Source organism: Anabrus simplex, chromosome 1, assembly GCF_040414725.1.
Source record: "Anabrus simplex isolate iqAnaSimp1 chromosome 1, ASM4041472v1, whole genome shotgun sequence".
NCBI lineage: Eukaryota > Metazoa > Arthropoda > Insecta > Orthoptera > Tettigoniidae > Anabrus > Anabrus simplex.
In genome coordinates, this window is record NC_090265.1 from 1,628,457,274 (window position 1) to 1,629,610,706 (window position 1,153,433).

At 38.9% G+C, this 1,153,433-nt stretch overlaps 2 protein-coding genes across 3 annotated transcripts; both read right to left on the minus strand.

The window, feature by feature from the left end:
- Window positions 1–124,469: 124,469 nt before the first annotated feature.
- Lon (Lon protease) lies at window positions 124,470–580,657 on the minus strand. Of its 2 annotated transcripts, none has more exons than XM_067138307.2 (17): window positions 579,876–580,657; window positions 506,355–506,443; window positions 457,483–457,661; window positions 424,471–424,790; window positions 361,640–361,831; window positions 322,916–323,131; window positions 311,530–311,618; window positions 281,829–281,968; window positions 254,099–254,220; window positions 188,250–188,410; window positions 188,058–188,163; window positions 187,752–187,919; window positions 187,580–187,669; window positions 177,346–177,511; window positions 177,063–177,268; window positions 176,821–176,985; window positions 124,470–124,791 (listed from the first exon to the last, which is right to left on the minus strand). In XM_067138307.2, exons 1-17 carry the CDS (start codon window positions 580,251–580,253, stop codon window positions 124,630–124,632), a joined length of 2,949 nt encoding a protein of 982 aa, XP_066994408.2. In that variant the 5' UTR covers window positions 580,254–580,657; the 3' UTR covers window positions 124,470–124,629. The 2 variants fall into 2 exon arrangements, with proteins under 2 accessions (XP_066994408.2, XP_066994407.2); XM_067138306.2 differs by having other exon boundaries at window positions 424,471–424,844.
- A 183,556-nt stretch (window positions 580,658–764,213) lies between these two features.
- On the minus strand, window positions 764,214–1,085,381 carry LOC136881292 (ubiquitin-like protein 7). The gene is made up of 8 exons (XM_067154091.2): window positions 1,085,175–1,085,381; window positions 1,060,247–1,060,348; window positions 1,025,053–1,025,156; window positions 993,833–993,966; window positions 909,532–909,694; window positions 873,441–873,543; window positions 817,375–817,526; window positions 764,214–764,472 (listed from the first exon to the last, which is right to left on the minus strand). Exons 1-8 carry the CDS (start codon window positions 1,085,326–1,085,328, stop codon window positions 764,275–764,277), a joined length of 1,110 nt encoding a protein of 369 aa, XP_067010192.1. The 5' UTR covers window positions 1,085,329–1,085,381; the 3' UTR covers window positions 764,214–764,274.
- Between the last annotated feature and the right edge of the window lie 68,052 nt (window positions 1,085,382–1,153,433).

A 1,153,433-nucleotide genomic window follows, 5' to 3' on the forward strand; every position in this document is an offset into this window, starting at 1 on the left:
TTTCCAGAAGCTTTATATACCTTGAGTTTATCATGGCATTTTGAAGTGCCTTCATGATTGCCCAGATCTCCACTGAGTCAAAAGCTTTTTTATAATCAATGAAGGCCAGATGAATCTTGATGTTGTACTCAGTGGTTTTCTCCAGAAGAAGACGAATAGTCTGGATGTGTTCAACAGTTGAGAAGCCTTTACGAAATCCCGCTTGCTCGGCAGGTTGATAAAAATCCAGTTCTCTTGTGAGGCGGTTGGTTACAATTTTAGTCAGGAGCTTATAAAGGTGTGATAACAAACTCACAGGACGATAGTTCTCTAAATTTTCCTTATCACCGTTCTTGAAGAGAAGTATCACCAGCATTTTTCCAATTTTCTGGTATTCTTCCAGAGTTAATACACTTGTTCATGAGTATTCTCACGGCTTCTAGCAGATCTCTTCCACCTAATTTCAGCATTTCATTCGTTATTTTATCCTCCCCAGGGGATTTTTTTATTCCTTAGTTGTTTAAGAGCACTTTCAATCTCAGCAGTGGTTACTTCCGGTGTTACTTCATGTGTATAATTCTGGGCTAGTTGTTCATCACTGGATGGTTTATTAATGGTTGATGTATACAGCTTGTAGTAGAAATCTCTAATAACTTCAGTAATCTTTTGCCTATCTGTGACTATTTCTCCATTTTGGTTCTTAAGTTTTGTAATTTTTGGTCTTCCTGTAGACATGCTGGTTATGGGAGTGAAAAATAGAGAGAAATGTTTTAAGGTTACGGTGGTAGCGTTCGACGGTATTTGCCTGAGGATGATAGGGGGAAGTACAAACCTTTTTTATGCCAAGAGAAAAACAAAAATTACAGAACTGTCTAGAGGTGAAAATCGAAGCATTATCAGAAATGAGAACTTTAGGGAGGCCAATGATAGGAAAAATGTAATTGAACAAAAGATTAATAACAATTTGTGAAGAGATATTTCTCAAAGGACGAACAATAAGAAATTTAGAAAACCCATCTAACAGAGTAAAGATGTATGAATTGGACTTAGAGGATTTAACAATAGGCCCAACAATGTCAATGTAATACTTTTCAGACGCGTAAGTGGCGGGAGAAGCGGCATAGGAGCCGTAAGGAAGGTGATTTAACGGTTTATGTTTCTGACAAGAAGGGCAAGATCGAACCCACGAAAAAATGTCTTTACGCATCTGCGGCCAAAAAAATTGGGAGGCAAGGCGAGCGTAGGTCTTAGCTCTCCCAAAGTGGCCGCCGATAGGCGAATCATGAAAATATTGAAATACCATAGACCGGAGAGTGGAAGGAAGAACCAGACGAGGAGTAGCCTTAGGAGTAGGTTTAAAAAGAAGGAGTTGGTGGTGGACCCGAAAAGGGCCAGAATAATCAGGAGAAGTAATTTCTTGGGAAATTTGTTGACAGTAAGGGTCATGCTGTTGATGGTGCAAGCAAGATTGAAAAGAGAGGGGAAAGTTAGTTAAGGAAGAGACGGAAATAACAGAGTTAATAGGAAGGGAATCAAGTTCGGAAGGTTGAAGCTGATGGTCATCAAAGAGACGAGAAAGAGCATCGGCGACAGAGTTATTATAACCGGAAACGAATTTTAAAGAGAACTTGAAACGAGACAGGCGGAGTAACCAACGACCAGTACGACCAATTTTGGGGCGTTATGTAAGAGCCAAGAAAGGGCCTGGTTATCAGTGCTGACAATAAACTCGCGATGGTCGAGATATTCAGAAAAGTGTTCTATTGAGAGAATAAGAGCCAAGGCTTCCTTTTCGTAAGTAGAATACTTTTGTTCAGCAGGGGATAACAGGTGACTAAAGTAGGCCACGGGGAGCGTACGGTCATTAATAGTTTGTTGAAGGACAGCACCAATGGCAATGTCTGAGGCATCGGTAGATAATTCAAAGGTAAAATTAAAATCAGGAATTTGTAAGAGGGGAGCATGAGATAGTTTCGATTTAAGAAGATCAAAGGCCATTTGTTGCTGAGGGGACCAGTGAAAATTGACCCCTTTTCTTTTGAGTTTATTCAATGGATCAGCAATAGATGAAAAATTAGGGATGTATTTGGCATAGAAGCCAACCATTCCCAAAAAGGAACGTAAATGTTTCAAGTTCGTAGGAGGGGGTATCTTATTAATGGCAGAGACACGATCAGGATCAACAGCAATGCCATCAGAACTCAATATGTGGCCAAGAAATTTAATCGAAGTTTGGGCGATCAAAACTTTAGAAGGATTAACGGTGAGGCCGACATTGCGAAGACGAGTAAGGACTTCGCGTACATGAGACAAATGTGAATCAAAATCCGGAGAAAAACTAAGATATCATCAACAAAAGGAAAAAGATACTTATACTTAATGTCAGCAAAAAGGGAGTCAACAAAGCGCTGCATTATTTGGGAGCCAAGATTAAGGCCAAAGGGAACTTTTTTAAATTGATAGAGCCCAGTAGGAGTAATGAATGCCGTATACCGAGAACTGAGATCATCTAAGGGAAGTTGATTGTAAGCAGAATTGAGGTCGAAAATTGAAAAAATTTGGAACCGGAAAAATGTTGGAATGCCGAATTTAATTTAGGCACCGGATAGGAGTCATAGACGATTTTCTCATTAAGCTTCCTATAATCCACAATAAATCTCGCAGAACCATCAGGCTTGGCGACCACAAAGGCAGGTGAAGCATAATCGGAAGATGATTGAATAATAGTATTATCTTTAAGCATTGTTTGAATCAATTGATTTAAAGTGTTCATCCGAGGAGGGCTAAGAAAATAGGGAGAAGAACGGACAGGGGTAGAATCCACTAGATCAATATGTGCAAAAAAATTCTTAACCGTGCCCAATTTAGGGGTAATAACGTCAGAGAACTCAGTGAGCAAAGCTTGAACCTGGTTAGAATGAATAGAGTTAATAGCAGGAAGTAGAGAATGTGAACGAGAGGGAAAATCAGAGATATTAATCAACGGAACAGACTTGTGTGAAAAGGGAAAAGAAACTTTGGACTGGGCAGAGTCAAGAAGAAGACCAGTATGTGAAAAGAAATCATAACCTAAGATAACCGGGAAGGACAAGTCCTCCACAATCTGAAAAGTGAAAGGCCAAGAAAGGTGCTGGAGTTTAATATGTAACAAGATACTACCCAAAATTTTTAAGGGTTGATTTAGAGACTGAAAGACATCGAAGGGGAGATGGAAGATATTGCAGATGAGGATTATTGTGAAGTAAATCGCTATAAAATCGGGAACTAATGAGTGACACTGTCGCCCCAGAATCTAGGAGCGCAACAGAAGGAAAATTATTAACTGTAAGCATAACATGACAACTCGGGGGTGAGAGAGAAATAGAATTATGAAGGGATTGGGAAGATGGGGATACGGAGGTAGGCTGGGAGGAATGAGGCAGATTTTCCCTATGTGAACGCCTACTGCCTAAGGACGCGGGTGGAAGGCGTTTCCCGAAGGCAAATTAGTACATTGACGGGCAATATGGCCTGGTAATTTACAACGATAACAGGTTATAGGAGGACGGACACTAAGGGTAGGTACGGCAGACAAAGAAGAACGTAAAGGAGGAGCAGGGATCGGTGGGGGAGAGACGGAAGCATAGTAGGAACGATCTCCTAGAGAATGTATCATATGTTGTTGAGCAAGATTGTAGAGTTGAAAAAGGGAAACGGGGGGGGGGGGGGTAAGAACATTAAAAAGCATGCGGAATGATGGAGCGGCATAAAACTGAATAATAGATATCAGTTCGGAAGTATTATATGAAACATTCAAAACGTCACTGTAAGTGATGATAGAGTCCAAATAGTCGTGCGCAGGTTCATTGGGTAGCTGGTGGCGTCTGATGAACTCTGTACTTAGTTTGTAACGGACTTCTAGGGGCAAGAAATAATTGTGTATCGCATGTCTCAATTCATACCAATTTGAAAAATTCGACATATTATCCAACCAAAAGGTGGAGAAAAAACCCGTAGTTTTGGTGGATAAGAGACCAATTAATTGAGGAAAGGAGGCAACTTTTATATTTAAGAATTTACGAACTGAAAACAGCCAAATGGTAAGATTTCGGGGATCTGTTGCGGATAATTGGGGAACTTGTAATAACGACTGCGTAAAGATTTGTACATTAAGTGCATTATCAACAGAGGGGGTAGTAGGTACTGGGGGTTGAGAATAAGGAGGGGGCGACGGGGCCATGTGATGTAATAAAACGGAAGGTTTAGTATCATCGGATTACAAATGAGGTGTATGGGTTGAGGAAGACGGATATAGGGAAGGAGAAGATGGGGTAGACGAAAAGGAAATTAGATTCGGTACAGGAGGGTTAGGTAATGATAAATTTGGTGTTAGCGGAGAAGATAGTACGGAAGAGTCATCCCCTAAAGGGAAATTATCGGAAAAACAAGCCATGAATGAAAGCACACAAAGGAATGAAGCAGTCAAAATAGGAAGTACTCTGCTACCATTTTTTGTTACGGTGAGCGTTGACACATTTAAACATTTAAACATTTAAACACTTTCAAGTGCTTGCAGCAATCACTAAGCATAAACCGACCAAGTTCGACGTAAAGTAAGCAAAGAGACTCAAGAAATACTTGCCGGTGCGGGGGGGAAAGAGGACTCAGCAGAGCAATGCGCAGGAAAGGGCGTAAAGTGAGGTAACACCAATATTTAAATGTCGTGTCTAGAATAACCAGATAGCAGTGATTACATCCCAAATCAAGTGGTGATTTCAATTATGGGGGCCTTTCCCCAGAGGAACTATCGCGGTAGGGACACGTGGAAAAGGGGGGGGGAAGGAGAACACTCAAGAAAACTCCCACAAGCACAGGTTTCAAAAAAATGAACACATATATTAAAACAACTCCAAGAAATAACAATTGTTTACACTATAAGAATGAGAACTTCGACCATTTGATACACCATTAAAGTGGGAAATTGTACAAATTACCAACAGGTTTTCTCTCCTTTTTTTGGTTTAGTGTACGTATCTTAAAAGGGTAATCACCAAACCACAATAGAGCTTGGGGGGGGGGCGCCAAGCACGAAACCAGAATAAAATTTTATACCAATGTTCACGCGAATGCCACAAAAGTAGCAAGGAATTATAGAAACAGGAACAAGAAAATTAACATTAGTTAAAAGGAATTTTTCCAGTGCTCACAAAGGCACGTGATAAAAGAACAGGCTATCCCCCTAAAACTAAGGCACACCTTTTTTCTTTTTAAAGCAAGTAGACACCAGAATAATCGAAAGGCACACGCCAGATGAAGTGTAAAAATTTAGCAGAGCACTAAGCTACAAATTTATTAATATATTACTAGAGGTACGAAAGGTAGACGAAAAGAAGGAAAAATCGGGAAAGAGATTCAAGCAGGGAAAGGGGATTGACCAGGGTACGATGTTCGCTCCAAACGAGAGAAAAGGTTCCAGTACAACTGTTCAAAACTTGAAGCCCAGCACGCTTCCTCCTTCATATTTCCATCATAAAGTCAAAGTCAATAATTTGGCACCGTGAAATTTCGCTGTGTCCTGAAGGGACGATAGTTCAATATCGAAGCATTATTCAAGCCCATATGATGAATGAGAGGGCGAAATTAAAATGAATGGTAAATAATTACAGTAAAAGTCTGCTCACCCAACACGTAACAGAGAACCAAATAAAGTCCAAATGCACTCGGACCAGCCGGTGCAGGGCTTGAGCTCCCACTGCCGATTACAACACCAAGTCACACCTGATCGCCGGACAGGAGAAAGCGGCGAGTATATATACACGGAGCGAAGCGAGCTCGAGAACACACTAGAACTAGGTGACGTCACGGAGATTGCGCGTGGCGGTGTAGCAGATGAAGCAGTGGTGAGACAGATTAGCAAGCAGAAGGTTCATAGAGCAGCGCAATATAGTGTGCACCAAATCAAGACGGAGAAGCAGCCATAAGGTAGGCGAAGTTGAGCTCGTAACAGTTCACGGGATTGCCGATAGGAGCGTTCTTGACGCTGTGCAAGCGATCCGCGAACTGTTGCCAACTGTTATGGTATCAAACAAGGAAATGTCCAATGGAATGTTGCGAATATGTATATAGGTTACAACCAGAGCCATCTACAGTTAAAGCCGGAAGGTACGCTTGGCAACGCGGTATCTAGCTGTCAAGCGGAGGCCGAGATAAAAGGGGGCGTGTCCGATTGTTGAATGGCTAGAGGATTCGACAATTAACTACGTTAGAGGGCACACTGTGTCCTCTCCGCAGTTCCCAGGAATATTGGAAGCAATTGACGGCGATATTTGCACCCTCTCCCGGTCTCGGCTTGCTGCCTCCATCGGACAGACTTTCCAGCGCTCTGATTGGTTGACCGGCTTGCTGGTCGGCCAATAGCCTTTTGTACCTCGTGTGTGACTTGTTCGGGCCTGAATTGTGTGTCTCGTCGTGGAGACACCACTTTAAAAACAGAACTTGGTACACATTTAGGCCAAGCAAGTCAAACCTTAAAAAAAAGGTCCACCTTCGGGTGTGTGACCACCCCTCCCCCGCCTGCAAGACCGGCCATTGGCCCTTGGTCTACCACGCAGGGACTTAGAGCTTGCGATAGGTAGGTTCGCACACACTAATAAATCTGGTACACCACTCCCTAACTCTGCTAATATGTCAATTCCCCTTGGCATTAGCACTCACTCACCTACCTCTGATGGGGCATGTGATGGCCTCTCATCTGTCGAGGGCGCCTCACATGCTCTGCACCACACACCACCAGATTTTCCCACCACCTCCCATACCATATCCTCTCCTCATCCCCCTATTAACACGGAGCTCACAATGAGTCAACGCAAAAAGCTAATCCATCAGCAGTACCTTGAATCTCAAAATGACAATCCCAGAGCTAGAAAATCAGTTGCAAAATCCGCTGCCCTTAGGACATGCTCCAAAACAAAATCCATTAACCTTACTAAATCTCTAGCCACTAAGACTAAGAACAAATTGCCCCCTGTTGAAAATAGTATAACTGACGTAAATCAATCCCCATCCTCGCCTAGTCCCCCCTTATCTCCCAGAATGAGCCGAAGACATGCAACTATTGATCAAGATGGGTTCATACATCCACCACTCTGTAAAACGGCTAAGCTGAATGATCAACCCGTTATTATACCCACCGAAACTATCAATAATTATGACTCACTCCAGGAGGAAATGGAAGCCACACCATCTGAACCAAATCCTACGACTACTCAACCTATCGCTAATAAGAGACACCCCCCCCCCAATCACCATTAAAGATGACCCCCTCTCCTACTCACTTAGAAGGGCCTTTTTGAAATCTAATATTCATGGTACTTTCACGGCCAGAATAATAAAAAGAGGTCTTACCAGATATTATATTGACGACAAAACTGATTATTTCAATGTCTTTAAAGCCTTAAAGCAAGAACAGGTTAACTTCTTTACTCAGTCCGCTGAACCTGCTAGTACTTTTACTGTAATAGTCAGACACTTACCTCTAGATGCTGGTCCAGAAGAAATAACCACAGCTCTTAGGGAAAGGGGATACCCCGTTTATCAAACTGTACAGCTATATAAAACGTATGTAAGCAAAAATCCTCAAGACCCCAATAATGACATAAAAGAGAGGAAAAAGATACCTCTTTTCTCCATTACCATCAAAGCCACTGACAACGCTAAAAAGATGAAACAACTCTCTTGGACCTTCGGGTTGCTTTTGAGAAGCCGCAGACCTCAGTTGGCCCTCCTATTTGTAAGAGGTGTCAAAGGACAGGGCACACCCAAAAGAACTGCTGTATGACGCCACGTTGCGTCAAATGCCCAGGCCCTCATAGTACATCTGAATGTATAATTAATACCCCTAGTGAATTTAAGTGCGTAAATTGCCAGAGAAATCACACAGCAAATTACAAGGGCTGCCCTGCCATATTAAGAGCCATTGAGAACAGGAAGAATGCTATGAAGAAGCCAACAACAACTTTTTCTATTCAGCAGGAGGATTTCCCTCCCCTACCTACACTTCAAACACTTCAGAAAATTTCATCAATCCCAGTAGAAACTCCAAAATTAATTGAAAAAACTAATACAGCCTCAAATGTGACGTCAAAGGCGAGCAACCAATCACAGGTAACCTCCACGAACGTCAGCCAATCAACGGCCACTCATATTACTGCGGGTGCTAAACCTACTTTTAATCAAATAGTACGGACCCATAACAATCTAACGTCAGGAATATTACTCCTAGACCACGTTCTATCCCATCTTCGCACAATATGCAACCTAATAATTCAGCAAATGCAATATATCCCTCTATGCCAGCAACCCGACAGGAAGCCTTACAGTTGCTATCAACCATTCCACCAGACCAACATTATCGCATATTAATGAACCATATCTGCACCACTGGAATTGCCCAAAGGATGAATAATGTCCTTTTAGACCTAATTTACCCACCCCCCAGGTACAACCCTTGAGCATGTGATTTATACGCATCTTTTTACTTATCAGCATGGATATTAATCCAACTACAGTCTCTAACCAATCAGGAACATCCATAAACCGTCACAGCCAATCACATTTCGCCAGGATATTATACTGGAATTCTAATGGTATCAGAAACAAAAAAGAAGAATTTCGGGAAATACTTCGCTCTTACCAAATTGATGTGGCATTAATAAGTGAAACACTACTTAAACCTCCTGTCAAATTCACTATACCTGGCTATAAAATAAGGCAGGATAGAATAGGCGATGGTAGGGGCTAGCCATCGCGCTAAAATTAAAGTTCAAGTATAGTGACTTCCTCCTCCCAATTCTGCAGGGTTTCGAGGCACTGGCTGTTAAACTCTACACCAAACAAGGTCCTTTAATTCTCACGTCAATCTATAGGAAGCCAAGACACATAGTTAACATTTCTGATCTTGATAACATCTTACACTGACTGACAGAGCAAATGCAACACCAAGAAGGAGTGGTCAGAACTTTATGCCAATTGCAGGGCAGACTGACGTCACTGAGGTATGCTCATGATGTGAAATGCGCCGCTGTGCTGCGCACGTAGCGAACGATAAATGGGACACGGCGTTGGCGAATGGCCCACTTCGTACCGTGATTTCTCAGCCGACAGTCATTGTAGAACGTGTTGTCGTGTGCCACAGGACACGTGTATAGCTCAGAATGCCAGGCCGCCGTCAACGGAGGCATTTCCAGCAGACAGACGACTTTACGAGGGGTATGGTGATCAGGCTGAGAAGAGCAGGTTGGTCGCTTCGTCAAATCGCAGCCGATACCCATATGGATGTGTCCACGGTGCAGCGCCTGTGGCGAAGATGGTTGGCGCAGGGACATGTGGCACGTGCGAGGGGTCCAGGCGCAGCCCGAGTGAAGTCAGCACGCGAGGATCGGCGCATCCGCCGCCAAGCGGTGGCAGCCCCGCACGCCACGTCAACCGCCATTCTTCAGCATGTGCAAGACACCCTGGCTGTTCCAATATCGACCAGAACAATTTCCCGTCGATTGGTTGAAGGAGGCCTGCGCTCCCGGCGTCCGCTCAGAAGGCTACCATTGACTCCACAGCATAGACGTGCACGCCTGGCATGGTGCCGGGCTAGAGCGACTTGGATGAGGGAATGGCGGAACGTCGTGTTCTCCGATGAGTCACGCTTCTGTTCTGTCAGTGGAGAAAGGTCAAATCCGGCAGTAACTGTGGAGCGCCCTACCGCTAGACAACGCGGCATCATGGTTTGGGGCGCTATTGCGTATGATTCCACGTCACCTCTAGTGCGTATTCAAGGCACGTTAAATGCCCACCGCTACGTGCAGCATGTGCTGCGGCCGGTGGCACTCCCGTACCTTCAGGGGCTGCCCAATGCTCTGTTTCAGCAGGATAATGCCCGCCCACACACTGCTCGCATCTCCCAACAGGCTCTACGAGGTGTACAGATGCTTCCGTGGCCAGCGTACTCTCCGGATCTCTCACCAATCGAACACGTGTGGGATCTCATTGGACGCCGTTTGCAAACTCTGCCCCAGCCTCGTACGGGCGACCAACTGTGGCAAATGGTTGACAGAGAATGGAGAACCATCCCTCAGGACACCATCCGCACTCTTATTGACTCTGTACCTCGACGTGTTTCTGCGTACATCGCCGCTTGCGGTGGTCCTACATCCTACTGAGTCGATGCCGTGCGCATTGTGTAACCTGCATATCGTTTTGAAATAAACATCAATTATTCGTCCGTGCCGTCTCTGTTTTTCCCCAACTTTCATCCCTTTCGAACCACTCCTCCTTGGTGTTGCATTGTCACTGTCAGTCAGTGTAAATAATGGCTATCCTACAGTAGTGGCTGGGGACTTAAATGCAAAAAACACCTATTGGAATTCTACACTGACCAATTCAGCAGGAAGGAAAATCATGGATTTTTTCTCCCAAAATAATATATTGCCAATAGGACCTACTGAGCCAACGCACATACCCTTTCAATCTGACCATACTCCTGATGTCCTGGATATTGCGCTCGTACAAGACTTCCCTCACCAAATTGACCTGCAGTCACTCTGGCTTACCGACTCAGCCCATAATCCTGTGTTAATGACTATAGATCACGGTCTTCAACTACATAATAAAAATCATTCAAATGTTATCAACACTAAACATATCAATTGGGTGAACTTTAATAAGTACATGAACGACTATACTGATAATCTCACCCTCAATCTTGACTCAGCTGAGGAAATAGATAATGCTGTAATTACCATCACGCAGATGATAAGGAGTGCCGCTATAGCTGCCAAAACACCACCATCCCAAAGAAAAATATCTACATTACCAGATAGAATCCTCCAACTTATTAAACTCAAAAACATCGCTAGAAAACGTTGGCATACAACAAGGTTACTCCAGCACAAAAAGACATATAATTTCTTAAGAAGAAGATGTACAGCAGAGATATTAGAGCACATGAATAATGATTGGAATAATACAATATCTAAACTCAGTGTCAAAGATAATAGTATATGGAGGATGGCGAAAGCACTTCGTAAGACTCCTACCACCATATCTACGTTAGTTGAAGGTACAATTACGGCCTTTACCAATGAGGAAAAGACTGATCTAATAGCCCACACCCTACAAAGACAGTTCAGCCCTAACGAGGAGCCGCAATATCCAGGATTCTCTTCTGCGATAGAGGAGGAGGTCACAAAGCTCTGGGAAAAATTTTCAACCCACAGTACCCTTGAAAGCCATAATCCGATCACCTTTCAAGAGCTACGTAAAATTATTAAGAAACTGCCTAATAACAAAGCTCCTGGCCCTGATGGGATTGGCAATCTAATAATCAAAAAATTACCATTAAATACCTTAAAATTACTCCTAAATATCTATAACGCTGCACTTTCCACAGGACATTTTCCTACTCCGTGGAAAGTTGCAAAAATTATAAATATCCATAAAATTGGGAAGGTCAACAATAAACCTACGTCCTACAGACCAATCAGTCTGTTGGATAATCTTGGCAAAATCCTCGAACGTCTCATCTATAAGAGGTTACTTTCAAATACTAAATTCCACAATAGAATACCTCCGCAGCAATTTGGATTTCGTAGAGGTCACTCTACTATACACCAACTCATCCGCATAGTGAATGCCATAACAAAAACTCTCAACACCAAAAGAGGTAGGGGTATAATATACCTCGACGTCTCACAGGCCTTCGATAGGGTATGGCATGCTGGCCTGCTCTATAAACTTAATTCTCATGGCCTACAACCTCATCTATGGAGAATTATAGACAACTATCTCACAAGCAGACACTTCTATACTGAAATTGAGGGCGAAAAATCTACGCTTCGTCCCATCACTGCTGGTGTTCCTCAAGGTAGCATTATCGGCCCCTACCTCCATCCCCACTTCACTGCAGACACACCCACTACCAGTAAAACTGACTTGGCGTTATATGCAGACGACACTGCAATAATGGCTGAATCATTCATGCCCAATATAGTTACCCGTGATCTGCAGGAAGCGTTTGATTATCTACAGTTATGGTGCACTATGTGGAGGGTTAAGATTAACATCTCCAAGTCCACGGCTGTGTACTACACACTACGTTATGTGAGAAAGCCAACTACGCCCCTCAAGCTTAACAATAAGCCAATCCCATGGAGCAACGAGGCCAAATACCTTGGCGTGATACTGGATCGTACTTTAACATTTAGATCCCATTTTCAAGATATTCTAGTTAAATCCAAGAAAGCCTTTGCATCCTTATACTGTCTATTAGCCAGAAATTCAAAATTAAATATTAGAAATAAACTACTGATCTACAAAAAACTCATTTCTACTGTAACCCTATATGCATCCACGGTATGGGGTACAGCCAAAGAATGTTACATTCGTCGTCTCCAAACTTTTCAAAACAAAATTCTTCGTATGATCGCCAATGTTCCATATCACATTTCCAATAAAATCATACACAATAAACTACATATGCTCACTATTAAGCAACAAATAACCCACACAGCTAAGAAATTCTATCATCCCTCCCAACAATACCCCAGTAATATTATCAAGCAAATTCATGACATAGATAGTACAGTCTATTATAAGAAATTGCACCCAAAAACTTTAATAAACTAAGACATACATCTTCCAAGAAACTCAACCTTATTCCCTTACATTCCACTTTCCATTACTAATACTCACACCAATATCACTACCATGTATCCAACTCTCACTAATTACACCACCTGAAAAGACCGAATTTTAAATACTGCATGTCTTCAATTACAATTAATTTATATTAAATACCTTACATATTTACACATATATCAAAATACTACCGACATCGCAAGCTCTAAGTGCCCAATAAAAAAGGAATTAAAGACCTTATAGGTCGATGTTTCCTATCAATACCACTTACTTTCCCCTTCGGGAAAGTAAATCGAACTCAGGACTGCGACTGTTGAATGACTTCACTCATATTCACTACATTTAGGCCAACACGATTACTATGATAAATGCACACTCTTCGTAAAATGGTACCGTAACTAAGAAATACACACATCAGTAAATGCATTCGCTGAAGTTAGAAATACACATTTTATATAAAAACAAAACACTTTAAGAACAGTACTCACAAGCTCAATTATTGTCGAGCGATGACAACTTCTCCGCTTAGTGTTTTTATCCTCACTGCTAACATAACTCGTGTTCTTCATTTGCTTTCAGCACTTATTTAACACGACATTATTGTCATGCCCAAATTGACGGCGTTCAAACCAGAACTGTTGATTGTCATCTCTTCTAAAAGCAGCTCAGGGTAGAGAGAAAATACATTCTTTATAATTTTCACAATCCACGTAGTCTTCGTATACTACTGTTCTGCAGACACACACAACACAATGTGATGCACCACTAACCCACCTCTGAAGTTCTTAAAAAAAAAACGTTCTTGGCAGTAAATAATTTGCTTTCACAGTTCTAAACAAAACTTTTTGTAGGGCCTAACACTTTTTCCTTTTAGTGCAAATAATAATAATAATAATAATAATAATAATAATAATAATAATAATAATAATAATAATAATAATAATAATAATAATAATAATAATAATAATAATAATAACTACTTTTATGGGTTTTGGAGACGCCGAGGTGCCAGAATTTAGTGCCTCAGGAGTTATTTTACGTGCCAGTAAATCTACCGACACGAGGTTGACGTATTTAAGCACCTTCTAATACTACCGGACTGAGCCAGGATCGAACCTACCAAGTTGGGGTCAGAAGGCCAGCAATACAAAGAGTGTGCTTTCACTGCTTACCTCACGATACTCTATGCGATTGTGAAGCATTTTAATAGATTTATTTGTACACATTTAACACTACCACTACAAGAAGTGGTTCCTATATAATTTAATAAAGACGCATTTAGTTGAGACCACTTTAATATTAGATAGATAGATAGATAGATAGATAGATAGATAGATAGATAGATAGATAGATAGATAGATAGATAGATAGATAGATAAAGAATGGGTGAGCCCTGCCTTCGCAGGGCTCCACACGTTGGTCTTTGAACCAGTGTCCGGATGTTGGCATTCCTGATGTCTTCCAGGCTCACAAAATGTGAGCCAAGATATCGATGTCAAGTGCTTGAAAGAGCCTCGCACTGACACAACACATGTGCGGAGGTCTCCTCCTCCCTACCGCATCTCCTACACATCGGATCCTGACTGATTTTCATGATGTGTAGATGTCTCTGTAAGGTATTGTTTCCTGTCAACAGTCCAACTACCATTCGCATTCTGGTCCTATTCAAATTTATCAGGACCTTTTTATAACTTTGGCTAGGCCCTTTGATAAGGTCGCGTGCCTGCCTTGCTATGGTTAGCCTCTTCCAAATGTCTAAGTGAGACTGGTTTGTCCACCGGAATTTACAAGTTTCACGCTTCGGAGTGACACTCCTAGGAAGGATTCTGGTCCTATGGAAGGACCTTTTGAGCCTTGTTTCGCTAGTTTGTCAGCTTTTTCATTTCCACTGATACCTGTGTGCCCAGGGACCCATAATAGGGTAACTGAGCTAAGTTCACACAACTGATCTAACATCCTTTGACATTCCCATACCATTTTTGATGTTGTTCTAACTGCGCATAGTGCTTTTAACGCTGCCTGGCTATCACTGCAAATAGTGATGCATCTTCTATGTCCAAGCATGTTCCATATATATACAGCACAGGCCAGTATTGCATATACTTCGGCCTGGAAAACAGTAGCATATTTACCCAGGGGAAGGGAGAGCCTTTTCTTAGGTCCCCTGACTCCGGCGCCTGTGCCCGTCTCTGTCCGCGAGCCATCTGTGTACCATGTACAGCCCCCCGACCTAAGACGGGCCCCAGCATTCGCGGCCCACTCCTCCCTTGTGGGTATAACCACTGTGAACGTATAATTCAGATTAAAACTAGGCTTCATCAGGTCCCCGATCATCATTGTCATAGGCCAGGTCTGGTGAAGCCTTGTATGAATAGAAGCATGACCTCTATTCGGATTCTTGAAGGACTATCCTCCGAGTGACCATAGGCGGTAAGCACTCATTTCTGTTATTTCCTTAACATATAAATGTAAGGGGGAAGACCTAGGATGGCCTCCATTGCACATAATGGTGTGGTATCCAGTGCCCCTGTTATTCCTAGACACACAAGTCTTTGGACACTGTTTAACTTGGGGTCACAGTTTTACTCTCCGAACCTGGCCACCAGACTAAGGACGCAAAGGTGATCGCGGGCCGTACAATAGAAATATAGAGCCACTGGACCACCTTAGGTCCTAGGCCCCAAGTCTTTCCGACGGCCCTGCGACAGGCCCACATAATCTTGCGAGCCTTATCCACCTTATAGTCCATATGTTTCTTCCAACTGAGTCTTGCCTCAAGGATTACCCCAAGGTACTTAACTGAGGTTGTCTTAGGGTAACTAATTTTTTCCCAAATAGGAAAGGCTCTGACAGTCCGTCTAGCCTCCTCCTCCTGGTAAATACCACGAACTCCGTCTTGTCGGGAGTAACCGACAAGTCCGTGTCGTGGCACCATCTTTCCACCCTACGTAGGGAGCTCTTTACGAGCTCCGAAACCGTAATGGGGAAATTTCCCACCGCCATCAGGCTGTCATCTGCATAGCCTTGGGCGTAAATTCCTCCCACCTTTAACCTGGTAAGTAGTTCATCCACTACCAGACACCATAATTTTGGTGACAATACTCCTCCCTGTGGACACCCCCTGTCTATATTAACTCTCAACATTACTGCGTTGAGGGTAAACAGAACTTGACGGCCCTGCAGTGAGGCCATAATCCAGTCTTAAGAAGAAAAGACGTTAGGCTAATGGGTATATAATTCTTAGGTGTAGTATATGAAGACCTTCCGGATTTAGGTATATACACTACCTTCGCCTGACGCCACAAGGAGTACACGTACCCCATAGTGAGACAGGCTCTAAAAATTCTGACCAGCACTTTGATATTTTACCATCTGCTAAACATTTCATTTCTTTTAACAACACCTGATAACTTAACATACGGTATACAGTACAGTGACATTCATATCTTGGTGAATTTTGAGTAAATGGGTTACATTTGGCATATCATCCATCTTCTTGTTTATCCTACTCTACATTTCCAGGCTCCTACCTTCAGGATCTTTTCCTTTTAACACTTTTCGATGACAAATATTTTGGCACATTTGGGAAAATAATTGGACATGCATCAGGGAGAAGATCATTAGGTTTCGATGGTAGTATAGTTACGTTGATTTTATTATCACAAATGTTATCCCCTGTTGAAAAACTTTCGTGTGTGGCATGTTTTATAATAATAATATTGACGAACGGGCTAAAATGAGACGAGCAACCGAAGAGAAGACACGGAGCCCTTTGGATAGAGGAGCGAAAGCAGACCCACTCACTAAGAATGAGGGAAAATTGGGCTCTAAAGTCGGCCAAGTTCAGTGTCAAATGCAACAAGACTTAACGTGGTCCTTGATGGCCTCAGAGAATTTTATATATGTATAATGTAAATGTAGCCAAGAATCGGTTACGGTGTCGTAATAGGCAGAGAGGTGATACTCCGACGTGGCACGTCCCAGGTGGCGGATAGGGGGTCCTCATCGGTATGCCGGCGGACTTGAACGAAATAAAACAGCTCTCGCGGACCAAACACATACTTTACAACCTCATTAATTACCAATTCGTACTTCACCAATCGCCTTTCCAGATCGAATCTGGAAATATAAACACTGACCTTGGTCATAAATATTTTGATAGTAATCATCAGACAATCAGCCAATCATGAAGTGTCTTCGAACGAATGAATCCGCCGGCTCAGACATACAACATCGCCGATCCGAGCAAAGACACCATTAAAATACGGTGGGATGTCACATAGAAGATCAAGGCGAGACGCAGCACCTGGAAGCCCAAAGGAGCATGCAGCCACAGCAAAATAAAAGAAGAATTAAACAAGTCAGGGAAATGTTCATATTTTGCCACATTCAACATAAGCTCACTAATGAAACTCGGCAAGACGAAACATTTAGCAGATATAATGGATCAGCATAAAAGTTTTATAACAGCTCTTCCTGAAATTAGGGATATGGATCAAGATCCGATAGAATCTGGAGGATATCGCCTTTACACAGGCTCTCCAGGAAAATACTGAAGAATGTTCCCCAATTAGGAATGGGATTCCTAGTCCATAACTATAATAGACTCCATTAAGGACTTCTCATCAACCTCCCCAACAACAGCAACGTTAACAATTAAAGTTGGCAATATAACTTATACTCTGATAAATGTCCATCAGTCACGAGCGAGACATCGGGAAGTGCGGACGTGTGAGTGAGCTGAGGAGTGCAAGATGGGAGTAACACTACAAAAATACAGGCTAAGAATTGGAAGATGGCGTGGTGCAAGGTGGTGTTGGAAGAAAGGTGGACCTGAGAGAGGGAAAGAAATGAGTGAAGAGAGTGGAGAAGGAAGCGAGCAAAGGAGAAGAAATAAATGAAATGATCAGGAACACCGGGCAACCGAAATGAAGGAGATGAAGGACTTAAACAATTTTATAAAAGAAGAAATTGGAGAGGTAAATGACGAGTTAGCAGAGATAGAAGATGAGGTAGGGAGCTTGAAAAAGAAGGTGTTGGTATTGGTAGAGGAATTGACAGCAATGAAGAGAGAAGTGAGGTTAGCGAGGAACGAATCAGCAAAAAAAAAATGTGTTTGTGTATGATGAACCAGAGGAAGGAAGAGATTTAAAAAAAGGAGTTAGTATTGAAAGTGGTGGACATAGTTTCGAATAAAATGAAGATAAACTTCTCTGAAGTGGATATAGATGATATATATAGAGTAGGAAGGAACAAGGGAATACGCCGGTGAAGTTAATTTCAACCCTGATGTCCTATATAATTCTGAGGAATGCTGGAAATTTGAAAGGATCGAACACTTATTTGAAGACAGAAAGAAGACAGGATGCGGTTGGATATCTATAAGCGGCATATGTGGCGGGCTAGAGTGCAGGAATTGCGAGCCAAGATAGTGGGGAGGTGTCTGGTGACTTCAGGCAGAAATTGGTCGCGATCGTGGGCACAGGAGGAACTACTGAGGATGAAAAAATGTGAGGAGGAAATGAGTTGCAGAAATCGAGAGCAGGGCGACATCAGTGCGGAGAAGGAAGAGAGAAGACGGGACTGCGGTGTCAGCGGTCAGGTGGCGGAGACAGCGGAGACTTTGGTGAGTCAGAACAACACAGGAATGAGTGAAGCAACAAATAGGACACTAGACCGAAGTGAAGTGAGTATAGGTAGTGAAGAGGTGATGAGAGGGAAAAAGAGTCAGGGTAATGACTCAACCTCACCGAATAAGAGAAATGCAGAAAGAAACTTGGAGAGAAATCAGGCGTTGAATAAGGGGAGATCGTTAAGTATAAAAGATCTATGGGGAGGGACAAAGGCTCTGGCATGGAAAAGGGGAAGGATGGGGTGAGAAGAAAGCGTGGGATAGGGAGGAGCCAAAAGAAAGAATTACAAGAAGTAACGGGGGAAGTGGTGAAACGCAGAAGTAGAGAGAGGGAGAGGGAGGAAATAAATAACTTGAGATGGTGATAGTGGTGCTGAATATTGAGGGGTTGATGGGGAAGTTACGGAATAAGGAAATTGTGGATTTAGTGGAAAATTTTGAGATAATTGCTCTAGTGGAGACGTGGTTAGGGAAAGGGGTTGAAATTACATAGGACGATTATAGAGTAGTTAATATGTTAAGGAAACAATAGGAAAGAGGGGCCGAAACGTAGGGGGCATAGTAGTTTTAATAAGAAATGAGGTAGCTGAATGGGTGGAGATGTTACAGACTAGGGTAGAGGGGGTAGGTGGCTGAGAGTAAAAATGGGGAAGGGGGCAGCGGAAGCAATTTGTCTGGCCCTGCTTTACAACCATCCGAGCGATTCACTTTACAAAAATAATGTTTTTTTGACGAACTGATTGAATAAATAAACACAACTAAAGGGATGCATGTAGCAGTTGGGATGATTTTATAGGGAGATTGGAATGCGAGAGTGAGTAATAGGATACCGGTGTACGGGAAAGAAGTAACAGTAGGCGAGGAACTGCAAAGAAAGAGTAAGGATAATGGTGTAAATAGATATGAAGAAAGGTTATTAGAGTTATGTTCTATAGAACATCTATTTTTAAATGGGTGGATGAAGGGGGGTAGTGGGGAAGATTTGACGTATATTACAGCAAATGGTGGGAGTGTAGTGGATATAGGCATAAGCTCAGAAATAAGGAGAATAATAAGATTTGAGGTGTTAGAATGTGGGTTAACGGAACATATGCATATCAAAATAAAATTGAGAACTTTGGTTGCTGATGAGAAGGGTAAGATGGAGGAAAGTAGGGAGAGATATAGGAATGGAGGATGGGAGTATATATGGGATGATAATACTAAAGAGAAATTGAGACTGCAGTTGAAAGAGGAGGGAGATATATTAAGAGTAGGAATTGAAAGGGCGGCAGAAGAGAATGATATGGATAGGGTGCTAGAATTAATTGAACTCCATGTATGGAGGGTGGGAAAGAAAGTGAGAAGGGTAGAGGGAAAAAGAACAAAAAAATCAAAATATCTTTATTTGCAAATGAGGTGTCTACCTCGGTGGCAAATCGTACACTAAAATACATTATTGTCAAGCACTAAATTTTAAATTAACAAGAGAAGAAAAAGATTTTCTAGAATACAATAATATACAATTTAGGCTAACAATTTTTTTCTATTAAACAAACAGATCATCCGTAACAAATTTATATTGTTTACAAAATTCTACTTATAATATCTCCTATACTTACAAACATAGTCAACTCATATACAGTATGTGGAATTACTTCAAATAATACTATGCAACTGGTATAAAATTAAAATTTACATTGCATTTATTCACTTTTTGTTACCCATTTTGAAACCTAAGTAGCATAACGACCTGCTGCGTCTTAACCAGAGCCCCCTTTTGCCACCACTTTTCAGAGTTCCTGAAGGGCCTTCACAGCTACCGTAGCGGTCCCAGGGCCCTCGAAGTCCCCACTGTACTTCACCCCTACAGGCAGTCCCCTACTTTGGCTGCCCAACTCCTTAGAGCAGGGTATGGAATTAATTTATTCACACACATTTTTTATTTACAATAGCCTGCACTGGTCGAATGCCCTCTAACATTTCATTTATTTTCCCTGTTGCTGTTTATTCTCTTCTTGAATACCTGTACAGATTTTGGAAAAGGATCAAACACTACCCCTGGTAAACTGTTCCACTCCTTCACGCCCTTCCCAATGAATGAAAATTTACCCCAGTCGCTTCTGCTAAAATTCCTTCTAATTTTATACTCGTGGTCAGTTCTGCCAATATAATCATTTTCCAACTGAAGCCTCTCACGGATTTCTCCCCGTGCTTCTTCTCCTGTATAGGCTCTATATAATCCTATAAGTCTAGTTTTCTCCCTTCTCTTACTTAAAGTTTCCCACCCAAGTTCCTCTAACATTTCTGATACACTACTGTTTCTCCTGAAATCCCCTGTTACAAATCTTGCTGCTTTCCTCAGCACACTGTTTATTTCTTTTATTAGGTATTTTTTGTGAGGATCCCAAACACTGTTTGCATATTCCAATAATGGACGAACCATACTTAAGTAACTTTTTTCTTTTAATTCTTTGTTGCATCCTTTAAGTAGCCTCATTATAACATGTAACGATCTGTATGCTTTCCCAACAATATCATCAACATGACCCTTCCAGTCCAAATTACTATCAAATCTCACACCTAAGTATTTGCACTTGCCATCTTTTGGGATAACTACCTCATCCAAAGTATATTCAAATTCAGTTTTGAAACTCCTGTTTATAAATGTTGTAACAGTTGATTTGCCTCCATTAACCTTCATATTATTTTCTTCAACCCACTGTTGGATACTATCAAGGCCCCTTTGTAATTCTGAACAATCCTCAATGTTATTTATTTCCCTATAAACAATTATGTCATCTGCATACAATCTTATTTTCGATGTTATATTGTTCCCTAAATCATTTGCGTATGTTAAGAAAAGTAACGGACCGATTATACTACCCTGTGCGATTCCATTCCAAACTTTTTCTTCCTGTGATATATTATTTCTAAAGCCTGGAAAAGTCGTGCATCTTCAACTATGAACCCATTAACGAAAGTGAAAACCGAATGTCGGTATCTTAAACTGTTCACAACTTATTTGATGTGTCAGCTTAGCAGAATAACCATGCATAATTTGTGAATAACTCTACAGTATATAGTATGTACTAGAGGCGTACATTACTTGACCTGTAGACGGGGCAAGATGTGTCTTGCTGCATATGCAACCAACATTACGTATGAGTCGAACGTGTGATCTAGAATGCCCGAGTTCGCTCCAATTCTTTCGACAGGGTTGATGTCGAGACCGATGCGTCTTCCCATTAAGTACGAGTGTAAACTTGATAGCATATCATAAGTAGGCATTGCGTGAAATAACGTTATATTATGGAAACGTGTGTGCCAACAATTTTTGTTAAAATCCTGAATCTTTATTCATCATACAGTATAACCATGAGGAATGTTTTTTTCTTGCTATTTGCTTTACGTCGCACCGACACAGATAGGTCTTATGGCGACGATGGGTCAAGAAAGTTCTAGGAATGGGAAGGAAGCGGCCGTGGCCTTAATTAAGGTACAGCCCCAGCATTCGCCTGGTGTCAAAATGGGAAACCACGGAAAACCATCTTCGGGGCTGCCGACAGTGGGGTTCGAACCCACTATCTCCCGGATGCGAGCTCACAGCGAGAAAAGTTTAGAACTTATGACGTAAGAACTGAGGCCAAACTGAATGCCACCGTACCATACAACGCTCGGTATAAAACACAAATCACGAATATCATTACTACTGTACCTCCATCCCCGGCCTCTAGTCGTGACGTAATTCGGCATTAGGACGACCTCTATAATCCAAGAGTTCTCGTAAATAAATCACCACATTACTGGGTAAAGTAAAATAAGAGTATTGCGGCCAACTTAGTTTCATGTTGAGGAATATTGGATACGAAAGCATTATTTATTAGTTTACTCGGCTACATGAGACCACATACAATATTCTTTGTGTTAGAATACTACAATAACACATTTAGTGTACAATATACCTCCTATTGTAAATAATTTTCTCATTAATTTAATTAATAACTACCGGTACTTATGAATTTTTACTGTATAGATATGCTCCAAACAACTGCAATACATTGTGCGACCAAACTGCTCTTTGGAAATAGTAATTAATTAGTAACAATAATGTGGGCTTCTTCATCACAATGCGAATTGATTACACCGTCTGAGCCAAATAATTGTTATTCAAAAATATAAGCTTACCTACGAGATTCCCATGCAACATATTTCTGTCCTTATTAATCAGAAAACCAATCTTGGCAAAAATCCGTTCACTCGGAACTGATGTAGCCGGTATGGAGAGATGTTCCCTGGCTGAAACGCACAAATGTTGGATATCGGCTCTCGTTGCTGCTCAGTATTGGAGAGAATTGCCTGTGCGCTCAACATAGGCTTCGCCAATGTAACCCTGCATCTCTAAAGCAGCATCGGCTGCAGCGTTATGGCTTCTGTTTCTTGCTGCTAATACGACATCATATGATGCCCATACGGAAAATACGTCGGATGATTATGGTGTGCATTGCCAACTGGTTGAGGTATCAGCATTACTCGATGTATTGGTCAGTAAAGCCGTACACTGTGTCGTCAAATACTCCACTGCGCTTGTCCCATGATTTTCGTCAATGAATGGCAACGTTTTGAATCGAGGGTCGAGAATGGTCGCGATGGTGAATAAGAGATTGGTTTCAGGGTCACCTAGCTTTGTACTTACGGATTCCCGCAGGTCGCTCTCGAATTGCCGCGCTGCCTCTGATTTCCAGCCGGTCCCGTGGTGTAGGGGTAGCGTGCCTGCCTCTTAAACGGAGGCCCCGGCCAGGTCAGGGATATTTACCTGGTCCTGAGGGCTGGTTCGAAGTCCACTCAACCTACGTGATTAGAAATGAGGAGCTATTGACGGTGAGATAGCGGCCTCCGTCTAGAAAGCCAAGAATAATAGCCGAGAGGATTCGTCGTGCTGACCACGTGACACCTCAATCTGCAGGCCTTCGGGCTGTGCAGCGATCGCTTGGCAGGCCAAGGCCCTTCAAGAGCTGTAGTGCCATGGGATTTGGCTTTTCTCTGATTTCCAGCCTCCCATTGACAGCGCCAAACGAAGTTGCCTGTTGATAGGTATAACTTTAGATATTCACGATTCACAGTTCATCGATGTCCACATGTCAGTGGTCAGAGAAACATGTGCTGCAGTAGCTACTTCATTATGAACATGTTTCTCTACCTGATTTGGTTTACTGATTTGATTTATTGAATATAACAGGTGATGATGATGATGATGATGATGATGATGCTTGTTGTTTTAAGGGGCCTAACATGTAGGTCATCGGCCCCTGATGGTACGAAATGAAATGACAAATTAAAAGTTTTAAATCATCCACTGACCAAAATAGAAAATGGCATGAAGAATGAATGCATGGATATGAATTTAAAACAATCAGTGGATCCTACCCAAAACTACCATAAAAATAGTATTACTGACCAAGAGACCACTTCTAAAGCCCAATCCTGAATCCAGGATGCTTGTTGTCTAAAGGGGTCCAAAATACAGGTCAACGGCCCCGCATAATGATACTTATCGCTAGTAAAGGCGCAACCATGGTATTTGTCTTGTTGGGGTACTAATCAAAAGTAGCGAAGACTCATGGTGTTCCACACATGATGGTACTACTTACAAGTATTGGACGTCGTACAGGTAACGCAGACCTATGGTGTTTCTCACATAATGGCGCCACACATAGGCAACGCAAACCGATGGTGTTCTCACCTAGGTGTACTAATCACGGGCGCCGGTATTCCCGTGGTGTTCCTCACATAGTGGGTACTAAGCACAGGCAACGCAGACCCACGGCGCCACTCATACAGTGATACTAATCACAGGCAAATCCCAGACCCGTGGTGTTGTTCACAAGGGTACGACTAACGGGTACTGGAAACCCACAGAGACCCACTGCTGCTACTAATCACAAACCTATTTCGTACCTAATATAGTGGTACTACTCACAAGTACAGGCAGCCCATGGTGTTCCCTGCGTGATGGTACTAATCAAAAGTAATTTCATGGTTCTAATACAATCATCCCTTGGTCGCCCCTTTTAGTCGCCTCTCACGATAGGCAGGGGATACCGTGGGTGTATTCTTCGTCTGCATCCCCACCCACAGGGGGTAAACAGAGAAAAAAGAAGAAATAAGAAGGGATCCGTCACTTCGAAAAATGAAGTAACGGACGTAGAAAGGCAAGAGCCACGAAAGGCGTGAAAATCAAAGACTCCCTAGGCCTAGAATGCTCTAATATAGTTGGGGTCGGAAAAGAACAAGAGTTGACCAAGGGAGGTCAGACAGGATAGATGAAAGTGAGGAGCCTGGCACAAGTAAGTGGAAACAATGCCAGACCTCAGCTAAGGGCCCCGTGGTTGCCAACCCACGCTCCCAAGTTGAGAGCCCCTTGGGCTCCTTTTAGACACCTCTTACGACAGGCAGGGGGTGCCGTGGGTGTATTCTTCATCTGCGTCCCCCACCCGCAGGGGGTGAACATAACAGGCTTTCGCCCAGTTACCATGTTCTAATTATGCAAAATTTAAAAAATAAACGCAGGAATAAACACATACAGAATACAAACAAATAAAATACAAAATGGACTCCCCACTTTAGATTTACGGATTAACAGGACTAACTACTTAATTCCACTACATCTCTAACTAATTTTCCACTAAATCTACTATGTGGCATTCCACACATGGGCGGATAGCCAGCTCCACGTGCAAGACGCCACCCCTACATCCAACTAAACTCATTACTTAACTGTATTAAATCTATACTGTACAGTACCGTATGCTGGAATCAAGACGTGGGCTACCACTAGTCTTAGGTTACCTCATTCGATGATTGATTTAGCGTTTTGAGCGGCAGCCAATTACCAACGGAGTAGCCTGATGTGTTGTCAAGGCTGTTTCACAAGCTACTGCCGTGGCCTCTGGTACTGCCGATGCTCAAGCCCTGATCAGTGGAGATGGAAGCTTGAGGTTTAGCAAATTAAAGTTATTGGTAAAAGTCCGGCCTTGAGGCTAAATGGACAGAATGCTAGCCTTTGGCGATGGCCCCTTTTCAATTCTCAGAATGAACCCCATCGTATTGTTAATTCCCTGGCTTGGAGATTGGGTGATTATGATATCTTCGCCATTCATTTCATGCTCTTTAGGTCTCCACCAAACCTATACAGATGCCATGCACCATATTATTATTATTAAATACCAATTTTGAATTTTACAGCATTACCAGCGGTCGTACCAATCGTTAGCTGGTTTGTTAGCTTCCTCGAGAGATCAGTGGGTGTGTCCGACCCATGATCAGGGGTCCGATTCTAACCAACCAAAGAGTACACTAAACCTGAGAGATTGCATTTCATTTTAGCAGATCTACGTATAAAAGAAAACTATATTATTACTCCTATAACAAGCAGCTGTGCAGTGTCTTCCTTCAAGGATGTAGAATTAAACAGGAGTGAAATACCAGCACTCGGTTATCTATGACTATGAGGTGAAAAATTATATACGATGAGGAACGCATGTCTGTTACTTAGCCGTGGCGAACTGATGGAACGAATCCTAGACCACCTATCTCCCCGGTCCACGCACCTATCGGAGATACGTCAGCAAGTCGCGCGAGGTTGGTCGAGGGGAGAGGGAGGCACAGCCTGGGCTGCAAGATCTGTTCCTGATGCCTTGCTCTCAGAAATACGTGCGGCGTTTTAGCTCATTGCTTTGAAGCCCTGTAAATGGAATAATGTGTCAGGTACTTACATTATAATGTGCTTTAGATGTTCTTCTCATTTGAGGTTCCGGCTTCACCGATAGCCTTGGTAGCCCTCAGTATTCGCCACTGAATCTATACTAGTTCTATTCTAAATCTGACTGGCCCTGCCATCCCACCCTGGTGAGGAACTAAGCCAACCTTCCATGGGATGCTACGACCTGCCATATCTCGTTAGGCCGGAACCAGGAACTCACAGACTCTTTACGCTGTCAGTGTTAATTCCTCGCCACTCCATTATGTAATAGCCCACATGTGAGCGGATAGCCAGCTCCACACGTGGCCCGCCGCAACCTACTCTCCTGCCGAGACGGGTAACTCGGCTCGTCTTTCACTGTCACATTGACAGCTTATTTCCTATCACCTACTCTACTCTTGCAGACTATCTGAATCAACACATTCTTGAGGTAGGTCAGGCCTATCCCTCCCCCTCCCAGCTACGTCCATCCACTCTACCATCTCGCTTCTTATATCAAATTCCCATTTACACATATGCATTAACGATATAATGTATCACCAATATAAACAACAACAAAGAAAGAGAAAATTAGCGGCAACCAGAATAAAACAATACTGAACTCAAAATTTAGAGATTTGTTTAGCAAATGGCAACACGCCAACCCAAAATAAAGGCTAACAACCTGCCTCTCCCATCCTGATTGAATCAGCGAGACTTAGCTACTTACTTTTCATACTCGCTCGTCACGCGTCAGAGCAGCGCAGCACTTGTCCTTGAATCATATTCTATTGTTTCTCGAAAAGGCTGCTCCCTCCTTATCGTGACCTGCCCCACTAAACCAAGACTTGCTGAATAATCTTTTTATTTCTTGAGGCTGCTGAGTTCGTGCATTCATTCCTCCCGAGTTTCAACTTGCTACCTTCGCAACTTAAGATTTAAATACATGTCCAAATGTCTCTCGCTTATTTATCAGCACCTAAATTTACACAAATATTTCTTTTCCTTTTTATACATCCCAAAAGATTTTACACGACCACATAATTAATTTTTTTACACATATTTATTAAGCGCACTCAAATACTGATTCAATTTCTCTCCCCTAATCCATTCTTTAATCATCCACCCAATAATTTTTTGCTCATCACACTGTTCTAATAACTCTTGCTGACTTACACTCAGAAGCTTCACTCCCACATTTTCTGTTTCTTTGCTTTGACCTTCCAAGTGCAGTTCATCATTCACTTTTCCACACAATATACACAATTATCTTTACTTTTGATTCACCCCTTATTTTTATACAAGCCCAAAAACCACCACAAAACCTACTTTCTCCGATGTATCCATGTTACTAAAATTTATCCTTGAAACTGGAATTACTTTGTTAAATAAACTAATGGATGCTCTCTCTCTGCATTCCTCCAACTGTCGTTGCATTTGTATGTCCTTAACCCTTATTATAAACGATCTCTGGCTCTTAATGCCCTTACTGCTCCAGACTGCCTGCTATATATAAGCCGCTTGCAGCACTATATACCCCTCCCCTCTAGTTAAACGCATCCAATAGTTAAGTACCCTCTTTACCCATTCCACTTCTATGTACTCCCCACACATTACTATCACTCCGCCATTTGCTGTACACTGCAGCAGTCGCATTACCGTGTTACTAAATTTACAAATAATTTGATTTAACATATCTCTTTTTTCTTCTAGACCCCATAATTCAGCCCCATGCAGTACTCTGCTTAACACCATTGTCCTTAAAAACATCCTTTGAATACTATAATTTATGCCCCGGGACTTTATCTCTAGAATTTTGACAACTGAGAAAGCCGCCACCCCCTTTCATTTCGTTCTCTTTATTTGATCCTCCCATCCACCTCTTCTATTTATAAGCACTCCTAGATATTCCAACTTTTCTATTTCTTCAATCCTCTCTCCCTGGACCACCCATTTCCTTTCTTTCTTTCTCCCCCTATTCTTAAGCACAACCATCACCTTCGATTTATTACTGTTAGTTTTCAGGGACTACTTCATAGCATATTCCGGAACCGAATCCAAACTTCTCTGGAGACCACCTACCCTATTAAGGTCAATAAAATCACATAACCAAAAATCAATCCTGGGATCTCTAAATCGTTTACTACCGGCGCCGCCCAGTTATTTTCTCCGTGACCTTGCAGTACGTCATTAATGAATAACAAATTTTAAATTGGCGGGAACTTTCAGCCCTGTTTTAATTCTATCTTCAAATCTGTCAGTCTGCTTACTACATTTTCTTCCAGTTTAATTCAACGATAGACATTCTCGAATATCGCCTCAATCGCTCGGATAATCTTTCTTGACACCCTCACCCTTCCAAATTTTTCTATTAACGCTCTTCTACTCACTGTATCGAACGCTTTTTCAAAATCTATGGCCGCTAGCTATAATTCAACCTCCTTTCCTATTCAGATATATTTTCAGGATCATCTTCACTATCATTATATTATCTGTCGTCCTTCTGTCCTTCCTAAAACCACCCTGAAAAATTGACAGTATCGACTGCTCTTCCGCCAAGTCTCTCATTCTATTCGCTAGTACTCCTGTGTAAACCTTCCCCAATGAGTCTAGTAAGGTTATACCTATATAATTACTCGGGAGATTTTTGTCACCTTTCTGTTTATACAATGACTGACAGAGCAAATGCAACACCAAGAAGGAGTGGTTCGAAAGGGATGAAGGTTGGGGAAAAAACAGAGACGGCACGGACGAATAATTGATGTTTATTTCAAACCGATATGCAGGTTACACAATGCGCACGGCATCGACTCAGTAGGATGTAGGACCACCGCGAGCGGCGATGCACGCAGAAACACGTCGAGGTATAGAGTCAATAAGAGTGCGGATGGTGTCCTGAGGGATGGTTCTCCATTCTCTGTCAACCGTTTGCCACAGTTGGTCGTCCGTACGAGGCTGGGGCAGAGTTTGCAAACGGCGTCCAATGAGATCCCACACGTGTTCGATTGGTGAGAGATCCGGAGAGTACGCTGGCCACGGAAGCATCTGTACACCTCGTAGAGCCTGTTGGGAGATGCGAGCAGTGTGTGGGCGGGCATTATCCTGCTGAAACAGAGCATTGGGCAGCCCCTGAAGGTACGGGAGTGCCACCGGCCGCAGCACATGCTGCACGTAGCGGTGGGCATTTAACGTGCCTTGAATACGCACTAGAGGTGACGTGGAATCATACGCAATAGCGCCCCAAACCATGATGCCGCGTTGTCTAGCGGTAGGGCGCTCCACAGTTACTGCCGGATTTGACCTTTCTCCACGCCGACGCCACACTCGTCTGCGGTGACTATCACTGACAGAACAGAAGCGTGACTCATCGGAGAACACGACGTTCCGCCATTCCCTCATCCAAGTCGCTCTAGCCCGGCACCATGCCAGGCGTGCACGTCTATGCTGTGGAGTCAATGGTAGTCTTCTGAGCGGACGCCGGGAGTGCAGGCCTCCTTCAACCAATCGACGGGAAATTGTTCTGGTCGATATTGGAACAGCCAGGGTGTCTTGCACATGCTGAAGAATGGCGGTTGACGTGGCGTGCGGGGCTGCCACCGCTTGGCGGCGGATGCGCTGATCCTCGCGTGCTGACGTCACTCGGGCTGCGCCTGGACCCCTCGCACGTGCCACATGTCCCTGCGCCAACCATCTTCGCCACAGGCGCTGCACCGTGGACACATCCCTATGGGTATCGGCTGCGATTTGACGAAGCGACCAACCTGCCCTTCTCAGCCCGATCACCATACCCCTCATAAAGTCGTCTGTCTGCTGGAAATTCCGCCGTTGACGGCGGCCTGGCATTCTGAGCTATACACGTGTCCTGTGGCACACGACAACACGTTCTACAATGACTGTCGGCTGAGAAATCACGGTACGAAGTGGGCCATTCGCCAACGCCGTGTCCCATTTATCGTTCGCTACGTGTGCAGCACAGCGGCGCATTTCACATCATGAGCATACCTCAGTGACGTCAGTCTACCCTGCAATTGGTATAAAGTTCTGACCACTCCTTCTTGGTGTTGCATTTGCTCTGTCAGTCAGTGTACAATAATAATTTAGAATAGTGTCGAATTCATAGTTTTCGGGGTCGCTGAGTTGAAAAATAATACTCTAGAATTTTTTAAAGTCCAGCCCCCTTTTAGGTGGGGAGCAAAGGGGATTGAGATATAGAAATAATTAAAAACAGTTTCGAATCCATAGATTTCAGGGTCTCTGAGATGAATAGTATTACTCCGGATTTTTTGCAAGTCCAAGTGGGGGGCGCAGGGGGTGGGATATAAAATTAATCGATAACTACATATAAAAATATTATCTTATTCTTCTTACTATATATAAAAATTGTTGTATGTGTGTGCGTGGGTGTGTGGGTGTGGGTGTGTAAATGACACATCTCCTCCTAAACCACTGGAGCAATTTCACCAAACTTCGTACACTTATCAATTAGTATCAGGAGACAAACCGCGTGAGGGTAAGACACCCCTAGCACCCTTATGGGCAGGGGCGAGGGGGTGGTATAAAAATAATCTAGAATATTATCGAATCCATAGTTTTCGTGGTAGCTGAAATAATTAGTGACACTCCGAATTTTTTAAAATTCATGTTCAGCCCCCTTTGGGGTGTGGGTGAGGGGGAGTGAGATATAAAAACAATCGAAAACAGTGTCGAATCTACAGTTTTATGGGTCACTGAGATGAATGGTGACAATCCAGATTTTATATCTTTTAGTGGTGGAGGGCGGGAGTCTCATGGACAGTTGAAATGCTGTACATCGTATCTATAGTGCGACGGCTAAATACATATAGGTATCACTTATTAATTTTTGACAGGATCAGATACTTCCCAGTCGATTTGAGCTTCCAAAAGGACGAAGTTTTACTCGAAAACTAAATAATATAAAACTTGAAATCAAACACATCTAAATAATTTTAAAACTACATAATAGATCATAACATATCAATCTGCAAGTCAAAAAGGAATTCTATAAAAATTCACATCACACATAACTAACTGGTAATGCAAATCTTAAAGGTAAATATTCAGAAATTATCCGGGCAACGCCGGGTACTACAGCTAGTTATTATTATTATTATTATTATTATTATTATTATTATTATTATTATTATTATTATTATTATTATTATTATTATTATTATTATTATTATTATTATTATTATTATTATTATTGTACCGGGCGGTACACCTCCACGCCGCTAATTCAAACATTGCGCCAGTTGAAACTCCTCTACTGGAGAAAGCCTGAACTTTAACAACCACATTAATTCTAAGGTTTCTCAGAAGATGTCTTTACTGTAAAATTTGAAGTGTTCTGAACGATGTCGGTTTCGATTTGTTTTTTTTTCTCTGTAGTAAGAAGTGTGAACATTCTCTTCTAGATGGCACTACTTAAGAACTACAATTGTGCACCCTAGTGCGAAGTGAAGGAACCTTCTTTTGAAGAAATTTGGCATTCATAAGTTTGTTCTTTGTTAAATTTCTTTCAGTCATTGTTTGGGTTGGCAGTATAACCCTTCTCTTTCCGCCAGTTTTGAATTTGACCAATGAGGAATTTCTGTAATTAATTTTCCACCAATAAGGTGTTTCTTCTTCGTCTCGTGTATTAGTTTTTGCCATTATCCAATAACATTTTTTGTGGGCAGGTTGTAATCATTCATGAAACGTCTCGAATTTTCCACGAGGGTATATAAACTGCTGATTTTCTGGTCTCCTGGCCACTTCAGTAACATCTCTCCTAGTGTGATTATGTAGCAGGGGGCGGGAAGCGCCTCTTTCTTCGGGCAGCAGTTCATCCATAAGGTAATGGCCGTTTAATAACTTCATTTCATGCTAGCTCAGCAGTTTAACCCTCGGGGTAGGTTCGAAACGTTTCTCATGTAACCTATCCTTAAAATGTAATAGACATTTGGAAAAATTTTGGCTTTTTAACTATAAATTGGGATAGAGAGTGCCTAACCCTCTCGAGCTCCCACTCATATTGTTCTGAGGTGACTACGTTTTCATTTCCATTTTTTCCTCCCTTAGTAATGTAAATAAGTTTTCTTATCGTGTCACCTCTGTAGTATGGGATTAGCCCTTGCATAAGCGGCCTAGTGCCAAATAGGTTTTAAAAATATATTAGGAGTGCAAGTTACGGGGGTGCGGGGGGTGAACAGGTCTCAGGCTACGAAATTAAAGTGAATTTAAAATTTAACAAGGTTATATTTTCTTAGCAAAAACAAGAAATAACAATAATGGCAAGTACAGAGTAGCAAAACCACTAATCGAGAATGTACAATTACAGGATTTGGGGCTCCGAGAGCCAGACACACAATTCTTGAGCAATTAGCCCAACTTTACGATATACAGAATTCAACAAAGGGGCAGAAGACCCCAATCATGCCCAGGAGCACTTGCTCCCAATTACATCCTAAAGCCTCCTCGAGGCGCGCAGAAACAAACTTCAAAAGAGCGATCTGCTCTCAAAGGTTAAGCCTATCAAAGGCCACACCAAACTCCACCTTCAAGTTGTCCTCTAAGGACATAAACACAGGGGTAAAGATACCCAACCTACTGAAGCCTATTAAGTGAGAAAATTTAATTACATGGCCTCTAAAATACCAATTTGAGAGGAGGCGAACTTGCGCTCCTAATACACTTTGTTTAAAACCTACTTGGCACTAGGCCGTTAATGCAAGGGCTAATCCCATACTAAAGAGGTGACTTTTAGAAGGAAACAATTTACATTACGTTAAGGAAGAAACGGTTGTGAAAATAAGTTCACCTCAATGCAATATGAGAGGGAGCTCGAGAGGGTTAAGCACTCTCTATCCCAATATGAAGCTTAAAAGATAGAATAAATACAAAGATTCTTTACATTTTAGGGAAAGTTACATGGTGGAAAAGCTTCGGACCCGCCCCGAGAGTTAAACTGCTGAGCTAGCAAGAAAAGAAGTTATTAATCGGCCATTACCTGGTTGTTGAACTGCTGCCCGAAGAAAAAGGCGCTACCCGCCCCCTGCTATGTACTTTACACACTGAAAGATGTTACTGAAGTGGCGCAGAGACCCTCAAATCAGCAGTTTATATACTCTCGCAGAAAGTGCGAGGCGTTTCAGGAAGGAAAACACCCGCCCACAAACATTTTATTGGTGGATAAAGAAAACCCCTACACAAGATGAAGAAGAAACACATTATTGGTGGAAAATTAATTAAAGAAATTCGGGATTGGCTAAATTCAAAACAAGGGGAAAGAAAGGGTTACTATTGCCAACTTAAACAATGACTGAAAGAAATTTAGAAAAGAACAAACTTTTGAAATTAAATTTTCTCCAAACAAAACAGTTCTTTCACTTCGCACTAGGGTGCACCGTTGTAGTTCTTCAGTAGTGTCCTCTAGAAGCGAATGTTCACACTTCTTACTACAAGCAAAACAAAAATACGTCGAAAACAACACAGTTCAGAAACTTCAAAATCTCCAAGTAGTGACATCTTCAGGATAACTTGAAAATTAACACATAAGACAAAGTTCAGACTTCTTCCAGTAGGGGAGTTTCAACTGGCGCAAGGTTTGAATTAGCGGCGTGGAGGTGTACCGCCCGGTACAGACCTCCCCCCCCCCAAAAGTCCCATCCAGGGGTGACACATGAAATTCGTTAAGAACAAGGTCCAAGTTATGTTGTTGATACGGAGATTAATTGCAGAAGAATTTTTAAAAATTTTCTAAGTTTATTCTGATTCAGATTCAAAATTCTTGTAGTAACTGTTGAAGTAATGTCTTTATGTTTGTAGAAGTTGAATTCAGAAGGAAAATATTAGTTTTTGAAGTTGAGGAAAAAAAATCTTCTAAGTCCACCAGATATTGCTGTTGAATTCCCAAGTGTAGTAATTGCTGATAGTAAATGTCCATGTAGTTGATTAAATATTTCGATGTTGATTAAGTTGGATGGCCAGACCGGCCGTTGCAGCTTGTGTCCAAAGGCGGCCGCTCGGACCCCTCAAGTACCCTGAGATACCGCTCGCCCGCACTATGAGAGAAGCAGTGGTGTTGAAGCACGCCGCGCCCGCGGTGAACATGCAGGTCGCGGGCCCGTTACAGGTTGTGCGCCGCACATCAGCCTTGGCCGGGAGGAGGGCTCCGGCTCGCCGTGCACCTGTCGTCCTCGCTGGAGTAGAGGGGGCCCTTCCTCTATCCCAGTCGCGGCACGGCGCCGCGCGGCTGCGGGGGCACTGAAACATTAAAGCTAGGCGGCAGAATTTTGTTGGACCATCATCATTCTTTTTGAGGGCACAGGCTTTGTGGAGAGGTTGAGGGGCCAGCGGCGTGCAGATATCTATGGCATTTTATATAAGCAAGCCACTGTGTGTAGTGGAGCAGGAGACGGGAGCGTGGTAATGGCCGTGGGGACGACAGGATGGCAGTTTAACGGTTCGGGGAAGGTTTTACAAAAATGCTTACATATAAAACAAAATATTATAGAAAGGGCAGAAGGCCTTAAAGGTGAAAACCTCAAAAAATATAACCTTCATATTCCTTTCAAGATTATATGAAGCAAGTTAGCACAGAAATTATACAGGTTTCACCTGCGACAGGTGAACCCTAAATATCCTCTCGGTGGCAGGATTACTTATTAACAACGTAACCGGCGTCAGGAAATCGAGAATGATACACGGCCCATGAAATCTGGGGGCAAGCTTGCCCGCGGGAACAAAATTCTTGACCATCACTTGGTCGCCTACCTTCAAATTGGTGGGTCTCCGTCCACGATAATATCTTTCCCTAACCTTTTCATGAGACACCTTAAGATTGGCTTTAGCTTTCTTCCAAAGATCTTTGATATTATCCGGATCTATTGTCTCGGGTAGAATGTCACTCAGAGACCAGAGGTTAGTGAGCGGCGTGTTGGGAACGAACTTGAACATCAAAGAAGCTGGAGTAAACTTGTGAGATTCATGGACCGCCGAATTCAAAGCAAAAGCTAACCAATGCAGGGACGTGTCCCACCTAGAATGATCTTCATGATGATAGGCAATAAGCGCGGACCTGAGATTACGATTAACCCGTTCAGCCAGAGATGGTTGAGGGTAATAAGCATAAGTCGTCACATGAGAGATGGACAAGTCAAAACAGAATTTACGAAAAAGATTTGATGTAAACGCCTTAGCATTATCAGACACAATATATTGGCACGGACCAAAAGAAGCAAAGATAGAATTTAGACAAGTAATGGTGGACTGAGCGGTAGCCAGCTTAGTCGGAAATAACCAGGAAAATCTTGTAAAACCATCTACGCATACAAAGATGAACTTGTTGGCATTTCCCCTTGACTGGGGGAAGGGTCCTACATAATCAATATACAGGCGTTCCTTGGGGCGCGACGCTTGATGCGAAGACAGAAGGCCTACCTTGGTGGTTATGGTTGGTTTACTAAGCAAACAAGATTTACAAGCTTTTACTAGTTCACGGATTTCACCGTCCATACCCTTCCAGATGAACCTTTCACGAATCTTTTCACGGGTTTTAAAGATTCCAAGATGCCCCCCTAATGGGGTCTCATGATAGTACTTGAAGATCATCGGTACAAGAACAGCTGGAACGACCACCTTCATCATCTTTTCATGCCTTGATGGGCAACATAAAACACCATTCCTCAGAACATAAGGGACGACATGTTCCCCAGAAGAAAGGGTTTCCATTATCGGAGCCAGCGTCGGATCTTCACGTTGATATTTCTCAATGTCCCTAAAGAGCATGGGAGCATCTGTTAAGATGGCATTAACATCAGATAGTATGGACTCGGGAGGAGATGAACTATCGACCGGTTCATGGGTCTCAACGTCGTTGGAAAACATACGGCTGAGCGCATCAGCAACAACATTTTCGGTACCTCTGATATGCCTGACATCGAATTGGAAGGCAGAAATACGGATGGTCCAACGGGCTATACGACCAGTACGACGCAGCCTACCTAAGACCCAGCTTAAGGCTTGATTATCTGTCTCCAGGTCGAATTTGACATGTTCCAGATAGAGACGGAACTTTTATAAGGCAAATAAGACTGCCAAACCTTCGAGCTCATAGATGGAATACTTGGCTTCTTGAGCCGATAGAGTCCTAGATGCATAGGCGATGGGTCGCCTCCCTAGTTCAGTCTCTTGAAGAAGGACTGCAGCTACCGCCGACGATGACGCGTCGGTTTGGACGATGAATTTCTTTGAGAAATCAGGCATAGCAAGGACAGGGGCATTACAGAGAGCTAATTTAAGATCTTCAAAAGCGGCTTGTTGAGAAGGTCCCCACTCGAATTTGATGCCTTTCCTACGAAGAAGGTTTAAGGGCGCCGCTCTATTAGCGAAGTTAGGAATAAACTTCCTGAAGAAATTCACCATACCAATGAACCTGGCGATACCTTTAATGTCCTTGGGAGGTTTAAAATCACGGATGGCCTGTGTTCTAGAATGATCGACGGCAACACCATCAGGTGACACAATATGCCCTAGGAATGACATAGAGGGCTTCGCAAAGGCAACCTTGGACAACTTAACAGTTAACCCAGCCTTACGTAGGCGATTAAGAACTTCTCGCAGATGATCTAGATGCTCTTCAAAAGTCTCCGAAAATACGACGACATCATCCAAGTAGTGATACAAGTACTCAAATTTGATGTCGGAGAAGACCCTATCTAGCAGCCTAGTGAGTACAGCTGCTCCCGTGGGGAGCCCGAAAGGCACTCGGTTGTATTCATACAAATTCCAATCCGTGGCAAACGCTGTAAGATGTTTAGACTCTTCCGCTAGGGGAATTTGATTGTAGGCCTGATTCAAATCCAAGACGGTGAAGAACTTGGCCTTACGGAACCATGAAAAACAAGAATGAAGATCGGGAAGGGGCACAGATTGTAACACCACCTTCCGATTGAGAGCCCTATAATCAATGACAGGCCTGAAGCCCCCTTGGGGTTTCGGGACTAGAAAAATAGGCGAAGAATACGCCGACTTAGAGGGCCTAATAATACCATCCTTCAACATCTGATCGATGATTTCTTTCAGAGCCTTCATTTTAGGTGGAGATAGCCTATAAGGTGGAAAACGGACAGGAATCGAATCCGTGACCTCAATTTTGTATTCGATAAGGTCAGTAACACCAAGAGTATCAGAGAACACCTCTGGAAACGACTGACACAACTTACGAATACTATCAGCCTGCTCCTCAGGTAGATGTCTAAGGTCTAACAACATCTCATCCTGGGTAGGCGAAATAGATGAACATGACGCAGAATTACATTTTAACAAGGGGATTTTCCAATTGGAAGCAAATTTGAATGTGCACGACTTACGCTGAAGATCGAGCACAAGACCCGTGTGAGAAATAAAGTCGGCTCCCAATATGATGGGGCAAGACAAGTGCTTAGCCACAAACAATTTGATTCTCCATGTAAATTTAAAAATACGAATTTTGACATTTACAGAACCGAGAATTTCTAATGGAGATGAATTAGCCGAAACATATTGAACAGGAGATGAACCATAGTCAGGTAGTTTACAAACCGATTTCAATTTTGAATACCATTGATCTGAAATAATTGAACAAACACTGCCTGAATCTAATAGAGCTGTTATAGGCTCATTATTTAACTCAATTTTAAGAAAAGGAACAGGTGCGGGGGTATCTGCCGCAATCCTAAGACACTCTTTGGAGCATTCAAAAGATGAATTTGAAGACTGAACGTTCCCTGAATTTACGACCTGTTTGCCAGGGGCTGAGCCTTGGAAAGCAGAATTAGTCGACTCAGCCGAAACCGCTAGTCACTTATTATTAGTGACATTGGTGGAAGTTGCACCAGAAGTTGAGCAGGAGGGGGTGCTATTTGAATTTGGGCAATTCTTGGCGATATGTGAGAAAGCCCCACATTTAAAACAGCCTTGTGATGAGCCAGCTCCATTATTTGCCCTACTAGATTTGATCAATGGACACTTGTTCCGAAGATGGTCAGGCGACCCGCAAGCGTAACATTTACGAGGTGTGACTGATGGGCGAGGTGGAGGCCGAGTATTACTAAAAGAAGGCGGGGGTTCTTTCGCGACACGCAAAGAATCGGCGTATCTAACTCCTTCCGCTGAGACGGCCAATGCTTCAAGTTCAGAGAAGGTTTGCGGGCACGCCGCGAAACACAAATATGACCTATAGGATGGTGAAATTCCTTCTACAATAGCCTGTACAATCTGATTTTCAGGAAAATGAAGAGCAAACACCCTAGTATAAAACTTAATGTCTTGTATGAAATCAGCCAGATTTTCATCCAATCTTTGTACTCGATAATAGTACTTCTGAATCAGAGATGACCTCGCGCGAGCAGGAATAAAATTTGCAAGCAAGTGTGCGTGAAAATCTTCAATAGATGACTGTTCAGCTATGGCTCTTACTATTTTGTCTGAGAGAATACCTATTGCATAGGGATAGATGATTTGCAAAATCTGACATGGAGAAAGAGAAAAAACAAGGGCATGATCCTGAAATTCAACTAAAAACCTTAAGAAAGAAATAACTTCACTGGTAGTGTTAACCGAAAACTTCGAGATACCTCTGAGCAACATTGCCAATGGATGAGGCAAGCTGCTGAACCCAGGTGACATAGTAGGTAAAGGTTTCAGTGGCAAAGAAGTTAATTCAGAACGTACATTATTCAACGATGCACGGCGTTCAGACTCGTTGTCCAACGGGGCAGGGATCGTTTGAGCTCCAACGGTTATCCTATTGACTTCTCCCTTAGGAGGCTCTTCCTCGCTACCTACATTCACCGTGGTGGGTTGATCGATTTTGGGAGGAACTTCCCCAGTTAACAATTGGGTAACCTTACTGGATAATTCAGAAATACTTTCAAGCAACGTACTAGCTTCCTTCCTCTGAACGTCATTCAACTTCAGAGGCAACAGATCGTTAACTCTATTTGAAAAATGAAATAGCCTGGCTTGCACACGCTTAATTTGATTCGGAGAAGGATCATTTTCGTCAAAAAAACTAACTACAGATGCTAGCCCAGTAGTATTCTCGGTGATCGTGGAAAGAGAGTCGTCAATTTCTTTCTCTCCCAAAGTGGGGATGGAAATGGGCAAATCAAGGGACTCTCTAAGCTTGTTTGTGTCTACTGCAACCGTGCCTCCAGATTGCACATTTCTAATAGTTAATTCATAGATCAACTCCTCCTTGCGCAAATAGTTGAGATGGAGAACATCGCGAGGGCCGGGCATGATGACAGAACAATTTTGAAAAAGAAAAAATCAAAATTTCCAGCGACAGAGAAAATTGTTAGAGTTCGAATCAAAACAATGTTTAGCCGTCAAAAGGGGCTAAATTGAGACCCATTCAACCACGCTCTGCTACCACTTGTTACGGAGTTTTCCGTGGTAGTTAGAGGTGAAAGAAGGTGCGGGGGGTGAACAGGTCTCAGGCTACGAAATTAAAGTGAATTTAAAATTTAACAAGGTTATATTTTCTTAGCAAAAACAAGAAATAACAATAATGGCAAGTACAGAGTAGCAAAACCACTAATCGAGAATGTACAATTACAGGATTTGGGGCTCCGAGAGCCAGACACACAATTCTTGAGCAATTAGCCCAACTTTACGATATACAGAATTCAACAAAGGGGCAGAAGACCCCAATCATGCCCAGGAGCACTTGCTCCCAATTACATCCTAAAGCCTCCTCGAGGCGCGCAGAAACAAACTTCAAAAGAGCGATCTGCTCTCAAAGGTTAAGCCTATCAAAGGCCACACCAAACTCCACCTTCAAGTTGTCCTCTAAGGACATAAACACAGGGGTAAAGATACCCAACCTACTGAAGCCTATTAAGTGAGAAAATTTAATTACATGGCCTCTAAAATACCAATTTGAGAGGAGGCGAACTTGCGCTCCTAATACACTTTGTTTAAAACCTACTTGGCACTAGGCCGTTAATGCAAGGGCTAATCCCATACTAAAGAGGTGACTTTTAGAAGGAAACAATTTACATTACGTTAAGGAAGAAACGGTTGTGAAAATAAGTTCACCTCAATGCAATATGAGAGGGAGCTCGAGAGGGTTAAGCACTCTCTATCCCAATATGAAGCTTAAAAGATAGAATAAATACAAAGATTCTTTACATTTTAGGGAAAGTTACATGGTGGAAAAGCTTCGGACCCGCCCCGAGAGTTAAACTGCTGAGCTAGCAAGAAAAGAAGTTATTAATCGGCCATTACCTGGTTGTTGAACTGCTGCCCGAAGAAAAAGGCGCTACCCGCCCCCTGCTATGTACTTTACACACTGAAAGATGTTACTGAAGTGGCGCAGAGACCCTCAAATCAGCAGTTTATATACTCTCGCAGAAAGTGCGAGGCGTTTCAGGAAGGAAAACACCCGCCCACAAACATTTTATTGGTGGATAAAGAAAACCCCTACACAAGATGAAGAAGAAACACATTATTGGTGGAAAATTAATTAAAGAAATTCGGGATTGGCTAAATTCAAAACAAGGGGAAAGAAAGGGTTACTATTGCCAACTTAAACAATGACTGAAAGAAATTTAGAAAAGAACAAACTTTTGAAATTAAATTTTCTCCAAACAAAACAGTTCTTTCACTTCGCACTAGGGTGCACCGTTGTAGTTCTTCAGTAGTGTCCTCTAGAAGCGAATGTTCACACTTCTTACTACAAGCAAAACAAAAATACGTCGAAAACAACACAGTTCAGAAACTTCAAAATCTCCAAGTAGTGACATCTTCAGGATAACTTGAAAATTAACACATAAGACAAAGTTCAGACTTCTTCCAGTAGGGGAGTTTCAACTGGAGCAAGGTTTGAATTAGCGGCGTGGAGGTGTACCGCCCGGTACAATTATTATTATTATTATTATTATTATTATTATTATTATTATTATTATTATTATTATTATTATTATTATTATTATTATTATTATTATTATTATTATTATTATTATTATTATTATTATAGTTTCGTGTTAGCCAATACCAAAAGTCTGGTTACTTCGGCCGCCATGTTTGTTCAAATATTACGGTCTGACTATTGGAGTCGGTCTTGACTGAACTATAGACTTAGTAGCAAATTCATTGTTACTCTCGAAAGCTATAGTTATAAGTAGGATGAGATATTAAAACTAGTCATCTCCGCTTATGTACAGTACACTTGTTTCTGTGACGGCACCTTTCATTTTTCGTTTTCTTCCCATAAAAACCTGCGGCGGTGTTGCATACATGTGTATGCCGTCCCACTTCCCACATCGTATGTACTGCATGTATCTACAGTACAATGAAAGTGTTCAGAGAAAGAATTCACCGAGTTTCTTCGGCAGTCGTTTAGGTTATAAGTGACGTTGCATGGTATTCGAATGTGTTGTTAAACTTTTGACGAGTCCTGTACCGCTGTTACTTCAAGTGGTAAACAGTTTGTGCAATCAGTCGTGAGAAATCAGCTGCGTAGTTAGGGGTTGGTTGAGGAGGAAAGGGGAGTGCGCTAAAAGGACACGTAATGCAATGACAGACTATACACATGAGGAAGCACTAACACGCTTTCACTTCCTTATCATATTATCACATGGCTTGTCCACTTAAAGTAAAATTACTTTATAATGAATTGAAAAGTAGCCTTTTCAAGACCAAATGTCAGTAGGTAAGAAATCCAAGAGAATTGGATTTGGGATACAAAGCTAGAACAGGTAGATAATTTCAAGTATTTAGGATGTTCATTCTCCCAGGATAGTGAGTATAGTGAGACTGAATCAAGGTGCAATAAAGCCAATGCAGTGAGATCGCAGCTGCGACCAACAGTATTCTCGAAGAAGGGAGTCAGCTCACGGACGAAACTATCTTCACATCGGTCTGTTTTCAGACTAACTTTGCTTTACGCGAGTGTAAGCTGGGTGGACTCAGGATATCATATTCATGTTATAAGTAACATACTACAGACATGAAAGTAGCGAGAACGATTGCTGGTACAAACATGTGAGAAGAATGGCAGGAGGGCACTCGTAATGAGGAGATGAAGGATAAGTTAGGAATGAACTCGATGGATGAAGCTGTACGCATAAACCGGTTTCGGTATTGGGGTCATGCGAAGAGAATGAAAGAGGATAGGTTACCTAGGAGAATAATGGACATAAGTAGACCGAGACGAAGATGGCTAGACTCAGTTTCTAATGAAATGAAATGGCGTATGGCTTTTAGTGCCGGGAGTGTCCGAGGACTTGTTCGGCTCGCCGGGTGCGCGTCTTTTGATTTGACACCCGTAGGCGACCTGCGAGCCGTGATGAGGATGAAGTTATGATGAAGACGACACACACACACACCCAGCCCCCGTGTCAGTGAACTTAACCAATGATGGTTAGTGTACCGGGTGGTACACCTCCACGTCGCTAATTCAAACCTTGCGCCAGTTGAAACTCCCCTACTGGAGGAAGTCTGAACTTTATCTAATGTGTTAATTTTCAAGTTTCTCAGAAGATGTCACTACTTGGAAATTTTGAAGTTTCTGAACTGGGTCGTTTTCGATGTATTTTTGTTTTGGCGGGAAGTGGCTGGGGGAGTTAGATAACTTCCCTCTGTTTTTTCTGATAACTAGTTTTCATCTGATAGTCCCATCACAAATTTCAGCTATTCGATCTCTGCTAAGGGGTGCTGATACGAATGGGAAGTGCGCGCAATTAAACGGAAAACTTGGAGCTCCTTTGACATCTTTTCTACGAATTTTGCACACGGCTCTTGCGGGGTTGCCATAGCAAATTTCGCTCTCGGCGATGAATGTTTCCACTAACTTGTCAACAATTCTCGCCTCTCTCCTTCCCCTTCGTCACCATTTCTGAGAATTCTATTTCTGCTGTCCCTTGTATTTCTTAATCTTAGTGGAGACAACAGTCTGTGGCAGGTTGCACAATACCATCTCGGCCTGTTCTGTACTTACTATATATCAAGTAAGATATTCTTGCTTCTGAAACTGAACTATATATTCCTCAATAATTACTTACAATTGAATAACGCCTATCACACCCCCACCAGAGCGCAGTACACAATTTCGCTTACTCTTCAAATGACGGAGACAATTACTGTTTTCTGCGGGTCTCGTGCTCCGCATTGAGTGCGCGATAGACCGACAACGAACCTGCAGATTGACTGCTTGCCAGCAGGGAAGTAAGGCGTTGCCATTTTCGTCATAATTCCCGTAAACTCGTGCTTGTTCCTTGGGTAGAAAGCAAGCCATTCTGCGGGATATTGGCGGAATACCGTTGGAGGTTACAATCGTCCTCGAGTAGCACTAAAGGGCGTTGTTAATACACTGACTGACAGTGACAATGCAACACCAAGGAGGAGTGGTTCGAAAGGGATGAAAGTTGCGGAAAAAACAGAGACGGTACGGATGAATAATTGATGTTTATTTCAAACCGACATGCAGGTTACACAATGCGCACGGCATCTACTCAGTAGGATGTAGGACCACCGCGAGCGGCGATGCACGCAGAAACACGTCGAGGTACAGAGTCAATAAGAGTGCGGATGGTGTCCTGAGGGATGGTTCTCCATTCTCTGTCAACCATTTGCCACAGTTGGTCGTCCGTACGAGGCTGGGGCAGAGTTTGCAAACGGCGTCCAATGAGATCCCACACGTGTTCGATTGGTGAGAGATCCGGAGAGTACGCTGGCCACGGAAGCATCTGTACACCTCGTAGAGCCTGTTGGGAGATGCGAGCAGTGTGTGGGCGGGCATTATCCTGCTGAAACAGAGCATTGGGCAGCCCCTGAAGGTTTCAGGAGTGCCACCGGCCGCAGCACATGCTGCACGTAGCGGTGGGCATTTAACGTGCCTTGAATACGCACTAGAGGTGACGTGGAATCATACGCAATAGTGCCCCAAACCACGATGCCGCGTTGTCTAGCGGTAGGGCGCTCCACAGTTACTGCCGGATTTGACCTTTCTCCACGCCGACGCCACACTCGTCTGCGGTGACTATCACTGACAGAACAGAAGCGTAACTCATCGGAGAACACGACGTTCCGCCATTCCCTCATCCAAGTCGCTCTACCCCGGCACCATGCCAGGCGTGCACGTCTATGCTGTGGAGTCAATGGTAGTCTTCTGAGCGGACGCCGGGAGTGCAGGCCTCCTTCAACCAATCGACGGGAAATTGTTCTGGTCGATATTGGAACAGCCAGGGTGTCTTGCGCATGCTGAAGAATGGAAGAATGGCGGTTGACGTGGCGTGCGGGGCTGCCACCGCTTGGCGGCGGATGCGCCGATCCTCGCGTGCTGACATCACTCGGGCTGCGCCTGGACCCCTCGCACGTGCCACATGTCCCTGCGCCAACCATCTTCGCCACAGGCGCTGCACCGTGGACACATCCCTATGGGTATCGGCTGCGATTTGACGAAGCGACCAACCTGCCCTTCTCAGCCCAATCACCATACCCCTCGTAAAGTCGTCTGTCTGCTGGAAATGCCTCCGTTGACGGCGGCCTGGTATTCTGAGCTATACACGTGTCCTGTGGCACACGACAACACGTTCTACAATGACTGTCGGCTGAGAAATCACGGTACGAAGTGGGCCATTCGCCAACGCCATGTCCCATTTATCGTTCGCTACGTGCGCAGCACAGCGGCGCATTTCACATCATGAGCATACCTCAGTGACGTCAGTCTACCCTCCAGTTGGCATAAAGTTCTGACCACTCCTTCTTGGTGTTGCATTTGCTCTGTCAGTCAGTGTATATTGGGCATATAATCCCTGTTTTCCAATCTTTCGGAAACCTATCGCCCTCAAAGTTCCTGTTGGAAGATTTACTATGACTTATATCATCTGCCTGTGTACCTATTTCTTTCCAAAACAAGTTGTTGATTAAAAAATTCTCCCCGCCGACCTACCCTTAAGTTTACTTATCACACCTAAGCTTCCTCTTTTGAAATGTCTTTATCAAGCTCATATATCTGTACCTCTGTATCTCTCCACAAGACCTTTTCCCCCATATAATTCCATTTATCATGCAATCAATCAGTCACTACTGATCTGCACATAGGGCAGTCGCCCAGGTGGCAGATTCCCTATCTGTTGTTTTCCTACCCTTTCCTTAAATGATTGCAAAGAAATTTGAAATTTATCGAACATCTTCCTTGGTATGTTATTCCAATCCCTAACTCCCCTTCCTATAAACGAATATTTGACCCAGTTTGTCTTTTTCAGTTCCAACTTTATTTTCATTATGTGATCTTTCCTACTATTAAAGACACCACTCAAACTTATTCGTCTACTGATGCCATTCCACGCCACCTCTCCACTGACAGATCGGAACGTACCACTTAGTCGAGCAGCTCATCTCCTTTCTCCCAAGTCTTTCCAACCCAAACTTTGCAACATTTTTGTAACGCTACTCTTTTGTCGGAAATCACCCAGAACAAATCGAGCTGTGGATTTTTCCAGTTCTTGAATCAAGTAATCCTGGAGAGTGTCCCATACACTGGAACCATACTCTACTTGGGGTCTCACCAGATATTTATATGTCCTCTCATTTACATCCTTAATACAAACCCTCATAACCATGTGCAGAGATCTGTACCCTTTACTTACTATCATATTTATGTGATTACCCCTTTCCTCCTAATAATTCTCGGAAATAGTCCACCCATTGGTCGTAATCAATACTCGGTTCATCAAACCTCTTACCCCCGTTATTAATTCTATTTATTCTGTCCCATATTCTTTCGGGTTGTTTCACCCTGCAGTCCCTATTAATTGACTCTGTTCCCTCATCCAAAATTTCTTCTTCTCAGCAATTTTAAATTTGTATTTTCTTAGTTTACAGAAAACTTCTCTTTCTGCACCCCCTCCGTTCTGTCTATATTCTTTTAGCGACTTCATGACTATTTTCCTTAATATCATGCACTCCTTTTTTACCACCCTACTTCTCCTCTCGTCTTCTCTTACCTCTGTCAATCTGTACTACCCTTTTAATTGGGTATTCAATTAATTCCAACGCTCTGTCAATATTGTCTTCCCTCAGCGCTTCCTCCCAACCACACCTAATTACACTTAAGAAAATGGAAATTGCAACACCATGAAGGCATTGGCCGTTTGTGTTGATTCTCAAGATATGGAACGATGCCATGTCGGTATGTAAACGATCAAAGTTTCAGACCTATTGGATTGTTGATACAGGTCTCCCCGCGTGATTGGTCGCGGAGGTATCAACTCCAGCATACGGACTCTGGTGTAGCGTAGTTGCCTTGCAGTCTGTGCAGTGAAGTGTTCCCCGTCAAACAAGCCTCGACGACAGAGAAGAGCACGCTATCAACAACTGTCGCGTTCGAGAGGGCTCGGATAATTGGGCTGTGTGAGGCCGGATTATCGCTAAGGACTGTCGCTGCACGTGTTGGCCGACAGGCATCTACGGTACAACGTGTATGGCAGCAGTGATCAAATGAAGGTACCCACACTCGTAGACCTGGCACAGGCCCAGCGCGGTAGACAACTGTGAGAGAGGATCGCCGCATCATTCGGATGGCCCGGATGGAACCCCATGCAACAGCAACTCAAATTCGAGCAGCTGTGGCACCCCACGTAACACAACAAACAGTTGATAATCACCTGCGTGCAGCTGGCTTACGAGCCCGTGTCCCTGCAGAAGGTGTTCCATTGAACCCACAACAGCGACGTGTAAGGCTGGCCAGGTGTCGAGAAAGGCAAACGTGGGTCGGCGAATGGCATAGGGTCGTCTTAAGTGATGAATCGCGTTTCTGTCTTGCCCGCAGTGATCGCCGGAATCGTGTGCGCCGACGTACCGGGGAGAGGGGCCGTCCAGATCTTATTGTCGGGAGGCACACAGGACAAACACCAAGCATTATAGTCTGGGGAGCTATTGGCTTTAATGTGAAATCACAATTAGAGCTTGTTGAGGGCACTATGACTGCTCCACAGTACGTTGATCGGGTACTCAATCCAGTGGTTTTCCCTATGACGGCGAACATTTCTAATTGGGATGTTTCAGCAGGACAATGCCCGGGTTCACACTGCACGCATATCCAGACAAGCTCTCCACGACAGCACAACCTTAGAATGGCCCGCCAGATCCCCGGACCTCAGTCCTATTGAGCATGTGTGGGACATGATGGGTCGACAACTGGCCAACCGTCCTCAGCCACCCACAACTCTGGAACAACTGACCCGTCCAGTGCAGCAAGCATGGGCCACAATTCCTCAGGAAGCGATCCAGGGCCTTATTGACTCCATGCCTCGACGAATTCATCAATGTATTGCAGCTCGTGGTGGGTACATCCTATATTGATTGTTGTCCAAACTTGCGGTCAGAGGGACCTGAAAGTGTAATCATCGAAGCACAACAGAACAGTCGTCCTACATGTTCAATTGCAGCAATGTAGCACCACTCCTTCTGGGTCTTGCAATTTCCATTTTCTTCAGTGTATTTGCATTTCATTTTCTATAAGGGCATCTAATTCCTATTGTACATTTTCCGACCATTTATTTTTAATGTAAATTCTACCCTTCTCAACACTCATCTTTTTCTCTCCATCTTTTACCTCTCCCTCACTTCTTTCACTCATCACCCAGACTTGTGCATGGTAGGATTCAACGCAGTCTCCTATTTCAATCCTCCTAAATCTCCCTAACATATCTTCCGACCTAATTACTAAATCAATAACGCTTCCCCACTGTGCTGTGAAACATGTCAACTTCTCTCCCCTATCCCCTTCCCACCAGCCATTCAGAATACAAAATTTGTCTGCGGCAGATAATTCCAAGAGTTTTGACCCTAAATTATTTCTTTAATTTTCACTACGTCTTCCTTTCCTCATTATCATCTCATCCTCTTTGCTGAATGTTGGAGCGCCACAATGTCAAAGCTTTCCACTACTTTTATTACTTCATTGCCTAACTTGCTTAACAATCCTTCAATGTTTACAAACCCTATCTTCCAGTCTAGTTATAACCTACCCTCCATTGCATCTCCATTTCCTCCCTTGTTTTTACTACTCGTTATTATAGCCCTGTCTCCTACTTCCATTACATCTTTTTTGGACATTGGGGGCGCACTTTCCTCTCCTTGTCCTCAGCACATTTAGTTTTCTTTTCCCACAGATACCTTAGACTTCTCCCTTTATTCAAGGGTTCTACTCCTTTTATTTCATCCCGCATACCTTCACCATCCACGTGTCCACTGCATGCTGGACTTGCCGATTCTTGAGTTTCTTCCTCCACCAGCACTTGCTGAATCCTCGTTTCTGTTCCTGTACTACACTGGACACTGACCCCTGCCAAGCGTTCGTCTCTTACCTCGCCGCGCCCCTCCGCTCGCTCATCGACCTGCCTGTCATCTTGCCTTGCCACCATGCATTCTTCCTGTTTGAGCTTCTGATCCATCTCTTGTAGCTTCGTCACTGGCCACGATCACACCCATCTGCCGTTGGACACCACCAGCTGTTGGCCACATTCAGGACGGGCTTCAGATCATATACCGGTACCTGAGCACATAAATATGTGTGTACCTAGATGTAGGAAACATACTTTCACTTGTTGCAGTTACTTTCTATAAAGAACTATAGTGTTTACAAACTGGATATAAATCAGGTTCTGGAAAGGGATTTTTTAAACAATTTGCTCTACGTCGCACCGACACAGATCGTACGCGACTATGTGATCGAAGAGGGCTAGGTGTGGGAATGAAGCGGCATTGGCCTTAATTTAGGTACAGCCCCAGTATATACCTGGTGTGAAAATGGGAAACCACGGAAAACCAAATTCATGGCTGCCGACAGCGGGGTTCGAACCCATTATCTCCCGGATGCAAGCTCACAGCCGCGCGCCCCTAACCGCGCGGCCAACTCGCCCGGTGTAAAGAGATTTAGCCCCGTTGGTGGGAGCGCCCCTGCCTGCGGCATACCACCGGTCCTGCGTACAGAACAACACTACAGCCACTCACCTACAAGACTATGAGCCGCCACTGACATGCAATTAATGTATTTTAATAGAAACATAATTGAATTGGGCCAATGAACTCTTACATGACTCACAATAGTAACAGAGTCGCTACGACCGCGCACATACACTACCAACAAACTACTTTGTAATGATCTCTCTTTAAAGATTTGTTATTTACAATTTGTTTTACGTCGCACCGACACAGATAGCTCTTATCGCGATGGTGGGATAGGAAAGGCTCGGAGTGGGAAAGAAGCGGCCGTGTCCTTAATTAAGGTACAGCTTCAGCATTTGCCTGGTGTGAAAACGGGAAACCATCTTCAAGCTGCTGACAGTGGGGCTTGAACCCCTCATCTCCCGGATGCAATCTCGCAGCTGCGCGACCCTAACCTAATTGCCAACTCAAGCTAACAGATGTTACGTCTCGCGCAGCCAGCTCCCTCAGTCCTGTATTTTTAATGTTTCTTCAGGATAATTATATTGTCTCTCAGAAACCGGCAGCCTCTGTGTCTTAGGCGACAGTGCGTCGGCCTCTCACCGCTGGGTTCCGTTGTTCAAATCCCGGTCACTCCATGTGAGATTTGTGCTGGACAAAGCGGAGGCGGGACAGACTTTTCTCCGGGTACTCTGGTTTTCCCTGTCATCTTTCATTCCAGCAACACTCTCCAATATTATTTCATCTGTCAGTAATTTATCATTGCCCCAGATGAGTGCGACAGGCTTCGGCAGCCTGCATAATTCCTATCCTCGCCGCAAGATAGGGGCTTCATTCTTTCCATCCCTGACCCGGTAAAGAAATGAAATTAAATGGAGCGTGGCTTTTAGTATCGGGAGTGTCCGAGGACAAGTTCGGCTCGCCAGATGCAGGTCTTTTGATTTGACTCCCTTAGGCGACCTGCGCGTCGTGATGAGGATGAAATGATGATGATGACGACACATACACCCAGCCCCCGTACCAGCGAAATTAATCAATTATGGTTAAAATTCCCGACCCTGCAGGGAATCGAACCGGGGGCCCCTGTGACCAAAGGCCAACACGCTAACCATTTAGCCATGGAGCTGGACACCGGGTGGAAAACAGGCTGTCGATTTTCATTTTCATTACTCTCAGACGGCTTCGCATATTCCCTTTTCATTCACCTGTTACCTACGACAATATGAAAGGCGTTAAAGCACACAATTTATCATTGAGTATTTACGGACACAGACGAGCGAATGCCTAGTTATCAAAAGAAGGTGAAGGCAAACTGCACGTCAGCAGTGCATGTGTTATACATAGCGCGTCTTCTCCCCGACTACAGTCGTTCGTGATTCAACCGAACGGGAAAGCCCACGGTTAGCAAATTAAACACGTTTGAAGACATTCTACTTTCTCGAGAAGTACCGGTACTACTCCGATTTTCAAGAGTCAAAACGCTGAATTCTTAACGACCGTACGTTTAAGTCTACGTGTAGGAAATAGAGTTGATGAAATAAAAAAAATGATTACCCACAGCTCAGTATATATTGACAGTCTGGTAAAGTACGGCAGGTTCCATTAAATGTGAAAACAGAATGTCAATATCTTAAACGGTTCACGGGTTATTTGAGGTGGACTTTTTAGCTGAATAACCCTGTACAATCTATCTTATCTTATCTTACTATATATAAAAATGGATGTATGTGTATATGTGTGTGTGTAAATGACACATCTCCTCCTAAATCAGTGGAGCAATTTCAACAAAACTTGGTACACGTATTACTTACTATCGGGAGACGAGCACTGTGGGGGTAAGCCATCCGTAGCGCCCTTAAGGGAGGGGGGCGGGGGAGGGCAAGGTATAAAGATAATCGAGAATAGTGTCGAATCCATTGTTTTCGGGGTCGCTGAGTTGAAAGATAATACTCCAGAATATTTTGAAGTCCAAGTTCAGCCCCCTTTTAGGCGGGGAGCGAATGGGGGCTGAGATATAGAAGTAATTAAAAGTAGTGTCGAATACATAGATTTCAGGGTCTCTGAGATTAATATTAATACTCCGGATTTTTTAAAAGTCCAAGTAAGGGGAAAGGGGGTGAGATATAAAAACAGTCGAAAAACTATACATAAAAATATTATCTTCTTCTTCTTCTTACTATATATAAAATGGATGTATGTGTGTGCGTGGGTGTGTGTGTAGGTGTGTAAATGACACATCACCTCCTGAACCACTGGAGCAATTTCAACCAAACTTGGTACACTTATGACTTAGTATCAGGAGACAAACCGCGTAGGGATAAGACACCCCGAACACCCGTAGGGACGGGAGGTGAGGGGAGTCAGATATCAAAATTAACGAAAATAGTGTCGAATCCGTACTTTTCGGGGTCGCTGAGATGAATAATGACATTCCGGATTTTTTTTTAAGTCCAAGTTCAGCCCCCTTTGGGATGTGGGTAAATAGTGTCGATTACATAGTTTTCGGGGTCGCCGAGGTGAATTGTACACTCCGGATTTTTAGTATCAGGAGACAAACCACGTGGAGGTAAGAGAGCCAAGGAACACTTAGGGGCGGGGTGTGGGCGAGGGGGTGAGATATAAAAATAATCGAAATTAGTGTCGAATCCATACTTTTCGGGCTCACTGAAATGAATAGTGACACTCCGGAATTTTTCAATGTTCAAGTTCAGCCCCCTTCGGAAGGGGGGCAATCGGGGAGTAATTTAAAATAATTGAAAATAGTGTCGAATCCATAGTTTTCGTGGTCGCTGAGATGAATAGTAACATTACAGATTTTTAGTATCAGGAGACAAACCACGAGGGGGTAATACACCCCAGGAACCCTTAGGGGCGTAGGGGCGAGGGGGCTGAGATATAAAAATCATCGAAAGTAGTGTCGAATCCATACTTTTCGGGGCCGCTGAGATAAATAGTGACACTCCGGAATTTTTTACAGTCCAAGTTTAGCCCCCTTCGGGGTAGGTGTCGATGGGAGTGTGATATATAAAAATAATCGAAAATAGGGTCGAATCCATAGTTGTCGGTGTCGCTGAGATGAATAGTGTGACTTCGGATATTTTACATGTCCAAGTTCATCTCCCTTTGGGGTGCGGGGCAAGAGGGGGTTGAGATATAAAAATAATCGAAAATACAGTAGTTTCGAATCCATAATTTTCGAGGTCGCCGAGGTGAATTGTGCACTTAGGATGTTTAGTATCAGAAGACAAAACACGTAGGGGTAATACACCCCAAAAAACCCTTAGGGGTGGGGGGCGATGGGGTGCTATATAAAAATCATCGAAAGTAGTGTCGAATCCATACTTTCCGGGCTCGCTGAAATGAATAGGACACTCCGGATTTTTTTTTAAGTCCAAGTTCAGCCCCTTCGGTGTGGGGGCGATGGGTGATATATAAAAATAATCGAAAATAGGGTCGAATCTATAGTTGTCGTGGTCGCTGAGATGAATAGCGAGTCTCCGGATATTTTATGCGTCCAAATTCATCCGCCTTTGGGGTGGGGGCGAGGGGTGATTGAGATATAAAAATAATCTAAATAGTGTCGGATCAACAATTTTCTGGGTCGCTGCGATGAATAGTACCACTCCCGATTTTTTAAAACTCAAAGTTTAGCCACCTTTAGGGTGGGGAAGTGGGAGAGAGATATAAAAATTATCGAAAGTAGTATCTAATCCATGCTTTTCGGGCTCGCTGAAATGAATAGTGACACTCCAGAATTTTTCAATGTCCAAGTTCGGCCCACTTCGGGGCGGGGGGCGATGGGGGAGTGATTAAAAATAATTGAAAATATTGTCGAATCCATAGTTTTCGGGGACGCTGAGATGAATAGTGATACTACAGATTTTTGGTATCAGGAGACAAAGCACGTGGGGGTAATACACCCCAGAAACCCTTATGGGCGTTGGAGCGAGGGGGTGAGATATAAAAATCATCGAAAGTAGTGTCGAATCCACACTTTCCGGGGTCGCTGAGATGAATAGTGACACTTCGGAATTTTTTAACATCCATGTTCAGCCCCTTTCGCGTTGGGAGGCGATGGGCGAGTGATATATAAAATTAATCGACAGTATTGTCGAATACATAGTTTTCGTGGTCGCCGAGGTGAATTGTACACTCCGGATTTTTAGTATCAGGAGACAAACTACGTGGGCGTAATACATCCCAGGAACCCTTAGGGGCAGCGGGGGGCGAGAGGGCTGCGATATAAGAATCACCGAAAGTAGTGTCGAATCCATAGTTTTCTGGATCTCTGAAATGAATTGTGACACTCCGGAATTTTTAATGCCCAATTTCAACCCTTTTTTCGGGGGGGGGGCGAGGGGTGATTGAGATATAAAATAATCTAAAATAATGTCGAATCCATAGTTTTCCTGCTCGCTGAGATGAATAGTAACATTCCGTATTTGTTAAAGTCCAACTTCAGCCCCCTTTGGCATACGGGGTGAGAAAGGGTGAAAAAATAAATTGTCCAAAGTGACCGGGATAATGGACGTGTGTACGTTCCAGTATGACTTACTACCTGGAAAATATACTGTGGGAGTAATACGCCCCTAGAACCAATGGGAAGCTGGTCCTTTTTGAGCGATCTATACAGAATGTTAGGGGTATACCTGCAGGTATTTCTTCTAGCAACAGATATGACTAACCACTATATATCAAACATTTAGTAATCCTTGGAAGTTATTTTCGAGAGCAAAGAGATAGGATGGTTTTAGAATAGGTAGTATGCCTTGTTCTTGTGAATGAATAGCTTCCCTTTGATAACAGGCGAGTCACGCGCCATCCGTGCCAAGCTGGTTTCTGTGTATGTTTACGAGCAAATGTACTACCGTAACAGCTGAACGCTACCTATGCAATGCACGAGATGTTACGTAACATACTTGTCAAACTGGTTTTATGTTTAAGAACAACTGAACTACGATAACAGCTGAAGGCAGCTACTACAGTAGTGTATGCCATGTTACGTTACATTCTCGACAGGCTGGTTTTGTTGTTGTTAGTATTTAGTTTCCGTCTTAGGGGCTTAAGGCAACCCTGGTCATCGGTTTCGGACTCTTGAGAAGTATCGAATTCTCAGCGTCAATACTGGTTCATTTGCTGTTACGTCATTTAAGGGATTGGGATATCTGTGGTCATCAGCCCCGTGGTCTAGTAAGTATGTAAATGACCTGAAAACCTGTATCGGTGCGGGACCTGTACGAGTGTGTGAAATAATTATTGGTTGGGATAGGCGCGCTGGGACGTGAAATATGGTACGATCCCCGTTGTGCATTGCGTAAAGGTAGAAGAAAGATGGCAGTTCCTTTCGCCAACGAAAGCAGTTATGGGATAGGATGTCTAAATGTTAATAATAATAATAATGTTATTTGTTTTACGTCCCACTAACTACTTTTTAAGGTCTTCGGAGACGCCGAGGTGCCAGAATTTAGCCCTGCAGGAGTCCTGTTACGTGCCAGTAAATCTACCGACACGAGGCTGTCGTATTTGAGCACCTTCAAATACCACCCGACTGAGCCAGGATCGAACCTGTCAAGTTGGGGTTAGAAGTCCAGCGCCTTAACCGTCTGAGCCACTCAGCCCGGCGATGTCCAAATGAGTAGCATCGGAATTGAATTATCGAAACACATCGAACGTTTAGTTTCAAAGGAATAATGGACATGTTATACAACTAAACAAATTAAACGTACCTACATTTCGTGCCTCCTAACGGGCTGAGAGGCTCAGACGGTTGAGGTGCCGGCCTTTTGAATCCAACTTCGCAGGTTCGAACCTGGCCCAGTCCGGTGTTATTTGAAGGTGCTCAAATATTGTACGTCAGCCTCGTGCCGGTACATTTGCTGGTACAAAAGGAGAACTCCTGCGGGACTAAATTTGGACACGTCAGCGTCTCAGAAAACCGTAGATGTAGTTAGTGGGACGTAAAGCACTTAACATTATTATTATTATTACTATTATTATTATCAGGTCATTAAAAGCTGAAATAAGTGGAAGAAAATAGTAAAATATGCGTGGTTTAAGAGGAAACAAGCTGAAATGTACGTCACGTGAGGTACCATCGGTCGCAGTAGTTAACTACAGATTACTGTGCGTAAGACGAGAACCAGGTCCAGCTCGTGGGGATGAGTCAGCTGTAATCTCGTATTGTGTATAAACATCAAACATACACATCAACAAATCTAAGAAACATGAATAAGGTTACACGTTAGAGACATATAATTATTAACCTGAACGCCAAGCCGACGGTCGCTTTCATGAGTACAGATGAGTTATCGAATTATACACAATTCACAGATGTCGAAAGTATCTAAGAAGATCCGCCACAACTACATCCTACATTTTAGTATGATGGTGATAATAACAAATCGCAGCAGATTACGCTACTGCGTGTTAAGGTGATGTCGGTAGAATGCAGTATACCTGTTAAGACATAAGGCTGTAGTAGAAGAAGAGGAAGACGACGGTAATGAGAGCCACATAATCAAGCAGGACAGAGCCAAGCAATGCGCACATTACTGACACAGACATAAGAGTGGCGTGGTCGTAGGAACTACAGTCGCATTAGTAACACACTGTTGTTGAAAAAAAGGATGAACTAACAGACAGCAGGGGCTCCGTAATTCTGGGTGGACGGTAACAAGACTATCTCGAATAGAAAAGCATTGATTTACGAACGAACACGAAAACGCATGTGTACAAAAAATACCTATATTAAACATTACAGTACAACAGTTAAGAAAAAAATACAGATAGCCCTACACTAAAATAAATTTTAAACTTTCTTTTGTAAATTAACAAAACACTCTAGGCAACCTTCTTAAGTTAAATGTTAACTTACAGTTCCTATTTCAATAGTGATGAATATAAAACAATCAATTTATTGAATTTTTTATACGTGATGATGATGATCGCTGATTTCGCCCGGAAGGACGTGGGTTCCAATCCCCGTCAGGAAGTCGTTAAATGTAAGAACCGAGATTTCCAATTCCGGAGGTGCATATGGCCCTGAGGTTCACTTAACCTACATCAAAAATGAGTACAAGGTTAACTCCTGCAGGCAAAGGCGGCCAGGCGTAAAGCCAACCACTCTACCCATCACGTGCCGTGGGTACGAATGGTGGAAGCCTTTACCTTCCACCCCTCCAAGGGCCTTCATGGCCTGTACGGAGATGATTTTGCTTTGCTTTTTTATCGTTAAAATCCACGTAGTTCTGCGTACTCGAAGCGACACGTCTTCTGAAAGCTCCAGTAACGTACTGTATCTACAAGAGCAACGTAACATTAATAAAAAGATGATTAGTCCACGTAACCGACCTCCTACTACACCGATCCAGGTATTCATTCATAACCGGTGCTGGAATGGGGATGCTCCACAGCCCATGAGTGGAATATAGTGGGTTCGAACCCCTCTGTCGGTATCCCTAAAGATGGTTTTCCGTGGTTTGCCATGCTCACACCAGGCAAATGCTGGGGCTGTTCCTTAAGGACACGGTTGCTTCTGCACGATCCTAGCCCTTTCCTTTCCCGTCGTCGCCGTAAGATCTATCTGTGTCGTGGCGACGTACATCAACTCGTAAAAAATGGTAATCAGCTGTGAAAGACACTGCACCCGTTAAATGTGGTCAGGATGCACTCGCTCTGCATGCAGTGTCCTACGTATGGTCCAAGTTGGTACACGAACGGCACGTGTTATACTACGCGTACGGCGCCCGGGATCATCGTTTACTATTGTCAGGATGTCTTCTTCTGCGTCTAGAATTACACGTGGCCGTTCAGCCCTCGTTTTTCGAAGCGTGATGTACCACAACCTGTATCGCGAATACGCTGCAATACATTAAGTATCGTTGCTGGATTAGGCACCCGTCTGTTGGGAAGCCTTTCCCGATAGATTCATGGAGGGAGACCCGGGTTCTGTTCTGCCACACGACACACTAGCAACATATCATGGTATTCGTGGTATTCATACACTGGCATTATTCAAATACTACTACTACTACTACGACGACGACGACGACGAAGTAACTCGCGTACTAGTACGGACGATAATTCGCATCTCTGACAGCTGTTATTCAGGTCAAGGTCAGACAGACAGCTCTTACGTCTAGTCCGGTTTCATGTGGGGGCGGGGAACCTGTCCAAACACATCCCCGTCGCTAGGAACAGCGGACGCCCGAACCGGCACGTTACAGGTCTAGTGTTTTTGTCGAACTGCTTACGTAGAATGTTTTCCCAGTGTGATTTCAATATCATGGATTTTTGGGAGCCAAACTCACCATATGCAGAATCACACCGCGTTGACATGTACGTAAATAAAGTCAACGATAGAATGCATGGGATAGGATTTCCAAGTGAGTAGTACCGGAACTGAATTGTCAAAGCACATCGAACTTTTGCTTCATACCAATAAGGAACATGTTATAAAAATAAATTAATTAAACGTACCTTCCTTTTGTGCTTCCAAACGAAAATAACGTGTTTAATGGTAAATTGAAGCATTCTAGCTTACTGCTGCTTTTGCAGTGCCTATTCAACGTATCAAAATAAACGTTGCCAAGCTGAGTGGGTCAGACGGTTCAAGCACGGGTTTCATGAACTTACCAGGCTCGATCCTGGCTCAGTCCGCTGGTATTTGAAGATGCTCAAATACGACCGCTTCTGATCGGTAGATTTACAGGCACGTTAAAGAATACCTGTGGCAAAATTCCGACACCGCGCGTCTCCATTGGCACATAAAGATTTATTATTATTATTATTATTATTATTATTATTATTATTATTATTATTATTAGTGGGCGAGCTGGTCGTGCGTTAAGGAGAGCGCGGCTGTCAGCTTGCATCCGTTGTGAAACCACTAGCAATATTATTATAATATCTGTGTTAGTCTATTATTATTAACTATTATGAAAATAAAAGTTAACCGCCCCACTCAAACTTCGTAGCTTGTAATCTGTCAGAAAACACTAAAGAAAACTAGTGAACTTTTAACAAGTCCGAATTATTATTAATATTATAATTGCAGACATGTCTCCGAAATTACCGAAACATGTACTTACAAATTGTTTTACGTCGTACCGACAAATAGGTCTTACGACGACGATGAGAGAGAACAGGGATACAAGTGGGAAGGAAGCGTTCGAGGCCTTAGTAAAGGTACAGTCCCAGCATTTCCCTGATGTGAAAATGGGAAACTACGGAAAATCATCTTCCAGGTTGCCGACAGTGGAGTTCGAACCCACTATCGCCACAATGCAAGCTCACAGCCGCTCGTCCCTAACCGCACGACCAACTTACTCTAAGCTGTAATGCCTGTCTGAGTAGCTCGTACGGTAGAGCGCTGGTCTTCCGATCCCACCTTGGGAGGTTCGATGGCGGCTCAGTTCGGTGGTATTTGAAGGTGCTCAAATACGCCAGTCTCGTGTCTGTAGATTTACTTGCATTTAAAAAATACTACGGTACAAAATTCTGGCACTTCAGCGTCTCCGAAAACCGTGAAGATTAGTTAGTGGACCGTAAAGACATTATTATTATTATTATTATTATTATTATTATTATTATTATTATTATTATTATTATTATTATTATTGTTATTATTATTAATAGTAGTAGTAGTAGTAATATTATTACGGAAGTTTTAATTAAACGGGTCCATAACTGTCATCATTTTACCTATCGGCACTTACTGTCCAGTAATTAGCCTTCTGTTCGTCTCTGTGGTATAGTGTTTAGTCTGATTAGCCGCCACCCCCGGAGGCCCGGGTTCGATTCCTAGCTCTGCCACGTAACTTGAAAATTGGTACGAGGGCTGGAACGGGGCCCAGTAAGCTTCGGGAGGTCAAATGAGTAGAGGTGTTTCGATTCCCACCTCAGCCATCCTGAAAGTGATTTCCCGTAGTTTCCCACTTCTCCAGGCAAATGTCGGGATGGTACTTAACTTAAGGCCACGGCCGCTTCCTTTCCTCATCCTTGCCTATCCCTTCCAATATCCCCATCCCCCCAAGGTCCCTGTTCAGCATAGCAGCTGAGGCCACCTGGGCGAGGTATTGGTCATTCTCCCAAATTGTATCCCCCGACCCAATGTCTCACGTTCCAGGACACTGCCCTTGAGGCGGTGGAGGTGGGATCCCTTGTTGAGTCCCAGCGAAAACCAACCCTGGAGGGGAAACAGAGTAGGAAAAAGAAAAATAAGCCTCCTATTAGAAATGCCCGGCTAAAATTCCATAGTAGCTCTTTTTCCTTCGAGCAATGTTCACGCATGGATGCAACTATGGTTTTTGAAATTTGTCTCATTAATAACAATTTCACTGAATACTTATAGCCTTTTCTTTCAGTGACCACTGTCCTTTCATTGACCTGAAAAGTTTATGTATAAGCATAGACAACTCGCATTGTCTACTGTCAGAAATTCATCGTAGACTGTCGCAATAACAGCACAGAAATGTTGCGCCCATTTTTCATTCACTTATTAACTATTTGCTTTCATTTTGTCAGCTTGGATCAATGAGTAATGCCATTGAAGTCTTATAAATCACACACAACTACACACTTGATTCGCATGTATGTGCTGGTACGGATCTTCGAGGTCACTGTAAGGATTCTGTGTACTTTTCACACTGAGTACCCTAGACCGGTTTTCGAGTACAGCAAGTGGCCTGGCACGTGAGTCAACCTCTCCTACTTGCCAAGCCTTTAGGGGGAGTTCACAACAACACGTGTTGGCCTGCGATAAGAAACAGGTTCAACAAGACCTATATTCTGCTACTGTACTTCCACTATGCGTGGACAGAATTACATAACCAGGGTATCCTGCTACGGCCGTTCAAAACACATTAGATCCTGAAATATTTGGCTCAGTTATGGTAAAACGAATAGAACAAGGTAAAAAGTACATAGCATATATTGTGAGATGTATTTTTCTTTGCCGACTAGCTTAATATCTGCACGTATACACCTAACACTCTGTATAAACTATAATGTATATATATATATATACATATATATAAAATGATTAAAGCATTAAAATGAAATCAGACGTGAATGAATGAGACACTTCCAGGCATCTTAGACTCTTAAAACTTGGTATAACCAGAAAAGCTGATTACTTCAGGATCCCTAGAAAAGTCGAAAATTCTCAAAATTCTCTGAGGGGGACACGCTGGGAGTTTCAAATCTGCATAAGAACGCAGTCGGATATATTTATACAAAACGATATCCTATAGGTTTCATGGGCTTAAAAGTTTCCTGAAAGTCCTCATTTTTAATAATCTCCCCCATATCAAGATGGCGGAACAATCTGCCAGACGAGTTAGAAAATTGAAATTTGGCAAAATTATAGCTTTTAGCGTTTAACTGATGGTAAAATTACGTTATGTTAAAAATTTTCATTTTTGACCCCGAAAAATATCGAAATATGGAGGCTATTTTAATGACGGTGTAGACCTTCCTTTCGGGGTATTTGGTGGCTAAACGGTAAGTCGTAGCACAAAATGGATGGCTCAATCTGTATTCAATTTGGAGTGATCTACAACTTTGGTCCTATGACGTTTTGTCGTATGTCTATTTCTTATACGTTAAATTTGGATCTATTTCTGGACTTACCTGAATTTTGCAATTTGTACACGTATAATTGATGGTTTGAATCACTTATAGGATAGATAGGATCATCAAATTCTACACGAATATTGACCCATCCAGTAGTCATATGTTAGCTAAATTCTATGTTTGAAGCTGTCGCGTATCTGAAAAGTAATTCACTGTGTGAAAAACGTACACAAAGTTCACCCTATTCAACGTTTCTAAAACAATCTTACCTTTAAATAGATGAGATACGAGGAAATATCATAGGACCAGACATTTAGATCGCTAAATGAGGCCAGAGGCGTCTTATCGTATAATCCGTTTTTCTATATGATGCACCGTTTAGCAGCAGTTATTATGTAAATCATGGTAAACATGCATATACTTCCGTATGTCGATCTATATTTATTCACTGAAGTCGATTTGTAGCGACCTAGGTGTGTGTCTGCCAATGTAATTAATACTTTACAAATCAATAGTGAATCTCTGCTATTGTAATCAGTACTCCCCACATCGACTCTAACTGGCAGTAGGAATGGGGTTCTCCTCCAACTCCTGTGTACCATTGTAATGAATAATTCTCTTGTCGATTAGACTAGCAGAAGGCAAGGGAACGTGCATTTTTTTCAATACTTCTTTACCTAATTCTCTTTGTCAGTAGGCAAAGGTGCCCCCTTGCAAGGGTGCCCTCGATTATAAACAAATCTGCCCATAAAAATGTGACACGTTACGCATAGTTAATTACAGTAGACAAGTGGACCTGTCGTTACCATCACAACTACGCAACTCGCACTTTACATTGGAAACAACGTCTGTGAACCTCCCTATGGTATTTCTCGGATAACGCCAAGAGACATGCAATTTATAAAATCTTATTCACTGCATATACAGTAATTTATTTCGATATCCGTATACAATGTACAATACCGTAGCGAAGCACGGGTACATTTGCTAGTATATCTATAAATGACATTGTATGTATGTGTGTATGTATTACATCTCCTCCTAAACCACTGGAGCGAATTACACCAAACTTACGACTTAGTATCAGGAGACAAACCGCGAGGGGTAAGACACCCCAAGTACCCTTAGGGGCGGGGAGCAAAGGGGGCAACATATAAAAATATACGAAAATATTGTCGAATCCATAGTTTTCGGATTCGCGGAGATGAATTGTGATACCCCGGGATTTTTTAAAGTCCAAGTTATTCCCCCTTTGGGGTGGGGGCGAGGCGGGACGTGATATATCAAAATAACCGAAAATGGCGTCGAATCAATACTTTTCGGGGTCACAGAGATTAATAGTGACACTCCAGATTTCTTTTGACAAACCACGTGTGGGTAAGACACCCAACGTACGCATTGAGGCGGGGGGTTGAGGGGGTGACATATAAAACATTCGAAAATAGTGTCGAATCCATACCTTTCGTGGTCGCTGAGATGGATAGCGACACTGGAATTTTTTAAAAGTCGAAGTTCAGCCCTTTTGGGGCAGGGGGCGAGGAGGGAGAGATATAAAAAATGATCGAAAATAATGTCGAATCCATACTTTTGGGAGTCACTAAGATTAACAGTGGCACTCCGGATTTTTTTAAAGTCCAAGTTCAGTCCCTTTTGGGGGGGGCGAGGGGGGAATGATACATCAAACTGACCGAAAATAATGTCGAATCCATCCGTTTTGGGGTCGTTGAGATGAATAGTGACACTCTGGATTTCTTTTGACAAACCGCGTGGGGGTAAGACACCCCATGTAACCACTGGGGCGGGGGAGGGCGATGGGGGGGGACATAATTCTAAAACAGTGTCGAATCCATACTTTACGTGGTCGCTGAGATGAATAGTGACAATCTAAATATTTTTTAAGTCCAAGTTCAGCCGTCTTAGGGGTGGGGGCGGGGGAAGTGATACATAAAATGAATCGAAAATAGTGTGGAATACATAGTTTTCGGGGTCGCCGAGGTGAATAGTGGCACTCCGGATTTTTAGTATCAGGAGAAAAACCACGTGGGTTTAAGGCACCCCAGGAACCGTTAGGGGAGGGGCGAGGGGGCTGATATATAAATATAATCGAAAATAGTGTCGAATCCACACTTTTCGGGGTCGCTGAGATGAATAGTGACACTCCAGGAATTTTTAATGTCCAAGTTTAGCCCCCTTCGGTTTGGGGGGCGATGGGAGAGTGATCGGAAATTGTGTCGAATCCATAGTTTTCGGGGTGGCTGAGATGAATAGTGAGATTCTGGATTTTTATAAGTCCAAGTTCAGCCTCCTTTGGGGTAGGGGCAAGGGAGAAGTGGTATATAAAATAGTCGAAAATAGTGTCGAATCCAGTTTTCGGGGGCGCTGAGATGAATAGCCGCCCTCCAGATTTTTTGTGTAATGAGACAAACCACGTGGGGGTTAGACACCCCAGGTACCCTTAGCGGTAGGGGGCGAGGGGGTGAGATGTAGAAATCGTCTAAAGTAGTGATGAATTTGGGACTTATCTTAAATCACAATTCAGTTGTTGGATAAGTGAAGGGAATAATGTGGATACACTTTGGGCTAAATTTAAAGAAATCATTTTGGAAGGTGAGAAGGGATTTGTACCTGTTAAGAAGTGTAAAATGACCTCAGACCCTGTTTATTATACAAGGGAAATAAGAAAATTAAAAAGAAAATGTAGAATAGTAAACAGAAATATCAAAGAGGGTAGGGAGAATAGAGAAACTAGAAAACAGCTAATGAGGGAACTGAATAGAGTGAAAAAGGAATCAAAAGAGAATTATATGAATGGCATACTTCAAGAGGGTAATGACCACAAATGGAAATGGAAAAAGCTGTATTCATATATTAGGAATCAAAAAGGAAAAGGAATTCAAATCCCTACAATGGTGGGAGAAGGGGGTGAACACTTTTTAACAGATACTGAGAAAGCAAACTATTTAGTAGGGAATTCAGAGATTCAGTAGAAGATTGTCAGGAGTTGGAAACCGTAACAGAAGGTAGAGAGGGAGAGACACACAGGGAAACAAGAAGCTTCTCATTCACAAATGAAGATATTTACAGAGAAATCCAACTGCTTCGGCAAGGAAAAGCAGCAGGAAGTGATCAAATTACTGGGGAGGTGTTAAAGACAATGGGGTGGTACATAGTGCCTTATTTAAAATTTCTCTTTGACTATGTCATAAATCATAGTGTAATACCAAAGGAATGGAAGGAATCTATAATAATACCAATTTATAAAGGAAAGGGTGATAAAAGGAAACCAGAGAACTATAGACCAATCAGCCTGACCAGTATAGATTGTAAAATACTGGAGAGTTTAATAGCAAAGTACATCAGAGGTATATGTGATGATAAAAATTGGTTCATGAGGAGCCAGTATGGATTTAGAAAGAAATTTTCTTGTGAGGCACAACTGGTGGGATTTTAGCAGGACATATCAGATCAGTTGGATTCAGGAGGCCAGTTAGATTGCATAGCCATAGATCTTTCCAAAGCCTTTGATAGAGTGGAACAGGGAATATTATTAAAGAAATTGGAGGAAATAGGATTGGACGTAAGGGTTATACGTTGGATAAGAACATTTCTAAATTCAAGGGTTCAGAAAGTCAAAGTAGGAATTAACGTATCGCAGGAAGAGAAAGTTTGGAAGGGAATTGCACAGGGTAATATAATTGATCCGTTACTTTTCTTAATATACGCAAATGATTTAGGGAACAATATAACATCGAAAATAAGATTGTATGCAGATGACATAATTGTTTATAGGAAAATAAATAACATTGAGGATGTTACGAGCTCTTTTCTCTTACCTTATGTGATTTCACCGCTTCGATTTGGTGCACGTTATACTGCGCGACTCTACGAACTGTCTGCTTGGTAGTCTGTCTTACTACTGCCTGGGCCGTTGCCCCTCTCTGCGCATCCACCCTGACGTCATCTGCCCCGAGTAATTTCTAGATTCCGCTCCCTGCCGTGTATATATACTCGCCGCTTTCCTTCGTTCGGCGATCAGCTGTGATATCGGACACTGTAATAGGCAGTGGGAGTTGTAGTAGTGTACACGGCTGGACCGTGTGGATTTTAACTTCACTTCGTTCTTCTCTACTGACTGGGTGAGCAGATACTTATTATTACTATCATGTTTTCATAACTGCCCTTTTTCCCCTGCATGGGCTTTGCTACTGCCGAAAGTTTGAACTCTAGTCCCTTCAGGACTCGACGTAGCTGTGATGCACTAATATCTTGCATTTGGACTTTATTATTTGGAATGTGGAGGCAAAGGAGTGCTGGACTCGCAACAAAATAGTAACTTGTAAACTTCTCGGGTGGTGTAATGAACATTGCTTTCCGTCATCTTGAGCTGGGGACTCGACAGCCTGATCTTCCCAGGACTTCCCATCCCATCGTTCTCGCTTACATACTTTTCTTTCTTGTTCCTCCCTTTTTTTTACTTCCTTTCCTCCCTACTTTCCCGATTTCTTATCAGTTAGATTTAATCACAGCGAGGAAGTGATTGTGGAAATGTTGTGGTCTGCCTATTCGATTGTAATTGTAATGTTTACCTTTCGAACATTCTAGCATATTGCCCCTCTCAAGTAAGCGTGTTAGAGCTTTGGGGGATCAGATGTCATTTATACTTGCTCGTTCACTAGCCTTGGGAATGTTCGTTTCAAAACTTGTTTTTGAGGGTCACAATTCTTGTCAAAGTCTCCGTTTTGAATTTCAAATGTGATAATAATAAGAAGAAGAACTCGCATGGTTCTCCTTTTGTACCTGTGCTTACCAAAGATGAGCGTAATAACGAGTGGAATTTCTCTTTCATTATGTCCTTGTATATAGACTACTCAAACAATTGTATCTTATATTTTTTCCCTTGTTTTCGTGTTCCTATTTGCCAATGATAGATATCTGTAAATTTTAGCTACGCATACCAAAGACAACAATAATAAGTAGTGTATTCTCCCTTTTTCCAGTATCTGTATGCACCTGCGATAATAATAATAACTTGTGTGATTTGCACATAACTTATACTTGTATGTACCCGAAGATGATACATTTTTACTGTTCCTGTGGAAATATCTGTCATTACCTTTGATATTGTTCAATATATTTGTTATTTTCAAAACCTGTTGTTTGGGGAATTCTTTCTTACACGATCCCTTCCTCTTTATTATCTTACTTGTACCTACTGCGGATTTTCTCTAAGGTTATGGCCCAAAATACTCCTTGCACGTTGCTTTGTTAATGTATTGGGATCTGTGGTGACTTAAACACGGCCTTCGAACTGTGTAAATATTCGAGCACTTTACGCTTCCCTGCGCTCTACTTACTCCATCTTACCCTCGGGCACATTAGACCTTGGATTGATTTGTGAGATTCGCTCCCACATTAGTTGAAGTGTTGTTTTGAATTAGCCTGCTAAACTACAACTACTAGAGACTATATCATAATTTATATATTGTTTATTACAATACTCATAGTAAAGGGGACCGCGATACATGATAGCAGATTACTATCTATTTTAAGTCCCCTTATTTCTTTTTTCCTATTTTTCTTTCTCTCATGGCTTACTTTTCGGATAACTTCCATTTAGGGGAAGACTCCTCTTTACTATCTTCTCCAACACCGTCAAATTTATCATTACCAAATCCTTCTATACCTAACTTAATTTCGTTTTCTTCTTCTTCTTCTTCTTCTCCCTGTATATACTCGTCTTCTACTAATCACACCCCTGATTTCTCATCTGATGATAATAAACCTTTTTGCTTACAACATGCTAGGGCTCCCCCGCCCCCCTACCCTCATCCCACTGTACCTATTACTACTTCTGTTGACAGTTCTCTAAATGTACAGATTATTAAACAATCATTGCTTCAAGTTTCACAATTATCAGCGACAGATCCTCGTAGTCTTACTATTTGGTTATTTTCCGTCCGGAAATTTTTAAACATTAAAGTAGCTTCCTTCCCTCAATTAATTGGACTTCTTTCCACCAAGACTACGGGATTTTTTCTACCTTTTGGCTTGACAGCATGTCTAACTTTTCCAACTGGTATGAATTGAGGCATGCTGTGCATAACTATTTTTTACCCTTGGAAGTTCGATATAAATTAAGTACCGAATTTATCAGACGTCATCAGTTACCCAATGAACCTGCTCATGATTATCTTGACTCTATTATTACTTATAGTGATGTCTTAAATATTTCCCATAATAATTCTGAAGTAATTTCTATTATACAGTTTTATGCTGCTCCCTCCTTTCGTATGCTTTTCAATGCCCTTGCTCCCCCTGTTTCTCTTTTGCAACTTTACAATTTAGCCCATCAACATACTATAAATTCTTTAGGTGACCGTTCGTTTTATGCATCCGTCCCCACACCGCCTATTACTTCCACCTTTTCACATTCTTCTCTGTCTGCACTTCCTCCTCCCATTGTTCGCCCCTCTATAACTTGTTATAGTTGCAAACTACCTGGCCACCTTGCTCGCCAATGTACCTCTCAGTTTTCTGGAAACGCCCTTTACCCGCGTCATGAGGCAGTAGACGTTCAGTTGGGGAAAATCTGCCTCCTATTACTCACCGTACTACTTTGCCAGCATCTTCCCAGCCCATTTCAGATTTGGTTTCGTTCCTACCTTCTACTTTTCATGTTTTGGTAACCGCGAATAATCTTCCCTCTGTCGCCCTACTTGACTCAGGGGCAGCTGTTTCGCTTATCAGTTTTCAATGTTACCAATCTTTAACTCTTCCATCCTCGACCCTCTGTCTTTCCGTTTCCAACCAACCTTTGAATATAGTTGGTACTGTTTCCCTGCATATTAAAATGCAACATTTTTCTTGGCCGTTTACCTTTCAGATCGTAGAAGGCTTGTAATTCCCTATCATTTTGGGTTATGATTTCTTTTCGTATTCAGGTCTTCTTCTTGATTCTGCACACTAAAAAGTTTATTTTCCCTTTTCTGAGAAGTCTGTTCCATTGATTCGTACCTCTGATTACCCTTCGCTTTCACATTCTTTCCATCCTTTACCCTTGGAAGTTCGATATAAATTAAGTACCGAATTTATCAGACGTCATCAGTTACCCAATGAACCTGCCCATGATTATCTTGACTCTATTATTTTTTATAGTGATGTCTTAAATATTTCCCATAATACTTCTGAAGTAATTTCTATTATACAGTTTTATGCTGCTCCCTCCTTTCGTATGCTTTTCAATGCCCTTGCTCCCCCTGTTTCTCTTTTGCAACTTTACAATTTAGCCCATCAACATACTATAAATTCTTTAAGTGACCGTTCGTTCAAGCCCTACTCACGGAATTTTCGGATGTCATCACCCTCAACTTGGGTACCGTAAATAATTTTTTTGCACATATTGATCTTAAAGATTCTACTCCTGACCGCTCTTCCCCTTATTTCCTCAGTCCCCCTCGGATGAAAGTTTTAAACCAGTTAATCCAGAAAATGTTGATAGATAACACTATCATTCCGTCATCTTCTGATTATGCTTCTCCCGCTTTCGTAGTTGATAAGCCTGATGGTTCTGCGAGGTTTATTGTTGATTTTAGAAAGTTCAATGATAAAATCGTTATGATGCGTATCCTATGCCTAAATTAAATTCAGCATTTCAACATTTCTCGGGTTCTCAAATTTTTCTATTCTTGACCTTATTTCTGCCTATAATCAGCTTCCCTTGGACGACATTAGCTCTCGGTATACGGCATTTATTACCCCCCAATGGCCTGTATCAATTGAAAAAGTTCCCTTTGGTTTGAATTTAGGTTCCCAGATAATGCAACGTTTTGTGGACTCCTTATTTTCTGATATTAAGTACAAATATCTTTTCCCGTTTATTGATGACATGATTGTTTCATCCGATTTTCAATCTCATTTATCCCACGTTCGCGAAGTCCTTACTCGTCTTCGCAACGTCGGTTTAACTGTGAACCCCTCTAAAGTTTTGATTGCTCAAACTTCCATTAAATTCCTTGAACACATTTTAAGTTCTCAAGGTATTGCCGTTGATCCTGAACGAGTTTCTGCTATTAATAAAATCCCACCTCCCTCTAACTTAAAACATTTACGATCCTTCTTGGGAATGGTTGGATATTATGCCAAGTACATCCCTAATTTTTCTTCTATCGCGGAACCACTGAACACTCTCAAACGTAAAGGTGTTAAATTCCAATGGTCCTCCCATCAACAAACCGCCTTTGATCTTTTAAAATCAAAATTATCCCCTGCCCCTATTCTACAAATTCCCGACTTTAATGTCACTTTTGAATTGTCTACTGATGCTTCTGACAATGCTATTGGGGCCGTCCTGCAACAAACCATTAATGATTGTACTCTTCCCATTGCATATTTCAGTCGCCTTTTATCTCCCGTCGAACGTAAATATTCCACCTATGAAAAAGAAGCTCTTGCCCTCATCCTCTCGATTGAACATTTCGCTGATTATCTTGACCATCGCGAATTCATAGTTAGTACCGATAACCAGGCTCTTTCTTGGCTTCTCCATAACGCCCCCAAAATTGGTCGTACGGATCGCTGGTTACTTCGCTTGTCACGTTTTAAGTTCTCTCTTAAGTTCGTTTCTGGGTACAATAATTCGGTTGCTGATGCCCTTTCACGTTTATTTGAAGACCATCATCTTCAAACCTCTGAGCTTGATTCTCTCCCCGTCAGTTCGCTCATTTCCGTTACATCGTTGACCAATTTTCCCCTCTCTTTTCAATCGTGTCTGCAACATCAACAACAAGACTCCTACTGCCAACAAATTTCTCGTGAACTTGCCTCCCCGAATTATTCTGGTCCATTTCGTTTCCAACAGCAACTCCTCATTTTTAAACCCACACCCAAGGCTACCCCTCGCTTGTTCTTCCGTCCAGTCTCCGTTCCATGGTTTTTCAATATTTCCACGATTCTCCTGTTGGGGGCCACTTCGGTAGAGCCAAGACCTATGCCCGTCTTGCCTTCCAATTTTTTTGGCCTCAAATGCGCAAAGATATTTTTTCTTGGGTCCGTTCTTGTGCCTCTTGCCAAAGACACAAGCCATTGAATCACCTCCCCTATGGCACCTATGCCGCTTCTCCGGCGAAATATTCTTCTGAGAAATACTACATTGATATTGTCGGCCCAATTGTTAAATCTTCTAAATCTTATATCTTCACCTTATTCGATGTATTTTCGAAATTTCTCAGTGTTCGGCCTTTGCGAAATATTTCTTCCCAAATTGTAATTAATCTTTTGTCCTATCACATTTTTCCTACTACTGGTCTCCCTAAGGTTCTTGTTTCCGATAATGCATCAATCTTCACTTCTAAAGAGTTTTATAATTTTTGCTTCTCATTGGGTATTAAAAAGAATTGTACCTCCCCTTATCACCCACAAGCCAACACTGTTGAACGTTACCATAGGAATCTGAAAACATTTTTATCTATTTTTCACTCCCAGAATCACAAGCAATGGGATACTGAACTTCCATCTTTTGTTCTTTGCTCTCAATTCTACTGTAAATGCCTCTACTGGCTATACTCCTGCGAAACTCTTTTTAGGTCGCGAATTGAATACCCCTCTTTCTCTCACCTGGGATTTACCTTCCCTTTTGGATACCCCCTATCATCGCCTTAATCATTCTCAGTTGCAACTAGCATATCAGAAGCTCCTTCTGACAAGGGAGCTACATAAGAAAGCTTGTAACTCTCGTGTCTCAACACCGAAATTTAAATTGTTTGATCTGGTTCTTCTATAAAATCATCCGGTTAGCTCCGCATCTCAAAATCTTTCCGCAAAACTTTCCCCTCTTTGGTTAGGCCCCTTTCGCATTTTATCCTTTCCGTCTCCTAACACTGCCCAGCTTCAATCTCTTCATTCCCCTATGGACATTAAAAAGGCTCATTTTTCTAACTTAAAACCGTTCCATACCTGAACCCTTTTTTTTTGAAGGATGGGAGTTGGGTATTGATGAGGTCTATTATCTCCTTTTTGTTTGTTGTTATTTCTTTTGATTCTTTGTTATTAGTATGCTGTCCAGCGCTCTTTTTCCTCCTAATTCTTTGGGTTTCTGCTCACCCGGCCCAGCTCCCACTGCCTAATTCTTTCATGTCTGAACCCCCCATATTAATCGTTGTTTGTTATCCCTCCCTCTTTTTTGGGGATATATTTATTGACACATATTATCATTTCGTAATATTGTACTTAATTTGTAGACCACTAATTTGTATACGACCCGGATCGTTCCCTTGACCTTTTCCCCCTTTTTTAATTTCCCATTGCTTCGTTCTTTCATGTTACTCATGCTTTCTTTCTTTCTTTCTTTCTTTCTTTCTTTCTTTCCTTATCTGCAGTTTCATCCCGCCTGTCCCGGAGATGTCGCCGCTTCTGGACCCCGTGGGATCTGCATCATCGCCTGTTTTCATCTCTACGTTTCTTCTGGTTCTTTTTCTTCTGCGGTCATGGTTTTCAACCATCGCTGGATCTGCGCTCCATCTGCACCGCTTTGGATCATCTCTGCTGCCTCCACCACCCTCTCTTTGTTGTCGTGCCGCCTCAGCGTCTACTCACCACCAATCCTTCGGATTTTTCCTGGGTGGTGGGAGTATGTTACGAGCTCTTTTGTCTTACCTTATGTGATTTCACCGCTTCGATTTGGTGCACGTTATACTGCGCGACTCTACGAACTGTCTGCTTGGTACTCTGTCTTACTACTGCTTGGGCCGTTGCCACTCTCTGCGCATCCACCCTGGCGTCATCTGCCCCGAGTAATTTCTAGATTCCGCTCCCTGCCGTGTATATATACTCGCCGCTTTCCTTCGTTCGGCGATCAGCTTTGATCTCGGACACTGTAATAGGCAGTGGGAGTTGTAGTAGTGTACACGGCTGGACCGTGTGGATTTTAACTTCACTTCGTTCTTCTCTACTGACTGGGTGAGCAGATACTTATTATTACTATCATTTTTTCATAACTGCCCTTTTCCCCTGCATGGGCTTTGCTACTGCCGAAAGTTTGAACTCTAGTCCCTTCAGGACTTGACGTAGCTGTGATGCACTAATATCTTGAATTTGGACTTTATTATTTGGAATGTGGAGGCAAAGGAGTGCTGGACTCGCAACAAAATAGTAACTTGTAAACTTCTCGGGTGGTGTAATGAACATTGCTTTCCGTCATCTTGAGCTGGGGACACGGCAGCCTGATCTTCCCAGGACTTCCCATCCCATCGTTCTCGCTTACATACTTTTCTTTCTTGCTCCTCCCTTTTTTTACTTCCTTTCCTCCCTACTTTCCCGATTTCTTATCAGTTGGATTTAATCATAGTGAGGAAGTGATTGTGGAAATGTTGTGGTCTGCCTATTCGATTGTAATTGTAATGTTTACCTTTCGAACATTCTAGCATATTGCCCCTTTCAAGTAAGCGTGTTAGAGCTTTGCGGGATCAGATGTCATTTATACTTGCCCGTTCACTAGCCTTGGGAATGTTCGTTTCAAAACTTGTTTTTGAGGGTCACAATTCTTGTCAAAGTCCCCGTTTTGAATTTCAAATGTGATAATAAGAAGAAGAAGAACTCGCATGGTTCTCCTTTTGTGCCTGTGCTTACCAAAGATGAGCGTAATAACGAGTGGAATTTCTCTTTCATTGTGTCCTTGTATATAGACTACTCAAGCAATTGTAACTTATATTTTCCCCTTATTTTCGTGTTCCTATTTGCCAATGATAGATATCTGTAAATTTTAGCTACGCATACCAAAGACAACAATAATAAGTAGTGTATTCTCCCTTTTTCCAGTATCTGTATGCGTGTATACATATGTGATGATAAAAATTGTTTCATGAGGAGCCAGTATGGATTCAGAAAGAAATTTTCTTGTGAGGCACAACTGGTGGGATTTCAGCAGGACATATCAGATCAATTGGATTCAGGAGGCCAGTTAGATTGCATAGCCATAGATATTTCCAAAGCCTTTGATAGAGTGGAACATGGAATATTATTAAAGAAATTGGAGGGAATAGGATTGGACGTAAAGGTTACACGTTGGGTAAAAACATTTCTAAATTCAAGGGTTCAGAAAGTCAAAGTAGGAATTAACGTATCGCAGGAAGAGAAAGTTTGGAAGGGAATTGCACAGGGTAGTATAATCGGTCTATTACTTTTCCTAATATACGTAAATGATTTACGGAACAATATAACATCAAAAATAAGATTGTATGCAGATGACATAATTGTTTATAGGGAAATAAATACCATTGAGGATTGTTCAGAATAACAAGGGGACCTTGACAGTATCCAACAATGGGTTGAAGAGAATAACATGAAGGTTAATGGACGCAAATCAACTGTTACAACATTTACAAACAGGAGTTTTAAAACTGAATTTGAATATACTTTGGATGGGGTAGTTATCCCAAAAGATGGCAATGCAAATACTTAGGTGTAAGATTTGAAAGTAATTTGCACTGAAAGGGTCATGTGGATGACATTGTTGGGAAAGCATACAGGTCGTTACATGTCATAATGAGGCTACTTAAAGGATGCAACAAAGAATTAAAAGAGAAAAGTTACTTAAGTATGGTTCGTCCATTATTGGAATATGCAAACAGAGTTTGGGATCCTCACCAAGAATACCTAATAAAAGAAATAGATAGTGTGCAGAGGAAATCAGCAAGATTTGTAACAGGGGATTTCAGGAGAAAGAGTAGTGTGTCAGAAATGTTAAAGAAACTAGGGTGGGAACTTTAAGTAAGAGAAGGGAGAAAACTAGACTTATAGGTTTATATAGAGCCTATACAGGAGAAGCAGCATGGGGAGATATCCGTGGGAGGCTTTGGTTGGAAAATAATTATATTGGCAGGACTGACCACAAATATAAAATTAGAAGGAATTTTAGCAGAAGCGATTGGGGTAAATTTTCATTCATTGGGAAGGGCGTGAAGGAGTGGAACAGTTTACCAGGGGTAGTGTTTGATCCTTTTCCAAAATCTGTACAGATATTCAAGAAGAGAATAAACAGCAACAGAGAAATTAAATGTTAGAGGGCATTCGACCAGTGCAGGTTAATGTAAATAAAGAATGTGTGTGAATAAATTAATTCCATCCCCTGGTCTAAGGAGTTTGGACAGCCAAAGTAGGGGACTGCCTGTAGGGGTGAAGTACAGTGGGAACTTCGAGGGCCCTGGGACCGCTACGGTAGCTGTGAAGGCCCTCCAGGAACTCTGAAAAGTGGTGGTAAAAGGGGCTCTGGTTAAGACGCAGCAGGTCGGTATGCTACTTAGGTTCCAGAATGGGTAAAGAAAAGAAAAAGTAAATAAATGCAATGTAAATTTTAATCTTATACCAGTTGTACAGTATCATTTGAAGTAATTCCACATACTGTATATCAGATGACTATATTTGTAAGTAGTACAGGATATATTATAAGTAGAATTTTGTAAACAATGCAAATTTATTAAGGATGAGCTGTGTGTTTAATAGAAAAAATGTTAGCGTAAATTATATAATATTGTATTATAGGAAAATTTTATTCTCTTGTTAATTTAATATTTAGTGCTTGACAATAATGTATTTTAGTGTACCATTTGCCACCGAGGTAAACACCTCATTTGCAAATAAAGAGATTTTGATTTGATTTGATTTGAGACAAAATATGGGAATGTCTGGAAAGAAGGAATGTGCCAGTCAATCATACCAACAAGGTAAAAATGTTATACAACCACTGCCAGAGTTGTATCCAGATAGGAGATGGTTATTCTGTTCACTACAAATAAAGGAGTGCAACAGGGCAGCACCTGCGATAATAATAATAATAACTTGTGTGATTTGCACATTACTTACACTTGTATGTACCCGAAAATGATACATTTTATCTGTTCCTGTGGAAATATCTGTCATTACCTTTGATATTGTTCAATATATTTGTTATGTTCAAAACCTGTTGTTTGGGGAATTCTTTCTTACATGGTCCCTTCCTCTTTAGTGTCTTATTTGTACCTACTGCGGATTTCCTCTAGGGTTATGGCCAATGTACTCCTTGCACGTTGCTTTGTTAATGAATTGGGATCTGTGGTGACTTAAACACGGCCTTCGGACTGTGTAAATATTCGAGCACTTTACGCTTCCCTGCGCTCTGCTTACTCCCCGGGCACATTAGACCTTGGATTGATTTGTGAGATTCGCTTCCACATTAGTTGAAGTTTTGTTTTGAATTGGCCTGCTAAACTACAACTACTAGAGACTATATCATAATTTATATATTGTTTATTACAGTACTCATAGTAAAGGGGACCGCGATACAAGGATTGTTCAGAATTACAAAGGGACCTTGAGAGTATCCAACAATTGGTTGAAGAAAATAATATGAAGGTTAATGGACGCAAATCAACTGTTACAACATTTACAAACAGGAGCTTTAAAACTGAATTTGAATATAGTTTGGATGAGGTAGTTATCCCAAAAGATGGCAAGTGCAAATACTTAGGTGTGAAATTTGATAGTAATTTGCACTGGAAGGGTCATGTTGATGACATTGTTGGGAAAGCATACAGGTCGTTACATGTCATAATGAGGCTACTTAAAGGATGCAACAAAGAATTAAGAGAAAAAGTTACTTAAGTATGGTTCGTCCATTATTGGAATATGCAAACAGAGATTGGGATCCTCACCAAGAATACCTAATAAAAGAACTAGATGGTGTAGAGAGGAAAGCAGCAAGATTTGTAACAGGGGATTCCAGGAGAAAGAGTAGTGTATCAGAAATGTTAAAGGAACTTGGGTGGGAAACTTTAAGTAAGAGAAGGGAAAAACTAGACTTATAGGATTATATACAGCCTATACAGGAGAAGAAGCATGGAGAGAAATCCGTGAGAGGCTTTGGTTGGAAAATAATTATATTGGCAGAACTGACCACAAATATAAAATTAGAAGGAATTTTAGCAGAAGCGATTGGGGTAAATTTTCATTCATTGGGAAGGGCGTGAAGGAGTGGAACAGTTTACCAGGGGTAGTGTTTGATCCTTTTCCAAAATCTGTACAGATATTCAAGAAGAGAATAAACAGCAACAGAGAAGATAAATGAAATGTTAGAGGGCATTCGACCAGTGCAGGATATTGTAAATAAAAAATGTGTGTGATTAAATTAATTCCATCCCCTGGTCTACGGAGTTTGAACAGCCCAAGTAGGGGACTGCCTGTAGGGGTGAAGTACAGTGGGGACTTCGAGGGCCCTGGGACCGCTACGATAGCTGTGAAGGCCCTTCAGGAACTCTGAAAAGTGGTGGCAAAATGGGCTCTGGTTAAGACGCAGCAGGTCGTTATGCTACCTATGTTCCAAAATTGGTAAAATATAAATACCGTATGTTAATAAATACAATGTTAATTTTAATCTTATACCAGTTGTATAGTATTATTAGAAGTAATTTCACATACTGTATATGAGTTGACTATGTTTGTAATTACAGGAGATATTATAAGTAGAATTTTTTAAACAATATAAATTTATTAAGGATGATGTGTGTGTTCAATAAAAAAAATATTAGTGTATGTTGTGTAATATTGTATTCTAGGAAAATTTTCTTCGTCTCTTGTTCATTTAAAATTTAGTGCTTGACAATAATGTATTTTAGTGTACCATTTGCCACCGAGGTAGACACCTCTTTTGCAAATAAAGAGATTTGATTTGATTTGATTTTAGTGTTGAATCCATACTTTGCGGGGTCGCTGAGATGAATGGTGACACTCCGGAATTTTTTAAAGTCCAAGTTCATCCCGTTTTGAGGTGGGGGGAGAGGGGAGAGTGACATATAAAAATAAACGTAAATAGTGTCGAATCCACAGTTTTTGGGGGCGCTGAGATGAATAGCGGCACTCCGGAGTTTTAGTATCATGAGACAAATCACGAGGGGGGTTAGACACCCCAGGTACCCTTAGCTGTAGGGGGCGAGGGGGTGAGATATAAAAATCGTCGAAAGTAGTGTTGAATCCGTACTTTCCGGGGTCGCTGAGATGAATAGTGACACTCCAGAATTTTATAAATCAAATTCAGCCCCCTTGGCGGGGTGCGTGGGAGGAGAGCTATACAAAAATAATCGAAAATAGTGTCGAATCCACAGTTGTCGTTGTCGCTCAGATGATCGGTGGCACTCCGGATCTTTTCAGTCCAAATTCAGGCCCCTTTATGGCGGGGTTGAGGGGGTTTGAGATATAAAAATTAATCGAAAATAGTATCGAATCCATAGTTTTCTGGGTCGCTCAGGTGAATTGTGACACTCCGGATTTTTATGAGTCCATGTTCATCCCCCTACATGGTTATGAGGGATTGACATATAAACGTGATCGGAAATAGTGTCGGAACCATAATTTTTGGGGGTCACTGAGGTGAATAGTGATACTCCGGATTTTTTAAAGTCCAAGTTCAGCCCCCTTCGAGGTGGGAAAGAGGGGAGAATGATATGTACGACAAACGTGATCTAAAATAGTGTCGAATCGGTAGTTTTCGTGGGCACTGAGATAATTCATCTCGCTCTGAATATTTTATAAGTCAAATTTCAGTCCCCTTTGGGGGAGGGGAACGCGGGGGAGTGATAAATAAAAATAAACGAAAATCCTGTCGAATCCATAATTTCGGGGTCCCTGAGATTAATAATGACACTCCGGATTTTTTATAAATTCTATTTCATCCCCCCTTTGGCATAGGGGGAAAAGGGGTGAAACAGAAATTGTCAAAAATTACCGAAATAATGGACGTACCGTAGCCTATGTAACAACGTAACTTTCAACCAAAATTGATACAAGTGTGACTTACTATCTGGAGAAAGTACTGTTTACGATAAGACCCCCCTGGAACCTCCAGAGGATTTATATACGTCACTAAAAGCGAACAATAATACTTTTCTGGACTACTGGAGCGATTCGAACAAAACCTGGTATACTTATGAATTACTACAGGAGATAAACTGCGTGGGTTTATGACAAATTAGCACCCCTAGGCGTCGGTGTCGGAAAGGGTGAGATATAAAAATAATCGAAAATAGGGTCACATCAAAATTGTTTTCGGGGTAGCTGAAATGAATAGTGACACTCCGGTTGTCAAGTCCAAGTTGATCCCCCATTGGCAGGCGGGTAAGAAGAAGTGAAGAAAAGAAAATATCCAAATGACCGAGATTAAGGATGTTTATGTGTACGTTCCAATATACTGTTATTGTCAGCTGAACTTGGTACAAATATTACCTACTATCTAGAAAAAAATACTGTGGGGGAAAGACACTCCAAGAAGTCTTAGACAAGGGGACGAAATATGACAATATTAGTGTTGAATCCATACTTTTCGGGACTACGGGAGCGATTTCAAACCAACTTAGTCATTTATGACTTATTATCAGGAGACAAAGTGCGTGGAGGTATGACAACGCTAACACACCCACGAGGTGGTGAGATGTAGAACTAATCGAAAATAGTGTCGAATCCATTCTTTTCGGGGTCACTGAGATGAATAGTAACACTCCGAATTTTTTAGAAATCCAAGTTCTGCCTCCTTTCGCATAGCGGTGAGAAGAAGTGAAAAACAAAATTTCCAAAATGACCGAGAAAATGGACGTATATGTGTATATTCCAGCATAACTCTCAAGAAAATGTGACCTACTGTCTGAAAAAAATACCTTGGTATAGGAGACTCCTAGCCTCTAAAGTAGAGCTGAAATGTAAACATTTAACCGTAAACGACCGATATCTGTATCTAATCCATAGTTTTCAGAATCGCTGAGATGAACTGTGACACTCTGGATGCCGTTTAATGTTAATTTTAGTCCTAATCGGCAGGTGGGTTAGAACTGGTAAAGAAAAGAAAATGTAAATGGGACAGAGTTTGAAGACGTATGTGTGTATGTTGTAGCATACCTCTCAACCATACTTGGTTTACACATGACTTAATATATAAAAAACGTTACTGTGGGCGTAAGATACACCTAGCACCCCTAGGGGCGAGGGTGAATTAAAAAAAACACAGAAAGACGGGTGAAATATAAAAAATAATAGATAACGATAAATATTCATGTACAGTCCATAGTTTTTGAGGTCGCTGAGGTGAATAATGACACACTGGTTGTCGTTGTTCAACCCCTATCGGCATGGATATTAGAAGGGGTGGAAAGGAAGATGATCAAAATGACCGTAAATACGGATGTATTTGTTGTTCATCCAGCATAGCCCTCATATAAAATTGGTACACGTATGACTTACTATCTAAAAAAATTACTGTTGGGGTAAAACGCCCCTAGCACTCTTAAGGGAGATGGTGAAATAAAATTTTACTGATATTAATGTCGAACACATTCTTTACGAGGTCACAGAGTTGATCTGTGACACAATGGATGGTTAAGTCATACTTCAGCCGCAATCAGCATGGAGGTTGAGAGGGGGTGAAAATGAATGTAAATATAACGGATATTATGGATGTACTGTATGTGGGTATGTTCCAGAATTGCTCTCATCGAAACTTAATACACATATTACTTACCGGTACCATCTTAGAAAAAATACTACGGGGATTAAAAACCACAGCCTCCGCTTGGGTTGGGGAATGAGAGGGGCTGACGTGCAAAAATGATGGAAAATAACCGGTATTAATGTCGAAATCCATTGTTTATGTGTCTCTGATACGAACTGTGACGCTCTTGATACCATTGAAGTCCACGTTCAGTCTCCATTGAGACAGGAGCTGAGAAGGGCTTGAAAGTATATAGTATTAAAAAACCGAGATTAGTGTTGAATCCACTGCTTTTGGGGTCACTAGGCTGCTTGTGACAGTCTCAATAGTAGTATAATTGGACAGTTCTGCCGCCTCCTCCGCCGCCCGCGGCGCGGGAAATTTGAATTTTGGCGGGAAATTTGAATTTTGGCGGGAGATTTGAATTTGTAAACAAAGCCACGTGCTTTTTGACAGCTGTCATCGACAACAACGCATCGCTAACCTGACTGCTGCCATCTTGAAGGGCCTAAACCTCACTAGTGCCAACTTAACCTAACTAGCATGAGGTAAACAAAGCCACGTGTTTTTTGACAGCCACGTGCTTTTTGACAGACAACAACGCATCGCTAACCTCAGTACTGCCATCTTGACGGGCCTAAACCTCAGTAGTGCCAACTTAACCTCACTAGCGCGAGGTAAACAAAGCCACGTGCTTTTTGACAGCCACGTGCTTTTTGACAGATTTGTAAACAAAGCCACGTGCTTTTTGACAGCTGTCATCGACAACAACGCATCGCTAACCTCAGTACTGCCATCTTGACGGGAATAAACCTCGGTGGTACCAACTTAACCTAACTAGCTCGAGATAAACAAAGCCACGTGCTTTTTGACAGCCACGTGCTTTTTGACAGCTGTCATCCGCCATCTTTAAACTACAGAGCGCTGTGCTGCCCTCTTTAGATGTAAAATTCGTCACCTGTCATCGGCAGTGCTGCCATCTTGGCGGGCCTAAACCTTAGTGCTACCAACTTAACCTCACTAGCTCGAGATAAACCAATCCACGTGCTTTTTGACAGCCACGTGCTTTTTTGACAGCTGTCATCCGCCATCTTTAATCCATAGAGCACAGTGCTGCCCTCTTTAGCTACTTACCTTTGAAATGTGGTGGCGGATAATTTCAAAAATGCTTTTTGACAGCGGCCATCTTTGAGCGCCGTGCTACACTCTTTAGCTAGTTACCTTTGAAATGTGGTGGCAGGCAATTCCACATGACAGCAGTCATCTTTAATCAAGAGAGCACCGTGCTGCCCTCTATGTGGTGGCGGCAAATTGAAAAATTCTACATGCTCTTGTTTGGAAACAAACTCACGCGCTTTTTGACAGCCGTCATCCGCCATCTTTAATCAACAGAGCACAGTGCTGTACTCTTTAGCTAGATACCTTTGAAATGTGGTGGCGGCAATTTGAAAAATTCTATGTGCTCTTGTTGGGAAACAAAGCCACGTGCTTTTTTGACAGCTGTCATCCGCCATCTTTAATCAATAGAGCACTGTGCTGCTATCATGCGGGCAATTTCTTCAGCTGTCATCCGCCACCAGAGAGAACAGTGCTACCCGGTGGCGGTAAATTCCATGTGCTTTACAAACCTATGTGCTTTTCTGACAGCAGCCATCTTTAATCACCGTGCTGCCCTCTTTGTGGTGGCGGCAAATTCCACGTGCTTTACAAACCCATGTGCTTTTCTGACAGCTGTCATCCGCCATCTTTAATCTAGAGAGAACAGTGCTGCACTCTATGTGGTGGCGGCAAATTCTACGTGCTTTACAAACCTATGCGCTTTTCTGTCATCCACCATCTTTAATCTAGAGAGAACAGTGCTGCACTCTATGTGGTGGCGGCAAATTCCACGTGCTCTTATTTGGAAACAAATTCTACTCGCTCTTCAGCTGTCATCCACCATCTTTAATCAAGAGAGCACCGTGCTGCCCTCTTTGTGGTGGTGGATAATTTGAAAAAATTCTTTTCGACAAGCAGCCATCTTTAATCCAGAGAGAACAGTGCTGCCCTCTTTAGCTACTTACCTTTGAGGCGGTTAATTTGAAAAATTCTTTTCGACAAGCAGCCATCTTTAATCCAGAGAGAACAGTGCCGCCCTCTTTAGCTACTTACCTTTGAGGCGGTTAATTTGAAAAATTCTATTTAACAAGCTGCCATCTTTAATGAAAAGAGCATCGTGGTGCTATCTTGCGGGTAATATTTTACGTCACAGCTGTCATCCACCATCTTGCATTGCTAACCTTAGTGCTGCCCTCTTTAGCTACTTACCTTTGAAACAAAAAATCTATTTGACAAGCTGTCACCCGCCATCTTGCATCGCAAACCTCAGTGCTGCACTCTATGTGGTGGCGGATAACTTGAAAAAATCTTTTTGACAGGCAGCCATCTTTAATCCAGAGAGCACCGTGCTGCCATCTTTAGCTACCGCCATCTTACATCGCTTACCTCGCTGCTGCACTCTATGTGGTGGCGGTCAATTCGAACAAGTTTAATCACGCATCGGGAAAGCTAGAGTAAGCACGTGCTGCAGTGATGACGTCATTGTGCATGTTTAAACCCGTTCGTTGACTAAAAGCTTTAGTCTTTGAGAAACAGTGATAGAGTGTGGAGTGCAAACATGACGAAAACATTAATAGTTGATGTGCAAGGCTTTAAAGTAAACGGAAACAAATTTGTGTTTAAAGAGGTGGCTGTGTTAGATTGCAGTGTGTTGTGGGCACCAAAACTTGTTAGTTTAGTATTTAGTCCACCGTTCCCTTACTGTTTGCAAACAGATGAAGATAAAAAGCAGACTCAGTGGATTGAAAACAATTTAGGTTTGAAGTGGGAAGAAAAAGGAATACCTTATCGTTTTCTACCTTTAATGATGAATGCACACTTGTCAAGAGCAGATCTTGTTCTTTTAAAGGGTTGTGAAAAGAAAGAATGGTTGCGTGAGTTTCTACCATCATCATGTGAAGTTATCGACATGCATGAATTGGGGTGCCCATCATTTAAAACTCTTCCTAAAGAGCATAGCAGAGAAACAAGTAAACTGTCTTTACAACATGTATGCATGCTCTTTGATTGGTTGTGTCGCAGTGCATGCCGGGAAGTGAACAACATATGTAAAGTGCAGTGTCGAAATAACCTTAGTGTAAAAGAAACATTTGTAGAGTAAAGACATCATGTCATTTCTAACAGATACTAAGTGTAACGCAGTTGAAAAGGCGATCGTAAAGTTTTATGCGTGCAAAAAGAAACTAAACACTTTTACTGAAGAAGAGTTAAATGCATTACCAAAGGCATTTTTGGTTAATGTAGCTGCGAATGCTGTAAAGAAGATTTGGGAAAAGGTGCCTCGTGAGTGGACTCAAGATCCTGTTTTGTCAGAGCTTCAAACGTGTAGTTTACATCATGAACACGTGTGTTTAGCTAGAAGACCTTCTGTGAGACAGTGCCGTACATGTCAACTAATTAAACTGTATCACGGACCTAAAACTAACGACTTGTCTTCGCTTATAAACACTTATCATGGCTGTGGAGAGAGTAAACAAGGAAAAGGTGAAGAAACGTGCTGAGAGAAAGATGAGGAAGCATGTTGGGCGTGGACTCATCAATAGAGTGATTGATCTTCTTTTCTTCGTGCTTCATCTCCCCTGCGGCCCTAGAACACGTTCACCTGACACGTAGTTACATGCTGCCTGCATAGAGTATATCGTGTAGCTGTTAAAATCTGCTTCGTAAAGTTATGCTGTGTGTGTGTGTGTGTTATTACCTAGTGCTTTAGCTCCTCAGAAGAATATAGCAGCACTTGTCGTTGTTGGTGTAATAAAACGAAAACTGAGTGACAGAGACCGTAAAATAAACAAAGGATAAAAATGTATATATTCTAAAATAAATATGAATTGTCAAAACATATTACAGGTGTTGTTTAATCCTACAGCATGTCCTAGTGACTTAGAAGAAGGAAACGTAGAGGATTAAAAGAAAACACACATAAGATTTAAAGTACATCCTCTTTATTAATCCATGAATTAAAGCTGTTATTAAAACCAAGACATTTAACATACAGTTTATTACCACGACGTCGAATAACACGTTCAACTAAATAGTGATCAGGATATTTTGTTTTCTGCAGTTCTTCGATGTAGAATCCTCCTTCAATAGGCTGTCCTCTGAGATCGCGAAGTAAATACGTAACTGGATTAGTAAGCTTAACACTTCTGATTTGAAAAATTTCAGTGCTCCAGTTAGGTGTGTATCCTTTTGCAATGATAGACTTGTGTTTGCTGATGCGAACGAAATCACCTTCTTTAAAGCGATGGCGACGTGGATCAGCTGTTTTAATTACAAGATGAATAGCATCTAGACGAGGTGTATTATTTGTAACAAGACGTGGCTTTGTTCCGATAGTGCGATGAGGTGTATCGTTGTAGGTAGATAAAAGTCTAGGTAGCAGATCAATCCAACGATATGAACCTTGCGCTGTAAATTCTCGCCACATCATTGTTTTGAGTGTACGATTAAAGCGTTCTACAACACTTGCCTTGAGATTGCTGAACGTAGAGTAGTGTTGAATGCCAAGTAACTTGAGGTAAGAAGAAAAATCCTTGTTGTAAAACTCTTTACCTTGATCAGTTTAAAGAACCCTTGGGCAGCGTTTCGATTCTTCAACATTATGTTTAAATGCTTCTTTAACTTGAGCTGCTGTTTTAGAACGCACGGGTTGTGCAAAAGCAAACTTTGAGTACACATCGATAACAGTAAGTAGATACTTATACCCCTTATTACTAGAGGCATATGGAATCATTTCTACTAAGTCTGCTTGCCAGAGATCATCTTTTCCTCGTGTAATAACGCGTCTGCGACAGTAGGTGCGACGTGCTGGTCTCATGTGCGATGTTTACCTTTACAGGTGAGATCTTCTCTTGACGAGCCATTACAAAATAATACCGGCATAACGTAGTTCTCTTTCTATTTCTAGAATTTCTGATCCGTGACCAGTGTGACCAGCCTCTTGTGATGCTCTTAAAAGTTGTAATCGTTCAACGAGTAAGTTTGGGTCATTCCAGTATCTTACATCCACATACGGCAACAAAGGCTTGTAGATAACGTCTAGACTATGTGCAGTCGGAAACAGCTTAGAAATAAACTCACGATACTTGTAACTCTTATTCGCATTTACAGCTTCTGTTCTCCTGTAATTACGTCGTGTTGCATCAGTAGCAAAAAGTATTGCTTTATACTTTTTAAGATCATCTTGTAAAATTATATCCTTGTCAGGTATTCGTGAGAAAAGAAGTTCTAAGAGTCCTTTCGTAGGTTTATAGGTAACACCTTTTACAATGAGTTTGTTGCTATTAATCTTAACATTTGAATTTCCTATCCGGAAACAGTCATCTTCGTAGCGAATACCGTAGGTAGTGTCAGTTTGTCCTGTAAAAAGTTTTTCTATATAAGGTGCAAAGAGAGATCCATAGGTATCTTGAATAAAAGTTCTAAACTGATTGCGATACCCTGGTGTAATCATAACCTCAGACAAAGATGGTAGATTTTGCGTCGATGTAGTAGGTGTTTCAGCAATAACATCTGTAGTTAAAAACTCAACACGCTTAGATGGTGATGTATCATTTTCTTCTTCTTCTTCCTTATCTTCCTCTTGATCTACATCCTGCTTCTTCTCTTCAGTATCTTCTTCATGCTTTTCTTCTTCATGCTTCTCTTTATGATATGATGTTTGCATAGAAGCAAAACTTGAAGTAGACTGCGGTAATGAAGTAGAATTAAAAATTTCTTTGAGTGGTGTACTTAGTTGTGTTTTTAAAAATAAATCCGTGTCTGCTTGAATACGTTTAAGCTCTTTAAATTTCCGTCGAATATTGTTTCGAGCTTGGATGATATGTTTTGTGATCTCCTTGCTAGATGTTAACATGATGGTGGTTTTTAATCAAGTAGTTACTGCAATTCTGTGTTAATGCATATAAAATGATCGGAACCCATGCGATATCGTCCATGCTGTACATCACTTTCTTTATCAATAACTAAAAAGCTGTAACGGTGTAATGACCAACATTTAGCACACATACTTTTAAAGTCATCGAATGTCATATCAGTGTTAACATGATCGTTATACACATGTCGCATGTTGCGCTCATCTTGCCGAAAAAGCACAATAACATTTGCGTTGTCGCGTATCAACTGCTTAGGCACACGAGAATAGGTTTGGCACAAATAGATGCAATCAACATATTTATGCCGACCCATACTAAAGAATGCACGAATAACGTTTTGCTGTTCTGTTGCAACATCATCAAAGATCATAAGAGAATTAGGAAGCACATCGTCTGGTGATGGTACTTGCTCATGTGAATTAAATTTAAAATACCTTATTCCATCTTTAACTAGATCGTGCATTGCAGTTTGTAAAATAGTATATAGCGGCTGATAGAGTGACTTTGCGAAAACGTAAATATTCTCGAAGCGTACACCATTTACAGAAGTAATAAGTGTGAATAAAAGATTTGTTTTACCGCATCCCGACGGACCTGATATAATACATCGAACAGTAAAAGGAAACAACGTTCCATGACGTTTTCTTGTAGTTGTACTAGAACTAGGTAAGAGATGTGGTACAATGTCGGTAACAGGTAGCGTGTCTTGCTGCTTTATAATCTTCATGATAACTGAATCATAAAGTACGTAATAGTAATATATATATTAAACGAAACAAGAGGCAACGGTTAGTTTATGATTTGCTCTTGACTAGTAAAGTCGTGTCCAGCATGGTGAAACAACGATATCCAAACGACATGAAGAAGAAGAAGAAAGTAAAAACTGTTGGATGGAAAGATGTTATAAAGGCTGCGCAAAAAGCTATTCGAGGGGAATACAATCCTCTTGTAGCTATTACTAAGGCGTTACGCGCAGCAAGAGCGAGAATTTCTCCAAAGTGCAGAGCAATATTTAGTAAACGTGCGCGAATTATTCCTGTACCAAAACGAGGAGGATTTTTTCCTGCGCTGTTTGCTGGCTTAGCAGCTTTAGGGTCATTGCTAGGTGGTGCTAGTGCTGTAGCGAGAACTGTCAAAGCTGTAGAAGAAGCGAAACAACAGTTGAAAGAGAGTGAACGTCATAACAAGACGATGGAGGCAATTGCGTTACGAGGCAAAGGTGTGAACATGAAGCTAGCGCCATACAAGAAAGGGCTTGGTATCTACATTTCTCCAAAAAACGTCTACTGAATGCACTGCCATATCGAGCTCTAACGCATGATGATGTTCTTACGTTTGCTAAACAACTAGGAATTCATTATTTTCGAGGAGTATATATGCGCGATCAACTACCAGTACGCCCACGTGAACGTGAAAGTGCCGTAATTAACTTGGACGACAGTCGTGGACCTGGAACTCATTACGTTGCTTATGTAAAACGTAAATCTAAAGTATGGTATTTTGATAGCTATGGAGATTTACCTCCTCCTTTTGAGCTCATACGTTATTTCGGAAGCAGTGCAGACATTGTTTACAATAAAAACCGTGTGCAAAACTTTAATACACGCATGTGCGGACGATTATGTCTTATGTTCTTATATCAAACCCAGACAGTAGAGAAAGTGCATTAGTGTCTACGTGATGACGAACAGTGAAAGAACGTTTGCTGTACGTGGAGAAGGACCTGAAACAACCGTCTATTTTAATCCACCAATCGAACTTGGTTATCAGCCGCATAGTCTTGGACTAGTATCGTTTGAAAGCTACAATAAAATCTATAATGTGCGTGATGGTTTAAACAAGTTCTATTACGATGAGTATGTGCTAACACTACCCTCAGGTAGTTATACAGTAGATGATATTCACGACTATATTGAAAGTACGTTAATTGATCAGTTTGGGGAAGATAGTTTTAGTAATCATAATTACAAGTTCTCAATCACTATAAGCAACATTACACATAAATGTGTTATTGAATCATCATTTAAGATTGACTTCAAATCACAACCTGATTCGATTGGCCCACTGCTTGGATTTTCATCGAGGGAGCTCCTACCGAACGTACGTTACGAGTCTGATCAACCTATAAAACTCTTCGATGATTATAATGTGAACATTACTTGTAATATTATTACAGACTTGAATAGTAATCTACAACCTTCGCATGTCCTGCACGACTTAATTGTTACAGAGGAACGTGGATATACTATTTGTGAGAAACCAGCAGTAGTTCTTTATCATCCTGTGTCTGTAAAACACATTAGCAACATTACTCTTAGACTTGTAAATAAACATAATCAGCTTATTCATTTAGATCAGCACGCGTACGTAGCTTACAAACTACATCTTAAGCCAGTATGAAAACCATCTATAAAACACGGTGTACATTCCGAAGACATACTACATGTGTGCAGAGACTCATCGAGTTAACAGATACCCATAAGCAGATACTCCAAGATTTGGGATATACACTACTACAACAAAATGGAAGAAATGCTAGACATTACGAATACAGTAGAAAGTCGTGAAGGTGTAGTACGAAGTGAGCTTCATTCCTATCAACCTTTTACGTTTGGATTAAATAACAATGATGAAATTCATTTTATTATTAATCAACAAGATGTTTACACCTTACCACACGAAAGCTACCTCTATATTGAAGGACGATTAGAAAAGTCTGATGGAAGTGGACCAAGCACTTCACAACTAAACAACCATGCTCTAGCTTTTCTCTTTTCTGAAGCGCGATATGAAGTAAATAATGTTGAAATAGATCGAACGAAGAATGTTGGTATTACAAGTGCAATGAAACTCTACCCTTCTTTCTGTGATGAAGAAAGTAATCTTTTGCGGATGGCTGGATGGTGTCCAAAAGCTACTAAGAACTGGATGATTAATGAGGATGGAACTTTTACGGGTATGTTATCACTGAAACATATTTTTGGATTCGCAGAAGACTTTACACGTATTATAATCAACGCAAAACAAGAGCTTATTCTAATTCGTGATCGAAGTGATTACAATTCTCTTAAAGCAGTAGAAACACCTGTAGAATCGAAAATAACACTGCATCGTATACTGTGGCGGATTCCACATGTAACCTTATCTGATCGTGAAAAACTTCGATTGCTCAAGATTGTAGAAAATGATACACCATTACCTATACGTTTTAGAAGTTGGGAGCTGCATGAATATCCTGTGTTACCACCTACAAACAAGCATAGCTGGGCTGTTAAAACATCACGTTTTACTGAGAAGCCCTTGTACATTATTTTTGGATTTCAAACTAATCGTAAATTCAATCACGAAAAAGATAGCTCACTGTTTGATCACTGCAAATTAAGACACGTTAGACTATATCTCAACGGAATTACGTATCCCTACGAAAACATCGACATTAACTTTGAGAAAAATAAGTTTGGGATGCTCTATGACATGTTTTGTAAATTTCAATCATCGTATTATCAGAAAGAAGATCGTCCGCTATTTACACCTCAAGAATTTAAAAATAAAGCACCGATTGTAGTTATAGACTGCTCTTATCACGAAGAATCTATAAAAGAATCTCCAGTTGATATTCGTTTAGAATTTGAAACATCTGAAAACATTCCTGCTAACACAGCAGCCTATTGTCTTATTATTCATATGAGTGATGTTACTTGCCATCCGCTAACGAATATTGTTACGAGACTATAAATAAGAATAGATCTTTATCATTTTCATTAGTGTGTGCTTCGACATCGTACGCTATGGAACAAAACTGTAAATGTGCATGCTGTTTGCATGCTCATACGCAACATCTTATTTATGTTTCACGAGTGAGTGAGGCTATTAAGATGTTCTATAAACGTAGATCGTTGATGCCGAAACATCTTATTCAATACTTACCACCAGGATTTTTATATACGTACGCTGCCTCTTACGTACATAATTTTTGGGACATCCTTCCTCTACACAGTAAGATGTCAATCGAAGTAGCTTTATGCAGAACTTGTGAACGACATTACAAGCATCGAGGAGAAAATGGTGATAATGATTGGGATGTACCAAATCCGAGGATTGAACACTGTACACAGTGTATGAATGAACTTTCTCTAGTACCTCATGATGATGATGATGATTCCGAAAAGGAATAACAGCAAGGTAAGAAGTATATGATCTTCTCTGTAAAGCATAACATACTTAGTATAATATATTTCTAAATGCTTTGTTTAATTTGAATGTTGCAGGAGGCATTTCAGAAGCATACGTTGTTAAGAAGCACACCAACCTTGTCAGCAGCAAAAACGAACACTGTTGTAGTACATCTGTAAATAAATATTTGATCGCATTCAAAAAATGTTGTACTTATTGCATTGCTTTACACCGACTTACTCTTAAGAAAAACGATCAGGTCTAAACATGCACAATGACGTCATCACAACAGCACTTGCTTACTCTAGCTTTCCCGATGCATGTTTAAACTTGTTCGAATTTACCGCTACCACATTCCTTTACACCGACTTACTCTTAAGAAAACGGACAAGTCTAAACATGCATGATGACGTCATCACTGCAGCACGTGCTTACTCTAGCTTTCCCGATGCGTGATTAAACTTGTTCGAATTTACCGCCACCACATAGAGTGCAGCAGCGAGGTAAGCGATGTAAGATGGCGGTAGCTAAAGATGTCAGCACGGTGCTCTGTTGATTAAAGATGGCTGCTTGTCAAAAAGATTTTTTCAAGTTATCCGCCACCACATAGAGTGCAGCACTGAGGTTTGCGATGCAAGATGGCGGGTGACAGCTTGTCAAATAGATTTTTTGTTTCAAAGGTAAGTAGCTAAAGAGGGCAGCACTAAGGTTAGCAATGCAAGATGGTGGATGACAGCTGTGACGTAAAATATTACCCGCAAGATAGCACCACGATGCTCTTTTCATTAAAGATGGCAGCTTGTTAAATAGAATTTTTCAAATTAACCGCCTCAAAGGTAAGCAGCTAAAGAGGGCGGCACTGTTCTCTCTGGATTAAAGATGGCTGCTTGTCGAAAAGAATTTTTCAAATTAACCGCCTCAAAGGTAAGTAGCTAAAGAGGGCAGCACTGTTCTCTCTGGATTAAAGATGGCTGCTTGTCGAAAAGAATTTTTTCAAATTATCCGCCACCACAAAGAGGGCAGCACGGTGCTCTCTTGATTAAAGATGGTGGATGACAGCTGAAGAGCGAGTAGAATTTGTTTCCAAATAAGAGCACGTGGAATTTGCCGCCACCACATAGAGTGCAGCACTGTTCTCTCTAGATTAAAGATGGTGGATGACAGAAAAGCGCATAGGTTTGTAAAGCACGTGGAATTGGCCGCTACCACATAGAGTGCAGCACTGTTCTCTCTAGATTAAAGATGTCGGATGACAGCTGTCAGAAAAGCACATGGGTTTGTAAAGCACGTGGAATTTGCCGCCACCACAAAGAGGGCAGCACGGTGATTAAAGATGGCTGCTGTCAGAAAAGCACATAGGTTTGTAAAGCACATGGAATTTACCGCCACCGGGTAGCACTGTTCTCTCTAGTGGCGGATGACAGCTGAAGAAATTGCCCGCATGATAGCAGCACAGTGCTCTATTGATTAAAGATGGCGGATGACAGCTGTCAAAAAAGCACGTGGCTTTGTTTCCCAACAAGAGCACATAGAATTTTTCAAATTGCTGCCACCACATTTCAAAGGTATCTAGCTAAAGAGTACAGCACTGTGCTCTGTTGATTAAAGATGGCGGATGACGGCTGTCAAAAAAGCGCGTGAGTTTGTTTCCAAACAAGAGCATGTAGAATTTTTCAATTTGCCGCCACCACATAGAGGGCGGCACGGTGCTCTCTTGATTAAAGATGACTGCTGTCATGTGGAATTGCCTGCCACCACATTTCAAAGGTAACTAGCTAAAGAGTGTAGCACGGCGCTCAAAGATGGCCGCTGTCAAAAAGCATTTTTCAAATTATCCGCCACCACATTTCAAAGGTAAGTAGCTAAAGAGGGCAGCACTGTGCTCTATGGATTAAAGATGGCGGATGACAGCTGTCAAAAAAGCACGTGGCTGTCAAAAAGCACGTGGATTTGTTTATCTCGAGCTAGTGAGGTTAAGTTGGTAGCACTAAGGTTTAGGCCCGCCAAGATGGCAGCACTGCCGATGACAGGTGACGAATTTTACATCTAAAGAGGGCAGCACAGCGCTCTGTAGTTTAAAGATGGCGGATGACAGCTGTCAAAAAGCACGTGGCTGTCAAAAAGCACGTGGCTTTGTTTATCTCGAGCTAGTTAGGTTAAGTTGGTACCACCGAGGTTTATTCCCGTCAAGATGGCAGTACTGAGGTTAGCGATGCGTTATTGTCGTTGACAGCTGTCAAAAAGCACGTGGCTTTGTTTACAAATCTGTCAAAAAGCACGTGGCTGTCAAAAAGCACGTGGCTTTGTTTACCTCGCGCTAGTGAGGTTAAGTTGGCACTACTGAGGTTTAGGCCCGTCAAGATGGCAGTACTGAGGTTAGCGATGCGTTGTTGTCTGTCAAAAAGCACGTGGCTGTCAAAAAACACGTGGCTTTGTTTACCTCATGCTAATTAGGTTAAGTTGGCACTAGTGAGGTTTAGGCCCGTCAAGATGGCAGCAGTCAGGTTAGCGATGCGTTGTTGTCGATGACAGCTGTCAAAAAGCACGTGGCTTTGTTTACAAATTCAAATCTCCCGCCAACATTCAAATTTCCCGCGCCGCGGGCGGCGGAGGAGGCGGCAGAACTGTCCAATTATACTACTCTCAATGACAGCCGAAATCGTGTAAATCATTATGTATAGTGCGACGTGTAAATACGTATAATTATTACATTAATTATTCCATAAGGACAATATTTTACTCGAAAATTAAATAAACCAAAACTTGAAATCAGATACATCTAAATAACTCTAAAACTACCGTACATAATAGGTAGTAAAATCAACATCTCAAAAAGAATTCAGTAAGCATTCACTTCACACTTGACTAACTGGTAATACAAATACTGAAGGTAAACATTCAAAAACTATCCGGGCAACGACGGGTACTACAGCTAGTTTGTTAATAACTGCAGATAGCATGTGCACATACCTGGATACTTCGCAGTTGTTGACGGTATCTTCTTGTGATGCAGGCCGGGCAGGTGCTGTTCTCTGCGATGATTCCCCTGATGAGATGATGTGTTTTCAAGTGCCGGCTCACGCCAAAAGTACTTATTTCTGCTGACTCATTTGAGTTCTTTGGAACAAACAACACAGCGGACTGTGCTATTTGGCGTCTCTTCAAAATAAACCAAATAAACCCAAGTTCACGACTAACGCTGCGTTTCGGATATCGTCTGAAAGGTATCGCGTACGAGACCATTTACACATTGCACAGACGTATGCCTAAGTACCTGATTGTGCCGCGAATACTCTATAATGTGTGTTTGAGTCATCAGTCCATAGACTGGTTTGATGCAGAACTCCATGCCACCCTATCCTGTGTTAACCTTTTCATTTCTACGTAACTATTGCATCCTACATCTGCTATAATCTGCTTGTCATATTCGTACCTTGGTCTACCCCTACTGTTCTTACCACCTACACTTCCTTCAAAAACCAACTGAACAAGTCCTGGGTGTCTTAAGATGTGTTCTATCATTCTATCTCTTCTTATCTTCAAATTTAGCCAAATCGATCTCCTCTCACCAATTCGATTCAGTATCTCTTCATTCGTGATTCGATCTAACCATCTCACCTTCAGCATTCTTCTGTAACACAACATTTCAAAAGCTTCTATTCTCTTTCTTTCTGAGCTACTTATCGTCCATGTTTCACTTCCATACAATGCCACGCTCCACACGAAAGTCTTCAAAAACATCTTTCTAATTCCGATATCAATGTTTGAAGTGAGCAAATTTCTTTCCTTAAGAAAGCTCTTCCTTGCTTGTGCTAGTCTGCATTTTATGTCCTCCTTACTTCTGCCATTGTTAGTTATTTTACTACCCAAGTAACAATATTCATCTCCTTACTTTAAGACTTCATTTCCTAATGTAATATTTCCTACATCACCTGCCTTCGTTCGACTTGAACTGACACTAAGAGCGCGACGAAAACCCAGTGCAGTGGATTCGGTCAAAACTAGCGAAAAGAAAACTGCCAGGAACTGGACTCGAGACTCCTACAGATAAAAACATATTAGAGACGCAAAGAAACAAAAACATAAGAGTATAAGGGTAAGAATATAAATGTATTATGGAGTAAAAATCAAAAGAAAATGGTATAAATAAAACAAGTGGGCCAAAAATCAAATAGGTAATATCAATAATATGTGGCCCGTGATTAAAATACACCAGACTCAATGATAATAGTATTTTCACACACGCTTACCTTTGTAAAGGACGTGACGAAAAGTTTGGTATAAGGATTTGGCATGCATATTAATTGGTTGAAGAATATGAATTTAGGTGGGTACAAAACATTTCTTTGTAGCACGTCAGGTCAAGACAGTCATAAGTTTAGAGAGTAATAGCATCTCATCATAACATACTCTCATTCAATTCCTCAGTTAAGACACCAAGACTCCCAACAAAAAATCACGTCCCCAGAGAATACAAGGAGTATAAAATGGGAGAAGAGGGAAGGGTGCACCGAGCTCTTAAAATTCAACCAGAGAGAGAAAAAAGGGAAAAGGGGCGGTTACCATGGTTTCACGCAAAACAACAAAAATATGGAAAGGCAACCCTCAAGGAATAAAACATATTAAACTAGAAAATAGGTAAGGAAAGCCAATGACGGCAATGTGAAACGAGCAATAAATAAGTAAATTAGGCACTAAAGGTATCACGAATTAAGCGTCAGAACCACCCACGCTCACACAGAGACCAAGGGGTCGGGTCGTCGCAAATAAAGGGATCTATAAGAGCGTCAACGCACAGCACATAGTAAAATAAACAACCGCTCTCGAGCTCAGACAATATGAACCAGAAAGTGGTCCATCAAAGAGACGAAGTGTCTCCAACACCGAAACACACAGAAGCAGGCAAATCGCGTAGTTAGCTTGAATTCATATCAGGTCAATGAAATGGACATGAATCATACAGAACACGCGATAAAATAGTACAACATGAGCTCAAGCGGAATGTTAATGAAGCGACCTGAGAAAAATGTCTCTGCCGGCACACAACAAACAATCACATACTCACACATGAATCCGTGTTACCTTCAATTCTCAAAATAAACATATTGGATCAGTAAAAGAAAATCATTGTTAACACACGAATAAATTAGAGAAAAAACACGTAATGAGGGAAGCCTTTCTAACCCAACTAAAAGAAGATTTAAGAAAAATAAATACATCTATTATATAAGCAATAAACATTCTCTAAAGGTCGAGATGTGTACAAAGACATCTTGAATTTCTTAAAATATCGTTTATATGCCACAAAGGCGACTTGGAAATGCAGTCCTTCCATCTTCTCAAGTAAAAAATCTCCAAAACACACCAACCAGAAAGAGAATCCTACAAAATGGGACAGAAAAGAAACGCCTTGACCTATCCTATCGTATGAGATGCCATCTGCTGGAATAGAGAAAGATTACATAGTAACTACACATGATGGGAAAGAGTATTAGTTCATAGATAAGATACAAGAGTTCGTTAGGAACGTGAAGACATCAGAAAAAGTAAACGTACCATAAAATGATATGGTGCGGTTGAAATATTCTAAGTGCCCCCTCGAAAATGAATTCTGTCTTGCTGATCAGACAAGAAGAATTCATTTTACCTGAAGGCAGAAGCTTAAACTAAATGTGCGCGCACAACTAAAACTAAAGTTAATGCTAACGTAATACAGGTATATGAGTAAAATACTGTCCAGGTTTAGGTCTGCCAGCGAGCTAGTGACACCCCAGGGGTGCTCAGTTCGATGGCCGTAGGCTCAGAAAATATATGAAAAGTGGCAGGATTTACATAGAGTTCGGAAAATAAGCATGTTCAAAATGGAGAACAAATATTACACATTTATTGATGAAAATGAAATATTAGCCATCCTGACAGCTACGATAATGGAAATGATCGCTACTTTACATAATTACTGTGGCTCTTGATGTAACAAAGAAAATGCAAACGAATGGGATGGTACACGTAACATATCTTCCCTACCATTCTAACAGAGTGTTTTAACATTGTATTTCTTCGTTTTAAAATTATTAATTTAGTAATTTAAAGTCGAATTAAATTTTTAATGAAAATAAAAAATGAGGTCTTCACTATCATTCCACGAACAATCTGAAAAATCGAATTAATTTTAATAAAGTGTATGATGAAGAAATATTCAAGATTAATTAATTTTACTACCATGACAATAGGAATGAAATTCTATCTATCAAAAATTTTGTTGACATAAAAAGTGAACAGTTGAATTTGCCTTTATTTTCTACAAGTTAACTCGAGACATCGGATATATCTGTTCACGTCTTCCCGCATATCTCCTCGTGAGAACTAATAATAAACTTATAATCGCTTGGTCATTAATTGGACAAAAATAATTAACATCATGACCTACGAAAATCGACAAATGGAGAAAATATCCTCAACGTGGACACCCCTTCCGCAATCAATTAACACAATCAAAGTGTCGAATATCAGCACACAATAAGTACATAGAAAATAAGTGTCTTACAACTAGGAAATCTCTACATCTACTACTAGATACTGAAAATATCAAAGAAGAAAATATCTACAATATTTACACATCATAAAGTGTCAATCAAACTTGCCACTTTCCTATAACACGTTCCATTGGGTTCAGAAGATAAAGTCACCACGTGAGTACGAAATAATACCTTGAAGAATGAGCATGCTTGGTTTCGAACTGAATATTATTAGAATATTTAACTGAGGATCTGTTTACAAGACCTAAGGTCTTCCAATAAATTTCCACGTACCTTAACTCGGAATTATTGACTTTCACGAACACTATTAGGATATTATATCGAATTATGGAGTACATCGATTAATATGGACTTGTCTTTATCATCAGAAGACACTATCATTTTAACTAAATCTCATAACGTCTCGAAGATTCCATATTTTCCTCATATCCTGATCAACATCAGGCATAACAATATTACAACACTGACATGTGAAAACTCAGTTTCACGAAGATTCATATCGTACGTACAAAATACTCATAAATTACACGCACAGTGTATCATAACGACGACCCTAACTCATCGTAATCCATTATCACACATGTGTAGCCATGAAAATCATAAGACCTATCATCGTCCTGAAAATACGTAATATCCTCCTGAAATTCGTCCCGATGATTAACTAATCCATCAATTATCGCATACAATTGTGCAAGTGCTCTAAATTAATTCATACACATGATTCGGGATTAATATCCTGATGACACGTTATCATAAATGTAAGGTACAAGTAAAAGTCCTAATTCCATGAAAATGTGAAAAATATCAGAAAAATATCACCTCAATAAATTCGTCAAACACGTATTAGCTCACTATCATAATGAAATTCGTACAATAAGAAAGGATGTTTCCGATAACACATGGATCACTTTAATTGAACCATCGTCATCCAGGTCGTTAACACGTGGTAATGAATCAAGCAAGTATGCAAAGTAAGCAGCATGTCCTATCTTACATCTAAAAAAACAACCATTGAAAGTCGTGAAATAAATCTACTAGATATTTTAGAACAAAATCTAAGGAAAGATAAGAGTAGAAATAAAGAGCTACATAGAACAGATATAGATAAGACGTAGTCGACTTAACAACTTATTCAGGTGCCTTCACATCTTGAAGTCTGCGTCCTCAATCAGCCATGCTAAGGTGAAAATCTCTGCATTTCGTCGCTGCCGACGGCGGTCGATAGCTTAAAACTTCATGATGAAACACATGGAGTCCATGACACGAAATTCCATCTTCTCCTGGTGATGATAACGTAGAGGTCCTCTTCCACGTTCACTCGTGAGGTAGCTGAAACTTGTACAAACGTGTTAAAACAAATCCTAAGCACACGCGTAATTTTAGGTTGAAAATAACACGTACTTTATAAATTTTTTCTGCTCTTTCGACGTCTGTTCACTGCACGAACTCCGGTTGTAGATTAATATAATTGTAGGAAGCGTCGAACACAGGAATAGGTCCACTATCCCTGATGATAGTATTACACAGCTGTCCTAAGTTGAAATCCTTTAACGACGTCCACGAAGTAACAGTAGATCGCTGGTCAGGAACATGTCAGCACGTGATCATGTGTACTTGTCAACATGTGAGAGCTTGTACTCATATGACTTGCCTTAAATATTGTGCATGACCCTCGTGGTCGGAAGTGAAGTCAACTCAAGTACTGAATTCTTCTGGGGTTAGACTACATAATTTTTACCATCATTCTAGCCGAAATACCATTAAAATTAAATAAAAATTCAATCTTTGATTTTTATGTTTCACACGTGATATTACTAACACAGTTCAGTAAAATATAATCCATGAGCACTTTCACAATTATGCATATCACGCCATCAATGATATTATAAATATTTCATTTCTTTCCGATCGATGTAATTGCAGGTGACACACACTGGTTACTTTTTTCTCTCGACCACTTTTATTTTTATTATTTTTTGTCAATCATCCAGCCACCCTCTTCATGTCAGAAACTGGTTTCCTATCACCGAGCCAAGGCAGCACGCGCCCCTTGCCGACAAAGCGAACCTAGTAGCACACTAACCCATATTCAGTCAGCCGTGACGGTCACAATACAAAAGTGGGTACCGGTACATATATGAAAATGTATGTTTTCCTTTAGAAACACGTGTAGACGTAAGTGTCCTATCACTAAGGTCAACACAAGGAAACGATGAAGAGCAGAGTCTTTTAAGACCTGAAGTGTGTCGCAGTCCAGTAAAACGTATAAACATGTGCATGTCGAATACGATCATACTTCATTTTCTCCATATATTACTATTCGACTCCTGGTTTTCCTTTTATCGTTATTAATCTGTGTTATTCATCTGATTTCATAAAGAAGATAACAGTCTTCTATTCCTGAAACAGAAATAAGTCTGAGTATACCATTTTCTCGCTAAGATACACTGACTGACAGAGCAAATGCAACACCAAGAAGGAGTGATCAGAACTTTATGCCAATTGCAGGGTTGACTGACGTCACTGAGGTATGCTCATGATGTGAAATGCGCCGCTGTGCTGCGCACGTAGCGAACGATAAATGGGACACGGCGTTGGCGAATGGCCCACTTCGTACCGTGATTTCTCAGCCGACAGTCATTGTAGAACGTGTTGTCGTGTGCCACAGGACACGTGTATAGCTAAGAATGCCAGGCCGCCGTCAACAGAGGCATTTCCAGCAGACAGACGACTTTACGAGGGGTATGGTGATCGGGCTGAGAAGGGCAGGTTGGTCGCTTCGTCAAATCGCAGCCGATACCCATAGGGATGTGTCCACGGTGCAGCGCCTGTGGCGAAGATGGTTGGCGCAGGGACATGTGGCACGTGCGAGGGGTCCAGGCGCAGCCCGAGTGACGTCAGCACGCGAGGATCGGCGCATCCGCCGCCAAGCGGTGGCAGGCCCGCACGCCACGTCAACCGCCATTCTTCAGCATGTGCAAGACACCCTGGCTGTTCCAATATCGACCAGAACAATTTCCCGTCGATTGGTTGAAGGAGGCCTGCACTCCCGGCGTCCGCTCAGAAGACTACCATTGACTCCACAGCATAGACGTGCACGCCTGGCATGGTGCCGGGCTAGAGCGACTTGGATGAGGGAATGGCGGAACGTCGTGTTCTCCGATGAGTCACGCTTCTGTTCTGTCAGTGATAGTCACCGCAGACGAGTGTGGCGTCGGCGTGGAGAAAGGTCAAATCCGGCAGTAACTGTGGAGCGCCCTACCGCTAGACAACGCGGCATCATGGTTTGGGGCGCTATTGCGTATGATTCCACGTCACCTCTAGTGCGTATTCAAGGCACGTTAAATGCCCACCGCTACGTGCAGCATGTGCTGCGGCCGGTGGCACTCCCGTACCTTCAGGGGCTGCCCAATGCTCTGTTTCAGCAGGATAATGCCCGAACACACACTGCTCGCATCTCCCAACAGGCTCTACGAGGTGTACAGATGCTTCCGTGGCCAGCGTACTCTCCGGATCTCTCACCAATCGAACACGTGTGGGATCTCATTGGACGCCGTTTGCAAACTCTGCCCCAGCCTCGTACGTACGACCAACTGTGGCAAATGGTTGACAGAGAATGGAGAACCATCCCTCAGGACACCATCCGCACTCTTATTGACTCTGTACCTCGACGTGTTTCTGCGTGCATCGCCGCTCGCGGTGGTCCTACATCCTACTGAGTCGATGCCGTGCGCATTGTGTAACCTGCATATCGGTTTGAAATAAACATCAATTATTCGTCCGTGCCGTCTCTGTTTTTTCCCCAACTTTCATCCCTTTCGAACCACTCCTTCTTGGTGTTGCATTTGCTCTGTCAGTCAGTGTATAACCCAAGTTTACATGGTAGATGCAGAAAACAATATGATAACTCAGTAAAAATGAAGTAAAATGCGTATTGCGGTTTCCTTGGATAATACGGTTTTAACAAGTATACATGGGCTTTGGAGAGGTCATGCGTACCGACGTCCTCCAGCTCGACCGTTACAGGTCCCAGGAATTTTACGATCCTATATGGCTCAGACCATTTCTGACATAGTTTCTGGCTGATATGGTCTGAGGCGGAACTGACAGGAAATTTCTTGATTAAAACTAGGTCTCCAACACCAAAAGGGACCAGTTTCCTCCCCTTGGTATACCTCAGAGCCACCTTGTTCTTCGCTTTTATCAAATGATCGGAAGCTATTTTCTATTTTTCTTCCACACTCAGGCGACGGGAAGGAACGGAGAGATATCCAATATTCCACTGTAACATAAGCGGATCGTTTGGGATTCTGCCCAGAAACAGTTTGGCTGGAGTGAATTGGCTGGATTCATGTACAGCGGTGTTGAAACCTAGGCTGAAAAAAGACAAACAGGAGTCCCAACTGGACATTATTATGGTGAAATGCAGATAAACATGTTTTGAGGTTAAGATGGAATCTCTCGATTAGAGACGGTTGAGGGTGGTGAGGGCTAAGACGGATATGCTTAATCTCCCACGAAAAACACATATTCTGAAAACTATAACAGGTGAAGACACAAGAATTATCTGACACTAATGTCTTGGGAAGTCCAAAAATGGCAAAAATTTGATTGGATAACAATTAAGTGGTGACGGCAAAGTTAATTTTCCGGACAGGGAACAGCCAAATGAACTTAGAAAAACCATCAATGACAGATAGGATGCCGATATGTCCGTTCCGGCATCTTAATAGGGGTCCGAAGAAATCAATAAATAGTTTCCTCCAGGAGCATTAGCCACATCGGCAGAATGAAATCCGACTTGACTATTTTGAGCGGGCTTGCACTTTTGACAAACGTCGCAGGTTCTGACATACTCACAGACATCTCTCTTTAGGCTCAGCCAATAGTAATTTCGAGCGATTTTATGAAATGTTTTAGCTGTCCAAGGTGCACTTCCAAGTATGAGTCATGGTAATAATTCAGAATCATAGTCCTCAAGGCACGGGCAATGAACACTTTCGAGGACTTGTTTCGAGGACACTTATGGCACAAGAGGCCCTTCTTAGTTTCCAAAGACTCGTAGCTGTGGTCGTTCTTGGAAATTCCGTCCATTATCTTAACACACTCATCGTCTTGCCTTTGGAATTCACCTATATTCGTAAAGCTCCAGGGGTAATTTTGAAGAACGTTGACCGAAAAATTAGAACCAGAACTACATTCAACGTTATCGTTGGGATTTTCCACGCCATCAAACATGCGTGACAGACAGTCAGCTACGACGTTGTCCTTGCCTCTCACATGCACAACGGTAAATTTATAAGATGACAAGCGAAGTATCCAGCGGACAGTTCTCCCTAACTTTTTTGCGTTAGTGCTCATCCAAGATAAGGCCTGATTATCGGTGTGCATCCAGAAATGACGGTGTTCTAGGTAGGACTGAAACTTTTCAACACCGAGAACGACAGCCAAGCATTCTTTCTCATAAATAGAATAGCTTAATTCTGAACCATGTAGCATCTTGCTGAAGTATGCAATAGGAACCAGACTATCATTCTCTAACCTCTGGTTCAAGACGGCAGAGACTGCGAAGTCACTGGCATCGCACTGAAGGACGAAGTCATTGTCGAAATCGGGACTGTGCAGGACCGGGGCCTGACAGAGGGCATCCTTGAGTTTGCTGAAAGCTTGTTCTTGAACATCGCCCCAACAGAAACGAGTATTCTTCCTTTTCAACAGGTTCAAAGGGGCAGAAATGTCAGAGAAGTTTGGGATGAATCTACAATAGAACCCAACCATACCAAGAAATCTACGGATACCACAGACATTCTTAGGTCTAGGAAACTCGCGGATACATTTCACCCTATCGGGATTTACAGAGATGCCAGAATCGGAGATGATGTGTCCCAAGAACTTGATCCGTCTAGTACATAACGATACTTTCTCCGGGTTGACCGTAAAACCATGCCTCTTTAGCCTTGTGAGAAATTCACGGAGATGGGCAATGTGTTCTTCAAAGGTGTTAGAAAAGATCACGACATCATCGAGGTACGAAAACAGACAGGAGAACTTGAAGACCGTGTCAAGTATGCGACTTAGAGCTTGACCACCAATGGATATACCCATAGGCACTTTGTTAAATTGATACAGGCCGAAAGGAGTTGCGAAAGCAGTACATTCGCGACAACTAGGATCCAAGGGAATCTGAAAATAAGCTCAATTGAAGTCGAAGACTGAATAAAACTTGGCTTTCCCGAAGGACTGCAAGGCAGACTCTATCGTAGGAAGAGGGAAACTGTTGAAGAACACCTTACGGTTCAGGACCCTGTAATCAAGGACTAGACGCGCTTGACCGTCTTTCATGGGGATTAGACAGGCAGAACTGCTGCAAGGCGACTTCGACGGGCTTATGACACCCTTATCCAGCAAATCATTGACGCACTTCCTCATGGCGGCTAGTTTAGAAGGAGAACAAGGAAAAGGAGAGAGTCTAACAGGCATGTCATCTTTCAGTATGATACGATATGAAAACTCCTTAGCACATCCAAATTTTTCAGACAGTACATCAGGGAATTCTTCCAGGAGACTATTTAGCATGAAAGTTTGATTTTCAGACAGGTCACTTAGGCCGATGTAAGATTTGTCTTGAGATAAGGAACACAGGGGCTTGTTTCTGAAGGGACTCTCACAGGGAAAACTTTCGTTCGAACTAAAACGGAAAGCAAAGGACCGACTGATGAAGTCAATCGATAGTCCAGTAGCTAAAATGAAGTCAGAACCTAGGATGAGAGGAACGGCCAAGTCTGGGACAACATTGAAGTTCCAGTCCCAAGAAAGGTTATGAATTTTGACGTGGGTTCGAATGCGTTTCATAGGAAATACGCGGAGACCGTCCGCAGACACATAATTTTCCGTACAACCAGAATTACGAAGGTATTTTAATATCATACCATCGGCAAAAGATTGATTGATGAAAGAACTACACGATCTGGTGTCTAAGAGAGCATACATGGCGCGTGAGCCGCAAAGAACCTTGGCCCAGGGTGAAGATGAAGGAAGTCCCCAAATTTTGCGTTTAGGATAGTTATTCGGCACCAACGGTGGGCCATCGCGTTGGTGCGAAGTTAGTTTCCCTGATTAGAATTTCATCGAGGGCATATGTTGCGATAGACCCCAGTCAAACCACATTGACTGTACTTTATAGTCGTCTTCAATCTACAGTTACGGGAAATATGTCCATCTTTTCCACAATTCCAGCATTTGACGGGATTTGCAGCCTTATGGCGAGATACATCTTGGCTCAAGAGAGCATTGGTAATACGGCCCGAAGAATGAGGCGATTCAAAACGATCAGTATACCTGTTAGAATGTCGGACACTGGTTGGCGACCTAGCGAAAGAAACAGTTTTGGACGAGCTGCGACAAGCTGAATCGGGAAAAGAGCAATCAGCAGGAGGAGGAGGGGGTTGGTACATGTTGTTCAGTTGCAGTGTCGACTCAAATTCACGGCTAAGACTGATAATGTCGTCAACACAATTTACTTCCGACCTCTTTATAAACAATTTATATTGAGGAGCTAGGCTGCGGTAGAAGGTATCGAAAATATCAGACACATGAATTCTAATATCCAAGCGGTTAAATAGGGTAAGAATACCAGTGGCATATTCATCGATGGGTTCATCCCGACCTTGAGTTCTCCTAAGTATTACTTGCTTTAACACGAAGTCCATATCAGATAACCCGAACCTAACTTTAAGCTCTTTGACGAAATCAGACCAACATTGAATTTTGTATTTACTTAATCTGTACCATTTGCTGGCACTACCTTCCAACATACCAGGAATGACAGGTACAATTATGTCTAAAGGCATCGAGGTGCATGCCACTATATCCTCGACCTTTTCTAAAAACTCAACAACAGAAAGTCCTTTTTCCTTCCAGGAAAATTTCAAGTTCCATTTACGGATGATATCAAGAACAGGGCTAAAATAGGGGGACCTGTCGGTAATGGAATGAGGAATATGATCCATAACTCTCATGTTTGTGCCAGGGATATGTTCATGACTACTATCACCTACCCTGATATCCGTATCGCTACAATTTGTACTAGCACGAGGTGAAGCACCATTATTAGTTTCATTATTACTCTTGTCTAGTTCAATACCCGGAGGGTCATCGGGTACCTTCTCGCTATCCCTACAAGCAAGCTTATCCCTATCGTTTTCCATAATTTACAGATACAATACGCAAGACCAAATAAAGGAATAGTTCAAAAGATCACGTAAATCAGGATTGAAAGTACAACAACACTGCACAAGATACAATAAAATGTGCGTACGCAGAAAACAATGTCAGTAATGAAGGGACATGTATCGCACATAATAACATACAGTCACATCATTACGTATTTTCAGGGGGTTTGACAAGTCCAGCTCTGCTTCACCAAAAATCACTCTTCTGGTGAAACATTTTGACAAAACCATGCTCTGCCTACCAATTGAACTGACACTAAGAGCACGACGAAGACCCAGTGCAGTGGATTCGGTCAAAACTAGCGAAAGGAAAACTGCCAGGATCTGGACTCGGGCCCCTTACAGATAAAAAACATATAAGAGACGCAAAGAAACAAAAACATAACAGTATAAGGGTAAGAACATAAATTTATTAAGGAGTAAAAATCAAAAGAAAATAAGTTAGTATAAGTAAAACAAGGGGGCAAAAATCAAATAGGTAATATCAATAATATGTGGCCCGTGATTAAAATACACCAGACACAGTGATAATAGTATTTTCACACACGCTTACCTTTGTAAAGCACGTGACGAAAAGTTTGGTATAAGGATTTGGCATGTATATTAATTGGTTGAAGAATATGAATTTAGGTGGGTACAAAACATTTCTTTGTAGCACGTCAGGTCAAGACAGTCATAAGTTTAGAGAGTAATAGCATCTCATCATAACATACTCTCATTCAATTCCTCAGTTATGACACCAAGACTCCCAACAAGAAAATCACGTCCCCAGAGAATACAAGGAGCATAAAATGGGAGAAGAGGGAAGGGTGCACCGAGCTTTAAAATTCAACCAGAGAGAAAAAAAGGGAAAAGGGGTGGTTACCATGGTTTCACGCAAAATAACAAAAATATGGAAAGGCAACCCTCAAGGAATAAAACATATTAAACTAGAAAATAGGTAAGGAAAGCCAATGACGGCAATGTGAAACGAGCAATAAATAAGTAAATTAGGCACTAAAGGTATCACGAATTAAGCGTCAGAACCACCCACGCTCACACAGAGACCAAGGGGTCGGGACGTTGCAAATAAAGGGATCTATAAGAGCTCAACGCACAGCACATAATAAAATAAACAACCGCTCTCGAGCTCAGACAATATGAACCAGAAAGTGGTCCATCAAAGAGACGTAGTGTCTCCAACACCCAAACACACAGAAGCAGGCAAATCGCGTAGTTAAATTGAATTCATACCAGGTCAATGAAATGGACATGAATCATACAGAACACGCGATAAAATAGTACAACATGAGCTCAAGCGGAATGTTAATGAAGCGACCTGAGAAAGGTGTCTCTGCCGGCACACAGCAAACAATCACACACACACACACACACACATGAATCCGTGTTACCTTCAATTCTCAAAATAAACATATTGGATCAGTAAAAGAAAATCAAGGTTAACACACGAATAAATTAGAATAAACACGTAATGAGGGAAGCCTTTTTAACCCAACTAAAAGAAGAATTAAGAAAAATAAATACCTCGATTATACAAGCAATAAACATTCTCTAAAGGTCGAGATGTGTTCAAAGACATCTTGAATTTCTTAAAATATCGTTTATATGCCACAAAGGCGACTTGGAAATGCAGTCCTTCCATATTCTCAAGTCAAAAATCTCCAAAACACACCAACCAAAAAGATAATCCAACAAAACGGGGCAGAAAAGAAATGCTTTGACCTATCCTATCGTATGAGATGCCATCTGCCGGAATAGGGAAAGATTACATAGTAACTACACATGATGGGAAAGGGTAGCCTAACAGTTCATAGATAAGATACAAGAGTTCGCTAGGAATGTGAAGACATCAGAAAAAGTACACGTACCATAAAATGATATGGTGTGGTTGAGACTGCACTCCATTACTTTTGTTTTGGACTTATTTAGTTTTATATAGTACTCCTTACCCAAAACTTCATCCATACCATTCAGCAACTCCTCGACATCTTCTGCAGTCTCAGATAAAATAACAATATCATCGTCAAATCTCAAGGTTTTGATTTCCTCTCCTTGGAATGTGATTCCTTTTCCAAATTTCTCTTTGATTTCCTTTACTGCCTGTTCTATGTATACGTTGAAAAGGAGAGGGGACAAACTGCAGCCTTGCCTCACTCCTTTCTGGATTGCTGCTTCTTTTTCAAAGCCCACGATTCTTATCATTGCAGACGGATTTTTATACAGATTGTAGATAATTCTTCGTTCTCGGTATGTGATCCCTATCATCTTCAGAATCATAAATAGCTTGGTCCAATCAACATTATCGAATGCCTTTTCTAGATCTACGAATGCCATGTACGTGGGCTTGTCCTCCTTGATTCGATCCTCTAATATCAGATGTAAAGTCAGGATGGCTGCACGTGTTCCTACATTTCTTCTGAAGCCAAATTGATCTTCTCCCAACTCAGCTTCAACTTGTTTTTCCATTCTTCTGTAAATAATACATGTTAAAATTTTGCAGGCATGAGATACTAAACTAATGGTGCGGTAGTTTTCACACCTGTCAGCACCAGCTTTCTTGGGAATAGGTATTACAACATTCTGCCGAAAATCAGATGGGACTTCTCCTGTCTCATACATCTTGCCCACTAAATGAAATAACCTTGCCATGCTGGTTTCTCCTACGGCAGTCAGTAATTCAGAGGGAATATCATAATTTTCAGGTGCCTTGTTCCTATTTATGTCACTCACAGCTCTGTCAAACTCTGACCTCAAAATTTGGTCTCCCATTTGATCAGCATCAACAGCCTCTTCATGTTCCAGAACCAAATGATCTACATCTTTACCTTGATACAACTGTTGGATATGCTCCTGCCATCTTTCTGCTTTGTCAACATTCCCTAGAAGTGGTTTTCCATCTGAGCTCTTAATATTCATACACCTAGATTTTCTTTCTCCAAAGGTTTCCTTGATTTTCCTGTATGCAGCATCTACCTTTCCCAAAACCATACAGTCTTCGACATCCTTGCACTTCTCCTTCAGCCATTCTTCCTTAGCTACCTTGCACTTTCTATCCACTTGATTCTTTAATTGCCTGTATTCTTTTCTGCCCTCTTCATTTCTAGCATTCTTGTACTTTTGTCATACAATCAGGTCTAGTATCTCCTGAGTTATCCACTGATTCTTAGTTGATCTTTTCTTCCTTCCTAACATTTCTTCAGCAGCCCTACTGACTTCGTTTTTCATGACACTCCACTCTTCCTCTATAGTGTTTCCTTCAGCCTTTTCATTTAGTCCTTTTGCAACATGTTCCTTGAAACAATCCCTCACACTCTTTTCTTTCAGCTAACGGCCGTAGCCGTGTTGAAACACCGGATCCCGTGAGATCTCCGAAGTTAAGCAACATTGGGCGTGGTCAGGAGTTGGATAGGTTGCCACGCGCTGTTGGTGGGGGGTAAGGGAGTGGAGGAGCGGAAAGGAACTGACCACCGTACCGCACATAAACTCCGGCTCAGGAAAACCTCTGCGGAGATTCGGACCTGCCTTCGGGCAGAATAACCCTTACCTTACCTTTTCGTTCAACTTGTCTAGATCCCATCTTTTTGCATACTTTCCTTTCTTCAATTTCTTCAACTTCAGATGGCATTTCATGACCAACAAGTTGTGGTCAAAGTCCACGTCTGCTCCTGGGAAAGTTTTGCAATCCAACACCTGGTTTCTGAATCTCTGCCGAATCATAATGAAGCCTATTTGATACCTTCCAGTGTCTCCAGGTCTCGTCCACGTATACAGCCGTCGTTTGTGGTGTTTGAACCAAGTATTGGCAAGGACTAAATTATAATCAGTGCAGAATTCAACCAGCCGACTTCCTCTTTCGTTCCTTTGTCCCAATCCAAATTCTCCTACTGTACTACCTTCTCTTCCTTGGCCTACCACTGCATCCCAGTCTCCCATCACAATTAGATTCTCGTCACCTTTTACATATTGTATTAAATCTTCTATCTCCTCATATATTCTTTCGATTTCATCACCCGCTGAACTAGTAGGCATACAGACCTGCACTATTGTGGTGGGCACTGGTTTGGTGTCTATCTTGACGACAATAATTCTTTCACTTTGCTGGTCGTAGTAGCTTATCCGCTGCCCTATTTTCTTATTCATTATTAAACCAACTCCTGCATTTCTCCTGTTTGATTTTGTGTTGATAATTTTGTAGTCGCCTGACCAAAAATCTTGTTCTTCCTGCCAACGTAATTCACTTATACCACCTACATCTAACTTTAGCCTATCCATCTCCCTTTTCAGATTCTCTAACCTACCACAACGATTCAAACTTCTAACATTCCACGCTCCGACTCGCACAATGTCAGTACCCATCTTCCTGATGATCGCTCCCTCTCGCGTAGTCCCCACCCGGAGATCCGAATGTGGGACTAGTTTACCTCCGGAATATTTTACCCGGGAGGTAGCCATCATCAGTACATCATTCTTACAGAGAGAGCAGCATGTCCTCGGGAGGTAGTTACGGCTGTAGTTTCCCGTTGCTTTCAGCCGTGTAGCAGTATCAACACAGCTACGCCATGTTGAGTATTATTACAAGGCCGTATCAGTCAATCATCTAGACTGCCGCCCTTGCAACTACCGAAAGGCTGCTACCCCCCTTTCGATGAACCATTCGTTAGTCTGGTCTCTCAACAGATACCCATCCGATATGGTTGCACCTGCGGCTCGGCTATCTGCATCATTGGGACACGCAAGCCTCCCCACCGTGGTAAGGTCACATGGATTACATAAAATCAGCTTCATGGTCCGTATCGCACTTCAATAGATTCACAATTAAGTATTTATTTATTTTCCACCTAGTCGATACAATGATTGCTTAAGGTCGCATGGTTCGCAGAGGAGGACTCTATAATATTGTAAGGAATTCCTTCCTTCGTCACCGTTAAGTCGGTACATACAGATATAAGCACGGATAATGAATGTGGGGTCTGATGAATTTAGTGATAACGATGTAGGACGTACAGTAACCGTTAGTTTCTATATTCTGCCTACTCATTCGTGTACTTACCACTGCATACAATGCCAGAATCGTATCCTTTATAACACCTCTGTAGAAATGAACGGGCCAGTCGCTTGCTGAAACGCATTTACGGGATGGAGAACACTTGCTGTTGGCTACTCGCCTACTCCGCACAAACAACATTCAGCTCCACCTACCTGTGAGCATACGACACGCTGCTCGCTGTACAATGCGAAGACAACGGTCTCGAGATCTCTCGACATTTTTTGCGAGGAATAGTGCCTGCGCTAGTCTCGAGAAATCACGAGACTCTGTCTCAGACTGCCCACCGCTACCTTAAGAGATATTGTGCGTTTTTAAGTGCCGGATCATCCCGGAAGTATTTCTGCTGACGTATTTTACTTCTCTTTAACAAACAACACAGCGGGCTGTGCTATGTGGTATCTCTTCAAAATAACCGACATTCACGACTTACGTTGCGTTTCGGACATCGTCCTCAGGTTGTCGCGTACAATTAGACACAATTACACATTGCACCGTCATATACCGAAGTACCTAATTAAGACGCGAATACTCTCGAACATATTATGGAATTATTTCCTCCGTTACCAAAATATTGGTAAACGCAAGCAGTGGTCATATGATATTGAATGTAGGGTCTGATAACGATGTACACCTACCTGTCGAAATAATTTTGGCAAACTCAGGCACTGTAGATTACACGTTTCGGAGAGCGTATCGACACGACACCACAGAAGATGACTACCGCAGCAGTAGTCGAAACGTTTGGAACCACGGCATAATAGCCCGGAAGATTTTTATTGTATTGACACCGGCCGTGAAAGCCTTCATACTTTAAAAATCTGACTTACCGGTGTAAACACTTCGTTTCTCATTTAACAGGCGATTGGTTTTTTTAGTGTTCTAAGTATTTAAGTGAAATGAGTAAAAATAGAACTAAATGTGCCGTTGCTCTGTGTAATAATATTGGTTACAAAACTCAGGACATAGTTTACCATCGATTCACAAGGATGAGGCACTCCAAAATACATGGGTAGCTCGGTGTAAGCGAATGGACAGGATAAATATTAATAATGCAAGAATATGTTCAGAACAATTTATTCTGGATGATTATGAACGAAACTTGAAAAAATGAACTATTGGACATATTGAAATCGGACGCTGTTCCCAGAAAATACCGAATTGGCATGGAAATAAAACTGAGGCTAGTGCAGTAAGTCACATTAACTTTATCTCTGCTTTCATTTTTTAAAAATTTAAAATCACACTTCAGACTTGAAATGCTTGTTATTAACAGTAATATGCTCAGAAACCAACAATACCAGTACTTTTTTTCTGTTTAGGTTATGACGGAGCGGGAACACTGCAGTGACACGAGATCAGTTAGGAAAAGGGCCGTAACGGTATAAGAACCTTATCTCCGAAGAAACTGAAACTAGACCAATCAACCAACACAGAACCTGCTCTTCATCCAGATACGTTAATGAAAGACCAGGTAATTTCGGAGCTAAGGAAAAAAATAGTGATTCTGCAGAAGAAAAATACTGTCCTGGAGCAAAAAATGTTCACGATGATGAAATCACTTTGACTGTCACACAGACACTAATAGAAAATCTCCTAATGCATCAGAAAAGTTACCTTTCAATGGTACACCATATATCAGAGGTTCACCTAAACGTTACTGGACGTCCTCGTCAAAATGTCAGAATGGCTGCACAGCTGTTTTTACGTCGCACTGCCCAAGCAATTAAATATATTCTACACAGACATAATGAGGGGAATATTATTGAATTAATAAATGATGTATTCAATGGTTTGAACTCAAGGGTCCCCAACGACGAAAAAGCTCCCCTTAGAAGTGGTTATGGCCTCAAACATCGAAGTCAAGATAACACTTTAAAAATATTTTTTGACATTTGCCCGAGTATGCGGCTAGGGAAAAGAAGCAGTCTTTCTCCGTAACAGAAATGGTTTTTAAGATCCATAAACTCCCTTACTGGACTCAATAGAGAAGGGAAAGGCATTGGGGCAAAGCACATTTTTACTTCCAGCCTGAAACAAGACTGTCTGGAAAATTATTTTTCTAGACTTCGGGGTCTCGTTACATTTTATAACAATCCCACGCCTTTCAAAGTGAAGAACAGAATGCGCCTCTTAATAGTAATTGGGAACGCGAACGACATGCCTCTATCTCGTGGAGCTTCTGCAGCTGAGGACAGAAGTCAACTTCCTACATTTCCTGACCCCCTGCCACCTGACGAAGGAACGGAAGAATTCCAGAATTTCCTTTCCAGCGAACTTTGCATCGAAGTGACTGACAACCGGTCCGATGTTTCGAGTTTTGATGGAAGTGATGAAAATTTGCTACTTGATACTGACCTGAGCAGTTTAACGATTCCCTACGAAGATGTGCCAGACGATGCTTTAAAATGCTTGACAGGTTACGTCGCATACAAGTGTAAAAGCATTGACAGTTCGTTGGGAACAAAAAACGGATATATATATATATATATGTCGTCTTGATCCGAAACTATCCTCTTAACAAGACTGGATCACTATTATTTCTAAAGGTGGCTTCGCTTCTCCTTCCCCTGAGTGGTTGGCTACGACAACGAAGTTTGAAGTTATTTTTGCTTCCTTCCACGGACACTGTATTTCAAGGTGCTACAAAGTAATGGAAATTTTAACATCGACTATACACTCGAAATTTCCCAAAGTCGACAGGAAAATCATTGTGTTGTATGTAAAGACAAGGACTTTCATTTCTGTACCGGGCGGTACACCTCCACGCCGCGAATTCAAATATTGCGCCAGTTGAAACCTCTCTACAGGAGAAACCCTGAACTTTAACAAACTGTATTAACTCAACGGTTTCTCGGAAGATGTCACTACTGTAAATTTGGTAATCTTGAAGTGTTCTGAACTGTGTCTATTTTGATTTGTGTTTGTTTGCTCCGTATCAAGAAGTTTGAACATTCTCTAACAGATGTCGCTACCCAAAACTATGGTAACACACTCTTGTGGAATGGAATGAACTTTCTTGAAGAAATATTGTATTCCTAAGTTTTATTTTTACTAAATTTTGTTCTGTGGTTTGTGGGTTGGCAATATAATCCTTTCCTTCCGCCAGTTTTGAAATTAGCCAATCATAAATTTCTGTAATTAATTTTCCACCAATAAGGTGTTTCTTCATCGTCTCGTGCATCAGTTTTTGCTGGTAGCCAATAAAAGTTTGTGGGCGGGTTGTTATCATTCATGAAAGGTCTCGAATGTTCCACGAGGGTATATAAACATCTGATTTTCTTGTCTCGGTGCCACTTCTGTAACATCTTTCTTAGTGTATGGCTATGTAGCAGAGGGCGGGAAGCGCCTCTTTCTCCAAGCAGCAGTTCATCTACAAGGTAATGGCCTGTTAACATCTTCATTTCTTGCTAGCTCAGCAGTTTAACTCTCGGGGAGGGTTCGAAACCTTTAGTATGTAACCTACCCTTTTAAAATGTAAATTCTTTTCTGTCTGTCTACAAATTACAAATCTGTAAAGCGGGGATAGAGTGTGCTTCACCCTCTCGAACTCCGCTTCATTTTGAATTTGAGGTGACTATGTTTTCGTAACTGTTTTTCTCTTACTTCTTAAAGTCTTAAACTTATTTGCCGACTAGTCACCTCCATAGATTGGGATTAGCCCCTGTATCATCGGCCTAGCGCCACATAGGTTTTTGACAAAACTTGGTGTAGGAGTGCAAGCTATCGCCTCCATTCTATTTTTGCATTATGGGCCAGTAACCTGATGTTTTGTTTTCTTCATGTGAAGGCCCTGTAGTTGGGTACAAGATACCCCTGTTTCACTGTATGTGTGCCTTGAGGGCAGTTAGGAGTGAAGTTGGTTGTGGCCTTTGATACGCTTGTAAAATTGAGAGCAGGACTGCTCTTTCCTAATTTGATCTCTGCGTGCCTCTAGGAGGCTTAACATTGTAATTAGGGGCAAGTGCTCCTTGGAATGATGGGATTTTCTGCTCCTTTGTTCATTTGGTAACTGGGTAAAGTTGAGCTATTCGCTCAAAGGTTGCGAGTGTGGGGCTCGAAGCCCAAAACTTGGTAAAAAAACCTCTGACGGGAAAAATCATTTTGTACCTGACTTTCATTGTTATTTCACCTAGTGGAAATTGTTGAATGTTGTTTACTGTTAATTGTTGATTTTGAAGAGAAAATATAACCTCTGTTAAAGTTTTAAATTAACTTTAATAGTGTAGTTGAGACCTATTCCAACCCGCACCTTCTTTCACCTCTGCTGTTCCACAGTACCCTCGGAACATGTGGTAGCAGAGCGTGGTTGAATGGGTCTCAATTTAGCCCCTTTTGATGGCTATATATTGCTTTTGATTTGAACTCTAACAATTTTCTCAGTCGCTGGCATTTTTCGATTTTTCCAAATTTGTATACTTCTGTCATCATGCCCGGGCCTCGCGATGTCCTCCATCCCGGCTATTTGCGCAAGGAGGAGTTAATTTATGAATTAACCATTAGAAATGTTCAATCTGGAGGCACGGTTGCGGTAGATACCAATAAGCTAAAAGACTTCCTTGATTTGCCTATTACCATCCCGACCTTGGGAGAAAAGGAGATCGATGACGCTCTCTCCACGATCACTGATAATGCTACTGAGCTAGCATCGGTAGTTAGTTTTTTTGAAGGAGGTGATCCATCACCTAATCAACTTAAACGTGTACATGCTAGATTGTACCATTTTTCCAATAGGGTGAGTGATCTGTTGTCTCTTAAATTGAATGATACTCAAGGGAAGGAGGCTAGTGCCGTCCTCGAAAACCTTAATACCAAAGTACATCAGAGGGATATGTGATGATAAAAATTGGTTCATGAGGAGCCAGTATGGATTTAGAAAGAAATTTTCTTGTGAGGCACAACTGGTGGGATTTCAGCAGGACATATCAGATCAGTTGGATTCAGGAGGTCAGTTAGATTGCATAGCCATAGACCTTTCCAAAGCCTTTGATAGAGTGGAACATGGAATATTATTAAAGAAATTGGAGGGAATAGGATTGGACGTAAGGGTTACACGTTGGATAAAAGCATTTCTAAATTCAAGGGTTCAGAAAGTCAAAGTAGGAAATAATGTATCTCAGGAAGAGAAAGTTTGGAAGGGAATTGCACAGGGTAGTATAATCGGTCCGTTACTTTTCTTAATATACGCAAATGATTTAGGGAACAATATAACATCAAAAATAAGATTGTATGCAGATGACATAATTGTTTATAGAGAAATAAACAACATTGAGGATTGTTCAGAATTACAAAGGGGCCTTGAAAGTATCCAAAAATGGGTTGAAGAAAATAATATGAAGGTTAATGGAGGCAAATCAACTGTTACAACTTTTACAAACAGGAGCTTTAAAACTGAATTTGAATATACTTTGGATAAGGTAGTTATCCCAAAAGATGGCAAGTGCAAATACTTAGGTGTGAGATTTGAAAGTAATTTGCACTGGAAGGGTCATATTGATGACATTGTTGGGAAAGCATACAGATCATTACATGTCATAATGAGGCTACTTAAAGGATGCAACAAAGAATTAAAAGAAAAAAGTTACTTGAGTATGGTTCGTCCATTATTGGAATATGCAAACAGTGTTTGGGATCCTCACCAAGAATACCTAATAAAAGAAATAGATAGTGTGCAGAGGAAAGCAGCAAGATTTGTAACAGGGGATTTCAGGAGAAAGAGTAGTGTATCAGAAATGTTAAAGGAACTTGGGTGGGAAACTTCAAGTAACAGAAGGGAGAAAACTAGACTTACAGGATTATATAGAGCCTATACAGGAGAAGAAGCATGGGGAGATATCCGTGAGAGGCTTCAGTTGAAAAATAATTATATCGGCAGGACTGACCACAAATATAAAATTAGAAGGAATTTTAGCAGAAGCGATTGGGGTAAATTTTCATTCATTGGGAAGGGTGTGAAGGAGTGGAACAGTTTACCAGGGGTAGTGTTTGATCCTTTTCCAAAATCTGTACAGATATTCAAGAAGAGAATAAACAGCAACAGAGAAAATAAATGAAGTGTTAGAGGGCATTCGACCGGTGCAGGTTATTGTAAATAAAAAAATGTGTGTGAATAAATTAATTCCATCCCCTGGTCTAAGGAGTTTGGACAGCCAAAGTAGGGGACTGCCTGTAGGGGTGAAGTACAGTGGGGACTTCGAGGGCCCTGGGACCGCTACAGTAGCTGTGAAGGCCCTTCAGGAACTCTGAAAAGTGGTGGTAAAAGGGGCTCTGGTTAAGACGCAGCAGGTCGTTATTAGGATCCAGAACGGGTAAAAAAAAATAGTAAATAAATAAATGCAATGTAAATATTAATGTTATATCAGTTTTATAGTATCATTTGAAGCAATTCCACATACTGTATATCAGTTGACTATATTTGTAAGTAGTACAGGAGATATTATAATTAGAATTTTGTAAACAATATAAATTTATTAAGGATGAGCTGTGTGTTTAATAGAAAACATTGTTAGCGTAAATTGTATAATATTGTATTATAGGAAAAATTTTCTTCTCTTGTTAAATTAATATTTAGTGCTCGACAATAATGTATTTTAGTGTACCATTTGCCACCGAGGTAGACACCTCATTTGCAAATAAAGAGATTTTGATTTGATTTGACATCAATGGTATTCATATACTATGACCTTTCAATGACCTGTAGCAATATGTCGGCCGGTCATTGGAAGTCATAAGTGAAATGAAATGTGTATCAATGACTTGGGAAAAGGTGTAACGTGTCAATGTGCGGCTTACGCGCATATTTATAAAAGAACCGATACAACTCGTAAGTGTAGAATAGACATAATGGATGAGAGCCGGTGGATCGAACTCAAGACCCCGTGGTATATGTCGAATTACGTCAAGATCAGCTTTATCTACAAGCAAGAGCTCAGTACAATGTCAGCATCAGCTGAGAAGAATGTGGCTAGACATGATATCTAGTTTGAAGTTGTAAAGGGGGCCATGGATTAGCATGAAACTTCATATGGCAAATCATCTAATGGGCCCGTGCTGACGTGTTTCATAGTAAGAAGAAGAACAATAGTGTGTGTTTTCCTTTAGCAACTTCTATGATGAAGGTTAGAGTTGTTATTCAGTTCCTCAAATGTCAAAAACACATGTATAGCTAGCATAGGATTTCTCTGCTTACGGAAAGCAACTTATTATTATTGTAAATAATAATGGAAGGAGTTCGTGTTTTACTTACTGATTACTGTATGAAGGAAGATAATTGAAGCAAGCTTTAAGATCTGGTTCTGTAATTGATAAACATAAAGAATAAGCCCAGATATAAGTTATATAATAGCCAAAATCATTTGCAAACCTCGAATTATATGTTTCCTCAGGCCAGTATCAAACTGGAATAGTGAAGATACAATTAGTGTGAAATTATATTCCTAATTATATTGTACAAGTTTCAGGTGGCGGCCGGAGATGTTAAATCACTATCTAACCAGGGAATGTAAATGAACAACATGAAGTGCTAAACCAATATAGTGCCCTGGCGGACTCAGGCCTCTGCCGGAATGGACGGAATTACAAAAATGATGATTAAACCGCTGCGGAATTACCATGAAGAAGCCAGATAAGTTATTGTACTTGTCTATCTTTTGCTTTCCTAGAATGCTTTAGTAGCGTTAGTCCTTTTGTCAATGTCACGTAGGTGACAAGGGGGTGTTAACTTGAACGATCTAACAGATTTTCGGTTGTATTTGTCGGGTTGCGATTGATCATACGTGGGTAAATATTGTATGCCGTCAATTACCGTGGATGAGACGTTTTACTGCGTTGTGTCCGTATTATTTATCGCTGTGAAACAAAAATAATATCATTTACTACAGGTAAGTTGCAGTGTGACAGTGTGTGTGAAATATTGGTGCGTGATCTTGGTATAATTCCATGATGTGATATGGAAGTTCATTAAGGTGTATTAGGTAATGTTCATGTATAATGTTAATAAGACTCTTCCTTAATTTTGCTTGTGCAGTTAGGATGTGATGATTTTGTGCGGTATACAATGAGATGACGAGCGTAGGGTCGTCATAAAGCGTGGCGGACACGAGATAATTTAGGTTGATTTTTATGGTTTGCGTGTCGAATTTTATTGAGTTTCGAGACGTGTTAAGTTGTTAATGGTGTTGTTAATAGAATTTCCGCCGCATATTTTGTGAGATGATTGACAAGCTAGTCCAGCGTTAGGCATTGGTATTGAAGAGAGTCATCAAGTACATGAATTAATAAATTAAGATTCGTAGTTGCAAGTACAGTAGAGTCTCGCTCAACCGACCTTCGCTTATCCGACACTCCGTGTTGTCCGACACTGGTAGGCTAAATTTGAACTTTAGGGTGCGACTGTGGCACAAGGACTGGCAGTCATGCAGTAGGATTGTTCAATGTAGTATTGGTTGGATGCGGATGTTATAGTTTTCATATCCTCTGTGAGTATGGCGAGTAAACGTAAAAAAGTGATTGTTTCTGTGGAAGACAAGTAGAGTGGATTAAAGAGACTGGACAAAGGGGAAACTCTCCAAAAAATGGCTTCAGATTATGGTGATGGACGTGTTACAGTGGGAGACTGGAAACATACGAGGGAATAAATTGAAAAGTGGTACTCTACCAGAGCAACAAGCGATGCACTGAAAATTAGAAAAAACAATGAAAAATGTGATTACGAAAAAGTAAGTGAAGCACTATTTCTTTGGTTCACTAAAAACCAGGAAAAGGGCTTGTCAATATCTGGCCCCATTCTGCAAGAAATGGCGGTGTATATCCAGAAGGAGTTTAATAAAGGGACCCTAATTTTACTGCCAGTGCTTGGTGGCTTGATCGGTGGAGAAAACGGTACGGCATTGGGCAGCTTAATATCTGTGGAGAAAAACTGTCAGCTAAATCCGATGAGGTTGTGAAATTTAAAAGACAATTTCAAGAAATAATTCTTGCTGAAGGATCATCCGGTGATCAGATTTTTAATTGTGATGAGACTGGGCTGAATTTCAAGATGCTGTCATCAAAACTCTTGCAGCCCAAGCCAAGACGTCTGCACCTGGCTACAGGCGTAGTTTGTTTTAATTCATTTTCAAAGTTATTCTGTATTATCCGACATTTTCGGTGATCCGACATACTCCAGGTCCCGTTTAAGTCGGATAATCGAGACTCTACTGTAATGAAATGTTGGAATATGCGCACGATTAGGGTCTTAAAATGCAATTCAGTGATAGTTATGTTTAAGATCAGAGTCACCTATTGCGATCGATGTACATGTAGTAGATGCTTATAGTAGATTCATGCTGTAGTAGCATTTCAGCTGACGGTGAAGGCAGACCTCGACGCAGTCCAGACGGCACCAACTTATATTTTCATGCCAGTAGATAAAGATTCATTTCAGGTGCAGCCCAGCAGCTCGATGGGTGGAAACGACGTGCATTTTACTCATTTATGTGTATTGTGTTGCCATGTGTGATCATTTATAAATGCTGAAATCTGTTGGGGGGTTCAAGTTAACCGATATTTAGTTAGTCAGATAGGAACAATGATAACTATGAAAGGCAAGGCGGAGTAGACAGGTACAATTAACATTTGCGACGGCGAGTGAATGACATAATATGACCCGATAGACTTTGGTATATCCATAAGATTCTACATTTCTGTGAATTTGTGTTAAATAATTATTTCCGGTTTATGATGGACAATACAAGATGGACTCGGTCCTTATTTAATGTTAATGAATGCATATGATTTATTTTACGTTGTTCATTTCAGTTGTTCATATTCAATCAATTGATTTTTTTTTTTTAAAATTAAAATGTGATCCTTCCAATTTCTGTTGCGATTTATTTGAAAACTTTGCCTTAGTGTAGAATTTACATTTTATGATTGGCAGTATCTATAGCTCAGTCGTCGTTATCTGAATGTGACCGAATACTCTTCGAAGGGCCATGCCCTGAGTGGAGTATCATGCGAACCTTCTGAATACTAGTCGGCAAATAATTTGATAGTTCATGGTTATCTACAAACCACGGCGTCCACGAACGGTCACAATACCAAAATGGGATAATATTGGACCACTCCTTCTGGGTGCTTAACTTTTTTTGTCAGGCAGTGTATAATGCATGCATAGTCTTTTTTCTTGTCTCACGGTTTATAATTTTCATGTTCCTTATTGATGACCATATAATTATCAGTAAATGAGGTAAGGGGAGGTGGCACACCTTTTAATGTTCAAAAAACATTTATTTTTTTAGTTTTTTTTTATAGTTTATGCCTTATTTTATAATACCACTGCTTGTTTATTGTGTTCAAGTCATTCCTTGAGGTCTCAAACACCATTTGAACGTCACACTGACAGCTGAGGGTAGGCTCCCAATTTGTGTAACTGATATTGTTGCTGCATTTATTTTATTTTTATTTTTCCACAAGTTTCTGGTGGCACCAAAGCGTACTGAATAGATGAAAGAGAGGAGCCTGGCACAAGTAAGTGGAAGCAATGCCAGGACTCAGCTAAGGGCCCCGTGGTCGCCAACCGGAGAAACAAATGCCTACAAGACCTGCCTAGCAACGACTTTACATAAGTGCATACTTGATCTGCTTATGAACTTCAGCTATATTTGTTTTTGGCACAAGATAGTGATGTTTACTCTCTTGACTGTGATTATTGTGTTTTGAACATTAACTGAATTGCTACGATATGATACAATGTTAATTTTTTTGCCTGTGTTCAATATATTACTTGTTTTAAGATCTTCGCTAATTGGCTGATGATGACACTTGAAATGTGTTGAAACCGGTCCCAATAAACAGGTTGTAACTACTTTTTAGTTCAACTTACTACGGAGTATTGAAAGGTGGATCCTTCCCTATAATATTGAACATCATCTTATTTCTCTATTCAATACGGAACAATCATGAAGTTTTTAACTTTCAATGGGTACATGACGGCACCCAAGCACGTCGTGCAGGTTTGGGTCAACGAAGAAACACCACCCCGAGAGAGGACTGTCGCATGGTGCACCAAGCATTGCGATGTCCCATAACTTCGTCAACCGCCATCTGTGAACATGTATTGGAAACTCTACAACATCCTGTGAATTCCCGCAGTGTCTCAACGACTCGCATCCGCTGGATTAGGGTCCTACTATCCCATGCGTCAGTTGCCATTGGTACAAACACCTACATTTGGAGTGGTGCCTTGCCCGGAAGGCATGGACAGGACGACTGGTGTCTCATGTTCAGTAATCAGTCCCGCTTCTCCATGATCTCCAATGACCATCATGTGCGGGTTTGGCGGCGTCGAGGGCAGAGGGTAGATCCTGCCCATACTGTGGAAAGGCACACAGGTGTAATCCCTGGTGTCATGGTTTGGGGAGCCATAGGATATGCATTCAGGTCACCTTTAATAGTGCTTCAGCAGACTTTGATGGCACAGTGATACATCACAGACATTCTGTGCCCACACGTCCTACCCCTTAAGGCACAGCATCCTGGGACAGTGTTCCAACATGATAACGCACGTCCACACACACAGCACGTGTCTATGGACTGCCTAGAGCATGTTGAGATTCTCCCGTGGCTAGCAAGATCCCCGGACCTCACCATCATTAAACACATGGGATGACATTGAAAGGGGACTCCGTTCCAGTACGAACCTGTAGGATTTGGAGGGACAGCTGCAACAACTGTGGACGAACTTGCCTCAAAAGAGGATCCAAAGGCTGTCTGACACCATTCCAAACTACACAAGGCCAAGCATTGCGGCCAGGGGTGGTGCGACACCCTACTCACCTGGCACCAACATTCCACCTGTAACTGCCAATGGCCTAGTCTCTTTCATTCCATATTGTCATCAATTCAATAAAAGTACATGGTCTTTCAGCATATGTAGTTTCATTCACTTTCAACCACTCCTCCTGGGTGTTTAACTTTTTATGTCAGGCTGTGTATTTCTGGACATTCTAAGAGCTTTTTATAATGTTGGACATGCACACCTCCAGAGCACATTGGAGTCTGTTGTGAGTGCCCGAAAATCTGACGAGGCTGCTAATAGCTTTACAAGATGGTAACAAAATACAGATACAGACTCAAAAACAGGAACAAAATCTATCAAAATTAATCGTTGTGTGCTCCAAGGCCCCCCTTTCTCTCCGGCATTAGTCAACATCACTATTGATCATATCGTGGAAGAACTATCCAAAGATTCTTTAGCAGGGAAGTATGGATATCCGCTTGCAAATGAACAACCTAACCTCACTATGTGCTTTGCCAAAGATACAGTAATATTTGGGGAAGAAACACTGAATCTGCCACAGAACCATCCGGGATCGCCGTAGAAAAATTCATGGAAAAGGAAAAAGGTCTGGACTTTACCACTTTCCTCAAAATCAGCTTATCTTTCTATCAGGAATGGTCAACTGACGGAGGCAAATATCACCATAAATGATGACTGTGAAATCAAATCACAGTGCAATGGAAGTGAGATTTGCTACTTAGGGGTGAACTTCATTAATGAACTTAAATTTGGATCCACAAGCTGTACTTGACAAGACACGAAACAAGATTGACACCCTTATTAGCTCACCACTGTTGCAATCCGACCAGAAATTTTCAATTTTAAATAGCTCAATATTATTTACCCACTCCGAGTTACTCCCCTAAACAAGATTCCTCAAACTTTTCTCACAGATGCGAATAAAATACCAAAGAGTGGAATTAAAGAAATATTACAACTACCAGTAGACATTCTGGATCACATGGTATACACTAGGCCTTGGTTTGTTTTACGCTACTTGGGAAGCCAAACTGCAGCATATTAACACTGGTAATAAATGAATGCTTGCAAATAACAGCTACCTTAACGCACTTAAGAATTTGGAGCATGATCATGAAAGTTGTTTGCAAGATCCAGGTATAGAAGTGAATGATCAAGTTATGTCCAAAAGTAGCCATCTTCCCAATGTAAGGAAGGTCTGGCAGTCACTATGAGACAGAGAAGTTCAGTCATGGACGAAGCTGCTGCACAAAGGAAAGGCCGTTTGGGTTCTTCCAGGAATACACGCCAGGGAACAAATGGACAAGAGATCACTGAGTCTTATCCTGTGTGAAATGGAGAGAGACTATCAAGATAATGACGAATGTGTGAACAATTCGCTCCATGCCGGGAAGGTCCCAGGACAGCACCCTCTGTATACATTGCCACAGAGAGCACGAAACCCTTGCCTATGTCCTGGGTGCCTGTCCTTATGGGGAGGTATTGAGAAATTCCCGCCATCATTCAATACGGCACATGATTGCGAACTCTCTGAGAGATCAAGGTTTCACAGTGCACAAAGAATTTCTGGCCTAAATACTGATGGGAGTAACAGGCATATTGATATGATAACCTTTCGACCAACTAGCAAACAAGGACTTTTCTTAGATCCCACAGTACGCTTCCAGTCAAACATCGGCCAGCTGAAGAGGTGGATGCCAAGATAAAGTCAATTTACCAGCCTATCGTACACTATTATAGAAGCAAATATCACCTAGACAACATATCCATCCATGGACTCGTGATCGGTGTTCGAGGCACAAAACCTAAACTTCTTGTACAGCAGTGGGATTTTCTTGGTCTGAACCGGACAGGACTTCACTTTCGCCACAATACAAGGTTCAATAACCAAACTCTGAAATGATCTATATAACATCTGACGAGCTGTACACCATGCTATGTTCCAAATTTAATTCTGAGCCTTGTGATTGTTGTTATTTCTACATAAATTCACCAATTACTTAGAAGGCATAAGACAGGGCGTTTCAAAAAGAATACACATATTACAAAGCATAATTTTGTCCGAACTATCGATCGCTGCGCCTCGCTCGGCTATTGAAGAAACGTATACATAGTCTAGTTTAAATTAATAGCCGCTAGATGTCAGTTGTCTTCTGTTTTGCTTGGTAACCATCATATGTTTAAAATGGCTACTCCGCAGCAGAAATCATTTTGTGTTCTCGAGTTTGCGAAGTGCAATTCCGTGATTACAGTGCAAAGACGTTTCAGGTTGAGGTACCAAATTGATCCTCCGAATGGGTGGAACATTCGCAGATGGTATCGACAGTTTGTAGATACAGGATGTGTATGTAAAGGAAAGAGTCCTGGCCGCCCTTGTGTTCCTGAAGAAAATGTTGCACGAATTGAAACTGCTTTCCAATGTAGTCCTTCAAAATCAACTCGTCGTGGGAGTCCGGAGTTACAACTGCCTACAACAACAATTTGGTGTGTTTTGAGACGTTGGTTGGTTATGAAGCCGTACAAGTTACAACTGTTACAAGTTCTGCGTCCTGATGACAAACGCAAACGTGTGGCATTTTGTAAAGAGACTCTTGATGTTATTGACAATAATAACACTTTCGCACAATGCATCGTGTTCAGTGATGAAGCGACTTTCCATATTAGTGGTCAGGTGAACAAACACACTGTTCGAATTTCGGGCCTACAAAACCCACATGCAGTCATTCAACATGTAAGAGATTCACCCAAAGTCAATGTGTTTTGTGCGATATTCCGATCATCTGTTTACGGCCCATTCTTCTTTGATGGAAACACGGTTAACAGTCAGCAGTATCTCGCTATGTTACAAAACTGGTTGTTTCCGAGGCTGCATGAAGATGTGAATATCTGAATATAACTCTACCGAACCGTTGAATTGGTCGTCAAGGAGCTGGCGACTTAGCATGTCTCAGCTGGGCTCCATGGTCACCGGATTTGACACCCTGTGATTTCCTCCTGTGGGGTTTTGTTAAAGACAACGTTTGTGTACTACCACTCCCACGAAACCAGGAAGAGTTGAAGAACAGGATCCGTTGTGCAATAACATCAGTGACGAAGGACATGCTTGCCCGAGTATGGGAGGAATTTGGGTATCGATGTGATATTGTTTGTCGCTGATGGAGGACATATTGAACATCAGTATCTGAACTTGAGAGGTTCGTAAATATGTGTGTTAAGTTTCATATTCATATGTCTTACAGTTTAATAAATATATGCATTCAAAATAGTATATTCTTTTTGAAACACCCTGTATTTTGTAGTTTATATACTTTGTCCTTGTGGCAGCCTCCTCATGGGGGAAGTTGTATTAACAATAATAATAAAAACCTAAAAAGAGAACGAGATGGACAGGTGACTGTTAATGTCACCCTTTGTACATGAAACTACACCAAACAAAATTAATTCTATCCTTTATACCAAAATAATATAGCAAATTTACAACAAAAAAGTAAATTATTGTGTAAAATAATGACAAAAGTGACAAAAACCAGCCCACCACAATGCACTGCAGTGAATGGGCTGTCTCCTCCTGCATTCAAAACCAGTGCTGCTCAGAAGCTGAAGGAGTGTACAAAACGAATTTTTGTCCTACAGGCCAATTGATAGTAGTTTCTCTTAGTCAAAAGAGACATTTAAAAAGTGTAAGGAGAAAATAAACTACAATTATCATTTGTATACATTTTATTATCAGAAAATTATATTTCATTTAAGAATGTATGTACATCATCTATACAACTCGTTGATTCAAGCACGATGGCCAACTATATCAACACCTTCATTCATTAAAAATTAACATAACCATTCATACATAGCAATCAGTCTGTTAGCTTGGTGGAGGGCTCTGTGGAAATACAATTTTATAGATATCATTATAAGTGGAAACAAAATGCACTTCAATGCCATCTGTAATGAATTTTGGGAGATCATTGAAATCCTTCTTGTTCTCTTCAGGAAGAATGATACAGCTCACACCAACCCTTTTAGCCTAAAACAAAATAAGGAATACAGTAGTATTTTTTAATAAAGTACCTTAGAAACAAGTTATCACATTTTCCTTTAAAAATTAAGTCAAAAATGTATTTTGAAGCTTAGATATGAGCACAATTAATTTACATATACTGAAAACAACTTGCACTGAAAAAAACAAAAACAAAAAACACACACACAAAAATAGATCAGTTTCCAAACATCTGTTTATATGGTATGTGCCATAAGTTAGGCTGGGAGAGGTAGGCCTAATAACTTTTCCCCATTTCATTGAAACATGTGCATTTTGCAAATGAGCATGAAACAATGCTTTCTCAGTCTGAAAAAATGAATTTTATAGTGCAATTTTTTTTCATATTATGGACTTTTTCATAATTGCATACCATTTAGAGGATATTGTTAGAATTATACATATTTTTGATTTACACAGGAAGTTTAAAAATATACACAGGGTGGCCAAATTATTAGACTCAAGGTGAAAAAAGGGAATAAGTACAGTTCCTCAATAAAATACTCTTTATGTAACATACTTAAAGCTAATAATATTCACTTATCATAAATAAATAAATAAATAAATAAATAAATAAATAAATCACGGTAAATAAATAACATTTGGTAAGACAGGTGGAGGGGAAAAGACCTGCAGGAAGACCTAAAACCCGATTGATGGACATGATCAAGGTTGATCTAGTTATCAGAGGATGGACAGTGAATGATGATCTCCATGACAAGTTGTATATGGACAGACTCATTAACAGTACCCGGGAAACATCTTGGGTATGTTTAGAAGGAATTTTTCTGTTATTTGGTTTGTTATGGTAGCAATGCAGTCAGCTGGTGCTTCATCTTTTGGATTACGAAAGTCAGCCTCTTTAGCGTGAAGTATTTTATCGTAAATATTAAATAAATTAGTGTGTTTTTGGAAGTTAAATGCTTCTATTAATTTAGAGAATTCTCTTCTGTGCTTTATATACAGGAAACACTAAACAAACATTGTATTTTCAGATTTTAGGATGAAGTTTGTCACGAATCAAAAGTGAGGTTATTGATTTATCTCCTTGGAAACTAGCAGTTGCACATGTTCTTTTACAAGAAAAGACTTACTTGCAGAGGGCAATAGCACAAAATCTGTTAGCAGAATAAAAAAACAAAACAAACAGTGCAGTAAAGAGCAAGAATACCAACGGAATCGTAGTGGGAAATGTGGATGTAAACAAAATCTTAGTGAGAAAGATGTGAGAAAACTTAAAATCTTGTCCTACAAACATGAAATCAACTAAGAAGGAACTCTTCCTCAAGATGCACGAGTATGGAGTGGATGTGTCACCAAGAACAGTGCAAAGAACATTCTGTAGGGAAGGATTTCGAACTTGTCGTCCTCAGAAAAAAGCCAAGATCACTGCTTCAATGGCTGTAAAGCACCTTAAATGGGCTAGAGGCCTCAAACACTGGACCCTATTAGATTGGAAAAGGTAAATCCTTTTATTCTACTTATTTATACAATAAACAGACATCAAAAGTTTGTTTAGAAGGATTAGGTAATTACTTGAGGAGGCCCACTAGAGTAAAATGTCACATATTGAGAATTTTTGGAAGTTCATTTGATTGTCAAGTATGGAACTGTTTTCCTTTCAGGTGATCTTCACAGATCTTCTCTTCTCTATTTGCGACGGATCCTCCCAATACATCAGGAGGAGATCGAACGAGGAATTTAACATTGATTGTGTTCAACAAAGTGTTAAACACCCAACCAGTGTGATGGTTTGGGGAATGTCAGTGTGGGGCCCTGAAGATATTTATATTGTAGAGGGAACTATGAATCAGTACTTCAGAAGTACTTATGCCAAAAGCAAATGGCTTGTTTCCAAATGGGGAATTTATCATAATGCAGGATGGAGCTCCCTATCACATGGCAAAGTCAGTGTTGAATTATTTGCCTGAGAAGGTCAGAGTTCTCCCCTGGCCAGGGAACTTACCAGATCTTAACCCTATTGAAAATCTCTGGGCTATAATTAAGATGAAATTGAAGAAGAGTAATATAACTCCCTCAAGCCCTGCTCCATTTCCCCACTCTAAATGTTACCGGGCGAGTTGGCCGTGCTGTTTTAACGATCAACATTTCAGTTTCTTAACTTTCATCATGTTTTTTAAAAACTTTTTAACCAACATTTCATTTTGTGTATTTCCTATGTTTTTAATGCATCATACATGTCTTACTGAAGATGACCCAATGCCGGGTCGAAACATGTCTATTTATGTGTGAACTTTAGTCTTAATTTTATTATTACTACAGCGCACAAATTTTGCATTAATTAAAGACAATCAGACTTACAGAACTCAATGAGCGACTTAGTTTTTTACAATTAACACTGTGATAATGATCAGAATGATTGTTGCAGAGTTCACAAAAGCACATGTTACTTGGGTCGTGGAAAGACTTCAACTTGCAAACCCTGTGATGGAATCCGTGTACAGCCACTGAGGTCACAAAGTGTTGCAGCGCGTGGTTTGTATCCAACCAAGTCTTGTTCAACATGGCCTCTTTTTTTCTTTTCCTATGGCACTACAGCCCTTGAAGGGTCTTGGCCTACCAAGCGATGGCTGCTCAGCACTAAGGCCTGCAGATTATGAAGTGTCGTGTGGTCAGCACAACGAATCCTCTCAGCCGTTATTCTTAGCTTTCTAGACCGGTCACCATGGCCTCAGTGGAGTAAAACTGTACCACATTTCTTTCGTCTTCTCTTGCCTCTCCTCCATTAGCCTCTTCCAGCTGTCAGTTTATGGTAGGGAGAACTACAGTCTGAGCGTCTTGATTAGAAAAGGTTCTATCTAAACTTTCGCCTTAATGGATGTAAAAAATACATAGTATTGACTAGGATGATTAAAATAGTTTTTGGACAATTTTGTAAGAAGTTCAATCGTCAATACGGATTCAACAATTCAACAATGAGATTCATAGTCTGTAATTAGCTACAGTAGTTTGAAAGCAGCTGAATGTCGTCAAAGGTGAATGTCCTCGGAAGTAGGTTTTTGAATTGAATGGGACCTGCAACGAAATGAAATAAACTATTGCATTACGTAAAATGAAAACTCTGGAATCGTACCCGTGATGCATGAACTACATTTTGTACTTTCTCTCTCTCTCTCTCTCGTGTTGACTTTCTCGCTGGTGTGTTGCAAGATGACTGCTTTCTACTGTGTGAGGCTTGAATTTAATTTTGGTGGAGTGGGCGGGATTGAGAGGCGGAGTTATGTTAGAAAGCGACGATAGGGGTAAGGAGGAGGGGAAGGGAGGCGTGCATCTTGACTGATATGTTTTGCAACTCTACTATGATAATCTTCGAATATGAAAGGCTTAATTAAATTGAATAACACATTATGTTTCTCTGTGGGCTCATTTAAGTCGAAATCTGGATTTAAATGACTATCTAAGAAAATAAAAAAAATCTTCAAAGTTTTGTCTGGTAAGAGATTAAAGAAAATCCCTGTTTCATAACAATGATAGATGTTGTGATGTTTGGAACATCACAGCATGTGATAAATTATTGAACTGTCTAATTAATTGATAATATGTATATATTTAATCACTGGTAGATAATTTTTAAATTAATATGTATATATATAGGGTTTTGATCATCCATTTCACATCATTTCATTTCTTTCCTTTGTATCGCGGCTATAACGTATTCTGAACGAACCACATATTGGGTAAAGTATTTCAACATCATTCATATTAATAGCTTGCAGTAAATTTTCCAATAGCCGTTGTGAGGTGACCGGAGTCAGCAGGCTAATTTCAGCTCATTTCCAGGAAAAGTAAGTCATCAAGGTTATGAGAGACCTTACCCTCTCCACCTTCTGAAGAGACAGTTGAAACATTATGAACGCCAACTTTTCGAACTTCGCTACCTGACGCTATATTTCAGCGGGAAAGTTCAGACTATGTGAATGGACGTAATAAAGTAACGTGATGGATTCCTAACAATACATAGAAGGGATGGACCATGTGATATGGCTGATGGAGGGAGACTTCTGACGGCTATATACCCGCCGACAAGAGCTGGAGAGGACACTCGTATTCGGACATTCTCATTCTTACTCTTAGACACAGAGACACTCTTGGAAGACACTCTTACTACGATTCTACGTCTGCACATCGGAGAAGATTTCAACTCGGTTCACTTCGCATCTGAGTATATACTACTAAAAAGTTACTCTCATTGGGACCTGTTATCTCAATGACGAGAGGTAGTCAACAGGAGATCAGTTTTGACTAGTATAGGGGAGGAGAGTTTTTTTTATGAATTTGTTTACGCTACTATTCCGTAATATGGAAGAATATAAGTGTATTCTCTCCATGAACATAACCCATGGTGGTTTTGAATTTAAAATTAGGACTCATTACGACTTTATGTAAGGAGTACAGTAGGAAGTGTTAAAGGCAGGAAAGTCATATTACAGCTAGTGTATTATGCATGAAGCAAAAGTAGGACTGGAATCCAACAACAGATGATGCAGCCAGTACGAGAGAACCATCAATCATCAGCTTCCAGATAACAGAGTCTACAAATGGTGAGCAATGGCATAAGTTACTGCAAGAATTTGCGCAACAGTTCATTTTCTTAGAGTTAATTTCATTCAATTTTTATTTTGCTTCCGTAAGTTCAGATTTCGTTAATACGCCGTTATGTCACGTTTTTCATCTTAATAAATAGCTGTTTTAATTTATATTTTCTGAAATTATTATTAATTATCCTTAAATTCCAAGTTAGTGTACTTAATGATTTGTGTTCCGTCACCCCAGCCCTGATTTTTATTATTAATTATTAACTTTCGTTTTCAAGCCATAAGCTTGAAGGCTGACGCCCATGGGATATTGTTTATGGAGAAACAATGAGATATTTATTTATATTAATATTAAAGTGACCCGCCACGTTATAATTTTGTCATACATCTGTGGGCCGAGTGGGTACGTCACAATGTCAGTTGAATTGTAACGTTTAATAACAACATCTTTTATTTTTAATTTTTCACAAAGACTTGAGGCTTTTCTGGGTTTTTTCTTTATCCTTTCAATCAATCAATCAATCAATCAATCAATCAATCAATCAATCAATCAATCAATCAATCAATCAATGATCTGCACAGAATTGCCACCCAGGTGGCAGATCCCTATCAAATGTTTACCTAGCTTTTACTTAAACATTTTCAAAGAACTTGGAAATTTATCAAACTTTTCTCATGATAATTTATTCCAACTTTATCTTCATATTATGACCTTTTCTATTTTTAAAAGCTCAGCTCAAGCTTATTGTTCTACTAACGTCATTGCACACCATCTCTCCACTAATAGCTCAAAACATGCCACATTTTGCAAGAAATAAGCTTCATATCCCGTGTGTTGTTTGAGTCATCAGTCCATAGACTGGTTTGATACAGCTCTCCATACCACTCTATCCTGTGCTAACCTTTTCATTTCTACACATCTACTACATCCTGCATATGCTCTAATCTGCTTGTCCTATTCGTATCTTGGTCTACCTCTACCGTTCTTACCACCTACACTTCCCTCAAAAACCAACTGTACAAGTCCTTGGGCGTCTTAAGATGTGCCCTATCATTCTATAACTTCTTCTGGTCAAATTTAGCCAAATTGATCTCCTCTCATCAATTTGATTCAATATCTATTCATTCGTGCTTTCATCTACCCATCTCACCTTCAGCATTCTTCTGTAACACCACATTTCAAAAGCTTCTATTCTCTTTCTTTCTGAGCTAGTTATCGTCCATGTTTCACTTTCATACAATGCCACGCTCCAGACAAAAGTCTTCAAAAACATCTTTCTAATTCCTATATCAATGTTCGAGGTGAACAAATTTCTTTTCTTAAGAAAGGACTTGCTTGTGCTAGTCTGCATTTTATGTCTTCCTTACTTCTACCATCATTAATTATTTTACTACCCAAGTAACAATATTCATCTACTTCCTTTAAGACTTCATTTCCTAATCTAATATTTCCTGCATCATCTGCTTTTATTCAACCGCACTCCATTACTTTTGTTTTGGACTTAGTTTCATCTTGTATTCCTCCTCCAAGACTCTGTCCATACCATTCAGCAATTTCTCCAGATCTTTTGCAGAGTCAGATAAAATAACAATATCATCGGCAAATTTCAGGGTTTTGATTTCCTCTCCGTGGACCTTTATTCCCTTTCTAACTTCCTCTTTGATTTTCTTTATTGCCTGTTCTATGTAAACAATGAAGGGGAGAGGGGACAAACTGCAGCCTTGTCTCACTTCTTTCTGGATTGCTGCCTCTTTTCAAAGCCCTCGATTACTATCACTGCAGACTGATTTTTGTATAGATTGTAGATAATTCTTTCTCGGTATCTGATCTCGATCACCTTCAGAATCTCAAACAGCTTGGTCCAATCAACATTATCGAATGCCTTTTCTAGATCTACAAAGGCCATGTACGTGGGCTTGTGTTTTCCCACATTTCTTCTGAAGCCAAATTGATCTTCTCCCAACTCAGTTTCAACTTATCTTTCCATTCTTCTATAAATAATATGTGTTAACATTTTGCAGGCGTGAGATACTAAACTAATGGTGCAATAGTTTTCACACTTGTCAGCACCGGCTTTCTTTGGAATAGGTATAACAACATTCTGCCGAAAATCAGATGGCAGTTCTCTTGTATCATACATCTTACACATTAAACAGAATAACCTCTCCATGCTGGTTTCTCCTATGGCAGTCACTAATTCTGAGCGTAAGACAGCAATTCCTGGTGCTTTGTTCCTACTTAGGTCTGTCAAAGCTCTGTCGAATTCTTACCTCAAAATTGGGTCCCCTATGCCATCAGCATCAACAGCTTCTTCTTTTTCCAGAACCGTATCATCTACATCAGGGCCCCTCAAAGGCCCAAAATCTCATGCGTGCAAATCGAGGCGCAGAGACTCCGTGCACTGTGCATCGGTCCGACTCGGTTCAACTCGGCTTGACTGGAATGGTGTAGTGCGCTGAGAGTGAAGAAGCGCTCGGTGGTGGACACCTTGTTTATCAGTGAAATAGATAAGTGCAAGACAACAACATAATAATCGAGCAACCTGTTTCGAAGAAAGTAAAGACTTCCGAAAGTCCATTTCAATCAAACTGGGAACTTTCGTATTTTTTTGTCAGTCGTGACGATAAAGCCAAATGCTTAATCCATGGGACAATAAGTATGTGATAAGTTAATCAAAAAGATATATTTCCCAATACAAAGGCTTTGCTCAAATTCTACGAGAATTTGCCGAAGGAAGATTTTCCTAAGCTGCATCGAGAAGCAGCTAGGATTATTTCTATGTTTGGTTCCACTTGCATATTTGAAAGGTGTCTTTTCCTGTTTTGACTTGTACAAAAACTAGATTGCGTGCAAGTAGGCCTATTCCTGATTATAATTTAAAGAAGGCTCTCAGAAATGCTGTCAGCCGGTCCCTTGTTCCAGGCAGAACTGGTATCATTGCAAAGATAAAGGAAAAGAAGAGCTAGAGAAGATAAATTGTCTGCTCAAACCAAATTGAAAGAAGAGTGTTTTAACACCAGCAACATTATCCCATACAACAGTGTAACTGCTCACCCCACATAAACATTTGCCAGTGAGGGGAGAATCAGTGGGGAAGATGAAGAAGGTGGAGACAGCCCGAACGGGTGAAGCAGGTGTAGGGGGAAGTGGAGTGAGGGTTTGCACTCTGGTCAACCTAGTGAAGTCGTCTCCTGCACCATGCACTGTGCAGTGCATGGGCGCATGCACCCTGAGTGGCCCTGATCTACTTTACCTTGATACAACTGTTGGATATGTTCCTGCTATCTTTCTGACTTGTCTTCTTTCCCTATAAGTGGTTTTCCATCAGAGCTTTTAATATTCATACACCTAGTTTTCCTTTCTCCAAAGGTTTCCTTGATATTCCTGCATGCAGCATCTACCTTTCTTAGACCTTTACAACCTTCAACATCCTTGCACTTCTCTTTCAGCCATTTTTCCTTAGTTGTCCTGCACTTTCTATCTACTTCATTTTTTATTCGCCTGTATTCTTTTCTGCTTCCTCATTTTTTGCATTCTTGTACTTTCGTCATTCGTTAATCAGGTCTAGTATCTCTTCAGTTATCCACCATTTCTTAGTTGATCTTTCCTTTCTTCCTAACTTTTCTTTAGCAGCTTTACTGATCTCATTCTTCATGACTGTCCATTCTTCCCCTACTGTGTTTCCTTCAGCCTTTTCATTTAGTCCTTGTGTTACGTGTTCCTTGAAACAATCCCTCACACTCTTTTCTTTCAACTTGTCTAGATCCCATCTCCTTGGATTCCTTCCTTTCTTCAATTTTTTCAATTTCAGATGGCATTTCATGACCAACAGGTTTGTGGTCAGAGTCCATATCTGCTCCTGGGAAAGTCTTGCAATCCAACACCTGGTTTCCGAATCTCTGCCTAATCATAATTAAGTCAATTTGATACCTTCCAGTGTCTTCAGGTCTCATCCATGAATATAGCCGTCGTTTGTGGTGTTTGAAGCAAGTGTTAGCAAGGACTAAATTATGATCAGTGCAGAATTCAACCAGCTGGCTTCCTCTTTAGTTCCTTTGTCCCAATCCGAATTCTCCTACTACGCTACCTTCTCTTCCTTGGATACCACTGCATTCCAGTCTCCCATCACAATTAAATTCTCGTCGCCTTTTACATATTGTATTAATTCTTCTATCTCTTCGTATATTCTTTTGATTTTTTCATCATCTGCTGAACTAATAGGCGATATTGTACCGTACTGTGGGCATAAAAAACTACCCAGGACGATAACTCCATTTCCTGTCCTAAAATTCCGACTAAACTCAGGTGGGTAGAGTGTGGGTATAGGCTGCAAAAGGGTAGAACTAAATGTCGAAATCAAAACATACTACTTAGTATACTGACAGGAATAATGGAGGCATGTTGAATGAGAAATACAGTTAAGGGGGTAAGATGGATTTACTAAATGAAAAATAAAAAGATCCTTGACTAAAATATCCAATCAATAACAATTAAAACTCGGCCTCAAATCAGCCCCAAAAATGTGTCACGCATATCGCAAAGACGAAGATATTAACAAACAAATCTATATAAATGTATTCAAATTTGGGCAACGACCCAAGACAAATCACAAAACATCAAAATATATACATGGAGATACGTCACTGAGTTTGCGAGTTCGAAGGTGTGTGAAGTGCGTCTGTTAGGTACCGATGTCAAGTAGCCTATCGGCCGCGATTAAATACCGTCCAAGCATTAATTCATGATATATGAAAATACTAGTGATACACCGACAATCATATATTTATATCCGTTATACACGGGCACAACAATATAACATGCATTGGCACAGGGTTAGCCACTATTCCCATCCAAAAAGCACAGAGACTAGTTGTGAGATGCGGCCCACATCAAATGACCAGCCAAAACTGGGAACCAACAATCAAATAGCTTACGAGTTATATCCCATATTAATCAACAAGACATACATATCACAACACACAACAATAACACAATCCTGAAAATAAAACAAGTGCATAACGTAACAAAATAAGGAAGGCATTGGGTAACATTCCCGTATTCCCTCAGCTGCATATGATTGTGTCACATGGCACACAATCGTCGTCTTCTTTCACGCCACGTGCTTGCTTGTCAGCTGTCAATGACAAAAACGGATCTATACTCTAGGCTTGGTCTGCTGTTTGGGGGTCTCCAGCAGAACAAATACTTTCACTGCCACAGTGCTAGCAGCACATCAGCTGACTACATTCCTCCCTCGAGGAACCAATTCATTCTTCAGCCTCCAGGGAGCTTCCCTTTACACAGCGGGGAGACAAGTATCTCTCACAAAAAATCAATAGTTTCACTGGCCCGGCGTATCTCTAATGACCTAAGCCTCAGTCACAATCCAATTAAATATCATCCCCCTATAAATTCATGGCTCTCTCTGGCCTCACATATATACGCCAGCTTTAAGATAACGTGCTATGGCACACGCCTTTCAACTCGCATCCACTGGTTTGATTCCCTGTTTGCCTTCTCCCCAAACAAGCCTCCAATCCATTTAAATGATCCTATATTGAAAAAATGGCGTACATGCAACACTGGGCATCTCGTAAGAAGTGAAAATAAGCCTACAACATGCAGAGAGGACATCCTCACTGAAATTATCTAACCCAATAACATGCAATTTATTCCAATGCAGTGGGCATATAGCTTGTGAGTTACTTGAAGAACACAACTAGAAAATCCTATCGCTGGTAACATAGAGAAATAATAATCACTGCACAACAAAACATACAGAAAAATTCACCATAAACCTAATGTTCCCTTGTTTCCCATCTAGCTAATTGTTTACAGAAAAGACTAAGCATGCATACCAACCCTGTCCAAATTTACATTTAATCAAACTCAAATAAAGCAACTGCTGATTTGGCTGATATTTACATTTAATTAAAACATATAATCCCCACTAGCACTTTACGTATACCAAGAATCATGCATTAATAAAACATCATGGCACTTAACTTTCAGCAGCTTATACAGCACCAGTCAACAGATTACATATCCGCTGTGTCTCGACTTCTTAACCCATCATGATCACAGGTATCGTACGCTGATTGGTCCTGGTTTCAGCTCCTGGCATTGAAGCTCTTCCTGCCAATGTACTTCACTTACACCAACTACATCTAACTTTAGTCTATCCTTTATGTTTTCTTATATATATATCAATGATATGTGTAAAGAAGTGGAATCAGAGATAAGGCTGTTTGCAGATGATGTTATTCTGTACAGAGTAATAAATTACAAGATTGTGAGCGGCTGCAGGGTGACCTCGATAGTGTTTTGAGATGGACGGTGGACAATGGTATGATGATAAACGGGGTTAAATTCAGGTTGTGAGTTTTGCAAATAGGAAAAGTCCTCTCAGTTTTAATTACTGTGTTGATGGGGTGAAAGTTCCTTTTGGGGATCATTGTAAGTACCTAGGTGTTAATATAAGAAAAGACCTTCATTGGGGTAATCACATAAATATGATTGTTAGTAAAGGGTACAGATCTCTGCACATGGTTATGAGGGTATTTAGGAGTTGTAGTAAGGATGTAAAGGAGAGGGTATATAAGTCTCTGGTAAGACTCCAACTAGAGTATCGTTCCAGTGTATGGGACCCTCACCAGGATTACTTGATTCAAGAACTGGAAAAAATCCAAAGCAAAGCAGCTCGATTTGTTCTGGGTGATTTCTGACAAAAGAGTAGCGTTACAAAAATGTTGCAAAGTTTGGGTTGTGAAGAAGTGCGAGAAAGAAGACGAGCTGCTCGACTAAGTGGTATGTTCCGAGCTGTCAGCGGAGAGATGGCGTGGAAGGACATTAGTAGACGAATAAGTTTGATTGGCATTTATAAAAGCAGGAAAGATCACAATATGAAGATAAATTTGGAATTAACTGGGGCAACTATTCATTTATAGGAAGGGGAGTTAGGGATTGGAATAACTTACCAAGTGAAATGTTCAATAATTTTCCAATTTCTTGCGATCATTTAAGAAAAGTCTAGGAAAACAACAGATAGGGAATCTGCCGCCTGGGCGATTGCCCTAAATGCAGATCAGTAGTGATTGATTGATTGATTGATTGATCTCCCTTTTCAGATTCTCTAACCTACCACAATGATTCAAGCTTTTAACAATCCACGCTCCGACTCGCAGAATGTCAGTATCCATCTTCCTGATGATTGCCCCCTCTCGTGTAGTCCCCACCCGGAGATCCAAATGGGGACTATTTTACCTCAGGAATATTTTACCCGGGTGGGGGGAGCCATTATCAGCACATCATTCATACAGAGAGCTGAATGTTCTTGGGAGTTAATTACGGATGTAGTTTCCCGTTGCTTTCAGCCGTGTAGCAGTGTCAACATGGCTAAGCCATGTTGAGTAATATTACAAGACCATACCAGTCAATCATCTAGACTGCTGCCCTTGTAACTTCGGAAAGGCTGCTACACCCCTTTCAATGAACCATTCGTTAGTCAGGTCTTCCGACATATCCATCCAATATCGTTGCACCTACGGCTCGGCTACCTGCTTCATTGGGACACGCAAGCCTCCCCACCATGGCAGGGTCTCATCTTATTTACTTCGAATCAATAACAGTAAATTTCCACCCTTTTGATACATATATATTTGCTTTAAGTAAATAAATTGATCATTTACAGTACATGTTTAGTTTCATTTGGAACATCCTCAGCTATATTACAACTCTTAGGTGCAATTACAAAGTATACTATTGAACCCATGACCTTTGTGCCCTAAGAACATTATGCATAATGTAACAAAATAATTAAAAGTTGGATTCTTGATAGCATGGATTTGACACGTGACGAGGGGGTGATTACCTTCGGTCCCACGCTCTGGGGTACGTGACGTCAACCACACGTGTCGACGGCGGAAGAATCTCAAGTCATTTTTATGAACTATTTCAAAGCGCGTGTACACGGCGTGACCACGCCAAGTCAAAAAAATATAGTGCCTATCAAAGGAGGTCAATCACCTCACAAATCGAACCCGTAAAATTTTTAAATGTCCATGAACACTACCGCCAGAAATGTAGCAAGCATGTAGTCACTTTCAAAACTCTTGAAATTACAGTTTAGGTAAGTCAGAAAATTTATAAGAAATTTTCTTGGCGGCAATAAATATGAAGGGACGCCATGACGAAGCTTCCTTCTCCGGCATTTGTGATACAAAGCGGACGAAATTGTTGAGCTGCTCTGCGAAATCAAATCAACGAAAGTAGACTGAGTTCGACTGCAGATTTTAGCCATTGCGGCTAAGTCTTGACTCCATGGGGAGATAGTTTTCTTGAGAGAAATAAGTGTATCAGATAGGACGGTCAAAGTACTGAAATATTCTAATGTGATTAAGTAATTCGTGTGCGGGAATAATTACAATCAATCGTGTGCGCTCCGCAAACAAGTGAAGGGTATTTCTTTTTTTTTTTATGCTTTATTCCAGGAAACCTGAAGAAACATAATGAGATGTACAGCCATGAATGTAAAGATGGCTAAATAAAATGCCAGGGTCACAGGTGAGCCCTAAGACGAATACTGGCGTGACGACATGAGGTAGGTGACTTCCCATCTTACTACCTCTTATATCTCATCTCGTGATTTCTAAAAGTGTATTTTGCATGGGGATATACGACGCAGTGGTCACCCCTACTAAGTTTGTAAATGTGAGAGTACGACTAAAAGAGTCATTTGTTTTATTTCCTACTTGGATAAATTTTTGAAGTCTTGCGAGGGCCGTATAATGTTGTAAAAAGTTATTGAATAGGGTTCTGAAGTGATATCACGTCCAATGTAGATCGTCATCCGTGTGAGTGTACTGCCTGTATTTTGTGACGTCGAAGTAAGATGTTCATTCGATGTAAAATTCTTCTGACTGCAATTTGACGTTAATAATAATAATCCATGGTTACTCATTTTCAATCGAGAGGAAGCGCGCTGTCGGGTGAGAGCCAAGGCAGATGAATTTGGTCACGGAGAGAAACGTTCTTTTTTTTTCAATGCCCATTTTAAACTATGTCTGACTGACAATAAAAAGATCTAGTAGAATGTTTCAGTCATTTCTCGTAAAAATCAAGTTATTAAATACGAGATCATTTATGCGAAGTTATTCATGAGTAATGCATTGTGCGATATTAGATGTTGGGATTTCTAGTGGGGATTTTATTCCAGTTCTTGGTCGATGATAATTGTGGAGCTGGGAAACAGAGGTTAGTTTTGTGAATCAGGTTGGACCTGTCATTGAAGCCGGGACACTGAAGCCCGAGGAATGTTTTATATGAGTTGAGATGAGATGTGCGAATCAGGTTAGAGTCCTGTCATTGAAGCCGGGATATGATAGCCCGAGGAATATTTATAATGTTGGGAATGGAAAGAAATTCATAGAAATCTATAGCGGTATCAATTGGCGACGCGTATAATTAGTGTGGGCATCTTGAAGCATAATCTGTGCATTTTGTTGGTTAGAATATCGTATTTGTTTAATTATGTCGGCAGAGTTTAAAGGGAACATTTTGAGAAGTCAGTCAGGTAGAACGAACCGGGTGGTTTATGTAACTGCCAAGCGAGCATGGGGTGAGAGACCTAAGCGGACAGCGGGGATAATAACGGGAATAGGAGTGGAGTCGAGATTGTACTGTATTCTCGGCCAGGAAAACGTTAAAATGCTGGATTTAGTTGAAAATTCATAGCCGGTAATGATCTAAGTATTGTGAAACACTGTAATTGGGGACGGAATGAACATTTGAAACCATGAACTTTGAGTATAAGGAACAGAGTAACCCAATTTCAGGGTTGTCCAAAATATAGAGCGATGGTCGTGATTGATCGGTTTGTCTGTGAGGGGTGTGTAAAATTCATAATGGTAATGACGAGATATGACATCGTAATTATATGGCGAGTTGTTTGGTTTGTACGTAGATTATTAGGATATCCAAGTGTTAAACGGTTAGGATTAGATTAGATTTTTAAGCATGATATCACGAGATGAGATATATAGCTGGACATGAATGATGTAACAAATTCTTTTCCAGCCAGATAAACATCGCAATATTGAATTTTACATCACAGCTGCGTAGAAAGTTGTGAAGAAACCAGAGTCCGCGGAGATAAAATTTACTGTTCTTTAACATTTCGATAAATCATTTAAATTTATTAAATTATTAAATTCAGTGAACCGCATTTTGCAATAACTTTAATCAAGCGAATAACTTGGAGATGCATTCTGGAAATTTTAATTTGTTGTCTGGGGAATATTAAAAATAAAGTAAAGATTAAAGGGACATATCCGAAGGAAATGGATTTTACTGCCACAAAGTTTGTGAGCATTGCTATTGTTGTAATTATTGAACTTTGATTGATTGAGCAGTGAATGTGCTGGGGATAGTAAAGTGGAAACTTTGGTCATCAACCGATGTAACTTAATTGTGTTTAGCCTTCAGCCTAGAAACTTGGATGGTCAGGGGGTCATCAACCTCAGTGACTTAGATTAGGGCCATATGCCATCGTAGCATCATTTCCTTGCGGTCATCATCCACAATGACTTTAAAGTAACTTAGAAGATTAGATGTCGGTCCATGACATAGACGCAGGTCACATCGATTCAATTAAGGGTCCATGCCGTAGAACCACTGTGTGGCACACACCGATTGGACGGCCTTAATTATACTCAGAGTCCAGAGTTCGTGTTACGAGGGCTGGACCATAACGAATCACTATGATGGTACATGTGGTCTCACATGGAAGCCGAATTTAAGGATTTCCAGACTTTCCTTTCTTAAATGATTAATAGTTGAGACAATGGTTTCTAGTAAGAATGCCCATCAGGCAATTACGTTAAAGTCTCACACCAGTGTTCTGACCATTATGTAAAAATGATTGTGGTGTCCAGTGGATACAGTTGACTTCTATGATACCAATGACAGATTGCTTCAGAATTTCCTGAATAAATAGGAATCTTTTAAACAGACCTTTCATTACAGTAGATAGATTAGAATTAATGAACCCTACCTTTACCTCAGCAAGTGACGAAGAACCCGAAACGACCCAAGAGACAGATCTCATGAACTTTGCTGATAGGTAAGGAAGGTAGGTATCCCTCAATAAGGACCTAAAGGGTTCACTATATTCTTACAAACATCTTAATGGGTACCTTGTTTTGCTTAAAATCTATGTAATTTAGAAAAATTGAAAAAATTAAAATCAATGTGGATGATTGAATGGGGGTGGGGAAAACAGAAGGAAAATGGATTTACTTATTTTAACCTATATTAAAACTATATCTATTCATTTGAACGGATGTTAAAAAAAATGCTTTTGTCCCAGCACCTTTTTCACTAACGATGTATGATTTTCCAGTTGCCTTCTAATAAAAAGTTTTGAAAATTAATTTTTCTTTGTCACTGTTCTATTTTTTTTTTCAACGATGTTCTTTTCATTAGCTTTTTCCAAGGCGAATGTTGTTTATTTTAATTTTAACAAAGTGCTGGGAACCAAATCTTTTTTAACATCTGTTCAAATGAATAGATATAGTTATAATATAGGTTAAAATAAGTAAATCCATTTTCCTTCCCATTTAACCATCCACAATGATTTTAATTATTTAAAAATTTTTAAATTCACCTAGATTTTAAGCAAAACAAGGTACTCATTAACATGTTTTTAAGAAGATAATATACTTTGTAATTTCACCTAAGCATTGTAATATACAGTAGCTGAGGATGTTCCAAATGGAATGAAACATTTACTGTAAATGATTAATTGATTTGCATAAAGCAAATATATAAGTATAAAAAGGATGGAAATTTACTGTAATTGATACAAAGTAAATAAGATGAGACCTTGCCATGGTGGGGAGGCTTGCGTGTCCCAATGAAGCAGGTAGCCGAGCCGTAGGTGCAACCATATCGGATGGGTATGTCGGAAGACCTGACTAACGAATGGTTCATTGAAAGGGGTGTAGCAGCCTTTCGGAAATTATAAGGGCAGCAGTCTAGTGATGGGATAATCAAATACAAAATAATAGCTTATTAAATTATTTCATTTAATTCAATATTTTTCCATTCGATTACATTAATCAACAAAAAATGCTCTGCGGTGGATGTCCTGGTATCCAACATGCGTTCTCAGATAACTGAAACATGTTGATTCAAAATATCCAAACCCTTTGTTTATTACCCACCATTCTTGAGATATACAACATCAACCATTTACATATGATTAACATTGCATCAAGGAAAACAACACACAGACAGAAGTTTCACTAAAGCACTGATTGCTACATGGAGTACTAATGAATATGGCTTTAGCTAAGATTCGTGCAAATGCAACACACGGGATATATAGGATTTGCCATTAATGCTTTCACGGCCCGTACTTATAGACATGATATTGTATAGGCTTCTGGGCTTGTGCAGTGTCAAGAAAATAAGGTGAAATTCTTAACATTTCGCAGAAAACGGTGCTCTGCGTCCTCAAAAGAATTCTCGACTGTCCATGAGAAAGGCTTCTTAAACAATGACACTTTTGAATTTGGAACGTTATAATAGAAGTTGGAGTGGAAATGGTACGTTCATTCACCACCAGATGGCCCCTAGGGCATGGCACAACGCTAGCGTTCGAAGCGGAAGCTGACCGAACCATCACAATCAGACTAAGTGGTTCACATAACGTGTTTGCGTAACATATGATAGGTGTAAGACATAGACATAAGCCTGGAATGAAACATCTGGCGACGAGGAACGTACGAATTTGGAAAAACACCGAGACGAAATAACAATAGTGAAGGGGCAGGGAAGGGAACTACCTACGTAAATTCTTAATAGCTGGCAACCAGGTATTACTTAATCGATAGCCGGTGTCCCTATTGAAATTGTTAGGATTTCTACATATTTCCACAGCTTCCCGTATAATCCTGGACCTGCAGTGTCTAGTGTGGGTAAGAGCTCGAGCATCTTGGAACACAACATCATGACACGATGATAGAGCGTGCTCAGCTATTTGCCGATCTGTCAGGTTGGTTGAGACAAATATTACGTTCATGTTCTTTGATACGGGTACCAATGGACCGGCATGTTTGGCCGATGTATACTTTACCACACGTACAGGGAATTTCGTATACCCCAGGATGTACAAGTGGGGACAATTTTGTCCTTGGTTTTACTCAGACGGTGAACAATTTTAGTGGCGGTGCCAAACATTAAAAACCTCTATGGGGAGGATATTTTCAAGAAGGCTTCAAAATTCAGCAAATTAAGGAGAAAGAAGTCTATTCTTCTTTCTTCTTTGTGCTTTCTACTGAGATGCAGGGACCATAACATCATTCCCAATGGTGTGAAGCTGAAGCACACGTTAAATAAACTGAAAGGCAGGAGAAAATATCAATGCGCTAGCAAGGCTGTTGTGATCGAGAGAGTGCTTAACACTTGCAGGGAAGTGGATTCAGTCTCCTGAGAGTTGTTTCGTTTCCACCTGCTGTTAAGCAACACACACTCGCGGGAATTGTGGTTGACTTTCGATCGCATTATTGCTATACAGGCTGAATAAAAATTCAACCAGGTGTCATTCAGACAGAAATCAAAGTTCCTCCGTCTAGCTCAGAAACAGGCGGTCTCTCGCACGAACCCGGATGCTAGTAAAACTGTCGTCAATCTTTCCAAGAAATCCTTGGACGAGAACCAAACAGCAGTTCTAGCTAGGGGTCTTAATTTCGCTGTCGCTCCCTCTAAAATTCCCACTGAGGAGTTAATTACTTCCGTTGAGGCAGCCATTCACAAACAACCTATGGATGAGGCTGAGGAGTTAAGACAAATGTGCGAGACTCATAAGGTCCGCTGTTATACCCATGCCGAATTTAACAACAGGCGAAAGGAGAGCTCTGAAGGAACTTAGAGATGATTCTGAACTGACCATTCTCTCAGCTGATAAGGGTAATGCGACAGTGGTTATGGACACTGACGAGTATAAGAATAAGATATCGACTATATTGTCAGAGCCTGTTTACAGACTGAGCTCACGTGACCCCACCACTCATGTGTCCAACGCCATTGCGAAGCTCTTAAGGCAATCTTCAATTCCAAAAGAGGAGGCTAAACATCTGTCCCCAGGGGATGCAGTGCCACCTAGATTATATGGACTACCGAAGATCCATAAAAAAGATGTTCCCCTCAGACCTATTGTTAGTGCGATAGGTTCTCCTACGTATGCTCTGGCTAAATACCTAAGCAAATTGCTTCAGCCACACATAGGACGTACTGAATCATACGTCAGGGACTCTCGGTATTTCGTCAACAAGCTGTCAACCATAACCCTTCAACCTAATGCACTTTTGGTGAGTTTCGATGTGGAGTCCTTGTTCACTAAAGTGCAGACCTGCCAGTTACTCTAAAACTCTCAACGTAAGCTAACATCTCAGCGGTCGAAGGGAACTCATCATATCTTTGGCTAATCACCGAATGACAACAACGTTCCCTTCCAACTAATATGCTCACCTCAACACGCCCATCAGCAAAGAGCCATACTCATTACAAACTCTTACCACATCGAAGAAGATGGTCTAATGATGCCTACAAAGACTTCACTATAGCCTACGGCACCAACATTTCCTCAACATTATCTCAAAAGGAACCAGGCCATATGAAAATTCTTCAAAATTTATAAGCAAATAAATTAAAATCAATATTTATTAACTTCAAGAAGCAACGACCATTACCATTGCTCAACTTTCCATAAGTTTTTAATAATACACCATCTGACAACTAAATGAAATGTGTTTTCTGATTTTTATCTTTATTGTAATATCTTTTAATATGTCATAATCATCAAATAATTTTCATGTTTTAGACTCCAATATTATCACAAATATTGTCAAGTAACAGCATACTACATTTTATATTGTAATAGTTGTTTAACAATCTCCAATACATTTTAAACGACATAGTTTTTAACAGCACTCATAAATAATTTCCAATCAGGTACCTGATCTATCCTAAGGTGAAAAATATGGCTGACGATGCCTACTATTGATAGGTGAAACATGTACCATCTAATATGCTAATTTCATGTTAATTTTGATAAGGACAATGTCCTAATTTTAAAAATTGTATTGTATTGCATAGGTGGATGAATAATAAAACATACAAGTGTTATTTAATACAAATATTTTCAATACGGACCCAGAAATGAATTTTATCACATGTAATAAGCTGTGGAAATACGTAGAAATCCTAACAATTTCAACAGGGACACCGGCTATCAATTAAGTAATACCTAGTTGCCAGCTATTAAGAATTTACGTAGGTAGTTCCCTTCCCTGCCCCTTCACTATTGTTATTTCGTCTCTGTGTTTTTCCAAATTCGTACATTCCTTGTCGCCAGATGTTTCATTCCAGGCTTATGTCTATGTCTTACACCTGTCATATGTTAGGCAAACACGTTATGTGAACCACTTAGTCTGACTGTGATGGTTCGGTCAGCTTCCGCTTCAAACGCTAGCTTTGTGCCACGCCCTTGGGGCCATCTGGTGGTGAATGAAGGTACCATTTCCACTCCTACTTCTAATATAACGTTCCAAATTCAAAAGTGTCATTGTTTAAGAAGCCTTTCTCGTGGAAAGTCGAGAATTCTTCTGAGGATGCAGAGCACAGTTTTCTGCGAAACGTTAAGAATTTCACCTTATTTTCTTGCCACGGCACATGCCCAAAAGTCTATACAATATCATGTCCATATAGGATTTGTTGTTACACACGTAGCGAAACAGATCTGGTGAATTTATATAACTTCTGGACCCCACAATGTCCACTATCACTTATAATATAAAAGAAGCAAATGAAAATATTCAGCTTTGCATGAAAAAAAAAAAAAACTAAAAAACAATGAAAACAATTCTCGATCAACACTGTTCCATGAAAAATAAAACTTTGTCAACATTTACAAAATCTGACGTGGTAGAGGAAAATGGACTTCAGATTTGAAATCAGCATGGAAGGATGCATTAGTAACAGTAAACAACATGTACGATATTAACCCCTTGTAAATCAGTGTTCTTTTGGATATTTGATTATTTTTTTCTATTGGATTTTTTCTATTATTGATTTGAAATTCCATTTGAATAATTTGGGCAATTAAATAGAGAATATTTTGAATTATTAAATGAAAAGTAATCATAATGTTGTCATCAACTCATCAATCTCATCACAGGGAAATTAAAATTCCCTATCTCCATTCCCTTACAGGGTAGGATGAACGGTCTCTGATAAGCCTTCCGAAAATAATACAAACTCATGCTCAACACATGAATGAACCAAGCATTCAGATGTCATTACCTAAAATGCATAAAATAATATACTGCATCGTGTGCCCATACAGTTATGCAAAGCACAATGCTATAATATTGACTAATGGCTCATCAAATTTATCAAGTCATAAATTAAACTCTGTCAGAACTTTCTCTAAAGTATGGCAAAGTCTCTAGTCACTATCTTTGAAAATCTGTCACTAAATGACTTCAAAAAGACTCCAGATTGCTAATGATGATGTTTTGTGATAGTGGTTCTTTCCCCAGCCAAGAAAATGTGTAAATGGTCAATACAAATCAATAAGGGTTGAAAACAATGAAGGAAAAGGTGGTGGTGGTTGCTGTTTTAAGGGGGAGTGCAACTGGGCAACCATCCTGTAGTTTTATCCAAGGGGAACAATGTAAGTTGTTCTACACTTCGAAAAATGAACATATCAGGCAAAGAAAGACAAGGGCCATGTAGGGTGTGAAAACAAAAGACTCCCTTGTAACTTTTTTTTGATGATAATAATAAATAAAATCATGAATAAAAATATATAAATAAAATTACTCAAAAACTTAATAAAATTAATAAGCATAATTAACCGAAATGTCCGTAGTATGGGCGCCAGAGTTCACCAGAATGGATCCCTCGAATTTAGATAAGAGCATGATAAACTGTATATCCCAGGGCGTGTACATAATGCTGCGTACTGGTACATCTGCTGCAGGCCTTACCTAACCTCCTGAAAACGACTAATTAGGTAGGAACTGCACCTAGGTTCATCAATAACACTGATTCTAAAATAGCTACCTATATTCTTAACAAATTCCGTGCATGAGCACCTCATCAACATACAACATTATACATATAATACACACATAAAATATTGCTGGAAGACTCCATATTTACAACAACAATAATAATAATGAAAACAGTGGGAAAACGAAAGCGAGAACTAAGCTACCATTTGTAGATAGTCCGATGAACAATGTACATGTATGAAGGTAAATACCCTTCACTGTCTGTATATCAATTCGACTTACCGATTCTCATAATCAGCAGTTATCACATCACACAGATACTGTACCTTGTACTACTGTGTTCACATATTTTAACACTTGTTGTAAAGATATATACACACGTCTGTCGATACTCAACATAAATTATGGAAAGTCTGAGATAGCTTTCACCAACATATAATGCTAGGCCGCCACAAGTGCTACAATACTTAATGCGCAAGCACTCTCCACAATCAGCCACTTTCCACGAACATAACAAGACTACGCTCCACGAACGTTTGAAGTCCAGTCCATTGCAGCCGTGTCACTCCAGTACCGTGTATCAGCACCACTTCCTTCCCGTACAGTGCGTCAGTTGTAGTTGTAGTTATCTTCCTTCTCGTTCCTTTACAATCATCTCTACAATCACCCTTACAATGTTTTTGGTTGCCGCCGTATCATCAACCTTTATAGACATCAACATCCCCCTCCTCTCAGATGATACGTCTGGATTGGTGCTTGCCAGCCAATCATGAGTGATCTCAAATCAAGACCAAGCCCTGAACTACTTCTTCCTCCCAAGACAATAACAAACTCTGGGGTATATTCCATGAGTCACCAAATTTTCCTAATACAGCAACAAGCTCATCTCATCAGGCTGGGATATATACATGACTCATGAATTTCCCGACACAAGTACATCACAACAAACACTGGGGCAGCCATATGACTCATTCAAATTACCAGAGTTATTAAAGCAATGTTTTCCCACTCGTGCAAAACAAATTACTCATACCTACATATGTGGAGATCTTCCAGCTTACCAATATAAATGGCAAAATATATAAATGAAATACTGATGATAATAATAATAATAATAATAATAATAATAATAATAACAAAATAATAAATCGAATACTGACAATAATATCTCTAACTTCTACATATAATTCGGGGGTGTGATATATGTACTATCACACCCTAGGCCTTGGAAAAAAACCACACACACACTCTCTCTCTCTCTCTTTCTCTCTCTCTCTCTATCACCACTGATATGCATTTAGGGCAGTCACCCATGTGGCACATTGACTATCAGTAGTTTACCTAGTCTTTTCTTAAATAATTAAGAGCCCCTGGGACCCCTTTTAAGTCACCTCTTACAACAGGCAGGGGATACTATGGATCTCCCACCCCAACCCACAAGAGAAAATAATGGTTGGTGAATGAAAGAGACATGTGTATTATCATCACATTGTCAAGCTTTGAAATAAATTTATAATAATGGTGTGTGGCCTCCAGAGGCGCCTGGTGCAGATTTTTTTAGCTGACGCTGTATGGGCGACGAAGTCTGATGCTGAAGACAGCACAAATAGCCAGTCCCCGAGCCATAAGTTAAGATCCCTGACCCGACCAGGTATCGAACCCGAGACCCCTTGAACCAAAGACCAGCATGATAACCATTTGTCCACGGAGCCGGATGACATAAAATTAAAGTAGGTACATTGCCTGCTGCTAGTTAAAAGAAATTGTCAATTGTTAGTACTACAGCATTTACTTAAAGAAAGAACTTTATTTTACAGATATTAAAGATTAAGTTCACTCAATAACTTTCAACATATGGCGATTCATTTGGAAATAAGGGGTAGGGCCTATTTACATATTTCATAAGAGTTCATCTATTCACTGAATCATCAATCGGTAAATAACTGGACAAGGCAGATGTGGTTATCTATTGTGCAAATAGGGTTGGACTAGCTCTGCAAATTGTGATTGTGGTGCCCCTTCTCAGTGAATCCACCACATTGTTGCTTACTGCCCAATTCAAGCTTTCAAAGGAAAGCTAACAGATATTCACCGCACATCGGATGAAGCAGTTGACTGGGTCAAAAAACTAAACCTAGAGTTGTACTATTGTATGGACTTGTGACTACGCACATTTATCTTGAAACTATATATATGTACAATAGGGTGTCCCTTATTTTTCAAAGTTTTAATTTTGCAATGCATAGGTTATTGTTTTATTCATTTGGGCCTAAAACACCCGAAAAAAATTTTCCTTATTTGGAACAGTGCAACCCATGCCGACCCGCGCGCAAACATGTCCATACAAGTTGCGTCACAAGAGTGGCGGGCTCTCATTGTTATTGTCACTTAGTTTTCGCTTATCGGGTATTTATCACGGATTGTTTTATATTTTGAAGATGTCAGTGGAACTAAGGAGCAATAAAAAAAGCATTTTCTTGGTTGGTGAAGTAAATCACCAAATAACAGGCGCAAAATTACCATCTAATCGTAAAGTTCTCGCAGTTCTATTTTTTTTAACATACGTGAGGTTAAGTTGACTGTTAGTGAAAGCGCAAATCTTGTCATTCGGGAGTGCAATATATTCTGGGAAAAGGCTAGAATACCTACCAGAGCTGTGCCTAATTGTGTTAAGAAGTTAGTGGATCTTTATCAGGTCTGGTGAGAACTGCAAAAAAAATAGCAAGAAGATTCAGGATTTACATAGGCACCGTGAAGAGAACTTTCAACATGAATTAGATAAAATATTTTTGCAAAAGCAAAGAGAGCCAGGGTGTTCGGGGTGCCTAGCGGGTATTCACAAAAAGTTGGCTGATAATGAAGAAAGGGCCAGGCTGAGAAAACTCGCAGAAGATAAAGAGAGACTAAAGCAAATGCCTTCCGCAAGCTCATTGGAATCTGCAACTTAACAGACTTTTGATACACATGAAGACGTAGAACAACAAACCACAAGCTCTGAAGAAAGCCTAGAAGAATCTCTGCCATCCACATCTCAATCTGTAAGTTCTTTAGCTACGTCGACAACAAGAGGAAGAAAAGATTTTATCACATCTAAATTAGTTGCAACTTTAGACAGATTTCAACTAAGCATCAAAGATTCTGTTTATATAATTCAGTCTGTAGTAGAAGCACTTGGTCTTAGTTCTGACAATTACCCGATCAACAAATCTTCTATTCGATGCATTCAAACACAAATGAGAAAAGATAGAGCGAGATCCATTATAAATCCGATTTTCAGAATAACTTGCCCGAAGTTGTTACTGTTCATTGGGATGGAAAATTGTTACCTGCTCTGGACGTAAGAAGTTCTAAAGAAGAACGCCTACCAATTATTCTTTCATATGAGGAGGAAGAACAACTTCTTGCTGTGCCAAAGTGAGACAACTCTTCCGGTAAAGAGCAAGCGAAAGTAGTGTCAAATGCCCTTCATGACTGGAACCTGGATGATAAGGTACAAATAATGTGCTGTGATACAACAGCATTTAATACAGGACGCTTGAACGGAGCTTGTTGCTTTTAGAGCAAAAACTAGAAAGAGAGTTGTTACTCTTTCCTTGCCGCCATCATATTTATGAACTGGTGTTCAAAAGTGTGTTTGAATCAAAGATCCAACAAATCACTAGCAGTCCTGATATTCCGCTGTTCAAAAAGTTTAGAGACAACTGGAAGAATATTAATCCTAATGCCACCGAACCGTGCACTGATTTTGTCCAACAACATCTCTGTGAGGCAAATATTATTGAATTGGTGAAGTTTTTTTAACAATGAGCTGGCAAAATCAACTGTACAAGATGATTATCGCAAGCTCATTGAGCTCATTATTGTTTCTCTGGGTGGAGACATTAAAAATAAAAATCAGACCTCCTGGTGCAATGCATCAAGCACGATGGATGGCAAGAGCTATTTACTCCTTAAAAATGTGTTTACTGAAGTCCCAGTTTAAAATGAGCGCTAAGGACAAACAAGCTTTACAAGATGTTTGTTTATTTATTGTGGCAGTTTACGTGAAGCCCTGGCTTGGATGTAGTTTAGCGATAAAAGCGCCAAATCAAGATTTTTGTTTTTTAAAGATCTTAAAAGATTACGAGAAAACTGACAAGTTGATTTCCAATGCGGCTTTAAACAGGTTCAGTCAACACTTGTGGTACTTGTCAGAGGAAATAGCCATCCGTTAAATTTTTGCTAATGAAGAGACTAAAGGAAACATTGTAGAAAACTTACAAAAAGAAAGCTTTGGTGATTCCGGAAAGAGATATGTTCCATCGAAAGAAGACATGTCTGGCTCTCTATATGGTATATGGTATTTAGTTCAGAACTTATGTTTTATTTATAGGCACTGCAAGTATATTTTATCTTGTTTCAGGGAAATCTTTGAGTGATTTTCTTTCTGTCAAGAGTAAAGATTTATTTTCACGACAAACTTGACAGTGGCTTCCTTCAAGAAATTGTATCTTCATGGAAAGACAATGTGGCATTTGTGGAAGCTAAAAAGAAGGTTTCTACCTTAAAAGCAGTGAATGACACAGCTGAAAGAGCTGTTAAACTAATGACAGACTTTCATGGTTTGATTACCGCAGATGAACAACAGAAGCAGTTCTTATTACAATGTGTGCAAGAACATAGAAAAATTTACCCAGACTTTAAAAAAAGAGACTTTGAAGAGGAAATATCCAAATGAATAACTATAAAAATTGTATCTTTTTTGTTACTTACAAGAAGAGCATTATATAAATTTCTGTTTTCATTTATATTTCTCTAAAATAATTGTTTTGAGTGATCATCTACATTTAAGAGACCCTTTAAGCAGCTAGTTTCTAAAACTTTTAGGCCCCGTCGGCACGGGTTATAATTAATGTAGGAAGTTGAAATTCTGTACTAGGGTAACTAATAGACTAATAAACACAATAACGGGGTATGCGTTTCAATAAATGGAAAAAAAAATGTTTTTGCCCTTTTAAGGGACACCCCAATGTACATGCATTCATCATACGATTAATAAATAATCTATTCGCTTATTTCCATTGATTATCCACCCAACACACTTTGACTGAAAAATTTATTCATGACGTACATGATTCTTCTATGCGATATAACTGAATGATATTTGAAACTCATTTGATTATTTAAATAATCAGATGGAGGTTATTTGATTATTAAAAGTATTAAATTATCCCATCACTGCTACCACCCCATCAACACAGTAATTAAGGTACAACCCCAGCATTTGCCTGGTGTAAAAATGGGGAAACCACAGAAAACTATCTTCAGGGCTGCTGAAAGTAGGGTTTGAACCCTCTATCTCTCGAGTGCAAACTCACAGATGCGCGACCCTAACCGCACGGCCCACTCGCTTGTTATGTAGTCTTTTATCAAGCATCTTTCTAATAGTTCTGTAATGTTAAGGACAAAACACTAAACTTGCTGGTTCCACACGGGGAGCTACTCCATCCACCCTACATACATTAGCTTTAGGTTTGGTGTATTCCTCAGGAGAGTATTGCTCTTCAGTGTGGCTGAACAGCCTTCATGTTAAGAAAATTGATATAGCCTTGAACCCGCGAGATTGAGAAGACTAACCAGTTTTATGCAATTGTACGGTAAAATATCATTGAATCAGACTCTTCCCATTCACGATGATATAGCTGTAAGATTTCAGAAACTGAAATCTAGATTTTTAATTTTTTTTTTTTTTTTTTTTTACAAGTTGCTTTACGTTGCTCAGACACAGATAGGTCTTATGGCAACAATGAGATAGGAAAGGGCTAGGGGTATGAAGGATGTGGTTGTGGCCTTAATTAAGGTACATCCCCAGCATTTGCCACGTGTGAAAATGGGAAACCACAGAAAACCATCGTCAGGGCTGCCGACAGTGGGGTTCGCACCCACTATCTCCTGAATGCAAGCTCACAGCAGTGCGTCCCTAATGGCATGGCCAACTCACTCGGTAAAATATCTAGATCTCCATCAGTCCGAACTGCATAACAACTTATTTCCACAGATTTCAGTGCAGCAGTGGTGTTCTGAATAGTGCATTAAGAGTTCTCAGGAACAGCAGTCTCTGTTTAATGCCCAGCAGCCTCCAAAGGGATTTGATCTACTATGGGAACGTGGGATTCCCTCAATTGAGTCCGAACAAGTTGTTGACGAAGCGGCTCTTTACCACATAAATGGAGCATGCGAACTTCCCCTACATGCGATTGTGGGTACGTGAATCAGACAAACCAATATATTGTTACGGATTGTCCAAAGAGGTCAATTTCAGTATATACAAACTACTTTCTGAGATGGTCTGAAGAGATCATACAATTGCTGCACATCTTAGATCTTATGTAACGATTCCCCACTGTTTTACCGATTTTGACATATTGATGTATTTAGTTATGTAGATATTCTGTAAAATATGGATATTTGTAAATGCTTGTGTGTGCATATGAGGTGCCATCAGCTATAATAAACATATATACTAACTAATGAACCCTTTCCCGCCCTTAGCGCCCGGCTGATCACTCTGCCTTCCAGTCCTTAGCGCCCGGCTCTTCACTCAGCCTTCCAGTCCTTAGTGCCCAGGTGCATTATCTGCATACTTCTGTGATCTGTGCAATAGTTTTGAATTTTTTTGGCAGTGAAGTGTTTATAAGGCATTTATGAACACGCAGTACGATCTACAAGGCTTAGGAATGAAAAGAAGAGTCTGTCTTAACGTTGCCTAGGCAATGGTCTTGAACTTCCGTGAGCGGTGGTCAGCTGTTTCGTTCGTAAATATGGTGGGATTGAATACTACGGATATTGAAACTGAGCTGAATATAAGCGAAGAAAGTGATGCAGAATCGTTGAGTAGGGGTGGAGGTGAAGTTTCAGTGAGTGAATAACATACCAACGAAGATAATTTTAGTGATAACAGTGATATAAGTGAAAACGCATAGTGAGAAATCGGACCTGATGGCGATTGCCGCGACATTTTGGGAGACACAAATATTTTGCTTCGTTACACCGAATGATTATATGGATGATGTTGAACCTGTCCATAATTTCGAAAGAGTATTATGAGAAATATATTATATTTTACATATGTTAAGAGGAAACAAACTGTTCAGTGACATAGCCAATTTCGTATGTGCAGCATTCAAAGAGGCACATTCTGGTAACAGATACGGAATGGGAAGACATTTGCTCAGGGGCAATAGAAGCTGATATACAGTATAGGTCATCATTCCACTTCCAGAATCAATTGGTTATTGGTTTAGAGGGATTCAAACAATGTGAGAATAGAACAAATAGAGCGTACTGCTGTGTCGAGTATGACCAGTAGGGGGGATGTAGGTTTGAACCAACAACCTTATGACTCAATGAATAGAGGAATAGATGTTATGGTATGTTTTCTAATATTATTGAAATTTTGAATACATTGTGATGAATAGTTTTTGTTATATTTAACTTTTTCTGAAACAATGTGTTCTGCTTCAATTTTTCCTAAATAATAAGTTGAAATCTGGAGATAAGCAGAGCAAAAATGTGGGCAGGAAAGGGTTAAATCGGGTATTAGACCCTCCCCTTTTCCCCTCCACTTTTACCGTCAAAAAACGTAAAGTGGTGTCCAATATGCGAGAGCTGGACTCCATACAACTGAGAATACGGGTGATTCAAGCAGGCCACGTAACACTAAAATCAGGCTTATGTATATCAGCCCAGGTCGGAACATGCGGAACACTTTTTTTTTTTTTTTTTTACAAGTTGCTTTACTATGCACCGACACAGATAGGTCTTATGGCGACGATAGGGCAGGAAGGGGCTAGGAGTGGGAAGGAAGCGGCCGTGGCCTTAATTAAGGTTTCCCATTTTCACACCAGGCAAATGCTGGGGCTGTACCTTTCCTGGCCCATCGTCGCCACAAGACATATCTGTGTCGGTGCGACGTAAAGCCAATAGCAAAAAAAAAAAAAAATTAAGGTACAGCCCCAGCATCTGCCTGGTGTGAAAATGGAAAACCACGGATAACCATCTTCAGGGCTGCTGACAGTGGGGGTCGAACCAGGCCTGAACATAAAAACTAAGTCAACTGTATACCGATACGAGTTAAACCACACCAAAGGACAACAAAAAGCACTGAAACAAAGACTTCCAGCTCAAGACTGTTTTAACGATCAACATTTCACAGTTTCCTAACTTTCATCATGCTTTTTAAAAAACTTTTAAACTAACATTTCATTTTGTGTGTTTCCTATGTTTCTAATGCAACATACATGTCTTACTGAGGATGACCCAATGCCGGGTTGAAACAGGTCTATTTATGTGTGAACTTTTGTCTTAATTGGATGTAAAAATATATAGTATTGACTAGGAGGATTAAAATAGTTTTGTACAACTTTGTAAGAAGTTCAACTGTCAATATGGATTCAACAATGAGATTCATAGTCTAACCTTTTCCTCTGAAAAACGATACCGGTCAATAAACTCATGTTCTGAAAAATAAAGAAACAGATTACTGCTGATTTGTTGATGCTAAATTCTAGGTCCTTGAGCCAGTTTATAGACCAGGTAATCCAAATAATCCATTTCCACTTCACTTCACAGGTTACTGCACTAAAACACATAAGCCACCATTTTTAGGTGCGGACTAAAATTAATCCTGCGCGTTCGCGGTTCTAAAATTAAGACTTAATATAATCCAAGATTTGAAGATTTTAGTCCAGTTTCTGATCCAGCAAGACTGGAAAAGTAAAATTAGTCTCGAGTTAAAAGAAACCTTCAGGCCAGCAACCGCTCCTTGGGAAGTTATATGCTCCAACAGGGAAAACGTTTTGCTGACTGACCTCCTCTGAACATGTACACTCTCTTCTTATTGACTACAAATCCCATGAGTTTCTCTTCTTTTGCACGTGATAGGAAGGGGTCTTTCAAAACTATTTCCATACGATACATCAGATTCTCGTCTTCTGCACAGGTGAGCCTTGTATAATATAGCCTGTCTCATTTCTCTCATACTGCCTACGGTATATCCAATTTTAACCGATAGTGATTCAGGTAAGTTGGGTAGAACTCTTATTTATCACTGCACCTCAGCTGTTGTGAATTTCTCTAGAATTATTAACTTCACTGGAATTCTAAATTATTCCATTGCTGAATAAAGCTATTTATGGTTTATTTTAATTAAGAAGTCTTGGAATCAATTAATGAACAGATAGTGTATTCGAAAGCTCCCTCCTTGGATTAGTGGTAGAGTGCAATGAGAAGAAGGCTTCCACCTAATCAATACTTATTTATTAAATTAAAAATTAAAACTACAGGACCGGTTTTGACCTTTCTAGGTCTTCTTCAGTTGGTCACACAATCACATGTAACATATCATGCAATCATATAACATCACTAGGTCTAACAAAGAATGTCATACGATGATAACATGTCAAAATTATTCTCATGATTGGGGGCAATCGTTGAATTGGAACCTGATATTCACTGTCTTTTCATGAATAACATACATAAAAACACATTCATAAAATTTTGGATTGTTCATAGGCATAAGTTTCTAAAATTAGATGCTAGCTTTGTAAAACATGTATGGTAACACAGAGAGAGCATGTGTATTGATCACAATGTGTTAGTCTTATGGGTTACACTTCCTTGTTTCCTGAACCTTCAGTTGTACATTGTGATAGTCTTGTTGCTCAATGTTAATTAGCCTTAATTTTTTGAAAACTAATTAGTTTTGTCCTTGAGTCTTGATAAATAGGCATTATTATGAACATTTAATGATGTGTGTTTGAGTCATCAGTCCATAGACTGGTTTGATGCAGCTCTCCATGCCACCCTATCATGTGCTAACCTTTTCATTTCTACGTAACTATTGCATCCTACATCTGCTCTAATCTGTTTGTCATATTCATACCTTGGTCTACCCCTACCGTTCTTACCACCTACACTTCTTTCAAAAACCAACTGAACAAGTCCTGGGTGTCTTAAGATGTGTCCTATCATTCTATCTCTTCTTCTCGTCAAATTTAGCCAAATCGATCTCCTCTCACCAATTCGATTCAGTATCTCTTCATTCGTGATTCGATCTATCCATCTCACCTTCAGCATTCTTCTGTAACACCACATTTCAAAAGCTTCTATTCTCTTTCTTTCTGAGCTAGTTATCGTCCATGTTTCACTTCAATACAATGCCACGCTCCACACAAAAGTCTTCAAAAACATCTTTCTAATTCCGATATCAATGTTCGAAGTGAGCAAATTTCTTTTCTTAAGAAAGCTCTTCCTTGCTTGTGCTAGTCTGCATTTTATGTCCTCCTTACTTCTGCCATCGTCAGTTACTTTACTACCCAAGTAACAATATTCATCTACTTCCTTTAAGACTTCGTTTCCTAATCTAATATTTCCTACGTCACCTGCCTTCGTTCGACTGCACTCCATTACTTTTGTGTTTGGACTTATTTATTTTCATCTTGTACTCCTTACCCAAGACTTCATCCATACCATTCAGCAACTTCGAGATCTTCTGCAGTCTCAGATAAAATAACAATATCATCAGCAAATCTCAAGGTTTTGATTTCCTCTCCTTGGACTGTGATTCCCTTTCCAAATTTCTCTTTGATTTCCTTTACTGCCTGTTCTATGTAAACATTGAAAAGGAGAGGGGACAAACTGCAGCCCTGCCTCACTCCTTTCTGGATTGCTGCTTCTTTTTCAAAGCCCTCGATTCTTATCACTCCAGACTGATTTTTATACAAGTTGTAGATAATTCTTCGTTCTCGGTATCTGATCCCTATCATCCTCAGAATCATAAATAGCTTGTTCCAATCAACATTATCGAATGCCTTTTCTAGATCTACGAATGCCATGTACGTGGGCTTGTCCTACTTGATTCGATCCTCTAAGATCAGACGTAAAGTCAGGATTGCTTCACGTGTTCTTACATTTCTCCTGAAGCCAAATTGATCTTCTCCCAACTCAGCTTCAACTTGTTTTTCCATTCTTCTGTAAATAATACGTGTTAAAATTTTGCAGGCATGAGATACTAAACTAATGGTGCGGTAGTTTTCACACCTGTCAGCACCGGCTTTCTTGGGAATAGGTATAACAACATTCTGCCAAAAATCAGATGGGACTTCTCCTGTCTCATACATCCTGCACACTAAATGAAATAACCTTACCATGCTGGTTTCTCCTAAGGCAGTCAGTAGTTCAGAGGGAATATCATCAATTCCAGGTGCCTTGTTCCTATTTAGGTCACTCACAGCTCTGTCAAACTCTGACCTCAAAATTGGGTCTCCCATTTCATCAGCATCAACAGCCTCTTCATGTTCCAGAACCAAATTATCTACATCGTTACCTTGATACAACTGTTGGATATGCTCCTGCCATCTTTCTGCTTTGTCAACTTTCCCTAGAAGTGGCTTTCCACCTGAGCTCTTAATATTCATGCACCTAGATTTCCTTTCTCCAAAGGTTTCCTTGATTTTCCTGTATGCAGCATCTACCTTTCCCAAAACCATACAGTCTTCGACATCCTTGCACTTCTCCTTCAGCCATTCTTCCTTAGCTACCTTGCACTTTCTATCCACTTCATTCTTTAATCGCCTGTATTCTTTTCTGCCCTCTTCATTTCTAGCATTCTTGTATTTTCGTCATTCATCAATCAGGTCTAGTATCTCCTGAGTTATCCACTGATTCTTAGTTGATCTTTTCTTCCTTCCTAACATTTCTTCAGCTGCCCTACTGACTTCATTTTTCATGACTATCCACTCTTCCTCTATTGTGTTTCCTTCAGCCTTTTCATTTAGTCCTTGTGCAACATGTTCCTTGAAACAATCTCTCACACCCTTTTCTTTCAACTTGTCTAGATCCCATCTTTTTGCATTCTTTCCTTTTTTCAATTTCTTCAACTTCAGATGGCATTTCATGACCAACAAGTTGTGGTCAGAGTCCACGTCTGCTCCTGGGAAAGTTTTGCAATCCAACACCTGGTTTCTGAATCTCTGCCTAATCATAATGAAGTCTATTTGATACCTTCCAGTGTCTCCAGGTCTCGTCCACGTATAAAGTCGCCGTTTTTGGTGTTTGAACCAAGTATTGGCAAGGACTAAATTATGATCAGTGCAGAATTCAACCAGCCGACTTCCTCTTTCGTTCCTTTGTCCCAATCCGAATTCTTCTACTTACTACCTTCTCTTCCTTGGCCTACCACTGCATTCCAGTCTCCCGTCACAATTAGATTCTCGTCACCTTTTACATATTGAATGAAATCTTCTATCTCCTCATATATTCTTTCGATTTCTTCGTCATCCGCGGAACTAGTAGGCATATAGACCTGCACTATTGTGGTGGGCATTGGTTTGGTGTCTATCTTGACGACAATAATTCTTTCACTATGCTGGTCGTAGTAGCTTACCCGCTGCCCTATTTTCTTATTCATTATTAAACCAACTCCTGCATTCCCCTGTTTGATTTTGTGTTGATAATTCGGTAGTCGCCTGGCCAAAAATCTAGTTCTTCCTGCCAACGTACTTCACTTATACCAACTACATCTAACTTTAGCCTATCCATCTCCCTTTTCAGATTCTCTAACCTACCACAACGATTCAAACTTCTAACATTCCACGCTCCGACTCGCACAATGTCAGTATCCATCTTCCTGATGATCGCCCCCTCTCGTGTAGTCACCACCCGGAGATCCGAATGGGGGACTAGTTTACCTCCGGAATATTTTACCTGGGAGGAAGCCATCATCAGTACATCATTCATACAGAGAGAGCTGCATGTCCTTGGGAGGTATTTACGGCTGTAGTTTCCCGTTGCTTTCAGCCGTGTAGCAGTATCAACACAGCTAAGCCATGTTGAGTATTATTACAAGGCCGTATCAGTCAATCATCTAGACTGCCGCCCTTGCAACTACCGAAAGGCTGCTATCCCCCTTTCGATGAACCATTCGTTAGTCTGGTCTCTCAACAGATACCCATCCGATATGGTTGCACCTGCGGCTCGGCTATCTGCATCATTGGGACACGCAAGCCTCCCCACCGCGGCAAGGTCACATGGTTCGCAGAGGAGGCATTGTTCATTGACAGCAAAGAGCAAGAACATGTTTGCTTATTCAGACTAGTGCAATAATATTTCATTCGTGGTTAAATTTGGCAACCAGTTTAACTGAAGAATTTGATGGTAAAATGGCTAGCATGGTCATCACGTAACCGGCAGCATAGTACCAGCTCACCCCGTAAGGTCATTGACAGCAAGGAGGACATATTGTTTGGTTCAGACCAGTGTTACATCGTTTTCATTTGTGGATAAATTTAGATGAAACTGAAGAATTGGATGGTTAAAATGGCTACCATGGTCGGATGGAATTAAGAGGAGAAAATTCTGATTCGTGTGAGGTCTCAGAATTATAGCAGACTTAAGGAAAGAAGAAAAAAAAATTCAATAAGAGAGCAGAAAATATTTTAACATAGCGACTAACTTAATAGGTGTTATTTTTTTTTTCTTTGCGTTTAGGCCATCTGTGGACCACGGTGCTTGTGTTCTAGCTGTGTTTTTGTCTTCGTCTGCCCCTTTTAGCATACTGGATTGTGTTCTTAGTGGCCTCTTGAGCCTTCCTGTTGGCCCAGTATTCCTTCATTTTCTCGCTGAATTCTTTCCTGCGCTCCTCTGACCAATTCCCGGCTCCTTTGTGGCTAGCTGATGTAAGGGATGTTAGGAAAGGTTTAGTTTTGACCATTAAACGGTATGCATTTCTGTCAGTAATGGCGGCTTGATTAATATTAAGCTCTGCAAGATCTTTGTCCACTTGTTTGGTCCAGGGGAATCCAGTAGCTTTGCCTTTGTTAGCAACCTTGAAGATCTTATGGGATAATCTATTAGGATCCATTCTGTATAGGTGTCCATAGAAAGTCAGACATTTTCTCCTGATGGCATCTATGAGGTTTTCTTGATGCTGGTAGAGCTCATTGTTGGGTTTGTACCATCGCCTTCCATCTGGTAGGATCCTTGGCCCTATTATTCTTCTCAGGAATTTCCGTTCTTGCACTTCCAGGGCTCTCAGTGGGTTTTTTTTAGTTAGGGATAGGCATTCTGCTGCATAGAGGACTGATGGTCTGACTACTGCATTATAGTGTCTCAGTTTTACATTCTTTGATAAATGCTTTGAGGCATACAGTTTTCTGCAGGCATAGTAGGCCTTGTCTAATTTGATTCTCCTTTGTTCAAGAGCCATCGTTTCACTTAGGTCCTCCGATACCCACTCTCCGAGGTACTTCACATTTTTAGCTCTCTTGATGTGTTTTGTATCACTGACTCCCATTGTTGTAGGGGCATCTTTGATGTTAGTCATAAACTCGGTCTTTCCAATGTTGATCATGAGGCCCGCTTTAGCTGCAATAGAGTGCAGTGTTTGAAGCTGCATAGTGGCCTCATGCATGTCGTTTGCTAATAAAGTAAGGTCATCAGCAAAGGCCAGGCATGGAATCATCAGGTTGTCTGATTTAAACCCCATTCTTAATCCGGTGTTCTCAGGTAATGACCTGGTCCATTCTCTTATGATCTTTTCCAGGACACAGTTAAATAATATGCATGAGATAACATCTCCTTGCCTCACCCCTGTTTTGATTGTGAAGCTCTCTGATAATTGACCTCTAAACTTAACTTTGGAAGTGGTGTTGTGCAGGGTGGCTTGCACCAACCTATTAATTTTTTCGTTTAGTCCCAGTTCTCTTAAGGTGTTGAAGAGTGTGATCCTATCCACGGAGTCGTATGCCTTCTGGAAGTCGACAAAGATAGCTACCCACTGTTGGCATCTTTTCTTGCTATATTGAAGGATGGTCTTCAGATTTTGTATCTGTTCAGCACAAGACCTTGCAGTTCTGAACCCTGCTTGATATTCTCCTAATTCTTTATCCAGTTGTCTTGTTATGTGCTGTTCCAGAATCTTGGAAAAGACTTTATACGATACTGAAAGGAGTGATATTCCTCTATAGTTGCTGGGATCTGTTTTGCTTCCCTTCTTGTGGATTGGATGGATAACAGCTGATGTCCAATCATCTGGGAGCCTTTCCTTAGCCCATATGTCCAGGATTACTTTGTGTATGTGCCTGAATGTTTGCTCACCAGCTTGTTTCAACATTTCTGCCACTATTCCGTCTTCTCCAGGAGCTTTGTTGTTCTTGAGAAGTTGAATGGTCTCTCTTACTTCTTCATAGGTGGGAGGAGGGATGTCTTTGGTGTCCGGGTTAGCTGGTTCTCTAACTGGGAGGCGCTGCGCAGGTTCTTCAGCATTCAAAAGTCCTTGGAAATAATCAGCTAGGGTCTTGATGCAGTCATCATCATTGAGGCACAATGATCCGTCTGTTCTCTGGAAGTGTAAAGTTTGGGGTGTGAACTGGGTCGTCTGTTGTTTTAGACCTTTGTATAAGTCTCTGGAGTTGTTTTTTCCAAAATCCTCCTCGGCTTGCTTAATCAGTTCTTTGTTGTATTTTCTTTTCGCCCCTCTTATGATGCTGGAGGTGTTCTTTCTTTGTATAATAAAGGCTTGTAGGTTGGTTTCGTTTTTATGATGGTTCCATTTGAGCCATGCTAGTCGCCTGGATTCTATAGCCTCATCGCATTCGTTTGACCACCATGGGTGCTTGTTTCCTTTAGGTCTGTTGGGGATCGTCTTCTGAGCCGCGTCTGTTATAGCATCCCGAAGTGGGTCCCAATTTTTAGGAATTGGAAACTATTTTAAAGTGTTTTACTAAATGGCAAAGTAAATGTAAATTTAGACACAAAGAAACATTTTATTCTTTTAGATGCAAATAAGGACGTACAATTAGCATATAGTGATTAATTTAATAGATTTTATTATTTATGATTTGAAAATTTCTAGTTTACAGTCTGTAACAAGTGACATAATAAGTGGAAGGTGAAATACAGAGAAACATTTTAACAATTTCAAAATTTATATATAATTGTTCTATTTGTACCAATGTACCAAGTCCAAAGATTAAAAAAAAAAAAGTGTTTTACTAAATGGCAAAGTAAATGTGCATTTAGACACAAAGAAGTACTTTATTCTTTTAGATGTAAATACACCTGGTGTGAAAATGGGAAACCACGGAAAACCATCTTCAGGGCTGCCGACAGTGGGATTCAAACCCACTATCTCCCGGATGCAAGCTCACAGCCGCGCACCTCTAACTTCTCAGCCAACTTGCCCGGAAGTCCAAAGATTAATTGATGTTTTGGCACCGCTGAAGAAGAGAGTAGTTGACTCTCGAAACATGTACGGTAATTATAATAAAATATGTAAAGTATTGACAAGGCGGAAAGTGTTCTACAGAGATTTGAATATAAGTCAATACGGACCAACATGGAGGAGTATGATACAGAAGAGTAGACGAGACAAAATAAGGAATGAGAAAATCCGGGGAGAAATTGGAGTGGAAAAAATGAATGAGAAGAGCCGACTAAGATGGTTTGGGCACATAAAGCGAATGAGCGATGAAAGAATGCCAAAAAAGGTGATGGAAATGCAAATCCAAGGAAGGAGAGGCCGTGGACGACCATGATTGAGATTGAAGGATACCATCCAACACAGCATTATAGAAAGAAACCTGGACTGGGACACAGTGTTGGAGGAGGAGTGGTGGAAAGACCGAAGAAAGTGGAGAGGAACCATATTTGCCCCTACCCGGCTACAGCTGGATAAAGGGAAATGATGATGATGATGATGATGACGGACCAACATGGTGAAAATAATCAATTATGAGTTTTGTGTCACCATATATATACGAAACATAAAAAACATATGTGAATGCTGAAAAACAATATATGAGATTGTGTTAACTAATTGAGACTTGAGCGGAAAATGTAGATTTCTAAAGCATGCACGCATAAAATCCATGGTGTTTGTGTTGGAAGGTAAATCATAAGGTCCTGTGTTGAATTCTGCTATATGGCTTGTGACTGGAGTAGAGACTCCTTCCCTTCGCAGTTGGGTGTAGATGTAATAAATATCTGTGAATGATAAAAGTGAAAGGTGAGTAATTCTATTTTAGTAATTGGGAATGCCTATTAGTCGTGTGGAATGACTGTGTATATGTGTACTTACTGCTGTTGTTAATTTGACGTTGTGTGTAGCTTGGGAGCACGTTGTGCACTGCTCCATGCTCGTCTTGGGCTAATGTTAGTTGCTGTAAGGGGCAGGGTGGAGGGGCGGGAGGAGTAGCTGTTGAGGAGGTAGGGATGTCTTTAAGTGGTTCTTTGACGCGTGTCAGGATTTGTTTGTTGATTCTTTTGAGATAAGCGTTTTTTAAGGAAGGAATGGCTGTGTTAAAGATATTTATTTTATCTGTAATTTCATTTAGATTAGAATTAGAGTGGGCATATTGATCTAAAGGAAAGCAAAATTCCTCTGTTATATTGAGCATACCATATAGCAGAATTCAACACAGGACCTCATGATTTACCTTCCAACACAAACAGCATGGATTTTGTGTGTGCACGCTTTAGAAATCTACATTTTCTGTTAAAGTCTCAACTAGTTAACACAATCTCATACATTGTTTTTCAGCATTCACATGTGTTTTTATGTTTCGTATATATATCGTGACACAAATCTCATACTTTAGAATCTGAGATTTTAAAGTGCAATTTTATTTATACCTACAATGCAGGTTATTGAATTTTAACACATGTTTTATTCCTACAGTTATCATTAAGTGTTTTTAATGATGTCTATTTATCAAGACTCAGGGACAAAACTAATTAGTTTAAAAAAAATTAAGGCAAATTAACATTGAGCAACAAAGATTCTATTACAGTGTACAACTGGAGGTTCAGGAAACAAGGAAGTGTAACCCACAAGACTAACACATTGTGATCAATACACATGCTCTCGCTATGTTACCATACATGTGTTACAAAGCTAGCATCTAATTTTAGAAACTTATGCCTACGAACTTTTATGAATGTGTTTTTATGTATGTTATTCATGAAAAGACAGTGAATATCAGGTTCCAATTAAACGAATGCCTCCAATCATGAGCATAATTTTGACATGTTATTGTCGTATGACATTCTTTGTTAGACCTAGTGATGTTATATGATTGCATGATATGTTATATGTGATTGTGTGACCAGCTGAAGATGACCTAGAAAGGTCGAAACTGGTCCTGTAGTTTTAATTTCGTCTCCGGTTCGGCACTGAACCACCAACTAGGAAAAGCATAAGATGTCAGGTTATGCAATTTCATAAAGAAAAAGCCCGGGCCGACCGAGTGTGTCAGAAGGATGATGTTAGACAAATAGAAGAAAGTTATGTTAATAGTCCACGTAAATAAACCAACAGAGCTAGTAGAGAACTAGGAATATCCCAGACAACTGTGTGGCGTGTTTTGAGATGGTGTTTGGTGTACAAGCCATACTGCTCACAACTTGTGCATGATCTCCATCTGAATGACAAAACCAAGCGTACTGAATTATGTGGTGATATGCTAGAAATTAATATTTAGTGCTTGACAATAATGTATTTTAGTGTACCATTTGCCACCGAGGTAGACACCTCATTTGCAAATAAAGAGATTTTTGATTTTTTTTTTTTTTTTAGTAAAGATGACAAAAAAAGAGCTAAGAAGAGTGAAAACAGTTCATGCAGAAGGTGATACAGATGACTGATAATGAAACAAGTGAACTGGGAGATACTAGTTTGAAGTTTAGATATATAAAACATTTCAGGTACATTTCAAAGTTTAGGCCTAGGCTTACAATTTACCACACCAAGAAACAATATGATAGCTTGTTAGCAAGTTAGGGAGGATTGGAAGGCTACTGGCATAATAGATAAATATCCACTAACGACTGTACAGGATAGATCTGTTTACAGAAAGCTTGTCGAAAGTCACAAATGGACCCACACTAAGGTGAAGATCTTAATCACAGAAGCAGGGAGAAATACGAGGGCCATCCGGAAAGTAGTACCCATTACCACCACATGAAGCGCTGACGACTCGGGTAGCCGCTGGGCAGGGTCAGACCACGTCAGTGGCTTGTGTGCCTGCTCTGTGCGAGGCTGCGTGACACTAGCATTGCCTGTGTTGTCTCTGTGATCGTTTAAAATGTTTAAACAAATAGAGAACCCTGCCAGTTGTGAAGTGAGGGCCGTGATTAAATTTCCTAATGCACGAAACGTTCGACCTTGTGATATTCATCGCCAATTAACGGAAGTGTATGGAGACAATGTGATGGACGAGTCGTCTGTTTGGCGCTGGTGTCGCAACTTCAACCTGGGGAGGGGGAATACACACGACGAGGAGCATTCAGGGAGACCATCTGTCATTACAGACCAACTGCTGAGCGCAGTAGATGAATGCGTGAGGAATGATCGGCGCGTCACAATTGATGAACTCTGTGAACATTTTCCTACTGTGTCTCGAACAATTGTTCATGAAATTGTCAAAGACCATCTGCATTATTCAAAAATCTGTGCAAGGTGGGTCCCTCGCATACTTACAGAGGAGCACAAAACCAAGCATATGGCTGCAGCACTGACATTTCTGGGACGTTATTCCGATGAAGGAGACTCTTTCCTGACTCGCATCATTACTGGGGACGAAAGATGGGTTTGTTATGCATCACCTGAGAGTAAACGACAGTCAATGGAGTGGCATTATGCTCATTCACTAACCAAACCAAAAAAATTGAAGACAGTTCTGTCCACCAGGAAACTCATGGCAACCGTTTTCTGGGATCGCCGAGGTGTACTGCTCATTGATTTTATGGCCTGTGGAGACACAATTAATGCTAATGCGTACTGTGAAACATTAAAGAAATTACGGCGGGCAATACAAAATCGACGGCAAGGTCTATTGTCTACAGGCGTCATTCTCCTTCATGCCTTCATGACAATGCCAGGCCTCATGCAGCTGCGATAACGCAACAACTTTTGCAGCATTTCAAGTAGGAAACCTTCGACCATCCCCCGTATAGCCCGGACTAGGCCGCTCTGGATTTTCATCTCTTTACAAAGCTTCAAGACTTTCCGACAGGAAAAAGATTTGACAGCGATGAAGAACTTAAACGAGCCATGACTACGTATCTCAATACGCTGGCAGCAGAGGACCATGACGCTGGAATACAAAAACTCGTTCCACGTTATGACAAATGCCTAAATTTGCTTGGAGATTATGTGGAGAAGTAGTGTAAAGTATGCTCTTTCCAATAAAAATGTGTATATTTGTTAATATTTACTCCTGTGTCTTTATTGCGCAAACAGGTACCACTTTCTGGATGGCCTTCATAGGAGGAGTGAAAGAATGAAGATGTGCTGAACAATCAGTCGAGATCCTCAGGATAGAAATAAATAAATAAATAAATAAATAAATAAATAAATAAATAAATAAATAAATAAATAAATAAATAAATAAATAAATCAATAAATCAATCAATCAATCAATCAATCAATCAATCAATAAATAAATCAATAATACAGCAGCATCAGCAGCATAAGGTCTGCAGAGAGGCCTGGTGCAGGTGTTTCAAATTGATACCCATGGGCAACCTGTGTGTCTGTGAGGATGCAGCCCTACACAGGAAGAAATCTACTCTTGAAGATAGCAGTTAGTTAATATATAGCTTGTATTACTTTAATAATCTGTATTTAACATTTACAGAGCAACAAACAAGTTGAAGTTAAGTGGTTGATGGAAGAAAATGGTGTTTATTGATAAATACAGCAGACCCCCATACCAAGAAGCAGCTATTTGCTTTACGTCACACCGACCCAGATAAGTCTTGTGGTGGTGGTGGTGGTGGTGGTGGGATAGAAAAGGCCTAGGAATGGGAAGGAAGCGGCCATAGCCTTAATTAAGGTACAGCCTGGTGTGAAAATGAGAAACCATGTGAAATCTTCAGGGCTGTCATCGATGGGATTCGAACCTACTATCTCCCAAATGCAAGCCCACAGGTCAGCTAGTGTATCATGAGTTAAATTCCATGGAGTAGGTATGGAGGTTTTTTTTTATTTTTTTTACAGTAAATTTGCCTGGTTTCTGGGAACAAGTACAAAATATGTGTTTGGCATCCGTCCGTCCATCAGTGCTGAGCTGCATGTCACCCAGGTGGCAGATTTCATGTCTGCTATTTACCTAGTCTTTTCTTAAATAATTTCAAAGCATTTGGAAATTTATCAAATATTTCCTTTGGAAAATTATTCCAATCCCTTACTCATACATACATACATACATACATTATCATTATAGACTGTTATGCCTTTCAGCGTTCAGTCTGCAAGCCTCTGAGAATTTACTAAACGTCGCCACAATCCTCGATTTGCAACTAGTGTTGTGGCCTCATTTAGTTCTATACCTCTTATCTTTAAATCGTTAGAAACAGAGTCTAACCATCGTCGTCTTGGTCTCCCTCTACTTCTCTTACCCTCCATAACAGAGTCCATTATTCTCCTAGGTAACCTATCCTCCTCCATTAGCCTCACATGACCCCACCACCGAAGCCGGTTTATGCGTACAGCTTCATCCATCGAGTTCATTCCTAAATTAGCCTTTATCTCCTCATTCCGAGTACCCTCCTGCCATTGTTCCCACCTGTTTGTACCAGCAATCATTCTTGCTACTTTCATGTCTGTTACTTCTAACTTATGAATAAGATATCCTGAGTCCACCCAGCTTTCGCTCCCGTAAAGCAAAGTTGGTCTGAAAACAGACCGATGTAAAGATAGTTTTGTCTGGGAGCTGACTTCCTTCTTACAGAATACTGCTGATCGCAACTGCGAGCTCACTGCATTAGCTTTACTACACCTTGATTCAATCTCACTTACTATATTACCATCCTGGGAAACACACAACCTAAATACTTGAAATTATCGACCTGTTCTAGCTTTGTATCACCAATCTGACATTCAATTCTGTTGGATTTCTTACCTACTGACATCAATTTAGTCTTCAAGAGGCTAATTTTCATACCATACTCATTGCACCTATTTTCAAGTTCCAAGATGTTAGACTGCAGGCTTTCGGCACAGCCTGCCATTAAGACCAAGTCGTCAGCATAGGCCAGGCTGCTTACTACATTTCCACCTAACTGAATCCCTCCCTGCCATTTTATACCTTTCAGCATATGATCCATGTAAACTACAAACAGCAAAGGTGAAAGATTACAGCCTTGTCTAACTCCTGTAAGTACCCTGAACCAAGAACTCATTCTACCATCAATTCTTACTGAAGCCCAATTGTCAACATAAATGCCTTTGATTGATTTTAATAATCTACCTTTAATTCCATTGTCCCCCAGTATAGCGAACATCTTTTCCCTCGGTACCCTGTCATATGCTTTCTCTAGATCTACGAAACATAAACACAACTGCCTATTCTTCTCGTAGCATTTTTCAAGTACCTGGCGCATACTGAAAATCTGATCCTGACAGCCTCTCTGTGGTCTGAAACCACACTGGTTTTCATCCAACTTCCTCTCAACGACTGATCGCACCCTCCCTTCCAAGATGCCAGTGAATACTTTGCCTGGTATACTAATCAATGAGATACCTCGATAGTTGTTGCAATCCTTCCTGTTCCCTTGCTTATAGATAGGTGCAATTACTGCTTTTGTCCAATCTGAAGGTATCTTACCAACACTCCACGCTAATTTTACTACTCTATGAAGCCATTTCATCCCTGCCTTCCCACTATACTTCACCATTTCAGGTCTAATTTCATCTATTCCTGCTGCCTTATGACAATGGAGTTTATTTACTATCCTTTCCACTTCCTCAAGCATAATTTCACCAACATCATTTTCCTCCTCCCCATGAGCTTGACTGCTTGCAACACCACCATGATGATTTCCTTTTACATTGAGAAGATGTTCAAAATATTCCCTCCACCTCTCCAGTGATTCCCTGGGATCTGTTATGAGTTCACCTGAATTACTCAAAACACTGTTCATTTCCTTTTTCTCTCCCTTCCTAAGATTCTTTATTACTGTCCAGAAAGGTTTCCCTGCTGCTTGACCTAGCCTTTCCAGGTTATTACCAAAATCTTCCCATGACTTCTTTTTGGATTCAACAACTATTTGTTTCGCTCTGTTTCTTTCATCTACGTACAAATCCCTGTCTGCCTCGGCCCTTGTTTGGAGCCATTTCTGATAAGCCTTCTTTTTACGTTTACAGGCTGCTCTCACTTCATCATTCCACCAAGATGTTCGCCTTTTCCCATCTTTACACACAGTTGTTCCTAGGCATTCCCTTGCTGTTTCTATTACAGCATCCCTGTATGCCACCCATTCACTTTCTATATCCTGAACCTGCTTACTGTCTACTGTTCGAAACTTCTCACTAATCATATCCATGTACTTCTGTCTAATTTCCTCATCCTGGAGATTTTCTACCCTTATTCGTTTGCAGACAGATTTCACTTTCTCTACCCTAGGCCTAGAGATACTTAGTTCACTACAGATCAGATAATGGTCTGTATCATCGAAAAATCCCCAAAAAACTCGTACATTCCTAAAAGATTTCCTGAATTCAAAGTCTGTTAAGATATAGTCTATTATGGATCTGGTACCCCTAGCCTCCCATGTGTAGCGGTGAATAGCCTTATGCTTGAAGAATGTATTTGTAACAGCTAAACCCATACTAGCACAGAAGTCCAGCAAACGCTTCCCATTCCCATTAGCTTCCATATCTTCCCCACATTTACCAATCACCCTTTCGTATCCTTCAGTTCTATTCCCAACTCTCGCATTGAAATCGCCCATTAGCACTATTCTATCCTTGCTGTTGACCCTGACCACGATGTCACTCAATGCTTCATAAAACTTGTCAACTTCATCCTCATCTGCACCCTCACATGGTGAATACACGGACACAATTCTTGTCCTAATTCCTCCCACTGACAAATCTATCCACATCATTCGCTCACTTACGTGCCTAACAGAAACTATGTTGCGTGCAATGGTATTCCTGATAAAGAGCCCTACCCCAGACTCTGCCCTTCCCTTTCTAACACCCGTCAAGTACACTTTATAATCTCCTATCTCTTCCTCCTTATCTCCCCTTACCCGAATATCACTTACTCCTAGCACATCCAGATGCATCCTCTTTGCTGACTCAGCAAGTTCTACCTTCTTTCTTCCATAAGCCCCATTAATATTGATAGCTCCCCATCGAATTCCATTTCATTCGCCAAGTTGTTTCCAAGGAGTCCCTCGCCTGTCAAATGGGAGTGGGACTCCATTACTCCCATAGGTCCGAGGCTTGCTTAAAGTGTTCTGAGCTCGGTAAATTCATGAAGCAGGATGCTGCCCTACTTGCACATAGTCCAAGTGAGGATCTCTCCTCTAACGGGTTATGGACCACCGGTGAATTGTGTAGTCCTGGCCGCCTGAGCACAAGGAGGGCCACGACTCAGAATATGTCCGAGATGCCCACTCCCATTCCATAGCAACTGGTATCCCGACTCTCAGGACCACTTACTAGGCCACTCAGCCATTGCCCATGGTTCACGAACTAGGACGTGACTACAGTAACCCACAAACATGAACCCTTACTCATCTTACTATAAATTAATTTTGCCCCAATTTGTCCTCATTAATTCCAACTTTATCTTCATACTGTGATCTTTTGTACTTTTAAAAACATCACTCAACTTATTCACCTACTTATCTCAATCTGAGAAAATGCAATCATTTCCCATAAATGGTTGCAAAAGGGGGCATTCTTGAATATTGTTAATGTGCTCATAAGTCACCTCTTGATTTTGGAAGAGGAAAGCTACAAAATTTCATCATCATCATCATGATCATCATGTCCTCCGTTCTCTATGTGTTGATTAGAGTAATGCAAGATTTGTTCTTGCCATAATGAGATAACGGAATTTATGTTGGTTTTTCTGTATGTTCTAATATCAAGCAAGTTTGAAAAATGTTGACCATCAATCAGGATGTGGATTTCATTCTCCATATATCACAGGATATAGTTCCATTATCATAGTAGGTGGGTCACTTCCTGGGTAGCTGAAATCCACCTTGAGCATATTAATTTCTTCTTCTGCAGGGCTGAGTAGCTCAGACGGTAGAGTGCTGGCGTTCTGTACAAAACGTGCCAACTTCGATCCTGGTGTTTGAAGGTGTTCATCGGCCTCATATTGGTAGTTTACCAGCACATACAAGTAAAAGATCTGCGGGAGAAATTCCCGACACCTCAGCGTCTCTGAAAACCACAAAAGTCATTGAGTATGTTTGCCTATTTTATGTCAGGTATCTGGATCAGAATTGCTGCACTGTACTGGTCGGAGGTTCTGTACCCAGGATAATATTCTCCATCCACATCCAAGTTTCCCTTCTATGATGAGTTGTATCAGGTTGTATTCGTCATTTTGAAATAAGCTATTCTCCTGCACTTTGTGAGGGTTAAGACTTCACACGATTTCACAGCATGGTGAAATACTTCCTCTTTGGTGAAGTGGTCCATCCAAGCGGCCTTAAAATTTTGCGATACGTCCACATTTCAAAGGTCTGCAGTCGGTTCACTGACAAAACCTTTGGTGCCCAACCTTTGACACTGCAAAGCAGCAGAAGTAATGCTTAACACTTCATGACATGCCAGTGAATTTTGAAAGGGAGGTCATGGTTGTACACAAGACATTTCAGAAACACATTTGTTGCAGTACACATTCTGGTTTTAATTTATACATCCGGATCAGATTCTAATGATAGCCAGCATCCTACATACTTCAAACGTGACCTTCTTTAAATGGTGTTCTGTTTTCTGATAACCATGAATTTTGTTTTCTTCATGTTTATTTTAAGGACAAACTCCTTATTTACTTCACTGATGCTGTTCCAACAGAACATCTAAACTGTCATCAAGTATCATTTTCAGAATGTGACTCCTCAGATTTATTAGTCTATAATCACATAATCATTTAGAGTATGATTTCTTTGGCAGGTTTATAAAGGTGGATTCCAGACAGCTTGCAGAAAGTTTTCAGTGTTGTTATTATGGTTGAACAGCTTCAAAAGGAAGTCATTATTACTAATATTAATCAGATGAAGCAGTTCTGCGTTAATACCATCTGGTCCAATGGCTTTGCCTGATTTTGCTTGGCCAAAGGCTTTCTTGAGTTCAACTTAGAGAATCTCTGAACCATCCAGTTACTTTTCCATATCATCAAATCCCAAGTGATCATCTCCAAACTATCTGCAACATAATTCTTCCATACTTCCACTTGCTCTTTCACAACAAGCATGTTCACTGTAAGATAGTTTTGCAATAATTCGTTTCCAGATAGTGAATGTTCTCTCTTTCCCTTTCTTATGCAAACTGAATCAGTCATGCTGTTTTTCAAGATAATAAATTTGTTTAACTTATCAGCATGGCATGCTGAGCAGTGCTCGTTATGTAGTGAACATCGCGCGTGGTGGAGTGACGAGCATCGTTCGCATGGTACAGGTGAGGAATACTGCAATTCAGCACTTACAATCAAAGCCTTTTGTGTTTTAACTCATTTCTTCTTGATACGGAAGGTTTGAACTTTCAAATGATATACCTTGATCCCTATTTTGAAACAAGGAATGTTTATCTCTGCCACCAGGAGTAACCACTGAATTTGGATGTTATCTGGCAACTACTATGCACACTACTTCTTGCATTATACCTTTCTTTCATCTCGGGGAAAAATAGATAAGTAAAATTAAAAATCCACCTTTTCAATACTAATATTAAACTAAATAAGTTATAATATTTACTTGGAACTAGTTTCGATGCTGGTGAACATCACCATCAGCCAAATATGAGAACAGGCAATCGTAAATATACATACATGCACATACAAACGCTCTTAATATGGAACTTATGATGCCCCTAAAAGTATCTGGAAACTAAACCTCAAATAATTACAATTTCAAAATCTTGAAGTCACGATTAGAATGACACTTAACACAATATAATTCTTTTCACTCAAGTTAGAACTCTGAATGTATCGAGTTCAACTTGGAACTGTAAGATTCTCAAATAAATAAAAAGGCTCATCATAAATAAAATGTTATACAAAGGTCAAACCACATACAGAGTTTCTCTGTAAATATGACAGTCACAATTAGAACAACACTTAATGATTTTACTCAAGATGGAATCTTGAGTCCTGAGTTCTATTTAGAGTAGCAAGATTCTCAATTTAAATAAACGGTCTTGTCACAATTGATCAGAAGCAGAAATGATGAAACATGTATAAAGTTTCTTTATAAACATTTTAATGGGTGTGTTGACGGTATTCACGTTAATTTTTATACTCCTACTTAGCAAAAAGAGGTTAATGGTGATAGACACAGGCATCGTTCTCTCAGTATTATTTTTTAAGTTGCCAAAAAGGATGTCCCGTTTCTCTTTGACAAATTCTAGCACAGCCAGCTTCTTGCATTTATCCTCCTTTCCTATTACCAAAAATCAAAACTTAACTACCGGTACTACAGTTATATAGTCTTCAACGTAAAAAATAAAACATTCAAATCATCGAGTATTATTAAGTTTGTTCATGGAATAAACCTGATCGATTCACTCTTACACAAAGACTTTTCACTTTGCGAAGAAATTGAAAAGCAATATCTAAATTAATGGAACAGGCCCTTGGTTTCACTTTTCTAAATCTCATAACTTTTTAAATATGTAGATGCTTAAAGGGTGGCAAATGGAGGCACTATTTCTGATGTTAAGCAATAGTGTAGTACTGTGCTCAAAGCAAGAGTTGTTTGCAATGTCCCTGTAGCATCCAGTAGACAAACCAGTATCAGTACAGCACATTCTAATTGTCATTGTACTAGTGTCTCCTGATCTGGTCTGCTATACTGCTGTCAGAGTCAAACAGGGAAATGCATACTACCCATACATTTCATGTACGTTTCAGATATTACTTTCCTTTTGATACATTGAACCCTGTATTGGTGATTTTTTACATTTGATTTCGTCCAGTAGATATGCCAGCCTTCAATAGTGAAAGAAAACTAAACATTATTTGAATTTATGGCAAATGTCACAGAAATGCAACCACAACTGTGACATTGTACGCTGAACGCTGCCTAGATCTATGGTATCCTTCAACTCATACCATTGCCAACATCTGCACAAGTCTTGTAGAAACAGTAGATTTTTCAGAAGGTATGAGATTTAGGAAAGTGAAACAAAGTCTCTTATCACTAACTGTACCACATGTTTGCAGTCTGCTAAACAAAACATACATGTTCTAATTTTTTAAAACATAACTTTCTGTTGAAAGTGGTATTTGTTTAATTTTCTGGATTGTGCATACCTTCCCACTGTATGAGCCGCTGATATGGGTACATTCCTGAGCAATTAGATTTTTCATATTTCGAAAATATTTGAGGTTGCAAAGTTAGGTGGGACACTGTATATACTTGATATAAACTTTCAACTTATTAGATCATGTTGAGTACTTGAACTGCCCTGAAGTGACAAGTGTGAATTCTACAGTTTGTGCTGATAGTATCAGCAGACCTGTAGCATAGATCTGTTAAACCAGAACAAGTATGATCTAAACCACCACAGACAATTGGTAGAGCATCCGATGCAAAATCAGAAGGTTGTAGTTTTGGATCTCACTAGTGTCCGGTTGGCCATGTTTGTTCTGTACTTAACAGCAGTTGGAATGTATTACGTGTACTCAATACGACCTAAAAACCTGCAAGTTTATTTCAAGTACAATGCAGTCTTGAAATTCACTATTGAACTGTTTACGTACTACCCACAGTCTAGGGGTAACAAGCCTGCTTCTTACCAGATGGCCCTGGATTCAATTTCTGGCTAAGATAGGAACTTTTATGTAGATCTAAGAGCTGGTCTGAGGTCCACTTTACCTTATGTGAGAACAACTGAAGAGTTGTCTCAGTATAGAAAGCCAAGAATAATGCCAGAGAGGATTTGTCGCACTGACCACGTGGTTCTTGAGCAGTTGCTTGCTAGGTCAAGGGGTGAAGTACCGTAGAGTCTTGTTTGTTTGCATGTTTGTTTATTGTTAAGGATCCTTAACAATTGTATATGTTCAGCGACGTCAATACGGAACCAAAAATAAAACTCTTGGTATATAACAGGGGTGGCCACTAACCTTACTTCTGGGAGCCGCAAATTTTGGAGACAAAATTGGGAGCATGTTTAGAAAATGGTTTATAAAATGAAGACACTTTTTCATTTTATAACAAATGAAGGAACATTTATTTTCTACACTACAAAGAACATTATTTTTCAGGTACACATCAAGGAATGAGATTTTACTTTTGAGAAGTGACTTTTCTGAGTGTTCATTTTTGCTGTTAGTTTTTTTGAAATCTGGCTGATAATTGGTAAGCGCAGTTCGCACAATTTCACTTAAATGTTCATCAGTTCGTTCAGATTGATATGCAGATTTAATGAATTTAATCGTTGAGTACAGTGATTCACACACGTAAGTAGTCCCAGGACAGCCATCGCTCACAACATCAACAGAAAAAGGATTTTCCAGGAAGGATCTCAAATCATTAAATCTGCCATTGATTTCTTCAGCAAGGCCAGAAATTTTACTCATGTAATCTTCAGTTTCCACCTGAACGTCAGGAAGGCTTTCAGTAATTTTCTTCAAACATTTGCAGTGAGAAAATGTTTTAGTCTGAAGGTTTTTCCCAAAAAGCTTCAACTTACTATGAAAGCCAAATACAGTCTGGGCCAATTCAGAAATATCTTTACAAGGAAGATATTGCTTTTGAGCGGGAGAGTGTTTCAGTGAGCCAGTGTCGTGAGGTGAAGCCAGTTGCGTTCACGTATAGGCAGTAGCGAGTGTTGATTCTGTTGTCAATACTTTTCTGTGTGCTGTTGTGCCAACAGCGACTGGCTTCACCTCACGACACTGGCTCACTGACACACTCTCCCGCTCAAAACACTATCAAATGGAAGGCGCCGGACTTTCTTCACCTCCCATGTCTTACCACTGACCTACAGCGCTAATAACGTTAAGCCGCACATCACTGCTCTTGACTGACGCCAGCCGCGAGATGTCGTTAGATTCCATTAATTATATCATTTAATTTAACTCTAAGGTTGGTGTCAAGAGCCGCACAAGACTGACTCAAGAGCCGCATGCGGCTCGCGAGCCTCGTTGTGGCCAGCCCTGGTATATAATACAGTGCACATTTCCCCATCTATGTTGACATAATTGTTATCGCACATCCTTCTGTGTTTTTCTTTTTCTTTTTTTCCATGATAGTAATTCACTTGACAGTCGTATGGTATTTGAAAAATTATGTGTTACTATGAAAATACTGTTACACTGCAAACTAAAAACAGCTAAAGACAGGGTAATGGAAATGAAATGAGCTTACTTACAGCAATTGTCTTTTCTTTAATACCTCCTACAGGTAAAATCTTGCCCATCAGTGTAACTTCACCAGTCATAGCAACATTCTGTCTAATAGGTACACCTTTGGCCAATGACAGGAAGGCAGTAACAATAGTACATCCAGCACTAGGACCATCCTTGGGAGTAGCACCCTAAAATCAGAACTAATATTAATACTTGCAAATGAAACAATTACATAAACAAACAAAATAGATTTTATTTTCATTACCTCTGGAACATGGAGATGTAAATGGCTGGTATTAAGGAACACATTTTGTGGATCTTCTTTGGTAATAAAATTTCTGGCTACAGTAAGCGCAATTTTAGCTGATTCTTTCATAACATCACCTAGGTGGCCAGTGAGTTCCATAGATCCTTCACTGGAGTCATCACGTGGACGCCTTGTGGTAGTCTCAATGTACAATGTGGATCCACCTAAGAACAATAAAGTTTTGAAAAGGAAGCAAAGGAGAAGACTAATCAAACAGATTTTGTTGCCAAGTTTTTCTTACCCATAGCTGTCCATGCAAGTCCCATTACAACTCCAGGTGGTGTTTTATCATACATTCGATCATGAGTAAACATGGGTTTACCAACAAATTCCTGTAGATTTTCAGGTGTAACTTCAATGGTGGCAGCCTCTTGCTTGACAACTTTAAATGCCACTTTCCTTACCACCTGTAAACATGAATTATAGACAGATTTGATGAATGGAACTGAATAAGGTTGAAAGTGACAGGAAGAGACACTGGATGAGAACTAGTCTGGTTTCAGACCACAATGATATGGTCAGGACCAGATTTTCATTGGAGGAAACAGTACACAATGGCCAGTTATGCTTATGATTTATAGCTCTAGAGCAGGGCCTCACAAACGCCCAAAACCTCACGCGTGCAAACAGCGGCGCAAGGATTCTGTGCACAGTGCATTGGTCCCACTCGGCTTGCCTCAGACCAATGCTTCGTCTCTGGGCTACTCGGCTAAGCTCGGCTGGGATTTGGAGCGCTATGGAGCAAGTGAGGAAGAGGAAGACAGAGGGAGAAAGCGAGACAGGCGTGGGGAAAGACAGAGACAGGGCTATTGCTCCAAATCGATGAGTGGGGGGTCCGCACTCGGATCAACCAAGCAAAGTAGTCTTTTGCACCGTGCACAGTGCATGCATCACGTGCATGCACCATGAGAGGCCCTGCTCTAGAGGAAATGATGCAAGCCACACTGAGAGATTAGGATTAGGTAGGTTATTAGCAGCAAACAAAGGTACTTTTACTGACCACCAGGCTGCAGTAAGAGTTTATTGTAGAATAAGGTCTTAATGTTCAGTGTTTTCACAGATCATTTATATCTAGACATAAATTGATGGGATGGAATGCAGGCAAATGAAAATCTCAAAATTAATTTGATCTGTGCTCATGACTGTTTTCATGGTAGCTTGTGAAATTTAATAGCTTAGAGCTTGAAGGAAACTTGAGAAATAAGGAATACAAAATTGGAACAGGCTGATTTCAAGAACTTGAGGTATGTTTCTGCCAAGATGATATTTGTCATATGCAAAGGCTGTTTACCTGTGTCTGAATTTGCCGTGGTCTCCAACCGTGAACTTGAATTCAAATTAATGCTGCTATGTTATCATTGAATGTGGCGAGGCATGAGGGTATCTAACTTTCACTTTGAGTGGCGTATGTAAGAGCGCACTATGAGTAAAGAGGTGGAATCAGAGAAAAGGCTTTTGGTGGATGATGTTATTCTGTAAAGAGTAATAAATAAGTTGCAAGATTGTGAGCAACTGCAAAAATGACCTTGATAATGTTGTGAGATGGAGCAGGCAATGGTATGGTGATAAACAGGGTTAAAAGTCAGGTTGTGAGTTTCACAAATAGGTAGCAAAAGTACTCTCAGTTTTAATTACTGCATTGATGGGGTGAAAGTTCCTTATGGAGATTGCTGTTAGTACCTAGATGTTAATATAAGGAAAGACCTTCATTGGGGTAATCACATAAATAGTATTGTAAATAAAGGGTACAGATCTCTGCACATGGTTATAAGGGTGTTTAGTGGTTGTAGTAAGGATGTAAAGGAGAGGGCATACAAGTCTCTGGTAAGATCTCAACTAGAGTATGGTTCCAATCTATGGGACCCTCACCAGGATTACTTGATTCAAACTGCAATAAGTCCAAAGAAAAGCAGCTGGATTTGTTATGGGTGATTTTCGACAAAAGAGTAGTGTTACAAAAATGTTGCGAAGTTTGGGCTGGGAAGACTCAGGAGAAAGAAGACGAGCTGCTCGACTAAGTGGTATGTAATACCAATATAGTTGGTCCCTTACTGGACATTATAAATTTTCCAGCTAACTCAATCCTGGTATGTTCCGAGTTGTCAGTGGAGAGATGGTGTGGAATGACATTAGTAGATGAATAAGTTTGAGTGTCTTTTAAAGTAGGAAAGATCATAATATGAAGACAAAGTTGAAATTCAAGAGGAAAAATTGGGACAAATATTCATTTATAGGAAGGGGAGTTAAGGATTGGACTAACTTACCAAGGAAGATGTTCAATAAATTTCCAGTTTCTTTGAAATCATTCAAGAATAGGCTAGGGAAACAACAGAGAAGGAATCTGCCACCTGGGCGACTGCCCTAAATGCAGATCAGTAGCAACTAGTTGTAAAAGAGCATGATTGATACCAAAGATCATGGTTAATGCTAATTTTGTTGTGCCAAATTTTCGGAAGACACTAAAGGAGAGTTGAGGGTTCGATGCGTTATGTGTCTTTCATGAGCCCATAATGACTGTACAGGTACCATAACATATGATTATATCTGCAACTTTAGTTGCTGAACAGACAAGGGATAAAAAGTTAACTCGTTTGAATAAATTTTATTCTTTCAATCTTGTCATTTCTGTATGTCCTGTAAGAATGTTCAATGAACATCACTGAAACAAAGTTACTTAAAGCTAGCTTTTTACTTTTACTGTTCCATATTACCTGGCTATTCCGTATTACCCATCAAGTGTAAATTAAAAAAAAAAAAAAAAAAATGATGTGAGGAAATTAAACATTCAAAGTTAAAATATATAGAGAATCATAGCCAATTATTTGAAGTTTCGAACTATATTTATTCACATTGCACAAATGATTTGGGTAAGAATTTATACTACCAAAAGTACAGGGTAGTTGCACAATATATGATTCTCCTCTGTTACACAATAAAAGTGTTGAATATCTGGCATATTTCATTACGTTGTACAGAAAATCAGGATCATAGCCTTTGGTTTCTGATTTGAATACTTCAATTAATGTATCGGCAGCCTCTTTATTTGCAGAAAGTTTATCACCAGTCACGTCAAGCTCCAAAATGCCATACTTAGTCTTAAAATTCGGAAGCCAGCAATCTCTCTTTATAGTCAGAAAAATCAGGTAAATAACTAATCTTTCCAGCAAACATTTTCACTTGTTCACAGCCAAATGGGGCCAGAAATAGGATTTCCAGTTGACCCTTCAGCTACTCTCATAATTTTTCTTGATAAACTGTCATCCTCAGAGCCAAAGACATATACAAAGTTAAAACAAACGAACTGTTCTTCTTTATATCCAAAATGGTAGAAGTTCCAATAACAAACAATTATGATAACTCTATCTCCGAAACACCTTTATTTAACTGTCCGATAAACTTCACATTCTCTTTCACTGGTGACACTACTTTGCATTTTGTTGAAATTTTCACTCACAACCCACAACAGCAGCAAAATCTTACTTCAACTCATTTGAATATTTTCTATTCTTTCAATCCTTTTTTTTTTTTTTCCTTTCTCGACACGCACTAGTGTACTGAACTACTGCAATGTGGCAGTAATTGGGCTGTGACTCGTACTGCTGTTCGATGAAGAAATACAGGTGGTGGAGGGAAGTGGGGTAGAGTGCAAACATTATAGCAATGTCATGAAAACTGATCCACATATCTGATGGTCAGATAACTGGAGTTCTATGGTATTAAGGATTTCAGAGTTACAGAAGGAAATGAGGCCACAGAGCAAATAGAGCATTATGCAGTTCTGAAGATTGAACTCTTAACTGAACACACATGCATATACATTTTGTTGACATTTTCATTCACAACCCACAACAGCAGCAAAATCTTACTTCAACTCAATTGAATATTTTCTATTCTTTCAATCTTTATTTTTTATTTTTTATTATTGGGCTGTCATGAAAACTGATCCACATATTTGATGGTCAGATAACTGGAGTTCTATGGTACTAACCCTTTAACCGCCAACGCCTGATTGATCGGACGTTCAAGGTTCAGTCTAAAAACGCCAACGTCCGATTAATTTGACATTCCGGAAAAAATATTTTCCAACTTATTTATTCATTTTAATAATGTATAATACATGTTTTGGACTAGTATTGGATTTAGTAAGACTATATACAACAAGTTTACTCTTTTACCGAAAAAAAAAGAAGAACGCAACTGTTCCGTATGCAGAAAGATTAGTACACGTCAAGGTGGTAAATGGAAAAAGACCAGACACATTTGTAAACAGTGTAAGAAGGCTGTACACCCTTTGTGCCCTCCTAAGCACATTTTCTAGAACACGTCATAAACATGTGTAAATATTAGTAAATAGTTCCTTATATCATATTTTTAAGGCAAAAAGGAAATTTTTGGGTGTTAAGTTTGTGCAAAATAGAGGGGTGTAAAAGGGTGAAAAACGGGTTGAATGCCTTTAATGAGGATACGTATACAGTATCTCAAAACTGAAGATATTACAGACCTGAAAATTGGTATTTGGGGTCCCCTTTAAAAATAAAGAAACACATATTTTTTTGTTTTTGGAAAATCCAATTAATGGGGTGGGGGTTGAATTTTTAAAATGAGTGTATATATATCTCAAACTTTTTATAGTGTACTGATGTATAAATTCGTATTTAGAATCCTCTTTAAAAATAAAGAAACATATTTTTTCTTTTTGGAAAATCCCAAAAGGAGGGGTGAAAGAGGGTGAAAAAGTGGTTGAATGCCTTAAATGAGGATACTTATATCTCAAAAACAGAAGATATTACAGACCTGAAAATTGGTACTTGGGATGTTCTTTGAAAATAAAGAAAAAAGCATTTTGGGGGGAAATCATCTTGGGGGGGCGGGGGTGAAAAGGAGTTGAATTTCTTTTATGAGGACACATATCTCAAAAACTGAAGATATGGTATTTGGAATCTCCTTTAAACATAAGCAAACACGCCTTCTTTTTTTTTGTGGGGGGGGGGGGAGAGGGAGGGGTAAATCACATTAACAGCAGTGGGGTGAAAAAGGAGTTGAGACCAATTGATTTTACTGTTCATAATGTACTTATTCTGATCCTCCGTGGCTCAGACGGCAGTGCGTCGGCTTCTCACCAGTGGATACCGTGGTTCAAATCCCAGTCACTCCATGTGAGATTTGTGCTGGACAAAGCAGAGGCGGGACAGATATTTCTTGGGTACTCTGGTTTTCCCTGTCATCTTTCATTCCAGCAAAACTCTCCATTCTCATTTCATAGCATCTATCAGTCATTAATAAATCACTTTGGGAGTGGCGACCCCATCACACTAACAGCCTATATCTGCTTCATTCATTCCATCCCTGACCAGGTCAATGACTGGAAAACAGGCTGTAGGTTTTCATTTTCAATGTTCTTATTCTGATCATAAACTGATCATTTTTAATGTTTCCTGGGTTCGTTTTCAAGAATCATCTTTTCCTTTGGAGGACATGAATTTAGAATACAGTAGATTCTCCTGGCATATAAATAAAAATTTAAACACATTTGTAATAAATGATAAGATTGACATTGACCGTGCAATTGTTCACCTCTATAATGAAGTCAATAATGCACGGAAGTATATCATTCGTGTTGCCAGAAATCTTGCGCACTTGCCTACGCGCGACGATGGTGCTGGTCACATTGTCAGCAATGACAATGGCAGCAGATGTAATTTACCGCCAAGTAGAGGTCTTGCATCTTGCTGTGGGTTACAGACCATCAATAATAATAATAATAATAATAATAATAATAATAATAATAATAATAATAATAATAATAATAAGGCGTAGGGATGTGGCAACCCCATCGCCTAGTGGGAAACCACTGCAGTCAGCCACCCGAGTATTGGCGGGGAAACCATAGCTATTCGGGGGGTATGGAAGAAATGCCTACTCCCAGCCCTGACCAACTAGGGTGAACATTATCCTGGCAGAAGGTATAAAATGCCCTCTGGGGCTCATTACCTCAATTGTAACAACGCTACCGATATTGCGGCAGCCCAGCTTAATACTTCGGCTTGTGAAGTAACCATGGAGCACATGATAATCACTACTTTACCCCAGGGGGTTAATCCCCTGTCGACCTCAGTCGACGCAAGCAGGTTGTCGGATTCTGGGGAACCTGTATCGTGTGCGGAGGGAGAGTCGGAGCTCCCCAATACCTCAACATCCTCAATACGCCGGTCACAAAAGATCAGACCCAAGAGAACTTTTAAATTGGGAACCATCAACATACAGACAATGATCAGAGTGGGGAAACTGAAACAAGTCCTAGATGCAATGAGAGAACATGGAATCGGCATACTGGCTCTACAGGAAACGAGATTCAGAGATGAAGATACGGTGGAATCACAAGGATATGTAATTTTGAAGGGAAAACCGGGTATCAAGATGAAGCAACAGCCGTTTATGTTTGGTACGGCGTTTATAGTAGACCGAAGCTTCTTGAGTAGTATCATTGACTGGAAGGGTGTGAATGAGAGACTGTCATACTTGATGATGAAAATTGGCAATAAAACTTATACACTTGTCAATGCACATGCCCCCACAAATGATAAGAACAAAACAGACAAGGCAGGGACAGAGAACTTCCGGAACACACTGGATAAGGTAGTAACGGAAGCAAGCAAGAGAGGCGTCACGATCATGCTGGGGGATTTCAATGCACAGCTAGGCACTGAAAGGAGATTCAAAGGCCCTGTAGGGGATTACCCTGCACACAAGAGAACAAATAAGAATGGAGAAAGGCTTGCAAACTTGTGCAAAAGACACAAGATGAGAATCATGACCACACACTACAAAGCCAAGGCGAGTAAAAACACAACCTGGGCAAGTCCGGGCAATAGAATTGGTGAAAGGTAGATAGACCACGTAACGATCCGAGACAAAAACCATGCAGAGATCATGAACACCAAAGTCAGGAAAAACAGCAGGATGGAGTCTGACCACTATCTTACTGAAATCAAATGTAGATGGATACCAAACAGAACTAGGACAAACACGAACACAAACTCACACCAGATCGACAGAGAACTGCTGAACAAAAACCAAGATCAGTACATGAAGAACCTGACAGTGGAGAGTAAATGGGAAAACTTAAAGGATAAGGTTAGAGAAGAATCCAAACGATTGGCCACTAATAACAAGAGAAGGAAGCATAAGTGGTGGACAGAAGAATGTGAAGAGGCGGTAGAGTACAGGAGGAAGATGTGGGTAAGGTGGCAGACTACCAAAAAGGAAGAGGACCTGTCAACTTTCGAGACAGCGAGAAAGATGGCTGCCAAGACGATCAGGAATGCCAGAAGGAAAAGGTGGAATGAGAGGCTGGAAGAAGCTGATCATGCGTTTAAGAAAAACAAATCACGATCCTTCTTTAAGGAGATGAAGAGCAGGATAAAGGGTTATGAGGCAAGAGAACCTTTTGTGAAAGGACAAGATGGCGAGTTGAAAATAGGAGAAAAAGATGTATGCGAGGAAATGGCAAGATATTTCAAAGATCTACTGAACACAGAAGCACCCACAGGGAGCATTACTCTACAGTATAGCAGAGACATCAACCAAGGACGAGCACCCACCAAAACAGAAGTTGTGAAGGCAATCAAGGATCTCAAGAACAACAAAGCGGCAGGTAATGATGGTATATGCGCCGAGGAGATCAAATGGGGTGGTCCTGCAATGGAAGAAAGCATGTACAGAATAATAATGGACATCTGGATAAATAAGAAGATACCTAGTGACTGGAAAGAAGCCATAATTATACCAGTACATAAGAAAGGAGACAAAAGAATACTGGATAACTACAGAGGTATCTCACTGCTAAATATTGGGTACAAGATACTCTCGAGATTATTGCTGAACAGAGTGGAAGCACAGCTTGAATCGACCATAGGAGTACCAGGGTGGTTTCCGGAAAGGGAGAAACTGCGTAGAACAGATCTTTGGACTAAAGAGAATCATAGAACACAGACACAGGAAAGGAAAAGAGACAATAGTTACATTTGTAGGCTTCGCAAAAGCCTATGACTCAATAGACAGGAACACACTACTGAACATCCTACGCGACAGAGGATTGGATTCTACGACACATGGATTGGTGGGGGAAACATTGAAGGATACAACCGCTAGAGTAAGATACCGGAGTATGTTGTCAGACAGCATTGAAATTAAGACAGGAGTCCGACAAGGGGACACTTCCTCTAAAGCATTACTTTGTCAATTTTATATATTTTTCATCTAAACAGTGTTATGTGGCTGAAGATGTTGATAATATACGAAACATGTACCACTTTTGACCATTAAAAATTGCCTTAAGCAATCATTGTATCGACTAGGTGGAAAATAAATTAAATACTTAATTGTGAAGGGGATGGGCTGTCGCCAATATTATTTAACCTACTTTTGGATGAAGTGGTGAAGCAGTGGAGACAGTTGAATAGAACCATGGGAATTGAAGGTGTACATATTGGATATAAGATCAAAAACAATGTCATAGTGGATTACCTTGCCTTCGCAGATGATATGGTGTTGTTACATGAGAAGGAAGAAGAAGCAAAGTTGGCACTAGCAAATCTAGCAGAAACTGCAGCAAAGGTTGGTCTGAAAATAGCCTACAACAAGACGAAGGTACTGAATATGAAGACCGATTGGAATGTAAAAGGCCAAGTGGTAGAGAGAGTCGACAGCTTCCGGTACCTAGGTGAGAACATCACGGGTAAAGTACAAAGCAACAGAAGTACCACAGACAGAGCTCAACTGCTGCTGAAACTACGATATGCAGCCATGACTACATATGGAAAGAAGAACCTCTCGAGGAACGCCAAACTGCGACACTACATGATAACCATCAGGAATGCTGCATTATATGCAACTGAAACGCTGACATTAGGCAAGAGAGCTTGCATACAATTGGAGAAGGAGAAAAGAAGAATCTTGAGACATATATGGGGCACCAAAAAGCAAGGTGAAATTTGGGTACACAGATCAAGGCAGGAACTATATGCGAGTATAGAACCAATCTCGAGTGTGATAAGAAAGAGAAGGTTAGGATTTGTTGGACATCTCATGAGGATGGATGACAGTAGGCTGACGAAGAAGATATGGAATGCAACCTGCTTAACTGGAAATAAGTGGATGAACGAAGTCAGAGAAGATTGGGAGACTATTGGCATAAAGGAAAAATATCCACTGATGACAGTACAGGATAAGTCCAAATACAACAAGCTCGTGGAAGGTCACAGATGGACAGACACCAGGATCCAGATTCAGATCACGGAAGCCGAGAGAAAGAGGAGGAGTGAGAGAATGAAGAGGTATTGGGAAGAAAGAAGACGTACCGAACAAGTCACTCGTAACGAACCAAATAATAATAATAATAATAATACTAATAATGTTCTGGACAGTCGTCAAAATGTGCGGACCGCGCTGGAAATGGGTCCTGGCCGGGTAATGACTACGATAGCAGTCCAGCCACGGGTTCAGTACCGTGAAGGCACCCAAGAAGACAACACGCCAGATCTCCTCAAGGATTTGATCCATATTAAAAATGCTTATAGGAAAAGATGGCAAAGATTTAGGGACCCAACTGACCGGGTGGAATACCTGGACCTAGCCCAGGAAGTACGAGATCAACTGCTGGAAAGAAAGATTGAAAAATACGAGGAACTTCGCCGTAATCCCTCAGAAAACGAGTCAGATTGCGAATTTTGGCGGATCCTCTCAGAAAACGAGTCAGATCGCGAATTTTGGCGGATTATATATAAAACGTTAAGCATTCAATTATAAATTTCCGTATAATACCGTAGCGAAAAACGGGTATCTTGCTAGTGTAATAATAATATTGTAACTGTAATATCGTACATAAAGCTCTATTTTTTTATATAATGCAGTTTTTGGTAGTAAAAATATTATTTCTTAACGTTTTTTGGTCATCAAATACTTTTCTTTCAAAGAATGAAAATATTTATTTGAATTATCACTTCATAAAATAAAACTTTATATAATAAAGGTGCATTAATTTACATCAATAAAATGCCCGAAGCATTATCTTCAAAACAAACAAAAAATGCCCATCCAATTTACATAAACTGAACAGAAATTATTACGAATAATTTATTGCAAGGTAAAAAATGCTCATTAGGCCTTGGCAGAATAGGACATGGACACCACGTACGAGGCCACAGAGCAAATAGAGCATTATGCAGTTCAGAAGATTGAACTCTAACTGAACACATATGCATATATGTGTGTAGTTGTTATAAAAAGAAATGAATTAACAAGATAACATTTATTACAAGCTTATAAAGATTGATTTTCTAAACCTTAAGAATAAATTACAACAAATAAAATAATCATATCTTCTTTTAAAAAATAAATCTAATTAAAATGCATACTAATAATGAAGTTCAATTAACACACTGGTATACATATATCGAACAACCTAATTATCTTACCTTCTCAATATGCTTCTGCAGGTTTCTTACACCACTTTCACGACAGTATGATTTAATGAGGGCACGAAGAGAATCATCTGAAATCTGAAGCTGTAAGACCAATATTAGGAAAATAATATAGAATTACGTATCTCATGAGCTAATTTCTTTAAAAAGTACGTGAAAACCATACCCGGATGTCATTTAGGCCTGAATCTTTCATTGCCTGAGGAACAAGGTACTGTTTGGCAATTGCTAACTTTTCTTCAGCAACGTAACCAGACATATCTATCATTTCCATTCGATCTCGTAGAGGTTCTGGAATTGTGTCAACGATATTGGCAGTACAGATGAATAACACCTGTGATAAAAGAATAATATAAAAAACACTACTAATCAACAGAAATAATGAGTACAAAACACCAAAAATGAGTATTTGAAAGAAGTGGAAAACAAGCAATAGTTTCATATGTATTACATTAATAAAGGATGAAAATACCTTTGAGAGATCAACAGGAACATCCAAATAATGATCAAGAAAATTTGCATTCTGCTCTGGATCCAACATTTCAAGCAATGCTGAAGAGGGATCACCCTGGTAGCCCCTTTACAAATAAAAGAAATTATGTGAAGAGACAATGAGCTAACCATTAAAATTACGTTAGACCATAGTATTTTTAAAGATACTCACTTTCCAATCTTATCAACTTCATCAATAAGAATTAAAGGATTCTCAGTCTTTGTCTTTTTAAGACACTGAATAACCTTTCCAGGCATTGCACCAACATACGTTCGACGATGTCCTTTTATTTCAGCTACGTCTGTCATCCCACCGACACTAAAGCGGAAGTACTGAAAAGAAACCCATTTTTCAATGTTTACAATGTAATTAATCTGACTTGAGAAAAGACAAGCTGATTTTCATTCTGTTGTAAGAGGAGAGAATTAGGTAAAACTACTGGATAGATACTCTAGATAGATAAAGCCTTTATTATCCATGATGAAGTTAGAGCTCCTGGCACTCTCTTACACAGAACAACATACATATTACCAACTTACTTATTAATACTATAAAACTGACAAACATAAAATACTAAGAACTACAAATAACACTGGTGATTAAGACAAAAATAAAAAATCAATCAAAAACAAATATATATACACACAAAAGAAGGAACTGCATATGTTTACAGACTTGAAAAATATTAACTTCATTACAACAACTCAAAGAAATGCAAAAGTAAAAATAATAATAAAAAATATTAAATAAATGTAACTTTGTAACTACAGTAATTATTTCATTACTAGCTTGAAGGAGCTATACCAAATGAATGGCGAGTTGCTATAGTAGCCCCTCCATCTTACTAATAAACAGTGTATAACTTTTATACAAGGTTTATACACTGTTTATGTGAAATTTGTTACTAATAAACCGCGTATAAGCCTCCTGTGTATACATCTCTTATAGTTATTCATTGAATTGCTTATACAGACCAGGACCCTTGTATAAGCGCTGTATAGCAGCGAGTAGCAGAAAATGAAACCAGTGAGCAGTTTATTTTCGTGGTATTTATTGTCTACAGTAATATAATCGCGGTGAAATATTCGACTTATCCATTTAACATGAACACACATTGAAAGAATGGATGATAACGTTGATAATCTTCACGGTATTTTAAACATAAAAGACATACACCAATCAGAGGTTATGGAGGCTAGACATCTTCGTAAAGTAAAACACTTTAAAGAGACGGAATGACAATGAATGACTATAAAAGAAATGATGGTTGGGTGTATTTTTGGGTAATAATGTGTTACAGTACTGCTTAATAGACTTTTGAAATTGCGAATTTATTATACATTACCTGCCTCTACAAAGATCTTTATCAAATTTGAGTACCCTAAAAAGGGACATATTCCTCGACATAAAAAATGGTATAACTTGAAAACCGTACGTAATATGAATTCCATACTTTGTAGTTGAATACGCAGAAATAAAGGAAAGGGTGACAGACATTACGCTGAAAATTACAGGCCAGTAAGTTTGACATGTGTTGCATGTAAGCTTCGGGAAAGCATTCCTTCTGATTATATTAGGCATGTTTGTGAAATTAATAACTGGTTTGATAGAAGGCAGTTCGGTTTTAGGAAAGGTTATTCCAATGAAGCTCAACTTGTAGGATTCCAGCAAGATACAGCAGATATCTTGGTTTCAGGAGGTCAAATGGACTGTATTGCGATTGACCTGTCTAAAGCATTTGATAGGGTGGATCATGGGAGACTACTGGCAAAAATGAGTGCAATTGGACTAGACAAAAGAATGAATGAATAGGTTGCTATATTTCTAGAAAATAGATCTCAGAGAATTAGAGTAGGTGAAGCTTTATCTGACCCCATAATAATTAAGAGGGGAATTCCTTAGGGCCTTCATGTATTCTTATATATATAAATGATATGAGTAAAGGTGTGGAATCAGAGGTAAGGCTTTTTGCAGATGATGTTATTCTGTATAGAGTAATAAATAAGTTACAAGATTGTGAGCAACTGCAACGTGACTTCAATAATGTTCTGAGATGGACAGCAGGCAATGGCATGTTGATAAACGGGGTTAAAAGTCAGGTTGCGAGTTTCACAAATAGGAAAAGGCCTCTCAGTTTTAATTACTGCGTTGATGGGGTGAAAGTTCCTTTCGTTCTGGGTGATTTCCAACAAAAGAGTAACGTTACAAAAATGCTACAAAGTTTGGGCTGGGAAGAATTGGGAGAAAGAAGACAAGCTGCTCGACTAAGGGCTGGTTCTACCATCTGCTGGTAAAGTGGCTGGCATCTACCCGGGAGGAAAACTACCTGGGGGTGTAAATCAGCTGGTACTTTGCCTCGCGTACAGCCACCTCCGCGCAAGCGCTGGGTAGCTACCTGGAGCTACACACCGATATACGGAGTTGGCTAGACTGATTTTCAGCGACTTCTCACTTCCGAGTGTGCTGTTATCTATCGTCAGATGTATGAAGCTCATTTCGATTGTCTTATTTTCCTGTGCTTGCATCTGTTGATTATCACCAAAAAGCCTAATAAGGAGAGTCTTACGAGTTATGGACTACGATTTATGTCAAGCTTTCGTGATTTTAATCTATGAGCTTCAAAATCAATACCTAATTGGGATTAAAATCTCAAGATTACATTTTCTTACGTCAGTTATAATCTGTCATGTAAAGCAGCATTTTTGGAAAGTATTCTTGTAGTAGATTGGTCAAGTTGCTCGCCGAGTACTAGAAGGCATGCAGGTTTTCATCGTCTTTTTAATTTACATTTAAAAACTTATTTTCGTTCCTTGCCGTTGTTCTTAACTCTTTTTTACGCGCTTCCATATACGTATATGCACCCACATCTTCCTTATGGACTTACTGCTTTTGAGCATTCTATCTGCAGGCTTCTGTGAATTGATTCAGTATCTCCACGATGCTATTTGCAACTAGTTCTGTGACCTCATTTAGTTCCACATGCTTCTATTTATTGATAATGCATTTCATTCTAATGTTTAAATTTATGAAGATAAATATCCATTCACAGGAAGAGGAATTCGAGAATGGAATAGTTTCCAATTTCTTCGAAATAATTTACAAGAAGACTATGTAAACAACTGATAGGGAATCTGCTACCTGGGCGACAGTCCTATATGCTATATTAATCATAACATCACTTTCTATAAGTAGCACACATATAAAGCATTTTCCCAGTAGACATAATACTGTGATTAAACATTTCAATGAAATATATTATTAAAAAAAGAACGTATGAAAAGAGGCATACAGATTAATACAATGCTAATAATGAAAATAAAAAAGATTCGTCATAATGAAGACTTGAACCTGCATACCTCATAGTATGAGCTCAGAACGTTAGCCATTACACTACGAGAAAGCTTGGGGAAATTGGGATATATACATTAAGTTATACCTGGTATCTGAAAACTAAAAAAGTAGAAAATAGCCCATTTGAAATGATTTCCAAATAGGTTTTGATTTTATATCCTTTTAGAGTTTCTTTGCGAAAGCTTGACGTGTAAAATGTGTTTCCTACACTACCAATGCGAGAGGCTGGTGTGACCGTTGCAAATCAAGGGAAGCATTAATGTTCAAAATCCTGCAACACAATATCAATCACTGTCACAGTATCATGCTTTTTTCAGTACACTAAGTTAATTTAAGTCGTATGTCACCAGAAATACAGCTAATAATGTTCAGGTCTCAGAACTTGCCCGGCAGATAAAGTCTTATCGGGCCCTTGAAGTGGCCGATAAATTACACACCGGGTAACTACGATTTATGCTGCCAATAGTGCTACCTGGGAGTGGTCGAACGGAAACATCCTTTTACGCAGAGGGCAAGTTATGCGCTACTTAACCAGTAGGTGGTAGAACCGACCCTAAGTGGTATGTTATAGATGTTGATTCCCATAGGGAATCTGAAATATTTGTTCCAAATGAGTAAATTTATACCAATATAAATGGTCAGTTATTGGACATTATAAATTTTCCAGTTAACTCATTCCTGGTTGCCAGCGTTTCGCCCTCGTATATTGGTATTATAAATTTACTCATTTGGAACAAATATTTCAGATTCCCTATGGGAATCAACATCTATATCATCTGATGGCCAAGCAGGCATTTCATAATGAGACAAAGTCTCTCAAAGTGCATCGGCACTGCCGGTGGCTACAATTAGCCTACACAGTAGCCTCCACGGTATGCACTAGCCAGCGTCTTGGTAGGTGTGCTAGGTACCAACTGATGAGCCCAGCCTGGCACACGAGGGCGAAACGCTGGCAAATAGGAATGAGTTAGAGCCCGCGCAATCAAATAACAGCTCTGGGTGCGTTTAATGGGAAGCTTGAGTGCGAGTCTCTCCGCAGAGTTCCCAGGCCACACCTATCACGGCCGATCGGATCCCTCGCTGAGCTCAACGCATCAAGTCGGCGGTGCACCTACCCTTCTCCATAGCCAGAGCGCCAAGCAGCTGCCGCCGGAGTACGTGAGCTGTTGTTGAGGTCGGTCTAGCGTTTGCATATTTCGATCACAAAAGGGAATCGTGTAGCGTTAACGCCTGTAACCAGCGCTATATTCACATCATACTATATTCTGTATAATGCAAAGAATATCCCCACAACTCCCATATATTCGCAAGTCCCTCGCTTGAATGGACAATAGCTCATAGTCGGATTTCCTTTTTATATTGCATGGAAGAGCGAAGAACTGCTAGAGCTTTAACATGGTGTGATTCAATTCTCCTATAGTGGTGGTGGTGGTGTATTGTTTTAAGAGGAAGTACAACTAGGCAACCATCTTCTATACAACACTAATCAGAGAGAAAAAATGGAAGGGGTCTGACACTTCGAAAAATGAAGGTATCGGCCAAAGGAAGATAAGGGCCACAAAGGGCATGAAAATGAAAGACTCCCTAGCCCTCGCAAACCTAATAGCGTCGGGGTTGGAAAAGAACAAGAACTGACCAAGAGAGGTCGGATAAGATAGATAAAGGTGAGGGGCCTGGCACAAGTAAATGGGAGCAATGCCAGGACTCAGCTAAGGGCCCCATGGTCGCCAACCCACGCTCCAAAATTCAGAGCCCCTGGGGCCCCTTTCAGTTGCCTCTTATGACAGGCAGGGGATACCGTGGGTGTTATTCTACCGCCCCCACCCACAGGGGGAAATTCTCCTATAGCACAATTGGTAACGCAGCTACAAAATCGTGAAAATCTATATGAAACAGAAGTCTGGAATGTTAGCGACGTCATTTAGGAAAATTTGCTGTAGTAAACAAGCGACGTCTATATTATCACTAAGAAAACTTTCCAACTAAAAGTTAATTCATATATATTATTATAGCTGTAGTTATTTCATGGCACATATATAAAATATATAGATATATTGTGATCGTTCACAACACCATCTATGGTATGTCATGATACCCAGGAGATGAGGTATGCCATTTTCCGCGTCATTCTGCGATAAAAACTGCCCAAGTTAGAATTTTTCCACCCACTCCGGGACTCGATTTTCAGTATCCAGAGTCGCGCGACCCAGCTCTAGTTGCTGGTAAATAGCAGCAAGGCGGTGTAAGAGCACTTGTACTCGAAGTTTTCTCACTCCAACCGCGAGCGAGATGAAAAGACGCGCGTTATCACGTGACCGAAAATCTAGGTCACCGGCTGAGCTCATGGAGGATATCCAACGTGAGAACAAACATTATACCCTATTTCCCTCATTCATTTACCACTGCCAACTCATCGAGTTCAATTGTTTTTCCCCCTGTTAATTTTTATAAATCGTAAGATACTCAATGGATAATCAAGTGCAAACATTCATTCGAATCAGGGAATTTTTTGCATAATTATGAAACCGAGATGTGCTTATGAGACTGATGTGGTGACAGGAGTGGAATCGTGGTTGAAAGAAGGGGTGGGTAATAGAGAAGTATTTCCAGAAGGGTACACTGTCTATCGTAGAGACCGAGAAGATAAAAAGGGAGGGGGGGGGTGTTTATTCTAGTGAAGGAAACTTATTGTTCACATGAATGGTTTACCGATGAAAGGGATGTAATATTTTGGATAAAATTAATTTGTGATAATATGAAGGAGGTGGAAATTATAGGAATATACAGGCCTGGAAGAGAGGAAAGAGACATGGAAATATTTGAGAAAATAATAGATTATACTCATAAAAACAAAAATAATGATGTGGTAATAATTGGGGGAGATCTAAACTTGCCAGAAGTTGAATGGAATGGAGCTGCAAGTGAAGCCCATGAACAGAAATTGGCAAATAAGTTAATTTGGGAGGGAGAATTTACACGAGTAGTACAAGAACCAACTCGTCTCATAACTTACTATATGATTTTTCACGAGAGTTTAATCCTAATGTAAACAAATAGGCGGAGCACCTTGGCTTTGCACGTGGACACAGACGTAGTTGATTGGAGAAGCAACCGTCGCACTCACTGGACTGTATGGGAGCTCGAAGAAAATTAGTACGTCGCATTAATTTAATTTTATCTTAGTTTATTACATTTAGATAGTCTGAAAGAGTACGTAATCAAATTAAAATATGGTTGTCATATATACCGGTGTGTATCTATATGTTTTTTTAATAAAACAGTGATTAAATAACGAGATATGAAGGCAGAAGGCGTGGTGTAATGCAGGAAGTCTTCTCATAGTGAGGGAAAGTCCCAAGCTGTACAGTGTGGAGATAAGGTGTTGCATCTTGCAGCAGCTGTCAGTGCCAGTATTCATAGCGAGAGAAATGGAGCAAGAGGTAGGACCATCGCGTGTAGTGAAGCACAAAAGAGGAAAACCACTCAGAAATTACCATAGGCAGTGTGTTGTGAATGTTTTTAATCAAATAAGTGAACAGAATCCAGGTTTAGCCGTAAAAGAGGTAGAGAAACTAAGTGCAGAGTTGTGTGGTGTGTCGACTAGTTCGGTTCATAACATGTGGACAGAGTTTAGAAAGACAGGGAAATTAACAACGCCGGGAAAGGAACGTAAATGACCTCAAAGAGTCGAGAAGTACGACGATATCGTCAAAAGTGGCGTTAGTAGGAAAATTCATGAATTCTTTTTTCGGAATGAACCACCTACTTTACGCAAAGTATTAGACAGTGTGAATAAAGATAAAACTTTACCCACCTTCAGTTTAACTACATTGTACAGACTTTTAAAGGACATAGGGTTCCAGTTTGTTAAAAGAGAACGTAAACCTGTGTTAATGGATAGGGAGGATATTGTATTGTGGAGACGGAAGTATTTACGTGAAATTAGGAGATATCGTGCAGAAGGTCGCAAAATTTATTACTTGGATGAAACGTGGCTTAACGACGGACACGTAATTTCGAAAGTATGGGTTGATTCCACTGTTAAATCCAAGAAACAGGCCTTTGTTTCTGGACTTTCAACTGGCCTGAAGCAGCCGACTGCGAAAGACAAAAGGCTTGTCATTGTTCATGTAGGTAGTGACTCTGGTTTTGTGGAAGGTGGAGCTCTCGTGTTTGAATCTAAAACGACACGAGAGTATCATGAAGAAATGACAGGTGACTTTTTTTTAATCGTAGTTTTCGTCTATCCTACTGAAACTCGAACCCGGCAGCGTGATTGTAATGGACAATACATCTTACCATTCTGTTAAAGTGGAACAAATCCCTACAATGGCAATGCGGAAAGACCAGATCATTGCTTGGCTCAACAGTCACCAAGTAGAATACAAGGCTGATATGGTCAAAGCAGAACTCATTCAACGGGTGAGGTCAGTGCGAGACCAGTATGACAAATATATTTGCGACGAAAGAGCACAGAAAGCGGGCCACTGCGCGCTACGACTTCCACCCTACCATTGTACTCTGAATCCCATTGAACAGATATGGAGTCAAGTGAAGGGTTACGTTGCGAGAAACAACACGACCTTCAAGCTACAAGACGTACGAGCTCTACTTTGCACAGCCCTTGAAAATGTGACAGCAGATAACTGGAAGGACTGCATTAGAAATTCAACGAAAGAAGACCAGATGTGGGAGCTAGATGGCCTAACAGATGAAATTGCCGAGAGATTTATCATCACTGATAGCGGCCAGAGTAGTAGCGACTCATCAGACAGTGACAGTAATGAGAATGGAGGAGATACATCGTGTGATATGGAAGGAATTGAGCCCCTGCAGGACGACTAAGCAAGGTAAACATATACAGTATGCATGGACTTCCACTTTGTTATGACCGCAACTGCCTGTGTATCTTGTCTTTTTGAGTTGTTTCTTTTCGACAGATGTTGTTACAGAATTATCAACAGTTCCGTCTGACATGTCCAATCATGCTATAAGCTCTATCAGGATAGGAACTCTACAACATAAGAAATATATATTTCAACTAGAAAGTTGGTATTCTATTAGGTTACAGTCTACCGGGCGGACATTTCAAATAGCTGTCCTAATATAAATCTTCGTACTGTGTAATTTTATGCTCTAGCCTACGATAGCTTTCTTTAATATTCAGAAATGAATAAATAAATAATGTAGGCCCTAATCTTCAGCAGTAGATCTCCCTTCAGACCCCTCTGTTTAGTTTCGCACACCTCAAAAACAGTTTCTCGTCTATTTCAGGTAATATGCACAGCACTGTATGTCCGAACATGAGACGTTGACGGGTCGGAGGTCGATACTACACGCTCAGCGAATCACAACTCTTTCTTTGGCTGAGGCGTGGACATGCCTTGTTTACATCAGGATTAAACTCTCGTGAAAACTCATATAGATGTATTCTTGGTTAAACCATGGGAAATTGTTGATAAAACTGAGGCAATTGAAGGAATAGGTGACCATAAGGCTGTAATAATGGATGTGGGACTGGTACCGAAAAGGCTTAATAAGAGGGTCACACAAGACAAGAAATTGTACAGAAAAACTAAGGTTGATGAATTTGGGACTTACCTTAAATCACAATTCAGTTGTTGGATAAGTGAAGGGAGTAATGTGGATACACTTTGGCTAAATTCAAAGGAATCATTTGGGAAGGAGAGAAGAGATTTGTACCTGTTAAGAAGGGTAAAATGACCTCAGACCCTGTTTATTATACAAGGGAAATAAGAAAATTAAAAAGAAAATGTAGAATAGTAAACAGGAAAATCAAAGAAGGTAGGGAGAGTAGAGAACGTAGAAAACAGCTAATGAGGGAACTGAATAGAGTGAAAAAGGAAGCAAAAGAGAATTATATGAATGGCATTCTTCAAGAGCATAATGACCACAAAGGGAAATGGAAAAAGCTGTATTCATATATCAGGAATTAAAAAGGAAAAGGAATCCAAATTCGTACAATGGTGGGAGAAGGGGGTGAACACTATTTAACAGATACTGAGAAAGCAAACCTCTTTAGTAGGGAATTCAGAGATTCAGTAGATGATTGTCAGGAGTTGGAAACCGAAACAGAAGATAGGGAGGGAGAGACACAGAGGGAAACAAGAAGCTTCTCATTCACAAATGAAGATATTTTCAGAGAAATCCAACTGCTCCAGCAGGGAAAAGCAGCAGGAAGTGATCAAATTACTGGGGAGGTGTTGAAGACAATGGGGTGGTACATAGTGCCTTATTTAAAATTTCTCTTTGACTATGTCATAAATAATAGTGTAATACCAAAGGAATGGAAGGAATCTATAATAATAACAATTTATAAAGGAAAGGGCGATAAAAGGAAACCAGAGAACTACAGACCAATCAGCCTGACCAGTATAATTTGTAAAATACTGGAGAGTTTAATATCAAAGTACATCAGAGGGATATGTGATGATAAAAATTGGTTCATGAGGAGCCAGTATGGATTTAGAAAGAAATTTTCTTGTGAGGCACAACTGGTGGGATTTCAGCAGGACATATCAGACCAATTGGATTCAGGAGGCCAGTTAGATTGCATAGCCATAGATCTTTCCAAAGCCTTTGATAGAGTGGAACATGGAATATTATTAAAGAAATTGGAGGGAATAGGATTGGATGTAAAAACATTTCTAAATTCAAGGGTTCAGAAAGTCAAAGTAGGAAATAACGTATTGCAGGAAGAGAAAGTTTGGAAGGGAATTGCACAGGGTAGTATAATTGGTCCGTTACTTTTCTTAATATACGTAAATAACATCAAAAATAAGATTGTATGCAGATGACATAATTGTTTATAGAGAAATAAACAACATTGAGGATTGTTCAGAATTACAAAGGGACCTTGAGAGTATCCATCAATGGGTTGAAGAGAATGATATGAAGGTTAATGGAGGCAAATCAACTGTTACAACATTTACAAACGGGAGTTTTAAATCTGAATCTGAATATACTTTGGATGGGGTAGTTATCCCAAAAGATGGCAAGTGCAAATACTTAGGTGTGAGATTTCAAAGTAATTTGCACTGGAAGGGTCATGCAGATGACATTGTTGGGAAAGCATACAGATCGTTACATGTCATAATGAGGCTACTTAAAGGATGCAACAAAGAATTAAAAGAGAAAAGTTACCTAAGTATGGTTCATCCATTATTGAAATATGCAAACAGTATTTGAGATCCTCACCAAGAATACCTAATAAAAGAAATAGATAGTGTGCAGAGGAAAGCAGCAAGATTTGTAACAGGGGATTTCAGGAGAAAGAGTAGTGTATCAGAAATGTTAAAGGAACTAGGGTGGGAAACTTTAAGTAAGGGAAGGGAGAAAATTAGACTTATAGGATTATATAGAGCCTATACAGGAGAAGCAGCATGGGGAGATATCTGTGAGAGGCTTCAGTTGGAAAATAATTATATTGGCAGGACTGACCACAAATATAAAATTAGAAGGAATTCTAGCAGAAGCGATTGGGGTAAATTTTCATTCATTCGGAAGGGTGTGAAGGAGTGGAACAGTTTACCAGGGGTAGTGTTTGATCCTTTTCCAAAATCTGTACAGATATTCAAGAAGAGAATAAACAGCAACAGAGAAATTAAATGAAATGTTAGAGGGCATTCGTCCAGTGCAGGTTAATATAAATAAAAAATGTGTGTGAATAAATTAATTCCATCCCCTGGTCTAAGGAGTTGGACAGCCAAAGTAGGGGACTGCCTGTAGGGGTGAAGTACAGTGGAGACTTCGAGGGCCCTGGTACCGCTACGGTAGCCGTGAAGGCCTTTCAGGAACTCTGGAAAGTGGTGGCAAAAGGGGCTCTGGTTAAGACGCAGCAGGTCGTTATGCTACTTAGGTTCCAGAATGGGTAAAGAAAAAAAAAAAGAAGTAAATAAATGAAATGTAAATTTTAATCTTATACCAGTTGTACAGTATCATTTGAAGTAATTCCACATACTGTATATCAGTTGACTATATTTGTAAGTAGTATAGGAGATATTATAAGTAGAATTTTGTAAACAATATGAATTTATTAAGGATGAGCTGTGTGTTTAATAGAAAAAATTGTTAGCGTAAATTGTATAATATTGTATTATAGAAAAATTTTCTTCTCTTGTTAATTTAATATATAGTGCTTGACAATAATGTATTTTAGTGTACCATTTGCCACTGAGGTAGACACCTCATTTGCAAATAAAGAGATTTTGATTTGAATTGACTTAACTGAAAGAACGGTAATTACGCTGTAACAAGGGCGCGTCTTAATGGCTAACAGATGTTGAGACCCAACCGTGGCAACTAACTCGAGGATTCCCCTAGTGCTCGTCATCATTCACCGACAGAGACAAAGGGACACTTTTAAGATTGCTTGAGAATCTACGAAGCTATTTCAATAACATTCATTCAGTGAAAATGGGAATACAAGAGCTACAATTTGATATCTGGTTCGTCACTCTACGTTGTGTGTTACTGGAGCACTTTTTCAGAAGGGGTTACATTTTTCCCCCACTCTCAGCATCCGAGCATCTCGCCTATATAGGAAGAAGCTGAGAGGCAGACACACCAGTTCATTTTCAGTGCAACGCCAGTTCGGTAGTAGTTCGTCGTGATTTGTGTGTGAGTCATTTATGAAGAGATCATCCTGTAATTTGAGCAGTGTAATGCAGTGATTTATTAAAGTTTGTGAATATATCTGAGTAAGATGTTTGCGCGTACAGTGTGCCGCTAATTGATATAGTAGGAACGGTACGAAACCATAATGACCGCTGTCCGTGTGTAGAGGAGGTCGTACATCGAGCCTCATATATGCCTAAACTAATACGGCTCAGTTAACTTAAATAGGCACGTATTTAGCTAAGTGTGTGGAGCGAGCGTGCTCGATATAAATGTGAACTATAAGGAAAGTGAGTGAACAGTTCATTATCGGCATGATTGAGGACAGTGCCACGTTAAAGTAATCCGTAACACAGTACAGAGCTTGACTTACGACTAAGTGAAATAGAACAGGCCTGAACTAGTATCATGAAATACGAGAGTGCTAATATATTAGTGGCCTAACCAATGTAGTTTCTAGGGGAACTAGTGAAATTTCCGGGCCTATAGTAGCTGCCTACAAGAAGAATAGGTAAATGATAAGGGAATAATGTCGGGCTTCTGGGACATTACCGACATTGTGTTGGAATGCTTATGCCATTGAGCAGGTCCAACCACGTATTTAAATTGTGATGTGTAACAAACTGAAGCACTCACACGAGATAATTTTCTCCTCATTTACATAAGGAGTCTACAAGAGCGTCGGAGTAACGGGACATCCAGCTGTATGCCAGAATTTGCCTGTGTACCAAAGAGAACGAGACATCTAGCTGTTTGCCGGAATTTCGCCTCGTAGCAGAGAACGTCTGGAACGTCGCTATCATGTTCGTGACTTGCCAGTTGGTCACCAGAGAACTTCGTATCGCTGGCGATGTTATGGATTCCGAGTAAACTCATGGGTGTGCCCTCCTGTAAAGCTGTGTTCGCGGTATCCAGAAAGGCTAAGTATATTTCCAAGATACTAAGTAGCTTTGAAAGTCCAATCATATTCTAAATATAGATTAAAATTTCATGTAGATGTAGCGTAGATCGCCAATTTGCCATTTCAGAGGGATAATAACAATAAGTTCATTTTTTGTTTTTGTGAATTACAGTCGTCATGGTTTGAGAATAACCATATTTTTCTTCCACTTATATAGGGGTTTGGTAATGCATGACATAATTATAAGGACCTTAGATTAATTGTGAAGCGCTGTCAAGTAAAGAGGGCTTAAATATTCTGTAAAAATGACTCCAGTTATCATCTTTCCATAGCATATATGAGTCATCAAGATTTTTCAGTAATTCACTTTTTTGTTTGTGCACTTCACCTGGTAGAGATTCCTCCTAATTAGTAATTAAGGTACCTGAAACAACAGATCGGGACAGTGGGGTATATTACGTCGAATTATTTAGCTCGCGAGTGCGTGAGGTAATCTGGACCCGTGTGGCAGGAGTTCATCATTAAATATGCATCGTAGTCGGTGTACCAAAAGGAGAAACGAGATGGTTGAACAGGCTGTAGCCATAATATATAGTGTGAAATGAAAATGTGAAGTTCCCTTGGAATCTGTCATTAGATACGCAAGGTGGATATCGCGATATGAATATGTTGATTACGGCCGGATATAGAGCCGAGATGTAATGTGAGGCCATTATGGCCGATATTGAAAGAAGTGAGATAGATTATTTGCCGTGAAACCATTGTCTGAGAAGGCCTAGTGGACCGCTCTCTGGAAGTGTGTCACGGGCAGCTAACAGCTGGAGATTTATGAGCCCCTTTTAAAAGGGGAAGTAAAGTGTTTTCTTCAGTGAAAGGGAACAAATACAAGCGGCTGGTTTCTTTCCTCTCGGCACAGCGATTACGTGTATTAATTTGAATAGTGCCAATGTCGCATAGATTCCAGTTGTGCATTAAAAGAAGGATCCCTCCAATTTCTTTCCTTAATTATTTACAGCATGCAGGGAATTCCAGGTTAGATATACCCTGTCTCAGAAGGTCCTGAGTTCATTCCAGGAGACGGTGAAAGTTTATGCTCACTGTTACCAACAGCGGGTGGCTTGTACCATCTGTGATTCGAGTGTGTGTGTGAAATGTATTTGTTTTTGTCCATTTATTGCAGGAAGTGCTATGATACTCTCTGTATGATGTCTGGTATTCGAGTCGCTCTATGCTTGTCCACAGGTAGCAACATTGTGTAAATAATGTCCTGTTAGGTGTATTGATAAAAATCCTAATGAAATGAGCGTGTTTATATCATTGCCTATTCAGCAATGATTAACGCAAGGAAATGTTGTGGCGCGACTTTCATGGGCTTGGGAGTGTACACAGAAATAACCTCAGCACATTTCAGTTCATCGATGGTAGTAGGCCTATATCATAGCTTGATATAATTTAAATATATTAATTCTCGGCAGGTAAACAGAATTACAGCAGGGTATGTCCATACTGATTTAATATATGTGTAAAGTGAGAAGTGAAAGTGTAGAGTAAAATAATTCGAGAGGAAGCGCCTCTCTCTAAGTCTGAGATAGAATAAATAGTTCAAGAGGGAACGCCTCTTTAGTTTGAATAATTGAACGTATAATGAAGTGTAGAGAAAGACTACCGAACATTTAAATGTGAAGATCACCTTAAATATCATATGTAAAGTGCGTTGTATGGCATATCCATGTTAATAATATGTTTCACTAGTATAGTAAAATTATTATACAAGATATTGTGTCTCTTCTCACTGGTAATGAATTCAAATCAAATCAAAATCAAATCAAGATCTCTTTATTTGCAAATGAGGTGTCTACCTAGGTGGCAAATGGTACACTAAAATACATTATTGTCAAGCACTAAATATTAAATTAACAAGAGAAGAAAATTTTTCTATAATATAATATTATACAATTTACGCTAACAATTTTTTCTATTAAACACAAAGCTCATCCTTAATTAATTTATATTGTTTACAAAATTCTACTTATAATATCTCCTATACTACTTACAAATATAGTCAACTGATATACAGTATGTGGAATTACTTCAAATGATACTGTACAACTGGTATAAGATTAAAATTTACATTTCATTTATTTACTTTTTCTTTTCTTTACCCATTCTGGAACCTAAGTAGCATAACGACCTGCAGCGTCTTAACCAGAGCCCCTTTTACCACCACTTTTCAGAGTTCCTGAAGGGCCTTCACAGCTACCGTAGCGGTCCCAGGGCCCTCGAAGTCCCCACTGTACTTCACCCCTACAGGCAGTCTCCTACTTTGGCTGTCCAAAATCCTTAGACCAGGGGATCGAATTAATTTATTCACACACATTTTTTATTTATATTAACCTGCACTGGTCAAATGCCCTCTAACATGTAATTTATTTTCTCTGTTGCTGTTTATTCTCTTTTTGAATATCTGTACAGATTTTGGAAAAGGATCAAACACTACCCCTGGTAAACTGTTCCACTCCTTCACACCCTTCCCAATGAATGAAAATTTACCCCAATCGCTTCGGCTAAAATTCCTTCTAATTTTATATTTGTGGTCAGTCCTGCCGATATAATTATTTTCCAACTGAAGCCTCTCACGGATATCTCCCCATGCTTCTTCTCCTGTATAGGCTCTATATAATCCTACGAGTCTAGTTTTCTCCCTTCCCTTACTTAAAGTTTCCCACCCTAGTTCCTTTAACATTTCTGATATACTACTCTTTCTCCTGAAATCCCCCGTTACAAATCTTGCTGCTTTCCTCTGCACACTATTTCTTTTATTAGGTATTCTTGGTGAGGATCCCAAACACTGTTTGCATATTCCAATAATGGACGAACCATACTTAAGTAACTTTTCTCTTTTAATTCTTTGTTGCATCATTTAAGTAGCCTCATTATGACATGTAACGATCTGTATGCTTTCCCAACAATGTCATCCACATGATCATTCCAGTGCAAATTACTTTCAAATCTTACACCTAAGTATTTGCACTTGCCATCTTTTGGGATAACTACCCCATCCAAACTATATTCAAATTCAGTTTTAAAACTCCTGTTTGTAAATGTTGTAACAGTTGATTTGCCTCCATTAACCTTCATATTATTCTCTTCAACCCATTGATGGATACTCTCAAGGTCCCTTTGTAATTCTGAACAATCCTCAATGGTATTTATTTCCCTATAAACAATTATGTCATCTGCACACAATCTTATTTTTGATGTTATATTGTTCCCTAAATCATTTACGTATATTAAGAAAAGTAACGGACCGATTATACTACCCTGTGCATTTTCCTTCCAAACTTTCTCTTCCTGCGATACGTTATTTCCTACTTTGACTTTCTGAACCCTTGAATTTAGAAATGTTTTTACCCAACGTGTAACCCTTACGTCCAATCCTATTCCCTCCAATTTCTTTAATAATATTCCCTGTTCCACTCTATCAAAGGCTTTGGAAAGATCTATGGCTATGCAATCTAACTGGCCTCCTGAAACCAATTGGTCTGATATGTCCTGCTGAAATCCCACCAGTTGTGCCTCACAAGAAAATTTCTTTCTAAATCCATACTGGCTCCTCATGAACCAATTTTTATCATCACATATCCCTCTGATGTACTTTGATATTAAACTCTCCAGTATTTTACAAATTATACTGGTCAGGCTGATTGGTCTGTAGTTCTCTGGTTTCCTTTATAAATTGGTATTATTATAGACTCTTTCCATTCCTTTGGTATTACACTATTATTTATGACATAGTCAAAGAGAAATTTTAAATAAGGCACTATGTACCACCCCATTGCCTTTAACACCTTCCCAGTAATTTGATCACTTCCTGCTGCTTTTCCTTGCTGGAGCAGTTGGATTTCTCTGAAAATATCTTCATTTGTGAATGAGAAGCTTCTTGTTCCCTCTGTGTCTCTCCCTCTCTATCTTCTGTTTCGGTTTCCAACTCCTGACAATCATCTACTGAATCTCTGAATTTCCTACTAAAGAGGTTTGCTTTCTCAGTATATGTTAAATAGTTTCCACCCCCTTCTCCCACCATTGTAGGAATTTGGATTCCTTTTCCTTTTCGATTCCTGATTTATGAATACAGCTTTTTCCATTTCCCTATGTGGTCATTATGCTCTTGAAGAATGCCATTCATGTAATTCTCTTTTGCTTCCTTTTTCACTCTATTCAGTTTCCTCATTAGCTGTTTTCTACTTTCTCTACTCTCCCTACCTTCTTTGATTTTCCTGTTTACTATTCTACATTTTCTTTTTAATTTTCTTATTTCCCTTGTATAATAAACAGGGTCTGAGGTCATTTTACCCTTCTTAACAGGTACAAATCTCTTCTCTCCTTCCCAAATGATTCCTTTGAATTTAGCCCAAAGTGTATCCACATTACTCCCTTCACTTATCCAACAACTGAATTGTGATTTAAGATAAGTCCCAAATTCATCAACTTTAGTTTTTCTGTACAATTTCTTGTCTTGTCTGACCCTCTTATTAAGCCTTATTGGTACCAGTCCCACATCCATTATTACAGCCTTATGGTCACCTATTCCTTCAATTACCTCAGTTTTATCAACAATTTCTTATGGTTTAACCAAGAATACATCTAGTAAGTTATTGAGACGAGTTGGTTTTTGTACTACTTGTGTAAATCCTCCCTCCCATATTAACTTATTTGCCAGTTTCTGTTCATGGGCTTCACTTGCAGCTCCATTCCATTCAACTTCTGGCAAGTTTAGATCTCCCTCAATTATTACCACATCATTATTATTGTTTTTATGAGTACAATCTACTATTTTCTCAAATATTTCCATGTCTCTTTCCTCTCTTCCAGGCCTGTATGTTCCTATAATTCCCACCTCCTTCATATTATCACAAATTACTTTTATCCATTATTAATTAGTATTCCCCTCATAATTAATATTCCCCTGCTATAAAATCATTATCAAATCAAAATCAAATCAAAATCTCTTTATTTGCAAATGAGGTGTCTACCTCGGTGGCAAATGGTACACTAAAATACATTATTGTCAAGCACTAAATATTAAATTAACAAGAGAAGAAAATTTTTCTATAATACAATATTATACAATTTACGCTAACAATTTTTTCTATTAAACACACAGCTCATCCTTAATTAATTTATATTGTTTACAAAATTCTACTTATAATATCTCCTATACTACTTACAAATATAGTCAACTGATATACAGTATGTGGAATTACTTCAAATGATACTGTACAACTGGTATAAGATTAAAATTTACATTTCATTTATTTACTTTTTCTTTTCTTTACCCATTCTGGAACCTAAGTAGCATAACGACCTGCAGCGTCTTAACCAGAGCCCCTTTTACCACCACTTTTCAGAGTTCCTGAAGGGCCTTCACAGCTATCGTAGCGGTCCCAGGGCCCTCGAAGTCCCCACTGTACTTCACCCCTACAGGCAGTCCCCTACTTTGGCTGTCCAAACTCCTTAGACCAGGGGATGGAATTAATTTATTCACACACATTTTTTTTATTTACAATAACCTGCACTGGTCGAATGCCCTCTAACACTTCATTTATTTTCTCTGTTGCTGTTTATTCTCTTCTTGAATATCTGTACAGATTTTGGAAAAGGATCAAACACTACCCCTGGTAAACTGTTCCACTCCTTCACACCCTTCCGAATGAATGAAAATTTACCCCAATCGCTTCTGCTAAAATTCCTTCTAATTTTATATTTGTGGTCAGTCCTGCCGATATAATTATTTTCCAACTGAAGCCTCTCACGGATATCTCCCCATGCTTCTTCTCCTGTATAGGCTCTATATAATCCTGTAAGTCTAGTTTTCTCCCTTCTCTTACTTAAAGTTTCCCACCCAAGTTCCTTTAACATTTCTGATACACTACTCTTTCTCCTGAAATCCCCTGTTACAAATCTTGCTGCTTTCCTCTGCACACTATCTATTTCTTTTATTAGGTATTCTTGGTGAGGATCCCAAACACTGTTTGCATATTCCAATAATGGACGAACCATACTCAAGTAATTTTTTTCTTTTAATTCTTTGTTGCATCCTTTAAGTAGCCTCATTATGACATGTAATGATCTGTATGCTTTCCCAACAATGTCATCAATATGACCCTTCCAGTGCAAATTACTTTCAAATCTCACACCTAAGTATTTGCACTTGCCATCTTTTGGGATAACTACCTCATCCAAAGTATATTCAAATTCAGTTTTAAAGCTCCTGTTTGTAAAAGTTGTAACAGTTGATTTGCCTCCATTAACCTTCATATTATTTTCTTCAACCCATTGTTGGATACTTTCAAGGTCCCTTTGTAATTCTGAACAATCCTCAATGTTGTTTATTTCTCTATAAACAATTATGTCATCTGCATACAATCTTATTTTTGATGTTATATTGTTCCCTAAATCATTTGCGTACATTAAGAAAAGCAACGGACCGATTATACTACCCTGTGCATTTCCCTTCCAGACTTTCTCTTCCTGAGATACATTATTTCCTACTTTGACTTTCTGAACCCTTGAATTTAGAAATGTTTTTATCCAACGTGTAACCCTTACGTCCAATCCTATTCCCTCCAATTTCTTTAATAATATTCCATGTTCCACTCTATCAAAGGCTTTGGAAAGATCTATGGCTATGCAATCTAACCGACCTCCTGAATCCAACTGATCTGATATGTCCTGCTGAAATCCCACCAGTTGTGCCTCACAAGAAAATTTCTTTCTAAATCCATACTGGCTCCTCATGAACCAATTTTTATCATCACATATCCCTCTGATGTACTTCGATATTAAACTCTCCAGAATTTTACAAACTATACTGGTCAGGCTGATTGGTCTGTAGTTCTCTTAGAAGATCAACGCCCCATCGGACAGTCCAGTCAGCCCGATAATGCGATACCGACTCAGCTAGCGAATCATTCTAGTAGGGGAAGGTGAGGCTTCAATAACCGGGCTGAGTTCGAAGCTCATAGGAGGTGCTCCATTCTAATGTTATACTTATGAGCCACGATAAATTATTTATGTACTGAAGCCTTGGACAGGTAAAATATAATATATAGATATACAGATAATGATACCGTCATTATGTAGAAATCTTTGTTTAAATACGTTATTATTTTTCTTACATTTTACAAAAAAAAAAAAAACTTATACGAAAGATAAATGGTGAATTATAGCCAGGATGAACCCTCCTGTAATAGACTCGATTTACAAAGGTAGAAGGTGCTGAACAGAGTAGCAAAAGAAAGAAAGTGTATCTAGTATAGGCTGCTATTCCCTACGAGTACAGTCGCCTTCCATTTTCTATTTATATTTTTGCTGGAGTGGTAAATCTCTTTTCCCACATCGCGAGGTCCATTGCTTACCGTCAAACTAGAAATGCAGCAATCATATACTGGTTATGGTACTTTATTCAAATTCTGAATAACAACGACACTTTATTACAAGAACTCTTTTGTTGCCTCGCAAACACTTAACAAAAAATAACATCACATTCATAGAGCTCATAATATAAGAACTAAGGCTGAAGTTCTTCAATCCCAGGCATGTCAACTTCACTTTCGCTATCCGAGCCACTGCTTGACGAATCATCCTCACTGCTGCTGCTGTGGGTCACATTAATTGTTAGGCGCTCAATTTCAGGTTCCAAAAGGCCTTCCGATGTATATATTATTCCTCAATCTCACTGACATGACGGCATACTGAACCCCACCCTCCTGTACCAATTTCAGAAAATCTCTGAACGCAAAGATTTCTAACATCATCCAGCTTGAAGGTTGTGTTTCTCTGTGCCACCCATTGTTTCACATCACCCCAGATATTTTCGCTGCGGTTCAAATCTGGATGATAAGCCGGGAAGCGAAGAACAGTATGCCCGTATTCATGTAAAAGACGGTCCTGAATATAGCTCTTAGTTCGAGGCTTATTGATCTTTATAAGTTCATAAAGTTCAATCTTGAACATATCATTTCTGTAAGGTATGTTGTGCTCTGTTAGCCAGTTCTGCATATCCTGTTTGAGAGCATTAGAAGTAGGGCATTTATCATACTGAACGTTGTGATAGGATGCATTGTCTATCACAAGAACAGATTTTGGTGGCAAGTTTGGCAGAAGCATTTCTTTCACCCATTTCATGTAGTTCGTGGCATTCATTTCTCGATGATAATCGCCGGATGTCTGATTTGATTTAAATATCAAGAGGGCATTCGGACTAAAACCCAGCTCATAGCTTGCATGAACAATAATAAAGCGATGTCCTTTCTATATCGGCGATTTAAGACTCTTTGTAGGAAATGTGGTGTCACACCAAGCCTTCGGCGTTGTGTGGGAGCTGTTATTGTAGGTTTCATCACTGTAAACTTTAGGGTGACCCTCCTGTCGATACCAACTAACAGAACACAAAAGTGTGATTCGAGCACTGCGAATATCATTACGCTCAATTAGCAAACACCTGTTAGTTACTACCCTTTTCCACCAAAATCGAAGTTCTTTGAAAATTTTTCACAAACTACTGCATTGACCCTTGTACTGTATACTTTTATTTAGTTTTGCCAACACAGATTTCACAGTTGGAATTTCTTTCTCAGTTATATAAAATTCATTGATTGTCCTCCGAACAACGCACATGTCAAATCATCTAATCCAGTGTATGGACGCTTTTTTTTCCCTTCGTTCTTGCGAGGTGTATTGAACGATGCCAATGTTCCTGCTTGGACCTGTAGCAATTGTTTCTTCACGGACTTCCGGGTGCACGCACTTACAGGAGTTGCAGCACACACCCGCTCCTGCACTGTTTTGGCTGGAATAATAAATTTGTTTTCGTCGGCTTCTTTCTGTATGAACTATAACACGTTAGACATTATTTCTCGACCCTGAAAACGAAGAGATTTTCTGAATGGTTTTGAAAGGATGGGAGGCATGACTAATATTTCGCACAAGTCAACAGTCACAATGCATAGCACGCTGTTAGGGAAACGTGTTATCGCCAAGCTTGCCTCAGATGTAGAGATGGGGAGATTCTGAACGAGTGATTCATAATGAACGAATCATTGCACTGAACGATTGAATCATGATTCAGTGAACAAAATGAATCGGCTCGTTTGTGAATCGAAAGCTGAATCGAGAGATGGCTGCCACAACTCGTTCCTTGGTTCCTCGTTCCAAGACCACTCGTTCGTTCTGTATCATATCGCCAAATCCACCATTTTTGAATCAATGACAACTTGTGAAAAACGACTCTGTTATTTTTTATTCAATCTGAACTAAAAGTCCGGTTCACAAGTCAAATTCTCCTAACCTAATCTTACAGAAAAAAAATATTTTTAAATAAGAAATTATAATATCGTTTCAAGTCGCACACTTCACGGAACTCTATTATACACTCAACTCCAGCTCGTTGCGAAATGTTAGGTTAAGTTTACTTCAAGGTTCCTGTTCCCCGTTCTCATTCTCCTAAACTACTGTGAACTAACGTGTGGAACAGGGCCACAGAAATGCTCATATCTACTATACATTTCAAATTCGATTGTTGTATAAATTCGAATGGTAGCAACTTAAATTTGGAAAGGATTAGCCGGACAGTTGTGTAGCATTTTTCGACTGTAACCTCTAAAATAGGATATTACTCTTGTTAAAACGCTAGCAGTTGCCTTGAACATTTAACTTGTAACTTATAAACTTGTAAAGCAGTAGCAGTTATAAAGAACATAACGGAATGGTTCATCTGAGTCCATGGTTTTGCTTTCGGCTCTCCGTCACGAGGTAATTGAATGAACGAATCAAATGAACGAATTAAATGAACGAATCATTTTAGTGAATCGGTTCTTGTAAATGAATCAGATTCCCCATCTCTACTCAGATGAACTAACTACTGCGCACCCAGCCGCACGCACCTCTGATCAAAGTAAGGTGCACAGAGGGAGGTGCGTTGGAGATGAAGGATCGCCGGCTAGCAGGCAGAAGAAAAGCAGAGCTGTTGTTTAACTGCGCGGGCTCTAGCTGGAAAATTTATAATGTCCAATAACGGACCATTTATATTGGTATTATAAATTTACTCATTCGGAACAAGTATTTCAGATTCCCTATGGGAATCAACATCTGTATCATCTGATGGCCTAGCAGGCATCAATTTTTCACAATGAGACAAAGTCTCTCGTAGTGCATTGGCACTGCCGGTGGCTACAATTAGCCTACGCAGTGGCCTCCAAGGTATGCACTAGCCAGCGTCTTGGTGTGCTAGGTACAAACTGATGAGCCCAGCCTGGCACACGAGGGCGAAACGCTGGCAACCAGGAATGAGTTAGCTGGAAAATTTATAATGTCCAATAACGGACCATTTATATTGGTATTATAAATGGTATGTTCCGAGCTGTCAGCGGAGAGATGGCGTGGAATGACATTAGTAGATGAATAAGTTTGAGTGGCGTCTTATAAAAGTAGGAAATATCAAAATATGAAGATAAAGTTGGAATTCTTTTTTTTTTGCTAGTTGTTTTACGTCGCACCGACACAGATAGGTCTTACGGCGACGATGGGACTGGAAAGAGCTAGGAGTGGGAAGGAAGCGGCCATGGCCTTAATTAAGGTACAGCCCCAGAATTTGCCTAGTGTGAAAATGGGAAACCACGGAAAACCATTTTTAGGGCTGCCGACAGTGGGGTTTGAACCTACTATCTCCCGAATACTGGATACTTGCCGCACTTAAGCGACTGCAGCTATCAAGCTCGGTAAGTTGGAATTCAAGAGGACAAATTGGGGCAAATATTCATTTATAGGAAGGGGAGTTAGGGATTGGAATAACTTACCCCGGGAGATGTTCAATAAATTTCCAATTTCTTTGAAATCATTTAAGCAAAGGCTAGGAAAACAACATATAGGGAATCTGCCACCTGGGCGACTGCCCTAAATGCAGATCATATTGATTGATTGATTGATGAATACTGTAATTTCTACTATGTTTACTTACTTCTAATTAGTAGATACTGATATTTTTAATTAAATAAAATTATTGATATACATTGTTAAATAGAGCCTCCGTGGCTCAGGCAGCAGCGCGCTGGCCTCTCACCGCTGGGTTCTGCGGTTCAAATCCCGGTCACTCCATGTGAGATTTGTGCTGGACAAAGCGGAGGCGGGACAGGTTTTTCTCCGGGTACTCCAGTTTTCCCTGTCATAATTCATTCCAGCAACACTCTCCAATATCACTTCATTTCTTTTGTCATTCATTAATCATTGCCCCAGAGGAGTGCGGCAGGCTTCGGCAGCAGGTACAATTCCTATCCTCGCTGCTAGATGGGGGCGTCATTCATTCCATTCCTGACCCAGTTGAATGACTGGAAACAGGCTGTGGATGTTCTTTTTTTTTTTTTCTTTTCACATTGTTAAATAAATTTAAAAAACATGTTAAATGGGAAAAAGAGTATAATCTAGGTACAACATGAAAGTTAGAGATTTTGTCCAATTTTCTAGTACCCGAGAACTAAACTTAATTTGAATTATCGTATCTTAGAAGTGAAGCTTCCACGGTGTGTAGAATTATTTCGTTCTTTCTCCAGGTTGAATTGTGGTGTTGTTTTCTGCACATTCCGTACACTTTGCCAATGTTTCAAATGCTGGTACATTGTAGTATTCTTTGCCAAGGCAACTGAAATACCCCTAGGATATAGATGATGCTATGTTATGCATCTTGGTAGGTGTGCTATTTACCAATTGATGAGCCCAATTTAGCACACTGGGGTGAAACGTTAGCAACCAATTTAATGATTAATACAATCAAAAGCTTTACCTAGATCATATAACACCAAAGAGATCGCCTGCTTGTTTTCAAAAGCTGTTAATATCTCATTAACAATTTTAAGAACAGCAGTAGTAGTACATTTTCCTTGTCGAAACCCAAACTGACAGTCGGATAGGAGATTGTAAGTTTCAAAGTAGCTAAGTTGATTGTACAAAAGTGATATAAATATTTTAGAAATTATTGGAACAATTGAGACTGCATGATAGTTCTGAAGAAATTCTTTGTCCCCACTTTTAAATACTGGAATAACTTTAGAAATTTTAAGTAGATCAGGAAAAACTCCAAACTCTAAACACTTATTAAAAATAAAAGCTAGAGGTTCAGAAATCAAATGTATTATTCTTTTGATAATGTAATTAGATAACCAATAACAATACATACTCTTAGAGTTTGATAATTTTAAGCTTTTCAATTACCTCATCAGATGCGATTTCAACCCAACGGAAAGTGTTTCAGTAGGGGGGTTGATTGTGAAGGAGGTCACTCACAGCTGTACCTGTTGCCTTAATTTGATCTCCGATTTAATTTACAGAGTTTAAGAAATAATTATTCAGTTCTTCCGGATCGAGAAATGTGTCTTGAGTTTGAGTATGGATGTTTTCTTGTACTATAACATCCCATGCCGCCTTGCATTTGTTGAGTGCATTTCCAATATATTTTTCACAAGCTGAAGTTTTCTTTTATATAACTTTTTACAATTAAGATAAGCTTTATACACGCCATTCCCGAAGTTCCAAGTTGCTTCTTCTACGTTTTCCAGGACATTGCTGATAGAAGCTCCTGGATATGTTTTTCCGGCTGCTGCTATATTCTCATCGTTTATCACTCCTGCAATTCCCCTTCCTTGGCTATCACCAAACACAGCTACGTTTGCTGATTTAGGCCTATCTGGGTCTTGATTCTGAAATCTAGGCCTAATTTTTAACCTTGGCACGGCAACGGCAGCGGTTCGCGGTGATTTGGTTTCACGCGCGCTATCACTTTCTTCCAGAAGTAAATTATTTAGGGCAGAAAACCTATTTCTGATGTTTACTTCCAGAAATTCAGTTGTAGATTTCTTCTTAGCCAGCCATCCATGAATTACTTGACACCATGTGCTCGAGTTTGTTACTGTTACCGGTATATCACTCGAAGAATGGTCAGTCCCGTATTCTAGCGATCGCAGTCTTTCTTTTAATTCTTGATTTTCTGCTTTAAGAGCGTCATTGTCCTTTCGTAGAAGGTTTATAATTTCTAATGCACTTTTGTATTCCTCATCGTTTATTTTCGGTGCTTCATCGTCAACGTCGTTGCCAACGACAACATTCCAAACACACTGCTCACAAATCCAGTCAACATTTTGATACATTTTTACGTCTCTAGGGCAATTTCCGCACTTATAATGCCACCATCGATCACATGAAACACACAACATTCCATTTTTCACTAATCTTCAATATTTTCCGCACTTTTCTTCACATTTTACAATTAATTTACTCAGAGGATAAAACACTACATTGTCATTACCGGGCGCCATTTTGAAAAAAATTCCAGTCAGCGAGGAAGATGGCTGCAACGCCCCTGGGAGGTCATAGCTCTGGACGTGATGGGTCCTTACCCTAGAACACCATGGGGAGAAACAGGAATCCTAGTAGTAATCACCCACCTCTTCACAAGATGGACTGAGGGCTTTCCGATACCAGAAGCCATGATGAGGAGCATCACCAGCCTTCTAGAAGATGAGGTACTACGTCAAGGAAGTGGCACCAAATGATGACAGAATGGGGTGTGGAGCGCTGGACCACCACTATCTACAACCCAAGGGCCAATCCAATGGAACGACGGAACCAGGAGCTAGAGGATACTACAGGTCCACCGAATAGATAAAGAACATCGACCACAAGACCGTCAGATACCGTAGTCACTTTTTGCCCTGTGACGACACATCAACCGTGTCACTGGCTATTCCTCAGCGGAGCTGTTCCTTGGTCGACAGCTATACGGCACTGGGGATTGGGAGATTCGTCCACCACCCACTTCTGGTCAAGATAATGCAGCTGTTTCCCTAGCAGAGTGGCAGCATAAGCACCAGCAGGACATGAAGGAGAAGCAAGCTTTGGCCAAGAAGAGATCCCTTACCCAGGCCAAGGCTCAAGATGTGGAAGAGACCCAGATCTTCCTACCAGGCCAACAAGTACTGAGACGTAACCACACAGTCAGTAATAAGATTAATAATAATACCAATATAAATGGTCCATTATTGGACATTATAAATTTTCCAGCTAACTCATTCCCGGTTGCCAGCGTTTCACCCCAGTGTGGTAAGTTGGGCTCATCAGTTGTCTCATTAACAAAAAAAGATGCCTGCCTGGCCATCAGATGATATAGATGTTGCTTCCCATAGGGAACCTGAAGTTATTTGTCCCGAATGAGTAAATTTATAATACCAATATAAATGGTCCATTATTGGACATTATAAATTTTCCAGTTGAGATCCTCGACAGGAGAACCCGGCTGACCACCTTACACAAGGACTTTGTGGTGACCAGATACAGATTGAGCGCAAGTGGTGGAATGGACCCACATGGCTTGCACATCGTGAGGTATGTTGGCCATCCAGTGCTCAAACTTCAAGCAAGCAACTTCCCGAGGAGGAGAAGAAGACAAACATAAAACATGTAATGACAACGACCACATATTCCAGCATTATCAACATTTTCAATTTCAGTTCCAACTGGAAACTGATGCGTATTACCGGTTGGATTCTTCGATACACACACAACACTCGCCATCAAGAGAAGCCTACAGGAGAGCTAACAGCGGTGGAGCTCGCAAAGGCACATACCTACTGGATAGGAGCTATTTGACGAGAATGTTTTGCCCTAGAACTTCAAGCACTCGAAGACAGTTGACCAATTCCAAAAGAATCCAAAATAGGGCCCTTCAACCCCTTCACCGAAGGTGGACTCCTCTGCCTCGGGGGTCGACTGCACTGTGCGGACCTCGCTAAGGAGCAACGGGACCTAATACTTCTCATCGATTCACGCATCTACTCATTTGGCAAACACATATAAGATTACATCATTTTGGAGTTTGGGTAATACTGTCGGAGCTCTGGAAAGAGTTCTGGATCCTTAGAGCTCGTCAGACAGTAAGAAGGGTTTTGCACACCTGCCTCCCATGCAGAATTATGAGGGCCGATGACCTTCGATGTTAGGCCCCTAAAAACAACAAGCAAACAAGCAGAATTATGAAGAACCCTAGAGGGCAGCAAATCGAAGTTCCAAGAACTGCGGATAGAGTGAGACCATCGAAACCCTTTGCAATTACCGGGATAGACTTCCCCGGTCCCCTCTACATCAAAGTAGGCATGACGATGGAAAAGGCTTACATAGCACTATTCGCTTGTGCTGTTACACGTGCGGTGTATTTAGAGTTATGCTCCAGTATGACCACTGACACATTCCTTATGGCCCTTCAAAGGTTTGCTGGTAGGCGTGGACTGCCACATACCATATATATGGATAACGCAAGGACATTTCAGGCCACCAATGCAGAACTGTTGGTACTTTGGAAGGCACTGTCATCCTCAGAGACCCATCGATTCCTCGTCAAAGACGGTATCACTTGGAAGTTATTCCCCCACGGGCAGATTGGTGGGAGAGAATGGTAGGCACAGTTATGCGATACCTAAGAAAGGTGCTGGGACTATGAAGACTTGAGGATTCAGACTGGGACAAAAGTTGTCAGACAACTTCTGGAGAAGATGGATCAAGGAGTACCTCTTAGAATTGAAGAGCTTTCATGAAGCTCGAAGTGTGTCTGGGAGATCCATCGAGTTCCAACCCGGAGATCTGGCGTTGATTCAAGAAGATGGACGACCATGCCAATTGTGGAAAAGAGCAAGAATAGAAAGGTTACTAGAAAGAAGGGACCAGAAGATAAGGACTGTGGTTCTTTGAACCCCACAGCGACACAAAACAGCCCGACCAATTCAGCTGGTCATCCCCCTAGAGCTTGAACAGGGTGGGGAGAATGTTGGAAATTGATAGACACTATGAGAGAACCTTCTTTGGACTGTGTTGTGTGTTATATCTTTGTTTAATATCATTGTGTCACAAGTGTTCTATCTTAGCTTCTTAGATTTTTAGTAACTTAAAAAAAACGAGTTACTAGTTATGTTTTCTTGACTGCTCTCCCAACATCATGACAGTGGAAGCCAATCCGACTGGGCTTTCCCGAAGATAACCTCTACATATCATACCTCGCTTTTGCAGATGATCTGGCGGTACTAACAGAGGATAAGGAGACTGCCGTTAAAATCCTTGAAATTAAGAAAGTGCAGAAAAGGTGGGACTACAGATATCACAATAATAATATTATTAAATAAATGTTGTATGGTCCATCTTTTTCAATACTTTTTTTTTCAACTTACTTTACGTCGCACCGACACAGATAGGTCTTATGGCGACGATGGGACAGGAACGGGCTAGGAGTGGGAAGGAAGCGGCCGTGGCCTTAAGGTACAGCCCCAGCATTTGCCTGGTGTGAAAATGGGAAACCACGGAAACCATCTTCAGGGCTGCCGACAGTGGGGATCGAACCTATTATCTCCCGAATACTGGATACTGGCCACACTTAAGCGACTGCAGCTATCAAGCTCGGTTTTTTTCTTTCAATACTATAGTATGCAATATTATTGAATTAAATTACTAAATTAGGGATGAGTTTCAGCCTTGGCTGACCATCTTCAGACTTAATGTAATACATCTAATATCTAAACAAATGTAAAAACCGTTGCCTAGGTTATAATACAAGGCCTGGAAATAGGGCCGATAAAACGCTATCGAAGTGGTCACATTGAAGTTCAATGCTGGACCGCTAGGATCGCTTTCTTGCGCCCTGTCTACCAGGTTCGAGCCTTTAAATGTGTTTATTAACTGAGTTCGTTGTGAATGTATTATGTATTTGTCTGATGTTAAGCATTCGTAGTTCCAGTCAGGGTTTATTCACAAGAAATTAAAGGTAGTGGAATTTCGTTTCACAAGTTTGCAGTGAATGTTCAATGTTCGAAACATTATACAGAGGAAGTATTACGCGTGAGATACGACTTCAAACTGATGAAATTAGGCCTCTGTTCCTAAGTTTTGATCCGAGTTACGTCATAAGAATCGGGCGATCCTAAACTTTGTCACTGGATATTTTTGTAAAAAATGCTACCGTGACCGGCGATTTGAGAAGCCTCTTCATACTCAATCTCTTAAATTAGGAAACCAACCAGAAAAATAATTTGCCCAAAAAATTTGAAGAAAATTAATGTAGCAAGAGCTAAAAATATTGTATTTTCCCCTGAAAATAACTCTGGTTTGAAAAGTATGGTAGTGGTTTGTCCCAAGAGAATTAAATACAGTTTAAAATAAACCATTTGTTTTATGGAGCATTTTATGAAATTGTTCAATGCGCATGACGTCTGCAACACCTCACATGGGACATATTCCAGGAATGAGAACAAACAAGCATCTTTCAGCACTGAAGATGAACGCCTCAGTTGGTTAATTACTTATTTCCTGTCATATATTAAGATAATTCAAATGCATTCAGAGAAAGTAAAAAAAAGATTCATGAGGGAAATGTATCAGGTATAGATCTTGACTACCCAATCCACTGTGGCCTGCGTAAAATACCTCGTAAATATACCTTTGCATTATGCATTGACGAGGAACCTAACAAGCGATGACATCAAGCTCTTCTTCAGCTACTTAAGACGCCAAGCGGAATACAATGACATTATGGTTCGTGTGGCAAAAGAACAAACAGACTGTAAGGGCTGTTTAGAACATATCTCTTCTCCAGCTAGTCAAAGTCTAACATTGTGTCGTATTCATTTTCAAGATCGATGAGCCCTCAGATACCAAAATCATCGTCTGTGGCACTTCTGCAGTGAACGACGGAATTTGTCACCTCCACTACGCAGTACTTGCCCCAAAGAGAGTTTCTAAAAGGAGTACTTTTTTTTTTTTCCGAAAGACATGTTCAATAATGAAATTAAGTGCAGAAAGTGTAGACAACAAACCACCTCTTTTTGTACTATGAAAATTTTTGAATCCTCTATTAGACAACATTGCTTCGAGCCACTCAAGTAGAAGAAAAAGTTTTAAAACTTGATAAGAAGCCCCTCAAAAGGAAAGTTTTGAAACTTCAATGACATCCAAGCCAATGCCGCACTGCTCTATAATTGAAGTACTGTCAATACTCACAAAAACATTCAGTTCTTTTTAATTAGGATATTATTTACTTCTTGACAAATACTGCCATGCAAATACAAGGGGGCAAGAACGCGATACTAGCAGCTGAATGGCGAACTAGAATGTCACCCGTTTCCATGAGTGCATTTCAAGGCCTTGTATTATAGCGCAGGCAACGGTAAAAACACACAATTGATATGAAAACTAACGTACAAATACACAATTAACATTAAAATCTGGGATGAACTAAGTGCAAACCTGAAAAATAAATTAGGATCTAAATTCGTAGCATCTGGAGTATGTTCATCATCCAGACTCTTTCTTGTATTGATTTCATAGAATTGTTAGTTCCATCACTGCTAATCATTACTATTTCAATTGCAAAACGGGAACTGGTAAATGGTGATTCTGTAGTCAGATCATCAATCACCAAATCTACATGAGTGGTGTTAGCAGTATGCAAGCCACTAGATGCCACTGTAAATACCCACCAGCAGACGCAGAACTGCTAGATTGCGTTTCCACATCAACCAACGCAAATAAAATGTTCCCATAGTGCTTGTTAAAAACATGCTGAAATGCTGTTGGACATTTTGTCAGGAAGGCACATGAAGATATGGTTCAAAGTGACACATTCTTAATTTGTGGCTGATATAAATTCACAATTCAATGCGGTGTCTATGAAGTTAACCTGAATAAATGATAGATAAAATCAGATAAAATTAATGGAGAGAGAGAGAGAGAGAGAGAGCATGTGTGTGTGTGTGTGTGTGAGTCAAATGGTATAGGTTATATGAGACTTACTTCTCGTTACGGCATGTGGTGCGTTGTGTATTGCTGTGTGCCTCATACTAACGGTTGTGAGATTCAAAGGAAAAGAAAGGGGCGGGGCAAGGAGAGAGAGGCAGGGTAAGGGGAGAGGAGGGGGGTAGAGGGGAAGGGCGGAATTGAGGCGGGGCCGAAGGATGTGGGAAAAGAGAGGGTTGCTGGGGAAAGGTGCTGTGAATATTATAAAAACTGAATTATGACTTGTTGGTTTGGAGTTTCTAAAAATGGGAATTAGAAGGTCGAATAGGATATTTGGCTTTCCTGAAATGTCATTATGATTCGGGTTAAAATATTGATCTATATGTATGAAGCAGCTTTCGGTAATGTTAAGGAGGGGTCCTTTGTTGATTTTGAGAATTTCCATAACTTGTTTTATGTCTTGGAATTTGTGATTGTGTTCATACACATATGCTGTCCTTCAGCTGAAAATTATTGTACTTCAGGGCATTGACGTGTTCTGGGTACCTTATATTAAAATTCCTCCCGGTCTGTCTAACGTAAGAAGAATTACAACTGTTGCAAATAATCCTGTATACTCCTGATTTTGAACTTGTTTATGGATGTGGCGTTATGTAAGACTTGTGCATTCCTATTGTTTGTTTTGAAACTACTTTTACATCATGCTTTTTAAAGATGTTGATGACTTTGTAAACTTGTTCGTTGAATGTAAAGATAGAAAGAGAGGAGTTGTTTTGTTTATCTTTTTTCTAAGTGGTAGAGGGGTGATATTTATATTTATTGATTATTTTTTCAATAAAGAAACTGTTGTATCCATTAGATTTAGCTATATTACGAATGCTGTTCAACTCTTTTTTGACGTCTCTTTTAGACATTGGAACATAAGGCTCGGTACACCACTCTGTCGCATGCTGCTCCTCGTATGTCAATTTGGGGGTGTGAAGTCTAAAAAATTAATTTTCCATTCAATTTCGGATTCAAGTGTGAACATTATATGTGGGTCTCTGTGATGCACTCATCCATAATTACTATGGTGCCATTTACATATCTTGCCCAGACAAGGATGTTATCAAAATTATTATTATTATCAATTTTGGTGTGTTCCAAAAAATCCAAGTAAATCTCGGCTAAGATACCCGAGGCGGCAATCCCATAAGACAATCCTTCTTGTTGATAAATAACATTATCGAAAGTGGAATAATTGTTGCTTAAAACTAATTTAAGCACAGATATGAAATCCAATGTCTAAAGTCAAACGTTTAAAAGACCTCAGAAATGAGTTGAACACAATTCGTAACATACCCGAATCTAATGGATACAACAGTTTCTTTATTGAAAAAATAATCAATAAATATGAATATCGCGCCTCTACAACTTTGAAAAAAGATAAACAAAACAACTACTCCCTCTCTATCTTTACGTTCAACGAACAAACTTACAAATCATAGGTTATCATCTTCATTTCCGTGTTGACGTTTATCCAATTAGATAGAGCTTGAGAGACGTTCCACCATTCAACACATTGTAAAATATATTAATTTATAAGAGGACCGGTTTCGACTCCCTTGGAATCATCATCAGTTCTTGTTGAAAATCAAATCAAGGGAAATCTGATAACAATCACCATAATAAAAAATTATATACCTAAAGGTGATTGCCTGGAAACACATCAATGGGTTGCAAAACATTACCTTGAAATGTAACGTACACATGGTAAGGTGCAACTGGAACTTAACAAGTTCTTAGTTCTGGCTTAAACTGTCTTGTGTTTATGGAACATGGAACACTGGAAACATGCACTGGTTGAAAATATACACAAATGCGACATGATCACTTATAACAATATGAAACAATTGGTGTTTCAAGAATGTTCTTGGGCTTGATGGTCTTGTTTCTATCTGAATAAACTGGATGAAATAAATATATATACATTGAAATAAAATGTACAAAGACATAGTTCTGGCTTAAATTACTGTGTGTTCATGGATCACGGAACACTGGAAACATATGTACTGGTTGAAAAAACACACATACGACATGAAACACTTATAAACGATATGAAACAATTGGCGCTTCAAGAATGTTCTTGGGCTATTTAATAGTCTTGTTTCTATCTAATTAAATTGGATGAAATATATATACATTGAAATGAAATGTACAAAGACATAAACTACTTGGCATTTAAAAAGTTCTTGGTTTTGGTTTTAAAAAATTGTTGTGTGTTCGTGGAACACAGAATAGAACTGTTGGTTTTGTTTCAGTCTATTGGAAACAAATGCACTATCGTAGTTGAGAATATACACATTAACTGAAAATTTATACACTGATATGAAACACACGGCACTTTAATGTTCTTGGATATGAGTAAAAATGCTGTCGTTTGTATAACTCCGCATAGACTTATCAGTCGGTCTTGCCACAATCAACTGGAATATGTGAACCTTTATAAAAACTATTATACCACAAAATCACATGAAACGTTTGGTAATTTATGAAAGTTCTTGGATCTGGGCTAAAACACTGCACGTGTTTAAAGATGCGGAATAGACTTGTTGGACCTTTCATCTACATGGATACATGAATCAGCTGAAATTATACATTGGCTTGAAATGCTTAGTATTGTAAGAAAAATCTTGGATCTAATTTGGAATTATTACCGTGTGTTTGTGGAACATGAAACATAATTGTCGGCCCTGTTTCAAACAACTTTAGCATATGACACAGTTGAAATGCAAATACGTTTGACAATGAAAACATTTAGAACTTGCTGGTTTTAGTTTACGTGATCTTGCAGTGTTTTAGGATAATATGGAATAAACTTATTAGTAGATTTAAGTTGGTTGAAGAGCTGGGGGAACATCATTATGGAATACTTGCTTATGCAGTTGTAACTGTCGTCAACTATTGTTGAAGTAGAATGGTAATGGTATGGCCTTGGCTTATGGAAACGTGCATTGAAGGTGGATGTCTGAGGAAAAAAGAAAGAAAGATGAGAAACTGTTGTGCATGTGTTCTAGTTAAGTTGAACTGATATTTGTATTACTTACTCACTCTGTTCCCTCTGGCACTGACCTCCTGTTAAAATAGTGGGTTGCGAACTGTTCAACTGTGCTTGTGTGTGTGGTGCTATTGTTGGGTAGGAGAGGGGCAGGGAGAGGAGGGGGGAAGGGGTGTGGCTTGCTTTGGATTGGTTGAGGTGTGGAGAGGGTGTGTGAGATATATGTCTTGATGATGAGGGGATGAATGGCCTCGTAAAGTATGTTTGTTTGTTTGTTTGTTTGTTTGTTTGTTTGTTCGGTGGATTCGTTCAGATTATGATTAAAATTAACTTGTTGGTCTAACGATATGTAAAACATTTCTTTGATATTGAGTAGGGGTCCCTTTTCCATGGTTTCAATAATTTGCAGGTCTCTGTCTATGTCGGAAAATTTATGATTGGATTCATGCATGTGTAGACCCATGGCCGAATGTCTGTTATGTTTAACTGCATTAATGTGTTCGGTGTACATGGTGTGACGACGTATGAGGAAAGAATTTCACGTATGGTTAATTAATGTAATTGTGCGTAATGCAGTGATGGATTAAGGTTTTATTTGATGCTAATAGCGACATGATATATGGAATAACCTATAATGTGAGGTAATGGCAAATTGATAATGGATTTACAGGATCTTAATAAATTATGGTCATTGAATATAATCTCAAATAACCTATAATTCAGTCTATTATGGCAACCTCAAAGAGAATTTCATATGCTATCTAATATTTAAATCGATTTAAGCTGAAACAGCAGATTATTGTTGGCAGATATGATACTAGTGTCATCGTAATTTTAGCTTATCGCTATTAATGGGTTAGGAAGTGTCATCTAAGGTATTCCTTGACTAACTGCTAACATATAATTGAATTTAGGAAGCGATGCAACATACAAATAACCTGACTGCAAAGTTGTTGAGACTATCCTGGAGATTTTACATATTTCATAGGAATGTTTTGATATCATCTAGTCATGATTAATGATATATATCTATTTTTGATATTATGATAGGTAGATATTAAAAGCTGCAGACATGAAACATTTCTTATTCTGCGTGTGTTTTTAGATGATAAAGTTAGTTGCAGAAAGCATAGAGAGATAATTACTGAAAAAAAAAAAAAAAAGTATTCTCGTATTCTTAAGTTTGAAACTTTGTACTATATCAAAACTAGATAAACAATCAAAACTGGATTTCATGTCAGAACTTGACATTCTGCTAGAACTTGACAGTTTCTTAGAATGTAATAATTCGTGAGAATTTGATTTTATTCACAAAATAATTTCATAATTTTACTCTTGTTATGTCATTAATATAATTTCAAGATAATTAATTCATTTAATTAATTCCTTAATGTCAATATGAAGAATGATATGATTTTTTTTTTATAAGAGAATGAGAAGATGAAGATTGTAATTCATGATAGGTCAGGATGAACTCATCGAATAATTTAAACCCATGAAAAATTTTAGGAGAAGAATTATTTGATAAGATGAGACCTTGGACAATAGAGGGATAGTTGTTGATTGATGATCATGGATCGAAGGTTATGATAAACGCAACGACTTGAAGACATTTTTTTTGGTTGTTTGGATGAAATACCAATGTACATTAAAAAAAATTGGAAAACATTTAGCTCATCTAGAGATAATATATAAATTTGAATAAATATTAATAATTAAAAATTTAAGCCATTTTTATATTATTTATAGATTATAAGATTAATTTAAGATAACATCTTACCAGATGATGGTAATTAATTGAGTTTAAAACCAAGTCTTTATGACCAAATGATCCAATCGATGTTTGCATATACTGAAAGATAGGAAAGGTAATTCTCAGTCGGATTCACGTTAAAAAATGCTGACATAACTTATTCCCTGAGATGTTTTTCGTTGTTAGCCGTGGATTTCCTTGAATGCCGAGGCTGACCAAAAAGAGAGATAGGCACCGGAGTACAGCGCACTATCAACACTATAAAACAACATTCAATCCACCCTAGCTCCCACAAAAAAGCAGCCTCCTATACCTTAGTCCACAGGGCTTTTATTATTCCATTATCTCATTCCAACCTAAAAAACAAAGAAACTAGACACCATCAGGACAATTGCTCTTACCAATGGGTACAACAAAAGGAGAGAGAGAGAGAGAGAGAGAGAGAGAGAGAGAGAGAGAGAGAGAGAGAGAGAGAGAGAGAGAGAGAGAGAGAGAGAGAGAGAGAGTGTGTGTGTGTTTTGAATAGATCACAACCCACTATTTTAACAGCAGGTCAGCGCCAGAGAGAACAGAGTGAGTAAGTAATACAAATATCATTTCAACTTAACTCGAACACACACACAACAGTTTCTCATTCTTTCTTTTTTCCTCAGACACCCACCTTCAATGCATGTTTCCATAAGCCAAGGCCATACCATTACCATTCTACTTCAACAATAGTTGACGACAGTTACAACTGCATAAGCAAGTATTCCATAATAAAGGATGTTCCCCCAGCTCTTCAACCAACTTAAATCTACTAATAAGTTTATTCCATATTATCCCAAAACACTGCAAGATCACGTAAACTAAAACCAGCAAGTTCTAAATGTTTTCATGGTCAAACGTATTTTCATTTCAACTGTGTCATATACTCAAGTTGTTTGAAACAGGGCCGACAATTATGTTCCGTGTTCCACAAACACACAGTAATAATTCCAAATTATAACCAAGATCTTTCTTAAAATACTAAGCAATTCAAGCCAACGTATAATTTCAGCCGATTCATGTATCCATGTAGATGAAAGGTCCAACAAGTCTATTCCGCATCTTCAAACACACGTGCAGTGTTTTAGCCCAGATCCAAGAACTTTCATAAATTAACAAACGTTTCATGTGATTTTGTGGTATAATAGTTTTTATAAAGGTTCACATATTCCAGTTGATTGTGGCAAGACCAATTGATAAGTCTATGCCGAGTTATACAAACATATGACAGGATTTTTACTCATATCCAAGAACATTAAAATCCAATGTGTTTCATATCAGTGTATAAATTTTCAGTTAATGTGTATATTCTCAACTATGATAGCGCATTTGTTTCCAATAGACTGAAACAAGACCAACAGTTCTATTCTGTGTTCCACGAACACACGACAATTCTTTAAAACCAAAACCAAGAACTTTTTAAATGCCAAGTAGTTTATGTCTTTGTACATTTCATTTCAATGTATATATATTTCATCCAGTTTATTCAGATAAAAACAAGACTATCAAGCCCAAGAACACTCTTGAAACACCAATTGTTTCATATCGTTATAAGTGTTCATTACATAAAATGAATTTCATTGTAAAGCCCGTATTGCTGTACGTATACTTTTTGAGGTTAAATCAATATTCCACCTTTACAATACCAAAATTTTTATTGTCTAATTATTTAAACATTTTTTAAAAATATGATGGTACATGTTTCGTCTAACTTGTAGACATCCTCAGCCGTAAAATATTCAAGAAAAAGCACAAAAGGACAAGGAAAAATGACACATTAAAATAATTCGGACCACCGAATACGTCAATTAAAATAGTGAGAATGTTCTAGATTGTTCAGAGCATAACATTCAAATGTTGATGATAAACTTAAAATTATACACGAGTTGACACATTAAAGCTTGATGTTAAAATTTTCTTTGTTGGTGCTTGTTGACAAGCAGTATTCAGGTGTGTCACTGAAAGCTGATTTAGAGGTGCACAATCTTAATTTCTAGTAGAATAAAGACGATCAATGAGTAAGTATATGGAATCCAGTAAAAGGATGTTAAGATCGTCTTATTGGTGCAAAGTTGTCATTTCTTGTTAAAAATTAGGTGGAATATCTGATCATATGACGTATATGGATGTACAGTGGAGGGCCCTAGAATGAAAATAAAGACTATTGTAAATATTGAAATTAAGCAAGTATTTGGTGTCATTACGATATAAAAGGCAAAAGAATGAAAAGAAAGAAATACGGCACATATGATTACTTACGTTCTCGCCTCTCCAAGAGTGATTAGCTCAGCATGAATGATTATGGCTGACTGAGGACAAACTATTTATGGAGGTCATGTGTGATGGGAGCTGGTGTGAGGGGAAGTTAGGGGAAGGTTGGAATCAATAGGCGGGGAGCGATCACGTGGAAGCTTACTTGAATGTTTGTCAAAAAAGGAACTGTTGAGTAATACCTCAAAAATTATGTTCGTAGTTTCTGAAATCTCATTCAAATTATGAGTGGGGTTGCGTTTTTGATCTATGTTTATATAAATGTTTTAGAAAACATTGAGTAAACTGCCCTTATTATGAAAATAAAGAATTTTTAGGTCCTGTTCTATGGAAGTGAAGAAATGATTGGATTCTGTCATGTGAGTGCTCATGGCGGAGTATCTTCTATGTTTAGCGGCGTTAACATGCTCCTTATATCTGATTAAAAAGCCTCTTCCGGTTTGCCCTATATAGCTCCCGGAACATTGATTGCAATTCAACTTATATACACCTGATTTATTGTATTTATTCACAGCGTTGTTGATTTTATGATGGTTGTAAAAGAGATTAATGTTATTGTTTACTGTTTTGAAGGTAATGTTGACCTTATGCTTCTTAAAAATGTTGGCGATTTCATAAACCTTATTATTGGTGTAAGTGAAAGAGGCGTTGTTGTCTGTTTTTCTTTTAGTTTCTCTAACGAGGGTTGAATTGGGTTTGTTGACAACTTCGTTGACTATCCTATCAATGAAATGCTTACTAAAACAGTTTTTTCTCGCTATAAAGCGAATGGAGTCGAGTTCTTTTTTTCCAGATAAAGGGACATGCAAAGCTCTGTGGATCAAACTATAAGAGGTTGCTCTTTTTTGAGAGTCCGGATGCATTGAATCTTGCCGAATAGTATTAACAGTTTGGGTGGGTTTCCCAAAGATATTATAAGAGAATTTATTGGAGCTGTTGTTGATAGTGATATCCAAGAAGTTTAAAGCATTGTTGACTTCAACTTCTGAGGTAAACTTGATCCATGGATCGACCGCATTTAACTGTTCAAGAACAGTGTCACCGTTGGACATGTTATGATCTATTATGGCAAATGTATCACTGACATAGCATGTCCAGAATACAATACCTTTTAATTTTATTTTTATTGTGAATTTTGGAATTTTCCAAATAAGGGTTATGAAATCGCCAACATTTTTAAGAAGCATAAGGTCAACATTACCTTCAAAACAGTAAACAATAACATTAATCTCTTTTACAACCATCATAAAATCAACAACGCTGTGAATAAATACAATAAATCAGGTGTATATAAGTTGAATTGCAATCAATGTTCCGGGAGCTATATAGGGCAAACCGGAAGAGGCTTTTTAATCAGATATAAGGAGCATGTAAACGCCGCTAAACAAAGAAGATACTCCGCCATGAGCACTCACATGACAGAATCCAATCATTTCTTCACTTCCATAGAACAAGACCTAAGAATTCTTTATTTTCATAATAAGGGCAGTTTACTCAATGTTTTAGAAAACATTTATATTAACATAGATCAAAAACGCAACCCCACTCATAATTTGAATGAGATTTCAGAAACTACGAACGTAATTTTTGAGGTGTTACTCAACAGTTCATTTTTTGACAAACATTCAAGTAAGCTTCCACGTGATCGCTCCCCACCTATCGATTCCAACATTCCCCTAACTTCCCCTCACACCAGCTCCCATCACACACGACCTCCATACATAGTTTGTCCTCAGTCAGCCACAATCATTCATGCTGAGCTAATCACTCTTGGAGAGGCGAGAACGTAAGTAATCATATGTGCCGTATTTCTTTCTTTTCATTCTTTTGCCTTTTATATCGTAATGACACCAAATACTTGCTTAATTTCAATATTTACAATAGTCTTTATTTTCATTCTAGGGCCCTCCACTGTACATCCATATACGTCATACGATCAGATATTCCACCTCATTTTTAACAAGAAATGACAACTTTGCACCAATAAGACGATCTTAACATCCTTTTACTGGATTCCATATATTTACTCATTGATCGTCTTTATTCTACTAGAAATTAAGATTGTGCACCTCTACATCAGCTTTCAGCGACACACCTGAATACTGCTTGTCAACAAGCACCAACAAAGAAAATTTTAACATCAAATTTAAATGTATCAACTCTTGTGTATAATTTTAAGTTTGTCATCAACAGTTTGAATGTTATGCTCTGAACAATCTAGAACATTCTCACTATTTTTACTGACGTATTCGGTGGTCCGAATTATTTTAATGTGTCATTTTGTCCCTGTCTTTTTGTGCTTTTTATTGAATATTTTATGGCTGAGGATGTCTACAAGTTAGACGAAACATGTCCTGTCATATTTTAAAAAAATGTTGTTTAAATAATTAGACAATAAAAATTTTGGTATTGTAAAGGTGGAATATTGATTTAACCTCAAAAAGTATAAGTGTTCATGTCGCATTTGTGTATATTTTCAACCAGTGCATGTTTCCAGTGTTCAGTGTTCCATGAACACAAGACTGTTTAAGCCAGAACTAAGAACTTTTTAAGTTCCAGGTACAGCTTACCATGTGTACGTTACATTTCAAGGTAATGTTTCGCAACCCATTGATGTATTTCCAGGCAATCAGCGTTAGGTATATAATTTTTTATATGATTGTTATCAGATTCCCCTTGATTTGACTTTCAACAAGAACTGATGATGACTCCAAGGGAGTCGAAACCGGTCTTCTTATTAATTAATATATTTTACAATGTGTTGAATGGTGGAACATCCCTAAAACTCTATCTTATTATCAAATTTACAAAGTCACCAACATCTTTAAAAAGCACAATGTAAAAGTAGTTTTCAAAACCAACAATAGGAATGCACAAATCTTTCATAATGCCACATCCATAAACAAGATCAATAGTTTTTCAAAATCGGGAATATACATGATTATTTGCAACAATTGTAATTCTTCTTACATCGGACAAACTGTGAGGAATTTTAATATAAGGTACTCGAAACACGTCAATGCCCTGAAGTACAATAAATTTTCAGTTGTAGGACAGCATATGCATGACTATAATGACAAATTCACAGACATAAAACAAGATATGGAAATCCTCAAAATCATGAACAAATGACCCATCCTTAGCATTACTTAAAGCTACTTCATACATATAGATCAATATTTTAACCCAAATCATGATCTTAACCCCTCAAGCAGGGAGCTCTGTACACACCGGCTCACTCCCAGGTGGGGAGCATTCTCCCTGATTGAAGAAAATATTTAATTACTTGATTAAAAACAATATTAGACTAAAATGACCTATTGAAGGGCCCTAAGATAAATATTTACTTGAATATAATGTATTTAATTGTTGAAAAATCCTATTATTTTAATTTTTGAATACTTTGTGCAAGAATGTACTAAGTGCTTTCACACTGTGATATCGAGGTTCCTTCTTCCTAATAGCAAAGCTCTGGTTTTTGCTTATACAGTAACTTTTAGCTGAATATTTCAGGCAGTTTACTATCAATCGCTGTCTGGAAATAAATGTTTCTGAATATGTAAATTGTAGCTTTACAAAGTTTACATGTACATAAAATATTTACATCATCATCATTTTACAGTTCCGGTTTCCCAGTTACTGTTGGCGAGCTTCTTCCATTCTGTCTTACTGAGATACATTCTGTTGTTAATGACGTCCTCCAGTGTCCTTCTCCGATCTGCAATGGAATAAATTGTAATACTCATGAAATTTTCTGTTATGTTAGTTAGCGCTTCTGAGGTATCGAGTTTATATACCTTCAATAGGGAACATGCATAATTTTCAAAAATTTTTTTTTTAAAAAGTACACCAATGAAGTAGTACGTAAACGTATTACAATGTGGTAAGTTGCCTTGTTTTCTACCATTAAAAAAATATTTAATAGTGCCTTTCCGCAAGGCGAGTGAAACAGCCTCTGACGTAAGCGGCGCGCAGTGACGTCACGATCCAGTACCGCATGCAGCTCTACCAGCCGTTGTGCATCAGCCGTTGCTAAAAGCCGATTGTTTATTATTCATGATCGCGAATAACTTCGAAATGACAGAAGAAAGGTTCAAAACAGCACAGTCAGACAATCTACCATGTGCAGGTGTCATCATTCTTGAAAAATAGTGATTTTTGTGGCAGCAGAAATTCGCGGATAAAAAGCAAGTTTGTAAGTGGTGTCTTTTATGTACGTGCAATGTACTGCAACCCATATTATTAGGATAACAACGAACCTGGATAGATATCACATCACTTTCAACATTTCCTTCTAGACTGATTTCCATATTAAAGAATAACATTACATTTTCGGGCTTTCAGCATTAGTAAAGTAAGAAATCGGATTTCAGCACTAACATAAAGATATAGGTAGCATGATAGTACTAGTCCGCCTCTGTGGTGTAGTGGTTAAATGTGATTAGCTGCCACTCCCGGAGGCCCGGTTTTGATTCCCGGCTCGGCCATTAAAGTTGAAAACAAATAGTACGAGGGCTGGAACGGGGTCTACTCAGCCTCGGAAGGTCAACTGAGTAGAGAGGTTTCGAATCCCACCTCAGCCATCCTCGAAGTGGTTTTTCGTATTTTCCCACTTCTCCTCCAGGCACCTAAGGCCTCGGCCGTTTCCTTCCCTCTTCCTTGTCTATCCCTTCCGATCCTCCCATCCTCCAACAAGGCCCCTGTTGAGCATAGCAGGTGAGGCCGCCTGGGCGAGGTAATGGCCCTCCTCACCAGTTTCATCAGCATACCCAAAGTCTCACATTCCAGGACACTGCCCTTGAAGCAGTATTGATGTCCTAAACGGGGGAGGAGCTTACGGTCAGCTGTTTCCAATATGGCGGCGAGATATTGACGGGAAGTAAACATGACAGTGATCGGGTGTGCGTCTGTAGGATTTATTAAGTATTCAAAATGTCTTTGGTGTCGTATACGCAACTGTTGAGAGTTGTCGGAGATTTCACGCGTCCATTGGTGGAAGGGGAAGAAATATTCAAGCGTAATTACTTGATATGTGTAGGTAAAAAGTTTGAAACCGAAGATGAAACTGGTGTTGTAGCGTTGTGTTTACAATCATCCCACATCGATTCAAAACCGCACAAAGTTAATGTTGTCTTGAACAAGGGGGTGAAAATGTGAAGTGCAACTGTATATGTAAAGCGGGTTTGTCAGAGAAATGTTACCGTTGACACGCTGATTCACCTTAACAGTTAAGCTACTGTAATTTTCCACTATTAGAGGTTATGGAGTAATTTCTTGTTGATTTGGTCCATGCCAAAGCCTTAGCCAGGTGACGGGGGAGTTACCTGTTTTGTAAACTGTAATCTTGGGGAAGAAAGAAAATAATAATTCTACCAAGTAAATGTTGTAAAGCAAATAAATCCTAGGCTTTATACAGGCTTGTGTTGGAACAGCCCACATAAACTTAATGTTCGTCCATTTTTACCATCAGCACAAAATTTAGAACTTAGAACCGACAATAATAAGTATAAAAATTATAACTACCTACAGAATATGCAGACCAAAGTTGGAAAATTATAATTTAAGAATACTATAACCTCTACAGTCACAGCTGTTTGGGGTTGAAGAATACTTGGTTTGTCCAATTCTACCAAATAATTAGGTTATGGCTTCTAATTTAAGATGACCGGGCGAGTTGGCCGTGCGGTTAGGATCGTGAAGCTGTGAGCTCGCATCCGGGAGATAGTGGGTTCGAACCCCACTGTCGGCAGCCCTGAAGGTGGTTTTCCGTGGTTTCCCATTTTCACACCAGGCAAATGCTGGGGCTGTACCTTAATTAAGGCCACGGCCGCTTCCTTCCCATTCCTAGACCTTTCCTTTCCCATCATTGCCATAAGACCTATCTGTGTCGGTGTAACGTAAAACAAATAGCAAGAAATGTTAATTTTTGATGGAAAAATACTACATATTTTCTTTCATTGTTAGAAGTATTTTATAGGCATTTTTAATGCAGCGCTTAATTACTACCAGTTAAAGATATTACTCACATGTAGATAGTTAATTTACTGTCTGCTGTTACACATATGAAGAAGTTTACAAAGAGCGGATTACATTCTATGTGCGGCACAGGAGTATTAGGCTACAAGTTTATTAGTATTTTTGATGTAGCTAAATCTTTGTGAATACAAATTAGAGACAATAACTATCAATGAGTACAATGAACAGTACCGGTACCTACGCTGTGGAAAGAAGTCGTCTTCACGAGAATGCAGACTGCACACTGTCATGTATCGCGTAACGCGTTTTCCAATTAACAGCGCGGAAGCCCATCTTTCTCTCTGAGCTTTTTGTACAGGAAAGTAGTGAAGAGATTTCGCATCCGTTTTATACGATTTGCAACCGTATACAGAGCAGTACCTCCTCAAATTTGACAATTTTCTTTCTGTTTCCATCACGACGTCAATGCTTCGCCATGTAAATAAATCTCACCAGTCACTATGTTGCAGCTTCAACATTCTACCGCGTGGCTGCGCCATCCAACTTTTCTGACGTCAATAGGTGAAATCCCTCGCTGAGTCCGAGAGAAAACCAACCCTGAAGGATAAACTGATTAAGAAAGAAAGAAAGAAGGAAAGAAAGAAAGATCATAGTACTATAATCTATCATTCCCAAATATATATATATTTATGGTTGGGAAAGCTGGCCTACCCACTTCCGGGGCCCATAAAAGAGAAACATTAAATATCTTTGTGGAGGGAAAAAGTTAAACATGATAAAGATAAATATGACTTCATCTAGTTTTCACAAGTCGGGGTGAGTGGTTTAGACGGTTGAGGTGCCGGCCTTCTGACCCCAACTTGGCTGGTTTGATCCTGGTTCAGTTCGGTGGTAGTTGAAGGTGCTCAAATACGTCAGCCTTGTGTCGGTAGATTTACTGGCACGTAAAAGAACTTCTCCAGGACTAAATTCCTGCACATCGGCGTCTCTGAAAACCGTAGAAGTAGTTAGCGGGGCGTAAAGCCAATAACATTAATTACATTTGGCTTTTAACAAGCTGAGCATATCAGGCAAGAAAAGTGTCCTGGTGACATTTTAGTCGTTCAATACAGGAAGGTCTCCGGGTGCTGCGACTTTTACTCTCTCTCTCTCTCTTTTTTTTTTTGCTTTACGTCACACCGTCACATATAGGTCTTATGGCGACAATGGGATAAGAAAGGCCTAGGAATGGGAACGAAGCGGCCGTGGCCTTAGGTACAGCCTCAGCATTTGCCTGGTGTGAAAATGGGAAACCACAGAAAACCATCTTCAGGGCTGCCGGCAGTGGGGTTCAAAACGCACTACCTCCTGGATGCGAGCTCACACCTGCACGCTCCTAATCTCATGGTCAACTCGCCCGTTATTTTTACCCTTCGGTTTATTGACTCGGCTTGTTATAACCTAAAACTTAGGCTAAGGTGGATAATATTTTGAACACCAACATCACTATTTTCACCTGTGTGCAATTATGTTATTTATTTCATTAATATTATGATAATTATTATAACTGAACATTGTTAACTTATAAGACCCCAACAGACAAGCATTGGTTTTGTGTAGAGTTATACATTTGTTAAATTCACGTTGTTTCCTTTCATGATGTACACGCCTATTCTTTGTTATATTATAGAGTATTTAGATATAGCCTAAATTTCTTTACAAATTAAACTCTTCAATAAAGACATAAATAACTGTCGCATGCCAAGATTAATTGGCAGAATTAGAGCTGTCTGTCACAATGGTTCATAACCCCTTTGATTTATTATCTTGACATGGATCACCCAAAACATAGGTTAGGTTTTTTTGGAGAATACTTTAATAATCAGCATTAATTAATGCACTGTTTATTACTTTCATTTTCCCAGATGTAATTGAAGCATTTAAATAAAGCATCATACATTAAAATTTAAAGTTTTACCACTAGAACAGCTGACATGGAAAAGTGATTGAAAATTCAAACAAATTCATCTTACGTTAAAATCTTTAAAAAAAAAAAAAAATAAAAAAATAATAATAATAATAATAATTTAAAAAAAATAACTGTAGACTTTTCCGATATATCACCAGCATTTCTCCGGCTCGCCGAAATCCATTTCTTCCTAGTTTTAGCGTCTTTGGAACATTTATAAACAATTTGTTTGGGATGGTATGCGATGTGCTATTGCACATTGGAACTCTACACCATTTATAAGTTTTCTGCCTCACTGTCTGCGCAGGATTCATTTTAAGTCTAAAATATACCACTCAGATTATTATCCAATGTATAGATCTCGAATTTAACTATATGAGACACTAACAGAAAGTAGAAATACGCGAAGTGTATCCTGCTTCTCACAGCACACTATGTTATTTCGTCTGCTAATTCAGTCAACCTGTACGACGACGTCAGACCAATGAGATCGCGTAATTGTGTCACGTGACAGTTTCGTACATTGATTTAGATTTTTATCATGTTTGGAGTTATTATTTGTACATTCTGATCACATTTTTGAAATCTGCATGGAATTTTGAATCAGATTAGCATATTTTTAATTAAAACCCCGGATCATGCATGCTCCCTATTCATAAGTGACACACACGGACTATATTACTCTACACTAAACCAAAAACCAAAACAAACCCCATGGCACTACAGCCCTTGAAGGGCCTTGGCCTACCAAGCGACTGCTGCTCAGCCCGAAGGCCTGCAGATTACGAGGTGTTGTGTGGTCAGCACAACGAATCCTCTCGGCCGTTATTCTTGGCTATCTAGACCGGGGCCGCTATCTCACCGTCAGATAGCTCCTCAATCCTAATCACGCAGGCTGAGTGGGCCTCGAACCAGCCCTCAGGTTCAGGTAAAAATCCCTGACCTGGCCGGGAATCGACCCGGGGCCTCCGGGTAAGAGGCAGACACGCTACCCCTACACCACGGGGCCGACATTACTCTACACTACAGGTAATATTTACAATATTTACAGTCTGCACAGTGTTATGCCTTTTACAGCTGTTCATTATGATACACACGGAAACAGATCATGTTATATAAACTGTCTCGGCTTTGCATAATTTGTATGATTCCATTCTTAAATGCGATCGTTTTCTTGGTATGTATGGATGGTTCACATCAATTGACCCTTTGCCATTAGGGGTATAAGCTTCCGAAAACTTTGCCAAGAGATGGTCAAATACTGGGTTTATCTTGTACATTTTGGGATGAATTTGTCCATTATTCACCTCATTGTCAGAGATATGTAAAATGCTGTGGAGGAAAATCTAATAATAATAATAATAATAATAATAATAATAATAATAATAATAATAATATTGGTTTTATGTCCCACTTTAATGGCTTTCAGAAATGCTGAGGTGCCAAAATTTAGTCCCACAGGAGTTCTTTTGCATGCCAGTAAATCTACTGACAAGAGGCTGATGTATTTGAGCACCTTCAAATACCACCAGTCTGAGCCAGAATCGAACCTGCAAAGTTGGGGTCTGAAGGCCAGCCAGAGCCTCAACCGTCTGGGCCAATCAGCCTAGCAAGAAAAAACCTCTTGTGTTATCAGCTCATAGAAAATAGGCGTAGTGAATAATTTATTGCAAGAAATATAGTGTCCTAATTTAGGTTTCTGCAGAATCCCCTGTGGCAATCTTTATTTCATCCTTACTTGTTTTGACCTGGTCTTGATCTCGACTCCTTTGTTTCATCTTACTAAACTGGGTTTTATGTGCGATTTCTTGCTGGGCATCATTTGTCTGTTCAGCTATGTTCTAGCATATCTCATCATAAAAAAAGAATTTAAATATTTTGCTTGGTTTTGTTTTCCCTAAAAACTCTTTTACCATTCCCGTTTTGCAATTGAAATCGTAATGATTAGCAAAGATGGAACTAACAATCAATACAAGAAAGAGCCTGGATGATGAACATACTCCCGATGCTAAGAATTTAGAGCCTAATTTATTTTTCAGATTTTACACTTAGTTCATCCCAAATTTTAATGTTAATTGTGTGTTTGTACATTAGTTTTCATGTCAAGTGTGTGTTTTTACATTTGTTTAGTTATTAGTTTTATTACATTAAGGCTGAAGATGGCCAGCCAAGGACCAAACTAGTCCCTAGTTTAGTAATGTCATTCAATAATATTGCATATATAGTATTGAAAAAGGTGGACCATACGACATTAACTTAAAAATTATTATTGTGATCACAATTAGATACGGATCATGAAGTTTATATCCTATGACTACAAATATCACTCGGGAAAACTAAATTCTTATGTTCAAAGACAGATATCAAGAGCCTGAGAACAAAATATGGTACAATTGACAGAGTACCTTACTTTAAATACCTCTGAGAATTTATCAAATCGACAGGCCTCGCAAAAATCTTGCAACAAACTAGTCTCCAAAAATTTAAGAGCATTAGGGTTACTCCAAAACATCTACAACAAAAAAAATCCATGTCAAGACATACAAAAATTCAACATTACAACAATCATAAAACCAACAGTCCTTTACACAAGTAAAACGCTGGCACTTAACAGGAAACAAGAACTTGAAGAAATCAAAAAAGAACAGAGGAAGATTATTAGGAAATCTTAGGAGCAAGATACACCCAGGACAGTCACAGGTTACAATCAATCAAAACAATAGAAAAGTTCTCACACATCAAAACTGACATTAGGAGAAGACAAATTAAATTATTCGGCCATCTCACTACATTACCAGAAAATCACTTGACAAAAAGGATAATAGATTATGTAACCTTGCTTAAGAACACAACACCCTGGCTTAATAAACTTCAAAAGGACCTCAACAATGCAAAAAATAAGTTTAACAGATATTCTAGAAAGAGACACCTTTAGGCTCAAAGTAAACAATTGGGAAGCAACATCAGAGCAGTACAGACCAAAGTGGTCGGCAGAACGCAAACAAGCCTTCTCGGAAAGAATGAAAACCTATTGGAAAACAAGAAGAACCCACAGAAAAATTGATTGAGTTATTTGATTAACGTCTTCCAATATTGGGAGAATTCGCTAATAATAATAATAATAATAATAATAATAATAATAATAATAATAATAATAATAATAATAATAATAATAATAATAATAATAATAATATTTCTTACATTGGTAATTATAACTCAGGACTGTTAAACTGAAACATAGAGTGGTGTCTAGAAACTTACACAGTATGTAATGGACAGCATGCACTATAGCACAATAACAGAATACCGATTTCAGTTCCGAGAGGCTACATACAATTGCGCCCACCGTGCAGGCTCCTGTCTGTTGGATGCTGGTGAAATGGTTAACTCTCAGAGCCTTCTTCAACAGACCAAACACATGATTTTCATTAAGGGAGAGATCTATGCCATAAGAGGAGTGATCTATAAAACTCCAATGAAAACTGCGAGTGCCCATTGTTGCGTTGGCAGTGTGTGGGTGTGAACCTGTAGAGTACAGTCTTCCTGGCCATCTGTATCTGATAGACCTTTAAAGTTTCTGTACACTGTCAAGATAATGTTGAGCATTAATTGTGGCACTGACTGGCAGCCATTCAAATCGCACATTCCACTGCCATCAAAGAACAGCGACAACATGATATTGCAAGCTAAACCAAATGATGAAGGATCTCCATAACTCATCTTCTTTGTTGCCAGTTCAAAAATGTGACACCAGGTTTCATCACCAGTCACAATTTGCTCTAGAAAACACTGTCTGTATGGTATCAGCTGAGACATTCTAGGAAAATTCTCCATCCATATAGCTTTCTGTTCAATGGTGAAGTGCCAGAGTGCACATTCAGAACACACTTTTTGATACTCAAGATCCTGATATATCATGCTGTGCATGTCTTCCTTGTATGATTCCAGCAACATATAGCATATATTTTAGATTCAGCAAGTCAAATGGATTGGATCACTACTGATAAGTTAGGATCATGAGAGACTACTGACCAAAATGGGGGCTAATGGACAAAACAAAAGAGCAATTCAATGGGTGGCTAAATTTCTAGAAATCAGAACACAGAGACTCAGAGTAGGTGAAGCATTATCTGATCTTGTAATGATTAAGAGGGACATCTACATGCAGTATTATTGGACTTTTATGTTTTCTTATGTATATAAATGAGCATGGAACTGGAATCACACAATGGCATTTTGCAGATGCTATATTCTATACAGCAGTACAGTAAATAAGTTACAAGATTGTGAACAAATACAAAAAGTCCTCGACAATGTTGTGAGATGGACATCAGACAATGGTATGATGGTAATTGTAAAGAAAGGTCAGGCTGTAAGTTTCACCAAGTGGAGAAGTCCTCTCAGTTTTTTTTTTGCTTTACGTCGCACCGACACAGATATGTCTTATGGCGACGATGGGATGGGAAAGGCCTAGGAAGTGGAAGGAAGCGGCCGTGGCCTTAATTAAGGTACAGACCCGGCATTTGCCTGGTGTGAAAATGGGAAACCACGGAAAACCATCTTCAGGGCTGCCGACAGTGGGGCTCGAACCCACGATCTCCCGATTACTGGATACTGGCCGCACTTAAGCGACTGCAGCTATCGAGCTCGGTCCTCTCAGTTTTAATTACTGTGTTGATGGGGTGATGTTACTTCACAGTAATCACTGCAAGTACCTAGGTTGTAAATATACGTTATAGATCTCTTCGTCCGGTTATGAGGGTATTTAGGGACTGTAATAAGGATCTAAAGGATAGAGCGTGTAAGACCCCAAGAAGAGTATGGTGCTAGTGTATGGGACCTACACTAGGATTACTTGACATGACAACTGTAAAAGATCCAAAGGAAAGCAGTGCAATTTGTTCTGTGTGACTTCTGACGAAAGAGTAGTGTTCTGTAAATGTTGTAAACTTTGGGCTAGGAAAAGTCAGGAGTAACAGGATGAGCTGTTCAACTAAGTGGTATGTTCCAAGCTGTGAATGGAGAGATGGGGTGGAGTAGCATTAGTAGATGAATAAGCTTGAGTAGAGCTTCTAAAGGTAGGAAAAAGATAAAGTAGGAATTTGAGACAACAAACTAGGGCAAATATTGATGTATAAGAATTAAGTAATCTCGTGTCCTCCTCCTGCGGTGGCGCATCCCATTTCAAGGAAACCCCCAATGGAGGTGAGCTGTGTGTACCATTTTCACAACATACCAGGCCTCCTGTAATACTTAAATTTCTACCAGTACTGGGAATCAACCCCAGGCCTCCCGAGGATGGCATCTAATATTGCTAACCATTACACTACCAAGGCAGATATTATAGCAACAAAAATTATTCATCATCATCATAGAACCCCCCCAGCATGCCAGGTAGGGTGATGTTTGAACCATTCTTCACCGTCATTGTCTGTCCAGAAATGCCTTCTCTCACACCAGCGACTCCCAATACCCTCCTCTTCTCCTCACATCCCCTCAGCTAGAATTAGTGACCGAAATAATTCATGAAGGGAGATGTCTGATTAAATTTACAAGTTCTTTGAAATCACCTAAGAAAAGACTATAGTATGTAAGCATCTGATAGGGAATCTACCACTTGGGTATCAGCCCTAAATGGAGATCAAAACTGACTGACTGATGTATCCGATTGTCAAATTGTGTTTAATTATCCTCCTAGTGAATACATAATAATTAAACACAATTTGACAATTTGAAAAAAGTTCAATTATTAATATGGATCAAACATGAGATTTACAGTCTGTAATGATATATTTGATACTATGGTTGAGAGATGAGAGAACTGTGACCACTCACTCACAGTTATACAGTGATTGGCCTTCACAAGTGATTTCACAATGACAATTCCTCCATCATTAACAGCACCTGTCAAGGTCGTGGCAGATCCTCACATATACCACAATTAAACTGTGTTCAGTGTGGCACAGCACGGGCTGTAATGATCAGAGTCTGTGGGTTACTGTAGTCATGTCCTACTTCGTGAACCATGGGCAACGGCTGAGTGGCCTAGTAAGTGGTCCTGAGAGTTGGGATACCAGTTGCTATGGAATGGGAGTGGGCATCTCGGACATATTCTGAGTCGTGGCCCTCCTTGTGCTCAGGCGGCTAGGACTATACAATTCACCGGTGGTCCATAACCCGTTAGAGGAGAGATCCTCACTTGGACTATGTGCAAGTAGGGTAGCATCCTGCTTCATGAATTTACCGAGCTCAGAACATTTTAAGCAAGCCTCGGACCTATGGGAGTAACGGAGTCCCACTCCCATTTGATAGGCGAGGGACTCCTTGGAAACAGTTTGACGAACGAAATGGAATTTGATAGGGAGCTATCAATATTAATGGGGCTTATGGAAGGAAGAAAGAAAGAAAGTAGAACTGGCTGAGTTAGCAAAGAGGATGCATCTGGATAAGCTAGGAGTAAGTGATATTCGGGTAAGGGGAGATAACGAGGAAGAGATAGGAGATTATAAAGTGTACTTGACGGGTGTTAGAAAGGGAAGGGCAGAGTCTGGGGTAGGGCTGTTTATCAGGAATACCATTGCACGCAACATAGTTTCTGTTAGGCACGTAAATGAGCGAATGATGTGGGTAGATTTGGCAGTTGGAGGAATTAGGACCAGAATTGTCTCCATGTATTCACCATGTGAGGGTGCACATGAGGATGAAGTTGATAAGTTTTATGAAGCATTGAGTGACATCGTGGTCAGGGTCAACAGCAAGGATAGAATAGTGCTAATGGGCGATTTCAATGCGAGAGTTGGGAATAGAACTGAAGGATACGAAAGGATGATTGATAAATGTGGCGAAGATATGGAAGCTAATGGGAATGGGAAGCGTTTGCTGGACTTGTGTGCTAGTATGGGTTTAGCAGTTACAAATACATACTTCAAGCATAAGGCTATTCACTGCTACACATGGGAGGCTAGAGGTACCAGATCCATAATAGACTATATCTTAACAGACTTTGAATTCAGGAAATCTGTTAGGAATGTACGAGTTTTCTGGGGATTTTTTGATGATACAGACCACTATCTGATCTGTAGTGAACTAGTTACATCCAGGCCTAGGGTAGAGAAAGTGAAATCTGTGTGAAAACGAATAAGGGTAGAAAATCTCCAGAACAAGGAAATTAGAAGTACTTGGAAATGATTAGTGAGAAGTTTCGAACAGTGGACAGTAAGCAGGTTCAGGATATAGAAACTGAATGGGTGGCATACAGGGATGCTGTAGTATATACAGCAAGGGAATGCCTAGGAACAACTGTGTGTAAAGATGGGAAAAGGCGAACATCTTGGTGGAATGATGAAGTGAGAGCAGCTTGTAACGTAAAAAGAAGGCTTATCAGAAATGGCTCCAAACAAGGGTCAAGGCAGACAGGGATTTGTATGTAGATGAAAGAAACAGAGCGAAACAAATAGTTGTTGAATCCAAAAAGAAGTCATGGGAAGATTTTGGTAATAACCTGGAAAGGCTAGGTCAAGCAGCAGGAAAACCTTTCTGGACAGTAATAAGGAATCTTAGGAAGGGAAGGAAAAAGGAAATGAACAGTGTTTTCAGTAATTCAGGTGAACTCATAACAGATCCCAGGGAATCACTGGAGAGGTGGAGGGAATATTTTGAACATCTTCTCAATGTAAAAAGAAATCATCCTGGTGGTGTTGCGAACACCCAAGGTCATGGGGAGGAGGAAAATGTTGGTGAAATTACGCTTGAGGAAGTGGAAAGGATGGTAAATAAACTCCATTGTCATAAAGCAGCAGGAATAGATGAAATTAGACCTGAAATGGTGAAGTATAGTGGGCAGGCAGGGATGAAATGGCTTCACAGAGTAGTAAAATTAGCATGGAGTGTTGGTAAGGTACCTTCAGATTGGACAAAAGCAGTAATTGCACCTATCTATAAGCAGGGGAACAGGAAGGATTGCAACAAGTATCGAGGTATCTCATTGATTAGTATACCAGGCAAAGTATTCACTGGCATCTTGGAAGGGAGGGTGCGATCAGTTGTTGAGAGGAAGGTGGATGAAAACCAGTATGGTTTCAGACCACAGAGGATCAGATTTTCAGTATGCGCCAGGTAATTGAAAAATGCTATGAGAGGAATAGGCAGTTGTGTTTATGTTTCGTAGATCTAGAGAAAGCATATGACAGGGTACCGAGGGAAAAGATGTTCGCTATACTGGGGGACTATGGAATAATAATAATAATTTCGTGTGGCTATTTCTAGCCGAGTTCAGCCCTTGTAAGGCAGACCCTCCGATGAGGGTGGGTGGCATCTGCCATGTGTAGGTAACTGCGTGTTATTGTGGTGGAGGATAGTGTTGTGTGTGGTGTGCAAGTTGCAGGGATGTTGGGGACAGCACAAACACCCAGCCCCCGGGCCATTGGAATTAACCAATGAAGGTTAAAATCCCACCCGGCCGGGAATCGAACCCGGGACCCTCTGAACCAGTACGCTGACCATTCAGCCAACGAGTCGGACACTATGGAATTAAAGATAGATTATTAAAATCAATAAAAGGCATTTATGTTGACAATTGGGCTTCAGTGAGAATTGATGGTAGAATGAGTTCTTGATTCAGGGTACAGGGGTTAGACAAGGCTGTAATCTTTCACCTTTGCTGTTCGTAGTTTACATGGATCATCTGCTGAAAGATAGAAAATGGCAAGGAGGGATTCAGTTAGGTGGAAATGTAGTAGGCAGTCTGGCCTATGCTGACGACTTGGTCTTAATGGCAGATTGTGCCGAAAGCCTGCAGTCTAATATCTTGGAACTTGAAAATAGGTGCAATGAGTATGGTATGAAAATTAGCCTTTTGAAGACTAAACTGATGTCAGTAGGTAAGAAATTCAACAGAAATGAATGTCAGATTGGTGATACAAAGCTAGAACAGGTCGATAATTTCAAGTATTTGGGTTGTGTGTTCTCCCAGGATGGTAATATAGTAAGTGTCTTGCGCCGAAAACAATGATGTTCTGTTTACTCTCTTGACTGCGATCATTGTGTTTTGGACATTAACTGAATTGCTACGATATGAATCAATGTTAATTTTTTGCCTGTGTTCAATGTATTAGTTGTTTTAAGATCTTTATATCTTGCCCTACTTTACTATTTGGCTGATGATGACACTTGTAATGTGTCGAAACCGGTCCCAATAAACAAGTTGTGACTTCTTTTTAGTTCAACTTACAATGAAGTATTGAAAGGTGGATCCTTCTAATATTGTACATCTTCTTTTAAGTTGTAGTAGCGACATCCGTTGACAAAAGTTCAAATTTCTTGCGAAAGTTGTTACAAGTTTTATATTGAAGATGGCATTGTTCAAAGTACTTCATTTGAATTAACGGGGCAGGTGTAACTCACGGTACAGGCCTCCCCCCCCCCCCCTGAAGTCTCTCCTGCCAGTTGAAGTTTGAAATTTTGCTTGCCATAATTTACTTGGCGACAGAGATTGTTTTATGGAGAGCGAGAGGCAGAGAAAGCTAAGGGTGTGGAAATTGCAGGAGAAGGAAATAAATGAAGAGTTCCAGACACACACATGACAAGAGGTAACAGAAAATCCAGGGGAGCAATAAAAATAGGAAATTAACCTCTTGAAGTAGTGAAAATTTTTAAATATTTGGGCAGCGTAATATCACAAGATACCTAAGGAAGAAATCGGAAGGGTCGAAGAAGAATGGGCATACTTTAAAATTGTCATGGTCAAGCCTGCAGAAAAGACCTGTGGAAGAGTATCAGGCAGGAAGAAAGATCAAGAAACGCCCTGGTGGAATGACAGGGTAAAAGATATAGTTAAAAGGAAGAAAGAAGCTTGGAAAAGATGGCTGAGAAACAGAACAACAAAATGCAAAACCGAATACAGGCACTGCAAGGAGGAGTGCTCCAAAGTGGTTCAAGAAGAGAAAAAAATACGGGCAAAAATTCACTGAATCTCTGCAAGAAGATATAACCGGAAACAAAAAGATTTTATTCCAGTGGGTTAAAAAGAAGAAAAACCCAGGAGAAGGTGATAACTTCATTAAAAATGAATAGGAGGAAGTGATGACACAGAAGTAGGATATATTGCAGTGGGGAAAATAATTGGAACAGCTTTACAACGTGCAAAATACATCAGTACAAGGAGAAATTGAAGAACCAGATTTAGTGCAGATGGAAGATAACTAAAACTAGGTGTCCATGGCAGAGATTGAGTGGGCCACTAAAAGAATGAAACAAGTCAAGGCAGGTGGAATTGACGAGGTCACCATAGAAATGATAATAGCAGCAGGAGTAGTTGGTCTACAGTGGTTGTATAGACTCTTCGGAGTGATATGGAGAGAAAAGACTGTTCCAAAAGAGTGGACGAAAAGGGTCATTATACCAGTTTTCAAGAAAGGAGACAGGAAGCAATGTGAAAGGGGTGACACTGACACCTCATACAGGTACGATCCTTGAAAGAATCTTGGATGGAAGAAAAAGAGACAGAGTAGAAGGAAAATTGGCAGAACACTAGTATGGAATCAGAAGAGGCAGGTTCACATTTGACCCAATATTTACATTGCGTCAAATGATTGAAAGGTATTGGGAATATGGGAAGGACATGGTAGTAACGTTTCTAGATATTGAAAAGGCATATGACAGTGTCCCAAGGAATTTGGTATGGAAAACATTGACAGAAGCACGTATTGGGAATGAAACAATGCAGAGGGTAATAGCATTGTATCAAAATTGCAAAAGCTGTGTTAGAACCAAAGTGGGTCAAATTGAATGGTTTAGTGTTGAGACAGGCGTAAGACAGGGAAGTGTATTGTCTCCCTTACTCTTCATTATCATCATCGATAGAATTCTACATAATATCAAGGAGAAGATGACGGGCAAACAAGCAAAGTCTATACTCTCTGCTGATGATACTGTAGTTTGGGGAGATAATGAAGAGGAAGTACAGACACAAGTTGATTTATGGAATGAGGAGATTAGAAATTTTGGAATGAAGATTAGTACTGCAAAAAGTAAGACTTTGATCATGACAAGAGGTAACAGAAAATCCAGGGGAGCAGTAAAAATAGGAAATTAACCTCTTGAAGTAGTGAAAATTTTTAAATATTTGGGCAGCGCAATATCACAAGATGGAAATTTGGATGGAGAAATTGTTTTAAGGATACAGCAGTCTGCAAGTTTCTACCAGTGCGTGAGAGACATTGTATGGAACAAAGATGTGCCAATGAAGTGCAAGAAGGTTTTATACTAGTCCTATTATAAACCTATACTGACCTATGCTTCAGCAGCCTGGACGTTAACTAAGCGGAACCAATGTAAGATACAAGCAGCTGAAATGAGGTTCTTGAGGAGCATACTGGGAAAGACAAGACGAGATAGAATACGAAATGAGAAAATAAGGAGAAGCATGGGAGTGGGTAAACTTCAAGAAGAGATTGATATAGCAAAGCTAAAATGGTTTGGACACATGATGAGAATGCCAGGAGAGAGAATACCAAAGAGAACATTCATGGATACAGTGACTGGAAAGAGGCCTAGGGGACATCCTAGAATGAGATGGAGGAGCTCTTGTGGACTGGTTTGCAAATAGAGGAGTTGATAGCAATAAAGTACTAGAAGAGGAATGGCAGAAAGATCGAGCAAGGTGGAGGGCTTTGGTACACTAACCTTCCCAGAGAGAATCTGGAAAAGGGAATGGATGAGAAGAAAAAGAAGAAGAAGAAGAAGAACAACATGTAAAATGGTATTTTACAGATAGAATTTCTTGATGAAAGTTCATTCTTAAGAAATCATGTTGAAAACAAGTCATGAAGTCTTTTTGCAGTCGTACCAGTACAGGATATACAAATCAGGTTTTGACGGCAAGAGCAGCCGCCGCAGCCGATACCCTGGTGGGGTCCCCCCGGACCCCCCAAGTACCCTCAGATACACCTCTCCCGCTACCATGAGAGAGGTAGCCATGGCTGTGGTCGCCACAGAGCAGATATAGAAACACTGCTTGCAGGTGGTTAGGCAGTCGAATTACTGCTCCTCAGCCCTCGCAGGAAAGGATGGTGCTCCGGCACGCCATTATGAAGGAGACAGGGCCCTTACCCCACGCCAGCATCACTCGCCAGATATTGAGACACAGCCGCAGATGACGGAGAGGGCACTGAAGCAGTCATTTACTTGGCGACAGAGATTGTTTTTTATGGAGAGCGAGAGTTGTTTATTTTTCTAAGCTGCAGGTTCAGATAAGACGGGCTGCATTCAGAATGAGTGTGTGAATTGCAGGCTTGGTTTTGGAGGTGGGGGCTAGGTAATGGTTGCCAGGCAATGGAATAAAATAAACCTTACTAGAGGGGAAGGTTGTCCAGGATTAAGTACATAAATAAGATATTGCCCTTAGATAGATATGGGCGGGGCAGAAGGCCTCCCCATATGCCTTACAAACTGATTTAAAAAATGTTTAAATTTTTTTTTTACAGAACTGCAACCGAAAAAAAATATAACCGATTCCTTGCTGCCATGACTTAGTGGCCTATACTGCAAAAGAAAGATTATACGGGTTTAATCTGAGCAAGGTGAACCCTAAATATCTTCTCAGTGACTGGGTTGCTGACCAGAAGAGTGACAGGAGTTAAGATGTCCAAAATAATACATGGCCCATGAAATCTGGGGGCAAACTTGCCTGCAGGTACAAAATTCTTAACCATAACCTAATCTCCAACCTTTAAATTGGTGGGCCTCCATCCACAATCATATCTCTCGCTAGCCTTTTCATGAGAAGCCTTAAGGTTACTTCTAGCCTTCTTCCACAGGTCTCTGATATTATCAGGATCTATTGTCTCAGGTAATATGTCACTGAGTGACCAAAGATTAGACAGCGGCGTTTTGGGAACAAAGTTGAACATGAGAGAGGAAGGATTGAACTTGTGGGACTCATGAACGGCTGAATTTAAAGTCAAAGATAACCACTTCAGAGAAGTGCCCCACCTGGAATGATCGTCATGATAAAGACTATCAAAGCAGATCGAAGATTATGATTGACCCGCTCAGCCAGAGACGGTTGAGGGTAATAAGCTGAAGTAGTCAAGTGGGATATGGATAGATCAAAACAGAATTTTCGGAATAAGATAGAGGTGAAAACCTTTGCATTATCAGAAACGATATATTGACAGGGACCAAAAGAAGCAAAGATAGTATTAAGGCAAGAAATGGTAGACTGAGTGGTAGCCAGCTTAGTCAGAAATAACCATGAAAATCTAGTGAAGCCGTCTACACATACCAGTACGAGAATAAATTTATTCCTGTTCTCTTTTAATTGAGGGAGGGGTCCGACGTAGTCTATGTACAAACGCTCCATAGGGCAAGATGCCTGATGCGAAGACAATAGCCCTAGTTTAGTCGACAATGTGGACTTACTAAGCAAGCACGATTTACATGCTTTAACAATTTCTCTGATTTTGCCGTCCATACTCTTCCAAATAAACATATCTCTGATTTTTTCCCTAAATGCCTCCCTAATGGGGTCTCATGATAGTATTTGAAGATCATGGGCGCAAGAACGGTTGGAACCACAGCTTTCATCTTCTGATCATCCCTCGAAGGGCAACACAAAACCCCGTTCCTCAACACATAAGGGACAACATGTTCCCCAGAAGAAAGGGTTTCCATTATCGGAGCCAGCACTGGATCTTCTCGTTGATATTTCTCGATATCACAAAGTAACATAGGGGCATCATTGAGAATAGAACTAACACTAGAAGCTATGGGCATGGGAGAACTATCCTCCTGTTCGCTGGTCTCAACATCACTAGAAAACATACGGCTTAGCCCATCTGCGACTATGTTTTCTGATCCTCTCATGTGTCGCACATCAAACTGAAAGGCTGAAATTCGAATAGCTCAACGAGTGATACATACGACGTACGACGAGGCCTAGCTAAAACCCAACTTAAAGCTTGGTTATCTGTCTCTAATTCAAATTTGACATGTTCCAGATAAAGGCGGTACTTCTCCAGAGCAAACAAGACTGCCAAACCTTCTAATTCATAGATGGAGTACTTGGCTTCTTGAGCCGATAAAGTCCTATACGCATAGGCAATGGGTCGCTTTCCGAGTTCTGTTTCTTGAAGGAGGACAGCAGCAACTGCAGAAGAGGCATCTGTTTCGACTAAGAATTTCTTAAGAGAAATTGGGTATGGCTAATACAGGGGCGTTACAAAGAGCTAATTTATGGTCTTCAAAAGCGGCTTGCTGCGACGGCCGCCATTCGAATTTGACGCCATTCCTACGCTGCAGGTTCATGCGCGCCACCCTGTTAGCGAAGTTAGGAATAAATTTCCTGAAGAAATTCACAAGCCAATGAACCTAGTGATTCCCTTAATGTCCTTGGGAAGCTTGAAGTTGCGAATAGCCTGCATTCTGGAATGGTCTATAGAAACACCATCGGGTGACACAATATGCCCTACGAACGACATGGAAGGCTTAGCAAAAGCTACCTTAGATAATTTGACAGTCAACGCAGCCTTACGAAGTCGATTGAGGACTTCCTTCAGGTGATCTAAGTGCTCTTCGAAGGTCTCCGAAAACACGACATCTTCGAGGTAATGATACAGATATTCAAATATGATATCAAAGAAGACCCTATCCAGCAGTCTAGCAAGGACAGCTGCGCCCGTGGGGAGGCCGAAAGGTACACAGTTGTATTCATACAAATTCCAATCAGTAGCAAAAGCCGTCAGGTGTTTGGATTATTCTGCCAGAGGAATTTGATTATATGCCTGGTTAACATCTAAGATGGTACAGAACTTAGCCTTGCGAAACCATGAAAAACAAGAGTGAAGATCATGGAGGGGCACGGATTGTAACACAACCTTACAGTTCAAAGCCCTGTAATCAATCACAGGCCTGAAACCACCTTGAGGTTTTGGTACAAGAAAATGGGCGATGAATACGCCGACTTGGAAGGTCGAATGATATCATCCCTTAACATATGCTCAATAATTTCTGTAAGAGCCTTCATTTTAGGTGGGGGTAGCGTATAAGGAGGAAATCTGACTGGAATAGAATCTGTTAGTTCAATCTTGTACTGAACAAGGTCAGTGACGCCACGGGTATCTGAAAATATGTCAGGAAAAAACTGACACAACCTTCCAATACTTTCAGCCTGGTCCTCAGGTAGATGCCTAAGATCTAACAACATCTCACTCTGGGTAGACAAAATATCTGCAAATGACACAGAATTACATTTCAACAAAGGACTATTAATGTTAATAGCAAACTTGAATGTGCACGACTTGCTCTGAAGATCGAGCGCAAGACCAGAATGAGACATAAAATCGGCCCCCAATATTACAGGACAAGACAAATGTTTAGCTACAAATAACTTAGCTTTCCAAGTAAATTTTGAAATGCGAAGTTTAGCAAAAAGGAAGCCTAAAATTTCCAATGGTGACGAGTTTGAGAAACACATTTAATAGAAGAGAAATTATAGTCTGGAAATTTACAACAAGCTTTTAATTTAGAATACCACTCCTAGAAAATAATGGAAATCACACTTCCTGAATCTAATAGAGCCGTGACGGGTTCGACATTTACTTCAATTTTCAGAAATGGCACGAATCCTGGGGTCTCTGCAACAATTTTAAGGCATTCCCTAGGGCCTTCAAAGCAACAGATAGGGAATCTGCCACCTGGGCGACTGCCCTAAATGCAGATCAGTATTGATTGATTGATAATGAATTACAGGAAGTCTCTTCCTTGAAGGATTCGTTCCCTGATGTAACGGGGGCTGAGCCTCGGGAAGATGCACATTGTGATTCAGCCAAGGATGCTAGTCACTTCCTATCACTTGGATTCGTGGAGGCAGCACCAGAAGTTGAACAAAATGGTGTGCTGTTACCTGAAGTGCAATTCTTAGCAAGAGGGGAAAACGACCCGCACTTGAAACAACCTTGGGACGGACCAGCTCCGTTCCTAATTCCACTAGATTTTTACCAAGCGGCATTTATTTCTAAGATGTTCCGCACGCATAACACTTGCATGTAGGAAATGTTCGGCGAGGTGATGGCCGAGAAGTGTTAGATGACGGAGGGGGCTCCTTGGCGAATCGTAAGGTACGCCGACACATTATTCCTCCGGCTGACACTGCCATTGCCTCTAATTCCGAGAAGGTTTTGGGTGGAGAGGCGAAACATAGGTACGACCTTTAGGGCGGAGAGATTCCTTCTACTATATTTTGGACAATTTGATCTTCTGGAAAATGAAGAGCGAAAACCCTTGTATAGAACTTTATATCTTGGATAAAGTCGGCAAGGTTCTCGTCCAACCTCTGTACTCTGAAATTGTACTTCTGGATTAAAGATGACATAGCTCTAGCCGGAATGAAGTTAGCCAGAAGATAGGCCTGGAAGTCTTCTATTGAAGATCTATACGCAATTGCTTTTACTATTTTGTCCAAGAGGAAACCTACAGAATAGGGGTAAATTATTTGAAGTATTTGAGAGTGAGACAGAGCAAATACTAAGGCATGGCCTTGACATTCGACTAAAAACCTTAGAAATGAAATTACCTCATTAGTAGAATTAATGAAGAATTTGGAGATGCCCTTAAGTAACATGGCTAAGGGGTGGGGAAGCTGCTGAAACCGGGTGACATGATGGGGGACAGCATTGACGATTGAGAAGGTTCAAACACTGCAATACTCATAAAGAACGATGGAAGCTGTCTCAGATGATCAGACACTGTTTCCGATGGGGCAGATGTTTGTTGAGTAGCCACAGATTTCCTACTCTCAACAGCCTTGCCAGAGACCTCTTTCTCAGCTAAGTTTACAGTTTGAACAGGGTCAATTTTAGCACTAGCAGCCCCCGATAACAACTGACTGACTCTATTCGACATATCAGACAGGTGTTCCAATACATTACTTGCTTCCTTAGCATGATCATCCTTCAATTTTAGAGACAATACGTCCCTAGCCCTACTATAGAAATGAAACAGTATAGCTTGAATTCTTTTCAAGTTGATTAGCAGAAGGATCGGTTATTTCGAAAAAACTAACTACAGAAGCTAGCTTGGTGGTATTACCCGTGATAGTGGATAGAACCTCATCAATTTCTATTTCCCCAAATACCAGGACACAAATAGCAAATTCTAAAGATTTCTTAAGTTTGGCATATCTACCACAACCGTGCCTCCAGATTGGACCTTCCTAATTAGAAGTTCATAAATCAATTCCTCCTTGCACAAGTACCCGGGTCAAGGACTTCACGAGAACCAGACATATTGATAGAAAATCTAACGAATTTTGAAAATTTCCAGCAACAAAGAAAATTTTTAGTGTTTGGAACGATATTTATGTTTAGCTGTCAAAAGGGGCTTTATCCAGACCCATTCAACCACGCTCTGCTACCACTTGTTACGGGGATACCGTGGTGGAAAGAGGTGAAAGGTGTGGGCGTGAATGGCTCTATATAAGACAGGCAAAAGATTAATTAAAATTTTAAAATTAGGGTTGTATTTCTTCTCTTGGTTATCCTTTTCTCTGCCTTTTTATTATTATTTTTTAAAACAAGATTTTTCAAAATTCAGGTACCAAATTTTACTTATAGGCTAATTGAACAACTTTTGGAAAATCGAATGACAACCACCTTGAGCTTGAGCTTACCAATTATACATTCTCGAATGAACGCTGCGGCTCCTTTCAAAACAGTCAAGGGGACGACCCTCCCAATTTCCTTTAGAGTATTCAAAATATACAATGTTTCAAGAGCACCATTTGCTCCACAAAAATTATCTACGAGACCACACCGGCCTTTCAAAGGCACCATTTAACCATTACAAGGGAAGGAGCGTCTTTTCTCTATTATAATTTTACACTTGAAAACCTAGTTCCTAAAAGGACCAGGCCTCTCAAAGGCACAACCTACATTTTACAATTCAAACAGTATTCATTGTCTTAGACAATCAACAGTCTAACCTCTTAACATAAAAGAATGAAATTGAATTTTACAGGGGTATCAAATACCCATTCTACCGGGCCTTTGTGGGAAACAAAAAACACAGGTTAAAGTTACAGGCCCAGAAACCAAAATGATGCGGAGGCAGACACTTGCACTCCTTGAAATTTGCGCCTAAAAGATTAAAACCCTATTTGGGCTTCAGGCCTGAAGTTACAGAGGTTAAGTCTATACTAATGAGGTGACTAGATGGAAAAAATTTTAGTTACAAAAGCTAACGACAGAAAACGGTTACAAAATCATAGTCACCTCAAAGTCAAGTTGATAGGGAACACAGGAGGGTGTCACACTCTCTATTCCCGAATTACGACTAAGTTTCTTAGGCTTGTTTGAAATTTATATTAGAAGATGAAATTTACATTATTGAAGATTGGAAGTTTAAGGTTACATTATTAAAGATTGGAAACCTTCCCCTCAAGCTAGCTTTCAGAGGCTGTCACATAGTTATAAAATGGCTGCCATCGCCTTAATCTGATGGAATACACGATGATGGGCGAGACACCCCCGCCTTCTCTATTAACACACTGGATGATCAATAAGACAACCTGGTCGAAAAATGTGCCAGCTTTTATACCGCAGAGGAAGGTTCTATAGAGCTCTGGGCTAAGGACGACACATCCCCAATTTTTATTGGTTAATTAAATAACTATAAGACAGATCTCATTGGTTAAAAAATAAATATACAGTATTTTGTACTGCCCAGCCTCCAAAGTTGGCGGGAAGATATCGAAATATTGTCAACTTTAACTTACCAAAAAAAAAGACAATAATCAATTCAGTGAGGTAAGCCTTAAAATAAAAAATTCCTTTAGGATTTTAATACTTCCTCTTCACACCAGAGGGCACAACATAAGTTGTAGTAGTGACATCTGTTGACAAAAGTTCAAATTCCTTGCACTAATTGTTGCAAGTTTTATATTGAAGATGACATTCTTCAAGGTGCTTCATGTGAATGAATGGGGCGGGTGTACCTCGCAGTACAGCAACAATAATACATTCAATACATTCTTCTATCTGTATACTGCAAGCAAAGTTTTGTAAGTCACATGTTAGTAATTTTACAGTAGAGTCAGTGAGAGGACAACGTACCTCGAAGGTAATATGGACACAGAACAATATTATTTTTTCTTTACATAATGATCATAACTCTTTGAACACAGTACAATATACCTCTAAACAGAGTGAAAAATCATATTATAACAATATAATGAAGCCAAATTTGCTGAAAATGGAATAAAGGCACTTTGCTTTTTATACAGAGATATGATATCCATTATCCTTACCTCCCTGTTCAATGCCCTGGCAATCGATCTTGCTATACTGGTTTTCCCAACCCCAGGAGGTCCATAAAAGCATAGTATCTTGCCTTGAGTAGTGCCTTTCAGCTGACTGACAGCAATGAATTCTACAAAAATAGGAAATTCAGTCACAATAACATTTAAACAGTAATCAAAGGAAAGTCAGTTAAATGAAGTTATTAAACAAGTCAGTTAAATGAAGTTATTAAGCAAGTCCAAAATGAGTTAAAAATGGAGTGGCAAATTTTCAAAGATTGTTTTGTATTTCATACTTCAAAATTCCTCCCCGGTGAACCATGTGATCTTGCCATGGTGTAGTGTGTTTCAATGACGCGGTAGCTGAGATGAAGATGCAACTATATCACATGGCTATCTGTCCAGAGACCAGACTCAAGAAATGTTCATCAAAAGGGAATACGAAAGCTGCTGCCTCTTGGAAGATGCAAGGGCAGCAGTCTGGATGACTGACTGACTGACATGGCCTTTGTGCCATCCTACTTCGTGTGCTATATATACTGACTTTACAGTTCTGGTGAACTTGCCTCTTCATCTCGACTCTGCATATGTTTTCACGTTTAATCCTCCACTCCCTCCCGCTGATATTCATATTTGATGCTCATCTGTTTCCTGCACTGACGTCATACGTCACCAGCCCAGCTGTTTGTCACTATACATTTTCTACAATCATCTCTCCGCCTATATATTCTCGCCACCCTGCCTACTTCGGCACGTGGAATCGAGAACTAGAAAGAGCACAAGACCTCGTCGAGGCATGAGATTTTCCCTGCCCATCACTTCGCTGCTGCTACCTTGAGGTGAGAGATATGGAGACCTTCCTAATTTAATTTTAAAGTTAACCTTTCTTTTCTACGGGCATCTAGGCGGGAGTTGGGGAAGTGGTCTACACTTTGTGGACAATCAAGATACTTATGCTAAGAACTTACCTTTGTTCATGTCAAATTGCAACTATAGAACTGGATGGCCGTCTACCATAACCTCTATACATCTGACGTACACTTCGCGTTTTGTTCTTTTGGTATCCTATCTCTTCCATTCTGACACTTTATATCATAGGTTGTACTAGCTTTGTATTTTGTATAAGATTACCCGTCATATTTCACATTTTTAAGCATACTTGTATTATTATGGAACGTGTGACTATCACTACAAATCCTAAGCATGTACTATGATCCCTTGAAACTAGTTTGCTATTAATGTTTCACATTTTAAGGCACTCTCATGTTGTTATGTTTTGAGAATTCATGTATATCCTAAATTTACTGATAACTATTTGTATATTCCACTCTCACTGTGCAGTTTTTCAATTTGTAGTCTATTCTTCTTTAATTGTTATGATCTAAATTGATTTATATTCATTTTCTCAATCTTGCACAATATTAATTGATGTCTATTTCTACGCTCCTTTTTTATACTGTACAATCTATTTTAAAAAAGATAACCCTGCCAAATTGTTCTTGCAAGAGTATATATTTTTAACTTACCACTGGTTTGAAAAGAAAAATAAATATATATGTTATTTGAAATCCAGTTATCTTGTTTTGCCCAAGCTGACGCTCTAAATTCTTATAGTAATACCCCCTACTATTCCACTGTCCCCCCCACCATCCTTGCCTATTCCTCCATCCCCCTTGCCCTCGACATCAAATGTGTTCAGTTACCTCCCCAGGGAAAGCAATATTCTAACCACAGGCAACCTCTTATGTGTTTTTGGTGTGGAGGACGAGGACGTATTTCTACATTTTGTTCCACTAATTCGGGAAACGGATCTCGACCGTGCTAATCGGCAGTACGCATATCTCAGGTCCTAATCTGTCGCAATATCACTATGTTATTCCTCACATCACCTCTATTATCTTATTACTGAAGAATGTTCCCACTGTCAGACTACTAAATACTGGAGCCAACATATCATTGATAAGTTACACCTTTTTTCAACAAATAAATAAATTTTACCCTAAACTTGAAGTTTCTTTTTCCATGGCTTATTATGCTTCTCCTTCCAACCATCCTCTAAATTTACTGGGCATTGTGGAACTTACTCTAAAATTAATCATCTCGCTTGGCCCTATTGATTCCATATCGTTAAAGATTTGCTGTTCGCGGTAATTTTGGGATACAAATTCTTTTCTCACACAGGGTTAATTTATGATACTGTTAACTTATCTGTATCTTTTCATTTCGACTGCAACATCAAGATTACTTTAGTGAACCACATTCATTAATCATGCTCTAAAGTTTCCTATTTCAATAACGGCATTTTGTATTTTACTACTGAAAGTGAAGATCTTAATCAGCTACTAAAAGAATTATGTTATATCCCCTACTTTGGGAACTGCTCATAACTATCAGGCTCATATCGACCTCTCCGATGACATTCCAGTTCATTCAGTACCCTATCAATTAAGCCCCCCCCACGTATGACACGACTTAACCAGATACTCGACAAAATGTTAGCTGAGGGTACCATCGTTCCCTCTTCTTCTAATTATGCCTTCCCTGCATTTTTAGTGGATAAACCTGATGGTTCTTCATGCTTGGTCATAGATTACAGAAAACTCAACTCTATCCCAAATTGTAAATATTTCTCCATTTTTGACCTAAACTCTACTTTTCATCAAATTCCTCTCCACCATCCCCGTAGCTGGCCCAATTCTCTCTCTACTTCCTTTTTTTTTTTTCAATTATTTATAGAAAACAATTTGCACTTATCAAAAAGATTACTGTTTTTGTTTTATGTTTTCTAGAACTATTTTCTGCCTTTCTATGTCAGCATCCTGCTTTTCTTCTTCAATTTTCAACTTTTTCTGTTTTTCCTCCTGATCTTACAATTGTAATTCAATTTTCCTTTTCTCCAATTTCTTCTTTTCCTCTTCTGATTGCTTTTCTTTTTTATTTTCCAGGTATGACTGATACCTTCTTCTTGAAGCTCGGATCGAGGTCAGCATATTTCTACTGATAACATTCCTTGAACCACCAATGTGTTTTACACTATTAAAAATTACTCTCTGGGACACACATGATTCTTCTGGAAGATTTTCGACTAGTAAATGTTTAATGACAGAAAAGCCTGGCTAAACAAATGCATTGCCATGGGATAAAATGAAACTTTGTTTCATTACAGACCAGAGATCTTCATATTTCTCATCTTCACCTAAAAGATTGTAGTAAAATTCATCCAATCCCAAGTCATCAGTTATTTTAGAAATGAAGTTGTTAATTTGTTTGTTGAGTTCTGCGTTGTTCTGAGCTTCCTCGGTTAACAGACAGAACTGTCGTTTGGCCCTTTGAGCACTTTTTTTTTTTTTTGCTTTACGTCACACCGACACAGATAGGTCTTATGGCGACGATGATTCAGCACTTTTATCATACTTTTGTATGACTGTGCAAGTTCTCAAGAACAACATCAATCCTTTTCATGGCCAAGCTGGATTTAGCAACATCCTTTTAGGGTCTAGGGCAGTGAGACTCCTTGCTAAATGTGATTTTAGAGGACTTTTCTCTGAGTTTTTCTAGCATGGTGATCAAGAGATTTTTGAACTCATTCATAAAAGTAACTTTTTTTCTTTTCAGAACATTTAACTTGTTTGAGTAAGCTCTTGGCAGCATAGCCAATAACCACTTTTTCTACTGAAAGCAGACTGCCACTATCTTGTAGGTCTAAATTTATAAATTTTTGGGAAGTACTTGCTTCGGTTATCTTTTCAGACTTAACAAATCTCATCCTTATGTTTTTCATAAGTTCTTCAAGCAACGTAAAAAGGTAAATCTATATTATACAAAAGTTTTATTTTGAGTCCACCTTGTCAATACACCTTACAATGATGGAAAATTATTAATTTAACATACATTTTCCCAAAACATGTTAAATAATTAATTTTCTATCATTGTGTATTGACAAGATGGATTCATTTTTTTTTTTTTTTGCTAGGGGCTTTACGTCGCACCGACACAGATAGGTCTTATGGCGACGATGGGATAGGAAAGGCCTAGGAGTTGGAAGGAAGCGGCCGTGGCCTTAATTATGGTACAGCCCCAGCATTTGCCTGGTGTGAAAATGGGAAACCACGGAAAACCATCTTCAGGGCTGCCGATAGTGGGATTCGAACCTACTATCTCCCGGATGCAAGCTCACAGCCGCGCGCCTCTCCGCGCACGGCCAACTCGCCCGGTAAGATGGATTCAAAATAAAACTATTGTATAACTGTTTCTTTAATAGATTCAGACAAGTCAATACAGGATAAAATAAAATACCTATTATGGTTAAGTTTATCAAGGTAAGGCACCATAGGTTTCTGACTTTGAAATCTTCTGAAGAAAGATTTAACATCTGGCAAAAATACTTCTAAAAGCAGTTAATTTTGCCTGTAAGTAGTGGATACTACACAGCTTCTCTCAGGTACTGAAGGTTTTTTTTTTTTTTTTTTCAGTGCACTCTTTCACAGATTTGTCAATGTGATCATAAGTGATCAACACAGCATCCATTTTCCAACCATCTTATTGCAGTGGACTTGTAAGGAAATGTGGTGCTATATTTAGCATGTCGAGTAGGGCTATCTATGAAAAGATTGTGCAGAGATCTGAAAAAATTAAAAAGGTCCCAGTAAATTTTGGAGATCCCAGTTTTCATGGCTCAATTCACTAAATGCAAACTGCATATGCCTATATCAAGGGGAGATTTGCCCTCGACATTTAGCGCTTGCAAATGATTCTCTTAACAAAACTGAGGTTAACATTCAGCCCATCCATTGAGATTTGCAAAATATTGCATATATGTATAAACCCATCTAATACATGATCTGCAGTTGCTCCGCCTAAAAATATACTATTCCAATACCTTGTTGCAAAGTTTTGAAGATTTACATCCCAAACCCTTACACACAAGTCCATTTGTCCTCTTTAGACAAATTTGTTTAACAATTCATCAAAACAAACACTGTAGTCAGAGCACTGTTTTAAATCATTTTGCAAACTTTCTTTAAAATATTGGGCTACTCCATGACTTAACATAGGAAGCCTTAGTCTTGCCCCTAGTAAAGTTCTGAGCAATTTTACTGTCTGGGAACATTGTTTTGAATGCTGCGGGAGTTTCATCGCAAGAGTTGAGAGACATCTTCCCAGTGACAAACTGGAGAGCTCATATGGCTTCGGGCGATGTAACATCATCTTCATTCACACTGAAAGTCTTTAAACTCCCTTAACTTGTTCCTGGCACTGCTAATTCCTTTGTAGCTGTGGATGTAGTGCTAACTCTTGGCTGCATATCTTCAAGTGGAGATGGAGTAGAGGTATTCTTCAAACACTTTACTGTCTAGCCAAAGTTTATTAAATGTACACTGCTTGTTAGGTTAGCCATTGTCGTATGTTTTAAGCAAGCATCCTAGAACTGAAATAAAAAAGAATAACATAGAATGGTTGAAAGAAGTGACACAAGGGCACAACAAAAAATGTAGAATTGTTGTGCACTTGTTTTGAAAAAATACTTGAAAAAGAAATGCTGCAATAGCCTGGGTTACAGCAGAATAGAGCATAAAAATATCCCCTCAAATCCATCACCGAGGAAGATTTCCTTGACTTTCCATTTTTTTGGTCTATTTCTGTGACTTTCCCTGACCAAAATTGTTTTCCCTGACTTTTCAGAATGTGGACACTATGTCTGGAGGTAAAATAATCACAAGTCACTACACGAAAGGGGGCAATCATATCAGGACGTTGGTATTATAAATTTACTCATTCGGGACAAATATTTCAGGATGTTGCACGTAATAATTTCATATTAGAGCCCATATTGTCAAAGTATCAACTTGTGAAAATTTAAATTTATAATTCCACCTTTACAATACTGCAACTGTCTTTATTGAAAAGACTACATTAGACTATATTTGTGATACATGTTTTGTCCTCTAATGGGACATCCTCAGTCACACATACATTGAAAATAAGGTGAGGACGCGTTAAAATAAGTAAATGAAAAGTCTTTAAATGTTGTGATGCGGCACGTTGGCATCTTGTCAATCTTGAATCATAAAATGGTGCAGCATGAACATAATATGAAGCATAAAGTCCAGTTAAAACACAGATTAAAATGTTGTTATATGCATAGAATTGCCCAATTAAAACAACTTGAGTGGCTATGTGAATAAAATTGTATGCATATTGTACATAAAATGGTGTGATGATAATGCCACATTAAAATAGTTTCCTTGAATAGAAGAAGAAACTTTATTCTTTTTTAATTCCCAACGCACAGTCATGGGTCTGGCTGTACTTTGAATAACACTATTAAATGCCATGATGATTTTCTCACACTGTCCTCTTTAATGTTCATCGATTTGTAGGTGCCAATATATGTGGCCGAACATATGGTGGTTGTACCTTCATATTTCTACTTCAATTACATCACTGAGTTGATTTGAGTACATTTGTAAGGTTAGAAATGTCACTAGCACAGTTTTTGGTTAGGCAACCAATGATTACTCAATGCTGAAAGTCACTAAGCTCACCTGATCTCCCCATGTTGATATTCCTTAGTCACACTGAGCATACAAACCTCCCGTCTCCCTTCATACCATGTGATGGGTCGTCTCTTGCTGTTTACTAGTGTTAAGGTGTATCTGGATACTTTTGATCAGATAGTGTATGTACACTGCTTGACATAAAAGTTGAAGCACCCAGAAGGGAATGAGGAAACAAAATGAAACTTAACATGCTGAGAGGGTATGTGATGTTATTTCAGTGATTACAAACTATTGTAGAGTCAAATATACAAAGAAATTGGCAGTAAGAGTCCACTTATCAGTAAGATGTTGCATCCCCTCTGGTCTGGATGCATGCACCGATTCGGTTGGGAAGGGTGACATAAAGCTGTTGTACCCTCTCCTGAGGCAAGCTGGCTTACAACTGTTTTAAATGGTCTTTGATATCCTGGATACTGGCACTGGAACACAGTTGACATGTTCTACTGGAGACAGATCTGGGGATCTTGCTGGCCACAGGAGTACTTCAACATCATGCAGACAGTTCATAGACACGTGCCGTGTGTGGACAAGCATTGTCCTGTTGAAAAATGTCACCAGGATACAGTTGCATGAGAGGTAACACATGAAGACGCACGATTCCGTGACGTACTGTTGTGCCTTCCTTTAATCACTACTAGTCGTGATCTGAAGTCATACCTGATGGCTCCCCACACCATGACGCTAGGAGTAACACCACCGTGCCTCTCCAAAACATTGGAATAATGGGACCTCTTCACAGGTTGGTGCCATACTCACAGATAATGATTATCCAGGGTAGTGCAGAACAGCGATTCATCGCTGAACACAATGAGATGCAATTCATCAGCAGTCTAACTTATATTTTCAAGATCCGCTAAATACTACTAAAAATCTGCTAAAATTCCGCCAAGAAATTCAATATCAAATAATGAGCAATAATAATAATAATAATAATAATAATAATAATAATAATAATAATAATAATAATAATAATAAAGTAAATGTCTGAACTCACCTGATCTGCGAGTTTCACTGGGATTAACCAACGGGACGACGAGCTAAAACTTGTAGGCGTTTTAATGCCGGGTGCAAACTAGGTGAATCCCCTACCTCAAGGGCCACACACAAAACAGGCCAGTTCATTAAACGATCTTCCTTCATAGCATAAAAATGATACTCTCTCCCAGTTTCATTATCTGTCGTCATTCGTCAACTAAGAGATTAGTATCCTTTCACCACGCAAGAAATTTATGATACCATGCTCTCATAACATCAAATACGAATAACATAATTATTTTCCTCATGTGACTGCTAGCTCCTGACAAAAAATACGGAATAGCTCGGAGACAGATTGGAGTACAAATTTAAAATCAACATAAAATGAATAAAACACTAAATTCCGCTATAATAAATCTACAATTCCGCCAAAAATTCCGCTGTCCGCTAAATGATATATTTCTCCACCGACAGTTCTCTAATTCCGCCAAATTTAGCAGAAAATCCGCTAAGTTGGCAACACTGTCCACGCTTCCCAGTCATGGCACTACTCCAAATATTCTGTTTGTGTTGTAGTGTTAACGGCAGTCGACGCATGGGAGGTAATTCCCTAGTCCGGCTGCTACTAGTTTCCGACGAATGGTGCCGGATGACACAGAATGTTGCAGGGAGTCCATTACTTGTTCTCGGATGGTGGGCGCAGATATGAAGGGGTTACGATGTGCTTGGTGGACAATACGGCGATCCTCTCTTGTGGTGATCAGACGTGGTCGACCAAAATCTAGACTACAAGTATGCCTGCCCTCACATTCCCATGCAGTCCAAATCAAGACACACAATGGGGCCCCTTTCAAACTCGTGTGAGACAGCGTTATCACCACCTGGCAGAGTTAGCATCATCCCTATGTCCTTCATAGTGATCACTCAACGCCTGATGCTTTTCATGCCCCTTACATACCCTACTGGGCCTGGTAACAACACTACACATGAACAACACTTATGCACTCTGGTGGCCATTCTACCAGTCACAGAGAATTGCAACTCTAATCATTTATGTACCCACCGATGGTGTGGACGTGTACAAAGTTACACTGACATCTAACTATTTCTTCCGGATGTTTCAATCTTTTTATCAGGCAGTGTATATTGCATACATGTAACAAGTGGGAACTATAGTAGTGTTACTATTGTAACTGAAGATGATCATCATATAAATTGTTAATAATGATAAAATACAGCTAACTGTGCCTGTAACCTTATGCAGCCTGTGATAGTAAGCAAAATGCAAGACTTCCAATGGGCTCTGAAGAGACCAGATACAGTAGTGTGGTTTTCTGGACCTTTATTTTCAAGTCCCAAACAGCTCAACAAATATGCCTACAAGGGGCATGATGCCATATCTGTTACACTGGAAAATAGTAACAGAAAAAATAATGATCTAATTTTAACATTCCTCGATGGTAGACACATCAGTGCCCCGGAAGCAATGTGGAGAGTCAACAAGATTGCCATGCTAGAGGAATATAGTAACTGGTTTATAAGTGCATTTTCCTGAATAATAAAGAAATTCTCATGAAGAACAGGAACACTAAGCAATTGTATGAATTTCAAAACACAGATGGAAATTGCTTGGTTTGACCTTATCAAAGTACTGTGTTAGATGTTGATTCCCATGTCCAATAATGGACCATTAATATTGGTATATAAAGTACTGTGTGTCGATAAGTAATTAGTAATTATTATATGTATGAGAAAAGTAGAACAAAATGGAATCTGTCATGGGAAGGAGAAGGGATAATCGGGAGAATGCCAGTAGTTCATATGCAGGATAGGAAAAGACACTTCCTATAAATGAGTCATGTGGGAACAAACATCCCTGTTACATATAGCAATTGAGGCTTTCACGGCCAGCGTTGCAAATCATGTCACCGCTTTTGAGGCTTGTAGACCATGGTCCAGGAGCGAGTAAATATCCCGATGTTTCATCAAAGACTGCGTTCAGCAGTACCGTAGCCTGCACGAATAATGAGGTGGAATTACAACAACACTTCATTCCACCGAGAGCTTTGCTGCTATTGAAGTCAGTCGGAACCCTTGACAATGACAAAAATGTTGATTCCTATAGGGAACCTGAAATATTTGTCCTGAATGAGTAAATTTATAATACCAATATAGTTGGTCCGTTATTGGGCATAAATTTTCCACCTAACTCATTCTTGGTTCCCAGTGTTTCGCCCCAGTGTGCTAAATTGGGCTCATCAGTTGGTAAATAGCACACCCACCAAGATGCATGGCTAGTGCATACCATGGAGGCCACTGCATAGGCTACTTGGAGCCAATGGCAGTGTCAATGCACTATGAGAGACTATCTCATTTCCAAAAAGTGATGCCTGCCTGGCCATCAGATGACATAGATGTTGATTCCCAAAGGGAACCTGAAATACAGGGTGGCGCACAATAAATCATCTGATTGAATTTTGATCCTATAAGTGTACTACTGGGGCAACAACTTTTAAATTGTGCGCTCAACTTTGTGCAGTTCATGGAAATTACTCCAGATGTCATTACGAGTTCATTGCTTCAGTTTTGAGTCTGCCATTTCAGTTTGCCACGATGGTGGACAAAGGACGGTTGATCGTCGCACAAAAGACGAAGATTGTGTTACTGTCCACAGCGACGAACAGTGTTAAGGTGCGGTTTCCTATGTGCAGCAGTCGCATGCGATTGCCGCATGCAGGGGGCGCATGCGTTGGACGCATGGCCTTGTCAGTTTCCATCGTGCAGTTGGTGCGCGCGCCTCAGAAGGGCCAGTCTACTCGTGCAATGGCGAGTGTTGTGACACAAGCTTGGTTGTACATTTTAAAACAGGAAATGGAAGACAGTATCATGATGGAAATAGAAAGAAAGAGAAGGAAGAAGGTAGATAATATGTATTTAAGGAGAAATGAGGAAGGGTATCATTCCAATTTAATTTCCAAGCACCTACTGGACGACGAAATAAAGTTTCATCATTTTTTTCGTTTAACGAGATATCAGTTTCAACTGTCCGACTCGTGGCTGAACGGTCAGAGTACTGGCCTACGGTTCAGAGGGTCCCGGGTTCGATTCCCGGCCGGGTCGGGGATTTTAACCTTAATTGGTTAATTCCAATGGCACGGGAGGTGGGTGTATGTGTTGTCTTCATCATCATTTAATCCTCATCACGACGCGCAGGTCGCCTACGGGAGTCAAATAGAAAGACCTGCACCTGGCGAGCCGAACCCGTCCTGGGATATCCCGGCACTAAAAGCCATACGACATTTCAGTTTCAATTTGTATTGTCTGCAATTAAAAATGACATAGACCAACAGAAAGTATTTGGAAGTCGAAGGCCACTGAATTTTGGGAAAGATGGCAATTTCCTAATTGTGTCGGAGCAATTGACGGGAAACTTATCCGGATTGTATGCCCTTCGAAGGGCGGGTCTCTGTTCTTCAATTACAAGAACTTTTTCTCCATTGTTCTTTTGGCAATCGTGGACGCGAATTACAAGTTCGTTGCAGTTGACGTCGGATCGTATGGAAAAGAAGGTGATAATGGAATATTTGCAAAGTCGAATATGGGCAAAAAGTTGTATTCGAACAATTTCGACTTTCCACCAGAAGCAAATTTGCCAGGTTCTGAGAGGGTTCTGCCACATGTAATTGTTGGGGAAGAAGCATTCAGGCTTCACAAGAACATTCTGAAACCATTTAATAGGTCCCAGGCAAAGGAAAATTTTGAAAAGGCAATTTTCAATTACCGTCTATGCAGAGTCAGGCGTGTTTCTGAGAATGCTTTTGGTTTACTGTGTCAAGTTTTCAGATTGTTTTACTCCCCAACCGGAGTTAAACCTGAAACCTGTGACAAGTTAGTATTAGCTGCAGGCTGCCTCTACAATTTAATTAGGGAAGATTGTCAATCACTTCTGACTTCACAGTGAAACAGCTGTGAGGAACATGACACCTCTTAGTAGAAATGGAGGATTCGCCCAGGCAGAAGGATTCCAGGTTCGAGATTCTTTCATGGATTTTTTTGTAGCAGAAGGCAAAGTTGAATGGCAAGAGAGAGCAATTCAAGGCACATGATTAGACCAGGGATTTGTTATGGACAGCTATATTTTTCACTACACAGTAAAACCTCTTCAAGACGAAAGCTTGTCCGAAGTGGAAATGTTTCGCAGTTCCTGTGATTATAACAGTATTGGGTTATGAAATTTGAGTAAAGTGGAATCTGCATAACACGTGAGTGGAAAAGATTTTAGTTACGGATAATATTATTGTACAATGCGGATATAATTATTGTGGCAATGAAATCACTTAAGCTCTGTGTTGTACTGTACGAGCAAATACTGGCCATGATGGCCACATTATGTTCAAACCATGATCATATACACGAACTTCGGTGCAAAAGTGACGCAAACCAATTTACCATTCATTGATTCTCACTCTTCCAAACTGTTTAAATTATCGTACACAATTCACGGGTGTATTCATAACAAGAAATAAAAACCAAGTGCGTGGATGTGTAGTGTTGTGAAATATTATTATTATTATTATTATTATTATTATTATTATTATTATTATTATTATTACTGAAATCCGTGGATCACTTGCATACATCAGTCAAGATATTCGAGTGGCATTCAAGAATAGATATTGATATGTTGTTTTCTTTCATAATTTTCCGTTTTTTCCGAGTGTAATGCAGAAACAAATCTATCGGAAAGGAAAATCGGTTCCTTGGAATTCCGCCTTCATCTGTATATATGTTTTGTACATAACGCACTTTTCCGCTTGTATAAACGTGTTCCATTTCAATATTTTAAGCAGTTGTGAAATTTTGTAAACACTGTCAAAATAATTCAAAATAGAGAATATTCATATCAATTGGTATTCACAAAGCAATGTTTCCGTGGTACGGTATGATTATTTGTAATTTTTATGTTTATTCATAAGTATATGAGTCATTAATTAAAATGAGATGTTAAAATAAATATAGTGTTTTTTGAAAAATATCCGTTCAAGAGCAAATAATATACTAATTTTTGTTTACTACTATTCATAAAACACTATGTGACTTGAAAACTTTTGTAAATACGTTGTGTAAACATTTTATAAAAAATAAACCGTGGGGCAGTTTAAAATAATCACTCATCTGTTTTATCATTGAAATTGGAGGCTATTTCTTCCCAGATTTTGTCTCGGAGCACAATATTTTTATAGTCCTGATGGGAGCAGTCATATAGTTCCCGTCTTCCGGAAACAAACTCAATAAATCTCGCCTCTTCGTCTTTAGAAAAGCTCATCATGAGATAATACATGCACGCGTCCGCTGCACCCGACTGGTATACTCAGCACTGCCTGCGTCTACTGCATGCGATGATTTCTAGGAGCTGCATGAAGGAAACCAGTCCTATAGCATTCCATTGTAGGAGTCAGGGAGGGGATGGATGCAGTAGCGGTCGGCAGCAGACGCATGCGACCGCTGCACATAGGAAACCGCACCTTTACATTGACACAGAGAAGGTTTAGTGCTCATTTAGGCACACGGTGGGCTCCAAGCCCATAGACAATACGCAGATTACATCACAAATTTGCAGGTACTGGATCTGTTTTGGAATGTAAGTGGCCACACACACGTACCATATGTTCGCCGCAAAACATTGAAGCAGTTCGAGTGGCTTTGACTCGTAGTCCGAGTAAATCAACAAGAAGAGCCAGTGCCGAGTTAGGAATTTCATGCCAATCTGTACAAAGAATTATTCAATCCTAGCTTCAGTTGTATCCATACAAGATGACTGTGGCGCATAAGCTTACTGCGAGAGATATGGAGAGGAGACTTCCGTTTGCAAGGTGGGCAATTGAGCAAGACCAAGAGGCAATGCTACACAACACATGGTTTTTGGATGAAGCTTATTTTCATGTGAACGGTGTTGTGAACAAACAGAATGTTCGATTTTGGAACGTGAACCTCCGCGAATAATCCACATGAAAGACACCTACGGGGAGAAAGTGTGCGTCTGGGTCGTGATATCAAGCCATGGAATCATCGGTCCGTGTCCGACTCGTTGGCAGAACGGTCAGCGTACTGCCCTTCGGTTCAGAGGGTCCCGGGTTCAATTCCCGGCCGGGTCGGGGATTTTAACCTTAATTGGTTAATTCCTACGGCACGGGGACTGGGTGTATGTGTTGTCTTCATCATCATTTCATCCTCATCATGACGCGCAGGCCGCCTACGGGTGTCAAATAGAAAGACCTGCACCTGGCGAGCCAAACCCGTCCTGGGATATCCCGGCACTAAAAGCCATACGACATTTCATTTCATCGGTCCGTTTTTCTTCGATGCACTATTTAGACGTGCTGCAAAACCAGTTCTTTTCTCAACTCACGGCCACAGGTCTTCCATTGCAGACACAATGGTTAATGCAGGATGGAGCATGCCCCCATACTGCCAACGTTGTGCTTGATTTCCTACATGAAATACTTGGCCTTAGGGTACTGTCAAACAGATTTCCAGAACATTATGAAGGAGGAGGAATGTGGCCGCCTCACAGCCCGGACATTAACTCATGTGACTTCTTCCTTTGGGGGTTCCTTAAAGAGAAGGAATAGCACAGAAAACATGAAAATGCAGTGCAACTTAGGGCCAACATAGTGGAGTTATGCCACGCCATTCCAGAAGATTTGTGTTGTAGTTGTCACAATTGCACGTGGGTGATTTGAAGAAGTTGTAAAACAAAACGGGAGTCATACTGAACATGTGATTCATTAGGTTGTATATCCAAGCCGTATTCTTTATTTCTGCATCAATAAATTACAAATCTTGTCAACAACGTGTTGTTCATGATACAAATCAGGTGACTTATCATGCGCCAGCCTGTATTTGTCCTGAGTGAGTAAATTGATAATGCAGAACAGTCTTCGGTGAAACGTCGGGACATTCACTCTCTCCTGGACCACGGCCCACAAGCCCGGAAAACGCTGACGTGATCCATGTTACATTTTGTGGGATTTGAGATATTCATGGAACAAACATGTATGATGTGTACTTGATCTGTATATGCAGGTAGTTTGAGCATATCTCAACACATGGCTATAATATTCTGGAAATTGTGAAGTGAAATGCACTTTTTAAAAAATGAAACAAAAACCTACGTTATATAGTTTCACCACGTGAGTGCTGCAACAACGTTATGAACTGAATGCAATGTAATTAAAAGATTTTAGTCAGGAGATTGTTCTGTGGTGTTTTCAGTTGTATACAGTATTACTAAGCATATTTAGTTTCTCATCGACACAGTGGTCGTGCAATGAGACAATAGCAGTGATTGTAATGTACTGTTGTCCCCTGAAAATAGCACAATACAATAATACCATTCCAACATTATGGAGTTGTGACACTTGTCATAACTGGTGAGACATTTTCAATTTTTGACCTTGTTCCTTTGTATCCAGATGACCTGTCAATTACGAAGGAAAAAAAGGAAGGATCTGCAAGATATGGTGAAATATTTGGAGTGCCTAAAAACAGCCTAATCAGAGCAGAGGAATATGAGTTCATTCAATTATATCTTTAAAATAACATTATTTTCAGATTATGAACTGCAAGGGAATTGAAAAAGGTAACTTAAAATGTTGCTATTATTTTCTGTACGCATCAATTTGAATACATCTGTGATACATTTTCAAATTTTGCCTTCCTTGTGTAATAAGATGATGTAATAAAAAAGATGTGCAAATTATTGTTTTGAAGTATCAGAAGGAATAGAACCATATTTACTTTCTAAAATAATTTTAATCACTGTAAAGAAACAAGTTTAAAGGAACAGTTTTAGTACAAACTAAGACATTATAAGTAGGGTAAAACAATGAAATTAAGTTTAAAGGAATACTGTTCTCCAGGAAGAGAACCATATTTGTTTTCTAAAATAATTTTAACCACTGTAAAGAAACAAGTTTAAAGGAACAGTTTTTGTACGAACTAAGACATTATAAGTACGGTAAAACATTAAAATTAAATTCAAAGGAATACTGTCCTCCTCTGTATGCACTCATTATTTGTGAGTGAGGGAGCATTCATACTTCAAATGTGTTGGTTTATGGAATAAAAGTCTATGTTACATTCTCCTGCGTAGCCATGTCCCGTGGACAACAATAATCTTTATTGCTGTTTTCCTCAATATATATTCGTAGGAAATGTAACATAGATGTTTGCACATATGACTCAAATATTACTAACGAGGGAGAAGAGAGCCAAAACTATTGAGAATATAAAGAGTGTGAATATGGTGTCATGCAAGATCTTTACAGGAACATGTTAACAACAAGGACATCTTCAAGGAAATAAAGTTTGGCACGATACTTTATCTGAAGCTATTTGCACATGTGTACCAAGTTAATTGGAAATGTTTAAGGGAACCACACAATGTTCCCAAACTTTAGGAACTACGAGCTGATGTACCCGTGCTTCGCTACAGAATTCTATATTGTATACGGAATTCTAGTGTACACGTTGCGAGCAAGATTGTATTAAATTGCATAGCTCTTAATGTTACCCTAAAAACGTGATGGGGAAGTCACCCAACATCTTTTCCCATATGAAGACTGAGTTAGGTAATTTTCACTGTAATGTTAGGCCCACTTGCATACCATCAGTCACAATCAGGTTGGGGAGTTTTCATTATAATGGTAGACACTCACTCTCCACCTGCCTTTTTATATCCTCAGAGAGACTGTCTTAGTGGTTTTCTCAACTGAAATGAACATACATTAGAATGATGTCAGTAGGAATGGCGCGTTTAAAACAATGCTTTCACATGAAATACTCGATCAAATCAAGCACCACACATGTTCTCACTTTTAACGAACAGTGCTACGCTGCTGATCTAACAGTCCAAAGTTCCAGAACTGGAATGACCGAGCAGCAGACAGCCATATTTCATGAACATTCATCATCTTTCTTCGACGGGGAGAGGGTCGAATAGTGGAGACTCCCAGCGCAAAAAGTATGCCCTTTTACTATCTGTTTCCTATGAGTACCCGATGAGTCGGAAAATATCAATTCTCTACACTGGTGGCGGAAAAATATATCCGACTTGGAGGCAAATTTCTCCTCCAAGGCAGAGGTGAAACCCCCTCTTCACTGATAATTTGGAATAAAATGAATGTAGAATTTAATAAAAGTGAAGAGGAAGAAGCTTTTCTTAAGAAACGGCTCTTTTCAGGGTTGAATTTGGAGTTATTTAGTGAATTGTGGTGCAATAATTTGGAATAGGCCTAAATTGTTATTCTAGACCAGGCCATACTACTACTACTACTACTACTACTACGTCAGCCTCTGTCTTAAGTATACTACACACTGCTCATTCAAAACAGTGTGTCAGAATACGAATCTAATAACTGGAATACTATGAAGTATCAGTGTGTTACGTACCAGTTGTATCAGAAAATGTATGAACCAGAGGAATGGCATGCTAAAGAAGAAAAGTTTTCTAACTCCCCGGCTATTTACCGCCAATATTCAGTCAGGCTATTATACTTGGTACGCAGCAGTAATCCCATCTATCGGAGTTGAGAGGCAGCATCAGAGACAAGTAACATCACAACAAACAATGGTCAATGTAACGTTATTGTTGATCAATGTTATGTGCTTTCGATATTGTAGGCCTTCACATTTTGTTTTCTTCCGACTCTGAAATACCACTCATCATAGTCGGTACGGCAAAACTGAATAAAACATAAATGATCGGAAATTGTATTCTCTGTAACTTTTGTTATGTAGTACTTTTCGATAGGACCAAAAACATAGGTATTTAAAAATTAATTTTTGGGCGCCTTCCCCTAAACTACAATTTCATCCAGGTAGAATAAAATTTTCTATAGCTCAGACTGTAGTTTCTTATTTCCCGACTCTATATAGCGATTTTCATTAAATTCTGTAAACCCATTTTCTCTTGGCTCGGCGTCGATATGGACCTAGTAACAAAAACACAAAATCATGAATATCTGTGTTATCATAGCCGGAACGGTAAAAATGAATAAGACATAAATGGTCGGAAATTTAATTTTATATAACTTTAGTCATGTAGTATTTATCGAGACGACAACGAATAATATAAATATTTGAGAATTAAATTTTAGGCCTTCCCCTAAACTACCATTTCATTCAGCGTGAATAAAATGATTTATAGCCTAGATTGTAGAGGCCTTATTCTCAGACTTTGTATACCAGTTTTCAATGAGATAGGACCACTAATAACGTAAATATTTAAGGAATTAAATTTCAGGCCTTCCCCTAAGCTACCATTTCACTCAGCATGAATAAAGTTATTTATAGCCTAGATTGTAATGACCTGTTCCCCGACTTTGCATACCAAATTTTATTAAGATAGGACCACTAATAACATAAATATTTGAAAATTAAATTTTAGGCCTTCCCCCAAACTACCATTTCTATCAGCGTGAATAAAATTATTTACGGCTTAGATTGTAGCGACTTATTCCACGACTTTGCATATCGATTTTTATTAAATTCTCTTTAGCCGTTTTCTAGTGATGCGTGTACAGACAGACAGACAGACAGACAGACAGACAGAAATTATGGAAAAGTAAAAAGTACATTTTCTTGTTACTGTGGACATGACCGATACAGAAATACCATTTTCTTCAAATTCTGAGCAATGTACAGACAAAACTCTTATTTTATATATATAGATGTAGAGTTCCAGTAACTGAAGATTTTAAACATATAAAGTGTGAGGTAAAGGAAGTCTACATAGCATCTACTTACCAACAATGACCTGTACCATTATTGTTCTATCTTCTACTGACAAAGGTTGCAGATGATAATTTTAGACCTGTCTTTTGTGTAAGTGTACTCTATCTACACTGTCTTTTAAGTCACTACTCTCCATCTGCTTCCTTGACTTATATATATATACATACATACTTCACTCCTGCTAGCTTACTTATGTGAGCGCTTATGACCTGTCGTTGTGTTTATCCGGTTCTTTTTCATGTATACATTATAAGAAAATAATGGTGCTTTGGCAGGAATGTTATACAATTAGTCATTAAAATCCTTTATATCATATGTAATAAGCTATTAGCATGGTAATGTATATTGTAAGCATAATATATTTCAGTCTCAATCGAGTAAGCAGTGTGGACTGATGTGCTGAGTGTGTGCTGAAGTATGGGGATAGCGCTAGAACTCTATCGAGTGAGGATTGGAAGTCGGCAATGCAGGAGGAAGAAGAAAACGGACTTGAGTAAGAGGATGAAGGGTGAGGAAGTAGGGGTGATAGCAGGGCTGCTGGTGGCGATGGTACTATCAGCGCTGCTCATAATAGGTGAAGTAGAGTTAAACCCAAGGCCAGGCCTAATTGGTGCCGTAGGGTGGGAAGAGATAGAGGCGCTAAAAGAAGTGGTGAAGGAGGCGTGTCAGATAGACCAACTGAAGGAGATGATAAGTGATCATTCCAAAGAGCTAAAGAACTTGAGATAGTGCGTTAAAAGTGAGGTGGACGAGCTGAAGGAAAAGGTGGGGAGAAATGTGGCGGAGATGGAGGAAATGTGATTGAAAGTCCAGTTACTGGAGGGGGAGGTGGCAAAACTTAAGAAAAAAATGGTCAATGGGATCCAGGAACGAATGAGGAAAAATATTTTTATATACAGAGTTGAAGAAGCAGCGAAAGAAGATAAGGTGGCATTAGTTTATAAAGTAGTGAACTTGATACGGGACAGTGAAGTAGATATTGATGAGGCACAGAGAGTGGGAAGAGTGAAAGGCGGAGGTGGGAGATCAGTTAAGCTCATGCTGATATCTACCTTGTCCTAAGGAACGCAGAGAATTTAAAGGAAGAGAAGATATGGTTGAAACAGGATATAGGCAGTGAAGCGAGCAGAGAGTTGAAAGAGTTAAGAAGGCACTCACCTCTTTGCCCGTCCTACATCGATGGATGGGCACTTAGTTTACATTTCAATTGAATTTTATTTCTTTAGTTCATTCATATATCTTTTTCTTTTTAGGCCCCTATTGTCAACACACTATCAGTTTCAACTTGTATCACCAGTATAACTCCACCTCCTAATCAAGAAAGCTGTTGTAATGTGGCATCACCTCAACACTGTTTTTGTACAATAGGCACATAATTTTATTTGCACAGCCACTTACTGTGTTTTATAATTGACAATTCGACGTTTTGAACAACATTTTTAACTTATGATTTTATTGGACTTCATGTTTCACATCATGTTCACGCCGCACCATTTTAATATTGATGATTGACAAGACGCCACCACACCGCGTCACATGATACTAAGACTTTTTATCTACTCAATTCAACGTGTCCTCGCCTTATTTTTAATGTTTTGTATTTGTGACTGAAGATGTCCCATAAGAGGATGAAACATGTATCATGAATGTAATTTAATGTACTCTTCTTAATAAAGACACTTGCAGTATTGTAAAGGTGGAATTATATAATCCAAATTTTCACAAGTTGATACTTTGACAATACGGACTCTAATATGAAGTTTATTACGTGTAAGGGGATTTAAATGCAAGAAATGGGTGCTCTAGTCCAGAGTATGGTAAAGGGGAAAGGAGAGTAAAGATGGGAGGTAGGGCAAGTGAAGATAAAGGAAGGAATGTTTACGGACAGAAGTTGTTAGAAGTATGTGGGGCGTGTCTTGTATATTCTAAATGGATGGTGGAAGGGCGATAGGGAAGGAAAAATGACATATTACAGATGAAGGAGGAAGTGTTATTGATCTGATTATTCGTTCGGAAGATATGTTGGACAGAATTAACAGGACAGAAGTGGTTGATTGGATGGAATCCCACCACTCTCCGGTATATATAATCGTGAATAGGAATGGAGGTGCAGAAGAGAGGGGATCAGGAAGAGGGGGGAGTGAGAGAGGCTGCAGAGCCCCTAAGTATATCTGGCCAGGAGGGTAAAGTAAAAAGGAAGGCAGTGATGAGAGCACTGGCCGAGTTCAGGAAACATGTTGGCAGGGGGTTAAGGGAACAATTCTGCAGGTTGAGGAAGGAATTGAAGAAAATGCTAGGAGAGAGGAGAAAGGTATGGCAGAAGGCTCAAACAGAAGCTTTAAACAGAGACTGTAAAAACAGGGAAGGAGATAAGGTGTGGGCAAAGGTTAAAAAAATTAATAGGACGAGTAGAGAGACAAAACCGAAAAGCAAATATCGAACATGGGTAGAGTATTTTCAGGAACTATTAGGCGAACAGGAAGGGTGGGTAAGGGTCAACGGAGGTGATAAAATGGAAAGGGGGTGAGAGAGAGGCTGCAAGAGTTGGATAAGAGAATAACAGGCGAGGAGGTGATGGGAGTGATAATAAAATTGAAGATCAGGACTGTGGGAGGGAAAAGTGGGATAACTAATGTGTACTGGAAGGAAGTAGCAAAAAATAAGCAGATGATAGTTTGGTAACATTCCTAAACAAGATATTTGAAGGGGCAAAATTCCCTAAAAAATGCCAGAAGGGGATTATATGTCTTATTTATAAAAATAAAGGGGAGAGGACAAATCCCAGTAATTATAGAGGTGTAACCCTGCTGGACTCCCTGAGCAAGGTGTACACGGGTATTCTAGCAAATAGGTTGAGGATGTGGGCAAAGGATTACTCAATTCTATCGAGTTTTCAAAATGGATTCAGGAAGGGGAGGATGACGGCTGATAATTTAATGATTGTGAGAACTATAATTGATAAATATGTAAGAAAAGTAGGCACTGAAGTGTTTATTGCTACAATTGACTTCCAGAAGGTATTCGATACAGTGAGCAGGGAGGCCCTGTTTGAAAGAATGGGGATGGATGGGGTGGGAGAGATGATGAGAAGAGCGATCAGAATTATATACGAGAAAGTCTATTGTAGCATCAGGGTGGAGGAACGGGTGGTGAGTGGAGTGATTGAGTCGAAAGTTGGGTTGAAACAGGGATGTAAATTGTCGCCAATCCTTTTCCTATTGTTTATAAACGACCTACTACATGGCCATGTAGAGAGGAAATGGACTTACCAGGTACTAGGCAATCAAGAAATTCAAGGATTGATCTTTGCGGATGATGTATTTTTGCTGTTGACAGCGGGGGGTCTGTAAAGAAGTTTGAATGAAGTAGGGAGTTTTGCGAAGAAATTGTCATTGAAGATCAACAGTAAGAAGTCTAAGGTGATGGTATGCAGCAAAGGGAATAAAAAGAAACCAGGGGTAAAGTGGGTAATAAACAGGGAAGTGATAGAGATGGTGGAAAAGATGGGAGTACCTGGGGGTGATGCCGAGTAGAAATGGTAGCTGGATGGAGCAGATTAGGCGGGCCAAATGGAAAGGCCAAGCGGCACTCTCAGTAACTAGGATATTGGAAAATAAATTTAGGGGGGTAAGCTAAGCTATACAAAGTATGGTGTTTAATGCGGTGGTGAAGAGTAAAATGCTGTATGCTTTGGAGGCCTGGGGCATAGAAAAGGAGTGTGATACTAGAGCAGGTAGAGAGTAGGTTCTGTAAGATTGTTATGGGCCTACCCTTGTGCACCGCGAGTGCAGGTGCGAAGATGTTGTGTAAAGAGTACATTAAGATTGATGTTTTAAAAAGAGTGCTTGGTTACTGGTGTAGATTATGCGGTGAAGAGAGGAAGGACTTTCATTTGCTGACAGAGTGTAAAAAAACGCTGGCAGAGAGGCGGGTGTTTAATGAACAACAGTTGGAGTGGATTTCTCATCCGTGCAATGGAGATAAGCTTTTGAGGTGGTTAGTGGCGGAATGGAAGAGTGCTGGAAATTAGTGTAGGTTTTTGACAAAAATCAGAAACAGATATACAGCAGCCTTAAAGGCAAAGTCTCAGTTGTGCCAAGAGGAGGAAGATCTTAGTAGTGGTTTGTCATGACACAGGCAGTGTGTTAAATCTTGTGAATCAGCACAATGGAATCGTCGGCTGATTCTTAGTCAGCAGCGAGGAAGGGGGGAGGGGAGGTGCTGGCGTATGCCACCACAAGAAGGCATTCTAGCATGTAACAGATGCTAGATCAGGAGGCATCGGGTGACACATGCCAACACGTACCCAAGAAGTGAGGTTGTTTAACCTTGGGTTGCCGTACCTTGCCCTTTTAGTTTTCCATTTAACTCAGCTGGCCACGAGGCCAGTGGGCTAACTTTTTCCTTGTTTTTTGTGTTTAGTATTGTTATGCCCACCAGCGTGGGGTATTATTGTATCTTTATAATGCATTGTCTATGTAATCTTGGTTTCATTGTTTTTTTGTTTTTGCTTGTAACTTTCTTAGTTTTGCTTGGTTGTTTTTTCCAATTGAGAATTGCCATTTTTCTCTGTTAAGATTTGATCAGGTTGTGAAACTGTAAGATCAGGAGAAACATAAAGGTTACATACATACATAATATATTTGTGTTTTCCTCCTAGAATGCTTTATCTAGGGTTTGCACATCAAAAATTTTATTAAATAACCATAGGTTGGAAATCAATAGACAGAGTACACAGCAACAAGAACCCGAGTGATGAGCTATTCCTTTGATTCAACTGGAATCTCATACACACACTTGCTCTGATCTAAGGCTGCGTCCGCACCGGAGGTGGCTGGCTAGGTGCTTAGCGCTTGGGTGGTCACCTGGATAACTAACCCAAGCAAACGTACAATGTAGAACATATGAGACTGACTGCACCGGGTGCTAAGCTACCTAGCGACTTGCCAAGCAACTATCCTAGTAAACGACTGCATCTGTTTTGCCTGGATAGTTAGCCAGGTGGTTTATCAGCCATCATACACACTGTTTGCTGCATTATATTGATTTTTGGAGCAAAAAGATGGATGAAGCAATAATAGCGGCTGTTTTCAAGAGAGAAACACTCTGGAATCCATCTGATGAAATGCATAAAAACGCAATTGTGTTAAACCATGGAAAGAGGTAGCAGAGGAAGTACGAAAGATGGTAAGTAGGAGCATTGTAATTTATAACTGCATGTATTATTATTATTATTATTATTATTATTACAAAATGATTTAGTAGTAAAGAATCAGAGAGAGAAGTGTTAGTTGGCAATGGTTTGTTAGTAATAGTGAATAAAGGCCTCCAGTTTATTCACATTGTTGTTCCAGAAGCTGACATACTTCCTTCTTACGCCGTCGAATAATGTTCTCGGGTAAGGCATAGTCCATTTGCCAAGGTAGTGATCCAGTTCCGTTCAAATAATCCATCAAAATATCTCTTGTTCGTACTGCAGAGATTGCAAACCTATATTGTGGTCATTGTGAATGGTGTTCTATTGAATCAACGATTCCAATTTGAACATTCCAATAGCTATCTCCTGGAGGTAAATGCGCTCGTTCATGTCTCAAGACAAAGTTGTGAAGGATGCAGGCTGCTTTTGTAATTGACTTCGTAGTGTCCACACTAGTTTCTATGGCTTTCAGTAAAATTTCCATTTAAATGACATTATACCAAACGCACACTCAACACTCCTTTGAGCTCTTGAAAGACTATAGTTAAACACTAATTTTCTGTTAACAGCATTTCTTCCACCATAAGATCTCAGTAAGTAGTTCAACAATGGGTAACAACCATTACCCACTAGTACAAATAGGATTTTGGTAATTGCGCCAGAAATTTCTCTTTCTGGGGGAATGTTAAAGCTATTTGATTCTAACAACTGAAACAAAAATGAACTTCTAAATTGTCTAAGTCACAAAGTCGACTTTCGCCACCAATGTCTACGGCATTAAGTTAGCATTGGTCATCAGCTACAGGTTGCAATAAAATAGATAAATATTGTTTATAATTGTAGCATAAAGACCCAGGGCGCGACGGGCACCTTACTCTAATGTGTTTCCCATCGATGGTACTGATACAATTAGTAAAATTCCACTGGTGAAAAAAGTTGTCTGCTATTTCGTAACAGTTCTCAACTGTAGGTACTGGCATGTATTCTTGTTTTAGTGCACCCCACAGAATATCACAAGTTTCTCTCACTATCTCGGACACTGTTGACCGTCCCATGCGAAAATGAAAAGTCTGAGACAGAAATTATTCCCCAGTATTCAAATATCTGAAACAATGTAAAATCTCTATTTTATTCATTTGTATTATTTCCTCATCTATTAATTGATCTTCTAATAATTTATTTTTATTTCATTTTCAGAGAAAACTGTAAAGGGAAGATGGAAGAATATATGAGCGCACTTTTTTAAAGAATGTTGCAAAAACTGAAAGTCACACGGTGGTGACGGCACTGATGATTTATCTACCTGTGCATTGAGCTTATTTGAACAACTGGCGTTCCTGCAGAATACTACAGTTCTTTCACAGAGGGATTCTAATTTACCATCAGACAATGAGACCCATAAGACTGCAGATGAGGCTACTACATAGTACAAAGAAGGTCCGTATACACCATTATCTACAGATTTGTGTTCTGGCACTCCACTACCACCCAAGGAAAAAAAAAAAAAAATTCCATCACTACCTCCAATTCTCAAAGAGGTGACCAGCTGCTGGAGCTTGAGAATAAAAAAGTTGAACTTTCACGAAAGGAAAGCGAAAAAGAAGATGAGGATTGCCACTTTTTTTAGTCTTTTGCCCTACATACCTCAAATCCCAGCAATTTCTAAACTGAGGTTAAGAAGCAGGATCCAAGATTTAATTTTGAATAAACTTGAATCTTTGCAAGACCCACAGCCTTCAGTCCAACTCCAGCCATCTACATTTAATTCTCGGCAAAATATAATCAAGCAGCCTCATCCACAGTCTTTGGAACCTGATTTCTATGACTCAATTAATAGGTAATAGGTTTTGGTGTTATCATTTGGATTTGAATTTATATATTTCCTATTTAAATGAATAAATGTTTTTAATAGTTCCGTACTGATGTTATACACACAGTATTACTTACCTCTTACTTACCTCAATGTAACCACTAAATGTTCCTCAGGTGATGCATGATCTGTAATTAGTATCCTACTTTTGCAACCTTACCTTTACTTAAGTAAGCAGAATATCAAACGTGTGTGTTCATTCTCAAATACTCGCAGAATTTATCTTCATAATTCCGCAACTGTTTGTACAGAACGTTAAACTCCCCATTTATTACTCTTGAACGATTAACATCATGTACCCAACGCATTTGTCGAGATAAGAAAACATACTTTAACCCCTCAGCGCCGACCTCTATACGTGGTATAGACCCATACATGGTTTCGCATTTACGGCTATAGCGCGAAGAGTTTTGGTGTTATGGATATGCAAATTGTTTTGTTTCCAAGAAGACATTTTCGGGTTTATCATTGTTCTAAATAAGTACTGAAAATCGTTAAAGTGTAGCTGCTTTTGCAAGGATAAGTATATGTCAATTATATCTGAGCACCAATCCCTGCTTTTTTAATAGTCCGTTTGCTTCATTCTTTCCCACAGAATAAAATAAAGAAATGATGATCTGAGAAGTTTGTCTTTTCGTGTGATGTTCTTTGCTCTAATTTTGTATTAAGAGTGCGGTTTATTTATTATATTTGTCTTTATTTCTCGGCTTGTATTCTTTTCGTAACTCTCTACGAGTACTCTGTATAGGCATCAGTTAGTGCTGCTTTCTGTCATACGACACGAGAAGCAGTTGTGCATGATATATATCTCGTTTGAAAGACGATGTATCGACCTTTTAATCTGAAATATGTATCGAGTTGTTTTGATTCGTCATAAATGTTATTCCCCTCATTCAGTTTCGTCCTGCCGCTTTCGATCCCGCTGCAGCTTCATCAGCTTGTGTGACGCACCGCGCTCAATGGCTAGCTCCTGCTGAGTGTAGCGTGCTTGAAATATTGTATAATTCAAATGAAAGTTTAGTCGGAAGTAGTAGTGGCAGTATTAGCAGTAGTGATAATGAAATAGATGATGTAGCAGTGGTAAATGATGAGAGTGACGATGAGGAGGAACCAGTACTTGGAAATTTCGTGTAGGAGGCTATAGATACGCATACAGGTCAAAGGGAAGCTTTCAACAGTGAATTATGATTCCTAGATTCTCCAATAATATTTAGACAAGTCACAGGGACAAACATTGAGCAGTTATCTTATCAGTTTCAGCTGATGGAAGGTTTGTTTACGTAGTACAAAATACGCTTCTCGGGCGGGAAACGAAATATTCAAGGCCGGCGCGCATCAGATAATACAGTTCCAAGGTTGCAGGAAATACGTTTTATCAGGAAATTAGCACCCAAGAGTGAGAAATCCAAACCTCAGAGACGTTGTATCGCGTGTTCAAAACACGGTGAAAAGAAGACATCGGTGTACTGCTGCCAGGAGTATGCCTTGGGTCTCTGTCTCGAAGAGTGCTTCGAACTCTATCACACGGAACTAAATTACTAAGGAAATGTGAAACAATTATGTAATTATCTTCATGTACATAGTTCTACCATAAGGAATTCCAAATTTCGTGAATATCGGGCCACTCTTATACTAGTAGTAACGCTTTAAGTGAATCAATGTATTTCAGTCGCACGTAGTTGAAATCTCATCCGGCCGCGGGATAGGAAGCTCTTTAAACGGTGCGACGCTGAGGGGTTAAAGAAGTATTTTCAGACAGAAGTATTTTTCTTCTTAACTTTGAAAGAGAGATTTTGACGTACACTGTTTATCGAGCAAACACGGACTAATCTAGGTGCCTAGCGTTAGTGTGGCCAGTCTGTAAGCACCATGTAGCCAGCACCACCCAAGCGCAAACACCTACCCAGCCACCTCAAGTGCGGATGCAGCCTAAATGGACGAGGATGTACTGTGTATCGTCAGAGCTCATATACTGCCTTCTGGCATAATGGAAATTCATGTAATACTGATGGTTTTTAAGGATGAAAGAATTAATTCATACCCTTACAGTATGGTTTCTGATTTTGTCAGTCGATAATTAGATTCAGACCCATAGTTATTTACAAGTGGAAAAAAAAAATCATGATTGTTTTGGTCTCTTCTATCATCTCTAAAAGTTAGGAGTATTTGCATTTTGATGGACACTGTATTTTTTTTTTTACATGATGTGAAAAAAAAAAATAACAGACAAGTGCTAAATTATGATATTCTGAAGAGAAAGAAAAAGAATATAAGATTTACAGGATACGACCATCATTGCATTCTTTGCACTCAATACGTTCCTCCAAGTTTTCTACTTACCTAGAACTCTTTTCTTTACATCTTCCATGCCATAATGGTCTTCATCAAGGATTTCAATTGCTCGTTGAAGGTTCAAGTTCTCAGTGCTTGTGAGACCCCAGGGTAGAGAGGTGATCCAGTCTAGGTAATTCCGAGTCACACTGCACAAATTAAGTTCACATTATATCTATTCCTTACACTTCACAACAAAGAAATCTGATGGCCTTCAATGATGAGAACTATGATACTAAAATACCTAAAAACAAAGACTTGAAACTACTTAAATAAGACTGAAATAAATCATAATTACAGAATTTCATACTGGCTGTACTAAATCAGCTTGCAAAGTTTTTCCCATACCCTGATGGGGTCGTGGGTGTCAAATGTGATGCACACGTGGGCTTGGTCCAGTTCTATGATCGGATGCCCTTCTTGCACTAACCAAAGTGGAGGGATGTATTCACTATTATGTGTTTCTGTGGTGGTTGACAGTGCAATGTATTACGTGGATTATTTTATTTAGCATATGATGTTTATCTGACAATTATGAATTTAGACTAAAGAGTCAATATAATAGACAAGAAAAATGTTCCACTGATCAATACTATTTATTGTGAGTGAATTATTGCACTAGTACCGAGTGCTAGCTGATGATGGCCAAGAAAGGCCGAAACCGGTACTAGTGCAATAATTCACTCACAATAAATAGTATTGATCGGTGGAACATTTTTCTTGTCTATTACATTGAATCCAATCAATACGGAATATGAAACTTATAAATAATAATAAAGAGTCAATAGTCAAGACCAAATAACCTTTAAGATATGTGAAGCTCAACTGTTTACTTCATTGCTATAATGCTGGTTATGAAAGAATACGCAAAAATTATTTTCAATAACCAATCGTAGCCCGCCTGGTGGCCATGATCGTTAAGGCATTGAAGTCTATACAGTCTGACAACATGGTTCGCCGGTTCGAGCTCCAATGGTTGAAAAAAATTTCACCATCAGAATGTCGGCCAGCAGGGTAAAGGGAGGTGGTAGAATACAATTTATAATCACTAGATTGTAAGCCAAAAGCCTGGATTCAATTCCAAAACTCTCTGTAGTGCTCATATGGAGTGAAGGCATACGATGCTGCTAATGGCGATTCATCCATCAGATGGGGACGTAAAGACTTGAACAGACCCCTTGGTGCTATCTGACAGAAGTAGGCTATGTGCCGACACCAAGTTTCACCCTCTCCCTTCCTACTATCATATATTACATAAATCATTTCATCTTATTAACTCCTCTGATGAGATTGACATCAGGAAGGGCATCCGGGCATAAAAACTTGCTATGAAGATTCATCTCACTTCATACCAAACCCGATAGATGAACGGAATTCCATCTTGTACACACAGGCACTGGAAAAGCCAAAATTTCATTCTCTTGTTCTGCGTTTTCATATTTCTCTTACAAATGCAGTGCAGTTGCTTTTTCATGTAAAGGTTTGTCTTTATTATACACATGTTCAAGACAGCCAACTTGATTTCAAATATGCAGCTGACATGACCTACTTCTTCAGTCAGTCCTTGAAGAGTAGTTACACATTTTGTCATGTAGTGTGCAGATCCATAACTACTGCCACTATACGCTCCCTTTCAATTTCGCAGGATTTCAAAGTTTCTAATATAGCACTGGCGCAATCTTGTGCTATTGGCAGAATCTAGAACAACAGAGGGAGCCAGACGGGTGCTCATTTCAGCTGATGGTACAGATGGACGAAGTAGGACAAAGTTGTTTCGTCACATAGCAGAAACATGTCTTTGCTTTTTAGCTTTGTTATTTTTTTCCCTTCTTTCAGCAATCAAGGGGATGTGTTTCTGATGGATCTGCTTTGCTTATGGTAAATCTCCACTTCCGCGAACATATTAAGCCAAGTACAGTATGCATACAGTAGCAGGATTGTCTAGTTTGTCTACTGGTATGTTAGTTTTCACGAACACATTAGTTGTGTCCAAAATAACTTTTGTTTTGAATCCTTCATGCGACTAGCATTTGATAATGTATGTTTCAATGTGGCCACTCTAGGAACTGAGATTTCTCAGTGTTTTGAATGCTTCTCCGATTTACAATGTTCATCTAAAGCATCTCTCCTGCAATAATCTAACCGGAAATTATAAATCCTTCATTCTTATATTCTTTAAGTCTGTCCATGGCAGACACTGCTACCTTCGACATTTTAAAACCCAATTTTGCGATTCCCAGTAACAAATACTGTTATCACACGGTTGATTGTAGTCACATGCTAGTACCGTATAAAGTCATAACCACACGTAAAATGTATTTCTGAATTCCTTTCATAATATTTAAATTATGTCGCATCTCATGTCTGCTTACTGCTAAGTTCGGAACTACCATGACGAACACGTGGTCGCCAACTGATTCACGCAAATAACGCACTAGCTTCGATGATAATGCAAAATTTGTGCACTTTTTATTCCAATTATATAGAATTCTCTACTACGAATCACACTCACTACCGATGTAACAGAGGCAAATGCAGTTTCCAATTTGAACAGCCATCGCGTAACTTTTCGGAAATAGACAAACGATTCATGCCACGAGATAACAGAATACTCTAGTTACCATGTAATGAGACTATCAACAACATATTGTAGTACTGATTGCCCCTTGTGAAACGATACAATTGATCATTCTCAAATTTACACCAAACAAATTAGAATATTGGCATGTGGACAATGGACTTGGAAAAGAAACATTCCAAATATTACGTTTGTACCATAACTGAGACAACCCACTGGCTTTACTCAATTCTAAATATTTGAATATTTAAATGGCTGTTGAAAACTCCAATGATTATGTTATACTGTGTAGTCACCAGGGAGAAGGGATCTTGTCAATCGGCTATAGAGACTACCTAATAAACATTTAACCATAATACAGTATTCTCAACTTCTAAGGAGGTAAAACAGAAGTCCATGTAATCAGCAGATGAAAGAATAACTTAGTTATCAATGTTATTCCTGACATTAGATTACCCCAAACACTGCATGGGGTTGAGGTACTGCAATTTTACATCCAGATATTTCCCTCTAATCAGACGTTGTTGGTCATCATCTGCATGTGCTTTTTGTAAAACCAGGATATCAACCGCATGGTCATGTAAGTTGGCACATATAGTTGTGAGCCCATAGTATGCATATGGAATTTTGAATCCTACGCAGGACTGTGTGAAGGAATATGATTGTTGTTGCCTAATCAAAGGTATCATGGAATTATAATCTACATACAGTCAAAGTACTGTACCGGGAACACCGCTACGACAGAAGTTCGAAGTATGTTTGTTGAACTTCGCGCGAGATGGAAGGTAGGCAGCCCGCCGAACGCAGTGACGTACCCAGCGAGTGACGTGGCCGCAGTAAGCCAGCTCTCCGCTACCATATATGGTAATGATCCAGCTCGTCCTCAAAAGTACATCTTTGAGCTAATTTATCGCTATTTTGACACTGCCATCTTAAAGGCCCTTACAATAGACATCATCTGTTCAGATTTCAAGAAAATCCACCGAGTATTATAGAAGTTATAAGGGTAGATAGTACCCGAGTTCTAGACACTTCCATGCGAACGTGTATAAAAGGAAGACCACCCGACCTACGAATTCAGTGTCTGTCACTCCGCCGTCTCTGTGACACGGGTAACAAGAGAAGTCTTGTGTGTGTCGAACTTCTGGTTGACAGTCTGCGAAATCCAAGTTCGGTATTTCTCTAAGTGTTGTATCAGGACTTTGCCATATTCTTGAAGTGCCTGAATGGGACTTTGTTTTCTGCGAGCATCGTATTGGAACTTTGTCATATTGACACATTGGGACTTTGTTTTCTTTGTCGTGTGTCGTGATTGGACTTTGTTTTTTTCTTAAAGTGCCATATAAGAACTTTGTTTTTTTTTCTGAAGCGTCTCATTGGAACTTAGTTATTTTCGCCAAGTGTCGCGATAAGACTTTATTATTTTCTTAAGGTGACATACTGGAACATTGTCATCGAAACTTTATTTTCTTCGAGTGTCGTGTTGGGACTTTAACATTTCGACACGTTGGAACTTTATTTTCTTCAAGTGTCGTGTTGGGACTTTAACATTTCGGCACATTGGAACTTTGTTATTTCTACACATTGGAACTTTGTTTTTTTTTGAAGTGCCACATAAGGACTTACTTATTCGACGACGATAGAATTTTCACGTGTGTTGTGTATCACATTGAACTTACGCGAACTTATATTTTTGAATCAATTTCTGGAACATTGAACTTAGGGGACATTAAACATTACGTTTAATTGTGAAATACGCAATGCTTTCCAAGTGCTGCACAGGGACTTACGTTTTGATTCTTAAAGACTGTGACAATTCGGAATACGCATATCGCATTTCCAGAAAGCCTAGAACTTTCCAGTATTTTGAGTGATCCATAATTTATGAAGTCAGACTTTTTCTTTCAAATATTACTTTCTTTAATGGCTATTCACTTCGCTTATTAATGCAACAGGACAGTTTCCGAGTGCTACTTAGTCAGTTCATTGCCAATATGTTTTAAACCTTCAGAACTGTGCATTTAGGGCTGCAGTAACAGTAATCCTCTAGAACATCCTGACTTACAGTGAGCTTGCCTTATGAACTTGCATTTCTACCAGTACTTGTTCGAGTGATTATTCTAGAACGTTTTTGCAGTAATCATAATTTAAAAAAGTCATATCTGTTCAGACAGTGCCCTGAATGTGTGGAGTGCCGTATAGGAAATTCAGGTGTGAATTACGTCTCGAATCGAACCCAGGAGCACGTACCAATCTTCGGGACATTCCAGAACGTCGAGACTTCCAGAACGTCGAGACACTTCCAGAACCTCCAGACGTTCCAGAATTCCTCATCCGAGCAGGTGTGGTCCCTGCCCGGTCGATGTCCAGCACCATCCCAGGACTTGGAGGTACCAACCAGCCACGACATTTCCACGCTGCTGTATGAAGGTGATATGAACTTGCTTTTGATGATCAATAAACTCAATTTATCAAAATAATCTCTCAATTTGATAACTATACCCCTCTCTGTACCAGCTCCAATGATAAAGCCACAACAGAGATTAAGCCTCATGCTCGTTCATTTAATATCAAGCGCCTTAAAGATATGAACACATTTTTACGGGTACAGTACATTCATAGCAAATTTGAAGGTTAGGTACATAATTTCAACAGTTCAACTTTGTGTGGCTTCTAGTTGCTTTCATTTAACCATTCATCACAATTCTGGAAATTAATATCCTTGAAGATGTTAATCTCATATTTTACATTACACATTTTAGTCATCTGCCTCCACGTTAAGAGCAGCCTGGCAGACAAGAGGAATGAGACTGGAATGCACTGCATTATTATTTCCTTCAATGATGTTTGTGCTCTGCCAGGAACACATATTTATTATGTGGAGCCATTAAACAAATATATATAGTTCAAGCAAAAATACATAATTATTCGGAGACAACAACCACACACTAATCACGATGATGCTTATCACAAGCAACGTCCAGAGCCATAGTGTTCCTCACATAATAGGTACTGTCCCTGTGTAATGTACACCCATGGTTTTCCTCGCAAGGTGGTACTAGTTGCAAGTAACATCGACCAAAGGTGTTCCGCACGTAATGGTACTGATCACAAGTAATCTCATGGTTCTAATGTCATCATCCCTTGGTTGTTCCTTTTAGTTGCCTCTTATGACGGGTAGGGGATACCGTGGGTGTACTCTTCATCTGCGTCTCGCACCCAGATGGGGAAGAGAGGGAAAAAAGAAAAAAAAGAATCAGACACTTCAAAAAATGAAGTACTGAAGAAAGAAAGACAACAGCCACAAAGGGCATGAAAATGAAAGACTCCCTAGACCTGGAATGCTCTAATACTGTCAGTGTCAGAAAAGATCAAGAGATGACCAAGGGAGGTTGGACAGGATAGGTGAAAGTGAGAAGCCTGGCACAAGTAAATGGAAGCAATGCCAGTACTCAGCTGAAGGCCCTCATGGTTGCCAACCCACACTCCCAAGCTGAGAGCCCCTGGGACCCGTTTTAGTCACCTCTTACGAAAGGCAGGATATACCGTGGGTGTATTCTTCATCTGTGTCCCACACCCACAGGAGGACGACAAAGTTTATGGTGTTCTCTAATCACGGCATTATACCTATGAAGATGTGAGGCAATGTGACTTAAACTTAAGTTGGAGCGTACTTAATTGCCGCAGAAATCAGCAAGAAGGTGTGGTTAATTTTGATATCAATCTTTTGTATTTAAAAGCTGTTAAGCCACACAGAAATGCAGCATTCAACTGCAAGGAGAGGCCAATAGCTGAACAGCAAAGTATTATTGCACTGGATCCCCATGTTGTTCAGCACAGTTTCTCAACAATGTTATTACATGATATGAGCTTTGGCACGGTCTTCATCAGATGTTTGAAGAATAAAGTTCAATTCAGAGTGATAACAAATAATGTTATTGGATTTATGTCCTACTAACTACTGTTACGGTCTTTTGGGGATGCCAAGGTGCCAGAATTTTGTCATCCCACAGGATTTCTTTAAAGTGCTAGTATATCTACCGACTCAAGGCTGACATATTTAAGCACTTTCAAATATCGCCAGACTGAGCAGAGATCGAACCAGCTGATTTAAGTTCACGAGTGCAGCGCTCTACTGCCTGATTTACTCAGCCCAGCATCAATTCAGAGCAACACACAGGTACTTGGGACATCAGTGAGCTGCAAAAGGATACTGTCAAAATACAGTATACTCTGAGATCCCAGTCAGCCATGTAGTTGTTCCGATAGAAGGGAAGAATTTCAGTCTACAAGATACCGAGTCCTGAGAACATACTGGTACTGTCAATTCCAGAGAAGGACTAGTGTCTTCTGAGATGCAGTGATACAGATGTCTACTAAAAATATTCTGGGTGGATAAAGTATGCAAATGTGAAAAAAAATTAAAAGAAAGGAATATAAATCATGCACATATCAAAAAGATAAAACTAAATTATTTTGGACAAATGATGAGAACTAACAAGTACTAGCCTTTTCAAATTATCATTCAATCAATCAATCAATCAATACTGATCTGCATTTAAGACAGTTGCCCAGGTGGCAGATTCCCTATCTGTTGTTTTCCTAGCATTTTCTTAAATGATTTCAAGGAAATTGGAAATTTAGTGAACATCTCCCTTGGTAAGTTATTCCAATCCCTAACTCCCCTTCCAATAAATGAATAATTGCCCCAATTTGTCCTCTTGAAACATGTCCCTATAATTTTATTCACAGATTTAAATTCTTAATTAAAATCACTTTTATGTATTGAATAGGTGGAATAAATAAACATTAATATTTGACTTTATTGTACATTTCAATACAGACCAAAATATGAGAATTATAACATGTAACATACCACTTAGTCGAGCAGCTCGTCTTCTTTCTCTCAGTTCTTCCCAGCCCAAACTTTGCAACATTTTTGTAACGCTACTCTTTTATCAGAAATCACCTAGAACAAATCGAGCTGCTTTTCTTTGGAATTTTTCCAGTTCTTGAATCAAGTAATCCTGGTGAGGGTCCCATACACTGGAACCATACTCTAGTTGGGGTCTTATCAGAGACTTATATGCCCTCTCCTTTACATCCTTACTACAACCCCTAAATACCCTCATAACCATGAGCAGAGATTTGTACCCTTTCTTTACAATCATATTTATGTGATTACCCCGATGAAGATCTTTCCTTATGTTAACACCTAAGTACTTACAACGATCCCCAAAAGGAACTTTCACCCCATCAAAGCAGTAATTAAAACAGTGGACTTTTTCCTATTTGTGAAACTCACAACCTGACTTTTAACCCCGTTTATCAACATACATTGCCTCCTATCCATCTCACAACATTATCGAGGTCACGTTGCAGTTGCTCACACTCTTGTAACTTATTTATTACTCCATACAGAATAACATCATCCGCAAAAAGCCTTACCTCCTGATTCCACTTGTTTACTCATATCATTTATATATATATATAAGAAAACATAAAGGTCCAATAATACTGCCTTGAGGAATTCCCCTCTTAATTATTACAGGGTCAGATAACACTTTGCCAATTCTAATTCTCTGAGATCTATTTTCTAGATATATAGCAACCCATTCAGTCACTCTTTTGCCTAGTCCAATTGCATTCATTTTTGCCGGTAGTCTCCCTTGATCCACCCTATCAAATGCTTTAGACAGGTCAATCGCAATACAGTCCATTTGACCTCCTGAATCCAAGATATCTGCTATATCTCGCTGGAATCCTACAAGTTGAGCTTCAGTGGAATAACCTTTCCTAAAACTGAACTGACTTCTATCGAGCCAGTTATTAATTTCGCAAACATGTCTAATATAAATTTAAAGACGCTGTGAACATAGCCTAATATCTGGTTTTTAAAAACTTGTGCAGCAGTTCCAAACTATTCCAAGTTGCAGAAAAAAAACAAAAAAATTGCCCTGATGATAGCCAACATATGAGGATATGACATGAAAAGGAGAAGAATAACGTTATTATGGTGTTTTTAGTTTTACATCCTACTAAATACTTTTATGGTTTTCGTAGACCTCACAGTGCCAGAAATTTCACTCTGCAAGAGTTCCTTTTACATTTCGATAAACCTACAAATATGTGGTTGGCATTTTAGAGCCCCTTCAAATAATAATGGATTGAGCTGGAATTGAACCTACCACCTTCAGCTCGAAAAGTCAGCACTCCATCATCTGAGACTCTCAACCCAGACATAACACCAAAGACGTTGAAGTGACAAATGAAGACAGTTTTCAAATTGCAGAAAAACTGTGAGTAACACTTTATGCACTGTACAACGGATGAAAGACAAGAACCAAAATAAGTTTCACTGACTTGTAGGACAGACATTATTTTGGTAAATGGGCAGCAACTGCCACAATGCACCTTCCATTCAGTCGTTGTTGTTGATGTTATAATAATAATAATAATAATAATAATAATAATAATAATAATAATAATAATAATCATAATCATAATAATAACTGAGAAAGAACTGAGAAACGTAAATACGAAAAATCTCTCATTGAAAAGATAGAACAAAACTTTAGGAAGAAGGAAAGCAGAGAGTACTACAGAGCCTTCAAACGCAAACTCACTGGCTATAAACCACCATCTCTATGCTTTGAGCGAAAGGACGGCACACTGGCGACGTCAAATGAAGAAAATTGCAGCATTCTGGCAGATTACTTCAAGAATTTACTTAATTGCTCTAAACCGCAAAGCGCCATTGAGACTAAGGAACCCTTACTCAGGTACCCAGATTCCAGACCACCCGACAGAGATGAAATCAAGCGCCACATTACCCGTCTCAAAAATAACAAAGCACCGGGGGAAGACTCAGTAGTAGCAGAACTATGGAAATATGCCCCAGAGGAATCACTTGATATCTTGAAAAAGTAAATAGAAGAAATTTGGAACAAGGAGACACTACCCGAAGATTGGAAAATAGCTTTGATCCATACATTACACAAAAAAGGCAGCATGAAGAACATCAACAACTACAGAGGAATATCTTTGCTACCCGTGACTTACAAAATTCTATCACTTGCCATCCTGGAGCGTTTGGAAGCACAAGTCAAACATCAAATAGGTGAATACCAAGGAGGGTTCAGAAAAGGTCGCTCAACAGCTGAACAGATCCAAAATCTCAAAACGATCATCAGATATTGTACACTAAGGTCCAAGCAGTATGTGACTGTCTTTGTAGACTTTAAGAAAGCGTACAACTCCACTGACCGGGAAGTCCTGCTAAACATCTTAAATGAATCTGGAGTTGATTTGAAACTGCTGGCATTAATTAGAGCCACCCGGACCGATACAAAATCCAAGGTGAAGTTCCACGGATGTCTCTCGCATTCCTTTGACATCAAAACAGGAGTCCGACAAGGTGATGGCCTATCCCCGATTCTCTTCAACTGTGTTCTTGAAAAGATCATCAGAACCTGGCGGGTGAGATTACAGGAAACCAACCACAGTCCATTGAGAATAGGAACCAAATCCAAGGGGATCGCAACAGACTGCTTAGCATTTGCCGATGATATTGCTGTTCTCTCAAAACGACATAGAAACTGCTAGAGCTCAAGTTGAAATTTTAAAGGAAATTGCTGAACAAACTGGTTTGCAGATATCGTTTGAGAAAACAGAAGTAATGACTAACATCAAAGAGGCTCCACCAAAACTCCATACAAAATACGGGGACATCAACCGAGTAGACGAATTTAAATACCTGGGTGAGATCATCATGAAAAATGGACTAGACAAAGAAGCACTTCAGGAGCGAGTACGCAAACTGGAAATAGCCTACCAAACATCCCGCACAATCTACAACAAAAAATACCTTTCCCAAAACACCAAGATACGTCACTATGAAACAGTTCTGAAGCCAGTAGTTCCATATGCAGCCAAAACCCTGTCTCTAAATGCCAACAAAGGACTCCTTGAAGAACTGGAGAAAAGAGACCGCGAAATTGTGAGAGGAATCTTGGGATCAAAGTACACAAATGGAATCCATCAAAAGAGATCCAACAAGGAAGTCTACAGCACAATAGAGAAAATTACCAACACAATCAGAAAAAGACAAGCACGATTTTACGGTCATCTGAAAAGAATGGACGGAAGAAAGTTAACTAAAGAAATCTTTCACTTTCTTGATTCAAACCCCAAAACCACAATTCCCTGGTTTAGAAATACCAAAGAAGACCTGCAAATGCTACATATCTTAGCCGAAGACGCCCTTAACAGAGATCTCTTCCGCAAGAAAATATTGACGAATGGGCTAAAGCGAGACGAGCAACCGAAGAGAAGACACGGTGCCCCTTGGACAGAGGAGCGTAAGCAGGCCCACTCACAAAGAATGAGGGAAATTTGGGCTCTAAAGAAGGCCAAGTTCAGTGTCAAATGCAACAAGACTTAACGTGGTCCTTGATGGCTCCAGCGAATTATATATATATATATATATTATACATGGTGCTTTTTTTTGCTACTTGCTTTACATCGCACTGACACATATAAGTATTATGGTGACGATGGGACAAAAAAGTCTAGGAGTGGGAAGGAAGCGGCCGTGGCCTTAATTAAGGTACAGCCCCAGCATTTGCCTGGTGGGAAAATGGGAAACCACGGAAAACCATTTTCAGGGCTACCGACAGTGGGGTTCGAACCTACTATCTCCCAAATACTGGATACTGGCCGCACTTAAGCGACTGCAGCTATCGAGCTCGGTTATACATGGTTCATACTGTGGGTTAGGGTGTAGTCACATCCTAGTTCGTGAACCATGGGCAATGGCTGAGTGGCCTAGTAAGTGGTCCTGAGAGACGGGATACTAGTTGCTATGGAACAGGGGTAGACATCTCGGACATATCCTGAGTCATGGCCCTCTTTGTGCTCAGACGGCTAGGACTATACAATCCACCGAAAGTCCCTAACCCGTTAGAGGAGAGATCCTCACTTGGACTATGTGCAAGTAGGATAGCATTCTGCTTCATGAATTTACAGAGCTCAGAACATTTTAAGCAAGCCTTAGACCTATGGGAGTAAGTGAGACCCACTCCCATTTGACAGGCGAGGGACTCCTTGGAACAACTTGGCAAACAAAATGGAATTCGATGGGGAGCTATTAATATTAATGGGGCTTATGGAAGAAAGAAAGTAGAACTAGTTGAGTCAGCAAAAAGGATGAATCTGGATGAGCTAGGAGTAAGTGATATTCGGGTAAGGGGAGATAACGAGGAAGCGATAGGAGATTATGAAGTGCATTTGGCAAGTGTTAGAAAGGGAAGGACAGAATATTGGGTAGGGCTGTTTAACAGGAATACCATTGCACGCAACATAGTTCCTGTTAGGCACATACATGAGCGTAAGATGTGGGTAGATTTGGAAGTTGGAGGAATTAGGGCGAGAATTGTCTCAGTGTATTCACTGTGTGAGGGTGCAGATGAGGATGAAGTTGACAAGTTTTATGAAGTATTCAGTGACATCGCAGTCAGGGTCAACAGCAAGGATAGAATAGTGCTAATGGGCGATTTCAATGCGAGAGATGGAAACAGAACTCAAGGATACAAAAGGGTGATTGGTAAAGGTGGGGAAGATATGGAAGCTAATGGGAATGGGAAGCATTTGCTGGAATTCTGTGCTAGTATGGGTTTAGCAGTTAAGAATACATTCTTCAAACATAAGGCTATTCACCACTACACATGGGAGGCTAGGGGTACCAGATCCATAATAGACTATATCAAAACCGACTTCAAATTCAGGAAGTCTGTTAGGAATGTACAACTTTTCCGGAGATTTTTCAGTAATAAAGACCACTATCTGATCTGTAGTGAACTAACAATAAGTATCTCTAGGCCTAGGATAGAAGTGAAATCTGTCTGCAAATGAATAAGGGTAGAAAATCTCCAGGACGAGGAAATTAGACAGAAGTACATGGATATGATTAGTGAGAAGTTTTGAACAGCAGACAGTAAGCAGGTTCAGGATATAGAAAGAGAATGGGTGGCATACAGGGATGTTGTAGTAGGAACAGCAAGGGAATGCCTAGGAACAACTGTGTGTAAAGAAGGGAAAAAGCAAATGAAGCGAGAGCAGCTTGTAAACGTAAAATGAAGGCTTATCAGAAATGGCTCTAAAAAGGGCTGATGCAAACAGGGAATTGTATGTAGATGAAAGAAACAGAGTGAAACAAATATTTGTTGAATCCAAAAAGACGTCATGGGAAGATTTTGGTAATAACCTGGAAAGGCTAGGTCAAGCGGCAGGGAAACCTTTCTGGACAGTAATAAAGAATATTAGGAAGGGTAGGAGGGAAAAAGGAAATGAACAGTGTTTTGGGTAATTCAGGTGAACTCAAAATAGATCCCAGGGAATCACTGGAGAACTGGAGGGAGTATTTTGAACATCTTTTCAACATAAAAGGAAATCGTCCTGGTGGTACTGCAAACAGCCAAGTTCATGGGGAGGCGGAAAATGATGTTGAAATTTCACTTGAGGAAGTGGAAAGGGTGGTAAATAAACTCCATTGTCATAAAGCAGGAGGAATAGATGAAATTAGACCTGAAATAGTGAAGTATAGTGGGAAGACAGGGATGAAATGGCTTCATAGAGTAGAAAGATTAGCATGGAATGTTGGTCAAGTACCTTCAGATTGGACAAAAGCAGTAACTGCACCTATCTATATATATATATATAAAATAAGAGTTTTGTCTGTACATTGCTCAGAATTTGAAAAGAATGGTATTTCTGTATCGATAATGTCCACAGTAACAAGAAAATACAGTTTTTACTTTTCCGTAATTTCTGTCTGTCTGTCTGTCTGTCTGCATGTACATGCATCACGAGAAAACGGCTGAAGAGAATTTAATAAAAATCGGTATGTAAAATCGGGGGGGTGGGGGGGGGGAGGGGTGAGCTGCTACAATCTAGGCTATAAATCATTTTATTCACGCTGAGTGAAATGGTAGTTTAGGGGAAGGCCTAAAATTATTTCTCAAATATTTATATTATTAGTGGTCATATCGATAAATACTACATTGCTAAAGTTATAAAGAATTTAATTTCTGATCATTTATATCTCATTGATTAGTATACCAGGCAAAGTATTCACTGGCACCTTGGAAGGGAGGGTGCAATCAGTGGTTGAGAAAAAGTTGGATGAAAACCAGTGTGGTTTCAGACCACATAGGGGCTGTCAGGATCAGATTTTCAGTATGTGCCAAGTAATTAAAAAATGCTATGAGAGAAACAGACAGCTGTGTATATGTTTTGTAGATCTAGAGAATGTATATGACAGGGTATCAAGGGAAAAGATGTTTGCCATACTAGCGGACTATGGAATTACGAGTAGACTATTAAAATCAAAGGCATTTATGTTGACAACTGGGCTTCCGTGAGAATTGATGGTAGAATGAGTTCTTGGTTCAGGGTACTTACAGGGGTTAGACAAGGCTGTAATCTTTCACCTTTGCTGTTCGTAACTTACATGGATCATCTGCTGAAAGGTGTAAAGTGGCAGGAAGGGATTCAGGTAGATAGAAATGTAGTAAGCAGTCTGGCGTATGCTGATGACTTGGTCTTAATGGCAGATTGTGTCGAAAGCCTGCCGTCTAATACCTTGGAACTTGAAAATAGGTGCAACGAGTATGGCATGAAAATTAGCCTTTCAAAGACTAAATTGATGTCAGTAGGTAAGAAATTCAACAGAATTGAATGTCAGCCTGGTAATACAAAGCTGGAACACGTAGATAATTTCTAGTATTTTAGGTTGTGTGTTCTCCCAGGATGGCAATATAGTGAGATTGAATCAAGGTGTAGTAAAGGTAATGCAGTGAGCTTGGAGTTGCGATCAACAGTATTCTGTAAGAAGGAAGTCAACTCCCGGTCGAAACTATCTTTACATCAGTCTGTTTTCAGACCAACTTTGCTTTATGGGAGCAAAAGCTGGGTGGACTCGGCATATCCTATTAATAAGTAAGAAGTAACAGACATGGAAGTAGCGAGAATGATCGCTGGTACGAACAGGTGGGAATAATGGCAGGAGGGTAATCGGAATGAGGATATAAAGGCTAAGTGAAGAATATAATAATAGTTTCAAGTGGCTATTTCTAGCCGAGTGCACCCCTTGTAAGGCAGACCCTCCGATGAGGGTGGGCGGAATCTGCCAAGTGTAGGTAACTACGTGTTATTGTGGTAGAGGATATTGTTATGTGTTGTATGTGAGTTGGAGGGATGTTGGGGACAGCACAAACACAAAGCCTCCGACCCCCTGGAATTAATTAACCAATGAAGGTTAAAATCGCCAACCTGGCCGGGAATCGATCCCGGGACTCTCAGAACCGAAGGCCAGTAGGATGACCATTCAGCCAATGAGTCGGACAAGTTAGGAATGAACTCGATGAACGAAGCTGTACGCATAAACCGGCTTCGGTGGTGGGGTCATGTGAAGTGTATGGAGGAGGTTACCTAGGAGAATAATGGACTCTGTTATGGAAGGTAAGAGAAGTAGAGGGAGACCAAGACGATGGTTAGACCTAGTTTCCAACTTAAAGATAAGAGGTATAGAACTATATGAGGCCACAGCACTAGTTGCAAATAGAGGATTGTGGCAACATTTAGTAAATTCACAGAGGCTTGCAGACTGAACGCAGAAAGGGATAACGGTCTATAATGATAAATGTATGTATGCATGTATAATAATAATAATAATAATAATAATAATAATAATAATAATAATAATAATAATAATAACAACAACAACAACAACAACAATAATAATAATAATAATAAATACAGTCAGGAATTATGTCAAGAGCAATCCCGCTTTGGATGGAAGAGTTATCCCTAAGGAGGTCCGATGAAACTTTGGTGTAGGAAATGACACAAATTCATTACCGTGCCAGAGTAGTGAAGACCTAAACAGCAGCGAAGGTGGAGAAAACATACTTTGGTATGACGGAGCTGACAAAGGAGGCAACCTATTTTCTATGGCTAAAATGGACAGAGGGCACGATGGTTCTACCTCACTGCTGTACCCTGATAGCATCTGTGCTGCATGTTAGTGGCAGCTGCTAAATAAAACTCAAGGCTAACAACCTTAGCAGTTAACAACCAGTCACCTGCTAGGCTGGACAGATAGACATACATACATACATACATACATAAATACATACATACATTACATACATACATACATACATTAAATGAAATAAGTTTCATAATGATAGATCCATATTGAACTGTGATTACAATAGAGTAAATTAATGTGTTATTTGGGTCCACCTTTTCAATACAAAATGTAAAGAGTTTAAATTACATAAATGATTAGGAACTAGTTTCGACCTAGTACTAGGTCATCGTCAGCCTAAAGAAAAAAATTAAAATGCAAATACCAAAAAAATTAAACAATGTAAAGACACGTAAGGTCTCGTAAAAGTACATACCATGTGAGATATTGTGCAGCACTATGTTAAAAAATAACCCTCTGAAAGAGATTCATAATAAGTCCAGTGCACATTAAAAAGATGTTATAGAAAAGAATTCTTGAGTTGCTGGATAAGGAGATTAGAATATGCTGGCTCCTTTAAGATACTGGTATCCAATTGAAGAACCACTGAGCCGAAGTCACATCATTTATTTACGATTAAAGACCAGTGCACCGTATAGTATTAAAAAGTTGATAGGGATGGAAATTTTTCAGTTGTGGGTCAAGGAATTCAACATATGCTGGCCTCTTAAATTTGCTGCTGTATATTTGAAGAACAACTGAGATGAAGTTACGTCGTTTTTCAAGATATTCATAGACGTAAAAACACATGGATGCTGGAAAGGCTCTTCAGTTTTTTGGAACTTGAAGAAAGGTAATTGTTGCGCGTGGAGGCTAATCCAGAGATGCGCTACATTATGTTAAAAAACAGAGATCCATAAAAAGGTCCAGTGCACCGTATAAAAGTAACAAGTTGTGAAAGTAATCCTTAAGTTGTCGGTCATGGAAATCGAAAAAGGTTGGTTTTCAAGCGATGCTGCTGTTCATTCAGAGATCAATTGAAATTACAGTACCATAACATTGTCTTCTCAAGATGTTTATAAACTTGAAATAAATGTCAATGTGAAGTAAGATGCTACAAGAAAGCTCTTCTGTTTCTAGAATCTTGAAGGACGATGGATGTTACGCGAGGAGAATTAACATATATGGAGTTAAATAAAGGTGGATAGAAATTTGCAGTTCAATGCGGACCATACATTTGACTCTGAATAAATGACAGCAAGGAAAGAAAGAAAGAAAGAAAGAAAGAAAGAAAGAAAGAAAGAAAGAAAGGACAACACGCATTAATTCCCTTATGACATATTTCAATATTTTCTTCCACCTGACCAAATTTCTTTCTTTCTTTCTTTCTTTCTTTTCTATAACATCTTTTTAGTGCGCACTGGACTTTTTAATGCTATATGGTGCACTGGAATTTATTCATAAATAAACGACGTAACTTCGGCTCACTGGTTCTTCAATTGGATACCCGCATCTTAAAGGAGCCAGCATATTCTAATCTCCTTATCCAGCAACTCAAGGATTCCTATCTATAACATCTTTTTAATGTGCACTGTACTTATTATGAATTTCTTTCAGAGAGTTATTTTTTAACATAGTGCTGCACAATATCTCACATGGTATGTACTTTTACGAGACCTTACGTGTCTTTACATTGTTTAATTTCTTTGGTATTTGCATTTTAATTTTTTTCTTTAGGCTGACGATGACCTAGTACTAGGTCGAAACTAGTCCTTAATCATTTATGTAATTTAAACTCTTTACATTTTGTATTGAAAAGGTGGACCCAAATAATACATTAATTTTTTCTATAGTTATACATACATACATACATACATACATACATACATTACATAAACCCACACAAAGAGATATATTAACAAAGATAATAACCCAGATGGAAACCAATCCACCCCCCACTCAGATCCTGTGGAGTGTGCATCTTCTTGTACTCGACCATTTCTGTCCTCATGTAAACAACAGAAAAACAAGAGAAATATCACCTACCAAGCTACAGTCAACTACAAGAGACCCAGTTCATGGAAGACAACACAATGGAATCCCAACGATATAGGCTCTACAAAGGGAAACAAGGTAACACGGTGATGATGTGGGTCGTAACAACTGAGTTGCATAGTTACCGACTTCTCATTAACACGGCCACAATCAAAATCCCGCCAAGTGCATGTGGGATTAAAAAAATGAAAATTCACTTCCCTATGGTTCAGGTTCCATTTAAAATTTTATGTCTGCTGGCTAGGCTCTGACTTTGCTGCATACCATAGGATGGTTCACTTTCCCTAATGGCAGGGCCTCCTTGCTATACTTCAGGTTCTGCAATAGAGTATATAATAGAACTCCCATCTAATAAAATCTATACTACAATAAATGCCCATGCTCCCACTAATGATAAAAACAACTCCTCAAAAGACCAGGAGGAAACAGGAGAATTTTGGGACCTATTGGACCAGACCATAGATAACATCCCCAAACACCATATAAAATTATTAATAGGCGACTTCAACGCTCAACTAGGCAGAGAAAGAAAATACCGTGACATCATCGGAAAATGGCCAGCACACAAGAAAACAAATAAAAATGGAGAGAGACTAGTTGACCTGTGTAGAAACCATAATTTAATCTCAAAATCTACATGTTTTAAGAGGAAACCTCAAAAACTCAAAACATGGAAACACCCTGACTACACTAAAGGAGAATGGCAACTGGACCACGTCTGCATGGACAAATACCACCACAAAGAGATCTATAACGTCAAAGTCCTCCGAGGAATAGACACAGGTTCAGATCACTACGTAGTTAAAATTAAAATTAAACTCACTCCCCAGAGGAGACAACAAAAGCAAGCCCTTAAAACTAAAAGAAAAATAGATCCTACCCAGCTAATCAACAACAAAAATTACCAGAAAGCAACTGAAAAAATAAAAATCACAGACAAACTTGAAGACTTAGTACACAACCTTAAACAAATTGCAGAAGACCTAGCTCCAATTAAACCACGTAAAAAACACCAATGGTGGAACAGTGAATGTGATGAAACAGTGGAGAAAAGACATCAGGCATGGCTATTACATCAGTCCCAAAAGACAGAAATATCCTATCAAAAGCTAGTAAAACAGAGAAAAGAAACTACCCAAGTCTTAAGAAGAATAAAAAGACAACATCATAAGGACACCCTGCAGTTAATTGAAGAACAGTTCAGTAAAACTAAATCAAGGGACTACTACAAAACCTTCAGAAAGCAGCTCCAAAAATATGAACCCCCGACCCTACTGATGAAGGATGAAGATGGTAAGCTGGCCCATAACAATAAAGACAATGCAGAAATTCTGGCTAAACATTTCAACAAGCTTTTAAATTGTGAGGAACCTACAGAACTTCTTCATTTGGACACCAACACCCCGATAAAAACATCACCAGAAAACATCAATCCCCCCACAATAAAGGAAGTCTACCAAGCTCTGAATAAATTAAAAAACTACAAAGCGCCAGGAGAAGATCAGACCTTTGCGGAAATCTGGAAATATGCAGGAACCTCAGCAAAAGTTGCCCTCCATCAACAACTTGTCTCTATCTGGATTAAAGAAGAACTACCAGAACACTGGACAACAGCCCTCATTCATCCTCTGCACAAAAAAGGGGACAAAACCGACCCTAATAACTACAGGGGAATCTCTCTCCTAGACATAACATACAAAATATTTTCAATAATCATCCTTAATAGGATAAGTTTACAACTTGAGAAAGAACTAGGAGAATATCAAGGAGGTTTCAGACCCTGGAGGAGCTGTCCTGATCAGATCATGAGTCTTAAGTTGATAATGGACTATAACAGGAGAAGAAACAGAGATATGGTGATAACATTTGTAGATTTCAAGAAAGCTTATGATTGCATCCATAGAGAATCTCTGTTTAAAATTTTAAGACACCTTGGACTACACCCCAAATTAATAAACATGATAAAATTGACTCTCACCAATACCAAGTCAAAAGTGAAGTTTAGGGGTGAAACATCAGAGACATTTGAAATTAAAACTGGACTATGGCAGGGAGATGGGCTCTCACCACTATTATTTAACTGTGCTCTAGAAATGGTAATGAGGGAATGGTTTAGAAAATGTCCCCCCAAAATGAAGATTGGCCGAAAAATCAAAACAAATTGCCTGGGTTTTGCTGACGATTTAGCATTACTAGCAGTGGACATAAAAGAAGCAAAAACCCAGATATCAGAACTTCAAAACATTGCAAATAAAATTGGCCTCAAAATATCATTTGAAAAAACAGAAATTATGCCCCAAAAACCAACACAGCTAAAAGAAGTCACTATAAATGGTAATAAAATCAAAATAGTAACTCAGTTTAAATATCTTGGAGAAGTAATAACACATAACTTAAATAAAAAAATCTCAATCCAAGTGAGAACAAATAGATTAGCTAAAGCACAAAAATTAACATGGGATATCTACAAAAAGAAATGTCTATCAATAAATACAAAAATAAAACACTACAACACAGTTATAAAACCGGAAGCTACATATGCAGCAGAAACACTCTTTTACCTGAATAAACAATCAAAGACTGACAGACTTCAGAAAATTGAAAGGAGGATTGGAAGAACCTGTATGAACAAAAAATATCAGAAAGATGGACAGTGGCGGTTAATACCTAACAAAGTCGTGTACAAAGAGCTAGAACCCATTACAGATACTATGCGTAAGAGGAGACTGGGATTCTTTGGACATATCATGAGGATGCAGGACTCGAGACTTCTGAAACAACTAGTACAACACAATCTCGTCTCAAAAAATACCACAACAGGATGTAAATGGATCAGAGAAGTAAGAGAGGATCTGAAGGAAATAGGCCTTACAACAGAAGACACCAAAAATAAGATAAAATTGAATACAAAACTCAAGAATACAAACCTCCGCTTTACCCTTACACAAAACAAACCAACAACATGCACATTTTCAACTGAGGAAAGGGCACGAAGATCGGAGCGTCTGAAGAAGTACTGGGAGGACCGCAAAGCCCGAACAATCCCTTCAAAGAGACCTGAACGACGGACTGACTAAAGTGATCCTATGTGGTCATAAAAGAAGAAGAAGAAGAAGAAGAAGAACTCCCATCACCCACAAATGACAACAACGGGACATACCTGGAGCAGTAGAACACTACCGGCATATTTTTTCTTTTGCTTTACGCCGCATCGACACAGATCGGTCTTATGGTGACAATGGGAGAGGAAAGGCCTGGGAGTGGGAAGGAAGCAGCCGTGGCCTTACTTACGGTACAGCCCCAGCATTTGCCTGGTGTGAAAATGGGAAACCACGCAAAACCATCTTCAGGGCTGCCGACAGTGGGATTAGAACCCACTTTCTCCCTAGACAAGATCTCACCACCACACTAATGGGTGATTTCAACGCGCAAGTTGGCAAGGAACAAAAATATTGCAGGATAGTGGGCCTCTACCCCGCCCATAAAAGGACCAACAGGAATGAGAGCACTTCATAGACCTATGCAGCAAATATAACATGGTCCTAAAGTCAACCACCTTCGAACACCTATCTAGGCAGTTCATGAACTGCCATACTAGGCAAATTACAGGTTGACCCTGATGCTATACACAAGGCGCAACACAGATACATAACGTCAAGGCATTGACAGGAGCCATTCTAAACTCTGACCACTATCTCTCCTTAGTAAAGGCCAACCTACAACCCTTGAGGATATCGCCCAATGTAGGATGCTAAATGGTTTATTTTGTCACCTACTCAATACATATAAATTTTACATTTAGGAATTTATTCTTAATTCCGCTTAAGACATGTTTCACCCTTCATTGAGGGCATCATCAGTCAAAATTACCTCCTCAAGGCAAAAATCAGGTACCTCATTAGTATTTAACATGCACAAATTAATACACATTACAATGGGAAAAAATGAGTACGAGAAACTCTTGTACAATGGTGATGGTTAAACAATATTAGTTTAAAGAATAAGAAGTTGGCACCAATGCTTAAAATTACTGGGTAATTATAGCAGAGTTCAGCAGTGGTGCTCAGAAGAATAATTGATGAACTCATACAAAATTATTCTTCTGAGCACCACTGCTGAACTCTGCTATAATTACCCAGTAATTTTAAGCATTGGTGCCGACTTCTTATTCTTTAAACTAATATTGTTTACCCATCACCATTGTACAAGAGTTTTTCGTACTCAATTTTTCTCATTGTAATGTGTATTAATTTTTGCATGTTAAATACTAATCAGGTACCTGATTTTTGCCTTGAGGAGGTAATTTTGACTGATGATGCCCTCAATGAAAGGCGAAACATGTCTGAAGCGGAATTAATAATAAATTCCTAAATGTAAAATTTATATGTATGGAATAGGTGACAAAATAAACCATTTAGCATCCTACATTCAGTATCTTCAATACGGACAACAATGATTTTTATCACTTGTATCACCCAATACCATAAAGAGCTCTAAGATATACAAGTTCAACATCCTGCGGCTGTGCGATGAGGACTGTGGCTTTCAGACGACCCTCAGGAAAAAAATTCCCACAGAAACAAGGTTAGCCCGCCTTACAAGAGACATTACTGGATGTCGCAAAAGAAACCATCTCTGCCTCATCCAACAAAGGCAAGCATCACTGGTGGACAACAGAATGATACTAGGTCATAGACGAAAGATGTAGAGCCCGGGTCAGGTGGAAACAGTGTAAGGACGAGTCCAACTACCAGGCCTTTATTACATGAAGAAAACGCCATCTGCAAAACCAAGAAGAACAACAGGAGCAACTTGATACATCAAGCATCAGAGGACTTCTAGAGGAACAACTGAAAGGACCTCTCTCACATGGACTCAAGAAGATATGGGGAGCTCCAACCGATCAACAGAGATTTAACCAATACCCTAGCAGGGTACTTCCAAAATCTCCTCAAAGCAGAGGAACCTAAAGAGAGACTAACATTTAAAGAGGCCTCTACCAGGAATCTGAGCTCCAGACCACCCAACAGGGAAGAAATAAGAGATCACTGAGGGACTCAAGAACAATCATAGGATATAAACTTTATGGTTTTGATCCATACTGAATTGTGATCACAATAATAACTAAACTTGTGTTATGCAATGTTTACATTACATTTCTAATCTAGGAACTAGTTTTGGCCTCGGCTGGACATCAGCAGCCTTAATGCAAAACTGTACAAATACATCTAATAACTAAAACAAATGTACAAACACACACAAATGATATTAAAAACTGATAAAAATATCTGGGATGAACTATGTGCACAACACATAAAGTAAATTAAAATCAGGCTCTAAAATTCTTAGAGAAGGTAATACAGTAGGAGAATTAGCATTTCGAAAAAGGAACGAAAGAGGAAGTTGGCTGGTTGAGTTCTGCACCGATCATAATTTAGTCCTTGCTAATACTTAGTACAAACACCACAAACGATGGCTGTATACGTGGACGAGACCTGGAGACACTGGAAGGTATCAAATAGACTTCACTATGATTAGGCAGAGATTCAGAAACTAGGTGTTGGATTGCAAAATTTTCCCAGGAGCAGACGTGGATTCTGACCACAACTTGTTGGTCATGAAATGCCATCTGAAGTTGAAGAAATTGAAGAAAGGAAGAAATGCAAGAAGATGGGAACTAGACAAGTTGAAAGAAAAGAGTGTGAGGGACTGTTTCAAGGAACATGTTGCACAGGGACTAAATGAAAAGGCTGAAGGAAACACAATAGAGGAAGAGTGGATAGTCATGAAAAATGAATTCAGTAGGTCTGCTGAAGAAATGTTAGGAAACAAGAAAAGATCAACTAAGAATCAGTGGATAACTCAGGAGATACTAGACCTGATTGATGAATGATGAAAATACAAGAATACGAGAAATGAAGAGGGCAGTAAAGAATACAGACAATTAAAGAATGGAGTGGATAGAAAGTGCAAGGTAGCTAAGGAAGAATGGCTGAAGGAGAAGTGCAAGGATGTCAAAGTATGAACCTAGGAAAGGTAGATGCTGCATACAAGAAAATCAAGGAAACCTTTGGAGAAAGGAAATCTAGGTGTATGAACATTAAGAGCTCAGATGGAAAGCCACTTCTAGGGAAAGAAGACAAAGCAGAAAGATGGCAGGAACAGTTGTAAGATGGCAGGAACAGTTGTATCAAAGTACAGATGTAGATGATTTGGTTCTGGAACAAGAAGAGGCTGTTGATGCAGATGAAATGGGAGACCCAATTTTGAGGTCAGAGATTGACAGAGCTGTGAGAGACCTAATTAGGAACAAGGCAGCTGGAATTTATGACATTTCCTCTGAATTACTGACTGCCTTAGGAGAAACCAGCATGGCAAGGTTATTCCATTTAGCGTGCACGATGTACGAGACCGGAGAAGTGCCATCCGATTTTTGGCAGAATGTTGTTATACCTATTCCCAAGAAAGCTGGTGCTGACAAGTGTGAAAACTAGCGCACCATTAGTTTAGTATCTCATGCTTGCAAAATTTTAACATGTATTATTTACAGAAGAATGGAAAGACAAGTTGAAGCAGAGTAGGGAGAAGATCAATTTGGTTTCAGAAGAAATGTAGGAACACATAAGGCAATCTTGATTTTACGTCTGATCTTAAGAGGATTGAATTAAGAAGGATAAGCCCATGTACATGGTGTTCGTACATCTAGAAAAGGCATTCGACAATGATAATTGGACCAAGCTATTTGGAATTCTGAAGGTGATTGGGATCAGATACCTAGAACAAAGAATTATCAGAAAAGAGTGAGGTAAGGCTGCCCCCCCTCCTTTTCAGTGTTTACACAGAACAGGCAGTAAAGGAAATCAAAGAGGAATTTGGACAGGGAATCACAATCCAAGGAGAGGAAATCAAAACCTTAAGATTTGCAATGATATTGTTATTTTATCTGAGACTGGTGGGTGTGCTATTTACCAACTGATGAGCCCAACTTAGCACACTGGGGCAAAATGCTGGCAACCAGGAATGAGTCAGCTGGAAAATTTATAATATCCAATAATGGACCATTTATATTGGTATTATAAATTTACTCATTCGGGACAAATATTTCAAGTTCCCTCTGGGAATCAAAATCTATATCAACTGCAGAAGATCTCGAGAAGTTGCTGAGTGGTATGGATGAAGTCTTGGGTAAGGAGTGCAAGATGAAAATAAATAAGTCCAAAACAAAAGTGGTGGAGTGCAGTTGAACGAAGGCAGGTGATGCAGGAAATATTAGATTAGGAAATGAAGTCTAAAACGAAGTAGATGAATATTGTTACTTGGGTAGTAAAATAACTAACGGCGGCAGAAGTAAGGAGGACACAAAATGCAGACTAGCACAAGCAAGGAAGAACTTTCTTAAGAAAAGAAATTTGTTCACTTCAAACAATGATATAGGAATTAGAAAGATGTTTCTGAAGACTTTCATTGGAGCTTGGCATTGTATGGAAGTGAAACATGGACGATAACTAGCTCAGAAAGAAAGAGAATAGAAGCTTTTGAAATGTGGTGTTACACAGAGGAGTGCTGAAGGTGAGATGGACAGATCGAATCACAAATGAAGAGATACTGAATCGAATTGGTGAGAGGAGATCGATTTGGCTAAATTTGATGGGAAGAAGAAATAGAATGATGGGACACATCTTAAGACACCCAGGACTTGATCAGTAGGTTTTTGAAGGAAGTGTAGGCAGTAAGAACAGTAGGGGTAGACCAAGGTATGAATATGATAAGCAGATTAGAGCAGATGTAATATGAAATAGTTACGTAGAAATGATAAGGTTAGCACAGGATAAGGTGGCATGGAGTGCTGCATCTATACAGTCTATGGATTGATGACACAAGCAGCAATATAGTATTGAAAATGTGGACCATTATGACATAAGTTCAGTTATTATTGCCTCAAGAACGAGGCATCAGGTGAGGACAGTATATTAGTATATTAGCAGATATTTGGAAACATGCAGGCAAGCAATCTCTGCAGAGCTTTCATCAGATCATACAGAACATATGGATAACAAACCCTACCAGGGATGGACTTCGGCCATGACCCACCCGTTGCACAAAGACGGGTAGTAAGACTGACCTCAACAACTACAGAAGCATCTCCCCGATGTCTGCCACCAACAAGATCCTCTCTAGAGTCCTGCTACCTAGAGTCACCAACCAGCTGGACTCTCAACTAGATGAATATCAGGTCAGCTTTCACACCAGTAGAACTTGCACAGAGCATACACAAAACCTCAAGATCATCCTTGCATACAGGAGCTGTGGTGGATATCCCTGGGTAGTCATCCTAGTGGATTTCCAGAAGACACATGATTCGACAGAGACTCTCTTCTCCACCCTGTGGGAACTGGGCCTGGATGAGAAGACCACCACGCCACTCTAAGGGACATGACATCCTAAGTAAAGTTTAGAGGCAAGCTCACCAAGAGCTTCCCCATCCAAACAGGAGTTAAGACAAGCAAACAGCCTATCTTGTATTTTCTTCAAGAGGATTATCAGGGAATGCACTGCCACACTACCATCAGGAGCTACAATGAAGATTAGATACAAGAAAGACAACCTCAGTGTACCCTCCATAACCTTTGCTGACAACTTCATTAGCTAACAACATAGAGGAGGCTAGTCAATTACTACAGAGCCTCTACAGCATAGCAGGCAAGACCAGCTCATAGGTCAGCATACAAGAAACAGAGTTCATGATTAACAAAGTGAGTCCCACTGAAAGACATCACCATACATGAAGTCCCTGCAATCAAGAACCTAGGAAAGTGGATCTCAGCAAACAAAAGTGAAACCCTGGGCATAGACACCTGATGCACCAAGTTAGAGAGGGCCTACCACACCTGCAGGAGCACTCGCACCTCTAAGTATCTCAAGCTCGTGCATTACAACTCAGTAGTAAGACTGTGTACTGTACACTTCTGAATGTCTCGTGATGAATAGGAAGGCCCACTCTGTAAATAAGAAATCAAGGGAAGGAAAATCCTGAGGAGGATACTAGGGCCCATATGCCTTCTGTGACCACTTGACCTGCATCAACCCTTGCAGACTCACCAACAGGATCCTTATCGTGACAAGCACAGGGAAGGCCTCTACGAACAAGTGGATCAGCTCAGTGAAATCAGACCTGGAGCAACTGACGATACTATTAGAAACCATACAGGATTGATACCAAGTCTGACAGATCATCTTTTGAGTGTGTTCCCACTGTCCCTCACCAGCAAGGTACCACCAGATCCAACTAGAGGGAGTACAAAAAGCTGGCATGCAGCCAGAAAATGAAAGAGTGCTGGGCCAAGAAGAAGAAAGCCCTGATCAGGAGTCAAATTGAGCCCCATGGTCCTCAATAGGCCCAAACGATCAATGAAAAAAAAAAAAAAATCCTTTACTAAATGGATAGGGTTATAATTCTAAAGACTCGTTAAAATATTCTGTTACCAGTATGACATCACCTCAACTGTGTAGATTTCATTTTGGGGAAATGTATGAGTGTACATGTATAATCAACATTTTGAATTCCTTATACATTGTGGCCCCCGAACAATCGAATGGCTTGCCAAATTTTACAGCAATATCTTACATGTTGGACAACTACCATCAATACTCAAAAGAACAAAAATAGTAGCAATCCTTAAACTAGGGAAAAGTGGAGACAGTGCAGAAGATTACAGGCCCATAGCCCTTTTAAGTGTCTGCTACAAGCTACTGGAGAGAGTAATATACAACAGAATTTCAGCCAGAATCCTAGAGCACATACCACTTGAACAAGCTGGCTTCAGACCAAGTAGCAGCTGTACAGACCAGGTGTTAGACCTAACCACCCATATTGAGAGAGGATTTCAAGATCGAAAGAAGACCGTAGCAGTGTTCGTGGATCTGTCATCAGCTTACGACACAGTCTGGCGAAAAGGAATGATCCTCAAATTCCTGAATTTAATCCCTTGTAAGACACTTGCCAACCTGCTGAATAATATGTTGGCTAATAGAATGATTGAAGTACACCTACACGGCAAATTAAGTAAAACTTACAAACTGAGTGACGGATTACCACAGGGATCGGTACTGGCCCCATTGCTCTTCAACATATATACAGCAGATCTACCTTCAACTAATGCTAGGAAGTTTATATACACTGATGACATTTGCTTGGCAGCCCAGTCTGGTGATTTTGTCGGAGCAGAATCCACACTCACTAAAGATCTCTGCAGAATTGATAATTATTTTAAAACCTGGCGACTGAAAGCAAACATAACAAAAACAGAGGTCAGCTGCTTTCATTTGAGCAATATTTTTTTGCTAGGGGCTTTACGTCGCACTGACACAGATAGGTCTTATGGCGACGATGGGATAGGAAAGGCCTAGGAGTTGGAAGGAATCGGCCGTGGCCTTAATTAAGGTACAGCCCCAGCATTTGCCTTGTGTGAAAATGGGAAACCACGGAAAACCATCTTCAGAGCTGCCGATAGTGGGATTCGAACCTACTATCTCCCAGATGCAAACTCACAGCCGTACGCCTCTACGCGCACGGCCAACTCGCCCGGTCATTTGAGCAATAAACAAGCCAATTATGTCCCTCAGGTTCAATTCAGAGGTCATATTCTGAAGTTCAATCCACATCCAAAATATCTAGACATTTCCTTGGATCGATCCTTGACTTACAGCAAACATGTACACAAAACATCAGCCAAGATCAAAACCCGCAATAACATCCTGCACAAACTCACAGGAACAAGCTGGGGCCCATCTGCATCCACCCTCCGAACAACAGCACTTGCGTTAGTATACTCAGTAGCTGAATACTGCTGCCCAGTATGGCTCAACAGTGTCCATACAAAGAAGATAGACACTCAGTTAAACGATACAATGAGGATTATATCAGGAACCATCCAATCCACACCTCTGGATTGGTTACCAGTTCTTTCAAATATTCCATCTCCTCATCTCTGAAGACAAATGGCACTGAAGAAAGAATGGCTTAAATGCTGTGATAACCCTCTCCTACCAATGTATCAAGACTGCTTACATGAAGATCTCAGGCTGAAATCTAGGAACCCTTCTTGGTTACTAGGAAAGAGGCTAGCCCAAGATGAATTTCATACTAACACTGCCTGGCCTGATGGGTGGGTAGTTTCAAACCCTGACAGATTAGGTCTAATTTCGGATCCAGTTGTGCAACCTCCTGGTTTCAACTTACCCAGAAAAATTTGGTCATCACTTAATCGGATCAGAACTCAACATGGCAGATGCAACTTCTGGAAACACAAGTGGAAGATTATCAGCGACCTTTATTGCGACTGCTCTGACGTGCCTCAGACCGTTCAACATATCGTCACAGAGTGCCCACTCCGACGATTCAGTGGGACAATAAAGGACATTCACGATGCCAGTGATGAAGCTGTGAGTTGGATAACAAAACTGGACATTCAGCTTTAGCAGCAATGCAGATATTGATGAGCTCAAATGTACAAATATTGTTTGTTTTATTACGTACTTGTTCTGTGTGTATAGATGAAACATTTTTTTTTTTTAAATCCTGTAATTGTACATATTTGTAAATAACCAAATTGTAACAATGCATCCTCATGCCATACGAAATATATATATATCAACATTTTCATTTAATTCTGTATAATGTTCATAGCTCATCAGCCCATGCTCAAAATAATATTACAAACAGCAGTTATGTCTGTCAGGCCATGATAAATTGAATTATATATTGGAGGAACTCTTATCAAATCTAGTATTTCATCTTTATTAAGGTCCATGATGGTGAATAATTTGTTAAATCTCTTCTGATGTAGACTACTTCTGGGAAGTAAAATTTCTATACTTCATTATCTTCTGTTTATGACTACCTAAATTAGAATATATCCATTCAAAACTAGTCTTCTACATTTATTATGCAGTGAATATGACTATTGAAAAACATTTTTATCTAATGAAGTGCAAAAATTAAACTAAGTATCAGGACTTACAGCTAACAAACATTTTACGAAACTCACTTGAATTCAGAAGAATGACTCTCGAGGAATGATAGTTTGTTGAGCTCCTCATCTAGAACCTCCATTACAGCTTTAGGTACAGTCTTGCCCTGAAACAAATATATTTTATTAATTTCTCTGACAAGTTGTCAGCAACTCTATATCTAGGATATAGGAGGCTTACTAAAAATCGCAAATCAATCATGTCTTCTAGAGCAGGTCTATCTAACTGACCCATTTCGATAAGAGTAGTGCCTGGAGCCGACCAAGAGCTAGAACTTGGAAGGATCAAGTTTCCAGTTAACCAAGATGGATTCTTTTTTTCATTAAAGCTGAGATCTCCACATTTGGAAGTGCTTAAAAGAGTGAAGATAATTTTTTAAATATTATTGACTTTGTCCCACTAACTACATTTTTGATTTTTGGAGACGACGAGGTGCCAGAATTTTGTCCCACTGGAGTTCTTGTATGTGCCAGTAAATCTATCAACATGAGCCTGACATATTCGAGCACCTTCAAATACCACTGGAGTGAATCACTAAGCCCAGCAAAGAGTGAAGAAATGTCTTCCACCATGCTATCTTTGTACAGGCCTTGAAGGTCCTTGGAGGAGAGGGAGATAAGGTACAAATTATCTGTAACCTGTGCACTAAGCAGCTCTATGCCTTGCCACCTTTGACTCCCTTTTCTATCACAAGTGATACAAAACTGAAGTATAGATTGAGGTATTACATAATAACGATAATTCTTTGCTTCCATTCAGATAAATTCTAAAAATGATATGAAACTGTACTTGTTTAGTTAATGTCAAAAACAATTTTATGACCTGTACACAATTCAGAACATCAAGAAAATCTCTGGCGAACTTAATGTAATGGCTTTCACTGATGACATCATGATCTGGGGAGAAACTAAGGAACGGGTACAGATAGATTCAAGTTCCAGGAATTCATTATCAAGATAAGCGAAGCCAAAACAGTATTGATGTGAATAGAGACCAGCGACCATCATGCTAGAAAACTATCACTGGAAAGTTTGGAAAACTTTCCATACCTCACCAGTGTAATTTCTCGGGACACTAGCCACAAAGAAAGTGGCAAATTGAGTGCAGAAGAGCTCTCACTTTTACCAGCAAGTAAGAACACTCTTTCGTGACCCCTAAGAGAAACAAAGCTGGTGATGTTCAATATTTCATACGGATCTCAAGCTATGGTATTGAATCATGCACCCTCACTAAGGAAGACTCATCAATGTTACAGGCATATGAGATGAAGTTCCTGAGGTCCAAAATTCTAAAAACAAAAGTGGACAAATGACATGGTGAGAAAGGAAGCTGGGATTGAGACTTAGGATATCCAGAATGAGGTTGTTCAGGCATGTAATGAGGATGGAGCCAACAAAGACAACTTACACCAACTTGGAGAAGCATGTGTCAGGGAAATGGATGGTAGGAAGACCAAGAACTCACTACATGGACAGTGTAAATATGGGCCTTGCAGATTGGGTAGAGACACTAGAGGACATCATTAAAACAGAACGTATCTCAATAAGACTGAGTGGAAGAGGCTCATCAACTGCACCCCCAGGAAACTAGGACTGTAAAATTATTATGATGATGCTCAAGATCCGATTCATTTCATTCTCACAGAGTTCAAAACCACACATGGTTGAATAAAACATTAAGAATGTTATGATCTAAAGTGGACAATTGGCACTAACTCTTCATCTCCATTTCAAGCTGTGGAGGCAAATTTCTTCCCCTTCTGGCAGCAGTTCCACAGTTAGTCCTTTATGCTATCTCACTCACTAACAGCCAGCTTACCAAAGCTGTAGTTTGCAGTATTTTATTTTGCTGACTCAGTTGCCAAGGCCTGTTCTATGCTTCAACCAGAATAGTATACTCTTCCTGCCTCAACCACAGAACTGTATACCAGTCTCTACAATAGAAAAATACATATTTTTTCAAACAACTATCACAGCTTAAAGAAGAAATGTATACCATCTAATTTTGTCACTTGGATATATGAACATTAAACTAGCACATGGCAATTATAAGCATTCACTCTATCATTATATTCCTTAACTTGCAAGTTCTTTTCACTTCAGTGTTTTACCAATGTTTTTTCTATAGAAATTTGTCACTAATAATCTCAATGCATCAACTTTGTTACCAATTTCAATTGAGCTGCTGAGAACCAAAGTGGTATAACTCAATTTTTCCTAATTCTAAGAACTGAAAGGTTTTGCATTTCACTAAATGTAAATTCATGCTTTACAATAATTTCATTTGATATAATGTACAAATAAAATAATAAAATAATGTTTACTAAAGACATTTTTACCAGTTTTCCTCTCAGCAATTTACTCATGGTGAAAGGTAAAGTGGTATAAATCAAGAGTTGTACCACTCTTCTTATAAATGTTTTCGTGAAGCTGAATACAACGGAAGGAATATTACAATTTATTTCTAAAGTAATTCATAATAAAACACAATGTTGCAGTAAATGTGAAATTGCAATTATGGCACCTATTACATATTTTTCTTTCATGGATTGAGGTTAATTGCACTGTTGTTCATAAATGCTAGAATTCTACCTACTCAGTCTGGTCTAGTAGTTCAGCAGCATGTTCACCTATGGGTTATAAATACATTGTTTACCCAAATGCCAAAATTTCTTAAAATCAAATTTCTGTCATGCTGAAATTTAAACTGGCTTTATGATGGAGCATGTCAGTTTACTCAGTTTCACTGTGTACATCATCTTCCTCTGCCAGAAGGTCGACAAAGATCCAGATTCCACAGACAAGCGAGGACAAGCACGATGTGAAGTTGTAATATCCAAAGTTTTTAGGGGATTCCTTGTGTGAAATGAGATGTGGACAGTCTTCTTGGTATATATAAAAATAAAAACATTTAACACAGCCAGTTGAAATTTTTATTTTGTATAGTCTTCTTTCCAAATGTTACACACTTCTCTAGATCCTTTGTTGAGACAAAGTAATTAAGAGCTATTCTAAAAACAGTATAAGGTTGTTTTCTCCTTGTCTTTGAATGACAATACACCAATCATCCAGGGTGAAAATTTGAATAGTTCCAGATTTTATCTCAATAACTCTGAAATCCTGATAGTTTGGCAGAAAGGAGTGTCCAGATAACATGGTCAACCACTTGGATTTCATTTCTTGAATCCTTTACAATTTCTAGAGAAATTAGCAAACTTCCTTTATAAAGGCAATATCTGTTTTAATAACATCCGCACCGAGCAAGTGGCCATGCGGTTAGGGTTGCGTAGTTGTGTGCTTGCATTCGGGAGATAGTGGGTTCGAACCCCACTGTCAGCAACCCTGAAGATGGTTTTCCGTGGTTTCCCGTTTTCACACCAGGCAAATGCTGGGGCTGTACCTTAATGAAGGCCACGGCCGCTACCTTCCCAATCTCCCACCCTTCCGTCGCTGAAACCTTTGATGTGTTAGTGCAATGTTAAACAAATAGCAAAAAATAAAAAATAATAACATCCAAATATTATAATTCTGAAGAAAGGAAACAATGCCAATACTTATCAGCACAGATGCAGGGACTTTTTGATTTTAGAGCGTAAATAAACATGTAAAACAACATGACCACATGGCCTTGTTGCTTGACTTATACCACTATTCCCATGAACGCACTCCACTCTGGAACGAGAGGAAGAATGCATCTAGCGATCTCAAGCGGTTCCTATGGGACTTATCGTTATGTCACTTCTCCACAACAAATTTTCATGCATTGTGAGTGCACTCAATTGTACAACTCAAAAATTTCCTGACTCATACCACTTTGGCCCTCAGTGGTTCAATTTTCTTCCAAGTACATGAAAATAAGTACTAACTCCTAGTGGGCACATCCTCCGGAAGTTGACACAGGATGTCTTTCAGATATGAGTGACATGAAGGATATAAAATAATTCCTGAAAACAAGTGTTGATAGGCATCTATACCCAGATTGGGTACCTACAAACAGTATCTGTTCTACAGGTTGTCTCATGTTACAGAAGCTTGGCAGTACAGTACCCGCATGATGTTAAGAACTGTGAAAGCTGAGGTGGAACGCCATGAGGAAATGGAGCTGACTGCATGTACCGACAATGCTGTCAACTGCTGAACAAACAACTCACAGTAAAGACTTCATATCACTAGCAACAGTAACAAACCTAAAACTAAGGAAAGGCAAATGACTGTCAGAAAACCAGTAAGCAAACCGTATTAATCTAGCTGTTTGCAGGCAGACTAATAATAGCAATAAAAAATAAGTACTCTATGTACTGAACTGTCGTTTGCTAGCATCTGGCATCTACAGTATTTCTCTGAATCCTAGACGATGTTTCTTTCTCAGAATTTCATGTGAAAAATCACGGGTCATCTTGCATTCACAATATACAGTAATGAACACCAGTGGCAGCTACCACGGTAAACACGTTGCTTCCCCCCACCCCCCACCCCGTGCGCACATAAAATGTGACCTTCAATCTTTATTATACACCACTAGCCGCGGCAGTCGAGGTACAGTGTCTCTGTACATCGTCACTGGTTCTCGAAAAACTGTTAAGACATAATGACATTCTACTCACGCCTAGAAAAACGTTTCTCAAATCTTCAGAATGGTATCAAAACATTAGGCCTACTCTATTGAGCTAATTGCAAGATCAGTGTCCTCCCTAGGATCTTTTCAATGGGCACACCACCCTTCCATTTTTAAAGACTGCCAAGCTAACATAACATAGATATGTGCTAGTTACATCATATTAATACATATTTAAGTCACTGAGTGTACAAATTAAAATGTAAATACTGTAAAACTGTTTATTTAAATGATAAATCTTAATTATTGTCAGCATAATTACATCAATCACATCAGAGTTTCAATGTTTAGTTTGACTGTCACGTAGTGTCATGCGTGAGCGGTGAGTGGATTAGCCTGGAATCGCAAGTGGGGTAGTACCAAAATGAAACGAAATAGCGTATGGCTTTTAGTGCTGGGAGTGTCCGAGGAAAAGTTTGGATCGCCAGATGCAGGTCTTTCGATTTGACACCCGTAGGCGACCAGCGCGTTGTGATGCGGATGAAATGGTGATAAAGACGACACTTACACCCAGCCTTGTGTCAGTGAAATTAACCAATTATGGTTAAAATTCCCGACCCTGCTGGGAATCGAACCCAGGACCCCTGTGACCAAAGGCCAGCACACTAACCATTTAGTCATGCAGCTGGGGTAGTACCAAACTGGTCTGACAGTCAAAACAATACAAAGATAATTTTCTTCCCTAACAAAACGTAACGGTTGAACTGGTCCGACAGGCAGTTGGCAGGTAGAGGCAGGAATGCCCAAATGGGTTACTAACCTAACCCCCACACCTCAACAATTGCCTTTTTTCCCCCCTAGACTCTGTATCAGTTCTCAGACAGTCTTAAGTGCAGTGTAGTACTAGAAGTGTACAATGTTTTCCATGTAAAGTGAGAGGGGTTTTAAGTTAGTCGTTTTGGTGAAGACACAAGACACAATCGGGTCAAACGTGGCGATCCTAACCTAACTTAAAGGCCACTACATATGTACATTATTTGACAATGTCAAAAGGCTGCTACATATAGTACATTTACTATATTGTCTTGTGTAATTTTTTTGGGACAGTAGGAATAATATATGAGCGGACAATAACGCTTCTTCGATTCTTGGTTTTGATATGCTAACTGCCGGACAGGTTCAACCCCACTAACTGGTTGATCTCCAAATTCCTATAACCAATGGACCAATTCGACAACACCCCATATGCATGAACTCGATTCCGCATGATGTCGCAAACCTGTATGGCACTCCACAGCAACCAAATGGTAAGCCCTGGTGTTACACAATTATGAACAAACCGTTCAAAATACTCTCATGTTTTGTTCATGATAGTAACACTCAAATAGTTCAATTTTGCAGTTATGTTTACATGTCCGATATTAGTTAATGCCCTGAGGGGAATAAATTGAAATGTTAATATTTTTTTATTTTTTACGCAGTATTCCCCGCCCAGCTACTCATTCCTGCCACCCGGCTGACGAAAATTTCTGGGGAGAACACTGAATGTCAACCATAATGTACCATATTTCTGAGTCTCTAATGTGCAGGAAATGTCATTTGAATTGGAATAGCAAGGATGCGACCCTTAGAAAGGCAACAGTTACTCAGCGACAGAGTTACAATGCATCTACTGTCCCCGAAGTTTAGTAGAAGTAACCATTTTATAAACAGCAGAAATATTTTCATGATGGATCGTTGTAGACACACGTGGAATAGGTATTGCCGGCAAATTTTCAACGGGTCCTCGTTCATATAATGTTCATGGTTCTTAAACACGTGGAAATGAAGAACAATTGTGCAACCAGAAGAAAATACAGCATAACTAAAGCCAATGTTTGGTGTTAGCAGGAAGCCAAAGATAGCTTAAAAATGTGTACTGTGCAAAAAATGCATTCAGTGGACCACAACAAGGACGTGAGGTATGTGCGCAAAAATCGCAAGGGAGGAATGGCCATATCATGGCACACAAAACTCGACTCAACGTCCTCGACTTTATTATATCATAGCTTGCTAGCCACTGAAGCCAGCTGAAGATGGCAAGCGAGACGGGTGTCTAGTGGCAGCTGGTTGTACCCGATACTTAGTAAGTTTTTTATAAACAACAGAAATACTTTTGTGATGCATCATCATAGTGTAGAGACACGTGGAACAAGTATTGCCGGCCAATTTTCAATGGATTCTCTTTGATGTTATGGTGCCAATTTTAAAGTAACGCTTATTAACCCCTCAGCGTCGCAGCCATTTAAAGAGCTTCCTACCCCGCAGCCGGATGAGATTTCAACTACGCACGACTGAAATATATTGATTCACTTAAAGCGTTACTACATCTATAAGAGTAGCCCGATATTCACGAAATTTGGAATTCCTTATGATAGAACTATGTGCGTGCAGATAATTACATAACTGTTTCACTTTTCCTTAGTAATTTAATTTTGTGTGATAGAGTTCGAAGCACTCTTCGAGACAGAGAGCCAAGTCACACTCCTGGCAGCAGTACACCGACGTCTTCTTTTCGCCGTGTTTTGAACACACAATACAACGTCTCTGAGGTTTGGATTTCTCACTCTTGGGTGCTAATTTCCTGATAAAATGTCTTTCCTGCAACCTTGGAACTGTATTATCTGATGCGCGCCGGCCTTGAATATTTCGTTCCCCGCCTGAGCGAGTGTATTTTGTAAACAAACCTTCCATCAGCTGAACCCGATAAGATAATTGCTCAATGTTTGTCCCTGTGACTTGTCTGAATATTATTAGAGAATTTAGGAATCAGAATTCACTCTTGAAAAATTCCCTTTGACCTGTATAATTATCTATAGTCTCCTACACGAAATTTACAAGTACTGGTTCTTCCTCATCGTCACTCTCATCATTTACCACTGCATCCGTCACAGCCACATCATCTATTTCATTATCACTGGTGCTAATACTGTCAATACTACTTTCGACTAAACTTTCATCTGAATTATACAATATTTCAAGCACGTTACTGGCAGTCAAACCACGGCTGGAGCTAGCCATTGAGCGCGGCGCGTCGTACGGACTGATGAAGCTGCAGCGAGTCCGAAAGCAGCAGGACGAAACTGAATGAAGGGAATAACAAACCAACTTGATACATATTTCAGATAAAAGGTCGAGACATCGTCTTTCAAACGAAATATATACCATGAACAACTGGTTCTCGTATCGTATGACAGAAAGCACCAGTAACTGATACCTACACAAAGAGCTCGCGGAGAGTTACAAAAATATGACAAGCCTAGAAATAAAGAAAAATATAATTAATAAACCGCTCTCTTAATGTATGTAAAATTAGAGCAAAGAACATCGCGCGGAAAGACAAACTTCTCAGATCATCATTTCTTTGTTTCATTCCGTGGGAAAGAATGAAGCAAACAGACTTTTTAAAAAAAGTCAAGATTAGAGCTCAGACTTATTTGACAAATAATTAACCTTGCAAAGACAACTACATGTTAACGATTTTCAATTCTTATTTACAACACTGATAATCTCGAAAATGTCTTCTAGGAAACAAAACAACTTGCATATCCATAACTCCAAAACTCTTTGCGCTATAGCCGTAAATGCGAAACCATGTATAGGTCTATACGACGTATAGAGGTCGGCGGCTACGGAAGAAAAGAGGGTCTATACCACGTACAGAGGTCGGCGCTGAGGGGTTAAACATGCGGAAATAAAGAATAACTGTGCAGCAGCAAAAAAATAGGCATAACAAAAGTCAATGTTCAACGTTGGCGTGAAGATTAGGCAGTATAAAAATGCGTACTGTACGAGAAAGGCATTCAGTGGACGCAACAAGGATGCTTTAAAAAAGTCAAACATGAAATTGTGAGATGTGTGCGTGAAAAATGTAAGGTCGGATTGTCTATAACACGAGATGGAATACGAATATGGGCTTGCAAATAGGAATTCCCTGAACTGATGTGTGTTTATTTAACGTGACTAATTATATTTGTTATAAATAAAAATCATGATTTCACAAAACACTTTTTAAGCCGGCTTTTTTTAGAAGGAAAATGTGGGGGTCGTCTTAGATTCTGAGAAATACGGTATATGCGAGTCATCCGAATCTGTATCTTCATCAAGTTTGGAGTCATCATTCAAAGTGATAAACCATCAACTGCTATTTTCATGACGTCACTTTCCTCCAATGTCTCCACGTGTCTGCAATAACCTTCCCAGTTAGAAGCAGAAACCTTAAAGAATGTGCTGACAGTCTGCAAGGGAATGTCAACTGTTTCATTCAGTGTTCATAATAACCTTTTAATTTTCAACCATGCCAATTGTATGGGGTAGACGAAAAACCATATGATCTTTTTCAGAAACCAGTAAATCTATCTTGAAGATTTTTGGATGGTTTGTTTGCAGAAACTAGGTTGTAGAGAACGACTTTCCTCATACTAATATCACATTCTATACCTCGTCTTCGTAGCCAGTTAACTATGCCAATTTTAGTGTCGTATTGTGTAGGAGTCTCTTCTGCTTGCTTACAATGAAAGGAAGCATTGTCCACCGTGATTACTGATGCCATAGATAGATAAGAACTCTTTTGTGCTGAACCACCTTTTAAAATTTACCCAATTTACCCAATCCATTTGACCAGTTGAAATATCAGTTGGGATCCTGAATAAACTCTCTACGAGAACCAACAGCACCAATATTTTTCTGGAAGCATTTCCCAAGCAGTCACTCCCATATAATCTCTTTGCCAGCATTTCCCTACAGTCAAGATATAGCCATTTCATGACCCATCCCAGAAAAAGACCTTTTTGCCCTTTTCCCTGAAATACTGTATTGTAGCGAGATATTTTGCATGCCAGTCAAACAATATCACCATGCTCTAATATTAGCAAATGTTTATCCTGAACTCTTCCACATAAAGGCCATGCATTTCAAAACATAACATAGGTATATAAGTTGGTTGCCATTTCCAACGTATCTTTCCTCATAAACTAGAAATTACTTTGCGGAAGGGTGGGGACGACCTTTTCCACACCGTAGAATTCCGTTCGATGGTCGTAGAATCCTGAATTGGGATGCCAATCAGGTAAAATCGCCGTGAGCGTTGAGGCACTCACCCTACTGACGCACAAGGTTGAAGATCCCTGTGTAGTAAAACACAGTGTCCGGCTGCATGAAGAAATCCATAACCATCTGCTGCACATCCTCGTTCGACAGGAAGCGTCGACCCTTCAAGGCTTTTTTGAGGGGACCAAACCTGTGATAATCACATGGGGAGAGATCAGGACTATAGGGCGGGTGCTCGTGTGTCATCCACCGCCTGCTTGTTGTCGTCCGTAATGGATGAGGCTGGCCTCCCAGATCGACCAGAGTCTTGTGTCGAAATGCGACCTGCATGGAACTTGGTGCACCACAATGGTGGTTTTCGACAGACAGGCTGCCACATACACAGTCTTCATTCCCCAATGGATGTCCAGTGGTGTTTGTCCTTTGGCAGCCAAGAACAGAATAACAGCATGTTGGTCCTGTTCGGACGCATTTGGTAATAATGTCGTCATAGTTCACGTCACCTCGGCATGACAAACTGCCCTTTGCCTACACATCCATGCTTATATACCTGCATCAGAGTCTCGCTACGTTGCATGTGCACTACAGCAACGCCCTGAAACGGAAACTTTTGATCACGCGCTTGTCAAAATCTCCCAGCATGACCTTACTGCTCTTCCTTGGCGTAATGGAAAAAGGAAAAAACAAAAGATCAAACTTATTGCTGTTTAAACTTGCCTGGTGTCTATGGAGACTGATTTGGATTAAGTAAAACTAGTACTCTCATCCTGAGGTGGCACAGCTCCTTTTAGGCACATCCCCAATTAAGGCGAGCTACATGTACCATTTAAACTACTTATCAGCCATCCTGCCATTCTTAAGTTTCTGGCATTACTGTGAATTGAACCCAGTCTTTCGAGGACAGCAGCTAATAGCACTAACCGTTATATTGGGTTACGACTTATGGGTCAACCCAATACTTAAAAGGTGGACATTTGGATGTGATATGCTGAAACTCGTTACAAGCCACATCAAACACCAAACTATGATTTGGAGAGCTCTTAACATCTTGCGTGCAGTGTAGGTATTGCTCTGGTCATGGCAACCCAACTACAATAATAGTTCTTAACAAGATTTGAATGGTTCAGGACAAAATATAGAGCATTCTCAAGAAACAGTGTGCATCTTTTATATCCTCGGAGAAGATATGAGAGGTGGGATATTAATGAAAGGAGGAAGAAAGAGTGAACACAACATACTCATTGAAATGGTAATAAAAGAAATGGCGTATGGCTTTTAGTGCCGGGAGTGTCCGAGGACAAGTTCGGCTCGCCAGATGCAGGTCTTTTGATTTGACTCTCGTAGGCGACCTGCGCGTCGTGATGAGGATGAAATGATGATGAGGTCAACACATACACCCAGCCCCCATGCCAGCGAAATTAACCATTTATGGTTAAAATTACCGACCCTGCCGGGAATCAAACGCGAGACCCCTGTGGCCAGAGGCCAGCACACTAACCATTTAGCCATGGAGCCGGACAATGAAATGGTGAACATCTTTATACTAACAGGAAGAATTGAGCTAACTGACTGCACAGAAGAAAGAGCTTTTCATTAAAGTAAAGAGAGGATCCTTCACTGCGAGACAGAGCAGCAATGAAGCAGAAGAAAATTTCCTAAGGAACATATAAGGAAAGACCAGATGAGACATAACACGGAATGAGGGTGGGTAGGAAATAATTTTTACCGATATTCTTTTAACATTTAAAGAACATTATTTACCTCCATTCTCTGTTTAAATTTATCTGCAACAGCATCTTTGTCGTCTTTCTCAAGACCAAGTTCCTTCTTAATAACCCTCAATTGCTCATGAAGAATGTACTTTCTATGCTGCTGTTTAACTTTCTCTTCTACTTCTCGACCAATTTTTTGCTGCAGTTTACTTAATTCTAGTTCTTTCTTCAACAGTGCAAGGGACAGCATCAGTCGACTGGGTATCTGAAAATTTCATAATGGTACAAGTAAATTCACTGAATAAAAAAAGGACCACAATTCTCATCTTAAGAATAATCAATATAATTTCACAAGAATAGTAACAGTACAGATAGTATTGTAAAAAAAAAAAAAAAAAAAAAAAAAAACAGTATAGATGGGATGCAGCCAACTGTCCATTAGCAAAGAAAATGTTAGTGGGAAGGTAATGCAAAAGAAAGAAAGAAAGAAAGAAAGAAAGAAAGAAAGAAAGAAAGAAAGAAAGAAAGAAAGAAAGAAAGAAAGAAAGAAAGAAAGAAAGAAAGAAAGCATGGCCAACAAATGGCAAATCTATATATATATATATATATATATATATATATATATAAAATAAGAGTTTTGTCTGTACATTGCTCAGATTTGAAGAAGAATGGTACTGTATTGCATGCATCCACAGTAACACAATTAAATTGAAAGAAGTTATGTAATGGTCAAACTTTTCAATACATGGAGAATTAGTTATTTATTTAGCATAAGACATTAAAAATAAAAACACACAATTACAAATTAAATGTACAATACACTATGTAGGTTACAATTTCACTATCAAGCTCTGCAAATAGTCTATACAAGAAGGATTTGGGTCAAGAAAGTATTTTGGGCTACCCTGATAAGCACTCAGGGGACACTGTTCCACTGTATGACGAACTGTTTGCTTAGGGGCACCGCAGCTACATTCCGGGGAGGGAAGTTTGCCCCATTTATAGAGGAAGTCAGCGCACTTTCCATGGCCTGTCTTAATACGATTAGATATGTAATGTTACATTACTAGTTGATTATAAGCGGTACCGGTTTCGACCACTGTTCCGGGGCATCCATCACATAAAATATAAAATACAATGCACAGGAAAATATTAGGTGATGTATAAATTTTCCACTAGTTGTAGTTCATGAAGTATTATAACACTTTTAGTAGTAGCACTGCATGTTGAAAGTTCTTAAAATCTTGAAGAGGTCGAGGATCAATCATATAAATAAAGCCAGACGTAAGTTCTTGGAGAGCAGTAAAACTTATGTGCTAATGGTACTGTGTTTTTAAATGTTTATGAAACTCGAAAAATTTAAATAGCTCTGAGATCAAGTTTGTATACATTGCTAGGCATGAAATCGTATAATACAGTGTAATATACTAATTGACAATAGAAATATATAGCAAGGTTTATAAAATCTCGTATGTCAGATTCTTGAAATTTGAAGATGCAGAACAGTTGACATAAAAAGCAATAAATTGTGAAAAGAAAAAACTTAAAAAGTGCAATATTAAAACAATTGAGAATCGCATTTACACAGTGTTCCTGAGGTATAAATTTAAATGTTATAATGATCTTAACAGTAAGTGATATTATATTACTCAGTTCAATGCAGAAAAGAAAAAGAGAGAAACAAAGATGTTAATAGAAGATAAAATAGGCGTGGAAGAGAATATAAATAATGACTAAAGCAGGTAAAAGAATGTGTTTTTTTGCATTATATATAGCAAGTGGTTGAATTAGTTAGGAGATGATTAAGAGGTCCGATATGAAGTCAAACGCAAACTATCTTCCATCCTTAATCAACAACAAACCATTAAACCCAACACAGAGCACATAGCCAAAGTAAACAAACTAAAGGAAAAAGTCAAACACGACGACTTAATAACAAAATCCGACAAAGCAAACGCTACCCTAATCATGAACAAAAGTGACCATATTAATAAAGCACACACTTTTTTGCACATAACTTCATATCCTCTAAAAAAGATCCAACTAATAAAATACAAAGAGACCTAAAAACCATAATTAAGAACATTTCTTTTCTGTTTAATGGCCTTGAAAAATCCAAAATGATTATCATGAATCCGAAGCTTCCCACAGCCAAAGCGCTACCCAAGATCCATACAGCAGACATCCCCATAAGACCCATTATCAATTTCAGAAACAGTCCAACCTATGAGGTATCTCGGTTCATTCACAAATTCCTCAAGGCACACTATTGTTTTCAAGCCAATACATCAGTAAAGAACTCTATAGAATTTTGCAACAAGATTAAACACTACAATTTATCCAAACACCACACTCTTCATTCTGTTGATATTACTAACATGTATGCTAATGTTCCTGTTAACAGCACTGTACAATTGATCAAGAACAATCTTTCCAAATTCAGCAATTTAAGTATAGGCGAAATAGATGAATTTATTTGGATTCTGGAGTTTACTTTGAACAACAATTTCTTCACTTTCAATAATGTCATTTACCAACAGATAGGTCTTCCCATGGGGTCACCAGCTTCAGGAATCCTTGTGGATATCTACATCGATCATTTAGAGCATTCTCACATCATTGGCAAGATTAACGGCATTCAGCACTGGACACGTTTTGTAGATGATACGTCTGTTATTTTAGACTCCCGCGTTACTAACAGGAACACAGTACTTGAATTTCTCAACTCCACTGACCCACATATAAAATTCACCATAGATTCAGAAAACAATAATGCCCTTAATTACCTGGACTTAACCATTATGCGCAACAGCAACAACACTTTATCCTTCATATATACAGGAAACCCACCCACATCACCAATACCATCCATCAGACCGCTGTGCACCCAGACATACATAAAAAAGCAGCTTATAATAGCATGGTCCTCAGAGCATTAACTGTTCCTTTATCTCGCAAAAATTACAAAAAAGAAATTAATAATTTTCACAATATTGCAGAACACAATGGTTTCAGTAGAACCTTCATCAGCAGAATCATCAATAGATATAAGAGCAGGCTCAAGACTACCCTAGAAAAAGATTCTGCTCCTAGTTTTCCACATTCATTTTCAATAATAGTAGCATTTACCAAATTTCTAATATTTTTATATTTTTTTTCCTTGCCACAGGCTTTCCGCCTGCACATTTTGTCAGGCTTGGTTTTCTCAAACTCTTTCGCTCCCGCTCCCCTCCTAGCCAATTTGATGTGATGGGTTTCTACAAAGATTAGATTTCTCCGACTTTCCTAATGTCTCTACATGTATCTGGATAATAAACCTTACAGTAAGTTTCCAGAACACTTCATATATACCTAATTATAGTATAATAAATCTAATATACGAACATTATAGAGTTTTCAACAGCTTTCAATTCTATAGATTTTGAGGTTAAACTTATGCACAATACACATTTGAGGTTATATAAATTTATAATACATATTTACAGGGAAACAATGTATTAGTCATATTTAACATTTAATAAAAGATAATTTAGCATGTAATAAAATATAATTAAAATATATTAAACATAATAACTGAAGGTTTTACACCAGTTAGGATTACAAGTGATGAAAATCATTTTTTGTCCGTATTGAAAGTTTCATAAAATATATTTAAAATTTACTTCCACCTATTCAATACAATATACGATGTTGACATTTAAGTGAAAACATTTTTCAATGTGAGACATGTTTCGCCTCTTACTGTGAGGCATCTTCAGTCACTAATCAAAACCTTATTACTTTTGTCAGACAACATTTCAAACTTTCTACAGCTATTGTTTTATGAACATTTTTATAATAGCTGTAGAATGTTTGAAATGCTGTCTGACAAAAGTAATAAGGTTTTGATTAGTGAATGAAGATGCCTCACAGTAAGAGGCAAAACATCTCACATTTGAAAAATGTTTTGACTTAAATGTCAACATCTTATATTGTATTGAATAGGTGGAAATAAATTTTAAATATTTTCCTATATATTTTACCAGTTAGGATGTCGTACCTACGACAAAATTTAGGATTAAAAAAAAAAGAGTGAGGAAATCGAATAGAATATTGGGTTTTTCAGAAATGTCATTTAAATTGAAATTAGGGTTGAAGTATTGGACAAGGTGAATAAAACCATTTTCAGTTCTGTTTAGAAGGGGGGGCCTTTGTTAATAATTTTAAGTATTCGCATGTCCTGTTCAATTTTGGTGAAATTACAGTATGTTTAGAGCCTTGTATGCATTGTCCTATTGCAGAGAATCTGTTGTATTTTATGGCGTTGACATATTTGGAGTATTTGATAGTAAAATTACGTCCAGTTTGTCCAATGTACGAAGAGCTACAGTCGTTACATTTTAATCTGTATACTCCAGATTTGGAAAAACCATTAGATTTATTTAATGAGTAAAGAGTTGTGTAATATATCAATATTTCTGTTATTGGTTCTAAAAGATATTTTCGTGTTGTATTTTTTACAAACGTTGGTAACTTTATAAATGTCTTGACAAAAAGTAAATGTGGAAGATGCAGTGGCTTTGGCTTTATCTTTTGTTAACGTGGTTTTGGGATGTGTTTGAATTTGTTAATAATTTGGTTTATGAAAGAGTTGTTAAAGCCGTTAAATTTACCGATAGTACAGATGGTGTTGAATTCATTATTTAAATCTTTTTTAGACATAGGAGTGTTGAAGGCACGAAAAACTAGGCTGTTATAAGTAGCACGTTTATGTGCTTGTGTGTGTGCAGAATCTTCCTGAATTGTGGTTGCTGTTGGGTTGATTTTCTAAAAATTTTGTAAGTTAAAGAAGAAGGATGTATGGTAATAGTTAAATCTAAAAAATTAATAGTACTGTTATGTTCAGATTCAAGGGTGAATTTAATATTACAGACAATGTGTTTAAGAAGAAGTGTAGAGGCTGCGTTGGTCAATTCTTCATTTCAAGTTACTCAAGTGTCATCAATATATCTGGCCCAAAAGAGGATGTTAGAAAAATTATAATAATAATAATAATAATAATAATAATAATAATAATAATAATAATGTGTTTTTCAAGAAATCAAGATATATTTCAGCCAGGATGCTTAAGGCTGGCGAGCCCATAGCTAAACCATCCTGTTGGTATATGGTGTTATTAGAATTATTTGATAAGATAATCAGCTATGTTGGAAATGATATGGAAAGGAATGTAATAGTAGCAGGTGATCTCAATGTACCAAATGTCAATTGGGAAGGTAATGTGAACGACAGGAAGCATGAACAACAAATGGCAAATAAGTTAATATGGGAAAGGAAGCTGATTCAGAAAGTGATGGAACCAACCAGAGAAAAGAATATTTTGGATGTGGTGCTGGTAAAACCAGATGAGCTCTATAGAAAAACCAAAGTAATAGATGGTATTAGTGATCACAAAGCTGTTTTTGTTGTAGTTAAAAATAAATGTGAAAGAAAGGAAGGTATTCAAATTAGGACTATTAGGCAGTACCACATGGCTGATAGAACAGCCATGAGGGAGTTTAAAGAAAGTAACAATGATCGCTGGAAAATGGTAAATAAAAATGGGATGGGTTTAAAGCAATTGTTGAGGAATGTGAAAATAGGTTTGTACCTTTAAAGGTGGTAAGGAATGGCAAAGATCCACTATATTATAACAGAGAAGTAAAGAGACTAAGAAGGAAGTGCAGGTTGGAAAGAAATAGAGTTAGAAATGGTTATGGAAGTAAGAAGAAATTGAAGGAACTTACTACGAAACTGAATCTAGCAAAGAAGTCAGCTAAGGATAACATGATGGCAACATAATGGTGGTCATACAAATTTTAGTGAAAAATGGAAGGGTACGTATGGGTACTTTAAGGCAGAAACAGGTTCAAAGAAGAACATTCCAGGAATCATTAATGAACAAGGGGAGTGTGTATGCGAGAATCTTCAAAAGGCAGAAGTATTCAGTCAGCAGTATGTAAAGATTGTTGGTTACAAGGATAATGTCCAGACAGAGGAGGTGACTAATACTAAAGAAGTATTAAAATTTACCTATAACAACAATGACATTTACAGTAAGATACAAAAGTTGAAAACTAGAAAAGCAGCTGGAATTGATAAGATTTCTGGGGATATACTAAAGGCAATGGGTTGGGATATAGTACCATATCTGAAATATTTATTTGATTATTGTTTGGTTGAAGGAGCTATAACAAATGAATGGAGAGTTGCTATAGTAGTCCCTGTGTATAAAGCTGAAAATCAGTTTGACATGCATTGCATGTAAGCTCTGCGAAAGCATTCTTTCTGATTATATTAGACATTTTTGCAAAATAAATAATTGGTTTGACAAAAGGCAGTTTGGGTTTAGGAAAGTTTATTGGACTGAAGCTCAGCTTGTAGGATTTCAGCAAGATATAGCAGATATCCTGGATTCAGGAGGCCAAATGGACTGTATTGTGATTGACCTATCTTAAGGCATTGGATAGGGTAGATCATGGAAGACTACCGGCAAAAATGAGTGCTATTGGACTAGAAGAAAGAGTGACTGAATGGGTGGCTATATTTCTAGAAAAAAGAACTCAGAGAATTAGAATTGGCAAAGCTTTATCTGACCCTGTAATAATTAAGAGGGTAATTCCTCAAGGCAGTATTATTGGACCTTAATGTTTTCTTATATATATCAGCGATATGTGTAAAGAAGTGGAATCAGAGATAAGGCTGTTTGCAGATGATATTATTCTGTACAGAGTAATAAGTTACAAGATTGTAAGCGGCTGCAGGGTGAACTCGATAGTGTTGTGAGATGGACGGTGGACAATGGTATGATGATAAATGGGGTTAAAAGTCAGGTTGTGAGTTTCACAAATAGGATAAGTCCTCTCAGTTTTAATTACTGTGTTGATGGGGTGAAAGTTCCTTTTGGGGATCATTGTAAGTACCTAGGCATTAATATAAGGAAAGACCTTCTTTGGGGTAATCACATAAATATGATAGTTAATAAAGGGTACAGATCTCTGCACATGGTTATGAGAGTATTTAGGGGTTGTAGTAAGGATGTAAAGGAGAGGGCATGTAAGTCTCTGGTAGGACCCCAACTAGAGTATGGTTCCAGTGTATGGGACCCTCACCAGGATTACTTGATTCAAGAACTGGAAAAAATCCAAAGAAAAGCAGCTCGATTTTTTCTGGGTGATTTTCAACAAAAGAGTAGCATTACAAAATTGTTGCAAAGCTTGGGCTGGGAAGACTTGGGAGACGAGCTGCTCGATTAAGTGGTATGTCAATAATAAATGTAAGAAATTTTTTTAACTTCAACATATTCAATACAGTACAAGGGAAATGTTCAATAATTTTCCAGTTTCTTTGCAATCATTGAAGAAAAGGCTAGGAAAACAACAGATAGGGAATCTGCCACCTGGGCGACTGCCCTAAATGCGGATCAGTAGTGACTGATTGATTGATTGATTGATTGATTGAAAATTATTTCTGATGACCAATTTTAAGATGGACATGAAGTCCTGAATTTCTAGTTTACTCAGTCAGATGACTGAATTTATTTAAGGGCACGTGTCTGTGAAGACCATAGTAAAATTGTGCAAAATCACTATCTTTGCCATCATTTGGCCAGATACTCTTGTTTTATGTGCATTGAATGAACACTGTAGATTGTTGTTATATCATTAATTGTTAGTTAAAGTTCACTGTTAATTATTTATGAGAGTCTATTTCTTGTGATGTTTTTTAAGACTGCAAAATCACTCTAGCTGTTGGAAGGGTAAACTCGGAAACTACTTGTGTGATATGAATGATATTTTTACAAATGTTACCCACAGCATGTAGCTACAAAGTAGACTACAATAATGATATTTGGTAAAATGGTTCTTTCGTGGGGAAGGTTCTAAAATTGTTATAAAAATGTACATAAATTTTGTTGAATATTTTATGGCCTATTTTTCATAATAAAGAGCTACGTTCATGATTGCAGTCTACTTTTCAGACAACAGCACACTAAAACTGTGTGCCAAATTTCAGTGGTCTAACCTTAACGGTTACTGTGATAGTAAAATAAATATTCTAAAACATACAATTTTTCAGGAGAGCCATTCAAAGTAAAAATTTAAGTTTGTGACCAACCCGTACAGTTTCAATGCATTTCAGCTGCATATTCTTCATGATTTAGGACACACTCATCATTCTCCTGTCCTTTCCTATTCCTCCTCTTTGTTCTGGCTTCTTTAGAGCTTTCAAATACAGCCCTCTCAGCATCAGTTACCTTACGACGACCAATTGCAGCTAATGCTGAGGCCATATTTTCCCCTGGAGACATTCCTAAAGACTCCAGTACCTTATTCTGGATGCAGCATCTGCATTGAAGCAGATAACTGCATCCAATACACCCATTTTAGGGTAGGAAGATCTACAAATACACTTTTTGGCACACGTTCCCAAATGCAGTGATGGAAACTCTTATTAGGACTCTGTGTTCGTCCATGTCAACATTTTTTGCAAGAAATTTTTGGCACTAAGATCTGTATAAATAGGTTTTATGGCTTCAATAACAACATAAGGTAATAAATGTTAATGACAATAAAATAATCTTTACCCTTTATCTTTGCTCTCAGGTACCCACACCAGAAGTCTGGACCTGGAGAGCATAACACGTGTTGTAGGTGGTCATCAGCTGATGCTTTGTGAACTAGACTAGCCCATACAGATTTTCTAATAGTTTCCAAATTACCCTGGTTTCTCCTTATAGCTAAGGCATAGTACAGTTTTAATACGCCCTGAAGGAAGTTTTCTGTGGTTTCCCTTTTTCACACCAGGCAAATGCTGGATGTTTACAAATAGAGAATGTCATGCACGCTACTAGCTTCTGTTTACAACCTAGCACATTGCGGCTGGCAGGTCTAAGAGCAATCAATTGTTACGCAGGGCAGCCAATCGGTAAAATACTGCTTACAGCTTTCCGATATCTTTACTGGTGGAAAAGTTATGACACTTTCAAATATCTGACATTTAAAGGGGCTTGGCTAATTAGCACAGACATTTTTAAAAACAACATTTAGGACAAAATATGCTTGCTAACATATGTAAACTATATATATTCTGAAAGAGAGAATTCCAAAGAATAATAATACACAAAAATAAAAATTTCGATTTTTTGAAAATAAATTACGTACACGTGCCCGTAAGTTGTTATCAATTACATGGAATAACTTTGAGGTATGCTGGGATACATATTTACGATGTCAAAAGAATGGAGAGAAAGATTTGGTTGGATGTCAAAGATCTTTAGTTTGTCTATTAATTCAGAAGTGTTTCTGATAGATTTATTGGATAAAATCAGTATTTATCTAATAAAAATTTTTGGATGAATTTTGAAGTATTATATAAGGGACTGGGTCTGTAATTGATTATTGGGTGGATTGGCATGTTAGTTTTATGAATTTTGGGAAGGGCTTTGGCAGTGGGTAGGCATGGGGTCATGTTCAGTAGTTTAGTTTTTTCTTGATCAGTAAGAGAAAAGAGGTGTTTATTAAGGTTTGTTTAAGTAGACATTGGATTTTATGGGTTGGGTCTTTTTTAACTAAAGAAAAAGTAGTACTGTTGAAGAAATCTTTAGTTTTAGTTATGTAATCAGATTTGTCCATTAAGGCAGTGGTATTACCTTTAGCAGATTTGGTGTAATGACGAGGTTATTGTCATCAATTTTCTTTTTAAGATCTAAGATACGTTTATTGTCGTTATTATAGTTATGATTGGGGGAAGTGTTTTTGTTATTATTGATGAAGATTTGTTCAAGTTTCCTTTTTACATCTTATCTGATTTCATCTTGTTGTTGTGTCAGCATTTTATTAATGGCTATTTCAGATTCAATTACTAAACCCACAGTAATGAAGATTTTTTCAAGTTTCCTTTTTACGTCACATCTGATTTCATCTTGTTGTTCTGTCGGCATTTTATTAATGGCTATTTCATATTCAATTACTAAATCCACAGTAACATGGAAATCATCATCATCATCATCATCATCATCCTAAACCATCTCAAGTTTCCCGGGTGTTGTATATCAGCCTCCTCCATCTCATCCTGTCCTCGTACCATTGCTTCTCCGCCAACTTGTCCCAATCATGACCTCTCAGCAGTACATCGTTCTTAACTAAATCTATCCATTTCCTTCGTGGCCTTCCCACAGGTCGTCTTCCTTCTACTTTTCTGCCAAATTCCTTCTTTGCAGTTCTGTTAACTGGCATCCTCTTCACGTGACCAAACCACTTCAGTCTTGATATCTTTATCTTATTGAGGAGACAATCATATATTCCTACTTCTTCTCTAATTTTCTCATTCCTAATCTTGTCTTTCCTGGTTTTCTGGATCATAGTGCGTAGGAATTTCATTTCAGCAGCCTGGAGTTTGGAATTATCTCTATTGGTCAGTGTTGTGGTTTTGAGACTGTATGTAAGAATTGGTGTATAATAGGACTTGAACAATATCATCTTTGTTTTCATAGGTATTTGCTCATCCCACAACAGGTGTTTTACCTGGTGGTAAAATTGTGTTGCCTTATTGATTCAATTGTTCACTTCATGTTTTGCTAGGTTGTCATTTGATAGAATGCTACCCAAGTATTTGAAAACTGGAACACTGTCCAGTTGGGCTTCATTTAACATGATTATTGTTTCTGCTCCTTCCCAATACACTTTCATCACCATCTTGGTCTTATTGATGTTTAAACCATATTTCTTAAACTCCTCATTCCAGCTTTGCATTCTTTCTCCCAATTCCTCTTTTGAGTCACTCCAGATCGCAAAATCATCTGCAAATGTGAAGGCTTTGATATCTCCATGTTCTTTCCTTTTAATAGATTTCATTACTACAGTCAACACAATAATAAATAGAAGTGGTGACAATGAACTGCCCTACTGCACTCCTCTCTTTGCTTCAAACCAGTCCAACAAACCACGTCCTACTTGAATACAACTTCTATTCCCACTATACAACATTTTCACTTTGTCTATGAGGCTGTCTCGCACTTGAAGTTCTTTCATGCATTGCCAAATTCTTTCCCTTGGTACACTGTCGTAGGCTTTCTCAATGACCAAAAATATTAGAAATAAAGGCTTGTTCTTCTCCCAGTATTTTTCCATTAGCATCCTAATTGCAAATATTAGGTCTGTAGTTGACCTTCCTGGTCTGAAACCATCCTCATCTTCTTCCAAAATTGGTTCAACAATATCTCTGATTCTGGTCTCTATTATTTTTTCCAATATTTTCAGGCCATGAGACAGTAGTGTAATACCACGATAATTAGTACATTTTTGTCCGTTTCCTTTCTTGAACAGAGGTACAATGATGCCCATCTTCCAGTCCTCAGGAATAGTACTTTCCTCCCATATCTTGTTGAGCAGTCTGTAGAGCCATTGGATTCCTGGAATTCCTGCCGCTTTCAGCATATCTGCACTTAGTTCCTCTATGCCCACTACCTTTCCTTTCTTCATGCTCTCAAGCGCATTTTCAACCTCAAGCCATGTAATTGGTGGTTCAGTTGTGGTTCCTCGACTTGGCTCTCCTCTATCCGTTGTTATGTTTCCTGTACCTCCATTCAGCAACTTTTCGAAATAGATCTTGAGTCCCTGTTTAATTTCTCCCTCTTCTTGTGGCCAAATTCCATCATCACGTTCTATTGCTTTTATGGTCTCTTGATCCCTTTGCTTGTTTTTCACTACTCTGTATAGCAATTTCATATTTCCTCTACTGTCCTCTTCGAGTTTGTCTGAAAACTCATTCCATTTATTGTCTTTTTCTTCCCTTACAATGTTCTTTACAGCAAGTTTCTTAACATGGAAATGCACTTTTTTAATTTTTCAGTCATCTCTGTCTGTATGTATGTACACATATCACAAGAAAATGGCTGAAGAGAATTTACTGGGAATGAGCAACTATCATCCAGGCTATAAATAATTTTATTCACGCTGAGTGAAATGGTAATTGAGAAAACCTAAAATTAAATTTAAAATATTTATGTTATTAGTGGTCCTATCGATAAATACCTCAGAACGAAAGTTATACAGGATTAAATTTCTGATCATGTATCTATGTCTTGTACATTTTTACTGTATAGGCTAGAACAGATATTTTTGTTGCTAAGTCCATATAAACGGCGACCCACGAGAAAATGGGTATACAGAATTTAATGAAAATTGGTATGTAGAGTCAGGGAATAAAAAACTACAGTCTAGGCTTTAAATAATTTTATAGTCACCCTAGATGGAATGGTAGTTTAGGGGAAGGCACGTAAAATTTAATTTTTAAATACCTATGTTATTGATCCTATCAAAAAGTTCCACATAACAGAAGTTATAGAGAATACAATTTCCAATCATTTACATTTTATTCAGTTTAACCATATCGACTATGATAAGAGTGATATTTTAGAGTCGGAAGAAAACTAAATGTGAAGGCCTACAATATCGAAAACTCATACAACTGATGAACAATAACATTACATTGACCATTGTTTGTTGTGATGTTCTTTGTCTCTTCTGCTGCCACTCATCTCCAATAGATGGGATTGCTGCATACCGAGTATAACAGCCTGCCTGAATATTGGCGGGAAATAGCTGGAGAGTTAGATAAATTTCTTCTTTAGCATTCCATTCCTCTGGTTCATACATTTTCTGATATGGCTGGTGTGTAATACACTGGTTCATCATAGTATTCCAGCTATTCGATCCCTACTCTGAGGCACTGATTGGAAAGAGCAGCGTGTACACTTAAAAGCTGTTTGCAGCCTGGTCATTCCAGCTCGGGAACTTTGGACTGTTAGATCGGCAGCATAGTAGTGTTCATTTAAAGTGAGAAAGTGTCCAATTTTTCATTTGATTATTTCATACGACAACATTGTTTTTAATTGCAACATTCCTACTGATGTCATTATAAAGACTTGTGTTGATTTCTGTTGGGGAAACTACTGAGGATGTAAAAAAGCAGGTGGAGAGAATGTCTGCTATTATAATGAAAAGTCCCGAACTTGATTGTGACTGTTGCAAAGGTGCCAACCTTTGAAGGGGGTTATCAGTAATCCCCACACACCCGCGCATGGACGCGCACACACACACATGCGCGTTGTAAACGTTTATGAGTCAAATCCAAAGCACCCTGTTTGCCCTTTCCTACAGCAATCTATTCTAAAGTATACCATATTACACAATAAAATTTGCTCATTATCTGTTAGTTCTGCGATAAAAAATTATTTGTAGCTTGTTTCGCACACAGCAGCTGCTTTTCAGTGTACGTTTTCTTGAAACATACTTCCCCCTGAGATGTCTTCAGAACCATAAGTGATTCCAGTGTGGATGTACTTAATGTAGGCCTGAATTCTGTCTGACTTTTCCTCAAAACACTGAAAACCCTTTCTGTGCGAGAGTTACTGTGAGGTACTGCAAATACAACATTACTTAAGGTTTATACTTAATTTGTCCAATTTCATTTTTAAGCTCTGCAATGTTACCCCTATTCACATCAATGTTAGGTCCATGTACAATATATTCTGGGAAAGTAACACACTGGTAAACTGCAAATTCCTCTTCAAGTTTGTCATGTTCACTTTCTTTGACCAAAGTTGGGAATCTTCAAACAAAGTATTCAAGAGATGCTACAATAACCAAGTCCTCATTGGTTTTCTGGTATTTCCTCCTCTTGAATTCAACACTCAAAAGGGAGGTCGATTCTGACTGAATAGAACATGGCTGAACAAATCTGACCAACAGGTCAGTTAAAAGACCAGTAAGTTTCCTCCTAAGAAGATGTATGGCTGGAGCATCTTGTTGCAGAAATATATTCACTGAGTTAAAAACAGGAAGTGTACTCTGAAGAAAGTAGCAAAACAGTTTTGTATGTGGGTCTTGTATGAAAGATTTCACAGTTTCAAACTGCTTGGTGGTCTCATTTTCATGGAGGGTCTCACTACAAAACATGGGTGTCAAAGCTTCCCACTGCCCAAGAACTCTATCAATAGACTGAAGAAGCGAGAACCAACGGATACTAACATATTACAAAATTTATTGACCCTCTGTGCCACAAACAGCTCGATAAACTTTCAACGTGTTTTGCCTTTTAGAACTCTTATCAAGATAGTAATATAACTGAACCAAAAAGTTCTCTACATTGACTGGTAATTGGGCTGCTGCTTTTTGTGCACAGATCTGTACGAGATGACATGAACAACCTGGGACATAAACAGAAGAATGCCTGTCCTTCACAAATTTGACAACACCTTTATTTGCCCCCATCATTATGTATGCCTTGTCAGATGAAAAGGAATGCAATTTTTCCATGGAAAATAATAGAGAAAATTTCCTCACCTGTATTTTTGGTACTCTCTAACAATGACAATAGAAGAGTTGACATTTGGCCCCACTGAGCATTAAAGAAAGAGACAACTATAAGATAAAGTTGAACTGCATTTGAATCCATACTACCATCAGTAGCCAAAGAAAAAGGCGTTATTTGCAAAAGTTGACTTATTTCCTTTTTTGCCTCAGATGCCGTGCATTGAACTAAAGCAGAGGTTTTAGTTCTTGCACAACCATATTTCTGAGATATTTTAGAATCGGGGAACACTGATCTAAACAAATTTCCAGCGTGGTCTGAAACTGATAACGGAATATTATGCTCCAAAAGAAATGATGTGAACAGCAATTTGGCATTCGTCACCACAGTTTCATTACTTTTTACGAAGAACGATGAAAAAGACTGGTTTCGTAATTTTGATTCACCGTATGTGTGATGTTTCTTGGATTCTATGTGTCTTCTGCAATCATCTCGTCAGGGCCGATGACATGCAATGTTAGGCCCCTTAAAACAACAAGCATCATCATCATCAATCATCTCGTCCACCGTGAGCCACAGAGAAATCACACAAACACACACTGTAGAACACGTGGTTTTCGCTAACACATGAAGCAAGTAGGCATGGCCATTCCTTTGTGTAACTGTCTCAATATTTCTGTAACACTGCTGTCTTCTTAGAAGAAGATGCAATTTGACAATTGCTCCGCTTCATTTTACAAAACCAATCACTTCTTATCAAATCCATGACTAGGCTAATTAGAACTGAAATGCGCTAAATATACCAGTCGTTCTACGCACACACCAAAGAGAATGGCAGAGCACGGAGTAGCGAGAAGCAAGGAGTAGAGTTTACTTCACGACCGACTTGATGCGTCATTCTAGCTAAGAGACAGCGTATATCTATTTACCTGGCCGTGATTTCACAACGCTCACAGGAAATAAAAGGAAGTGACTGCCAAATAACTGCCAAATATGTTTAGTTGCCAACTTACAAACACTGAAATGAGGACGGTTGACCAGCAATGCTCTAAGGGATCAAGCATTTTTTACTTCTTCCCTTTTTTTCGTAGAAATTAATTTTTATTGTGACGTTACTTTTCCGTAATAATTTACCCTTCAACCGTAATACCGTAATCACGAAGTGAAAATCATAATCATTACGGACAATCCGTAATAGTTGGCACCTCTACTGATGGTAGGCAAAAAGGCCTACCATTACAATGAAAATTCCCTAATCCAGTCTTCACATGAGAAAAGATGTATGGTGACTTCCCTGTCGCATTTCTGGGTTAACGTTAAGAGCTATGCAATTTAATACAATCTTACAACGTGTACACTACTTAATCTAGAATTCTATATACAATGTAGAACTCCGTAGTGAAGCAAGGGTACATCAGCTAGTAAGTTAATATGGAAAGGACAGCTGAATGAGAAAGTGATGGAACCAACTACAGGGTAGAATATTCTAGACACGGTGCTAATGAAACTGATGTGATAGATGGTACAAGTGATTGTGAAGCTCTTTTCGATGTACTTAAAAATAAATGTGATAGAAAGAAATTATATAAAAGGACTGACAAGCAGTACCAAATAGCTGATACAGCAGGCATGAGGAAGTTCAAAAAAAAGAAAATGTGAACAGCCTATGGGATGGGTTTGAAGTAATTGTTGAAGAGTGTAAAAACAAGTACCTTTAAGGGTGATAAGGAATGGGAAGGAAAGACACACTACATTATAATAGAGAACGAGGTGCAGGTCAGAAAGAAAGAGGAATGGTTGCAGAAGTAAGGATAGATTGAAGGAACTTCCTAGGAAACTGAATTTGGCAAAAACGTCAGCTAAGAATAACACTGTGCCTAATGTAACAAGGGTGAAGATGCAAGTGTAACATTTCCATAAGTGTGTAAAATTTTGAGAGGATCACTTTTGGAACACTCAGCAACAGCATGTGTTTCATTCCAACCAACTCTCTGACAACAGGGAGAAGATATTTTTAAACTGAACTTGTAGGGACATGAAAATTCCATTTTAATATCAGTGGATACAGTGGTCTGTTCAGTTTAAATTCCACATGCTGACTGGTTACTTATTTTTGCTGACCCACCAGTTTTGCCTCATGCAGGCTGCGGTTTCTGCTTGGATGCTCGCTTTAGCGTGCATCATTTTCTACTTACATCTGGAGTCTGACAGTCAAGTTCCCATTTAGTGCTTACCCCACAGGAGCAGTGGCTAGTTCAATAGGATATATAAGTTATTATTTTAGTGTTTTAACTTGGCATTTTTTATTTCAAGAAGGAATTCCACCGGACAGTCCCCTGCATCCTCGTTTATTAAGGGTTTTTTCTAATTAGTTCTTTCCAGAACTATATACTGAAACAGGAACACCCGTACTTCAGTTTTGTGGAGAGCATGGATAACGCCAAGGCATGTACGGTTCATGCTTTAGAGAGTACGAGAGAAGGGTAATGAAATGAGTTCATATTTAAAGTGGAACTTGTAGTTTATTCAAAAAATGCATAGAAATTATCTCTTACAGACGAATACTGTAGTTTGAATGTTCTCGAAGATGTGGAGAAGGCGTTGTTCTGCGGCGTCGACGTCGTCCCACGGCGGTTTTTAGCTCTTGGTGTTGAAGGAGACACGAATCTGGGGCGGTCGTCTGACGATAGTGCAGCGTGGAACAGTTGTTGAGTTTTGTATTCCAGTAAATCCCATAAAAGGAGCAGAGAAATCTAAAACTTTCGCACAGAATGTCAATGGAATCTGATACGACACTTCTCTACTGCACTGCACTGCAAATTATAGCGAGACACTGTTTACTGGCCAAATAAGTTCCACTCTAAATGTTGTTGGACGCACATTTGAAAAGAAAGAGATGAATTCAAAATCACAGTCCTGTGAGAATGATTAATATTGTTTGTGCAATAGTCACTATCGAACTTGAAGTGATAGGCAATGACAATAATCTAGAACTTTCTGAAATATGACAGTTTACCACTTCACTTAATCTCAGTGCAAAAGAAAATAAATTAAGTCCTTCGGACACAGTCTCTGCACTGTTTGTAATGAGTACATGCAACGTTCTAGCGCACACGCACGCACGCACGTAGAAATAAATTAAAGTTTCTGCGAAGACAGAAAGAAATAGTTTATGACACAGACTTGTGAAAGAGAACGAAGTTCTATTACGACACAGTCTTAACAAAAATCACGTAATTTTTCAGGGATAACTTTCCACTGAGACACAATATTACCCATAAATGCAGACACAGTCTTTATGAGAGGAATTAACGTAGTCCCTTGAAACGAAATAAAGGCACGGTATTTCATGAATCAGCACAGTCTTTGAAGGGAAATATCGGCACAGTCTTATGTTAGCACGGTTATGTGAAGTGAATAGGGATGTATAGAACTAGCACCGATAGAGCACACTGCTGTTGTACTGGGTAAGTGCAATACGCTTTTCATTTGTTTCCTGTGTACTTACGCTGCAAAATATCCACGAATTTAAGTTGCTTAAGTTGTTATTTTCGTGACTATGCCGAGCTGTTGCAGTGTTCCTCTTTGAAAAAATCAGGGAAGCCCATTTTTTCGTTTCACAAGTTTCCACAAAATAAAGAAATGAGGAAGAAATGGTTACATACTATCAGAAGGAAAAATTTCGGTGCGAAGAATCTGACCAAAAATATTAAAGTGTGTTCCCATTATTTTAAACCCGGTGACTTCACAAAAACTTTGTTGGGTAAGTGCGATTTACGAAGGGAAATAATTCCTATTTCCTACCTATAAACTGATTAGGCATTTTGATAACCAGTGAATTTATGCGTTTGTATTTAAAGGTGAGAGAGCAAGATTGAAAACGAGCGCTGTTCCATCGCTTTGTCCATGGACCACGAACACAACAAAAACAAGGAAGAGGCCATACACCAGAAAATTGCCGGATTACCACGATAAGCCTAAACTATCGGAATATGCAGAAATGACCTCCTTTGAAGTACGGGAAGAAATCATAAATATACCCGAAGAAGTGAATGTTACATTTGTGACTCCCATTTTCAAAGACATCGGCAATCAAAAAATACTACAGGCAATTTGGTTGTTGAGTAAACAATGCGTAATCGTGATGTCATATTGCTTTATACAGGGTTTGTAGATGTCCAACATTGTAATATGGTGTTTGCTGTTCTGGGAGAAAACAGACTGTATTTCTTCTTGACAGTTATGAAGCTAAGGACCAACAAATCTGACGAAGAACTAGGCCTTAACTTCGGAATCAATAAAACTACTGTTGGGAGAATATTTAATGTTTGGATTAATTTCATGTACTGCCAATTTAAAGAGTTGAACATTTGGTCTGATAGAGAAAATTGCTTTTAGACAGAAATACCCCTCGACTAAAACAGCCCCTTTGCTTTTAGACAGAAATACCCCTCGACTAGAGTTATAACTGGTGCAACTGAGATTATACATAGCAAAACTTGTTCCAAGGGCAAACATTCCACTTTCATAGGGCCAACTGGCCTCAACCGTTTGGCAGGGGGATGCAGAAAAGTTTATACATTTAGTTTCTGAATACTGAATAATACCAGTCTTGGGAAAGTGCTCTAATGTGTAGCTTACAGCAGCAATATTCTTACAACATGCCTTGGGACCTGCTCCAGAAAAACATTCACATTCCTCTCCTGTAATGTCACCAGATACTCCTAAAATAAGCTTCACATTATAGGTCTTATGTTTTGTGTACTCAGATTTCACAACACTGCATTTTATAATATCACCCGATTGAAATTAACCTTTTATAAACAAAACAAATTTTTCATTGAAAAGTCTGTTAGCATAACACAATGATTTGTAGTTGGAAACAGGTGCTCCATCTATTTCTGATTTTCTGAATACGAAATAATCCATCAGATGCAAATTTGTGATAGTGATCTTCACCTTATGGCTGATGGTTAAATATTCAAAGGAACAGACACTGGGAAACTCAAGAATATTCACATCCCTTTGGTGGTGGACAAAGGCTGTATCTTCAGTTTCATGTAAGCCATCAACCTTTAAAAAATGCATGATTCGAAGTCTATAAGCCACGGGAGCAAGTGCGTGTTTAAATATCTATTTATGATTTAAGTCTTGTGGAGGTACATTTATATATTTATCAATGTACAATACTCAAGTCATTGTAATCTTCAGAGAAAGGCATGCTGAATCCTATTTATTATTTGAATAATAAAGCGCATTAAAATTTTTTAACTACCGCTGTACTAATTCTTCCTTCCTCCCGCTAGTTTTAGCGTCTCTGGTCCGTAGCTCATTTTGCATCTGTTTAAGGCTTAAACGCTGAAAATCATCCGTAATATTCTAGGGGATATACCTATACAATTAATTAATATAGTCTTGGAGTAAAATTAGAGAAGATACAATCAGCTTTAGCTCAGAAAACTCTGTCACATTCTATACATTACTCGCAGCTGACTGGGGAAACAAGACTATCGCCTTGCGCTTACCCAGTTGTACACGAGTGCTATCTGGTGCGAACTTTCTCTGCCTAGATCCCTATTAACACAATCTTTTGAAAATGAAGGTTGGCAGTCTTATGAAAAGAAAATGTCAACACCGTTTTTTTTTTTTCCTCCACGGGGTGAAAAAGAAAGGTTGGCACTGTCCTTTATGAAACAAATAACACTGTCCATGAAAAGAATTGTACTTTTACTAGGGCACAATTTCACGAAATATCCTAACACAGTCTCTTGTAGAGGAAAAAACTAAAGCACAGTCTTTATGCCCTAAGTCCTTTAAGCACAGTTTCAAAATATCAATTGATTACTGTACAGTCTCTTCAATTACACAATTCACAAAATGAAATAATGTTACTCGGCTCGACAGACCGATATTATCAGTGAATAAGCTTTCGCTTACACGCGAAGTTAGAGTCCACAGAGAAGGCTTTCAACACTCGTATTACGTACTTTCAAACCCCGGTCCTTAGCTGGACAGAGTAACGAACTGTTTTCACATCAGCGAGACGACTGGTTCATGACGAAGTACTGCGACACACACAGTGACACACTGACACACTCTGAGATCTCTTTGAGGCTGGTGAGCCCCTTATATTACTCAAGGTCGGACGGCGAGACTGGAAATACGACCTTCAGAAAATTCATATCTAGGCCATCCTTCCGCTGATTTTAATTAAATTTTGGATAGTAGGCATTTGTTGTCCAGGCCTACAAGGTGACGTTCTCGAAATTACTATTTAACCTTCCATTCGTGATGTAATGCCATAGAATCAAATAGAGCTTTTGGTGTGACGTCACTTGGCCTTGGCTGGCACTCTGTAGCAGCGCTTGCTTGCATGCTGTCCCCCATGATGCCTGCATGCTCGGCGCTCATTTTGAATCCATACAGTCGGGTGTTAGTGCGTTCTTCTCAAGAAATACATGAACACGAATGCTCGCAGGGCATTCCCGTTTCAATACGCAACTTTTCAGATTAAACAAACTTTGTTTTTGTAACCTTTGTTTAATTTTAAATTTAATCTTATGTCTCTCATCTGCTAGTTTCTTTAGATTGGGATTATTCCACCATGTGAGGGAATCCTATTCCACCTCAGGTTTTGTCATAGGGACCTTATCTTCAACTTAATTTTTAAAAACGTGTCCTAGCCACTTTATGGCATGCTTACATGTATGTTGAAAGCATTTCATGGTAGTGCTTCTAAAATCCATTTGATGTTCGTCTTTAGTTGCTAGAGTTTTCTAAATTTAAATTTCTGTCTTGATAGATATATATATATATGTATTTTTTTTTTTTAAAGCAATCTGGCATCTTTCAGCGAGTTAGTAGCATCACGTGGATTTTGAAAGCAAAATCGTGAATTTAAGAGCCTGTGTGCACTCTCGTGGTTCATGGTTCTACTTAAATGAGTTTTAAATTTAGTATTTGTGCATAACTTAAATTCAATTATATTTCACTGCAAAGTTTTCATTCCAAAGTGTAGACGTGCCCTTCTTAATATGTCCCCCTCTCTTCTGTGTGTATTTAATGTGATTTTTAAAAATTTATTTTATATTAAGAAATGTGTTTCATATGAACTTGATACTGTGTTGAAGATCACAATGGCACCAGTTTATGATTCAGCGCAGTGTTTCCATGTTTTCCACATCCATTTTTCCTGTTTTCAAGCATTATCTTTGGTTTTCCCTTTATTCATTTTCATTACTTTGTCTTGTTTTGCCTAATATTATCCTCAGGAGGTACAAACATAATCAATCATCAATGATATGCATTTAGGGCTGCTCCTATCAATTGTTTACCAGGCCTTTTCTTCTTTTCAAATTACAATTTGCTTTACGTCACAGTGACACATCTCACAACACAATAACATCAATAAGCAAGAGTGTTTAGCACGACCCGGGATTAATGCAAACAATACAAGAATAATAAATAGAACACTTACCAAGAAATCCCAAGGAAAAGGTCGTCGCGAGTTGTGGAAACAAGGGCATGAGAGGCCGAGTGGAAGAATTAAAACTAAGTTTTAATTAATAGTTGGCTGAAATGACAAATCCTCAGATTTGATTTTTTTTTTTTTAAAGGAAACTTTAATAAAGGCTAAATTAACTAAAACAAACTTCCGACCTTGTCTAACAATCTACAAGTTAAAATATTTGAAATATCATTTATCAATTAGACCATGTCATGCATCATTAGACCAAGCGCCAAAACACCATTCTGAGATAATTGAGCTCAAAGTTTCCAGTCGACTAAAAATCCATTTGTTGTTAAATTTTCCCTATTTTTTGCAATAAGTAAGAATTATTATTTTTGAACTCCTTTGTAAAACCTCAACCTAATTACTTTTCGAACAAAGCTAAAAATAAATAAAATGGCGGTTAGTCTATATACGTTTGTTGTTTGTTTGTGCATTTTTGTTTTGCATCAACAGACTAAGTGACTTTTACGTCGTTTGGTCGCATTATGCATAATTAAACAGTGCATTAGGACTAGTCTGAGATAAAGCATAAGTAAACTACACGACGTTTCTGAAATTTACAGTTCAAGAAATAAATAATCATTTCACTACACTGGACACATAATCGTAAATGAAGTTGTAAATTACATTACCTAAGATACAAATCATTTGTGAAATCTACAATTTAACGTTATGGAATTATGAAATAAGTCTGTTATTTTTGCTCTCAAGACTGTTTTGTAGAAATTCCTTTTCTTACATGTAGTGTGAGGAAATACCAATAACACGCACAATTTTACAATGAAAAGTACTTTATTCTTTACTAATTGGCAAAAAACATAGTAATGTAATGTAAAACTGAATAAAAATGGAAATAATAAAGCGTACAAGACAACAAATCCAAAATGAACCATGACATTATGTATTTCATACTTTAAAGTTTTTTATTACCTGGCTTGAATCACATTACTGTAAAAATGAATTATAGTGAAAAATACTTGATAAATCTTATAAACATAAACAAAACCCCCATAATTAAAAGGTGCCATTGGAAGTCTTTTTCACTAATTAGCATGAAACACAATACTGCTCAGAAACTAAACAAAATTTAAGAAAGAAACATAAATTAAATCAAAATCTGTCATAATTCACTTTCTATTTCGAAGTCAAGTTGCCCTTTGAACCCATCGATGTCGTCTTCCACACTATTATCGGTGAAAAGAGACCGATGCATTGGTCTGGCATCTTCTGGAGTCCGCGGCAGAAGAGACTTAAAGTCTTCAAGTTAAGGTTTTGAAATTGGTTTCCCTCCTGGCCAAAGTTGAATTAAGTGTTCACTCAAATGAACTGGTTGTGCAGAAGGTCTTCCTTTCCTTTCTTTTCTTTGATTAATTACTTCAACTCCAGTGTCCTGGTCAAAGTCACTCCTCATGAAAATGCTTAGAGGTTTGATTTTCTGATTTCAAGCTCTCTCGTTTTCAGCCAGTTTATTTTGCAATTTTCCATGTCAACTTTACGGTTTATTATCTGTTTTTCCAGCATTTGTGTTCCAAAGAATTCTTTCTGTTCCATTCTGTGAACAACCAAAGCATTCTTTCTACGACATACTTTCATCACATTCATATAGTCATTCACAGTGTACAACCATTGTTGTAGTTTCAGCGCGCACTCTATGTCTCCAAAATTGCTGTCGTTGGGCAAAAAACTGTGCCCTGGGAGAACATAGCGCAAAGTAATCTTTTCTAGCGTGGGGTGAGTTTCCAAAATCATTTTAAGTATTAAAACTATTTTTATGTTTCGATTTTGGCCCCAACATGAGTCTGACCAAAGAATAAGTTCCTTTGCAGAACGTACATTTTCTTGGATGTATTTCTTAAGGCAGCTGCCAACCTCCTGAGCTCCGCAACCAGCTTCACTCTCAATCCAGACATAGCAGTAGCCTTTGTTGTCCTTGCCACTGTGAATACCTAGATTATAGACACATAACTGCCTTTTATAATATACAATGCTAGTAGGAATCTTAGGTAGAGGCAAAGTTTTCTCTAAGTCGAAACACAAAGTTTCCAAATCAGGCTGATCCTTGGCTGCAAGCATATCTTCCTTCCTCTTTGCCTGTGCCTTTTGTGCCTTTTCCAAATGTAAATCTTTTTTTTCTTTCAAAGTTTGGAGCTTTATGTTATCTGCACAATGCTTCATTTCAACTTCTAAGCGATCGCACATATTACACGTATCTTTCTTCAGTATTTTTGTACGCAAGTTGAATTTGGTCAAAAATTTTTTTTTTTTATAAGACGACAAACTTACTGGTTTAGTTACTTCTTCACAGTACAAGTTATGCACTTTTTTCCACTGTTGTATCTTCTGAAAGAAATTCTCTCTCAGTATTTGCTCTTCTGTAATGAGACATATTTGGGAAATTTGTTAATATGTTTTATTACCACTTGTACACGCGTATCATCATGTTTATTGTGTCCGCCACCTACCCCACGACAATCACGAACTCCTTCCGAGCGTTTCATGTTTCAAAGCATTATTCACTTTACAACTTGAAATCCTCAATGTCTGTAAAAAGAAGGTTTTACACACAACCACCCCACACAGTTTGTACAACCTATTACATTTCCTTTTGGTTGATGTTTTTACTCTTTTTCTTCTTATTTCACACTCTTGAACCATTGAGCAAATCAATGCACGCTGGGCGTCATGTGATTCGACACTGTAAAACTTGTCAAATTCGTTTCTGGCATTTTCCTTACCTACTTTTTCCAAACATTTACATGGGCAAATGTAATGACGAAACTCTTTACATTCTTTGAACACATTTCTTTGGGTAAAATAATCTTTGTTTTGGATGCAAAGTCTTTTTCTTGTCTCTCGGTTTTGGTTTTCATACTTACGTTTTCTTCCCCTTTTTGGTCTTCCCAGTACCTGATTTGCATCTGGTTCAAGATTGGTATTTTCCACATCATTAGAATCCAAAGGCTGCTGTAGGTTTGCTTCATTTACGGTTACTTGGTTACTGCAAGACCTGCCGTATTCATTTGCTTTATGAATTATGTGACAGTATGTCCCATCATCAGTTTCAGTACCCACTACTACACTTACATTCAAATCATTACTTTTATTTGTTTCAGTAAGAGAAGTACTTGTCTCAACAGGTTTGATGTGTAACTGTTCCGAATACAGTTCAGTAATTTCACACTGTTCAGTTTCACTGCAGTTGTCTTGATTGTATAAAGCACTATTGTGCTCAGCACGAGTTTCATTATTGGATAATAAACCTAACTTATTACCTTCTGAATTGGTACTCATATCACATGCACTCAGTTCGCAGTTATTCAAGTCTCTTTGCATGCCAAATTCGTCACATAAAGCTGACGACCAATCTTGCGATGTGCCATTAGAAAGAGATGAAAAACTGTTCAGCGCACCTGGCAAAAGTGACTCCATAGTAACAGGCACTAGTTCAGTAAGGTCCATATTATCGTTTGAATATACGACATCTTTTGTTAGAATATCCGAGTTTGAAGATGAACAATTACCCTTACTAATGCATTCCAATACTTGAGAAGATGCGCTGTCATTGTGTAATGATGTCTGATCTCTTTCCTAGCAATCAAAAGAAACATGAAATACATAAGAATTTACATGCAAACAAAAAGTGTCTTAATTTCAGTTAATTCATTTTAATAAAACACTTTATTATAAATCCAATACGTGCTATTTTTCAGAGCTACTAGGGCTATGATATAGGTTATGTGTAATTTCTTTTAATTAACGTATACACCTTAAACTTGATACATTTTCATCCCTTCACCATTATACATTAAAAGGAGCGACTGTTAATTAATTAGTTCAACCACTAAATTAACAACAAATCTATAAATAACGTTTCTGTTTGTGAAGTTGTTTAACATAGAAAGGAAACGTTTGTTTTCTTAACAGTAAAACCTCATAGTTATTGGAAATCCTTATTGCATTTGTAACAATGCATTCGGTTCTTGCTCTGATAGCCTCCATTACTGGTACCACAATGTAGGAAATACGACAGCACAATCATTTACCATGAAAACATGCACAGTAACAACATACTAAGTTAGTAAACACTACACCATGTTGCCTGGTCTGTTGTGAACCAGTGCAGCCACCTGTTTCATTTAGCATCACTATACTGAGAGTCAGCTCAAGACCTTACCGGTCCCTTTGATGTTAGACTTCTGTTCGGTGAAAAGGCTTCCGCAGCGCCAAATAGTTCCCTATGTGTGTTACTTGTTCCTGAAGTCAGGAGCTCCTTTCAGTTTGGTTAGATATTCTGGTGAACTGACTTGACGAATTAAAAATATTTGCCCTGTATAAATATGGAAAATATATGTATGTTACTCGGGTTTGTTACAACTCTTATATTTCATATGTAGGTGGCTATGAATAGTTATTGTTCTCAGTGGTGCATGTAGCAAAATAATTATTTAATATGATATTGATATCTTATTGCACTGTATACTTAGTAAGCTTTGTTAGAGTTCATTCCATTGCTGATAAGTTCGCATAATTTGTGTGACGTTGAAGATGGATCCAAGAAAACTGTTGGCAGTACTGGTTGCAACAGCATGTTCAGTATTCATAATGGTTGCCAGCTGTGAGAAAGACGTGTGTGATGCTGTGACGCTTGAGTCCCCTGTAAAATACTTTAAAGCTAACAAAAGTGGAGAAAAATTAAGTTGGAAATCTAAACCAAATTGTTTTAAACGTTTACAGTAGCCTACGAGATGAGAATCCGCTGTGGACTGTGGAAGACGTGATGAAAAACACTGTGCAGCTGACCGGCGTTTCTGTGTACCGTACGGTGTTTACGCCGCTCGCATGGAATTTGAACTCCAGGGAAAATCCAAGTCTCCAGCGAAAGGTCGATGTGTCAGCTCAGCACTCGCCGTAAGTAAAACAGGAAGGGCCTTAACACGGTATGGGAATAGGATCCTTGGCGTATTCGATGATAATAATAATAATAATGTGTACTTTGCTTTATATTCGTAACCACCCTCTACCTGCAGAAATGTTGTCAAGAGGGGATCATGAGTTTGTTTTTACTTTCCGAATGACGAGACTACAATATTTACAACATTCCTGGAAACGTATTTTGCAATCCCACTCACAGGTGGTTTTTTTTCAGCTTTTAGAACTGTGAGAAACTGCCACTTACAATCATTGCACGAGAGCGGAATCGTATACTTATGTTGTAAGCTCCCATGTGCATCACACCAATTGCATTATGAAATAAAATAAACCTTGCTTCTCTTGCCTCGGTATTCATCAGTAATCTGTAGGTTTTACATGGTCAATAAAGGAATAAATACGTATGGTAGGTAATCAAAGTACAGCTATGTGAAAGGATCTGATTTCGTTTGATGCTTCACTATTTCAGAATGAAGTACTTGTCAGATAGACGCACGGCGTTAATAATAAGCTGGTTGTGGCGGAGATGGAGAACGGTGACGGGAAGGAGGAACAAGGGACGTGCTCACGTGCGGAAGGATACTATTCCTAAGCTCTTGAGTTGAATTTCAGTATAGACCACAGACCGGTAAAAGGCGCTTGGTCTACTGTTGCATAACTAAACATTGGCTTATCGCTTTTGGTTTCGTGATGCAAAACACAAAATCAAACATAGGAAAATTGGCACTTAGATTTTTCATATATTTTAAGGCAACCGTTACTAGGACATGTACGGTGATTTTTGTCCTTTTACGTTACATTGTTTCTCACCAGAATGTGCACACATCCTGATTTTTATGAAATGGCGCTTGGTCTAGTGATGCATAACATGGTCGAATTGAAGATTAATTTTTAAAAAAATTATTAGCACCAATTTTTACAATGGTTGAATGCTAGAATAGGATACCAACTGAAAACCTTTTCTAATGCACTATCTCGGTTGTACTTGATATATGAAAATGGTATTTAACCACAAACGTGATGCAACTCCAATTACCCGGGAGAAGAAAATCAAATCATGCAATAAATACCCACAAATGACGGACAAATAAATAAACATCACTGCTCCAAGAGACACAATTAACTAAATGTCACAAGACCACAGAAGGTGTCCCACACGCAGGAAAAATCATATGCACATCAGGCGAATGTCAAGAGTCATCAATAATTAACCGATACTCACATGTCAAAACACAACAAAGTAACGCCCACTAACAGTTTGCATTCTGTTATATGACAGCGCAACACGTGACCACCACCATAATGAAGATGGCTACACGAATGTACCGAGGAGTTCATTAGAAAAGCTTTCTCCTAATTATCTTACCTGCTCAAATGGTGGTTGAAAAATCTTCAAATAATAAACATGATTTTTAGAATAAAATAAAATGAAATTAAACCACCTTATAGATTATACTCATACTACGTACATAACCACTCTTAGTTAGGAGCTCCTCTACATAGATTTGTTATCTTACGTCCATGAATCTTTTAAACAACTCCATCATGAAGCTAAAATCAATTACATCATTACAATTACAATGAAACCCCAAGGCTATTATTCAACATCACCTGCATATGATCACGACCTGTTTCTCAAATATTTCCGAAATATTGGATCCATAGTTTTTGCACACACTTATAACGACGAAATAGTTTCTATTTTCCTTAAATACTACGAAAAGGTAGATTCCGTTGACTAGGTTACTCCAGTAGGCAAGAACATTGAAGCATAGGTACTCACAAGGTCGGAGAATAATAACTCATTAAACAACAAACCAAATCTTCGGGCCTAATCGCCCAGATGGACAGTCATTTACCCAGGATCTAGTTCTGAAACCATCTTCACAGTCCTCCAATGTGCAGTTTTATTCCTTAATGTAGAAGCCGATCATTGCCAGCAAACTTCCTTCTTCAGAGTAATAATCAGAAGAAAAAACAACTGCTTTCCTCATGCATTGTCGCCTTAAGTCAGTCGATGACATAGCAAGCTCAACTTCTCGCAGCTAGAGAGCAGCACATACTAGCGACAAGGAAGCCTAGTACTGAACCCGACAGGGGCATGATCCAAGGATCTTTGGTTGATATTGATCTTCGTAATTACGCACGCAATGCTATTTAAGGGGAAATAATGCTGAAACATTAATATTCATATCATTGATAGAGGTAATACCGAAACTAATTAATATTCATACCATTGAGATGGATAAATTGTGTATTTTAAAAATTATTCTACGGGATTTCTTTGTCTGCAACTTATTGCGCAGTATTGTCCTTTGTGTGGCGGGGGCCCGCAGATGAAGCCAAGCCAACTTAGACCCGGGAGGGGTTATGAATGGGGATTCCCCGTGACATCACTCGAGAGAAGACATCCCTCCTCAAGACTCACAGAATGAGGGGAAACCAACTTTTTCAAAACGAAATATAGGAGCCATCTTGGACTCGGACTAGCCAACTTAATTACCTACGATCTAGAAAATTAATGAAACTCGAATTATGGGGTCATCTTCCGATTTAAAAGGGATAAATGTCACTGGGACATTTATTTAGAGTGTTTAATGTCCTCTTCCTTGATAACTTTCAGAAGAAGAAAGAATACTGTGTGGTTTCTGCGTGGAAAAGTACTGGGCCATCTGTTTATTCTCACAACACCTCCTCGAGAAAAGGAGTTCACCACGCAGGGTGGGGGAAGCAGGACAGATTTTAATTAATTTAAGGAGATTCACCGAAGGATAATTGACTGGTTATGTCTCAATCGCATCGACTAAATACTGGTCGGATGGAAATTCTAAGTTCCCATGGAGGGAATTAGATTCTTTTCCACCAATAGAGCATATCAAAAATCAGATCAAAAATTAGATGGATGGCTTTTCCGGCGTTTGCTCTATTAACCAGCGTTTCGTCTTAGGTCTGACACTAGACTCTTCAGAGTGGGATGTGTCAGACCCTACCCACTGACGCTGGGGTGTATGCAGGTGAACTTATCAGAAGCTTATTTATGAAGCACAGTCTGATAACTGCATACGGGAGATAACTCCACTCCAAACTCCACCCAGCGTCAGTGGGTAGGGTCTGACACATCCCACTCTGAAGAGTCTAGTGTCAGACCTAAGACGAAACGCTGGTTAATAGAGCAAACGCCGGAAAAGCCATCCATCTGATTTTTGATATGCTCTATTGGTGGAAAAGAATCTAATTCCCTCCATGGGAACTTAGAATTTCCATTTGGAATTGCTAGGCGGGCATTAATTCCATTGTGGAATTTTATCTCCCGTATGCAGTTATCAGACTGTGCTTCATAAATAAGCTTCTGATAAGTTCACCTGCATACACCCCAGCGTCAGTGGGTAGGGTCTGACACATCCCACTCTGAAGCGTCTAGTGTCAGACCTAAGACGAAACGCTGGTTAATAGAGCAAACGCCGGAAAAGCCATCCATCTAATTTTTGATCTAAATACTGGTCACCGATTAACCGTACTATTATACCTCGAGTACGCCGGGAATAGGCGCTACGCAAATTAGTGGAAGGGGTATCGCTCCCTTGTAAAAACTACTGCAGTAAGGGACGAGCGTCATTCGGGGTTAGCGGCTCATCGATGGCGAAGCTATGCTCGGTTAAGCCCTCGTTAGTTCTCTGTTCAAGTGAAGTTAACTCCCATTTAAGTGAAATAATACAATTCGCATAAACAGTGTATAGTTTTGGTCTCTGTGACGCCAGTGTTAGCTTTTTAGAAAACCGTGATGTGTAAAGTAATATTATTATCATTACTATAGTATAATAATCTTACGTAGTCGCTTACGAGATCGTGACCGGACGTTCACATTGAACGCTGTTAACCGGAGTGTGAATTAAACAGGGACGTTGTGTGTGTACAGGATTAATTGCCAGCGGCTCCACCAGCATCGAACAATGTATCTTCAACTTCAAGATGGAATGGAAATGAAAGTAATCACCGCGGTGCCCATGGAGGAGGAGTAAGCTCAGGATGGACCTCCTGAGCTGACGAAGGTGTCATCATGTGATAGAGATGAGTACAAAGTCTTATTATCTGGCATGCATAGAGGGGATGGGAATATTTATTGTAAACTGACGCTATAAGAGATTAAAGATGTAGTCCTGTTGAAATAGTTATTAATTTTTAGTTTAGGAAACCGGCGACAGGTCTGAGTAATTGATTGTAAATAATTTAGGGAATATAATACTCTAGCTTTTCATGGGATAGAGATTTATTCAATTATTTCTTTCTTGGGAGATTCTGTTTGTTTATTGGCATCAGAAGACCAGGAGTAATTAGTTTAGGGGAGTGCAGTGAGAGTAGTTATTAGAGTAATCATTAATTTGATAAGTGTATGGCAAGTAAAATGGTAAGTACTACAGTGCGTAAGGCACGTAACAACGAGACTCAGCGGCCGAACTGACAGCCAAGAACTCCACCCTTTAAAATACTTAGATAGGAAGTGATAAGATTAAATTGATTATGTGATTAAATTTACCAGGAAGTGATCATGATGCGTGTGTCAAATATCAATCCGTGTGAATATTAATTAATTAATGAATGTATTGCCGTGTGACGATAAAGTAGCCATGGGCTGACCATCGATTAATTAGCAGTCAGTAATCGGATGTAAATTGCCGAGCGAGCACTTGATTGTGTTGTAATTGCTGAATAGATTCCGCACGATGACCATGTATAAGTAATGTAGCGGGTAAGCCATGTAGGACGGCAGGAATAATAATAATAATAATAATAATAATAATAACAATAATAACAACAACAACAACCAGGCAAAGATCACCATTGTAATACCGGAGTCGCGTTGTGAAAGTGACGTGATACTGTTGGGTAAATGTGTGTTGAATTCAAGGTGATTTGCGCGAGTCTTTGAGATCGCAGTTTATTGTAGACGTACTTCCGAGTGAAGTGTTACTGTTTCCTTTAGAAAGGGAACGTCACGCGTGTTATGTGGGCTGTTGACCCTTGGGGAGGCGGACGCGGCTGTCTGACCGCACCCCAGTTGTGTTTCTTTTTTTTGTTCGGGTGTCCCGTAAGCTGAGGACGAAGGGACATTGCTGTTAAAGAGAAGTTGGCTTCTTTGAACGGCAAAATAATGTGATTTACCTAACACGGCAGAGCAGTGTAATAATTAACAAGCGACCCGGCCGATAATGATAATGTTTGCCAATGAATCATTGTTAATTGTTCGAGTATAATACAGATAGGGATTACAGGACCCTGCCTTCATCGCAAGAGGTTGTCAGTTTGATGCTCAACGTAGGCATTGGAGGCCTACAGCGTCAGAAGAAAGATCATGCCTTTTACATATTTTGTTGCATATCATGTATCATTGATGTGTTCTTTATGTCGTGTGGTTGTACATAAGGTCAGTGGTGGTTCTGTCCATCAGCTTGGTGATGTCTATAATAGCGAGGGTCGGTTCGAACCCAGGTGTTGTATCATATGTGTGTATTTTTTTTTTTTTTTTTTCTTTTACGTCATTTCATTGGGAAATCTAGGCCTTCATTAGAATAGAGATTGCTCAGACGTATTGTCGGATGCATGTTAGTTTATGTGTTAGCGATAATATAGCCTCAGTGTTATGATAAAATTACCATTCGCCATATGTCACGATACATCGCTTCGCGATAAACGTACTCGTTTCTATCAAGTATAACGGACAGATGTTCACCTAACAAATCACAACAAACATTTATAAATTTTAATGTAATTCATTAGTGTTATTTAGTGCGCCATTTCCCATCATCATTAAGGTTGAATAAACCGGTGTTTGAGTTAAATATCTTAATTCGAATGTGTTCTCATTTTAGTTATGTATGCCCCGCTTCTCCTCCCCTGTACGCCTTTAAGTTTACTTTAGTTCAGCGCCTATTTATTTCATACTTCTTGACCCATGTGCGACCCTGTAGATTCCATGCCGGTGCCAGTTAGGGAGGGGGCGGGTGCAGTACCATGCCGGCCGCTAGATAGCATACCATTACCGAGCGGAGAATAAGGCAATGCATATCTCGATGTTCAAGCTCACTCAACAGGCGACAATGCATGAAGACATAAACTAAGTCGTAAAATACTTCATGGCTCGTGACGAGTTATTCAAAATCCATTATACACAGATAGGTTTTATGGTGACGATGGGGCAGGAAAGGGCTAAGAGTGGGAAGGAAGCAACCGTGGCACTAAGGTACAGCCCCACCATTTGCCTTGTGTGAAAATTGGAAACCACGGAAAACCATCTTCAGGGCTGCCGACAATGGGGTTCAAACCCACTATCTCCTGAATGAAAGCTGATAGCTACATGACTCAAACTGCACAGCCACTTGCTTGATCCTAGTCTTCTCTTAAACGTTTTCAAAGAAGTTGGAAATATATCAAACATTTCCCTTGATAAATTATTCCAATCCCGTATTCCATTCCATAAATGAATATTTGCCCCAATTCGTCTTCTTGAATTCCAACTTTACTTTCATGTTATGATCATAATGAATTTTAGTTAAAAATGGAAGGAATTTCAGGAAGGACCTTCCAGAGATCTTTAGTAAGCAAGGAGTGTATATGTGGACGACTGACAAAAGAAGTAATCAATCAGTGGTACGTGAACATAGTTGGATATAAGGAAACTATTCAGGTAGAGGAGGTTATAAATACGGGCAAAGTAATGAAATTCACTGATGATGATAAAGTTATCTACAAAATGATACAAGATGAAACCTAGAAAAGCAGCAGGATTGGTTAGATTTCTGGGGATACACCAAAGGCAATGGGTTGGGAGTGCTGTATCCGACATTTTTCCTGATCAATGTGATCATGAAGGAGCTATACCAAATGAATGGAGAGTTAGTACATTATACCTAGTGTACAAGGTGCTTGGTTTTTGTTTTAAGGAGCGTAACATCTAGGTCATCGGCCCCAGTGTACAAGGGAAATGGTGATAAACATAAAGTGGATAATTACAGGCCAGTTGGCTTGACGTGTTGCATTTAAGCTCTAGGAAAGCATTCCTTTTGATTACATTAGATACGTTTGCAAAATTACTAACTACTTATATAGAAGGCCATTTGGGTTTTGGAAAGGTTATTCCAGTGAGGAAAAACTTGTAGGATTCCAGCAAGATATAGCAGATATTTTAGATTCAGGAGATCAAATGAATTGAATCACTACTGATCTATTCAAGGCTTTTGATAGGGTAGCTCATGGAAGATAACCAATAGAAATAACAGCTATTGATTGGACTAGATAGGAAAGTGGTTGAATGGCTGGTTAAATTTCGTTAAAAAAAAAAAAAAAAAAAAAAAAAAAACACTCAACAGAATTAGAGTAAGTTAAGCATTATTTGATCCTGTTATGATTAACTGGGGGCAGGGGGGTCCTGCAAGGCAGTATTAATGGGACTTAACATTTTCTTATCCACATAGGGACCTAAATGATATCCCTTTCAGACCTGAAAGAAAACTGGCGGTGTGAATTTTCGTTTGTACGTCAATAATTGACTAAAATGCTCTTGAATACATATTAGTTTATTCTACAAAATAAAAATTAACAACTGAAAAAAAGCACCTGCACAATTGTGCATGTCAGGACTTAATTCACTACTTACAAAAAAGAAAAATTACCTCAATGCATGTGAATATACATATGTACATGATCAAATGTTCTATTTTACAGTGGGGAATAATTTAAAACAATTAAATCTTCGTTCAAACACAAGTAAACATTACATTTTCTACATTGAGGAAGAGTTTTGCTTTTACTGCCCTTTTGGCAGCAGCAACTTGTCGTCGCCCTCAAAGAAATCTGGAGGTGTCAAAATGTCAAAAACTTACTAAAATGCTCTCAAAATCATGTTTTTACAGTTTATTTTACAAAATAAGAACTATCAGCTGAAAAACAGAATCCACACAATTGTGCATGTCAGGACTTCATTTGCTACTTGCAAAAAATAAAAGATTAAAAAATTCAACTCAGTACATGTGAATATGCACATGTTCATGATCAAATGTTCTCTTTTACAGTGTGGAACGATTTTAAACAATTAAAATCTTACACATTATATTTCTCATGTAGAGTACAAGTTTTGCTTTCACAGTCCTTTTTGTGACAGCACCCAGCACTCCTGCATGCATTGCCTGTAAGGGAACCTAGCCCGCACATATGTGCGTATCAACATTCGAAACCTCATGGTATTACGTACGATGTTGTAAGTTCACAATTTACGTTTGCTACACAATTTACACGCTTCATTGATTATATTCTGATATTCAGTAAAGCTTCTAGATTAATATGAATGCAATAAATAAATACTTACTTTAGGCATTACTGCTTCCCGCCATCTTGCTAATGAACTGTATTTTTAAACTCTTCTTCCTGTCCCCTGGTGGTCAAGTACTAAATAAAAACAGCTGAAGTACATGCTACGTGTCCCGCACAAGCACTGCAGTGCGGTCTAGCGCCAAGAAAACGTCAAATAAGCTCAGACATAAATAAAATATGAACCCGCACAATTGTGTGTACACGGTCTGAAAGGGTTATGAGTGAAAAATTGGAATCACAGATAAGGCTTTTTGCTGATACTGTATACATTCATAAATATGTTACAGGATTGTGAACAACTGCAAAGGGACCTCAATAATATTGTGAAATGGACAGCAGACAATGGTATGATTGTAAATGGGGTGAAACAGGTTGTAAGTAGCACTAAGAAAAAAAGTCCTCTTATTTTTATTAACTGTGTTGACAGCATGAACAGGCATCACTGTTAGTACTTGGGTGTTAACATAAGGAAATAATTTCATTGGGGTAATCACATTAACAAGGTTGTATTTTTTTAACAATCTGCTTTATGTCACACCGACACAGATAGGTCTTATGGCGACGATGGTATAGGAAAGAGCTAGGCTGGGAAAGTAGCAACCGTAGCCTTAATTAAGGTACAGCCTCAGCATTTGCCTGGTGTGAAAATGGGGAAACCACAGAAAATGATCTTCAGGGCTGCTGACAGTAGGATTCAAACCCACTTATCTCCCAAATGCAAACTGATAGCTACATGACTCAAAAAGGTTGTAAATAAAGGTTACAGATATCTTCATATGGTCATGAAGGGATTTAGGAATTGTAGTAAGGATGTGCTTCAAAGAGAAGAAAATACAAACCTTCAAAATGTGGATCAACAGGTGCCTGCTCAAGATTACATGGGTCCAGTGAAGAAGTCCTTCAATGTATGTGTCGTCAGCCTGAACACATGTTTACTGTTAAGAAGAGGAAACTGCAGTATCTAGGCCATATAATGCGAAATGAGTCTTAAGTACTACCTCCTGCAGCACTTTCTGCAAGGAAAGATCGACAGGAGAAGAGGATCTGGGTGGAGGAGGAGTTTGTGGTTGGACAACGCTCACAAATAGTGCAAGTTCATGATTGGATAACGTTCACAAATAGTGTGACATGATGTCCAAGGAGCTTTTTGGGGCTGTTGTATCAAATGACAATGTTGCCATGATGATTGCCAATATCAGCAGGAGATAAGGCACCAAGAAAGAGAAGAAGAAGAAGACTAAGTATTTCTTTTTATAATCCATCCTAGAACAAACCAGTAACTCATTTAAGATTGCAGTTAACGTTATAGAAACGCAGAGTTTTTACTGTCAAATGTGAGCCAGATTAGGTCCATGAAACAGAACATGAAGAAAAATATTCAACAATCCAAGATTCAGAGAAATCTGTAACATTTGAGTCAATCAAGAACCAGAATTAGGAGTTACATCTGTTAAAATATTACAAGAAAATCCAGTTGAGATATCTCATCTATTACGTGGTCCGCCACAGACAGTTCACAATTATAACAGCCTCAACCAATTCAACCATATAACAACAACCGGTGCAAGAATGAATATATCAACAAGACACTGGATCCACCTCCAAACTAAGCAGCATTTATTTCAAAATGGACATGTTTTAAATATTTTATTCACACTACACCAAAACTGGATTAACCATCTACAACTGACCCATCTCAAAGTGGAAGAAGATCTATTATTAAAAATTTTAAAATATAAGAACAATGCAAGTGAAGGGAATTATAGCTATTATTATTATTTTTAATATGTTATCATACACACTTGATCATTAATTAAAAAAATCGTCCATCGTCTTAGAATAAGTGATGTATTTATTAATGTTCTTCAGCTGAAGATGACCTCTAGGAGATTGAAACTGGTACTGTATCAATGCATTTTTAATGCGAATACATGCATTCAAAGACATTAAATATTGATGACGTGGGAAATCTCAATCTATAACTGTGACTGTTATACCATCAATACAAACCTATAATGAAATCAATGTTCCAAGATGTCAGTGGGGATATAGCGTGGAGTGACATTACAGTAGCAAACGAATACACTTGAGTGGAACTTTTAAAAGTAGGAAAGATCATAACATGAAGGTAGTTCGAATTCAAGAGGACAAACTGAAGTAAATGTTCATTTATAGGAAAAGGAATTAGGGAATGGAGTAATTTAACAAGGGCTGGCGCTATACCTTAATTAAGGCCACGGCCGCTTCCTTCCAACTCCCAGGCCTTTCCTATCCCATCATCGCCGTAAGACCTATCTGTGTCGGTGCGACGTAAAGCCACTAGCAAAAAATAAAAAAAATAAAAAATAAATAAATTAACAAGGGAAATATTTGATAAATTTCGAAGTTCTTCAAAATCATTTCAGAACCGACTAGGTAAATAAATGATAGAGAATTTGCCACCTGCATGCAGATCGATGATTGACTGACTGACCGACTGACTGCATTGATTGACTGATTAATTGATTGAAGATGAAGGATCTGAAAATGTGACCACTCTCAGGACTAAAAAAATTAAGTTATCTAACTCTCCAGCTCCTCCCTGCTAATACTTACAGAGGTTCTTCCACATGGCAAGGTAAATCCCAAAGGTTACACATCACGTTCATAGCCTCCTTGAAGACAGACAATTCTTTCAAGTGTATGTAACACATCACAGGTTTCCAGGAATGCAAGGACGGGAAAGGGCTAGAAATAGGAAGGTAACAGCCATGGCCTTAAGGTACAGCCCCAGTATGGCCTGGTGTGAAAATGAGAAACTACAGAAAACCATCTTTCGGACTTCCAACAGTGGGATTCCAACCCACCATCCCCTGAATATAAGCTCACAGCTTTGTGACCCTAACAGCAAGGTAAATTCACTTGGTATCATCAATATAACTCTTATTACAGGTCATAGGACCTATTATTTTGTACTGCACATAAGATCGCAAATTTGATTTTCAGCAACTATTTTACATAGCACTTACTGATAGGACCAATATCATCAAGCAGCTAGTGAAGGAACAAATTAATTTCAACAAACAGTATTGTTAAGTTCTTATCTTTGTATATATTACTTTCATAGGCACTGCTTTGTTTCTAAATATTATATTCAATGATTATGCTAGTATTTTCATTCAGTGTTTGTCGTATGTTCCAAGTTTCCTATCACATCAATTCACTCTCTACATGCAATATACTCCTGCCCTTGTTTTTGAAGAGTCAATAATTTCTAATATATAAATATATCAATGTGTGGCAGTTTAGACCTTAACCCAGTTTGAATAAAAAAATTTATAGCATAGATAGTAATACCTTCCTTTCGTACTTTACAGACCGATTTTCATTTTACTCGGCTGTTTTCCCGTGATGCAGGTACATACATACATACATACATACATACATAGACATGATAGAAATTTAGAAATAGCCTTTTCTTCTTGTTTTGGATATGACCGACACAAACACCAATTTTTCAGAATTCTGACCAAAATACAGACAAAACTCTTATTTTACTTATATATACAGATGCAACTCATTAATTCTCACCATAAGACATAAAAAGTACAAATATAAATGCTATGGTAAGAAGAGAACAACAACCAAACTTACATCCAATTCTTCCATAACCTGTTGTAATTCGTGTGGTTCTGCTCCTGTCAAAGCTGCACCAAGATCAGAGAGATAAACAGGATTATCAACAACTCGCTGACCTTGGTGGAGCATCTGTTGCAAAGATTCACGATACAGAGGATTCAAACTTATGATGTCCCGAATTGTCTTGATTACTTCTTGTGTTAATGCCTGAAAATAGCATAGAAAAAGCATTCATTTGTTAAAAAATACCTCATTTATAAGCTGATTACAAAATTAAAGCTACAACACAAGTAACGATCATTAGATACATTAGGAAAGAAGCTGATGACAGAACAAATTCATTTCTGGGCCCCACAATATGGATGGAGAAGAACATACAATATGCTGCTGATGTCAGTAAAGAAAAAGGGAAAATTCACTGCCAATGGATATCTCACTTAAATGAGCGATATAACCTACCTTTTAATGCATGGGAGATGAAAGGTCTACTTTAAGGTGCTCAGGGTACCTCATATATATTTAAGAACACATTCTTAAAATCATTAAGTATATATGTAGTCATACAGTACAATATATTGGTGTTAATACCCTGAAAGATTCCTTAATAATTTAATATGACCATTTATACAAGAACTATGCCTAAATACTCATTACTGTTAGTTAACATTTACATCCATTTATGATACTGATGTTCAATGTAAGTACAGTATATAACTTCTTGTATTCAAGGCAAATGGATATAATGTTATTTATATTTTTTTAATGTACTATGTTTTATTTCTTTGTGCTATGTTCCAGATCATTAATGTCACCCAGACTGCTGGACAGGTATCCTAATTTTGGAATAAATAAAAACAGTATAACATTGGTCAAGTAGTCAATTATCACAATTATAATTAAACTTATGTCGGAATGGTCCACCTTTTCAGTACTATATTATGCAATGTTTAAATTACATTTCTAATATAGGAACTACTTTTGGCCTTAGCTGGCTATCATCAGCCTTAATGCAAAACTGTACACACACATCCAATATTGCTGTGTGCCCCCTTTCCTTTCCCCAACCTATCTCCTTGCCCTGCCCTCTCCCTTTTTCTTTGAATCTCACAATCGTTAGTATGAGACACATGACAATAGACCACGCACCACACGCCACAACAAAAGATCTCATATAACCTGTGCCGTTTGAATAGCATTCTCTCTTCTTCAGTTCATTAATTTTGTCCATCATTTATTCAGGTTAACTTCATGGACACTGCATTGAACTACGAATGTCTATCAGCTACAAATTAAGAACGTGCCAGTTATTTAATCTTATCTTCATGAGCCGTCTTTGATTCAACCTCTGACAATGTCCAACAGAGGAACTTTTCAGCATTTTCATGATATTTTAACAACAGGCACTAATGGAGCATTTTAACATGATGCAACACATCTAAGAATTTTAGGGCCTGATTTTAATTTCATCATAATTTTACAAATTGTGCATATAGTTCATCCCACAGATGTTTTTAACACATTTTAATGTCATTTGTGTGTATGTACATTTGTTTTAGTTATTGGATGTTTTTGTACAGTTTCGCATTATGGCTGATGATGGCCAGCCAAGACCAAAACTAGTTCCTAGATTAGAAATGTAATGTAAACATTGCATAATATATTATTGAAAAGGTGGACAATTACGACATAAGTTTAATTATTATTATGATCACAATTCAATACGGATCAAAACCATGGAGTTTATATCCTATGATAGTCAATTATCAGCCAAACAGCAAATAAAGTTTACAGTCACAAATAATGTTTTAGCTAGCACCACTTCAGAAAAGAGACAGCCTAACAGTCTACGAAGGCAAATTAATCAAGACAATAGATTTTAGGAACATAAAAATCCATACACTAATGGTTTACAACCAATTTTTTATGAGGTATCACAGCTCATTTCCAAATGATTATAAACTCAGTGACTCAGCTGCTACCTTCCCACATGGAAGGTTAAGGTTCAAATCCTGGTTGATCCTGCAATGACAGTTTCATCCCAAGAATCATGTCACGTCAGGAAGCGCATAGAGTCTTAATCCCCCGGCCAACCAAAATGAGCCTAGCTGGCTCCAGCGACTCCAAAAAAACCTGGGATAAGCTGAAGAAAGTTTCAACCACCAATATCTAAAATGATAAAATAGTGTGAGGAAAATATAATTCTGCATAATAAGGTGAAACATCCATGTCTGGCTGGTTATCCAGCTACGGTAAGGAGGAGATTGTACTGCCAGTGCCTAAATGCCAAGTCACAATTATGAAATTAAAGAAAGATCCACCCATTCAATACACATTGTTAACTGATGTAAATTATATTAACATTAAAACACTATGAAACTAGTTTCGACGTGCTAAAGGTCACCTTCAGCCATTATAACCAAATTGACAAGTAATATGATACATACATTTTTAAAAAACACATTAAATTTCAAGTCTTTGAACTGTTATGTAGATATACAGAATAAAGAAAGATCCACCCATTCAATACACATCATCTTTGCAGTCTTGACTAGTAAAATTCTAATATAGTTGATTCTGGAGTCATCTTATTGAGAGATTATGCCAAATAGGAAGTGATGTTTGGCATTTAACAGATAATTTACTTGATTTTATGCATAATTAAAACATGGTGTGCAAAAAGGAAAAAAAGAAAGAAAAAAACGCTTTGGCTAACGGGACATCATAAAACTGGAAACATTAGATCAAAGAAGTTCAGATGAAGAGTTGGTTATTGGCTGTCAATAAGGATCAAGTTGGACATGATAGATCCCTGGAGAAAAAAAATAGTAAAAAGGAATTATCTAACACGTTAAATCATCATCGTTAATGTCCCACTCCCGTCGCCTGGGTGTGGTTAACAAGCCTCCTCCACTCCTTTCTGTCCTTCCACTTTTCCTGCTCCATTACTTCCGCCACATCCAATCCAGCTTCTCTAATGTCCTTCCAAATCTGGTCCATCCACCTTCTTCTCGGTCTTCCAACTGGTCTCTTTCCCTTAACTTCTCTTTCCAATTCCCTTCTTGCAACTCGTTCCTTTCCCATTCCTTTTACATGTCCAAACCATCTCAGTTTTGCTTTCAGTACCCTCTGTACTAACGGTTCTATATTTAACTCTTCTCTGATTTTAATATTTTGAATTCCATCTCTTCTTGTCTTTTTAACCAATGTTCTTAAAAGTTTCATTTCTGCTGCTTGGATCTTACTATCCTGTCTCTTATTAGTCACCAGCGTTTCTAGTCCGTACTAGCTGATGTACCTGTGCTTCGCAACGGGATTCTCAGAAAGACTGACTTTGTGGTTTTCCTAACCTGAAATCAACATAGGTCATTACAAAAAAGCAAGTATGAATGTAGCGATTAAAAGCAATACTATCATATAAAATACTCGATCAAATGGAAAGCTGCACGTTTTATCACTTTTAACGAACAGTGCTGCGGTATAGTCCAAAGTTCCAGAGCTGGGATGACCAGGTCATGAACACTCATCTGCCATTATTCCACTAAATATGCACACTGTTCATTCCAATCAGTGCCTCAGAGTAGGGATTGAATAGCCCGAATGCTATGATGATCCAGTGTGTTGCGTACCGGCAGTATCAGAAAATTTATAAACCAGGAGAATGGCATGCTAAAGAAGAAAGTTATCTAACTCCCCAGCTACTTCCCATCAATATTCAGACAGGCTGTTACACTCTGTACGACTGGGCGAGTTGACCGTGTGGTTAGCGGTGCGCAGCTGTGAGCTTGCATCCGAGAGATAGTGAATTCGAACCCCATTGTCGGCAGCGCTGAAGATGGTATTCCGTGATTTCCCACTTTCACACCAGTCAAATGCTGGGCCTGTACCTTAATTAAGGCCTAAGGCACTCCTAGCCCTTTCCTATCCCATCATCACCATAAAACCTACCTATGTCGGTGCGACGTAAATCAAATAAAAAATACTCTGTACGCAGCAGTAATCCTATCTACCGGAGATGAGGGGCAACAGAAGACACAAAGCACATCACGACAAACAATGGTCAATGTAATGTTATTGTTGGTCAATGTCATGAGCTTTCTATATTGTAGGCCTAAATTGTAGAACACATTTAGTGTTCTTTCGACTCTGTGATTTGTAAAATATTGTATACCATAAACTGTAGTTTCTTATTCTCTGACTTTACATACCGATTTTCATTAAATACTCTTTACCCATTTTCTCGTTACTCGGCGCTGATATGGATTTAGTAACAAAAATCAAAATTCATTAATATCTTTGTGATCATAGCCAGTACGGTAACAATGTATAAGACATGAATAATAGGAAATTTAATAATACTATATAACCTTAGTTATGTACCATTCATCGATTACACCTCTAAAAAGAAATATTTGAGAATTACATTTTAGGCCTTCCCCTAAACTACCATTTCACTCAGCGTGAATAAAATAATTTACAGCCTAGACTATAGCGACTTATTTAATGACTTTGCATACCGATTTTCATCAAGATAGGACTACTAATAACAATATTTGAGAATTAAATTTTTTCATTTTTCTCAGCGTGAATACAATTTTTGATAACCTAGATTGTAGAGGCTCATCCCCCAACTTCACATACCGATTTTCATTCGACCACTAATAGCATGAATAGTTGAGAATTCAATTTTAGGCCTTCCCCTAAACTACCATTTCACTCAGCGTGAGTAAAATGATTTATAGCCTAGATTGTAGAGGCTCATTCCCCGACTTCACATACCGATTTTCATTAAATTCTCTTCAACCGTTTTCTCGTGATGCGTGTACAGACAGACAGACAGACAGACAGACAGACAGAAATTACGGAAAAGTAAAAAGTGCATTTTCTTGTTACTATGGACATGACCGATACAGAAATACCATTATTTTCAAATTCTGAGCAAAAGTACAGACAAAACTCTTATTTTATATATATAGATGTTACAATTGGTATGAAATACTGTTTATATAATGTTCATTTTGTTCTCTTGGGTACTTTGTCACGTTAAAAGGAAATCAAATTAATTATATGTAGTGTTGTATGAGATTCACCCCCCTGTAACTGCACTGCTGAATGTGTGTTATGCCCAAATTACAAACTACATTGACCGTTTAGAAATGGAGACATAGGGGTGGAAAAAGGGGAAGGAGGGGCAGATGCGGTGGCTGAAAGGGGGGGGGGGGTCTATTATGACAGGGCAGACGGATGTGGGAAGATGTTGGAAGAGAGGTGAAAGGCTAGATTTAGAGATATAATTTCGATTTTTATCAGATCTGTATTTATTGTAAATTGAAATGATAGTATCAAATAAAATGTTAGGTTTCTCTGAAATCTCATTAAGATTAAAATTAGGGTTCGAGTATTGCTCCAAATGAATAAAACAATTTTCACTGATGTTAAGCAGAACGCCCTTGTCAGATACCTTTAAAATTGTTCATGTCCTGACCAACAGATGTGAATTTATGATTAAAGTCAGACATATGCTGTCCCATGGCAGAAAATCTGTTATGTTTCATTGCATTTACATTTTCTAAATAACTTGTCATAAAGCTTCTGCCTGTATGACCAATGTATGTGGCTTTGCAATTGTTACATTTAAATTGATCAACCCCTGATTTTGAGAAATTTTGTTTGTTAACTGAATGTATATTATAAAAGTTACCAGCATTACTGTTGTTGGTATTATAAGCTATTTTGTGGTCATACTTCTAAAAATGTTCAAAATTTGTATATGTTGCCACTATTAAATGTCAAAGTGGAAGTTATGGTTTTAGATGGCAATCAATTTTCCTGAATGTCCATACACGATCTGTAAATTAATGCAAGAAGCTCGACCCCAATGCAGAAACGCTGCAGCCAAAGACTGTCTCTCCAATGAACAGATAGTCAATTGGTGCGCCTTTGCCGCAGAGAAGTTAAAATCGTAACTGGCATCAAGCAATCTTCTCTGACAAAACTTCATTCAATCTAGTGGAGAACGAGCCAGTTCATGTTTACAGGCCATGGAGAGCCCAATACAACAAAAGATACACGTCCGAGCATTCACGCCGTGGCTACGTATCTTTGTCATGTTGGGGGTGGACTTCATCTGATGGGACTGTAGTGCGTCTCACATCGGACCAATTGTTCAACATGCTGCAGAATATTATGGTTCCAAGTGAGAGAGAGCACCATCTAGATGAGATAATACAGTTCGTGCAAGACAACTCCCCAATCCACACGAACAGTCATGTTCAAGGCTGGTTTTCGCAGCAGGACTCCACATTTTTTTTGCTAGTTACTTTACGTCGCACCAACACAGATAGGTCTTATTGCAACGATGGGACAGGAAAGGCCTAGGAATGGGAAGGAAGCGGCCAAGGCCTTAAAGTACAGCCCCAGCATTTGCCTGGTGTGAAAATGGGAAACCATGGAAAACCATTTTCAGGGCTGCAGACAGTGGGGTTCGAACCCACTATCTCCCGGATGCGAGCTCACAGCTGCACGCTCCTAACCGCACGGCCAACTCACCCGGTCAGGACTCCACTGAACTGCTCAATTGGGTCCCTCGAAATCCAGATTTAAACCCCGTTTAACATGTGTGGGCAAGGTGAAAATGCCATATAAAGACACACTGGTCTCATTCTCTTCCACAGTCGCTAAGTGCTTTGTGGGAACTTGTTGGACGCATGTCAGAAGATTGCCCTCGATGAGGAATACTTTAAGAAGCTTGTCGAGTTGATGCCATGTTGGCTCCGACAAGCTGTTTAAGTTGATGGATACTGGATAAAGTATTAAGACATTTTCAGGACGAATGTAATTAAAAGCACAATGGCAGATTTTGCAATGAATAGAAATATACATGTATTTTGTAAAAAAAGATGTGATGTGTAGAGTAGGACTCGAACCCCAGTTCTCACCGTAACAGGCAGGTATGCTTCCTGAGCTAATTGGCATTTCCATTAACACGCATAATAATTTAAGACTATCCCCCACTGTGCATTACATGCAGCATATGTACCTGTACAACTCTACTGTATAAGAGTACCTCAAGGGGCCAGCGATGATAAACTACGAGCTAACTGCAAGCATCCGTAGTGGAATGCAAAGACTGTTAGTATGATGTGAGTTACACAATTGAGTAATGGAGTACAGACAAGAAGATTTTTTTTTTAATTGCTGATACCAGTATTCGAACCCCGGTTCTCCCAATTGACAACCAAGGACCTTTCCCCTACGCTAATGCTGACACGCCATGAAGTGCTTGATATAGAGGTTCGCTTGCCAGGCACATCCCCCACTACACATTTATTAAAACATTATGGGAGTTTCTCATCCATTTCATTATATTCTGAAACGCTGGCAGTTGCATTGTATATTAACAGGCACCTTTCGTCAGCAAGTAGCATCACTTTTTGTTGTAAGTGTACTGCCTCACCTGATGACAATGATATACAATATAGAACTATAACATTTTTCATGCGTCAATTTTTGATTGTTCAGCAGTACATGGGCTTGTCCTCAATTCCATCCTCTTAAGATAAGATGTAAAGTCACGATTGCTTCATGTGTTTCTTACATTTCTTCTGAAGCCAAACAGATCTTCTCCCAACTCAACTTCAAACTCCCTTTCCGTTCTTCTGTGAATAATACATGTTAAAATTTTGCAAATGTAAGATACAAAACTAATGGTGCAGTAGTTTTCACACTTGCCAGCACCTGCTTTCTTGGGAATAGGTATAACATTCTGTCTAAATTCGTATGGTACTACTCCTGTGTCATACATCTTAAATGGAATAACCTCGTCATACCACATTCCCCTAAGGCAATCAGTAATTCTGAGGGTATGTCATTAATTCCAGGTGTCTTGTTCTTATTTAGGTTCCTCAAAGCTTTATCAAATTCTGGATTCAATCTTGTGTCTCCCATTTCATCAGCACCAACAGCCTCTTCTTGTACCAGGACCTTGCCATCTACTACTTCCCATTGATGCAATTGCTGAATATGTGCATGCCATCTGCTGCATTGTCTTCTTTCCCTAGAAATGATTTTCCATCCGAGTTCTTAATATTCATACACCTAGTTTTCCTTCTCCAAAGGTTTCCTAATTTCCCTATGCAGCATCCACCTTTCCTACAACCACACAATCTTCAAAATCGTCTCACTTCTCTTTCAGCCATTCTTCCGTAACTGTCCTGCAATTTCTATCTACTTCATTCTTTAATTGCCTGCATTCTTTTCTGCCTCCTTCAATTTTTGCATTCTTATAGTTTTGTCTTTCGCCAATCAGATCTAGTATCTTGAGTTATCCACCGATTCTTACTTGATCTTGCCTTTCTTCGAAACTTTTTTTCTCAGCAGGCCTACTGATCGCATTCTTTAGAACAGTTCACTCTTTGGGGTTTTTTCAGCCTTTTCATTTAGTCCTGTCCCAGAGGGGACGTGTCTTAAGCCTCTCCCCACTACATTTTTGGCCCGGCTACCTTGCCTTTGAAATCCGTGTCACTTAGGAGTTTAATTCCAACTTGGTTCTATTATTATTATTTTCTGTGCGGCTTATGTCGCAAACTTTAATTGCATTCTCTCTGCTCGCGGAGTTATATTCTATCGTTAAAATATTATGTATTTCCCTACTGTCACCAGTTATTTTCCAGTCCGGTGTTGGACCAGCTGTAGAGTGAGCCTCCCTCCCAAGGCTCATCCACTCTTCAGCCAGCTTCTCCTTCGCGTTGCCTTGCTGGCGTGCTTCAAGTGTATTGTTAGCCATCATGGAAGATGGATGTGTAATGCGATGGCTCGCGTGTAGAGCATCTATTCATCTAACTATGCCAGGATAGTTCGTAATGGACGAGGGCGTTATGCCCTCAAGTTTTTAATTATTTACTTGGAGTGGACGTCCGCTGCTTATTTATCTACTATCTCCCGATTTCTGGCTGTTATGTGAGTAATAAGATCTCTGCGACACCAAGCGTTAGCACTTTCCAAGGATCCAAGTAAGTCATCATCTTCAAGGTTTTTTTTTTCCCACCCCCTCTCCTGGAGCTGGACCAAAACGTCTTTTAATTTGGCAGATTCAAAGTCGTCCTGTGGCTAATCGATGGATCTTCTGATTTACTGAACTTTAAAATTTTAAAATATGAAGGTGTAATTGATTTACTGGCTACACAGTCTGAACCATCGTATGGGAGGGAGAAATTTCAAAACCTGTTAAAGTTTCTTCTGAGAAATATTTAAGTGCTATGAAAATTATTTTAATGATATCTTATTAATAAGGGATGACAAGATGATTGAGACCACAAGATTTTCTCTGGGGATCGGAATATCTTTCTTACTTTAAATTTTCTTTCTCTGATTTTCCCTTTTTCATAATGTAAAAATTCATTTATGCTTCTGTGGCTCTTGTGCATGTTGTCTCCATGGCAACCATTGTCCATGGGGATGATTGTTTGAATTATTGACGAATTTATGTGGGCGTGCCCTTAAGATTCAAGCTGATTCACTCTTACTTCTTAACGTTTATTAATTGAAGTGGGCGTGGTCCTTGTGATTGGAGTGGATTTACTCTTAATTCTTGATGATTGATAATTACTTTCTGTGGGCCTGTCCCCAATGTATTGAGCCGCTTTGTTCTTAACTTTTAGTGAAGTCTGGTGAATTTTTGGGTTGTTATTGTGACCTATTTTATGTTAACCATAGTGTCCCATTTCTGTTTTTGGACTTGCGTTCCATTTGCGTTAATTTACCTTCCTGTAGTGCCATCTGAGAACCGGTTCTGTGGAAAGAATCTCATGGCCCTTCCCTTACTACCTTCACTGGTAAACTGAAAGGAAAGAAATCCTGTGAATATTGGGGACTTAATCACTATTTCAAGTATAACTATCTGAAGAAATAGAAACTATCTTCTGAGCCTTCAGCCAGGCAGTAATTTGTTCTTGTTTTAATTAATTAATTAATTAATTAATTTGAATTTGTTGTTGTTTTAACTTAGACGACGTCCCTCACTTCTATGAAAACTGATTTTGACTTTAATTCAGTCTTAATTTAATTAATTATTTTCATAGTTAATTTGATTTTTCTTTTAAAAGGTGCACCACAGACTTTTACAAAATGTAGGTTCTTGTCTCGATCAAATGTAACTTTTCTTTCAAAAGAATTATCAATTAAATTATCGTTGATTTGACGGGGTAAATAACTTGTGTTTTTCTTTCAAAACTTCTGTTTATTTCTTACCCTGCTAAAACTTTTCTTTCGGTCCAAGTTGTCTCTGGGCTACGCCCAGTTGCTTCACAAGTTTGGTGAGTATCTTGCTGTTTATTTTTAATGATAGTTTAAGAGTATTTGCTATCTCTTGTTTTATGTTTTACTTGTACCAGAAAGCGACGGTACGGCTGGTGCAGTCCTTGTACAGCATGTTCCTTGACACAATCCCTCACTCACTTTTCCTTCAACTTCTCTAGATCCCATCTCCTTGCATTCTGTGCAAGGTGTTATGTGTGGTTGTTTTTAACTATCTTATTGTTTTGGAACAAAGCTTCAAAATTGTATAATGTAGTTTTAGAACTGCTTTAATACCACATGGAGATATTGCTACCGGTATTTTTAGTATGACTAGTTAAAGGATAATCCGCAGGTAAACCCCGCATCCCTATTGGTGAAATTTTATGTTTCACTACAATTGCTTGCTCCTTGGTGGGAGCGTGTGAAGGTGTGTTTTCTCTTCAGCTTGACCAGCCTAGAGGTTGGACATGTGGGCTGTGAGTTCCACTCACATGGGGAGTTCCAACTCCCCTTGATGTTAAGTACTTTTAGTATATGCTCATTTCTGGTTGTAAATTCTTTTAAATTTAATGAAATTCGTTTTCTAAAATGCAGGAGTTTATCCTCTGATTATAATATAACCTCTAAATTTGTAAAGCTAAACAATATGTAATTTCTCAATAATGCCATCTTCAATTTTGTTGGAGGCAAGCCTTTTCCGAACCACTTTGTTAATATTAGGTTTTAATCATCCATCAGGCTTGACCTCATGTAAATCTGCATAAATGAAAAATGTACTTTCTCACAAAATATGTCATTTGCAAAGTTGTTACCCTTAGTAATTTCAAAAGTTTTGTTTTTGATCTATGGTACATTTTCCCCTCTTATTATAATTCTTTCTCATAGCTTGGACTTAGAATGGGAATAGGCCACAGTAAAAATGGATGTGAAATATCCAAGCAAGGTTTTATGTAGATTAAGTGCATTGAGCATTAATGTGATGTAGATCCTCTCTGCATAGTGGTACTGGTAACTATTTTTTTTTTATAATTCTAGGTTGTGTCATTTTTATGTAAATATTTATTGTTCATCATTTTCATTTGAGACTTGATTTTATGTTTAAATAAATCTATGCCTTAAGAAAAATTAGCCTTATTGACAGTGGTCATACACAAAAGGCTACATACCCACCCCCTTGTAAGGTTCTTCCTCTTCCACTTCCTTGTCATCAGTCATTTGATTTTGTCAATTTGGTTGATTTTTAACCTGCCAAAATTTTAATTAGCCTACCTTTCCTTGTTTAAAATTATTTTATTTCTTGTTAACCGCGTTTAAGGCTCCACATTTCTTCCTTTGTTTAATTTCTTCACTTCAGATGGCATTTCATGACCACCAAGTTGTGATCACAGTCTACGTCTGCTCCTAGGAAGTGCTCACAAACCAATACCTGGTTTCTGAATCTCTGCCTGATCATAACAAAGTCAATTTGATACCTTTCAGTGTCTCCAGGTCTTATCCACATACAGAGCCATTGCTTGTGGTGGCTGAACCAAGTATCAGCAAGGACTAACTTATGGTCAACACTACCTGATACAATCCAAAATTGCTGCTGCACTTGGATACAATGGATGGACACCGAAAGAAGAAATGAACTGTAACCCTGAAAAAGGGTTAACCAAACATGCAAACATCCTGGCATTCAATGTGAATACAAAAGGTGGTATCATAGTGGATCCAACTATTTGTTTTGAAGTGGGATGTGCTCAAGCAATAGAGGTACTGTACACCTGAAGAAAAAGACCATTTACGAGCCCACCGTGTAATATTTTGAAAATCATGATTCTTTAACAAGGATCAATAGCTAACAGGTGCACAAGGGACTACACTAGTTTTCTTCGAAGGTTTTAGAAAGAAGTTTAACTACATCCTTATGGAATGAAATTTAGTTATCACGGTATAATGGGCACTTACCTCATCTCCTGCTGACTCCATGGTTTCAAAGTATCCTGTGGCTTCAACGTCTAAATTTATTATCACTATTTTCAAGTAACTCTACCATGCTACACTGAACTACAATTTGAACCAACTGTGTGCAAGTCATATTGCAACCGTGTTGAAGACATTTGTGCTAGTTAACTTTTTGCCTTTGTGTGTGCCACACCTTCCATCAGCTGACTTGGCATATCTGGAATAGTCAAGAGCATTCTCTGACACTAGCACATCTGTGATTGGCTCACTTTCTTACTATCCCCTATATAAGAGAGGAAATCATCTTGTAAAATCAGTCTTCATCAAGTGCTTTGTGTGGGAATGAGAAGCTGACAGATGCCATCTATAGAAATTTTTAAAGTGGAACTTGTCCTCCAAGCTCTTTTTTTTGCTAGTTGCTTTACGTCGCATCGACACAGATAGGTCTTATAGCGACGATGGGACAGGAAAGGGCTAGGAGTGGGAAGTGGCCATGGCCTTAATTAAGGTACAGCCCCAGCATTTGCCTGGTGTGAAAATGGGAAACCACGGAAAACCATCTTCAGGGCTGCCGAGAGTGGGGTTCAAACCCATTCTCTCCCGAATACTGGATACTGGCCGCACATCCTCCAAGCTCTACGCCTTTTTGGGACAAAATTCTGCTGTCCTGCTTTGCCATCATTCAATCATTTATCTTAATAGCCTCATTTTTCTCATTGAGAGAGTCACTTTCACTTACTATTTGAACTTAATATCCTGAACATTTTCAGATGGGTGATAGTTCAATGATGTATGGAAAGTCTAATTCAGTGAACCATGTGGACATTAAATTTCTTCTTCCAACTGTGTAAAACCAGAAATTGGAGAAAATTTCAAATCAATCATATCTCTTCAAATTTTCAAGGATAGAGTTTCTTTTATACTACCTCTTTTTGAAGAATCTAACATTAATCTTTATAAATTTCGTAAGGCATGAAATAAAAACTATATTTATGTGAAAGTAATACATGAATGTAGTGTGAAATTAATAGTTTATGACCTGATTTTGCGAACATTTTCCTTGGTATGTGTGCCCTTATCACAACAACTTCTCAATCAGATTATGTCTTTAATTGATGGACTTGGTACTGTAACTTTGGGTTTATTAGTTGTAAAATTTAAATCAAAATAGGGTTTTTGTTTTTGAAAGTCCAAGCCTATATGCTGATGAAGTTTCAAAGACATTCTGTGCTATTTATCTAGTCCAATGTAAAGTCAGAATCCTTTACTTGACACGTAAATCCAAATTCTTTATGGAACATACACTGTTCAAAAAAATTAGGGGAACATGTTTTTGAACGTTTGTCATGCTCCACAAAACAATACCTCGCACCCAGGAATATTTCTAAATAAACCTTTATTATTTACCGTTGAAGTATACAAAGGAACATCGATGGATTCGCATTCATTTTCCGAACACAAGCGGAAATGTCCAAATAGGGGCGAAAACAAAGTGATAACAGTCCTCCAGAGTGGATTTTTATCACAGATGGTGAGCTTCAGTATGGTCTATGTCCTCCACAAGCATATATCACAACTTGGCACCTGCATGGCATGCTCCATGTAAGTTGACGGAGGTCACGTTGCGGTCTCAGGTCCCATTCTTCAATGAGAGCCTGTTCGAGGTCTGGGGAGAGTCTGTGGTGGAACAGGACACCCAGTTCTGTCCAGTTCTCACAAGACAGCTCTGGTGATATGCGCTACATGAGCCCCAGCATTGTCAGCAAGAGTATGAATTCAGGTCCAAACACTGTATGCAGCAACCAACACATGCTGTAGCAGTATCTGCTCGATGTACCCCGCAGCGGTAAGATTAGCACGGACGACAACAAGATCCGTATGGCCATCAATACTGATGCCACCTCACACCATCACAGAACCTTGTCCAAATCGGTTGCCTTCCCGGACAACATTTGGCATGTACTGCTCTCCACAGCATCTCCATACACGTTGACGTCCATCACGGTGTGTTGGGGTAAATCTGGACGTCTGTGGACAACCAGGTCTCCACTGGCGAAGTTGCCAGCTGATGTGGGTATGGGCAAAAAGAAGGTGAACTGCGCGATGTTGCTGCATTAAATGGGGCACTCGAACAGGACGTCTGGGTCGTAAAGACACTTTTCTTAACCTGTTCCTTAGTGTCTCGTCAGACACCATGACTCCTGTGACCCTCCTGAGGTCTTGTTGCAGTTCTCTGGCAGTAGCTGAACAACGCTGTAATGCACAGATGGTCAGATATCGGTCATCCTGTGCGGTTTTCAGGCGCCCACGACCTTGTCCAACCCTTCTTGTGAACTGGCCGGCCTCACTGTACCTATTCCACAAGTGTTGAATAACTGACGGAGAGACATTGATATCCACAGCAACACTACGAAAAGCCCATCCTTTCTGGGTCAAGGTGACAGCCCTTGCGACTTGAACCTTGTTAAGATATCTCATGAGATGTGATGGTTTGTGTACAACGTGCTCAAATGACTACAGTAGTCTGTATACCTCAAGAAGACACACGGACGCACAGCTATTCACTTTGTTTTGAGGGGTCACCTGACATTTTAATGCATAGCTACACCAACAGATGAGGTATAACTTCGATTTAACATACCCCGAGTAGCTAAGGTCTCAAGGTATATTGTATGACCATTGGACCCACATCTGCCAAATTAACGTTCACATACCTGATGTTACAAAAAATGTTCCCCTAAAAATTTTTTTAACTGTGTATATATTTTGGAGGGAAGGGCAGAGTCTAGGGTAGGACTCTTTATCAGGAATACCATTGCACGCAACATAGCTTCTGTTAGGCACGTAAATGAGTGAATGATGTGGGTAGATTTGGAAGTTGGAGGAATTAGGGCAAGAATTGTGTCTGTGTATTCACCATGTGAGGGTGCAGATGAGGATGAAGTTGACAAGTTTTATGAAGCATTGCGTGACATTGTGCTCAGGGTCAACAGCAAGGATAGAATAGTGCTAATGGGTGATTTCAATGTGAGAGTTGGGAATAGAACTGAAGGATACGAAAGGGCGATTGGTAAATGTGGGGAAGATATGGAAGCTAATGGGAATGGGAAGCGTTTGCTGGACTTGTGCTAGTATGGGTTTAGCTGTTACGAATACATTCTTCAAGCATAAGGCTATTCAGCGCTACACATGGGAGGCTAGGGGTACCAGATCCATAATTCAGGAAATCTGTTAGGAATGTAAGAGTTTTTCAGGGATTTTTCGATGATACAGACCACTATCTGATCTGTAGTGAACTAAGTATCTCTAGGCCTAGGGTAGAGAAAGTGAAATCTGTCTGCAAACGAATAAGGGTCGAAAATCTCCAGGATGAGGAAATTAGACAGAAGTATATGGATATGATTAGTGAGAAGTTTCAAACAGTAGACAGTAAGCAGGTTCAGGATATAGAAAGTGAATGGGTGGCATACAGGGATGCTGTAGTAGAAACAGCAAGTGGAATCGGAGGTAAGGCTTTTTGCGGATGATGTTATTCTCTATAGAGTGATAAATAAGTTACAAGATTGTGAGCAACTGCAACGTGACCTCGAAAATGTTGTGAGATGGACAGCAGGCAATGGCCTGTTGATAAACGGGGTTAAAAGTCAGGTTGTGAGTTTTACAAGTAGGAAAAGTCCTCTCAGTTTTAATTACTGCGTTGATGGGGTGAAAGTTCCTTTTGGGGATCATTGTAAGTATCTAGGTGTTAATATAAGGAAAGATCTTCATTGGGGTAATCACATAAATGGGATTGTAAATAAAGGGTACAGATCTCTGCACATGGTTATGAGGGTGTATAGGGGTTGTAGTAAGGATGTAAAGGAGAGTGCATATAAGTCTCTGGTAAGACCCCAACTAGAGTATGGTTCCAGTGTATGGGACCCTCACCCGGATTACCTGATTCAAGAACCGGAAAAAATCCAAAGAAAAGCAGCTCGATTTGTTCTGGGCGATTTCCGACAAAAGAGTAGCGTTACAAAAATGTTGCAAAGTTTGGGTTGGGAAGAATTGAGAGAAAGAAGAAGAGCTGCTCGACTAAGTGGTATGTGATGATATATTAACAATTTGTTAGTTATTTTGATCCACCTTTTCAATACAAATTACAGTTTGTGTTGTTAAGTTGTAATGTTACAACACTAATTTACCGGGACATGTTTCGCTTTTATTCATAAGCATCATCAGCCTATACAATTGTCTAGATAATCAAAACTAATCACGCATAATGCAAAATTACAGTCTTTTTAAATAACATTATTTAGAGAGCACAATTCTTAACTACAATTCTCAATACTGAAATGTTACTGTATTCTAGAAACCAACACACTTCAGAAACTATAGCTCCTACATATTTACATCCAATATTTATATTTATGACTCAAATTTTAATACCAAAATTATAGTTGAATCAATTTTATTTTAATATTGCAAACAATTTTTAGCCAAATTTTCAAATTGTAAAAACTGTGTTTTGGACGTCAATGTGTTTTAGAATTAAGAGTTACTCCATTTTAACATTGCAAATCAAATTGTCATAATTTTTAATGTGTATATTATTCTTGTGTTTTAAATATTGTTATCAATGAAATTAGATTCACATTCAATGTAATGAAATTTGTAACAACAATCCAAATATGAAAAACCTTGAGACAATTGTATAGGCTGATGATGCTTATGAATAAAAGCGAAACATGTCCCGGTAAATTAGTGTTGTAACATTACAACTTAACAACACAAACTGTAATTTGTATTGAAAAGGTGGATCAAAATAACCAACAAATTGTTAATATATCATAGCATAGTTCAATACGGGCCTAAAAATGAGATTAGTTACATGTAATAAGTGGTATGTTCCGGGCTGTCAGCGGAGAGATGGCGTGGAATGACATTAGTAGACGAATAAGTTTGAATGGCGTTTATAAAAGTAGGAAAGATCACAATATGAAGATAAAGTTGGAATTCAAGAGGACAAACTGGGGCAAATATTCATTTATAGGAAGGGGAGTTAGGGATTGGAATAACTTACCAAGAGAGATGTTCAATAAATTTCCAATTTCTTTGAAATCATTTAGGAAAAGGCTAGGAAAACAACAAATAGGAATCTGCCACCTGGGCGACTGCCCTAAATGCAGATCAGTATTGATTGATTGATTTTATACCTAGGAACAACTGTATGTAAAAATGGGAAAAAGCGAACATCTTGGTGGAATGATGAAGTGAGAGCAGCCTGTAAACGTAAAAAGAAGGCTTATCAGAAATGGCTCCAAACAAGGGCCGAGGCAGACAGGGATTTGTACGTAGATGAAAGAAACAGAGCGAAGCAAGTAGTTGTTGAATCCAAAAAGAAATTGTGGGAAGATTTTGGTAATAACGTGGAAAGGCTAGGTCAAGCAGCAGGGAAACCTTTCTGGACAGTAATAAAGAATCTTAGGAAGGGACGGAAAAAGGAAATCAACAGTGTTTTGAGTAATTCAGGTGAACTCATAATAGATCCCAGGGAATCACCGGAGAGGTGGAGGGATTATTTTGAACAGCTTCTCAACGTTAAAGGAAATCTTCCTGGTGGTGTTGCGAACAGCCAAGCTCATGGGTAGGAGGAAAATGGTGTTGGTGAAATTATGCTTGAGGAAGTGGAAAGGATGGTAAATAAACCCCATTTTCATAAGGCAACAGGAATAGATTAAATTAGACCAGTAATGGTGAAGTATAGCGGGAAGGCAGGGATGAAATGGCTTCACAGAGTAATAAAATTAGCGTGGAATGTTGGTAAGGTACCTTCAGATTGAACAAAAGCAGTAATTGCACCTATCTATAAGCAAGGGAACAGGAAGGATTGCAACAACTACCAAGGTATCTCAATGATTAGTGTACCTGGAAAGGTATTCACTGGCATCTTGGAAGGGAGGGTGCGATCATTCGTTGAGAGGAAGTTGGATGAAAACCAGTGTGGTTTCAGACCACAGAGAGGCTGTCAAGATCAGATTTTCAGTATGCGCCAGATAACTGAAAAATGCTACGAGAGGAATAGGCAGTTGTGTTTATGTTTCATAGATCTAGAGAAAGCATATGATAGGGTACCGAGGGGAAAGATGTTCGCCATACTGGGGGACTATGGAATTAATGGTAATTATTAAAATCAATCAGAGGCATTTATGTTGACAATTGGGCTTCAGTGAGAATTGATGGTAGAATGAGTTCATGGTTCAGGGTACTTACAGGGGTTAGACAAGGCTGTAATCTTTCACCTTTGCTGTTCGTAGTTTACATGGATCATCTGCTGAAAGGTATAAAATGGCAGGGAGGGATTCAGTTAGGTGGAAATGTAGTAAGCAGTCTGGCCTGTGCTGACGACTTGGTCTTAATGGCAGATTGTGCCGAAAGACTGCAGTCTAATATCTTAGAACTTGAAAATAAGTGCAATGAGTATGGTATGAAAATTAGCCTTTCGAAAACTAAATTGATGTCAGTAGGTAAGAAATTCAACAGAATTGAATGTCAGATTGGTGATACAAAGTTAGAACAGGTAGATAATTTCAAGTACTTAGGTTGTGTGTTCTCCCAGGATGGTAATATAGTAAGTGAGATTGAAACGAGGTGTCGTAAAGCTAATGCAGTGAGTTCGCAGTTGCGATCAACAGTATTCTGTAAGAAGGAAGTCAGCTCCCAGACGAAACTATCTTTTTTACGGGAGCGAAAGCTGGGTGGACTAAGGATATCTTATTCATAATTTAGAAGTAACAGACATGAAAGTAGCAAGAATGATTGCTGGTACAAACAGGTGGGAACAATGGTTGGAGGGTACTCGGAATGAGGAGATAAAGGCTAATTTAGGAATGAACTCAATGGATGAAGCTGTTGGCATAAACCGGCTTTGGTGGTGGGATCATGTGAGGTGAATAGGTTACCTAGGAGAATAATGGACTCTTATGGAGGGTAAGAGAAGTAGAGGTAGACCAAGATGACGATGGTTAGACTCGGTTTTTAACGATTTAAAGATAAGAGGTATAGAAGTAAATGAGGCCACAACACTAGTTGCAAATAGAGGATTGTGGCGACATTTAGTAAATACTGAGAGGCCTGCAGACTGAACGCTGAAAGGCATAACAGTCTATAATGATAATGTAGGTATGTGTATGTATATTTTTGGAATGGGAATCTGACTATTGCCTGCTAGTGCTATTATCATTACGACAGAATTATGCTCTGTCCACTTTTTTGTGACCCACATCAGAACTTAAATTTGGGTGTCTTACCAAGCTTAAGAACAGATTTGAATTACTTGATACTGATGAATAGCATCCTGATGAGCTATGGCAAGAAATAGAGTCTATCATTACTTCAACAGCACAAGAACACATGCTGTACAAGAAACCAGAGAAGCATCACAAATGGCTCTCTGCACATACCACACAGACCACACACCAAAGGAGATCAGCCAAGGCTATTGGTAACTAAGATCTCGCTATAGAGCTGAATGCGGATTTTCAATGAACTGCAAGGAAAAACCAGGAAATACACTGGAGTCAGCAATGCCACCAATTAGAAAAGGACTCCAAGAAGGGTCACACCCGGAACCTTTTCATGCAGGTAAAGAAAGTTCGAACTCCTTTTAGTGCTCGTAAAGGAGCAATAAGGTGCAAGGACGGGAAGATCTTGACTGCACACCAAAGTATTAAGAACAGATGGCGTGAGTATACTGAACAGCTATATTCCCACAATGGTAAAGCTGTTTCACCATGTAGCGTTGAACCATATGAATTAGAACCAGATATCCTGCAGGAAGAATTGGAATGGGCACTGAAACAGTTACCAGATAATAAAGCTTCTGGTTCTGATTGTATCCCATCTGAACTGCTAAAGCCTATCCGTTTGGCAGCTAGCACTGCTTTGTGCCAGAAGATATGGCAAACTACCACCTGCCCAAGGGGATGGAAAAGATCAATCTTTTTCCCATTACCAAAGAAAGGAGATGTCAGTTACTGCTCTAATTATCGTAGCGTAGCTTTGATTCCACACGCAAGCAAAGTTCTTCTAAAAATCGTACAGAAATGTCTTGCACCCATCCTTGGTTTTTATTTTTAAATTTGCTTTACATCGCACCAACACAGATAGGTCTTATGGTGACGATGGAATAGGAAAGGGCTAGGAGTGGGAAGGAAGCGGCCGTGGCCTTGATTAAGGTACAGCCTCATCATTTGCCTGGTGTGAAATTGGAAAACCACGGAAAACCATCTTCAGGGCTGCCAACAGTGGGATTCTAACCCACTATCTCCCGGTTGCAAGCTCACAGCTGCGTGGCCCTAACCACATGGCCTACTCGCTTGGTGCACCCATCCTTGAAGCTCAGTTACCTGATGTTCAAGCTGGTTTCCATCGAGTTCGTGGCACCCATGATCATATTGCTAATCTGCAGTGGATCATGGAGAAAGCATGTGAATACCACAAAACAGTCTACATGTTTTATTGACTACAGAAAAGCCTTTGACTGTGTCGAACATGACAGACTATGGGAAGCCATGCTGGAATTGGGGGTACCCTTACATCTGACTCAGTTGAGATGTTCGCTTTATACAGAACAAGAGGCACCAGTTCGCACACCATATGGCGAAACTGATTTATTTAAAATTGAAAAAGGCGTCCATCAAGGCTGCATTCTTTCACCATTCCTTTTCAATCTGTATGCAGAAATAATTATGCGGAAGTTAAATTTAGAGGAACTGGACATGGGTGTGAAAATTGGAGGAAGAACTATAAACAATTTGAGATATGCTGATGATACAACTTTGCTGGCAGAAACAGAAGATCTAAAGCTTTTTAATTTCCCACCGCAATGATGAAAGTGAAAAACGGGACTCTACTATCTCACTATTAAAAAGACCAAAGTTATGACTACGGATGAGTTTGTCTAAAACTAAATGGGGGAGAGATAAAGAGTGTGCGGGATTTCATCTTAGGAGCCAAAATCAGTCAAAGTGGAAATTGCCATCCTGATATCAAGACGGATTTCGCTTGGACGTATCGCTATGATGACTATGTCCCCGATCTGGAAGAGCAGAGGTATCAGTTTGGCTACCAAGTACAGATCAGTCAATATTTCCACTGTTCATATATGGATGAGAGGTGGACACTGAAACAGGCAGACAAAACGAAGGTCAACGCTTTTGAGCTCTGGTGTTGGCGAAGAATCTTACGAATACCATGGACAGCAAAAATCACCAATAAGGCAGTTTTAGAATGCATCAAGCCCTGTATGTCGTAAGTTGGTAAGATTATGAAGCTGAGACTAGCTTACTTTGGCCACATTATGCAATCAGGTGCATTGGAAAAAAACAATCATGCTAGGAATGATCAGCGGTACAAGAAAACAAGTTCGCCAGAGGACTCGCTGGTTAGACACCATTAAAACAGACACAACCTTCACCCTGGAACAACTAAAGGAGGCAGTGTGGAACAGGACAACTTTGAGAGCGCTAATTCATAGAATCGCCGATGGACAGATTAGTCTGAACAGATGACATCACCAAGATATTCCATTTTAAATTCCCCACATTTACCTTATCTCTGTTAATTACACTTACAGGTGTTTCCTTAGGTTTTGAACATATTCATTTTTGATGCTCTTATTAACTTCCTAAATACTGCTGTTGGTTGTGGCAATGCCTTCTAGATACTAGAATGTCTTGACAGAAAACCAATTTCTTGCATTAAAAGCAGACCAGTAGTTTTTCTCATTTTAACTGCTAGATTTGCATTCATGCTGCTGTTCGGCACTAATTCTATTGTCACCAGTTTTACAGCAGCATATTTTAAGTGAAATATATTACATGTAATTTTATAAAGCCAGCCCTTATCCTACATGATCTATGAAGAGTTTTGTTATTTATTTTGTCTCACAACTTCCAATATATGGATAGTTACTATGCTGCATTAAACATTTGGTTGGTTATGTGATTCCAAATTACGGACAAGTTTCTGTTTCCGTACTGTACGTTGAGATGGTTCATTGCTGTGTGCCTAACTGCACATATGACACAGCAAAGCAGAACAAAAATAAAAATTTTAAAATCCTTCCTAAAGACCTAAGTTTAGGGGAAAAATGGAAGGTTGCTGTTTCTCGACAGGGCAAAAGAAAAGGCTCTCTTCGGGCACCTAATGATAGTTCAAGAATATGTACCTTGCACTTTGTTGAATCAGATTACAGTTTAAATACTGTAAGAAGAATTCTGCTTTCCAACAAAGCACTGACAATTATTTACCCTAGAACCAGCAATGTTAAATTCTGTACTGGCAGCCATTTTGTGTAATCAAGTGGATTCTTATTTCCATCCTACTGTGAACAATATACCATGGCACTGTTGCATATCGTAGAACCCATGTTCCTACGGATTGTCCACTGGGAGACGTGTCTTGCACGACCTGTGTTGAATTGAGCCGTGATTTGTTGCACGGTTGCCCGTCTGTCACTACTGACAATCTGTCTCAGATGTCGCCGGTCACGGTCATCAAGGGTGGCTGGACGGCCGGTCATTCGTCCGTTGTGGACGGTGACACCCGCATTCAACCATTCACGATACACCCTGGACACGGTTGATCGCGTGAAGCTGAATTCCCGCACCACTTCCAAAATCCCATCCGTCGCGCACCGACCACCCTACCCGTTCGAACGGTGTCAGCTCACGACGACGTTCCATGTTACACCTGTCACATGCACAGCCACTGCTCACAAGGTCTCCTATACAACTGCTGCTGGCACAAGGAGCGTGTGGTGTGCAGACAACACACCTGCGCATCAGTGCTCTGTTATCCGATGACATTTGCTCAGTCAGTGTATACAAGGAGATTGTTTCTATGATGAAAATGAGTAAGAAGCCTCTGTAAACTTCTAGGATCACAAGACAAGACATGTCACACCATCCGTTAACAGAGCAGTGCTATTAAACGAAGAAATAAAAATGTGTCGAAGAATCAACTCTGCCACTACAGAAATGGGCAAACCGTCAATTCATCGATGCTTGCCAGTTCCAGGGTTAATATTTAAACTAAAGAAAACAGACTGCAAGGCCTGAGGATGCAGATTAACACCATCGCTCAATCATCATCATCATCATCATCATCATCATCATCATCATCATCATCATTTCTTCGGTCCAGCAAGCCGGATGCGGTTGTGTATGAGCCTCCTTCAGTTTGTCCTGTCCATCCATGCTGTTCAAGTATGCAATGCCAGTCTAAAATCTGCTTCCCTAAACATCATGAGTTGTTCTTCTTGGTATCTTCCCAGAAACACTGTGGTCAAAGTATGCTCGGAGTAATCCCATGGGGATTGTTTCTTTTAATGTGACCATACCATTAAAATCTCTTCCGTTCTAGGGTCTCCAGCAAGCTTCTTTCCAATCCAAGCTGCCGCTCATGATGCTATCAGATATCCACATTCCTTATGTTATCAATTTCTGCCTTTTGTAGACAGAGGAACTTAATTTCTCTTGCCTGAAGACGACTCTATAAAATTAGAAAACACATAAAACTCTGATATAGGCACCCAAACACCTTCATTGCCTGACTACAAAGACAAAAATAATGTCAAAAAAGAAAAACTATAGTCAAATTAACAAGTGAAATTAAAAAGCAAAAATACAGTATAATAAGAAACAGAAGTCTCTTATAGAGGAGAATATCCAGAAAATGGAGTAATAAAGGCACTGTTAATAATCCAACAAACTGAAGCTTATGGTAAAGCACATATACATATGGTAAGACAACTCCAATAATATGTACACTTTAGCACAGGAAAGCTCCAACAGATATCACGTCATAAGATCTACAAATTGCCTCAAATCCTCATGCGAGAAAACTAAAAAGATACACTGGCTACTCAAATGGAGAAAATGGAGTCACATCTCTAATTAAACAAAAATAAAAGCACTAACACAATAATTTGAAATGTACATACATACATACATACATAAATACATACATACATAAATACATACATACATACATACATTACATAATCATTAGAGACTGTTATGCCTTTCAGCGTTCAGTCTGCAAGCCTCTCAGAATTTACTAAACGTCGCCACAATCCTCGATATGCAACTAATGTTGTGGCCTCATTTACTTATATACCTCTTATCTTTAAATCGTTAGAAACCGAGTATAACCATCGTCATCTTCGTCTCCCTCTACTTCTCTTACCCTCCATAGCAGAGTCCATTATTCTCCTAGGTAACCTATCCTCCTCCATTCGCCTCACATGACCCCACCACCGAAGCCTCTTTATGTGTACAGCTTCATCCATCGAGTTCAATCCTAAATTAGCCTTATCTCCTCATTCCGAGTACCCTCCTGCCATTGTTCCCGCCTGTTTGTACAAGCTATCATTCTTGCTATACTTTCATGTCTGTTACTTCTAACTTATGAATAAGATATCCTGCCTCCACCCAGCTTTCGCTCCCGTAAAGCAAAGTTGGTCTGAAAACAGACCTATGTAAAGATAGTTTTGTCTGGGAGCTGACTTCCTTCTTACAGAATACTGCTGATCGCAACTGCAAGCTCACTGCATTAACTTTACGACACCTTGATTCAATCTCACTTACTATATTACCATCCTGGGAGAACACACAACCTAAATACTTGAAATTATCGACCTGTTCTACCTTTGTATCACCAATCTGACATACAATTCTGTTGAATTTCTTACCTACGGACATCAATTTAGTCTTCGAGAGGCTAATTTTCATACCATACTCATTGCACCTATTTTCAAGTTCCAAGATATTAGACTGCAGGCTGTCTGCACAGTCTGCCATTAAGACCAAGTCGTCAGCATAGGCCAAACTGCTTACTACATTTCCACCTAACTGAATCCCTCCCTGCCATTTTATACCTTTCAGCGGAAGATCCATGTAAACTACGAAGAGCAAATGTGAAAGATTACAGCCTTGTCTAACCCCTGTCAGTACCCTGAACCAAGAACTCATTCTACCATCAATTCTCACTGAAGCCCAATTGTCAACATAAATGCCTTTGATTGATTTTAACAATCTACCTTTAATTCCGTAGTCCCCCAGTATAGTGAACATCTTTTCCCTCGGTACCCTGTCATATGCTTTCTCTAGATCTACGAAACATAAACACCACTGCCTATTCCTCTCGGAACATTTTTCAACTACCTCATACTGAAAATCTGATCCTGACAGCTTCTCTGTGGTCTGAAACCACACTGGTTTTCATCCAACTTCCTCTCAACGAATGATCGCACCCTCCCTTCCAAGATGCCAATGAATACTTTGTCTGATATACTAATCAATGAGGAACCTCGATAGTTGTTGCAATCCTTCCTGTTCCCTTGCTTATAGATAGGTGCAATTACTGCTTTTGTCCAATCTGAAGGTACCTTACCAACACTCCATGCTAATTTTACTACTCTATGAAGCCATTTCATCCCTGCCTTCCCACTATACTTCACCATTTCAGGTCTAATTTCATCTATTCCTGCTGCCTTATGACAATGGAGTTTATTTATAATCCTTTCCACTTCCTCAAGCATAATTCCACCAGCATCATTTTCCTCCTCCCCATGAGGTTGGCTGTTTGCAACACCACCAGGATGATTTCCTTTTACATTGAGAAGATGTTCAAAATATTCCCTCCACCTCTCCAGTGATTCCCTGGGATCTATTATGAGTTCACCTGAATTACTCAAAATACTGTTCATTTCCTTTTTCCCTCCCTTCCTAAGATTCTTTATTACTGTCCAGAAAGGTTTCCCTGCTGCTTGACCTAGCCTTTCCAGGTTATTACCAAAATCTTCCCATGACTTCTTTTTGGATTCAACAACTATTTGCTTCGCTCTGTTTCTTTCATCTACGTACAAATCCCTGTCTGCCTCGGCCCTTGTTTGGAGCCATTTCTGATAAGCCTTCTTTTTAAGTTTACAGGCTGCTCTCACTTCATCATTCCTCCAAGATGTTCGCTTTTTCCCATTTTTACATACAGTTGTTCCTAGGTATTCCCTTGCTGTTTCTACTACAGCATGCCTGTATACCACCCATTCATTTTCTATATCCTGAACCTGCTTACTGTCTACTGTTCGAAACTTCTCACTAATCATATCCATGTACTTCTGTCTAATTTCCTCATCCTGGAGATTTTCTACCCTTATTCGTTTGCAGACAGATTTCACTTTCTCTACCCTAGGCCTAGAGATACTTAGTTCACTACAGATCAGATAGTGGTCTGTATCATCGAAAAATCCCTGAAAAACTCTTCCATTCCTAACAGATTTCCTGAATTATGTATCTGGTACCCCTAGCCTCCCATGTGTAGCGCTGAATAGCCTTATGCTTGAAGAATGTATTCGTAACAGCTAAACCCATACTAGCACAAGTCCAGCATACGCTTCCCATTCCCATTAGCTTCCGTATCTTCCCCACATTTACCAATCGCCCTTTCGTATCCTTCAGTTCTATTCCCAACTCTCACATTGAAATCACCCATTAGCACTATTCTATCCTTGCTGTTGACCCTGAGCACAATGTCACGCAATGCTTCATAAAACTTGTCAACTTCATCCTCATCTGCACCCTCACATGGTGAATACACGGACACAATTCTTGTCCTAATTCCTCCAACTTCCAAATCTACCCACATCATTCACTCATTTACGTGCCTAACAGAAACTATGTTGCGTGCAATGGTATTCCTGATAAAGAGCCCTACCGCAGGCTCTGCCCTTCCCTTTCTGACACCCGTCAAGTACACTTTATAATCTGCTATCTCTTCCTCATTATCGCCCCTTACTCGAATATCACTTACTCCTAGCACATCCAGATGCATCCTCTTTGCTGACTCAGCCAGTTCTACCTTCTCTCTTCCATAAGCCCCATTAATATTTATAGCTCCCCATCAAATTCAATTTCGTTCGCCAAGTTGTTTCCAAGGAGTCCCTCGCCTGTCAAATGGGAGTGGCTTGCTTAAAATGTTCTGAGCTCGGTAAATTCATGAAGCAGGATGCTATCCTTCTTGCACATAGTCCAAGTGAGGATCTCTCCTCTAACGGGTTATGGACCACCGGTGAATTGTACAGTCCTAGCCGCCTGAGCACAAGGAGAGCCATGACTCAGAATATGTCCGAGATGCCTACTCCCATTCCATAGCAACTGGTATCCCGACTCTCAGGACCACTTACTAGGCCAATCAGCCGTTGCCCATGGTTCACAAACTAGGACGTGACTACAGTAACCCACAAACATGAACCATAATATCCAGAAGAAAAATTAGGGTCTGTCACTGACGAGATGGCAATAAAACCCAGAGTGAGGTATGAGTGTAAAATGGACCAGTTGTTTAGATTTTCAGAAAATGAAATAGAGGACTTGTGCCAAAGTGAAACTATGGCTAACAGGTTACTCTGCTTTTTATTCTGTGGTCTGTCAACGAACATAAGGATACTCGTGGCATTTTACTTTTCTAGGTAGTTAAATGACAGCCAGCCAGTAGAAGAAACAGGACTTCTAATCCTATGCTCAGTGACAGATATAATAGCTCTGTGAATTCAAATATGATGAAAGAGGTGTGTGAAGGTCGGATCATACTGAAATGAAACATCCAAATGATGAAAACAGACCCTTGTTCCTCAGTTTGATGGTCTGCAAATATTAGGTTCCAGTTTCTAGAAAGAAATAGAGTTAGGAATGGTTGTGGGAGTAAGGTGGGATTGAAGCAGCCTACTAATTAAGCAGAAAAAAAAAAAAAAAAAAAAAAGACAGCTAAACGAAAACGTGATGGCAAACATAATAGGCAGCCATGTGAATTTTGGGGAGCAATGAAAGGTTATGTATAAATACTTCAAGTTCCAGGAAGGACATTCCAGGGATCATTAATGAACAAGGGGAGTGTACATGTGAGGACTTGCAGAAGGCAGAAGTATTCAGTGAGCAGTACGTAAAGGTAGTTGAATATAAGGATAACATCCAAGTAGAGGAGGCAGCTAATACCAGCGAATTATTGAAATTTTCCTATGATAATATAGATATTTACAAAAAGGTACAAAAGTTAAAAGCTAGAAAAGCAGCTGGGATCGATAAGATTTCTGGAGATATATTAAAGGCTATGGGTCAGGACATATTTGATTACTGTTTGCATGAAAGGGCGATACCAAACGAATCGAGAGTTGCAATAGTAGCTCCAGTGTACAAAGGAATGGATGATAAACATTAAGCAGATAAACAGGCCAGTCAGTCTGACGTGTTGTTTGTAAGTTTTGGCAAAGCATTCTTTCTGATAATATTTTATATGTTTGCAAAATTACTAACTGGTTTGATAGTAGACAGTTCGGGTCTCGGAAAGATTATTCCAGTGAGGTTCAACTTGTAGAATTCCAGCAACATACAGCAGGTATTTTAGATTCAGGAGTTCAAATTGACTGTATTACCATTGACTTATCCAAGGCTTTTGATAGGGTAGGATCATGAGAGATTACTGACAAAAATGAGGGCTACTGGACTAGACAAAAAAGGTTGAATGGGTGGCTAAATTTCTAGAAAACACAATTCGGGTACGTAAAGTATTATCTGATCCTGTAATGATTAAGAGGGGGGTCTCACAGGGCAGTATTATTGAGCATTTGAATCGTTTATTTCAGAAACCGCCTAAGTGACACTTTTATGAAAATTGAGTTTTTGACGGGATTGTACTATTTGGAGATAAATACATTGTTTTTAGCAGAAACAAACTATATTCCATACAAGCAATGCTGTTAGGCAGCTGTGTAAATAATGTGTTTATTTCACAAAGAACTTAGGCGCCGTCGCTTAGGTTCTTTCTGCGGTAAATTCATTCCTCCACTCATGACGGTTGGTGGTCCTGTTAGGATAACCTGTTTTGTGACTCACACAGAATCACACAGTTGTGTGTTTCTTATTGAATCTCTGTGACAGAGGTCAGTTTGAGACGATTACGCATTACTTCCCCGTCCGTGGGCACTCTTTTTTTGCCTTGTGACAGGGATTTTGGAAGTATTAAACGGCTCTTGAGGAAGGTGGACAGAATTTATACTCTAGATGAGTATGCTGACCTCATGTTAAAGTCAAGTGTGTCTGAACGTTTCTCCATTTATCACCTAACCTCGGACGATGTCTTAAGTTTTAACATTGGTGGCCTATATCGTACAGGAAAATAACAAACTCTAATGAAACATCAAGCAGGGAAGTACCAAGAGAACGTAAGAAGCCATTCAAGGTTTCCAGTTACAAACAGTTTCTGTACTGTACAGATACTTCAGGACAAGTTGTGACAAAGGCGTTTATTGTAGGATTTTCAACTGCTTTCGCACAACTGAAAACTGACAGCCCACCTGAGCTACCTTCCGAGAAGGCTCATCCTTTGGGAAAGGTAAGTTGATTACAATAATATTATTAAAGGGATATAAAATTATTGAGCAAGTAAAAACATTTTGTACTGTAGTCTATAATAACTTTATAAACTTCTAATGGGCTATGCACAATGCAGTTTTTGATTATAGGTTCCTTTCAACAAAAAGAATGTAGGAGACTTGAAAAAATTAATGGACTACACCGTTGGTTATGAAGACTTTTATGACAGCATAATTCAGTGGTCAACAACCGAGAGAGAACCTGCTGAAGATATGCCGGAGGCTGAATAAAGCCAGAAAGGGTTTTACTGTTCTAATTTGTATTTTGTGGTTCATTAACTAATGTCTGTTAAATTTTGTATGAATAGAACGGTGTTATTTACGTAACCCTTCATCTTAAAACTTGCATAGATTAATAAATTTTTTTAATAATTGCTACAAAAATTAACGGGAAAAGTTGTTTATTTCAGAAACAACCTAAGTGCAATGTTTTTAAAAAATTGTTTATGGCATTTAAACATTTTTAAAACTTATTTCTTGTTTACTACACTTTTCTAGGACATTAAAGTTTAATTTTAAAAATTTATAAGGAGATCAGACTTCAACTTATACTCCCACACAGTTTTTTTTCATTTTCCCAACAGTTTGAAAGAGTGCACTTAGGTGGTTTCTGCAATTAGCGATTCATTTGTGTTTTCTTATATATATAAATGATATGAGTAAAGAACTAGAATCTCAGATAAGGCTATTTGTGGATGATGATATACTGTATAGAGTAGATGAGTTGCAGGATTGTGAGCGACTACAGGGTGACCTAGGCAATATTGTGAAATGGGCACGAGATAATGGTATGATGACAAACAGGATGAAAAGTCAGGTTATAAGTTTCACCAAGAGGAAAAGTCCTCTCAGTTTTAACTACTGTGCTGATAGGGTGATAGTACCTTGTGGAGATCACTAAGCAGCTAAGTGTTAATATAACGAATGATCTTCATTGGGGTAATCATATTAACAAGGTTGTTAAGAAAAGTTACAGATCTCTTCACATGGTTAAGAAAGGTATTTAGAGGTTGCAGTAAGGATTTAAAGGAGAGGGCATGTAAGTCTCTGGTAAGACCCAATTGGAGTATAGTTCTAGTGTATGGGACCTATACCAGGACCACTTGATAAAGAACTGGAAAAGATCCAAAGGAAAGGCAGCGTGAGTAGTATTGTTATGAAAATACTGCAATATTTTGGGCTGGGAAGATTTGGGAGTAAGGAGACGAGATACTGACTTTAGCAGACAATAAGCTTGAGCAGAGCTTTTAAAAGTGGGATAGATCATAATATGAAGATAAATTTGTAATTCAAGAGGACAAATTGAAGCAAATATTCATTTACAGGATGAGGAGTAAGGGACTGGAATAATTTATGAAGGTATATGTTTGATAAATTTCCAAGTCCTTTGAAAAAAAGTTTAAGAAAAGGCTAGGTAAACAACTGATAGGGAATCTGCTACCTGGGCAACAGCCCTAAATACAGATCATTTATGAATGATAGTGTCTTTGTTATGAAGAAACTTTGATTTCTTGAGAACATATAAAAAGACTATAATTTGTAGAAAAATTCCCCTGTGAAACCAGTTCTTTGCTTTAAAAGGAAGGTTATGTACTCCTTCAACTTTTAGAGCAAAGTATTTTTCACTTTCTCTGCAGAACTAAAAACACTGCCTATGGTTGTTCCTGAGTCAATGTCTGATCCTATCAGTTTGAGAGGAATAATTGCATTTTTACAATTAGGCCCTTAGAATAGCAGAGGCATATGTGCTAAAGTATGCTTTTATTGTTTTTTTATTGCAACATATAGTATGAAACGTTCTATTTCATGCCTGCTAAGTGTGAATGGTCGATACAGCTTGGATTTGAACAAACTCGCCATTTGACTACAGCATGACCGGCCGGACTGCAGTTGAAATCTCAAGAATAGCAAAGGGGTATGAACCAGCCTGCCGACCGGGGCCGGGTATCTGTCAAGTTCAGTCTGTTGCATGTGAAGAGTGTTGCAACATGCACTCTGGTGGCTTGTAGCTCGAGGAGTAAGATTTATTGAGTGCATGTAGTGTTGTGTATTTGATGTAATTTTGTGGATTCATGACACCATTCAACAAACCTTTAGTGCATTTAGCGTAATGATGTACGTTTATTAAGCACAATGAGTGGTACAGACCGATTCTACATCTCATCACGTGAGGCATCCTAGAAAATGCTGAGTGCAGAAACACTAACAGAAAATGAACGTGGCCAAGAAGAGAAATATTAGTAAAGAATACGTGTGAAAACAAACAATGTTGTAAAGGCCAAAGAAGTGGGGCCTGCTTGTCGGTGTGGTGGTTTTGAGAAACTGGGTCAAGATAAAGTTGATGAAATACTTCAAACATACAACCTCATGGTGTGAAAACGGAGGATTGCATTCTTTGGACACATATACCGCTTACCAAATACTTGACTCCTGAAAAAATCTTTTTGATTTCTTTTGAAATCATAAAACAAAAAACACACGGTTTAAAGAAATACAAATGGATTTAGGTGAATTGAAAATTACTAGAGATCAAATTGAAAATAGAGAAGAGAAACAGATTCTAAATAACAACTACACAAGACTCTAGATCATCCAGAATGAAGAAGTTTTGGGAAAGGAAAACGTTGTCAAGTGTTAAAAGCTGAACTTATTCTTTGAAGACTCTGTTGTATAAGGTTTGATTTTGGTGCTCCAATGGGGGTATAAACAGTGTAAATAAATAAATAAACTAATGACAAGTGAGAATGTGGATTGTGCAGAGTAGATTGTAAAGTGATTCATGGAAGTAAGAGTTACAATGCTGTGCAGTTGCTTTTTGCAACATACATGGTGTGAGTGAAAAGCAACTGCATACTGCTCGCGACAAGGTTACAAGAACAGGAACCATTGATGTTACAGTAACTCAGAATTACAAATTGTCGAGATAATATTGTAAGTCGTAATAGTAGCAAGGATGGCGCGATATTTAAGTTATTTGTAGCTGGTGTGTCACCGGCCACAAACCCCTGCTCTACTCCACACCGTCCCACTCTGTCATCGTTTTGTTTTTGTTCAGTGCAGTTCAGTTTGCAAACAATGGCAACCAAACGGAAGCATGTTGTTTTGATGATTCAACAGAAGTTTGATATTGTACAAAATATAGAACGAGGTTCTACTGTTAAACAGGTGTGTGTCCAATATAACGGTGATTCTACTGTGCAAGATATTTTACTCAACAAAGACAAACTTCTATCATTTGCTTGTTCGTTCGATGTAAACAGTGGTATGGCAAACCAAAAAACTATGCAAAATCAACATTTGAGAAGCTTGACCTATGCATGTTGGAGTGGTTTCACAGCAGCGAGCTCAAGGGACTCCAGTATCGGGACCGATCTGTATGAATGAAGCGAAGTTTTATTCGAAGCTCTTGGGATAAAGAGTGATTTTGATGTGCCATCCAGATGGTTTACACGCTTTAAACAGCGGCATGGCATCCATGATGTCACTGTAAAAGGAAAGTTGTTAAGTGAAAATACAGAAACTGCTCAACGGTTTAATTCGGATTTTGGATGAGGGTTTGGTCCCAGAACAAATTTACAATGCGGATGAGTCTGGCCTGTACTGGAAATGCCTACGAACCCATACTCTTGCTTTCAAACAGGAGCGTTATGCACCAAGCTATAAAGCATCTAAAGAAAGGATGATGATTATGATCTGCGTGAATGCAAAGGGTACTCAAATTACCTTTATTCATCTTTGGGAAAGGAAAAGAACCTCGCTCTTTCAAAGGTACACAAGCCAAAAATTATTCTCTCATCACTGAAAAACTTGTTTTGAGAAACTTCAGAAGCAGAATGAAGAAAAAGTGTCCCTCGGCACATTAGCAGAAAACCATGACTGATTATTTTCAGAAACAGTAAAGTTAGGTAGTCTGAATATTTTTCTTTGCCTTATTAGTTTCAACGAAAAGTGTTGTTTATTTTTCCATTTATTTATTGTGCTAAATGCTACTTTTACTGCAACATATTGGGTAAGTTAATAAAAAACAATACAGTTGTATAATTCATTATCATTTTAACTGTACTTTCAGTATGCCTGTTCTATTTTTAACATTTTGTGCGTTAACCGTGATTTTACTTATCCGGGAAGTGTTAAACCTACATTATCTCGGTTGATTGAGAGTTGACTGTAATTAAAATGGGAGCTCTTATGAAATTTTGTTTTTATTGACAAATTTTTTTAAACGTTGCACTCAGATGTGAAATTATTGTTCCATTTACCACAAAAGAGAAAACAGTCTTCTAAACATAACTTGCTTTTGTTTGGTAAACTTCAAAACGACCTGGCATGCGAAGTCCTTCATCACACATTGGACAATAATACAACCTGTGACAAAGTTCGGTGAATGACGTCAGAACGGTCGATCCGGCCACACTTGCGACACGCAACGCTGTATCTGCATAGCAGCAGGTTTTGACCACCTGCTCCCGATGTTAGTTGAGCATCGTGTGTGTGTCATGTAAGACCTGTTTGACACAGTGCGTGTTTAGTGCATTAGTTCTGAACTGCGAACAGGAACGTGAACGACCAAAAGATCAATGTACAGTTTTAAGCTTGGCAAGACACCAAAAGAAATGCATGTGATGCTGGTACGTGTTTATGAAGATCAAGCACTGTCCTTGAAGTGTGTGTACGAGTGGTTCCCCGTTTTCGAGGAGGTCTAGAAAGTGTTTCTGACAACCCCCGTAGCAGAAGACCAGCGACCGCCGTCAGTGACGAAAACATTGAGAAAGTGAGGATATTAATCACGAACGATCAGCGATTAAATGTGCGCATGATAGCGGATGAATTGCAGTTTAACCGTGAATCCGTGTGAAAAATCGTTACCCAGAAGTTAGGGAAGAGGAAAACGTGTTCTCATCTTGTGCCACATCACTTGACTGACGATCAGAAGCAGGCACGTTTAGAGGCCGGATTTCAATCCTCCAGAATTCTTCCTATTCCCACGACTCAAACTTGCTTTGAAAGGAAAGAGATTTGACGATATTCCTGACATACAATGGAACATGATGAGGCTTTTGAACACCATCCCAAACGAAGCCTTCTTGCAAAGTTTCCAGGAAATGTATCGCCGATCTCAGCAGTGCATAGTTATGGGAGGGGACTATTTCGAAAGACGGTAAGGTCACTGTCGTGCACTGTTCATCTAATGTTGATAGTACAGGACTATTCACCGAACTTTACTGTCACAGGTTGTACTTTCTCTCTTCCTGGCCCATTTACCATTTGCCGTCTTGCTTCTGTCCCCACGCACTTTTTAGCTTCTACATTGTCAGGCCTTGTTCCCAGTTGGTGGGATTTTTCACCCAAAATGCTTTCCAGTGAGTCGGTCTATTACTGTTCCAATATCCGTGGCAATAAATCCTTCCCCTGCTACTAAATGGTGTAACATATTGCTGGTGAACTGCCATGCCCCCACGAACAACAAGGATGATCATGTTAAAGACTAGTTTTATGAGGAATTACTACAAATGTGGAAAAAATTACCCAAACATGTCAAAATGATTTTGGGAGATTTCAATGCAAAATTGGAAAGGAACAAATTTTTGTGCCAACAAGAGAAAAGAAAAGTCTGCATGATGAACGCAATGATAATGTCATTAGACTTATCAATTTTGCTACATCCAAAAATATGAATGTGCAGAGTACCACCTTCCCATATAAACAAATACATAAGGAAACGTGGTATTCGTGTAACAGTAAGACTGCCAATCAGACAGATCATGTGGTAATTGATAACAGGCATAGAAGCTCCATAACTGATATCAGAACTCACAGAGGAGCTGAGATGGGATCTGATCACAATATGATAATTGCACTCATAAAAGGACAAAGAACCTCTATCTGGTCAGGAAATCACACACCAATAGAAAGCATATCCCAATGAAAATGAAAATTCATGGAGATTGGCGATCACCAAACAAACAAGCAAAATGCCTATTATCAAGAAAAATTGACGTCGAAAAATAGAAGGACAGGTCGATCAGATAAGAAAAATAGAAGCGCTCACTGAAGAATGAAGACTAGAAGAAGAGGCAGAAACACTACAGGAATTGCTAATACAAGCTGCAGCCCCAAGAAAGGACCGAAAAGTGAAACAATGGTTCGACCAGGAATGCTATCTGCTAAGAAAAGAAGTACTGAAGGCCCTGGATGAACTGAAAACGAACAAGAAGAACCTTACACTCTATCAGGTATACAACAGAAAAAGAAGTCTCTATAAAAAGCTCACGCGGGAAAAGAAAAGGATATACCAGGAGGAAGAAGGTAGAAGAATAGTAGAAGAGGCAAAGAAAGACCCATATCTCGCTCTACGCCCCAGGAAGCAAACACAGACACACTATATAAACATGGAAGAACGGATGACACACTTTAGCAATATACTCAACAAAGAAGGAATAACAAACATCCCAGAAAATTATCAAAGTACCAACACTCTAGCGCCAACAGAATGGAATCCGCTGACAACAAATGAAGTCCAAAACATCATCTCAAGCACAAAGTAAAACAAAGCTGCAGGACCAGACAACATACAGTGAGTACATAAAAGACACTGTTCATCTCCTACTGCCTACATGGACAAACTTCTACAATAAATGCATTGGGACAGCCTCAATACCGAAGAGATGGAGACATTAAACTATTAAAGTATTCTATAAAGGAAATGGTGTCCCATATGACACAAACACATACAGAGGCATCGCTCTGGAGAACATACCGTTCAAGATATTCACAAAAACAATCGTGACGAGAGTCAGAGAAGAAATAGATGAGTATCTACCAGAAAATCAATTCGGATTCAGGAAAGGAAGATCAGCTATTAACGCCATACAATTACTACTCAATAACATACGGGAAGTACTTGAAAAAAGAGAAAAGTTTTACATAGTGTTTATAGACTTCACAAAAGCATTCAACCTCATAAATTGGGAACTTGTGACCAAGAAGCTGGAAAAAGCCCTCAACAGAAACAATGTGTGGACTAAAACCAAAAAACGATACATCGGAACAAAATAAGAAACTCTGACAATATATCACTCTCAGAATCAATACTTCAAACGAACGGGGTATTACAGGGAGACCCAATTAGCCCGTTGATTTTCATCCTGGCAGCAGAAGAAATAATGAGAATAACCCATAAGAAAGACGTAGTATCATATGCCGATGATATAGTGATCGGATCAAGAGACATCACAAAACTACAAAATGCAATAAAAGATATGGAGGAATGGTGCTACAAACATAAGTTTGAAATTAATACATCAAAAACAAAAATGATGGTATTTAAGCAAGGAGGAAAGATCCCAGCAATGGCAGAAATCTTAATAAAGAGGCAGAAAGTAGCCATAGTAAACGACTTCAAATACCTTGGCATTACTCTGCAAACAAGTGCCAAATGCTTTACAAAGCATATAACAGAGAAAGCAATACAGGCGGTACGGGCAATGCACAAAATCAACTACCTCAGAACACAGCCTAGAGGCGGCGATGGCACTATTTAGACAACAAATCATGCCTATACTAACATGTGGGATAAAGAAGGCGTAATGGGAGTGAGATGCGTCGTTGCAGCCATCTAGCAACAATAATATAAGAACTCGGCAAGTTTGAGTTCTCTAGCCTCTCTTACTCCAACTCCAAGCACGTAACCTACAAGAGGAACCCTTGTTAAACTGAGCAACCCGGTGGAAGGTTGGGTAACCAACCCCAGCAGGAAACTGGGTCAGTGAGCAGATCGGTGTGCGAGGATCACCACTCTACCATTCATTAAAGTGTGGTGATTACTATGGCATATATGGCATGCTGTACTGCTTGTAGCCATAGGAGTGCAATCATAGTAGACAACTAGAAAGACGCTCCTGGAGGATACCATCTAAATCTCCAAATGTTGAATAAGGTACAACTCCAACTACACCTGATTATGTCCACGAGGTCTAACAACCTCAGCAGTTTATGGATCTCCAGTCGTCACAGACTCTATGCCACTGAGCCAGCGTCCTGAAACTGTTAAGGGCCGTTAACTGTTGATGTGCACCAGCATTCCCACGTAAAAAGATTTCACGCACAGGCGTCATTTGGAAAGCAACACCATCTGCTTAATATTTAAGTCTTGCAGCGATCGGCAAGTTGCGACGGGGGCAGGGTAGTGTAATCTGGGAGCTCCTAGTGACGAGTCGCCACGTAGGCGGTGAGTGTGTGATCGCCATTTTGCTCAAGGACAGACTGTAGAGTAACTCGTATGCTACACCCGTGACTGAGCAGTCCTATTTAGGATCCCCTCTGCTCACCCTGAATGGGGAGGGGGCTATAAAAGGTGCCCTAAACACAGGCAGTCTAACTTCTCACCGGACTGAATTACCGCGTTCAGTGATTACACCAATTTGCGGTAGAAACAAAAGAAAGATTTGCCACATGAATATAGCTACCTGGAATATTCGTACTCTGATGTAGATAACCGACCAGAGCGACGTACAGCAATAATAAGTCGTGAGTTGAAGAAATACAACATAGATATCGCTGCTCTTATTGAAACTAGGCGTGCTGGAGAAAAACAACTCAAGGAGCATGGCAGTGGCTATACATTTTTCTGGAAAGGAAAAGAAAGCAAATTAAGAATTTATGAAGTAGGTTTTGCAATAAAGAATGAGCTTATTCACAATCATGATGAGTTCCCATCTGGAATTAATGAAAGACTCATGACACTCCGTCTGAAACTCAAGAACGACCAAAGAGCTACGGTAATTAGTGCATATGCCCCAACGTTGAAGTCAGAAGATGAAAAAGAAGCGTTCTATAACCAACTTGATAAACTCCTGTCGAATTTACCCAAGTCAGATAAGCTTATTCTGCTGGGAGACTTTAATGCTCGGGTTGGCAGAGAATCATCACTTTGGCCTGGAACTATTGGTAAAGAGGGTGTAGGCAAAATCAACTCCAATGGAACCCTTCTACTCACGAAGTGTTCTGAATATTATCTTGTCATTACAAATACACTCTTCAGCCAGAAGGATAGATTTAAAACAACATGGCAACACCCCAGATCAAAGCACTGGCACCTAATCGACTACATTATTGTCCGCACCAGAGATAAGCACGATGTTCATATAACCAAAGTTATGACTGGTGCTGATGATTGCTGTACCGACCACCGCTTAGTTCGATCTGTGATGGCTATACAGGTTACTCCAAAACGACGGATTCAGGGGAAGGCGATAAAACACAAACTCAATACTGAACAACTTAGGAACAACAGTATCAAATCTGCCTATCAAGTACTATTGGCTGATAAACTTCTAGATGAATACCCAGAAGATATTGAGCAGCACTGGTCGTTATTAAAATCAGCTATTATAGCAGCTGGCAAAGAAGCAGTTGGTGCTAATAAGAGGAAACATACGACTGGTTTGACAAGAACGACAAATATGTGACCTAATTATGAAAAGCGGAAAGCCTACAACGCTTGGCAAAATGATCCAAATTCGTTTCCCAAGGAACACAGATATCAACAACTCAAAACGGAAGTGCAGAAGAGATGCAGGATAATCAAGAATAAATGGTGGATAAACAAATCAATGGAAATGGAGAATTTAATTGCCTCCAACAATAGTGCCTTCTTCAGTGCTACCAAAGCTATGGTCCCTCCACCAAAGGTCTTAATTGTCTAAAATCCAAAGACGGTACTGAAGTTCTTGAAGACCCTGACTCAATAGCTTCCCGTTGGAAGGAACATTTTCAAGACCTCCTGAACAGAAACTCTCATGTCGAGGAAGATGTGTTTGCTGATATTCCACAACAGCCCATTCTAGATAGGTGAAGTCTCTTCTATTCAAGAAATTGAGAAGGCCTTTCAACAGCTGAAGAATAAAAAGGCACCCGGACAAGATGGAATTCCAGCCGAGCTCTTCAAGGAGGGTGGTCCTTTGCTAATTCAGCATACACACGTTAATTGTGAAAATATGGAACACGGGAACAATCCCTGCTGATCTACGGGATGCTTCAATCATCACTATCTTCAAGAAAGGGGACAAGACTCTGTGTAACAATTACAGAGGAATATCATTACTCTCTGTTGCAGGAAAAATTCTTGCTAGAGTATTGTCTAATCGTCTACTGCCATTGACTGAAATGTGTCTACCAGAAACTCAGTGTGGTTTCAGGCCACACAGAAGTACAGTTGATATAATTTTCAGTGCAAGACAAGTGCAGGAAAAGTCTAGAGAGCAAAACCAACCTTTGTACATGGCTTTCATAGATCCTGTCACGGCGTTTGATTCTGTTAATCGAGAAGCTCTATGGAGAATTCTAATTCTGATTGGATGTCCAAACAAATACATACAGATACTCAGACTACTGCACGATGGCATGTTTGCTACTGTTCTTTCTAATACAAAGCCAGGAGATCCTTTCCGTATTTCTACTAGAGTCAAGCAAGGTTGTGTAATTGCTCCAACATTGTTCTCACTATTTGTTGGAACTATACTACACCCTGTGGATGATAAACTGCCATTAGGTGTAGAACTTCTGTATAGAATTGGTGGAAATCAGTTTAATATTAACAGACTGCGAGCTAAGACCAAGGTGTCCTCAGTGTCAGTTATAGAGCTTCAGTACGCAGATGACAATGTTATCTTAGCCAACACAGAGGAAGATCTGCAATCAATCCTCAATGTTTTTAATCAAGCATATGGAAGTATTAGACTGGAAATTAATATTAATAAGACTAAGATCCTTTACCAGCCGGCACCAAATTCCAATAAGAGAACTCCGGCTATTATAATCAATGGCCAGTCTCTATAGAACATAAATCACTTTCCTTACCTTGGAAGCCATCTCTCGACATGTGCAAACATTGATGCAGAAATCCAATATTGTTGAAGATGTGCTAGTGTGGCTTTTGGTCGTCTCCTAAGAAGAATGTTTTGACAATCATGATATCAGTGTGAGAACCAAACTGTACATTTACAATGCTGTTGTAATTCCTACTCTTCTCTATGGTTGCGAGACCTGGACAACCTACAGGAGAAACCTAAAATGCCTGGAAAAATACCATCAATGATGCTTGCGAAGAATGCTGAAAATTAAATGGCAAGATCGTCGAACGAACATTAGCATCCTCGAGGAAGCCAACACTACAAGCATGGAGGCAAAGATAGTCAGGCATCAGCTACGCTGGGCTGGTCATATCGTCCGCATGCCAGATACACTCCTCCCAAAGAAAATCTTTTACTCCCAACGAAAGAATGGCCAGCGTAACCATGGAGGGCAGCTTAAACAATATAAGGATGTACTAAAGTGTAATCTTATGTCATATTGATACGGTCAACTGGGAAACTACAGCCGAGGATAGGCCCAAATGGTGCAGCATTGTATACAATGGAGCTGAATATCTAGAAAAAGATAGGAGAAGATTAGAAGCTGAGAGGAGGAACCGCAGGAAAGAACGAGCGAGTGCGAGGGATGGCGTTCTTGCACAACCATCTGTTGCAACTGTTAGTGTGTGCTATCACTGTAATAAAATCTGTGCATCCAGAATCGGACTGTTCAGCCATCTGAGATGACACAATTAACACATCCAAATGACATTGTATTTATATACCATATATATATTCGTTGACGAATGAATGCCTATGATGATGGGATAGAAATCATATGGCCGTACCTCACAGAAAAGAACCTATCCTCTCTAGAAAGAGTAAAAGCTCTATACATAAAAAGAGCAATCGGAGTATCCAAGACAACAAGATCAAGCCTCATCGACCTCCTAGCGCGAGAATCCTTCCTCATCGAAGACTTTCGAACACTTCTGACCCTACCCAACACCAGAGCATCAGAAAATCTCCTAGCAACACTCAACAAAAAAAGAAGACATTCCTTCAGAATTTTTTGGAACTGGGGCCATGATAGACCGGACATGGACAACATCCAACTTTGAGATGAGGCACGTGTTCACAAGACTGGCAGTACATGGTTTCCACCATCTAATTTGTACCAACACCTTATACCATGAACCAACAGAGACATGCAAGTGCAAACTATGCAGTTAATGTGTGAACGTTACCACGTAGAACTCTGCATCAAAAGAACAAAAACAATTAAAGAATATGCAATCAAAGGCGCAAGTGCGCGAGTACAGTGTAAATAAATATATTTTTTCTCTCTTTCTGTATGGCTATTTGGCTGCAATAAATATATTATTATATGATAATTGCTTCTGTTAAAATTAAATTGAAAACCTCTAGTGAGTCACAGACTGAGGAAAGATGCAAAGTTGACACTTAAAAGCTGAAGCAGGAGGATGAAAGATTAAAGTATAATGTGGAAATTACTAACAGATTTGATATTCTGGGAGAAGATACTATAGAAGACATTGATAAAACAAATGACAAAGTTTGTGCACGAATGTGGAATAACGCAAAACAAATCATGACAACAGCAGCAATGAAAGTGATACCAAAAGGTGTCAGTAAGAAAAAGAAATGGTACGATGAGGCATGTCAAGATGCAGATAATGAAGTGGCAATATGGCGTAATAAGTGGCTGCAGTCTAATAAGAATAAAGATGTTAAGGAACTATACACAGAAAAACAGAAAGAATGTAGTAAATTAATTCATAGAAAGAAAAAAGTCTACCTGAGACAACAAATAGAATCAATCGAAGATGACTACAGAAACAGGAATATCTGCAAGATGAATGGAACTGTCAACACAATTAAAGAGACGATTTCAACCAAGATCGAGTATTATGAGAGATAAGTCTGGAGATTTAACTGCTGATCAGGATAAATTATTAAATTACTGTAAGCAAAACCTTATTTACTTGTGTATTAGACCCCTTCACGTATTAGACCCCCGTGGCTTTTCGAGATGAAGAAAATGAAAAAAATAAATCTCGCCTATAAGACCCCCCAACTTAATTTGTCAGAGAATGACGACGATTCCGCTTCGAAGCGGGTACAAGTCTTATTGCAGCTCCGATGACATCGCACACATTTGTGAATAGTTTCATCCGTATGACATACGGAATGAAAACTCGTCGAATCCATGCGGTACACCTGTGTTTCGCATTTAAGAAATGTCCGTCTCTGTAGCGTAGGTCTACTGCAGCTCTGATGACATCGCACTAATAGATGAAGTGGCCTAGCTTTGTGTCCAAGCCGCGCATTGCAAGCATGTATCAATCCAGCTATATGTCTGTGTTTTGCAGTTAATATTGTCCGCCAGCGTAATGGATAGCACAATTAGTTGCTGTTTTCAGGAGTCTGACCTCGATTCCCAGTACCGTACTGCCAGAGATTTACGAATGGCAGGAAGGTTGATATGCGGAAAAAGTGGTACATGTAACTCCCCTCCACTGGGAGGGTGTCTAAAAAGAGCTGTACCACCTTGGGATGAGGAAATGAGTTTACTTTAGTTGAGAAATATTCACGGCTGTTGCTATTTATACAGCAGGCGAGATCATTAACAAAGTGGTCGTTTAATATCTCGTAACTCGGGCCAATATTTGAAGAGAAGTAAGTTTAAAACATGATAAAAGCTATCCAATGAAAACGACTGTTTACTCGCCAACGTACCTTACAAATAATAATAATAATAATAATTTTATGTCCCCTCGTACTGTAAACGATTTTCGGAGACGCCAAACAAAACATACTAGGGTATGCGTTAATAGAAAAAGAGACAACGAACGTACGAAATTAAACATTATGATAATAAAACACATTACCGCCACACCTGTAAATATCCATAGCCTAAATGCGGTATATTTTCCTGTTATTTATTTTTATTTTTTCCGTAGAACTTTTGGCACTATCGTCTGTGGCATTATCAGGGCGATAATATACCTAACGTAAACAATATGGTCTATCTCATGGACAGCTGTTTATGCAAATCCTGATGTGATAAATGTAGAGAACAAGCATGAAATGTACTTAAAAATAAGGGTCTGTGTTTCTACAGCTGCAGTTATCAAAATAATGTTTCCAGTTACTATGTATTACATTTGGAAGTACAACTCGTAACATACGTTAGTTATCAGCTGATGGTTTGGCATGCCTTCTACAGCAATTCTTTATTTGGAAGGAGTGGCTTCTGCTACATATACACCAATAGGGAATATCAGACCATCTGGGAATAGATTTACACTGTATAGACTCTATAGTCGGGAACAAAATTATTTTTAAAAGGTTCAAAAAGGTGGGACCTCGTATGCTCTTGATTGCAGTGCATGGCTCAAGGAGAACCACAGAACATCAATATATAACAGAAGTGCACAGTCCATGTTAGAGCTTGGAAACAAAGATGACCGCAGCGCTCCTAGTGGTCTGGATGCTAAGTGATAGCACGGCCGAATGGATCCCTTGCTTCGCTAACGAGAGCGACGCATCAAGTTGGCCGTGGTGATAGGTATGAGAATCTTAGCTTGCAAAGTACCTCCTGGCATGAGAACTTTCGTTTTGTTATGTAGGATATCCGCCTCCCCACACGTTTCTCAATATCTTAACATGTTGAATAACATGGAATAGTCTACATTTTTTCTTTCGTAATGAATATGGCATGACTGAGCAATATGTTTTACTACTGATTCATAAATTACTTTGTATTTTCAGACTTTCGTATACATAATGAAACGAAATTCAATATGTTAAAATACTGAGAAACGTATGGGGACTCAGGATATTCTAAATAACAAAACAAAAATTTTCATGCCAGGAAGTATTCTGCAAACTAAGATTCTCATACCCATCACCGCGGCCAGCTCACTAAATTCGGAAACCTTCAAGCTGAAAAATAAATTTTGTCATTGGGAACAGGACCACAACGTCGCATACAATGACATTGTGTGTTCAGTTTGGAATGAGGAGCTTTGAGTGGTTTGTATTCTGTGGGAGAAACACTTTCATAACCTTATCAACCAATAAAAACAAAATCATGATGACATTTCAAGTTTATTGAATTGCAACTTCATTAATACATTGAAAACACTACAAACATTTTAAATGACAACAGGAAAAGCAGATGAAACTGATATTTCCTTCAGAGAAAGGATAGGTACATGAAAGAAGACAATCAGTCAATCAATCAATCAATCAATCAATCATCAGCGATCTGCGTTTAGAGTTGTCGCTGCGGTGGTAGTTTCATTACAATGTTCACAAACAATCTTTACCTCCATACAAGTCTTCAAATTGCCTAGGCCTTCATCAGTTAATGAAGACTACAGTACCATTGTTTCAGCAAAAGTACAAGCATCAATAAAATACATATATCTTCATTATAGACGGTTATGCCCTTCACCGTTCACCCTACAATCTTCTGTGAATTAACTATGTCTCTTCAGAGCCCTCTTTTCGCAATTAGCTCTGTGGTTTTGTTTAGTTCTACACCTCTGACTTTTAAGTGTTGGTGGTGGTGATTATTGATTTGAGAAGAAGTAGGCCAACACGTAATCAACTGTCCTCTAAATAACACTAATCAGAGAGAAAAAATGGAAAGGATCCGACACTTCGAAAAGTGAAGATATCGGCCAAAGGAAGACAAGGGCCATGAAAATGAAAGACTCCCTACGATTCGCAACCTAGTACAGTCAGGGTCGAAAAGAACAAAAGCTGACCAAGGGAGGTCTGATAAAATAGATGAAAGCGAGGAGCCTGACAAGTAATTGGACGAAATGCCAGAACTCAGCTAAGGGCCCCGTGGTCACCAACTCACGCTCCCAAGTTTGGAGCCACTAGGGCCACTTTTAGTAGCCTCTTACGACAGGCAGGAGATACTGTGGGTGTTATTCTATCCCTCCCCCCCCCCCCCCCCCCCAAAGGTGAAACTGACCTTAAAATCCCTGAGAACTCTGTCTAATCATTGCCCTGGTCTCACTCTACCTCTCTTACCCTCCATAACCAAGTCCATTATTCTCCTAGAAATCATCTTCATCCATTAGTTCCTCCTGTGGGTGGGGGCAATAGATCAACACCCACAAATCCCCTGTCTGTCATAAGAGGCGACTGAAAGGGGCCCTGGAATTGGGAGCGTGGGTTGGCGACCACAAGACCCTTAGCTGAGTCCTAGCATTTCTTCCACTTACTTGTGCCAGGCTCCTCACAGTCTATCCTATCCAACTTCCCTTGGTCAACTCTTGTTGTTTTCTAACTCTGATGGTATTACATATGGAGGTTTAGGGAGTATTTCATTTTCCTGCCCCTTGTGGCCCTTTCCTTTCTTTGACAGGTTCCTTCATTTTTTGAAGTGTCAGATCCCATGACTCTCACGACCACTTCCTAGGCTACTCAACCTTTGCCCATGGTTCACGAACTAGGATGTGACTACAGAAACCCGCACCATGAACCTATACAGTATAATACAGACAATATTTACAACCACACAAGTCTTAAAACTAAATTACCTAGGCCAACATATGGCATAGCAAACCCAATCGACCAATGAAGGAAATATATTGGTGGCAGCAAATAGGACAAGCAATCAGACAGTCTATACAACTGCACAAGTCTTAAAACTACCTAAGCCTGCGTACAGCTAATCTGATAATATATTCTAGCAAAATTAACACTGTTTACAAACACAATTGTTACTGGAGTTTGAATTTTTTTAAACCTTTTTGTCATGTCCAGCTGAATACTTTCTCTCAACCAAATGTTTACACTCTTTTAAATGAGAAATGGAAGAGCTGCCTGCAAAATGACATTTTCAAGACATTGTTTCCTACAAAAGGAGTAGGCTGGCCTGGAGAATACACCTTTAAAGCTATCTTCTAATGCTTCTGTATTGTGACCATATTTGTCCAAAAATATATACAACGGGGTCATGAATATGAAGCAGAAAATCTTTCAGTTGTTCACTGGCATACTGCAAGTTAGCTGATGAACTGTTTTCTTTGAAATATGTAAATAAATGGCCTTCAGTCAAGTTAGGTGAATATAGATTTCCCTTGCACACATCACACTCATTATTTATACCTAAAACTTTCAAAATATATCCTTCTACATATGTCACAGTTTAATTGCCCTCTAAAAGTTCAGAGTGGGATTCACTGGTCTGACTTGAGGCAGTAATTTATACCTTCATGATCAACAGAGCCAGTGCCACTTATGTACTCTTGGATTGCCATCATCAGCACTTTTAAAAACTGATATAAATTACTAAGAGGAAAACAATTATCACTGTTACACTTACCCATAGTCTTGAAGGGCAAAGCCATATTATTTCCAATACAAGATTTTAAAGGTATAACAAACTGAAAACATGTAGGATTTGTGTTGGAAATGCCATGCTGTCATATGCAACATAATGCATTCTCTAAGGGCTCCTGATTGTGAGCTTTCATATTAAGATACCTGAATCCTACTTTCTTCTACCTATTCCACAAAACATAATAGATCTTACAGTAATCTGCCACCCATCAATGAAACTGAATGTGCATGTCTTATCTCTATCAGTTTTAAGGTCTCTTATTTTCCAGGTACCTATCTCTTTTAGAATAGTGTTCCAAAACACAATGTGTGGATAATTTCCTGAAAGGGCACATCTATACATCTTACTTTCATGGGCATTCTGGTTACAACTGTTCAAAGAATCCAGAAGGTTGTCACTTGCTTCTACAAATTCTGCTGTGTATATAGCTTCTGAGGCAACACTTTGAGTAGCTACATATGTTTCAATTACAGCTGCCACAGTATGGCTTAACTTTGCAGCAGCAACTTTAACTTTCATTCACATAGCTATCCTGGAAGTTGAAATGTTTTCTCGGTTTGGGCAAAGAGGACAAACTGGGCAAACATTCATTTATAGGAAGTGGAGTTAGGGATTGGAATAACTTACCAATTTCTATGAAATCATTTTGGAAAAGGCGAAGAAAACAACAGATAGGGAATCTGCCACCTGGGCGACTGCCCTAAATGCCGATCAGCATTGATTGATTTAAATCTTTTCTCTTGGTCTATATTGAATATTGAATGTATTTAAATTTTACCACCCTGTGATCATTAACCTGAATCTAATTTTCAATTAAGGCACTTCTGGTATTTTTCAGAATGGGAACATGATACATGACAACAATTGGTTCACTATTCACAAGAAAATGAAATGGACTGGGTCTATCTACATTACCTTGACAATGCTTTTTGATTTCTCGAGCCATGGTCACAAATTGTGCAAACAACTATCAACCCTTACTCATAACAAATTCAATCAGCTGTTGTAAGGCTACATTACATGCTGGTATTGAATTTGTGGTGAAATAATAAGCAATTACAATTTTCCAAGTTCTGTGAATACCTCTTAACATAAAAACTAATGCATGATTTGCTAGAGCAGGTGACCTTCCTAAAGGACCAAGATCTTCGTATCTACATATACCTTGTTTATTAGCCTCATAATATAACCCCCTTTTTAGTGACATTTCATCAAATAGGAGGGCACAGTATTTGTTAATATCAGACATTCTACAACCTCTACTTTCAGCACTTTAACTATGGATGGTTTCAGACCAGTGTCATAAGGTATTTGAGATGGAAAAGAGTTCAAAGGCCTGACAGAGGGAAGATTATAGAGTACCCAAATATCGACATAAGCGAGGCCCACATTTATAAATTGGAAGTGCCATAACTGTATCCTCATTCCACCACATACCAGATAGAGCTTTGTTAGCATTCTGTAACTGAGCACTGATAAATGATTTACTGACAAAAACTGATACTCACCTTCATCCATAACAGTTTTCTCCAATCTCAACCTCTTCAACATCACTTAATACTGAAAGATCTAGATTACAAATTCTGTTTGTGAAATTACTGAAATTTCATTTAGGCCTACATTTCTATTTTATGCCATGCTATTACTTGACACAGGCATGTCCAAGTTACAGGGATTATAGGGGATAGTTTCCAGATGTTTAATATGAAGATAAAGTTGGAATTCAAGAGGACAGATTAGGGCAAATATTAATTTATAGCACAAGGAGTAAAGGATTGGAATAAATTGTCAAGGGAAATGTTCAATAAATTTCCAAGTTTTTCAAAATATTAAAGAAAAAGTTAGGTAAACCATTTATAGGTAATCTACAACCAGGGCAACCATCCTAAATGCAGATCATTGATTGATTGATTGAATGAACAACATTATAATTTAATTGATGCCTAGTGTGCCGGTAGTTAATAAGGTCCTTCTCAAGAAAATGAACTTCACAACATACAAACTAGAACAATTTACACCATCACTCACACGACACACATGCTTCCACTGCTTCAGAGAATCCTTGTTTATAAAAATGCTTATTTTTGATGTTGAGATTGCCAGTCATATCGACATAATAGCCACTTGTACATGCTGAAAACTTGCAGGAGTACTTTAACCTCAACGTGTTACCTCTCTGAAATAAAGAACATGACATTTATAAATAAAGTTTCAATACCGAAAACAAAGGAATGAAAAAGTATAATTTAATACACTATTTGCAATTATATATTCCATAACTTACCTTCACTGTACTTAGCATCATCGGGCAGAAAATAACAATGTTTATGTTCTGATTACATGTAGCCTACAATGAAATTGCAAAACTACAGAACTCAAACATACAGCAACACTTGGACATTAAACGTACCGTATCTAAAAACTTTAACCGGTTCCTTCTTCGTTGCAACTTCTTCTCATAACCATACAGAATTAAACAGTATTAAATAGTACAGAACTGAATCGCCATTTTCCATTTTACGAGCATAGGCCACGAGGCAAGCCAGCCAATCAAGACGCGACTCTACACCCTGCCAATATAAATGGTCCGTTATTGGACATTATAAATTTTCCAGCTAGCTCATTCTTGGTTGCCAGCGTTTCGCCCTCGTGTGCTAGGGTGGGCTCATCAGTTGGTACCTAGCACACCTACCAATACGCTGGCTAGTGCATACCGTGGAGGCCACTGCGTAGGCTAACTGGAGCCACCGGCAGTGCCAATGCACTAAGAGACTTTGTCTCATCACGAAAAATTGATGCCTGCTTGGCCATCAGATGATATAGATGTTAATTCCCATAGGGAATCTGAAATATTTGTCCTGAATGAGCAAAATGTCCAATAACGGACCATTTATATTGGTATTATAAATTTGCTCATTCAGGACAAATATTTCAGATTCCCTATGGGAATCAACATCTATATCATCTGATGGCCAAGCAGGCATCAATTTTTCGTGATGAGACAAAGTCTCTTAGTGCATTGGCACTGCCGGTGGCTCCAGTTAGCCTACGCAGTGGCCTCCACGGTATGCACTAGCCAGCGTATTGGTAGGTGTGCTAGGTACCAACTGATGAGCCCACCCTAGCACACGAGGGCGAAACGCTGGCAACCAAGAATGAGCTAGCTGGAAAATTTATAATGTCCAATAACGGACCATTTATATTGGTATTATAAATTTGCTCATTCAGGACAAATATTTCAGATTCCCTATGGGAATCAACATCTATATCATCTACACCCTGCAGCGCTTCCAAGTGGTATGGACCTGAAATACGGCCTGTTGTACTTTTGTCGTATCTCACCTTCACCCCCATGAAGAGAACGAAGCATGGCTGACACAACTGGCGAGAGATAGCAGTGAAGATTATATCACTTAGAATGCCGACACGCCGGTAGCAAGACAGGGAAGTTGGCGGCGCAAGGCGATAATTCGAATGAAAGCAGTGATCAGGTTTACTATGAGCTAGGCCTACTGCTGAACTGACAGAGACAAATGACTGGCCATTAAGTTCTTTTGTATCAATATTTAATTATATGATAACACGATACCCTTATCCCTTTCTTCTACGGGATCGAGTATGAAGTGAGACAAATCTTCGTAGCGAGTTTTTACAGCCGTATGCCCTTCCGGACGTCAGCCTCACCAGAGGAATTAATGAGATGTAACAAATGACATGATATGAGTATCTAAAATGGACTTTATATGTACCGTAGGCCTAACAGTCGTGTTCACCATTTATCGTCTTTTTGCGTTTAGAAATACTGCCTTCTGACGAAAATAGCCAGTATAACATAAATACATTTTAAGTTTGTTAAATAATAGAATGTAAAGAATGTTTACACGTACAATTTTAGCTCCTTATAACCTAGAAATCATGTGTTCGCTGCATAAAATTTTGAGGTTATCGCATATTGACCCCCCTTTACTATTTTTGGCTGTAAAAGTGGGGGGAAAAAGGGGTCTAATACTCTAGTAAATACGGTACTTCGATTCCTTGCTGAATTGTACTGACCCAGAAACCTGTGTTGGTAAACCATCTCGTTCCTCATCAGAAGAACAAATACCAGAGCCATCATATCAAGAGGTATTACAAAGTATTATACGTTTAAAGAACAACAGGTAGTGACAACATTCCCGCTGAGCTTATTAAATATGATGGAGAAAGTTACATAAGTACTGTACCGGGAAATGATTGTGGGGTTTGAGCATGGGAAGGATCTCAGGTAGTGTTCGGTGTTTTTTTGGAGCAGGTACAGAGACGGATAGTATCGCAGGGCGAATAATAGATGGAAATTCTTTTTGTAAAATTTATTAACAATATCCACAGATATATCACCCTGCAATCTGAATGGAGAACTCAAATTTGTAGTTAATATTTGCCAAAAATGTAAAATCAAAGATTTATGTTATGATCTTCTTGAAGTCTGTTTGCTTGAGAACATCAAGAATAATTATCATTTTTCCACAGAACATGAATAACCTACAGTCTTTCTAATTTGAATGTAAACACAAAATATCAATTTGCACCTGGGATCAGTTCATTATTTATGGTGCTGACCTACACTCCTAAATTTTAAACACACACTTGTCATGGAAAAATTAAATAAAATATGTAATCTCTTGCTGAATGTCTTTCAGTTCATTTGAATTGAAAAAAATGGAATTAATAAAGCACTTGAAAATGAATTTATAGCAAAATATGAACTTCTTTTAAATGACGATAAAATTATGAATTGATATCCACACGAAGCACTTGTAATAGCACTGTACTGGACTAAGTGCTTTGTAAAAAGTCAGTCAGTTGTGATTACTCACTCAAGATCTGCTTACAAGTGTTGGGGTTGGTGACTTGGTGTCTGGAACATTCCGCGGAGTGTGGGCGAAGACTCTAACTCAGCACCGGCGATGTTCAGTGAAGATAACACGTCAATCTCCCTCGTCGACGTCCCTCTATGGGTACCATAACTGAAGAAACCATGTAAATCCCTCGTTGGAAGCGACGTTTGATGTAGCAGGGTCTCGTAGCACTTTTGCCAAGGTTTCCGTTGTTCTTGGTGGAAATATCGGAGCACGGAAAGTTCAATTGGCACTATTGAATTCACAAATATCACGGATATTAATACGACACACCGTCGTAATGCACAGTTCTATTCTTACACTGATTTTATGATGTTGAATTAACATTCACAGTCCATGCTGCAGAAAACACAGTTCTTATATACACAGTCCATGGGATTGAGAATTAACACAGTTCATAATCGTCACTAATTATGTCTGAAATACGATTGTAAAGTAGTGAACACAGTCCATAAACATTTGAAAATGTGATTTGTAACAGTTTCTATCACAGTCTCTGAACAAATATTATTCACAAAATTAAGGCGATTTTATGGTTGTATTTGCACCACACTAATCTGTTCTACTTAATATTATTGAAAAAGGTCCTTAATGTTCACCGAGTTTCTCACAGTGGTGATTGAAAGATCGAGAAAGTGCACAAGGAAAATAGTTAAGTTTTGCCCTGTTATGGGACGAATGTCGAGTAAATAAAGTTACACACAGTTTACTGATATATCGTCGTAAGAGAAATATGTCCGGCTGGTTGAAGTGGTTTTAAATTATAATTTCAGTTGACCACACATAATGATGTAGGATATCATCACAGTTTTAGAAATATGTGAAATTAGTAAAGTTCACGATGTCGTGTACTAGCCCGTAAAATATTGGACACTTCAATTCTCACTTCAAATTATAGCTTTACTCTGTTAATAAATTCACAAGTATTGTATTACGATAATTCACCTTAAGAAACGTCTAGAATCTTACCGTTGTCACGGCGTGGCGGAAACTTCACGTACGGTACGACGTTCTTTCACTATTTCAACAGCGCTCGATTACGGCCACGATTATGTTCTCGCGAATCGCGACAGAACATACTTTCTGCACACACTGTGCACACACGACTCTGTACACGGGACTGGTTATGGCCTTGGCCCAGTGGCCTATATATACAGGTCTGGCGAGCAGCGCTCGAAATCAGGTGATGAAGGGGCGAGTATTCTTCCCAAATTTTAAATTATCATATTTTGGAAACCACTGGATGGATTGATTTCAAATTTGCAGGGTTTTACTTCCAGAATATTAGCTACAATTCAGCATTGGTCTCGTGTTAATCAGTCCAGGCATTAAAAAGTTCATAAAAATAACCGAGAAACTTCTGTAGAGGAAGTAAACTACAGGTGGCGGTGACGTCACTTGACCTTGCTTGACATGCGTTCTCCCTCGTAGAGTGCAGTAGGTACGAGAACATTCTCTCACACAGCTGTTAATGCATCGGAACAGAATTGTATGCTAAAAAAATATAAATTTATATATGTGCCCGGGCCTATGCCTTCCTGGTACAGTACATACGGTATATAAGATCATTCTAAGGATATGGAACGACGAAATTATTCCAAAAAAATGGTAGGAATCACTTACTGTCCCAATTCGTAAAGGAGGTATAAGGAAGAACTTCAAAATTACTGTGGTATATCTCTTATAAACACGGCCTACAAAATTCTGTCTTTTATTCTTTTATAGCGTTTAAGACCATTTACTGAAAATGTTATTGGCGACTATCAGAACGGTTTTCGTAGTAACAGATCCACTACAGACAACATATTTGCAATTAAGACTATTAAGGATAAAGTGTGGGAACACAAGGAGTTGGTTCATTCTCTCTTTATGGTTTGCCTCCGCAGCGTAACGGTTAGTGGTATTAGCTGCCATCCTCGGGGGCCCGGGTTCGATTCCCGGTACTGCCAGAAATTTAAGAATGGCAGGAGGACTGGTATGTGGTTGAAATGGTACATGGAGCTCACCTCCATTGGGTGTGTGCCTGAAAAGAACTGCAGAACCTCGGGATGAGGACACAAGTTTTTTTTCTCTCTTTATAGATTTCAAGGCATATGATTCAATCCATACAGAACGGCTGTGAAATATCATGATGGAGTTCAGCTTTCCCATTAAATTAATTAACAAGTGCAAACTGTGGTAATGTTAGCTGTGTTTTGCTCATGGGTCGAAAATAGAGTTCCTTCCAGAATAAAACTGGACTGAGACAAGGGAATGCACTATCTCTTCCTCTATTGAACATTGCACTGGAGAAGATTATCAGGAAATTAGCTCTTACACCTGCTGGCATCATATTTGGGAGACAACCAAGTCCATGCTTATGTGGATGATATTGTTCCTATTGGCTGCAATGAATTAGAATTGGGCAGTTATTTGTGAAACTAGAGGAAATGGCAGCAAAAATTGGCTTACAAGTACATGATAAAAAGACACATTACATGGTTATACACAGACCGAATCAAGAGGAAGTTGACAATTTGCCTTTGAAGACTGGGAAATATATACGTAAAAGAGTAGAGGAGTTTAAATTCCTAGGTGTATTAATCGATGAGCAAAACCAAAGGCAACAGGAACACCAAGCTAGAATTTAAAATGCAAATAAGGCATTTTACTCTATGAGCCTACTTTAGACACTCTAGTTTTTAACAAGGAATGCAAACATGATTATCTACAATACAATCATTCGACCAGTACTTCTGTATGGTTCCGAGACATGGAGAATAATCAAGAAAGAGCAGCGGCACTTGTGAGTCTTTGAGAATAAAGTTTATAGAAAAAATATCTGGGCCATTGTTCAATCCTATCTCCCAAAGCTGGCAGAAAAGATCTAATTATGAGATTTACACCCTCTCTCAACATCACACTACAATGGGTGTGATCGAATTGAACAGACTCCACTGGGATGGACATGTACTGAGGATGCAGGATAACAGAGTACCAGTAGATCTCTACAAAGGATCTCTTATGGGAAAAGACCTTCACGAAGACCCCGAAGCACCTGGAAGAAGGAGATCAACAAAGTATGCCAGACCCTCCAAATTGATAACTGGGAAGAACGGGCTCAAGATCAAAAAAGGATGGAAGAGGATTGTGAGAACTACACGTCCCTCAGAAGCCTACTGAGTGAGTGAGTGAGTGAGTGAGTTCAGATTTTGACTGGGTTCATGACACATTTATTGCACATTAAAAAATCTTCCTACTGGACGTGCAGTTAGAGGTGTGCAGCTGTGAGCTTGCATCCAGGAGATAGTGGGTTCGAACCCCACTGTCGGCAGCCATGAAGATGGTTTTCCATGGTTTCCAATTTTCACACCAGGCAAATTAAGGCTGAACCTTAATTAAGGCCATGGCCACTTCCTTCGCGGTCCTAGCTCTGTTCTATCCCATTGTCGCCATAAGAACTCTCTGTGTCGACACAACGTAAAGCAATGTGTAAAAATAATAATAATAATAAAAAATTAATTCTTCCAAAAACAAAAGAAATTAGCTAAATTAAGAGGAACTGAGCAATGAAACTGAAAATTCTCAAAGTGCCCTAGGAAACATTTTGGTAGACAATAAGGAGTGAGAAACTTTTATCTCCTATATGACTATTAATGTGCTCTTATTTTCAACTACATATTTCTGTGAAATGAACTTCTAGATGACTGAAATTAAAACATTAAAAAAAAAAAAGGGAAAAAACTGAAATCCATCAATGAAGAAATCAGCTTGCCCTGATAATTCTACCATGGATCAGCTGCTTGTGAGCATCTAAGCAAATTGAATCTTCACAATGAAGTTTATTAGTAACAGAAATTTGTATTTTCAATAGTGAATTCGTAAAATGTTAATAAATGTTAACAATAATGCTAATAAATTGGGTTTGACCCTGCAGACCGTGACAAACTCTTTCAGGATACACACCAAGCTAAAAGCAACAACAGCCACAAAAGCCTGTCTAACATGGCGCCCAAGGTGCCCTTTTATGGCGCCCTTCGCAATTAATTTCCAAATTAAATTTTACTTAATATTTGACAACAATACTTTTGCATTTCAATAAATATTCTTACTTCTCTCTTAAAAATACCATCCTCAAAGTCAGGAAATTTGTTATATCCGTACCTCCAAATACACAAAGAGCTTTGAGTAAGCCATAAATGTGATCTAGGCCTAACTGACTCGTGTCCGCAATTAGTGAAGAGATAGAAGAAAGGTTCAGAAAGAGAGCTATTCGACATGTAAGTAGTTGGGACAAAGGGAAATCCTCCACAAACCTCTTACTATGGGGGGGCTAGTGGCAGGTATAAGGCCCTCTCTACTCATGGAGCCAAATATAGCCGCATATTTATTCTGCCAAACAGAACCGCTTCCTTATGATTCACTTGATTGCAATGCCATAAACTACCTACCATGACAGAGTTTCACCAGGACGACAATGGGACACCCAATTTGCCCACAAAGTAACTTTAACCCCAACAAAGCTGTGCCGTAAACAATGAACAAACGATTTATGAAAGTCTTGCAATTGGAATGTTCCCAGTTCCTAGCTTTCAGGCGAACATTCAATATTACTTGTGAGCTTATGCAGGGCTTATGGAATACGTTTTGAGTGCCTTGTGTTGTGATAAGTTGTACATTCAACATGTTTCGTGTGCTGTTTTTTTTTTTTTCATTACTATTTGAACTTTAAATTATTCAGTTTATAATCAGTTATAATCAGTTATATTTCATTAAACAACTCTTCTTAACATGACTAACAGGCAAAGAAATTATAACTTTAACAGTGAATGGGAGGATCAGTATTGCTTTACTGAAAACAAAGGAAAGTCTGTGTGTTTATTGTGTAATGCTAGCGTGTCTGTTCCTAAAAGAAGTAATGTACAGCGACATTTTTTGACTAATCACAAAATATTTGACAGTGAATTTCCTGTTAATTCTGAACTAAGAAAAGTGAAAGACCTAAAATCTAAATTAGCAATGCAACAAGTGTGTTTAAGAAGCCAATTCAGCAAACGCGTAACGTGACAATAGCTTCTTACAAAATTTATTACATCCTAGCTAAAAGGAAAAAAAGCTTTCAGTGATGGGGAAGTAGTGAAAGAAGCTATGCCAAATGCCGCTGAATCTCTGTTGGAATCTCACAAAGATAAATCTGAATTGATATCTTCAATCAAAGGACTTCAGTTGTCTCACCAAACTGTTGCTAGGCGAGTTGAACAGATTTCTAATAATATGGAATTTCAATTACATCAGGATTTGAAATCGTGTGAACATTTTTAACTCCAGTTTGATAAAGTGCTGATATGTCTGACACTGCTGAGTTGTGTGTATTTGCTAGAATGGTTTTTAATGATTTTACAGTAAAGGAAGAATTTGTCAAGCTATTGCCACTTCATGAACGTACTAGGGGAGAAGACATATTTAATGCTTAGGTTAAATTCACCAAAGAGAGTAACTTATTACCACTGTCAAAGCTTGTCGCTATAACAACAGATGGGGCACCGTCTATGACTGGTAGAAATAATGAGAAGGAAGCGGCCGTGGCCTTAATTAAGGTACAGCCCCAGCATTTGCCTGGTGTGAAAATGGGAAACCACGGAAAACCATCTTCAGGGCTGCCGACGGTGGGGTTCGAACCTACTATCTTCTGAATACTGGATACTGGCCGCACTTAAGCAACTGCAGCTATCAAGCTCGGTATTATTATTATTATTATTATTATTATTATTATTATATAGTCATTGTAGTACCGATAACAGTAGTCGAATTAGTGGAATCGTACCTGGCGCCTGCATACCCTTAGTTATCATGTGAATATGCTCGCATAGAAACGAATGTTGGCCAGCCCTGCTCTATAGTGTGTCAAGGCTCGCTTGTTGAAGGTTAATCTAGGAGTGTCTGAACATACACTCTCCAGGCTGGTATACATGCTTGTCCAAGAGACCTTGACAGAAGATCTCAGAATGAAACAGTCTGCCCTACACACCCAAATCGAAAAAGGCAATAGACAAGAGAATAAAGAAAAGATAAGACATCTGGGAAGAATTTTATACAATAGAGGCAATGATGAACCAGACCTGGACAGACACAAACCAGGAGCTCTACCACTTTGTAACATCGCTGGTGATCCATGGATATCACCACACGCTATGCACAAATCCATCTTTCCACGAACCGGATGGCAACAGTGCGCGTATCTTATATAAATAAATACCATATCTTATTTTTATACAAATCGGAAAATATCGGTGATAAACGTCTGCACAAAATAAGTGACAATGAATATTTAGAGCTTAGAATTTGTAGAAATTATGTACACTTTATGGCCACTGTGGCTGAAATAAATTTGTATTATAAGTGAACGAGTCTATTTCTGAATATGAATAAGAAGCCCGAGTGGGTCAGAAATATTAGCATTCATAAATCATTATCGACCGTTATGCCTTTCAGTGTTCAGTCTGCAAGCCTCTGTCAATTTACTAAATGTCGCCACAATCCTCTATTTGCAACTAGGGCTGTGGCCTCATTTAGTTCTATACCTCTTGTCTTTAAATTGTTAGAAACTGAGTTTAACTATCATCGTCTTGGTCTTCCTCTACTTTTTTTACCCTCTATAACATAGTCCATTATTCTCCTAGGTAACCTATCCTCCTTTAGCCTCACATGACCCTACGACCAACTCTGATTTATGAATACAACTTCATCCATCGAGTTCATTCCTAACTAAGCCTTTGTCTCCTCATTTCAAGCACCCTCCTTCCATTGTTCCCACCTGTTTGTACCAGCAATCATTGATTTTTTTTAAACCATGTTGGTTCAATCATTCTTGTAAATTACATGTCTGTTACTTCTCACTTATGATTAAGATATCCTGAGTCCATCCAACTTTTGCTCCCGTAAAGCAAAGTTGGTTTGAAAACATACCGATAAAAAGATAGTTTCGTCTGGGAGCTGACTTCCTTCTTACAGAATACTGTTGTTCACAACTGCGAGGTCACTGCATTAGATTTGCTGCACCTTGATTCAATCTCACTGTATTACCATCCTGGGAGAACACACAACCCTAAATACTTGAAATTATCTACCTGTTCCAGCTTTGTAACACCAATCTGACATTCAATTCTATTGAATTTCTTACCTACTGACATCAATTTAGTCTTTGAAAGGCTAATTCTCATACCATACTCATTGCATCTATTTTCAAGTTGCAAGATATTAGAGTGAAGGCTTTCGGCACAATCTGCCTTAAAGACTAAATCGGTCAGCATACGCCAGACTGCTTACTACATTTCCAACTAACTGAATCCCTCCCTGCCACATTATACCTTTCAGCAGATGATCCATGTAAACTGCGAACAACAAAGGTGAATGATTATAGCCTTGTCGAACCCCTGTAAGTACCCTGAACCAAGAACTCATTCTGTCATCAATTCTCACTGCAGCCCAATTGTCAACATAAATGCTTTTGATAGATTTTAATAATCTACCCTTGATTCCATAGTCCCCCAGTATAGTGAACATATTTTCTCTCAGTACCCTGTCATAGGCTTTCTCTACATCTACGAAACAAACACAACTGTCTATTCCTCTCGTAGCAATTTTCAATTACCTGGCGCATACTGAAAATCTGATCCTGAGATCCCCTCTGTTGTCTGAAACCACACGGGTTTCCATCCAACTTCTTCTCAACCAGTGATCGCACCCTCCCTCCCAACATGCCAGTGAATACTTTGCCTTGTATACTATAAATGAGATACCTCTATAGTTGTTGCAATCCTCCCTCCCTAAGATTCGTTATTACTGTTCAGAAAGGTTTCCCTGCTGCTTGACCTATCCTTTCCAGGTTATTACCAAAATCTTCCCATGACTTCTTTTTGGATTCAACAACTATTTGTTTCGCTCTGTTTATTTCAGCTACGTACAAATTCCTGTCTGCCTCGGCCCTTGTTTGGAGCCATTTCTGATAAACCTTTTACGTTTACAAGCTGCTCTCATTTCATCATTCCACCAAGATGTTCGCTTTTTCCCCATCTTTACACACAGTTGTTTCTAGGCATTCCCTTGCTGTTTCTACTACTGCATCCCTGTATGCCACCCATTCTCTTTCAATATCCTGAACCTGCTTACTGTCTACTGTTCAAAACTTCTCACTAATCATATCCATGTACTTCTGTCTTAATTTCCTTGTCCTGGAGATTTTCTACCCTTATTCATTTGCAGAAAGATTTCACTTTCTCTACCCTAGGCCTAGAGATATTGTTCGTTCACTACAGATCAGATAGTGGTCCGTATCGTCAAAAAATCCCTGAAACCCCGTACATTCCTAACAGACTTCCTGAATTCGAAGTCTGTTAAGATATAGTCTATTATAGATCTCGTACACCTAGCCTCCCATGTGTAGCGGTGAATAGCCTTATGCTTGAATGTATTTGTAACTACTAAACCCATACCAGCACAGAAGTCCAGCAGACGTTTCCCATTCCTATCAGCTTCCATATCTTCCCCACATTAACAAATCACACTTTCATATCCTTCAGTTCTATTCCCAACTCTTGCATTGAAATCGCCCTTTAGCACTATCCTATCCTTGCTGTTGACACTGACTCAATACTTCATAAAACTTGTCAATTTCATCCTCATCTGCAACCTCACATGATGAATACTCTGAGACAATTCTCGTCCTAATTCCTCCAGCCGCCAAATCTACTGACATCATTCGCTTGTTTACATGCCTAACAGTATTCCTGATGAGCAGCCCTACCCCCCATTCTCCTTCCCTTTTTAACACTCGTCAAGTACAATTTATAATATCTATCTCTTCCTCGTTATCTCCCCTTACCCAAATATCACTTACTCCTAGCACGTCCAGATGCATCCTCTTTGCTGACTCAACCAGTTCTACTTTCTTTCTTCCATAAGCCTCATTAATAATGACAGCTCCCCATAGAATTTCATTTTGTTCGCCAAGGCGTTTCCAAGGAGTCCCTCACCTCCCACGGGTCCGAGGCTTGCTTAAAATGTTCTGAGCTCTGTAAATTCATGAAGCAGGATGCTACCATACTTACAGATAGTCCAAGTGAGGATCTCTCCTCTAACAGGTTAGGGACCAAGGTGAATTGTCGAGCTGTCGCCGCCGGAGCACAAGGAAGACCTTGACTCAGAATATGTCTGAGATGCCCACTCCCATTCCATAGCAACTCGTATCCTGACTCTCAGGACCACTTACTAGGCCAATCAGCCTTTGCCCATGGTTCACCAACTAGGCTGTGACTACAGTAGCCAACACCGTGAACCATGGAATATTAGCAATGTCTGGTTAACTCCCCTGACTCAGGGACTAAGTATTTGTGTTTATCTCAATATACACCTCTTTGTACACTTACAGTACACCCAATAACGCAGAATTACCCCACAAAGGGCATCCATATGCAAAACAAGCTAAATCCAATGGTCAATAAAGTTCGCACCCTCAAACTCACCCGGGTGTGGGGAAAAAGGTAAATTAATAATAAAGTATATTAACCCGATGAGTACTACGCCCGCCTACAGACGGGCTGATGCGGCCAGTCCACCAGTGCTATGCCCGTCTATAGAAGGTGCGCAAGAATTTTAATTTTTTTTTTTTAGTTTCCCGGTTCACTTTCGAGTGCGAATTTGATCTCTGACATGCTCTGCCACCTGTTGGGAATTATGTAGAACTAACTGATCAGAGATTATATCTTCGGGAAGTAACTTACAGAGCTTTTTGTAGATGTCTGTGGAGTTCATCTGTGATGTAAACAAACATGGCGGAACAACAATTTATTAGCTCTTGCAGCGATGTTATTTCGGATCACAGAATCTTTCAGTTATTAACCACAGCAGAAAGTGATGATGGAGATAATCATTTTAAGGAATTGTTAAGCGATTTTGAAAGTGAGATTGATAGTGTGCCGAAAATATTGTATGTGAGAGAGAAACAGAGCCTCCTTCTAAATGAAAAAAGAAGAACACGCACGGTGAGTACAAAAGCTATTTTATCACTAATTTTGTGGCGGATGGATTACTTTTCTTCAGTTTCAGGTAACTGTTACAGGCTCTGAGGGCCAAGTAGTGTGTGATGACAACCCAAAAATCATTGATTTTTTAGAAACTTTTGTGCTAGTGGAGTTGGTGCAGATAGTTGAGCAAATTGGCACCACAAACAACCAGTAGTAAAACATTTAACTATCACCACATTCCAGGTTTGGAAAATATTTTAAAATATCAACTTATATACTTTTAAGAAGTTGCATGTATTAGTTACCTACAGATTTTAGGAAATATTATTATTTTGGGCTCTTTACTTTGTATAAAGTATGGGCACATAAGTAATTTTGTTTTCTCTCAAAATAATATTGAACATAAGTGTAGGATTTTCCATTTGCATTTAGAATTATAAACAACCAACATTTATAAACATTTTAAGCTAATCACCTCACTGATAAGTTAAAAATTGAGGCTTTTACAAATTTTTTACATACGAATGAAAAAACTCAGCACGGAGGTACCAAACAGTCAACCGGTAACTCAGCACTTAAAAGGTTAAGAGCCATATGTTTTTGAGGGTGTGATGATGAGTTATGAATGTTTTTAGTGTGGTACGAGTAGAAAAAGGTTGCAGAACGCTGAATTACAGGGACATATGCAAGACCTAAGATACCCTGTGAACACAAAACCTTCACAGAAATGCTTTGGTTAAGTCATTTTTCAATTCCATTTATCTCGTTTCCATGGTACATACCGCAACATGTAACTGAAGTTTTTCAGTCTGTAAACATTAATTCAGGATAAATAAAATTAGAGAACATCAGAAAAAGAAAACTTTTGGTGATTATAACTGATAAATATACCATTTAACCCTTAATTAAGTTGAATCTGAAAACAAATGGCTTCCACTACAACAAAGCACACAACATAACCACAAATAGTATTGAATGGTGGGACAAAATGCATACCTTTACTTCTTCAGTAGACTGAAACTTGTTATGTGAAACATTCTCAACCTCAACCATTACCACAGGATGTGGACCAGCTTCATCTACACTCTCGTCTGCTGCAGACAGAGGAGCCTCATTGGAGGTTTCATCATGTTTAATTTTTTCATCCTCACTTGCAACCTCTGTAGTCTCCTTCACATGATCTTTCTGCTTCTGTGTGCTCGCTACCTTCAGTAGTTCACCCTCCTTCTCAGCCTCCATCTCTTTGCCTGTCTCATCCTGCTTGCTTGTCTCACCATTCTTCTTCTTCCTACGTTTCCGTTTTCTCATTGCATTATCTTCAAGAGAGACAGTAATGGATGTGTTAAACAGTGGAAACTTCAGAGTCATTTCTGAAGCAGAAAGTAATAACAATATAGAAAAAAGTACTTGATAAAACTTTTAATACGAATACCTTAGGAAGTAAAAACAGAGTCAATCTTGCATGGTGAAAGGCCTAACCTATTTACATAGATCAAGAAATAAATGCCATAGTAGACAGTCATTAAATCTACCAATCAAAATATGAAATGCCACTCAATAAAGGAACAGAGATATTCATATCCTGGTACCATAATAGTTTTTAACCTTTATCGTACGAGTGGCCGTGCACGCGCGTCCCTTGGCGGAGGGATTGTTCAGAAGGTCCGAGCCCAAGCCGGCCGGAGTTATTTTTCCTAGCGACAGCATGAACTAAACCGTCATACTTATACTCTCATAGGAATTAGAAATTTTGAAAGAACAACTTCGAATAAGGACTGGATTATTCCATACAAAATGGAGAATGAGATGATAGTGAAGGATTTATAAAACACTAGGTACAATTTATTATAAATCCAATTAATCTCTTATTACACTACATTACTTTTGAATTTGTACACAATATTGCACATAAGAAAACCTTCGAAATGAGATGAAAACCTCCCTGAGTCAATCATTAAATATGGAGCAACAGTATTACAAGACATGGCAATTTATGTTCTACGGTCAGGCGATGTCAGTAACGGGACACTAATTTGTTAACACAATGACAGGAAACAGCCCACGCTGAGGTGAAGACTGTACAATGAAATAGCAAGTTATTTTGTTCTTATCGTTTCATATCACATCACACTTCTCGAAGCAGAAAAATCAACATTCAAACGAATGAATGATTTCGTAAAGAAGGTGAAAACATGGACCTTAAAACGTACTTTTCGTGTGGAACATTTTGAAACAAGGATACACGCAAAGTGCTACACCGCATTCATCACAATGGAAATTCGATCTTGATGTCTTTCCCTTCTCCAAGCACACTTGGTACTTGCGATATGATCCCTTGTTAAGCCAATGTTCAGAACTTTTCACTTCAAGGTGAGAGATTTTCAACACTGGTAACGGGTCTGCCAAGATTAGTGGATAGTAATTTTGGGTTCATGTCTTCAGCAGCTTGTATTAGATTCCTAATGAGCAGCTCACAAAACTCCTTTTGAGACAGCTCTCCTTCACACGACGTGTGAATGATGAAGGCGTTCAAAATAACTATGTTCAGTAGACGGAAAAATAGTTTCTTTGTCCACTTCCATGTTCAGCGGGAAATATCGTAACTATTGGCCATACGATCACTCTCGTCACAATAACCCATATGTGCAATGTAGCTCTCGATTATTACATCCGTGACCGGATGGTGGCGGGTTATGCATGTTAGTTGGCAAATACACTTCCCTCTTATCTCTCCAACTTACTGCGTACAGGTTTTCCTTCCCTTTGCTAATAATATCTCCCTTCTTCAGTTTCAAATCTTTAGATCCGAATTTTTTCGGCATGTCCTTCTGGTTATGTCGGACAGTGCCACAGCTGTTTATTTATTACCATGCAAATAATTGAAGACGGCAGGAGAGGAAAAGTAATTGTCCATGAACAATTTATGGCCTATACCCTCTACTTTCCTTGTTAGCTGCAGAACTGTTCCATGCGTAGAATTGATGTTCGCTGTGGCATTTTGCCGTTGTTTCCCAAGGTAGACCGTCATATCGTATGTGTAACCATTTCTGTCGCAGAGCTTGTACAGTTTTATACCAAACCGCTTGTGTTTTTTGGTATGTACTGCTTGAAGATCACTCTACCTTTGAATAGAACTATCATTTCATCAGCTGCCAGGTGTTCTGTTGGGTTGTAAACAGAAGAAAATTTGTCACTGAGGTAACTGAATAAGTTTCATACTTTCCATAGTCTATCATAACTGGGGTCAGTTTTGCCAGATGTGTTGTCATTATTTTTGAATTTCAAAACGTAGAACTCTAAGAATGTGGAGAAAGAGGTCATGCTTCACTGTCTTCAAATAGAAAGGAGTGTAATACTGCTCTTGGGTAGACCAGTAATCTTTCAGAGTCTGTCTTTGGAAGTGAACCATCTGTACAATTATGGCCAAGAAACAGTACAGTTCATGCATCTGAATTTCCGGCTGTTTATGACCTGCAACTAAAGTCTGAAATGCGTAACGGTTTGTCTCTCCAAGAAGTATTCCGAAAAGTTCATCGGTAAATATCAATTAAAATTTTTCTAGTGGAGGTGAATCTGAATTTAAATGTTCATTCCCTAAGAAATATAATCCAGAGGGAGGAACAGTAAAGACGTGCACATTTGCTTTGTCTCCGTGCAGTCTGTTTCTCCATTCTGAATCGCCCTCTTGACTTTCACTCTCACTTGCACGCACAACACTCTACCCTTCGTGAGGAGACCCAGATTCTTCTGATTCAGATATTACATCTTCAACGGAATCGGAGTCCATCAAAATTTCCCGCACTTCGTGCTAAGTAACAGAAGGTAACATTTCCGCACGTCTAGCCATGTTCAACGCTTATAAGGAACTAATTGCTTTATTTGCAGCGGGAAGAGCAGCCACCAAACTCTTGTGTGCATTATTGTGCACAGTGTAGTGACTCATATATTAGTAACAAATCGAGTAGATCATTTTCATAAGCCAGAATTCACCGCAAAATGCGAGGAAAATTACATGGTTGATATATCAACCGCTCATCCTTTTGGAGGAGTTTGGGTGTGGTTGAAATTGCAACCTCTTGTCCTTTTCGAGGTGTAATTCTCTGGTTGATATTTCGACCGCTCATCCGATAAAGGTTAAAGTTTCTAATGAATTTTGTTCAATTTTTTTCCTCAGTTACTTACCAAAGATCAATCTTTATTTCTCCACATTTTCACTGTTACTGTAACTCAAAATACTTCTAAGTAAAAAGAATAACAGTACATTAATAATTCTACAAAATTTTGAAATTTTGGGGATAATTTTTGAGAAAGTGTTCAAAAACATACAGTTGAGATTTTTTCCTGATTTTCTTTTGAGTTATAAAAAAGGTCAACTTCCTACTGATTTAAGTAGAGAAAATAATCATTATGTGCACCAAAATTTCTGCCAATTATTTCTTAATAAAAATTAACATAAAGTCACATTTACATTGATGTTTTCACATGCCATATTATTGATGTTGTTGTCTGAGACATCAGACCTTAGACTGGTTTGATGCAGCTCTCCATGCCACCCTATCATGTGCTAACCTTTTCATTTTTACGTGACTACTACATCCTATATCTTTTCTAATCTGCCCATCATATTCATACCTTCGTCTAACCCTACCTTTCTTACTGCCTACACTACCCTTAAAAAACAACTGCACAAGTCCTGGGTGTCTTAAGATGTGTCCTATCATTCTATCTCTTCTTCTGGTCAAATTTAACCAAATTGATCTCCTCTCACCAATTCGTCTCAGTATCTCCTCATTCGTGATTTTATCTATCCATCTCGCCTTCAGCATTCTTCTGAAACACCACAATTTAAAAGCTTTTATCCTCCTCCTTCCTGAGCTAGTTATCGTCCATGTTTCACTTTCATACAATGCCATACTCCAGACGAAAATCTTCAAAAACATTTTTCTAATTCCTAAATCAGTGTTCGAAGTGAGATCTACTTCCTTCCTTTAAGACTTCATTACCTAATCTAATGTTTCTTGCATCACCTGACTTCGCTCGACTGTACTTCATTACTTTAGCTTTGGACTTATTTATTTTCATCTTGTACACCCTTCCCAAGACTCTGTCCATACTATTCAGTAATTTCTCCAGATATTCTTCAGTATGGATAAAATAATATCATCAGCAAATCACAAGGTATTGATTTCCTTCCTTTGGATCACGATTCCCTTCCCACATTCATCTTTGATTTCCTTTACTGCCAGTTCTATATCAATATTGAAAAGTAGGGGAGGAACAAACTGCAACCTTGCCTCACTCCTTTCTGGACTGCTGCTTCTTTTTCAAAGCCTTCGATTCTTATCACTGCAGACTGATTTTTATAAAGATTGTAGATAATTCTTCGTTCTCTGTATCTGATCCCGATCACTTTCAGAATCTCAAACAGCTTGATTCAAACAACACTATCAAATTCCTTTTCTAGATCTATGAACTCCATGTCATGTCCTTCTATATTCGATCCTCTAAGATCACAAGTATGAAGGATGAGTTTTCCACCTAATCAATACTTTATTTGCAAAATGTTTAAAATTATCTACATTAAAACAGTAAAGGTTTCAACCCGTAAATAGGTCATCATCAGCTGTTGGTGAAACTTCTTAATAGCGATTGTACATAAAACATTACTAAAAACTAATTTAACAAGAATGCCTTATTCTAATATAATACTACTGTTAAGATATATACATATGGTACAATTATTGGGTTTTGACTTGTTGGAGTTCCATTCAAAAATCTATACTGTTGCCAACATTACGTCAAACAAGATACATACCGTATATACATATGGTACAATGAAGGGCTTTGGCATGCTGAAGTCCCTTGAATGCCATATATTCCAAAAATTGTATAGCTGAAGTTGAAAATATAGTTCTTATAGAATAAAGGATCACTGAGGTTTTGGTTTCAAGTTCAAATGTCTATGCAGCATGCCAGCATTATGTCCAACTGTTGTATAGATACAATCAAGGTGTATTGTTGGGCCGCAATTTTGCGGGGAACGTAGTAGACCGAGGTTCTGTAGCTTGTTTAACAGGTACTATGTTCATTCTTAGTGTATGTTGTTGCTGATACATGCTAGCTTTCAGGATCCTTGTTGAGGCATATCATGCTATGGATGAAATTTTGAAAGTAAAGAAAGTAGGTTGATAGAGCTCCCTTCTTCATACTTGCATTTATGCTCAGCTAAATTCAAAAATCTGAGAAAGAAAAAGGAAGTAGGAATTAGAATAACTGATAGAGAGTGCCTGCTAAATGGTTTGTGTGCTATAGAGTGTGTGTTACTTACTTGTGGGCTGGATATGTCTTCAAGTATAGTCGGGAGTGTGCTGCACACTGTTGCGTGTACGTCGTGAGGCTGTCATAGTGTTCAGATTGAGAGGTGGTGGGGAGTAGGGTTGGGCACTATGTCCCTGTTTTGGTACACTGTGCCGGTGCACAGTTATGTTCCACTGTTCCAGAACACCGAGTGTCAATTGTTTCGAAACATTCTCAAGCGAGACGGAGACACTGACTTGCTGACCCGTCAGAAGCGCCACTGTGCACTACCCTTCGCTTACTAGCTGAACTGTGCAGTGGGCACATGGGACTGTAACTGCGCAGTGTAGAGAGAACTTCGAGAGGCAACATTACATGCTCCGCGCCAGCGGGAATGTGCCTGTACGGAACGTGCTGTGTGGTGTGTGCCCGTGTGTAGTTATGGCCATGTCCAGCATAAAGCTGCACGGAACGTGAATGAACAGTCGGAACACTGAAATTCACGCCCAATAATCACGTTTAAAGGCTGCATTTAGGTTAAGATTTTTCCGGTCAATATGAAATACACATAACACGGTTACAATGGCAGTGCAGGTGTTTAAAAGTAACTAATTCAAGAATATTTTCACCAGTTGAATGTATTGGCCTGTATTGTGAGTAATTAGGGCCAGGATAAAATTTCACGGCACGTGAGAAAGCAGTCGGAACTCTGAATGAAATACTCACCCAAAAAATCATGTCTAAATTTTCTTTTTAGCATAAGAATGTTTTCATTCATTCTGAAATACACCTGTCACGATTACACTGGAAGTACAGATGTTTAAAAATGTCACAATGTTGTTTTCACCAACTAAAAATATACTCCCACAGCTGAAGAAACATTCGTCAGTGCTCTATTCACGTACACAATATACAAGCGGAACACGAAAATAAAAACTGTGGGATGTTTAAGTTTGTAATGTATTGTCATTGTGCCGGTTGAAGGTCACTTTGCAGACAAAATAGAACATAAATTGCATTTCACTCTATCCAGTTTTCTTCTAGTAAAAAAGTCCGGAACAGGACTCCGATGCGACATTATGCTAAGTTTACCGTCCTTCGTACGGTTTAATTACTTTCATGCTGTTATACTCTTTGCACTTCGAATTCCTTCCCTCTCAACTTCCATTTACCTTCTTTAATATCTCGAAAATTTCCCTCAACACTTTCTCGGGGATTGACGTTAAAAATTAATTTGGACTTTAAGGAAACTTTTAAGCCCAAGAAAAATATAGGTCATCGCTTTGGAATTAAAAATATAACTGGATGAAAACATTAATGTACTTTCATGCTGTTATGCTCTCTGCACTTCGAATTCCTTCGCTCTTAACATCCATTTACTTTCTTTAATTTCTCGAAAATTTCCCCTCAACACTTTCTCGGGAACTGATGTTAAAAATTAATTTGAACTTTAAGGAAACTTTTAAGCCCAAGAAAAATATAGGTCATCACTTTGGAATTAAAGATATAACTGGATGAAAAAATGTTTACACTCCGGCACAGGGCGGCACACAGCCAGTAGCGACAGTCAGACACAGCTAAGGCCAACTAATCTAGTGCGGCCTCCACACAGCACGTTCGGTACAGGCACATTCCAGCTGACGCGGAGCATGTCATGTTGCCTCTCGGAAGTTCTCTCTACGACGCAATTACAGTCCTGTGTCCCGACACTCTGTACCAAAACACTCCGCCTCAAGCTCCTAATGTTGCGGAACAACTGAATGTTCCGGTCTGCCCAACCCTAGTGGGGAGGGGGAAGCACATGCCTCAACAAGGATCCTGAAAGCTAGCATGTATCAGGAACAACATACACTAAGAATGAACATAGTACCTGTTAAACAAGCTACAGAACCTCGGTCTACTATGTTCCCCGCAAAATTGCGGCCCAACAATGCACCTTGTTTGTTACTATACAACAATTGGACATAATGCTGGCATACTGCATACACATGACACCAAAACCTCAGTGATCCTTTATTCTGTAAGAACTATATTTTCAATCTCAGCTATACAATTTTTGGAATATGTACATTCAAGGGACTCCAGCATGCCAAAGCCCTTCATTGTACCATATGTATATATGGTATGCATCTTGTTTGACGTAATGTTGGCAACAGTATAGATTTTTGAATGGAACTCCAACAAGTCAAAGCCCTATAATTGTACCGTATGTATATATCTTAACAGTAGTATTATATTAGAATAAGGCATTCTTGTTAAATTAGTTTTTAGTAATGTTTTATGTACAATCACTATTAAGCAAGTTCACCAACAGCTGATGATGACCTATTTACGGGTAGAAACTGGTACTGTTTTAATGTAGATAATTTTAAACATTTTGCAAAGAAAGTATTGATTAGGTGGAAAACTCATCCTTCGTACTTGTGTTCTTAAATTATCAATACGGAAAATGAAGCTGATAGATTATAGCCTCTAAGATCAGACGTAAAGTCAGCATTGCTTCACGTGTTCCTCCACTTCTTCTCAATCCAAACTCTGATCTTCTCCCAGCTTTGTTTCAAATTGTCTTTCCATCCTTCTGCAAATAATACATGTTAAAATTTTGCAGGCATGAGATACTAAACTAATGGTGTGGTAGTTTTCACACTTGTAAGCACCGGCTTTCTTGGGAATAGGTATAACGACATGTCGTTAATCAGATGGCACTTCTCCTGTCTCATATCTTACACACTAAATGGAATAACCTCGCCATGCTGGTTTCTCCCAAGGCAGTCAGTAATTCAGAGGGAATGTTATCAATTCCAGGTGCCTTATTTCTATTTAGATCTCTTAAAGCTCTGTCGAATTCTGATCTAAAAACTGGGTCTCCCATTTCATCAGCAACAACAGCCTCTTCTTGTTCCAGAGCCATATCATCTACGTCATTACCTTGATACAACTGTTGGATATGTTCCTGCCATCTTTCTGCCTTGTCTTCTTTCCCTAGAAGTGGTTTCCCATCTGCGCTCTTAATATTCATACACCTAGATTTCCTTTCTCCAAAGATTTCCTTGATTTTTCTGTACCTTTCCTACGGCCATACAACCTTCAACATCCTTGCACTTCTCCTTCAGCCATTCTTCCTTAGCTGTCCTGCACTTTCTATCCACTTCATTCTTTAATTGCCTGTATTCTTTTCTGCTTTCTTCACTTTTGCATTCTTGTACTTTCGTCGTTCATCCATCAGGAGTTGATCTTTCCTTTCTTCCTATCATTTCTTCAGCAGCCCGAGAGACCTCATTCTTTACGACTGTCCATTCCTTCTTAATTGAGTTTCCTTCAGTCTTTTCACTTAGTCCTTGCGCAACATGTTCCTAGAAACAGTCCCTTACATTCGTTTCTATCAACTTCAATTTGTCTCTCATTCCTTCCTTTCTTCAATTTCTTTAACTTCAGATGGCATTTCATGACTAACAAGTTGTGGTCAGAATCCGTGTCTGCTCCTGGGAAAGTTCTGCAATCCAACACCTGGTTTCTGAATCTCTGCCTAATCATAATGAAGTCTATTTGTTACCTGCCAGTATCTCCAATTCTCATCCATGTATACAGACATCGTTTGTGGTGTTTGAACCAAGTATTAGGCAGGAGTAAATTATGATCGGTACAGAATTCAACCAGCCAACTTCCTCTTTCATTCCTTTGTCCCAATCCAAATTCTCCAACTGTATTACCTTCTCTTCCTTGACCTACCACTGCATTCCAGTCTCCCATCACATTTAAATTCTCGTCACCTTATACATATTGTATTATATCTTCTATCTCTTCATACATCCTTTGATTTCCTCATCTTCTGAACTACTAGGCATATAGACCTGCATTGTTGTGGTGGGCAATGGTTTGGTGTCTATCTTAACAACAATAATCCTTTCTCTGTGTTGGTTGTAGTAGCTTACCCGCTGCCCTATTTTATTATTATTAGAGTAACTCCAGCTTTTCCCCTGATTGATTATGAGTTTATAATCCTGCGAACGCCAGACCAAAAATCCTGCTCTTCCTACCAACGTACTTCACTTATACCAACTACATCTAACTTTAATCTAGCCACCCCCCTTTTAAGATACTCCAACCTACCACAACCATCCAAACTTCTAACATTCCAAGCTCCGACTCGCAGAATGTCATGTCGTGACCTTCCCGGGATATGAACTCACAGCGGCAATTTCCTCTGAGGATCGAACCGTATGGGAAGTAGGAGGAATTGCTGTGACCTGACATACTACGGTTATGTCTCAAGTGTTATTACAATATTATAAGTCCACCTGTTCAATACAATACAATATGATCCACTATTTCATATGGTCAAATGTTTTTTATACATAATACATAAAAGTCAAAGGTACATGTTTCACCCTCCTTAGGGGCATCATCAGCCTATATCAATCTTAAAAAATAATAATAATACATATACTTATAAATTATAGGTTAAAATGTTGAAAATGGTTTCGTAAAACATTATACAATAACATCTAAAACAACGATAATGCACCAAAGTATGTTAAAAGAGAGTGAAATTAACAGTTTGAAGATTAAAACGTGATTAAACATGAGATTTTGAGAGTCTAAAACTAAAATAGATCCATATTTTTATAATATCATTAAGACTGTGAAAGCCTTGAAGTATAAAAACAATCATCAAAGGGGGATGTTTCTTCAATTCCCAAGTTGAATCCAAGGTGGTAAAATCACTTTCAGTTATTTAAAAACGGAAGTGTGAATGTAATAAACAAGTTTAAAATGTATATGATTGGGATATCTGAAAGTCAAGAAGAAAATGGAACTTCTGTAGAGGCGATGCTTGTGATAAAACGTATGTCAAAGCTAGCAGAGTTCGGAAATTATGGTAGTCGAATGGATCTAAAAGATAGTCAAGTTGATAATTTCCGAACTCTGCTAGCTTTGACATACGTTTTATCACAAGCATCGCCTCTACAGAAGTTCCATTTTCTTCTTGACTTTCAGATATCCCAATCATATACATTTTAAACTTGTTTATTACATTCACACTTCCGTTTTTAAATAACTCAAAGTGATTTTACCACCTTGGATTCAACTTGGGAATTGAAGAAACATCCCCCTTTGATGATTGTTTTTATACTTCAAGGCTTTCACAGTCTTAATGATATTATAAAAATATGGATCTATTTTAGTTTTAGACTCTCAAAATCTCATGTTTAATCACGTTTTAATCTTCAAACTGTTAATTTCACTCTCTTTTAACATACTTTGGTGCATTATCGTTGTTTTAGATGTTATTGTATAATGTTTTACGAAACCATTTTCAACATTTTAACCTATAATTTATAAGTATATGTACTATTATTATTTTTTAAGATTGATATAGGCTGATGATGCCCCTAAGGAGGGTGAAACATGTACCTTTGACTTTTATGTATTATGTATAAAAAACATTTGACCATATGAAATAGTGGATCATATTGTATTGTATTGAACAGGTGGACTTATAATATTGTAATAACACTTGAGACATACGTCAACTTCAATACGGAACCAAAATGAGAATAGTCACTTGTAACATACTACGGTTAACCGGCATGAGAAGCTGAGACTCGGTACTAATACAAGTACGGTTAAATATGGTAAAAAAGGAAATTGTAATATATAATTCATAATTGGGATTTGTGGTTGAAAGAGTGATGTTACAGAAACTTGAGCAATGTTGAGTCAGAAGTCAGTCACAACGCTTGGAGTAATACGAGGAAATGAGTAATGTTGCCCCAGGTACATAGGTCAGACCACTGACAATGTTGAGACGCATAGGAATTATACAAGGGATACAGGCCTCTGATTGTTTGGAACCATAGAAGGTTCTACGGTGATGTCTCATAGAATATTCCATGTGCTTCGAGAACGTTGGGTGGGGCCGAAGAACCTATAGAAATTCGCAGAGTAGTTTTAGTCGGAATCCTTGTCGGTCTACAAGAAGATTATGCAACTAGTAATAATAAGTTTCAACGCTTAGTAAGCCAAGTACAAGGGCTTGCCTGGACGACTTCTAGCTCAAGACTCAGTCATATTAGAATCTTATATCATCTGTACATAGTATACATATACTGTACACAATTAAAATTGGAAGAACAGTAAAATTTATCGTGGGAATCAACATCACTTTGTTATCCTTCTCTTCCGTACCTCAGTTGAAGCTTCCTAAACCCACATGTTCCAACAACTCGGGAACATTCCACTCTATCAACCAACCAACCTATCTACCTCCTACGAGGTCCTATCCCTGTCTATCACGACAGTCAGTATCTATCTTCCTGATGACTGCCCCCCTCTCGTGTAGTCGCCACCTGGATATCCGAATAGGGGACTATTTTACCTCCGGAATATTTTACCCAGGAGGAAGCTATCATCATTACATCATTCATACAGAGAGAGCTGCATGTCCTCGGGAGTTAGTTACGGCTGTAGTTTCCTGTTGCTTTCAACCGTGTAGCAGTATCAACACAGCTAAGCCATGTTGAGTATTATTACAAGGCCATATCAGTCAATAATCTAGACTGCCGCCCTTGCAACTTCCATAAGGTTGCTATCCCCCTCTCAATGAACCACTCGTTAGCCCGGTCTCTCGACAGATACCCCTCCGATATGGTTGCACCTGCGGTTCGGCTATCTGCTTCACTGGGACATGCAAACCTCCCCACCGCGGCAGGGTCACATGGTTCGCAGGGGAGGGTATTATTGATGGACATGATAATCTTTAGAGATTTTGACCTGTCAAAGAAAACAAAGAAAAAATATTTACATTTCGCAGAGACTTTGCTTTTCATCTTCACAAAAGAAAAAACACTGCCCATGCAAGGAAGACTACTCTAACAATGACGAATTCAGCATAAAAATACGTGACCGCTGGTCTTACTGTAAGTGGTACTCTCATTCGTTACCAGAAAGATTACTGTGCGTGAGCCTTCCGAGTGGACAGTGACGACTATCTTAGCTCAAAGTAAGAAGTTTCCAATTCAATACGTGTGTGTTGCAAACCAGACAACAAGGTGATCAAAATAATCAAGGATGATGAAGGAAGAATATGGTAAAATAATCAATTAAATAAATAAATAAATAAATAAATAAATAAATAAATAAATAAATAAATAAATAAATAAATAAATAAAAAAGAGCAAAAAATGACTGACAAGGAGAAAATAACACAACTGAGAAAATTAAAAGAAAAGCAAATTTTTAAAAATGGAAAAAAAAATTATGTTTATCATAAAATATATTCAACCTCAGTACTGTACATCACTTTACCCATCAGCACTCACAAGTACATCTAAAATAATAAGGTTCAAATTTCAGCTTTCTACATTGAACAGTTCCTGGAAAGTATGTACCTACATTTATAAAAAATTAACATTAGGAAAAGGTCATTTTTAAGATGGAAACTAACTATCAACTAGGCAATTCGATTATGTTAGCCATGGGAGGCAGGATGAAAAAAAAATTATTAGTAAACAGGAAATGACAGGCAAAAAACAATCAATCATTCATTACCGATCTGCATTTAGGGCAGTCGCCCAGGTGGCAGATTCCCTATCTGTTGTTTTGTAGCCTTTTCTTAAATGATTTTGAAGAAATTGGAAATTTATTGATCATCTCCTTTCTATAAACTTCCTATAACTAATATATGCCCCAATTTGTTCTCTTGAATTCAAACTTTATCTTCATACTGTGATCTCTCCTACTTTTAAAGAAACCACTCGAACTTGTTCGTCTACTAATGTCGTTCCACGCCATCTCTCCACTGACAGTTCAGTACATACTGCATAGTCGAAGCTCTTTTCAGAGCCAATCAACCAAACCCTTGGGTCCTGTATTAAGAGTCCTTCAAATTAACATAGAAGGCATGAGTAAATCTAAGGCCGACTATTTGTCCAAACTGTCATTAGAAAATAACATTAATTTAATCTGTGTTCAAGAAACTCATATCTCTGATGAGTCACAAATGCACTCAAGAGGAAAGATCCATGGTTACAGATTATTGGGAGTTACTTATCATCAATCATACGGTTCTGCGACCTATGTTTGCAACTCCATCATGGATGCTCATCTAGTCTCTACACACCATGAGAACAACATTTCTAACATTGTGACTCAGGTTAACAGCTTGACAGTTGTGAACACTTATAAACCTCCAGGTATCCCATGGCCTGATAATGTTCTTCCAAACTTTGCACATCCTGCTGTCTATGTGGGTGACTAACAGCCATCACACCCAATGGAGATACAGATCGAATGACCTTTGTGGAGAAAAACTTACTGAATGGTCAGACTTGTCCAATATTCAGCTCATCTTCAACCCAAAGGAAAAAGGCTCTTTTAAATCAGCAAGGTGGAACACAGAAACCAATCCTGACTTATGTTTTGTGTCCACTGATCACCAGGGATACAGTTTACCTGCTATTCGTAGAGTGCTCACAAACTTCCCACACAGTCAGCACCGTCCTGCTCTTTTGGAAATAGGCGCTCAAATCCCCATTATTAGATTGTCTCCTCTTCCACGGTGGAATTTTGTCAAAGCTAACTGGGACAGTTTCTCTGCTGATATTGATAGCAGCATAAGATGGATTCCTCCTGTTGTCAACAACTACTGTAGATTTGTTAAAGCAATACTTGCCGCTGCAAAAAGACACATTCCTAGAGGGGTCAGAAAGGAGTACATACCCGTATGGAATGAAACATGTGAAAAACTCCAGTGATTTTCAAGAGAATGGAGAAACAGATGTTGCGGATGAACTCGTGAACAACTTAGATGAAGCCAGGCGGAACAAGTGGACAGAAACTGTGGAGACTATGGATTTCAAACATTCTAGCAGAAAGGCTTGGAGCCTCTTAAAGAAGTTGGGGAGATCACCTCACATTCCACAGCCCAAATCTGCTGTATCACCTGATCAAGTTGTCAAACGGATTGCTGGATTGTCTAAAGTGAAACCCAAGAAAGAACTCAATCGGTTAATAAGAAAAGAACTAACCTTCATGAAAAGACATAATATTGGTTCATCAAATATTTCTGCCCCTTTCACCGAAGAAGAGCTCTTGTCTGCTCTGAAGACAACAAAAAACCGCAAAGCACCTGGTATTGATGGCATTCACCCTGAATTCCTCAAGCATTGTGGGAAGAACAAGGAAATTGTTGTTACAGTCTTTCTCAAATATTCTGATTATAGGCAAACTTCCTCCAGAGTTCAAACGAACCAAGATTCTGGCTATTCTGAAACCAGGTAAACCTTCCGATTGTCCTGAAAGTTATCGTGTAATTGCTGTAATGAGTGTTTGTTACAAACTTCTGGAACGGCTCATCTACAAAAGAATAAGCCCTCTAATTTTACGATCGCTCCCAGCACGACAAGCCGGTTTTAGACCTGACCGTTGTTGTGAAGACCAAGTTCTTGCATTAACAACCCACATTGAAGCAGGTTTTGAAAAACGACTGAAGAGTGGTGCAGTGTTCATAGACCTTACAGCCGCTTATGATACGGTTTGGAGAGAGGGAGTTGTGTATAAGTTTTTTAAACTTGTTGGATGCAGAGTAATGTCACAACTCATAAACAACATGCTATCAGATAGATTGATCCAGGTAGTTATGGATAACATTGTAAAGTTAAAAAGCTCAACAATGGTCTCCCTCAAGGGTCTGTGCTATCTCCATTGCTGTTTAATATGTACATTGCCGATATACCCCGTACTACATCATGCCAATTCGCTTTTCCGCGGATGACCTAGCAATCCAATGTGAATGAGATAGAAGCAATTCTGAACAGAGACCTTGTTATTTTGAGCGAGTACTTTGATAAGTGGTGTTTGATACCAAGCACCAGCAAAACGGAAACCTGTCTCTTTCACCTTAATAACAGGCAGGCAAACATTACTTTGAATGTTTCCCTCGACAACTCTCCCCTACCACACAATTCTAACCCCAAGTACCTTGGAGTAACTCTTGATCGGACACTATCTTTCAGGAAACATTTAATGAATACCGCTGCTAAACTGAAGACCAGGAACAATATCATTCAGAAACTTGCAGATTCTACATGGGGAGCATCAGCATCCACTCTTAGGTCGTCAGCACTGGGGATGGTACACTCTACAGCCCAGTATTGTTCTTCTGTTTGGCTGAATAGCCCTTGTGTTAAGAATATTGATGTTGTTCTGAATCAGACGATGCGGATTGTCAGCGGCGCAGGCGCAGTCAGATCTACTCCTCTTTTCTGGTTGCCAGTCTTAAACCACATAACACCTCCAAGGATTCGCAGACAAAACAACATAATTCGCGAGTTCAGGAAGATAACAATGAACCCAAGTCTTCCCATTCATGAAGACATGGTTGTTAGGTACGGACATCTGAAGACAAGATCTCCGCCCATTCAGACTGCAAGGGAACTCATCAATAGGAACTTTAATGGTTCTGATGAATGCCAATTGGAGTGGACCAACTCAGCTCCAGATGAATGGCAGACCCTCTTTAGTCGCCAACACCCACCACCTGGTTTTAATCTCCCCAGAAGAACTTGGGTTCTTCTCAACAGAGTCCGTACCAATCATGGACGATGTGGGTCATTGTTGCATGTGTGGGGTATGCGCTCCTCCCCTGAGTGCGACTGTGGTGAGAAGAAACAGACCATCCATCACATTGTCATCGAATGTCCTAGGAGGTCATACTCCGGTCAGCTGAAGGAGTCTGTGTGTTCTTCTGACCGGGTTGTACAATGGTTGGACAGCTTGGATTTAAGTTTATGAACTGTTTTAGAGATTGGTTGATTGTTTAAGGTGTTATATTGTTTGTTATATTTTTGAATATTTGTATGTAGAGTTATGTACTAGCCATAAGCTAAATAAATAATAACTGCATAGTCAAGCAGCTTGTCTCCTCTCTCCCAAGTCTTCCCAGCCCAAACTCCGCAACATTTTCGTAACGCTACTCTTTTGTCGGAAATTACCCAGAATTAACACCCAGGTACATACGATTCCCATAAGGGACTTTGACCCCATCAACTCGGTAATTAAAACTGAGAGGACTTTTCCTATTTGTGAAACTCACAACCTGACTTTTAACCCCATTTATCATCATACCATTGCGTACTGTCCATCTCACAAAATTACAGAGTTCATTTTGCAGTTGCTTACAATCTAGCAACTTATTTATTACCCTATACAGAATAACATCATCCACAAAATGCCTTAACTCTGATTCCACTTCTTTTATTGTACCAGGAAGGCATAGGCCCTAGCACATCAGGTTATAAAATCTTTAATTATGAAAGAATGGCTGAGTTGTGCCATAAGGAACAGCTGTCCGGGGTAATGTTCTTGTCTCTACTGCTCCGTGTAAGTGTGAGGGAGACAGCAGGAGAGGGGAACAAGGTTAAGTGACGTCAGCACACATGTATCTCACCTCCCCACGGAAACGTCTAGAAATGCATTTTATAACTTCTAAACAGCTCGACAGATAAAAACGAGACAAACACCAACATGTAGCTCACATTTCAAATGTACAATGTTCAAAATTTGAGATAAATCCACCAAGTAGTTTAAAAGATACGACGAGTAGAAGTTTGGAATGCATAACCACTCCTCTGTCACTTGACCCAGTGAGCTCGCTCCCAGCAGAATATAAATAGGTCAACGACTCAAGGGTACAGTCAGTTGAAATCCACACCTCGATTGTGGCTAGAAGTCATACTGCTCCATCGCGCATCGCGAGAGATGTGTAAGTCATATTCTAAAACTTTGAATTTGTGCGAGATCGTAGTAAGTGAAGTTTCAACCGCGTCGTGGACGTGTGAGATGTTATAAAGTTATATCAAACCGAGTTTCGTCATATAAGAATTACAGATTTCTTGAACAAGTGATCTTGCTATAGAGACTGTGCATTTAGGTAGGATTGAGAATACCAGTGTTTAATTTACCATTCAACAGTATTATGGACTTTGTTAATTCCTCACATATCTGAACTCTGTCGTGATCATTTACAGTGACAAGCATAATAGGAAATTGTGCGTGATGAATTACACCTTCAATTAGTGATAATTTCATTAGTCTTGAGATGCATTTCTCGTACACAATTACGACTGTGAACTATTTGAAGTACTATTCCACTCAAATGTTCAGTAATTAATAGGACTGAGTGTGGCTAATTTCAAGTTTTTCCTTGAACATTCAATTAGTGTCATAAGAGAAATGAATATTAAGGACATTTTATGGTGATACTAGGTCATACGAACTCTTATGAGAACTCATTCATAAAAACCACTTAGGCAGTGAATATTAGGATTCAAGAGACTGTTCTGGAAGTGACCTTAATTGCACTTATTCGAGTATTTAACGGACTGTGATAGTTCATCTTATACTGAATTTTGACATAATCTGTGATTTTTATGAATTGTGCTAGTATCTCATTTCATGTCTTATAAACTGTGCTTTGAAAGACTGTGCTTTCGACTGCAGAAGCAATATCATTTTATTACTACGGTAACTTGACTTATAGCTCGAACTGTGACGTAGACTGTGCTATTCCAAGTCACGTATTTAATGCTATAGTACAAAAGTACGAGTACAAACTGTGCATTCGGACTTATTTCAGTGTGAAATGCAACTCATTAATGATAATTAATAGTCCTACAACTCGCTGTATAGTGCCAATTGAACATTCCCGTGTTTCAACATTTCTTTTTAAAACACCAGAAATCTTGGCGAAGTGTCGTAATATCACACTACGCAGAACGTCATATCCAGCGTGGGATTATTCATGGTGTCTTCGAGGGACATTCGTGGTATCCAGCGAGGGATTGATCGTGGTGTCTACGAGGGAATAAAATGTGGTGTCGTCGTAGGATGGAAAGTGGTACGCTGCTGGTGCTGAGTTCAAGTTCAGGCTGTTCGCTGCAGAGGTTACTGTCACCAAGCTGCAGAGCCGTACTTCATCCATTCTTATGAGCAGAACACAGGTGATATAAGTGTATTTTACGTTTTCTCGAGTGAGTAATTACACTTAGACAATAACTGACCTTTTAATAATGCACTCAATCATTCAACAGTGCTACATTGATCAAATGAAAAGTGCTTCGCAACTTTTAATCGTGTGAATTCTGCTTGTAGAAATTGTAGGAGACAAAGTCATTTTTCAATGAACTTTAGGTTTCTCTTCAAAGTTGTGTAAACTGAAATCATTTCACAATAACTAGATAAACTGTAGGGCTTGTCATATAACAAGTGCACTATTTAAAAATCTTGTATAATTTGCTTAGACGAACTGTAGGATTTCTTCAGCAAGCGATTGAAAATATTTAATTTGAACTATAAGATTGCTAAAGCAAGTGTCAGTTAATATTATGTTTAATAATTTTGGAAAGACTTTAGGTTTTCACCACAAGTGATGGAATTAATTTGCAATTTAAAAATATTGGTAAATCAACAAGTGATTGAATGAAGTTCTATGATCAGAGTGTTAATTTGAATTTGAGTTTACATGAGAGATCCTAGATGAACTTTAGGGTGTATTGAGACCTTAGAAAACTGGTATTTATTCTGAAGATTATTAACATCGAGTGGATGTATTGGATTATAACAGCGCATATATTTCATTTACTTAATTGCATTCTGAAGAGATCAAATGAAAATGTAATGTCGACGAGTGAGAGGCAGGGAGATTCACTTGAGATTATCAATAAATATTGTCAAAAATTTTAATTACCATCTATTATTCGCCCTGCGAAAACATCCTCTGTACCTGCTCCAATCGCAACCGCACACTACCTGAGATCCTTCCCATGCTCTTGCCCAATAACTATTTCCCGGTACAATATACAGAATGTTAGGGGTATACGTGCAGATATTAAGCTAGTTGGCAAAGAAAAATACATCTCACAATATATGCTATGTGCTTTTCACCTTGTCCTATTAGTTTGCCCATAACTGAGCCAAATATTTCAGGACCTAATGTGTTTTGAACGGCCGTAGCAGGATACGCCGGTTACGTCATTCTGTCCACGCGTAGTGGAAGTACAGTAGCAGAGTATAAGGCTTGTTGAACCTGTTTCTTATCGCAGGCCAGCACATGTTGTTGTGCACTTCCCCTAAAGGCTTGGCAAGTAGGAGAAGTTGACTCACGTGCCGGCCACTTGCTGTACTCGAAAACCGGTCTAGGATTGTCTGTGTCAAAAGTACACAGAATCCTTACAGTGACGTCGAAGATCCGTACCAGCACATGCATGCGAATCAAGTGTTGTGTAGTTGTGTGTGATTTATAAGACGTCAATGGCATTACTCATTGATCCAAGCTGACAAAATGAAAGAAAATAGTTATTAAGTAATGAAAAATTGGCGCAACATTTCTGCGCTGTTATTGCGACAGTCTACAATGAATTTCTGACAACTGACAATGCGAGCTGTCTATGCTTATTCATAAACTTTTCAGGTCAATGAAAGGACGGTGGACACTGAAAGAAAAGGCTATAAGTATTCAGTGAAATTGTTATTAATGAGACAAATTTCAAAAGCCGTAGTTGCATCCATCGTGAACATTGCTCGAAGGAAAAAGAACTACTGTGGAAATGCCGCCGGGCATTTGTAATAGAAGGCTTATTCTTCCTTTTCCTCATCTAGTTACCCTCCAGGGCTGGTTTTCGCTGGGACTCAGCAAGGGATCCCACCTCTACCGCCTCAAGGGCAGTGTCCTGGAGCATGAGACATTGGGTCAGGGATACAACTGGGGAGAATGACCAGTACCTCGCCCAGGCGGCCTCACCTGCTATGATGAACAGGGGCCTTGCGGGGGCATGGGAAGGGATAGACAAGGAAGAGGGAAGGAAGCGGCCATGGCCTTAAGCTAGGTACCACCGCAGCATTTGCCTGGAGAAGTGGAAAACTACGGGAAACCACTTTCAGGATGGCTCAAGTGCGAATCGAACCACCTCTACTCATTTGACCTCCTGAGGCTTAGTGGACCCCGTTTCAGCCCTCGTACAACTTTTCAAATTTCGTGTCAGATCTGGAAATCGAACCCGGGCCTTCGGGGGGTGGCAGCTAATCACACTAAGCACTATACCACAGAGGCGGACAGAAGGCTTATTACTGGACAGTAAGTGCCGATAGGTAAAATGATGACTGTAATGGACCCGCTTAATTAGAACTTCCGTAATACTACTACTACTACTACTACTACTACTACTACTAATAATAATAATAATAATAATAATAATAATAATAATAATAATAATGTCTTTACGTTCCACTAATTTTTACGGTTTTCGGAGAAGCTGAAATGCCAGAATTTTTTACCGCAGTGTTTTTTAATGCAAGTAAATCTACAGACACGAGACTGGCGTATTTGAGCACCTTCAAACACCACCGAACTGAGCCGCCATCGAACCTGCCAAGGTGGGATCAGAAGACCAGCGCTCTATCGTCCGAGGTACTCAGCCCGGCATTAGAGCTTGGAATACGTTGGTCGTGCGGTTAGGGGTGCGAAATTGTGAACTTTCATTGGGGAGATACTTATTTCGAACTCCACTGTCGGCAGCCCTGAAGATGGTTCCCCGTGGTTTCCCATTTTCACATCAGGAAAATGCTGGAGCTGAACCTTTATTAAGGCCACGAACGCTTCCTTCTCACTTCTACCCCTTTTCTGTCCCATCGTCGCCATAAGAACTATCTGTGTCGGTGCGACATAAAGCCAATTTTGAAAATCATCATAATTAGGACATTATACAACTGTCAAGATCCATAGTTATAAACGACGAGAAGTATTCTCTGGGCAGACATTATTGGCGAGTAGTCAATAATAATAATAATAATAATAATAATAATAATAATAATAATAATAATAATAATAATAATAATAATAATATTTGCGTTACGTTTACGGGTTTCGGAGACGATGAGGTGCCGGAATTTAGTCCCGCAGGGGTTCTATTTACGTGCCACTAAATCTACCGGCACGAGTGTAACGTATCTGAGCACATTCAAATACCACGGGACTGGGCCAGGTGCGAACCTGCGAGGTTGGAGTCAAAAAGCCAGCACCTCAACCGTCTGAACCACACAGCCCGGCAGGAAGCACGAAATGTAGGTACGTTTAATTTATTTATTTGTATAACATGTCCATTATTCGTTTGAAGTAAAACGTTGGCTGTGCTTGCCTAATTCAATTCAATCCCATGCTTGCTTTCGTTGGCGTAAAGACACAGGTTTTCAGGTCATTTCCATACTCACTAGACCACGGGGCTGACGACCACAGATATCTCAATCCCTTAAATGACGTAACAGCAAATGAACCAGTATTAACGCTGACAATTCGATACAGCTCCAGGGTCCAAAACCGGTAACTAGGGTTGCCTGACGCCCCTAAGACGGAAACTAAATACTAACAACAACAAGACCAGCCTGGCGAGAATGTAACGTAACATGGTGTACACCGGTAGCAGCCTTCAGCTGTTATCGTAGTTCAGTTGCTCGTAAACATAAAACCAGTTTGGCAAGTATATTACGTAACATCTCGCGGCATTACAAAGGCAGCTTTCAGCTGTTACAGTAGTACATTTGCTCTGAAACATAAACCAGTTTGGCACAGATGGCGCATGACTTGCCTGTTATCAACGGAAAGCTATTCATTCAAAGAACAAGGCATACTACCTATTCTAAAAACATCGTATCCTTTTGCTCTCGAAAATAACTTCCGTGGATTACTAAAAGTTTGATACATAGTGGTTCGTCACATCGTTCTCTATTGCTACAAGAAATATCTGCACGTATACACCTAATACCCTGTATATAAGAAAACATACAGGTCGAATAATACTGCCTTCAGGAATTCCCCTCTTATTTATTACAGAATCACAAAGATTCACCTACTCTAATTCTCTGAGATCTGTTGAAATATAACCACCCATTCAGTCACTCCTTTGTATAGCCCTATTGCACTCATTTTTGCCAGTAGTCTCCCATGATCCACCCTATCAAATGCTTGTGACAGGTCAACCGCAATACAGTCCATTTGACCTCTTGAATCCAAGATAGCTGCTATATCTTGCTGGAATCCTATAAGTTGAGCTTCAGTGGAATAACCTTTCCTAAACCCAAACTGCCCTCTATCAAACCAATTATTAAATTTGCAAACATGTCTGAATATAATCAGAAAGAATGCTTTCCCAAAGCTTACATGCAATGCATGTCAAACTGACTGGCCTGTAATTTTCAGTTTTACGTCTATCACCCTTTCCTTTATACATAGGGGCTACTATAGCAACTCGCCATTTATTTGGTATAGCTCCTTCATGCAAAAAATAATCAAATAAGTACCGGTACTTCAGATATGGTGCTATATACCAACCCACTGTCTTTAGTATATCCCCCGAAACCTTATCAATTCCAGCTGCTTTTCTAGTTTTCAATTTTTGTAGCTTACTGTAAATGTCACTGTTGTCATACGTAAATTTTAATAGTCTTTAGCATTAGTCACCTCCTCTATCTGGACATTATCCTTGTAACCAACAATCTTTACATACTGTTGACTGAATACTTCTGCCTTTTGAAGATCCTCGCATACACACTCCCCTTGCTCATTAATAATTTCTGGAATATCCTTTGAACCTGTTTCCGCCTTGAAGTACCTATACATATCCTCCATTCATCACTAAAATTTGTATGACTGCCAATTATGCTTCCCATCATGTTGTCCTTTGCTGACTTCTTTGCTAGATTCAATTTCCTATTGAGTTCCTTCAATTTCTCCTTACTTCCACAGCTATTTCTATTTCTTTTCAATGTGCACTTCCTTCTTAGTCTCTTCATTTGTCTGTTATAATATAGTGGGTCTTTACCATTCCTTACCACATTTAAAGGTTAAAAAAACCTGTTTTCACATTCCTCAACAATTTTTTAAAACCATCCCAGAGTCTGTTTACATTTTTATTTACCATTTTCCACCGATAATTAGTACTTTTTAAAAACTCCCTCATACCAGTGTAGTGATTGTTGAATTTCGGAATTATTTAATTAAGATGGTTTGGTTGTGAAAAATTAAAGTAAGATGTAATAATTAGGAAACGCACTATACCACACGCGCCAGATAGGGATAGAATGTTTCCGGTTTTATCACATTGCATTAGTTTCGACGTTCTGGATGTTACTTGGTGTTCCTTATCAGATTTTATTCCTGGGCCCCTATTGCTCATTGTAAAATTGTGATTGGTGGAGGAAGGAAAATACGGACGCTCATTGGTCGTTTTACTGTTTCCTAATTTCCGGAGAAGAGCTTGTGGGTAACATCAAGCTCTGCTGAGCCTTCTTTCTGTTTTGACCAGTGAAGGGAAAGGTTGCCTTCTGCAGGTGACGGGTCTTCTTGGCCCCTCCAACAGGTAAGCACTTAGTTGTTTTTCATCTTTCAGGTTATCTTCAAATGTAGTGTTCCGTTTAATTTCTTTTGCCGGAGCTTACCAGTTTTTTTCCTTCAATCGTCAAATTTTTCTTAAAATGACTTAGCCTTCCGGTATATCATATCAGAGTTGTGTTAAGAGACAGTTCCCATTTCTTTGCTTTTGTAAATTAGGTATTCAACGCCTCTCGATGTAATCGTAAAGTGTACTTTTCCCCTTGGGACCGTCTCATTTATCCCGTTTCATCTTGGAGTATTCACGTTTAGGACGGGTACCCTTTCTCAGAAGTGGTTTTGAAGGGGCTGCCTACTGAAGGTGCTCTCTGCCAAGATTATCTTTTAAAGGTTGTATTTTCTTTCTTACATGTATCCTTATGATTTATAATGTTATTCCACATCATCTTAGAGTATTCACATTTAGGACGGGCACCCTTTCTCAGAAGTGTTTTTGAGGGGATTGCCTCCTAAAGGTGCCCTGCACTAGGATAAATATTGTAAAAGTTGTTCTCCTTTTTTTTAACATGTACATACTTATGGCTGTATAATGTCACTTTCTTTTTGTTTCGTCAGTATTATGGGATTTAAATGTTTCGCCATGAACAGTGGAACGTTGTGTGAGATGTTCAGACCTAAAGTTAAATAAGTAAAATTCTACCCTCTGGGTAAATTGTTTTTATTGTGAAAACTATGGGTGGACGCTCGATAGGCCATCAAGAAGAAGGGGACCCTCTCGTCCCAGTCCTTCTGGTGCGCCGAAACAACATTTCTGACGTGATCTTCGACGGTGTTCACAAAACACTCCACCATACCATCTGACTGAGGGTGGAGAGGCGTCGTACGTGTCTTCCACACTCCTAAGCATTGCAGAATCTCTTGCATCAACCTGGACTCAAAGTTTTTGCCTTGGTCGCTATGAAGTTCCCTCGGGACACCGAATCGGCAGAAGAAGTTCTTGACCAAGACGTCGGCCACTGTCGATGCCTGTTGGTTCAGGATGGCGTAGACCTCTGCCCACTTTGTGAAGTAGTCCATAGCCAGGAGTAGGTAACAGTTCCCGGTGTCAGATTCGGGGAATGGTCCAGCGACATCAATGGCGATCCTCTCAAATGGTGCTCCAACATTGTACTGCACCATTTGGCCCCTACTCCTGGTATGTGGACCCCGGCTCGTCGTGCAGGTGTCACACAAGCTGGCACATCCTCTCAACATCGTTCCCAAGTGCACCCAGTAGTAACGCTGTCGGGCACGATCTAATGTCTTATTCACTCCCAATTGGCCGGCAGTAGCGCCTGCATGAAACTCAGTCAGCACCTATTTTCTCATGCTCCTGGGGATTATCAGCTGTGCAAGCTGCTTCTTCCCATCGGTTGATTCCCACGTGCGGGTAAGTACCCCGACACTAACCATGAGAGACGACCACTGGGCCCAGTACGCCTTATAGGTTGGACTGCGTTCGGCGATGTCTTTCCATTCCGGCCTCTGCCCCGACTCTACTTTTCGTAAAATCAGCCCGATGTCATCGTCCTTCAGCTGCTCCCTCCTGAGAGCGTCTTGATCCCATCCTTCAGCGGCGGTGGCCCTCATGGCCCGGACGTCCACAATGCCTGCCTGTCTCTCCACTTTCTGGCATTGTGTACAGTTCGCAGGGCACGGTCTTCTCGATAGAGCGTTGGCGTTGCAGTGCTTCTTTCCTTATTAATAATCTTGACCATGATGGTCGGGATTGGATCCGTATTGACTTAGTAACAGTAAATATGTTGGAAGATAGTCCGCCTAGTCAATACTATTCATTTATTTACCTTTCACCTTAACATCTAGTAAATGTTTCGAGAATATTATGCATTCTCTTCCTCAGCTAGTGGATTAAAATTCAGTATACAATAAGACCTGACTAAAATTAAATTAAATTAAACAATATTGTTTTGAATTTTAATGGGGGCCCCCATATTTTAGTCAGGTCTTATTGTATACTGAATTTTAATCCACTAGCTGAGGAAGAGAAAGCATAATATTCTCGAAACATGTACTAGATGTTAAGGTGAAAGGTAAATAAATGAATAGTATTGACTAGGCGGACTATCTTCCAACATATTTACTGCTTCTTTCCTTGTCGGTGCTTGGCGGTGAAGTCGTACCCCTGAAGGCATTGCACCCAGCGAGCTGTCTGACCTTCCAGGTTTCTGAAGCTTAGAAGCCAGGTCAATGCAGAGTGGTCGGTGCGCAGGCGGAAAGGCTGCCCATAGAGATACTTGTGGAAGTGCTCCAGTCTTCAAGATGACCAGCAATTCCCGACGCATCGCGCAGTGATTTCTCTCAGCTTTCGACAACATCTTGGTTAAATAGGTGATCACCTTCTCCTGGCCGTCTTGCACTTGTGACAGTACCCCACCAATTCCCACGTCACTGGCGTCGGTATCGACGATAAACTTCTCCCCAGGCTTGGGATATCCGAGGATGGGTGCAGTACACAGCGACTCCTTCAGCATCCAGAAGGCAGCCTCCGCCTCGCTTGACCATTGGAAAGACCTCCTCTCCTCGGTGAGCCGTGTAAGAGGCTTTGAGATGTCTGCGTAGCCAGCTATAAATCTGCAGTAATATGTGCAAAGGCCGAGAAAACTCCTTAGTTCTTGCTTGTCCTTCGGCACTGGCCAGTCCGACAGCTTCTAACTTCTCCAGATCCGTCGCTACTCCCTCCGATGACATGATGTGGCCCAGGTAGCGGACCTCCTTCTGGAACACCTGGCGTCCCACAATAATTATGTCGTCCAGGTACACAAGGCAAGCGTCGTGAGTTAGCCCTCTCAGCACGGCCTCCATCAGTCGCTCAAAAGTCGCCGGCGCATTGCAGAGGCCGAAGGGCATCACGGTGAACTGGTAAAGCCCTTGGCCGGTTGAGAACGCCTTCTTCTCGTTTTCCGGATGGAGCGCTACTTGCCAGTATCAAGACTTCAGGTCCAAAGTCGAAAACCACTGGGCTCCAGATAATGTGTCCAGGGTGTCATCTATCCGCGGTAACGGGAAACAGTCCTTCTTCATGACGTCGTTCAACTTCCAGTAATTGACGCAGAAATGGAGCTCACCGTTCTTTTTCTTCACCAGGACGACTGGCGATGACCACGGGCTGTTCGACTCCTCGATGACACCCCGCTGCTTCATGTCATCTAGCATCTGGTCGATTTCCACCTTCTTCACCAGGGGTACTCTACGAGGTGGCTGTCGGATTTGAGTGGCATCGCCGGTGTTAATGCGATGGTACACTCTGTCCATCTTTCCGTAGTCTCCTCCGGTAGCAGTGAAAATGTCCTGAAACGCATGGATTAGTTCCCTAACCTCCCTGAGCTGTCTCGCCTCTAAATGTTTCCGGGCGTCGGATATAATCTTCCGGAGCTTATCCAATCCTTCGCCTGCTTCCAGGGTCTGTGCGTCTTCGTCGTCCACTGGCACGACGCACGTGACTGGTTCACAAGTCCCAAGCTCGGTCCCGCTGGGTATCCTCTGCTCCCGTGACGTCGAATTCAATATTCGTACCGGCATGCAGCTTCGTGCCGGAACGAGTGCCCTGGCCAGGTAGAGTCCTTGATCGGTGGTCGGCGAACCGGGTTTGACGAGCACGCTGTCCCATTGTATGGGTTCCTATAAGTGTGCCGTAACCATCACCTCGCTGTTGACTGGTATCACTTCGTCGCTGGCCAACGTTAACCCCGCTACTCAAGGTTGCATCCCTGGGCGTCACAGCATTACCTCTTGTTTGCCGAGCCACAATACACGTCGTCCCACATCGACAGTCAGCTCGTATTTTCGTAGCACATCTATGCCCAGGATGACCTCATCCGTTATGGCAGCGACGAAGGCCCAGACTTGTAGGCGTCGTCGTCCCAGCGTCAGTTGAAGTAGCGCCTCCTTCAAGACAGGGATGGTCCTCCTGAGGCCGTTCGCAGGCTGGGCGGAATTGTTAGGCGGGCAATCATTCCATTGTGGAAATTTATCTCTCATATGCAGTTATCAGACTGTGCCTCTTATAAGGGCTTCTGATAAGTTCACCTGCATACATCCCAGCATCAGTGGGTAGGGTCTGACACATCCCACTCTGATGAGTCTAGTGTCAGACCTAAGATGAAACGCTGGTTAATAGAGCAAACGCCTGAAAAGCCTTACATCTGATATGTTTTTGACATTTTTGACATGCTCTATTGGTGAAAAATATCTAATTCTCTCCATGGGAATTTAGAATTTTCCATTTGGAATTGCTAGGCGGGCAATAATTCCATATCATATGTAAGGCTTTTCAGGCGTTTGCTCTATTGATGAAAAATATCTAATTCCCTCCATGGAAATTTAGAATTTTCCAATAATTCCATTGTAAAGATTCATCTCTTGTATGCAGTTATCAGACTGTGCCTCTTATAAGGGCTTCTGATAAGTTCACCTGCATACACCCCAGCGTCAGTGGGTAGGGTCTGACACATCCCACTCTGATGAGTCTAGTGTCAGACCTAAGACAAAACGCTGGTTAATAGAGCAAATGCCTGAAAAGCCTTACATCTGATATGTTTTTGACAATGGGGTGAAGTCGATCAGGTGGGATGAAGTCGATCATTGTGACATCTCGATGTTTTTTAGTGATGGCATCTGCTGGGTAGATGGAAAATAACAATTGCAACTTCCTTGGAATATGGAAGCTCCATGCTATTTATGTGATATTCTTGGGATGTTATAATGATAACAAGTAAAGTGTGGTTATGTATTCAATAAGTGTCCGTGTTTAGTATAGTTTGAAAAAGGTCGTAAAAAATCTGTCATCCACCAGTACAATTGATAACCTGACCTCATCACTGACTTCATTTGGTAAGCTGATGTGTTGTGTCTTTTCCTGCACTTTGGATTACATCTAATTTTCTCCACATTCGGGCAATTATGTAATATACCTAATGTTTACATTTTGTAGGGTGAAGTTGATCATGGGACAAATATACCAGAAGAAGCCAGGTCCTGCTGGGAAACAAAATTATAATATTAAATATTTGATGAATTCTGTGGAAGAAGTAAAAGATGGGGAAAATGAGCATTAGGAAAGCCTCTGAAGCATACGGTGCACCATACCCTACCCTAAATGGTTGGATCAAAGGTAAACATACAAAGTTTGGAGGACAACCTGCATTGAACACCACAGATGAAAATTATTTTGTGGAAGGTTTAATTAAGTGTTCTGAGTGAGAGTTTCCTCTGAAACGTACTGATGTATGAAATGTAGTCCTGTGTTACTTAAATAGATCAGGCAGAGTAATCAGGAAATTCGAAGACAATAAACCTGGGACAGAATGGTTTATGAATTTCATTAAAAGAAACCCAGTTCTTTCTGAGAGGATGTCACAGAACATAAAGAGAGTAAGAGCAGGTGTCAACAATGACACAGTGAATGAATGAGGATTCTCTATGAGACATACCTCCATGTAATATCAACTACGATGAGACAAATTTCACAGATGATCCTGGTAAATCCAAAGTTATTGCCAAGAGAGTAGTAAAACACGTTGACAGAATTGTAGATTCTTCGAAAACTAGTGTCAGTGTAATGGTAGCAGCTACAGCCAGTGGTATAATATTGCCACCTTATATTGTCTACAAAGCTAAGCACATGAATCCTACTTGGATGGAGGGTAGAATACCCGGAGCTGGTTACAACAGAAACAGTGGTGGTTGGTTCGATTTAAAAATGTTTGAAGACTGGGTAGAAAAGATCTTGATTCCTTACATGAGAAAATTAAAGGGAGCGAAGGCTATTATTGGAGACAATTTGTCAAGCCATTTGTCTCTGAATGTAATTTGTTTGTGCCAAGAGAATGACATTAATTACTTTTATTCTTTTACCAACTAATGCCACTCACATTTGCCAACCCCTTAATGTGGCATTTTTTGTCCGCTGAAAAGGGCATGGAGGAAATGTTTAGAAGACTGGAAGATGAAGGTGTGTTACCCAAGTGTGAATTTCCATGCTCAAGAAGGCATTCTGTGAGGTGGGAGCCCATGACAGCTCAACTATTATTTCTGGTTTCAATGCTTGTGGGATTGTTCCAATAAATCAGGTGGTTTGAAGTCGATCACAATTTAGACCAGGGCCATCCAGCTATTGCGCACCGAGAGCGTGCCCGCGCTCGGGGAGCACTGGGCAGTTAGACTAGCGCTCCTTCCCCTACCACCACTACAGTGTGGCAGCGAGGAGACCTGAGACGGACGATGTTCAGACCGCGCTGACTAGATACGTATAATCGTGTGTCCGTCAGCTTTTGCGGGTTTGTTGACATCATATTGATAAGGCTGTTTTGCCATAACCAATATACCGCATATACAAATCGAAAGGTACTCCGATGTATGGAATATGTAGGAAACGAAATCAAGTGTTAAGTAAAGAATGCAGTAATGCGATTTATTCAAAACTGAAATTTGAACATATCTGAGAGGAAAATTCAACAAAATTTTACCAATATTATACCAATATCCTTAAACAATTACGCGAGTTTCGATCGCTCATCGTTGCACGATGTTTACTATTGGTAAGCTTAAGAACCGAAAAGAAACGCTCACAAATGTACGTTGAGCCGAACATTGACAGAACTTTACATGCATCTTTATATAAAAGGGGGTATTATCCTTGCGGAAAGCCACTATAAAATTCTTCCAAACTTCGTGACATTAGAAAGCAGTCTTTAAGACGAACGTTGCACTGCAGTTCAAGCTACTCTAATTGAAATAGCTGTGGAGCACTGTCTGCACTAAGAGAAAATGTTCGAACAATTACATCTAACACCGCTTGGGGTTCTGATAATTCTGAAAATCTCTTTTCAAACTCTTCTTGTAATTGGCGAATTGCCTGCAAGTACTCATCAAATTCGACACCTTATTTCACTGCTTCAAGTAATGGAAAATGTCCTGTGTTCCTTGCACGCAACTGGTTTTCCCATAAAATCAATTTTCTTTTGAACGCTTGAATTTCTTCCACCAAATCGCAGATATTGTGCTTTTCGCCCTGAAGCGAATTTTTTCTTTTTGCTATTGGCTTTACGTCGCACCGACACAGATATGTCTTATGGCGACGATCAGGAAAAAAAGGGCTAGGACTGGGAAGGAAGCGGCCGTGGCCTTAATTAAGGTGTGAAAATAGGAAACCACGGAAAACCATCTTCAGGGCTGCCGAGAGAGGGGTTCGAACCTACTATCTCCCGAATACTGGATACTGGTCGCATTTAAGAGATTGCAGCTATCGAGCTCGGTAAGCGAAGTGTTCAAGATGGGCAGTAAAGTCACTTAAAAAGACCCAGTCCACCACCCACTTAGGATTACGCAAAATAATTTCGGGCCGCCCTTTTGCGTCATAAAAGGTATCTGTTGCATTCCGCAAGCAAAAAACTCGATGAAGCACCTTCGTCTTGCTCAGCCATCTTACTTCTACATGGCACGGGATATCCGGATACTTCACTTCGAAGTCATCCAAGAAATCTTCGATTTTTTTTTTTGCTTTACGTCGCACAGACACAGGTAGGTCTTATGGCGACGATGGGACAAAAAAGGCCCAGGAATGGGAAGGAAGCGGCCGTGGCCTTAATTAAGGTACTAATTAAGGTTCAGCCACAGCATTTGCCCGGTGTGAAAACGGGAAACCATGGAAAACCATTTTCAGGGCTGCCAACAGTGGGGTTCGAACCCACTATCTCCCGAATGCCATCTCACAGTTGCGCGCCCCTAACTGCACGGCCAACTCGCCCGGTAATCTTTGAATTGACGGTGCGTGAGTCCATAGGATCGAAGAAAATTTACCACTCGCACAACTGTTCCGATTACGCCTTTAAGCTTGGCGACTTTTGGACAGATTGCTTCCTGATGTATAAAGCACTGGATCGCCGCCATTAGGGTAGTACCGCTCTCGGTCATTTTTAATTTTACATAGCTGAGGGACCCCGTTCGTAGACTACGTAATGCAGGAGCTCCATCCGTCGTTACACTCGTGAACCGCTCCCATTTTAATCCCACTGACTCTGCTTTGAAAATATCGAAACCGGTATTGGTGTCTTTGAGAGCTACCAAGTCTAGGAAATCCTCGGTGACCCGAATATCGTCATCTACCCTTCGAATGAAAGTAACGAGCTGAACTGTGTCCGCAATGTCGGTTGATTCATCGAGGGCGATGGAAAAGGATACAAAATTTGCTGCCTTCTCCATTAATTGTTGTTCCATATCAACGGCCATATTGTCTATTCTGCGAGCCACAGTGTGAGGAGAAAGAGATATTTTGTGAAATTTCTCAAATAGCTCCATAAGACAAATACATGCCGCCGCGTCCATTAGGCACTCCTTGATTACATTCCCTTCCGCGAAGGGTTTCCCAGCTTTGGCAATTTGCGACGAACATTTGTAGCTTGTTCGTAAAGTGGGTCCACCAACCTCACTCTCCTCAATCTCCTTTCAGACAAAAATACGCTTCCTTCGCACTCCTAGCCCTTTCCTGTCCCATCGTCGCCATATGACCTATCTGTGTCGATGTAACGCGAAGCAATTTGTAAAACTTTTGTGTTCTTCAGATAATTCAATCATTTATTCATTCCCGTTTGTAAACAAGCATTTAAAAATTAAAACAATAATACAGAACAGTGCTGCTTGAAATTTTCTTTCAATCCTTCATACTTCGATTGGCGACTGGCGTCTGTCAAATCACCGTAATCATCCCTGTGGTTGGCACAGTAGTGTCGTTACAAATTGTTTTTTTAAACACATAAAATCTCAGTGGCACACTAAAAAATCGGCTGCTCTCTTCGGCCCGGCGGGCAGACCGTTCGCTCAGCTAGTCAAGCTCCTCCCACCACTACTGAAACTACCTTCCCTCAAAGCGCTCGGAGCACTGGCTTGGAGCGCGGCCAGAGCGCTAGCGCTCGGGAAGCGCTGTTTGGATGGCCCTGATTTAGACAGTAATAACTTCATAATTTATTGAGATTGTCATGTTGTTAAGCAACCTTTAGAAAGATTAAGATTTATTACATATATGTACATTTTTTCAGAACTGTTTTCCTATATTTTCATCCTGTAATATGCCAAAAAATATTTATTTTGATCAACTACACCCCATTGTACAGTACTCTCAATTATTCAGTAATGCGCCTGGTGATTACGACACTAGCTGTATCGTGTAACACTTACAAGCTGAATAAACAGTTCAGTTTTAACGAACAGTTAAGACATTACAAAGTAGCTCCAGAAAATAAAATGAAACACTGTTAATAAAATTAGTCATGTACCTCCAGGAGCTGCTGCTGCATCCTCATCCTCTTCAGTGATCTGCTTTACAATACGAATACGCCTATGAGCCATAACAACAAGACGGAGCCTATCTCCCAGATCTTGCATCTCATGGATTTGTGCAAAGCTTCCAACTGAATAAACTTCTGATAAGTCTTTAATAATATCAGATTCGTTCCTGAAAGAATAATGTAAGTTGATACTAATGCTGAATGTTTCACTCAAACAATGACATCAACAAACACACAAATAAACACTATTTTATAAACTCAACTTATTTGAATGAAACCTCAGAAGCACAAACAGAAAATTAAGTCTTATATGATGCCATGCCTAGCCAAGAGTTAAAGGCATCCTCGTTTCACCTAGAATGGCATGGGGTCATTCCCTGTCTAGAAGTTGGAAAATTTAAAAATGATAGTTCCTCCTCTAGCAAAATACATGGCCTTACGGTACACAAAAAATGAGGTCCAGGTTCATCCTGCAGGTGTAAAGAATGTCATGCAGAGTTAACCACTCTATCCCACTTAGTGTCAAAGTTATGGAAAGAAGAAACCTTCACTTTCAACTCCTCGAAGGATCTTCATGACCTGTATGGAAATGACTCTTTTTATGTCTTGTTCATTGTAGTTCGACTGTTACACAGACGTGGGTTTAACAATGGGAATTTGGACATAAGTCCAATGAAGAAGGCAGGGCAAATTATGCACAGAAATTGGTAGAAAATATTGCTGGTGGAACAGTTACTGCAAATTTTTAGAGTATTGTAGTAAGATTACGTGAAGGTTAAGCTACTGCTTTCTCACATATCCCAGGTTTATATTTGAGGGCATAGGGTTGCGAGTTGTAGAGGTGACAGGGCATCAAAAATGCACTATAACGTGAGGTAGTACCAATATGGTAGGGCAATATTGATCATACTGCCTTCTTTGTGAACCCTGAGCCTTCCTATGAAACTCCAACAAAAAAGAAGCCACTATGTGGCTTACAAAGAAAGGGAACTCTAAAGACTAGCTAAGTGAGTGCAAACAGTATTTGTAACTGTTGTCTAGAGTTCCAGACAGGGTTGTAATGAAGTGAAGAACTTTTCTGATTTTGTACATTGTTGAAAACTTTGGTTACAGAACACAAAATTCTGAACACAGATGGTAAGTAGATATGCAATATTTTCCCTTGTAATTCGGTACTATACGTGCTTCCACACAAGTTTCTAGGTTGTACGGTACTGAAGTTACAGCTTTTTATATAAGAAGTTTTCTTGTTACCAGGTAATACCAATCATTTGAGAAAGGATGTGAAGTGGAACCTGAAGGATGGTGTAGGTACAATCCTATCCTTCTAAAAAATGCCCTAAAATCTGTCCTGCAAGAAAAATGAGCATACAGAAAGCTTTTGAACAGTTTGCTGTCCATTACACAACCCTTAATGAAAAATTAAAGAATAGATGTCAATAAAGAGCAGATGCACCTACAGTGTTAACAGGGTGGGGAGAAATCCACATGTTGAAGGGATGATGCTATGTCAGGTGAGGATTTCTGCTGAGAGGTAACTGTATGTATAATATCATAGAGTATTATCTACTCCACACAGGGATGGTAAAGAACAGATTCACAGATAACTGCCGTGAACTAGAGTGGATTCATAGATTTCTGAAAAGAAATGATGAACTCACGGTGAGGATAAGGGAGAACACCTTAAGAGCCAAGGCAACTGTTATACCATGACAGAATATTTCCATAACCTAGAAAGTATCTTGGAAGGAGTTTCTTACTCAAACATTGTCAACTATGATGAAACAAATTTCTGTGATGATCCAGGACAATCAAAGGTGGTTGTGAAACATGGCATTAAACATTCCAAGAGGATTTTAGATAAAGCTAAAACAAGTATCAGCATTATGATGGTCACGGCTGCAGAAGGAACAGTTTTACCTCCATTCAGTATCTACAAAAGCAAGCACTTTTATGATACATAAACACAAAGAGGAATCAATGGAGCTAGTTACATCCGAAACTTGAGTGGGTGGTTTGAGGCATGGTTCAACAAAATTTTGTTGCCTTATACAAAGCCATTACAAGGGTCCAAAGTCATGATTAGTGATAACCAGTCATCTGTTACTTCATGCCATAAGAGCTCCAGGATACCAGATTTGTGTTGTTGACTTCAAACAATACACACCTTTGCCAGCCTCTTGATGTGACATTGTTTCATAAATTTGGCTTGGCAAAGTGTTTTGGATGAGTGGAAGAAAGCCAACTGGGAAGTTGTACACAATATGCAATACATTGCACCGAGCTAGGAGTGGGAAGGAAGTGACCGTGGCCTTAATTAAGGTACAGCACCAAAGTGTTCTTGATGTGAAAATGGGAAACCACGGAAAACCATACCTAGGGCTGCCGACAGTAGAGTTCAAACCCACTATCTCCCTAATGCAAGCTGATAGCAACGAGACCTAAACAGTGCTGCCACTTACTGTCACGTCAAAAGTTTCCCAAATTTCTGAGAAAAAATACATTTGAGAAGATGTGTGAACTAAGCAGCCAATGAGTACTGTACTACATCCCATACAATAACAAAGTTGATAACAATAGCAACTGAGAATGATCGTTGACTGCATAGTTTGTTGATCATCTAGAGTAAGCCTACGTTGGGGAGGCAAGTACAAGCACACCAGTTCACAGTGCAAAGCACTTGACTGTTGCTTCTGGCAAAGGGATTGTGGTGAAAGATTTGATCAATAATGGGAAGACAAAAATACCTCAGAAGAAGAGCCAAATTGGTCAGAAAGAGACTAAGTTCCAAGGTGAGTGAAGCGTGTAACTCCACTTCCAATGAAGACTCTAGCTTCAGATGAGAAAGAAAGGGAAGATAAGTTTTCTGTGAATTACTTCTTGTTGCTTTTCAATGAAGAGAAGGATGAAGCGCTTCATTGGTCACATAATAAAAATCAGTCCAGGCCTCTATGAGGCCAATTTTTTTGATGAAGAGGATCCTCAATGACAACTTTTCTTTCTTCCAGATAATTTGGTCATTATGGAAATAGAAAAGGACAAAATTGCAAGAAAATTGAAACCATCATACTGCACACAAGGAAAATTTACATTCTCTACAATTTCCCTTCACTGATTTAAGAACCTTAATATTCTATCATTTCTTTGCAACTGGACATAACAGTCTTAGGTAGCTAGAAAAAACACTGTGCTAAATGATTCTAATCTTGTTTGAAATTCTGTCATTTTAATTGTAACTAGTTATTTCAGTAGAAAACTGATCACTTGTTGCTTTTTAGGTTAATATATTAATACAGTAAATACATATTTTTAACCCTCTCCCACACAAAGCGTACTAATGCATACCAAGGAAGCTGAGAGCCTCCCGCCCACTGAGTTGTAAAGCGTACTTATAGTCGCATTTGTAACCCACCTGTCACTACCTTCTGTATTTTGTTTTACACCCACACACATTTTAAAAGAAGGAAACTAACATCTATGGTCTCTACTCACCTATCTGCCAATAGGTGGCTTATGAATGTGACTGGAAGTACAAGCATACTTTACTACGCTATGTGCAGGAGGAAAGTGAAATTTTATGGAGTAACACTGATCACCGGTATTGTTCATTCCCTTCAAAGTAAAAATAACTGCTTAACATCATTATTACATCAAATAAATGCTAAAGAGTCATACATCTTACGTATTAAATTTCATAGCAAAATTTCAACAACCTACGAAAAACCTGACTAAAAACTTCAAAAATGATCAGTATTACCCCATTTTATGGTACGTGAAATTGTGCCTGCAATTACAGTGCAGGAGCTCAGCAGAAGGTTCATGGTAATGTGTGGAATAGAGCATGTAGCACACAGAAAACCTGTTAGAAGGAGCAACTGGTCTGTTCATTTTGAGTGGTACCCCAATGTGGAAGGGATCTCTCTTCCCTGCTTGGCCAAGATACTAACATTTTCAGGGTGAAAGCACTTCCCTCTGTGAATTAATGCCAGAGCATCCAACCCCTGATCCCAAGCCCAAGATAGTCAGTTCAAATCCAGAAGAGGTAGTAGGAATTTTGTTATACACTGTATTACACGTGTCTAGCTTTTACACTGTAATTATTAAAGCAAGCAAGCCCTTAAAAATCTCTGGTGACACCAGAGTGCTGCCAACTCCTACCAGATCATCGCCCAACCTGATCAGAAAGTAATTTGCATGTAGCTTGGCTCGACCCAAACCTGTTTTCAATCCTTTGCGGGTTGGGTCGGACCATAAATCAGATGGGCTGGACTGGATCTTATTAATCTGCGTTATGGGTAAGTTTTAGATGTGCCCGACATTACATTTGAAAATGTGGCACTTGAGTATTCAACCTTTTACAGCTGGAGCAATAATTGATGAGATGGCAAATAAAATACATAATTTCTTAGATCACACCCTTAAAAAATATGGATTCAGAAAATACACCGAACATAATGAACGGGTAACATATTTTGAAGTAACATAATGCTTCAAAGACCACCAGTATCCACAATCAAAATTTAAACATGATTTCAGTACTCACTATGAGTATGTGAGTGACTATGGGCAAATTAAATAAATACTCTAAACTTTGATATTATACCTATACTACATATTTAGTAGTTTCAGTATTTTCATTAAAATATGTTTCAGCTTTACATATAGATTCATACTTCTTCAGCATATGCAAATAGTATTTATGGAATATTCTTTTCAATTACTTTATGATTTCTATGAATGAAACTGAACTCTATCCAGGAAGCAACTAGAAACAAAAATTGCCGAGCCTGTAAGACTGAATTTCAAGGAAAACGGGGAAAACTATTTCCATATGAACAAATTTTATTGGAATGTAAGTAATGCTTTCTAACAATAATTTACTATCATTAGATGTGATTATGCTAATTTCAGACTTGCTTTTTCAGAAAAACTAACAATATTTGAGATTTAATTTGAAATTGCAAAAGTTGTTTTAAAGGTTTTTGAAAGTAAGAGGCAGCAATTCCAAACATAAAAATGTTACAAAAAGGGGGATATTAAAACCGTACAAAATTATGCAGCAAATGAAAACCACACAAAGTATGTACCTACCATACCACATAAATTAACATTATTTTATAAAGAATGGCATCCATAAGTAGTATCAATTTACAATACTGTACAGGTGCAACAAAATCCAGACTTTTTGAATTCATACAGTTTTTATAAAACATTGTTGCATTCTCTTCTTCTTCTTCTTCTTCTTGGATATTACTTGAATTTATGATCTCAATTTGTGACGTTCTCAAGGAAAACATAGGTACCTTAAGTCTGAAAATTGCATCTTTGGTTCATTTCTGATAGTAGATACAACTGCAATCATTTTCATGGAAACCAGAAGTCTCTAGCATAAAATGATCACTTTATGTAAATTTGAAGTTTTAAGACAGATTTTATTGAGTGTTGAGAAAATCGATTGGAAAATGGGGTTTAGTACTCCCATAATATATTAAGGATTTAAGGAAATCTGGCTGTTTTACTAGATAAAGGAATATCATCTTTGTGTATTAAAATAACTTTCATGAATTGTCAAAATTGTGCTTTCTGCATACATAATTATGTATCTGATAATAGCCAGGGTCATTCCTACCATATGTGTTATTTTCAAGATATTAGTGGGGACAGGTTCCGATTTTATTCAGCCAGGTGTTGTGACGAGTTCAAGTCGTCATCTTGTTTTGTTTTATTTTTATTATACCAATATAGTTGGTCCGTTATCGGACATTGTAAATGTTCCAGCTAACTCATTTCTGGTTGCCAGCGTTTCGCCCCAGGGTGCTAAGTTGGGCTCATCAGTTGGTAAATAGCACACCTACCAAGACGCATGGCTAGTGCATACAGTGGAGGCCACTGCGTAGGCTACTTTGAGCCACCGGCAGTGCCAATGCACTATGAGAGACCGTCTCATTTTCAAAAATTGATGCCTGCCTGGCCATCAGATGATAAAGATTTTTATTTTCACCCTCTGCAGTAAAGTGCACGCGAGATCATGTGATATGCTTATCATGGCAAGAATAAATTTGTGTCTATTCAGCATGTGCAATGTGGAACATTCTCTGAATCAAGGGAACCAATTATGGGAAGCAATTGTGTAGTAAAAACACGAATTGTAATGTTTCTAAAACCCACGCTTCCAACCTCAAGGATATTTTATCCTAGTGAAACCGTCTAAAACTTCTCTTTTATACCAGACATTCTTGAAATATTCATCGCAGAGAACCAAGTTAAGTTTTGCTTGAGACGTGAAATATTTACTCTAGTCTGGCTCTAACTTATCGTAATTCTCATCTGTCAGTTTCAGTTTCAGCTTATACTCACTTCATTCGAAAAAGGACTTCAGACCCAGAATCAAATAACAGAACCAGTTTTACAATGCCATTTATAATTCCAAGAGGATCACTTCAGTCAACATGGGATTCATCACCAACTACAAACATGTAAGCATCGCCAGTATCAAAAGAAGGACATGAAGAGCAAAGAACAGATGGGAATAAAGTTTCATCGCTAAATATGTGTACACTTTTGTAAATATTATCTATCCATCTATTTAGAAAATTTAATTATCTTCTTTAGTAGAATTGTAGTTCTATTAGTTATAGCAGTTTGGAAATATTTTCTTATTTAATTCTTACTCAGTTACAAGTAGATTTGAGAGTGTATTGGGTTTTGTTAGACTAGAATTACAGTAGTTTGTCTTCTGGAATGTTACCACCGCAGTGTAATCTCTGAAAATAAGACAATTTATTACCCTCCCAGATAAATGAGAATTTAAAGAATCATTTCTGAATTTCACATCTGCAAAAAGCCTCATCTCCGATTCCACTTCCTTACACATATCATTGATATGTATAAGAAAAAATTTAGGACCAATAACACAGCCTTGAGGAATTCCCCTCTTAATCATTACAGGGGCAGATAAAGCTTCGCCACTAATTCTCTGAGTTCTATTTTTTAGAAACATAGCCACCCATTGTCACTCTTTGTCAAGTCCTATTGCACTCAGTTTTGCCAGTAGTCTCCCATCTACCCTAGCAAATGCCTTAGATAGGTCAATCGCGATACAGTCCATTTGAACTCCGGAATCCAGGATATCTGCTATATCTAGCTGGAATCCTACAAGTTGAGCTTCGGTAGAATAACCTTTCCTAAACCCAAACTGCCCTCTATCAAACCAATTATTAAATTTGCAAACATGTCTAATATAATCAGAAATAATGCTTTCCCAAAGATTACATGCAATGCATATCAAACTGACTGGCCTGTAATTTTCAGCTTTATGTCTATCACCCTTTCCTTTATACACAGGGGCTACTATAGCAACTCTCCATTCATTTGGTATAGCTCCTTCATGCGAACAATAATCAGATAATTACTTCAGATATGGTACTATATCCCAACCCACTGTCTTTAGTATATCCCCAGAAATCTTATCAATTCCAGCCGCATTTCTAGTTTTCAATTTTTGTATCTTATTGTAAATGTCATTGTTATCATATGTAAATTTTAATACTTCTTTAGCATTAGTCTCCTCCTCTATCTGGACATTATCCTTGTAACCAACAATCTTTACATACTGCTGACTGAATACTTCTGCTTTTTGAAGATGCTCCAATACATACTCCCCTTGTTCACTAATCATTCCTGGAATGTCCTCCTTGGAACCTGTTTCTGCCTTAAAATACCTATACACATTCTTCCATTTTTCAATAAAATTTGTATGATTGCCAGTTATGCTTGCCATCATGTTATCCTCAGCTGCCTTCTTTGCTAGATTCAATTTCCTAGTACCTTCAATTTCTCCTTACTTCCACAGCCATTTCTAACTCTATTTCTCTCCAACCTGCACCTCCTCCTTAGTCTCTTTACTTCTCTGTTATAATATAGTGAATCTTTACCATTCCTTACCATCTTTAAAGGTACAAACCTATTTTCACATTTGACAACAATTGCTTTAAACCCATCCCAGAGTTTGTTTACATTTTTATTTATCGTTTTCCACCGATAATTACTTTTTTTTAAACTCCCTCATGCCTATTTCATCAGCCTTATGGTACTGCCTAATAGTACTAATTTAATTACCTTCCATTCTATCACATTTCTTTTTAACTACCACAAAAACAGCTTTGTGATTACTCTAATGTTATTTGCTTTAGGTCCCACTAACTGCTCTTTTACGGTTTTCGGAGACGCCGAGGTGCCGGATTTCATTCCACAGGAGATCTTTTACGTGCCAGTAAATCTACCGACACAAGGCTGACGTATTTGAGCACCTTCAAATACCACCGGACTGAGCGAGGATCGAACCCGCCAAGTTGGGGTCAGAAGGCCAGCGCCTCAACCGTCTGAGCCACTCAGCCCGGCTTTTGTGATTATTAACCCTTTCCACTCGAATTATTTGTAAGTCCTGATTTCTCCCTACTCATATTTATTTCTGTCAGCATTCTTCATTTTTTTAAACCTTGTATTAAGTACTGGTTTTAACAATATATACAGGAAGGAACTACAAAATTAATTAATTTATGGTATTTACAATGCACAAAATAATGTTTTTCACTATAACGGTATGCCTTGAGTGTGTGGATGCGTTCAAAGCAAATGCCTGGATGGAGCCCTGGTTGCTTCTCACAGGTTTTACAGAAGTGGACTGTCTCTCTCCTCCCTCCAACAACTTTCCTGTCATTGCAAACCTTGCAATCTTTAGTTTTTCCTTCAGGATGGGGGTACAGCAAGTGTAGCTTGCCATTCAGCCTCACTTCTTCATCCGTTGAGGAAGGTCTTCCCCTTTTCCTGCTCTGTGTATTCCGCACATTTCCTACAAGTTGTCTTACCAAGTTTTTCCTGAACTTCAGATGGGTGATTCCATTGTTACCTTCTTTGAAGAGTAGGAAGGCATTCACTATTGTGATCTCCAGAAGCCAGAAGAACATTTTTCTCCACCACTTCACTGATTTACGTGTGAATGGGTATGAGCTAGCATAGTGGTCAGAAAGATCAACGCCCCCCATGTATTGATTATAAGCACATACGACTGTAGGTTTCTCTACAATTTCCTCGGCACCTTGACGTCTTTTTCTTTGTACAGGCTGAGTGGAATCGCCATAGAAAGTAGACAGCATAGCAATAATTCGCTTGTCCTTCCAAAACAAGCAAGAAGTGTTATCTGTTCGGAGTGCAATAATGTCATGTTGTTTCATTCTCTTTGTTGCGGCTTTTCCCACTTGTAATGGCAGACCTCTCCTATTTACCATTACAGTGCCTGTAATATGGACCTTTAGTTTCAGTAGCTCAGCAGCAAGGTCGTAACTGGTATAGAACCGGTCCGTAAAGACATGAAACCCAGTTTCGTTGGTGGCTTGCAAAACTTTTGTAACCAAATGAATAACTATCCTGCAAGTGAAGGGTAAATCTTGCCTAACAAGTGATTGTGTGGTTATTGAACCATAATATGGTTCAATAGCACATACGTATCTGGTGCTCGAGTCTGACAGTACATAAATACGGAGTCCCCACTTTGTTGGTTTCTGCTTATTGTAACACTTGAACACGACACGACACGACCCTTGAAACCTACAGTGCTTTCATCAACACTCAGATTCTTTCCTGGAATGAAGTGTTCCCTGAATTTTGTGTCCAGGTACGACACTATATTTCTGACCTTCGAACCTCTAGATTGTGGGCCTGCCCTATCAACATCAGGGGAAGAAAGATGGAGATTCCAGAATATCTGTAGAAATCTGTCTCGAGAGAACACATCTTTGTAGAACACCTGCTTATCCAACCAGTCTTCACTAAAATAATCCTGCATTTCTGCCTTACTGTTCATCCCCATGTTGATAATTACACCAATAAATGCCTTCAGCTCTTCTAAAGTCACAGCTTTCCAAGAAAACCAGATAGATCTCTTCTGAAGTGGCGTATTTTGCTGTATTTTCATTTCGGCAAATTTGTTCGTCTCATGGACAATAGAGGTTAGCAACTGATCAGTAAAAAAATAGCTGCCAGTACTCTAGTTCTATTTTAGGTCTATTGCCACTCATTATGAATCCACTCACTAACCTGAAAGGAAATTTGGGTAATCCTGCATCACCAGTTCTCCACGATCTCCAAGGTATATTTGAAGTCAGCACTGTATGACTGGGACCGGGACGAGTCATAATACTACCGCCTCCTCTATGATTTCTTGCGACACTGATATCGATATCATCACTTGAATCACTAATGGATATATCACTTTCATCGCCAGATTCAAAATTTTCGTCACTTTCATGGTCACTATCAACAAAATCAGCCAAAATAGAAGCAAGAATCTCAGCTTCGGTCAGACTGTGCGCCGCCATGTTGCTTCACGCGACTGCTTTCCATTGTCAAGGAAACAGCAATTTTGCCGAGCAAAGAGAAACTAAAACACTCTTATTTTGTTTCTTTCGGTTTCCGGAAGGGACCAGCACTTACGAAACGAAGTACAAAAGTCCTGGCTTGCCAGGTAACCTAGCAATGAGCGGCGAAACATTGTGTCGACTCAGGGTCGACACACGAGCTATAACGCTAAGTGACGGCTGTCGACCTCAGGTCGACACACGAGCGGAAAGGGTTAATACCATCTATTACTTCGGTTCCTCTATAGAGCTCATCCGGTTTTACCAGCACCACATCCAGAATATTCTTCCCTCTAGTTGGTTCCATCACTTTCTGAATCAGCTGCCCTTCCCATATTAACTTATTTGCCATTTGTTGGTCATGCTTCCTGTTGTTCGCATTACCTTCTTAATTGACATTTGGTAAATTGAGATCACCCAATACAATCACGTTCCTTTCTTTATCGTTTCCAACATAGATGATTATCTTAAAAAATAATTCTGAATCAGCTTCACCGCTACCCTTTTCTGGTTTGTACACTCCAAAGACTTCAAGTTGCTTATTATCTTTAGAGATGAGTCTTACAACTACAATTTCATTTTGTAGCTTACAAATTCTTCTTTCACCAGAATGAATACTCCTCCTCCTACCATTCCTATCCTACCTCTAAGATACACACTCCAGTTCCGTGAGAAAATTTTTGCAACCATTAAATCATTTCTCAGCCTTGATTCAACTCCTATTACAATATCTGGTATGTATATATCTATCAAATTACTAAATTATATTCCTTTCTTTACAATACTTCTACACTTCAACACTAACATTTTTATGTCATCCCTACTTGACTTTCAGATCTTTGTACCCTTATCACTGCTCCCTAGACCACCCCGTTTTGCTGAATGTACATCCCTATTACCCTTCCAAACAAATTTCGTAACTTATACGTACACTGCGGTTTAAGTGAAGGCCATCTGAGCGCAGATCCCTATCTCCTACCCACCCATTAGGAGCTAGAAATTTCACTCCCAGTTTCCCACAAACCCACTCCATAGTCTCATTTAAATCCCCAATCACCCTCCAGTCAGTATACCTCCTACACCGTATTCCACTGATAACAATCTCCCCTTCCTACTGACACCTGTCTTCTAAGATTATTTTTTGCTAGGGGCTTTACGTCGCGTCGACACATAGTTCTTATGGCGACGATGCGATAGGAAAGGCCTAGGAGTTGGAGGGAAGCGGCCGTGGCCTTAATTAGGGTACAGCCCCAGCATTTGCCTGGTGTGAAAATGGGAAACCACGGAAAACCATTTTCAGGGCTGCCGATAGTGGGATTCGAACCTACTATCTCCCGGATGCAAGCTCACAGCCGCGCGCCTCTACGCGCACGGCCAACTCGCCCGGTCTAAGATTATTAGTCCCTACATGAAACACTAACACATGCACATCGTCGCTATCTTCCACCCTTTCAACCTGCTGAGACAGCTGTTCAATTTTCATTCCCAGATAATATTATACCTTATTACCAGTCCTCCTTGAAATATCACCACTCCATTGAGACACCCATGATAATGTCACATGAATATTTTATGATGAAATCACTTTCCTGCCCTGATTTAACTATATGAATATAATCAGGTGCTGCTTCCTTGTTCCTTTTTATGATATTTTATATCCGTGATTTCACTGTTTCTTCGAATTCTGCAAGCTTCCACTCTAGATTCCCTATTTTCAAGTCTCTCGCCTTGATTGCTTCCCTGATATTTTCCATAGTCACATAGTTTACAAAACCAAAGGTTGTCCGGACAATCTTCTTTCTTAACCTTAACACGGCCAAAGCGGAACCACTTTAAGCACATCACATACTAGATTCCATTCTTTAAGTTCTTGCTATATGTTGAACACTTAATTGCTGTCACTTCTGTGGGGGCCTAAACATCACACTCCACTGCAGGTCCTGGGTTCAACTCAACACCACCAATAACCAACAAGGCCATTATAACAACTGCCAGGATCCACAAGTTACCAGGTCCGAAAAGACCGCACTGTCGTGGGCATATGTCTAACTTCAAATTTACTCATTCGGAACAAATATTTCTGATTCCCTATGTGTTGCGAACGACGAAACAACATATCGGCCGCACATAACAAAGTTCAGTTCCATAGGCGCACAAATACAATTTTGAAACAAATCAAATGGAGGACCAGACTGCCCCAAACGAGCAGACACAAACATCACTCACAAGGTGATTCAAACATTTATTACACATGAATAAAACACTGCATATTTACACATTATGTACAACAAATTCGGAGGTACACCAAAACACGTGTACTGCTGCCGGTCGCCATGTTCAGTGTCTGTGTATAAAACAAAAACGCAGCAGCACATTGCCAACTGTTACAAAATGAAATGCGGCAGACGAGTACCAACACAAAAGCCGCAACATACTCCCCCCTTTGAGGGATCTCAACAGTCAAAATCAAAGTCAAGTGTTCATGTTCATCACAGACAAATGAATAACAAAAGAAAACTCAGATAAACATATACAAATATACAACTATACAACATCCTTGGGCAATGGACACAATTTCACTATGGCACGGCGCAAAAGACCAGTTTTAGTCTTAACACTGACCACACGAGTAATATTGTCACAACCAGGATGGAGCTCCTGGATTATACCAGTCTTCCAAACCAGAGGAGGAAGGTTATCCTCCCTTAGAAGCACTAAATCTCCCACAGTTGGAGTCCATTTTCCTACAGAAGACCATTTACGTCTTTGTTGAAGTGATTGTATGTATTCCTTTGACCACCTCTGCCAAAAATCGTGATACAGCTGTTGCACCAAATTCCATTTAGTTAGACAGGAGCGGGAGCTGTTGGATATGTCTGGAGAGGGGATAGAGGTCAATCGTCTCCCTACTAGAAAATGTCCAGGTGTCAAATAGCATTGATCATTGGGGTCGTCAGTCATTGAACAGAGAGGTCTCGAGTTCAACACAGACTCAATTTGATACAAAAGAGTACTCAGCTCTTCAAAATTAAGAATGCATTTTCCTAGGGTCCGCTTTAAAAGTGATTTTGTGGACTTTATTCCAGCTTCCCAAAGCCCACCGAAATGAGGACTGGAGGGTGGAATAAACTTCCAATTCACATTCAAATTAGATGAATATTCTTCTATTTCAGTAGAGCTATCCTTAATAAATCTTAATAACTCATTGTTGGCTCCAACAAAATTTGTGCCATTATCACTCAAGATGAGATTTGGAAATCCTCTACGCGCCGTGAATCTTCTAAATGTGGCGAGGAAGTCCTGAGTCGTTAGACTCTTCACAGTTTCAAGATGTATTGCCTTAGTGACAAGACAAACAAAGAGAGCAATGTACGCTTTAAACTTTATCTTACTCCTCGGGTTATCACCTTTTATGATGACTGGGCCACCATAACCAAGACCAACCTTAACAAAGGGTAACGATGGTTCAACTCTATACGAGGGTAACTGACCCATTATGTGAGTCGTGAGTGGAGGTTTGCTCCTGAAGCACTTGTAACATGAATGGATCACACCACGAACAACTGTCTTCCCACGTGGAATCCAAAATCTGTTACGCAAGGAAAACAATACAGCCTGAGGGCCAGAATGCAATAGCATCTCATGTTCATGTTTAACAATCAGTTTAGTAACAAAGTGTTTCGGAGGAAGAATGATGGGGTGTTTTTCATTGTATTCCAACTGAGAATTCATGAGTCGACCACCAACTCTCAACAACCCGTAATCATCGAGGAATGGATTCAAAGTTTTCAATGAGCTCGAAGAGGCAACTACATTATTAGACCTCAAGTCATGAAGTTCCTTTCCATACTCACTAGCTTGCATCAGACTTATTATTTTCATTTCACTAATCCTCAATTCTTCAGGGGTGAGTGGACCAATGACATGAGCATCCTTAGTGGAGCGAACATTGGTAATAAATCTCAGAACATAGCTATGAACTCGCTTAGGTTTGAGAAAGGACGAAAACTTCTCTAACTCAGGTGGGTACATGTTAACTAGCAAGACTCTCAAAGAGGGTTTCGATTCTGCATTCACAGCAGATGGTGTATTACTGGCAACAAAATCAGGGTACACGGGGGACAATTCGTGCAACCAGGAGGGACCATGCCACCATACATCAAGAGAAAACATTTGTGAGGGTAAAACACCTCGAGACAAGTGGTCAGCTGGATTGCTGTGGGTAGGTACGTGTCTCCAGTCTGAGACTGAAGTGAGGGATTGAATTTCAGCAACTCTATTAGCGACAAAGGTTTTCCAACAATTGGCGGGTTTCTGTAACCAACACAGAACTATCGTGCTGTCAGTCCAGCAGTATGTTGAGAAAGGAATGTGCAATTTCAGCGATTCAGTTACCTTACTCATTAGGCGAGAAAACAATAGAGCAGCACAAAGCTCTAAACGGGCAATAGATTGCTGTTTTAATGGAGCAACTCTCGATTTAGAAGTCAACAGGATCACTGATACCTCATCATTATCAGATACTGTCCTAACATACACACAAGCACCATAGGCAGCTTCTGAAGCGTCAGAAAAGCCATGGATTTCAATAACCTTATTCTTAGCAAAGGGCATTACATTTCTTTGCACTCTGAGGTCATTAAGCAAGGGGAGCTCACTGTAGATAGCATTCCAGATTTCAATAATTTCAGATGAAGGTTCTAACACAAAATCCCAATCAATTTTCAACTGCCAAAGAGACTGCAGGATAAGTTTACACTTAACTACGGCACATCCTAACAATCCAAGGGGATCAAATATGGAAGCAATGATAGTGAGAATGCTTCTCTTAGTGACTTCCTTAGGTGCTTTCTTCAAGTTTATTTGAAACTGAAACTCATCACATTTAGGATGCCACACGATACCTAATGTTTTAATAGCTTCATCCTTAGTGAGGTTACAAGGTGACAACATTTCTCTATCCTCTACAGGGAGATTGGCAAGAGCTTCTGGACAATTTGACGTCCATTTTCTAAGATGAAAATGTGCACTATCAAGCACAGAAGAGATTTCTGATTGAAGCTCCTTAGCTTCTTCAACTGAACTAGTACCTGTCAGCAGGTCGTCAACATAAAAACAAGAGCGAATGATCTCTGATGCAGTGGGGTGAGATTCCTTGTGTTCATCAGCAAGTTGAACTAGACATCTCGTGGCAAGAAAAGGGGCGGAACTTGTACCGTATGTGACAGTAGTAAGACGGTAGTCCTTGATTTCTTCATCAGTAGATTCACGCCAGACAATTTTCTGAAGATTTCTGTGGTCAGGATGAATTAGCACACATCTATACATCTTAGCAATGTCAGCCGTAAGAGCAACAAAATAGGTTCTGAACCTTAAAACAATGGACAGCAAGTCAGGCTGAGTAGTAGGACCAACCATTAACATAGAATTCAATGCTATCCCATTTGATGATTCACAACTTCCATCAAACACAACTCTCAACTTGGTTGTAGTGCTAGAATCCTTGAGCACACAATGATGGGGCAAGTAAAAGCTTACAGAGTTAGAGGTCTCTGGAGGAGCAATTTCCATATGACCCATTTCACTGTATTCACGCATGAAATCTACATACTTCCTTTTCAAGTCTGGAAGCTTAGCAAATTTATTTTCCATCTGTTTGAGCCTTCTAACAGCAGTATGCTTAGACTCAGCTACAGGTGGCACTTCAGCACGAATAGGAAGTTTGACAACAAACCTACCAGAATCATCTCTTTGAACACTATTCACGAAGTGTTCTTCACAAGCCCTTTCTTCAGGAGTAAGAACTGGTTGATGAAGTTCTTCAAGCTCCCAAAACCTTTGGAGTTTAGTGTCAATAGAATCAAGTTTTACAAGATTAGCACGACGAGCCTTGGCATTATTCTTGATGCACGACTCAGGAAAAGTGCCTGACAGCACCCAACCAAATTCGGTATCTAATAAGGCGGGATAACCCTTCTTATGCAAAATATTAGAAGACACAATTTCATAGTAGACATCAATACCTAGCAAAATATCAATAGTAGAGGGCTGATTAAATGTCCTATCACTCAAAATAATATCATCAGGAATAACCCAATTGGAACAATCAATTTCCTGCGCCGGAAGTGGACTTGTGATTGTGTTCACTACTGCACAGTTCAACTTCAATGTATAATCTGATACATTGGAGAATAAAACAAGGTTACATGTGGAGCTTACAGGAGACACATTCGCATTGCCTATACGAACAATAGGTAGACGACAAGACCTAGTACGAATACCAAGCTTCTTGACAAGATCAGAAGTCACAAAGGATAATTGACTCGCAGAGTCTAACAAGGCTTTAACTAGTATAATCTCTCCTGAGCTATTTTTTATTCCTACACACGCTGTGCTCAGCAAAACATTAGAACCTAGTCCTGAAACAACCTTCATGGCAGTGGGTGAAACAATTGCAGAACTTGTAGTATTCATATTATTATTGTTATTATTGGGACTTGTTTGTTCCTTGTGAACCAATAAGTTGTGGGGCCCATTACACTGGGAGCATTTGTTTTGCTTACAATGTTTAGAAACGTGAGAAGCGGAAAAACAAAGATAACAAAGTTTATTTTCCCTCACAAACTTGCGACGGTGATCAATGTTTGCTTGTTTGAACTTTCTACAATTAGAAATGCTGTGATTATCAAGTTTGCAAAACCTACAATTCAAGGAAGTGCTATTGTTGGCAATGTGAAGGGCTTTTAGGTTGGATTTTAAGTCTCGTTTTTGCTCAATAACAGGTTTCTTGCATTCTGTTAGCTCTAATGTTTGACATTTTCTTTCCAAGAAATCAATCAAATTATTTAGTGTGGGAATATCAGTAGAGGCAAATTTGTTTTCCCATTCACTTCTATGGTTGGACTTGATCTTACTTAGAATCAATTCCTGTAGCAAAATTTCATGTAGTGGAACTTGACCCTCCAAATTGTCAACAGCACTAAGATTAGATTTTACTTGGTTTATCAATTTGCGATATTCAACGGAAGATCCACTAGTACAATTATGGAGATTGAGCAAATGTTTTACATGCTGTGAAACAATCAAGCGTTTGTTATTGTACCTTTCATCAACTAAATTCCAAGCAACAGTGAAATTGTCAGCACATATGGATAGGTTATCTAACAAATCCCTGGGTTCGCCTTGAAGAGACGACAATAGGTAGTGTAGTCTTTGCACATTGTCAATGCGGGTATTGTTAATAACCAAGCTTTGAAAGGTGTTCCTGAAACTCAAATATTTTGTCAAATCTCCTTTAAAAACAGGCAATTCAATGGGAGGGAGCTTCAAGCTACAGTTGGACCGAGTAGAGTTATCAGAAATGGATGCATTGCTTGGACTTGTGGATCTCTCAAATGAGCAAAGCAATTCTTGAATCCTAGCAACTATTGCATGATATCTGTTTTCAAATTCATCATGCTCTCCAAAGAGAGTTTCGCTAGATTTTGAGTCTAATTCACATTCTAGATACTCCCTAACAATGCTGAATTCCTTCCAAATTTCTGGCAGCCTATTTTGCCTAGAAATTAGTTCGTGATGGTTGATGTTATCTTGCTTTAAGTAATTTTCAAGGTGAGTTAATGACCTTTTAAGTAGACCACGTTTTTGAACAGCCTTTGCTTCGGATTCAAACACCATGATGAATAGTTGAGGTAATCAATTATTGACAAGATAATAATAGAAATCAATCTTACAACTATGGTGACTATACAAACAATAAGAACTATAATCAGTGCACTGCATTCATTTGCATTGCTAGAATGAGTGACAGTCTTTGAATGGAACCAACAATGTAGGTAGATGCACAAAAGCATGAAATAACGTATAATAAAGCACGTACGTTCTAAAATATGCAAAATACACAAAGCGGCCCAACAAATTATTAGCACGAAATCGTATAATGCCCATGAGAAGTCAAGACAAATCTGTTATTCTATACACGGAAAGTGCTAGCAGTAGGGTTAGGATATCAGGCAGGATGTCTACCCTAGTCAAGATAGGAACAATAAAGACAAATGGAACAGACTTACAGTACATGGCGGTGCTGTATCATTAATCATCACTACCACTGGAAACACTCCTTGGCTGGAATCACATGCCCAAAGTGACTGGAAAGTCCAAAGCATGACGGCTGCGATGTAATGTTCACTGGAGTCCAAATTTCAAGTAGCATTTAACATCTCGAACATCAGGGTATCAGATAAAGGCTGGCGTAAACAGCTCACAAGAACAAATGCAATAAATAGCACGTGGTAACTTCCACAGATTGTTAACGTGCGATATCAAAGCAGTTCCAAAACAATGTAGACTTCGTTGAAATCTCAATATGACGAATTCAAACATTCGTAGTAATTAGCCTTAAGCACGACATCCTGGTGTTTTTATACAATAACTGTTCACGATGCTTTTCGCGCCAAGCTCGTTGCTATGTTCAAACGGCGATTGCAGGCAGCAATTCATGACGATAACAATTTTTAGGTGACTAGCACAATGTTCAAAGTTCACAATGATTCTCATCCGGCCCGGAGGACCAAAATTTTATGTTGCGAACGACGAAACAACATATCGGCCGCACGTAACAAAGTTCAGTTCCATAGGCGCACAAATACAATTTTGAAACAAATCAAATGGAGGACCAGACTGCCCCAAACGAGCAGACACAAACATCACTCACAAGGTGATTCAAACATTTATTACACATGAATAAAACACTGCATATTTACACATTATGTACAACAAATTCGGAGGTACACCAAAACACGTGTACTGCTGCCGGTCGCCATGTTCAGTGTCTGTGTATAAAACAAAAATGCAGCAGCACATTGCCAACTGTTACAAAATGAAATGCGGCAGACGAGTACCAACACAAAAGCCGCAACACTATGGGAATCAACATCTGTATCATCTTCAAAATCTTTGTTGTCAAAAACTGTAGAAACCTTGTAATATTCACATACTAGCTTTATTACCCAGAGTTGCCAGAGCACTTTATTGATTGTTTACTTTTAGATATTTTATTACCAGTTAATTAAGTGTGAAGCAAATTTTAATAAATTTCTATTGTGATGTTGGCCAATAATTTAAGAATTACTTTGTAGTTTATTTTTGTATGTTTAATTCCAAGTTTTATATATAGATTATTTTGTTTCTTGTTATTTAAACTAATCTTGAACAGCTTTTACCTTTTCTTTATGACCATTCTCACCAAGCCTATACTGCTGAACTGGTACTTGAACGGCATCCAAGGTGTCGAGATAGTAATTCGTATTTGTACGAAGTGTAGTTGAGAGCTATTCTGAAAGATACTGCACAAACATGCAACTACAATCTCGGTCATTTTGGTCATTTCCTCTTTCACACCTTTTAGTTTTAGAATTTGTATGACCAGTTTGAAGTAATATTTTATGTTTACTTAATTGTGATGTTGATTGATATTTTAGGAACCCTTTGGTAGATTTAGAAACATTGTTGTTGTGTATAATTTTACATTTTAACCCTAGAATGGTAGACATAATCACCCACCTATTATTGGTAGACATACGTAAAAATGACGTGTCAAAGGAATTTTTGGTATATGAGCAAGTAAATCCACGTGTAAGTTATCTATATTTACAAAAACAAATAATTTCACTTGTCACAATACAAAATGAATCTAGTTTCACAGAACGGTGCACAAAACCTACAGAAACTGTTAAATGTTCCGTTGAAAACGAATAGCACATAAGAAATGAATTACAAAGTTCTGGTTTTGCCTCAGCAATGGGGTAGCATGAACACACTTAAGACGTTCAATATTCCAAACGATAGGGCACGGCCTGAGGAGTATCAGATACTTAGGTTGTCATCAAGTGGAACATTCAGGACATTTATTCTTTTGATGTTCGCCGCATATTGGCCTGTTGCAAGAGCTGTATGTAGTCGTCATTCTTTTGATGCTTGACGGGCAGAAAGCACAGTACTTCCTCTGTCCCTTGTAATCTGAAGCTGACGTTGGATTTGGCCCATAATCTTGTCCGAGTGAGTTCTTTATGAACGTCTTCACCTTCGTTTCATGATGGGGATGGATAGCCTTTGTGATTACCATGGAGCTGCTAGTTGCTTGTGGAGTTCTATCATATAGTCCAGCCTCGAAAGTGCCTTCTTTTCTCCACGATGGAGCCTGCATAAATTGTGGGAGTATATAATGAATGAATTTATACAAGCTATATTCATCATATTAAAGAAAAAGCACAGTGGCCACCGTTTAGTTTTTCGTCCACAGTCCATGTTTGAACACATCTGGTCAAATACATCAACTGCACATTTGCTTTGGTTATAGCAAGGGATCATTTCTGGCTTGTTGTCATTCAAACTGATTGATGCATCATCGTGCATTGTTGAGATGACTTTCACAAGTTTGTTTTTCTTCGGCATGTAAGACATTGCTGTCACATTTTCGTGAAAAATGAACAAACTTGATCCAACTTTCCTGTGCATAAACTTGGGGTCCTTGAACTCAGAAGGTAGTTCTGGTTTGTCCTTTCGAATAGTTCCAAGAGCAGTAATACCTTGTGCCAACAGGGATTCAATTAGGGGTACACCTGTGAACCATCTGTCCATTGTAATATTCCGGTTAGTTCCTTGTATGTTAGCAGAGAGTTTTTCCACAAAATACTGAGCTGCCGGCACGTTTGCAGGTGCGGTACCTTTTCCAAGGCAAGGGATGGCATCTTGCATGTAATATGTTCCTGCATCACACATCACGATTATTTTTAGCCCATATTTGTTAGGTTTTGCGGGCATGTACACACGAAATATGCATTTTACACGAAACCCAACCAACCTCTCATCAATTGTCATGTAAGAACCTGGAGTGTAATTTCCTCGGCAATTCTTCAATAACATTTCCCAAATGTCAGAAATAGGAGCAAGTCTATTCGCATTTCTCCACTCCTCACGGGTACTTTTGTCGTCAAATCTCAGGCAATTTGTGATGAAGTTGAATCTTCTTTCTGACATAGTAGCCCGATAACGTTCACCACATAAAGTAGCATCAAACAATTTAGATGCCGCTAGATGGTTATTCTTCAGAGCTGCAGCTAGTATAACCAAAGAAAGTTAACCGAGAAGTTCGTCCATAGTTTACTACTTGTAGTAGGGTCCTTCCTTTGTTTTTCGTTATAGTTGCTTCTTTGGCGATCCATTTCCTCATTCGTGTATTTGAGAATTGTTTCGAGTATATCCATGGTAAATAAGGAACGGAAGCAAGCACTAGGTTCAGAATAGCTCGAAATATTCGGGTTTACCCGTTGACGAATATGTACAACATTCCTTTGTGGAGTTTTCCCTTCATTTTTCCTTTTCTTTGTTGTCCACTGAAATCCATTTCGTCGAGTCATTATGAGTTTATCACTCTGAACTAGAGGATTAGAAGCACTTCCACTGGAAGCTCCACGTTGAGTAGATATTCTGGAGGTCTCCTTTTGCCGTTTCTTGCTGGTATTTCCTCTATTCTGTAATATTTTCTTCCTTTTACCTCCACCTGTGACGGGATCCTTCTTTCCGGAGTTGCTATGTTCTTCTACCTCTACGTCACGTATTACTTCACTCAATTCTTCATATACGATATCATCTTCAATTGGCACATAGTCTTCATCAATGTCAGAATTATATTCCTCAGAATCAGAGCACACTTCCACATTGTCTTCTTCACCTTCCGACTCATCTGACAGCTCTCCTAAAAGCGCAGCTATCGCCTCGTCATTATCCAGATACTTCGCCATTCTGCAATTAGAAATAGTTATTATTAATTAAATACTTATTGTACATAAATGTGTGTGTGTACTTTTATATTATATGTGTAAATTATACATATCATATACGTAGTGTAGGTGAAGAGAAGGTCCATTATTGGTAGACATACGTCAAACAGACGTGCAAAATATTTACGTGCATTGGTAGAGTACGTCATACTTACGTGTAGAGTTTCAATGGACGAGAGCAATAGACAAACTGGCGGGAGCACGGGTGCCATTCGTGGCCACTTCTGTTTCACAACTGATTAGCGGATGCACTTCCAGCTGGACAAGCGATAACGATGAGTGGAGGAAAGGAGGGATGCGTCTGCTCATGACAGATACGTCATTTTTACGTAGTCTACCATTCTAGGGTTAATTTGGCATTATTTTGTTTTGCATTAAAGTACTTCCTTGTGACAGCCCAGATTTTCTGCAAAGTAGTTGATCCTTTTAAACATATAATAAAAAATAATTTATAACGTGATGTATTTACGCGTTGCTATATAGATATACTTTACACAATTCCAACTGGGAACGTCATCGATCAGCCGAAGGACCCCGTAAACTGTGTAATCAACATTAATTTCGTCAATTTGGACATTTTCATTTTCACCCCTTCTGAATCACCATGCCAATGGGTGCTGAACTTGGACTTAAATGACATCCAGAATGTCGATATTCATCTAAGAGACCCCGAAAACTACGGATTTGACCATAATATTAGTCTTTTTTTTTGGTTATTTTTAATGTCATCCTCACCGCAGTGTCTGTCATTTAGGCCATTTTCTCTTTCACACCTTTTACTTTTAGGATTTGTATTACCAGTTTGAAGAATTATTTTTACTTAACTGTGATGTTGATTGATATTTTAGGAACCCTTTTGTAGAGTTAGAAACATTGTTGTGTGTATAATTTAAAGTTTTAATTTGACATTATTTAGTTTTGCATTGAAGTATTTCCTTGTGACAGCCCAGATTTTCTGGGAACTACAATAAATCATGCGTTCACCAGGATTAGTGGACAGCCATGCTGGAATATAACATATACATCCATAACCTCAACCATTTTGGACATTCTTTTTCACCCCTTTTCAACCTCCATTCTGATTGGGCCTGAACTATGCAGGGTGTCACGGTGTTAGGGGAGTCCGTCCCACCCCAGTCACTTTTTTTTTTTTCAGATAATATGCCACATGTGTACTATGTTTGATTGAGAGCTATGTTGGAACATAAACACATTCATTCGTAATCTCGGTTATTTTCTTTTTCACTCCGTCACCCCCATGCCGATGCAGCTGAACTTGGTATTATACGACATGCGAAGTGCCACTGTTAGTCTCAGCGACCCTGAAACCTATGAATTCTACACTAATTTTGATTACTTTCATATGCCACACCTCCCTAACTACACCCCTACACGTGGCTTACCCCCAAAGTGCTTTCTTTCAGACGACAGTCATACGTGTAGCACAATCTCTCCTTGGCCTTTACGCACGTTCCTACTTCAAACTACACGCCCATATACTACTGTAGAATCTTTGAGCTGACGTTGCCTTGGTTATGGCTGGTCATTTCTTCATTAGATTCCTATAGTGGGGCAGTGTGATGACATCTCTGTAACAGTTGGTTTTAGGCCCTTAAAACAAGTCTTTTGGGGCCCATAGGGCCTTACCAACTTTTGTTACTCGCATCGTGAGACATAAAATGAGCTTTGTCTCATCACTTCTTCACTGTATGACAAATTCGATATTTAGCCTATATAATGTGCCAAAGGGCCTAAATGCAGGGAATGGCAAGTGCTGTTAAAATGGGTTACCTGCAGGGTCCTAATAAGTAAGTAGTTAAAGGTGCAGATGGGTGGAACTGTATAGATTTGTACAATACCAATAGTCCATTATCGGACATTATAAATTTTTCAGCCAACTCATTCCTGGTTGCCAACGTTTCGCACCAGTGTGCTAAGTTGGGCTCATCAGTTGGTAAATAGCACAAACACCAAGACGCATGGCTAGTGCATAGCGTGGAGGCCACTGCATAGGCTACTTGGAGCCACTGGCAATGCCAATGCACTATGAGAGACTGTCTCATTACCAAAAATTGATGCCTGCCAGGTCATCAGATGATATAGATATTTATTCCCACAGGGAACCTGACATATTTGTCCCTAATGAGTAAATTTATAATACCAAAATAAATGGTCCGTTATTGGCCATTATAAATTTTCCAGCTAACTCATTCCTGGTTGCCAACGTTTCACCCCAGTGTGCTAAGTTGGGCTCATCAGTTGGTAAATAGCACACCCACCAAGACGCATGGCTAATGCATACCATGGAGGCCACTGTGCAGGCTACCTGGAGCCACCGCCTACAGAATTCTTTATACATTTTGAACATTTTATCTCATCATAAACATCAGATTTTTTTTAATTGTCCTGTCAATTTTTGTTAAACCTTTTAGCTGAAGATGTTCCATAATTGGAACAAAACATGTTCTATTTAGTATCACTCAGGCCCGGTTTCATCAACACATGTTAGTACTTAACAAGGTGTTAAATCATTTTAAAATACGATTTAAGAAAATTTGCGTTTCATCAACAACTGTTAACATGAACAAATGTTAAACTGCGTATTAAAGTTAACATCAGCCATTTCCAATGTTAAATGGCTAACATTAGCATTTAGCAACCTGTTCCAAAATGGCTGCTGTGAATCTCGCTTTCGATGCGGAATTGCTCTATTTAGATCTTTTACAAAACAATCCTGATCAAAGAAGAGTTCAGCGACGTAATGACTTTTGAAAATTTGACGGATGCGGAATTTCTTCATAGATACAGGTTATCTAAAATAGTCGTTGCTAAGGTTGTTGACGAAATTCGAGTGAGGTTAGAATATCATACGAAGAGAAACTTAACCTCTTTCTCCAATGTTGCAGGTACTGATAATATTACGATTTTTTCCTACTGGTTATTTTCACATAATGGTCGGAGACAATGCTGAAATTTCTAAAGCCACTGTTAGTAGAGTTGTTTGACGAGTGTCTGCAGCAATAGCATCCATGAGGAGGCGGCATATAACATTACATTCCCTTCAGTAGAAGAGCGTCAGCAAATTATCTGCAACTTCTATGAAATAAGCCGTTTTCCTAGTGTTTGTTCTAGGTGCAATAGATTATATACATGAAAGAATCCAATCACCTGGAGGCAATTGGGCCGAAATATACCGTAATCGGAAGGGATATTTCTCTGTTAATGTTCAGGTGATTAATGAGCCTAACCTCCAAATCAGGGATATACTTGCTAGGTGGTCTGGTTCTGCACACGACAATACAATATTTAATAACTCGCATATCGGAGCACAGTTTGAAGTTGGACAATTAACGAAGTGATTTTGTTAGGTGACAGTGGATACCCGCTAAAAAAAGTGTGTGTTAACCCCATTGAAACCATCACGGACTTTCTCCCACGCCTCGTCCTTTTGTTTTATCGTCAAGCCATTCGTGCGCTTGCACTCAATAACTTATATACATTTACTAACTAATTCAATTAACAACTCTTTTTTGAAGGAGGGAAAATTAGAACTACGATTCCGTTTCACTTCTCGTGCCATATTTTACAGCTATACGCGAACAAAAGCGCATCGGAGCGCGCTGTAAAACAGCATGTTCGTACCACTGCCTCCTTGATTCGCACCAGTTCGCAATATTGGGAGAGTTAACAGTCGATTAGTTAACATTTCACAAGAAACGTTTGATGAAACGCAAGAAACCTAGCAAGATGTTAAAATTTTAACTCCGTATTAACTAACTACCTGTTAGTATACATTTAACATGTGTTGATGAAACCAGGCCTTAGAGATTAAGCTGGATTATGTTATGTAAACAATCAACTACCTATAAGAAATTGTACAAGTATTGGAAGGTGGGAATCTTCTTGTAACATAACCTTAGTTAGTAGACATGGTATTATTTGACCTTCAAAATCGGCATATTCATCGCCCATTTTTCTTGTACCGAAACCCCAAGGTGGTTTCAGGCCTGTCATTGATTACAGCGCTTTGAACCGTAAGGTTGTGTTACAGTCTGCGCCCCTGCCTGATCTTCATTCTTGTTTTTCACGGTTTTGCAAGGCTAAGTTCTTTACCATCTTAGATCTTAACCTGGCATATAATCAAATACCTGTGGCAGAAGAATCGAAACATCTAACGGATTTCAGCACGGATTGAAATTTGTATGAATACAACTGAGAACTCATAATAGATCCCAGGAAATCACTGGAGTGGTGGAGGGAATATTTTGATCATCATCTCAACGTAAAAGGAAATCGTCCTGGTGGTGTTGTGAAGAGTCAAGCTCATGGGGAGGTGGAAAATAATGTTGGTGAAATAACGCTTGAGGAAGTGCAAAGTATGGTAAATAAACTCCATTGTCATAAAGCAGCATGAATAGATGAAATTAGACCTGAAATGGTGAGGTATAGTGGGAAGGCAGGGATGAAATGGCTTCATAGAGTAATAAGATTAGCATGGAGTGTTGGCAAGGTACCTTCAGATTGGACAAAAGCAGTAATTGCTCCTATCTATAAGCAAGGGAACAGGAAAGATTGCAACAACTATCGAGGTACCTCATTGATTAGTATATCGGACAAAGTATTCATTGGCATCTTGGAAGGGAGGATGCGATCAGTGGTTGAGAAGAAGTTGGATGAAAACCTGTGTGGTTTTAGACCACAGAGGAGCTGTCAGGATCAGATTTTCAGTATGCACCAGGTAAATGAAAAATGTTACGAGAGGAATAGACAGCTGTGTTTACGTTTAGTAGATCTAGCGAAGGCATATGACAGGGTACCGAGGGAAAAGATGTTCGCCACACTGGGGGACTATAGAATTACGGGTAGATCATTAAAATCAATCAAAGGCATTTATGGTGACAATTGGGCTACAGTAACAATTGATGGCAGAATGAGATCTTGGTTCAGGGTACTTACAGGGATTAGACAAGGCTGCATTCTTACACCTTTGCTGTTCGTAGTTTACATGGATCATCTGCTGAAAGGTATAAAGTGGCAGACAGGGATTCAGTTAGGTAGAAATGTAGTAAGCAGTCTGGCCTATGCTGACGATTTGATCTTAACGGCAGATTGTGCTGAAAGCCTGCAGTCTAATATCTTAGAACTTGAAAATAGGTGCAATGAGTATTGTATGAAAATTAGCCTTTCCAAGACTAAATTGATGTCAGTAGGTAAGAAATTCAATGGAATTTAATGTCAGATTGGTGATACAAAATTGGAACAGGTAGATGATTTCAAGTATTTAGGTTGTATTTTCCCAGGATGGTAATATTGTGAGATTTAATCAAGGTGTAGTAAAGCTAATACAGGGAGCTCGCAGTTGCGATCAACAGTATTCTCTAAGAAGGAAGTCAGCTCCCAGACGAAACTATATATCGGTCTGTTTTCAGACCAACTTTGCTTTAAGGGAGCAAAAGCTGGGTGGACTCAGGATATCTTAATCATACATTAGAAGTAACAGACATGAAAGTGGCGAGAATGATTGCTGCTACAAACAGGTGGGAACAATGGCAGGAGGGAACTCAGAATGAGGAGGTAAAGCCTAAGTTAGGAATGAACTCTATGGATGAAGCTGTACGCATAAACCGGCTTCGGTGGTGGGGTCATGTGAGACGAATGGAGGAGGTTAGATTACCTAGGAGAATAATGGCCTCTGTTATGGAGGGTAAAGAAAAGTAGAGGGAGACCAAGACGATGATGGTTAGACTCAGTTTCTAATGATTTAAAGATAAGAGGTATAGAACTAAATGAGGCCACAGCACTAGTTGCTAATAGAGGATTGTGGCGACGTTTAGTAAATTCACAGGGGCTTCCAGACATAACGCTGAAAGGCATAACGGTCTATAATGATAATGAAAGACTGAATGTAACTTTCAAACAGGTCAAAGGAACTTAGCCGAAATCAGGGAATAAAGAGTGCGAGACCCTCCCCGGGTTCCCTTTTAACGTGATTTTAAGGTGACTATGATTTTGTAATCTTTTTCAGTTTGAAATCCTTATAATTTAAATATTCTCTCCATCTAGTCACTTCCGTAGTATAGCCTTAGCCTCTGTTACTTCGGGCCAGAATCTCAAATTTTTGGGCCTGTAATTTTAACCTGTTGTTTTCCACAATGGCCCGGTAGATTGGGTATTTGATACCCCTGTGAAATTCTATTTCATTCCTTTTGTGTAAAGATGTTAGACTGTTGAACATAGAAGACGGTGAATACTGTTGAAGTTTGTAAAATGTAGGCTGAGCTTTTGACAGGCCTGAAAATTTCTGGAAATAGATTCCTAAGTGCAAATTTTATAGAGCATAGATGCTCCTATTCATGTAAAGGTATTAGTGTAAATATTGAATGGCGCCATTGGAAAGCTGTAGCGTTTTCATGTTTGGAGACTGGTCTTCTAGATAATTTTGTGGAGCAAAAAAGTGCTCTTGGAAGAGTGTGTATTTTGAATACTCCGTCTCCTGGGGATGAAAAAGAAATTGGGAGGTTAATCTCCTTGACTGTTCTTAGAAGGAGCCGCAGCGCTCTTGGAGGATGTATAATTAGGGAGCTGCAAGCTCCGGTTTACTAATGTGTTGTTTGTTGATTGCTCTGATTTTCTAAAGCTTGTTACATAACTTGTAAACAAAATCTTGGTACTTGAAATTGTAAAAGTTTATTTTCTGAAAAGAACCCCCCCCCCCAAAAAAAAAAGAGAAAGATATATAGCTATAGATTTAAGGTTTTAAATTAAACTTCGGATTGCCCTATTGTGACCCATTCATGCCTGTACATTCATTCACCTCTATGCACCATGGTATCTCCATAACACAAATAATTAAATTACTTTTCAATTCTTTCACACCCCCTTAAATAGATTTTCTGAAATCAAAGGAATATGTGTATCTTTACTTTTAAAGGAGATTTCAAATACCAATTTTCACGTGTGCAACATCTTTAGTTTTTTTAATTTAAGTACCATCATACAAATAATTCAACTAATTTTTCAATTCTTTCACCCCCCAAAGTAGATTTTTTGAAAACAAAAAATACGTATTACTTGTTTTAAAGGAGATTCCAAATACCAATATTCACGTCTGTAACATCTTCAGTTTTTTTTAGATATAAGTATCCTAATAAAAAGAATTCAACCCCCTTTTCAGTCCACACACACACACACACACACGCACGCACGCACACGCACGCACACACACACGAAGTGGTTTTTCCGAGAACCAAAAAGATACAAGTTTCTTTTTCATGGAGATTAAAAATACCTATTTTCACTTTTGTAACATGTTAAGTTTTTGAGATACTGTATATATGCTCATTTTAAAAATGTACCCACTCTAACACTTACCCTTAAGTGGATTTTCAGAAAATAAATTATGCGCGTTTTACTTTTAGAGGAGATTCCAAATACCACTTTTCAAGTCTGTAATATGTTACGTTTGAGATTTACTGTAGATATTCTAATTTTTAAAAATCACCCCCTTTGTCACTCCTAATCACCATCCCTTAATTAGATTTTCCAAAAACAAAACAATAAGAGTTTCTTTATATGGAAAGGAGATTCCAAACACCAATTTCCACGTCTTTAAACTGTTCAGTTTTCGAGATATAAATACACTCATTTTAAAAATTCACTTTCTTCACAATGAAATATCTAGAGCACCTACATTGTAATATGAATATATAGGGTAATGGCACTATATATCGAACACCCTTTAAATATCGAACAGTTCACACATCTCGTTGCAAAATAAGGATATCGGGAAGTTTACATAACATCTGAGATTTCTAAATTCACCCTTCCAAACTTAGGTTTGTGTCAATCGATAGGTCGAAGTTGTTGTCATGTTGATGAGCGCAGGAAAGTCTCAGAACTTTGGAGTTGGCGGGATTTTGATTAAATTGTTGTATTGTTACTAAGTTGCAGTGTCCCTGTGATTATCTGTTTTTGCCGGTATTGTATTTCGTATTAGACAATAATTACTTCTCATTTAACAATAATATTTATAAACAGAATGGATTAGCAATGGGTGACACAATATCGGGCATCCTTGCCGACATATTTATGGATTCAATCGAACACAACGAAATAATAGCAAAAATTGAAGGAATTGATTTATGGTTGAGATATGTAGATGATACATTTGTAATCATAAACAAAGATGTCACTAATAGTCAAGAAATCTTAAATAAGTTAAAATGAAATCGAACGTAATTTGAAACTCACGAAAGAGGACGAAGTCTATAACTCGTTGAATTTTCTAGATATAACAGTTACGCGTAAGGTTAACACTTTTGATTGCCAAATATTTAGAAAACCGATACAATCATCGACAACTAAACACAATTCTTCTTTACACCCGAGTTCACATAAACAAGCATGTTTTTACAGTCTGATTTATAGAGCACTCTATCTCCCAAGAATTTGAAGAAAGAATTAAATTATATTAGATATCTCGCTAAATAAAATGGTTTCAAAATAGAAATGATTAACAAATTAATCAATAAACTTAAAAACTAGTTATCTACGAATCTGATACCAGAAAAGACCAAAAAAACTGAGTATGCTACATTCACTTTTAATAATCCAGTTCTACACCAGGTTACTAACGTATTCAAGAAACATAATTTTAATATAGCTTTTAGAACTACTAATACTAACCAGTCCATATTCTTTAATCATAAAAAAGTTAATTATGATAAAAAACGTTATTTGGGATCGGGAGTATACAGACTCAAATGTACTCTGTGTAATTTTTCATATATTGGACAGACTGGGAGAAGTTTTATGACAAGATACATGGAAACAAACCATAGGATATACTCAGCAATGAGTTTGCATATGAGGGAGACTGGTCACAGATTTGAATCCATAGAGAAAGACTTAGCGATAATTAGAAACATAGAAAAAGGGAGAACGCTGAGTGAATTAGAAAGTTTATACATCTATTTAGATCAGACATACGATAAGCAACAGAATCTTAATGAAACCACGGACAATAAAAATATGTTACATGAATTAATGTCTAAATTATTGAAGTCAGTTAGTTCGAATAAATTTAGGATACCTAATATATTTAATTCTTCATACTCTAATACTTCTCCCATACCCACAGATATTAGGCCTACTTCCAGCAATAGGTTGACTCCGCCCCTTTGTCAGCCTCGTCACAATTGACTCCACCCATCCTCTCCTCCCTCCCGCACTCCCCTATTCCTTCCCCTCCGAGTTCACTGCTGCCTCTGCAGCACAGTTACAACACCAGACTCAGAGCCAACAGACGGGCAGCAACCAACACAACAGTAGATAACAAATAACAACTTCCACTTACATGTAAGTCCTCATCTGTTTCAATTTTATGTAAACCGAATTCTCTCCTTACGTTCAATTTCTTATTTCTTCTTTCCCTTCTGTTACAGAAAACATTATTTCTGCATCTACTGACATTTTCTGGCAAGGTTTCAGCCATTTTTATTACCTACCAGTGCTAAGGGCCACTTACAATTTTTCAACAGATGCTTCTGTCTCACTTGCTGACGAATTTCATCAGCGGCCTTGGAAAGATTGTATTCATGACAATTAAGTTTATGCTTGTTTTCACGTCCTCATGTCGTTGGCTTCGTATTATTACCACTTTGGTTTTTCACTAGTATTTTATATGAACTGTTTTTAATTAGAATTTTAATAGAAGATGGTTCATGTTTGTGGGTTACTGTAGTCACGTCCTAGTTCGTGAACCATGGGCAACTGCTGAGTGGCCTAATAAGTGGTCCTGAGAGTCGGGATACCAGTTGCTATGGAATGGGAGTGGGCATCTCGGACATACTCTGAGTCGTGGCCCTCCTTGTGCTCAGACGGCTAGGACTATACAATTCACCGGTGGTCCATAACCCGTTAGAGGAGAGATCCTCACTTGGACTATGTGCAAGTAGGGCAGCATCCTGCTTCATGAATTTACCGAGCTCAGAACACTTTAAGCAAGCCTCGGACCTATGGGAGTAATGGAGTCCCACTCCCATTTGACAGGCGAGGGACTCCTTGGAAACAACTTAGTGAACGAAATGGAATTCGATGGGGAGCTATCAATATTAATGGGGCTTATGGAAGAAAGAAAGTAGAACTGGCTGAGTCAGCAAAGAGGATGCATCTGGATGTGCTAGGAGTAAGTGATATTCGGGTAAGGGGAGATAATGAGGAAGAGATAGGAGATTATAAGGTGTACTTGACGGGTGTTAGAAAGGGAAGGGCAGAGTCTGGGGTAGGGTTCTTTATCAGGAATACCATTGCACGCAACATAGTTTCTGTTAGGCACGTAAATGAGCGAATGATGTGGGTAGATTTGTCAGTGGGAGGAATTAAGACAAGAATTGTGTCCGTGTATTCACCGTGTAAGGGTGCAGATGAGGATGAAGTTGACAAGTTTTATGAAGCATTGAATGACATCGTGGTCAGGGTCAACAGCAAGGATAGAATAGTGCTAACGGGCGATTTCAATGCGAGAGTTGGGAATAGAACTGAAGGATATGAAAGGGTGATTGGTAAATGTGGGGAAGATATGGAAGCTAATGGGAATGGGAAGCATTTGATGGACTTCTATGCTAGTATGGGTTTAGCTGTTACGAAAACATTCTTCAAGCATAAGGCTATTCAGCGCTACACATGGGAGGCTAAGGGTACCAGATCCATAATAGACTATATCTTCACAGACTTTGAATTCAGGAAATCTGTTAGGAATGTAAGAGTTTTTCGGGGATTTTTCGATGATACAGACCACTATCTGATCTGTAGTGAACTAAGTATCTCTAGGCCTAGGGGTAGAGAAAGTGAAATCTGTCTGCAAACGAATAAGGGTAGAAAATCTCCAGGACGAGGAAATTAGACAGAAGTACATGGATATGATTAGTGAGAAGTTTCGAACAGTAGACAGTAAGCAGGTTCAGGATATAGAAAGTGAATGGGTGGCATACAGGGATGCTGTAATAGAAACAGCAAGGGAATGCCTAGGAACAACTGTCTGTAAAGATGGGAAAAGGCAAACATCTTGGTGGAATGATGAAGTGAGAGCAGCATGTAAACGTAAAAAGAAGGCTTATCAGAAATGGCTCCAATCAAGGGCCAAGGCAGACAGGGATTGGTACGTAGATGAAAGAAACAGTGCGAAACAAATAATTTTTGAATCCAAAAAGAAGTCATGGGAAGATTTTGGTAATAACCTGGAAAGGCTAGGTCAAGCAGCAGGGAAACCTTTCTGGACAGTAATAAAGAATCTTAGGAAGGGAGAGAAAAAGGAAATGAACAGTGTTTTGAGTAATTCAGATGAAATAATAGATCCCAGGGAATCACTGGAGAGGTGGAGGGAATATTTTGAACATCTTCTCAATGTAAAAGGAAATCATCATGGTGGTGTTGCAAACAGCCAAGCTCATGGCGAGGAGGAAAAGGATGTTGATGAAATTATGCTTGAGGAAGTGGAAAGGATAGTAAATAAACTCCATTGTCATAAGGCAGCAGGAATAGATGAAATTGGACCTGAAATGGTGAAGTATAGTGGGAAGGCAGATGAAATGGCTTCATAGACTAGTAAAATTAGCGTGGAGTGTTGGTAAGGTACCTTCAGATTGGACAAAAGCAGTAATTGCACTTATCTACAAGCAAGGAAACAGGAAGGATTGCAACAACTATCGAGGTATCTCATTGATTAGTATACCAGGCAAAGTATTCACTGGCATCTTGGAAAGGAGTGTGCGATCAGTCGTTGAGAGGAAGTTGGATGAAAACCAGTGTGGTTTCAGGCCACAGAGAGGCTGTCAGGATCAGATTTTCAGTATGCGCCAGGTAATTGAAAAATGCTACGAGAGGAATAGGCAGTTGTGTTTATGTTTCGTAGATCTAGAGAAAGCATATGACAGGGTACCGAGGGAAAAGATGTTCGCCATACTGGGGGACTATGGAATTAAAGGTAGATTATTAAAATCAATCAAAGGCATTTATGTTGACAATTGGACTTCAGTGAGAATTGATGGTAGAACGAGTTCTTGGTTCAGGGTACTTACAGGAGTTAGACAAGGCTGTAATCTTTCACCTTTGCTGTTCATAGTTTACATGGATCATCTGCTGAAAGGTATAAAATGGCAGGGAGGGATTCAATTAGGTGGAAATGTAGTAAGCAGTTTGGCCTATGCTGACGACTTGGTCTTAATGGCAGACTGTGCTGAAAGCCTGCAGTCTAATATCTTGGAACTTGAAAATAGGTGCAATGAGTATGGTATGAAAATTAGCCTCTCGAAGACTAAATTGATGTCAGTAGGTAAGAAATTCAACAGAATTGAATGTCAGATTGGTGATACAAAGCTAGAACAGGTCGATAATTTCAAGTATTTAGGTTGTGTGTTCTCCCAGGATGGTAATATAGTAAGTGAGATTGAATCAAGGTGTAGTAAAGCTAATGCAGTGAACTTGCAGTTGCGATCAGCAGTATTCTGTAAGAAGGAAGTCAGCTCCCAGACGAAACTATCTTTACATCGGTCTGTTTTCAGACCAACTTTGTTTTACGGGAGCGAAAGCTGGGTGGACTCAGGATATCTTATTCATAAGTTAAAAGTAACAGACATGAAAGTAGCAAGAATGATTGCTGGTACAAACAGGTGGGAACAATGGCAGGAGGGTACTCGGAATGAGGAGATAAAGGCTAATTTAGGAATGAACTCGATGGATGAAGCTGTACGCATAAACCGGCTTCGGTGGTGGGGTCATGTGAGATGGATGGAGGAGGATAGGTTACCTAGGAGAATAATGGACTCTGTTTTGGAGGGTAAGAGAAGTAGAGGGAGACCAAGATGACGATAGTTAGACTCGGTTTCTAACGATTTAAAGATAAGAGGTATAGAACTAAATGAGGCCACAACACTAGTTGCAAATCGAGGATTGTGGCGACGTTTAGTAAATTCTCAGAGGCATGCAGACTGAACGCTGAAAGGCATAACAGTCTATAATGATAATGTATGTAATGTATGTTTTAATAGAAGAAGTTTTAGTCTCCGACAAGATTATGGTTTAATCATATGACAGTTTTCCATTAGCATCTTTATATATTGTATCACTTTTCACATTTTTATGTTCCGAATTTTAATAACTGACTAAACTTTTACCTTCCACTTTTAATTTAGTTGTATTGTTGATGATTGTGTTTAGGCTGAAGATGCCCTTAATTGAGGGCGAAACATGTCCCATGTAACTATCTATTTATGTAACCACTATAAGTGAAAATATAAGTATTGAATAGGTGGAACAAATTAAAACACCTTTATTATTGTTAAACTGTATCTGTCTGATGCCATACGTTGTTCTAATCACTTCATTTGACAATCCTATCACTATCCAAGGTTTCTCATCGTCGGCAAATAATGTGGCATAAATGAAAGAAAAGTTCCACCTAATCAATACTATTTTATTGTCACATGTAGGACCGGTTTCGACCTCTCAAAAGGTCATCCTCAGCTACATTAGAATTGCATTTACATATTATGCCTCATATTGAGAGCTAATGACATACTCTAGAATTAAACGATTTTATAGTTGTTATACCCATGCTGAGAATTCAATATTATACAATTAACAATAATTAATTGCTCTTATTACACTCAATGTACATATGTAAGAATCTAATATGAGTTTGTCTTTTCTTTAGTGTGATGAGTATGTCGGAGTATTTTTAAACATAGGCATTTGCCTAGTCAGTTTAATTGATCTCTAATCTTATGAATATTTAGTCCTGTATGAAATGAACTTAGTTGAACAATTGGAAATAATCAGTATTATAGCTGTTTTAACAATAATTTACACTAAATGTAGAAATATATAAACTTTCTAAATATATTCAGAAATTTCTTAGAAACCGTTATTTTTTTCAAGCAAATAAGTCTGTACAAAATTCAATAGACTTTTGTAATAAAACTGAAGAATTACAATTAGAACAGTACCACTCCATAGCTTCTTACGATATAAATAACATGTACCCAAACATCCCCACTAAAGAAACTAAGTATAATCAGAACTAATCTAAAAACTTACAGTAAGTTAAGTATTTTTGAAATCGAAGAATTCATGGCATTATTCGAATTCGCAGTCAATAACAACTTTTTAAATTTTCACGACACTATATATCAACAAACAGGTTTACCGATGGGGTCTCCCGCATCTGGCATAATAGCAGAAATATACACAGACCACCTTGAATAAAATTCTATTTGCAAAATAGAAGGAATATTCTTCTGGTGTAGATTTGTCGTCATCGACAACAGAATAACCAACGATAATATTATACCAGATAAAATAAATGCCATAGACACGCATATATAATTCACTAAAGAATCTGAGAATAATTGTAAGCTAAACTATCTTGATCTGACGATTACTAGGCATGAAAAACAACTGACCTTCAAAATTTACCGTAAACCCACTCACACAATAAATATTATAAAGACGGACTCCGTTCATCCTGACTCCCATAAGAAAGCAGCATACCAAAGCATGATTTACAGAGCCTTTACCTTTATCAAAAACAGACCTCAACGAAGAGTTACAATTAATTCATGAAATAGCCAGAAAAAATGGTTATAAAAAAGAGATGATAAATTCCATTATTCGTAAGATCGAATCCCGTCCCAAAACTACACTGCTGAAACCAGATAAACCTAGAAAAGATTTTGCAACTTTCACTTTTAATAACACGTGCATATATTCTCTATCTAATGTCTTTAAGAAGCATAATCTTAAAATAGCTTTCAGAACTACACATAACAGCAGGCATATTATACATAATACCAAATCAGTCAAGAATAACAACAAATATTTTCAATCAGGAGTATATCGAATTAGATGTAACAACTGCCTAACAAGTTACATAGGGCATACTGGAAGAAATTTTGCAATAAGGTATAATGAACATGTCAACGCTATTAAGCATAATCATTTCTCTGCAATAGGACAGCACATGCACGATTACAAACATAATTTTACGGACATAGATAATGATTTGAAAATATTAAATACAAATTCGAAAGGCCCTTTGCTTAATATATACGAGGAGTTATACATAACATTTGATCAATATACAAATCCCAATTATAATATTAACGAACTAACTGAGAAAACCAACATTTTATTTAATAAAATTATCCCAATTGTAAAGAATGATTACATCAAATTAGTTAACAAACAGCATCATACGCAAGCCATAGCGCAGACAGCAGACACGCCCGGCCCCGCCCATACACACAACAAGGCTTCCCCCACACACCCCTCCAACCCCTCCAAAACAGCCGACAACATTATCAGAAGTATAAGGTACAATACGCGACAGACAGCCAAACAGCAAACATCTCAACCACCCCACAGCAGTAAGTAAATTTTCATAGAACTCACACTAGTATACAACTTTTATTTCAATCGGAATTTCTAATTCAATCATTTCGACTTGCAGATATTCACCATCATAAGAAAGGAAAGAGCCACCATTAACGACCTTGGATTCAAAAAGTGAACAAATTTCTAGAACATTAATCAACGTCAAACAAACAAATTATTAAAGGTTACAAAATACTAAATTGAAAGTGGTTGAGTAATATTCATACATATTGGCAATGATTACAATATTTTAAGCTTAAAACTTGCAAACAACATAGGTGTCTGTCTCTTATTAATTTGGACTGTCAACTGAAGTTTACATCCAACACACGTTACAGTGATTTTAATGTTTTAATGTGTTTAAGAGTTTTGCTTATGAACTATTCCACATAATTCTAACATAATACGCACTGCAACAACGCAAGAACTACTATTATCTGCAGCTTTAGACAGTCAACAGTGCAATTAAGTTAAACCAAGTCCACTAATTTTTTGGTGACTTTTATTGTTTTAATGTGTTTAAGTTTTTGTTTATGTGCTAACTTCTTATTATTCTAATATAACACGAACTGTACAACGCAAGAACCACTATTACCTGCCGCATTAGACAATCAACAGTGCAGTCAAGCACGTTAAATTATATTTACTACTGTTTTATTTTGGCTAGTCATTTATTTTATTGAACTATCAACTAATATATTTCTACATTTAGTGTAAATTATTGTTAAAACGGCTATAATACTGATTATTTCCAATTGTTCAACTAAGTTCATTTCATACAGGACTAAATATTCATAAGATTAGAGATCAATTAAACTGACTAGGCAAATGCCTATGTTTAAAAATACTCCGACATAATCATCACACTAAAGAAAAGACAAACTCATATTAGATTCTTACATATGTACATTGAGTGTAATAAGAGCAATTAATTATTGTTAATTGTATAATATTGAATTCTCAGCATGGGTATAACCACTTTAAAATCATTGAATTCTAGAGTATGTCATTAGCTCTCAATATGAGGCATAATATGTAAATGCAATTCTAGTGTAGCTGAGGATGACCTTTTTAGAGGTTGAAACCGGTCCTACATGCGACAATAAAATAGTATTGATTAGGTGGAACTTTTCTTTCATTTATGACTTATGGTGACTATCAATACGGAATAAAAATGAAATTTATCAATCAAGATAAATAATGTGGCGTCGACAAGAGGGGTGTGTGGAGGCAGTTACCCTGCACTCCTTGAAAAAAAAACTAGAAAGCAGAAAATGATTGTTTTTGGAGTTCTTGCTTATTTCCTTAATTAGTGCTCAGAGCTTGACTATGGTCAAAATTAAGACGCCCAATGGGGGAATTGTACCAAAAGCCAAAGTTAAACCTACTGAAAAAATGAAACTGTGTCAGTATTCATTATCTGCCTTGACTGAAGCTGTTCAACAGGTCAGAAGATTCAGACTGCCCTTGGCCAGAAACAGTTCCCGAATCCACGAGAAGAAGAGGGCATTAGTGAATGGATAATCAACATGGCTTAGAAAATATTTCCATTGAAGAAAAAGAATTGTTTGACACTGTTCAGCAAATTGTGCAGTCATCAGGAAGGAGCACAGCGTTTAAGTATGGAAGACCTGGTAGAACCTGGTTCAAATGTTTTATGGAACAGCATCCTTCTCTGTCTCAGAAGAAGGCTGAAACCATTAGCAAGGGCAGGGCTGCTGTCTCGGAAGAGAGAATACGTGGTTGGTTTGCTGGACTGTCGTGCTACCTGGAATCTGAGGATGTAAGATCAATTATGGAAGATCCAAGCAGGATCTTCAATGCAGACGTGACATATTTCCTGTTCCATAAGGTTTCAGGAAAGTACCTTGGAGTCAGAGCGGAACAGCTTCAAATTGCGGCAATCTCTAAAGAGAAAGAAGGCGTAACAGTGCTCGGAAATGTCTGTGCCGACGGGAATTGTGCCCCAACAATGATCGTCTACAGCAACATACGACTTTAGCAAATTATCAAAGATAGTGTACCAGAGCCTTGGGTCTACAAGAAAAAGAAAAGTGGCTGGATGAAGGCCCCAGCGCTTCTGAACTACCTTCAACACTTAGGTCATTGCTAGAGGTAGAGAAAATTACACTTCCTGTTATTTTATTTCTTGATGGACACAGGAGTCACTTATCCCTTCAAGTCAATAAATACTGTCATGACCATGGAATAATTTTGTACTGCCTTTTCCCTAATGCCATTCATCTTCTGCAACTAGCAGATGTAGGGGTATTTGCACCTCTAAAGAGAGCATGGGAAAATGCTCTTCAAGACGAGAAAATACGAACTCTTTGTGCATCGTTAACTAAGATAAATTTTGCATCCATGCTACAGAAAGTTTGGGATGATGCTGTTTGGCCAGATATTGTGAAAAGTGCCTTTCGTAAGTGTGGTATCTATCCACTAGATCCCAACGCTGCGCACTACACAAAATGTGTTGCAGATATTTTGAAATCCCCAGTGGGAAGGCAACCGCAAGATAGTGACGAAGATAGACCATCATCCCTTTCCACTTCCAATGAGAACTTGAAGTTTGTTCCTGATGACCTGGAGGAATTTTTGCCTCCTCGCATTCTCGATAAGTTCAATGACAGACTAAGACGTGATGGAGAACCAGATTTGTATGCTTACTGGAAAAGTGTTACAACTCGGTACAATGCAACACGCAAAACAATATCGACTAATCAGAATGAAGCGATGACAGACAGTTCATCAGAAGATCATGATGATCAGGGAAGAGATGATTTCACGTGGAATGATTTCACGTTTAGAGGTGTATGTACCTTCTCCCAAGAAAGATCTTCCTGGTGCCGTCACTTTGAAGAGTGGAGTAAAAGTTCACAAGCCGAAAATATCGAATGAGCATGAAATTGCTTCGGAACTTGCTTGCTCACCCACCTCAAGTAGTAGTGACTATTCTTTCAAGGATTTTCTCAAAGTTCAAGTACCAGAAAAACCTCTTCAGTTTAGATTAAGGAAAATATACGCAATATCTTCAAAGGAGTATCGGGAAGAATTGAAGAGAAGGAAAAGAAACAAGGAAGACTAAAGACATGTTCTGCTCTATGTGGAAGGGTAGAGATAAAAATGTTTTTTGTGTCTCTCAGGATATTTTAATATGTATTAATATTGCTTCTTCTACTTATGTGATTTATATTTAAGAATCATTCTATTTTGCTCACGTTATTACAATGATATAATGTCTAAAGTAAAGAGATTTAAAATAAATATTTCTGTTCGGTATTTAAAACCTTACCGTTTGATATATATAAATCATGTTCGATAAATAAGACCTCACTGATCGATATATAACGCAGACTGTTCGATATATGAAGGAATACAACTGTTCCATTTAAGAGCGCCCCGAGCCTACAAATTGTACATTTTAAAAGCCTGAACAAGCTAGTTGCAACCAGGGGATGTTCCGTTAAGGTTTTATAACTATTTCAGAGGTCCGTTCTTCACTTGAAGAAAATAATGAACAATAATTCATAGAGATAACCTTAAGTGTTCGATATATATGCCACAACCTTACCCAAAATTTCATTTCTTTATGTCCAGTAGTCTTGGCTCAGCGATGATGAATCAGTCAGGACAAGTTATTTTATATATATTGTACCAGTTATTCACGGTACATGTCGTATTTTTTTAGAGAAATAATATTTAATCATCACGCAAGACATTTACTGCGTGCTTGGTCTGTCTACGCTCGGTGGAGCGAACCTGCCTGAGGCAGCTACAGCTGTACAAGTTACGTGGACACAGGAGCAAGTTAGACTACCCGCCTGTTATGTCACATGCTAGCTGACATGGACTGCGTGTTCTAGAAAAACATCACACCTTCCCGAATGATCGACTAGGATATTTTCAAAACGCCTGTAATATCAATTGTATCAACTCGAGGGATACGTCATTTTGTAGATAATCGTGTAAACGTCTCTAATATTAAGTTTCAAGTAAATCCATCGAGGGATTCTCAAGTTATTCAACTTCATAGAAATCATGACATCTGATGACATAGAGGCACAAATCATATATAAGACAAGCTCAACCCAACCATGTCAGTAAGTCATAGCTGGGAGTCCAGTGTGACTCACCACGCTACACTATTACTCTGTCAAGACTAGGGTTGGGCAGATCGGAACACTCACTTGTTCCGCAACATTAGGAGCTTGAGGCGGAGTGTTTCGGTACAGGGTGCCGAGACACAGGACACAGGACAGTAACTGCGTCCTAGAGAGAACTTCGAGAGGCAACAGGACATGCTCCGCTTCAGCTGGAATGTACCTGAACCGAACGTGCTGTGCCAAGGCCGCACTGGATAGATTAGTTGGCCTTGGCTGGGTCTGCCTGTCGATACCGGCTGTGTGCCGCCCTGTGTTGGCGTGTCAACATTTTTTCATCCAGTTATATCTTTAATTCCAAAGCGATGACCATTATTTTTCTTGGGCTTAAAATTTTCCTTAAAGTCCAAATTAATTTTTAACATCAATCCCCGAGAAAGTGTTGAGGGAAATTTTCGAGATATTGAAGAAAGTAAATGGAAGTTGAGAGGGAACGAATTCGAAGTGCAGAGAGCATAACAGCACGAAAGTACACCAATGTTTTCATCCAGTTATATTTTTAATTCCAAAGCGGTGACCCATATTTTTCTTGGGCTTAAAAGTGTCCTTAAAGTCCAAATTAATTTTTAACGTCAATCCCCAAGAAAGTGTTGAGGGAAATTTTTGAGATATTGAAGAAAGTAAATGGAAGTTGAGAGGGAAGGAATTCGAAGTGCAGAGAGCATAAGGCGGGGCGCACATTGGGACGCAGGCGAAGCAGCTAAAGCAGTGCAGCGCAGAGCAGAGCAGATTTTTATAATCCACACAAATCATTGCACCATCGCAAGTTGACAGACAGGGCAGGATAGAGCAGAGCAGGGCAGGCCAGTTCTGCACCTACTTCCGCCTACCACGCGCAGTCTTCGAAACACAGTTTCCTGCGCACGTGTCACGCAGTTAGTTAAGAAATGGAGGAGAAAATTACCACAGCCATTCAGTCTCACCATATTTTGTAGGTACTATGTGAATCATGTGGACTGCAATGCAGTATGTACGTATATATGTGCGTATGTATGTATGTATGTTCGTGAGAAAATGGCTGAACATAATTTATTCGGGGAATAAGGCACTACAGTCTAGGCTATAAATTATTTTATTCACGCTGCGTAACAAGATAGTTTAGAGAAAGGCCTAAAATATAATCCACCGAGCAAGTGGCCGGGCGGTTAGGGTCGCGCATCTGTGAGCTTGCATTCGGGAGATAGTGGGTTCGAACCCCACTGTCGGCAGCCCTGAAGATGGCTTTCCGTGGTTTCCCATTATCACACTAGGCAAATGCTGGGGCTGTACCTTAAGGCCACGCCCGCTACCTTCCCAATCTTCCACCCTTCCGTCACCGAAAACCTTCGATATGTTAGTGCGACGTTAAACAAACAGCAAACAAAAGAATGTAATCCTCATATATCTATGAAACAATCCGTGACTCAAGTTCTCGCAACATATAGAATTTAAGACAAAGATCTAATGCTGATTATGGAGAACATCATCGCCGACTCCGTCGCCGTCATCCATCATCACTTATGTGAAAAGATAAATACGGAAAATCATTTATCATGTCTTGTCAAATATAAATGCAAACGCGTTCACAACAGATTGTCAATGTTGATTGATTTTAGTATCTTGTGTTAACTAGATGAAAATCTGGCAGTACATTTGTAAATACATATTTTTCCCTCTCCCCCACTGTGATCCTATTAATGAATTTACCATGCAAGTTGGTCGTACGGTTAGGATCGCCTTGCTATGAGCTTGCATTCGGGAGATAGGGGGTTCGAACCCCACTGTCAGCAACCGTGAAGATAGTTTTCCGTGGTTTCCCATTTTCACACCAGGCTAATGCTGGGGGGCCACGGTCGCTTCCTTCCCATTCCTACCCCTTTCCTATTCCATCGTTGCCATAAGACCTATCTGTGTCGGTGCAACGTAAAAAATATAAAAAATAATCATGAATTAAATTCTTTGCTTAGTCCATATGAACGCCGAACATCGGTAACATAGAAATATTGTTCAGTCTTGTAAACTGGCGAAGGTGGTTGTTTTTATTGCGATTGTCTTAAGCTGAATAACCGCGTTGCCATCAGCACAAGGGAAATTGTGAAGATGACTAACAAAAAGAGAAAAATCGTGAATGCTTGACGAAAAAGAAAAAAGAGCCTCTTTATACTGGATGCCCCAGTATCACAGAGTCTAAAGAAAACATGTTATTTCTGAAAACCGATGAGACCCTGCGTGGCAATGTGCGCCCGGCCTAACAGCACGAAAGTCCAACAGTTTTCATCCAGTCCAAAGCGACGACCCATATTTTTCTTGGGCTTAAAAGTTTCCTTAAAGTCCAAATTAATGTTTAACGTCAATCCCCGAGAAAGTGTTGAGGGAAATTTTCAAGATATTAATTACTCACTAATTACTCACAATACAGGCCAATACATTCAACTGGTGAAAATATTCTTGAATTGGTTACTTTCAAACACCTGCACTGCCATTGTAACTGTATTATGTGTATTTTATATTGACCGGAAATATCTTAAACCTAAAAGCAGCCTTTAAACGTGATTAGTGGGCGCGAATTTCAGTGTTCCGACTGTTCGTTCACGTTCCCTGCAGCTTTATGCTGGACCATGTCCATAACTACACACAGGCACACACCACACAGCACGTTCTGAACAGGCACATTCCCAGTTCCCACTGGCGCGGAGCATGTAATGTTACCTCTCGAAGTTCTCTCTACACTGCGCAGCTACAGTCCCGCGTCCCGTGCGCCCGCTGCACAATTCAGCTAGTAGGCGAAGGGCAGTGCATAGTGGCGCTTCTGATGGGACAGCGAGTCAGTGTCTCCGGCTCGCTTGAGAATGTTTCGGAACAATTGACACTTGGTGTTCTGGAACAGCGGAACATAATTGTGCACCGGCACATTGTGCCGAAACAGGGACATAGTGCCCAACCCTAGTCAAGATAAAGTGCTGTCCGAATCTATCTTTGAATTCTACAAGTCTTTATAGTGGACTCAGATTCTGTCAGTTAATTGGAACTTACGATTTTGTGCGCGTATAGGAACTTCGATATGTGACAAGTCTTACAGTGGACTTAGGTTCCGATAGTTAACTGGAACTTAGAAATTGTGCACGTATACGAACTTTGACGTGTGGCAAGTCTTTATAATTGTAGAACTTAGTTTCTTACCACTTTACGTTAGTGGAACTTTGTTTCTTACCAACTAGTGTCGTGAATTTCAAAGTGACACACTACTACATTATATTATTAGCTGTGGAATTTCTTAAAACTCAGTCAGCTTATTTTATCTCATTTATTAAGTAGAAGTGATCATGAAAGTGTTTTTTAACTTTTCACTACCATAAATGCAAGTGGTTACCTATTATACAATTTATACTCTAGTGCATTGACACAAAAGATTAACTCTGGGTAGAAGTGAACGATACTCAATCTATGATGAAGTAAATTTACAACTGTGTATAGTAATTGCTAACTTTATTATTCCTTAAAATTTTGACTTGAACGATACTTAATTCAAACTGAGTTGAATTTTGAACTGTGCAGAATAACTGCCAATGTTATTTCTTTCTCAAAGTGATTATAAATTTATTAGTGTGTTACTAACAGCAGTATCCGTTGGATAAACTCTTGAGCAGTCGTATATTCATTCTAGTGTCAAGTGCGACCATATTTCAGTGGAAAGCAACCACGAAATGTGCATAGTATGTGAACAGTCTCCAGTTTCGTTATTTCTAAAGATTATGTTCATGAACTGTGATCTATTTCTTTTCTTAACACATTGCGGACCGGTCCCGAGAAAACTCGTGTTTGCCTAGCCGAGCGTTGCGGACCGGTCCCGAGTTATCTCGTGTTAGCAGCAGACCCAGCAGACTGAACTTTAGTGCTATCTTTTGAGATATACGGGAACTATTTGGAGGTCCGGAGTGATAGAACTCTGTTATGTATGGTTCTACACAATCGATAGTCGCATTTCTTTCTGAGTATTCTTCATATCATAGATTTTCTTTGCATTTCCTGACAACATGTTTACAAAGTTCGATGAGCCATGCAAGATGGCAGCGCCCAGGGATCGCACGTGTTTAGACAAAGATGAAATTACTCGCGAATTATGTGCTGATACAGGTTCCGAACATCTAAGTGATGCTGAATATTTAGAGTTCGATGATGAAATATCTTCTAACGGAAATGTTTCAAGTGATGACGAGAATATAGTCTTATCTTCACGGTGTGAAACACTCGTAGCGCAGAACGAGTCTGATAATTGTGTTGCGGGTGTAAACATTCTAAATATTGTAAAGAATGTAGTGTTTTCTGACAACTGGGTTATGGGCAACAGTGAACATAGGCTATAGGATTTCGAAGGTGCTGCTGGTATAAAGGTATAGTCTAATGAATCTGGAAACATAGGACAAGTAGCAGGACTTATGATTGGTGAGGAATATTTTCAGTATGTAGCTGAAAAGACAAACTTATACTATGAGCAGAATTCACATTCTCATAACGTATCCCCTAAAACATTAAGTGGACTAATATCACTATCAGGGAAATTAAAAAAATATTGCTCTGTGTATATTGTTAGGGCAGGTGAAGAAATCATGTCTGGAAGATTACTGGCCAACCGATCCCCTAATAAAAAACCCATATTTCCGAAAACTATGAGCCGAAATAGATTTCAAGAAATACCCTGCATTTCAAAATCTATTCAGGAAGGCCACTAGAAAAATAAACAGTAGTCCTTCAAAAGATAGTGAAGTTCTGACAGTTTATTTGAATGCACGCACTCCAGCTTAGAGATAGTTAGAAAGTGGCCGGGAACAGGGCTGTGCATGGGGTGAAGTGCACCCGGTCCGCAATGTGTTAATTCGATGCTATCCGCATCTTCATCTTTAAATAACATTTAAATTCTACCTACAAGGGACTAGTAAAGATCGATGTCATATTACGTCAGTATTAAATCAAACGCTAGTGTCAAATAAGTGTTGGGGGACTGTGCAATTGTGGACACTCATGTGAGTAATAAAACAAGTGATTACCCCGCATAATCGTTGGAAAACATAGGAGACCGTCTAGAACTTCCGAAGTACGAGTTCGATCCCATGTCGGACCGACCTGGGTGTTCCAGCTCCATTCCATGGTGACGAACAAGGCCTGCAGAACGAGTTTCAGTCCAGTTCAGCAGGTGACCTTGGAATACTGGTTACCCCACGTTGAAGATGACGAAAATCTACACCAAGGTGATATCCAATTCAACATGCATTTATTTGAATAAACTGCATTCTTTAAAAGAATTTTGAAGTTTTCTTGTAGATACGACCCTTCCTCCTGTACCAAGCCCTAGCTACAATTTACCTGGAAATGCCCTGAGACATAACTCGTGCGATTATAAATTAAATAGTAAATCCAGGCTATATTTTACTGGTACAATATATATACACATTAGACTACTGTATTCCTCTTATTACAGTGCCCTACTTTCAAGACATTTATGTTACATGCCCACTTTATTTTCGTCGGACAGGACCATGACCTATATGCTCTCGAGTGAAGCCGTTCCTCGGAATGAAAGTAGGGAGGATGGGACTTCGATGCCCAGGTTTGACTCTGAGGTTCTTCATCCATAAGATGTTTGTGAGGCATGATTTTTATACTTAGTACTCTGTCGATGCCCAGAACCAGTATGTATGTATACCCTGATCTTGGCCATTGTTCTAAGAAAAGTCACCGCCGCTACAGCAATATCACTCCTCTCCATCAACACTTTTCTACCATAGTTACATTTGCATATCTGAATTGCAAAAACCTCAAAATTCTTAGCATAGATGTTTCAATTCCCTCAAATGCCATACCTTCAGTCAATCCTCGTATCAGCTTTCTTCCCGCAGACACCTCCGTAAAATTCCAAAACTTGACGACTAAGCATGCTTAGGTCAAATTCATCCATTTCAATTACCAATTTCTACTTTTGTCTACTTGTGCCATGAAATTGAAATATCAAATAGTTAGTGGTATGATCATATAATTTACCCTTCTCGAACGGTGTGTTGCATGGTTATGCTTCATATGTCTATTCAAATTTGAGTCCTTGATGCTTCTCTCTTGAAGTAAGCTTATATGAGAATTTTTGTAGGTCTAGTCAACGTTGTTCCTTCCAGTCAGTTTGTTAGAATTGATACAAGATATGTTTTGTACAGCATGATCTTGCAAGCATGGGGGAAATTAGTTCATCTCAAAGTAGGCGACGAAAGGAGGGGTAGAATTTCGATGCAGCTTATAAGCCTATGTCTTGGTTTATTGTATTGCCAGAAGAAATAAAGCTCCCTAATTATTTGAAGTTACTACTAACTATTTCTTCATTTTGCACTCGCAGGTGGACTGCTTCAGAATTCCGACTTATCACAAAACCAACGGTTATAGTCTGGCTGATGATCATTCCTATTCTTTCAAATTCTTCTGCTTCTGTCACACCCCATAGCACAACATCAGCAATACAAGTGCATTTGTTGTCTGATCCTTCATTTCCACTGCTTGTAAAACGTCATCTGTTAAATTAATGAAGAGAAACGGTAATAGACAACTTCTTATTGGGCTCCACTCTTGGTTTCAAAATAATTTGACCTGCTTCCTTGAATTTGTACACAACTGTTTCTCTCAATGTAGCATTCTTATTCATGCTATAATCTCTTCTGGAACTTCTTTATGTCACAGACATTCCCACATGTGCTTCCGTGATACGTGAACATATGATTTCTCAACATCCAAGAATACAACTATAACCCTTCTATTCAAAGAGCATTCTTGTCTTACCAACAATACCACCAACAAAAAAAACCACCACTAATGGTATCAAAAAGTATTTGGTGATATGTGACCAACTGCTAACTGATAAAGTGTAGTTTCAAGTAAGTGGCTATGCGAACTCGCAGAATACATAGAAATAAGTAACAGAACAGCCTTGAGCAATTCAGAAATTTTTAAAATCAGTAACAGAAAATGAGAAGGGCATGTCATTATTTGATACTTACTCTTCACTGCGTTTCAAAAACAATCCAGCATATGGTTGATTTAATTTTACTTTTCTCCGTATCAGATCCATCAAATAAGGATTTGAAATCTGAAACAAAAGCATAAATAATGTGGTATTAATTGCAATGAATAGGTGGGGTAATAAATATACTCCTTTTGTAAACTAAGTGAGATCGCTGTTTTCAATACAGAACAAAAATGAGAGTGATAGTTTGTACGTGGTATGTTCGGAGCTGTCAGTGGACAGTAGACGAATAAGTTTGAGTGGTGTCTTTAAAAGTAGGAAAGATCACAATATGAAGATAAAGTTGGAATTCAAGAGGACAAATTGGGGCAAATATTCGTTTATAGGAAGGGGAGTTAGGGATTGGAATAACTTACCAAGGGAGATGTTCAGTAAATTTCCAACTTCTTTGCAATCATTTAAGAAAAGGCTAGGAAAACAACAGATAGGAAATCTGCCACCTGGGCGACTGCCCTAAATGCAGATCAGTAGTTGATTGTCTTTAGTAAATCACCCAAAACCTTATCAAATCTGGCTGCTTTTCTAGTTTTTAACTTTTGTAGCTTACTGTAAATGTCGTTGTTATAGGTAAATATTAATACTTCTTTAGCATTAGACACCTCCTCTATCTGGACATTATCCTTGTAACCAACAATCTTTACATACGGCTGACTGAATATTTCTGCCTTTTGAAGATCCTTGCATACACACCCCCTCTTGATCATTAATGATTCCTGGAATGTCCTTCGTGGAACCAGTTTCTGCCTTAAAGAACCTATACATACACTTCCATTTTTCACTAAAATTTGTATGACTGCCGATTATGTTTGCCATCATGTCATCCTTAGCTGACTTCTTTGCTAGATTAAATTTCCTAGTTATTTTCTTCAATTTCTCCTTACTTCCACAGCCATTTCTAATTCTATTTCTTTCCAACCTGCACCTCCTTCTTTGTCTCTTCACTTCTCTGTTATAATATATTGGATCTTTACCATTCCTTACCATCTTTGAAGGTACATACCTATAGTCACATTCCTCAATAATTGCTTTAAACCCATCCCAGAGTCTGTTTACATTTTTATTTTTCATTTAACACCGAACATAGTTATTTTTTTTAAACTCCCTCATGCCTGTTTTATCAGCCATATAGTACTGCCTAATTGTCCTAATTTTAATATCTTCTTTTCTTTCACATTTACTTTTAACTACCACAAAAACAGCTTTGTGATCACTAATACCATCTATTACTTCGGTTCCTCTATAGAGCTCATCTGGTTTTACCAGCACCACATCCAGAATATTCTTTCCTCTAGCCGGTTACATCACTTTCTGAATCAGAAGCCCTTCCCATATTAACTTATTTGCCATTTGTTGGTCATGCTTCCTGTCGTTCGCATTACCTTCCCAATTGACATTTGGTAAATCGAGATCACCCGCTACAATCACGTTCCTTTCCTTATAGTTTCTCACATAGATGATTAAGTGAAGGCTACCTGAGCGCAGATCCCTATCGCCTACCCATCCATTAGGATCTAGAAATCTCGCTCCCAGTTTCCCACATACCCACTCCATAGTCTCATTTAAATCCCCTATCGTCTTCCAGGCAGTATCCCTCCTATATAGTATTCCACTGATAATCTCCGCTTCCTTATAATTCACCAGTGCTGCATTTACTAGGTCCCACACATCTCCAACTATGTTGGTACTCATACCGGCTTGTCTTACGTTGTTAGTACCAACGTGAAACACTACCACTTTCTCCTTTCCCCTCCTCCTCGCCTACTTTCCTCAACATCTGCCTTTAACTAATTTCTGGATAACACACTACCCTGGTACCCTTTCCTCCACACACTTTCCCAGCATGTCTAACAATGGAATGCCCCATGACCAGAGCCTCAACCCTACTGACCTCATTTACTGTAATCCCCTCCCCTCCTGGTCAGTCCTATCTTTCCTGACAGCTACATACAGAAGCTACTCCCTCTTCCCTTTTCTCCATCCCATGACCGTGTTCCACCTGTTTTTTCCTATCCACTACTCCATATTTCCCTTTCCTACCTTTTCCCTTTCTCCTACTTCCACACTTCTCAACAACTTCCCTGTTCCTCATCTTCCCTCGGTTGTTCTACCTGCAGTGACTCATACCAATTTTTCACAGACACCTGTCCTGAATTCTGATCCTGAATGGAGCACTTAGCCTGCAATCTCCTTCCCCTTAAAACATTAGACCATCTGTCTTCTACAATTCCCTCCTTTCCTTCCCATCCCTCTTTTACTACTGTATCCTGTACATTGTTTGAGGGAGGCCGACTTTCCTTCATGTCCTCTTCTCTCCCTTAAACTCTCCAACTCCTCTCTCATACTCCTTAATGCTTGGCAACACCCACAGTTCCTACACTTGCACTCCTTAGCCATTCTTTACTGAATAATGAAAAGAAAAAATCAGATAATTTATTCTGTGCAAAATAAAAATGAAAGAAAATAAATAGTCTAGGATAATTCACAAAGATCACACGACAATGAAATAATTAATATAAGCTACTACAACACTACAATACTATTTAGTTATACGATTTTTTTTTATACCTACAACACCCTAACAGGATGAAAATTGCTGTTAATTACTGGAAACAGAGAATAATACACAAGCATTGCACAAATCTGAACTGCAGTAAAGTCTACCCTAATTACTACAACAGAATTCTAGTAAGAGAGTTACTACAGATACCACAAATACTATACTACACAAATATTTCACAGTAATAGATCTGAGTACTTTCAATAACATTTTAACATCAATTAACATCAAGGACATTTTAGTAATTACTTTTTGAACATTTATGGCAGCAATCTATAAAGCTCCAGTATGCAAAAGAAAGGCATACTTCTGTCAACAATGGTTTATCTTCATAGCTCCACACCAGCTGAAATTCATATTTCAATTTCAGTATTGACTGTAGTATCTAAGTTCAAGTATTGAATAGTTGGAAATCTCTTACTTTAATTTAGACACCAGTGTTTCACCTCATTCACACTTTTCACTTAGCAAAATACTGTGTGGGGTGTACACTTGGATTATTCGTTACGGTGCTAACACGAAATTCGATTAAGTTTTTATCTAATCGGTGTAGATTCAATAACTGTAGCTTATGCAACATGCTGGGTAAATTTACAAACTGTTCTTCAATTGATCGAACAATCAATCAGATCATTTTAGTCTGTATTGATGATTTATCACCATCAACAAGGATGAGAAGGTCCAGCTATTCAATACTGTACAGTATATGTTAATATTAATATTACATCGGGACTAGTTTAGACTCTTGTATTGGGTCATCTTCAGTCTTAAATTATAAATGGAAAAGAACATTAAATCATCATCATCATTATCATCATCCTTCAAAGTATTGGGCCAAGTGGCCAGTTACGGTTTTGCATTTTCTTTCCATCGCTTCATTGGATGTCCTGTAGATCTGTGTCCTCTTGGTTGGTAGCGTAGGATTTCCTTTGGTAGCCTTCCAGATTTCATCCTTTGAATGTGACGTTTCCAGTTTTCTTGGTAATCATAGATGTAATTGATTACTGGTTTCACATACAGTCCCTTAAGCACATCTTAATTTCTTTTACGAACCCATGAACATGAACATTTCCGTTCTGTAATTCTGTAAATGCCTTCAGTTCTTACTGTTCATGCCTCACTGATGTAGCAGAGGGTTGGGCTGGCTTCATAATGTGATTTATAATTCCTGTTGTTCTGGTAAACTTCATTATTTTTGCAGGGATATCAATTTCTCCTTGGTAAGATAAATTGTATTCCAGATAACTGAATTCATCGACTCTTTCCAAAATTTTATTACCGGTATCTAAACAACTGGGGATAGGGTCCTTCCCCTTAAAGACCATTATTTTGCTCTTTTCTGGTGAAGTGACCATGTCGAATTTTGAAGAGACTTTCTGGAGATTAAATACTGACCACTGAAGATCATCTTCTGATGATGCTACCAACATCATCAGCAAAAAGTATGGCAACTAGATGTGTGAGATATCTGCTGACTGGGATTGATCCATGCTCTTCATGCCTCCATTCCAGCATTATGTTATTCACATAAATTATGAACAACAAAGGACAAAGTCCATAATCTTGTCTCACACTTCTGCTAATCTGTTCCTATTCAGTCTGATGATTTCCTAACTTTACTGCAATAAGGTTGTCACTGTACATGTTGTATATGTTATCTATTAACTGTTGTGCGACAGTTTCTGCTAAGATATTAAGAAGTCTGTTTCTGTTAACTAGGTCAAAGGCTTTCTTAAAATCAACAAATGCTATATGAGTTTCCAAGTTAAATTCTTTGCGTTTTTCTACTAAGAATTTCAAGGTAAAGTAAAAATCAGCACATGAGCACAGCTTTCAAAATCCGTGTTGTTCATTTCCAATCACATTTTCATAATGCCTCAATAATTTTTCTTTGATAATATTAGAGTAAATTTTGTAACCTCAGTTGAGTATACTTATCCCTTGTAATTTCCAAAATCTTTCACACTGCCCTTCTTATGAAGAGGAGTAACTATAGCTTTTTGCCAATTCTGTAGTGGTCTGTTGCTATTCCAAATTAAATTGATGAAATTGAGAAATATTCGCTTGAAGATGTCACTGGAGTACTTGAATAGTTCTGCATTTATTGAAAGTGCATTTTATAGATCTGTGGTTGTGGTCTTGTTATATCAGTCTCCAGGTGTGAAACAAAGTTTTCCCAACTCTTTCTGTGCTTTTTCTGCACTTCCCTTTTTGCTATTTCTCTCTTGGAGATAGTCCGGCTCCATGGCTAAATGGTTAGCGGGCTGGCCTTTGGTTACAGGGGTCCCGGGTTTGATTCCCGGCAGGGTCGGTAATTTTAACCATCATTGGTTCCGCCACGGGCTGTGCATTATGAATAGGTGCTCGATTGTGTTGAAAGATGCATTCGCCATCCCCGAAGTGCTCTTCAACAGTGGGAACCAAGAAGGTGCTTACAACATCAATGTAGGCCTATGCTGTGATGGTGGCAAGCAAAACAAGGGGTGCAAGCCCCCTCCATGAAAAGCACGACCACACCATAACACCACCGTCTCCGAATTTTACTGTTGGTACTAAACACGCAGGCAGACGACGTACACCGGGCATTCGCCATACCCACATCCTGCCATCGGATCGCCACACTGTGTACCGTGATTCGTCATTCCACACAACGTTTTTCCACTGTTCAATCGTCCAATGTTTACGCTCCTTACACCAAGCGAGGCATCGTTTGGCATTGACCTGCGTGATGTGTGGCTTATGGGCACAAAATCCATGAAATCCAAGTTTTCTCACCACCCGCCGAAGTGTCATAGTACTTGGAGTGGATCCTGATGCAGTTTGGAATTCCTGTGTGATGGTCTGGATAGATGCCTGCTTATTACACTTGACGACCCTCTTCAACTGTCGGCGGTCTCTGTCGGTCAACAGACGAGGTTGGCCTGTACACTTTCATGCTATACGTGTCCCTTCACGTTTCACTTCACTATAACATTAGAAACAGTGGACCTAGGGACGTTTAGGAGTGTGGAAATCTCGCGTACAGACTCCTGACACAAGTGACACCCAATCACCTAACCACGTTCGAAGTCCACGAGTTCTGCGGAACGCCCCATTCTGCTCTCTCACGATGTCTAATGACTATTGAGGTCACTGATATGGAGTACCGGGCAGTAGGTGACAGCACAATGCACATAAGACGAAAAACGCATGTTTTGCGGGTGTCCGGATACTTTTGTGATCACATAGTGTATATGGTCCAATTAGATCTTCAACGGGGTCATTGAAGACTGCTGACAACTCCATCATTTTAACTGATAATGGAGAAATTTTAGAGCGTTGGAAGGAACATTTCTCTGTGCTTCTAAATCATGTCCCCAATGTTGCTGAGGACTTTCTTCATAATGTCCCTCAGCAGCCCTAACGACCAACATACAAAGACTTCACCAAAGCACTCAATCAGCTAAAACCAAGAAAGGCTCCTGGTCCTGATATCTCCCTGGAACAGATACAAAATGGAGGTGTACCCTTGAAGAGTAGACTTTTCCCACTCACCCTCTTAATTTGGGAAACTCGAGAAATACCTGACGACTTGAAGAATGCTACCATCATCACTATCTTCAAGAAAGTGATCATAGTGTATGTGAGAACTACCATGGTATATAGCTACATCATCTACATCATCTGATGGCCAAGCAGGCATCAGTTTTTGATAATGAGACAAAGTCTCTCATAGTGCATTGGCACTGCCGGTGGCTACTATTAGCCTACGCAGTGGCCCCCACGGTAAGCACTAGTCAGCGTCTTGGTAGGTGTGCTAGGTACTAACTGATGAGCCCAGCCTAGCACACGGGGGCGAAACGCTGGCAACCAGGAATGAGTTAGCTGGAAAATTTATAGTCCAATAACGGACCATTTATATTGGTATTATATAGCTTTTGTAGATTGCAGGTAAAATTCTTGCAAGGATTCTATTAAACAGACGCAAAGTTATCTCAGAGAGGATTCTGCCTGAGTCTCAATGTGGTTTCCGAACCTCCAGAGGCACAACAGATATGATCATCTGTGGTAGACAGCTCCACGAAAAATGCTGAGAGCAACAGCAGTTTCTGTATTTAGTTTTCTATGATCTGGAAAAGGCCTTTGATTCAATACCAAGATCTGCTATGTGGAAAGTACAGTATTGAGACATTTTGGATGTCCTGAACGTTATGTAGAATTGGTTCAAACTTTTCATGATGGCATGTCTGGACAGGTTCTTCATGGTAACTCTGTATCGGATTCATTCCCAATCCCTCACGGATTGAAACAAGGCTGTGTGCTTGCTCCTACACTCTTTGCACTGTACATGGCTGCCATGCTGCATGAATCATCTGCAAACAACTTCGGTATGGAGATTAAATTTGGTTTTGATGGAGGCCTTTTCAATCTGGCAAGACTTTGCTCACAAAGACATACTCTGGTTACCTGGATGACAGAACTGCAGTATGCTGATGGCACTGCATCTCCAACTCTTACACCTGCAGAACTACAACTATCAGTCAACTGCTTTAAAAGTGCATGTGATCACTTTGGTCTTGCCATTAACATGAAAAAAACAAAACAAAGGTACTTGCACAACCTGCCCCAGGATTAACTCTTCCTGAGTTCAGTATCTCCATCTTAGACACAACACTGGAACAGGTTGATCATTTCTCATATCTTGGAAGCATCTTGTCTAAACGGTGTACCTGCAAACAAGACATTGATAAAAGAACTGGGGTTGCTCATGCAGCATTCGGACGGTTAATGCACAAAGTCTTCATAAATAAAGACTTAAAACTGCATACCAAACTCATGATGTACAAAGCTGTTATTTCCACGCTGCTGTATGGCTGTGAAACTTGGACACTATCGCCGTGATATCAAAAAACTTGAGCGCTTCCACCAACAGAAAATGAGAAACATCTTGAATATTAAGTGGGAGGACTATGTGACCAACACGGCAGTTCTCAACAAAACGCAGTTCAATAGCATTGAGGCAACAGTCATCGCTCATCAACTGAGATGGTTAAGCCATGTTCACCGCATGGGTGATACCAGGCTTCAACGCCAAATTCTTTATGGTGAACTTTGCTCCAGCAGTAGACCTCATGGAGCCCCTCTTAAGCATTTTAAGGACCAGCTGAAACACATCATGAAGACAACTGGTATAGATATACAGACATGGGAAGAATGTGCTGTGAAACGTTCACTGTGGCGGAAAACTACATCCACTGCTGCCAACTTCTTTGAAGGAGAACACTGCAGACATCAAGAGGCCAAGCAACAAGCAAGAAAACTCCATCAATTACAACCCTGCCCTCCTGCATCCATTCAGTGTGATTTGTGTGGACGTATGTTTTATGCCAGGATTGGTCTGCTTAGTCATTGCAAACACATCCATAAACTGGGTTGAACTGGTCATTGTATGCAGGAAGAATGTATATATACTCGGATAGAGTTACAGCCACCGCCGACGACCATCCCAATCAATGGTCTTACTTCCTTCAGGCTAGCAACCCGTCGGAAGGACATTTGGTTGCTTTTAAGTTTTGCAAGAGAAAGAATAAATGGAAGGATTATAAAAATGATGAACTTGGTAAAGAAAAAGACAAAGAACATTAAATGTAATTTGAAAACACCAACACCTAATATCATATATATAGTAAAACTTGTTAAGATATTTCTGGAGGGGACAACAAACAAGAATGTGTTAAGCGAGAAATTTACTACTGAATATACGAATAAAAACTATCCAACAGGGATGTGGAAACATCAGATATGATTTTTTCGGACATGAGGACATTTTACATCGTGTATCCGCAGGTACAGTGAAAACTGTCATTTCTCAAGTTGAGATGAAAGCATTAAAAGGTGTGGAAAACACAAGAGAACAAATATGAAAACATTTTCCCCTGGGGTTTATGAAATAAGTGCAATGAAAGTTGTGAAAAACACCAAACAAAAAAATGAAAACATGTACACGGGAGCCAATAAAAATATTGAAGTATTAATGCAGATTACACTCTTTCCAAAAAAAATTTTTAGTAGAAGCCTTTGATTTCAGAGCAATGGGTTATTAAACATTATTTTCTGATCATATTCTTAAACAATGAATTGGAGGTTACACTCGACCATGTGTGATCGAGAGGAATGACTTTGGCCACCGTTTTGAATAAACTTTGAAGAACTCGATTGATCAAGTCATAACCTGAAGGGGCGAGTTCAACAGTCGCGACCTCTGCGTGCTTTAAGATGCAGATGCCAATCCACTTTCTGACAGATTTTGATTTTGTCTTCATGAGTAAGTAATTTCACAACTTTTTCAGTATCCATAACTATGCTATCACAAGACAAATATGCATCATGCTAGTCAATTTTACACGATTATGTTCCTAATCCAGATACAGGCTACCGTATCATGTGACAAATATCCGCTACACTTCACTGGGGCACTGTAAAGTTTTCTGTACCGTCGTCTTTAGATGAGGTAGATATTACGTTCAGCTCTGGCCTAGTGAATATAGTACTACCATAGTTTTCATGCAGTCTCTCGGCTACTGAACGTATTCCTAATACTCTTGGTCGTCTTTAGTCCCTACTCCTGTGAGTTTCCTGAACACAGAGAATGTCACACTTGTGTGTTTGGCGAAGTTGTTGTAACAGGGTTTCCTTGTTTGATGTTATGCCTTCTATGTTAACTCATACAAATATCAGCTTTGGTCCTTACAAGGACCAATTGTAGGGTTTATTAACCATTGAAATTGATCTTGGTACTTCTGGAGTGAGAGAATCAGCCGTCTAGGAAAAGTCCTTGTTCGCTGCCCAGGAGATACCCGGATGTATAACAATATCACATGCAAGTACACCCTACTAGGAGGTTTCGTGTCCCCACTGGACCACAAAACATAAAATGATGATGCTTGTTGTTTAAAGAGGCCTAACATCTAGGTCATCGGCCCCTAATGATACGAAATGTAATGACAAATTAAAAGTCCAAAATACTCCACTGACCAGAATTAAAAACGTGAGGACGAAGAAAGAATGGATGGATTGATATGAATTTAAAACAATCAGTGGATCCCACCCGCAATGCCTCACATTCACAGAAACTGACGTAAAAGAATAGTATTACTGACCAAGGGACTGCTTCTATAGCAGAATTATGAACTGATGATGAATGTAGTCTAAAGGGATCCAAAATACAAGTCATCAGCCCCTCATAATGGTACTTATCACTAGGAGAGTAGAACCATGGTATTTGTCATGTTGCGGTACTAATCAAAAGTAGTGTAGACTCGCGGTATTCCACACATTATGGTACTACTCACAGGTAATGAAATTCACACGTTATACAGACCTATGGTGTTTTGCACATTGTGGCGCCACTTACAGGCAATGCAAACCTATGATGTTCATCACGTTAGTGTACTAAGCACATGGAATCGTACTATCCTGTGGTGTTCCTCATATAGTGCGAACTAATCATAGCCAGAACCATGGAGTCACTCACATAATGGTACTATTCACAGGTACTGTAAAAGCCGGCAATGCACTCTGTTGCTACTAATCACAAACCTATTTTGTACCAAACATAGTGGTACTACGCGCAAGAAACCGACCCATGGTGTTCTCCGTGTGGTGGTACTAATTACAACCAGTCTCATGGTTCTAATTCGATCATCGCTTGGTTGCCCCTTTTAGTCGCCTACTACAACAGGCAGGGGATACCGTGGGTGTATTCTTTGCCTACATTCCCCACCCACAGGGGGTCAAAACAGAAAATAAATTTCTAACTTCTGAATGGAATACAAAATAGAAGCACAAATAAGCTTATTATGTTATTCAGCAATCTCCCTGCTAACCGGCAAGCAAAACTAACCATTTGTAAGGCTAACGGCTTGCTCCCCGAAGGTACAAAATCCTGTCAAGTTCAGGAATTTAAGACCTTTTTCCATAATCACGCAACTGTGGCAACGTCTCTTACCTGAGTTGGAAATCAAGTTTCTTTCACAAGGGATGATTAACATTTTCAGGGCTAAGAAAAATGTGATCGTACTAAACGGTAATAGTGAAAATTCGTGATGTGATAAGAGAGTTATTTTTATGTAGATTTAATATGATGGGAATTGAGACTATGAATTTACGAAGTGCTAAGCGGGGAAATGTGTTAATAAGGAACACACTGAGGTTTCACTGTACTAATATAATATATGTTGGTGTTTTCAAGTTACTTTTAACATTCTTTTCTATTTTTAATTTAAGGCTGAAGATGACCCAATACAAGGGTCAAAACTAGTCCCAATGTAATAAATACGCGAGTGGCCCAGAAAATAATGCACCACAATTTTTTTCTCAGCCCCCAACAATGGTACGAATGCGAAACTTTAGATATGAATTCTTTGAAGTTTTCAGAGTGCAGAGTTCTTCTGACAGTACTTGCAGCAATGGTTCGACATGGTGTCTGTAAGTGATGTACGTTATAAGCAGCGTATCGTCATTGAATTTCTCACTGCGGAGCAAGAAATGGTTGGAAACAAGCACAACTTTTATGTGCAGTTTATGGAGCATCAGCAGTCGACAGAAGTACGGTTAGCCACTGGGTACACAGGGTGAGGCCATCTGAAAGCGGTTCAGCAGAACTCCGAAGATTTGCAACAGTTGGGGAGGCCACCCACGACTGTCACACCCGGCAAGATGCAGCGTGCTGATGTGCTCATTTGCGAGGACCAACGCAGAACGAATCGGCAGTTGGCGCAGGAGCTGTCAATCGGCAAAGGAAGTGTGGGTGTAATCATCAATGCTCTTGATTATGTAACAAAAGTGTTCACAATGGGTTCCACGCGATCTTACGGTGCAACATAAAACAAAGAAAAAAAGCATTTGTTCTAAGTTGCTGCAACGTTTTGAAGCTGAGGGGGAAGCCTTCTTGTCCCGGATTGGGACAGGTGATGAAACCTGGGTTCACCGTTTTGAACCCGAAACAAAACAGCAATCGATGGATTGGGGCCATCCTTACTCCCTACAGAAGAAAAAATTCAAAGCAACTGCTTCCTCTGGGAAGGTCATGATCAATGTGTTTTAGAACTATGATGAGGTCATACTCATTGATGTGATGCTGAGAGGCAACACCACTAATTCTGAGACATATGTGAACACATTAACCAAACTCAAGAAGCGCTTCCAGCGACTTGGATGCCATAACCACCCAGATGATTGTTTGCTTCAACATAACGCACACACTCACACAAGTTGAGGACGTTGGAACACATCACAAAACAGGGTTGGACCCTATAGCCCTGACCTAGCTCCCTCAGACTTCAACTTTTGGCATAGTTCTCCCAACTGTGGAGACAACCGAGTTTGAAATGGAGGCAGAAAATAATGAAAGAAACAGAACCCTCGCCAAATCTGATGGCAGAGAGCCAGTGGGAAGAATTTTTTACAAGCAGGAGACTGAAAAATGTGGGCAGTCTGTTATATCAAAGTGGTAAACGTCACTACCAAACGAAACAGGCTTATTCACATGATACTGGGATGATTGAATTAAAATTATTGAAGAACGGAAGAAACGTTTCAACAAATAAGTATTATTACCAAAATTATAGAAATAATATGAATCACATTTTCACACTGGTAGAGTGTAATAAAAAGGAATTTTACATTGTGTTCCTCTTTAGAGGCTGGAGAAAACTTGTCAAATAGTGGTGCTATTTTAAGGGCCAGCTACTGAATTTGCATACTTAATTGAACAGTAGTTGAAACTTTTTACTATGGGATCATTCTTGAAAGAATGCATCAACACTGCTATGGAATGTGTACGCCCTACTGAAAGGAGCAAATTCAGTCAAATTAACCTGCCCCGAACAACTATTGCTTGACACATAGAAGAACTTGGAGAAGATATTAAATGGCAGCTGGCAATAAAATTTAAGGAATTTATTGCTTATTCTTTATGCCTTGATGAAAGTACTGACAAGGACACAGCACATCTTGCAATATTTATTTAAGGGGTAGACAAAGATCTTCCAAATTAAGGAAAAGCTACTGAATCTAGTTGCCATGAAGGATATCACTACTGGGGGAGGACGTTTTACGTAGTGTTGAGGAAGCTACAGTGAGTTTCTCTCATTGGTTGGCTGGCAACTTATCTGCTTCCCGCTGACTCATCACTCCCCGCTCTGTGGCATAGCAACAAGGACAGCACTTCGCACACTTTATCTGTGCATAACATGAGATCACAATTAAAATTAAGAAAATTCGTAATTAAGAATTAAGAAAATAAGCACGTACCTTATGACAGGAGATGTTGGAAATGTTCTCCTCCTGCATCCACACATTTTTAGCATCGTCTTAGGAAACTGATTCACACACAAGTTCGTCTTCCGCAATTGAGGCTATTTCTCACCGGATATGTTCTTTCAGTTCGTCCAACGTATGACGGTTTCTTACACACAATTTATCTTTTTTAAACTTCCACATAAATAAAAGTCAACTTGACAGCCATAAGTCCATACTAATAACACAGTCTTCAAAAATTTACTCTATTAAGTTTAATGTGTCATTAGCTGTATGCGCGGCAGCAGAGTCTCCCAAAAATATCCATTTCGACAGTCAGTGCCAGTCAGTTCATCAAAACATGGTTTGAGTATATTATCCCTACATCTTTGTGCATTAAGATGGGTCCTATAATTCTGTATCCATTCAATGCACACCATACTCAAATTCATTTGTCATATAGAGGAATTTTGTATATAGAATGGGCGATTTCTGTGCTCCAATATATGTTATTCTGGATCTAAACATACCCGTGTAAACGGAACCAGGCTTCATCAGAGAAAAATATTTAAGTGTGGATCAATTAGTTCATCATGAACGTTTTGCAGCATCCAATTACAAAAATGTACCCGCTTATCGTGATCACATGGATGCAGTTCGTGCCTTATATGGTTTCAATTTTAACAATTTTGTAGCCCACAATGCTGAGCTCTTCGAAACCCTGGCTTCTTGTCCACGTCGTCTTTGGGGTTTTGTAGGCATATGTTCTAATCTTTCTATGGTTTAATTTCTCTTTTCCTCTTCAAGTACACAATATTTAAGACTTCCCTTCTAATAAATTAAAGGACCAGTTCCTCTCAATTTGTTTATGAGTTTCCGCACGGGCTCTCTATATGAAGGGCATACACCTGGAAATTGTGCTACAAATTACCTAATGACTTCCCTGCAAGACTGTTTTCACATAATTATCATACATAAATACCCTTCCCTCTACCACGTACACATGTGGAGGCATTATGAGAATTATACCCCAAAGTAGCACTTCACAACTCTAGAACAGTTGGAGCGTCAGATCAATATATCGTTCAGCGACGCAATTTTATTTTACGTAAATATCACACAAGAACACATTCACTTCCTTGTATAAATTACTTTATTTACATGGTAAGTAACAACACACAATTATACATACTAGCAAGTGACAGTGCAAATCTTAATAGCGGAGTACCCTGAAGTCGATTCTGACAAGTACAGATAATTTATCGTTCTGTAATGCAATTTTATTTTACGTAAATAAATCACATGAGAACATGTTCACTTCCTTGTATAACTTACTTTATTTACACGCTAAGCCACAACACACAATCATACATACTAGCAAGTGACACTGCAAATCTTAATAGCGGAGTACCCTGAAGTCAATTCCGACAAGTACAGACATCAACAACACTGACTCGCGCACTATAACATACACTCTCTTGAACTCACCGACTCCGCCTCGGAGCCCAACAGCCACTCGCAGTCCATCACTTGCCTTCGAGTCCAACCTGACTGAGTCCTACACTCACTCCGAGTCCAACACTGACTGAGTCCTGACTTGACTGTCTCACTGACTGACAGTTCGATATATATACTATTCAATCAACCATCTAGAATTATCGATTTCTGGAAGAGTTCTTACAACACTCTAATGGAACACACTCGAAACATCGATCGACCAGCTAGTCGTATGGGTACTCGAACTTTCGTTTACTGTTTACTTATACACATGGAAATCTCTACAACATTCCTAATGTCTCTACATGTATCTGAATAATAAAACCTTACAGTAAGTTTCCAGAACCCTTCATATATACCAAATTATAGTACAATAAGTCTAACATATGAACATTATGGATATTTCTACCGCTTTCGACTATATAGATTTTGAGGTTAAACTTATACACAATACGTATTTGAGGTTATACAAATTTATACTACATATTTACAGGGAAACCATGTACTAGTCATGTTTAACATTTAATAAAAGATAATTTAGCATTAAGTAAACTATAATTAAAATATATTAAACATAATAATTGAAGGTTTTACACTAGTTACGATGTCATACCTACGACAATTATCCCCCCTAAAATCTTCAATATCTACCCTGTACATTCCTTAATCTAGGTCTTAAATTATATCCAGGTGTCCTTATATCTATCTCTTTGTCTCTCTTAGTCCTCACTATTTAATTACACTTAGATTACCTCAATACACTGTCTTCTCGTTGGCGCTGTTGCAGTACACACTTCGCAGCCAGATAGTTCGATTGGGAGCCACCACCTTTCCATGGGGTATCTGCTGGGTCTGGCTGACGGTGTCCCTGTTCTCGGTAGCAATGATCCGCAGGTCCTCGCGTGGCAGTCGACACTCCACTGACTTTTCCCTCCCTCGTATCATTGTGTTCTGCCAGGGCCCATGCGTCTTCATAGTCCACCGGAGTGATTCACAGGAGAGCCTCGCACGTCGTGTACTTGGCCTTGTTGAGTCTCCACTTTTTCCGGGGTGCTGAATTCAATGTTCCTACCGGCATGTGGTTTTGTGCCGGGACTAGTGTCCTGGTCAGGTGGCACCCTCGTTTGTTGGCTGTCGTCGCTACAATGATAAATTGGCGACCGTGACAGGACAGGACACTTCAAGACTCGGCAATGAAGATCGAACAAATGACCGTGGTGATGTTATGGAGAGCGCTGGCATCCCGAGGTTTATTGACTGCTGGAAGCAAAGTGGACCTACAACAGAGGCTGCGCCAGGATTTGATAGACGAGGAGGACCCAGGCAGTTTCAACTTCGAAGTCACCTCGGAGGAAGAAACCAACGACCGGGTAAGCATTATGTTCGCAAAACTGTGTTGATTCAGGCCCAGTCTTAAAAATCGAGGCCCAATCCTAAAAACTCGAGTGTAAAATTGAGGCCCAGTCTCAAGAAATAAAGGACCAAATCAGGTCTTTGGTCAATGAAGTACAAGCCTCGGTGGAGTCTGCAGTTCAAGGCCCAGCGGAAAAAGAGAGTGCGCTGTGTGAAAGTATGACAGCTCTGGAGACACAAGTGAAGCCTGCAAGCAGTGACGGCGGCCCTGGCGTCGTAAAGGTGGCAACTCCACGGGGCGACGGGATCATTGTAGTGATGGTGGAGTCCGTAATTCAAGGCCCAGCGGAGAAAGCAAGTGTGCTGTGTGAAAGTACGACAGCTCTGGAGACAGGGGTGAAGCCTGCAGGCAGTGATGGCAACTCCACGGAACGACGGGATCATTGTAGCAATGGTGGTGTCCGTAGTTCAAGGCCCAGCGGAAAAACCGAGTGCCCTGTGTGATAGCACGACAACTCCAGAGACACAGGTGAAGCCTGCAAGTAGTGATGGCGGCTCCGGCGTCTTGAAGATGGCAACTCCTCGGGACGTCTGCCGGTGATCATCACCAATGTCAGCTGTAGCATCATTTAACATGGGAAAATGAATGGTATCATGATCTTGAAATTGTTTTCTCCACAGTTCGAGTTTCAGCATCAAAGACTGCACTTTATCAAACATTGTAATAACCAGCTGATCTCTACCCTGCAATGATGTATTGAGAGCATCCAGATGGCTGGTGATATATGTAAGAAAGGCCAAGTCCACGATCCAGGCAGATTCAGAAAGTTCAGGGACAGATTTTGCCTTTATATACATGAATATCTTCAATCAGCTCAATGAATCAATTAAGAGTCTTACCCTTACTTAGCCACCTAACATGACAAGGAATAACCTGATATTCTGTTTCCAGTGAGGTCAGAAATTCACAGAACTGCCTATGAGAGACCAGCATGCCTTAAAAAATTTGCTACGTAAACCAAAACATTCATAATATGGTCAAATTTTGGTGTGTGGACAGAAGTTAAGTTGTGTATAAGGTAATTCTGACCTTTGATGTGGCAAGAATTCAGCTTTATTGCCTATCATTGCACCTGCACCATTGGTGTCTACTGACCCCAACGGTAGTACCATCTTTCATATATAGTTTTCTCTCATCAGTTGGCCAGCAGGCGTGCCCAGCTTATCCACCTCCCTTGACTCATCACTTCCTGTTACATGGAGCAGCGACAACATGGGAATGCCCACAGCATATCCCCCATGGAGAGGTGGTGGCTCCCAATCGAACTATCTGGCTGCGAAGTGTGTACTGCAACAGTGCCAACGAGAAGACAGTGTGATTGAGGTAATCTAAGTGTAATTAAATAATGAGGACTAAGAGAGACGAAGAGATAGATATAAGGACACCTAGATATAATTTAAGACCTAGATTAAGGAATGTACAGGGTAGATATTCAAGATTTTAGGGGGGATAATTGTCGTAGGTATGACATCGTAACTGGTGTAAAACCTTCAATTATTATGTTTAATATATTTTAATTATAGTTTATTTAATGCTAAATTATCTTTTATTAAATGTTAAACATGACTACTACATGGTTACCCTGTAAATATGTAGTATAAATTTGTATAACCTCAAATACGTATTGTGTATAAGTTTAACTTCAAAATCTATATAGTCGAAAGCGGTAGAAATATCCATAATGTTCGTATGTTAGACTTATTGTACTATAATTTGGTATATATGAAGGGTTCTGGAAACTTACTGTAAGGTTTTATTATTCAGATACATGTAGAGACATAAGTAAACAGTAAACGAAAGTTCGAGTACCCATACGACTAGCTGGTCGATCGATGTTTCGAGTGTGTTCCATTAGAGTGTTGTAAGAACTCAATCGATAATTCTAGATGGTTGATCGAATAGTATATATATCGAGCTGTCAGTCAGTGAGACAGTCAAGTCAGGACTCAGTCAGTGTTGGACTCGGAGTGAGTGTAGGACTCAGTCAGGTTGGACTCGAAGGCAAGTGATGGACTGCGAGTGGTTGTTGGGCTCCGAGGCGGAGTCGGTGAGTTCAAGAGAGTGTATGTTATAGTGCGCGAGTCAGTGTTGTTGATGTCTGTACTTGTCGGAATTGACTTCAGGGTACTCCGCTATTAAGATTTGCAGTGTCACTTGCTAGTATGTATAATTGTGTGTTGTGGCTTAGCGTGTAAATAAAGTAAGTTATACAAGAAAGTGAACATGTTCTCATGTGATATTTATTTACGTAAAATAAAATTGCATTACAGAACGATAAATTATCTGTACTTGTCAGAATCGACTTCAGGGTACTCCGCTATTAACACTAGGTTTACCGCAGCGGTCAAAATGACCGTTTTCAGTTTTGTTTTCTCTATCACTCTCGTTATACGGTTAGAACATACAAACCCTTCAGTGGCTTTTAACGATATTTAGTGTACTTTTCGGCACATAGCTTCAAAAATCCGTAACTCCTTCCTAGTTAGCGCTATGAGGTCATATACCTACTTTTACCGGGCGGTCATTTTGACCGGTATATCAGTAGCTCCTCCATCAGACTTTTGTGGCATTCATTTAGAACGGGATATCACTCTAAAAAGCTGTTACAGTGTACTTTATCACCATAGTATAGGATAGAACTTATTGTTGTGCTGCGATGGGACAGCCGATGGCTCTTTTCAAACATGATACAAATACACTGACAGGAAAATATAGTCTGTATTTGTTCAGTAATGAAAGGTGTGCAATCGTAAAGAGCAGTCAATTGTCGTGTTCACTCGTTACAAACATTCAAACTAGATTTGCATATAATTTCCCCCAGACCTCGATAATTGCGAAGACCTGTACAGCTTGGCAAATGGAAATAGTTCGGATAGTGATTCTAGTTGCGTCAAGCCTGCAGAATTTCCACGTGAACATGAAATCACACAGCAGCCTTCGACCTCAAAGGATAGGGAACTACCCGCCAAATGGCGATGCACGCACACTAGCAAAGCAGCTGATGACAAAGGTAAGACTATTTGAAGTTAGTTGTTTTTTATTTATGTAATTCTGTGCACAGTGTAAGTAAGTTTGGTATTACATTTTTCAGGTGAAGGAAACGCTATGTAAGATAATGAAATTACTAGCAAGTAGCACGATATCAACTACAGAAGGCCGAGCATACGCTGTGGTGTGTCAACATATGGCCGTGGTCATAATATGACGGTCGGCGAGGAAGAAGTCGCTTTGGATGGAACAGTGCGGACTCTTGTTGATCAACAAAGCCTGCCAGGCCGCCGAGGACAGTAAAATATACTGAGGGAAGTCCGAGGTCCCACAGGACATGCGAAACGCCACATTGAAGGAACTTGTGCCGCTACAGCTTGTCGTCTTTTTATTGACGAATCCAAGCAGCTCCACATCGAATGATATACCGCGGTTGGATCCCGCGAAGTTCTGAACAATCCTGAACGGACACTTTCTTTGGAAGAATTGGACGCTGTCATTGGTATTTTATATGCACGCGGAACATATGGAGCTGACACGAACGTTCTCGATCTGTGGTCACAGAAGTGAGGTCCTGGAATTTTCTCCCAAACTGTGGCACGAAACCGTTTCCTGGATATCATGGGGTTTCTTCGATTCGATGACAAATCTACCAGCAGGGATCACGTGAAAATTGATGGACTGGCGCTTGTACCTGTTGTGCGGGACAAATTTATATCTAATTCTACTACTTGCTTCAGACCAAGTGAGAACATACCATGGATGAACAGCTCTTTCCATCGAATGCTAGATGACCATTTATGCAGTATATGGCCAATAAACCAGAAAAGTTTGGTATGAAATTTTGGTTGGCTGTGGATGTGGACGTCAAGTATGTTGTAAACGGTTTTTCTATCTTGGAAAAAATGAAACGCGACCCACCGATCAGACCCTAAGTGAACACGTAGTATTGCGTCTTGCTGAGTTTTTCATCAATCAGGGAAGAAGTGTGCAAAGGGAACAAGATAACTGAAAGGTGTGCAATCTCTAAAACAACTGATCTGTTGTTAAGTTCACTTCAAAGGTGACCAATAAAAGTGTGTGTGTGTGTGTTCAGTGCGACAAATAAATTGAAAAGCAGAAAGTGACATTCATGCAGATATGTATACAATGAAAGGTAAAGTGTGTAAGAACATTCTGCCTTACTAGTGTACTTATTTGTTTATTTATTTATTTATTTATTCATAATAGTGTTTACAAGTCGTGCATGATAATAATTAAATTATGGTCTATGATGGTTTTATACTAAATTTGAACCTTTTTCAGACATCAATATCCTCAAGAAACGAATACCTGCCACTATCGGTCAAAATGACCGCTTCGGTAAAAGTAGGTAGAAAGAATGTTTGGTAATCCTAGTGTTAAGAGTTGCACTGTCACTTGCTAGTATGTATAATTGTGTGTTGTTACTTACCATGTAAATAAAGTAATTTATACAAGGAAGTGAATGTGTTCTTGTGTGATATTTACGTAAAATAAAATTGCGTCGCTGAACGATATATTGATCTGACGCTCCAACTGTTCTAGAGTTGTGAAGTGCTACTTTGGGGTATAATTCTCATAATGCCTCCACATGTGTACGTGGTAGAGGGAAGGGTATTTATGTACGATAATTATGTGAAAACAGTCTTGCAGGGAAGTCATTAGGCAATTTGTAGCACAATTTCCAGGTGTATGCCCTTCATATAGAGAGCCCGTGCAGAAACTCGTAAACAAATTGAGAGGAACTGGTCCTTTAATTTATTAGAAGGGAAGTCTTAAATATTGTGTACTTGAAGAGGAAAAGAGAAATTAAACCGTAGAAAGATTAGAACATATGCCTACAACACCCCAAAGACGACGTGGACAAGAAGCCAGGGTTTTGAAGAGCTCAGCATTGTGGGCTACAAAATGTTCGGGAAGACTCTGCTGCCACGCATACAGAGTCTTCCCGAAAATATCCATTTCGACAGTCAGCGCCAGTCAGTTCATAAAAAAATGGTTTGAGTATATTATTCCTGCATCTTTGTACATTAAGATGAGTCCTAAAATTCTGTATCCATTCACTGCACACCATTCTCAAATTCGTTTGTCATATAGAGGAATTTTGCATATAGAATGGGGGATTTCTGTGCTCTAATATATGTTATTCTGCATCTAAACATACTCGTGTAAATGGAACCAGGCTTCATCAGAGAAAAATATTTAAGTGTGGATAAATTATTTCATCATGAACGTTTTGCAGCATCCAATTACAAAAATGTACCCGCTTATCGTGATCACATGGATGCAGTTCGTGCCTTGTATGGTTTCAATTTTAACAACAAATACTTAATACACGTTCTAAGCACAGACCTGAACTGCGAAGTGTGGGCATTCCCGTGTTATCGCTGCGCCGTGTAACAGGAAGTGATGAGTCAAGGGAGGTGGATAAGCTGGGCATGCCTGCTGACCAACTGATGAGAGAAAACTATATATGAAAATGGTACTAACGTTGGTGTCAATAGACACCAATGGTGCTGCTGCAATGATAGGCAATAAAGCTGAATTCTTGCCACATCAAAGGTCAGAATTACCTTATACACAACTTAACTTCTGTCCACACACCAAAATTTGATCATATTATGAATGTTTTGGTTTACGTAGCAAATTTTTTAAGGCATGCTGGTCTCTCATAGGCAGTTCTGTGAATTTCTGACCTCACTGGAAACAGAATATCAGGTTATTCCTTGTCATGTTAGGTGGCTAAGTAAGGGTAAGACTCTTAATTGACTCATTGAGCTGATTGAAGATATTCATGTATATGAAGGCAAAATCTGTCCCTGAACTTTCTGAATCTGCCTGGATCGTGGACTTGGCCTTTCTTACATATATCACCAGCCATCTGGATGTTCTCAATACATCATTGCAGGGTAGAGATCAGCTGGTTATTACAATACTTGATAAAGTGCAGTCTTTGATGCTGAAACTCAAACTGTGGAGAAAACAATTTCAAGATCATGATACCATTCATTTTCCCATGTTAAATGATGCTACAGCTGACATTGGTGATGATCACCGGCAGATTTTCATTCACTCTCTCAACAAATTACTTGATGCTTTTAATGAAAGATTTCATTAAACACATTGCCTTCAATTGCTTTTCCAGATATTTGCTTAGCCATTTTCAACTGATGTTAACTCAGCTCCCTCTGACATCCAATTGGATTTAATAGACCTTCAGTGTGACAACTTTTTCAGAGAGACATGTGGAATGACCCTTAATGTAGTTGATTTGTATTCATTTGTTCAGCAAGGTCAACTTCTACTTCTACACTGGCGAGCAGCTATGATAATGAGCATCTTTGGCTCCATGAATTTGTGGAAACTGATTTTCTTTGCCCTGAAAATATGCAAAAATAGACAAATTGTTCTTATCAGATGATCACTTAAACTGTTTCCCCTCGTTGCATTCTTCTAAAAATATTAACCCCAATATTCACAGAAACTGTGCAGAAACAAAAGATGCATTCAATTTTGAACTGAAACGGAAAATTTGGTGACTACAATATAAGAAACGGGAAGTGACAGGGAATGCACAAGGATGGAAAGACAGAAAATATTCATATAAGTATTCATTTTTGAAGATTTGGTTTTATTTTGTTTCATTTCAAGTGGACAGAAATCCACATCAATTTCAATTTACATTGTAAGAAATATTTCTGTTCATTTCAGTTTATGTATTTTGACCAGATATAATAAAGAGTTACAAACTCAAATGTTTTTGTAGTGAATTACAATTTTTACTATTATATTTTATAAGGTGGTTTAGAAACATTTCAAATATAGAGTTACAGTGGATAAGCTGTGGCATGTGGTTGCTTGGGTTTAAATTATTGGATAAACTCATCAACAATCCAATCATGCTTGCCAGGAATAACATCAGTTAGGTTATATGAAGACATCCTGTATATCTATTTGGTAGATTGTACGTAACCTGGGATAGTAAATACCCATGTCCTTGCTCGTGATCAAGCATTAAACTTGTTGAATTATGTAAAAAATATTACGCTTTGCTGAATGAATAACAGGAATTTTATTTTTCTTAATGAAAATACTGTTATTCCCATCTAAGGAATTGTTGTATTTCTGCTGTACTTCTGAGGCTCCAATGCGAACAAGGGAACAAATGTTGGTTTTATGTTACCTGGTATGTGTACGTACTAAGATGGCCTTGGCCATGTTTCCATGCACACACATTAGGTGACAGGGCTGTGCTTAGTAGCACTCTGTTTGTTTTAGCGACTGTGACACAATGGACGCTGATTGTGAACAAAGAGTGAACATTAAGTTTTAGTGTGTTTTCTACAGGTATGTTTATAGTGTTATAATTTACATTGTATTTGCTGTGTGTTTGACAGACTGAAAAGCCTTAGTTATATTTAAATTCGAACACACACACATTAGTTCTCTTTTCTTTATTTCTTCTTCTTCTTCTTCCTCCTCATACATCCACCTTTTATGATACTGTGCCAGACAACCAGGGCCATACCATCATTCAACTTTTACTTCAACAACAATAACAGCAACAGTTTCAACAACCAAGCAGATGTTACAAAAGAACAAAGGATGTTCCCCCAACTCCTCAGCTAATCATTTTAACTACAAATTGTATAAACATCGGCACTTTACAAGATCGTCAAATTTGATACATGTTTTTAACCTCCATCGACGATTCAACTACAAATATTTGAACCAGAATAACTTGCAAATATCTGTTTTATTTCAATTAAGTGTCTTATTTCTATATACTGTCCTCCAATCAATATTTCGCTGAATAGAGGAGGAGAGCTTTGTAATTACACATGAACGTCACTGTTCTACTTCCCTGCCCAGTGTGTTCGCTCTCTTGCTTCACTGTGTGACTTGTTCTAGCTACGTAAGCTGCCTGAATTTACGTCGGTTCAGTTCAGCTGCACTGGGCTAGCCTCAATACGTGCCCAGCTGAACACCTCTGCTCTTTAATTTTTAAGCTAATTTTAGATGTTAATATCAAGTGTTGATCATTTGTAGTTTATTTTGGGCCTTTGTTTGCATGGATGTTTTAATATTTTGATCACTGATGTAGAGAACGGATCATTCTCGAAACATTCGATTGATGTAAAGTAACATTCTTTTTATGTATGTAAAAGTATTGACAGGACGGACCCACTAAAAATCTTTTGAGTTACACAGGGTGTATCCGTGGTGATGTTACAAATTTTCAGGGATGATGGAGGACGGCAAATGGATCAATTTGAGATACAAAACCATATTCTGGAAACGACAGAGTCAAATGTTAAGCAAAATTCTATACATTTAAGTTCGTTTACCAACACAAGTTTCACAAGCTTCTCCATTTACAACAAATGTTCGAAATGGTGTCCCACTGTGTCAATGCAGGCATTGCATCATCGCATAAAGTTATGTTGTACCTGTTCAAATATCCCCATAGTCGTTTGAACAGCGTTTCAGGCAGCGAGAATTCTTACAGAGAGATCCTCCTCAGCCTCAATAGGTATCTCATACACAAGGGAATGTCTGACCCAGGTGTTCACGAACTCTCAGTCCAAAGTGAGGTGGGGCTCCATCATGTCGGAGCCACATCCGTTGATGAAGGACAAGTGGGATATGCTCCAGGAATGTGGGTGGTACATCTGAGTACCACTGTGTACACTGCTCCATTTAGGAGAGGAGGAAGAAGAAATGGGTCTGCTACATAATCAATGACTATGCCTGGCCACATGCTGACTGAAAATTTGTGCTGATGGCTCTTCACAACTGTAGCGTGGGGATTCTCATCAACCCAAACAAGACTATTGTAACTATTCAGCATGATTGAAATAATAACATTAAGTTATTTATTAGACCACCTAATCAATACAAAATCGTCTTGGATGATTTACATAAATTTGTTAGCTAATAGTGGGACATGTTTCGCCTTCTCTGAAGGCATCATCAGCCATAGTCTTAACCTTAAATTAAAAATAAGCGTCTAAATAACATGTAGTAATGAAATGAATTTTTAAAATCTTGAAGAGATTTGAAGTAAAATAACATTAAAAATAACAATGATGGTTTGAAAATACAATGTGATGAGATACAATAGTGGAAGTATTAACAAAATTAACATTAGAAGGCTGCTAAAATAAGTACAATGGATAAAACAACAGATTGTTATACAACAAGTAGTAAGATTACATAAAAGTAAAGTTGATAGTCATGGCGGTTATAATTAGACGATGGCGAAAAATCTTATATAATCAAAGTAAAGAGGAGAGAATAAAAGTCAAAGTTAGTCGAGAGATCCAAAGTTCATCATGATCTTGAAGATAAAAGACGAAAGTCAGATGCATATGGTGAAGTTGTAGAATACGTTGAGGATATGAAGTTGGTGAATAGAAGTTGAAGAACAGTTTCAAATAGGATCACTATGGACCATCTCAAAATTTGAAGTGATGTTCAAATGTTGTAAATTGTGAGTTTGTAGATATTCTAGTTGAAAAAGCATATAAAAGTGGAATCTGTAAATGGAAGCAAGAAACGCAGAGATAATTGTGTGAAAAGATATTTGAAAAATATTGAAGTAGAATAGTATGCACTTACCATTCTACTATTCTACTTGCACATTGCATACTATTCTACTTCAATATTTTTCAAATATCTTTTCACACAATTATCTCTGCGTTTCTTGCTTCCATTTACAGATTCCACTTTTATATGCTTTTTCAACTAGAATATCTACAAACTCACAATTTACAACATTTGAACATCACTTCAAATTTTGAGATGGTCCATAGTGATCCTATTTGAAACTGTTCTTCAACTTCTATTCACCAACTTCATATCCTCAACGTATTCTACAACTTCACCATATGCATCTGACTTTCGTCTTTTATCTTCAAGATCATGATGAACTTTGGATCTCTCGACTAACTTTGACTTTTATTCTCTCCTCTTTACTTTGATTATATAAGATTTTTCGCCATCGTCTAATTATAACCGCCATGACTATCAACTTTACTTTTATGTAATCTTACTACTTGTTGTATAACAATCTGTTGTTTTATCCATTGTACTTATTTTAGCAGCCTTCTAATGTTAATTTTGTTAATACTTCCACTATTGTATCTCATCACATTGTATTTTCAAACCATCATTGTTATTTTTAATGTTATTTTACTTCAAATCTCTTCAAGATTTTAAAAATTCATTTCATTACTACATGTTATTTAGACGCTTATTTTTAATTTAAGGTTAAGACTATGGCTGATGATGCCTTCAGAGAAGGCGAAACATGTCCCACTATTAGCTAACAAATTTATGTAAATCATCCAAGACGATTTTGTATTGATTAGGTGGTCTAATAAATAACTTAATGTTATTATTTCAATCTAATATCATCAATACGGACCAAAAATGATATTTATTACATGTAATACTATTCAGCATTCCGTCTCTGGTGAATCAGGCTTCATCTATGAAAAGCACATATGCAGCAAAATGAGGATCAACTGCAAGGTGATGCTAGACCCACTGGCTGAACACAACTCGAGGTGCGAACTCAGCAGGACTCAACGCCTGCACTTTCTGTGGATGGTAGGGCTGCAGCTGCATTTCACGTAATACTCGACACACAGTCATATGCGAAACATTTCTTTCACATGGAAATGCTCAAATGCAAATTGCAGACACCTCATTCACGCAAGCAAGCACTGCATCTTCTAAATCGGGAATCAGTGTAATTAGGCGTCGTCCTCCGACATTGTACTGGGGTACCAAATGCCCTGTTTCACTTAATCGTTGGAACAGTCTTAGAAAGATGGTGCAAGCTGCATGTCTCCCACGTGGATATTTGGTCCTGTACAACCATTCGGCTTCTCTGCCGCTTCCATCTGCTTGCCCATACATGAACACCATACCTGCAGGTTCCGTAACCGGGTACAACACCATTTGGATCAGCATACCCCTTCAATTCATAAATACAGACTGAAGTCTACAGTACAGACATCGCACACCGATCAGGTCAGTACACAGTACGCCATCTGCATTGGAGTAGAGTTATTATCCTAGCCTCTTCTGCTCGTGAGAATCGTCTCCCCTATTGTACTTCTCAACCTTGAAAAGGCATTCGATAGTGTGTTACACCACTTGCTCCTCCAGAAATTGGAAAAATACGGCTTTAGGGGTAATGTGCTGGATTTGCTTGAGAGTTACTTGACAGATCAAGCACAGTATGTCAAAATTAATCAACATCTAAGCACACCGATGAAGATAATAAAGGGTGTCCCACAAGGCACAGTATAGGTCCACTATTGTTTATTCTATTTATTAATGATCTACAGAAAACAATAGCAAATGCCGAACATACGCACATCGTAACATACGCAGATGATACAGTCATTTATGTAGAGGGTGATAGCTGGAATCTCGTCAGACTGAGAGCAACTCGAGCACTGCTTAAAGTTAAAGCATGGTTAGATAATAATGAATTATTTTTAAAGATTAAAAAGACAAAAATTTATGAATTTTTCATTAACAGATACACAGAACGATTTTAATGAATTAACTGTACACAACATCAACTGTAAATTTAATTGTAACTGCTAAAAAAATTATAAAGTAAGTAATGTTAAGTATTTGGGATTATTAATTGATTCGAACATGAAACGGAAAAGTCACATTACCGATTTAAGAAAAAAAAAATCAGAAGAATTGTTTATATATTTCACAATTTAAAATACATATCCAGTATGAAATTGTTTAGAAAGGTTTATTACGCTTTAGTTCAGTCTATTCTTAGCTATGGAATATTAGCATGGGGAGGAGCCTACAAAAATGTATCAATAAAATACAGGTTGTTCAAAACCTTATATTACGAATAATGTACTAGAAAGGAAGATTATACCCAAGTAGTCAATTATATGCTGAAACAAATATATTTAATGTAAAACAGCTCTATGCCCTTGAAATATACAAATATATTAACAAAAACAAAAATAGAACTGAGAACATTAAACATGAATATTCAACACGCAGTAAGATGTACCACCATTGTATGTTATACAAACCCAAACTTAGCATAACAAAGCGCAATTTCTTATACTTCATTCCAAAATTCTTTAATAATAATAATAATAATAATAATAATAATAATAATAATAATAATAATAATAATAATAATAATATTTGCATTACGTCCCACTAACTACTTTTACAGTCTTCGGAGACGCCGAGGTGCCGGAATTTAGTCCCGCAGGAGTTCTTTTACGTGCCAGTAAATCTACCGACACAAGGCTGTCGTATTTGAGCACCTTCAAATACCACCGGACTGAGCCAGGATCGAACCTGCCAAGTTGGGGTTACAAGGCCAGCGCCTTAACCGCCTGAGCCACTCAGCCCAGCCCAAAATTCTTTAATGTCCTTTCTGGTTCTTTACAAATTACTTCATTAAGTCAGAAAATGAGTCTGAAGTGTTAAATCCTTTGTCAAGGATAATAAAACTGTTATTGAAGAAATAACTAAAGGAGAATATCACGTCACCCTATTCAATTTCTATTCGATGCTCAACCATGTGCAGTTGATCATATCCATCATTCACTCATACCCATACTCGTACTTCAGGCATCATTTAAAAGTATATTTCTCTCTATGTAATTAATATTCTAAATTACCACACACAAGGTTTCACCTTATGTGGTATTTTACTGATATCTACTCGACTCTGTTGAGGCTGGTGTGATTTTGTTATGTATAATAATAATAATAATAATAATAATAATAATAATAATAATTTAATGTGTGCAAGAGATAGTTACAAGTTCAATTTATTTTAAGTATTAATATGTTAATATAAATACTACTAATTCTGTAATATATGTGGTTTAGTTACAAGATTAATTTTTCTCAAGTAATAATGTTATTAGAAGAGTTATGTATATAAGAAACCGAGTCCTGTAAACATATAAACATAATGAGTGAATAAATACTACTACTACATCCTCTGGTATTTATAACTTATGGTATGAGATGTATAGGAAAAAGGTAGGGAAGCTTATAATATATTTTGTGGTATAATGAATATGCCACCGCCCACTACAAGGTTTGATAAAACAAACATTTTGAAAGGCATCAGTGATGTAGCCATGGGAAGCATGGCGATAGCGAGGGCACACTTCTCTCTGTGGAGTGTCAGACATCATCATCACTGATTCAGGGTAAGTTATAGATGTTGAGACAATGTCTAAATATTGTCATGAATATTCTGTTAGGAAGAAACTAGAAAATAATGAATCAGAGAATGCCTGGCAAGAAAAACACTCACTTGTTTGTTACAAAAATGGATCAAATGATCAGTGGATCAAGTGGTGCTATGGAGCCAGTAGTGAAAACATCCTGTCGCTCACAAAGCATGTACAATACACTTATTACCTAGGCGATGGTGATTCTGAATCTTTTAAATCTAGTTGATGGTAAACCATATGACTGTGAGACGACGAAGTTAGAATTGGTGGGTCATGTCCAGAAACATGTTGGAACCAGGCTGTGTCGTTTAATGAAGGAAAGTAAAGGCAAAAAATTAGAAGACGGAAACTCCTTGGTGGGAGAAGACTTACCCAGAAGGAAATAGACTCTTTCCAGGTCAAGCATGATAGGGCAATTAGAGAAAACAACCGCAGTGTGGATGCTCTGAAAACTGCTGTTTGGGCTATATTCTTTTTTTTCATAAAACACCCACAGACAAAAATCCAGTGCATAATCTGTATTGTAATTGTGTGTGCCTATATCTGGAATGCAATAATACTGAGTGAACGATGAAATATTTGTGCCGAAATCATTTTGTTGTCAACGGCCGTCTTGTCAAAGATAGCAAGAACGCAACGGTAGCATTTCAGGAGGTAGTTCAGCGTTCCTAGCGCTAATGTGCAGCGTGGAGTGAAGTTAGTCAATCCGCCATTTTACGTCCAGCCCAGATAAAGGGCGATACGAGTGACGTCTTTGAAGATTATCTACAAAACTTGATGAGTGAATACCATTGCACGGAACATAGTTTCTGTTAGGCATGTAAATGAGCGAATGATGTGGGTAGATTTGTCAGTTGGAGGAATTAGGACTAGAATTGTGTCCGTGTATTCACCATGCGAGGGTGCAGATGAGGATGAAGTTGACAAGTTTTATGAAGAATTGAATGACTTCATGGTCAGGGTAAACAGCAAGGATAGAATAGTGCTAATGGGCGATTTCAATGCCAGAGTTGGGAATAGAACTGAAGGATACGAAAGGGCGATTGGTAAATGTGGGGAAGATATGGAAGCTAATGGGAATGGGAAGCGTTTGCTGGACTTCTGTGCTAGTATGGGTTTAGCTGTTACGAATACATTCTTCAAGCATAAGGCTATTCACCACTACACATGGGAGGCTAGGGGTACCAGATCCATAACAGACTATATCTTAACAGACTTCGAATTCAGGAAATCTGTTAGGAATGTACGAGTTTTCCGGGGATTTTTCGATGATGCAGACCACTATCTGATCTGTAGTGAACTAAGTATCTCTAGGCCTAAGGTTGAGAAAGTGAAATCTGTCTGCAAACGAATAAGGGTAGAAAATCTCCAGGACGAGGAAATTAGACGGAAGTACATGGATATGATTAGTGAGAAGTTTCGAACAGTAGACATTAAGCAGGTTCAGGATATAGAAAGTGAATGGGTGGCATACAGGGATGCTGTAGTAGAAACAGCCAGGGAATGCCTTTGAATAACTGTGTGTAAAGATGGGAAAAGGCGAACATCTTGGTGGAATGATGAAGTGAGAGCAGCTTGTAAACGTAAAAAGAAGGCTTATAAGAAATGGCTCCAAACAAGGGCCGAGGCAGACAGGGAGTTGTATGTAGATGAAAAACAGAGCGAAACAAATAACTGTTGAATCCAAAAAGAAGTCATGGGAAGATTTCGGTAACAACCTGGAAAGGCTAGGTCAAGCAGCAGGGAAACCTTCCTGGACAGTAATAAAGAATCTTAGGAAGGGAGGGAAAAAGGAAATGAACAGTGTTTTGAGTAATTCAGGTGAACTCATAATAGATCCCAGGGAATCGCTGGAGAGGTGGAGGGAATATTTTGAACATCTTCTCAATGTAAAAGGAAATCATCCTGGTGGTGTTGTGAACAGCGAAGCTCAAGGGGAGGAGGAAAATGATGTTGGTGAAATTATGCTTGAGGAAGTGGAAAGGATGGTAAATAAACTCCATTGTCATAAGGCAGCAGGAATAGATGAAATTAGACCTGAAATGGTGAAGTACAGTGGGAAGGCAGGGATGAAATGGCTTCATAGAGTAGTAAAATTAGCGTGGAGTGTTGGTAAGGTACCTTCAGATTGGGCAAAAGCAGTAATTGCCCCTATCTATAAGCAAGGGAACAGGAAGGATTGCAACAACTATCGAGGTATCTCACTGATTAGTATACCAGGCAAAGTATTCACTGGCATCTTGGAAGGGAGGGTGCGATCAGTCGTTGAAAGGAAGTTGGATGAAAACCAGTGTGGTTTCAGACCACAGAGAGGCTGTCAGGATCAGATTTTCAGTATGCGCCAGGTAATTGAAAAATGCAACGAGAGGAATAGGCAGTTGTGTTTATGTTTCGTAGATCTAGAGAAAGCATATGACAGGGTACCGAGGGAAAAGATGTTTGCCATACTGGGGGACTATGGAATTAAAGGCAGATTATTAAAAGCAATCAAAGGCATTTATGTTGACAATTGGGCTTCAGTGAGAATTGATGGCAGAACGAGTTCTTGGTTCAGGGTACTTACAGGGGTTAGACAAGGCTGTAATCTTTCACCTTTGCTGTTTGTAGTTTACATGGATCATCTGCTGAAATGTATAAAATGGCAGGGAGGGATTCAATTAGGTGGAAATGTAGTAAGCAGTCTGGCCTATGCTGACGACTTGGTCTTAATGGCAGATTGTGCCAAAAGCCTACAGTCTAATATCGTGGAACTTGAAAATAGGTGCAATGAGTATGGTATGAAAATTAGCCTCTCGAAGACTAAATTGATGTCAGTAGGTAAGAAATTCAACAGAATTGAATGTCAGATTGGTGATACAAAGCTAGAACAAGTCGATAATTTCAAGTATTTAGGTTGTGTGTTCTCCCAGGATGGTAATATAGTAAGTGAGATTGAATCAAGTTGCCGTAAAGCTAATGCAGTGAGCTCGCAGCTGCGATCGTCTGTATTCTGTAAGAAGGAAGTCAGCTCCCAGACGAAACTATCTTTACATCGGTCTGTTTTCAGACCAACTTTGCCTTACGGGAGCGAGAGCTGGGTGGACTCAGGATAGCTTATTCATAAGTTAGAAGTAACAGACATGAAAGTAGCAAGAATGATTGCTGGTACTAACAGGTGGGAACAATGGCAGGAGGGTACTCTGAATGAGGAAATGAAAGCTAATTTAGGAATGAACTCGATGGATGAAGCTGTACGCATAAACCGGCTTCAGTGGTGGGGTCATGTGAGGCGAATGGAGGAGGATAGGTTACCTAGGAGAATAATGAACTCTGCTATGGAGGGTAAGAGAAGTAGAGGTAGACCAAGACAACGATGGTTAGACTCGGTTTCTAACGATTTAAAGATAAGAGGTATAGAACTAAATGAGGCCACAACACTAGTTGCAAATCGAGGATTGTGGCGACGTTTAGTAAATTCACAGAGGCTTGCAGACTGAACGCTGAAAGGCATAACAGTCTATAATGATTATGTATGTATGTATGTATGTAATCGAAATACAAGGCAAACTGAGAAAGGACCTGAAAGAAATTATTCTGCAATCGGTGAGTAAACTAAGGAAAGTTTACGTAGAACTGAAAGCTGAAATTGAAACAAATGATCAAGAGAATATAAAGTTACAAAACAAGCTGAAAGAAACGGAAATGGAGCTCCATGTGGCACGTGAAAAACCTAATCACTCAAGTGCCCGATCAAGTGGTGTTGCTGGAACTCTGGTACCATCAGCAGATCGACTGTGGAATGCTACTCCACTTATCGGTAACCAAAGAAAGTGGTATTCTAGCGTAGTTAAATCAGCTGAAGGCTTCGAAGAAAAACAATACAAACTTATAACTTCAAAGACAAATCAAACTCCTGAAGCAGTGAAGGAACTCTTGAAGTCCAATATCAATCTTACAGCGCTGAAGGTAGGAATTAAGACATTCAAGACCCTTAAGGACGGGTGAACTATTATAGAAACTGAAACATTATGTACAAGCATGAACACAAACTGCGGTGAGGAGCTAGATATTAAAATTCCCGAGTTGCGAAATCCGAATCTAGTCATTTACGATGTACCCTCACATACTGACATTACAAATGCTGAAGAAATAATAGAACAAAACTCTGAATTGGGATTGAAGGAAGGTTACATAAAACCCAAATTTGTCTACCGGAACAAGAACATAAAGAATATGGTAGTGGAAGTAAATTCGGAAGTCCGAAAACAACTACTTTAAACCAAACTCAAAATGGACTGGTCAATATGTAAGATAGAAGACTACATTGTTGCAGTTCACTGTTTCAAGTGTTCCAAATATAATCACCTATATCGAGAATGTCAAGCAGAAGATATTTGTTCTCTCTGCACAGGGAAGCATAGACTGAAGTAAGACAAAGCATCCAACTTTCAATAGGTACATAACAAAAACTAGAAAATCTGTGAAAATCACTCTTCATTAGACAAGGGCTGCCCTAGTTTAGTTGCTGTTCTTCGAAAATACAAACAAAAAATCACTGACTACTAAACGGCCCAGATAGGAAACAATGCATCGGGAAGAGTAAAATCAGCAATGATACAAACACCTATCAAATGTCTACAATTAAACATGCAACATTCAAGAGCATAGAACAGCATATAGATATAGCATTTTTGCAAGAACATTATGTAATTCAAAATAGACTGGTGTGAATGCCCGCTTACTGCATAACATTTTCAGCTGGAGGAGGGAAGAGGAGAGTGGTGATAGTGGTCTTCAACAAAACAAAACAACGCTATCATAATAAATCAACTGTAAACCCAGGGAACGCAGTGTACAAATTAGCTTCAGGGAAAATTAGGAACTACTGTACAATCTCAAACTAAAGAAAGCCCAACGGTACATACACGACTAATTTGACAATGAGCTACATGATGGCTCATTTTACCCCTGCGATAATGTAGCTGAAGAGAGCATATATCACAAAGAAGCAAGAAGGAAGTCGGAACAGCCTCATATGGGACCTAAATCACAATTAAAGCACCTGGAGAAGACGGAATAAAAGGTGACATACTAAAATATATCTACGAGCAATTACCATCATACATAAGAGCACTCTTCAATAGATGTTATAAAACTGGATGCTTCCCAAGAGTATGGAAAAGGGCCATCATTGCACCCATAATCAAACCTAGAAAAGAAAACAGTGTTTCTAAATATCGACCAATAAGTCTATTAAATATAGTCGCCAAAGTGCTGGAAAAGCTCCTCATAAACCGAGTAATGCACCAAATTAACTCTGGAGACTTACTAAACAGAAACCAGTATGGTTTCACGGCACAAACTGGAACGGTCGATACACTGATGGCTGTCAAGCAGTTTGTTGAAAATGGACCCAAAAATGAAAAGAATGTTGCAATGATCAGTTTGGTCATGAAAGGGGCCTTTGATGCAGCTGGTGGCCTGGGATCTTGAATGCACTCAAAGGATTCAACTGCCCTAAAAACCTCTACAAACTCACACAAAGCTATCTCAGTGAGAGGAGATGCACTCTGAAAGCCAACTCGAGCATCATAGAAAGAAGCATAAGTAAGGCATGTCTACAGGGTTCGTGCTGCAGACTGGGATATTAGAACATCCAGTACAACTCACTTTTAAATCTGAACTACAAGGAGTGCATGAAGATGATTGCATTTGCAGATGATGTGCTCATCCTAGTCAAAGGAAAGAGCAAACAAGAGATAGAAAAAAATGCAAACATAGAACTGAGTAAAATATCAACTTGGACTACACAAAACAAAGTTGCGTTTAATGAGCAGAAACGTCAAACAATGATAACACGCAAGAGATCAGGCGTAAGGCAAAATTTGCAAATATATTTTAATAACAAGACATTGAAAGAAGTAAACAGCATAAAATATCTTAGACTCCTTATAGACAAAAGATTTAAGTTCGACCAGCACATAGAATACGTGGTTGAAACTTATTCAAGCTCTTTCAAAGTCTGCCAAAATAAATTGGGGACTCACTCTGACATTATGAAGATTATATACAAAGGAGCTATTCTAACTATCCTGTCTTACGGAACACCATTATGGATACAATTCACAACCAAGTCGTATAATGCAATGAAATTAAGAAAAGTGCAAAGACTAATAAACATGGAAATAGCTAAGGCTTACTATACAACATCACATGCGGCACTATATGTCATAAAGGAGAACAATAAAACTTTGATTTCCACCTATTCAATACTTTAAAAGCTATTATAAAATTAAGATCTCATCCTTATTTTATTGCTAAATTATTAAAAACATAGGACATGTTCCGTTTCAATTTTTGAACATTTTTAACAAGGGTAAAACCAGTAACATTATTCTCTCTCTCTTTGCGTCTAGGCCATCTGTGGACCACGGTGCTTGTGTTCTAGCTGTGTTTTTGTCTTCGTCTGCCCCTTTTAGCATACTGGATTGTGTTCTTAGTGGCCTCTTGAGCCTTCCTGTTGGCCCAGTATTCCTTCATTTTCTCGCTGAATTCTTTCCTGTGCTCCTCTGACCAATTCCCGGCTCCTTTGTGGCTAGCTGATGTAATGGATGTTAGGAAAGGTTTAGTTTTGACCATTAAACGGTATGCATTTCTGTCAGTAATGGCGGCTTGATTAATATTACGCTCTGCAAGATCTTTGTCCACTTGTTTGGTCCAGGGGAATTCAGTAGCTTTGCCTTTGTTAGCAACCTTGAAGATCTTATGGGATAATCTATTAGGATCCATTCTGTATACGTGTCCATAGAAAGTCAGACGTTTTCTCCTGATGACATCTATGAGGTTTTCTTGATGCTGGTAGAGCTCATTGTTGGGTTTGTACCATCGCCTTCCATCTGGTAGGATCCTTGGCCCTATTATTCTTCTCAGGAATTTCCGTTCTTGCACTTCCAGGGCTCTCAGTGGGGTTTTTTTAGTTACGGATAGGCATTCTGCTGCATAGAGGACTGATGGTCTGACTACTGCATTATAGTGTCTCAGTTTTACATTCTTTGATAAATGCTTTGAGGCATACAGTTTTCTGCAGGCATGGTAGGCCTTGTCTAATTTGATTCTCCTTTGTTCAAGAGCCATCGTTTCACTTAGGTCCTCCGATACCCACTCTCCGAGGTACTTCACATTTTTAGCTCTCTCGATGTGTTTTGTATCACTGACTCCCATTGTTGTAGGGGCATCTTTGATGTTGGTCATAAACTCAGTCTTTCCAATGTTGATCATGAGGCCCGCTTTAGCTGCAATAGGGTGCAGTGTTTGAAGCTGCATAGTGGCCTCATGCATGTCGTCTGCTAATAAAGTAAGGTCATCAGCAAAGGCCAGGCATGGAATCCTCAGGTTGTCTGATTTAAACCCCATTCTTAATCCGGTGTTCTCAGGTAATGACCTGGTCCATTCTCTTATGATTTTTCCAGGACACAGTTAAATAATATGCATGAGATATAATCTCCTTGCCTCACCCCTGTTTGGATTGTGAAGCTCTCTGATAATTGACCTCTAAACTTAACTTTGGAAGTGGTGTTGTGCAGGGTGGCTTGCACCAACCTATTAATTTTTTCGTTTACTCCCAGTTCTCTTAAGGTGTTGAAGAGTGTGATCCTATCCACGGAGTCGTATGCCTTCTGGAAGTCGACAAAGATAGCTACCCACTGTCGGCATCTTTTCTTGCTATACTGAAGGATGGTCTTCAGATTTTGTATCTGTTCAGCAAAAGACCTTGCAGTTCTGAACCCTGCTTGATATTCTCGTAATTCTTTATCCAGTTGTCTTGTTATGTGCTGTTCCAGAATCTTGGAAAAGACTTTATACGCTACTGAAAGGAGTGATATTCCTCTATAGTTGCTGGGATCTGTTTTGCTTCCCTTCTTGTGGATTGGATGGATAACAGCTGATGTCCAATCATCTGGGAGCCTTTCCTTAGCCCATATGTCCAGGATTACTTTGTGTATGTGCCTGAATGTTTGCTCACCAGCTTGTTTCAACATTTCTGCCACTATTCCGTCTTCTCCAGGAGCTTTGTTGTTCTTGAGAAGTTGAATGGTCTCTCTTACTTCTTCATAGGTGGGAGGAGGGATGTCTTTGGTGTCCGGGTTAGCTGGTTCTCTAACTGGGAGGCGCTGCGCAGGTTCTTCAGCATTCAAAAGTCCTGGGAAATAATCAGCTAGGGTCTTGATGCAGTCATCATCATTGAGGCACAATGATCCGTCTGTTCTCTGGAAGTGTAAAGTTTGGGGTGTGAACTGGGTCGTCTGTTGTTTTAGACCTTTGTATAAGTCTCTGGAGTTGTTTTTTCCAAAATCCTCCTCGGCTTCCTTAATCAGTTCTTTGTTGTATTTTCTTTTCGCCCCTCTTATGATGCTGGAGGTGTTCTTTCTTTGTGTAATAAAGGCTTGTAGGTTGGTTTCGTTTTTATGATGGTTCCATTTGAGCCATGCTAGTCGCCTGGATTCTATAGCCTCATCGCATTCGTTTGACCACCATGGGTGCTTGTTTCCTTTAGGTCTGTTGGGGATCGTCTTCTGAGCCGCGTCTGTTATGGCATCCCAAAGTGGGTCCCAATTTGTAGTGGTGTTAATCCTATTGATGTGTTGGTTCAGACTCTCTTGGTAACTTGCATTGTCTTCTTTAAGTTTGGTGATATCAAACCTAGGAATCTTCTTTTTCTTCATAAGCATAGCCTTGGTCTTATACAGTGGTTTCAGATTCATCTTAACCATGGACAGGCAATGATCGGAGTCTATGTTAGCTCCTCGTAAAACCTTCACGTTCATAATGTCGCAGTGGTGCTTCTTATCTATTGCTACGTGGTCAATTTGGAACTCGCCCATCATGCTGTTTGGGCTGCGCCACGTCATGGCCTTCCTAGGTAGGCGTTTGAAAGCCGTAGACTTCAAGAGTAATCCATACTTGGTGCACAGACTGATTAGCCGTTCCCCATTCTTGTTGGTTCTCTTATGGGCGGGGTATCTTCCTACAATATTCCGGTATTTCTGTTCTCTCCCAATCTGAGCGTTGAAATCTCCCAGCAGTATTGTCGTATGATGATGTGGGGATTCTATAACTTGCACTTATTGTTTTCTGCTAAACAACTTAATCATAATAACTATTAAAATTCTTTCGAATATAAAACATTATATATTACGCCATCTTATTAAAACAATGTAACTATTTGTAGTGTTTGAAACTTTAAAATCTTGTTCTAACATTTGAAATACAATATCACGAGTTAGTCATGTATAAATATATTTACAATCTGTTAAAGTTGTTGAATATCTTAAAATTATTTGTTGGAATACACATTCAAATCTTTTTGTTACTATTGGCTTTACCACACATTGTACCTTATGGATATAAAATCTTAGTGCAATCTGTGTCCCTGTCTCAAAATAGCTGAGTTTAGGCATGACTAACATTCTTTTCATCCGTAAATTAACAAAATGAAGTACACTGTTCATTATAGGTTATAAATTTGTCGCACTTCAAATATTCAACATCCAATTTTCAAATTCACAATTTGCTTGTAGACTTTAACAGTGTAGAGCAATTCTACAAACGTTAGCAAGAACTCAGTCAAATGGTGACAGTCAAGTTTAGATGATAAGCAAGTGGTAACTTCATCGAATTTTACGAAAGTAAGTTTGTTGACATCTCTGTAACAGGAAAATATTTTTGTTAAAATATGTTAGATGGTTTAAAAGTTGAAGAAGCTAATGTTGAAGGATCAGCACTTACCCTTTCTACTTTTGCCTGCATTTACATTAGTGCACTCAGCTGTTTGATGACTACTTGCGCTCCTCGTGTTGTATGTGTGTCTCCGTATCTGCGGGGCATTGGGAGGGGAGGTAACAGAGGACGGCGTTCTAGCGAATGACGTGATTCTTGGAGGGGAATGTTCAGAATTTGTGTGGAGGGGTGTTTGTATATTCGTAGATTGACTATTATTATTATTATTATTATTATTCAGGATAAAACTGTTTGTCAGTTTTGTGCAATTGAGTTTGAATTAACTTCGGAATTTGTTCTATTAATGGGTTTTTTATTTCTATTTCGTCGTTCAGGTTTTTATCTCTATCGAAATATTTGTCTAGGTAGATATATATGTTCTCTAGCTCATTCATTAATTAATTTTCCTTTATCGACCTTTCTGATTATTTTTAAATCTTTTTCTATTGTGGTAAAAGGGTGTCCTTTTTCTTGCATATGATTACTCATTGCGGAAAATTTGTTATGTTTAGCTGCATTTACATGTTCCAAATATCTAGTTATAAAACTTCTGCCAGTTTGGCCAACGTAAGAAAAACCACAATCTGAACAAATTAGCTTATAGATTCCTGAACTTTGGTATTTGTTGTTGCATGAATTTACACTATTGTGGTTGAAAAATATATTTCTATTGTATTTTGTGTTCTAAATGCAATATTGATTTGCCGTTCTTTGATCAGATTCATGATTTGGTATACTGCTGGGTTGGTGAATGTAAATGTTGCGAATTTTGGTTTTTCAGTTTTGATCGGAATAAGGTTAGTGGCTAGTTTTGATTTCACTCTATTAATGATTTTGTTGACCACATCTATATGATAACCGTTGACTGAAGCTAAGTCTTTTATAAATTGAATTTCTTTCTTTAAACTATTTTCAGAAAGTGGCATTTTGTAAGCTCTGTATATTAGACTTAAAAAAGCAGCTTGTTTCTGTGATTTTGGGTGTAGGGAATCTTTTTTAATAGCTATTGGGGCGTAAGATGGCTTTCTATAAATCTGAAAGTTAAATTTATTTTTTGTTCGTGTTACTGTAATATCTAAAAAGTTTAACGAATGATTATTTTCTTCCTCCTTAGTGAATTTTACTCTTTGGTCCAGATTATTTAAAAAGTTTAATATATTATCACTGTCATTAAGTTTGCTATCTATTATAACAAAGGTATCGTCTACGTATCTTAACCACAAACATAGTCCTTTTATGTTTGTTTTTATTTTGCTGTGCTCTAGATGATCCATGTAAATATTTGCTAAAATTCCTGACGTGGGGTTACCCATCCCCAAACACATCTGTTTGTAAATTTTATCGTTGAACGTGAAATAGTTGTTGTTTAAAACAAAATTTTTCTATTTCGTACGTACTTAATTTGCCCTGTTTAGTTAGATTAGATTTGATGATTTCAATGGTTTCTTTAATAGGTATGCTTGGATACATATCGGTTATATCCAGGGAACGGATTTATATGTACTAATAATTATTGAAATATGTACATATATATTGAGTTATTTTTATTGAAATATGGAATTATATATGGACTTAAAATTACACATACAACATTAATTTTGATTTAATATCAAAGTTCAAAGAAGCTAAACAAAGTTTTAATATATTTGAAGAACACACAATATTTTATTCTCTGTTACCAAAACAATGGATTACAAAATGTTCTTTTAAGTGCTTGAAAATGAATCCTCTCCTATTATCTCTAAGGACAGATTTATATTGACAAACTGCGTTCAACATCGGAAGAGCTAATATCTGCTGGGGTTAAGTCCAGTGTTAATTTTACACTTAAATCTCCACACAGCATTGCAGCAACCTTCGTAATTTCTTCATATCCAGGGTTGTTTAAAGGTACAGTGGCCATCTTCATGTCTGCTACATCTGCAACTTTACCTGTACCACGATTTAGTTGTTCCGTTTTATTCACAAATTCACAACTTTCGGAAAGTGAGAGATGCAAGTTTCGGAGCCTTTTCAGTGTTTTTGTGATGCATAAAAAATTATGCTGAATGTAACATAAATCATTTCTTACACTTGTATCGCAGACAACTGTTTTCGCGGCTTCAATTGAGGCTCCATCTTCGGAGTCTATGGCATGCAGAACGTTCTTAATACAGTCTATATATTCAACCGCTTGCAGCCACGTGCCCCACCTAGTTAGAATCGGCTTAGGCGGCAATGGACTCGCTTGGGTACATTTCTTTCAAAAGATGAACTCTTCTGTAGGCTTTGAGAAAAACTTTTTTCACTGAGAAAATCAATAAATCTACTATGGGGTAACCGTCTCTTATCAATTCTGCCACACAATGAATGGCATGTGCTACACATGTTAAATCTTAGGATATGCTTCTCCGGCTTTTATCATATAAGGTGCAGCATCACTAATAAAAAGTAACACTTTATTGTACTTAACGCCCTGTGGCCAGAGGATACCCATAGACTCATTGAAAAGTTTTGCTATAGTTTTCTTATCGCACTTTTGTAGAACATCAGAGTGTAAGAGAATCTGTTTACAATAATCATCGCTTAACAAACCAATGATTACGTTGCCAATTAGCCTGCCTTCTTTGTCTGTTGTCTCGTCAATGGAAACCCAAACTGGACCGTCTTTAATCTCTTGCCTTATGTTTCATGGTATATGGCTGAACAGTACGATTTTCTGAATGTTGACTCATATGGGATGCATCGTTTAGTATATTTCTCGAGGAATTCCCCTGAAGCACTGATTATTCAGTTTGAAGAGAGGTATGTCAGCAGAGATGAGACAACGGCAGAGATCGTTACGCTGGAAGTTGCTGATTGTGTCAGAAACAACTGTCTCTGCTTGGAATCTCGTTGTTTGTTAGCCTGGTTGTTTACTGGTTGAAACGTGCCGTTGCACAAGGAACCTTTGAGTAGATGTCACTGTACAATGACACAAATTACAAAATAATTTCTTACTGTCAGTCGATGAACCATCTTCTTTAAGTTCTGATACGTAACTTTTCAGTTTTAAACTGGTTAACTGAGCTACCTTAGACATTTAAAGATAAAAATTTCATTGTTCCGTATTGAAATTATTGATGTTAAAAATTAAATAACTGGAAAGGAGGTTCAACCTATTCAATACTCAAAAGAAAGAAACATAGCAATCACATTTCTATTTAAATGGGACCGGTTTCGACCTTAGTCTAGGTCATCATCAGCCATAAAAAACATGTAAAATGTTTATGAATGTTGGAGGTCAGTTTCACGCTCTGTTAGGCACAAAGACACGACACCACATTCTGTCCTGCACAAAGTCACAACACTAACAATCAACATGCGAAGATCAAAAAGGCTTGAATTCGCAGACGAACAGATCTGTAGTAGCCGTGACAGGTTCTGGACCTTCGAAACGTTCTCCACTTTACTTTGGTGTTTGGCCGCAGCACGTGACCTTGAGTGTGCCGCGCTGGTTACCGGAAGCTGGCGGCTTTCTACTACAGATCTGTTCGTCTGCGAATTCAAGCCTTTTTGATCTTCGCATGTTGATTGGTAGTGTTGTGACTTTGTGCAGGACAGAATGTGGTGTCGTGTCTTTGTGCCTAACAGAGCGTGAAACTGACCGCCAACATTCATAAACATTTTACATGTTTTTTATGGCTGATGATGACCTAGACTAAGGTCGAAACCAGTCCCATTTAAATAGAAATGTGATTGCTACGTTTCTTTCTTTTGAGTATTGAATAGGTTGAACCTCCTTCCAAATTACCCTTGTTTCTCCTTATAGCTAAGCCATAGTACAGTTTTAATAAGCCCTGAAGGAGGTTTTCTGTGGTTTCCCATTTTCACTCCAGGCAAATGCTGGATGTTTACAAACAGAGAATTTCATGCACGCTACTATACAATACAATACAATGCTGGCTTCTGTTTACAACCTAGCACGTTGCGGTGGCAGGTCTAAGAGCAATCTATTCTTACGCAGGGCAGCTTTGGATAAAATACTACTTACCGCTTTCCGATATCTTCACTGGTGGAAAAGTTATGACACTTTCAAATGTTTGACATTTAAAGGGGCTTGGCTACTTAGCGCAGACATTCTTAAAAACAACATTTAGGACAAAATATGCTTGCTAACATATGTAAACTATATATATTCTGAAAGAGAGAACTCCAAAGAATAATAATACATGAAAATCAAAAATTCAATTTTTTGAAAATAATTCACGTACACGTGCCCTTAAAAGAACTGTAGTTTCACCTGTCTGCTTCAGTTACTATAACATTGTTATTTTTAATCTTGGTTCTTAAACCATTTATTTGTTTAGATTGAGTAGAATCTGAGTTGTTAATTAATTCTTCAACTAAGGTAGGAAATTTCTTTTTTATATATCTAGTATCATTTTGTGAATCTACTGGTGCTTGTCTTACATTCGACTCCGCTTCTGCTATTGTAGCTGTTATTAAGTCGTCTATTATGTTTGGGTTAGGCCAGTTGAATTTTGATCCTTTATTGAGTAAACCCATTTCATTCTCAGTGAAAGAATTATTAGACAAATTTATCGTAGTTGGTACATCTTTTAAAGCTGGAGTAGATTTATTTATTCTTGTCGGCTGATCTCTCAAGTTTAATTTACTCTCTTTCAAATGGAAAAGTTTGTTTTCTAAAGTCTTTTGTTTCTTTTCTAGTATGTCAACAAGCTTTACACTAGCATACAGTTGGATTGAACTCCATTCTACAGGGGATAACTGCTGAGAAATTTCTAAATGTGTGCGGTATAATTGTAGGTTCAAAAACGACTTTTTTTCTATAATGCACTTTGATTTCGTTCTTCAGCCATATTTCATTCACCTTGTTTTGTGAGTATACTAAGTTTTGTGTTGATAAATTACGTCTTTGTGTAGGCTTTAAAAATTTTGGTATAAGTTTGTCTTTTAAACATTTCTTCGAAAACCACATATCTTTCGAGATCTTACCTATTTTAACCTTGAGATTTATGAATCTGTTCTTAATGTTTAACTTAGCCTGGTTAGCCATTACATTGCAGGATACTATCCTCATTTTTCCGTATTGAAAGTCAGTTAAAGGAGAACAATAAAACTTTGATTTCCACCTATTCAATACTTTAAAAGCAATTATAAAATTAGGATCTCATCCTTATTTTATTGCTAAATTATTAAAAACATAGGACATGTTTTGTTCAATTTTTGAACATCTTCAGCTATACACATTTTTAACAAGGTTAAAACCGATAACATTATTCTATAACTTGCACTTATCGTTTACTGCTAACAGACTTAATCATAATAACTATTAAAATTCTTTCGAATATAAAACATTATATATTACGCCGTCTTATTAAAACAATATACCTATTTGTAGTGTTTGAAACTTTAAAATTTTGTTCTAATATTTGAAATACAATGTCACAAGTTAGTCATGTATAAATACATTTACAAGCTGTTAAAGTTGTTGCATATCTTAAAATTATTTGTTGGAATACACATTCAAATCTTTTTGTTACTATTGGCTTTACCACACGTTGTACTTATGGATATAAAATCTTAGTGCATTTTCAAAACAGCTGAGTTTAGGCGTGACTAACATTCTTTTCGTCCATAAATTAACAAAATGAAGCACACTGTTCATTATAGGTTATAAATTTGTCGCACTTCAAATACTCAACATCCAATTTTCAAATTCACGACTTGCTTGTAGACTTTAACAGTGTAGAGCAATTCTACAAACGTTAGCAAGAACTCAGTCAAATGGTGACAGTCAAGTTTAGATGATAAGCAAGTGGTAACTTCATTGAATTTTACGAAAGTAAGTTTGTTGACATCTCTGTAACAGGAAAATATTTTTGTTAAAATATGTTAGATGGTTTAAAAGTTGAAGAAGCTAATGTTGAAGGATCAGCACTTACCCTTTCTACTTTTGCCTGCATTTACATTAGTGCACTCAGCTGTTTGATGACTACTTGCGCTCCTCGTGTTGTATGTGTGTCTCCGTATCTGCGGGGCATTGGGAGGGGAGGTAACAGAGGACGGCGTTCTAGCAAATGACGTGATTCTTGGGGGGGAATGTTCAGAATTTGTGTGGAGGGGTGTTTGTATATTCGTAGACTGACTATTATTATTATTCAGGATAAAATTGTTTGTCGGTTTTGTGCTATTGAGTTTGAATGTTTGTATTAACTTCGGAATTTGTTCTATTAATGCGTTTTTGATTTCTATTCCGTCATTCAGGTTTTTATCTCTATTGAAATATTTGTCTAGGTAGATATGTATGTTCTCTAGCTCATTCATTAATTTTCCTTTATCAACCTTTCTCATTATTTTTAAATTCTATTGTGGTAAAATGGTGTCCTTTTTCTTGCATATGACCCGCAGATACGGAGACACACATACAACACGAGGAGCGCAAGTAGTTGTCAAACGGCTGAGTACACTAATGTAAATGCAGGCAGAAGTAGAAAGGGTAAGTGCTGATCCTTCAACATTAGCTTCTTCAACTTTTAAACCATCTTAACATATTTTAACAAAAATATTTTCCTGTTACAGAGATGTCAACAAACTTACTTTCGTAAAATTCGATGAAGTTACCACTTGCTTATCATCTAAACTTGACTGTCACCATTTGACTGAGTTCTTGCTAACGTTTGTAGAATTGCTCTACACTGTTAAAGTCTACAAGCAAATCGTGAATTTGAAAATTGGATGTTGAGTGTTTGAAGTGCGACAAATTTATAACCTATAATGAACAGTGTGCTTCATTTTGTTAATTTACGGACGAAAAGAATGTTAGTCACGCCTAAACTCAGCTGTTTTGAAAGTGCACTAAGATTATATATCCATAAGTACAACGTGTGGTAAAGCCCATAGTAACAAAAAGATTTGAATGTGTATTCCAACAAATAATTTTAAGATATGCAACAACTTTAACAGATTGTAAATGTATTTATACATGACTAACTTGTGACATTGTATTTCAAATATTAGAACAAAATTTTAAAGTTTCAAACACTACAAATAGGTATATTGTTTTAATAAGACGGCATAATATATAATGTTTTATATTCGAAAGAATTTTAATAGTTATTATGATTAAGTCTGTTAGCAGTAAACGATAAGTGCAAGTTATAGAATAATGTTATCGGTTTTAACCTTGTTAAAAATGTTCAAAAATTGAACGAAACATGTCCTATGTTTTTAATAATTTAGCAATAAAATAAGGATGAGATCCTAATTTTATAATTGCTTTTAAAGTATTGAATAGGTGGAAATCAAAGTTTTATTGTTCTCCTTTAACTGACTTTCAATACGGAAAAATGAGGATAGTATCCTGCAACTATATGTCATAACCGGTTTAACTCCCATCGTGATAGAACTTGGAGAGATTGCCAGGCACTATGACATAACAGAACTGACTGGAGAAATGGTAGAGGGAAAGGAGACACAAACTTGATTCCAGGAAGTGTTATAAACAATGGTCACACCCATCTCAAACGGTTAAAATACAGGACAAAACCGATAAACACTACCCATTCCAAATCTATACAGTCTTGTTGTTTGAGTCATCAGTCCATAGACTGGTTTGATGCAGCTCTAAATTCCACTCTATCCAGTGCTTAGCTTTTCATTTTTACCTAACTATTGCATCCTACATCTGCTCTAATCTGGTTGTCATATTCATACCTTGGTCTACCCCTAACGTTCTAACCGCCTACACTTCCTTCAAGAAACAACTGAACAAGTCCTGGGTGTCTTAAGACGTATCTCTTCTTCTTGTCAAATTTAGCCAAATCTATCTCTTCTCACCAGTTCGATTCAGTATCCCTTAATTCATGATTCGATCCATCCATCTCACCTTCAGCATTCTTCTGTAACACTACATTTCAAAAGCTTCTATTCTCTTTCTTTCTGAACTAGTTATCGTCCATGTTTCACTTCATACAATGCCATGCTCCAGACGAAAGTCTTCAGGAACATCTTTCTAATTCCTATATCGATGTTTGAAGTGAGCAAATTTCTTTTTTTAAGAAAGCTCTTCCTTACTTGTGCCGGTCTGCATTTTATGTCCTTACTTTTGCCATCATTAGTTATTTTACTACCCATGACTTCGTCCATACCATTCAGCAGCTTCGAGATCTTCTGCAGTCTCAGATCGGCAAATCTCAAGGTCTTGATTTCCTCTCCTTGGATTGTGATTCCCTTTTCAAATTCCTCTTTGATTTCCTTTACTGCCCGTTCTATGTAAACACTGAAATGGAAGGGAGACAAACTGCAGCCTTGCCTCACTCCTTTCTGGATTGCTGCTTCTTTTTGAAAGCCCTCGGTTCTTATCACTGCAGACTGATTTTTATACAGATTGTAGATAATTCTTCGTTCTCGGTAACTGATCCCAATCACCTTCAGAATCTTAAATAGCTTGGACCATTCAACATTATCAAATGCCTTTTCTAAATCTACGAATGCCATGTACGTGAGCTTGTCCTTATTTCTATCCTCTAAGATCAGACGTAAAGTCAGGATTGCTTCACGTGTTCGTACATTTCTTCTGAAGCCAAATTGATTTTCTCCCAACTCAGCTTCATCTTGTCTTTCCATTCTTCTGTAAATAATAAGTGTTAAAATTTTGCAGGAATGAGACATGGAAAGGATGGTAAATAAACTCCATCGTCATAAAGCAGCAGGAATAGATGAAATTAGACCCGAAATGGTGAAGTATAGTGAGAATGCAGGGATGAAATGGCTTCATAGAGTAGCAAAATTAACATGGAGTGTTGGTAAGGTACCTTCAGATTGGACAAAAGCAGTAATTGCACCTATCTATAAGCAAGGGATCAGGAAGGATTTTAACAACTATCGAGGTATCTCATTGATTAGTATACCAGGCAAAGTATTCACTGGCATCTTGGAAGGGAGGGTGCGATCAGTAGTTGAGAGGAAGTTGGATGAAAACCAGTGGGGTTTCCGACCACAGAGGGGCTGTCAGGATCATATTTTCAGTATGCGCCAGTTAATTGAAAAATGCTACGAGAGGAATAGGCAGTTGTGTTTATGTTTCATAGATCTAGAGAAAGCATATGACAGGGTACCGAGGGAAAAGATGTTCGCCATACTGGGGGACTGCAAGTAATCAGCTTCATTTTCCGTACCAAATTCTAATCACAGAGACTTACAGTAATTGAAAATCTTCCACCTTTTTGATACTTTTTATTTTCTTTTTAGCAAATTAACTAATTATAAACAGTACATGTTTCGTTCTCACTTGAGAACATCTTCAGCTGATGTTAAGCTTAGGTGAATCGCTAAGTTTCTGTGTACATTATTTTCAGGTACATTGTTTCTCTTAAAAACTATCTGAATACAAATCAAATTAAAATGATGTTAAAACAATGTGGGGGTTAATGGCTTGATGAAATGAGACAGGATGAATACATAGATAACCTACTTAAAAAAACTATATCTATTCATTGGAATACAGTGGAACCTTGGATTGCGGGCATAATTTGTTCCGGCAACATGCTCGTAATCCAAATCGCTCGTATATCAAAGCAAATTTTCCCATAAGAAACTATTGAAACTCTGATGATAAGTCCATAACACAAAAACATTTATTCGCATAACATTTCTAAAACAAAATATAACGTAAAACAATTAAACTGCACTTTACCTTATAATAGAATCATTGTTGGTGTGGGGGAGATAAGAAATGACATGAGGAGAGTTACTGTGTAGCACGAATTTCACTAACAGAATCACTGCTATCGGTTGGCTCATTGGAAGTGTTTTCTTTTCGTGCAACTTTAACGAGGAACCTGTCCAATGACTGTTGCTTTTGCCTCTTTTTGAGGATTTCACGAAAATGTGACATTGCATTGTCATTGAACAGATTCATCCACTGTAATCATCTCCTCCTTCCGACCGAATTCCTTTTCAGCCTTCTTTTCGTTCACAGGGCCCATCGTTGCAGAACAGTTATATCACAGATGACAGAAACAAAACATGTACACTCGTACGGTGTTGACTATGCGAGCGAGGCACGCCAACTGAAGTCCAGCGAGGGAAATGATTACACACACTTTCCCAGGAAAGAGAGTGGCAGGGGGAGGGGAAAACAAAGGCACAGGGGAGGTGAAAACGTACGTAACCGTGACGCTCATATTGCCAAACTTCACTCGCTTATCAAGTCACAATTTATTTAAAATATTTGCTCGTCTTGCAAAACACTCTTAGACCAAGTTACTTGCAATCCGAGGTTCCACTGTAGTTGTTAAAAGTTTCAACTCTGTTGCACTAAAAATATGTGTTTGTCTTCCAGTTAAAAGGTTTTTTTAAAAATGATTGACTTTTTAACACTGTTCTACTTATTGTTGACTGTTCATTTCTTTCACTCCTTCCAGGTTGGCTGTTATTTATTTTGAGCTTGCTTAATGTGCCCTAAATTGAGTCTAATGCGGAACTATGAAGCTGACTGCCGTTCACTTTTTGAGAAGTGAGCTTTCTCTCAATTTCTTACTGTTGAACTCCAATTCTACCGTGACCCTGGAGGGGCTACGTTTGAAGCTGCTATCCTTCCTTCCCTTCTCAAAAAGTGAACAGCAATCAGCTTCATAGTTCTGCATTAGACTCAATTTAGGGCACATTAAGCAAGCTCAAAATAAATAACAGCCAACCTGGAAGGAGTGAAAGAAATGAACAGTCAACAATAAGTACAACAGTGTTAAGAAGTCAATCAGTTTAAAAAAAACCTTTTAACTGGAAGACAAACAGATAGTTTTAGTGCAACAGAGTTGAAACTTTTAACTATTCCAATGAATAGATATAGTTTTTGAAGTAGGTTATCTATGTATTCATCCTCTCATTTCATCAACCCAATAACCCCACATTGTTTTAACATCATTTTAATTTGATTTGTATTCAAATAGTTTTTAAGAGAAACAATGTACATGACAATAACGTACTCAGAAACTTAGCGATTCACCTAAGCTTAACAACAGCTCAAGATTTTCTCAAGTGAGAACGAAACATGTACTGTTTATAATTAATTAATTTGCTAAAATGCAAATAAAAAGTATCAAAAAGGTGGAAGATTTTCAATTACTGTAAGTCTCTGTGATACTGGGGGACTACGGAATTAAAAGTAGATTATTAAAATCAAAGGCATTTATGCTGACAATTAGGCTTCAGTAAGAATTGATGGTAGAATGAGTTCTTGGTTCACTGCGTTGGTTTCTTCATGACTGAAAGGTTGTGGAGATCAGTATGACGTAGATTGACGACGTAAATAGTTGCGCAAACAGCAACAACCCAAAACAACAGTTTCTATACGATCTAATATTAAATTGATTTCTGTGTGAAAAATTCTAAATTGTGAGGCCCTTATTACGAAAACATTTTCCACTATCCTTCTTGCTCGTGAAAGTCGGTAGTTAAACACTTTTCGTTCTGGAGTGAGATCCTTTTGACCGCAGGGCTTTAAAAAGTCTCTGCGCAAGGCGAATGCTTCATTGCCCACAAACACAAACCGAAGTTGGATGTGCTATTTTGTGGACGTCTTGGTTTCAGCAGCTGGAGATGAACAGCCGCTAATTTCTGGTAGAACCTTGTGTCTTCCAATATTCCCCCGTCTGAAATTCGGCCATTAGTTCCAATGTCATAGTAAATATATAAATAATTTGCATTCACAAAAGCCATAACACCAAACTGTTTGATCCCTTGTAATTCCAAAAGAACGATCCACTTCCACCAGGAGGGATTATTTTTGTGTGTTTCCCGTGAACAGCCCCCGAGCAATGCGGGAATTGCCATCTGTCTACAAATTCTGTAACAATTTGTACCCACTCTTTCTCGCTTGACAGGAACTGAAAAGTAAAAGAAATACAAATATTAGAATTCTCTCTTTCTTTTCAGGTAGCAGAAAATGATCTGTCAAGAGCTGTGCACGTGTTGCAAATAACGACAACTTTATTTCCTTCCGATGCTTATATTTTTATAATTATACATTTTGTATTACTCACCTATTTAAATAAATAATATCATACCTTGCAGTATTCTTCCTTTAGTTCCTCATAAATTGCTCTGCATGTTTCTGGAATAATTACTCCAAGGGCCTGACTAGAAATAGCTGCAGAGAACTTCAGATCTTCATAATTCCTTCCAGTGGCCAAGAAACGGAGTGTTACAGTGAGCCTTTTGTGTGGAGTAATTGCTTGTCCCATGACTGTGTCGGATTTTTTAATTCGAGGAGTTATCTTATTAAGAAGAGTTAAATACGTATCTTCATCCATGCGCAAGTAATTATACCAGTCACCTGGTTCTAAACTCAATTCACTCAGTAACTTTGTGTGCGAAAAATCTTTTCGTTTCAGTAGCCAGTTCTTCACCCATCTCTTTCTAGAAAGTGTTTTTCTTCCTTTTGTAAATTATGGCAAGAGGTACATATATACTATCATCCAACACGTTTCCACATAAGCTTGCGAACATAACTTCTGAGAAAGACTGAATGGTGTGTGCCAGTCTCTGCGTTCTGTCTTGCCAGCGACTTAGGTATGCGCATGCAAATCGTCAAGCAAAACGTAGCGTGTGTAGCCGCCTTATGGATGAAGTGGTTCACGCAAACCAGCTTCAGTGGTGGGGACAAGTGAGGCGAATGGAAGAGGATAGATTACCTAGGAGAAAAACGGACTTGTTACAAACCCAGTTTCTAATGATTTAAAGAGGTATGAACTAAACATGACCACAGAGCTAATTACAAATAGAGGCTTGTGGAAATGTTTAGTAAATTCACAGAGGTTTGCAGACTGTATGCCAAAAGGTGTAACAGTCTATAATGAAGTATATATGTAACCTTTAGTATGCCATCAGAATATCCTCAATATGCTAATGACATGGAGTGTCTTTTCTTCAAAAATAAACTACAAAACAAATCCAAATGGGATTCAGATATCGTACTGTAACTTACCACTGAACTACACAGTTTCATTAATGTTAAGAGCAGTGGCGAAACTACTTGGAGTCATTTGAGACAATGCCTACCCTAAGAAATACGATTAAACATAAACATGGTAACAAATTCATCTGCTGTTGTTATTGTGTTAAATCAACAATAATCTCTCTTTGATATGTGCTACTTGATGTCAGCAGATGATGTGCTTCGCTGATCGCCCTGCTAGATGGCGACAGCAGACTACTTGTTCTTTCAGGGAGGCAGCCTGTAACTTGTCCCACTCTTGAAAACGTAAGCCGCTCTCATTTGTTCCCCTTCAGTCAGCTTGGTGACTGGCGCGGGGTTGTGGAGGAAAGATAGGTTTACCGCCCGCACTCCTCCCTCCACAAGGTCAAGATCGCACAGAGGCAAGCCTCCTGTGCTATTTAAGAGCGTAGTAACTCCCAGCGCGAAGGTGACAATGCAGTACCGGTACCCTATTGTTAAGTGTGTTTTTCTTTTGAATTAGTAGGCAAGCCATGCATTATGGGCTTTATTCATGACAATTCAGATATGGACTGTTGTGTCCACCATTCAGTTGAAAATCGCATTGAAATAATGTGTGAAGTAGGCCCCTTCGGGAACTAAACAAGTCTCTTGAACTCTTGAAAACGTACGCCGTTCTCATCTTGGACTTATGAAGAGAAGTGTGAAGCCAAAAATAAAAGATGTATGCCTAATTTGGATATTAAGTATTCTGACTGTAAAGTAGTGAGAAAATTTCAATTTTCTAGGTATACTCGATATTCGTGGTTAACAGCCTTTTCCGAAAATAAGTTTTTTGTTATATGTGTGTTTTGTTTGGTGGTGAAAAGGAATGGACTTTAAATAAGGTAATTGTTACAAAAAACTTTCTTAGAAAAGCAGAGAAGAATCAAAATTCAAATAAACATATTCAGAATGAAGAGAGATTCCGTTTACTGGGGCGCGGGAAGATAGAATATTCTTTATCTGAAGGTGCAAGATTTCAAGCTGTTAAATGTAACGAAGCCGTGAAACAAAATAGGCTTGTTGTTGAGAAACTTGTTGACGTGTATTTTCTTGGGAAACAGGAGCTTGGATTTCGAGGTCATTTTGAAGGGGAAGACTCGACCAACAGGGGCAATTACCTAGAGTTGTTAGATTTTCTTTTAAAACAGGAACAGTACATTTGAGATCATCTCCAGTCCATATCGGGCTTTAAAGGCACATCAAGCGAAATACAGAATGAATTAACTGAGTCTGTAACTGCCATAATTCAGGAGACAATCAAAGCAGAGTTAGATTCTTGTGATTTTATTGGTATTCAGGCAGATGAGACCTTAGATGTATCAAACAGATCTCAAGTTAATGTAATATTCTGGTTCTGCTCAAAACAGGTTCCCACAGAAAGATTCATAGGCTTTTACGATGTTTCAATTGATAAGACTGCATCAGCCTTTAATGGTTATGAATTTCATGTTTTTGGTCCGTATTGAACTGAGAATAATATATAAGTAATAATAATAACATCGTAAACGTTTCCACCTTTTCAATACTAAAATATATTCACAAAATTATAAATTACACGGTACTAGTTTCGACCCATCTAGGGGTCATCATCAGCCGTATTGGAGCTCCAAGGGCAATATTTCTACACTGTTATGCCCACCAGTTAAACCTCGTTCCTCTTCATTGCTCCAAAACAATAAAATCAGTCAGGCTGTTCATTCATAATCTCACAGCATTTCATTCATTTCTTAGTAGATCCTCAAAAAGAGCTCATCTTCTGGAATCCAAAGGATTCAGACTTCCACAAGCATGCGCTACCCGTTGGAGCTTTCATTCGAGAGCAGTCCACACAATATTTTCAAACTATGATGATCTAAGGCAGGTTTTTGAAGACATTGCAGAGAATGATGAGGGTTGGGACAGTGAGTTGTACAATTCAGCTGTTGGGTTGCTTGCCATACTCAAGAAGGCCCGATTCATTTATTTGCTCTGCCTCATAGAGGAATTTTTATTTATACAGACCATCTCTTTGCTCTACTGCAACATAAACATACTTCTGGTGTAATTCTGTGCAATACTGAAATTAGAAAAACCACTGGTATCCTCAAGGACATGCGATCAGAAAATACAGTACCCTCTTGCGTTGTAAAATGTCGCAAAATAAATGAGATAAATGTAGATGACAGGACAGTCCAAATGCTCAAAATGTTAACATATGAAGTTCTTGACACCTTAATTATGCAAATGGAAATACGGTTTGGCAATTTTGAAAGCATCCAGTTTGTTGAGTTGTTGGATCCAACTCAGTTCATAGTTTACAAAGACAGCTTCCCTGCTATTAAACTGAACAGTCTTATGAATACTTACCCCTTTTTCAATAGGGAAAGATTCGAAAATGAATTGATTAACATTTATACTGATATAGAAAACCATTTGTCCCCTCAATGACCTCGAACAAGTGTATGTGGAAGTGTCAAAATTGATTCGTTTAATATTAACATTTCCTGTGACCACGGCTTCCTGTGAAAGGAGTATGAGCACTCTGAAGAGGATAAAAACATACTTGTGCAATTCAGTGAACAATGAAAGACTCAGCAGTCTTAGTACCATTTCTATCGAGAAAATGCTTATGAAGGAATTGAGTGATTAAGTACTGAAGAACCGTGTAACTGACCATTTTGCAACCAAGAAAACTTGATGTTTGGAACTAGTCCACAAAAAACTTTTAAGTAAGATTTCCTGCCTACCCATTAATTAACTAATAGCTCCGCCACTGGTTAAGAGATATGGACAAATTGATCCACAACACTGGCATGAGTATCAATTGAGCAATATGTTAAACAAGAATAAAATAACAAAACTGCAAAGCAGGAAAAACTTACAAAGGCATTTTAGATCTAAGAAATATTACGTGAAAAAAAATAAATGAAAAACAACATTTGAAACTGATTAGAAATTCCCAGAGGAAGGAATAAGGGATTAATGGCATGATAGACAGGGGTATAAAAGGCATTCTCCCCGCCCCACCCAGGATCATGCAGTACAGTGCACAGAAGACAATGGCCTGTCGTTCGTCACTTGCTTGGACAATGCTACCACTTGTTCAGGTAAATAAAAGGCAAGATCAGTCCGGTGCACGTCCTGGCTAGTGACCTAAAATTATTGGTCTGATCTAACACGTCGAGTTGCTTAGCAGGGGGGGGGAATGTAGCGGGGCCAATGTTTTCTCAAATAAATAAATAATGAATTATCGCAATGATTCTTCAAACCATAAGTCACAAATAGTTTTGAATTACTTATTAAGAGAGGGTCTAAATGATAAGCTCATTAAGTCATAATGGATCGAGCTCCATAGATGTTTTGTTCACAAACATGAGAAATGCCAGGCCAATCTCCCAACGAGCAATTAGTGTTGAACTGTAGAAGTATTGTAAAGAAAGGAATAGAATTAAGTAATTTAATAGATATATATTTACCAGATATTGTAATGGAGGAAAGGGAACCAGGGTAGAATGTTATCCAGGAATTATGTTGAGGTAGATGTTGAAGAAAGTAGAAGAGAGGTAGGAGGGGAAGGAGGTAGTGTTCCACGTTGGTACCAACAACGTAAGGCAGCCTGATATAAGTACCAACAAAGTTGGAGATGTGTGGGATCTGGTAAATGCAGCACGGGTGAAGTTTAAGATTGTTATCAGTGGAATACGGTGTAGGAGGGATACTGACTGGAGGGTGATTGGGGATTTAAATGAGACTATGGAGTGGGTATGTGAGAAACTGGGAGCGAAATTTCTAGATCCTAATGGGTGGGTAGGAGATAGGGAACGGCGCTCAGATGGCCTTCCCTTAAACCACGGTGGTACGTACAAGTTAGGAAATTTATTTGGAAGGGTAATAGGGAGGTACATTCAGGGAAACGGGATGGCCTAGGGAGCGGTGATAAGGGAACAGGGAACTGGAAATCAATATGGGATGACATTAAATTGTTAGTGTTGAACTGTAGAAGTATTGTAAAGAAAGGAATAGAATTAATTTAATAGATATATATTTACCAGATATTATAAGAGGAGTTGAATCATGGCTGAGAAATGATATAATGGATGCAGAAATTTTCTCACGGAACTGGAGTGTGTATCGTAGAGATAGGATAGGAATGGTGGGACGGGGAGTATTCATTCTGGTGAAAGAATAATTTGTGAGCTATGAAAAAGTTAAAGATGAGACACATGAAATTCTAGGTGTAAGGCACATTTCTAAAGATAACAGGCAACTTGATATATTTGGAGTGAACAGACCGGGAAAGGGTAGCACTGACACGGATTCAGAATTACTTGATAAGATAATCAACTATGTAGGAAACGACATGGAAATAAATGTGATTGTAGCGGGAGATCTGAATTTATCAAATGTCAATTGGGAAGCAAATGCCAATGACAGGAAGCATGACCAACAAATGACAAATAGTTAATATGGGAAGGACAGCTGATTCAGAAAGTGATGGAACCAACCAGAGGGAAAAATATCCGGCATGTGGTGCTGATAAAACCAGATTAGCTCTATAGGGAAAATGAAGTAATAGATGGTATTAATGATCATGAAGCTGTTTTTGTTGTAGTTAAAACTAAATGTGATAGAAAGGAAGGTCTTTAAAGTAGGACTATTAGGCAGTACCATATGGCTGATAAAGCAGGCATGAGGCAGTTTCTAAAAAGTAACTAGATCGGTGGAAAACGGTAAATAAAAATGTAAACAGACTCTGGGATGGGTTTAAAGAAATTGCTGAGGAATGCGAAAACAGGTTTGTACCTTTAAGGGTGGTAAGGAATGGTAAAGACCCACCTTATCGTAGAGAAGTAAAGAGACTAAGACGGAGGTGCAGACTGGAAAGAAATAGAGTTAGAAATGGCTGTGGAAGTAAGGAGAAATTGAAGGAACTTACTAGAAAATTGAATCTAGCAAAGAAGGCAGCTAAGGATAACATGACGGCAAGCATAATTGGCAGTCTTACAAATTTTAGTGAAAAATGGAAGGGTATGTATAGGTATTTTAAGGCAGAAATAGGTTCCAAGAAAACACCACCAACCTGGACCCAATGTTTGGGAAGCCAGGCTCTGCCTGTCACAAGTCAGGACAAAGGGTGAGACAGGAGTAACACCTCTTTAAAAAACCTTGGTCCAGCTGACCCGGCCGGTAGTCCCACGTAAGTGTCCCTTGCCAGGGTTACGGCGAAGACCTCAACGGCAGTGAAGACGGAAAAGAGGGACTTCGGAACGGTGATCTGTAGTGAACTAAGTATCTCTAGGCCTAGGGTAGACAAAGTGAAATCTGTCTGCAAACGAATAAGGGTAGAAAATCTCCAGGACGAGGAAATTAGACGGAAGTACATGGATATGATTAGTGAGAAGTTTCGAACAGTAGACAGTAAGCAGGTTCAGGATATAGAAAGTGAATGGGTGGCATACAGGGATGCTGTAGTAGAAACAGCAAGGGAATGCCTAGGAACAACTGTCTGTAAAGATGGAAAAAGGCAAACATCTTGGTGGAATGATGAAGTGAGAGCAGCCTGTAAACGTAAAAAGAAGGCTTATAAGGCTTATCAGAAATGGCTCCAAACAAGGGCCGAGGCAGACAGGGATTTATACTTAGATGAAAGAAACAGAGTGAATCAAATAGTTGTTGAATCAAAAGAGAAGTCATGGGAAGATATTGGTAATAACCTGGAAAGGCTAGGTCAAGCAGCAGGGAAATCTTTCTGGACAGTAATAAAGAATCTTAGGTAGGGAAGGAAAAAAGAAATGAACAGTGTTTTGAGTAATTCAAGCTGAACTCATAATAGGTCCCAGGGAATCACTGGAGAGGTGGAAGGAATATTTTGAACATCTTCTCAATGTAAAAGGAAATCATCCTGGTGGTGTTGCAAATAGTCAACCTCATGGGGAGGAGGAAAATGATGCTGGTGAAATTATGCTTGAGGAAGTGGAAAGGATAGTAAATAAACTCCGTTGTCATAAGGCAGCGGGAATAGATGAAATTAGACCTGAAATGGTGAAGCATATTCGGAAGGCAGGGAGGAAATGGCTTCATAGAGTAGTAAAAATAGCATGGAGTGGTGGTAAGGTACCTTCAGATTGGACAAAAGCAGTAATTGCACCTATCTATAAGCAAGGGAACAGAAAGGATTGCAACAACTATCGAGGTATCTCATTGATTAGTATACCAAGCAAAGTATTCACCGGCATCTTGGAAGGGAGGGTGCGATCAGTCGTTGAGAGGTAGTTGGATGAAAACCAGTGTGGTTTCAGACCACAGAGAGGCCGTCAGGATCAGATTTTCAGTATGCGCCAGGTAATTGAAAAATGCTGCAAGAGGAATAGGCAGTTGTGTTCATGTTTCGTAGATCTAGAGAAAGCATATGACAAGGTACCGAGGGAAAAGATGTTCACTATACTGGGGGACTATGGAATTAAAAGTAGATTATTAAAATCAATCAAACGCATTTATTTTGACAATTGGGCTTCAGTGAGAATTGATGGTAGAATGAGTTCTTGGTTCAGTGTACTTACAGGGGTTAGACAAGGTTGTAATCTTTCACTTTTGCTGTTCGTAGTTTATATGGATAATCTGCTGAAAGGTATAAAATGGCAGGGAGGGATTCAGTTAGGTGGAAATGTAGTAAGCAGTTTGGCCTATGCTGACGACTTGGTCTTAATGGCAGACTGTGCAGAAAGCCTGCAGTCTAATATCTTGGAACTTGAAAATAGGTGCAATGAGTATGGTATGAAAATTAGCCTCTCGAAGAATAAATTGATGTCAGTAGGTAAGAAATTCAACAGAATTGAATGTCAGATTGGTGATACAAAGCTAGAACAGGTCGATAATTTCAAGTATTTAGGTTGTGTGTTCTCCAAGGATGGTAATATAGTAAGTGAGATTGAATCAAGGTGTAGTAAAGCTAATGCAGTGAGCTCGCAGTTGCGATCAGTAGTATTCTGTAAGAAGGAACTCAGCTCCCATAAAAAACTATTTTTACATCGGTCTGTTTTCAGACCAACTTTGCTTTACGGGAGCGAAAGATGGGTGTACTCAGGATATTTTATTCATAAGTTAGGAGTAACAGACGTGAAAGTAGCAAGAATGATAGCTGGCACAAACAAGTGGGAACAACGAACAATGGCAGGAGGGTGCTCGGAATGATGAGATAAAGGCTAATTTAGGAATGAACTCTATGGATGAAGCTGTACGCATAAACCGGCTTCGGTGGTGGGGTCATGTGAGGCAAATGGAGGAGGATAGGTTACCTAGGAGAATAACGGACTCTGCTATGGAGGGTAAGAGAAGTAGAGGGAGACCAAGATGACGATGGTTTGACTCCGTTTCTAACGATTTAAAGATAAGAGGTATAGAACTAAATGAAGCCACAACACTAGTTGCAAATCGACAATTGTGGCGACGTTTAGTAAATTCACAGAGGTTTCCAGACTGAACTCTGAAAGGCATAACAGTCTATAATGATAATGTGTGTATGTACGTATGTATATTATCGGACCTTCATGTTTTCTTATATATATATAAATTATATGAGTAAAGGAGTGGAATCGGAGGTAAGGCTTTTTGCGGATGATGTTATTCTCTATCGAGTAACAAATAAGTTACAAGATTGTGAGCAACTGCAACGTGACCTTGAAAATGTTGTGAGATGGACAGCAGGCAATGGTATGTTGATAAACGGGGTTAAAAGTCAGGTTGTGAGTTTCAAAAATAAGATTTAATTACTGCCTTGATGGGGTGAAAGTTCCTTTTGGGGATCATTGTAAGTATCTAGGTGTTAATATAAGAAAAGATCTTCATTGGGGTAATCACATAAATGGGATTGTGAATAAAGGGTACAGATCTCTGCACATGGTTATGAGGGTGTTTAGGAGTTGTAATAAGGATGTAAAGGAGAGGGCATATAAGTCTCTGGTAAGACCCCAACTAGAGTATGGTTCCAGTGTATGGGACCCTCACCAGGATTACCTGATTCAAGAACTGGAAAAAATCCAAAGAAAAGCAGCTCGATTTGTTCTGGGTCATTTCCGACAAAAAAGTAGCGTTACAAAAATGTTGCTAAGTTTGGGCTGGGAAGAATTGAGGGAAAGAAGAAGAGCAGCTCGACTAAGTGGTATGTTTCAACAACAATAAAGGTGTTTTAATTTAATCCACCCATTCAATACTTTTATTTTCACTTATAGTGGTTACATAAATAGGCTCACAGTTAAATGGGACATGTAACGCCCTCAATTAAGAGCATCTTCAGCCTAAAAACAATCATCAAGAGTACAACTAATATTAAAAGTGGAAGCTAAAAGTTTAGCCAGTTATTAAAAGTCGGGACATAAAAATGTGAAAAATGATACAATATATAAAGATGCTAATGGAAACACTGTCAATGATTAAACTATAATCTTGTCTGAGACTAAAACTTATTCCATTAAAATTCCAATTAAAACTTCATTTAAAATGTTAGTGGAAAACAAAAGTGTTAATAATATAAAGCCAACGATATGACGGCGTGAACACAAGCATAAACATCACTGTCATAAATACAATATGTCCAAGGCCGCTGATGAAATTCGTCAGCATGAAGTGAGACAGAAGCATCAGTTGAAAAATTGTAAGTGGCCCTTAGCACCGGTAGGTAATACTATTGGCTGAAACCTTGCCAGGAAATGTCAGTAGATACTGAAATAATGTTTTCTGTGAGAGAAGGAAAAGATTAAATAAGAAGTTGAACGTAACGAGAGAATTCGGATTACATAAATTGAAACTTATGAGGACTTACATGTTAGTTGAAAGTTGTTATTTGTTATCTTCTGTTGGCTCTGAGTCTGGTGTTGTAACTGTGCTGCAGAGACGGCAGTGAACTCGGAGGGGAAGGAATAGGGGAGTGTGAAAGGGAGGAGAGGATGGGTGGAGTCAATTGTGACGAGGCAGACAAAGAGGCGGAGTCAACTGTATTGCTAGAAGTAGGCTTAATATCTGTAGGTATGGGAGAAGTATTAGAGTATGAAGAATTAAATATATTAGGTATCCTAAATTTATTCAAACTAACTGACTTTAATAATTTCGGCATTAATTCATGTAATATACCATTACTGTCCGCGGTTTCATTCAGATTCTGTTGCTTATTGTACGTCTGATCTAAATACATATATATAAACTTTCTAATTCGTTCAACATTCTCCCTTTTTCTATGTTTCTAATTATCGTTAGGTCTTTCTCTATGGATTCAAATCTGTGACCAGTCTCCCTCATATGCAAACTCGTCGCTGAGTATTTCCTATGTTTTTCCGCGCTAACATGTTCCATGTATCTTGTCATAAAACTTCTCCCCGTCTGTCCGACATATGAAAAATTACACCGAGTACATTTGAGTCTGTATACTCCTAATCCCAAATAACAATTTCTATCATAATTAACTTTTTTATGATTAAAGAATATGGACTGGTTAGTACTAGTAGTTCTAAAAGCTATATTAAAATTATGTTTCTTGAATACGTTAGTAATCTGGTGTATAGCTGGATTATTAAAAGTGAATGTAGCATACTCAAGTTATTTCGGTTTTTTCTGGAATCAGATTTGTGGATAGCTTGTTCTTAATTTTATTGATTAATTTGTTGATTATTTCTATTTTGAAACCATTTTGTTTAGCGAGGTACCAAATATAATTTAATACTTTCTTCAAATTTGTGGGAGATAGAGGGATTCTAAGTGCTCTATAAATCAGACTGTGAAAAGATGCTTGTTTATGTGAATTCAGGTGTAAAGAAAAATTGTTTATAGTTGTAGATGATTGTATCGGTTTTCTAAATATTTAGAAATCAAACGTGTTAACCTTACGCGTAACTGTTACATCTAGAAAATTCAACGAGTTATCGACTTCGTCCTCTGTCGTGAATTTCAAATTAGGTTCGATATTTAACTTATTTAGGATTTCTTGACTATTAGTGACATTTTGTTTATGTTTACAAACGTATCATAAACATATCTCAACCATAAATCAATTCCTTTAATTTTTGCTATTATTTCACTGTGTCCGAATGAATCCATAAATATGTCGGCAAGGATGCCCGATATTGGGTCACCCATTGCTAATCCATTCTGTTTATAAATATTATTGTTAAATGAGAAGTAATTATTGTCTAACACGAAATTTAACAATCTAGTGAATTCTTCTACTTCCATTTTACTACGATTACTGTGTTTAAAAATATTATCATGAATGATATTAACAGTTTTATCTGTAGAAATATTCGGGAACATATTCACTACGTCATACAAACACATCTGGTTTGGACGCACGCCAAATTTAAGCAAAATGTCACATAAAACAATGGAATTTCTTAATGGTTGTTTATTATTAAAAGTGTAATGTCTTTTCAAAAAATTATGAATGTATTTGGAGACCTTGAACCATGGGCAACGGCTGAGTGGCCTAGTAAGTGGTCCTAAGAGTCGGGATACCAGTTGCTATGGAATGGGAGTGGGCATCTCGGACATATGAGTCGTGGCCCTCCTCGTGCTCAGACAGCTAGGACTATACAATCCACCGGTGGTCCATAACCCGTTAGAGGAAAGATCCTCACTTGGACTATGTGCAAGTAGGGCAGCATCCTGCTTCATGAATTTACCGAGCTCAGAACACTTTAAGCAAGCCTCGGACCTATGGGAGTAATGGAGTCCCACTCCCATTTGACAGGCGAGGGACTCCTTGGAAACATCTTGGAGAACGAAATGGAATTCGATGGGGAGCTATCAATATTAATGGGGCTTATGGAAGAAAGAAGGTAGAACTGGGTGAGTCAGCAAAGAGGATGCATCTGGATGTGCTAGGAGTAAGTGATATTCGGGTAAGGGGAGATAATGAGGAAAAGATAGGAGATTATAAAGTGTACTTGACGGGTGTTAGAAAGGGAAGGGCAGAGTCTGGGGTAGGGCTCTTTATCAGGAATACCGTTGCACGCAACATAGTTTCTGTTAGACACGTAAATGAGCGAATGATGTGGGTAGATTTGTCAGTGGGAGGAATTAGGACAAGAATTGTGTCCGTGTATTCACCATGTGAGGGCGCAGATGAGGATGAACTTGACAAGTTTTATGAAGCATTGAGTGACATCGTGGTCAGGGTCAACAGCAAGGATAGAATAGTGCTAATGGGCGATTTCAATGCCAGAGTTGGGAATAGAACTGAAGGATACGAAAGGGCAATTGGTAAATGTGAGGAAGACATGGAAGCTAATGGGAATGGGAAGCGTTTGCTGGACTTCTGTGCCAGTATGGGTTTAGTTGTTACGAATACATTCTTCAAGGATAAGGCTATTCACCGCTACACATGGGAGGCTAGGGGTACCAGATCCATAATAGACTATATCTTAACAGACTTTGAATTCAGGAAATCTGTACGGAATGTACGAGTTTTTCGCGGATTTTTCGATGATACAGACCACTATCTGACCTGTAGTTAACTAAGTATCTCTAGGCCTAGGGTAGACAAAGTGAAACCTGTCTGCTAACGAATAAGGGTAGAAAGTCTCCAGGACGAGGAAATTAGATAGAAGTACATGGATATGATTAGTGAGAAGTTTCGAACAGTAGACAGTAAGCAGGTTCAGGATATAGAAAGTGAATGGGTGGCATACAGGGATGCTGTAATGGAAACAGCAAGGGAATGCCTAGGAACAACTGTCTGTAAAGATGGGAAAAGGCACACATCTTGGTGGAATGATGAAGTGAGAGCAGCCTGTAAACGTAAAAAGAAGGCTTATCAGAAATGGCTCCAATAAAGGGCCAAGGCAGGCAGGGATTGGTACGTAGATGAAAGAAACAGAGCGAAACAAATAGTTGTTGAATCCAAAAAGAAGTCATGGGAAGAATTTGGTAATAACCTGGAAAGGCTAGGTCAAGCAGCAGGGAAACCTTTCTGGACAGTAATAAAGAATCTTAGGAAGGGAGGGAAAAAGGAAATGAACAGTGTTTTGAGTAATTCAAGTGAACTCATAATAGATCCCAGGGAATCACTGGAGAGGTGGAGGGAATATTTTGAACATCTTCTCAATGTAAAAGGAAATCATCATGGTGGTATTGCAAACAGCCAAGCTCATGGGGAGGAGGAAAAGGATGCTGGTGAAATTATGCTTGAGGAAGTGGAAAGGATAGTAAATAAACTCCATTGTCATAAGGCAGCAGGAACAGATGAAATTAGACCTGAAATGGTGAAGTACAGTGGGTAGGCAGGGATGAAACGGCTTCATAGAGTAGTAAAATTAGCAAGGAGTGATGGTAAGGTACCTTCAGATTGGACAAAAGCAGTAATTTCACCTATCTATAAGCAAGGGAACAGGAAGGATTGCAACAACTATCGAGGTATCTCATTGATTAGTATACCAGGCAAAGTATTCACCGGCATCCTGGAAGGGAGGGTGCGATCAGTCGTTGAGAGGAAGGTGGATGAAAACCAGTGGGGTTTCAGACCACAGAGCGGCTGTCAGGATCAGATTTTCAGAATGCGCCAGGTAATTGAAAAATGCTACGAGAGGAACAAGCAGTTGTGTTTATCTTTCGTAGATCTAGAGAAAGTATATGACAGGGTACCGAGGGAAAAGATGTTCGCCATACTGGGGGACTCTGGAATTAAAGGTAGATTATTAAAATCAAGCAAAGGCATTTATGTTGACAATTGGGCTTCAGTGAGAATTGATGGTAGAATGAGTTCTTGGTTCAGGGTACTTACAGGAGTTAGACAAGGCTGTAATCTTTCACCTTTGCTGTTTGTAGTTTACATGGATCATCTGCTGAAAGGTATAAAATGGCAGGGAGGAATTCAGTTAGGTGGAAATGTAGTAAGCAGTTTCGCCTGTGTTGACAACTTGGTCTTAATGGCAGACTATGCCGAAAGCCTGCAGTCGAATATCTTGGAACTTGAAAATAGGTGCAATGAGTATGGTATGAAAATTAGCCTCTCGAAGAATAAATTGATGTCAGTAGATAAGAAATTCAACAGAATTGAATGTCAGATTGGTGATACGAAGCTAGAACAGGTCGATAATTTCAAGTATTAGGTTGTGTGTTCTCCCAGGATGGTAATATAGTAGACAAGATTGAATCAAGGTGTAGTAAAGCTAATGCAATGAGCTCGCAGTTGCGATCAGTAGTATTCTGTAAGAAGGAACTCAGCTCCTATACAAAACTATCTTTAGATCGGTCTGTTTTCAGACCAACTTTGCTTTACGGGAGTGCTAAAGGGAGATACCCTTAATCTTTTATGCATAATAGCCACAGCAGACATCAGACTTTAGATCTCAGAAAAGGTCAAGATGTATATGAATGTGGATGATATAGTGATAACCGCAACATTGTCAGAAGATCTCCAAGCATCTTTCAATCAACTACCAGAATGGGCAGACAGGAATGAGTTGCAAATAAATGAAGAAAAGAATGTATCCATTACATTCAGAAGGGGCAGAAAACAAAAAGTACACACACACAAGAACAAACCCCTAGCCACTGTAACGCACATAAAATATTCAGGTGCGATTCTGCAACCAAATGGAAATAAATTCTCACTACACATTAAAGACAGATTCATTGCCGACATCACAGCTATGAACGATGTAAATCAACTGGGGAAATTATTTCTAAGAACTGTGATGCAGCTTTTCCAGTTTACAGGGTCCCCAGTCGCCACTTATGGACTAGAAAATATCAAGCAGCATTTCACAAAAAATCATCTGAAATAACTTGAGAAAGTAAAGGCAATTTTCCTCAAAAAGGTACTATACATGTCCAAGTTCACACCGTTTTGCCTTGTATATGCCCTGGCGAGAGAACAATTTTATATTGAGGGGTTGAGGTCAAATTTACTTCTCGAAGGTACCCCAAGCTATGTGGAAATGAACAATAAAAGAACAGAAATATGGGATGACTTCTTCGCAGCTGACGTGATAATACCAGAACACCAGAAAGACCAAATTTTGAACCAAGGTATATGTTGAACATATCTGCAGTGCATGATTTTCACCACCAGATCTGCAGCACAGTGAGGTACCACATACCAGGTACTGTACAGTGCAAATGCAAATTATATGGAGATTGGTGCGACAGATATTATGCAATGTCGTATAGGGAGAGACATGTACATTTGACACAGTTTTGCACTTCAAATATCTAAAAATATATGTGTGCTTCTCTATTTCAATGGAACAAGGAACGTTGAACCCCAATCTCAAATGATGAATATTTGTAATTCTGTGCAATTATATGCTATATATACTAATTCTCTAACTCCACCATTGTCCAGACCCAAGTCCGGAATGGAAAAGGAGGAGGTTTAGCTGGCTTGGAAACGTGCTGTAAAAGAAGCAAACGCAGAGTGTCGAGCGGTGGTAAATAACTCGACCCCCCATAGGGGCCAACGGCTTCGGGCGGATGAGCCCCTTTGGGTGGGGTGATGGTCCCTTCAGTGTTGGAAATGACACTGGAACCCATCATCTATGTCTTTGGCCCAACAGCAAAACGGACAGAGGAACCTCCTTTTTGTGGTTCTCATCAGTCGCGGAGGCGGATGAGGTCATGCCAGATGGACTGGCTGTGAAGGCGCAACTCAATGGTATTTCAAGTCTGTGGCAATCCGTTGCAGTCGTGGTACTAGAACCTGCATGTCGCATTTCATTTGTGCCGCAGGGTATAGTTAGAAGATCATAGTGTGTGGGTCACTTCCTTGCAAGCTGCGATCCACCTTAAACAAAATTCCGCTTGTGGCACTTTTTCCTGCTGTCACCCCTTTCAACTCACGTCCAACGGCGATAGGATAAGAATGTTGGTGGCAGGTTTTCGGGTGAAACTGGAAGCCTCTAGTTCAGACCTGCACATTGGAAGCAGATGTGTGATGGTCGTCTTTCTGAGACCCCGTGACTACTCAGGAATTCGGTCCTGCATCTGTGTTTGGGTAGGCCTATTTAGGATCACCGCTGCCCACCCTGAATGTGGGCTAAACATCGGTAGTCACAATCTCAGCCGGCTGGGAGGCCGCACCCAGTGGGTCACCCCTTATGCGGTCGAAAAACGAAGATTACCAAAACTCTGATTATAGGAACCTGGAATGTTCGAACCCTAGTTGATCTGAAAAGACAATAACAGACCTGAGAGAAGAACAGTGCTTGTCACCCATGAGCTTGGACGAATGAACATTGATATTGTTATCTCTACTACAGTGGTAACACCAAACAAGGCACAAACACAGTTAAAAGGGGAAGGTAAGAGTACAATACACAATATAAGAAAACACTACACACTTGGAAAAACAGTAACTAGCCTTTATGCGGATCTCCAACAAAACAAGTAAGTAACTACCAGTAGGGCCAACTAGTGAACGACAAAACGGGAAGATGGAAGGGCTGGGAACCTACCAAAGGCATGGACATGGCTTAGATAGCGGATTCCGAAATGAATCACCGTGATCCTTAGTTTTTAAAATATTATTTACAAGATAATTCTACATATACATTCCAAGTTATGAGCTATAAGTTCAGTGATATACATGGGTTATTCGTAGCAGTGTAAATTCAAATTACAAATCAACTGTACATCTAGTTACCAATGCAGTAGTACAATGCAATTTACAGGTTATCCAAAATTTAGCGTACCTAAGGTGATACAGAACTATCAGAGGCAAACCCCAAGGGAAATACTATTAAACTACAATATACATATTTTAGTGAAACAAAACGGGAATGCCTCGGAAACGAACAGGTAAGTCTAGCTGACAAACTAAGGCGTCATAAGTAACTAATTTGGTGAATCTAGGCGAGGTTAGGGCAGACTCCTGTATGAAACCCAAATCGGAACATTGCAGAATTTTTAGCAGGAACGGAATTCAAGAGTGCTTACCCGAGGAGTGTGTCATCCCGAAAACCGGAGGGACGTCATCCAGACAGGCTGCTCGCAGACAGATAAACCGAGACCGACAGAATTCAGGATACAGAATTCATTCGAACACTGCCTCACTCACTATATATAGGAATTACTGGCCTTGGAGGCAACCAATCAGCGTGCACGTGTTCCCTATCGCCACCTAGACTCACCAATCACAACCTTACTTTCGATCGAGAACTTTGACTAACATTCTAGAATACGCATGATCGCGAAAGTCGTATTTTTCCAGAATAGACAGAACACACTTTCTAGAACACATACCAACAAAGTAACACACCCTGTAGAAAAGTTATGTAACTTTCTGGATCTTTCCAGGAACTACAGACAGAATTCTACTATTTACAAATGCCTATGTTACAACATTATACAGTACAGGTTAGGTCAATAAAAATAAAACATCATATCGTATTTTTCAAACAAGGTCTTCAAAAAAATACATTCCACTCACATTACATAGTTCACCTGTAACAGATATTGCTGCCTTTAGTGAAACCAGACTGTCCAGCGAAGGTAAACTTAGAGTTCAGTTCAGGCTACACAATCTTCTAGAAGGGAAAAGATGAGGGAGAACACCAAATTCATGGTGTGGGATTCGCTGTGAAGACCACATTGGTGAATGATTATCAGGTAACTCCAACCGCTGTCAGTGAAAGAATTATGACTCTCCGAATCCCACTCTCTAGAGCCAAATCTATGACACTCATCTCCGCATATGCTCCCACCTTGGATGCTGATGTAGAAGCCAAAGACCAATTCTACAACCTGCCAAGCACTACCATCACCAAAGTACCATCAAGAGACAAAATCTTACTACTTGCGATTTCAACGCCAGAGTTGGTAAAGATCACCAATTATGTGGCAATGTGATGGAAAAACATGGACTTGGCACCTGTGATGCCAATGGTCTACTGTTCCTTGGTTTATGTGCTGAACATGAACTCTTCATTACTAATACTCAGTTCCGCCTGCCTAATCGCTACAAGACCACTTGGATGCATCCTCACTCAAAACAGTGGCACATCCTTGACTATATCATCACCAGGCAATGTGATAAGAAAGATATCCTTGTTACAAGGACCATAAGAAACGCTGACTGCTGGACAGATCATAAGCTCCTTTTTGCCAAAAAGATCAATCCACAACCTGCCCAGAAAGAAATTTGATACTTCTAAACTTCAAATTGAATCCATTGCTATAGATTAGAGAAATGCAATCTCAAACAAACTGGCTAGTCATCCAGTCAGCAGTGATGGTACAAATCCCGAATGGGCCACGCTTCAGAAGGTCATCTCTGAGTCAGCTGAGGAAACAATTGGTTTTGTGAGGAAAAAAAGACAAGACTGGTTTGATGAAAATAATAAAGAAATTAAATGAATATTGAATTTTCACGACCGCATTGTAATCGAAACAGACTTTCAACGTATTATGTCGTGTTACGTACATGTAGTACGTGTTGAAGAGATGTTCTGTACTTAACATCCCACTGGTGTCTGGCTGGCCATTTTTGTTCTGTACTTAACATCTCTTCAACACGTACTACATGTACGTAACATGACATAATACGTTGAAAGTCTGTTTCAAAGAAATTAAATGTCTGATCAATGCCAAACGGGAAGCCTATCTATCCTATCTTCAAGGTCTGTCTTCCAATGTGAAGAAATCACATTTCTTGGAACTTAAGGTAAATATCAGACACAAAGTAGGGAAATCAAGAACAACTGGTGGCAACAAAAAGCTGAAGAACCGCAAAAAACTATCTGATGCCCGTGACCGGCAAAACTTCTATGCTGGCATAAAGGTCCAATTCAATCTTCATCGGAGTCACTGAAGACTGCTGACAACTCCATCAATTTAACTGGTAGGGCCTAATGGAGAAATTTGAGAGCGTTGGAAGGAACATTTCTCTGCGCTTCTAAATCGTGTCTCCAATGCTGCTGAGGACTTTCATCGTAAAGTCTCTCAGCAGCCCCAACAACCATGGATGGCAGTTCCACCTACATACAGAGACTTCACCAAAGCACTCAATCAACTAAAACCAAGAAAGGCTCCTGGTCCTGCTAACATTCCTCTGGAACTGATACAAAATTGAGGTATACCCTTGAAGACTAGACTTTTCACACTCATCCTCTTGATTTGGGAAACTCAAGAAGTACCTGACAACTTGAAGAATGCTACCATCATCACTACCTTCAAGAAAGGCAATCGTAGTGTATGTGGGAACTACCGTGCTATATCGCTATTGTCTATTGCAGGTAAAATTCTTGCAAGGATTCTATTAAACCGGCTCTAGTTATCTCAGAGAGGATTTTGCCTGAGTCTCAATGTGGTTTCCGAACCTCCAGAGGCACAACAGATATGATCTTCTGTGGTAGACAACTCCATGAAAAATGCTGAGAACAACAGCAACCTAGGTATTTAATTTTCTGTATATATATGTTCAGTCTTCAGCCCTAAGGCTGGTTGGATCCTCAACAGCTCTGCCATCAGCTGTCATAGATGGCCTAGGCATCACTGATGAGGTGTACTAGGGAAATGAGGAGTGAGGTAGTTTCGTGTTGCCTTCCTAACCGAGCCAGAAGTTGCTATTGCATATCAGTCTGCCAAGTCCACCGAAATGCATACACCAACTGACCCTATGAGCAAAATTTTCACACCATTCATAGCAGAGACTGGCTGCACAAGGAATGGCATTACTAGCATCGCTCATACCTCAGTCACTTTCATATTGTCAAAGCCAAGGATAAGACAGACAGATCAATGAAAGTAACAAAATTGCTCTAGCCCATACAAGAAGACATAGTGCACTGTAAACACTAGGTCCTGCCAGCAAAGGATCTGGAATAAGCCTTTGATTCAACACCAAGATCTGCTATGTACAAAATATTGAGACATTTTGGATGTCCTGAACGTTATGTGGAATTGGTTCAAGCTCTTCATGATGGCATGTCTGGACAGGTTCTTCATGGTAACTCAGTATCAGATTAGTTTCTAATCACTCATGGACTGAAACAAGGTTGTGTGCTTGCTCCTACACTCTTTGCACTGTACATGGCTGCCATGCTGCATGAATCATCTGCAAACAACTTAGGCATGGAGATTAAATTTTTTTTTTGATGGAGGCATTTTCAGTCTGGCATCACTTCGCTCACAAAGATGTACTCTGTTTACCAGAGTGAAAGAACTGCAGTATGCCGATGGCACCCCATCTCCTGCTCTAACACCTGCAGAACTACAACTATCAGTCAACTGCTTTAAAAGTGCATGTGATCGCTTTGGTCTTGCCATTAACGTGAAAAAAACAAAACAAAGGTACTTGCACAACCTGCCCCAGGATGAACTCTTCCAGAGTTCACCATCTTCATCTTACTAACACTGGAACAGGTTGATCATTTTTCATATCTTGGAAGCATCTTGTCTAAACGGTGCACCTGCGAACAAGACGTTGATAAAAGAATTGGGACTGCTCATGCAGCATTCGGACGGTTAATGCACAGAGTCTTCATGAATAATGACCTAAAACTACATACCAAACTCATGGTGTACAAAGCTGTTGTCATTTCTACGCTGCTGTATGACTGTGAAACTTGGACGCTATCGCTGTGATATCAAAAAACTTGAGCGCTTCCACCAACAGAAAATGAGATTCTTCTTGAATATTAAGTGGGAGGACTATGTGACCAACACGACAGTTCTCGACAAAGCACAGCTAAACAGCACTGAGGCAACAATCATCGCTCATCAACTGAGATAGTTAGGCCATGTTCCTGGCAAAGGCGATACCAGGCTTTCCCACCAAATTCTTTATGGTGAACTTTGCTCCAGCAGTAGTTTTAAGGACCAGCTGAAACACATCATAAAGACAACTGGTATAGATATACAGACATGGGAAGAATGTGCTGTGAACCGTTCACTGTGGCAGAACACTACATCCACCGCTGTCAACTTGTTTGAAAGAGAACGCCGCAGACATCAAGAGACAAGCGACAAGTAAGAAAACAATAAAGGTGTCTTTAATCTACCTACGGACCAATAATGAGGTTTATACATGTAATAAGCAAGAAAACTCCATCAATTACAACCCCACCCTCCTCCATCCATTCGGTGTGATTTGTGTGGGCGCATGTTCTAGGTGGAATACCTTGTAGAGGAGAGATGTGTTCACTGCAACAGCCAAGAACCCACCCGCCGTTCCCCAGAAGTAATTTTGCTTTTATAACCCATGTGCCAGCATTTCCACTGGGCAAGACACAACTGGATACGACGTCACTCCCAGCAATTAAGTAAAATGAATTCCGTTACCAGCCCGCGCACAAGAAATACACAACTGCACAATAAACACACAAGTGAATGCAATCTGTAAAGAAAGAATGTACAATACAGAAGAACAATAATTCTCTATTCAACTCGCCTTAATGTAGGGGAGGGTACAGCACGCTTGCAGCTTTACAAAACTTGTGCACCCTCGTGTCAGCAGGAAAGTTCTTTGTCACTAACCTACCATAACGTATCCAGAATAATGGAGGTGTCACGCGGGATATCAGAGGCCTGGGGCCGCTTTGTGGCTTCTAACCTGGGTGCTTATGCCCCCAGACTCCCTTTGCTTGATCCAGACCAATAGCTTTCTCACTAACCTACCCTAACCAATCCAGACCAATGGCTTTGTCACTAACCTACCCTAACCAATTCACACCCTAACGTATCCAGACCAATACCATACGAGATTCATAAATTCAAAAGTAGCGCCACTGCACTAGGACTAGTTCTTTCAATGAACAATTGGCAGTCCTGTCCACTGCATGATCACGACCATAACGAGAAGTGAGCAAGAGAGAAACAAATGACAATGCTATCACACCTAGATGAATGCCCTGCAAAATTGTAAGTCTTAAGGGCCCCATATACGCGCAAACTTTTGGTATACTTAACTGCACAGACTTGCCTCCAGGAGGTAAGTCAGAAGCATGTAGTTGCTCATACACGCTCAGACTAAATGATTATTTACCGAGGAAGTTGAAAACGTCGCGCTCAGCTGTTTTCTGTTTAAAATTATGGGCTTCGGATGGTTGAAAAATGCATACAGATTGAAATTAATTAGATAGTTGGTATAGAAGATGAGTTGTTATTTGGACACAATGTAGCGCTCTGCACAAAGAAGACACGCAAATAAAGATTTCAGTGTTCATATTTGTAGGTTACCACATTTACATTTTCTGCTGCAACTCTGAGATGGTGCTTTCATCGCAAAGTCTCCGGCTGAATTCAAGCAGCGCCAGAATGTCAGAGACTTGCCTGCAGACTTTTTGTCGGCAGACTTATCAGCCATACACACAGAGACACGTCTGAAGAGACTGATTTGCGCAGACTTACCACCGACTAAGTCTGTGCGTGTATGGGGCCCTTAACTGAACTTTTGTCACAGCATGTCCCCAATGAAATCAATTGCCTAGGCTATGGCTGAAATAAAATAAACTTTTACCCTGGTGTAGTAAGAAGAAATCACTACAAGAAAATGCAACACTGGAACGAAGTTAATAGCTTATACTAACTGATTTGGGTAGAGAGAGAAAAGAGTAATCCTAAGCAGAAAACAATGTCAGTGTCACCTCGCACAAAGTAGGTTCATCACCAATAAGTTTATCTATTTTTTTCACAGTTCCTAAATTAACAAGGAATTTTTTCACACATAAGTTTCAAAAAACGATCAAAATAATCATATTAAACAATGATATATCATGTAAAACAGATATCTAATGAGACACGAACAAGTATTTTGAAAACTATGAGAAAGTACTTACTTCTACCAATTTGATAAATCGAGGAAACACTGGATTTCTGCTGATGGCAATTAGAGGCAATCTCGGCCAAACTTCAGGAACTACAACTGTTGCCGGCAGAGAATGATGAGAACCATCATCATTCTGTCTTGACTTTGAATACTTTGAATCGCTCCCACTCCTTCCATCAGATCGCTGACTGCAAAAGAATCTCACCGAAGAACTATTTGAAATCAACCGTGATGAAATATACAGGCTACGGAATGAGCTTCGTGCTTTAATGCAGTTTCTTTCTTCCTGTTGTACTATTCTAGAACTACCACAAAATGCACTGCATCCTTCACGGCGAATTCCCAATAGTCTTCGGATACAACTCCCACGAAAACTTCGCAACATCATTTTGACCCAATGTGTTAACCTTTCGTTAATGAAGCAACATGAGTATTGTTATCCTAATCCACTCAATCACTCAAAGTAAGAGGGTTTCAAAGGAACTACTTGATCACCACCTGAAGGGAACATAGGGCAGCATGTCTTCGATCATTGCCGAAATGTCTGGCAACATGCACAAATTTATCATAACCAAACACGAATTCAAGGATCGTGATCAAATATTCTTACGAGAGTATGAATGTAACAGTACTGGATCATATCAGTAAAGATGAACTATGGTCATAGTACAGACTGATAATACTTGGCGCAATCATATGACTGTGTTGCATAGTGCTTTTGGACTGTGTCACTTTAAACTCCTCTCTCCCTAACCCCGCACTCGTGTACTATACATATAGTACTCTTTACGGCACATCACAGAACACTAGCATGTAGCATTATTTTGCTCCAAGGAGCTTATACGAGGACCGGCCGCCGACTGAGCACAGCAAAGGGAATGGGTAGAGCACAGAGTATTTACAATAGGAATTGCAGAGAAGTAACTAAATTGGTCACTCGAAGGAGCATTAATCATAAGGCGGCTGCTCACTAGGAAGCTGCAACATGTAAAGGCCGGTCTCCACTAATTAACATTTAACAACAATATGTTGAATACTGTTTAATTTAAAATTGCATCCATACTTAATAAACATGCTAAACTTGATTTTCTTTGTTTATATATAGGCAGTTCATTATGTCCATTTGTGGTAATTCATTTAGGTGGTGTCTAGTATTTTAAAACAAGGACAATGTACTCAGATGAAGAGGATTTGGCCTTTGTTATTGCCATTTATTATTGCCACTGTTGCTTCTTGTTATGATTAAGAAATGAAGTTTGATTAGACACATTTGCTTCCCTCATCCTGCTCATTGTTTCAAAAGCAAACTACTCGAAGTATAAACTTCGTCCGTTCCCACCCCCGACTTCAGATTTTCTGATTTTTTTTTTTTTTTTTTTTTATTTTTTTTTTATTTTTTTTTTTTTTTTTGCAATTCTCGACTGTACTGGGAGCGGAGGGACGCTAGGTTTTCTTTCGATGCACACGCGGGAACAATTATGTATAGTAATTTAGAGTTCCTGGAAAATGTTGCCTTTCTTCGCTTTATCTCTGTATTCCGTTAATGAAACATCCCCAAACAAGGCTTATCTAGTACGTCAGTAATTATGTCCAAAGTAATCTTGCTCCACTCCATTTCAGACTATAAATTGTAGTATAGTGCAGAGAGAACGACATACATGCGCGTACCGCTACCGATACTGTATTTGTAATTTATATCAAAGAGAATGAGTGTTGCAGAGTGCTGTAACTATAATCCTACTTCACGAGAAGCACGTCGTTTGCGTAGTTTGGCAATCTGTAGACATGGAAACAGGAAGGAAGTTGCGGAAGCTGTGCCAACATCTCACGAACAACGAATTGACTTGACTTAAGGCGCTATAATATATTAGTTTCATGGTCCGTATTGATAGTTCAGGTATGAAGGATGAGTTCTCCACCTAATCAATACTTTATTTTACATAGTGTCAATATTATTTACATAAAAACAGTACCGGTTTCGACCCGTAAATAGGTCATCTTCAGCTGCTAGAGAACCTACTTAATAGCGACTGTACAGAATAAATGCTACTAAAATTAAAATTAAACAAGAATGCCATTAAATAAACATGATACCACTATTCTAAAATTACTTAATGTTAAGATATATACATATGGTACAGTTTTGGGGTTAAGGGGGTCATTTTCAAATATTACATTAACTGAGGCTGGAATTGGATACAGTTCTTAGAGTTAATTAAGAATCGCTGATATTCAGATGTCAAGTTATCTGTGTTAAATGGCACTATCATGTCCAACGGTTTATGAGATCTTTTGAAGGGCATTGTTGTGCCGAAAATATTACGGGGGTGTCGTGTTCCTTAGAATAAGAGGTTCAGCAATCAGTTCACGGACACATAGCTTATACTCAGTCTATATCACTGCTGAAAAATATGTTAGTGAATGCCACTATTCTAAAAATACTTAATATGAAGATATATACATATGGTACAGTTATGGGGTTGAAGGGTTTTACACTGGCCCCATGATTACCACATATTACAAAAGTTCTATTTGCTGAGGTTGAAATTGGATACAATTCTTAGGTTTTATGGAGAATCATTGACATACTGGGGTCAGGCTCAGATATCCAATGATAAATGCCAGTAGCATGTCCAACGGTTATTCAAGGTGCATTGTTGGCCCGCAAGTATGCTGGGACGTCGTGTTCATTAGAATAAGAGGTTTAATAACCTGTTTACAGATACATAGCTCTTACTCAGTCTATATCAATGATAAAAAACAGGCTAGTTTATATTAGATGTCCTTATTGAGGTTTACGATGCTGTGCGTGACATATTGAAATCAGTGAAAGCTAGTTGTGGGTGCTCCTCTCTTCATACTTGCGTTCCCTCACGTAATTTTTAAAAATCTGAGAAAGAAGAAAAGGGAGGTAGGTATTAAAATAACTGATAGAGAGAGCCTGTTAAATAGGTTGTATATACGGTATGTGTGTGTGTTACTTACGTGTGAGCTGGATATGTCTTTGAGCATGTGCAGCACGCTCCTAACCGTGCGTTAAGTAATTTTGGAATAGTGGTATCATGTTAATTTAATGGCATTCTTGTTTAATTATAATTTTAGTAGTATTTATTCTGTACAGTCGCTATTAAGTAGGTTCACTAGCAGCTGAAGATGACCTATTTACGGATCGAAACCGGTACTATTTATGTAAATAATATTGACACTATGTAAAATAAAGTATTGATTAGATGGAGAACTCATCCTTCATACTTGTACTTGACTTAAGGCGGGTACTCACTAGGAAGCTGCAACATGTAAAGGCCGGTCTCCACTAATTAACATTTAACAACAACATGTTAAATGTTAACTGGTGACACAATCAAAATGTTAAAGGTTGAATACTGTTTAATTTAAAATTGTGTCCACACTTAATAAACATGTTAAACTTGATTTTCTTTGTTTATATATAGGCAGTTCATTATATCAATTTGTGGTAATTCATTTATGTGGTGTCTAGTATTTTCAAACAAGGACATTCTGAGTTAACATGCAAAGTCAATTGGAAGACACAGTCACAATATGCATGTGAATTGTAACATGTTATTTAACATGTTGGTGTTAAATGTTAATCAGTGGAGACCGGCCTTAACGCAACAGTTGCTGCAACCATATTTTTCTACAGAGTACGCCCTGAGCTTCGTTGCAGCAAACGTTTACAGTGAGGTGCGCTGCGATCCCTCTAGTTGTCGGTATTCCGGCGAAAACAAAGCGGCGCGCAGTGTATTCGTTGACGTGATCCAGGTACATTTCGTTGTCGGGACGCGCAGAGGTCATGGAGTGGACTGAGGAATCCTGTATAAATTTAACAGAATTATATCGCATTTCTACATTATTATGGGACCCTCGAGATACGAATTATTTCAAAAAGAACTTGAAAGCTGATGGTTGGACGGAAATTGGCAAGGCTATGCGTTCAACTGATGAAACGCTCATCCTTCAGAAGAGAGAAGGCCAAAATGAACAAAACTCAAGGAACAGTGAAAGGTAGGTTCTGTATATGTGTTAACACGAACATATGCGGCTTAAGTTTAATGTTCCTTTTCAATACAACATACAGCATATATTGAAGTTAAAAATTTCATGATTGTTCCGTATTGAATAGAGAAATATACAAAATTATATAGTAGGATGGGTCCACCTTTCAATACTCCGTTGTTAAGTTGAACCAAATAGAAGTTACAGCCTGTTCATTTGGGACCATTTCAACACATTTGAAGTGTCATCATCAGCCAATTAGCAAAGCAGTGCAAAAATTAAGACATAAAGATCCAAAAACAACTAACACAGACAAAAAATTAACAGAGTTGATGTTCATAACACAATGATCACAGTCAAAAAAAGACTGTGTTATGAACATCAATCATTGTGTTATGAACATCAACTCGAATTGCTTCGACATGAAACATTGTTAATTTTTTGTCTGTGATCATTGTGTTAGTTGTTTTTGGATCTTTTTGTCTTAATTCTTGCACTGCTTTGCTAATTGGCTGATGATGACACTTCAAATGTGTTGAAACCGGTCCCAAATGAACAGGTTGTAACTTCTATTTGGTTCAACTTAACAACGGAGTATTGAAAGGTGGATCCTTCCTACTATATAATTTTGTATATACAGTACATATGTTAAGGTATAAATATATCTCAGTTATTTTACAATAAACAACATTTCTTTTAGAGGAACATCAAAAATGTACCGCAGCTCATGGTTTGCATTTACTCACTTTCATTCATAGTGGATCGGCACAAACCCCGAAACCTAATTGATACTGTAAGTGAAATATTACTTCTTAGTTAATCTGTAACGTTTTAAGAGTACCTTCCTTGCCATGGTACACGTTCTTTTCTTATGAAGTAGTCTGCCAGCTCATCTCGAAATACTTTAAATCTTGCGGGAGAGCAGCGGGGTATACTTCTCAACGGACGCAATGATGTCAAGTCTTGACCATCATGCCAGGTAGGTTCCTACATGTAAGTGGCCGTCTATATTGGTGTCGAGGAAATAAGGTGGTGTATACAAAGCTCGAGAAGAACCGTGACGAAAAAAATTTATGCAAGCGAGCTATAGCCATAATCACACTCCGTGCTTTGTCTGGTTCAATGAGCGTAGACTTTCTCAAAACTCTAAACACTGACTCCATAATCCCCAAAACGTTCTCTACAACCCTTCGTGCCCTACTGAGGCGGTAATTTAAAATTTTTTGTTTGCACTTTTAGCGTAAACTTGCCCGGGGTATGGTTTTATGACATTTTCAAGTAAAAGAAACGCAGAATCACCAAGAATAAAGTACGGCAATGCTTTGATTCTATCTTGCAAAGGTTCAGACACCGGCAGTTGAAGACTACCATTTTCAATCATTCAATAGAAACGACGATTTTAAACACCCGGCCATCGGTGATCCTTCTTTGGCAGCCAACGTCCACAAATATAATATTGTAATTTGTATCCACTACAACAAACACTACTATACTAATTGTAGATTTGTAGTTACGAAACGAGGATCCACTATGGAAAGGTTCTTGGATGAATATATGCTTCTCGTCCATTGCACCCACACAATGAGGGAAGTTCCGCAAACGACTGACGCCTTCTGAAACGTTCTTTCAGTCTTGCGAGTTGCCTGGAAGCTGGAAAGAAATATTTGAAAGTTACTCAATTTCACCCTTGGCTACTTCTTTTCTTATTCGAATATCTATTATAGGCCTAATCATTATAACTAAATTATCGATGTCATTTCCATCTCCATCTGTGTGAAAATTGAAAAATATTGTTCGATTTTTGTTTTGCATGATTTAAATTAAGGAAGTAGTACTCTTTTTAACTCGAAATGGCGGTCATTTATACCGTGGGGACAATGTTATTTTACCGGCATTGCAGCTTCAAACTATTCGAAGGTTCGTATAAATTCTGCCAAAAGTCATTCTCAAGTAATATATTCATAAAATCATACAGCTTTCTATTCAACACAGAAATACTTTTGAGAAATTATTGTAAACAACCTCATATTTTTCAACATTTAAGGACACTTTTATTCTTCGTCCGGCGGAGTAAGAAAAATAATAATAATAATAATCCACCTTCTGTAAAGATCACATAACCGCATTTCAGTTGAGAATTGTAGTGTAGATACAGTATATTAGATAGTAACTTGCCTGTTATATTCGTGTGTATTTTTGTGCAAACGGCAGGTTTCATTTCTATTACAGCATAGGAGAACAAGTACTACTAATATTAACCTGTAAACGTGTTTAACTTTGTTGCTAATCTTTGAGTACCAACCGGTAGTTCTTGCGAATATCTAAATTTAGGCCTAACTGGAATTTTCATTCCTGTGTGTGCTTAGTAAGAAGCTAGGATACGTCTGAACGCAGTTTTAACATTATTGTAGTATAGTAACTTATTAGAAATTAGAGTGCCTATTCTATAATTTTGAGTAGTTTTGCGAATTTCGAACTTTAATGGTAATTTTCTTTTCTGTTTTTGCTTGAAAATAACCTGTTGTAATTAGAATAAGTCTGAACGTAGTTTAAAATTATTGTAGTGTATTGTAGTATCTGTACTTAGTCCGAACGTACACTGACTGACAGAGCAAATGCAACACCAAGAAGGAGTGGTCAGAACTTTATGCCAATTGCAGGGTAGACTGACGTCACTGAGGTATGCTCATGATGTGAAATGCGCCGCTGTGCTGCGCACGTAGCGAACGATAAATGGGACACGGCGTTGGCGAATGGCCCACTTCGTACCGTGATTTCTCAGCCGACAGTCATTGTAGAACGTGTTGTCGTGTGCCACAGGACACGTGTATAGCTAAGAATGCCAGGCCGCCGTCAACGGAGGCATCTCCAGCAGACAGACGACTTTACGAGGGGTATGGTGATCGGGCTGAGAAGGGCAGGTTGGTCGCTTCGTCAAATCGCAGCCGATACCCATAGGGATGTGTCCACGGTGCAGCGCCTGTGGCGAAGATGGTTGGCGCAGGGACATGTGGCACGTGCGAGGGGTCCAGGCGCAGCCCGAGTGACGTCAGCACGCGAGGATCGGCGCATCCGCCGCCAAGCGGTGGCAGCCCCGCACGCCACGTCAACCGCCATTCTTCAGCATGTGCAAGACACCCTGGCTGTTCCAATATCGACCAGAACAATTTCCCGTCGATTGGTTGAAGGAGGCCTGCACTCCCGGCGTCCGCTCAGAAGACTACCATTGACTCCACAGCATAGACGTGCACGCCTGGCATAGTGCCGGGCTAGAGCGACTTGGATGAGGGAATGGCGGTACGTCGTGTTCTCCGATGAGTCACGCTTCTGTTCTGTCAGTGATAGTCACCGCAGACGAGTGTGGCGTCGGCGTGGAGAAAGGTCAAATCCGGCAGTAACTGTGGAGCGCCCTACCGCTAGACAACGCGGCATCATGGTTTGGGGCGCTATTGCGTATGATTCCACGTCACCTCTAGTGCGTATTCAAGGCACGTTAAATGCCCACCGCTACGTGCAGCATGTGCTGCGGCCGGTGGCACTCCCGTACCTTCAGGGGCTGCCCAATGCTCTGTTTCAGCAGGATAATGCCCGCCCACACACTGCTCGCATCTCCCAACAGGCTCTACGAGGTGTACAGATGCTTCCGTGGCCAGCGTACTCTCCGGATCTCTCACCAATCGAACACGTGAGGGATCTCATTGGACGCCGTTTGCAAACTCTGCCCCAGCCTCGTACGGACGACCAAATGTGGTAAATGGTTGACGGAGAATGGAGAACCATCCCTCAGGACACCATCCGCACTCTTATTGACTCTGTACCTCGACGTGTTTCTGCGCGCATCGCCGCTCGCGGTGGTCCTACATACAACTGAGTCGATGCCGTGCGCATTGTATAACCTGCATATCGGTTTGAAATAAACATCAATTATTCGTCCGTGCCGTCTCTGTTTTTTCCCCAACTTTCATCCCTTTCGAACCACTCTTTCTTGGTGTTGCATTTGCTCTGTCAGTCAGTGTACTTTAAAATTATTGTAGTGTATTATAGCATCTTATTAGAAAGTAGTGTGTTTATTCTATTACTGTGAAATATTTATATAGTATAGTACCGTTTCTGTGGTATCTGTAGTAAATCTCTTTCTAAAATTCTGTTGTTGTAATTAGGGTAGACTTAACTGCAGTTAAGAATTGTGTAATTCTTGTGTATTATTCTCTGTTTCCAGTAATTAACAGCAATTTTCATCGTGTTAGCGAGTTGAGGGAATAAAAATAGTACAATTAAGTAGTATTGTAGTGTAGTAGTAGCCTATATTAAATAACCTACTGTCGTGTGTTCTTTGTAAACCAACCTAGACAATATTTCTTTCCTTTCACTTTTATTTTGCACAGAATAAGTTATCATATTTTTCCTTTTCTTTTCGTTATTTAGTAAAAAATGGATAAGCAATGCGAGTGTAGGAACTGTGGCTGTGGCCAGGCATTAAAGAGTATGAGGGAGGAGTTGGAGAGCCTGAGGGAGATAGTTAGGATTCTCTCAGAGGACAGGAAGGAAAAGAGGCCTCCAAACAATGTACAGGATACAGTAGGTGTAATACAGTAGAGGGATTGGAAGGAAATGGGGGAATTGTGGAAGACAGGTGGTCTAATGTTTTAAGGGGAAGGAGATTGCAGGCTACGGGCTCCATTCAGGATCAAAATTCAGAACAGGTGTCGATGAGAAATCGGTACGAGTCACTGCAGGTAGAAAAACCGAGGGAAGATGAGGAACACGGAACTGTTGCCGAGAAGTTTGAAAGTAGGAGAAAGGGAAGAGGTAGGAAAGGGAAATGTGGAGTAGTGGATAGGAAAAGACACATGGAACAGGGTAATGGGTTGGAGAAAAGGGAGGAGAAAGTAGCTTCTGCAGCTGTCAGGAAAGATAGGACTGACCAGGAGGGGAGGGGATCAAATGAGGTGGGTAGGGTTGAGGCTCTGCTCATGGGGAATTCTATCGTTAGACATGTCGGGCAAGTTGGTGGAAGAAAGCGTACCAGGGTAGAGTGTTATCCAGGAATTAGGTTAAGGCAGATGTTGAGGAAAGTAGAAGAGAAGGAGGAGGGAAAGGAGAAGGTGGTAGTGTTTCACGTTGGTACTAACAACGCAAGACAAGCAGGTATAAGTAGCAACATAGTTGGGATGTGTGGGATCTGATAAATGCAGCACGGATGAAGATTAATGGAGCGGAGATTGTTATCAGTGGAATACTGTGTAGGAGGGATACTGACTGGAAGGTGATTGGGGATTTAAATGAGACTATGGAGTGGATATGTGGGCAACTGGGAGTGGAATTTCTAAATCCTAATGGGTGGGTAGCAGATAGGGATCTGCGCTCAGATTGCCTTCACTTAAACCGCAGTATAACATTTAAGTTAGGAAATTTATTTGGAAGGGTAATAGGGAGGTACATTCAGGGAAACAGGGTGCGCTAGGGAGCGGTGTTAAGAGAACAGGGAACTGGAAATCAAGTAGGGATGACATAAAACTGTTAGTGCTCACCTGTAGAAGTATTGTAAAGAAAGGAATAAAATTAAGTAATTTAATAGATATATACTTACCAGATAGGAGTTAAATTATGGCTGAGAAATGATATAATGGGTGCAGAAATTTTCTCACGGAACTGGAGGGTGTATCGTAGAGATAGGATAGGAATGGTAGGAGGGGGAGTATGCATTCTCGTGAAAGAAGAATTTGTAAGCTACGAAAAAGTTAAAGATGACAAGCACGAAATTCTAGGGGTAAGCCTCATTTCTAAAGATAATAGACAACTTGATGTCCTTGGAGTGTACAGACCAGGGAAGGGAAGCGCAGATGCTGAGTCAGAATTATTTGATAAGATAATCGGCTACGTGGGAAACGATAAGGAAAAGAACGTGATCGTAGCGGGTGATCTTAATTTACCAAATATCAATTGGGAAGGTAATGCGAACGACAGGAAGCATGACCAACAAATGGCAAATAAGTTAATATGGGAAGGGCACCTGATTCAGAAAATGATGTAACCAACTAGAGGGAAGAATACCCTGGATGTGGTGCTGGTAAAGCCACATGAGCACTATAGAGAAACCGAAGTAGTAGATGATATTAGTGATCACGAAGCTGTTTTTGTGGTATTTAAAAATAAATGTGAAAGAAAGGAAGGTCTTAAAAGTAGGACTTTTAGGCAGTACCATATGGCTGATAAAATAGGCATGATGGAGTTTTTAATAAGTAACTATGATCGGTGGAAAACGGAAAATAAAAATGTAAACAGCGACTGGGATGGGTTTAAAGCAAATGTTGAGGAATGTGAAAATAGGTTTGTACCTTTAAAGGTGGTAAGGAATGGTAAAGATCCACTATATTATAACAGGGAAGTAAAGAGAATAAGAAGGAGGTGCAGGTTGGAAAGAAATAGAGTTAGAAATGGCTGTGGAAGTAAGGAGAAATTGAAGGAACTTACTAGGAAATTGAATCTAGCAAAGAAGTCAGCTAAGGATAACATGAAGGCAAGCATAATTGGTGGCCACACTAATTTTAGTGACAATGGAGGAGTATGTATAGGTACTTTAAGGCAGAAACAGGTTCCAAGAAGGACATTCCAGGAATAATTAATGAACAAGGGGAGTGTGTATGCGAGGATCTTCAAAATGCAGAAGTATTCAGTCAGCAGTATGTAAAGATTGTTGGTTACAAGGATAATGTCCAGATAGAGGAGGTGACTAATATTAAAGAAGTATTAAAATTTACCTATGACAGCAATGACATTTACAGTAAGATACAAAAGTGAAAACTAGTAAAGCAGCTGGAATTGATAAGGTTTCGGGGGATATACTAAAGACAATGGGTTGGGATATAGTACCATATCTGAAGTACCTGTTTGATTATTGTTTGCATGAAGGAACTTAAGCAAATGAATGGAGAGTTGATATAGTAGCCCCTGTATATAAAGGAAAGGTTGATACATATAAAGCTGAAAATTACAGGCCAGTCAGTTTGACATGCATTGCATGTAAGCTTTGGGAAAGCATTCTTTCTGATTATATTAGACATGTTTGCAAAATTAATAACTGGTTTGATAGAAAGCAGTTTGGGTTACGAAAAGTTATTCCAATGAAGCCCAACTTGTAGGATTCCAGCAAGATGTAGCAGATATCGTGGATTCAGGAGGTCAATTGGACTGTATTGCAATTGACTTATCTAAGGCATTTGATGGGGTAGATCATGGGAGACTACTGGCAAAAATGAGTGCAATTGGACTAGAACAAAGAGTGACTGATTGGGTGTCTCTGTTTCTAGAAAATAGAACTCACAGAATTAGAGTAGGTGAAGCTTTATCTGGCCCTGTAAAAATTAAGAGGGGAATTCCTCAGGGCAGCATTATTGGACCTTTATGTTTTCTTATATATATATATCAATGATATGTGTAAAGAAGTGAATCAGAGATAAGGTTTTTCGTAGATGATGTTATTCTGTACAAAGTAATAAATAAGTTACAAGATTGTGAGCAACTGCAAAATGACCTCGATAATGTTGTGAGATGGACAGTAGGCAATGGTATGATGATAAACGGGGTTAAAAGTCAGGTTGTGAGTTTCACAAATAGGAAAAATCCTCTCAGTTTTAATTACTGCGTTGATGGGGTTAAAGTTCCCTTTGGAGATCAACGTAAATACCTAGTTATTAATATAAGGAAAGATATTCATTGGGGTAATCACATAAATATGATTGTAAATAAAGGGTACAGATCTCTGCACATGGTTATGAGAGTATTTAGGGGTTATAGTAAGGATGTAAAGGAGAGAGAATATTTGCCTCTGGTGAGACCCCAACTAGAGTATGGTTCCAGTGTATGGGACCCTTACCAGGATTACTTGATTCAGGAACTGGAAAAAAATCCAAAAAAAGCAGCTCGATTTGTTCTGGGCGATTTCCGGCAAAAGACTAGCGTTACAAAAATTACAATACAAAAATAATGTACAGACTGCTGTATTACGATCAAAATTACTTAGGTAATATCTATTCATATGGGGGCTATCCCCATCCAACTTACGGTGCTCCCACATTTCAGCCTCTTCCTACCCTTAAAATGACCGAAACTACGCATTCAAATCCCAAGTGTCCAGGCCCCTCTGCATTTATTCCTTCACTTGAAGTATCTATATCTCCCAACCAAACAACTCCGCCTCGAGCATCTCCGAACCTTACCTCTATGTGATCTTTTAGTCTGCTGATGATTGCTTGACACATTTGTGGTACAAATTTACTGACGACTTGCTTGGATATTCTGAAGAGATCCTGCAAGCTTGCCAAGATGTCGCCGGTGGCTAAAAATCTCAAAGCAAGTCCCAATTTATCTTGAATTTATCTTCTAAATTTAGTGCCCCTTGTTTTCATTTTCGGTTCAAACAAATTTAATGAATACTCGAAATCGGTCGGTGATAACGAGTGAAAATCTTAAAATATCTACTTATTTCTTGCGATTTCAAATCCAGAAGCAAATTGGAATTAGCTTTGCCTTTGTAAAAGTCACCTTGCCACCAGCGACGGGAATGTTTATAGCCCTCGATTAGGTAATGCAGCAGAATATACACAGCATTTATGACGAGTATAATGGACGACATGGTTGCATGTGTCACAACGAACGCTGCGAAACTACAGGTGTTCTCATTGAGGTTTGAGGAACGTACACATTATACAAGGTGGCAGCAACCGTTGCGTTGTATGTTGCAGCCTCCTAGTGAGCACCAGCCTTCAGATGCTACATCAAGACAAATAAAAATGGCGACCGGTATACAACAGACAATATGTCATGTAGATGCTTACAATTTCTCGGACGCAACTACAATCTTATTAAAATAGTCTTATGGAAGAAAGTAGATCGCAAGTCACACGGTATAAACATTAAGAACGATAACTGCTATGAAATCACAAAACCGAATGGTTGAATATATTCTTTGCCATTTTAGACTTCATGTTTTAAACCTTTTCTATCCTCCTTGCAATATTCTATGGTCCTTACCTTGGTCCTAGGCACACACTGGCAGCGTGGCTTTGGCGCAAGTGAAGCCGGAAGATTGTGGCCGCCGTCATCTTACGACACTACAGCGCCACTGTACACATGCATGTTACTGTGTTACGTGCAATTTTGTTTTATGTTGTTTTAATGCCATTTCACATCAAAGCTTCGGCAAACTACTGTGTGGTAGAATGATGAATACCTAAGTAGTGTTTGGGCGAGGTTTTTTCTATTTACAAAGAAAGAATAAAGAAGGAATAGGAGTTTCAATACATCGGTAAATGGCGTACATGTGCTCATGTACACCTGTTGCCTACTTGCTGTTGTTTCTGTTTGAGCCATCAGTCCATCGACTGGTTTGATGCAGCCCTCCATGCCACACTATCCTATGCTAACCTTTTCATTTCTACGTAACCAATGCATTCTACATCTGCTCTAATCTGCTTGTCATATTCAAACCTTGGTCAACCCCTACTGTTACTACCACCTACACTTCCTTCAAAAACCAACTGCACAAGTCATGGGTGTCTTAAGATGTGCCCTATCATTCTATTTTTTCTTCTTCAGTTCAATATCTCTTCATTCGTGAACCGATCTATCAATCTCACCTTCTGCATTCTTTTGTAACACTACATTTCAAAAGCTTCCATTCTCTTTCTTTCTGAGCTAGTTATCGTCCATGTTTCACATCCATACAATGCCACGCTCCACACGAAAGTCTTCAAAAACATACTTCTAATTCCTATATTAATGTTTGAAATGAGCAAATTTCTTTTCTTAAGAAAGCTCTTCCTTGTTTGTGCTTGCTTGCTTTATAAAGGAAAGGATGATAAAAGGAAACCAGAGAAATACAGACCAATCAGCCTGACCAGTATAGTTTGTAAAATACTGGAGAGCTTAGTAGCAAAGTACATCAGAGGGATATGTGATGATAGAAATTGGTTCATGAGGAGCCGGTATGGATTTAGAAAGAAATTTTCTTGTGAGGCACAAGTGGTGGGATTTGAGCAGGACATATCAGATCAGTTGGATTCAGGAGGCCAGTTAGATTGCATAGCCATAGATCTTTCCAAAGCCTTTGATAGAGTGGAACATGGAATATTATTAAAGAAATTGGAGGGAATAGGATTGAACTTAAGGGTTATACGTTGGATAAGAACATTTCTAAATTCAAGGGTTCAGAAAGCCAAAGTAGGAAATAATATATCACAGGAAGGGAAAGTTTGGAAGGGAATCGCACAGGGTAGTATAATCGGTCCATTACTTTTCTTAATATACACAAATGATTTAGGGAACAATATAACATCAAAAATAAGTTTGTATGCAGATGATATAATTGTTTATAGGGAAATAAATAACATTGAGGATTGTTCAGAATTACAAAGGGACCTTGAAAGTATCCAACAGTGGGTTGAAGAAAATAATATGAAGGTTAATGGAGGCAAATCAACTGTTCCAACATTTACAAACAGGAGCTTTAAAACTGAATTTGAATATACTTTGGATGAGGTAGTTATCCCAAAAGATGGCAAGTGCAAATACTTAGGTGTGAGATTTGAAAGTAATTTGCACTGGAAGGGTCATGTTGATGACATTGTTGGGAAAGCATACATATCGTTACATGTCATAACGAGGCTACTTAAAGGATGCAACAAAGAATTAAAAGAAAAAAGGTACTTAAGTATGGATCGTCCATTATTGGAATATGCAAACAGTGTTTGGGATCCTCACCAAGAATACCTAATAAAAGAAATAGATAGTGTGCAGAGGAAAGCAGCAAGATTTGTAACAGGGGAATTCAGGAGAAACAGTAGTGTATCAGAAATGTTAGAGGAACTGGGGTGGGAAACTTTAAGTAAGAGAAGGGAGAAAACTAGACGTATAGGATTGTATTGAGCCTATACAGGAGAAGAAGCATGGGGAGATATACGTGAGAGGCTTCAGTTGGAAAATAATTATATGGGCAGAACTGACCACAAGTATAAACTTAGAAGGAATTTTAGCAGAAGCGACTGGGGTAAATTTTCATTCATCGGGAAGGGCGTGAAGGAGTGGAACAGTTTACCAGGGGTAGTGTTTGATCCATTTCCAAAATATGTACAGGTATTCAGGAAGAGAGTATACAGCAACAGGGAAAATAAATGAAATGTTAGAGGGCATTCGACCAGTGCAGGCTATTGTAAATAAAAAATGTGTGTTAAAAATTAATTCCATCCCCTGGTCGATGGAGTTTGGACAGCCAAATTAGGGGACTGTCTGTAGGGGTGAAGTACAGTGGGGACTTCGAGGGCCCTCGGACCGCTACGGTAGCTGTGAAGGCCCTTCAGGAACTCTGAAAAGTGGTGGCAAATGGGGGCTCTGGTTAAGACGCAGCAGGTCGTTATGCTGCTTAGGTTCCAAAATGGGTAAAAAAGTAAATATAATTAATGTAAATAATGTAAATTTTCATCTTATACCAGTTGCATAGGATTATTTGAAGTAATTCCACATACTGTATATGAGATGACTATGTTTGTAAGTATAGGAGATATTATAAGTAGAATTTTGTAAACAATATAAATTTATTAAGGATTATCTGTTTGTTCAATAGAAAATATTGTTAGCATAAATTGTATATTATTGTATTCTAGAATGTTTTTCTTCCCTTGTTAATTTAAAATTTAGTGCTTGACAATAATGTATTTTAGTGTACCATTTGCCACCGAGGTAGACACCTCATTTGCAAATAAAGAGATTTTGATTTTGATTTAGTCTGCATGTTATGTCCTCCTTACTTCTGCCATGGATTGTTACTTTACTACCCAAGTACAATATTCATCTACTTCCTTTAAGACTTCATTTCCTAATCTATTTCCTGCATCACCTGCCTTCGTTCGACTGTACTCCATTATATTTGTTTTGGACTTATTTATTTTCATCTTGTACTCCTTACCCAAGACTTCGTCCATACCATTCAGCAGCTTCTCGAGATCTTCTGCAGTCTCAGATAAAATAACTATATCATCGGGAAATCCCAAAGTTTTGATTTCCTCTCCGTGGATTGTGATTCCCTTTCCAAATTCCTCTTTGATTTCCTTTACTGCCTGCTCTATGTAAACATTGAAGAGGAGGGGGACAATCTGCAGCCTTGCCTCTCTCCTTTCTGGATTGCTGCTTCTTTTTCAAAGCCCTCGATTCTTATCACTGCGGACTGATTTTTATACAGATTGTAGATAATTCTTCGTTCTCGCTATCTGATCCCAATCACCTTCAGAATCGTAAATAGCTTGGTCCAATCAACATTATCGAATGCCTTTTCTAGATCTACGAATACCATGTACGTGGGCTTGTCCTTCTTGATTCGATCCTCTAATATAATACGTAAAGTCAGGATTGCTTCGCGTGTTCGTACCTTTCTTCTGAAGCCAAATTGATCTTCTCCCAACTCAGCTTCAACTTGTTTCTCCATTCTTCTGTAAATAATACGTGTTAAAATTTTGCAGGCATGAGATACTAAACTAATGGTGCGGTAGTTTTCACACCTGTCAGCACCGGCTTTCTTGGGAATAGGTATAACAACATTCTGCCGAACACACATTAAAGGGATAACCTTTCCATGCTGCATTCTTCTAAGGCTATCAGTAATTCAAAGGAATGTAATCAATTCCATGTGCCTTGTTCCTATTTAGGTCTCTCACAGCTCTGTCAAACCCTGACCTCAAATTGGGTCTCCTATTTCATCAGCATCAACAGCCTCTTCTTGTTTCAGAACCAAATTATCTACATCTTTACCTTGATACAACTGTTGGATATGTTCTTGCCATCTTTCTGCTTTGTCTTCTTTCCCTAGAAGTGGCTTTCCATCTGAGCTCTTAATATTCATACACCTAGATTTCCTTTCTCCAATGGTTTCCTTGATTTTCCTGTATGCAGCATCTACCTTTCCTAGGACCATACAACCTTGGACATCTTTGCACTTCTCCTTCAGCCATTCTTCCTTAGCTACCGTACCTTGCACTTTCTATCCACTTGATTCTTTAATCGCCTATATTCTTTTCTGCCTTCTTCATTTCTAGCATTCTTGTATTTTCGTCGTTCATCAATCAGTTCTAGTATCTCCTGAGTTATCCACTGATTCTTAGTTAGTTTTCTTTCTTCCTAACATTTCTTCAGCAGCCCTACTGACTTCATTTTTCATGACTATCCACTCTTCCTCTGTTGTGTTTCCTTCAGCCTTTTCATTTAGTCCTTGTGCCACATGTTCCTTGAAACAATCCCTCACACTCTTTTCTTTCAACTTGTCTAGATCCCATATTTTTGCATTCTTTCCTTTCTTCAATTTCTTCAACTTCAAATTGCATTTCATGACCAACAAGTTGTGATCAGAGTCCACGTCTGCTCCTGGGAAAGTTTTGCAATCCAACACCTGGTTTCTGAATCTCTGACTAATCATAATGAAGTCTATTTGATATCTTCCAGTGCCTTCAGATCTCGTCCACATATACAGACGTCGTTTGTGGTGTTTGAATCAAGTATTGGCAAGGACTAAATTATGATCAGTGCAGAATTCAACCAGCCGAGTTCCTCTTTCGTTCCTTTGTCCCAATCCGAATTCTCCTGCTGTATTACCTACTCCTTGGCCTACCACCGCATTCCAGTCTCCCATCACAATTAGATTCTCGTCACCTTTTACATATTGTATTAAATCTTCTATCTCTTCATATATTCTTTCCATTTCCTCGTCATTCGCTGAACTAGTAGGCATATAGACCTGCACTATTGTGATTGGCATTGGTTTGGTATCTATCTTGACAACAATAATTCTTTCACTATGCTGGTCGTAGTAGCTTACCCGCTGCCCTATTTTCTTATTCATTATTAAACCAACTCCTGCATTTCCTCTGTTTGATTTCGTGTTGATAATTCGGTAGTCACCCGACCAAAAATCCTGTTCTTCCTGCCAACGTACTTCACTTATACCAACTACATCTAACTTTAGTCTATCCATCTCCCTTTTCAGACTCTCTAACCTACCACAACGATCCAAACTTCTAACATTCCACGCTCCGACTCGCAGAATGTCAGTATCCATCTTCCTGATGATCGCCCCCTCTCGTGTAGTATCCACCCGGAGATCCGAATTGGGGACTAGTTTACCTCCGGAATATTTTACCCGGGAGGAAGTCATCATCAGTACATCATTCATACAGAGAGAGCTGCATGTCCTCGGGAGTTAGTTACGGCTGTAGTTTCCCGTTGCTTTCAGCCGTGTAGCAGTATCAACACAGCTAAGCCATGTTGAGTATTATTACAAGGCCATATCAGTCAATCATCTAGACTGCCGCCCTTGCAACTTCCGAAATGCTGCTACCCCCCTTTTGATGAACCATTCGTTAGTCTGGTCTCTCAACAGATACCCATCCGATATGGTTGCACCTGCGGCTCGGCTATCTGCGTCATTGGGACACGCAATCCTCCCCCAACGTGGCAAGGTCACATGGTTCATACAGGAGGGTTGTCTACTTATTAATACAAATTTATTTACTATTAAAGATACCTAATTCGCTTCCTTCCGGTGTATATTTGTCGGCGTTAGCCCCCTTGTGATAGAGTGCGGCTAGGAGCTAACAACAACAATAATAATAATAATAATAATAATAATAATAATAATAATAATAATAATAATAATAATAATAATAATAATAATACAACATTGGGTTATAACTTAAGTTTTTGTTTTGGTGGTGTCAGTAAAGAATAATAGTGGCCTCGATCTCTTCCATTCTTTAATGATACATCGTAAAGATATCAAAATTACTGTTAAAATGTGAGTGGAAGGATTGGTAAGCTTGTAACAATCAAAATAGGTGTTAGGTTTATTATCACAGAATATTATTTAATATATCTCAGGATTTGGTGGTAAAGATGTTAGTCAGTTATTATCTACCGTGAGATACTTGCAAGGAAGCTACTGTACAAAAAGAAAATCCTTAGCTGGGCTGAGTGGCTCAGACGGTTGATGCGCTGGACTTCTGACCCCAACTTGCCAGGTTCGATCCTAGCTCAGTCTGGTGGTATTTGAAGGTATTCAAACACGCCAGTCTCGTGTCGGTATATTTACTGGTACGAAAAAGTACTGCGGAGCAAAATTCCGGCACTTCGGCGTTTCCGAAAACTGAAGTAGTTATTGAGACTAAAATAAATAACATGAAACATTATTGTTAGAAAATCCTTATTCATTAATTTCTTTCAAGAATGGAGGTAATCTGCATGTTCCTACGAAAGATGTTGTTCATGTGTGCAAACTTACTGCGATGTATTTCCGAGAGAACACATGTAATCGTTTAAGCTCAGTCATGAAAGGGAACATGTCTAATGAAGGCATACCTAAGTTGTAGGATATAATGTTGTTTTTTTTTTAGTTTAAGCTCACATGCTTTAGATCTAAACTCAAAGGACGCACACGTCTATCACCTTATTACTGTAATTTCATTACTGTACCTGAAAATACGTGTCAGAGCCCACCTGGTAGCATTCATGTCTAAATAGTCTGACACCGTGGTTAGCCAGTTCGAGTCCCATTGTTCGGAAAAGAAATCACCATTAGAATGTTGGCCGGCAGGATAGGGGAGGTGGTGGTATACAATATACAATCATCAGATTGCGTACCAAAAGCCTGGATTAAATTCCAAACCACTCCACTGTGCTAAAATGGAGTGAGGGCATATGTCGCTGTCAATGGTGATTCGTACGTCGGATGGGGAAGATATACCTCGAGCAGACCCCTTGGTGCTATTCGACAGGAGAAAGATATGTGCCGGCATCGGATTTCACCCTCTCCCTTCCTACTATCATATATCACGTCATTCATTTCATCTCATTAACTTCTGTGTTCAGGTTGACGTCAGGAAGGTCATCCGGTCATAAAAATCCGCCACGACAGATTCATCTCACTTCATATCCGAGCCTGTATAAAAACGGAAGAAGGTTTGGACAAACAAACAAATCTGAAAACACATGCAAATCGTGCTGTAAGGTAGTTGAATTGAAACAGATTTGACCATAGATCGGTCTAAAACAGGTTAGCTATTTTTAAGCATTTGGTTTTTCTTTCTTTAACAGTAAACGAAGGACCTAATAGGTCTATTAATCTGTGTTGTTGTTATCATTTCGATGTGCTTTTAATTATCTCCTGGCCAATGTTCCCGGTCCGCCTACTAGTTTACATTAATGCATCACGGGTGTATAGTGACGTAAGATGGCAGCGGCCGCTAGCTTCCGGCTTCAGAATCCTGCTGCTCATTACCTGTCTAGATCTATATGTCTGTGGTCCTAGGCGCTTAGTTCAAAGTATTGTAGTGCAAAGTATTCATGTCCTGTACAGTTTATTGTAAAATAAGCAAAAAGTCGGGGATTCTTGCATAATGAGAAAAAAAATGTTTTGTAAAACGAAGTGTTATAAAGTAACTCATACTTCTCGGAATAAGTCATCTTAAAACCCAAAATGCTACCTACTGTATATTCATACTAGCTTATGAATTTTAGGAATTTTTCTGCATAGTGCTTAATAGAATTATTGATACTTTCCACATAAAAACGTGAACGCCTAGTTTGTTTGCAAGACAATGAATTACAACAGTGGAAGCTTAACTAGTACACCTCAATTTATAGTGACTGCTACTGCTGTGAGGGAAGGTGCAAAAAATATTGAAGTATGCTAATGTCTCACATAACCATTCTTTCATTTTTAAATGATTTTATTGGGTGTGTAATTATGGTGTGTTCTTGCTTTAAAATAAAGATTTTACTGCAGCCAATGGGCATTAAAGTATGTTTACATGACTAATTACATCAAACAGAATTTGGTTAGTCCCATCTGTCTTTTAGTACACGTCACAACATGATATAAGTCGCAAGTCTTCTCGCACAGTACACATATACATTCCCTTCTTGGGGTATGAAAAGTTTTGTTAGCATACACACGGTGATGAAAACAGTGTGTTGCTAATCTAGTCACTATGTGCCTGAGTTCATAGTTTGCCTTCATCCAATCCGTACTGGTCATAGCCTCTGTGGTGTAAAATGTTTCCCATATATCTCCCTTCTTGGTTTGCAGCTCTGTTTGTAACTGGTTGAATGCATCTGTAGATGGCAATATTAGTTGTGACATAGTTTTTCTGTATAGAAGAGTTCTCTTGTCAGTTCGTAACATAGTCTTGAAAGATTGAATTTGGACAAACATAATACCTTTTTTCATGTAGATTGCTTTTATACTTTCAATGTCTCGAATATTTCTTTTTTTTTTTTTTTCCTTTAGTGAGACGTTCCCATATCAATTCTAATCCGTACGTCATTATCGGAGATATTTTTGCATGGAACAATTTCATAGCAACTTCAACCGAAACTTTGCATAAGATCAAGATGTCATTCGTTGCTATTACGGCCGCAGCCACTCTATCCTTGATGTGTCTGGTATAAGTAGTTCCTGATGTCTGTAATGTAATGCCCAAATATTTAAAGTTGTTTACGATTGGCATAGTTTCTCCTTCATTTTCATAATGAATTTTCTTTTTTAATGCTGTTCTGCCTCCCTTGCGGAAGATCATCTGTACCATCTTTTGATTAATTCTGAATTTATTGTCCTCTGCCCAATTGTTCAGCTTGTTGAAAGCGGCCTGTAGTTTTTCGTGTGTTTTTGATACGAGTACCATGTCAACTGCATACATGTACATATGTACCTCGTCGCCTTCAACCTTTATAGTGGGTATTAGGTCACCGCTATATTGAAGAGTATGGGGCTCACTGGATCACCCTGTAGTACTCCGTTCATCTGCGTTATGGGGTTCGAGTTAGAGACGTTATCATTTACAGAGATGTAATTATAAGCAAGAATGGTCAAATGATGTTCGTTAAAGGATTCCTATATCCTATTATATTTCCCAGTTTCTTCAGTTTCTTCAACCAGTTATGATTTCCCTGTCCACTAGATCGAACGCTTTGTTGTAGTCTACGAAGATCGCGTAAAGTTTCCATTTTGGATGTCTGAGGGCATCCGTTATGCCGTCAATCAGATTCTTTATCGCATTCATTGTAGATCTCCCTTGTCGAAAGCCGAATTGCTCTTCCGGTAAGGCGTGGTCTACCATTTTCTATCAGTCTCGTTGTTAGTAACCTGGTAAAGAGTTTAAAGATATTGCTTTCTAAGGCAATTCCACGGTACAAATCTAGGCAACTCGTTTTTCCCTTTCCTTTATATAAGATCATTATTGAGTGTCGCCAGGTAAAATGCCATGATAAAATTTGCTAAGGAAATATTTTTTAATATTAATATATTAATTGTAATTTATCTTCAAAGGCAAAGTTGTAGCATATCAGTTATGATTATTTCTTTAACAAATTATATTTTAAGTAAATTTCATGTTTTAAACTCCAAATGATTGTGAATACACAATATCGTACCCTATACAGTTTTTTCTTTCGGAAATATGTCTTAAAAATTTTTAACATTGATGTAAAAGCGGGGCAGTGGGGGGGGGAAATTGTGACAATACTGGGGAATTAAGGTAAGTTATTACTGTCAATCAATGGCATTTAGCCAACCATCAGACTGCAATGATAATTAATGATAGAATGAGTTCTTGGTAAGTAGTCGAGGTTTTGACACTTTTATTGTTCGCGCTATCAGGATCAAATAGGGAGTACAGCAAGGATGTGTATTATCTCCCCTGCTGTTTAATCTGTACTCTCAGCAGATATTCTGAACTGTACGGTGGTGAAACATGGACTTTGAAATGTAACACCATTAGAAGAATAAATTGCCTTTTGTATGTGGGTTTACCAAAGGACATTACGGATTTCATGGATTGACTAAGTCTCCAATGCTGTTGTACTCAGGTGCATGAAGAGGGAATGAATGTTGATGTGTACAGTCAAGAAAAGAAAGACAACTAACCTTGGGCATATCATGAGGAATGAAAAGTACAACCTACTAAAATTGATCATTGATGGATGTAGAGGTCGAGGTCGAAGGAGACACTGTTGGCTGTGGAGCATACAGGATTGGACAGGAGTAGATTCAAGTAGACTGACGACGACAGCCGAACGTCATGCAGACTTTGCCGTGATTGCAATGGAGAAGGCACTACAAAAAGAAGAATTGTTCGTTGTCTGATGGTAGTCATGTTGGTTTTCATTATTGTTTTATGCTGGTGTCCATGATCATTAAGGCATCAAGTTTATACGGTCTGAAACCGTGGTCAGCCAGTTGAGTTCTGTTGGTGGAAAACTGTCACCATCAGAACGTTGGCCGGCAGGGTAGGAGAGCTGGTGGTACACAATATTTCTGATCACTAGATTGCATGCCAAAAGCCTAGATTAAATTCCAAATCTCCACAGTGTTCATACGGAGTGAGAGCATAGAGCTCTAATGATGGTGATTCGTTCATTGGATGGGAACATAAAGCCTTGAGCAGACTGCTTGGTGTTATTTGACAGGAGTAGGTTATGCGCCAACATCAGGTTTCACCCTCTCTCTCCCTCATTATCATCATCATCATCATCATCCCATGTGCAGATCGCCCATGGGAGTCAAATAGAAAGACCTGCATTTGGCAAGCCGAACATGTCCACCCCCTGTTGGTGGGGGACGCAAACGAAGAATACATCCATGGTATCCCCTGCCTGTCCTGAGAGGCGACTAAAAGGAGTGACCAGGGGATGATTGGATTAGAACCATGAAACTACTTGTGATTAGTACCATCAAGCGGGGAACACCATGGGTCGCCTTTACTTGCGAGTAGTACCACTATGTTAGGTACACAATAGGTTTGTGATTGGTAGCAGCAGAGAGTGGTTCACTGTGGGTTTCCAGTACCTGTGATTAGTAGCACTATAGTTCCATTTCTATGAGTTTCGACATGACAGTTAACTGGAAGTCAGACATTGGTGCCAAATTGTTACGAGTACAAACAGCTGATTCATGACACACAACACGAACGGAAATGTATATACTCTAATATAAGTCCAGAAACAATTATTCTTTGTAGTAACATGTATAACTCAAAAAATATGAACAGTAACACATAAGTTATCTAGGGCAAGGCTATAAGATAAAAACAGACAATGCTCAAACAGATAAAACGCGGGAGAATGAAATGAAATTTTTACTCACCATCTAGAAGAACTCGGGTTGCTTATCGATTCAGTTTCTCCTAAGGAAGGAAAGATTTTTCTCATTACAGATGTTTACACGCTTTATTCGTAGTATTGACGGTCTCACTGCACTTCTCAGCATAGTGTTTTATTTAACAGTCAGCAAGATCTATTATTCGAGAGGACTTTGCACCTCAATGTGTTTTTAACTCACTAATCATGATCACTGTCACTTCACATCATTACGCTTTTTAATTTGTTTGTATATTATGTAATCATTGTTTTACTACTGAAGATGGCCTTGAGAATAGGCTGAAACATGTATAGACTTTGCTTCATCTAACAGATGACTTGAATTGTATTGATAGGAGGATTTTTATAAATATTTTCTTTTGTAAAGGAAAGATTCCTACAAAGGGAATACACCACTCATTTCGGAGGCATTATCGGCATTGTCATCGTCTGTTGTGGTTTCATTCTGGCTTGACCCTAATCAGATAATAATGTCTTGTGATTGGTAGCAGCAGAGAGTGGTACTTTCCTTCTCCCAAGCTTCACTTATCTCGGATTGTCTCTCACAATCTTGCTCCAGTCTTCCGTGCTTAGACAGCCTATGGCTTCCCAAAGAAGTCCTTCAACTCTCGAAACTGTGAACAGTCGTAAATCAGTTCTATGGCGTTAAAATGACAATGGTATTTTGGAAGGAAGGTGAACAATTTATGCCCATGCCTCCTGGCTAATTCATCCACCATGTAAACAAGGAACTAAGACTTGTTTTGTTTCATAAGATGCATGAGATTTCCCCTTCATATTTTCGCGAACTGAATCATGTTCCTTCAACCATTTAAAGTCAAGAATTTCATGTTCGGTCCGTATTGAATAGAGATTACAAAACAATAAGTTAAACTGTACATGATCCACCTTTTCAATACAAGATATGTTGTTGATTAAAATTCTACTCATTATTTCTAGCCGCCAGTGTTGGTGCTTTTTCAAGAATGAACAAGTGAACTTGTCAAAGACCGCGGAAAGAAGTGAGCACAATACACAGCTGATAGCACGTGGTTACAGAAAACATCAGATCAACAATACTGGTAACTGGAACTAGAGTCTAACGCACTCTATCGGAAGAATCGGCTGCCTATGATTGGCCGTTTATTAATTCACTTAACCTCCGTCAAAAGGCAGCATTCAAATGTCAAGTCGAAAATCATAAGAACTGAAAACTATATATGCAGAACATCACAGCCTTACGTTGCCTCTGGTTTGTACCATTATGTGAGAAACACCATAGGTCTGCGTTACCTTTGTGACGTACAATACTTGGGAGTAGTACCATAATGTTTGGAACACCATGAGTTTATGCTACTTTTTATTAGTACCACAACTTGTGAAATACCATGGTTCTACTTTACTAGCGATAAGTACCATTATGAGGGACCATTGACCTGGATTTTGAACCCCTTTAGATAACAAGCATCATTGATTCTGGATTGTGCTTTGGAAGCAGTCCCTTGGTCAGTAATATAGTTTATGGGAAGGTGAGGCATTGCGGGTCAGATCCACTGATTGTTTAAATTCATACTCATCCATTCATTCTTCATTATTATGTTTTGAATTCTGGTCAGTGGATGAATTTTGGACTTTTAAATTGTCATTGCATTTTGTCTCGTTTTGTACCATTAGGGGCTAATGACCTAGATGTTAGGCCCCTTTAAACAACAAGCATCATCATCATCATCATCATCATCACTGAACATATCATCAGACACTCTTAGAACTAAAATCCATACAATTTAAAAAAATCTACTGGCATGTACGTACACATACTCCATCAGATGTAGCCTCGTCCTCCCTCAGCCACTGAGAGCAATTTGTGTGGATGCCTGTTTCATGTTACAATTGGCTTGTTCAGTCATCAGAAGTACAAGCACAAATAACATTAGTTCTAGTGAATTGTAAGAAGGAGAATTTTTATACTTGGAAACGAGTAATAGATGACGACGACTGACATAGAATAAGAAGGATGGGAGCAGGGATTTTTGGGTATTTTCTGGATAGTCATGGTGCATTACGCTGAACAGAATTGTTGATATGATAAGTATTAAGTTAGTATTAATTTATTTACTTCAGTTTTGAGCAGAAATGTGGAAGGTCTGTGAGCCCCACATACATTATGGTAGTTGGTTCTGCCAATGATAACAGAAAAACTAGAACTCTATTAGGTGATCTATTACTGAGTTTGAATTAATTTTATTGGGTAAGCACTAATGATGTCACTCAAGTTCTTTTACATTTTTTTTCTTTCTTTGCATTTAGGCCTACTGTGGACCACGGTGCTTGTGTTCCAGCTGTGTTTTTGTCATCGTCTGCCCCTTTTAGCGTACTGGATTGTGTTCTTAGTGGCCTCTTGAGCCTTCCTGTTGGCCCAGTATTCCTTCATTTTCTCGCTGAATTCTTTCCTGCGCTCCTCTGACCAATACCCGGCTCCTTTGTGGCTAGCTGATGTAAGGGATGTTAGGAAAGGTTTAGTTTTGACCATTAAACGGTATGCATTTCTGTCAGTAATGGCGGCTTGATTAATATTAAGCTCTGCAAGATCTTTGTCCACTTTTATTTATAATGTCAGAAGCGAAATATGGTATGTTAAGAAAGAATACATAAAAACAGGTAGACAACACTATACTGTAGTCACAGAATTAAATTTATGTGAACCGAAAGCTGGCTACTTGAAGGGCACCGGGTGAGTTGGCCGTGCGGTTAGGGGCGCACGGCTGTGAACTTGCATCCGGGAGATAGTGGGTTCGAATCCCATTGTCAGCAGCCCTGAGGATGGTTTTCCATGGTTTCCTATTTTCACACCAGGCAAATGCTGGGGCTGTACCTTAATTAAGGCCATGGCTGCTTCCTTCCACCTCCTAGGCCATTCCAATCCCATCATCTCCATAAGACCTACCTATGTGTCAGTGCAACGTAAAGCCAACAGCAAAAGAAAAAAAATTGAAGGGCATTAGTTGTTTTCTTGAGTAGGTCTGGGCATGTACAATACTTCACTGCAACAAATGGGTCGTAATCTGCTCTTGTCCATATTCACACAATGTGGAATCCACACTGAAGCTTGCATCTCGCGACACCTGAACACAGTCTACCGAGTGATTTCCAAGTTGCCCAGTCTGCCATATAGCCAGGAAGGAACTGTTTGTATGGCATCAGCAACCTTTTAGATTCCAACATCATATGACAAGGAGTGCCAAATGGACTCTTCCCCACTCTTCAAAAAATGTGGGTTTAAATGATACAATATTTAGATTCAGAGGCCAGCATTTGACTGCTGGTCCACAGAGAGAGCTCAAAGGAAGCATTATTAATATTAAGACCACCTCATGCTTTTCGAGAAATATGGAGAATCTGCTTAACATAAATGGGGCAAAAGAAAAGCTCAAAGATATTGAAGATCATTTATCATCTTGTGACTTCCCATGATAATCCTCAAATTGAATGGTGGATGAATTAGTGAGGCAGAATGGTACCTAGTTTATGTGATTAACCCTGTACCATTTCAAGTTAAACTGTACACAGCTAATTTTGGGGAACTGTTTGAAGAGGGTTACATGAACAATAATAAAAATCTTGAATCAATATGTGCTTCATGTTATGGCAACAGAAGGAAAGAAGGTGAAAAATGTGAGTGCTTGCAAGATGCCATCCCAAAATTCATGGGCCGATGACCTAGATGTTAGACCCCTTTAAACAACAAGCATCATTATCAAGCACAATTCATAGCAGGCCTTCAAAGCAGCTCCTCTTTGGCCCTCACATCTACAAGAAGTGAATTACAGTCCTTCATTTCTAAGGAATGTTAATGTTTGTAAACATTTTAAAAAATCTCATTCTTGCCAGCATTTACTGTAATGATTGTAACATATAAGCATGAAGTGAGTGCACTTACTAAAGATTTATTAACTAACACTAGTTGCTGTACAATTACACAGTCACACAATCATATGAGTTTGTGCGTATGCGCGCATGTGCTCCCCCCCCCACTTCTCATCAGTCACAGTCTTTATTTGCTATTTGTTTTATGTCACACCGACACAGATAGGTCTTATGGCGACGATGGGATAGGAAAGGCCTAGGAGTTGGAAGGAAGCAGCCGTGGCCTTAATTACGGTACAGCCCCAGTATTTGCCTGGTGTGAAAATGGGAAACCACGGAAAACCATTTTCAGGGCTGCCGACAGTGGGATTCGAACCCACTATCTCCCAGATGCAAGCTCACGGCTGCACGCTCCTATCCTCATGGCCAACTCGCCCGGTAGTCACACTAGTTATGAGCTAAAACAATTACAATGAACAATTAAATTCACTGTACAATTTAGCAGCCGCACAGTCCACAGTTTATACAAATGGAACATAGTTGCACTGTACTGCGTATAGAGTTTGTTTGCATGCGCATGCGCACACATGCACACACGCGCACAGTCTTCTTCCATTATCCCTCATCAATCAGTTGCACTGTTCCGTCAGTCCACACGCAGCGCTCCGTCGACACTGCAGCATGCTGATCCAGTATTCATAGTAGTACACACACTTTGCAACACTGTCCTCAGCTGCACTCCACTGAACCTGTGACTGTAGCAGGGGCATCTCGTCTTAAGGATCACACGAGCACGTGCACATCCTGGTAATCCCAAAACTCTTGAAATTTACATGATTATTGTATGATGGGAACAAGGTAAGGACATATTTACAAAGTTGTAAGTACCGATTCACTTTCCATTTCCATTTGAATCACGTGCCACGCCAGCCGATCACAACTCGGCTTTGAACTACAAACTTCAGCGTATTGCACAGCTAGAGCTTAAAGGGCCATTGCTGTGGGTATGGTGAATATGATCACAGTTTACTGTAATAATAATAATGGCGTATGGCCTCCGGAGAGGTCTGGTGTGGGTCTTTTTCTCGTAAACGGCCTATGAGGCAATCTGCATGACACTGAATATGAGGGCCCTACCTAGGATGATTTCTAACGCTGAATACACCGCTCACACCCAGTCCCCGAGTCAATGGAATTAACCAATTAAAGTTAAAATCGCCGACCCAGCCGGGAATCAAACCCAGGACCCTCTGGACCAAAGGCCAGCACGCTAACCATTTTGCCATTGAGCCGGACATACTTTACTGTGTGATCACTGCACTGCCTGCTCGATATGCATCCGATAGCTGCTTCATATTGAGCAGGCAGTGGATCACAGACTACTGACCCTCTTCCAATGCCTCTAAAAGTGCTTTTTCGAATCCCAAATATGGTAGCACATATCGTGTAGTCTGTGTCAGTGGTTAATGCACAGAACTGTTACCCAAGAGAGGTTAATTGACTAACCGCATAGCGCTGTTGACAGTCGCACCTGTAACATAATATTGCTTAATGAACCAAAGAGGTGACGCAGTATAGGCTAACTGAGCTCCTGTTAATGTATTGACCGACTGAGAAGTAACTTAGGTCAATACATCAGATTCTTTTATCCACTGTCAGCTCTTTGTGAACACCCAAAGATTTTAAGCACGCTATGCCGCTGGATTGTAGCATTCCTCAACTCTCAATCCCTCACTGACTGAGCTCAAACTGAACTGCCGAAGCTCCTTCGGTCTGTTTTTTTTTTATAGGGGAACCAGCCCTTCCGGATACTTCGGGCGAGGAGAAGCTACTGGAAATCTGGAGGCCGAATGCTCTGGTTACACCTCAAGCCCACTTTCTACACCTCCGTGAGGCCTGCAGTGACATAGTGGTGGTGGTAGCAGATGGACTAGCCAATCTGTGACTGTCTCGTCTCTGGTTGCCAGTTGAAATGAGCAGTCAGTCCCTACTAGGTGACATCATTCATGATTAGAGCCAAGCTGGATCACTCTTCCAAGCCTCCAAACAAAATATTTGAATGGGTGATTGTTGAAAGGGATCTCAGTCATGTTTGTGCTATTTGGACTGGTGCTTTCACAACCGATAATTTTAGACATGATAATAAGCATTTGGGCTTTCGCCATGTCAGAAAGCAAGGTGAAATTCTGTATGTTTCAGAGAGAAGTTTGCTCTGCATCTTCAGAATAAAATCTCCTCTGTTCTCATAATTATAAGAAAAAGCCTAAAAGCTTATTATCATGTCTACAAGTTTGTACTATTTTGAGAAAAAAAAAAAAAGGTCCTCACATCTTCAGTTGTTATCATTAAACAAAAATAAATTGTGGTACACTCTCCTTGGTCAAGGTAAACATTTAGGCATGTTTCTGTGGATTTTTGAAATATCCTGTTACCACAAAATAAAACTGAAAATTTCGGACCTGGGTCCCTTTTAATAATTAACAACTAAAATCATGTTTATTTTGTTAAACATATTACATGGATTGTTCATATAATGCACTTAATAACAATTTTCCTTTTTACTTGCATTCAAAAGAACGTAACAAAACTTTAAAAATAAAAATTAAGCCATCACTAAAGCAGATTTTATCTTGTTCATTCATCATCTGGAGTGGCATCTAAAGGTGTAGGCTACCGGAAAATTTTCTTGTAAGAGTTTTGATGTTCGTCTAAAATGTAAGTAAAAAGCTTCTTCAGATCTTTAGTCTTACTGGCCTTGATAGAGATTTTCCGTTGAGAATATGCCTTGGCTGTAGGTAACACAATGTCATTAATTTTCTTCAGGACAGAAATTTGCACGGTTTGAATCTGTGGTGCTCTTAGAAACTCACTCACTCTGACAGTTTCCTTCTTAGCCTGAATGTACTCAAAATAATTATATTTGGCAATAGTGAACCATTCCGTTTCATTATGTGCACAATGCATTGTCTCTAAGGAGATTGCTACCCTTTTGTAGACCTTGGGCTACCAACTAGAGTAATCAACAATAATGTCTATTTATTTTATTAATAGAACTTCCCCATGAGGAGGCTGCCACAAGGACAAAGTGTATAGTATTTTGTCTTCTAAGTTTGCTAGTATGCCAGATAGAAATATCCATCACAAGGCTCAGGAATAAGTTTGGAACAAATTTGGAATGTGGCATGATGTATCGTTCTTCAAATGTTATATAGATGGTTGCAGAGTATGGTTACTGAACCTCGTATTGCGGTGATTGCGATGTCGTGAAGTCGTGTCCGGTTGAGACCGAGAGAATCCCATACCTGTACAAGAAATTTAGGGATTGTGCCTCGAGCTCCGATCATGAGTCCATGGACTGAAATATTGTCTAGGTGATATAAGTCCTTATAGTAGTTCACGGTTGGCTGTTAAATCGACTTCTTTTCGGCGTCCACCTCTTCGGCCTGGCCAACGTGCGACTCGAAGCATATTGTGGGATCTAAGATTAGTCCGTGCTTGCTAGCTGGTTGAAAGGCTATCATGTCAATACGCCTGTTACTCCCGCTGGTAGCTAGGTCAGAAACCTCTTCGTGCACCGTGAAACCGTGATACCTCAGCGAGGTCGCGATCATGTGTTGAATTATATGATGGCGTGAATTTCTTAATACTTCCCTGTGAGGACAGGCACCCGGGATATGGGCAAGAGTTTCGTGCTCTCTGTGGCAACGCCGACAGAGGGTGTTGTCCTGGGACGTTCCCAGCATGGAGCGAACGGCACACACATTAGCTGTCATATTGATGGCCCCTCTCCATTCCGCACAGGATAAGCCTCGGTGATCTCTTATCCATTTGTTCCCTGGTGTGTATTCCTGGAAGAGTCCAACGCCCTTTCCTTTCTGCAGCAGCTTCGTCCATGACTGAAATTCTCTGTCTCATAGTATCTGTCGGACCTTCCTTACATTGGGAAGATGGCTGTTTTTGAACATAACTTGATCATTCATTTCTATGCCTAGATCTTGCAAACAAATTGTACACTCTTGCTCCAAGTTTCATTAATGTAGCCGTTATTTGCAAGCGTTAATTTATTACAGATGTTAATATGCTGTAGTTTGGCTTCCCAAATGGCGCGAAACAAACCGAGGCCTTTATACTTCCTTTCAGTGTACACCATGTGATCCGGAACATCTGCTGGTAAATGTAATAATTCTTTGTTCCACTCTTTAATATTTTATCTGCATCTGATAGAAAAGTTTGAGGGATCTTGTTTAGGGGAGTAACTTGGAGTGGGTAAATAAGAGTAGGTTGAACTATTTAAAATTGAAAATTTCTGGTCGGATTGCAGCAATGGTGAGCTAACAAGGGTGGCAATCTTGTTTTGCATCTTGTCAAGTACGGCTTGTAGATCCAGTTTAAGTTCATTAATGAAGTTCACACCTAAGTAATGAATCACACTTCCGTTGCATTGTGATTTAATTTCACAGGCGTCATTTATGATGATATTCTCCTCCATTAGCTGACCTTTCTTGATAGAGAGACAAGCTGATTTTGAAGCGCTGATGTCCAGGCCGAGTTCTTGAAATCTTTCTATGGTGATCCTGGCTAGTTTGGCAGCAGATTTGGTGTTTTTCCCAAATATTACCGTATCGTCAGTGAAATACAGTATGGTCAGGTTAGGCTGCTTGTTTGCAATTGAGTAACCGTAATTCCCTGCTAAAAAATCTTCAGTTAGTTCTTCCACAATATGATTAGTAGCGATGTTAAATAATGCCGGTGACAAAGGGGAGCCTTGAAGCACACCGTGATTAATTTTGATGGGTTTTGTTCCCTGTTTTTGGGTCTGTATCTGTGTTACGTTTCTGTCTTGCAGTGCAATTTGCAGCCTCGTCAGTTTTTCGGGCACTCCAACCGACTCCATTGTGCTCTGTAGGTGCGCATGTCTGACGTTATCAAAAGCTTTTTGAACGTCCAGAAATATAATGCATGCATCATTCTTTTCTTGCCTGGTGTGCTATAAAACGGCTTCCAAAATTGAGGTGATTATGTAAGTACCGAGTGTATTGGTGAAACCCCTTTGATTGTCATGAAACACAATGTAGTTCCAAAGCTGTTTATCAAGAACTTTCTCGATGACTAGTCTAATAACTGAGCATATAGTAATTGGACGCCAGTTACTGGGATCATTTATATCACCTCCTTTATGAACCAGAATTGTAAGGGCTTTCTTGAAAGTCGATGGTACTAACCCTGTTGTTAGCATTCTAGTGACGATTATTGCGATTATCTCTGAAATCGTGCTGTTTTTAATAGCTCGGACGATTACGTGCTCAGGACCGCTTTCAGTGTCTATCTTGATTTCCTGTGTTGCTTAAACAATGTCTTCTTTAGATATGACTGGATTGTATAACTCGTTAGTCTCCTTGAGTTCACTCTCAGTGCCTTTTTGAGGGTATTCTAGTCCTTTTATGGTTGTTCGGCCTAGAAAATATGTCCGAAAAGTATGTGTGCAATACTTCTGCTTTCAGCCTGCAAATTGGTTGTTCATCTGTAAACACATTGTGTATGGCTTTTCACCGCTGATTGTAATAGTAGAACTGAGTTATTTCATACCATGTACTTCCTTCCCCTACAGAATTAACAGTTCCAGGAGACTTCTGTGAAGCATTGGTAATAAGTTCACAAATTTCCCTTGTGTAAATCCTGTCACGCTTTCTGATGCTGAAGTTTCAATCACAGGGATTGTAATAATGTCCACGCAAAGGGAAGAATTGCTTGATTGTTTTGAACTTGCCAGTATTCCAATATTTGTTAGAGCAAGACAGACTTTGGACAGGGCGAACAGTTATCTGAAAAGGGATGCAGCTCAACAGCTGTATCTGGGACCAATTTGTCTATGTAGTCCAGCAAAAAAGAAGAGACTTCATTTGCTCCCTTCCCCAACTGGCCTTGATGGGGATTTTCCTTTTGAGAATATGCCTTGGCTGAAAGTAACACAATGTCGTTAGTTTTCTTGAGTACATAAGTTTGCAAGGTTTGAATCTGTAGTGATCTCTCACTCACTCTGACAGTTCCCTTCTTTGCCTGAGTGTACTCAAAATAATTATATCTGGCAATAGTGAACCATTCCGTTTCATTATGTGCACAGTGCATTGTCTCTAAGGAGATTGCTACCCTTTTGTAGACCTTGGGCCACCAGCTAGAGTAATCAACAATAATGTCTTTATCTACAGATATCTCCATGATAAACATAGTAATGGCCAAGTCCTGTCGCAGAAAGATTTCCTAGACAGGAATTTTTGGAAGACCTAAATTTTGCATGAAATCGAAAACTAGTTCCAATATGTTATCATATTCTGTAGATAACTTTGTACTTTCATGGAGAGCAATTGTGAAGTTTTTTGAATGCCTCAAATATACTATTAATTCAGCTGCAGTAATTTTTTAGCCCTTTCATCTAAATGAGGATTTCTCATGCAAGCGTTTTTTTCTTCACAAAAGCAACAGGTGTCTATTTGTGATCTACCAAATTTCAAATTTAAATTTTCATTTAAATACTTTACATAAAAATCATGTTTGGTATCAGTGCTAGGATTTTTTACCTGTTACATTTCGTACATCATCCTCACAGACAGCTCATATGACAGAAATGAGCAATCACCAGAGGTATAATTAGCCTCTTTGACAGGGAATGAACTGATGTGATCATGGATTCTTGAAAGTTCATGTAGTCCTATCTTCTTAGAACATGGATGCTTGCCATGGATATCAGTGGCAATTTCCCTTACAAGAGAAGTGACAGAGCTCGATAACTGCAGTCGCTTAAGTGCGGCCAGTATCCAGTAATCGGGAGATAGTGGGTTCGAGCCCCACTGTTGGCAGCCCTGAAGATAGTTTTCTGTGGTTTCCCATTTTCACACCTGGCAAATGCTGGGGCTGTATCTTAATTAAGGCCACGGCCACTTCCTTCCACTTCATAGGCCTTTCCTATCCCATCGTCACTATAAGACCTATAAGCACTTCTTTTGACACCTGCAAGCAATAATATGCGTAAAGTTGAAATATGAGTGTACAATTCAATAAGTTCACTAATGTGCCTAATTTATCATAGCTTAGTCTTGTTATGGTAAGCTAGGTTATTTACTTTACATTAGTGTTAGACTAAAATAGATATTTAATATGTTGCTGTCCTGATTAGCAGTTTTCTAATGTAGAGCGTCATCGAAAATAATTAATTTTATTAATATTTCTAAAGTGGATAAACACCTGCAGGGTGAACGAGTGGTTCATGTTTGCTGCCTTCTTCTACCATGTCTGAGGTATTCATTTCCTCTCAGTTTTTATTTTATTCCTTCTATACGTTTCTGGTTGTCTCTTTCTCTTTGGTGTTTCAGATCCATTGGATTCAACATCATCAGACAATATCATTTCCATACTTTTTAAATAATCAGCAAAACAAATCCGAACTAAAACTGTAGCAACAAAACTTTCCTCAGCTGATACAGCAATGTTGTCAACTCTCTTGACAGAAACTTTCCAACATACATTTGCATTTCCCTACTGAATGTTTAAAAGTAGCCAAGTTTCTGACTATCCTACTTGATTGTTGAAAAGTACCCGAGTCACTAAAGTCCCTTTTGGTCTGAATGGAAAAACAAGGCAGTCATAATACTATATTCCTTTTTACACTCAAATAGTACTGTAATAACACCTGCAAGTGGGTTGTCAAATACAAAATTATTCTATGTGTCAATTCAAGATAGTACACATATTTTATATGTATATAACAAGCACACAACAAGTCTTTAAATGATCCTATTTTAATATGAAAAAGTGTTTTAAGACAATAACAGTGAACAGTGCCAATTTAGAACGTAGGTGTATAAATATATATTTAGCTGAAGATCGTCCATAAAAAGGCCAAAACTAGTATTATAATATGACTTTAAATATAATGCATATTTTTGGTATAGATTAGGTGGTAAGATCCATCCTTATATCTTGCGAATTGTAGGCTCATCAATACGGATAAGTGAAATTAATAGCATCTGAGACTCAAATGTGTATTGACCCTGAGAGAAAATGAAAATTCACTTGTGAAAATGATCATGATCATGATCATTTTAGTGCCTTAGATCTCCTTTAACAATCACCTATTTATTTATTTATTTATTTATTTAAAAGGGTTTTTCAGTTGTTTGTGAGCCCAGTACTTCTTTTTCTTTTTTTCTGCTAGTTGCTTTACGTCGCACTGCCACAGATAGGTCTTGTGGCGACAATGGGACAGGAAAGGGCTAGGAGTGGGAAGGAAGTGGCCATGGCCTTAATTAAGGTACAGGCCCAGCATTCGCCTGGTGTGAAAACGGGAAACCACGGAAAACCATCTTCAGGGCTGCCGACAGTGGGGTTCGAACCTACTATCTCCCGAATACTGGATACTGGCCGCACTTAAGCGACTGCAGCTATCGAGCTCGGTTACTCCTTTTTCATTATTATTATTATAATTATTAGTATTATTAGTATACCACTGATCCACCATAAGAATATCATTATTGTTCTAGTCATCATACTTACTCCACAGCCCTTGAAGGACCTTGGCCTCCTTGATAACATCTGCTCATTTCACTCCGTCCTGTCCTTTTGTCTGCCGACGTCAGATTCCCAGCTAATGTACAAGGGCAAATCATATATAAATAGAATTTTAAAAAAAAAAAATTTTATTGAAAAACAAAAGGCAATTACATTTATTTTTCTACTTAGTTTCTCGCTTTAGAAAGAAATTTTAATTGCGCACAAATTCTTTCACACCCGCGTCATCTTCAAATAGTTGCTCTCCTAGAGCTTCTTTAAGCAGTCCAAACAAATGGAAATTGCAGAGCGATATATCCGGGCTATAAGGAGGATGATTAAGTTGAGTCCAGTGCATTTCCTGTAGTTTGGAGACTGTTAGAGCTGCAGTATTGTCGTGGAGGAGGATCACCTGTCGAATCGACTGGTCTTGTCTTTTGCAGTGATATACATCCCTCACCTTGTTTAACAGCTTACAGTAGTAAGCAGCATTGATTTTGTGTCGCTCATGCAAAAAAAAAATCAATGAGCAAAATGCCTCGCCGGTCAAAAAAATGGTTGAAAGAACCGACTAAAAAATGCATCACCTTCTTTCGCAAACCTTGCTGTAAGCCTCTGACAGATCTCCAAACATCTCAACTTCTGATTTTTGGTCAAAAGGCAATGGACCCATTTGGAACACACTTAACAGAACTGTAGGTCGTTTGTGATGATTACTTGACAGCTCCCATAACTTATTCCATCCTGTTTTGCAATTTTTTATACTCTCACCCGTCGATCGTCTTCAAGAATGTCTCAAACCGCACAAATGTTTCCGTCCGTAATGCTTGTCCGAGGATGGTAATCGTGTTGCTGATTTTCCACATGTTCTTGTTCTTCCTTGAACTCTTTATGCCAGGCAAACATGCGTCCTTGACATTGTTTGATCACTGAACTGTGCAGTCAATCTCTGGAAAATTTCCGTCACTTGAACTCTTTCAAGCAAGAAATTTTATAATTATGCATTGCGCAGTGGAGGGATGCATCTGATTCTCCAACATCATGAGCGTCACTGACAAAGTGGTTGGAAGTACGTAATGGCCAGCTCCCCCAACGGCCCCACCCAAGCATACTAGAAGCGCGGATCCGGTCCTACCAAATGTTGATGCTCAGGAACAAAAATCCTGTTTATGTTTGATTGACCTACGCAGATTTTCCTCCACAGCATCCAGCCATCTCTTCTTTGGTCTACCTATGTTTCTCCATTTTTCAGGTTTACTGGTGTATATCTTCTTCACAGGTTTGCCATCCTCCATGCGTTCCACATGGCACAGCCATTGGAGTCCATTTCTCTTAATATCTGTCTCTTGATCTGGCTCTTCATACAGTTAAAAACAGTTCCCGAAACTCTGCATACTTAAAAGTGCAACCTTCATTTTAAATGAGCAAGATGTCCAGAAACTGATTAATATGAATCCAGGTCTTCCAACTGCAAGGGCCTTACCCAAGTTACACAAAGAAGGAATACCCATAAGACCAGTTATAAACTTCCGTAGCAGTCCTACTTTCAGAACATCCCAATATATACATACATTTTTAACTAATCATTACATTTTTCACAATAAGACATCGATAAAAAATTCAGTAGACTTCTGTAAAGTACTTAAGAATTTTAAGTTAACACCGCATCATATAACATGTTCTTTTGATATCAAAGACATGTATACAAATGTTCCATTAGATGAAACTATAAAAATAATTAGGAACAATTTAATAGAACACAAACAACTTAGCCTACCAGAAATAGAAGACTTCATTAACATACTTAAATTTGTTTCGGAACACAATTACTTCACATTTAATAAGAAGATATACAGACAGGAAGGCCTCGCTATGGGAGCTCCCGCTTCTGGCATTTTAGCCAATATTTATCTGGATCATCTTGAAAGACCAAAATAATAGGACAAATAGAACGTCTTAACCTATGGATATGCTTTGTAGACGAGACTTTTATAGTCATAGAACAAAGAGTGAACAATAGTAATAATATCCTCAGTATTTTAAATTCATTAGATTCCAGAGTAAAGTTTACAGTAGAAAAAGAAAAAAATGATTCCATAAATTTTTTAGACTTCAATATAAGATGGGATAAGGAGGAGTTTACTTTTAAGATACATAGAAAGCTCACTTTTACTCCTACTATATTGAAGAACCACTCACTACATCTGGAACCACAAAAAAGTTCCGCTTACTATAATCACGTATACAGAGCATTCAATATACCTCTCTCCCACATAGAACGAGAAAAAAGAACTGCTCTTTATCCATAAACAAGCCCAATATAATGATTTTGGGCTTAATATGGTAAATAAAATAATCAGGAAATTCAAACTAATCTAACACCTGAAATAAAGAAGAAAGATAAATATGCCAGGCTCACTTTAAACAATCCTAACATACATGCAGTAACGAATCTGTTCAGAAAACATAACTATAAAATTACATACTCAACCAGTAATAATACTAAGCAAAAATGTTTTAACTACAATAGTATTACTTCCCTAGGGAAGGACAAACACTAAACCAATGAGCAAAATGGCTGAAGAATTCCTATAACAACAGCATATATTTGATAGAAAACACTACGTCACTCACAAGATACATTAGTAATTCATTGAATCAATCAATGATCAATAAAGAGTATTCTTCTTCTTCTTCTTCTTCCTCTGCATTCCCCACATCTGTTGGGTCGCGAGTGCGATCTGTGTTGCACATGTGGATTAAATTAAAATGTCATTAATGCGAAAAATCTTATGTAGGACAAACTGGACGCAGTTTGAGCCAACATATGAGTGATCCCGGTCATATTTGGCAATATTATGTAAAACAAATAAAGGTAGTCTACTTAATACACTGGAAAATATATATATATATTTATTTAGATCAGCAAAGTAATCAGGATTATAACTTGAATGGTATAATTGATAATATGAACCCTTTATACGAAGGGATATTATTACATCTGGAAGCATTGAGCATTAAAAATAATACAGACAATAAAAGAAAGAAAATGATCAAACTTCCATCCTCCCATACATCTATTCCCCCTACCCCCTCTTCTAAAGGCGAAGCCGTGACCGTAAACGACACGCCTCCTCCCCACTCCACAGCCTTGCCTCCCCCGAAGGTGGAGCAAGCTTCGGAACACACACATAATTACTTCACAAGACGGAAGGCCGCATCAGTCGTCACTCCTCCAAGTACACAGTAGATTTGTCGTCAACAACAAGGTTCAAAACCACTCTTTTTAAAGACTAGGTTTCCTTGCGCAGATTTAAAACACGCTATTAAAAGCAATTCCCCATTTTATTTCATTTCAGATTTCAGGGAAGCTCTTTTAATTATAGTATGACAGCAATCAGCTTCAGGGATCCTGCATTAACTGAATTCAAGAGACACTTTTATAAAATTAAAATAAACAACATTCGCCTTGGAATGAGCTAATGAAGAGAACATCCTTGTAAAAAATAGAACAGTGACAAAGAAAGTTAATTTTCAAAAACTTTTTATTAGTAGACAACAAGAAAATTGTACATCATTGTGGAAAAAGTGTTGGGAACAAAAACATTTTCTAACATCTGTTGCCGGGCTGAGTGGCTCGGACAGTTGAGGCGCTGGCCTTCTGACCCCAACTTGGCAAGTTCGTTCCTGGCTCAGTCCGGTGGTATTTGAAGGTGCTCAAATACGTCAGCCTCGAGTCGGTAGATTTACTGGCACGTAAAAGAACTCCTGCGGGACTAAATTCCGGCACCTCGGCGTCTCCAAAAACTGTAAAAGAGTAGTTAGTGGGGCGTAAAGTAAATGACATTAATTATTATTAACATCTGTTCAAATGAATAGATATAGTTTTAAAATAGGTTTAAAATAAGTAAATCCATTTTCCTTCCCATTTCACTGCCCCATTCAACCATCCACATTGATTTTAATTATTTTAATTTTTTAAATTCATATAGATTTTAAGCAAAACAAGGTACTCAATTAAGATGTTTTTAAGAAGATGATATACTTTGTAATTTCACCTAAGCATTGTAATATACCTGAGGATGTTCCAAATGAAATGAAACATGTACTGTAAATGATTAATTGATTTGCTTAAAGCAAATATAAGTATCAAAAAGGTGGAAATTTACTGTTGTTGGTTCAATGTAAGTGGTATGTTCCAAGCTGTTAGTGGAGAGATGGTGTGGAATGATATTAGTAGATGAATAAGTTTGAGTGGTATCTTTAAAAGTAGGAAAGATCACAATATGAAGATAAAGTTGGAATTCAAGAGGACAAATTGGGACAAATATTCATTTGTAGGAAGGGGAGTTAGGGACTGGAATAACTTATCAGGGGAGATGTTCAATAAATTTCCCATTTTCTCTGTTCAATAAATTTCCAATTTCTCTGCAATAATTTAAGAAAAGGCTAAAAAAACAACAGACAGGGATTCTGCCACCTGGGTGAGTGCCCTTTAAATAATTTAAAATGAAAATGAAATCTATCATACTAGTACCATTATGAGAAAAGTAAGTTTTGTTCTCTTTCTCGTTTATGATCACACACACTTCTTCTTCTGTCAGATGTAGTAGTTCTTCGTTTCTGTAATCATTCATATTGATTCTGCAGTTAACGTCTTCAGCCAAAAGTGTGTTGTGTCCTTGAGGTACTTAAGCTAATGTAGAAAGAATTATTGATGAAATATCTTCTATATATTAATAGTCCAACCACTGACAAGTTTCCAAAGTTAAGCACTAACATGTCACATTCAGTTTATATGTTAGCTACACTTCCAAATGTTGGCTTGTAGGAACAAAAGATCCCCTTTACAGGCCTCCCTCTTGTTCCTTGTGTTACTTGTACATGTGTTCAGTATAATCCTGGAATGTTTATAGCAGTAGTCCAGCAGGTTTTGGTGAATACAAGTATGACTTGCTTAGTTAAGATGTTAGTAGAAACTAATTTGAGCGTACGTTTCAGCCCTTCAGCGTTCCATAGGAGTAAGTTAATCATCAAATTTTGCCCCAATACAACAGGGGCGAAAAGAAAACCTACATCTTGGAGAGGTATGCCAATTTTAAAGGCTTTGTTTGTTCCTCTTGTTTGGAGCTCTTCGCATTCTGCAGTGTCCGTTAGTTTAATTAAATTTTGCTCTATCATCTTTTACATCGTAGATTCATGCATTTAGTCTATGTAGAGCCAAGGTCTTCGAGTTATGCCTTTCAGTTCTCTCTAACTCTTATTATTGTTCTGCTTTGTGTCACTAATCGTTGAGGTTTTAGGTCGTAATACATACTCTAATTGTTTTCTTGTGACTTCAATTATACTCTTTTTGTCATCTTCCATCGAAGGAAAAGCTGGCTGATTTGAATTAATCTCAAATAATGTAGTGTTCGCCTTTGTATCAACCATTCTTGAGATCATGTTTACTCTGAAGATGACCTACTTATGGGTTGAAACCGGTACTGTCTTTTTATGTAAATAATATTGATACTATGTAAAATAAAGTATTGATTAGGTGGAGAACTCATCCTTCATACTTGTACTATTCACCACAAAACCAAGTTAATTTGCAATTTGTTCTTTTCATCGTGTCAAAATCCCCTTGTGTAATACCAGAGTATTTGCTGTGAATTCAGTGTTGGCATCCTTCATATTCAACAGAATTGTCCTCTTGTGTAAACTTCTTCCTGCAGCTTGTGCAATGATCTTCTTCTGTGGTTAATTGACCATTTCTGGTGGCTATGTTATCAATTTATACTCTTACACTTGGTGGTGTGTTATGTTTCATTTTTTTAATGGCTATTAATTGTTGGTGGTTGTTATGCCTGAGTGTATAATCTATGCCCAACAATTTATGCTAAACAAGATGGCTACCATCAACAGCACTAAACCAATTAGCAAAATGGCTGAAGAATTCCTATAACAACAGCATATATTTGATAGATAACACTACGTCACTCACAAGATACATTAGTAATTTACTGAATCAATCAACGATCAATAAAGAGTATTCTTCTTCTTCCTCTGCATTTCCCACATCTGTGGGGTCGCGAGTGCGAACTGTGTTGCACATATGGATTTGGCCATGTTTCTATGGCCGGATACCCTTTCCTGATGCCAACCCTATATGGAGGGATTTAAGTACTATTGTATGTTTCTGTGGTGGTTGGTAATGTAGTGTGTTGTCGGAGTATGAAGAGGAAAATGTTGGGACAAAGACAAACACCCAGTCCCTGGGCCAGAAGAATTAATCAGACGCGATTAAAATCCCCGACCTGGCCGGGAAGCAAACCCGGGACCCTCTGAACCGAAGACCTCAACGCTGACCATTCAGCCAACGAGTCAGACGATCGATAAAGAGTAGTGTATTACATTATTTCATGAAGACAATGCAACAGAGGAACAAGGTATAAACCACATTCATTGCCATCTCAATCATTGAAGAGAATTTTCTGATGTGGATTTATCCACACAGTCTCTGCATTTCTTGGATTGAACACCACACTAATACATCTGTGCTGGAAGAACTGGGCATCTAAACTAGACTTCTCGATCAGATCAGCCAGTCTTACCTGCAATACTTTGGACACATCACCAGAAGAATAGGCACCTTGGAGAAGCCTGTGATGGAGAGAAAATTTAAATGGTCAGAGACCCCGAGGAAGTCACCCAATGAGATTGTTGGACAAGCTGCAGCCCTTTGAGGAAAAATATTTTCACAAGTCTGCTCTTATAGAGACAGACTGTCAGACTTGGAGAAAACATATCAGGACAGCAAGAAACATGAAACGCTGCTATGCCCTGACTAGGACAAAGTATTCAGGAGGAGGACTGATTGATTGATTAATTAATTAATTAATTAATTAATTTATTTATTTATTTATTTATTTATTTATTTATTTATTTATTTATTTATTTATTTATTTATTTATTTATTTATTTATTTATTTATTTATTTATTTCAGTGAATGAGGTAAATAAGTACTGAAGTAGTCTCCAATGTAAGTCAATTTCACAATGAATAGAATAAATTTAACTAATGTTATGTTTCAGGAATATTTTCCACCTCAAGGTGATTTGCCTCCTGTATGTGATATACCTACCTCCATATCCCATGCCAAACAGCCTCAAGCATACCTTCCTTTTAAAATGGTTTTATCAGAAGTTGCTAGCCGTGAACATACCATCCCTGTTTCTTCAGAACAACAAACTGATTTAGACAACAAAGAATTGACTCCCCTTACTACATTTAAAACACACAGGGAGTAAGTATTAGTGGTACTGATAAACTCACATTTGTGTCAAGTAAAGAAATTAAAGTTTGATATAGTAATATTGTTTTTCATATTTACAGGTCCAGCAATCTTAATCAAAAATATTATCCGTATGTAATGAAGAAAACTGTGAACTTTAAGGGAAGAGTACATAATAAACCTCAGAAACAAATGCAAGAGACATATGACTTACTCTACAGGTGAGTGACAAAATAACAGAACATGACAAACCATGGACATACCACATGAACATATTAATGTTTATATATAAGTCTTGTACTATAGACCATACATATCTCACTTTACAAAGGTGAAAAAATGAGTGTATCCTCCGGAGTCAACACATACAGAATGATTCTAATATCTTGTAATAATACATATCTCATGCATCATATAATCATCAAATCAAAATCTCAAAATCTCTTTATTTGCAAATGAGGTGCCTACCTCGGTGGCAAATGGTACACTAAAATACATTATTGTCAAACACTAAATATTAAATTAACAAGAGAACAAAATTTTCCTATAATACAATATTATACAATTTACGCTAACAATTTTTTCTATTAAACACACAGCTCATCCTTATTAAATTTATATTGTTTACAAAATTCTACTTATAATATCTCCTGTACTACTTACAAATATAGTCAACTGATATACTTTATGTGGAATTACTTCAAATGATACTGTACAACTGATATAAGATTAAAATTTACATTGCATTTATTTACTTTTTTCTTTTTTCCTTTACCCATTCTGGAACCTAAGTAGCATAACGACCTGCTGCGTCTTAACCAGAGTCCCTTTTGCCACCACTTTTCAGAGTTCCTGAAGGGCCTTCACAGCTACCGTAGCGGTCCCAGGGCCCTCGAAGTCCTCACTGTACTTCACCCCTACAGGCAGTCCCCTACTTTGGCTGTCCATACTCCTTAGACTAGGGGATGGAATTAATTTATTCACACACATTTTTTTATTTACATTAACCTGCACTGATCGAATGCCCTCTAACATTTCATTTATTTTCTCTGTTGCTGTTTATTCTCTTCTTGAATATCTGTACAGATTTTGGAAAAGGATCAAACACTACCCCTGGTAAACTGTTCCACTCCTTTACACCCTTCCCAATGAATGAAAATTTACCCCAATCGCTTCTACTAAAATTTCTTCTAATTTTACATTTGTGGTCAGTCCTGTCGATATAATTATTTTCCAACTGAAGCCTCTCACGGATATCTCCCCATGCTGCTTCTCCTGTATAGGCTCTATATAACCCTATAAGTCTAGTTTTCTCCCTTCTCTTACTTAAAGTTTCCCACCCTAGTTCCTTTAACATTTCTGATACACTACTCTTTCTCCTGAAATCCCCTGTTACAAACCTTGCTGCTTTCCTCTGCACACTGTCTATTTCTTTTATTAGGTATTCTTGGTGAGGATCCCAAACACTGTTTGCATATTCCAATAATGGACGAACCATACTTAGGTAACTTTTCTCTTTTAATTCTTTGTTGCATCCTTTAAGTAGCCTCATTATGACATGTAATGATCTGTATGCTTTCCCAACAATGTCATCCACATGACCCTTCCAGTGCAAATTACTTTCAAATTTTACACCTAAGTATTTGCACTTGCCATCTTTTGGGATAACTACCCCATCCAAAGTATATTCAAATTCAGTTTTATAACTCCTGTTTGTAAATGTTGTAACAGTTGATTTGCCTCCATTAACCTTCATATTATTCTCTTCAACCCATTGTTGGATACTCTCAAGGTCCCTTTGTAATTCTGAACAATCCTCAATGGTATTTATTTCCCTATAAACAATTATGTCATCTGCATACAACCTTATTTTTGATGTTATATTATTCCCTAAATCATTTACGTATATTAAGAAAAGTAACGGACCGATTATACTACCCTGTGCAATTCCCTTCCAAACTTTCTCTTCCTGCGATACGTTATTTTCTACTTTGACTTTCTGAACCCTTGAATTGTTTTCACCCAATGTGTAACCCTTACGTCCAGTCCTATTCCCTCCATTTTCTTTAATAATATTCCATGTTCCACTCTATCAAAGGCTTTGGAAAGATCTATGGCTATGCAATCTAACTGGCCTCCTGAATCCAGCTGATCTGATATGTCCTGCTGAAATCCCACCATTTGTGCCTCACAAGAAAATTTCTTTCTAAATCCATACTGGCTCCTCATGAACCAATTTTTATCATCACATATCCCTGTGATGTACTTTGATATTAAACTCTCCAGTAATTTACAAACTATACTGGTCAGGCTGATTGGTCTGTAGTTTTCTGGTTTCCTTTTATCACCCTTTCCTTTATAAATTGGTATTATTATAGATTCCTTCCATTCCTTTGGTATTACACTATTATTTATGACATAGTCAAAGAGAAATTTTAAATAAGGCACTATGTACCACCCCATTGTCTTTAACACCTCCCCAGTAATTTGATCACTTCCTGCTGATTTTCCTTGCTGAAGCAGTTGGATTTCTCTGAAAATATCTTCATTTGTGAATGAGAAGCTTCTTGTTTCCCTCTGTGTCTCTCCTTCTGTATCTTCTGTTTCGGTTTCCAACTCCTGACAATCATCTACTGAATATCTGAATTCCTTACTAAAGAGGTTTGCTTTCTCAGTATCTGTTAAATAGTGTTCACCCCCTTCTCCCACCATTGTAGGAATTTGGATTCCTTTTCCTTTTTGATTCCTGATATATGAATACAGCTTTTTCCATTTCCCTTTGTGGTCATTACGCTCTTGAAGAATGCCATTCATATAATTCTCTTTTGCTTCCTTTTTCACTCTATTCAGTTCCCTCATTAGCTGTTTTCTAGTTTCTCTACTCTCCCTACCTTCTTTGATTTTCCTGTTTACTATTCTACATTTTCTTTTTAATTTTCTTATTTCCCTTGTATAATAACCAGGGTCTGAGGTCATTTTACCCTTCTTAACAGGTACAAATCTCTTCTCTCCTTCCCAAATGATTCCTTTGAATTTAGCCCAAAGTGTATCCACATTACTCCCTTCACTTATCCAACAAATGAATTGTGATTTAAGGTAAGTCCCAAATTCATCAACTTTAGTTTTTCTGTACAATTTCTTGTCTTGTGTGACCCTCTTATTAAGCCTTTTTGGTACCAGTCCTACATCCATTATTACAGCCTTATGGTCACCTATTCCTTCAATTACCTCAGTTTTATCAACAATTTCCCATGGTTTAATCAAGAATACATCTAGTAAGTTATTGAGACGAGTTGGTTCCTGAACTACTTGTGTAAATCCTCCCTCCCAGATTTATTTGCCAGTTTCTGTTCATGGGCTTCACTTGTAGCTCCATTCCATTCAACTTCAGGCAAGTTTAGATCTCCCCCAATTATTACCACATCATTATTATTGTTTTTATGAGTATAATCTATTATTTTCTCAAATATTTCCACGTCCCTTTCCTCTCTTCCTGGCCTGTATGTTCCTATAATTCCCACCTCCATCATATTATCACAAATTAATTTTATCCCTAATATTTCATCCCTTTCATCGGTAAACCATTCATAGTGTCTGACGTGTAAGAAGTAAATATAAGAAATCTAAATTCTAGTTTCATTCAGACGTGCAATATGGCAACACTGCAACTCTGATAGATCTGGAAGTCAGGTGAGATAACAGTGTCAGATGCATCTGGTGAGCCCTATGCTTAACCCAAGTCAGTCAGTCAGTTTTGACTTGTGTATGGTAACCAGTAGCGTTATTATTATACAATCTTCCTGCAACAGCTGCAGGTTGGCCAAAGACAAAGAGTACCTTAACAACAATAATGGATATGGATACAGTAGATAATGTGATCATATGATGTTAAGTGTAGGCAATCGAGTGAGGCATGTCAAACATTTATTTGAGGTCCACAAGCATGGTTCTTGAAGATCATGATGGACTTCTTGAGTGTAGTAATCGCGATGTTATAGATAAAATCTCTATTCAGCCCAAAGGTATTACAGAAGTTGACAAAAAATTTCGGTATAGTTCCTCGAGCACCTAACATCAAGCCAATTACAGAAATGGATGAGAGCTTATATTTTCGCTTATAGAAGTCCAACGTTTCTTCATAAATTCTTCTTTTTTTTTCTGCGTCGACCTCTTCTGGCTGGTTTTCGTTGATCTCAAATCTATGGATCAATGATGAAACCTTCAGAATAGGATGGCTTAAAATTAATAATGTCAATGCATCGGTTGCTTCCTCTGTTGGAGAGACCGTGTACTTCTTCATAGACATTATAACCTTGTCCTCTCAGAGCGTTAGCTATCATTGATCTGGCTACATTATGACGTGAGGTGTGTAGTAATTCACCATGTGACAGGCTCCCAGGACATGTGAAAGAGTTTCGAACTCTCTGTGGCAACGCCGACAAAGGCTGTTGTACTGGGATCTGCCAGGTATAGTATGTACAGCAGAAACATTGGCGTTCATTTTTATTGTAATACGCCATTCACTGCAAGACAATCCTTTATGATCATGAATCCATGTATTCGCTGGAGTATACTGTTTAAACAGGACTACACCTTTGCCTTTATGCTCTTTCTCGTCTGTCAAAATTTAAAAATAAATCTACTTTGCCACTGCATCATTTTCTGCTTAAATTCATGCGGTAATGTGTTGACATCTTTAGTTTCCATGTTAGCATGAGGGTCACTTTCTTGAACGATTGTTTCAACATTTTGAGAGGGATCAACCCCTTGTCAATTTCTAGAAACTAAAATTTGATGGTGAATATCAGGATGAGCTCTGCTGATGTGTATTTTGACCCCACGGGAACTGGAGTAATGACATCCGCAGTGTGGACACTGACAATTTATGTTCTCAAATGCCTGATTTGAAGAATTCGCGGTGTGTCTAGCTGATAAATTAGTATGAAGAGTTTGAGATGCCTGAGGAATTCCTAAATTAACGTGCAATTTTTACTATGTACCAATGATGAGTTTTGAGATAGTGGCTCATGAACTCTTGCTATGTGCATATCAATGTTCCTCTTTGTAAACTTTCTGTGACATATCTTGCATTCAATAAATGCAGGCACAGCACTTGAAGTGCTTGATACTTCCAGAGAATCGACCATGCTCTGGAGTGTTTGGCTAATCTGTAATAATGCTGTTTTTGAATGATAGATCTTACCGAGTCAGATAGTTCTTTCCACTGCTAACACAAAGGTAAACAGCTGATGTGAAGTGTCATTATAATAATAATGCTTATATATCGTCATATGTTCAACGACAGTGGTACAGAAATCAACCAACGAAGCCGTCATAGAAGGTACCCCACAATGATATCACGGAGGTTGTACATTGGTAATGTAACAGAGAAAAATCAGATGCAGATCATTAAAATAATCTATACTATATCATAAAGGTTCTACCACAGTACTTCCATCCAGTTATTTATATTGTAAGATTTGTTATATAAAGCCAATATATCCAATCAAATGTCCAAATGCAGCACCTAACCTAGATTGTTGGTATCGTATGTAAGCAGATTAGACTGTTTAGCCACAAACAATATGGTCACGAGATGATACAATTCTTACTCATAAGGGTCTAAAGACTGCTAATTGTCCTAAACGGAGATTGTCTTAGTTAATCTTCAAAATATTCATGATATAGAATAACATAGCAACCATTCAATGAACATAAACAAACAATACGTGTACTAACCTATAAGTATATGACAAAACAACTACAAACGCAGAAAACGGCACAAGCCCCAATGTAAACTACAAAACATAATTCAAAATATCATCAAGACCAGAAAAGATATAATAAACATGAATATTAACCGTAATAAAATGTCAAAATATCAAGATCAGGAAGTGTCTCTTGACTACCAAGTCACCGCCTACTTATTCCCTCGCAAACACATTTTCGGTTGTGAAAAAACGGAATGTTAACAAAAGTAGTGGCCAGATTTTTTAAGAACAGTGGACAACAAAATAGAAAGAAAGCTTTGTGATGCCTGTGTTCGGAAACAGTTGTATCCACACATTTAATGCAAAGCGCTATTTTGAGATGATCCATTCAAATGTTTGTTCCATGCCAAACAAAGAAAGAGGAGAATTCATTTCACAAGAGATCAAACAATACACAAAACAAACTAGTTCTTTTGTATCATCTTTCAAGCCAAGTAATAATACCACTTTGGCTAGTTTCCATTTGTCTCACTGCATAATACAGCATGGGAAACCATTTTGAAGGAGACTTTCTTACTGGTTACCAAAATGTTATTTGAAGACTTTCCTAACAAACAACAAATAATTAACAGAATTAAAGAAACACCAGCCAGCAAATATATTGGCAAGGATAGAGTATTAAGAATGAATGAAGATGTTTCTGAGCAACTGAAAGCTGATTTGGATAACTCCCAGATGTATTATGTCTTGATGGAAGCATGGATATGACCTTACAAGCAACATTAGCTGTCTTTGTCCAATTTCCTTGTGGAAATTTGATGATGGAGCAATTAGTTAAATTGCTGAGCTTATGAACTGTGACAACAGTGAGATAACACTGTCGGTGTCAGTGAACGAACTGAAGCAAGAACTTGTATTAAATATGGGGTTTAACTTGCAGAAAATTGTGCCAGTGACAACTGATGCTGCTTCAAGTATGATGGGTATTCATGATGGGTTTGAGAAGTTACTTGAAGAAGTTAAACACCCTATTTTAAAGTTCCACTGTACATTAAACCAAGAAGCTCTATTTGCGAAAGAAGGTATGAATTCATTTGGAAGTGAACAATCTTAGTGGTAACTAAAATTGCAAACTTAATATCTGCAGGTCGTCTAAATAATCGCCAGTTCTTGAAGATGTTACACGAAGTGGAATCTCAGTATGGTGGACTTTTAATAAACAATAATGTTCACTGGCTGATTTGTGGCCATGTACTCCAGAGGTTTGTCGAGCTCTTGGACAAAATTCGCTTCTTCATGACGGAAAAGCAGGAAGAATTTCCAGAACTCACGGATCCTATTTGGTTGTGCGATTTAATGTTTCTCAGTAAATTTACAGCAGTATACAATGATGTGTATAAGGAACTGCAAGGAAAGGGACATACTACAGATAGTTTGTTTAAGATCATAAAATCATTTCGGAGAAAACTTGAAGTATTCGATAGGGATGTTCAAACAAAGACATTTAAGTACTTTCCTTTGCTTAAAGTACAACTTGAATTGATGTAAAATTTTGCAGATCAATTAACGTTTGAAGACACAAAGAGTATTTGTAAGAAGTATGTGGACAACTTACAAAATTCAAAGAGAAATATATTCTAAGGGATTTTGCCAATTTTGAGATTTGGAGAAAACATTGGACTTTATTTCAAAACCTCATATTGCACAGATGAAGGATACTGAAGTTAATTTTTTTTTTTTTTTTTTTGGCAGGTTAGTTATTGACCATTTAGAAGTGGAGTTGATTGAATTTCAAGAAAGCAGTACATGGATGAGAAAATTTGTAGAACTTTGTTGGTGAAAATCAAGTGTGTTATTGATGGTGAATACTCTCTCCAGAAGACAGAGTCTTGAACAGTGGAACAGCCTCAAAAAAGTTTTCGGCCATAAAGAAATTTGCTACAGTGCTACTTTGTTCAGATCATCATATGCCTGCGAGCAGCTATTCTGTACAATGAACATTGTGAAGTCAACAGTTACAAACCATCCTATTTCAGATCTAAGTCCATCTTGTGTGTTATTGAAGACTACAAATTATGAACCTAACACAAATTACATGGCCACTAAGATTCAGCAAGTTTCCCACTAAATGCGAGAACGATATTTCACTAAAATCCATTGGCAATATAAGTATTTTTTATTTTTATATTTATAGGCCAAGGCCCTTCAAGGGCTGTAGTGTCATAGGGTTTGGTTTTTGCTTTTGTTTGGAATAGTATTTAATGATGAAGTGCGTTGTAATGACCACTTTTTATATTTATATTTTATAGTGGGGAGCATGCAAGTGACTACTAGCGCTAAAGGTGGCAAAATAATAATAATAATAATAATAATAATAATAATAATCGTATGGCCTCAGCTACCATTTGCAGACATTTCGATTTGACGCCATCTGGCTGTCTGCTCGTCAATTTCGACGTTCCGGTTTACTCTGTCTGCCATCTAGCAGACCTAGAGTAAATCGGATCTCTCTTGGGCGGCTATGGCTGAGATTTAATTAATTTAGTTGGGTAAATACCAAATGTATCACCAGAGATCTTTTACATGCCGACATCGTACGACATGGAGTGTCGAATGGACTTTTTTCCGCCCTTCAAAAATCCGACTACTTCTGCCAGGTTTGAACCCTCTATCTTGGGATCCGGAGGCCGACATTCTACCATGGATCCACAGAGGCAGCTATAATAATAATAATAATAATAATAATAATAATAATAATAATAATAATAATAATAATAATAATAATAATAATAATAATAATAATAATAATAATAGGCTAATAATAATAATAATAATAATGTTATTGACTTTACATCCACTAACTACTTTTACGGTTTTTGGAAATGCCGATGTGCTGGAATTTAGCCCCGTGGGAGTTCTTTTACGTTCCAGTAAATCTACCAACATGCAGCTAACGTATTTGAGCACCACAGGGGTCTCTTCCCGCATCGCGCTCACTTGTTTCTCTCCTTGTCCGCCTTCTGCGTGACGTCATGTGGTATGAGACAGTGGTCGCCCATCCTGCTGACACTTATTACCACTACAGTCTAAAATGGTCATAACTTCTGAACTATTCATGCAAATAATGTCCTGACAAGGTTATTGTAATCCTTATAAAATACTGGAGGAGGTCAAACAATTTATTTTGATGAGGAACTCGAGGATAATATCTAATTATTTATTTAATTTTAAGGAGTTACATTTTTACCGCGGACTGTAGCATAAAATCGCTTCTAGAGGGCAGCGGATTGGAAATAGGTATGTGCCATCGCTGACTTTTTTGTAGAGGATTCTATGCTCTACATTTCGTGCTCTTACACTTGGGGTCTATCGTTGATGGTTCACGCAGCGTAAGCCAAGAAAGCAAGTGACCGACCGACATTTTTATCTCTTTCTACGTATTTACTGTATAACAGATCACGGATATATAGTAATTTTATAGTGGTTCACTACGTGAACAGTGTTCGTGTTGTCAGTATCTGAAGTAGAACCACTGTACGGTTTAAAATGCAGTCAACATATTATGGAAACGTGTGTGGCGCTATAAATTGTCGGCACGTAAAAGAACTCCCGTGGGACAGAATTACGGCACCTCGAGTCTCAGAAAGCCGTAAATGTTAGTGAGACGTAACACAAATAACATTATTATTATTTCGCATGTTATAAAGACAATAATGACAACAACCATCAGAGCCAGTTAGTTTGCTACTGTGATGGCATAACAATACTTCCTCATCAGCAATGCTTGGTTATTGAAACACTTTGTAATAAACTCTTCAATATCTCCATTATTACAGCTCGTATAGTAAAAAGGTGTCAGATATAAATGACTGAATGAAAATCATATTTTCTATAATTATTGTTATGTGCTAATAGCCAGGCTGAGTAGCAACTCAAATGGTAGATCGCTGGCCTTCTTAGCCCAACTTGGCAGGTTCGATCCTGTCTCAGTCCGGTGGAGAAGGTGCTCAAAAACATAGTTAGTGGGACGTAAAATCCAATAACATTAACATTATTATGTGCTAATAACTTATATTTCTGAATATATTTCGAAGCTCGTGAAATAATACAGTATCCGTGATCCGATATACAATAAATACGAAGAAAGAGACAAAAATGTCGTGCGAGAAGAGACCTGTTACTGGATCTCGGTTATTTCAAAAGGGGGCCTCACACATCCCAGTTATGAGTGGTTAAAAAATATAGCCCAGTTAGAAATTTCATTTGGTGTGTTTCACGGTAAAACTGTATCCAGATGCAAAAAAGTGAAAACTCTTACTTCTATTATTAAGTCAAAATTTCCAGTATTCCATGACAAAATAATTTGTCTCTACGTAAGGACCAGGACATTTATTAGGATATGGCATTTTAATGCAAAGAGTAAGGAGCTAGCACTGAGAAAATATGCCAATAAGAAGGCTAAGCTTTGGGCTGGTTCATCAAGTAATTACGTCTCCTGACACGTACGTTTTAATAATTTAATATAATCCCATAAAGATGTCGATATGATGCATATTTTCCTATGCCATTTAATCTAAATATTTACTTCATCAGGAAATAAATTAATTATTTTGAGTTGCATGGCAATATTTTATTTCTTATCGTATTATATGTCATGTATTTGATAGTTGATGTTCTACCTGCTCAGCATGTGACAAAATTTAACGCATTTTCACGTTTTTAAATCTATTGGAAGTGCCGTTACTTATCGAATCGGACTAAACCAGACTATTATTTGATGAAAGATTGAGAAGATGTTTCACAGGCACGAGAATTCACAGGCTTGCTGTACTGCAACTGTTTTCCTTACTCGCTATTGTTCATACCGCGTGACGTCAGAGCGCTCCAGCCAATGGAAGCTTCAACCGCCGGAGTAGCCTACCTTATATTCTAGTTACCTTGTTTGAGCACATTGAACCTGCCAAGTTGCAGTCAGAAGGCCTGCGCCTCAACTGTCTGAGCCATTAAGCCCAGGTAATCTTTTTTCACACCAGGTAAATGATGGGCTGTACCTTAATTAAGGCCACAGTAGTTTCCTACCCGATTCGAATCCTTTCCTATCCTATCATCACCCAAATAAGCTATCCGTGTCAATTCGACGTAACGCAAATTGTTATTAAACATGTATAATATCATTTGAAATAGCGTGCTCCTTTGTGGTATTATTTGATTCACTTTTGGGTATGAAATTCACAGCATTAAATCCATCATAAATGAAAATATCCCTTGATGACCACGCCTTGCTCACTGTTTGCATTAGTAAATCGCAGCGCTTGCCTGCGCGGAAACTCAGGGAAGTCCGCTAGAGCGCTCCGAATCTCGTAACTTGCACGTTCCCCATATTTACAAGATATAAATAAATAAATAAATAACATATTATGAAACGTAATTGGGAATTAGGAAAGGAAGTCGGAGTGTGTGTGTGTGTTTTTTTTTTTTTCTTTTAAGGAAAATAACACATGGCACAGTAGACACTTGAGAATAATAAACCAGACCTAAAATGGCACACTAGTTGAAAAAGGTTCGCCATCCCTGCACTAGACAGGATTTGGAACAAGGTGGTCCAACTTTTTGGATGAAAATGGCTTGCAAACAATGGGGTGCAGATTCCATAAACTGGTCACTATCCTGATGTAGTTTCTGCACAAGCATAGAAGTAGATTGCTCAGCTTATTCTAACAAATGCTGCATATCTTCCATGGAATCTTCATTGAGTGTGTTTACTAATCATGAAACTGCTGAAATTATGTTATGTTCCTCCAAGCAACTACTCCACAATAATTTGAACAGGATGATTCAATGTTTGCCATAAATGGGATTTTTGTTCCTGAACATCAACAGTTGGTAGGACTGGCCCCGCGCTTCTGCTACGCTTAGGCGTGACCGTTAGGAGTGGGGAGAGTGTGCTGTTAGATATTTTCTGCCGTTTCATCAGTAACGCTCACTGCGCAACTCATAGTTATAAAATTTCTTGCTTGTGAAGGAGTTACAGCAGTAGAAATTTGCCAGAGATTGACTGCACAGTTCAGTGATCAAACATTGTCAAGATCGCATGTGTTTGCCTGGCATAAAACGTTCAAGGAAGAACGACATGTGGAAAATCAGTAACACGATCGCCATCCTCGGACCAGCATTACAGACGAAAACATTTGTGCGGTTAAAGACATTATTGACGACGATCGACGGGCGAGAGTATCAGAAATTGCAGAACAAGTCGAAATCAGTTATGGGAGCTGTCAAGCAATCATCACAAATGACTTACAGTTCCATAAAATATGTTCCAGATGGGTCCTTCGCCTTTTGACCGAAAATCTGAAGTTGAGATGTTTGGAGGTCTGGGACGGCCTTACAGCAAGATTTTTGAAAGAAGGTGATGCATTTTTGAGTTGGACCGTCACCTGTGATGAAACATGGGTCCACCACTACACTCCCGAATCCAAACAAGCCAGTAAGGAGTGGTGGAGGAAAGGGGAGGCAGCATCAGTGAAAGCCAAGACTCGATTATCAGCTGGTAAGATTCTTGCAACGGTTTTCTTCGATTGGCGAAGCATTTTCCTGATCGATTTTTTGCACGAGTGACACACAATCAATGCTGCTCACTACTGCGAGCTGTTGAACAAGGCGAAGATTGCATGTCGCCGCAAAAGACGAGACCAACCGATTCGACAGATCATCCTCCTTCACAACAATGTGCGGCCCCATACTGCAGCTCTAACTGTCTCCAAGCTACAGGAAATGCACTCAACTACACTTGATCATCCTCCTTACAGACCGGATTTATCGCCCTGCGATTTCCATTTGTTCGGACTGCTTAAAGGAGCTTCTAGGAGGGCAACGATTTGAAGATGACGAGAGTGTAGAAGACTTTGTGCGCAACTGACTGGTGACACGATCCTGTTCTTTTTATGATGAGGGCATCATAAAGCTGCCCATATGCTGGGACAAATGCATTTCCAAAGCAAGAAACAATGTTGAAAAATAAATTGTAATTGCCTCCTGTTTTTCAGTAAATGAATTTTTTTTAAAAATCCCATTTATATTTGATCCCCCTTTGTACTTGCATAATTGCCCCCACCTCACCAATATTTTTAGGATATATTTTCTGTACCTTATTTTTATCACATCTTGCATTACAAAGGACAACCCTTACACCTAAAAATCCCGTTTCATGCACTCTAGGAATCAAATAAATTCTATTCTGCCCGGAAAATCCAAGGACATTAGGTCATCCCTTCAATTAGGTGAAAAATCAAAATTAATTCTGTATTGAAGAGCTCAGAAAGAGGAATTAATGAGGATTAAGTCTATGTGTCAATCGTTTCATGGCTCAAAGTACAGAAAATATGCCAAATTGTGTAAAATGTACTTGATGATGTGGTGGAACTAAGAAATGATGGCATTGCTGTATTGTATGAAATGTTGCAAAAGAAAGCAAAGGACTTTACAAGAAAACATGGCATCACAGGTGTGCAATTTAAGACAAGCATGGGTTATGCTCATTTTCTATGCAGAAATAATCACATAAATGAGATTGTAAATAAAGAGTACAGATCTCTGCTCATGGTCATAGGCCGATGACTTTCGATGTTAGGCCCCTTAAAACAACAAGCAAGCAAGCAAGCAAGCTCATGGTCATGCGGGTGTTTAGGGGTTGCAGTAAAGATATAAAGGAGAGGGCATACAAGTCTCTGGTAAGACCCCAAATAGAGAATGATTCCAGTGTATGGGACCCTCACCAGGATTACTTGATTCAAGAACTGGAAACAATCCAAAGAAAAGCAGCCTGATTGGTTCTGGGTGATTTCCAACAAAAGAGTAGCATTACAAAAATGTTGCAAAGTTTGGGTTGGAAAGACTCAGGAGAAAGGAGACGAACTGCTCGCCTAAGTGGTATGTTCATGGGTAATAAATTTCATATTAATCCATATTGAAGAGTAATATAATGTAAAATGAAAGCTAAAGGTTTCCACCTATTCAATACTATTTGTTGTAACATTAAAAAGTTACATGTATTTGTTGAAACTAGTTTTGGTCTTACTAGAGACCATCATCAGTCAAAATCAATAGTATTGAATAGGTGGAAAACTTTAGCATTTGTTTTACAAGTAGTATGTTCCGAGCTGTCAGTGGAGAGATGGTGTGGAATGACATTAGTAGACAATTAAGTTTGAGTGGTATCTTTAAAAGTAGGAAATCACAATATGAAGTTGGAATTCAAGAGGACAAACTGGGGCAAATATTCGTTTATAGGAAGGGGAGTTTGGGATTGGAATAACTTTCCAATTTCTTTGAAATCATTTAAGAAAAGGCTAGGAAAACAACAGATAGGGAATCTGCCACCTGCGCGACTTCCCTAAATGCAGATCAGTAGTGATTGATTGATGGTAGGTGCAGAGAAACTGTATTGTATCATAATGAGGCAGTTATGGCAGATGGTAGAAAGCTACCACTCTTTGTCATTTTTTAAATGAAAACTCTGTCAAATTGCAGTTTTCCTGCTGGCATTGTTGAAAGAGTTCACAAAGAAAGAGTGCATGTCAGCTGATTAATGAAGGAGTTACTGAAAGTTGCATGGGATTGTCGCCCCGGAGTTTTACTTCATAAACAAACCAGCACGGTTCTAGTTGTAAGTCATTGCAGGCTTATATCAGTTTTACAGCCACTAGATGTCTGTGATGATATTATGGGGAATAGTTGACATTTGGTTACTTTGATCTGACAAAAAATGCCATTAAGGGACTCACCATAGAACAAGTGTACTCTTGGATTCCTGTTAGAGAACACACATACATACATTATCATTATAGACTGTTATACCTTTCAGTGTTCAGTCTGCAAGCCTCTGTGAATTTACTAAACATCACCACAATCCTCTATTTGCAACTAGTGCTGTGGCCTCATTTAGTTCTATACCTCTTATCTTTAAATCATTAGAAACTGAGTCTAACCATCGTCGCCATGGTCTCCCTCTACTTCTCTTACCCTCCATAACAGAGTCCATTATTCTCCTAGGTAACCTGTCCTCCTCCATTCGCCTCACATGACCCCACCATCGAAGCTGGTTTATGTGTACAGCTTCCATAGAGTTATTTCCTAACTTATCCTTTATCTCCTCATTCCAAATAACCTCCTGCCATTGCTCCCACCTGTTTGTACCAGCAATCATTCTCGTTACTTTCATGTCTATTACTTCTAACTTATGAATAAGATATCCTGAGTCCACCCAGCTTACGTTCCCATAAATCAAAGTTGGTATGAAAACATACCGATGTAAATATAGTTTCATCTGGGAGTTGACTTCCTTCTTTCAGAACACTGTTCATCGCAACTGCGAGCTCACTGCATTAGCTTTATTACACCTTGATTCAATCTCCACTTACTATATTACCATCCTAGGAGAACACACAACCTAAATACTTGAAATTATCTACCTGTTCCAGCTTTGTATCACCAATCTTACATTCAATTGGTTTTTTTTTTTTAACCTACTGACATCAATTTAGTCTTCGAAAGGCTAATTTTCATACCATATTCATTGCACCTATTTTCAAGTTCCAAGATATTCGGCACAATCTGCCATTATGACCAAGTCGTCAGCATAGGCCAGACTGCTTACTACATTTCCACCTAACCGAATCCCTCTCTCTCACTTTATACCTTTCAGCAGATGAACAATGTAAACTATGAACAGCAAAGGTGAAAGATTACAGCCTTGTCTAACCCCTGAGAGTATCCTGAACCAAGAACTCATTCTACCATTAATTCTCACTGAAGCCCAATTGTCAACATAAATGCCTTTGATTGATTTTAATAATCTACCCTTAATTCCATAGTCCCCCAGTATGGCAAACATCTTTTCCCTCGATACCCTGTCATATGCTTCCTCTAGATCTACGAAACATAAACACAACTGTCTATTCCTCTTGTAGCATTTTTCGATTACCTGGCGCATACTGAAAATCTGATCCTGTGGACTGAAACCACACTGATTTTCATCCAACTTCCTCTCAACCATTGATCGCAATCGTCCTTCCAGGATGCCAGTGAATACTTTGCCTGGTATACTAATCATTGAGATACCTCGATAGTTGTTGCAATTCTTCCTGTTCCTTGCTTGTAGATAGATGCAATTATTGCTTTTGTCCAACACTCCATGGTAATTTTACTACTCTATGAAGCCATTTTATTCCTACCTTCCCATTATACTTCACCATTTCAGGTCTAATTTCATCTATTCCTGCTGCTTTATGACAATGGAGTTAATTTACCATCCTTTCCACTTCCTCAAGCGTAATTTCACCAACATCATTTTTCTCCTCCCCATGAGTTTGGTTGTACGCAAAACCATCAGGAAGATTTTCTTTTACGTTAAGATGTTCAAAATATTCCCTTCACCTCTCCAGTGATTCCCAGGGATTTATTTTGAGTTCACCTGAATTACCCAAAACACTGTTAATTTCCTTTTTCCCTCTATTCCTTTCTTTATTACTGTCCAAAAAATTTTCCCTGCTGTTTGACCTAGTCTTTCCAGGTTATTACAAATATCTTCCCACAACTTCATTTTGGATTCAACGACTATTTGTTTCACTCTGTTTCTTTCATCTACGTACAATTCCCTGTCTGCATCGGCCCTTGTTTGGAGCCTTTTTTGATAGGCCTTCTTTTTACGTTTACAAGCTGCACTCACTTCATCATTCCACCAAGATGTTCGCTGTTTCCCATCTTTACACACCGTTGTTCCTAGGCATTCCCAGTTCAGCACTCTATGGTGTACAGTGTCAGCATATAAAAAGATCTCTAGTAACACATTTGGTGTTTACTCAATAAAATTAATTAAAACAGCAATAGGTCGATCAATTGAATTCCAACTGTTCTACCAAGACCATCAAAACTAACATACAGGAAGGCCTAAATGATGTCAAATATCAGTCAGTCCTTTAGCTATGGGTTGATAAAATCCCACTAAAATATGTCAGGCAATGCTGGTAGCAGAGGAATTTTTTATGTGATTTCATTCTAAATTGATGTAATCGTTTGCAGCTTTGCAAATGATTCTTTCAAACATATGGTCACATTATACATGTGAGACACTTAATTTACAATAATAATTCTGTAGCAGATCATCCTAAACATCACTCTAAAGCAGTCATTTTTATTAGTGGCTCTCCTCTTTTTTCTCACTCATGAAACAAATGTCTTATCAAGCCATTTTTAACTTACTAACCATATTACAGTACACTATACTGTATGATTTATCATAAATATACAAGAATATTTATATCTCATTAAAATTCATATTTTTTTCTGCATTCATAACATATTATTTTTTAAAGTACCGTAACTGTATTCTGTAGCCCATGTGCATCTTTCTTTTTCTTCCCACAGATGTTCACAAACACCAAGTGAGAACTACAAAACATCTATTAATGAGACTATATTGACATCTGACAAAGTACATGTGGAAGCTAAGTGTTCTATTTTAAAGAAGAACATAATTTTATGTAATTCAGATGAGCCTAATTCATCGACAGATCAAAATCAGTATCAAAGCAGAGAGTTATTTATGAACCCTCAACAAAATCAAAATGCACAAGGTGAAAATGATGATTTAATACAGGAAGGCTCCTTACTATCACAAAACAAGAATCAAAAGGACAATAATACACTTCTGAATCCATACTTGATACCATATAAAAAATTGAGGTTTGTAAACTCTTATAAGGAAGAAACTTCTGAGGAAGATCATGTAATGAAAAAGTATACCTATAATTGCAATAATTTGAAAACGTTTGAATTTTGGAATAAAACTAATCTTACAGGTTTGGAGCAAGATGAATGTTTTGAGCACACCGAACAACAATATATTGATAACAGTAAAGTTCCTAACATTCATAAGATAATTGCTTCTCTGAAATATCTCAATAAAATGCATCTTTCAACAACTCTGGATACTTCTAAATGTGATAGTATTGATGATAATTTGCATATAGCAAGCAGTAAAAATGTGAAAATTCCATACAGTGAGGAAAGTGCTTATGGTTACTATGAAAGTAGTCCTAGTGACAGTACCTGTTCAAGTGAAGAGCCTTGCAGTCTGACCAGCAGCCATAGCTCAAATATGAGTTTAAAGGAAACTAATCAAAACAACAATGATAATGACAGCTCTAAATTTATTTGGAGGCCAGTATCTCAGATGGATAAATTACTCAATAGTATTAGGTCAAGTTATCAACAAGAGACCCATTATTAAGAAAGGAAGAATGTAGAATTCTTAATAAGGCTGAACTACACCAATCGTGAATGGATTTATAAGTTACAATCTAAAAATATATGTATTAAGTACATGTCAAAAGATAAAAGGTATTGAAGAAGAAACTTGTGTTCCACTGATGGACAGTATTCTTATTAGTGGGCTTCCCCTTGGACTTAAGAAAAAGCTTTAGTCCTTACTTTCACAATAACCACTTGCATTACTGATGTTTAAGGTTAAATAATTTCACTGATGTTGAAATAAAAATGTGTAACAAATAATATGTGAGAATTAATACAATTGATCATCTGTGGCATCTGAAACCCTTATCCAGATGTGCTATTTTTGCCCATGGTAACATCCTTACTAAATCATGTCATATTACGTAGAACATTTTATCGCACAGAGAAGAGTGAATATTATAAAAACTGCCTAAGAGTGAAGTAACTTAATCTTCTAACAAAGCAGTTTTCTGAAAAAAAAAATAGATGATGATGTTTGTTGTTTAAAGGGGCCTAACAGCTAGATCATCAGCCCCTAGGGTATGAGATGGAAAAAAAGGACATGATAATTAAAATTTTAAAATATATCCACTGACTAGAATTTAAAATAAATGATGAAAAATGATTATGATATTAAAATAATCAGTGGATCTAACTCGCAATGCCTAATTTTCTAATAAAATGATAGAAAATATAGGTTACAATGGAGTAAGTACAGAGACAAATATATCATTCAAGTTAAAAGTTAGAATAACACTTTAAAATATGCAATTTGGGATATAAGCATAGTTAACAAAAATACACTAATACAAAGTATATTATTACACATGATAAAAAAGGCCACTATCCCTCATAAAACGGATTACAAGGTCTGGTGACTGCTTGTCATCTCATAGAATGAGGGAAGTGACATTCAGGAGTTGTAGACTGAGGTGCAGATCAACCAGGCCCACGGACCCCGTAAGGATGTGTACCATGGTTAGATGACCGCTGCAAGTACACACTGGGGGGTGTTCACCCTTCAGTAGGTAGGAGTGCGTTACTATGCCATGGCCAATCCGAAGACGACATAATACCATTGCTTCTCTCTGACCAGCCCAAAGCGAAGTCTTCCATACCGTCATAGTTCCTTTTATCGCTCTCAGCTTATTTGGGAAAGGGGTGGCCTGACATTCCATCTCCCAATGGGACATAACCAGATATCTCTGCTGAGAGCGAATGTCACTGGCTGGAACCCTGTAAGACAACAAGGGCAAGGTAACAGCCTCCTTGGCAGCCTTATCAGCTAACTCGTTTCCCTCTAGACCTATGTGGCTTGGGAACCACATAAACGTAATTCTGATGCCGGCATCCGAACACCCGGCCAGTAGGTCCTGGATCCGCTGCACCATCGGGTGCCGAGGGAAACATATCTCTAGATTGTAGTGCGCTCAAGGAGTTGGTACACAGAAGAAATTGCCGGCACTCATCAGACAGTGTATACCAGAGCTTCACAGATGGCATAGAGCTCTGCTGTGCACACACTACAGACTTTCGTAGAGGAAAAATAAACCCGTTATTGTCAACAACGAATACACAGCCTACTCCCACTTCTGTCCTTGAACCATCTGTGAAAACAATGATCGAATCGGGGTACCAACCAATATGATATAGATGTTGATTCCCATAGGGAATCTGAAATATTTGTCCTGAATGAGTAAATTTATAATACCAATATAAATGGTCCGTTATTGGACATTATAAATTTTCCAGCTAACTCATTCCTGGTTGCCAGCGTTTTGCCCTCGTGTGCTAGGGTGGGCTCATCAGTTGGTACCTAGCACACCTACCAATACGCTGGCTAGTGCATACCGTGGAGGCCACTGCGTAGGCTAACTGGAGCCACCGGCAGTGCCAATGCACTAAGAGACTTTGTCTCATAACTAAAAATTGATGCCTGCTTGGCCATCAGATGATATAGATGTTGATTCCCATAGGGAATCTGAAATATTTGTCCTGAATGAGTAAATTTATAATACCAATATAAATGGTCCGTTATTGGACATTATAAATTTTCCAGCTAACTCATTCCTGGTTGCCAGCGTTTCGCCCTCGTGTGCTAGGGTGGGCTCATCAGTTGGTACCTAGCACACCAGGACAAATATTTCAGATTCCCTATGGGAATCAACATCTATATCATCTAATGGCCAAGCAGGCATCAATTTTTCGTTATGAGACAAAGTCTCTTAGTGCATTGGCACTGCCGGTGGCTTCAGTTAGCCTACGCAGTGGCCTCCACGGTATGCACTAGCCAGCGTATTGGTAGGTGTGCTAGGTACCAACTGATGAGCCCACCCTAGCACACGAGGGCGAAACGCTGGCAACCAGGAATGAGTTAGCTGGAAAATTTATAATGTCCAATAACGGACCATTTATATTGGTATTATAAATTTACTCATTCAGGACAAATATTTCAGATTCCCTATGGGAATCAACATCTATATCATCTGATGGCCAAGCAGGCATCAATTTTTAGTTATGAGACAAAGTCTCTTAGTGCATTGGCACTGCCGGTGGCTCCAGTTAGCCTACGCAGTGGCCTCCACGGTATGCACTAGCCAGCGTATTGGTAGGTGTGCTAGGTACCAACTGATGAGCCCACCCTAGCACACGAGGGCGAAACGCTTGCAACCAGGAATGAGTTAGCTGGAAAATTTATAATGTCCAATAACGGACCATTTATATTGGTATTATAAATTTACTCATTCAGGACAAATATTTCAGATTCCCTATGGGAATCAACATCTATATCATCTGATGGCCAAGCAGGCATCAATTTTTAGTTATGAGACAAAGTCTCTTAGTGCATTGGCACTGCCGGTAGCTCCAGTTAGCCTACGCAGTGGCCTCCACGGTATGCACTAGCCAGCGTATTGGTAGGTGTGCTAGGTACCAACTGATGAGTCCACCCTAGCACACGAGGGCGAAACGCTGGCAACCAGGAATGAGTTAGCTGGAAAATTTATAATGTCCAATAACGGACCATTTATATTGGTATAGTACCAACCAATAACCGACAGGAAAAGTCTCCGCTATATGGAAGGGTCCCTGTTCTCCTTCGGGCCGGTGTGCAAATCTAGAAGGATTTCAGGTTGTCGTTTAATCAACGGAGGTACCCTACTTAATCATCTGACAAGAAAAGGGACCAAAGGTACATCAAATAATCTGTGACAGCTATCCAAGCTTATTCCAACCAGTTGCGTTGCTCAAGGGTCCTCTTTTCTCCAGGCACCACACAAGTCGGTTATTTACCATCCTCTCAAAAAACTTACACAAACTGTTTGTAAGACAGATAAGTCTGTAACTTCCTGCATACTTAGAATTTTTGTTTATCTTTAGGACAAGAATTACTATGCCCTCACGCTACTGTGATAGAAACTCACCCTCTACCCAGATTCGGTTGAACACACGGAGATATAAAAGACTATCCTCACCAAGGTGTTTCAACATCTGGTTATGGACATTATCTGGTCCGTGAGCCGATTCCTTGCAAAACGCCAAAGCGCTACGGAGTTCCCACTCCGTAAAGGGCACGTTATAGTCCTCTGAAGCTTGAGTGGCAAAAATGAGTTGATGACATTCTGCCTCCCGCTTCAGAGGGAGGAAATCACTATGGTAATTCCCGGAGCCAGGCACTAATGTATTCACAAAGACGCACACATGTGATGCTGTTAGTTGTGTACACACATTTTATTTACAAACTGTATACATATATCACACACACATCAATAAACCACCATTTTGAACAGTTGCCTACTACCAAGAATAAGTAGAAGAGACTGCAACACTTGCATGTCAATTACCAAACCAATAAAACCAGTTCACATACTTGACTTCAAACACTCAGCTACCACGACTTCCACACAAGTCTCATCAAAATAACTCCCACTCCAACCATCAAGACTGCCTCTTTATATATGTCACCTGGCTAGGCTTCTAGAAGAATATGACACAACACATTCTCTCGTAAATTCGAGAGTTTCCATTTGCTTAGTTATAATGTAAGGAAGTTTCTACAACTATCTAGTGCCAAAGATACCATACGTTATTCTGGATATTACGGTGTGTTTGTTGCACAATATTACATTGGATTATACATCATATATACAAGTAGTAATAAATTATATACTATTAATTATGTGTTCTTACATTAAATAAACATATATACAGCAGATGTTTCATGACATAACCTCACAAATAATACGATCGTGATTTGTACCAATTAAAGTCCAGATATAACTACGAAAATAATAATATTAATACCGAATGGATGTAAACACTTCATAGCCATACCTCACAAGTAATAAAAAAAATAATAATAATAATAATTCGAGCTCGATATTGGCATATTTTACCAATGGGCTAGAGAATATTGTTTCCAAGTTATATTAGTCTATTACACTTTCATCAATATCCCCCCTATAACTTGAAACAATTTCAACAGTCTATCATACTCGTCGACTTTGCCTTGGTCTTAGATTGTATCTTCTCTTTTCCTCGACGTCGCTGGATGTGCCCTCCTCCTCTTGACTGGATTGTGCCGTGTTGGGGGTCGGTGTTGCCTCGCTCCCAGCCTCTTCCTCGATGATAGTCAATGTATTCTCCTCATGATGACCAGATTGTGCTGTCATTAGTAGCCTCTCCTCCAGGTGGACCCGTGGCAGTACCAGGCTTAGTCTGCATGCGCAGCGGTTGGGTGACTCACCACAACTCTAATGCATGGACCTTCACAGGAGGGTTGGTCTTTAGTAAGTAGACTCCATGGCCCAGCTGCTTCTCCACTTCGACGGGACCAACCCACTTAGGTGCAAGACCTGTGTGAAACCCTCCAATCTTATTATTGACTGGGTGGTTATGACTCGGTACTTGTTGGCCTGGTAGGAAGATCTGGGTCTCTTCGACATCTTGAGCCTTGGCTTGGGTAAGGGATCTCTTCTCCTTGATGTCATGCTGCTGCTTATGCTGCCACTCTGCTAGAGAAACAGCGGCATCATCTTGACCAAAAGTGGGTGGTGGACGAATCTCCTAATCCCCGGTGTTGTATAGCTGTCGACCAAGAAACAGCTCTGCTGGGGAATAATCAGTGACACGGTTGATACGTCGTCGCAGGGCAAAGAGTGACTGTGGTATCTGATGGTCCCACAGTCGATGTTCTTTGTCTATTAGGTGGACCCGTAGCATCTTTTTTAGCTCCCGGTTCCGTTGTTCTGTTGGATTGGCCCTTGGGTTGTAGATAGGGGTGGTCAAGTGGTCCACACCCCATTTAGTTATCACTTGCTGCCACTTCCTATACGTGAACTGACTCCCATTGTCTGACGGAATGCACTGTGGATAACCATAGCGGCTGAGTACCTCATTTTGTGGAAGACTGGCGATGCGTCCCATCATGGCTTCTGGTATCGGAAAGGCCTCAACCTGTCTTGTGAAGAGGTCAGTGATTTCTAGGAGTCCTGTTTTACCCTGTGGTGTTCTAAGGTATGGACCCATCAAGTCTAGGGCTATGACCTCCCAAGGGCTTTGCGGCCGTCTTCCTCACTGACTGGAATCTGCCTTCCTGTTGCTCGCCTTGGTGCAGGCGCAGAAGCAGCACTCCTTCACGTAGTCCAGGATGTCTTTCCACATTTTGACCCAGAAGAATCTTCGTCGGATAGACTGATATGTCTCTTCACCTCCTGGATGTCCGGCTTCAGTGCTGTTGTGGAACTTCTCGATGATGTCTGCCGTGTGCTTTCTAGGGATCACCATTACAGCAGGCATGTCGGAGAAGTGTGACCTGTACATTAAGAGTCCTCCGTCAACCTGGAAGTTCTTATAGTACATCTTGAAATTCCTTGGGACAAGTAGACTATCGGTGTTCTGTTTCCTAATCCACTGTGTCATTGTGCTACAGGGTTTGCCTTGTTCTTGCCATTGTTTAATTACTTCCAGATCAAGTTTCTTCTTGATGGTCATAAGGACAGATTCCTTAGGCTCACTCTGGTGTTTTTGTGGGAACACCCTCACAACAATGGTGCTCCTAGTTTCAGGTTCCATCACCGGGAGCCTAGATAAACTGTCTGCTCCTATGTTTGTCGATCCTGGGATGTGACACACATCGAAATCACATTCTGCGATTAACAGAGCCCATCGGATCAATTTAGTTTTTGAGCCAGAGACTGAGTTCAACCATTTGAAAGCGGCGTTATCGGTGTAGAGCTGGAACTTCCTTCCGTCCAAGTAGCCTCTGAATTTGCCCATGGTCCACACCACGGCTAAGGCTTCCTTTAAAATTATAAAATTATAAAATTGGATTGTAGTATAATCATGAAGTATCTTAAATAATGGGACATGTTTCGTTCAGCATAGCAAACATCATCAGCCATTAAAGCACAAAGACTAGGTCAGGGCCCTGAGTTTAAAAATGAACAAAATAGTATCCTCATATCAAAAGAGTAACCGTGTCATAATAAAAGAGTGATCATCAATGATCAACACAATATAAACAATAGACTTGAAATTGTAACAAGATGGTACAAATTAGAAACACGTTTTTATTGTGAAACGCATTAACGATAACCGATATGTAAATTAAAACATTCATGGGGTTGTTAAAGATGACAATAGATGTTGTGGACATTAAAATATACATCAATGCGTGAAACGTGGATTAAATTATAAATTGTGACGTTGGAATTCCTTCAAATTAATTAAAAACATAAGTTAAAACAGTGTATGTTGAATCATCGCGTGTCCAAGTTTAACCAGTCAAAAGGCACATAACAGCAATACAGACTAAGGTTTATGTATGATGTGAACATCAACATTTGTGAATTCCATAGGAGAGACACAATCTTGATAACACAAGAGTTCAAGTTGAGCTAGTCAGTATGTACGTGCTAGCAATAAGACTAGGAAACTGTATTTGTATGTGACGTGGAATACTAAATAGTGAACTCCTTATAAGTTAATGAAAATCTTGAACATAGTGGGAGTTCTAGCAATCCTTAGGTGAAAGAGAGCAGATTATGGCGCGTATTGGAGTTTGGAATCTGAAAAAGGAAAGAAAGGGGGAGTGAAAGTTGAGTTGATGATGGAAGATAAAAATGAAAAATTGAAAAGGAAGCTTACCCCTGGAGCAGGTATGAGGTATCCGCTAGCGTTGGCTGCTTGAAGCAAATTGGCGAATAGCCTTATTACTGCTTCTAGTATTATACATATGTATACATAAAGGCAGGGAGTGAGTCATGTAAGGAGGGGGGGCGATGCCTTGGGCAGGTCAGATGTACGCGGAGGGGATGTAGCATGAAGGGATGGTGGAACAGTAGCTGTTACAGAAGAAACATTTTTAGCGGTGTTATTATTAAAGATATTCATAACATTATTTTTATATTGAAAAGAGAAAATAGTTCTGGAAATTTTTCGATCATTGGACTTTTAGTTTCTGAAGTGTCATTTAAATTTTGACTGCCATTAAAGTGATGGTCTAAAAATATGTAAGTGTTCTTCAACTCTGTCATCAGTTTACTTTTATTAACGTATTTTAAGACGCGTTGTAATGTTCAAGGTATCTGATCAAAAAGCTACGTCCAGTCTGTCCGATATAAGAAAACCTACAATGGGTACATTTAAGTCTATAGATACCAAAGTTTGAGAATTTACGGAGGTTAGAACTTCAATAGTTGCAACTATTTATTCACAACAGATACAAAAGAGTTACAAGTTAGCAACTTTTACTGTCCTTCAATGTGGTCACCAGCATTGAGTATAACCCGTTGCCAGCAATGTGGAAGTTGTAGTATACCTTTAGCAGAGCCTGTTCTGTTGACGGTGCAAATGGAGCAGTTTACTGCCTGTCGAATCTCTGCAACAGTTCTGAAGCAAATGCCACGAAGTGGTTCCTTCATCTTCGGAATCAAATCAAAGTCACAAGGACTTAAGTTTGGGGAGTATGGTGGATGGTACAGTACTTCCCAATCCCATCGACCGAAAAAATCAGCCACAGCTTGCACTGTACGCGCCCGAGCATTGTCGTGCAAAATGATAGGTGGATTCTGCAGAAAGTGTTGCCGCTTCTTTCTCAAAGCTGGTCGCAGGTGGTGCTCCAAAAACGAACAGTAATACTGTGCATTGACGGTCTGTTGTGGAGGAATGTAATGCGTTAGGATAACACCATCACAGTTGTACACAAGGATCACCATAACTTTCACCGTACTGGGGCTCTGACGAACTTTCGAGGTGACCCACAATGATGCTATTCGTTCAATTGGCGTTTCAGTTTTGGCTTGTACGATTTGGCCCATGTCTCATCCAGGGTTATGATACGGCGTAAGAAAGTCTTTTCTTCGCACTCATAGCGCTCCAAGTGCATCTTAGCAGCATTGTAACGCAACCATTTGTCATATCAATACTTATTTATTGCACTTATTATGCTACAGTACCAGTTTCGACCCCCTACATCTTCAGCTGAACAGTATATTCACATATAGATCATGAAGCTATGATTAAGATTACATTGTCTGGCGAATGCCATATATGATAAGTATATGGTCACGTCCATATGGGGCATGTCAAAACGGGAAATGGCGTGTGTGTCACTATGTGTGACAATGCAATTGTATGTCTATAATGATATGCTTTAGGTCTTAAAATTAATTTGTAAAACACTATCTTCACTAAAAACTAACTGATAAGTATATAAGATAAAAACAATATATGTAGGAACACTTCATGCACATGAACGTTCGTGTCTTGCGTGTTATTCAGTTCATCGGTTGACTTCTGTGTTCAAGTCTTATTTTCGTAGTTGTACACTTGGTTGTACACTTCATTGATGGAATGATATGATTTGCTTGTAAAATTATCACATTACATGTATAAAAGATTTAGTCTTCAAGTATACACATAGAATAAAACACTTTCCAAGTTTAAAAAAAGAGTGCCAGGCGTATGGATACAATTAGGATAAAATATGTACATTCAGCTCTGCTGTGTGTTGAATCTTGTTGTTTTATGTTAAAATTGAATCATGCTGTCCTGTGACATCCATAAAATTTGAGTGGCATTGGATTCAAAGTAGTGGCTCCTTTCCCATCTGTAGCTGTGCAGTGATGTTATAATTATCTGTGGAAGATGTCCGACTCGTTGGCTGAACGGTCAGCGTACTGGCCTTCGGTTCAGAGGGTCCCGGGTTCGATTCCCGGCCGGGTAGGGGATTTTAACCTTAATTGGTTAATTCCAATGACATGGGGATTGGGTGTGTGTGTTGTCTTCATCATCATCATTTCATCCTCATCACCACGCGCAGGTCGCCTATGGGAATCAAATAGAAAGACCTACACCTGGCGAGCCGAACCCGTCCTGGGATATCCCGGCACTAAAAGCCATACAACATTTCATTTCATCTGTGGAAGATAAGATTGAGCTGTGAGTGATATTTTATGTTGCAGGAATGTCTAAGGATTGCATGTGCTAATTTGAATATGTACTTACTGTTATTGGTGTGGTTGAGTTGCGTTTGATATGTGAGCCCGTTGTGTACTGCTTCGTGTCCGTCTTGGCCTCGTACTAGCTGCTGTGAGGGGAAGGGAAGGAGGGGTAGGGAGAGTTGCTGTTGTGGGGGTAGGGGTGGAGCTAGGTGTGCCGTTTGATGTTTCTCTGTCACATGTCATGTTTTGTTTACTGATTATCTTAAGGTAACCGTTTTTTAGGGCAGGGATGACTGTATTGATGATGATGTTAGTTTTTTCTGTAATTTCATTTATGTTGAAATTTGGATTGGTATACTGATCTAGAGAAATGTAAAATTCTTCTGTTATGTTGAGCAGGGGGCCTTTGGGGTTTTGTTCAGGATTTGCATGTCGTTCTCGATGGTCGTGAAACTGTGTTTATAATCTTCGATATGTTGGCCTATTGAGGAAAAATGATTGTGTTTTACAGCATTTGTGTGTGAATTATATTGGGTTAGAAAGTTCCTACCAGTGCGTCCGACGTAGCTTGTATCACAGTTATTGCCTATAATACGGTACACCCCTGAGCGGTTGTATTTATTGCTGCTGTTGATCGTCCTGACGTTGTGTATGATAGTGGTACTATTGTGTGTAGTTTTAAATGCTATTCTTAGGTTAGGTTTTTTAAAAACATTAGTTATGGGGTATATGTGTACATTATTGAAGGTGAGTAGTGCGTAATCTTTCTTGGGTTTGTCTATTTTTGTTAATTTGGTTTTAGGTTGGGATTTTATTTTGTGAATGATTTTGTTAACCATTTCTTTCTTGTATCCATTGTTTTTAGCTATGTCATGTATTAGTTGTAATTCTTTATTATTATCTTCTTTTGTTAACAGAGCATTTAATATACCGTATTTGGAAACTTTTTAGGTAAATTGGTTGAATTGTGGCATTTATGTTCACCACTGGTAAAAATTAGTTCGTAATGGTAAACTTAAAAACAAGAAGTTGAACTAGTATACTGATGAATTGACTCAGTATAGAGAAAGAATGCTTTTGCTGTATAGAATGTATAAAAACTCTTGTCAAGGAGGAACTGAGCAGAATGACGTGTATAAAGCTTATCATATTTGTAAAAAGTTATATAAAAGAAAATTTATCCATGCCAAAACTTTAGCTTGTGAAAAATATATTGAGAAAGAGAATGCACCCAACAAATGCACGGTGGCATGGGATGTTAAAGTACAAGAAAACATCTCTACTCGTACTCAAGACACATCTCTCGATCCTGAAGAGCTGAATAATTATTTCTGAAACTCTGTAAAAGAAATCGGAGATCAAATTAAGGCAACACATACAGCTGCGAGTGACTTTCTTCACAAACAAACCCCCCCCCTGCCGAAACACTTTCCATTGGGTTGAAATCACATTTGATGAAGTAATTAAAGTTAGCTTAAAATTATCAAACTCTAAGAGTATGGATTGTTGTTGGTTATTTAATTACATCATTAAAAGAATAATATATTATTTTGATTTCTGAACCTCTAGCTTTTATTTTTAATAAGTGTTTAGAGTTTGGAATTTTTCCGGATTTACTTAAAATTTCTAAAGTTATTCCAGTACTTAAGAGTGGGGACAAACAATTTCTTCAGAACTATCGTGCTGTCTCAATTGTTCCAATAATTTCTAAAATATTTGAATCACTTTTGTATTTTCAACTTAGCAACTATTTTGAAACTTACAATCTCCTATCCAACAGTCAGTTTGGGTTTTGACAAGGAAAATGTACTACTACTGCTGTTCTTGAAATTGTTAATTAGATATTAAGAGCTTTTGAAAACAAGCAGGCCACCTCTTTGGTGTTATGTGATTTGTATGTATGTTCAGTCCGTCAGCGATGCCGCTGGTGGGATCCTCAACAGCTCGGCCATCAGCTGTCACAGATGGCCTAGGCGACACTGAAGAGGCATACTAGGGAAATGAGGAGTGAGGTAGTTTCCCGTTGCTTTCCTCACCGAGCCAGAGTTGCTATTACATATCAGTCTGCCAAGCCCACTGAAATGCATACACCAGCTGACCCTATGAGTAACAGAGACAGATCTATGAAAGTAATAAAATTGCTCTAGCCTATACCAGAAGACATAGTGCACTGTAAACACTAGATCCTGTCAGAAAAAGCATGTTATGTGATCTAAGTGAAGCTTTTGATTGTATTAATCATGAAATTTTACTTGCAAAGCTTGAGATGTATGGTGTTGAGTATCCCTCACTGAACATAATTAAGTCATACTTAAATAACAGATATCAGTTTGTCTCACTTTGAAGAAAATTACAACAGGTGTGCCACAGGGCTCTGTCCTCGGTCCATTTTTATTCATTCTGGCAGTCAATGATTTACCACAACATGTCACATCTCATGCTCTTGTGAGTGAGTGAGTGAGTGAGTGAGTGAGTGAGTGAGTGAGTGAGTGAGTGAGTGAGTGAGTGAGTGAGTGAGTGAGTGAGTGAGTGAGTGAGTGAGTGAGTGAGTGAGTGAGTGAGTGAGTGAGTGAGTGAGTGAGTGAGTGAGTGAGTGAGTGAGTGAGTGAGTGAGTGAGTGAGTGAGTGAGTGAGTGAGTGAGTGAGTGAGTGAGTGAGTGAGTGAGTGAGTGAGTGAGTGAGTGAGTGAGTGAGTGAGTGAGTGAGTGAGTGAGTGAGTGAGTGAGTGAGTGAGTGAGTGAGTGAGTGAGTGAGTGAGTGAGTGAGTGAGTGAGTGAGTGAGTGAGTGAGTGAGTGAGTGAGTGAGTGAGTGAGTGAGTGAGTGAGTGAGTGAGTGAGTGAGTGAGTGAGTGAGTGAGTGAGTGAGTGAGTGAGTGAGTGAGTGAGTGAGTGAGTGAGTGAGTGAGTGAGTGAGTGAGTGAGTGAGTGAGTGAGTGAGTGAGTGAGTGAGTGAGTGAGTGAGTGAGTGAGTGAGTGAGTGAGTGAGTGAGTGAGTGAGTGAGTGAGTGAGTGAGTGAGTGAGTGAGTGAGTGAGTGAGTGAGTGAGTGAGTGAGTGAGTGAGTGAGTGAGTGAGTGAGTGAGTGAGTGAGTGAGTGAGTGAGTGAGTGAGTGAGTGAGTGAGTGAGTGAGTGAGTGAGTGAGTGAGTGAGTGAGTGAGTGAGTGAGTGAGTGAGTGAGTGAGTGAGTGAGTGAGTGAGTGAGTGAGTGAGTGAGTGAGTGAGTGAGTGAGTGAGTGAGTGAGTGAGTGAGTGAGTGAGTGAGTGAGTGAGTGAGTGAGTGAGTGAGTGAGTGAGTGAGTGAGTGAGTGAGTGAGTGAGTGAGTGAGTGAGTGAGTGAGTGAGTGAGTGAGTGAGTGAGTGAGTGAGTGAGTGAGTGAGTGAGTGAGTGAGTGAGTGAGTGAGTGAGTGAGTGAGTGAGTGAGTGAGTGAGTGAGTGAGTGAGTGAGTGAGTGAGTGAGTGAGTGAGTGAGTGAGTGAGTGAGTGAGTGAGTGAGTGAGTGAGTGAGTGAGTGAGTGAGTGAGTGAGTGAGTGAGTGAGTGAGTGAGTGAGTGAGTGAGTGAGTGAGTGAGTGAGTGAGTGAGTGAGTGAGTGAGTGAGTGAGTGAGTGAGTGAGTGAGTGAGTGAGTGAGTGAGTGAGTGAGTGAGTGAGTGAGTGAGTGAGTGAGTGAGTGAGTGAGTGAGTGAGTGAGTGAGTGAGTGAGTGAGTGAGTGAGTGAGTGAGTGAGTGAGTGAGTGAGTGAGTGAGTGAGTGAGTGAGTGAGTGAGTGAGTGAGTGAGTGAGTGAGTGAGTGAGTGAGTGAGTGAGTGAGTCGTGTTTCATATTGGTGCCAAATTGGACTGGGAAACACACATCGATCATGTTTGTAGAAAAATATCACGAGTGGCCTGTTTGATATGGAAATTGAGGGATTTAGTTAGCAGTCTCATATTGTAAGAGTTTTTATATGTACCACTATCTAGCTTTTGAAGTACTAAAAAATCGTATCATTTGTTACCTAGCAACAAATTTTATTCCTTGAATAACAACAATTGTGAATTATACTGCATCATTTTTTTAACCTCAAGATCTACAGCAAGAGTGCTCAAGAACATCTACATGAACTTCTATTTTTAATTCAAGAAAAGTGTTACAATTGTGTTGACTTCTTGCTATTTTTGTGTCGGCTGATGATTACATGGACATATGTCGAAACCAGTCCCATAACATATTAAATATGTTGCTACAACAATTGTGTTGACTTCTTGCTATTTTTGTGTCGGCTGATGATTACATGGACATATGTCGAAACCAGTCCCATAACATATTAAATATGTTGCTACATTAATTCATGCAACAATATTATTGTATTGAATAGGTGGAACATCTTTCTCTTTTTAGCATTGTAATTATTAGTTCAATACGGACCAGTGATGAAGTTGTTAACTTTAAAAGGGTGTATACTGCACGAAGACAGGTTCGAACCTCCGCAGAGGTGTGCCTGAGCCGGAGTTTACATGCGGTAGGGTGGCCAGTTCCTTTCCACTCCATTCCCTTACCTTCCACCAACAGCGCATGGCAACCCATCCAAATCTTGACCACGCCCTATGTTGCTTAACTGCGGAGATATCATGGGATCCGGTGTTTCAACATGTCTACGGCCGTTGGCTATACATCATTGACATATGTTAAAACAACATAAATGAATTCAGTACTAGGGAAAACATTCACCTTCATGATACTCGGGGCAAAGCAGACATTGATATCCCAATTCACAGGCTGTCAAAAACTACTCACTCACATAAAATCAGTTGTTTAAGATTATTTAATAAATTACCACATTCTGCATGGTCCACTCCTCTAAGTCATTAAAAAAATGTATGATTGGTTAATAGAAAATCCATTTTATAATACCTCTGAATTCTTAGAAATGCATTATGTTAGTATTAAGTTTTAATAAAAGGTGTATGTTCATTTAGCCTTAGTAATATTAAGTACTAAATTATTATCACTTTGACAAAGCCTATTTTATTGTATACGGTCAATGGCAAATAAAGATTCTTCATTCTTGATCATATATTCAGGTAATAATAAATTATATACTGTTAATTATGTGTTCTTACATTAAATAAACTCATATTAATATATATACAGCAAATGTTTCATGAGATAACCTCAAAAATAATATGATCGTGTTTTGTACCAATTAATGTCCGGGCATAACTATGTAAATAATAATATTAATACTAAATGGATGTAAACACTTCATAGTCAAGCCTTACAAGTCATAATAATAATAATAATTCGATCCTGACATTGGCATGTTTTACCCATGGGTTAGAGAATATTGTTTCCAAGTTATATTAGTTTATTACACTTGCGTCAACAAATCCGCGAAATGACTAGCTAGATGATTAGCAATCGTGGGTGGGTCAGTGACAATACTGCCTACAATGGAAATTGCGAGTAGTATGTCTTCTCTTCCTTGTGGTAGTATAGTCTATGTTTATGAAATGGTAAAAGTATTATCGTAATCTCTTAGATGTTTAGTTTTTAATCTTATTCTTATATCCTCATTAGGAAAGATGTATCTTACAGTTTCTATGTATTCTTTTTATTAGATTGTGTATATTAATTGATACATTTAAAGTGGCAGGTTACAGCCAAAGGGACCTCTGGTCCTACTTGTAAGTAATTTTAAATAAATGTATTTCTCTTCTATTCTATAGATGACCCTTGTATACCCAAAACACGTCGAAGTTTATTCCACACTTGAGATGACGGTGTATGTGACATAGATGGCACATATCTCTTCCACAAAGTTTTTTTACTCTGTCGAATAAGAACTTGCGTCTTAGCGCGGAGTTTCTTAAATGTTACCGAGTTTGCCACGGTAGGCTGCCTATGATTGTGTTTATGAGCATTACGGTGTTTTTTGACAGCTGCTGCAATTTCTTCGTTCCACCAAGGAACGAGTTTTCGGCGAGGAGTCCCTGAAAATGATGGAATGGGCTTATCAGCAGCAGCAAGAATAAGCTGTGTTATGTAAGTTATATTGCCGTCTATGCTCCGACCAGTTGCGTCAGTAAAGGTAGCTAGTTTTGCTGTGAACATTGGCCAATCAGCACATTTAAGAATCCATTGAGGAGGAGAACTTCTAACAGGTCTCGCCCTTGAAAATCATATATTTGTAACTCCTAATCAAAACTAAAATTAATTCTTTAAATACATCATTAAGGACCGCTTCGACCATCTGCTGGTAAACTGGCTGGCAGCTGCGTGGGAGATAAACTACCTGAGGGTGTAAATCAGCTGGTACTTTGGTTTGTGTGCAACTACCTCCGCACTAGGTAGCTACTCGGACATACGGGGTTGGCTAGACTGATTTTTAGAGATTTCTTGCTTTCGAGTGAGGTGCTATCTGTCGTTAGATGTATGAAGCACGTTTCGATTGTCTTATTTTCCTGTGCTTGCATCTGCTGATTATCACTAAAAAGGTTAATAAGGGGAGTCTTAAGAGTTATGAACAACGATTTATCTCAAGCTTTCGTGATTTTAATCTATCAGCTTCAAACTCAGTACCGGTACCTAATTGGTATTAAAATCTCAAGATTATATTTTCTTACACCAGTTATAACCTATCATGTAAGTTTTGGAAAGTATTCTCGTAGTAGATTGGTCAAGTCGCTCGCTCTGTAATAGAAGATACTTAAGTTCTCTTCATCTTTAAAATTGTCCGACTCGTTGGCTGAATGGTCAACGTACTGGCCTTCAGTTCAGAGGGTCCTGGGTTCGATTTCTGGTTGGGTTGGGGAATTTAACCTCAATTGGTTCATTCCAATAGCTCGGGGGCTGGGTGTGTGTGCCGTATTCAACATCAGAAATCATCCTAGGTAGGGCCCTCATCTTCACAGACATGCAGGTCACCTAATAGGCCGTCTACTAGATCTCCACCAAGCCTCTCTGGAAGCCATACGCCATTATTATTATCTTTACAATTTACATTAAAAAAATTATTTTCGTTCTCTGCCATTGTTCTTAACTCTCTTTTACATGCTTCCATATACGTATACACACAGACACATCTTCTTCCTTAATGGACTTATTGCCTTTGAGCATTCTACAGGGTTCTGTGAATTGATTAAGTATCTCCATGATCCTCTATTTGCAACTAGCTCTGTGACCTCGTTTAGTGTCACATGCTTCCATTTATTGATAATGCATTTCATTTTAATGTTTAACTTCATGAAGATGAAGTTGGAAGGTACTGTAAATGTAAAGAACTAATCAGGATAAATATCCATTCATAGGAAGGGGAATTCGGGAATGGAATAGTTTCCAATTTCTATGAAATCATTTACAAGAAGACTAGATAAACAACTGATAGGGAATCTGCTACCTCGGCTATATGTTTTACTACTATAATGATGATTGGAGTTAATCATCACTTTCTGTAAGTAGCACACATATCGAGCATTTTCCTATTAGACATAATATTGTGATTAAACATTTCATTGATATATATTATTAACAAAAGAACGTATGAGAAGAGGCATCATCATCATCATCATCATCTGTTTACCCTCCAGGGTCGGCTTTTCCCTCGGACACAGCGAGGGATCCCACCTCTACCGCCTCAAGGGCAGTGTCCTGGAGCTTCAGACTCTTGGTCGGGGATACAACTGGGGAGAATGACCAGTACCTCGCCCAGGCGGCCTCACCTGCTATGCTGAACAGGGGCCTTGTGGAGGGATGGGAAGATTGGAAGGGATAGGCAAGGAAGAGGGAAGGAAGCGGCCGTGGCCTTAAGTTAGGAACCATCCCGGCATTCGCCTGGAGGAGAAGTGGGAAACCACGGAAAACCACTTCCAGGATGGCTGAGGTGGGAATCGAACCCACCTCTACTCAGTTGACCTCCCGAGGCTGAGTGGACCCCGTTCCAGCCCTCGTACCACTTTTCAAATTTCGTGGCAGAGCCGGGAATCGAACCCGGGCCTCCGGGGGTGGCAGCTAATCACGCTAACCACTACACCACAGAGGCATACAGATGAATACAACACTAATAATGAAAATAAAAAATATTCGGCATAATGAAGACTTGAACCTGCATACCTCATATTATGAAGCAAGCGTGTTAGCCATTACGTTATGAGAATGCTTAATGTAATATATATAAAGTTATACCTGGTGTTTGAAAACTGAAAAATTAAAATTAGAAAATTAAAGCCCATTTAAGATGATTTCCAAATAGATTTTGATTTTATATCCTTGTAGAGATTCTTTGCGAAAGCTTGACTTATAAAATGTGTCCCCGACGCTGTCTATGCAAGAGGCTGGTGTGACCGTTGCAACTCAAGGGAAGCATTAATGTTCAAAATCCTGCAATACAATTTGATCACTGTTACGGTATCTTGCTTTTATCAATATACTACGCTAATTTAAGCTCTATGTCACCAGAAATACAGCTAATAATATTCAACTCTCAAAACTTGCCCGGCAGGTGAAGTCTTATTCATCATCATCATCATCTGTTTACCCTCCAGGTTCAGTTTTTCCCTCGGACTGAGCGAGGGATCCCACCTCTACCGCCTCAAGGGCAGTGTCCTGGAGCTTCAGACTCTTGGTCGGGGGATACAACTGGGGAGTATGACCAGTACCTCGCCCAGGCGGCCTCACCTGCTATGCTGAACAGGGGCCTTGTGGAGGGATGGAAAGATTGGAAGGGATAGGCAAGGAAGAGGGAAGGAAGCGGCCGTGGCCTTAAGTTAGGTACCGGAGAAGAAGTGGGAAACCACGGAAAACCACTTCGAGGATAGCTGAGGTGGGAATCGAACCCACCTCTACTCAGTTGACCTCCCGAGGCTGAGTGAACCCCGTTCCAGCCCTCGTACCACTTTTCAAATTTCGTGGCAGAGCCGGGAATCGAACCCGGGCCTCCGGGGGTGGCAGCTAATCACGCTAACCACTACACCACAGAGGCGTGAAGTCTTATTACATGTGATAAATATAATTTTTGATCCGTATTGATATTTGACTGAAATAATAACAATAAGTTATTTTATTAATTTGACCACATAATCAATACAATAATTTTGTCTTTGTTGAATTACAATGACATGTTCATTAAAATGGTACATGTTTCTCCTTACATACAGGCATCATCAGCCATGGGTTTAATCTTGAAATAAAATTAGGCACCTGATTTACATATAAAAAAACTAATTTATAAAAAGCCTTGTAGAGACTTGAGAGAAAATTAACATATGGTAAAAGACTAGTACAATGTTGGTTTTAAAGACTATGCTATGAGTGAGAAGTTTACATTTGGTGAAAGTCTTTGCAATAGTGACATTGGAAGACTACTATTAAGTAAAATGAATAAAGCAGCAGTTTGTTATAGACAAGTGATAAAAATTGCTATAAAATGTTGACTGACTAGCGGTTAGATCATCATCATCATCATCATCCTCCTAAACCATCTCCAGTTTCCCGGGTGTGGTATATGAGCCTCCTCCATCTCATCCTGTCTTTGTACCATTCTTCCTCCACCAACTTGTCCCAATCGTGACCTCTCAGTAGTACATCGCTCTTAACTAAATCTATCCATTTCCTTCGTGGCCTTCCCACGGGTCGTCTTCCTTCTACCTTTCTGTCAAATTCCTTCCTTGCAGTTCTGTTTATTGGCATCCTCTTCATGTGACCAAACCACTTCAGTCTTGATATCTGAATCTTATTGAGGAGAGAATCATCTATTCCTACTTCTTCTCTAATTTTCTCATTCCTAATCTTGTCTTTCCTGGTTTTCTGGATCATAGTGCATAGGAATTTCATTTCAGCTGCCTGAAGTTTGGAATTATCTCTATTGGTCAGTGTTGTGGTTTCGAGACTGTATGTAAGAATTGGTGTATAATAGGACTTGTACAATGCCATTTTTGTTTTCATGGGTATTTGCTCATCCCACAGCAGGTGTCTTACGTGGTGGTAAAATTGTGTTGCCTTATTGATTCGAATGTTCACCTCATGTTTTGCTAGGTTGTCATTTGATATAACGCTACCCAAGTATTTGAAAACTGGAACACTGCAAATAACCTTACTCCTTGTGGGTGGGGTTAACTTCCAATAAGTAACCAGGGGAACCTGACCCCTATAGAGCGCATCCCCAGGTGGCAGATAGGGGGCCCCTACAGTATGTAGGGCTGGTTGAAATAACCAATACAGCCTGCGGACCAATAGGTAGCCCAATTCCTGGGGGTTTTAAAATACTGGGACACCCTCTCTCCAGGGGTCATAAATATGGAGGGCCCTTGCCCTGGGATAAGGGTGAAGACCTCAACGGCATCTACGGCGGAGAAGATGGACTTTGGTACGGTGGAGATGGCGGAAGAGGCAACCCATCCTTCTGGGGTGTACAGATGGAACCTACTGCCTTGTAGGACGAGGAAGGCATCCTCAAAGGCTAAGGGAGTAAACCCTGAAAGAAAATCCTCTTATGCGTTAGGCCTAGCAATTCAGCAGGAGAGTATTGAGTACAGTTGCTTTCAATAAGAAAAAGAGCCTCGGAAAGAATATTATAGTGGTTAGAACAAGATAATAATGAGAATGATGATCAAAATCATATTTTTTAAAACATAATGTTGAAAGATGGTTAAGTGACCTGTAATTATTTGTCTACGTAAGATACAAGTAAGTCAATAGCATATGGTGATGGTTCATTTTGATGAAGAAGTACGAGGTTGTAGTTGAAGGTTAATATACAAATACAATATTGATATTGGACCTCTATGGACCATCTCATTTGATATGATGCTATAACATTGTTAAAACATGTAGGTTTGTTGACATGCTGGTTGAAAAGGCAATGTGACAGTTGAATATAGCTAACGTGTTGAATGTTGGATCAAAAGTAGAACCTGTAAAAGGAAACCAGAAGCGTGGTGTTAATTATGTGAAAAAAAATGTAATAAAGTTTCGGTGGAAATCGTGTACACTTACCATTTGACGATCGTGAGGGTAACTTGTTATGTTATGAGCTAAAAGTTGTTGATGACAGTAGAGCTCTTACTATATGTATTATATTTAAAGATAAAAATTTCATGATGTTCCGTATTGAACTGTATCACAATTAAATTGAAATAAGAAATAATGTAGTTCAACCTATTCAATACAAATAAATGAGAAATATAGTGTTACATTTCTATTTAATTATAAGCGGAATCGGTACCGGTTTCGTGCCCAATCTGGGTCATCATCAGCCAAATAAAATGCAAAAAACAATGCATAGGTAAATAAGAAATTAAAGAGTGAGTCTTTCACAAAAACAGTTGAAAAGGCAAAATATGTTAATGGGGATTGGCAATGTGCAATTTTAAATCGTAAAATCTAGAAGAAGTAGAAAATCAGTCACTTATAAGAAGTGAGGTGCGATCTTCTGAATAGTAGCACAACACATGCAAAGTTCAGCACTGTCTCATAATGTTTAGAAGAAGAGGTGAAAAGTTTGAACTGAGAAGACATGTCCGCCTAACAACCGTAGGACAAATGAAATTACAGTTCCAACCACGCATACAGCATTAAAAATACGAATTTTTTTTTACTTAATAAATTTAAGAAGACGGCCCAGTTTTAACCATAGAGTTAGTATATTATACACTATAGGTAGCATTGGCGCTGCAGTCGCGTGCGAAGTTGAACGAGCGCGCTGTTTGGCAAAAGCTGTATTGTTTGGCACTGTCACTACTGGAGCTTCCCGATAAATTGAAGTATATACTTCTGTGAAGGAAAATGCCAGTCTCCTGCGCAACTTATGGCTGCATAGAGAGGTTCATAAAGGGCAGTGGCGTATCATTTCACAGGTATGTTTCCTTGAAATTCATTTCCGTGAGTATACAATAATACTTTGGCCTACTTGGGCTGACTTCGCGACCGATTCCCCTGTCGGCGCGAATGAGTTTCTTTGGATCTTTCCTTGAAGACTGAAAATAAAGTTTTAGGAAATATAAGGGATGACATTTTCCTTTCGCTGAATGGCCATGCTTTTGAAAGCAAATATGCAGAAAAATCACGTGCATGATACCGAGCGAATGGCTGCAGGCTTTAGGTCACGCAGCTGTCAGCTTGAATCCCACTGTCGGCAGCACTGAAGATGGTTTGCAATTTTTACACCTTAATTAAGACCACAGTCGTTTCTTTCCCATTCTTAGCCCTTTCCTGTCCCATAATCGCCGTAAGACCTATGTGTGTCGGTGTAACGTAAAGCAAATTGGTACAAAAAAGAAAATAAGAAAAGTTGTGCATGATAGCCTGGAACTGTGCTCCGTTTTTCAGTTTCTGTGTGTATTTATAGTATTAAAAGCTAATGGATATATTTTCTGTGTATACAGTTTGTTGCTTTCCCTTCGTATAGTACGTGTACTGTAGCAGTCCCCGTTCATACCTTACCAAACTTTAAAAACTTAGAGCCTAAATGTGCAACACCGTGTGAACATCTGAGTCCTTTACTATCGTGAATATTATTCCCTTAAATGGCGATAGCACTACAGGCCTATACAAGCAAAATACGTAAATTAATGACCGAGCCAGTTGGCAATGCGGTTAGAGCCACGCAGCTGTAAGTTTGCTTTCGAGAAATAGTGGGTTAAAACCCCACTGTCGGCAGCACTGAAGATGGTTTTCCGTGGTTTCCCATTTTCTCACCAGGCAAATGCTGGGGATGAACCTCATTTAAGCCCATGTGCGCTTCTTTCCCACTCCTAGTCCTTTCCTGTCTCATCGTCGCCGTAAGACCCATCTGTGTCGGTGCGATGTAAAGCAAATTGTAAAAATTATTGTAATTTTTCAGTTCTCTTCAATCATATAATTTACCACTTTCCCTTTCCATTTTACAAGTTAAAATCTTAAAGCAAATCATACATTTCACGACAAGCTAAATAAAAACTCCATAATAGGCTAAAACCATATGCGAGTGTCGTATTTCCACTTGTAATTGCATTTAGAAAACATCGATAATAATAATAATAATAATAATAATGGATTTACGTCCCACTAACTACTTATGCGGTTTTCAGAGACGCTGAGGTGTCGGAATTTTTTCCTACGGGAGATTTTTCATGTGCCGGTAAATTTATCTACAAGATGTTGACATATTTGAGCATCTTCAAGTATAACCGTACTGAGTTAGGCTCGAACCTGCCAACTTGGGCTCAGAAAGCCAGCGTCTAAACCGGCGATGACAATATTTGGTCTAGTTTACCCCAAAATCTCGCCAACGTTTTTAGGCCTAAAAACTCTCTCATTCGCTTCGTACGAGAGAGGACATTTTCGGTCATTGGGCAGAATTATGGCAAATTCCTGGCCATTTACACAAAAGATAGCAAAATATACGTGCCCTCCTTCTAAACGTATTTTGTTAGAAGACTTAATATGAACAGCAAATTGATTTTGTGTTACTTAACTGCACCTGAACACCGTCCTCTTTTATCACTCATTTCTCCTGTATTTTTGCTTTTAGGGCTCTCGTTTTTACTAGAGAGAAGCATCGCAAGTATACTGTAGTATCTGAGAATGTTTACATGTTAGAAATGTAAATCGTATCTACATCCACAGAGTTTTAAAAGGTCCCAATTTACATTGATGAGTACGGCGGAGTGAGCCTTTTGCCAAACAGCTGCGATTTCAACATGCTCCGCTCGCTACAGTGATTCTCTCGTAGACGGTGGTGCCAATGCTACCTCTAGTGTGTTATTTACTAACTCTATGGTTTTAACAATCATATTGTATATAACGAGCTTTTAATCCATCTAAGTGGTTATTATATACATGAAATGAACATTTTAACATCAAATGGACTGCATACAATTTTAAATCCTCAAGCTTAAGTTCGCATTTGAATTCGATAGTAAGTAGAGTATCTAGAAGAATTCTGGACCAGCTTTGCGAGAGAAGAATTCTGGACCAGCGGCAGCCACTGCGCATGCCCGTGCGCTTCACTCCCTGAAGGGGCCTCTCACTTGGCAAGGCACGTGCGGGGGGCGCCTCTCGCTGTCAAGGCTACACACAAGTGTGGAATGTCGCTCCTTGCGGTAGCTTACTACTGCTATGCGTGGGCGTGATAGGTAACATCACTTGTTTTGGTGCGTAATTGAGTATCTTTTTACTGAAAGGTATTGTAAGAGCAAAACAAGTTCACTATTAACCTCACTCTTCTAGTAGAGATTTAAAAAAAAGATCCTCTATTGAGTGTAATTAACTGCTTTGTTCAATTAGCAAAAAAAATATTCTACCCTACTTGCCTATGTGATTACCTCTTGAAATGTTTATGTTGGTGACAGGAAAGACATTTTGACAAAAATCATCATGTTAGATATGGTACTAAATTTATATATATTTTTTTGCAGAGTTCTTTTTACTTGTTAGGGTGCATGTAGGAAATGTTAACTACACTTCCCAGAGGTCTTTATGTAAGAGGTAAATATTTCTTGAAAGGCAAGGTTCTGTGAGTAGATTTGCTTCTAAAAGTTACTTGGTGGAGTTCCTCTCACTGTTCAAGGTGAGACAGCTACATGTTAAATAATTGTAGCAACTGGATTTGCTTTACAAGGTTACTTGCTGCCCAAAAGGTGAACAGGATATGAGATTTTTTTTGTAAAAAAGAATCGCTCCTCTCCTCCTGCTTACCTGAGTGAAGGTTAACTACTATCGACTCTAACCAACTGGTGATGAGTGAAGGACAACACAAAAGTGATTAGATTAATTAAATAATAAAAATATTTTTCTTGACTACTTACCTTTAATTATTTTACGACAGGATGCACACCTAGCTGTAATTCTTGACGATAGATACACGCATTGTTTACTAACCTTACATCAATAAATGTCATCAATGAAATATCATTGTACTAGGTAAAAAACAAATTAAAAAAAAAACTCGGATAAAGTCTGAAATCAGAGGTTGATTAAGACATTCTGTTGTTACGAACGCGATAGTATGAAATTTTACATACGGAATAAAACAAAAACATCTCGCCATTTTTGTTGGATACATCAGCAACTGTTTATACTCATCGAGGTCAAACAGCCCCATACATGAGAGTGTCATGTCTGTGATTTCTTATTATCTTTGTCCAAGATGGCTGACACAAAAAAAGAATGCATTATGATCTCTGAACGAATAAATTAGTTAGGCTAACACATGATGTGCTATCTCATCAAAAATTATAACGAATATATATGTTTAGCACGGAAGATGAAATAATAAATCGTCTAATGAATCAGTTAGGGGCGCGTGAATTCACCGCAAAGAACAACAGCAAAGAACTTCAGTGACAAAGACATCAAACACGACAGTGTTTTAACAAAACAAAAGAACGTGCTGCCACGTAGCTGAAATATTGGTTGAAAAACTGTAAAGCATGGTTTCTTTTAAAATAAAATGTTACGAATTATTTCTTAATCAACCTCTGAATTGAGACAGTGTGTGAGTGAAAGCTATAATTTGTCACACCTACACAGGTTGGTGATATGAGGATAGAAAAAATAAAATCTGGTAAAATATGTGTATGCATATATAGGTTAGGATGAATTATTCAAGCAACTCGAATAATAAGTGGAACATCATACTGTTTTATTTACCTGTTAGTTCAAAATACATGATTAAATTCTTTCTTGCATGCTTCACAGTCTTTAATCATTGGATTTGCTCCGTCAAAACCATCAACCTCGTCCTGTCCTCTGTAGCAATAATGTCTGACACATAGGCTGCAGACTGCTATTTCCAGTTTTGCTTTTACATAGTAGGGTAGTTTCTCCCATGCTTCATCTAAATCTTTAGCGGCATATGTTGAGAGAAACCCAGATGGTAAATAGCGAATTAGATGTTGTGGCATTCGAAGTAAACTGCCATGTGTATAGTATGATGTAATAGCCTCACTTACTAGTGAGAAATATATTGTACGTAAAGGATCAGGTTTAATACTTGGTGTACAAAGTTCACATTTACACTGGATGTTACGGTTTCTCTTCTCACCAAACTCATTCTTTACTTGTCGCTCCATGACTGATGACACGCACACACTGTTGCCAACAAAGACAATACCTTAATATTTATTCACACACTTTTTTAAATAGTGTGCTACAGTTTACGTTACGTCACACTGACATGGTGTATACTCCAGTTAGCTTTAAAGTACACTTCTCTTAGCAGTTACCTAGTGTTAAAATAGCGAACTAGGGAGAATAATTTTATGATTGCCAACGAGGAGGATCGAACTTGTACTCATCTAGATGTGAGCGAATTCACTTGCTTTATATAAAAATTTTAATGCTAGGTGTAAGATAATCTCACATTATATTACCAGACGCAACTTTATTGTGTGTAAAATTATTATTTTGTAGACATATGTTTGAAGCAGAACATTCCGTTGTAGTGTATATCTATCCCGGATGTTTTCTGCAAGCAGCTTTCGCATAAACCGGTTAACGCCTTACTTTTTTCGCGGTCATTGCTGGTCATGGTCGTGCTTTGACCACGGTTTCATCAAGGCTACAAAAAAAGAGGATGCGTGAACTCAAGTCCGGATCGCTACGCAGCTTACTAGCAGATGTTGTATCCAGGCAGGTTTTTTGAAACTAGCTGTTTTTTTTCAAATTACATATCGCCGTTAGAACGGGTATATATACTGCGATCGCTTGCTGTAGGTACGTTACAGTTTCAAACTGCCTTCGAAATGCCGTCCGTCCAAGAAACTCTCTTTGAAAAGCTTCTAGCGCTGCGGGAAATAGTTAGATTAATGGAAATGTGTGAGATAAATAATATAGTGGAAGTACAGGGCTCATTTGAAGGAGCGATTGTAAACAGAATACGTCATATGACTAACGAAGAGTTTCGGCTTCTCGTTAGGCTGCATACACGTATTTTGTTACGACGCGAAAGCCCGAACTTCCATATATTATTTATCCACAAATTTAGTTTCTTTTCCTGCAACGCGATGTTAGCTGAACTAAGAGAGCTAATGGACGATCACGGAAGTGATGGCGATATTTTTGGTGAGTTTTAACTTTTTTCTAAATTTCAAGACTTCGTCTATTGTCGGATTGCGAAAGATTTTAATTTTACATTAACTTTTTCTTTCTATATAGGAGAAGAATAAGAAGTGAGTCTGGAGGAGGAGGAGAATTTAATTTATTTGAACTGTTATAGGTGAGTGCAAAAATATATTTTATTTATCTTGCTTTCTTTTCTGCTCTTAGGAAGATAAACTAATTAAAGATATTTTTTTTACGTCGCACTAACACAGATACGTAAAGGAGTAGGAAAAAGGATGGAGTTTAATTTAATATTAAAAAATTACAAGAGGTTATCTTTAGTTAAATTTTGTTTAATATAATTTATTAAGATACATGTTACACAAATGTTTCGAATTAATTATGCAGAGTTGAGGTGGAAATATCTTCTTGCTTGAGGTAATGTCCAACGTTGCCATCAACAAAACAAACAGCACAGTTTCTTGAGCAAGGGAAGTCTGCAACAATAGAGAGAGGACACTATAAGATGGTAAATCTATCAGACATTAGAGTAAAAAATTAAAAATATATTATACTAGTGTACTTACTATTGATTTTTTTAGAATACATATTCCTTCGGAATCCATGAATTATGCGTGGCGTCGAATCCTAGCCACGATACGAAAACTTTATCGTTCTTTCTTTTTAAAATTTTTTCAATGAGGTATATTTTAGGATGTTTTGTCTTCTGCAGTTCTTGTTCATAGAACGCACCAAATATTGGTTTATTTTGATAGTCGTGAAGCAAGTAAGTTCTCGGTGATGTTTCTTTTACTTTTCTTACAGTAAATAATTCATTACTCCAATTAGGGGTATAGCCCTTTGTAAAATATCGCTTAATTTTACTTATTCGTACTGTGTCACCTACTTTAAATTTTGGTGGATAAGGTGACTTCTTTTTCTTCATTTCCCGTAATTTGTACACAGTAGCAAGTTGTTGTAGATTGTTTGTGACGTCTATAGGTTTCATACCAATCGTACGATGTTTTCGATTATTATATTCATCTAATAGTTTTGGTAGCATGCGAAGCCAGTGGTATGATCCGCACGCCGAGAATTTCCTCCACATCCACTGCTTCAGTGTTCGATTGAAGCGTTCAACTACGCTTGCCTTCAAGCTGCTCCCTGTCGAATAGTGCTTAATTTTTCTTATTGTAATCCACTGTTGAAAAATCTTATTATAAAATTCTTTTCCCCTGTCAGTTTGCAGATGTTTTGGATAGCGTTTACATTTTGAATAGATGCGTTCCATATTCTCCACTACTTCGTTTCCTGTTTTTGTTTTAAGTGGAACTGCCCAGGCATACTTTGAATAAACATCAATAACAGTTAACATGTATTTATATCCACTATTAACTTTCGAAAACAGAGACATATCAACAAGATCCGCTTGATGTAAATCATCTCTTCCGAGGGTAATAACGCTCCGTCTTTCAAAATTCTTTCGCACTGGAGCGTGGAGTTCTTTCGCTATTTCTTCTCTGATATTGTTCATAAAGTATAGGTAAAAGAATTCGTTCTGTGTCGTCTATTCGTTTCTTGAATCGCAGTCGATCTATAGCCAGTTGTTGCCAGTTGCTTCTTCTGTCTTCACATCCAATTTCATAGATTACTGAAATATCCTTTGAGAATCTAACCGCTTTAAATATATTTGCGAACGGAAGTTCGTCCCACCGCGCAGTGTTCATTTATTCGATGTACCTCGACTTTCGAAGTTCTTCTTCGATTGACAAGATTTCGTTTTCGTGTGACGAATGACCAGCACTTCTAGATGCTATTAACTTTTTCAGTCTCTCCACTAGACTGTTTGGATCATTCCAGTGAACTAATTCGATCTTCTTTCTTTGTTCATTTTTCCACTTGGCTACTTTTGATCCTCTTCCTGTACGTTTGTATTTGTGTACACTTACAAATTTTGGTGTGCTCCTTCCTTTTTTCACTTTTGCATCTTCTACTAATGGCTTGATAATTTTTTGAAATTTGAGCGATTTCGTGCCTCTCATTGGCTTGCCTGCGTCATACTGTTTCCTGTGCACGTTAGTGTAATTTAATATATGACTGTAAGCTGACAGATCCTTATCATCATGCAACTGTGTGTCCGGATCTTTCTGAAATATTAATTCAAGGAGACCTTCAGTTAAAGGATAGTTAAAATTGTCAATTATAAGATTGTTATCGCGAAACAGTACTTTTTTACTCCCTAAATAGTGTTCTCCATGAACTACTCGAACCCCGAATATTCTATCAACTTTGTGTCTCAATTGTGGGTTAAGATAATTTTGCAGGAGAGTTGTAACCTTTCTGTCCAGAGTTTCTTCTTCTTCTTCTTCTTTTTCTTCTTCTTCTGATTCTTCTTCTTCATCATCACTTATATAACTATTTAATTTTCGATTTTTCTTTGCAATTAATCCATTCGAGTTAACTGTAAGCTGCTGTAGTTTATTTAATGGTGCAGTTATTGGTTTAAATGTTTCTTCTAACTTTAGTTGGTTTAAAGCCATATCTGCTTTAAGAGAGTTATATATTTTTTTTACATCTTTTCTTAATTTTGCTAGTTTATCCTTTACACGACTTTTTTCCACTATGTTCGCCTGCATTTTTTAAACTGAAGTGTAACGTCTATTGTTTTACTCATATATAGTATATTCAAAGAGTATATGGAGCGGAAGATCGTTAGTATTCTATTGTTCTGGATCTTTTAGGCGGAATTGAATTTCATCACCTTCCTTTACAGCAATTGGTGTACCTACTTCTAATTCGATTGGATTGTTCACGTGATTAATCATCGCATATACCAGAGAACCACGTGAAACTGTTAACGGTGTAAGTGTACCCGTGTAGGGAAGCTTATACATAAGGCGACAGTTTTGTAGCATATATATTGGTGACTGATTTGACGGTAGACTGTTAATTTGAAAAAGAGCTTTTCTTGGTTTTTTGTGCAGTTCCTTTTTCATCACTTCAAACTCTTCTTTTGCAGTAGCAAACGTTTCTAAATACTGTTTGTTAACAACATCTTGCTCGTGGATAGGTGAATCAACATTTGTAATTCGTTTGTTCTTCATATTTAATTCTCCGTTAGATGCTACTGGTAGAGAATTTTTCTGAAGTTTAGATATGACAAGTTTTAACTCGTCAACTTCTCTCCGCGCAGCTGCATACTGTTCTACAAAGACTTTATTTGCAACATCTTTCTCATTTAACGGATTATGTACGTTAGTAATTCACTTATTTTCCATACTCAAAGTACCACCCCCATCAACGTTTAGTTTCTGTTGATTGCTTATTTCATTCTTCAGTTTTTCGAGTTCTTCACGCGCTGCTGAATGTTTTTCCAGGTATGCTTTATTAATCGCATCCGTCGAATGAATAGGTTTACCGATGTTTGTTACTCGTTTATTTTGCATATCTATCGATCCATCGTCATTCAGTTGTAGTAGTCTACCTTTTGTATGCTTTTCTAAAAATAAAAGCGAAATTGCATCTTGTTCCTCTTCAGGATCTGCCACACCCGATATTCTCTTGTTGTTCACGTTGAGGATATTGTCAGTTACAGGAAGGTGATCATCCACAATATCACGTAAAAGAGAATCAACATATTCTATGCGTGCAGAAACGTCGTTAACTCGTTTCTCTAAATTTCTCTGCACATGGTTAGTGTGCGTACGCATTGTGTCAAGCGAAACAGCTTCGTTTCCATTCTTCGCTGGAGCTATTCCTTTCAGCCTTTTGTTCTTAAAATCAACTGCATCCTCTTCTAGTTCACATATGTCATGTATTTCATTTTTAAGATCTAAAATGTCACGTTGTATTTCTTCTTTATTAATACTGTCCTTAACGGTTTTTAACACATAATTTTTATTACAAGCATCCTCCATGTTTATAGGATTGCCGACGTTCTTTAAACGTTTACCATGAATACTTAAGTTTCCGTCAGATGTTGATGTTACGTAATTTGTATTAACCATCATTTTTTCATCTACATATGATTTAGTAGCAATATCATGACGTGATGATGGTCGCGTTACATACACGTTACTGGTTCTGTTGTTTGATGCCATCGTGATGTTCTTTCTCTACTCAACAATTCGAAAATGAGTTCGTTAATGTATACACTCTCGTATTTATATCACATAAAATATATCGAATCCATTTCGATATCGACCTTTGCTTATTTCGCTATCCTTATCGATAACGAGAAAGCTGAATTTCGACTGTGACCAACAACGATAACATAAATCAGTGAACTGGTTGTAACTCATATCGGTGTTCACGTGATCGTCGTAGACATGCCGAAGATTTCTTGCATCTTGTTTAAACAGAATAATGAAATTAGCGTTGTCTCTAATAAGTTGTTTGGGAATGCAGGAATAGGTCTGACATAAGTAAAAAACATCCACGATATGGTGTCGACCTCTACTAAAGTAGTCTTTCATGTGCTGCTGTTTGTCGCTTGCTACATCGTCAAAAATAAAAACGGAATTGCTTTGAGCTTTTTCTGGCGGTATTACTTGCTCACGATCAGAGTAAAACTCGCATTTTATTTCTTTAAGAGATTTTAAAAGCTTCTCTAGCTCAATATATTTCTTCTGCGACAATGATTTTGAGTAAACATACACATTCTCAAAACGTAACCCGTTCGGTTGCAATAACAAATTAATCATTACATTAGTCTTCCCTGCATTCGATGGTCCGCATATGAGACCGCGTATTGTGTCCGGCAACAGTTTACTATGTTTATATTTCTTTCCTACTGAACGTTTTGTGTCGTTCAGATTTGCAACAGGTAAAGATATCGATTGTTTTATTGTCTTCACCATCACCTTCTTTTGATGATGATAATTTTCAACGATCGAGTGCACAGTGGATTTCTTTTTTCTCAAAGTTATTGTTGATTACTAAATAAACACGAACTTTTTTTACCTTCTGTTTTACTTATCTAGTTCCAAAATGGTTCGTGCATCACACTACACGTAGTATTAAGAAGTGCTGGAAGAGCTGTCCTGTTATAGTGATCTAATACTATGTTGCCAACTTCACAACCTCTCATATACCGACAAGAAGGCGACCATTTTCTATGTTCTGTTAACGGATCATCATCTTTATCCCACGAAAATAATTCGATTCCGCAAAAAATACATTTAACTGCGTCTAGGTATCCCGTGAAGTAAAATCCAGCTTTAGCTAATCTTAAGGGGTCTATCCACGGTACACGCCATCTAGCGAAAGTCCTTATCCGATCTACCTCAGATTTTAAATTTAACGGACGAGGAATGTACGCCATGTCGCTGTAAAATGAGGAGAGCAGAAAAATATCTCTCTTATATATATCTTTCTACCTTTCAGAAAAAAAAGAAAAAAAATAAACTTACATTTTTAGTACTCAACAGTTGCACATCGTGTAAAAATGTAATTCGTATATAACAACACACTTGATAGCAGGAGCTCTTATTTGAGTATGCTGCGTCGAAGACGCAACGTTGTAGCAGCTCCATGTAAACGAGTAGGGAAAGGAGGAATAATAGGCAAAGTTCTTAATAAAGCTATAGATAATTTACCAGTAGAATTGCACATACCAGGTTATGAATTCTGTGGACCTGGGACAAAGTTAGAAAAACGACTTAAGCGTGGTGATCAAGGAATAAATCTATTAGATAAGGCATGTAAAGAACACGATATCGCTTACGCTACATACAAAGACCAGAACAGAAGGAAAGAAGCAGATGAAATCTTAGCCTCTAAGGCTTGGTCTCGTGTAAACTCTCAGGACGCATCATTAGGAGAAAGAGCAGCTGCACTAGCAGTTACGGGTATTATGAAAGCGAAAACTAAAGTAGGTGGTGGTAGACGAAGAAGAAAATCAAAACATCGAAGAGAACGAGTAAAACCAAAAAAAGACAACATGCTGTAAAAAAAAGAAAGATGGTTTTCTTCCACTCCTTCCGATATTTGCAGCCTTGTCGGGCTTGGGCGGTCTAGCAAGTGGAGCTGCGGGCATAGCATCGGCTGTAAACAAGGCGAAAGCCGCACAGGAAGAATTAAAAGAAATGAAGCGCCACAATCGAATGCTAGAAGCGATGCGTGGGAAAGGGCTTTCTACTCGAAACAAAGGAAAGGGCATTTACTTAAATCCTCCAGCATACAAAAGATAATGGAAGGTCTGCCGAATAGAGCATTAACTAACATAGATCTGTATCGTTATGCATATCGTTTAAAAATTCCCTACTCCAGAGGTGTGTTTATGCGCGATACGTTACCGAAAATTTCTCGTAAAAATGAGAGTTGTATTTTGAATTTAGATCCGATAAGTAAATCTGGTTCGCACTGGGTTGCGTTCAGTAAACGAGGTGCGTATGTCTACTACTTCGATAGTTTTGGTAATTTACGTGCCCCTAAAGAGGTATTAGAATATTTAAGAAACTGTTACATTCGATATAATTTTCATTCTTATCAAACTTTTAATTCATCAATTTGTGGTCATCTGTGTTTACTATTTTTATACTGTATAAATAAAGCAAGACCTTAGTATTTGTGTTCAGTGTGCACGATGCCGTATGAAAGACGGATTACACTCGAGGGTAGAGGCTCGAAGATTGATGTAGTATTAGAAACTCCGATTTATTTGAATAGAGCTTCTTTCTATGAAATAGGTCTTGCCGCACTATTTACATCTAATAGTATTCGAAATGTCACTAGTAAAAATAATAAGTTTGCTATATATTTGAATGGTAAAAAAATTCTTTTGAGTGTAGCAGAAGGCATTTATGAATTCGAAGATCTTGTTGCAAAAATAGAAAGTTTGCTAACTATTAAAAATGTGAAACTATTTCTGCGGGAGTACACTCCAAAACTTAGTTTTTTTATCTCGACTATTAACAACAAACCTACTATGCATTCTCCGTTTGACATTGATTTCAATGTACCGAACAGTGTTGGCACTAGCTTAGGTTATCTGTTAAATGTATATGAGAAAAATGCTAACCATGAATCACAGCTGAATGAAATAGGTAACGTAATCGTTAATAGCACAAATAACCAGATTGGTATTAAAATGAAGGGAGACAAAACAACTGTACTCACATTACCGGAAGGTAGTTAGACTTTTTCGGAAATAGGAGCTCTAGTTCAAGAAGCAATAATTAACAACTTTCCTATTCTCGAAGAGGAGAATGACCCTCTAGATGGAGATAGTAAACTTATTACTATTACTTACGAAAAGACCTATCTTCGCTGTAAAATGTCCTCCAACCTAGACGTAGACTTTGATGTTTCCGATTCAATTGCTGATTTGTTAGGATTTTCACGTCGAAAATATGATGCTAATAAATTACATATTTCAGGAGAGATTATTAAAATTAATAACGTGAACTCGATTCGTGTATGTTGTAATCTCGTGTTAGGTTCCGGTTCCTACCTCAACGGTAAACAAACACATTCGTTATACAATTTTAAACCGCTTGTTCCAGCAGGCTATCCTATCGTAGTTCAACCGTCAACTATAAGCTTCTTACCGGTAAACACTAGTCTTATTCAACATATATCCGTCGTACTCGAAGATCAGTTCGAAAACCCAATCGACTTACAAAATGAGGATGTAACAGTAGAGTTAATTATTCGTCCAGTAAAAATACAGTAATCATATATAACATAAAGCGTACACTTATGTACTATCATTCGAGTAAGGAACAGTTGAACAACAACATCATGGTAGTAATTTACAACAACCAGTCAAAAAACCGAGGATTAAAAGAGGAAGCAGCTAGAGTAGTAAAATATAGAGTAAAGCTAAAAAACAATCTCATCGTGTACGCGACAAGAAATAATTAACCACAAACAATAAAGACTTTTTACAATCGCTAGGCTACCGACTACTGTAAGTTCTATTTCTCCTACAGAAACTACTTTACTCTCTTTTCGTGTGCGTAATCAAGGTAACATCACTCTCTTTTTGTGTGAAATCACTTTACAATGCTACTGACTGCCACAGGATAAAGCATATAAATTCTAATTCTCTACCAAAAACTACTTTAGTCTCTTTTTGTGTACAATCACGCTAACATCAAGGAGAAATATGTTCAACGTAACGGACAAAGTTATATTTGACAACAGAGTTGCTAGGCGGGAAGTAAGGAGCTATCATCCATATGCTGGCACGAAATATGAAAACAACGATGAAATTCGAGTTCCTGTACACAACCAAGAACATATATTTTTACCCTATGAAGCTGATGTTCACATCGAAGGTGAAATAGTTAGATCAAGCGCAGATAATACACCATCAGCTACAGCCGTTCCCGATCAAAACTTTGCAGCAAATCTCTTCGATGAAATGCGTATTGAATTGCATGGGAAAGAGATTGAAAGAACACGACGTGTAGGCACAACTAGTGCTATAAAAACTTTCGCCTCTTATTCTAAAAATGAAATGTTAGCGCTGCAAAATGCTGGCTATTTTCCATCAATTTCTACACCACCAAACGAAGCTAATATTGCCCACGCAACTACAAAGCTGTTCCACGCAATTATACCACTGAGTCTTCTTTGTGGATTATTTGAAGACTACAGGAAACCATTCATAAACTGTAAACTTGAATTTATCTTTATTCGTTCTAGAGATGACAAATGTGCACTGTTTTCAGCCAACGCGGAAGATACAGCTAAGGTCAAAGTACGAAAAATGTATATAAAGCTACCAACTCTAATACTGTCCGACGAGGAAGAAGTTAAACGCATAAAGTTAATCCAAAAAAATCCTTCTATTCCTGTAGCATTTCGATCGTGGAGTTATCACGAGTTACCTACTATTCCAAATTCAACGAAAATTAATTGGACTGTTATGACTACGTCACAAATAGAAAAACCGAGAGTTTTTATGCTTGCTTTCCAAACCGATCGTAAGAAAATTAATGTTTCTTCTTCTCTGTTCGATCACTGTAATATTCGATCCGTTGGCGTATTCTTAAATTCAAACTTTTATCCCTATGAAAAGGCTGTAGCTAATTTTAACAATGGTGACTACAGTGAATTGTATGATATGTTCATCAAGTTTCGTAATGCGTACTATCAGCTTGATGATAATCGTTCCGAACCGAACATATCACGAAGTGAATTTCACTCGCATTGTCCTATTGTTGTTGTTAATTGCATGGAACATGTTGAATCGATAAAATCTTCTTCTGTAGATGTTCGCGTTGAAATTGAAACAAACGAACCTATTCCAGCCAACACTACTCTGCATTGCATTATTATTCATGATCGCATAATAAATTATAAACCACTAACGAATGAAGTATTTTTCTTCCAATAATCTTGCGCGAGTTTTTCTTCCTTTTTTTCCTTGCTAATAGTGTATATAAACGAGAGAGTGAAGATTCTCTGCTTCAGTTCTTCGATATCAAGCACACCATGAGTGCAAAACCCAGAGGAGTGATAGTTGACATTCAGAGGTTACCTACTGGAGGTTACGAGATAGCCTGTTGTAATATAGATTCGTCTACAAATGTGTTATCTACTGCTCTATTAGGTATGAGTGTACCTAATTTAGATTTCACGCTTACGTCGTTTTTCAATCTTCTCAGTGAACAACAATACCAATATCTGGTTGTGTGCAACTGTGTTAATGAGTTACGTCTATTAGCACTGCAAGAGTATCCTCGTACATGCATAATTGACTTGAACACTATAGAAGGTGTACCTGATTTAAGAACAATGCGTAACGAGTGTTTCCCTGTTGACTGTCCGCGCCATTTACCACATGTTGCAAGACATTCAGGCAGCTGTGCTATGTTCAACGTTCACGCAGTTCATAGTTGGCTAAAATCGTCAGATGGTGTGATGAGAATAGTGTGTTCAGTGATAAACAAATTTAAGAAAGAAGGTGTGAGCAGATTCAATAAATTTGAGTGGACTTTCTTCCCTGAAAACATATTATCTATTTACGAACAACATCAGTTAAGTGCGCTCTGGCAGTATCTACCAGATCATCTGAAGGCGAACTTACACCAGGCTTGTCAGGATTCAGGAGCTAACAACAACAACAACAACATCGTTCGAGCTTGATATCAGCTACTAATACATCAATTATTAAGGTGAAAAAAATAGATATAATACCATCCTTTTTTCCTTGCTTGTTTTTTCGGTTTTATTCTGCTTCTAACTAATTTATTTATTTTTTCTCCTCTGCAGGTGTCTCCTCATAGTGCAATCAACAACAACAACAACGACGTCTGAGCTTGATATTAGTTACTAATTCATCAATTATTAAGGTAAAGGAAAAAAATAGTTTCCTTTTTTTTCTTGCTTGCTTTTTCTGTTTTATGCTGCTATCAACTAATTTTTCTTTCTTTTTCCCCCCCTCTGCAGGACTCTCCTCTGGTGGCGGTCGAAGATTCAGTCTCTGCAGATCTCTCCTCGTGGTTGCAGTTACAAATTCAATCAAAAGTTTATATTTTGAAAATCCTTTTTAGTTTCCTAAACAATAAACTTGATTGTAAAAAAGAAATATGTTCTCTTTTTTTTATTCTCCTACTCCTACTTTAGTTAAGAGTACAAGGAATAAAAGGAGAGGCTGCGCAGGATAGTTTGAAAGAAAATCAACTTTTTGATCATCTAGTGTAGAGTTTTTATTTTTTTCGAAAAAGAAAAAAGATTAAATAAAGGTTTACAATGCACTTTAATATATAAATGATAGAAAATTAACTTACAGTACAATACTAGTTAGTACAATAGTATACAATGTACTTAAACAGCGAGTGAAATTCTATAAGATTCCTTTTTTTCATAATTAAATAAATATAATAGTATGCAATGTACTTTAAAAGTATAAATACAGTACAATACATTGAATAAAAGAAACAGCGAGTGAAATGTTTATATAGTTTGAAATTCTATAAGCTTACATTTTTTTTCATTAATTAATTACAGAATGAAACAAAAGTTTCTCTAAAATAAAAATGATTAAAGTAATCATAGGAGCTTCTCCTCTTATTACTTAATATTCACCTTCAGAGAAAATTACATTATTTTACATACAGAGGGGTAAACTGATGACAAAGTGGAGGAGGTGTTCACAAAAAAAGCAAACCTACTTTGCAAGATAGCTATACATTAGTTATACTTCTTTTCTCTGCAAGACTGTAATGTCCAAATGGTAATGTATTAATTTTGTTATCTGTGATGTACCTTTTGTCATCATTAGCTGTGAGTGCTAGTTTGTATTGACGAACCGTGAACACAGAATGAGAATTGGAAGTAATGCACACTTGTAGTTTGGTCACTTGTTCACCTTCATACAGACAACGTCTATACTGATCAATTGTAAGGTGATCGACAACATTTTTTTTGACACCCTTAGCTTTACATGTAGGTTTCTCTTTTTCACACAACTTAATAGCATACATCTTTGGTCGCAAACCTACAAATTCTTCAACAATACTTCCACCGTTTTCATCCTTCATCAAACCTATTTCACCTGAATTTTTTCTTTCAATTTGGAAAGGATTATTTTCATCATAATTTCCTGTATCAAACAAAACTGAATTTTCCTTCATAAACTCATATATATCAAATGAAAAATTGTATATCAAACTGACGGTGTCAGTGTAGAGTAGTTGTGAGTTTGATTCTGTGTTTCTCAAAATAACGTTGTAGTGAAAATCGTTCATTTTCATTTAACATTTAAACCAATAACTGCACCATTAAATAAACTACAGCAGCTTACAGTTAACTCGAATGGATTAATTGCAAAGAAAAATCGAAAATTAAATAGTTATATAAGTGATGATGAAGAAGAAGAATCAGAAGAAGAAGAAAAAGAAGAAGAAGAAGAAGAAACTCTGGACAGAAAGGTTACAACTCTCCTGCAAAATTATCTTAACCCACAATTGAGACACAAAGTTGATAGAATATTCGGGGTTCGAGTAGTTCATGGAGAACACTATTTAGGGAGTAAAAAAGTACTGTTTCGCGATAACAATCTTATAATTGACAATTTTAACTATCCTTTAACTGAAGGTCTCCTTGAATTAATATTTCAGAAAGATCCGGACACACAGTTGCATGATGATAAGGATCTGTCAGCTTACAGTCATATATTAAATTACACTAACGTGCACAGGAAACAGTATGACGCAGGCAAGCCAATGAGAGGCACGAAATCGCTCAAATTTCAAAAAATTATCAAGCCATTAGTAGAAGATGCAAAAGTGAAAAAAGGAAGGAGCACACCAAAATTTGTAAGTGTACACAAATACAAACGTACAGGAAGAGGATCAAAAGTAGCCAAGTGGAAAAATGAACAAAGAAAGAAGATCGAATTAGTTCACTGGAATGATCCAAACAGTCTAGTGGAGAGACTGAAAAAGTTAATAGCATCTAGAAGTGCTGGTCATTCGTCACACGAAAACGAAATCTTGTCAATCGAAGAAGAACTTCGAAAGTCGAGGTACATCGAATAAATGAACACTGCGCGGTGGGACGAACTTCCGTTCGCAAATATATTTAAAGCGGTTAGATTCTCAAAGGATATTTCAGTAATCTATGAAATTGGATGTGAAGACAGAAGAAGCAACTGGCAACAACTGGCTATAGATCGACTGCGATTCAAGAAACGAATAGACGACACAGAACGAATTCTTTTACCTATACTTTATGAACAATATCAGAGAAGAAATAGCGAAAGAACTCCACGCTCCAGTGCGAAAGAATTTTGAAAGACGGAGCGTTATTACCCTCGGAAGAGATGATTTACATCAAGCGGATCTTGTTGATATGTCTCTGTTTTCGAAAGTTAATAGTGGATATAAATACATGTTAACTGTTATTGATGTTTATTCAAAGTATGCCTGGGCAGTTCCACTTAAAACAAAAACAGGAAACGAAGTAGTGGAGAATATGGAACGCATCTATTCAAAATGTAAACGCTATCCAAAACATCTGCAAACTGACAGGGGAAAAGAATTTTATAATAAGATTTTTCAACAGTGGATTACAATAAGAAAAATTAAGCACTATTCGACAGGGAGCAGCTTGAAGGCAAGCGTAGTTGAACGCTTCAATCGAACACTGAAGCAGTGGATGTGGAGGAAATTCTCGGCGTGCGGATCATACCACTGGCTTCGCATGCTACCAAAACTATTAGATGAATATAATAATCGAAAACATCGTACGATTGGTATGAAACCTATAGACGTCACAAACAATCTACAACAACTTGCTACTGTGTACAAATTACGGGAAATGAAGAAAAAGAAGTCACCTTATCCACCAAAATTTAAAGTAGGTGACACAGTACGAATAAGTAAAATTAAGCGATATTTTACAAAGGGCTATACCCCTAATTGGAGTAATGAATTATTTACTGTAAGAAAAGTAAAAGAAACATCACCGAGAACTTACTTGCTTCACGACTATCAAAATAAACCAATATTTGGTGCGTTCTATGAACAAGAACTGCAGAAGACAAAACATCCTAAAATATACCTCATTGAAAAAATTTTAAAAAGAAAGAACGATAAAGTTTTCGTATCGTGGCTAGGATTCGACGCCACGCATAATTCATGGATTCCGAAGGAATATGTATTCTAAAAAAATCAATAGTAAGTACACTAGTATAATATATTTTTAATTTTTTACTCTAATGTCTGATAGATTTACCATCTTATAGTGTCCTCTCTCTATTGTTGCAGACTTCCCTTGCTCAAGAAACTGTGCTGTTTGTTTTGTTGATGGCAACGTTGGACATTACCTCAAGCAAGAAGATATTTCCACCTCAACTCTGCATAATTAATTCGAAACATTTGTGTAACATGTATCTTAATAAATTATATTAAACAAAATTTAACTAAAGATAACCTCTTGTAATTTTTTAATATTAAATTAAACTCCATCCTTTTTCCTACTCCTTTACGTATCTGTGTTAGTGCGACGTAAAAAAAATATCTTTAATTAGTTTATCTTCCTAAGAGCAGAAAAGAAAGCAAGATAAATAAAATATATTTTTGCACTCACCTATAACAGTTCAAATAAATTAAATTCTCCTCCTCCTCCAGGCTCACTTCTTATTCTTCTCCTATATAGAAAGAAAAAGTTAATGTAAAATTAAAATCTTTCGCAATCCGACAATAGACGAAGTCTTGAAATTTAGAAAAAAGTTAAAACTCACCAAAAATATCGCCATCACTTCCGTGATCGTCCATTAGCTCTCTTAGTTCAGCTAACATCGCGTTGCAGGAAAAGAAACTAAATTTGTGGATAAATAATATATGGAAGTTCGGGCTTTCGCGTCGTAACAAAATACGTGTATGCAGCCTAACGAGAAGCCGAAACTCTTCGTTAGTCATATGACGTATTCTGTTTACAATCGCTCTTTCAAATGAGCCCTGTACTTCCACTATATTATTTATCTCACACATTTCCATTAATCTAACTATTTCCCGCAGCGCTAGAAGCTTTTCAAAGAGAGTTTCTTGGACGGACGGCATTTCGAAGGCAGTTTGAAACTGTAACGTACCTACAGCAAGCGATCGCAGTATATATACCCGTTCTAACGGCGATATGTAATTTGAAAAAAACAGCTAGTTTCAAAAAACCTGCCTGGATACAACATCTGCTAGTAAGCTGCGTAGCGATCCGGACTTGAGTTCACGCATCCTCTTTTTTTGTAGCCTTGATGAAACCGTGGTCAAAGCACGACCATGACCAGCAATGACCGCGAAAAAAGTAAGGCGTTAACCGGTTTATGCGAAAGCTGCTTGCAGAAAACATCCGGGATAGATATACACTACAACGGAATGTTCTGCTTCAAACATATGTCTACAAAATAATAATTTTACACACAATAAAGTTGCGTCTGGTAATATAATGTGAGATTATCTTACACCTAGCATTAAAATTTTTATATAAAGCAAGTGAATTCGCTCACATCTAGATGAGTACAAGTTCGATCCTCCTCGTTGGCAATCATAAAATTATTCTCCCTAGTTCGCTATTTTAACACTAGGTAACTGCTAAGAGAAGTGTACTTTAAAGCTAACTGGAGTATACACCATGTCAGTGTGACGTAACGTAAACTGTAGCACACTATTTAAAAAAGTGTGTGAATAAATATTAAGGTATTGTCTTTGTTGGCAACAGTGTGTGCGTGTCATCAGTCATGGAGCGACAAGTAAAGAATGAGTTTGGTGAGAAGAGAAACCGTAACATCCAGTGTAAATGTGAACTTTGTACACCAAGTATTAAACCTGATCCTTTACGTACAATATATTTCTCACTAGTAAGTGAGGCTATTACATCATACTATACACATGGCAGTTTACTTCGAATGCCACAACATCTAATTCGCTATTTACCATCTGGGTTTCTCTCAACATATGCCGCTAAAGATTTAGATGAAGCATGGGAGAAACTACCCTACTATGTAAAAGCAAAACTGGAAATAGCAGTCTGCAGCCTATGTGTCAGACATTATTGCTACAGAGGACAGGACGAGGTTGATGGTTTTGACGGAGCAAATCCAATGATTAAAGACTGTGAAGCATGCAAGAAAGAATTTAATCATGTATTTTGAACTAACAGGTAAATAAAACAGTATGATGTTCCACTTATTATTCGAGTTGCTTGAATAATTCATCCTAACCTATATATGCATACACATATTTTTTTTGTTTTTACACCAACCAAATGCTATAACCTTGAATCCTTTACCAGATTTTATTTTTTCTATCCTCATATCACCAACCTGTGTAGGTGTGACAAATTATAGCTTTCACTCACACACTGTCTCAATTGAGAGGTTGATTAAGAAATAATTCGTAATATTTTATTTTAAAAGAAACCATGCTTTACAGTTTTTCAACCAATATTGCAGCTACGTGGCAGCACGTTCTTTTGTTTTGTTAAAACACTGTCGTGTTTGATGTCTTTGTCACTGAAGTTCTTTGCTGTTGTTCTTTGCGGTGAATTCACGCGCCCCTAACTGATTCATTAGACGATTTATTATTTCATCTTCCGTGCTAAACATATATATTCGTTATAATTTTTGATGAGATAGCACATCATGTGTTAGCCTAACTAACTTATTCGTTCAGAGATCATAATGCATTCTTTTTTTTGTGTCAGCCATCTTGGACAAAGATAATAAGAAATCACAGACATGACACTCTCATGTATGGGGCTGTTTGACCTCGATGAGTATAAACAGTTGCTGATGTATCCAACAAAAATGGCGAGATGTTTTTGTTTTATTCCGTATGTAAAATTTCATACTATCGCGTTCGTAACAACAGAATGTCTTAATCAACCTCTGATTTCAGACTTTATCCGAGTTTTTTTTAAATTTGTTTTTTACCTAGTACAATGATATTTCATTGATGACATTTATTGATGTAAGGTTAGTAAACAATGCGTGTATCTATCGTCAAGAATTACAGCTAGGTGTGCATCCTGTCGAAAAATAATTAAAGGTAAGTAGTCAAGAAAAATATTTTTATTATTTAATTAATCTAATCACTTTTGTGTTGTCCTTCACTCATCACCAGTTGGTTAGAGTCGATAGTAGTTAACCTTCACTCAGGTAAGCAGGAGGAGAGGAGCGATTCTTTTTTACAAAATAATCTCATATCCTGTTCACCTTTTGGGCAGCAAGTAACCTTGTAAAGCAAATCCAGTTGCTGCAATTATTTAACATGTAGCTGTCTCACCTTGAACAGTGAGAGGAACTCCACCAAGTAACTTTTAGAAGCAAATCTACTCACAGAACCTTGCCTTTCAAGAAATATTTACCTCTTACATAAAGACCTCTGGGAAGTGTAGTTAACATTTCCTACATGCACCCTAACAAGTAAAAAGAACTCTGCAAAAAAATATATATAAATTTAGTACCATATCTAACATGATGATTTTTGTCAAAATGTCTTTCCTGTCACCAACATAAACATTTCAAGAGGTAATCACATAGGCAAGTAGGGTAGAATATTTTTTTTGCTAATTGAACAAAGCAGTTAATTACACTCAATAGAGGATCTTTTTTTTTAAATCTCTACTAGACGAGTGAGGTTAATAGTGAACTTGTTTTGCTCTTACAATACCTTTCAGTAAAAAGATACTCAATTACGCACCAAAACAAGTGATGTTACCTATCACGCCCACGCATAGCAGTAGTAAGCTACCGCAAGGAGCGACATTCCACACTTGTGTGTAGCCTTGACAGCGAGAGGCGCCCCCCGCACGTGCCTTGCCAAGTGAGAGGCCCCTTCAGGGAGTGAAGCGCACGGGCATGCGCAGTGGCTGCCGCTGGTCCAGAATTCTTCTCTCGCAAAGCTGGTCCAGAATTCTTCTAGATACTCTACTATAGTACGATAGTACAAAATCACAGACATTAAGGAATGTGAAGACAACTCATCAAACAGACGAGAAATTTTATATTTATGACTTACAAGAATTCTCTTGTTACATATTAGAGTTTTAATATAGCATAATTTACTGTAGATGTTTTAGGATTTAACTAGTGCAATATTCTATTGTTTGTATATATGTATATTAAGGAGTTACGTATGACAATATGTTGTTTAATGTTTAGATTGCCAAGTTTTTTCGCACTTTCTGAACAGCTGATGATGGTGTCAAAAATTGAACACCGAAACATGTTCTGTAATAAATAATGTTGTAAATACCATCCAACAACATTGTATTTAGTATTGAAAAGGTGGAACCCGCTAGATTCTAATTTAATTGTGACATATTGATCTGTTTTGTATGTGGTAGTTTTGCGTATTTCAGCGCATTTGTGTTCATTCTTAGACCATAATTTTAATGACTTAAATATTTCAGAGAGTTGTGTCGGTGACAGTTTCTGATATTTTCTCTTCACATTACGGCCACAAAACGTAACAAACTTTATCTCCAAGTGTTCAGAGATACCTATAAAATTGATTTCCATTCATTTTACAGTGTAATAAAGGAAGCTATTATGCATTTTGTTCTGTTTGTCGGTGTAATATAAATATCTCGCATGGAGGGAAAACTGATATTGTAGCTCACAGTATCACACAAGAACACAAAGACAGTGCTAACTATCTCGAGTGAAACAAAAAGTTAAGTATTTTTTTGTAAGCGGGAAGGAAGATGATGCAATCACTTGAGCAGAACGTTTGTTCATGTCGTTCATTGTCGAACATAACCTTGCATTGTCTTGTTCTGATCACGGAGGACCATTGTTCAGAAAGATGTTCCCAGAATCAGACAATGCGAAGAAGTACACGTTTTAGAATGAAAACATCTGTCATAATTAATAAAATGGCCCATGGTGCAAAGAGTAGGGTGATTCAGACTTTAAAGACTGAGCCTCTTGTGAAATGAAATGGCGTATGGCTTTTAGTGCCGGGAGTGTCCGAGGACATGTTCGGCTCGCCAGGTGCAGGTCTTTCGATTTGAGACCCGTAGGTGACCTGCGCGTCGTGATGAGGATGAAATGATGATGAAGACGACACATACACCCAGCCCCAGTGCCAGTGAAATTAACCAATGATGGTTAAAATTCCCGACCCTGCCGGGAAACGAACCCGGGACCCCTGTGACCAAAGGCCAGCGTGCTAACCATTTAGCCATGGAGCCGGACGAGCCTCTTGTGATCTCAATTGATGGTAGCAATGATAAAGATAGTAAGCTCCATCCTGCCATTGTGTCATTTTTTGACAAAGAATTGAAAAAGATTGATAATCGTTTGCCATTCATGGAATTTGGAAGGTAACTCTACTGGTGTTAATATTGCTAATTTTCTCTTGGATGTTCTGAAAAGATATGACGTCCCAATGGCTGGGAAGAACAGCTGATTCAGAAAGTGATGGAACCAACCAGAGGGAAAAATATTCTGAATGTGGTGCTGATAAAACCAGATGAGCTCTATAGGGAAACTAAAGTAATAGATGGTATTAGTGATCATGAAGCTGTTTTTGTCGTAGTTAAAAATAAATGTGATTGAAAGGAAGTTCTTAAAAGTAGGACTATTAGGCAGTACCATATGGCTGATAGAGCAGGCATGAGGCAGTTTCTGAAAAGTATCTATGATCGGTGGAAAACGGTAAATAAAAATGTAAACAGACTCTGGGATGAGTTTAAAGAAATTGTTGAGGAATGCGAAAACAGGTTTGTACCTTTAAGGGTGGTAAGGAATGGTAAGGACCCACCTTATTATAATAGAGAAATAAAGAGGCTAAGAAGGAGGTGCAGAATGGAAAGAAATAGAGTTAGAAATGGCTGTGGAAGTAAGGAGAAATTGAAGGAACTTACTAGAAAATTGAATCTAGCAAAGAAGGGAGCTAAGGATAACATGATGGCAAGCATAATTGGCAGTCATACAAATTTTAGTGAAAAATGGAAGGGTATGTATAGGTATTTTAAGGCAGAAACAAGTTCAAAGAAGGACATTCCAGGAATAATTAATGAACAAGGAGAGTGTGTATGTGAGGATCTTCAAAAGGCAGAAGTATTCAGTCAGCAGTATGTAAAGATTGTTGGTTACAAGGATAATGTCCAGATAGAGGAGGAGACTAAGGCCAAAGAAGTATTAAAATTTACATATGATAACAATGACATTTACAATAAGATATACAAGTTGAAAACTAGAAAAGCGGCTGGAATTGATCAGATTTCTGGGGATATACTAAAGACAATGGGTTGGGATATAGTACCATATCTGAAGTACTTATTTGATTATTTTTTGGTCAGAGAAGCTATACCAGATGAATGGAGAGTTGCCCTGTGTATAAAGGAAAGGGTGATAGACATAAATCTGAAAATTACAGGCCAGTAAGTTTGACGTGCATTGTATGTAAGCTTTGGGAAGGCATTCTTTCTGATTATATTAGACAAGTTTGTGAAATTAATAACTGGTTCGATAGAAGGCAGTTCGGTTTTAGGAACGGTTATTCCACTGAAGCTCAACTTGTAGGATTCCAGCAAGATATAGCAGATATCTTCGATTCTGGAGGTCAAATGGACTGTATGGCGATTGATCTGTCTAAAGCATTTGATAGGGTGGATCATGGGAGACTACTGGCAAAAATGAGTGCAATTGGACTAGACAAAAGAGTGACTGAATGGGTTGCTATATTTCTAGAAAATAGATCTCAGAGAATAGAGTAGGTGAAGCTTTATCCGACCCTATAATAATTAAGAGGGGAATTCCTCAAGGCAGTATTATCGGACCTTTATGTTTTCTTATATATATAAATGATATGAGCAAAGGAATGGAATCGGAGGTAAGGCTTTTTGCGGATGATGTTATTCTCTATAGAGTAATAAATAAATTACAAGATTGTGAGCAACTGCAGCGTGACCTCGATAATGTTGTGAGATGGACAGCAGGCAATGGTATGTTGATAAACGGGGTTAAAAGTCAGGTTGTGAGTTTCACAAATAGGAAAATTCCTCTCAGTTTTAATTACTGCGTTGATGGGGTGAAAGTTCCTTTTGGGGATCATTGTAAGTATCTAGGTGTTAATATAAGGAAAGATCTTCATTGGGGTAATCACATAAATGGGATTGTAAATAAAGGGTACAGATCTCTGCACATGGTTATGAGGGTGTTTAGGGGTTGTAGTAAGGATGTAAAGGAGAGGGCATATAAGTCTCTGGTAAGACCCCAACTAGAGTATGGTTCCAGTGTATGGGACCCTCACCAGGATTACCTGATTCAAGAACTGGAAAAAATCCAAAGAAACGCAGCTAGATTTGTTCTGGGTGATTTCCGACAAAAGAGTAGCATTACAAAAATGTGCAAAGTTTGGGTTGGGAGGAATTGAGAGAAAGAAGAAGAGCTGCTCGACTAAGTGGTATGTTGCAGGTTAAAAACTTCATTTTCTTTGTCCGTATTGAAGATCTATATGTGATACAATTCCTTTAGTTTTGCCAATTGCCACCTTTTCAATACAATAAAAATATATTACAAACTTACATATTTATTATGATGTTTACATGGTACATGTTTCGCTCCTTTTCGCGAGCATCATCAGCCAAACTATAATTAATCTAAGATTGTGTAAGATTATAAAACAATTCTTTTGGTTCAAGATTACTCCTATAAAACTAATTGACAATCTTATAACATTTTAAAAGTCACACAACAATAAAATTATGTCTTAAGTTAATATTTTTTGTCTAAAATCTTCAGTCCAAACATTTTATCGCCGAAACTCATCCGGTGAACATCTTTTAAAATTGTTTAAAAATAAGAATAAAATAAAAATCTTTGAAATCTGGCTAGTTGTGTTGATTCCCGTTGCTTAATTTGTATAATTGTCATTATTATTATTTTTTTTCATAACAGTATTGAATATTTTCTGCAGTTGATAATTGTCATTATGATCGATAGACTTGTTCTCGTTGCTGGAGTAACATTTATAAAAGGTATTGGTATTAATTTATATTATCAATGGGGTAAAATTGTTCGTGAACAAACTTGTTGATGAAACACTTTTTGATGTGGTATTGGATTTTAAATGTTCTTGAACGTTCCATAATGGCTCGTTGGTGTATCTGTAATGAAAGATAAAATTATATGTTTATGGTTTTGATTGCATTTCTGTATAACATCTTATTGGAAGAATTGTCACTTACTTTCCTTTCTGCTGTGTAACTGTTTGGTATTACTCCTAGCCTCTTGAGAACTACTTGTTATCCTGTTTGCACTTCTTGTGTTGTATGAGTGAATGTGGAAGAGTTAAGGTAGGCGGCGCATTGGTAGCTGCAGTAGACTGTGGAGGGGATAGTGTAGGGGAAGTGAGGGGAAGAGTTGAGTTTGTTTGTGTTAATAAGCCATTAACTTTTATCGGATTAAAATGTTTATAGAATTTATTTATATCTGATTTGAGTATTTGTATTAGTTCCGGTAATTGTAATAAGATGGGATTCTTTATTTCTATTTCGTCATTTAGGTTTTTATTTTTATTGTATTGTTGATCCAAATGAATGTATATGTTTTCCAATTCCGTCATTTCTTTTCCTTTTTCTACTCTTCTTAAGATATTTAAATCCCTTTCAATAGTTGTAAAACTGTGTCCAGTTTCTTGCATGTGTGTACTCATTGCAGAATGTTTCCTGTGTTTGGCTGCATTTACATGTTCAAGATATCTCATTGGCCAGTCTGGCCAACGTATGAAAAATTGCACTCTGCGCACGTGAACCTATACATTCCAGATCGTTGATATTGACTACTATTTGTATTAACTTTATTGTGGTTGAAGAAAACGTTTCGGTTCGTGTTTTGGGTCTTGAAGGCAATGTTAATATTTTCTTTTTGATGGTATTAGTGATTTGGTATATAGCTGGGTTAGTAAATGTGAAAGTTGCAAATTTGGATTTTTTATTTTTATCTGGTACAAGATTAGTGGCCAATTTTATTTTCACCTTATTAATGATTTTGTTAATCATTTCTATTTTGTAACCGTTATTGAGCGCTAGATCTTTTATAAAATCAAGTTCTTTCTTTAAATTCTTGTTTGTTAGTGGAATTTTTAGGGCTCTGTAAACCAAATTCAAAAATGCTGCCTGTTTGTGAGAGTTGGGGTGGAGTGACTCGTTTTGGATTGTTACTGGAGTAAACGTCAGTTTTCTATAAATCTGGAAGTCAAATTTGTTTCCTGCTCTCTTTACATTTATATCTAGGAAGCTTAATGAATTGTCCCTTTCATCTTCCTTAGTGAATTTTATATTACTGTCTAATTTATTTAAGAAATTCAAAATATTATCACTATTGTTCAGTTTACTGTCTATTATAACAAATGTGTCATCCACATATCTCAGCCAAAGGTTTAGTCCATCTATGTTATTTAAAATTTTAACGTGTTCTAAATGACCCATATAAATGTTAGTTAGTATACCTGATGCAGGGTCACCCATTTCTAAGCACATTTGCTGATATATCTTTTGATTAAATGTGAAGTAATTATTATTTAAAGTAAATCTTAATACATTTATGAATTCTTCTATTTCACACTTACTTAATTTACTATGATTGAATAAATTTATTTTGATTATATTAATGGTTTCGTTGATTGGTATGCAAGGGTACATGTTAGTTATATCATATGAACACATTTTATGATGTGGTTGCAGTTCGAATTTATTTAGTTTATCACAGAATTCTATTGAATTATGAATTGTAGAATTATTGTAAAATTTATAGTGTTTTTCAAAAAATGATGTATAAATTTAGAGGACTTATATGTTGGGCTGTTCATGCAGTTAATTATAGGTCGCATAGGTATGTTAGCTTTATGGATTTTAGGCATGGCTCTGGCTGTTGGTATTTTGGGATTCATATTTATCAGCTTCTGACATTCTAGATCATTAAAGAGAAAAGACGAATTTTTAAGTAATTTCTTTAGGTTTTGTTGAATTTTGATTGTAGGATCTTCCTGTATTATCGAATAGGCTCAATTTGAGAAAAATTCTTCTGTTTTCTTAATGTAATCTTGCTTATTTAAAATAACTGTAGTTTCTCCTTTATCAGCTTCGGTTACTATTACGTTGCTTTCGTTGATTTTATTTTTTAATTCTTTGATTTGTTTAGTGAGGTCGGGATTTAAGTTGTTATTTATTTCTTTTACTAAGGTTGGAAGTTTCTTTTTAACTTCGAATCTTGTATCACTTTGCGATTCTAAAGGCAATTTCCCTATATTAGATTCTACTTCAGCTATAGTGGTTATTACGTCTTCTATTTGATGATGGTTAGGCCAATTAAATTTTGATCCTTTATTCAGTAAGCTCATTTCACTATCCGTGAAGGTGACATCTGATAAATGTACAGTGGTTGGGATGTTTTTAAGGTCTGAGTTAGTCTGTTTTATTCTTGTATTATGTTTTTCGGATTTTGTTTTGTTCTCTCTTAAATGTGATATTTTGTTTTCTATAGTTCTTTGTTTCTTCTCTAATATACCAACGAGTTTCTCATTAGTAAATTGTTGTACTGATTGCCATTCTAACAGGGTTAGAAGATCAGAGATTTCTAAATGTGTACGATAAAGTTGTAAGTTTAAAAACGACTTTTTTCTGTAATGTATTTTTATCTTGTTTTTTAGCCAGATTTCATTTACTTTGTTTTGAGTGTCTACTAAATTTGGCATAGATAAGTTTCGTCTTTGTACAGATTTCAAAAACTTTGGTACTATTGTCGCGGCCACCAAATTAGGTGGGTGAGGAAAACTGCGCTGTCGTCAGATATGGGAACGGCAAAGCGACAGATGGTCGAGAGTTGCTTACCTCCGAGCACGGATTGGCAACGCTGATCGTGCAGTGCTGTCTAGTTGAAGCCCATCCGCTCCAGGCCACCCTGTCATGCAGCTGTTGAGCTCTAAGTGCAGTTAAAATGGATTGTGAATGTGAACTGATTTGGGCTCAAGTCAAGAGAGCACACAGGCATTCAAAATAAAGGACATAGAAAAATTCACGTCAGAAGCCATCGACCGTGTGACTACTGCAGATTGGGAAAAGTGCTTCAACCGCGTGGAAAATCTTCAAACAGACGACTGGGCCAAGGAAATAGTAAGGGACGAAAGAATGGAACCATTCATCATCAGTGTAAATGACAACTCGACAGATAGTGAGATGTGTGATGACAGTGAAGTGCCTTGAAGCTAGAAACCGATTTTTAATTCATTGTAAATTAATGTTAACCTATTCTTTAAAGTAGTTCTTTTTCCATATTACTCAGTGCAATATTCAAATATTTAAAGTTATAATGTAATAAAACTGATACGGATTAATATGTAATCCGAAAGTATTTACGGCTTCCTGCAGCCTGTGCTGGCGCGCGCGCCCCGAACTGCCTCAGCCGGCGACATTTACATGATCGTTTTCCAGGCCATGTTCCAGGAAAACTCAAGGAGATATGTTTCAGATAAAAAAAATAAGTCAGGCAGTTTTTTACATTTTACCCGCAGACATAATTTTATTGGCTGAAGAAATAAGAACTTAGCCACTTACTGAAATTTTCAATACATGATTCAATGGATTTAAATTTACTCGTTCAAGATTTTATTTTTTATAGTTATTTGAAGTGATTTATATGGAAAATAGTCATACCACTGAAATCAGCAGTCTTTTCTGAAGCTTGTATTATAATTCGTTTTGAAACATTATATGAAGTAACATGAGGATCTTGAGAGAGAACAACTTGCCTCGCGCTCCGAAATGATGTGTTCAATTAGACATTTCTTCGCTAGTTGCTACATAACCTTGGCAACAGCGTAATTCCTCTGACCCGCCTAATTTGGTGGCCGCGACAATAGTTTGAATTTTAAACATTCTTTTAAAAAGTATATGTCTTTCACGATCTTACCAATCTTAACCTTAAGATTAATGAATCTATTTTTAATATTATTAGCCTGGTTGGCCATTACATTGCAGGTTATAAACTTCATTTTCTTTGTCCGTATTGAAGATCTACTTGTGATACAATTCCTTTAGTTTTGCCAATTGCCACCTTTTCAATACAATAAAAATATATTACAAACTTACATATTTATTATGATGTTTAAATGGTACATGTTTCGCTCCTTTTCGTGAGCATCATCAGCCAAACTATCATTAATCTAAGATTGTGTAAGATTATAAAACAATTCTTTTGGTTCAAGATTACTCCTATAAAACTAATTGACAATCTTATAACATTTTAAAAGTCACACAACAATAAAATGATGTCTTAAGTGAATACTTATTGTCTAAAATCTTCTTCAGTCCAAACATTTTATCTTTTAAAATTGTTTAAGAATAAGAATAAAATAAAAAACTTTGAAATCTGGCTAGTTGTGTTGATTTCCGTTGCTTAATTTGTATAATTGTCTTTAATTTTTTTTAAAGATGTTCACCGGATGAGTTTCGGCGATAAAATGTTTGGACTGAAGAAGATTTTAGACAATAAGTATTCACTTAAGACATAATTTTATTGTTGTGTGACTTTTAAAATGTTATAAGATTGTCAATTAGTTTTATAGGAGTAATCTTGAACCAAAAGAATTGTTTTATAATCTTACACAATCTTAGATTAATGATAGTTTGGCTGATGATGCTCACGAAAAGGAGCGAAACATGTACCATGTAAACATCATAATAAATATGTAAGTTTGTAATATATTTTTATTGTATTGAAAAGGTGGCAATTGGCAAAACTAAAGGAATTGTATCATAAGTGGTATGTTCCGAGCTGTCAGCGGAGAGATGGCGGGGAATGACATTAGTAGACGAATAAGTTTGAGTGGCGTTTATAAAAGCAGGAAAGATCATAATATAAAGATAAAGTTGGAATTCAAGAGGACAAATTGGGGCAAATATTCATTTATAAGAAGGGGAGTTATGGATTGGAATAACTTACCAAGGGAGACGTTCAATAAATTTCCAATTTCTTTGAAATCATTTAGGAAAAGGCTAGGAATATAACAGATAGGGAATCTGCCACCTGGGTGACTGCCCTAAATGCAGATCAGTATTGATTGATTGATTGATTGATTGATTGATTGATTGGCTTTCAGCGGAGATAATGCTCATGTAATAATGGGAAGAAAAATGGTGGTGTTTCTAAACTAAGAGAGCAGTGTGAAAACATTATTATTATTATTATTATTATTATTATTATTATTATTATTATTATTATTATTATTATTATTAATATGAGATGCCCATGATATTTGGTTTATTTGGCTGTCAGAAAGGGTTCAGATTCCCTTCCTGTCAGAATTGATGAGATGCTGATTGATATTTATTATTAATTACACAAAAGCTCAAAGAGAAAAGATCATCTCAAAATGTATCAAGCTTTTTATGAGACTGATGTTTTAAAAATATTAAAACATGTGTGTACACAGTGGTTATCCTTGAGGAAATGTTTGGAAAGATTTTTTTCAAAGTGGGAGCCATTGCAGAGTTTTTTTAAGGATGGGGTAAAACTGTCCAATGGCACAGACACATCTCTGAAGTATTTCCAAATTCCTGAGCTAAGGGCACATGTAGATACAGAAATGGAACGTGGTTGTTGTTTCAGTAGAGTACAAGACCAAGCTCTTCTTATTTCTGGAAAAAGGAAGGCAGAGAATAGGTCTTCATCTCCATCTGTGAAGAAAATAAAGGAGTCAAGTCACAGTGACAACATTTCACGAGAGCTGATTAATATGTTGAAGGACATTCTATGTAGGTTTGATAAGCCAGTGGTCATAAAAATATATCCTAAAAAATTTAGAAGTAGTCTATCACACAAGAGAGAATCAGAAATCTGATGATGATTTAATAATTGGCTACTCAACATCTCGTCTTGTAGAAAATCTGACACCTGGGGAGAAGAAGAACTTTTATTTGCATATCAGAAAATATATATAGATATATATTTGCTAGGGGCTTTACGTCGCACCGACACAGATAGGTCTTATGGCGACGATGGGATAGGAAAGGCCTAGGAGTTGGAAGGAAGCGGCCGTGGCCTTAATTAAGGTACAGCCCCAGCATTTGCCTGGTGTGAAAATGGGAAACCACGGAAAACCATCTTCAGGGCGGCCAACAGTGGGATTCGAACCTACTATCTCCCGGATGCAAGCTCACAGCCGCGCGCCTCTATGCGCACGGCCAACTCGCCCGGTAGAAAATATTTTATCACATCATGAATTAGTTTGAATAGTGAAGTTTTTGTTAATGCTCAAGTAGCACAGATAAATTCTTTGCCCGACCCCTCCCTTCAATACCATCAAGTAATTTGTTTTCCAAGTTTTCTGTTATATTGCTAGTGAAAGATGGTGAAGATGGCCAAGAAGCGATGGATGCATTACAGTCCCAGGTGTGGGACTTACCATCATCTGTTGTGCAAGAAGAAAGAGTAAATTGTTCTTGGTCTGCTCTAGGGGATATTCGAGGTGGAGATGGGTGTTTCAAATATGATAGAATAGCAAAGTAATGCTGCAATATTGACAATCGCACACAGCAATGTCAAATGTGAAACATTGTTCAGCCAGGTAAAGAAGGAGGGCATAATTCTGATCATCTCTGAATAACAAAAATCTTAGTTAACTATTGGTGGTCAAATCAAGTCGGAGTGAAAAGTGTTTGAGCAGCAGTATGGCAGTGCATTTCTGAAGAAGGCGAAGTTAGCTGCAAGTTCAACACTAAACCAGTAAATACAGCAGTTTCTGATTGTCACCCTCCTGTGTATATTTTTCTCCATTTAGTAAGTTGTAGACAGTTGTTGATCTGTCTAAATGCCATTATTCGTATGTACAGTATGCCATAAATGAGAATGATTAGGTACATTTTCTTGTAAACATTTTTATGTTTTCTTAGTTTAAGATTTTAAATTTAATGATCAGTTCGCATTGTAACTGTAGATATGTATGCCTTTTATCTTGTCCTTTTTCACCGAGACCATGGCGCAATATACATGGTGAAATTTATTTCTAAAAGTTTGCAGGTATGTGAACATTTTCAGAGTGCCTACATTTCCAACAAAAATAATTCTTAATCTAAGTAAATAAATGAATACTGGATTAAAGCCACTATATTTATTTAATGAAGCCAAGCTTTCAGCCAAATTGCATTGGCCTTCATCAGGGCATGTTAAGTTCTGCTTTAAATAGTGAGCAAAGGAATTCAAAGAAACGTGGAAGTCATGACTGTACTATCCACGGCCTACTCCACTAATTGGGCTCAAGGATCATCGTGCTGTGATTTGCCGCCCCCTGTCGATGGTTTCGTGAGTGCGTCCTGCTGTTCCATGGTGGTGTTATGCAGGTATTTCTGCAGTACAGGTCTCCATGTATTTGATAACTTGAAGCTGTCTTTCCTATTGATGTTATTTGGGTGCAGCTCTATCTCTATGGCTTTCCTTACCATTTGAGCATAGAAGTCTTTTACAGGCGCGATGACCTTTGCCTGGTGAAAGAGGATTTCATGGTCTGTACTGTAGAAATGTTCTGCTATGGCAGACTGGCTTATGGCATTCTCCGTGGAGGATGAAAGAGTGACATTCTTTACCGACCTAATGTGTTCTTTCACCCTGGTTCTGACAAGCCTTTTTGTCACGCCAATATATGAGCAACCACAATCAAATGGAACTTCATACATGCCCCGTGTTTCAGGATGTGGTTTTTCTTTGAATAGTCGAAACAGGGATTTGAACTTCCGTCTGTGGTGAAAACTGGAATTATATTGTGCTTCCTAAGAATGCGCCCTATTCTGTCAGTTATATCTGCCACGTAAGGAAGGAATGCTTTCTTCTTTTTAATTATTCTTGCTTATTTTGTAAATATGCCTGAAATAAATAGGTACCAAATGTGGAACTTATCCAAATTATATATATTTTTGTAAATATTGTGGGTGGTTATGGACAACCATGAACTGCTGTCATCACATATATTACTGAAAAGTATTGATAGTGATCTTGGTTAGTAGTCCTAAAATTTTCATTACATTATGTTCTGTATATTTAACATTATGAGTTCTTTAACTGGATGGTATCTAAGCCTCTGTTGAGCTTTAATTCAAATACTACCTGGGAAGTGAGCGCCTCAGGATTAAATTGCCAGCTTGAGGGTTTAATGAGTCGGTACACATGAGAAAGTAGTCTTGTTCTTGATACAGTGCAAACTGCAGAGCTCTACAGTATACATGCTGCAGACACATGGAAGTAAGATATTGGTTGTAGCAAGTATGTGCTAGAAGCAAGATATTGGTTCTAGCAAGTATGTGCTTACTGTAAGATCCTGAAATTACTCACATAAGACTGTAGTGCAACTAACAAAACAGAGATAAATGAGAAGCTTATTTCCAAAATGTACTGTACCAAACTCAAAGAAAGGAAACAAAAAACAAAATAATAATAATAATAAAAATTGAGGAGATGATGATGATGATAATGGAAAACATATGTTGGTAGGAAGCCCCCTAATATGAAAGAAAGAAAAATTGTCAAAACAGCTTAAATCCACATCAAACAGGGTACTGAAAATCACACTTGATGCCAATGAGTACCAATATCCATAGGTTGAATTGGCCTAAAGGTAACTTATCCATGTAGCCAATAAGGAGCCATTTTTGGGCAACGTGACCAGCAGCAACAGAACACTTACCGTAGTTTAATTTACATTGTTACTTTTGATGATTTAATTCAGTATTATTCAACCAGTCTGTGCCTTCAAGTAAGTAACTTAATTTTGGTCATTCTATATTTAAATACAGTTAGTTTCTGATTACTGCAGTGAAATTTATACCTTTCAGATGGAAGTATTTAAGAGTATCAGTGCCAAAAATTACAAAATGCATCCTGTTTTCTTCAATTTTTCTTAAAATGCAAAAGTTTTAACAGAAATACTTTGTATAATAATGCATTTATTCTATCTGAACATAAAAGTGCTAAAATGAATTTTCAGTCAGAATTTTACACTGAGCGTTTTTCCTCTCCCCTGTAAAATTATACTTTTGGATTTGATACCTTTTGGAAATAAGCTTCTTAAATATATTCACTACTTACAACTATAGTGTTACAAAAACAATTAGTATAAAAAGTACACAATACACATTTATAAGAAATTTAAGCATGGTGTAATATGTAAATATTTGAACAGATTGCACACAAAAGTTCAATAGAAATATTATTTAACAGATAAAAATGAAATCTTAGTTGAAAAACAAATTGATAATCTTACCGTAGTAGGCTCTGTGATTCAGGCGGCAGCACGCCGGTCTCTCACTGCTGGGTTCCATGATTCAAATCCCAGTCACTCGATGTGAGAATTGTGCCGGACAAAGCGGAGGTGGGACAGGTTTTTCTCCGGGTACTCAAGTTTTCCCTGATATCTTTCATTCCAGCAACACTCTCCAATATCATTTCATTTCATCTGTCAGTCATTAATCACTGCCCCAGAGGAGTGCGACAAGCTTCGGCAGCCGGCACAATTCGTCTCCTCGTCGTTAGATGGGGACTTCATTCATTCCATTCCTGACCTGGTCAAATGACTGGAAACAGGTTGTGGATTTTTATTTTCACTGTTAAGTTGTTTACAAAATTAAAAAAAAATTAATAGAAAAATGCTATTTGTTCGGGGCATCGACTTATAGAGATCTTTTGGCCCTACTTGCACCATATGATATGAACCTGCGTTTTATTGAAATTGCAGAAGTGTAGTGTTGAATGTGAGGAAAGGAACGTTAAGGATGACACAAACACCAAGTCCCTAGGCCAGGGATATAAATCATTTACAATTATAAACCCCTGACCTGGCCAGGAATCGAACCCGGGGCTGCCGGATGACAGGCGGACGCGTTGCCCCCTACACCGCGTGGCCGGACTACAAAAATCTTACTCCCCTCCATCAATGTTCAGGGTACAGTAGGTAAGCAGGATGAGGGGGAAGAAAGGGGAGAAGTTGTGGAAGAGAGATGGGGTAATGTTTTAAAGGAAGGGAAACTGAGGTCTAAGGGAGTGAGGAAAGTGAGTTTAGCAGAGGTGGAGTATGAGTCACTGCAGGTAGGACTTTAGGGTGAAGATGGAGAACAGTGACGTGTTACAGAGAAAGGGTGAGGCAAAAAGAAAGAGAACGGTAGGAAAGGGAAACATAGAGTAGAGGACAGGAAGAGGGAGGTGGAACAGGGTCGAGAGACGGAGAGAAGAGAGGAGGAAGTCGTTTCTGGAGCCATCAGGGAAGTTAACGAGAGACCACTAGAGAAGAGGATACAACGAGGTGGGTGAGTTTGAGGTCCTGGTCATGGGCGACTACTGTTAGGCACTGAGGAAACTGTGTGGAAGAATGGGAAGTAGGGTGAAGTTTTTATAGGAATTAGGTTAAGGCACATGTTGGGGAAAGTAGAGGGGAAATAGGAGAGTGAGAAGGTATAACTTTCCACGTTGGTACCAACAACAAAAGGCAAGCAGGAATAGGCACCAACATACTTTGGGTTGTGTAGGATCTAGTTATGGCAGCATGGGATGGATTTAAGGGAGCAAAACCGGGCGAGTTGGCCGTGCGCGTAGAAGCGCGCGGCTGTGAGCTTGCATCCGGGAGATAGTAGGTTCGAATCCCACTATCGGCAGCCCTGAAGATGGTTTTCCGTGGTTTCCCATTTTCACACCAGGCAAATGCTGGGGCTGTACCTTAATTAAGGCCACGGCTGCTTCCTTCCAACTCCTAGGCCTTCCCTATCCCATCGTCGCCATAAGACCTATCTGTGTCGGTGCGACGTAAAGCAAGTAGCAAAAAATAAGGGAGCAAAGATTACCAATGGGATACTATGTGGAAAGGATACTGACTGGAGTGTGCAGGAATATAAATGAGGCTATGGAGTGGATATTTGGGAAACTGGGAGTGAGATTTGTACATCGCAATGGGTGGGTTCGAGATAAGGATCTATGCTCATATGGCCTTCACTTGAACCACAGTATATAAAAGTTAGGGGGTTTGTTTAGAAAAGTTATAGGGAGATTCTGGAAAAAAGGGCAGATTAGGAAGTGGTGATGAGAGTTGTGGAAGGTGGAAGTCAGGTAAGTATGTCAAAGTTGTTTGTGTTAACCTCTTAACATACCAATTATTTACAAAATTGTGATCTTTTTTTTTAACTAATTTTTTATTTAAAGTTAAAAACTTCATTATTGTTCCGTATTGAATAGAGAAATAAGATGTACAATATTATAGGGCAGGATCCACCTTTCAATACTCCGTAATAAGATGGTAAAAAGTAGTTAAACAGGTTGTAACTACTTTTTACCATCTTATTACGGAGTATTGAAAGGTGGATCCTGCCCTATAATATTGTACATCTTAATTTTTTATTGTTAAAATGGGCTATTTATTGAAAACTAATGACAGTGGTAACAATGAAAATACATTTTTCGAACTTAACAATGAAATATAAGCCACCGAAAAGTTCCTGTTTTAAAATCCCGAGTATACTCGTGATACATTTTATGGGTTCTAAAATAAATAACACAGCACTAAACATCCTCACAACATGGCTGGAAATGTATATTAGGATTAGCCTTGAAAGGAAAACATGGTGGGGCAGGTGGTAGTGTTCCGGAAGTATCAATTTCACACCACTGTCTGGCACTTGCAATATCACAATCAGATGAACTAGAACTACCACTTTCTTCTGAACTGTCTTCAGAAACTTCTTCAGAACTATCAGACTCACTAAACTCAAAGTCAAACTCTTCTTCACTCTCCATTTTCACCTTAGACAAAGCACACTTAGATAGCAACAAATACGGGAAAGCCGCGAAAACGAACTGCCTGAGTCACCGACATTCACTACGGTTGAGTGAGTGACATCTGTTGGCAAAAATAGTACCCTAGAGTAATAATTTCATAAACATCTGGCGGAAATATTGAGAAACAACAAGAAACTAGTATATTCGGGCTTTTAAATTAGGTACCGATCAATGAGCGACATTCCCGAGTATATTCACAATTAAGTATTTATTTATTTTCCACCTAGTCGATACAATGATTGCTTAAGTCAATTTTTAATGGTCAAAAGTGGTACATGTTTCGTATATTATCAACATCTTCAGCCACATAACACTGTTTGTGAACAAGTCCTGGGTGTCTTAAGATGTGTCCTATCATTCTACCCCTTCTTCTCATCAAATTTAGGTAAATTGATCTCCTCTTACCAATTCAATTCAATATCTCTTCATTCGTGATCCGATCTATCCATCTCACCTTCAGCATTCTTCTGTAACACCACATTTCAAAAGCTTCTATTCTCTTTCTTTCTGAGTTAGTTATCGTCCATGTTTCACTTCCATACAATGCTACGCTCCAGATGAAAGTCTTCAGAAACATCTTTTTAATTCCTATATCAATTTTGAAGTGAGCAAATTTCTTTTTGTAAGAAAGCTCCTCCTTACTTGTGCTAGTCTGCATTTTATGTCCTTCTTACTTCTGCCATCACTAGTTATTTTACTACCCAAGTAACAATATTCATCTACTTCCTTTAAGACTTCATTTCCTAATCTAGTATTTCCTGCATCACCTGCCTTCATTCGACTGCACTCCATTTTTTTTAGGACTTACTTATTTTCATCTTGTACTCCTTACCCAAGACTTTGTCCATATCATTCAGAACTTAATAAGAAAGTTATTATATTAATAAAAACCACCTTTCCAATACATGACAATCCTTTATATTTAGGATAAAACCATTAGGACATGTTTCGCTCATGCTAGTGAGCATCATCAGCTAGAAATAACTTAATCCAAGGTAGGTCAGGGCCCAGATCCCAGTATATATATAATGAAAAACGTCTAATAATACATTGATAAAATATGAATTTTTAACAATTTTAAAATAATCAGTAAGATTATATTATATCTATCGAAACAAATAGTGACCATTAAAATTGCTTAAAATGTGAGTGGAATGAATGACATGAAGATGTTACAATAATTTGCTGTGAGTGGTTGTTCGTATAAATCGATGATCATAATAATCTTCGCTCAGTGGCATTATACTGCTTGTAATTAAAAACAGATTTTCACATTAGGAGTGAACTCTTGTAATGAATTATGGTTTTGTTTCGTAGATCAAACGTGATGAGGTGTGTTGAAATTACATGTATTGGTTGAAAAACGAACTGCACAGATGGATAAAACGTCGCCTGCATCGGCGGAAAAAACCTTATGAGACTCCCTCGCATTGTATTTCAAACGTTATTATGTATAGATAGTGTATTATTATTGGCCTTCAAATGGAGCACTACTGATCTTGAAGGTGAGAAACATAAAACGGGTGTGCCCTGTAAAAAAGAAAAGAAAGAAGAAAATTATGTGTGTCAGTTGCTGGAATTTAAAGGTCGTACTACTGTAGGGAAATAATAATAGAAGGCGCTTATCCTTGTGTTGGTTGGGGGGTGATCAGTCCCTTAGTTGTGTACGGAGGTTTGATGGTCACTGACTTGCTGCTACTTGTGTTGTATGAATGCGATCGAAGAGGCGGGGAAGATAGCATGAGGGGGAAGGAGGGCAGGACGCTACGCAAGTTGTCAGCTAGTGCAGGAGATGCAGTGTGAGGAGGCGTTGTATGTGTGGTTACTGTTGCTGCTGTTGCTACCGGTGGATTGAAAGCATGTTTATAGTGGAAGATTTTTATGAAATTTTTAGCATTGACACCAAAGTTAGCAATTAGATTGGGTATTTGCTCAATTGTGAGGCTATTAATGTCCGAGATGTCATTTAAATTACTGTTTATATTAAAGTACTGGTCCAAGGAAATGTAAGCATTTTAATACCCGATCATTAGACTGCTTTTGTTTGCGTATTTAAGTATTTACATATCTTGATCGATAGTGCTGAAATTATGCCCCATGTCCCTCACATGGACACTCATGGCCGAATGCTTTTTGTGTTTCAAGGCATTGTAGTGTTCTAAGTTCCTTATTCTAAAACTATGGCCGGTCTGGCCTACATAAGAAAAGTTGCACTGTGTGCATCTGAGTCTATATATTCCCGAGTTTGAGAATCTGTCATAAATTGTATTAACAGAGTTAGAATTGAAAAAAAATATAGTCCTGACGCTCAACGCATACCCAGGCGGTATCTTCTGATCTCAAAACTTGGCCCACCCTGGTAATAATGAGGGTTGTCAGTCTGCCCGCCCTAGTGATAATGAGGGTTGTCAGTCGGTTCCTTTCCTCTGGACACAAGGGGCGCGTGTCGTTTAAAAGGCAAGTGAGCGCTGTGAAAAGCAAGGTTGTCGTATTTTGCGTCGATTATTTAAACATGTTAAGATTTAATTTATTCTAAAGTCAAAATAGAAATATAAAAACTTGATCATGAACCACGAACCAATATCGCAGAATAATTTGTTTCGTGCTTAACCCCTGCGGTGGTTGCAGATGTTGAAAGAAAGAAAGAAAGAAAAAACAGGAAGAAAGAATTGGCAAATAAACTCGACAACGACTAAACTTAAATTGGTACCAAAGTAGGCCTATTAAAATATTAATTTTATGCTGCTAATATCAGTGTCTCGCTTTCAGTAAAGAAAGGAAAAGTACAACAATCTTTTACAATTTGTTTTACGTCGCACCAACACAGATCAGTGTTATGGCAACGATGGGCTAGGAAAGGCCTAGGAGTGGAAAGGAAGTGCCCATGGCCTTAATTAAGGTACTTCCCCAGCATTTGCCTGGTGTAAAAATGGGAAACCACGGAGATCCATCTTCAGAGCTGCCGACAGTGGGGCTTGAACCCATTATCTCCCCGATGCAAGCTTACAGCTGCGCGCCCCTAACCGCATGGCCAACTCGCCCAGCAAAGGAAAAGTAAAATCACGAACTAGGGACTGTAATAATAATAATAATAATAATAATAATTGTCCGCCTCTGTGGTATAGTGGTTAGTGTGATTAGCTGCCACCCCCGGAGGCCTGGGTTCGATTCCTGGCTCTGCCACGAAATTTGAAAAGTGGTACGAGGGCTGGAACGGTGTCCACTCAGCCTCGGGAGGTCAACTGAGTAGAGGTGGGTTCGATTCCCACCTCAGCCATCCTGGAAGTGGTTTTCCTTCTTCTCCTCCAGGCAAATGCCGGGATGGTACCTAACCTAAGGCCACAGCCGCTTGCTTCCCTCTTCCTTGCCTATCCTTTCCAATCTTCCCATCCCCCACCAAGGCCCCTGTTTCGCATAGCAGGTGAGGCCGCCTGGGCGAGGTACTTGTCATTCTCCCAGTTATATCCCCCGACCCAATGTCTCATGCTCCAGGTCACTGCCCTTGAGGTGGTAGAGGTAGGATCCCTCGCTGAATCAAGGGGAAAACCAACCCTGGAGGGTAAGCAGATTAATAATAATAATAATAATAATAATAATAATAATAATAATAATAATAATAATAATAATAATAATAATAATAATAATAAATATCGGAGTATGTAGTTCGGACAAAAATAGCCAGCAAACTTAGCTACTTTTAAAACAAATGCAGTATTAACCTTACCTCTATTCGTCGTCCTCGTCATTGTCTGCTAGGTGAATTACAAATCTATCTTGGTTGCTATTTGTGTCGTGTTTCATGTACTTCTCTTCTGTTTTAATGGTGTTTCGAACACAAGCAGACCACCTCTCAGGACCGATCGTTCCAGCTCCTTCACGCAGAAGTTGACACACACTAGCACTCAAAGTTGACGTAACATTATTTTTCCTAACATACACCTTCAGCTGAGGCCAGATCATTTCTGTGGGGTTTAAAATACAGTGATATGGAAGGAGTCGCACAACTTCGTGTCCACATGAGGCTGCGATCTCCTCTACAGCGCATCTTTTACTGATATTGGCTGATTTGATTTCCTGCAACATAACTACCAGTTTTCGAAAACTTGAGCTGTCATTTCATCATGGATATCAGCTTTGCAGTCTCCAATGTTTTTAGCCGATAAATAAAGGCAATTCTCAACCGAGTCCTCACTGCCTCCAGCATGCAATACCATAATACGCTTGCCTCGCGATGTTGGTGCTTTCAGTATGCAATTACAAGTTCCATCATCCCACCCTTTTTTCACAATGTCACGAGTATCGTACCAAGTTTCATCTAGATAGACAACTCTGCACCCCTCGGAATGCAACTTCCGGAGACGGTCTATTAATTTATATCGCCAAGCTGCTATTCTAGCAGATTCCATTACAATCTGTTTTTTCCTCAGAATACGGAAACAAAACCCAAGTTTTATCAACAGCTGTCGTAGTGTAGTTTTTTCATAAGGAAAGCCACACACATTTTTCAAATGTTTTAACAGTTCCTGTACGGTTGGTGACTTACCTTTAGTAAAGAATGTATATACCTCGCGTCTCACCAAGTTACAGCAAAAATCATAAATTTTATTAAAGTTAACCCTATTATTATCATACTTTTTTTGGAGTTGTAGGTCCCCTCTTTACTACTTATAGTTTTCCTGTTAAGTTTCAACATTTTAGCTGTCTCAGAAATATAACCGTTGCGAACGTTGTTCTTCATAACGTATTTGTATGCGTTACATACCAGCCGTTGATTTTGCTTACTTGAAGTTTAGTCGCCTTTCTTTTCTCCGCGGAACGACTACTACCCGGCTGAATATCACTCGCGGGCACGGAACCACTGCTACCTGGCTGAGTATCACTCGCGGAAACGGAACCTGTACTACTCGGTTGAATATCACTGTTACTGGTGCTCGGTTGAAGATCGTTTGCGTGCACTGGCAGATTTAATTCAGGATTTTCAGATGCGATAATTTCCAGGTGTGATTCCCAGGGCCTCCACATTACTGCATGAAGCGAAGTGAAAAGTAACACACTTCACGAATATTAATTAACGAAGCAAAGAAATAATCCAAAACTTTCAAACAACGAACAAAGCAAGTGTGAATTGTCCTAGCTGAAAAAAGAGACTGACGACTATTTAACAAGAGGTGCATTGGCAACAGAGCTGTGAGGATTTCTGAAGGGGAATGCGAACTTCCGTTTTAAAGCCCACTGCCGTCATAAATCACCCCCTGCTAGGACAGTGAGTGGCCAGGGGGATCAAACGTTTGCCGAACTGTTTGAATGCCGCTGGGTACGGGTTGCCCGTCTCAGCTATACAGTTGGTGTTGCGTGCCCGGTATGCAGTGTTAATGCTTTTTTAATGGTTTAGTGATACTGTAAATAGCTGGGTTCGTAAAAGTAAATATAGCGATTTTTTTTTCGAGAACTAATGTGGTTGTATTATTTGACTTAATTTTACTTATGATTTTGGTGATCATATCAGGTTTAAAGCTGTTCAACATGGTTAATTCTTTGATGAAACGTAGTTCTTTTTCTCGATTAGCATTAGAGAGAGGAATGTTCATGGCAGTCTGAACTATGTTGTAAAATGTAGCCTGCTTATGGGAGTGGGGATGCATGGATTCGCTTTCTAATGTTATAGGAGCGGAAGATAGTTTCCTGTAAATTTGAAATGAACTTTTCTTTATCTCTAGTCAAAGTTAAGTCTAAAAAGTTTAAGGAGTTGTTAACCTTGTCCTCTTTAGTAAAATGATTATTGTGGTTAAGGTTGTTGAGGAGCCAAGTACGTTGTCGCTATTGTTCAGTTGTTTATCTATGATCACGAATGTGTCATCCAAAAATCTTAGCCAGAGTTTTATGCCATATCATCCATAAAGATGTTAGCAAGAATGCCAGAGATTGGGTCGCCCATTGTTAGTCCCTTTTGATGATATATTTTATTATTGAATGTGAAATAGTTATTGTTAAGTATGAATTTTGATAAATTAATAAAATCATCTCATCTGCTTAGGTTGTTATGTTTCATAAGGTTAGTTTTTACAACATTAATTGTGTCATTTACGGGTATATTCCAGTACATGTTAGTGATATCATATGATACCATAACATGATTGTCTGTTAGCCTGAATGTGGACAATTTGTTGCAGAAGTCAACAGAATTATTTATGTAGGCTTATTATTGAATTTAAAATGTTTGCAAAAGTTTAGAAATGTTATATTTGGGACTATTTCTACAATTTATAATGGGGCGCATTGGTATCTCTTGCTTATGTATTTTTGGTAGAGCTCTGGCTGTAGGTAACTTAGGGTTCATTATAGTAAGTTGTTGTTGTTCGTGTTCTTGTAAAAGAAAAGAAGACTCTTTTAACAGGTTCTTGAGGTCTCGTTGGATTTTTAACGTGGAATCTTTCTCCACTATATTATAGGTTTCGGCGGAAAATAAATCTTCAGTTTTACTGATGTATTCTTTATTTAGTAGTACCATTGTGGGACCTTTGTCCGCTTTTGTGACTATTATATTGTTATTTGTTATTTTGTTTTTATTTTGGTCATCTTTTTGTTAAAGCTTGGTGTTTACTTTGATTTCAGTTCTTTAACTAAAGAGAGGAGGTTCTTTTTTATTTCATATTTTACGTCATATCGATGACCGATAGCGAGTTTTAAAATACTAGATTGAGCCTCGGCAATACTGGTAATCAATCGTCAGACTTATTGGGGTTGGGCCAATTAAATTTCATGCCTTTATTCAAGAGGTCCATTTCACTGTTAGTGAATGTGGTATTAGATAGATTCACAGTGGTGGGGATGTTGTTTAACTAGGGCATATGTAAATTGCTCATTCTATGAGTTAACAGTGTTTTTGAATCCTTGAGAAATTTTAGGTTTTTCTCCAAAACTAATTGCTTGTTGTTCACTGAAACTGACACTTTTTCATTAACAAATTTAGAGTAGGAATCCCATTCTAAGGAGTGTTCATATGAGGGACACGGGGCATAATTTCAGTACTATCGATCAAGATAAGCAAATACTTAAATATGCAAACAAAAGCAGTCTAATGTCCGGGTATGAAAACGCTTACATTTCCTTAGACCAGTACTTTAATTAAAAACAGTAATTTAAATGACTTCTCAGACATTAATAGCACATAATTGAGCAAATTCTCAATCTAATTGCTAACTTAGGTATTAATGCTAAACGTTTCATGAAAATCTTCCACTATAAACATGCTTTCAATCCATCGGTAGCAATAGCAGCAACAGTAGCCATACCTAAAATGCCTCCTCACACTGCATCCCATCCACTAGCTGACAACTCGCGCAGCGTCCCGCCATCCTCCCCCCTCATGCTATCTTCCCTGCCTCTACGATCGCATTCGTACAACACACGTAGCAGCAAGTCAGTGACCATCAAACCTCCGTAAACAACTAAGGGACTAATCACCCCTCAATCAACACAAGGGTAAGCACCTTCTATTATTATTTGCCTACAGTAGTATGGCTTTTAAATTCCAGCAACTGACACACATAATTTTCTTCTTTCATTTCTTTTTTACAGGGCACACCCGTTTTATGTTTCTTACTTACAAGATCAGTAGTGCTCCATTTAAAGGCCAATAATAATCTATCTATACATAATAATAACATTTGAAATACAATGCGAGGGAGTCTCATAGGTTTTTTACGCTGATGCAGGCGATGTTTTATCCATCTGTACAGTTTTTTTTCATCCAATACATGTGATTTCATCACACCTCATCACGTTTGACCTACGACACAAGACCATAATTCATTACAAGAGTTCACTCCTAATGTGAAAAACTGTTTTTAATTACAAGCAGTCTAATGCCATTGAGCGAAGATTATTATGATCATCGATTTATACGAACAACCACTCGCAGCAAATTATTGTAACAGCTTCATGTCATTCATTCCACTCACATTTCAAACAATTTTAATGGTCACTATTGTGGAGAGAAAAGGAGGTCATCATAACGAGATAAGTGGACCATGATTTCCTAGACATGTAATAGAGTTAGGGAGTCACGCAGAGATAGTAGAATTAAACTATGGATGCTGTAAAGTCACAGGTTATCGACGTAAGTGAAAAACAGATGAGTAAAACTGAGGAGCAATTAGTAGGATTAGAGGGCCGTACGAAAGAACAATTAATGGCTTTAGAAGAACACACCAATGCTAAATTAGATCGGTTAATGGCGGACAATCAGCAGACGCGGCTCGGGGAATTAGATGAGAAAATAGAAAGGGTGCGCATTTGCTGCATGGAAAACACAGAGGAATTGAGGAGGCAGGTGTCAAACATGGATAATGTAACAGGGGAACAAATTACTACATTGAAGGGAGTAGTGAAGACACTAGAGGAAAGGACGCTTAATAATGAAGTTCTGGTGGAAAAGAAGTTGAAGGCATGCGCTGTGAACATGGATGAAGTAAAGAGGGAGATAGATGAAACTAGTTCTGGTCTAGTATTGTTGGAAAAGAAGATGGATTCTAGGATATAAGCAATAGATGAGAAGGTAGCTGACAGGATCGAACGAATAGAAGAAAAGACGAGAGTGAAAATGGTGGGTCTTGAAACTCAGGTAGAACAAGCCGAGACGAAAATGACTGCCAGAATGTCAGGTTTAGAGCTTCAAGTAGGACAAATGAAGCAGCAACTAGAACAGAAGAATTCTTATGAGTATGAGGGAGGAAAAGGAGAAGGGATGTTGATGTCATTAAACGAAATAAAAGCGCCGGTGGAAATTAAGTTAGAGGAAAGTCCCTTACGTGAGTCGCCGGCGATTAACGAGTCATTGAATGGGCAGAAGTCAGCGATACGGAGCTCAATGTCGGAGAATAATAATATCATTCCTGTATAAAATATAGTGAGGTCAAACGAAGATAAACCTAAGAAGTTCTTAGCTAATGGCGAATGCACGCCCCGTTCATTTCTCAGAGAAATCGAAGAGTATATGGAAGATTGCCGGATCCCTGAGGAGAAATGGCTCAGAACTGTAGAGAAGTTCTTAGGAGGGACGGTGTCTCAGTGGATGACCGCATTCAAAAACACTTTTCAGTCTTATGAGGACTTTAAGGAGGCATTTCTTAGTAAATATTGGAGCCTCTCGGTACAGCAGAATTTAAGACTGGAGCTATATGCTAGACGCTATGCTAGCACGCTACCCACGCGCTTCAAAGATTTTTTCATTTCACAATTAATTAAGCTACGGGAACTAGATCACCGCCCTCCCGAGAAAGAAGTTATCACGACCATCATGAAGCAGTTACCGGCCGAGGTGCAAAGAATTCTTATCGCCGCCAATGTCAATACGGCTAGCCAAGTAGAAGCTACTCTGAGACAGTTAGATCAGACTTCGGCACAGAATCAGCCTCGTGTTCGGCATATAGAAGCGGTAAATACACTTGAGGTGATGCCCGAAGAACACTCATGGGGAAGGAACAATCGACAAGAAATTCAGGATTCAGGTACCCAGACTTCGAGTAGGATTAGAGACGAAGGACAATACAGGCAACAAAGAGGATCGAATGGGGGACCCTGGTATAGGAACAACCAGCACAGATACAGAAACTACAAAGAAAGGGGGGAGAGGCCAGCATCAAGATACGATCCCGGACCGCAAGATAGACAGTATCGGCCGAGATACGAGTGGAGAAATGAGTGGAGAAAGCCTTACTCAAATGGGAACGAGGATCGAAGGCGGGACTTCCAACAACAAGGAAATGGTTACCGACCTTGCGACGTGGAACGAGAAAGAGAACATAGGCAATATGTAAACAAGTTAGAGCAGGGACATAACAATTCAGAGAATTGGAGAAACGCTATTCAGCAGACGAATCAACCACATGATGGAGCTCGTAGCCTGGAACTCCAACAACATATTAATGAGAACGGAGGGTGTAACTTGAACCCTCAAGCGCCCGAATACAACCGAGGGTGCTCGGGAGCCAAAAAAACTATAAGATACACAAGGAGAGACAGCCTGAAACTCGAAGAGGAGGCTGACGAAGGAGGATGGATGACAGTAAGTGTAGACAGTTGGATAGTGAACCCGAGGACCTATTAGATGACCACATTAAAGTTGATGTTAAGACTGTCAAAGAATTGCCAGTAATATATGCCCGTATACATGGTTTAAAGACAAAAATACTTATGGACACAGGCGCCTCAATTAGTGTTATTTCTAAAGCATTGCTGGCAGAAACAAAGACTAGAGCACGGATTCCTTCTATTCCTATTGTTAAGCTGAAAGTCAGAGGGATCGTACCAGATAAGACGACTGTATGCAAGGAACAGGTCTTAGTGGACATAGAAAAAGGCATGTCAGTCATATCTCACCCTTGCGTAGTGCTCACAAAAATGGAATATAATTTGATCTTGGGAGCAGATTTTCTTCGTGAACATCAGGCGAATATTGACATGGGTAACAATGTTATTAGATTACACCTAAACCCGATACCCAAAGAAGTTAAACTGAATGAGGATGAGGATTACCACCCTGAAGAAAGAATCTGGGTAACTGCAACAGAAGAAGGGAACATGGGCGAATATGAAGACATGCCAGCGTTAGAACTGGAGGATTACAAGGAAATTTTTCAGAGGTGTGAAATTATGGTAGTCGAATTAGAGGAGGAATCAGAGAGAGAAAACTTTGAGGCGATAAAGCCACAGAAAATAGCGGAAGCTAAAATTGGGGAAGAAGACAAGAAGAGATTACAAAATATCTTAGAGCGGCATGCAACAGTTTTTGGTTCAAAACCAGGGAGAATCCCTAACTTTCAATACCGTCTGAACGTAACGAATTGTAACCGTATAAGCAGAAACCATATCCCATACCGGAAAAATTATTTTCCCAAGTCAAAGTTATAATAGAGGACATGGAGAGAAATGGAATAATATCAAAGGCGGCCACACCTTTCCTGAACCCCATTTGTACGGTTCCTAAGGCCAACGGTTCGATCCGCTTGTGTTTGGATGTTCGTGGATTAAATAGCCGATTAGTGCCCGAATATGAATGTGCCCCAGCAATAAAGGACTTATTGACAAAATATGGTGATATGGAGTACTTCAGTACGTTCGATTTGACTTCTTCATTCTTCCATATCGTCTTAGACCCTGAAACAAGTATGCTGACAAGCTTCATGTTCGATAACCAGACGTATCTCTTTAAACCACTGCCCTTTGGTATCAAGACATCAAGTTCTGCTCTTATACGCGCTCTGGAAGCGAACCTGAGCCCGGAAGTAAAGGCGTTTACTCTCAAATATGTGGACAATATAATAAGAGGTTCAAAGACCCTGGATGAACACTTAACGAAGATAGACATGTTACTGGAAGACCTTAATAGGAGTAATTTCAAGATAAACTTTGAGAAGTCTCATTTCTGTCAGAGGAGTGTTTTATTCCTAGGCCATGTGGTGGATGGAACAGGTGTAAGGTCTAGCCCTGCAAAGATCACGGCAATACAGAATTTTCCTACACCTACTCGTGTGAAGCACGTTAGACAGTTCCTGGGTTTATGTCTCTTTTTTGCGAACCATTGTCCAGGTTATACGGAGACTGTCGCTCCACTACAAGACCTATTGAAGGCAAATAATCGTTGGAAGTGGGATAAGGTACATGAACAGGCGTTTCAGAATACTAAACGGTTGTTGGCAAATTCAGTGAAATTAGGATATCCCGATTATAGCCGCAAGTTCATAATACAGACAGATGCATCAGAAGTGGGCATAGGTGCCGTGTTATATCAAGAAATTCCAGAGAAAGAAAACCCAATAACGTATCTCTCCTTCATGAGTCGAAAATTACGGTCTCATGAAGTTAAATATACTACGACTGAACTAGAGATGTTGTCGATTGTTACTGCCCTGAATTATTGGAGGAAAAATGTTTATGGTTTTCCTGTCATAATCCGAACAGACCATAAGGCTCTCACTTTTGTATTAAAGACAAATCTGGCAAGCGGCCGAGTTACTAGATGGGCGCTTTATGTCCAGCAGTTTGATTTAACTTTTGAGCACTGCCCGGGGAAAATGAATGTACTGGCCGTAATCCGCATCCGGAAGAAGTTTCGATAAACTTGACAACATTGGAACAGGAAGATCAGGAAGTTTTAGACCAGCTGCGAAACATAGGGCAAGAGCAATTAGAAGACCCTGTCACCAGTCTTATGGTGAAGTATTTTAAGAAAGAATTACAACAAGGAACCCCAGAATACATTGAGGCAGAGAAGAAGGCTGCATCCTACCATTTCCTTAATGGCATGTTACACAAATTTGTGGATGAAGAACACATGGAGGTATTGATAAGGTTACTGCGACACTACAAGAAACTTTCGTTTGGCCTAAGCTGAGGACTACAGTTCAGCAGTTGCTTAAGACCTGCAATATATGCTAACGGGTGAAACCGAACCCCTACCTACTAAAGCAAAAGCCGAAACTGTTACTCCCTACGGAGCCAAGGAAACTCTTCACAACAGATTGGTATGGGCCAATTCTCGCAGCAAGTAGAGGTTTCAAATACATATTAGTCTGCATGGATGTTTTCAGTAAATATGTAACACTGTGTCCGGTACGGAAAGCAAATACCCGAACGGCGCTAAATCAGTTGAAAAACAAGATAATTCCTTCCATGGGGAAACCCGAGAGTCTATTATCGGACCACAGTGCGCAGTTCACCTCTATGGCTTTTAAAAGGGAACTAGAACGTTTGGGAATCAAACACGTGCTATCTAGCATACGGAATCTCGAAGCAAATCCCAGTGAAAGAATAATGTGAGAGATTGCTAAGTACTTTCGTATCTATTGCCCAAGAGAACATTGTGAGTGGTTGAGTGTGATACCCATCATTACAGAGTCCATCAATTCAACAAGACACGAAGCTACGGCACAAATTCCTTCAGTGTTACATAGCAGTATCTACCCCCGCCGACCGTGGGAGGGCGTTATTCCGTGTCCCACCGACACGAGAATGTCACAAGAGATGTCTGTGAGGAAGGCCGCTGAACAGCTGAGAGCGCAGGCCGAACATAGAATGAGAAGGACCAGAAGGAGGCGTTTCCACCGCCCCTTACAAGTTAATGAATTAGTTCTCGTTAGGCGCCCCACTCCCAGTCAGCCGTCAGCTAGATTTTATCACAAGTTTGCCGAACTATATGTGGGACCTTATCGTATAATTCTGTGTTACGATAACAATGCCTACAGGGTGCGAAGCTTAGATGATAGAACTGAGAATGTATTTAACACAGCGAACCTGAAGATTTACATTCCCAGAGGACAAATGCCAATCGAGGACAAAATCGAGAATGAAGAGATGGAGGGAGAAGAGGACGATGAAGGAGAAGAAGAAGAGGAAGAAGACGTAGTAGGCGCAGACGAATCGGTGGAGACGCAAGATGCTGAAAATGAAGACCACGACCACAATCCGAATGAAGCATCCCTCAATGTGGGAAAGGTAGAAGAAGTTTCGCCGCGGAGCAGCGCAATAAAAGGAATGGCGGCAGTCGAGTGCAATGAATGTTCGGGGAATCATAGAAAATTCTTGGCTTTGTTGGATGCATACTACGAAACCAGGAAGGAACGTGAGGAACTATTGGAGCAAGTTCCGAAAACACCACAGGATGGCTCGGAATGAAAGGAAGGGCCACACGAGTGTCAAATGTCAGGCGCAAAGAAAAATACAAAAAAAAAAAATCATATTTTTTTTAGTGTGTAGGGAGGCAAATGTACCATTCCATTTAATCGTGAGAATGGATATTTAACGCAGTAAAAATATTGCGCAGCAGGACGCCGCTTGTGAGAGCGTGATGCTATACAGAGCGCGGGAATCGAGAAGGTAATTCCCCAGGCAGAGTGTGGTTGTGTATGAGTGAGAAAGAGTATATGTGGAAGAGAGAAAGAGAGATAAGATTTTGTTATGGGAAGTCCCAGCGCCAACCTAACAGAATTTTAAGCGAGAGCAGGCAGGGTCACCACACTACGGGAATCGAGCCCTAATTTGTATAATTGAAGGTTTCTCAGGAAAATAAAAAGATGGACATGATTGCCAGAATTTTACGAAGCCATAGATACCTCAAGGTTTATTAATATATAATTAGATCAAACACGCAGCAAGCAGAACCACCGTGGGAAGATCTGGAGTGGCCGCATTCCAGACTCAAGATGTTTCTCGGTGGATTCCCGGCTGTCCCTTGGTATGTTGCCTCCTATAAGAGCTGAGAGTTATGGAAAGGGGCATCCAGTCGACGATCATATTGCCGCCAGTACGCGTCGCGCGTCTGCCTAGATTGCGCCAGAAACCCTTTTGTTCAGAACAAAGACAGTCAGTAATTATTGCAGTGCGGTAACTTTGATCCAGTGGATTGGTGATCTACAGAGTTACAGGTGGTAGATTCATAGATGTGACAATGTTCAGATACCTATCATGAGGTCACGTGGCTAATTGTATCGGCAACAAAGGAACGCCGTACTTATAGACTCCGATAAATAGCGGTAGGAGCGAAGCTCCCGAAGTGCCGAGCAAGTGTGGACAATAGGCTAAGGAGGTCTATATCCATCCTCGGATAGACTTGTGAATCCGAATTAAGCGGGCATGAAAACACAATAACTGAGTAGATAGTTTTCTAGGGCCGAAAATAGTTTATGGCATAGTGCACAAGTTAGTGAGTATTCGGTTATACGAGAATTGAGGACAAGGAGTTGTGATATTGCAAAGTGTTAGAGCTGTATGCTAGCTCAACCTAAATGAAAGTCCAGAATGATGCGTTGTGTTTAAAGTGAACATTTCATTGTAGTAAGAGGTCGAGACGTATTCCGAGGGAAGTGAGGTGCAAAAACTTCAGAACGTGACTTCGAAGACGCTACCTTGAACGAGGCATCCCTCAAGAAGAAGACAGCACCATGGACCAGCGGGACGGGGAGACCGGACTCCAAGAATCGACCCTGGACGAGACCTCCACCATGATGGGCTAAATCACTATAGCCTACCCGGAGGGGGAGAAGAGGAGGTCATCATAACGAGATAAGTGGACCATGATTTCCTAGACATGTAATAGAGTTAGGGAGTCACGCAGAGATAGTAGAATTAAACTTGTAAATATTAATATAGGATTTGATTGTGGCCCATCAGGCTGCATATTAAGATAGTGTTGATATGTCTAAAGAGTAAGGGTAGATAGATTTTTTCTTTATGTAAAGCAGACAATGATGTAATTTTGTTAACGCGGCAAGAGATAGTGTGTCTAACTGATACGTATTGTTTGAGTACGATAGACCGGACATTTTCTTTGGGTCGATCGGTGAATACATTTTCCTTGTAGGATTAGGATCACTATGTGTAATTACCATTATATTCCAGGGGGAAGGGCAGAAGTATCTGCGTGATGTTAGGTGTGCATGCTGATTGTATTTCGATCATATGCATGGCTCTATTTTTGCAACTTGGATGAACGTAATCTGTAACGCAGGTGGAGACATTAATGTTATTTGACTCTGTGCGACTCTGCCAAACAGGGCCTGAACCGCAGACCTAAAGTTACTGTGAACCCGTCGTATAAATCGATGATATTGATTTTATCAGGGTGTAGTATGGTAGAATACTTTATATGATATAAATGGGGCCCGCGATGGTTTGTTAGTGAAATTGGATACATAATGAGATGTATTTTCCTCACTTATTTATGTGGCCATTGCTTTGGCAAGTGTAGATAAATAAAATCCCCTTTGTGAAGTTAGCTCTGGGAGCCCAAGAACCAGGATACTGAGTCACAGGCGGTCGGTGTTTACAATTTTTTTTTTTTTTTGCTTTGGCGAGGGCGAGCCTCTCCTGGCCAGACGAAACAGGTCAATGCACGGCCCGTACCTTGGGGTTGGCGCGGCCATCTTTCTATAGCCCGGGGGAAGGTCGTCTTTCTTCTGGCAGAGAAGCTTTTTGGAGACACTGTTGCTTCATTCATTTGAACGTTTACCTCCTTTCCTTTCTTTGTTTTGTTGTTTCTGCTTTCTTGGGGTTGCGTATTACTCTTAAGGTATCCTGCACGATGTAGTTGTTACGAGAGCCAATCTCTTCACACAAAGTTCTGCTTGGTGGACGTGGGTTCACGGCCATGTAAATATGTAATATAGGGCGGTAGAGTAGGTTACCTGAGATTACTCTTATACTTATTGTGCTGCTATTTTTGTGTATATAAATATCCGAATATGGGAGGAAACTTTCATAATAGCGCTAATTTCTGCGGATATCCTTAATTCTACCATCATGTCATTTTATGCCGTAGGCATAGTGATGCTGTTTCCATGTGGGGGACACATCCGTTCTTTCTTGGTTCACAGATCGACAAACTTCAACTTTGTTTTCTTTTTTAACTGTAGATGTGAGTCTTTGGGGCATTTATTTGTGCACTCCAGGTGCAATCATTGTAAATAATGTGAGTTGTGAATACAAACTTATGCTCAAAAATTCTGATCGCAGCGAAAGTGTTCATTTCATAGTTTAATGTTATTATACGAGTTCCCCATGATCCACTCGTCATAAGAACCCACTTGTCGACCATTTCTGCCGACTGCAGCTGAACTGGTGCCCGTATGTAAAAACAGATGAGCAGGTAAGTATGATCCTGCAGTGTTGATGTGCCCTGTAGGGTACACTATTTGTCTCAATGGACATAATATAATCTTACTGATTATTTTAAAATTGTTAAAATTCATATTTTATCAATGTATTACTAGACGTTTTTTCGGTATATATACCGGGATCAGGGCCCTGACCTACCTTGGATTAAGTTATACTAGCTGATGATGCTCACTAAGCATGAGCAAAACATGTCCTAATTATAATATCTATTAATGGTTTTATCCTAAATATAAAGGATTGTCATGTATTGGAAAGGTGGTTTTTGTTAATATAATAACTTTCTTATTCTGAAATCCAATATGGTTTTATAATGAAATTCATAACTTGCAATTCAGCAACTTCTAGAGATCTTGTGCAGTCTGAGATAAAATAACAAAATAATCGGCAAATGGTTTTGATTTCTTCTCTTTGGATTGTGATTCCCTTTCCAAATTCCTCTTTGATTTCCTTTACTGCCTGTTCTATGTAAACTTTGAAAAGGTGGGGGACAAACTGCAGACTGATTTTTATACAGATTGTAGATAATTCTTCGTTCTCCGTATCTGATCCCAATCACCTGCAGAATCTCAAATAGCTTGCTCCAATCAACATTATCGAATGCCTTTTCTAGGTCTACGAACGCCATGTACATCGGCTTGCCCTTCTTAATTCAATCCTCTAAGATAAGGCGTAAAGTCAGGATTGCTTCATGTGCTCCTACATTTCTTCTGAAGCAAAATTGATCTTCTCCCAACTCAGCTTCAACTTGTCTTTCCATTCTGCTGTAAATAATGAGTGTTAAAATTTTGCAGGCATGGGATACTAAACTAATGGTGCAGTAGTTTTCACACTCGTCAGCACCAGCTTTCTTGGGAATAGGTATAACAATATTCTGCCGAAAATCGGATGGCAAGTCTCCTGTCTCATACATCTTACACACTAAATGGAATAACCTTGCCATGCTGGTTTCTGCTAAGGCAGTCAGTAACTCAGAGGGAATGTCATCAATTCCAGGTGTCTTGATCCTATTTAGGTGTCTCACAGCTCTGTCACTCTCTGACCTCAAAATTAGGTCTCCCATTTCATCAGCATCAACAGCCTCTTCTTGATCCAGAACCAAATTATCTATATTTTTAGCTTGATACAACTGTTGGATGTGTTCCTGTCATATTTTTGCTTTGTCTTCTTTCCCTAGAAGTGGCTTTCCCTCTGAGCTCTTAATATTCAAACACCTAGATTTCCTTTCTCCAAAGGTTTCCTTGATTTTCCCGTATGCAGCATCTACCTTTCTTAAGACCATACGACCTTTGACATCCTTGCACTTCTCCTTCAGCCATTCTTTCTTAGCTACCTTGCACTTTCTGTCCACTTCATTCTTTAATCACCTGTATTCTTTCCTGCCCTCTTCATTTCTAGCATTTTTGTATTTTCATCGATCATCAGTCAGGTCTAGTATCTCGTGAGTTATCTTCTGATTCTTAGTTGATCTTTTCTTCCTTCCTAACATTTCTTCAGCAGCCCTACTGATTTCATTTTTCATGACTATCCATCCTTCCTCTATTGTGTTTCCTTCAGCCTTTTCAGTTAGTCCTTGTGCAACATATTCCTTGAAACAATCCCTCACACTCTTTCCTTCCAAATTTTCTAGATCCCATCTCCTTGCATTCCTTCCTTTCTTCAACTTCAGATGGCATTTCATGACCAACAAGTTGAGATCAGAGTCCACACCTGCTACTGAGAAAGAATTGCAATCCAACACCTGGTTTCTGAATCGTTGCATAATCATAATGAAGTCTGCCATTGATGCTTTCAATGCTTTCACGGCCCGTACTTACCGACATGATACTGTATAGGCTTTTGGGCTTATGCCGTGTCAAGAAAATAAGGTGAAATTCTTTACGTTTTACACTTTTACATCCTGGGGTATATGGAATTCCCTGTACTTGCGGTAAGGTATACATCGGCCAAACATGCCGTCCATTGGTACCCGTAACATGAACGTAATATTCGTCTCAACCAACCAGACAAATCGGCAATAGCTGAGCACCCTCTATCATCAGGTCATGATGTCATGTTCCGAGATGCTTGAGCCCTTACCCACACTAGACACAACAGGTCCAGGATTATACGGGAAGATGTGGAAATACGTAGAAATCCTAACAATTTCAACAGGGACACTGGCTATCAATTAAGTAAAACCTGGTTGCCAGCCATTAAGAATTTACGTAGGTAGTTCTCTTCCCTGCCCCTTCACTATTGTTATTTCGTCTCGGTGTTATCCAAATTCGTACGTTCCTCATCACCAGATGTTTCATTCCAGGCTTGTGTCAATGACATACACCTGTCAATGTCATATGTTATGTACACATGTTATGTGAACCTCTTAGAATGATTCTGATGCTTCGGTCAGCTTCTGCTTCGAACACTAGCACTGTGCTACATTCAGGGAGCCATCTGGTGGCGAATGAACATTCATTTCCACTTCTATTATAACGTCTAAATTTAAAGAGTCATTGTTTAAGAATCCTATCCCATGGACAGTCAAGATTTTCTTCTGATTATGCAGAGCACAGTTCTCTGTGAAACACAAAGAATTTCACCTTATTTTCTTGACATGGCATAAGCCCAAAAGCCTATACAGTATCATAATGAAGTCTATTTGATACCTTCCAGTGTCTCCAGGTCTCGTCCACGTATACAACCGTCGTTTGTGGTGTTTGAACCAAGTATTGGCAATGACTAAATTATGATCAGTGCAGAATTCAACCAGCCAACTTCCTCTTCCATTCCTTTGTCCCAATCCAAGTTCTCCTACTGTATTACCTGCTCTTCCTTGGCCTACCACTGCATTCCAGTCTCCCATCACAATTAGATCCTCGTCCCCTTTTACATATTGTATTCAATCTTCTCTTTATATATTTTTTTGATTTCCTTATCCTCCACTGAACTAGTAGGCATATAGACCTGCACTATTGTGGTGGGCATTGGTTTGGTGTCTATCTTGATGACAATAATTCTTTTGCTCTGCTGGTCATAGTAGCTTACCCACTGCCCTATTTTCTTATTCATTATTAAATCAACTCCTGCATTTCCCCTGTTTGATTTTGTGTTGATAATTCGGTAGTCGCCTGACCAAAAATCCTGTTCTTCCTGCCAACGTACTTCACTTAGAGCAACTACAAGTAACTTTAGCCTATCCATCTCCCTTTTCAGATTCTCTAACCTACCACAATGATCCAAACTTCTAACATTCCACGCTCCGACTCGCAGAATGTCAGTATCCATCTTCCTGATGATCGCCCCCTCTCGTGTAGTCCACACGCGGAGATCCGAATGGGGGACTGGAATATTTTACCCGGAAGGAAGCCATCATCAGTACATCATTCATACAGAGAGCTGCATGTCCTCGGGAGTTAGTTACGGCGGGTTTCCGATTGCTTTCAGCCGTATAGCAGTATCAACACAGCTAAGCCATGTTGAGTATTATTACAAGGCCATATCAGTCAATCATCTAGACTGCCACCCTTGCAACTTCCGAAAGGCTGCTACCCCCCTTTCTATGAACCTTTCGTTAGTCTGGTCTTGACAGATACCCATCTGAAATGGTTGCACCTGCGGCTCGGCTATCAGCTTCATTGGGACGCGTAAGCCTCCCCACCGTGGAAAGGTCACATGGTTCACAGGGGAGGAACAGGTAATACAAATCCTAAAAGTAAACGTTCAAAAGAATACCCAGGTAGTGCATGGAGCAATTTTACATCAAGACACGTTATCTGACCTATTTATAACAAATGCTGCGGAGCACCAATGGTTCTCTACAGTTTTATGTCAATTAATGTTTTATTTTAAATATCTTTTATATTTTATGATTTCAAAGTTATTCTTCCCAGAAAATAACTTAAAATTTATTTTACTAGTATCGATACTTCAAAGATGGAATCTGGTATTTCCATGAATGTGGAAAGGAAGTTCTACTCTATGCACGAGGTTTTCTTTCTTGCTGACTTCGGCATTGTCACTCAGCCACTGTGACCCGTATCTAAAAAGGAAATAACTTATTGTTGTGACTTTCATGTTTAAGCAATACATCTTTAACTGAAAAAGTATTAACATTTGATATAATATACATATTATTCTTTTCATTATTTTTCACCATTTTTGTTACAAATCAATATATTGCCTTATCAGTGACGCCTAGGCTATCTATGACAGCTGTTGGCGGAACTGTGGAGGATCAAACCAGACTTCGGTCTGTATACCCAACATCCATTATTTTGGCATATTTAGCCACATCTATTACATATGAATCTTAGTCCTGATCATCACTGTCAATGTCCACCAATTTGCCGTTTCAGGAACTTTAATTTTTTCTGAATTTAGTTTCAATATCAAACACTGTTCAGGAAGGATACCCATTTATATTGTTGTGTTGGTACTGTTATTTTTGTTTATATAAGTTGGTACTTGTATGTTATACTGTAGTGATCGGTTGTGACTGGAATAGCAAAACTGATTCCGAGAAACTACCTATGATGTGGATACGTAAACACGTGCAGCATGAATGTATTCTATAATGTTGGTTCATTTTGTTTTATAATACCAATATGATGGTCCATTATTGGACATTATAAATTTTCCAGCCAACTCATTCTTGGTTGCCTGCATTTTGCCCTCGTGTGCTAAGTTAGGCTCGTCAGTTGGGACTTAGCACACCACCCAAGACACAAGGCTAGTGCATACCGTGGACGCCACTGCATAGGCTATTTGAAGCCACCAGCAGTGCCAATGCACTATCAGAGCTATGTCTCATTTCCAAAAATAGATGCCTGCCTGGCCATCATATGATGTAGATGTTGATTCCCATGGGGAACCTAAATTATTTGTCCCGAATGAGTAAATTTATAATACCAATATAATGGTCCGTTATTGGACATTATAAATTTTCCAGCCAACTCATTCTTGGTTGCCTGCGTTTCGCCCTCGTGTGCTAAGTTAGGCTCGTCAGTTGGGACTTAGCACACCACCCAAGACGCAAGGCTAGTGCATACCGTGGAGGCCACTGCATAGGCTATTTGAAGCCACCAGCAGTGCCAATGCACTATGAGAGCTATGTCTCATTTCCAAAAGTAGATGCCTGCCTGGCCATCATATGATGTAGATGTTGATTCCCATGGGGAACCTAAATTATTTGTCCCGAATGAGTAAATTTATAATACCAATATAATGGTCCGTTATTGGACATTATAAATTTTCCAGCCAACTCATTCTTGGTTGCCTGCGTTTCGCCCTCGTGTGCTAAGTTAGGCTCGTCAGTTGGGACTTAGCACACCACCCAAGACGCAAGGCTAGTGCATACCGTGGAGGCCACTGCATAGGCTATTTGAAGCCACCAGCAGTGCCAATGCACTATGAGAGCTATGTCTCATTTCCAAAAATAGATGCCTGCCTGGCCATCATATGATGTAGATGTTGATTCCCATGGGGAACCTAAATTATTTGTCCCGAATGAGTAAATTTATAATACCAATATAATGGTCCGTTATTGGACATTATAAATTTTCCAGCCAACTCATTCTTGGTTGCCTGCGTTTCGCCCTCGTGTGCTAAGTTAGGCTCGTCAGTTGGGACTTAGCACACCACCCAAGACGCAAGGCTAGTGCATACCGTGGAGGCCACTGCATAGGCTATTTGAAGCCACCAGCAGTGCCAATGCACTATGAGAGCTATGTCTCATTTCCAAAAATAGATGCCTGCCTGGCCATCATATGATGTAGATGTTGATTCCCATGGGGAACCTAAATTATTTGTCCCGAATGAGTAAATTTATAATACCAATATAATGGTCCGTTATTGGACATTATAAATTTTCCAGCCAACTCATTCTTGGTTGCCTGCGTTTCGCCCTCGTGTGCTAAGTTAGGCTCGTCAGTTGGGACTTAGCACACCACCCAAGACGCAAGGCTAGTGCATACCGTGGAGGCTGCTGCTGCTGCAGAGCTTTCATTCCCCGCCCGAAGGACGGGGCGGGCCCCCTAGATCGTGTCGCGATCTCTCGGGCCGGGAGATGTGGAGAGAACAGTGAGAGGTGTCAAATGAAGAAGAGGGAAAAACGGTGTGAAAATTTGGATGAATGGCTATACAGGAGTGTCGAGAAGGAAGGTTCGTGGGAGTGTAAGGTGGTGAAGTGTTGAAGCGATGTGATAGAGGACAGTTGTGAGGTGTCGGAGATGTTCAAGGGTCGGTGGTGGTGGGATGGAGATATTAGCAGAAGAAGGAGTTGGACGGACATAGATAGAGCGTTGGAAGGGAGGATGATCAGGCCGGGTATTGCGACAAGATGTGGAGTGGTGATATCTAGGGCGGGGAGGTGAGCGAGAGGGTTCGACGGGATGACGACGGCCGTAGAGAAGTGCTCCGCTGGAGATCAGGTGGGCGACGGCTGCTGTGCTGCGAAGCTGAAGTCTGATTAAATACGTCGGACCGGTGGAGTTGTAGATACGGAACGCCCTCTTGACGGGTATGGCTTGAAGGCGAAGTTGTTCTTGAATGTCGGTTGCCGGGATGAGTGGGCTTACTCCGCGGACGACGCAACTGAAGACTTCGTTTGTGGCAGATGTGTCGGACGGTGTTGGAAGTTGATGAGCGGCTGCTGCTGTTTCGACGGACAGTGGTGGTGGTGATGTCGTGGTCGGCAAGGCAGATGTAGACAGCGTAGAAGGGCGGGTGAAGTAGCGGGGAGGAATACGTAATAGTCGAGGTGGATCAACAGGAGGTAGCGCGGGGAGAGAGGTGGATAGAAGCGGCGATGAATGGGACGACGTAACAGTTGTGATGGAAAGCGAGGAAAAGGTGTGAGCAGCGGTCGCAAAGGTAGTGGTGATGGTCGTCATGGTGGTTGGTGGTAGGGAGGCTGACATCCAACGAGGAGTCGGCCTATATGCTTTGTTGGCTCGGCGCGAGTGGAAAGTAAAGATGTGTAGCCACCCGGCCGATCAAAAATAACAGGAGTGTCTTCTGCGACGAGTTGTGGAGTTCACTTGAGGTTTACCCAGATTTGAGATCCTGGAGAGAAGATCCCGTGGAGGCCACTGCATAGGCTATTTGAAGCCACCAGCAGTGCCAATGCACTATGAGAGCTATGTCTCATTTCCAAAAATAGATGCCTGCCTGGCCATCACATGATGTAGATGTTGATTCCCATGGGGAACCTAAATTATTTGTCCCAAATGAGTAAATTTATAATACCAATATAATGGTCCGTTATTGGACATTATAAATTTTCCAGCCAACTCATTCTTGGTTGCCTGCGTTTCGCCCTCGTGTGCTAAGTTAGGCTCGTCAGTTGGGACTTAGCACACCACCCAAGACGCAAGGCTAGTGCATACCGTGGAGGCCACTGCATAGGCTATTTGAAGCCACCAGCAGTGCCAATGCACTATGAGAGCTATGTCTCATTTCCAAAAATAGATGCCTGCCTGGCCATCATATGATGTATATGTTGATTCCCATGGGGAACCTAAATTATTTGTCCCGAATGAGTAAATTTATAATACCAATATAATGGTCCGTTATTGGACATTATAAATTTTCCAGCCAACTCACTCTTGGTTGCCTGCGTTTCGCCCTCGTGTGCTAAGTTAGGCTCATCAGTTGGGACTTAGCACACCACCCAAGGCGCAAGGCTAGTGCATACCGTGGAGGCCACTGCACAGGCTATTTGAAGCCACCAGCAGTGCCAATGCACTATGAGAGCTATGTCTCATTTCCAAAAATAGATGCCTGCCTGGCCATCATATGATGTAGATGTTGATTCCCATGGGGAACCTAAATTATTTGTCCCGAATGAGTAAATTTATAATACCAATATAATGGTCCGTTATTGGACATTATAAATTTTCCAGCCAACTCATTCTTGGTTGCCTGCGTTTCGCCCTCGTGTGCTAAGTTAGGCTCGTCAGTTGGGACTTAGCACACCACCCAAGACGCAAGGCTAGTGCATACTGTGGAGGCCACTGCATAGGCTATTTGAAGCCACCAGCAGTGCCAATGCACTATGAGAGCTATGTCTCATTTCCAAAAATAGATGCCTGCCTGGCCATCATATGATGTAGATGTTGATTCCCATGGGGAACCTAAATTATTTGTCCCGAATGAGTAAATTTATAATACCAATATAATGGTCCGTTATTGGACATTATAAATTTTCCAGCCAACTCATTCTTGGTTGCCTGCGTTTCGCCCTCGTGTGCTAAGTTAGGCTCGTCAGTTGGGACTTAGCACACAATCCAAGACGCAAGGCTAGTGCATACCGTGGAGGCCACTGCATAGGCTATTTGAAGCCACCAGCAGTGCCAATGCACTATGAGAGCTATGTCTCATTTCCAAATATAGATGCCTGCCTGGCCATCATATGATGTAGATGTTGATTCCCATGGGGAACCTAAATTATTTGTCCCGAATGAGTAAATTTATAATACCAATATAATGGTCCGTTATTGGACATTATAAATTTTCCAGCCAACTCATTCTTGGTTGCCTGCGTTTCGCCCTCGTGTGCTAAGTTAGGCTCGTCAGTTGGGACTTAGCACACCACCCAAGACGCAAGGCTAGTGCATACCGTGGAGGCCACTGCATAGGCTATTTGAAGCCACCAGCAGTGCCAATGCACTATGAGAGCTATGTCTCATTTCCAAAAATAGATGCCTGCCTGGCCATCACATGATGTAGATGTTGATTCCCATGGGGAACCTAAATTATTTGCCCCAAATGAGTAAATTTATAATACCAATATAATGGTCCGTTATTGGACATTATAAATTTTCCAGCCAACTCATTCTTGGTTGCCTGCGTTTCGCCCTCGTGTGCTAAGTTAGGCTCGTCAGTTGGGACTTAGCACACCACCCAAGACGCAAGGCTAGTGCATACCGTGGAGGCCACTGCATAGGCTATTTGAAGCCACCAGCAGTGCCAATGCACTATCAGAGCTATGTCTCATTTCCAAAAATAGATGCCTGCCTGGCCATCATATGATGTAGATGTTGATTCATATGGGGAACCTAAATTATTTGTCCCGAATGAGTAAATTTATAATACCAATATAATGGTCCGTTATTGGACATTATAAATTTTCCAGCCAACTCATTCTTGGTTGCTTGCGTTTCGCCCTCGTGTGCTAAGTTAGGCTCATCAGTTGGGACTTAGCACACCACCCAAGGCGCAAGGCTAGTGCATACCGTGGAGGCCACTGCATAGGCTATTTGAAGCCACCAGCAGTGCCAATGCACTATGAGAACTATGTCTCATTTCCAAAAATAGATGCCTGCCTGGCCATCATATGATGTAGATGTTGATTCCCATGGGGAACCTTAAATATTTGTCCCGAATGAGTAAATTTATAATACCAATATAATGGTCCGTTATTGGACATTATAAATTTTCCAGCCAACTCATTCTTGGTTGCCTGCGTTTCGCCCTCGTGTGCTAAGTTAGGCTCGTCAGTTGGGACTTAGCACACCACCGAAGACGCAAGGCTAGTGCATACCGTGGAGGCCACTGCACTATGAGAGCTATGTCTCATTTCCAAAAATAGATGCCTGCCTGGCCATCATATGATGTAGATGTTGATTCCCATGGGGAACCTAAATTATTTGTCCCAAATGAGTAAATTTATAATACCAATATAATGGTCCGTTATTGGACATTATAAATTTTCCAGCCAACTCATTCTTGGTTGCCTGCGTTTCACCCTCGTGTGCTAAGTTAGGCTCGTCAGTTGGGACTTAGCACACCACCCAAGTCGCAAGGCTAGTGCATACCGTGGAGGCCACTGCATAGGCTATTTGAAGCCACCAGCAGTGCCAATGCACTATGAGAGCTATGTCTCATGTGCTAAGTCCCAACTGACGAGCCTAACTTAGCACACGAGGGCGAAACGCAGGCAACCAAGAATGAGTTGGCTGGAAAATTTATAATGTCCAATAACGGACCATTATATTGGTATTATAAATTTACTCATTCGGGACAAATAATTTAGGTTCCCCATGGGAATCAACATCTACATCATATGATGGCCAGGCAGGCATCTATTTTCGGAAATGAGACATAGCTCTCATAGTGCATTGGCACTGCTGGTGGCTTCAAATAGCCTATGCAGTGGCCTCCACGGTATGCACTAGCCTTGCGTCTTGGGTGGTGTGCTAAGTCCCAACTGACGAGCCTAACTTAGCACACGAGGGCGAAACGCAGGCAACCAAGAATGAGTTGGCTGGAAAATTTATAATGTCCAATAACGGACCATTATATTGGTATTATAAATTTACTCATTCGGGACAAATAATTTAGGTTCCCCATGGGAATCAACATCTACATCATTTTGTTTTAAAACGAGGTAATTCTACAAGCCATGCCTGCTCTCGTTATAGTGTCCTGGATTAGATACTTTAATGCAACAGTACATTGATCAGAATATGTGATTCTCTGTTTGAAACTAATCAAATTGTATGTGCATTGTCAATAAATCAAAACTTGTACAGGGATTATGACTTAATTCCTACTGAAAATGCGTGAATGAAAACCTACAACCTGTTTTCCAGTCATTGACCGGATCAGGGATGTAATGAATGAAACATATATAGGCTATTAGTACAATGGGGTCGCCACTCCCAAAGAGATTTTAGTAATGACTGATAGATGCTATGAAATGAGAATGGAGAGTGTTGTTGGAATGAAAGACGACAGGGAAAACCGGAGTACCCGGAGAAAATCCTGTCCCGCCTCCGCTTTGTCTAGCACAAAATGTCACATGGAGTGACCGCGATTTGAACTAAGCGGTGAGAGGCCGACGCACTGCCGCCTCAGCTGCGGAGGCTCTTTAATTACTACTATTTTAACAACATACAATAGTAATAAAGAGACAACCTTAGTTCATATTAAGCAGTGATGAAAACGAAAATAGTAATTCTAACCATACCAAACCCCCCATGGCGTAACAGCCCCGTAGGACCACAGCCTACCAAGTGACCAATGCTCAGCCCGAAGGCCTGTAGATTACAAGGTGTCATGTGGTCAGCACGATGCATCCTCTATACCAATATTCTTGGCTTTCTAGACTGGGGCCGCCATCTCAGCGTCAGATAGCTCCTCAATTGTAATCACTTAGGCTGAGTAGACCTCGAACCATTCCTCAGATCCAAGTAAAAATCCCTGACCTGGCCAAGAAACGAACCCAAGGCCTCCGAGTAAGAGGCAGGCACCTACCCCTACACCACGGGACCATCAGTAATTCCAACAGTTTCTCATAATATTTAGTATTAGTATGAAATGTTCATTGCAAATTAAATGTATCGGAAGACAGCACAGAACACCAATATATAACAGAAGTGCACACTCCATGTTAGAGCTTGGAAACAAAGATGACCGCAGCGTTCCTAGTGGTATGGCTGCTAAGTGATAGCACAGCTGAATGGATCCCTTGCTGCACTAGTGAGAGCGACACATCAAGTTGGCCGTGGTTATAGGTATGAGAAACTTAGCTTGCCAAGTACCTCCTGGTATGAAAACATTTTGTTATTTAGGATATCCCGCCTCCCCACACATTTCTCAGTATTTTAACATGTTGAATAACATGTAATGGTGTACATTTTTCTCTCATAATGAATATGGCATGACTACGCAATATGTTTTACTATTGGTTCATAAATTACTTTGTATTTTCAGACTTTTGTATACATAATGAAATGAAATTCAATGTTAAAATACTGAGAAACGTGTGGGGTCGCGGGATATCCTAAATAACAAAACTAAAGTTTTCATACCAGGAGGTACTTTTGCAAGCTAAGATTCTCATCCCTATCACCGTGGCCAGCTTGCTAAATTTGGAAACCTACACGCTGAAAAATAAACTTTGTCACTGGGAACAGGACCACAATGTCGCATACTATGACACTGTGTGTTAAGTTTGGAATGAGAAGCTTTGAGTGCTTTGTATTCTGTGGGAGAAACACTAACATAACATTATCAACCAATAAAAACAATATCATGATGACATTTGAAGTTTATTGAATTGCAAATTAATTAATACATTGAAAACACCACAAACATTATAAATGACAACAGGAGAAGCAGATGAAACTGATCTTTCCTTCAGAGAAAGGATATGTACATGAAAGAAGACAATCAATCAATCAATCAATCAATCAATCAATCAATCAATCAATCAATCAATCAATCAATCAGCGACCTGCATTTAGGGCTGTCACCAAGGTGGTAGTTTCATTACAATGTACACAAACAATATTTACCACCACACAAGTGCTAAAATTGCCTAGGCCTTCATCAGTTAATGAAGACTACAGTACCATTATTTCAGCAAAATACAAGCATCAATATAATACATACATATATCTTCATTATAGACAGTTATGCCCTTCACCGTTCAGCCTACAGTCCTCTGTGAATTAACTATGTCTCCTCAAAGCCCTCTTTTTGCAACTAGCTCTGTGGTGGAAAATTCTAAATTCCCTTGGAGGGAATCAGATATTTTTCACGCTGGTTAATAGAGCAAACGCCTGAAAAGCCTTACATCTGATAGCTCTGTGGTTTCGTTTAGTTCTACACCTTTCACATTTAAGTGGTGGTGGTGGTGGTGGTGGTAATTATTGACTTAAGAAGAAGTACAACTAAGCAGCCATTCTCTATATAACACTATTCAGACAGAAAAAATGGAAGGGATCCGACACTTCAAAAAGTAAAGATATCGGCCAAAGGAAGACAAGGGCCATGAAAATGAAAGACTCCCTAGGACTTTACAAATAAAAGTATTTATAAAATCCTCCTTATCAATACAAATCAACTCATCTGGTAGATGGAACAAAGTCTATACATGTTTCAGCCTATTCTCAAGGCCATATTCAGTAGCAGAACAATTATTACATAACACAAACAAATTAAAAGTCTTAATGAAGTGAAATGGCAGTGATCATGATTAATAAATTAAAAACATATTGAGGTACAAAGTCCTCTCATCTGATGGGTCATTCTTGATTGATAAATAAAACTTGCTGACTGTTAATATGAAAACACTGTGCTAGGCAGTGTAGTGAGACCGTCAATACCATGGATTAAAACGTGTGTAACATCTGTAATGAGAAAAGGAATTATGAATGGATGAAAAACGAGTCAAAATGTAAGAAAAGAAAACTCAGTTAACTTACTTGTAAAAAAAAAGTTGTTGTCTCGAATGGAATTGACCTTGTCAGTCTCAAGTCACATTGACAACTAAGGTTGTGTGTGGCTGCTTAGTTGTCAATGTGACTTGAGACTGACAAGGTCAATTCCATTCGAGACAACTTTTTTTTTACAAGTAAGTTAACTGAGTTTTCTTTTCTTTTCTTACATTTTGACTCGTTTTTCATCCATTCATAATTCCTTTTCTCATTACAGATGTTACACACGTTTTAATCCATGGTATTGACGGTCTCACTACACTGCCTATCACAGTGTTTCCATATTAACAGTCAGCAAGTTTTATTTGTCAATCAAGAACAACCTATCAGACGAGAGGACTTTGTACCTCAATATGTTTCAAATTCATTAATCATGATCACTGTCATTTCACTTCATCAAGACTTTTAATTTGTTTGTGTTATGTAATAATTGTTCTGCTACTGAAGATGGCCTTGAGAATAGGCTGAAACATGTAAAGACTTTGTTCCATCTAACAGACGAGTTGATTTGTATTGATAAGGAGCATGGGTTGGTCACCACGAGGCCCTTAGGTGAGTGCTAGTATTGCTTCCACTTTTGCCAGGCTCCTCACTGTCTATCCTATCTGACCTCCCTTGGTCAACTCTTGTTCTTTTCCAACTCTGATGGTATTACATATGGAGGTCTAGGGAGTCTTTCATTTTCCTGCTCTTTGTGGCCTTTTTCTTTCTTTGGCAACTACCTTCAGTTTTCGAAGTGTCAGATCCATTCAAATTTTCTCTCTGATTAGTGTTGATAGAGGATGGTTGCCTAGTTGTACTTTATCTTAAAACAATAACAACCACTACCACCACTCATCCACTAGTCTTCCCATTCTCTTTCTTTATCCTGTACCTTCTGGCTGTCTAAATTCTGGAGATTTTCACTAATCTTATCCATATACTCCTTTCTAATTTCTTCGTTGTAGCGTTTTTCCACCCTTAACTGTCTGCAGATGGACTTCACTTTTGTTATCCTAGGTAAAATTCTGCAAAGAAGGGTGCTAACCTAACCTTAGTTACACATACTCCCAGTGAATGAAAATGCTTCCCTCTAACGGGTTATGGAACCATCGGTGGATTTTATAATCAAAGCCGCCTGAGCACAAGGAGGGCCACTACACAGAATATGTCCGAGATGCCCACTCCTCTTCCATAGCAACTAGTATCCCAACTCTCAGGACCACTTGCTAGGCCACTCAACCACTGCCCATAGTTCACGAAATAGGATGCGACTACAGGAACCCATACCACGAACCCATACAATATATACAGATAATATTTAAAACCACACAAGTCTTAAAATTCTTCAGCCTACATATGACAATAGGTAACCTAATCGACAAAGGACGAGCAGTATACAATAGACCACACAAGTCTTAAAACTAAATTGCCTAGGCCAACATATGGCATAGCAAACCCAACTGACCAATGAAGAAAACATATTGGTGCCAGCAAAAAAGGACAAGCAATCACACAGTCTATACAACTGCACAAGACTTAAAACTACCTAAGCCTGCATACAGCTAACTTGATAATAAATTCTAGCAAAAAGAACATGGTTTAAAACACAATTGTTACTGGGATTTGAATTTTTTTTTATTTTATACCTTTTTTACCTTTTTGTCATGTCCAGCTGAGTACATTCTCTTGACCAAATGTTTACAATCTTTTAAATGAGAAATGGAATACCTGCTTGCAAAATTACATTTTCAAGATAATATTTCCTTCGAAAAGAGTAGGCTGGCTTGGAGAATACACCTTTAAAGCTATCTTCTAATGCTTCTGTATGACCATATTTGTCCAAAAATATATACAATTGGTCTTAAATATGAAGCAGAAAATCTTTCAGTTGCTCACTGGCATACTGCAAATTAGTTGATAAACTGTTTTCTCTGAAAGATGTACCAGTAAATAAATGGCTTTCAGTCAAGTTAGGTGAATATACACTGCTGTTTGTAGAAAGTGAAACACCAAGACAGAGAGCTGTGATCACAATGCAATTTATTCCACATATTAGGGCATGGCAAGGCACAAATGATTACAATTACAGAACTGTACATGCACGGTGACTGTGGAAATTCAGTACGGCGTAGCGCCATCACTCACTGCAATCAGAGGCGCTAGACGTTGTGGCATGGAAACAAGGAGCACCTGAATATACTGCTGGGGAATACTCTGTCACGCAGTTTGTAGGTGCGTCAATAAATCATCAACAGTGGCTGCAAGAGGACCTGAATGAACAAAATACCGACCAGGGAAGCAGTGGTATCCGTCGTTCTTCGAAGAAGGCTTGCACATTCCTCGCCACATGCGGCTGGGCATTGTCCTGCTGGAATATGGCGTCTGGAACGGCCTGCAGGAGGGGCAGTGCCTCGGGCTGTAAAACCTCCCTGATGTAGCGGTAGCTGTTCAGATTGAAAATAAATGTAGTGTTAGAGGGCATTCGACCAGTGCAGGTTATTGTAAATAAAAAAATGTGTGTGAATAAATTAATTCCATCCCCTGGTCTAAGGAGTTTGGACAGCCAAAGTAGGGGACTGCCTGTAGGGGTGAAGTACAGTGGGGACTTTGAGGGCCCTGGGACCACTACGGTAGCTGTGAAGGCCCTTCAGGAACTCTGAAAAGTGGTGGCAAAAGGGGCTCTAGTTAAGACGCAGCAGGTCGTTATGCTACTTAGGTTCCAGAATGGGTTAAAAAAAAAGTAAATAAATACAATGTAAAGTTTAATCTTATACCAGTTGTAAAGTATCATTTGAAGTAATTCCACATACTGTATATCAGTTGACTATATTTGTAAGTAGTACAGGAAACATTGTAAGTAGAATTTTGTAAACAATATGAATTTATTCAGAATGAGCTGTATGTTTAATAGAAAAAATTGTTAGCGTAAATTGTATAATAATGTATTATAGGAAAATTTTCTTCTCTTGTTAATTTAATATTTAGTGCTTGACAATTATGTATTTCAGTGTACCATTTGCCACCGAGGTAGATACCTCATTTGCAAATAAAGAGATTTTGATTTGATTACCCTCAAGACGTAGGAGGCGAGATTGCATGTTATAGGCAATTGCGCCCGAAACCATCACACTTGGTGTTTGTCCGCTATGCCGTTCAACAATACAGTCTGCCTGATGGCGCTCACCATGGCGGCGTCTGATGCGTATGCAGCCATCACTATAGGACAAGTTGAGGCGGGACTCGTCCGAAAACACTACATTTTGCCACTCAGCACGCCAGTGTCTGTGTTCACGTGCCCATTGCAGTCTACAGCGTTGGTGGTTGCTGGTCAATGGAAGCCAGCGTAATAGCATGCATGCCACCAGTCCGGCCCTCAGAAGACGGCGTTGAACCGTCGATGAAGACATCCCCACACCCGTTGCAGTTCTCCAACGTCGAGCCAACACCGTGGACGAAGCTGTTTTGTCCGTTACGGCCAAGTGGACAAGATGGCGGTTATCTAGCACTGTGGTCACATTGTGTCGTCCAGTACCCTGTCGGCGCTGTGTAAGGCCCTCTTTACTTCACTGGTTCCACATACGCCTCACTGTTGAAGCAGCGTACCCTGTACGAACTGCAATGTCACGGAACGACAGATCCATCTCCCGGTGCCCTATCATTTTGCCCCGTTCGAACGCACTCACATGCTGATATTTCCTCCTGTGATGTCGGCAAGGCATAGTGGCACTTAGGTTCACGTTTCTCCTTTGTATGGAAATTCTAAGTTCCCATGGAGGCAATTAGATATTTTTCCACCAATAGAACATATAAAAAATCAGATCAAAAATTATATGTATGGCTTTTCAGGCGTTTTGCTCTATTAAACAGCGTTTCGTCTTAGGTCTGACACTAGATCCGTCAGAGTGGGATGTGTCAGAGCCTACCCACTGACGCTGGGGTGTATGCAGGTGAATTTTTTTTTTTTTTTCGGGGGGGCCCCCGAAGCCCGCTCCCCCCGCGTGACCATTGACTCAATCTACATGGCCTCCGACATGCTATTATTTCTAAGAAGAAGAAAGAGATAGCAGGGAGGAGTGGGAGGTGATACAAGGAGTATCTGCCGGTTTCCGAGTTAGACTCGCTACCACGGCAAAGTTTGTATTGGTTGGATAGTGTTAAGGTATGGTATTGAAGGGTCAGGGAAAAACCACATAGGCAGAAAGAAGAAAGAGCCTACATGTAAAACCTGACATCTTGTGATAGCACATGCAAGGATGTGGGCTGGATAAAGTCCAGAGGTTGTGTTAGTTAGGAATAGGTGTCTGCATTCATAACCATTTCCTTGCAATTTTTGTTATTATGGGGATCAGTCCTTCTTGTCACTGCCGGGTCGGCTCGGGTCTGCTAGCGTCTGGGCTTTGGGCCGCAGGTTCGTCCCATTGTCCAGCAGCCAGCAGTCCCTGGTGCCAAGTCTCCTTTTGGAGAGGGGGGAATTAGAGCCAAGCCTTGCATGCAAGGGGCTATCTTCTTCCTCCTGTCAATGTCCCTCTATGCGGTGTTGTTTGAACACACTTGTCACTGCAGATCTAAAACTAAGATTATTAATAACATATGTATATACAAGTTCTCATTGGAGTGCCGGCTGTTTGCCTGCTCTCATGTCCAGCGTTCAACCTAGATAGGAAAGAGATAACTTATTAGTGCTGTTTATAGGGCGCGGGCTGGTGTTCCGCTCCCATGTCTCTGTAGGGGGGCGGGGGTGGATTGATACGTCCTTGGCTGTCTGGCTGCGTTGCCGTCGTCTTCTTAGGTTGTACTTTTTGTCAATCTTCCTCGCCTGGTCCCTGGGTCTAGGACAGCTGAAACATATTTACATAGGTGTCTGCAGTGTGTGGGTGTATGTGGTATATAGGTGTCAGCTTGGCGGGAGTGGGTTGGCTATCGGCCCCTCGCCCACCCAACCCTGTGGCTGAACAGAATGTGCTTCGGTGTAGGATACTTTTTGTACAGATCAACGTCGTAGCGTCCGATCCCGCTTATTAACGGGTTGATCTTATTACTCCATGACTTTCTGTACATGTTTAGTGTCTGTTTACGTATTTGGTGCCTTATTGAGCTGACTTTCGCAATACTGCGTAGTTTACAAAAAACAATATACATATGAATCTCCACCTTATCAACACAAAATTAATTTACATTAAGCTGGTAAATATAGTCAAGACTAGTTTCGACCCCTAGGGGGTCATCTTCAGTTGACATGCATTAAAAATGTATTTTTTACAAAAACATCACATGTAGTGGTAAAAGCTTAAATTAATTTGAACCGATCATAAATGTTGGTATGTCTGATACATATTGGCTATTGTATGTGTCAATTTTGAGTTTTTAGCACACAGTGTGAAAGTAGTTGATTAACTAGTGTGCATCATCCATGAAGTCACATGTTATTTTTTATGCTACTACCATCCAATTTTTTGGGTTATACAATATGGAATATACATACATTTGTGCAAATCAACAGTGGCAAGTTTAACAATATACATTTAAAGTTGGTTCATAAATTACACAAATTGGCTATTGATTAGTCATATGAAAATGTAGGACATTGGTTTGAACACTTTTGACTGAAATATCAATGTAACACCTTACTGGCATATATCTTAGATGCTAAAATCAGTTTATAAAGCCTGTTATTCTTGATTGAGTCTTGGAATAGGGTTAAAATTTTTTTAAATAAAAACTATTTGCTTAGTATAGGCATTAAATAATGCTGTTAAAATGGGCATATAACTAAAATAGTGGTATATGTATGCCATATATGCCTGGTTAAAAACACATTACATTAATGTATTGATATGTGGTGCTACATGTACATTGTTTTGGAATAAATGAGGTTGACGAATTATTCACAACAGTCTTAGATATAGTGTTCCGATAAAATGGGTCCGTAAAAATATTTATATGTAAAACCGGTTAGGTAAGTATTTGAATGATCCGCTTGCAGATCAGGTAATCCTTAGTTATATATCTGGAGATATTTTAGGCAGCTACTAATGTTGGAGTTATTAGAAATCTTGAATATATTAATGGAGCATGTTTTTCATCCGTATGTCGTGATGTTTTAAGTTGGTGACATTTGTCAGAACGTGTTGAAATTATGCGTCTTGGTGCACGTTGATTTTATCATGGAAGCGTATATGTTGTAAGAACAAGGTACAGTATCTGGAAATAGAAATAATATGTGTGATAATGGTGTGGTATGAAAGTGTAATAGTAAATCGTATGTCGTTTTACTTACGTAAGGTGTTGGAACCGTGCATTCTTTGTAGCTGCCTGTAGAGATCTGATACGTGTTGCTCTGAGATTGTAGTTAGCGGCGGTAGAGGGGAGGTTTGGGGGGGGGGTGGAGTGTTAGTAATGGGAGTGGGGTTGGAGGGGAGGAAGTCTTGGGGCGGTTGATTTAAACGTATAGATTTTTGTTTACTTATTCTTTTGATGTAGAAATCTTTTAATAAGGGAATTACTGCATGAAAAAGAATATTGTTTCTGTCTATACTTTCATTTAAGTTGGAGTTCGGATTGACGTATTTGTCTAAATTTATGTAAAATTCTTCTATTATGCTGAGCAAGGGACTTTTTGGATTCATATTGAGGATTTGCATGTCGTTCTTAATGTCTGTAAAATTATGTTTTTGATCGTCAATGTGCTGACCCATAGCTGAGAAATGTCTGTGTTTGACGGCGTTGACATGTTCATTATATCGTATTAAAAAACTTCTACCAGTGAGCCCTACATAGCTGGCTCGGCAGTCGTTGCATTTGAGGCGATAGACTCCTGAGTGATTGTATTTATTTATGTTATTAACTGATTTGGAATTGTATAGTATGTTGGTGTTATTGCGTGCAGTTTTGTATGCTATTTTTAGGCCTTGTTTTTTGAAGATATTTGTTATGGGATGTATATGGTTATTGTTGTAAGTAAACAGTGCATATTCTTTTTTATCTTTGGTGATTCTGGTTAGCTTGGTTTTAGGTTGGTTTTTGACTTTGTTGATGATCCGGTTTATCATTTCTCTTTTATATCCGTTTTGTTTTGCTATTTCGTGGATTGTGTTTAGTTCTTTATTTAGATTTTCCTTTGAAAGTGGAATGTTGTATGCTCTGTGAATCATACTATAGTATGCAGCTCTCTTATGAGCATGTGGGTGGGTGGAGTCTATCTTTATTGTATTTGATGTATGGGTAGGTTTTCTATATATGTTGTATGTTAGGTGGTTGTTATGTCTAGTTATGGATATATCTAAATAGTTTATGGTGTTGTTATGTTCAGTGTCCATGGTAAATTTAATATGGGGATCTATTCTATTTAGTTGTTCTAAGATTGTGTTTTCATTAGTATGTCTATTGTCCATGATTATAAATGCATCATCGACAAACCTGCACCAATAGATGATATTTTCTATTTTTTTTAATTTCTTGGTGTTCTAAGTAATCCATATATATATATATCAGCTATTATGCCTGATATTGGTGATCCCATGGGTAATCCTTTCTGTTGATAGATCGTGTCATGGAACTTGAAATAATTGTTATTGATAGCGAATTGTAAAAGTTTTATAAATTCATCTATTTCCAATTTGCTTAGCTTACTGTGGTTATAAAGATTGGATTCTATGATAGTGATAGTTTTTTGTGTGGGTATATTAGGATACATGTTTGTTATATCATATGTTGCTAGCTTGTAGAAGTGTTCTATTCTTATATTCTTAGTAATATTGCAAAAATCTATTGAGTTTTTTATGGTTTTATTTGCTTGAAAGACATAATGTTTTTTGAGGAATTTTTGTATGTATTTGGATAATTTATAAATAGGGCTTGGCCTGTAGTTTATTATGGGTCTCATAGGAATGTTGTCTTTATGGATTTTAGGGTAAGCTTTAGCTGTAGGTATCCCTGGATTCATGGTGATTAATTTTGTAGTTTCCTGTTCGTTCAAGAGAAAATTGATGTTTTTTAGGAGAGTTTTTAAGTTTTTTTGGATACTGTTAGTAGGATCTTTAGTCTTAATTTGAAAAGTTTCATCTTGAAAGCAGGTTTTTGTTTTTGTTATATATTCCTCTTTATCCATGATGACTGTAGTGTTTCCTTTATCTGCCTTTGTTACTATTAGGTTATTTTGCTGGATTTTATTTTTGAGTACCTTAATTTGTGTTTGGTTTGTGATATCTTGATTCTGAGGTTTTTGAGTGATCTTATCAATATATTGTGGTAGTGTTTTTTTAATTTCATATCTAATTTCATTTTGTTTTTCTTGGGGTATTTTGTTTAGAGCATCTTCTGTTTCAGTAATAATAGTGGCAATATTTTCAAAAACTGAATTGTTTTTCCAGTTATGTTTTGGTCCCTTGCTCAGTATAGTTGTTTCTTTTTCATTGAATATTGTGTTAGTTAGGTTTTGGAGTGGGGGATGGAAAATATGTTGGTTGTTGTCAGTAGAAACAGTGGTACGTTGTCTATACTGTGTATGATTGGTTTGGTTTAGTGATGCCTTAAGTGCGTTGAGTTTCTTGTTCAGGGTATTCTGCTTCTGTATGGCTATATTTTCTATCTTTTCGTTGGTTATTTGTTGGAAGTTGTTCCAGTATGTGTGTGGTAGTTCATGTGAGGCTTTAAGGTGTGCTTCATACATTTGTATGTTGAGGTGTTGTTTCTTTCTATACATGAATTTAATTTCTTCCTTAAGCCATATTCGGTTTGTTTTGTTTTGTGTATTTTGGGTTTGATAGGTGCTTCTATGTTTATTATTATATTTCCTAAGAAATTTAGGAGTTAGATTATTTTGTAGACATTGTTTTAAGAAAGTGATGTTTTTGACAATATTTGTGATCTTCATTTTCAGATTTTGGTATCTGTGTGCCATTTTTCTTGCCTGGTTGGCTTTCCTACTGTTGTTTATAAGTTTCATTTCCGTATTGATAGATATTACTTTACAAAAAACAATATACATATGAATCTCCACCTTATCAATACAAAATTAATTTACATTAAGCTGGTAAATATAGTCAAGACTAGTTTCGACCCCTAGGGGGTCATCTTCAGTTGACATGCATTAAAAATGTATTTTTTACAAAAACATCACATGTAGTGGTAAAAGCTTAAATTAATTTGAACCGATCATAAATGTTGGTATGTCTGATACATATTGGCTATTGTATGTGTCAATTTTGAGTTTTTAGCACACAGTGTGAAAGTAGTTGATTAACTAGTGTGCATCATCCATGAAGTCACATGTTATTTTTTATGCTACTACCATCCAATTTTTTGGGTTATACAATATGGAATATACATACATTTGTGCAAATCAACAGTGGCAAGTTTAACAATATACATACAATATACAATATACTAATGTTGGAGTTATTAGAAATCTTGAATATATTAATGGAGCATGTTTTTCATCCGTATGTCGTGATGTTTTAAGTTGTGACATTAGTAGCTGCCTAAAATATCTCCAGATATATAACTAAGCATTACCTGATCTGCAAGCGGATCATTCAAATACTTACCTAACCGTTTTTACATATAAATATTTTTACGGACCCATTTTATCGGAACACTATATCTAAGACTGTTGTGAATAATTCGTCAACCTCATTTATTCCAAAACAATGTACATGTAGCACCACATATCAATACATTAATGTAATGTGTTTTTAACCAGGCATATATGGCATACATATACCACTATTTTAGTTATATGCCCATTTTAACAGCATTATTTAATGCCTATACTAAGCAAATAGTTTTTATTTAAAAAAATTTTAACCCTATTCCAAGACTCAATCAAGAATAACAGGCTTTATAAACTGATTTTAGCATCTAAGATATATGCCAGTAAGGTGTTACATTGATATTTCAGTCAAAAGTGTTCAAACCAATGTCCTACATTTTCATATGACTAATCAATAGCCAATTTGTGTAATTTATGAACCAACTTTAAATGTATATTGTTAAACTTGCCACTGTTGATTTGCACAAATGTATGTATATTCCATATTGTATAACCCAAAAAATTGGATGGTAGTAGCATAAAAAATAACATGTGACTTCATGGATGATGCACACTAGTTAATCAACTACTTTCACACTGTGTGCTAAAAACTCAAAATTGACACATACAATAGCCAATATGTATCAGACATACCAACATTTATGATCGGTTCAAATTAATTTAAGCTTTTACCACTACATGTGATGTTTTTGTAAAAAATACATTTTTAATGCATGTCAACTGAAGATGACCCCCTAGGGGTCGAAACTAGTCTTGACTATATTTACCAGCTTAATGTAAATTAATTTTGTATTGATAAGGTGGAGATTCATATGTATATTGTTTTTTGTAAAGTAATATCTATCAATACGGAAATGAAACTTATAAACAACAGTAGGAAAGCCAACCAGGCAAGAAAAATGGCACACAGATACCAAAATCTGAAAATGAAGATCACAAATATTGTCAAAAACATCACTTTCTTAAAACAATGTCTACAAAATAATCTAACTCCTAAATTTCTTAGGAAATATAATAATAAACATAGAAGCACCTATCAAACCCAAAATACACAAAACAAAACAAACCGAATATGGCTTAAGGAAGAAATTAAATTCATGTATAGAAAGAAACAACACCTCAACATACAAATGTATGAAGCACACCTTAAAGCCTCACATGAACTACCACACACATACTGGAACAACTTCCAACAAATAACCAACGAAAAGATAGAAAATATAGCCATACAGAAGCAGAATACCCTGAACAAGAAACTCAACGCACTTAAGGCATCACTAAACCAAACCAATCATACACAGTATAGACAACGTACCACTGTTTCTACTGACAACAACCAACATATTTTCCATCCCCCACTCCAAAACCTAACTAACACAATATTCAATGAAAAAGAAACAACTATACTGAGCAAGGGACCAAAACATAACTGGAAAAACAATTCAGTTTTTGAAAATATTGCCACTATTATTACTGAAACAGAAGATGCTCTAAACAAAATACCCCAAGAAAAACAAAATGAAATTAGATATGAAATTAAAAAAACACTACCACAATATATTGATAAGATCACTCAAAAACCTCAGAATCAAGATATCACAAACCAAACACAAATTAAGGTACTCAAAAATAAAATCCAGCAAAATAACCTAATAGTAACAAAGGCAGATAAAGGAAACACTACAGTCATCATGGATAAAGAGGAATATATAACAAAAACAAAAACCTGCTTTCAAGATGAAACTTTTCAAATTAAGACTAAAGATCCTACTAACAGTATCCAAAAAAACTTAAAAACTCTCCTAAAAAACATCAATTTTCTCTTGAACGAACAGGAAACTACAAAATTAATCACCATGAATCCAGGGATACCTACAGCTAAAGCTTACCCTAAAATCCATAAAGACAACATTCCTATGAGACCCATAATAAACTACAGGCCAAGCCCTATTTATAAATTATCCAAATACATACAAAAATTCCTCAAAAAACATTATGTCTTTCAAGCAAATAAAACCATAAAAAACTCAATAGATTTTTGCAATATTACTAAGAATATAAGAATAGAACACTTCTACAAGCTAGCAGCATATGATATAACAAACATGTATCCTAATATACCCACACAAAAAACTATCACTATCATAGAATCCAATCTTTATAACCACAGTAAGCTAAGCAAATTGGAAATAGATGAATTTATAAAACTTTTACAATTCGCTATCAATAACAATTATTTCAAGTTCCATGACACGATCTATCAACAGAAAGGATTACCCATGGGATCACCAATATCAGGCATAATAGCTGATATATATATGGATTACTTAGAACACCAAGAAATTAAAAAAAATAGAAAATATCATCTATTGGTGCAGGTTTGTCGATGATGCATTTATAATCATGGACAATAGACATACTAATGAAAACACAATCTTAGAACAACTAAATAGAATAGATCCCCATATTAAATTTACCATGGACACTGAACATAACAACAACATAAACTATTTAGATATATCCATAACTAGACATAACAACCACCTAACATACAACATATATAGAAAACCTACCCATACATCAAATACAACAAAGATAGACTCCACCCACCCACATGCTCATAAGAGAGCTGCATACTATAGTATGATTCACAGAGCATACAACATTCCACTTTCAAAGGAAAATCTAAATAAAGAACTAAACACAATCCACGAAATAGCAAAACAAAACGGATATAAAAGAGAAATGATAAACCGGATCATCAACAAAGTCAAAAACCAACCTAAAACCAAGCTAACCAGAATCACCAAAGATAAAAAAGAATATGCACTGTTTACTTACAACAATAACCATATACATCCCATAACACATATCTTCAAAAAACAAGGCCTAAAAATAGCATACAAAACTGCACGCAATAACACCAACATACTATACAATTCCAAATCAGTTAATAACATAAATAAATACAATCACTCAGGAGTCTATCGCCTCAAATGCAACGACTGCCGAGCCAGCTATGTAGGGCTCACTGGCAGAAGTTTTTTAATACGATATAATGAACATGTCAACGCCGTCAAACACAGACATTTCTCAGCTATGGGTCAGCACATTGACGATCAAAAACATAATTTTACAGACATTAAGAACGACATGCAAATCCTCAATATGAATCCAAAAAGTCCCTTGCTCAGCATAATAGAAGAATTTTACATAAATTTAGACAAATACGTCAATCCGAACTCCAACTTAAATGAAAGTATAGACAGAAACAATATTCTTTTTCATGCAGTAATTCCCTTATTAAAAGATTTCTACATCAAAAGAATAAGTAAACAAAAATCTATACGTTTAAATCAACCGCCCCAAGACTTCCTCCCCTCCAACCCCACTCCCATTACTAACACTCCACCCACCCCCCAAACCTCCCCTCTACCGCCGCTAACTACAATCTCAGAGCAACACGTATCAGATCTCTACAGGCAGCTACAAAGAATGCACGGTTCCAACACCTTACGTAAGTAAAACGACATACGATTTACTATTACACTTTCATACCACACCATTATCACACATATTATTTCTATTTCCAGATACTGTACCTTGTTCTTACAACATATACGCTTCCATGATAAAATCAACGTGCATCAAGACGCATAATTTCAACACGTTCTGACAAATGTCACCAACTTAAAACATCACGACATACGGATGAAAAACATGCTCCATTAATATATTCAAGATTTCTAATAACTCCAACATTAGTAGCTGCCTAAAATATCTCCAGATATATAACTAAGGATTACCTGATCTGCAAGCGGATCATTCAAATACTTACCTAACCGGTTTTACATATAAATATTTTTACGGACCCATTTTATCGGAACACTATATCTAAGACTGTTGTGAATAATTCGTCAACCTCATTTATTCCAAAACAATGTACATGTAGCACCACATATCAATACATTAATGTAATGTGTTTTTAACCAGGCATATATGGCATACATATACCACTGTTTTAGTTATATGCCCATTTTAACAGCATTATTTAATGCCTATACTAAGCAAATAGTTTTTATTTAAAAAAATTTTAACCCTATTCCAAGACTCAATCAAGAATAACAGGCTTTATAAACTGATTTTAGCATCTAAGATATATGCCAGTAAGGTGTTACATTGATATTTCAGTCAAAAGTGTTCAAACCAATGTCCTACATTTTCATATGACTAATCAATAGCCAATTTGTGTAATTTATGAACCAACTTTAAATGTATATTGTTAAACTTGCCACTGTTGATTTGCACAAATGTATGTATATTCCATATTGTATAACCCAAAAAATTGGATGGTAGTAGCATAAAAAATAACATGTGACTTCATGGATGATGCACACTAGTTAATCAACTACTTTCACACTGTGTGCTAAAAACTCAAAATTGACACATACAATAGCCAATATGTATCAGACATACGAACATTTATGATCGGTTCAAATTAATTTAAGCTTTTACCACTACATGTGATGTTTTTGTAAAAAATACATTTTTAATGCATGTCAACTGAAGATGACCCCCTAGGGGTCGAAACTAGTCTTGACTATATTTACCAGCTTAATGTAAATTAATTTTGTATTGATAAGGTGGAGATTCATATGTATATTGTTTTTTGTAAAGTAATATCTATCAATACGGAAATGAAACTTATAAACAACAATACTGCGTAGTTGGCGTATTGGCGTGTCGAAAGGGAGTCTGGTCGCTGCTCGTAGGCATTTATTTTGTATTAATTCCAGCTTATCCAGGTTCGTCATTGCAGTGAACTCCCACGCTGGGGCTGCGTACATGATTATTGGTCTGATTAAGGCCTTATACATGTTTATGGCTACTTCCATTTTAATACTGGACTTTTTGTTCAGTATAGGATATAGCTGGTTAAATCGTATGTGTTCTTTTCTTTGAATATCATTGATGTGGTGTAGCATGGTGAGCTTTCTGTCTAGGACTACTCCTAGGTATTTGACTTTGTCATGCCACACTAGCTTCGTTGAAAAGCTTTCATGCTTTTATGTTGACTGGTTTGCGTGTGAGTCTGTTCTTCTTAGTGAACAGCACTGCTTGGCACTTGTCAACATTGACCTTGATGCGCCATTTCGTTAGCCAAGGCTCGAGAGTTCTTAGTGCTACTTGGAGCCTCTTTCGAGCGCACGCTAGCTGTGGATGTTGAACTGAGATAACGGTGTCATCAGCGTAGAGGTGTGTGGTAGTGAGTTCTGTCGTAGGCATGTCGTTTGTATACAGGACGAAGAGGATTGGGCCGATAAGGGACCCTTGGGCTACGCCCGCTCTAATCCTGCGAGTACTTGACAGCGTGTTATGTATGTCTACTTTGAACTCTCGGCCCTCCAGATAAGATTTAATAAGTCTTATATAGCCTGGGTGGAATTCGTGGTCTATTAGTTTCGCTAGTAGGCCTTCGTGCCAGACTTTGTCAAATGCTTTCTGGATATCAAGGAAAACCGTTCCTGTGTCTCTTCGTTTGTTGAGACCTATGGTGGCTTGTTCTATGAATCGAGTGAGCAGTTGTGGGGCAGAATGTGCGTTCCTAAAGCCAAACTGCTCGTTGCGAATTATGCCTTTTTCCTTGATATGCCCTATTAACCTTTTCAGTAGTATTTTCTCGAATACTTTACTGAGGGCGTCCAGAAGGCTGATGGGTCTGTAGTTGTTGGGGTCTGACTTGTCTTTGGTTTTCCAAATACGAGGATCCTAGCCCTTTTCCATTGTTCAGGGTAGTATTGGAGTCTGAACATTGCATTGAAGATGCTGGTAAGTAGTGTTAGGGCTTTGTGAGTTAATTTCTTAATTATTATGTTCTGGATCTCGTCTGGGCCTGGCGCCTTCTTGGAGTTAAGATGACCTATAATCCACTTAATTTCGTGTATATTTGTCCTCTTAACCTCCAGCTTAGGTGCGTTTTCAAGGAATTCTGCTACCTTTGCCTCAGTTTGCCTGATGAAGGCTGGGTCAGATGGTATTTCGTTTGGGGTGAAAGCCGCCTCTATGGAGTCCGCTATGATTTCGGCTTTGTCACGGTTCTCGTATACCGGGCCGTTAGGTCCCTTGATGGTAGGGATGTTGTGTGGTTCTCGCGTGAAGTGTCTCGCTAAGTTCCACACTGGCCTGGTGTTGGTGTCGAAAAGTTTGAGGTGGTTGTTCCACTTTTCCGACCTGTATTCGAGTAGTTGCTTTTGTATTTCCGTGTTTAATTCGTTTTTCATCTCGCGGTCTTCGTCTCTGTGATGTCGAGCCCAGTTACGCCTGCGGCTGTTGCGCCTGCGTATTAACTCTTTGATGTGCGCTGGAATCTCGAAAAGAGGTGTTTCTCTGTGTTTGCTTAGCGGTATGCTCGCAGTTGTGGCTGTTTGAATTGCTTCTACGAGGGTTTTGACTGCTTCGTCAATTTGGGCTGTGCTGTCTATTTGCATGCCTTCGCTTCCCTGTAGGAGTGTGTCTAGCTTGTGTTCGAATTTGCCCCAGTTGGCTGCTTTATAGTTGAGCCGGCGTCTGGGGTTTTTCTCATATTCCTCTGGGTTCGCATCTAGTGTAAATATCACTGGTTGGTGCCTCGACCCCAGGTCGTTCGCTACCTTAATGCTATGCCTTTGAGGAATATGTCGCAATAGGGCTATGTCAAGTATGTCGGATACGTGATCGTTCGGTGCTAGGAACGTGGGCTCACTGGGGGCTGTTACCACATAGTCCTGGGATAGCATGTGGTCATACAGCCTTGTGCCTGCTGGGTTTGGTTTCAGGCATCCCCAGGTGGCGTGTTTCGAGTTTAAGTCGCCTCCTAGCACTGTGTTTCGATTTAGCCCTAGTACTGTTTCTATGTCCTGAGTGTTAAGGCTTGTCGGTCTGGAGTATGCTGCTATTACATTTATGAGTGTTCCCTGCAATGGTAGGGCTATTCCACATGCCTCTAGCGTGACCAGCTCTGGTATGTCTACCTCCATGTGCTTGATGTCCTTCCTTACCAGGACTGCCACTCCTCCAACTTTGTTAGTCTTATCGCTTCTGTGCATTTTGTAGCCTCTTATAGTGAACTTCCTCCCCGGAGGGAGGAAGGTCTCTGTTAGGAGAGCTACGTGTATTGAGTTCGCGGCTAGGAAGGCTTCGAGTTCATATTTCCTGGACCTGACGCCCTGGCAGTTCCATATTAGAACTCGTAGCTCCATGCAGGTGAACTTATCACAAGCCTATTTAAGAGGTACAGTCTGATAACTGCATACGGGAGATAAAACTCCACAATGGAATTATGCCCGCCTGCAATTCCGAATGGAAATTCTAAGTTCCCATGGAGGGAATTAGATATTTTTCCACCAATAGAGCGTATCAAAAATCAGATAAAAAATTAGATGTATAGCTTTTCAGGCGTTTGCTCTATTAACCAGCGTTTCGTCTTAGGTCTGCGGGCATTAATCCCATTGTGGAGTTAGCTGGAAAATTTATAATGTCCAATAACGGACCATTATATTGGTATTATAAATTTACTCATTCGGGACAAATATTTTAAATTCCCTTTGGGAATCAACATCTGTATTATCTGATGGCCAGGCAGGCATCAAATTTTGGAAATGAGACATAGCTCTCATAGTGCATTGGCACTGCTGGTGGCTTCAAGTAGCCTATGCAGTGGCCTCCACGGCCTTAAAACCTCACTGCTCCTGCATACCTATAAATCCTTTGTCCGACCCCAAATCACTTATGGCCTCATCACCTGGGCAGCCGTTGCCAAATCCCACCCGAACCTGTACCAACCCCTACTTTCCATAGAACGCCGTACTGTCCGCCATGCACTCCGACTCCCCTTCCGATACCCCACGGCCGACCTACTTGAAATATTCCCCTTCCCACCACTTGACACCTACGTCCTCACCCAATTCCACAGATCCTACCGCCGAGCCCTCGAACAGGATAACCCATCCCTCAACCTACTACTCCGCGGAGACCCTCCCCCCAATCCCCACCTCGTCCAAACTCCATATCACCTCCACCGATCCCTCCCCCCACCCGATGGGGGCGATGCATAGAGGAACAGGCTATGATGTCTAATCCAGCAGACAAATCACCATAACTCCCCAAAACCCGAACCCCCACACACCTATAGACATCAAGCAACCCATGAGTCCCCACTGAGCTCCCCCCCCCTAATCAACTATATCCAAGCAATGTGACTAACTTGTATCAATTCTGTTACAGAAGCAGGGTATGTCAGCAACACGAGACCCCATTGCTCGTAAGGACGAGAGGTATAACACAACAAATATGTGAAGATTGTACAACAACAATATACAACAGCAGAACAACAATAACTGTAAAATGACACCAAACAAATGCAATTAACATATTATAAAACCCACAATAATCAGTTGTACATAATGTAAAGAAGCATATACTGTAAAAACCACAATAACCAGTTGTAATAATGTAAACAACATAATACTGCAAATAATTCTGTGTAGATAATGTATCCAGAGCATGTAAATAATTGTAAAAACCTCAATAATTCTGTATAGATAATGTATCCAGAACATGTAAATAATTGTAAATAATTGTAAATATTATAAAATCCTTGTGCAGAATGAACAAGTTAAGAACACATTGTAAATATCCTTATAACCCCCCAATAAAAAAAAATAAAAAAATAAAATAAAAAAATAAATAAAAAAACCGGGGGTTAAGGATATCCTTCTGAACACAAACATACAATCAGACAGGGAGGAAGAAGAAGAACAAGAACAAACACCTTTGTATAATCCAAAGTAAAAATCAAATGTAAATACTCCAAATTGTAAAATATTGTAAAATACTGTATATACACTGGAAGATCAATAAATACTTAGCTGAGAGGTCGAGACCCCCCCCCCCCAACTCCTTCACCAATTACAAAGCTCCGTCCCTCTTTTCCAACTCCAGCAATCCCCCAAACCCGCCGAATCTCCTGGCCAGAGAGAAGGCGTTACCTTCTAGGTGGCCCGCCCCTTCCCTTCAGGAAGGGGAATGAAAACATCCCCCTTGGTCCTTGGTCCTCCACGGTATGCACTAGCCTTGCGTCTTGGGTGGTGTGCTAAGTCCCAACTGATGAGCCTAACTTAGCACATGAGGGCGAAACGCAGGCAACCAAGAATGAGTTAGCTGGAAAATTTATAATGTCCAATAACGGACCATTATATTGGTATTATAAATTTACTCATTCGGGACAAATATTTTAAATTCCCTTTGGGAATCAACATCTGTATTAACTGTTTTAATGTTGAAAACAGCTTACAAAGATGATGCTATGGGAAAAGCTTAAGTGTACGAGTGGTTTGCTCAGTTTAAAAATGGCGACATGTCGATTGATGTAAGATAGGTAAATTAAAAGGGTCCACATATGTTTTTGTTTTTTTACGTGATTATGTTTTTGATTCCTAACTCATGTTTATACAGTTTTGATTCACCCTTCATGGACCATTTTGTCGCCTGACAATTTCTGACTTTGTAATTCACTATTTTATGTCTCTTTTACTCTTATTAATCACAATGATGTAACATTTTGTATAATGTACATGTCTGCCTATGCCTATTTCCCACATTTTGGCTGAAGATGATGCCAAATAGCGTCGAAACTAATTCCAAGTAAAAATATGTTGTAAATAAACTTATAACATTTATTTGTATTGAAAAGGTGGACCCTTTTAATTTACCTATCTTACGTTCTCAGTTCAATACGGACAAAAAATGAAATTCTTAGATCTAAATGTCGATTGATGATGAACCTTCGTTCTGGACGTCCATCAACTGCCCAAATCGATGAAAATGTCGAAAAAATTTCAGAGTTTGTGCTCACAGATCGTTGAAAGACAATTGATCAACTGTCAGAGATTAGTGGGTTATATTGGAGCTCTCTTCAGTGAATTTTAACAGAAGATTTGGGAATGAAAATGGTAGCTGCCAAGTTTGTTCCTCGGGTTATGACTGACAATCAAAAAGAACGTAGAGTTGAAACATAACGTGTTTTGAAACAGCTTGAAACTGATCCAGATTTTCTGTCAAAGGTCATTACTGGTGATGAGTCATGATGCTATGGTTAGGACCCAGAAACAAAGCAACAGTCAAGCCAATAGAGGAAGTCATTGTCACCCCGTCCCAAAAAATGTCGTCAAGTCAAATCAAACATCAAAATGCTGATACTATATGGGCTTTTGAGCTTTTGCCATGACAAGAAAGTAAGGTAAAATTGTTTACATTTTGCAGAGAACTGTGCTCTGCGTCATTAGAAGAAAATTTCGACTGTCCACGAGAAAGGCTTCTTAAACGGTGACTTTTTGAAATTTAGACGTTATAACAGAAGTGGAAATGGTACGTTCATTCATCACCAGATGGCTCCCCGAACACGTGGCACAGCCCTAGCGTTCGAAGCGGAAGCTGACCGAACCATTAGAATCAGTCTAAGAGGGTCAGATAACATGTGAACGTAACATATGACATTGACAGGTGTATGACATTGGCACAAGCCTGGAATAAAACATATGGCGATGAGGAAGGTACGAATTTGGAAAACACAGAGACAAAATAACAACAGGGAAGAGACAGGGAAGGGAACTATCTACGCAAATCCTGAATGGCTGGCAACCAGGTATTACTTAATTGATAGCCAGTATCCCTGTTGAAATTGTTAGGATTTCTACGTATTTCCACAGCTTCCCGTATAATCCTAGACCTGTAAGTGTCTAGTGTGGGTAAGAGCTTGAGAATCTTGGAACATGACATCATGACCCGATGATAGAGGGTGCTCAGCTATTGCTGATTTGTCTGGCTGTTTGAGACGAATATTACGTTCATGTTCCTTGATACGGGTACCAATGGACCAGCATGTTTGGCCGATGTATACCTTACCACAAGTACTAGGAATTTCTTATACCCCAGGATGTAAAAGTGGAGACAATTTGTCCTTGGTTTTACTCAGACTGTGAGCAATTTTAGTGGCGGTGCCAAACTCTTCTCACAAATACCACATCAAAGAAGATGGCCTAATGACATCTACACAAACTTTATCTTAAAAAGAACCAGGCCATATGAATATTCTTCAAAATTTATAAGCACATAAATGAAAATCAATACTTATTAACTTCAAGAACCAACGACCATTACCAATGCTCAACTTTCCTCAAGTTTTTAACAACTCGCCATTTGACAATTAAATGAAATGTGCTTTCTGATTTTTATCTTTATTGTAATAACTTTTAATACCAAGAACCAACCACCTATGCTATAATCCTTAAATAACTGTCATGTTTATAGACTCAAATATTAACACAAATATTGTTAAATAACATTACACTACCTTTTATATTCTAATAGTTGTTTAACGATCTCTAATCCATTTTACAAGACATAGTTTATAACAGTATTCATAAGTCATTCCCAATCAGGTATCTGATCTATTCCTAAGGTAAAAAATGGCTGATGATGCCTACTATTGATAGGCGAATCATGTACCATCCAGTGTATTAATTTTATGTTAACATTTTGATAAGGACAAAGTCCTGACTTTTAAGATTGTATTGTATTGAATAGGTGGGAGAACAATAAAAACATACAAGTGTTATTTAATATAAGCTGTGGAAATACATAGAAATCCTAACAATTTCAACAGTGACACTGGCTATCAATTAAGTAATACCTGGTTGCCAGCCATTAAGGATTTACGTTCCTTCACTATTGTTATTTCATCTTAGTGTTTTCCAAATTCGTATGTTCCTCATCACCAGATGTTTCATTCCAGGCTTGTGTCAATGTTATACACCTGTCAATGTCATATGTTACGTACACGTTATGTGATCCTCTTAGACTGATTCTGATGGTTCGGTCAGCTTCCACTTCGAACGCTAGCGCTGTGCCACGCCCAGAGAGCCATCTGGTGATGAATGAACATACCATTTCCAGTTCTATTATAGCGTCAAAATTTCAAAAAAACATGGTTTAAGAAGCCTTTCTTGTGAACAGTTGAGATTTTCTTCTGATGACACAGAGCACAGTTCTCTGCGAAATGTAAAGAATTTCACCTTACTTTCTTGACACAGCATAAGACCAAAAGCCTATACAGTATCATGTCTATAAGCACAGGCTATGGATGGGCTGCCTCTGGACCACATTCAGCGGGAGGCAGCCTATACATTCATTGATGGGCTCCGCGAAGCCGAGATCCGTCAAAAGCTGATGCTCAGCAGGGAGCATGACCTCAGAGAGGCCCTGACGTTAGCCCTGAGGGTGGAGGCAGTGAAGGGAACAGCGACACCGTCACCAAGAATACGAGCCGGGAGAAGTGAGGACGCGCCGGGGACCCGCGGCATTACTGGAGAACGACGCACGCCACCGCTGAGATGCCGCCGCACCAACGAGATCACCTGTTGGAATTGCGGCGAGCCCCTGATCAGGGAAACAAGTAAGGGCCGACAAGGAGAGGGGCTCGTCGACACCGTCACTACCGTCCCCTCATTTCACGCTAAACGTGGTCACCGAGCGGAGCGACGACAGCTTGATCGCCGACGGGTGGCTCGGAGACAGGCCATGCCGAGTCACGTTATACATGGGGGCGGCATTGACCATCGCCAGGCCGGACATCGCTGAGGGACAGCCAGAGAGGGAACCCCACCGCCCTTATCTGCTGCGAACGGCCTCAGGAGGCACCATCCCTGTCTTGAAAGAGGCGCTACTTCAACTGACGCTGGGACAACGACGCCTACGAGTCTGGGCCTTCGTCGTCGCCATAACGGATGAGATCATCCTGGGCCTAGACGCGCTAAGGAAATACGAGGCGACTGTTGATGTGGGATGACTTGTATTGTGGCTCGGCAAACAAGAAGTAATGCTGTGACACCCAGGGATGTAACCTTCAAGTAGCGTGGTTAACGTTAGCCAGCGACGAAGTGATACCAGTCAACAGCGAGATGATGATTACGGCACAGTTAGAGAAACCCATTCAATGGGACAGCGTGCTAGTCAAACCCGGTTCGCCGACCACCGATCAAGGACACTACCTGCCCAGTACACTCGTTCCGGCATGAAGCTGCGTGCCGGTACGAATATTGAATTCGACGTCACGGGAGCAGAGGGTACCCAGCGGGACCGAGCTGGGGACTTGTGAACCGGTCACGTGCGTCGTGCCAGTGGTCGTCTCTCATGGTTAGTGACGGGGTACTTACCCGCACGTGGGAATCAACCGACGGAAAGAAGCACATTGCACAGCAGATAATCCCCAGGAGCATGAGAAAAGAGGTGCTGATCGAGTTGCATGCGGGCACTACTGCCGGCCACTTGGGAGTGAATAAGACACTAGATCGTGCCCGACTGCGTTACTACTGGGTGCACTTGAGGAATGATGTTGAGAGGATGTGCCAGCTGTGTGACACCTGCACAGCGAGCCGGGGTCCACGTACCAGGAGTAGGGGCCAAATGATGCAGTACAACGTTGGAGCACCATTCGAGAGGATCGCCATTGATGTCGCTGGACCATTCCTCGAATCTGACGCCGGGATACCGTTACCTACTCCTGGTTATGGACTACTTCACAAAGTGGCCGGAAGTCTACGCCATCCGAAGCAAGAGGCATCGACAGTGGCCGACGTCTTGGTCAAGAACTTCTTCTGTCGATTCAGTGTCCCGAGGGAATTTCATAACGACCAAGGCAGAAACTTTGAGACCAGGTTGATGCAAGAGGTTCTGCAAAGCTTAGGAGTGCGGAAGACACGTACGACGCCTCTCTACCCTCAGTCAGATGGTATGGTGGAGCATTTTGTGAAAACCGTCGGAGAGCACCTCAGGAAGGTGGTTTCGGCGCACCAGAAGGACTTGGACGAGAGGGTCCCCTTCTTCTTGATGGCCTATCGAGCGTCCACCCATGAGACGAAGGGCATGACACCTGCCAACATGGTCTTCGGAAGGGAGCTCCACCTGCCATGCAATCTAATGTTCGGGTCTGCACCAGACCAGCAGCAACCAGTGACAGACTATGCATGGGAGTTGGTGGATCGGCTAAACGACATCCACGATTATGCCCGACATCATCTAAGGGTAGCCAGCGACAGGATGAAAGTCCGCTACGACATGCTCGCGAACTCTGCGGGTTTCCAAGAAGGTGACAGAGTGTGGCTATACCGTCCGGTGCGGACGAAAGGGAAGTCACCGAAACTGCAGCCACAATGGGAAGGCCCATATAAATCGTCACCAGGATCAACGACGTCGTCTACCGGATCCGGCGGCCTCCCTGAGGGAAGATGATGGTTGTTCACCTGGATCGCTTGACACCGTATCGTGGAGCAGCTCGGGACGAGCAGCCTTGAGGAGGGGCGTCCGCCTTGTCAACTGGCAGTGGGCCCGGCCCGGCACCGTATAGCCCCACCCCTTACGCTTCAACTGCGCCAATCACTAGCAGTGGTTAATGCTAGGCCAGCCCCACTCACTTCCGCTCGCGGTTCCGTGGCTGAGGAGTATGGAAATGACTCCACGATTAATCTGGAGTGTTCCATCTCGCGATGTTCCTGGATCCATCCAGCATCCAGACGATTCTAGAAGAGCCAGCACAGGTATATAAGAGAGGAACGACCTGACTGAGTCACCCCCAGCTGTCGCTCGGAGGGGTCATTGACCGGAGCGAGGGCCGGTAGCGTAACGCTATGCGTGCTGGTAGTGTTAAACCCTAAAGACGTATTCAATACATTACTACTAAAAACTAATATATTGCCGGTGGGGTTTATTGGCTGGGGGCAGCGCTGTGAGAACTGCGATTTAGTCTCACTTTGGCAATGTCAGGGCTTGCGTCAGTTGCACTAAGCACGTAGACGAAAGTAGACGCTGTCCATTCTGTGTATGTTCCCTTTGATTTTCAAGGCTTTCAGATAGAGGAACACTAACGCTATCTGTAGGTTCTGACTGTGGAACTAGGACTTTCCTATAGCGAGATTTCTCCGCACAGTAGACAGACTTACCAGCGTCTCTTCTTGCTCTCATTGGCTAGTATTTGGATCTCGGTTATAAAGGTGTTCTTATTGGCTACCATGTGATTCATGGTTTTAGGGTAATTAATTTGAATTCACTTTATTATAAGGCACGTCTAAAAACAATATAATATTCAAATACGAAGTATAGCAAACTTACACGTAATGAATGAATGATGGCATCAAAACCCTTCAAGCACATGCATTTTCTTGCCCGCCAATATTAGTTATGGTATTATAACCCCAAAAACTATTGGCATACATTCTTAATAATGAAGTCCAGTGTGTGAATACGGAAAACAACAAAACTGCTTAAATTGATGCTGTATATACCGTTAGCGTCAGTTGCTACTGAACGCGCTATGAGTGCCTTCGAACGAATTAAAACCTGTTTAAGGAATTCGATGACCAACCAGAGACTGTCTAACTTGGGAACTCTAGCTATATACAGTAAAAGGAGCACAGCTGTGGCATCTTAGCAACATGACTGACTTCAAGACGGGACTAACAGATATATTTGCTGAAATGAAGGACAGGCGGATTGAACTGTATTGTTTAAGATGACTTGTACGAAAATATATTTATTTCTTATTTCTCTCATTAAATCTACATAACAATGAAATATATTGGCATTTTTTATTCTAAAAGTATGTTGTTATTTGACAACTCCCGCTGCCTATTTAGTCTATATTTAAAAATAAAACGAGTGCACGTAGGATTGTAGGTTGTTATAGGGTTTTGTCTTAGTTTCATAATCATTAATATAATGTTGAATACAGATCTTTATGCGTTGAAAATAATAATAGTTTAAATGTTAAAAAATCTGTGTCTGCCCCCTTACTTAGTTCACGCTTCGCCACTGTAAACATGCAGTGCTTTTCTAGGCTTTTGACAAAATGTATTGGCACACACGTATCCATATGCAAACTGGTGATATACTATCAAGCTTACACTCGTAGTTACTGGGACGTCACAAAGCTTGCAGCATAGGAGAATCGGTCTCGAAAGCGATGCCCATCACCCCTCTCGAAAGAATTGGAGCATACTCAGGCATTTTAGATTACATGTTCAACTCATGTGTAATGGTGGTTGCATATGCAGCAAAGCACATCTTTCCTCGTCTCCATTTTGAATAATGCACGCCTCTAGTATCCAAGTAGGTGTACATCCTATCTACAGTTATTCACATTTTATACAGGGTTATTCAGCTAAGATGTCCACCTCAAATAAGTTGTGAACAATTTAAGATACTGACATTCAATTTTCACTTTCGTTAATGGTATTAAGGGGCTCACAGTTCAAAACGCAGTACCCTCCCAGGCTTTTAGTAAAATTTATCAGCACACACATTTCCATATGAGAACTGCTGATGATATACTATCAAGCTTACACTCGTAGTTACTGCGACGACGCACAGCTCGCAATACAGGAGAATCAGTCTCGAGATTCTCGCGAGAGTCTCGCGATCTGTGGGGGGTGCACCCATGCCGAGTAAGTTATCGTTCCCAAATGTGATTTTATTTGACAGAAATAAATATCACATGAGAACACATTCACTTCCTTGTGCAAATTACTTTCTTGTCACTGTAAGTCGCAACACACAATTGAATCGTGCAGTCGAGTAAGGAACTAAGTCAGATTTTGCTACTTTTCAGGAGAGCAAAAAAACTGATTTTCTTCGACACGCTTCAATCAATAGTTCCCATTATTTTATATAATATTTCGATCAGTGATAGATATGTAACGGAGGTAACAGGAAAATGTTCAAGAAAACTTATTAATTTTATGACCGTTTAAACTTTTTTGACTTAGTTCCTTTCTCCAATAACAGCGGAAAAAAATTGGCTGTTGGTAATAAATCTCTCATACGAACTATACCAACCTTTGTTATATATTTAACATAGCATAATGCAATACATAAGTACTGTATACAGTTTACCCAACAGAAAAAACAGGGAAAACAAATACAAATGACCTTGAAGCGCCAAATAACTGCAGTATTACAACCGAGACTACTAACCTAAGGGGAATTCATTGGCTGCGAAATAATGTCCAAATAAAATGCCAAAGCGTCCTCATTCTAACATATTTCAACAGTTTACGCAAGTCCTTAATCTTCTCAGCTTTTATTGGAACCCCACCCTCTAGATGCTGCCATTGGTTGCAGGGAAAATGTGCAAAAGTTACGTATGTTTCACAATGCTGTTTATGAAGGGAAGTGCTACAAGAACTCCTGGTTTCTCTGCCCTATATCTGTATTATTTAAACGAAGAAGGAGAAAATGCAATCTTTCCACCACGAGGAGTATTCTTTGTCGATGTTTCAGCTGATACAGTCACTTTTTAAAAAAACTCAGGCCACCACTTGTCAAAATTAAATACTGCACTTGAGTCTACTAACTTAACTGTAACATTTGCTTTGCTGTTTACAATAATTGCCATATACTCTTCAATAGTATAAACTCTGTCTACTTTTTTAATGTTTTTCTTAAATACTCCAAAGTCCCTGTCGCAGTCATAACTGGTTTCTTTGCCTTCCACAACTCTCCCACGTTTATTCACATATGCCAGTCCTCTGAGTCTTGCGTGTTTCAGAACACTATGTTTATGGCCTTAAGGCTGTGCCTTCCTTTTCAGAGTCATATTCTCAAACGTAATACAAAGATCACTTTGTCATCTACCGAAGAACCTGAAATACTGTACACTATAACCCACCATGTACCGTACGATTTCTGTTTCCCTCCAGTATGTTGTCCTTTGCGTTGTACCAACGCTGTAAATTGAAATATCCCCTGTTATACCTTCATCGCATGCAACGTGCGGCCAAGAATGGAACTAAGTCATGAATTGCAAGTGGTGAAGAAACGCACTAAGTCATCGACTTAGTGCGTTTCTTCAGAATATGCTTGATGTCCATCCACTGTTTCTCCCATAAGGAGAAGGCTGACTTATTTCTTTCCTTTACCAAACGATAGGGCTTGGTTATGCGAGGAAAATGAGGCAATAAAATGAAAATGGCCGATTTTGACTTAGTTCCTTACTCGACTGCACGATTCAATTATACACACTAGTAAGTGACACTACAACACTTAATAGCGGAGTACCCTGAAGTCAATTTTGACAAGTACAGATATCAACAACACTGACTCGCGCACTATAACATACGTTCTCTTGAACTCTCCTCCACCTCGGAGCCCAATAGTCATTACAAGTCTAACACCTGCCTTCGAGTCCAACCTGACTGACAGCTCGATATATATACCGTACTGTTCGATCAGCCGTCTAGAATTATCAATTTCTGGAAGGGTTCTTACAACGCTCTAATCGAACACACTCGAAACATCGATCGACCAGCTATTCGAATGGAGTACTCGAACTTTTGTTACTGTTTACCAATACACATGGAAAATTCTCCAACATTCTGAATGTCCCTACATGTATCTGGATAATAAACCTGACAGTAAGTTTCCAGAAAACAACATATATACCAAATTATAGTAGAATAAATCTAATATACGAACATTATAGAGTTTTCTACCGCTTTCGACTATATAGATTTTGAGGTTAACTTTAATGTATCCACAAAGGTGCACACGAGATGCTGTCAGTTGGTACAATTAATTTATTCACATATATTCACAAATTACACACATAACCTTAATCACTGTTGTCAAAAACAAAACATTCACATCACAAACCGCAATTTAAGGACAACTGCCAATCGCTGCACATCGAGATGACAACATAGAAACACAAATAAAACAGTTGGCTTCTTAAAAGCATGTCGTCCATGTGGTCACAAGTATAACTTTGCTACACTATGACTCTTCAACCAATAACTTCCAACCACTCACTTGTAACTCTCAATAACTAACTTCACGACTCACTTGTCACCGTCAATATCATCTCCTTATATATGTGCCTGGCCAGGTGTCTAGAAAGTTACCTAACACAAATATATCTTCTCGAAAACTTGAGAGTGCATAATACAGAGATTATAATGTCCAGAATATTCTCACTCGTTCTCGTGCCTATTACCATTCTGGAAGTTACAGCGTGTTTCACAATCAATCAATCAATCAATCAATCAATCAATCAATCAATCAATCAATCAATCAATCAATCAATCAGTCACTATTGATCTCCATTTAGGGCAGTCACCCAGGTGGCAGATTCCCTATCTGTTGTTTTCCTAGCCTTTTCTTAAATGATAGCAAAGAAATTGGATATTTATTGAACATCTCCCTTGGTAAGTTATTCCAATTCCTAACTCCCCTTCGTATAAACAAATATTTGCCCCAATTTGTCCTCTTGAATTCCAACTTTATCTTCATATTGTGATCTTTCCTACTTTTAAAGACACCATCCAAACTTATTCGTCTACTGATGTCCTCCCACGCCATTTCTCCACTGACAGCTCTATTAAACCAGCGTTTTGTCTTAGGTCTGACACTAGACTCGTCAGAGTGGGATGTGTCAGACCCTACCAACTGACGCTGGGGTGTATGCAGGTGAACTTATCAGAAGCCCTTATAAGAGGCACAGTCTGATAACGGCATTCCGAATGGAAAATTCTAAATTCCCATGGAGGGAATTAGATATTTTTCACCAATAGAGCATGTCAAATGTCGAAAACATATCAGATGTAAGGCTTTTCAGGCGTTTGCTCTATTAAACCAGCATTTCATCTTAGGTCTCATCAGAGTGGGATGTGTCCATTCTGGAGATTTATCTCCTGTATGTAGTTATCAGACTGTGCCTCTTATAAGGGCTTCTGATAAGTTCACCTGCATACACCCCAGCGTCAGTGGGTAGGGTCTGACACATCCCACTCTGATGAGTCTAGTGTCAGACCTAAGACGAAACGCTGGTTTAATAGAGCAAACATCTGAAAAGCCTTACATCTGTTATGTTTTAAACATTTTGACATGCTCTATTGGTGAAAAATATCTAATTCCCTCCATGGGAATTTAGAATTTTACATACCACTTAGTCGAGTAGCTCGTCTCCTTTCTCCCAAGTCTTCCCAGCCCAAAGTTTGCAACATTTTTGTAACGCTACTCTTTTGTCGGAAATCGTCCAGAACAAATCGAGCTGCTTTTCTTTGGATTTTTTCCAGTTCCTGAATCAAGTAATCCTGGTAGGGGTCCCATACATTGGAACCATACTCTAGTTGGGGTCTCACCAGAGACAAATATGCTCTCTCCTTTACATCCTTACTACAATCCCTAAATACTTTCATAACCATGTGCAGAGATCTGTACCCTATATTTACAATTCCATTTATGTGATTACCCCAATGAAGATCTTTCCTTATATTAATACCTAGGTATTTACAATGATTCCCAAAGGGAACTTTCACCCCATCAACGCAGTAATTAAAACTGAGAGGACTTTTCCTATTTGTGAAACTCACAACCTGACTTTTATCCCCGTTTATCATCATACCATTGCCTACTGTCCACCTCGCAACATTATAGAGGTCATGTTACAGTCGCTCACAATCTTGTAACTTATTTATTACTCTGTACAGAATAACATCATCTGCGAAAAGCCTTATCTCTGATTAAACTTCTTTACACATATCACTGATATACATAAGAAAACATAAAGGTCCAATAATACTGCCTTGAGGAATTCCCCTCTTAATTTTTACAGGGACAGATAAAGCTTCACCTACTCGAATTCTCTGAGTTCTATATTCTAGAAACAAAGCCACCCATTCAGTCACTCTTTTGTCAAGTCCAATTGCCTGCTATATCTTGCTGGAATCCTACCAGTTGGGCTTCAGTGGAATAACCTTTCCTAAACCCAAACTGCCTTTATGGATTACAATACAATTTATATATACAGGTAAGAATACATAATAATATTAATTTATGGGTATTTACATTAACGGAACTGATATCAATGTCTATGTACAGTGCCTGTTTCATGAGATAACCTCAAAAACAATGCGATTATATCACATGTACACATGATGTAGTAGTAGTAGTAGTAGTAGTAGTAGTAGTAGTAGTAGTAGTAGTAATAATAATAATAACACCAAATGGATGTAACACTTCACAGCTATACATATAATAATAATAATAATAATAATAATAATAATAATAATAATAATAATAATAATAATAATAATAATTGTAAAATAATATTAATAATATACTATTTGCTTCATGTCGCACCGACACAGATAGGTCTTATGGCGACGATGGAATAGGAAAGGCCTAGGAGTGGGAAGGAAGCGGCCGTGGCCTTAATTAAAGTACAGCCCCAACATTTGCCTGGTGTGAAAATGGGAAACCATGGAAAACCATCTTCAGGTCTGCCGACAGTGGGGTTTGAACCCATTGTCTCCTGGATGCGAGCTCACAGCTGCGCGTCCCAACTGCATGGCCAACTCGCCCGGTCAATCGATTATTAATAACATAATTTATTGATGGTAGAACCATGGAATTTTTTTTTTGGTTACCAGAAAGCAGATGTCTCCATATCTGTGCAGTCATTGTCCATTGTTCACCCAGTGTGCCCTCATTCAAGTGAGCGAGTGATAGCAAGGATTTATCTGGCTTATTTTCCCAGCAATATCTCTAGCCCACCAAAGTGAGTTCTATCTATCCGTAGCTAGGAACCTTCTATTTACAGAATCTTTGCTCCAGAAACTTGTCTGGGTCAATATTATAAATAATTTCATATGAACATAAACAAAAGCCCCTTCCAACACTTTGAGAAGTTTTCCCCCTGTCTGTAATGTATTTTGATACATTTAAACGGTAAATAACTACGTTAACCTCTATACAAAAGAACTATAAAATATGTGCTCCAGGTTTAAAGGGGCTCTGTTTTGTCACTTGCTGTTAACGATCCCATTTACATTAGCTCTGAAAGCAGGTCAATTACTGTCTATGCTTTTCCATGTCGTTTAACTACAAAATAACAAAGAAGACATTTTCACTCAACAGGTTTGTTGAAATGAAATTAAATAAATGAAGTTGACTATGCCTAACTTTACTGTTTGGTAGAAATGTGTAGTTGTATCAATAATTTGGTATTTAATCGTAAGTGTAGCACATCTGCAACACTGCTCAATGTGATAAAGAAGATCCTGCAACGTTCTTCATCAATACCATTTCTGGCAAACATGTACTGCACAAAAGGTTGATAGAACCTAATTCACACAAATAAATGGACAGGAATTTCCTTTCAAAATATGTGGATAGAAAGTAAAAACCAAATTGTTCTATCTGTAGTATAATGCCCCGATTGTCCAAAACAGGGCAAGGATAAACCTCTGTCTTCAATGTGTAATACTGTAGATTGTTTTAAGAAATATCACACACAAAATCTATCCCAGAGCATGTGAATATGTTGTGAAGCACTTTGTGAATCCTTTCCCTGTGAATGAGACATTTTATGAGACGAACAAGTAGTTATATTTAAGCTTTGTAGGTCTGAGATTTGGTTGGTGGTAGGATGAATTCTCAATTTCAAAACACAGGTTCACATCATACGAGATGTGGGTGACAATCACGGGACTCTAGCTGAGTCCAATATTGCTTACTCTTACTTGTGTCAGACCCTTCTCATTTCTATTCCTTGGTTAACTCTTGTTTTACCGAGCTCGACAGGTGCAGTCGCTTAGGTGTGGCCAGTATCCAGTATTCGGGAGATAGTGGGTTTGAACCCCACTGTCGGCAGCCCTGAAGATGGTTTTCTGTGCTTTCCCATTTTCACACCAGGCAAATGCTGGGGCTGTACCTTCATTAAGGCTACGGCCGCTTCCTTCCCAGTCCTAGCCCTTTCCTGTCCCATCGTCGCTGTAAGACCTATATATGTCGGTGCGACGTAAAGCCAATAATAAAAATAAAATAAAAAACCCTCTTGTTTTCCCAACCTTGACCACATTAGGTTTGCAAGGCCTGGTAAGTCCTTCATTTTACCACTTTTCATAACCATTCTCTTTCCCAACTAAATACCCTCACCCTTAAAGAGTTGGAACTTTCAGTTACCGTTTATTAGGAGCTGAAAATTTTGTTTCACTCCTTAAAACAATAAACTCCATTAATATATTAGTTAAAGGGCAGCTTCAAAAGGCACAACTTGAGTCGGTTCATCATTACCTGAATAAACGACGACTACTAATACAAGAGGCAACTCTTCATGTCTGGTTAACTAGTTAAGAGAAGCTGTTCCCTAAGTCAATTCTAGACTTGTAAACATACTTTTCTGTAATTTTTTTAAATGAGAAAAGTAGACAGAGACTTAGGATATATAAAAAGAATTGGACAAGGATTTAAGAAAACAGTGGAAGTTCACAAATAGGGATGAAAAAAATGAAAGATTTTAATTCCAGTTATAAGAATACAATAATCATTAATTTTTAGTGTGTATCTGATGAAATGGCTCCACTAAAAACCAAATCAATAGCTGCCTGAACATCGCCACCTGTAGCATGGAGAGCTTGTAAGTTGACAGCATTATCCGTCAATCCCAACTCCCTCATCTGCTGCAACTGACGAGAGAGACGGCGAGTTATAGCTTCAACATCTGATGTCATATCCGAGGCACCATCCGGATTCTGAAAGAAAATTTTTGAACTTAATATATCTACAATAAAAACTGACCGAACAGTGCTTCAATATCATTTTTCTCTGGATACCTAATCTGAAATATAACAATATGGATCATATAGAAGAACTTCTCTAAAATGCTCAGGTAAGAAAGCTACAAGAGCAAAATGCAGATTCTGTCTAGCTTTCTACAATGGAATACAGTTAAAACTGGTTAATATGTCCCTCTCTAGCACGTTTCCATGGTTATTATGCCATTATTCCGAAGTCACAGGATGTGTCCTATTAAATGTATGCTAAAAAGTTTGTTCGCAGAACGAATCTATGATAGTTCAATTTGACGTTCATATTCGCACGCGTGGTTGGCAACTAGTTTGAAACGTGATGAGCTAATTTTCACTACGAACGGATGTGGTTCGAGATGCGAGTTGTTTTGAACCAACGTGTTGTGTACTCTATGAGCTTCAGAAATTTATTAGGATTTTATTTGTAACTTCAAGTTTAAAAATTGAAAACTGAAAGTCTGAAATATACTTAGACATAAATACAGAACTGAGATTATATATTTGGTAAATCTTACTTATTTTATAGGTTACTTAAACAACTAACCACAGCCGTGAAATAATTCTCAGGTCAGTTATGAAACAAATGTAGATCTAATGGGAACAAAAAAGTGGGGTCCACCTATTCAATACAATACAATGTTATAAAATGAATTATAACATTTTATTATTCATGGGACCGGTTTTGATGTTGTGTGCATCATCTTCAGCCACAAATTAGAAAAACATACAATGACAAATTAAGGTTGCAAAAACAATGCATAAAAGTGTACACAAATCTTATAAATGATAGGAGGAATGACTTGATTAAAAACATGAGCCGTGAACATTAACTTGTAACATTAACCTAAAAGTACTCTCTTCTAAAAATAGAGCACCAATTATCTTCAAGTTTTGTGTAAACGTCCTCTTAATAAGAGTTCACTGAATCTTAAAAACTTTGAATGATACGTGACTAGATTAACAATGAGCCGAGGATAATAACTTTTATATCACTATCTTAAAAGTCTAACACCATATTTCCTTTTTCATGAGAATACTTGTATGAAAGTCTTCTTGACGAACATTCACCGAGTCTTGAAGTAAATGGTGCAAATATTAAGAACTTAAAACAATAACATTTTATTTTACCATTAATTGAAAAAGATCGGTTGTTAAAATAGCTTAACCGGTCTTAAGACGTGACAAATTATAAATCTTAAGAGAACATGAAGAATACTTAGCAGACCGACTCCAGCCACAATTTCTTAAGTTAGAGAAGACAAGCATTTTACTACGTAAAAAACAGAGTTTGAAGTTCCTTCATTAGATTCTCGGTTCAATACGGAATTAACATGAAGTTTTTAACTTGAAATACCAGAGTTCTGTAATTCACATAGATTCCACGCTTCCAACGGTCCCGCTCACAATGAATACTTCAGGCCTCCATTCACCCATCGCACTGTTGTACTTCATATGACAAATACCGGAGCTCTATTGGTAGAAACATCTCCCGATTGCTATGGGTTGATTTCAAGTTGAGAATTCCCGGTCGATTGGGCAGTTTATTGTTTTGATGACCACGTGTGAGACCAGTCTAATTTGTCATCTTTGTTTATCTTCTTGTTTATTTTCATTTTCATACTCTTTGGGTGTTTTCAGTGAAATCCTAAGTGGGATTTCTTGTTTGAAGAAGTTTATTATTATTATTTAGCATATGATGCTTACAAGACAATAAGAATTACATTAAATTATATTGTTACATATATACAATTTACAGCATTAGGACCACTTTTCAAATATGGATAGAAAGGTCTGCAATCCATCTAATTCCTTCTGGAGATGCTGAGTGGAGTTCATCCAAGGAGCCAGGATATGCATGTAGAGGGCACTCCTGCACAATGGGCTTGATGGTTTGCAATTCAAAACCACAGTCACATTGGGGAGAATTTACCCAACCCCATTGATATAGGGCTGCACCAGTTCGACCAGTACCACATTGAATCCTGTTTAACCTTGACCGAACTGTCCGAGGTAGATTAAAGCCAGCAAGCCTTGTAGTGGGATCAATGATTGAAAGTAGGCCATGAGGTGTCAAGTTTAACCATTCATCTCTCCAGGCATTTTGGAGATTGAACCTGGTTGATGTAAGATCTACAGCTGTCTTGCAAGCTGGCTTTCTTGATTTCAATCTCGGTTTAGAAAGACGTTTGACATCATAATGAATTGGAAGAGCATCATTTTCCATGATCCTACACCACAGGCGAACAAGAGCTTGCTGTCTCCTAAGATGGGCTGGAGCAATGTTACATAGTACAGGCAACCACTGGGAGAGAGTACAATGCAGAGTACCAGAGACGATACGCATTGTCTGGCAAAGTTGAACATCCACTATATGGCAGTGAGAGCTATTTAACCAAATGCCTGTACAATATTCAGCTGGGAAATATACAACAGCCAAGGCAGTAGTTCTGAGTGTACTGGCGTCGGCACCCCATGATGTTCCAGCTAACCTACAAGAAGTACAAGATATTTGAGGTAAGAATTCCCTATTATTCTTATTTTATTAACCTCCTGAGGTCGGAACATGAAAAGCACATCACACCAAGTACTGTTCTGCAATGCGATTTTATTTGACATAAATAAATATCACACGAGAACACGTTCACTTCCTTGTATAAATTGCTTTATTTACACTGTAAGTCACAGCACACAATTATACATACTAGCAAGTGACACTGCAACTCTTAATAGTGGAGTACCCTGAAGTCTATTCTGATAAGTACAGATATCAACAACACTGACTCGTGCACTATAACATGCACTCTCTTGAATTCACCGCCTCACTGACTCACAGCTCGATATATATACTGTTCGATCAACCATCTAGAATTATCGATTTCTGGAAGGGTTCTTACAACACTCTAATGGAACACACTCGAAACACTGATCGACCAGCTAGCCTAATGGAGTACTCCAGTAGTGGATCCAGCTCGAACCTTCGTTTACTGTTTACCAACACACACAGAAATTTCTCCAACATTCTTAATGTCTCTACATGTATCTGGATAATAAACCTTACAGTAAGTTTCCAGAACCCTTCATATATACCAAATGATAGTACAATAAGTTTAATATACGAACATTGTAGAATTTTCTACTGCTTTTGACTATACAGATTTTGAGGTTAAACTTATACACAATACGTATTTGAGGTTATACAAATTTATAATACATATATACAGGGGAACCATGTATTAGTTATAATTTACATTTAATAAAAGATAATTTAACATTTAATAAAATATAATTAAAATATATTAAACATAATAATTAAAGGTTTTACACCAGTTACAATGTCGTACGTACGACACAAGGTAAATGACTATATCATTACATATATGAGAAGCTCTGTATTAGTACTATTATAATTGTGTTTTTTCTGAATTGATATAGATTTGATGCTGTTGTTATGAAACTTAAAAGTCATCTTTGAAATATACACTTACTGGTGTCCTGAATTTTATAGTCGTTCTTTTCGGAAAATATGAACATTATGGTGCTGTGAAGGATTAAAGTTTCCTTATACAGTGAATATTTTAAAATCATGACATTTTATACATTTTATATGTATTTTATCTATACCATGAAGAACTTGTCAACCTTTTTGTTATTGTTCTGTATAACATCCAACATTAACTTTATGTTGAATGCATAACCTCTCCTGGCATAGAGAAGGACAATGAAAAGGAAGTTTGTAAGAAGAAAAATACTTTTAGATGTGCTACCTGGAATGTACAAGGTATCTTTCATAAAGATGACCAGCTGGACGACATTCTCACAAAAAAAAAGACATTTTAATTGCAGCAATTTCAGGAACAAAAAGAAAGCTTCAGGGATAAAAAGAGACAGGAAATTATTTACAGTTTTACAGTGAGTTTGACAGATACTAGAGCACAGGCGGGTGTACTGCTCATGGTACACAAAAGATTAAGATCAACAATTGATAGCTACACTTTTTGGAATGAAAGGATTATCCAATTAAGACTAAAACTATCGAGAGGTTATCTTACAGTTACAGGGGTATACATTCCAGTGGAGGGCAATTCAACAGAGAGTGATGGGTTCTATAATGATCTGCAAAATATAGTCAATAAAATTTACAAACAAGATATGCTACTATTACTGGGAAACTTCAATGCTAGAGTTGGTAATGAGAAAATTAGGAAACACATCGGAATCCATGGAGAAACAACCCGTAATAACAATGGAACAAAATTAATAGATTTCACTGTCTTTAATCCGTTTTTTTTTTTTTGTTTGTTTGTTATTTGCTTTATGTCGTACCGACACAGATAGGTCTTATGGCGACGATGGGATAGGAAAGGCCTAGGAACGGGAAGGAAGCGACCGTGGCCTTAATTAAGGCGCAGCCCCAGCATTTGCCTGGTGTGAAAATGGGAAACCACGGAAAACCATCTTCAGGGCTGCCGAGAGTGGGGTTCAAACCCACTTTCTCCCGGACGCGAGCTCACAGCTGCGGGCTTCAATCAGTTAAAGATCATGAACACAATTTTCCCACATAAGGACAGCCACAAGTACACGTAGTCTGCACACAATTAGAAATCAATTATATAATTTCAAATGCAGAACTATTCAAGTACTCCAGTGACATCTTCAAACAAAGATTTCTCCAGTTCATCAATTTAATTTGGAATGGCAACAGACCACCAGAGAATTGGCAAAAAGCTATAGTTATTCCTCTTCATAAGAAGGGCAGCGTGAAATATTGTGGAAATTAGAGGGATAAGTTACTCAACTCAGGTTACAAAATTTACTCTAATATTGTCAAAGGAAAATTATTCAGGTATTATGAAAATGTGATTGGAAATGTACAACATGGATTTTGAAAGGGACGCTCATGTGCTGATGCTTACTTTACCTTAGAAAATCTTAGTAGAAAAACGCAGGGGATTCAGCATGGAAACTCACATAGCATTTGTTAATTTTAAGAAAGCCTTTGACCTAGTTAACAGGAACAGACTTCTTAATATCTTAGCAGAAGATAATATCCCACAACAGTTAATAGGTAACAATACAACATGTACAGTGATAACCTTATTGCAGTAAAGTTAGGTAATCATCAGACTGAATGGGAACCAATCAGCAGAGGTGTGAGACAAGGTTTTTGGACTTTCTCCTTTGTTGTTCATAACCTATATGAACAACATAATGCAGGAATGGAGGCATGAAAGGCATGGATCAATCCCAGTCAGCAGATATCTCACACATCTAGATGCCATACTCTTTGCTGATGTTGCATTGGTAATATCATCAGAAAATGATCTTCAGTGGTCAGTATTTAATCTCCAGAAAGTCTCTTCAAAATTCGACATCGGCATTTCACCACAAAAGAGCAAAATAATGGCCTTTAAGGGGAAGGACCCTATCCCCAGTAAAATCTGCTTATATAATAAAATTTTGGAAAGAGTCAACAAATTCAATTATCTGGGATACAATTTATCTTACCAAGGGAAATTGATATCTCTGCAAATATAGCCAAATTTACCAGAACAAGAGGAATTATAAATCACATCATGAAGCCATCTTTTGTCCAGAAATACACTTGCTTACGTCTTTAAAACACTTTAGCCAGACCAACCCTTTTCTACGGCAGTGAAGCATGGAATAAGAACTCAAGACATTTTCCAAAATTACAGCACGCGATATGACGTACATGTGCAGAACAGCAGGCTATACAAAATGGGATCATATAAGAAATGAAGATGTGTTTAAGGGACTGAATATGAAGACTACCAAAGGAGATCCTACATTATCAACCAAGAAGGCACGGATCTATAGGACGTCCAATGAAGCGATGTAACAAAAAAGAATAAATATATATATATATATATATATATATAACAAAATAATCATCTGCAAGCTGTTGAAAATATGAAATACGTATAAATACCAAGACTGGGTGCCACCTGTAAAACAATTACAGGAATATATAACTATGTAGAGCAATGAGTAACTCCCTCTCCCAAGGCGACGGTCATCAGGCTGACGAAGCTCCAGACTTACCTGTTTACCCCCGAAATTAGATGTAGGTAGCATGCCAGGTTCAACCTCACTCCACTGATAAAAAGATTTACTGCAAGTTTGATACCAGAACTTTACTCCCAAAATAATAAACAAAATATAAAGAATACCACAATAATCATCACTTAAAGAGACCCCCTCCTGATTGCCGTCCACAAAGGCAACGTACAAACAACTACGACCAACATTAATCATTACTTCATGAGACCTACTCGTTTGTCGTTTACAAAGGCAAATATACACACCACTAACAACAACCAAATCATTACTTGATGAGACCTCCTCGTTTGTCATTTACAAAGGCAAATATACACACTACAAACCATCAATAAAATTATTGATACTATATATACATTTCTTACCATACCTCCAGGTAAGAGTCGCACTACACTACTGTTACAGCACAAAAATAGTATTCTGGTAGAGAAAAGTACGACGACTTTCTCTACGTACGGATGCAACTTTCTTTACGAAGAGCATCCCTAACCTTATTTACACACTTCATCGACGTCTTGAGTTCTTCTTGAGTGCCGCACAGGTTGGTGTAACGCCTCAGGTTTCTGCAGCTGAAAGTGGATACTCGGCCGACGATTTCCTCGACCAAGAATCAGCCCTGTGCTCAAACACACATCCACTACCGAATCTCGATTCTGTATGCATCACCACATCCACTGTACATAATCTCGTAGAAGAATTGTAGTCCAACTATTATACAGAGTTGGAGTTACAAATAAACACTTAAGTAGCGTCTTTGACCTAACAGCCACCAGAAACTCATCAGCATCAGCGACATTTAGCGTGCTCACTCCGAAAAACGATACTCAAGAACAATACAACATTGCCTACGACTATGTGCAAAGTAGCTCCCGCGCGCCGGTCCAAGTGAGAAACACACAGAATCAGAGACAGAAACACAATCAGTATCAGAGTCAGAAACAGCATTAGAATCAGAATGACTTGCCGCACACGCGTACCTGCTTATATAGGCTTGCTACACATGGTTATAGCGTCCGAAAAGTTTATAGGTAGCAACGCTCTCACAGGCACTTCTTCACGCGTCACTCAGTCAACCCAACCTCGCTTAAAACAAAGCCCTCGTATTGGCTATCGTGCGTCTGATGTGACATTGAACGTCCACTCACGTACATCCACACTGATCTACTCCAATTCTTCAGCCTATACTACCTGCCGTACCCCGTGTTTCCAAGCCACTTGTTGCAACACATCCAACTGACTTCAACCGTCCTTCCTGATATAGTCGCAGTTTTCCCGGTTGCACAATCCTTACGGCTAGGCCATATTTACAGACTCTTACCCAAACGGAAATTTATACAAAATATAATGATGCACATGTGCAATATTCCCTAACTACACATTCTTCTTATAATATTACGTTTTTACATTCTCAATAAACAAAATTACATGATTTTAACATTACAAACTATATACAAAAATTTCCTAACCTAAAAATTCGGGGATCTTACATACGTACGGTTACAGCGATGGAAAGAAAATGCAAGACTGTAACGAGCCACTTGTACGGATGATGATGATGATGACATAACCTCCTGCCCAAATGCCAACCTCACCTTTCCGGGATGAACAAACCTGTTCCCACAGACAAGGCTCTGTCGACCGAGTCACGGCGGTATAACCGTTTCATCAATTACAGAGGAAATGCTGTAATTTCAGTTAGTCCATTAGCTGAGAGGTGGCAGCCCCACCAATGGCCTTACTTCCTTCAGGCTAGCAACCCGTCGGAAGGACATTTGATTGCTTTTCAAGTCTTGCAAAAAGAAAAATGCAAGATCGTAACGGGACACATGGCCCAATACTTGGAAGGAAGATGATTTTGAGGAACACAAACTTATAGGCCTATTAAATTTTTCTATTTATTTTATTGTTTAAACTATTTTTTTCAGGATATTAGATTCTATTTTTAAACTGTCCTCTTAAAAGGACACTAGGCACAGGAGGTTATGTAAGTTATTAAAGTTGATGATTGATAGCTGTTTATGTTCCCAAAAATATATTTTTAAATTTTTTTTTTTTTTTGTGTGGTGGTTGATATGAGAGTTGTATAAGCCTACTTGAAACGGACACCTTAAAATTCAGTTGATGTAATGTTATATGTTTCTGATAAGCCACATTTGTTTTAAGGGTATTGAAATTAGCAGTAAAAATATAAATTAATGATAGTGCCCTTAATTATTATTTTCTTCTATTTCTTTCCTTGCCTCAGGCCATGGATGAAAAGTGCCAAATTTTTGGGATATACACTAACACTGAAGAGGTCCGGCAGCAGGGAATTTTATTTCACCATTTGCCTGTTGCTAGATGTGATATTTGCAAGGGTGGCTGGACATTGTGGGAATCCAAAGGTTGCAGCAGCTTCCTTCGAAGAAGCTGAGGAACCGCACTATGTGTTCAAGACATTTTTGCTGCTCCAGTTTGTGATAGTACATATATCACACCCCAGAATTATATGTAGAAGTTAGAGATATTATTGTCAGTATTCGATTTTTTATTACTATTATTATTATTATTATTATTATCATCATTATTATTATCAGTATTTCATTTGTATATTTTGCCATGTATATTGGTAAGCTGGAAGATATCCACATATGTACGTATGAGTAATTTGTTTTGCACGAGTGGGAAAACATTGCTTTAATAACTCTGGTAATTTGAATGAGTCATATGGCTACCCCAGTGTTTGTTGTGATGTACTTGTGTCGGGAAATTCGTGAGTCATGTATATATCCCAGCCTGATGAGATGAGCTTGTTGTTGTATTAGGAAAATTTGGTGACTCATGGAATATACCCCAGAGTTTGTTATTGTCTTAGGAGGAAGAAGTAGTTCAGGGCTTGGTCTTGACTTGAGATCACTCATGATTGGCTGGCAAGCACCAATCCAGACGTATCATCTGAGAGGAGGGGGATGTTTATGTCTATAAAGGTTGATCATACGGCGGCAACCTCGAACATTGTAAAAAAACATTGTAAGGGTGATTGTAGAGGTGATTGTAAAGGAACGAGAAGGTAGATAACTACAACTACAACTACAACTGACGCACTGTACGGGAAGGAAGTGGTGCTGATACACGGTACTGGAGTGACACGGCTGCAATGGACTGAACTTCAAACGTTCGTGGAGCGTAGTCTTGTTATGTTCGTGGAAAGTGGCTGATTGCGGAGAGTGCTTGCGCATTAAGTATTGTAGCACTTGTGGCGGCCTAGCATTATATGTTGGTGAAAGCTATCTCAGACTTTCCATAATTTATGTTGAGGATCGACAGACGTGTGTATAAATCTTTACATCAAGTGTTAAAATATGTGAACACAGTAGTACAAGGTACAGTATCTGTGTGATGTGATAACTGCCGATTATGAAAATCGGTAAGTCGAATTGATATAGAGACAGTGAAGGGTATTTATCTTCATACATGTACATTGTTCATCGGACTATCTACAAATGTAGTTCTCGCTTTCGTTTTCCCACTGTTTTCATTATTATTATTATTGTTGTAAATATGGAGTCTTCCAGCAATATTTTATGTGTGTATTATATGTATAATGTTGTATGTTGATGAGGTGCTCATGCACGGAATTTGTTAAGAATATAGGTAGCTATTTTAGAATCAGTGTGATTGATGAACCTAGGTGCAGTTCCTACCTAATTAGTCGTTTTCAGGAGGTTAGGTAAGGCCTGCAGCAGATGTACCAGTACGCAGCATTATGTACACGCCCTGGGATATAAAGTTTATCATGCTCTTATCTAAATTCGAGGGATCCATTCTGGTGAACTCTGGCGCCCATACTACGGACATTTCGATTAATTGTGCTTATTAATTTTATTAAGTTTTTGAGTAATTTTATTTATATATTTTTATTCATGATTTTATTTATTGATATTCATCAAAAAGTAGTTACAAGCTATCCTGAACTGCTATCAAAGGTACTGTCCCAGACAGAAGTAAGTAATTATTATCATAATTAATGTTCAAAGTACTGTGACCTATCAAATTTTTCTGTGGTTCATTTCAAATTGCTCTCCAGAGGTAATTATGATAAATTCATCAGTGGCAGACGAGGGAATACTTCGTTTTTCAAAATGAAAGTTACTATAATGCCCATCATACCTAGCTTGCCTTACCTAGTAAGTTGAAATCTGTACATCTCTTAGAGGCAGAGTGTAGCTGAAATTCCTAACATTTGAATGTACAATTTTTTACTTTTTCTCCATGTTCCTCTCAGCATGTAGGGATCTTCTTTTGGATCAGTGAATATCAAATTTGCAATAATAGTAAGATTTTCTTCATTAATTTCAACCAAACATGAACAGCGAAAAATCAGTCCTTTAATATCCCTCAATACAGTCAAGTGCTTAACAAATTTAGGTGGACAAAGTGCTCAATGTAATTTTATTCCTGTTTTTTCTACCTTAAGAACCATATATGTTTATGAATGATGTAATGCGATTTGAAAATCAATACCCTGCATTCACTGTAGTAGGGGAGGAAAAATTTGTACCGTACTTAGTGATTTTTTTCATATAGATGTGCCTCGACATGAGTCTTGTCCTCGGCGAGGTCCTTCAGCTGCTACATGTTCTGCTGCTACTCCCACCACCTCCTGCTGCTACCACTTCTACCACCTTTTATCATTTTTTCAATAAAAAAGAAGACTGTGGACTCAGCTCACAAATACGGGTCTAATAACAATAACTCCATCAATCACACAACTGTATACTCCATGATAATAGGCCCACTATAAATTTTTTACAAAAATATTTAATGTCTTTTTAAATGATTAAGCCACTTAAGGATCATTGTTACCATTCTACGACTTCAAATTTGGGTTGCCTTTAACCAGATTTCATTCATTTTGATTTTGTACCTCAAGACCATAATTTTAGCCATAGACTTTCTTATTGTTTACGTAAATAAGGACAGTTTGGCTATTTTTAAAATGTTGTAAGGATTTCAATGTAAGATTGCACCAACATTACTCATTTTTCCCATACATATTTTTAAACATGTTTAATTGTGTAAATTGTATTTTGGGAACTTATAACAAGTTTTCCTCGTTTTTATAACACATATATTTCTTTATGTAACACTTTGACTACACTAATCAGGATCCTGATCTTTATCTTTTAGGGATGAAATTACGGCTGATGATGCCCATACAATGGGCAAAACATGTCCCATTAAATTAGATTGACAAGATGTAAATCTTAATTTTTAAGAACCCAATGTGTATCGAATAGGAGGATCTCAATAAACTTTTGTATCATTGTTGAATTCTTCTTCTTCTTCTTCTATGGCTCTACAGTTCATTGTGAACCTTGGCCACCTCAACAATCTTCCGCCATTTATCTCGATCAAACGCTAAAACTTTCCAATTCCTATAGCCCATTTCCCGAAGATCTTCAGTAACTCCATCCATCCATCTGGTTCTCGGTCGACCTCGTCCTCTCTGTCCCCCTGTATTTCCATTTTAGGTACTTCCGTATCACTCATCCGTGCTACATGCCCGGCCCACCTCAATCTGGCTGATTTCACTATTCTTCTAATAGGTGGGTCTTTATAAATGTTGTACAATTCATGATTGTACCTCCTCCTCTATGTTTCTCTTTCACAGACTGGGCCGATGATTCTTCGAAGTATCTTTCTTTCGAAGGCATCCAGCATTCCAGAATCTTTTGCTGTTAATGGCCAAGTTTCCAAGGCATATGTAAGCACAGGTCTTATAAGTGTTTTACAGATGGTTAATTTAGTGGTACGGGTCAAGAGCCTTGAGGAGAGAAGCCTTGTTAGAGCAAAATAGGCTCTGTTGGCTGCTATTAATCTCTGTGTAATTTCATGAGAGGTATCATTTGAGTAGATGACTGTTGATCCCAGATATTTAAACTGCTCAACTCTCTCAAAGGTGTAATTGCCCACGGTTATTGAGGGTGGCATGTTCTCCTTACGTGCTTTCCCAGCAGCCATATATTTAGTTTGCTGGTTGATGTTCAGTCCCATTTTCCTACTGGCCCGTTCAAGGGCGATGAATGTCCCTTCCATTGCCTTTCGAGTTCTTGCCACTATATCTATATCATCGGCATAAGCAAGTATCTGCTCTGATCTATAGAAAATTGTTCCCCTATTCAGGAGGTTTGCATCTCTCATCACCTTCTCCAGGGCAACATTAAAGAGACATGCCAGCACGTCTCCCTGCCGTACCCCATTTTGAATATTTAATGTCTCACACATCATTCCTCCCGTTCTTATGCTACTTCGTGTCCCACTCATTGTCATTCTCACCAACCTTACCAATTTTCCAGGAATTCCCAGTTCAATCATAGCATGGTACAATTGCTCTCTGTCTATACCAGGGATGGCGAACCTATGACACGCGTGCCACTAGGTGACACGCGAACACGACTTCAGTGGCACGTCAGACAACATACTAACATGTTTTAATGTTTTTAACATGCAATAAATAGGTCTAAAATCTACCAACATAGCATTACGATTTAATAAAGAAGTATGTCACAATTAATTTTATGGCCATATTTTGTACACATTTTATTAGGTTAAAGCAATAAAAATATATCATTCTTAAAATTTATCGGTTAAAAGATGTAATTTTCAGTGATATTTGCACAAGTCCGACTCGTTGGCTGAATGGTCAGCGTAGTGGCCTTCGGTTCAGAAGGTCCCGGGTTCGATTCCCGGCCGGATTGGGGGATTTAATCGCTTCTGATTAATTCTTCTGACTCGGGGACTGGGTGTATGTGTCCGTCCAAACACCCTTCTCATCATATTCAGACAACACACTACACTACCAACCAAACACGCAATGGTGATTACATCCCTCCATATATAGTTGGGGCCAGGAATGGCATCCGGCCGTAAAATAGGACCAAATCCACATGTGCGATGCTTTTCGCACCCGCGACCCCACAGGTGTGGGAAAAAGCGGTAGCAAAAGAAGTGATGTTTGCACAAAATCATGAAACATTCTGTCGAATGGATTTTGTTCGTAATGCAATATAATACCCAAATCAAGTCAGATGACGGGTTTCATGATGATTTTAAAGGAAAATAACTGGTGGCACACTGGATAGTAAAAAGTAGTAGCCAAGACCTTAATTGACACGCTAGTCGACAAAGGTTTGCCATCCCTGGTCTATACTGTCATACGGTCCTTTGTAGTTAATGAAGAGATGATGCGTGACAATCCCAAATTTGATTGTCTTCTCTAAAATTTGTCTTAAGGTAAAAATCTGATCTATAGTGGACATTTCTGGGATAAAACCACACTGATAAATCCCAGTCTCTCTCTGAACAATTGGGAGAAGAGGGTCAAATAGAATGTTGGAGAATACTTTATGAGACAATAATTTACGATACCCTCATTTGTTGAACATATGTATTTGTGCGTGGGACATTTATCTGCAATTATCGGCCATTGGTTGCATTGCTGTTAAATTATGTGCCTGAAACTGTGGAGATTTAAAATGCATCTTCTTGCCATTGTTACGTCAGTTGCTTTGAAATTCTGATTGGCTCAATAAGCAAATTTTTGTCTTGGGCGTGCGCAGTGTCGATGTTCTACTGAGCGACGCGCGGCTTGACTGCACTGAACGCGAGTCTGCTCCCGGGTGATCGCCAAGATGGACGCGTTTGGAGAAGTTGTGTACAAAATGCGATTGAAGGTTGTTGGAGTGGAGTTTGATAAACCAGGCTAATTGCCTCGTTAATTAAGGCATTGCCTTAATTGTAGCATAATAATGTTGTGTGTTTCATATTTAAAGTTTTTTTAAATATTAGTGTGACCGAACTATCTGAAGGAGGGTTCTTCATTACAAAATGGGCTAGAACGTAAGCTATTGGATATATTAAATTGGACACACAAAATGTAAGTACAAGTATCTTCTTAATTGTTTCGAAACTGTTCTGCTGCCAGATTATTTGGAGAAGAACGTGTGTATCAAGCTATCTGCGACAACTATTATATTAGAAGAAATGTTTTGGCAACGCTGTTAATATTACTTCGTCTCTACTCCGCTACTGTAATTGAAATTAGGCCTATAGTTTGACATGGCGACCACCGTTTATTCATTAAATTAAGCTGGAATTTCTTCTTCATCGGACATTTTAATGATATAAATTGTATCTGCTAAATATTAAAATGTAACTTAACGTGATTTTGGTAATGTTCTATACCCAAATTATTATAATGGAGTAATTCTGGAACATGGTATATGCGCGGGTGAGAGACCTATTATTCCATTACTTTAATTTAACTGAGATTATCGTTGTGCTGCCTTTTTCTGTTTCTTAAAGTTATTATTATTATTAATTTTGTTGGTGGATTTCTTTCTACTTTTCTTGGTTCATATTTGTGATATCCGATGGACTGTTGACAATGTTTTGAAAGACGTTATGTACTAGTATTGTTTTCGTAATGGTTCATTGTTTAATTACTAAATGGATGGTTTATTTCCGGTTTTATTCGGCCATTACCGTTTTCCAAGGCCTCCTAAAATTAAAATTGTGTAACCGGCATTTAAATCCTTTATTAATATTTTGGTTGGAAGAAATGTTAAACTTAAAAGACTATACATAATTATTGTAATATTCTGGTTATAATAAGCTGGAATTTGTTCCCCATTTCTTGATGATACCTTGCCCTCCTCAGATTATTTGCGTCCGTTTTTCCTTTCCTTCTTCTTTCATAATTGCGTGCCATGTTTTTATCTTATCTCCGGTACGCTAATTTTGTGTGGGCTTTGCCTATTGTCTCTTTAAGTCGGATGTTGGCTTCAGTTTTGGGAAGCTGTATGCTTCGTGTGTACCATAGTTTTGTTGTCTGTGGAATTTTAACTGTTTCCCTTCGTAATTTGTAGTTTATTTGAGACCTTTTTTTATTCGGGTTCGTGCGATTTTCTCTTGTGTCCTTTCAATTATTTACGTGTGTTTTTTTTTTTTTTTTGATCTGCTATCGTTGCCTTATATATTGTGTGTTTCCGTGTTTCGGGGTGATTGAAACTCTTGTGTACTGGTTCCGGAAGCAAATTCCAGTTTATTGTGATTAATTGTAGTATACTTACTCACAAAGAAAAGCTGGCCAGTTATGTAATTAATATTTAATGCACGGATCCGTTTTAACATTTGTCATTCATTGATTCTAAGGCAAGCTGTAGCTTGTAATCTGAGTGTGTTTTCACGATTTTAATTATCCTAAAAATAGACATTTCTCTCCTAATTTAACGAGTTGAATTATTACAATTTTATCTTTCTTCTATTTACTTATTTATTACTACATAAAAATTATTTTACGTTGTTATCCGAGTGCGCACTCATAGTATATTTTGCTTTAAAAATTGATTTTTATCTATAATTTAAAGACATTATTTACAAATTTATTATTTGTTCTACAGTTTTCATTCCTAAATTCTGTTTAAATTTTTCCTAATTTTAAGTAAAGTTCAAGTTATTTAAACATTAATCTTGCTTTCATTTAGCAATGTTGACCTGACAACCCCTCAGGTAGTTGGTTCGATCCTGTCCTTTCCCTTATATTCTGTGCCCTCCACGCTGGTTTTGTTAATACTGCTCCTGCTCGATGGTAAGTATTTTGCTTCTTGTGCTCATTTGGTTATATTTATGGGTTTTAATTATCATTCCTGTTTTTATCTTTGTCGGGTTGCACTTTATATACCAAGTTAAGTAGCGTAATTCCTCTATAACTATCACACTCAAGCTGATCACCTTTCTTATATATAGGACATCTAATTCCTTCTTCCCATTGCTGAGGCATTTTCTCCTCATCCCATATTGAAGTTGCTATTTTTAGGAAAGTCCGTTCCAATTCATTGCCACCTTGCTTGAGCAGTTCCGCTGGAATATAATCTGTTCCTGTGTCCTTGTTATTCTTCAATTTCTTCATGGCATTTACCACCTCTTCTAAAGTTGGTGGACCTGTATTTTCATCAGGGTCATTTTCTCCTTGCGCATCAATTGAGTGTCATGTTATCATTCTGAAATTCAGGTGTCTATCAAAATGTCGCCGCCATCTTTCACATATCTCTTTCCCCTCGCTAACAATTTTTCCTGTTTCATCCTTTATCAGGCTAGTTTTGCCACAGAAGGGTTTCCGTGCAGCATTTACCTCTCTGTAAAATTTCCTCACCTCATTTTGATTTCTCAGAAGCTCCATTTCTTCGATATTTGCCTTCATCCACTCTTTTTTTTTTCCTCTGATGGATCTTCTTTTCAATCCTCCGTTTTTCTTTATAGACTTCCTTCATTCTTCTTGTACAATTTGATTGTAATGACCTTCTGTATGCCATGTTCTTCTCTTCTGTTGCTAATTCACACTCAGTGTCAAACCAAGGAGATATTTTATATCTTGTTTCAGTCCCCAGTGTTTCATTTGCTGATGTCTCCACTGCATTTTTTATCATTTCCCACTGATACTCAATGTCGTTGCATTCTTCAGTATTTTCAAGGATCTGTATTATCCTCTCCTGGTATTGCTTTTTAACTTCAGATGATTCTAGAGCTGTTATATTGTATTTTGGTATGTTGGTTCGGGTTCCTTTGAATGCACTGGAGATCCTAGCCCTAATTTGCGCACGTACCAGGAAGTCGTCTGAGTCTATATTTGGGTATCTGAGACTCCTCACATCCAAGAGATCTGACTTGTGCCTTGCATCTATCATCACATGATCAATCTGGTTAACTATGTTTCCGTCCGGCGATGTCCACGTTCCTTTATATATATCTTTGTGTTTGAACAATGAGGAGCCCACAACCATATTTCTAGATGCTGCAAATAATATACGTCTCGTACCATTATCATTACTTACAGTATGTTTGCTGTGGGGACGAACTGTTGGCTTATATATCTGTTCCCTTCCCACCCGAGCATTTAGATCACCAGCAACTATTTTAATGTCATGGCCTGGGCAACCGTCATATGTTCTTTCCAAAAGTTCATAGAACAATTCTTTCTCTTCTTCCTCAGATTCTTCTGTCGGTGAATGGGCGTTAATTATAGAGTAACTAAAGAATTTACCCTTTATCCTGAGTACTGACATTCTTGGACTAATAGGTGTAAACCCAATTACAACGTGCTTTAGCTGGTGGTGTACTACAAATCCTGTGCCGAACTCGTGCTTCTCCTCACTACAGCTATAGAATATACTAGCTTCTCGCTTTTCTAGAATTCCACTTCCAGCCTACATTACTTCTTGTAGAGCTATGATACTCTGTTTCAGCTTCAGTGTTTGGTTCAGCAGCACCTTCAGGGCTCCTGGGCGATACAAGGATCTCACATTCCAGGTTTCAATATATAAGTCTGACTTACGCTTTATATTTCTTTTCTTTCTTTCATGCACTGATGGTCGATTATCATTGTCCTTTTCCAAGCCAAGTTTGTCACCATTGATCAGTCCGGCTTTCTTTCGTTGAAGTTTCGCAACTTGACCTTTTTTACAGAGCGGGGTGTCAGCCCTACGTCCAACCTCTTCCGGAGGATGGATAATTTTTAATCAGGGTCTTCTTCCCTTAGCCTTTGGAGAACCAACCCCACATACTACAAGGCAGCAGCATCTTCACCATAGCCCCGTTAGCCGCCACTTTTTACGGTTCCTGCTGAGCCTTCACAGCTACCGAAGCTGTCACGGGGCACACGCAGTCCCCACTGTACATCACCCCAACAGGCGATCCCTTACTTTATGACGTTGCCCGTCTCTCACGACGTGGACGAGGGGTTGGACTTATGGAAGACATCATTGTTGAATTAACACTTGATAATGCCGAACGCAGTCTTCCATGAAACTCTTTAAAAATTACAATTTGTTTTATATCGCACTGACACAGGTACGTCTTATGGTGACGATGGGATAGGAAAGGCCTAGGAGTTGGAAGGAAGCAAGCGTGGCCTTAATTAAGGTAGAGACCCGAGCATTTGCCTTCAGCATTTCAGGGCTGCCGACAATGGGGTTCGAACCCACTCTCTCCTGCATGCAAGCTCACAGCTGCATGCCCCTATCCGCATGGCCATCTCGCCCAAAACTGACATGATTTGTAACGCCGGCCGTGAAAGCCTCAATTGCTAAGTGGTAAATGAAGCTAGGAAGTTATAATACAGAAAGTCGGTTTAAAGTAATATTTCTTTTGCTAAGGACTTGAAGAAACCACCTTCATTTTCATTACATTTTTAGTACTGATTATAATAATACTGTCATGTCCATCCTGCCCTTACGGTACTCTTCACAGCTTTATCATCATACTGAAAAATGAAATTCATTAGTGAAATAAACTTTTAATTCATTGCTCTTCTATGCTGACAGTGATATAATATGTGCCTTAGAAAAAATCATCCTTGCCTGAGTGGATGTTATTCATTGTAAAGAGTGTAAATTTCCTAACTGTCTGACTAAATTTTGAAACATATATAAATCTGGATTAAATTGAAAAATCTGAATATCTGCATTTAATATGAAAATTAACATTCATTAAATAAAATACACACTCGTCGGACCTGGTACTCACACTTACTTGTTACCTGCTTACTTACATATACGTTATTTGATGGGCGCCAGCTACCACTCAGTGCAGCAATAATAGAATGAGACTCTTGACTATCTCTAGGGTGTGGGGTAATAAGCTTACTTTTGACAACATACCATATAAGTTCTGGGAAAAGGAGATTGGCGTTTGATTTCCCCATTAATTTTGAGGTTAAGATATTTTACTGTCATTTAAATAAAACTATGAATTCGTTTGATAGAACAAAATATATTCTTTAAATAATATATATAAAAATAGCGAGTCTTGTTGCGATAAAACAGATGAGAATATGAAATTATGACATTGCAACTGAAAGAAACTAGGCATGAATTTGAATTCTTCTTGACCGGACATTTAACAATTTATACGAAATATTTCCCTCACTGATTCACTTGACTGTACCTTCAACACTTTGAGTGTAATTACGACGTATTCCTTTGATCTGGTGTTTACTGTAGATGTGTCATGCCTAACTTGGTGATACATCCTTGTGACTGCTTCTTCTCCATATCATCTGACTTCTTTGTAAGTCAATATGGTATTACCTCTTGGCAGGTCCAGGGTTGCTCTCTCTGACTCCATGGTAAGCCTTGCGCCCGTGTCTTCAACTAAGTGACCAACTAACTTTTGGCCTCACTCTCTCAATGACCAATGATTAATGGCTCACTGAGTCTTCTCCATCTCTCGTTCACACTCGTTGACTGACCGACTGAGGCCTCTTCATCTAGTAGACTTCTTCACTGTACTGCTTCCAACGCGGCAAATATTACATACAGTTGTGAAACCGCCGCCGGCTTGCTGGGTTTCTCAAAGAAAGTCAGCTCAGTGCTAACTAAATACGATGACGTAGCCATGACGTAGCGATGATTTGGCAGAAATGCCAGCAATATTGCACAATGTAAGGATGTTGCACTCAACATCTGATATATCGAAACTCTCACTGTATAGGTATTTAATGTTAATCTACATATACGTATATATGCATACACTCAATTACAAATACGCAAGCGACAAGCTTTGCGTAATGGTATTGAATAATAATTATAACAAAATAATAGTAATCTCACAGATGAAATAATAATACTGACACAATAATAATAATAATAATAATAATAATAATAATAATAATAATAATAATAATACAGATAAAATAATAAAATACAGATATCATCTTGTAACGGGATTTGAACCGTTACAAGAGTTGTTATGGAGAACTAATGAGGTAATTTCTTATTCTCTTCAGCTTGTTGACTAATTGTTGCTTCACTAATTGGTATTGTATATATGTGCTAATGTTGTTAATGCTCAGTTTACATGTCAGTGTATAAATGGAATAGTGGTGAGGGAACTAAGTCATTTAAAACTCTGTCAAAACAGTGATAGGAGCCATATCTTACTGAAAATTCTGCATACTGCACAACTCACACATGCCAGTATTCTCCCTCTCTCCTTCTTCGTTTGTAGTCTGCAGATTGTATCCTTTCTTACTTATAAAGTTCCATTGCTGGGAACATATTTCTTTCTTGTCTTAACCCATTCCAGTCTGGGCCTTAATATTCCTAATAAACGTTCTGTACTGGGCATTTTTACGGATATTTAAAACATTATGTCTCTGTACCTGTAGGAGATATTTGCACGATTCTTTTTTTGTGCTTGTTTGAGCATCTAGTTTTGAAAAACGCTGTTTGTATTATGCCAACTATCACTTGAGATTTTAAAATTGAATCGTTCACCCGAAAAACGTTGTAACCAACAGTTTTGTTGAAAGCGAGTTAAAGATGGAATAACGTTCTATATGGTATCCTGCATGCGGTGGGAAACTTTGTTCTTGCAGAAAATAACAGTTGGCACCATGATGAATATTTCAAATTACCGTTTAGTAGAACAACGTTGTAACTACAAGCAACATGGCCGACTCTGTTGTTGTGTCACTAACAAACAGTGATCAAAACAGACTAAATAAAGGTAAAAGACGGGAAGTTAATCTTGCTAATTGGAAAGATAATAGACGAAAGACACTGAAGGACAGCGGATGCCCATATATTTCGAAAAACAAGCAACCTGTTCCTGGAAAACTACCACCAAGTGGGGTAAGTAGAACAACGTTGTAACTGATTCCGATCCATTTAATGCTTAAAGTGTATTAACTGATCGGTCAGTATTGAATTTACCTATGTAAAATATTTAGAACCCATTCTTATACAAGCCTGATACACTTCTGGAAAATATCATGATTATAGAGCAATTCTATTTTGAAATATAGGCAAATTTTAATATGTTTAGGTTATGTAGCTGTTGTTGCAATAGTACAGATCGTATGATTTCATATTCATGATCTAAACATTTTGCCTCTAGTTCACAAACAACAAGTAAGCTCTTATATGCTAAACGTAGGCCTAATTTATTCTGATTCAATGGAGTTTTTTCTTTTATTTTTAGGAAAAAGTTTGACACTGCAAGTTTTCGTGCAGAAATGTACCTGCGAATAGTAAAATGAAGTTGTTCCAGACCTTCTATGGGCTTAATTATGAAAACCAAACAACATTTTTAGCTCACCAATACATTGAAGTAGGGGAAGTAAAGAGACGGACTACCCCAGAAGAAGTATCTCGTCGCCAGTGTTCAGTTCTTTACCACTTACCTCTGGAAAATGGTAGGGTACAGGTTTGTCAGAAGACTTTGTGCAATGTATATAGTATTACACCTCGTAGAGTGCAAATCTTGATTGAAAAAATGAAGGCCAAGAATTCCTGATTGTGACAAAGACTTAGTAAAAAGACATATTGAATCATTTCCAAAACAGGAAAGTCACTACTCCAGGCATAAGAGTGTGAACTGAATCTTAAGTCCACAACTGAATGCAATGGAGTAAATTAACGTATATGAAAGCACATATAGAGACACCTTTAGAAGTGATTTTCAATTGAAATTTGGAATTCCTAGGTCCGATTCCTGTTCATACTGTGACAGATGTTCATTCAGATGACTGCAGGCTCATCTGAAGAGGAATGTAAACAAATTGAAATTGAAAGCACAATTCACCACACTAGGGCTGAACTAGCGTAAAAAACACTTGCAGCTGATTCTGATAATAGCAAAACCAACAAAAATGTAGTGACCTTGTGTTTGGATCTTCACCAAGTGCTATTTTGTTCACAATTACACCATTTTTCTGTGTTCTACCAATGTCAATACTCGTGCTACAACCTAGCAATCCATAATATAGGTAACAATACTGCTTTCATGTATTTCTGGCATGAAAGTATTGCTAGGAGGTGGTCAGCAGAAATATCTTCTTGCATACTGAAATATGTTACCATGCATTTCAAGCCACTTAAAGTTGGTGAAATTCGTAATTTGATAGTCTGGTCTGACCGTTGTATTGGTCAGAATAATAACTGGCGAATGATTGCTCTGTACTTTACTGCTGTAGATCAAAAATTCCTTGTCACAGGGCACAGTTTCTTGCCCCGTGACAGGGACTTCACCGTGATAGAGAGGAACAAAAATTCCTTCCCTGTGTATGAGCTATTCGACTGGGTACCTGTGATTGCAAATGCCAAAACATGTGGTTTTCTGGTTTACGGGGTGGAAAGTGAAAATTTCAAGGATCTTACCATACTGGATACCAGCTTAAGCAAGGGGCCATTAAAAATAACAGAATATGCGTGGCTTCAAATATCATCCGATGATCCCACTGCACTTGAAGAAAAAGTCATAATATTTTACAACCTTGGGTATATCAATGCTTGGCAAAGAAGACAAGAGGAACTAGAAACATAAATTTGCCACCTATGAACATTTCAGCTTTTCCGGTTTTATATGGAACACCTTTACCAATCAAGAGTGCAAAGAAAAAAGGATCTGTTGGACATATGTCAGTATATTCCTGCTGAAAAGAGAGGTTTCTACAAAAGCTTACTAAGTGAATAATGTTTTACACCCCAGTGTGTAATAATCTTTTTTTTGTGGTATTAAATCATAACTATCTGACTTTACAAGTTATAGCGTATTGCAACCAATTTTGCAATGATAATGAGACACAAGCTTTCTGCAGAAGTGTGATATTACTGTACTCAGGTATTCTGATTACTTTTACTGCTATGTTCTATTTTGTTGAAGGGATTTCAGATAATATTGTGAGTGTATTTCAGAAGAACAACATTGTAACTAGCCACTGCTGAAAATGTTTTATGTTGCCAATAATCACGTTGTGAATGTACCATACTGTGTTGACAACTTTACATTACATTGTTCAATGATGGCGTTACCTTATGTATCTTTTACATCTGGAACACCTTGGGGTAGGCAATCAGTAGAGACACACTTAATTTAAAATGCCACATCGGCTAAGGAACGGACTGAGGTGCACGACTTACGACTGACAATACTAGACTGCTTATGCTGCTGTGCATGACAGCGTATGCATGACTGCTAACGCAAGACTGACTATCCAGGACTGACGGGAGGTAGAGGGAAGGCTGCGGCAGGGGTGGGCTGGAGGGGAGTAGCCAATGCGGTGCTTTATTATAACCACATGACTATGACGTATACAGTGCTGGAAATACAATATCATAGCTGTGCGTACTCGCAAGGTTACATTAAATAAAATGAACACTTAACTAAATATATTACATTCCTTCCTCCTTAAGTTTTTCAATAACATCAAAACATAGGTAATGCCATACACTTGATTGGAGGACACAAAGCACACCCATATAAGCCACATACAAAAAGTGATTATATAATGGAACATACAATTACAATTGAAAACTCAAATCAACATATACCTTGCTATACAGTACTATACAAAAATACAAAAGAATGAGTAGGTCACTCTACTCTGGATTGAATCTTACTATAGGTTTCCTATCTCGAAGTGGATAACGTCTCGTTGTGGCAGGTGACGTAACAGTTAGCTGTGCGGGTTGCAGAGATCGTCTGCTAGCTGCTACTGGGCTTTGACGCGGTGATGAGACAGGTTGTGAAGGGGAACTTTGTTGACACTCAGAGGCTGGTGAAAGCAGAGGAGCAGATCGTGAGGGAAGGTCAACTAACTGAGACGTTCCTCGCTCAGAGCTAACAACAGGGCCGGACTGTAATCCTACTAGCTGGTCTATATGTCTTTTCCAAGTCAATCCAGACTCGAGTTGAATCAAATATGTAACTGGGCCTAGTCTATGCATGATTCTACCTTCTACCCATTTATCTCTTCCTCTGTAGTCTTTAGCTAACACTGGTTGTCCTACAGTTAATTGCCTAGTGTGACTACCTCTTGCATTAGTTATTTGTTTGTCCTGTTTATTTACTACAGTTTTCTGCAAATTAGGTCTGATTAAATCCAATCTAGTTCTCAAAGGACGATTAAACATAAGTTTAGCAGGAGTTTCATTAGTAGTGCTATGTACAGCGTTACAATAAGCTATTAAAAATCTACTTAAAGCTAAATTTACATCTTCATGTTCAAAGATTGCACATTTTAAGCGTTTTTTTTCACAATTTTAACTGCATTCTCAGCCTGTCCATTAGAAGCTGGATGATATGGTGCTATCAAGGTTTGCCTTATCCCGTTTTCTTTCAAAAATCAAGAAAATTCATCAGAAGAAAAGGGAGGGCCATTATCACTGACAATGAGTTCAGGAAGACCAAATCTACAAAACATAGGACGTAATTTCTCAATAACTTGCTTAGCTGAAGTTGAGTTAACAGTTTCAATTTCCAACCATTTGCTATGAGCGTCCATCACAATCAAATACATTTTGCCTTTAAAAGGACCTAAGAAATCTACATGAAGTCTTTGCCATACATTAGGTGGAAATTCCCATACATGGAGTGAACTTCTAGTTGGACTGTCTCTCTGGGCAAGACATGCTGAGCAACTGCTAGCTATGGCTTTGATGTCCTGATCAATTGAAGGCCACCATAAGTACGATCTAGCTAATGATTTCATTTTAACTACTCCAAGGTGTCCACTGTGTAATTCATTTAACAAGGACTTTTTCAAGGACCTTGGAATTACAACTCTGTAGCCCCACATCAAAATTCCTTGTTCTACAGTTAGTTCAGCTTGCCTTTTAACAAAGTGGCTTAAAGTTGGATCTGGCGTATTAGGCCATCCATACAACACATAACCAAGGATTTTGTTTAACTCCTGATCTTTTTGAGTTTCAATACGTATATCATTAAAGTTAATGGGAACATCAGATTCCATTATGCATTGTAAATAACTACCTATGTACTCCATACTAACATCATCGTCCTCAATCTGATTGGCTGATACAGGTAGCCTAGATAAGCCATCTGCATTGCCATGGCACTGAGATTTGACATACTGAATGTCATAGTCATAACCTGATAGAAACAATGCATAGCGTTGTAATCTACCTGCTGCAAAGGCTGGTAAACCTTTTTTAGGACCAAAACTTGTTAGAAGTGGTTTATGATCTGTACACAGAGTAAAATGTCTTTCCCATAAATACTGATTAAACTTCTTTACACCATACACAATGCTCAAGGCTTCTTTATCAGTTTGGGAGTAGTTTCTTTCAGCTGAGTTTAAGACTCTACTGGCAAAAGAAAGTGGTCTCTCAGTACCATCTTTTTCTATTATACTTAAGACACTTGCAATGCCATAAGGTGATGCGTCGCATGGCAACTTGAGTGGTAAGTTAGGGTTGTAATGTGCTAGTACCTGAGCTGAAACTAATTTTTCTTTGACTAATTCAAAAGATTTTTGACAAGCTGAATTCCAGTGAAAATCTGTATCTTTTCTAAGTAGCTGGTATAAAGGTGTAAGAATAGTAGCTACATTAGGAATAAATTTAGCATAGTAGTTCACAAGACCGAGAAATCCTTTAAGCTGTGTAACATCTTTAGGAACTGGAGCTTCAACAACTGCTTTGACCTTATCACTGGCCGTAGCTAAACCATCTTTACTTATGACATAGCATAAATATTCTAGACTGTCACAGAAAAACTTGCACTTATCTTTACCAACAGTCAAACCATGACTACTTAGGCGTTTACACACTTCCCGTAACCTTGACAAATGTTCTGCTGTATTTGCTCCTGTCACAATAATATCATCAAGAAATGAAGCCACACCAGGTATACCGTGTAGTATTTGTTCCAATAACTCTTTGAAAAATACCCGGTGCTGACGAGATTCCATAACAAAGACGGTTGTAAGCAAATAACCCTTTATGTGTACTTATAGTACAAAGTTTTTTACTTTCTTCCGCTAACAACAACTGCATGTAAGCTGATGACAGATCCATTTTAGAAAACTTATCCCCTTTTTGTAAGACAACAAAGATGTCTTCAATTCTAGGCAGTGGGTGTCTATCTACTTCTAGAAAGGGGTTTAAAGTGACCTTAAAATCTCCGCAAATACGGATTTTACCATTCTTTTTTAATACCGGCACAATCGGAGTGGCCCATTCACTTGAGGATACTGGGGAAAGAATTTCCTCATCCACTAAACTTTGCAATTCTTGTTCAACCTTTTCTCTTAAAGAATAAGGTATTGACCTAGGTTTGTGGTACTTAGGTAATGCAACTGGCTTGAGGTTTAATTTTACTGGATCTCCTTTAAAACAGCCTAATTTACTAGTAAATACCTCTGGAAATTCCTTAAATAAGTCTTGTACTAGTTTAGACTCTGCATTGGTTTTTACATTCGATAATTTACATTATTTACACTGCTGGGAATGCTTATAACAACTTGGAGCTCTTTAATCCAATCACGCCCCATAAGAGGATTAGATCCATTACTAATAACATACAATTCTAAACTCTTTTCCAGGGACTGATATTGAACATTTACTTCTAACTTCCCTACAGGCTTAATTTTCTCGTGGGTGTAAGAATTTAAAACTAAGGCTGTGGGAATCAATTGTACGTGACTTAAGTTAGCCTTGTAAAACATTTCAGAAACAACAGATACACAAGCACCAGAGTCTACTTCAAAATTAACTGGCTTTCCTTCAACAATCAAATTTACTCTAATAGGCTCAACTTTTGTTATGTTACCTAACTGTGGTTGATTGATTTGATCATTTTCATCACACTGAAAAATGTTAGAAATATCATACACCTCATCACACAATTTTTCGTGACTAACAATAGGTTCATGTAAGTCTATATAATGCTGGTTAGGTTTAAGTTTGTTTCCCTGCAGATTCTTACTACCCTTAGAAAATCAAGAATTGTTTGTAGACATGTTTGGTTTTACGTGAAATTGAGACTTGCTCTTATGTTTTGACTTGCACACCCTCTCTAAGTGACCCTTCTTCCGACAAAAATTACAAACATATTCCCGATAACGGCACTTGGCAGTAGTATGACCACCTTTATAACCACAACAAAAACACTGAGGCACTTTCACAACACGCGATGACACATGAGGTACATTGGAGCTCGGAGAATGTCGTGTTGAAAACTGCTGCAGTCGGGGTGTGGGGTGGTAGGCCAAGGATACTGCGTCCTTGTCGGTCGCTTCCAACGATAACGCCAGCTGTTCCGCCTTCTGGAATGTGAGATTCTCCTCCGACAGTAGTCGTTTCTTGATAGATTCATTATGGACACCACTGACTAATCTGTCCCGGAGATAATCAGGAAGCTTGTCCTCGAATTCGCAATACTTGGATAATTGCTTAAGTTGAACAATATATTCGGATACAGTCTCATGTTCCAATTGATCTCGTCTGCTGAATTTATATCTTTCCACAATAAAGGACGGTTTAGGATGGAGATGATCCTGGATAATTTGAACTATGGTTTCAAAGGATTTTTGAGAAGGTTTATCAGGTGTGATTAAATCTTTCAACAAATTGTAGGTTTTAACACCGACCACCGTCAGAAATGTGCTAACTTTTTTAGCATCTGGAATGTCATTGCACTGGACGTAAAGTTCAAGCGTTCCACGTAGGTTGACCAAGTTTCTTCCGAACTGTCAAATGGTCCAATATTACCAATTAAGGACATGGCGTGATAGTAGCGAGCTAAAGTCGAAAAGGCAGCGAAAAAACTGTCGTTCAAAGGCATGGAGTGAAAGACGTACCCAATATTACATCGTGAGAAGAATGTTCGAGAGAACGGAGTGCACTATGTTTGAGTCATGTAGTGTGGAACATACCAGAATGTTCTGTCGCCATGAGGAAGCGCTGGAACGTGATGACTTGTATAATTTACCTCGTCGCCAATTTTTACACCTGGAACACCTTGGGGTAGGCAATCAGTAGAGACACACTTAATTTAAAATGCCACATCGGCTAAGGAACGTACTGAGGTGCACGACTTACGACTGACAATACTAGACTGCTTATGCTGCTGTGCATGACAGCGTATGCATGACTGCTAATGCAAGACTGACTATCCAGGACTGACGGGAGGTAGAGGGAAGGCTGCGGCAGGGGTAGGCTGGAGGGGAGTAGCCAATGCGGTGCTTTATTATAACCACATGACTATGACGTATACAGCGCTGGAAATACAATATCATAGCTGTGCGTACTCGCAAGGTTACATTAAATAAAATGAACACTTAACTAAATATATTACAGTATCCAGTTTATGTTCAAAAATAATAATAGTTAAGCATTAAACCACTTTTTGGTCCTGTAAAATTTACTTTTGTTGGCTACAACGTTTTTCGGGTGAACGATTCTATTGTTTATATATTATGCCATGTTTTGCGAATGGAAAAAAATTCTGACGGATAACTAAGCAAGTACAGTTTTCTGAAATACCGTTATATTTACACTACTTTGTTGGTATAAAATGTGCATTGCAATTACAAAACAACAACAACAATGAGTATTGTTACAGGTGAACTATGTAATGTGAGTGGAATGTATTTTTTTGAAGACCTTGTTTGAAAAATACGATATGATGTTTTATTTTTATTGACCTAACCTGTACTGTATAATGTTGTAACATAGGCATTTGTAAATAGTAGAATTCTGTCTATAGTTCCTGGAAAGATCCAGAAAGTTACATAACTTTTGTACAGGGTGTGTTACTTTGTTGGTATGTGTTCTAGAAAGTGTGTTCTGTCTATTCTGGAAAAATACGACTTTCGCGATCATGCGTATTCTAGAATGTTAGTCAAAGTTCTCGATCGAAAGTAAGGTTGTGATTGGTGAGTCTAGGTGGCGATAGGGAACACGTGCACGCTGATTGGTTGCCTCCAAGGCCAGTAATTTCTATATATAGTGAGCGAGGCAGTGTTCGAATGAATTTGGTATCCTGATATCTGTCGGTCTTGGTCTATCCATCTGCGAGCAGCCTGTCTGGTTGATGTCCCCCGGTTTTCGGGATGGCACTCTCCTCGGGTAAGCATTCTTGAATTCCGTCCCTGCTAAAAATTCCGTAATGTTCCGATTTGCTTTTCATACAGGAGTCTGCCCTAACCTCGCCTAGATTCACCAAATTAGTTACTTATGACGCCTTAGTTTGTCAGCTAGACTTACCTGTTCGTTTCCGAGGCATTCCCGTTTTGTTTCACTAAAATATGTATATTGTAGTTTAATAGGATTTCCCTTGGGGTTTGCCTCTGATAGTTCTGTATCACTTTAGGTACGCTACATTTTGGATAACCTGTAAATTGCATTGTACTATTGCATTGGTAACTAGATGTATAGTTGATTTGAAATTTGAATTTACACTGCTACGAATAACCTATGTATATCACTGAACTTATAGCTCATAACTTGGAATGTATTTGTAAAATTATCTTGTAAATAATATTTTTAAAAACTAAGGATCACGGTGATTCATTTCGGAATCCGCTATCTAAGCCATGTCCATGCCTTTGGTAGGTTCCCAGCCTTTTCATCTTCCCGGTTTGTTGTTCACTAGTTGGCCCTACTGATATTCCGTACATGTTTTGTTGGAGATCCGAGTAATGCTAGGCACTGTTTTTCCGAGTGTGTAGTGTTCGCTTATATTGTGTATTGTACTCTTACCTTCCCCTTCTGTGTTTGTGCCTTGTTTGGTGTTACCCCAGTGTTGTAGAGGTAACAAGTATGATATAAAATAATAATTTTTCAATAATAGTAGTAATAATTACAATAATGAAAATGGGAGCTCATATGAAATTTTATTTTAATTGATGAATTTTGTTAAAAGTTACTCAAATGTAAAAATATTGTTCCATTTACCACAAAAGACTTCTGAGAAAGAGAAAATACAGTCTTCTAAACAGACAACTTTACTAATATGTAGACAATCTTACTAATTTTTTTTTGCTATTTGTTTTACGTCGCGCCGACAGAGATACGTCTTGTGGCGACGATGGGATAGGAAAGGCCTAGGAGTTGGAATGTGTGCTAGGCCGTAAAACAAACTTTAATCATAATGAAATGTAAGAAGTTGTTTCAAATTCATATGTCAATAATATGATCATTTGCGCATAAACTTATAAAATATCGAAAATACAACTTTCGTCAAGCACATGTTTGCCGCGAGAAGCCATGTCTTAGACCTCACTGAGTGAAAACATCTACTGATGCATGTTGATCGAAAATATCGTAAATTCTCTGACTTAGATATATAATAATGCCATCTGCTTAAATACTCTCGTAACTAATACATAAATAAACGCAATGTAACCACCAGAATGCGTGCACAGCTCGTTCTCGATTTTTTGTGAATTGTCAAACCTTACTACAGGCTATGCCTGCAGCGCGGCCTGAACGTAATTTCGGCCGCTGCGAGCTATGCTTGCAGTTAGACCGGAAAGAGTTAAGGAACTACAGAATTTATGGTTCAACCAGGAATCTGAATAGTAGAAAAACTTCTTTCCGTAGTGAATGGTTTCCTTGTATCTTCTATGCAGTGGGCTTGAGATCTGGAATATCTTTCCTCATAGAACCAATTCTGTAGCTTACACACAGTTTCTATCACAGTTCTAGTTAGAGAGCTTATGCCAGCTGTGTAAATGATGTGTGTTCACTACATTGCTCATCAAAAAGGAAGAGGAGAATATGGGAGAGAGTGCTGGGCTGAGTGGTTCAGATAGTTGAGGCACTGGCCTTCCGACTCCAATTTGGCAGATTCGGTCCTGGCTCAGTCGGGTGGTATTTGAAGGTGCTCAAATACATCAGCCTTGTGTCTGTAGATTTACTCATACATAAAAGAACTCCTGCAGGACAAAATTATGGCAGCTCGGCATCTCCAAAAACCATCAAATATTGGTTAGTGGGACGTAAAAACATTAACATTATTATTACAATAGCTAATATTTAAGGATTCCATCCACCTTCGAAGTGTCCTTATACTGCAAGAAATGGAACACCACATCGATAGCAGAACAAAGGAGTGTCTAAGTGAAGAGGGTTGGAGTTGCCTCATCCTTTCATTAGATCCTTACACTATTCTGGAAATCGTAGAAATGATTGTGAAATTCTAATGGCAGTTTATTCTGATCTGAAAGTGGAAAATGACAAGTTCCCATGCAAGATAGCATTGATAGCCTATGTTTACATTGACATCTGTAAGAGATCCAACAGTTTTAGTTAAACCTCCATTTCCACCAATGGAGGTTTCACTGAAAATTTGGTATTTCAGAAACATTTTTTCATAAGAGTCCTGGTCATGTGTGTTATGCTCACTCTTACCCTACTTGCAGTTTGTAAGCACGTCCTTCAAAGATAAAATTCTAAAAGTATTTAATTGTACGAAGTCCACCTGTTCAATACACATTTGCTATTGCATGAATGGTCTGTCTAAAAAGCTACACAGAACATGTTTCGACCTAGCCTAGAGGTCATCAAGAGCTAAAATACCACAAAAATGAAAGATATATACAAAAATAATTATTAAAAAAAAAAGGTTGAGATAAAATAAAATACAATCAACAAATGCAATGAAAATCCGTGTTTAAAATGTACACAGCTTCAATCTTAGACAAATTTAGTTGTAACAGGGGTGGGTCCAACTGTATTTAATGTAACTATTGGTTCTTGGTTGGCTGGAGGTAATTCTTCTACAAAGTAGTATCTGTTCAGTTTCCAAGTAATTAATGTTTCTGAATTTTTTGATGGTAAGTCATTCATATCAAATGATAGAAACAGTTGTATAAACTTTGGTACCTATAACTACATATGTCCAAATTCATTCATGATGTATGGGTTAAATATTACTGAAAACTTCAACAATTTCAATTTGTAAAATCCTAATGATTGGGTATTAATGTATTTAATTTCCTATTACAAAACACCCAGCAAATAGGCTATGCAGTGTGGTCACGTATCTATGAGACTGCGCTCAGGCAGTGGTGGGTTCGAACCCCACTGTCAGCAACCTTGAATATGGTTTCCCTTCTTCCCAATAGACCGGCAGATAATAAGGCCATACCGTATAATCCAACAATTTATTTAAACTTTTTGAGACATGTGTTATTGTTATTATTATTATTATTATTATTATTATAAGGAGATTAAGTATAGCATTAAACATATCTGCTAAATGAGAAGTGAAAAACTGTAATGTGGACATATTTTCCCAGATCAGTGAACCTTTCAAACATGTGGTTCACAGTCCTTTTAGTCTGTTCCTTTATAAGTGCTCATCATTTCTCTAGAATTGTGTGATAATGATCTAAGACTGAAGTGGAAGTGTGGTGTGATATTGTGGGGATGATTTTGCAAAGAAGCAATAATTTAAGTTAAGCATCCATTTCTACCAAAGGACATTTCACTGAAAATTTTGTCTTTTGGAAAAAATTTCTCATCATAATACAGGAAATATGTTATGCTCTCTTCTCTCTTATTTGAAGTTTGTAAGCACATCCTCCTCTACCGAAGTATGTGCTGGCATGTATTCAATGTCCACGTAACTTCATTAATACCGTAAACTGGGGTTACTTTGTGACAGTTTTGATGATTTCTTCAAGATAATAAGAATAATATCATTATGTATTAAGGTTTTTCTACATTTTCGTATGCTTCCATCCTTTATTCATGTTTTAAAATAATTTTTATATGTGTATTTACATTTAATCACTTAATATTTCAAGAAGAACTTGTCACAATGTTACCCCGTTAGGTGGGGTTATTTTGTGACACAATCTTTTTACCATTGTATTTCCATGTTTGGTGCAGATGTCACAAAGTTACCCCATTAAGTCATTACTTAAGTCTCTGGCTAAATATAAAAGGAGAATTTCTTTCATAACCATGATAATACAACACACTGTATATTTTTTAAACCCTAAGATATAACCACTTGAAATATCTGCATCATTAAAGAGTGAATAGTTTACAAACTGTTTACTTTTTGCTGTGTTTTGTGAGTTCTGAAATGTCATAGATTTCAAGTTATCTCCTTTGTACGGTTGGACTAATTTTACACCATATTTTTTCATCTGCATACTATATTTCATCCTTGATATCAGCCCACTTCACGGTGCTATCCATAGCACTGACAACTGCACCTTGTTTGTATACTTTCGTTACGATTCTTGGACAGTACAGTTATGCGTGACCCAACAATCTTATCATCGGATTCCAAGATACGATTTTCACGAATGGGAAGTTCTTCAGAGTCAGAATTAAATTCTTCACGCAATGAATTGTCTTTTGACTCAGTACACATGTCATCATTGTCATTTTTACTTGAATTCTCATTTCGGGTGTCTTTAATGTTCTTTGAGGGACAGTTCCTGTCGGTGCCACTACAGCTAGGAATCTCATCTACAGTGTCAAAATCTGAAGCTGCCATACCTCTTCCAGGTGGCACATCTACACATCTCCCCTTTCTTCACCCATTATTTGTTACCTTAACCCCTTTGAGATTCAGGTGCTCAATGAAACTTACTTACAGCTTGTTTCACAGCATCACCTTCTACATCCATTGTCCTGTTATAGCTTAGAGGGCACATACTACATTTCCTGGATCAAAAACGTAGATTATTCAGACCATTTTCAACTAGTTCTCAATTAGATCTTAACAAGAGATGGACATTCTTGCTTCAGTATAGTGGAACATCGTTTTCAGACTCCACATTACTAAAAAAGGCAATTTTAGAACACTGGGGTTACTTTGTGGCAGAGTCATTGTTGTCACAAAGTTACCCCTTAAACTTCTCCTCTATATTTTATTTTAACATAAATAACTGAAAGAAAGCTTAAAGCGTCATGAGAATTGTGCATTTTTATCAGGAAACATGAAATTAAGATTTCCACTAACTTTGATGTGTGTACCTCATTAACGTTTTCTGTCGCCAACAAAAGTTTCCCGCTATTCACAAAATCACGTGCTCAGTACAATACACCAAAAGGCTCTCTGCTGCCAACAATCCAACACTTAGGACATTATCATTGTACACAAAGTTAGCAGCATTATTGAGGAGTGAAAACATATAGTGCTCATTGTCAGACCATCGATGCATATCCCGCGAAATATGAAATTATTATTTGGCGCGCACCTGTCACAAAGTAGCCAACGGCCGTAGTCGTGTTGAAACACCGGATCCCGTGAGCTCTCTGAAGTTAAGCAACATTGGGTGTGGTCAGGAGTTGGATGGATTGCCACGCGCTGTTGGTGGGGGTAAGGGAATGGAGGAGCGGAAAGAAACTGGCCACCCTACCGCACGTAAACTCCGGCTCAGGAACACCTCTGCGGAGGTTCGGACCTGCCTTCGGGCAGAATAACCCTTACCTTACCTGTCACAAAGTAACCCCTGCAGTCACAAAGTAACCAAAAAAAAAAATCAGTAACAGTTTTCGTCCTCCTTTCACCCCAGCCATATCTAGTGATGTTTCTACTGTTGTTCTTTTTAAACGAAGTGTTACCCACAATCACTCCATTTCTCTCACAAAAATCTATCAACTTATCTCCCTCACTGTTTCTTTCTCATACCCCAATGGAGCAATCACTACTTCTATACCAATTCTGTCATTTCCAACGTGCGCATTGAGGTCTCCCATGGCTATAACTTCCACATCGATGATTACTTCCTCATGACAGGAACACATTCAGAAGATTGGTGAACAACTATCAAGGTTTCAAAATGGCATCAACTTCCAGAAGACGGAAAGGACCTTTGTCTGAAGAGCATAAACAGGCACTCGTCGCTGGGCTCAGAAGATACTGGCAGGAAGTCAAAGCTGGAACAAGAACAAGACCTAGACACTAAAATGAAGTTGGTTGTTACCACGCAGTCCATAGAGGCTCAACTCAATGTATATATATATATATATATTAAAAAAAAAAAAAAAAAAATTATCATCAAGAGTTTATATGATGTAATATTACTGAAATACTTACTCATCATGGATTATGTGAGGATTGCAATTCATTTCTTGAACGAAAGTCAGCTTTTCATAATCGATTACCTGTCCAACTTTCTTTATCTCCATAATTTAAAATACACTTTGTAGAGTTTGTTCCTAGACACTGAATAAACTAACGAACACAACACACGTCAGCTGAAACAATGGCATGCTGATCTCTGTAGGCATGCTAATGGGTGAGGGAGAGCGATAGAAAGAAAATGCATTACTTTCGCTTCTAATGAAGGAGAAAGGGAGTGATAGATGAGAGTCATGATGTCATGGATGCATTTCACTGGAAGCATGTTTCCATGCGGCCGCAAATTGACAAGTTACGATACCACGAACTCGGATCATTAACCCTATTACTTCAATTTCCTGAAACTGGTATGTAGATCTGTAGAACAGGATAGTGTGTTGGTATTTTTACTTCTTTTTAAAATTAATTTTCTGTGGTTGGCCACAATGGTGCTAAAAACCTGACAGTCAGATCTAAAATGAATCCATGAAAACTGTTTTCTTTACAGGCTATCATGTCAGTATTCTGCAAACTGTCATTTATTACCACATGTACAGTCGCTAAAAAAAAAGAATGAGCACATGATATTGTGCACTAGTTCCTAGCAGGTACATTTTTCTCAGAAACAACTGAAAATATATGTAAATAAAATGTTGGGTGTCCACAGGATTTTATCTACAGTAAAACCTCGTTAAAATGTTCCTGCAGGGGACAACAAAAATGAACGTGTTAAGCAAGAAAACTTACTACTGAACATACGGATAAAAACTATCCAAAAAGAATATGCAAACACTAGATACAATATATTCCGACATGAGGGCATTTTACGTCGTGTATCCGTGGGTACAGTGTAAACTATATCTATTATTTCTAAAGATGAAAGGAAAGTAAAAGGTGTGAAACACACCAAACGTCAAGTATGAAAACAAATGCACAGGGGCCAAGAAAAATATCCAAGTATTACTGCAGATCACACTCTTTCTAAAATAAATGTTAGTAGAAGCCTTTTATTTTGGAGCAGTGAGTTTTTAAAACATTATTTTCTAGTCACACTCTTTGACAGTGAATTGGAGGTTACACTTGGCCATGTGCGATTGGCAGGAATGACCTTGGCTGCCATTTTGAATCGAATAAAACTTCGACTAACTTGAGTGATCGAATCAAAACTCGAAGGTGCGAGTTCAACATTCGCGCTTAAAGATGTAAAAACCAGTCCACTTTCTAGCTTCATTAGTAAGGAATTTCATGACTTTTTCCGTATCCATAACTACGCTATCACAAGACAAATATGCACCATGCTAGTCAATTTCACACAATTATCTTACTAATCCAGATATAGGCTACCGTATCACGCAACAAAACTTCACTGTACCACTTAACACAAAATAAATTTCTAACTTCTGGATGAAATGCAAAATACAAGCACAAATACTGTAGACTAACCGGCAATCCAAACTGAACATTCCTGAGTCTAACGGCTTGCTGCCCGAACGTGCAACTTAAAGTTCAGGAATTTAAGGTCTTTTTTCGCAATCACGCAGTTGTGGCGACGGATCTTACCCGGGTTGGAAATCACATTTGTTTCACAAGGGATGACAAATAACAATTTCAGGACTAGGAAATGGTGGTGATGGTGGTGGTGATTATTGTTTTAAGAGGAAGTACAACTTGGCAACCATCCTCTATGTAACACTAATCAGAGAGAAAAATTGGAAGGGGTCCGACACTTCGAAAGATAAAGGTATCACCCAAAGGAAGACAAGGGCTGCGAAGGGCATGAAAATGAAAGACTCCCTAGCCCTCGCAAACCTAATAGCGTCGGGGTCGGAAAAGAACAAAAGTCGACCAAGGGAGGTCGGATAGGATAGATGAAGGTGACGAGCCTGGCACAAGTAAGTGGAACCTTGTTTTTGTTTTTTCTTTACGTCACACCGACATAGATATGTCTTATGGCGACAATGGGATAGGAAAGGCCTAGGAATGGAAAGGAAGCGGCCGTGATCTTAATTAAGGTACGGCCCCAGCATTTGCCTGGTGTGAAAATGGGAAACCACAGAAAACCATCTTCAGGGCTGCCGATAGTGGGGTTCGAACCCACTATCTCCTGATTACTGGATACTGACCGCACTTAAGTGACTGCAGCTATCGAGTAAGTGGAAGCAATGCCAGGACTCAGCCGAGGGCCCTGTGGTCGCCAACCCACGCTCCAAAGTTCAGAGCCCTTGGGGCCCCTATTAGTCGCCTCTTACGACAGGCAGGGGATACCGTGGGTGTTATTCTACTGCCCCCACTCACAGGGGGACAGGACTAAGAAAAATGTGATTATACTAAGCGGTAATAGCAAACATTCATGACACAATAAGTGAGGTTTTTTATACAGATTTAATACGATGAGAATCAGGACTTCGAACTTACGATGCGCTAAGTGGGAAAACGTGTTAATGAGGAGCGCACTAATGAGGTTTCATGGTACATGGCAGGTGAAATATATATTGGTAATAATTAAAAGTGTCTGATAAAATATTAAATTCGAAGAACATACAATGCAATGCACTCATTCATTTTTTTAGTGACTAAAGTGAAACATCGATTATCCGTTCCCGGAAATTACGTTTTCCCCTATTATTCGTTCAGATTACGTAGTCCCGCTAGCATCCTAATTAAATCACGTTGTAAAAATCCCACATATCTGTTCCTCGAAGAAACTATTTCCCGGATCAACCATCCAGAAATTTCAGTCCCATCAATGCTAAATCATGATAAAGCATTTTTCAAGAAACTGTATCTCACGAAAGGACAGCTATGGCATACCTATGGACCTTGGCATTAACATCCCACCAATGCAATAATTAGAGCAAGTACTGTACTAGAAAAGTGATTGGTGGTGAACTTGCATAAGGGACCATCTTAGCATCGCATTTGGGTGGCCACAACAATTGGAAGGAGACAGAGCGCATTTCAACAGCTCTACTTAAAGACGGAACACGTTTCATCAAATGATTGTACTTGTAAAACATTTACATAATGTCCAGGGTTAGATGTTTATTTAATTTTTTTTTTTATTGTATCGCCATACAGGTTTTCAGCATAACTCTCAGGGCACTGTATAGTCACTACGCTTTCAGGCAGGGATAGAAACGGCTCCTTCTTAATACAAATCTAGTATTTTAATATTATCAAATACAATTATGTTACAGAGATCAGAACAGATGTTTCACATTTCATACATAAAGTAATAGGATTGCCTACTACTGTTTTGGTCCTATTATAAGACTGAGAATTTTACATTTTTGTGTTAAAATGTCTTAAAAACAGCAGTCCTTTTATTTGCGCAATATTGCATTACAAAAGTTTGTATCATTTCCCATTAGTACCGACTTGTGCAGCTCTTGAGCTGAGTTCAAGAATATGTACAACCGTAATTTAAGTTTTGATGATATTTTTTTCTCTTTCCAATTTGATTGTGATTAGTGACTGGCAGAATTTAATATAATGCATTCGAGAACTTTTGATAATCTGTACTTACATTCAAAACCACATTCTCGGGTTCAACATAACCTTTAGAATTCAATGGAGCCTAATTTATGTGAAACAAGATTTCCAGAAACTATCAACAGTACATCAGTGACCAAACAACAATGGAAGATTAAAAAAGAAGGGTTTTTGCCATCATGTTGGGCACTTTTGTATCTAATGGGCTTTATTTTATTAGATTAGAGAATAAAAAACTATGAGGCATATTTTTTAAGTAAGTACTGTTAGGATATAGAAAAAAAAAGTAACGCAATTTTTTTTAAACAATTCTTTTTTTTTTTTTTTGGTAAGCCTTTGCCTTAAACTACTTCTCAACATAAATTCCAGAGATATTAAGGCACTTGTCACATCGTGAAGCCAGCTTCTGAATTCCATCCACATAGTAATCTGCCGCCTGATGTGCCAGCCACTGCCACGCGGTCCTTTTTAGCTTTTTCAAGCACAGGAACAAGTGGTAGTCATTAGACACTAGGTCACGACTATACGGAGGATGATCAAATTGTCTCCAACCAGATGAAGCGATGAGGTCTCGGGTTCGATTAGTCGTGTGAGTTCGCATATTATCATGAAGCAAAAGAATCCACCTCGTGAGCATGACAAGCCATTTGTTTTGGATTGTGTGTGCACAAATTCTGATAATCTAAGCATCCTGACACAATTTCATAAAGAACACTCCTTGACATTTCAGGCAACTCATAACTTAATGATGAAATCTTAAATCATCTGTTTTCTCGAACCTTTGCATCAACATTTTGCACAAAGTCTTCAGTATTGACAATCACATTTATAAAGTTGGATTTCCCACCTAATCAATACTTTTTTATTTTATATTGATGTATTTAATACATTTTACAGTACCGGTTTCAGCCTTTATTATAGACCGTCTTCAGCAGCTGAAGAACCTAACTTTTGGTAAAATAACATACAATGTTAAACACTACTTATTTCTATGTTTAAGACGACTTATTTCCAAGTTTAAATTATACAATGTTGTGATAAAACTTGCATCAAATTGGGGTTTAAATTATATCTAAAAGTTTGTTTTTGAAGGGTCACTGGTATTGTCTTGATGTTGTATTAACACACTCTTAATGAATTGTACATTTCTATGTTAAAACAAGTACATATTTTGCTTATTTAAAAGATGCCAATTTTGGTGAATGAATAAAATGAGTTAAAATCTTTTTATACCTGGGTACTGATCAATATCAGATTGCCTTGTGAGTTAATGTCCAAATATTTTGGAGTAATATGTTGAGAGCATTCTTTCTTGCTTAACTTGTGATCTGTTGGAAACTTGTAATAAGATTGTAACTACTGCAAGCTATCGAAAATATGAAATGAATAAACGGTGAGTGAAATAAGAATAAATACCAAGACTGGGTGCCTATGTAGAGCAATGAGCAACTCCTTCTCCCAAGGCGACGGTCATCAGGCTGACGAAGTTCCAGACTTACTTTATAACCTTACCTGTTTACCCCTGAAATTAGATGTGGGTAGAATGCCAGGTTCATCCTCACTCCACTTTTAAAAAGATTTACTGCAACTTTCATACCATGACTTTACTCCCAAAATAAAAATATATAATAAATACCACAATAATCATCACTTGATGAGACCCACTCCCGATTGCCGTCCACAAAGGCAACTTACAAACAACTACGACCAACATAAATCATTACTTGACGAGACCTACTCGTTTATAATAACTTAGCACACGAGGGCGAAACGCAGGCAACCAAGAATGAGTTAGCTGGAAAATTTATAATGTCCAATAACAGACCATTATATTGGTACCTACTCGTTTGACATTTACAAAGGCAAATATACACACTACTTCCAACAACAAAATCATTACTTGACGAGACCTACTTATTTGTCGTTTACAAAGGCAAATATATACACTACTACCAACAACAAAATCATTACTTGATGAGACCTACTCGTTTGTCGTTTACACAGGCATATATACACACTACCACCAACAACAAAATCATTACTTGATGAGACCTACTCGTTTGTCATTTACACAGGCAAATATGCACACTACTACCACCAACAAAATCATTACTTTCACTAGATATACATTTCTTAACATACCTCCAGGTAAGAGTCCCACTACACTCACTAATGTTACAGAACAGAAATCATATTCTGGTAAAGAAAAGTACAAGAAATTATTATGTTAATAAAAACCACCTTTCCAATACTCAATGTCCTTTATATTTAGGATAAAACCATTTAATTACAAGTAGGACATGTTTCGCTCAATCATAGTGAGCATCATCAGCTATAGATAACATAAACCATGATGGGTCAGGGCCCTGATCCTGCTATATATAACAAAAGAATGTCTAATATACATTGATAAAATATGAATTTTAACAATTTAAAAATAATCAATAAGATTATATTATGTCTATTAAAACAAATTGATCATTAAAATTGCTTAAAATGTAAAATGGAATAAATGACTTAAAATGTTATTATAGTATGTAGTGATTAGATGTTCGTATAAATCGTTGACCATTATATCTTCGCTCAATTGCATTAGACTGTTTATGGTAAAAACAGTTATTCACATAAGGGTGAGCTCTTGTAATAAACTATGATGTTGTTTTAAAAAAAAATAAAGATGAGAAATACTAAAATCGCATATAATGGTTGAAAAACAAACTTCACTGATGAAAAAACGTCGTCTGGATCGGCGTAAATTAACCTTTATGGGACTTCCTCGCGTTGTGTTTCAAATATTATTTTGTGTAGTAATGTGTTAATATTGGTCTCCTAATGGAGAACTACTGATCTCGTAGGCGAAATTTAAATCAGGTGTATCCTGTAAAAGAATAAAAAGGGGAGAATAGTATGTGTGTCAGCTGTTGGAATTTAAAGGCTGTACCACTGTAAGGAAATAATAACAGAAAGCGTTTACCCATGTGTGATTGATGGGAGATTAGTCCTTTGGTTGTTTACTGAGGTTTAATGGTCACTGACTTGCTGCTACGTGTGTTGTACGAATGCGGTCATGGAGGCGGGGAAGGTAGCGGGAAGGGGAAGGGAGACGAGGCGTTACGCGAGTTGTCGGCCAATGGAGGGGATGCAGTGCTAGGAGGCATTGTAGGAGTGGCTACTGTTGCTGTTGTTACTACAGGAGGATTGAAAGCATGTTTATAATGGAAAATCTTCATGAAATTATTAGCATTAATTCCAAATTTAGCAATTAGATTGGGGATTTGCTCAATTATGGGGCCGTTAATGTCCGAGACGTCATTTAAATGACTATTTTTATTAAAGTACTGGTCCAAGGAAACGTAAGCATTTTCATACCCGGTCATTATACTGCTTTTATCCTACGTATTTGAGTATTTGCATATCTTGATCGATAGTACTGAAATTATGCCTTGTGTCCCTCATATGAATACTCATGGCAGAATGCTTTTTGTGTTTCAAGGCATTATAATGTTCTAAATATCTTATTCTAAAGCTGCGGCCAGTTTGCCCTATATAAGAAAAATTGCACTGTGTGCATCTGAGTCTATATATTCCCGAGTTTGAGAATCTGTCGTAAATTGTATTGACGGAGTTGGAATTGAAAAAAATATTTCGGTTGGTGTTACGGGTTCGGTATGCTATGTTAACATTGTGCTTTTTTAATGGTTTAGTGATATTGTAAATAGCTGGGTTGGTGAATGTAAAAATAGCGAAATTTCTTTTTCTGTTTTTTTTTTCGGGAACTAATGTAGTTGTACTCTTTAATTTAATTTTACCTATGATTCTGGTGATCATATCAGGTTTAAAACCATTCATCATGGCTAGTTCTTTGATGAAACGTAGTTCTTTTTCTCGATTAGCATTAGAAAGAGGAATGTTCATGGCCCTATGAATCAAGCTGTAAAATGTAGCCTGCTTATGGGAGTGAGGGTGCAAGGATTCGCTTTTTATTGTTATAGGAGCGACAGATGGTTTCCTGCAAATTTGGTAAGTGAACTTATCTTTATCTGTAGTCAAAGTTAAGTCTAAAAAGTTTAAAGAGTTGTTGACCTCGTCCTCTTTAGTACGTTGTCACTATTATTCAATTGTTTATCTATGATTGCGAACGTATCATCTACAAATCTTAGCCAGAGATTTACGCCGTTAATTTTATTAATTATTAATTTGGTTTCCATATCATCCATAAAGATATTGGCAAGAATGCCGGAAACTGGGTCGCCCATTGCTAATCCTTTTTGATGATATATTTTATTATTGAATGTGAAATAGTTATTGTTAAGTACAAATTTCAATAAATTAACAAAATTGTCTATTTCGTATCTGCTTAGATTGTTATGTTTCATAAGGTTAGATTTTACAATGTTAACTGTGTCATTTACGGGTATGTTCGAATACATGTTAGTGATATCATATGATACCATAACATGATTATATGTCAGCTTGAATGTGGACAATTTGTTGCAGAAGTCGACAGAATTCTTTATGTAGGCTTTATTATTGAATTTATAATGCTTGTATAGGAAACGATGCAAAAATTTTGAAACATTATATGTGGGACTATTTCTACAATTTATAATCCCTTATTTATGTATTTTTGGTAGAGCTCTGGCTGTGGGTAACTTAGGGTTCATTATGGTAAGTTTCTGTTGTTCGTATTCTTGTAAAAGAAAAGAATACTTTTTTAACAGGTTCTTAAGATCTCGTTGAATTTTTAATGTGCGGTCTTTTTCCACTATATTATAGGTTTCAGCGGAAAAGAAATCTTCGGTTTTGCTAATGTATTCTTCTTTATTCATTAGTACTGTTGTGGGACCTTTGTCCGCTTTTGTGACTATGATATTGTTATTTTTGACTTTACTCTTGATTCCAGTTATCTGTTTGTTAAAGTTTGATATTGACTTGGATTCCAATTTTTTAACTAAAGAGGGGAGGTTCTTCTTTACTTCATATTTCACGTCATTTCGATGTTCGATAGGGAGTTTTAAAATACTAGATTCAGCCTCGGCAATACTGGTAATGAGGTCAGACTTATCGGGGTTAGGCCAGTTAAATTTCATGCCTTTATTCAGGAGGTGTATTTCGCTGCTAGAGAACGTGGTATTAGATAGATTCACAGTGGAGGGAATGTTGTTTAACTTGGGTGTATGTCAATTATTCATTCTGTGAGCGTTGACGGACGTTATTTTTGAATCCTTGAGAAATTTTAAGTTTTTTCTCCAAAACTAATTGGTTATTGCTCATTGCAGCTGACACTTTCTCATTAAACCATTAAAAAAAGCACAATGTTAACATAGCATACCGAACCCGTAACACCAACCGAAATATTTTTTTCAATTCCAACTCCGTCAATACAATTTATGACAGATTCTCAAACTCGGGAATATATAGACTCAGATGCACACAGTGCAATTTTTCTTATATAGGGCAAACTGGCCGCAGCTTTAGAATAAGATATTTAGAACATTATAATGCCTTGAAACACAAAAAGCATTCTGCCATGAGTATTCATATGAGGGACACAAGGCATAATTTCAGTACTATCGATCAAGATATGCAAATACTCAAATACGTAGATAAAAGCAGTTTAATGACCGGGTATGAAAATGCTTACGTTTCCTTGGACCAGTACTTTAATAAAAATAGTAATTTAAATGACGTCTCGGATATTAACGGCCCCATAATTGAGCAAATCCCCAATCTAATTGCTAAATTTGGAATTAATGCTAATAATTTCATGAAGATTTTCCATTATAAACATGCTTTCAATCCTCCTGTAGTAACAACAGCAACAGTAGCCACTCCTACAACGCCTCCTAGCACTGCATCCCCTCCATTGGCCGACAACTCGCGTAACGCCTTGCCTCCCTTCCCCTTCCCGCTACCTTCCCCGCCTCCATGACCACATTCGTACAACACACGTAGCAGCAAGTCAGTGACCATTAAACCTCAGTAAACAACCAAAGGACTAATCTCCCATCAATCACACATGGGTAAGCGCTTTCTGTTATTATTTCCTTACAGTGGTACAGCCTTTAAATTCCAACAGCTGACACACATACTATTCTCCCCTTTTTATTCTTTTACAGGATACACCTGATTTAAATTTCGCCTACGAGATCAGTAGTTCTCCATTAGGAGACCAATATTAACACATTACTACACAAAATAATGTTTGAAACACAACGCGAGGAAGTCGCATAAAGGTTAATTTACGCCGATCCAGACGACGTTTTATCATCAGTGAAGTTTGTTTTTCAACCATTATATGCGATTTTAGTATTCCTCATCTTAATTTTTTTTAAAACAACATCATAGTTTATTACAAGAGCTCACCCTTATGTGAATAACTGTTTTTACCATAAACAGTCTAATGCAACTGAGCGAAGATATAATGGTCAACGATTTATACGAACATCTAATCACTACATACTATAATAACATTTTAAGTCATTCATTCCATTTTACATTTTAAGCAATTTTAATGATCAATTTGTTTTAATAGAAATAATATAATCTTATTGATTATTTTTAAATTGTTAAAATTCATATTTTATCAATGTATATTAGACATTCTTTTGTTATATATAGCAGGATCAGGGCCCTGACCCACCATGGTTTATATCTACAGCTGATGATGCTCACTATGATTGAGCGAAACATGTCCTACTTGTAATTAAATGGTTTTATCCTAAATATAAAGGACATTGAGTATTGGAAAGGTGGTTTCTATTAACATAATAATTTCTTAGTCTGAAATCCAATACGGTTGTAAAATGAGGTTTATAACTTGTAAAGAAAAGTACGATGACTTTCTCTACATACGGATGCAACCTTCTTTACGAAGAGCATCCCTAACCTTATTTACAAACTTCATCGGCGTCTTGCGTCCTTCCCGACTGCCGCACAGGTTAGTGTGACGCCTCACGTTTCTCCAACTGAAACTGCATACGGTACTCGGCTGACGATTTCCTTTACCAAGAAATGGCTCTGTGCACAAGCACACATCCATTACCGAATGTAGATTCAGTACGCATCACCACATCCACTGTACATTATCTCGTAGAAGAATTTTAGTCTAATTAGAGTTGGAATTACAAATAAACACTTAGTAGCGTCTTTTACATAACAGCCACCAGAAACTCGTAGCATCGGCGATATTTAGCGTGCTCACTCCGTAGGTAAAATATACTTGAGAATAATAGAGCATCGCCTAGGAATCTGCGCAAAGTAGCTCCCGTGCGCCGGTCCGAGTGAGAAACACACAGAATCAAGAACACAAACACAACCAGAAACAGAATCAGCGTCAGAATGAATTGCTGCACACGCGTACATACTTATATAGCAGGGCTCGCCACAACGAGGCTCGCGAGCCGCATGCGGCTCTTGAGTCAGTCTTGTGCGGCTCTTGACACCAACCTTAGAGTTAAATTAAATGATATAATTAATGGAATCTAACGACATCTCGCGGCTGGCGGCAGTCAGTAGCAGTGATGTGCGACTTAACGAGATTAGTGTTGTAGGTCAGTGGTAAGACATGGGAGGTGAAGATAGTTCCGGCGCCTTCCATTTGATAGTGCTTTGAGCGGGAGAGTGTGTCAGTGAGCCAGTGTCTTGAGGTGAAGCAGTCGCGTTCACGTATAGGCAGTCGTGTGCTGTGCTGAAGAAATCAATGGCAGATTTAATGATTTGAGATCATTCCTGGAAAATCCTTTTTCTGTTGATGTTGTAAGCGATGGCAGTCCTGTTTCATCACCAATAACAAAGGATACAGCAGCTGTAGAGTTGGAGCTACAAGAACTGCAAGAGGACGAAGGATTAAAAGGACTCAAACGAAGTGGCATTTCTACCATAGAATTTTGGAAGAATGTTCCAGAAGAAAAATACGCACTAACAAAGCAGTGTGCCAATAGACTAATCTCAATCTTTGGGACTACTTATGTGTGTGAATCACTGTACTCAACGATTAAATTCATTAAATCTACATATCGATCTGAACGAACTCATGAACATTTAAGTGTAATTGTGCAAACTGCGCTTACCAATTATCAGCCAGATTTCAAAAAACTAACAGCAAAAATGAACACTCAGAAAAAGCAATTCTCAAAAGTAAAATTTCATTCCTTGATGTGTACCTGAAAAATAATGTTCTGTGTAGAGTAGAAAATAAATGTTCCTTCATTTGTTATCAAATGAAAAACATGTCTTCATTTTATAAACCATTTTCTAAACATGCTCCCAATTTTTTGTTTCCTAAATTTGCGGCTCACAGAAGTGACGTTAGTGGCCACCCCTGTTATATAGGCTTGCTGCACGTGGTTATAGCGTCCTGAAAAAGTTTTACTAGTAGCAACGCTCTCACAGGCACTTCTTCACGCGTCACTCAGTCAACCCAACCTCGCATAAAACAAAGCCCTCGTATGACTTCAACCGTCCTTCCCGATATAGTTGCTGTTTTCCCGGTTGCACAATCCTTACGGCTAGGCCATATTTACAGACTCTTACCCAAATGGAAATTTTTACAAAATATAATGATGCACATATGCAACGACATTTTTCATATAATATTACGTTTTTACATTCTAAATAAACAAAATTACATGATTTTCATTACTTTAACATTACAAATTATTTTACGAAATTTCTTGACCTAAAATTTCGGGATCGTACTTTTGTACGGTTACAAGATGTATAGGAATATCTAACAAGAAAGGAAAAAAAAAAAAAAATTCTGTTAGAGAATGTCTATAATATGTATTGTGAGCGTAAGTGTATTTTGACTTTCTCTCTTGTTGTCTCCAGCCAATCGCTTATGTGTTTGTGGGGATTGTGTAGTGTACTGCTTCTTGTGCGACGAGGGCTGGCCTTTGCTCAATATCTTCAAGAAATTCCATATCAATATGGATCAATTTGCCAATCCAAACTTTAATCTCAACGAGATAATGGGATAAAAACATTCTTTTTCAATGCCGCCATTCCTTCTTTAAAAAATATTTATTTAGAGAAAGTTAACAAACAGAAACAAAAACATGCAACCAAGAATCCACAGGACACACCCTCTCCTACCCTAACCCCCTCCCCAAGCCTACCCCTCTGCTCCACCTCCTTTCCCCTCCACTGTCACAAATGCCAGCCCTCGCCGCACAAGAAGCAGTACATGAAACGCTCCCGACAAACACGTAAGCGATCAGCTGGAGACAAGAGAATAAGTCAAAATACACTTATGCTCAAAATTCATATTACAGACATTCTCTAACAGAAAAAAATCTTTTTCTTTCTTTCATTTTAGATATTCCGATACATCTTGTTACAAGTTTCCAACAGATCACAAGTTAAGCAAGAAGGAATGCTCTCACCATATTACTCCAAAACTTGGACATTAACTCACAAGACAATCTGATGTCAATCAGTACCCAGCTATAGGAAATTTTAACTGATTTTATTCATGTCACCAAAATGGTCATCTTCTAAACATGCAAAATATGTACTTGTCTGAACATAGAAATGTACACTTCATTAAGAGTGTGTTAATAGAACATAACACTTCACAAACTTTTAGATATAATTTAAACTCCAATTTGACCTAAGTTTTATCACACTGTATGTTATTTTATTAAAATTAAGGTTCTTTAGCAGCTGAAGATGGCCTATAACAAAGGCCAAAACTGGTACAGTAAAATGTATTAAATACATCAATACAGATATAAAATGTATTAAATACATCAATACAGATAAATAGATAGATAGATAGATAGATAGATAGATAGATAGATAGATAGATAAGGAAAGGGTGAGCCCTACCTTCGCAGGGCTCCACACGTAGGTCTGTGAAGACGCTTTGTATCCCATAAACGGGTTTGCCTAGTCCAGCCCTAGTGCTCCTATAAAGGATACCAGTGTCTGGAAGTTGGCATTCCTGATGTCTTCCAGGCTCACAAAATGTGAGCCAAGATATCGATGTCTAGTGCTTGCAAGAGCCTCACACTGACATAACACATGCACGGTCTCTTCCTCCCTACTGCATCTTCTACACATCAGATCCTGACTGATTTTCATGATGTGTAGGTGTCTCTGTAAGGTATTGTGGCCTGTCAACAGTCCAACTACCATTCGTATTCTGGTCCTATTCAAATTTATCAGGACCTTTTTATAACTTTGGCTAGGCCCTTTGATAAGTTCAAGTGCCTGCCTTGCTGTGGTTAGCCTCTTCCAATGTCTAAGTGAGACTGGTTTGTCCACTGGGATATTACCATTTTCACACTTTGAAGTGACACTCCTAAGAAGGGCTCTGGTGTCCTATGAAAGGACCTTTTGAGCCTTGTTTCGCTAGTTTGTCAGCTTCTTCATTTCCACTGATTCCTGTGTGCCCAGGGACCCATAATAGGGTAACTGGGCTAAGTTCACACAGCTTATCTCATATCCTTTGGCACTCCCATACCATTATTGATGTTGTTCTAACTGCGCATCGTGCTCTTAATGCTGCCTGGCTGTCGCTGCAAATGGTGACGCACCTTCTACGTCCAGGCATGTTCCATACATGTACAGCACAGGCCAGTATTGCATATACTTCAGCCTGGAAAACAGTAGCATATTTACCCATGGGAAGGGAGAACCTTGTCTTAGGCCCCCTGACCCCGGCGCCTGTGCCCGTTTCTGTCCACGAGCCATCTGTGTACCATGTACAGCCCCCAGACTTAAGATGGGCCCCAGCATCCGCGGCCCACTCCTCCCTTGTGGGTATCACCACTGTGAACTTATAATTCAGATTAAAACTAGGCTTCATCAGGTCCCCGATCATCATTGTCGCAGGGCAGGTCCCTTGTAAGAATAGAAGCATGACCTCTATTCGGATTCTTGAAAGACCATCCTCCGAGTGACCAGAGGCGGTAAGCACTCATTCCCGTTACTTCCTTAACATATAAATGTAAGGGGGGAAGACATAGGATGGCCTCCATTGCACATAATGGTGTAGTATCCAGTGCCCCTGTCATTCCTAGACACGCAAGTCTTTGGACACTGTTTAACTTGGTGGTCGCAGTTTTACTCTCAGAACCTGGCCACCAGACTAAAGATGCGAAGGTGATTGTGGGCCGTACAATAGAAATATAAAGCCACTGGACCACCCTTGGTCCTAGGTCCCAAGTCTTTCCGACGGCCCTATGACAGGCCCACATAATCTTGCGAGCCTTATCCACCTTATGGTCTATATGTTTCTTCCAACTCAGTCTTATCTCGAGGATTACCCCTAGGTACTTAACTGAGGTTGTCTTAACTAATTTTTTCCCAAATAGGAAAGGCTCCGACAGTCTGTCTAGCCTCCTCCTCCACCTGGTAAATACCATGAGCTCCATCTTGTCGGGATTAACCGACAAGTACGTGTCGTGGCACCATCTTTCCACCCTGCAGAGGGAGCTTTGTACGAGTACATCAATATAAAATAAATATTGATTAGGTGGGAAATCTAGCTTTATAATTGTGATCGCTGGAACCATCAATACGGGGCTAATGAAGGTAATAACTATGATTCAGTATTGACAGACGATCGCCCACTATGCTTCTGGTTGTGGATATTAGTACGGCCTTCTTTAAATGCTCTAACCCATTTTCTTACCATTCCTTTGCTCATAGTGTATTCTTCATACATTTAATTAGTCTGCCGATGAATTTCAATAGCTTTCATGTCTTTTCCATTTAAAAATCGAATCATAGCACGTACTTAACACTCGGTGGGACCATTTATTGTCAGAGGCATTTTCAATATGTATAAACAAACGTAAATACGGGCGAATGCTTCCGTACTGGCATTTGTGGCTAGCCTACACAGATGTACGTACTGAGCGTGCATGCTTTGAACGATAATCAAAGCGCTGCAGCGGCCATATTTAAAAACAGTACTTACTTTAAAAACAGGCTTCGTACTTGTGGTAGATTGTTGTTTGGCTTGGCGTTATTAGATATTGGCTGATCAAAGTTCCTGAACTGTCAAAAAGTTTTCATGGGAAACTGACGAATGTAAAGTATAGAGATTTTTAACTCACATACCGGTAATTAATGTTTGAAGTCGGCCCTGCGGTCTAAGTTACCTGCCTCTCACCGAGGGGGCCCAGGTTCAATTTCTGGCCAGGTCAGACATGTTTACCTGGATATGAGGGCTGGTTCCAGGTCCACTCATCCTAGGTGATTGCCTTGAATTGAGGAGTTGTCTAATGGTGAGATGGCGACCCCTGGTCTAGAGAGTGAATACTTTGCCTGGTATACTAATCAATGAGATACCTCGATAGTTGTTGCAATCCTTCCTGTTTCCTTGCTTATAGATAGGTGCAATTACTGTTTTTGTCCAATCTGAAGGTACCTTACCAACACTCCACGCTAATTTTACTACTCTATGAAGCCATTTCATCCCTGCCTTCCCACTATACTTCACCATTTCAGGTCTAATTTCATCTATTCCTGCTGCCTTATGACAATGGAGTTTATTTACTATCCTTTCCACTTCCTCTTGCATAATTTCAACAACATCATTTTCCTCCTCCCCATGAGCTTGACTGTTTGCAACACCACCAGGATGATTTCCTTTTACATTGAGAAGATGTTCAAAATATTCCCTCCACCTCTCCAGTGATTCCCTGAGATCTATTATGAGGTCACCAGAATTACTCATAACACTGTTCATTTCCTTTTTCCCTCCCTTCCTAAGATTCTTTATTACTGTCCAGAAAGGTTTCCCTGCTGCTTGACCTAGTATTTCCAGGTTATTACCAAAATCTTCCCATGACTTCTTTTTGAATTCAACAACTATTTGTTTCGCTCTGTTTCTTTCATCTACATACCAATCCCTGTCTGCCTCGGCCCTTGTTTGGAGCCATTTCTGATAAGCCTTCTTTTTACGTTTACAAGCTGCTCTCACTTCATCATTCCACCAAGATGTTCGCCTTTTCCCATCTTTTCACACAGTTGTTCCTAGGCATTCCCTTGCTGTTTCTGCTACAGCATCCATCTATGCCACCCATTCACTTTCTATATCCTGAACCTGCTTACTGTCTACTGTTCAAAACTTCTCACTAATCATATCCATGTACTTCTGTCTAATTTCCTCGTCCTGGAGATTTTCTACCCTTATTCGTTTGCAGACATTTGACTTTCTCTACCCTACGCCTAGAGATACTTAGTTCACTACAGATCAGATAGTGGTCTGTATCATTGAAAAATCCGCGAAAAACTCGTACATTCCTAACAGATTTCCTGAATTCAAAGTCCGTTAAGATATAGTCTATTATGGATCTGGTACCCCTGGCCTCCCATGTGTAGCGGTGAATAGCCTTATGCTTGAAGAATGTATTCGTAACAGCTAAACCCATACTAACACAGAAGTCCAGCAAATGCTTCCCATTCCCATTAGCTTCCATATCTTCCCCACATTTACCAATCGTATCCTTCAGTTATATTCCCAACTCTCGCATTGAAATCGCCCATTAGCACTATTCTATCCTTGCTGTTTACCCTGACCATGATGTCACTCAATGCTTCATAAAACTTGTCAACTTCATTCTCATCTGCACCCTTGCATGGTGAATACACGGACACAATTCTTGTCCTAATTCCTCCAACTGACAAATCTACCCACATCATTCGCTCATTTACGTGCCTAACAGAAATTATGTTGCGTGCAATGGTATTCCTGATAAAGAGCCCTACCCCAGACTCTGCCCTTCCCTTTCTAACACCCGTCAAGTACACTCTATAATCTCCTATCTCTTCCTCGTTATCTCCCCTTACCCGAATATCACTTACTCCTAGCACATCCAGATGCATCCTCTTTGCTGACTCAGCCAGTTCTACCTTCTTTCTTCCATAAGCCCCATTAATATTGATAGCTCCCCATCGAATTCCATTTCGTTCGCTAAGTTGTTTCCAAGGAGTCCCTCGCCTGTCAAATGGGAGTGGGACTCCATTGCTCCCATAGGTCCGAGGCTTGCTTAAAGTGTTCTGAGCTCGGTAAATTCATGAAGCAGGATGCTGCCCTACTTTCACATAGTCCAAGTGAGGATCTCTCCTCTAACGGGTTATGGACCACCGGTGAATTGTATAGTCCTAGCCGCCTGAGCACAAGGAGGGCCACGACTCAGAATATGTCCGAGATGCCCACTCCCATTCCATAGCAACTAGTATCCCGACTCTCAGGACCACTTACTAGGCCACTCAGCCGTTGCCCATGGTTCACGAACTAGGACGTGACTACAGTAACCCACAAACATGAACCACAACTGTACATATCATAGGAAATAAATTCTTTCTTCTCACAACACTAAATTTAATTTCTTTATGACTTATGGCTATAAAATTATAAAACTATAAAAGGTGTGATCTTACAGCAGGAGTTTCACTGCCTGTTCCTGGCACCACTGTGGCAATGGCTTGCTGCATGGCTTGGCTGAACATCTCTGAGGTAATTAGTCCAGTATTGCTGCCAGATGCACCTGCTAGGTTTGAACTAGATGCCCTGGGAGATGCGGGGAATAATCCTGAACAGAAAGCACGCCCGTAAGTGACAAGTAATATTCAGTTTTAGAACAATGACAGTAAAAACCATTTAAAAATTCTCCTAGGAAATACATTTTATAAATGAAGTAATATCTAGTTAATATTTTAAGAATTCAGAACTATGGATTTTCAGGAGAGTTTTGAACCATTACAAAGTGCAGTGTGCATCAAAGATATCGGACAGATGCGTAAGACAGAAAAGGAAAAAAAGAAAAGCACAACATTACATGGGATAGAATCAAGAACCTCTTCCATTATGCTTCTCAAATATGCTGCATGTCAATAACCCACATCTACAGGGCAGAATAGCATATCGCATGAGATGAGCAGTCAAAGCAATTCTCCAAAAACCGAGCGAGTTGGCTGTGCGCTTAGGGGCACACAGCTGTAAGCTTGCATTTGGGAGATAGTGGGTTCAATCCCCACTGTCGGCAGCCCTGAAGATGGTTTTCCATGGTTTCCCAGTAAACAAATGCCGGGGCTGTTACTTAATTAAGGCTAAGGCCGCTTCCTTCTCACTTCTAGCACTTTCCTAACCCATCGTTGCCATAAGACGCATCTGTATTGGTGCAACGTAAAGCCAATGGTAAAATTTCTCCAAACTGTACCTACTGGCTGGTACGTATTGAACAAACACTACAGAACCAAAAATTAAATTAGTAGAAAATATCAGAACTGTCACTGTAGTACTTTCGTAAAATGAGCTCAGGAAATTGAAGATATTAAAAAAAGAGAAACTACTCAGTTACACACATATGATAAGGATAATTTTAAACACAAAAATCTATGATGAGAGGAAATGTACACATTTTGCGGCTGCATAAGATTATAAAGAAGTTTTTCAAGGAACCACTAAAAGAAAAAAAAGTATCTTAAGCAGGAAACTTCTTAAAAGGGGTAATGCCTGAAAACTTAATACCCTGAAATGCATGTGAAACACATACACAGCAATTTCCTCGTTTGTGGGTTATACTAAAATAGGTTGGCTGCTAAAAGAAGGGCCACAATATTTAAATTTGATTACCATGACGTGTATTTTTAGAGATGAAGTAAAATAACTGAACATACTTTATTAATCTTTTTAACAACACGCGCATGCGTAACAGTCTTCAGACATAGTGGTAATGATAAAGGACGGCAAGGGGGGGAGAGATTATAAACAATACTAATGCAAGTCAAATACAGTAGAACCTCGATGCATCGTTCTCGTAACTGTCGTTTTCCCATATTCATAGTTGAATTTATTCAGTCCCAAAAATGTTCCATATAAACCAACATTAAATTTTCCCGCATCTGTCGTTTCTTGAACTATCGTTTTATCACATCGATCGTCGAAAAATTATTTTTTCTTGGTCACAATTTTCTCGCATTGATTGATCGTAAGAAACATAAGAAACAAAAGTTTTTTGAATTTCGATGGACTGCTTAATACTCTTATCATATAATAGCAGCAACCTGTAACGCGAGAACGTACGAGTGATTCGGAGTTGCTAGTCTTGAATAAGGATCTTGTAGAAAGGAGTGCTGTGCGCAGCTTATTCACACGCAACCTCATTACGAGCCTCCTGGTGCCAATGCTTCTCCTTGGGCCACTAACCAACACCTAGAAGTATTCTTATTTACAATAATTAAAATGTAGACAGCGTAAAACTCAAATTTGCCACTATTTTCTGTGTTGGTACAGGCAGGCTAGGGCTGCCAACTTCACTGAAAAAAAAAAAGAGAAAATCGTGCAGTGCACCAGATAAGTTTTAATTAGTCACAGGGTGATTAATTGCGTCGTACCTTTGTGGAGTGTGTGGGATGCTAGAGGCCTGTTGACCGCTTTGTCGCCCTCTGCCCAATAGTCTTGTTACAAGCCGGACCTAACCAAGCCAGACCAATAATCTTTTCTCATAGCCTAGTCTTGTAACTAGTTCCCGACTCGTTGGCTGAAAGTCAGCGTACTGGCCTTCGGCTCAGAGGGTCCTGGGTTTGTTTCCCGGTCGGGTCGGGGATTTTAATCGCTTTTGATTAATTCTTCTGCCTCGGGGATTGGGTGTATGTGTCCGTCACAATACTCTCCTAATCACATTCAGACAACATACCACACTACCAACCACCACAGAAACACGCAATAGTTATTACATCCCTCCATATAGGGTTGGCATCAGGAAGGGCATCCGGCCGTAAAACAAGGCCAAATCCACATGTGCAATGCATCCGTGACCCGACAGATGTGGCAAAAAGTGGTAGCAAAAGAAGAACTAGTAACTAAGAACTTGTAACTAGTTCTTAAGTTGGCAGCTTCGCACAAACCGCTGTGAATTTCTAACCTCTGTGATATTGTCTGAGATGAGCTGCGAAAGATGCGCCATGTTGGGTATCTAACCTATCGTTTACAAAGGGTCTACGGAATCTTTTCCTAAATACAGGTTATCGTCGTAATATCCACGTATATCTTTTATTTGTAATAAGAGAACTGAACTTAAAGGTTTTCAATTGTTACAAAATGTGTAAAGAAATGTGAAATGAAACGGCGTAAAAGACATGCTTTTTATTTTCATCTCAAGGGCCTATATCATGGTTGCAATATTTTGATACCGGTATGAATAGTATGAGCTAAATAGTTAGCATGTGTTGGCCTTTGGTTCAAGGGGTCTCGATTGGGTCGAGGATTTTAACTTTCCTTGGTTAATTCCAATGGTTTGGGGGCTATCTGTTTACCGAATTAAACATTAGAATTCATATTAGGTAGGACCGCATTTTCATATACGCGTAGATCGCTTATCATGCGACAACTCAAACGACCTGCACCCGGCTCTGGAGGCCACGCGCAATTATTGTTGTTTTTATTATAATAATAATATATTTACATAACGAAAAATGTCCCAATACAGTTCCTGCATTTTATTATTTTGCTTTCCCCCTATTTTTTAATTTGCCCGCATTTATAGTTTTCTCGCATCCATCGTCATTTTCCCCCTGTACCCTGAAAAACGAAGCATCAAGGTTTTACTGTATATGTTATGATCACCCCTGAAATTAAATACTTACACAAAGTTATATCTTGATGAGTGTTCATCTGTTTTCACTTAACACTGGGAACACTTTCCGTGACCATATAAAACAAGGAAATTAAGCAGAATATGCCTCCCAAAAAGAACGATAATAGTTTCTTAGTTGAACTCATTACGAACACCACTAAAAATACTAAATCGCTTAGAAATTCATCACACAATTCCACGAGTTTCAGAATTACTGCCAATGTTACACACGTACACAAAAAAAGCCTTTCAGCTGCTACGAAGCACAATTCAGTTTATATATACTTTTCCGTTTACGGCCATTCGAGACCACGTTAGGTAACAGTTACATGTTTCTGGAAGCCTTCTTCACAACCCAAAACTTTACCATCCTTTCTCTGGCAGCCTGTTTTCTTTCTTCCGTCCACCCACGGTTAAGTTTTGGTTCGTCATGGAATCCCTGGAATTTGTCGATCACTGACCTAAACTTTGTTTGGTTTGAGATGTCTTCTGAATTTAGTCCCACCTGTCTGAGATTCTTTCTCACCTCTCTGAACCATTTGTCCGACACTTTAGGTCTGCTGTCTAATATTGTGAAAATCCTTTTCGTTAGTCTCCTCTCATCCATTCTAAATAAAGCCCATAGAATTTAAGTCTCTGGTAAACAGTTAACCAAAAACTTAACTGGAGTACGGGTGCTCATTCGGTTGTACTAATTGGCGTCGTATATTTTTATATACGTACTTGGTTTCCCGCAGCCGTGACAGGTTCTCGACCTTCGAAACGTTCTCCACTCTACTTTGGTGTTTGGCCGCAGCGCGTGACCTTGAGTGTGCCGCGCTGGTCACCGGGAGCTGGCGGCTTTCTACTACAGATCTGTTCGTCTGCGAATTCAAGCCTTTTTGATCTTCGCATGTTGATTGGTAGTGTTGTGACTTTGTGCAGGACAGAATGTGGTGTCGTGTCTTTGTGCCTAACAGAATGTGAAACTGATCTCCAACATTCATAAACATTTTACATGTTTTTTATGGCTGATGATGACCTAGACTAAGGTCGAAACCGGTCCCATTTAAATAGAAATGTGATTGCTACGTTTCTTTCTTTTGAGTATTGAATAGGTTGAACCTCCTTTCCAGTTATTTAAGTTTTAACAGTGATCATGATTGGCGAGTTAAAAACACGTTGAGGTACAAAGTCCTCTCGTCTAATAGATCTTGCTGACTGTTAAATAAAAACACTATGCTGAGGAGTGTAGTGAGATGGTCAATACTGCGAATAAAACGTGTATAACATCTGTAATGAGAAAAAAAGGAATATATGAGTGGATGAAGAAACAAGTTAAAATGATGTACGAAAAGAAAACTCATATGACTTACTTGTAACTAAAAGCTGTCGTCTCGAATGGAGATGACCTTGTCGGTTTCAAGTCACATTGACAACTAAGCCTGTGTGTGGCTTACTGTGTATCTCTGTCGATGTGGTTGGCAGGAGTAATGGAGGGGGAGGGGCAGGGAGGGAGGGACGTTGTGATTCGCGGAAGGAGGGTGTTGATGGAAGGGCGGGTCTTGTTCTAGAATGTCTGTAGTGAAACTCTTTTTTTATTAATGAACTGTTCGCAGATGAGCGGGACAAAGGTTTCCAATAAAATATTTTTCTTTTCGTTGATTTCATTTAAGTTATAGACGGGATTGTTATATTGGTCGATATCTATATATATATTCTCTAGTATATTAAGTAAGGGACCTTTCTGTTCGTAATGCAGGATCTTTAAGTCTTGATCAATTGTTGTGTATTTATGATTTTTCTCTCTACAATGTTCGCTCATGGCTGAGTAGCGATTATACTTTAGGGCATTAAGATGTTCAGAGTATCTTATATTGAAACTGCGGCCTGTTTGCCCAGTATACGTTGAAAGACATGATTGGCATTTTAATTTGTATATTCCAGAGTTAGAAATTTTTTTGCTGTTGACAGTATGAGAATTAAAAAACATTTTTGTATTGGTGTGAACGGTCTTGAAAGCTACTTTTAACTTGTGCTTTTTAAAGATGTTTGAAATAGGATATACAGGGTGTTTACAAATGAATATCGGAGTTTTAACGCCTTATAATATTGAATACATTCAACTTACAGTTATAAATTAAATGTCAAATGATAGAGCAACTCAAATAGTTTTATTACGAACTTTACAAATGTTCAATGTGACTACCATTTGTTACACGGCATACATCAAGTCTATAGTCGAGTTCTTCCCAAATGTTATTAAGTGTGTCTTCAGTAATCTCAGCAACAGCTGCTTCAATCCGGTTTCTTAATTCAGGAAGGTCAGCTGGTAGCGGAGGCACGTACACACGATCCTTGATGAAGCCCCAAAGGAAAAAATCGCATGGCGTTAGGTCGGGAGAACGTTGAGGCCATGCCAAGCAAGTCCTGTCATTGGAGCCCTTGCGGTCTATCCAGCGCTCGGGTACAGTGACGTTCAACCAATCGCGTACGTCGTAATGCCAGTGAGGTGGCGCACCATCTTGTTGGAAAATGCAGTTCTCTGGCTCATTTTCTTCCAACTAAGGGAAGAGCCATTGCTCTAGTGTATCGAGGTAAGAAGTACCAGTTACAGTACGTTCACCATAAAAGAAAGGCCCATAAACCTTTCGCCGGGATACGGCACAAAAAACATTCAGTTTAGGGGAATCTCGTTGCATTTGTACCAACTCGTGAGGATTTTCTGAGCCCCAGATGCGCACATTATGAGTGTTTACATGTCCACTAAGGTGAAAGACCGATTCATCACTGAAAACAACACGATTCATAAACTCATAATCATGTAACAACATGTCGTTTGCGAAGTTGGCACGTAATCTGTGGTCTGCCGGCTTTAGAGCCTGTAATAACTGTAAACGGTAAGGACGTAGCTGTAAGCGTTTTCTTACAACTTTCCAAATGGTCGACGCAGGAAGTTGTAATTCACGACTAGCCTTCCGGACTGATTTCTTTGGGCTACGAGTGAATGACTCTCTCACTCGCTCAACAGTCTCTTCACTTAATCTTGGTCGTCCCTTGCTCTTCCCTTTACAAAGGCATCCGGTGTCTTCAAACGTATGATACCATCTGCGAATGTTATTATCACTTGGAGGATCACAACCGAACTTAATGCGGAATGCACGTTGCACAGTAACTACAGATTCTGTCTTTGCAAACTGCAAAACACAAAAAGCTTTCTGTTTACTAGTCGCCATCTTTGGTACTACCGCTGTCTAGCGGATTGCGGCGAAACCATTGCACGTACATGCGCACTGGTGCCAACAAACAAAACTGTTTGAGTTGCTCTTGCATTTGACATATAATGTATAACTGTAAGTTTAACGTATTCAATATTATAAGGCGTTAAAACTCCGATATTCATTTGTAAACACCCTGTATATTATTATTATTAAAGGTAAATGTGGTGAACTTCTCTTTATGGGAAGATTGTTTTATTGAGAATTTTATTCACGAAAGCTTCACTGAAACCATTACCTTCGGCTAGAGCATAAATGGTGTTGATTTCCTTTCTAAAATTCTTACGGGATAAAGGAACATTAAGAGCTCTGAAAATCATACTATTGTAAGCTGTCTTCTTCTGTGTCCCTGGGTGTAGAGAAGTTTGGTGGATTGTGTTTATTATTTTCTTTTGTAAAGTGATAACCGTCAATACGGAATGAGATTCATAACTTGCAATGTTCAGTTCTTTCAGAACAAGCTCAATGGCATGTCTTTTTATGGAGTTAGCAGCACTGGAATTTGAAAATGGAATGAGCTTGAAGCGCGGATACAAAAAAGTGCACAGCGCCAAAGTTTTGCTCCATTCCAAATTCGGAAACCGTGTTCTAATTCCATTGTCTAAGGAATCAATCAGATTCCGCACTGTGGGGTGAAAGTCTTCTTTCATAAGTTTGTTACATACTGCAGACAGTCCCCGAATGAGCACTATAACCTGACTTGCGGTGATGTAGTTTTTGGCACTCAATTTCGAAGAAACTTCTTCAAAAGTTTCAAAACTGTTGACAATTCACCGCAGATTCGCCATTCCTCTGTTGAAATTGGAGGAAGTGAAACATTACTCAAAGCCACCGTGCTTTTTATGGCGTCTTCAAGCAGTGACAGCTGTTCGAACATGAACAACGTAGAGTTCCACCTAAGTAAACTCTTTCAAGATTAAAAATATTGTATCCACCTATTCAATACAAATATATATCCAATCCACAATTGGAAGTCTAGTCATAATAAAATAAGTTAATTCATAGTTCATAAATTCTGGCAAAGTTGGTGCACATATTGTACATATGTAAACTATTGTAAACTATGTAAATAGCATAAGACAACTGTTTTTAAATTAAGTTACTTTACTATAAGTTCCATTGCTATGGTTTTAATCCTTGACCTTAAGTTTAATATAGGCTGAATATGCCCATAACTAGGGCAAAACATGTCTCTAACTGGTGTGTTTAATTCATGTAGAATTTAACCACTAAAAATATATATTTGTATTGAATAGGTGGACACAATATTTTTAATCTTGAAAGAGTTTACTTCTTGTATCTTCAATACGGAACAAAATGAGATTAGTTACTTGTAGAGTTCCACCTAGTTGGCATATCCTGAAGCACATTTTTAGGATTTGGAACTCCTGAATCTTTTTGGAATTCTAACAGTTTCTGGTTGCTTGATTAGACCTCTTGAAGAATGTCACCACTGCTCTGAATTTTTCGTGGATTTTGTTAATGCCCTTAAGCGCATCTTGCACAACTAAATTCAATGTATGGGCGACACATCCTAAATGTTTCCACTTGAGTTCTGTTGTCACAGCATTTTTGACGTTTGGTGCATTATCTGTGACAATAACTAGCACTTTATCTGTCAAACTGAATTCATCTGTAATTGTTTTATCACGTGTGCAAGGTTGGCACTGGTGTGAGACACGTCAATTAGCGAGCACCCCAAGAGTACGGATTTCAAGTCAAAATCGTTTGTTATGTAGTGTTCTGTAACTGCCATGTAACCCTCAAGAGCATTAGAACTCCAGCAATCTGTTGTTAGAGAACACTGGACACAGTATAGTCCGCGCACCTTTTAGCGATATTTCTTTGTACGGGGTGGTGGAGGAAGGAGGGAGCTCTCACGGTTCCGGTTATACTGCCAACTGAATGAAAATGAAATCTGAATTGAATAGATAATATGATCGATCGATATGAATTTTCTAAACCTTCATTATATTAAGCCAACAACTGTGTCATACACACTTTATATAACATTATATAACATTTCTCGATGCGAATCTTGTTCCCAGCATGAATTCTATAGTTTGGCTTTGCTGTGTAAACAACAACAGTACTAGTGCGTAAAGTGTACGCCAGATGTCACACAGCGATGCATAAGCGATTCATACTTTATGTTTCAAAGGTTGCCAATACGAATCTCGAAAATACCCAAGGTCGACCTATTCAGCACTAGGGTGTATTGCTAAAAGGTGCGCGTACGGTATTAAATATTTCATGAACTCTATTGATGCACTGTTCATATGCTGCTGGTAGCATTGCATTACAAATCACCTTCCTGTTTGGTAGCTCATAGGATGGATTCAGCGCTTTCACGAACTGCACAAAATCTTTATCTTCAACTATAGAAAAAGGCTGGAAGTCCAATGTGAACAATCCCAGTAGATGCCTGTCTATAGATTTCTTCATGGAGCTGCTAACTCTCTTTGGGATATATGTTGCTATACTGGCTTGTTTTCTTACCGGTATGTCAGATGTTCTAGAAGATGACGCAACAGGTTCAGGAGCCGTTGCAGATGATGTTGACGCCACAGGAGCAGATTCAGTAATAATCATATATGGTAAAAAAGGATCTGCAATATTTTGATGTCGAACTAGTTCCAGGCCGTCAGGGTCATTTTCTTGCACAGTGGGCCTACTTGGTCTGTCGTAGCGTTGCCTACGAGATATACAAGGCCGGGACATAGCTACTAATTTTTCACTGAAAAAGCGGCCCGACCGTGTTCACGGTTTGGCCTCTAGATGTCAGGTTTCCGTTCTGTTCTTGGCAGATTTTAACATTGTGATATGCGGCGTAATTGTGATGCTGTGTTAATTTTGTGCAATTTATTGTGAATATTGTATCTGTCGGTGAGTGTCTGTGAGGTTGAGAAGAAGGTGCACTGTTGTGTACCTCTCTGTATTTCGGATGACACTAAAAAAGCATGAAAATCGACGTTCCATAGTTTTCGGAAATAGGAAACTTAAAAGGGTCCACCTTTTCAATACAAAATTGTTATAGTTTATTACAACATATATTTACATTTGGAACTAGTTTCGACGCTGTCTGGCGTCATCTTCAGCCAAAATGTGGGAAATAGGCTAGTATGTAGACATTTATATTACACAAGGCGTTATATTAAACAATACACATCTTGCAAAGAGATAAAAACAGGGACAAATATAGAAACAAATGAATCGTTGAGAAAGCAAAAGTTATACATATTAAAAATAACCTTAACCACACATCTTGTAGTGCGAAAATATTCGCCTTGAATGATTCCTGAATACAAAACGCACGTCATACCTGCCAACTTTTAGAAACCAAAAATAGGAAGATTTTTTAATTCTTGGATTTCATCACATATATTCCACCAAGGTCTACGTGAAAAAAGGTCAGGATAAAAGGCATACTTGTCTACAGTTACGATGTGAATTGACCATTAAATTTAAAATCTTAAACTAAGAAAACATAAAAATGGTTACATGAAAATGTACCTAATCACTCTCATTTATGACATTAACATACGAATAATATTCGTCACACCGACACGCGCAACAAAATGCATAATACCGTATATTCTCGCGTAATTAACGCACTTTTTGACGAAAAATACAGGCGAAAACTTCGGATGCGATTCAAGGAAATCGGATATTTACAAATTATTTACAATTCATTTACATTTAAAAGATACTGGTACATCAAATATAATCCAAACACAATTGGTTCAACCCATTTGCAGTTATCGTCATTTGGCGTAAAATTCCGGCGTGAGATTTTTTCTGAAAAGTCAAATAGGGTACATCAGATAAGTTAGACACGTGGGTTTGAAGTACCGACACTGGAAAACATTCTTCCCATTACGAGCTGACAATACGACCTGAATGACATACCGGCAAAAAAAAACAAAAAAAACTGTCCAACACGAGAAGGGCCGGGCATCGATGGAGGGACCCTGCTACATTACCCCAAACCGTTCGTATCCAATCTTGTACGAATGACGTGTCCATCCACCTTTTTTCTTGAATACGAACGTGGATCACTCGCGGAATTTTTGCTTTAGGCATTGTTTTTCGTTTTAGAACAATGTAAGCTGCAAACTTTCTGCCATCAGCTGTTACAGCAAGCATTGCAGTACATCGTTGTTTTTTTGCTTCCGGTAGCGCGTGCGATAACACTGTACGTTCCCTTCTTATCAATTGTTCGACTTAATGGTATATGGAAACTAATTGGCGTCTGACCTGCGGTTCCTATAAGGGAGATAAAATATTCCTTCACTTTACGCTTCCCAATCACAAAGCGCTGAAAATGGTTGAAATCATTCGTCACTTTTTGGCATAATGTTGTTCTTCGTCGAAGAGAAAGTCCATTTCTCTTCATAAAATTAATTCAGCCTCGGCTAACCTTCAAATACGAGACAATGATTACACGTGCCGCGGCCATTTCTCATTCTTTAAAATGCAGCATTTTGTGAGAATCTGCTTATCCAACATTGCGTAACAAAATCATATAGTTAAGCAGATAATCCTCTACTTGCGGAAACTTGCCGCTTTTTGGTCCGCGAAATGCTTTGCGAGACTTGTTGGCCGCTTGAAGTGCACTTCTGTTACCGCGGTAGCGCATGTTTCATTTGCACACTGAAAAATTGCTGCCCGCTGCTCTATTCACTATGTTTCGGCGTAACTGATCACCGCAAGTTCGTATGATGCAGTATTAATCGAGTACTGTGGACTGACAAACAATTTTGAGATCACATTATGTCCCGTACGCGAAACACTCGTAAAACTAGTGCAGTGGGATTTCCTGCCGGCTAATACAGCACGTTGCCTGTATTTGGAATGCCCGTTTTCGCAATAGGAAGCCTGCTACCTGAGTAGTTGGCATCTTTATTTCGAAACGCATCCGGAGCTGAGTGATGGATCTTCAAAGTTGTGGGTGCGTCGAATTCCACTTTGGACCCAAAAATATTGGGATGTGTAAATTATTCAAGGGCGTCGATTACGGTTCGCGGGAAAATACGGTAGTTTCCTTCAATAGCCGGTAAAATGTACAGAAATTTATAGGCATCTCTGAGCACTTGGAGATAACGTTTGTCATATTTTTTGGCCATAACGAGAAAATAAAATACCAGAAACGGTCATAGAAATGCAAGGAAAAACACGTGGCCTACAACTCCGACGAAACTACGCACAGAAACGATGTTAACAGCGCGCGAACAACACAATAACAAACTCATTCTTTCGTCCCGATTAACTGAGTCGTTAGCGCGCGTTAGCCTCTTGCTTGCAGGACGATTGCCGCCCCGAATCCCCAGCTGTATAAAGCGCACACGCTGCTGTGGTGAGCGGGAAACAAGATACACGAAGGCGACGGACGAAACACTCACGAAATAAAGCATCAAATACGCTTGAAAATTAGGTTTCGTAAATTACACAAGCACATAAGAATTTATCCTTTATTCTAGGGGAAGAGTATTGGCCGTACTAGAGATTATATTAGTCAAAAATCGGAAGAAGTAAAAATAAATCGGAAAATCGGAAGACGAGTTAAAAACCGGAAAGTTTCCGGGTAAATCGGAAGGGTTGGCAGGTATGGCACGTGCACACATTTCTGAAGAGCCAGCAGGCAGGAAAAAGTAAAGTAAAACCTTAAGAGTTCTTCTGAGAAGAGTTCATCATTTTTTCTGTGTTCCGACTAAGTAATGAAGTTTCCCTTGAGTTCCTGATAAATACACACAACAGGAAATTCTCCTTCACTCTCAACTATAGCTATAAAGACCAACGGTAAATTTCATTTTAAATATTGTGCAGAGACATGAAGGCATGATCTTGAACATGATATAACTTCTTCATTTAACCCAATTTTTTACACAAGGTGTTACATTCAACAATACACATCTTACGAGGAGATAAAAACAGGGACAAATATAGAAACAAATGAATCGTTGAGAAAGCAAAAGTTATACATATTAAAAATAACCTTAACCACACATCTTGCAGTGCGAAAATATTTGCCTTGAATGATTCCTGAATACAAAACGCACGCGTACACACTTCTGAAGAGCCAGCAGGCAGGAAAAAGTAAGGTGAAACCTTAAGAGTTCTTCTGAGAAGAGTTCATCATTTTCTTTATGTTCGGACTAAACTAATGAAGTCTCCCTTGAGTTCCTGATAAACATACACAACAGGAAAAACTCCTTCACTCTCAACAATAAAGACCAACAGTAAATTGTATTTTAAATACTGTGCAGAGACGTGAAAGCCTGATCTTGAACATGATATAACTTCTTCATTTAATCACCTTTGAAAGCCTCTCTGAGTGCGGTTTAAGAGAGAAATGGAAGCAAAATATTTATACGCAAGGTGATATAGTAGGATCTTTTTAGGTACCTAGCACATCTTCTCATAAAATAGATTTCAGTGTAAGCACATCAGTTGAACTTCCTTCTGTTTTCATTGTGTATCCTGTTCACAAACAGGAAAATTTCAAACGCAGGAATCGTCCAGCTCCCAAAAATTATGTATTGCCATCAAAATTTAGTAAAAATTCCGATTCAAATAACGTCAGCCACAAACGAAAAAGGAGTAAAAGTCTTGTTTCTATATCAAGGAAAGTCTACGAGAATCTCTGTTAAATCTAAAAAAGATATACGGATGAGAAAATTAAATACCAGATTACAGAAAATAATCTGTAAATTGAGAAGTAGGATATGGGTAATGAAATCAGAAATTTTTTTTTACTTTATCTGAACTTGACCAAAAAGCAAACCAAATTGAAAAGCATGCTAAAATTGGTCATTTAGGAGCTTTATGCCTGTTAGAACAAATTTAATTTTCTTCTTCTTTCTTCTTCCGTTTACCCTCCAGGGTCGGTTTTTCCCTCGGACTCAGCGAGGGATCCCACCTCTACCGCCTCAAGGGTAGTGTCCTGGAGCACCAGTGTTTGGGTTGGGGGGTACAGCTGGGGAGGATGACCAGTACCTCGCCCAGGCAGCCTCACCTGCTATGCTGAACAGGGGCCTTGTGGAGGGATGGGAAGAGAGAAGGAAGCGGCCGTAGCCTTAAGTTAGGTGCTATCATGGCATTTGCCCGGAGGAGAAGTGAGAAACCACGGAAAACCACTTCGAGGATGGCTGAGGTGGGAATCGAACCCACCTCTACTCAGTTGACCTCCCGAGGCTGAGTTGACCCCGTTCCAGCTCACGTACCACTTTTGAAATTTCGTGGCAGGGCCGGGAATTGAACCCGGACTTCCGGGGGTGACAGCTAATCATACTAACCACTACACCACAGAGGCGAACACAAATTTAATTTTACGGGAAGAAAAAAGAGAAATACGGTGAAATGACGCTAAATATTTGCGTAACGGGCATAACATCGCTCATCAAACAGCGGCTTCAATACGAATGTCAAAATATCAGATGTGCGAAGGAAAAGACTGGATCGCTGATAATTGGTGAAAGGACGATTAAACCCAAAGTTATTTATGACCGCAATCTCGATCCGCTTATCGGATACTCTGAGGCACAATTAAAGTAATCGGTAAGAAGTGACAAACTCGCTATCTGATTTCTCTGCTTCTTTCGTGAATTACTTATTTCGTTTAAGCATATTGTAAGAAATACGTTATAGAAAATAAGCCAAACAATTGCTCTTGGTCTATCTTTGATCTCATATCTGTTTGCTGCCTTCTGAAATTATTAGTTTTAATGAATATTTATAGTTTTTTGTATTCGAACGTGTTGCAATGAGCGGGCGAGACAGAACAGTAAAGAGAACTCTAGCGGCACTTGCCGGAGTATCTCGAGGACGAGTCTAGTGTACTGTATTTCCCGGCCTTGTGTATCTCGTAGGCAACGGTCGTAGTGATGGGCTGTTCATGAACGAACTGACTCTTTTGAACGACTCATTAGAGAGAGCTAGCTCTCTCATTGAGAGTCGACTCTTGTAAGAGCTAGCTCCCTCCTTGCTCCTTGAGAGCTAGTATGAGCCGACTCTTTTATCAGCTGCAACTCCAAGGAAGAGCTAGCTCATCACATCGACTCTCGTTCATTTCTAGCCAATACCATGCTTCAGATAATTACGTGACATACAGATGCCGCTTTCTTTTTTTATAGACTACCCAGACTAGCCTCTTCCCGCACTCAGTGCGCCAGTGGTTGTGGTCTGTCTGCTATGTATGTTATTTGTGCCATAGTTCTGGCAGCCTGCTACCTAACGAAACAATAAAATGAAGTAAACATGTCACTGAGCAATACTTACCAGTCACTCATAATCTATGAAGGATGGACTGTAGATCCAGTAGGTTAAGAGCAAATAAACGACACCAAGTTCGAGTTAACTACCTTAAACTAAGCACGAACAACAGTCACTATCCAGAATACTGAATATACCATCTGGCAAGTAGAAAGGGCGTAGTTTTATTCTGTCTAAATAATTAAGAAATACTCTGACAAATCCTCACCTATTTCTTAAATGCGGTCATAGCTATGAATCAACATATTGCCAACATCATTTGGTTTTACGGTGCAGTGGATAAAATGATATACCGTAGTTTTAAATCGAATGAAGGAAAATGTAAAATAACGCTAGTTTTGACTTTAAAATATAGGCTAAATAACTCATACCAAAGTATATAGCACAGTAGATTTTGAATTAATTATTTATTAACGTGTAGTCGTGTAAGGAGTCCGACCCCTTAGCTGGATGGTCAGCATTGAGGCCTTCAGTGCAGAGGGTCCCAGATTCGATTCCCGGCAAAGTAGAAGATTTTAATCTCTTCTGATTATCCTTATGGCTCGGGAACTGGGTGTTTGTATTTTTCCCAACACTCTCCTCTTCATATTCTGACAACACACCACACTGCCAATCGCCACAGAAACACGCAATAGTGATTACATCCTTCCACATAGGGTTAGCGTCAGGAAGGACATCCGGCTGTAAAATAGGGCCAACTCCACATGTGCGAAGCAGTTCACACCCACGACCCCACAAGTGTGGGAAAAGCGGCAGAGGAAGTAGTAGTGTAATCGTGTAAGGAATGCCATTACTGTATGTCGAACATATACGTCTCCTACGGTGTACCGTAATCGTTCTTGAAAAAATATTGGAAGAGTGTGTAACATACTGTACGTGAAAAAAGAAAAAAAATACAGAACGTAGTAATAGATGCTATACATGGTTATATGTACTTTTGTGCTGATAGTATTTTCCATTATTTTCGTTAAAGATCGCATTTAATCAGTATGTTTCCTATGCTGCACTATTGAATGAAAGAATCTGTTGTTCCAATGTGGAGAGTGGAACGAGAAACTTTCTGTACCACCAGTCGAAACCAAGAATATTCTGATGACATCTGTTGAGTGAAATGTGATCTACGTGAACAGGAAATTCCAGTAGATTAATGTGACCGAACGGCAGTAGAGCCACAACTCGAACATACGTCTCGTACGGTGCATGCTATCTTGAAAGACATCATTTTAAGAAGAATGGAACTTAGGTAAAGTAATATTATATGTCATCCATTAATACTGTATATTTGTGATACGTTTCTTCGTTATTGCATATTGTAAAGCTTTATCATTGGATTATTTACCAATGTTGCCAGCAATGTTTATATTAGTTATTCATTTGTTTTATTCCAAGAGTAGTGTGCTAAACTGGATATTGTGTTGCCATCTGTTGTGAGAAATGTAAACTATCTCGCGCTACCTCGTTCCTTCAAATAAAAACTGGAGTAATGAGTAGTCTATAAAATGTAAAATAACACTATTTTGGGCTCTAATTAATAAATAACTCATGCCTTAATATCTACCACAGTAACTTACATGGCATTAAATTTAAATAATAATTTATTAACGTGTACGTAATGCCAATATCTCGAATATACGTCTCGTACGGCACATTCAGCCTTGAAAGATATCATTTAAGAAGAATGGAACTTAGGTAAAGTAATATTAGATGTCATCAAACACAGATGTCATCCATTAATACTGCATACTTGTGATATATTTCTTCGTTACTATATATAAAGCTTTATCATTGGTTTAATTGTCAATGTTGCCAGCAGTGCATATTTTAGTTGTTCATTTGTTTTATTCCAAGAGTAGCATGCCAAATGCCAAATTGGACATTGTGTTGCTATCTGTTGTGGGAAATGTAAACTATTTGCGCTATCTCGTTCGTTCCTGGAAGTCATAAAGAGCGACCGGAAGTCATACAGAGCTGTTTGCCCTAAACGGGAGGAACGAATGAACGAACGAACGAACCAGGAGGCGGAAGCGCCGACTTCCTTGGCTCGCTCCAACCTTCCCGCTCCCAAGAGTCGACTCTTTTGAACGACTCTGAGCTGGGAGCGGGAGCGAAAGAGCTAGTTCGACCCATCACTAGTCTGTCGTGTTGCAAATTGACAGTTGGGTGTATGCGTTCAATGTGTTTTCTTAATTTGGTAGTTGTGGACTTGTACGAACATTTTTTGTTTTACCACATATAGCACACTTTGCAAAGTTGCTATCAATTGAAGTGAAATAATTCCACAAAGAACTGGTCTTCATGCGTTTACTCATTTCCAACAAGTGTCTGCTGCCTACACGTAACAATAACACTGCTCAGGAAGAGAGACCAGTACTTATTTACATTCGTGTAGCCAACACTGTCATTCTTTATATCGTAACAGAAATTATATCTAATATTAACTTTGAAAGGAATTGAGGACAGTGGGAAAGTTCTGTCAAAGTATTACAAAATGCATTTTATCTACGTTCATTCTATAATGTCAGTATGGAAAGTTAGCATGATAATTTATTTATGGTACAAGAAAAATTATACGGGTGAAACTTATAATAATATTATAATGTAGGTAGCCTTGCGCAATGTCTGAGTTAGCGATTACCCCCCGAACAGTTGAACGTGTCAAAACAGTTTACACTTTAGTTACCACTACCAGATGGCAGCAGGAACTTAAAGCAATCTCTTACGAAAGTGCTCTCACTTAGAAGACATGCGTACTATCTTGTGCCGCACCAAGTTTCCCTTGGTGGCGCACTTCTCTGTATGTCATACATTCTTTGACTGCAATCGACCTTTCGGTCGATTTATTCCCTGGACGTGACGTATGACTCGTTTTCTCCTTGACAGAGTGCGCTTCCGGCCATCAGCCGAAGTGCCCTCTTCGTCAGTCTTGTGCCCGCTTTCTTTGAAACTAGTTCGCAGGACGGTTGTAGCCGACATGGCGGTCGAGACAACAATGTACTTTTTGAGATACGAGATCTTTGACCTGTGCCGTTTACTTTTCCTTCAGTATATTTATCTGCTTGAATGCCCGGCTCTTTATCTCGGTCGCTATTTGGTGACTACCTAATGCTCTCAGCAACGCCCGACTATTAAGGTAACCCTTTTTTTTTGGCTTGCTATGGTTGCGTGGGCTTATTAGTTATGTACATTTAACCGTTAATGCTGCATTTTGTCTTATTGATAGTTTTCTCTGATCTTGTGTGTTCTGTTTTTTGTGTGACTTAAACCCGTAAGGATGGAGGATGGTTTTAGTCAGTGGTGTGTTTGTTTGGCGTGTATGTGGTCTGAAGTTCGAGACCTATTGCCATTTATTTTTATTCGTCGATTCTCTCATGGCCGAGCTCTTGATGCGTGACGTTGTGTTTGACGCTATGACTGGTATTCATGTTCGTCCGTGGTGAGGCGATATGAATACGTTGCAAGCGTGATGGTTACGATGAAGCTACTGTGAATTATGTGAGGATGTGCTTTGCCTTCATGCGGCAATCCTTTGTTATTTTACGCGTCTTGTATTGAGCTCATGAGTCCATGAAAGCACTTGTCTTGCTATGCGGACCTCTCTGTGTTCGTTATGTGTCTGGACAAAACTGATTATTCTACCCGTATACATTTCTTTTGGGTCTCTATGGTGTGTGTGTACGTGTGGTTGTGCTGTATGCCTGCCTGATTAACAGCATTCTCCTTTTCTTACAGTGTTATTTTTTTAAGTATTATTTACATTTTCTTATTTTCATTCCTCAGGCTCTTTGCTGGCCTAATTATATATTTACGTTTGTTGCTTTCATTTGAATGAGTCTTCCTTCATTGTTAGCATTGTTTACTCGCCTCGTAACTATGGCAGCCATTTTTATTCTTTGATTTCTTTCTGGGTTGCTGTGTTTTTCAAACGGGGGATTGTTGCGTGATGGATCTCTTCTCTGGGATGCTGGTCCATATACATGGAGATGTGTGAGATGTAACGTGTATGTTTTTATTTGATGTGCGTGTAAGTTCTTCCGATGTATGTCCACTGATATTAATTCATTGCGAGGACGAATGTGTCATACGTCGCGTGTATGAAATTATGTGGAGGAAGTAAATCGTATGTTACAAGTTTGTGATTGAAAGAAGCTTGTGTGGCCTTGTTTGATATGTTTGGATGAATAACCTACACGATAAGTTTCTACGCATACCTCCGTGAGTAATATTTCAAGCTTGATTTTATTATTTTTTTGTTTGATCTCTTTCGCTTTATTTTTCATTAATAAACCCCCATGTATTTTGACCCCGTTCTTTCATTTATCGGGAAGGGTTCTGGGTTCTTTCCGTCTCCCGCTCCTCCCTTTAGTTTAATTTGGTTCGAGTCCAGCTCCAGACTGTTTTAGTCTGTTCCAGCCCGTCCACGGCCTCGTCTCGTGAGGTAAGTTGGTAAGTATTCACGGACCTGTTGGTGTGTGTATGCGTGCGTGTGTGCGTATGTATGTGTGTGCGTATGTGCGTGTGCGTGTCTACGGTAGCAGAGTGTGTGTAAGGTATGAGTGAGTGTGAGTGCGGGTGTGTGGGCGGTAGAATCTGAAGGTCACATTCTGTGCCTGTAAGCTGCTACTATAGTGTGCAAGCTGCTACTAGTGACAGGTCCCCACTTCCCAGTTACTGTTTTCACTAGTAAGTTTTTCTGTTGTCGTTACTCGATAACCTGTTATTTCTCGTTCTCGTTACATTTGTAACAGTGACAGGCATGTAACTAGGACAAAGTAACTGCTACGTTATTTTTCAGCCACCTCTAGTACCGGTAGTCGTATTGTAAAGATACGTGGAAAAGGTATTGCCGGCAAATTTTCAACGGGTTCTCATCGATATTATGATGCCAATTTTAAGTTAATGATTATAAAACACTCGGAAATGTAAAGTAATTGTGCAGCCGCAAGAAAATACGGTACCGGGCTCGATAGCTGCAGTTGCTTAAGTGCGGCCAGTATCCAGTATTCGGGAAATGGTAGGTTCGAACCCCACTGTCGGCAGCCCTGAAAATGGTTTTCCGTGGTTTCCCATTTTCACACCAGGCAAATGCTGGGGCTGCACCTTAATTAAGGCCATGGCCACTTCCTTCCCACTCCTAGCCCTTCCCTGTCCCACCGTCGCCATAAGACCTATCTGTGTCAATGCGACGTAAAGCAACTAGCAAAAGAAAATACAGTATAGGCCTAACTAAAGCCAATATTTGGCATTAGTGTGAAGACAAAGAGCTAAAAAAATTGCGTAGGTACTGTACAAAAAATGCATTCAGTGGTCCGCAGGAAGGACGCTTTAAAGAAGTCAAAGATGAAATTGTGAGGTATGTGCAGCAAAATGGCAAGGGCGGAATGGCCATACCGTGGCGCAATAAACTCGTTCGTTGACTTTCAACGTCCGTGATTAGGCCTATGCATCACTAGGCGGCAAGCGAGACGTCCGTGTAGCGGTAGCCGGTGATATCTGACGCTGAATAAAAGTAACAGTTTTATAGACAGCAAGAATAATTTCCTGATGGATCGTCGTATTGTAGAGCCGCATGGAATAGGTACTGCCAGCAAATTTTCAACGGGTTCTCTTCGGTATTATTATGCCAATTATAAGTTAATGGTCGTTAAACCCATGGAAATAATGAATAATTGTGCAGCCGTAAGAAAAATTATGGCATGACGAAAGCCCATGTTCAGCGTCTAAAAATAGTCTGAAATGCGTAGGCCTACTGTACAACAAAGGCATTCATATGATTATACAAAATACTTTTTGAGCCTGATTTAATTTTTTGAAGGAAAAAGTGGGGTTCGTCTTGGATTCAGTACTATATTTTTTTCAGAATGAAATTAAACATACACTTTCATGTAGTATCGGATTTGAAAAAATAACAAGTAAGCCATAGTGTGGATATCATCTGTGGAAACACAAGTTTTGAACAAACTGATTGCCGTTTCATACCAAATTTTAATGTGTATGGGTTTTTTCCGACTTTTATACAAAAATCGGGTATAACAACAATCCGATATAGCGAGTAAATTTTTCGCTGTTATGAATTCTCGCTATAACGGACTTCTACTGTATATTCATAGGGTTTAAACTTAAGTAACTTTGTAATCCCTTGTACAAAACCGTAAGAAATTTCCATCTGCTATAAAAATGGCAAAGATATTTCTTAGGCACAGTTTTTAGGCATTGTCTAGCTCTGTATGTCACCTACTTCACTTCTTATAATTAATCATTTCTGTTTCATGAAATTTATTAACTAATCTATGAACTGCCCCACGACCCGGAACTTGAACACCTGGGAATTTCTCTCAAAACAAGACTCCTAACAGTATGAGTGGATTCAGTACAGACATATGAATCGTAAATGAATACTCAATGAGGAATTAGAACAATTAGGCCTATTAATATTTTCTATTTATTCTCACTTAACTTTGCACACAGGTGTCACTCTCACTGAACATAAAACAAACTGCACTTCGAGACAAAGCCAAAACTGGTAGTCCCCATGCCTCCTCTCCCTCCCGCACAGCTGCTGGCTTGGTAACTCCCAGTTCCAGCTAATTGGATGACCCGGTAGGCTACTTGAATGTTTTGATGATGATGATGATGATGATGATGATGATGATGTTTTTTTGTTTAAAGGGGCCTAACATCCAAGGTCATCGGTCCCACTTGAATGTCTTGAAACTCCAGTATAAAAATTAAGAAAATCAGACATCACTATGGAATATTACTATTTCCTGTTGGCTGATAGACAAACTATTAACATAACGCTGGCCATTAACGTACCTGCACGTGTTTTTGGATCCACCGCTCCAAAGCTGTTCACGTATAAGTACGTAGTTTTACAGGTCTTAATTCTTCTGTCATCTACGGCTTGCCGTGGAACGATTTCCAACTTATCGTTGATTTGTCATAAAGAAAACATTCTAGCCCCCCTTTTAGTATCGGAGTTGCCTGTCTTTGTGTGTTACTTTTAGGGGATGGAAAAATTAGCATCCATTTTCTGAAAATTAGCATTTATTTAAAAGATCAAAATAAGCACTTGTAGCATTTTCTTTTATTCTAAAATTTAATGATATAAAGACATAACACAATAATGCTCAAATTTACAAGAAAATTAACTGTTCAATTGAAAGTACTGTAAAAAGTTATGCATTGTTTTCCTTCAAGTTACACCTTCTGTCTGTAACCATTGACTGTGTAGTCTTTGCTGATAATATGGCACCAATTGCCAAAAACAACCTGGATGCATAAAAATAACTTGCTATACTGCAAGAATAAGCAGCAAAAACTAGACTTCAAATATATGAAAAACTAAATGTATGACTGACATCAAAAGTGTGCTGCAGGAAATTACCTAAACTACTTCCAAAAAAAGAATAAAGTAGACATAAACATTTTGTATCGCTCTGCAAAGTCCACGCATCTCACTGCCTCCACTTTATGTCAATATGAACATAAAAATGAAAAATGACGGATATAGACATATTAACATATTCGAGATACGGTAAGAAAAAAAATACTGTACATCATCATTGCTATAAAATATATTTGCCATGAAAATTAACAAGTATGCCTACTTGCATGACATTTCATTACTTCATTGATCCAAACTTGCAATAGGCTCGAATCCCTGTGCATCGGATTCACTGTCACTTGTATCACTAGAATCCCCCTAATCTGACAACCATTTTTTTAAACTCTTCTTCTACCACTTTTCCCACATTGACTGGTCGCGGGTGCGAATTATGTCGCACAGATGGATATGGCCCTGTTTTATGACCAGATGCCCTTCCTGTTGTCAACCCTATGTGGAGGGATGTAATTACTATTGCTTGTTTCTGTGGTGGTTCGTAGTGTTGTGTGTTGTCTGAATAAGAAGACGGGTGTGTTGGGACAAACAAAAACACCCAGTCCCGGAGCCAGAAGAATTAATAACACGTGATTAATATTCCCGACCCGGCTGGGAATTGAAAACCCGGGACCCCCTTGAACTGATCGCCTCAACGCTCACCATTCAACCAAGAAGTCTGGCACAATGCACAATATATATCTTGAAAAAATTCTTTCATTCTAATATTAACAACAGAAAAATATTTTAAATATTCTTTGTCAATTCAGAGTCAAAACATGAGTTTGTATGTTCAGCATTCACGTAAAGACGTGCAATTAGCTACAGAGCCAATACCACACTTCAGTCTTATGGAATGTCCATGAACACGAATACTCTGATCTGAACAACAGTTTAGTTGATTTTCCTTCACTGTTCTGAAACAAAATATTCTTCACTTCACTCGCTACCTTGTAAGTTCATGTGCAATGCAGAAATACACAATTAACCAACTGTCTAAGACAATCACATGCAAATAAATTATACTTTGGACAAATGCAATGTTGCCAATATAAGGATAAAACTTCCTCATTTATAACATCTTTCCTCTCCACAAAATAAAAGCTTTTATTTTTAATCTGAGGAACAGTCGTAATGTGTCACCTTTTGGATCCCAAGATCATGGGTTCAAACCCAGCAGAAGTAGTCACATTTTGGAAGGGTGGAAAAAACTCTGCTCCATTTTGTACACTGTCTGCATGTAAAAGAACTCTGGTAATAATAAGGCTATTTGCTATACGTCCCACTAACTACTTTTACGGTTTTCGGAGACGCCGAGATGCTGGAATTTAGTCCCGCAGAAGTTCTTTTACGTGCCAGTAAATCTACCGACACAAGGCTGACGTATTTGAGCGCCTTCAAATACCACCAGACTGCGCCAGGATCAAACCTACCAATTGGGGTCAGTAGGCCAGCACATCAACCGTCTGAGCCACTCAAGCCTGGCAACTACAGTATCTATGAAATTGAAATAATAAATAAGGTAGTTCAACCTATTCAATACAAATAAATATGAAATGTAGTGTTACATTCCTATTTAATTATAAGTGAAAGCGGTACCGGTTTTGACCTCAATCTGGGTCATCGTCAGCCTAATTTAACGCAAAAAACAATGCATAGGTAAGAAAGAAATTAAAGATCAAGTCCCCACAAAAACAGTTGAAGAGGCAAAATAAAACAATGGGGATAGACACTGTAAAATTCTGAAGAAGTAGAAAGCAAGTCACTTAAAAGAAGCAAGGCACAATCTTCTGAACAGCAGCATAGCACACGCAAAGTTCAGCATTGTCTCATAATGTTTACGAGAAGCGGAGAACAGTTAAATGAGCAAGCTTGCATACACTATCAGGCGCGAAGTCACAACACAATCCAACAAATGTGAAGATGCAAAATCGTGCAGATGTCGAAGACGAGTAGCTCAATTGAAGTAATTTGCCAGCTCCCGAAGATCAGCGCGACACATTCAACGTCAGGCACTGTGCTTTCAAACGCCGACTGAACTTGATGAATAGCTTAATGATTCAGTATATATCAGAGGTATCATACCAGATAAGTCGGTTGAGAACAAGATTCAAGCATACCTAAACATAAGGATCAGTAGACATGAATTTGAGCACTCGTTTATGGTGATGAAGAAAATAAAATATAACATTATATTCGGAATAGACTTCATGTTAAGTTCACGGATGATGATTGATATGGAAAGGTGTGAGGTTTGATTCCCAATCATAGAGAATGATGGAAACAAAACAGTAGAAACTATCCAACTTAAGGATACGTTGCAAGGGAATGAATACTTAAAGATCGAAGGAAAGGAAGTGGATTTATTGAGCAGAGAGAACCTAGAGACAGAAGAAAAGGATTTTAACCAAGAAATAAAGTCTGAAATGATCAAGAGAATCGAGGAGATCATAGCCATCGAAGAGGAAAATTGTGAGAAATCGGAGATCTGGGAGGCTATTGCTCATGCTGAGGTATCAGCAGAAGAAAAGCGAACACTATACGGAATCATAAATAAATATATTGAAGTTTTTAACGACAAACTGGGGCAAATACCCAATTTCAAATATAAATTAATAGTCAATGATTGGACACCGTATAAGGGAAAGGTTTATGACGTACCGGAGAAGCACTTCGCTGAGGTAAAGAAGATCATTGAGGAAATGTTAGCCGATGGATTAATCATGAAATCGACCACCCCATTTCTAAATACGGTGGTCATTGTATAGAAAAGCTATGGGAAACTGAGAATATGTCTTGATCCTCGCAGCCTCAATGAAAAGCTAATACCTGAGTACAACCAGGCACCTAGGATCAAGGACATAGTAAAGAAATTTCGAGGCAAGAAGTACTACACAAGCATGGATTGCACGGCATCGTTTCACCATATTGTCCTCGAAGAAAAATCACGATTATTACAGAATTCATGTTTAATAATCAGGCGTATGCCTATTGTCGGTTGCCATTCGGACTCAAGAACAGTTCTGCCGTATTAATAAGGGCGTTAGACAGAAGCCTCACAAGTGAAGAAAAAGAATTTGTTAATTGCTATGTCGACGATCTGGTTTTTGGGAGTTCCACTTTTGAAGAACATTGTGTCAACCTAGAGAAATTATTAAGCAACCTGCAGAGAACTGGCTTTAAAATAAAATGTCGAAGTCTAAATTTTGCCAAAGCCAGGTACTTTTTATCGGTCATGTAATCGATGGCGAGGGGATAAGACCTAACCCCGTGAAAATAGAGGCTATATGCGAATTTCCACGGCCGACAAGAATAAAGCATGTAAGGCAGTTTTTAGGAATGACAGGATTTTTCTCAGATCATTGCGAGGGATATACGGAGACGGCTGCACCATTACACAACCTATTAAAGGTCAATAACAAATGGAAATGGAGCGATGAGGCTGAACAGGCTTTCATCAATATGAAAGAACTTATGAAACAGAGCATAAAACTGGGATACCCAGATTATGAAAAGAAGTTTGTAATCCAAGCAGATGCATCGAGCATTGGTATAGGCACATGCGTATATCAAGAAGACAAAGAGAACCAGAAACGAACTTATCTGGCATTTACCAGCAGAAAATTAAGGAAACATGAGCAGCACTATACCACTACTGAACTCGAACTTCTTGCAATCATCCACATATTACAACAGTGGAGGCGAATCATTTATGGGTATCCAGTAACAATAAGAACAGACCATAAAGCGTTTACCTTTAGATTGAAAGCGGTAATGGTCAGCGAAAGATTAACCCGCTGGATGTTATTCACGCAACAGTTCGATTTAAAAATTGAACATTGCAGCGGAAAGCAGAACATCTTAGGCGATGCGTTGAGCCGAAACCCTCCAGAACGAGAAGAACACGTTTTAGAAATGGAGTTGGATATTCAAGATGAAGAATTACTCAGAAAACTCAAAAATCTGGGAGAATTCCAGGAATCTGACAGGAAATTAAAGCTTATCATTGACAAGTTGACAGATAAGGAACCAGAACTAGAGTTGAAAAATAATTATGAAATTGTGGATGGAATATTGCTGAAAATAGTGGACAAAAGTAAGCACAGGAAAAGAATCATAATACCACAGGTATTACAGAGAGAGCTAATCTGGCACACCCACAAGATGACAGGTCATGCAGGCATAGACAAGGTTATCAGTACATTAATAGAAAAATTCACTTGGATAGGATTGCGAAAATCTGTCAGAAATATAGTCAAGACATGCGACATATGCCAGCGAGTCAAGCACAATAATTACGTCTGCGGCCATAAACTGATTCCAATCATTCCATTGAAAGAACAAGAAATATATGCAGTAGATATATTCGGAAAATTGCCAACCGCAAGGAAAGGAAAGAGATATATACTGGTAGTTATTGACATATTTTCAAAATATATCTCATTGCAAGCTATTCAAAGAGCGAATACTAAACAAGTTATACGGGGCCTAGTTAATAAAGCATTTCCTGAGATGGGTAAACCTAAAAGAATACTCACTGATAGAGGAACACAGTTTACATCTGTAATATTCCGTGAGTGAATGAAAAATGAGGGTATCAAGCATACATTGTGTTCCGTGCGTCATCCGGCAGCGAACCCCGTAGAAAGATACATGAAAGAGATTGCCAAATTTGGGAGAATATACTGCAGCCAACATCATTGGAAATGGGTAGACATGTTAGACATCATAGAAAAGAACTTAAACAATACCGTTAACCAATCAATCGGTCAGATTCCCAGCGTAGACAATAAGAACATACACCCGCAAAGAACTTGGGACAGTATATTCACAATGCACTTAGAAAAGAAGCCAGATCCCCAAGAAATAACAGTAATGATAAAAGAAAGGCCAAAGAACCAGTCACAAAAGCGGCTAAGAAGGGTACGAAACAAGAAATTCCAAGTACCATTTAAACAAGGCGATCTCGTCTTAATTAAAACTGCTCCGATATCCAATGTACCAGCTAAAATATGTGCAAAGTTCCTACAGTTGTACAATGGTCCATATAAAGTCGAGCGTGTGCTAGGAAACAATGCATATGAGATAGTGGGCTTGAACGGTAGATATCGAAGCATACATAATGCCTGTAATATCAAGCCTTACTTCCAAGAAAATGAGACTGTGGGATCTGAACATGAAAAACAACAGGTCCCAGAATGAATAACAAACGTACCATCATGAAATTCGCTGGAGAAATGATAAAAAGGTTTCATTTGGACTGGACATGAGAAAGAAATCAGCTGTTAAACACGCAGTTATCGGCAAAGAAGACATATAGTACAAATGATGACAGAATCGATATCAATCTACTGATATTTGATAATCGAATAGCCAGTCTACGAATGACAAAGAATCTATACGAGATGCAATGTCACATTTACGATTCGAGTTATAAAAGAGAAAATATATTGTGACCAATATATTTTGTCCGTGACGGGGGACAAAATGTGCCCGTTTACATCTCGTAGACAGCTTTCAAAATGCCGCCGAAGGAAGGTATGACCCATCCGATCTATGAGATACAAGGAATATATATGTAGTGCGATATTATCGAAGGCCATGCATGTCTGGGAAAGGACAAATATTGAAGGCACTACGGGACAGTAGAGAGTCAAGTGAATTGTTTTACAAAAAAAATAGAAGCGAAGGGATTGTTAAAAAAAACTTCACTTAAAAACCAGCATCGCAAGAGTGAAGACGTAACCGGTAAACGAGCTATATATTGAAAGAAGATACAAGAATTTAGAGGAGATTCGTGAAGAAAAGGGATCGTTGTTGTAAAACAAATAATATAATTCACCTTCCGACGAACCAGAGTTAATTGAAATATTAAAAAATAAGCAAGATACGGTGATATACGCCTAGAAGGATCCCAAGAGCAATCGCGTCGCATTCTGTAAGGAGGGACCAATTGAAATCCAAGAGAAATACTTTCATATGGCAAGAAGACTACCTTGGTCTAATTCAAGAAAGAAGAAGAATAAACCTTCGAGATTTTCCCAGAAAGAGCCGATATATATATATGTATGGAGAAATTAATCCCGACGAGATCACCTGGTTTCCTTTTCCTGTGTGGCTGCTAATTCTTTTAGAGTTGAAGTTTTGGGAGTTGTGAAGTGTAAGATTCGTGTTGCTAATTTTTCGTGGAAATTCCCTTTGTATGTGGCCAAAGATTTATCGTGTCCTATAATTCTTGGATCAGACTTTTTGGCTTACTCCGGCTTGGTTTTGGATATGCAGGAAGGGTCCTGCTGGTTCAAATTTTGTCGTAATATTAGAATTCCTGTACTGCGGTCTAACTCGGTTTCTTCTTTTGCCGTGGTGCCCTCTGAGGACGAAAAGGGCTCCGATCTTAGCCATTTGCCCAAGGATCAGGCCAAGTGCATTAGCGAGTTGTGTGATGCCTTTCCCGAGGTTCTTACGGAAAAATTGGGGATGACTAACTTGTTGGAGTACAAGATAGAGGTCTCCGATTCTATTCCTGTTAGGAGTCCGCCCTATCGTCTTTCTCCCCCAAAAATGCGAGCATTGAAGGAGATCGATAACATGTTGCAGGAGGGAATAATTCGGTCTTCCACGTCAGCTTACTCCTCACCCATATTTCTCGTGCCTAAGCCTCAGGGAGGTTACCGCCTGGTTTTGGATTATAGGGCATTGAATAAGAGGGTGATATTGCAATCTGTTCCGCTCCCAGACTTGCATTCCTGTTTTTCGTGGTTCAGAAAGGCTAGGTAGTTTACCGTCCTGGAGTTAAACCAGGCATATTATCAAATCCCTTTGGCAGAGGAGTCCTGTCATTTGACAGCCTTCGCAACCGACTGGAACCTCTACGAATTTTGTCGTTTGCCCTTTGGCATTTCCACTGGTGCTGCGGTGCTTAGTATGCTTCTAGATCAGTTGTTTTCGGATATTAAATTCAATTATCTTTATCATTACCTCGATGACGTCGTGATCTATTCGGAAACCTTTGAGGAGCACATTGACCACGTACGCGAAGTGTTGTCTAGACTGCGTAACGCTGGGCTGATGGTTAAATTGTCCAAGGTTTCCTTTGCAAAGCCGCAGATGTCCTTTTTAGGACATATAGTGTCATCTAATGGAGTTTCAGTCGACCAGTCTCGCACCTGAGCCATTGATGAGTTCAGACCCCCACAGGACGTTAAAGGCGTCGCCCGCTTCATCGGGAATGGTAAACTTCTTCCGTAAGTTTATCCCTAACTTTGCTAAGCGTGCTGGGCCTCTTAACGCCCTCCAGCGTAAAGGGGTGATGTTTGAATGGGGTACTTGACAACAAGCGGCCTTCGAGGATCTGAAGTTGGCTATAGCTAATGCTCCAATACTTGTGATGCCCGATTTCTCAAAATCCTTCATTGTTCAGACCGATGCTTCAGCCTCGGCGGTTGCAGCTGTCTTAATGCAGGAATCCGACCTGGGCCGACGACCTGTTGCTTACGCTTCCAGGACCTTGACTCCTCTTGAAAGTAAATATTCAGTCTATGAGTTAAGAGGGTTTGGTTGTGTTGTTTGCCTTAAAGAGGTTTCGAATGTATTTAGAACATGTAAAATTCGAGCTTGAAACTGATAACCAAGCGTTGAGCTGGGTCCTGGGTAAGCCTAGGAAAACGGGCCGTCTAGCTCGGTGGGCCATAAGAATATCGGCGTTTTGGTTCGATGTATGGCACATTCGAAGCTCGGACAATGTTGTGGCCGATTCGCTTAGCCGCATGTTCACTGGTCAGCCTATTTAGGATGATGACTCTTCTGACTTTGAGGTCCTAACTTCATTACCCCTTGCTGGAGCAATCTTGACTGATGCCCCGTTGTTATACCATGATCTTGCTAAATTCCAAGTGGAAGATCCTATCTTAGGTCCTATTGTCCAGCAGTTGAAAGAAGGCAAGATTGTTAACCCATATGTGTTAAGGAATGGTGTCCTTTGCTGTCCCTCCCGCTCTGATCACAAGATGAAAGTTGTTGTTCCGTCGGTATTAGTACCTATGATATTTAAATATTTCCATGAAACTCCTTTGGCTGGTCATCTGGGAGTGTTTAAGACCAGGGAGAAAATTCGAGAAAACTTTATTTGGAAGGCTGGGTGCTGAAGTCCGTGAGTTGATCAAAGCGTGTAAGATTTGTAGGATAAGCAAGCCTGCCCTTAATACTCGGGTCGGCCTGTTGTCTTCTACCCAGGCTATGCGACCCATGCAACGTCTATTTATAGATTATGTAGGACCCCTCCCCAAGTCAAGGACGGACGGCAATAGATTTATATTTGTTTGTGTCGACGGCTTCACTCGTTTTCCTTGGTTTTTTCCGACGAGCTTAGCTACGGCAGAGTCCACCGTAAGGTGTTTAAAAACCATATTTTCTTCTTTTGGTCCGAGCCAGTACTTGGTGTCCGATAATGCGAGGGCGTTCACGTCGAATTTGTTCAGAAAGTTTTGCTTTAGCCTGTCCATTACTCATGTGACAACATCTCCGTACCACCCCCAACCCTCTTATGCAGAGAGAGTCAACCGCAATTTGCGGGCCGCTCTCATCGCCTTCCATCATGACGATGTTTTGAGATGGGACACTTCGTTGCCATGGCTTGCCTTCGCATTTAATTCTGCTGTACATGAAGCGCATCAGTTTTCTCCTGTGTCTCTTATGTTCTCCTTCGTTCTCAACTCTCCACTCAGTAATCTCTGGAACATTGATGAACTGTTACCAGAAAGGATTGGCCCCCTTAACATCAGGGATATTTGGAAAAAGGCTAAGGAAAACCTCAAGGTGTCCTATGAGAAGAGAGAACGTTACAATGAGGGGCGCCGGCCGACCGATCTCGCTGTAGGAGATAATGTTTTTGTTAAGAATTTCGTGCCTTCCGGGAAGCTTGCTCCTAGATTCCGTGGACCGTATGAAATTATTGATTTCTTAACGCGGTCACCTTGTTGGCAAAGGATAGGGAGACGGAGAGAGTTTTCCGAATTCATCTTTCGCAGGTAAAGCCTGCTTAGCGTTTTTTTATTTGTTTTATTTTCGGTACTGCTGCGTGGCAGTCTGTCTCGGCTACGGGTACCTTGGTTTCATGTGGTATGAAGCTTTAACCTGGTTATCTGGGGAGTTTTGACTCATTTCCATTCTTGTCGGAGATATGTTCTTCCCTTAGTTAGCTTAAGTTTGATGTATTGGATGTATTATTTATTATTATGAATGATTTAATGTGAGTCCTCCCGGAGTCCTATCGCACCCGTACTGCTCCCATGCCTCCCGGTCCAGTTACCTACACTGCCTTGGCCCCCTGTACCCTGTACCGGTGGATGGATATCTTTCGACATCTTTGCTGGCCTTCTGTTTTATTTTACAGTGGACTGGAGTATCCACCTACGCCCACTGCTCCATGAGAAGGGCCCCTCGTGGCTGCGATTCCTGGCGATCATTGACTCCAGCCGCCGTGTCTTACGGCTACCGAGTTCAGAAGGATTGTGATTTCCAGTGTCTGATTTGCCTAAGGAGGCTCCGAGACGGTCTGCTACTGTGGCCGTTGTCCTGCGGCTGCCTGCCATGCATGCCGCTCAATGTTTGGTTGGGTTGTATCCCAGCTATGTGTGTTGCCGGCCCTGGTGGTCCACCCTTCCCCTGGCGATTGCTGGGGACATCTTCATTGAACTTAATCTTGCCATATCCCAGGATAGGCTTGGCAAAGACTCGCTACTTCATTGTGGTGTACAGTAAGAATATAATTTCAGTGCTAATCTTGGCAAGAACTCGCTATTTCATTTAATGTACAGCAAGAATGTAAATTCAGAGATAATCTTGGACTCGCTACTTCATTTTGGTGAACAGCAAGGATGTTAATTTTATATATAATCTGGGCAAAGACTCGTTTCTTCATTTTTATGTGCAGCAAGATGTTACTTTCATATATAGTTATTTATTGTAAAGCAAGAACACTATTGTATATCCAACAAGTATCCAAGATAATGAACTTTACGCGGCTGAATTTTGTGTGGGGAAAACAGTTTGGCCAACCCTGGGTTGGTGTTTTGGGGGGGGGGGGGGTGAACCGTGTCTTTGGTCTCCTCCCGCCTTAAAGGACTTGATACCTGTGCAGTGCTCCTAGTGAGCTCATTGAAATTTACTACTATTAATTGTGCGTATTTCTGAATGTCCTAGGCATTGATATTTTGTAATAAATGTGTCTCTCCCTGTTCCTCACTTATGGCTCCATTGGCAAGGAATTTCATTCCGTCCTGGTGCGCCCCTCTGCTCTCTTTTGTCGTATCTGTCATGCCCTGCCCGTGTCCGCTTATCCCCTCCCGGCTTCTCCGAGAGAGGGGGCGTGCTGACGTTGGCAGTGAGTCCTCCCCCCCCTCCCGGCGAGCCTGTGCGGGTCGCCAGGCGGTGGACAGTCTCACTTACCTGCTGCTCTTGGAGTAAAGCACTACTCTTTCGTTGAACCAAGGACCGTGAGGGGGGCATGGAAGGTAAGATCTACTGGCTTGCTATGTGTTGGTAGGATGATGGGATATGTAACGCCATGCATCTGGTTGTAATTTGATACGGGACGGCTTGGTAACGAGATATTTTGTGAAAGTAACTTAAAGTGTTGTATGTTTCTTGTATCATGAGGAAAAACTCACGAAAATAAGAGAAAGGTGCCAGAATGTTCTGGACGTGTAGTTTAGGAAGTATGCGTGTCACTGTGCCCGAATGGGCTGTTCATTGTGTCTTCACTGTTAGAAGATTTTTCTTTACCTTGTAACTGGTGAGCTGTATATACGTTGCAGCGCTGTACTGATTAGTCAGACATTTATTTTGTACCAAGGCGCGCAGATTATGTTATGTTAGACCATTTATGGGAGGAGAGGAATTCCTCTATGTTTTACGAGGATGAGAAATGGAAACGGGTCAAAACCCTCCTTTAGTTATGTTGATTTCCAAGCGCTTCCGAATTTGTTTGTTTTCCATTGTCTGTGAATAAATGTTCTTGTCAAGCTGTTTGGAATTGGGTCTTGACATTAAACCTCTGGGTTGGACCTTACATTTATATCCAGATCCCTGGCCCGCTCTCCTTTGGGTCGTCCTGCCTGTTGTGTTACGGCACACCTACGACAACGGTAGTGTCTCGCCATGCCTTTGATGTTGTATGCCCTTCATTAAGGTCTCATCCAAATAGTATAATTTACGTCTCTGTTGTCTAAACTCTCTTATCTTGCGGAGATAACTCCTACGCCACAATACAATTTCATCTCTTCACACGACGATGCACTTTCAATTTCTACTGATGAAACTCACTTCTTTCAACAGCGTGTGAAGGGAGGATTTTTTAAATCTGGGAGTTCAGAATCAGAATTTACAGGTGATAGCACTTTGTTAATCGTAGGGGATTCATAGTTTTTAAAAAAATTACGAGCACTTTCCTCCAGATAGCAGAAAGAACAAATTCATGGCACTCCACGTCAAAAACACTTCTAAAACCCGGCCTCTTCTTACCCGGTGTGGTAATATGACCGGTAGAAGAAAATTCTTTCTGCACACTGTAAACACTCTAAACAGACACATCAGTGAATAATGATGTTAATTTAACAATATCATCAATTGAACTGTCGGGATATGTTTCCATGAGCTTATTAAATACATTTAAGACAATAGTGCCTTTGGGTGTGGCGAGCCCATCGTTAACAATAGCCTATATGGATAAAGCAGATATGATGCCTCGGAAAAGATTAGAGCGTCCCCTGCTAAAAGCGACGCACAGCTCTTTGGGTGCTGGAAGAACTGTGACAAGTGGGCAACCAGCACCAAACTACATCAAGATTGCGACAGTAAATGCCCTGACACTGACGGGAAAGACAGAAGAACTGGTTGACTTCATGAAAGAAAAAGATATAGCCCTACTTGGACTGTGTAAAACCAAGAAGAGGGGTATGGGAGGGATTCCTCTGAAAGAAGGATACAGGCTGTATTACAGTGGAGGACATGAAGCAAAAAATGGAGTGGCTATCATACTTAGAAAAGAAATCCAAGAATATGTGGAGTCTACGAGATGCATCAGCGATAGGATGATGGTGATGTGATTCCAGTTTGAAAATGGCATGAAGATCTATTCCAGTTGTATGCCCTACAAAGGGGTTGCATAGATGACAACCTAGAGGACTTTTTAAAGGAAGTGGAGAGACAGATAGAAGATAAGGAAGTGCTATTGATGGGAGATCTAAAAGCACAAGTTTGAATGGAAAGACAAGGAAAGGAAGATGTTGTAGGGCCCTTTGGATATGGAAATGTAAATCCAGAAGGCGAGTTGTTTGTAGACTTTTGCATGAGGAACCAAATGATTGTTGGAAACATCTGGTTTAGGAAGAAGAACAATCAGAAGATTACAAGGTATGGTTGGGGAGACAGACGAACAAAGCCCATGATAGATTATATAATCACAGAGAAAGAACACCGGAAGAACCTTTTAGATGTTACAGCCATGCCTGAAGAAGTCTTTGGTGGAGAACATACATATGTGATAGGAACACTGAAAGTGGGTAAGATTGAAAAACCCCCCATTAAGAAGAGAGAAAATAATTGAAGTATGGAAGTTGAAGGAGAAAAGCATATAAGAAGAATTTCAAAGGGAAATAATACACTTGGTGCCCAGGACGGAGATGGGGAATGTTCAAGACGAATGGAAAAGATTTAAGGAAGCACTGGTTGGATGAAAAGGTATGTGGTAGAACATCAGGAAATGTGAAAGACAAAGACAAAGAGACACTGGTGAAATGATAGGGTAAAGAGTAAAGTGAAGGAAAAGAAAATGGCATTGAAAGCATGGAAAACATCATTTTTTTAAACACAGATAGGTCTTATGGTGATGGAGAAAGAAGAAAATATGTGGAGGCAAAGAATTTTGCCAAGAAAGTAGTGGGAGAAAAGAGGAAAAGCTGGGCCTTATTCACTCAGAAATTGAGAGATGATATGCAGAGCAGCAAGAAATTATTGTATAGTATCTTCAGAAACAAAAAGAGAGATCAAGTGAACACCAGATTTATAGATCAAGTGAACACCAGATTTATTAACTCCTATGCACCCGTAAGCGGACTGATACGCGCTCAAGCGGCAGGGCCAGGACTCTACAAGCGGCCTGATACGTCGGTGTGCAAGGTCGCATATTGGAGACGTTTGTAACATCTGTTGGCTTTTTCCGGAATTTTTTTTATTGAAATCAGTTCTTGGTGTCTCAAAGTGTCACCAGAGTGCTCTGGTATGCTTCTTTGGCAAAGAGAATTGATTAAATTATCGATTGAGAAATCAGTATTCTTTTCTTGACAAGACGGCTGAGAAGGAAGTTGCTTGCTCGTGCGATATGCTCCGTAATAGCGAAATTCAAAGCATACTTGATGTTTTAGGCTCTGATTTCAGCAGTGACAGTAAGGAAGAAGTTGTTAGTAATCCTGTACATGAATGAACGCGAACTGTATCACCACAGATCTTTCGCGTAGTAATATGGTACGACATGGAATGCCGGAAGAACTTTCTCCCACCACTCAAGATCCGAAAACGACTGCCGGATTTGAACCTATGATCTTGGTACCTGGATGTGAACACGTTACCACTGATCCTCAGACTGAATCTTAATAATAATAATAACCTACCCCCCCCCCATGGCACTACAGCCCTTGAAGGACCTTAGCCTACCAAGCGACCGCTGCTCAGCCCGAAGGCCTGCATATTACGAGGTGTCGTGTGGTCAGCACGACAAATCCTCTCGGCCGTTATTCTTGGCTTTCGAGACCGGGAATAATAACCTAATCATAATAATAATAATACACCGAGTGAGACATACGGCTGTAAGTTCGTATTTGGGAGATAGGTTTGAATCTCATCATTCGCTGCCCCGTGATTGGTTTCCCATTAGTTCCTTATTTCCATATCAGGCAAATGTTAGGCTCATGTCGTATTGGTTTCCTATTATTTCCTTATGTCAAAATCAGGCAAATGTTAGGCACGTGTCGTATAATTAAGGCCATACCACACACTAAAGAACTTCCGAGGTAAGATAAGTTAATAAAAAAATTTCAAAGGGATTTTTTATGTGTTATATTTCTGTATTGTTCTGTTTCTTGTGTCATGAGCAATAGCGTGGAATTTCTCAATAATATAAAACAGGTCCCGTGATAATACGCGCAGTCGATTATCCACTATACTGTTTTAACCGAAAACTTGCAACACCAAGGTTGCATACTAAGAAGTTGCAGATTCCTAGCAATGTCAGAGCAAAGGGTGGGTGGGTGCATATGGGTTAAGAATGAAGGTGGCATAATATTAACAAAGCCAGGAGAAATAAGAAATAGATGGAGAGAGTATTTTCAAAAGTTGCTGAACATTAGAACTAATGACAGTCATTCCAACGGACCACCAGGAAAGGCAATTAGTTGATTAAGAAATGGATAAAGAAATTACAATGAATGAAATTGAAATGGCAGTAAGAAAGGTGAAGACTGGAAAAACTGCTGGAATAGATGAAATTTCAGTGAAGATGATAAAGACAGCTGGAGCTGTAGGCCTGCAGTGGACATATCAAGTTCTCAGAATTGTCTGGGAGAATAAGGTCCCTGAGGATTGGGAAAAAGGAATAATCATCCCAATTTTCAAGAAAGACGATAAGAAAATACTGAAGAACTACACGGGAATTACTCTGATATCCCATGATGCTAAGATACTGTAATGGAGAGGATACTGGAAAGTAGGATAAGGTCGAGGGTTGAAAATCAGATACAGGAAAATCAGTTTGGTTTCAGAAGTGGAAGGTCAACAATAGAACCCATTTTCATTATAAGGCAACTAATGGAAAAGCAATGGGAGTATGGGAATGATATAGTGATGACATTCATTGACACTGAAAAGGCATATGACAGTGCACCCAGGACTAAAGTTTGGGACAGTCTGGTGCAAAAAGGAATTGGACAGGGATTAATAAAAATGATCATGGCAATGTACAAGGAATGTTGTAGTTGCATGCAAACATAAGTTGGCAGGACAAGTTAGTTAAAAATCACTAGTGGGCTGAGACAAAGAAGTGTTCCATCACCAATCCTGTTTACAATAGTAATGGATGTCATCATGAAAACAGAAAAGCAGCATATGGAGGAAAAGAAATTAACATCATGTTGTTTGCAGATGATATTGTGATTTGGGGAGAAGACAACATGAATGTTCAAGAACAGTTGGATGTAGTGAATGGGAAGATCGAAGAATGTGGATTGAAAATAAATGTAGAAAAGAGCAAAACTCTTGTTATGACTAGAGTGGAGAAAGAAGGAAAAGGTCAGATTAGACTTGCAGACAAGCCCCTGGAAGTAGTGGAGACGTTCAAATACCTGGGGAATGAATGAATGGAGAATGCTTGACTGGATGCTGAAATTAGTAAGAGGATTCAAGCTGGAAGTTGTTTCTAACATAGTGTAAGAAACATGTTACGAAACAAAGATATGACAATGGAAGCAAAGGAAACTATGTACAAAATGTATTATGTACCCATAACAACTTACGGAGAAACTTGGACAATGATAAAGAAGGATGATAGTCGAATACAGGCAGCCAAAATGAAGTTCTTGAGGAGTATGATACAGAAGAGTAGAAGAGACAAAATAAGGTATGAGAAACTCCGGGAAGAAATTGGAGTGGAAAAAATGAATGATAGAATAGAGAAGAACCGACTAAGATGGTTTGGGCACATAAAGCGAATGAGTGATGCAAAAAAAAAGTGATGGAAATGCAAATGCAAGGAAGGAGAGGCCGCGGACGACCACGACTGAGATGGAAGGACACAATCCAACGCAGTATTAGAGAAAGAAACCCGGAATGGGACACAGTATTGGAGGAGGAGTGGTGAAAAGACTGAAGAAAGTGGAGAAGAACCATATTTGCCCCTACTCGGTTCCAGCTGAATAATGGGAAATGATGATGATGATGATGACAAAAGTCTTCTCTCCACTTTTCAGAGGGTCCCTCACTTAAGCTTTACAACACCAGCTATTAATTGATAGATAAGAATTTCATTATGGTCCGTATTGAACTAGGAAATTAAAATTAATAAAATTATGAATGGAAATTCTAAGTTCCCATGGAGGGAATTAGATATGTAATGGTTCCACCTTTTCAATACAGATAAACTTAGCAATATACTGTTACATTACTAGTTGATCATAAACGGAACCGGTTTCGACCTCAAATTCCGGGTCATCATCAGCCGATCAGTTAAAGACAGAAAAAAAACAATGCATAGATAAATAACCAGTAATGTAGAAGATATAGTTTTTTCACCAGACGTAAGATCGTGTGGAGCAGTATAACACATGTGACTGAAGCACTGTGTTTTAAAAGTTTTTATAATCTTGCAGAGAAGAATACATAGTTCGAGGAAACAATCTTGTAATCATTGCCAGATGTAAGTTCGGGTGGAGCAATATAACACATGTAACTGTAGCACTATGTTTTAAAAGCTTTTAAAATCTTGAAGAGAGAAGAAAAATAAAAAAAATTGAGGATCAGTATTGTAATCATATGCTTGAAGAGGAGGAAGGAGAAGAAGAAGAAGTAGAAGAAGAAGAAACAATGCATAGATAAATAACCAGTAATGTAGAAGATACAGTTTTTTCACCAGACGTAAGATCGTGTGGAGCAGTATAACACAACTTAAATCTGTTAAAACAGAACATGACTATTCTTTTAAAGGGTTGATTAATGCCTCTTTCTATTTTTTGGACATTTACCCAATAATTGCACAATTTGTTGTAGCACAGCCATTCTTCTTCACAATTGCACAGTCCAGAAACATTTTTCAGAACAATGGACCTGTATGATCTGCGCTATTAACCCCTCAGCAACGCGGAACATTTGAGCGCCTGTTTACCCAACGGATAGAGGTGATTATCTTTAAATCGTTAGAAACCGAGTCTAACCATCGTCGTCTTGGTCTCCCTTTACTTCTCTTACCCTCCATAACAGAGTCCATTATTCTCCTAGGTAGCCTATCCTCCTCCATTCGCCTCACATGACCCCACCACCGAAGCCAGTTTATGTGTACAGCTTCATGCATCGAGTTCATTCCTAAATTAGCCTTTATCTCCTCATTCCGAGTACCCCCTGCCATTGTTCCCACCTGTTTGTACCAGCAACCATTCTTGCTACTTTCATGTCTGTTACTTCTAATTTACGAATAAGATATCCTGAGTCCACCCAGCTTTCGCTCACGTAAAACAAAGTTGGTCTGAAAACAGACCGATGTAAAGATAGTTTCGTCTGGGAGCTGACTTCCTTCTTACAGAATACTGCTGATCGCAACTGCGAGCTCACTGCATTAGCTTTACTACACCTTGATTCAATCTCACTTACTATATTACCATCCTGGGAGAACACACAACCTAAATACTTGAAATTATCGACCTGTTCTAGCTTTGTATCACCAATCTGACATTCAATTCTGTTGAATTTCTTACCTACTGACATCAATTTAGTCTTCGAGAGGCTAATTTTCATATCATACTCATTGCACCTATTTTCAAGTTCCAAGATATTAGACTGCAGGCTTTCGGCACAGTCTGCCATTAAGACAAAGTTGCCAGCATAGGCCAAACTGCTTACTACATTTCCACCTAACTGAATCCCTCCCTGCCATTTTATACCTTTCAGCAGATGATCCATATAAACTACGAACAGCAAAGGTGAAAGATTACAGCCTTGTCTAACTCCTGTAAGTACCCTGAACCAAGAACTCATTCTACCATCAATTCTCACTGAAGCCCAATTGATTTTAATAATCTACCTTTAATTCCATAGTCCCCCAGTATGGCGAACATCTTTTCCCTCGGTACCCTGTCATATGCTTTCTCTAGATCTACGAAACATAAACACAACTTCCTATTCCTCTCGTCGCATTTTTCAATTACCTGGCGCATACTGAAAATCTGATACTGACCAGCCTCTCTGTGGTATGAAACCACACTGGTTTTCATCCAACTTCCTCTCAACGACTGATCGCACCCTCCCTTCCAAGATGCCAGTGAATACTTTGCCTGGTATACTAATCAATGAGATACCTCGATAGTTGTTGCAATCCTTCCTGTTCCCTTGCTTATAGATAGGTGCAATTACTGCTTTTGTCCAATCTGAAGGTACCTTACCAACACTCCACGCTAATTTTACTACTCTATGAAGCCATTTCATCCCTGCCTTCCCACTATACTTAAATATTTCAGGTCTAATTTCATCTATTCCTGCTGCCTTATGACAATGGAGTTTATTTACTATCCTTTCCACTTCCTCAAGCATAATTTCACCAACATCATTTTCCTCCTCCCCATGAGCTTGGCTGTTTGCAACACCACCAGGATGATTTCCTTTTACATTGAGAAGATGTTCAAAATATTCCCTCCACCTGTCCAGTGATTCCCTGGGATCTATTATGAGTTCACCTGAATTACTCAAAACACTGTTCATTTCCTTTTTCCCTCCCTTCCTAAGATTCTTTATTACTGTCCAGAAAGGTTTCCCTGCTGCTTGACCTAGCCTTTCCAGGTTATTACCAAAATCTTCCCATGACTTCTTTTTGGATTCAACAACTATTTGTTTCGCTCTGTTTCTTTCATCTACGTACAAAACCTGTCTGCCTCGGCCCTTGTTTGGAGCCATTTCTGATAAGCCTTCTTTTTACGTTTACAGGCTGCTCTCACTTCATCATTCCACCAAGATGTTCGCCTTTTCCCATCTTTACACACAGTTGTTCCTAGGCATTCCCTTGCTGTTTCTACTACAGCATCCCTGTATGCCACCCATTCACTTTCTATATCCTGAACCTGCTTACTGTCTACTGTTCGAAACTTCTCACTAATCATATCCATGTACTTCTGTCTAATTTCCTCGTCCCGGAGATTTTCTACTCTTATTCGTTTGCAGACAGATTTCACTTTCTCTACCCTAGGCCTAGAGATACTTAGTTCACTACAGATCAGATAGTGGTCTGTATCATCGAAAAATCCGCAAAAAAATTCGTACATTCCTAACAGATTTCCTGAATTCAAAGTCTGTTAAGATATAGTCTATTATGGATCTGGTGCCCCTAGCCTCCCATGTGTAGCGCTGAATAGCCTTATGCTTGAAGAATGTATTCGTAACAGCTAAACCTATAATAGCACAGAAGTCCAGCAAACGCTTCCCATTCCCATTAGCTTCCATATCTTCCCCACATTTACCAATCACCCTTTCGTATCCTTCAGTTATATTCCCAACTCTCGCATTGAAATCGCCCATTAGCACTATTCTAACCTTGCTGTTTACCCTGACCACGATGTCACTCAATGCTTCATAAAACTTGTCAAGTTCATCCTCATCTGCACCCTCACAGGGTGAATACACGGACATAATTCTTGTCCTAATTCCTCCCACTGACAAATCTACCCATATCATTCGCTCATTTACGTGCCTAACAAAAATTATGTTGCGTGCAATGGTATTCCTGATGAAGAGCCCTACCCCAGACTCTGCCCTTCCCTTTCTAACACCCGTCAAGTACACATTATAATCTCCTATCTCCTCCTCATTATCTCCCCTTACCCGAATAACACTTACTCCTAGCACATCCAGATGCATCCTCTTTGCTGACTCAGCCAGTTCTACCTTCTTTCTTCCATAAGCCCCATTAATATTGATAGCTCCCCATCGAATTCCATTTCGTTCGCCAAGTTGTTTCCAAGGAGTCCCTCGCCTGTCAAATGGGAGTGGGACTCCATTACTCCCATAGGTCCGAGGCTTGCTTAAAGTGTTCTGAGCTCGGTTAATTCATGAAGCAGGATGCTGCCCTACTTGCACATAGTCCAAGTGAGGATCTCTCCTCTAACGGGTTATGGACCACCGGTGAATTGTATAATCCTAGCCGCCTGAGCACAAGGAGGGCCACGACTCAGAATATGTCCGAGATGCCCACTCCCATTCCATAGCAACTGGTATCCCGACTATCAGGACCACTTACTAGGCCACTCAGCCATTGCCCATGGTTCACGAACTAGGACGTGACTACAGTAACCCACAAACATGAATCATTTCAAACTCTATAGAAACAGAAAAGAAAAACTGATCTGGACTGATTCATAGATAGAAGGAAGGCAGATATTTTCAAAGATATACCACTTCCACCTCGACAAGTTAAAAATTTCAAAAGCTAGAACAAAATAAGGTCTATATGAAAATTTTATTGAGAGTCTCACAGTCCACTGAATCATAGACTAATCTTGATCAAAGTTTTGAGGATGAAAATTTGTTCTGGACATGAACATCCCTTTCTGAACTCTGCCTGGTATTCCCCCCAACTGTTTATCCAGATAGGCCTCCACCCTAGTTTGAAGTGCTTTAGACAGTACATATCTTGAACATGATGGGAAGATATAAGACGTGCCTGTAAATACTGACATCAGTTTTATCCTCCTTTTTTGCAAATGGTAAATCAGAGCATGTTTCCACTCTTTTCGGATCTCTTCTGTTTCCCAAATATGAGCAAAAAGACCTTTCCAACAGTTTCACCTGCATACTTAAACAATCCTGCCATGGTTTTTTAGCTTTTTAATTATATCCTTGATTACTTGTTTGTCAAGATGATGTGAATGCTACTATTTTCTAAGGGTGTGCCAAAAACACACATGAGCTTTCGTTCCTCATTACTAAAACCCAGGTTCCTAGGAGTGAATCCCTTAATTTTATTCTTAACAGCTCGGTACAATTTCCTGTTATAACTTCACTTATAGTTCTCCTCAGTTTGGATTTTGGTTGGGTTTTCTCTGTTCTTTGAATTCCTCAAAATCTGTGACGTTAGACTGCCATCTGTTCCATGCTCTGGATCTATCCTGCAGTGCTTCATTGCAATCGTTCTACCAGGGATGTTTTCTCTTCTTTGCTAAGAAATTTGTGTGTTCGACTGTCTATTGAATTTTCTTGGCAATTTCTTCTGGTTCATATGAGTCCTAGGGTTCAAGCTCTTTCTGGTTCTTCTCCATGACAACTTGATTGACCTTCAACTAGTCTGTCCTAAATCTTTTGATACTAAAGTAAATGAGGTTCTTGTGGTGGTTCTGGGTATAAACCTTATCTTCACCCTAGACAGGTAACAGTCTGAGACCACATTGGCTCTCTTTTGAACCTCAACATTCATTATTTCCCAGGGGCTGGAAGTTGCCATGTGATCGGTTTGAAATTCTCCCAAGCTGGGATTTGGCAGCGGCCATGTCATTCCCCTTTTGATTTCTCCCTTGAACCGGGTGGACATTAATTTCAGATTGAACCAATTATGGACTTCAATCAGCCTTTGTCCATTCTGGTTTGTCCTTTTATAACCTGGTTATCCTCCAAATTTTTTCCTATATTTATTTTCTTTCCCAATCTGTGCACTCAAATCACCTATTAGAACTTTTACTTGATGGTCAGGTATTTGCAACAGTTCTTTTTCAAGTACAGACCACAATTCTTCCCCTTTACCTGGATTCTTTTTGTTATTGTCATTGATTGGAGTATGGGCATTAAGAACTACATAAGATTTGCTTCCCCTTTTAAGGGTTAGAGTCGAAATTGTTGGGATGAGAACCTGAAAACAATAAAGGCATCAGTCACAGACATGTGAACAAAGAAGGCTGTTCCTAAGATAGTCGGGGACTTTCTCTTGCTACTTGACTTCTTCTCCCTGATGGTTGATGGACACTTCAGTATTTTGTAGTTGCCCATCATGGAGACTTCTTCCAATGTGAACCTGGTTTCTTGGACTGCTAGATGTTTCTATTTGGTATTCATCCAGTACTTTAACAAGTTTCATTTGTTTGTCAACTATAAGGAGGATGTTGACAGGAAGAGGGCCAAAGAAATAATTAATCTTCATCACAGCTTGCAGGATGAGGGGTCCTCCAACTGATCCTAACATGATGGTGCAGGACCCTCATAATCCGATGACCTGCTTGAACCAGAATTAACTGGCTCCAGATTGAACCGGCTGGGGTAGTATCATCCGACTTCATGTTTTTGGGGTAGAATAATCCAACTTGTGTTTTTGTGGGGTGAGGACCAAAGGTCCCATCAGGAAATAGAACCAGATTTGTAAGATCTGGAGCACGAATCAACTGCCAATCCCAAAATGGAGATCAGCTACTGCCTATGAGCTGCCAACTCTGGGTTAGACACTCGAGAGTCAGTTTGATACCTGCCTTAACTTGGTTCAGATATCTGTTACTTCATTAATCCTGAATACTGAGCTGCCTGCTATGCCACCTACACCGTACTGAAACCAACCTTCACCAACCTTGAGGTCTTCATTCGTAACTCTGAGCTGTGAAGAAGAACTGCTACAAAGAGGGGTCTCTACCCACTACCCTAAGCAGTATTATTATTACTGTATTTACACAAATAATCTTTGCAGATTTAAAAAAAAAATTGAGGTGCGAGTTTTTTTGCATTAAGGTTGGCAACAAACTCCTGGCTCACCTAGTTTTTCGATGTTGGGTGTACTGTTATGCTTTGTGTAACCGCAGGTGGAAGGAATTTTAGTTCATTTAACTTTTTTTTTTTTTTCCCAAAATGAGCCTTCCTAAAATTACGGTGCGGGACCCTTTCTGCAGATTCACAATTAAGTATTTATTATTTTCCATCTAGTCGATACAATGATTGCATAAGGCAATTTAATGGTTAAAAGTGGTACATGTTTCGTGTATTATCAACATCTTCAGCCACATAACACTGTTTAGATGAAAAATATATAAACTGACAAAGTAATGCTTAAGAGGAAGTGTTCTTAAAATTAACATAAGATTGACAACATTAAAACAAACAAAAAAACTCAAGAGAAAATATATAAATTATTTCTACAATTGAAAGCAGTCGTCAAGGAAACACTTGTACAATATTCCATAGAGAATGTGTCCTGAATGAATATTTTCTTAATAATTAATGAAAAAAGGTCAATTTATAAATTAAAAATTATACAATTTATAAGTAACTGTCGAAATGAAGAAATCCAGATATCACAATGTGGCTCTTATTATTAATGCAGATGAAAATATAACTAATTCCTAGTTGTCAATTCTTATTAAGCCTGCTTTCCTTTGGAGCAGTAACTCCTGTCATTCTTTCACAGTCTTGTGTCTGGTGTAATATTATTAGCTATATTTTCATCTGCATTAATAATAAGAGCCACATTGTGATATCTGGATTTCTTCATTTCGACAGTTACTTATAAATTGTATAATTTTTAATTTATAAATTGACCTTTTTTCATGAATTATTAAGGAAAAAATATTCATTTAGGACATTATTCTCTATGGAATATTGTACAAGTGTTTCCTTGACAACTGCTTTCAATTGTAGAAATAATTTATACATTTTCTCTTGAGTTTTTTGTTTGTTTTAATGTTGTCAATCTTATGTTAATTTTAAGGACACTTCCTCTTAAGCATTACTTTGTCAATTTATATATTTTTCATCTAAACAGTGTCCGACTCGCTGGCTGAATGGTCAGCGTACTGGCCTTCGGTTCAGAGGGTCCCGGGTTCGATTCCCGGCCGGGTCGGAGATTTTAACCTTAATTGGTTAATTCTAATGGCCCGGGGGCTGGGTGTTTGTGCTGTCCCCAACATCCCTGCAACTCACACACCACACACAACACTATCCTCCACCACAATAACACGCAGTTACCTACAAATGGCAGATGCCGCCCACCCTCATCGGAGGGTCTGCCTTACAAGGCCTGCACTCGGCTAGAAATAGCCACACGAAATTATTATTATTATCTAAACAGTGTTACGTGGCTGAAGATGTTGATAATACACGAAACATGTACCACTTTTAACCATTAAATTGCCTTAAGCAATCATTGTATCAACTAGGTGGAAAATAATAAATACATACTTAATTGTGAATCTATTGAAGTGCGATACGGACCATGAAGCTGATTTTATGTAACCCTTTCTGCTTTCGTCTATCTCGTGTGTGTGTTTTTTTTTTTCAATAGCTGGTTGTATTATTTACATCTTTTCCTTGGTACAAGTCTTCAAAGTATTCTTTCCAGCGTTCACAGATTTCTTCAGTGTTGAACAGGAGGTTTCCCATTTTATCTCTGACTATGAAGCTTCTGGTTTTTGGTTTGTGTTGTAGTGTTCTGATATTGAAATATGCCTTTTCCACCTTCCCTCTGAACATGTCCTTTTCTGTAATCTAGCTTGTCTCCTTCATCCAGATCTCCTTTGTTTCGGGACACTTTGTTGTGATCTGATTTCTAATTTCTTTGTACCTGTCTTTGTTCTCTACTCTCCTCTCCTTATTCCTTTCATGAATAAGGTTTATGATTTCATCAGTCATCCACGGCTTCCTCAGCTGTAACTGTCTTCTTCCCAGCACTTCTTCAGCAGCCTCAGTTATACCATTCCTTATTTCCTCCCATTTTGCACTGTCATGAAGAGTGCCTGCTAACTGATTAATTTTCATTTTGTATGCCTTCTGTATGCCAGTGTTCTTTAAACTTTGTGTGTTCCATTTGTGCTGGATCAATTTTCTATTCTTCTTTAGCTTAATGTCACACTTGGCTAATACAAGATTGTGGTCGCTGTCCATATCAGGTCCCGGATAGCCATGGCTGGATTTAATCTGGTTTCGATATCGCTGTCTGACTAATATATAAACAATCTGATATCGCGCATTATCTCCAGGTGCTTTCCATTTGTATCTTCTTCGGACAGTTACTTCAAAGAATGTGTATTTTCTTTTCAAAATGGCGCCCGATAATGACGACGTAGTGTTTTATTATCTGAGTAAATTAACCGTAAAATGTGACGAAAAGTGCGGAAAATGTCTAAGATTAGTGAAAAATGGAATGTTGTGTGATTCATGTGATCGATGGTGGCATTATAAGTGCGGAAATTGCCCTAGAGACGTAAAAAGTAATGAAAATATTGACTGGATTTGTGAGCAGTGTGTACGGAATGTTGTTGTTGGGGACGGCGTTGACGAAGCACCGAAAACAGTCGATGAGGAATATAAAAGTGCATTAGAAATTATGAACATTCTAAAAAAGGACAATGAGACTCTTAAAGTTGAAAATCAAGAATTAAAAGAAAGACTGCGATCGCTAGAATTTGGGACTGACCATTCTTCGAGTGATATAATGGTACAAGTAACAAACTTGAGCACGTGGTGTCAAGTAGTTCGTGGATGGCCGGCTAAGAAGAAATCTACAACTGAATTTCCGGAAATAAACATCAGAAATAGGTTTTCTGCCCTAAATAATTTAATTCTGGAAGAAAGTGATCGCGCGCGTGAAACCAAATCATCGTGATCCGCTGCCGTTGCCGTGCCGAGTTTAAAATTTAGGCCTAGAATTCAGATTCAAGACCCAGTTAGGCCTAAATCAGCGAAGGTAGCTGTGTTTGGTGATAGCCAAGGAAGGGGAATTGCGGGAGTGATTAACGACGAGAATATAGCAGCAACCGGAGAAATATATCCAGGAGCTTCTATCAGCAGTGTTGTGGAAAACGTAGAAGCAGCAACTAGGAACTTCGGGAGCGGCGATGCAGTGCTTATCATCGGTGGGACGAACAACGTAGCTCACGACGACGCCAAGAACGTAAGATCACAACTTAAACATACACTAGGGAAGCTGACCCACACTAACGTTTTTGTAGTGAACGTGCCCCTAAGGCATGATTTGAGTAGAGACTCGTGTGTGAACATTGAACTGGACAAGGTCAATACAGATATTGTTAAAATTTGTAAACATTTTCGGAATACTCAGGTTATTGAATGCAGCAGTTTTGAGAGATACTGTTTTACAAAACATGGCCTCCATCTAAACAATTCAGGTAAACAAAAGATAGCAAATATTGTTCTAGATTTTATTAATCTTAAGATATGTACTGTAAAACAGGCAACTCCCATGAGTTATAATACTGACCAGGAAAACTAGTAGAAAGAGCCAGCTGTACTTCAAGCTGGCTCAGTCAACTAGAAAAAGAAACTCAGGATAGTAAGGAATTTCAAGTTACCCAATTGCAACAGTCAAGTTTTAGGGAGGAAGGGGGTCTGAGATTGCTCTTGGTAAACTGTCAAAGTGTAGTAAATAGACAATTAAAATTCGGTACATTGATGGAATCTTATGAGACTGAAGTGGTGACAGGAGTGGAATCGTGGTTGAAAGAAGGGGTGGGTAATAGAGAAGTATTTCCACAAGGGTACACAGTCTATCGTAGAGACCGAGGAGATAAAAAGGGAGGGGGGGGGTGTTTATTCTGGTGAAGGAAACTTACTGTTCACATGAATGCTTTACCGATGAAAGGGACGAAATATGAGGGATAAAATTAGTTTGTGATAATATGAAGGAGGTGGGAATTATAGGAACATACAGGCCTGGAAGAGAGGAAAGAGACATGGAAATCTTTGAGAAAATAATAGATTATACTCGTAAAAACAATAATAATGATATGGTAATAATTGGGGGAGATCTAAATTTGCCTGAAGTTGAATGGAATGGAGCTGCAAGTGAAGCCCATGAACAGAAACTGGCAATAAGTTAATTTGGGAGGGAGGATTTACACAAGTAGTACAAGAACTGACTTGTCTCAATAACTTACTAGATGTATTCTTGGTTAAACCATGGGAAATTGTTGATAAAACTGAGGTAATTGAAGGAATAGGTGACCATAAGGCTGTAATAATGGATGTAGGACTGGTACCAAAAATGCTTAATAAGAGGGTCACACAAGACAAATTATACAGAAAAACTAAAGTTGATGAATTTGGGACTTACCTTAAATCACAATTCAGAAGTTGGATAAGTGAAGGGAATAATGTGGATACACTTTGGACTAAATTGAAAGGAATCATTTGGGAAGGAGAGAAGAGGTTTGTACCTGTTAAGAACGGTAAAGTGACCTCAGACCCTGTAAACCAGAAAATCAAAGAGGGTAGGGAGAATAGAGAAACTAGTAAACAGCAAATGAGGGAACTGAATAAAGTGGAAAAGGAAGCAAAGGAGAATTATATGAATGGCATACTTCAAGAGCGTAATGACCACAAAGGGAAATGGGAAAAGCTGTACTTGTGTATTAGGAATCAAAAAGGAAAAGGAATCCAAATTCTACAATGGTGGAAGTAGGGGGTGAACACTAGTTAACAGATACTGAGAAAGCAAATCTATTTAGTAGTTAATTCAGAGATTCAATAGAAGATTGTCAGGAGTAGGAAACCATAACAGAAGATAGAGAGGGAGAGACACAAGGGAAACAAGAAGCTTCTCATTCACAAATGAAGGAAAAGCAGCAGGAAGTGATCAAATTACTGCGGAGGTGTTAAAGACAATGGTGCCTTATTTAAAATTTCTCTTTGACTATGTCGTAAATAATAGTGTAATACCAAAGGAATGGAAGGAATCTATAATAATACCAATTTATAAAGGAAAGGGTGATAAAAGGAAACCAGAGAACTACAGACCAATCAGCCTGACCAGTATAGTTTGTAAAATACTGGAGAGTTTAATATCGAAGTACATCAGAGGGATATGTGATGATAAAAATTGGTTCATGAGGAGCCAGTATGGATTTAGAAAGAAATTTTCTTGTGAGGCACAACTGGTGGGATTTCAGCAGGACATATCAGATCAGTTGGTATTCAGGAGGTCAGTTAGATTACATAGCCATAGATCTTTCCAAAGCCTTTGATAGAGTGGAACATGGAATATTATTTAAAAAATTGGAGGGAATAGGATTGGACATAAGGGTTACACGTTGGATAAAAACATTTCTAAATTCAAGGGTTCAGAAAGTCAAAGTAGGAAATAATGTATCTCAGGAAGAGAAAGTTTGGAAGGGAATTGCACAGGGTAGTATAATCGGTCTGTTACTTTTCTTAATATACGCAAATGATTTAGGGAACAATGTAACATCAAAAATAAGATTGTATGCAGATGACATAATTGTTTATAGGGAAATAAACAACATTGAGGATTGTTCAGAATTACAAAGGGACCTTGAGAGTATCCAACAATGGGTTGAAGAAAATAATATGAAGGTTAATGGAGGCAAATCAACTGTTACAACTTTTACAAACAGGAGCTTTAAAACTGAATTTGAATATACTTTGGATGAGGTAGTTATCCCAAAAAATGGCAAGTGCAAATACTTAGGTGTGAGATTTGAAAGTAATTTGCACTGGAAGGGTCATATTGATGACATTGTTGGGAAAGCATACAGATCGTTACATGTCATAATGAGGCTACTTAAAGGATGCAACAAAGAATTAAAAGAAAAAAGTTACTTGAGTATGGTTCGTCCATTATTGGAATATGCAAACAGTGTTTGGGATCCTCACCAAGAATACCTAATAAAAGAAATAGATAGTGTGCAGAGGAAAGCAGCAAGATTTGTAACAGGGGATTTCAGGAGAAAGAGTAGTGTATCAGAAATGTTAAAGGAACTTGGGTGGGAAACTTTAAGTAAGAGAAGGGAGAAAACTAGACTTATAGGATTATATAAAGCCTATACAGGAGAAGAAGCATGGGGAGATATCCGTGAGAGGCTTCAGTTGGAAAATAATTATATCGGCAGGACTGACCACAAATATAAAATTAGAAGGAATTTTAGCATGAGCGATTGGGGTAAATTTTCATTCATTGGGGAAGGGTGTGAAAGAGTGGAACAGTTTACCAGGGGTAGTGTTTGATCCTTTTCCAAAATCTGTACAGATATTCAAGAAGAGAATAAACAGCAACAGAGAAAATAAATGAAGTGTTAGAGGGCATTCGACCAGTGCAGGTTATTGTAAATAAAAAAAATGTGTGTGAATAAATTAATTCCATCCCCAGGTCTAAGGAGATTGGACAGCCAAAGTAGGGGACTGCCTGTAAGGGTGAAGTACAGTGGGGACTTTGAGGGCCCTGGGACCGCTACGGTAGCTGTGAAGGCCCTTCAGGAACTCTGAAAAGTGGTGGCAAAAGGGGCTCTGGTTAAGACGCAACAGGTCGTTATGCTACTTAGGATCCAGAACGGGTAAAAAAAAAAAAAAAAGTAAATAAATAAATGCAATGTAAATATTAATCTTATACCAGTTGTAGAGTATCATTTGAAGTAATTCCACATACTGTATATCAGTTGACTATACTTGTAAGTAGTACAGGAGATATAAGTAGAATTTTGTAAACAATATAAATTTATTAAGGATGAGCTGTGTGTTTAATAGAAAACATTGTTCGCGTAAATTGTATAATATTGTATTATAGGAAAATTTTCTTCTCTTGTTAATTTAATATTTAGTGCTTGACAATAATGTATTTTGGTGTACCATTTGCCACCGAGGTATACACCTCATTTGCAAATAAGGAGATTTTGATTTGATGTCATGCTGTTCACAAAATTCTAGAAGTCTCTGAGCTCTTTCATTCATGTTCCCTAGTCTGAATTTACCAAGCATACTTCAAGTTGCTATGTGAACCAACAGAGGCATTCAAATCGCCCATTATGACCACATTATCTTTATTTCCTACGAGCTCCAACAAGCTTTCAATTTGCTCGTAGACTACTACTACCTCTTCACGGGAACTGTTTGATGTTGGGCAGTATACCTGAATGATCACTAGATCACTAGCAGTCATGGATAGAAGCTTGAACGAAAAAGTGGCTTTAGTCCATATATAATTGTACCGGCTGGTGCACGCTCTATGCCGCACATTTGAATCTTCCACCTTAAAGTATTCCTCTGGAGGAGAAACTCTGAACTTTAAAAACTGGATCAACTCATCAGTTTCTCAGATGTCACTACTGTAAATTTTGTGATTACGAAGTTGTCAATACTGTGTGGATTTCAACTTGTTTTGTTTTCCATTGATCAAGAAGTGTGAACATTCTCTTATAGTTGTCTCTACTAAAAAACTATGGTTATGCACCCTGGTGCGAATTGAAGGAACTGTTTTGAAGAAATTTTGTATTCATAAGTTTTCTTATTACTAAATTTCGTTCTTTCATTCGTGGGTTGGCAATATTTATCTTTTCTTTCCGCCAGTTTTGAATTGAGCTAATCAATTATTTTTGTAATTAATTTTTGACCAATCATGTCTTTCTTCTCCTATTTTGAGTGTATGGTCTACAATGACCAACAAAATTGTGTGGGTGTGGCTGTTTTATTCATGAAAGGTCTCAAACTTTCCTCAAGGGTATAAAAACTGCTGATTTTCTTGTCTCTCGGCCACATCATCGACATCTAACTCAGTGTATGGATGTATAGCGGGAGGCGGAAAGCGCCTCTTTCTTCAGGCAGCAGCTCTTCAATAAGGTAATGGCCGCATAACATCTTTATTTCTTGCTAGCTCAGCAGTTTAACCCGCGGGGAAGGTCTGAAATCTTTACTATGTAACCTATCTCTTAAACATGTAGAATTCTGTGAAAACTTCATCTATTTTTAAATGTAAATGTAAATGTAATGCTTTACCCCCTAGAGCTCCCCTTCATTTTGGATTTGAGGTGACTACGTTTTCGTAACCGTTGTTCTACTCTTCCTTAACCTATTTGATCCCATTGTTCCCAAATGGGCACATGATTTCTTATTCTTGTCAAGAAACAATAAACTAAGTTAAGGCTGTTCTACTCTTACTCACGCCTAGTGTTGAATTCCGTTTGAGAGTTCCAACTCCGTTCCAGGTTTTATACAGTACCCACATAAGTCATTTTGTTGTCGTATCTTCAGGCTGCAGCCGAATATCGTCAGACTTCGTTGTTGCTTATGTTTGAAGTAAGTTATAATATATTTTTTTCAATATCAGTAACATTTACATGTTTTTGAATTTCTGGAGTTTACAATATACCAAAATAAATATTAAGAACACGATAGATGGGGGGATGGTAAGGGATTCATTTTTGTTGTTCCCAAATGGGAACAATGGGACCTTGCATATAGTGTATTTCCTATATGACACAATAACATTTCCACTCATAACCTAAACATTTATCGAATTTCAATATATTTATTAGTAAGATTAGTGAGAAATTCAAACGCGTTATCAATGCTCATTTTCTGTGGATTAATAATCAGTAAAACTTCTATGACTTTTTCGTTCATATAACCATTTATATATAACATCCGCTTTACTTCACGTTTTTCATATAAGTTCATTTCTCTCTTATTTTAGATGTCTTTCAAGAAATTCCTCAAACTTGAAGAGATTTTAGAAGAATTAGAAAATGATAATCAAAAGGGTGAAGTAGATAGTGTTATAAGGCCCCCTGAAGGAGAAGATGGGAACTTAACAGATGATGAAGCTGGTGACGATGACGTAACATGCACCGATGAGCAAGATCTGTCTGCAGAAGTGTGTGGAGAGGTGGAACTACACCTTGCTACTAAAGATGATGCTGATGATGGCGGTGAATCGCATTCTAAGAGGACTAGGTCTGAAAAAGGTCCACGCGTTTCCAGTAACACGGCAAGTAGTAAAGGCAAGAGAGGAAGAATTACAATGCAATAGAAAAAGACGAAAGAATATACAGCCAATCTACAAGGAACTCCTATTGACAGTTTGGAACAAAGTCACCCTCACCTTGTAGGACAGGAGCCGTTTTCCCTACTTCGTTTTTTTTTTTCAATAATCGTATTTTGGACATGTTTGTAAAGGAAATGAAACGATACACAGATCAAAAAATGACTAATTTTTATTGTGATGAAACAGAGGTGCTAAATGTTTTGGAATAATATTTATGTCAGGGTATCATTCCTTATCACGAGAAAAACTGTACTGGTCAAAAGGAGAAGATGTTTCTGTTCCACTTGTTTCAAGGCAAATGAGTCCTAACAAATTTCAGGCAATAAAAAAAAAAACATACATGTTGCCAACAATGAAGAGCTGACACCTGGAGACAAAATGGCAAAAGTGAGGCCTCTCATTCAGGCAGTGAATGAATCTTTACAACAGTTCGGGATTTTTGAAAGAGAGTTGAGCGTCGATGAACAAATGGTACCTTACTATGGACGCCATAGTTGCAAAATGTTCCTGCGTGGTAAACCGATCAGATTCGGATTAAAATTTTGGATGTTATGTTCTGCTCATGGATATCCATTCAACATTGATCCATATTGTGGTAGAGACATCAATAATCAGAAATCTGGTATTCCTTTGGGCACTCAAGTGGTGAAAAATATGTTGAGCTGTGTACTCAACCCATCATGTCATATTGTGTTCATGGATAACGTTTTCACGTCATATGATCTCCTGGCTGAATTACGTCTTCTTGGATTCAGGGCTACTGTAAAAGTGCGCGAGGTGAGACTCAAGAACTGCCCTCTCCAGAATATTACCTCAACAGACAAGTCCATTTGAGGAACATACGACTTTAGAACTGATGGAAGTGTCCTCGCAGCAAAGTGGAAAGACAATAAAGTTGTTTGTGTTGAAACAAATTTTGACAAAGTGCATCCTACCCAGCAGGTGAAACAGTATAGCCAAAGTCAGAAAAAGCATATACAATTTACCAAGCCTCTTTTGATAAAACCTTACAACAAGTACAGTATATGGGAGGAGTGGATTTTGCTTGACAGTTTCACTTCGCAGTATAGGCAGTATAGGTAGTATGGTACTACCTATACTTATGAACTGCATCAGAATGCTGAGAATTGCTGCTTGGTGGGTCCACACACTACTCTCTCCAGATTCAAAGCTGGACCACCTTGCTTTCACCAGAATGCCAGTCGGTGGCATGTTTACATCCACTCCACCATCTCCCAGAACTGGACCTTTAGGATCACTTTCTTTTGTACAGAGAACCGGTGGAGCACACCATCTCGTACCAGCAAAGAAACAAGGAAGATGCCGATTCTGCAAAAAGAACACCTGTCTAATGTGTTCAACTTACAGTGCACATATTCCAGTCCTGTTGCACTTTACTGCTCACCATTGTTCCATAGTGCAAGATAAGAAGACTGGACTGAATAGTGAAATAACTGAATATAGCTATTGTGTGGGACCATTGTTCCCAAATGGGAACATCCATTTTTGCAGATATTCATAAATGTAATTTACTTTTAAATGTGTTTTGATGTCTAAAATAATGCCAATAAATAAAAGAATATGGATAAACTGTAAAAACAAATTCTTAATGGGGTTATGTCCAAATGGGTTAATGTGTTAAATTTATTCTGTATACGAGTCACCTCCATAGCTTGGGAATAGCCCCTGTTTCATCGGCCTAGCCTTTTAGGTTTTGAAATGTGTATTAGGAGTGCAAGTTCTCGCCTCCATTCCTTTTGTATTTTGGGCCATTAACTTACACCTATTCTTTTTGTGCTAAAATCCAGTAGATTGGGTACAAGATACCCCTGTTTCTTTGTAAGTGTGCCTTGAGGGCTGTTAATGGTAAAGTCCATTGTGGCCTTTGGTAGGCTCAGAATATCGAGAGCGGGTCAGCTCTTTTATTGGTGGTAAATGTGCCTCTAGGAGGCTTGACATTGCTAGGTGGGAGCAAGTGCTCCATGTAATTAGGGGATTTCTGCCCTTTGGTAATAGGTGTTTGTGAGCTGAGAGCTCAGAAATTGTAAAAATTAGGGCTTGTGGCCCAGATTGTTAAATTGTCTCTAAATCTTGGCTTTCCTGGTCCTTTACCTGATTTGACTTGTTGTTATTTGTTAAAGTCTGAAGTTTTCTGTGAAAATTGTTAAGTTTTGCTACTTTCGAAAATATAATCTTTAATGCAATTTTAATCAATATCTCAGCTTTGTAGTTAGACCCATTCCAGCTCGCACCTTCTTTCACCTCTGCATTCCACGGGTAACCCCGTAACAATAATATTTATTTACTTTAATAAATATATTATTGGTGTAGGATTTTAATTTAGATCAACTTCAGAAGATTGTACAGTTAAAAGGCCACAGAAAAATTTGTTACAAGGAACACACCTGTTGCAGAAGCCAGAGCAGCTGCCAATTGAGCTGCAGTGATGGTGGAATAAGACTGCTGTCGAGACAGACCATCACCTGCTCGAGGCTGGGAGTCAGATGACTGAAAATGTAAACATCATTCAAGATCTCAAATCAGGTTGTTATACCACACATCACCACACATGTAGAGAAAGACAGGTGTGGATAAAATAAGGAAAATGAAAGTAAATCCCTAAAAGTAAATATATACAGAATAACACAAACTAGGCCAGAGTAACTCACAATTATTTTTAATACACATAAGCAAAAGATACTGAGAACTAAGCCTGGAGTGCAGCATTACAAAAATATGGTTTAATGTTAAAAGAAACTTAAATGACATATGGCTATGCGGTACTTAACTCTATATGCCAAGACTAGTTAAAATTGTGTCAGTTCCCTGCGCCGGCATGATTTAGACTCACAGAAGTATAATCACAATTCCATCAGTTTTTGCTATATATAATTATACCGTTTTACTTATCATCATCATCATCATCATCATATGGAGCAGTATCTAACACATACTGGGTCTGCTTGGAAAATAAGCCTCTCCATCGTTTTCTGTCCACTCACCACTTCTCTTCTGTCACTATCCAGTTTCCTCCTCTTGCCTCGATGCTTTTCTTTACAGCTTTCAGTCATCTGTCCCTTGATCTTCCTCAAGGTCTCCTTCCCTTCAACTCCATTTCTAACATCTTTCTTGCTACCCTCTCTTCTCCCATTCTCTTAACATGTCCATACCACTGCAGCCTTGATTTTTTAAATTTTTTCCTGTAAGGGTACCTCATATATCATTTCCCGAACTCTCTCATTTCTTACTCTGTACGTTCTTGTTAGACCTACTCGACACCTTTGAAACTTCATTTCCACTGCTTGTACTCTACTTTTATCCCTCTGCATCACCCACATTTCTGATCCATACTTCAAAATTGGCACAAAATAAGTCTTGTAGATAATTCCTTTACATCTCTGTGGTACAACCCTGTTCTATATCAATCCTCCCACACTCTTAAAAAATCTGTTTGCATACCTTCTTCTTTCATTGATTTCCATCCTGTTTCTTTATGTACCGTACAAAAATTAGTCTATTGTATGAAATATGACAACAGTCCAACAGTCATGTTAGCACCAGCTGAGCACATTTGCTTACGAAACTAGGAAGCACCACCCACTGCTAAAGAAACAATGAAACAACTTTCAAAATTTCCCTCGATGTTAGAAATCCTCCCCCTCAACCTGTTGTTTTATGCTGGAAACCTGGATTTCCAGCCCCTCCTTGAGGTCCAAGATACCCCCTTCCAGCTGGCTTACTCTACTATCGATCTGGTCAACCTATCCTAATTTTGACCTGGTGTCTGATATCTGGTGCGTTAAGTGATTGGTGACGTCGCTAATTTGTGATGAAATGTTGTCATTTACGGTTGAAATTTGTTCATTTACATCTGAAATTTTTTCATTTAGGCTGGAATTGACATCTGAAATTTGGTTAGAAATTTTATCATTCTGTTCCGTAATGAGTGCCTGCATCACGGTCATTAAGTTAGATCACATTTCGGTTATATTTACCTCTTCCTCTGTCTCCGAGTCTTCGTCGCCTTCAATGCAAACTTTTCCAGATCAACTCCCTTCTCCATGAGATCTTCCCGTAGTCGCGTCTGTAGTGGTTTCTTCTTCCCGTTCGTTGGGAGATTCCTCTTGATAAGTCCGTCTTTGAGCTGTTTGAGCGACATATTCTCTAAAATGACTTGCATTTAGAACTACTAGACTCGTATTCACTCGTAAATTTTTACGTCCTCGTCACGGTCGCCAGTTAACAAATCCACACAGACCCACACGAGATGCTGATGCTGTCAGTTGGTACAATACTTTTATTTACATATTCACAAATTAATAGACACATAACCCTAATCACTGTAACACAACAAACATTTCACTTCGAGGATATCAACAAAGCCGCCATTATTAAAAACAATTGAATAACAAAGCACATAGAGGTTACAACCTTGGAACACAAATAAAACAGTTGACTGCGTACAAGCATGTCACTTCAATATGAAGACTGCATTTTACCGCATGTCACAAAGTCACAAGTATATTCCTTGCTACATCATAACTCGTCAATCAATAACTTCCAAATCATAACTAACTAAAAACTAACTTCCCTGTCAAGATCGTCCCTTTATATATATCCTGGCCAGGTTTCCTGAAAGATATGTTACAAAAAACTATCTTCTTGAACATTCTAGAGTGCGTAATACATAGGTCATAATGCACAGAATATTCTCAATTGTTCTAGCGCCAACACCATTCTGGAAGTTACAGTGTTTTTCCCAATTATGGATTACAATTTATATATACAGATAAGAATACATTATAATATTAATTTACAGGTATTTACATTAACAGAACTGATATCAATGTCTATGTACAATGCATGTTTCATAACCTCACACACAATACGATAATTCGACTACGTAAAGAATAACAACACTAATACTAAATGACATAACCTCATACACACCACGATCGCATCATAATAATAATACAAATACTAACATGAGTAACCCTTCACAGCTATATATACAAGTAGTAGTAGTAATAGTAATAATAATAATAATAATAAGAAGAAGAAGAAGAAGAATAACTACCAGAGGACTGGGAGAAAATGGAAGTCACTTTCCACACCACCCGATATACAACAAAAAGTGCTTTTCCCTGAACACAAAAATTCGTCACTACAACACTGTCATCAAACCAGTATCGCTGTATGCATCTGAATGCCTTATCCTGTCTGAGAAATGTTTGCTTGCGGATTTAGGGAGGAAAGAAAGAAAGATCCTGCACACCATACTTGGTCCAAACTACAAAAATGGCATCTACATTAGAAAATCCAGGCAAGAAATATACTCTAAGATAGAGAAGATCACGGCACAATGCATAAAGGCAGAGTTCGCTTCTACGGTTATATACGATGGATGATCGACTCTCGATGGACGAAACGTATCTTCAGTATATTTGACTCAAAACCAAAAACAGCAATGCCATGGTATGTCAAGAAAGATCTTAAAGAACTGGGCCTACAAGCAGAAGGTGCAAAAGACCGAAATCTTTTCAGAGCAGCCATCAAGACTTTTGGAACTTCCCAGGACGAAAAACTGGCAACTGGTGCTAAATGGACAGAAGAACGTCGTGCTAAACACAGTGAGCTAATGAACGACGATGTGGATCAAGCGAAAAATGAACAAATGCCAGAATGTAAAGTGAGGCTTATCGTGGTTCCTAGTTGGCCGATTAGCGAAGTTGAATGAATGAATGAATAATAATAATACTTATTCGAGCTCAATATTTGTGTTAGTCACCCATAGGTGAGAGAATATTTTTTTCAAGTTATACCTGATACCGCACTTGCGCCAAGCAAACGAGTGGTTATCAGTGTAATATGTTTTTAATGAGATTTCATAGTGCATTTGGTGCTTATGTAAACACAAGTGCTGCCAACACCTATTTCACTGAACTGCTCGGAAGTTATAGCTGAACTATCGATAACCTGGTTCAAGGTTTACTATCTCTGTGTAATGAACAGGGGACACAAGTGTTCCTCATTGTGCTCTCTCTCTCTTTATTTTTTATTTTTTTGTAGCAGTTTCTTTAAATTTTCATCGATATGAGTGTCTGTGTAGATTGATCTAAGTCACAGTCATGCTATGAATTAAATGGCAAAATTCAGTGCTGTGATTGTAGTCAGTGGTTCCATGGCACATGTGTACAATTAAAGGAAGATGATATAATTCTTACAAACTGAAGAAAAATCTTGGCAATGTTTTTGTTTTTGTTTTTTGCTAGGGGCTTTACGTCGCACCGACACAGATAGGTCTTATGGTGACGATGGGATAGGAAAGGCCTGGGAGTTGGAAGGAAGCGGCCGTGGCCTTAATTAAGGTACAGCCCCAGCATTTGCCTGGTGTGAAAATGGGAAACCACGGAAAACCATTTTCAGGGGTGCCGATAGTGGGATTCGAACCTACTATCTCCCGGATGCAAGCTCACAGCCACGCGCCTCTACGCACACGGCCAACTCGCCTGGTGGCAATGTTTTAAGTGGGATGCTGAATAGTTTATTATGTCACCTATTCAATACATGAGAAATGTAAACATTTAGGAATTTATCTTTATTTCTATATGAGACATGTTTCGCCCTTCTTTGAAGGCATCATTAGTCATAGTACTACCTCAAGGCATAAATCAGGGACCTGATTTGTAATTAAATTGTAAATACTAAGATATAATATTGACATATTACAATGGGATAGTCAAGAGAAAAACAATGTTCATTGATGATATAGATACCAATATATCAGCCGTTGGCTGTAAATTACCAGTTGTGAAGGATAACAGATTCAAAATGTTAGGGTATGTCCTACAAAGGATGACTTAACATATTAACATGGGGCAGTCTAAGGGAAAGATAAGTGACTTGCACTAATACGTAAGACCACAGGATATTTGACAGTGTCCAGCAGCAGTGGTTCTTGTGAAGTATTGACGTTACATTATCAGAAATGTTAGTAACTGTTACTAAAATTTCATTAAGAAACAACATTCATTGAGAAAACAATGTTCATTAATATATGGAGTTAAAAGGGGTTATATTAACTTATTTACAGATACAGTAGTCAGCACCAATGCATAAACCACAGGGTATTTTAGCAGTGTCCAGCAGTGATGGTCTGAAGAATCAGTGACGCTACTCTATTAGAAAATCTTAGGAAATTATAAAGCACGCACGCGCGCGCACACACACACACACACAGAGAGAGAGAGAGAGAGAGATACATTGACCCCCTCCCCCTGCGAACCATGTGACCTTGCTGCGGTGGGGAGGCTTGCGTGTCCCAATGAAGCAGATAGCCGAGCCGCAGGTGCAACCATATTGGATGGGTATCTATTGAGAGACCAGACTAAGGAATGGTTCATCGAAAGGGGGGGTAGCAGCCTTTCGGAAGTTGCAAGGGGCGGCAGTCTGGATGATTGACTGATATGGCCTTGTAATAATACTCAACATGAATTAGCTGTGTTTGTACTGCTACACGGCTGAAAGCAACGGGAAACTACAGCCATAACTAACTACCGAGGACATGCAGCTCTCTCTGTATGAATGATGTACTGATGATGGCTTCCTCTCGGGTAAAATATTCTGGTGGTAAACTAGTCTCCCATTCGGATCTCCGGGTGGGGACTACACGAGAGGGGGCGATCATCAGGAAGATGGATACTGACATTCTGCAAGTTGGAGCGTGGAATGTTAGAAGTTTGAATCGTTGTGGTAGATTAGAGAATCTGAAAAGGGAGAGGGATAGATTAAAGTTAGATGTAGTTGGTATAAGTAAGTACGTTGGCAGGAAGAACAGGATTTTTGGTCAGGCGACTACTGAATTATCAACACAAAATCAAACAGAGGAAATGCAGGAATTGGTTTAATAATGACAAAGAAAATAGGGCAGCGGGTAAGCTACTGCAACCAGCATAGTGAAAGAATTATTGCGGTCAAGATAGACACCAAACCAATGCCCACCACAATAGTGCAGGTCTATATGCCTACTAGCTCAGAGAATGATGAAGAAATCGATAGAACATGTGAAGAGAGAGATGATTTAATACAATATGTAAAAGGTGACAAGAAACTGATTGTGATGGGAGACTGGAATGCAGTGGTAGGCCAAGGAAGAGAAGGCAATACAGTAGGAGAATTCGGATTGGGACAAAGGAACGAGAGAGGAAGTCGGCTAGTTGAATTATGCACTGATCATAATTTAGTCCTTGCCAATACTTGGTTCAAACTCCACAAACGACGGCTTTATACGTGGACAAGACCTGGAGATACTGGAAGGTATCAAATAGATTTCATTATGATTACGCAGAGATTCAGAAACCAGGTGTTGGATTGCAAAACTTTCCCAGGAGTAGACGTGGACTCTGACCACAACTTGTTGGTCATGAAATGCCATCTGAAGTTGAAGAAATTGAAGAAAGGAAAGAATGCAAAAAGATGGGATCTAGACAAGTTGAAAGAAAACAGTGTGAGGGATTGCTTCAAGGAACATGTTACAAAAGGACTAAATGAAAAGGCTGGAGGAAACACAATAGAGGAAAAGTGGATAGTCATGAAAAATGAAGTCAGCAGGGCTGCTGAAGAAATGTTAGAAAGGAAGAAAAGATCAACTAAGAATCAGTGGATAACTCAGGAGATACTAGACCTGATTAATGAATGACAAAAATACAAGAATGCTAGAAATGAAGAGGGCAGAAAAGAATACAGGCGTTTAAAGATTAAAGTGCATAGAAAGTGCAAGGTAGCTAAGGAAGACTGGCTGAAGGAGAAGTGCAAGGATGTCGAAGGTTGTATGGTCCTAGCAAAGGTAGATGCTGCATACAGGAAAATCAAGGAAACCTTTGAAGAAAGGAAATCTAGGTGTATGAATATTAAGAGCTCAGATGGAAAGCCACTTCTAGGGAAAGAAGACAAAGCAGAAAGATGGCAGGAACATATCCAACAGTTGTATCAAGGTGAAGATGTAGATAATTTGGTTCTGGAACAAGAAGAGGCTGTTGATGCTGATGAAATGGGAGATCCAATTTTGAGGTCAGAGTTTGACAGAGCTGTGAGCGACCTAAATAGGAACAAGACACCTGGAATTTATGACATTCCCTCTGAATTACTGACTGCCTTAGGAGAAACCAGCATGGCAAGGTTATTCTATTTAGTGTGTAAGATGTATAAGACAGGAGAAGTCCCATCCGATTTTCGGCAGAATGTTGTTATACCTATTCCCAAGAAAGCTGGTGCTGACAGGTGTGAAAACTACCGCACCATTAGTTTAGTATTTCATGCCTGCATAATTTTAACTTTTTTTTTACAGAAGAATGGAAAAACAAGTTGTGGCTGAGTTGGGAGAAGATCAGAGTTTGGATTCAGAAGAAGTGGAGGAACACGTGGAGCAATCCTGACTTTACGTCTGATCTTAGAAGATCGAATCAAGAAGGACAAGCCCACGTACATGGCATTCGTAGATATAAAAAAGGCATTCGATGTTGATCGGACCAAGCTACTTAAGATTCTGAAGGTGATTGGGATCAGATACCGAGAACGAAGAATTATCTACAATCTGTATAAAAATAAGTTTGCAGTGATAAGAATCGAGGGTTTTGAAAAAGAAGCAGCAATCCAGAAAGAAGTGAGGCAAGGCTGCAGTTTGTCTCCCCCTCCTTTTCAATGTTCACACAGAACAGGCAGTAAAGGAAATCAAAGAGGAATTTGGAAAGGGAATCACATCCAAGGAGAGGAAATCAAAACCTTGTTATTTTATCTGGGACTACAGAAGATCTCGAGAAGCTCCTGAATGGTATGGACAAAGTCTTGGGTAAGGAGTACAAGATGAAAATAAATAAGTCCAAAACAAAAGTAATGGAGTGCAGTCGAACGAAGGCAGGTGATGCAGGAAATATTAAATTAGGAAATGAAGTCTTAAAGGAAGTAGATGAATATTGTTACTTGGGTAGTAAAATAACTAACGATGGCAGAAATAAGGAGGACATAAAATGCAGACTAGCACGAGCAAAGAAGAGCTTTCTTAAGAAAAGAAATTTGCTCACTTCAAACATTGATATAGGAATTAGAAAGATGTTTTTGAAGACTTTCGTGTGGAGTGTGGCATTGTATGGAAGTAAAACATGGACGATAACTAGCTCAGAAAGAAAGAGAATAGAAGCGTTTGAGATGTGGTGTTACAGAAGAATGCTGAAGGCGAGATGGATAGATCGAATCACAAATGAAGAGATACTGAATCAAATTGGCGAGAGGAGATCGATTTGGCTAAATTTGACGAAAATGTTCCCTGAAAATACAATTATCAACAAATAACTGCTGTCATTGTTGCCATTCACAATGTACTGTGTACTCAACGACCTTTCGTTTCGACTACACCAAAATTATGCCTAAATATTACAACACTCAAACAAGTTTCCTTCCACTCCAGCCGTATTCACGAACTCGGGACTTCAACCAGACAGCTTCCAGTATGACTATCACCTAATAGAACCTCATTTGGCAATCTTAAAAAACATTGGAATATTTTTCCTAACATTCCAATAATTGTGAACTGAGGTCAAACCACACTGCATATTACTGTGTAGTTGCCTTGTCAATATTGCAACATCAACCAATGGCAGAAATAATGTGATGCACATTGGTGCCAGACAATTTGTATCCTTACTCCCCAAACTGCTCCCTTGTAAATATGTATTATAAACATGTAATTTCCCAACTGTTCAATAGAATAACGTCAATATTACTGCGTAGTTGCCCTGTCAAACTGTGATCGTCAACCAACGGCAGTAATTATTGTTATGAACATTGATGCCAGACTCTTTGTAACCTTTCTCCCCAAACAGCTTCCATGTATATATATCTCTTTATAATTTCCTAAGATTTTCTAATAGAGTAGCGTCACTGATTCTTCAGACCATCACTGCTGGACACTGCTAAAATACCCTGTGGTTTATGCATTGGTGCTGACTACTGTATCTGTAAATAAGTTAATATAACCCCTTTTAACTCCATATATTAATGAACATTGTTTTCTCAATGAACGTTGTTTCTTAATGAAATTTTAGTAACAGTTACTAACATTTCTGATAATGTAACGTCAATACTTCACAAGAACCACTGCTGCTGGACACTGTCAAATATCCTGTGGTCTTACGTATTAGTGCAAGTCACTTATCTTTCCCCTAGACTGCCCCATGTTAATATGTTAAGTCATCCTTTGTAGGACATACCCTAACATTTTGAAGCTGTTATCCTTCACAACTGGTAATTTACAGCCAACGGCTGATATATTGGTATCTATATCATCAATGAACATTGTTTTTCTCTTGACTATCCCAATGTAATACATCAATATTATATCTTAGTATTTACAATTTAATTACAAATCAGGTCCCTGATTTATGCCTTGAGGTAGTACTATGACTAATGATGCCTTCAAAGAAGGGCGAAACATGTCTCATATAGAAATAAAGATTAATTCCTAAATGTTTAAAATTTCTCGTGTATTGAATAGGTGACATAATAAACTATTTAGCATCCTACATATAGTATCTTCAATACAGATCAAGTGATATTTATCACTTGAAAATGTTTTAATTGTTTAAAATCTAGGCATGAAAGTGGAAATAGTGAAATGCTGATTATCGAAGATGAATTGGAAACGCCTACAATTAGTGAATTATACAAACTATTCTGTTCCATAGACCGTGAAGTAAAAGGAATAAGGGAATCAAATTGCCGATCGAAAGAACTTGGGAAATCACTTCAACTAGCACATGAAAAGTTAGATGAGAATTCTGATCTTCTGAAAAAGCTGAAACAATCCAGGCATGTTTAATTTCTATACTTGCTTTCAACCATAATACAAGCCTCAGATGGAAGTTTAAAAATGGAAATGGAATTGACAAGTCTCTGGCTACAGTTGCACAGTATGATGGTAACACTGATGCTTGTGCAAGTGTTAAATCAGAGAACAAAACCTGATTTGGAACAATAAATATTTTAACAATGAATGGGAAGGAAAATGAATTGATTGACCTAATGGAGAGACAAAAACTTGACATCCTGGGATTAAGTGAACTAAAATGGAAAGGGAAAGGAATGAAGAAACTAAGAAAGGGTTACACCTTGTAGTGGATGGGTAACAGTAAAGAGAAAAGAAATGGAGTGGGATTTTATAGTGAATCAGAATGTTGAACCAATAGCTCAAGTTGAGTATGTAAATGAAAGAATTATAATAATGCACATACATGTAAACAAACTACTGAAGATAGTACAGGTGTATGCTCCATGGACAGGATGTAGCGTGGAAGAAAATATTTTCTGAATGAACTGGAAACACATATTGTTAAAGATGGGATCATGGTAATGAGAGATCTGAATTACCATGTAGGAACAGATATAGAATGGAATACGAGAATGTTCTGGGTCCACATGGGTATGGCTGTAGAAATGAAGATGGAGAGAAACTGTTGGGCTTTTGTATCACAAATAACCTGATAATAAAGAACACATGGTTTATGAAGAGGAATAGCCATAAGATCAGCCGATATAGTTGGGATGGACAATATGGAACACTCATCGATTTTATAACAACAGACCGAGAATGGGGAAGATGCGTCATGAATATGAAGATAATCCCCAGTGAAGGTATGGCAGGTGATCATAGATTATTGGTTGTGGAATTAAAACAAGTAAAAATTCCTAAAATTGTACTGAAGAAGAAACCAAAGATCAGGATTTGGAAATTGGAGGCAGAGGATAAAAGAATGGCATTCCAAGATTGTATAAAAAGGAAGTTGCCTAACACAGAAATATGAAGTGGAGAAGAAGAGTAGAACAATTTAAGACAGACATTTGTGGAAGCAGCAATTGAGGTATGCAGGAAAACAAAAGCAAAGGTTCAGGGAAAGGAGAGACAGTGGTGGACAGACAAAATAAAAAAAGAAATAAAAGAAGGGAACAAGGTGAAGAAAGAAATGGATAAGGAAAAGCAAAAAACGTGTCAGAGGGATGAGAATAAGATAGAAAGGTTACATGTGGAATACAAAAGATTGAAACCACAAGTAAAGAGGAGTATCAAGGAAGAAAAGGAGAAATGTTGGGGAAAGTTTACAAACAAAATTGAGCAAGATAGTCAAGGAAATCAAAAACTATTATACAGAGTAATAAAATTGAAAAGAAAAAATCAAGGCATTAGAGAGAGAAGATGGATCCAGAGTACATGACGAAAAGGGTCTTCAGAAGGATATGGCAAAATTTTTTTTTAAACTTTAAAATGAGGATGACTGCTCAGAGGAAGAAGAGATTAGAACATGCAAACAATAATTGGAGAAAAAGAAGAGAACCCGATAACATGGTTGGAACTTGAAAGGGCAGTGAAAGCAATGACCAAAGGTAAAGCAAGTGGAAAAGACAAATTCAATGCTGATATGATTAAGGCAGCAGGAAGCAGTGGACTACAGTGGCTATACAGAGCCCTCAATGCCATGTGGAAGGATGAAAGGATACCTGAAGATTGGCAACAACGAAGCATTGTACCATTGTTCAAAAAAGGAAATAGGAAGAAATGTGAACATGATAGAGGTATAACCCTATTATCACATGGGCTAAAAATAATGGACCGAGCTCGATAGCTGCAGCCGCTTAAGTGCGGCCAGTATTCGGGAGACAGCAGGTTCGAACCACACTGTCGGCAGCCCTGAAGATGTTTTTCCGTGGTTTCCCATTTTCACACCAGGCAAATGCTGGGTCTGTACTTCAATTAAGGCCACGGCCGCTTCCTTCCTATTCCTAGACCTTTCCTATTCCATCGTCGCCGTAAGACCTATCTGTGTCGGTGCGACGTAAAACAAATAGGAAAAAAATATTGGAGAAAGTCATATACAAAAGACTGAGGGATATAATAGAAACTCAATTAGAGGAAGAACAATATGGCTTTAGACCGAACAGATCAATAATAGACTTGATATTTACAGTGCGTACGATAATGGAAAAACACCTGGAAAGGAACAAGGAAATCTTCTTTGTGTTTTTGGATTTGGAAAAAGTGTATGATACAGTTAAGAGAAAACATATGGGAATACCTACAGAAAAGAAATGTACCAAAATAATTAATTAACAAGATAAAAATGTTGTATCATGAGAGGAAAAGCAGTGTATAAGTGGGGAGTAGTGACTCTGAAACATTTGATACAAAGAAAGGTCTCAAGCAAGGAAGTGCACTGTCGCCATTATTGTTTATTATATTGATGGATGAAATCATAAAACGTGTAAAACAGAGTATCAGTCGTGATGAAGTGAATGCTTTGATATTTGCAGATGATGTGGTGATTTGACAACAGGGAGAAAAGGAAGTACAAAGGAGACTGGACATTTGGAACGAAAATCTGAAGGAGTTTGAAATGGTAATTAGTAAAAAGAAAACTGTAGTCGTGCACTGTGGAAAAGAGAAAAAGAGAAGACAAGTGAACATAGATGGAAAACGGTTAGAGAATGTAGAACAGTTTACATATCTGGGTAGCATTATTAATGGAAGTAATGAAATCAACCCTGAAATTAATAACAGACTAAAAACAGTATTTCATAGCACCTGTAACATACGGAATAGAAACAATGGTAACAAATAAGGGACAAGATAGTAAAATCCAAGCAGTAGAAATGAAATTTTTAAGAACTGTGGTTAAAAAGACAAGAAAAGATAGAATTCAAAATATTAAAATCAGAGAAGAGCTAAATACAGAACCGTTCGTACAGAAGATACAGAAAGCAAGACAGATGGTTCAGACATGTAAAAAGAATGGGAAAGGAATGGGTAGCAAGAAGGAAATTAGAAAGAGAAGTTAAGGGAAAGAGACCACTTGGAAGACCAAGAAGAAGAAGGATGCATCAGGTTTAGAAGGACATTAGAGAAGCTGGATTGGATGCAGCAGAAGTAATGGAGCAGGAAAAACGGAAGGACAGAAAGGAGTGGAGGAGGCTTGTTAACCACACCCGGGCGACTGGAGTGGGACATGGATGATGATGATGATGATGATAAATCTTAAAAGCAAGAATGTTTTCCTGAGAGTTAAAGTGCAAATAGATGACCAAGAACAGTACTGAAGAAGAAATACATTAGAAATTTATGGAATTCCTGATAAGCCAAAGGACGACACTTATGATACAGTGAAAAAAGTACGACAGGCATTAGATATTTTATCACCAACGATATAATTTATGTTAGTCATTGTTTGAAGAAAAACCCAGGCCAGACAAGCAGAGGAATCATCGATAAGTTCATCAGACGCAGTGATAAAGACCAATTTCTTCAAAAACGTAAAGTGAAAAGAAACCTAAGCACAACTGACATTGGTTTCAGTACTCCCTCGCCACTTATATCTATCAAAGTCTTGCCAGAAATAGGAAAATTACATTTGCTCATGCAAGAAGAGTTAAGGCTGAGAAAAAATATGCCTATTGTGGGTAGACTATACTGGTGCTATTCGCCTAAGAAAAAAAGGAGTCTCATAATTATATTTACACATTAAGAACACTGGATGATGTGAACTCTATAATGTAAAAAATGTCTTCTGAGAACAAAATTACATTATAGTAAATTATTCTGATTATGATATGTATGATACGTATGCACCTTGAGGATGGTAGGGGATGTAAAGGGTCTGACAGTACAGATGCTCTAATGAACGAAATTAAGGATAGTTTATTCGTATATTATCAGAACGTTAGAGGGTTAAACACAAAAATTACCGAAATATATACAAGTTCTCTTGCAACTGAATTTGATATTCTGGTATTAACTGAGACTTGGCTTCACAGTGGTGTTTTCAGTAATGAAGTCATTTGCAATAGATACAATGTTTTCTGGCAGGACTGAAAAAAAAAAAGGGAAGGTGGTGTTTCCAATGCTATTTTAAAAGATATTGTTGCAGTTGACAATGAATTAGGGCACATAGAAGCACTCTGCATAGAAATTACATCAGTGCAAAAGAAGTACAATATACTGGCGGTATACTTTCCACCTGCCTGCTGTCATTTCTTGATGGATACAGTACTTTTGCATCCATCTCTTGGCACAGGCCAGAGTAAAGTGTAGCTTCCACCGAAGTCCCAGTCAACATCCATGGCTGTGACAGTATGGAAGTTGCTGGGGTATGGGCAGTGCTGAGTAATGACATTCAGAGCATGACTAGAGCATCTGAGTGTTATGAAAGGTGCTGCTCATAGGGTCAGTCTAATGCAATAGTACTTTCTGACCCAGTTAGGAAAACAATGGCAAACTACCTCACTCCTCATATTGCCTAGTACACCTCATTTTGGTGCTGCCATTGGTTTTTGGGGTTTCCTTATAACTGCATAACCGTTGGTGGTGCTATTTGAGGATCCAACCAGCCTCTGGGCTGATGATCTAACAGACAGACATACTTTCCACCACATCTATATATATAAAATAAGAGTTTTGTCTGTACATTGCTCAGAATTTGAAAGAAAAAAAAAGGTATTTCTGTATTGTTCATGTCCACAGTAATAAGGAAATGCACTGTTTTCTTTTCCGTAATGTCTGTCTGTCTGTATGTATGTATGTACACGCATCACTTGAAAACGGCTCAAGAGAATTTAATGAAAATCGGTATGTAAAGTCGGGGGATGAGCCACAACAATCTAGGCTATAAATCATTTTATTCACGCTGAGTGAAATGGTAGTTTAGGGGAAGGCCTTAAATTCAATTCTCAAATATTTATATTTTAAGTGGTCCTGTCGATAAATACTACATAACTAAAGTTACATAGAATTAAATTTCCGATCATTTATGTCTTATACAATTTTACCGTACCGGCCATGATAACACTGATATTCATGAATTTCGATTTTTGTTGCTAAGTTCACATCAACGCCGAGCCACGAGAAAATGAGTGAACAGAATTTAATGAAAATCGGTATATAGAGTTGGGGAAGAAAAAACTGTAGTCTAAGCTATAAACAATTTTAGTGAACCTGGGTGAAATGGTAGTTTAGGGGTAGGCGCCTAAAATTTAATTTTTAAATACCTTCGTTATTGCTCCTATAGAAAATTACTACATAAAAAATGTTATAGAGAATACAATTTCCGATCATTTATGTTTTATTCAGTTTTAACGTACCGACTGTGATAAGAGTAGCATTTCAGAGTCGGAAGAAAACTAAATGTGAAGGCCTACAATATCGAAAGCGCATAACACTGATCAACAATAACATTACATTGACCATTGTTTGTTGTGATGTTCTTTGCCTCTTATCGTGCCCTAAACTCCTATAGATGGGATTACTGTTGCATACCGAGTATAACAGCCTGACTCAATATTGGCGGGAAAGAGCTGGGAAGTCAGAAAACTTTTTTCTTTAGCATACCATTCCTCTGGTTCATACATTGTCTGATACTGCTGGTACGTAACACACTGGTTCATCAGTATTTCAGCTATTCGTTCCCTACTCTGACGCGCTGTTTTGAATGAACAGTGTAGGGATTTGGCAGAGGCTCACTTAGTAATAGTAGTATGACCTGGTCTAGAATTACAATTTAGGCCTGTTCCAAATTATAGCACTACAATTCACTAAATAATTCAAAATTCAACTCTGAAAAGAGACGTTTGTTAAGAAAAGCGTCTTCCTCTTCACTTTTATTAAATTCTACATTCATTTTGTTTCAAATTAGCAGTGAAGAGGAGTTTTCTCCTCTGGTTTGGAGGAAAAATTTGCCTCTACGCCAGTTAGATTTTTCCGCCACCAGTGTAGTGAAATGAAATTTTCCGACTCATCGGGTACTCCTAGGAAAGAAATTAGTGAAAGGGCATAGTTTTAACTTCCTGGGACTCCTCGCTATTCGAGCCCCCCCCAACGAAAAAAGACGAAGAATGTTCACGGATCAAGGCTGTGTGGCTTGGCTATTCCAGCTCTGGAACTTTGGACTGTTAGATCGGCAGCGTAGTACTGTTCGTTAAAAGTGAGAAAATGCGTGGTTTTTCATTTGATTGAGTATTTCATATTGCTTTTAATCGCACCATTCCTACTGACATCATTGTAATGACCTATGTTCATTTCATTTGGGAAAACCACTAAGGCAGTCTTTCTGAGAATGTTAACAAGCAGGTGGAGAGTGAGTGCCTGCCATTATAATGAAAACTCCCCATCCTGATTGTGACTGATAGTAGGCAAGCAACCGAACTCGATAGCTGCAGTCGCTTAAGTGCGGCCAGTATCCAGTAATCGGGAGATAGTGGGTTCGAGTCCAAACGCAAATTCAAAACTCAAAATGTGAAGTGGCTCCATTCTGAATTATCTGCCAAACGAGTTCTCCAAAATTCAATTGAGAAATTGGAGGCTATCTCGACTGAACAAAAGTTAAACAACTTTACGCAAGATATCACACAACATATTGTAAATCTGTGCAACTCCCACCTTCCCAAACTGTCACACAACCACCCAAAGAACTACTGGCGGACACTTCAACTTACAGCACTCTGAAATCGCTTCTTAGCAGCTCAGAGAAGATACAAAAGATGCACATGTGACACTCTCAAGCTTGCATATGAAGCCTCGTATAAAAGTATCAGAGAACTATATAGAAAGACAATTATGCAAACCAAATTAAATAGCTGGAAACAGTTCTGCTCCTCGGAATCAACTAGAAACCCCTGGGGGAAAATTTATAAAGTATGTCAAAAAACAGGGAACCTCAACACTACTCTGCATACTATTGACACTGGCAGTGGATTCACAACACCACCATTAGAAACTGCAAACGCCCTAGCAGAGACATTTTTTCCCAGAGACGATGCTGATAATGAAAGGCAGGCTAAACTTCGAAAGGAAACCATGCTTGCACCAGAAACAGAAGATGAAAAGCCTTTTAGCATGGAAGAAGTTAATCATGTGATCTCGAAGTTAGATGATAAGAGAGCCCCAGGAATTGATGTCATATCTGCAAATATTGTGAAACATATTCATAGTGCCTGTCCTGACTTTCTCCTGAAACTGTTCAATAAATGTTTAGAACTTTGTGTTTTTCCAGACTGTTGGAAGGAGGCCATGATAAAAGTGATCCCTAAACACGGAAAGCAAAATAAATATACAGCCAATTGTCTACGCCCAATAAGCCTACTCCCTGTGTTAGGAAAAGTCTCAGAGAAACTCATAATTAATAGAGTGATGTTCAACTTCGCGATGAAGAACAGTTTACATGAAAACCAATTTGGGTTTATGCCGTCAAAATCTACGGAGGATGCAGTACATAAGGTGACACAATGGATGAAATCTGTCTACGACTGCAAAGAATTCGGACTACTAGTATCATTAGATATCTCCGGCGCTTTCAACTTTGCTTGGTGGCCTAAAGTGTTGCATCAGCTGAAAGTGAATGGTTGTCCAAAAAACATTTATAGGCTAATGCAAAATTACTTCACAAATAGAAAAGTGCACCTGACCATTTGTGGCACAACTGTGACAAGAAACGTAGATCGAGGATGCCCACAAGGCTCTGCTTGTAGCCCGGGACTCTGGAACATACTCTATGATGACATTCTTCAACAGAAGCTTCCTGAACTGCTTATGCAGATGATGCATTACTACTAGTTAGGGGTAGAACAACAAATACATTAACATTTGCAGCAAATGAAGCACTCGACATACTTCTAAGGTGGGGACAGAACAACAAGTTGAAATTCAACGCATCTAAGACTGTTGCTATGCTAGTCACCAAGAAAAGGAAATTTGAGACACCGGTGGTTAAACTAGACGGCCAAAAATTAGATATTGTAGATAGCATGACATATCTAGGAATAATTTTAGACAGCAAACTTTTATTTAGACAGCACTTTCAACATTTGGAAACTAAAGCAGCCAAATTGTATAGGAGCCTGACAATGGTAGCACGACCCACCTGGGGACTAAACTTGGAAATTTTGAAGATTATATATCGTGGAGCTGTTGAACCAATGGTGCTTTATTGTGTTACTGCTTTCGAACATGTTCTGCATAAAAAATGGGCACAACAGAAATTGTCTCAAATTCAAAGAGGTTTCGTGTTACGCATCACACGTGCTTACCGTACAATATCGACAGGCGCTGCCCTTATTATTTCTGGTATAGAACCTCTGCATCTCACAGGACTCAGCATGTCAACTTCTGTCAACTGTAAGAAAAACAGAATACATCCGCGGGATTTGGAAGGAGTGGAACTTGAACTTCCTGCACATCATACTGCCGCCGGACATCCAGCAGACTATATGAGATCTGTATTTGACCAACCATGTACCAGAGATCACAGCCAATCAATATATACAGATGGTTCTCGCATTTCCAGCAACGGAACACTAGTCGGCTGCACCTTCGTGGCATATGAGGGTGAAGATGAAGTTCATTCTGAGAAAATAAAACTAAAGGAATACTGTTCCGTGTTTCAAGCCGAGCTGCTTGCAATACTGAAAGCAGTCGAGTGGTGCATAAACAAAAATACATGTGCGACTATACTCATTGACTCACAAGCGGTGCTGAACTCCATAAAAGATAAATATAACTTACACAATTTGGCAGTACATGTAAGAGAGAATATATCAAAGTACAATAAACATATACGTTTCGGTTGGGTGCGAGGTCATTCCGCCATAAAAGGGAACGAAAGAGCTGACCAACTGGCCAAAGAAGCTTGTAATTCTAGCTTGTCAGAGAGTTATACTAAATGCCCATTTTCTTTTGTCAAAAGAACCGTAAAGGATGAAATGCTCTCTCGCTGGAATGAACTGTGGTTAACAAGTAAAAATGGCTCAGTAACCAAAGACCTGTTTTTTCCAAATGTATATAGTAGGCTGGGATGTAAATATATAGTGTGCAACTTTCATTTAACTCAAGTGCTATCAGGTCATGGTAAATTCAATGCTTACTTCGAGCGATTCAAAATTCCAACACAAAATGGCTCACTGTGCTTCTGCACTGAAGACATTCAAACTGTAGAACACATTCTGTTCAACTGTCCTGCTTTTGAGAGAGCACGTTTTGAACTTAAGATGCATTTGTTAACTTGCAGTTGCTATTTTGAAAAACCACTAAATTTCATATTTTATAAAAATGCTGCACTTCTCAGTTTTCAGAATTTATTGACTATGTATTTAAACATATATAATTTGATACTGTCTGCTTTATTAGCTGCTTAACATATGTATTGTATATACTGTATATATATTGTATGTCTGGTATTTTTAAATATTAGTACGGTACTCTTAGTATTAAGGATTGTATATATCATACTTTTATTTTTCCATTTCTGTTCATGTCTATTTTGCTGTTTATGTATTTTGAATTTTACCAGAGAAATTGTATATTTTGTATAAACTACAACCCTAACATACCTTATGGTAAAATAGGATTCACAGCACTTTGAAGATTAAATAAATAAATTCGGTGATGGAAGATGCTGTACCAAAGAAAAGGTTTTATATGAGAGGAACTTATCCACGTTGATATACTAATGATATTACAGTAGAAGTCCGATAGTCCGGCATGTTCGGGACCGGCCCGGTGCCGGATCACCGAAAATGCCGGACTATTGGGCGGTACCTCTTACTACGATATAGGTTAAGGCATACAGCGAAAACAGCTGTAACACGGCGTTTTGCAGTAAAATGTTGATCAGCAGAATTGTTAGTTTAATAACACACTCCTATTTTCAAACGTGTTGTTTCTTATTGTCATTCCATAATAATGCCGGAGTTTATCAATGTTTTTATCTGTAAGTCTTCCTTTACCATTTAGAGTCTTTCCACCTATAACTTCTCTTTTCCTTCTGTCCGCTTCAGTTTTTGATGGGTATGTTCCCATCCGTTTTTGAACGTGGCCCATACATTAAATTTTTGAAACCTGTTTTTATCATATGGTTGGCTTTCCAGTACTCAGTATAGCACACAGCCTGAATATTTCCAGAGATAGAGATATTTAAGTAAATCAATGCATAACAAATGGATTGTATCAGATACATTTGCACTATTAACTTTGAAAAAAAAAAAAAAAATACACTTCAATTGGTTTCGACAAATAATGCATCAAATTGTTCACAAGAGATCATTATTAAGAGATAATAACATTAAAAAATCCTGGAATGGTGCCGGACCATCGAACGTTCTGGACTGTTGGATGCCGGACTAATGGAATTCTACTGTATTTCTTTATTAAAGCTGAAAGAATATCATACAAAGCAATCTAAATTTTTGGAACATCATTTTAAGAAATGCAAGGACATCAGAAGAGAATCTAAATCTCTGATCCAATATGCACATAGAGCATATATTGCCGAATCTGAGAAAAACATTGGAACTAGTCCTGAAGTTTTTTGGAATTTCACTAAATGCAGAAGGAAGAGCAATATGCTTCCAGATTCAATTACATTTAATGGAACATCACTAAATAATAGTAAGGAGATTGCACACAACTTTGCTGAATTTTTTAAAAGTGCTTATTCAGACCAAGCATCTTCTTACATTATTATTGAGACAGATAAACTGTAAGTATCTCACATTTTGCCAATATATAGTATCAGCGAGTGTGAGTACAGAGAGGCAATTAAAGTCTTAAGTCAAGTAAGTCAAGTGCACCTGATGGTATACCTGTGTATGTAATAAAAGGATGTTCTGAAATACTTATGAAGCCTTTATGTAAAATATATAATTTAATTATAAGTACTCAAGTGGCTCAAGACCAAAGAAAAAAGGAAGCATATGGAAGAGGCCTATATCCAGCAGTGGACTGAAATAGGCTAGAAAAGAAGACGACTCAAATATATCTGGATTTATGGAAGCTTAGCAGAGTATGCCCTATCTTCAAGTCTGATGATAGTGCAAAGCCTGAAAATTATAGACCTGTATCAATATTGTACGCTCCAGCAAAGGTTTTTGAATAAATAATTTATTGCCGAATTTTTGCTCATGTAAAATGATATATGCATCAAATTGTTCACAAGAGATCATTATTAAGAGATAATAACATTAAAAAATCCTGGAATGGTGCCGGACCATCGAACGTTCTGGACTGTTGGATGCCGGACTAATGGAATTCTACTGTATTTCTTTATTAAAGCTGAAAGAATATCATACAAAGCAATCTAAATTTTTGGAACATCATTTTAAGAAATGCAAGGACATCAGAAGAGTTTTTCCCAGGCAGGTCCACAATTTCTAATCTTGTGAATTTTGTTCAAGATATTTATAATGGAATGGAAAATAAGAATCAAACAGATGTTATATACAATGATTTTCCAAAAGCCTTTGATAAACTGGATCACGATATACTAATGAAAAACTTTCTAATTATGGCTTGTCCCATGAGATTTTTAAATTAATATAATCTTATCTCTCTGGTAGAAAACAATTTGTGATGTATTTCCAAACAAAATCATTTGTATTCAGTGTTACATCTGGTGTGCCTCAAGGCACCAATCTAGGGCCTCTTTTTTTCACAATGTTTATTAATGACTTTCATCAGGTACCCAAAATGTCTAACGTATGCCAATGATGTTAAACTGTTCAGAACTGTCGCCACTCATGAGGAAGCTTTAAAATTACAGACTAATATAAATATAACACGTACGGTATATGTGGAGTAGGAACAACAAAATGCAATTTAATATCAAGAAGTGTTTCACAATAACCTTTTCAAGGAATAAGTCACCACTGCTTTTTGAATATAAAATGGATAACACTGTTTTAGGAACGTTTAATTTAGTAAAGGAATTGGGAATTTTAACCCAATCGCATCATTTGACGACCCTAGCTCGTCATAGTTACTCGTGGCATATGAATCAAATGACGAGCTCTGCTTGCGGCGATGCACGGCTGTACATCAATCCATATAGTTCAGTCACTAACCCACAGACGCCACTTGTATGCATTCTGAGCTGAAGTTTACACATGTGGCTTTGGTTTTTTCCCCTTTCACCAGGTTCTCGCACACTTCCGGAACAAGAGATAAGAGAATCTTTATTCACATAATTTTGCTCTTGTCAGTTGCCATCATGGCGTCAAGCAGATATGCTGATGTTGATGAAGAAGGAATACGGAAGCTAATAGACAGTGTTCTGGAGAGTGATACTGAAGGCAGTGATGTTTGTGACGACGAAATAGACCCTGAAGTCCTTAGTTCGAGTACTAGCGATGCGTATAATAGTTCTGATGACACGGAAAGTGAAGCAAATAATGACAGTGTGCCGAGTCTTTCGAAACGAGCTCGTACCTCGGCACAGACTAACTTGACTGACTGGAACTGGACAAAAAGTGACAATAAACCTGTTGTACATAAGTTTAGTGAATACAGTGGGGTTAGTGAAAATTTATTGAAAAAGTTTGATACGCAGCCACTATCTGAACTCTCAGTTTTTTGTGAATACGTGAACCGTTTGTTTGACAAAATATCTGTCGAGACAAATGCATATTCAGCAAAACAGTTGAGCAATCCTGACAGAAAAAAGTTGAAAGACGATGAAAAATGGTTTGAGACTACACCTGACGAAATTAGGGCATATTTTGCGTTAGTTATACTAATGTCACAAGTGCGAAAGTCAAGAATACAGTTATACTGGAGTAAAAATAGGTGTATAAACACTCCTATTTTTCGTGAAACCATGAGCAGGGGAAGATTTATTATAATTTCACGATTTTTACATTTTGTTGACGATGAACAAGTCGATAGTAGTGACAAACTAAGAAAGATTAGGCCTATAATACAACATTTCTGCTCCAAATTTTCAGAATTATATTTACCTTCACAAGACATTGGTCTAGATGAAAGTCTAATGAAATTCAGAGGCCGCCTTTCATATGTTCAGTGTAATAGGTCTAAACGTTCTAGGTTTGGAATAAAAATTTACAAAATTTGTGAATCAAGTTCTGGCTACTGTCTGTCTTTCAAAATTTATGTAGGTGATGATGTAACGGATCCAAGTCTGCCAGCAAGTACAAACGTTGTTCTCAACATGTGTGAACCCTTGTTAGGCCGAGGACACACATTGTTTTTAGATAACTGGTATTCTTCCCCAGATTTATTCAAAAGGCCACACGACAAGCAGATGAATGTAACTGGAACTGTTAGACAGAACCGAAAAGATATGCCTCACGTTATCAGTAAGAAGAAACTAAAACGTGGAGAGTATGAGACATGGGTTGCCAACAGTATGTTGTGTGTGAAGTGGAAAGATAACAAGGATGTTTGCTTTCTCACCACTAAACACAAACCAGCTGACATGACAGGGACAGGCAAACTCAGACGAAAGAGAGGACAAACCCTGAGGGAAGAAGTGATAAAGCCCAAGTGTGGCCTTGAATATCAGAAGGGGATGGGTGGTGTTGACCTTCAGGATCAGGTTACAGCTCTGTTCCCCGTCATGCGACGCACAGTGAAAGGATATAGGAAAATATTCTTTTACCTCCTGGATATGTGTATTTTCAATTCCTTCACTGTGTATCACAAGATCGCTGCTAACAGAAAGACGAGCTACACGGACTTCCAAACTAGCATTGCGCAGCAGCTACTAGAGACTGATCAGTTGCTGGAGTACTCGGTTCGAGGTCGACCTTCAGCAAGCACCACCCCAACCAGATTACAAGCTAAATCATGGGCCCACTTTCCCATGCGTATTCCCCCTACAGAGAAGAAATCAAAAGTAACAAGGTGTGTTGTGTGCTACAGCCGGGGTAAAAGAAGCAAAAGTTGCTGGCAGTGCAAAAAGTGTGGCGTAGCTCTTCACTTAGAAGAATGTTTTGAGGTGTACCACACCAAGCAGACGTACTAAAATAGCGGCATTGGTAAGTTTATTACTTCTTTATTATGCATGCAAATTTTCAGAAAGGAATATTTACTGGTTGGTTTTGTATGATTTTCTAAATAATAGTGTGATGGCGACGGCCGTAGAGCGGTATTTAAATGTGATTTCTTAGTGAACTCCTATGGTATTTAAATGTGAGGCGAATGGGTTAATGGACACTACATTCTCCTTCAAAGGAATTCGAGGGAACTAAAATTGCTGGTACATTAATTACTCTCTATAATACATTTGTGCATAGTAAACTTGAATATGCATGTGTTGTTTGGACACCTCATTATCAATCCCATATAAATAAAAACAAAAAAGTTCAAAAAAAAGTTTCTTTGCATTCTGTATTACAAAACACATCATACTTCAGCACTAAAAGAAAACTTTCATGAATTTAAACTTTCTTCATTATGTAACAGAAGGGATATTCAGCAACAAATATTTTTATCCAAGGTTATGAATTTCATTATTGGTTCCGTATTGAATTAAGAGTACATATAATTTAATTGACAAAGTTTTAATCCACCTACTCAATACTATACAATAATTGTAATGCCTATGTATACATTACAGTGTATTACGGGACTAGTTTCGACCCTGTGTGAGTCATCATCAGCCTAAATAATGTACACTTTTTATATCAATCAATGAATATTCAAGATAAACTTAAATATTATAATTAAGTGGTCCGCCTATTCAATACAATATATAATTTATTATATCTAGTACATGTTTCGTCCCCTAAGGGGCATCATCAGCTAATAATAAATTAACATTAATATATCAGAAATAAATATTATTAAAATTGGAAAGACATTAAAAATTTTTGACACTTAAAATAAGATCTTCATAATTTTGTTAAAATTGCAAGTCATAAGACAGATAAAACAGTTAAATTGTCCATATTTCTCTTGTTGATGTTCTTAGAACATTTTGCTTATAAAATCTTAAAATATCATTTGTTGTAAATAGCACACTTGATGTTTATCTCTTGGTAGAAGATTTGTTGTAACTTAATAAGCATTCCTTAGATGGTATAATAAAATTTAAATGCTTCAGAATTTAAAGTCAGATCAGGGCATTTAAATTTTATTATACCGTCTAAGGAATGCTTATTAATTTTCAACAAATTTTCTACCAAGAGATACACATCAAGTGTGCTATTTACAACAAATGATATTTTAAGATTTTATAAGCAAAACTGGTATTTTCCAAGAACATCAACAAGAGAAATATGGACAATTTAACTGTTTTATCTGTCTTATGACTTGCAATTTTAACAAAATTACGAAGATCTTATTTTAAGTGTCAAAAAATTTTAATGTCTTTCCAATTTTAATAATATTTATTTCTGATATATTAATGTTAATTTATTATTAACTGATGATGTCCCTTAGGGGATGAAACATGTACTAGATATAATAAATTATATACTGTATTGAATAGGCAGACCACTTAATTATAATATTTAAGTTTATCTTGAATATTCATTGATTGATTCTAGTCAACACAGGATTAATATTACTTGAAATGAAGCTGTTAAAGCTTATCACTTGTAACACTTTTTATATGTTGATATCCAGGAACAATATGTCATAAATTGATAAAATTAATCAAGTGAGCAAAATGTGTAATGTGATAACGTGTGTATAAAATGGTGAAATGCAGGAAATGTTACGCAAGATAAAATTATGTCGTGGTACTGATCAACAGATAGTAAAATGTTGAAGTTTACATATTGCAGTGAGACTATAATAATATAGTACCACGTTGATTATTTACAATAATGGTTGAAATATTGCACTTTATATATACATTAAAATTGCCTAGTGATAAGGTATAAAATGCTGGTCTGAATATAAAGTCCAGATGCTTCTAGTGAATTCTATCGTTCCATTAAGTCTTCTGTCAAATATTGAATATATGTTGTGTACAACATTGGCGCAGAAGGTATCTATCTTGCTTGAAGTCCAGTATTTATGATTCAGAACATGTATACAGGCTGAATATAAGAGACTTCTTATCATACAAAGAGTTCTGCATATGAAGAGAGGTGAACTTCCCAATCCAAGATGGAATCAATAGAACCTTACGCAGCAATGTGGTCGACCTGACTGATAGTGTGCAACTCTATACAATACTCTTTAAACAAACCTGTAAATAATGTGAATTATGACAGTGAGTTACTTGCTAGAGTGAATTTTAATGTGAAAAGTGCAAATTTACGGACAAGACCTACGTTTTATTGTGAACACTCAATGAGCCACAAAAATTCTCCAATAGGTAGAATGTGTAAACTTCTTAACCAAATTGCTGCTTGTAATCTGAGAATTGATTTCACAATGACTCTTGGAGACTTCATGCATCATGAGAAAACTGTAGTTTCACACAGGTAACGTCGTCTGATAAAAAATCAAATACTGTATCATCTAGTAGTTAGTGTAAATAAAAATTAGGTAGGCCAATAACAGGTTTTAGTTAAAATATTATATTAGACAAACTGTATTTCTGTATGATAATATTTATGCCTAATTTACTGAATTTGCTTTCTCATGTTTGTTTCTCCTCTCCCTCTTTTTTAAATTTTATATTTGAATACTTTTTCTTGTTTTTCTTACCAATTCTGTTCTTTATAGTATGTATTATGTTTTATAAAATCCACCTACAAATGGAGAATGCCTCTGTTGGTGGCATATATGGGTTTTTTTTTTGTTTTTTTTTTGCTAGTTGTTTTACGTCGCACTGACACAGATAGGTCTTACGGCGACGATGGGACAGGAAAGGGCTAGGAGTGGGAAGGAAGCGGCTGTGGCCTTAATTAAGGTACAGCCCCAGCATTTGCCTGGTGTGAAAATGGGAAACCATGGAAAACCATTTTCAGGGCTGCCAACAGTGGGGTTCGAACCTACTATCTCCCGAATACTGGATACTGGCCGCACTTAAACGACTGCAGCTATCGACCTCGGTGGCAAATATCTATACATATAAAATAAGAGTTTTGTCTGTACATTGCTCAGAATTTGAAAAGAATGGTATTTCTGTATCGGTCATGTCCACAGTGACAACGAAATGCATTTTTTACTTCTCCCTAACTTCTGTCTGTCTCTATGTATGTATGTACACGCATCACGATAAAACGGCTGAAGAGAATTTAATGAAAATCGGTATGTAATGACCGGTGATGAACCACTGCAATGTAGGCTACAAATTATTTTATTCACGCTGAGTGAAATAGTAGTTTAGGGGAAGGTCTGAAATGTAATTCTCAAGTAAGTTATTTATGTTATTAGTGGTCGTATCGATAAATACTACATAACTAACCTAACTTTAGTTATGTCATAAGTTAGTAGTAGTTATTAAATTTCCGATCACTTATGTCTTATACATTGTTACCGTAGCGCATATAATCGGAGATATTCATGAATTTGGATTTTTTTTACTAAGTCCATATCAGCGCCAAGTCACGAGAAAATGGGTAAACAGAATTTAGTGAAAATCGGTATGTAAAGTCTGAGAATAAGGAAGTATAGTCTACGATATAAATAATTTTGTAAGACTCCCTAATATCACAGAGTCGAAAGAAAACTAATGTGAAGGCCTGCAATATAGAAAGCTCATAAACTTTATCAACAATAACACTACATTGGCCATTGTTTGTTGTGATGTGCTTTTTGTCTTCTCTTTCCTCTCATCCCCGATAGATAGGATTACTGCAGCGTACCGAGGTTTTTTTTAATTTGCTTGACGTCGCACCGACACTGGAAAATTTATAATGTCCAATAACAGACCATTATATTGGTGTTATAAATTTACTCATTCAGGACAAATATTTTAGGTTCCCTATGGGAATCAACATCTACATCATTTGATGGCCAGGCAGGCATCTATTTTTGGAAATGAGACATAGCTCTCATAGTGCATTGGCACTGCCGGTGGCTTCAAACAGCCTATGCAGTGGCCTCCACGGTATGAACTAGCCTTGCGTCTTGGGTGGTGTGCTAAGTCCCAACTGACGAGCCTAACTTAGCACACGAGGGCGAAACGCAGGCAACCAGGAATGAGTTAGCTGGAAAATTTATAATGTCCAATAACGGACCATTATATTGGTGTTATAAATTTACTCATTCAGGACAAATATTTTAGGTTCCCTATGGGAATCAACATCTACATCATTTGATGGCCAGGCAGGCATCTATTTTTGGAAATGAGACATAGCTCTCATAGTGCATTGGCACTGCCGGTGGCTTCAAATAGCCTATGCAGTGGCCTCCACGGTATGTACTAGCCTTGCGTCTTGGGTGGTGTGCTAAGTCCCAACTGACGAGCCTAACTTAGCACACGAGGGCGAAACGCAAGCAACCAGGAATGAGTTAGCTGGAAAATTTATAATGTCCAATAACGGACCATTATATTGGTGTTACAGGTAGGTCTTATGGCGTTGATGGGATAGGAAATGAATAGTGGTGTGAAGGAAGCGGCCTTGGCTTTAAGGTACAGCCTGGTGTGACTGGTGGGAAAATGGGAAACGATGGAATACCATCTTTTTTTTTTTTGGCTTAACGTCGCGCCGACACAGATATGTCTTATGCGACAATTGCATAGGAAAGGTCTAGGAGGTGGAAGGAAGCAGCTGTGGCTTTAATTAAGGTACAATCCCGGCATTTGCCTGGTGTGAAAATGGGAAACCACGGAGAACCATCGTCAGGGCTGCCAACAGTGGGGCTCAAACCCACCATCTCCCGAATACCATCTTCAGGGTTGTTGGCAGTGGGGTTCGAATCTACTATCTCCCGGGTACAAGCTCACAGCTGCGCGCCCCTAACCACACGGCCAACTCACCTGGTCGTAACGACTGTAACAGCATACCTGTATATTGGTGGGAAGTAGCTGGGGTGTAAGATAACTTTCTTCTTTAGCATGCCATTCCTCTGGTTCATACATTTTCTGATATATCTGATACGTAACACACTGGTTCATCATAGTATTCGAGCTATACAATCCCTACTCTGAGCCACTGATTGGAATGAGTAGTGTGCATATTTAACGGAATAATGACAGAGGAGTGTTCACGGCAGTCTGCGACCTGGTTATTCCATCTCTGGAACTTTGGACTCTTAGATCGGCACCGTAGTACTGTTCGTTGAAAGTGAGTAAGTGTGCGGTTCTTCATTTGATCGAGTATTTTACATTATCAAAACATTGCTTTCAATCGCTACATTCCTACTGACGTTTTTGTAATGACCTATGTTGAATTCAGTTAGGAAAACCACCAAGTCAGTCTTTCTGAGAATCCCGTAGCGAAGCACGGGTACATCAGCTAGTGTTTAAATAAATAAATGAATGAAAATGAATGTCTTCTATGGCCCTACTTATCAACTTTTAAAAAGTCTTCATATTTTGCACAATTTGTTTCCATTAATATTTCTGTAATTACCACTGCACAATGGTTTCCATATATTCCAAGGAAGAACTTACAGGTGTTTCCTGGATTCCACAAGCATTCCGAAATTCCCAAGATAAAATGAAACTGCGTATTAAGCCAGAAGAAAGAAGAATGGGAAGAATTCGATAATCACATAGAGAGGTATGACATTGATTCGGCTGCCATGACACTGGAAAAAATTATTCAGTCTGCTATGGTATACAATCAAAAGAGAAGAGCTCACAAATGGTTTGATGCAGAATGTTTTGAAAAGAGACAGATTACCCTTCTTGCACTACATACAGCCAAATCCAGCCATAGTTTAGGGGATATAAAATCCTACAGTCTAATCAGAAAAGAATATAAAAATCTACTGAAGATTAAAAAAAAGGATTACATGGAAAAGGAAGCAACAAATATGGTGGAAGAAGCCAGAAAGGACCCGTACATGGCATTGAGGCCACGGAAATCTCAGAGCAATAGCAAAATAGACATAACAGTTTTGGAAGAACATTTCAACAACATTCTCAACATCGATAAAACCAATACCACATATGAACCGAACAATGTGAGGACATGTCTAGCAGAAACACAACCCTTCACGAGAGAAGAGGTATACAAGACAATAACATCTCTAAAAGACAAGAAGGCACCAGGTCCTGATGGCATATATAATGAACATATCAAAGGCTCAGTTAGCTTATTACTTCAAGCAGTCACAGATATGTTAAATCTATGCTTAAAAGAGGGCATCATCCCAGAAATATAGTGGATCTCGACAATTAAGATACTATTTAAGAGGAAAGGCGATCAGTTGGACCCGAACTCTTACAGGGGAATTGCCCTGGAAAAATGCATATTGAAGATACTCACAAGCATTATCACAAAACGAATTTCTAAGGAAGTAGAACACAGGATTCCGGAAGAACAATTTGGTTTCCGAAAAGGCAGGAGCACACTCCACGCCATTAACAATTTAATTGATGATATAGAAGATACTTGCCTGCTGCCATTTCTTAATGGATACAGTACTTTTGTATTCATCCCTTGGCACAGGCCAGAGTAAAGTGTAGCTTCCACCGAGGTCCCAGTCTCATCCATGGCTGTGACAATATGGTAGCTGCTGGGGTATGGGTGGTGCTGAGTATTGACATTCAGAGCACAACTAGTGCATCTGAGTGTTATGAAAGGTGTTACTCATAGGGTCAGTGGTGCTGCAGTAGCACTTTCTGACCCAGTGAGGAAAGCAATGGCAAACTACCTCACTCCTCATCTTGCCTAGTACGCCTAATTTTGGTGCTGCCATTGGTTTTTGCGGTTTCCTTATAACAGCATAAACTTTGGTGGTGCTATTTGAGGATCCAACCAGCCTCTGGGCTGATGACCTAACAGACAGACAGATAGAAGATACATTAAGGCATCCTCAAGGAAAATTTTGTAGATTATACCAAAGCTTTCGATACAGTAAACAGATGTATCCTAATCTCGAAGCTGGAAACAATAACAGGAAGAGATAAGCTCACTGTACTGATCCATAACATGATGACAGCCAATTTCATTCAGATCACAGATGGCATAACCACATCGAAAACAATAACTCAGACCAACGGCGTCCTACAGGGAGACCCATTAAGCCCCCTACTCTTTGATGTCGCCACATACGATGTTGTACAGATGATTAGACAAGAGACGGAAGATATAAAAATCTACATATATGCAGACGACATGGTCACTGGATCAAATTCCACCTACTACCTGCAAAGAGCTATAAACCAACTTGAGAAGTGGGCAGAGGAAAACAAAATGGAAATTAACACCGAAAAAACTGTACAGATGACATTCTGTAATGGAGGCCGAGAAGCTGCGGAGGACAGGATATATCTAGGACCGAAACCTCTTGTGACAGTCAACAGCTTCAAATACCTGGGAGTGACTCTGCAAACCACCGCCAGATCTTTCAGAATACACGTGAAATCCCATGCAGCATCTGCCACAAAAGCAATTTTTGATATCAAAGAATTATCCAGATTATCATTAACAACCGCTATGGCCTTATTCAACGCAAAAATAGTTCCCATAGCAACATATGGAATAGATATTATTTGGGATAAGTCTAAAAGATCTAATGACTTTGGAAGCAGTTAAATCAAGATTCTTGAAAGCCGCTCTAGGTGTTTCGAAACACACAAAGTCAAAGCTAGTATACGAGCTCGCGAGAGACCCATTCTTTATAGAAGAACTGCGTATGAGACTCCCATCTACCGACAGCTCGAATAAACTGCTCCTTGAAAGACAAAAGAAACAAAGAGAAATTTGGCTGGACTTCACGATCCTGGGAATAACTGTATATGTGAGTTGTGCAATCAACCTTGTAATCGTTACCACATTACCACTTGTAAAAAACGAGTAATACCCCTGGTAGACTATTGTGCTTAATTAAAATGTGTACAATCAAAATGTGGGGTGAAATGTATTGCCAAAACCTATGTAACTTATGTAACATATATACACAACTTGTGTGCATTTCTTAATAATAAAAATCCATTAGATCAGCGGTGGCCAAGACTTGCGTCCCTCGCGTGATAACGTGCCCGAGGTAACATGTCCACATCTAGCAGGCATTCTGGTTGTCTCCCATCACTGAGATATTCGGTGAAAGTGTGTGAGAGAGATGAATGTATGCCGACACTCCCTGCAGGCGGGATAAGCAGGTGTGATTGTGGTGAAATCAGACTGATAAAACAAAATTCACATTGAGCCTTCATAATCTATATATATAAAATAGAAGTTTTGTCTGTACATTGCTCAGAATTTAAAAAAGAATCGTATATCTGTATCGGTCATGTCCACAGTAACAAGGAAATGCACTTTTTCACTTCTCCCTAATTTCTGTCTGTATGTATGTGTGCGCATCACGAGAAAACGGATGAAGAGAATTTAATGAAAATCAGTACGTAAAGTCAGGGAATGAGCCACTACAATCTAGGGTGTAAATAATTTTATTCATGCTGAGTGAAATGGCAGTTTAGGAGAAGGCCTAAAATTTAATTCTAAAGTATAGTTGGGGACAAATCATGACGACCTCGCCTCATACCACTACTTTCCAGCGGCAGCTCAGTGTCTATTAGCGACTTATAGGATTTACTACCTCTACTGCAGCCAGAGTTGCCAAATCGGCTACTGCACTCTACACGAAGAAGGGGTAAATACTACAGACAGTGAGGAAGAAAGTGGTTTGGCAACCTCTTCAAAACAAACACGAACAACACTTAGAACTCGTTAACTCAGCAGGGTGCAGGGTGTGATTGACTACTTGCTTCCAGCTCGCTTCTAGGAACTGAGGCCGTCATGTTTTGTCCCTAACTATATTTATGTTATTACTGGTCCTATCGATAAATATTACATCACTAAAGTTATATAGAATTAAATTTCCAATCATTTATGTCTTATACATTTTTACTGTACTATGCCCTTCCCGAGTCCAGGCTGGTGTAAGTAAAAGGAATCCCAGCCAGCTTCTCAGGGTGCTTGACTATATAAGTTATTTTTACGGGGGATCAGAGAAAAGTTGATACGACGAGTCTGATGTTACGTAACTTTCAGTCCACTTGATGGACGTCTCCATCCTACGCATCAATGGATTGACATAATTGCTTGAAAGCTCCTTGTCTTAACTCTAATATTCCTTATGCTAGTGAAGAAATCTATGAATAAGACTTTGAGTAAATTTTAACTACTACTATTTATTGAAATAAAATATAAGCATATTGGAAGAGAAAAATTAAATGATAATAAAATCCCAAATCAATTAAATACTATACAGCTGATGTGTTAAACTAATCTGATGTATGACCACATTTACCTCTGTTACATCTCTTTGTCATCAATGACATAGGCTAAACTTTATTTTATTTACAACATTTCCCACAACAACTTGATGGGACATAAATCGAGAAACTGAGGGGGCCATGTCATTACTTGTAGAACTGCTAACGATTCTTTGTTTCTTACATACTTCTTGCACAGCTCCGTCATGTGTTTTGAGTTATTATCCTGCTGTAGAACAAATTCTCTTCTAATAAGGTGAATTCCAAATGGTAATCATCAACAATTTGGCTAAATATCACAAAAATTAAATATGGATAATTATAATCTTACAAACACTCCTAAACCAAACCAAAGCCCCATTAGGCCTTCGCCTACCAAGCGACCGCTGCTCAGCCCGAAGGCCTGCAGTTTACGAGGTGATGCATGGTCAGTGTGATGAATCCTCTCCGTCACAATTCCAGACTCTCTAGTTCAGGGTCGCCATCTCACCATTAGATAGCTCCCCAATGAAAGATTATCGCGTAGGCTGAGTGGACCTGGAACCGGCCCACATATCCAGGAAAAAAGGCCTGGCATGGCCGGGAATCGAACCCAAGCCTTCCGGGTGAGAGGCAGGCATGTTAGATCGCACGACCAGCTTCAAACATTAATTACTGGTACGCGAGTTAAACATCTCTACAATTTAAATTCAGTTTTACCAGGGAAACTTCGTCAGTTTCCCATAAAAACTTCTTTCAGTTCAGCAACTTTGATCAGCCAAACTCTTCAAAAAATCTAATAACGCCAAGCCAAACAACAATCAACCACAAGTAGTTTTTAATTCTCTAATCTAATTAAATAAAGCACAACAGATACAAAAGCACCCAACATGATGGCAAAATTCCTTCTTTTTTCAATCTTTCACTGTAATTTGGTCACCGGTATAATGTTCGTAGTCAGTTTCTGGTTATTGCGTAAATTAGACCTAGGTTGACTTATAAAGGTTATGTTGAACACGAGAATATGGTTTTGAATGCAAGTATTGATTCTCAAAAGTTCTTGAATTAATTATATTCAATTTTGCCAGTCACCGATCATAATCAAATTGGAACAAGAAAAAACTTCAGAAATTACGGTTATTCAAGACCCTGAACTCAGCTGAAAAGCGCGCTTGCTGCGCCAATCCATACTAGTAGAAAATTATACAAACTGTTTAAATGCAACGATGTGTAAATAAAACAACTGCGGTTTTTATTACATTTAAACACAAAATTAGGACCAAAACAGTAATACCGGTAGGCAATCCCAGGCCTTTATATATCTGTTCTAGTCTCGATAACATAATAGTATACGATAATATTAAAATACTAGATTTATGTAAAGAAGGAGCCGTTTTGATTCCTGCCTGTAAGTTCAATGACTATACAGTGAACAGAGCGAAATGCCGAAAACCTGTTCGGCAATACAATTGAAAAAATTAAAAAAATAAACAGCTAACCCTGCACATAATGTAGTACGAACAATTGAAGAAACTCGCTCCGTCTTCAAGTAGAGCTGTCGAAATGTGTTCTGTCTCCTTCCAATTGTCGTGGCTACTCTCTGGTTTATGATTTCTGAGGATTCTCTAAACAATATCACCGGAATGAGATGCTAAGATGGTCCCTTTATGCAAGTCCACCACCGATCACTTTTCTATTATGGTACTTGCTCTAATTATCGCAATGACGGGATGTTAATGACAAGATTCATCGGTATTCCGTAGCCATCCTTTTGTGAGATAAAGTTTCTTGAACAACGATTTATTGAGGATTTAGCATTGGTGGGACTGAAATTCCTGGAGAATTGATCCGGGAAATTTTTTCGAGGAACGGGTAATGTGGGATTTTTACATACATACATACATACATACATACATACATACATACATACATACATACATACATACATACATACATACATGATTATAGACTGTTATGCCTTTCAGCGTCTGCAAGCCTCTGAGAATTTACTAAACGTCGCCACAATCCTCGATTTGCAACTAGTGTTGTGGCCTCATTTAGTTCTATACCTCTTACCTTTAAATCGTTAGAAACAGAGTCTAACCATCGTCGTCTCGGTCTCCCTCTACTTCTCTTACCCTCCATAACAGAGTCCATTATTCTCCTAGGTAACCTATCCTCCTACATTCGCCTCACATGACCCCACCACCGAAGCCGGTTTATGCGTACAGCTTCATCCATCGAGTTCATTAATAAATTAGCCTTTATCTCCTCATTCCGAGTTCCCTCCTGCCATTGTTCCCACCTGTTTGTACCAGCAATCATTCTTGCTACTTTCATGTCTGTTACTTCTAACTTATGAATAAGATATCCTGAGTCCACCCAGCTTTCGCTCCCGTAAATCAAAGTTGGTCTGAAAACAGACCGATGTAAAGATAGTTTCGTCTGGGAGCTGACTTCCTTCTTACAGAATACTGCTGATCGCAACTGCGAGCTCACTGCATTAGCTTTACTACACCTTGATTCAACCTCTCTTACTATATTACCATCCTGGGAAAACACACAACCTAAATACTTGAAATTATCGACCTGTTCTAGCTTTGTATCACCAATCAACATCTATATCATCTGATGGCCAGGCAGGCATCAATTTTTGGAAATGAGAAAGTCTCTCATGGTGGATTGGCACTGCTGGTGTCTTCAAGTAGCCCATGCAATGGCCTCCACTGTATGCACTAGCCATGCGTCTTGGTGGGTGTGCTAAGTACCAACTGATGAGCCCAACTTAGCACACGGGGGCAAAATGCAGGCAACCAAGAATGAGTTAGCCGGAAAATTTATAATGTCCAATAACGGACCATTATATTGGTATTATAAATTTACTCATTCAGGACAAATATTTCATGTTCCCTATGGGAATCAACATCTGTATCATCAATGCTTTGGTTGAGCAAATAACAGAATCCTGGCTGACATTTGGTACACAAGCTGAAGATTATATTACAAGTATCACTCCAGATACCTACATAATACCAAAATAATAATTACATATATTTTAGTGTGTACTGGATGAGAATGGACAAATACCTACAGCGGTAATAGATTAAAAATACAATAAATATCAATTGAGAATCAGTTTCAAGAACAGACAGAGAATTTCAGAGGTGAGTTTAAACTTTTTGATGTTGGTGCATTAATATTTTGCCTCCTGTTTTAACAATATTTTTTAAAACAGCAGAGCAGTAGCAAGAGTTCACTCTGAGATGAGACTGCAGAGCCAGTTTGACTTCTAATATATATTTTGCCATTTACAAAATTATTAAACTCCCATGATCTTATATGCAATGACTGAACATAATACAGAACATAAAAATTATATCATTTAAACCAAAAAGATAATATTTACTTGTGAAGAGTCCATTTCCTCTTCATCACTAAGAGCATCATAGGAGTATGTAAATCCTGAGCTAGCTCCTTGGGTTGCAGAACTGCCAGTAGCTGCTTCCTCATGCACAGCAGCAGCAATGTGGTTAGCTGCTTCTGCCAACGATGGATGCAGTTCAACAATTCTGGAAAATCAACAAAAACATATCCTTTCACCAATATACAAATAAAATCTGCGATATAAAAGCAAAAGAAGTGCATTACAAACACTTAAAAAGCGAGCCCGATAGCTGCAGTCGCTTAAGTGCAGCCAGTATCCAGTAATCGGGAGATAGTGGGTTCGAACCCCACTGTCGGCAGCTCTGAAGATGGTTTACCGTCCATTTACACACCAGGCAAATGCTGGGGCTGTATCTTAATTAAGGCCACGGTCGCTTCTTTCCCATTCCTAGGCCTTTCCTAGCCATAAGACCTATCTGTGTCGGTGCGACGTAAAGGAAAAAAAAACCCAAACACTTAAAATACATATATTATTGATGCAAACAGCTCATTTATAAGTTTTTCTCTTAGCTGCTGCAACAGTTCTGGTTATGATTATCATGATTATCCAGAAGCAGTCAGCTTGGGATAAAGCATTTCTGTTCTTATTCTACCTTTCCACCACTTCTCATTCAAACTGAGCCAGTCAACATCTCAAAGAATTATACTATTTTAAACCAGGTCTATTAATTTGAAATCTGAATAATCCTCAACCTCTCATTCTTTTCATCTGTAAATCCACAGATTGGTTTTACAGTCTTTTGTAACCGGCACTTCAGCTGCTACACCAAACGCAGTTAAAGGGAGGAAATTAAGTGCAATTACACGGTACCTAAAACACTACACACACAATAAAACATTTGATGAACTACGCGGAACTCTGCCGATAACAACACTGGTAAATATCAGTAGGGGCAACTTGACGATATAATAAACAGGAAAGTGGAAGGGAAACTGGGAAACCTTACCAAGGACCATGGAGGTGCGAAGGTTGCGGTTTTCTGAAAAGCCAACAGTGATTTCTTGTATTCAAAATATTATTTACAAAATCGGCAATACAAATTAACTTCCGAAACAAATTCGCCATTACGCCAAATCTAGACACACACTAATTTGACATACACGTTCTTTGACATATATAGTTTTAGACGTTCCTAGACAAGAGCTTTACCGTAAGTTCAAAGAGATAAGAAAATACATCTCAGTACAAAATAAATTCCACAAATACAATATTGAAGGTAAGAGGAAGCACAAAAGGCACAAAATATGTTTACATTCTAGAGTGATATCAAAACTTGCTTTTCACATCTGATCAACAGAGTGGCGATTAGGGCAAACTCCTGTGATACAGCAACGAAAACTAAATGGAACTTAAAACCGGACAGAAAGCAACAGCGCTTACCCCAAAGCAGCCCATGCTGGTACCGAGGAGACGTTCACGACGTCAAAAACTTTGGCAGGCTCGGTAGGCCAAGACCAAGACGGCTCAGAGACTTAAAGACTTCTCACGAAATGCTGCCTAGCCCTTCTTAAAGGGAACTCTGGCCTTGGAGTAGCCAATCAGAACACAGGAGCTTGCCCAGATTGACCAATCACAACTCTTTCAGCGGTCGCGATCTTTGAACCATTTTCTCGAACACAAACGATCGTGATCCTTCCATTTCCAGAATAGTAAGAACATATTTCTCGAATGCGTAACTAACAAAGGCCAACACACCCTGTTCAAAAATTCGTGTCACAAACTTTCTGGACTGTTCCAGTAAATATAGAAATGTAATCTACAAGTTACAAATACAATATGTTACAAAAATATTTACACTATACAGGTTAGGTAGTTACAAGGAATACAAATAAAATATTCTATCACATACTAGATCATACAGTAAAAAAATGTTTACAAATAAAATCCACTACAAACACTTTCCACTTTCAATATATTCTACACCTGTGTCATCTTTCTTCATTCATCTATTCCATAAGCTCAAACCATCCCAGTGCATTTCTCGTCATTTTATTATTGGACTTTTTCACTTTTATTGCTTTCTGTATGCCTTTAATTCTCTCACTTTGTCTCTTCTGTACCATATTTCTCAGAGATTTTCTGCTGTCTATATTTCTGTTCATCTTTCTTTGTCACTAGTAGGTCTTGGCTGCATATTTCATAACAGGTATGTCATAAGTCTTGTACAGTCAATCCTTTTTTTTTTTAATGAACGCATGATGTTCCTTGTAGGTACACTTCCTCAGAAACAACTAACCTATAGATATAATGTTTGGTGTGTTTATATCTACATGGGAGATGTATTATATTTTGCTAATAATTAAAATTAGGTCTGATAAAATACTGAATAAAATACCAAACACAATTATAATGGGGATAATTCCACCTAATCAATACTACTTGTTAAAAGTACAATGTATTTACATAAAAAATACATCATCTGCAGGACAGGTTCCGATCTACAATTGATCATCCTCAGCTGCTTGAGAACATAAGATAAAATAACATAATACAAATCACTGAACACTTAATCTAAGAATGTAGTTAAAAATAAAATTTTTAAAAAGTGCCTCCAGCAACGCAACAAGCATCCGGCCTCACTAACCGAATTCCATAACTACCTAAGAGCTCAAAATGAAGATGATTATTCCATAGGATGATTCCACCTACTTCAACTGCATAATAAACAGCAAGAAAACTTACATTAACATAATATAACCGCCAATCTCTACAATCCAATGCGTACCAATTTAGAAGGGTAAACAACGCCAATTTAATCCATTTTGGCTTCAGGACAGCCCTGCTAGCACTAAACATAACGTACCTCATTACTGTACTATATTCAACAAGTTTGCACTTCGCTGGCATAAGCATTACACAAGATACTGTATGAAGTGCTCCATTAGTAACATTCCAGGACCTTCCAAATGCAGTTTAATCATGAAGAAGAACTCCAACACAAAAACCTATGGCTTTATTGGAAAATAACTCCCATACAAAACTGATATCTCTAGACAACAGTAATATACAAATAACATTAATAAAGTACAGATGTATTAGGGAACAGAGTCTTGTTTCATCCCGTTTCTGGCTGTCCAGTATAGGGCTGGTAAATTGCATTGTTTTTGTTGGGTTAGGTTAAGTCCCGCGCACTGAAGTAGTAGTAGTTTCGAGTCCATCACTGATCCAGTAATTTTACAGATGAACATTTGATTTTAACCTGTTAGCAATGTTGTCCAATGATGTGCTTATGTTATCTTAAGTTCTCAAGCATCTGAGGATGATAGATTGTAGATTGAAACCGGTTCCACACATGGTGTATTTTTAATGTAAATACATTGTACTTATAACAAGTAGTATTGATTAGGTGGAATTATCTCCATTATAAAATTGCTTACTTTCCTTAGTCTTCATTGGTATATCTTCGTTCCATAGGGGACTGTGATCTCTATGATGGAAAATGCCCAAAAGTTACCTCCTGCTGATTTTCATATCAAGTTTTGAATTCTTCACTAATTCATTTTAAATACCTTAAACCTCAAAGGGTATAATTGAATATATTCAATCTCATAATGGGTTGCTTACAACTGGAATTTAATGTATTAAACAGTTCAAGATACAACATACCGAGCTCGACAGCTGCAGTCGCTTAAGTGCAGCCAGTACCGGTATCCAGTATTTGGGAGATAGTGGGTTCGAGCCCCACTGTCGGCAGCCCAGAAGACGGTTTTCCATGGTTACCCATTTTCACACCAGGCAAATGCTGGGGCTGTACCTTAATTAAGGCCATGGCCGCTTCCTTCCTACTCCTAGCCCTTTCCTGACCCATCGTCGCGGTAAGACCTATCTGTGTTGGTGGGACGTAAAGCAAGTTATAAAAATAAAGATACAATATGACCAGCAAATGCAGTACTGAAAAAGCTCAACAGATGGCAGTAAACAACACTATTAGCTCTGGTTGAATGGGTAATTCCCAAATAGAGTGCCATTGACACTTCCCTGGCTTATTACAAGCAGTGAAAAGTAATAGACTTTAGTCGTGAATGCATTGCATGTTTTGAGACCACCTTTCTGTGATTTATAGCGTTAATTTTGCGACGCAGTGAGTACAAAGAGAGTTGGTGAACAAGAGACTGCTTTAATTTTGGGACTCCACAGATGTAGATGAAAGTGATTTTCCGTTTGAAGAATCAGAAGATGGAAATTCAACTGGTGAATCTTCAGTTTTCCGAGTGCAAGAGAGACTCAAGTGCCTCGGAGAACGAAACAGCTGATGAGTAGACTGACACGAGTACTTTAGGCCCAGGACCTTCGACTACCATTTCAATATATGATATAAATCAAGGATCAATTTTACCCTCACATTCTGACGTGGCAACCGAGCCTATAGAGAATATTCGGTACTATTTTAAGATAGCTTTTAAGATTTTCAGTCTGTTGAAACAAAATATAACATTCAGAACACTACATCATAGTCGTTTAAACACCTATTACTAAACAAATTACATGTTTTGTTCTGCAAGATTCTATCAAATCACTTTTAACCATGTCTAGATATATACAATATTGTTAACGTGCATAAACTTATCAATGATTGTGAATAGGTGATATTATGAACAAATGAGAGAAATTATATGAATATAATAAAACAGAAATTTAGTTGTGTAATGTTTTTGCAATTTTAATTTGTACATAAAATATAATTGAATCGTGCAGTCGAGTAAGGAACTAAGTCAGATTTTGCTACTTTTCAGGAGAGCAAAAAAACTGATTTTCTTCGACCCGCTTCAATGAATAGTTCCCATTATATTATATAATATTTAGATCAGTGATAGATATGTAACGGAGGTAACAGGAAAATGTTCAAGAAAAATTTTTAAATTTTATGACCGTTTGAACTTTTTTGATTTAGTTCCTTTCTCCAATAATACCGGAAAAATTTTGAGTTTGGGAACAAATCTCTCATACAAACTACACCAACATTTGTTATATATTAAACATAACATAATGCAATACATAAGCACTGTTTACCGTTTATCCAACAGAAAAAAACAGGGAAAACAAATACAAATGACCTTGAAGCGCCAAATAACTACAGTATATCAACCGAGACTACTAACCTAAGGGGAATTCATTGGCTGCGAAATAATGTCCAAATAAAATGCCAAAGCATCCTCATTCGCAACATATTTCAACAGTTTACGCAAGTCCTTTATCTTCTCAGCTTTTATTGGAACCCCACCCTCTGGATATGCTGCCATTGGCTGCAAGGAAAATGTGCAATAGTTACCTTTCCCAAGATGAAACGTATGTTTCACAATGCTGTTTATGAACGGAAGTGCTACAAGAACTCCTGGTTTCTCTGCCCTATATCTGTATTCTTTAAACGAAGAAGGAGAAAATGCAATCTTTCCAGCATGAGGAGTATTCTTTGTCGATGTTTCAACTGATACAGTCACTTTTTTTAAAAACTCAGGCCACCACTTGTCAAAATTAAATACTGCACTTGAGTCTACTAACTTAACTGTAACATTTGCTTTGCTGTTTACAATAATTGCCATATACTCTTCGATAGTATAAACTCTGTCTACTTTTTAAATGTTTTTCTTAAATACCCCAAAGTCCCTGTCGCATGGTAGGAATGAATGACCCCTCTCGGGAAAGTACTGTCTAATCTTCTTAAATCGATTTGAAGCTGCCAGGCCTAGCATTAGTCTTATGACCGTATGGTTCTTATTTTGGCCTGGAGAACCATCAGAGGAAACATGTAACTGGTTAACATTTTCTGACACAAATTCGTCTATATAATCTTTCAGGAAAGAAGCAACTTCATTCGCACCCTTCTTTCCTTGGCCTTCATGATACATATACACAACACACTTGTCCGTTGCAAGATCATGAATACAAAACACATTCACCCACAACTGTCTCATGTAAAACACTTCTTGCACCGGTATGTGTGGCAGGGGCAGATTTTGCATAAAGTCAAACGCAAGGCCTGTCACTTTGTCATTTGTTCTGCATAGTGTTGCAACTTCTTTCAAAGACCTGTAGAATTTCCTGCTTCTTCTTTTATGAACATCATATTCAGCCTGAGCTGCACGCTTTGCTGATTCACAAATATGTGGACTCCTAAGTTTAGCTGTGAACTCCTCACATTTGCTGCAGACATCGATCTGTGGTTGTCCGAATCGGTAGTTATAATTCTCAACAAAATAAGTCCTGTAGAAGCTGTACTTGACTCCACACTCCGGGTATTCTGTGACAAACATGTTGTGCATTTCTTTAATAATTAAGCGGGCATCTAAGTAATGCACTTCTTTCCCTCCATAATGAGTCCGTTTCAGAGGGAATGATTGAATATGATCGGATATCAGTTTAGTGACATCTTCCGGTATCTTTCTGGTATTTGGATTGGTTCCTCTCTTGTCCCTGGGAATTTCTCCATGAAGAAGAAGAAGAAGCATTGTGATACGGAATACTCTTTTCTGAGTGACGGCATGCATGCTCATAAAAGCTGAACGACATACCTTCTTTCTATTGTTGCCATCCATAACAAAGTAAGTGAAACTTGCTGCTCGCTGCTTTGAATTTTCATTCCTCGGTCTTCTGGTCTTAATTTCATTCTTCTCGATGAGGCGCTGCAAGTGTAAATCTTGTGCATCCTTACTGGGAAGTTGAAGAAACTTGGAAAGAATGGACATGCGAGCCTCTTCGTTGATAATCTCAAAGCACTTCTTTCTGCATCTAGAAGAATAACATATTATTAATACTAAGTATAAATCTGTACCATACGTATTTTTATCTAAAACAAGAGTAGAAAGTTTGGTTGCATGTTAGAATATTATTTACTAAACAATCCCTAGTAATACTTCTCAAGCTCCTTACTTACCTGCAGTCAGAACCGGTTTCTTTGCCTTCCACAACTCTCCCACGTTTATTCACATATGCTAGTCCTCTGAGTCTTGCGTGTTTCAGAACACTATGTTTATGGCCCTCAGGCTGTGCTTTCCTTTTCTGAGTCATATTCTCAAACGTAATACAAAGATCACTTTGTCATCCACCGAGATACAAACTGAAATACTGTACACTATAACCCACCATGTACCGTACGATTTCTGTTTCCCTCCAGTATGTTGTCCTTTGTGTTGTACCAACGCCGTAAATTGAAATATCCCCTGTTATACCTACATCGCATGCAACGTGCAGCAAAGAATGGAACTAAGTCATGAATAGCAAGTGGTGAAGAAACGCACTAAGTCATCGACTTAGTGCGTTTCTTCACAATATGCCTGATGTCCATCCACTGTTTCTCCTACAAGGAGAAGGCTGACTTATTTCTTTCCTTTACCAAATGATAGGTCTTGGTTATGTGAGGTAAATGAGGCAATAAAATGAAAATGGCCAATTTTGACTTAGTTCCTTACTCGACTGCACGATTCAATTGTAATGACTAGGTGGATAACTAAACTTCTATTTTATTATATTGTCAATTATCAATACAGAACCACGATTAAATTTATTACATGAAATTATGTGAATGTAGAAATCCATTATTTACACTTTAGTAAACTTAAGAAACCTTTCTGTACTTCAGAAACCAGCTTCATGTCCATTTACCTCCCAGTATAACAGCTGGACTGAATCCAGCTTACTTGCTTCAACTGTGACTTACTAACACAAACTTGTTTGCAGGCAAAGGTGGAGGGAGGACATTTCTGTTCAGCAGAGAGAGGGACGTGCTGCAGGGCTGTAGTCTATTTGTCTTGATGTGCATTAGAAAATGAACGCATGATAATGGTTTTTGGAAGAAATAAATGCATAGCAATGAATTAAAGAATACTTTATACTTTTTCTTTGTGATACAAAATGGTCTTGCGCTGTAAGCCACTGCCAAAACTTCATAAAATTTAATACAGATAACCAAACCCACATTACAGACACACTTTGTGTCAGAGTAACCTCCAACAGGATTAATTAATAGCTAATGAAAAAACAGAATAAGTTGTTGTTTCACAAATTTGAATTAATATAGTAGCATGAAGAGGGGAAAATTTTTAAGATGCACGTGATTGTTGAGGTTGGATTGGTTGGCTCTTCTTGCAATTTGTATTTCTATTGCCTCCTTTATGTTTAATGATTTCCTTTTATTTTCAATGTGTAAGATTGTAAGATTTGTGTTGATGTTTGTGAAATGGTGGGAGCTGTCATATATAGTATGTGTTCTAAATGCTGAATGGCGATTGTATCTAACAGCATTTTTATGTTCTTTGTATCTGGTGTGGAAATAGCATTTTGTATGGTCCATATGTGGCATTGCATTTTGGTTCTTGACATTTGAGTTCATAAACTCCTAATTTGGACAAAGTTCCTTTTTGTTGAGGGTGCATTTGCTGATGTGTCTTTTTGATCTTGTTTCTTTTGATCTTGCTCTTGAAAATATTACGTATCTTATGTGTGTTCTTGTTCATGTAGACTCAATACTAAATCCACTGAATTAGGCAGGTGAGAAAAGCTGCGCTGTTGTGAAGGAAGAGAAGGTCGAAAGTCTCTTATCTCTGAGCGGGGATTGGCAAAGCTGATCATGCAGTTCTGTCTAGTCGGAATTGTTCGTTCAAGATCCATGTATTCTTAAAAATAGTTATCTTTTTGATATTACAGAGTCGAATATATAGTATTCAAGCATTTAAAGTTTTTTTTTTTGCTAGTGGCTTTACGTCGCACCGAGACAGATAGGTCATATGGCGACGATGGGATAGGAAAGGCTTAGGAGTTGGAAGGAAACGGCCGTGGCCTTAATTAAGGTACAGCCCCAGCATTTGCCTGGTGTGAAAATGGGAAACTACGGAAAACCATTTTCAGGGCTGCTGACAGTAGGATTCGAACCCACTACCTCCCGGAAGCAAGCATACAGCGCACGCCGTTAACCGCACGGCCAACTCGCCCGGTAATTTTAAAAAATATTTTATTTAAAGCTATACCAGATTTTCTTGCATAATTAACACCCTTACATAATTTACGCCTCCCAATATTTTTGGGTCCAAGGTGGAGAGAAAGAAATGTTCACATATTTGACACACCCACTTCTTCGAACATCCATCACGCAGCTCCAGATGAGTTTCGAAATAAAGACGTCAACTACTCAGGTAACAGCCTTTCTATTGCAAAACTGGGCATTCCAGATACTGGACAGTGCGCTGTTATCAGCCGGTTGGAAATACCACTGCACTACTGTAGTGACGCTCTATTCCAGTCTCGTACAAACATATTTTATGGGTGTTTCGGGTATGGGACGTGTATTCTTGTGACCTCAAAATTGTTTGTTAGTCCATAGTAAGCAAGTATTACTGCATAATATAAACCCACGGTGATCAGTTACACCAAAACATGGGAATAGGGCAGCAGGCCACAAGTATTCAGTGTCCGAATGCAACGTGTGCTACCGCGGTAACGGAGAAGTGCATTTCAAGCGACCAACAAGTCTCGCAAAGTATTTCGTGGACCAAAAAGCAGCAAGTATCCTAAAGTAGCGGAGGATCTGCTTAAATATATAATTTCGTTACGCAACGCGGGATATACCGTTTCTCACCAAATGCTGCATTTTAAAGGACGAGAAATAGGTGCTGCACACGGAATCAATGTCTCGGATTTGAAGGTTAGCCGAGGCTTGATGGTTAATTTTATTAAGAGAAATGGACTTTCTCTTCGATGAAGAACAATATTATGCCGCAAAATGTCGAATGATATCAACCAAAAAGTAATTGATTTTCATCGCATTGTGATTGAGAAGCATAAGGTGAAGGGATATTTGCTCTCCAAAATAGGAACCACAGGTCAGACGCCAATCAGTTTCCATATGCCATAAAGTCGAACCATCGATAAGAAAGGGACATAGAGTGTTATCGTACGTGCTACCGGAAGCGAAAAAGAACGATGTACTGCAATGCTTGCTGTAACAGGTGATAGCAGAAAACTTCACCAGATGTTGTTCTAAAACGAAAGTAAAATTTCTGCGAGGGATCCATGTCCGTATCCAAGTAAAAGGATGGACACGGCACTCGTACAAGATTGGATACGAATGCTTTGGGGAAATATAGCAGGGTCCCTCCTTCAATGACCGGCCCTTCTCGTATTGGACAGTTTTCTTTTTTGCTGGTATGTCGGGAGCCATTTCACTGTTCCCAAACAGGTCTAATTGGAACATAAATGGAGTTTGAGCCATGAGAACGTCATTGGTAAAGCGTCAGAATATTCCTACATGTCAAAGGAGTACTGTTTTCGTCAGGTACTTGATGAGAAAGGAGCATAGAAAGCGGTGGTAAAGAAAGATGCAAGAAGATTGTTAAAATTTATTATTGGAATATAACATTCGATTCGCACTGAAGGTACAGAAGGAGAACCTCATCCAGAACTACTCGAGAGGAAGAACAATATCGTCTAGACGAAGTTTAAGACATTAGAGAGATAAGGGTTACTGTCCACGAACTATTTTGCGAGATATCGGCACTGAATAATATTTCACTTCGAAAATTGAAACCGTCCCTACAGAGTAAAAAGACTTCCGTACTACTACGTCACGATATCTTTATGAAATGACGTGTTAGCTGGTATAATTGACTTTGAGAGGCCACATAGCGGTGATATCAGCATAGAAAAAGGGAAAAGAAAAAAACGTGTACTACCAGAGCTCAACTGAAATATTCGTAGATACATTACAAGTCTAAGAGTAACCCAAAGATCATTTTTAAGAAGCAGTAATCCCATATGACATATAGATTATAGGAGGCTATATGTGTAAGATGACGAAATTAACCATGCTGACGTATTGTTCTATTTTGATTGCGCAAGAGACCAAGAACATCGTGCACTAAGGAAGAGGAGGCACAGCTACCTAGATTATGGTGACACAAGATGACGGATCCAACACATGATGACCGGTAACGAACCGAGACTGTCCCAGGAGTTCCCAAATAGATGAGGGAAATGTCGTGAACCAAGCCTGCATGTCTAACACCGAGACATGTGACGACAACGAGGGAATACAGAAAGAGATAAGTCATTGGAGTTATTATTGTGAATGAAATTAATTTCTTTGGAAAGTGCTATCTTAATTAATACCGTAGGAGTAATAACATATGAGAAGATGACTTTTATAAATAATAGGTTAGAGGTTGGTAGGTAATCATCTGACATAGACGTCAAATCCATATATAGGAGGCAGTTAACTAGGCAGGTATTCCGTTCGTAATGCTGTCAATATTAAATGAAAAGAGGTTAAGTTTCTCCTTCAGTGAATGATATACGACGTTGTGGTAGCCACTAGGTTTGTAGAAGAACATGTGACATGAAAATGAGTGGAAATGAGATCGTATATAAGATTTTGAGGGCTTAATAGTAAAATGTGGTGATATTTATAAATTTATTCAAGATTGAGAATACAACGGAATAATCAGGTGAATGGTCAATGATGGCATAATGATATACATCAGGTTGAAATGAATTGATGTGTTTAAGGTAATGTAGAATGTTATATGAGATGAATAATGTGAAGTAATGGTTTTATATGCGAGTAATGGTAAGAGATTATGATGAATAATGTAGGTGATATTTATTGTTTCATCACAAGTGAAGTTTTAGTTTATTTCAGCGATGATATTGTTTCAATTTGCGTACTTTTGAGATGATGGATGATTACAATTTGTTTTCAATTGACTGTTGATACTTGAATAAACCACATATAGCGTAGAATATGATCTCAGTAACGTTCTTATGTTGATATTCAGTTGGTAGATCATCGAATAATTCCTAATAAGAGGGATAACATAGAAATAGCCTATTTTCATGTGTTTCTTCTAACCACAAGAATTCTTACTCAGGTTAACAAAGCTAGGAAGCTTATTTTACTGCATTACCCAATATCACTGGTAATTTTTCTTCACAACTGAAGATTGTTAATAATCGGTAGAGTCTTCGTACAAGCTAGATCACCTGAAAACAGCATGATCTGGTTGAATGACTGTCAGATATAGATAATAGTACCATATTATGACATAGAAAAGCACTTAAATTAATTAAGACTTACAACTAAGAGAACAATTTGAGTAATTTTCAGGCATTATGTTTTGATCATATTTTTCTGAAGGATATAATAACTAAATGAATTATCTTTCTCTGCAAGAAGAAAGCACTAAGAATCATGAAAGAATGTTAGAAAAATGTAATACATGTTGAATATTTTTATGGTTTACGAAAACATTTTCTCATGAATAACCTGTTGTCCATAATTGAACATGAACAGTTACAATCAAGCAAAATCGTTGCACTGTGATGGAATTAGCACGTGTTTGATGAAGCCGCGATAGATTGTAGGAACATTTCGCACAAGAGTTAGTAAGATGAAAGATGTGATTCTAATTTTTGTTTGTAATTCAGTTGTAAAAATCTGCGTCCAAGGCATTTGATAACTCTCAATCGACGACATTGTAAATAATGTAATCTGATATATTTCCCTTCATTCAATTAGATGCATGTAATATTTTCAATCTAATATTTCCAAGACATTTCTGAGATATTATATATGTTTTCTTTTGTTTACTTCATATGACATCAAGTCAGTTATTTATTATCTACTTTCTCAAAGAAGAATTCAACATTTAATTATTCTCCTCAAGTTTTATTTTCATTTTCAAATAAATATTGTATTGTAAAACTTAAGCGCTCTTTCAATGACTTCTTAGAATAATTATTAGATGTAAGTGATGATTATTTTTATATTTTCATGAGCCAAATGCGGAAACTAATCAAATTACGGGTAGGAGATGTCCACTACGTAGATTAGGTCTTTCCTGCAAGCATAAGCCGGCGATCATTTCTCGAATGCGGAACCCATTGCCCATAAATTCTGAGAAACGAGAAACTAAGATACATTCGAGCTAGTCTGGATCTCGTGCAACTCGACCTGGACGCGGGAACGGCGCAGTTCGATTATGCACTTAAATGAATAGTACTTTTATTAGTACATGTTTATTTCACTTCATGTCGTATTGTCAGCTCGTAACGGGAAGAATATATTTCCAGGGTCGGTACTTCAAGCTGACGTGTCCGCCCAACTTACCTGATGTACCCTATTCGACTTTTCAGAAAAATCTCACGCTGGAATTTTATGCTAAATGATGATTAACCACAAATGAGTTGAACCAAGCGTGTGTAGCCTATACTATATTTGATGTACTGTATATTTTAAATGTAAATGAACTGTAAATAATTTTTTTAAATATCTGAATTCCTGGAATAATTTATGCATCCAAAGTTTCCGCCTGTATTTTTCGTCAAAAAAGTTTGTTAATTACGTGAGAAAATACGGTACTGTAAACGATAAATAAAATTTTAAAAATCTATCTGTACAAAATCCCTAACTCTGTCATTCACAGCAATATTGAGAAAATGGGAAGGTTTCAACAGCTGAAACTAATTAATTAATACTTTAATTAATACTTTATTAATGGTAATACCATTTTACATAACAGTAGAGAAGAATAAACAAAACAAAACACACTAAAAAGAAAGTTCAATGGAATATAAGTAGAAAAATATGTACAGATATATACACAGGTTATATTACAAGTAATCACAGGAAAGTAATAATCAAATTTGGAGATTATGTAAGTGATTTCTCAATTTTGATAATGAGCAGTTAAATATATCAATATCCAGTTTGTTTAGAGATCTTGACATTAGTTCAATTGGCCCATTGAATGCGTAGTTAGTTCTATGCCAATTTGTAGACAATGTATTCTTGAACCTTGTGCGGCTGTCTGGTACATGTACGTTAATTTTTGCAAGGAGTTGTGGACAATTCACCAAGGAATGAAGCAATTTAAAAATGAAGAGTGTATCCAATAATTCACTGCGTTGTGACACGCTATGCATATTTAAGGACTGTTGTAAGGATGTATAATCAACATTATCATATGAGAATCCTGCTCTAAATGAATATAAACGAAGAAATTTATGTTGTACTGAATCTAATCTATAGATAGAGGTCTGATGAGAAGGGTTCCAAACAGGTGTACAGTATTCTAGTATAGGGCTTACCATAGACACATACAGCAATCGATAGGTAGCTAAGTTTGAAAATTCTCTAGAATATCTAGTAATGCAACCCAATCTTTGAAATGCTTTCTTACAAATATTTTCAATATGTTCATTAAACGATAGGTTATAACTGAATAAAACACCAAGGTCATTAACTTGTGAAACAGGAGTTAGAATGTTGTTATTACTAAATTTGTATTGAAATTATATTTTCTTCTTGTTTTTAAAAAACGATATTATTTTACATTTCTCATGATTAAGTTTCAACCCATTTTGAATGCAATACTTTTCCAGATGATGTAAATCTTCTTGAAGTTTTAAACAATCAAGTGGACAATTAATTTGCATAAATTTTTTGCATCGTCAGTAAACAAAAGCAATTCAGAATTCTTAAGTATATTTTAATGTCATTTATGTAGAGAGTAAAAAGTAAGGGCGCAACGTGAGACCCTTGAGGAACTCCACTGGTAACAATAATAGGTGCAGAGAAATGATTCCTTATTTTAACAATCTGCAGGCGATTTTTAAGATACGATTCAAACCATGAGAGGAGAGGCCCATTAATTCCGTAGCCTGTTAGTTTTTACAGCAAGATATCGTGGTCGACAGTGTCAAAAGCTTTTGAGAAGTCTGTATAAATGCAGTCCACTTGGGAGTGGTTCTCTATTGCATCCAAGAGGAACTGATAGAATAAAAGAAGATTGCTACAGGTTGACCGTCCTGAAAAGAATCCATGTTGCTCATCAATGATGATGTTTCTAAAGAGAGGTGTGATTTTGTCAAGAATTATTGAGTCAAAAATTTTGGAAATATGAGAAGAAATTATAACTTGTTTATATTGTTTTATGTTAGTTTTATCACTATTTTTGAAAACTGGACTAACAAATCCTTTCTTCTATTCCACTGGAAAAACACCTTGGTTTAATGATAAGTTGAACAGATAAAAGAGTGCTTCACATAAAATAAATGAGCAGTACTTGAGCAGGTACGCTGAAACACCATCAGGTCTGACAGTTTTCTTTAATTCCAGAGATATCAGTTTGTTGTAAATTTCTGCCTTACTAATGTTTATAACTGATAGATTGACAGAGAAAGGATAATCATATGACATACTACTACTATTCTGATAAGAAGAATAAACGGATGAAAAGTGGTTAGCAAAAAGACTGACAATATTTTCTCCAGTATCGGCTGTAACTTCATTAAGATGCATTGTTGAAGGAATATTATTACATCACCTTTTAGAACTTAGATATAGCCAGAATTTCTGTGGATTGGAAGTAATACTTCGTTCACAGTTGGAGACATACATTGTATAGTAAGATTTAGATTCAGACTTGCATTCATTTCTTAATTTCGAGAAATGCTGGTAATCACTATTGAGACCTCATATTTTGTATCGCTTGTGTGACCACTTTGGGAATTTGGGAGTCTTAAAATTCCGTATAGGGATGTAAAGTTCCATGCCATAATGTAGTACTGAATAGAAGATTTCTACTGCTTTATCAATTGTTACATTTTGAAACATCTCCTCCCTGTGACAGATAATAATTTAGTCCATTATAGTCACCATTTAAAAAGTCAAAATAAAAACTATCAGCAGACAAGGAATTGTATAGCTCATTTATAGGTAAAGAAATCTCTAATGCTGGGTGGTGTCTATCGAGGGGGACAATGCTTTCATTACTAGATTTTTTCAATGGAACTGGAGTTACTAAAAACCGAATCAAGAAAGTGATTTAGAAAATTTGGGATAGCATTAAACTGATTTAAACAGAGATAAGAAAAAGTGTCTATAACTAAACTGGACTGCATAGTGTGGTTACCTACTGACAAAGCCAGAAGATGTTTCTTCATTTACTATCCAATTAAGATGTGGTAGATTGTAGTCACCAACAATGAGCAATAAATGGTTGTCAAGATTTGACATAATTTTTTCAACAGCACTGCAATGTTCGAAATATTTTTGGACAGGAGACTTGGGTGGAATGTATACAGCACCAATGATTAATTTTGTGGTGTTAAAAGTCAGGGACACAACTGTTCAACTGTGTTAATGCACGGTATCAGAGTAGGTTTAAACCTCTTGTTAATACAAATCATTACCCCCCCATGGGATGCCTTCATACTCGTTAAAGAAGACCTATCACATCTGAAAATTGAATATGTTTCGAGTCTGAGTTCCACATCACTAATTTCATCATTTAAGTTTGTTTTGGTTAATACCATGAAGTCTTAGTCAGCTAAACATGAAGAAATTTTAAGTTCAGTTAGTTTGCTTCGAAGTCCATTTACATTTTGATAGTATCCTCTAAAGTGTTCAACTAACCCTGGTGCTTTCTTAGTATCTTGGATGTCATTTTGCACAATAAGCCTACTAGTAGATATTTTTGTTTCTACAGGTTCATTGATTTTAGTGATCTGATAAGAATCTAACCTAGTCTGTGTACCTTGCACATTAATACTATTCCCCAGTACAGTTTTAAAAGGACCTAACCTATATAGATTACCACGAGTATTAATACCATTCCTCGATTCTAGCATGACAGACCGACCTATATCGGTCATTTTATCTAGCTTTTTAGAGGAATGGGATCAGGTACACATTCCACATCTTGAATTGAATTGGTAAACTCTATTATACTATTTACAACATACCTTTTTCTCAACCTATTTAGGTGCAGACCATGCCAGGTTTAAAATCTTCCCAAATTACTTATAACTACATATTTTACATTCTTGAAGTGCCTACATATTTTCAAAAGTTCTTCATTAACCTTGTTTACCTCCTTGTTAACACAAGACATTTGTCGGAAGATCATGTCTGTGAGGAACAGAAAATACCACAGCATTGGTGTGATGTAACTGGTACCAGTTATAGATTGTTATGTCTTCTTTGCAAGAAAAATACAATGAACCTCTCATGACCATGATTTCTGTACTTTTTTAAAAGAAAAATAAGTTTCTGTAAGTGAAGCTGTCATGATGACGTAGGTAGACAGCTATATAGTAGTCTCCGTGTAAGGACGTAATCTAAGGGTGCAACCTTACCCTTTCTCCCCTGTAATATTAAGGTATTGATTTATAGTTACTTTTCTTGCTGTTGGGTCTTTTTCAGTGTCGGTAGCCATACAGTTTAGGGACCCTACTTGCCGATACGACGTCTTACATTTACCGTTAATCTGGCACGCTGGCAACGTTCAGTCGCAGTTCTAGCGTGAATTACGTATTACCACTGTATTACTGTTAAAATCACTAGCGATACATTTGCGAGAATATTTAAAGCACATTTTCTTTTTCTGTGGGATTGTAAATCTATTTGACTAATACCAGGTAAGTAAAATTGTGGCATGTTCGGATAATGCATTTAATAACATAGTTTGTGTGAAATGATCAACACATCATTTTATTAATTACGTTTCCATTTCGTCCCATACTTATGTACAGAATTCGAATGGGAATGTTTAAGAAGGAAGAAAAATCTGCAAGAACTCCTCCGAAAAGGAAAGCAACGTTACGTCCTTTACAAAAATCAATTCAGAGATTACTACGAGGTATTGAAAAAGGAAGATGAGTTATCACTTGTAGTGATATGGACCTTATGACAAGTGTTTCACAATTAATTGGGGGTAAGTGTTCATTTAAATTTAAATTTTGTTTCTATGATAAGATTCTGACAGTGAGAATCAGTTGAAGTGGAAAATATTTCGTTATGAATCTAACCTAACCTAAACAAGTCTTGTCTTGACGTCGGTACGGTTTACAGACCCAGCCTTCGTGTATTCTTATTGACTTACGGCATATGTGTATGTAATATATTTGCACATGTGTATTATTACAACGTGGTTTCATTTCAGATTTCTAAGTTGTTTACTAGGTAATATCTGCCACCTGGGCGACTGTCCTAAATGCAAATCAGTGATGATTGATTGATTCAAATCGACTGGCTTGATGTAGGAAGTGGCATTTTAACTTACAGCTTCAATCTGCATTTAGGGCAGTGGCAGATTCCCTATCTGTTGTTTCACTGCGTTCTATCAGTGGTTCTTGAATTTGACTTCACCACTGTTAAGGGGTCTGTTGGTTATGAAAAAGACCTGTAGTTATTCACTTTAGGCCAACGATTAACTTTAGAGATGCACTTCAATTATAACTTCTTCAGTGTATATTCATGTAATATTACTGGATATTGGTATGAGCAAATTACTTGTACTATAGGCCTATTTATTAGGTTCATTCTGTATTGACAATCTCCACCTGAATCAGTGCATAACTGACTATTGCACACCTTCTAAGCTTCCTATTTCTTAGTGCTTGATATAGGTTTGGTATTCGTAGCAGTTACATTTCTTCTAAAGTATTAAACATTAGTGTTTATAGTAATATCATTAATACAAGTGATCATGGATTTCTAGTCTAGATATACCGTATTTGATGTTAAACCACTATCAATATACTAGATATGCTAATACATGATAAATTTTAGCACAGAGTAGTGTAAGTAGCAATTCATTAACTTCATCATCAGGTGACTGTTGCATTGTAATTGCTTTCACTTAAAATCAGACATCTTTTTCAATCATTCAACAAAAATAACAATTTTTGTCTGTTAATATCCCTGTAGAAGGTGGTTTCATATTTTTAGGGAAAAGATGAAATAACTTCATGCTAAAACTCAAAATTCTTACAGATGCTGACTTGATATTTGCCACAGATTTGAAGAGAAGTCAAGATTATCATGGTGCTATGAACAGTGAGAAATCTCAGATGTGGGTGGAAACACTATCATAGGATTAAGAAATATAGGACCCTGTGTATTGTCATGGATAATGTAGCATATCACTGTAAGCTTGTGGAGCATCAACCGACAACGAAATGGAGGAAGGATCAATTAGTGGTAATTATAATAGACTGAATATTTTCTACTACTGAATTATATTTAATGTTGTTACAGAATTTTATTTTTATTTTTCCTTTAATTTATAGTCATGGTGAGGCAGAATTGGGGTGGCTCCACCACAAAACTCAACAAACGATGAGCTGCAAAAGATGTGTCATACGAATCAAAGTCACTTAAAGAGGTACAGTAGCATCTAAACATAACTTTAGGTAAGCTAATGTTGTTTACTTTCATGTATGCATAATATTACCCTTTTTTTTTTAAACCAGGTATACTGTTGATGAGATTTTGCACAATGAAGGCCATGCTATGAATCAGAGGAGGAAGAAGAAGAAAGCTGAGGAGTTAGATGTACCGCTGTAAGAGCTATTCCATGAGATTAAGGGTTTTCCAACTTTGCTGGGAAATAATACATTTCTAATTGCCCTGTCCTTTTGGATATAACAGCGTTACATTTGAAAATTGTAGGGAAGGAGAACAAGATATATTTAAACTTTGAGAGACACTGATTATTCTAGGTATCTGGTCCTGTCTATGTGCTCTGATCAAAATTTATCGCATTATTATGCATGCGTCTAGTTTTTTTTTGTACAAGTTGCTTTACGTCACACCAACACAAATAGGTTTTATGCTATGATGTGACAGGAAAGGGCTAGGAGTGGGAAGGAAGTGGCCGTGCCTTAATTAAGGTACAGCCCCAGCATTTTCCTGGTATGAAAATGGGAAACCACGGAAAGCCACTTTCAGGGCTGCCGACATTGGGGTTCGAACCCACTATCTAGCAAATAGTGGATATTGGCCGCACTTAAGCAACTGCAGCTATCGAGCTCGGTGCATCTAGAATGGTGGTGCTTGGATCGCCCAATAGATAAATTTACAACTACACCATCAATACCGCGTAACTAACTCGTTCCTTACCAACCTCAGTGCTTTTCTCGAATTGAATCTGCATTTAGGGCAGTCGCCCAGGTGGCAGATTACCTGTCTGTAGTCCAATTGCACTCATTTTTGTCAGTAGTCTCCCATGATACACCCTATCAAATGCTTTAGGCAGTTCAATCGCAATACAGTCCATTTGACGTCCTGAATGCAAGATATCTGCTCTATCTTGCTGGAATCCTACAAGTTGAGCTTCAGTGGAATAATCTTTCCTCCACCCGAACTGCCTTCTATCGAACCACTTATTAATTTCGCAAACATGTCTAATATAATCAGAAAGAATACCTTCCCAAAGCTTACATGCAACACATGTCAATCTTACTGGCCTGTAATTTTCAGCTTTATGTATATCACCCTTACCTTTATACACAGGGGCTACTATAACAACTCTCCATTCACTTGGTATAGCTCCTTCATGCAAACAATGATCAAATAAGTACTTCAGATATGGTACTATACCCCAACCCCTTGTCTTTGGTACATCTCCCAAAACCTCATCAATTCCAGCTGCTTTCCTAGTTTTCAACTTTTGTAGCTTGCTGTAAATGTCATTGTCATCATATGTAAATTTTAATACTTCTTTAGTATTAGTCACCTCCGCTAAACCAATAGAGTCTAGTCAAAAACACCATTATAAAAATATACAGCATGCATAACACATTTTACATGTAAAAAAATACACTGTGGTGTTAAATTGAGATCTGTCGTTAATGGACTATAGTTGAAAAATCTTAATATTGTATGTAGTAACACAAAGTATAAAACAAGTCATAAAAAATATGTTAAGCACTTTTGCTGAAGGCTGTGGTTCCTATTAGATTGGACTAATTTCGAGGGGGAACATTACTTCAAAGTTTTGCAAGCTGAATGTTGGGCTTGTTTTCATAAAGACATTAAAAATGATGGAGTATCATCGTTATTCTAGAATCAGCCTGGTCAGCCTGTGAGCCACCTAACTGCATGGTGAAAGAAAGATGTACCATGTGCGTTTATCATGATTTAATGCTATTCTGAAAGGAATAAATATAATTTGATTCCCTCCCGATAATCCACTGAATGTTCCTATCATGTGCATGAACCATGACTTGCCGATACATTTCAAGCAATATCTGCAGTGAAGGCAAAGGTATGCATTCCAAAACTTAGAATAACAGAGTAAAGATCCTCTTGTATTGTTGTTCCAACCATTACTACTATATCATTCAATGAAATATTGTTAGATATTTTAGCAGATGTAACAAATACAACCCTTGTTTTTGTAGGTGAGCTACTAAGCTTAAAAACTGGATGATGGGGTAGATAATAGCTTCCACCTTCATTCCCTGACCTTAACCATTTGCCCCATGGCCTCTTACTCATGAAGAAAGTTAGTACTCATGCTTAAGTGAGGGCTGCCTACTGAAATGCAGTTCTAGTTTAGTTAGTCTTGACATGGCATGATTGAAGGAGTTTCCCAGAACCTCAGGTTTCTGCTTGAGGGGTAAGCGAACTATAAATCTACCTGTAGAATCCCTAGTGGTATGCTCTGTAAAGTGCCTTTCTGTGGCTCTCTCTTCTCTTGTCATGACTGGGGATGTAAGCTCTTCTATTTCCCAGAACTGCTGTAGCTGGGTGTCTAACATGTCCTGTGACTTCAAGAAACATGTGATTAGAGTAAGACATTTTTCTTCCCTCTGGTGGTAGTGTCCAGCAATAATCCATCCTAGTTCAGTGTCTTTAAGAATAGGATAATCTGGTGATTGAGTTCTGCAACCAAGTTTCAATAATGAAAATAAATGTTCTGCACCTATTAATAACTGTGTCACCTGGCTGGAAGAACTTGGGGTCAGCAAGCTTCAAGTCAGTGAGCAAGTTCCAGTGCTCAATCTGAATATTGAGCTAACCACTCTACCCCACCAAGTGCCAAAGTTATGGATAGCGGAAGCCTTTACCTTTCACCCTTCCAATGGCCTTCATGGCTTGTACGGAGATGACTTTACTTACTCCATGGCTCTATGGTCCTTTAAAGACCTTGGCCTCCTTGACCACAGTTCTCCAGTCCCAATCTTCAGCATGCCTACACCACCTCCTGACTCCAACGGTCCTTAGATCAGTCTCCACATCTTCCAGCCATCTCATCCGGGGCCGACCTCTCCTTCTGCTCCCAGGGTGCCCTGTCAGTACGTTCCATAGAAGTCTTCCTTCCTCCATCCGTTGCACATGCCCCAGCCATCCAATTTATTCTCATTTTGACTGAGTTCACCAAGTCCAGCTCCTTATACAATAATCTTATTTTTCATTTGTTCTGATTCTCCATAAATCTCCCTCCTTTACCAATCCAAATATCTTCCTCAGTACTTTCCTTTCCCACACATTTAATCTTCTCTCTGTGGCCTCGATCAATACCCATGCCTCAATCCCATACATAAGTACTGGTTTAATTATTGTTTTGTAGAGAGTCAGTTTTAAAATTTTTACTTCTCAGAAGAGGGTACAGTGCTCTGTAGGATCTGTTGGCAGCCTTAATACGATCTACAATATCTGTCTCAACTTTATTTTCTGATGTTATTACTGAGCCTAGATGTACTGCTTCAAAGGTGTAATCATCCACTTGGAGTTTTTCGGTGTTCCTTCCACTTCTCTTCGTTACCATATAGGCTATTTAGATTTAGCCTCACTTATCTCTAAACCCAAAGATCCAGCTGCATCTTTCAGCTCCCTTAAGACAGTGTAAGTGTTACTCCTAGCAGTTATCACCACACCATCTGCATAAGCCAAAACTTGGATCAGTCTATTGTAAATATTACCACCTGGATTAGTAGTTATTGATCTTGCAGCTTTCTCCAGTACTATATTAAATAACACTGGTGATAAGGGATCTCCTTGTCTTAGGCCTTCATCGGTTCTGAAAGATCTTGACAGACTTCCCTGCACTTTTACCTGACTTCTGCTGTTCTCCAGGGTCATCTTAGTCAATTTTATTAACTTATGTGTGAATTTAAAATACTTCATTGTTTCCAATAATTTTGATCTCTTTACTTTGTCTAGGCTTGTTTAAAATATATTAAAAGATGCCCTAGTTGAACGTTGTATTTGTATGTCTTTTCCAGAGTCATTCTCGTGGTGAAAATATGGTCCGTCGTCGATCTTTCATGTCTGAAACCAGCTTGGTACTCCCCTATAATTCTTTCTGCTCTACTACTAACTCTATTTGTTATGGCTGTAGAGAGGATTTTGTACACTGTACTCAGTAAGGATATACCTCGATAATTCTTGCATTGCATGTGTGACCCCTTCTTATGTATTGGGCATACATATATTTGCTAGTGTCCAGTACTCTGGCATTTTACCTGTTTCCCATACCTTTTTAATCATCTCATGTATTCTCCTCACCAACACTTCTCCAGTTTTAGCATTTCTGCAGTTATGAGGTCATTCTCTGGGGCTGTACTGTGCTTCAATTGTTTTATAATTTCACTTATTTCATCAACCGATGGTGATCCCACATCGTCTTCATCCTCATCTCCATTCTCATCGTTCCTCTCTTCCCCCCTCACACTCATCTCTCTCTTAAGTTTCCATACTGCCTGATCCTTCTTTTTGTTCATTTATTGGTCTGACAGAAAGTAATGTTTCGAAATGTTTTGCCCATCTTTCCAGAATTCGTTCTTTCCCAACAATCAGTCTATCAGTCTCATCCTTAAGCATATTCACTCTAGGCTGATATCCCTTCCTTACTTGTCCAACCCCATGGAAGAATTTTGTACCTTGTTTGTTTTCAAAATTCTTTTGCACTTCATCCAATCTCTCCCTTCTATTATGTTCTTGTTCCTTATCAATGTCTTTGCTATTCACAGTTTCTCTTTAAAAACTGCCATATAATTTTGAGTGGGTCTCTGTAGCATTCTTTGTCGGTCCAGATTTCTCTCTTCTAGGAACCTTACCCACTTCTTCATCATACCATTTATTTCTATTCTGTTTCCTTTTCTCTCCAAGTACCTCCTGCTTTGTTGTATTTATTGCTAGCTTGGTTTCTTCCCACATTTTAACTGATGTCCACATTCCCGTTTCAGCCCATCTGTAGTTTTCTTTGCATCTGGTCTCTATACTCTTCCTCTTTCTCATTCCTTAACAGCTCTACTTTATAGACCTTGCTCTGCTCAGCTCTGTCCCTGGGTTTAATTGGCTGTCTTTCTTGGAACTTCATCCTCACTAGTAAGTGATCTGAATCACTGTCTGCACCACGCATGCTTCTCACATCCGTAATATTGGAGGCATGTTGTGCATCTATCAGCACATGGTCTATCTGATTCTTTGTCAGACCATCCGGTGATATTCATGTCTCTTTATGGATCTCCTTATGGGGAAAACATGTGCTCTTAATCACCAGCTCCTTGCTAAAGGCAAAATCAGTCACATTCCATCCGTTCTCATTGGATTCTTGGTGTTTACTGTGATATCCTGCCACTGGGTGGTTTTCTTTCTATTTGACTACTTTGGCATCGTAATCCCCTAGGACAACTTAACATCATACTTGGGCAACTTGTCATATGCTTGCTCCATTTTTTCATAGAACTGTTCTTTCCCTTCCCCTTCGGCATCGTCTGTTGGGGCATGGACACTAATTAGTGATATGTTGGCAGATCTCCTTTTCAATCTTAACCGTCATAGTCTGAGGCTTATTGCTTCATATTCAGTCGTATTATGACTGATCGATTTCTTGACCATAAACCCTGTTCCTATTCTATTTTCTTCCTCCCCACTATTGAACAAAATGTAGTGCTGTAGATCTGCCACCTCGATTGTCTTCCATCTTATCTCCTGTAATGCTGCCACATCTATGTTATATTTAAGTAATGCCTCCTTCAATTTTCTACTAGCCCCAACCTGAAAGATACTTCTCACATTCCATGTTCCGATATATCCATATCGTTGTCATTTAGCACACTTTAGTGATCGTAAGTTTAGGACCGTCCGGTTATCTCTATTTGGTTTCTGAACAATATGTAGTTTTGTGGTGGTGAAGTTGTTAACCCCACGCACCAACCCCCAACCTGGAGGACCAGGGTATCACTCTTAGCCTGGATCATCACCTTAGACCTGTCCGGCTTGTGTGGCCCTACCAATCACTTACATAATCTCCAAATTTGACTATTACTTTCCTGTGATTACTTGTAATATAACCTGTGTATATATCTGTACATATTTTTCTACTTATACTCCACTGAACTTTCTTTTTAGTGTGTTTTGTTTATTCTTCTCTACTGTTATGTAAAATGGTATTACTGTTAATAAAGTATTAACCATATGCTCCCGCCGGCGTAGCTCTAAGGATCATTTGAACACGCAAGCTTCCAAAACACCCGGCAAAATGTATTTTGCCTTTGTCAAGGTGGTGATACCATCGGGAGGACAGAGATGACTTTGCTTTTTAAATACGAGTACTCGTGTTTATTATTGTTTATTTATTCATACCCTCTGCTTTGTATTTCAGTGACCATGGAATGGCTCGTGATGTGTAAATTACCATATATTTATTTTTACTGCATACTTTTGTTGTTATTATTACTAAATATCCCTAAAAATGTAAATAAACTAACATTAAATATAGTAAATTATGCTTATTTCATTGCATATTGCTATGACAACATGACTTCTTTATGCTGTAGATACAGTATAAAAGTATTTCTTCCCAAATAGATTTGTTACACACCCCCATGGATGAGGGACGCAGGTGAAGAATACACCCATGGTAACCCCTGCCAGTTGTAAGAGGTGACTAAAAGGGGTGATGAAGGGATGATTGTATTAGAACCATGAAACTACTCGTGATTAGTACCATCATGTGGGGAACACCATGGATCGCCTTTACTTTACTTGCGAGTAGTACCACTATCCAAATAATTAATGAAAATAAAATAAAAGAGAAAGTATCGATTAGGTGGAATTTTGTTTTCATTAATTATTTGTATCATATTATCGATACGGACATGAAGTGGATAGTATGTAACATAGTACGACTATGTTAGGTACACAATAGGTTTGTGATTAGTAGCAACATAAGGTGAGAATATGGGTTTTCCAGTACCTGTGATTAGGCCTAGTACCATTGTGAGAAACACCACGTGTCTGGGCATTGCCTGTGATTAGTGCCACTATATCAGCAGCACCATGGGAGGAACACCATGGGAATACCAGCACCCGTGATTAGTTCACTTAGGCGAGGAACACCATGGGTTTGCGTTGCCTATGAGTGGTGCCATTATGTGAGAAACACCATAGGTCTTTGTTACCTGTACAAAGTAGAATACTTGTGAGTAGTACCATAATGTGTTGAACACCGTGAGTCTACACTATTTCTGATTAGTACCGCACCATGACACGGTTCTACTTTACTAGCGGTAAGTACCTGAATTTTGGACTTCTTTAGACAACACGCATCCTCGATTCAGGTTTGTGCTTTAGAAGCAGTCCCTTGGTCAGTAATACTATTGTTTATGATAGTTTCTGAACTGGATCCACTGATTGTTTTGATGATGATGATGCTTGTTGTTTAGAGGGGCTTAACATCTAGGTCATTGGCCCCTATGGTACAAAATGAGACAAAATGGAATTACAATTTAAAAGTACAAAACCCATCCACTGACCCGATCTCAAAACGTGATGATGAGGAATGAATTGATGAATATGAATTTAAAACAATCAGTGGATAAGACGCGCAATGCCTCACATTTCCAGCAACAATATTACTGACCAAGGGACTGTTTCCAAAGCCCAATCCTGAATCGATGATGCTTTTCTGACTGGGTCAATATATATGTCAACGATCCCGCATAATGGCACTTATTGCTAGTAAAGGAGAACCATGATATTTCTCAAGCTGCGGTACTAATCAAAGGTAGTGTAAACTCACGGTGTTCCAAACATTAAGGTACTGCTCACAAGTATTGTACGTCGTAAAGGTAACGCAGACCTATGGTGTTTCTCACACAATGGCGCCACTCATAGCCAACGCAAACCGATGAGGTTCCTCACCTAGGTGTACTAATCACGGGCGCCGGTATTCCCATGGTGTTCGTCACATAGTGGGTACTAGTCACTGGCAACGCAGACCTACGGTGTCGCTCATATAGTGGTACAACTCACAGGCAACGCCCAGACCCGTGGTGTTGCACACATGGGTACGACTCACGGGTACTGGAAACCCACACTGAACCCCGCTTGAGTACTACGAATCGAAAACTATTGAGTACCTAACAGAGTGGTACTACTCGTAAGTAAAAGCGACCCGTGGTGTTCCGCACGTGATGGTACTAATCAAAAGTAGTTTCATGGTTCTAATACAATCAACCCTTGGTCGCCCCTTTTAGTCACCTCTCACGACAGGCAGGGGATACAGTGGGTGTATTATTCGTCTGCCTCCCCCACCCACAGAGGGTGTGTGTTTGGTCTGCAAGAGGTATTTAATTTCCCTCAAGTCCGCCGGCAAGCCGGTTAGGACCCCCCTATCCGCCACCTGGGACGCGCCACGTGGGAGTATCACCTCTCCCCCTGCTATGCCTGCGTAGCAGGTTCGTGGACTGATTGTTTAAAATTCATATCCATCCATTCTTAATCATCATCCTGTTTTTTTTTTTTTTTTATTCTGGTCAGTGGATGATTTTGAACTTTTAAATTGTCATTACAATGTGTCTCATTTTGTACCATTAGGGGCTGTTGACCTAGATGTTAGGCCCCTTTAAACAACAAGCATCATCATCATCATCATCATCATCATCATCATCATCAGATTTTACTAAGATACATAATGTTCTTACATATATGTATAATTGAAGAACTGAAGATCCATTTATACAGGTAAGTGGATCGCCTTGTGGTAGAAGTTGAAACTGTGTAATTTGGGAGAGAGCAAGCCCACGTGGTAGGCCTATTACGCGTAATAAAAAACTGAGTGAACTGGCTGTGCAGTTCGATGACATTGCTGTGAGCTTGCTTTCAGGAGATGGTGGATTCAAGCCCCACAGTCGGCAGGTCGGAAGTTATAATGCCAATTTAAATGGTTCGTTACTGGACATTATACATTTTCCAGCTAACTCATTCCTGGTTGCCAGCATTTCACCCCCCGTGTGCTAGGTTGGGCACATCAGTTGGTACGTAGCACACCTACCAAGATGCTGGCTAGTGCATACCATGCAGGCCACTGTGTAGGCCACTTGTTTTTTTTTTTTTTTGGTTTCCTAATTTTCATTTCAGGCTAATGCTGTGGTTGTACCTTTATTAAGGCAACAATCGCTTATTTTCATTTTAAGTCGTAGCGCTCTTTCCTATCCCATTCTTGCCTTACAACCTGTTTTCATGTGATTTAAGCCAATATATATGTAAAAATCTGGTAATGTTATTTGACTCATTAGCGTCCCTGTACCTTTCCTGGGTTTCCTTAATGTTGTAAGCTTGAGATACACCAAGTTGCAAGCTGAAAATATGTTTAAAATGCCCCCAATCCCCTACTGCTTATTGAAGAAAGAAGACAACATCCAAGCAAAAGGAAGGACACTGGGCTGAGTGCCTCAGACGGCTGAGGCACTGACCTTCTGACCTCAACTTGGCAGGTTTGATCCTGGCTCGGTATGGTGGTATTTGAAGGTACTCAAATACATCAGTCTCATGTCCATAGATTTACTAGCACGTACAAGAACTACTGCAGGTCAAAATTCTGCCAGCTTGGCGCCTCCGAAAACCGTAGAAGTACTTAGTGGGGTGTAAAGCTATCAGCATTATTATTAAAAGGAAGGACAGATATGTCCTATGCGGTAAGTCCTTGAACTTATAGAAATTGCAATGTATTATACAATCTAGATTCTTTCTGCCTTTCCCCTTTCCCCTCCCCCCCTCCCTGTCCCTTTAAAAATACAGTTTTAGTAATGTGCACATCAGAAAAGGCAGGAAATGTTTTAAATTAATTTAAGCGAGTGAAGGAGAGAATGTATGACTAACTCAGGTTGGTGGGTTCGAGTCAGCGGTATCTGAAAGTGCTCAAATATGCCAGTCTCATGCCCAGATCTACCGGTACATAAAATAACTCTTGCAGGACGAAATTCTGGCACCTCGGCATATATGAAAACGATAGAAGTAGATAGTAGAACTAATATTCAATTCAGCAGTGAGCTTGAAAGCTGACCTAATTTCCGTTCACGTAGCTTGGCACATTAGTGTTCCTATATGGTGGGTTCGAGTCCGGCGGTGTTTGAAAGTGCTCAAATATGCCAGTCTCATGTCTAGATCTACCGGTACATGAAATAACTCTTGCGGGACGAAATTTTGGCAGTAGAACTTATAACATTATTATTTTTAAATCCGCAGTGAACTTGAAAGCTGACCTAATTTCCGTTCACGGAGCTTGGCACATTAGTATTCCTATGTGTTTCCTGAATAAGCTTGAAGATATAACCAGCCTGCAACTTTCGAAAATCACACTGCAAAGACTTATTAAATAAATTGCATCGTTTAACACGCCCCTCTTTTCAAGAATATGGTTATAGTACGCCTACTGTATATCAAAATAAAGACAGATATATGTAACATAATTTAGTGAGAAAATGTGTTTAATTCCTTAATACCTCATTGAGCGTGTAAACCGACTTAATTATGAATATCTTGATTTAATTCATCTTAACTTTTATCATTTACTAGGGTAGGGAAACATTCATTATCGGTGTTTACATTTAGGTTAGTTCGTTATGGTTATGTCTGGTGATTTTAATGTGTAACCAGGCAGGTTGGGAGCAGTGATCAGCCATTACAAAAAAGAGAAAAGAAGAGCATCGGGCGGCGATATTTACATTCTGGGGTATTGCCTTACTATATCTATCAGCATGATGTTGAACTGTGTGCATCCTAGTTTCTACTGCCTTCCACAGATATATTGACAAAATGAGAACGTTTGAGAAACTTAACAAAGAACTGGTACTAGAACAATGCAATGATGACTACCATACTTGAACTGTTTAGTGCTAAAGACTTTCAGTGAAACGAATATATTTTTTCCATTTTCGGGTATCAAAACACATTATTTCCATCGAAAAGTACAGCTCGCCTGGTGGCCGTGGTCATTAAGTCGTCAAGTGTATATGGTCTGAAACAATGGTTAGCCAGTTCGAGTCCCGTTGGTCTAAATTCTTTTTACTAGTGATGGGATATTCGATTCATTTTACTGAATCAATTCAACACAGTGATCCAATTCACGGCACAATAGTCACTGTTCCTATTGCATCTGTATTGTGTGTACTGATAAGACAGCAGCAGCAACATTCAATGCTTTTTGCTGCCATCTGGTCTTCCTTCTATGAACCGCTTTCCTATGCGTCATTTTGCTTTCAGATTCTGGTTTCTCCTGTAGCCCCCTCTTCGCACCAAGTTTTGACTGATAGAGAAGAATTTCATTTTTGTTCTGTATTGAACCGAGTTTACAATTAGTAATATATTATGGTTTCACCTATTCAATACAATAACACTTAACAATGCAAGGTTACATCACAAGTCGATCACAAATGGTATCGGTTTTGACCCCAAATCTGGGTCATCATCAGACGATCGTTCAAAAGGTACAAGATAAAAGCACAGATGAATAACAAGTAATGCAGTAGATATAAAGATTTTTTCAAGGCGAAAGATTGTGTGGAGCTTTATAACACTTGAGTATAAAGCACTAAGTTTTAAATGTCTTTAAAATCTTGATGTGAAGATGAATAAATAGCTTGATGTTAAATCTTATAATTGTATGTTTGATATACAACGGTAATCACAAAAATAAGGTCTCCTATTTTTTTATAAATACAGAACTCTGTTCATGTGACTGTTGGTCACAATATTGTGAAGAGTGTTTTCCGCGCCCGCATATAAACAAGCCCATGCCACGCTGAGGCACTGAGTCTTGGCTTGGCAGCCGTTGACAATGGAGCTCCCGTTAGATGTTACGGCCAAGTGCGAAGTGCGTGCAGTTATTCAGTTTTTGAAGGAAAAGATACTGAACCGATTGAAATCCATCGCCAATTGACGGAAGTGTATGGTGAGTTGTGCATGGATGTCAAAAATGTTCATAAGTGGTGTAGAGAGTTTTCAGCCAATCAGACTGAAAATCACAATGAACAAAGGAGCAGGAGACCGTCAATTTTCGCCGAGAGAGTCGTGAAGGTTGACCAAATCATGCGTGAAGATCGGCGGATCATCCTGGATGATTTCTGCACTTTGGTTCCTGGGGTTTCCCGAGCGACACTCACAGAATTTTAATGGAAAAGTTGAAATACCGGAAGGTGTGCGCAAGATGGGTGCCACGCATGCTGACTGAAGACCACATGCGGCAACGAGTTGATTCTTCCCACGCATTTCTTCAACGCTTTGCAGTCGAACAGGACAACTTTTTGGACTCAACTGTCATGGGTGACGAAACCTGGGCATTCCACTTTACACTTGAGACCAAGTAACAATCACGCCTGTGGTGGCATCCCTTTTCACCAAAACCGCGGATATTCAAAGAAATATAGTCTGCCGGTAAAGTCGTGACAACTGTGTTTTGGGATCGAAAAGGTTGTTGGTCGACTTTATGCCCACTGGGACCACAATTAATGCTGACAGGTACTGTGAGACCCTGAAAAAACTCAGGCGGGGAATTCAGAACCACAGAAGAGGAATGTTGAGCAAGGGCGTAAACATTCTCCATGACAACGCTCGCCTGCGCGTCGCCCGGCAAACCGTTGCTCTCCTGCAATAGTTTCAGTGGAACATTATCACCCACCCGCCCTATTGTCTCGACTTGGCACCCAGTGACAATCACTTGCTCCCTAAGTTGAAAGAACATTTGGCTGGAAAGCGATTCAGCACCGACGACGAGGTGAAAGATGAGGTTCACAACTTCCTGAACAGCATGGCGGCGAGCTGGTATGACATGGGCATACAAAAACTGTCACAGCATCTACAAAAATGCATTGACCAAAATGGTGATTATGTAGAAAAACAGCTAAATGTTCAAGCTGTAAAATGATGTAAACCATTGTAGAAATAAACAGGTGTGTGTATTTATAAAAAAATAGGAGACCTTATTTTTGGGATTACCTTCGTATTAATATGCAAACCGCTACTTGTTTTCTTACGCAGAAAAGTTGAAATTAAACACCATTGTGATAGATAGATAGATAGATAAAGAATGGGTGAACCCTGCCTTCGCAGGGCTCCACACGTAGGTCTGTGAAGACCCTTTGTGTCCCTTAAACGGGTTTGCCTAGTCCAGACCTAGTGCTCCTATAAAGGATACCAGTGACCGGATGTTGGCATTCCTGATATCTTCCATGCTCACAAAATGTGAGCCAAGGTATCGATGTCCAGTGCTTGCAAGAGCCTCGCACTGACATAACACATGCGCGGAGGTCTCCTCCTCCCTACCGCATCTTCTACACATCGGATCCTGACAGATTTTCATGATGTGTAGGTGTCTCTGTAAGGTATTGTGGCCTGTCAACAGTCCAACTACCATTCGTATTCTGGTCCTATTCAAATTTATCAGGACCTTTTTATAACTTTGGCTAGGCCCTTTGATAAGTTCATGTGCCTGCCTTGCTATAGTTAACCTCTTCCAAATGTCTAAGTGAGACTGGTTTGTCCACTGGAATATTACCAGTTTCACGCTTCGGAGTGACACTCCCAGGAAGGGCTCTGGTCCTATGAAAGGACCTTTTGAGCCTTGTTTCACTAGTTTGTCAGCTTCTTCATTTCCAATGATACCTGTGTGCCCAGGGACCCATAATAGGGTAACTGAGCTAAGTTCACACAGCTGATCTAACATCCTTTGGCATTCCGATACCATTTTTGATGTTGTTTTAACTGCACATAGTGCTTTTAACGCTGCCTGGCTATCGCTGCAAATAGTGATGCATCTTCTGTGTCCAGGCATGTTCCATATATATACAGCACAGGCCAGTATTGCGTATACTTCGGCCTGGAAAACAGTAGCGTATTTACCCATAGGTAGGGAGAGCCTTGTCTTAGGCCCCCAGACCCCGGCGCCTGTGCCCGTCTCTGTCCGCGAGCCATCTGTGTACCATGTACAGCCCCCAGACCTAAGACGGGCCCCAGCATCCGCGGCCCACTCCTCCCTTGTGGGTATCACCACTGTGAATTTATAGTTCAAATTAAAACTAGGTTTCATCAGGTCCCCGATCATCATTGTCATAGGGCAGGTCTGGTGAAGCCTTGTGAGAATAGAGGCATGACCTCTATTCGGATTCTTGAAGGACCATCCTCCGAGTGACCAGAGGCGGTAGGCACTCATTCCCGGTATTTTCTTAACATATAAATGGCCTCCATTGCAGATAATGGTGTAGTATCCATCTGCCCTTGTTATTCCTAGACACGCAAGTCTTTGGACACTGTTTAACTTGGTGGTCACAGTTTTACTCTTCGAACCTGGCCACCAGACTAAAGATGCATAGGTGATCGTGGGCCGTACAATAGAAATATAGAGCCACTGGACCACCTTAGGTCCTAGGCCCCAAGTCTTTCCGACGGTCCTGCGACAGGCTCACATAATCTTGCGAGCCTTATCCACCTTATGGTCTATGTGTTTCTTCCAACTCAGTCTTGCCTCAAGGATTACCCCTAGGTACTTAACTGAGGTTGTCTTAACTAATTTTTTCCCAAATAGGAAAGGCTCTGACAGTCCGTCTAGCCTCCTCCTGGTAAATACCACGAGCTCCGTCTTGTGGGGATTAACTGACAAGTGTGTCGTGGCACCATCTTTCCACCCTACGTAGGGAGCTCTGTACGAGCTCTGAAACCGTACTGGGGAAATTTCCCACCGCCATCAGGCTAATGTCATCTGCATAGCCTTGGGCGTAAATTCCTCCAACATTTAACCTGGTAAGTAGTTCATCCACTACCAGACACCATTGTGAAGAGAAATAAGTAAAACAGAGTGCAGTATTAGAACAATTGAGAATCACAGTTGAAAACGAAGGTATCTTTAAGATAAATGCTCGAGTAGTTCTTGAGGTTACAAGTAAAAACTCTCATTATTGTTCCGTATTGAAGATGATGTTAGGCATAAAATCTCAAGGATAATTTAATAAAACCACCTATTCAATACTTTCCACGTTTAATATGGTTTGAATCTACATGAATTTATGTAGACTTATCAGGTAAATTTATCACCCATTATTTGGGCATCTTCAGCCTGTAGACAACCTTTAGTTCAAGGTTCGGGACCTTTTTAACCATATATAGTATAATGTATGAACGTTAATCTCTTAAGACTAACATGCCAGGATAATAATTTAAAAAATGTGAACAATACATAAATGTAACATAAATCAATGGTGTTTTAACACAATTAAAACTTGTCAGTCCTATGTCCAAAACTAAAATGGATCTTCTTCCTTTAACATAAGTCTTGGGTAAAGAGGATATTCATACCGGGGCTCATTTGACCAACATATATCATTTTCATGTTCTTGACGTAACGAATGTTGAAATGTGTTGTCAAACACAAGTGGAGATTTAAAACCGATTGTTATATGTATACTGGTCAAGATAGTTGTTGTGAATGAAAGTACAAGCGTCTTAACTTCAGGTCTTATGTAACGACAAGGAATTGTAAAGAGTACAATCTTTATGCTGTTTCTTAGTTTTAGGCTGCTACTTAATTGGGAAGGAACATCCTAGACACTTAATACAGTCTTGTATGAATATCATTCCCGTCGATGTGTTGCTTGGCCTTTGGGAGGGATCTAAGAAATTTTAATTGACAATTTAGAGCACGCATTGTGACAAAGCCTATTAAACTAACACCGTATAACTGTAAAGTGACTTACTTGTTCAATTCATTCTAGGTGGACCTGTCTGTTCTGGCAGCGCCTGCCTTACTAACATTTCTACTCCTGGTGTTGTATCGGTGCAGTAATGGAGGGAGAATGGTCTATGGGCGTATGTGCTATTGCTGGAGGGGAGTTTCTAGAAACGGTATGGGCGAGCTTAATGTTTGGCATGGTGGATGAAGCATGTGAGTGTGGAGATTTAAATGAATGAGGAATTTTGTTCAGATTTGAATTTACAATATTAATTAATTTAGGTGTTAATTTGTACAAAGGATTTTTAATTTCATTAACATCATTAAGATTGTTATTTTTATTATAGGTCTGGTCCAAAAAAAGTGTAGATTTTCCAGTTCATTCATTAATTTCCCTTTACCTATTCTTCTAATGATGGCAAGATCTCTCTCTATGGATGTAAAGTGATGACCCGTTTCTCTCATATGTTGGCTCATCTCTGAGTACTTGTTATGTTTTTGAGTGTTATAATGTTCCAAATATCTCATGTAAAAGCTCCGCGCAGTTTGACCTATATAAGAAAATTCACATTGTATACATGTTAGTTTGTATACGCCAGACCTTGAATAATAATTGCTATTGTAATTGACCTTGTTGTGGTTAAAAGATATGTTTTGATTGGTGTTAACTGTCCTGAAGTCTATATTAACATTGTGCTTCTTTAAAGTATTTGCGATCTGATGGATGGCTGGGTTATTATATGTAAATGTAGCCAACCAAGCAAAATACCGTTTAAATAGGTACTTCAAACTTAAGGTCAAGATTTGTAAATTAACAAAAGACACAGCCTTTTTAAAACAGTGTCTAGAACTAAAATTGATCCCAAAGTTTTTGAAACTTACACAGCAAAAAAACTTGACTAATCAAAGTTTGAATAGAGTTTAAAACAAAGTCAACGACATACGGTTAAGAAATTAAATGAAAACGTCATATAAAAAGAAGTTACTTTTAAATCTGCAGTTATATAAAGTTCATTTAGCGTTAGCTCAGGCTTTACATCCATTGGAATGGAACTCTTTCCAACTACATGTGGACAATAAATTGATTGTTTTGTTGGATAGGAAGCAAGCAACTCTTGACAAGAAACTGTCTCAATTAAAAGCATCTCAATTACGGTTTCCTAAGCGTAGTATATACACGCAAAAAGCAGTTCCCTCTCAGAACAACACACCTACAGTAGTTAATATGACAGACGTTCAGTTCTCTGAAGAAGAGATGGGGATCTTAAATAGAGGCTTAAAATATAACTGGCGTAGCAAGAAAAAATGGATATTATCAATACAGTAGCTGAGATCGACGCTAACATTTCTAAACTCCCTTTGGAGACACAAAATGATACTAGATTTGAGGTAAAAAAGAAATTACCAAAATTAGCAGAAGAAACAAATGCAAATTTTTATTTCAACCATAAAAAATTAATCTAGAACGTGAAAAAGAAAATAGATGACAATAACATTATTGTCACAAAAGTGGATATACGAGGATCCTCAGTTCTCGTAGACAGGAACAACAAAAACTTTTTAATATGAACCCTAGTATACCGACAGCCAGAGCCTTACCCAAGATTCATAAGAAGGACAATCCAATACGCCCTATCATAAATTTTAGAAACAGCCCCACCTATAAAGTATCACAATTCATTCACGGCTTCCTAAAAAAACATTACGTTTTCAATAAGAAACATCCTTTAAAAAATTCAGTTAATTTTTGCAAAATTCTAAACAAGTTTAACCTGCGGCCCAATCAGACAATGTGCTCCTATGATGTCATAAATATGTACCCAAATATCCCTACCAAAGAAACTGTAAGAATCATCAATGATTATATCAATAAACACAGCAGCCTTAGTAAGCTGGAAATAATTAATGAAGATTGTAAATTTTGTCTTAAACAATAGTTTTCGACAAAGGTGTCACTAATAGTGACAAGATTTTGGAGTCCCTAAACAAAATTGATCCCAGTGTTAAGTTTACTAAAGAGGACGAGGTCAAAAATTTCTTGAATTTTTAGACTTAACGGTTACATCTGGATATAATACCTTTGAATTTTGAATATACAGGAAACATACACACTCTCCCGTAACTATTAAGAATTCATCCCTACACCCCAAGTCCCAAAAACAAGCATCTTTCTATAATTTAATTTATAGAGCTTTTAAAATTCCTTCTTCTCCAAGCAACTTAAAAACTGAACTGAAATATATAAGAAATCTTGCTCAACTTAATGGGTTTAAAATTGATATGGTTAACAGTTTAATTAATAAAATCAAAATTAAAAAGTCCACTAATCTCGTACCGGACAAACCTAAAAAAAAAAAAACTAGTTTCGTCATATTTACACATAATAACCTAGCCGTCCATCAGATCGCAAATACTTTAAAGAAGCACAATATTAATATAGCCTTCAGGACAGTTATCACCAATCAAAACATATTTCTTAACCACAATAAGCTCAATTTCAATAGCAGTTATTATTCAAGGTCTGGCGTATACAAACTAACATATAAACAATGTAAATTTTCTTATATTGGTCAAACTGGACGGAGCTTATACATGAGATATTTGGAACATTGTAACACTCAAAAACATAACAAGTACTCAGAGATGAGCCAACATATGAGAGAAATGGGTCATCACTTTACATCCATAGAGAAAGATCTTACCATCATTAGAAGCATAGGTAAAGGGAAATTAATAAAAGAACTGGAAAATCTACACATTTTTTTCGACCAGACCTATAATCAAAAATAACAATCTTAACGATGTCAATGAAATTAAAAATCCTTTGTACAAATTAACACACAAATTCATTAATATCGTAAATTCAAATCTAAACAAAATCCCTCATTTATTTAAATCTCCACACTCACATGCTTCATCCACCATGCCAAACATTAAGCTCGCCCATACCACTTCTAGAAACTCCCCTCCAACAATAGCACATACGCCCATAGACCACTCTCCCTCCATTACTGCACCAATACAACACCAGGAGTAGAAATGTTAGTAAGGCAGGCGCTGCCAGAACAGACAGGTCCACCTAGAATGAATTGAACAAGTAAGTCACTTTACAGTTATACGGTGTTAGTTTAATAGGCTTTGTCACAATGCATGCTCTAAATTGTCAATTAAAATTTCTTAGATCCCTCCCAAAGGCCAAGCAACACATCGACGGGAATGATATTCATACAAGACTGTATTAAGTGTCTAGGATGTTCCTTCCCAATTAAGTAGCAGCCTAAAACTAAGAAATAGCCCAAGACTGTACTCTTTACAATTCCTTGTCGTTACATAAGACCCGAAGTTAAGACGCTTATAGTTTCATTCACAACAACAATCTTGACCAGTCTACATATAACAATCGGTTTTAAATCTCCACTTGTGTTTGACAACACATTTCAACATTCGTTACGTCAAGAACATGAAAATGATATATGTGGGTCAAATGAGCCCCGGTATGAATATCCTCTTTACCCAAGACTTATGCTAAAGGAAGAAGATCCATTTTAGTTTTTGACATATTTTTAAGAATAGGCCTGACAAGTTTTAACTGTGTAAACACACTGTTAATTTATATTTTCATTCACAACAATTTTGACCAGTTTACATATAACAATCAGTTGTAAATCTCCACTTGTGGTTGACAACACATTTCATTAGTTACGTCAAGAACATGAAAATGATATACTGTAGGTGGGTCAAATGAGCCCCGGTATGTTTATCCTTTTTACCCAAGACTTATGTTAGAGGAAGAAGATCCATTTTAGTTTTGGACATAGGACCGGCAAGTTTTAATTGTGTTAAAACACCATTAATTTATGTTACTCACATTTATGTATTGTTCACATTTTTTCAAATTATTATCCTGGCATGTTAGTCTTAAGAGATTATTAACGTTCATATATTATACTACTGAGTGAGTGCTTTAAAACCCTCTTAGCAATAAGGTAACAGCCCAACAACACTTAAGAATTTTACATACATAAGACAGCTCAACATTAATTACATCGCACGTTTCGACTGTCACCCATTCAACCAATAAAACTGAAATCCCATACTTCAACAACAACAACATAAACACACTGAAAAACTTTAAAACAGTAGTCAATTGGGAAGATTTAAAGACATTTCAACCGCCCTCATTCAAATCATTATTTTAACTTTTTTCAACATGGTTCGTTTTGAATCAAATATTAACTGTTGTACACATGCACTAGGCCCCGTCTTCATAGAGAGTGTCCAACGGAGGTGATTAGCCCATGGATACTTCGACGAACTATTTTGTTTGAGTCTAGTCAACATAAACATCCAAGTTGAATTATGACGTAATGCAACATTTTTACATGAGCTGGTCATAAATCACATACAAAATTTCACATCTTGAAGCCATCTCTGATTAGACTGCACCAGGACAGTAATATTGAGGTCCAAAATTTTTTTTTTCTTTTTCTTTCTTTTCATGGAAATTAATACAAATTTTGAATGCTTTTCCACATTATTTTACATTGTAAAATACGCGTACAGTAAATTGTAATTATATGTATTCTGCTTTCATTCTCAACATTTGTATACAAATTTTCAACTGTCTTCGAACTTAGCATCAAATAAGACTAACTACCATTATTGTCAATACTGCACATATGACGGCCTTGTTTTGAGTGAAAATTCACCGTGTTCACTAGTGTAACATTTTTTGTTTAATTTGATATTTTGTTAATGATAAGATCTTGTAAATGTTTTTTAATGTATTCACTCATACAACATATTTTTATAATTCCCAACCAGACGTCTGGTAGAATTTTGAGGTATTTGATATGACTGATGATGCCCCACAGAAGGGGCGAAACATGTCTCAACGATTTTTAACGATGTTTAACTAATATGTTAACATCTTGTACTGTATTGAATAGGTTGAGTTAAAATAAATTTCTTATATTATTATAAATTAAGTTCTGGAATTTCTCGAAGTTCTCGAGGATTTGAGAGTACTTGATTCTCCAGGCGCACACGTTGCGGGGTTTGATCTCCCATGACAATGTTGATGAAAGGTGAGGCGTGATTCACACACAAGTCCCCCGCACGGCATTCAACTTACTTGTAGTACTATTAAATAGATTGATCTTTAAATTATTGTGTTCACCCCTTGCAAATGAAATGTGTCAAGTGTTAATCAAATTGACACTAAAATCTTGATTCAACACCTCGCTGAATCGTAAATGTTCATAAATTGTCACTTGAAAATAAGACGATTGAACTGAATATCTGACCATGTGTTAGATGTTAGTCGAATTAATACTTGAGAAAATAATGTGTAATTTATAATGTCAAGTTCATGACATGAGTTTGTTAACATTGGCATGGCAGACTAGAATGTTCTATTGGGTCACTAATCATTGTCATCACAGTTCTTAATTCACTGATCTCGTCAGTTTATGATTAGAGCACAATATTAAGCACAAGATGCACAGTTTATGCAAGTTCAGGACACATATGCACGTTTGTAATAAATTAAATTAAATGGTACTCGGAAATGTCCTATTCTGTCGATAAACAAAATTAAGTGATCATTAAAGTAAAACTGCACTTGGAAAGAGTCTAACACTGTCCATAAAAAAATGATTACGAAGCATAAATTGTAAGTTCAATTATGACACTGAAAAGTTCTATGTTCCCTCGGAACATCACGAGACGAAAACACAAACTCGGGTATGGCATAGATACTCTACGTTTCCACAGTGTTATGATGACACAGGTTTAAACACAAGTCCAGATACGGCACTCGAAAAATATTTCATGTTTCCACAATCTGTTATGAAACATAAGTTTGAACGTAAATACTCTGCAATACTCTAAGTTTCCACAGTTCGTCATGGAACACGAGTTCAATGTGGTACTTGGAAAATTGTAACATTCACAAGAAAAGTTTTATGTTTCCACAGCTTGTCACAAAACAAATTAGACAGTCGGAAAAATTCTATGTTCCCAAAGTCTGTTTTCGAAAATACAAGTTCAAATGCAGCACTTTGGAAAGTTACAACACTCACGAGAAAAATCCTAAGTTCCTTCAGTTAGTCACTGAAACACAAGTCCTAACATGGCACTTGAAGAAAATTAAAGTTCCAACTCCGCTGGAACCGAACATTCAAAATGCAAAGACTCATCCGACCATAGGTTCGGTCCGCACTTGTCGAGCTCCACCCGTCACCCATGTTGCAGGGACGGTGGAGTAACACACACTGAATCTGTAGTCTGGATCGCCCTCCTTTTATACCAGATTGTGGCGAAGCATCTAAGAACGTGGGTATTATCCACCCCTATAACTCCTAAAGTACACGGTGGATTTTCCTAAGAATTTGACAGGTTGCGTTTATTATGATGGCCTCTACGTCGGCGGTGTTAAAATAACAACATTTTAACGCTAAATATACTTCTGCACATGGGCTGGAACATTGCCATATATGGTCACGCTTGGCTGTGCGGAGCTCCCTCGAAGCGGCTACGTCACGGCTGAGTATGTCAGCGAGTTCGGCGGGCTGCCTATCTTCCACCTCGCGCGAAGTTCAACACACATACTTCAAACTCCTTTCACGTAGCGGCGTTTCCGGTACAATATGTAGGAACACTTCATGCATATGAACGTTCGTGTCTTGCATGTTATTCAGTTCATCGGTTGACTTCTGTTTTCAAGTCTTATTTTCGTAGTTGTACACTTGGTTAATGTTTTTGGAGCTTGAATGATATGATTTGCTTGTAAAATTATCACATTATATGTATAAAAGATTTTGTCTTCATATAGATACATAGAATAAAACACTTAAGTTTAAACAAGAGTGCCATGCGTATGGATACATTAAGATAAAATATGTATATTCAGCTCTGCTGTGTTGAATCTTCTTGTTTCATGTTAAAATTGAATCATGTTACACAACGAGCTCACATATCAAACACAACTCAACCACACCAATAACAATAATTAAAACATCACTGCAAAGCTAGCGATGGGAAAGGAACCACCACTTTGAATCCAATGCCACTCAAATTTTACAAATGTCAGAGGACAACATGATTCTATTTTAACATAAAACAACTCATATCCGAGTAAACAATATTCTTCAGCAGTTTACATTTTCACACTCACAAAGCTTTTTGAGTATGTTTCATATGACTTAGTAGCCCAATCTCGGCATGAAACATACATCCATACAGATCACATGAAATGGTTGGGGGGCCAGAAATGAGCTTGACGAAGCTTCCGTGCTTGTCGTTTATCCCTTCCCACCCTGAGATATTTTCTTTGAAATTTGATTTTTTTTTTTTTTCCTTTCTCCAATGTACATAATTTTGAGCCTAAATTTCAGGAAAAATAGAAAAAAAAATTTCTTCGCCATTCTCGTGGAAAACCAATCGTGCTAGTTAGGGTTTATTTGAGCACATTTCTTTGCTGAATGACACATGTTGAGAATATGAAATTCTGTAAGTGGATGATTTTATTTACAGTGAATAAAATATATGAAGTAAAATAGGTTATAAAACATCAATATAGGACTTATATAAACAGAACATTCTTTGAAAAGTAGTCTTCAGTTTGATGCCGGTTGGGGACTCGGTGATTGACGTATAGGTAAATGATTAGAGAATGATTATCAGTAGAATCATTATCTCCTGTGTGTTCTTCCTCTTCAACAATATCACCACCGTGATGAGAATCATCAGATTCATTGCCTACGTGTGAAGATATAGGTTCAGGTACCCACTCATCATCATCACGATCTTCGCTGAGTAAGTCCTCACAATCAGATGCATAGGTTAACCTCGCTATTTCTTCATCTGATATCCCTAAAATTCATATGAATACATGTATTTTGTATTCACATAAGTATACTAATGCTTAATTAGAGAAATCTTCCCAGAATACTATTGATCACTTTTGAGGTTAGAAACACACCATTACCTCAAATTAAACCCTAACCCGCAACATCGTGCTAGTTACAGATTGACAGTTTATTATAACTGCTAGGTTCAAAAAGTAGCATTGTTAAGAATATGTATACCTTCTATGATGTTTCTAGGATGTTTTAAAAAGATTCACAATGAAATCAATATGTAAAAGATAATAAAAAAGGATAAGGTTTTGTTTACAAAAGTTTAAACACATATGCTGCCTCCTTGTGCCCAACTATCGAAATAAAAACAACTGCAATACGAAGCGTGGAACCCACACGATCATTGCAGCCCAGTGTGACGCAGGGAAACGGACTAGTTTTCTTTTTATAAAATAAAAACCCAACCCGCACAATCGTGTGGCTCAGGGTGGAAAGGGTTATCCTCTTCACGTCGTCGTCGTTCCTCTTGAAACACCAATACTGATATACAAACAGTGTGGTGTCAAAGTGTACAATTCTCAACAAGCGTATCCCAGGATTGAGTGTTAATTTCAGCTCTTTTCACAGTACGCTTTAGCTGATCCTTGAAACGCCTCAATGGGGCTCCATGAGGTCTTGCGCCGGAACAGAGTTCACCATACACAAGTTGACGAGGAAGCCCGGTTTCACTCATGCGATGGACGTGCCCTATCCATCTGAGATGGTGGCCAATGATGGTAGCCTAAATGCTTATAGCATGTGCTTTCTCAAGAACTGCAAGGTTGGTGACTCGGTCTTCCCATTTGATGTTCAAGATGGATCTCAGTTTTGCAGATGGAAGCGCTATTGCTTTTTGATATCCCGACGGTAGAGGGTCCAAGTTTCACAACCGTAAAGCAGTGTTGATATGACAACAGTATGGTAAACCATGATCTTGGTATGCATTGTAAGGTCCTTATTCATGAAGACACGACAGGATAAACGTCCAAATGCTGAGTGGGCCGCACCAATTAATTCTATCATCTTGTGAGCAGTTAGCATTTGTTGAGAGGATACTTCCTAGATATAAGAAGTGGTCGACCAGCTCCAGTGGAGTATCCGCAGTGGAGATACTGAAAGGTGGGAGGTTCAATTCAAGTGCAGGCTGTGAGAGTACTTTGGTTTTCTGAACATTAATGGAGAGATCAAAACAATCGCAAGCCCTCTTGAAACAACTGACTACTGTTGCAGCTCCTCAGGTGTGAGAGCAGGTGTGGCAGCGTCATCTGCATATTGCAATTCCATAACAGAAGTTTCATTTTGAATTTTCTTTAGAGAATAGCAGTCTACAGGTATTACTCATCGACTCCAACATCGCCTTTGAATGTCGACCAGAGAGCGCACAAGTGCACACAGCGAAAAAACTATACTATACCAAAGATGAGCGAACAAATTTTGTGGCAAATGTTTCAGTTTTCTTATTCAAACAGCATAACGTAACCTAACTTAACTGTACTATAATGTATGATGAAAACATACATCAAGCACCTGTCGAGAAATGATAACCTTCTCGCTATAAATTTACACGATAATCGCCTTTCCGAAATTTAACCAGACACAAGAAAATATAAACTAACCTCTGAAGTCAATGATGCACTCTGCCATATCTTGAGGTGTATCCCATTCTTACTTAATTGCAGTATTTAGCATTAAAATTACGCGATCATTATTCAGCCTTTATTTTTAACCAATTAACAACTGCTATCGGACAAGTTATTTACGCATTGATTACGAAAACATGTTCCCCTCTTTCATTTCGTCTTCACGCAACAACAGTCGACGGGTATTACTAATCGACTTCAACATTGCCTTCAAATGCCGACGAGAGAGCTTGCTAGTGGACATAGCCAGGAAACAATATAGAAGATGATCGATGGCATGCAACATATCGCTGGGGTACATAAATATCAGTAACGGAAAAATAGTGCACGCTTAATCGCTCGTAATAACCGATGCATCAGTGATAGGGCTCTCGCTGTAACTGAAGGATAGCACACAGTTTAATACAGAAATTTTGAAGGGACAGACAAAAACAGTCGTTATAACTGGGTTCTCGTTATATGTGGTACTCACAATACCAGATTTCTACTGTAAATATTACTAAGTGGCTGAATGAATGTTAACTATTATTTAACCCTTTCACTTTCAAGTTCTCAGCTGACTGATGTGTGAAAACTGTCAGCCATATATACCCCACTATGCACACATTCTTTTAAAAATTGCATGGAAGGCACACCAATAAAGATATCAACATGAAAGTCTGTAAACTTATAGAGTATATATCACTTATTATCACTGCATTTGAGTCTTGTCCCTAAACCAGAAAGGTTCAATTAACCCGTATACTGGGGAGCGCGACTTAAGTCGCTCGAGGAAATAACCAGCCAGGTGGGGAGAGCGACTTCAGTCGTACGCTGCTATTTTATTTTTTTCCTCGACTCTCAGCTTAGCCAGAGTTATGAAATTCAGTCCTCGTTATCTGCATGCCCCTGTCATCAAGTGGTATTTTTAGTAAGTACTTCCGCTTAAAAGAAACAGATCAGAGAGAGCTGTATATCATTCAACATAATTCGCTTCCGTGCAAAAGCGCGCTATGTGTTCGCCTCGTACGGGAACTAGGCTAATCAGCTGTGTCCTTGCTATGTGCTTACTCGAATGCTTTAGTGTTTTATGAGACTGGGAACTGTATAGTATATCAGTGTGAAAAGGAGTACTGTAATTTCGGGGAGGGGTGAATTTGAACTTATAGATGTGTTGCACTTCTGTTGTTTCATAAGAGTACTTTCCAGTCATAATTATGTCTTCTAAACGACATCGAGTTGAAGAATTACGTGATGACAGCTTGCGTTCATTTGTACATGAAATATTGGAGTTTAGCGACGAGGACGATGACTTTAGTGACTTCCATTCAGATAGTGAAGATAATTCGTTCTCTGGAGGAGGCACATGTGGTACAGGACAGCATTCTGGTGCTATCACAGCGAATGGTCGCGGGTTCGAAAGTAACACCTCGGGTGACGACAGTGACGATGGAGAGATACAGGAAGATTCAAACTGCAGTGATATGTCAGGGCCTATTACGTGGGTAAAAGATGGACAGAAAAGAAGTAGATTTCCAGCAAAGTTCATTCCTGGAGTAAAAGGACAGTTTATGGATGTAAAGACTCCAGAGGATATTTACGAACTGTTTGTGGACGATACTATCTGTCAGTATATTGCTGAGCAAACTAATATTTATGCGCAACAGAAAATTTGTGGGAAAACACTGGTACACAAAATGAAACGGAGGAGTAGGGAAAAAGACTGGATATCTACAAATAAGGATGAAATAAAACTTTTATTCGGACTTTTGCTTCTTCAAGGGATTATCCACAAACCTACAATGGGGCATTATTTTTCTCGTAACAAGTTACTGGCCACGCCCATATTTTACGAGACCATGACGGAAAAGAGGTTTTTCCTTCTCTTGAAATTTCTCCATTTTTCTGACAATGAGGCCTACGATGGGCAGATGCCTCCTAAACTATACAAGGTAAAGCCAGTCTTCGATCACTTTGTGAAAATGTTTCAACAGGCTTACATCCCGGATGACCAGCTATCCATAGACGAAAGCCTTCTCCTATGGAAAGGTCGCCTTGGTTGGAAGGTATACATTCCAAAGAAAAGGTCCCGGTTCGGAATGGAATCTTACAAAATTTGCGAAGCAAAAACGGGTTACGTGTGGAATATGTTGTGGTACACGGGAAAATCAACAGAACTCAAGAGTGAAGTCCATGGCATTGATCTATCACAGTCTTCCAAGCCGACGAGAATTTATGTGTACTCTGGCAGATAATCTACTGAAACAAGGATATCTGATAGGAATGGACAACTACTATAGCAGCCCTGAATTATACGACCTGCTAAATGACCTCGATACTGACGCAGTGGGTACAGTAAGAACCAACCGGAAAAATCTCCCTAAGGAACTTATGAGTAAAAAGCTGAAGAAAGGAGAAGTAACGGCTGCTTATCGAAAGAAACTCATGGTTCTAAAATGGAAGGACAAGAGAGATGTTTGCATGCTCAGTAGTATCCACGATGCTGAAATGCGAACTGTCCCTATCAGGGGAAAGGACGAAACCAAAGAGAAACCTGTAGTTTGCATAGACTACAATGATTCTATGGGGGGAGTTGACCTTTCCGATCAATACGTCATTATGTACTCCACAGCAAGGAAGCGAATGAAGAAATATTACCAGAAAATTTTCCGGCATCTTCTGGACCTCGTGGTATTCAATTCATTCATCATTTCCCGGCAACATGGAGGAAAATGCAATCACCTGCAGTTCAGAATTCACCTTATCGATAAAATCCTCGAAAAGTACACAGGTTCAACCCCCGCTGAAGCAATGCCTGTCCTTTCAGTTAGACCACTTCCCGCTGCTCCCACAGAAAGATTCAGCGGTAGGCATTTTCCTGATGTGAATCCACCATCGGGAAGAAGGCAGCATGGTGTGAAGAGGTGCGTGGTGTGTCTGGAGAAAAGAGAGAGACGTGAAACAATCTACAGGTGTAGTGACTGCGACGTCGCTCTCTGTGCAGCTCCGTGTTTCCGTGCTTATCACATGCAAGATGTGTAAAAACAGTGCGTGGGATGTAAACTGTGTGACTAGTGTAAATAATATAATTAGTGAAATCAGTCCTGATGTGTAAATTCATTTCGATAAAGAAGTAATTATTGGGAGAAGACGATTAGAACCAGGCTACCACTGTAAGTACTTACTCTCAACTTATTACTGCGATTGCAAACCCTGAATGAAATGTATTTCTCTCAACTGCGGTATTTATTTCAGAAATTGTAGATTAGTTAATGATAAAGTGTATTTGCAATGTATAGGCTTTTAATTTTCCTGAAATTAATATGAAAATATAGATATTCCGAAAAGAAATTTATATTTGTAATATACAGAAGTTAGTACGAGACTTAGGCCGTTCTTGCTCCAAAACTATAACACCCACAAATATTGACAAATAGGCAAAAAATTACTTTCTATATCAGAATTAGGATATACGTAGCATTTTATTATCAAGTATATCAAAATTTGGAAGGTTTCTTGAATTTATTTGATTATTTTTCGAGTTACGAAAATTCGTCCCCACCAGAACGGAGTTACCGTATCGCGCGCTCCCCAGTTAACGGGTTAAAAAAAAATAATAAATGCATAAACAAAGTTACAAGTTTCAGATTTTGATAGTTTTGAAGTAATTCTGAAAAATGGTGTTTAGTGCACAAATTTGCGATTGGTGTTAGTAGAAAAGTCATATTATTGTTTACTAGCATGGTAAATATCAAGAATCCATGTGCATTAGATTCAAGGATAGATTAAATTGTGTAAAGTGATGTATCAATGAAAAAGTAGTAGGCCATTTTGTATAAAATACACATTTCTTACTGGAGGTGCTGGATTATCATCATCGCCATCTACATTTTCTGATTCTGATAAAGAAACATCATCACTTGAATAATTGTCAAGATATTCAGTGATATCATCATCTATATGAACTGTCTTCACCATATCAAACGTGATAAATAACTAGGCCTAACCTAAATGAACTATATCCGACTAGGATACAGTATATCTAATACTTCACTTACAACATGTACCTAATTACCTAAGAAAAATAATTAATGAACTAGCAAGTAAACTAAATATAATGCATATGATACTGCTTAATTTCACTATATAATCAGTATCATCAACAAAAACAGAGAGATATGCTCACATGTTTGCCGCCAACCATGACGTAAACAAGACACCGAACTCCAGTGAGCACATGTTTTAAACTCTAAGAATATCAATAAATACGGATAGTTGGCAGTTCCCACGGAGTATAACATGAATTAAAACTGCACTCTTCTTATTCCATACAAAATTGCTGCTATCTGGCGTGTAAATAATGAAATAATAATAATAATTAATAAAGGCAGGTAATGACAGATCATTACCATGACAGTTTTCGCAGGACTTGTGGGTAACGATAGATCGTTACCTTGAGTGCCAAAGGGTTAAGGTAAATTAATCGGAACAGTTGAATATGACTTTCTTTTACCCTATTTTTAGTTAATCACTCCCCACTCGAAATTTACCTGTGTCCATCCTTCAGTTTCTTTTCCTTCACTTCCTTTTGTTTGGTATTACTTACCCTAAGAAACATTACACCTCTCTCATTCCAACTTATCCACCTATAATCACTTGTATGGTAACATTAATACATACAGTACTTCAAAGGAATATTGAACTAGTTAATGGAGTCCTATCCGTACTGTTACCATTTGTGAGATACAATCTGTCCACAACAAATTTTTTACACACTCATTCTTACAGATTTGGTATTCCACTTTGTTTACCTTGTTACGTGTTCCTTTCAGTGTCCCGGTCTTCCTATGTATAATTTGACTAACACAAATAAAATGCTCTTACTTACTGCAGAATTTCAACACCTATGGTCCTCCTAGATGCATGAGACTCAATCAGTTTTTTGAAATTGACTAAATAAAACCACAATTATGCCTTCCAGACTCCAATACAAAGCATGTTGAAAAGTGTGAATAAGTTGGATTTTGACTTTTGTGAGTGTCCACATACTCTCTATTTACGAAAAACGCCAATAAAAACATAATGTGCCAAATCCATAATCTTCAGTAAACTTGGTTTATTTGATTTACAGCACTAATAATTTCATTCGTTATTACATAATTTTGTCCTTGTACACCTTAATTTAGCACTGCCATTGGTTTTTGCGGTTTCCCTCTAGCCTTTGGTAGTGCTACCTGAGGATCTAACCCACCCCTGCACTGATGACCTAACAGACAGACCTTATGTAATAATTTCTTAGTTATAAACACACTCGCTTCATTTTTTTCAAGTCTGGGTTCAACAATTCGTTTTATATTAGTAATGGAAAGGAAAACAAGTTAAAAATTAAGTGATACACAGAAAACAGGAACATGAATTGGAACACCTAATAGGATATATACAATTATAGGTCAGTACGGGAGAGGGAGAGAAACAGATGGAAAAGACAAGGACAAACACAAAAGGTAAAGGACAATCTCCACATCTATAAACTGCCATCGCCAAGCACCCATGCTCTCTCCTGATCAATACCAGGTCTTCTAAATCCATTTCTTCTCAGACCATGATTATATTGTTTCTTCTTTCCAACTGTACTATTCTCTCTACAACTATGCAAATTTCAGCGTAATTTTATATTAGTAGCTTCTGCTGCCGCTTCTCTTTTCGACTGCTGTGCTGCTGACTTAACTATGCACTGCCTTTATTACCTGCCACAACTTCCACCCATGGACATGTAACTGTGACGTCATTGTTCTGAAAAACGCTGGCTCTGTCTTACCTATGCTTCAAGATTTTTCCATTGTGCTATATAACCCGGGCTCCACCCCTCACAAGTCAGTCTCGCATTGTTATAGAGTGATGGAGCAGCGAGGACCTGTGTGCCGTCTTATTATTTGGCTATTACCATCTTGGCCATTTAACATCATGCAACTTGGTGAGCAAGAAAATCATAATGCTATTCTGACTTTAGACTTTCACTTGGCCCATCTGGCCTTATTTCTTTTTTCTAGACCTGGCTTCTTATGAACTTTTTCATTCAGCCAGCTAGTGTCAGTGTTAACATTCGAGATGCAAGATCTTTTTCAACTGAAGTTGCTACCGGAACTGTACTCTGGACAGGGGAACATTAATTGAAATCACACATTTGCGCGTTTGTGATACCTACTGCAGTGTTCTCCCCAGAAAATTTTGTAAGCCGGGTGGCAGGAATTAGTAGCCAGGCGGGGAATACTACATTTGAAAAAAATTATAAAATTTCAATTTATTTCCCTCAGGGCATTTAGTAACATCAGACAAGTAAACACTAACTGCAAAAATTGAATTGTTTTAGTGTTATTATCATGAATAAAATATAACAGAGTCACCTGAATTTTTAGTATTCTGCCTGCTCAATCATAATCATGTAACACCGGGGCTTACCACTCGGTTCCTGTGGAGTGTTGTACGGTTTTGTGACATTGTGCAGAATAGAGTGCTCGCCCGCTATTCCACGCTGATTGAGGCACCACTTTTGCACGACACTAAATGATACTCAACCTGAATATTTAAACTCCGATGTAACAGGTACAATTATGCTGAAAATAGTTAAGATTTATCATAGTTTTACAGTATTTACATTTTCATTTTGAGCATCCAATGACTCAAATATGCATTAATATTATGTAACTAGCACATATCTAGGATATGTTAGCCGGGCGTTCTGTAAAAATGGCCTAGGGAGAACACTGCTACTGGCTGTTCAACACTCGTAATTTTCTAACAAATACGCTACCCGGCAAAGAATCTCTTCCTCCTAGTATCCATCTTTACTCCCTTCTCTTCACCCCTCCCCCCTTTCCTCGTATTTCTATCTTTCTTTTTACCTTTTGTTTTTCAGAGGTCCTTCACCATTTTGTATATTTTTTATGATTCTGCAATTATATCTGTGTCACGTCTAAAATTATATTAACCTATTGAATGTACTTCTACTATCTATGTGAGATTTGAAAATGTGGCATATCCCTATTTTCATAACTATTGATTTCAGAGATGTTTTTACTATTTCCACTGCTCGCTTTATTATGTTGGTGTCCTAATCTTAAGTAAAACTTATCTCTCTTGTTGATCATTAAATATTTATTTATTTCTTCTGTTAATATTCTGGTTATCTCTATTCTAACCCTTTTTATCCTCTGGAGCCCATCACCTTCTCTCTGCATATTTGTTAACTATGTCATTATTCTACTACGTACGCCAACAAGCTACTATACAACTTTATCAGGCGGGGGAGGTGTCGTGAACGAACGGGTTTGAATGGGATTCGAATCCGCGAACTCCAGGGTAAAAAGCCTATGATTTAAAAAGTAGCAGGCATATGAACGCATGTATATATGAAGGGAAATTCTAGGAGAGTCTGTGTATGTTCATAACTCATAACTCACAATTCATAAATGATTGTAATAATAATCATTAGAGAAATGACAGAATATTTCAAAGAAGGATTTAAAATATTCGATGTTGCGTAGAACCTCATAAGCCAAGAGCTTTGCGTCTCAATATTGTGAAACATTGTGTAAGTGAAATACGCACTTATTTTGGGTTGAAAATATACAGAGTGACGTGTAAAGGGCATAGAAACAGTTTCCAAAGTGTTCTGGAACAATGTGTGTAATGCAACGTGACTGGGTGGTTCCATGTGAAATAACCAATCAGAGAACAGTGCGGTCGTGACGTGAACTAGTGACTTGTGGTGGTGGTATGTGAATCAGTAGGATTATTCGAGAAAGAATAGAGAGACTATACAACTTGGTAACTGGTAAACAACAGGGCTTTTTGACTTTTATCCTTCGAAGGAGGCTTTTTGACTCACAGCACCGGAGGTGGTGGTGTGATTATTGTTTTAAGAGGAAGTACAACTAGGCAACCATCCTCTATATAACACTGTACCGTTTTCATCGTCCTGATAACGGAATAAAGGTTGTCATACGACATTAAAAGTTTGCCATGCACGGTAATGAGATCGCGAAGATTATGTAATTGGGCCATACATCTGAAAAGAACGCATATATTAAGTGAAATAGGCCGTGATTTCAGAATATATATATAATACGAACGTATAAAATCAAGGAGGCCATGCACGTCACGGCAAAGATGTTTATTTGGCGAAATAAGTATGCCTAGATCACGGAGTGAGACGGAAAGTTATAAAGGATCCATGCGGCCGTGACAAAAATAATAGAAGGTTTTTAAAATTGTTAAAAAAGAAGAAGTAGGTGAACAATAAAAAAAACGGTTACGCAAAACTACGTAAATTTATCCACGAGAAAAAAAAAAATCCTCAGTAAAGAAGAAGGGAGATATTGCTGTTATTACGGGCTGAAGAACCTGCACAGCGAAGAAATATTTGAATTACACCTATATCTGAATAAATATCGTGACAGAAAATCAGAGCAAGTTGAAAAATATCCGGACAGTAGTCGGAGTATAGACCGAAGGCCGTTACAAATGAATCAAGTCGAGTTTAACGCATTATAGGTTGATTAGCTGGACAAAAGAAATTTTTAGAAAGCTAACTTGATCATTTTTACCTGTTAAACTGTCGCAAGGAGTAAATATTGAATTACTGTCTTAATAACCTGAATCAGAGATATAAACTAGATTCTCATTCTCAAGAGTATGGACGTGAAATTAATTGCCATTTTGGAAATGTTTCTTTCACATATGACTGACGGCTACAACATGAGAGGCTAAATCGGAGGTGGAGCCGACTTTCCGACGTAGACCGCCCAGCTGTTTCTACTATCCCAGGTCCCAAAACCACAACATGATGGTGACGTAACGGATGTTGGAGACGATCTACGCAGTCCTAAGATGACAACATCGAAGCCAAAGCCAGTCATCTAACGTCAGCAATCGCAAGCTAAGTTCCAAAGAATTACTTTATTATCTTGAAATTAATGTGCAGTAGACGTAGTATTCATATATTTGTAGTGAACATTGGTATGTTGTTTTTACGTAGTTCTTCGTGATAAAATCTCAGTCGTTGCCATCTTTGCAATGAGATTGTCCTTGTTGATTTATTATTATGGGAGTAGGTATTTCTTCCAGAGTTTACAATCAATGTCATAATACAGGAATATTTATGATTGAACAAGGAGAGTGTGATTTTCAACCATTAAGGAATTGAAGGAATGTATACAAAGAGACGTATCTCAGATTTAATATTTTTAAAGAAAGTAGTTGATTTCTGAGTAACTAATATCTGATTGCTGTTACGACGCGATGACATGTGAGTAAACATTAACTTGTTTAGTTTATATATGTGTTTCATTTTCAGGTTAACGTGTTTAAGTGTATTATATATGAAATATAACCCAAAAGTGTACCGTTGCAGTACATTAATGAGATGTTAAGATGATTTGCCGTCTTGTTGGAAATGATAAATGGTTACGTAGGGAAGTTACGATTTGAGTGGCATGTTGATGTGGATTTACGAATAATTATTCGCTGAGATATGTTTGTGGGAATGAATAATGATATATTATGGTAATTAATATTGATAAATGGAGAGATAGATATGCTTATGGATAATTTTGGCGGTAAATACGGCGTATTACTGGCCAATGGTGATGTTTGACATATGCGGCAAGATATTAATATGGTAATGCGAGATATATTGGGTTAGTGGTACACGAATACAATGAAATACATCGTAGATCTCGTATATGGGTTACCGTAAACTGTCTTCAGATTAAATATCCAAATAAGAAATAAAAGAAGGGAAACTTGTTGTCTTCATAGAGAATATATCAACTTTGTACTGAATATTATCTGAAGTTTGGTGTCGAGAATATATTTAATTCATACAACAACTTCATAATTTAAATCTCTACCACAATTAAATAAAAGAGGTTACCAAATGCATTCCTATGGAATTTTTGATATCTGATTGGATATTGGTAAAACCATGAATCATGTTAGGTATAATTTCTATTTGAACTACGGTAATTATTGATCTTTACACGATACCTACATTTCATTTTAAGATGTTATTTGAATATTTTAACCAAATGAGATGGTCAAGGTGACCAATATTTCTCATTTAATGAACTATATATATATTTGAAATAGCCATTTTGAATTGATATATATTTGGAACTTACTTGCGATTGCTAACGTTATAACATCGGAAGATACGCGTGCTATTGACAGGATATCAATTTGATAATGATGAAAATAAGCATTTTTTTTAAAGAAAGAAACAAGAACTGATGGACTCAGATTTAACATATTTATTATGAAGATTACTAAGGCTTAGGGACTTAGATTTATTTTTAACCCAAAAATGTTATACTACGTTTTCAACAGATAAAATATGTACTTTCGATTTATGTAATTAAGAGAATTTATCCTTTATTTTTGTGATGCGCATAATTGATGCAAGAAGAATAGTTGAATCAGATCGAAGATAGATTAAATTTAATGGATAAATATTGATAAATATTATCAGATTTTCTTTTATGATTCTAGAATCATGAAATAAATTATAGATTATCCAATTTAGGTGTTATTATTTTAGGAGATAGGCTAATATCATTAGGATATAAATGATTTTGAATTAATTCATTTAAAAATTGTTTTTTTCTTGTCTTTTTTTTTTCGAATGACTGGACTTGGAAAACTTGATATTGATTCTGGAGGATGAATGGTATCGATGGTTATTTATTGAGAAGGAAACGTGGTGTCTCAGTTGATCTCACGTAAAAATAGTATGGTTCGCATAAGCAATTTAATTATCCCTGAGAGGTGTCGCGTGGCAATTTAAGGATTATCATATCAATAAATGTAATAAGAAAAATGAAGATCACGATATCGCTTAAATTCTATGATGCGGTAACTGTTTATACAATGAATATTAGAAGCGAGCATAGCTACCGACACATAGCATCATTTTTATTAAATGCACTGATCCGTTTAATGATCTTTAGAAGTGATTGATGGTTGAGGGGAAAATAGCCGGAGCAATTGATAGGTCGCCCAATATGGTGCAAGAAAGAAACCCCCTCAGGATGGTGCATATTAAAAATGGCGCCCAACTTCGGAGCAAAACTGAGGACACCCAGCCTAATTACAAAATAACTCTTGGCGCGCATTTAAAAATGACGCCGCAATGTGAAGCAAAACTGAGGATACCCAATGTGGCACATATTTAAAAAAAAAAAAAAAAATCGATTCATCGTGAAACAAAACTGAGGATTCTTAAAGCAGCGGACATTAAGTTGTCAAAACATTTAGATTGAGGATACTCAGGGGCAGTGACAAGATAATTGTAGGATACAGTAAATTGATGCCCAGCAGTAAGGTAAGATTGAAAATGCCTTAGCCCAAACGTTGAATTGGCATTCACCGTTGGAACATAATTGAGGATACTCGATGTGGGAATATTTTAGAAAATAATGAAGAAGGATGGCTGAGAAAGATAATAACCAGAGATGAGGCAAAGAATAGATGATTATTTGAGATCGGATATTTACAGAAGATACCAAGAAGGAAAGAAGAAGTTGAGAGATAGATAAACAATTCAGGGCTGTAGAAGAAAAGCGGAAGGAGAGATGGATAAAAATTATTAAAATAGATTGCAATAATAATTTAAATAATTAATTGGTTAAGATAATTTATAATGTTGTTTTCAATCATTATATTGTATTATGTCAAGATAAGAGTAGATAATAGGGTAGTAATGTCAAAAAAAAAAATGCTTATTTTCGATGTTTTAAATGACTGGGATGGTAGGATGGCTGATTAGCGGGGGAAGTCGGATAGTCGGTTTCCATACTGATTGAGCAATTGATATACTTTTTAGTGATTCTAAGTTATAAATTTAGAGATTGGAATTTTAAGAAGGTTGGATAATAGTAAATGCAAATATGACGAGTTTGAACCAGCTTCGTTTACAATTTGAGGAATATCAGAAGGAGCAGGGAGACAAATTACAAGGACAGGATGAGGAGATAAATAGAATAATAGAGGATGTAGAGAAGGCAAAAGGAGAACGGAAACAGAATCATGAGCAGGTAAACAAGATAACCGAGGAGTTAAATAAGACGAAAGAAGAACAGAAGGGAATAATGGAAATGTTAAAAGAAATGATGGAGAAAATAGGAAACATGTAGAAAAACCAGATTTAAAAAATAGGAAACATGGAGAAAAACCAGAAAAACCAGATGGAGGAAATAAGAAACATGAAAGAAGAACAAAAAGAACATAATCTGAAACAAGAGGAAAGTTATCGGAACCAGATGGAGGAAATGAGGAAAATGGAGAAGAGGCAAGAGGAGATGATTAGAGCAGGAATTGGCAAAATTGAAGAAGAAGTTTCCTAGATGAAAACCGGGATAAGCGAACTTCGAACTGAAATGATGGAAAAGATGGAGGATAAAAACAAAGAGATCCATAATGAAATGAATAAAATTAGAGGAGAATTAGCAGAAAATAGAAATTATATCCAGGAATTGAAAGAGGATGAAATTAAGAAGCTAACGGAAAATATGGAGTCGATGAGGGTAGATTCCCTAGAGAAATGGAATCAGTATGAAGAGAAGTTAAAAGACATAAATGAGAATGTAATAACAGCAAATAAAACACTGGGAGATAATTTTATATTAGCACGTGACCATATTGGAGATGAGATGAAAATTATAAATGAAGAAATGAAGAAGAACAAGAATGAAATGGAGAAAAGAATAATTAGAACGGAGCAGGGAATCGATGAGATGAAGAAAGAAATTCAGAATATTAGAGGTGAAATCCAAACGACAAAACTAGAAATATCAAAACAGTTGAATGAACAGAAAATGATAGAACAACGACAGAAGAAACAACGCAAAAGATTCGAGGAAGAAAGAAAAAGAGGAAGACCGGAAGACTTCGTCTTGCAAGAAGAGTGGCGGCAGAAGCAGCTAGGACAAATAAGAAGAACGGAAGAGAGGCAGAAGAAAAGAAGAAAGGTGGAAATTGGAGTAATTCAACTTGAAATTTTGCAAATGCAGAACGAAGATATGAACCAAATCAACGTACAAGACCAACAAGGAAGACACTTATTTAAGTCTGAACAGATAATAATGAAGAGAATCATGAGAGAGCTTAAGACTTTAACAGAAACAAATCAAGTACATTATCATGGAAGAGGTGGACCGAATCCAATGATGAAAATGAAAGCAGGACAGGCGAGAACCAATGTCAAACGAACAAGAAAATTTCCCAAGGAAAGGAAGAACGAAGTGGATTACCGAAATAAAAGAAAAGGAACCAGAGAAAAGAAGAGATGGGAAGGAGCAATCGAAGTCCGACATATCAATGGAGATATAGAGGAAGCCGAGAGTCTAGAACTTCAGGAGGAAGAAAGAAAAGATAAAGAAGAGCAGAAATTGAATACGAAAACCCAAACTTGTCAATTATAAAGAAGATCAAGAATAGAATATTAACTAAGAATCCAAAACATATGATACGAATGAACGAAGTCAGGCCGATGAAAAGCTACATCAGTTTAGAACAACAAAATTGAAATAAATATACTGCGAGCAGCATATTTATTTGTTTATGGCAGGAGGATAAATGTACCGTTTTCATCGTCCTGATAACGGAATAAAGGTTGTCAAACGACATTAAAAGTTTGCCATGCACGGTAATGAGATCGCGAAGATTACGTAATTGGGCCATACATCTGAAAAGAACGCATATATTAAGTAAAATAGGCCGTGATTTCAGAATATATATATAATACGAACGTATAAAATCAAGGAGGCCATGCACGTCACGGCAAAGATGTTTATTTGGCGAAATAAGTATGCCTAGATCACGGAGTGAGACGGAAAGTTATAAAGGATCCATGCGGCCGTGACAAAAATAATAGAAGGTTTTTAAAATTGTTAAAAAAGAAGAAGTAGGTGAACAATAAAAAAAACGGTTACGCAAAACTACGTAAATTTATCCACGAGAAAAAAAAAAATCCTCAGTAAAGAAGAAGGGAGATATTGCTGTTATTACGGGCTGAAGAACCTGCACAGCGAAGAAATATTTGAATTACACCTATATCTGAATAAATATCGTGACAGAAAATCAGAGCAAGTTGAAAAATATCCGGACAGTAGTCGGAGTATAGACCGAAGGCCGTTACAAATGAATCAAGTCGAGTTTAACGCATTATAGGTTGATTAGCTGGACAAAAGAAATTTTTTGAAAGCTAACTTGATCATTTTTACCTGTTAAACTGTCGCAAGGAGTAAATATTGAATTACTGTCTTAATAACCTGAATCAGAGATATAAACTAGATTCTCATTCTCAAGAGTATGGACGTGAAATTAATTGCCATTTTGGAAATGTTTCTTTCACATATGACTGACGGCTACAACATGAGAGGCTAAATCGGAGGTGGAGCCGACTTTCCGACGTAGACCGCCCAGCTGTTTCTACTATCCCAGATCCCAAAACCACAACATGATGGTGACGTAACGGATGTTGGAGATGATCTACGCAGTCCTAAGATGACAACATCGAAGCCAAAGCCAGTCATCTAACCTCAGCGATCGCAAGCTAAGTTCCAAAGAATTACTTTATTATCTTGAAATTAATGTGCAGTAGACGTAGTATTCATATATTTGTAGTGAACATTGGTATGTTGTTTTTACGTAGTTCTTCGTGATAAAATCTAAGTCGTTGCCATCTTTGCAATGAGATTGTCCCTGTTGATTTATTATTATGGGAGTAGGTATTTCTTCCAGAGTTTACAATCAATGTCATAATACAGGAATATTTATGATTGAACAAGGAGAGATTTAGAGTGTGATTTTCAACCATTAAGGAATTGAAGGAATGTATACAAAGAGACGTATCCCAGATTTAATATTTTTAAAGAAAGTAGTTGATTTCTGAGTAACTAATATCTGATTGCTGTTACGACGCGATGACATGTGAGTAAACATTAACTTGTTTAGTTTATATATGTGTTTCATTTTCAGGTTAACGTGTTTAAGTGTATTATATATGAAATATAACCCAAAAGTGTACCGTTGCAGTACATTAATGAGATGTTAAGATGATTTGCCGTCTTGTTGGAAATGATAAATGGTTACGTAGGGAAGTTACGATTTGAGTGGCATGTTGATGTGGATTTACGAATAATTATTCGCTGAGATATGTCTGTGGGAATGAATAATGATATATTATGGTAATTAATATTGATAAATGGAGAGATAGATATGCTTATGGATAATTTTGGCGGTAAATACGGCGTATTACTGGCCAATGGTGATGTTTGACATATGCGGCAAGATATTAATATGGTAATGCGAGATATATTGGGTTAGTGGTACACGAATACAATGAAATACATCGTAGATCTCGTATATGGGTTACCGTAAACTGTCTTCAGATTAAATATCCAAATAAGAAATAAAAGAAGGGAAACTTGTTGTCTTCATAGAGAATATATCAACGTTGTACTGAATATTATCTGAAGTTTGGTGTCGAGAATATATTTAATTCATAGAACAACTTCATAATTTAAATCTCTACCACAATTAAATAAAACAGGTTACCAAATGCATTCCTACGGAATTTTTGATATCTGATTGGATATTGGTAAAACCATGAATCATGTTAGGTATAATTTCTATTTGAACTACGGTAATTATTGATCTTTACACGATACCTACATTTCATTTTAAGATGTTATTTGAATATTTTAACCAAATGACATGGTCAAGGTGACCAATATTTCTCATTTAATGAACTATATATATATTTGAAATAGCCATTTTAAATTGATATATATTTGGAACTTACTTGTGATTGCTAATGTTATAACTTCGGAAGATACGCATGCTATTGACAGGATATCAATTTGATAATGATGAAAATAAGCATTTTTTTTAAAGAAAGAAACAAGAACTGATGGACTCAGATTTAGCATATTTATTATGAAGATTACTAAGGCTTAGGGACTTAGATTTATTTTTAACCCAAAAATGTTATACTACGTTTTCAACAGATAAAATATGTACTTTCGATTTATGTAATTAAGAGAATTTATCCTTTATTTTTGTGATGCGCATAATTGATGCAAGAAGAATAGTTGAATCAGATCGAAGATAGATTAAATTTAATGGATAAATATTGATAAATATTATCAGATTTTCTTTTATGATTCTAGAATCATGAAATAAATTATAGATTATCCAATTTAGGTGTTATTATTTTAGGAGATAGGCTAATATCATTAGGATATAAATGATTTTGAATTAATTCATTTAAAAATTGTTTTTTTCTTGTCTTTTTTTTTTCGAATGACTGGACTTGGAAAACTTGATATTGATTCTGGAGGATGAATGGTATCGATGGTTATTTATTGAGAAGGAAACGTGGTGTCTCAGTTGATCTCACGTAAAAATAGTATGGTTCGCATAAGCAATTTAATTATCCCTGAGAGGTGTCGCGTGGCAATTTAAGGATTATCATATCAATAAATGTAATAAGAAAAATGAAGATCACGATATCGCTTAAATTCTATGATGCGGTAACTGTTTATACAATGAATATTAGAAGCGAGCATAGCTACCGACACATAGCATCATTTTTATTAAATGCACTGATCCGTTTAATGATCTTTAGAAGTGATTGATGGTTGAGGGGAAAATAGCCGGAACAATTGATAGGTCGCCCAACATGGTGCAAGAAAGAAACCCCCTCAGGATGGTGCAACACTAATCAGAGGGAAAATATGGAAGGGGTCCGACACTTCGAAAAATGAAGATATCGGCCAAAGGAAGACAAGGGCCACGAAGGGCGTGAAAATGAAAGACTCCCTAGCCCTCTCAAACCTAATAGCGTCGGGGTCGGAAAAGAACAAGAGTTGACCAAGAGAGGTTGGATAGGATAGATGAAAGTGAGGAGCCTGGCACAAGTAAGTGGAAGCAATACCAGGACTCAGCTAAGGTCCCCGTGGTCGCCACCCCACGCTCCAAAGTTCAAAGCCCCTGGGGCCCCTTTTAGTCGCCTCTTACGACAGGCAGGGGATACCGTGGGTGTTATTCTACTGCCCCCACCCACAGGGGGGACACAGCACTGAAAGAAGGCATTTCGACGGTAGGCAGAATCAACTAGGGAGAACTGTTGGAGAGTTGGTAGACTTAGTATTCAGTCGCAGTACGCAGTAAAGTGATAGTAAGATAGAGGGATATCAGGCTCCCGAACTGAGTGGGATTTGTTGGTAAACAATCACAAGGGTTTTCCACACCGATTATCAAAGTAGGTGTTGGGATATAAGCTTATAGACTAGCAGCTCAATTTTAATTGGGAGAAGTCACGTCGCCGTGAAGAGTAACGATATCCAGGGATATCTACGCAGAAGAGGAGAAGGCAAGAAGAGAAGAGTGAAGACATCAGCTGTACAAGAGTCAGCTATACTCCGTAGTTAAGTATTCAACCAGTAAATATATGTATTATATGTATTTTTGTGTGTACTAGGAAAAAGACTTAAAGACTTTCTCGGAGTTGAGAAGGGATTGAGAGTAACTGGTGTCAGAGATTTTATGTTGCATGTATTATTGTAATACTGATGTGTGAATATTCTCGATGTTAGAATATAATTAGTGTTCAAACTTTGCCAATCTGATTATACGCTCCCAGAACTCCGAACCCAAGTCCTCAGCCTGTTTTACATCCTTTAGGGTCACGACACATTACCGCTCACTGAGAGACCATTTTAACAGATCTTCAATCCTGATGTGAGAAATGTACGATAAGAAGAAAGCTGGATGAACATAAGAAATGCGAAAGACAAAAAGATAAAGAAGAATGCAGGTGGTATTGTGTTTTCATGTTTGTGCTTGTCTCCTCTTCTTCACTGACTAGTCATTGTGTTTTGTCTTGCATTGAAAACGGTGCTTTTGAAGGTGGATTAGAAAGTAATATTTATAGTAATCACAAAGACGCACACACGAGATGCTGTCAATTGTGTACACTGTTTTATTTACAAATTATATATATTACACACACACACACACTCACTCTCTCTCTCTCTCTCTAATGATCTGCCACCTTGAACTGACTGGAAGAAGAAGAAGAAGAAGAAGAAGAAGAAGAAGAAGAAGAAGAAGAAGAAGAAGAAGAAGAAGAAGAAGAAGAAGAAGGAGGAGGCCACATTAACATGTCAACCAACTACCAACACAACAAACAACATGAGTTCACACACTTACAAACAACTCCTCACTAATAACTCTCGCTAACAACTCCCAAGACTGTCTCTTTATATACCCTGCCTGACCAGGCTTCTAGAAAAGTATGACAACATGTTTTCTCGTATTTTCTTGAGTCTCCAATAACCTTTGTATAAATGAATGGAACATTCTATAATGCTCTAGTGACAAAGATGCGTTGTTCTGGACTATTAACCTGTGTTGCACAACATTATACTGGATTTATACATCATATTTACAGGTAATAATAAATTATATACTATTAATTATATGCTCTTACATTTTAAAAAACTCTTATTAATATACATACAACATATATATCGTGACATAACCTCACACGTTTTGTTACACAAGACAGATCATACAACATACAAATAATACGATCATGATTTACAACTAAATAAAGTCCGTACATAACTTTGTAAATAATAATAATACTAATAAACGTAAACAACTTCATAGCCACACCTCACAAGTCATAAAATAATAATAATAATAATAATAATAATAATAATAGTAACCAAGCTTGATATTTTCACCATTTACCCATAGGTTTAGAAAATTGTCTCCAAGTTATACTAGTCCGTTACACTTGCATCATATTATTATATTATGATAATATGACTTTAGCTCTAAAACATGCACACATCACCCGTTGCTCTCATTATTAAGGTGAGATAAGTCGTAACATAGTAGATGTACTGGAAAGTGCATCTAGAATGCAAAATAAAGCTTAAGATGAAGCATCTCATTTACACTGAGATGATGTTCATGCAATTCGAATTACTTTGAAAGTACAAATTTAAGGATGTAGTGAGGTAGAGGTATATTTAATTGAAATAATATTCATAATTTTTGTTTTGATAATGATGATGACGCTTGTTGTTTAAAGGGGCCTAACATCAAAGGTCATCGGCCCCTACTGGAACGAGATGGACGACATGATATATGATAGTTAAAATTTAAAATGTATCCACTGACTAGAGTTTAAAAAATGGTGATGAATGAGTATGAGATTGAAACAGTGGATCTAATTCACAATGCCTTATTTTCTAATAAAATAAGAGAAAATACAGGTAACAAAGGAATATGGCATTGCCTGGAAGTACAAATATATATATATATATATATATATATATATGTCACGTTAGACATTAAAATAACACATTAAAATACGCAACACAAACTAAAATGATGTCAATGGAATAAAAGCGCAACTAACACAAATATACTAGGACAAAGGACATCATCACACACACAATAAAAAAGACCACTATCCCTCATAAAACGGATGAAGAGGTCTGCTGACTGCCCGTCATCTCGCAGGATAAGGGAGATTGTACTCGGGAGGTTAAGCTTACGGCGCAGATCGACCAGGTCCACACACTCAGTAAGGATGTGTACCAGGGTAAGATGATCGCCGCAAGTACACACCGGAGGGGGTTCTCCCTTCAATAGATGGGAGTGAGTTTACCGTGGCCAATCCGAAGACAACATAATACCACAGCTTCCCTCCGTGAAGCCCGAAGGGTAGTCCTCCATACCTTTGTTGTTCCTTTTATCGCTCTCGGCTTATTTGTAAGTGGAATGGCCTGCCACTCCATCTCCCAATGCAACATAACCAGCTGTCTCAGCTGAGTGTGAATATCACTTGCTGGAACCTTGTAAGGCAACGGGGGCAGTGTAACTGCCTCCTTGGCAGCCTTATCTGCTAATTCATTTCCCTTTCCACCCATGTGGCTTGGGAGTCACATAAACGTGATTCTGGTGCCGGCATCCGAACACCCGGCCAGCAGGTTCTGAACCGCTGCACCAGAGGGTGCCGAGGGAAACAGGTAACAATAGACTGTACCGGCAAGTTACCTCGGAATCTCCGTTGATGTAGGACTGAAAGGATACCATATCGCCATGTGGAGTCATAGGCCTTCTCTAAGTCAAAGAAAACAGCTACTAAATGCTGTCTGCAGAGAAACACCACCTGGATAGAGGTCTCCAAGCGTACGAAGTGGTCAGTGGTCGATCGAGTGGCTCGAAAACCACACTGGTACTCGGACAAGAGTCCTTGTTTCTCCAGACACTACACAAGTCGGCGATTTACCATTCTCTAAAATAGCTTACACAGGCAATTTGTAAGACAAATAGGTCTGTAACTTCCTGCATACATAGGATCTTTGTCAGGCTTCGGGACAGGAATGACTATGCCCTCACACCACCGAGACAGAAAATCACCCTCAATCCAGATTTGATTGAACACATGAAGGAGATATAGTAGAATATCCTCACGAAGGTGTTTCAACATCTAGTTATGGACATTGTCTGGTCCAGGAGATGTGTCCTTGCAAAGTGCTAAGGCGCTGCGGAGTTCCCACTCCGTAAAGGGCACGTTATAGTCCTTTGAAGCTTGAGTGGCAAAAGCGAGGTGATGTTCTGCCTCCCACTTCAGAGCGAGGAAATCACAATGGTAATAGACGGAGCCGGACACATCCGCGAAATGGCTAGCTAGATGGTTAGGAATCGAGAGTGGTTCAGTGAAGATATTGCCTGCAATGGAATTCCCGGTACAGAAGATGATCCTTGGATACCTGAAATACATTACAAGTAATGAAAATCTTTCAATACGGATAAAATGATTTTCATTACTTGTAATGATAAGGCCAACCAAGCTAACAAAAATAAAAGTAGGTATCAAAACCTCAAAATCAAAATCAGTAAAATTTCTAATGATATGTTTAAGACTAGGTCTAGTATCCAATTTTTTAAAATCAACCCAAAGGAAAAACATTCCAAAACACAAATCTAAAGACATCCAAAACAAAGTCAACACCATCTGGCTCAGAAATGAAATAAAACTCATGTACAGAAAAAAATCCCTATTAAACCTGCAACTTTACCGGGAGCATTTGACCACTGCTCAATCATTATCACCTCTTGAATGGAATTCATACCAAAGATATATCGGACACAAATTACAGAACATGCTCGACAAAAAGCGAACAGCCTTAAACCCCAAGTTAACATGTCTAATGGCAGAGAAAGCTAAATCCTTAAACCAAAACAGAAACAGAGAAACTCCCATCTCCTCATGTAACAACACTCCAACCATCATCAACTTATCTAACACCACATTTTCAGACAATGAAATACATTTGTTTGACCAAGGCCTAAAATATAATTGGCCTAGTCTGCATAAAGCCGAGGACATAATTATCATGATAGCGGAAGCCGAATCAAACATAAACAAACAAACTCCCATTGACAGACAGAACGACGTGAGATACAAGATAAAAAAGAAATTATCCACTCTTGTAAAAGAAGTTTCTAACATCAATAATTTCACCTCACTAAAGCAAACCCATGAATTAAGAAAAAAGGTAGACACCAATAACATTATAGTAACGAAAGCCGACAAAGGCAATACCGTAGTCCTAATGAATAAACATGACTACATCCAAAAAAGAGAGCATTTCTTTTCCGACAATTCTTACTCAATAATCTCTAAAGATCCTACCTTAAAAAATCAACGTAACCTAAAAACACTCCTAAAAATCTCACCTTATTTAACGAACACGAATACAAAAAAACTCATCAACATGAATCCTAAATTACCCACCGTCAGATCATTGCCAAAAATACATAAAAAGGACGTTCCCATTCGACCTATCATAAATAGCTGAAATAGTCCGACGTACAAAACTTCACAATTCCTCCAGAAATTTCTCAAAAAACATTTTACATTCCACAACAAACACCCTATAAAAAACTCAATTGAACTATGCGAAACCTTAAATAAATTTAATTTACAACCTAACCACATAATGTGTTCTTTCGACATTACCAACATGTACTCGAACATTCCCGCTAAGGAAACTATAGAAATCATACGAAATAATCTTTCCAAACACAGCACTTTAAGTCTATTAGAAACAGAATTAGATTTCGTTCTTCATAATAATTACTTCACTTTTAACAACAAGGTATACAAACAAGAAGGTCTAGCCATGGGAGATCCCATCTCGGGAATACTCGCCAAAATTTACATGGATAATTTCAAAAATAGTAAAATAACAAGTAGCATTAATGAATTGTGTCTTTGGCTATGCTATGTCGATGACACATCAGCAATAAAAGATAAAAGTTGCAACAATAGTGAAGAAATACTAACCTGCTTAAATAGCCTAGACAACTGCATCAAGTTCACCAAAGAGGATGAGGACAATAATTTAATCAATTTTCTCGACATTACAATTACTAGGACCTCAAACAATTTCAATTTCCAAATTTACAGAAAACCTTCGTTCACTCTCACAACCATAAAAAAAAATTCTCTTCACTCACAGTCACTCAAACAAGCCTCATTTTACAGTTTAGTGTACAGAGCACTAAAAATTGCCATGTCAACCGCCAGCTTGAAAAAAGAAATAAATACCATAAAAGAAATAGCTAATTTCAATGGATACAATCCTTCAATCATACATAAAATAATCAATAAAGTGAAATTGAAATTGACCACGAACCTCTCCCCAATGGAAATAAACAAATCAAAATACGCAACTTTTACCTATCCTAATCCCATCATACATCAAATCGCTACCCCTTTAAAGAATCATGATGTTAAGATAGCCTTTAAGACCCAAAATTCAAAACAAAAGTTATTCTTCAACCATAACAAGATAAACTCGAACAACAATAAATTTTTGGGTTCCGGCATTTACAGACTGAAATGCGCTGAGTGCAATAGTTCGTACATCGGTCAAACCGGAAGAAGCTTCACAACTAGATATGCAGAACATTTCAATGCCCAGAAACACAACAAACACTCAGCAATGAGCATCCATATGAAGGACACAGTTTCACCACAATCAAACCAGATCTCCAAATTTAAAAAAGACTAGATAAAGGCAGACTCATGACGGAGTTCAAAAATTTGTACATTTTCTTGGACCAAAAATACAACAGTAATAAAAACTTAAATGATCCAATAGACAACCGAAGCCCTCTTTATGAACAATTAATAATTTCGTTCAATAAGTTAAATCTGAAAGAGAAAAGACTTGTTGATGTCCTCAAAACAAACTCTTCAAGCACCCCCACTAAGCCGTTCAACTTATCACGCCCCTGTTCCCCCTCCAATGCAAACAAACTCCTCCCCACACGCCAATCACAGGCCCACAGCCCCTCCTTCCCAGGTCCACTCCCCTCCACAAAGACGTCACACGTACAACACGAGGAGCAAGACGTTAGCGACAGCCAGTGCTTCACAAACCTCTTAGCAATAAGGTAACAGCCCAACAACACTTAAGGTAAGTTTTAACTTCACAGTCTCAATTCCTTAACGCATTCATTCTTTTTCCCTCCCGATGGTATCACCACCTTGATGAAGGCAAAATACATTTTGCCGGGTGTTTTGGAGGCTTGCGTGTTCAAATGATCCTTAGAGCTATGCCGGTGAGAGCATATGCTCCTGGTAGGGCCACCCAAGCCAGACAGGTCTAAGGTGATGATCCAGACTAAGAGTGATACCTTGGTCCTCTAGGTTGGGGGTTGGTACATGGGGCTAACAACTCCACTACCACAAAACTACATATTGTTCAGAAACCAAAACCAAGATGCTTAAAGGACCGTAGAGCTATGGAGTAAATAAGCAAATTCATTCTTTTTCTTTTCCCGTCACTTCACTCAACTAATTAAGGACTTATCCTTCCTTTCAGATTTTCACATACGTAAGACAGCTCAACATTAATTACATTGCACAACGTTTTGACTGTCACCCATTCAACCAATAAACTGACATCCCATTTTTCAACAACAGAAAGCACACAGAAAAACTTAAAAACACCAGTCAATTGGGATGATTTAACAACATTTCAACCGCCCTCATTCAAGGCATTATTTTGACTTATTTCAACATGGGTTCATTTTGAACCAAATATCAACTGTTGTTTACATGCACTAGGCACTCCGTTTTCATAGAGAGTGTCCAACGGAGGTGATTAGCCCATGGATACTTCGGCGAACTAATTTGTTTGAGTCTAAAATATAATTAGTCAACATAGACATCCAATTTGAATTACGACGTAATGTAACACTTTTACAATTATAAATAAACTTGAAATCTGTCGGTATACGTCTTCGTATTCCTGTATTATATATTTGGACTGTTCGTATGTGTTGTTGGGCCACTGGCATGGCACATTTTACACTCCTAGGTTGGTAACGTAGTGCATTCAACTGCTTGATAAGTGTACGTTAACGCTATCTATCGGCGCGCTGTGGAACTTGTGGTGAGTTTGAACGCTGTTAGACAGATAGCGCGTAACTCGCTAAACTGTGGTGTGTGCTGGGCGCTTGGAAACAGCTGTCTGCATTTCGAACTCGAGGGAGCATGATGCGGAGAACTGGGTCTATCAGGCCAGCTGGTGTATTGAACATGCCTAGTTCGGGCATTGGGTGAAAAAACATTCTGTATCCCTTTCAGGGATGGGGAATTGTAAATAATGTATATAGAATTAGTGTATAAGATGAATATGGTGAGGTATTTGTTTTAAAGTGTAGTGTTGTCTGGTGGTTGATAGTGTTTGTTCGGTTGCTCAATTCATTATGGATTATTTGGTATGTAAGTTTCTTCATTTATGTAAGTACCACCTCTCTTTATTTTGTGGATATGTTTTTTCAAATATTGTTCGCGTTCATTATTGTTTGTGAGACGTAATTTTGATCCGTTCATTTTCGTCCTGTGCTCTGGTATTTTGGAGCCGTCGTATGTTCCTTGTGACGTCCGTTAAACCCTGTATGTGTGTTTGGGTACTTTTCCATTTTATTTATTTTATTTCTGCTAAAAATTTTTGTGTGAATCTAGTGACGTTTCCTTCATGCTAGTGTTTTCATTTGAATTATTGTTGCCCGTGCTTGTAAATCCTGCCGGTATGCGACGTTATGTTTTATTGTGACTTCTTGTTCTATTTATTTTCATTGTGTTATTACGGGTTCGTTTCTCCTCTGTAAGGGAATATTTTGAATTGTGTACCGAGCAAGCTCTATTGCCACTAATTTTCCCTAATAATAATAATTATTATAATAATAATAATAATAATAATTATTATTATTATTATTATTATTATTATTATTATTATTATTATTATAGTGTAAGTTAAGGTAGATAAGTATATTTTGGGCTATTTGGTGACACCAATTTCCTTATTATTCATTTTACGAGTAGAGTTTCTACAGTATGTAAGGACATTGTTAATGGAAGGCTTAATTCGTTCATCATTCTTGCTTTGTTGAGTCGCCTTATCTCCTCTATTCGTGTCTGTTGTCATTGTTGGTTATCTGTTCTTATCTTTGCCCGGTCGTTACGCAACCGTTGTATTATTGTTATTATTACTATCTTATCGCCATGAGAGTCTGCTTCTGAATGCCGTTGTGTTTGGACCTATTGTTATTACTATCTTACGTGTGTGTGGTATTTGTAAAAGGACTGTAGAAAATGTATTTGAGTATGTGATTACTAATATTTGTATTACCGTCAACACGGGTTACTTGGACCCAATTTTCAGTCCTTTTCCACTGTTTTGCTTTATTAGTCAAATAAATATGTAAAATGGACCCGATAACTTTTATTTTATATAACTGTAGGTCTTATTTCAAAGCTCGGGAGTAGTTTTAATTGTACGTATTGAACACAAAGTACAGGGGAGCTTTTTGAAAATTGGGTCCAAGTAACACACATGTTAGGGCTACTTGAACCCATGTCATGTTTTCCCATTTTAAAACCATTGTAAGTAGCACTGGGCTCAAGTAGGACTTAGGTTCTTTAATAACACCATTCGCATACACGGAAAACATACAGCAAACATTTTAATAACCACCTGATGATAGGCACTAGACAACTTATTTTAGTTTTGAACAAGATGTTTTTATAACAAAATCTTAATACCTCTGTGCTAGTTTGTCTGTTATAATGTCACTAATTTGTCTCAATTAACTAAGATAAATAAAAAAATCACACACTTTGTCAAAGTGGCTCACGAAGGCCAGCTCTTCTTGTACAGTAAACACTTTGGGATTACCCGGTTTCTGACTGGATTTGTTTTTTAATCTTCTCTTGATGGTTGATTCACTTATTTTAAAGACTTGACTTATTTTAAAGACTTGTTCAGTTTGCCTTTGCGACATTTGCTCTGACTGTATCACTGTTAAACATTCTTCAAGCTGTTGGTCAGTGTAATCTGCATATTTTCGACTTCCAGGCAGTTTTTTATATCTGTACACCATAATGCTCAGACCTCTGAAGAACAGAGAACGAAGTTACATTTTAAAGTGTGTAAAATATAGAAACAGGCCAGTTATCACATTCTATAAGATAAATTAAATCTTGCGGGCTACTTGGACGCACGTCTATACTTGGGTCCAAGTAGCCCGGTTCTCGTGGTTATGTGTACTCACGCTATATATCGCAAATTTCTACAAAAACCTTGCTACATCTGAGAAAGAATCCTACAGCATGTTATTGCCCTATTTGTAATTGCTTACATGTTTACTTACCAATGTTCTGGCTTCTATGAAAATACAGTAGACAGATAAAAGTTTGCAGTGAACAAATCGCGTCACTTTAGTCAAACCACTGTATAAACCTCACTGTTGCTTAGTGGATTACTGCAAAACTAGTTCGAACGTGCATAGTCCTACATTGTGATGCCACCTAACGGATGGATCAGCAAAATATTTCGATATCCCATTGTATAATGGGCTTGAGAAGATGAAAACTTTGTTTTCATGTGGGTCCAAGTAACACCTTAAGGGTCCAAGTAGCCCATCATTATGGAACCTGACCGGTTCTCTCTCGAAGTGTACGGCAGATGAACGATTACTTTTCGTTTCTTTCTGTTTGTGGTTTTATATTGGTGATCCTAAATTTTACTATGTTATTTGGTTCTATTTCTGGGACATGCCATGTGACTGATATTTTTCGTCAGGGATGTCCTTATGATTGATTCGTGCGACGCGTTTTGGTATTTACAATTTTCTATTATGCGTTCGGTGTGGTGAACCTTCCACTAATAATGGTCCTCAGAAAATTAATTTATTTTAAATGTAGATATCAGGTAAAATGATATATTTTAGGTTTATTTAAGGAGCTCCTCTATCAGTTAGGTCGCTATTTCATTCTAGAATATTTCATGTTTTCATAGATTTGGTACTATTTGCATAAATTATTTATTTACTTACTTATTTATTCATATTAAGAGATAATATATTTATTGTTAAAAACCTCACCTTAGTATTTATAAATTATATTTTTCTTATTTACAAAGCAAAAATTTACCAAAATTATTTAAAAGAAAAAGAATTGTAGATATGACTTAGCCCTATGTATTTATTTTCATTCACTTGAAACTTAAGATTTTTTTTTTAACTAAACAAAATTAATTCTTTTCATCCAGTTATTTTCTACTAAACATGTATTAGTTTGTAGTAATGTTTGAATTAATTATAGTATTGTTTTTATGTATTGTATTGTTCCCCTTGTTGATCCCGCCCTTTGTTCCTTGGGAAATGGGTCCCTGGTGCTATATATTCACTCTTCCACATTTATTTTATTTGTGTTTTGGTTGCATTTTGATTTTGTTGCTTCCTTGTAGTGATATGCTTACCCCATGGTGTCACTAGCCGAACACCATTTTAATATCACTTGTGGAGGGGGCATGTCAAGCTGGTCATAATATCACATACAAAATTTCACATCTTGAAGCTAATTCTGATTAAACTATTTCAAGAATGTAATAATGAGGTAAAAAGTTTTTTTTATGAAAACTAATACAAATTTGGAATGCTTTTCCACAACATTTTACAATGTAAAATAAGTGTACAGCTATTGTAATTATGTGTATTCTGCACTCATTCACAACATTTGTATATAAAAACTGTCTTCGAACTTACCATCAAATAAGACTTTAAACTACCATTATTGTCAATACTGTACATATGATGGCCTTGTTTTAAGTAAAAATTTACCAACGTGTTCACTAGTGTAACAGTTTTTAATTAATTTGATATTTTGTTAATGATAAGATCTTGTAAATGTTTCTTAATGTATTCACTCATGCAACATATCTTTATAATTTCCAACCAGACATCTGGTAGAATTTTGAGGTATATTGATATGACTGATGATGCCCCACAGAAGGGGCGAAACACGTCTCAACTATTAACGATGTTTAACTAATACGTTACCATCTTGTACTGTATTGAATAGGTTGAAGTTAGAATAAATTTTCTTATATTATATTACCTGAAATACGTCTAAGTTTAGCCCACACTTGGATGATGGAGTTTGTGACGTCATAGACGACACATATCTCTCCCACGAAGTTGTCTTACTTCGGCGAATAAGAACTCACGCCTTAGCGCAGAGTTGTTTAAATGTTACCAAGTTGGCCACAGTAGGCTGTTTATGATAACGTTTACGAGCGCGACGGCGTTCTTTGCTACTATTTCTTCGTTCCTGCCAGTGAGGAGTCTCTGAGAAGGACGGAATGGACTCCTCAGAAGCAGCAAGAATAAGTTATGTGATGTAAGTTATTTCCTCGCCGACGGTATGCCTGATATCGTCGTTAAAGACAGGTAGTGACGTGTACTTTGGCCAATTAGCATGTTTAAGAATACATCGAGGGCGAGCCTAAACGGATTTTTGTTTCAACAAAGGATGATGGGAAAATGGTCACTGTCAGAGATCATCGTGTGTATTCCATCGAAACAGCGGAACCAACATTCGGCTGCATAGACGTACATAACGTACACTATAGTGAATTGGTTCCCCTGTGTTCAAAATACATAAATCCAGCTCTGTTAGTAACCTTTCCAGCTCTCGTCCCCGGGAGCAAGGAGTCTCAGAGCCCCATATGGGGTGTTGGGCGTTAAAATCGCCCAACAAGAGGAAGGGAGGTGGAAGCTGATCTATAAGATCAGTGACATCATTTATGTTAAGAGGCTGGCCTGGTGGAAAATAAACGTTACACACTGTTGCTATGACAGGCAGCAGTACCCGCACTGCAATTGCCTCCAGTGGAGTCCTTAGAGGAACCTCTTCACTATAAGTACCAGGACGGACAAAAATACCCACGCCACCAGACACCCGGTGGGCATAATATCATTCTGTAGAGTATTATCTAAAATTTCTAAGACCGTATGATGACCAGGTCTGAAGTTTGTCTCCTGAATACCGACTATACTCGCTGCGCACTCACTAATGAGCTGACGTAGCTCAGCAAGATGCCTGTCATAACCGTTACAATTCCACTGTAACAGTGTCATAGTGTGGGTGTGGACTTCTGAGGTTTAGGTTAGAAACTGCGTAATGCTACCTAACCTAAACTCACATCACCAACCGAAGATGGAGATAAATGTTCCACATGCATTACCTCGTCACCAGACATGCCTTGAATTTCTTCGACGTGGTCCGGGGGGTGGGGTTTCTTCCTACAAGGGGAGCATGCAGGTTTTCCAGGAGGAAAACCCGCTGGCGCAGAATCAGAACCTCTGGGTGGGCGTGAGGCCCCATTTGTAGATGTTGAAGAACGCCTGGTAAGGGCGCTCTTCTTCTCCGCCGTCTACTCTTGTTTAGACGGGATGGGAGGTGATTTCCCAGCCCTAGTCGACGATGCCGCCTCTGCCGGCTTAGGCGTGGCTTTCGCCGACCTAATGAGGGATGTAGTCTTCTTCCCCTGCTGTGCCTGCGTAGGTTTCTTAGCCGGCACAGGCTTATTGGTGGTCAAAGGCCGGGATGAACCCGCCTTCGAGCTCGTTCTCTTAGAGGCGTTGCTCACAGGAGCAACTGCCGCCTTGGGCGCAGTGATCTTCTGAATAGGTGTTCCAGTTGAAAATGAGGAAACTGGGAGAGACTGTGCTATCATGCTGATGTCTAGTGTCTTGGCCAGTGCATTCAGAGGATTAAACTTACGGAGTGCTTCCTGGTAGGAAAGACCATCCAGGGTCTCGATCTCCTGGATCTTCTTCTCATTCAGATAGGTCGGACAGTTCCGATCTCGAGGAGAATGAAGACCAGAGCAGTTAGTACACTTGTACAGAGTTGTGCACTCCTCTGCACCGTGAGCCACTCTTCCACATTTTCAAATCAAATCAAAATCTCTTTATTTGCAAATGAGGTGTCTACCTCAGTGGCAAATGGTACACTAAAATATATTATTGTCAAGCACTAAATATTAAATTAACAAGAGAAGAAAATTTTCCTATAATGCAATATTATACCATTTACGCTAACAATTGTTTCTATTAAACACACAGCTTATCCTTAATAAATTTATATTGTTTATAAAATTCTACTTTGTTAGGTTGTTACCTAAAATTTAATCTCCTTGAACCTCGTCCTCCTTTTGATGTCAGCAGAGGTATACATACCATTGTATGTGTATTTCTGTATTGTTTCCCCCTCCCCCTCGCTCACTATTACTAGCGAAAACGCTGGGGCCTTGACCGTTGTTGGGGAAGCCATCTTGCAGTTTTCTTCCTGTCTTTGTACCAGACAGACGTGCCATGTAAGATTTAATTTTGTCTAGGGTTTACCCTGGTTTTCCACACCTTTTGGGTGGGAATTTTGGTATGTTTTTATCATTTTTTCTATCTGTTAACATAAATTGTGCTTGTACTGTTATTATTATCATTCAGGATTCTCTTCCCGACCTGGCATTTTCGCTAGTAACAGGAACTTATTTGATCATTAGTCCATAACTAACCTCTTTCCTAAAACACATTTTCTGCTGGTTCTTGTATTTATTTTTCGAAAAGTCAGTTATGTTAATTTAAACCTGCCATTCCGGGGGTCATCAAACTTGTGTTTTGAAAAAAAGTAGTTCTGCATCATTTTAAGACTTGGCAATAGCTAAATATGCCTAAAAGTTCTGTAAGGTTAATCTTCATCACCAACCACTTCTCTTTTCTTTTCCTGCCGCTTTTTTCCCACACCTGTGTGGTCGCGGGTGCGAACTGCGTCGCACATGTGGATTTGGCCATGTTTTACGGCCGGATGCCCTTCCTGACGCCAACCCTCTATGAAGGGATGTAAGCACTATTACGTGTTTCTGTGGTGGTTGGTAGTGTAGCGTGTTGTCTGAATATGATGAGGAGAGTGTTGGGACGGACATATACACCCAGTCCCCGAGCCAGAAGAATTAATCAGAAGCGATTAAAATCCCCGACCCGGCCGGGAATCGAACCCGGGACCCTCTGAACCGAAGGCCAGTACGCTGACCATTCAGCCAACGAGTCGGACCTTCATCACCAACCACTCTGGGTGGTAAGTTGTTATTAATTGTTTTAAAAGGAGCTGAGAAAAATGAATACCAATCTGTTCAACGGTGTTTTGTCACTCGTTGACTGTCTGTTTTAAATTTTAATTTGCGGTCATCTTGGTGACTATTCTTGTTAAAGATATTGATGAGATTGTTGATTTTATGCGATGACTGATGAGTTGGTTGGAGTCTGGCACGGATTACGGTTGGAATTGGTTGTTCTGAGCTTGACTTGGAACTTTGGGGAATTATTATTATTATTGGTTTTGCTTAATTCTTTCCCCGGAATCTGATTGTTTATTGGGGGATCCGTGTTATCTCTCCTGGTAATTTCTGTGCGTGAAATATTGAATTCGGCTGAACCTTCTGCGTATTCAGGAAAGCTATTACTGAGTTGGTGTGGACCCTTATGGTAACTATTTCTCAGTGCTTGTGATGCCATTCTGGATTTTTGGCCTATGATTTTATGTATGGAATATTGTATTTAGCAGAAATATCTGCTTGTTGTGTTACGCTCCTGAAGTGTTGTGATTGCATTGCCGAATTACCCCTTTCCTGCACTCCACTGGCTGGGTGGTGTGACTGATGGAATTTCCTGCGATTTATTCCCTAATTCTGAATTTAGCTGTTCCTTCGTGCTAACCTATTTGGTATTGTACCAGGCCGGTACCGTGTATTAGTGAATTTCCATTGATTTGCGTTTTCGGGGTTGGCTGGATTCCGAACCCTGTTAAATTAATGCAGGTTGTTCTAGAATAACACCGTGCTAAAGATTGGTTTCATTTCTCTCCTTGGTGGTTGCGATTTAAAGTAATTAATTATCTATTTGCTCCATGCTTTGATCTTTGGTTTTTAAAAAAAAACTTGACTTATTCTTCCTTTACTACGTCGTGTAATGTTCATTTTGCGTTTTAATTCAATTCCGATATTTCTAAAAATCCTCGGTTTATCCTTTCATGATAAAGGTCGTGCACTAATATCTAAGGTTTACTTTGAATTTTTTTTTATAAAGGCCACGATAGCAACGATCCTAAGGCACCTTCCACATTCTGACCTTTGAGGTAAGTTGTCTTACCTTTTACTTGTATTTGCTTATTGTATTAACTGCTTCTGCGTGGTGCCTCTACGTGGTGATTTTTTTTGGATTTACTGGGTGCACAATCTTGGATAATCGATGTGCACTGGGTTTCTTACTGCTATTGAACTGTCAACTGGCTGCTGCCTACAACGTTACTTTGGCACAGTGTCTTAAATGAGTGTATGTTGATTGTTTTTCTTGGGCACCTCTCTACGCTAAAAGGATTATTAACTAGGGAGTTCCTCTGAGTTTCATGTGGTATGTTTTCTAACCTGGCACCTTACAGTGTTTAAAATGTTTTTATGTTCCCGTGCCCAACATGTTAAAGTTTGATCATTAACCTAACTAGTGCTGGTGGAATCCTAACCGTCACTGTGTATTTATATTAACCAAACCGTAGCAGAGTATCACTGTACACCGTAACTATCTATAACTGAATCTAGCTGTATCAAAAATAACCGACAGTCACTGTGTATCATTATCCTAACCTAACCGTAACTGTAACCTGTACCAATTCAGCCATCACAGTGAACTACTGTCCCTGTATTGTAGCAAATCGGCCGTCACAACTTATAATATCTCCTGTACTACTTACAAACATAGTCAACTGATATACAGTATGTGGAATTACTTCAAATGATACTATACAGCTGGTATAAGATTAAAATTTACATTGCATTTATTTACTTTCTTTTTTTTACCCATTCTGGAACCTAAGTAGCATAACGACCTGTTGCGTCTTAACCAGAGCCCCTTTTGCCACCACTTTTCAAAGTTCCTGAAGGGCCTTCACAGCTACCGTAGCGGTCACAGGGCCCTCGAAGTCCCCATTGTACTTCACCCCTACAGGCAGTACCCTGTCCAAACTCCTTAGACCAGGGAATTGAATTAATTTATTCACACACATTTTTTATTTACATTAGCCTGCACTGAATGGAAATTCTAAGTTCCCATGGAGGGAATTAGATATTTTTCCACCAATAGAGCATGTCAAAACAGATCAGATGTAAGGCTTTTCAGGCATTTGCTCTATTAACCAGCGTTTCGTCTTAGGTCTGGTTAATAGAGCCTGAAAAGCCTTACATCTGATCTGTATTAACCTGCACTGGTCGAATGCCCTCTAACATTTCATTTATCTTCTCTGTTGCCGTTTATTCTCTTCTTGAATATCTGTACAGATTTTGGAAAAGGATCAAACACTACCCCTGGTAAACTGTTCCACTCCTTCACACCCTTCCCAATGAATGAAAATTTACCCCAATCACTCCTGCTGAAATTCCTCCTAATGTTACATTTGTGGTCAGTCCTGACGATATAATTATTTTCCAACTGAAGCCTCTCACGGATATCTCTCCATGCTTCTTCTCCTGTATAGGCTCTATATAATCCTATAAGTCTAATTTTCTCCCTTCTCTTACTTAAAAGTTTCCCACCCAAGTTCCTTTAATATTTCTGATACACTACTCTTTCTCCTGAAATCCCCTATTACAAATCTTGCTGCTTTCCTCTGCACACTATCTATTTTTATTATTAGGTATTCTTGGTGAGGATCCCAAACACCGTTTGCATATTCCAATAATGGATGAAGCATACCTAAGTAACATTTTTCTTTTAATTCTTTGTTGCATCCTTTAAGTAGCCTCATTATGACTATGTCACGATCTGTATGCTTTCCCAACAATGTCATCAACATGACCCTTCAAGTGCAAATTACTTTCAAATCTCACACCTAAGTATTTGCACTTGCCATCTTTTGGGATAACTACCTCATCCAAAGTATATTCAAATTCAGTTTTAAAACTCCTGTTTGTAAATGTTGTAACAGTTGATTTGCCTCCATTAACCTTTATATAATTTTCTTCAACCCATTGTTGGATACTCTCAAGGTCCCTTTGTAATTATGAACAATCCTCAATGTTATTTATTTCCCTATAAACAACTATATCATCTGCATACAATCTTATTTTTGATGTTATATTGTTCCCTAAATCATTTGCGTATATTAAGAAAAGTAACAGACCGATTATACCACTCTGTACAATTCCCTCCCAAACTTTCTCTTCCTGTGATATATTATTTCCTACTTTGACTTTCTGAACCCTTGAATTTAGAAATGTTTTTGTCCAACGTGTAACCCATATGTCCAATCCTATTCCCTCCAATTTCTTTAATAATATTCAATGTTCCACTCTATCAAAGGCTTTGGAAAGATCTATGGCAATGCAATCTAACTGACCTCCTGAATCCAACTGATCTGATATGTCCTGCTGAAATCCCACCAGTTGTGCCTCACAAGAAAATTTCTTTCTAAATCCATACTGGCTCCTCATGAACCAATTTTTATCATCACATATCCCTCTGATGTACTTGGATATTAAACTTTCCAGTATTTTACAAACTAAACTGGTCAGGCTGATTAGTCTGTAGTTCTCTGGTTTCCTTTTATCACCCTTTCCTTTATAAATTGGTATTATTATAGATTCCTTCTGTTCCTTTGGTATTACACTATTATTTACGACATAGTCAAAGAGAAATTTTAAATAAGGCACCATTGTCTTTAACACCTCCGCAGTAATTTGATCACTTCCTGCTGCTTTTCCTTCATTTGTGAATGAGAAGCTTCTTGTTTCCCTTGTGTCTCTCCCTCTCTATCTTCTGTTATGGTTTCCTACTCCTGACAATCTTCTATTGAATCTCTGAATTAACTACTAAATAGATTTGCTTTCTCAGTATCTGTTAACTAGTGTTCACCCCCTACTTCCACCATTGTAGAATTTGGATTCCTTTTCCTTTTTGATTCCTAATACACAAGTACAGCTTTTCCCATTTCCCTTTGTGGTCATTACGCTCTTGAAGTATGCCATTCATATAATTCTCCTTTGCTTCCTTTTCCACTTTATTCAGTTCCCTCATTTGCTGTTTACTAGTTTCTCTATTCTCCCTACCCTCTTTGATTTTCTGGTTTACAGGGTCTGAGGTCACTTTACCGTTCTTAACAGGTACAAACCTCTTCTCTCCTTCCCAAATGATTCCTTTCAATTTAGTCCAAAGTGTATCCACATTATTCCCTTCACTTATCCAACTTCTGAATTGTGATTTAAGGTAAGTCCCAAATTCATCAACTTTAGTTTTTCTGTATAATTTGTCTTGTGTGACCCTCTTATTAAGCATTTTTGGTACCAGTCCTACATCCATTATTACAGCCTTATGGTCACCTATTCCTTCAATTACCTCAGTTTTATCAACAATTTCCCATGGTTTAACCAAGAATACATCTAGTAAGTTATTGAGACAAGTCAGTTCTTGTAATATTTGTGTAAATCCTCCCTCGCAAATTAACTTATTTGCCAGTTTCTGTTCATTGGCTTCACTTGCAGCTCCATTCCATTCAACTTCAGGCAAGTTTAGATCTCCCCCAATTATTACCTTATCATTATTATTGTTTTTATGAGTATAATCTATTATTTTCTCAAATATTTCCATGTCTCTTTCCTCTCTTCCAGGCCTGTATGTTCCTATAATTCCCACCTCCTTCATATTATCACAAACTAATTTTATCCCTAATATTTCATCCCTTTCATCGGTAAACCATTCATGTGAACAGTAAGTTTCCTTCACCAGAATAAACACCCCCCCCCCTCCCTTTTTATCTCCTCGGTCTCTACGATAGACTGTGTACCCTTGTGGAAATACTTCTGTATTACCCACCCCTTCTCTCAACCACGATTCCACTCCTATCACCACATCAGTCTCATAAGATTCCATCAATGTACCGAATTTTAATTGTTTATTTACTACACTCTGACAGTTTACCAAGAGCAATCTCAGACCCCCTTCCTCCCTAAAACTTGACTGTTGCAATTGGGTAACTTGAAATTCCTTATTTTCCTGAGTTTCATTTTCTAGTTGGCTGAGCCAACTTGAAGAACAGCTGGCTCTTTCTACTAGTTTTCCTGGTCAATATTATAACTCAAGGGAGTTGCCTTTTTTTACAGTATATATCTTAAGATTAATAAAATCTAGAACAATATTTGCTATCTTTCGTTTACCTTAATTGTTTAGATGAAGGCCATGCTTTGTGTAACAGTCTCTCTCGAAACTGCTGCTATCAATTACCTGTGTATTACGAAAATGTTTACAAATTTTAACCATATCTTTATTAACTTTGTCCACTTCAACGTTCACACACGAGTCCCTAATCAAATCATGCCTGTGGGGCACGTTCACTACAAAGATGTTAGTGTGAGTCAGCTTACCTAGTGTACATTCAAGTTGAGAAATGACATTCTTAGTGTCGTTGTGAGCTATGTCGTTCGTCCCGCCAATGATCACTACTGCATCACGACTTTTGAGATTTCTTGCTGCCTGTTCTGCGTTTTTCCAATACCTTCTTGATTGGGGCCCCAGGATAGATGACGGCCGATGCTGCAATATCCTCATTGTTCATTTTCTCCACAATTCCCCTCACCTGGCTATCAACAAATATAAGAATGTTCAACACTTTCGCCGGTGCACTGTGTGGGACTTTAGGCCTAACTTCGCCGCTCCTCGTAACGGATTTTGCGCTATATGTTTGATTGCTTCCCATACGGGTAAGTCCTTGCGTATTGCTTATTTCCCTCAGGCTTGAAAATGTATTTTTGGTGTCAATTACAAAACTGTCCTTATTTAACTGTACATTTTCCCTCCTAGAATCTAGAGCAACTTGACACAATGCGCTAGAATTCACAGAGCCACCTGTGTTCTGATTGTTTACTGGCACCGGTACTTTCGATACCTTCTCCTTTAAAATCTCATTCTCCGCTTTTAATGCTTGTAAATCCTGTTGTAATAAAGGGAGAATTACAAGTACATTATCATTACCTCCATCCTCCAAGGAATGAGACGATAGCGATTCATTGACCGTTGTAGGCCTAGGTTTGTTACCGCTATTCAAATTGCTCTCGCCACAGCTCACACAGGTCCAAGTATCTTCATTTTTAGCAAAACCAGCACTACATATACACTCATAATGGTATCACATTAAACACTTTTCACACTGGATACCATTCTTCACTCGCTTCTTGTTTACATCACACCTATTCCTGATTATTTCGCAAGAGAACCGGGAGCTATCTTCACTTACATCCTTCGCAGACGCCATTTTGAAAAAAAAATACCATGTGTCCGAAACTCTGGCATTGATAGCATCGCATGGGAGGCGGGATGTACGGCCTCACATCGCAACGATAAGTTGTTACCTTGACTTTCTCTGGCAACACTGACAATTTGAAGGAGACCATGAACACACCCGTGGCAACGTCTTCATCGTAGACTTTGCGTGTGATACGCCGGACGTGTGCCACGCCACGGTGCTTCATGTCTTCCATCAATTCATCGTCAGTGTTCAGAACGAGATCACGATGCAAAATAACTCCACAAACCAGATTCAAGGTTTTGTGCTCTTCCACTTTTACGCGGATTTCGCTTGGAGCACAGTGCTCGCCTTCAGAAGCAAACTACCATTGCGCATTTTCTTAACATCCTCAAGGTCACCGTATACACCTTCGATGTGTCAACTGAAGAGAATCAATTTGACCAGCTTGAAATCGTGCCCATAGGGAAGGTGGAACCCAGACTAATACGCTGCCCTTGTTCCCAAGTGGTTGCCCCCTTTAGAGAATCAAAAGTTAAAGACTTGGGTAGCGAACTACCCGAGGAGGCAGGCATAAGTTGTTTCGATACCAGGCCCGAAATCATCCTCCCCAAATGCTACCCTCTCCGATCAGGGGTCTCTGTAGCCGAACCAAGCAGCCAAGGCCATACCACCTGGTCACAGCCGGTACTGCCCGGGGTCCGATGTTGGACAATGCCTAATACAAGAGGACTCAGGCAATGAGCATTAGGACTCCCTTCCTCCAGTCACCTGCAATAGCACGTATCCCATAGCGTGTACAGAGCACTAAATACAGGTAAAAATAAATAAAAATAAGAATATGTCCTTCTGGCATTCGGCTGTGCGGGGACCTGCGTTGTCACGAGGATACTACTGCAAGGGTACATGACACTCCCACCCGCTGCTTCCTGGGTGGTTACTGACACAGACTTTCGAGCGTAGTCGCACACGTAGGAGGTCCATCTCCAAGCAGCACACACATCAAAAATTTGGAATAGGTCTACAATTAACCCTCAAAAAAACATTTAAAAAATAAAGAGGGGACCATAGCCACATGACCCTTTTAGTCGCCTCTTACGACAAGCAGGGGATACCGCGGGTGTATTCTACATGTGCGTCCCCCACCTGCAGGGGGTATTTTTTGTTTTAGTATAGAAATAGAATAAATTAATTAATTTATATTTGAGCAGTATTGTGAGAGAAAACTGAAAAAATTTGAAAATGGATTTTTAGGAAAGTAGATTAGTATTGTACCTTGTGTATCAGGGTTTATTAAAATTGGAATGACAATTATATTTTCCCAGAATTAAAATGAAGTAATTTATTATATTCATTTATGAGGTACCATTACCAAGAATAGTAAGTTTGTAATGAAACATTAGTCAGTTTTTAAGATATCTGGGTCTCCAAGAAATGAATTTAATTCAGTATTTAATAGCAACTTCTGTATTGGTACATTGGTTGTTAATTGGATATAATAATATTATTATTATTTATTTTTTTGTTGCTATTTGCTTTACGTTGTAGTGACACAGAGAGGTCTTATGGCAATGACGAGAAGGAAGCAACCACAGCCTTAATTAACATACAGCTCCCGCATTTGTCTAGTGTGAAAATGGGGGGAAAAACGAAGAACCCTCTTCATGGCTGCCGACAGTGGGGTTCAAAACAACCACCGATCTTCCCAACTAATTTTTTATATTGTGCTAAGTTGGTCTCTTACTCTTAGTTTCCAGTAACCACTCCATTATGCTTTCAAATGGTTTTAATTACTCTGAACATTCAAAGCATTTTCAGTTTCCCCACCCTTATACTCTCATTTACACATAATTAAATCCAATTCTAGCAGTCTTTTGTTTTTCATTTTACTCTGTGCTGTCTGTAATTGCAAGTACATTAGTATTTCTAAATTATTGAAGGATCATTAGTAATGTGTTGAGATTTTCTTTGTTTTTAGATTGCAAAACAAGAATTAGTAATAAAAACCTTATTGCTTCATTAATTAATTTACTGCCTTAATAACTATCAATGATTTTACAACACAGGACTAAGTTTGGAGAATTAAGGCTACTTTTGCAGTCAAAGATTCCTATGAACTGTTTCTGTGTTAAAAATCTGCCAGAGGTGAGACAATTATGAAAAATTGGTCATACAAAGGTTTAATATTCGATAAAAGGGATGGTATTTAAAAAATAATAAAACTACCTTCTGACTGTGTCTGCATTCTCCATATGTACTAACAGTTCAGGATCCCTGAGTATTGAGATAGCCACAGGATCTTCATTCAGCCCAGGTGTAGCCATGATGATATTCTCCAGAACTTCTTGGCGACTCAGACGCTGTAAGGACAAACAATGATTGTGAAAGAAATGTACAATTGTTTCCTTATAGTATACTTCTTCTTAATCTGCTTACCCTCCAGGGTTGGTTTTTCCCTCTGACTCAGCGAGGGATCCCACCTCTACCACCCCAAGGGCAGTGTCCTGGAGCGTGAGACATTGGGTCGAGGGATACAACTGGGGAGAATGACCAGTACCTTGCCCAGGCGGCCTCACCTGCTGTGCTGAACAGGGGCCTTGGTGGGGGATGGGGAGTTAGGAACGGATAGACCAGGAAGAGGGAAGGAAGTGGCCGTGGCCTTAAGTTAGGTACCATCCTGGCATTTGCCAGGAGAAGAAGTGGGAAACCACGGAAAACTACTTCCAGGATGGCTGAGGTGGGAATCAAACCCATCTCTACTCAGTTGTCCTCCCGAGGCTGAGTGGACCCTGTTCCAGCCCTCGTACCACTTTTCAAATTTCGTGGCAGAGCCGGGAATCGAACGCGGGCCTCCAGGGGTGGCAGATAATCACACTAACCACTACACCACAGAGGTGGACTATAGTATACTTAAAAGTTAAAATATGCCTACTGGGTCACTTTTAGTTTTATTTACAATTTACAATCTACTTACATATTACAACATTAAAAGAAAGTTCCAAAATTTATCTTACTTTTTAGCAATTGTTTCTTCAATTTCAATGAATACACGTTACTTGCTTTTAGTCTGCAACTTGAGTGCACCATTCTAATAGCATGGCATTCAATAACTCCCAGCCAACAGCCAACCCATTCAAAATAATATATTAAGGAATAATCAAAATGAATGTATTGACTACAATTTACCAATGAGGATAATGAGCTCGTTTATGCAACATCTACACTGAATATCACATACAATTATTTCAGAACAAGGTGAAAAAGTAAAATCTTATAATATATCTTCTTCCTCTGTCACCCTTATCACGGGAACACCTGAATCTGGTCGTGGATTACTGACCTTCATCCACTTCTTGCATCTCCCTGGAGACACAAGAGATAAGCGCCATTTCTGGGGTACTCCTTAGATCTTTGCCAAACACAAAGGCAAAACCTTATACATACTAACTTAATATATAATGGCATATGGTCTCCGTAGAGGGTTGGTGATTTTTCTTCGAGTTGATGCCCATGGGTGATCTACATGTCTGCAAGAATGTTACCACACATAGGATGAAATCTAATACTGAAGATGGTACAAACACTCAGTACCTGAGCCAGAGGATCAATCACTACTGATCAATCAGCCATTACTGATCTGCATTTAGGGCAGTCGCCCAAGTGGCAGATTCTCTATCTGTTGCTTTCCTAGCCTTTTCTTAAATGATTTCAAAGAAATTGGAAATTTATTGAATATCCCCCTTGGTAAGTTATTCCAATCCCTAACACCCCTCCCTATAAACAAATATTTGCCCCAATTTGTCCTCTTGAATTTCAGCTTTATCTTCATACTGTGACCTTTCCTACTTTTAAAAACATCACTCAAACATATTCATCTACTGATGTCATTCCACACCATCTCTCCACTGACAGCTCGGAACATACCACTTAGTACATTTTACGAACTTCATCATGTAGATCCATACTGATACAGTTAAAACTAAGAAACAATGTTAGGTTTTGGTCCACCCAATCAATACACATCACATTACAAGTGAACCATTTAATTAATTTTTTAATATGTTTTTAATTAAATGGTTCACTTGTAAAGTGATGTGTATTGATTGGGTGGACGAAAACCTAACATTGTTTCTTACATACCACTTAGTCGAGCAGCTTATCTCCTTTCTCCCAAGTTTTCCCAGCCCAAAATTTGCAACATTTTTGTAACACTACTCTTTTGTCGCAAATCACTCAGAAAAAATCTAGCTGCTATTCTTTGGATTTTTTCCAGTTCTTGAATCAAGTAATCCTGGTGAGGGTCCCATATACTGGAACCATACTCTAGTTAGGGTCTAACCAGCGCTCTCCTTCACATCCTTACTACAACCCCTAAGTACCCTCACAACCATGTGCAGAGATGGCCTGGCCTGTAATTTTCAGGTTTATGTCTATCACCCTTTTCTTTATACACAGGGGCTACTATAGCACCTCTCCATTCATTTGGTATAGGCTTCGTGCGTTAGAAGGAAAAGTGCACTATCGCGCTGCGAGTGGCATAAATGGTAAGTTACTGCGTTATACCGCAAACGCACAAACATTAGCTGTCATCTCGCCATGTGTTGCCATGGCAGACTTGATAATAACGGTGGGATTTCAGAGTATTTTATCTGACAGTAATCGGCCCAATTCTTCGAAGAAATGCCGTCTACTAGCAGAAAGTGGACATGTAATAAATTTACTAAAAAAACAGTTTGCAGGAAATACCAACAGTGTAATAACTGCTGATGTGATAAGATAGACATCGGTTCGCCAGAAACCTTACCATGTCAAGATAGAGGTAACATACCTAATCATTTATGTACCAGTTGAAGTGATAACGGGATTAATGATCATGTACACATCAGCAATGTTGACCTTAGAAAACTATGTTAGGCTTACTTCTAATAGGATATCATGTTCTCATAGGTTAGTGCTACTAGAGAGACAATTAACTGTTCCTGTGAATGCCCTGCTGGACCGTCAGAGAAGTGCAAGCATATTTCGGCTGTTATTCATGCAGTGAACTCAGAAATTGTAACTTCGCGAACCGATCAACCATGTGAATGGTCTCGACCTCGTATCTCAAACGCGGGGAAAGAGAAATATAACAAGGGAAAGAGGTTAGAAGAACTTTTTCCCACAAAAAGGCAGAGGCTTGATGTTAATGCAGCTGAAACTCCTGATTTAAAAACCGCATGCATACTTTCCAAAGTCTTAAATGAGGAGAAAAAATCAGAATCAGTAAAAGTTGCCAATGAATTGCTAGGATATTTAATAGCAGATGTCACAGTTACTGTTCAGAATAATGCATGTAAACATGTAATAACATTATCAATGAAACAGGAGACTACATCTGTAATTAATGTGTGTAGTGTCAACAATTCTGCACTAGCAAATAATTTTTATAACAATCATGTTGTAATTAATAAGACTCAAGCAACTGAAATTTGTGTAAAAACCTTACATCAATTGAAGTCTGACCTCTGGTTTTTAGAAAGAAAGAAAAGGATCTCTGCAAGTAGGGCACATTCAGTTAAAAGTAGGAGGAAAGATCACATGAAACTGGTAAATACACTTTTTAATCCTAAATGTCTTTATGGTAGGGGCCTTAGAAATGTCACATTTGGAAATAAATTAGAAAAACCTGCTCTTGCCAAATACACAAATTTATATGACAGAACAGTTGTTGATTGTGGTCTTGTAATTCATCTCGCCCATCCTTGGTTGTGTACTAGTCCTGATGGTATAGTAATGGTGGATGGGAAGCCAGAAAGGGTACTAGAAATTAAATGCCCTATTTCATGCAAAGATAAAGCAATTGTAGGTGATAATGATGAGATCAGTTTACCCTATATTATAAGAAATTCACAAAGAAATTTGGAACTGAAACAAAATCATACATATTTCACTCAATGTCAGCTGTTGATGTACTGTTGTGGGCTTGATGTTTGTGACTTTTTCATTTATACAGAGAACCATTCTTTTAGAAATTCAAAGAAATGATATGTTCTTGAAGGGCTGTATTGAAAAGTTGCAAGTTTTATTTTACACATTATTTAAAGGAACTATCATGCAAATTTAATGATCTTCAGAAATCAAGGGAGGTTGTACATTTGTCATAACACAACACATATGCACAATGTCATCAACACAACATAACAGTTCACTTGGAATTTTTTGAAGTATGTTATATACTTTCACTCTCTGAATGCAGCGTTCAACATGGATTTGCACACTAGCAATATTGTAAGTGTCATCTACTTCTTCAGGTGTCAAGTGACCTTCATGCATGAAGGGAGGCATGACTAAAATTGCATTGCTGTCCTCCAATACAGTTTTTATGCCAGGGAAACCTTTATCAGCCATGATTTGATCTCCTGGTTCTATCAATTTCAAAATTCCACAGTCATTTGTGATAAAACTGTCACTAGCTCTACCACCATAACATTTGGAAATAAATGTCACCAAACCACAAGGTGCAATTGCAGTAAGGACCTTTGCAGTATATGTAGATTTATAATTTGAGTACATATACACACGCTGGCTGATTTCAGGAGGCTGTTCTGTTTTAATTTCAGTGCAGTCTATAATAGCTCTACAATTTGGATAGTTATCTTTAAAAACAGAAGGCAATGTAGCATTAACAGTATCCCTGCTAGGCCAGAAAACCCACTTTTTTGTCGCTTGTGCCAGTACAGGTAAAACCGATTGAAATATCCTAGAAATAGTACTACGGTGAATATTGAAAATAACAGCAAGGGCAGCAAATGGCAAGGCTAACTTCATTTTCATTAAGAAAACCAAGAGTCTATTTTCTTTACTAATTTTGCATGTAGTAGTGTCTGGCAGTATGTTTAAAAATATATTTAAAATTTCTTTGTTTACACCAGTGAGAACATTTAATATTGTGATTCATCAGAAACTGAACTATAATCAAAAAATCCTCTCTCTTTATATGGGGAGTCAGGCCCAGACAGTTTACTAACATGTCTAGGTTTAGCATGCAATGTGTGAATGGCTGATATACTTGCTTGTGTGCTGACACTATTTCCATCCAAAATACAACTGAATTCAAAATTACTTTCTACACCACTATTTCTATTTGTCTGAGCTTGTGCATCAGCTTTAATGGTCACTAGAACAGGCTCACTGTCTTGCAGATCTGATATATGAGATGTTGAAATGACTAAATTTCTATTTACACTTCTCTCCTTCAGTCTTACAAATCTGTTGAGAGAGCCTGTTCCTGTTGACTTTCTTCCGTAACATGCTGGGAAGATACTTGGTACATATGCTGGACTAGAAGGATGTTGAGATTTACACCCTCCTATGAAGTGTTTGCTGAAGATTCTAGATGATTTTGAAAGTACCATCTGCCCTATAAAATGAATTGTGTACATGTGGTGATATTTGAGCACTCTGTAGGCCTAAATGGAATTATTATTCTGAACAAATATTATAAAATTTGAGTTTTTATCTGTATTACACTTATTTGAATTTCTGTTGTAATGAATTCAAATTATTTTGTGACTATCTGGTTTCATAATATTACTTTGATAGGACAACTTAAAATACTGTAATGCTTCTTTATTTAATGTTTATATATAATTACACATTTGTAAAATAGTTCTGTAGGCTATTAAGATGGTGTTCCTATTTCTTGCCATGTAGGCCTATTTCTGTAAATATATTTATCCACTGACTTAGGAAAACAACAAAATTTCACACTTTGCTCAGTATTAAGGTATTATTATTATTATTATTATTATTATTATTATTATTATTATTATTATTATTATTATTATTATTATTATTATCATTATTACCATCATCCTGACTTTCATCAAGACTATTGTGTAATATAATATCTCTACGATTATGATGTGTGTGCTTTAAAAATAAGGCATATGGAGCTTACTTTTCAAGTATAGCATTACTATAATTATTTCGTTATAGCTCTTAACCTAATTGTAAAATTCATTACTAAAATTATTTGGTTGTAAAATTTATGGTTAATATAGGTTTTGTACAGTATATTTCGTATTAATTAAAATATGTATATCCCCAATTACTTACTTCTTGCAATTTACTGCTAAGATCCACTGTCTTTTCAAATCTATTTTGTGAGGTCGTGATGGAACACTATAAAATTTCACGCTTCATTCTGTATTGCAGTACCTATTATTACAGCCAACAACACAGCACATAGTATTTCCGGAACATTTTGACATTTAAAAAAATAGTAAAGCCAAGATTACACTATAGAAGAATTGAATAAATACATGTAAACACACATATTTCAACTTCTTACGATCAGCTGTTTATAAACATCAACCTCTGAAAATATGTACTTCAGATATGGTTCTATATCCCAACCCATTGTCTTTAGTATATCCCCAGAAATCTCATCAATTCCAGCTGCTTTTCAAGTTTTCAAATTTTGTATGTTACTGTTACCCTTTATTAACAATCATATTTATGTGATCACCCCAATGAAGATCTTTCCTTATATTAACACCTAAGTACTTGCAATGATCCTAAAAATGAACTTTCACCCCCATCAACACAGTAATTAAAACTGAGAGAACTTTTCCTATTTGTGAAACTCAGAGCCTGACTTTTAAACCTGTTTATCATCATACCAATGCCTACTGTCCAGTAGTCTCCGATAATCTACCCTATCAAATGCCTTAGATAGGTCAATCGCAATACAGTCCATTTGACTTCCTGAATCCAGGATATCTGCTATATCTTGCTGGAATCCTATGTTGAACTTCAGTGGAATAACCTGTCCTAAACCCAAACCGCCTTCTGTCAAACCAGTTATTAATTTTGCAAACATGTCGAATATAATCAGAAAGAATGTTTTCCCAATGTTTACATGCAATTCATATAAAACTGACTGGCCTGTAATTTTCAGCTTTATCTCTATCACCCTTTTCTTTATACATAGGGGCTATTATACCACCTCTCCATTTTATTTATTTATTTATTTATTTATTTATTTATTTATTTATTTATTTATTTATTCACAAAGCACAAGATACAGCTACAATGAGCAAATTTCACTTGCACTGCCAACAGACTATTTAACCAACGTAAACTTTCATAATAAAATATAACAAACATAACAAAATATAACAAGTTCAGGTACACAGCCTACTAATAACAACTGTCCAAATCGAAAACCATAAGAATGTCCATATTCATAGCCGAGTCGTCGTGGGTCAAGATGGCGGTATAATCCCTTCACATCAACTTATCTTTAAGAGGCTATTTACCTCTCGAATACACTTTTATTTGATGCTATATCGAGTTCTTGTCTCCTGTTAATATTGTTAAAGCGTTTCGGGAGGCGGATTAGGAAAGATCGTTGAAGTATTGAGTGCTGAGTGTGGGGAATGTGGAGAAGGTCTTTGGTTCTGGTGGAGCGGGAAGGAACACGGAGAGAGAAGAGTGAGACAAGATGTTCCGAGCATTAATGCCCATTTAAGATCCCGTGGAGGAAACTTAGGTCAGCTACCTGTCGCCTGATGTGCAGCGGTGACATATTAATTGCCATTAATACCTGCTGCGTAGACAGATTTCTGAGCTTGGGGTTTCTGTTCCTTACAATTACAGCAAAGAAGGACACTGCTCTGTCTAACTGCTTAGTATTGGAGGGGGAGGCTGTTGTCCAAATAGGAGAGCAGTAGTTTAAGAGAGGTTGAATGATCGCGAGGAAGAAGTGACGAAGAGCAATGGGGTCAGAAATTTCTGTGAAGCGATAGAGAACCTTGGCTTTGCACGTGGACACAGACGTAGTTGATTGGAGAAGCAACCGTCGCACTCACTGGACTGTATGCGAGCTCGAAGAAAATTAGTACATCGCATTCATTTAATTTTATCTCAGTTTATTACATTTAGATAGTCTGAAAGAGTACGTAATCAAATTAAAATATAGTTGTCATATATACCGGTGTGTATCTATATGTTTTTTTTTAAATAAAACAGTGACTAAATAACGAGATATGAAGGCAGAAGGTGTGGTGTAATGCAGGAAGTTTTCTCATAGTGAGGGGAAGTCCCAAGCTGTACAGTGTGGAGATAAGGTGTTGCATCTTGCAGCAGCTGTCAGTGTCAGTATTCACAGTGAGAGAAATGGAGCAAGAGGTAGGACCATCGCGTGTAGTGAAGCACAAAAGAGGAAAACCGCTCAGAAGTGACCATAGGCAGTGCGTTGTGAATGTTTTTAATAAAATAAGTGAACAGAATCCAGGTTTAGCCGTAAAAGAGGTAGAGAAACTAAGTGCAGAGTTGTGTAGTGTGTCGGCTAGTTCGGTTCATAACATGCGGACAGAGTTTAGAAAGACAGGGAAATTAACAACGCTGGGAAAGGAACGTAAACGACCTCAAAGAGTCGAGAAGTACGACGATATCGTCAAAAGTGGTATTAGAAGGAAAATTCATGAATTCTTTTTTCGGAATGAACCACCTACTTTACGCAAAGTATTAGACAGTGTGAATAAAGATAAAACTTTACCCACCTTCAGTTTAACTACATTGTACAGACTTTTAAAGGACATAGGGTTCCAGTTTGTTAAAAGAGAACGTAAACCTGTGTTAATGGATAGGGAGGATATTGTATTGTGGAGACGGAAGTATTTGCGTGAAATTAGGAGATATCGTGCAGAAGGTCGCAAAATTTATTACTTGGATGAAACGTGGCTTAACGAAGGACACGTAACTTCGAAAGTATGGGTTGATTCCACTATTAAATCCAAGAAACAGGCCTTTGTTTCTGGACTTTCAACTAGCCTGAAGCAGCTGACTGGGAAAGGCAAAAGGCTTATCATTGTTCATGTAGGTAGTGACTCTGGTTTTGTGGAAGGTGGAGCTCTCGTGTTTGAATCTAAAACGACACGAGAGTATCATGAAGAAATGACAGATGACGGGTTTTTTTATCGTGGTTTTCGTCTATCCTACTGAAACTCGAACCCGGCAGCGTGATTGTAATGGACAATGCATCTTACCATTCTGTTAAAGTGGAACGAATCCCTACAATGGCAATGCGGAAAGACCAGATCATTTCCTGGCTCGACAGTCACCGAGTAGAATACAAGGCTGATATGGTCAAAGCAGAACTCATTGAACGAGTGAGGTCAGTGCGAGACCAGTATGACAAATATATTTGCGACGAAAGAGCACAGAAAACTGGCCACTGCGTGCTACGACTTTCACCCTACCATTGCACTCTGAATCCCATTGAACAGATATGGAGTCAAGTGAAGGGTTACGTTGCGAGAAACAACACGACCTTCAAGCTACAAGACGTACGAGCTCTACTTGGCACAGCCCTTGAAAATGTGACAGCAGATAACTGGAAGGACTGCATTAGAAATGCAACGAAAGAAGAAGACCAGATGTGGGAGCTAGATGGCCTAACAGATGAAATTGCCGAGAGAGTTATCATCACTGATAGCGGCCAGAGTAGTAGCGACTCATCAGACAGTGACAGTAATGAGAATGGAGGAGATATCGTTTGATATGGAAGGAATTGAGCCCCTGCAGGACGACTAAGCAAGGTAAGCATATACAGTATGCATGGACTTCTTACTTTGTTAAGACCGCAACTGCCTGTGTATCTTGTCTTTTTGAGTTGTTTCTTTTCGATAGATGTTGTTACAGAATTATCAACAGTTCCGTCTGACATGTCCAATCATGCTATATGCTCTATCAGGATAGGAACTCTACAACATAAGAAATATATATTTCAACTCGAAAGTTGGTATTCTATTAGGTTACAGTCTTCCGGGCGGACATTTCAAATAGCTGTCCTAAGATAAATCTTCGTACGTGTGTAATTTTGTGCTCTAGCCTATGATAGCTTTCTTTAATATTCAGAAATGAATAAATAAATAATGTAGGCCCTAATCTTCAGCAGTAGATCTCCCTTCAGACCCCTCTGTTTAGTTTTGCACAGCTCAAAAACTGTTCCTCATCTATTTTAGGTAATATGTGCAGCACTGTATGTCCGAACACGAGAAGTTGACGGGGCGGAGGTCGATACTACACGCTCAGCGAATCACAACTCTTTCTTTGGCTGAGGCGTGGACATGCCTTGTTTACATCAGGATTAAACTCTCGTGAAAAATCATATAGAATCAGCGTTCTTTTGGTGGTTTAAACTTACCTCCAGTCCCAAACAAAGTGTTCTTTTTTTTAATGCTTATATCCAACAAATTAGGAATTAGTTATTTAGGTCAATATTTGAATCGATCATTATGTATTCATGGAGGAGATGGTTCTTAATCGCAGCCTGCGGGCTAATCACAGTCGACTAATCTCAATCTCCATCACAAATAGGTAGATTTCACGTTTCCAAAGTTATTGAACTTTATATGCCCGGGTTCTTGACCTGTATACTTTGAACGACCTTTAGTGTCGAATGTTACGTCGTAAATTTTCTTTGTTATATATAATTTGGAGTTTTCATTGGGATATAACACTTGTATGAATTTGAATTTTATGTTTTAGCTGGAACAAATTATGCTTTTTACCTCATTTATCTTGACGAGTTCTCATTCACGAATATGTATTCTAGATCCTGTCCCGATCTTGTAGGATAAATTCTGTTAGACATATAGGTTTTTCGGACATAACACACAGCATCTCCACTGAGCCAGGCCATTGGCGACATGAGAAAGATGCAATATGAATCTCATTACAGAGGTGATAGTGTCTAGCATTTTTCACGTGTAATGTTCACTTTGATTAAATAATTTAATAACGTAAACTAATAGTACTTGTTTTCTTACCTTTAAATAATCCTTATGTAGAAATTTGTATATAGCATCACATGTCTCTGGTATAATGGGGGTGAGAGTCTGAGGTGATATTAAAGTAGTAAATTTCACGTCTGAGCAGGATCTTCCTGTAGCTAAATATTGTAAAGTTGCAGTAAATCTTTCATGTGCTGAAATGGCCACCCTCATAACGGTATCTTTTTTTTTTTTTTTTAACGGTGCAACTGAAGAAAAGAGACTCAAGTATGTTACTTCATTCATGTGCAGATAATTATGCCAATCTTTTGGAACCACCTTCAATTCACTTAACAGGTTAACATGCAAATAGATGTTTATTTTGTTCAACCACTTTCTCGCACCATAATGTAGCTTTCTTTTGGGTTTGAAGCAATTTGTTGTTAATAATAAGCCCACTCGAGCTAGAACGTCGTCATCTGTAGATGCCATAGCTCACTGCAACCAACACAGGTACACCTGAGCATGTGAGCGTGCGGGGGTATTCAGGTAGATCTGCACAGGTGTGCCTGGCAAGGCAAACCTGACAGATAGACTGGAACATGTGTAGTGGCCTTAACTCTACGAACAGTAGCTACGGAGATCAGCCCAGCAACATTTTAAAGGCTTTATATACCTGTCTGTACTTTTTGAATATGAACCTAATACCAGAGTTGGAAAGTACCAAGGAAAATGTAATCAAATTACTTGTAACAATTACTTTTTCAGTCAATTTTACTTGTACTAGTTACTTTTCACAAAATGTAATTCTTAATGAGTCACGATAGTTTAACTCTGACATCCAGAAATGTCATGTATAAACTTCGCTTGAGAGCAATCATTCTGAAAATTTGTTTTGTCTCACTTAGTAATGATAGCCACTTATTCTCTATGCTAAAACACAAAATGCATACTTTGGCATCATTCCAGCCCCATGTGAAAAAATGCCAGTGTTTTCTTGAAGACTCACATCCTGTGAAGTAACTGTAATTTTACTGATTACTTGGTGAAAAGTAATTAATACTTGTAATTGAGTAAAATATTTCTCAGGTAACTGCACTTCAGTCCAATTAACTTTTATTTTGTACTTTTCCCATCACTGTCTAATACTAGGTCTTCATAACAGAAGGAAGAATTGAAATCAAGAGCAAGAATAATGCAAAAAAGGTGAAACTGCAAAGGGCCACAGAGAGAACCAGGAAGCAAGCAGACAAACTGCTGACAGGGAGAGAGAGACACACCCACCTATATGCCTCAGAAACAACACGAGGGGTCCACGGAAATGTAATCATGCCCATACTTAGTCAGTGATAGATACAATAGCTAGCAAAATATAATTGATATGTGGTTAAATTCAAGTATCACAATGAGTATGGAGATTCAAATGATTTAACTCGTCTGCAATAAATAACTATGTTGGTGATAGATGAGGAGGAGTTAAGTAAAAGATGAAGTATGGAGTCTACTGTTGAGGGAAGAGAAACCTATGAAGATTTTAAAAAATTTGTGGCTTATAGAAGACAAGAAGTTGTAACTAATGAAGTATGCACACAAATCCTTCACTAATTAACACATCAGTACACACTTCCATTCCTGTAGCCGTAGGACACTTGGCAACAATTGGCTCATCTGCAAATGTCTATGATATTTTTACATTTATTCACTATTCTTTAAATTCTTTTACTGTCAGTACCGGTACTTACCACACTGTTGGTTTTTCAATACTACTTAACCATGCCCCTTAAATGTAATAAATTATTAAATTTTTTAATTATTATTATAGTTATGGACTTTGCTGTGGTTTACAGAGGGAAGGGAGTGTGAGGGAGTGAATAGCCAGACAAGCATAAACCAAAGTTTGAAAAAAACCTCATAAAATTCGAGAAATTTACATTCTTTCTTTTCAACAGGATAAATTCTTCAACACCAATAAAACAAACTGATATGACTATATAGAAAGTGAGCAAGAAGCTCAGACAACAACAAGTTGAGCATAAATACTCCATAATCTTTACATACTGAAAAACATAAAGACCAAAAAGGGAATTCATCAGCAATGAACCAATTTATACCACCAAAGGAGTTCAAAAGCTTATTAAAGATTATTTATAACAGAGCTCAGAAGCTCAAGGTAACTTAATTTGAGAGCACCAAAGCTCAGAATAATTTATAACAGATGAACATGAAAGCTCAGAACCTTACAGTTTCAAAATCAGAGTTTTCTGACCCTTACTGCCTGTACAATTTTTCATAGTGAAGCCGAATACCATACACGAAAGAAGCCATAGCTTCTGGAAATTTTAGATATCGGGTGTTGAACCCTGGAATTCAGTTCCAAAAGTTTACGATAATGCCCAAATGGACCAGCAATTTATGCTAACACAGGAAAAGCAAGAACATATTGCTTAAAAAACAGTTTGTATCTTTCTTATATACAATAACAGAGGAGGACAGTAGAAAAGGATCCACAGATCCATGGTTCACAGGAGGCCCACACTACATGGACAAAATGTGAAGACAAACAAAAGGAAAGGTTATATTTACAAGGCTAAAAACCAAAATGAAATGGAGACACAACCCCAGCACTCCAAAGATAAATTTACATGATACCTAATTGGGCATATGGCCAGCAGAAACAGGCGCTAAGCCATACTACTAGGTGACTAAGTTATGTTATGATAAAAAGAAAAAAAATGAAAGGCGAACAGGTGAAATATAATTTACATGTTAGAAAAACTTAGTCACCAAGAAACGAAGTTGAGGGGAAGGTTAACGAGGGTACTTACCCATGCTTCCTTATATTCTAAAAATTCCCATTAGAGAAATAAATTAGTATATACGTACGAAGACAGGGGACGGAAGCCTCCATTAAATTTATGGTGACAAGAGAAAACCCTACATTTACAATTTTAAGGAGACCTGAAACTGATAATTAACATTCTAAACAGGGTAGCAGAAATCTTCCCTAAGTACACATTCAGACAGTTCACAGAACAGTATTCTGTCCTTCCTCATAACTGCCTTCGTTACACCAGCCACTCCCTCAAATTTTTAGATATTACAATTACAAGACAGCCAAATAAATTTTATTTTAAACTGTACAGGAAATCAACTTACTCACCGGTCACAATTAAATGTAATTCGATGCAAGTTTTTCAACATGTTAGCATCATAGTTTTTCTGAAGTATATTCAGATATTGCATGGCTATAAGATATTAAATATGGACAATATATTAATGTATTAATTAAAGTAAGTCATAAAAAACCGACATATTACAGTTTAGTATATCGGGCTCTTAAGTTAATTCTTTCTCAAGATGAATGCTCTAAAGAACTACAATAAATACGTAGTATAGCTAAATTTAATGGTTTTAGTACAGATCTCATCAACAGAATCACTAAAGTTAAAAAGAAGCTTTTTTCGAAGTTGTCTCCTGATACAGGTACAAAATAGGGATTTGCCAGTCTTCACTTATAATAGTCCAGCAATCACACAGATACCTAATTCTTTCAAAAAAAGAAATGTTCAAATTGCATACTCTACTCATAATACAAACTCTTTCCTCAATAACAGTAGCATTAATTCCAAGAACGACAATTACACAGACTCCAGAATTTATAGACTTAATTGTGCTGGCTGCGGGGCTTCATACGTCAGATAGACGGGACGAAGCTTCGCAACCAGATACATGGAACATGTGGGCACCATAAACGTTCTGCTATAAGCACTCATATGGATGAAACAGGACACTTTTATACATCCAAAGAACAAGATTTGAGGATAATAAGAAAAAGATTTTTCAAGAAAAATTAACAAAGCCTCATGAACGCAACAAAAAATTTGTTTATATTTCTAGACCAGTTTTTTAATAATAAGTACAATCTGACGATAATTTAGACAATAAGAATCCTCTTTATGGTGAAACTCCTTTCTTGTTAAGGTTTAATAAAGAGACGTTTCTTAAAAAAGGAACTTCCCCTCCTTGATAGACGGAACACACCTCATCTGCCCCTTTCTATCGCCTCCGTTTCTCCTCTACATCCTGCCGTGCGTGCAGGTCCCACAGTCACACACAGATACAGTACTAGATTGAGAGCAGCTGTTAGCACAGTAGGTTGTGGTGGTGAGTGAGTCGGCTGTGAGATATGGTATGGGGTGAGTACGCCTAAGATCTAACTACACACGATAATCTGTCCATTAATATTTATATATTATCATCTTCATTTTCTTCTTTCCCAGATTTGGACGTAACAGTAATAGGGCCTATACGGAATTTGCTCATTTTCTTCAAGTAACAAATGGCCCATTTTGTACAACAGTAAGAAATCCACTTGCACTGACAACAAACAGACCACTGACATAAGACTATTTTAACAGTTTGTACGTCAGTTACAATTTCTGGAGTAAAAAGATTTTAAAAGATTTTAAAAGATTTAAGACTGGTTGGAAATTTTAAGACACAGTGTATAAGCACATCTTTTCAGTAAGAACATGTTTCTCATGAACAAGATAAGTCACACACAACACGAACATAAGAATCACAAGACTCTAACATTTTACTATTGCCATTAATAAGGATATTTTAATTATGTGCTGTTAATTGTGTAATGTTTTATGGAACCTGCTCTTTGTGTTTTCAAAAATGTTAATCTGTAACAAGAAATCACGGCTGAGGATGTCCTAAAACAGGACGATACATGCGATACAACACGGGCTGTACTGATTGTAGGAGTCTAAAATTTCGTAGATATGCTAACTAAAGCAATTCGCTCGCGAATTATGCCACAAAAATTATTAGTTACAAGTTTTGTGGTCAGAACATGCAATATTCAGTAACTCTGCCATCAAAATGTTCTTCCGGTAGAAATGCGTGGAGTTGTATCATAAGAAATTTGAACTTTTCCGTGTGAAACGTAATGCCTATTGGGAAGAGAGACCGTACACTACTAGTGAAGTTGTTTTATCAGAATGGCAGCAATAGCAACGCTGCATTGGGGCCAACAGAAATAGCAGAGAAGGGGTCCCATGACAAGTAACGGACTGAAGAAAATGATTAAAAGAAATTCGAGGAAACAGGTGAATTAGGTGTCGCACCAGGGAGAGGACAGCGGCCCATCCCCATGAATGTTGTTGATGAAGTTGCTGTAGCTATAGCAGACCGTGCAGCACATTCTCCCAATTCTGTAACCAGTACTCAAGCTGTGTCACGTGAATTGTCGCTACTCTGGCCAACAGTTCACAAGACTTCGTGGCGCATTTTTCGCTGGTATCCCTACAAACTTCATACTGTTCACAAATTGAAACCTCAAGATGTTACACAACGCCGTGACTTTGCCCTTTGGTTTATGGCGTGCGTGGAAGTGGACAACATATGGCTAGGGAATATTCTGTGGACTGACGAGGCGCATTTTATTCTGGAGGTTGCTGTGAATGCACAGAACTGTCACATATGGGGTTCAACTCCTCTAAACGTTGTACAGAAACAACCATGGCATTCAGCTCACATGAGAGTTTGGTGTGGTTTTACGAGTTCTTTCATTCTCAGTCCATTTTTTATTTAGGAGATGAACCCCCGTGGACCTGTTAGGTGTACAGTGGCATCTGCACGGTATACGGATCTCCATGTGCAACACGTGATTCTAGCTTTGCAGGAAAGCAACTGTGACCACACTGTTATTTTCATGCAAGATGGGGCAACACCATATATATAACTAACCAGGTGAAAGAATTGCTTCGAGAAACCTTTAGTAACGACTGCATTATCTGTAGGCATTTTTCAGATGCGTGGCCTTCAAGGTCTCCCGACCTAAATCCATGCGACTTTGGTTGTGGGGATATTTGAAAGATCGTGTCTATAAGGGACATGTCCAGTCTCTACCTGATCTAAAGGCTAGAGTACAACGATGTGTCGCTCTGTTTTCACCTAATAACGTGCGGGCAACTGTCGACCATGCCGTGTAACGGATGCAGCATGTTGCTGAATTTGGAGGCTATATTGAACAACGTTTGTAACCATAAATGATAATAAACCTCCCAGAATCACCGTTATCATGTGTTCGATATTTCCTGCCTTTTTTCTGTGACCCCTATCATTGTTAATAGCACCAACTTTTTGCCTGGTGGCAAAACTTGGAACTAATCATTTTTATGGCATAATTTGTGAGCGCATTGCTTAGTTAACATATCTATGAAATTTCGGACTCCTACGATCATAACAGCCCGTGCTGTACCATGCTGAATACCATAACCTTAATTGTGAACATACGGTAGAAATAAATAGTCAAGAGATTATTGTTGTGGTGGAAAGGTTGATTTTTATTTTACACGTTTTGATTATATAAAACTGTCCTGACCGTTTGAAATCAAAACAGGTGTGAGACAGAGTGAGAGATTTTCACCGCTCTTGTTCAACGGTGTCCTAGGAAAAAATGTGAGATTTTGAACTCAGATTTTGATAATTAAAGGATAAGACTAATCTGATTAGGGAAAAACCAAGGAGGGATTTAAGTCAACTGCCTGGCTTTCGGAGACGACTCTGCGATACTCTCAGAAAGTCAGAAGGAAGGAGTCATCCAAATCAACCTCCTAGAAAGGATCACCAGCAGGATGGGACACAGGATCTCAACAGAAAAGACCAAATTCATGACAAATAACACATTTGATGGGCCAAAATTCCTCAAAACAGTGATGGAGTGGATTGAGAGGGTAAAGTAGTTGAAGTACCTCAGAAAAGCAGCAGTAGACGACCGGTTCTCAAAATGGAGAGCATATGGGCTGACAAAAAACAACCAAAACGTAAAGTGCATCTTCTGGAATGCCAACATAAGGTACTACACTGACTGAGCAAATGTCATGGGATAGCAGAGCACTGATGCGCAGGTGTGTTGTCTGCGCACCACACTTCCCCTGTGCCAGCGGCAATTGTATAGGAGACCTTGTGAGCAGTGGCTGTGCGTGTGACAGGTGTAACATGGAACGTCGTCGTGAGATGACACCGAACGAGGTATGGTGTTCGGTGCCCGAAGGATGGGAAGTGCGATTTCGGAAGTGGTGCGGGAATTCGGCCTCACATGATCAACCGTGTCCAGGGTGTATCATGAATGGTTGAATGCGGGTGTCACCGTCCACAACAGACGAACGACCGGCCATCCAGCCACCCTCGATGACCGTGACATCTGAGACGGATTGTCAATAGTGACAGACGGACAACTGTGCAACAAATCACGACTCAATTCAACACAGGCCGTGCTAGACACGTCTCGCCGTGGACAATCCGTAGGAACATGGGTTCTATGGGGTATGGGAGCCGGCGCCACACACGGGTGCCACTGTTAACCCAGCGTCATCGGGCACAACGACCCGCATTTATCGCCAGTCACCAGGGATGGACACTGGAACAATGGAGTAACGTGATATGGTCGGACGAATCACGATTTCAACTGCACCATGTCGATGGAAGGCACCGTGTATGGCGCAGACCACATGAAGCGATGGATTCTGCTTGCCTCGAAGGTGTGGTCCAGGGCGCTGGTGTCTCTGTTATGGTCTGGGGTGCATTTTCCTGGCATGGAGTGGGCCCCCTAGTTGTTCTGGAAGAGACTTTGAATGGTACGCGGTATGTTGAGCTGCTCGGAGACCATTTCCACCCATTTTTGGTCTTCCAGCGCCCAGACGGCTCTGTGGTGTTTCAAGATGATAACGCGCCACCACATTGCTCCCACGTCGCCCGGGAATGGTTCCAGGAACATGCAGTGGAGGCCCAACGACTGCCATGGCCACCCAGGAGCCCTCACTTCCACAGCGTCTCACTGCAGTTCGCAGGGCCAGAGGAGACCCACACGCTATTAGGTGACTATCCCATGACATTTGCTAAGTCAGTGTACAACACTGAAGTTAAAACAGTATCCCCATACACCAGTGAATGTCTTTCGATGAATTACAGGTGAAAAAGAAGTTACCAGAACATGGAGAAAATCTTGGAGACCATGAGGAAAAGGAGACACATTTCTCAGACACCTGTACTGAATGGAAAAAAACAGACTAACAAAACAGATATTTCTCTATCTCTGTAAAAAGAAGACCAATATGAAATGGATCAAAGAAGCTCAGAAAGACTCTGAAAGGTCCAACATCCTGGAGATACAACTGTTAGAAAAGAGTATGTTTTGGAGCAGAGTACAACATTTGGAAGGGTTTCAAGTCAAAAGAAGAACTACGAAGACAGAAAAGTGTATGAAAGAACACGCGCAGTAAGTCAGCAAATGTGCGAAGAAGTACTGGAGACAAGAGGAGCTCCCGAGACAGAAGAATTAATCAGACATAGCTAAAATCCACAACCCAGTCAGGAATTAAACCCAGGATCCTTATCATCCGAAAGCCACAATACTGACAATTCTGACAATGAGTTGGACGGACAGTTGTAATACTTTAAATAAAAATGGATGTGCTGAACTAAACATCACACAAAAGATACAATTCAAATGGACTAGACCAGACACAGGCATGATAGCATACTATGGGCAAGAAGAAACCATTGCAATCACAAGGAAAGTTGCCAGGATCTGTGTTATGATGTCAGCTGCGTTGAGAGATGCACGTTCAGCTTCAGTGATGGCAACAGTATGCTACAAGAGTATACAGATGATGTTTCAACCCAGCAATAAGTGATGAGCCGAGATTTTCCACACCTAATTTCAACAGTGACTGGGAATAACTATTATTTGCTGAGTATGAAGGAAGTGTAAAATGTTTAATATGTATTTCTTAATACGTATTTTTTAAACTAGAATTAAATCATTTAAAAGAAATGCAATCTATCATGACATTACACAGCCAAGAACACAATGGCATCAGATTCTGAAATGTCTGCTACATCATTCGATCTATCTATCAAACCGGAATTACAAATGGAAATAACTGATCTCCAGTGTAATATTGATTTGCAAGTTCATCTCCATTCTTTCTGTGCAATATCACAATGCCTCTCGAGTCACTTCTATGCCAATACATGGCTTTTTGGGTAAACAGAAATAGAGGTATTTGTTATCGTGTGTGTGTGCGTCTCTCTCTCTCTCTCTCTCTCTATATATATATATATGGGAAAGGACAACTGCTGTTCAGGAGCCTCTCCTCTTATGACAACTTTGTACACCTGGTTGACGTCAAATTCCAGTCGTGTACTAAGTTTAAGATTATTTCAATAAACCCCTGAGTTTTTCAATTACATATTTTTGGCAATAAAGACGAGAAATCAGAAATTCAGTCGAGTACCTTGGCTGTTGTGAAGAATTAGTTTTGGAACTTTAACAACTTATACAAGGTCTCAGTCCTTACATACATGAAATATTTTGAATTATACTATATGTGACACCTACGAGATCCAAAGATCTGGTAAAATTAAAAAGACATACTCAAACAGTTTGGAGGGATGAATAATTTTGTCGTAAGACTTCACCCCTCAGCCAAAATCCCTTATGGGTATATTGTTTTAAGAAATGTTATTATTTAAAATCTAAAACGTATATGAGCAACCATTATGTGAAATTTTAACCTTGTATGACAAAAAACGGTTTTAGAGAAATAAATATGTTTGTCATCGGACATCCCACCACCCTTACGACCTCCCCCCCCAGTCAAAAATCTTTAGGGGTGCATTATCTGAAGATCACTTCTTATCTAAAATCTATTATATATAGGAGAAACTATCATGTGAAATTTCAAGCTCATATGTTAAACAAGTTTGAGAGAATATTGTTCTAAGATCACTTCTTATTTAAAATCTATTCCATATAAGGACAATCATAATGTGAAATTACATTTTTTGTCAGTCAGTCATTTCAGGGTTTCGGAGTAATGAATATTTTGATTTTCATGGTTTTACACCGTTTAATCACCTTACAGGTAGAATTTTTTGAAACACTTCCTTAGTTAGTGACTACGTTGCAATAGCAATGTGTTCCCAAAATTTCATTTGTTTATGTAGAGTAGTTTTGCCTGAGCGTTGACATACAATCAGTCTCGACACTGCTTTATATATATTACACTTCAACTCCTACTTCACTTCTCTTCAACCCCACCTTAAGTAGATTTTCCTAGAAAAAATATGTAATTCTTTATTTTTAAAGGAGATTCCAAATACCAAACTTCATGTCTCTAACATCTTCAGTTTTTGAGTCATACATTAAGTAGCCTAATAAAAAAAGTTGAGCTCCTTTTTCACTTCTTTTAATCCCCCAAATTGGATCTTCTGTAAACGAAAATATACATGTTTCTTTATTTTAAATGGAGATTCCAATACCAATTTTCACGTCTGTAACATCTCCAATGTTTGAGATATAAGTATCCTCATAAAAGGATTTCAACTGATTTTTCAGTCCTTTCCACCCCCACCCCCCTTCTCACGTGTAGATGAATTTTCTGAAAACAAAACCTGTTTCTTTATTTTTAAAGGACATTCCAAGTATCAATTTTCATGTCTTTAACATCTTCAGTTTTTGAGATATAAGTATCCTCATAAAAAGATTTCAACTCCTTTTTCACTCCTTCTCATCCACCCCTTAAGTGGATTTTCTGAAAACAAAACATGTTTCTTTATTTTTAAAGGAGATTCCAAATAACAGTTTTCATGCCTGTAACCTATAGTTTTTGAGATATAAGTATCTTGATAAAAAGAATGAATCCTTTTCACTTCCTTTCACCCTCCCCCTTAAGTGAATTTTCCAAAAACAAAATAATACATGTTTCTTTATTTTGCAAATGAGATTTCAAATACCAATTACCACACCTGTAACATCTTCATTTTGAGTTATCACTATCCTAATAAAAGAAGGTATCAACCCCTTTTTCAGTCCTTTCACACCCCCTGAAATGCTTTTACCGCAAACAAAAAAATATGTATTTTCTTATTTTTAAAAGAGATTCCAAATACCAATTTGCATGTCTGTAACATGTTATGTTTTTGAGATATACTTTATATATACTCATTTTAAAAACTGACCCCCTCTGTCACTCCTGTTCACTCCCCCTTAAGTGGATTTTCTGAAAACAGAAAAATGTGTGTTTCTTTATTTTTAAAGGAGATTCCAAATACCAATTTTCATATCTATAACATTTTCAGTTTTTGAGATATACATATCCTCATAAAATGTATTCAACCCGCCTTTCAACTTTCCCCCCTCTTAAGACGATTTTCCAAAAACAACAAAAGTATGTATTTATTTATTTTTAAAGGAGATTCCAAATACAGTAGAACCTCGATAATTCGAAATCGGTTAATTCAAAATCTCACGTAATTCGAAGAAGCTCTCGTTCCCGGAAACATTAGATACCGTTTTGCATGTTATTTAAATTGTTTAATTCGAAATACGGATAATTCGTAATTCGAAGTACAATGTCGGCCCCATTACCGAAATTCAGACTTTTAATTCAAATCTGCTTTTACATTTTAAAACAATAGTATGTTAGAGTAATTTCAACTCGAAATTTATCCGCGTCATAATAGAACGCGTGTTCCGGAACGTGGAGGGGTACGGTAGCTTTCCGCACTTACTCACTTCGGTGGGTCTACAGGGCGCTTCATGATTGCCAATTTGAATGAAATCGGAATTCTTTTGTATTCAACCTTTTCAGGAACGCCGTAATATCACGCAACAGGCAGTTTGCGGGAAAACAGAATGCGCGAACACTGGCGATGCCGACAGTTGACGAAAAAGCGTGGCTCATATAATAAATTCGTAGGCACCGAACAATACTGTCATTGCCGATGAAACTGCATTGCTTTATTTTAATGCGAGCCCAAACGGTCTTATGGTTTTAAAGGAGAAAGTGCCAGCCGGTGAATCGTACAAGGGTCGGGGATGGGGGTCATTATAGTGCGTTGCAATTGCAATGCACATGGAAGCGAGAAACTCTATCCCCTCGTCATAGAAAAGTTCGATAAGCTACGTTTTAAGGGCGTCGGGCACTTTCCATCCCAGTACAAAGCATATAAAAATGCAAACAGTACAGATATCCAAAAAATAATGCATTTGCACAGGGGAACCAGCATAATTTATCCTCGTCTTTGAATTGTGTGATTTTTTTTCTTTCGTTGCGTGAGGTTATGTTCGTCAGTGAATTATCCAAGTGCATTATTTGAACATTGTAAATGCAGCTTGTTGGATACATTTCGGAAATAGTTTTTCTATGGCATTGGAAAGGTTTAAACTGTGAATCGAGGTGATTGCATGTATTAATGGGTCTTAAAATACTTTGTGACGCGGCAAGTGTTTACATTTCTGAAGCAGTACGAGAAAAGTGCCACGGCGGGAAATCGTACAAGGATAGAGTCATAGGAAAGTTTGATTTTAAGGGCATCGGGTACTTTCTGTGTAAATACAAGACATCTAAAATGCATACAGTATAGTACTCCAATGAATAAAGCACCTGCACATGGGAGCCAGCATAGATTTCTCCTCGTCTTTGAATCGTGCTTTTTTTTTTTTTTCCCCCCCTTTCTTTCGTTGCGTGAGGTTATATTTGCAGCGAGATATGCAAGTGCATTATTTGAATACTGTAAATGCACCTTGTTGGATACATTTTGGAAATAGTTCTTTTTTCATGGCATTTGAAAGGTATAAACCGTGAATCAAGGTTAACTGCATGCAGTAACGGGCTTAGAATATTTCGTAACGCGGCAAGGGTTGGTAGTTGGTACTTCAGAATTGCGAATTGGCGGTTAATTCGAAATCACGTAATTCGAAGTCCGATTTTTGAGTCCCAACGACTTCGAATTAACGAGGTTTTACTGTACCAATTTTTACGTCTATTAACTGTTAAGTTTTTGACATATAGATATAATCATTTAAACAGTTCACCACTCTTTTTGCTCTCTTTGCAACGGAATATCAAAAAAGCCCCTCTTAGTTAACATGTACACTGTAATATAAATGTATCCCCAAAATTTCATTTCTTTATGTCAAGTAGTTTTGGCTGGGCATTGATAACAGTAAGTCGGGCTTAGCCTTTTAAATACCGCATATAATAGCTGATGTACCCGTGCTTCACTACAGAATTCTGCAGTAGACATAATTCTACAGTAGGTTAAGTAGTGTACACGTTGTGGAAAAGATAGTATTTAATTGCATAGCTCTTACCGTTAACCTAGAAACGCAATGGGGAAGTCACCAAATGTCTTTTCTCATGTAAAGACTGGGTTAGGGAATTTTCATTGTAATGGTAAGCCCTCTTCCTTAGCATCAGTCACAATCAAGTTGGGGAATTTTCATTATAATGGTAGACACACCTACCTACCTTCTTACATCCTCAGAAAGACTATCTTAGTGGTTTTCCCGACTGAAATTAACATCAGTAGGAATGTTGCGCTTAAAAGCAATGCTATCATAAGAAATACTCAATCAAATGAAAAACCACACATTTCCTCACTTTTAATAAATAGTACTATGCTGCTGATCTAATAGTCCAAAGTTCCAGAGCCAGAATGACCAGGCCGCTCACAGCTGTGAACACTCCTTTACCGTATTCCGTTAAGTTTGCATACGGTTCATTCAAATCAGCGTGTCAGAGTAGGGATCGAATTGCTGGAATACTATGATGAACCAGTGTGTAATGTACCAGTAGTATCAGAAAATTTATGAACCAGAGGAAAGGCATGCTAAAGAAAGTCATCTAACTCCCCAGCTATTTCCCACCAATATTCAGGCAGGCTGTTATATTCAATACGCAGCAGTAATCCCATCTATTGGAGATGAGTGACAGCATAAGAGACAAAGATCATCACAGCAAACAATGGTCAATGTAATGCTATTGTTGATCAATTTCATGAGCTTTTGACATTGTGGGCCTTCACATTTAGTTTTCTTCCAACTCTGAAATACCACTCTTCCTATAGTCGGTATGGTAAAACTGAATAAAACATAAATGATCGGAAATTGTATTCTCTGTAACTTTTGTTATGTAGTACCTACTTTTTGACAGGACCAATAACATATGTATTTAAGAATTAAATTTTATGCGCCTTCCCCTAAACTACCATTTCAACCAGGGTGAATAAAATAATTTATAGCCTCGACTGTAGTTCCATATTCCCGACTCTACAAACCGATTTTCATTAAATTCTGTTTACCCATTTGCTCGTAGCTTGGCGTCGATATGGAATTAGCAACAAAAATACAAATTCATGAATATCTCTCTTATCACAGCTGGTACGTTAAAAATGTACGACATAAATGATTGGAAATTTAATTCTATATAACTTTAGTTACGTAGTATTTATTGATAAGGCCACGAATAACAAATAAATATTTGAGAATTAAATTTTAGGCCTTCCCCTAAACTACCATTTCAGTCAGCGTGAATAAAGTGATTTATAGCCTGGATTGTAATGGTTTATACCCTGACTTTAAATACCGATTTTCATTAAATTCGTTTCAGCCGTTTTCTCGTGATGCGTATACATACAGACATACAGGCTAACAGACAGAAATGATGGAAAATTAAAAAGTGCATTTCCTTGTTCCTGTGGACTCATCCGATACAGAAATACCATTCTTTTTAAATTCTGAGCAATGTATAGACAAAACTCTTGTTTTATATATATATAGATTACAACGTGCTACAAGTAATTTGTTAGTAATATACGACAGGACATAATGAATACAGTTAATGACATAGTGTGTTTGGATTGATGCTTTTACAGCACATACCAAAAGGCATGAGGTGCACAAAATTCCGAGTACTTGTGGCAAGGTATACATTGGCCAAACATGGCGGTCCCGTGCTACTCGTATGAACATCCATTTCAAACCAACTAGATTAGTCAACAATGGCTGCAAAGACCTTATGGCCGGGTCATAACGTTGTGTTCTAAGATGTTCAAGACCTTACCCAAACAAAACAATATGGGATCATAGGACACTGGCCATCAATTAAGCAATATATGGTTGTAAGCCATTAAAGATTTATGTAGGTAGTTCTCTTCCCGTGTCCTTCACTGTCATTGTTTCATTTCTGTTCTTTTCCAAATTTATACTCTCCTCATCAATAGATGGTTCAATTTAGACTACTGTCATGGAAAAAATTATAGACACATGAGTTATTTCAATAATAAAAAGTTTATCCTTTGTCGTATATAAAAACAAGCTACACAAAAATTTAGCTTATTTTATTCTACGTTTAATTATGTGAATTAGACTATTTTTATCATAACCAGTTAAAATTTCAATGCAGGTTGAACAAAAAAAGTGCTGGTATTCTTTCCGTTAACAACAGAGCGCTCACTTTGAAAATCATAATATTAAAAGTATTAATCTAATCGTTACCAAACTTTAATATCTTAAAGTAACTTATTGTTGATATGTATACCAAGTTTTTATTTCATCTGATATTTATGAAAAAGGTTGTTTTAAATTTTGTGAAACAACATTTTCTCATTAGTGGGTTTTCATAGCCGTAAAAAAATGTGTTTGTTATGAAGCTCATGAGTATGTGAGGCTAAAATTAAAACTGCTTTTTGCCTGCATGCAACTGTTGATTTTATATTGATTTATATTTAATTGGGTGGTTGTGTGAGAAGAAAGCAGCCTACTGACCGGCGAGAACAATGCTCTTGTACATGTGGATGCTTGTTGTTTCAGCAGTTGTTTATAACCTTAATTGGACTAGTGCTCGATATATCAACAATAAAATTACGTAATGTATCTCGTATTTTGCCGTAAGTTCCAGCTTATAAGAAGGACCTCTTCATTTCCATAGTGATTAATGCATCAGTGCACTTTGCAGAATTATTTGGCAACTTACTTTCCTTAGAAGTAGAGAAGAAGTCATTGTTTCTTCAAAATGTATCGCTTTTATGTGAGTAACGAGAATCGTAGGCAAGATGAAAGATACTGTGAGAATCTCCACTGCTCGGTTCTAAAACGAATGTAAAGGTTGCGCGTTTATCCTTCATAGTTGGCATTTCCCGGGCAGGAGAAGTTAAAACCTCTACAGTGTGTGCCAAAAAAAATCCTTTACTCTTTGTCAGATTCCGTCGCTGAACGGTGAGCCTGTTGGTTTTCGGATACAAGGGTCCTGGGTTCGATTACTGGCCAGTTCACTGAAATTTATTTTCACTCAGGGCTAGGTGATAGGGCTTATTCGAAGTGTATCGTCTCTTCAAGATATCAATTGTAATGGTAGGATGCGTTCATCTTCATAAACGTTTTGTATTTAAAGTTCCAGATGATGCAGGAAAATACCAGTCTTCGTCATCTAGCATTCCACCTTCTAACCCCACAACACAACACATTCATTGTGAAGTAGCTCTACATGACTCAAAGCTGATATAGAGCAGTGAGAGTTCAGTTGGCGCAGCAAATAGGCCAACTGGGCAACACCGCTCGGTTGATACATTGCTTTCTTCTCTCAAAACCATTCAATTAAATATAAATCAATATAAAAAACTGCATGCAGGCAAAAAGCAGTTTTAATTTTAGCCTGATATTCATGAGCTTCATAACAAGCCAAATTTTTATGTCTATGATCACCCACTAATGAGAAAATGTTGTTTCACAAAACTTACAACCTTTTTCACAAACATCAGAATAAAATTTGGTGTACCGATCAACAATAAGTTACTTTAAGATGTATTAAAGTTTGGTAACGATCAAATCAATATTTTTAGACTTATGAATTTTCAAAGTGAGCGCTATATTGGAAATGGAAAAAATACAAGCACTTTCTTTTGTTCAACCTGTGTTAAAATTTTGACTGGTTACAATAAAAACTTCCACCTCAGATAATTAAACGTAGAATAAAATAAGCTAAATTTTGGTACAGCTTGTTTCTATGTGGGACAAAGGAAAAACTTTTCATTAACTCAGGTGTCTATAATTTTTTCCACAACAGTAGGTGCCATACTTTCATATTGTGTGTGCCCCTCTTACTGTAGTAATTTTTTGTTCTTTTTAAGCTTGTTTCTTCAGTTTTGTTGTAGAATGTAGTTCTCTCCCCCTCGACTCCCATACATTTTCTTAGCCCCTTGCATCTTCATCTCTCATTTTGTCCTTGTCAATTTTTCATTGCATTTTATTTATTTCTTCTACCACATTCCTCTCCCACCGTCTTTGATTAACCCATTCAAGTCACAATAAATGGCCGCATTGTTGACTGAAATATCAGTATCCATTTGCCCGCCCATAGTTTGAGCATACCTGTCACACAAAACATGCATAAAATAAAAACTAATGCAGATAATTACCTCAAATTTCGCATTCATGCCACTGAAGGTTATGAATAACCCATTCTTCATTCCTTGAGTGTCTGCTGGCTCTGGTACAAATTTTTCATTTGAAATAGTTTCAAAACGAGTGGATCCGTGTGCCCTAAAAACATTGCAATTTCGGACAGTGGGCGGACTATACATTTTTTGTAAGTATTTTTGAAACACCGCTGTATCCACGAAATGGATATATATATCAGGATTATTGTCCTTTATCTCCAATTTCCAAACACTATGGTTCCTTTGTGTCAACAGCCACATGTGTTTGGAAGAACGTGGCGCGGCACTTTCACTCTCACTTTCTTCAATATTCTGCTTACTTCAGTAACTTTCACTGTTGCTATCACTATCCTCGATCTCTGATTCATTTTCCAAAATTTCAATATTGCCATAATCGCTATCTAAAACAATGTCTACAAAGTGCTTTCAATCTCTCGCCGACAGAATAGAACTGAAGGATACGAAAGGATGATTGGTAAATGTGGGGAATTATGGAAGCTAATGGGAATGGGAAGCGTTTGCTGGACTTCTGTGCTAGTATGGGTTTAGCAGTTACAAATACATTCTTCAAGCATAAGGCTATTCACCACTACACATGGGAGACTAGAGGTACCAGATCCATAATAGACTATATCTTAACCGACTTCGAATTCAGGAAATCTGTTAGGAATGTACGAGTTTTTAGCGGATTTTTCGATGATACAGACCACTATCTGATCTGTAGTGAACTAAGTATTTCTAGGCCTAGGATAGAGAAAGTGAAATCTGTCTGAAAAAATAAGGGTAGAAAATCTCAAGGACGAGGAAATTAGACAGAAGTACATGGATATGATTAGTCAGAAGTTTAGAACAGTAGACAGGAAGCAGGTTCAGGATACAGAAAGTGAATGGGTGGCGTTCAGGAATGCTGTAGTAGAAACAGCAAGGGAATGCCTAGGAACAACTGTGTGTAAAGATGGGAAAAGGCGAACATCTTGGTGGGATGATGTGAAGTGAGAGCAGCTTGTAAACGTAAAAAGAAGGCTTATCAGAAATGGCTCCAAACAAGGGCTGAGGCAGACAGGGATTTGTACATAGATGAAAGAAACAAATAGTTGTTGAATCCAAAAAGAAGTCGTGGGAAGATTTTGGTAATAACCTGGAAAGGCTAGGTCAAGCAGCAGGGAAACCTTTCTGGATTGCAATAAAGAATCTTAGGAACGGAGGGAAAAAGGGAACGAACAGTGTTTTCAGTAATTCAGGTGAACTCAAAATAGATCCCAGGGAATCACCGGAGAGGTGGAAGGAATATTTTGAAAATCTTCTCAATTAAAAGGTGGTGTTGCAAACAGCCAAGCTCATGGGGAGGAGGAAAATGATGTTGGTGAAATTACGCTTGAGGAAGTGGAAAGGATGGTAAATAAACTCCATTGTCATAAAGCAGCAGGAATAGATGAAATTAGACCTGAAAAGGTGAAGTATAGTTGGAAGGCAGGGATGAAATGGCTTCATAGAGTAGTAAGATTAGCATGGAGTGTTGGTAAGGTACCTTCAGATTGGACAAAGGCAGTAATTGCACCTATCTATAAGCAAGGGAACAGGAAGGATTGCAACAACTATCGAAGTATCTCATAGATTAGTATACCAGGCAAAGTATTCACTGGCATCTTAGAAGGTAGGGTGCGATCAGTCGTTGAGAGGAAGTTGGATGAAAACCAGTGTGGTTACAGACCACAGAGAGGCCGTCAGGATCAGATTTTCAGTATGCGCCAGGTAATTGAAAAATGCTACGAGAGGAATAGGCAGTTGTGTTTATGTTTTGTAGATCTAGAGAAAGCATATGCAGGGTACCGAGGGAAAAGATATTCGCTATATTGGGGGACTATGGACTTCAAGGCAGATGATTCAAATCAATCAAAGGCATTTATGTTGACAATTGGGCTTCAGTAAGAATTGATGGTAGAATGAGTTCTTGGTTCAGGGTACTTACAGGGGTTAGACAAGGCTGTAATCTTTCACCTTTGCTGTTCATAGTTTACATGGATCATCTGCTGAAAGGTATAAAATGGCAGGGAGGGATTCACTTAGGTGGAAATGTAGTAAGCAGTCTGGCCTATGCTGACGACTTGGTCTTAATGGCAGATTGTGCCGAAAGCCTGCAGTCTAATATCTTGGAACTTGAAAATAGATGTAATAAGTATGGTATGAAAATTAGCCTCTCGAAGACTAAATTGATGTCAGTAGGTAAGAAATTCAACAGAATTGAATGTCAGATTGGTGATACAAAGCTAGAACAGGTCGATAATTTCAAGTATTTAGGTTGTGTGTTCTCCCATGATGGTAATATAGTAAGTGAGATTGAATCAAGGTATTGTAAAGCTAATGCAGTGACCTCGCAGTTGCAATCAACAGTATTCTGTGGAAGTCAGCTCCCAGACGAAACTATCTTTTCATCGGTCTGTTTTCAGACCAACTTTGATTTACGGGAGCGAAAGCTGGGTGGACTCAGGATATCATATTCATAAGTTAGAAGTATCAAATATGAAAGTAGCAAGAATGATTGCTGGTACTAACAGGTGGGAACAATGGCAGGAGGGTACTCGGAATGAGGAGATAAAGGCTAATTTAGGAATGAACTTGATGGATGAAGCTGTACGCATAAACCGGGTTCAGTGGTGGGGCCATGTGAGGCAAATGGAGGAGGGTAGGTTACCTAGGAGAATAATGGACTCTGTTGTGGAGGGTAAGAGAAGTAGAGGTAGACCAAGACGACGATGGTTAGACTCGGTTTCTAACGATTTAAAGATAAGAGGTATAGAACTAAATGAGGCCACAACATTAGTTGCAAATCGAGGATTGTGGCAACGTTTAGTAAATTCACAGAGGCTTGCAGACTGAACGCTGAAAGGCATAACAGTCTATAATGATAATGTATGTATGATTACTTGAAACTGCCTTGGTAGATCATATTGACATGCACTGCATATTGGCTTGAAATAGCATTCACTCAATCTTATGTCAAATGAGATTACATGGAAGGGCATGTTCTTGGAGAGATAACTGTCATACATGGTATTACGTGCCATCAGGCTGCTGCTATTGATCACCATTATCATCATTAAAATAATAATAATAATAATAATAATAATAATAATAATAATAATAATAATAATAATAATAATAATAATAATAACCACAGCAACAACAATGGCTGAAATAATTTATCTTTTTATTATTTTTTATTTATTTATGATTACATCGTTGACTTTAAGACATCTCTCCATCCACTTATCATGGTAGGAACTGTCACTGGATAATAGGTGCACCAAGTTCATAAGGTAACTTCTTTTGTATAAAGTGATCGTCTTCTATGGTAGATTTCCACACTATGACTGAATAAGTACTTACGTGTAAAGCACTACGATAACTGGGGTGTCTAGTGAATGTTCGAAACGCCAGGACAAGTTCTTGAATATCACCTTCTGACATTGAACGGACAGGAATGGGAGGCTCTGAAACACAGGACATAATTCAAAATATACAAATTTTAATTTGCCACTGGGATGCCAATTATCTAATAGACACACTACACACCAAAAACTCAAATAATAATAATAATAATAATAATAATAATAATAATAATAATAATAATAATAATAATAATAATAATAATGATGATGATGATAATAATAATAATATTCCACGAACCTACTATGCTATTGTAGCAGGGGAGAGGTGACTCCCATGTGGCGCGTTCCAGGTGGCGGATAGGGGGATCCTAACTGGCTTGCCAGCGGACTTGAGTGAAATGAAATAGCTCTCATGGACCAAACTCATATTAGAGGCGGCTGACAAGCAGAATCCATAGAACAGCCAGAAACCATCTTGAGGCAACTTCTACAGCTCATGTACCTTAGTTGAAACATCGAGATCAACAACTGGCAGTCTCCATATTACCTTCAACCTTTTTAATGATGGAAATGTCAGCTGACGTAGAAACTACCCTAGGCCCTAGTGATTGCACTAGGTTTTCTCGGTCACCGGATTCTGGGGGACCGAGGATGTCCTTCAGGACTCAATCATGCAGCAAACAAAGGTAGGGTCTCTAAACTGCAAAGAGCATACAGACTCACTTGGAGCAGTTATAATAAAAAATCTATATCCCAAAATGCAAAATTAAGACATTATAACACTGTAATCAAGCCTGAAGCACTATACGCATCTGAAACATTGATCGTTGGAGGCAGATCATTGCTTAAAGATGTAGAAAAGCAAGAAAGACAAAAGGAAAATTTTTAGACCAGTCTGCTGTACAGAGGGAATTTGGATGATAAGGAAATCTCATGATCTGTACCAACACTCAGAGATTTCAGACACATTTAAGAAAAGACTTTTGAAATTATATGGACATATTCTCAGAATGAGTAATGATAGATCGACCGAAAGAATTCTGAACCTTGCCCTATCAATGAAAGTAAAAAACAATTGGCTGCTGGAAGTTGGAAAGATCTTCAGGAATTAGGCACCACAGATGACATTGTGTCAGACAGATCTAATTTCAGAAAATTAGTCAACAATCACCGCTTTAAACATCATCCAAGCACTACCACCAACAAAACCTGATCAGAAGATCGCAAGAAGATGAGATTCTGGGAAAAGAAAAAAGCAACGACATCAGCTAAATAAGTTCAATCGTGCTCCTTAATTGGGCATAACGAAGAGAGAATAATAATATCAATATGGCCTCAGGTATGAAGTTGCAGACCTTTTGAAAATGTGCTATCTAGGCAGACTGCCTACCAATTTCAACATCCCAATTGTGCAGCTGTCTAGCAACAAAAGTGTAATCCTACCAAACGGAAACTATGGCAGAGTTAATTTAATTTTGTTGGCTAACACTGAGTGAATCAACAGAGATCTTTAACATGTCAAAAACTATATGAAGTAGTAAGATCTTCGACTGCCCTTAACTATCCAATTATCTGAATCAGGACTGAACCCAGAAACTTGGAATCATGAGCCAGATACTCTACCATTGATCTACTAAGGCAGTTTCAAGTAATCAGGTCAGGTTAAAGCTTTTCAAATGCTTTTCCCCATGTTAGCTGCCTTGAGAATGTTAGTTTAGAGTTAGAGAATGCTACACTAAAAATGCTGTGTCAGGGAAAACATTAAACTAGTACTGCAAATTCCTTAAGGCTAAAAATAACAAGATGTGAGATAACATACTTAAAACCGAAGAACATGTTACTATGTAAAAAAGTAATACCTTTGAGAGGACTGACTAATTGATGATAATTATAATCAGCTGATTCTCGTATCTGAGTATTCGTTTCTCTCTTGCAGTTCTTTCTTTATCCAGTGCCAAGGTAGTTGGTGACTAAGGGCCGTTTTCCCCAAATGAGTTTAAACTAGGTTTATTTTAATCTGGTTTAAGTCTGAGTTTAAACTAACATTCATTTTCCCATATTGGTTTAAACTTTGTATCAAGTTTAAACTTGGTTCAAAGTTAAACCTTCTATATTGTAGGTTTAAACTGCTGTTTATATTCAACCTTCTTGACATTTTATTAACGTATCTTTGATTTTTCTAGTAGAAGGGTTAGTTTTAACTACCAGTACTGCAGCACTTTAATAAAAAACGTACTAAAATTAGAACGTAGTATTAGCATTAGAAAAATGGAAGAATTTATTGAAGTCTTTGGTTAAATAGGAAATAATTTTGATGTGCAAGTGAGGTTAAGAAGGCGCATTCCAACAAAAGTTTACAATTTGGAAAATCGGAAGTAACAGAGTATTTTGATGGATTTATAATTCGTAAGCGAACAGCACGGATTGTCTAGTATCAAAGAAGGATTCATTTAAAACGTCAACTGTACGAAATAATGCTATTTCGCTAGAAGCAATGATTCTGGTTGCTTTAAGATATTATGCAACAGGCATTTTTTTCATTAACAACGGGAACCACAGACCTTAAATTATTATATAAAATAGTGTTGGTGGTATAAATACTGTAATGTGAAGCATAAAAATATCCATAAATAAGTAGTGTAATACATCAGCTTCTCGTGCGGAGTCTAGTGGCTGTGGTCGTTAAAGCGTTCGGTCAGCACTGTCTGAACCCGTGGTTAGAAGGTCAGAATCCAGTTTGTTGAAAATATTTTTACCATCACAATGTTGGCCGGCACGGTAGGAGAGGTGGTGGTATAAATTTCTAATTACTAGATTATATATTTCTAGGATCAGAAAAATAAAGTGTTTCATGCTTGCTAGTAAACTTGTAATAAAATATAGTTAAGAATGTTTCATCGTAACTATTGCCAGCATACCAGCAATAGAAATATTAATGCTATAGGGAGAAGAGTATTATGCATACAGTACGACATACCGCGAACTTGGTTATGTTATAAACGAATACAGAATCAAGTAATACATCTCCAAATAATACATCCTCAGTGGTCTGTCTGCTGGATCTGAGGTTTTTGAAATTGATCCCGGCCGAGGGCAATGTGATTTTCTGAGGCAAGGAATACCGTATTGCTGAAAGACCAGGATTTTAATATTTCAACGTTCTCGTGTGTTCCGTAACACAATACCGACGTCAAAAGGCCCACAGTACTTGTTTATGGTAAAGCATGACAGAGAAAAATAAGAAATAAAATTGCGTTCCAAGAAACTGTAAACAGTAATGGGTAAAATTATACAACAACACTTTGCACAAATGTAAGTTAAACAATGTATTTATCAGTAAATCTAATATCCCGCCAAATTTCTCCTCTATTCACTATGTACGATAGCATTAATTCGCCACAAACAGCTGATATTAATACAAAAATGTCGGTCATTGAATTACTTGGCTCTGATTGGTCAATTCCAATCGACCAAGCCTTCGACTACTCCTTCAGTGCAACCAACGCTAGCGCAAACTTGACATCATTAGTTTAAACGGGCGAACTGTCGTTTAAACTAAACGAGCGTCAGAAATTGGTGGAGAAAATGGACGCAAGTTTAAACTAGGTACTGAAGCTAAATGGGTTTTATTTATACCAGGTTTAACTCGATTTGGAGAAAATGGCCCTAAGAAAACCAAGACGAGGGTTGGGGGTATGGCTGGACCTGGGACTGTTTCCATCTTTGATGGATGTCAATTTGCTGTATTCAATATAGCCATTCAAATTGCACAATAGAATCTCCAGTAGTTATGTGTCAACAAGAATGATCTTCTCGAAGAGCATGCCAAGCACTCAGGGCCTACGCTCGTCGTAATCCTCTTTAGTTGAACTTTATATTGTTTCAAAGGGGTGCCATAAGACCTTCTACCACTGCTGAATCGATTACATAGGATTTGCTGAGGAAGACTGTCTTCTCCCATATGCTGAAGATGTCCCATCCTTGTAAGCAAGTGACCAATGATGGTAGCCTCTATACTACACATCTGTGCCCTCTGAAGAATCACAACACTGGATATATACTGTAGTTATCCCATTTAATGTTCATGATGGATCTAAGATTTTGCTGGCAGAAACCAATATAGCTCCTTGATGTCATGATGATACAGAGTCCAGGTTTCACATTCACAGAGTAATGCTGACACAACAAGGGCTTGACACACTATCACTTTGGTGTGTATTCTTAGATCTTTGTTCAAGAAAACTTGATACAACAGACATTTAAAAGCTACATGAGTAGCATATTTTCTGTTTACCACGTCCTAGTCAAAGGTGCATTTTCCTGAGATCATTTTTCCAAGATACGAGAAGTAATCAACTTACTCCAGAGGCATGTCAGAGATGGTAATATCAAAATTAAGGAAAATAGTTCCAGGAGCTGATTGTGCAAAAACTTTAGTTTTCTGAAAGTTGGTAGTAAGGCCTAATTGTTCATATTCACTGTTGAAGCAATTGACAGAGAGTTGCAGCTTCTAAGGTTTATGAGGCAGAGAAGCATTGCTATCTGCATATTGCAATTCAGTGATCCAAAAGAGTTTGGTAAACCTTTGTACAAATAATCTGACATTATCAAAAAGTGCCCCCCTCCCCCATCAACTTAAATGACTTTGGGAGCAAAGTGGTAGAGTACCCTCAAGGTGTTATTATTCAAATAATAGAGCACACTGGCTAGCTAGTCTCAAAATAAAATGCTTCACCATATTCATGGCAGTTTACAGATTGAAAAGTGTCTCTCCCTCACAACTTGTCAGATGGCTGAGGCAGCAGCATTTTGGCTTCACAAGCAAGATGTTTGGGGTTTAATTTTTCATCCATGCAGCTTTTTCTTTTACCTGAATAATTATTTCATTAATTTTATTCAGTATCCCCTGTTTAATATTTTAAAGGTTCTTTTCTGAATTTTCCCAAATATTTCCCCAAAAGATTCATGAAACTCTTAATATCCAACATCATTTTCCAAATAATTTTTAATTTGAAGTATTTACACAATATTTTGTAATATTGTGTATGGAATCAGAATTTTGAAAGAAAATGCAGTGACTCATCCAAGAAATATTTGGTATGAGACTACGGCTTTTATCTAATAATGTGCAGCTGCACTGAATACAAAAGTCCAAGGCTTTCCAGAACTATGGGAGAAGTGGGAACATATGATTCACCAAGTGATTAAAAATAAGAATGTCCACTTCAGTTTACTTCTGGGTTTTGAAGTGGTTAGAAGTATTTTGTGGTGTCTTGCAAAATAAAGCAGTTTGCAAAAACATTCTTCAAAGAAAAATCATGTTTAGAAGAATATTTAGATCAAAAACATTAAATTTTAATGGAAAGTTACAGACATAGAAATGCATAAGAACTATTACTAGATTTTTGTGAGAGGAAATAATAGTAGGCAATTCATGGTTCAGAAAGAACAGCTAAAAAATAACTAGATAAAGATGGAGAAAAAGGAGAACAAAAACAATTATTGATCTGATTTTAGTTGAGAAAGAAACACAGACAATTGGAAGATGTGACAGCTGTGCCAAGAGAAGATTTTGAAGGAGACCATAAAATTTTAGTAGCTAAATTAAGACTTGGTAAAATCGTGAAATTAAGAGATTATAAGAGAAAGAAAATTAAAGGTATGAATTTTTTTTTCCTATTTGTTTTACGTTGTACCAACACACATAGGTCTTATGGCGACGATGGGATAGTAAAGGCCTGGGAATAGGAAGGAAGCGGCCGTGGCCTTAATTAAGGTACAGCCCCAGCATTTGCCTGGTGTGAAAATGGGAAACCACGGAAAACCATCTTCAGGGCTGCCGACAGTGGGGTTCGAACCCACTATCTCCCGGATGCAAGCTCACAGCTGCGCGCCCCTAACCGCAAGGCCAACTCGCCCGGTGGTATGAAAATTAAAGGAAAAGGGAGCACTAGAGAAGTTCCAAGAAAAACTGAAAAAAACAAAATCCTGAAATGAGAGGTTGGCAGTGTTGAAAAGGAATGGAGCAAGGTCCAACCAGGAATGGTGAAATGTGCCGATGATATATGGGCTAGAATATCAGCGAAAAGGAGACACCCTGGTGGAATAACAAAGTAAGGGATGCAGTGAAAAGAAAAACAAAAAGCATGGAGGAGCTGGATAGGAGGCAGAAATACAGAGAGTAAGCCAAAGTATCATGAAGCATAGAAAGCATAGAGACAGAAATGCTGGGAAATCTTCACAGAAACCTTGCGAGAAGATGTTAAAGGAAGTAAGAAAGTTTTTTTTTTTTTGCTAGGGGCTTTACGTCGCGCCGACACAGGTAGGTCTTATGGCGACGATGGGATAGGAAAGGCCTAGGAGTTGGAAGGAAGTGGCCGTGGCCTTAATTAAGGTACAGCCCCAGCATTTGCCTGGTGTGAAAATGGGAAACCACGGAAAACCATTTTCAGGGCTGCCGATAGTGGGATTCGAACCTACTATCTCCCGGATGCAAGCTCACAGCCGCGCGCCTCTACGCGCACGGCCAACTCGCCCGGTAAGTAAGAAAGTGTTGTATAGATTATTGAAAAGCAACGTGAACTGGAAAGAAGATACAAAATTTGTAAAGACAGATATAGGACAAATTTCACACAAAGAGAGGATATTCTCCAGAAATGGGAGGAGTATTTTGCTAATTTACTTCGTGTCAAATCGAAAGAACTGGAGGAAGATGAGGAATATGAAGAAGAAATGGTGGAAGAAAACCAAAATGAAGATATAACAATACTGGAAATAGAAGGAGCTATAAAGAAGATGAAAAGTGGCAAAGCATCAGGTGTGAACGAGGTGGCTACAGAGATGATGAAGGCAGAAGGAACAGTAGGTTTACATTGGATATATAGACTATTTCAAGTGATATAGAAGAAAAAAAGAAGTACCAGGCAATTGGAGGAAGGGTCTGATAATCCCCAGTATTCAAGAAGGGTGATAAGAAAGAATGCAACAACTATTGGGGAATCAGCCTCATTTCACATGCAGCAAAGATATTTGAGAAGATCTTAGAGGAAAGACCGAGGATGAAAATAGAAAAGGAACATACTGGAGAAAAGAAGGGAGTTCCGGAAGGATTTAGTGATGACATTTATAGATATTGGGAATGTATATGACAGTGTACCATGGCAACTGGTCTGGGATGCACTGATAAAATTGATCAAAGCTAGAATGAAAAGTGTGTAAATAGTGTGAATACTAAGATAGGACAAACAAACTGGTTCAATGTAGAAATAGGACTTCGACAAGGAAGTACTGGTATATTATCCCCTCTACTCTTCATCACAGTCATGGATGAAATACCGTATATAAGAGTGTACAATAAAATGGGAAGCAGAGAGACAAAGGCCTTATTCTTTGCAGATGAGATATTGAATTATGGGAATATTGAATTAAACGGAAGACCATTAGAAGTTGTGATAAGCTTCAAATATTTGGGGAGTATACTTGAAGAAGATGGGGAAATACGTGAAAAAATTGGAAACAGAATCCAACAAGCCAATGGGTTTTACCAATGTGTGAGAAGTATAGAGTGGAAACATGATGTCCCAGAGAATACAAGAAAATTCTGTACTCAATGTATTACACACCAACTTGGACATACGTGGTGGGCACATGGACAACAAAAAAACATGATGAAAGCAGAATCCAAGCAGCAGAGATGAAGTTCCTTAGAAGAGTAATTGGGAAGACAAAAAGGGATAAAATCAGAGAGAGAATTGGATTTCCTAAACTGTAAGACAAGATAGAGAACAATAAGCTGAAATGGTTTGGACCCATAATGAGAATAGAAGAGGATAGAGTTCCAAATGTCAAGTATTTACAGAGAAAATAATAGGAGGAAGACGAGGAAGACCCAGAAAGAGGTGGATGGATCCAGTGAAAGAGAGTATAGAGAACAGAGGAGTAAAAGTAGAAGATATATTAGAGGAAGGAAGGAAGGAAGGAAGGAAGGAAGGAAGGAAGGAAGGAAGGAAGGAAGGAAGGAAGGAAGTGGTGGAGATAGAAAACTGTGGAGGTCCTTGACTCACAACCAGACCCAGAAGACTAGCAACAGGAAATGAAGAAGAAAAAGAATTCAATTTGGGTGTGAACACAATAAGAAATCATAATTTCTTCTTCCTCCTATTCCAAAATCAAGGTCCTAACAAAATTTGGATCAAAAATGAAATAAAATTTTTATACACGAAGAAAACCAGTCTTAATAAGCTATATAATGTACACCTGGAAGCTCCTTTGAAATGGAATTTTTTCAAAATTCTGTAAACCAGAAAAGGCAATTTTATCTAGAAAACAAACCAAAAAAAAAAACAAGAAATAGGCATTAAGATAGTTTATCTCAAGGATGCTGAGGTGACAGACTACTACTACAACTACTACTACTACTACTACTAGTCAAAGTACAGATTATCTTTTCCATCCATTTATTGAGAACCTTACTAATACATTATCGAAAAAAGATCCAAGCATAACTGGTTTCATATGCCTAAAATAACTCAATTACCACAAGAGCAGAAATAGAAAAGGCTGTCAACAAACTTCCAATAGATAAACAAGAAATAAAATATGAAATAAAGAGAAATTTCAGAAATTTCATAATTTTCACATAAATCAAGACCATAAGGAATATGTAACGATTACAAACCAATAAACAAATCTTTTTCTTTTAAATAAGCCAGAGTCCTCAAAATTAACATGAATCCCACTATCTATAAAAAATTACAATAGACAAATCTACACCCTTTACAACATAGGTACATGCAATGGTTATAGCAAAAACCATGTCAATAAAAATATACACAAATAGAAAAATATACATCATACAAATTTAATTAGTGAACCAAGAGAGAAAAAGCTAATGTGTTATCTTTACATTTAATAATATCATGATCCAAATTACCAATATTTTCAAAATGCATAACTTTAACATAGCTTTTGAAACTACTAATACCAATTCCAAAATTTTCTATAACACTCCCACTATTAATTCAATAGACAAGTATTTGGGTTCCGGAGTACATAAATTAAAGTATGCTAATTTCAATGCCAGTTATGTAGACCAAAATGGTATTAATTTTCAAACACATTACCAAGAACATGTTAGTGCCATAATACACAAATAAATTCTCTGCAATGATCAAACACAGGATGGATTAAAATCATTCATGCACTTCCACAGACAAAGATTTAACCCTGGAACCATACACCGGGGCAGACAAAACTTCTCTAAAAGGCAAGAATGGTTATCGGAGGTCATCACAAACCCCTTCAAGAACTGGCAGAACCCCCAGAAAAAATATAGGAGCTGCAAAGGCTGAGATAAATATCTTTGAACTGTTCATAACAAAGGATGATTGATGATGATGTAAAATTTACTAATCAGGAAATTTCAATACAAAGGGTAAAATATAATGATCAAAGTTGTACTGGAGAAACATCAGCAGCTGAGATCAGAGCCTTGTTGGGTCTCTTTCTATACTTTGGTGCACAAAAAAAAATCACACCTCAGCGGAAACTCTTTGGCATAATACCAGAGGACTTTATGTAACAAGAAACGTATGCCTCAGAGACGCTTCGAATTTTTGGTAAACACATTACGTTTTGATGACAAAACGACACGGGCTGCTAGAAAGGAAATTGACCCTCTTGCTCCAATCAGTGATTTATTGATAGAACTTATCAAGAATTGTAAGACATATTACACACCAGGAGCCTATTGCACTACTGATGAGCAGCTCTTAGCATTCCATGGAAAGTGTTCATTTAGGATGTATATAACTAACAAGCCTGCGAAATATGGACTGAAGATAGTTATGATATGTAATACTTCAAATGGGTAGCCTATGTGATCAATGCAATACCCTATACTGGAAGATAAATGGATACTGGAGGCAAACCTCAAGCAACTTTCTTTGTAGAGAAACTGTCTGAAACCATTCATGGCAGTAATCGGAATATCACAGTAGATAACTGGTTTTCATCAGTTCCCTTGTTCAATGACATGCTCCAACAGCATAAGTTGACAATGGCGGGTACATTGAGAAAAAATAAGCCACAGATCCCACAGGAGATTCTTCAGACCAAACAACATAAACCAGGATCAACTATGTTTGTTTTCTCCAAAGAACTCACATTACTTTCTTATGTGCCAAAAAGAAATGTGAATGTACTTCTGCTTTGAAATATGCATCAGGGCCGTTGCATGATGAAAGGCAACCACTTCTATAATTGCACTAAAGGGGGAGTTGATGTTCTAGATCAAATGACTGCAACATACACCTGCAGTCGGAAAACAAGGCGATGGCCACTTTGCCTATTTTATGGCATTGTGAACATTGCATGTGTGAATGCCTATATCATCTACAAAGATAATACTGCAAACCACAATGCAAAACCCAAGAGTGGAATTCCTTTTTACACTGGCAAAAGAGCTAATGAGACCCTGGATGTTGTAATGACTGGAAATACCATCACTCCGCAGATGAAGCAGGCTTTACATTGTAGAGCAACTGGGAGTTGAATTTCCATCTCAGGCAGCAGTAGCCAGTCGGAAGTCTGGAAGATGCAACGTCTGTCCAAGATCGAAAGACACAAAAACAACAATTGTCTGTGAGGAATGTAAGGTGTTTGTGTGTAGAAACCATATGGTGGTGGTGTGTCCAAATTGTGCCTAAGTAAAATCTCAAAAAGTGCAACCGAGTGGAAGGCCTTTGAAACTTTGAAGAAATGGTAAACATCTTGTTTTTCTGTATTTTTAGTGATTGCAGTACTTTTCTGATTTGAAAATGGGTGATAATGTATTCAAAGCGATCTATTCTGTTTTGAGCATCTCTTTTAATAAATCTTTGATCATAATGTATAAAATGAATTTTCTTTTTGGGGGATCCGGTGCCCCAGTGTACGGTTGGTGATACAAAAATACAGGTGTATGGCACCAGGGTTAATTATTTTGCAAATCGCTCTAAAAGGTCCTGTACTTAATATTTACAAAAATATCATATTCAATTAGATCAACAAAGTAATCCTAAACTAAATTTAAATTACATTTCTGATAAAATAAACATACTATTTGATGAGATGATATATTTATAAAGCAATATCCAAATGCTCAAGTTTAAATTAACAAGCTAACCACCCCTTCCCCTGCACCTTTACTACTCCTCTGCTATCATCCCCTACCTCCGTTCGCAGTTAACTTGCCTTAGCATTCAGTCATGCACAGCTCAGCACCTTAAAATTCAATGACAGATGTCACTCATTCCAACAGCTTCTTATTTTCTTTTTTAACAACTTCAATTTTATTTTGTCACGTTTTTCTCAGATCTTATTCTACAGAACAACATGTTGAAATTACACTACGTCCACCCATTGTCCGTTCCGTTCTGGCATTTTAATATGTGAGCTACAATATATATATATATATATATTGTTTTTACGTTGCTTTAGATCGCACCAACCAAGACAGGTCTGAACACATTCAGTACCTGCTTCTGAGCGGGACACTTGAATGCCTGGACCGGTCATTTTCATGGCCGGCCCTCTTGACATGCATCACTTAATACAATTTACATTTACTCCTAAACTATAAGTGTTAGAAAAGTGATACTTTGTGCTTACCTGTAGTAAATATTTAAGGTGTGATATATGGTGTGACAGGTTTCAAAATACGTCTAATTTTATACAGCCTATCTATATTTTCGGCATAACGATTACTGTCACCGAAGTGAAGAAATTAATATGAAGGAAGCGTATTCGGAACATTGTTTTAGAAAATATCGTAGTATGAATAACAGGGTCTTCGGTCCAGTACATTTTTATATCAGGATTTTGGACTAATCGGTTTCCACGATTGCATGATCGAATTCTTTGTGAAAGGCCGGGGCGCCGCACTTATCACTTGACTCGCGTATAGATTGGTCTGCTCACACATACTGATAAAATTCGTCATTCATGAAAATACTCACGTAACTCAAAATATCCTGCTTATTTTCTATTTGAACGTTTATACCTGAAGTCTCTGTAAATGGTGGAACGGGTGGACAATAACTAGAATGATATGTATCAGTCACTTCACTTTTGTCTATAGGCCTATCGGATTCGGGAATCGCAATTTCCTCACCACTCTCACTTTCACTATCTGAGTCTATTTCAGGAATAAGTTCATCACCAGAATAATCATTGTGAACAATATCTATTTAATCTTCCGTAAGAAACTTTGTATTAAAAGCCATTATACTACACTCGGTAAGGACGACACGCACTGCATTGGAATCTCAAGTACCGAATTGACGCGCGAGGAAGTTATGAGATTTTCCAGCTAAAACTGCTGAGATAAACATGAGCCCACTCAACGCGAGGGTTATCTCAACAAGGTCAACCAACTTCCTGCTACAACCAGTAACGCAGACTAAGGTGTAAGAATGCATGGATGACGAATATAAACAGCATTGCTTCGCGCGAAACATTAAACGTCTTACGCCGTCCACGGCCCGCAGCATAGGAGCAAGCTTGAACGTCTTACGCCGTCCATGGTCCGCAATGAGTTAAAGTCAAAGAATAATACTAGATTATAAATTCCACCTACTCAATACATTTTTCTTTAAATTTAAGAAATAGATCTTAACATATTAGATACAGGGACATGTTTCACCCACAATGAGGGTATCATCAGCCTAAAAATCTCATACCTGATAGACTGAAAAAATCAGGGTCCTGACTGTTCTTATTCGTAGTTTTTAATGAAGATCTAAAATATAAACAAGAGGATACTGTTGTAGGTACAAATGTCTAAGAAAAGACTAGCAAGTGGAAGACAGTATGACAAAGTCTTATAATCAATCCTTATTATAGATTTTTACGAATGTCCTGTTTTTAAATGTTCTAACAAGTAGTGAGTTAAAAGTTCAAAATAAATACATAAATTACTGCGTTGAAATGAAATCTGGTAAATATGGTGCCTTATTCTGGAGATGGCATAAGGAGCTTATAATAGCTTAATATTTATGATAAAAGTCACTCTTAGTGGTGGTTAAATTAAAATCCAAAGTTGTTTGTCTGTTGAAGTTGTTTATCTTATGTGAAAAGATAAGACGGCAAACTTTTTAAGGCAATTAGGAGCGAGGACAAGTACTTGTCAGAAATGTAACTATATTTATATTAGCAGGTAGACGTGGTTGTAGCTTCTTATATTAAAAGTCGAAAGGAAAATGTGCGAGGTTGCTTGTGGTGTTATATCTGAAACAAGAGGAGAGTGAAATGTCAAGGAATAAACTTAAAGGAGGAGGAGGGAATGAAGAAAAAAACGATGTGTGTGAAACTACTTACCCCTTGGACAGTTGTGATGTTAATTTGGTTAAAGATGAGGTGAGTTGAAGAAAATATATTGTGTGTAATTTCATTTATCTTTTCAACTGTTGTAATGTTAATTACTTGCCATGGTAGCGTTTGAATGACTGACATTTGTGCTTCTAGTGTTATTGTTGTTTATAAGTTTCATTTCCGTATTGATAGATATTACTTTACAAAAACAATATAAATATAAGTCACCACCTTATCAATACAAAATTTATTCACATTCAGCTATATTCACCATATTTACTAGCTGAATGTGAATAAATTTTGTATTGATAAGGTGGTGACTTATATTTATATTGTTTTTGTAAAAAAAAAAAAACTTCTAGTGTTATATCGATGTGAGATTGGCGGGGGGAAGGTGTGGAGGTGGGGGTGGGGGTGGGTTGGCCGGGGCGTTAATTTTATATGCTATTGAATGCAGTTGGCTTGTGGGGGCGGATGGGGAGGACGGTGTGTTTCTTTAAGTGGGAGGGGTCCTGAAAGATGAGAATTTTAGATTGTTTATTAGGCCTATGTTTAGTGATTGCAACAATTTTGGTAAAATCTCGTATAAAGGGTTTTTGACTTCAATAATATTGTTGAGGTTAAAATTTTTGTTGTAATATTGGTCTAAAAATAAATAGATGTTTTCTAGTGTGTTCATTAATTTCCATTTACCTACTTTTTAAATAATAGTGAGGTCTTGATCTATAGTAGTGAAATGATGACCTGCTTCTTTCATGTGAGAGCTCATAGCTGAAAATTGTTGTGTTTGGAGGCATTATAATGTTCTATCTACTGTGAAAGCTGCGGCCAGTTTGCCCGATGTACGAGACGCCACATTGGGTGAAAGTGAGTCTGTAAATGCCTGAACCTGACTAAATATTACTTGAACTCTCTGTGTTGTGATTGAAAAATAATTTTTTGTTGGTGTTATTTGTTCTAAAGGCTATGCGAGCGTTTTGTTTATATGACTGTCATAAGAGTACTTATAACTACTGATTTTTTTCATTATTTCAGGTATGAGATTTTTAGGCTGATGAGGCCCTCATTATGGGCAAAACATGTCCCTGTATCTAATATGTTAAGATCTATTTCTTAAATTTAAATTAAAAACTCTTATGTATTGAATAGGTGGAATTTATAATCTAGTATTATTCTTTGACTTCAAGTACATTTTAATACGGACAATAACATGAGATTTGTAACATGTAACAGACAGGTCTTACGGCAACAATGGGGTAGGAAAGGGCTAGGAGTGTGAAGGAACCAGCCATGGCCGTAAATCACAACTCCAGCATTTGCCTGGTGTGAAAATGGGAAATCACAGAAAACCATCTTAGGGCTGCTGATAGTGGGGTTGAAACCTACTATCTCCTGAATGCAAGCTCAAAGCTGCATGCCCATAACTGCACCGCCAACTTGCTCGGTGCAGTATTTATTCAAATTTGAACTGAATTTTTTTTTGAAACCTCTCTTTTATACTAAAGTAGTTTTGCAAAATATGTATCTCTGAGTGTAACTCACCTATATATTAATAATTTTGTGTGGCTATTTCTAACCAAGTGCAGCTCTTGTAAGGCAGACCCTTCGATGAGGGTGGGCAGCATCTGCCATATATAGGTAACTGCGTGTTATTGTGGTGGAGGATAGTATTATGTGTGGTGTTTGAATTGCAGAGATGTTGGGGACAGCACAAACACCCAGCCCCCGGGCCACTGGAATTAACCAATGAAGGTTAAAATTTCCGACCCGGCCGGGAATCGAACTTGGGACCCTCTGAACCGAAGGCCAACACGCTGACCATTCAGCCAATGAGTCAGATGTAACTCACCTCATTCAACACATATTTTATTGGGAATGAACATTCTGGCCTTTTATCAATCAGTCATCAATGATCTGCATATAGGACTGTTGCCCAGGTAGCAGATCCCTGTCAATTGTTTACCTCAGCGCTACCAACCTTTGAGATGATCAGGATCGTACAATAATCCAAAAAAGATCGTATTTTTTCAAGAGTGGATCGTACAACTTAAATAACCATCCAAAGTTTGCTATTTAATTCTCTTTACCGACGCAATAGCTCACTTACACAGCAGTTTGCTTCTCAAGGAAGCTGATTGGTTCGATTCTTGGTTAATAATATGAGATATCCGAAAAGACGAGTACCTCTGGTTCGGACATGCGTAAAAGTATACATTCCGTGGATTACCTATAACACGACAGCTTGGTGTCCCACTGCCGCAACTCCACATTTAAACAGTCTAGGACAGAAAATAAATATACCGTAAGTAATTGTGCTAGTATGTAAGAAACAGTATCAAGGATACAAAAATAAATTTTATTTAGATTACTCAAGAATTTGGTAATTTGTGAAGAAGTAGTCAACATGACATACAAAGTCACTGAAGTGCATTGCCTGATAGCTGGGAATCACCATTATCTTCTATGGAACCTCTAGGTGCATTCACAGCAGAAGGTTCTGAAGTTCCAATACTAAAGCTTGCTGGTTGATTATACAACTGTGCTATAGTCATCCGTCTGAGCATGTTCTCTGGCGGTTTGTAATATTTACACGTATCAATGACCAACCAGCAAGCATCCATTCATCATACAAGTAATTAGCCTATTCCTGTTTTTTACTTTAATGAGATAAATTTTGCTGAATATTCTTTTACAATCAACATTCGAGTGAGGGAGTGACAGAACAGAGTGCAAATTCTGGAAATACGGAAAACTCGCATTCACCAAACTTTTTCACCTCCTATAACTTAGCCCAAACTAGCAAGCTTTAATATCATCATTGATGTTGACAAAGGGTAATTTCCTCCATTCATAGTCAATCTGTTGAAGGCGAATGCTAGGATCTACTGACTACAGTACAGTACAGCACAGATCATGAAGTAACTCAGAAAGGAAAGAACTCAAAAATAGGTAAATTTCCTTTGGGTATCCCTCTCTCTTTCCAGCTTGTCATTTATGACAGAACATAACCAGCACGAATAAAAAAAGGAACAAAAATCTACGCATTTTGAAGAGAAAACCACACAAAATTGACGATACTTCATAGGATCGTACAATAGGCATACGACAGTACACAGCAGGAAATTATCGTATATGTACTATCCAGATCGTACGGTTGGCAACGCTGGTTTACCTAGCATTTTCAAATAACTTGGAAATTTATTAAACATTGCCCTAGATAATTTATTCCAATCCCTTAAATCTTATCCTTGAAATGAATATTTGTTCCAATTTGTCCTCTTGAAATCCAAATTTATCTTCATATTATGACCTTTTGATCTTTCCCACTTTTAATAGCTCCACTAAAGAGTATTCATCTTCTAATGTCATTCCACGCTCACCACTGACACCTCAGAACATACCACTTAGTCGAGCAGCTCATCTCCTTACTCCCAAGTCTTCCCAGCCCAAAGTTGGCAACATTTTTGTAACACTATTCTCTTTTATAAGAAATTACCGAAAACAAATTGTGCTACTTTCCTTTGCACCTTTTCCATTTCTTGTATCAAGTAATCCTGGTGTGGGTCCCATATAGTGAAAATGAGATCTTACCAGAGACTTGTATGCCCTCACTTTACATCCTTATGACAGTGCAATTATGTTAGTACAGGAAAAGATTTATGGTAAAGATGTGTTTTCTACTGAAACTTCAATTTAAGGTAAATCCCCATTTAAGGGTAAACAAATTCAGGTCCCTGTAAAAACACTAAATATGGGCTTTACTGTATATTATAAACACCTCTCCCTCTCATCCTGTCTTATGATCGACAATTCTTTCAAACATCTTGAATTCCTTTCATCTTTAGGATGAGGCCTGCAAGGGACCATAAGTTAATTTCAATTCATCTTTCCTTGTCATTAACTCTCTTATTGTTTCCAGTATTCGTTCATTATTGCAATATCCTTTATTTTTCTCTCCCCAGACCAGTTTGGACCAGGTTTCCTTTTCATTCTTTCTTGGAATCCTTCCATTATTAAAACCTTATTTTTTAAAATCTCCCCTACCATAGTTTCCTCATTTCATTTCCTTCTAATTCTGTTATCATCCATTCTATAGACACAAAAATATTCGGGGCATTCAATAGGCCTACATATGATGCAACACATTTTATTTCTCGGCCAATTTCGGTTTTAAAAAACTGAAATTTTGTTTGGGACATCTTTGAATATTCCTGCTTTGTCTCATAGAGTTGCATTAATTTCCAATAGGTGGCAGCGCTAAATTTAGCTTTCAAAGTGGCGTCGGTAACGAAGGTGCGTACTAAACAAAGAACAGTTATTGAGTTTCTTTTGGTGGAAAACCAGGACATCACAGATATTTATAGGCACTTGCAGAATGTCTACAGAGATCTGGCAGTGGAAAAAAGCACGGTGAGTCATTGGACGAGGTATTTCATCGTCACAATAATGTTGAGCAAACTTGATTGATCTGCTGTGTGCCTGCAAAGTTGTAACATGCAGACATCCTTATTCAAGGTGACCGATGGATCAAAGTCGAACACCTCGCAGCTGAACCTGACATCTCTGTTGGTAGTGCTCACATACTTATCCACCAGTTGGAGTATTCAAAGCTTTGTTTCCGCTGGATTCCTCGACACCTAATGGAAGACCATAAAGAGCAAAGAAGAAACTTGTAGAATTGCTTGCTCGTTATAAGGCTGAAGGCAACAAACATTGTCACAGGCGATGAAACATAGATTTGTCACTTCGAACCAGAAACAAAACTGCAATCCATGGAGTGGCACCACACCAACTCTTCCACACAGAAAAAGTTCAAAACCGTACCCTCAGTCATGGCTACAGTCTTCTGGGACTCTGAAGGGGTTATTCTGTTCGATGTCCTCCCTCATTGTGAAACAATCAAGTTTGAAGTGTATTGTGTTACTCTAAGGAAATTAAAGAAACGACTTCGGTGTGTTCGTAGCCACAAAAATGCAAACGAACTTCTCCTTCTCCACGACAATGCAATACCTCACACAAGTCTGCGCACCCGACAGGAGCTAACTAAACTTCAGTGCACTGTTCTTCCTCATCCACCCTACAGCCTGGATCTTGCACCTTCTGACTTCCATCTGTTTGGCCCAATAAAGGATGCACTCCACGGGAAACACTACGTGGATGATGGGGAAGTTATCGATAGAGCACAACGTCGGTTCTGACATCAACCAGTCGAGTGGTACCATGCAGGCATACAGGCCCTCACAGTACGGTGGCGTAAGGCTGTAGCATTGAACGGAGTTTACGTTGAAAAATAGGGTATTGTAGCAAAATGACTGGGGAATACCATGGTGTATTTGAATCCTCAATAAAACCAACCTGCTTTTAGAAAAAAAGTGCTGCATTATATACTGAACTCCCTTTGTACGTACGTACATACATAATTACAGACTGTAATACCTTTCGCTTGATGATGATGATGCTTGTTGTTTTAAGGGGCCTAACATTGAAGGTCAGCATTCAGTCTGCAAGCCTCTGTGGCATTGTTTAGTTCTATACCTCTTCTTTATCAATCATTAGAAAGAGTCTAACCACAGTCATTTTGATTTCCCTCTACTTCTCTTACCTTCCATGACCGAGTCACTATTTTCTTAGGTAACTTGTCTCTCCCCACTCACCTTATATGAGCCTATCACTGAAGTCTGTTTATGAATATAGCTTCATCAATTGAGTTCATTCCTAACTTAGCCTTTATCTTCTCATTCCAAGTAACTTCCTTCAAGTTTAATTCAAGTTTAAAAACTTCATTATATACCCGTATTGAACCAGGGCATCACATACATACATACATACATTACACACATCACATACCTGCCTGCCATTGTTCCCACCTGTTTGTACCATGTGAACATTCTCGCCACTTTAATGTCTGTTACTTCTAAGTTATGAGTAAGATATCCTGAGTCCACCCACCTTTCACTCCAGTAAAGCAAAGTTGGTCTGAAAACAGACTAGTGCAAGGATTATTAATTTCATCCGGGAGCTGACTTCCTTCTTAGAGAATACTGTTGATCACAACTGTGAACTCACTGCATTAGCTTTGCTGTACCTTGATTCAATCTCACAAAACTACCATCCTGAGAGAATATATATCCTAAATACTTCAAATTGTTCACCTGTTCCAGCTTTGTATTCCCAACCTGACATTAAATTCTTACCTACTGACATCACTCTAATCTTGGAAGACCTAATTTTCATTTTCACTCGTATCCATTCTTAAGTTCCAAGATATTAGGCTGCAAGCTTTCAGCACAATCTGCCTAAAGGATCAAGTCGTCGGCATCGACCAAACTGCTTACAATATTTCAACCTAATTGAATCCCTCTCTGCCACTTTACACCTTTCAGTAGCTGATCCATGTAAATTTTGAATAACAAAAGTGAAAGATAATAGCCTTCTATTGCTGCTGTAATATTTAAGAACTCAGTCTACCATCAATTCTCACCGTAGCCCAACTGTCAACATAAATGCCTATCATTGCTTTTAAAAATAATAATGTTATTTGCTTTACGTCTCACTAACTACTTTTACGGTTTTCGGAGACGCCAAAGTCCCGGAATTTAGTCCCGCAAGAATTCTTTTACGTGCCGGTAAATCTACGACACGAGGCTGACGTATTTGAGCACCTTAAAATACCACCGGACTGAGCCAGGATCGAACCTGCCACGTTGGGGTCAGAAGGCCAGCGCATCAACCGTCTGAGCCACTCAGCCCGGCCATGACTGCTTTTAACAATCTACCATTAATCCTATAGTCCCCCAGTATGCCCAACATCTTTTCTCCCGGTACTCTGTCACATGCCTTTTCTAGATCTATGAAACATAAACATCTATTTCTCTTATAGCACTTATGAATTACCAGGCGCATACTGAAAATTTGATCCTGACAGCCTCTCTGTGGTCTGATACCACACTGATTTTCATCCAACTTCCTCTCAACCACTCATCGCACCCTCCCTTCCAAAATGCCATTGAATATCCTGCCTCAATAGTTGTTGCAATTCTTTCTGTTTCCCTTCTTATAGATAAGTGAAATTATAGCTTTCGTCCAATCAGAAGGTATCTTACTAATATTCCATGCTAATCTCATCACTCTATGAAGCCATTTCATCCCTGCCTTCACTGTATTACACCATTTCCAGTCTAATTTCATCTATTCCTGCAGCTTTATGAAAATGTAGTTCATTTACCATCCTTTTCACTTCCTCAAGCGTTATTTTACCAATATCATAGTCCTCCTCCCCATGAGATTGGTTGTTCGCGATGTCACCAGAAAGATTTCCTTTCATGTTAAGAAGATTTTCAGAATGTTTTCATCTGTAATCTGGAGTTCACCTGATTTACCTAAAACACTATTCATTTCCTTATTTACCTCCCTTTTGGAGATTCTTTATTACTGTCCAGAAAGGTTTCCCTGCCGCTTAACGTAGCCCTTCCAGCTTATTACCGAAATCTTCGCACAACTTGTTCTTGGATTCAACAATTATTTGCTTCGCTCTGTTTCCTTCATCTATGTACAATTCCCCTGTTTGAATCAGTCTTAGTTTGAGGCCATTTCTGATCTGCTTTTTTTTTCTTTCATGTTTACAAGCTGTTCTCACTTAATCATTCCACCAAGTTCACTTTTTCCATCTTCACACAGTTGTTCCTAGGAATACACTCGACAGCCCAGTGTCGGTAGATTTACTGGCACGTAAAAGAACTCCTGCGGGACTAAATTCCGGCACCTCGGCGTCTCCGAAGACCTTAGAAAAGTAGTTAGTGGGACGTAAAACAAATAACATTATTAGGAATTCACTAACTGTTTCTACTACAGCATCCCTGTATGTTACCCATTCTCTTTCTATATCCTGAACCTGCTCACTCTCTATTCTTTGGAACTTTTCACTAATTATATCCACGTACTTCTGCTTAATTCCCTCATCCTGGAGTTTCTCTACCCTTAATCGTCTGCAGACATATGTCACTTTCTGTATCCTAGGCCTAGAGATATTTAGTTCACAATAGATCAGATGGTCTGTTATCATCAAAAAATTGCACTCCTAACAGATCTCCTCAATTCAAAGTCAGTTATGATATAATCTAGAATGGATCTGATGCCTCTCCTCTCCCATGTGTAACGGTGAATAACTTTATGCTTGAAAAATGTACTTGTAACTGCTAATGTTAATCCCATTCAGGCACAGAAGTCCAGTCAATGCTTCCCATTCTGATTAGCTTCCATATCTTCCCCATATTTACCTATTTACCTTTTTGTAACATTCAGTTCTATTTAACTATTTCATTGAATTTGCCCATTAGCACTAAAATATCCTCGCTGTTGACCCTGACTAAAATGTCACTCAATGCTTCATAAGACTTGTCAACTTCATCCTCATCTACACCCTCACATGGCGGTAGACTGAGACAATCCGCATCCTAATTCCTCCAACACCTAACTCTGCCCAAATCATTAGCTTGTTTACGTGCCTAACAGAAATTATATTGCTGACAATAGTATTTTGATGAACAGCCCTACCCCTACATTCTGCCCTTCCCTTTCTTAACACTTGTTAAGACACTTTATAATCTCCTATATCTTCCTTATCTCCCCATCGAATGTGCCAGAGGGACTGGTGAGGAAAGTTCAGATGCTGTATGAGAACTGTACCAGCTGTGTGCGGTTGGGTGACGGACATTCATCCTGGTTCAAAACCGAAAGTGGAGTCCAGCAAGGCAGTGCACCATACCCATTATTATTTACCACCATCATGGATGACATAATGAAGAACATCAAGAAAACCTCTGGTGAACTAAATGCAATGGCCTTTGCTGATGATGTTATGATCTGGAGAGAAACTGAGGAACAAGTACAGTGGAGACTCAATGAATGGAAGGTTAACTTCCAGGAGTTCAATCTCAAGATAAGCGAACTCAAAACAGTAGTGATGGCAATAAACAGAGAGGGACGACCAGCGAACATGATGCTAGGAAACCATCCACTAGAAAGTGTGGAAAGCTTTACATACCTCGGCAGTGTAATTTCTTGAGATACACTATAAAATCAAAATCTCTTTATTTGCAAATGAGGTGTCTACCCCGGTGGCAAATGGTACACTAAAATACATTACTGTCAAGCACTAAATTTTAAATTAACAGGAGACGAAGAAAATTTTCCTAGAATACAATATTATACAATTTACGCTAATAATTTTTTCTATTAAACACACACACCATCCTTAATAAATTTATATTGTTTACAAAATTCTACTTATAATCTCTTACAAACATAGTCAACTCATATACAGTACGGTATGTGAAATTACTTCTAATAATACTATACAACTGGTATAAGATTAAAATTAACATCAAATTTATTTACATATTTATATTTTACCCATTTTGGAACCTAAGTAGCATAACGACCTGCTGCGTCTTAACCAGAGCTCCTTTTGCCACCACTTTTCAGAGTTCCTGAAGGGCCTTCATAGCTACCGTAGCGGTCCCAGGGCCCTCAAAGTCCCCACTCTACTTCACCCCTACAGGCAGTCCCCTACTTGGGCTGTCCAAACTCCATAGATCAGGGGATGGAATTAATTTAATCACACACATTTTTTATTTACAATATCCTGCACTGGTCAAATGCCATCTAACATTTCATTTATTATCTCTGTTGTTGTTTATTCTCTTCTTGAATATCTGTACAGATTTCGGAAAAGGATCAAACACTACCCCTGGTAAACTGTTCCACTCTTTCACGCCCTTCCCAATGAATGAAAATTTACCCCAATCGCTTCTGCTAAAATTCCTTCTAATTTTGTACTTGTGGTCAGTTCTACCAATATAATTATTTTCCAACTGAAGCCTCTCACGGATATCTCTCCATGCTCCTTCTCCTGTATAGGCTCTATATAATCCTATAAGTCTAGTTTTCTCCCTTCTCTTACTTAAAAGTTTCCCACCCAAATTTTTTAACATTTCTGATACACTACTCTTTTTCCTGAAATCCCCTGTTACAAACCTTGCTGCTTTCCTCTGCACACCATCTAGTTCTTTTATTAGGTATTCTTGGTGAGGATCCCAAACACTGTTTGCATATTCCAATAATGGACGAACCATACTTAAGTAACTTTTCTTTTAATTCTTTGTTGCATCCTTCAAGTAGCCTCATTATGACATGTAACGATCTGTATGCTTTCCCAACAATGTCATCAACACGACCCTTCCAGTGCAAATTACTTTCAAATCTCACACCTAAATATTTGCACTTGCCATCTTTTGGGATATCTACCTCATCCAAAGTATATTCAAATTCAGTTTTAAAACTCCTGTTTGTAAATGTTGTAACAGTTGATTTGCCTCCATTAATCTTCATATTATTTTCTTCAATCCATTGTTGGATACTCTCAAGGTCCCTTTGTAATTATGAACAATCCTCAATGTTATTTATTTCCCTATAAACAATTATGTCATCTGCATACAGTCTTATTTTCGATTTTATATTGTTCCCTAAATCATTTGCGTATATTAAGAAAAGTAACGGACCGATTATACTACCCTGTGCAATTCCCTTCCAAACTTTCTGTTCCTGTGATATATTATTTCCTACTTTGACTTTCTGAACCCTTGAATTTATAGATGTTCGTATCCAACGTATAACCCTTACATCCAATCCTATTCCCTCCAATTTCTTTAATAATATTCCATGTTCCACTCTATCAAAGGCTGTGGAAAGATCTATGGCTATGCAATCTAACTGGCCTCTTGAATCCAACTGATCTGATATGTCCTGCTAAAATCCCACCAGTTGTGCCTCGCAAGAAAATTTCTTTCTAAATCCATACTGGCTCCTCATGAACCAATTTTTATCATCACTTATCCCTCTGATGTACTTTGCTATTAAACTCTCCAGTATTTTACAAACTGTACTGGTCAGGCTGATTGGTCTGTAGTTCTCTGGTTTCCTTTTATCCCCCTTTCCTTTATAAATTGGTATTATTATAGATTCCTTCCATTCCTTTGGTATTACACTATTATTTATGACATAGTCAAAGAGAAATTTTAAATAAGGCACTATATACCACCCCATTGTCTTTAATACCTCCCCAGTAATTTGATCACTTCCTGCTGCTTTTCCTTGCTGAAGCAGTTGGATTTCTCTGAAAATATCTTCATTTGTGAATGAGAAGCTTCTTTTTTCCCCTGTGTCTCTCCCTCTCTATCTTCTGTTACCGTTTCCAAGTCCTGACAATCTTCTACTGAAACTCTGAATTCCCTGTATTCTCAGTATCTGTTAAATCGTTTTCACCCCTTTCTCCCACCATTGTAGGAATTTGGATTCCTTTTCCTTTTTGGTTCCTAATATATGAATACAGCTTTTTCCATTTCCCTTTGTGGTCATTACCCTCTTGAAGAATGCCATTCATATAATTCTCTTTTACTTCCTTTTTCACTCTATTCAGTTCCCTCATTAGCTGTTTTCTAGTTTCTCTATTCTCCCTACGCTCTTTGATTTTCCAGTTTGCTATTCTACATTTTCTTTTTAATTTTCTTACTTCCCTTGTATAATAAACAGGGTCTGAGGTCATTTTACCCTTTTTAACAGGTACAAATCTCTTCTCTCCTTCCCAAATGATTCCTTTAAATTTAGCCCAAAGTGTATCCACATTATTCCCTTCACTTATCCAACATCTGAATTGTGTTTTAAGGTAAGTCCCAAATTCATCAACTTTAGTTTTTCGGTATAATTTCTTGTCTTTTGTGACCCTCTTATTAAGCATTTTTGGTACCAGTCCTACATCCATTATTACAGCATTATGGTCACCTATTCCTTCAATTACCTCAGTTTTATCAACAATTTCCCATGGTTTAACCAAGAATACATCTAGCAAGTTATTGAGACGAGTTGGTTCTTGTACTACTTGTGTAAATCCTCCCTCCCAAATTAACTTATTTGCCAGTTTCTGTTCATGGGCTTCACTTGCAGCTCCATTCCATTCAACTTCAGGCAAGTTTAGATCTCCCCCAATTATTACCGTATCATTATTGTTTTTATGAGTATAATCTATTATTTTCTCAATTTTTTTTTTTTTTTTTAGGGGCTTTACGTCGCGCCGACACAGATAGGTCTTATGGCGACGATATATTTTCTCAAATATTTCCAAGTCTCTTTCCTCTCTTCCAGGCCTATATGTTCCTATAATTACCACCTCCTCCATATTATCACAAACTAATTTTATCCCTAATATTTCATCCCTTTCATCAGTAAACCATTCATGTGAACAGTAAGTTTCCTTCACCAGAATAAATAACCCCCCCCCCCCCTCCCTTTTTATCTCCTCGGTCTCTACGATAGACTGTATACCCTTCTGGAAATACTTCTGTATTACCCACCCCTTCTCTCAACCACGATTCCACTCCTATCACCACATCCGTCTCATAAGATTCCATCAATGAACCGAATTTTAATTGTTTATTTACTACACTCTGACAGTTTACCAAGAGCAATTTCAGACCTCCTTCCTCCCTAAAACTAGCCACAAAGGAGGTGGTAAATACAGTGCAGAAGAGCTCTCGCTTTTACCAGCAAGTACGAACACTCGCTTTGGGATCCCGAAGTACCAACAAAATCATAGCTGGTGATGTTCAATCAGTACCTCATACCAATCTTAACCTATGGTACTGAAACCTGAACCCTCACTAAGAAAGACTCATCAAGGTTGCTGGCGTCCGAGATGAAGTTCTATAGGTCCACAATTCAAAAAACCGAACTGGACAGGTTGAGGAATGATGTGGTTAGGAAGGAAGCTGGGATTGTTACATCATTGTTAGATCGGATCAGCATGTCCAGACTGAGGTGGTTTGGGCATGTAATGAGGATGGAGCCAACAAGGACAGCATATGTTAACTTGGAGCGACATGTGGCAGGGAAACGGATGCTGGGAAGACCAAGAACCCACTGGATGGACATCGTAAAGATGAACATTGGAGATCGGAGAAGGACACTGGAGGACGTCATTAACAACAGAACGTATCTCAATAAGACAGAATGGAAGAAGCTCGCTAACAGTACCCGGGAACCTGGAACTGTAAAATGATGATGATCTTCCTCGTTATCCCACCTTACCCAGATATTCTATTTATTTATTTGTCTGTCTTCTTTCAGGTGGCAAAGTTAGTGTGCATGGCCCTCCCTTGCACTATCATTAACTTGTAACACATCCAGGTGCATCTTCTCTGCTGACTCAGCCAGTTCTACTTTCTTGCTTACTTAAACCCCATTAACATTGATAGCTCCCCATCGAATTCCATTTCATTCGCTAAGCTGTTTCCAAGAGTCCCTCACCTGTCAAATGGGAGTGTGACTGTTACTCCCATAGATCCAAAGCTTACTTAAAATGTTCTGAGCTCAGAAAAATTCTGAGAAACAGGATGCTAACCTACCTACACATAGTCGTAGTGAGGATCTCTCCTCTAATGGGTTAGGGACCACCAGTGGATTCTAGAGTCCTCGCTGCTTGAGCAAAAGAAGGGCCATGGCACAGAATTTCTTGTTGAAAAAATTCTTAGTGTTGCCATACATGATTTCCATATTGTACAACCTTTCTTCTACAGCAGATTTTTCCAAACCATTTTCTTGAATTATTTCTCCCTCGTATTTGAATGTCTTTACTTTCTCTATTCGACCAATATCCATCATCAAATATTTTGTAGCATTTTTTATTTTTGTAATGAATTTGTTTTTTACGAAGAAATCCTTAAACCTGTTTTACTGGCTATTTCTTCCATGAGATTGATTGCATCCGTCAGGCACTATGAAGGTATAACAATTAGACAATTTTTTTTATATTGGCTTTACGTCACACCGACACAGATAGGTCTCATGGCGACGAAGGGATATGCTAGGGGCTTTACCTCGCACCGACACAGATAGGTCTTATGGCGACGATGGGATAGGAAAGGCCTAGGAGTTGGAAGGAAGCGGCCGTGGCCTTAAATAAGGTACAGCCCCAGCATTTGCCTGGTGTGAAAATGGGAAACCACGGAAACGAAGGGATATGAAAGGCCTAGGAGTGGGAAGGGATGGCCATGGTCTTAATTAAGGTACAGCCCCAGCATTTGCCTTGTGTGAAAATGGGGAAACCACGGAAAACCATCTTCCAGGGCTGCCGACAGTGAGGTTAGAACCCACTATCTTCCAGATAAGAGCTCACAGCCGCATGCCCCTAACCGCACGGCCAACTTGCCCAGTACAATTAATTTTAACACCTTTATTTTCTCCACAAGGCTATTTTAAAATTCTATGTTCTTTCAATTTTTCATTCCATATTCTTACAAATTTCTCTTTATTATAAATTCTTCCTCTACCTACAGGCTTCCTGAAGACAAAGAATACATAATAAACTGAATATTGATTAAAAAATAAAGTTTTTGAAGAAATTGAAAAATTAAAAATGACTGCAGTCAGTATGACAAATGTAAACAATTCCAAAAAAGAAAACCAACTGGTGAAATTAAAAGGCTAGATAATACAGTTGAAATTTGCTGATATGTTTTAATATATTTCACCCATAAATTTTGCTTGTGAAACTGTGTCTGTATGTGTTTCCCAAATTAAGTTTGCTAATTTAGATTTTACTCCAAATTCCCATACTCTGTTATCCAAGGTTTCTTTAGCAACAGAATCAAAGGCCTTTTTAAAACCCACAAATGTCACTACTATGTCTTTGAAGTTCAGTATTCTATGATGAATTATTGATTTTAAATTAAATATTTGTTATAAGCAAGATCTACCTTCCACAAGAAATAAATTTCATAATGAATCCATATTATCAACCCCAACAAGATAGAAGGTCTTATTAATTGAGTGACTCCACTTTTACATTACCGGTACTGTACACTATTAATCCTTTTTATTTTACTTTAAAAAGGGACATGTTCCGTCTCTTCCTTGTGAGACATCTTCAGCCTAAAAATAATAATAGAAACACGTGATATTTAAAATTTAAACAATTCAAATTGTCAATTAACATGTAGTCACGTGTTTGACTATAATAATTCATTTTTCTTCATTGAACAAGAGCTTTCCATCCTAAAAGCAAATGTACGAAAATATCTTTATTAACATCGACCAAAGAAGCAACCCTAACAACAACGAAAATGAAATCTCTGAAACTTATATTTTCTTCGAGGAAATCATCTATATATATAAAATAAGAGTTTTGTCTGTACATTGCTCAGAATTTGAAAAGAATGGTATTTCTGTATCGGTCATGTCCACAGTAACAAGAAAATGCATTTTTTACTTTTCCGTAATTTCTGTCTGTCTGTGTGTATGTATGTACACGCATCACGAGAAAATGGATGAAGAGAATTTAATGAAAATCGGAATGTAAAGTCGGGCGATGAACCGCTACAATCTAGGCTATAAATTATTTTGATCACGCTGAGTGAAATGGTAGTTTAGGGGAAGGCCTGAAATTTAATTCTCAAATATTTATGTTATTAGTGGTCGTGTCTTAATGAAAATCGCTAAACAAAGATGGGAAATAATTCGCTACAATATAGGCTATACACGCTGAGAAAAATGGTAGTTGAGGGGAAGGCCTAAAATTTAATTGTCAAATATTTATTTTATTAGTGGTCGTATCTTGACGAAAATTGGTATGCAAAGTCAGGAAATAGGTTGCTATAATCTAGGCTATCAATAATGTTATTCGCACTGAGTGAAATGGTAGTTTAGGGGTAGGCCTGAAATGTAATCTATATATAAAAGAAGTGTTTTGCCTGTGCATTGCTCAGAATTTGAAATGAATGATATTTCCGTATCTGTCAAGTCCACAGTAACAAGGAACTGTATTTTTTACTTTTCCGTAATTTCTGTCTGTCTGTATGTATGTATGTACACGCATCAATTGAAAACGGCTGAAGAGAATTTAATGAAAATCGGAATGTAAAGTCGGGTGATGAACCGCTACAATCTAGGCTATAAATTATTTTAATCACGCTGAGTGAAATGGTAGTTTAGGGGAAGGCCTAAAATTGAATTCTCAAATATTTATATTATTAGCAGTCCTATCGATAAATATTACATAACAAGTTATACAGAATTAAATTTCCGATCACTTACTTCATACATTGTTACTGTACCGGCTTTGATAACACAGATATTCATGAATTTGTATTTTTGTTGCCAAGTCCGTATCAACGCCGAGCCACGAGAAAATGGGTTAACAGAATTTAATGAAAGTCAGTATATAGAGTCGGGGAATAAGAAACTACAGTCTAAGTTATAAACAATTTTATTCGCCCTGTATGAAATTGTAGTTTAGGGGAAGGCGCCTAATTTTAAATACCTATGTTATTGGTCCTATCGAAAAGTTATAGAGAATACAATTTCCAACCATTTATGTTTTATTCAATTTTACCGTACCGACTACGATAAGAGTGGTATTTTAGAGTCGGAAGAAAACTAAATATGAAGGCCTACAATATTGAAAGCGCTTAACATTGATCAACAATAACATTACATTGACCATTGTTTGTGGTGATGTTCTTTGTCTCTTATGCTGCCGCTCAACTGCGATAGATGGGATTACTGCTGCGTATCGAGTATAACAGCCTGACTGAATATTGGCGGGAAATAGCTGGGGAGTTAGAAAACTTTCTTCTTTAGCATGTAATTCCTCTGGTTCATACATTTTCTGATACCGTACTGCTGGTACGTAACTCACTGGTTCATCATAGTATTCCAGCTATTCGATCCTTACTCCGACGCGCTGTTTGAATGAGCAGTGTGCACTCTTAAGGCAGAGACTCAGTAGTAGTAGTAGTAGTAGTAGTAGTAGTAGTAGTAGTAGTATTATGACCTGGTCTAGAATTACAATTTAAGCATATTCCAAATTATAGCACCACAATTCACTAAATAACTTAAAGTTCAACCCTGAAAGGAGCCGTTTCTTAAAAAGAGCTTCTTCCTCTTCACTTTTATTAAATTCTACATTTATTTTATTCAAAATTAGCAGTGAAGAAGGGGTTTCTCCTCTGGCTTGGAGGAAAAAATTGCCTCCAAGTCAGATAGATTCTTCCGCCGCCAGTGTAGTGAATTGAGATTTTCCGACACATCGGGTACTCCTAGGAAACTGATTAGCAAAAGGGCATAGTTTTTGCCCTGGGACTCTCCACTATTCGACCCCACCCTTTCCGGAAAAAGACTGATAGTGTTCACGGATCACGGCTGTCTGCAGCCTGGTCATTCCAGCTCTGGAACTTTGGACTGTTACATCGGCAGCGTAGTACTGTTCATTAAGTGGAAAACTGTGTGGTTTTTCATTTGATTATTTCATGTGAAATCATTGCTTTTACTCGCGCCATTCCTACTGACGTCCTTGTAATGACCTATGTTCATTTCAGTTGGAAATACCACTAAGACAGTCTTTCTGAGGATGTAAAAAGGCAGGTTGAGAGTGACTGTCTGCCATTATAATGCAATTTCCCAACCTGATTGTGAAAGATGGTAGGCAAGCGGGCCTACCATTACAATGAAAATTCCCTAACGCAGTCTTCATTTATGAGAAAAAAGACGTTTGGTAATTTCTCCGTCGTGTTTCCAGGGTAATGTTAAGAGCTATTCAATTTAATACAATCTTGCTCACAACGTGTACACTATCTAACCTAGAATTTTGTATACAATGTAGAATTCCGTAGCGAAGCACGGGTACATCAGCTAGTTTTAATTAATTTCAGAACACAAACAATTCTAACACTTCTAATTCTCCCGCTCCCCTCTACTTGACTCCCGCTACTACCACTCACTCCCTTCACCTCCGCTCTCGAACACGCTGCTCCTAGCATACAATCAACAGCAAGCAGCAGTCCCACACAGGAACGTACATGAGCCAGCCGGACAAGAGAGAGAAAAGTGGATCAGAGAAGTAAGTACAGCGGATTGCCTCAGTTAAGCTTGGACGATTTTGACATAGCTATTCCTTTTCTCCAGACTAGGATGTGCTTGATGTGATAGCCATAGGCACGGACTATTGCCCTGCATCTCAATTTCCACTGTAGAAGACTTCAACAGAGTACAGGAAGAGTAATACAGTCCCATACCTCCTTGCACACTTTCCAAAGACCCTCAATAGTGGCAGGACGTCAAAAAGAAAGCCCTCTTTTCAGGAGACTAAAGGCACAGAAATTCATTGGGGAGGCACCCGAGGATTTTACTAAATTGTATGACACGGACACCCATCTCTTCTTTTCCCTCGTGCTAGGTGATTGATGGTCTGGCAGTATGACTGGATGCTTTATCCATGTGCATCCAGTCATTTGAAGCATCCTCACCGTATAGCCGAGGGATATCTTCATCAAAATAGGGGTCCATGACATTCTTCTGGAAGTAGGTAGCATTGCTCTTCACATTTTTCGGCACTCTGAGGATTCTGAGTTTACCCCAGGCAAAATATCCTGCCACTACCATGAACCCCATAGCAAACTTTTCTCTGTTTTGCTTGATGAAGTTTGAGTGGCCCTTTTGGGCGATAGTAAATTGCCAGGGGCTTGTTGGTGTCATCCAAATAAACCAAAACTTCATCCAAGGCAACAACCGACTGCCATTCATCGCCTGCTAGGTAGATATCGTATAATTTTCTGGCATTAGTGAACCATTCTTCAACGTGCCTTGCTTTCAAAGTACGTCCACGTGCCTTATGCCACTTCACCAGGTTCTTTTTTGTTTTTGCTATGTTTTACATCGGACCGACACAGATAGGTTTTATGGCAATGATGGGACAGGAAAGGCCTAGGAGTGGGAAGGAAGCGGCCGTGGCCTTAATTAAGGCCTGGTGTGAAAATGGGAAACCACGGAAAACCATCTTCAGGACTGCTGACAGTTGGGTTCGAACCCACTATCTCCCGGATGCAAGCTCACGGCAGCGTGACCCTAACCGCACGACCAACTCGCCCTGTTTCACCAGGTTCAGATCTTCTTTAATTAATATGCTAGACTGTACCTTTAGATGTACGTATGTAGCTGACAAGGTGTCTCTGAGTTGGTGGATTTTAGTTCCGGACAGCAGCCTTTACCTTCTTAATGATGTCCGGAGTCCTGGATGGTCGAACTTTCTTCCACGACAGTTTCTTCAAAGTTGTTGTTTCTGGCGGGAAACCATTCTGATGTAATTTTATCACATTGCCTACAGAAGACTTACTAGTGTTGATACCTTTCATTTTACACACTTGTACAATCTTCGATAATGAGAAATTAGCATTGGAAAGGCCAACTATTTAGCCTTACCAGACATGTGCAATTCAGCAAGCCATGAGGCAACAATGGTACGATATGGTTGTTCGAAGCACTTCTCTAAATCACATTGACCAAGAGAGAGAAAAAAAAAAAAAAAAGACATGCAGCTGCTTCCAGAAGCGATACATGCGCTTAAGGTCGAATTCTGTATTAACTGGGGCAACCCTCTGTACTCAGGCGCTGTATATAGCGTCACCAAGAATATCACGTTTCTTATTATTTCTGGGTTGAAGATGTCTCACAAGAGAAAAAAAAAAGTCCCTTTTTAAAATAAAATAGAAAGGAATTATACTGTACAGTATTGTAAATGAATAAGATCTATCTTGACGATCTACCTTTTTGAAATCCCCTCTCATATTCTCCTAATTGCTTGTCAAGTGTTGTTTTACTCTGTTTAGCAAGATATTTGAGAACACATTGCAAGTGATATGCAGCAGGGATACTCCCATATAGTTATCAACATTTTGGTGGTCATGATTTTTATGCATTTTTAATTTTTCTCATCGCCACAAATATATTCAAACATTAACTGTAGCACTTGAATGATTTTGAGTTCAGACCATTTTAGAAGTTCAGCTGTTATACAGTCCTATCAACCAGCTTTATTGTTTTTTAGGCTGATAATTATTTCTTTAATTTCTTCAACAGTGGGTGGCATATCTACTTCTATATTTTCATTTAGTTCTGGGAATTTCCACTTATGGTTTGGTTCAGGAGAGTTTAAAAGTTGATCAAAATGCTTTATTAATATTTCACAGTTGTCAGTACTGTTTAGGAAAATTTAACCATTTTCATTTTTTAAAACATACTGGGGGGCTCGATAACCTTTTAATTTGCTCTTTAAAAGTCTGATAGAGGTTTAGTGTGTTATTTTGAACAGAACTGTCTCGCAATCCAATTAGTTGTGATTTTTTCAAAAGATCTCCTAACTTCCCTTATTATTCTTGCAGTGTCTTTCATTTGTTATTTGAACTGTTCATAGTCATCCATCCTTCTATAGTATTTCCACTTTTTCTATTGATTCAGTATTTCCATTAACGCTAACCCAAATGTTTTCTGAGCTGTGTTGGTTATTTCTTTAGACAAATCTTGCCACTTTCCGTGTTTGGTTACTTTTATTTCTTCCTGAAATATTTCTCGAGTAATTTGTAGGCTGTCTATGTTATATTTCTTAACTATCTTCCTCCTACTGTGATTTGATTTTAGACAAGTAACGATCAGAGTCATTCTCTGGTTCTGATTACCTTGACGTTCATTTATTTATTTTTTATGGCTACAGGGTCCAGTTGAAATTCACCTAGTAATGGATTAGGAAATATTCATGTTTTAGCTTTTCTTGAAAGAAGTTGACATTAACTTCAGTTGAAAGATTTCACAGATAGTCACTAATCTCAATCCATTTTTATTTGTTCTTTTGTATGCCAGATATTCTCCTACTAATGATCTATACATTTTTCTCTTCAATCTGGGCACTGAAATCTCCCAGTAATATCACTACATTTGATTTTGAAATTTTAGGTAGTTCGTCATCTAAGGGGTCCCAGAATTCTTCTACATTATTTGGATTCCTATTGTCTTCATTTATTTGTGCATGCCAATTAACAAAGGGGTATTTTTTATTTTTGCACTTAATTGTTAGGAGAGAGAATCTCTTACAACTATATCTTAAATTATGTTACACTGTCTACTCATTTTTTATGTATGTAAAAGCTTTACCCAGAAGTGGGGGCATTCCGTTCATAATTGTCATTGCAGGTTTACCCTTAAAGATTCTGTAATCCCTTGTCTCCGTCGCATTCTCATCCAAAAATCTGGTCTCTTGAACTGCTAAGATCTGAATTTAATTTCTATATAGTAATGCTCTTTGTTTACCAACCTTTAGCAAATAATTTACATTTAGAGTACCTGAAAAAGATTTCCATTTGTATTTAAGTCTGGAAGGATTCCAAAGATGCCCAACTAATCCTTAATACAGATATTGGGACTCTCCAGTACACAAGGTCCTGATGCATTGCATAATGCAATGGTAGATTTCTCTTCCGAGCTGCCACCCGAGGTAGCGCTTTCTTTCAGTGGTTTTTCCATTCTCCGATTGAATGTGTTTATTCTCAGGATAGGAATTAGATTCTGAAGTAAGACTGGTTTGTTAGTCTGAAATTATTTGTCTTCATGGTTGACTCCACTAGGTTCTTGCACCCTCTCAGCCACTGAGAAATGAAATTCTTCTTCCGCTGTTGAGATAAATGACCAGTTTCCTTTTGAACTCAGTTGATTCGCGGGTGCATATTTGGCATCGCCTTATTCACACCTGTCCTGCATACCTACAGGAACTTCCCCTACCAGCCATATGGGACACACCATGCCGGGGTTGAGGTCCCCCGCCCCAGCTCGAGTTCCTTTGTTTTTATTATAAACAACTTTTGTCACAAAATTTAGGACCATTATCCAAACGTTCCCTCTGTCTGACATATGCCTTGCATCACTACTCTACTACAAAAGATAAATTCAGACATTAGTTACCAACTTACCTTTTTCTTTCTTCTTCAAGACATGAACCATGACGCCTTGTTTCAAACCACAAGACCGCAGTGTAGCATTGTCATCCAAAATATTACCGCAGTAGATTAATTCTACAATGAGAAAGATTCACAAAGTTAAATACCTTCTTATGACAAACTAAATGTGTGTGTGTATGTATGTACAGGTGCACTTTTTTATTAAACAAGGGCAAGTCAAATGAAGACTTTTTCAATATATTTTATTGAGCTAAAATGATATACAACTGCATTTTTTTTACTTTTTTTTTTTTTTTTTTGCCATTCAATGCAAGTTAACCGGTGCTTATAAAGTGCATGAATTCCTCTAGAAAAATCCTTGTGCCTCTCATACATCGCCATCAATCCTCAACCTCCAATCAAACGGAACGTCTTTCCTCCTACAGTATCCTTGAATGGCCCAAACGTTGTAAGCACTAGAAGCGGGATCTGGTATAAATGTTGATGTCGAAGAAACTTAAAAAGTAGCGGTGGAGGCACAGACTACATTCATGATATCCTCTCCTGGTTGTAAGTAGTGTCTAAAAGGGGTAACCACAATAGCTTTCAACTTGGAAGAGTAGGTTGTAGACCTTGTAGACCATGGGGGCCTCTAACTGAATCTGGCACTGCTTCCACTAATCTGAACAAGGCTCACATTGCTTTCATCTTTCTTATACAACCTTCTTTCATTAAGCTTTGTTTTAGCCAATCCCAACAGTATCAAGTTGATATGGTTTAGGAAGATCCTATTTCTCACACCATTCACGCCCCTTTCCTGTTTTCCCGATACCTTCAGTCTTCAATGTATTGGACATCTTCCTTTCTCTCTTCTGATTAGAGTTGAGGGGGATTATTGGCTGGTTGAACTTCACCTTAAAACAACAATAAAATTCCCCATTGTCATATTTCATTATGAAAAATGAAGCAGCATACAAGATTCAACTCAGGTTACAACAAATAATGCAATTCATAATTCTTATTCTGTGAAATGTATACCATAGAAATATAAATAATGTTATGAATTTCTGTTGATTTATTTATAGTACAGCATCAAATACTAAGCTTTATAAGTTTCTGTAAAAGTGTAACTTGTTTAATTTTATGACATTTGCTTTCTGATAATATTGCACTGTATGTACAACCCTTGGCCCATTTAACAGAGCTGGGTGTGAAGTGAAATGAATGTACGTAGCGAGTTTGTTGCTCTTCAGTGCGCAAGGATCTATTGCAAAATTTTCAGTTAATTTCGTTCTTTGTTTTGGTATTCAAGTTTTTTTTTTTTTTAAAGATATTTGTTTAGATCCTTTACATAATTCACTATCAATAGTAAATCACCATTCTCATAAGAGCGGTATATCAGGGAAATTCCAGAGTTAAATATATTTAAGCTCATTTTGTTCTAAGAACACTGTATGAATTTGAATAGCATTACAATACATTACTATTAGAGTACTTTGATGCTGTTACTGTATGACACCCCTTGTTCTACGGCAACTATCCCTTGTGATATTTCCCCCTCTCTCTTCCTCCAGTTTTCTCAACAAAGACAAAGCAGACTGGTCGATAAGTGTCCACAGATCTTGATCTTCACCTGGTTTATGAATTGGTACCAAAACTTCATAACCCCACTGAAAGGAAATTCAGTTTTAGCATTTTGCAAACAAATAAACATGTTGTGATAGTACATATATCACACCCCCGAATTATATGCAAAAGTTAGAGATATTATTGTCAGTATTTGATTTATTATTATCATTATTATTATCAGTATTTTATTTGTATATTTTGCCATTTATATAGGTAAGCTGGAAGATATCCACATATATAGGTAGTATGAGTAATTTGTTTTGCACGAGTGGGAAAACATTGCCTTAATAACTCTGGTAATTTGGATGAGTCATGTAAATACCCCAGTGCCTGATGAGATGAGCTTGTTGTTGTACAAGGGAAATTCGATGATTCATGTAAAACTCCCGAGTGTTTGTTTATAACTTGGGAGAAAGACTAGGGTTCACTCATGATTGGTTAGCAAGCACCAATCCAGACGTATCATCTGAGAGGAGGGGGATGTTGATGTCTATAAAGATTGATCATACGGCAGCAACCGGGGTGATTGTAAAGGAACGAGAAGGAAGATAACTACAACCAGTGACACTGTATAAGAGAACTACAACTGACGCACTGTACGGGAAGGAAGTAGTGCTGATACACGGTACTGGAGTGACACGGCTGCAATGGACTGGACTTCAAACGTTCGTGGAGCGTAGTCTTGTTATGTTCGTGGAAAGTGGATGATTGTGGAGAGTGCTTGCACATTAAGTATTGTAGCACTTGTGGTGGCCTAGCATTATATGTTAGTGAAAGCTATCTCAGACTTTCCATAATTTATGTTGAGGATCGACAGACGTGTGTATATATCTTTACATCAAGTGTTAAAATATGTGAACACAGTAGTACAAGGTACAGTATCTGTGTGATGTGATAACTGCCGATTATGAGAATCGGTAAGTCGAATTGATAGAGAGACAGTGAAGGGTATTTATCTTCATACATGTACATTGTTCTTCGGACTATCTACAAATGGTAGCTTAGTTCTCGCTTTCGTTTTCCCACGGTTTTCATTGTTGTTGTCGTAAATATGGAGTCTTCCAGCAATATTTTGTGTGTGTATTATATGTATAATGTTGTATGTTGATGAGGTGCCCATGCACGGAATTTGTTAAGAATATAGTTAGCTATTTTAGAATCAGTGTTATTGATGAACCTAGGTGCAGTTCCTACCTAATTAGTCGTTTTCAGGAGGTTAGGTAAGGCCTGCAGCAGATGTACCAGTACGCAGCATTATGTACATGCCCTGGGATATAAAGTTTATCATGCTCTGATCTAAATTCGAGGGATCCATTCTGGTGAACTCTGGCGCCCATATTACAGACAGTTCGATTAATTATGTTTATTAATTTTATCAAGTTTTTGAGTAATTTTATTTATATATTTTTATTCATATTTTATTTATATGATATTATTTATCAGTAATCATCAAATAGTTACAATGTCAATTGAAGTGTTCATTCAAATTCAGAAGTAATTTACATGAGTTTCTTGTATTTATTCCCAATGTCACAATGTCTTCGGTGCTTTTTATTTGAAATTGTTATTATTTGGGCAACCTCAAGGCACTGGATATACAATATTTATTAAACAATTTCTTTGTAAACTAAATAGTATTATCTCAAGTTTTGAGAATAAAGCCCCAAAGAACTGTTTGTCGTTCAGTGTCCAAGGGATTTCTTGTTATTGCCAGTATATTATAGAAATATTCACTGTGTTGGATGAACAAAAAATGTATTTTCATAACTAACCTACTGCTATCATTATAGTACTGTGAAAAAACTTTGCTTCTCACCAAGTGCTCAAGTGTATATTTTGAGGCATTCACAAGAGAAGATGCAGTTTATCATTATCTCCTACCAGGGCACGAGTATAAATGGGCAATTCTGGTACTGTTATCCACCCAAGTTTGAAAACAATTTTTTTTTTTTTTTTTTTTTTTTTTTTTTTTTTCCAGAGTAGACTGACAGAAGCTATGTTATAACAGCTAGCAGGAGTCAAGTACATGTTTGCATGCTGCAACAATCTGCAAGATCTGAATCGATAACCTTGTCACAGAGCTGCCTCGGAACAATACAATGACCTGCGAATTCAAACTTTCCGATCATTGTATGAAGTTTACATACTTATCTTTTATATTTCGAGCATGCTCATTCTGGAACTGGAGTCAGTTTTCCCCTATCACATCAGGTTTTTGTGCAAATTCAAAATGAAAATTTGATAAATAAGTAAAACGAGCACATGCAAGATTACTATTATCACATGTAAAGAACGCTTCTTTTTATTATTTTCACCCATCTGAACACCCCTATCTTACACTGGTATACTTATGAACATAACATAAAGATATGTAGTGTATTGTGTTAACAGATCTGTAGAAAAAAACAGCCAAATGGACCAAAATTTACCATGTATAAAGCCTCATAACGTACTGAGAATGGTAAGTCTACGGTTTCAATTTTATATGCCTACCTTTATAAGAAATGTCTTCGCCTTGCCTTTCGTGTGTGAGTAGTTGGAAGGAACTTCTCTCTTGAATAACCAGCAGTTATCTGCCAGCATGTTTTTGTTCCATTCTCCTTGATATCTGCGTTCCATTTCCTGTAGATCCTGATGGAATCCTTGCTCTTCGCTCAGCATTCCTAGGTTCTCAGAGAAATAGTCCAGATGGGAATGTAACGTGCACTTTCAAGCTTATTTTGCAGCCTAAATTTTGGAAAGAAACAAGCAATCTATCCACCATTTGTTTGTAGTCTGAATCCTTTGTGTTTCCAAGGAAGTTTTCGACCACATTCCAGAATGCTGTCCAAGCCAATCGCTCTGCAGCGCACATAACATCTTCAAAATTAGCATCAGAAAGAAGTTTTCTGATATCTGGACCTGTGAAAATACCCTCCTTGATTTTGGAATTACTGATGACTGGGAATCGATGACACAGGGACTGAAAGCATTCATCTTCATTGTTTAGGGCCAAAACAAATTGCTTCATAAGCCCTAGTTTGATATGAAGCGGAGGTAACAATATTTTGCTCTTGTGAACAAGAGTTTCTTGTTTTATGTTTTTCGACCCTACAATCCATTGTCTATGTGGCCATTCTTTTTGAGTCCAGGGATGTAACCTGCTCGACTGTCCCGCTCACACAGAAAGCAGGGGTGCTTTGTGTAACCTCCTTGTAAACCTAACAGAATACTTATCACTTTGAAATCATCAAACACTTGCCACTTGTTTTCCTCGTACTTCAGTTTACACAACAACATTTTGAGATTTCCATATGTTTCTCGCATAATAACTGAATTTGCAACGGAAATGGATGCAAGTTTGTTTTCACTGTGAAGGACGCACTTCAAACTACGCTTGGAGGCATCAATGAAATGTCTCCAGTCAATAGGGTCATACTGTGATGCTCCTAGTTTTAAGATAACTTACAGAATGTTGTTGCAGTAAACCAAGCCTCCCTCTTCAGACAAGAAGGGTGTAAATTCTTGTTCGTGATGTCTGTACCAATAGTACATCGTCCCTGGTGCCAACATGTTCCTTTCACGAAGTCTAGACCCGAGTAACTCGGCAGATTCTTTTGTAAGGCCAAGATCTTGAACGAAGTAATTTAATGCACTTTGCTCGAACAGTCTCGGTTCTTTTTCAACACATTCAGGGGAGAAATCACAGTCAGAGTTACTGCCCGCCATTTCTGCATCAGATTTAGAAGAGGGACAATCCTCAAAAATGTTCTGCATGCTGTGGTACTGGTGTATCAGAGCCATGAGGAACGGGTAAAATTGCAGATCGAATGTTGCTTGGATACACAATGTTACCTTTGTTGCTGCTGTTAAATCCCTTCACATTCACAGAACAGAAGTAGCAGCGAGTACTCTGGTCTGAGGGTTCTCGCCACAACATTGGAATACTGAATGGTAACGCAGTTTGCTTACTGTTCACCCATTGCCGTAATTGCTCTATACAGGTTCTATAAGCCTTATGTGGTGCCCACGGCTTGTCTTGGTCTCCAAGTTTCAAGGCGAAGTAGGCATAGTAGGCCTTTCTCACGAACTCGGTTATATTGCACCGCTGTCTCAACGGCACGAAACTTCCACATACATAGCAGAATGTATCTGGATTGTTCTTGCAGCCACGTCGTGGCATGTTGACAGATGTAAGTTCAATAAAAATATTAACACAGTGCATCACTCACATATAGAACGCTTATGAAGACAAAAATCTCTTTTCACTAGCAAGCGAAACACAACTCAGACTGTAGCATATCAGATGTAAGGCTTTTCAGGCGTTTGCTCTATTAACCAGCGTTTCGTCTTAGGTCTGACACTAGACTCGTCAGAGTGGGATGTGTCAGACCCTACCCACTGACGCTGGGTGTATGCAGGTGAGCTTATCAGAAGCCTATTTATGAGGCACAGTCTGATAACTGCATACAGGAGATAAATCTCCACAATGGAACCATTGCCCGCCCAGCAATTCCGCTGCTTAATAGAGCAAACGCCTGAAAAGCCTTACATCTGATATGTTTTTGACATGCTCTATTGGTGAAAAATATCTAATTCCCTCCATGGGAATTTAGAATTTTCCATTCTGAATCTTTGGGGTTCCTACAACTAGAATTTTCTTTCTTTTGCTAGTGGTTGAACGTCACACTAACACATTGAAGTTTTTCGATGACGCAAGGAGGGGAAAGGTCTAGGATTACGAAGGTAGCAGCCGTGACTTTAATTAAGATAAGAGTCCCAGCATTTGCCAGGTGTGAAAATGGAAAACCACAGAAAATCATTTCACGGCTGCTGACAGTGAAATTCAAACCCACCAACTACTAAAATAACACACTGTATAGGCGAATTTTTTTTTAAATTGGCTTTACGTCGCACCAACAAAAGTAGGTCTTATGGTGACGATGGGATAGGAAAGTTTGCTCGTGGCATTACGTCGCTCTGACACAAATAGGTCTTAATGGCGACGATAGAATAGGAAAGGCCTAGGAGTTGGAAGGAAGCGACCTTGGCCTTAATTAAGGTATAGCCCCAGCATTTGCCTGGCGTGAAAATGGGAAACCACGAAAAAACCATTTTCAGGGCTGCCGACAGTGGGATCTAAACCCACTATCTCCTGGATGCAAGCTCACAGCCGTGCGCCTCTAACCACAGGCCAATTCGCCCAGGGGGGGGTGATAAGAAAGGCCTGAGAGTGGGAAGGAAACGGCTGTCGCCTTAATTAAGGTAGAGCCGCAGCATTTACCTGGTGTGAAAATGTGAAACCACGGTAAACCATTTGCAGGTCTGCTGATAGTGAGGTTCGAACCCACTATCGCCCGGATGCAAGCTCACAGCTGCGTGCCCCTAACCGCATGGCCAACTCGCCTGGTGAAGGAAAATTCAACACACTACCAATCAGTCTGAGTGTAGACTAACTGTTCACTCAATATTTCTCAAAAAAAGGTTGGCACATTTCTTTCTTTCCCCTACAGTTATTTCAACAGATGGAGAAAACACATAGAACTAGTTAAAAGCATTATAGCCTAGACCACCTAAAGTTAAGTCAGAAGTCAGCACAATGGAGAAGTCATGCAACCACAGTGAACACTGCAAGAAAACTGGTCCAAGCATACTAAGTTTTTTTGCTAGTGGCTTTACGCCGCACCGACACAGATAGGTCTTATGGCGACGATGGGATAGGAAAGGCCTAGGAGTTGGAAGGAAGCAGCCGTGGCCTTAATTAAGGTACAGCTCCAGCATTCGCCTGGTGTGAAAACGGGAAACCACGGAAAATCATCTTCAGCGCTGCCGACAGTGGGGTTCGAACCCACCGTCTCCCAGATGTGATACACTAAGTTTATGCATGGACTAACATGTCTAGTACGAGTTTCAAATTTTCACTGTAACACCAGCAAGTCATGGCAAACTCATCTGTACATTTCTGAAATGGAATAATATCTGATAAAGCCATCAAACTATTTTCCAAGCTTCTCGGCACCATAAGCTCCCCTTCTATGCAGTCTGCTGAGAGCTTTATCAGCATAATGTTCAGTTTAGTCAAATGTTCATATGTTTAGTGCTCAGTGTGTTGTTCCAATGCCATTTTCATTACATGAGCATATGCATATACATAATACCTTCATAAAGAACAGGAAATCATGTGCGAAAACACGCGTTGGGCACATTACAGCAAATTGCTTGGCGGGAGACAGGCTTGCAGCACAGGCAACCGGGCGAATGAGAATCCCCCAAACAGATAAAATAATGTCCCTATAGTACGTTCAAACTTAGTTGACATAGACACTTATGAGCTTTCTTTTAACTTACGAATTTAAGAACAAAATACAAAAATTGTAGACTTTTCTAATGTTCAATTTTTTTTAAATTTGGAAAGTCACAGAATCTAACTTTCCTGTTATATTACACACACAACTGGTCTAACTATTAAAAATATCTTCTCTGCTCCAGCTATCTGTATTACAGAAACATTTTATTTTTTAATTTAAACCACATTTTAAAGAATTTTTACTAATTATTTACTCGAAAACTCCCATCACAAAACGTATGAGAACTGCACAGTATATTATTTGGTTATTGTATTAGTAGATGGTGCAATCATAATGGGCAATTTTTGTATGTGTAAAGTGTTAGAAATATTTCAACATTCTGCATATTTTAGCATTTAATTTCAGTCAAAACTCAATAACTGCACAATAAGACTTAGGCCCCCAGAACCCCCTTCCTCCCCTCTTCTACCACTACTTTGTAAGATCAAAAGCAGTGCTACCGCACCTAAGAATGTACCACTACTTAAATTCAAGAGTGCCGTGCGGTTAGGAGCGTGCAGCTGTGAGCTCGCATCCGGAAGATAGTGGGTTTGAACCCCAATGTCGGCAGCCCTGAAGATGGTTTTCCGTGATGTCCCATTTTCACACCAGGCAAATTTTGGGGCTGTACCTCAATTAAGGGCACGACCGCTTCCTTCCTATTCCTAGGCCTTTCCTGTCCTAGTGTCGCCATAAGATCTATCTGTGTCGGTGCGACGTAAAGCAATTAGCAAAAAAAAAATTCCAAGAGTTGGCAGCACTGTGTACCGAATGATCATGTCGACCGCGAGAAGTCAGCGAGAAAGAAACAAAGAACAATACAATCGCGCCTAACTGCATATGCTAAGAAAATGGCGCAATATTTAACTTACTAATTTCTATTGTAAAATAAGCATGTTGGCAACACTGTTTTCAGCTCTCTTCTGTTTGTTATACACAAGTCTGAACTTGCACACGAATCATTCTGCTTAGAGTTTTGTGAATGGTTTAAACTTTTTGTTCAATACAATGTCCGTGAGGGAATAGAGTAGGGAAAATAGGTGAGTTGTGTGGACTACAGAAACAGACACAAAAATATTGTGTTTATGAAAAGTAAAAAGCACTTCACAGCTGTTGGAGATCTGGCTGAGTTACTGCAGAAATATCTTGGTCTTCAAGTAACTATGTTACCATCACATCCATTGTGCACAAACTGCTATATTCGCTACAACAAGAAATTTAGTGGTGACTCACTTGAACGATCAGTCACCAGAATGTGAAACTGAAGAAGACAATGCAGATGTTTATATTTTCTAAGGGTGAATTTGTTAATGCATTGAATGTTAGCATTTCTGCTATAGCCCCTAATATATCCCTCCCTAAATGACCCAGCAAGATAAGAAACACAAGAAGAAAACAGTATGTAAAGAGAAAGGTGGAAGAACTTGAAACAAAGTTTTACACAAGCAACATCTTCAAAACTTTGCAAAATGTACAATGTAGATGCACCTGGTGCAGAACCTGAAGACAGTGAAATATGCACCCAATGTGATGTGTGGTTCCAAAACCTGAACACAGCAGTCTCAGCAGCCACTTATCCTAAGAAGGTACAATTACTGTATCAGATAGCTGCTCTAAGCAGTAAGTTAGTTACAGAAATACATGTCCAATTCCTCACATTACATCATTTCAAGAGCCCGTAAAATAAAGAAGGCAAAAGGTATTTGGGCATGCCCAGATTCTTACTGTGGACATCCATTGCAGGATAATACACTTAATGTTGCTGTGGAATGACAAAAATTGTAACAAGCAAAGTCCTAATCAGGCTGATGTTATCTCTAAGTGAAAATGGTGAAAAAGTTGAAAAGGTAAAAAAATATATGACAAGATCAGTATGAGAAGCATATCTCCTATTGAAAAAGGAGAACACCAACACACCTCATGGTCCAGCAAATTCTTTCTCAAGCGCTGCTCTTGTTTTTGATTTTTTTTTAAACGTTCATTTACGTCACACCGACACAGATAGGTTGTTTATAACGAAAGCTGATAAAGGTGGAACAGTGGTAATATTAAATGAAACCGAATACATCAATAAAACGGAAACTTTTTTCACTAACAACAAATTTAAGGTAATTCAAAAGAGTTTGAAAGGGATACTGAAGCAAAGCTCCTTCCTTTTTAACGACCAAGAAATTAAAAAACTCATTAATATGAATCCAGGACTTCCTACAGCAAGAGCTATGCCTAAATTACATAAAAAGGATGCACCTATGAGGCCTATAATTAATTTTCGAAGAAGCCCCACATACAAAATATCCCAGTTTATTCATAAGTTCTTGACCCAAAACTACGTATTTTATACCAAATCTTCGATAAAAAACTCCAAAGAGTTCTGCATGGCTATTAAAGATTTCAAGTTAACTTCATCTCATGTAACAAGTTCCTTCGACATCAAGGACATGTACACGAACATCCCTATTAAAAACACCACTGAGATTATAAAGACGAATCTATTAGTTCACAAACGTATCAGTATACCTGAAATAGAAAACTTCATAACTATCTTGGAATTCGTTTTGAACCACAATTTCTTTTCTTTTAATAATAAAATATATCAGCAAGATGGACTACCAATGGGAGCGCCAGCTTCTGGAATTTTAGCTAACATATACCTCGACTATTTGGAACACACTCAGATAATAGGCCACATTAAAGGACTTGATCTCTGGCTTCGATATGTTGATGATACCTATGCCATAATTAATAAGGAAATCAACGACAGTCATCACAGTATTCTAGATACTTTGAATAATTTAGACCCAAACATAAAATTTACAGCTGAAGAAGAAGAGAAAGGCATACTCAATTTTCTAGATATCCAAACAATTCGGAAAGACAACCATTTCCAATTTTAAAAATACAGGAAACCCACTTTTACACTGACCACAATCAAAAGTGATTCTTTACATCCCATCTCACAAAAGAAATCTGCTTATTATAGTTTCGTCAACAGAGCCTTTGAAATTCCGCTAACAGGAACAGACAGAAAGAAGGAACTATCTTTCATTCGTCAGCAAGCTCTACATAACGGTTTCAGTTTGAAATTCATCAATAAAATCATTACTAAATGCAAATACCAACAACAAATTAAACTTAAACAGCATTCAGAAAAAGAAAAAGGATATGTAAAATTCACCTTTAATAACCCGAAGATTTACAAAATCACCAACTTATTCAAGAAACACAACACAAAAGTAGCCTTCTCAACCAACAACAACACAAAACATAGGTTCTTTAGTCACAATAAAGTTAAAGATGACGAATTCCGGGAATCTGGTATTTATAAGCTAACTTGTACTCAATGTAAAAAAAACTTACGTGGGACAATCTGGAAGGAACTTCTTAATTAGATATCAAGAACATGTCAATGCTGAAAAATACAAAAGATTCTCTGCCATAGGATCCCACATGAAAGAGTCCAACCACAAATTCACGAATATTAGACAGGACCTTCAAATTATCTGTATGATAAATAAAGGAAATCTAATGAACAACCTTGAAAACATCCACATCGTTCTTGATAAATTAGAAAACGGTGAAGAGAATCTTAACAAAAACAACGAGCAAAAAAACATCTTATACGAGAACATTAGTAAATACTTGGAATGGGTAGACATAAAACAGACAAGACATACAAGAGATATAATCAAACACGACATAGCAGAAGCACAGCTCAATCTCCCTCCTCCCTCACATGATATTTTAGATGACGACAAAACTCTACTTCCCTTCTCTCCAGAGCTTTGCATGAACTGTCAGACTGTGTCACATCGTTACTTCAGCAGGTCGCGCTCAAAGATAAACCCTCTAGACAGCGCAGAATAAACATCTTTTCCAAACAAGAACGAGACACGTGATGTCCTGGTCTGATGACCTGCATTTTTTAACAAAGGAGTCTCCAAAGAACTTTTATTATTTGTGCTTATTGTCCTAATGTTTTTTCTTCTCAATTCTTTCTTTATACAGCTGAAGAGGACCACTAAGTGGTCGAAACATGTCGTGTAAGTGCTAATTTATATTCATTTTTGCCTGAGACAATAATAAAGTATCGATTAAAGTGGTTATTTTACTAACTTCTTAAGTGATATGTTACATGTGATAAATATCATTTTTGACCCGTATTGATGATATCTGATTAGAATAATAACAATAAGTTAATTTATTAATTTGACCACCTACCGGTAATCAATACAATAAGTCTTGTCTTTGTTGATTTACATTGACATGTTATCTAAAACGGTACATGTTTCGCCTTGTACATAGGCATCATCAGCCATTGCCTTAACCTTGAAATAAAATCAGGCACCTGATTTACATATAAATAAAATAAAACTAATTTTTAAAAAGCCTTGGAGAGACTTGAACTAAAATTAACATTGTACAATGTTGGTTTTAAAGATATTGCAATGAGTGAGGAGTTTACAATTGGTGAAAGTATTTGCAATAATGACATTAGACGGCTACTATTATAATTAAAATGAACAAAGCAACAGTCTGCTATAAAATTATGTTTACCGAGCAGTGGTTACAATTAGACAAAGACGAAAATGACGATAAAAATCGTATTATTACAAAAATAATGTTGAAGAAAATAATGTCGAAGGACATAAATTCACTACAATAGAACAAGACCATATCCTCAAAAGAGTCAAAAAAAGTAAACTCGTGACAGAATACGAAAATTTATTAAATGAACAACATGGATTTCGAAAGGGACGCTCATGTGCTGATGCTTACTTTACCTTGAAAATCTTAGTCGAAAAACGCAGGGAATTTAACTTGGAAACTCACATAGCATTTGTTGATTTTAAGAAAGCCTTTGACCTAGTTAATAGGAACAGACTTCTTAATATCTTAGCAGAAGATAATGTCCCACAACAGTTAATAGATAACATATACAACATGTACAGTGACAAATTTATTGCAATAAAATTAGGTAATCATCAGACTGAATGGAAACCGATCAGCAGAGGTGTGAGACAAGGTTGTGGACTTTCTCCCTTGTTGTTCATAATCTATATGAACAACATAATACAGGAATGGAGGCATGAAAGGCATGGATCAATCCCAGTCAGCAGATATCTCACACATCTAGATGCCATACTCTTTGCTGATGATGTTGCATTGGTAGCATCATCAGAAGATGATCTTCAGTGGTCAGTATTTAATCTCCAGAAAGTCTCTTCAAAATTCGACATGATCATTTCACCACAAAAGAGCAAAATAATGGCCTTTAAGGGGAAGGACCCTATCCCAAGTAAAATCTGCTTAGATAATAAAATTTTGGAAAGAGTCAACGAATTCAATTATCTGGGACACAATTTATCTTACCAAGGGGAAATTGATATCTCTGCAAAAATAACCAAATTTACCAGAACAACAGGAATCATAAATCATATCATGAAGCCATCTCTTGTCCAAAAACACACTCGCTTACGTCTTTATAACACTTTAGCCAGACCAACGCTTTGCTACGGCAGTGAGGCATGGACAATAAGAACTCAAGACATTTCCAGAATTACAGCACGTGAAATGACATTCATGCGCAGAACAGCAGGCTATACGAAATGGGATCGTATAAGAAATGAAGATGTGCTTAAGGGACTGAATGTGAAATCAGTAATCAATTACATCTATGATTACCAAGAAAACTGGAAACGTCATGTTCAAAGGATGGAATCTGGAAGACTACCAAAGGAGATCCCACGCTATCAACCAAGAGGACAGAGATCTATAGGACGTCCAATGAAGCGATGGAAAGAAAATGCAAGACCGTAACAGGCCACATGGCCCAGTACTTGGAAGGATGATGATGATGATTATGACATAACCTCTCCTGCCCAAACGCCAACCTCACCTTCCCGAGATGAAAAAACCTGTTCCCAGCCCTGTTGACAGAGTCACGGTGGTATAACCGTTACATCCATTATGGAGGAAATGCTGTGATTTCAGCTAGTCCATTAGCTGAGAGGTGGCAGCCCCACCAATGGTCTTACTTCCTTCAGGCTAGCAACCCGTCGGAAGGACATTTGATTGCTTTCAAGTCTTGCAAAAAGTAAAATGCAAGACCGTAACGGGTCACATGGCCCAATACTTGGAAGGAAGATGATGATGAAAAAAGCCCCTTGTATGAACAGATTTTATTTCTATTCCTGTGTCCCTCATGTGGTTGGCCATTGCGGAGAATTGATTGTGTCTTTGTGCATTACAAGAATCGATTCCCCTCACCAATATATTCTTAAAAATTTTCAACCTCAAATCAAGAAGCACTCCCACCTCCTCTACAACTAATACACTCCCCTCCCTTCTCCTCACCGCCAATACCTCTAATTCAAATGCAACCCATAGACCCACAGCCACACCCACTCTAATACTGCTCCCTCCAAAGGCATCTCACCATTACAATACGCGCAGCAATACACTTTCCTCTTTCTCTCCCACCAATAGCAGCTCCCCTCCAAGAACTACAAACAAGCCCATAGTCACGCCTTCACAAACAGATCCCCCTCCTACACAAACCTACAGCTATAACACTCTTAGTAAGAAGTCAACAGTCGTCAATAACTTTTAGCTCAAACGTAACAAGTTACTCCCAAAAGCCAAAGGGAGGCAAGAGTGGACTGGTGTCGTTTCATGCTAGAAAAATTCAAAGGAAGGCAGTCCCAAGACACCTAAAATATTATAGATATGGTACTGTACAGGAAAAAGGGAAACTTAAGTCTTAAAAGGTTTATACCGTGTCAAGAAAATAAGGTGAAATTCTTAACGTTTCACAGAAAACTGGTGCTCTGCATCCTCAGAAGAAATCTCGACTGACCACGAGAAAGGCTTCTTAAACAATGACACTTTGAAATTTGGACGTTATATTATAAGTGGAAATCGTACGTTCATTCGCCACCAGATGGCGTCCAGGACGTGGCACAACGCTAGTGTTCGAAGCGGAAGCTGACAGAACCATCACAATCAGACTAAGCGGTTCACATAACGTGTTTGCGTAACATAAGACACAGACAGGTGTATGATATAGACACAAGCCTGGAATCAAACATTTGGCAAAGAGGAACGAACAAATTTGGAAAACACCGAGACAAGATAACAATAGTGAAGGGACAGGGAAGGGAATTACCTACGTAAATTCTTAATGGCTGGCAACCAGGTATTACTTAATTGATAGCCGGTGTCCCTGCTGAAAGCATTAATGGCAACCTAAAATATTGTCACAGGTGATGAAACATGGGTCTACCAATATGACACTGAAACGAAGAGACAGTCTTCTGTGTGGTGCTTTCCAGGGGAGGAACCACCCACAAGAGTTCAACGAAGTCGGGGCTCTGGAAAGAAGATGGTGGCAACTTTTTTAAATATTTTTTTTAACGAAAATGGGGCATCTCACCGCTGTGACCTTGGACACATGTCACACAGACAATGCTGTCAGAATAATGAACTTTTTGGAAAAGGAAAAAGTGCGAGTATTACCTCATCCCCCCATTCGACTTCCTGCCGTACCCTAAGATGGAGGAAAAAATTTGTGGACAGCAGTTTTTGTCAGATGAAGAGGCCATGGCAGCATACGAGAGTGCACTAAATGATGTCCCGAAAGAAGTTTGGACTGAAATGTTTTCTCTAAGTGGTTTCAGAGAATGGAAAAATGTTTACGTGTTAATGGAGAGCATTTTGAAAAGTTGTCATTGTTTTGCAAATATATTTTTTTCTCACACTCTGCTAAAAAATTTCAGCCGAGCCCTCGTATCTGAAATACTTAGGTATTTTATTACTGTTTGCATGAAGAAGCTACACCAAATTAATGGAGAGTTGAAATAGCAGCCCCAGTGTACAAGGGAGAGGGTGACAAAGATAAAGTAGAAAATTACAGGCCAGTCAGCTTGACATGTGTAGTTTGTAAGCTCTTGAAAGCATTCTTCCTGATTATATTACACACATTTGCAAAATTACTAACTGGTGTGATAGAAGGCAATTTAGGTTTAGGAAAGGTTATTCCAGTGAAGCTCAACTTGTAGGATTCTAGCAAGATATAGCAAATATTTTAAGATTCAGGAGGTCAAATGGACTGTATTGCTACTGACTTATCCAAGGGTAGATCATGGGAGATTACTGACGAAAATGAGGGCAATTGGACTAGACGAAAGAGTGGTTGAATGAGTGGAAAATAGAACTCAAACATTAGAGTAGGTGAAGCGTTATCTGATCCTGTAATGATTAAGACGGGAGTTCTTCAATGTAGTATTATTGGACCTTTATGTTTTCTTATATATATAAATAATATGAGTTAAGATCTTGAATCACAGATAAGGATATTTTCAGATGATGTTATACTGTATAGAGTAGTAAATGGGTTGCAGGATTGTGAGAACTGCAGGGGGACAATGTAGTGAGATGGACAGCAGACAATGGTGTGAAAGTAAATGGGATGAAAAGTCAAGTCATAAATTTCACCAAAGGAAAAGTCCTCTCAGTTTTAATTATTGTGTTGATGGGGTGATGGCACCTCATGGGGAATAATGTTAGTATAAGGAATAATGATCTTCACTGGGGTAATCATTAACAAGGTAGTTAAGAAATGTTACAGATCTCTTCACATGGTTATGAGAGTTTTTAGGGGTTGTAGTAAGGGTGTAAAGGAAAGGGTGGAAAAGTCTCTGGTAAGACCGCAGTTAGAGGATGGCTCCAGTGTATGCAACTCTCACCAGGACTATTTGCTATGAGAAGTGGAAAAAACTCAAAGGAAAGTATTATCGGCACACTTTTTCTGGATATATTTGTGTTTGGGTTTGAGGAGTAAGGAGGGAGCTCTTCCGGCTCTGGTAGTGCTGCCAACTAAATGAAAATGAAATCTGAATTGAATCGAGAATACGATCGATCGATATGAAGTTCCTAAACCGTTATTATCTTAAGCCAACAACTGTGTCACACACACATTATATAACATTTCTCAATGCGAATCTTGTTCCTAGCATGAATTCTACAGTTTGACTTTGCTGTGTAAACAACAACAGTACTAGTACGTAGAGTGTACGCCAGGTGTCGCACAGCGATGCATAAATGATTCATAGTTTGTGTTTCAAAGGTTGACAGTACGAATCTCAAAGATTGCCGAGGTCGACCGATTCAGCACTAGGGTGTAAATATATCCAGTAAAAGTGTGCCGATAATACCATGATTTGGCCTGGGTGATTTCCAGCAAAGTAGTAATGTTACTAAAATGTTACAAACTTTGGGCTGGGAAGACTTGGGAGTAAGGAGACAAGATGCTCAACTATTTGGTATGTTGATGATGCATAAACGATTCATAGTTTGTGTTTCAAAGGTTGACAGTACGAATCTCGAAGATTGCCGAGGTCGACCGATTCAGCACTAGGGTGTAAATATATCCAGTAAAACTGTGCCGATAATACCATGATTTGGCCTGGGTGATTTCCAGCAAAGTAGTAATGTTACTAAAATGTTACAAACTTTGGGCTGGGAAGACTTGGGAGTAAGGAGATAAGATGCTCAACTATGTGGTATGTTGATGATACAGATGTTGATTCCCACAGGGAATCTGAAATATTTGCCCCACGAGCCCAACCTAGCACACGGGGGCAAAACGCTGGCAACCAGGAATGAGTTAGCTGGAAAACTTATAATGTCCAATAACGGATTATTTATATTGGTATTATGTGGTATGCTTCAAGCTGTCAGTGGTAAGTTGGCACGGAATGACATAAGCAGAATAGGCTTGAGTGGAGCTATTAAAATCTATTAAAAGTAGCGAATATAACAATATGAAGATAAAGTTCGAATTCAAGATGACAGATTGGGGGCAAATATTTATTTTGAGGACAAGGAGTAAGGGATTGGAATAAATTATCAAGGGAAATATTCAATAAATTTCAAAGTTCACTGAAAATATTTAAGAAAATGCTAGGCGACTGCCCTAAATGCAGATCAATAATGATTTATGCCTTTGCTGAAGGGACCTAGTGTTGACAGTGCACTATGTCTTTTGCTATAAGCTAGAGCAATTTTGTTACTTTCATTGACCTGTCTCAGTCTTACTCTTGGCTTTGACAATATGAAAGTGAGTGAGGTATGAGCAATGCTCCTAATGCCATTCCTTATGCAGCCAGTTCCCGCTATGAATGGTGTGAAAACATTGCTCATAAGGTCGGATGATGCATGCATTTCAGTGGATTTGGCAGACAGATATGTAATAGCAACTTCTCGCTCGGTGTTGAAAGTAACGGGAAACTACCTCACTCCTCATTTCCTTAGTATGCCTCTTAAGTAATGCCTAGGCCATCTATGACAGTTGATGGCAGAGCTGTTAAGGATCCAACCTGCCTTAGGACTGAGGACCAAACATACATAAAATGATTGATAGTTGCGATCGCTTCACTGTGAATGTGGTAGCAGGTAAGCTGGACCCAAATAAACTCTTATCTAATTCCTTAGTTTTGGCTTTTAAGTCTTGATGCGAGGCCTGCGATGCGTACTACCTTCTCAACGATGTTGCAAGGCTTTGTGGTATCTTACACTATGAAGTCACATTCCGACCAATGAACCTCACCGTATGCTTGCTACTTTTGGAAGAGAATGCAGATGATGAAGAGGAAACTACCCTGCGCTTTTTTGCAGGGTAAGTGGTGATGGTGGTGGTGATTACCATTTTAACAGGAGTATAACTTGTGCAATCTACCTCTATTAAAATACTAATCAGAGGAATAAAATTGAAAGAGGTCAACCCTACAACGAATGTCAGTATCGGTTAAAGGAAGGGAACAGTCACCAAAGGGTGTGAAAATGAAAGCCGATCTACACCTCACAAACCTAATACAGTCAGGGTCGGAAGAGAACAAGAGTTGAACAATGGAGGTCAGATTGAAAAGTTGAAAGTGAGGAGCCTAGGAAAAATAAGTAGAAGCGATGTCAGGCTCAGCTAGGGGAACCGTGGATGCCAAATGATGTTCCTAAATTAACAGCCCCTTTTAGTTGCTTTATGCGATAGTTAGGGGATACCAGGAATCACCCCAAGGGATTCCGGCAGGGAAGACAGTGATATCTTACAATACATTATGATACAATCTTCAATAGTACGGAAACAGAGGGAGCCTACAACATTCTGGTAAAATGCAGTCTACTAACAGACAGTGAAACTAAATTCAGAAGTTACTTTCAAGTCTCAAGGGTCCTTTTCCAAAGGATCCTGTATTTAATTAAACATGATGTTAGCAAGGAGTTATCTAAAAGATATGGAAGAATCATGTCACTTGGCTCGGACTTGTTCAATCATTTTCTTGTCATATTGATCCCTGGTGAGGAATAGAAACCACCTACCAAAGCCACACACAAATCTGGCGGGACAAATCTGTGTGAGACAATGCAGCATGGTATGCCTTCGGAGCTGAGAATGCCATGAAATGCGCAACATTAAAACCCACTCAGCATGGCTCCTGTAATTCAAAATATGTGTGAGGTGGTTACGTAAATTTTATAAAGAAATAGAAAAAAATTAACAACAGCACAATAGCCTGTAGTGTGAAGGATGTTTTACATATATTGTGGCCAGCAGAGAATCAAGATAGTAAGTTCCTTTTGTTAGTGAGTGACAGTGCTGCCTACATGTTGATGGGAGTGGACAGTCCTTCTACCCAAACATGCTCCACATTACCTGCTTGGCCCACGGCTTGCACCGCCTTGTGCAGGAGATTAAAAGCCACATGACATAAATAATGTGGTATCTCTGGTCAACAAGATTTTCTTAAAAACCCCAACATGTATATAACTGATCAAGGAGAAACAACTGACAATACCTTTCCCACCTGAACCGACACTTACTCACTGGGGAACCTGGCTGGCTGCTGCCATTTACTATGTATGCTGAGTACCTAAAAGGCACTAAAATGTTACAAATGGCTTGGATGAAACAGAAGCTACCTACAGTGCCAAGCCTAAGAAATGGCTCAATTGCCCCACTCTAATATAATTCTTATTATTTATTTGCCCACTTGTAAAAAAATGGGATTGTAAATAAAGGGTACAGATCTCTGCACATGGTTATGAGGGTGTTTAGGGGTTGTAGTAAGGATGTAAAGGAGAGGGCATATAAGTCTCTAGTAAGACCCCTACTAGAGTATGGTTCCAGTGTATGGGACCCTCGCGAGGATTACCTAATTCAAGAACTGGAAAAAATCCAAAGAAAAGCACCTCGATTTGTTCTGGGTGATTTCCGACAAAAGACTAGCGTTACAAAAATGTTGCAAAGTTTGGGTTGGGAAGAATTGAGAGAAAGAAGAAGAGCTGTTCGACTAAGTGGTATATGATTGAAATAATAACAATAAGTTAATTTATTGATTTCACCACCTAATCAATACAATTTCCCATGCATAGCCTATTTTGAGACACATTATTGTTTTATATCAGAAGCTATTCTATTGTACTGATTAGGTGGAGAAATCAATAAATTAACTTAGTGTTATTATTCCAATCAAGTATCATCAATACGGATCAAGAATGATATTTATCACATGTAATATTAATGCCAACCAGGCAATGATAAAACCTGAGAAACCTGATTGAACCTGAGAATTAAAATAGGCAAGATTTCTAGACATATTTAGTTTCTTAAAGATTGCTTGAAATTAGAGTTGGTACCTAAATTTCCCAAATCTTTACAACGAAAAGGTCATCCCCATTCAAAATCTAATGTCACTCAAAAGAAAGTAAACAGCATATGGTTAAAAAATGAAATAAAAAAACTTATTGTATTGATTATGTGGTGAAATCAATAAATTAACTTATTGTTATTATTCCAATCAAATATCATCAATACGGATCAAGAATGATATTTATCACATGTAATAAGTGGTATGTTCCGAGCTGTCAGCGGAGAGATGGCGTGGAATGACATTAGTAGATGAATGTTTGAGTGCCGTTTATAAAAGTAGGAAAGATCACTATATGAAGATAAAGTTGGAATTCAAGAGGACAAACTAGGGTAAATATTCATTTATAGGAAGGGGAGTTAGGGAATGGAATAACTTACCAAGGGAGACGTTCAATAAATTTCCAATTTCTTTGAAATCATTTAAGAAAAGGCTAGGAAAACAACAGATAGAGAATCTACCACCTGGCGACTGCCCTAAATGCAGATCCGTATTGATTGATTGATTGATAATATGTAACAATTACAAATTGTTCACATAGGACATTTTTCGGCCCATAGGATCATCTTCAGCAACCTATCATTTTTACACTGTAAAAAGGTTACACTATTACGCGCTCAATTCAATTTATGATGAAATTCATATTCTTTTGTTTGATACATTAAAAAGGATGTTCAATGTAATAAACACAAATTAGCATGGTTTTAATGTATAAAACTTTTTGAATGTCATTTGGGGGTCTTATTATTCATGTCCCACTTTTGAAACATTAAAAAGTCTGCTCAATGTTGTAAACACATATTATCAGATCTACTACATACATACATACATACATACATACATACATACATACATACATACATACATACATTATCATTATAGACTGTTGTGCCTTTCAGCGTTCAGTCTGCAAGCCTCTGTGAATTTACTAAACGTCGCCACAATCCTCGATCTACTATTCACGAACAAATTATAGTAAGCCTACTTTGTGGTAAATCATCAGGAGATGGACTAAAATGATGTCCAACACTTGTCATTTCCCATGCATAGCGTATTTTGAGACACATTACTGTTTTATAAATAAGCTATTCTCCAGTTAGAAAGCGTAACCCTGCCACTCAAAGATTTTCTGGATATCATTGGCAATGTTTCCAAAAAAGAAATACTTGTACCAGCAGGTGTTTCACATTCTCTGAAGTTGCAGAAATGTCTTCAACACAATCCTGGTTTTGAAGATATGAAAGTTATCAGTTCAACACAACCTGCAGTGTTAGCATCCTTGCCCTACGCTCCAATGATGTACGTTCCATTGAAATAGCTTTTTCTTCATACATGAATGTGTTAGGTGATAAAAGGAATTTGTTTATGACAGAAAGTTATAGTATGTTTTGGTTATCACCTACAGGGCCAAAAAACAACCAACAAAATAAAAGTAAAACCTATAATCAGTGTGCTTTGATTAATATCTCTGACAACGTAAATTTTTCTGAAACAAGTTCATAAATCAATCTCATTGAAACTAAAAAAAACAGAAAATTACTGGTGCCTGTATCGATCCACTACGCAAAACCATAAGAGAAATCAAGTCAATAGGTAAACTCCCTCTGGAAACAGCCCTACGACTGTTTGAACTCAAACTTGAACCTGTCGTAACATACGGACTGAAAAACATATGGACACATCTAAAGAAGACAAACCTCGAAATGATGGAAAACCTGAAAGCAACATACTTGAAAATGGTGCTCTGTCTCTCCAAATACAAACACCCTCTGCTCGTGTACGAATTGACCAGCGAGCCCCTCGATATAGAACAGCTACGACTGAAGCTCTTACTACCAGCGACGTTAGCCTACCCGGACTTGGTCTTGGTCTTGATAATTTAATGGGCTTCGCTTGAGAGCGGTATAACCAGCCACGCAACAATAAGCAAACCCAAAGTATGGAGGAGGCGCAAACATAAAGTGTATAGTTGTAAAAAAAAAAAAAAGAGGGGGGGGGGGGGATTTAGGAATGAAACGACAAAACGACTACACAGGAAAAACACAAGGACACAAGATGACTAAGCTTCACGCCAGAGCGACCGATACTTGGCGACTTTCTACCAATCACATACTGACCGGGTCAACACCTACAGAAGAGATAAAGGTACATAACCTACTGGATTAGTTGGGTGACATAAAGGAAATTCAATACGGCAACTACCAGCTAGATATCGTGTATCTAACACGTCAATTAAGTGGGTATCGCGAAATTGTGGATGAATATGATACGAGGTGGATATAAAGCAATTATCGGAGGGAGTTCGTGTTATTTGGGTACAATACTACTTGCATTCCCTGGGAGACCTATCCTGTGAGGAAACATAAGATGCTAACTTTTGTAAGAGGGCCACAACTTCCTCCTGCAAAGTGAGGAGCATTTTTGACCATTTGGAATCATTCTCAGCTGCCCTAGCATACACAGATAGTTTGTCAGAAATGACTGGAATGAGTTCCGAAACCAGGATTTTTCTGGCTGTGAGGTCCCAGTCGAAACAACCTGCCTGGAAGGAACAAACGTTCGTCCTGGATACAGAGGCTTTAGGAGATATTGTAGGTGTGACCAAGGGAGACATTTTTAGGAGTGCGCGATATCCCTGGACATCATAACCTGGCGACCGATCCGGACTCGGGGGGAGTGATGAGACAACCGCCGTAAATTTACGTTTTCTCAGCTGCGGATTCTGCAGAACCGGCGCAGATTTCGGGAGTGGAGGAAATTGTTGTAGGGACAACAGGGGGGTGGAATCTATTGGTTAACGGGGGGAAAAAAGACTCGGAGGAGAAAGTAGAAACTTCCAAAGCCTGCTGTTTTTTTCAGCTCTTGTTGTCTCTTATGTTCTGGGCATTGTAGAGAGCCTACGGAATGTTCCCCGGAACAATTAAGTCAAAATCTGGTCGAGTTTTTACAGTCGGAGGATTCACGATCGTGTGCGCAATTGGCGCATCGAGGATGTTGAGCCTTACAGTTTTTCCTAGTGTGGCCGTAACGTTGACATCACCGGCAGATCGTTGGTTGGAAAACAAATGGGTCAACCTGTGTACGAACTCAATAAATGGAAACAAAGGCAGGGAGAGTCTGGCTGCGAAACGTAAGTTGAATGGTACCAGTAGGAACATAAATGACCTTGCCATCCTGTACTGTGCGTCATTTCATGCGCTGAACACTCACTATAGGTACTGTCGACTCAGCAACCGTACAAATTTCCTCGACCGACAAATCCCTATCAACCCCTATGATAACACCTATTTTATATATAGCCACAGAAGGAATAACACTTTCAAATGTTTTTCCTTTAAGAGAGGAATTGATTAGCTAGAGTTCTTGTCTGAAATGCAATCTGAATCCTATGTCGACCTCGCCTAGCAATTTGGGTCACTCCCTCAAATTTACGGTCATAAAAAATATTTCCCAAAGCCATGGGATGTATGCTGCCCAATTTCTTACTGTCATCAATGGCCTCCACAAAAACGAGGTATGGGCCCGTGTGCCTATCATCGTAGAGCTGTGTAGCAGGTTTGAGGGAAAACAACTCGACATTATTAGAGAGAGCACTGTTACGATTAGGTGGGTTGATATCATTTAACACCAGAGTGTTCTCCATAGAGAACTAACGACTGTCAACTTCAATGGACTCCTCCTCTATACCCTGTCCCCCACTCGACTCAGCCATGAGGACCGGAGGGAGTTGGGAAATTATCACATGTAATACTCACATACTCTCACACCACGCCCAATGAACAACAACAAAAAAAAAGTTGACTAGCTCCGATAACCACACATCCCCTACCAGAACTTACTGAGGAAACTGCATGAGAAGAAAGTCAAGATATGGGAGGAATTCTACGTTACTGACGCTATGACAAGTCGTGAAGGATACAGGGAGGATACAAACTCCGCCACACATTGACAAGACTCTCAGAGCACAAACTTCACAAGCTGTGCAACATCCAGAGTTTTCACGAGGCCGGCACGAACCGCACATGCGCAAGGTGCGGTGACCAATGTGAGATATACCACGTGTTAAACGGTAAGATGAGAACAGAGTCGCTGGTGAAATTCTGTAGTGAATAAGATAAGTTCATGTACTTCACACACTAAATGGCCAGTTCGGCTGCAATAAACATATTATTACGCAAAACCTAGACAATCTATTCTGAGCATACAAGAAACATAAAATGAAGGTTTATACCACTTAAAAATCCGAGCCCTGGTAATAAGTCACGTAACAAAGAATACCAGTAACCAAACAAAAGGATCACAAACCAAGAAAGTGTTTCGGCAAATTTGTCGCTTTAGATGCCTCTAATTTCAATTGCTCGACTTTGTTATCCAAACCGATGTTTTCTACTTTCACACGTTGAAATGAACTCGGGGATAACCGAATCCCAAGTGCTAGGTTTACTTGGTTTACTGACATTTTGGTCAAAACACGGTAATCATCATTGTTTACATAGTACAACTCCAAAGACAGTTTACAACTCTATCAATGCGGCAAGGAGTTTGCAAAACTTGCTTGCTTGCTTGCTTGCTGATGCTTATGGGCTGTGTCTACGACATTTCACACAGTCAATACTCGCTTACTCATGTAAACACACTAGTATAAATGAAAACCTCAGTTCAATAATTGATGCTTGAGCGTGCAAGTAGAAAAACACAAAACAATGAACTTCACTATATCACATAACGACCATATTTTGCTAGAATAGACTGTTGTCATACGGGAAACTTCCAATCTTGCAATCACACTGCGTCTAAAGCTGCACCCACACGAAGAATCCAAAATAGCACTCGCAAGTAATACACTAATGATATGAGGAATCACTCAAATGGAACCTTCAAAAGCATGAGCAATTCTTACCCTATATTACAGACATAATTATAACACGATATTGGCTTCATCTAGAAACAGATTTAGCACTCGAATAATCTCGACTGTAGGATTACAGATCAAACAAGAAACACTGGTTGGAAAAACCTGCTTGAGGCGCCTAAGATTAGTCATAAGTTTTTTACGTGGGGTAGCATATAAAGAACATTCAAATAAAATGTGGTTGGAGTCGCCATTACGGATATTTGTACCACACAAACAGTTTGTATCCTGCGTTAAATGGAATCGGGATCGATATTGTGGTGTAAGGGCATGATTAAACCGTAACCGAATGATGTCAATAATATGTCGTCTAGTATAAGATCCTCGTATAAACCAAGGTTTAACTAAAAGTGTTGGTTGTAAATGATAATAGAAGTTACCTTTGACTTCTGCAGTCTGGCGGTAGAAATTCTGCCAGTCTTGAAGCCCCTCCTGTCGGATAACAACTACATAATCAGAAGCTGGAACAATATTGTTAGTATTCGGAACAGGAAGACGAGAAGCTTGTTTTGCAAAACAATCTGCTTTTTCATTACCGTCGATACCCACATGACCTGGTACCCATACTAAAGTTATGGAAATACCGACGTTGTCCAGCATATAAAGGAGACTCTTGACATTGTATATATACCAATTATAGGATAACTCATACGAAACCAAAGATTGTAATGCACTCAGCGAATCCGTATAGATTGTAGCTCGCGTATATCCCTGTCGCTGAACAAAAAGTAAAGCTTGCTGTATGGCGAATAGCTCCGCCGTAAAAATCGAACAGTCACTAGGCAAACCATATTGTTCTTTAACATTTAGAGAAGGTATATAATAAGCGGAACCAACTCCATTAATGTTCTTTGCTCCATATGTAAAAATGTTTATGCTTCGTGGAATATGAGAAAATTTCACTCTTTTAACAGGACATATCTCGGTCCCCTGCAAACAAGGAACGTTAGTAGAGCCATTACGCATAGGCCAAATTATTTTAGGCTTAAAATAAGAAACCTGATAGGGTAAGGTATAGGGTAGTAAAGTAACACTGTGTATTAAGGTACACTGTTTCGACTTCAATGTATTAAAAGCATGAAACAGTACAGGCAAACTGCGTAAACCCTGGCACCGAACGGAATAATACTCCGAGAGTAACTGTAACTTCGGAATTAAAGGATGACGTGTTACAGAAAACTTTTTAAGTAAATATTTCGTCGCAAGTATTTTTCTACGTACTTGTAAGGGAGCTTCGCAGGCTTCAACTAAAAGTGCATTGGTAGGTGTGGACTTTAAAGCTCCAATACAGGAGCGTATTGCTTTATATTGACAAGTGTTAAGAATATTCAAGTTAGTAGAAGATGCTACGTCAAAAATATGTGATCCGTAGTCCAATATCGTCCTAATAGTGGTTTTGTACAAAGATAGCACCACAACGGGATCTGCCCCCCATTGCCTACGCGTTACGGCCTGTATTACCTGAATATACCGTTCACTCTTCGAACGCAAATATAAAAAATGACGTTTCCATGTAAGTTTTTGATCGATAAATAACCCAAGATATTTATGGTGACTAACCACTGGTATTTCATACTGATCAAAAGCAAGTGGCGATCGGTCATAGGTTCGGTGATGTGTAAATATCATTGCTCGACATTTCGCTATGGAAGGATTTAACCCATGGGCCTCTAACCATGTTCGAGCTTCATGAAGCGTGAAACTAATATGTTGTCTACAGAGCTGTAAATCTTCATGTGTACAATAAAGCAAAAAATCATCAGCATACGCCTGTAGTCGAGCATGACGTAAAATGACCGCTTCAAAATCTTTCATAAAAAGAGCGAAAAGAATACCACTCAGAATATCGCCCTGTGGCAACCCATTACTTACCTGCCGGGGCTGAATTGTACAAGGTGTCGATTTAAATCGGAGTGTTCGATAAGTCAGAAGTTGTCTGAGAATGCTAATAAATCCCTCAGGAATCTTAAGAGTTGCAAGTTTTTCCCATAATATGTTCAAAGGTACGGAATCATAAGCCCGTTGAATATCAAGAAAAACCGCTATGGTACTATGTTTTCTATGACGAGCTAATAGTAAATCGATAACAAAACTATTAAATGCATCAGATGTACTGCGTCCCTTAAAAAAGGCATATTGATAACGAGGCGTCAAGTTATAGTATTCTAATACCCATAGGATTCTTCGAAGTAAGATCTTTAGAAAGACTTTACGGAGGCACGAACCGAGGACTATACCTCGATAATTACTTACCTCAGTGGGTAACTGCTTATTTTTAAGAATGGGAATTAGGAAGAATTCATTCCAACTAACCGGTGTACTGTGATTGCGTAAAATATCATTATACCTATTTAGTAATGCCTTCTTTGCTCTAATAGGTAATAATTGGAGCATTTGATATATGATACATTATCTGGACCTGGGGAAGAATTTGAGCATGATTGGAGGACTGCCTCTAATTCCTGATAATCGTAGGGTTGTAGCAATACGGAAAAACGTGCGTCTAGTGGGTCTTGGGAATGAACATACTGTGGCACAACAAAATCTGGCGTCTCTCTAACAAGAAAATCTGATAATACTTGACCTGGGATGGTCTTGGCAGGGGAGTGCTGCGTAACTCTTGTGATTGCCCTGATGGCATTCCACAAGTCTGCAATTGGAACCTGACGCGTGAAGGACGATATAAACTCCCTCCAAGCGACACGACGTTTTTGATGGAAAATATGGCGGGTTTGTGCCATGTGTCGTTTGAGCCGGAAGTAATTTTCATGTGTTGCGTGCTGCCTATATTGTCGAAAAAGTACTTTACGGGTTTGAATCAGCAAATGACATTCGTCGTCCCACCACTTAACATGCACAGGCTTCCTAGAAGATAAAGGGGGTGAAGCGCTGATGGGGTGGTGAAGGTTAATACACTGACTGACAGTGACAATGCAACACCAAGGAGGAGTGGTTCGAAAGGGATGAAAGTTGGGGAAAAAACAGAGACGGCACGGATGAATAATTGATGTTTATTTCAAACCGATATGCAGGTTACACAATGCGCACGGCATCGACTCAGTAGGATGTAGGACCACCGCGAGCGGCGATGCACGCAGAAACACGTCGAGGTACAGAGTCAATAAGAGTGCGGATGGTGTCCTGAGGGATGGTTCTCCATTCTCTGTCAACCATTTGCCACAGTTGGTCGTCCGTACGAGGCTGGGGCAGAGTTTGCAAACGGCGTCCAATGAGATCCCACACGTGTTCGATTGGTGAGAGATCCGGAGAGTACGCTGGCCACGGAAGCATCTGTACACCTCGTAGAGCCTGTTGGGAGATGCGAGCAGTGTGAGCAGTGTGTGGGCGGGCATTATCCTGCTGAAACAGAGCATTGGGCAGCCCCTGAAGGTACGGGAGTGCCACCGGCCGCAGCACATGCTGCACGTAGCGGTGGGCATTTAACGTGCCTTGAATACGCACTAGAGGTGACGTGGAATCATACGCAATAGCGGCCCAAACCATGATGCCGCGTTGTCTAGCGGTAGGGCGCTCCACAGTTACTGCCGAATTTGACCTTTCTCCACGCCGACGCCACACTCGTCTGCGGTGACTATCACTGACAGAACAGAAGCGTGACTCATCGGAGAACACGACGTTCCGCCATTCCCTCATCCAAGTCGCTGTAGCCCGGCACCATGCCAGGCGTGCACGTCTATGCTGTGGAGTCAATGGTAGTCTTCTGAGCGGACGCCGGGAGTGCAGGCCTCCTTCAACCAATCGACGGGAAATTGTTCTGGTCGATATTGGAACAGCCAGGGTTTCTTGCACATGCTGAAGAATGGCGGTTGACGTGGCGTGCGGGGCTGCCACCGCTTGGCGGCGGATGCGCCGATCCTCGCGTGCTGACGTCACTCGGGCTGCGCCTGGACCCCTCGCACGTGCCACATGTCCCTGCGCCAACCATCTTCGCCACAGGCGCTGCACCGTGGACACATCCCTATGGGTATCGGCTGCGATTTGACGAAGCAACCAACCTGCCCTTCTCAGCCCGATCACCATACCCCTCGTAAAGTCGTCTGTCTGCTGGAAATGCCTCCGTTGACGGCGGCCTGGCATTCTTAGCTATACACGTGTCCTATGGCACACGACAACACGTTCTACAATGACTGTCGGCTGAGAAATCACGGTACGAAGTGGGCCATTCGCCAACGCCCTGTCCCATTTATCGTTCGCTACGTGCGCAGCACAGCGGCGCATTTCACATCATGAGCATACCTCAGTGACGTCAGTCTACCCTGCAATTGGCATAAAGTTCTGACCACTCCTTCTTGGTGTTGCATATGCTCTGTCAGTCAGTGTATAATCTGTTAAAATCTGCAGTAAAGTTTGATATGAAAAAGTATTTTCCGGTATTTTTTGTAACGCATCCTCAATGTAAGCGGTATATTTTTGTGATTTAAATCTCCTCAAAGATCGAATCATGTTATGTTGAAATGTGTGGTGTGGTGGAGAAAAGGGTCTGCCTACACCATAAGAAATAACAATAGGGAAATGATCACTGGAATAAGTATCACTCAAAGTATGCCATGTAGTGGTAGACACCATATTTCGCTTACACAATGTTAAATCTACTGCGCTAGGAGGAGCAGAAGGCGCAGTCAAACGCGTAGGAGAGCCATCATTCAAAATAGCAAAAGCATGGTTATTTACTTCATTAAGGAACTGTGTACCTTGAAGTGTATCCAAATTTCCTCCCCACAGTGTGTGATGAAGATTAAAGTCCCCGAAGATAAAAACATATGGTTCGGTAGTAAATTGTTGAAAGAATTGGTTCCATTGTCTCTCAGTAATGGAAAATTCAGGAGGACAGTAGATATTCACAAGTAAAAAATGCATATAATATAATCCTATAACATATGTATGAGGTATGGCCTGAATATTCGAATGAACGCGATATGTCACGGACGAGTGGACCAAAAAGGCAACCCCACCGTAACCGGGTCCGTCATTACGTCAAACTTTGTAATTAGGATACTTAATGCGAGTCTCTAGATTAAACCAAGTTTCTTGTATAGCTAAAAAGTGAGGTACTGTTTCCTGTATTAATTTAAATAGCTCATGACGCTTGTTCATTAGACTTCTAGCGATCCATTGAGTGATTCTGATCATAGAATTGAATAAAACTACAAATCCTGTCCCTTAACTGGAATACATTGTGAGCTAACGCGGGGTGATCACCCAATAATTGTACCAATTGCTGAATAGATTGATAAAGACCACTTTGAAGATATTCTCTTTGCCTATGAAATGACGAAAGCGGTTGCGCCATTGAGGCGCTACTCGTGGCAACAGGTTCATCCAAAGGTGCCTCCATTCGACGGCTTGCGCCTTCGTAAACAGGTGTAGCTCTTGAAGCTGCCAACTCCATGCGGGGAATCTCTCGAACCAAATTGTGATAACCTTCCTTATCATATCCTGGGGCTGGTACTGGCCTCGGTGATTTTAAAATTACTTGTGTGAATTTTCTCTTACGGGGATTGGACTGTGTAGGAGTCTGCCCCTCCCCAGTTAACGGGGGAAAATTTTGGGAATTGTCCACTAGATTATATTCACTAGGTTGGACTTTTTGTACAGCGTCCTTGAAAGATAAGTTCTGATGGCTCATGATCTTTTTAATGTGGACTTGCTGTCGGTGAGTTGGACAGTCAACATCGCCAGTTGAATGAGTGCCGCGACAATGCACGCATTGCAGGAAAGTTTCCGTACAGTTCGCCGTAGTATGGTGCAATGCACATTTCCCACACCTGGGACTTGTTGCTCTGCAATGCTTATCAACGTGACCGTACCGTTGGCATTTTTTACAGATGATGGGAGCAAAAACATATGGCTCCACCTCTAAATGCACCTGATATAATGACACGTACTGTGGAAGTTTCTGCGCACGAAAAACCACTTTTATAGATCCAGTAGGTACATACTGTGTGCCTTCTTCGTTAACAATTCTACGGTTCAAACGCTTTACAGATTTTATAGTAGCAGGAGACTTTAAGTGCTTTAATATAGCATCCTCTGTCAAGGTCTTCTCTACTCCCCTGATAACTCCTACCCGCAATACATTAGAGCTAGGTATATATGCCCGTAACTTAAGCTCAACTAATATAGGGTGTTTCAAAAATGAATTTGCCTGTACTGCATATACAAATTCTATTTGTACCCTATTTCGTCCCTTGCGGGCTATTGATTTTATGCCTGGAATATTTTTCTCATAGAAAATTCTTCCCAGGGTCATAGGATGCATGTTACCGACATTGCCTGTTGCTGTGGACTCCACAAAAATAATGAAAGGTCCATAATGAGTACTAGGATAAAGTTCCTGCGACTCCGTCTTCGAAATCGAAGCAGCAGTCTCGTTATTCACCACCTCATTGGGTGTAATCGATGTACTCACTGTACTACTATTCACACTTAGACTATCATCCTCATCCTGGTCCATTTGAACTGTCTCTTCCCGAGCAACTGTGAGGGTTGAAGGATCAGGAGACTCCTCACCACCACTTTGCTCCCCCATAACGTACGTATTACACTCGTAGAATCACTACTCTATACCGTCCACGCTACCTCCTCACAGCGACTGTCAACTCAACTGCACACGAGCACTGCTAAGAGGGAGTTTGCAAAACCAGTAACAACCAGTGATCTCTTCGACTTCTACTATTGATAGGTGGGAGGGGTTTTGTTTTTTATGTTACCTAGTCATTACTGTTTGTTATAAGAAGGCTCCACATTAAGGCCGGTCTCCACTGATTGACATTTAACAACAATATGTTAAATATTAAAAGTGTTAACTGGTGACACCATCAACATGTTTAATGTTAAATGTTGAATGCTGTTTCACTTAACATTGTGTCCACACTTAATAAACATGTTAAACTTGACTTTCTTTGTTTATATGTAGGTAGTTCATCATATAAACCTGCGGTATTACATTTAGCAAATACAGTAGAGACAATACACGACACTTACGGATTTCGCCTTGCTAAAATGGGAGACAATTCGACGGTGGCGCTCCTAGTGACTTGACCTGAACAAATCGCGCTAAATTCAAATATCAATGGAAATGTATATACGGAAATAGATAAATAAATTACGTCTAGAAAGAAAGTGGTATTGAGATATTAACTTCGAAGTTGCTAAAGCAATTCTGGATAAATGAATGAAGAATTATTTAAAAGGTTATTATTCAAAGACTGAAATTAGACATATAAACAAGGTGTGAAGTGGACTGCAGTGAAATGGCTGGATTATTCATTTATGCATTACTTTTTTAGCTTTAGCAAGCCTGCTTGATATCTTACGGTTGGATTTGTCTTTTTTTCCTCATTTAAAAACATTGTATCATCACATTAAGACATTTGTCAATAAAAATATCGGCACATTCCTTACACATATGATGCAATGAATTAACATTTAATAGCTGGACAATTTTCCTTTAACATGAAGCCTACTAACAGAAAGAAAATCTATAAAATCCCGGCTTTAATCTGAAAAGAAAGATAAAAGAAAGAAAAGTTTCAAAATGTTGGTGATAGTGATGCTTTGAGGAATAATTACGTACAATTAGAGTAAAAATGTAACATACCCTTGGCTGTAAAGTCGAGGATTTTTAAAGTCGCTGGCTTGGAAATGATCTGAACAGATCTTATAATTGTTATACAAGCGTAACGTCCCTTCTTTCTTGTACACTTTATCCAAATCGCTTCTGTGACATTTCAAAACCCACAGATCACACCTACAACAACACATCGGTATTGAAGGTTAACTGCTGCACTATACAATAAAATATGCGTATTATATTTTAAGCCCGTTAAACATGGGTCGAGCAGGTCAGAAGATTATGAAGTACTATAAAAATCTCTGTCACTGGAAGAATATATATGCAAACACAATATTACTTACATGTTCTTGTCACCAGGGAACCTGAAGAACGACCGCGCATTTTCTCTACTTCGTAATTACTGCAGCCAAACACAGCACATACCTTTCCCCTCATGTTGAGAGAAGATATCAAGGAATGACACACGCTACTATTTAATTATGTCAACTCACTGAAAACGCATAAATAACACCAAAAACTTCACACAAAAATACACGTGCTCTTATGACAGAATCAGTACCGTTCAGGTCTATCCGCTAGAGTGAGCTCCAATAGCTGTCCCTCAATATCTCGCTCAGTGTCGCGTATTGTCTCTACTGTATTTGCATTTAGGTAGTAGAATCGAGTAATGTGCTCTTAGAATCGGTATACTCGACTCCGGAGTCGAGTCCAAGCATACTATTGTCGCTATCTGTCGACATGTCTTAGAACAATAATCTGTTGACTGAGTCATCAGTCGATAGACTGGTTTGATGCAGCTGTCCATGCCACTCTTTCCTGTGCTAACCTTTTCATTTCTACGTAACTAATGCATCCTACATCTGCTCTAATCTGCTTGTCATATTCATACCTTAGTCTACCCCTACCGTTCTTACCACCTACACTTCCTTCAAAAACCAACTAAACAAGTCCTGGGTGTCTTAAAATGTGTCCTATCATTATATCCCTTCTTTTCGTCAAATTTAGCCAAATCGATCTCTTCTCACCAATTCGATTCAGTATCTCTTCATTCGTGATTCGATCTATCCATCTCACCTTCAGCATTCTTCTGTAACACCACATTTCAAAAGCTTCTATTCTCTTTCTTTCTGAGCTAGTTATCGCCAATGTTTCACTTCCATACAATGCCACGCTCCACACGAAAGTATCCAAAAACACCTTTCTAATTCCTATATCAATGTTTGAAGTGTGCAAATTTCTTTTCTTAAGAAAGCTCTTCCTTGCTTGTGATAGTCTGCATTTTATGTCCTCCTTACTTCTGCCATCGTTAGTTATTTTACTACCCAAGTAACAATATTCATCTACTTCCTTTAAGACTTCATTTCCTAATCTAATATTTCCTACATCACCTGCCTTCGTTCGACTGCACTCCATTACTTTTGTTTTGGACTTATTTATGTTCATCTTGTACTCCTTACCCAAGACTTCATCCATACCATTCAGCAACTTCTCGAGATCTTCTGCAGTCTCAGATAAAATAACAATATCATCGGCAAATCTCAAGGTTTTGATTTCCTCTCCTTGGACTGTGATTCCCTTTCCAAATTTCTCTATGATTTCCTTTACTGCCTGTTCTATGTAAACATTGAAAAGGAGAGGGGACAAACTGCAGCCTTGCCTCACTCCTTCCTGCATTGCTGCTTCTTTTTCAAAGCCCTCGATTCTTATCACAGCAGACTGATTTTTATACAGATTGTAGATAATTCTTCGTTCTCGGTATCTGATCCCAGCCATCTTCAGAATCATAAATAGCTTGGTCCAATCAACATTATCAAATGCTTTTTCTAGATCTACGAATGCCATGTACGTGGGCTTGTCCTTCTTGATTCGATCCTCTAAGATCAGACGTAAAGTCATGATTGCTTCACGTGTTCCTACATTTCTTCTGAAGCCAAACTGATCTTCTCCCAACTCAGCTTCAACTTGTTTTTCCATTCTTCTGTAAATAATACGTGTTAAAATTTTGCAGGCATGGGATACTAAACTAATAGTGCGGTAGTTTTCACACCTGTCAGCACCGGCTTTCTTGGGAATAGGTATAACAACATTCTGCCGAAAATCGGATGGGACTTCTCCTGTCTTATACATCCTGCACACTAAATGGAATAACCGTGCCATGCTGGTTTCTCCTAAGGCAGTTAGTAATTCAGAGGGAATGTCATCAATTCCAGGTGCCTTGTTCCTATTTAGGTCACTCACAGCTTTGTCAAACTCTGACCTAAAAATTGGGTCTCCCATTTCATCAGCATCAACAGCCTCTTCATGTTTCAGAACCAAATTATCTACATCTTTACCTTGATACAACTGTTGGATATGCTCCTGCCATCTTTCTGCTTTGTCTTCTTTCCCTAGAAGTGGCTTTCCATCTGAGCTCTTAAAATTCATACACCTAGATTTCCTTTCTCCGAAGATTTCCTTGATTTTCCTGTATGCAGCATCTACCTTTCCCAGGACCATACAGCCTTCGACATCCTTGCACTTCTCCTTCAGCCATTCTTCCTTAGCTACTTTGCATTTTCTCTCCACTTGATTCTTTAATCGCCTGTATTCCTTTCTGCCCTCTTCATTTCTAGCATTCTTGTATTTTCGTCGTTCATCAATCAGGTCTAGTATCTCCTGAGTTATCCACTGATTCTTAGCTGATCTTTTCTTCCTTCCTAACATTTCTTCAGCAGCCCTACTGACTTCATTTTTCATGACTATCCACTCTTCCTCTATTGTGTTTCCTTCAGCCTTTTCATTTAGTCCTTGTGCAACATGTTCCTTGAAACAATCCCTCACACTCTTTTCTTTCAACTTGTCTAGATCCCATCTTTTTGCATTCTTTCCTTTCTTCAATTTCTTCAACTTCAGATGGCATTTCATGACCAACAAGTTGTGGTCAGAGTCCACGTCTGCTCCTGGGAAAGTTTTGCAATCCAACACCTGGTTTCTGAATCTCTGCCTAATTATAATGAAGTCTATTTGATACCTTCCAGTGTCTCCAGGTCTCGTCCACGTATACAGCCGTCGTTTGTGGTGTTTGAACCAAGTATTGGCAAGGACTAAATTATGATCAGTGCAGAATTCAACCAGCCGACTTCCTCTTTCGTTCCTTTGTCCCAATCCAAATTCTCGTACTGTACTACCTTCTCTTCCTTGGCCTACCACTGCATTCCAGTCTCCCATCACAATTAGATTCTCGTCACCTTTTACATATTGTATTACATCTTCTATCTCCTCATATATTCTTTCGATGTCTTCGTCATCCGCGGAACTAGTAGGCATATAGACCTGCACTATTGTGGTGGGCAATGGTTTGGTGTCTATCTTGACGACAATAATTATTTCACTATGCTGGTCGTAGTAGCTTACCCGCTGCCCTATTTTCTTATTCATTATTAAACCAACTCCTGCATTTCCCCTGTTTGATTTTGTGTTGATAATTCGGTAGTCGCCTGACCAAAAATCCTGTTCTTCCTGCCAACGTACTTCACTTATACCAACTACATCTAACTTTAGCCTATCCATCTCCCTTTTCAGATTCTCTAACCTACCACAACGATTCAAACTTCTAACATTCCACGCTCCGACTCGCAGAATGTCAGTATCCATCTTCCTGATGATCGCCCCCTCTCGTGTAGTCCCCACCCGGAGATCCGAATGGGGGACTAGTTTACCTCCGGAATATTTTACCTGGGAGGAAGCCATCATCAGTACATCATTCATACAGAGAGAGCTGCATGTCCTCGGGAGGTATTTACGGCTGTAGTTTCCCGTTGCTTTCAGCCGTGTAGCAGTATCAACACAGCTAAGCCATGTTGAGTATTATTACAAGGCCGTATCAGTCAATCATCTAGACTGCCGCCCTTGCAACTACCGAAAGGCTGCTATCCCCCTTTCGATGAACCATTCGTTAGTCTGGTCTCTCAACAGATACCCATCCGATATGGTTGCACCTGCGGCTCGGCTATCTGCATCATTGGGACACGCAAGTCTCCCCACCGCGGCAAGGTCACATGGTTCGCAGAGGAGGAACTATAATCTATTGTACTGGATTGCACGGCATTCAGGGCCACTCACAGAATATTTTTGTGATGTGGATTGCAAAATGTTTGATGCTGATGATTGGTTTTATTGAGTCATCGGTCGTCAATAATTTGATTGTTACGATAATTATTATCATCATAGGCAAAATATTTATGACTTACTAACAAACCGTCAACTTGAAAGATAGACACGTAGGATCGAAGATGAGTGTGGGATGGGGTCAATTTCCACACTGTGGTGGGGACTTTTTCTAATGTCGATAACGTCAGCGTTCTATTATTATTATTATTATTATTATTATTATTATTATGATTATTATTATTATTATTATTATTATTATTATTATTATTATTATTATTATTATTACTAATACTTTTATTACTGTGCAGTCTGGAAGTAGCCACCAGGGATTTGTTGATAGCTATGAAATATTATTCCCGCGACCTCCTTGTAGGAAAACGTGTAATAATATTGTGCGAATTAATGATAATATTACTGCCAGAGAATTTATTGCAAAGATACATGTGTAGGGCATTCAGAAACATACATGTGCTGTAGTATCACTTATTGTTATTGTCCAACTCGTTGGCTGAATGGTCAGAGTACTAGCCTTCGGATCAGAGGGTCCCGGGTTCGATTCGCGGCCGGTTCGGGAATTTTAATCGCTTCTGATTAATTCTCCTGGCTCGGGGACTGGGTGTTTGTGTCCGTCCCAACACTCTCCTCTTCATATTCACACAACACACTACACGCAGTTCGGTTAGGGGCGTGCGGCTGTGAGCTTGCATCCGGGAGATAGTGGATTCGAATCCCACTGTCGGCTTTCCATGAGTCACCTTTTTCACACCAGGCGAATGCCGGGGCTATACCTTTATTAAGGCCACAGCCGCTTCCTTCCACTTCCTAGGCTTTTCCTGTCCCATCGTCGCCGTGTCGGTGCGACGTAAAGCAAATAGCGAAAAAAAAGTACTGCTTACATCCCGCCGCTATTCTTCGACCTTCGCTCAACTTCTAAAGACTACACTCGGTTTTGTTCCTCTGCACAGTCAATGCAATGCAATGCAATGCAATGACAAACGTCAAAACGGAGGGTGTATTTTGTTCAATGCGTTCATTGTTTAGCTAGAACAGAATGACGTTCTGTCTGATGATTTGCTTCGTGTACATACATCACATTCCGGACGCCTAATCTTAATACCCTACATTATATCTGCCGAAAGTATGATGTAAGTATAAACTATTCACCTGTCCCCTCGGACGATTGTAGGCATACCGTGACAGTGAAAAAAATGAAATGGCGTATGGCTTTTAGTGCCGGAAGATCCCAAGACGGGTTTGGCTCACCAGGTGCAGGTCTTTTTATTTTACTCCCGTAGGCGACCTGCGCGTCGTGATGAGGATGAAGTGATGATGAAGCAACACATACACCCAGCCCCCGTGCCAGGGAAATTAACCAATGATGGTTAAAATTCCCGACCCTGCCGGGAATCGAACCCGGGACCCCTGTGACCCTAGGCCAACACTCTAACCATTTAGCCATGGAGCCGGACACCGTGACAGTCGTTTTAAATAATAATAATAATAATGTTATGAGTTGGATCCCTTCCTTTTTTCTCTCTGATTAGTGTTATATAGAGAATGGTTGCCTAGTTCTACTTCCTCTTTAAACAATAATCACCACCACCACCACTTTTACGACCAACTACGTACATTTTTATGGTTTTCGGAGATGCCGAGGTGCCGGAATTTAGTCACCCAGGAGTTCTTTCATGTGCCAGCAATTCTACCGACACGAGGCTGACGTATCTGAGCACCTTCAAATACCACCGGACTAAACCAGTATCGAACCTGCCAAGTTGGGCTGAAGGCCAGAGAAGCTATGCTATCATTATTAGAATATAGGGCATATTCAGTGGAGTGGGGGAGAGACGCCGTGAACGGCTATTTTCATATTTTATTATGCGTATATAGTTGTAGGATTATCTTTCGCAAGCCATCATCAAATTCAGATTATTTTGCTCACACATTAAGCATATTTATATCGCACCGGTCCATCGCAATCCCATAAAACCTCGGCGACCACTTGTACATATGCTCCATCCATCCAAGAGCCGGCGAAAGAGCGAACGTGTGACGTCATGCTGTCATCGAGTCTTCGCAAGCGAATTCATATAATTCTCTTTTGGTTCCTTTTTCACTCTATTCAGTTCCCTCATTAGCTGTTTTCTAGTTTCTCTACTCTCCCTACCCTCTTTGATTTTCTTGTTTATTATTATACATTTTCTTCTTAATTTTCTTATTTCCCTTGTATAATAAACAAAAACTGAGGTCGTTTTATCCTTCTTAACAGGTAAGAATCTCCTCTCTCCTTCCCAAATGATTCCTTTAAATTTAGCCCAAAGTGTATCCGCATTACTCCCTTCACTTATCCAACTACTGAATTGTGATTTAAGATAAATCCCAAATTCATCAACTTTAGTTTTTCTGTACAATTTCTTCAATCAATCAATCAATACTGATCTGCATTTAGGGCAGTCGCCCAGGTGGCAGATTCCCTATCTGTTGCTTTCCTAGCCTTTTCCTAAATGATTTCAAAGAAATTGGAAATTTATTGAACATCTCCCTTGGTAAGTTATTCCAATCCCTAACTCCCCTTCCTATAAATGAATATTTGCCCCAGTTTGTCCTCTTGAATTCCAACCTTATCTTCATATTGTGATCTTACCTACTTTTATAAACGCCTTTCAAACTTATTCGTCTACTAATGTCATTCCACGCCATCTCTCCGCTGACAGCTCGGAACATACCACTCAGTCGAGCAGCTCTTCTTCTTTCTCTTAATTCTTCCCAACCCAAACATTGCAACATTTTTGTAACGGTGCTCTTTTGTCGGAAATCACTCAGAACAAATCGAGCTGCTTTTCTTTGGATTTTTTCCTGTTCTTGAATCAGGTAATCCTGGTGAGGGTCCCATACACTGGAACCATACTCTAGTTGGGGTCTTACCAGAGACTTATATGCCCTATCCTTTACATCCTTACTACAACCCCTAAACACCCTCATAACCATGTGCAGAGATCGGTACCCTTTATTTACAAACCCATTTATGTGATTACCCCAATGAAGATCTATCCTTATGTTAACACCTAGATACTTAAAATGATCCCCAAAAGGAACTTTCACCCCATCAACGCAGTAATTAAAACTGAGAGGACTTTTCCTATTTGTGAAACTCACAACCTGACTTTTAACCCCGTTTATCAACATACCATTGCCTGCTGTCCATCTCACAACATTTTCGAGATCACGTTGCAGTTGCTCACAATTTTGTAACTTATTTATCACTCTATAGAGAATAACATCATCCGCAAAAAGCCTTACCTCCGATTCCACTCCTTTACTCATATCATTTATATATATAAGAAAACATAAAGGTCCGAAAACACTGCCCTGAGGAACTCCCCTCTCAACGATTACAGGGTCAGACAAAACTTCACCTACTCTCACTCTCTGAGATCTATTTTCTAGAAATATAGCAACCCATTCAGTCACTCTTTTGTCTAGTCCAATTGCACTCATTTTTGCCAGTAGTCTCCCATGATCCACCCTATCAAATGCTTTAGACAGGTCAATCGCGATACAGTCCATTTGACCTCCAGAATCCAAGATATCTGCTATATCTTGCTGGAATCCTACAAGTTGAGCTTCAGTGGAATAATCTTTCCTAAAACCGAATTGCCTTCTATCGAACCAGTTATTAATTTCACAAACATGTCTAATATAATCAGAAAGAATGCCTTCCCAAAGCTTACATACAATGCATGTCAAACTTACTGGCCTGTAATTTTCAACTTTATGTCTATCACCCTTTCCTTTATACACAGGGGCTACTATAGCAACTCTCCATTCATCTGGTACAGCTCCTCCGACCAAACAATAATCAAATAAGTACTTCAGATATGGTACTATATCCCAACCCATTGTCTTTAGTATATCCCCAGAAATCTGATCAATTCCAGCCGCTTTTCTAATTTTCAACTTTTGTATCTTATTGTAAATGTCATTGTTATCATATGTAAACTTTATTACTTCTTTGGCCTTAGTCTCCTCCTCTATCTCGACATTATCCTTGTAACCAACAATCTTTACATACTGCTGACTGAATACTTCTGCCTTTTGAAGATCTTCACATACACACTCCCCTTGTTCATTAATTATTCCTGGAATGTCCTTCATGGAACCTGTTTCTGCCTTAAAATACCTATACATACCCTTCCACCTTTCACTAAAATTTGCATGACTTCCAATTATGCTTGCCATCATGTTATCCTTAGCTGCCTTCTTTGCTAGATTCAATTTTCTAGTAAGTTCCTTCAATTTCTCCTTACTTCCACAGCCATTTCTAACTCTATTCCTTTCCAGTCTGCACCTCGTTGTGTAACCCTCTTATTAAGCCTTTTTGGTACCCTACGAATCCTACATCCATTATTACAGCCTTATGGTCTCCTATTCCTTCAATTACCTCAGTTCTATCAACAATTTCCCATGGTTTAACCAAGAATACATCTAGTAAGTTATTGAGACGAGTCGGTTCTTGTACTACTTGTGTAAATCCTCCCTCCCAAATTAACTTATTTGCCAGTTTCTGTTCATGGGCTTCACTTGCAGCTCCATTCCATTCAACTTCAGGCAAATTTAGATCTCCCACAATTATTGCCATATCATTATTATTTTTTTTATGAGTATAATCTATTATTTCCTCAAATATTTCCATGTCTCTTTCCTCTCTTCCAGGCCTGTATGTTCCTATAATTACCACCTCATTTATATTATCACAAACTAATTTCATCTCTAATATTTCATCCCTTTCATCGGTAAACCATTCATGTGAACAATAAGTTTCCTTCACCAGAATAAACACCCCCCTCCCTTTTTATCTCCTCGGTCTCTACGATAGACTGTATACCCTTCTGGATATACTTCTGTATTACCAAAGCCTACTAGATACTAGAGGCCTGGACAGAGAGCCAATTTCTTGCATTAAAAGCGGGGTAGTGGTTTTTCTCATTTCCACCGCTAGGTTCACGGTTATGTTCTATTGTTTGGCGCGAATCCTATGTTTACGTGTGTTACTGCAGCATGTTTTATGAGAAGAAATAACATATTAAACTTCAGTTTATAAGGTAAGGCCTTACCTAACATGAAATATGAAGAGTTTTGTCGTTTTTAAATTTAGTTGGTCTCACGATTTGCAGTATATGGATGGTTGCTGAGATGCATTTAACATTTGTTTGGTTATGCGCTTCCAAATTACCGTCAAGTTTCTCTTTCCATTCTGTAGGTTAAGATGGTTTATTGTTGCGTGCCTAACTGCACATCTAACGCAGCGAAGAAAGACACAAAAATAAATGTTCATATTTTTCCTAAAGATCCGAGTTTACGGGGGAAATGGAGGGTTGCTATTTCTCGACAGGGCAGCAGAAAAGGATCTCTTTGGGCTCCTAATGATAGCTCCAGAATATGTAGCTTGCACTTTGTCGAATCAGATTACAGTGTAAGTACTGTGAGGAGAATTCTGCTCCCCAACAAAGTGCCGACAGTTTTTAATAATTTCCCTGATCACAAGAAAAAAATTCTTAAGCGTAGGAAAGACCCAGTTGTGAGGGCATGTAGTTCACCGATTAAACAAAAGAAAATAGACTGCAGACCAGTGGACGCAGATGATCAACACTCTTCTATAGAACTCGAAAACGTGTTAAACTCTGATGTAGGCACCCAAACGCCTTCAGTATTTGACTACAAAGACAAGCACAAGAATATCAAAAGGAAATTTGTTTTAAAATATAAATCAAATTGTAGGCTAAGAAAAACTGTAGTAAAACTGAGAAGTGAAATTAAAAAGCTGAAATCTAATAAGAAACAGAAGTCTCCTCTAGAAGAGAAAATCCAGAAAATTCAGAAAGATGGAGAAAATGGGGTGATAAAAGCACTGTTTCTAATCGAACAAATTGAAGCTTATAGTAAAGCACACATTACATACGGCGAAACAACTCTTAAAATTTGTACACTTTGGCATAGGAAAGCTCCGACAGGATACCGTTTCATAAGATCTGTAAACTGCCTCAAAATTCCTCATCCGAAAACACTGAAAAGGTACATTGGCTTCTCTAATGGGGAAACTGGAGTCACATCTTTAATAAAAGAAAGACTACAGCACGAATGCAGTAATTTGGAATGTCCAGAAGAAAAATTGGGGTCTCTCGTTATTGACGAGATGGCAATTAAAGCCAGAGTGGGATATGACCGTAAAATGGACCAGTTCCTTGGATTTTCGGAAAATGAAATAGAAGACTTGGGCCGAGGTGAAGCCGTGGCTAACAGGTTACTCTGCTTTTTATTCCGTGGTTTTTCAACTAACATCAGAATACCCGTGGCATTTTACTTCACTAGGCAGTTAACTGGCAGCCAGCTGTTAACACTGACAATGAAAGTAATTAGCGAAGTAGAAGAAACTGGATTTTTAATCCTACGCTTAGTGACAGACAATTGCTCTGTGAATTCGAATATGATGAAAGAGTTGTGTGGAGGTCCAATCTTGCCTGAAATAAAACATCCTAATGATGAAAGCAGACCCCTGTTCCTCAGTTTTGATTCCAGCCATGTTCTGAAAAATATTAGGTCTCAGTTTCTAGCAAAGGATCTTCGTTATAGAGAAACTTTGATTTCAAGTGAACATGTAAAAAGACTGTACAATATGCAGAAAAAAATCCATTGTTAAACCAGTCCGTTGTTTAACAAGGAAGGTTGTGTACCCCTCCAACCTCGAAAAAATGAATGTTAAAAGAGCAAAGTATTTATTTTCCCTTAATGTCACTGCAGCACTAAAAACACTGCCTATTGTCGCTCCTGAGTCAGTGTCTGATCATGTAAGTCTGAGAGAAACAATTACATTTTTAGAATATGTAACGAAATGGCATGACATACACGATGTGTGCAACATAAAACAAAGTTACCATTCCAGGAACACAGACAAGAAAATTTTCACCGAATTGACTGACGATAGGTTTTTGTGGTTAACAGAGGAATTTCTGCCGTACGTTGACACAATTCAAAAATCTGGTCAGAAGTTAAATACATTCAGTCAAGAAACATATGAAGCTCTTATGATCACAACACATTCAACGGTAAAGTGTATAAAGTATTTACATTCAAATGGATTTCATTATATTCTCAGTAGAAATCTTTCCAGCGATGACATTGAAATGTTATTTAGTCATTTAAGAAGGAATGGAGGTTTCAATGATATGATGGACGCCAGGTCGTGTTTATATGAATTAGAGACGACTTTGAAATGTGGTATGATCAATCCTTCTGACACTTCTAATGTAGAATCTCAGAAGTTCAGGTTAATGGACACCATTCGGCGGAGAACAGCCAGTGATATTTCCACCTCGGTTGTTATTCCCGGAAGTGTTTTGGAATTACTCGACGTGCCTATTCGAGGTAATTGCTTTATTTTAATATCGGTTACGCTGTATTATGCATGTTCGTTTAAATGATCGCTGACACTTTCACATTTTTTTTCTCATTTTACAGGAGAACCTGTTTCCATGGAGCTATCTGCATTGGCTATGGTCGGCGGTTATTTAGTTAGGGTCGCAGAGGAGAAGACAGATTGTGGATCTTGTTTGGAACAGCTGTCGTCTTGTGTTACGGACAGTCCACTAATGTGCTTAATAAGGGCTCAAGATCGGGGAGCTTTGCGCTACCCTTCACGCAAATTCGTTTTTTCTTAAAAAATGTGTTAATATTTACAACGCGGGCGTTAGGATATCTCGGAAAAAGTAACCTTGTCCGAAAGCTGAAATTCCTTACCGCTCCAAAGTTTAAAGAGACGTTTCATTGCCGCGACTGTGATCAATCACACATCACAGACGTTATACTTACAAAATTTTTCAGACCTGTTCTTGATAACTACGCAATGAAAGTGACTAATGACTGTGATTTATTAAACAAATTCAACAGCAAGCCTCTGAGCAGAAAAGTGTTGAAATTATAGTAATAGGGAAAAATCGGGTGAGTACTTCTATTTATTTCCCTATTTTTGTGTGATATACAAGTGCAAAATGAAAGAAATCTATGAAGTATAGTGTGTTTTAAGTTGTTTTATATATTTATATCTGATTCACACCGGGCATAATGATAAAAAATGTATTGTTTCGCGTTATTGTATGAATCTTCAATGCAAGGATGTAGACAGAACATGAGAACAATAGAACATAAACGCGATCCAAGCGGCCATTGCGTGAACTAGTTTGTTCGCCCAGAAATGTGTCGGCTTGTCCAGGCCTTCTATTATAGCGTAGGCAACGGTATTACCCACCCCTTCTCTCAACCACGATTCCACTCCTATCACCATATCAGTCTCATAAGATTCCATCAATGTACCGGTACTGAATTTTAATTGTTTATTTACTACACTTTGACAGTTTACCAAGAGCAATCTCAGACCCCCTTCCTCCCTAAAACTTGACTGTTGCAATTGGGTAACTTGAAATTCCTTACTTTCCTGAGTTTCATTTTCTAGTTGACTGAGCCAGCTTGAAGTATAGCTGGCTCTTTCTACTAGTTTTCCTGGTCAGTATTATAGCTCAAGGGAGTTGCCTGTTTTACAGTACATATCTTAAGATTAATAAAGTCTAGAACAATATTTGCTATCTTTCGTTTACCTGAATTGTTTAGATGGAGGCCACGTTTTGTATAACAGTATCTCTCAAAACTGCTGCATTGAATAACCTGAGTATTCCGAAAATGTTTACAAATTTTTACAATATCTGTATTGACCTTGTCCACTTCAATGTTCACACACGAGTCTCTACGCAAATCATGCCTGTGGGGCACGTTCACTACAAAGACGTTAGTGTGGGTCAGCTTCCCTAGTGTATGTTTAAGTTGTGATCTTACATTCTTGGCGTCGTCATGAGCTACGTCGTTCGTACCACCTATGATATGCACTGCATCGCCGCTCCCGAAGTTCCTAGTTGCTTATTCTACGTTTTCCAAGACAGTGCTGATAGAAGCTCCAGGATATATTTCTCCGGTTTCTGCTATATTCTCGTCGTTAATCACTCCCGAAATTCCCCTTCCTTGGCTATCACCAAACACAGCTACCTTTGTAATTTAGGCCTAACTGGGTCTTGAATCTGAAATCTAGGCCTAAATTTTAACCTCGGCACGGCAACGGCAGCGGATCGCAATGATTTGGTTTCACGCGCGCGATCACTTTCTTCCAGAATTAAATTATTTAGGGCAGAAAACCTGTTTCTGATGTTTATTTCCGGAAATTCAGTTGTAGATTTCTTCTTAGCCGGCCATCCACGAACTACTTGACACCACGTGCACGAAGAATCGTCAGTCCCAAATTCTAGCGATCGCAGTCTTTCTTTTAATTCTTGATTTTCATCTTTAAGTGCCTCATTGTCCTTTTATAGAATGTGATCTCAATCTTTGCAGTAGTGTATACGAGTCCAGCACTCGGCCAGCTGGATTCCTCGCTGCACAACCTCTTTTCTGCAGAGCTTGTAACCAAATTGAATGCTTGTAAGGAGCGCTAAGAAGTCTCAATTTTAGAAATAGCCGTGTGAGCGCTAAAGGTGTGGTTTGTATGTGCCATCCGTCGGTTCGATATTCAACTAAACTATTGGAATGGCGGCAATAGCCGGCAAAAAAGTAATAGCAAAAGTATTATGTTATTCAGTCAAACTGTAAGAATACGATTAATATAATGACCCGATTCAGTTCTATGTATAGCTTTAAGGGGCATGATTTCGGCGTGAGGAGGCATGTGATTCCTCGTTTTGGTCTTCCTGTGAGTCCTTGTTCTGCTAGCACGTTAACTGTGCACTGCTTGTTTGTTGTCCACTCAGGGCCGATTGTATAAATATCACTGACTGGAGATCAGTTTTAGTCCAAGTTCAGAAAAAGATCTGAGATCAGACCAGTGTCGTGTTGTATAACACTGATCTATGATCAACTATTCGAAGTTCAATTTTGAAACCCAGTTCATATGTGAGCGCTTGGCAAGAGCGCAAAAATAGTCGAGTGTCACGAGTCGCAATTGAGCAGTGTGAATGTTTTCATTTGTATTCGTATTCTGTGTGCCGAGAGCGAAAGAAAGAAATAAAGAAAAATGACTGAAATATTTGTATTGAACAAGTAAGTAGAGAAAACATACATTAATCCTGTATTATGTAAGTTAAATTTGTCAGAAGCAATAGGCCTACACATCTTTATTTCTATTTCAGGCCCCTGCTTCCAAATCAGCTGATCTCCACACCTCGACCTCGAAAACAGCTGATGTGCTCACGAAGTCACGGTCGCCTGGCATAAAATGAAACTGAGACCTTAAAACATGATAATGAAATTTAAAACATGGAAATTTTAATGAATAGGAGAAGGTTAGGCCTGAACAATAAGGAAGACTGGGTTTAATTGCATAGTACAGTGGCGTTATTAGACGCATATAGTTGTAAAGTACATTATGTTTTTGGCTATTTTTGTTGCAGGTAAACTGTTCGTATAATTTAGTTTGAACCACTTTTCGTAATAGCCAACTGTATTTTCTTAAATACTGTTACCTAAATACTCTACGGTATTAATAATTGCTGCCCTTATAGCAGTGTTTTCTCTTCCATAAACGTCATTTGCAGCAGATACCGCACTGGAATTTCTTCGAACGCTCTTCTTGCAGCGAACACAGCCTCGTCTCTTTCAGGGACATCATCTACTGCATTTATAGCGATATTGTGCAAGACGAATGCTGTAATATGATTACTAGAACACGAGCTAACTTCACTCTTAGCCCCACACTGAGACAAGGGAACCGTCTTATCACAACCCCAAATATTCTTTCTATTGCTGACCTGGTTGCTTTATGGGCTCGATTATAAGCTACGATATTTAGGGACCTGAGTTTAGCATCACAAATAACTTGAATATTTAACGAAAACCACCCATGACGATTAATATAAACTTCTCCGTTATCGCCCCCAGGAGATATTATAGGTATGTGGGTACAATCTATAGCGCATATAACACCAGGGAAGTGTTTTACATCGAAAAAATCACGCATGATTTTCCTCACGTCATTTTGTTCGGAACGCATTTTGATAAACTCGTGTTTCAGTGCAGCAATGAGATTAGATACGCGATGAATGGCACTACAGACTGTCGCTGCGTCTACCTGCAGTAAATCACCAACGACTAACTGAAAACTTCCCGTGGCAAAGAATCTCAAAGTTAGTAACAACATGTGCATTTGAGTTAGTAGGTTTTAAGTAGAATATCACGCAACCTAAGTTCTAGCTGTTCCACGGTATCATTTCCCAAGTGATTCCTCAGTTTTAACTTCTTATCACTCAATTCTGTCATTGGATTTCCTCATTCACACAACACAAGAGGAGCCCGACGAAATTAATCATTTTCATCATTAGAAGATATATCCGAGAAATCAGAGTAATCAGACATCTGTAATATACGAACGAGATATAATAATGTAAGTAATTTATCGAGGTTATGTTATATAATTATTATATTACACTGCAGTAAAAGAAGCGTAATATTGCCTATATACGGAAAACTATAGCTAGCAATGTATGAGGTTAGACTTCAGTGTATATTTTTTTACCATTTATCGTAAAAACACAGGTAACATTTTATTAACAATCAGCTGTTCTTGTTTCTCAAGTAGGAAACAACTCCTTGAACTAAGATCAAAGAGTTTGATCGGAGAAATGTCTCCAGTCAAAGTTGATCGTAGTTCAGGTCGAATTGATCTCAGAATAACGTTTATACAATACAAATGTACGAGTTTTGCGTCAACCGGGATCAATCTCGTCTCTGATCTAAGATCAAACGGTTTATACAATCGGCCCTCAGAGGTAAGGGAAGTTTCTAACATAATCACTGCGTCATAGCGATCATAAATATCCTCTGGCTCTAAGCTGGCTACTTTTAACAGGTCTTCAACGTTCCATAGCAATAGCTTCACTTCTGAGTCTCTTATTTGCCATGAAGGTTTACTGTCTATTTGAGTTGAAACTAAAGGGCCGAAAAATTAAGTTCGTTGGCCAGAAAGCTGGCTCGTACACTTTGTCTTTGCTTTCTAGAGGAATTTCGACCTTGAAGGCTTTATTTTCTCCTTTGGTTCAGAGTTCTTTACATTTAACTCCATCTTTGATCCCTTTACCCACCATGTAGTCAATTACATCATTTGGAGTTACATCTTGGTGTACTCGTCATATATAAATCCAAGCCATCCTGCCCTTAGTTTTAAGTTGCTTTTGGATGTTGTAGCTGCCCCTCTTTGTATTATTTGTGTCATTTGGAGTCTGGTATTTTCAGCTTTTGCAGGTTCTCCCACATCGCTTCTCCAGGGGGTGGTGTCACCTTCTCTTCGCACGGTAACTTCATGCGGGCCCGTATCTGTATAGCCGTCCGTACCTTTACTTTCCCATCTGCTGATGACACCCTTCTGAACTTCGTTAGCGTCCTGTCTGGGTGTTGGTCTAAGTTGTCTCGTCATCTGAGAGACAATTTCTACCTTTGCTTGCGTTAGGCTTAAAACTACTGATATCTTCTTCCATCCGGTAAACTTCCTCCCTCATCCGCGCTCCGGCTCAATTTTCACTTTTTCATGACTTATCATGATCGCCCTTCCCTTTATTTTCATTTTTGCCGATCTTAGTTGCTACGGCAGACGTGTTTATAATTATCTGCTCATCTGGGGAGATCTCATATGATCGTTTTTCATTATTCACGCTGTTTCTGCAATCTTGCGGGGGGTGTGTTACTTCGTCCTCTGGCCTGGTCTCCTTTCCACTTATGTTCATCCCTATATCTACATCTGCCTCTCTTCCGCTGTTTCTTGAGGAGTTGTTCTCTACGAATATCAACTTCATATTGTAACAGTAAATGTGGTACTTCGGTAGACATGAGACGCAGGGCGTGTACCATTCGTTGAAGTGCGTACAGAGGGAGAGGGTTTGTTTAGAAAAAAATCTTAAAATTTTTCCTCTGAGTTTATTAATAAATTCAAAGTCATGTCACCTCTGTACAGCAGATACAGTAGAAAATGTTCCTCGTCCTTGGGCTGGCGATGTCGGATTCCGGCAGCTCCTCCTTTTCCCATACCAGTGAACCACCATTCCTCCCCCGATGGAAGTTCTAGAAGATCCATTCGACGTCTTGAACATCCATACGGTGCTGATGAAGGGCGTTGAGGTAGTCCTAGTGAATGATGAACGTGAATGAACATCGTTAAGCCTTGGGGTGAGTTAATGCAAAGACTGCTTCTGCACAGATGAGAGGAAAGTTTATGAATGGTTTTAACAAGGTTCAAACAGGGAAAAATGTATCTTTGAAAGTTTATCACACGGTGAAATGTCACTAAATTTTGTCCCGTGTTAAATGAAAAGAAGGCCACTAAACTCGCATGAGCATGTAAGTTTAATACTCATAAAAATAAAAGCCCACTCGAAACTTATCGTCGAATTTTTTACAGAGTCACTTGAAGTTTGTGGCACTTGGCATAATGTAAAGTAATGCCGCACGACTTAGTTCTTAGTTTGAAACACTGTTCAACTTAATTTAATTGGATTAGAAAATAAAGATGCTTCACTCGTGAATTCGAACTCATTCACGTATTGATAATAACATGAAATTAAAAGACGAAATTAATCATGTATTGACAGTCCTCGGTTCGACTGTTCGTAAAATCGAAACGCACAACTGAATGTTCGTAGAATTGAAATGTGCTGTTTAATAGAATTGGAATGCACAGTTCACACATGCACAGTTTACAGTTCATGACCTACAAATATTTACACAGTTCATGAAATGGTAAATTAGTGACGTAGTCATGCTTGCAATCGAGTGAATCTGGATTAAAACACAGTCTCATAAACTTGAAGTACTTAGTACTCTGTAAGGAGCAAACTGTCCTAAGTCCTGTCCATAACATTAAACTTCAAATTACGAGCACTCGAAAACATTCGCAAGTCTTAGACACTCGTGTAGAATAAACAGTCACTTGATAATGTTCGGACGAAGCACAATTTATATCACGTCCCGTCGGAGTAAAAGTTTATCACTGACAGTATAAAGAAATCCGTACAAGTCATTATCCGACGCGATTGGGTTAAAGCCCACGGACTCGAAGATTGATAGCCGCTTCACGCTAGATCACGGTCCTCGCGAACCGACTGTATGAACTCCACTGCCTAGCGTGCACATACACACTCTGGCCACACACTCAAGCCACACACTGCTCTGCTGAGCGAAGCAGTACTGTATTTATATCTGATCTGGGCCTTCACATCTCGTTCCATAACTTCATCGCCTCATGTCAGATTTACGCGAAACTCTACAAGAACGTAGATAAGGGATCGGGTTACACGATGATATTGTTAAATTTGTTTAATTATTATTGTGGGGAGAGTTATTACCATAGAAGTACGAGGAACATTCCACATCAGTCTAGGCTCTGTGTTGTGGTGAGGCATGCTGTGACGTCACCCGCTCTCTACGTCACGCACACACAGCTGTTGCTCGCCATCCAGTTAGTCTTTCGCAGCCGGCCCGGAGCGTAACGCGTAAGTTTTAAAATTTATATTACGGGATTTTAGTTTTGTACCGCCGTTACCGGTACAATATATTGCTTCTTATCTTCTTACCTTTCATAATTCTGAACAGAGTGCTCTCATAATTTCCCAAGCTTTTCATCTTTGCTTTACATTCATCACATACCCATGTCAATTTGCAATTCCTTCGTTTTAAAGTGTCGAATTCCCCCTGCGTTAAACCAGCACATTTCTTATGATGCCAAGTTTCGCGTCCTTCGCATTCCACCGAATAGCAATCACTATCAAAATCGTTCTTGCAGGTTCTGCAGAAACCCTTTTTGATCGCTCTGTGTAGCTGTTTCTGACATGTTGAAAACTCTCTGAGTAGTAGGGGCTACGATGTAGCCTGTTTAATCTATGTATATCGCGTATTTAATAAACAACCACTTCTCCTACGACACCGGCATTCACCCAATAGGATTTGCTGTGCAAACTATAGGATCCAGGCCACTACCTCTAATCCCAGGTCATTAAACACGAAAACTGAACACTACTATACAATATTGGATATTGAAATGCACAACCCTACCCGAATCAGTCGATGTGTATATTCGAGTTATGCTCTTATTCTGTATTGTTTAATTTCTATACGTCAGAACGTTGCCTACGCTATAATACAGTCAGAAGGAGCCAATGAGATAAGTGTTCATTGGAAGAAAATTGAGCTGTTTTTCGCTAGTAAAAAAATGTCTCTAACCAAAATGGCGTCTCCCAGCGGAGCAAACAATGGTTCAATTTTCCTTCACAATTCACTCCTTTCTTGCTATACACCGGTGTACTACAAGGGGATCCATTTAGCCCAGTACTATTTCTCATTGCTTCGGCGGACATTATAGAAGTAATCCCTGAAGAAGCAAGCATGTATATGTATACAGACGATATTGTGGTTGCCTCGAGGTCCAGCGAGAAGCTGCAAGAGACACTTGACGCGTTGGTGAAGTGGACAGAAGAGAATAAACTTCAATTAAATGAGGAAAAACAGTATCAATGACATTTAGGAAAGGAGTTAATGCATCAGAGTTTCATATACATGGGAGACTTCTAAAGAATGTATCGAGCTTCAAGTATTTGGGAGTCACACTACAAACTAGAGGTAATGTTTTCTCTACCCACATCAATGACAGAACAAATGCAGCAATCAGAGCCATCAACGACATACAGAATTTAAATTTGTCTATCAGAACAGCCCTGAAATTATTTGATCTCAAAGTCTCACCAGGGATCACCTATGGATTAGAAATTGTATGGCCGCATCTAAAAATGAACCAGTTCGACCACTAGAAAAAGTAGAAGTACGTTTCTGAAAAAGGCGCTACGTGTCTCGAAGTATACGCCTTCAAGGCTTGTATATGAGTTAACTCGCGAACCTTTCTACGTAGAGGATCTCCGTTGTCACCTACCGCTACCAACTACACCAACATATCTACAGTTCATAGAGAAATTAAGAGCAAAGAAGAAAGACATATGGAGCTAATTTTACTCGACGGAGGCAATGATTTACAAAGACTGGCAAGGAGGAGGATATGAGCTCAGACACTTGATCACACGCTTTGTAATACACGGATTTCACTATAAGCTGTGTAAAACTAAGAAATTCCATCAACCAGACACGGACTGTGTATGTGAACGTTGTAGTAAGACCTGTGAAGTTTATATCATGCCATGATTTGTACTTGTCGACGCGAATCGATGATAGCGTTTTGTACAGATGACTAATTTTGTGTTATGAATGTAAATATCTTTTATTCATTGGCTGAAATAAAATATATTATTATTAAAGACCCTATTTATGAATTACGGTGACACTGCAGATAGATTAAACTCTCCATGTTATTTTCTCCTCTGCCTTATTATTACCATATATATTACCGAGCTCGTACGCTCGTGTTCTTCGATAGTACTGATTATATAGGCTACTTGCTGAACATTATGAAACGTGTTTTCAATATAATTTGAGGTTAGGTATATACATAATTCCTAATGATGTTGACAGGGAGGAAATATCCATGTAAGATCCATCTGCGATGTTAAAAGAATCTGTTGAAGTAAATTTTTAAAAACTAGTACAGTATATGCTACATGAAGCATAGTTGAATAATATTTTCTATTGATTTAAATGTGGCGTCCACGGCATGTTAGATCTCTAACCTAAGTTTCTACCAGTCGATACCGAAAGTACATTCACTTTGGAAGCTCTTAATCTGTTCAAAGTTCTCCAGCATCACTTGGACATTCCATTAGTGGAAGTTGACGTCCAGATCAATTCCTCACTCTCCCCTTCTGTCATTGACCTCAGAAATTGCTGCAGGCAAAGGCCCCACTCCATTGGCAATCACAACGCTCACATATTCTCTGGCATCGCAGTAAACATTACAACGCCTTGCTTAAAGGTTTAGAATGAAAAAATTCATCAGCATGTTTCCAGTCATTCGAACGAGTCAGGAATGGAATGGACGAAGCCCCCATCTAAAGGCAAGGATAGGAATTGCGCCGGTTGCTGAAGCTTGTCACATTCCTCTGGGGAAATGATTAATGAATGGCAGAGGAAATTAAATGATTGTTGGAGATTTGAGATGAGTACATAAAGACACTACTTTCCAGAACTAACGTATCTTTGGATATCCTTCTATTATGCATGATCGAAACATTAAATCCAATACAATCCAGTCTCCACTTCAGTTCTGACAGAAGTACACACTAGTTCCAAGCTTCGGACATTAACATTTACAAAGACTGCTACATAGTCTCCTTCTTTACTTCCTGTCAAGTTTTCAGTGAAACGTCTGAAGAATGGGAAGATTTGCGAGTGTTGACCGAACGGGAGGGGCCTCTCCTCCGGTTACTCCTCTGAAGACAGAATATCTTGTGTAGAAGTCCATGCACCTTAACTGTATAAGCATTGAGCTCCAACAGTTCCAAAAGTATCCTTGTAATCTTCGGTGGCAATGTTATTCTACGCAAACTGGTCATTTTAAGAAATTCTTGTTGTTGTACAATTTCCACAGCAGCAAATTATTCCAGTATTCTAAAAATATGCGAATGTAGTGTAGAATGACTTTTAATCTAAGTTTATAAGCATAAAGTACTGACTTTCATACCTATGCCTTTATTCTTGTCGTCACCATAAGACCTATCTGTGTCGATGCGAAGTAAAGGCTCCAGCAAAAATGCCTTTATTCCCTTCTGTGTAGTACGTAATGCCTAATCAAGAAATGGTGGTTGTTACATAATAGAAGAGGCCAGCACACTACCCCCTGAGCCCCGGAGGCTCCCCTAAAGTTTTTTCAATCAGTCACTATTGATCTGCATTTAGCCAGCCGCTCAGGAGGCAGATTCCCTATCTGTTGTTTTTCTAGCTTTTCTAAATGATTTCAAAGAAATTGGAAATGTATTGAACATCTCCGTTGGTAATTTATTCCAATCCCTAACTCCCCTTCTTATAAACGAACATTTGCCCCAATTTGTCCTCTTGAATTCCAACTTTATCTTCATATTGTGATCTTTCCTACTTTTAAAGACACCACTCAAACTTATTCATCTACTGATGTCATTGCACGCCCTCTCTTCACTGACGACTCGGAACATACCACTTATGATGCAGATACTGGTTCCCATAGGGAACCTGAAGCATGTGTCCCGAATGAGAAAATTTATAATACTGTACCAATATAAAAGGTCCGTTATTGGACATTATAAAATCTCCAGCTAACTCAATCCTGGTTGCCAGCACTTTGCCCCAGTGTGCTAAGTTGGGCTCATCAGTTGGTAAGTAGCACACCTACCAAGACGCATGGCTAGTGCATACCGTGAAGGCCACTGCATAGACAACTTGAGACACCGGCAGGGCCAAGACAATATGAGAGACATTGTCTCATTACCAAATATTGGTGTGACATACCACTCAGACAAGCATCTCATCTCCTTTCTCCCAAGTCTTCCCAGCCCAAACTTTGCAACATTTTTAACGCTACTCTTTTGTCAGAAATCACACAGAACAAATCGAGCTGCTTTTCTTTGGATTTTTTCCATTTGTTGAATCAAGTAATCCTGGTGAGGATCCCATTCACTGGAACCATACTCTAGTTGGGGTCTTACCAGAGACTTGTATGCTCTCTCCTTTACATCCTTACTACAACCCCTAAATACCCTCTTAACCATGTGCATAGATCTCTACCCTTTATTTTCAATCATATTTATGTGATTACCCCAATGAAGATCTCTCCTTATATTAACACCTAGGTACTTACAAAAATGAACCTTCGCCCCATCAATGCAGTAATTACAACTGAGATGACTTTTTCCTATTTGTAAAACTCACAACCTGACTTTTAACCACGTTTATCATCATGCCATTGCCTATTGTCAATCTCACAACATTATCGAGTTCATTTTGCAGTTGCTCACAATATCGTAACTTATTTATTGCTGTGTGCAGAATAACATCATCTGAAAAGCCTTATCTCTGATTCCACTTGTTTACACATATCGTTTATATGTATAATGAAACATAAATGTCCAATACTACTGCCTCGAGTATCTCCCTACCCCACTTAATTATTACAGGGACAGACAAAGCCCCTCAAATTCTCTGGGTTCTACTTTCTAGAAACATGCCAACAATTCAGTCACTTTTTTCTAGTCCAATTGCACTCATTTTTGCCCGTAGTCTCCCATGATCTAACCTATCAAGTGTCTTAGATAGGTCAATCGTAATACAGTCCATTTGACCTGAATCCAGGATATCTGCTATATCTTGCTTGAATCCTACAAGTTGAGCTTCAGTGGAATAACCTTTCCTAAACCCAACTGCCTTCTAACAATTATTAATTTTGCAAACATATCTGATACAAGTCCCCCACACCGCTGGCTGCGCAGAAGCGTGTGATTGGGGAAGACATGTCTGTGCGCGTACTGCCATGTTGTGGAGGCTCCTCAGCTTGACGTGTGGCATTCAAGTATTAACCTATATTTCGTACATATGAAAACACCCGCTCTGGTAAATAATGACAGCCTACACCCACTACTTTGTACACACGCAATGAATTTGCATAATATCAAGACTGCAGTAATACTAAAAGATACTTATGGATAAAAACTGAACACAGTCTACACAAATCCTATGATAGCCTATAGGTGTCGCACATAAAAAATAAAATAAAGAGAACTTTTAGCAGACTGAATAAGGAGAGAGTACAATGCACTTCCAACAATAAAGAATATATTTAAATAAACATATATTTGAAATTTAGTCCCCGAAAGAGGAACAAAAATGTATATAGGCGGGGAATCAAACCCGGGACCTCTGAGACCAAAGGCCAGCACGCTAACCATTTAGCCATGGACAGATTGTTTAAAAAGTTCATGACTGCAGAAATCTTTGTGAAAAACCAGATTTTTAAAATCATTTTCCGAATATGATATATCAACTCCGCGGTGTAGTGGTAACGTGCCTACCGGGTTCAAAACAGACCAGGTCATGGATTTTTACCTGGATCTGAGGGCTGGTTCAAGGTCCACTTAGCCTACGTGATTACAATTAAGGACCTATCTGACGGTGAGACAATGGCTCCGGTCTAGAAAGCCAAGAATATCAGCCGAGAGGATTCGAGCAACTGCCGCTTGGGACGCCATGGCCTTTCTGGCCTATTGTGCCGTGGAGTTCGCTTTGGTTTGGATATGACATAACATAACTGGATGAGTAGAAGTTAAATTATCATTTCTGTGTGATTTGGTTTAGGTCAATGCTGCCTGACATTCGTTACACTGGTGCTAAACACTATTGTGTAGTTCCTAAAATGAAATTAATGTCTAGGGTTAGTTTGAGTTTCTCTGAGTTGTTTAAGCTTAAGTAAGAATGTTATAATTTATGATGTAAACCCCTCCTCGTAATAGACTATTAGTTTCTTAAATATTACTGCTTTTAAAAACTCAAAGTGAATTAACATTATCTGAGCGCAAATAAAACTTGAGAGTGAGTTCTAATTTTTCTCTAATATGAGCACCATGATTTACACCAGAAGGAAATTAAAGGAAGTCGAAAGCAATGCACTTGTAAAAAGATTAATAACATGGTTAAACAGTTAATTTGATTAGCGTTTTCTAATACAGACTAAGATTGACAACATTGTAATCAGCTTTATTTAGAGTTTATATTGTCATATTTTTCTGGAATAGCGTATTAACAATTGTATTCTTTATTATAAAACAAGCGTGAGAAAATGGAGAATATAAGACATACCAATAAATCATTTTTCAGAAAATTGATAATAATTCCAAGCAGTACTTTACCTTAGTGTTATCAAGCTTTATCAAACATACTGTATCTTACGGATTCTAGGCCCAGGTTTATCAATTTTGTAATACTGGTACGCAGTCTATATGAAAAATATGTATTCTTTTTCAGAACAGCTGTTTAGTTCTAAACAATTATCCCCGATGAATTGGAAAAGGCAGAGCAGGAATAGAAGAAGCAGCCTAAATATTCTAAATTTCATGTTCATAAGTTCTCTGAATCAACCTCCCTATAACATGTTTAGTTCTCTATTATAGTAATTGAAAGTCCTTTTATAACAGTTCAATTTCTACTCACATGAGAAAAGACGTACCGGTACCAGATCCCTCCTAACAGCGATCTGTACAAATAACGGCTGCACACCAATTCACTCTCGTGAATATCTTTCCATTAAACACGTAAGGCCTATCTTACTTCCCTTTAATATTGCCGATCAATTTAACTACCGTAATGTATAAGCTTCCACATACCTTGAAAATATTCGACAATATACTATCACTCCACCACATATAATACTACAACAGATCCACTAACAGACACGATTCAAATCAAAAACATCCAAGGGACTGTAAACATTACCATGTGCTAGCCATGCATTCGAAGCTGAAACGCCCACAACATGGCGATGTGCAAAATAGTTCAATATTCCACATAGCATCAACGCACTCTGTGAGTCCAGATAAGTAATATTAAAGTCTTTGGTCTAATATAATCAGAAAGAATCTTTATGTCGTTTACCCTTTCGTTTATACACAGGGTCTGCTCTAGCAACTCTCCATTCATTTGGTGTAGCTCCTTGATGCAAACAACAATCAAATAAGTACTTCAGATATGGTACTATATCCCAACCCATTGTCTTTAGTATATCCCACGAGAGCTTATCAATTACAGCTGCTTTTCTAGTTTTCAAATTTTGTATCTTATTGTAAATGTCGGTTGTTGTCATAGGTAAATTTTAGTACATCTTTAGTATTAGTAAATTCCTCTATGTGGACATTATCCTTGTTACCAACAAACTTTATATATTGTTGACTGAATACTTCTGCCTTTTGAAGATCAGCGCATACACACACCCCTTGTTCATTAATGATTCTTGGAATGTCCATCTTCGAACCTGTTTCTGCCTTAAAGTACAGGTGCCTATACATACCTTTCCATTTTCACTAAAATTTGCATGACCGCCAATCATGCTTGCCATCATGTTATCCGTAGCTGACTTCATTGCTATATTTAATTTCCTTAGTAAGTTCCATCAATTTCTCCTTACTTTCACAGATATTTCTAACTCTATTCTTTCCAGTCTGCACTTCCTTCTTAGTCTCTTTACTTCCCTGTTATAATATAGTCGATCTACACCATCCCTTACCATCTTTAAAGGCACAAATCTATTTTTACATTCCTCAACAACTGCTTTAAACCCACCTCAGAGTCTGTGTACATTTTGATTTACCGTTTTCCACCGATCATTGTTACTTTTTACAAACTCCCTCATGCCTGTTTTGTCAAATATATGGTACTGCTAATATTCCTAATTTTAATAGCTTCATTTCTTTCACATTTATTTTTAACTACCTACCACAAAAACAGCTTCATGATCACTAATGTCATCTGTTACTTCAGTTTCTCTATAGAGCTCATCTGGTTTTACCAGCACCACATTCAGAATGTTCTTCCCTCTAGTTGGTACCATCACTTTCTGAATAAGATTCCCTTCCCATATTAACTTATTTGCCATTTGTTGGTCATGCTTTCTATCGTTTGCATTACCTTCCCAATTAACATTTGGTAAATTGAGATCACACGCTACAATCACGTTCCTTTCCATCTTTTCCCACATGGCTGTACTCCTGCATAACTCAAACTTGATTCATATAGCTTAGTGTTGTGTGGTTCTATGTGCAGACTGTGTCTATTTCTAGTATTATACCTATGAACATCAGAGTTTATGGTGTAGCTGTTTACTTTCTCCTTCATATATACAAGTGTATGGAAGATATAAAGGCTAGGCAATGGTAAAATAAAAGAAAAGTTTAAAGTATTTCTTGCAGCTTGTCCTCCTGCCGACACCGGCCATTTCTCTAATTATTTTCTTTTGTAACTTAAAGATGACTTCGCTATATCGTGAATTCCCCCAGTAAATAATTCCATAGGTTAGTATGGGATGGACATATGCAAAATACATAATTTGGCAAGCCTTTAAATTAAAACTATTTTTCAAAGATATTATCATGGAATAAATTCTACTAAGCTTTTTTCCCTATAAACTCTGTATGTTTTTCCCAGGTTAATGATTCATCCATCCACAAGCCAAGACTCTTTGTTGATGATGAGTACTCAATTATGGTCTCTCCAAATGATATTGGACTAATTTCCATATTTAAATTTATCTTATGGTGAAATCTAATCACAGAAGTTTTCTGTTTACTTAAAATTAATTTATTATCTTCAAGCCAGCTCAGGATATTACTCACTATATTGCCTGCCTTCAATTGTAACCCTTGAGAACTTTCATCAGCTACAAAAACAGTAATATCATCTGCAAACAAAGTTAATTGCACTCCTTGAATATCATCGACAATTTGGACGATATCATTAATAAATACTAAAAATAATAATGGTCCTAAAACTGACCCCTGTGAAACACCATGATCTATGTTTCTGGCACAGGAATATACATTCTTAATTACATTTTTGCTCAAATCAGTACCAGTATATGATATTTCAACAATCTGCCTTCTATCCCCTAAAAATGATTATTATGTCAACATATCGTCTTTTAGATTATTAAACAACCTTATACTTCAAAACAAATACTCATTCACAGGGCGGCCACAACAGACAGTTTAGCATCAATGATTTGTATGCAGGATCGGAAAAGGTTTCGAAAAGGCGACAGTTTATAACGACCACAACCAATTTGAAAAGTTTTTAACCAAATTTTATTCAGCGTCCTAAACAAAAGCAAATGTTCTCTAGTACTTTTTAAAAATTCTATAGGAACAGAATTTTAGCCATTGACATTCAAACTAAGCTTGAAAAATGGACAAGACAGTCAATAAATTTTAATTTTTACTCATAAGATCTCCTTAACAACAAATAATCATCTCAGCCATGTTGATTACTTGGGAGTTTTTATAACACAAATTCACAGCCTATTAATTAAGAACATGTAATATGGACTTCTTTAACTCTGTATAATATAGTATCTATGTTACATTCTGTACAAAATCAGGATCCTGATTAATGATTAAGAGGTACGGTATAACGCTGATGATGCCCATCTAGAGGGTGAAACATGTCCCAATAGTGTTATTATGACAAGATATAAAACCTTAATTATAAGAAATTTATATTGTATTGAATAGGTGGTTTATAATAAATGCACATGCTATTTGGACTTAACGTAAAATTCAATATATGGACCAACAATGAGAATAATTACAGTAAGACACTCCAATTCCGTGAGAAAATTTTTGCATCCGTTACATCATTTCTCAGTTACGATTCAAATCGTAATACAATATCTGGTAAGTATATATCTATTAAATTATTTAATTCTATTGCTTTCTTTACAATACTTCTACAGTTCAGCACTTACATTTTTATGTCATTCCTACTTGCCTTCCAGTACCCCATTCCCTTATCAGCGCTCCCTAGACAACGCCGTTTACCTTACTGTACCTCCCTATAACCCTTCTAAACAAATTTCCAAACATATATGTACCACTGCAGTTTAAGTGAAGGCTATCTGAGTGCAGATCCCTATCTCTTACCCACCCATTAGGATCTAGAAACCTCACTCCCAGTTTCCTACATTCCCACTCCATAGTCTCATTTAAATCCCCATTCACCTTCCAGTCAGTATGCCTCCTACACAGTATTCCACTGATAAAAATATCCGCTTCTTTAAACTTCACCCATGCTGCATTTACCAGATCCCACACATCCCCAACAATGTTGGTACTTATACCTGCTTGTCTTACGTTTTTGGTACCAACGTGAAACACTGCCGCCTTTAGGTTTAGAATCGTCATTAAAAAGTGTTAAACCTGGCATGAACACGTAAGTCATACATAATATTTAAAATGGAAGAAATTTGACGTGCCTGGTCTGGTAATACGTGAACATGTTCTATAAAGTTAGAGGAGGGTGCAATGGAATTGTGATGCAAATAATGATCATGGAACATAATTTAGAGTATGTTTATTGGCAAGCAAGCAGGAGAAGATAAAGAAAATAAGTACTTGTGGTATTACTATTAAAATAACTTTTGTGAGTTGGTACTGTACAAGCTAAAACTCGTACATAATAATAATAATAATAATAATAATAATAATAATAATAATAATAATAATAATAATAATAATAATAATAATAATAATAATAGGTATAGTGAACAAATGTGCAAAATACATTTTGAGATCAAATTTTCCTTAGAAAACTTTGCACTGGTACATTTTCTCCACTTCACAGAGAAGCATAGGATCATGGATATGTTTTTAGAAGATGAGAGCAAGATCATATCCACCCACAATTCTGTTATCTTCTGTGTAACGGAGAAAATATATGAGTGAAAAGTGCGTGTGTCTGTAATAGAGCACACAAGTGTATAGGTTTAATTAAGTATTTTTCATGAAGAAAAATACAATACTGATGGAATGAAAGAAAGATTTGTTTACAAATTAATCTACAGTTGTAGGCTGGGGTACATTAGTTACACTCGGTGTAATGGAGAATGATAGGAAAAGTACAAAACGTGCTGTAGCGTTGTTATCTTGTTTACAATGCGAACACAGCATCGGCACAAGTACACTCCTCATAGTGGAAATGGCTGGGTCGTCGTTTAATTCGAGGGCCCGTCTATCACACTAGAAGGAGAGAAACCCTTGACCAAGTGCTGACTTCACATTGATGTTCAAATCGCTACCAAGTACGATGGATAGGAAATTCTAATCATTCTCACAAAGCTTGCGTTCTTATAGGAATGTATAGATGATGCTGCTGGCCTAATATACTTACATGATGAAACTGCTTGCCACGGTTACAGTAGCGTCAGGAAATTGATGCTAATTCCAGATAGATCTCCAGCCCAAAACATACCTATGTTAACTGTGTCATTTCTCACACATCATCATATGATATCTATCACATTAATTTTCCCATAACCAACAATTCCCTATCTGCATCAGCCTTTGTTTTGTGCCATTTCAGATAAGCCTTTTTTTATGTTTACAAGCTGTTCTCACTCCATGATTCCACCAAGATCTTTGTTTTTTCCCATTTTTACACACAGTTGTTTCCTTGCTGTATCTACTACAACATCCCTGTATGCCACACATTCTCTTTCCATATCCTGAATTTGCTCACTGTCACACTGTTTGAAACTTCTCACTAATCATATCCATATACATCTGTCTAATTTTCTCGTCCTGGAAATGTTCTACTCTTATTCATTTGTAGACAGATTTTACTTGCTCAGTCCTAGACCTAGAGATACTTGGATCACTACAGATCAGATAGTAGTCTGTATCATCGAAAAATCCTTGAAAACCCCATACATTCCTAACAGATTTCTTGAAGCGGTCCTGATATATTCTAATGGACCTGGTCATGATCCTGATATAGTCTATTATGGACATGGAACCCCTACCCCCCATGTGTAGTGGTGAATAGCTTTATGCTTGAAGAATGTATTCGTAACTGCTAATCCCGTGCTAGCACCGAAGTCCAGCGAATGCTTCCCATTGCTATTAGCTTCCTTATCTTCCCCACATTTACCAATCACCCTTTCGAATCCTTCAGTTTTATTCCCATCTCTCGCATTGAAATCGCCTATTAGCACTATTCTATCTTTGCTGTTGTCCCTGACCACGATGTTACCTCAATGTTTCATAAAACTTGTCAAGTTCATCCACATCTGCACACTCACATGGTGAATACACGGGCACAATTCTAGTCCTGATTCCTCCAACTGACAATTCTACACACATCATTCGCTCATTTACATGCCTAACAGAAACTATGTTGCTTGCAATAGTATTCCTGATAAGGAGCCCTACCCCAGGCTCTGCCCTTCCCTTTCTAACACCCGTCAAGTACATTTTATAATCTCCTATCTCTTCCTCGTTATCTCCCCTTACCCGAATATCACTTATTCCTAGCACATTCAGATGCATCCTCTTTGCCGACTCAGCCAGTTCTACTTTCTTACTTCCATAAGCCCTATTAATATTGATAGCTCCCCATCGAATTCCATTTCGTTCGCCAAGTTGTTTCTAAGGAGTCCCTCGCCTGTCAAATGGGAGTGGGACTCCGTTACTCCCATAGGTCCGAGGCTTACTTAAAATGTTCTGAGCTCGGTAAATTCATGAAGCAGGAGGCTACCCTATTTGCACATAGTCCAAGTGAGGATCTCTCCTCTAACGGGTTATGGACCACTGGTGTATTGTATAGACCTAGCCGCCTGAGCACAAAGAGGGCCATGAATCAGAATATGTCCGAGATGCCCACTCCCATTCCATAGCAACTGGTATCCCGACCCTCAGGACCACTTACTAGGCCACTCAGCCGTTGCCCATGGTTCACGAACTAGGACGTGACTACAGTAACCCACACCATGATCCACTGATTAGCTAACCGCTCATAAATACTGTAAGATAAAGGGTGTGAAATATAAATTACGGATGCTCTAAATCCCTACTCAGATCTACAAATGATCGGAAAACGAAAATCTGCCTTTTTAAATTTATATTTTCTTGATAGAATACACCCTTTGTTCACGACTGTTACCGACAATGTCAATATTTGAATTTGTTGTGTTTTCAGGGTAAAATATGTGGATACACGTATACGAGTCCAACATTTGGCCAGCTGGATTCCCAGCCTCGCTGCAAATCTTGTAGGCAAAGACAATGCTTGTACGGGGCGGTAAGGAGTCTCGATATCAGAAATAGCCGTATGAGCTCTAAAGGTGTGTTTTGTATGTGTCATCTGTCAGTATTCAACTAAACTATTAGAATGGCGGTAATAACCGGCGATTTGAATTTCTATCGCGAATTTGGATTTTTGCCCCGTTCTACTTCCTAGCGTTTGGCGGCAAAGGTCGATGATTTGATTTTTTAGGGCGACGTACTTCGTAGCGTTGCGCGCTAACCTGCCAATTTGATTAGCTTTCTGTTCTTCCGATGTGTTTCACTTGATCTATTGTTACGTTAATATTATTACTCCGTTAAAAATTGTCTTGAATTCTGGATGAAATTCTCGAATCGCAGTTATTATTCTGAGCTTTTCTATTATTACGTTTAACTCTGCTCGATTTTTGTTACATCGTCTTGGAATCTGGATGAAGTTTGCACGATTTACTGTTCTCTGGCCTTTTAAATAATAATAATTACCGTGATCAATTTGCTCGATATGTTTCACTTGATCCATTATTACGTTTAACTCCCTTTGATTTTGGTTCACTCTCTTGGATTCTGTATGCACTTTGTCGACTTATCAGATCTTTTGCTGTCAGTGTAATATACTGCCGGAAAAAATAGTACACCCTCTTAGAGTTTTCCAATTTACTCAAGATTTAGTATGGAAATAGTGCAAATGGAGTACATGAAATTATTATAGATCAATAGCTCAAGCGGTACTGAGGTACCAGGTTTGCTAAAACCAACCATATCAATACGTGGTATATCGTCGTTGGGCGGCAATGCAGGCTCTTATTTTGGCCTCCGTTCGATCATACAGATGGCGAATACTGTCTTGGGATACATTATTCCATGCCTGTTCGACCTGTTCACATACTTCTGCAAGAGTTGTTGGTTGACAAGTCGCACATGTCAATTGCCATCCCATCATAGCCGACACGTGCTCGATGTGAGACAAGTCCGGAGATCGTGCTAGCCACGGAAGTTTCTGCACATCTTGCAGAGTACGTTGAATTTCACGCGCAGTATGTGGGCGACCATTATCCTGTTGGAACAACACATCACTTTCTTGTTGCAAGAATGGCAAAAGAACGGGTCTTACAAAATTCTGCACATACCGAGCGCACGTCAGCGCTCCCTTCACAAACACCAAAATGAGAGTTTTAGATTATCGGACCCCAGACCAGAATGTTTGGTGTTGGGCCAGTGTGTCTTGAAAGAACGCACTCTCTCGCCAGGTATACGTCGTATGCACAAAAGGCCATCACTTAGGTGCAGGCATAATCTGCTTTCACCGCTGAAGACTACGGCGCGCCATACCATCTTCAAAGTGATCCTCTGGCGGCACCAGTCGAGCCATACACATCGATGCTGTGGTGTGAGTGGAAGATGGGCTAGAGGTGTGCGTGCCCGTAGTCCCACTGCTAGTAACTGATTGGCAACCGTTCGTCTTGACACTTGTGTGTTCACAAACCCTCTTATCTGTGCTATGTTAGCTGTATGATCTGCCACTGCTGCCCTTACAATACGACGATTATGTGGGGCGTCTGTGCTGCGTGGACATCCAGAACGTCGTCTATGGGTGTGAGAATGTTCACGTGACCATTGCAACCAGCACCGTTGCACAACTCACGCAGCACGTCCAACATGTGCGGCAATTCTCCGAAAGGACCATTCTGCCTCACGGAAGGCCACAATTTGACCCCTGTCAAACTCGCTCAGTTGGTTGTAGGAAGCATGAGTGCGTCTCTGTGGCATGGCTCCTGTTTGCTTCATATGTTTACATCATACTGAGCCTTATGGTTGTTAACATTCCCTGTTAGAGGGTACACGCTGATGGCGGTCTGGAAACTATGGCACTACGCTCTCTGTTGGCGGACGACGTTGAAACCATTATCAGGACATCTACTATCCCTAGGTGGCATCTGCCGTCGTCGGATCAAAATCAATGTCGTCTTTCCAGGTGTACTAATTTTTTCCGGCAGTGTATGAGTATTAATTCTAAAAATATTGGGAGACATATGCAATTAGTCCAAGGATAGAAGGAGGAAGTATGCTCTACGCTAATGAATCGCTGTTTGGAATCACTGTGTACTGCACGCTTCCATTTCAAAGTAGATTTAACCCTTTGTTGCATTGTGTAACATATATGCAACGTCGATTAACAAACAGTTTTGCACGCCTCTGGTGGGCACTTCATGAACCAATGCATATTCCACATGTGTTCCGAGATGTATATATAAGACCCTTGACCTTAGTTACTCATAGGTTGGCTGTGCTGTGACCTTAGAGTAGCGTATGTTATGAGATGGGAGAGCCTAAACCCCTTTGTTGCATGATGTAACATTATGCAACATAGATTCAAAAATTGATTTGCACACCTCTGATGGACATTTCATGAACCAGTGCATGTTGCACATGAGTTCCAAGTTGTTTATAGAATATCTTTCACCTTAGTTACCCATTTGTGTCTATTTTATGTAGGAACTAGTTGAATGGCCACCGTATCAAAGAGAATGTTTATTCATGACGTATCATATATGCAGCATTATTGATATTTTTTTCATTTTTTTCCCGTTCTATTAACCTTATGAAAAGTCCAAAAATAACTTTTAAACATGAAAATAAAAAATCATGCATTAAAGGGTTAATAACACATCTTGAGGAACAACATCAAATTCATAGCTCTAAGCAAGATTGATATTTGATTCCTTCCAAAGTAAGATATTTCTTTCCCTACATAAGCTATGTTACTTAGACAACTATATTTTTTGCTTTCTCAGATTCTGTTATTGATTTATGGTTTTTAAAAATTACTATACATTGGCGATTTAAATGTGCACAATGGTGCAATGCCCTAGTTTATTTGCATACATATTCATTATAGATTGTTCAGCGTTCAGTCTGCAAACCTCTGTGAACTTAATGTACTCCTCCACAATCCTCTATTTATAACTAACTCTGTGACCATGTTTAGTTCCATACATCTTACCTTTCAATCATTAGAAACTGAATCTAACCATCATTGTGTTGGTCTCCCTGTACTTCTCTTATCCTCCATGACCAAGTCCTTTAAAAGGTACCTTGTGATATTTGTGGTAAACTTAGTCGTTTGTGATGTGAAGTAATTATTTTCTGCTGTAATCCATGGTGTGCTTTGTTTGTGTTTTTATGCAAATTTAAATGTCAGATGTTTGCTTGTGATGTCATAGTATAATCGTGGTGACCTTCAACAAGTTGACGGTGAAATATGACATCATAAACATGGCTACAATGGCTAAATAGTCTTAGAGCTTGGCAAATATTTTCATTTCATAATCACATACAAATTGCGAAAAATCATTAATTTTGCACGTAAGATCCCAGGTAGAATTCGCCCTTAGGTTAAAAAATTCTGAAACCCAAATTAGCAACGGTCTGCTTCTTTACCGGACAGGTCCATTATTCTCCTAGGTAACATATTCTCCTCCATTTGCCTCACATGATCCCACCATCAAACCCGGTTTATACATACAGCTTCATTTATAGTGTTCACTCCTAGCTTTGCCTTTATCTCCTCATTCCGAGTGTCCTGTTGCCATTGTTCCCCACCTGTCTTTTCAGCAATCATTCACGCTACATTCATGTTTGTTACTTCTAACGCATGAATAAGACATTCTCAGTCCACCCAGCTTTCACTTCCTTAAAGCAGAGCTGGACTGAAAACAGTCCGGTGTAAACCCTTGTGGTTGGGGGACACAGATGAAGATTACACCCATGGTATCCCTTGCTTTCCATAAGAGCCAACTAGAAGGGGCCACCAAGGTGCGGAAATGGATTGTGGCTTTAGTATCAACTGGGCGTGTTGGCCGTGCGGTTAGGAGCGCGCAGCTGTGAGCTCGCATCCGGGAGATAGTGGGTTCGAACGCCCCTATCGGCAGCCCTGAAGATTACTTTCCGTTGTTTCCCATTTTCATACCAGGCAAATGCTGGGGCTGTACCTTAATTAAGGCCATGGCCGCTTCCCTCTCCTAGGACTTTCCTGTCCATAAGACCAATCTGTGTCGGTGCGACGTAAAGCAAAATAGCAACAAGAAAGCTTTAGTACCATGTGTTGTACCCCCTGTGGTTGGGAGGGGCTGAATTCATCCGCAGGTAATCCCTGCCTTTCGTTGAAGGCAACTAAATGTGCCATGTGGCCATTAGTCCCCTATTTATCTTTTTATTTTTTCTTGAGGTTTAGTTGTAGTATGAATCAAAATTTTGATGTGTGTGCAGCATGGGGAGGGGCATGTTACGTGTGCGATGATGCTCAAAAGCACAGATGCTATCCCAAGAGTCCAGTTGGTGGGAGCGCCATGTAGTATTCGCTTTGCAATGCAGGTCTCTGCACAGCCTAATGCCAGAAGAACTTATTACTTTTACATCTATACTCATCACTCTGTATAGGCTATGGTGTACATGCTATTGCTAGTGATTTGAGGAAGGGAGTCCTTGTGTTAATAGTCTCAGTCAGCCTGTATTAGGCAGTGTTCAACATTGGACCCTGGGCAATACCTGCTACGACCAGATCCATAATAGACTATATCTTAACAGACTTCGAATTCAGGAAATCTGTTAGGAAGGTACGAGTTTTTCGGGGATTTTTCGGTGATATAGACCACTATCTGATCTGCAGTGAACTAAGTATCTCTATGCCTAGGATAGAGAAAGTGAAGTCTGTCTGCAAACGAATAAGGGTAGAAAATCCCCAGGACGAGGAAATTAGACAGTACATGGGTATGATTGGTGAGAAGTTTCGAACAGTAGACAGTGAGCAGGTTCAGGATATAGAAAGTGAATGGGTGGCATACAGGGATGCTGTAGTAGAAACAGCAAGGGAATGCCTAGGAACAACTGTGTGTAAAAATGGGAAAAGGATAACATCTTGGTGTAATGATGAGGGGAGAGCAGCTTGCAAACGTAAACAGGTTTATCAGAAATGGCTCCAAACAAGGGCCGATGCAGACAGGGATTTGTACGTAGATGAAATAAACAGAGTGAAACAAATAGTTGTTGAACCCAAAAAGAAGTCATGGGAAGATTTTGGTAATAACCTGGAAAGGCTAGGTCAAGCAGCAGGGAACCCTTTCTGGACAGTAATAAGAATCTTAGGAAGGGAGGGGAAAATGAAATGAACAGTGTTTTGAGTAATTCAGGTGAACTCATAATAGATCCCAGGGAGGAGGAAAACCCTGTTGGTGAAATTACGCTTGAGGATGTGGAAAGAATGGTAAATAAACACAATTGTCATAAAGCAGCAGGAATGGACGAAATTAGACCTGTAATGTTGAAGTATATTGGGACGGCAGGGATAAAATGGCTTCATAGAGTAGCAAAAATTAGCATGGAATATTGGTAAGGTACCTTCAGATTGGACAAAAGCAGTAATTGCACATATCTATGAGCAAGGGAACAGGAAGTATTGCAACAAACATAGAGGTATCTCATTGATTAGTATACCAGGCAAAGTTTTCACTGGCATCTTGGAACGGAGGGTGTGATCAGTCGTTGAGAGGAAGTCGGATGAATACCAGTGTGGTTTCAGACCACAGAGAGGCTGTCAGGATCAGATTTTCAGTATGCGGCAGGTAATTGAAAAATGCTACGAGAGGAATAGGCAGTTGTGTTTATGTTCCGTAGATCTAGAGAAAGCCTATGACAGGGTACCGAGGGAAAAGATGTTCGCTATACCAGGAGACTACGGAATTAAATGTAGGTTATTAAAATCAATCAAAGGCTTCAGTGAGAATTGATGGTAGAATGAGTTCTTGGTTCAGTGTACTTACAGGGGTTAGACAAGACTGTAATCTTTCACCTTAGCTGTTAGTAGTTTATACGGATCATCTGCTGAATGGCATAAAATGGCAGGGAGGGATTCAGTTAGGTGGAAATGTAGTAAGCAGTCTGGCCTATGCTGACGACTTGGTCTTAATGGCAGATTGTGCCGAAAGCCTGCAGTCTAATATCCAGGAACTTGAAAATAGGTGCAAGAGTATGGTATGAAAATTAGCCTTTCGAAGACTAAATTGATGTCAGTGGGTAAGAAATTCAACAGAATTGAATGTCAGATTGGTGATACAAAGCTAGAACAGTTGGATAATTTCAAATATTTAGGTTCTGCGTTCTCTCAGGATGGTAATATAGTACGTGAGATTGAATCAAGGTGTCGTAAAGCGAATTCAGTGAGCTCGCAGTTGCGATCAACAGTATTCTGTAAGAAAGACGAAACTATATTTACATCGGTCTTTTTTCAGACCAACTTTGCTTTATGGGAGAGAGAGCTGGGTGGACTCAGGATATCCTATTCATAAGTTAGAAGTAACAGACATGAATGTGGCAAGAATGATTTCTGGTACAAACAGGTGGGCACAATGGCAGGAGGGTACTCGGAATGAGAAGATAAAGCTAATATAGGAATGAACAGGATGGATGAAGCTGTACGCATAAACCGACTTCGGTGGTGGGGTCATGTGAGGCGAATGGAGGAGAATAGGTTACTTAGTCGAATAATGGACTCCGTTATGGAGGTAAGTAGAGGGAGACCAAGACGACTATGGTTAGACCCTGTGTCTAACGATTTAAAGATAATAATAATAATAATAATAATAATAATAATAATAATAATAATAATAATAATAATAATAATAATAATAGTATGGCCTCAGCTACCGTGTGCAGACATTTCAATTTGACACCATCTGGCTGTCTGCTCGTCAATTTCGACGTTCCGTTTTACTCTAGGCCCCACTAGATGGCAGACCGAGTAAACCAAAACTCTCTTGGGCGTCTATGGCTGAGATTTAATGAATTTTGCGGGTAAACACCAAATGTGTCACCAGAGATCTTTAACATGCCGACATCGTACGACATGGAGTGTCGAATGGACTTTTTTCCGCCCTTCAAAAATCCGACTACCTCTGCCGGGTTTGAACCCACTATCTTGGGATTCGGAGGCCGACACTCTACCGCTGATCCACAGAGGCAGCTGATTTAAAGATAAAAGGTGTAGAATTAAATGCGGCCACAACATTCGAGGATTGTGGTGACGTTTCGTAAATTCACAGAGGCTTGCAGACTGAACGCTGAAAGGCAAAACAATCTATAATGATAATGTATCAATCAATGAATACTGATCTGCATTTAGGGCAGTCGCCCAGCTGGCAGATTCCCCATCTGTTGCTTTCCTAGCCTTTTCCTAAATAATTTCAAAGAATTTGGAAATTTATTGAACGTCTCCCTTGGTAAGTTATTCCAATCCCTAACTCCCCTTCCTATAAATGAATATTTGCCCCAGTTTGTCCTCTTGAATTCCAACTTTATCTTCATATTGTGATCTTTTCTACTTTTATAAACGCCACTCAAACTTATTCATCTACTAATGTCATTCCGCGCCATCTCTCCACTGACAGTTCGGAACATGTCACTTAGTCGAGCAGCTCTTCTTCTTTCTCTCAATTCTTCCCAACTCAAACATTGAAAATTTTTTGTAACGCTACTCTTTTGTCGGAAATCACCCAGTACAAATCGAGCTGCTTTTCTTTGGATTTTTTCCAGGTCTTGAATCAGGTAATCCTGGTGAGGGTCCCATACACTGGAACCATACTCTAGTTGGGGTCTTACCAGAGACTTATATGCCCTCTCCTTTACATCCTTACTACAACCCCTAAACACCCTTATAACCATGTGCAGAGATCTTTACCCTTTATTTACAATCCCATTTATGTGATTACCCCAATGAAGATCTTTCCGTATATTAACACCCAGATACCTACAATGATCCCCAAAGGTACTTTCACCCCATCAACGCAGTAATTAAAACTGAGAGGACTTTTCCTATTTGTGAAACTCACAACCTGACTTTTAACCCCGTTTATCAACATACCAATTCCTGCTGTCCATCTCACAATATTTTCGAGGTCACGTTGCAGTTGCTCACAATCTTGTAACTTATTTATCACTCTATAGAGAATAAAATCATCCGCAAAAAGCCTTACCTCCGATTCCATTCATTTACATATATATATAATTTATTGTAATTTATTGTAATAAATGAATGCAGACATACGTGACGGGATATTACACCACTGTTGACGGGGTTCCCCGAGCTCCATACCCGGAAGCTCGTGTGCAGGAAGAAGACGCGTGGCGCTCAAGACACTCATTCTGCTACGGAAATTTGAACGGCTCGGACGGAAAGCGCATGATGGTCAACGCGGACGAATAATCTTGAGCATTTCATAATCCATTAACTAATTGTCGATAGGATACGACGGGGTCCGATAGACTATATTTTCAACTGAATAATGACCGAAAATCCGGTAAAATTTGGGAAGGCGATTTTAAAATTTTAACTTGACAAAGTAGAAAGACCGGAACGAGATCGATGCAAGGACGCTTTGCACTGCCGCGTGTTAAACTCGTGAAAAGAGCAGAGGCAAGTATCCATTATTAGTGTAAATAAGTGTTTTATGTGCTATAATAAGTTACTTATATATGTGTTTGTGTGTATTTTAGTGTATTCAGGCGTGAAGCAGTGTGAATTCATTAAAGCCGCAAGAATGAAGAACATGGTCATGGAGAAAGGCATTGGTTCACGTGTTAAGGCCGCCTATATGATGGCTTAAGTTCATCATGCGGCCGACCTGAAACCATGAGGCCGTGGAGCTGAGTATGGAGCGTCGCCGAGTCGATAAGTACCCTAATTCATTATATCTGGCATGTGCATGATTAGCTGTTAACTTATAAATAAATTAATACATGACAATTCGTTTTATATTTTTTATTTACTGGTGCAAGAATAGTTAGAGTTTTAGGGCGTAAAATTTCATACTGATACCTAGGGGGAAGTGAATATTGTAAATAAGAGGCGTGTGTTGAATATGGTCTTCATAATTGATGAAATAATACATGTGTGTAAATAATGATCTTCTATAGTGATACGTGTGTGAAATATGGTTTTCCTTAATGCGCGATCATAAATACCAGCGTGTGTGTGTGAATATTTAAAGTGATTTAGGAGGCAATTAGTGTAAGGTTAGTCAAAGGGAATAAATAGATTAGCCTAGCATGTTGCAAGATCGTCGAGAGGAATTTCATTGACCAAAAGATTCGAACCTTGGTTATTCCGGCACATTACAGTGAAATTTGAGAGTGTATGTCATCAGTAAGTAATATGTATTGTTAACCAGTGAACGAAAATGTGCTGTAGGGAATAGGTTTCATCGTATAATTTATCCGAGATGTGGTTAGTCGAGTGTCGAAGTAGGGCCTTTAAGACACAAAATGCCAGCAGCAGGGGTCGAAGTAATGAGATTGTGTAGCGCAATGTATGAATAAATACCGGCATAGTGATACACGTGTTTCTTACTAATGTTAAGCGAGGAATGTAGAATTAAACACGTGAGATATGGAACAAATAAGATGCATTGATAGTGTGATATTATAATGGTTACCGTTCGCCCAGAAAGCAAGGATACGAAAGATGATTTGGAGGAAACATATGAGTTCATTAGAGCGGAGAGAGAGAATTATTAATTGGGTGCGGACGAGTTGAAATGCCGTGTTAGTGAAATGAGCGAGGCGCTTGAGGTAATGCAGTCGCCCGTGCCGGCATGCTGTGCATTAGAGGAAGTCAGACAGCTTTGCCAGGGTCTTACAAGTAAAAGAATTAAAGTCATTCACAAGATAGTTCTGCTTTGAGGAGTTTAGGACAGCACATTAAAATTAAAAATAATAGATCTACTTCGTGACAGTTCATTGTGGCGAGTACAATGATAGGTCACTGTTATGATGCCATGCTGAGAGTCGGAGCTCGATGCCCGGCCAAGGTCAATGAATGATGATTTCCCTGTGATTATTTGGTTGACTGATGTTGTGTTTGTCTTAATGTTATATGTTCTACAGTGTGTTGAGCAATGCAAATTCTGGTTTGCAGTTGTATGATTTCTTGTTAATGTGTGAATTCAGTTCACGTATGGTTGATTGTACTTGTGACAATGAGGTTCTGTCCCATTGTTTTTAGAATCAGTGTAGGTTAAGTTGTGTATTACAATAGTAGTGTAGGTTTCTTGCTACAGAGTAGGCATATGTTATACGTACTATAAAAACAGCTGATTATGTATGTGCGGGATATTTATAATTTTAAATGAATCAGTGCAGTAAATTAATGTATTTATGTCAGGGTTACTTTCTTTTCGCGCGCGCGTTCCATATTATCAGCACTTATAGGAGTGGAGGATGTTATTGAGAAAGACTAAATCAGATAATTTCGGACTTAAATAATAATAGGAATTATTTTTATAAATTATTGAGACAAATAATTTAATAATTTAACAAATTTTGGATTTTGGGGATTATCAGATTTTACAATGTAATTGAATAATTTAATGATTTCAGAGGTAACGATATAATGACATGATAACCTCGAATTTAGTGGATAATAATAAATTTAATGAATTTAATTAATTGAAATGACGAGTTCACGAATTACACGGCGAATGTTAGATTTAATGACTTCATACAGCTTCATAAAATTCAGTATGGAAGATTGTAATAAAGTAAATAATTTAATAATTATAATTACAAGGTTTATACCATAGTGATGGAATAATTTGAAAGTATGGAGAGTAAATACGGACTTATTGATTCAAAGAATAAATGGATGAAGTTTTGGTTTTATACTAACGTTTCAAAGGTAACTCTGACGATTTAATGAAGGTTATGATGGTAAATTATAATAACATTTTTTCTTATTATTAATAATTTCAAAATATGGTGTTAACCAGATATGATTAAAATTGAATTGAATTAAAATTGGAGGTATTGGAGTAGAGTAACGGTGGTAAATAAAATGAGATGTAATAGGAATAAAATTAAGTGATGTGTTTGGAGGAAAACCTGAATTTATGAGTTATGCTGTTGATACCTCATAGTCGGAGTTGACAAAATTTACAAACATTATCTTGGTAATTTACATTGTTGAATTCGTAACTAATGAAGGCGTGAGGAGTGTCTCATAATAAATGATAATGAAATTTGAACAGAATTCAGATGAATCGAATGATGTAGAGTGTGATGTACAAATATTTGGTCCGAAATTTTGTTGATGTTTATAGGGATATTGCTTTGACAAGGTTTAGAATTTCCTTTCAATAAATCTGTGTTCGTAAAAGGTTCTCATTCAGATCTCTTTATTTTAATTATTTTTCTTCTCTTTTATCCTTCCTGCCTAATAATTTTAAGGTTAGTTTATAACATTCGAAGATGTCTCTGTGGGTAGTACCCAGTCAGCGACCCTGTGATGTCTCAAGCCGGTGCCACATTTCAATGGCTGGAAGGGTGAAGAGTTGAATAGCAACTTATTAGAAATTAGAGTGCCTATCCTATTATTTTGATTAGTTTTACGAATTTCAAATTTTAATCGTAATTTTCTTTTCTCTTTGTGCTTGGTAATGACCTCTTGTAATTAGAATACCTCTGAACATAGTTTAAAATTATTGTAGTGTATTGTAATATCTCAACTTATTCTGAATGAAGTTTAAAATTATTGTATCGTATTATATTATCATATTAGAAAATAGTGTGTTTATTCTAACACTGTGAAATATTTTTGAATATAGTATCTGTGGTATCTGTAGTAATTCTCTTACTAGAATTCTGTTGTAGTAATTAGGGTATACTTAACTGCAGTTTAGAATTGTGTAATTCTTGTGTATTATTCTCTGTTTAGAGTAATTAACAGCAAGTTTCATCCTGTTAGGATGTTGTATGAGTAAAAATCGTACAACTATGTGCTATTATAGCGTAGTAGTAGGCTATATTAATTACTTTATTGTCGTGTGATATTTGTGAACATTCCTAGATAATATTTCTTTCCTTTCATTTTTATTTTGAACAGGGAAAGTTATTTAATTTTTCTTTCATTTTCATTACTAAGTAAAGAATGGCTACGGAGTGCAACTGTAGCAACTGTGGCTGTGGCCAGGCACTAAGGAGTATGAGGGAGTGGTTGGAGAGTTTGAGGGAAATAATTAGGATTCTCTCAGATGACAGGAAGATAAGTAGGCCTCCCTCAAAAGTGTATTCAAGATCAGAATTCAGGACAGGTGTCTGTGCGAAATTGGTACGAGTCACTACAGGTAGAACAACAGAGGGAAGATGAGGGACAGGGAACTGTTTCTGAGATCCGTCGAAGTAGGAGGACGGGAAAAGGTAGGAAAGGAAAATGTAGAGAAGGGGATAGGAAAAGACAGGTGGAACAGGGTCATGGGAAGGAGAAAAGGGAGGAGGAAGTAGCTTCTATCAGGAAAGATAGGGCTGACAGTGAGGGGAGGGGATCGAATGAGCTGGGTAGGGTTGAGGCTCTTGTCATGGGGGATTCCATCGTTAGACACGTGGGGAAAGTGTGTGGAGGAAAGGGTACCAGGGTAGAGTGTTATCCAGGAATTAGGTTGAGGCAGATGTTGAGGAAAGTAGAAGAGAGGGAGGAGGGGAAGGAGAAGCTGGTAGTGTTTCACGTTGGTACCAACAACGTAAGGCAAGCTGATATAAGTACCAACATAGTCAGAGATGTGTGGGATCTGGTAAATGCAGCACGGGTGAAGTTTAAGAAAGCGGAGATTGTTATTAGTGGAATACTGTGTAGAAGGGATCCTGACTGGAGGGTGATTGGGGATTTAAATGAGTCTATGAAGTGGGTATGTGGGGAACTGGGGTGAATTTCTAGATCCTAATGGGTGGGTAGGAGATAGGGATCTGCGCTCAGATGGCCTTCATTTAAACCGCAGTGGTACGTACAAGTTAGGAAATTTGTTTGGAAGGGTAATAGGGAGGTACATTCGGTGAAACGGGATGGCCTAGGGAGCGGTGATAAGGGAACAGGGAACTGGAAATCAAGTAGGGATGACATAAAATTGTTAGTGTTGAACTGTAGAAGTATTGTAAGGAAAGGAATAGAATTAAGTAATTTTATATATATATACCAGATATTGTAATAAGAGTTGAATCATGACTGAGAAATGATATAATGGATGCAGAAATTTTCTCACGGCACTGGAGTGTGTATCGTAGAGATAGGATAGGAAGGGTGGGAGGGGGAGTGTTCATTCTGGTGAAAGAAGAATTTATAAGCTACGAAAAAGTTAAAGATGAGACACATGAAATTCTAGGTGTAAGGCTCATTTCTAAAGATAATAGGCAAATTGATATATTTGTAGTGTACAGATCGGGAAAGGGTAGCACTTACGCGGATTCGGAATTATTTGATAGGATAGTCAGCTATGTGGGAAACGACATGGAAAGAAATGTGATTGTAGCGGGAGATCTGAATTTGCCAGATGTCAGTTGGGAAGGAAATGCGAACGACAGGAAGCATTATCAACAAATGGCAAATAAGTTAATATGGGAAGGACAGCTGATTCAGAAAGTGATGGAACCAACCAGAGGGGAAAATGTCCTGGATGTCGTGCTGATAAAACCAGATGAGCTCTATAGGGAAACTGAAGTAATAGATGGTATTAGTGATCATGAAGCTATTTTTGTGGTAGTTAAAAATAAATGTGATAGAAAGGAATGTCTTAAAAGTAGGACTGTTAGGCAGTACCATATGGCTGATAAAGTAGGCATGAGGCAGTTTCTAAAAAGTAATTATGATCGGTGGAAAACGGTAAATAAAAATGTAAACAGGCTCTGGGATGGGTTTAAAGAAATTGTTGAGGAATGCGGAAACAGGTTTGTACCATTAAGGGTGGTAAGGAATGGTAAAGACCCACCTTATTATAATAGAGAAATAAAGAGACTAAGAAGGAGGTGCAGACTGGAAAGAAATAGAGTTAGAAATGGTTGTGGAAGTAAGGAGAAATTGAAGGAACTTACTAGAAAATTGAATATAGCAAAGAAGGCAGCTAAGGATAACATGATGGCAAGCATAATTGGCAGTCATACAAATTTTAGTGAAAAATGGAAGGGTATGTATAGGTATTTTAAGGCAGAAACAGGTGTCAAGAAGGACATTCCAGGAATAATTAATGAACAAGGGGAGTGTGTATGTGAGGATCTTCAAAAGACAGAAGTATTCAGTCAGCAGTATGTAAAGATTGTTGGTTACAAGGATAATGTCGAGATAGAGGAGGAGACTAAGGCCAATGAAGTAATAAAATTTACATATGATAACAATGACATTTACAATAAGATACAAAAGTTGAAAACTAGAAAAGCGGCTGGAATTGATCAGATTTCTGGGGATATACTAAAGACAATGGGTTGGGATATAACACCATATCTGAAGTACTTATATGATTATTGTTTGGTCGGAGGAGCTATACCAGATGAATGGATAGTTGCTATAGTAGCCCCTGTGTATAAAGGAAAGGGTGATAGACATAAAGCTGAAAATTACAGGCCAGTAAGTTTGACATGCATTGTATGTAAGCTTTGGGAAGGCATTCTTTCTGATTATATTAGACATGTTTGTGAAATTAATAACTGGTTCGATAGAAGGCAATTCGGTTTTAGGAAAGATTATTCCACTGAAGCTCAACTTGTAGGATTCCAGCAAGATATAGCAGATATCTTGGATTCTGGAGGTCAAATGGACTGTATCGCGATTGACCTCTCTAAAGCATTTGATAGGGTGGATCATGGTAGATTACTGGCAAAAATGAGTGCAATTGGACTAGAAAAAGAGTAACTGAATGGGTTGCTATATTTCTAGAAAATAGATCTCAAAGGATTAGAGTAGGGGAAGCTTTATCTGACCCTGTAATAATTAAGAGGGGAATTCCTCAAGGCAGTATTATCAGACCTTTATGTTTTCTTATATATATGTAAATGATATGAGTGAAGGAGTGGAATCGGAGGTAAGGCTTTTTGCGGATGATGTTATTCTCTATAGAGTGATAAATAAGTTACAAGATTGTGAGCAACTGAAACGTGACCTCGAAAATGTTGTGAGATGGACAGCAGGCAATAGTATGTTGATAAACGGGGTTAAAAGTCAGGTTGTGAGTTTCACAAATAGGAAAAGTCCTCTCAGTTTTAATCACTGCGTTGATGGGGTGAACGTTCCTTTTGGGGACCATTGTAAGTATCTAGGTGTTAATATAAGGAAAGATCTTCATTGGGGTAATCACATACATGGGATTGTAAATAAAGGGTACAGATCTCTGCACATGGTTATGAGGGAATTTAGGGGTTGTAGTAAGGATTAAAGGAGAGTGCATATAAGTCTCTGGTAAGACCCCAACTAGAGTATGGTTCCAGAGTATGGAACCCTCACCAGGATTACCTGATTCAAGAACTGGAAAAAGTCCAAGCAGCTCGATTTGTTCTGGGTGATTTCCAACAAAAGAGTAGCGTTACAAAAAATTTTCAATGTTTGAGTTGGGAAGAATTGAGAAAAAGAAGAAGAGCTGCTCGACTAAGTGGTATGTTCCGAGCTGTCAGCGGAGAGATGGCATGGAATGACATTAGTAGACGAATAAGTTTGAATGGCATTTATAAAAGTAGGAAAGATGAGAATATGAAGATAGAGTTGGAATTCAAGGGGACACACTGGGGCAAATATTCATTTATAGGAAGGGGAGTTAGGGATTGGAATAACGTACCAATGGAGATGTTCAATAAATTTCCAAATTCTTTGAAATCATTTAGGAAAAGGCTAGGAAAGCAACAGATAGGGAATCTGCCACCTGGGCGACTGCCCCAAATGCAGATCAGTATTGATTGATTGATTGATTGATTGATTGATTGATTGATTGATTGATTGATTGATTGATTGATTGATTGATTGATTGATTGATTGATTGATTGATTGATTGATTGATTGATTGATTGATTGATTGATTGATTGATTGATTGATTGATTGATTGATTGATACAGGATACAGTAGGGGTAAAAGAGGGATGGGAAGGAAAGGGGGAACTTGTAGAAGACCTGTGGTCTAATGTTTTAAGGGGAAGGAGATTTGAACGCTAAAGGCTCCATTCAGGATCAGAATTCAGGACATGTGTCTGTGAGAAATCGGTACGAGTCACTGCAGGTAGAACAACTGAGAGAAGATGAGGAACAGGCAACTGTTGCTGAGATGTGTGAAAGTAGGAGGATGGGAAAAGGTAGGAAATGGAAATATGGCGTAGTGTCTAGGAAAAGACAGGTGGAACAGGATCATGGGAGGGAGAATAGGGAAGAGGAAGTCGCTTCTGGCGGCAGTGAGAGAAGATAGTGCTGACAAGGAGAGGAGGGGATTAGATGAAGTGGGTGAGGCTGAGGCTCTGGTCATGGGTGATTCCATTGTTAGACATGTCGGAAAAGTGTGTGGGGAAAAGGGTACCAGGATAGAGTGTTATCCAGTGATTAGGTTAAAGCAGACCTTGCGGAAAGTAGAAGAAAAGAAGGAGGGAAAGGAGAAGGTGGCAGTGTTTCACGTTGGTGCTAACGACGTAACACAAGCAGTTATAAGTACCAACATAGTTGGGGTAGTGTGTGATCTGGTAAATGCAGCACGGTTGAAGTTTAAGGAAGCAGAGATTGTTATCAGTGAGATATTGTGCAGGAGTGATACTGACTGGAAGGTGACTGGGGATTTAAATGAGACTATGGAGTGGGTATGTGAGAAACTGGGAGTGAGATTTCTATATCTTAATGGGTGCGTAGGAGATTGGGTTCTGGGCTGAGACGGCCTTCACTTAAACCACAGTGGTACATATAATTTAGGAAATTTGTTTAAAAGGGTTATATGGAGGAATGTTTAGGGGAACAGGGTGGTCTAGCGAGCGGTGATAAGGAAACAGGGAAATGGAAATCAAGTAGGAATGACAGAAATGTTAGTGCTCAACTGTAGAAGTATTGAGAGAAAGGAATAGAATGAATTTAATAGATATATACATAGCAGTCATTGTAATAGGAGTTGAGTCATGGCTGAGAAACGATATAATGGATGCAGAAATATTCTCACGGAACTGGGGTGTGTATAGTAGAGATATGATAGGGGAGAGTGGTCCACAGAGAGACATGGTCCACAGTGAGACACGGCTGATTTTAAATATTTTGAATTATCTGTGGAAGGAAGAACTCTGGTGGTTAAAACAGAAACTAGAATCAGTGTCGGCTATCCTGATCCTAGAAGTCTTGAAGAAGTAATTTCTTTGTTATTCCAGCAGATTACTTTTGAGGTAAGTAAAGCAAATTTTTTGTTGTTCGTTTTATGTGTTCTAGCTTTTTATGGTAAAATATAATTACTTTTCAAATGTTGCTAATAGAATATAGCTAGCATTAGATATAAAATGCTGTAGGAGAAACTTTGCTATCGGTTGTTTTAGGTTAGAAAAACAGTTGTTTACAAAACACCACATGTGGGTCACAGTGAGACATAGCTAGGTGGGGTACTATGGGACAACTTAAAACTGACTGTCTCACTGTACCCCATACAACAAATTAACGTTAACTTTAATAATAACCTTTTATATGACCCCACTTTGTATGTTATAATATATAGAGGCTTTAAAACAGCTTGACTAATAAAGGACTACAAGTTTTTTCCTTTTTATTACAGAAGATGGCTAGAAATCGAAAAAGAAAAACGAACATTGGTGCATTTTCTTCTGATTGCATGAAAGAAGCAGTTGAGTTGGTTGTGGATCAAGGCTTCAGTATTTGACAAGCAGCTCACCAAAAGAATCTTTCTTTTCGGACATTGGCAAGGTGAGATCGTTATTCCTGTTCATTAATACAGATGGTAGACCAAGAATTTCATCAGTACTAGACCTATATCTAGTCAAGACTCTTTCTTTCTTTTCAGATATGTACGGAAAAAACGTGCTAACCCTGAAGGTGTTGTTCGTATGAGTCCAAATTATACCTGCCGCAAGATAATGTCAGATGAGGAAGAAGCTGTCTTGGAAGACTATATTTTAGCGAGTGGTAAAATGGATTATCCTTTGACAACATTAGACTGTCGCCGTCTAGTATATGAGACAACTGTGAAGAACAATATTAGTATTCCAGATCAGTGGAAAGAGAACAAAATTGGAGGTTTAGAATGGTTTCGAAATTTTTTGAAAAGGCACCCAACTCTCAGTATAAGGCAACCTGAAAGTTGTAGTCTCTCTAGGGCTACTTTTTTCAACAGATTTAATGTAGATAGTTTTTTTGACAAACTTCAAATTGTTTAGGAGAGGAATGATTCGTTTGCAGATGGTTCTCGTATGCGGAATTTAGATGAAACTGCAACAACAACTGTGCAAGAAACAAAAAAAGGTAGTGACAGGAAAGGGTACAAAGCAAGTAAGTCAAGCAACAAGTGGTGAAAATGGGACTTTAGTAACAACTTGTTGTTTCATTAATGCTCTAGGAAATACTATTCCACCAGCAATGGTATTTCCTCGCACACATTTTAAAAGCCACATGATCCGTGAAGCACCTCCAGGTACACTTGGCTTAGCTGCACCATCTGGCTGGATGAATGCAGAAATTTTTGTTGATGTAATGAGACATTTTATTAAACACACACGCTCATCTAAAGAAAATCCAACGTTGCTCCTTTTGGATAACCATGAAAGCCATCTTTCTGTTGGCTGTTTGGATCTAGCAAAAGAGAATGGGGTTACAATGCTAACATTCCCCCCACACTGTACACATAGACTTCAGCCCCTCGACGTAGGTGTTTATTCCTTCTCCAAGTCTCATTACAATTCAGCAGTCAATATCTGGCTTGTGAACCATCCTGGAACTCCGCTCACAATATATGATATTGCCAGCTGTGTCAAAGTAGCTTTTCAGCGTTCAATGACACCATCCAACATTGCATCTGGATTTAGGAAAACAGGGATATTTCCTTATGACAGAAATATTTTCACCGACGATGATTTTCTTCCATCTAGCGTCACTGATAATCCATCTCAGAGATGAATGTGGCTGCCGAGGCAAAGGAATCCACACCACTTTCACAATGTTCAAACCATAGCGATTCTCAAAGTGACAGTAATATAAAGACTATTGATGAATCAAATTCAATTCAAGAATTAGCAAAAGATGAAGGCACATCACATGGCGAGAAGAATAGCAACTCACCATGTGTTCATACAGCTAGTAAAGATGTAATTTCATGGCCAGAGACTGAAGATCGTAAAATTGTAAGTCCACATGTGTTTCGGGGGTTCCCGAAGGCTCAACCTAGGAAATCAAATCCAAAAAGGAAAGGCAGAAGCATGATAGCTACTGACACACAGGAAAAGAATGAACTGAAAGAGAATGCATTAAAGCGTAAGCCTAAAACAATCAAGTCAACTGTTTTACAGAAGAAATCAAGCAAGCGAAGATTGTTTGAGGACATGGGCACAGATTCAGGTTCTTCAGATGACAATTTTGAAATCTCTTCCGTTTCTTCAATTATGGATGATGAAGAAACATTTTCAGGTTTTGAAGAATTTAATAGGCACCCAGTTATAGGAGATTACGTTTTGGTTGAATTTCAAGGAAAAACAACTTTATTATACTACATTGGAGAGGTTTTGAAAGAGAGAGATACAGATGGTGATATTGAGATATCATTCCTTAGAAGATTTAAAAACACAGACAAATTTATACATCCAGGGACTCCAGATGTTGCATCAGTCGACGAATCAGACATTAAAATGATCCTACCTAAACGAAAATTGTTTGGAAAAACCAAAAGGCAAAACATTATGTAAGTTTTGAGATTAAGTTTGGCAACCTGAATGTAAAGTAGGTTGTCTCACTGTGGACCATACACTGTCTCATTGTGGACCACCGTGGGGTACAGTGGGACAACTTCTCATGGCTGAGATTTTCATTTTTTATTATTTTTCTGTTAGCAAATTAGAAGTAATTATGTTTCTTGTATGTGAATAAGAGTTAATCACATCATCTCATGTAAATTTTCAAAGGGTTTTGTGAAAAATAAATATTCTAAAAATTATCAAAAAAGTGTCTCATTGTGGACCACCCTCCCCTAGGAATGGTAGGAGGGGTCGTATTGATTCTGGTGAAAGAAGAATTTGTAAGCTAAGAAAATTTAAAGATAACATCTTCAGAGATGTAAGGCTCATTTCTAAAGATAACAGGCAACTTGATATCTTTGGAGTGCACAGAACTGGGAAAGGTAGCGCTGATGCTGATACAGAATTATTTGATAAGATAATCGGCTATGTTGGAAACGATAAGGAAAGGAGAGATATTGTAGCAGGTGATCTCAATGTACCAAATGTCAGTTGAGAACGTGACGCAAATGACAGAAACATGGCCATCAAACGGCGAATAAGTTAATATGGGAACAGCATCTGATTCAGAAAGTGATGGAACCATATAGAGGGAACAATATTCTGGATGCGGTGCTGATAAAACCAGATAGTTTTATAGAGAAACCGAAGAAATAGATGACTTTAGTAATCACGAAGCTGTTTTGTGGTAGTTAGAATAAATGTGAAAGAAAGGTAGATATTCAAATTCTATTAGGCAGTACCATATGGCTGATAAAACAGGCATGAGGGAGTTTTTAAAAAGTAAATATATTCGGCGGAAAATGGTAAATAAAAATGTAAACAACTCTGGGATGAGTTTAAAGCAATTGTTGAGGAATGTGAAAATAGGTATGTACCTTTACAGGTGGTAAGGAATGGTAAAGCTCGAATATATTATAACAGACTAGTAAAGAGGCTAAGAAGAAGGTGCAGGTTGGAAAGGAAAAGAGTTAGAAATGGCTGTGGAAGTAAGGAAAAATTGAAGGAACTTAATAGGATATTGAATCTAGAAGAAGTCAACTGAGGATAACATGATGGCAAGCATAACTGGCGGTCATACAAATTTTAGTGAAAAATGGAAAGGTATGTATAGGTACTTTAATGTAGAAACAGGTTCCAAGAAGGATATACCGGTAATCATTAACGAACAAGTGGAGTGTGTATGCGGGGACTTCAAAAGGCAGAAGTATTCAGTCAGCAGTATGCAAAGATTGTTGGTTACAAGGATAATGCCCAGATATTGCAGGTAACTAATACTAAAGAAGTATTAAAATTTACCTATGACAACAATTACATTTACTTACCAGAGACTCATATGCCACCTCCTTTACATCCTTACTACAACCCCTAAATACCCTCATAACCATGTGCAGAGATCTGTACCCTTTATTAACAATCATATTTATGTGATTACCCCAACGAATGTATTATCTTATATTAACACCTAGGTACTTACAATGATCCCCAAAAGGAACTTTCACTCCATCAACGCAGTAATTAAAACCGAGAGGACTTTTCCTATTTGTGAAACTCACAACCTGACTTTTAACCCCGTTTATCAACGTACCATTGCCCACCGTCCATCTCACATCATTATCGAGGTCACCCTGCAGCCCCTCACAATAATGTAACTTATTTATTACTCTGTACAGAATAACATCTTCTGCAAACAGCTTTTTTCTCTGATTCCACTTCTTTACACATATCATTGATATACCAGGTGGCTCAAGAACGGCGTACTTTCTACTTACAAATGTCCCGCATGCACAAATGATGAATAGGATGTCTACCAACTGATTTTCACAGGCGTACTACTGCCAGCGGGTATGTTACGTCAGAATATGAAGAGATTAGAACCAGCCTGTCGCTCGCAGTAGGTTACTCAGCGCTACAGGTCTAATGCACCCCTTGCAATAGTAAACATCGTTCTCCAACGCATATTTCTAGGCTGGGGTATGATACAGCCGCACTATATTTGCTGTCAGCATATCGGCAATGGATAGTGTGTTCAGCAGCGACAAATACACAGACATTATTTTAATCTGGACAACCTGGTCGGAATGCAGCCGAAGCTCCAAACAGACGTAGGCCAATGCCCCTACACACGTATTTCACCGAACAGTGTTAGTTTTTGTTCCATACAAGCAACTCTATTATAGAGTGGAATGTATACACGTGTATAATTAATATGTTATTAAATTTCCTTTTCTGCATCTTTGGCGCGTTTACAAACAGTAGCGGTGATTAGGGGGTGGGGCGAGGAGGGCAATGGCACCCTCCCCCAACTTTTTGGAGTAAACATTACATTTTTTCCACTTTAGCCAACCGGAACAAGGAATTATTTTTAAAAAAAGCTATTTGTACAAGCCTTGTTTTCTCATCTGCTAATTATTTCCTTTATTTTTTAATTATTAACATAATTATTGGCGGAAATACGCACAAAATGCCGTTCGTCTCGGCTAACCTATTTGTATAGCGCTGCGCCAAGTATTGCAGACTTTGCATGTGCTGTGAGGAAGGGTAGTGGGGGAACATATTTTTTGACAAGGTCGTGGACACTGAGTTATAATTCACCCGCCGGCCGCGCACATCCGTCTGTCTGGCAGTCTCGTTTAGTGTCTGTTAGTTTCTTAGTGTGTATTCAAATACTAAATGATTTTAATTGCATAATCATGCCGCACTTCTATTTAATTGCACCGGGCGAGCAGGCCGTGGGGTTAGGAGCGCGTAGCTGTGAGCTTGCACGCGGGAGATAGTGATTTCGAGACCTACTGTCGGCAGGCCTGAAGGTGGTTTCCGTGGTTTCTCATTTTCGCACCAGGCAAGTGCTAGGGCTGTACATTAATTAAGGCCACGGCCTCTTCCTTTCCACGCGTAGCCCTTTCCTGTCTCATCATCGCCATAAGTCGTATCTGCGTCGGTGCGACGTAAAGCTAATTCTTCTTCCCCTTCTTAATCTGCTTACCCTCCAGGTTTAATTTTTCCTTGGACTCAGCGAGGAATCCCACATCTACTGCCTCAAGGTCAGTATGCTGGAGGGTGGAACATTGGGTCGGTATACAACTGGGGAGGATGACCAGTACCTCGCCCAGGCGGCCTCACCTCCTATGCTCAACATGGGCATTGGTTGGGGATGGCAAATTTGGAAGGGTTAGACAAGTAAGAGGGAAGGAAGCGGCCGTGGCCTTAAGTTACGGAACATCCCGGCGGTTGCCTGGAGGAGAAGTGGGAAACCACGGAAAACCACTTCCAGGCGGGCTGAGGTGGCGATCGAACCCACCTCTACCCAGTCGACCTCCCAAGGCTGAGTAGACCCCGTTATAACCTTCGTACTACTTTTTAATACATCGTGGCAGAGCCGGGAATCGAACACGGGCCTCCGTGGGTGGCAGCTAATCACACTAACCACTACACCACAGAGGCGGACGTAAAGCCAATTGTAAAATAAATTCAATTGTGATTGTAATTTCAACGGGAGATAATACCAACGTTCCTTTCACTGGGCTAAATTATTTGTTTTGTGTTATGTTATTTATTAAGTAAACCTATTTAACCTGTCCCGTGGTTTGTGTGTGAGACCTGGTGAAAATTTTACTATACAGCATTTAATCTCAATCTCAAAAAGGTATTATTACAAATAAACCCCAGGGCAGGTTAATTACATTTACATAATAAATAACATAACACAAACGAAGGAATTTAGTCCGGTGAAAGTAAAGTTGGTATTATCTCGACCTGAAATTACAATCAAATATTTTTTTACAATTGACTTTACGTTGCAGCGACACAGATAGGACTTATGGCAACGATGAAACAGGAAAGGGCTACGCGTGGATAGGAAGAGGTCGTGGCCCAAATTAAGGTACAGCCCCAACACTTGCACGGTGTGAAAAAGGGAGGCCACAGAAATCCATCTTCAGGGCTACCGACAGGAGGATCCGAAACTACTATCTCCCGCGTGCAACCTCACATTTACGCGCCCCTAACAACACGGCCAGCTCGCCCGGTACAATTAAATAGAAGTACGGCATGATTCTGCAATTAAAAATCATTTACCATTTGAATACACACTATGAAACTAATTGGCACTAAAAGAGAGTGCCAGACTGATGGATGCGCGTGGCAAGCGGGTGAAGTATAATTCAGTGTCCACGACCTTGTCAAAAAAATATTACCCTTCCTCACAGCACATGCAAAGTCTCCACTACCTGCCGTAGCGCTATGCAAATCGTTTAGCCGCGACGAACGGCATTTTGTGCGTATTTCCGCCAATAATTATGTTAATAATTAAAGAATAAAGAAAAGAATTAACAAATAAGACAACAAGGCTTGTACAAATAGCTTTTTTATATAATTCCTAGTTCAAGCTGGCTAAAGTGGAGAAAATGTAATGCTTACTCCAAAAAGTGGGGGGAAGGTGCCACTGTCCCCTAATCACCGCTACTGTTTGTAAATACGCCAAAGATGCAGAAAAGGAAATTTAATTATTAATTTATAAACGTGTAGAAATTCCACTCGATAATAGAGTTGCTTGTATGAAACAAAAACTAATACTGTTTGGTGAAATACGTGTGTAGATTGCATTTGCCTACGTCTGTTTAGAGCTTCGACTGCATTCCGACCAGGTTGACCAGATTAAAGTATATTTGTCGCTGCTGAACACACTATCCATTGGCGATATGCGGACAGCAAATACAGTGCGGCTGTACCATACACCAACCTAGAAATACGCGGTGGAATACGATGTTTACGATTGCAAGGGGTGCATTAGACCTGTAACGCTGAGTAACGTGCTGCGAGCAACAGGCTCGTCCTTATCTAAATCAAATCAAAATCAAAATCTATTTATTTGCAAATGAGGTATCTGCCTCGGTGGCAAATTGTACACTAAAATACATTATTGTCAAGCACTAAATATTAAATTAACAAGAGAAGAAAATTTTCCTATAATACAATATTATACGATTTACGCTAACAATTTTCTCTATTAAACACACAGCTCATCCTTAATAAATTTATATTGTTTACAAAATTCTACTTATAATATCTCCTGTACTATTTACAAATATAGTCAACTGATATACAGTAAGTGGAATTACTTCAAATGATACTGTACAACTAGTATAAGATTAAAATTTACAAGGCATTTATTTACTTTTTTTTCTTTACCCATTCTGGAACCTAAGTAGCATAACGACCTGCTGCGTCTTAACCAGAGCCCCTTTTGCCACCACTTTTCAGAGTTCCTGAAGGGCCTTCACAGCTACCGTAGCGGTCCCAGGACCCTCAAAGTCCCCACTCTACTTCACCCCTACAGGCAGTCCCCTACTTTGGCTGTCCAACTCCTTAGACCAGGGGATGGAATTAATTTATTCACACACATTTTTTATTTATATTAACCTGCACTGGTCGAATGCCCGCTAACACTTCATTTATTTTCTCTGTTGCTGTTTATTCTCTTCTTGAATATCTGTACAGATTTTGGAAAAGGATCAAACACTACCCCTGGTAAACTGTTCCACTCCTTCACACCCCTCCCAATGAATGAAAATTTACACCAATCGCTTCTGCTAAAATTATTTCTAATTTTATATTTGTGGTCAGTCCTGCCGATATATTTATTTTCCAACTGAAGCCTCTCACGGATATCTCCCCAAGCTGCTTCTCCTGTATAGGCTCTATATAATCCTATAAGTCTAGTTTTCTCCCTTCTTTTACTTAAAGTTTCCCACCCTAGTTTCTTTAACATTTCTGATACACTACTCTTTCTCCTGAAATGCCCTGTTACAAATCTTGCTGCTTTCCACTGCACACTATCTATTTCTTTTATTAGGTATTCTTGGTGAGGATCCCAAACACTGTTTGCATATTCCAATAATGGACGAACCATACTCAAGTAACTTGTTGCATCCTTTAAGTAGCCTCATTATGACATGTAACGATCTGTATGCTTTCCCAAGAATGTCATCCACATGACCCTTCCAGTGCAAATTACTTTCATATCTTACACCTAAGTATTTGCACTTGCATTCTTTTGGGATAACTACCCCATCCAAAGTATATTGAAATTCAGTTTTAAAGCTCCTGTTTGTAAAAGTTGTAACAGTTTATTTGCCTCCATTAACCTTCAGATTATTCTCTTCAACCCATTGTTGGATACTCTCAAGGTCCCTTTGTAATTCTGAACAATCCTCAATGGTATTTATTTCCCTATAAACAATTATGTCACCTGCATACAATGTTATTTTTGATGTTATATTATTCCCTAAATCATTTACGTATATTAAGAAAAGGACCGATTATACTACCCTGTGCAATTCCCTTCGAAACTTTCTCTTCCTGCGATACATTATTTCCTACTTTGACTTCCTGAACTCTTGAATTTAGAAATGTTTTTACCCAACGTGTAACCCTTATGTCCAATCCTATTCCCTCCAATTTCTTTAATAATATTCCATGTTCCACTCTATCAAAGGCTTTGGAAAGATCTATGGCTATGCAATCTAACTGGCCTCCTGAATCCAATTGGTTTGATATGTCCTGCTGAAATCCCACCAGTTGTGCCTCAAAAGAAAATTTCTTTCTAAATCCATAATGGCTCCTCATGAACCAATTTTTATCATCACATATCCCTCTGACGTACCTTGATATTAAACTCTCCAGTATTTAACAAACTATACTGATCAGGCTGATTGGTCTGTAGGTCTCTGGTTTCCTTTTATCACCCTTTCCTTTATAAATTGGTATTATTATAGATTCCTTCCATTCCTTTGGTATTACAATATCTCTTCATATTCTGACTTAACCTACACGCTGGCAGTAGTGTACCTGTGAAAATCAGTTGCGGGACATTTCTATGTAGAAAGTACGCCGTCCTTGAGCCACCTGGTATATCACTGATATGTGTAAAGAAGTGGAATCGGAGAAAAAAGCTGTTTGCAGATGATGTTATTCTGTACAGAGTGATAAATATGTTACAATATTGTGAGGGGCTGCAGGGTGACCTCGATAATGATGTGAGATGGACAGTGGGCAATGGTACGTTGATAAACGGGGTTAAAAAGGTTGTGAGTTTCACAAATATGAAAAGTCCGCTCGGTTTTAATTACTGCGTTGATGGAGTGAAGGTTCTTTTTGGGGACCATTGTAAGTACCTAGGTGTTCGGGAGCCACCTGGTATATAGCAAAAAGATAAAGGTCCAAAAATACTGCCTTGAGGAATTCCCTTCTTAATTATTACAGGGTGAGATAAAGCTTCGCCTACTCTAATTCCCTGAGATCTATTTTCTAGAAATATAGCCACCTATTCAGTCACTCTTTTTTCTAGTCCAATAGCACTCATTTTTGCCAGTAGTCTTCCATGATATACCCTATCAAATACCTTAAATAAGTCAATCGCAATACAGTCCATTTGGCCTCCTGAATCCACGATACCTGCTATGTCTTGCTGAAATCCTACAAGATGAGCTTCAGTGGAATAACCTTTCCTAAACCGAAACTGCCCTCTGTCAAACCAGTTATTAATTCCGCAAACATGTCTAACATAATCAGAAAAAAATGCTTTCCCAAAGCTTACATGCAATGCATGTCAAAGTGACTGGCCTGTAATTTTCAGCTTTATATGTATCACCCTTCTCTTTATACACAGGGGCTATTGTAGCAACTCTCCATTCATAGCTCCTTCAACCAAACAATAATCAAGTAAGTATTTCAGATATGGTGCTATATCCCAACACATTGCCTTTGGTATATCCCCAGAAATATTATCAATTCCAGCTGCTTTTCTAGTTTTCAACTTTTGTATCTTACTGTAAATGTCACTGTTATCATAGGTAAATTTTAATACTTATTTAGTATTACTCACCTCACCTATTTGGACATTATCCTTGTAACCAACAATCCTTACATATTGTTGACTGAAAACTTCTGCCTTTTGAAGATCCTCACTTTCACACTCCCCTTGTTCATTAATGATTCCTGGAATATACTTCTTTGAACTTGTTTCTGCTTTAAAGTACCTATACATATCCTTCCATTTTTCACTAAAATTTGTATGACCACCAATTATGCTTACCATCATGTTATCCTTAGCTGACTTCTTTGCTAGATTCAATTTCCTAGTAAGTTCCTTCAATTTCTCCTTAATTCCATAACCATTTCTAACGCTATTTCGTTCCAACCTGCACCTCCTTCTTAGTCTCTTTATTTCTCTGTTATAATATATTGGATGTTTACCTTTCCTTACCACCTTTAAACGTACAAACCTATTTTCACATTCCTGAACAATTGCTTTAAACCCATCCCAGAGTTTGTTTACA

What these genes read in the sequence shown, in the direction of transcription:
- Lon (XM_067138306.2), bottom strand. Translation starts at nt 580,253, where the DNA reads ATGATGTTGCGAAGTTTTCGTGGGAGTTGTATCCGAAGACTATTGGGA. An exon ending in TTCCTGTTGATCTCTCAAAG is followed by an intron (nt 187,920 to 188,057) that starts GTATTTTCATCC and finishes CTTTTATCACAG; the next exon opens with GTGTTATTCATCTGTACTGC. An exon ending in ACTTGCATGGACAGCTATGG is followed by an intron (nt 177,269 to 177,345) that starts GTAAGAAAAACT and finishes TATTGTTCTTAG; the next exon opens with GTGGATCCACATTGTACATT.
- LOC136881292 (XM_067154091.2), bottom strand. Translation starts at nt 1,085,328, where the DNA reads ATGTCAGTAAACCAAGTAAACCTAGCACTTGGGATTCGGTTATCCCCG. An exon ending in TTTGCCGAAACACTTTCTTG is followed by an intron (nt 1,060,349 to 1,085,174) that starts GTTTGTGATCCT and finishes TTCTCATTGTAG; the next exon opens with AATTAATCTACTGCGGTAAT. An exon ending in CTTGAAGAAGAAAGAAAAAG is followed by an intron (nt 1,025,157 to 1,060,246) that starts GTAAGTTGGTAA and finishes CCTGTGTTTCAG; the next exon opens with AGCCTCCCATTCCTGTCCGT.